General features: G+C 34.2%; 1 protein-coding gene across 2 annotated transcripts; it reads right to left on the bottom strand.

Moving 5' to 3' along the window:
- Positions 1 to 183,259: 183,259 nt before the first annotated feature.
- LOC118182638 (hemicentin-2-like) lies at positions 183,260 to 1,124,316 on the bottom strand. Of its 2 annotated transcripts, XM_085816506.1 has the most exons (15): positions 1,123,413 to 1,124,316; positions 741,286 to 741,615; positions 602,729 to 603,055; positions 509,410 to 509,727; positions 457,041 to 457,337; positions 426,766 to 427,041; positions 420,358 to 420,621; positions 401,226 to 401,564; positions 391,421 to 391,675; positions 343,297 to 343,566; positions 273,423 to 273,560; positions 266,206 to 266,239; positions 260,030 to 260,136; positions 227,273 to 227,403; positions 183,260 to 189,346 (listed from the first exon to the last, which is right to left on the bottom strand). In XM_085816506.1, the coding sequence occupies exons 1-14, from the start codon at positions 1,123,579 to 1,123,581 to the stop codon at positions 227,318 to 227,320; spliced, it is 3,210 nt and encodes a 1,069-aa protein (XP_085672632.1). In that variant the 5' UTR covers positions 1,123,582 to 1,124,316; the 3' UTR covers positions 183,260 to 189,346; positions 227,273 to 227,317. The 2 variants fall into 2 exon arrangements, with proteins under 2 accessions (XP_085672632.1, XP_085672633.1); XM_085816507.1 differs by lacking the exon at positions 227,273 to 227,403.
- Between the last annotated feature and the right edge of the window lie 29,117 nt (positions 1,124,317 to 1,153,433).

Below are 1,153,433 nucleotides of genomic sequence, written 5' to 3'. Positions count from 1 at the left end.
TAAACCGGAGCATTCACGGTTTCTGTTGGAAAGACATGGAGGTCTGTGCGTCCACCCAAAGAGATGCCACCCCAAACACAGACACTGCCTCTTCCGTATGCATCTCTTTAATGGATGTTTGACAGATGGTAACGGGTTCCAGGTTCTCTCCATATCAAATAACGCCTACTATCGCTTTCTAGACTAAACCTGGACTCATCTGTAAATAGAGCAGCTCTCCACTGATCAGGCATCCACCGGACATGTTGTCGTGCCTACTACACACGGTCCTTCTATGGCGTGACGTGAGCGGCACGCAAATGGCTGGTCGTCTCTCATACAGACCACCTTCGTGAAGCCTTCTCCGCACAGATGACGTTGACACCAACCTTCCGGTGGCTGCAGCAAGGGAGGATCTAAGAAGAGTCGGAGTAGCGGCTCTATTCCTGCGTGCACATAATGTCAAATATCGGTCATCGGCGCTCGTCGTAGCTGTTGGCCGTCCTTGGCTTAACTTCGAGGATGCCAAATCTGTGCTTTGAAATCGCCTCCGAAGTCTATGAACCACAGAAGGACTTACATTTAGCCATCTGGCCACTTCTGTTTGACTTTATCCTGCTTCTAGACTCCCAATGGCTTTCCATCGTAGTTCTGCAGGCAAATGATGCCTGGATTTCATTGTTACGAATTGGCTATCTCACATTTCTGATGTCAATATCACAGTAAAATACGTGAGCTTGCTCTCAAACATAGACTTTTATTCTCCTCGCAGATGACGTATTCCGAGTGCAGCGCCACTAGTTTTCATATTGCAGTTTTACTCAGTTACTCTTACTTGGCAACATATTCAAATTTTACACGGTTTCGCTTATTTGTGAGGGAGTTATCGCTATTTTTTGTGATTTTTCCTTAATTTATGATAACCAGTGTAAAATGGCGCGAATATTCATAAAAACCCGGGGCAAATTCAATTACAAATAGAATGCCTGATTAGTGCTACGCTCTAGGAGGTATTAGAACAAACACAAATAAAAACTCAAACAAGTAAATATTTAGAAAGCGTTTTAAAGGTTCAAAAGTTTTAAAATGTAGAAGAACGCTTGAAGCGCGTTACGGAAGTTTCACTTTTACGCGCTAGACGCGTTACGGACGACGAAGAGGTTACGGACGACGAAGACGAGAAAATTGTGAAAAAGGAATAAATAAAACATAAATTAATAAAATTCAAAGTGAATTACACTTGAGGGTTCTTTCTCAAAATGTTATTTTATTTCTATAACTTGCAAGTAAGTTGTCATAAGCTTTGTTGCCTGAAATAGAACGCATATCAAAAATTTTGAAATTACGTTTTCAGCTTACATAAGCGAAACTTTCGAAGGAATTATTATCAGTAAAGTATGAAAAGCTAGTATTCTGTAGAATGCCTAGGCGTTGTATATAATGCCGGACATTTTTATATAATGCCGGCCATTAAGAAAAGTGTGAAATATGAGAAATACCACATACTTTACTTCGCTATTGCATTATCATTATCATTATAAGGGCACAACCCCATCCTCCTAGCAGGCAGAAGCCGGCCGTCTGATCAAAAAATGGGACTGCATATAATACCTAGCACTTGTCATTGTATAAAATGACAAATGCTTTATTTAGGCGAAGTATGAAAAAAGGTCCTGATAAGGCTATTATATATGTTACTGGCAAAGTATGAAACGCCAGCATTCTGTAGAATGCCTAGGCATTGTATGTAATGCCGCACAATTTTAAGCAAAGTATGAAATATGAGAAATATCACATACTTAGCTATTGCATTATCATTATAAAGGCACAACCCAATCCTCCTAGCCAGCAGAAGCCGGCCGTCTGATCAAAAAATGGGACTGGCCAGACATAATACCTAGCATTTGACATTCTATAAAATGACAAATGCTAGTTAGGCAAAGTATGAAAAATGTCCTGATAAGGCTATTATATATGTTACCGGCAAAGTATGAAATGCCAGCATTCTGAAAAATGCCTAGGCATTGTATGTGATGCCGGACATTTTTAAGGAAAGTATGAAATATGAGAAATATTACATACTTTACTTAGCTATTGCATTATCATTATCATTATAAGGGCACAACCCAATTCTCCTAGCCAGCAGAAGCCGGCCGTCTGATTAAAAAATTGAACTGCCAGACTTAGCTATTGCATATAATACCTAGAATGACAAATACTATTTTGGCAAAGTATGAGAAAAGGTCCCGATAAGGCTATTATACATGTTACCGGCAAAGTATGAAACGCCAGCATTCTGAAGAATGCCTAGGCATTGTATGTGATGCCGGAAATTTTTAAGCAAAATATGAAATATGAGAAATATTACGTACTTTACTTAGCTATTTCATTATCATTATAAGGGCACAACCCAATCCTCCTAGCCAGCAGAAGCCGGCCGTCTGATCAAAAAATGGGACTAGCCATACTTAGGTATTGTATATAATACCTAGAATTTGTCATGCTATAAAATGAGAAATGCTATTTAGGCAAAGGAATGACAAATGCTATTTAGGCAAAGGAATGACAAATGCTTATTTAGGCAAAGTATAAAAAAAAGGTCCTGATAAGGCTATTATATATGTTACCGGCAAAGTATGAAACACCGGCATCCTATAGAATATAGACTATAAAACATATACCGATATATTGGGCGAATCACCTCGCCTCTGGTCGATATCAGGAATAGAACTCGTGTAGTAGAGTTCGAAGAAGAAGTGGGAAGTTGTCTTTCCAGATTCATTTTCAGGTTTTTGGTTTGCAGTTTCAGATTGATTTTAGAATTTATTTTACCTGCAAATCATTTTCAGTTCTGAAAAAAAGGGCGCACAAACTATGCATTTCATCATCTTTCCTAGCTTGGCCACAGGAAGGTGTGATGGTTTTGACGACATTTTTTGCGTGCAAGTGAATCACTCGTTTCCTTTAATTACACACAAATTCTATTAGAAACGGAATGTGTAAATGAATCGAAGTACACGTAACATTCGAAACGATACTTCATACTTGCACATTCATTCATCAGATGTACCTCATACTTTGCCGCTTTCTCACTTAACATTCTACAGAATGCCCAGGAAATGTGGGAAATGTGAATCGTTTCATACATTGCCGACTAGTTTTAGGCATTTCATCTTACATTAAGCAAAACTTTGGATGTAATTGTTATCGGCAAAGTATGAAACGCCAGCATTCTGTAGAATGCCTAGGCATTGTATATAATGCCGGACATTTTTAAGCAAAGTACGAAATATGAGAAATATTACATACTTAGCTATTGCAATGCAGGTTTTCAAACGTTGCCGGTAACAAAACCATTAGCAACCAGATGAATAGAAGTAGACGCAGGCCAAAGTTAAAAGCTGAGAGGACACGAGCCCAGTTGAGCGAACATTTTCCACGTGGGAGGATGGAAGAGACTTGAACTGATGAAAGAAGTAAAAATACGAAAAGGGTTAGGCAATTATAAAGTGTGTATTCATTTCGTTGATAACTTCTTGTGCAAATAATAAGCATTTTTAGATAATTTCATCTTATTGCTTCGTATTAATGTGAATACACATGCAATATAAGACTTTTTGGTTTGTGTTTTAGTAATAGAGAAAATATACTAAACATTTGTTTTAATATTTGCTAAATGACATGAAAGTTTTGCTTATGCTGTGTTATAACAGGCCGCCAACAAAGGATGAAAGATTCATTAATCAAGGGTGACGGAAACTTTCGTCGGTTTTCATAATAAATAGGATACCCTAATCATTAATGCCCTTCATTAAATTCCATCTTAGTTTCGGTTAGTTTCCACAGTTTTCATAACGTCATATATTTTAATATTTTGACGTGGAACACAATGGATGAGCACAAGTTTAGTTTTCCAGTTCCCTGGACTTTCGTTACTTGGATCATTTATTAATCATCCTTCCGGATGCCATTATGATATAATTATATAATTATGCGATTATTATTTCTGGTTTTATATCGTCATCAACATGATCCGATTTCAATGTAATCCATCAATAAATTGTTGAATTTTGTAAATCTCTACAAAATGAAAGAGTAAAGGTAGAAGCACAAAAATCAGCTCGGCTATAAATCTGTATTTTCAAGTATTGCACGTCTGTAAGGAAGGCAACTGCAGTCTTTAATTCTTCAAAGTAATTGCTCCTGGCTAACTACTTTTAATTACATATCCAGGAGTTCACATTTTTCTCAAAACAAGGATGAGGATTGCATGCATTTGCAGTAATGGAGGGAAGGTAATCTGTAAATACGAAAGTTACAAAAGATTTCGATTGGTATCTCTGCAGTTAAAAGTCCAAATAGTAAAATGATCGCTGGCCTTTATTAAGATAAGTTTTTACAAAATTGTAATTTAGGTTTAGGGTATAAATTTGCTTTCTTTCAGAATTTTTGCCTTCTCATTTGAAAAACACTGAAAAATAACTGTTAGCTGTAAAACTCAGATACAAGAAATTACGTACCTTTAATTTTTACTTCCTTGTACGAAAGAAAAAGGAAGTATTGTAATTTCGAAAAGCTTCAGGCAGCATATTTCAACGAAAATATCCATTTTGACCGTTTTCGAATGCAATTTAACGATGTTTTTGCGTGATATCTGTACATAAGGACATAATAGAAGACTCTTTTCCTCCAAAAAAACTAAAAAACTGCTTTAAAATGAATTCTGAAGAGAATTTTCCGTGGCGTCTGTACGATCGTATGTACGTACGTATCTCGCACAACTCAAAAACGAGTAGCCTCAGAATGTTGAAATTTTGTATATAGGACTACTATAACATGTAGATGTGCACCTCGTATTTTGGTTTCAATCGGCCGCGCCAAACGTATATAAATATATTTATAAATATATCCACTCCGTTACCCGGCTCAGTAATCTCAGTTTCTTTACTCTTATATGTTTGTAAATTGTACATATTTTGCTTTAAAAATGATTGAATTATGTTGTTTTTATCTTCTGGTTAAGGGTTTTATGCCTGTAGTAAATCTGTATGCAATATTTTTAGAATTATCAACAATTTTAAAATTGTTTAAGTGCCGCTAAGCCTAATTTGATGGCGGCCATTGCTCTTGTTTACATTTGAAACAGCTGAGTAGTGGATTTGTTGCCAATCTAGAGAAACTTAGCTTCGCAACAACAAAGATAACGCCTTCATTTATTATTTAAATCATGCTTAATCCTTTCTGGAATTTTTTCGAGGAAATAAGTGTTTAAGATTTATTTCGTAATTTTTAATACAGATATTTTGAGTTTTTATGTATTTTTGCCTTGTCGCTAAGTGAAAACTGAATGAATGGAATGAGAAATACTAAATCGTCTGTGAAAAACGTTTTCTTTTTTGTTTTGTTTGCTTAATTTCTTTTATACATAGTTCTAGCTTTATTGTAGTATTTGAATAGAACATGTGGCAACGATTAGATAATTCTTTAAATGATATAAATTTTGTGCATTCTGAGTTATAATATGAACGAAATATAATACTGTTAAGTAAACCTAGAGCCAGAGTGTCGCTATGGTAAACAAAGTGAATTTTAAAGAATGCATTTATTCTATTGTGGTTTATGCGCTGTTGGCGAAGTAGGTTTAATTGAATCTAATACGTTTAAATGAAATGCAAGAAAAAATGCGTATAATTTAATATTCCGCACAAGGAAGTCATGTGGTGTACACATCAGATTTTTTAAATAAGTATTCATAGAACGTTTCTGTTCAGTAAAATCTGCGAAGTTAAATTTATAATCATCATTATTTAAGTTCTAAACCCATTTATGAGTTTTTAATTTTTTTCCTGTTGTCAAAACTTGAGTTAGGTATGTCTTGGATCATTTTCCCATATTCGAAAATGAGATTATAATTTAACATTTAGAGAAGAAGAACCATAACTTGTTTGCTATTAATTTAACTTCCTTTATTTTGATATTAAAGCTAAAATATACGATGATCCATAAAGTGGAAACACATATTTCTCTTTTTTAAACAATAACTTGAATTGAAAATAAGTGTTAGTTACGGGTTGTTAGTGAATATGAACTTAAACTGCCATCTTGAAGACTTTTATCTTGAGTTTATTTCGATAAATTCGCATATGGTAAAGCGATGGCCTGTTATTATTTCATTAGGGTGATTTAGGAGGTTCCATGCTATGATTTGGAAGTAACAGACACTTTTACCAAATCTATCTGTTATAAATTCAAATCACTCACTAATGTTACGGGTTTGCTTTTTAATTCGTCATTCACGTTTCATCCGTAAGGAGGAATATCTATCTGAATATAGTATTCAGATGGATTTACTGCACAATCAATACTGAGCGCCGCCTGAGATAACCACTGACCTGAATTTGTTGTAAAAGTCTTACAGTGTTAATAGTCATCCTGGCAGAAGGGACTATTTCTTCCGTGTAAAAATATAAATATTACATGGGCATACAAGGCCTGCGTATAAGCATAGATATGCTAATCAAAATCGTAAAAACAACATTGTATTTAGCGTAAGTATAATGAAACAATCGATTTCGAGGGCAGCTAAAGGTCCCTTCTCATCAGAAGAAATAAATATCCAGAAAGAAGAAAATAAAGGAGAAGGAGTCTCAGAAACACGTGGTCCTTATCTGACGTGTTTCTGAGACTCCTTCTCCTTTATTTTTTCTTTCTAGATATTTCTTTCTCCTGATGAGGAGGGACCTTTAGCTGCCCTCGAAATCGATTGAGTGTTTCATTATACTTGCGCTAAATACAAGGTTGTTTTTACGATTTTGATTGTCACATTAGCGTGTTTGTCTTCTAGTATAGATATGCTAATTACAAACATTGTCTTGTACAAGTTACACGTGTTAGTTACATAAAATAATGACAGTTATGTATACATTTAAACATTATCTTAATTCCTATTTACAATACTGATATAATGAAAGTAAACTTGTTATTCATTTACGCATTGACTGGATTTTCAATGTCATTTTAAACTGCTTTGCAATATTATTTTTAATCAAATACATAGAAACTAGATAATTTTATCAAATACATAGAAACTAGATAATAATATGCTTACATTACAATAGTTTTGCTCTTACAGTCCTATTACTATTCTACGGGGTGAACTATTTTTCTAGTATCGGTTTTCAGCTGTTGTATTATTTTGAATTGCTATTAAAATTATGCTGCGAAGACATAATTCTCAAGGGATGGAGAGAATTTCTTAGTACCTTGCTGAGCATAGCCTGATCACCTCCTCTATTTTAGTTTTCGTCTGCTTGTTGCCGCGGGTATTCTCCGCCCATTGCGGCCAGTATTCACTGCTTGGCATTTTTAAATGCAGTTTATCGGTCTGTGGGCAGTTTAAGAGGAAGTTATATGCATCACCTACCGCACTACATTCACACAATTCCGATGCTCGTTTGCCGAATCGCTTAAGATAATGTTGGAAGGGACCATGGCCAGTGTAGAATTGAGTTTGTGCTCCACTGTATGTATTAATTGAGCATGTAACTTTCGGAAAAAAACTCGTAGGTTCTCCTCCCTGTGCTTTCACTTTCCCATCTTTTTTGCCATTCTTTTAAAAAAGGCTATTGAGCTATAGGGCTGCGGAATACTTACTGCGTTTTCCAGTCTACTAGAGTCATTGGCTGCAGATTTCACAAGCACGTTCGCCGCTTCATTGCAGTAATACCCACATGAGTTGGAACCTAGATCAGGATAGGTCTATCATCTGGAGGGATTCTTAGAAGAATTTTCTGAATATCTTGCACCAAAGGACTCCTTGTCTTGTGCCCTCGGATGGAATCCAAACTTGAGGCAGATTCGCTGTATATGTTAACCTTTATTCCTGATTGATATTTTGCCCAATTGATTGCTGCTTTTAACCTTTTGAAGATGGGATGGCCATTATAGTGGCCATAGAGTCCTCTTTTTGTAAAGACGGGGTTGTACACTTTAGTGGCCGTGTCCTTTTCTCCCATTTTACAGACTGAAAAGTGGGGTGAAATGTCAAATTTGACGTCCCTAGGGTTTTAACCCCTTATCTCTTTCAAAGGTCTTCCTTTTGCGACATAGATGCACCCCTCTGAGAATCCATTAAACTACATACAAGAATCTTTGTTGCAAATAGGAGGTGATTTCGTAAAGGGGGGGAAGAATTCGGTACAAGATTCCCCGTCCTTTGGTAGCTTTTACTGCTTCCAAAGCCCCGGCCACAAAAGGTTAATGCAAGAAGCTCTGCCTGAAAGATGGTATTTTTAACACAATCTATACTGTTCTCAGCACAATCTATACTGAGAAGTATAATTTTCTACTCAGGGCATCTTCATTATCTTACTCTATACGTTGAACCTTAAGTGTAAACCATTTATTTGCATGCAACAATCGTAGAACTGAACGTTCACTGGTATCTGTCTAAAAGGATATCTGTAGCGTACTGCACTGAAGAATCTTCTTATGAGGAAAGAGAGTATAATGGTTACTATCTAGTTTTTTACAATATACGGATTTGTACTACAGCATGACTCAGTCCCATTCAGTGTTTCTATTTTTAATATCTTTGCTACAAGAGTATAAATGGTATTAATAATACTGCGTAAAGGCTATTAAACTCATCAATGATTACATAAGAGCTTATGTTACTACTCAGGATCATGTTAATCCATTTTCGAGTCATTAGAGCCTTATCGAAAACTTGCAATGAAGAAATAATGTACTATGGACAATCCCGCAAGTCTGTTTAATATCTTACTGAATTAAGATATAAATAATGATTGAAACAAGATAATTTTAGCTTAAGTTATTGATCGTATGGGTTCTTTCTTGAAGGAAAATTTCGACTAAGATTCAGGAAGATCACTTCAAAACTACAGGCAGAGATGTCCATAACACGTTCCATTTTTTCCACAAAGATTCTTTTCCCAGACATTTGAATCATTCTATAGAATAGAACCCTATTTATTTTAACTAAATTTCTGAGGGCGCATTAGTATACCAAACTGCAATTTGTAGCTTTCCATTGAAACATTTTTGCCTAACGCAAAAACCTAAAGAAACCTTATCGAGCTATCGCCTGTCATTTACTTGTTTAATAAATTTCAAAATTTGGAACAAGTCATATATAAAATTCAGTCTACTACAACTGAATGTAGTTATAGAATTATAATAGCAGTTACTGCACTTAGTGCTGCAATAACAGAGATCTAATAACTTAATCTTCCGGAATTTTATAACTGATTCTTCAAGAATTATGGACACATGATAACAGCCCTAACTGAATTCTCTCATTCAATATAACTGTATACATTTATCATCTCAGAAATTCCTCTATTTTATGCTTACGTCAATACCTTACAAATAGGAATACAGAAAGGTGGAAACTTGCCTGGGTTGACGATGTTAAGATTGATACTATCAGTTACAGTTAAACTAAATTTTTTGCAAATATATTCCTGCAACGAACATTTTGCCTAATTTTCAGAAATGAATTCTTATGTATCTAATATCAGAAGAGATTAGAGCAGTATCAACTTATTCATGTCTAATTCGCAAAAAATAATAGAACTCTTCCATTGTATTACCAGAAGCCGGTGGAGTTTGCGATGTAGATGGGCTAACTCAAATGTAGCGTTGTTTTCAGCCATCAATTCAGATTTCGTTGGGCGCCAGTTGTAAGATTTCGTTCTTTTTACTATCATAAAATAATCGTACGAGAAAACCTGGCGACTTCTCGCACAGGCGTAAAAGAATACCAGCAGAGAAAAAAAGGTAAAATAACCCTTTATTATTCGTCAAACTTGAAAGACTAATTGCACGCATTTCGTTCTTGCAATAACACTGACTACTTGCGGTGAAACTTAAGAATAGTAACACAATAATTCCAATGATAAAGAGTAGTTCTGTTCTAACAATTTAATTTAAGGCTAACTAGGCTTAATAGCAACCCTCCCGGCGATGTACTCGTTAAATGGCCAAAAAAGGCGTATCAGAGACTACACGTAACAATTCACAACGGCTAACAACGGTTTTAGCGACTTAGTTTGTCGCCAGATTTAGCGGAAAATCGCCAGAACTCGCCAAACTTGGTGACCATTTGACGACACTTGGATCCGGTTCCTGTATCACCGTAATCCCCCCCCGGGGGTTGACTCAGGCGAACGCCTGGGAAGTACTGGTTAGGATCTGCACCTATGCAGTCTCAACCACAGGGTATGTAATTTGACTCCACAGGACTGGAGCCCCAGTATTGTACTCAGGTTGGTTCATGCTTGGCAGGGACCGTACTGGTTACTGTCGTGTCTGTTCCTACGGCTGTGGTGGAGCTATATCGGAGATCGTCGACTAAGTCCCCGGGGGTTTGACCCCATTCAGTTCTCGTGGCGGGGACTGACAGAGTGGACAGAACACCAACTAACAATGAAATTTGCAGATGGAGTGGTATCTGGAGGCAAGGTGACAGAGTTTTTGAATTTGCAACGATTTGGTTCTGCCCAATGCTTTGTAAAATGCCGGGTGGGGACTGCGGGGGTTGCGCCCGCCAGGACGATGTCCCACGGACGACGGATATTCCAAACTCTGTATGGGTTCCGTATAATGAGAACCTGGGTCGGAGGTCCTTCGTCTGGTGTGTCTGTAATAAGTTTTGTAACTGAAAAAATGTAATTCACCACTATGCTAGCATTGTGTTTAACATTCTTAATATTTTGAAGTGCTGGTTATAATGTGTGAAAACGTAAACACTCAAGCGAATATTTTTGGTAGAAAATTCCAGAGTTCTGAAATATATCTTTGGATAAAAATAAATTTTTATTAGCCTATTATCGGACTTGTGCATTCAATCTATTACGAACCCGTACGCATGCAACAATATTCTGAAGCATTATTACCTTACTAAGCAGGTTACTGAAATGATATTTTCCACTATTCTCACGAGTTACCTTTCATAATAACAACTATTTTGGATATGACGGCTCCTGTTTTTCGTGAAATAATGGGATTTCTCTCGGAACGACGTTTCTTTCACTAAGCGACCCGATCAGACATGAATGCCTTTAAAGGCAATTTAACAGTTCACTATATAAATTGTACAATGCATAATAACAGGAGATAAATTAAAAATAAAAATTGGAAGAAATAAACGTACCTTTAATTTTCATACATAGATATTTCATTTTTAGTAAAAGGAGAGATACACCTAATTGAGGGCATTAATTCTTCCAGCTTCTCCCTTCGCAGCATTTTGCGCTAATCAAAGGCAAGCTATAGTGTAGTTTAAATATCCAAAGTTTCGTTTAAATATTTTAATCGCGTGGAAAGTTTTAGGCTGCATTAAACATCATTTTCCTTAGCTTCGATCGATTAAAGAAGCTCAGTATTTTTCCTTTAATTTATTCTCGTTAGTTTAGCGAAGCTTATTTGCATATTTTTTTCCACTACTGTCAAATAGTGTGAAAAGTTTTGTTCGGTAAATATGAGACTGGAGTAAAAAAATTCAGCAGGAAGAAGGCGAAAAAATTTGGTTGATTTTCATATCAAAAGACGAAGTTTTGACTCAGGAGACTAAAAGATCTTAAGGCAAATTTCCGCTATTTTTTCTCACCTCGGCTGTTTGTCGTGCGCTATTATGGAACAATGACTGTGGAATTTTATAAGAATCTATTCTTTGACTAGAATTAATTCAACCGTGATATGCGGAATTTTGAACTTTTTCACTTCTTAACCACCAAAAACTTAGAATATCAGATGTGCCAACATTGAAAAAAATATATATATACTCAATGATTAATTCGCAGGCATAAAATTAAGGACTGGTCTTCATGAATACGTATTTTTTTAAAAGTGCGCCTTATACTCATTAAAATGTTATAGTCTGGCTATCACTCGGCATTCTATGAAATGTTTTTAGATGCAAAAAGCCAAATATTATTAGCATTAACACCATTTGCTTCTTCCATCAGAAAATTGTTAAACAAAAAGTAAAGATTCGAAATAAAGTGATCTATATTTTACCTGCTAATTCATTAAAATTTTAACACCTCTAAATACCCCCCTCACTTAATCATCACTTAAAGAAGCTCTCGAATACAATTGCCATTACAAAAAAAAAAAAAAAAAAAAAAAAAAAAAAAAAAATGCTGTTTACTGTTATCTCCGATGCTTAATCCTCGCTTTTTCCCCCCCTGTTAATAAATGCTATTCCATTTACTACTATTTTCTGGCGTCTAAATTTAAAATAATATAAGTTAAGACGGAAAGTTTTATGTTCTTTCTGTTGTTGCGCGCGTAAGCGTTCGTAATAAATTAAATACACACAAGTCAGATGATACGTTAATAAAAATTTATTTTAACAAAATAGACACTTCAATGTTCTGGAACTTTCCGCAGAAATACTCGTACAGATGTCACAATATCACACACTGCAATCAGTAGTTGCGCTTCAAACTATTAAAATCGTTAAACACAAAGCAGTGCAAAGCGTATTCTTAAACTGTTCCACAGGAGGTAGAGCCTTGTCGCTCAGGTAACCTGGTGTACCAAATACCGTTCCACGTATGGAGAAGTGCTTTAGACCCATATCACACGGCGTTTGTTTCACACGAACGACTGTTTCGGATAATTTTTATGCCTGGTTTAGTATTGAAAGAAAGACGTGCAACCTTTTTCCTTCCTTTCCTAAAAAATTTTCAACCAATCAGTTATCAGCTTTGAATGCTATCAGCTTGTTTGTCATGGAGAACCAGTTCCCCCTGTATTAACTCCAAAGCGATCTATAGTGATTGGCTGTTGTGACAAAGCAGAAAAATTGTTCCAAACAGTTGTTCTTCCGAAGCAAACCGACGTGTGATAGAAGCCTAACGGACAAAGCTCCCTGGCCTAATCTTTTTCCTTGAATTCATTCAGCACCCTTTATTAATGAGTCGGCTAGGTGAAGAATCATTATCAATTTTCTTAGAATTTCAAAAATATCAATGCTTACTACATTTTCCATAAAGCTGCGACAGTTATGCCTGTAGTGCAGACAATTTAATATATCCTAGTTTTTCTTCCTTACTTTGTGGTGTGTTACTTTGTGGTGTTTCCTTACTTCCTAACTTTAGAGACAAAGGTTTAAAGAAAGTAAATAGTGGAAAATGTAAAACAATGTTAGCAGCTGACTATGGAATTAAACAAATGCCTTGTCAACGTATCTGAAAAACCAAGGAATCAACTTTAGATTCATGGGGAAAATCTAAATTTTCTAGCGAAAGGAAACGCGTGAGAAGTGCGTTCCGAGATGATCTGAAATTAACTCTATTGCTATAGTACTAGGAGGCCAGATCTCGAAATTTTCAGCTCATGGATCCCTACTGCAAACGAAGGCCGATAAATTGGTAAGTCGAATGGATGCTGAAAATTTCAAATGCAGTGCTGGATAACGTTTATCGATTTAATTCAAGGCACAATATTTCTTATGAAACTGTATGTGGCCAAAGCTCTGGTGTAAACGAAGATTAATTTCGGTAGGAAACTGCAAATGTTTTTTCTCTATTTTTCTGCCAAAAGATATTTTTATTGCTGAAGGAACTTATTTTTTTATAAACTCTTGCCAAACAAGACATTACATTTTAAAGGGGATGCTTTCGTAGGAGGTAAAAGCAGTAAACAGATGATTACAGCTTTAGTTTGTGCTAAATGCGGATGCGAGCGAAAAATTTAAATTAGTATTTATTGGAATGTCCAAGAATCCACTGCGTTTTAAAGGAATTCAAACACCGCCAGTTGATTCAATACAAAAGCATGGAATACAAAAGCATGGATTGATGCCATGCCAAAAGCATGGACAAAAGCATGGTTGATTCAATACAAAAGCATGGAATACAAAAGCATGGATTGATGCCATGCCAAAAGCATGGACAAAAGCATGGTTGATTCAATACAAAAGCATGGATTGTTGCCATGCCAAAAGCATGGACAAAAGCATGGTTGATTCAATACAAAAGCATGGAATACAAAAGCATGGATTGATGCCATGCCAAAAGCATGGACAAAAGCATGGTTGATTCAATACAAAAGCATGGATTGATGCCATGCCAAAAGCATGGACAAAAGCATGGTTGATTCAATACAAAAGCATGGATTACACAAGGTATCTTCAGTACCTGGTTAAAAGAAACAGATAAGTAGTTTTCGAGAGAAAAGCGCAAAATTCACTTATTTGTGGATAACTCAACGTGCCACAATAATCTATCAGAAATGAGTTTAGTACTGTTATAATAGATAGTGTGTTGCGGTGCTAAATGTAAAAATGAAATAGAATTAAGTGTAGTGAATTAGAATTACTTGAGCACCAAAAACAGTGACATGGCGTTTTTTGAATTAAAGGATTAGCAAATGTAAATAAAATGAATTGCTTACTTAGTAAATCGCGTTGTGTAGCAATAACCCATAAATACTTAACTAACGTGCAGATCAAAATGTGTGATCTAGAAGGAAATATGAAAAGTACTTACCCCAAAGTATGACAACTGTATGTTACGAAATCAATTATATTTTATTCTTCATCTTTGATATTGAAATAAGCATTAATATAAATACAATTATCAACCAGACAGACGAATAAATATGAACATCAAGCACGAGTGATGTGCATCACCAGAATTAACGTTGCACTCAGAATAAAGTCAATCTTTCTCCATCGGCTCGAAATAAAGTCTTGGTGTAAAAGGAACAATCGAATTTTGATGGCAGTCATTAAGCGTACTCTATTAATCATGGTATTTCTGCTTTTTTTTCTTTAAGTGAAGAAATTTCAGATTTCACAAACACGTGCATGCGAAGAGTTCTCGAAAGAAGGCAGAAGCTGAACAAAAATTATTTTCTGCAACGATGCATAGGAAACAGGAGTAATTATTTTCTTGAATCTTCATGTAAAAATCTCACTAAAACGATTTTCAAGTATAGCAGACAGCATCGAAGGAAGCAGCCAAAAAAAAAGCAGGAAAATGGCACATCGCATCGGCCAGGGAGAGGACAGACAGAAACCCGTCCTACACCCTCGAACGGCAGCAACAGAAGAGCGAGAAAACGGTTGTTGCAATCTTTTTCGTGTTGTCCTTGAGCGGTTGCGGTTAGCACACCTGACGCTGAATAATGTGGAGGCTTGCCTGCACAAGTACATGTTGAATATCTGTCACCAAACACAACTGCAAAGCTACAACCAATGGATAAAGCAAACACTAAAATCTTAAAACAAGTTATCGTAAGAGACTCTCACAAGAAATCATTTTTTTAAGATTATGGTGAAATCTAAGACATTTCTTTGCTGACAGCTATAAATGGTTTAAGAGGACTCATACACCTTAAGCCCTCATGATCTTCGAATATGTGACTATTGCAAGAACTGGGAAAGAATTTTTATTTTAAAAGCAATTACTTCCAACTTTTTACAGCTGACTACATGGTATAGCTGCTTTGGAAATTAGTAACCAGAAAGTTTGTGTTGCCACAAATATTTTTGTAATTCAATCCTCTTTGTGACAAAATATTTCGCCATGTTTCCACCTTGCGCGCATGATATTTTACAAATGGCTAATGGTACATACTTAAAATTTGATGGAATTCTTTATATGGGCACTATTTTCTAACTGAACCAACAATCTGATGAATATTTTAATATTGAAAAATTTTATGGACGAAAACATCACAAATTTTTTGAATAAAATACATTTTATAAACTCAACTCCAAATAAAATAAAAATTGAACATGAAAGTTTTAGAATTTTAGGTTCACAGTGGTTTCCAGATGTTATAAAAGCTATATATTAAATATGGAATTAAATTATGAAACAGAATGTTTTAAACTGTGCGCGCAAGTTGAAAACATGACGAAAAATGTTGTCACAAAGCGGAATAAATTATAAAAATATTTGTGGCAACACAAACTTTCTGATTATTATTTCAGAAAGCAGCTATATTATGTAGTCAGCTGTAAAAAGTTGGAAGTAATTGCTTTTAAAATAAATTAGTTATCCCAATTCTTGCAACAGTCACCTATTCGAACATCTTATGGGTTTTAAGGTGTATGAGTCCCCTTAAATGACGCAAGCACAATTAGTAATTGCTTTCGTCGAGCTAAATTCATGCATGCCGAAGAGAATAATCGTACCGAAGAATGTGACGTTATTGATACAGCTTTTTCTTAACTCAAAACATTTCAATTCGATAACGTAACTTCTTCTGATTATGTAAGGGTAGATGAAGACTTGGAAGTTTGCGGGAAACTGATGGCATAATAAAAATTATCCGAGAAGATGAAAAAGAAAATCCTTTATCGGATTCAGTTGGGAATATGGAGACTATTAAGCGTCCTAATGATCGAGACATAATGGACTCTAGAGAAACTCTGAAAGCGCATTTATTTAGATTGAACCTTCTTTTGAAAAATGAATTGAATTTTTGCTTCAAATCGAGAAGCTGACTGAAAAATATGGGCATAAAAAGAAAATCAACATCCGTTTTACAGTTTTTCCCAGAAGTGTAATCCATATTTTCAATTAACAATAACAGGATTAGAATGGACAATTACACAGTGCTTTCTTCGGGATGCAAATTTCTCAAGTGCACATTTGTGTAGCCACCGAGGGAGTGGTTTCTAGGATGGACCAATGGGCATCCAGTAATATTTCTGTCATGTCACATGACCTTTCGTGCGCGTTAAGATTTAAGCAAGATGGCTGAAAATATTCTGCCACGCAATTTTCTGTACAAAATAATTAAAGCATTGTCGATTTCGTCTGAAACATTTCATTGTGAAATTGGATCAAATATAAGCAATTGTGAAGATTTCACTGCTTGGTTGAAGGAATTTGAAACAAATACAAATAAATGTCGGATACTCCGCAAAAATATCCATGTGAAATATTACTTAATAAATGGTAAATAAGATGAAGAAAGAAATATGTGATAATATCTGAGCCCAAATGCTCTCTTTACATAAAACTATGCCTATGAGAAAAATATTTATACCAATTATATATGTAAATAGAAGTCTCTGATTTTTATTGCAGTCTATATGAAAAAGAAGTTATAATAACCAATGCAGAATTTTATTCAAAGTGAACTTTACTAATTTGGATTCGTATATATTTAGTGTGTTAAATTTCACATTTAATAACTGCTCACTCTTACATTTACTGTCTACACAAGAAATACTCAAAATTAACGAATTTATCTTATTCACAACGAATTTATCTTATTCACAACAAATTTATCTTACTCACAACGAATTTATCTTATTCACAACGAATATATTCAATTTACTCACATATTAACTTTTAATGTTAACAATGGATATAATCAGATCATACGTAATATTATTCTAAATCTTACACTTTAAAAATCGAAAGAAGGCAAGCATTGAAATAAGAAACACTAGATTCATTATAACACTTCCAGTCCTTCCCAGCAGAATTTAAAAAAACTGTGCACTTGAATTCTCTTAATCCACAGGTGTTGGTAAATGCATAATATTCGAGGCTAATTGTAGCTTGATACTATGCCGTGAACATCAATCCAAATATTAATGCGTCATAAAAATCGCAAAAGTGAAATGTCAGCGGTTAATTAAACTCATAAAACGAAAGCACTACAAGATTTTCTACTATTACGCCATATATTTATAACTGCGGAACAAATGCAAATTAAAACGTAAACAACTTGAAGATTTAGCGTCACAAAAGCATTAGAAGCTCATTGGTTCATTTTCGAAACCCCTCCCTCAGTCGCTACGCTGATGTGCACTTGTGAAATATACCTCCGGAATTTGTGCCCGGACCCCTCGGTGCCGGAACAGACTCTTTCAACCACTGTATCGCCTAAGCGTCAAAGAATGCAGGGTACATAAGTATAAAATTAAATACATAAAAGAAAAGTTTTGTAATATTCGGGTTAAAATTCATTGTAAAATGTCTTTTACTTTTCTAATAATTTATCTTTTAGTCACATGAAAGCAATAGTGAACGAAATTTATCTTGCAGTAAATACTATCTTAAACAGGTACAGCCGCAAGACTCTTTCAACCACTATACTGCCTAGGCGGTCAAAGAATGCAGGGTATATAAGTATAAAATGAAATACACAAAAGAAACGTTTCGTAGTATTCGGTTAAAATTCATTGTAAAATTTCTTTTACTTTTCTAATAATTTATCTTTTAGTCACAAGAAAGCAATAGTGAACGAAATTGATCTTGCAACCAATACTATCTCAAACAGGTATTCTTCTCACAAAACGTTGATCAAATTCTATGCTTATGTAACACTCAGCTAGCTGTTGAAAACAAACAACGGAGGAATGAAGGTACGTGAAAGTCGCGTATATTGAAGATATAACTTGTATTTTCTCAGTCCTTAACACTTACTTTCGTTTTGTAACTGCAAAACATGTCCGGAATGGTCTGGAGTTTTAGTCTTGGTGATGGCGCTGTACATTTATTACGTGTCTTTTTCCAAAATAACAGCTTGTGTTATAAAACCGAATCGAAAGAAAGAAACTGCTAGTTTTGCAAATAAAATCAAATGGAATTACATGCAATCACAGCTTAATGTTTGCAACAGCAAACAAGCACGTGATCTAAGCTTTCCCATTAGTATTCGAAAGAGATAAAAATTTATGCATTTTTAATTAATTCTAAGTATTAAAATAAAAAATTACCCATACGAAACTAAGCTTCATGCTTCGCACTTTAATTCTTCACGACTCTCTTCGAAAATAACAAGCACGCCATTGTCTGGCATTCCCACCGGGGAGAAGTATTGTTACATTATTGCGTATTTTTATGACTTTTTAAAACCCGGATAATAATATTCTGCGAAAGGAAAAAAAAAAAAAAAACTGTCCAAAAAAATTTCTCTTGCGACGAAAAGAAACTGGATTTTTTAATTTTATATTTTATACCCAAACTCGACAATTTAATTGCATTAATTTGATTTCATATCTGTAATTTAATTAATTCTGGATTGTAATGTGTAAGAATTGTTCAGTTTCTACTATGTTTTTTTCAGTTCCTTTTTAAAAAAGGATACTATTTTAAAACGTATAATCAATACCTTTTTCAACACATTATGGCCTCAAGCATAAAAACAAAAAATATAAAGAAAGGAATACTTATTATTTTTGGTTCATCTAAGTAACTTGAAATAAAAAATATTATTAGATTATTTCCTGATATACGTTACATAATTCGCATCAATGATTACGTGGAAACAAAAGTGAAAGAAGCTCCGCAAAAGAATTTGCTATATCGTTTTAAAACGGTCTCTAAATTAATTAATTGTTCTCTCAAGGCAAGTTGGAAATGACATCAAAAATTGTAAATTTTGAAATTGAACATCCCGGTTAAATTCTCTTGTACGAATGCCAAACTTTGTCTAATTTTATTTTTTCATAAGGAGTGTAAAAGTTTTTAAAACAGAAGAAATGTAGCCAGGAGACCACACGAAAAGTTAAATTTCGTTTTTTGTTGAAAATTATTTATTTTTAAATATGACACTGCCAGAACATGAATATTTTCGTCATTTAAAACTCTTTTATAACTGGAAGCATACGACCAACCATTGTGTAAACAAAAGCCGGGTACGGACTTTCCAAGCCAGGTAAAGAGGTGGATATATACATATATACATCGAAACTCATTAAAAAATTTCTCCTGACGTGCCAAAATGAACTTCGAAATAGGCTAATCAACCATTTACCGCTTCTTAATTTTTATTTTATTTTTATTTTTACCTTGATCAATTGATCTGTACTTTTACTATGTTTTAAATTTACTTAATTAGTTTAACATATATCTTACTATTTTTGATAATTTTTACTTGTAAATATTCAAATGTTGTATATTTCTCTTTAAACACAATTCATTGCAACTAAATTTGCTTATGTTTAAGTTTTAGCAGAGCAACAGTTTTTTAGCAACTTTTTAGACTGCGTACTAGAATTTAAAATGTATCTTCTAATTTCCTTAATTTTGCAGCACAATACGCAAACTTTTTGACCACACAGGTCTTTTATCGTTTGTTCTTTCTACTTTACTTTAAATTATATATATATGTGATGTATCAGCTTTAGTTGTAGCTTAAATTATCAGACGATAAGTTTAAAAAACAGGATCTATTTATTTGGTCAGGAGAAAAATCAGATATCCGGAGTAAATAAAAAGGAACTACTAATAACTTTTTGTATGAAGTTTACTGCATCATGACATTTCAGAAAAAGCCCCCGATATTCTTTTGCGAGTCCTTTTATAGCCTCTGGAAAGGCGGAGCTTCCAAGAAATGACGTCAGCCTCGTCAGCCACTCCAGTTCGCTTTAAATATTTCCAGAACATTCTATAACTGTACGTGTAGAAAAGACGGGCAAAACAACTTGACTACGGGGCTGTGGATTTAATTCCACGTACTTTCAAATAAGAGAACGTCTCCATTAAAAATGAAAAAAAAAAAAAAACATACAGTTAGAATTTTAAGTGTATTCTTGACTATGGAAATTTATTATTACATATATATTTGTAATAATAAAATTCCATAGTCAAACTAGTAACTGTATGTTCTTTTCATTTTCAATGGCAACATTCTCTTATTTGAAAGTACGTGGAATTAATTTCACAGCCCCGTAGTCAAGTTGCTTTGCCCGCCTTTTCTACACGTACAGTTATAGAATGTTCTGGAAATATTTAAAGCGAACTGGAGTGGCTCACGAGGCTGACGTCATTTCTTGGAAGCTCCGCCTTTCCAGAAGCTATAAAAAGACTCGCAAAAGAATATCGGGGTTTTTTCTTAAATGTCACGATGCAGTAAACTTCATACAAAAAGTTATTAGTAGTTCTTTTTTATTTACTCCGGATATCTGATTTTGTAACTGCTATTTTTCCTGACCAATAATAAATGGATCCTGTTTTTTAAACTTATCGTCTGATAATTTAAGCTACGACTACATTTATGATTCTTCAACTATCTACAATCTATTTATTCTTGACAAAAGCTGGTACATCACACACACACACACACACACATATATATATATATATATATATATATACGTTTCTTACTGCTGATTGTTCACATTGCTACAGTCTCATATATAAAATTTCAACGTCTAAGGCTAATCGTTTGTGAGTTATGCGAGATACATACATGCATATATATATGTACGTACAGATGCACAGATATACGTTTTAAATCCATTTTACAATCAGTTTTTGAAAAGCAGTCTTTCATTCTGCTCATAAGTAAAGACATCACGTAAAGCAATCGTCCAAATTGTTTCGGGGAGGGTCAAAATGGATGCTTCGCTTGAAACATAATACATGAAATTTTTCGCTATTACAATACTCGCTTTACTTTGTATAAGGAAGTAAAAATTAATTACATGTTGAAAACGATATAATTAAATAAAGCTCACGATCGTAACTTTAATAGCTGTAAAAACAGACGAAAATGGTTACTAGGCAGCAAGGGGGGGGAAATTCGCAAAATGTTATCAATTTAATACCCAAACAATTATTTTAATTATTTTAAATTCCAAGTCAATTTAAGCTTAATTTCATTTTGGAAACATAAGTGACTCTGAGCGATAATGAAAGGGGAAACTTTCTTAATCAGAAGTAAGAGTACAAAAAATTAATAGAGTTATATTATTCATGTGGAATTCTGAATTTTAATTTCATTTCTTAATATTCCCCCTCAATTGTAATTCGAAAACGCTAGATAGCGATTAATGCACGCATCTCTTAGTCTATTACCGTTTGCTGCAAAATAAATGAAATGCAATTTTAAATTATGCGAGGCTATTTCTGTAAAATTACAAGATTGGCTAAAAAACGAAACTGCAAGCAGAATCCTATTTGACTCTTTTCGTGAGTATCCATAAAAATGCAAATAATGATCATTTTAAAAGTGATGAATATTTATACACTTAATGCGTTTTTTGAGCTGGTCGAAAGAAGAAGGAAAAAGTACGTCCACCCCACGAGACTAAAACAATGTAAAATTATTCATAGAATGTTGGGTAAGGGAAATAAGATTTTACTTTTTTTTTTTTTAATACTTTAATGGAAGTTAATTTTAAAGTTAGAGTGTATGACTGAAAACTTCGAAATGACTCGATTTTCCGCATCTTAATTTAAAACTGCAAAACTGAATATGTATCAAGCGAAAATTTTCATTTAATGCTTTCAGGGGTGTGCAAGAAACAGTCGTGTTATCTACGGCATTTATATTCGTTGCATCACCCGGAGAGAACGGTGATCATTAAATTTTATGTACCTAAGATTTATAGCAATTTTATCAACTGACTTTATTTACTTCGCCTAATACCCAGTAATTTCCGTTTCATTTATCGGTATAAAGAATAACTTGAATGAAACTCTGTGTGTGACGGAAATATTTTAAAACTGAAAATGTTAACTTGTCTAGAACGAAAATAAAAAGGAAAGTTTGCACAAGCGGACATTAAAATGAAAATACGCAGTACCTCTTTTATTACGGCTTTGTGATAATACAGATGAATAGCTGTTTAGGCTATAAATTACTTCCGCACGTATAAGCTGGCTTGAGCTTATCTGTCCTGTTTTTGATGGAAAGTTTCGCTTCAAGATAACATACTGGAATTGATGTTTTATGTTGCTAGCATGTTGAAATTACAAGCTAAAGACATAAAATTTCCTAGAAAAATAGTATAACAACTCTTTAGTATTATAGGTTACTCTGAGACGTGAATACCAAGCGTATCAACGCAATGTAATTGTGTATTTTCTCTGTTTTCCAATTTTATATCCTACTGCCGTGCTTGAAATTCATAAAACTTGGATATTTTAAAGTTTATCATGCCCACTAATGTATTTACTCAACATATGGAGTCTCATTTTGATAGTATTTCCCTTAAACTTTAGGCATCAAGCTCCATATCATTGTGGTGCATGGCAAAATTTAATGTCGCAATCAACTTGACTCTCTCAAACGAAAAATATCTAATACTGCTTTTGTAAACTTTTTCAAACCGAGGCAGCTATCATGGACCGGTTATTATGTTTTACCTCTCTGTCACTGAACTGCTTTATTGGCTTTAGCTTCGTTAGCCGCATTTACCTCGTGAAATAAAAAGGGTCAAATTAAGACTTAGTAGTTGTATGTTACTTTATATTAAGTATTTTGATTTGACTGGAACTTTCTTCTCTGTTTTTGCTAACAATACCTTTCCTACTTAAAAACAAATATCCGCGTATTTGTATCTTGAAATAGAAATATTTTTTTTTTTTTAATTAGTACATCAGATTTGGTCTCTGACGTTTTAAATGTAAGAATTTCCCTCATTTAAAATTTATCTGTTTTATTTTACAAACATATATTTTTGCTGTTTCCTTTTTTTTTTCTTCTTATTAAATTAAATTAATAAATTTTTTCATCCCATGTTAAAATTTTTTGAAAACGTTAATTTTACTTTTATTCTTCACAAATTAATGCCTGTTTCTACAAAACGCAAATTTATATTTTTAATTTTTTTTACACTTTTTCTTTTATTTTACAATATTAAAAATGATTTTTTTTCAAGTTTTTTCCTTTCCTTATTTTTACTTTAAAAAGTTTTTAATTTTCTCTATTTCTTATTTAAAAAAAATTATTTTCACAAATTTAATTTTTAATTTTCGCTTTTTAGTCAAAAAAGGATGTTTTTAGATTTTTCACTTCATTTATTTTACAAGAGTGATATATATTTTCATATCTTTAATTTTTTCCACTTTTCTGTTTCTACAAAAGCAATTTTTGTTTTTATATTTACTTTCTGTATTTTTCTTCTAAAGCAAATTTTAATTCTTTTTCCTTAACTTTTTTTTTCAATTTTATAAATGTAAATTCTTTTCATACTTTTAAAATATTTTGCTTTGAATTTTCTCCTTGTTTCGAATTTGTTTTGTTAACTATTTCACAGTTGTTTTTAAACAATTTTGTGATATTGCTGTTGAACTGAATTTTATGTGGCTTAGGTGAGAAGAACATGGTATTTAATAACTAAAGGTTACACAAACGTTAAAAAAAAACGCCTCTTTAGGGGGTAATATAAAATCTGAAACTTAATAATTTTACAATTATTTTTACAATTATTTTTTTAATTTTACAATTATTTATTACAATTATTTTTTACAATTACTTTTTAATAATTTTACAATTATTTTTACTTCCTTGTACAAAGTAAAAAGGAAGTATTGTAATCGCGAAAAGTTTCAGGCAGCATATTTCAACGAAAATATCCATTTTGACCGCTATCAAATGCAATTTAATGATGTATTTGCGTCATAGCTGTACGTAAGGAGAGAATAAGATACTCTTTTCCTTCAAAAAATTATAAAACTGCTTTAAAATTAATTCTGAAGAGAATTTTTCGTGGCGTCTGTACGAACGTATGTACGTACGTGCGTGCGTACGTACGTATCTCGCAAAACTCAAAAACGAGTAGCCTCAGAATGTTGAAATTTTGTATATAGGACTGCTATAACATGTAGATGTGCACCTCGTATTTTGGTTGCAATAGGCAGCACAAACATATATAAATATATTTATATATATATATCCATTCTATTACCCAGCTCAGCGATCTCAGTTTTACTCTTATATGTTTGTAAATTGTACATTTTTTGCTTTACAAATGATTGAATTATGTTGTTTTTATCTTCTGGTTAAGGATTTTATGCCTTTAGTAAATCTGTGTGCAATATTTTTAGAATTATCAGCAATTTTAAAGTTCTTTAATTGCCGCTAAGCCGATTTTTAATGTTGCCGAACATTGATGTTTACATTTGAAACAGGAGACTAGTGGATTTTTTGCCAATCTAGAGAAACTTAGCTTCGCAACAACAAAGATAACGCATTCATTTATTATTGCCAATTAAATCATGCTTAATTCTTTCTGGAATTTTTTCGAGGAAATAAACGTTTGAGATTTACTTCGTAATTTTTAATAGAGATATTTTGAGTTTTTATGTATTTTTGCCTTCTCGCGAAGTGAGAACTGAATTAATTAAATGAGAAATACTCAATCGTCTGTGAAAAACTGTTTCTGTTTTGTTTTGTTTGCTCAATTTCTTTTATACATCGTTCTAGCTTTGTTATAGTATTTGAATAGAACATGTGGCAACGATTCGATAATTCTTTAAATGATATACATTTTGTGCATTCTGAGTTATAATATGAACGAAATATAATACTGTTAAGTAAACCTAGCGCCAGAGTGTCGCTATGGTAAACAAAGTGAATTTTAAAGAATGCATTTATTCTATTGTGGTTTATGCGCTGTCGGCGAAGTAGGTTTAATTCAATCTAATAATTTTAAATAAAATGCAAGAAAAAATGCGTATAGTTTAATATTCCATACAAGGAAGTCATGTGGTGTACACATCAGATTTTTTTTATTTTTGGTATCATACACTCACAAGTAGGCTAATGGAGATTTTTTAGCCGAGTTCAAGTGGACTGAATCTTTTCTCTCTTTATGTCTTAACGATCAGTGACTTGCATTGTCATAGACTTTGAGAAAAATTTACACTAGTTTAATAAGAAATCTTTCTAAAGAAATATCAAAATCTTATCTTCATACGAAACATCGGCTGTTACAATTCTAGGCGAATTAAATTAATAAGAGAATAAGAATCATTATTTTGAAAAAAATTCCCTCTGACTCAAAAGTTACTTCTCTCTCGTATTCGAAATGAGCAACTAACCATACATAACTATTGTATTGCATTGATGGACCAGAGTTATTTTATTACACATGAAGCAAGTATTTGAAAAGGTCATCTGCGCACCTTCAGGTCAAATTTTACCAACACTCATAAGCCTCCACTGGATTTTTAGTAAATTAGGTTCACTGGAGTAATTTGGTAACTTCTGACTACATTCTACTAGAAAAAAATCATATAACTTATTACGAAGAATAATTTTATATACGTATCTTGTTATACTTTTTGATTAATGTTCATACCATTTGCTTATCTGCGAAATTCGATTCCTAGTCGATGCTAACATGTTATTAATTTTCGCTTTTCCAATACATAAGGGGGAGTATATAAGGTATTTCTCCCGCTATCTTAGTATACCTTCGTAGTGTAGTGAACAGCACACTCGACGCGTGTTTGAGAGGTCCGTGATTCGAGTTACGGAGAGGGCTTTGCTCATTTATTATCTCTTCTACTTCGAAATAACATACTGTCTCCATAAGGTTACGTTAACTTTGTAACAGTTATTTTAAGTTTAGACTTACTTTACTATCTGTTCTCGTAATTTACTTTCTCATGTTTTACCCTCTATTGTCGGTAGTGTTTTAGACTCTTCGAAAATATTTTCTCTTTCTTATTAGTAAATGTCAGTGAATTTCCAATTATTATTTTGTTAATTTTCAGCTTATGAGTTCATTAAATATTTTTAAATATATTTACAGATGGTTTATGTTATCTGCTGTGACAGATGTTTTGAGTATGAATGAAATTTATGTTTACTTTTGTTATTCAAAATATCAATAAATATACAACAATATCCAGGAATTGTCGTCATTATCCAATATCCATTATGAACTCCAATATTCCAGATCTTTTAAGTAGTTACAATTTTTTCTATAGGCAATTAGAAGACGAGTGAAGTAAATGCAGACTATACAAATATGAAGCTTTGAAGTGAAAAAAAGTTCATCAGGGCTAGGAAAGTAAGGTTATTTTCAAGCATTCATAAATAGTCTTCAGATTCTAAGCTTTTTGGAATGACGTATAGTATATAAAAAATAAACGTATAAGTAGGGAAATAGTCAAAGGCAACATTTCTGCAAAATCCGGACGGTAACTATAAAAAAGCGAATATATTGTAATTTTCCATAAAGAGTGCTTTTAGCAAAGTCAGTATACCTGCAATCTCTAAGTAGGGATTTGGTCTTCGCTCTTACTTAGGATATAAAGTTCTAGTAATAGTTTTGTAGAGAATAAGTACCCTGGTAATGTAACACAGGAATAAAAAGAACGAAAAATAGAAAATGCAACGAAAAATAGAAAAAATAATCTATAGACGCTTCTAACCTCAAAAGGATTTAACGTAATTTCATTTCATATTTGAAAGAATAAATAAATTCACTGCAGCCCAAATGTCTCTTCAGACAGTATTTTCAAATTTAACAGTTATGTTAAAATGAATTGATAATTAATATTTATTTTTATAAGGTACGACTATGAAAAATGAGTGCTATGCACTAATTTCTGTTACTATGCACTAATTTTACACTATGCACTAATTTAAACTAGTTTGATTTCCATTTAACCTTCCAGCACGCGCGCTTGGAAATTTTACATGAGCACGCGCGAGTGGTATTCTTTACGACATCCGTTATTTTACCGTTCTTGGCACGAAAAGCGACAGAAATGAGTGAATATTGATTATATATTTGTTAAGAAATAAAATATTAATCTTATTACTGCAAAATACAAATGATATCACATTAAAATATAAGTAATTTTTTTAAGTTCTTATGTTAGTGAGATGGAAATGAAAAGATGTATTTCATTATAGAAAATTTTAAATTTATTATTTGATAAATATATTTTAAAATCGAAGCTAATTTTAATATTCATCCAAGAAAATATAGACAATAAGAAAGAGAAACACCTTGGTAGGAAAAAAAGTAAGTTTAGCATTACTTACTTCTGCAAGGAAATGTACTTCTTACTGGTTACAAAAACGCACTTTAAACTGAATTTAATGTTTTTATTTATTTCTAAAAAATAGAAATAAAAGAAAATCGCTATTGTTCTCCCATCCAAAGATTTCCTTGTCTTCCTTTTCTTCATAAGATAATTCTTGAAGAATCCGAGCAACATCAGCTGGTTGCACATATTTTTTGCCATGAAAACCGATATAAAATTTACAGAGCCAAATGTATTAAATTTAAAATAATACACGGCAATTAGTAATACAAAATTACAAAATATTTTGAGAAAAAAAAATATTTTCTGAATTTTAAAACACGACCACGCCCGTGTCGTAACTTTTATGAAAAAGTTGCCATGTAGCACAGCAGCAACCTAGTTAAAAAAAAAAAAGTCAAATGACTTCCTGTAGGGACAGTCCATGATATGGGGAAGGGTAAGGAGGAATAGAAATGACTTTCAGACGTCTCAGCTTCGATATGCGAAAATTGTGCATTAAAAACTGAATTTTTAGTAAATTTTGCGCATAATCGCGTGCTGGAAGGTTAAGCAGCTTTGCATCGAAGTATTTTTTCCATTCTTAGAAAATAGGAAATATTTTTTTTTTTTTTTTTTTTTGCTACCAAACAAAGGAACTTTAAAATAAAATTATTGATGGTGCTTATAGTAGGTAAAGCACATTTTCACCTTTTTGTAAGTACTGAATTACTTTAGCTGTTACTACTAGAAATTTTATAGTGAGCATGAGATAAAAGCATAGCAGAAGGGAGATCCAGAATTAAAAAAGAAATGAGAATTAAGAAACAGATCCTCAATATTATTTCTATGCGAGCTGCAAATTTTTCTTTTTGCTATTAAATAAAGCAAAGCCAGTTTCACACTACTGTAGAAACTTTAAAAACTTTATTGCTAAGACATTTGATTGTTTAAAATTTATGATAATTCTATAAGGCATTTTTCCCTCATTCCACCGTGCTCTCGTACTGTAGCTGTGCCAAGCTCGACGCGTTTTCGAGAGATTCGGGTTCGGGTCCCGGTGAGGGCATTGCTTATTTTTCATTTTCCCTCTAATCCTCAGTCGCTCTTTTAAAAGGAGGAGTATATAAGGTATTTTCTCCCTCCTTACAGCGTACCTGCGTGCTGTAGCGGTGGCACGCTCGGGTCGTATTCGAGAGGTCCGGGTTCGAGCCCTGGCAAAGGGTACTGCTCATTTTTCATGTACTCCTGCTTCAACTCTAATGACGCTACAATTATTCTTTAACTTTTCATATATTAATCACCTCAATTCCAATCAAATAAGTGTGCTTTGGACGACTATTTTTATTTCTGACAGCTCTAAAAATCAATAAAAACTAACTCGTAATTTTAACTCTCATATAGCCCCTTTTTCTTTTTAACGGTAATCACGAATAATCTTAGTCAAATGTGTTTTGAAATTTTGGAATACATTCTGCATTTTCGTTGTTATTTTAATGACAACAGAACATTGTTTACATATTATGTGTTCAGTATGATTTTTAATGCATGTTTTAAAAGAAAGATATGCACAAATGAATTAAACAATCATTCTCAGTCATTCGTGAAAATGGCAAGTTCACTAGCATGCAACCTCTTTTCATCTTTTTCACAGTATAATAAGATCAAATCCTTTGGGAACCGAAATGAATTCTGTTTACAATTTTAGCACAGCTCAGACTATTGTATTCGTGCCAAAGCTGTTGATGCAGACCCCTTTTGAAACAAAACACTTTATTGCTAATAGAACTTCATTTCATATCAACAAAAGATTTAACATTTCATGAATATACATGAAGTTTAATCAAGTGTGATATTCTTAGAAACCAGAGTAAATTCTGGTGAAAGTGAAACGACCCTGAATTTTGATTGTTATTTTCGAACGTAAATATTTTCTTTGTTTTGTTTTTGAATTCGAAAAAGAAAGAAAGGGAATAAAACCGGAAGTCTTCAGTGAATAAATATATGTGTGCGTATGCTGTTCACAACTAATCATAAAGACGTTTGTAGTTTTCTTTTCTCCTTTTCTTGTCTATCTGGTATTAGACCGACTCCTTTAAGCCACTGGTTTTTAACGTTTAAATGCAGTCAATAATTTTAAGCAGGCCCACGATTTGTGCATTACTCAAAGTATCGTATCTACATTTTTTCACTATCAAAAATATCTCAATATTCGTTCCTGCGATTTACTCCGCTCTCCTTTACCGTTATGATTTCAAAAATATTCGAGGACATGTCCATCAAATATAGAAAGTTGTATTTTAAGGAATAATATTCTATTCTCTCTGAAACCTTTTTCTTCCAATATGTTGGAATACAATACGTAACATCTTTTGTTTTTGCGATTTCCTTCACATTGTTACGAAATTTGCAGATACAGGGTGACCATTATTGAACTATATGGAATAAAACATAAATTATTTAAAAACTACTGAGTGCACAAACTTTAATCAACATGCTCGGATTCTTCAAGAATTATTTGATAAAGAAAAGGAAACCTTCGGATGGGAGAACAATATCTATTTCCATTCTTTATTTTCTTTCCATTCCTTATTATCTTTTATTTCTATTTTTTAGAAATAAATAGAAACATTAAATTAGTTTAAAGTGCGTTTTAGTAAACAGTAAGAAGTAAATTTCCTTGCAAAAGTAAGTAATGCTAAACTTACTTTTTTTCCAACCAAGGTGTTTTCCTTTTTTATTGTCTATATTTGTCTTTGATGAATATTAAAATTAGCTTCGATTTAAAGATATAATTATTAAATAATAAATTTTAAATTTTCTATAATGAAATACATCATTGCATTTCCATCTCACTAACATAAGAGCTTAAAAATATTTAAATTATATTTGAATGGGATATCATTTGTATTTTGCAATAATAAGATTAATATTTTATTTCTTAACAAATTTATTATCAATATTCACTCATTTCTTTCGTTTTTCGTGCCAAAAAATAACGGATGTCTTAAAAATACGACAATAATAACGGATGTCTTAAAAAATACGACACGCACGTGCTCATGTAAAATTGCCAAGCGCGCGTGCGAGAAGGTAAATATAGCCCCACAAAAATGAGTCACACGTGTTCAGATCCGGAGAATATGGCGGCCAAGTGAGTTACATTCCAGTGAGTCCCATGGCCTCTGGGTACTCCAAAGCCAGAATGCGGCCCTCAAAGTGCTGATTTCAAATCCATTCACATTTTTCAGTAGTCACCGTACCATCAACGCATGTGGCACCGATTATTCCGTGAATAGACACTGCACACCACAGTCACCCTTCGAGGGTGGACAGACTTTTCGATCGCGCTATACGCTCAGGCACGCTGTACCCTGACATTTTCACTTGAAAACGGTCGACAATAAGAAGTTAGTGCGCATATTAGTTCCCATCATGCCCGGCGGCCAACCACGAAGATTGAACTTCATCACACAAACCATTCAGAAGTTACGACGGTATTATTTCATATAGTTCAATAAATGTCCCACTCTATGTAGATAATTTTAGTGATATTATATGTGAAACTGTAGTATTTTTCGTATAGTGTAACATGAAGATCTGAAGAAGCGGAGCTTTGCGGAAAAAAAAAAAAAAAAGAAAAGAAATCGTCAACATGTGCCAAACTTGGAGACATTTTGGTCAGGTCCCTGTATGACTTTAATATGTATTGTAATTGAATAAATGTAATCAATGCTACATGTAGCTGTATACCATATGCTGTATGTACTAATTCATGCAAGTATTATGTATAAGTTTAATGTCATGTCATATCATGTATGTAATGTTATGTTTCATGTATGCATTATGGCCTATGAACACCCAGGTCAACCATTAACATAAGAATCTGTACAGAACCAATGTCAAACTGGAATAGCCCTTGTATGGCCATGTAAACTTTTTCATGAAGGCTCAGTAACTCCCGGTGCGCCCTTGTGGGACCCCAGGGAGTTCTTGTATCTATATAGGGGAGGGCGTGGGACATATGCCTGTTTACCTCCGTTAAACACCAGGCGTCCCTGTCCTCCGTCACCTGTCACCTGTATACCATATGCCTCATATGTCTTCCAGGAATTTCGAGAAGTAGAAATAGCTGAGCGACCGAGAGAAAGATATAAAAGACCGGCGAGAGCCCTATGTCTGCATTGTTTGTCTGATTCAGTGTTATTTCGGAGTATTGAAATATCTCCGTATGAGCTTTAAGATGAACTTTGCATTGCATTTTGTTTAACGTTCTTGGTATTTGAATTTAACTACTGATTGTAGTCTGTGATACTGTGAAGAGCTGTAGGAGTATTTTAGTGGAAATTTCCAGAGCTTTGAAGAGTTTTATTTGGTAAAAAAATTTTTCCAAGCTTTTCCGTTTCGTTGGCGCAAATCTCGCCAAGCAGACTTTTTTGGCGACAACATACAGTATATACAAAAAAATGTTAACAAATGTTAATTCTAAGAATTTTCTATTTTGAAGGCATAAACATTTTAATAGGGTTTAAAATTTTGTAAAAGGCCAATAAATAAAGACAATAAATTCGTAAAAATACATTAATTTAAGAATTTACTATGCTTTCATGGTTCAAAATCCTGATTCGCCGGTTCGTATCACGTGACCCCAAGTGATCTCATCTCACGTAAACTACGCTACAAAAATCTAATTCTCTCAGTAATTATCTACATTAATTTCAGGTTAAATCTTAATTTGGAATACAAGTTGAAGTGCAAGAATTATTTCAATTCATACGAATAGCTTACTCAGAAATTATGCAAAACCGCAGTGCTTTACTTCGCGAGTGCATTCTCATTAGAACGGATGAATTTAACACTTGATTTTGTCTTTTCTATATTTTCGCCTTCGACTGAGCGGTGTGATTGCATCCTAATTAACTTAATTACGCGAATTGTTTTAGGAGATAGAATTTAACTATCTTGTAAAAATTCTACGTAATTGTATGCCAGTATTGAAAGAAACAATCAATCTGATGACTGCGACTAGTTTTGAAACCGAGGCGTAAAAGGTTACCAGCGAAGATATTCGGTTTGACATAAGTTGTACCATTATTGGCTACTTTATCGTTTGCGCCGGCAAAACGGAAAAGTACCAAATTCGATTTTGTTGGCATTCAATTTATTACGAGCCCATACGCACGCAACAAAATGCACCGTTAAGGCTGTCCTTGATTTCACGTATTTCAAATGACGGTAAAGATAAGAGCATTTTAAAATTCAGTTTGGTGTTGAATATACGAAAATTGTGAGATGTAATTTTGGTGACATTTTTCTCTTTACTTAGCTTAAAAATATAGTAAGGAAAACTTCATTCAATTGCATTTTAAAATCTGGAATGCTTTATCAAATCTTAAAATTTATTTTTTCTTCTACTGGATAGTTAAAAAAAAATGAAAATTAATGGTAAGAAAGAGATAATAACTAGGACCCTGGGAAGAAAACAGCAGAAATAATTACGGTTATGAACCTTAAAAACCCTCCTTAAACCCCTCATACATATCTTAAACCATATTTACCTTAAACCATATTTACCTTAAACCATATTTACCTTAAACCCCTCATGCACCTTAACCCTCTAACACCTTAAACCCCTTATGATCTTCGAATATGCGACTGTTGAAAGAATAAGGATATGTTATTTGTTTTAAAAGCAATTACTTCCAACCTTTTACACCTGAATTCATAATATAGCTGCTTTGGGAACTAGCAACCAGACAGTTTGTGTTGCCACGAATATTTTTGTAATTTAATCCGCTCTGCGACAAACGTTTTGGTTATGTTCCCACCTTGAGCGCATGATATTTTAAAAATGGCTAATGGTACATACTTGAAATTTAACAGAATTCTTTATATGGGAACTATTTTCTAACTAAAGCAAAAATCTGAGGAATATTTTAATATTAAAAAATTTTATGAAAGAAAACAATACAGATTTTTTTAATAAAATACATTTTATAAATTCCACTCCAATTAAAATAAAAATTTAACATGAAATTCTTAGGATTTTTGGTTCACAGGAGTTTCCAAATATTTTAAAAGCTATATATATATATATATTAAATATGGAATTAAATTATGCAAGAGAATGTTTTAAACTGTGCGCGCAAGGTGGAAACATGATGAAAAATTCTGTCACAAAGCGGATTAAATTATAAAAATATTTGTGGCAACACAAACTTTCTGAATACTATTTCAGAAAACAGCTATATTATGTAGTCAGCTGTAAAAAGTTGGAAGTAATTGCTTTTAAAATAAATACGTTATCCCAATTCTTGCAACAGTTACATATTCGAAGATCTTATGGGTTTTAAAGGTGTATGAGTCCCCTTAACATAGGTTGCTTTCCTAAAGAAAGTCTACATAGCAAGAATACTATAAACACTAATGTTCTTGTTAATGATAAATATTTAATTTCAGTGCAAAATGTAGCAATGAGAGTAATTAATGCATGAATTAATTATGAAAAAGAAACATTATTAATTCGTCTGCTTAACCAAAATCAGAAATGTTTCAACTTTCGAAAAACCTTCCGAAAGTGATTTACACAACCAGAGTCTCATATGCCGCTGTAAAAATTAAAGAGAAAATTGCATGCAAATAAATAAAATACATGTTTCTTTTCTTAAATTAAACTTTCAGTTTAATGAGAAACGTCTTAAAGACAGCTGAAATCTTTTTTATTTGCTTAAGTCATCACTTTTTTATCATTCCCAAACAGTTTAATTACTCTTGAGATTGGATTCTATTTTCTGAAAAATAAAGTAAATGATGATACATATGCTTTTACAAGAAAGTAGGTAATCGGAAGCAGATTGTACAGTCATGCACTTGCTCCCCCCTTTTTTTTTTTTGAGAATTTTAGAATTTTCATGTGACCATTATCTCAACAGGTAAGTTGTGACTTTCAGCCAAATATGAACTCTATAAAACCTGCCGCTGTTATTTCTAGATATTTTTTATAACGAAATGAGTTTTTAATGCTGCATTATTATTAAAACATTTCTTGTAAAATCTTCTGCGACTGTTAATATGTAGATTAAGTGATTTCTAAGTGTCCAAAGAGCCTCCATTGGTCAAACGCCTTCAGTGCAATTCTGTTTTAACCCTTTGCCTTCGAAGAACTCCTCACTTGCGATGCCAAATTTTGGCGTTATATTCGAAATTTGTTTCTCAGGCACACTAACAAATATACTCCAATAAAGATCACACGATTTAACTTTTCATGCGATTGTAATTTACATCTAAACTTGAGCTGCATGTTATTTAAAGTTTCGTTGATTTTAGTATTTAGTCATTTGTTTGGCCGATAAAAATAAAACTGTTACTCTTCAATTGATTATTATTTATATTATAGAAATGGCAGCTGCGAAAAAATATCTTAACCAGACTTTTTAAAGTTTATTTCCACTAGTCCCAGTTACACCAGTCCCAGTTTCACTAGTCCCAGTTACACCAGTGAACAAAGTGTAATTTAAATCAAACTTACATGTAGAAGACAACTAGCTACCTGTCAAAGAAAAGCTAAAAGTTACAAGTAGTAGTTAAAAAATGCTCCATGCCTATTGCTGCAGAGAAAGTTTGGCAGAAGTTCAGTATATCTTGCTGGCCATCCAAAATCCAACACGAAAAAGAGCAAGAAATATACCAAACCTCAATTTATTTCAGAGATTTATCAGTGTTATTGGTTTTGAATAACTATACCCATGTATCTACTAGTATTATAACATATCTTGACACTGTATAGTTAATATGCATCTATTACGCACTGAATAATCATGTACCTAATGTGTCTGTATATAAGTATATGAATTTATGTTCTGCATATATGATAATGTAACTGTGCATCTGCGCATTTTATCCTGTAACACGGCACCGTATCGCAAAATCAAACTAGGGTCCCATTCTAAAATTAATTGCACCAATTATATGTTCAGCATTGTATTAAATACTTATTGTTAATGTATGTTAAAGTAGCACTTACCTAACGCTTGGGTACCCACTGATTACTGTGTACCTAATACACGTGTTTTAATATCTTTGTACACAGGTTAATGTACTTAGGAAAGAGCACAAATAATCCAGTAGCAAGACACTGTACCACACAATACTAATCTAGGGTCTAACTTTTAATTCACTGTACTAATTACTTATTCCAGCATAACACTTCGCACCTAATATTTCAGTACGTACATGTCTTGTGTATCTAATGATAACGCTTGAAAGGATCATAGTGTATTCAACATATGAGTACACACGTTATGTATATATGCTGCCGTATCCATGCTTTTGCATACACCTTGTAACATGGCAATGCATTATCCAGTGTCTAACATTAATTAGCTTTAACGCCACTGTATTGAGTACCAAATTTGTATGTATGTTTATGTATTAGTGTATTAGCATAATGACCACGTATGGTTATCTAGATAAAGGTGGACGTGGCGCTATACCGATTAACCGTATTGGTAGAGGGGTGGTGCCCACGTCCTCCGTCGCGTGTACAGCCTTCTCCAATTACTGACCAGACATGTTCAATGGGCGATTGATCTGGAAAACTGGCAGGCCAGAACAACACTGGAATATGGTGGGTTAAGAAGAAAGCTTGAACATTGCGTGCAACGTGTGGTCACATATTGTCCTGTTGAAATGTGGCCGCAGGCAAGCCCTGAAGGTAAGGAAAGAGAACATGCTGCAAAACCTCGAAGAAAGCATTGGCTGTTACGTGTACGGTTAATTAGTGCTAGGCGTGTGCGGAAGTAGAATCCATTGCTACCTCACGCCATAACACCGAGTGCAGGAACACTATGATGATGCATAACACAGCAGTCGAGCAACGTCTCTGCACGGTGTCTCTAAACTCTAACCTGACCATCGTGGTACTGCAAGCAGAACGTGATTCGTCCAAAAACACGTCATGCCATTCAGGTGCCCATCTCCGAGGTTTGCGCCATTGCAAACGCAAAGGATTCTGGTTAAAAGGACCTGTGGTCAATGGACGTCTAGCGGACTGTCCATTGTACTATTGTCAGGACTTGTGTTTCTCTTGGTTTGCTTTGGAAACATGAATGATCCTGAGTAGGAACAGGGAGCTTACGCAAGCTATGTTCAAGAAGGTGTGGGGATAGAGAACACAAGCAGGAAGGGTATACGAAACCCTTTATTTTCAATCTTTTACAGGCACTTCCGAACTTCGGAATACAGAGACCCACCACTTGTGGTCTGAACGTAAGAATATAAAATCTATTAACTAAAACTCTAACTAAAAGCTAACTTTGAATTAGTATACACATGCCTAGCACTAAGACTGGCCTTTAATTAAAAAAGGTACGTATGTAGTAACGCCGAGCTGCTGAAACTACGTCTGCAAATATCAAGAGGGCTAAACCTCTGGCCTTAAAGGCAACCAGCAACCGAGTGAAAACTCGTAAAACTACAATGGCAAGCGGCTTGCTTCCCAAAACTCCTTCTCTCTCCCGCTTGGCAAAAAGCCACAACTTAAGTGCTTGGGCGTTAGCAAGACAATTTGCATAAACAAGTTAAACATTTAATTCTGGCCGGAAGTAGAAAATAAGAAGTGATAGTACAGTTTTAAAATAAAATAAACGTTAGTAAAACTTAGGATCATTACACTATAGCGACAGCGAATTGTTTGTGCAGCCACAGATTCTTGTGTTACAGGCTGCATTTGATGTGATATGGTTGCGGATGTGGCCATGCACTCCACCAGTGCTATACACACAGCACTTTACATGATGGAAATTTCATGTTGTTTGAATGCTTCCTTCGTGATGTTGCATTTTGGATGACCAGCAATTAAAATTAAGAAAAATTGAGCTTAATTTTGAAAAAGAAAATTCGTGAAAGTTTTACAAAATATGAAATAGAAAATCGAGTAAAATAGAATCTGAAATTTTAACAAAATTTTAAACTACGTCCAAAGGGGCGTTTTTTAATGTTTTGGGTGTTACCTTTATTTATTAAATATCATGTTCTATGTCCTCAAACCATAAATTCATTTCAACAGCCAATATCGCAAAATAATTTTTAAATGAACATGTCTTTAGAATATCCGATACAGAGTCTCGCGCGTCGGAGATAAAAAATTTTGTTTTTTGGTATAGTGTTGCCATTGCTCGCTTTGAAATCCTTAAGTCTGTTAATCAAAAATTCGTTGAAATGATAAAAAATATGAAACCGATTATAAAACAAATTTCAAACTCAAATTATGGCTTCCACATGCCCATATTCTATTGAAGATTACGTTATTCGAATTTGGATGGTTCTAGGTACCGTTGATTTATCACAATGGGAGAAACATACATGCATTCATGCAGATTCTTCATTATTTAATTCCTTTAAGTAAACTCATGTCCATAAATTAAGGATAAATCGGAGTCACGCGGAAATCGAACTCTCAAATAAATATATCACATGTAAAGTCACTACACACATCTTCAAGAATCATATGCAAATTTCAGGAAGTAACCAGATGACACCGATGGTACGTCACAATGACGAGAGTGTAAGAGAGTGATATATAAGGAATACAAGCAAAGAAGTAAAATTGTTCGCAGGCACTTTATAAGCATTTCAGTACAATAACCGAATAATTATGACACAAAGGACGTGTTTGGATGATTTTTTATGTGGTACAATTATCGGCCGTCTGGAATGTGGGCGTACCCAACTGGAAGTATCAGACGAACTTGGAATTGCCCAGAGTGTCCTCTCCAGGATTTGGCAACGATTCCAAGATGATAGTAATGTGAGTAGACGTTACAGCACAGGTCGCCCCAGAGTTACAATGCGGAATGAGGACCGGTATTTGGCAGTTACTGCCAAAAGAAACAGGCGGAGCACAGCCTCAGACCTGCCTCGTCAGCTCTCTTCAGCCACTGATACGACAATTTGAAGGCAGACCGTGTACAGACGCTTAGGGCAGATTGGTCTATATGCTCGTAGACCTCTCAGATGCGTTCCACTTACAACAACTCACTGTCGCCTGCGTTACCTGGAGTAGAGAGCATTCATTGTGGACACCGCAACAGTGGGCTTGTGTGATGTTTTCCGACAAGTCTAGGTTTAGCTTGCAGTCTGATTCTCACTGAACTTTCATATGGAAAGCTCCAGGTACCCGTTACCACCAAGAAAACATCATTGATCGACACCGTTACGGCGGTGCAGGAGTGCTCGTTTGCGGTGGAATTATTCTGGGTTCCAGAACTGACCCGCATGTTCAAATTGGAACCATGACAAGCCAAATCTATCGGGACGTCATTCTGGAACAACATGTACGTTTGTTTCGGGGCGCCATGGGCGCACAATTTGTTTTTATAGATGACAACGCCCGTCCTCACCGTGCAAACATCGTAAGCGAATGCCTTCAATCGGAGGATGTCACCCATATGAACTGGCCAGCATTCTCACCGGACTTGAATCCAGTAGAGCACGTGTGGGATATGCTTGGCCGACGAGTTGCAGCCCGTCAACCTTCTCCTACATGTCTACCGGAACTTCGGAGAGCATTGCTTTTTGAGTGGTGTAATATCCCCCAAGATCAGATCGATAATTTGATACTGAGCATGCCTAGGCGTTGTACGGACTGTATTGCATCGTCTGGGAGACATACAATGTATTAATAATCATACCAACCATTTAATATTGGTTTTTTGTAAATAGATTTTTTTTTGTAATTTGCTCCAGGGAGAAAAAATCGCTAATTTTTTTAATAATATCAAACATATAGCATCTTTTTTTGCTCTTTACCTTTTGTTTAATAAATAAACTTAAGAAATAAGTCAAATTTGTTTTGCTTCTAACTCTTCCTTTGCCTGATTTTGCATTATCCTTAATTTATGGACATGAGTGTATAACACAAGGCGATAATATTCGGTGGCAAGAATTTGAAAAGTGCTATGCCGTTTATAGTTTTCAACGCAAAATGCCAAAGCGAAATTAATAGTGCTTCAGGGCAAATTGCCTTTAAAAAAAATCACATCTTCCAGTATTGAACAGCGATCGCAAAAATACATACGTGCAAAATTTCAAAATGTTTGTCTCTGTAGAACAAAATTTTTGCATAGAGACGAAATTTGTAATGTTCTTTACGGATACGTATTCCTCCTTGTTTGCCAGAAAAATTTAAAAAATTAAATTAAAATTTATTAAATATCAAGTAAAACGAAATTTTATTGTCAATTTAAAACTTTGCTGCCTTTTTTTGTGGTAGTTGCTTTAACTGTTTCCACCGCAACATAATGAAATTCGTGCGTATTCGAAATTTCAAATTAAATAATTCTTAATGGAAATTTATTATAATTTTCTTCTGAAGATTCTAATAATGGGTCATTAAATATTAGAAAAGTAAAAGGATATGAGAGCATAAATATAAAACCTACGCTTCTTGGAGAGAAAACGGATTTTCATATTACTCGCATAATACTAAAATTAAGAAAATTAGATTTTAAATTAAATGCAAAGAAATTTATAGGCATAAGAGCTTATAAAATGGCAAAGGTATTTTCAAAAATAAAAGCATTTAAAGGGCAAAAAATTCTTAATTCTGTCGTAAACATTGGCAAGATAAAATGTAGTTTTTTTTTCTATGCATTTATTTTATTGTAGTTCATATCTTACTTAAAATAAACTACAATATATATAGTGCATTTTTGTAGTATTTTTAAATTAAGGAAAGAAATTAGCACTTAATACAAGATCTATGCCGAATATGAAGTTGTTAGATGTAATTAATATCAAGGAAGGAGGATCATGTCATCATTCTGCTCAAAAACAGTCTGTTTAGAAAATGAAGATCAATGTTTTCTAACAAGAATTGAAAATTTATCTTTATTTAGTTCATACTTCCGCACGTTTGAAAGAAAAAATATGGAAAATTGCTTAATTAAGATGTTTTGATTATTTTTGTTTTACAATTATATTAAGAATTTTATTTCATAATATGCGAATTTCAAAATTTTGCAATGGATGTATTTTGGGGTACTGAAATTTTAAAATAGTGGATTTGGTAGTCGTAAAAATATCGCGAGTTTTCGAAAATTTGCCCGCATATGATTTGCTAGAAATTTGGAATAAACTTTATTCAGGATATCATTTTCTCCTGTATATCATAATGCAAACAAAAAATAATGCGATTATTAGTTCACTTGTAACACACAGATATGCGCAAAAATTCGCAAAAAATCATTACAATATTAAATAAAAATATCTAAATCAAATTTGAAAAAAAAAAAAAAAACAACGCTTCGGAATGCATACTTTCATCGACCCGATAGCATGACTGCCAAATTTTGTAGCTCTTCACACAACGTAATACACAGTACACAGATAAATTCTTTGTTTTGTTATAACAGATATTGGATATCTTGCAATTTATTTAAAAAAAATGTTGATACCCATAATAATTAACCTTATAAATATTTCTCCCACTTCCCTAGCGCGCCTTCGTGGTGTAACGGTAGCACGCTGGGCCGGTATTCCAGAGGTCCAAGGTTCGATCCCGGCGAAGGCGTTGTTAATTTTTCATCTTTCCTTCTTCCAATTAACCTAGTGACTCTACAAGTGGCGCCCGAACTAAAAGGGTTGCGGATGATGATTCTCCGCGCCCAGGATTTGGCGACTAGGTCCCCTAAAATCCTAGTCGCCCTTTATAAAGGGGAGTATATAAGGTACGAGTATTTCTCCCACTTCCCTAGCGTGCCTTCGTGGTGTAACGGTAGCACATATAAAAACTTGTAATAACATATATATAAAAACTCGTGAGAACAGGTTTTCTTCAAACAGGCGATAGAGACTCAAAAACTCCGGAGAAAAGTGCCAATTGGCGAAACAGTAAACTTGCTTAACAACCCTACGGGCTGACGAGAAGAGAAGAATTTTCCCCGGCAGTTCTGCGTAACGACTTCAGTCTGTGTGTGTGTGCGTCTGTGAAACAACTCTTGTGCCTTCCACGTGATGTGTAACTTCGATCTGGGACTGTACGCTTCCTTAAGCATTATTATGTATTTATATTACTTCTCCTTATTAAATCTCATTTTTAATGCTAAATGGCCCACCAGCGGCCGAGCGGTAAAGTCGCTGAACACTGGTAGTTCGGTCCGAGGTTCGAATCCCGCGAACGGGCTGGCTGCATGGGTGTTTTCGTGGTTTTCCCCATGTGTAACGTGTATACGAGCCAGTTTCCCTTAGAAAGTCCTCCACGAAGGCATCCCTCCCCAAGCAATAAGCAGATAGCCCTAGATGCAGACAGCCCTAGATGCTTTGCCGTAATTAAATACACACACACACTTAATCTAAATGCCTATCTCAATTAAGATTGCTATTTTTCTAGATAAGGTTATCTATACTTTTACGCGTTACTCGCGCATACCTCACTGTCTTTACTTTGTCTCTCAGTATTTTTACACACGTTTAATTAAGAAGAATCTGATATGGACACCAAGACTTCCTTCTACGAATATTAAATTACACAGATTTCTTGGCGCACTTCCTTCAATCTTATATCCTCGAATTATTTTAACTTTATTAACTCAAGGCAAATTTAAAATGACATCAAAAATACTCTTGATTGCAGTAAAAAGAGAGCAGCCCTATATACAAAATTAAGTTCTATAGCTAATAGTTTATGAGTTATGAGAGATAAAGATATACGTACAGGCGTTTTGAGATAAAAAGTCCTTTATTATCGGGGAAAAAATAGTCAAAATAGATATTGCCGTTGAAACCTGAAAATCGAAAATTTTCGTGATAACAATAGTTCCTTTATTTTCCTGTAATGCCCATACTTATGAAGTACCTTTAATTTCGAAGTCAGAATATGTGAAAAAGTGATATTGATACTTGATAATGAAACTGTCTAAAATGTTTTGCGCAAGAAGTACTATATGTACTAAATGAACTACGATCGTATGGGCTGGGTAAAATGCGTGAGTATTATCAGCTACTGAAAGTTGGTCCCAGAACATCATTCTGAAATGATTAAGTTTGTGGACTGCTTTTCTCAAATATAGAGAATGAAATTGGCAACGATGTAACACTTCCGGTCAGACAGCAAGAGGGATAACGAAGGCATTGTTCAAAGAATAATAATCAAGAAACAAGAATTGTTATTATGCACAAGGTAAATGCTGTTCGCACGCATTCACTAACGCTTTTGCGATGATGAGAACTGTGAAATTTGTTTTAGATAATGTGCTTAAGGGGACTCATACACCTCAAAACCCATAAGGTGTTCGAATAGGTGACTGTTTCAAGAATTGGGATAACTTATTTATTTTAAAAGCAATTACTACCAACTTTTGCAGCTGACTACATCATATAGCTGCTTTCTGAAATAGTCATCAGAAAGTTTGTGTTGCCACAAATATTTTTATAATTTAATCCGCTTTGTGACAAAATACTTCAGCATGTTTCCACCTTGCGCGCACAGTTTAAAACATTCTGCTTCATAATTTAACTCCATATTTAATATATAGCTTTTATAACATCTGGAAACTACTGTGAACCTAAAATTCTAAAAATTTCATGTTAATTTTTTATTTTATTTTGAGTTGAGTTTATCAAAATATTTTATTAAAAAAATTTGTAATGTTTTCGTCCATAAACTTTTTTCAATATTAAAATATTCATCAGATTGTTGGTTCAGTTAGAAAATAGTGCCCATATAAAGAATTCCATCTAATTTCAAGTATGTACCTTTAGCCATTTTTAAAATATCGTGCGCGCAAGGTGGAAACATGGCGAAATATTTTGTCACAAAGAGGATTAAATTACAAAAATATTTGTGGCAACACAAACTTTCTGGTTACTAGTTTCCAAAGCAGCTATATCATGTAGTCAGCTGTAAAAAGTTGGAAGTAATTGCTTTTAAAATAAATAAAATATCCCAATTCTTGCAATAGTCACATATTCGAAGATCATGAGGGGTTTAAGGTGTATGAGTCCCCTTAATAACAACTGCTGATGAAAACAATTTAATCCAATTATTTGGATTATGATAAAGCACGAGAAGGCTATCTAAGGAAAAGGAAACTTTCATGGACATCCTCTCAACGAACATACGTGAAAGTTGAAAAAAAATGCAGAGGAGAAAAAATATGAAACCTCCCATGCACCGTTTGCCAGAATGTTCACTCGTATCAAATTACCAATGCTCAGCAGTTATGCCGCTACCACCTTGAAGTTCAAGTTACGTAGGTATTTTTAATTAGTCGTATAGGACACCTGGAATTCCGAGGTAAAATAAAATTAGGCTTCTGTATTCGTTATCAGGGTTGTATTTACAAAGAAATCCTTGTAAGGCGATACTTGTGGCTCCAGACGGTTTTCGTTCTCTGTGGAGGTAATGGCATGTAAATACCTTCTGCAGATTGCATGACTATCTGCAATATTCAATATTGTTTGTTATCTAATTAGGTTCACAGACACGATTTTTACTTTCTGATACAAGAAAGAAATGTACATTTAGCTTTCCAATCAAATTTATATTCATTTCATATAAAATTAAACATTATTTAAATAAACTTTAAGAACCGAAAAACTAATGATTCTGCTGCCACGCTGCCACTTTTATTTAGCCCAAAACGTCATTCGCTAATGAGATATTAGTGTCGAAACGGCATCTCGCGCTGAATCCCTATAAACGGCTCATCCCTTTTCTACTTTTTGCCACCGAATAGTATTGCTTTCTACTCTGTTTAAAGAAATTGAATAATAAAGAATCTCAATGAATGTATGCATTGTGAAAGAATACGGTACCTAGAGCCCTCCATTCTTCAAAAACGTGGGCATCCACCCAAACAAGGGCACTTCGAAGCCGGAACATTGAATTTCGAATTTGTTTTATTATCCATTTATTATTTTATAAAACTTTAATGAATTTTTGATTAACAAATTCAACGATTTCAAAGCGAGCAGGGCCAACACTACACAGAATAAAACATACTTATCTCCAGGGCTTGAGAGTGTTTATAGGAAATTTTAAATCTATGCTGTTTTTAAATAATTTGTGATTTTACCATTTAATCGAATTTTATGCGGGGTAAACAACAGAAAGGTGATGTTTTATAAATAAAGTAAATACACAAAGCATTAATAATAAAAATATATATATATAAAAAAAAAAAAAAGGTTTTGCAAAGCGATCTTAGTATATAAACTGGACATTGATATAATCAGCTGAGAGAAGACACTGAGGAACAAAAACAAACAAACAAACAAAAAAAAAAAAAACATTGTATGCCAATACTTAAATATGCGTCGGAAACTAAGCGTATACTGTTATGTTGCTTTTGAATTTTTAGAATTTTGCTGTTGTATATAGTGCAGTGCGGAAAATGGTGGTTAATAATGAAACTAAAAAATATTATGTGTCCACCACATAACTTCCTTGTACGGAATATTACATTATACGCATTTTTTCTTGCATTTCATTTAAACTTATTGGATTAAGTTTAATCTGCTTCATCGATAGCGCATAAACCACAATAGAATAAATGCACTCTTTAAAATTCACTATATTTGTTTACCACAGCGAACCTCTGGTGCTAGGTTCACTTAACAGCGTTATATTTCGTTCATATTATAACTCTGAATGCACAAAATTTATATCAATTGTAGAATTATCTAATCGTTGACACATGTTCTATTCAAATACTGTAATAAATCTAGAACGATGTATAAAAGAAATTACCCCCCCCCCAAAAAAAAGAAATAGATTTTCACAGACGATACAGTATTTCTCATTCAATTAATTCAGTTCTCACTTCGCGACAAGTCAAAAATACATAAAAACTGAAAATATCTGTATTAAAAATTACGAAGTAAATCTTAAACACTTATTTCCTCGAAACAAATTCAGAAAGGATTAAGCATGATTTAATTAGCAATAATCTTTGTTGTTGCGAAGCTTAGTTTCTCTAGATTGGCAACAAATTTACTATGCTGATGTTTCAATTATAAACAAACATGTCCGCCATGTTGTTTATAAGTTAGGCTTAACAGCACTTAAACAGCTTTTAAATTGTTGATTATTCTACAAATATTGCTTGCAAATTTGCTTAAGGCATAAAAGCCTTAACCGGAAGATAAGAACAACATAATTCAATCATTTTTAAAGCAAAAAATTCACAATTTACAAACATATAAGAGTAAAGAAACTGAGATCACTGAGCCGGGTAACAGAGTGGATATATATATAAATATATTTACATACGTTTTGTGCGGCCGATTGCAACCAAAATACGAGGTGCACATCTACATGTTTTAGCAGTCCTATATACAAAATTTCAACGTTCTGAGGCTACTCTTTTTTGAGTTATGCGAGATACCTACGTACGTACAGACAGCACGAAAAATTCTCTTCAGAATTCATTTTAAGCAGTTTCATAATTTTTTTGGAGGAAAAGTCTTTTATTCCGTCCTTACGTACAGATGTCACGCAAAAACAGCGTTAAATTGCATTCGATAGCGGTCAAGATGGATATTTTCGTTGAAATATGAGGCCTAAAACTTTTCGCGATTACAATACTTGCTTTTTACTTCGTTCAAGGAAGTAAAAAAGACAAAAAAAAGAGTGTTAAAAGTTATTAGAGGTGAGTGTAACAGCAGAACTGTAGACTGCGAACTGAGCGAGAGCTTAAAAAAACCTTACCAAACCCTTTTGGGCGATCGTTAAAATTTGAAACTTTCCAGTTTTCTATTTTTATTTTATTTTTTATCTATTATTTTTAGAATGAAATACGTCATGTTATTTTGGCTTCTCTAGCTTGTCGGTTAGGTTCGCTTGATGATAAAACCCGCCTTGGATGTATCAGGACTTTTATTAACAGTGTTTTCATTTGTCTTTCACGATACATATTTCTTCTTTTAAAGTATTGCCTCGGGATTTCTTGGGGGATAATAAGAGCAAGTATCAAACTTAGATGCTTCTGGAAATCCGCCTTCAAATGTTTAGTTATAGTGCAGATTCTACATGAGGGTACATCACCCGAACACGTAATGTTATTTTTCTTAATAGTTAATTTTTAATCTCTTCAGAATATTTCTATTCAGGATATAGACAATAATTTTATGTTCCAAGCTATTCCTAACATGAAACATTCGAAGAAAGTTTTAAAACACAAAAAATAGTAATTTAATTTATTTACTGCTACATTTACGTTTGCGATAACACGTTAAAAGGCAAAGTGAAAACTCTCAAGTAAGTGTACAGTTGAACGTTCTTAATGCAAAGAAGTGTTTAGCAGGAAAAAATAAAAATCATTTCAGAATCTGAATACTTTAGTTAATTAAAAGTTAAAGCTTCACATGTTACTTTTTAAATTTTACTTATTTGTGAAGCTCATTACGTTAGCAATTAATTGTGTTATTTTGAAATGACGATACAGCATCAATTCATTCGAGAAAGAGTGTAGACATCATTATAATTAAACATGTTTTTTCTTGGATCGTGTATCTTGCATCAAATTGCATTTCTGTGAATTTAATTAAGAAACTCTTAACATTTTCATGTAATAAAAAATGAATATGCAGTAAAAATAACTAAACATTTCCTCAGATTTTAATTACGCGGTCTGTATATTTACAAATTTCGCTTTTGATTTACACTTCAAGAATTTCTACCGAAATTAAAATTATTAACACACAAATTATTCTGATTACATTGGAGAAATGCAACCAGTTTAATGATTTTAACATTCTGTAACACAGCATCCGAGTCTCATTTCAAATAACTTTGGATAAATCATAGCATCTTTATTTCTTTACATAGAATAAAAATGAATTTAAATTAAGCATTTATTCTGTATAATATTTTACATTCTTTCTATGAAACCTAATATTTTAACATTCCTGGTACTTTAAGGAAAATACTCTTGTATAAAAATCTCAATATATGTTGATTAAATTTTTATTACTTAAAATATTGTGATAGCTTATTTTTAAGTACAAATAAAATCTAATATATTCAGTCTTTTCATCTCTTTTTTAATTAAAATGAATAAGAGTTAAACATATTTGCTACTTTGGATTTCAAATTAAATGTATTATACACTACATATCAATAAGTATTTTTGCACCTGTGATAGAAAAGCGAAACAAAATCTATTTATTCAACGCACGATAGAGCCTCCACAAGCGGCAGTAGCACCTTCAACTTTTCAAGGTCATGTATTCCACAAGTCCCTATATGACGGCTACTGATATTTTCTTTCTTGATTAATTACTCGGAGAACCCGTTTCCACTGATATATGATGCACTATCGACATGCTTTGCACCACATTAATCGGACAGCGTGATTGGGCATTGTGATTAAAGGCTTATAGGCGGCAGCACGACCATGGAAACTTAGTATATGTGCTTCTTTGAAAACGGTATTCAACGAAACAACACTCCCAAATGCATGTTGAATCTTCTGGAGTACGTGGGCCACCGGTTGAGTGCGGTTCTTCCGAATTTCTTTGGACAAAACTCGTTGGTCTCAAACTCCCAGTTTCGTGGGTCTCTTGACTCTGGGCCAGTTCCAACGTTCACGTTTCACTTCTGAATCCCATAGATCATTGTTGATTTTGAATATTTGAGCTCGCTATATATGCTCTAAGGATTGGCCATTGTTGATTTTGGGCACTGGCTATGCTTTAAGCATAGGCCATTTCTCTGATGCTCGACGATTACACCTTTCTTGAAATCAGACAAATCTACACTTCCTGGCATCTTGCAATAACGAATTAATACCATACTTTTTACGGATACCTTTAGTATCAGAAAAAAAAAACTTTCCTTGAAAGATTTGTTTTTAGAAGAAAATGTAATCCCGGGTCCAGATCCGGAGATCAAGGGTGATTGACTACCTACTCTCGTTTCGGGCCAGAAATTGTTGGATGCAGATTCATCAGTATTGAAGTGCCTTCTCGGAACCATATAAGATATCTAAAACACGGTTTCAATTTGATGATATTTATTTATTTTATAAATTCCAAACATTATTGCTTAAGTTCACGGTCTCTCCAGTACTTTTGAACAATATCCTCATACCAAGAATGTACAATACAATTATTTAAATGTTACAAAATCATAGGCTGTTTGGAGTAACACAAAATACAGTTTGGGAAATCCACCATTCTAATTCTGTAGAGGTGGTCTGTCATGTCCGTTGAGACGTCTAAATAGAGTTACCGCTGTCTGTCTTGGAAACGTGGGAATGAAAGTTGTTTCTTCTCCTAGAAACCTTCAACTCTTATCCATAGCACATTGAATTACATCCGGTTTAAGAATTTTCTTAAGAGTCAGGTTAACAAACAATTTAGTCGCATAAAACGAAAGCGATCGATTAATGAGTTGCATTATCACAGTTTATTTCTTATCCAACGTATCAGCTTTTTCATTTACCATAATTCCACAGTGGGCTAGAATCCATTTGAAAGAAATTGTGTGTGTGTCATTGCCTTAAGCAAAGGCCTACAGACTAAAATTCTTTGGGAACTATTTTGATTATTCAGAAGGGTCTTTAAGTGCACTTTTTGCATCTGACAATATGACTGCCTTTACAAACGAGTGGCTACGAATCGACAGTTGATGAAAGGCCACATCAATAGCATCTATTTTCCCATCAAAAGCATAGTAAGAGGCCCACTGGGAAGTAGAAGCTAAAAAGCTCGCTATGGATACCTGCTCCGGCACCGCTCTCTCTCTAACATAGAGACGTCAATGTAGACATGCAACCACTAATTTTGAGGATAGCGACCTCCAATAGTTTCCATTGCAATGGATGTTAATTGTGAATCGCTCATTTCGTTTATAACAACTCTTTGAATAACGTCAAGATTTATATCCAAATTCAAAACGTCCAAGGATATGGGAGGGAGGTAAAATTTGATAATCTCGGCTCAACTCTAAAGCATCAGATTCTCTCTGAGCAGCCTTGATAAAGCCAATTTGAGTTTTAAGATTCCTATAAATTTCTTTATTACATTTCCTCTGAAAAGGTTTGTTGATAAACGCACCAGCTTCTGGTATAATAGGATCGCTTTTCTCTTAATACAATACAATCATGAAAAGGTTCGGACAGCGTAGTTACACCAACATTTGTCCTCATTGCCCAGATGACATCCCACTGTCTCGCCATCACATCTTCAGCTGCCCAGCAATATAGGCCACACTGTTTAACATCGGCATTGAAGACACAGTGGACCTACTTTATACTGATAAGAGCTTCCGAGGTTGCAAAAGCTGCCTTTGACAGCTTCGCAGCTATATAATTGCACTTTGTCATAGACACGACATCATCATCATCATCATAAAAATGTTCCAAACCGGTTGCATGGCAAGAATAGGAGTAGATCTCACTAACCCAGTAATTATGCGTAACGCTTGGTGCTGGAAGACTTCGACGATCTTCAGTACATACATTCTCCGGAGCCGTCATAAGGATCTCACTACAATTACCATTAATTGGTTGAATTTATAATTTGTATGTGTCGTCAATATCTCTCTGTCGCAGCCCCACCTTGAGCCAGCCAGACGTTTTAAGGCAGAGAGTCCTCTCACGGGCATTTTTTTTCAAATATTCCACATCTTTCTTCCAATTTCAGCGTGGATTGAGCATGCAACCCGAATATTTTATCGAATCATTATGTTGAACATCTACACACTTATACGTCAACTTCAGGGTAAAAGGTTGTCTGTTCAGAGTGACGAACTGGCACGTGCTCTTATCCTGATTTACTCTCATACCATTTTTGGACGCCAATATTCCAGCTGTTTTGGAGCACTATTAACCTTTTGAGGCCGGGCTTTGGTAGCAGTAAAAGCTACCAAAGGACGGGGAATCTTGAACCGAATGCTTTCCCCCTTTAAGAAATTACCTCCTATTTGCAACAAAGATTCTTGTGTGTAGTTTAATGGATTCTAAGAGGGGTGCATCTATGTCGCAAAAGGAAGACCTTTGAAAGAGATAAGTGGTTAAAATCCCAGGGACGTCAAATTTGACATTTCACCCCACTTTTTAGCCTAGAAAATGGGGGAAAAAGACATGGCCACTAAAGTGAACAATCCCGTCTTTTCAAAGAGAGGACTCTTATGGCCACTATAATGGTCATTCCGTCTTCAAAAGGTTAAGAGTCGTATTTAAACCGTCCTGTGTCCTTTCAGAAGCACTATTACAGATAATCAAATCGTGGGCAAAAAGGTCAGAATCCACTTACGGTGCCAGAGTGTTCGGTGAGTTGTTAATAAAAACATTAAAAAGAATTGGGGTGTGACTGTTCACTGTGCCACTTTCAGTTTAATTCTAGAAATGTCACACACGGTGCCAGAGTGTTTGGTGAGTGGTTAATAAAAACATTAAAAAGAATTGGGGTGTGACTGCTGACTGTGCCACTTTCAGTCTATTTAATTCTACAAATGTCACACACGGTGCCAGAGTGTTTGGTAAGTCGTTAATGAAAACATTAAAAAGAATTGGGGTGTGACTGTTGACTGTGCCACTTTCAGTCTATTTAAACATAGAAATGTCACACCCATATCTAACAGCAGAAAAACGCTGTGATAAGAAATTCTTAATCCATCCTGCTACTTATACCCAACTTCTGTAATTCCTGAATAGTATGTAGTCTACATACTTTATCGTAAGCTAAGTCAAAGTCTATACATGTTGCACCCCAATTTGGATAATATAAAAGCGCATCATTATGAGTCATTTTAATTATTTAGAGTTAAAAGTGATTTATTTTCTTTAAGGAGACTCGTACACCTTTAAAACCCACAAGATCTTCGAACATGGTGACTGTTGCAAGAATTGGGATAACTTATTTATTTTAAAAGCAATTACTTCCAACATTTTACAGCTGACTACATAATGTAGCTGCTTTCCGAAATAGTAATCAGAAAGTTTGTGTTGCCACAAATATTTTTATAATTTAATCCGCTTTGTGACAAAATGTTTCGTCATGTTTCCACCTTTCGCGCACAGTTTAAAACAGTCTGTTGCATAATTTAATTCCATATTTAATGTAGAGCTTTTAAAACATTTGAAAACTACTGTGAACCAAAATATCTAAGAATTTCATTTTAAATTTTTATTTTATTTGGAGTTAAGTTTAAAAAATGTATTTTATTAAAAAAATCTGCAATGTTTTCTTGCATAAAATTTTTTAATATTAAAATGTTCATCAGATTTTTGGTTCAGGTAGAAAATTGTGTCCATCTAAAGAATTCCATCGAATTTCAAGTACTTACCTTTAGCCATTTTTAAAATATCATGCGCGCAAGATGAAAACATGACGAAAAGTTTTCTCACAAAGCGGATTAAATTACAAAATATTTTTGGCAACACAAACTTTCTGGTTACTACTTTCCAAAGCAGCTATAATATGTAGTCAGCAGTAAAAGGTTGGAAGTAATTGCTTTTAAAATAAATAAAATATCTCAATTCTTGCACCAGTCACATATTCGAAGATCATGAGGGGTTTAAGGTGTATGAGCCCCCAAGTTGATCATGTGAAAAATAAGTTTTCAATATTCAGAGTAGTTTTGACGATAGTGACACCAGTACTGATAGTTATATCACTATTTTAAAAATGGGGTAAAAAGAGACTCTGATGTCATTTCTAATTAAAAGTTTTCAGGATAAAAGGCATCTGCTGTTTATGCAACAGAGTAATAGCTGGAAACCTCTTTGAATTAAATTAATTTTTGTGAAAACAAATAACAAGCTATTCAAAGCATTTACTTTCGCTTTGAAAATATTTGGATGATCTTAGAAAATAAATAACCTTTTCAGTTTCTTCCATTTAGTATGACTTTATTCATTTCACAAGCGAAGTAAGGTCCTTAGCCACTTTTTATACTATTTTTTTCCTCAACTCTTTTGATTTAACTTCGAGATTTTCTTTCAAACACACCGCAACACGCTTCTTTTACTCGTTGATTGAGATATTCATATAAGGACTTAATGGATTACAGAAATGTATGAATACGAGACGTTACTACTCTCAAAGCCAGGGTAAAATAAATAGCACAGCTTGCTTGTTTTTTTTTTCTCACTGATGCTATAACAATCACCGATTTTCAAACATTGATTTGCCAAGTTAGATTAAGTAACCGACTAAGTTTGATATCCAGATTTTGTTAAAGAAACAAATTTATTGTTGGTGTTATTTAGCAGAATACTACTTAAATGATATAAACAACTGTAAGTATATGCGTAAGTTTTATCCTTTGCTACATTTTGGGTTAAAATATGTTAAATTTCAGGATTACTAGATATGTTCCCATAAAAATATTTGGTGAATCTTCGTATTATGGTAACTTGGCGATTTTTTGGCGACCAACCCTGCTACAGCAACCTGCTGGTCTTTTTTTCTGGACGTCATTTTGGTTTCACGAAGTTAGGCTTCTTTTTTTTTTTTTTTTTTTTTTTTTTAACTCAACATTTTTTTTCCAACACTCTGCTAGCCGAATTACGCTTATGCTAGAACTTTTATGGAACAAAAGTGCTTAATCATGACGCAGATTAGGTGCGAAATTGGGAGAAAGTGCAGAAAGTGCGAAATTGGGAGAAAGAAATCCACTGCTTCGCGCGTTTTTAAGAATTGCACGTACACCGTATCCATATACACGTCGACCTATTTTCACTTAAAAAAACATCCCAGAATTGCACAAAAATGGCATTGCGCACACTCTTGACTTTATCCATGTACACATCGCCCTATATTCACTTAAAAAGTCAAAGAAAAGTTACAAAAATCAAATTCTTGTTACTCTTGTAAAAAGCGACGAACAAATAAGTGGGCGATTCTGCAATTTAGAAGCGAAATAGTTTCTAAGTGCTTACTAGCTAAAATCACGACCGGAATTTTCCAGAAAATGTCACATGACATGTCTCATGAACTCTCATTTCTCTGAGGCAAAATGATCTGTGATTCGAACTGTGTACTCAGATTATTGCTAAAGTCCTACCTAGTAACCTTTATCGCCTTACCAAAATGTCGCCAAACTACTTGCTACCATATTCCAAAGATTAGCCAAATACTTAATGATATTTTATATTTATCACTTATATTCATTAAGGAATTAAATGGACTAAAATCTAAGTGATAAAGTAAAATTGCCTATTAAATATACTTGTTTGAGTACATGCACTAGCTATTTTTCGAGAAATTTCTCTCTTTCCCTTTACAAAATAGACTGGAAACATTTGATATGTACATAAACATAAATATTTAGTCCATTTAATTCCCAATATTTCATAGAATATTTCTGGAAAGTTTAATAAAATTACTACAGTCATATTTGAAGTTAAAGTTTTTTCGTAACAGAAAAGTTGAAAAATCAAATTTTTCCAAAAATGGGTTTAATGTAATGCAAACACAAACAGAAGGGAAAATGCTGCCAAAAATTGGTAAACTAATCTTGTTCCCGAGTTTAATAACAAACAGAAAGATTTAAAATCGCCTTTTGAACATTACCAAAAGTATTCAAATCAAAACTTCTCATTTTAAATTGATTTACCTCTTTTGAATGTGTATCTTTAGACATCAGTTTCCGGATTCTTAAGGAGAAACATCCGGTTCACTGCGTTGAACAAGAACCACCGTAATTCTGCTTCTAATGACCGAAGAGCATAAAACCGAAGAGCTTGAAAAACTTAAAGAACAAGCCTGATAATAATTACTAAAAATGTTTTAAAAATTTCATCAAAATTGGCGATTAGAAGCTAGTCGAATACCTCAAATAAATTCAGCATGATTTGCTGAATTACTAATTACCAAAAAATTTATAAATCTGAGCATTGCTATAATTTAGTAATTAGTAAATTTACTTACCCCCGCAATTTGGTTCAGCTTACATGTTTTAATACTATTCATTAATAATTACGCTTTAATATTATGTTCAATTAACACGTTTAAATGGCAGATCTTCTAAATAAGCAACCCTGATAAAAAGGAAAACTAAAATTTTAGTAAACTTCCTATGCATTAATAGTGTTACTAATGATGAAATGCATCTAAAAATAGCTTGAGCAGCACTGACAATTCATCTCTGTTCTACCTGATACAAATTCGAATATCCTGAATTACATAATTCCATCAAAATCGGGGATATCGGTATCGGCTTCTAACAAAAAGGCATTTTTAAAGAAGCCAAGCTATGACCAGCTTAGTGAAATATTTCTCCTGACGGCACAGTTTTCAGCAGTAGGCCTATAGGCTATAACAGAGCCTACAGAATCTGTTATATATCTTTAGGATCTATTATAGCTATACAGATACACCTGAACGGTAAAATCGCTGAACACTGGTAGTTCTAGTTGGGTTTTATTCCAGGATAATGGGTTTCGCTGCATGGGCGTTTTCGTGGTTTGTGTAAAATGTATATGAGCCAATTTCCCTCAGAACGTTCTCCACGAAGGCATCCATCCTCTTAGGCAGATATGCCTAGTGTGCTTTGGCATCATAAACTAAACCAAACTAACACTTAAGTTTATTTTAGAGCTGTGAAGTATGGTAACATAAATGTCCAGTGAATAAAATTAATAAAGCAGTTGAAAATATGATAAGGTGCAGACAAATTTATGGTTTATAAAATAAAAAGTAAACAAGTATAAAATCATAATAGCATAATGAAGAACAATATCAAATGAATAAATATGAAAAGGAAATAGACGCATATTTACGTAAAATGTATAACAGAAAAGAGCAATTAAGTTATCTGTGTTTTATGTTACAAACAATTTGAATTATTTGAATTATTAGCCTAAAGGAGACATCAGTCAGGAATGGGTTTATTAGTCTTGAAACGGGATTTTGCGTCAAAGCACTCAAATGCATTGTAACCCTCTTTAAATTTTTGTTACCACATATTATCATCCTGTATTCTATTTAAAGAAACTAAGCAATGGAGATTCTTCATGACTGTGTGTATGAAAGTTTCTCACACTTTGCAAAAAACAACCTCACCTAGAGTGGATTACTCTAGGTGAGGTTGACTAAACGTGGATATTCCACCACAGCATGAACACATGGAAGCCCGGATTTTGAGTTTTAAATTTGTCTTATTGTTTGTTTCATTTTTTGTAAAACGTTTAACGAATTTTTAATTAACAAACTCAACGACTTGAAAGCGATCAGTGACAATCCTTTACTTACAGAATAAAACAATTTTAGCTCCAGCGCGTGAGACTGTCTATTGAAAACATGAAAGATAGAACAGATGGAATAAGCATGATGATACAAAAGTGAAGTGAAGAAAATGTCACCAAAGTGACGTCACGACTTATCATGGCCGCCATACATCGTACGGATAAGGTTTTGAAACATGTTGATTTTTAGATTCCATGGAATATTAATCTGTCCAACAAATAGCTCTGATTGACATTTATTATACCCTGACCTGACATTTATAACCCTGATTAACATGTATTATAAATCTTAATAATTTTTGTAATTTTATTTATTAAAGAGTAGGTTAGGTTATTCAATTACAGCAAAGCCTCGAGAGCTATCTGCCTAAGGGGAGGGATGCCTTCGTGGAGGACTTTCTAAGGGAAACTGGCTCGTATGCACGTTACACATGGGAAAAACCACGAAAACACCCATGCAGCCATGCAGCCGTTCGCGGAAATAAAACCTCGGACCGAAACACCAGTGTTCAGCGACTTTACCGCTCAGCCGCTGGTAGGCTATTTATTAAAGGAATTTAAAGTTTTGTTAAAGTATGCACTCCTTCCCAAAAAGAAATACAAATTAAAAATGTTTACTATAAATAAAAAATTACAAAAATTATTCATTATATGAGTCATATCAAACATCTCTACATTTTTATGCAGATAAAAACAAAACATTACGCTCAATCCAACCGGAATTAAATTAAAAATTTAGTTGCAACCAGATTATAGTGTAATAAAAATATTAAAATGCTTGGAACTTACTTCGCTACTGAAATGTTCAACATTGCAGGCTTTATATTGGCTAAAACGAATTATGAGAAAGGTAATATATTTAGAATTATTCTTCCTTTCTGAACTCGAAAGTAGTTCATAATTATTAATACAGTAAGACCCCGCTTAACGCTGTTTCGTTTAGCGCTGTTTCGGTTTAGCGCTCTTTTATTTCAACCCGAGGATTCCACGAAATCGCTCGCAGCATACGGGGATTCCCCGAAATATTATGCAGCGATAGGTTTCAAATACATATCCGAAAGAGTGTACTTGTATTTCTTGTTTGGTGCGGTATTGTACAGACATATTTTGAAGGGGTAAATATGGAAGATGTCGAAGAATAATTCAAGAAGCAGCGGATAGTCTTTCTAATGATGAGCTCAAGGAATTAACTGAACAAGAAGGAAACAAAAATGTTGACAGCAGTGATTCAGAAGAAGAGCAAAAAGAACTTTCGATGGCGTTTGTAAAAAGGAGTTTGTCTACCATAACTGAAATAATGGATCAATTCATTGAAAATGATCCGAATTTTGACAGGAGCTCAAAAGTAAGGCGTGGTGTTAGAGATACTCTATCCGTTTATGAAGAACTTTTAAGAGAACAACGCAAAAGAAAAAGGCAAACAACATTAGATGCTTTTGTCACAAAAAGGCAGAACACTGAAAACGCGGAAGGCTAACTAAATATGACCGACTTAGAATTTTATTTGTTTTTTTAAGAAAAATAGTTTTGTTATTTATATTTTGTTTTTATTTTTGCAAGAAATAATAATGTGGTATTAATTTGGGCTTTAAGAAATAAATGTTTGGTTTTATTTTTATTAAAAAGACATACTTTTTAAATTTAATACCTAACCAATTTCCTAGTCATCTTCCCCTAACCCCAATATTTACATGTAAAGATAGCCTCGTTTAGCGCTGTTTCGCATTACGCTCTACTTTGATGGAACGTATCCCCCGCGTTAAGCGGGGTCTTACTGTAATTTCAAAAATTCTTCCTTAAAGAGTAAACAACTTGGTTTTGGAAATCCTTAAAATTTAGAATGAAAAAATTAAACTTTCACCGATCTTTGACATACTTAAACCTCCTGCAGGTTGAACTTGGCTCGGCATTTAAAATATTATGAATAGATGGTATATAAGATTTAATGATTAACAATTTTTATAGGTCTAAAAATAGTTGTAGATGATAAAGGGACACAAACGCAATACTCAACTAAATTATATACCCGTTCTGAGTACAATACGTTATAGATTCAAATCATAATAAATCAGTTCTTTGTTAGAAGTTTCAAAATATAAATAAAAGTACCTGATTCTTCTTACTGTTACTTACTACTATATATACATATATATAATTAGTAATCTGCATCTCGAAGGACTTGAACAACTTTCGCATTGAATTACTGTCTGTGCGTGGTTTTTCCATGATAAATTACAGCAAGAATAATGGGTAGCTCTCACGCGATTTTTAGATCTTCCGGATAAGAAGTAATGTGATTGTGTCTTTATCGAGGGATTGAAGGGAATTCTCCTCACTTGATCCTTCACTTTCAAAATACTTTTTTATATACATATTTAGACAACAAATATTTTATGAGAGTTGAGAAAACGCATTTTCTGCTAGATTACAGATTGGGCAATTTCAGAAACAGTTTTTCTGATTTTGTGTTACAGCAAATGGCGGCTACGTTTATCTATCTAATTCGTCTTGTATATTTTCTATACTCATAGCAAACAAGAAGACCGTAAGCGTAACATCGATCCCAGAAGTTGCCATGTTAAAACACATTATTCAATTATTAAATTTACACACCTTATTGAATTTAGACTTGGGCTGACGAGCTCTGATATGGCAACTCCTTGTAAGGATTGGTAGCTGATTAGTTTGCGATTTATGTTGCGGGTTAATCTTCGGATTATGGTAACTTGGAGATTTTTTGGCGAAAATATGGCGACCAACAGCAGCCTGCTAGTTTTGTTTTGGACGCCATTTTGTTTTCACGAAGTAAAGGCAATTTTGGCTAATCTTTGGAATATGGTAACAGGTAGTTTGGCGACATTTTGGTAAGGCGATAAAGGTTACTAGCTAGGACTTTAGCAGTGTACATGGATAAAGTCAAGAGTGTGCGCAATGCAATTTTTGTGCAATTCTGGGATTTTTTTTTAAGTGAAAATAGGTCGACGTGTACATGGATGATGTGCAATTCTTAAAATCGCAGCAAGCAGTGGGCGATTCTGCACTTTCTCCCAATTTCGCACCTAATCTTCGTCATGATTAAGCACTTTTGTTCCATAAAAGTTCTAGCATAAGCGTAATTCTGCTAGCAGATTGTTGGAAAAAATGCTGAGTTAAGAAAAAAACATGCCTTTACTTCTTGAAAGCAAAATGGCGTCCAAAACAAAACTAGCAGGTTGCTGTAGCAGGGTTGGTCACCAAATTTTCGCCAAAAAATCGCCAAGTTACGATAATACAAAGATTAACTTTTTTTTTTTTTTTTACTTTACTTTTTACACTCATTTAGTTTTAAACTAACTAAACTGACTTCTTCTTGGTGCAGCGACAACAAAAAAATAAACTCAAACTCAACTAAGTACTACTTTCACATAAAAGATAAACTTATTCTTAACTCATTAAATCAAAGAAAAAAATACTATCGTTCCTGGTGTTTTGGTAAAATAACGATTATTTGTCAAAACCAAAATGCGAAAAATACACATCGGCAACAAAATCATCCATCTGCTATTTCTCATTAACCCATTAACGGTTTCACCCGGATTTTCTCGTTCTTTTATGCAGGTCTCTTAACGGTTCGTTACGGATTATTGTTAGTTTAAATGTACCCTCGAAAACGGACAGTCCCGTGTTTTTGTATTATCGAAAAAACACGCCAAAAAGGACTAGCCCGTATTTTTGTATGTCTTCCAACCCCCAATGCCTAAGGGGACAAGGGTCCATGCAATCCTGATGACAATGGGTAATGGCTGTCATTAGCGTGGGGAGAAATCTCCTTGATGTTTTGGGATAAAGGCCTTACACTGACTCTAAAGAAACAAATTGATTACCAGTTACAAAGTGGATGCATATATAAAGGGATTTAAGAATTTCCATTTTAGAGCAGTTATTGAATAAAAAATACAATTTTTTACAAAATGAACGTTTACCTATAAGAGCATTAATGAATTAAAACGAGAAAAATAAAAGTAATAAATGCAAACATAAAAATCTGAGAATGCAAATCTTTCAGATTTTACATTACGTCCAAAGGGCGTTTTTTAACGGTTTGTGGGTTACCTTTATTTTTAAATATCATGTTCTTCGCACTTAAACCATAAAACTTCAGTTAAACATCTATACCGCAAAATAAATTTTAAATGAGCATATCTTTAGAATTTCCGATACACAGTCTCGCCCGTTGAAGATAAATTTTTATATTATTATTTTCATACAGTGTTGTCTTTGCTCGCTTTAAAATCGTTGAGTTTCTTAATAAAAAATTCATTGAAGTTTTACGAAATAGGAAACATATAATAAAACAAATTCCAAATCTCGGCTTCGAGATGCCCATATTCGGGTGGAAATGTACGTTATTCAAAATTGGATGGGTCTAGGTGCCGTTGTTTTATCACAATGCGAGAAACATATATATATATTTATGCAGATTATTCATTATTTAATTTCAAGGCAGATAGCCCTCGAGTGCTCTGCCGTAATCTAATAAACCAAAACCATTATTTAATTTCAATAAATATAATACAGGGCTGTAATATGTGGTAGCAACAGTTTGAAAAGTGAACTGACATAGTTTTCAACGGAAAATGAAAAAATGAAGTTAATAGACCTTCTCGGCTAACGCCCTTTGTTTTAAAAATAATGTATCGTGTAATTTAATGGGAATACGAGATTAAAGAATTCTCTTTAAAAAATTCTTCTACAAATTTATATCACGAATAATAAAAACGTGAGGCTGTCTTGATAAATTTATAAATATTATACATCTGACAATGCGATTCAATTATTTGATTTCGTAATTTAAGAGCCTATCATTCTTCTTATAAAACTGTGCAGGAATTTAGCAAAGAAGCTATTAAGTAATCTCTTATTACCATTAATCTATGCGATAAATTATTATTATTATTACTTTTGGTTCAGTCTTTTACTTCCAAGTATCCTTTTACCTCAAATAATCGAAAAGATATATAAATTTAAAACAAAATTCGCCCCCAAATCAAAAATTAGGTTACAAATTTCATGCAAATTTTATTTCAAAAGCTATTTTACACTCTGTAAAATGATGCAAACTTAAAAATTTAAGATTTTTAGTTTATTCATAAATGGAAATATGCGCAAAAAATTTCTTCGACATTAAATTTTAAAAACTCTAAATCGAATTATTATCATCTGTAAACGTAATTGTACAAAATCTGAATTCAATAGCTTATCGATAAGCAGTTCAAAAATCGACGACGAGCTTTTGATTAAACACCGTGAATGAACTGAATACAATTTTTGGAACAGCTCTATTTTTAAGCACTTTGGAAAGATCGGTAAGTTGTTGATATAGCATAACCGTTATTTTTATAACATTCTTGGCATTATGAAACGTGTAAGTGACATTCATAAGCGATTCCCGACAGTTCTGTTCATTTGTCAAAGTGGCTGCTTTTGAAAATATTGAAGCTCACTCGATGTGCTCCACTATCTATGATACTCATTAAAGATATTTAATAATGTTTTATTTCTATACAGAAATACTGGTAAAATTAAGAGGTCAAATATTTAATTATTTGAGTTATATAACTACTTATACTGTCTCAAGAAATTTTGAGTCATTTTGTAAAAATAATCTTTTCTTTAAAATTCCTTTTCCCCCCTACCCCCTATGCTTCATGACTTTATTACTATTCTGATGAATGGAAGGTTTTTAGAGACATTGCATTTTTTTTTAACAGCAAGAGACATGAAAAATGAGCAATGCCTTACCCGGGACGCTAACCACGGACTTCTCGAATGCGCGCCGAGCGTACTGAGACCACGAATGCATGCTAAAAGGGCGGGAGAAAATACCGTATATACTCCCCCTTTTAAAGGGCGACTGGGGATTAGGGGAGCGAATCGCCAAATACTTGCGGCGGAGAATCATCATCCACCACCTTTTTTTGGTTTGGGTGCGACTATAGAAACATTAGGTTATTTCGAAGCAGGACATGTGAAATAGGAGCAATGCCTTCGCCGGCACTCGAACCACCAACCTCTCGAATACACGCCGTGCGTGCTGACCATTACACCACGAAGGTATGCTAAGAAGGCGGGAGAAAATACCTTATAGGTTACGAAAACCAAAAGTTCAGTAGGTAGTCACAAATCTAACTAATAAATGCTCTACAAATACAACTTTTAATATTTTAGCAGAATTTTTTGGAAACGTATTTATATAGATTGTTTTCGAAATCGACACAGTTTGATGCCAGTTTAGAGGAGGGGTTGTTTATGAGCGTATTAAAAATGCTTTTCCCACTCAAAATTTTAACTACTTTAAAATAATAATTCATAATCGCACTGAATCTGATGTTTACAATTATTTCCCCTGAGATTTCTTTAAAAAGAAAGAATTACAATTGTGTTTAATGCAGAAAATTTAATGGAATTGGCATCTGCGCAAGAGGACGGAAACTATCAGGGAGGACTTTCTAAGGAAAACTAGATTTCCTTCACATTGAACGTAGAAATCTTTCACCGAACAAGCGTGTTCACCAGGATTTGAACTTATGTAGGATTACCAGTACTCAGCGGTTTTAGCGCTTGGCCACCGCAGGCCGATTAAAAATCTTGTTTAGAAACCTTTAATCTTGATTTAGTGTGACAGGTGCCGTAGTTTGAAGGTAAGGATTACTTGAATACAGCAAAACACACGAGGACTATCTGCTTTTAAGGAAAGAGATGCCTTCGTAGAGGACTTTTTAACGAGAAAAGTCTCATATTCATGTTATATATAGGGAAAAACATGGAAAAATACCATTCAGCCATCGTATTCGTTCGTCAGGGTGTAAATCGAACTACCAGTATTTACCGGCCACTAATATGGCCGTAGTTGAATAGGGGAAATAACTGTTGGATTGTAAGGCATCTAAATTAAGAAATAAAAAAAAAATAACTTCTGAGGTAATCTTAAACCCAAATTAAGTTTTTTATTATAATTATAAAAGAGTTCAACTCATTTGTTAATTTTCAGATCGTTAAAATTAGTGTGGCTTTAATGAATGATTATTTAGACCTGTTACAGGAAACAAATACATCAAAAGTTTCCTTTAAAATATCAGGAATTATTGAAAAATCTTTTGTAATTTATAAACGAGAAAACGTATTTATCCAGATTTTACATGTGTGAAAAAATAATGAATTTTGATCTTCCCTAGTAGAGACATTTGTAATTATATTTCTAGTTCCAAATTCAAAGTGAGAAATCTAGGTGCCTGAAGCCAGAGAACACTATCGATTCTTCTTGGCTTCTATTTTCAGCGACGAAATAGATCAACTGCATGTAATTTTTATGATTTTTCTCAACATGTAAACTAAATGCGTGTAAGTGTTTCTTAGAAAGCTCGTCGGAAGTAGAATACCTTTATCTTGGTAGATAGATATCGTGTGCTTTAGTAAATTTAGCAAATCTAAACACAGGGCCGACAGTACTATGTTTGAGGTCTTTCTCTAACATAGTCGAATAGTGTATCGAACAGTCGAACAATGAAATCACCCTATATCGCCCTCTTTTAGTTACTTTTATACTTTTATCTCAATATTATATATTGCATCCACAAAAATTTCTCTAAATTAATGTTATTTGGAATCGAAAACCATTTTATGCTTAAATACATCTTTCCAGATGTTTGTCTTTTACTCACTGAGAGTCAATGCTTCTTGAAGATGTCAATTCATGAATGAAAAATTATTTCTTGATTTTCCGGTTTCCCCTAACCGTTCCCACAAAGGCCGAACCTTTGGGCAAAAACAGCCCTCCTATGATGTTAATTCCTCAGTAAAAGAGAGAGCACTGAACGGGGTAAAGTAGTAGAAATCTTGACTTTCCTTTTCACTCAAAATTCAAGCATTCCCAAAATCTACTATAAAAGATATACTCCCTAAGGTATAAAATTTTTGTGTAATGAAATTATAAAATGAAATATATATATATATATATATATATATATGCATTATAATATATACATATGCTAAAATATGAATGCATATATATATATATCATTGATTATATATATATATATATATATATATCATTGATTATATATATATATATATATATCATTGATGATATATATATATATATATATATATATCATTGATGACATATATATATATATATATATATCATTGATGACATATATATATATATATATATATATATCATTGATGACATATATATATATATATCAATTAAACCTTTAGACACACTCACACACATACATAATCAGATATATTACATATATAGAATCACATAGTATCAGTAGGTGAAAGAAGAAAATAAATCCTACTGGTGAAAGATTGCTGAAGAAATTCAAAGCATAATGAAAGTTTCTTTTATCTTGGAATCAAAGAACTTTTTTATCGCTTTAGTTTTTGGGAGACTATTAGATTAAAATGTAATAAATAAATAAGTATATGGAAGAAAAAGGAAAAATAGAACCAAACAATCAAATCATTTTCAGCATTAAAACCAATTTTAAGTGTGACAGTATATTTTCCTGCCGATACGAAAACTTAAGAAAATAGACAGAAATCTGCATTGTTTCACCTATCAATATACGACAAATGGAATAACGATACAAGAAAAAGTAAATTTGAAAAATTTGCGAAAGCGGAATAATTTCGAATGCTGCACAAATAGAAAGATACCATGCAGATACATTGGATTTTTTTCGAAGCAAGAAATGCGAAAATTCAGCAGTGCCCTCTTTGTGCTTCTAATAAGGAGGTCTTCCAAATTCTAGCTGGAAGGACTTCCATTTATAACAAGATAGTGAGAATGGCATAATTCCTTATTATTTGTTTTCATTTAAAGGGCGAGAGAGAAGAAGCACGAGGCACTGTCGGAATAATTCATGTGTTAACGAATTATCGTCTGACATGTTTTCGTTGGGGTGCCATTGAAGAGACATAGCGTTTTTATGAGGGAAAAAAAAAAAAAAAACACGAAAAATCCGTTATCCTATTAGCGGAATACGAACCACAGGCATTCCGACTGATAGTCTGATCTACTATCACTTACACCCCGAGTTCAAATTCTAGCTGGAAGAAGCTCCATTGAGCAATTTCCAGCTCAAAGAAGAATGAGATAATTTCTCATAATCAATACGGATATATAACTGATGATTCTAAAATTCTATTATCATTAAGACTGGAAAAAATACACGATTTAATTCATTTTCATACATTTTAAAAGAAGTTAAATTTTTCAGAGAGTTACTATAAAATATTTATTAGAATGTCAAATTTAAGCATTTCAATTATTTATATAATAAAGGATAAATTTTATATTTATATAATAAAGAAAAATCGTTAATAATATCACTCTGATTTTAGTGGAGATATTTTAAGAAATAAATAAGTGAAAGCTGGAGGAAGAAAAACTATTTCAAGTTATATGTTTATCTTAAAAGTAACGAGAGAAAAACTATGTTAAAAGAAAAGGCACGCATATCGAAATTGTTTCCTGTACTGCTGACAAATTGTTATATGGCATGCATACTATAATGTTCATGAATAATTGATTGCTACTAGATTAATACAGGCATAGCATATTTCTAGGGACTGATTTGCTGTAATTTCCAATTTGATTTTTGCATACTTTTATATTTAGGACACTAATTACATCACACTGAAGATTACTCAATGCAATAATTCCATTGCAGTTTTATAGAAAATTATAAAATTTTCAGTTTCAATAAACAAATATATAATATTTCGATGACTCAGCAGGTAACATAATCTTTCAAGTTTTTTTCGAAAACACCTCGGCAGATATAGAATCAGCCGCAGACTGTACTAACTTTAACAAGCGCAGTATCTGAGTGTTCACATTTCTGTTTATAACTGCAATAAGAACAAGTATAAGTTTGAAAAGTTTACCAATGGCTATGTGGATAAAAGAGATGATCATAAGTATTTTTTGACCTGGTTTTGGTTTCTGGTCAATACGTTGGCTGTAGGGAAGATTTCGTGATTTTTTCCATGTAAACTAGTTTTCTTTATAAATTCCTCTAAGTCTTTCGTTAAGTACATACAAAGTTGCTACATTAAACATTAGTAAGTGTTTACATACGTAAACATTTTAAAAGCGACTAGCGTAAAGAAAGATTATTTAAATTATGTTTTTTAAAATGCAAATTCGGAACACTGAAAACCAAACAGTAAACATTATAAGACTAATTTAATAATCTTTGGTTTGGTTTACTTGAAAACTTTACTTAAAAAACGTTGAAATTTACAATGTTTACAACAAACTATTATTCTGCCATATTCATCGATTGCGTTAATCAAAATCTAAAATTATTTAACGTAAAATGTAATTATCCGAAAATTATGTAAAATGAGAATTTTTTCCCACTATATCTGTAGTTTACAATGGCTAGAAAAAAAGATAGCTCTAGATAATGAGTATTTCTAGAATGAAAAAACTCTATTGACTAGAAATAGTCTTTCGAGACCTTAGTGTCAGTTAGCCTGCGGAGGTCAGGTTCCCTTCCAAAAAAAAAGTAAAACTGTTTAAAATGCATATAGTTTAATGCTTCCTGTTTTATTTGGAATAACATTTCAAAAATAAAACTCGTGTTGGTTACGAACCAAGCAATTCTTAACGGGATAAAAAGCCGTACTTTGATAATGCTAGGATCATGCATCCAGTTTTCGTCGTTTTAATAAAATCCATTATGATACTTATTCCGGTAATTATAAACTGCATTTACGGATACAGAAGTATGATTAATACACTAATATCACAGAATGTAAGCTTTTTATGCTCTGACAAGTTTTGTCAAGATACCAATTTTTAGTTCATATACAAGTCGTAAATTCCCTAGCCAGATTCCTTTTTTATATAAATAGATGCATAGAGGAGAAAATGGAACAGTTAATTATATTTTTTATTCTTTTTCAAAATTTAATTCTTTTAGATATAATTTTTAACGATAAACGATATTCTGCTAAGTTATAATACAAAAATTATTACTAATAATAATTTATATCCTAATTTAATAATATTTATATCACTCAAAACAGAATTGGAAAACTCATTCAAATCATATTTAATCAAAACATTTTACGAAGTTATGGGAAAAAGGAATTTTGGGGTTTGTTTGATTTTTAACGGTGAATTCAATCATTAAAACATTTTTACCGTGTTTCCTCATTCATAAAACATTAGCAAAATAATTTACTAAATAATTCTTAGATGTAATAGTATTCTTGATTATCTTTTGTTATATGACTAAAAATAAATAAAAAAGCGGCTGGTATTCAATATTATTTTATTTAATTACAAATACTTGGCTATTGGTACTCAAGACATAGTCTTTCCATATTATCACTTTTCTATTAGGCCTTGAAATTATGTTAACGACCTAATAGAATTCGGAAAATCCTATGATTGCATAAAACTGCGAGAGGTGCTAATAATGACAAATTTTAAATGAAAATAGAAATTTATTTAAATAAGTTTATTTAAATTCTATTTGTGAGTGTCTGCTTTATGCATTTAATGTATCAAATGCAGAAAAGTGAGAAAAATCCATCCAACACAGAGAAATAATTCTTTCTAGTCTGTGGTAAGATTGTATCAAATTCATTTAAACTTCCGTTTAAATTCGAAATGCGATCTCTCAAATCAACGAAGTAATACATTTTTGGCTTTAAATTCTACATTAGTAGCAACTGTATAATAGCTAAACTTACCAAAATATTTGTAGAAAACCGCCAAAATTCTAGAAATTGCTATAAAATCCCGAAAAATATTAGGAAGATTATGCTTGCCAATTCCACGCTGAAAAGACGAAGATGAGCTCGACAGTAAACGAACAACTTGTGAAAAAAATTCAACGCTAAAATATAAATGCATATGCGAAATTTTCCAAAAATTTCTGATAAATATTGTACTCTCATCGTAAATATGTATGGACTTATAATGTGATGAAAACTGAGTCGGTAAAAGAATGGATTAAAATTTAATTTCCCAAAATAAATTGGTTTACTAAAACTAAATAAAATAGATAAGTAAATAGTAAAAAAATTGTGTAACAAAATAAATAATGATCTTTCTTAAAATACTGCCCAATAAAACATGTCGAATAATTGAATGTTCACAAGCTTGGAAGCTAAAATTCTAAAATGATTTCGGAAAATTCGGCAGTCACATGTTAAAAGAAACAAGTCTACAGGCTACTAGTACAAAGAAAGAGGAGGGAGACGAAACTAAACGGAACAACTACTTCTTGGCATTCAATAGCGGGGAGGCAATTTTATGGCTTATCCATCACACTAAGGGGAAGCAAACATACTGCCTTAGGCTGGGCCATCTTAGAGAGATTTCAGAAAACGAAAGCGATTTTTTTTGGAGGGGTTTGTTGTCTGACAACGCGACCGTTTTCGAAGCATTTCGTTCCGAGAGGCGGGCTCGTTGATGGGTTAAAGTAAAACTAATTTATATCTCCAACGTGAAAACACATAAATTTCAGATCTCCGACGCGAAAACACATAAATTTCAGATCTCCAACGTGAAAACACATAAATTTCATTACAAATCTTGAGATAGCCCGAAAACGAATTACATTTAAAATGCAACACAAAACTCTTCAAAACACCAGTGAAAGATAAATCTCGCAACAAAGAACTCTACTCATCAAATAAAAATAAATTAAGTAGCCAATCGTATAGTCACAACACTTAAAACTTATTTTTCTACTAACGCAATATGCTTACTCAGGTTCGATTGAATAACCATGTTCCGTAAATATCACGTAGGTGACCTACAGTAGACCACAATTAAAACTCACAAAATAAAACATACAATATTTAAATCAATAAACACATTTATTAAATATTCCCAATATCATAATTTTAGATAGCTGATCAGACTACCTCTACAAAACATACACTTACAATATACTCATTATTTCAATCTCATAGTTAACGTTATTCAAATTATACTAAATCATATTGAAACACGTCACAGGTCTTATCATTTTAAACAGGAACTCAAGAAGTTTAAACGCATTTATAAAAGCTAATTTAGAATAAATCCTATTCCTTTCAACTGTGACACGTCAGCATATTCATCCTTGGTCAAGTGAAATTACATGAACATAGCACTTAAACATTAAAACGAAAATTCATCTCCTCCAATTAGTTCAATTAACTTCTGACAATTAAAAATTAATTTAAAAAAGTTAACTTCTCAGCTAGAAATTTAGTAACAATAAATATTCAATTTTCATCTACTTAAACATGACAGCTCTAGCTTTAGTATTAAACATTTCAAAATTTATAAAGATTAATTATCAAAAGAAAAGGACCAATGAAATTATAAAAAATAAAGTCACTCACGAAATCCGGATACACGCATCTGAGGGACTCAGGAATCTGCCCGGATCCTTTTAACTCAATAAAATCAACTTCGCTAAAATATCGAAGTTCCACTGAAGATAACAGAAGGAGGTCGAAATTGGGGTTGCTTTAAAACAATTTGCGGTACTTACGTATGATCTCAATCACCTTAATCGATGTCGCCAAAGTTTAAGACTACGCCAAACTCTGTTAACATCACGCGCATAGAAATTATTCAGTCAACAATGCTCATGACAAATATTCAGTTATCGCCGCTTTCGTGTGCGTTCTTTTTGCCGCATTGTAAGTTCCAACAGCTTTTATAGGAAAGTTATCATTATTTTTTGTTTCAAACAGGAGTTCAAAATCCGTGCGTGTGAGATTTTTCTATGATAGCGGAAATTTCTGCGAGAATGCGGCAATTTGTCGCAAAATCACTTAAAAATAATGGTTCGATTTTTTTCTAAAAGTGGAAAGTGGTCACTACGCAATTTCAATCATTACCAAAACAAAAAACAAAAAAACAAAACTTTAGTTGCTAGTAGTTTTTGTAGATAGGTTTACTGGCTGTTTCCTGGCATAAATGTGTAGTTAAAAAGTAAAAAATTTATGTAAGGTGTGGTGTATTTAATTATGGCAAAGCGCACTAGGGCTATCTGCCTAAGGGGGAGGGATGCCTTTCGTGGAGAACTTTCTAAGGGAAACTGGCTCGTATACACGTTACACATGGGGAAAACCACGAAAACACCCATGCAGCCAGCCCGTTCGCGGAATTCGAACCTCGGACCGAACTACCAGTGTTCAGCGACTTTACCGCTCGGCCGCTGGTGGGCCTAAAAATTTATGTAAGCAATACATAATTATTTTACAAAAAAAAAGTAATTGTTCTTTTCTTCCGTAAAATTCGCCAAACTGCACCAAAGTGGTTACGTTAATGTGCAAATACGAATTTGCTTCAGTAACTTTCTGGTATATAATTTATTTTCAGCTTAATGAACTGTAAGTGACAGGTATTCAAGCAATATAATTTTATTTTTTTCTGCTAAGCTATTTGCGCTTTTGCATTTACTGAAATTTTTGGACTCAGTATTCCATACTAGAGTATTAAATATGTATGAACGCAGTAGTTACAGTTTTCTACTTTCTGACTTTTACAAACCAGAAAATCTTCTTTTTCATACTTTATTATATTCACAGTTTTATTAATTTTCTTCTAGCAACAAATATTAAAAGCGGATTAACTAAAATTAATATTAATAGAAACTGATACAAAGAAATGCGAGGTATAAATCATGCATTATAAAACATTATTATGGAGATGGTGTACTGAATTTTACGTCTATGTATTTTCGAGCATTTTTTTATGTCTTTTGCGTCAAAATTTTCGCGAAATAAAAATATTGACATAATTTCCGAAAATCAGGTTTTTACCGGTTCTAATAGGGATACCTTATATAAGCTTCATTTGGTGTTATAAAATGATTTCTTTATTAGTTCTTGAAAATTGCCCTAGCTGAATACCAAAATGGTCCCAGAAATTCTTTTCCTGAGCATTTTTATACCATTTCTGTATTTTGTACTCGAAATTTTGGTTAATTCACTACGGATTTCTTTAATTTACGCTACACATTCTGCAACCTCTAATCGATTCTCAAAAGATAAGGCCAGGAGTCGGGACAAACTTCCCAACTAGCTGAATCGCCGCATTAAATTCAACTTGCACATAACGAATCTAGCGAGAATGTGGCAGGAAAGGGCTTTTAAAGCCTTTCCTCGCGGCGGCGTCGTATAATTGAGGCAGGTTTCCAGATCCCATCTTGGTCCACTGTCGTCGAATTGAGATCCCTTCGGTTCGAACGTGTTAGGACTTAAGATGGACCTTTAAGGAGGCATTTAGATTCATTCGCAAGCAGCTTTCGGGATTTGGGGTTGATTCCAAATGAGGCAGTTTCCATCGCTTAATGGTTACCGGATAGACATCTTGTAGGGATTCCAATTCCCTGTCCTGCTTAGATGTTATTTTATTCTGTGTGCCACCGTAACTAAGATTTCATCTTCAACGTAGAAATCAGAAGCCGTGTCTTTCCCGTTACATTATATGATTTCTTGCCTTTGATATTCTCCAAGAAGTTTGGCATCGATAAATGATTATGAGAGTTTTGAAATTCTGTGATATTTTTTAATAATTTTTATCCCAGAATGGGCTATTTGTCTCGAAATGGGATTTTACATTAGTTTATTATAAACGTCATATCACCTTTTAATATTTGCCACAAAATATTATTATCACCCAATATCGTTTGGTTTGGTTTATGGTTTATTTAATTACGGCAAAGCACACTAGGGCTATCTACCTAAGGGGAGTGATGCTTTCGTGAAGGACTTTCTAAGGGAAACTGGCTCGTATACACGTTACACATGGGGAAAACTACGAAAACGCTTATGCAGACAGCCCGTTCGCGGGATTCGAACTTCGGACCGAACTGCGTCATTCTCTTTCAAGTTACTATACAATCAAAATGCTTTTTGTCTGCTGCAGTTTCTTTATACCATTGAAATTGTTTCGAACACTTAGAAAATCTACAAATGTGGTCAAAAATGGAAGGCAGATTGGGCACTTTGCACTACGTAACTCAAGCTAAGAATGTTCTCTTTAAAAATAAACGATGTTATGGTGTTGGTGTGTTGAGTTATGGCAAAGCACACGAGGGTTATATGCCTAAGGGAGGATGCCTTCGTGGAGGACTTTCTAAGGGAAACTAGCTCGTATACACGTTACACATAGGGAAAACCACGAAAACGCCCATGCAGCCAGCCCGTTCGCAAGATTCGAACCTCGCACCGAACTATCAGTGTTCAGCGACTTTGCCGCTCGGCCGCTGGTAGGCCAATTAAAGATGTTAACTGGTCTCGATGGTACTTGTGATTTTTATTCTGAATTGCTTCAATAAGTAAACAAACTCATATACACGCATATATGCATGTTTTTGGTCTCCTTTCGAATTTTATTCTTTACTATATATACACACATATATATATACGTACTATTATACATATATATGCCTATATAAACATTCTGTCCACATGGCTCTGAATTTTTAAACCAAAAAAAGTAATTTAAATAAAAGTAAAAAAAAAAAAAAAAAAAAAGTTGCATAAAATACGAAATCAACAACAGGATCAGGAGGCGCAACAGGATCGCGCCGAAGTCCGAATAAAAGATTTTACTGGACACCTAAATATAGATTTCTAGATCATTCTTGCTTACGTTATATAATGCCATCTATAGAAATTACATTATACGGATTCCGTCGGCTGTGTTTTTGAGCTACCGGCCAAAATTTAAATGGAAAATACTGAAACTGGTTTGAATTATTTAAAATTAAAACATATAACATGATTTTATATATAAGAAAATCAAAATTAAGTAACATTTTAAACTTACAATGTTTATTATGATATAAAAATCACGAATTTCTTGAAATGATGGAATATAACTTTCAATGTATGCTTGTAAACATTCATGTAAACAATGAGTTTCGACGGATATTGCTCGGGAAATCATATGAAAATCTGCAATTCTTCGTCAGCTTCCTACCGCGTAACTTTCTTGCTCTGCATGTCATCTACATCCGCCTTCTCCTCCTCATCTTCCTCCTTTCCCAAGCCACGTCCGATTATTTTGTTGTCGTCTTGAGAGAATTCGACAAGAACAGAACTGCTTACATCCGTCCAAGTCTCCATCTCCTCTTCACTACTACTATAAATGTATATATAAGTAAATACAAGATGTCTGACACGAGTGCCAGACGTGTTTCAAAAATCAGTCATACAACATCTCATAACTGAGAATGTTGCTGGTTGTGCATGGTATTGGGCAACTTATACCAGCGAAGGGAACAACACAAGTACGCACAAGCCTTGTATGGCCTCCGTTTCTAATTAGCAGTCTGCCTTCAGCACATATCAGATGAATGACCAGTGAAGTTACCATAGATTTTGCACATAAAAGTGAAGAATGTTTCGCATTCAACCTAGGAAAGTATAACGACCATTCAACAATTCTTTTCCTTGCCCTAATAAGACTATGTAAAGAATTAGACGTTGCGTTTAGGAAACTCTGTAACCTGTTACTTTAAATTACGCAGTTCAATGTCATAAAGACTTCATCCTCATTTGCGATCATAACATATATCGTCATCACTGCGGAGAAATGATTTTGAAATTTTAGTCAGTTAGAGGATTTAATCATGTTCCGCAGTACCGTTACCATGGTTACAAGGCAAATCAGTAAGGTAAAAGCGGCCTCGAAGTGCCTTTTCTAAAGTAATAAACTATAATATCAGAGAATCTGGTTATTGTAACAGCATGGAGTTTTCTCTATGTATATTTTCCTTCTGAATCTCTATATATAATAAAAGAAAGAGTCTGTCTGTGTGTATGTCTTTCGTTCGCGCTGCGCGTAAGCTAATAGACCCACGGCTACGAAATTTGGTACATAGGTGCATCTAGACAAGAGCCAGTGCACTTCGAAGCGATTTTTCCGAACTTCGAATTCGAATTTTTTTTATTTTATGTTTTGTGACGAAATCGCGTCATTTTGAGACATAATGGGCTATAGAGAAGCGAGATTTTACTCTACACACTCCATTTTCACATCGTCATGAAACGTAGGCACTTAGCTATTTTACGAACTTAAAATAAATTTCGTGTTTCAATAAATCGATTAAATACGAGTTTATTTAACAAAGGGAGCTTAACACCTTTTCAACGGGATTTTTTCTAAAAAGGTTTATATTTAAAAACGTATAGTTTATTTTTCTATGATTTTTGGACACGTTAAACTTTCATCCTTGGGACTGCTTTTACAAAACGAATTTTGGAAAAATGATAATATTTTGTATTTTTAAATTTTTTTTTAAATGAAGCTTCAGAGTACACTTCTCCCATCTCACATCTTTAAAAATGTGATTTTGGCAACAATTTTCCTTTCTTATGGTTGTAGATAGATTTTTGATGAAATCGCATCATTTTGAATAGTTTCATTCTTTTAGAAATATGGGTTTGGCAACAATTTTTCATCGTATTTCTTAAGTCACTGTTTTTAAGAGATTGGCATATTTCATTGTCATTTATATATATATATATATATATATATATAAAATACATTTTTATTGATTTTTTTTGATAAAGTTGTTCTGTAGAGTAAAATTCCGCACGGAATTTTATGTTTTTTGAGTTACTTTCATGTTATTTTTTGCTTATTTCACTGTTTGTAAGATATAGAAAAGTTTTGCATGATTTTTGTTTTTCTTCAACGGAAAGTTGGTTAATTTTTTATTAGAATAATTAATATTTGTATTAAGGGAAAATCTGAGATAAAATATCATTAATTATACTTTGCGTTTCAGAATTTTTTGTTTTTTGTATTCCTTTATGTTATTTATTGCTCATTTCACTGTCTTTAAGATATTGAAAAATTTTGAGTGATTTCTTTTTGGAAACAAAGTTCTTAACCTCCTTTATACCATTTGATTTCTTAAGATTTTGCAAAGGGAATTTGGTTAATTTATTTATTAGGATAATTAATATTTGTATTAAGGGATATTACTTATTTCATTGTAATTTTGCTATACGTAATAACTTTTTTTATGAAGTTGTTCTGCATAGTAAAATTCTGCGCAGTTTTTGAATTTAACGTTTGGTGTTCCCTTCAGCCATTTTTCCGGTACATTTAAAAGCCAGACGAAGGCTGGCAGCGAAGCTGCTAGTATACTACAGAATAGTATATATCTCTAAACATAGAGATACCAAATTCTAACCAAATTACTCCAATATTATAGAATACTATAGAATAGTATTACTATAGAATAGTATTAATTAATATAGAATAGTATATATCTCTATGCATAGAGACATAGAGAGTCTATAGTATATAGACTATGCATAGTCTATAGTTATAGCATGTCTATAGTATATAGACTATACATAGTCTATAGAATATAGCATGGCTATAGTATAAAGACTATACATAGTCTATAGAATATAGCATGGCTATAGTATAAAGACTATACATAGTCTATAGAATATAGCATGGCTATAGTATAAAGACTATACATAGTCTATAGAATATAGCATGGCTATAGTATACAGACTATGCATAGTCTTCTTTCTATTGCATACTTTGCTCTTTTCGTTACATGCCTTAAATTACTTATACATTAAACTGAAACTTAATGCCATTTTCTTTTAAAGTTGCACATGGTTTTTTGTTTTTTAACTTTATGAAGTATTTGCATGTAAATATCTTATAATTGTAAAGACATCAGATAACAATAGTATTATTTATATGTAAAATATAAAAGCTACGCAACGTATAACGCATTTGAAAGCATAAAAATCTAAAGTAGAGGCTCGTTCTCCACATGCACTTTAGCTTATGAATATTAAAGATGGCATTTAAAATATGAGCTGCGTGAAGGAATATCAGGGTCTGAAATTTAGTCTCTGTCGACCGTTTTGTGGTTCGATTCCTCCGCAAATGTGTTTCCTTATGCTTAAGTAAATTTTTCTTTCATAAACTAGTTGTGGGACTAGTAAATCCTACCATCTTTGTATTGCTTGTGTTAACGCATTCGCTTTACCCGCACGCCTCAAGCTCATACAAATTCCTGGCTCCCGTCTTTGTTTGACGGGTCTCATTCACCAATACCAAATCATTCCTGTACCACCAACTAATGGTTATTCATCGATGCCATTAAATATTTCGTGGCTGGAACATTCTTGCCCCGAGTTCTCAATGAGCCATTGGTGGAATGGTAATTAATTCTAAGTAGAAAGTGCATTCCATGATACGCATTTACAGATCTTTGACTCCACTTTAAACGGAATATAAATTCTCTGAATGGGTTTAGTCTCAGACTTTGAAAGTGAATAGACAGAATAATAGAGAGTCCGCATAGTTGAAAGGATGGTTTGTGTCAACATATTAACTAAAGTCTATCATTCACTTGCGCTGCTGTAAACTCACTAATAAAAGGGAAAAAAAAAAAACAAGTTTGTTGTAGTTGAAACTCTTCCTTACTTTTGTTGAATCGATGTATATATATATATATATATAAGTTTCCGAATTTACTTTGGCAGAGGATGCTTTAATCCGTAGATGTTATTCTCTTCTTTATTTTAAGTAATTTGTATTGCAATTTATTTATTAGAATAGATTTTGCCTATTTACGAATAGTGTAACGAAAATACCAAAAAATATCAGAACTACGCCGAGACTGCCCGTCAAAGGTTGTTCTGCACAGGTTCTTAATATAAGTATATAAACCTTAATAATCATTAGACGCAGTAAGTCTACTATTAGAATATCTGTTTACAATTTCAATACTTATAGAAAAAAGAAATAAATCTTATCTACTTGAATTCTGCGCACGCTTCTTGACAAATAAACACTTTTATTAATACTCGACATCAGCATTTTCACAGTTTCCAAAGCAGGAACTAGGATATCATTCAATAAACAGAACAAAAATACAATATATAACTTCAATTCAATTCATATCAACATTAAAGTCATAGAACACTTCTATCACTAAGCAAACACAGATTAGAACGTGCATGGCAACGCCTAAAACTGATGCCAACCACAATAAAAGGATACATAAAACTCGCGTCATTAAAACATTAATAGTCTCGTGTTCATTCAATAACGTTATTCATAAAACTGTCTCGTGGATATCTTGCGAAGTTTATTGACGGCATTACGTAACAAATAGTCTTAAGAATTCCTCAAAATTCCACAGTAGTATATATTAAGGATGTAATAATATCCTGCGTAAAAAAATAATGTAGAAAGAGGGTGGTGTTAATTGGGAGTTGTCATAGGCTTCCAGTTGGCGTGGTGGTATGGTAGTCGCTACCAGAGTTCTGGGTGCAGGCTCGTATTTTAAGTTATGGGGATGTTTGTATGTGTATAATGGCTCTGCAGCATTGGGGAAATTAAAGTACTTTTGAAACCTAAGTCCTCTCGATTTGGGTCGAATTTTGAATCCTAAGTCCTCTCGATATATAATACCTCTCGCTAAACTCCAGCCTCTGTATAAGTAGACAGAGAGAGTAGGTATGTTTGGAATTTGCCCCACCTTCCGGGGAAGGATCTCTATCAATATTTGCACGAAGCTAAATAACGGTAGCACTCAATAATCGGCGTTTTAAAATGCCAACTGATTGGCCGTTAGTCGTCGGTGTAAAAGTAGTAGATATAATATAATATTAATATGACTAAGGTGAGAAATCGGTATTTATCATAAAGACAAAATCTGCATTATAAAGAACGTACGATAGAATTTTTTTTGTTAAATTTTTTTTTTCATTATAAAATTTCTAAGCAAAATGTTCTTCTCAAAGCCTAGAAAATATTACTTATTCATTTTTACATGTATTTTGTTAATTATGAATTATATTAAATAGTAGCTTCAAACTGCAGATATTTCGGTGTACAAAACTGAAAGTTTACATTTAGTCCCACTCGCAACAAAGACACTGAAGGTGCAGAAACTGACTTAAACTTCCAGCACGCGCACTAGGCAATTTTACATGAACACGCGCGCGTCGTATTTTTTACGACATCCGTTATTTTACCGTTTTGGGCACGAAAAAGGACAGAAATGAGTGAATATTGATAATAAATTTGTTAAGAAATAAAATATTAATCTTATTATTGCAAAATACAAATGATATCACATTAAAATATAAGTAAGTTTTTTAAGTTCTTATGTTAGTGAGATGGAAATGAAAAGATGTATTTCATTATAGAAAATTTTAAATTTATTATTTAATAATTATATTTTAAAATCGAAGTTAATTTTTATATTCATCAAAGGCAAATATAGACAAATAAAAAAGGAAAACACCTTGGTAGGAAAAAAAGTAAGTTTAGCGTTATTTACTTCTGCAAGGATATTTATTTCTTACTGGTTACGAAAACGCACTTTAAACTATAATATTTTTATTTATTTCTAAAAAAAGAGAAATAAAAGAAAATAAGGAATGGAAATCGCTATCGTTCTCCCATCCAAAGCTTTCCTTGTCTTCCTTTTCCTCATCAGATAATTCTTGAAGAATGCGAGCAAAATTAGCTTGTTGCACATATTTGTTTGCCATGAAAAACCGATATAAAATTTACAGAGCCAAATGTATTCAAATTAAAATAATACACGGCAATTAATAACACAAATTACAAAATGTTGGAGAAAAAAATATTTTCGGAATTTTCACCCACGACCACGCGCGTGTCGTAACTTTTATGAAAAAGCTGCCACGTAGCACAAAAGCCCAGCAGAAAAACAAAATTCAAATGACTTCCTATTGGCCCAATCCATGATGTGGGGAAGGGTAGAAATGAGGAATAGAAATGACCTTCAGACATCTCAGCTTCGATATGCGAAAAATGTACATTAAAAACTGAATTTGTTGTAAATTTTGCGCATACGCGCGTGCTGGAAGGTTAGGTCACTATTATGCTGAGCTTCAAGCGCGTGCTGGAAGGTTAGGTCACTATTATGCTGAGCTTCAAGTGTAACCAAATGGTGGTTCATAAGGCTTAACTCGCCACTATAACTTTTAAACCGTTGATAATTCTACAGCAGTTGCATGCAGATTAACTAAAGCCGTATAATCTTTAACCGGAATATAAAAACCACATAATTCAATCATTTTGACAGCAAAATATCTACAGTTTACTAACATATAAGAATAAAAAAAAAAAAAATCTAAACTCACCAAGCCAGGTAACAGAGGTTATTTAAAAAAATAAAAAAACGATAATAAGTATATATAACTAATTTAAAACGATAAAATAATGTGAAAAGATAAATCATAATCTAAATTAGCAACGTAAATTAAACCATTTGAAAAGTGATACTCCGTTTATAGTGATTCAGTCTAAATCGCCGCTTCGAGATTAATATCGCATTCGGATCTAATATCCCTTTTGGGCAATAACAAATTTTTATGTTATGAAGGGGACTCATACACCTTAAACCTCTCATGATCTTCGAATATGTGACTGTTGCAAGAATTGGGATATTTTATTTATTTTAAAAGCAATTACTTCCAACTTTTCACAGCTGACTACATAATATAGCTATTTTGGAAACTAGCAGCCAGAAAGTTTTTGTTGCCACAAATATTTTTGTAATTTAATCCTCTTTGTGACAAAATATTTCGCCGTGTTTCCACACTGCGCGCGCGATATTTTAAAAATGGCTAATGGTACATACTTGAAATTCGATGGAATTCTTTATATGGGCACTATTTTCTAACTGAACCAACAATCAGATGAATATTTTAATATTGAAAAATTTTATGGACAAAAAAATTACAAATTTTTTTAATCAAATACATTTTATAAGCTCAACTCAAAATAAAATAAAAATTTAACATGAAATTTTTAGAATTTTAGGTTCACAGTAGTTTCCAAATGTTTTAAAAGCTATATATTAAATATGGAATTAAATTATGAAACAGAATGTTTTAAACTGTGCGCGCAAGTTGGAAAAATGACGAAAAATGTTGTCACAAAGCGGATTAAATGACAAAAATATTTGTGTCAACACAAACTTTCTGATTACTATTTCAGAAAGCAGCTATATTATGTAGTCAGCTGTAAAACGTTGGTAGTAATCGCTTTTAAAATAAATAAGTTATCGCAATTCTTGCAACAGTTACCTATTCGAATATGTTATGGGTTTTAAGGTGTACGAGTCCCCATCCTGTTACTAGTTGTTTTGGGTTGCAATTCTAGGACGTTCGTCATAACCGAACTGACTACAACGACACAATATCTGTCGAGGTTTCAGTTGGATTACCTATTAGAAACTGAATTTAATTTAAACATGGAAGTTGTAACTTTCATAAGATTATGCACTGGAACTTTAATTAAATATAACAAAACTGTATTTGAAAGCAGGAATTTTTGCTTAAAAATAGTTTGTTTAACATAGTTTGCTTCAGTCAGGCGGGCTGATTTTTGGGTTAATCTTTGGATTATGGTAACTTTGCGATTTTTTGGCGAAAATTTGGCGACCAACCGTGCTACAGCAAACTGCTAGTTTTTGTTTGGACGCCATTTTGTTTTCACGAAGTAAAGGCATTTTTTGTTTTTTTTACTCAAAAATTTTTTTCCAACAATCTGCTAGCCGAATTACGCTTATGGTAGAACTTTTATGGAACAAAAGTGATTAATCATGACGAAGATTAGGTGAGAAATTGGGACAAAGTACAGAATCGCCCACTGCTTGCCGCATTTTTAAGAATTCCACATACACGGTATCATCCATGTACACGTCGACCTATTTTCACTTAAAAAAACATCCCAGAATTGCACAAAAATGGCATTGAGCACACTCTTGACTTTATCCATGTACACTGCTAAAGTCCTAGCTAGTAACCTTTATCGCCTTACCAAAATGTCGCCAAACTACCTGTTACCATATTCCAAAGATTAGCCTTCATAAGCAGTTTTCTGTCAAATGGTCACCGATAGATGGCGCTAGACATAAATACCCGGACGCAACGTATAAGATTAAAGTTGATCTGCAACTGAGGATTGAAATATGAGATTTTTTCTTTACTTTGATTTTAATGATACTAATAGTGCCATTTATTGGCATATCTTTGAATCAAAAGTTATTCTTTTATTAACTAAACTGAAAACTTAATTAAAATATATTAACTAAAATTTATTCTTTATTCTTATTTTATATGTTTTTCTAAATTTACGGGATACCTTGTTGGTGCAGTGATGTCTCTAATTTCGATGAATTCTTAAGATTTCTCACTTCTTTCCAAATTTGAATCTTTCAAAAATGATTCAAGAAAAATTTACACAAACTCATAAATGCTTTATATGCTCATGAATAAAATGATAAAAAGTATGAAAAGAGAGTGAAAATAATTGTGCAATTAATACATGTACACCAACCCTGCTACAGCAAACTGCTAGTTTTTGTTTGGACGCCATTTTGTTTTCACGAAGTAAAGGCATTTTTTGTTTTTTTTACTCAAAAATTTTTTTCCAACAATCTGCTAGCCGAATTACGCTTATGGTAGAACTTTTATGGAACAAAAGTGATTAATCATGACGAAGATTAGGTGAGAAATTGGGACAAAATACAGAATCGCCCACTGCTTGCCGCATTTTTAAGAATTCCACATACACGGTATCATCCATGTACACGTCGACCTATTTTCACTTAAAAAAACATCCCAGAATTGCACAAAAATGGCATTGCGCACACTCTTGACTTTATCCATGTACACTGCTAAAGTCCTACCTAGTAACCTTTATCGCCTCACCAAAATGTCGCCAAACTACCTGTTACAATATTCCAAAGACTAGACGATTTTAACAAAACTTACAAAGATGGAGTCGCCCTTTTTACTTACAAGAAGCATTTACAAGAAGCGTAATGAAGCATAATCTAGAAACGCTTAATATGAATCTGTTCATCTGGAGAATTTTAATTAAAATAATTTTCTAAGACGAAGATGTTAGTGGTCAATTATACAATTTTATATCTAAACAAATAACATGAACGGTGAATGATAAAATTTCACTGAGTAGCAAAAATCAGCTAAAGACAGTTTTTACAAAACACCAATTTTAGCCTAGAATTGAGAAGGAAACATTTATTTCAAAACACTTTAGAAAAATACTGTTGTCACACGTGTTCTTTACGTTTATTTTATTTAAACCGCTTTTATCTGTTAGTTTATTACTCCCGCAGAGGTTTTGCTGTCATTTCATTGCTTGTCTTAAGAGATGACAAGGGGGTAAATACGCACTAGATCTATTGATGTTTCCCTAATGAAATAGCAACAGGCATTAGGAAAAGTGGGTGAGACTAAGTTTTGCTTAATTAGTTTGGAAAACGCAGCCAAAGTACACAGCGTGCTTAGGTTTTATCCCATCAGTCCCTGAAGGAAAACGAACCATTGATCTTCGCAAAATTACTCTGGCCCGAACTTCTTTGACTGATCAACGAGTAATTGGATTAAGGGGACTACAGAATTCTTTCAAGCACAGATTCTATTCTCTAGGACCCGGATGAATGCCGCCAGGTTCAATCTTTCAGAAAACTGTGTGGATGATTTTACGTAATCTCAGACCTCAAGAGCAAAGAGGCTAGAAATTGAAAGACGGGGAGCCAAATAAAAGGCGTCTTCTCCAACTGAAGTAAGAAGCAAAGCAGGGAAATTGCCGAGAACTCTGGAGGGGTTTTGTGAGAGGAATCTCGTTTGCTTATTTTTCTCTCTTGGAAAATTTCTAGAAGTGGCAGCTTAACCTTTGAGAAACTGCGCTGAATGCGTTCAGTGTTCATTAAATATGGATGTCACCTGGCGTACTTGCTATCAGATTAAATGAAATAAAATTTATTTGTACAGCACTGGTTTGACGTAAGATGAAGTTTCACACTGTGTAATAATTCTCGATTGAGTTTTCCGTCATGATAGCCTTCGCAGTGAAGAATGTTTTTTTTAGAGATTCTGTGGGACAATGTGTACTTTCTGGATATTTTTAAAAGTACCTTTTCAAATAATAATTTAAGGGGACTCATACATCTTAAAACCCATAAGATCTTCGAATATGTGACTGTTGCAAGAATTGGGATAACTTATTTATTTTAAAAGCAATTACTTCCAACTTTTTTATTGCTAACTACATAATATAGCTGCTTTCCGAAATAGTAATCAGAAAGTTTGTGTTGCCACAAATATTTTTATAATTTAATCCGATTTGTGACAACATTTTTTGGTCATGTTTCCAACTTGCGCGCACAGTTTAAAACATTCTGCTTCATAATTTAATTCCATATTTAATATATAGCTTTTATAACATCTGGAAACTACTGTGAACCTAAAATTCTAAAAATTTCATGTTAATTTTTTATTTTATTTTGAGTGGAGTTTATCAAATGTATTTTATTAAAAAAATTTGTAATGTTTTCGTCCATAAACTTTTATCAATATTAAAATATTCATCAGATTGTTGGTTCAGTTAGAAAATAGTGCTCATATAAAGAATTCCATCTAATTTCAAGTATGTACCTTTAGCCATTTTTAAAATATCGTGCGCGCAAGGTGGAAACATGGCGAAATATTTTGTCACAAAGAGGATTAAATTACAAAAATATTTGTGACAACACAAACTTTCTGGTTACTAGTTTCCAAAGCAGCTATATTATGTAGTCAGCTGTAAAAAGTTGGAAGTAATTGCTTTTAAAATAAATAAAATATCCCAATTCTTGCAACAGTCACATATTCGAAGATCATGAGGGGTTTAAGGTGTATGAGGCCCCTTAAAAAAGAAGATAGGGAAATAATTCGAGTTAAAATATTTACTAAGAAATTTATAGCTTCCTTTGACAGAAAATTTAAATGTGAAGTAATTAATAATTTTATGTTGAATTTAAGTCATCACTGATAAGAATTTATCATTATTTATTTATTTTATCAATTTGCAATCAGTTATTAATTTACCACTATTTAACTTACGCATAGTTTGTATTTGCAGTCCCTTTCGAAAAATCGAATATATTTTCATATATTTCCGCTGTCTTCAAATAAGATGTAAGAGTTAATGCTTGTGTCTGAAGAACTTGAATGTTACAAATTTTTTTTTTTTTTTCTTCCTGCTCCCAGTGGAGGGGGAGAGGATCATCATCCTGCTTTCTTGGAGTGGTTCAGTAGTCACACACAAAGAATTCAGCTTGAATGGCAAATTTCATCATTGCTTTAGTCGTCTCATAATCGAAACGTTGTCCAAGGCGTACTAGAGCGGGTAAATCGATATTGCACTCTCTAGAGGGGGATGCAAGCGAAACAGCAAATAGTCAAGCCAGCACCCTGTTTTGTTTATTAATATTTTACTATGGTAATTAATTTTTAAAAGTAGGTTTAACAAGACACTCTTAATACGAAATATCCAAATGAGAAATACTTTTTCCTAACTGGTTTTTAAATACAGTATTCATTTAAGTTAACGTTATGCACAATTCGGTAAATCATGAATTTTCTCTGTTTAACCCGCGGTAAAGCGCGTGGGATTTATCATACCCCAATCCTACATAAAAGTGGAATATTCCTAACTTGTGAAACTGAAATTCTGTGCTGCTTTCTGTAGCTGAGTTTCTAGTTGTGGTTGACTTTTCTTTGCTTGTGTGTTTCAGAAAAAGATTTATCGTTATTTTGTTGGAACTGGGGTATGACACATCCCACACGCCTGTCCGCGTAAGTATTTTTCTGACTGAATATTTAGTTCATAAATTTATTTCTAGAGTGTAACAGTAAATATTTCTACTCGCAAGTGATTTTAAAGTACTTGACATTAAATTCTTAAAAATTTCTAACTGCATTATGGTAAAACGAATGAGTCCCTATGAACTGGAGATGCAACGCATGCGAGATTTATTAGAAATATTTGAAAGTAATGAAGATTGCATTTCGGAAATTGAAGATGAAACTAAGAATATTTTCTACAATGTTTTGTTTTCGAAAAAGATAAAACATTAATTCCTGATGTTCCTAAAAAAAGAAAAACTGTTCTTATGCTTTCAACATTATATAACGATCATACTATAGATGATGATATTGGAGAAAATAAATCATCAGGAATTATTTGTTTTAATAATATGACTAAAGGAGCAGTGGATATGAGGGATGAAATGAATTCAATTGCCAGAATAATAAGGAGGTAGCCAATGGTAATTTTCTTTCGTGCACTGAATGTTGCTGTAATAAATGCTTGAATTATATTACATTCAACTGCTAATCCACCAACCAGAAACAGAAGTCTGTTTCTGAAGGACTTGGCATTACAATTAATTAAAAAATGTATTGAACAAAGATCAGAGATTTATACTTTTCGAAGAAATTGACGTACTGCATGCAAAACAAAAGCAGAAGTTTCGACGAAGAATTAAAACGAATACATGAAATTCGAAACAACTAAGTATGAAAGATGTGTTAAATTTTTTGCCCTCGCGCCAAGGACAGAAGAACGTGCATGCAATGTTTAAAATGTGAAAATATTCTGTGCCAAGAACACATGAATGTATTTCGTTCAAAGTGTGAAGAAATAAAATAAGCATGGTGTATTAGAGAGGCAATGAAACTTAGAGGCATGATGTTTATTTTTTTATTATTTTCATTTATCTTAATTTCAACTCTAACATTATGTCGGAAATTAATTTTTTGAAACCCAATTATTATTTACTTATTTATAATACACGAGAACAAAAAAAAAAAATTTTAAAACTAAATAATACTATTTTTATTTTATTTTAAATATTGGGGTATGTGATACCCCACACGCCCACTCTAGTAACTTTTCTTGGTACGACTTCCGCCGGGTTAAAGAAGAAAACATAATTCAACGAAAAACTGAAGGAGCATCTTCTAATGTGCCACAAATTTTAAATATCTGGTATTTAATAATTGACTAAGAGAAGAACATTGATTCTAAATTTAGAATATGTTTGGCCTTCGGAGGCTAAGAATATAATAGGTCTCACATACCCAACCCGTGCATTTACGGTAAGGTGAACAGATTTTAACATTGGTAAAGGTAGTACTTGGTAGTGAGGTAAAAGGTAGTACTCGTAGGTAGTGACTTGTTATTTATTCATTTTTAGTTGTACTTTTCGATTTTTAGTTAACCGCCGGGTCGGCGTAGTTTGTGAGCGTCAAGTGAACGCAAAAGTGAAATAAAAAGGGAGTTAAACCCTTCTCAAGAGTTTGTGTAATTCCAGTTCATAGCAATCACTACTATTGTTGCGGGCAAGTTGGGGCCACGCAACATCACAAACTTCTTGTTTTAATGTAACCCAATCAAAATAAACGTTTAGTGTCATTGTAATGAACCGTCCACTCTACTAAATAATATATGAATGTGATTCATGATATCTGCACAATTTATTACACCTTGTTCTTCCATCTGGGCCCACCAGCGGCCGAGCGGTAAAGTCGCCGAACACTGGTAGTTCGGTCCGAGATTCGAATTCCGCAAACGGGCTGGCTGCATGGGTGTTTTCGTGGTTTTCCCCATGTGTATACGAGCCATTTTCCCTTAGAAAGTCCTCCACGAAGGCATCCCTCCCCTTAGGCAGATAGCCCTCGAGGCTTTGCCGTAATTAAATAACCTAACCTAACCTATCTTCCATCTGGTTTATACTTTTACGGAAAGTTAACGGATGAAAATTATTTTCTAACTGCTCTTGGCATTGACATTTAAATTATTAACTTCATTTGATAATTCGATTACCGAAACTTTGTCAACTTTTATAGCATTTTGAAAAAAAGCTACTTGATTCTATACAAACTCTAGCCAAATTTTTGGAGATTCTTTTTCTACGAGTACAGTGTTTATATAACCATAAGAATATATTTTGTCGTGCTTCCAAAAATTGGGAATGCTTTAAAACGTCTCGGGACAAATTGTTAAAAATCGGGATTGTCCCGCCGGAAGCGGGACGTCTGGTCACCTTAATTTTTCCACTTCTGCACTCACGGGTTAACCTCCAAATGTCCTTGACTGAATTATTTAAATAGTTCTTCAACAAATCTTCTGAAGGTTATCCAAAGCAGTGATTACCACATTACATTGAAAACAAGTACTAAATATGGCTGATTACATTACAAATAATGTCTGGAACAACACTAAGATGGCACATATTATTTATACCACAATAATAATAGAAGTATCGAAAATATCAGCATTTTCGAAACCTATCATCTTTCGAAATGCATATGTTACCAGATTACTTAATGAATTCGAGCTCATGTAATGAATATAACACCAATTTGAACTTGTATTAATGAATATAATACCAATTTGAATATTTGGAATATAATACCAACTTGAATTCGAGCTCATGTAATGAATATAATACCAATTTGACTACTTCATGAATTCGAGCTCATGTAATGAATGTAATACCAATTGAAGCTTAAGAATTTTTTTTACCTCACAAGTTGTTGGATATTTTTATATCATGAGAACATGAGAAAGAAAAGGCTTCATCTTACTTCAGAGTACAACACTGAGAATGGTAGTCAATAATAAATATTATCATCACATAATAAGATTTATTAAGATTTCCTAAGCGTGTTAGTGTACTTTGGCTTGATTTTCTTAGTTTGTTGTTTTTAAGAGATTTCCGTAAATCGATCGAGAGTTTGGAATTCGAAGTATCAAAGTTAACGCCAGATGGCGTTGAAACAAGACGCCCTGAAGCTTGTTTTCTTAATTACTCCGAAGCAGCAAGTAAACATCAGCGCTAAAATGAACAACTATTTTCCTTATTTCTTAAAGGAATATTTTTATACACAAATCAGAACAATCTATTCGATAAAATACATAATTATTAATAATATATGAATATCTTGATATCGGAGAGTGGTTTCTTTAGACTATTTTTTATTAATTATTTTAAGTTGTATTAATTCTATTAATTATGGTTATGTTATTCCGCAGTACGAAGAGGAATATTTTAAATTACCTGTTGTATTTTAATATCTAGTTCGGTTAAATTCGGCAAACCTACTGCAGAGCTGAACAATACAATGACTTAAGAAGAAATTACTATTCTTCTTATACAGATGATTAAAAAATAGTTGGAGGGAGGTGTGGAAAAATCACAGAAATCAGCGAACACAGAATGATTTTAAATAAATGATAAAACTTTAGATAAACGCAACTTCGCTTGAGATATTCTGAAATTCTTAAAATTTGTAGTATCACAGAAATTCGTAAATTTATACTGTTAAATATTGTTACATTCATATTAGCCCAAACAGGCGTTGGACCCAAATGGCTATTAGTCTCAGAATGGCATTTTGCGTTGTTTCACTTTCTGCATTGGTTCACTTTTCAAACTGTTGCCACCAAATATTTTCGTCATGTATTATATTTAAAGAAACTAAACAAAGAACATGCATGAATGCATGAACGTTTATCGCATTGTGAAAAAACAACGGTATAGTTCGACCGGCTCATCCGCGACCATCAGCGCAAACGCGCATGCGCCATTCGGACCGAATTATTCTCAAAATAGGGTGGAAGGATGTGAACTTTCTTTCTCTCCAGCATAGCTCTTTCCGGAGAAGAGAAGACCTTTCACGTTGCAGCAAGTAATACCGCCCCTTTTAGACGAGTCTATGTGTTTTGGCAAAATGCCAACCAAGGTTGCGCTTCAGACGGTTGAACTATACCTCAAATATTGAATAGCGTAATCCTCCATTCGAATATGGAAGCCCAAATTTGAAATTTGGAATTTGGTTTACTATCTGTTTCACATTTTGTAAAACTTTAAAGAATTCTTATTAACAACTCAACGATTTCAAAGTGAGCAATGGCAACACTGTACGGAAAGAACATTTTTATCTCCAGCGCGCCAGACTGTTTATCGGAAATTCTAAAGATATGCTCTTTTAAATATTTTGTGATGTAGCTGTTGAATTGAATTTTATGGTTTAAATGCGAAGAACATAATATTTAATGAATAAAGGTAACATACGAAACGATAATAAAGCTCCTTTGGACGTAATAAAAATCTAAAATCTTTGAGATTTTTTTTTATTATTTATTTATGCTTTTTAAGTGCTTTTCGTGATTTTTGAAGGGTTTTGAAAACGAAATTCTCATATTATAAGCAACACAGTAAATGCCGTTTCTGTTTTGCCTATATACCATATCTATCCCAAGAAGTCATAGCGGAAAGTTCAAGCATCAGTTAATATTTGTCCGCCATAAAATGCATGTAGCTGAAGTAATCATTGGATTTATTGAGTGGTTTTCGTCATCAGTTACAGTCATCCTGTATAATTACTGTCATCTAGTGTAATAGTTATTTATCTGTTTTCATGATAAGTAAGTGCTGCGGTGCTTTCCAACGATTAGGGTTTATTTGTGCTAAAAGGCTGCCACAATAGATTTTTATTATTCCATTCTTTTCAGGTAGCATGAAGGAACAGCCATCTGCTTTTTATTGTTACTGAGGCTCAATAAAGTGCTCTTATAAAAGAGAGAGAGGACAGAGAAGATACCTTGTCATTTCTGTTTCCTATGAGGTAGAGGAAACAAAATTATATTTCTGGACTAGCCCAAAAGAATTCGAGAAAATAATGTTTCGCTCGAAGAGTGCAACATTTATTTGCTATGTTACACTTTTGCTGTCTTCTTGTCCAAAACGGTGAAAGAAATCATTACGAATTTTAGAATGCGAAAAATTTTAAATCATCGCTAAGAAAATTATTCTTAATAATCTCAAAAATGCTTCTGAATCTCTGCGTCAACAGGTTACAACATAAGAGTAAAATATCTAGCAAAAACTACAAGAAATGTTGTAGAGACATTAGGTTTTCCTGAAGCAGAAGACATGAAAAATCAGCAAACCCTCGCCATACATTTGATTCCATAATTCGGTCCATTTTGTCCGAATTCACAAAAGGCAAGCGGTCATTACATTTTTAATATTACGTAATCCAGTTTCTTGTAATCAGGTTATCAAGCCGAAAATCATTGTCAAGTTCTCGACTGTTTGGGGAGATTGCTTTAACAAGAACATTTCCGTTAGAATGTTTTACGAAGTATTGTTGAGTCATGACATTTCGTTCTGCTTAGGAAATACTCTTGCCCTGCATTAATCAAATAAAGGATTTTGTAAATGTAACAGCAAAAGTGAAATTTCAATTGACATATTACTTCTGGCAACATAGGGATGTCACCCACTGAAATAATCTTTTATACATACTAATTTCGGAATTTCTGTAATTTTACAAATTTTGATCAGTGCAGTTTTCGGATCTTTCTCTTAGCACATCATTTATTTATTATTATTTTTTTTTATGTTTCTTTTCATTCTTTCTTCCTCCTCGAATTTGCAACTTTAGAATCAATTAAGACTTATTAAATGGACTGAAATTACACTGCCCAAAGTGAGGTGGAAAAAATAAAAAAGGAAAAAGAGGATGTGGATTAGATTAGATTAACAAATTACAGCACCGCCCAACCGATATAGTGGTTAGCTTCGCTCTGCCGGGGTGGTCACCATCAAAATTTGGGGGGGAGGAGAACTCTCGTACTGTCACCTGAAAGGTGCTCACAGGCGTAAAACGTACGTTTCTTGCCAAGAGGAAATTCGTGGGTTCGGAATGATTATAAGTTAGACAAGTAAGCATTAGCAACAGCAACAACACAAATTACAGCAAAGTACTTGGCAGCGAGCCGATAGATTTAGAAAGTGAACACTGAACTTTTGAGATATATCTTGGAGACAACTTGCCAAGAGGAAATTCGTGGATTTGGAATGAATATAAGTTAGTCAAGTAAGCATTAGCAAAAGCAACAACACAAATTACAGCAAAGTACTTGGCAGCGAGCTGATAGATTTTGAAAGTGAACACTGAACTTTTGAGATATATCTTGGAGACAACTTGCCAAGAGGAAATTCGTGGATTTGGAATGAATATAAGTTAGACAAGTAAGCATTAGCAACAGCAACAACACAAATTATAGCAAAGTACTTGGCAGCGAGCTGATAGATTTTGAAAGAGAACACTGAACTTTTGAGAAATTTTATATTTGCTATATCTTGGAGACAACTTGCCAAGAGGAAATTCGTTGGTTTGGAATGAATATATGTTAGACAAGTAAGCATTAGCAACAACACAAATTACAGCAAAGTACTTGGCAGCGAGCTGATAGATTTTGAAAGAGAACACTGAACTTTTGAGAAATTTTATATTTGCTATATCTTGGAGACAACTTGCCAAGAGGAAATTTGTGGGTTTGGAATGAATACAAGTTAGACAAGTAAGCATTAGCAACAGCAGCAACACAAATTACAGCAAAGTACTTGACAGCCAGTTGATAGATTTTGAAAGTGAATACTGAACATTTGAGAAATTTTATATTTGCTATATCTTGGAGACAACTTGCCAAGAGGAAATTCGTGGGTTTGGAATGAATATATGTTAGACAAGTAAGCATTAGCAACAGCAACAACACAAATTACAGCAAAGTACTTGGCAGCGAGCTGATAGATTTTGAAAGAGAACACTGAACTTTTGAGAAATTTTATATTTGCTATATCTTGGAGACAACTTGCCAAGAGGAAATTCGTTGGTTTGGAATGAATATATGTTAGACAAGTAAGCATTAGCAACAACACAAATTACAGCAAAGTACTTGGCAGCGAGCTGATAGATTTTGAAAGAGAACACTGAACTTTTGAGAAATTTTATATTTGCTATATCTTGGAGACAACTTGCCAAGAGGAAATTCGTTGGTTTGGAATGAATATATGTTAGACAAGTAAGCATTAGCAACAACACAAATTACAGCAAAGTACTTGGCAGCGAGCTGATAGATTTTGAAAGAGAACACTGAACTTTTGAGAAATTTTATATTTGCTATATCTTGGAGACAACTTGCCAAGAGGAAATTCGTGGGTTTGGAATGAATACAAGTTAGACAAGTAAGTATTAGCAACAGCAGCAACACAAATTACAGCAAAGTACTTGACAGCCAGCTGATAGATTTTGAAAGTGAACACTGAACTTTTGAGAAATTTTATATTTGCTATATCTTGGAGACAACTTGCCAAGAGGAAATTCGTGGGTTTGGAATGAATATATGTTAGACAAATAAGCATTAGCAACAGCAACAACACAAATTACAGCAAAGTACTTGGCAGCGAGCTGATAGATTTTGAAAGAGAACACTGAACTTTTGAGAAATTTTATATTTGCTATACCTTGGAGACAACTTGCCAAGAGGAAATTCGTGGGTTTGGAATGAATACAAGTTAGACAAGTAAGCATTAGCAACAGCAACAACACAAATTACAGCAAAGTACTTGGCAGCGAGCTGATAGATTTTGAAAGAGAACACTGAACTTTTGAGAAATTTTATATTTGCTATATCTTGGAGACAACTTGCCAAGAGGAAATTCGTGAGTTTGGAATGAATATAAGTTAGACAAGTAAGCATTAGCAACAGCAACAACACAAATTACAGCAAAGTACTTGGCAGCGAGCTGATAGATTTTGAAAGTGAACACTGAACTTTTGAGAAATTTTATATTTGCTATACCTTGGAGACAACTATAAAATTCTATGCAGTCAGCAGTCCCCCAGTGGCCGAGCGGTAAAGCTGATGAGCAGCGGTAGCTTAGTCCTAGGTTCTAATGTGAACGGTCAGGCTGCATGGGCGCTTTTGTAATTTTGCCAGAGTGTAACGTGAAGATATCTATCCACTTAAAGCAGATAGCTTTCGACTGATTTGCAGTAATCACGTATACATACCATACCTATGCAATCAGCGTGCTAGGCAGCCAGAAAAACAACTCTGGAGGAAGTACCGCTAGTTATTTGCTACTGCTGCTTGGTTTCTGATGAGATGGGAATCTGGGGATCTCCTATTTTAGCAAACAATTCGTAAATCGAGACCTAATTCTGGCCGAAAGAGCTACCGTTCAACAACGTTCCCGGCTTATGGACCCAGGACTGAAATTCAAGACAAATAAAATCCTTGCTTCAAAGAAATTCCTCTAATAGGATCTTGCCATGATATTTGCTGTGATACCTTGCAGTGGTGATATTTGCATTATTTTGTGAATTTTAAGAATTATAAGTAACTAATGCCCGATATGTGTCTCGTTCAAGCCACTCTGTTCAGGTACATAAACTTTCTTTCTTTTCACCACCGACGGGACAGCTCGCCCACTGGGTTAGGTGCTTTTCAGCCTGTTGGATCCCGTCGCTGGAATTAAAAATAAATACATGAATAAACATAAATAAAGACCTTAGTACTGTGTCCTCCGGAGATTGGCCACGAAACGAGGAACATTGAAGTAAGGACCAGAACATGGAAAGAAGGTGCATGGTGGGGACTGCTGAGACTAAGCGGAACACTTTACATTATTATCATACATGTTAGGCATACAGTTATATAAAGGATGTGCTACAAAAATCAGGTACAGATGTAAAAATGACCAAAAGGTACTGAAACTATTAAAGTCCTTCCTAGACGTTGTAGGGTTTATATTTATTTTAACTAACATTTATTTTAAGCTATCTTTCCTGTCAAGCCTTCACTTTTCCCTAGAACTGCCATAGAATTTTTGTTAATCGTAGTAGAACGCGCAGAGTATTCAAATTTTATCAGAAGTAAATTTGAGTTTAAATAGAAGGGAAACGAGTTTGTAAGTGTGCTTCTTGAATCACGAGCGTGAAGGTTGCTTGGTAGAAAGTTTAAGAACCGCGCGTTTCGGCCTGTGTGCCTATTTCGACAGTTCGTTGAATCTTTCAAATTCTTAATCAGAAAGTTTGCTGAATCTCAGCTGTATCTTAGAACGCGGTTAAGTTAGTTACGATTATAGAGCCTCGTAGGTAGTGACTTCGTTATTTATTCATCTTGTCATTTATTTTTAGTTGCATTTTTGTCTATTTTGTTCAACCGCCGGGTCGGCGTAGTTCGTGAGCGTCAAGTGAACGCAACTCTGATTTCTAAAGTGAAATAAAAAGGGAGTTAAACCCTTCTTAAGAGTTTGTGCAATTTCCAGTTCATAGCAGTCACTACTACTGTTGCTGACATGTTCGGGACTCCCAACATCATAACGTTATCAATTGAATTTCCTCTAACGTTAGTATTCTGGATTACACATATCCAAACTCGAGCAAAGCGTACGGTACTAAGCAATTCTTTTTAATCGTAAACCGTACTTGACTTACAAAACGCAGTTACATCGTAGAGGCAACATAACGTAATTATATTGTTGCGTGCATATGAGTTCATAATATATTGAATGTACATGTCCTAAGATAGGTTAATAGAATTTATTTTTATCAAAAGAAATATTTCAGAACTCTTGAATTTTCCCCAGAAATATTCGTACAAGTGTTCACAGTATCACACAGTATAATCAGTAGTTACACTTCAAAACTACTAAGAACGTTAAACACAAGGCAATTCAAAGCGCATCTGAGGAAAAAGCTAACTCAGATTTATCTCAGTTCACGCGGGACTAAACACCTCGCAACAACAGTAACTAAGCAACTGAAAGCAAATGCTCTCTCTTCGCTTTTGAATAGTTTTCAACTGGACGGCGAGAAATTTCTAGTACTTTCTGATTCTTAAAATTTCTGGAAAGCAATACGAAGGTGGAATTGTGGTTACAGCTAACATAGCTGTCAATTACATTAATTCTGTTAAATACTTATTACGGTGTAGAGTCCACTTGATTAACTCCTGTGTGAGAACTGTAAGAGAAGTAACTGCACAGAGTAAAGGTAAAAATTACCCTTTATTACCTTCTTTAAAACGTACAATGCGTCAACTCGACGCTAACACGCTACGCCTCCTCTTGAGAGATAAAAGGTGTGGTGTGGTGTGGTGTATTTAATTATGGCAAAGCACACTAGGGCTATCTGCCTAAAGGGAGAATGCCTTCGTGGAGGACTTTCTAAGGGAAACTGGCTCGTATACACGTTACACATGGGGAAAACCACGAAAACACCCATGCAGCCAGCCCGTTCGCGGGATTCGAACCACGGACCGAACTACCAGTGTTCAGCGACTTTACCGCTCGGTCGCTGTTGGGTTGGGAGATAAATGAAATTACAGAAGTAAGCTAAAAATTCGAAGATATGCACAAGTCGTAGAACTAAACTACAGGGTTCAGCTAATTCCCGTCTCTTACACTTGCGTCGGAACTAGTGGCAGCAAGTAAATGCAGTTTATGCCACGAAAGCTAGCAATAACTCCAGGAGCAGGATCTTATGCAACAGAGGTGACGGCAATAGCCTAACTCTCTCTCTTTCCTGCTGAACCTCGGTTTTTAAACTCTATTTTTAAAGGTAGAATTTGCATTTCTTCCTGCTCGCTTCCAAATTTAAATATTCTGGCGTTGGCAATTAGAGGAATGAAGGCTTATAGGAAAGAATAACAAATTAAATAAAATTGGTTATTTAAAATAAATATAAATACCTACAACGCGGGTACAGGGACCGGACAAAAATGTCGCCAAATTTTTTTCCGCCAAATTACCGAGATTTGATTACCAAAATTATTTCTCGCCAAATTACCGAGATACTCATTTACTTCAATGTTAATTGCGCTTGCTCTTGTACTCCTGGCGTAGTTTTCTCTTAAAATTTACCTCCCAGCTACATTACGCAGGAAAAAAACAATAATTTGACTTCTAATTCTACTAAAATTACCTATCTACGTAGAAAATTCGTAACAATATTAAATTGATTTCCTGAGACGAGGAATAATGTCATAATACAGAGGCTGATCACACATTTTTTAGACGATGTATATTGTATTCACAAAACTAAATTACATAAAATTCTTGTGTTTTAAATGTTCTATTTGACATCCCTTATTCGGAACTATCTTTCGACATCGCAATTTCCAGGATAATAATGCCTTTTGAAGTGGCAGAAGAGGTATTCTATCCCATTCCTACCGAACAGCTTCCCAGAATCCTGTTAGGGTTTGGGGACAACGTTTGGATAATGCAGTTTTTAAAAGTCTGAAAGCACAAAAATCCATAGGTGACACATCGGGAGATTGAGTAGGGATATCAGTGGTAGGTATGGCCTTGATACCAGTTTTTTGTTCCATTTCTTTTAGGAAATTTACAGTGGATTTGGATGTGTGACTGCTAGCTTTGTCCTGATAAAGTCTCACAGATGGATGGCACTGTGGGTAAAGCGATGGTATTTCATTCAGAAAAATTGGCGATAAAATATGTTCCTGATAGTATTTGGAGTTAATCTTGACATTTTTTGCAATCTCTTTATTTTTAACTTGCCATTATAAGAAAAACCAGCAACAATCATGAATCCCTTAAAAAAACTTTCTTTCGATTCTTTGAACCATGTACTTAAATTTTATCTCCCCTTTTATGATAATAAATGGCTATTTTTTTGTTACAATCATTTAAATATACCCATGCTTCATCTATTGTGACAATTGTTTTCCATTTGTCTTTGGATAAGTGTTTCTCATATAGAATTCTGCAGCGTGTCCTGCGTTGAGCGATATGCTTTGGACGAAGACGATGCACATTGCGTTTTTTCGCTTTCTTAAGATTTAAATCAACGTTTATCATTTTGTTTACCGTCAAATCACCGAGAATTTTAATGATTTTGCAACTATCCTTTGACTAGGGAGATTTTCTTTTAACATTAAACAACGTACCTTTGCAATAGTCGAAGATGTCCGTTTTTTCCTTGGATACTTGTTTGGAATTTTTTTCCCACTTGAGGCTCTAATTTGACGTTTTTTTTTCCCTTTCTTGCTGATGATATTACCTATCGACGCTTTAGATATCACAAAACCATGACTCTCACATCGTTTTTGGATAACGGAGTGTGCATATTTCTCTTCGGAAAGAGCGTAAATGTAGCCTTCGAACCACTGCTTTGTTAAATTCGCCATTTTGAATAAAACAAAACGTTCAAGCCACAGACGATAATTTCGACTATTAAAAACATAGTACAATTGCAAGTACTACTTTTGCAGCAAACGATTTTTTTTACCGCTTACGAAAATCGTCTAAAAAATGTGCGAACAGCCTCTGTATATCCCTAAGATCGCCGTAGGGCTTTTCTGTCTCAAAAGCGCAGCACATAGTCCAGCAATGTGTCTGTCTTACTGCATAGAAGGCTGTGTTGATTAGATTCAAATCGTCTGTAACGCCGTACTGATATTTCTTAGCTACGTACACAAAATAGCAGAAAAGAAAATGTATTTGTTTTTTACGATTTCTATTCGTTTTCTTCTGCTTAAAAAAAGAAATGTCTTTAAATTTCTAAGAAAAACTAATATTGTTGGCTATGGCAACCTTCTTGTGTAATCGTCTGTAACGCCGTACTGATATTTCTTAGCTACGTACACAAAATAGCAGAAAATAAAATTTGTTTTTTTTTACGATTTCTATTCATTTTCTTCTGCTTAAAAAAAGAAATGTCTTTAAATTTATAAGAAAAACTAATATTGTTGGCTATGGCAACCTTCTTGTGTAATCGTCTGTAACGCCGTACTGATATTTCTTAGCTACGTACACAAAATAGCAGAAAATAAAATTTGTTTTTTTACGATTTCTATTCGTTTTCTTCTGCTTAAAAAAAGAAATGTCTTTAAATTTCTAAGAAAAACTAATACTATGGCAACCTTCTTGTGTAAAGACGATAACTACATAAACATTAAATTTCTAATTTAAGGGCACTCTAGTGTTTTGTTTACAGTACGCAAGTGTATATTCTTGATAAATTCTAGGGAAAGTATGTAAAAACAACATTTTTCTGATAATGTTGGGTTTAGAATTTAACCCGTGTTGATAAAAAAAAATCCCTTTCCTTTTCATTTACATCTAATTGATTTACTTAATTAATTAAGGTTATTCCATTAGCTTAATTAAAGTTCTGTGCTTTTTCGAAGAATAAATTTTCTAGCAAATATTTGCGTACCTAAGCAATTGCTTAGTTTATTCAAGATGATATACATTCCTGTCATGAGATGATCAATTATAAGGATTTTCTTTTAATATCAAAACTACTTTAATAGTCTTTCGCACTACATCAGTGGCCTTCTTAATAGATTAATTTATCTTTGTGTTATGTAATATTTATCACAAATATATTAATCGCTGTTTGTATCGTTCCCGCGGAGGAAGAATTAAGCGTGTTGAGTCGAATTTTGCTGATTATGTAAAAAGCTAAAAAAATCTGAATGGTTCTGGATTTAACGGTCGTCCAAAAGGGTCGGGATTTTTATGCTCTCATTCAGCTCGCAGTCCACCGCTCTGTTGTTATACTCATTCCTACTAATCCTTTTTATTTCGTCTGTTTAGCTTCATAATTAAGCTTAATTGTCTTCGCACTTGCGCCATATGCGAATCAACAGCAAAATTACGAAGTATTTAAAAGCAGCATAGCGGTTTATAAGGTATTTCTCCCGACTTCTTCGAATGCCTTCGTGGTGTGGTGGCCTGCACAGTGAGCACGTTGCAGAGGTCAGTGGTTCAATTCCGGGCATTGCTCATTTTTCATCTTTCCTGCTTCCAAAAAATACCTAATGTCTCTACAGTGGCGTCCAAACTAAAAGGGTGGTGGATGACGATTCTTTACATCCAGGATTTTGCGATTGTGTTCCCTACAAACCCCAGTCGCTCTTTAAAAAAGGGGAGAATATACGGTATTTCTCCCGCCTTCTTCGCATGACTTCGTAGTGTGGTGGTCTGTTCGCCGGGCGCGTGTTCTAGAGGTCCGTGGTTCAATTCCCGGCGAAGGCGTTGCTAATTTTTCAATCTCTCTTGTTTCAAAAATTCCTAATGACATTACAACTTTTAGAATTCTCGGCGCATTAAATGTTAGCTTATATGTTTCTTTTTGGTTTGTTTTCCAATCATTTTCGCGGCTTATCATATCAATGTTCATTTGCTTTTACTAAGATGGCTTTACAAAACTTTTTTATCTTTTTATTGTTAATGTTTCGTGTGTTTAGTGTAAATATCACTTTCTTGGAGCTTATGCCTTATAAAACCCCATTCAACTTTAAAATGACGATATATTTAAAAACAACATATCCTTATAACTTCTGATAGACAGTCTTTCGCGCTGGAGATAAACGTATTTTATTACGTTCAGTATTCCCACTGCTTTCCTTGTAATCATTGAGTTTGTTAATAAAAAATCCGTTAACGTTTTACAAAATATGAAATAGAAAATAAAGCAGATTCAAAACTCAAAATTCGAGTTTCCAGGTGCTCATATTCGGGTGGAAGACTACATTATTCAAACCTTAGTCGTTTGTTCTCAATGCGAGAAACATGCATACATTCATGCAGGTTTTTCATTATTTAATTCCTTTAAATATAAGTAAGTTAAATATAAGGCAAGGCAATAATATTTGGTGGCAACAATTTGGAAAGTGATAAGCCATTTCTAGTGATTCAACGAAAAATTCCGTTTCGCGACTAATAACCTATTGGGACTAAAGTCCTTTGGGGCAAATAATTATTGTTTGCCATTTACTCTACAGACTGAAGAGATAACTTTTGCTTAATTAGTTTAATATTCCTTATGGTAATTTAAAGTCTTCATTGCAAATCTTGAGGACAGGTTCTTTTATTTATTCCTTTTTCCTTATCAGTTTAGAAGGATCGTGTACTCTAATTTCATCCGTGTTTTACATCTAGATGTTAAACACTACTGTTAACAAACGATTCATCGTATTCCTAAAAAATCGCTTCTTTATTAAGCGTTGGGAGACGAATTAGCATTGCACATATAAAATAAAAATCTACGATTTAAACGAGAGAACTATTAGGGAAAAAATATAAATTATCACATGTACGTATGTATATACATCTAAAAAAATATCTAATGGGATAACGTTCTCAGAAGTGTTAAAAGAGTAGCCAATGGAATTACCCTTAATTACTCCCACTTTAGCAAAAACAGAACTATAGTTGGAGATTATATCTTTCCCATTTCATTAGCGGCGATCTCTTTTCTGTCGAGGGCAACAATGACATCAGAAAATTAGCGTTTCGGAATACTTTTCTAATTTAGAATGAAATAATTTTTAGTACCATATGTGCTACTTGTCCTGATCCTTATATTTTTTGTCCGTATCGCTTTTCGAATAAAAGGATTTTTGTATCAAATGTTATCATCAACGTCATGTGTTATTTTCAAAGAAATAATCTAGTCAATATAAAAAAAAATGCATGGCAACACTTATCGGCAGCTTTAAAGTGTCTTGTTTCTGAATATTTTGTGATTTTGCTATAGAAGGTTATGTGGTGTAAAGGCAAAGAACGTCCTGCAAAATAAATAAAGTATAAAATAGAAAAGGTTGATAGGGAAAAGACAAAAAAAAAAAAAAAAAAAAGGTTGTATATTAAGAAAGTTGAACACTGATATATTGAAATGAAGAAGGACTTAGATTACAGAAGACTTAGATACAGTGGAAGGACTTATATACAGTGGCATTACAGAAATGTAATGCCACTGTATCAGGAATTCTAAACATATGTTGCCCACTAGCAGTTGAGTACTCATTACGGTCGTCAATCATCAGATCTCTGAGCGCTGACAATTCGATCCGGGGTTCGAATCCCGGCGAAGGGGCTGGCTGAATGGGCTTTTTCGTGGCTTTCCACATATGTAACGTGTATACGAGCCAGTTTTCCTTAGAAAATCCTTCACGAAGGCATTCCACTTCTCAGGCAGATGGGCCAACCAGCGGTAGAGCGGTAAAGTCGCTGAACACTGATAGTTCGGTTTGGTGTCCGCCGATAACATCGCGGCAAAAACATCGCGGACGAAAACGTCGCGGAGAAAACAACGCAAGGCGAAAACATCGTGCTACAAAACATCGTGGGAGAAATCATCGCAAAGAGAAAACATCGCAGACCTAAAACATCGCGGTACAAAACATCGTCGGCGAAAATAAAGCGGTTCAAAAACTTCGCAGTTTAAAAACATCGTCGTCGAAAATATCGTGGTAAAAAATAAAGTATCTACAAATCATCGCATGACGATAACATCGCAGACATGCTTTTTCCATACATGCTTTAATAACTCTAAATGAATATTCCCATAAAGATTTGTGAGCGCAAAATGTAAAGAAGGATAATTTTTACTTTCACATTTTTTATTAACTAATAAATTTTTTCTGAAAAAGTAAGAAGGAAACTTAAGCATAGAAAATTAAATGCAACTTATAGATTATACTTTTCACGAAAAATTACCAGTAAAAACTTTATAAAAAATTATTTATTAATGGCCTTTGTTATTTAACTATGTCGGTTTAAAATTCTATTAATTGCTATAAGTTGCATTAATTTGCTATGCTTAAATTTCCTTCTTACTTTTTCAGAAAAAATTTATTAGTTAATAAAAAAATGTGAGAGTAAAAATTATCCTTCTTTCCATTTTGCGCTCACAAATCATTATGGGAATATCCATTTACAGAATGTTTGCGAAAAGCATGTATGAAAAAAGCATGTCTGCGATGTTATCGTCAAGCGATGATTTGTAGATACTTTATTTTTTACCACGATATTTTCGACGACGATGTTTTTAAATTGCGAAGTTTTTGAACCGCTTTATTTTCGACGACGATGTTTTGTACCACGATGTTTTAGAACTGCGATGTTTTCTCCCACGATGTTTTGTAGCACGACGTTTTCGCCTTGCGTTGTTTTCTCCGCGACGTTATCGTCCGCGATGTTTTCGGCTGTAACCGTTCGGTTTGAGGTTCAAATTCCGCGAACAAAAAATAATTTGTATAAGTCATCTCATTAAGAAAACTGAACATTTATATGTTGAACTTGAACTGCGAAAGAACTTCAGAAATGTTCATGTGACTGTATTAAGGTCAGTTTACACAGCGAGTCGCTCCTTACGATTGCTTTGACAATGTAAACGCTCACTTCGACGGATTACAAACGTAGGGGAGATGAGTCAGCGCTTCCGTTTCTACTTTGAACCTGTTGAAAAATCTCTCCGGGCAGTTACTCCGAGCAGCGTTCGCAGAGACGTCGTGACAGTGAGTTCTATAATGCTAAGATTAAGCGATAGCCAAACCATGGCATTTTTAATGCATACGCATCTTATGAAATGTTTTACTTCTATAATTAAGTGAGCTTATATTCATTTTTCTGCAATCATCCCTACATGAGGATGCAATAAATATATATTATAAACTATAAAAATAAAAATGGAATTATGAAAAAGATATGTAGATCTGTTTTATTGGGGATATTTAAATTTCTTGCTTTGTATAAAAACATTCTGGGCTATAATTCTTTAGAATTCAGCTTGGATGTGAAACATGTTCAGCTTGGATGTGTGAGTGCAAGTACTGAAGGTGTATTAAGGTTTATACAAATTATGCTAGATGAATTCTAATCTTCTTAAACTATCCGTTTCAGCATTTTAAAAGTAAAGTATAATCAGTATATTTAACCGTTATTAATTTTGTTGATATCACTTTGTGTGTTGTCCAGAAACACAATTTCAGTACGATCCAAAAGTAATAATTTGATCTTCCTGTTGGAACTATGTCATAATATATATCTTCTTTTGCCTGTGGTAATATATGTAATGCTCCCAAGTTTTTTGCTACTTCTTATTTATTTTAGATTATCTGAATAATTAGGTAGATATTATACAGTTTACTTCTGTCGTGTTAATGGTAGCTTTATATAAATATTCCATGTGTTAATTTTGTATTCTTCTCTAGAAATAACACAGTTCCAGTCAGAACTCTGCATAATTAATTCATGCACAGAGAGCTACTAATTCTGTGGATTCTGGATGAATAAATATATTCTTTCTATTAATAAATAATAAAACACATTATTACTTTTACATTATTTTGTAAATGATTAATTAGATGTAAATAAACAGTTGTATATAGAAGAAAAACTTTGTTAATTTGAATTTCAGTAACCACAGTTGACTAAATAACTTCTCTCAAACTGAGTTTCTTTTAAATTCTTGTATTTGATATGCAATAACGTTTTTGTAACTTTGAACATTCTCGTCCGAAATTCATTTAATAGTTCATTTGATACTCCTAATTCATCGCGGCAAGTTACCCAATCACGTACCCATTTTTTTTTTTTTCTTCTTTTTTTTTTCCTCTCAAGAGCAGAAATTAATTCGTTTGAAACTGCTTCGCAGACTTCAAGCACTGCAGTCTAAGAACATCTATGTATGTTCAATGCATATTCTTTCCTGCAGCTTCGACGTCGGTATCCATTTCGTAAACAAACGGAGGCGAGTTGTCAGTTCACTCTGATTAGTGTAAACAATCTATCAGACTACAGGTCCGTTCACTCGGTTCGAAACGCCCGGACGAGCGGCTCGCTACGAGCTGCTTTGACAGATGTAAACTGGCCTTTAGTAATTCTAAACATCTGTTACCCATCAGCAGACGAGCGATAAAGTCGCTGAACACTAGTTCGAATCCCAGCGAAGGGGCTGGCTGCATTGGCGTTTTCGTGGTTTTACCCATATGTAACGTGTATACGGTTTGGTTTGGTTTATTAGATTACGGCAAAGCACTCGAGGGCTATCTGCCTTAAGGGAGGGATGCCTTCGTGGGGGGACGTTTTAAGGGAAACTGGCTCGTATACACGTTACACATAGGGAAAACCACAAAACCGCCCATGCAGCCAGCCCGTTCGCGGGATTCGAACCTCCAAACTCGTAAACACGAGCCAGTTTTCCTTACAAAGTGCTTCACGAAGGCATCCTTTCCCTTAGGCAGATGGGCCCACCAGCGGCCGAGCGGTAAAGTCGCTGAATACTAGTAGTTCGGTCCGAAGTTCGAACACCGTGAACGGGTTAGCTGTATGAGCGTTTTCTTTGTTTCCCCATATCTAACGTGTATAAGAGCCAGTTCCCTTAGAAACTCCGCTACGAAGCCATCCCTGTTCATAGGCAGATAGCCTTCGAGGCTTTGTCGTAATCACATAAACCAAACTAAACCAATCTTAGGCACAGGGCCGTCGAATGCTTTGCCATAATCAAATAATCCAAACCAAACATGTGTTATTCATTTTGCTGTTGAATTTCATACTTCGTGTGTGTGAAGAAAGTGAAGTTTAATAATAAATGTAAAAAATCTGATGTGTACACCACATGACTTCCTAGTACGGAATATTAAATTATAAGCTTTTTTCTTGCATTTTATTTAAACTTATTAGATTGAATTAAACCTACTTCGCCGACAGCGCATAAACCACAATAGAATAAATGCATTCTTTAAAATTCACTTTGTTTACCATAGCGACACTCTGGCGCTAGGTTTACTTAACAGTATTATATTTCATTTATATTATAACTCAGAATGCACAAAATGTATATCATTTAAAGAATTATCTAATCGTTGCCACATGTTCTATTCAAATACTATAATAAAGCTAGAACGATGTATAAAAGAAATTAAGCAAACAAACCAAAACAGAAACAATTTTTCACAGACGATTGAGTATTTCTCATTTAATTAATTCAGTTCTCACTTCGCGAGAAGGCAAAAATGCATAAAAACTCAAAATATCTATATTAAAAATTACGAAGTAAATTTCAAACGCTTATTTCCTCGAAAAAATTCCAGAAAGAATTAAGCATGATTTAATTGGCAATAATAAATGAATGCGTTATCCTTGTTCTTGCGAAGCTAAGTTTCTCTAGACTGGTAACAAATCCACTAGTCTCCCATTTCAAATGTAAACATCAATGGCCGCCATTAAAAACAGGCTTAGCGGCAATTAAACAACTTTAAAATTGCTGATAATTCTAAAAATATTGCACACAGATTTACTAAAGGCATAAAATCCTTAACCGGAAGATAAAAACAACATAATTCAATCATTTTTAAAGCAAAAAATGTACAATTTACAAACATATAAGAGGAAAGAAATTGAGATCACTGAGCCGGGTAATAGAGTGGATATATATATATATATATACGTTTGGTGCTGCCGATTGCTACCAAAATACGAGGTGCACATCTACATGTTATAGCAGTCCTATATACAAAATTTCAACGTTCTGAGGTTACTCGTTTTTGAGTTATGAGAGATACGTATGTACGCACGTACGTTCAGACGTTCGTATAGACGCCACGAAAAATTCTCTTCAGAATTAATTTTAAAGCAGATTTATAATTTCTCTGAAGGAAAAAGAGTATTTTATTCTGTCCTTACGTACAGATATGACACAAAAACATCGTTAAATTGCATTCGATAGGGGTCAAAATGGACATTTTCGTTGAAATATGCTGCCTGAAACTTTTCGCGATTACAATACTTCCTTTTTACTTCGTACAAGGAAGTAAAAAACAAAACAAAAAAAGCTGTATACGTCATTCATGATAAAAAAACTGGACTGATATTACGAATGGAAAAGAGCTTGAAAATATAACTCAACGCTCTATCGTGAATTCTAGCAATATGCTGCTTTTAAAATTTTTTTGGTTTGCCGTTAAATGTTATTTGGGGTAAATGTGAATAAAGCTGCGCTTAATAAAGCTGAAAAGACAAAAAAAAAAAAAAGCGTTAGCAGGCGTGAGAGAGTTCAGCCCAGAGTATAAAAATTCTTAAGAAGCCCTTTGGCTTTTCATAGAAAGGAAATCAGCAACTTTGATTTCCTTTCTATGAAAAAAAAAAAAAAAAAAAAGGTTTATGAGGACAGTATATCACTGTTTGCTACTGCTTAATATTTGAAGAAGCCACAGATCTGCCAAATATACATTTTTTCTGCAAGGAGAATTTCTGTAGAAACAAATGGAAAATATTCTGATATAAAGGTTCTAAATAATATTCGTTGAAAACAGATAGATAAAAGAACAATCAACAAACTGTTTCAAATATACGTTTTCCTACATAAATATTACTATTTAATTTCACCAAAAGTAGTTTAAAGGCTTTGATTGATATAATTGCTCCTCAGAAATTTTGCTTATAATTCTCACTTCTTATTAGACATAACTGTCGTAATTTAAAACTGGTACAAAGATATGTTGACATCATAAATGGCATAATTCTGGAAATCTAAACAAATATTAGTTAAGACACAATAACACGCCGAAAAAATACTAATTCAGAAGTCAAACAACAAAAATCAGCGTTATCTTTACAAAATCCTCACAGGACTAGTTTCGATGGTTTTAACCGAACCACCATCGTCAGCTGCAAAACCGAAAATGAACAAGATAGGAAATAATGATTAGATAAGATAAGAAAGCCGGGACAAGAATAAGCAAGTGGCGCCATCTGTTGATGAAACCAGAACTAAAACATAATTTCTTTAAAGGCCGAAGGCAAAGATGGACTGTAATTAGGATCGTTAATAGAACAGAAAGATGTTTATGAATGTGAAATGCCTCTAGAAAATCCAGTTCTCCAATGGAAGATGTTTTTTGAATAATTTTGGCAGCAGAAAAATTGAAAGTGTGATTTTCGGACCAACAATGTCGAGCAACAGAAGACTTCCGTGTTTCCTTTTTTCTAACATATGCCTCATGTTCCTTGACGCGAAATTTTAAGGCTCTCTTAGTTTGGCCAATGTAAATTAAACCACACTGGCAAGGAATCCTATAAATTAATATAGGAAATATTAGTTGTTGAAATTATGATTTTAAATTTGAAGACTTTATTATCGAAAAACATTTTAGAGGAAAGCTGCCTGCTGCTCTCTTTTTGTTGCAAATCTATCAAAAATGCAAACATTTTGAAAAAGCCACAAGTAGTGTGGAAAATTTGTTTGTGGCCGCAACATGTGTACCGAAGTAAAAATGAAGATTTAATCTGCCTTGATTGCCAGTTTCCTGTTTGGTATGGATCAACATTTAAGCATTTTACACCATTAAAATTCTTTCTGTTCATTAGGGATTCAGTTTTTTTACGTTCTATGCCATTAATACTTCTACGTAACTGTGCAATCAATGTTTCTACAACATGTATATAAGTCTACTTACTTCATTACTTCTTCTAATTGCTGACGTTCTACTTACGTCGTGCTAGATTCATTACAGTATTTGAATAGAATACGTGGCAACGATTAGATAATTCTTCAAATGACATAAATTTTGTGCTTTCTGAGTTATAATATGAACGAAATATAACGCTATTAAGGGGGTTCATACACCTTAAACCCCTTATGAGCTTCAAATTATGTGACTGTTGCAAGAATTGAGATATTTTATTTATTTTAAAAGTAATTACCTTAAACTTTTTACAGCTACCTGCAAAATATAGCTACTTTGGAAACTAGTAACCAGAAAGTTTTGTTGCCACAAATATTTTTGTAATTTAATCCGCTTTGTGACAAAATTTTTCGTCATTTTTCCACATTGTGCGCATGATATTTTAAAAATGGCTAATGGTACATACTTCAAATTGGATGGAATTCTTTATATGGGCACTATTTTCTAACTGAACCAAAGATCTGATGAATATATTAATATTAACAATTTTATGCACGAAACCATTACAGATTGTTTTAATAAAATACATTTTATAAACTCAACTCCAAATAAAATAAAAATTTAACATGAAATTCTCAGTTTTTTTTTTTTTTTTTTTTTGGTTTCCAGTAGTTTCCAAATGTTATAAAAGCTATAGATAAACTATGGAATTAAATAATGCAATAGATAATCTTAAACTGTGCGCGCAAGATGGAAACATGACGAAAATTTTTGTCACAAAGCGGATTGAATTACAAAAATATTTGTGGCAACACAAACTTTCTGATTACGATTTCATAAAGCAGTTATACTATGTAGTCAGCCATAAAAAGTGGGAAGTAATTGCTTTTAAAATAAATAAGTTACCCCAATTCTTGCAATAGTCACATATTCGAAGATCATAAGGGGTTTAAGGTGTATGAGCCCCCTTAAGTGAACCTAGCGCCGGAGTGTCGCTATGGTAAACAAATAGAGTGAATTTTAAAGAGTGTATTTGTTATGACAATTTTGTCTTCATAACACTTTGTGGTTTAAGGCATAAAAGTCATTATATGCTCACCTGTTAAACAAGGTTAAGACATAACCAACCAGGTAAGGGAAAGCTGCGTGTGCGTAAATGTGTAGCTGACTCAGTGAAAGATTTGAACCGTGTTTGCTTCGCTGTAATTGGTGGTTCTTATACCAATCTGGCATACAGTTGAAAAGTTAGAAAGAGGCAAAATACTTAAACTAGTTTTGTGACGCAACGATGTCTAACTGCTCAGTAACGAAGCTTGGGTTAAACTACTTACTATAACATTCAATCTACAGTCTGAGAGAAGCTTGGTATCTCCCGGTGTATTTTGAAATCATTAGACATTGACCCATAGTTCCTGAGATCGAAATTAGATTTTAATTATTCTTCACATCAAGAAAAGTGTGCTTTTCTTATCTTGAGGCTGCTAAGATATTCGATATTTCAAGCTAGGACCTTGAGAGTCAGAGATTAGTCTCTTTTCCGCGGTATCAGCAGATAAACTTTTCGCTTTTCTGCAGTTTTCTTGTTCTGCCATATTTACATGTATGATAATTGGTAAGTCTTTAAAAACAACTAATAAGTGATTATAACGCTGAAAAAAAAATGAAGGTTATTAGCATTAGGAAGAAAGTGTCAAGTGTTTACGCCTATGAGAATGCTATTTCTCTAGTTGTCTGTGTGGTTCTACAGCACAGTAGTCTTACCCATCTTCAAAATCTTCTCATATAGCCACTGAACCTCCCGTATTATTTTTGATTTTCTGTTACAAAGTACGGAATTACACACTGCCCATAAGTACAGATCTTCTAGTTTAAATATAAAGTAACTCCTTTATATATATTCTGCGCAATGATTAATCAGCTTATTACACTCTACCCGAGTATTATTTTATTCTGTTTAAAAAATCTGATGTGTACACCACATGACTTCCTTGTAAGGAATATTAAATTATACGCATTTTTTCTTGCATTTCATTTAAACTTATTGCATTGAATTAAATCTACTTCGCCGACAGCGCATAAACCACAATAGAATAAATGCATTTTTTAAAATTCACTCTAGTATTTGTTTACCATAGCGACACTCTGCCGCTAGATTCACTTAATAGTATTATATTTCGTTCATATTATAACTCATAATGTACAAAATTTATATCACTTAAAGAATAGAATTATCTAATCGTTGCCACGTGTTCAATTCAAATACTAGAATAAAGCTAGAACGATGTATAAAAGAAATTAAGCAAACAAAACAAAAAAGAAAAGTTTTTCACAGACGATTGAGTATTTCTCATTCAATTAATTCATTTCTCACTTCGCGAGAAGGCAAAAATACATAAGAACTCAAAATATCTATATTAAAATTACGAAGTCAATTTTAATATAGATATTTAATAAATTTTAATATAGATATTCCAGAAAGGATTAAGCATGATTTAATTTGAAATAATAAAGCTAAGTTTCTCTAGATTGGTAACAAATCCACTAAGCTGCTGTTTCAAATGTAAGAAATCAATAGCCGCCGTCAAAAAAAGGCTTAGCGGCACTTAAACAACTTTAAAATTGTGATAATTCTAAAAATATTGCACACAGATTTACTAAAGGCATAAAAACCTTAAACGGAAGATAAAAACAACATAATTCGATCATTTTTAAAGCAAAAAATGTACGATTTACGAACATATAAAAGTAAAGAAACTGAGATCACTGAGCTTCAGAATTAATTTTAAAGCAGCTTTATAATTTTTTTGGAGGAAACGAGTCTTTTATTCTGTCCTTACGTACACATATCACGCAAAAACATCGTTAAATTGCATTCGATAGCAATGATAATTCGATAAATGGATATTTTCTTTGAAATATGCTGTCTGAAACTTTTCGCGATTACAATACTTCCTTTTTACTTCGTACAAGGAAGTAAAAAAGGCCTTTATCGCTTCTAACAGTGTCAAAGTCGATATTTTGAGCCACATAGGACACTTTTACTTACATTTTAATCGATCAATAACTATTTTGCGCCAACGGAAAAGTAGTCTTTTCTTTTCCTTTTCTATTGCTTTTAAAAACTATTTTATTTTCAAAGACAAGTCTGATTTCAAAGATAAGTTGTGATAATTAAGGCGTGATTTTCTTACAGCTGTACCACTACTGGTTAAATAGATTTTTACTGATTATTGCTTACTGCAATTCAGCATCAAAATTATGTGGTATCAGTTATTCATGAAAGAAGTAAATTATTAAACAAGTCTAATGCAATAATGATGTCAAATAAGTTAATTTTGATATCAAATTTAATTTTGCTAATTTAATAATATGCTGTGAAATTATTTTTTCTTACGTATCCCTGACTTTTATATTTCATAAAACAAATAACCCAAACTAATGCTTGATAAAGCTGAATGACTCGTGGGAAGATAAATGTTGAAAATGTGATTTGAAGTTTGCAATGTTCTAAAATTGTTAGAACGTGGCAGTTAGGATACTTAAGAACTGTTTAGCGAATAAATTGCACGGTTCCTACTCAGTAATACGTCCAAAGAAGAGTTAAAATTACCCTTTATTCCAATTTAAATATATGACTCACAAACGGCCCAATCTCGGGCCTTAGGCTTGTAATAAGCCTACGGCTTTAACTTAAACCGCGGGAAGGCGCGTGAGGTGTATCATAACCCAACCGTACATAAAAATGGAATATTCCTAACTTATGAAACTGAAATTCTGTGCCGCATTCAGTAGCTGAGTTTCTAGTTGAAATTGACTTTCAGAACCGCTTTTTCTTTGCCTGTGTGTTTCAGAAAAAGATTTATCGGTATTTTGTTGGAACTGGGGTATGACACACCCCCACGCGCCTGTCCGTGTAAGTGTTTTTCTGACTGAATATTTAGTTCAGAAACTTATTTCTAGAGTGTAACAGTAAATATTTCTACTCGTAAGTGATTTTAAAGTACTTGACATTAAATTCTTAAAAATTTCTAACTGCATTATGGTAAAAAGAATGAGTCTCTATGAACTGGAGATGCAACGCATGCGAGATTTATTAGAAATATTTGAGAGCGATGAAGATTGCATTTCGGAAACTAAAGATGAAACTAGGAATATTTTCTACACTGTTTTGGTTTCGAAAAAGATAAAACATTAATTCCTGATGTTCCTAAAAATGAAAAAAGTTTCTTCTGCTTTTAACATTATATAACGATCATACTATACATACTATTGGAGAAAACAAAACGTCAGGAATTATATGTTTTTATAATATGACTAAAGGAGCAGTGGATATGGGGGATGAAATGTCAGCCAATTATTCAATTGCCAGAATAACAAGAAGGTGGCCAATGGTAATTTTCTTTCGTGCACTGAATGTTGCTGTAATAAATGCTTGAATTATATTACATTCAACTGCTAATCCACCAACAAGAAGCAGAAGTCTGTTTTTGAAAGACTTAGCATTATAATTAATGAAAATGTATTGAACAAAGATCAGCGATTAATACTTTTCCAATAAATTGACGTACTGCATGCAAAACAAAAGCAGAAGTTTCGATGAAGAATTAAAACTAATACACGAAATTCGAAACAAATAAGTATGAAAGATGTGTTAAATTTTTTGCCCTCGCGCCAAGGACAGAAGAACGTGAATGCAATGTTTAAAATGTGAAAACATTCTGTGCCAAGAACACATGAATATATTTCGTTCAAAGTGTGAAGAAATAAAATAAGCATTGTGTATTAGAGATGCAATGAAACTTAGAGGCATGATGTTTATTATTTTCATTTATCTTAATTTTAACTCTAAGATTGTTTCGGAAATTAATTTTTTGAAACCCAATTATTATTCACTTATTTATAATACACGAGAACAAAAAAAAAAAAAAAAAAAAAAAAATAGTTTTAAAACTAAATAATACTATTTTTATTGTATTTTAAATATTGGGGTATGTGATACCCCACGCGCCCACTCTAGTAACTTTTCTATGTGCGACTTCTGCCGGGTTAAGACAGAAAATAAGAAACTAAGTTAATATTAACTAAACTAAAACCAGCCGAAGATGCACAGCAATACCTAACAGAGTTAACCCTTATTAAAGATCATCGGCGAATACTTGAATGCACGCAACAATACTGCCGAAGCGAAGTAAGATTAGACTTTTAGCAATGACGTAACCAGAAGACAGAACACGCTCTCGTAACACTCTACTAGGAACTTCTAAACTCTTTTACTGAAGTGACCGAGACTTCAACTTAAATACTTATTTCTACCTCATTTACATAAAACGAGATACTGAAAACTCATTCTGGTATGGAATATTCCACTTTCGGTGGGAAATAAGGAAGCAAAGGAAAGTTCGTACAAAAATAAAATTAACTGATTGGTAATTAAAACAAACAACTACAAGCTGCTGGTAAAATAAAAGCTTTATGAAGAATAATAAATATTTTAACATCATTTCTGCGTCTTAGGCAATGTATTTGAATGTGACAGCATATGGATAATTATGTCATTCCTATTTCATCTCTTCTTTATAAAAAATTTATAAAAATTCTTATCTTCTCTTAAAATTATTTTTCTTCTTTATAAAAACATGATTACAGACTCATTTCCCTAGCAAAGTGTTTCACAAAGGCAGCTTTTCTCTTAAGCAGGATTTGTATACTTCCACTCTTGATTAAAAAAAAAAAAAGCTTTCAACACTGAGTTATTTGTGGTTTTTTTCTTTCAGATTAACAACTATAACCCTAAACCACTATCACTCCATAAAACTGCTGTGTTTGAGAAATATTTCCTTCAATTTAACAGACGAAGTGTCTTAAATTTAAGTTGGCAGTGAGCGAAGCAAACAAAACGCTCAGTTCATGTCCGTCGTCACGTATTTTAAAACCATTCGAAAAGCTAGGTCACATTCCCTTTTAATACATCTTACGTGTTTTCGCGGAAGAAGAAAGTTCTTCGAATTCTGTGGAAAAGTTTGATTCTTCGAAATGGAGCACGCTGTTTCTTAATGCTTTCAACTTCAAAGTCCCGATTGATTGCTGGTCCTTTTCTTGTGGGAGGAAGGACGAAAAAATTCTCCACTTTTCTTCCTCTAAATCAACTTAGAGTGAAGCGTCCTCAAGTTTCTTTCCGTCCTATTATTTTAATGAAACGGATCACGGAAGAAAGGCTTTAAATTCTTTTGTTCCATGCCCGGGTCAAGATCAAAAACGGAACTTGGGGATATTTCCTCTAAGGCAACGCTCGAATGATTTGTATCACAATATCTTGGAATAAGGGTTTGAAAGAATTCTTCCTATGATCTTGGTATCTTCGGATTTTATTTCAGGAATTCAGCGTATGATGTAACTTTTCTAAGAATATTTTAAAGTGTTAAATTTCAACAAAACCGGTAGAATGATGAAGAATTGGTGATAAACTAACCTATTTTAAATGCGAGTGAAATTACTGACTTCGTTTTCTTATATTTAAATAATGGTGATTTTAAACATAACAATTTAACTTGAATTAAAGGTATAACCTGAAATCAAAAAATGAAGAAAAATACCAAAACATTACTTTTAACAATTAAAATCTACCCAAACCAGTTTCCGATCAAGTTCTAGTTTCAGAACACTGCCTTCTATAAATATAAATGCAGGGATCTGTAATTATGGTACATGCACTGCAAGATATTTTCTCCCTCCTTTCAGCGTGCCTTCGTGGTGTAACTGAAAGCAACCTCGACACGTATTTGGAAGTCTCGGATTCGAATCTCGGGAGGGCACTGCACATTTTTCACATTCCTGCATTGATATAACATTAAATCCCCCCAATTAAAAAGGTTCCATGAAAAGGCATAAAAAGGCTTCCCCCGATCTAAAAAGGTAGTGGACAATAATTCATCTCTACCAAGATTTGGCGGTTGAGTGTCCTAATCTGCAGTCGCTCCTTAAAAGAGGGGGCGATATACATATAATGTATTTTCTAACCCCTTTCCGTATGATTTCATGCTATAACTGGAAGGAAGCTCGACCAGTATTTCGAAAGGTCCACAGCTCGAAACCTGACATGGACATTGCACATTGTTCACGTTCCTGCGTGTAGTCTACAATAATTCTAGCAAATGAATTTAAGGGGACTCATACACCTTAAACCCCTCATGATCTTCGAATATGTGATTGTTGCAAGAATTGGGATAACTTATTTATTTTAAAAGCAATTACTTCCAACTTTTTACAGCTGATTACATAATATAGCTGCTTTCTGAAATAGTAACCAGAAAGTTTGTGTTGCCACAAATATTTTTGTAATTTAATCTTCTTTGTGACAAAATATTTTGCCATGTTTCCACCTTGCGCGCATGATATTTTAAAAATGGCTAATGGTACATACTTGAAATTGGATGGAATTCTTTATATGGGCACTCTTTTCTAACTGAACCAACAATCTGATGAATATTTTAATACTGAAAAATTTTATGGACGAAAACATTACAAATTTTGTTAATAAAATACATTTTATAAACTCAACTCAAAATAAAATTTTAACATGAAATTTTTACAATTTTAGGTTCACAGTAGTTTCCAAATGTTATAAAAGCTATATATTAAATATGGAATTAAATTGTGAAGCAGAATGTTTTAAACTGTGCGCGCAAGTCGGAAACATGACGAAAAATGTTGTCACAAAGCGGATTAAATTATAAAAATATTTGTGGCAACACAAACTTTCTGATGACTATTTCAGAAAGCAGCTATATTATGTAGTCAGCTGTAAAAAGTTGGTTGTAATTGTTTTTAAAACAAATACGTTATCCCAATTCTTGCAACAGTCACCTATTCGAACATCTTATGGGTTTTAAGGTGCAACAGAAATGCACTGAAGTACACTGGTGAAAAAAATTAAGCGAATTTGCCAAAATCGTTTTATATTCCATTCTTCTTATAATCCTGATATTCTCATCTAATCCTCTTATCTGATAGCTTTTCTCTGCAGCTCTCACCTTACGCTTTATACGGACTAATTCTCCATTCCACCATGAGGAACTATTCTTTTTCTTAATTTTACATTTCAAATCTCCTCGCATCTGATGTACAATGACATCTTCCAAATCCATAACAATATCATTCAATTCCTGTTTAGTCTCAGTTCCAATCAATCGGTCTTCAACTTTACCAAGTCTCTTCACTAAATTCCTACAACATCTCTGAATTCTAACAATATTCTTTGTCAGGATAAGCTTATCATTTATATTTTTAGTCCAGTTATCAGTCTCAATTGAAATATATTTGTGATCACTTAATATGATCTCATCTAAAATTTTCATTCTGATTCTTTCAATATCGTAAAGCGAAGAGCAGATGACAAGGTCCGTCCATCCTTCTCCCACAGGTGAATAAAACTTGGGTTCGGAATCAGTAGAGTTAATTAAAACCAAATCATTCTATAAAATGAAATCAGCTGTTAAAATTCCCCTATTGTCCGATGCAGGAGCCTCCCAAATAAAATTCCTAGAGTTATAATCACCAAAAATTGTAAAATCACAAGTATATAAACATAAAACTTCTTCTAATTTCAGTAAATGTACGTTTAAATCTTCCACTGGAGAGAAGTATACGAAAACAATTCAAAAAGTATAGTCATTATCATAAATTATTATAGCAACGATAGTATTAGATATACACTGAAGTGACAAAAGTCATGGGATACCTCCTAATATTTTGTCGGTCCTCCTTTAGCCCAGCGAAGTGCAGCAACTCGACGTGGCATGGACTCAACAAGTCGTTGGAAGTCCCCCTGCAGGAATATTGAGCCATGATGACTCTATAGACGTCCATAATTGTGAAAGTGTTGACGGTGCAGGGTTTTGGGCACGAACTGATCTCTCGATGATGTCCCATAAATGTTCCATGGGATTCATGTCGGGCGATCTAGGTGAACAGATCATTCGCTGGAATTGTCCAGAATGTTCTTCTAACCAATCGCGAACAGTTGTGGCCCGGTTGAACAATTCCTTGCTGACAATTGGGTCCATGGCTTCGTGGGGTCTGCGCCACACTCGAACCCTACCATCAGCTCTTACAAACTGAAATCTTGACCCATCTGACCAAGCCACGGTTTTCCATTCGTTTAGGGACCAACCGATATGCTCACGAGCCCACGAGAGTCGCTGCAGGCGATGTCGTGCTGTCAGTAAAGGCACTCGAGTCGGTCTTCTGCTGGCATAGCCCAAGGAAGACAAATTTCGCCGCACTGTCCTATCGGACACGTCCCTCGTACGTCCCACATTGATTTCTGCGGTTATTTGACGCAGTGTTGCTTGTGTGTGAACATTGACAACTCTACGCAGACGTCGCTGGTCTCGGTCGTTAAGTGCAGGTGGTCGGCCACTGCGCTGGCCATGGTGGAATGCTATGCCTGAAATTAGATACTCTCGGCACACTCTTGACACTGTGCATCTCGGAATGTTGAATTCCCTAACGATATCCGAAATGGAATGACCCATGCGTCTAGCTCCAACTACCATTCCGCGTTCAAAGTCTGTTAATTCTCGTCGTGCGGCTATAATCACGTCAAAGCCTCTTCACATGAATAACTTGAACACAAATGAAAGCCCTGCCAAAGCACTTCGCATTTATACATTTTCTACGCGATACTACTGCCATCTGTATATTCATATTGCTATCCCATGACTTTGTCACTTCAGTGTATATTCTACCATAAATTCAATCAGTGAATTTAATACCACAATAGCCGTCCTCCCCGTACTAGAATTCGCCACCCTTCCTTCACGTTTAATGTAAGCAATACTTTCCCCAATATAATACGGTTCTTGTAGTGTTATGATATCTGGTGTTCCATCAATTATCTTATCAATAACAGAGAGCTGGCATGCGGCAACGTTACAGGGGTTTACATTACAATTTAACATTTTCATCACTAAAAAGAACCACAATAAAATCATAAACAATACAATGTAAAATTTAAAAGTCAGATAGTTAAAATCAATATATACAGAAAATAAAATCTATTTACAGGTAAAATTACAGTTGCTAAAAATTCAATTTCGGACTTACCTGGGAGGCAAGGGAGTTTTATCTTTTTCCAAATTACATTCCTAATAAGTTCTTATTGTTGCTAATTAATCACGACACAGTTTCCAAAGAAACTTTATTTAACAATACAAGGTTTCCAAAAATAAAAGGCTGTGTAAAGTGAACACAAAATAATAAAACGCTTTGCTGCCGCTCAATCTTCTACATTTAAAATTAAAATTATATAAATTAAATTAAAATTAACAAATTAAATTATTGTTTATAAAAAGAAATATAAAATTATATTTCTTTTTATAAACAGGGCATTCTCTATCAAAGGCACTATGTGTAATATCATATTGTTACGGAATGTACAGGCGCGGTGACATGGCTTCCCCGCAAAGCAGTTTTAGGGTTGTCATAAAATAGCAAGGATGGCTGGGTTGCCACATTTGGCAAGAAATCGCCCATTTGGCGAAAAAATTGGCGATATACCATGGACGGTTGGAGAACCTTCTGGAACGAATTCTTACCGGTTTAGTCCAGAATGTTCGCGAACACAAGCCGAAAGCTATATAAACCCTGCTGGTCCGCAGTCAGAGAGGGTGCTCCATCGAGAGGAAATGTGCGTCTCTTATTGAGTGAGTGTGTCTCGTCTAGCGAGTCAATCCCTGCGGAGGCGATCGAGTTGACAGCCGGGCAGCGAGTGCCGAGTGGGTCGTCGAGTGCATCGAAAGAGTGTCGTAGAGTATCGCGGTTAGTGCATCGTCGAGAAAGCGTGTTGAGCTCCGGAAACGACTAAACCGACAGTCGGGAGCGTCCTCTGTGTGTCGTCGAGTGCATCTCGAGTTGTAGCGTGGAGAGTCTCGAGAGTACGTGGAGTTCCGAGAACGACCAAGCAGAGTCGGGAGCTGTACTCCGGAAAGCAGAATCGGGTGCTTTGCAGGAAGCTACCTCCACCGTTATTGCCTGACACTGTGAAGGCTGTGTCGCTGATTGTTCCAGCGTGTTTATAGTAGATCTTCGACGACTGTAAAAAGTGTTATTAGAGCTGTCCTGATTAACATTGGCCAAATAAAGTGTGTTTCGATACTTCATCAAGTGTCGTCGTTAGTCACTCCAAATCTACGAACGCCGTACGAACGTGAAGGAAGAAAATAACGCAACAGCTGGTGTCAAAAGGATCAGAAAGGAATAACGTAACAATTGGTGTCAGAAAAATCAGAAGAATTAAGAAAAAAAAACGCACCACTATTTTGTTTTATATTTACCATTTGTGAGCCTACAGTAAATACAACTTACATCATCTTCTCTACATTCGCCCTTCGCATGATTCTGGGAACACCTAGCACATATATGATCATTACGACGGTCTCTTTTCATATGTCCATATTAGAGGCACTTAAAACATCTCTTAGGTTGTATAAACAAACGCAAAGGATATGACTTCCAATCGACCCTCAATCTTTGGCTATTTAAACATTCAGTTTGACAACTTGCACTAACTCTGAAAATTCTATTGGACGTACCATTTTCAACATCTCTTTTGTTGAAAAAGAGGTATTGCACCCATTTGCCTGAACAAACACAGACGCTTTTCAGGCTCTCCATCATGTCATCATTATGCACGAAATCCGATACATTATAAATAATAATCATGGGAGACATTAACCTTCACCTCTTCTGGTTTCAACTCTTCTGGTTGATCCTTATGCTGAGCTCAGCTCGGCATAAGAATCAATATCCGTAGACAAAGGCTTAATAATAACTTAATGTATACCCTCTCTTCTTCCATTTTTATAAAACGACATCATTTAAAACATTTTCCCTAACATCTTCTTTATCATTTCTGCCATGTCTTCTATCATCTTCTTTACATTTAAAGGAGGCCTAGTATCTCCCTTTGTTCCTCTTTAATCTCGCACATATGATCGTATTTAGTTCTGATTACATCGGCTCAAATTAAGATTGTGACTGAGCAGTTGATCGGTTATTTTATCTAAACAGCCGACCATATTATCTCCTGTGCTTCTAGGCACTCCTTTTTCGTAACTAGGAAGTTTTGTAATTAATCCATACATCTCTCTTACAACAGTAAGTATTCACTCTGACGAACCAAGTATTCTGTACATTATGCTCTCAAACCTTTCTTCCATCATCTCTTCATCCTGAACTTCACCATTTGAGGCAACATCCAAACCAGTACTCTCTGACTTTCTTTGAATACCCTTCAATTCTGTTCCCTCCTCATGATTCTGTTGGCTGTCATTAGTAAAATTCAGAACCTCCTCCATACTTTCATTTATCATTATATTTTGACTCATAATTCATTATAATATAAAAATCTCTAACAAAACACAAACGCAGCAGGGCAGCATAGAGTAAAATTAGTTTAAAACATATTTACAATAACACAAGTAAAATCCAAATCCAAAGTTAAAAATTTCACAAATATAAAATATCTACTAAAAATTGCAAAAATCATATAATCATGAAGATAAGAGCTCAAAGTAATTTTTAAAATTAAAACCAACGGTCTGGCATGAAAATCAAGCAATTTGCCGAACGGGTAGAAAGACAACAACGTGGGTGTACCAAAATTTCGGAAACTTTCTTTCCACCGGACTCAAAGACTTAGTCAAGTGATGCACCGATTGATTTACTGCAATCAAGGCCAACTTATACTCAAGGCCAGCCAGACTGAACGAAATTCTGTTTCCCAGTTTTCAGTGGCTTTCGCGAAATTCATCACTAGGTGGCGCTCGCATTCTGCTACAATTTTGCTATACGCTCACATTTGTAACGTGGCTCGTTATTAACAAAAAGTGTATTTTCTGTCTAGCTGCTGTATATTTAAGGGTTATACTTAACAAGCTTGGTTTTTTTGCGTAACTTTATATGCATACAGGTTTAAAATTGTGTATATACCTCATTGAACTCAGTTCTGAAATTCCTCATTCTGCTTATTTAATTCTGAAATCTTTGTGCATCTAATGCTGTTACTTTCAAAACTTTGTGTGGAACTTTCTTCTAATTAATCTGGAATGAAAATGCTACACATGGATTTATGTCATGTAGGTAATGTATCAAGATGGCACTCATATGTATGTGTGCTTAATAGTGATAATATTGTTTTGTGAAATTCAGTAATTTTATTTCATGTATACATTATTCTTGATAAAGAACCATATCAGTATGTCACGTTGCCAGCCATAAAATTTTGTACACATGTCATTCTGATAAATGTTGTATGTGTGTAAAAATGTCTACCTGCTGTATATTTAAGTGATGCATTTAATAAGCTTGTTTTTTTTGCCTAACTTTAAATGCATATATATCTAAAATTGTGTATATTCCTCATTCTACTTAGCATTGTGGGCACATATGATGGATAAATTATTTATATTCAGCCATGGCAAGTTTTCAAATTTTATCCTTGATATACAGAACTGAACGTTTTCTTAAGTATATATTGTGATTATGAGAGTTATTATTTTTTTGCGTGCTGTTAAGATACATTTTAGGATGTCTGTGTCATTTTTATTTATAATAAAGAGATTGATTTGATCAATAGCTTTATCAAAAATTTCATTATTTTCATTTGAAAAATTGAAGTTTCTCTAACACTGAAAATGTAAATTGCTGCAATGCACTTAATTCAATTACTAGTTTCTTAATGTTAACACCAATGAAATTTAGAATACAAATGAAAGTGAAGAGAAACACACCTGTGTAATATTAAAATTTGTCAAAAAACCAACTTTGGGTTTGAGTTTCATTCAAAATCTATGCCACAGTAAGACATTTTTTTCTTTTTTGGCCTAATAATTTTAGAATGTCTTTGAATATCTGCAATGAAAATACTGCACAGAGATCAAAATCTGCATTATTTAAACATTTATTGTTTAAGATTTCCTAAAAACAGTTATTTAATAATTTAAAAAATTCTTCAGTATGTAAAATTTAATCTCTTTAAGTAATATTTTTACTCCAATGCCGTGGAAAGATATACAAATTTTAGATCACGGTGTATTAATATGTTAATTACATCTTTGATAGGGGATACTAAATTATTTTTTGGCCCAGTACAGCCCATAGAAATATTTTGAAAAATTTCACTGAAATAGTACATGATCTGAAGCTATCTCTTATCTTCTTACTATATAAATAATTAAAAATAAGGTGTATATTCTGAATTACCTTTAAATTAGAATAAATAGTTGTAATGCGTACATTCCAGAATAGCGTATGTCTATATGAAAGCAGGAATTAAAATAGAGATCAAATAGCTGTGAAAAAAAAAAAAGTGAGATAGCTTAAAATTCCATGCTTTCCTTCTAATTAAAATATTTTTACTAATAAGAAATCAACAATTTCTGACTACTATGGATTAATCGTTTTTAAACTTTGCATATAACAAGACAGAATTCGTTTTTGGTACTTTTTTTGTAAACATCGCAAAGTGTAGCAGAATTGTAGCGCCATCTTGCGGTCAGTAGGAATATCACGCAGGCAACCGAAAACACAAAAGAATATTTTCACACTGGCAGGCCTTCAGGTTATAGGTTGGCCTTGCTGCAATTAAACACTTATATCTTCAAATATAAACAAATGTCAGCCTCGTTAGTCTTAGCTCACTCTAAAAGTTTATGTATTCATAACATATAAACCATGCAAGTTGGGATCATGCTTTTAAAAATACAAGTAGAAATGACAATTCCAAATACAAATCTTCAAAAGAAATAAATTTGCAAGGTATGTTTATCAAAAATCAACATAAAACTTACCAGTGCATGCAAATAGGCCGTTCCGTGTCGTAGAAATTTTCAATCATTCGTATCTTCAAAAACAACCACAATCTTGATACAGAAAGCACATTTTTCGAAACCGGAGCACAAAATAAATTATAATAACACACTTTCAGAAACACAAAAGCAAAATGCACAAAATTATAAAGATTCTCGAAACATGAAACCATTCAACCAACACGGCTGCTGACATGCCCGTCGCAAAGGGGTGTTAGGTTTGCCAGAATGTGTAAGGAAATTCAAGGTACCCAGATTTGGCGCGAAATCGCCCATTTAGCGATATGCCGTAGACGGAACGAGAACATTCTGGAACTAATTTTTAGCGGTTTTTTTAGGGAATATTTCGAAAGGTAGGTTAACACTCTATATACCCTGCCTATGCAAGAAGATAGTAGTGTCTTGAAGGTCAGAGATTGGCTAGAGAGCAACGACAGAGTCGAAAGTTGTATTTTAGGTCTTTGCCGTGAAGCTTTCTTCACTGTTATAACCTCAAGGGTGCGTTGCTGATTGTTTCCGTGTGTTCGTAGTAGTTTTGTAAACGTGTCTTTGGAACTGTCCTGTGTAATAGCGCTTACTGGCCAACAAATTGTGTTTCAATTCTTCATCAATTACTCCAAATCCACAAACTAGTAATGCAAAGATTCGAAAGGAAATCATTTAATTCTGCATGTATTTTTGAGCCCAGTCTCAAAATTGCTTAGAAGACTAAAAACATTTTCAATTCTGCTTCAAAAGAAACTAATGATTGTATAGAGCAACCATATAATTGTTATCGAAGTTCCTTAATTTTTTAAATATTCCTATTTCTATTCTCGTCGAAATATTGGATGACATGAAAAAACTGAAATAACATAAATTTAAAGAGTTTTTAAAATTATTGTACATTTTATATCCGTGTGCTTACTTTAATGCTTCATTAGGATTAAACAATTTTTTCGATTAGCGACTCTTCACCATAATCGCGAATGGGCAATTTTTTCCCACCCTAGTTGGGGCAATTTTTTCCCACTCCAGTTGGGGCAATTTTTTCCCACTCCAGTTGGGGCAATTTTTTCCCACCCCAGTTGGGGCAATTTTTTTCTCACCCTAGTTGGAGCAATTTTTTTCCCACCCTAGTTGGGGAAATATTTTTCCCACCCCAGTTGGGGCATTTTTTTCCCACCCTAGTTGGGGAAATATTTTTCCCACCCCAGATGGGGCATTTTTTTCCCACCCCAGTTGGGGCAATTTTTTCCCACCCCAGTTGGGGCAATTTTTTTCCCACCCCAGTTGGGGCAATTTTTTCCCACCCCAGTTGGGGCAATTTTCTTCCCACCCTAGTTTGGGCAATTTTTTCCCACCCCAGTTGGGGCAATTTTTTTTGCAATTTTTTGCATACATTTGAACACGTAAAATATATTATAATAATTAAACTCGCTTGGTCTCCTGGAATAGGCATTGCAGTCAATTAGTTTGTATCCCGAAATGCCGGAATAGCAGTAAACTGGGGAAAATAGAGGGTAATTGTACCCTTCCTATCTGTGTCATATCTTCTACAGTTTCAAAGAACATAGTTTAAAGTAAAATCATTGTTCTACTCGGAACACTCACATGTGTGCCAAATCAATTAGGCGAAATATTAGTTCTGATAAATGTTTTAATAGGAACTGGCAGCGGGAATCTAACACTGGGGACGTGTTAATATTAGTGGCGTCACTTAAAAATTAAGGCTGTGTAGAAATGTGAATAAATATTTTTGTAAAAAAGCATTTACAACTTACTTAATAGGTATGGCGTTCACTCATAGCGGGAGCGCAACTATGGCAACGCGAACCTGAGACAGGTGATGTGAGAGCAATAGTATCACCACACTATTACGCGGTATGGTCAGCTTTCCAAATCTTATGTGGCTTTCTTCTTATTTTGATGGTCAAAAGCGCACAATTTCATCCAGATCGGAATAAAAGTGTACATTTGTACAAATTACACAACAAAGAAAAAGGGCACAGATTTTTATATGTACAGATGATTCTAATAAATTCGGTTAGTGTTATTTCATAGGTTCAGATAATTTATATGAATTTCGGCTTTTTTCTAAATCGCTTAGTTTGTGAAAAATATAAGAATTAATTTGAAAGGAAAATTAAAATTCCTGCGCTTTGTTGAATGAGAAAAATCTGCTGCGTGGTCAGCGTAAATATTTAATTTGGCTAGTGGCAATGCATTTCTTTTAAATAACTTGTTTGCTAAAGTTGGGTGACAAATATATTGCGATTTGCAACAGACTTCTTTTATACCCCCGAGCTAAATGATTACATATGAAAAACAAATATTATCTTATGCTTTGCAGAATGGCAACAAAACGCTTTACGGATGAATGGAAACGCACGTCCTTATTTATGTTTTATTATTGATTTAGCTAAAATGACAGTCTAATTACTGCTAATTTCATTAACATCCAAGTAATCCAACCCCATTATTGCTGTTTTATATTATCCCATTATTGCTTATATATTTTCTGTAAAAATGCGTTTCTTTGCGTTTCTAAAAGCGGGCTGTAAACATAAATGTTTGGGAAACACAGCTTTAGGGCCCGATTCATGACATTTTTAACCACAGCGTTAAGTGATTTTTACGGAATCACGTGGTTCTCTGACACCACAAGTAGTTAAATCGCAAGTATTGGTATTCTCATCAAAGCTAGCGTTAAATTTGACCGTTAAATTGAAGAGACGGTTGTTAAAGTAAGGACAGGTCTGACCCTTCGTGTTAAATAAACAGATTCCGGCAATAAACATGGCGGAAGGTTTTGAGTCAGTTTTAGCTGAAGCGTATTTGGATGAAATTAGTCGAATTTCTCTGCGTCGGCAGCGAATTTTCCGTGATCGAAGCAAGGCGCTCGATTTACATACAATATAGACAATGGATAATTAATTATTGTCAAGATTAATGAATTCCGGGCCCAGGAGAGTGTTGTTGGTGAGATAAGTTCAGCTTCGTATTTTTTCATAGAATGTTAGAAAAATTACTCTTCGTATTTCTTCACAATGTGTATTTTTATTTCACTGTCACTTATTGACGATCAACTGATTGTATAAATACAAAATGAATTGCGGAATGTGCATGTGTTTGTGTAGTAAAATTATCGCCAATACTGTTTGTGATGTTTCTTTTATTATCGCATTGTTTATGCTGTTTGTAAAATTGTATCCTACATTTCATGTAAATTTTGTGCTGAGTTATCACAAAGGTTAAAAATGTGATGTGCCTTATTTTTATTTAATTTTACTGTACGACTGATAATTTAAAGTAGCATTCTATTTTGATTCTGATATATTGTCGCCAAATCTGTTAGTTCGCGCCAGTGTTAAAAACTTAATAGTGTGAACTAAATTATAAATAATTTTGCTTTTTCTTTATAGTAAGATATATTAGGTATTTTTTAGGAATTTTGAAGACGTTAAGTATTAATTTAAATATTCGACAAATTGTTATGAGCCCATTATAATGCATCTAGTAGTAGATCTTCATGTTGCATTTTTAAGTATACTTATTTTAAATTTATTTAAATGTGTGAACAGGAAATATGTTTTAAATAGCTTCACAAAATTAATTCTATTTTCTTATAAAAATTAAAATTTATCAGAAAATTGCATTCTTAAAAGTGTGATTAAATTCATTTAATACATGGAACTGTTATTAAATACTAGTGCTTTAGATTATAATGTTAAATTTCATGCATGCTTTTGTTAAATTTGCAAGTACATTTTAAAGAAAATCAATTTGTTCATAAATTTGTCGTGGAAGATCTCATGTTCAGCTAAATCAAATTTACTTTTGTGTGACCTTAAATTTCGGCACCGATAGTGAATTTGTTTTGGCATATTCGTAATTTTGATTGGAAAACTTAGTGGTACTGTAAAAGAATGATCAACTGATTTTTACCTTATTATTGTAATGAATTGCAGGATTTTTCACAATATGATGTTGCATACGTTTTACTCTTCTTTGTTATCAAATACATAAAAGAGTACATTCCTAATCTGATATTTCATCTTTTGTAAGAGTGTAATATATCATATTGTGATACTTGGGAATTTTGTTAGAGTACATAACATTATTTTTTTGACATGCTAATAGAACCAGTGTATTTTATTTACATGTTGCTTTAAAACAGGTTTTAAATCAAGGCTATTTTTTTCTGCCTACTCAGTATGCACATTAAACTTACTTAAGCTATATTTTTAACAAATTAATGAGATATACAGTTAGTCACAAAACTCTGCGTACAGACTAAATTTTAAATTAAAAAAACACTTAAAGCATAGAAAAATGTATTTTAATCATTGCATTTTTTTCCCCTTCTATTAGCTAAAATTGTAAGCTTAAATAAAAAGTAAACAATATCAGTGTAATACTTTTTACATTTTTTCAAAAATATATTTTGTCAAAAAAACTCAGAAATTCCCTCCAATAAGTCTGCGTACACTTTCAAAATAAAGCTAAATATAAGTTTTTGACGTTACTTCAGTACTTTGTAGGATATCCTTTATTCTTCAAAACAGCTTGCAGACGTCTGGGCATTGACTGAACTAGTTTTTCGGTGTCATCCGACGTAAATTTCGCCCATTCTTCCTGCAATTTACTAATTAGCTTATTTCGCGACGTAATATTGTGTTTTCGAATTCGTTTCTCCAATTTTGCCCACAAGTGTTCGATTGGATTGAGGTCTGGCGACTTTGGAGGAGTACGCAACTGTCTTGGAGTGTGATAGAGGTGATATTCCTTCACAATTTTAGCTGTATGTTTCGGGTCACTGTCTTGTTGGAAAATAAAGGTATTAGATAGGTTTAAATTTCGGGCACTGTCTCGTAGAATTTTCTTCAGAATATCCAGATAAACATACTTATCCGCGATTTTATCAAAAATGTGAAAATTTCCAATTCCTTTCGTCGACATACACCCCCATACCATCACACCGCCAACTCCATGTTGTATATTTAGCTGCTGTATATTTAAGGGCTATACTTAACATGCTTGGTTTTTTTGCGTAACTGTATATGCATACAGGTTTAAAATTGTGTATATACCTCATTGAACTCAGTTCTGAAATTCCTCATTCTGCTTATTTAATTCTGAAATCTTTGTGCATCTAATGCTGTTACTTCAAAACTTTGTGTGGAACTTTCTTCTGATTAATCTGGAATGAAAATGCTACACATGGATTTATGTCATGTAGGTAATATATAAAGATGGCACTCATATGTATGTGTGCTTAATAGTGATAATATTGTTTTGTGAAATTCAGTAATTTTATTTCATGTATACATTATTCTTGATAAAGAACTATATCACTATCTCACGTTGCCAGCCATAAAATTTTGTACACATGTCATTCTGATAAATGTTGTATGTGTGTAAAAATGTCTACCTGCTGTATATTTAAGCGATGCATTTAATAAGCTTATTTTTTTTGCCTAACTTTAAATGCATATATATCTACAATTGTGTATATTCCTCATTCTACTTAGCATTGTGGGCACGTATGATGGATATATTATTTACATTCAGCCATTGCAAGTTTTCAAATTTTATCCTTGATATACAGAACTGAACGTTTTCTTAAGTATACATTGTGATTATGAGAGTTATTATTTTTTTGTGTGCTGTTAAAATATATTTTAGGATGACTGTGTCTCTTTTATTTATAATAAACAGATTGATTTGATCAATAGCTTTATCAAAAATTTCATTATTTTCATTTGAAAAATTGAAGTTTCTCTAACACTGAAAATGTAAATTGCTGCAATGCACTTAATTCAATTACTAGTTTCTTAATGTTAACACCAATGAAATTTAGAATACAAATGAAAGTGAAGAGAAACACACCTGTGTAATATTAAAATTTGTCAAAAAACCAACTTTGGGTTTGAGTTTCATTCAAAATCTATGCCACAGTAAGACATTTTTTTCTTTTTTGGCCTAATAATTTTAGAATGTCTTTGAATATCTGCAATGAAAATACTGCACAGAGATCAAAATCTGCATTATTTAAACATTTATTGTTTAAGATTTCCTAAAAACAGTTATTTAATAATTTAAAAAATTCTTCAGTATGTAAAATTTAATCTCTTTAAGTAATATTTTCACTCCAATGCCGTGGAAAGACATATACAAATTTTAGATCACGGTGTATTAATATGTTAATTACATATTTGATAGGGAATACTAAATTATTTTTTGGCCCAGTACAGCCTATAGAAATATTTTGAAAATTTTTCACTGAAATAGTACATGATCTGAAGCTATCTGTTAACTTCTTACTATATAAATAATTAAAAAATAAGGTGTATACTCTGAATTACCTTTAAATTAGAATAAAAAGTTGTAATAGGTACATTCCAGAATAGCGTATGTCTATATGAAAGCAGGAATTAAAATCGAGATCAAATAGCCGTGGAAAAAAAAAAAAAAAAAAGGTGAGATAGCTTAAAATTCCATGCTTTCCTTCTAATTAAAATATTTTTACTAATAAGAAATCAACAATTTCTGACTACTATGGATTAATCGTTTTTAAACTTTGCATATAACAAGACAGAATTCGTTTTTGGTACTTTTTTTGTAAACATCGCAAAGTGTAGCAGAATTGTAGCGCCATCTTGCGGTCAGTAGGAATATCACGCAGGCAACCGAAAACACAAAAGAATATTTTCACACTGGCAGGCCTTCAGGTTATAGGTTGGCCTTGCTGCAATTAAACACTTATATCTTCAAATATAAACAAATGTCAGCCTCGTTAGTCTTAGCTCACTCTAAAAGTTTATGTATTCATAACATATAAACCATGCAAGTTGGGATCATGCTTTTAAAAATACAAGTAGAAATGACAATTCCAAATACAAATCTTCAAAAGAAATAAATTTGCAAGGTATGTTTATCAAAAATCAACATAAAACTTACCAGTGCATGCAAATAGGCCGTTCCGTGTCGTAGAAATTTTCAATCATTCGTATCTTCAAAAACAACCACAATCTTGATACAGAAAGCACATTTTTCGAAACCGGAGCACAAAATAAATTATAATAACACACTTTCAGAAACACAAAAGCAAAATGCACAAAATTATAAAGATTCTCGAAACACGAAACCATTCAACCAACACGGCTGCTGACATGCCCGTCGCAAAGGGGTGTTAGGTTTGCCAGAATGTGTAAGGAAATTCAAGGTACCCAGATTTGGCGCGAAATCGCCCATTTAGCGATATGCCGTAGACGGAACGAGAACATTCTGGAACTAATTTTTAGCGGTTTTTTTAGGGAATATTTCGAAAGGTAGGTTAACACTCTATATACCCTGCCTATGCAAGAAGATAGTAGTGTCTTGAAGGTCAGAGATTGGCTAGAGAGCAACGACAGAGTCGAAAGTTGTATTTTAGGTCTTTGCCGTGAAGCTTTCTTCACTGTTATAACCTCAAGGGTGCGTTGCTGATTGTTTCCGTGTGTTCGTAGTAGTTTTGTAAACGTGTCTTTGGAACTGTCCTGTGTAATAGCGCTTACTGGCCAACAAATTGTGTTTCAATTCTTCATCAATTACTCCAAATCCACAAACTAGTAATGCAAAGATTCGAAAGGAAATCATTTAATTCTGCATGTATTTTTGAGCCCAGTCTCAAAATTGCTTAGAAGACTAAAAACATTTTCAATTCTGCTTCAAAAGAAACTAATGATTGTATAGAGCAACCATATAATTGTTATCGAAGTTCCTTAATTTTTTAAATATTCCTATTTCTATTCTCGTCGAAATATTGGATGACATGAAAAAACTGAAATAACATAAATTTAAAGAGTTTTTAAAATTATTGTACATTTTATATCCGTGTGCTTACTTTAATGCTTCATTAGGATTAAACAATTTTTTCGATTAGCGACTCTTCACCATAATCGCGAATGGGCAATTTTTTCCCACCCTAGTTGGGGCAATTTTTTCCCACTCCAGTTGGGGCAATTTTTTCCCACCCCAGTTGGGGCAATTTTTTTCTCACCCTAGTTGGAGCAATTTTTTTCCCACCCCAGTTGGGGCATTTTTTTCCCACCCTAGTTGGGGAAATATTTTTCCCACCCCAGATGGGGCATTTTTTTCCCACCCCAGTTGGGGCAATTTTTTCCCACCCCAGTTGGGGCAATTTTTTCCCTCCCCAGTTGGGGCAATTTTTTCCCACCCCAGTTGGGGCAATTTTTTTCCCACCCCAGTTGGGGCAATTTTTTCCCACCCCAGTTGGGGCAATTTTCTTCCCACCCTAGTTTGGGCAATTTTTTCCCACCCCAGTTGGGGCAATTTTTTTTGCAATTTTTTGCATACATTTGAACACGTAAAATATATTATAATAATTAAACTCGCTTGGTCTCCTGGAATAGGCATTGCAGTCAATTAGTTTGTATCCCGAAATGCCGGAATAGCAGTAAACTGGGGAAAATAGAGGGTAATTGTACCCTTCCTATCTGTGTCATATCTTCTACAGTTTCAAAGAACATAGTTTAAAGTAAAATCATTGTTCTACTCGGAACACTCACATGTGTGCCAAATCAATTAGGCGAAATATTAGTTCTGATAAATGTTTTAATAGGAACTGGCAGCGGGAATCTAACACTGGGGACGTGTTAATATTAGTGGCGTCACTTAAAAATTAAGGCTGTGTAGAAATGTGAATAAATATTTTTGTAAAAAAGCATTTACAACTTACTTAATAGGTATGGCGTTCACTCATAGCGGGAGCGCAACTATGGCAACGCGAACCTGAGACAGGTGATGTGAGAGCAATAGTATCACCACACTATTACGCGGTATGGTCAGCTTTCCAAATCTTATGTGGCTTTCTTCTTATTTTGATGGTCAAAAGCGCACAATTTCATCCAGATCGGAATAAAAGTGTACATTTGTACAAATTACACAACAAAGAAAAAGGGCACAGATTTTTATATGTACAGATGATTCTAATAAATTCGGTTAGTGTTATTTCATAGGTTCAGATAATTTATATGAATTTCGGCTTTTTTCTAAATCGCTTAGTTTGTGAAAAATATAAGAATTAATTTGAAAGGAAAATTAAAATTCCTGCGCTTTGTTGAATGAGAAAAATCTGCTGCGTGGTCAGCGTAAATATTTAATTTGGCTAGTGGCAATGCATTTCTTTTAAATAACTTGTTTGCTAAAGTTGGGTGACAAATATATTGCGATTTGCAACAGACTTCTTTTATACCCCCGAGCTAAATGATTACATATGAAAAACAAATATTATCTTATGCTTTGCAGAATGGCAACAAAACGCTTTACGGATGAATGGAAACGCACGTCCTTATTTATGTTTTATTATTGATTTAGCTAAAATGACAGTCTAATTACTGCTAATTTCATTAACATCCAAGTAATCCAACCCCATTATTGCTGTTTTATATTATCCCATTATTGCTTATATATTTTCTGTAAAAATGCGTTTCTTTGCGTTTCTAAAAGCGGGCTGTAAACATAAATGTTTGGGAAACACAGCTTTAGGGCCCGATTCATGACATTTTTAACCACAGCGTTAAGTGATTTTTACGGAATCACGTGGTTCTCTGACACCACAAGTAGTTAAATCGCAAGTATTGGTATTCTCATCAAAGCTAGCGTTAAATTTGACCGTTAAATTGAAGAGACGGTTGTTAAAGTAAGGACAGGTCTGACCCTTCGTGTTAAATAAACAGATTCCGGCAATAAACATGGCGGAAGGTTTTGAGTCAGTTTTAGCTGAAGCGTATTTGGATGAAATTAGTCGAATTTCTCTGCGTCGGCAGCGAATTTTCCGTGATCGAAGCAAGGCGCTCGATTTACATACAATATAGACAATGGATAATTAATTATTGTCAAGATTAATGAATTCCGGGCCCAGGAGAGTGTTGTTGGTGAGATAAGTTCAGCTTCGTATTTTTTCATAGAATGTTAGAAAAATTACTCTTCGTATTTCTTCACAATGTGTATTTTTATTTCACTGTCACTTATTGACGATCAACTGATTGTATAAATACAAAATGAATTGCGGAATGTGCATGTGTTTGTGTAGTAAAATTATCGCCAATACTGTTTGTGATGTTTCTTTTATTATCGCATTGTTTATGCTGTTTGTAAAATTGTATCCTACATTTCATGTAAATTTTGTGCTGAGTTATCACAAAGGTTAAAAATGTGATGTGCCTTATTTTTATTTAATTTTACTGTACGACTGATAATTTAAAGTAGCATTCTATTTTGATTCTGATATATTGTCGCCAAATCTGTTAGTTCGCGCCAGTGTTAAAAACTTAATAGTGTGAACTAAATTATAAATAATTTTGCTTTTTCTTTATAGTAAGATATATTAGGTATTTTTTAGGAATTTTGAAGACGTTAAGTATTAATTTAAATATTCGACAAATTGTTATGAGCCCATTATAATGCATCTAGTAGTAGATCTTCATGTTGCATTTTTAAGTATACTTATTTTAAATTTATTTAAATGTGTGAACAGGAAATATGTTTTAAATAGCTTCACAAAATTAATTCTATTTTCTTATAAAAATTAAAATTTATCAGAAAATTGCATTCTTAAAAGTGTGATTAAATTCATTTAATACATGGAACTGTTATTAAATACTAGTGCTTTAGATTATAATGTTAAATTTCATGCATGCTTTTGTTAAATTTGCAAGTACATTTTAAAGAAAATCAATTTGTTCATAAATTTGTCGTGGAAGATCTCATGTTCAGCTAAATCAAATTTACTTTTGTGTGACCTTAAATTTCGGCACCGATAGTGAATTTGTTTTGGCATATTCGTAATTTTGATTGGAAAACTTAGTGGTACTGTAAAAGAATGATCAACTGATTTTTACCTTATTATTGTAATGAATTGCAGGATTTTTCACAATATGATGTTGCATACGTTTTACTCTTCTTTGTTATCAAATACATAAAAGAGTACATTCCTAATCTGATATTTCATCTTTTGTAAGAGTGTAATATATCATATTGTGATACTTGGGAATTTTGTTAGAGTACATAACATTATTTTTTTGACATGCTAATAGAACCAGTGTATTTTATTTACATGTTGCTTTAAAACAGGTTTTAAATCAAGGCTATTTTTTTCTGCCTACTCAGTATGCACATTAAACTTACTTAAGCTATATTTTTAACAAATTAATGAGATATACAGTTAGTCACAAAACTCTGCGTACAGACTAAATTTTAAATTAAAAAAACACTTAAAGCATAGAAAAATGTATTTTAATCATTGCATTTTTTTCCCCTTCTATTAGCTAAAATTGTAAGCTTAAATAAAAAGTAAACAATATCAGTGTAATACTTTTTACATTTTTTCAAAAATATATTTTGTCAAAAAAACTCAGAAATTCCCTCCAATAAGTCTGCGTACACTTTCAAAATAAAGCTAAATATAAGTTTTTGACGTTACTTCAGTACTTTGTAGGATATCCTTTATTCTTCAAAACAGCTTGCAGACGTCTGGGCATTGACTGAACTAGTTTTTCGGTGTCATCCGACGTAAATTTCGCCCATTCTTCCTGCAATTTACTAATTAGCTTATTTCGCGACGTAATATTGTGTTTTCGAATTCGTTTCTCCAATTTTGCCCACAAGTGTTCGATTGGATTGAGGTCTGGCGACTTTGGAGGAGTACGCAACTGTCTTGGAGTGTGATAGAGGTGATATTCCTTCACAATTTTAGCTGTATGTTTCGGGTCACTGTCTTGTTGGAAAATAAAGGTATTAGATAGGTTTAAATTTCGGGCACTGTCTCGTAGAATTTTCTTCAGAATATCCAGATAAACATACTTATCCGCGATTTTATCAAAAATGTGAAAATTTCCAATTCCTTTCGTCGACATACACCCCCATACCATCACACCGCCAACTCCATGTTGTATATTTAGCTGCTGTATATTTAAGGGCTATACTTAACATGCTTGGTTTTTTTGCGTAACTGTATATGCATACAGGTTTAAAATTGTGTATATACCTCATTGAACTCAGTTCTGAAATTCCTCATTCTGCTTATTTAATTCTGAAATCTTTGTGCATCTAATGCTGTTACTTCAAAACTTTGTGTGGAACTTTCTTCTGATTAATCTGGAATGAAAATGCTACACATGGATTTATGTCATGTAGGTAATATATAAAGATGGCACTCATATGTATGTGTGCTTAATAGTGATAATATTGTTTTGTGAAATTCAGTAATTTTATTTCATGTATACATTATTCTTGATAAAGAACTATATCACTATCTCACGTTGCCAGCCATAAAATTTTGTACACATGTCATTCTGATAAATGTTGTATGTGTGTAAAAATGTCTACCTGCTGTATATTTAAGCGATGCATTTAATAAGCTTATTTTTTTTGCCTAACTTTAAATGCATATATATCTACAATTGTGTATATTCCTCATTCTACTTAGCATTGTGGGCACGTATGATGGATATATTATTTACATTCAGCCATTGCAAGTTTTCAAATTTTATCCTTGATATACAGAACTGAACGTTTTCTTAAGTATACATTGTGATTATGAGAGTTATTATTTTTTTGTGTGCTGTTAAAATATATTTTAGGATGACTGTGTCTCTTTTATTTATAATAAACAGATTGATTTGATCAATAGCTTTATCAAAAATTTCATTATTTTCATTTGAAAAATTGAAGTTTCTCTAACACTGAAAATGTAAATTGCTGCAATGCACTTAATTCAATTACTAGTTTCTTAATGTTAACACCAATGAAATTTAGAATACAAATGAAAGTGAAGAGAAACACACCTGTGTAATATTAAAATTTGTCAAAAAACCAACTTTGGGTTTGAGTTTCATTCAAAATCTATGCCACAGTAAGACATTTTTTTCTTTTTTGGCCTAATAATTTTAGAATGTCTTCGAATATCTGCAATGAAAATACTGCACAGAGATCAAAATCTGCATTATTTAAACATTTATTGTTTAAGATTTCCTAAAAACAGTTATTTAATAATTTAAAAAATTCTTCAGTATGTAAAATTTAATCTCTTTAAGTAATATTTTCACTCCAATGCCGTGGAAAGACATATACAAATTTTAGATCACGGTGTATTAATATGTTAATTACATATTTGATAGGGAATACTAAATTATTTTTTGGCCCAGTACAGCCTATAGAAATATTTTGAAAATTTTTCACTGAAATAGTACATGATCTGAAGCTATCTGTTAACTTCTTACTATATAAATAATTAAAAAATAAGGTGTATACTCTGAATTACCTTTAAATTAGAATAAAAAGTTGTAATAGGTACATTCCAGAATAGCGTATGTCTATATGAAAGCAGGAATTAAAATCGAGATCAAATAGCCGTGGAAAAAAAAAAAAAAAAAAGGTGAGATAGCTTAAAATTCCATGCTTTCCTTCTAATTAAAATATTTTTACTAATAAGAAATCAACAATTTCTGACTACTATGGATTAATCGTTTTTAAACTTTGCATATAACAAGACAGAATTCGTTTTTGGTACTTTTTTTGTAAACATCGCAAAGTGTAGCAGAATTGTAGCGCCATCTTGCGGTCAGTAGGAATATCACGCAGGCAACCGAAAACACAAAAGAATATTTTCACACTGGCAGGCCTTCAGGTTATAGGTTGGCCTTGCTGCAATTAAACACTTATATCTTCAAATATAAACAAATGTCAGCCTCGTTAGTCTTAGCTCACTCTAAAAGTTTATGTATTCATAACATATAAACCATGCAAGTTGGGATCATGCTTTTAAAAATACAAGTAGAAATGACAATTCCAAATACAAATCTTCAAAAGAAATAAATTTGCAAGGTATGTTTATCAAAAATCAACATAAAACTTACCAGTGCATGCAAATAGGCCGTTCCGTGTCGTAGAAATTTTCAATCATTCGTATCTTCAAAAACAACCACAATCTTGATACAGAAAGCACATTTTTCGAAACCGGAGCACAAAATAAATTATAATAACACACTTTCAGAAACACAAAAGCAAAATGCACAAAATTATAAAGATTCTCGAAACACGAAACCATTCAACCAACACGGCTGCTGACATGCCCGTCGCAAAGGGGTGTTAGGTTTGCCAGAATGTGTAAGGAAATTCAAGGTACCCAGATTTGGCGCGAAATCGCCCATTTAGCGATATGCCGTAGACGGAACGAGAACATTCTGGAACTAATTTTTAGCGGTTTTTTTAGGGAATATTTCGAAAGGTAGGTTAACACTCTATATACCCTGCCTATGCAAGAAGATAGTAGTGTCTTGAAGGTCAGAGATTGGCTAGAGAGCAACGACAGAGTCGAAAGTTGTATTTTAGGTCTTTGCCGTGAAGCTTTCTTCACTGTTATAACCTCAAGGGTGCTTTGCTGATTGTTTCCGTGTGTTCGTAGTAGTTTTGTAAACGTGTCTTTGGAACTGTCCTGTGTAATAGCGCTTACTGGCCAACAAATTGTGTTTCAATTCTTCATCAATTACTCCAAATCCACAAACTAGTAATGCAAAGATTCGAAAGGAAATCATTTAATTCTGCATGTATTTTTGAGCCCAGTCTCAAAATTGCTTAGAAGACTAAAAACATTTTCAATTCTGCTTCAAAAGAAACTAATGATTGTATAGAGCAACCATATAATTGTTATCGAAGTTCCTTAATTTTTTAAATATTCCTATTTCTATTCTCGTCGAAATATTGGATGACATGAAAAAACTGAAATAACATAAATTTAAAGAGTTTTTAAAATTATTGTACATTTTATATCCGTGTGCTTACTTTAATGCTTCATTAGGATTAAACAATTTTTTCGATTAGCGACTCTTCACCATAATCGCGAATGGGCAATTTTTTCCCACCCTAGTTGGGGCAATTTTTTCCCACTCCAGTTGGGGCAATTTTTTCCCACCCCAGTTGGGGCAATTTTTTTCTCACCCTAGTTGGAGCAATTTTTTTCCCACCCTAGTTGGGGAAATATTTTTCCCACCCCAGTTGGGGCATTTTTTTCCCACCCTAGTTGGGGAAATATTTTTCCCACCCCAGTTGGGGCATTTTTTCCCACCCCAGTTGGGGCAATTTTTTTCCCACCCCAGTTGGGGCAATTTTTTCCCACCCCAGTTGGGGCAATTTTCTTCCCACCCTAGTTTGGGCAATTTTTTCCCACCCCAGTTGGGGCAATTTTTTTTGCAATTTTTTGCATACATTTGAACACGTAAAATATATTATAATAATTAAACTCGCTTGGTCTCCTGGAATAGGCATTGCAGTCAATTAGTTTGTATCCCGAAATGCCGGAATAGCAGTAAACTGGGGAAAATAGAGGGTAATTGTACCCTTCCTATCTGTGTCATATCTTCTACAGTTTCAAAGAACATAGTTTAAAGTAAAATCATTGTTCTACTCGGAACACTCACATGTGTGCCAAATCAATTAGGCGAAATATTAGTTCTGATAAATGTTTTAATAGGAACTGGCAGCGGGAATCTAACACTGGGGACGTGTTAATATTAGTGGCGTCACTTAAAAATTAAGGCTGTGTAGAAATGTGAATAAATATTTTTGTAAAAAAGCATTTACAACTTACTTAATAGGTATGGCGTTCACTCATAGCGGGAGCGCAACTATGGCAACGCGAACCTGAGACAGGTGATGTGAGAGCAATAGTATCACCACACTATTACGCGGTATGGTCAGCTTTCCAAATCTTATGTGGCTTTCTTCTTATTTTGATGGTCAAAAGCGCACAATTTCATCCAGATCGGAATAAAAGTGTACATTTGTACAAATTACACAACAAAGAAAAAGGGCACAGATTTTTATATGTACAGATGATTCTAATAAATTCGGTTAGTGTTATTTCATAGGTTCAGATAATTTATATGAATTTCGGCTTTTTTCTAAATCGCTTAGTTTGTGAAAAATATAAGAATTAATTTGAAAGGAAAATTAAAATTCCTGCGCTTTGTTGAATGAGAAAAATCTGCTGCGTGGTCAGCGTAAATATTTAATTTGGCTAGTGGCAATGCATTTCTTTTAAATAACTTGTTTGCTAAAGTTGGGTGACAAATATATTGCGATTTGCAACAGACTTCTTTTATACCCCCGAGCTAAATGATTACATATGAAAAACAAATATTATCTTATGCTTTGCAGAATGGCAACAAAACGCTTTACGGATGAATGGAAACGCACGTCCTTATTTATGTTTTATTATTGATTTAGCTAAAATGACAGTCTAATTACTGCTAATTTCATTAACATCCAAGTAATCCAACCCCATTATTGCTGTTTTATATTATCCCATTATTGCTTATATATTTTCTGTAAAAATGCGTTTCTTTGCGTTTCTAAAAGCGGGCTGTAAACATAAATGTTTGGGAAACACAGCTTTAGGGCCCGATTCATGACATTTTTAACCACAGCGTTAAGTGATTTTTACGGAATCACGTGGTTCTCTGACACCACAAGTAGTTAAATCGCAAGTATTGGTATTCTCATCAAAGCTAGCGTTAAATTTGACCGTTAAATTGAAGAGACGGTTGTTAAAGTAAGGACAGGTCTGACCCTTCGTGTTAAATAAACAGATTCCGGCAATAAACATGGCGGAAGGTTTTGAGTCAGTTTTAGCTGAAGCGTATTTGGATGAAATTAGTCGAATTTCTCTGCGTCGGCAGCGAATTTTCCGTGATCGAAGCAAGGCGCTCGATTTACATACAATATAGACAATGGATAATTAATTATTGTCAAGATTAATGAATTCCGGGCCCAGGAGAGTGTTGTTGGTGAGATAAGTTCAGCTTCGTATTTTTTCATAGAATGTTAGAAAAATTACTCTTCGTATTTCTTCACAATGTGTATTTTTATTTCACTGTCACTTATTGACGATCAACTGATTGTATAAATACAAAATGAATTGCGGAATGTGCATGTGTTTGTGTAGTAAAATTATCGCCAATACTGTTTGTGATGTTTCTTTTATTATCGCATTGTTTATGCTGTTTGTAAAATTGTATCCTACATTTCATGTAAATTTTGTGCTGAGTTATCACAAAGGTTAAAAATGTGATGTGCCTTATTTTTATTTAATTTTACTGTACGACTGATAATTTAAAGTAGCATTCTATTTTGATTCTGATATATTGTCGCCAAATCTGTTAGTTCGCGCCAGTGTTAAAAACTTAATAGTGTGAACTAAATTATAAATAATTTTGCTTTTTCTTTATAGTAAGATATATTAGGTATTTTTTAGGAATTTTGAAGACGTTAAGTATTAATTTAAATATTCGACAAATTGTTATGAGCCCATTATAATGCATCTAGTAGTAGATCTTCATGTTGCATTTTTAAGTATACTTATTTTAAATTTATTTAAATGTGTGAACAGGAAATATGTTTTAAGTAGCTTCACAAAATTAATTCTATTTTCTTATAAAAATTAAAATTTATCAGAAAATTGCATTCTTAAAAGTGTGATTAAATTCATTTAATACATGGAACTGTTATTAAATACTAGTGCTTTAGATTATAATGTTAAATTTCATGCATGCTTTTGTTAAATTTGCAAGTACATTTTAAAGAAAATCAATTTGTTCATAAATTTGTCGTGGAAGATCTCATGTTCAGCTAAATCAAATTTACTTTTGTGTGACCTTAAATTTGGGCACCGATAGTGAATTTGTTTTGGAATATTCGTAATTTTGATTGGAAAACTTAGTGGTACTGTAAAAGAATGATCAACTGATTTTTACCTTATTATTGTAATGACTTGCAGGATTTTTCACAATATGATGTTGCATACGTTTTACTCTTCTTTGTTATCAAATACATAAAAGTGTATATTACTAATCTGATATTTCATCTTTTGTAAGAGTGTAATATATCATAATGTGATACTTGGGAATTTTTTTAGAGTACATAACAGTATTTTTTTTTTGACATGCTAATAGAACCAGTGTATTTTATTTACTTGTGGCTTTAAAACAGGTTTTAAATCTAGGCTATTTTTTTCTGCCGACTCAGTATGCACATAAAACTTACTTAAGCTATATTTTTAACAAATTAATGAGATATACAGTTAGTCACAAAACTCTGCGTACAGACTAAATTTTAAATTGAAAAACACTTAAAGCATAGAAAAATGTATTTTAATCGTTGCTTTTTTTTCTTCTGTTAGCTAAAATTGTAAGCTTAAATAAAAAGTAAATAATATCAGTGTAATACTTTTTACATATTTTCAAAAATATATTTTGACAAAAAAACCTCAGAAATTCCCTCCAATAAGTCTGCGTACACTTTCAAAAAAAAAAAAAAAAAAAAAAAAAAAAAAAAAAGCAAAATATAAGTATTTTACGTTACTTCAATACTTTGTAGGATATCCTTTATTCTTCAAAACAGCTTGAAGACGTCTGGGCATTGACTGAACTAGTTTTTCGGTATCATCCGACGTAAATTTCGCCCATTCTTCCTGTAATTTACTAATTAGCTTATTTCGCGACGTAATATTGTGTTTTTGAATTCGTTTCTCCAATTTTGCCCACAAATGTTCGATTGGATTGAGGTCTGGCGACTTTGGAGAAGTACGCAACTGTCTTGGAGTGTGATAGAGGTGATATTCCTTTACAATTTTAGCTGTATGTTTCGGGTCACTGTCTTGTTGGAAAATAAAGGTATTAGATAGGTTTAAATTTCGGGCACTGTCTCGTAGATTTTTCTTCAGAATATCCAGATAAACATACTTATCCATGACTTTATCAATAGTGTGAAAATTTCCAACTCCTTTCGACGACATACACCCCCATACCATCACACCGCCAACTCCATGTTTGACGGATTTAAATTTCTCAGATTCAGTTCTGTTCCTGGTTTTCTCCATACAATAGGGTGCCCATTAACTTTAAATATTGTAAATTTACTTTCATCTGACCAAATTACATTGTTCCAGAAGTCCTGCGAAGAGTTTAAATATGTTTTGGCAAAATCAATTCTTTTCTTTCTATTTGTCTCGGAAATGTATGGCTTAGAAATAGTTTTGCGTCCTGATAATCGGACTTTCGCAGCATTTTTCGTACAGTTTCAGGAGAAATTTCCTTGTTGCTAGTTAAAAAAAAATGTCTTTTGCAATAATTGCAGCAGAAATTTTAGGATTTTGTTTAATTCGTAAAAGAATTTTTCTTTCTTCTCTCTGCGTTAGCTTCTTCGGTCTCCCACATCTTGGTTTTAAAGCAAGACTACCAGTGTCAGGATAGTTTTGAATAACTTCTTGCACACTAGAAAATGGTTTTCCAATGGTTTTACTAATATAACGAAGAGTTTTACCTTCATCTCTCAATTTGATAATTAGTTGTCTCGTAACTAAAGGAATTTCTTTATTGGTTGTCATTTTCTTCAAGGAAAATAGAAATAACAACTGCCAATCAACGTGAAATTTGCTTCGGAAGTCAATGACCTTGAAAGTGTAACCTTCTTTGCATCCTCAAATTTGAAGTTTAAAAGTTAGATAAGAAATCACCCGCATTCTTCGCGTTGTACGCAAACTTTATCGGCTTTGATTTCTGGCCACTTATCTTTTAAAAATTAGTGTGCATAAATTATTAGATATGAAAATATTACAGTTAAATAATTTCAAAGTCCCTTATTGAAACTAAATATTTAAAAAATAAATCTTTAAGAAACTACCCTTTTCGCACCTTAAAATTTGGACTGGATATTACTTTTCTTGATGTACGCAGACTTTATTGACTAACTGTATGTTTTAGGTTAGCTGCTTTAATAGAAAAAGAACTAAACTAAAATGATATACCTTGAAACATTTTATTGAAAATAAGAATATCTTAGCAGTGTTGGCTAAGATTTATTCAGACCTTTTTTTTTCTCATTTATTTTCATATTTCCATAACATTCATTTAAATAAGAATCCAGGAAAGTAAAATCATTCTATATTAAATTACTGCTGTATTTTAATAAGATTTCAATATAATGGAATGAATTGCACTACATTAAGAAAAACAAAAAAAGTGAAAAAAATTCTGTTTTTGCATTATTTTCACTATCTGTGTTTTGCATATGCTTGTTACAAGAGGCCATAATCTATAGATCTGTAGCTAAATGATATTTTTATGTTTTTACATATGGAAATTAACTAATAAGAAGAAATGTGATTTAAGCATTGCTTTTGCAGTGGTATAGATTTAATCTTATATAGGTTATGAAATTATCATTAAATATTCATATAAGTGTAATATTAACAGCATGTGTATGTTTTTTTCATCATTTAATGCATGTAAATTCTTACAAATTTATCAGTATTTTTTCTATGTGTTATAAGAAGTAGCTATCAATAACAAATAATTGATTAGTAAATAATATCTGCAAATTCCGTATGTAAAAGTATTATTTTTATTTATTTATGTACGTATTATTTTTTAATTTAGTTTTACCTAAATAAGGGTGAAAAAAATTTTTTTGATGTGGAATTTTTACTCTACGAAATCTATACATTTTTTTTTTTTTTTTTTTTGGCCATCAGAGAACTGAAGTATTTTTTACAGCATTTTGCACTTCAATCTGAGCATTATAATTTAAAGGTGCATGTCTTGAACCAGTATTTAAAATCATAAAGCCTTTTCTGGAAACACATGCAAAATAATATTTTTAATCAGTTTGCTACAATAATAGATGTTAGATTCCATGTAAGCAAACTTCAAATAGCAGATTTAAAATAAAAAAAAACATGCTTTATATGCAGACATGCTATTAATTTTTTTCAGAAGTTTAAACTGTGAACTTGCTAGATATATTAAAGCGTTAGCATGCACTTATGTATTCATCATGTAAAAATTTATTGACAATTTTAGAAAATTATCTATTGATTCAGGAAAGCTTTAGAAACTTAAAAATTACTGAAGTTGTATTCATACCAATTTGTACCCACAGCTTTAATGGCCTCTAAATAGTTTAACATGTAATGTAAATAAAAGTAATATGCTTAACTCCATTAGTACTGAAATGCCATAGCTCAGAAATTAAGAATTATCCTACTGAGAGACGTAGAATTTTTATATGACACATGAAATGACCTTAAATTCTAAAAGGGAAAAAGTTAAATAACTATGAAAGTATGATTATAAATCCAGTACAACCTCATAAAAATTTAAACGTCCAGCTGCGAGGAATTTATCATCAAAAAATTGATTTTGAGATGCTTCACATTATGCATGTATTTAAAAGTAAAAGTTGAAAATTCAATAAAGAAAGTATTTTTAACTAATATACAAATGTGAAATATACTATATGAAAATGTTTTAGAAACTTTCAAAATAACTTAAATCATATGAGAAATTTGGCAGTTTAAAAAAAAAAAAAATACAAGAAAGAAGCTGAACTGCAGAGAAAAGCATGGATGCAGGAAGTAAGATGGAGTCGCCCTAAACAAGTTTCTCCGTACCCTGCTCTGAAGCACCGGCGATCCCTACGTGGTGACCAAAACATTGGGTCATTTACCATTGAGTTCTATGGAATTTGATGCGTTCGGGTGTAAATATTTTGTAATTACGTAGCAAATATACATATAAATGTATATATTTTCTTTTTCTACAACACTTCAGAGTCCTAAGTATGTGAAAACAACATATTTTTAAACAACATTCCATTCTGAACGGAATTAAATGCTATACTTTTCACAGGACAGTTTTCTCAGAATGGTTTAATTTGAATGAAATATTTTCACAAGTTTTCGTTAATTACATTAGAAAAAAAATATTAAGGTAATTCGATTTTATTCGGTTAAGGTACAAAAATTAAGACCAAAGTTTATTGTATTATTAATATTAAAATTATGCATTATTTCTTTTCTATTTATAGAGCTTCTTCCCAAAATACTTTCTTAAATATGACATGATTTTTTGGCTTCTTTTACATCGAAAAATGTAAGTCAATTTATAATTAATGCTCTATTCGGTTCATTTTAAATTAGAGAATTATTAGGAATTAGCGAAATACTTTGAATAAGTATTTCGCTAATTCCTAATAATTAAATAGGTATTAAATAGTATTTGACTTTCTTTGAACATTTCTGAAAGGGAATAAAATAAGTTTTTTTTTAAGTATTATTTAAAACTTGTAACTGAGTTATTATAAAATGTAAAGGGAATAATTCTTTTAATTATACTCATCAGATTTTTTTTTTACCCTTCATTTCAACAATACATATTCCAAAACTCTTTATTACGTTCTTAAGTGCGCATCTCATAGCATTTGCTTTACAATACCTTTTAACAGATTGCTTTCCAATACGAACAATTCTTGCTTAAATAGTTTTATAACGTATTTGTCAACAGGATTTCAATTTATGTTTACAATTCAATATTAAGGTTATTATATATTTAGATAACATTTATAATCATTATAAATTAGATACATTTAATCATTAGATTTCTTCACAGTACTTTCACAGTTGTTTATAAGTGAATAAATTCTTCATTTCAAATACATTTATAAATAATTTAATGAATATTTAAGTATTTTGTCAAAGGCAGATACATGCTTTTTGCAAGCACATGCATAAATACCCATACATATTTCCTATTTATCATTTCCGGCATGTGCAAATCTTTAATTTCTGTGCATTCACTATATTTTTTGTGTAAAGTAATTTACACTAATTTAGCATAAACCCGAAAGTTTTACATAAAAAATATATATGAATATAATTTGAATGAAAATTATAAGTATTATTTTTAATACCCACTCAAAGGTCAGTTTTTCTTCAAAATTCCTCCACGATGGCATCTCTCTCTTTAGGCAGATAGCCCTTGCATGCGTTACTTTATTTAATAAAAGCTTAATCTAACCTATGTGCCTAATTACAAATATTTTAACATACATAATTTTATATTTACATTTAGCCATCAAGTTTCAAACTTTTCAAATCTTCTAGAAAATAAATTTTGGCAGATCTCTTTTAGCAATTTTCTTAAAATCTATATTTTTGTAGTGCAAGAGCTTAGAATTTTATAAAACAAATTCATAATCAAAACCGCTGTTGTTAGTTATCGAAAAATAACCAAGATGTGATTTTTGCGTAAATGTCAGTAAACTATACAAATTGCTATTATCCATCACACTATGAATGTTTCTTTCATGCGAGAGTGTCCCTTTTCCGATTTCTATGGAACTGTCGTGTGTCGAAATACTATCAGAATCTTGTCAAGCGAGCTTCTGAATGTAAAAAAAAGAACACCCCGTCTGGTGACCCAAGCTTCAAAGCAGTGCTTCACTTCTAGCGCGGAATGGCCCCTCCTTCCTTTCCTACCTCAATGGAGAAAAGAAGGGGGACAAAAGCCACACAACTTTATATGAATGCAAAAAATCGGAAGTTTGGATACCCTAGAATGTTAAATAATAACGTTTTAACGAACACCGCTAAAGAGCCAAAAATGGCACCCCAAACCTGAAATACAACCCTAAAGCGTGGCTACAATACGAGGCCCACGCTTGAACATGGCTGATGAGTCACCCTGTGTCTCTAGTAGCTGTAATATGATTGGCTTATTTTAACGAAGTTTCCCAACTCTCGAACGAAGGTTTGCTTACCGTAAGGATTCCTCCGACGGTCGTTGTCACGAATGCCAATTTAACCAACAGTCCTTACCGTTACTGGAGCCGTGAAATTTAGCGGTCGTTCGTTAAGAGAAGATCGTTATTTACGCTCCTTGTCGTGAATAGGGCCCTTTAATCTGTTAACTGAAAGTTACATTTAGGATCATTTTAGAATCGCTAACTTTGACAAATGTTGCTCATTTTCGCAATATCATTTGTAATGCTAACGAGCAAGAATTTTAAATTCTGGAGACAATGAAATCATTGCGAGAATTTCATTCAGCTCCCGTAAGGTGGAATCTAGCATTGTTAGAAAGAGAATTATCGCTTGAAAATTAAATTCCTATTTAATTTCTATTTAATAACATACATAAATTCCTATTTTATACGTAAAATATTTTTTACGTAAAATATATTTATTAGAATAAAATATACGTAAAATATTTTATTCTAATAAATCTATAACATAATTAAATTCCTATTTAGTAACATACAGTTTAATGAAAATAATTGAAGCCAAAGTATCATTGCATAAAAAGGAATTTTGATCAACGCAATCAAAATGAGGTAATTCTTTATATTTTACTATACAAAATTTTTATGCAAATTTGATAAATATTGTTGCTAGCGTACGGGTTCGTAATGAATTGAATGCACAAGTCTGATGAAAAATGAATACAACTAATTTTTATCACAACGAATAAGAAAACAAAATGCTTAAATTTTCTTAGAGATATTTGTACAGCATCCCAATATTTCACAGTAGTTATCTTTTAAACTACTGAAACTTTCAACACAACTTAATTCAAAATAGAGAAAGCTAATCCGATTTCGCTACAATCATTAACAGCAAAAAGTAAACAACTGAATTGAGATGTTTTCTTCCAGCCTTTTATAAGCTTTTCAAATCACGCAGGAGAACCTTCTCCTTTTTTCTCGACTTCTCTTGATATTAAAAGAGTACAATTACGAAATATCGATTGTTAAAATGTTAGATGCGCGTGCCTCGTGTATTTAATTTTTCTCTTCAAATAAGTCTCGTGATGCATTGCACGGGAATATAAAACACTTTTAATAACAATTTTATTAAAAATAGCAAACTAAATAAATGCAAAATCCGTAACAATACCTAATGTTACGTAAATATGATATAAAATGATTCGCATTTCACTTTAGAAGGCTAAAGTATCTGAATAGAAAAGTGGCAAGATATTACATTAGCGTCTGAGTAAAATTAAAAAAAAACATAGAGGTGACTGCAGTATCGTTGTTCTTTGGCATTTTCATAGTACAGTAAGACCCCGCTTAACGCGGGGGATACGTTCCATCAAAGTAGAGCGTAATGCGAAACAGAGCTAAACGAGGCTATTTTTACATGTAAATATTGGGGTTAGGGCAAGATGGCTAGGAAATTGCTTAGGTATTAAATTTAAAAAGTATGTTTTTTTAATAAAAATAAAACCATTTATTTCTTAAAGCCCAAATTAATACCACATTATTATTTCTTGCAAAAATAAAAACAAAATATAAATAACAAAATTATCTTCCGCATTTTCAGTGTTCTGCCTTTTTGTGACAAAAGCATCTAATGTTGTTTGCCTTTTTCTTTTGCGTTGTTCTCTTAAAAGTTCTTCATAAACGGATAGAGCATCTCTAACACCACGCCTTACTTTTGAGCTCCTGTCAAAATTCGGATCATTTTCAATGAATTGATCCATTATTTCAGTTATGGTAGACAAACTCCTTTTTACAAACGCCATCGAAAGTTCTTTTTGCTCTTCTTCTGAATCACTGCTGTCAACATTTTTGTTTTCTTCTTGTTCAGTTAATTCCTTGAGCTCATCATTAGAAAGACTAGCCGCTGCTTCTTGAATTATTTCTTCGACATCTTCCACATTTACCCCTTCAAAATATGTCTGTACAATACCGCCCCAAACAAGAAATACAAGTACACTCTTTCGGATATGTATTTGAAACCTATCGCTGCATAATATTTCGGGGAATCCCCGTATGCTGCGAGCGATTTTGTGGAATCCCCGGGTTGAAATAAAAGAGCGCTAAACCGAAACAGCGCTAAACGAAACAGCGTTAAGCGGGGTCTTACTGTATCTTACGTTACTTTTGACAACGCAACACAATTCATACAGTATGCATCCTGTATGTTTGCAAGATAGTGTTACAGCGGAACACCAGATGTCTTTTCAAGTACTGCTTGAACTTCTATCTCCAATGTTAATTTTACATATTAATATATTTAGTATTAAATATGTACAGAAGATTTGTACTAGTGTTTTGGCACTGGACAATACGTTTTAAGTGCTTATGCTATGAATTATTTTATGTGTTGTACAGTATTATTTTCTTTGTACATATGTAATAATTTATTGACATGTATCTCTTTTTCAAATGAGTACAAGAGTATGTTTGCAATAGTGCAGTATTCCGAGAACCCATAAAATGGCAGGCGTTTTTTAAACCGAAACCAAAAGAACAGTACATAACATTACCCCTTTCAGCTTAATAGTAGTACTTGAACGCTTAAGCCTAATAGCAGTACGTTAGAAAAGTAGATACATGTAATAAAATTTTTAGGCAATAATTTAGATTTTTAGCGGTTCAAAATAAAGTAATAAAAGAAAAAGGTTTTTATATCAATTTTTAAAGGTGGTAAATTAATTTTTTATTTCTTCTTATTAATTCCGATCTGCTGAATCCAATCAAATATCATGTAGCTATAGACATGTGTCAAACATCCTAAAGACTAAAAATGGACAACGAAAGGTTTTCGTTTTCCTCTTTTGCCTGAAGAACTGTGATGGAGAGCTATTGGGAGATTAGAGGTAAGACAAAGCCAGGCAGAAATGGTCAAATGGCTAAATGTGGGTGCTTCTGTGGTTCATAGGCTTTGACAACAATTTCTAACCACAGATTTGGCAACCAGGAGGTTCAGCCAAGGACCGCCACCCACTACGACGAGAGCTGAAGATCGGTATTTGTTGTTATGCGCACGAAGGAATAGAACCTCAGCACCGATTCAACTCAGATCCATCCTTGCTACAGCCACTGGAAGGTTTATGTCACGTCAGCCGTGCGTAGAAGGCTTCACGAAGGAGGTCTGTACACGAGGTGACGAGCCATCCGCGTGTCGCTCGCGTCACGTCATAGAAGGGAATATTTGAGGTGGGCACGTGAACATGTCCACTGGACAGCTGACCAATGGAAGTATACTTTGTGAGAATTTGGTTTCACTTGAGTTAACTTTGGTTTCACTTTCCGTTGTTAGATTTAAGCTGATATCATTAATATACTTATGAGGTACAGTGGATGGACAAAAATATGGAAACACCTTGTGAAATGCATGTTTGAAAAGAAAGATTGATTTTAATGAAATATGTAGGTGGCGCTGGCGTTTTTGACTACTGACGCCACCTATACAACTTCGTAAATGTGCTAAACAGTTCAGTTGTTGTCGGAGTACTGTTATGTGAGGTTGTCATTGCATTATGTCAGAGTTGTCAGAGTTAACAGACTTCGAACGTGGGCAAATTGGAGCACGTATGGTAGGTGCATCCGTAAGCAAGGTAGCCAAGGTGTTTAGTGTTTCAAGAGGTACTGTATCAAAGATTTATTCCGCATATTTGAAAAGCGGAAAAACATCATCTGCTAAATCACAGCGCGGACGAAAGTGTGTCCTGAGTGATCGTGACAGACGATCATTAAGGGCAATTGTGACGAAAAATAAGAAGACCACAGCTGCAAAAGTTACTGCTGAAATGAATGTTGTGTTACCGAACCCTATGAGTACCAAAACAATTAGAAGGGAGCTTCATAAACAGGGAATTGCTAGCCGTGCTGCAATTGAGAAGCCACTCATCAGTGATGCTAATGCCCGTAACAGGAAAAGGTGGTGTTTAAGTCATAAAGCCTGGACTATAGAGCAGTGGAAGCGAGTAATATGATCTGACGAGTCTTCTTTCACATTGTTTCCCACATCTGGCCGAGTTTACGTCTGGAGAACGCCATCTCAAGTCTATAATACAGACTGCTTGTTGCCAAGAGTGAAACATGGCGGGGGGTTCTGTTATGGTTTGGGCAGCCATATCGTGGTTCTCTGCTAGCCCCATGATAACTGTGTCAGGGCACATGACTGCCAAGACTTATGTGAACATTTTGGCCGATCAAGTTCGTCCCATGGTACAAACTTTGTTCCCCGGTGGTGATGGTGTCTTCCAAGACGACAAAGCCCCTGTTCACACAGCTCACATTGTCCAGGACTGGTTTTCTGAGCACGCGGATGAGTTGTCCCATCTCCTCTGGCCACCACAGTCACCAGACCTGAATATTATCGAACCTTTGTGGTCTACATTGGAACGGAAAGTGCGTTCTCGTTATCCACCGCCAACATCGTTATCTGAACTTGCCACCGTTTTGCAGGAAGAATGGTATAATATTCCCTTGGCAAACACACAGGAACTGTATTTATGCATTCCGAGAAGACTGCAAGCTGTTTTGGATGCCAACGGGTTTCCTACACCCTATTAAGAAACATATTTTTTAAAGGTGTTTCCATATTTTTGTCCAACCCCTGTATTTCTCCCACCTTTCTAGCGTGACTTCGTGGTGTAGTGGTTCTGCACATTGGGCCGGTATCCAAAGGTCCGATTTCCGGCAAAGGGGTTTGCTATTTTTCATCTTTCCTGCTTCCAAAAATATACCTAATGTCTCTATATATTGAACTGACTTATATGATTACAGCAATGAGCTATCTAACTAGTTAAAGAGGGAATACCTTCCTAGAGAATTTTCTAAGGTCATTGACCTCATTTTAAGGTTTGCGGCTAAGAATATGTTCTTCACTCTGCCACTGACGGGCCGTCACTTACGGTAAACACCAGGTGTGGCTATTAATTTCCAGTACTGCTCTAATAACACCAGAACAGATGATGTGAAAAACGTAACCTTGTAACCTTTTAATATGTTTTGAAGTAATTCTCATCTGTCGTAATAAACTTCTGTGCTCGGCTGTATAAGTTGTGGAAACGACTTTTAAAGTCCTTTTTCGGAAGACTCTTCAATGTCGACGTCACGTTCTTCTTGATGTCTTCAGCATCCACAAAGCGTGTACCTTTGATCACAGTTTTGAGTTTGGGATCACAGTTTTGAGTTTGTTGACGTCACGTTGCACGACAACGCCCACCCCCACACTGCGTTCCCAGTGAAGAGGTTTAGAGGTTTTTGGTCAAGCATGAGGTCGTGGAGCTGCATCATCCGCCATACTCTCCTGAGTTGGCCACCACAGACTTCTTTTTGTTTCCCAAACTCAAAACTGTGATCAAAGGTACACGCTTTGTGGATGCTGAAGACATCAAGAAGAACGTGACGTCGACATTGAAGAGCCTTCCGAAAGAGGACTTTAAAAGTTGTTTCCACAACTTATACAGCCGAGCACAGAAATGTATTACGTCAGATGGGGATTACTTCGAAACATAATTAAAAGGTTACGTTTTTCACATCATCTGTTCTGGTGTTATTAGAGTAGTCATGGAAATTAATAGCCACACCTTGTATATTGATATGAAAACCAGGTATGTAATTTATTTACCCGTATTGTCTTCGGATAATAAATAAATCCAAATAATTGGCTTGTCCTTTTTTCTAACGTTACTGAAATGAAGGAATTTTAATTTTTTGTTTACCATGCGTTATTCCTGCAGAAACTGTACGTTTAAAAAAGCATAAATACTGTATTGTTTCGAATTTTAAGCTTTAATTAATTAATATCCGCTAAATAAATGAAACTGTTTCTGTATTGTTTAAATTCAATGTAATAAAATTATAAGCAAACAAATTTGGAATAAGCTTAAATGTCTTGACCGAGGGAAAAAAACCTAGGGTCCTAGGGTCTTTCGGATATTTGTAGTTACATATATCTGGAATTCGACGGTAGCTGGTTGTATTTAAATCTTATTTTTTACAGATATTATATTGCTGTTTAATTGCTGGTAACGTATTGCTTATTAATGTAGTGACTCTGTTTTACTTATTTTACACTGTTATGAAAATATCAAATATTAATGCAAGAGTTAAATCTTATATTTCTACTACTTTTGTCATTGTTTTTTGAGCATCAAAATCACCACTGGTAGTTCGGTCCGAGGTTCGAATTTCGCGAACGGGCTGGCTGTATAGGAGTTTTCGTGGTTTTCCCCATGTGTAAGGTGTATACGAGCCAGTTTCCCTTAAAAAGTCCTCTACGAAGGCATCCCTCCCTTAAGGCAGATAGCCTTCGAGTGCTTTGTCGTAATCTAATAAACCAATAAAACAAAACCTTATTTGTTGATAGCAACATTAAATTTTTTACAAAAGTACTTGATCATGTTTTTAAATTGAAAAGAAGCTATCAAAGAAGAATTACCAGCTTAAACTCAAATGTGAGCCGAACATCTGGAAGAAAAATGGGTTATGGTAACTTGGCGATTTTTTGGCGAAAATTTGGCGACCAACCCTGCTACAGCAACCTGCTAGTTTTTGTTTGGACGCCATTTTGTTTTGACGAAGTAAAAGCTTTTTTTTTTTTTTTTTTATACTCAACATTTTTTTTACTACAATCTGCTAGCCGAATTACGCTTATGCTAGAACTTTTATGGAACAAAAGTGCTTAATCATGACGAAGATTAGGTGCGAAATTGGGACAAAGTGCAGAATCGCAAACTGCTTGCCGCGTTTTTAAGAATTGCACATACACGGTATCCATGTACACGTCGACCTATTTTCACTTAAACAGACATCCCAGAATTGCACAAAAATGGCATTGCGCACACTCTTGACTTTATCCATGTACACTGCTAAAGTCCTAGCTAGTAACCATTATCGCCTTATCAAAATGTCGCCAAACTACCTGTTACCATATTCCAAAGATTAGCCGAGAAATTGGGAAGAAACTAGACAGAAAGGCGTCACATTAGTTTTTAATTTATAAAACAAAGCGTAATATGTAGCTTCTCTATTGCCTGGAAATAAGGCAACTATCTCTTAATAAAAACTGACTTCAGTGCTTCCATAGTCAACGTGAACAGTACAACGGTGCCAGCTTTTTAGAGTAGCAACTAAATGTTCCATCTAAGGAAAGATTTCTGCAGTAATCAAAAGGTTCTTAATAACCTTAAGAAACCTTTCTCAATAATCATTCTATATATATATAGTCGCAAGAAACACTCGACAGGCTACTGATATTATCAGAAAAAACAATGTTCTCTTGTTTATCAGAGGTTCCTGAAGATATCCTAATATATTTCTTCGCCCAGTACCTTCTTCGTAGTTTCAAACTTCAGAACCTGCGCAATTAATCCACATCCTCTAGATTAAATAAATTTGGTAAAGTCTTCGTGAAACATTTCATGCACTGGCCTTGAAACTTCTTTTCTTTTTCTCTTTTTTTTTTAACATCTCCATTGTCTTTTAATTTCAGTATATTCAAAGTAAAGTATACTATAATGGTTTGTTGAGCTTGATCTCATACTGCAACTTGGTGTTTACACTTTTCTTTGTATCACTATCTTTTACCTCTCGTGCATACCCAACTGATATGGCCTCAGTAATTTCTAGTAACATTGTAGAGTCATTAGGTTAAGGGGATTCAAACCCCTCATGATCTACGAATATGTGACTGTTGCAAGAATTGGGATATTTTATTTATATTAAAAGCAATTACTTCCAACTTTTTAGCTGAATACATAATATAGCTGCTTTCGAAACTAGTAACCAGAAAGTTTGTGTTGCCACAAATATTTTTGTAATTTAATCCTCTTTGTGACACAATATTTCGCCATGTTTCCACATCGCGCGCAAGATATTTTTAAAATGGCTAATGGTACATACTTGAAATTGGATGGAATTCTTTAAATGGGCACTATTTTCTAACTGAACCAACAATCTGATGAATATTTTAATACTGAAAAATTTTATGGACGAAAACATTACAAATTTTTTTAAGAAAATACATTTTATAAACTCAACTCAAAATGAAATAAAAATTTAATATGAAATTTTTAGAATTTTAGGTTTACAGTAGTTTCCAAATGTTATAAAAGCTATCTATTAAATATGGAATTAAATTATGCAACAGACTGTTTTAAACTGTGCGCGCAAGGTGAAAACATGACGAAAAATGTTGTCACAAAGCGGATTAAATTATAAAAATATTTGTGGCAACACAAACTTTCTGATTACTATTTCAGAAAGCAGCCATATTATGTAGTCAGCTGTAAAACGTTGGTAGTAATTGATTTTAAATTAAATAAATTATCCAAATTCTTGCAACAATCACCTATTCGAATATCTTATGGGTTTTATGGTGTACGAGTCCCCTTAACTGGAAGCAGAAAAGATGAAAAATATGCAACCGCCTTCGCCGGGAATTGAACCACGGACCTCTAGAATACCGGCCCAGCGTGCTACCTTTACACCACGAAGGCACGCTAGGGAAGTGGTAGAAATACGTTATATACTCCCCTTCTTAAAGGGCGACTAGGGCTTTAAGGGACCTAGTTGCCAAATTCTGGGTGCGGAGAATCATCATCCACAACCCTTTTAGTTCGGGCGCCACTCGTAGAGTCACTAGGTTAACTGGAAGCAGAAAAGGTGAAAAATATGCAACTGCCTTCGCCGGGAATCGAACTACGGACCTGTGGAGTACCGGCCCAGCGTGCTACCGTAACACCACGAAGGCACGCTAGGGAAGTGGGAGAAATACGTTATAACATGGTATTGATATCCATCAGCTAAAGAACTTTTCCATTTCCTGTTGCAGCAGTTCAAGATGCTTCATCACAAATTATTATAAGCTTGCCTTTTTAAGAGGAAGAAACTGTGCTGTGCTGCAAGTGTCTTTCACTTACGGAATTAGCAACTGCTCAGTTTGGGTTAGAGCGTCTATGTTCAAAATCTAATATGACCATGTGAGGCAATGATCGATCGTTGCCAATAATCTGAAGGGCTTTTGTGAAGGAAAATTTGTGTAAAGGGAAGTGGATGTTTACAACAGGATAACTTTAAGCTTGTTTCAGAGAACGCATGTCCAATATATTTTGAATTTCCTAATCTCTACCTTATCTTCATCTACATTCATTATTACCTATCTTCTATGGAGCTATTTCCATTGTATTACCGTGCTCTTCCCATGCACTAGCTAAACTAGCATTAGTTCCTAGGTAACTAAACTTAGCGTCGCTTAAAATTCATTTACGAACAGAATTACCTGAATTAATTCACATCTTCGAAAACTGTCTCTCCTTTCTTCGCACATGCATGTACAGCCTGTTGCAGTTTATAAATTTCAAGTTATTCACTGAAATATTTAATGTTTAAGAAATAGTAGTTACTTGAACATGTATTTCCATTGAATTTTCAGTGATAGTGGATATGCTGTTTCTGGATCCACCATCCAGATGATAAATGAATTTCCCTTAGCTTAATGCAATGTATTTTCTTTACCGGCACTAATAAATTTGCGGCTTTCATTGAACTTGCAATCATAAATTTATCTGAATTTATTTATGTAAATATGGTTTAATTCCCCCCTCCAAAAAAAATTCTTCGGCATGAATTATTTACTTTTTTAATGAAAATATTCATCTTTCTTTTATTTTAGTTTCGTTATATGCTTCAATAACTATATACAGAGGCTGTTCACACATTTTTTAGACGATTTTGGTAAGCGGTAATAAAAAATCGTTTGCTGCAAAAGAAGTAATTGCAATTGTACTATGTTTTTAAAAGTCAAAATTATCGTCTGTGGCTTGAACGTTTTGTTTTTATTCAAAATGGCTAATTTAACAAAGCAGTGGTTCGAAGGCTACATTAACGCTCTTTCCGAATAGAAATATGCATAATCCGCTATCCAAAAACGATGTGAGAGTCACGGTTTTGTGATATCTAAAGCGTCGATAGGTAATATCATCAACAAGAAAGGACAAAAACGTCAAATTGGAGCCTCAAAAGGGACAAAAATTCCAAACAAGTATCCAAGGAAAAAACAGACATCTTCGGCTATTGCAAAGGTACGTTGTTTAATGTTAAACGAAAATCCCCCTGGGCAAAGGACAGCTTCAAAATCATTAAAATGCTCGGTGTCCACTGTAAACAAAATGATAAACGTCGATTTAAATCTTAAAGCGAAAAAACGCAATGTGCATCGTCTTCTTCCAAAGCATATCGCTCAACGCAGGACACGCTGCAGAATTCTATATGTGAAACACTTATCCAAAGAAAAATGGAAAACAATTGTCACAATAGGATGAAGCATGGGCGTATTTAAATAATTTTAACAAAAAAAAAAAAAAAAAAAAAAAAAAAAAAAAAAAAAAAAAGAGCCATTTATTATCATAAAAGGGGAGAAAAAAATTAAGTACATGGTTCAAAGAATCGAAAGAAAGTTTTTCTAAGGTATTCATGATTGTTGCTGGTTTTTCTTATAATGGCAAGCTAAAAATAAAGAGAGTGCAAAAAAATGGCAAGATTAACTCCAAATACTATCAGGAACATATTTTATAGCCAATTATTCTGAATGAAATACCATCGCTTTACCCACAGTGCATCAATATGTGAGACTCCATCAGGAGAAAGCTAGCAGTCACACATCCAAATCCACTGTATATTTCCTAAAAGAAATGGAACAAAAAAACTGGTATCAAGGCCATACCCTTCACTGATATCCCTACTAAATCTCCCGATGTGTCACTTATGGATTTTTGTGCTTTCGGACTTTTAAAAACTTCATTATCCAGACGTTGTCCCAAAACCTTAACAAGACTCTGGAAAGCTGTTCGGGAGGAATGGGATAGAATACCTCTTCTGCCACTTCAAAAGGCATTATCCTGTAAATTGCGTTGTGGAAAGATAGTTCAGAATAAGGGATGTCAAATAGAACATTTAAAACACAATTTTAAGCAATTTAGTTTTGTGAACACAATATACATCGTCTAAAAAATATGTGAACAGCCTCTGTAGAAATTTTTCAGTTTTCAGCAGCAAAGTTCTGGTCTTTATTTAGAAGGAAAAATCAGCAATTTATATTAAACTTCATGAAATAAATTGGACATGGTTAAATTATATGATATGAGGCTAACAGATGTCGCTTTTCTGCCTAGAGTTAGGGTACGTTTCGTTACACAAGGATGTTCTAAGAGGACTAACTACTGTTTACAATGCATAGTCCACTTGTAGGTAATTTGGAAAATTCCTCACGTTTCTATATTACCTAATGCACCTATTGGCTTCCCATCTAATACATCGCCGGAAGCCATTAGATAAATTCAAATGCCGATTCTGGATGAAATAAATTGAGCTACATTGTTAACATAATAATCCAGGCAAATTATATTCGAACTGAACCTGATAAACATGGATTAAAACTCAGTGTGAATTTTAATATTCAGGTAAATGGTAATTCACGTATCTTCCATTTATGTACAATTTACGCAACGATATTTGGATCTCTGTTGCAACTAACAGGAGAACTTTAAATCCTCTATCTTTTGATGTTTATTTTGTATCGTAAACTATTGCTACCCGAAACAGAAGGGTATCTTCCCAGGGAAACAGGGAAATAAAACGCTTCTAATTTTTCAACCAACAGTTACATCTGCAGCAAACAGTTTTCATTTATTCTTCTAGGAATAGCAGGAAGAAGAAATACACTGCTGTGTAAGCGAAAAGTATCTCGAAAGATAAATAGGAAACGATAAAGACTATGGAGGGAGGGAAGAAGCGGTAACATATTTATTTCCAGTACGCAATCTTCGAGTTCCAGTGATAGAGGCTCATAGCAAATATTTGAGCCCGAGTCTTTCCCATGTCGAGAAGTGGTGTAGAATTCGACATGTATATCCCTCCTCCGACTGAAAATTAATGCAGTTTACTTCGAAGTAAACATACAGTGGCCGTCTCGGAAAAGAAGTTGATAGTGGACTGCTGAAAGAAGAAAGAAAAAGAAAAGAACTACAAAATAAGAACATTTTTCATCGAAGTTAGTAAACGGAGTCCTTGAATAGTGTTTTGTCAGCAAACAATTCTAAAAAGAAATTTTTTCGTTCAGTTTTTTTGGGAGGTTCTCTTGTTGATACATACCATTTTGTTAAATGTACGTAACAATGAATACACGTGCTTTTAATATCTAAATGGTAGTCTGGCTATTCTAAATTAATCATTATTATTTTCTTAGCAAACTGAAATGCGATTTAAAAATTCTAACTTCAGAAAGCTGTAACAGAACTATTTAAGTGTAAATGAACTATTTTATTCAACGCCATGAACTCATGAACTGTAACTGAACTATTTTATTTAAACGGGATCTCGTGGCGATATGAAAAAAACGTCAGTCGACCTCCAGCCGCCATGATGATAGTTTACTATGTCTTTGTTATTCTAATGTTTGATGTTTTATTTGGTATATGTTTCAATTTTATGTATATTTCTTTTGTTTGTAACCGTTCCTGTGTGCCCTGTTAATAAATCCTTTCAAAGCTAGCCGGCATTAGTGTCTATTGAGGAACGGCTACATCACAAAGCTATGAAATTACATTCATGAATACATATTTTAATTAGTTAAGTGCATGAAATAAAGTAATATGATTACTTTTTAATACAGACTAGTTTAGGAAAGGTTTCAACACTTTAAATTGTGCAACATTTAATCTAAATTAATCCAACTTTTGTAGGAAATCTACATATGTTCAAAATAATGTTGTCATTCAATTTTCACAAAATTTAAGTTGACTTCTTCGCAAGTTCCGGTTTCAAGTTACTTTCTAATAAAAATTCAGTATTATTACTAAACATTTAAAAATTAAAATCCAATATCAGGTTTTAATTTTTGGATAAAATATAAAATTCAGCGAAAGTATGTTTCAATAAATATCAGACTAACTTATCGAAAAAAAAAATATGAGTGCGTCTGTGATTATTGTTCGTTTGTTAACAATTGTTTCAATTTTGTTGCAGTTATCCAAAAGCTGTTTAACTACATTTCCTCCAGAACTTTAAAAACATTAAACTAGTGTTAATTAATTAATATTAAATATTAAATTAATTAATATTAGATTAATTAACATTAAATAAAGTATTAAACTATTAATTAGTATCTTTTTTTATAGTTTTCTTTTATGCCTCAAACTTATTCAAGTTTCATGTACAAGTCAGCAGCTTTCGTTTAAAAGAACTGAACTTCATTGTGTACGGACATAAAGGCAGAAAAGACATTACTTTTCTGCCTTTATTTCCAACTTATAAACATAATCGGACGTTTATTCAGAAATGGAAATAGAACAAAAATAATGGAAACGGATGAAAATTAGAAATGGAAAATATCCTAAATTGATCTAATTTTTGTTGCCAAATTTGGCGAGAATTCATCAAAAGTCGCCAAACATGGCCACCATTTAGCAACACTTGGGACCGATCTTTGTATAGCTATAAAGAATACGGTAATTGAATAACTTTAACTGATACTCTTTATAACTGTAATTAGGCCCTCATATACCTTCCAATAATTTCGAGAAGCATAAAGTACGAGAAATATCTCAGCGGCTAGGGAAAATCTGTATAAGACCGGAGACATCATCTGTTCTAATAATTAGACACAATAACACGCCGAATAAATACTAATTCAGAAGTCAAACAACAAAAATCAGCGTTATACCTACAAAACTTTTTCACAGGACTAGTTTCGATGGTTTTACCGAACCATCATCTTCAGCTGCAAAACCGCAAATGAACAAGATAGGAAATAATGATTAGATAAGATAAGAAAGCCTCGACAAGAATAAGTAAGTGGCGCCATCTGTTGGCGAAACCAGAACTAAAACATAATTTCTCTAAAAGCCGAAGGCAAATTTGGATTGGAATTAGGATCGTTAACTAGAACAGAAAGATTTTTATGAATGTGAAATGCCTCTAGAAAATCCAGTTCTCCAATGGAAGATGTTTTTTGAATAATTTTGGCAGCAGAAAAATTGAAAGTGTGATTTTCGGACCAACAATGTCGAGCAACAGAAGACTTCCGTGTTTCCTTTTTTCTAACATATGCCTCATGTTCCTTGACGCGAAATTTTAAGGCTCTCTTAGTTTGGCCAATGTAAATTAAACCACACTGGCAAGGAATCCTATAAATTAATATAGGAAATATTAGTTGTTGAAATTATGATTTTAAATTTGAAGACTTTATTATCGAAAAACATTTTAGAGGAAAGCTGCCTGCTGCTCTCTTTTTGTTGCAAATCTATCAAAAATGCAAACATTTTGAAAAAGCCACAAGTAGTGTGGAAAATTTGTTTGTGGCCGCAACATGTGTACCGAAGTAAAAATGAAGATTTAATCTGCCTTGATTGCCAGTTTCCTGTTTGGTATGGATCAACATTTAAGCATTTTACACCATTAAAATTCTTTCTGTTCATTAGGGATTCAGTTTTTTTACGTTCTATGCCATTAATACTTCTACGTAACTGTGCAATCAATGTTTCTACAACATGTATATAAGTCTACTTACTTCATTACTTCTTCTAATTGCTGACGTTCTACTTACGTCGTGCTAGATTCATTACAGTATTTGAATAGAATACGTGGCAACGATTAGATAATTCTTCAAATGACATAAATTTTGTGCTTTCTGAGTTATAATATGAACGAAATATAACGCTATTAAGGGGGTTCATACACCTTAAACCCCTTATGAGCTTCAAATTATGTGACTGTTGCAAGAATTGAGATATTTTATTTATTTTAAAAGTAATTACCTTAAACTTTTTACAGCTACCTGCAAAATATAGCTACTTTGGAAACTAGTAACCAGAAAGTTTTGTTGCCACAAATATTTTTGTAATTTAATCCGCTTTGTGACAAAATTTTTCGTCATTTTTCCACATTGTGCGCATGATATTTTAAAAATGGCTAATGGTACATACTTCAAATTGGATGGAATTCTTTATATGGGCACTATTTTCTAACTGAACCAAAGATCTGATGAATATATTAATATTAACAATTTTATGCACGAAACCATTACAGATTGTTTTAATAAAATACATTTTATAAACTCAACTCCAAATAAAATAAAAATTTAACATGAAATTCTCAGTTTTTTTTTTTTTTTTTTGGTTTCCAGTAGTTTCCAAATGTTATAAAAGCTATAGATAAACTATGGAATTAAATAATGCAATAGATAATCTTAAACTGTGCGCGCAAGATGGAAACATGACGAAAATTTTTGTCACAAAGCGGATTGAATTACAAAAATATTTGTGGCAACACAAACTTTCTGATTACGATTTCATAAAGCAGTTATACTATGTAGTCAGCCATAAAAAGTGGGAAGTAATTGCTTTTAAAATAAATAAGTTACCCCAATTCTTGCAATAGTCACATATTCGAAGATCATAAGGGGTTTAAGGTGTATGAGCCCCCTTAAGTGAACCTAGCGCCGGAGTGTCGCTATGGTAAACAAATAGAGTGAATTTTAAAGAGTGTATTTGTTATGACAATTTTGTCTTCATAACACTTTGTGGTTTAAGGCATAAAAGTCATTATATGCTCACCTGTTAAACAAGGTTAAGACATAACCAACCAGGTAAGGGAAAGCTGCGTGTGCGTAAATGTGTAGCTGACTCAGTGAAAGATTTGAACCGTGTTTGCTTCGCTGTAATTGGTGGTTCTTATACCAATCTGGCATACAGTTGAAAAGTTAGAAAGAGGCAAAATACTTAAACTAGTTTTGTGACGCAACGATGTCTTTGTTTGAAGACTTTGTTTTGTCTTGGTCTAGAACGGAGAATGCAGTTAACCGTCATAAAAACATCCTTGCAGTTAAATTCGAAAAACTTCTTTTACAGTCTTCCAGTTCAAGTAGTTCAAAAAATCTTCCCATTGTAAACATCAAGCCAATAGTTAATATTTCTAATGTTAGTCTTTCAGAAGAACAAGAGAGAATTCTAAAATATAATTTTAACTTCTCACAAACCTGTAAACCCTCGATTCCAAAGATTTTGGCTCCTATCGAAAAAGTTTTCAAGTTCAGTAAAGTTTCAGATTCACAGAAAGAAATGATTAGGCATCTTATCGCTCATAATGTGAAATTCAATAATAAACCTTTGAAACCAAATCTAACTGCGAGAGAAAGAGCTACAATGCGCGAAATTCATTCTAACCCGGATATTATCATTTCAAAGGCCGACAAAGGTGGCCAGATAGTCGTCATGGATAAGAACACTTACATCGATGGTGTCACTAAACTCTTAAACGAAGGACCATATAATCCGATCCCTAAAGATCCTTCACCTTCGGACTTATCCAAAATAAAAACTGCGATCAAATCTTCGCAAATCATTTCAAGCAACTTAAAACATTCGCTTATCCCATCTGTTGCGAATTGTGCCAGATTATATGCTCTTCCCAAAATTCATAAAAGTGGTATTCCTTTCCGCCCTATTGTATCAAATTTAGGTACTGCCTCGTATCCTTTAGCTAAATATTTAGTTTCTAGATTTTCCACTCTATTAGACAATATCATTTACACCATAAAAAATTCAATAGAGTTTGTAAAAAAGGTTAAAAACATTTCTTCTAGTAATTTACTCATGGTTTCTTTTGATGTAAAATCATTATTCACCAATGTCCCAGTGGAGGGTGCATTAAGATGTCTAGAAACCAGACTTCGCGAATTTCATTTCTCTTGTTACGAAATTGATGAGCTAATTTCTCTCACTCAACTCTGTTTGAAACAAACACATTTTGTTTTCCAAAATAAATATTACAAGCAAACTGAGGGATTAGCCATGGGAAGCCCCCTCAGTCCCATCCTGGCTGATATCTACATGCATTATTATGAATCAAAATTGTTTGAAACTTTAAACTTCCCGGCATGGTTCCGCTACGTAGACGATACTTTTACCCTGTTTGAAGGTAATAAAGATGATTTAAATAAAGTTCTTTCAACAATGAATTCTATTGATCCTGCTATTCAGTTCACTTTTGAACTTGAGACTTGCAATTCTCTTCCGTTTCTCGACATTCTGGTCACACGTAACACATCCAACTTCAGTACTACAGTTTACCGTAAACCTTCATCGGTTTGCCTTCCACCACACTTTAAATCATGTCATCCGACTAAACAAAAGTTAGCTTCATTTTATTCCTATGTTTTCCGTGCTCTTCAAGTTTGCTCCTCCAAACTAGCCCTTGATGAAGAACTAAATTATTTAAAAGCAATAGCTATTGACAGGGGCTTTTCACCCAACATTATTAATCAAGCAGTTAAAAAATTCTCATCTCAACACACTAAAAGCCACACTCTTATTTTAGGAGATTATAAAAATTCTGTTGTCATTCCCTTCTTTCCATCAATTAGCTATAAAGTTGCACATATTTTGCAGAAATTTAACTTTCGGGTTGTTTACTCTCCCATCAATAAAATTCCAACTTCTATACTCAAGGACCCCATTCCGGATATGAATTCCTGGGGTATTTATAGGATTCCTTGCCAGTGTGGTTTAATTTACATTGGCCAAACTAAGAGAGCCTTAAAATTTCGCGTCAAAGAACATGAGGCATATGTTAGAAAAAAGGAAACACAGAAATCTTCTGTTGCTCAACATTGTTGGTCCGAAAATCACACTTTCAATTTTTCTGCTGCCAAAATTATTCAAAAAACATCTTCCATTGGAGAACTGGATTTTCTAGAGGCATTTCACATTCATAAAAATCTTTCTGTTCTAGTTAACGATCCTAATTCCAATCCAAATTTGCCTTCGGCTTTTAGAGAAATTATGTTTTAGTTCTGGTTTTGGCAAAAGATGGCGCCACTTGCTTATTCTTGTCCAGGCTTTCTTATCTTATCTAATCATTATTTCCTATCTTGTTCATTTGCGGTTTTGCAGCTGAAGATGATGGTTCGGTAAAACCATCGAAACTAGTCCTGTGAAAAATTTTTGTAGGTATAACGCTGATTTTTGTTGTTTGACTTCTGAATTAGTATCATCTGTTCTAGTTGTAGGTTCAACTTGAATTCAGAATACGGAGATATCTCCGGGTTATCTTCGCTCTTTTGATACGCTTCGCATTGCTTTGTACTTAATATTCTTAATATTCTGAAGTGTAACAAGTGAGTGTACTCTGTGATGTGAAGAGTTGAACGACTATTTTTGTGGAAAGTTCCAGAACTCTTAAGTGTTTCTTTTGATAAAATAAATTTTATCAACTCATCATCCGAGCCGTGTGCGTTAAAGGGGGGTTCATACACCTTAAACCCCTTATGATCTTCGAATATGTGACTGTTGCAAGAATTGGGATATTTTATTTATTTTAAAAGCAATTACGTCCAACGTTTTACAGCTGACTACATAATATAGCTGCTTTGGGAACTAGTAACTAGAAAGTTTGTGTTGCCACAAATATTTTTGTAATTTTATCCGCTTTTTAACAAACTTTTTTGTCATGTTTCCAGCTTGCGCGCATGATATTTTAAAAATGGGTAATGGAACATGCTTGAAAATTTGATGGAATTCTTTATATGGGCACTATTTTCTAACTAAACTCAAAATCTGATGAATATTTAAATATTAAAAAATTTTATGCACGAAAACAATACAGATTTCTTTTAATAGAATACATTTTATAAACTCGACTACAAATAAAATAAAAATGTAACATGAAATTCTTAGAATTGTTGGTTCACAGTAGTTTTCAAATGTTATAAAAGCTATATATTAAATATTGAATTAAATTATGCAACAGAATGTTTTAAACTGTGCGCGCAAGGTGGAAACATGACGAAAACTTTCGTCACAAAGCGGATTAAATTATGAAAATATTTATGGCAACGCAAACTTTCTTATTACTATTTCAGAAAACAGCTATATTAGATAGTCAGCTGTAAAACGTTGGAATTAATTGCTTTTAAAATAAATAAATTATCGCAATTCTTGCTGAAGATCTTATGGGTTTTAAGGTGTATGAGGAACTTTTATTAGAAATAATATATCGAGGTTTAAAATTAATACTATGTGTTTTAACTGGATGTATCGTGTTACAAAATAGTATTTAATACTATATTGGGATCTAGAATAAGCAGGTAATAGCATTTATATTTTCCAACGGATGTAAAATTGATACATATTTTTTTTCCACGATCGGCGGAGGCACTACTTTGCTTTTTTCGACGTTGACATGCCAAAGGCCGGAAGTGGTGACCATTTTATTGTGGATGCACCTAATAGGCGTCCATCGTTACCTCCTATGAAGGGGCATGCCTTCTCCGAGATCCAAACCCGGGCACTTCGATACCGTAGTCGGCTTCCCTAACCACTACATCAACGGGGCGGCAAATAGATAATGTAGGGGGGAAAACCAAATTCGTTGTTTGTAGTCAAAGCGAATTTTCTCCCGTCTAATGGCGGGCACTTGCCTATAACGGCATTGGCCACTACAAAGGCCAGAAGTAGTCGCCATTTTATTATGGAGGCACCTAATATGTGGCCACCGCTGCCATCCTATGAAGAGACAGACGATTTTACGTATTCACCGGGATTCGAACCCGAGCCCTTTGGTATCGCAGTCAGGCTCCTCTAAACACTACACCTTCTGGGCGGCTTCAAAGGGAAATTAAGAAGCTAATTATTCTAGCTTATTTTATTTTACGCCATGTTTTATAAAAATATTCTTTATAAATTACAGTTTAAAAAGCACCATTATAAGATATTAAACAAACCTATTAATTGCTAAACTGGGTAATTTTTTAGTAATCCAACTAATTTTTTTCTCCGAGTTGCACAACAAGATTTTCTTCTTCCTTCTATATATTACAGTGAATGATTAAATTATAATCATTGAAATGGGCAGTAAATAAAAGAAAACCATAACTGCACATCGGAATATATCAAATAAGGGAAAGAAATAGCAATTTACCCTAAAAGAATAATTAAAGTCGTACGAAACGAAACTGTCCAGATGGTAATCCCACTGCATATTTAGACGTTATACAATATACATTAATGCTTCTGAGCAAATTAGTGTAAGCATTAGATGAGAACATTATCACTAAACTCCCAAACTGTTAACAATGAGAGCTTAATACTTTTATCCGGGAGATATATGTTTGGACTTGTTATTTGCATCGTGACTGGAAAAGGAAATATACGGATGATTTAGGGAATGCATACCAAACATTCACTTCCTTTAATATAATCCTAATCCTTCCGCTAACACGACAAGAACCGGAGGGTAAATATGTCTCCTTTATCGGGCTGCGAATCATTAGAGCCTCATGGCACCGACCAGGTGTTTGTTCAATATTGTATTCGAAGTGGGGCTTTACTGGGTGATGACATCAATGCAATGTACTAATCTAAGATTGAGTCGAGAACCTGATTGTCGGATTGATGCTTAGATCCTGAAGCAGGGGACCAACTACTCAGTTTACGAAGAAGGTAACCTTTAAGACTGCAATTTGCTTCGCCTTCGTTATCAAAGGAATCCAGTTATCAAGATCAATTGTAAATGTGTTACGCTGTTTCTGAGGAACTCTGATCTTAGATTTAGTTCCAGGCGTTTGTTGTTGTGAAGTCAGCTATTCTCAAAATTTGCAGCTGGAAATGCTAAGGCGTCCTAACGAGTTGAGCTTTTCAGTGTCTCAGTTTTATGTAAATATGCTCAAAATCAGTTTTAAAAGTTCTCAGGTGCTTTCTGAGTCGATAAATAAAATTAATAGTCATTATTACAAGGTAGAAAGTAGAACTAAAATATATACAAGTTTAGTAAATAGTAACAAGCATTTAATACTTAAAATCGTCATTCCTTAAAAATAATTAAAAAATTTTTTAAATGAATAAAAAAATAATTTAAAATGTGTTCTTTAAAATCGACAATAATTCAAAAATCACGCAACCTATTGGAATATATGTCGATATTTCCTTCTTTTATCTAGCAGAAACACAGGTTATTTTTGAGTTTTGAAACAGCAGGTTCTTTAAAACTAGGCATATATATTATATATATATATATATATTATATATATATATATATATATATATATATATATATATATATATATATATATATAGGTATGAGAAAAAATTAAAATTAATGAATTTTAAAATTTATTTAAAAAAGACTTAAAAAAGTTAAATCCTGCCCTGTTGCTGCAAGGATAAAATTTATATTTATAATCCTACGAAACACAAAAGGCCTATATTTAGGATAGCTTTTATAATAAAATTTTGTTTTAACTTGTTAATATGATACTAATGATTTTCAAGGGTAGAAAACATTAAGAAGATAAAAGTAGAATTCTTATCATAACTACGCCACATCTGAAGTAATTTTCCTCAAAGATGCGTGGTTTTCTGTATCGTAAAAGTATTCTCAGAACTATAATAATATTTGGTACTTACGTAGTATCGCAACCAGGTTGACGCTATTCGTAAGTTTTGACGCTATTTGTAAGTTTGAGTAAAAAGTATGAATCGAAAGAAAATGTACATTTATTAATTACAGATAATTTTTAATACAGTTTTTTATATTATTTTCTTTTAAAATATAAAATAGCAATTAAACCCTTCCGGTTTCGAATTTGAATAAGTTGCAGAATTATTTTTTCGGCGGAAATCTTTTTGGCTATTGCTTTCAGCACTGATTAAAAACCGTATTCGCCATAACCATGTACACGTCGACTTATTTTTACTTAAAAAAACATCCCAGAATTGCACAAAAATGGCATTGCGCATCACTTTATCCATGTACACTGCTATTTTCTCATAAATTACAAAAGTTTGCACGAAAATGCAGAAAAATTTTGTGAATCTCCACATGCTCTTTTCACAAAACTACGTATAATACGTAGGGTTGCCAAATTTCGCAATTTATACGAATTTTGACCTGGTTGCGATAATACGTAAGTACCTAATATTTTATATGGTAGTCATAAAAGTTTTTTAAACCTGACATTCGAGAAATTTTCATCTTCGATGAAAATCATCCCACAAGATCTTGGGAGAAAATCACATCATTTCATCTTAACAGAGATATTCGATCTTGATCTAGAGACACAATGTAAAACATTATTGAGAATAACTGATGTAATATATGTGTGCAATGTATTAAAGAAAGCAAAACGTAATGAGATTTTCAGCTATGATTGATTTGGAGATCTCTTTCACATACTGAGTTTATCGCAGTTACATTTAAAATTACCGTTACATAATTATAGCGTGATTGCAATAAAAAGTATTCTAAATATTTTTTTAGTATACCGAGAAGACATATAACCTTAAGGACTACTCCGAGTTGTATAACTAAGTATTTTTAATGAGCCTTTATTAACATGTTACCAGTTTTATATCACGAGTTTTAAAAAAGAAAAAGTGTGCTATTAAAGAGAAAAGCACACTACTGATTGAAAAGGCTGGTATTTTAAATATTTAAAACATCAATTCGTTATCATATGATACATAAAGCTGAATCTCGTAATTCAAAAATTAATGTGGTATAAATAAACTCAGCATTTGTGTTATATTTTGCTGCTTTTTGTAAGAAATGCTATATGTAATTCGAAATAAAATAAAAAATCCACTTATTTCTTATTTATTTTTTCTTATAGATGAAATTAATCTAATAAAATCCGGATATCTTTACTTTAAAGTCTGTTTGAAATAAATATTTATTGAGTCATCAGCATTTTAAATTAAAAAAGGCTATAACAAAATTTAACTTTCTTTAACCTTTATAAGAAAGAGAACATTTATTTCCTTTTACAAAATGTTCCTTGACAACCAAGAATAGGGAAGAAAGTGCGACAGATAAATATCGAATTGATTTCTTTCTCCGTTTTTTTTTTTTTTTTTTTAGTGCCGTCCTCTAAATAAATGTAAATTTGTTATTTGGCGACGCAGAAAGGAGAAAGTAGATGGATAGGGTTAGAATGTTTCGCCCTCCCCTTTCGTATTCGAATGAAAGGGAAACAAATTGGTTTTGCTGTGATATGGGGAGAGGGCGCGATGGAAGGTGATTACTTTGCATTTCACTTTGTTTGCATTCATGTACTACAATGCTGAAGGACCATTTCTCAGAGCACTACTTGTACATTTAAATACATTTATTTCATTCTTGTGACTCTTATACGTGATATTTTTATCCGCAAAATATTTTCACTTTTTTTCTTGAGGAAACAACCTTCAGTTTAATCTGAAAATATCTGGATGTACGCATGTGTTTTACCTGAGGGATAACATTTGACTGTATCAGTACGATATAAGTGTGTACATCATTTATATTTCAGGTTCCAGACTTTCAGGTAGCAGACATGAAACCATATTCGTTATTAATTTTCAGCTGCAGTTTTATATTATCCTGTCTTAATCGACTTCTGTATATTTCTAATATACCATAGTCACTATATTTTTATTGTCCTTTCTTTCTATCCAGTACTTTCAGTTGCCATTGAAGGCGAACAAAAAGATCGAAAAGGCATGCCAGAATCCAAAAGCAGCAACTGAAAATTATGATGTAAACAGATCAAAGGGAGAAACGCTATCGTGCTCTATACATGCACGCCCTTGGAGCAGTTGTAGAGGATTAAAAATTCACCTGCCTGGACTGATAAATGAATTCATCTACCTGGACTGATAAATGAATTCATCTACCTGGACTGATAAATGAATTCACTTACCTGCACTGATAAATGAATTCATCTACCTGAACTGATAAATGAATTCTTCTACCTGAACTGATAAATGAATTCTTCTACCTGAACTGATAAATGAATTCTTCTACCTGAACTGATAAATGAATTCTTCTACCTGCACTGATAAATGAATTCATCTACCTGCACTGATAAATGAATTCATCTACCTGCACTGATAAATGAATTCATCTACCTGCACTGATAAATGAATTCATCTACCTGCACTGATAAATGAATTCATCTACCTGCACTGATAAATGAATTCATCTACCTGCACTGATAAATGAATTCATCTACCTGCACTGATAAATGAATTCATCTACTTGGACTGATAAATGAATTCTACTTGGACTGATAAATGAATTCATCTACCTGCACTGATAAATGAATTCATCTACTTGGACTGATAAATGAATTCATCTACCTGTACTGATAAATGAATTCATCTACCTGGACTGATAAATGAATTCATCTACCTGCACTGATAAATGAATTCGTCTACCTGCACTGATAAATGAATTCATCTACTTGGACTGATAAATGAATTCTACTTGGACTGATAAATGAATTCTACTTGGACTGATAAATGAATTCATCTACCTGCACTGATAAATGAATTCATCTACTTGGACTGATAAATGAATTCTACTTGGACTGATAAATGAATTCATCTACCTGCACTGATAAATGAATTCATCTACTTGGACTGATAAATGAATTCTACTTGGACTGATAAATGAATTCATCTACCTGCACTGATAAATGAATTCATCTACTTGGACTGATAAATGAATTCATCTACCTGCACTGATAAATGAATTCATCTACTTGGACTGATAAATGAATTTATCTACCTGAACTGATAAATGAATTCTTCTACCTGCACTGATAAATGAATTCATCTACCTGCACTGATAAATGAATTCATCTACCTGCACTGATAAATGAATTCATCTACCTGAACTGATAAATGAATTCTTCTACCTGCACTGATAAATGAATTCATCTACCTGCACTGATAAATGAATTCATCTACCTGCACTGATAAATGAATTCATCTACTTGGACTGATAAATGAATTCTACTTGGACTGATAAATGAATTCATCTACCTGGACTGATAAATGAATTCATCTACTTGGACTGATAAATGAATTCATCTACCTGTACTGATAAATGAATTCACCTACCTGGACTGATAAATGAATTCTACTTGGACTGATAAATGAATTTATCTACCTGAACTGATAAATGAATTCTTCTACCTGCACTGATAAATGAATTCATCTACCTGCACTGATAAATGAATTCTTCTACCTGCACTGATAAATGAATTCATCTACCTGCACTGATAAATGAATTCATCTACCTGAACTGATAAATGAATTCTTCTACCTGCACTGATAAATGAATTCATCTACCTGCACTGATAAATGAATTCATCTACCTGCACTGATAAATGAATTCATCTACTTGGACTGATAAATGAATTCTACTTGGACTGATAAATGAATTCATCTACCTGGACTGATAAATGAATTCATCTACTTGGACTGATAAATGAATTCATCTACCTGTACTGATAAATGAATTCACCTACCTGGACTGATAAATGAATTCTACTTGGACTGATAAATGAATTCATCTGCCTGGACTGATAAATAAATTCATCTACTTGGAGTGATAAATGAATTCATCTACCTGCACCGATAAATGAAGTCATCTGCGTGAACTGATCAATAAATTCACCTACCTAGACTAATAAATGGATTCATCTACATAGCGAATAAATTAGTATCGCTTTAAATCCGGAAACTTACCTGCGTGTTTCTTTAATTTTTACCCCATATTCTGGCTGTTGTTTTCGAATCCAATTAATTTAGACACGAAATTGATCCAGTTTATGTACCCTAAACTAGTAGCTGTTTCTTAGTTTTAGTGACATAAGAACAAAGCTGGTCAAGCTTTTCTTATTTTTTATACTATAAACTACATTTTTTTACTTCTTATTTTCATTAAACTCCAAAGATTACATCAATCCAGTTGTAACTGGAGTTTAATTAAAGAAGTGTAATTACTGTGAAATCTAACAAAGAAGACCATCAACATTTCTGATGAATTTCCTCTTCTGTGAAGGAAATTGTCTTTCAGACCATGATATTAAGTACCATTATTTAACTATGCTTTTTGGTATATCAGGTAAATTTCAGGAGCAGCCATCCCAAGAGATTCCACTGTACTTATTTTTGGGCATTATTTTTTCTGTTACTATGATGGGAAAGCTTAGGGTCTGAAAGCAAATGACATGCAAAGTTTACTCTTTTCCTGAAGCCACGTAAAATAAATATCTAATTGAAGACAGCCTTATTTTTTAAACTCAGATTTTGTCAATTTCATTCCAAAAGTTGATGCAGTTCAAAAGTGCAAAAGCGGAAGCCCAAAGCTCACACAATTCTTCAATGAGCTACATTAATAGGTTTGGTTTCATGGAAAGTGATCTTTCCATGTGTGGCGTGTTTTGGAAACCCGACCTCTATGTTTGATTACCCACATAACTTCCACAACTACCACCTCCGCAATCCAAAATCCCATGCATGGGTTGCTCATGCCTATAAAAGCAGACATGCAGTATCCTACATTAAGCCCTGTACTTCTCATGCTTTCACTATTACAAGGAAATAAGATCGATGAGATAACATCGCAAGACACACTGTAATGTTTGTACATATTATAGCACCGTCTTCAGCTGTACTTAGTCATTGTATATACTTGTTACCGTAAAAGACCGAAATTGGAGAATGTCGACTTTCACCTGAGAATGTCAACATTCACCAAATACGTTGGTGAAAGATCGAATGTAGCATTACATTCTTGTACATTCGGACCCTCACCGGTGTATGTCGACAATCACAGATATGCTCTGGTGTAGGTCGAAAAGGGAGGAGTATATGTACACGCTGTCATTGCAAGAGGAAGTGTTCCACAAATAAATGCAGTTGTAAAAGCAAGGGCCTCTTGTGCGATTCAAAGTGTCGTAATAGTTTAAGTTGTTGCAATAAATAAGATTTGAATCACGTAATTTAGTAAGTTTTTAACTTCTATTATTTTCCTTTTAAGTTCTTATATTCTTAAGTTCTTATTTTAAGTTTCAAGTGCGTTTTTTCGTAACCGAATTACGGAGAAGAAAATGTAATATTCTTATGTGTTCCAACATTCACCATTAGTACATGGTGAATGTCGACATTCACCGGTGTAAGTCAGAAATATCTATTATTATTATTTGGAAAATATTTCGGACATTTTGGAGTATTTGGAAAATATTTCGGACATACACCAAGCGACTATGTGAATGCTGACATTCACCGTTGAAAGTCGACATTCTCCAGATTTCGGTATTTCACCGTGACATACTCATTTACATTCTGCTTAACTTAATCTTGTATAACTCCTAGCTTGCCGTGTAATGTTTAAGTATTTGTACCGCTTTTATCTACACCTACGTACTTGTAAATTGAATTTACTATATTTGTATGCCCAGCTTATGCTACAGTATTAAAATTGTAGTGTCAACAGCGTGCTCTCTCTCCTTATTCCTGTCATTCTTTTAATATTCTCAAATCCTGGATTCTAGATTTTTTTAGCCCACAGGGGACATTTGACTAGAAGTGCTATTTATTTCGTTTTGGCATTTTGCGTTGAAAACATTAAAAAGCTGCATCACTTTTCAAACTGTTGCCACCAAATACTATCGTACTGCATTATATTTAAAAAAAATTAAATGATGAAGAATCTACTTAAATGTATGTATGTATGTTTCTCGCCTTGTGATAAAACAACGGTACCTAGAGCCATCCAATTTTGAATAACGTACGTCTCCACCCGAATATGGGCATCTGGAAGCCCAGATTTGCAATTTGTTCTATTATGTATTTCATATTTTGTAAAGCATTTTAGATTTTTTTATTAAGAAACTCAACTGAATTTTTTGCGTGAGTTAAAGCTTAATAATCTCCAGTCCGCTATATTATCACACTTAACTAGGCAGAATAGCTTTAGAATACCGATCACAGATACCGAGAGAAGTACGGTTCCTGTATAATAATAATTGAAATCCAGCATGTTACCCTAAACCGCAAATACTGCACTCTACTCGCAATTCTCGTATGCGATGTCGACGTGACATAAATTAGCATGTTGACATCATTACTCAATCCAGCGATGGCATTAACAGCCATTAATATCTGAAGCTTGTTTATAGTCACGAGAGTGTGTATTTAGCTGCATTAAGTACATTAACGCGTTCTTTACATCTATCGCATTTACTCAATGAATTCAAATATTTCATATCTTAAAGCACAAAAGATAAATTTATCCAAAAGATAAATTTATTTATCCAAAATAATATTTCCAATTCAAATTAAATTTATTTATCCAAAAGATAAATTTAAAAATCCTAAAGATAAATCTGTGATATTTTTAAATCTATGTGCAAGCATAATTTAGGCTGTTTTTACTCTTTTATTTTACTTATCCCAAATATTGTTTGCAATTTCGAAATGTGGCAATAAATAAAAAAATATTAAGATATTTTTAGATGTAATATTATGGAACCTGGTATTCCAGAAATCGCAGGAGATTCTACGATAAACAGTGAGAAATGAGCTAATTTTTAACTACTCTATCTACGCTTGAGTTCGTAGAAGCCTAGCTGAACTATGTAGCTTATCGTCGTGTCCAAGTGCGTAAATGACCAAGTCCAGAAAAGGCTTCAACTCAGCCTTTAGTAATCTTAATCTAAGACTACAGATGGCCTCCTTCTCGGGCTTACGGGAATGCTTCCACTTGAGCTTTAAATCAAGATAAATTAAGAAACTAATCTAATGTTAAACTAAACTGAATTTAGCCGAAGATGTAATATTGGTCAGCAAAAATTTGAAAAGAGAACCAACGCAATTTATAGTGAACCAAAGCAAAATGCCAAAACGAAATTAATAGCCCTTCTGGCCAAATTGCCCTTTTGACTAATAAAACGGATAGCCTTATTCGTTTACCAAATAACCTAACCTATTCAAACTATTTAACGTAACCATTTCTCGTGTCACGCAAGTTCCCGCTACGTTGTGCTACCACCGCTTTTATCATGCAGTTCCTGAAAATGGCTATTTTTCTACGGAATTGGCCGTTAGTTAAATTAAATAGCGAATATTAGCAGGCACGTCCAATACAACTGAGCTTAGTTAGCTTAAACAACGAAGAAGCCTAACCGCAAATACGCGCCACTAAGGACTCTTCAGCTATTCTCCTGAAGTCCAAGTTCCAAGTACCGCTGTAAACTGCGAATAGCTGGCTGCAATGCCAACTGTATTCCGGCTGTCATAAGGTAAACGCTTCTTCGAGCACATCCAGGTGAGGAAATGCATGACTGTGAGTTCAGAGGACGGCTTTGCAGGTGAAGGGGCAGTGACCAATTGTCACGTGAGAGATTTGAGGACATCTGACTGGCAGAGGTAATTCCAGGGAAGTAATTAATTGAAAATACAGGCTTTGAACAAAATTACATAGGAATAAACAATGAAAAATACAAGAGAAGTAAATCAAGTCTTTGATGCTATGTACAATATATACACTATTTACATGCCAGCAAAATGTGTAAGCGATAAGATGGGCTACATGGTCAGGAGTCCATAATCATGTGATAGTCACGTGAGAGGGTTACCCTCCAGGGTTGTGACCCACATGGAGATGCTACTTGAAAAAAAAAGCAAACAGTTCATTACTGCTAATGAGCATTCACGATCGAAATTATCAGAGCTAGATCGGGAAGACTTAGTTTTTGCCAAGCATAAATGCCGCAAAAGTCGAAAGTGTTCGTCTTCTATCAATATCTCACAATGAAATAAATTGAACGCACTGAGATGATCACATTTTTCTGCACTTTTGTAGAACTTCTCGTTTAGTTTTCGTAAGATCGTGTCAATCTTTAGATCTTAGTAGAGGCGTTTATTTCTTACATAGTATTGGGCGTTTGTAATCCGTAAATATTTATTTTGCAGGACCTGCAAATAGAATGCAATGACACCACTCACTCGAAGCGCGAAAATATAGAAAAGGCAAAGTTAAGGGTTAAATTCATCCATTCTAATGAGAATACACTAGCGAAGTAAAGCACTGCGGTTTTACATAATTTCTGAGTAAGCTATTCGGACGAATTGAAATAATTCTTGCATTTAAACTTGTATTCGAAATTCAGATTTAACTTGAAATTAATGTATATAATTAGATTTTTTAGCATAGTTTACGTGAGATGAGATCACTTGGGGTCACGTGATATTAACCGGCGAATCAGGTTGTTGAACCATGAAAGCATAGTGAATTCTTAAATTAATGTCTTTTTACAAAATTTTAAACGATATTAAAATGTTTATGCCTTCCAAATATAACATTTTGTATGTCTATACTGTATGTTGTCGCCAATAAAGTCTGCTTGGCGAGATTTGCGCCGGCGAAACGGAAAAGTACCAAATTAAGTAGTAGAAAATAAACTAAGTGTACCTTCAAAATAGAACCATTTATTAAATTTTATAAATTGTTTATAACGGTGAAAAATGAATTCAAAAAATCGTGTCATCGGTTCAATTTAAGAAACCGGTTTCCTTATTTGGACTGCTAGTTTCCTAAATTGGACCACGAGCTTTCTTAACGGCAATTACAACAGAAGAACCTTTTAATTGCAGCACTAACTCCAGCACACCGAGTATGTATCCAAGCGTGACATTTCACGCATTGTATTATTTTTCTTCCTTGGTTTCTTCACATAATATACAAAACCATGAATCACCAGTTTCTTTTTTATGTTTCTGCATTTTGTTAAACTTTGGTGAACTGATCTGTTATTAAGATTTGGTATACCGCGATTTATAAGAGCTGCTTTTTATTTCCACTGCTTTCTGGGCTACTGGTGCACTGCGAGAAAACGAAGGGCCAGTTGGATTTGGATTTTTGGTGAATCTTCGGATTATAGTGACTTAGCGATTTTTTGGCGAAAATTTGGCGACCAACCCTGCTACAACAACCTGCTAGTTTTCCTTTTTTTTTTTGAACGCCATTTTTTTTTCCCCTCAACATGTATTACAACAATTTGCGGTAAAATCCTGGTATACGGTGCAGCCTTGGCGCGACTTTGAAAATTATCGCTAACACCAAAAATGATCCAAAGAACATCTATCTATCTATATATATATATATTATACACACATAGTATATATACTATGTTTAACTGTATATTTTCTTTGAATGACCCGTTAACTACTCATCGTATAATATGTCCCGTTTTTACTGCTCATCATAAAGTCGCCAAAAGTAGCCAAATCCCGTGTGCACCGGATACTGGATTAAACCCAATTTGCTAGCCGAATTACGCTTATGATAGAACTTTTATGATACAAAAGTGCTTAATCATGACGAACATTAGGTGCGAAAGTGAGAGAAAGTGCAGATTGGATTGGATTATTCAGTTATGGCAAAGCACACGAGGGCTATCTGCCTAAAGGGAGGGATGCCTTTCGTGGAGGACTTTCTAAGGGAAACTGGCTCGTATACACGTTACACATGGGAAAAACCACGAAAACGCCCATGCAGCCAGCCCGTTCGCGGGATTCGAACCTCAGACCGAACTACCAGTGTTCAGCGTCTTTACCGCTCGGCCGCTGGTGGGCCGAGAGAAAGTGCAGAATCGCCCACTGCTTGCCGCGTTTTTAAGAATTGCACAAACATAGTATCCATGTACACGTCGAACTATTTTCACTTTTTTCACTTTAAGTCAAAGAAAAGTGACACAAATCCAATTCTTCTTGTAAAAAGCGCCAAACAAATAAGTGGGCTATTCTGCACTTAAGCAGCGAAATTGTTTCTAAGTGCATATTAACTAAAATCACGATTGCAGTTTTCCGGAAAATGTTACATTACATGTCTCATGATCTCTCATTTCTTTGCGACAAAATAATCTGTGATTCGAACTGTGTACTTCTCAGATTATTGCTAAAGTCCTAGCTAGTAACCTTTATCGCCTTACCAAAATGTCACCAAACTACCTGTTATCATATTCCAAAGATTAGCCGGATTTTTTTTAGCTCGCTGTGATATTTTTTCAAGAACTGTCCTAAATCGTTTATTTTCGTTATCACTTCTACCTTTTATAGTTTTTCGAAGGGTAGCATTCTAGGGTTAATTATAATTTATCAATGAAAAAAAAAATGTCGCTGACGAAATTGCACTGGCTAAATTTCGGCAACTGTTTTCGGTCCAACTCGGGAAACTTGAATATTTAATGCTGGCTATTCTACAGAAACATCAAACTAACATAACCTCGCGAAATTATAATTGCAAATTGTAGATAAATAAGCAAGTTTTGTAATGGTATAATAAGACATGTAATTACTTACGTTTAGACGAATTAACTGCTTTCACACTTCTTATGTCGAAATAACAGATTTTCTTCTTAGCCAAGCGAATAACACTTCTCTCAATGTAACCACGAGGCCTTTTTTTTTACAAACACAACTGCATTAACCACTTCTACATCTACGTATAACAAAATGCCTATCTCAAATCTCGCAGATACCATCAGTCTTTGTGTATCATAGCGGTCCATATAAGACTACGGTTCAAATTAGGCTACCTTCCCCTACATCTGCTGGATGCGCAGTACCGATGCGCTGCAGATCGCACTATTCATTCATTAAGCACCAAGTTCTAATCATTTGAATATTTCCTTAAAACATTTATGCACACGAAATTTCAAAGCAATTGGATGATTCCTTCCTACTTGGTGCGTCACTTTTTTGTTATAAAATGTATAAAACTCATTTAAAATTGATTCAGAAGAGAATTTTGTTGCGTCTGTACGTACGTTCGTATGTATGTATTTCGAATAACTCAAAAAGAATAGCCTCAGAGCGTTGAAATTTGGTATAAAGGACTTCTATAACATACAGATGTGCACCTGCTATTTTGGTTGCAATCGGGGACAGCAAAAGTATATAAATATATGTGTATATAAATATCCACTCTACAACTCGGCTAAGTGAGTTCAGTTTCTTTATTCTTATATGTTTGAAAATTGCGCACTTTTTGCTCTAAAAAAATGATTGAATTAGGTTGTTCTTATCTTCCGAGTAAGCTTCTTATGCCTTTAGTTAACCTGCTTCTTGTTTAAATTTGAAACTTAGCAGAATAGTGGATTTGTTGCCAAACTAAGCTTGGCAACAACAATATAACGTCTTCTTTTATTATTGCGAATTAAATTATGCTTAATCCATTCTGGAATTATCATTTAATTTATTAAATTATCTCATATATTGACTCAGTATTGCGTCCACAACAAATTAAGTCAATTTCTACGCTTTCAGTGTCTTTTTGCCGAGTGAGACCAAAAGTAAACTTTCATACTTGTGTCCCGAAAAATCTGTCTTCTTGCCAGCTGGCCGAATTGCTAGTTTTTGCGTAGAAACTGTCATTTGAATTGTAATTTTTTATTATTATTATTGTTTTAACTGTATTTGGTGTTCTATGTGTTTCTACATTTTTAAATTTTTAATATAGATGTTTTGAGTTTTTATGTATTTTTGTCTGGTTGCGATGTGAGAACTGGTGTGTGGTGTATTTAATTATGGCAAAGCACACTAGGGCTATCTGCCTAAAAGGAGGGATGCCTTCGTGGAGGATTTTCTAAAGGAAACTGGCTCGTATACACGTTACACATGGGGAAAACCACGAAAACACCCATGCAGCCAGCCCGTTCGCGGGATTCGAACCTCGGACCGAACTACCAGTGTTCAACGATTTTACCGCTCTGCCGCTGGTGGGCCGATGCGAGAACTGAATTAATTGAAGGAGAAATATATCTCTACTTATATTCAAGGAAATAAGTTTAAATGAAAGGCAGGAAAAAATACGTATAATTAAATATTCGGTACAGAGAAATCATGTGATGGACACATCAGATTTTTTTGTATAATGTAACATGAAAATCTAAAGAAGCGAGGCTTTGCCTGAAAAAGGAACGATGTAGGGATAAGTCTAACATTGAATAAATGGCTGTCTAGCTACATTGGCGATAGTTTAGATGAGTAATTTTCTCGCCAAATTTGGCCAGAAACCGCCAATAATCGCCAAATTTGTGACCATTTGGCGATATTTAATCTGGTTTTTGTATAACTGTAATTGATCCTCTATGTAACTGTAACCATATCCGGTCCTTTATATGCCTTTGGTACTTTTCCGTTTCGGCGGCGCAAATCTCGCCAAGCAGACTTTATTGGCGACAACATACAGTATACACATAAAAAATATTAAAAAAATGTTAGTTGTAAGAATTCTTTTTAAAAAAAGAAGGCATAAACATTTTAATATCGCTTAAAATTTTATAAAAAGCCAATAAATAAAGACAACAAATTTGTAAAAAGACATTAAGAATTTACTATGCTTTCATTGTTCAACATCCTGATTCGCCGGTTCATATCACGTGACCCCAAGCGATCTCATCTCACGTAAACTACTCTACAAAAATCTAATGCTCTTAGTAATTATCTACATTAATTTCAAGTTAAATCTTAATTTGGAACACAAGTTTAAATGCAAGAAATATTTCAATTCGTACGAATAGCTTATTTAGAAATTATGTAAAACTGCAGTGCTTTACTTCGCTAATGCATTCTCATTAGAAGTGATGAATTTAACCCTTGACTTTACCTTTTCTATATTTTTCGGCTTCGGGTAAGTGCTGTGATTGCATCCTAATTAACTTAATTACCGAAAATTGCCTTAAACATAAAACTGAACTATCTGATAAAAATTCTATGTAATAATATGCCAGTATTGAAAGAAACAATCAATCTGATAAGAAAAAGCTGCGACTTGTTTTGAAAATGAGGCGTAAAAGGTTACCAGCGAGAATATTTCGTTTGGCATGGGTTGTACCATTATTGGCGACTTTATCGCTTGCGCCGGCAAAACGGAAAAGTACCATGCCTTTCAGTAATTTCGAGAATTACTGGAAATTTCTCGACGGCCGGGTTGGAAAGTTATAGAAGACCGGAGCGAGAATCAGTTTTGCAGTTACAGTGACCACCCACCTGAGAGCCGACCACGAATCATTGTTTTATGCTTGTCTCACAGTGCTGAGACATTTTTGCTTAACGCAAACATGAATTACTTGGTTGAACACTTGCATGCAATCTTACAACACACTGGTGAGGGTCATTTTTCATCTTATTCTTGCAATCCCGTGCAACAGGTTTTTTTTTTCTGTAATGTCTTCCCAAACCGGCGTTATTTGAAGTAATAGTAAGGTAAATTTCCTGCTGACACAGGCCCAACCGTGAGAGCTTCGTCTGTTAGATGCGCTTTGCATTTGCATTGCGTTGTGTTTAACTTTTTTGTAGTTTGAAGTGTATACTGATTGTATTCTGTAAAACTAATAAGAGCTTTACGACTATGTTTGTGGAGAGTTCCAGAATTATGAAGTGTTCCTTTCGGTAAAATTAATTTTATTAAGCTGTCATTGGTTCTATGTGCATTCAGTCTATTACTAATAAATGTATCCCATTCATCGTTGAATGTATCATCCGAAACCTATGGTGTCTTAGTCACTGACTCTTCACGTGATTTATACGTAAAGTAAATAGCCCTTTATTTCACGGACGAATAATTTAACCTTTCACGTATCATTACTTAAAGCAGAAAGTAGTTTCTTTCCTCTGCTGTGTTAAACGTTTCCACAAATATATCTGTAACCCAGAGCTTGATACATAGTTGCATGTCGTAAATTCATTTTGCTTGTTTTTTTTTTTTTTTTTTTTTTTTTTTTTCTGTTAACATGTTCGAAGTAAAAGCGAGATGCCATAAAATGTTTCCAGAAACAATTTAACTGAGGGTAGTTTTTAAAGATCTTTCACTACTACATTTTTTCCGCTTTAATAAAAGGTACTTTTAATATTTTGCGCTTGTTAATTATATGAATATTATTTACTAAATAAATGTCGAAGTTACTCAATAGAATACATTTAACATTAGCATTTCACAATTACATAAATTTAACAGTAGAATACATTTAAACACTTAACAAATTTTCAGAGATAAAATCAGAACGAAATGCTGCAATACTAAAACTGTTAAATTTTAAATTTTCAAATAATTTATTTGAATTATTAATTTATTTGAGCAGCTCAAACAAAAATTAGCTAGGTTTTTCACTTTTGCGCTTGAAGGTTCAGAGGTAATTACGTTTGAGTCCGAATGCCGTAGATGTTTTTTGAGGTAGCAAGGTAAAATTCGAGGTTTCGCCGTGTTTGGCGTGTCCCCGTTCTTCAGCCAGCGTGATGTTTTAAGAAGGAAATAAACAAGGTTCAATCAAGGTTACGATTTCTTTTGAGTTAATTCTGAAAATGTACATAACACAGTCCACTAATCATAAACGACGGATCATTCAGTAAAAAAAAAAAAAAAAATAAATAACTTTCAGTTTCGGGCACCAAAAATCTTGTCTTTTAGACCGCTGGTCGAATTATTTGCTTTTGCGTTAAAACTCTAGTTTCAATTGTAAATATGTGTTTTAATTGTAATCGTTTTTCAGTATTTTACAAGTTTTAATGAAGAGTGATTTTTTATGTCATTTTTGCCTTGCCGCGAAGTGAGAACTGAATTGACTGAATGAGAAATACATCTCTAATAAAATTCGAGGAAATAAGTTTAAATGAAATGCAGCAGAAAATGTGTCTAATTTAATAGGCCATATATGGAAGTCATGTGGTGTTCACATCAGATATTTTACATTATGTTCAGCTTAGTCGTAGGGATTTATCTAATTAAAAAATCTGATTTGTACACCACATGACTTCCTTGTACGGAATATTAAATTATACGCATTTTTTTCTTGAATTTCATTTAAATTGATTGGATTAAATTAAATCTACTTCGTCGATAGCGCATAAACCACAATAGAATAAATGCACTCTTTAAAATTCACTATATTTGTTTACGATAACGACACTCTGAATGCACAAAATTTATATCATTTTGAAGAATTATCTTATCGTTGCCACATGTTCTATTCAAATACTATAATAAAGCTAGAACGATGTATAAAAGAAATTAAGCAAAGAAAACAGAAAAGAAAGAGTTTTTTAGAGACAATTGAGTATTTCTCATTCAATTAATTCAGTTCTCACTTCGCGACAAGGCAAAAATACATAAAAACTCAAATACATGTATTAAAAATTACGAAGTAAATCTTAAACACATATTTCCTCGAAAAAATTCCAGAAAGGATTAAGCATGATTTAATTCGCAATAATAAATGAAGGCGCTATTTTTGTGTTGCGAAGTTTAGTCTCTCTAGATTGGCAACAAATCTACAATTCTGCTGTTTCGAATGTAAACAAATATGTCCGCCATGTTATTTAAAACTTAACCGCACTTAAACAGCTTTTAAATTGTTGATAATTGTACAAATATTGCTTCCAGAATTACGAAAGGCATAAAAACCTTAACCGGAAGATAAAAACAACGTAATTCAATCATTTTTAAAGCAAAAATGTACAATTTACAATCATATAAGAGTAAAGAAACTGAGATCACTGAGCAGGGTAACGGAGTGGATATATATATAAATATATTTATATACGTTTGGTGCGGCCGATAGCAACCAAAATACGAGGTGCACATCTACATGTTATAGCAGTCCTATATACAAAATTTCAACGTTCTGAGGCTGCTCGTTTTTGAGTTATGCGAGATACGTACGTACGTACGTACGTTCGTACAGACGCCACGAAAAATTCTCTTCAGAATTAATTTTAAAGCAGTTTTATAATTTTTTGGAGGAAAAGAGTCTTTTATTCTGTCCTTACGTGCAGATATCACGCAAAAACATCGTTAAATTGCATTCGATAGCGGTCAAAGTGGATATTTTCGTTGAAATATGTTGCCTGAAACTTTTCGCGATTACAATACTTCCTTTTTTACTTCGTACAAGGAAGTAAAAATGATGGAAAATAAAATAATAGAATCTATAAAGATTGTCTTGTATGTGAGTTTCTCTCTATCACTTACAAAATATATATCTTGGCACAGAATATGCATAAAAAAGGACAAAATTACGATATTTCATGTCATGTGTGTCACAAAGAAAGAAAAGACCATCAGTACTGAACATAAAACAATATTTATTCATCAGCGTTCGGTACAAGCGCATTTATTTGACCGAAAAGCACATTCAGACAGCAAACGTGCTTCTTTTTGGACACTCCTAATATCACTCTTTGCCGCTCAATTGATCGCAACCTGTGAACAAACAACAGGGAAAATAAGGAAAATTATTGATTGGTCCACCCCGAGAGGCTTGTGCTGTAACGAACACAGCCATCTGCGGAGGAAGAATTCTTGGAAATCGATTCAGTTTTCCACGTTTCATTATTACATTTTTTCCCCGCAAAGGGTAAAACAACTGCTTCAAGCGATAGCGAAAATGTCCTCCAGACAGCAGTTGCAGTGTCCAGCTGGGTTACTGCTTACGATGTCCATAATATAAAAGCAGTCCGGATTGTTGCTGCCCAGTGAAAGGAAGTAGTAGGTTAAGGAAATTAGCTGCTGTGTATTGACATATGTATAAAATGTGCCACACCAAACGAGTACAGTGTATTGCAAACAAAAAGCCACTCGCAGACATACAGCGTTCGTAAACTAATATTGCAGCTTAAATACACATGCAAAAATATCAACAATACAAAGATAGAATACCAGTACAAAACACATATGGAATGATAAATAAAATTTACATTTACATTTACATTTACATTTACATTTTACGTAGTTCTTATTGCTGCCATTTCACACAACGTACTTTTAGAATTAGCAGATTTTTTTTACAGCGCGATTATAGATTAAATTTCAGAAGCGTCTGGAGGACGTGTTGAGTTTTCACTCAGCAAAACTTTTACTAATGACAAAGAGAGGGAGAGAGGATGTACAATCGAAAAACATAAGGTATAATAAAACACACAAAGCATTAACATTTAAAGCGTAAGAAGATAATTAATAAGAATGTGTAAATAAAACATAATTTTCTTATATCAAACATACTGATAAATACTAAAGCTAAATTAATTTTAATAAAATTCTCAAAAATATAAGTTTGATAGGTGCTATTTAATCTATTAGTATATTTAATTAATATTTTGCTTTTGAATTACATAGTATGCATCATTTTTTAAATTTGCTTTTAATATTTTCATTGTGCGGAGTTAGATACCAATACAATTCTTATTAATTAAAATCATATGAAATTCTTCATATTAAGAAATGATAGAAAACATATTATTTTTAAGGCAATAATAATCATAGGAAAATACGTATTAAAAATTGAATTTTTAAAGTAAGTTCTGCCGTTTACCTTTTCATTAGGTAAATTTTTTGCTATTTTTCTCTTTCACTTTAATTATAGATTACTATATAGTTATGATAAATTATATGAAAGTTGTAGAATTTGTATAATTATATCCTGTCAGATACCATTTGATTGTATATTGTGGCAAGAGTTTAAAATAAATATTATATGTTTAAGTTTCCATTTAATCTGATTAAATTTACTTTTTAGTTTTCTCTTTAAATATAACAATACATTATGAGGACGGATCTCTTCGCTTAATTTCAGTCTCAAAAGCGCTGTAAAAATATTATTATAGTTGCATTTCTAATAGTAAATGGCAAATATTACTATAAATCGTTCTCGGAAAAAGGAACACAACATTTTTCTGAAAAATAAATTACAACAATGTACTAAAATCATACGGCTTTAAGACAATGCTTTATGGTTATTAGTTAGTACAAAAATTACAATTCATTGGCACATATAGTTAGATAATAACAATACTAATTCCTTTCAAGTACCTTGTCACATTTTCACGATTCCAAGTAACACACTATTATGTAAATAATTCGGTGAATACATGGTTATATTCTAAACTACTGACCTGTTTGATGGAACTTGTGATTCAATGATGTATCCAAAGCTTTCTTACTACTCATCAGTCCTTCAGTGATTCAAATGAATAAAAATAATATATACGTAGTTAAATCTGTAGAGATAAACAAAAATTAAATACCAGGGCATATAAAAAGCATTCATTAGCGAGTCCTGAAGATAACATTTCAATGATGACTTAGAATTTAAAATTTGGGTTTCATGAAATCATTAATTTTCTAACATAGTTGTAAGGTTAAATAAATTAGTTTTTAATCAGTTATTTTATTCTATACTGAGATTGGTGTTTATAGGCCTTTAATGCAGGTTTTGCTTAGTTAATGTATAACTAAGTAGATATAATTTACGTTGCGAGTAAAGGTGATAATTAAAGAACTGAAAACTAAATTGTTTATCAAAGAAACCTATATAGCAAACGGATCTTGTAATCTTTGTGGTTTGGGATTATTTTAATTGAATTGATTTTTAAAATACAAAACACCTTTAATCCACCTGTAACAAGGGACAGAGTTACGCAATAATCACAGCAAAATTACATTTGCAAATCGTCAATTCCATTTATATAAACCGGATTATTATAGTAATAAGAATTTTCAAATCGAATGTTACAAACTGCATCGAGAATTGATTTGTCGTTAACTTCCTTGAAAAAACAATTGTGGTTATTATGGGTAACCTATTCCAAGTTTTATAACCGATAGCTAGAATTCCGTTACACCAAAGTAATTTCTTAAAATTGGCATGTAGGACACTAGTATTTTATACATATTTTGTACTAGTATTTTATACATAGATTCTGGAATATTACACATATTTTGCTTTAGGTGCAATTAAATCAACACTGATTTTAATTACTAATGTGTGTCTTTCTTCAGTCTAATTGTTTCAATAATTTTGTTCATTAATACATTTTCTGAAAATTAAAGTGTATATGCTACGGAAGAACACCCTATTAACTTTTGCTTACCTAAGATTAATTGCTATATTAGTATTAAACCTCTAAGCGGCAAGGCCGTACATATACGGCCTAGAATATTTTTTGTGATATCTATAAGAACGTATATATACGTGCATATTAAAATATGTCAAAGAAATTAAGGCAATATATCAAAAGTATACAAATCCAGGTATGAAATTCCAGGAGAGATTTTACGTTAAAATTTAAAAAAAAAAAAAAAAAATGTTCTCATAGTCGTTTTGGGAAATTTGTGCTTTCTTAGCGAAACCTCTGGCCGCTCAGAGTGTTAAAAAAAGAATATCTGCGTGGGTGGGTGTAAGTTTACACAATTTACAGAAAATTCATATTAAGTGGTTATTATTTTTTTAATACTGAAATCTTTTCTATTCTGAGGATATGAGAGATATCATTTCCAAACACGATCTCTTTAGAAAAGCCAGTATTCAGCTGACTTGAATTCAGGAGAAGTTGAAATTTGAACCAATTTAATTCTTCAGATTCTGAAAGTCATGTCGTCTTTGATGTCACAAAAACGAATCATCTTTTAAAGTATGGTATCGAGTTTAAAAATCAGATTGGAAAGCGTGGACTAACTAACAAGGAATATCTGCTAACTTTAAACTCCAGTTAAATTGAAAAAGAAAACATACTATTTAAAAAGAATGATACCAGTTACACTTAGTTGCTAAATAAATTTAAAGAATCTAGAAAATTATTAACAACGGTTTTTAATCACCAAAGCTGAATTTTCTGACAGAAACCTGCTACCATTTTGAAATTTCGCAAAGTTGCCAAAATAATGGTACATTTACAAATAGTTAGATAAATATATTGTCAACATCAATTAAAAAAGGTTTGGGAGCTATTTTTAGACTTTGTGTAGTTATAAACGAACAGAATCGTTTGTAAAGTTTTGACGTGTGGCTTTCGAATTGAAGCAATTCATAAAATTTAGATGACAGCAAACAATTTCATAGCTTCCTCAATTGAAATCGTTACCTCAATTTTATAACAGATTCGCAATCTATGCTTCGTAACAAAATCATCAAATTGTTAATGACTTGTTTGGGTTAGTGATTGCTTATTAGACATATATATATATGTAATAATAAAATTCCATAGTCAAGAATACACTTAAAATTCTAACTGTATGTTCTTTTCATTCTTAATAGCGACGGTCTTTTATTTGAAAGTACGTGGAATTAAATCCACAGCCCCGCAGTCGATTTGTTTTCCCGCCTTTTCTACACGTACAGTTATAGAATGTTCTGGAGATATTTAAAGCGAACTGGAATGGCTGACGAGGCTGACGTCATTTCTTGGAAGCTCCGCCTTTCCAGAGGCTATAAAAGGACTCGCAAAAGGAATATCAGGGCTTTTTCTTAAATGTCACGATGCAGTAAACTTCATACAAAATGTAACTAGTAATTCGTTTTTATTTACTCCGGATATCTGATTTTGGAACTGCTATTTCTCCTGACCAATAATAAATGGATCCTGTTTTTTAAACTTATCGTCTGATAATTTAAGCTACAACTACATTTATGATTCTTCAACAATCTATTTATTCCTGACAAGAGCTGGTACATCACATATATGTTCACTTATAATAACTTATAATCAAAATATTGCCGTTGATACGCGTTTGGTGAGTAAGTTGTAGTTTTATACAATTCACAGACTGATAATCTTATTCAATTAATTTATGCAACTATTGTTAAAGATATTATAATTTTGATTATTTCTTTTATTTTTATTCAATATTTAACTCATAATAAGCCTGATTATCATATGACAAGCATATAGTTTGCACAATGCCCATGCTATACATTTCGTGTTGTGAAAACGAAGCATCTTCCAACAAAAATATGAAACATCTTTCAATAAAATAGCGATTTTATGAACGTCACATTAAAATCTGGTCGCATTTTTATTTTTTCTTGCTTTCTAAACCTCATTAAGTTAATTCGCATTGGCCAAAAAGAACACGCATCATCTTGCATGAACTGATGTAAAACTGCGAACAACACGACAGATAATAAATATATTGCCAAGTATAATTAATACGTAAAATTATGAATGTAAAATATAAGTGAATGGGTTTGGTTTGTTTTTTTTTAATCATGGCAAAGCAAACTGGGGCTATCTGCCTAAGGGGAGAGATGCCTTCGTGGAGGACTTTCTTGGGAAAACTGACTCGTATACACGTTACACACGGGGATAACTGCGAAACCGCCCATGCAGTCAGCTCGTTCGCGGGATTCGAACCTCGGACCGAACTACCAGTGTTCAGTGACTTTACCGCTCGGCGGCTGGTGGGCCTATAAGCGAACGGAAAACGCCAAATATCATCAAAATTTACATATTTTTATTTCCTTATTCATAGTATTTATCAGTTAATTCTTTATCTCCGTGTATTTTTAAATAAACATATTCATACATGTATTTTTCATTTCTTTTCTTTTCTTTCCTTCTTTTTCTCACTTTTTTCCTCCCCCCCCTTTTTTGAATAGTAAGAGTTCAAGTTTGGCAGATCTTCCTTGCGATCTTTGAAACGAAACATTGACAAAACAACATTGTATTAAATTGAATCCATGGAAACAATCGTATTTTTGAATCTTAAACACAAGCCAATTTCAAATAAATAATGCTGACAAATTAGCACTGATTCCACTAGATTCAGAATCGATAGAATACTCAATACATATCACTGGCTCATTATTTGTTCAAACTCACCGGTCATATCCAATATACAGATTTCATTGGATGCATTGGTCAACTATTAGAAATCGTCCTTCTGCTCAACGTCACATAATAGCCATTATTTGAAATATATATATTAAGACAAGTACGTTTATAATTGCTTTACAAAAAGCGTGTGGCACATTTTCGAAACACATGCTTAAAATACGCACTAAATGAAGCACATATAGAATTCACAGACAATCAAATATATAAACGACGTGCGGCTATAAATCCACTAAGGATGAAGCTCACTTCTTTGTCATATGTAACACATAAACACTCATATGATCAAAGATTCAAGTGACACATTTTTGTCAGTCTGCAAATTAGGATTGATCACATATCTGTCCCAAAATTCCGTGAGAGGAGGTTCAGCAATGGATGATTATTTGGTGCTCCACTCCTTGGATCTATTTGACTTGCAGTGAATTGGACTTGCACCGAATATTCATACGGTATGACAGCGCACACAGGCACACAGAGATACACAAAGTTGAAAATGGGGCTCCGATACCCGTAGCTCACTTGGTCCATTGACATTTACAATCTAAAAATAGAACAAGCAATATATATTAAAAAAAATAATAAGTAAAGTCAATTCCTACTTAGGTCAATAAAGAAAAATTTTAAAAATACAATAAATAAATAAATAATAAATATATTTTTAATTAAAAAAGTTTTTAAAATTTTAATATGTGAAAAAACTGCATGAACATCAACTGTCATCCACTACAAGTTTAAAAAAGTGCATTTGAACTTCAGTGGATGAATAAAAAGTATTTTATTAACGAATGAAAATTAATTAAATTAAAATTAAAGTGAATTCCTACTTAGGTCAATAAAGAAAAATTTTTAAAATAAAAAAAGATAAACAAAAATAAAAAATTAATTAATTAATAAATAAATAAAAACTAATAAAAATAAAAAAAAAATATATATAAAAAGTATTATGTGAAAACACTGTATTAACATCAAATGTCATCCACTACAACTTTTTAAAAAATGTATTTGAACTTGAGTGGATGAATAAAAAGTATTTTATTAACGAATAAAAATTATTTAATTAATAATTAATTAAATTAAAATTAAAATGAATTCCTATTTAGGCCAATAAAGAAAAATTTTTAAAATAAAAAAAGATAAACAAAAATAAAAAATTAATTAATTAATTAATTAATAAAAATAAATAAATAAAAAATAAAACTAAGAAAAAAATATAAAAAAATAATATGTGAAAAAACTGTATTAACATCAAGTGTCATCCACTACAACTTTTTAAAAAATGCATTTGAACTTGAGTGGATGAATAAAAAGTATTTTACTAACGACTGAAAATTTGAACAAGATATAGGGACAGAGTGAACTACGAGGGCATTTCAAAAAGTAAAGATACAATGGCTCGCGTTCCTTAAAAAGAATATTTATTTAGAAAACGTCAGTTACATTTTATTAACTGGATTACTTATTATTTGACATAATCACCCCCGTTATCCAAACATTTTTTAAGTCGGTGCACAAGCTTTTGTATCCCACAGTCATAGAAGGTTGCCGCCTGTTGGAATACAGCGCGCGCACACAACTTCCTGTACCCTAACTTGACAGTCACAACTTCATAAAGAGTTGTCATTGACACTTCCGGTATGATCTGATGCAATTCTTTCAATTTGAGACGTCTATTCGCACGAATTGCTTCCTCTATTCTCTGAAGAAGGGCGTCAGAGATCAGAGATGAACGACCTGTTCTTTGTTCGTCATGAACATCGGTCCTACCTTCAGAGAAATGACGACACCATTTCGTTACATTTTGTCGATTCATAATGTTCCCATATACAGAAACAATTTCTTTGTGAATATCCTCTGGTCACAGAATCAACGTTGAAATGCCGAACGACCGCGAGGAGAAAGCTAACGGTTTAAGGTTAACACAACACATGGGTTGCCAACTTGCTCACCAAAACTTTTGTTTTCCTCTAGCGTACGGTGTATCTTTACTTATCGAAATGCCCTCGTAATACAGTCAAAAGTCGTTAATCCGGACTCGTCGGGACTTCGGCGATTCCGGATTATCGATTTTTTCGGATTATAGATCATCAGTTTAAATCTCGTAAGATGGCATGCAGAAATTCTAAAATTAAAAATATGAAACCGTAATTTATGAAATAAAGAACAATTATGATCTAAAGGGTATCAAAATTAACAAAAAAAAAAAGCTTAATATTTATTTGTTTACTTTATTAAACATTTCTTTCAATGTAAGTTGTTTAAGTTGCTTCGTTTTATGTGATAATACTTTCTCTTTAATACTATAAACAGACATTTCATGTTCAGTTACGAAGTTCCGCTGTTCAAGTCCCGTAATTGCTGTGCCGAGAATACCGACTAACTTGTCAATCGAAATTTTTTCGTTTTCACTAACCTCTCTGTCACCTTCTTCATGTCTTTATCCATTTTTTGCAGCAATTCCACTTTTTGTTTGATGGACATCGAAACATACTTTCGTTTTGTAGATCGTTTGGGAGCTCCAGCATCGAAAATTCTATTTGATATAATCGAAAGTTCAAGTTTACTTTTATAGTATTGCTCTTACAGTCTGCAAAAAATAATAAGCCGGATCCATTTCGAAAATTAAGGAACAACACAATCATCAACATTAACTGAAATAGATAATTAGCTTATTCCGTCCGTTATACATAAAACACGCACGCGAAAACGTATTCTGCACTTGCGCACACGCATATGCGCAGACGTAAAAGGTCTTACGCGCACGCGCAAACGCCTATGCGCATGTGTAGAAAGTTTTTAGTTTTGAGGTCCGGATTATAGATCATTCCGGATTATGGGTGTCCGAATTAACGACTTTTGACTGTAGTAGGAATTAAAAAAGCACGAAATTCTTTTTTGCTGTAAACTATATAAATAGCTTTCAGAAGGGAAAATATAATGCCCCAGTTTAAATTACACTTTCATCCCTTCATATGACAGCACGAATAAATTGTTAACTCCTATTTAATGAAGCACTATAAAAAAGTAAAGAAACCCTCAGATATAGCTTTTCAAGAAGTTACCACATAGCTTATTTTTCGAGGATATAACTATTTTTTCCACAATCATGCCGGTATCACACCGGTTAGTACTAAAAGCAACAGTTAGTTTTATCAAGAAACAAATTCTCGCAAGAACAGTTTGAAAGGCTGACTTTTATTTGCAACGTTTTACATCTACAGGGAAAATATTGAGTTCGACGAAGTATTATTTCTAAAGAAGTATGTTCATCATTTTATCTGATAAGAATTACTTTAAATAACTCCATTTTGTTTGATCTGTGCGATCTTATTTAAAAATGCCCTTTAGTTATTCAAATTTTAACTTCTTTTTGAAGTTCTGTACCTCCTTATTGCAAAATTACCAAACGAAGTAATCATTTGAGTATTATTAAAGACTACGCTTTAAAATAGTACATTTAAAAATAGACTTCCATAGCTTCATTATCACAAAGGAATTCAAGAACAGCTTTTTTTTTTTTTTTTTTTTTTTGCTATGAAATAGAACGAGTAACACTGATGGTAGCAAATATTGGCTTTCCTTAAAAAAAATATTTCGCTTTTTATTTTGTTAAATAAAATTGCTTTTAAAATACGTTGCTATTGCTCTTTTTCCTCACCAGCAACTTTTTCATACTGTTTAGCTAATTAAATTTTGCATTACATTTCAGCAACTTTTTTGTTTAGTATTTTTTCTGATAGTGCTAAGAGTCAGCTAATCAAAATTTTTTTCTGAACGTAGATTTCTTTGTCTGAATTTGGATACACAATTTCAAAAAACTGTGGATTTGAATTAAATAAACTATTCTAAAGCTTTCCTTTAATGTAAAAATATTCAAAGTTTTTACTATAATGTCAGATTATAAGGTATTTCTCCCGCTTTCCTAGCGTCCTTCGTGGTGTAGTGGTTCTGCACGCTGGGACGGTATTCCTGAGGTCCGTGGTTCGATTCCCGGCGAAGGCGTTGTTAATTTTCCATCTTGCCTCTTTCTAAAAAGTACCTAATGTCTCTACAGTGGCGCCCGAACTAAAAGGGTTGTGGATGATGATTCTCCACATCCAGGATTTGGCGACTAGGTCCCCTAAAACTCCAGTCGCGCTTAAAAAAGAGGATTATATAAGGTATTTCTCCCACTTCCCTAGCGTGCCTTCGTGGTGTAACGATAGCACGCTGGACCTGTATTCCAGAGGTCCGTGGTTCCATTCCCGGCGAAGGCGGCTGCATATTTTTCATCTTCTCTGCTTCCAATTAACCTAATGACTCTACAAGATAACAAAATTGCTAGCCTACTAGTTCCACCGAAATATCTATTTTATCCACGAATTTTTAATTATATTACACACTTAATACATAAACATCACTTGAAAATTTAATTATTAGAATTTTCCATTAAAATATGTTGAAAAAAGCATTAAGAAATTGTTCAGTTATACAGTTTAATTACTTAGTTGCCTTATGTTTTACATTGTGTCTAATATAGTATAATCATTCTGATTGTGTGTGGTTTATCTCGGTTTACATCACACGCCGCCCCCCCCCCAAGAAAACGTACGTAACAAACTGACGGAATAAAACATTTTATCTCATACAAAAACACACATTTATTCAGAACAGATTCTAATAAAGGATAAAACAGTAGCGGCAGTAACATACCAATACATTTTCCTCACATAAATTTCAGATAAAAGCAAACACTATCTTAGCATTTAATTAAGATAAAATAACACGCCGAAGAAGTATTCACTTAAAAGTCAAACAACAAAAATCAGCCTTATATTTGCAAAATTTCACAGTAATCTTAGTAATCTAATCGAATTTCACAGTAATCTTAGTAATCTAATCAAATTTCACAATAATCTTAGTAATCTAATCAAATTTCACAGTAATCTTAGTAATCTAATCAAATTTCACAGTAAGTAATCTAATCAAATTTCACAGTAATCTTAGTAATCTAATCAAATTTCACAGTAATCTTAGTAATCTAATCAAATTTCACAGTAATCTAATCAAATTTCACAGTAATCTTAGTAATCTAATCACATTTCACAGTAATCTTAGAAATCTAATCAAATTTCACAGTAATCTTAGTAATCTAATCAAATTTCACAGTAGATTTAGGAATTCGAACCCATTATTCATTGCTTATGCAGTATTTTGATAGTTCATTTATCTGCCTAATGGAAGGGGACTTCGACTGAAGGATTTTTTAAAGGAGATTTCCTGTATTCACTTTGAGTAAGGGACAAAACTTAGTACGTCAATGATCAGACTTTTTCTGGGTTTCCAACCACCATGCTGAAATACCAGTGTTTAGAAAAATTATCCACTCGGTTACCGATGAACGAACTTTGAGGAGAAAAATATTTTCTATTAACTATTTCTGAAGCTGTATTACTGCGTACTAATACAGGTATAGCAATTTTCACTGCTCTATTGTCACTTGAGGATTAGACTAAAATACTAACGACGCTTACATGCGTACCGAAGAATTACAGACCAACAAAAAGTCCTCACTAATTGCTCAATGTAGTGTAACAGTGCTCATAATTGCAGCGCCGTGCATGCATATCTTTCACGCCCTTTGCTATAGGGCTCTGATCAGAATAGTTAGGAATATTAAACATTTCTTTTTGCCGCCCAAATGGTATAGTGGTTAGGGGAGCCGACCACGATACCGAAGGACTCGGATTCGAATCCTGGAGAAGGCATGGTTGTAACTGTTCTTCCCTTCGTAGGCGGTAACGGTGGCCGCCTATTAGGTGCCTCCACAATAAAATGGCCGCCACATCTGGCCTCAGGAACAGCCAAAGTCGGAAAGAAATACAAAGACATTACAGTGCCCGCCGTTCAGGAAAAAAGTACTTTTCCTCTTCTAATGAGTATTCATTTGCACTTCCGCTTACATAGAATTTATGAAAAACATACGCATTTTGGCTCTTAAGGGGACAGTGGACGTTCAAATACTTTTTTTTAATTATTGTTATAGAATTATGAAATTTTGCATGCATGTATATTTTACTATAATTATATCAAATATTTTTGAAAAAATTTCTGGATCATTGCAATTTAATTTTTTTTCGAATTTTTTTAAAATTTTTTAAATTTTTTCAAAATGCTCCATGCGACTTAATTTTTTTTTCCGTTTCTTGTTACTTTTGCTTTATTTTTATTAAAAACGTATTGCAAACACAACTTGGTATCAATTAGTGAATTGCATAAAATCTTAGTTTTTAATTAATATTTCTTTCACATATATCTGAATTTTGGACAAAATTTCCCACTTTAATTGGACTTTTATCCCCTTAATGAATTCGCATTCAAGAATGCATACTAAGTTTTGTTACATGTATAAATGGGAATCTAAATAAATTACAGTCATTTTGAACATAAAATAAAGCGCATGGAGCATTTTGAAGATGTAATAATCGCGAAAATTTCATTCTGAGAAAAATACATTTTAAGAATATTTTTACGCTTACCTATAATACTTACTTCTTAACATGTCCTAATATATAATTTTATTTAATATAAAATATTTTAACATTATTTTACGTATGCATAAAGAATGTTTTTACTAATAAAATCGTAGAATGGCAAGAAATACTTTATTCTTGCCATTCTACGATTTTATTAGTAATTAGTGGATATTATTATTATTTATATCTTATTTATTAGTAATTAGTGGATATTATTTTAGAAATTTTCTCGAACACTTTCACTAAATTCATCCAAATACCTTTTTTTAAAACTAAGAATCCCTTTAAAAACGTCCTGCACCATATGTTTCCCCTTCCTCATTTACGTTTTCATTATGTTTACCTACCTTAGTTTTTTTTGGTAATTCTCCTTTTCTTGTATCCAGTCGAATTCCTCTTTTGACTTTGATGTATACGACATTTATCTTGCCTCTGTCCAATAGATATTGAACATGAATTTATATTTTTATGTTCCATACCTAAAGTATTTAAACACTCAAAATTGAAGTCACTAATTACTGTAATAACTGCTGTTTCGAGTCTGTTTTCAATACAAATGTTTCCTTCGGGCAGTTCTTCCAAATGTCGCTATGTGAACTCTCGTTAGTGTTTTGTATTTTTTCAGATATGGATCATGCTAAAAGCTGATTACTGGCTAGTCATTGATACACCGGCAATATTTTGGATAAAACATTTACTGCTGATTTGTTTTTCATACACTTAAAAAAAAAAAAAAAAAAAAAAAAAAAAAAAGACGTGTGGTGGGTATTTATAATGTCTGGGTAACTCATCCGTGAAACGAACTTGCATAAATTGCAGTCTTCATAACCTTACACATTTATATCTTACTAACAGTAAAAATATTGTCGCGTAAATTAAAATAATGTTTCTGAAGTGTTTGTTTATCTTTTTATTGACATTTAAATGTCACAAAAAAGGTAAAAAAAAAAAGAGTATTCAAACGCTTATAACTTCTTTAAAAATAATTTTACATAAAAGCGGGTTTTTGTAGACGATAGAGTTAAAACCGAAGAATATTATCATATGAAATTTTTACTTCCCAATTTTTGGTCGATTTTGGCTAAATTCATCGTCCACTGCCTCCTTAAGTATCCAAATTAGATATAAAAACCTATAAAATTAAACTGCATAAGGTTTATACTGATTTGATGATATAATTTTATAACGTAATTTGGAAACACTTGCAAAATTCAGAGTTTTGGGCATATTTCATATCTGGTTTAGCTAAAAGTAGTCCTTTAGCTAAATATATATTTGAAACTCACGTAGATTTCGCGCGGTAAAGAACGCTTTGTCCTTTTAGGTCATTTTATTCGTTTTTGCTTTCATCTACCCCCCCCCCCCCCCGTGTGATAGAGCGCAGACTGTTGTGACACTCACGTAGAAGGAAATGTCCAACATTCAGTGGCCTTTCGGGTTTAAGACATGACAGTCTCACCCAACATGGTCGTAAAGTGTTGAAACAGTTATAAAAACAAAGTTTTTATTCGGTCATAAAAGAGCGACAAAGACCAAAATTTTACGACTGAACACATTTCACCGCAGCAGTATCAGAGAATAAGAAAAAAAAAAAAAAAAAAAAAAAAGAGACCGGTAGCCTTCCTCCGAAAATGTCTCCAAAAATTTCCCAAAAGAAAAGCCGATAGGACCATAAATTTACTAGATGTCCACAGGTTGTCTCCGAATGCAGCCTTCAAGGAAGGAAATAGCTCAGCGCCTTGTGATTCATTCTTCAAATTCTTTATGTCCCGTATATGAAAGTTTATCGCCGGGTTTCTTGAACATACTGAAAAGATTTCTTCTAAAATCTTCCGCAAGATATTTATGAAAAATATAGGAATTTCACTTCTGATTCCATTAACTATCTTTTTCTAAAAATGAAGAAGCGTGTTGCTTACATCTATTCATATATATATGGAATGATCATAACATACATCACGCACAGATATATTTTACGTTTTATATGTTAGCGAGTACATGTACCGATCGAATATCCTATCAAGGTGTTTCCTTTAAATCACTGTTAAAGAAAATCGAAGCTTCATCGCAGGAATATTCCATATTAAGGTTCGTGTAAAACATGAACATAATTTTGGAAAAAAAAGGTTTAAAATTGCCTTTTTTTTTTTTTTTTTTTTGGATTCAACTTTGCACTTTTTTCAAAAGTCAGTGTTTTATACACAATCTATTGTTTATAGAAGAAAATCAAACCTTTTGTTAAATTAGATATCTTTAAAATCTTCTATTTCCCATTATTAACAAAATCAAATGTACACAAGTATTTTCTATTTTTGTTTTAAAACAAATTTAACCCGGCGGAAGTCGCACCAAGAAAACTTACTAGAGTGGGCGCGTGGGGTATTACATACCCCAATACTTAAAATACAATAAAAATAGTATTATTTAGTTTTAAAACTTTTTTTTTGTGTGTGTGTGTTCTCGTGTATTATAAATAAGTGAATAATAATTGGGTTTCAAAAAATTAATTTCAAAAATAATCTTACAGTTAAAATTGAGATAAATGAAAATAATAAAAAAATAAACATCATGCCTCTAAGTTTCACATCTCTAATACACCATGCTTATTTTATTTCTTCACACTTTGAACGAAATACATTCATGTGTTCTTGGCACAGAATGTTTTCACATTTTAAACATTGCATTCACGTTCTTCTGTCCTTGGCGCGAGGGCAAAAAATTTATCACATCTTTCATACTTAGTTGTTTCGAATTTCGTGTATTCGTTTTAATTCTTCGTCGAAACTTCTGCTTTTGTTTTGCATGCAGTACGTCAATTTCTTGGAAAAGTATTAATGTCTAATCTTTGTTCAATACCTTTTTTTCATTAATTGTAATGCTACGTCCTTCAAAAACAGACTTCTGTTTCTGGTTGCTGGATTAGCATTTGAATGTAATATAATTCAAGTATTTATTACAGCAACATTCAGTGCAGGAAAGAAAATCACCATTGGCCACCTCCTTGTTATTCATCCCCCATATCTACTGCTCCTTTAGTCATATTATTAAAACATATAATTCCTGACGTTTTATTTTCTCCAATAATAACAGCTATAGTATGATCGTTATATAATGTTGAAAGCATAAGAACAGTTTTTCCTTTTTTAGGAACATCAGGAATTAATGTTTTATCTTTTTCAAAACCAAAACATTGTAGAAAATATACTTCGTCTCATCTTCAGTTTCCGAAATGCAATCTTCATCGCTTTCAAATATTTCTAATAAATCTCACATGCGTTCCATCTTCAGTTCATAGGGACTCATTCTTTTTACCATAATGCAATTAGAAATTTTTAAGAATTTAATGTCAAGTACTTTAAAATCACTTGCGAGTAGAAATATTTATTGTTACACTCCAGAAATAAATTTCTGAACTAAATATTCAGTCATAAAAGCACTTACACGGACAGGCGCGTGGGATGTGTCATACCCCAGTTCCAACAAAATACTGATAAATCTTTTTCTGAAACACACAGGCAAAGAAAAAGCGGTTATGAAAGTCAACCACAACCTAGAAACTCAGCTACTAAAAGCAGCACAGAACTTCACTTTGACAATTTAGGAATATTCCAATTTTACGTAGGGGTGGGGTATGATACACCCCACGCGCTTTCCCGAGGGTTAAAAAAAAAAAAAAAAAAAAAAAAAAATGAAAACTTTCAGATTTCATATTACTCGCAAAAGGGCGTTTTTTAACGTTTTGGGTGTTACCTTTATTTATTAAACATCACGTTTTTCGCACTTAAACTACATAAAATTCAATTCAACAGCAATATCACAAAATATATAAAAACAACATATATTTAAAGAATTTCGAATACACTGTCTCGCGCGCTGGAGATAATAAATGCTTTTTTTTTTTTTTTTTTTTTTTGGTACAGTGTTGCCATTGCTCGCTTCAAAATCGCGGAGTTTGTTAATCAAAAATTCGTTAAAGTTTCACAAAATTTTTAATGGTTAATAAAACAAATTCGAAATTCAAAATTTGGTCTTCCAAGTGCCCATGTTCGGGTGTAGGACGACGCTATTCAGAACTGGATGGCTCTCGGCACCGTTGTTTTTTCACACTGCGAGAAACACTCGTGCATTCATGCAGCTTCTTTATTATTTATTTTCTTTAAATATAATACATGGCGATAATATTTGGTGGCAACAGTTTGAAATGTGAACCAACGTAGAAAGTAAAACATCGACGCAAAATGCCGTTTTGAAACTAATAGCCCTTTGGGTCTAACGCCCTTTTGGGCTAATATACTTTATAACGGGAAGGAATATTCATTTTGTACTGTTAAATATTATTCATTTTGTACTCTATTAAGAGCGGCTATTATATTCTGAGTTGAAATTTATAGAACTGTTACAAATAAAGCAATCTGCATTTTTCAAACTCCTTGCCCCCTCACACCCTTTAAAAAAAAAATGTACGGCCAGATCGGGGTTAGTATGAAAAATAAGAACAGCATTTTCTAAAAATTTGCCACCTGCATCAAATAATATTCTAAAAAGAAACCATCATTCACCCTCAGAAGATTCTGTCATTGTGTAAAGTTTATATTATTTTTACTAATAGTTATTTTGTAAGGATCTTAAGTTTTACTACCGTTTATTTTATTTTAAATCTTTACTATCACTTCTTATTTTCTACTTCCGGCCAGAATTAAAAGCTTTAACATATTTATGCAGATTTGTCTGGCGAACGCCAAGTACTTAATTTGTAGCTTTTTGCCAAGCGAAAGAGAGGAAGGAGTTAGTCGAAGCAGGCCGCTTGCCTTAGCAGTTTTTACTCGGTTGCTGGTTGCCTTCCAGGCCAGAGGTTTAATCCTCTTAATAATTTTAAACGTATTGTAGTGTTAACAGTTCTCTGTACTACATACGGCCTTTCTGTTAATATACGCCCAATCTTGGAGTAGGCACTTGTTTGATTAATCCAAAGTTAAGTTTAGTTAGAGTTTAGTTAATATTTTTATATTCTTACGTTCAGACCACAAGTGGTTGGTCTCCGTATTCCGAAGTCCGAAAATCATTGTAAAGAGAGAAAAATAAAGGGTTTCGTATACCCTTCCTGTGTGTATTGTCTACTTCCCACATTTATTGAACATAGCTTTAGTAAGCTTCCTGTTCCGAGTCAGGTCTTTGCATGTTCCCAAAGCAAGTAAGGCGGAACACTGAACCTGATAATTTTAATTTGTTAGCCTTTTCTGCCACTCCTTGTGTCCCTTGGGTTTTCTCGCCAGTGTGTGAATGAGTTAGTGTGAACGAGAGTGTATTTAAAATAAAGTAGCAAAACCGTTAGTCAGAGTGTATTTTCTCTATTTGAGTGCAGAAAAACTGTTATTTCTTCCAGCTCTTGGAATTCTGAACATCGGCTTCGCCTTCTTGCCGCCGAAATTTCATTGCCGATATAGGTTTCTGAGTCAACCTAATAAGTTAAATTACTTTACGTAGACTTGAACTTACTAGTTCACCTTTCAACTTGCTTTGTTGCTATTATGTTTAAGTTCTTCACCACTAGTGACTAGTGATATCGTAACCACTTACGAATGTGTCGCCAGTAAATAAAAGGGTCTTATACATTTATCTTGTTGATTCATATTCTAGTCTTAGAGAGATGTCGATAAACAGATTTTAAAGTAGATCTAGTTGTACTAATTGTTAGTCAAAAAGACTATATCTTACAACTAACTTTTCACAGTAAATCACGAATAGCAAGCAATTTACTAAAGCTTTAGAGAAGAAGATAAATGATTTACACATATTATCATCAAGCTTCTTTCGATAATTAATACCTAAGTTAAGGGAACTCATACACCTTAAAACCCATAAGATCTTCGAATAGGTGACCGTTGCACGAATTGGGATAACTTATTTATTTTAAAAGCAATTACTTCCGACTTTTTACAGCTGACTACATAATATAGCTTCTTTCTGAAATAGTCATCAGAAAGTTTGTGTTGCCACAAATATTTTTATAATTTAATCCGCTTTGTGACAAAACTTTTCGTCAAGTTTCCACCTTGCGCGCATAGTTTAAAACATTCTGTTGCATAATTTAATTCCATATTTAATATGTAGCTTTTATAACATTTGGAAACTACTGTGAACCTAAAATTCTAAAAATTTATGTTAAATTTTTATTTTATTTTGAGTTAAGTTTATAAAATGTATTTTATTAAAGTTGAGTTTATAAAATGTATTTTATGACATTTGGAAACCACTGTGAACCTAAAATTCTAAAAATTTCATGTTAAATTTTTATTTTATTTCGAGTTGAGTTTATAAAATGTATTTTATTAAAAAGATTTGTAATGTTTTCACCCATAAAATTTTTCAATATTAAAATATTCATCATCTTCTTGGTTCAGTTAAAAAATAGTGCCCATATAGAGAATTCCATCCAATATCAAGTATGTACTATTAGCCATTTTTAAAATATCATGCGCGCAAGGGGGAAAATTGGCGAAATATTTTGTCACAAAGCGGATTGAATTACAAAAATATTTGTGGCAACACAAACTTTCTGGTTACTAGTTTCCAAAGCAGCTATAATATGTAGTTAGCTGTAAAAGGTTGGAAGTAATTACTTTTAAAATAAATAAAATATCCCAGTTCTTCTTCTTACAAGGCCTGAGGACGAGAGCGTGACGTCACTGCAGAAGATCGGTTGCTCGTGGCTCCACCGCCATCAACACCGTCCTCTTTCTTTTGCTCGCTTATTTACTTAACTCCTGCATGTTTGAGGTTTTATTTCTCTCAATATTTACTATGTAGAAACATTAGATTGCTTTTAAAAGCAGGCAAGATGAAAAATGAGCAAACGCCTTCACCGGGAATCGAACCGCGCACCTCTGGAATACGCGCCCAAGGTGCAGACTACCACACCACGAAGGCATGCGAAGAAGGCGGCAGAATACCGTATATACTCCACCATTTTAAGAGCGACTGGGATTTTAGGGGACCCAATCGCCGAATCCTGGGTGTGGAGAATCATCATTCAACACCCTTTTAGTTCGGGCGCCACTGTAGAGTCATTAACTGGAAGTAAGAGAGATGAAAAAGTCGCACTGCAGACTTCTGGAATACGCGCCCAGTGTGCAGACCACCACAGCACGAAGACATGCAAAGAAATTGGCGAAATATTTTGTCACAAAGCGGATTGAATTACAAAAATATTTGCGGCAACAGAAACTTTTTGGTTGCTAGTTTCCGAAGCAGGTATATTATGTAGTCAGCTGTAAAAGGTTGGAAGTAATGACTTTTAAAATAAATAAAATATCCCAATTCTTCGCAACAGTCACATATTCGAAGATCATAAAGGGTTTAATGTGTATGACACCCGTTAAGGGACACGTTTTCATGGGTCATTTCATACGCTGATATGAAATGGTAAGTTGAGATCACAGCAAAAAACTGGGAAAATGAAGCATGATGAAACATGAATAAGCATGTAAGAAGATATTCGGAGATTTAAAAAACCAAATAAAGAAAGAAAAAGAATCTGAAAGCTTTCAGATTTTATGTTACGCCAAAAATGACGTTCGTTTCATTTACACATGCATACACGTTTCGAGAACATTTCAGCTAATTCTCCTTTGGGATGAAAATATTTAGAAACAGCATATCTTTAGAATTTTCGATAGAGTCTTTCAGGCGCTGCAGATGAAAATATTTTATTACCCCATAGGCGATAGGCGAGATAAAGAAATTAAAAACGAAAAAAAAAAAAAAAAAAAAAAAAACATCCGTGCACTAAGCAGTAACATTGAATTTTCCTACTGAATTCAGAATAAAAACAAGTTATTGAATTTTTGTGCATTTTATTATTTCGATAATGAATAATGTTTCATATCATACTATGTATTCTTCTTCATCTCAATGCAACCCACCAGAGACCGAACGGTTAAAGTCGCTGAACATTGCTAGTACGGTCTGGGGTTCGAATCCCAGCGAACAGGTTGGCTGCACGGGCATTTTCGTAACTTTTCCCGTGTGTAACATGTATACGAGCCAGTTTCCCTTAGAAAGGTCCTCCTTTGCCGTAATCAACTAAATAAAATAAACATATCATATCAATACTTTGTAGGGTCTACTTGTCTAATTTCTTTGTGAGAACTCTAAGAGCAGTAACTGCACAGGAGAAGGGTTAAAAGTACCCTTTATTAACACTTTAAAATTTACAACGCAGCAACTCGAAGCTAAAACACTACGCCTCCCTTGGGCGGTAACTGAAATCACAGAACTAAACTAAAAATTCGAAAATATGCACAAGTAGTAGAACTAAGCTACAGGGCTCAGATATTCCTGTTGCCTAAGCCGCGTCGAAACTAGTGGCAGCAAGTAAATGCAGTTAAGCCATGTAGCCCAGCAATAACTCCGGGAGTACAAGCTCACGCAACGGAGGTGACAGCAATAGCCTAACTTTCTCTAACTTTCTTACTGAACCTAGCTTTTTTAACTCTTTCTTCCACAAAGTAGAATTTGCATTCCTTCACGCGCGCTACCAAATTTAAATATTCTGGCGTTGACATTTAAAAGGGAGCTCATACACCTTAAACCCCTTATGATCTTCGAATATGTGACTGTTACAAGAATTGGGATATTTTATTTATTTTAAAAGCAATTACTTCCAACCTTTTACAGCTGACTACATAATAAAACTGCTTTGGGAACTAGTAACCAGAACGTTTGTGTTGCTGCAAATAGTTTTGTCATTTAATCCGCTTTGGGACAAAATATTTCGTCATGTTTCCACCTTGTACGCAAGATATTTTAAAAATGGCTAATGGTACATACTTGAAGTTGGATGGAATTTTTTATATGGGCTCTGTCTTCTAACTGAACCAAAAATCTGATGAATAATTTAACACTAAAAACTTTTATGCACGAAAAGATTACAGATTTTTTTTAATAAAATACATTTTATAAACTCGACTCCAAATAAAATAAAAATTTAGTATGAAATTCTTAGAATTTTTGGTTCACAGTAGTTTCCAAATGTTATAAAGCCTACATATTAAATATAGAATTAAATTATGCAACAGAATGTTTTAAACTGTGCGCGCAAGATGGAAATATGACGAAAAGTTTTGTCACAAAGCGGATTAAATTATAAAAATATTTGTGGCAACACAAACTTTCTGATTACTATTTCCGAAAGCACCAGACCAACAAAATTACTCATATATTTGATAAGCTAATGGACATGGGTCCAGACTTATGCCATGAGTAAATATAACTGGTCAGTATGTCAGCAAATTTCAATGTAAATCAGTATCATTCAAGCATAAGTAATCTAGGTATGTCTGCGATGTGTGTATATAGTGTGGGCAAGCGTGTCCTAATGTATGCTATTATTATTATTATTATTATTATTATTATTATTATTATTTTATTTTTATTTTTATTTTTATTGTGCTAAGTGTATATAATAGCTCTGTCTTATTATTCCAAAGAAAATTAAGGTAATGTCATGTAGGTATTTAGAAAGTATATGTATGTAACAGTGCTGGATTGCATGTCAGCAAATATGTTTTAACAGAAGCATGTAAATAACTACTAATGTATATCTGCCCTTGTTTAGCCATGTACAATGCTATTCTTGAAGATTCAAAATCACTGGACCCGGGCACTTTGGACGGGTGTCTACCCGGTGGCACTTGGTTCGCGGAACTGCCAACCGGATGGTCCAGGCGTTGGGTTTGGGCGCCTTGTGCAAGCCTCCCATGTGGCCTCTCTGGCTTTACTCTGTATAAGGGCGGACGTGGCCCTATATGCTAATTAACTTAATAGTAAAGGGGTGGTGGCCACGTCCTCCGTCACTATCACTATCACTATTTCCGAAAGCAGCTATATTTTGTAGTCAGCTATAAAAAGTTGGAAGTTATTGCTTTTAAAATAAATAAGTTATCCCAATTCTTGAAACAGTCACACAGTCAAAGATCTTATGGGTTTTATGGTGTATGAGTCCCCTTAAGGGAACGAAGGCTTATATGAAAGTTTAAAATTAAACTTTAACTTGCTAGTTAAAATAAATATAAATTCCTATAGCTTAAGAATCGCCTGTTTTAGGTTTCAGTATAAATAAAGTAAATTTATTGTTATAAAGCCTTCATAATTTGCTAAATATTATTTACTACGCAACACAGATTTAAATTTATCTTTAAAAGAGAGAGTGAAAAATACATTTGTAAACACCTATAGCTCTTAAAACGATGAGTGGTATTTTCTTTCAAAAATGTAACCATCGTCATCATTAAGAGATGTACAAACACCTGAGCAGTTTACAAAAGAGAAACATCTCAGCGACTCGAAGTTATATAAGCATAAAGTTACAAATCTGAAAACATTACGCACTGCTTCCGAATTTTCCATCGTTAAAGAATTAAAACACTCTGTAACTGTGTTCATAAATTTCGAATCTGCCTCATCTAATTCCAAGTAATAATATTTGAACTACAAACAGAATTATTTAATTACAATGAAATATGCTTGCCAGATAACATTCGTTTAATCAAATTAAAATAACTACAATTGTATTATAAGTTAATAAATAATTCAGGACTAGAGATTATTTGCTAATTAAATCGCACTGCGTTATAATATTCATATTAAATAATCTACACGTTGAGATAGTTTAATATTTGAAATCTGAGCGCAGAACTGTACTGTCTGAAGTAAAAAGAAGCACGATTTTGCTATGAACCAGAGATTGGTAATCGTTAATTTAATTAACTAAGCCTATCGTATTTGGTTGGGTTTCAATTTGAATACCAGTTAAATTTAACTCTATGGGTATTAATTGATGCATGAAATATTCGGTGCTCCTCAATGGCAATTACATATTTCAAGGCATATTACGGGTACTCGAATATAATTAAGAGTAATAAACCAATTTACTTTAGATTTTTCTCATCGTGTAACAAATAAAAGAATGAATAAAACAGACGAGGATAGAGTATTGACATTTGAACGCAAGATTTTGAAAAGAATGTTAGGGGCGTTAAGAGAAAATGGATTGTGGAGAATAAAACATAATTTTGAACTAAAGCAAAAATTTAGAGAACTAAATATAGTAAAACTTACTACAGCATCTCAACTAAGCTAAACAACCATATACACTCCTGTCCATAAATTAAGGATAATGCAAAATTAGGCAAAGAGAGTTAGAAGCAAACCAAATTTGACTTATTTGTAATACTTATTTATTAAATAAAAGGTAAAGAGCAAAAAAAGATGCTATATGTTTGATATTATTAAACAAATTAGCGATTTTTTCTCCCTGGAGCAAATTACAAAAAAAAAAAAAACCCTATTTACAAAAAACCAATATTACATGGTTGGTATGATTGTTAATCCATTGTATGTCTCTCAGACGATGCAATACAGTCCGTACAACGACTAGGCATGCTAAGTATCAAATTATCGATCTGATCTTGTGGGATATTACACCACTCAAAAAGCAATGCTCTCCGAAGTTCCGGTAGACATGTAGGAGGAGGTTGACGGGCTGCAAATCGTCGGCCAAGCATGTCCCACACGTGCTCTACTGGATTCAAGTCCGGTGAGAATGCTGGCCAGTCCATACGGGTGACATCCTCCGATTGCAGGCATCCGCTTACGATGTTTGCACGGTAAGGACGGGCGTTGTCATCCATAAACACAAATTGTGCGCCCATGGCGCCCCGAGACAAACGTACATGTTGTTCCAGAATGACGTCCCGATAGATTTGGCTTGTCATGGTTCCAATTTGAACATGCAGGTCAGTTCTGGAACCCAGAATAATTCCACCCCAAACGAGCACTCCTGCACCACCGTAACGGTGTCGTTCAATGATGTTTTCTTAGTGGTAACGGGTACCTGGAGCTTTCCATATGAAAGTCCGGCGAGAATCAGACTGCAAGCTAAACCTGGACTCGTCGGTAAACATCACGCAAGCCCACTGTTGCGGTGTCCACAATGAATGCTCTCTACTCCAGGTAACGCAGGCGACAGTGAGTTGTTGTAAGTGGAACGCATCTGACAGGTCTACGAGCATATAGACCAATCTGCCCTAAGCGTCTGTACACGGTCTGCCTTGAAATTGTCGTACCAGTGGCTGAAGAGAGCTGACGAGACAGATCTGAGGCTGTGCTCCGCCTGTTTCTTTTGGGAGTAACTGCGAAATACGGGTCCTCATTCGGCGTTGTAACTCTGGGGCGACCTGTGCTGTAACGTCTACTCATATTACCATCATCTTGGAATCGTTGTCAAATCCTGGAGATGACACTCTGGGCAATTCCAAGTTCGTCTGATACTTCCAGTTGGGTACGCCCGCATTCCACACGGCCGATAATTCTAGCATGTAAAAAATCATCCAAATGCGTCCTTTGTGTCATAACTATTCGGTTATTGCACTGAAATGCTTATAAAGCGCCTGCGAAAAATTTTACTTCTTTGCCTGTATTCCTTATATATCACTCTTTTACACTCTTGTTATTGTGACGTACCATCGGTGTCATCTGGTTACTTCCTGAAATTTGCAAATGTTTCTTAAAGATGTGTGTAGTGATTTTGCAGGTGATATATTTATTTTAGAGTTCGATTTTCGCGTGACTCCGAATTATTCTTAATTTATGGACATGAGTGTAGAAGAGATAAGGAGATGAAACCCCAGTGAAGGAACTGACATTCCAATAGCCAGAGGGAAAGAGAAGCAGAAGAGGACCACGAACGAAGTGACAAGACCAACACCGTCTCGAAGGATAATTCCATTAATTTAATTTAAATCTTCCATTCTAAATTTTACTATAAATTAGATATAGTTATAAGGTATTTCTCCCGTCTTCTTTGCATGCCTTCGTGCTGTGGGGGTCTGCACACTGGGCGCGTATTCCAGAGGTCTGCGGTGCGACTTTTTCATCTCTCTTGCTTCCAATTAACCTAATTACTCTACAGTGGCGCCCGAACTAAAAGGGTATTGGATGATGATTCTCCACACCCAGGATTTGGCGATTGGGTCCCCTAAAATCCCAGTCGCTCTTAAAATGGTGGAGTATATACGGTATTCTGCCGCCTTCTTCGCATGCCTTCGTGGTGTGGTAGTCTGCACCTTGGGCGCGTATTCCAGAGGTGCGCGGTTCGATTCCCGGTGAAGGCGTTTGCTCATTTTTCATCTTGCCTGCTTTTAAAAGCAATCTAATGTTTCTACATAGTAAATATTGAGAGAAATAAAACCTCAAACATGCAGGAGTTAAGTAAATAAGCGAGCAAAAGAAAGAGGACGGTGTTGATGGCGGTGGAGCCACGAGCAACCGATCTTCTGCAGTGACGTCACGCTCTCGTGCTCAGGCCTTGTAAGAAGAACTGGGATATTTTATTTATTTTAAAAGCAATTACTTCCAACCTTTTACACCTGACTACATATTATAGCTGCTTTGGAAACTAGTAACCAGAAAGTTTGTGTTGCCACAAATATTTTTGTAACTTAATCCGCTTTGTGACAAAATGTTTCGTCATGTTTCCGCCTTGCGCTTAAAAATGGGTAATGGTACATACTTAAAATTTGATGAAATTCTTTATATGGGCACTGTTTTCTACCTGACCCCAAATTCTGATGAACATTTTAATAGTAAAAAAATTCATGCAGGAAACTTTACAGATTTTTTAATAAAATACATTTTTAAACTCAACAATAAATAAAATAAAAATTTAACACGAAATTCTTAGAATTTTTGGTTCACAGTAGTTTCCAAATGTCATATGGACTTAAATTATGCAACAGAATGCTTTAAACTGTTCGCGCAAGGTTGAAACATAACGAAACATTTTGTCACAAAGCGGATTAAATTATAAAAATATTTGTGGCAACACAAACTTTCTGATTACTAATTCAGAAAGCAGGTATATTACGTAGTGAGCTGTAAAATGTTGAAAGTAATTGCTTTTAAAACAAATAAGTTATCCCAATTCTTGCAACAGTCACATATTTAAAGATCTTATGGGTTTTAAGATGTACGAGTCCCCTTAAGAGGGAGACTCTATAAAGTATTTTCTCCCTCCTTTCTCCATGCCCTCATTAGGTTCGAAGCATACTCGACATCACAGCATACATCGAAGCGTACTTGAGAAGCATACTTGACGCATATTCGAGAGGTCCAAGGTTCGTACCCCTGGAAAAAAAAATTTTTTTCCGTCTCCTGCTATGAGAAACCTAGTGACTCTAGAACCTTTAGATCGACAACTGGTTAGTATGTTATTTTTTAAATAAGCAATTCAGGGTGTGGCGACCCTTTCAAATTCCCACCTGCGGGGAACAAATATAAACTGGCAATCGAGATCAGCACTAAATTCTAAAAAGAATAAATAATTATGCATAATATATGGAAGTAGTAATTAAAGTAAAAGCTGATTTGTGTGCTATAAAATAAGAATAGAATTTATTGTAATGTAGCAACCATATTTCCAAAAATTCTGACCAACAGCAGTCATTGGGCCAAACCCTGTGTATTAAGGGGGCTCATACACCTTAAAACCCTTATGATCTTCGAATATGTGACTGTTGCAAGAATTGAGGTAACTTATTTATTTTAAAAGCAATTACTTCCACCTTTTTATGGCTCACTACATAATATAGCTGCCTTCTGAAATCGTAATCAGAAACTTTGTGTTGCCACAAATATTTCTATAATTTAATCGGCTTTGTGACAAACATTTTCGTCATGTTTCCACCTTGCGCGCACAGTTTAAAGTTATCTGTTGCATTATTTAATTCCATAGTTTATATATAGCTTTTATAGCATTTGGAAACTACTGTAACCCAAAAAAACTGAGAATTTCATGTTAAATTTTTATTTCATTTGGAGTTGAGTTTATAAAATGTATTTTATTAAAAATATCTGTAATATTTTCGTGCATAAATTTTTTTAATATTAAAATATTCATAATATTTTTGGTTCAGTTAGAAAATAGTGCCCGTATAAAGAATTACATCCAATTTCAAGTATGTACCATTAGCCATTTTTAAAATACTATGCGCGCAACGTGGAAAAAAGACGAAACATTTTGTCACAAAGCTGATTAAATTACAAAAATATTTGTGGCAACACAAACTTTCTGGTTACTAGTTTCCAAAGCAGCTATATTATGTAGGCAGCTGTAAAAAGTTGGAGGTTATTACTTTTAAAATAAATAAAATATATCAATTCTTGCACATAATTCGAAGGTCATAAGGGGTTTAAGGTGTATGAGTTCCCTTAATTAATCAACAGTCTTTCATCTGGTATTCCGTCCATTAATAACCAACATTTATTTTATTCCATTTTCTTCCATTTAATGCTGAGCAAGGCAGAGATTGAATTTTTAACATTTGGAGACGGGGTATTTAATTAGAAATTGTTTCAGATAAACAGTATTTGCGTTTTCAGAAAATGCAAAATACAAATTTTTTATTTAAAGTAAATAATGAAATTAATTTTTCTTTGCCATAACACATAACAAATAAAGGATTACACGTTCAGTTGAACCGAACAATGGAAATGACTTTTGTTTGCGTAGACGTTAATTAAAATTATTTTAATTGTGGTGAAATCAAAGGAGAAAATTAATCTTCTTCTCCTTCATTGAAATTAAACTTCAGACATCATGTTTTATAAATTTTAAACAATGAACTTTATGAATTATATGCATTATTAAAATTTGCATTTACAGTTACTTTGTAATAAAATTATCATCGACACAATCCTTTAACGACAGGCTACAAAGGTTGGAAAATAACAAAGCTGTTATCGAGATATTTGGAGTCATGTTAGAATACTTAAACATAGAAATTTAAAACTCATATTTAAAATTTACAAACAAGTGCTTGATTATAATTTTCCCAAAAATAATTTGATGTTTTTAACTTGCTTAATGTGTAGTTATTTAAGTTGGTAAATTGAGCTTAGTTGATCACACATATAATAAAATTAGATTTCAGTAGTTTCTGAATTCCTCTTTCATAAGCATAAATTTTCCCATGAAGTTGTTACTAAATCATTGATCACAAACTAAAGATTCCCCCTCCACGCATTGTTGGTCACTATCCCATTTATCAGTTTTTGTTGTGATTTATCCCACCCGATCAACAGTAACCTCAGATCAGGTTTCTGTTATCTGAGCAAGCATACGAAATTCATTCTGGCAAGGGGTCAAGTTGCGCCTGTCGTTGGCAAGAGCCTTGAGCGCCATATAAATGACAGTACGACTTTTTCTGTTCCGTCCCCAGTTTTGATGGAGAGCACCCCAGGGAGACAGGTACGAAGGTCTTCCACTCTCCTTCCCCTACCGTGAACCTCAAGACAGGTCTTTCGGTTGGCAGTATACTTAGAGTTCCCCTATACCGCACAGACACACTATACATTTACAAACATCCCCGCCTTCTCCGAAATTCGATCCCCGGCCCTTGGGTACGGCAGTCAGCGTCGCTATCACTATCCAGGTTGGGTGGAGATTTGACACTTCACGGGGGTGATTAAACGAAACGGTCATATCAGAATATCGTCATCAAGAGCGTTGTCCAGTGTGCAAAACAACAAGCAGACGAATAAATACCGCTACATAAGTAAGAAAGTATAAAGACATTAATATTTCTGAAAGCAAGAGAGATATGGTCACTTTACTTAACCTGTTCCACCAAACTAAATTAATGGCACTACAGCGTTGGGAAGTCATCCTAGTCATTGCTAGCAATCCGACGGTTAGGCCGCCTTTCTACATTTTACATTAATCTGTAGTTTCTTGGATATAATTATTTTCATTCACTTGCTTCATTATCTCTAAGATGCCCTTGTTGCAGTAATAGTCCGTGAACAGTCCATTCACAGGATATGTGATGTAGTCGGAAAGAAAGAACGGCTGTCGAAGGTGCTCTGTCAGAGGCAGGAGAGCAGGTAATGAAGTGCGTCCGCGTCTTCCCCGCGAAAACAGCAAGAACAGTTGACGTCCCGTCTGAGGAATCGTCTGTAATACGCTGGGAATTTCCCGTGGTTGGTACAGGCTTGGAGGAAGAACCGGTTGCATTTGAGCCTCTTGAGAGAAGGTATTGGGAAAATGCTGTAAGTAAATCTTCCTGTCTCTTCTTCCTGCCATCGTGATAACCAAAGCAAAGATGAAAATGAGCAATGCCTTCGCCGGGAATCGAACCACGCACCCGTCGAATATGAGCCGAGTGTGCTGGCCACTGCACCACGAAAGCATGTTAAGAAGGCGGAAGAAATATTTTATATACTCCCCGTTTTAAAGAGCGACTGGGGATTAGGGGACCCAATCACCAAATCCTGGTGGATGATCATCATCCACCACCTTTTTTTAGTTCGTGCGCCATTGTAGAGACATTGATATTTTAGAAAGCAAGAGCGATGAAAAATGAGCAATGTCCTCGCCGGGAATCGCAACCACGGAGCTCTCGAATACGCGCCGAGCGTGCTAACCACTAGAGCATGAAGGCATGCTAAGAAGGCCAGAAATATACCTTACAAAGGTAATATTAACATCCCTATCACATTATGTTTCCGCTACGCGGGACTGAATGTAGACAGGGCCAATTCTCAGAACCCACACATTTCCGGGAAATCCACGCAGCTAGGTTACCATTTTCACTTACTACAAAGACTTGAACGCCAAACAGGAATCAATTATGGCTCAGATTGGAATCACGTGATCCTTCAGAAGCAGAAGTAGTTTTCTCTACGCAGGACAGAGCTGCTGCCAAAACATTTTCGGCGACATTTCAAAAAATCCCGCGTGGGCGGTACATCGTTTCCGTAGCTAGGTGGGACTTCGTTTCTAGCGGAGCTCTTTTTTCTAGGAATCCTCTCGTTTAAACCAGTGCTACCAGAATCTCGTTTATCAGAAAAGTCCCGTCTAGTAGGTATTATAGTAGATGTGATAAAGGTTTAAGTCTTGCATGCGCGTTCAACCAACGTTCATCGTTTTCGGCTTGTCAGTCAACCTAACTATACTAAACCCTCTACCGCTCAGAGCAGCTCACTATATTTTAGATAGTTTAAACCATTCAGCAAGACTTTCCGGCCTTTTCACTGATTAGCGATGACTAGATATTCATTCTAATGCCTATACGAAGAAGTTCAACTCTAGCGTTCAGATAAAGCTTGGCTGTTTACGCATTCAGTAAACTTTGTTCTGCAATTTTCTAGATGAAATGATTCAGGGAGCGTCGAAATTTATGGCGATATCAGTTATCTCTTCGCAAATGTTAAAAAAATAATCACACCTCAATTGATAGAGTGTTCTTTAAAAAATACGATAGAAAGCTAAGAAGAAATTTATTATTCAGTAGTATAAAAAAAACAAAATATTGTTACGAAATGTCCAGGCGCGGTAAGGTAGCTTGCTTCTCCGCAAAGAAGTTTTAGAGTTGCCATAAAATGACAAGGCAATTCAAGGTTGCCACATTTGGCGACAAAGTTGGTGATATAGTATGGACGGTTGGAGAACCTGCTGGAACGAATTCTTAACGGTTTAGCCCAGAATGTTCTCGAACACAAGCCGAAAGCTATATAAACCCTGCTGGCCCGCAGTCAGTGGTATGTGCCTCGTCTAGTGAGCTGATAGTCATTGAGCGAGTGTCTCGAAATCTAGCACCGAGTTGGTAGTCGAGTGCATCGAAGAGCCTCTTAGTGTATCGCGGTTAGTGCATCGTCGAGAGAGTGTGTTGAGCTCTGGGAACGACTGAGGGAGCTGCGCTGTGCGTGTCGTCGAGTGCATCGCGAGGTGTAGCGTGGAGAGTCTCGAGAATACGTGGAGTTCCGAGAACGACCGAGCAGAGTCGAGAGCTGTACTCTGGTGTTTTGCAGTGAAGTTCTCTTGACCGTTATAGCCTGATAGTGTGAAGGCTGTGTCGCTGATTGTTCCAGCGAGTGTATAGTAGATCGTCGACGACTGTAAAAAGTGACTTTGGAACTGTCCTGATTAATACCGGCCAATAAAGTGTGTTTCGATATTTCATCAAATGCTGTCGTCGTTATTTACTCCAAATCCATACGAACTCCGTAGGAGCTGGTGTCAGAAGAAAATAACGTAACCACTGATGTCAGAAGAATAACGCAACAATTATTTGGCTTTACCGCGCCTGGACATTTCGTAACAATATGCTTAAAATAGCAAAGTGTGATTAAATTTTTAAACTTCTTTGTAAATAATTTTTTGCTTTAACATACATTTTTCGCAGATTGAATTAAAATGCAAACTATCTTACGCAAATAGCAAGATGATTTATTTCAATTTCAGTTATAGCTATATAAAGATACTACATAAGCTTAATAGGAAGCATAACAAAGTCCGTTAACCACTTTCTTCAATGGAAATCCTGAAGAAATTAATATTTTAAAATATACTAATCTTAGGTTTAAAAAAAACTATGAATTAACTAAAAGGTATGAACTAAAAGCTTCTAACTATTTGTTTTATTTGTTTTCTACTAAAGGATGCCATGCACACAAGAAATGACATTTTATTAATGTCCTGAGAACAACAAGAAGGCATTCAAAGAAATTCATATGCATCCTACGCATTTTTCAACTGTAAATAACAACAAGACTAAGGCTTTTATTTTAAATATTCCTGTTGGACTTCCTAATGGAAAATCTTATTTGTGAATGAAAATTTTCAATGGGAAAACGAATTACAAGTACAGTCAAAATTTATCTGTCTCTCCCCAATTCCTTAAATTTAAACTGATCGAAAAGATACAAGGCTTTACTTATTTATCGTTCTGTTTCCAAACAACTGATTTCAATTTTGAAATCAGTTAAGCTTGTTTCACGAAAATAAAGTGTATTTCTATAAGAATAAAAGTTAAATAATTCCTTCCTTTTCCTATGGGAAACAAATGAAACATGCTTACATTTTCAATTTCCTTCTCAAAAGGAGTTTCTTTTCAAAGAAATCATACATTGGATTTTATCTTAATAACGAATTTTATTCTGATGTAGACGGTTCTTGACTAAATTATAAAATCATTTTTGGTTGCAGCTTGGAAGCTAACTAAGAATAAAGTTCAGAAGTGGAAAGCAAGGTTTAGGAATTCAATATTAAATATATATATATGGGTTCGAGGTACATTTATCTATTAATAAACCAGATGAGGTTTTATTACTATAGTTTCTCAGTCCCCACCTCTCAATTTACACATGTAACTCACTCTAAGATATCAAAAATTCATTACCAAAAAAAAAAAAAAAAAAAAAAAAAAAAAATATGAAATGTTTCAGATTTTAAATTACGTCCAAAGGGGCGTTTTTTAACATTTTGTGTGTTACCTTTCTTTATTAAATATCATGTTCCTCGTACTTAAACCATAAGATCCAGTGCAACAGCAATATCGCAAAATAGTTTTAAAACGAGCATATCTTTAGAATTTCCGATACAGAGACTCACGCGCTGGAGATAAAAATGTTTTTTCTGCACAACGTTGCCATTGGTCGCTTTGAAATCCTTGAGTTTGTTAATCAAAAATTCGTTAATCAAAAAAAGTTTTAAAAAATAGGAAATCGATCATAAAACAAATTTCAAATTTCAAATTTGGTCTTCCACATGCTCATATTCGTTGGAGGATTACGTTATTCAAAATTCGATGACTGTATGTACCGTTGTTTTATCACAATACGAGAAATATACATATATTTATGGTGATTTTTCATTATTTAATTTCTTCAAATATAATGCAGGACTCTAACATTTTGTGGCAACAGTTTGGAAAGTGAACCGACATTTATGAGTCCGACGCAAAATGCCAAAACGAAACTAATAGCCCTTCGGGATTCAAATCCCTTTGGACTAAAAGAAGACACAGAAGATACAGTTGATAATAACAGACTCTTTTGAGTTGAGCTGTTATTTGACTATCATTTCGGATATTTGTGTTCCTGTTCATTTAATATTTGAATTTAAAAAATTATTGCAACCGATAGTCAACTTCAGCCTTTCCTCATATTGTTAGATTTACTTTTAGTCAATATTTTAAGTTAGATACCAAGTTCTTTTATAGTTGAAATTAGAAAAATATCTTTTGCCATCTTCTGCTTTTCTTCTGATTTTACTGAGCTGCATGTAATATAAAATAGTGTTACGTTTTTCTTTCTTCTGACACCAGTTGTTACGTCGTTTTCTTCCTTCACGTTCGCACGGGGTTTGTAGATTTGGAGTGAATAACGACGACACTTGATGAAGTATCGAAACGGACTTTATTTAGACAATATTGTCAGGATAGCTCCAAAACACGTTTTACAGTCGTCGATGAACTACTAAAAACACGTTGACACGATCAGCGACACAGCCTTCGGGTTATCAGGCTATCACGGTGGAGACAGCTTCCTGCAAAGCACCCGACTCTGCTTGGTCGTTCTCGGAACTCCAAGTACTCTCCACGCGCTACGACTCGCGATGCACTCGACGACACACAGAGCACAGCTCCTGACTCTCGGTTCAGTCGTTTCCGGAGCTCAACACGCTCTCTCGACGATGCACTAACCGCGATACTCTAACAGACTCGTTCAGTGGACTCGACGACCCACTCGGCATACGCTGCCCGGCTGTCAACTCGATCGACTACGCAGGGATTGACTCGCTAGGCGAGGCACACACACTGTCGATGAGAGACACACTTTTATTGACTGCAGACTAGCACGGTTTATATAGCTTTCGCCTTGTGTTCGGGAACATTCTGGACTAAACCGGTAAGAATTCGTTTCAGAAGGTTCTCCAACTGTCCATGGTACACCGTCAATTTTGTCGCCAAATGGGCGATTTCTCACCAAATGTGGCAACCCTGCCTTCTCTTGCCATTTTATGGCAACCCTAAAACTGCTTTGCGGGGAAGCCATCTCTCCGCGTCTGTACATTTCGTAACAATAGGTTTCTAGAAATGTTGCAAGGTTTTTCACATATGTGGGCGAAATTACCAGCCCCATAAGACGTGACACGTCTCACATGGCTGGTAATAAAAACTTAAGTGTTTAACAGAATAGAAATGAGCGCATGATGGCTATCTGTTTAAGAGAAAAGGTGTTTTCCGGAAATTCATTTTTAAGGTAAACGTGCTAGCATTCACTAAGCAAATGAATTGATTTGGTTTATTTAACTCTTTCACAACCAATCCGCCCCACACGGCCCTACATTGATACAACCAAAACCGCCCCAAAACGGCCGAGATTGTAATCTTGTTTTCTTCCCTCCCCTAAGGTATGCAGTAGCAAGTGCAGTTTATCCAAATGCATTGTATCAGTTTACTGCAGACAGCTTGTCCTAAGAGGTTTCTTATCTTTTGGTTGCTCGTGACATTTCGTTGTTGATTCTTTTGTGGTACAGCGTGCTTTTAAGCTTTAAACAGCAATAAAAGTGCAGTTTAAAAATTTAAGGATTATATTTATTTTTTATCAATTTATTCCCTCCTATAAAAATAACGGAAACAAACCAAATCTGAGTCGTGATCATAACAAAGCCAGAAAGGCTTATTGGTCTGACCTTCAGAATAGTTTTATGAAGAACGGGGTCAAGGGCTAATGGAATCTTTGCTAGAAAGTACAAAGGATGTCATTCGAAATCTTCACACCTATTTTCTGCTTTAATGGACGGAGAAGAGGGGCGAAATTGCTGTGAAACTGGAAACGTATTTCGGGCGGTTCGGTATTTTGAGGATACAGGTTAGCGAAGGGTCTGGATTTCAAATAATTAACAAAGACAGAGCACTCAAGGGCTATCTGCCTAGGGAAGGGATGCTTTCGTGGATGACGTTTCAAGGAAAACTGACTCGTACACATGGGGAAAACCAAGACAACGCCCATGCAAGCTATCCCGTTCGCCGGGATTCGAACCCCGGATCGAACTACCAGCATTCAGCGACTTAACCGCTGAGCCACTGGTGGGCGATTTAGCAAATGGAGGGGATGATTTTGCTTCATACTATTCTTTACAAAAAAAAAATCAGCCCATTCGTCATGATTTGGACTTCGGACGATTCAGTTTTTAGCTATCTTATCCACTAGGCCTTTGGTGGACACCTCATTTTAGTGTTCTAAATTTGGTTTAAGATATTTTTCGTGTCATATTTTCAGTTAGTTAATTAATAACAGCCTCTAAGTAAAATGCAGAGCCTCAACTTGCGTTTGTCGGGGGGTGGAGGAACCTGTGCGTTTCAGATCTGAATATGGCTGGTTTAAATTTTTGGCGAGAAATAAATTTTTTCAACCACTGTTAAAAATATAAATATAAATTCCAAGTAAAATTCAGATTTCGAAATTCTAGGATTATTTACTTTTCTGTTTATAAATCGAAGGGTTGCAGTACATTGTACTAAATAATATACACTCTAATTAACGTAAAATAAGCGTAATTCTAATTAAAAAATTTTAAAGAATATCTTTCTTTTTTAAAGAAAACACTCAGTGTTATTAAAATTTATCAAAAAGTAATTTTAGTCGCTTAGAAATCCTTCTTTAAAAAAACGAATTGATTAAAACTTTAAAAATCTGATTAAAGGGCTTATAATGAATTTTCTCTAACATCCAGTTCTTCGAACTCAAATTAATTCTTGCTAATGATGAGTTTTGGAATACCTGTTTAATATTTTTGATTAAGGTAATCTTGTCAGCCAAGTTTTGCATAGACCTCGTACGCATAATCAGGTGGTACTCAATCAAAACCTTTTGAATATGCATTCCCATCATTACGCTACTTAATATGTGTGGTACAATGGCGTAATAAACGTCGTAATGTCGTCATAATTTTGAATAGCTTATCACGCGCAGCTGTTTCCTTTTGAAGCTCCCAATAATGCTTCAGCATTAGAACTGGGCGATGACTTCGTCAGAAGCACCTTTTATGGCTTCGTTTCGGTACTTAATGATGTTTTGACAGCTCTGCCCATTAAGCAGCGAAGTTGGCCGGAGAGATCAGAGAAGAGCGAGGTGGTAATTTACTTCTTAAATAGCATATTGTGCTTTAGTTGAGAATACTGTCCGAGCTACCATGGATATGTTTACTTGATGTAATATGTTACGACCTCATTTGCTTTGCGATTATAATTATAAAATGATTTAAGGCATGCATTCTACTTTCTTAATTTGAGCGAAATGGGAATATGGATTCTTCTCAGCGTGCTTCAATGTTTGCACCAAAAGTAGTAGTGCAGAGCAAGACTAAGATGTTAATAAACTGCATAGTTTGTTCGCACAATTTTCAGAACATTTTGCTTTGCTATAAAACAAAATTATCAGCTTAAACTTTTTTTTTTAACTGCAACTGTATTTCTGAAAGTAAAAATTACCGTCTGCTACTAGACAGGTTTATTCTCATGCAAAATGCAGATTTTCAAGAAGCAGTGCATGGAAGGCTATGTTTGTACACTTCCCAGATGGTGTAGTAATAAAGGGGACTCATGCACCTTAAAACCCATAAGATCTTCGAATATGTGACTGTTGCAAGAATTGGGATAACTTATTTATTTTAAAAGCAATTACTTCCAACTTTTCACAGCTGACTACATAATATAGCTACTTTCTGAAAGAGTAATGAGAAAGTTTGTGTTGCCACAAATATTTTTATAATTTAATCCGTCTTGTGACAAACATTTTGGTCATGATTTCACCTTGCGCACACAGTTTAAAACATTCTGTTGCATAATTTAATTCCATATTTAATATATAGCTTTTATAACATTTGGAAACTATCGTAAACAAAAAATACTGAGAATTTCATGTTAAATTGTTATTTTATTTGGAGTTGAGTTTATAAAATGTATTAAAAAAATCTGTAGTATGTTCGTGCATAAAATTTTTTAATAAAAATATTCATGCAGATTTTTGGTTTAGTAAATAGTGCCTATATAAAGAATTTCGTCAAATTTCAAGTATGTACCATTAGTCATTTTTAAAATATGCGCGCAAGGTGGAAACATGACGAAAAGGTTTCTCACAAAGCGGATTAAATTACAAAAATATATGTGGCAACACAAACTTTCTGGTTACTAGTTTCCAAAGCACCTATATTATGTAGTCAGCTGTAAAAGGTTGGAAGTAATTGCTTGTAAAATTAATAAAATATCCCAATTCTTGTAACAGTCACATAATTCGAAGATTATAAGGGGTTTAAGGTCTATGAGCCCCCTTAAGGAAGCCTACTTCGGTACCAAAGGGCCCGAGGTGGAATCACGCAGAAGGCATGGATGTTTGTAAATGTATAGTGTCTTTGCGGCATGGAGGCACTCTAAATGTATGGCGAACCAAAAGTCCTCTTTAGAAGTTGTTGGTAGGGAAAGAGAGGTGGAAGACCCTCGGACAATTCCCCCCTCCCCTGGGGTCATCTCCACCAAAATTGGGGACTAAGATAAGCGAAATCGTACTCTCAACCGTATGATGCTCAAGACCTTTGTCAACGAGAAGAACAATCTTACTGTCCTTGACACAATATATATTTCTTGGGGTTGCTCTGATGCTATTGTCAGACAAAGTGGGATAAGTCACAACACAACAAGCTGTGTTTGTACTCTTATAAGGTATTTCTCCCACTTCCCTAGCGTGCCTTCGTGGTGTAGTGGCTCTGCACGCTGGGCCGGTATTCCAAAGGTCCGTGGTTCGATTCCCGGCGAAGGCGGTTGCATATTTTTCATCTTTTCTGCTTCCAATTAAACTAATGTCTCTACAATCTTTTCGAAGAAAGTTATTCATATCTGTTTATTAAAAAGCGATGTGAAAGCCATAATTGTTCGATATCTATAGCTACAATAGGTAATATTGTCAACAAGAAAGGAGGGAAAAAACGTCAAAATTTGGCTTTAAGTAGGAAAACTGTTCCAAATACATATCCAAGCTAAAAACGGAATGTTTCGAATGCTGAATAGGTAAGATATTTGATGTTAAAAGCAAAAGTGAAGGCACAGCAGCAACCGAAAAATCATTAAAACGCTCAGTGTCATCTGCAAGCAAAGTAATTAATTCTTATTTGAATTTTATAAAAGCCGAAAAACAAAGATGTGCAACGTCTTTCTCTACGTCATACCCACCAACGCGGAGTGCACTGCAGAATTATTTATGAGAAACATTTACCCGGACAAAAATGGAAAAATGTTGTCACAATAGTTGAATTTTGGGTGTATTTGAATGACTGCACTAAAAAGAGATCTACTTATTATCATTGCGAAATTTTAATCGATGCTTCAAAGAATCTAAAGAATGTTTTTCAAAGGGATTTATGATTCTGACTGGTTTTTCATACAACGGCAAATTAAAAATAAAGACGGTGGAGAAAAATGTTAAGATCAACCCCACATACTATCATACACATATTTTGTATACAATATTTAAGGGGACTCATACACCTTAAAACCCATAATTATTTCTTTTTTTAAGACTTTTGATTATTCTTTGACCCAAAAAACTAAGAAGTATTTCTACCAGAATAAGTCATAAGTTTAAAAATGAAGGTACTTTACTGATTAATGTTCTTATTTCCATATATTTAAAAATTAAATTGGTGTTAAATTACTTTAAGGGGACTCGTACACCTTAAAACCCATAAGATGTTCGAATAGGTGACTGTTGCAAGAATTGGGATAACTTATTTATTTTAAAAGCAATTACTACCAACTTTTTAAAGCTGAATACATAATATAGCTGCTTTCTGAAATAGTAACCAGAAAGTTTGTGTTGCCACAAATATTTTTATAATTTAATCCGTTTTGTGACAACATTTTTCGTCATGTTTCCAACTTGCGCGCACAGTTTAAAACATTCTGTTTCATAATTTAATTCCATATTTAACATATAGCTTTTATAACATTTGGAAACTAATGTGAACCTAAAATTCTAAAAATTTCATGTTAATTTTTTTATTTTATTTGGAGATGAGTTTATAAAATGTATTTTATTAAAAAAAATTGTAATGTTTCCGTCCATAAAATTTTTCAATATTAAAATATTCATCAGATTGTTGTTTCAGTTAGAAAATAGTGCCCATATAAAGAATTGCATCAAATTTCAAGTATGTACCGTTAGCCATATTTAAAATATCATGCGCGCAAGGTGGAAACATGGCGAAATATTTTACCACAAAGAGGATTAAATTACAAAAATATTTGTGGCAACACAAACTTTCTGGTTACTAGTTTCTAAAGCAGTTATATTATGTAGTAAGCTGTAAAAGGTTGAAAGTAATTGCTTTTAAAATAAATAAAATATCTCAATTCTTGCAACAGTTACATATTCGAAGATCATGAGGGGTTTAAGGTGTATGAGTCCCCTTAAATGTGAAATGCATACTCTTTACTCGCAATGCACTCAATCAGTAGAACTGCACCAAGACAATGCAAGCAGCCACATCTCAAAATCCACTGTTAATTTCATGAAAAAAAAAATAGAATAAGAAACGGGTATGAAGGCCACACTTCACTCATACCTCTATAAGGCATTTCTCCCACTTCCCTAGCGTGCCTACGTGGTGTAACGGTAGCACGCTGGGCTGGTATTCCAGAGGTCCGTGGTTCGATTCCCGGCGAAGGCGGTTGCATATTTCTCATCTTTTCTGCTTCCAATTAACCTAATGACTGTACAAGTGGCGCCCGAACTAAAAGGGTTGTGGATGATAATTCTCCGCACGCAGGATTTGGCAACTAGGTCCCCTAAAACCTTAGTCGTCCTTTAAAAAGGGGAGTATATAAGGTGTTTCTTCGACCTCCCTAGCGTGCCTTCGTAGTGTAACGGTAGCACGCTGGGCCGGTATTCCAGAGATCCGTGGCTCGATTCCCGGCGAAGGCGGTTGCATATTTTTCATCTTTTCTGCTTCCAATTAACCTAATGACTCTACACACCTTCTAAGTCTCCTGGTTATCATCTATGGATCTCTGCACTTTTGGACTTTCGTCCAAACGTCGACCTATGACCCTCCTAGGACTTTGAAAAGTTGTTAAAGGGGAATGGGATAAAGTACCTCTTTCGATACTACAAAATGTTTTGTTGTCTTGAACATCACGGTGTAGAAAGTTAGTGAAGAACAAGAGTTATCAACCAGAACATTTAATTTCCAAAATTTAGGTAAAATATTTCTGTAAATACAATGAAACGCGTCTAAGAAATGTGAGAATAGGCTTTGCGGCATAAGAAAGCATAAGAAAAGACTAAGCTCCTTATAAAATGCATCTTTAAGATATGTAGTAATATCTAATACAAAAAAAATTAAAATAAAAAACCTAAAATTGCATCTAAAATTCATCTCATATTCAGTTCGGAATAAACCACATGCAAAAACCAGGAAACAGGAGAACAGTGGCAAACTACAAAAACTAAGCGTGAAGGGGGGCACAATATGGCAAAACCAAAAATGCTATTCACATCTTTCACTGCATCGTCATCAAAGGGCAGGTGAAAAGAAAAAAAAAAAAAAAAGAAAAAAAAAAAAAAAAAAAAAAGAAATAATTATGGCAGCCTGTTTCTGAACCGACAAAGACACATTTGATTTAATTTTAAAAGTTAAAACTTAAAAATAATCGTGGAAAAATAATCAAAGTTGTCTGTGTCTATCATTGCGACCCCTAAAGGCCAAAGTTAACAGTGCCAAAAATGCAATTGCATCGAAACCATACAGAAATTTAAAAACAAATTGCTTAATAACAGACATATTTAAGTACAGAAACAAAAACTTGCAAAAAACAATAATCCAAAACTTGAAGAAACAAAACCATATGCAAATTTTGTAATCCAAAATTGGAAATAACAAAAATATATGCAAATTTTGAGAATGTAAAACGCGGATTAAAAAGTAGCATAAATCATAAAAAAGTGAAAAAATTAAAAATCTAATAAAAAGTTTTCAATATGAGTGGACCGAGTCCATATACATGTAAACCATGTATTTTGTGTGCTGCGTTAACCATGAGGCCAATTATTATCGGTCAGGAGGGTTGCAGCATACTCATAAACTAAACTAAACTAAACATTAATTCAGAAGTCAAACAACAAAAATCAGCGTTATATTTTCAAAATTTTCACAGGACTAGTTTCGATGGTTTTACCGAACCACCATCCTCAGCAGCAAAACCGTAAATGAACAAGATAGGAAATAATGATTAGATAAGATAAGAAAGCCTGGACAAGAATAAGCAAGTGGCGTCATCTGTTGGTGAAAAAAGAACTAAAACATAATTTCTTTAAAGGCCGAAGGCAAAGATGGATTGGAATTAGGATCGTTAACTAGAACAGAAATATTTTTTTGAATGTGAAATGCCTCTAGAAAATCCAGTTCTGCAATGGAAGATGTTTTTTAAATAATTTTGGCAACAGAAAAATTGAAAGTGTGATTTTCGGACCAACAATGTAGTATTTATTCGGCGTGTTATTGTTCTTAATTAAACTAAACGTGTAAACTATGAGAATATATTAGGATAAAATGGATCTACAAAAAACTATAAAATAAAAGAGGAATAAGTTCTTAATATATATACAAAAAAAAAAAAAAAAAAAAAAAAAAAAAAAAAAAAGCAGTAAAAGTTTTGAAATGAAAATATATTTGTACGACTATTCAGAAGCAAAGCCTAAAATGTGTTAAATAATGAATTAAATAAACTACAAATTTCAAACTAATTAAACTCAGATTTTAACATATAAAACATAAAAAATATAGAAATGAATAAACAACGCTACCAACGGCCATCAAATTTTGGAATAACATAGCCCTCCACCCAAATTTGAGCACCTGGAATTCCAAATTTGGAAATTTTTTATTTTCTATTTCATATTTTGTAAACCGTTAACGAATTCTTGATTAAAAATCTCAAAAATTTCAAAGCAAGCAGTGGCAACACTGTTAAGAATAAAACATCTTTATCTCCAGCACGCGAGATTGTGTATCCAAAATTCTAAAGCTATGCTATTTTTAAATATTTGTGATACTGCTAATGAATTAAATTTTATGTTTCAAGTGCCAAGAACATGAAAATTAATAAATAAAGGTAACACACAAAACATTAAAAGAAAGCACGTTTGGGCGTAGTATAAAATCTGAAAGTTTTCAGATTTTTTATTAGTTTATTATTTTATTCGTTTATTTCTCAGTAAATGAATTTAAGATTTACCTTAGTTACAAACTATCTCTACACTATAATGTATTCCACTGTAATTTACATTGCGGTGGGAAAAAAATCTATTCTAAAGCAAAAAACACATTATTTTTCATTCTTAAATTTCATCCTTGCATGAGAGAGAAAAAAATCTGAGCTCTTTATCCTCAATTTCACTTCAGAATTGAACTTAAAATGTAATTCATAATAAACTAAAAACATTTAAATATTGCTTCTCAAAAATATAAAATTTATAACAGGAGTTAAAGTGAGAAAAGATACAAAAATTTTAGGATGTTATATTAATAAATTTTATTACCAGTGTTGTAAAGCAGACTAAATTTTTTTCACTAAAATAATAATAAAAAAACTCAGTGGCGTAACAGCCCTAATGGGCCAAGGCCTGCAGTGTCCGAAATCTACTTTCTTGACCGTGGGCCCCGGGGTGCTTAAGCATGTGCCCTGAACAAGTGGTCAGCTTGGTCCCAGGAAAATAATAATAGAAAAGTGTAGTAGGAAGAATTATGTAATCTTTCAAAAAAATAAAATAAATAAACACTACTTAAACGATACGTTCATAAATATTATAAAAATATAACTATAGGTTAAAGGATAAAAACATCCATTACCCTAACTAATAGTAAAATCTGGAAAGCTTAACTCTATAGTAATTTCTATTATGAAAGAAATATATAATGTTGGCTAATCTTTAGAATATGTATGTTAACAGGTAATTTGGCGACATTTTGGTAAGGCGATAAAGGTTACTAGCTAGGACTTTAGCAATAATCTGAGAAGTACACAGTTCGAATCACAGATTATTTTGTCTCAGAGAGATTATGAGATATGTTATGTGGCATTATCCGGAAAATTCCGATCGTGATTTTAGCTAATAAGCACTTAGAAACAATTTCGCTGCTAAAGTGCAAAATCGTCCACTTATTTGTTTGACGCTTTTTACAAGAGTAAGAACTGGATTTTTGTCAATTTTCTATGACGTTTTAAGTGAAAATAGGTCGATGTGTGCATAGATAAAGTCAAGAGTGTGCGCAATGCCATTTTTTTGCAATTAGGAGATGCTTTTTTTTAAGTGAAAACAGGTCGACGTGTACATGGATACCGTGTATGTGCAATTCTTAAAAACGCGGCAAGCAGTTTGCGATTCTGCACTTTCTCCCAATTTCGCACCTAATCTTTGTCATGATTAAGCATTTCTGTTCCATAAAAGTTCCAGTATAAGCGTAATTCGGCTAGCATATTGTTTGAAAAAAATGTTGAGTAAAAAAAAAAAAAAAACATACCTTTACTTCGTGAAAACAAAATGGCATCCAAAACAAAACTAGCAGGTTGCTGTAGTAGGGTTGGTCGCCAAATTTTCGCCCAAAAATCGCCAAGTTACCATAATGTAAAGATTCACCGTAATGTTCTCTTCGACAAATACTTATAGCAACTACGATAAATGAAATATTCAAATTCAGCCAAAAACTGCGAGACATTTAACCATGTATTTCAAATTCCTTGATTATAAAATTAGAACTTTTAATTTTGAGGAAAAGTTCGACGATTGCATTTAGTAATAAAATTATGAAGGGATTTTTAACGGATTATTAGAATCCAAAATAAGACAAATAAAGAGAATAAAAATGAGGAAAATAATGCAAAGATCTGAAGCTAAAGAACTTACATACAAACTGCGAAACCGATTTTGAAATGTTGAGCCATTTTTAATGTTTAATTATCAATTATAAGTCTATCTAAGCGTTTGTAAAATTTATAATAACATGAATTAGGGAAGAAATAAAAGTAGGAATTACGAAAGCTCTTTTATGGCTAGCCTACCTTTTACATGAGAGTGGTCCTTATCTCAGGTCGGCTCATTCTTTGTCATCCGACGAGTTTCCTGCCTTGTTGACTCCTATAAAGGCCATTGGCTTTTTCCATGGAGGGGTCATGATAGACAAATTCATGATCTGTTAAAAAAGGTTCATTTCAGTGCCTCATGATTGAAAACTATTTAGATGATTACAATAAATTGTGTCTCCTTCTACTCAAATGGCAATTATGATATATAGATAAGGCTCAGTTATCAAATGTAAATTTTAATAAAATTTTATTTGGGAAAAACACCAGGTGGCCATAAAATAACTTGCATGATAATCCTCCCCCCCCAAAAAAAATTCAAAAAATATGAATAAAACTCGAAATGTAAAGAGCGAAAAATACGCATTCGGGAATGATTGTGTGTGTGTGTGTGTGTGTGTGATTATAGCAAAGCCTCGAGGGCTATCTGCCTAAGGGGAGGGATGCCTTCGTGGAGGACTTTCTAAGGGAAACTGACTCGTATACACGTTACACATGGGGAAAACCACGAAAACGCCCATGCAGGCAGCCCGTTCGCGGGATTCGAACCTCGGACCGAACTACCAGTGTTCAGCGACTTTACCGCTCGGCCGCTGCGGGAATGATGTGAATAACAACAATCGAATTCTCTCAGGATATGTTACAGCTAGCAAACTTGAAAAAAATTTGCAATAAAAACATCATTTCTTCGGATCGTAACGGGACTGGCAGATTGAAAAACAATAAATGGCGGTGGAAAGTTACTTAAAAATGATTGGCAAAAGGCAGCTGGAAAGAAGAGTCGAAGATAAAACAGAAGATGAAAGAAAAGAAAATGCACAATTGGTATGAAAAGTGTGTGTGTGTGTGTGTGTGATTATGGCAAAGCCTCGAGGGCTATCTGCCTAAGGGGAGGAATGCCTTCGTGGAGGACTTTCTAAGGGAACCTGGCTCGTATACACGTTACACATGGGGAAAACCACGAAAACGCCCATGTAGCCAGCCCGTTCGCGGGATTCGAAACTCGGACCGAACTACCAGTGTTCAGCGACTTTACCGCTCGGCCGCTGGTGGGCCCAATTGGTATGAATGCGCGTAATTAGTATCATAGCACTGAGACTACACGTACGTTGCAGGAACTCTCAGGCACCCGTGACATAAGTCAAATGATTAGTACCTATCATGATATGTTATTTACGCGGCATTTAGGTGTCACAGGGTCTCGTATGCAGCAAAAGATATTTTATGGCGACCTCGCTTAATAAAAATTTAATGCAGTACAGTTTCTATTAAATATAGTGTTTAACTGTATTGCCTCTGCGAAAGCCTACATAATATAAACATATATGTCTGAAAAATGGTTTACTTAGGGCAAGTAGAATAGTGCATAAGATTATGAAGATGATTAACAACAATAAAGAAGCCATTGGCATTGTGTGATTCGTGTATTTGTATAGTTGTGTGGTGATTTTTGTACTGGCGTAGCCCGTATAGGGTCATAGGGCAAACTTTGTTTTGCAAGGTGGACCGGGCTGCGCCCTATCAAAACAAAACAGAGTAATCAAAACATGTCTAACATAATTCTAGAAGAAAGCTCAATCAAAAATACGTTGTAAAAAGAATTTCGTAATCCTATAAGTGATTAGCCAATAAGAAATCAAGAAATTGAATTCCTTACGGGATTGTGTTAATAAGCAATTTGTAATAACAACATAGTCAAAGAGACAAAAATTTTAATGTCAGTAAACAGCAAAACAGCGCAACAAATGGCAGTAGAGTATGGAAGCTTTTTAGCAGCGAGAAAAATATGACTATGGTTAATTGTTTCGTAAATTTATAACCCATAACCAGTATCAACCAGACATTGATATTGTAGCGCAATGTTTCGCGCAAAAGTATTTGTTTAATATCATATGGTTAATTCAGAAGTCAAGCAACAAAAATCAGCGTTATATTTCCAAAATTTTCACAGGACTAGTTTCGATGGTTTTACCGAACCACCATCCTCAGCTGCAAACCCCAAAATGAGCAATATTTGATTTATATTGGTCAAACTAAGACAGCCTTAAAATTTCGCGTCAAGGAACATGAGGCATATGTTAGAAAAAAGGAAACACAGAAATCTTCTGTTGCTCAACATTGTTGGTCCGAAAATCACACTTTCAATTTTTCTGCTGCCAAAATTTTTCAAAAAAACATCTTCCATTGGAAAACTGGATTTTCTAGGCATTTCACATTCAAAGAAATCTTTCTGTTCTAGTTAACGATCCTAATTCCAATCCATCTTTGTCTTCGGCCTTTAAATAAATTATGTTTTAGTTCTGGTTTTCACCAACAGATGGCGCCACTTGCTTATTCTTGTCCAGGCTTTCTTATCTTATCTAATCATCATTTCCTAAGTACATTTTGAAAATATAACGCTGATTTTTGTTGTTTGACTTCTGAATTAGTATTTGTTCGGCGTGTTATTGTGTCTTAATCATATGTTTGTTTATAACAGTATGTATTGTGTCGATAACTTTAAAATAATATTCCGATATAAATTCTAGATGAAAGTTTCAATTTATTGTACTCATTTGTAATTGCATCTTGTAATTGACATCTTGTAATTGCTACTATTTATAATCCAGTACGGTAGAAGTTTGTTTTTCTGGTCCCTATACCCAACGAAATTTGTGGATATTGCTAGAATAACTGAAATAGTTATTAATAAAAAGTTATTGTTTGTAAAATTTCTCATTTCTGCATTTTAGAAACATTAGTAAACGAATCAACGCAGAATTTTGCATATTCATAAGCAAAGATGTTAGTCTGTCAAATATCTCAAGTTTTCGTGGGAAGTTCGAAACTATGCAGATTCTAGTTCATTGATGTTCATTAAAAGAAGAGCAGCGCTGAAAAAAACAAAAGATATCGAAATAATATTTGTTTATAAATTTAATGTGTGAAATATAACTGAAATCATTTCAGTTACATTTCGATAAAACTAAATAAATTACTAAAATTTAAAACTAAATTAAAAAAATTAGACTAAAATTTCTATTTTTAACTATGGACTATACAGTTAATCCGGTATGGGTATAGTTGCATATTGTCCTGAATAGTCCATCGATTGGTTTATTTGATTCTGGCCGTACAATACAGTACATTGCCCATACAGTAGATAGCATTAATCACATTATACAATTCATTGCAATAAACATATAATACAGTGCTTTAACGATGCTTTCGATATATTAGTCTTGCAAAACACTACATGAACTATGCATTGCAAATTAGTAAAACGACAGTTGCCTGTAACCGTTAAGGGGGCTCATACACCTTAAACCCCTTATGATCTTCGAATATGTGACTGTTTCAAGAATTGGGATATTTTATGTATTTTAAAAGCAATTACTTCCAACCTTTTACAGCTGACTACATAATATAACTAGCTTTGGGAACTAGTAACCAGAAAGTTTGTGTTGCCACAAATATTTTTGTAAATTAATCCGCTTTGTGGCAAAAGTTTTCGTCATATTAACACCTTGCGCGCATGATATTTTAAAAATGGGTAATGGTACGTACTTGAAAGTTGATGGAATTCTTTATATGGGCACTATCTTCTAACTGAACCAAAAATATGATGAATATTTTAATATTAAAAATTTTTATGCACAAAAACATTACAGATTTTTTAAATAAAATCCATTTTTTAAACTCATCTTCAAATAAAATAAAAATTTAACATGGAATTCTTAGAATTTTTGGTTCACAGTAGTTTCCAAGTGATATAAAATATACATGTTAAATATGGAATAAAATTATGCAAAAGAATGTTTTAAACTATGCGCGCAAGCTGGCAATATGACGAAAAATTTTGTCACAAACTGGAATAAATTATAAAAATATTTGTGGCAACACAAACTTTCTGATTACTATTTCAGAAAGCAGCTGTATTACGTAGTCAGCCGTAAAAAGTTGGAAGTAATTGCTTTTAAAATAAATAAGTAATCCCAATTTTTGCAACAGTTACATATTTAAAGATCTTATGGGTTTTAAGATGTATGAGTCCCCTTAAACCATGATAATTATGAATCCGCTGTAAAAATTTCACCAAGATCTGAAATACATTTCTGGCCGTTAGTAAGGATACATCCGACTGACTCGAGATTTATTTAATATGTAGACAACGCAAGAAAAATCACGGAATCTTACAGCATCTGCAGGAAGATGTATAAAAGAGAAGAACAGAGTGTTATTGTTAAGCATTTAGCGTACAGATGGCTGAATTTATGTCTTGATAAGACGTGTGACACCATTTTACTAAGACATAAATGACATAAGTTAGAAAGGTAATGATTTTAACAGTACTGAAGGCGTGTATTCTGAAAAAAACATAGTGCTGATGTTGAAGGGAAAAAGGATAGAATAATGTGGTATCAGTTAGTCAAGGGAAAACGAGTACAACAGCATGAAGGCACTCGATGGTCCTCTCACACCAGTGATTTTCCTCACGTCGGCAAGAGATTAAAAACTTTTACGATTTACTATTAGTGACCATAAACGCGCATTCTAAACATTAAATTAATAATTATGGATGTTGCAGAGTCGTCACTCATCCGCAATGTTGTCCGTTGCTTCGACTAACTTGAGCGCCCTTTGCTTCGACGAATTTGAGCAGTGTCCCATGGGCCACTGCAGTTAAAATTGTATTAGAATATTAAGAAAGGAGCGGACAAGTTCCCTAACACAAACCCTAGTGATGAATCTGCTTTATTACTGACCTAAGATTGTAATACATTAACCATGCAATACAACTCACGATGCTAAGCGCTCTTGAATGCCATCAGCTATCAACTTCTTGGTTTGGGATATGAGCTCTCCGTGAGCCATTGGCATAGTTGAGTGCACATTGTGACATTATTGAGGTAATCTTTGCCTGTCACGTTTTTGTTTCCGACAGTAATATTTGTCCAAGTAGGCTAGCAGTAGACACCTTATATTTATTCTTTGACCTTAACGATGACTGAATCCTGTGCAACATCTCTAATCTTTGAGATACGCTTGCATGTATGGTTCTCAAAAGGCATGGGTAAACTCGCTGGAAGAAATACAGAGTTTTTAATCTCTTACCGATGCAGAGAAATCACTGGTGTGACAGGATCATCGAGTTAATTTCATGCTGTTGAATTCATTTTCCATTGCCCAACCGATTCCACGTCCCTACTAGTATGATCTTTTGCCCTTCCACATCAGCACCAATGTTTCGGAATTCTCCGTTTTCGTACTGTCAAAATGATTTATTTTCTAGTACGTTGTCACACTCTTCACCACGACGTAAGTTAAGCCACCTGTGCGCTGGAGGAAATACAGAGTTGGTTTCTGTAGATGCTGCTGCTGAGTATACGGGCATTCAAAGAAGAAATGATCCGCGTGACTTTCCTGGTCACACTAAAATGCATAACTGCAGGACGGGAATAACCGCTTCTTTAAGTCGTGGTCGTATAGAGAAGGAAAGCTTAGGATGTGAGTTTGAACATGCCAATGCAGGCAATTTCGACATGTTCACCCTAGCTGCTCAAGGAAATAGTGAAGCATGGTTGGACATCCAGAAATTATTGTTAGTGCCCTATATGGTCTCACACTGTTCTATTGTTTATTCTAAAAATATTGCACACAGATTTACTAAGGCATAAAATCCTTAACCGGAAGATAAAAACAACATAATTCAATCATTTTTAAAGCAAAACATGTACAATTTACAAACATATAAGAGTAAAGAAACTGAGATCACTGAGCCGGGTAACAGAGTGGATATATATATATAAATATATTTATATACGTTTGGTGCGGCCGATTGCAAACAAAATACGAGGTGCACATCTACATGTTATAGCAGTCCTATATACAAAATTTCAACGTTCTGGGGCTACTCGGTTTTGAGTTATGCGAGATACGTACGTACATACGTTCGTACAGACGCCACGAAAAAGTCTCTTCAGAATTAATTTTAAAGCAGTTTTATAATTTTTTTGAAGGAAAAGAGTATTTTATTCTGTCCTTACGTACGGATATCACGCAAAAGCATCGTTAAATTGCGTTCGATAGCGGTCAAAATGGATATTTTTGTTGAAATATGCTGCCTGAAACTTTTCGCGATTACAATACTTCCTTTGTACTTCGTACAAGGAAGTAATAAGGGCTAAAGTATTATTGATAAAAAGGTATTTCCTTATCATTACGGTCCCCGACATTATATAACGGCTTAAGAATTACACCAAATCTCAACTATGATTTCGCTAAGCTCGTCAAGAGCGAATGTACAAATAAATATCACAATATGTAATAATAATAATAATATTCACATGTTGTTTCCTATGAACATTTTTAATAATAAATATTTCCGAAATTTTTTTCAACAATTCACCAAAACTATCATTTTTCCTATGTACTTTATCCACATAAATTACAGAAGATTTGATTCGAGTTGATGCCGAGACGACTTCTCTAAACCGCAGATTCTTTTCACATTTTAGGCGTGAACATCCTTTGTTAGGTCTACGAAATTGTTCTAATGGTTCACAATAACCGTGAATGTAATAAGTTTCTTTAAGTGGAACCGACTTTTATCCTTTCCAAGAGTCTGAACAGATCGCTGATTCACCTTGCATATGTTGAATATTTTTTCCGAAGAAAGAGCATAGCATCTTTCTTCGAGATCTGAACGATAAAGCAGTAGCCATGTTCCCGGAATATTCCTAAAAAAATCCACTGCTGTGCGGGTATTTTGTGCTGTTATTCTTTTTTCAAACAAACAAAATTTAATCTGATTCAAATATTTTATTTATTTTTTAATGGCCAAGCGTTTAATTTATTACCCATTAGACTTACACCACTACAAAGGCCGGAAGTAGTGGCCATTTCATTATGGAACTACCTAATAGATGGCCACTGTTGACTCCTATGAAGGGAGGGCTTCTCAATGATGGCTTCTTGGTTTCTCCAGGATGCCATGGCTACGGCTTCTCCAGGATTCAAACGCGGGCCAGTCGCTAAGGCTACATCGATTGGGCGACTCAACTATTATATTGGGACCACGTATTCGCTCGTTTAATCTTTGCATCAGATGTAGGGGAACACACTTCCCGCATGTAATTGCTCCAATCATTTGGAACATTTCCGAACATATCAAGCTTTTTGCATACCATTTGATGGACATCTGCCCACTAGTACAGATAATAATAGCAGTGACCAACGATATTCTGGAACTAAGAAACCAATTTCCCCTTCGGCGTTTTGAAATTTTTAACATTGCAGCTCCACATTGTTTCGTTGTTAATAAAAAAATTCATGTTGTGGTCATTTTCGCGTACTCTTATGTCAGGTAAAAGATCCAAGCAGAGGCACTAGCAATATTGAATGCGCTACGACATGCCCTCAACCTTTCCCTTACCACTGCGACTTTTTACACGGACAGCATGTCAGTGCTACACGCACTCAGGGATCATCACCACACTTCACCCATCATCATAGATATACAGCAACTTTTACGCAATAATCATCAAGCCCGCTTTAACATGGTATGGGTGAAAGGACACTCCGACAACGAAGGGAATGACGTCGCAGACCGACTGGCTAATGAGGCTGCCAACAACATCCACGCTCAAACTATAAGAGCCCCTACCCCCGTCTCACACCTCAAGAAAACTCTGCGTAATATCTGTAAAGAAAAGTGGCAAGAAGAATGGAATAGTGGCGACACAGGGAGAATGACGTATAACTTCCTACCAAAGGTAGACACGGAACGTCTTATAACAATAGCCCCACTGACACAGTACATAACGGGTCATGGCCCATTTCCATCTTATTTTATGCGTCATGGCATCTCAGCATCTGACAATTGTGTCTGTGGCATGCTAGGATCTCCCGAGCACTACCTATTTGACTGCGGTCTAACAACAAACCACCACTTACCACATCCAACGAATGATAGAACACTTTACTATCGTTTCATAATCAAACACCCGCCAGCTATAAGGAGTATCTGCGCAGTTGTACAGCAAATCAACGCCCTAGGGCAAGACATTTGCGAGCCACAATAGCATGGTACTGCAGACAATGTACTCAACGATTAGATATTCGCAGTATGTATAACATTCTGTAATACACATTCCACATTCAATTTCGAGCCTCATGTTAACATCTGCTTTCAATAGCCAGCAACTTGCAGAAATAATGTTACTGACATATTTATCTGTGTAAAGCACTGGGCACCCAATGGAATGATGTGTTATCGTAAATCGAAATATATAATATCCGTACAATGCACGAATGTAGTGTATGCAACGAAATCATGCAACAGATGCCCCTAATGAAAATATGTACATTATGTATTATGGGAACTGAGCATATTTCCGCACAGCGCTACTGCTTTACGCACACCTTACTATGTCTCATATGTTTCTTCTGTGTGTAATATTTGCATTTATGTGCTCTACGTGTTTCCATATGTATTCTATGTATCATGATATGTATTCTCGTGTGTGTTTTTATGTCTTTATGTTACGTAATTACGAGTGTGTTTTTATGCTTTTACGTTTAATTTTGTATATCTATGTGTTTCAGCTTATATATGTGTTTTAATGTTTTAATGTTATTCTTTATATTCTTTTTAAGTTACTTTGTGTTATTAACAACGTCCTATGTAAAAACTACTCGACATCTAGCCCCTGTATGGCCATGTAAACTCCCGGTGCAGCCTCACGGGGCTCCAGCAAGTTGCTTCTTCGAGATAGTGGAGGACGTGGGACATATGCCTGTTTACCTATGTTATACGCCAGGCGTCCCCGTCCTCCGTCACCTGTCACCTGTCAGGTAAAAGATCTCTTTCTTGAAAAAATGATATCGCATCCACCTCTTTATTTATTAAATTAAAGGTTGTTAACCACATATTCATAAAAAAGTAAAGAATATTTTTGAAAAACCGGTGCTAAATCGAAAACCTTAGTACAAATGCAACATGATGTCAATAAAAGAACTAGTGGCGAGATTTTAGAGAGATATCTCCGTTGCTCAATCATTGAACCTTGGGGTCAAATACAATGAAGGACTAGCGATAGAAATATTACCTATATTTGCTTTTCATTTGGAGTAATGACCTTGAACAAAAACTTCCTACTGTGCCGATTTTTGATTCAAGCTAATTAGCTAGGACTTGAGAAAAAAAATTTGGAGACCAAAATTTTGCAGATTTAAAATTAAGACCATTCGTTAACTCAATGAGAAATTCTATTCAGAATGCAAAAATGTATCCAATTTGGAAGACCAAGTGTTAGACAATATACTATGACGCCGAATTTAGATATTCAATACGTACAGTAAGAAACGGCACAATATACGAACGGATGTTCTTTAACTCATTATTGCAGCTTGCCCGAATAGAAATAATTTTCTATGCAAACCTAAAACTCTCTCCCTGAATTAATATTTCAAGAAGTTTATAGCGCAGAGAAAATAATCATTGTTTATTCTGTTGTGAATATGCCTCTTTACGACTCAATTTACTGAAATCACAGGATGGAAGAGAATGTAATTAGAGAACGAGTGGAAGAATTAGTAACTCTTCTTCAAAAGTAGTAAATGAGCATCTTAAAGACACTAAAGACTTGCTCGAGATTATGCATTACAATTAAGAGTAAGGATAATTAGGTAATTAGGTAATGATGAGCCATGACTATAAGGAACAGATGCTGAAACAGTGGAGTAAAAGTTATTTGTATAGTATGCTAGATATTAAATTACTGAACATTTCCAGATCCACTTTGAGCTCAATAAGTAAAATGGCCCTGGAAATGCATCTTAAAAGTATGAGCTTCGTTATTTAATCAGATCAGGAAATTTCACGTTTTGAGTACAATGGATTAACAGTGGTGAAGATGAATCAGTATAGCTGTTATTAAATTAGTGAATACATTTAGACAAGAGAAACAGATGTTCAATAAATAGGCAGAATAAATGGCGAAGGTTAAGTTATTCGGCATGGTTTAATAAATGTAGATTTATTCTTTCAATATCGAGATTTAAAGAATACTTTTCAAAGCATAAAGACAATTGCATAAAAAATGAAAATAGTCGTTAGAGGCAAACAGTTGAAGAAAGCTAAAAATTTCAAACATAAATGTAAAATGACGCTGTTTGAATACGAAATTGGTTTGGTTTTGTATGGTTACGGCAGAGCTTTGAGGGCTATCTCCTTAAGGAAAGGGATGCCTTCGTGGAGGACGTTCTAAGGGAAACTGGCTCGTACGCACGTTACACATGGGGAAAAACCACGAAAGCTTCCATGCAGTCACCCGTTTTCGGGATTCGAACCTCAAACCGAACTAGCAATTTTCCGCCGACTTTACCGCTTGGAATATGAAATATAATTTCTTGTTTGAAGTTCGTTATTATGCTTACGTTCTGCTGTATATTGGAATTTAATCTCGTATCATCTTGTAGCATGTAATATATTCTGCACCATGTATCATGGATCTTGGTATCTGCCTATATTAGTATCTTCTGCACCTTGTATCATATATCTTGTAACATCCTGCAATACGTAACCTATGTTGTAAAATGTAACCCTGTGCGTTTTAACAAATATCTTGTATCATTGTGTAATAATTATCATATATCTCGTATCATCCTTTAATATGTAACCTATTTTGAACCTTCTTTTTTTTATGTGTATGTTACCTTATGCATGTCCTTATATTTGTCACCTTATGTATCTACCGCACCTTATGTTCTACGTATCATGCATCCTGGCATCGGCCAATATTTGTATTTTCTACATATTGTAACACATATCTCGCATAACCCTGTATCACGCATCTTATTTCGCACCTTCTACCATGTATCCTGCCACTTATATATCACTCTGCACCTCATATTGCGTATCTTGGCATCTGCATATATCAGTATCCACAGCATCTTGTATCATATATCTCGCAACATCCTGTAACATTTAACTGATTCTGCTCCTATATATCTTATATCCATAAGTATGTGTACGCCACCCAATGTGTGTCACCTTAAATATGTTCTTATGAATGTCCCCTTATACATCTCATGCACCCCATGTTCCTACGTAAGATGTATTTAGACATCTGAATATATATGTATCTTCTGCACAGTCTATCTATAGCCACCGTATGTTCTTATGTATCATGTATCTAGGCAATAGATAAAGGTGGACGTGGCGCTATACTGATTAACCGTATTGGTGGAGGCATGGTGCCCACGCCCTCCGTCGCATGTCGTATGTATATTGGAATGTCATATATCATGTATGTAATGTCATGTTTCATGTATGCATTATGGCCTATGAGCATGTATCAACCAGACTTTGATATTTTAGCGCAATACTTCGCGCAAAAGTATTTGTTAACATCATAGGTTTGTTTATAATAGTATGTATTGAGTCGATAACTTTAAAATAATATTCCGATATAAATTCTAGATGAAAGTTTCACTTTAGTGTACTCATTTGCGACATCTTGTAATTGCTACTATTTCTATCCAATACAGTATGCGCGTGTGCGGCATATGTGTACTTAATGTAATACAATAAGTGTTAAATGGTACTGTATAGTATTGTAAATAAGTAAGTGTTAACAGTATATGTGTCTCTATTGTAACTTAGCAGGTGTTATATAGTACTGTCTAGACTTGTATAAATATGTAAGTGTATAAGTAAATGTGTAATGTAAGTAATATTGTAATGTAAGTAATGTAATCAATGAGTGTAATACGTCGTACTATGTGTATTTTTAATATAACGTAATCGGTAATGTAGTCATTAGCACTTATAACGCGTGCCACATGTGTATTATTTTAAGTAACTCATATATGTTTATAAGGCAAAGTATGTGTGCCTATCTTGTTATATAGCATAATGTCATTTAAGAAGTAATAGCAATAATGTAAACTATAAGTAATCCAGTTATAAAGTAACTTAGCAAGTTCGCAATACAGTTAGCTTAACGTAATATACCGTCAGGTTATAACTCTAATAAGTATAGATTAATGTCATGCATTATGTATGAGTAGTCTAATGTCAGCTGAAGTATAAAGTATGTATGTACTAATTCATGCAAGTATTATGTATAAGCTTAATGTCATGTCATATATCATGTATGTAATGTCATGTTTCATATATGCATTATGGCCTATGAACACCCAGGTCAACCGTTAACATAAGAATCTGTACTGAACCAATGTCAAACCGGAATAGCCCTTGTATGGCCATGTAAACGTTTTCATGAAGTCTCAGTAAACTCCCAGTGCGCCCTTGTGGGACCCCCAGGGAATTGTTGCATCTAGATAGGGGAGGGCGTAGGACATATTCCTGTTTACCTCCGTTAAACACCAAGCGTCCCCGTCTTCCGTCACCTGCATATTGAAATTATGAGGACAAATTTCCTGAACCGACCGCTGGCGGCAGGAGACCCGTGGTTTGATCTAAGGGGGCGGGTGCTGAAGGGAGGTGGTTCGCCACGTCTTCCTCAGTTCAGCATCGGCCTCCTCGTGGTGCCCGCTGGAAAATATGCCGGCAAAGGCTAGATATAATCTGAATGGCATAGGCTAACGATGCTGGACAACCAACTCTGTGGTCCGGCTGGGCGGAATTTCCGGAACCGACCATTTATGAGAGGAGACCGGGGGTTCTTCCAGATCACTGGCTAGACTTGTGTCTAGACAGCTCCGGCCTGCAGAGCAAATAATCAGTCTTCACATAGATTAGAACCATCGTTTATTCCGATGGTAGGTTCAGGCTAGGCAGGGACCGTACTGGTACTGCCTTGTCAGTGTCCTTGGCGGTGGGGACCTTACATGGTGGATGGTGTAGACTGTCTGGGAGGGATTGGCTCCTCTCGGTTGGTGTGCAGAGACGTATGATCTTGTGAATTAAATAAAGGTCCTCGTTTAGCACCGCGAGAGGGAGTGGTGACACCGCTCGTGGAAATTGTATCTCTGAGTCTAACGTGTGTTTAGTAGTCGGAGTTGAGATTGACCCTATGGATCTCTACGTGATGGTCGCCCGTCAGTCTCTTCTCCGATGAAATAAAGTTCAATTAATTTGTCGAGGGAAGTATTCCCTCTGCAGTGACCGGGAGGGGTGGCGCCCTCTCGGATTAGTCCTGGAGTTGTGGTTCTCTCAAAACTTGAATGGCAGGACGTGATCCTTCTGAGACAGGGGCCGCACTCTAGTTTTCGTGTATACTGGAATCGCTTTTTTAAGATTACATTTACACATCTTAATAATAAAATCTCGCAATTGCAACATCGCAGGGGAAAATGTGCTTTTCACTGTCAGATACCTGCTATAATTAATATATCAATATTATCCTTAGATGTATAAATTCCTCACTGTGCTCTTTACTAGTAGAATATCGATATTAGTTAGAAGTTAAAATGATGAAATTAGAGAGTTTGTATATTAGTTTCTAATTTGCATTAGTTCCAAATGTATTATTAGAGAATTAATAACTCGTATATTATTTTGAAATAGAGTATAAGGTTCTATTACTTGAAATAGAGTATAAAGTTCTATTACTTGAAATAAAGTATAAGGTTATACCTAGTAACCCTACAACTAATAAATAAACAAAACTAATTATACTAGGTAATCAGTTAATATTTAGTATTATTTTCTGTAGAGGCATTCGGTTATTTCGAAGCAGGAGACATGAAAAATGAACAATCGCCTTCGCAGAGAATCGAACCACGGACTTCTAGAATACCGGCCCAGCGTGCATAAGCCCTACACCACGAAGGCAAGCTATGAAGGCGGGAGAAATACCTTATACGCTCCACGTTTTAAAGGGCGACTGGTGTTTTTTAGGGAAGCCAATTGCCAAATCCTGGGTGAGGAGAATCATCATCAAACACCCTTTTAGTTCGGTTGCCACTGTAGAGACATTCGTTTAATTGGAAAAGGCGGAGAGATGAAAAATTAGCAACCACCTTCGCCGGGAATCGAACCACAGACCTCTGGGATACCTTCCCAGCGTGCAGAACCACTACACCACGAAGGCACTCTAAGAAGGTGGGAGAAATAACTTATATTTCTTTTTTATATTATTTTCTTTCTAAAACTGCATTTTAAGAACCAAAAAGGTTTATGTTATGAACAAATAATTACTTTAGCTATTTCTAATAGCACAGAAATGCATATGACACAGATAAATGTTACATATTTTTGCTATTATTGGGACGAGTTTTTTCGGGAACTATGACGAAAATCATGGCTACACATTAAATGTGGATAACGGAATTTGCGATAATTTACTTAAGATGCCTTGCATCTGAAAGTTAAATCTAACAAACCTCATGAAACTCCACTAAAAATAAAATATATCCTGTGTAAATGTCTGAAAATGCGATTCTGTTTTGATATATCTCCGAACTGCAAGACTAGGTTCACCAAGCCAAATTTTAGAGCCCCCAAAGCAATCTTTTTCCAAGGCCAAGTCATAATTCAAGGTGCTCGTGTGCTTTCATAAAAGCCATTGTGAGATTCTTCTCGAGAACATTCCAATCCCGAAGATGTCACTGAAAAATTTCGGGGTATAAAGGTGCAGATATCCACTTGTCAACGTCGCTACCATGAAAAGAGTCCCACGGGGATAAGACAACATCAAAGGCTTTCCACTCATGCAAAAAGAGGGCACTGTCATAAAGAATGGCATATAGTTCATGTCATGTGAATGTAAAAAATATGCATTCGATTTCTTATTTTAATGGAACGGATACTATTATATTAGAAAGTATATTATTCTGTGAAATAAACAGATGAAAAGATGTTGTGTTTTAAAAGCATTTTGAGCATCATTGCCATGTAAAATTCAATAGAATAATATATTTCAATTTAATATTCATTTATTAATTTTTGTTGCAACATTTCAACTATATGAACTTTTATGTACAATTTAATAATTCTGTTAAACTTAATAGCAACAAAGACACTATTTGGTTAGTAAATATATAAGTACAAACCAGCAAGACGCTTAAATATTCATAAGGTAACATTTATCATGCTGGTAAAAGATATTATTTATGGACTACAGAGGCTGTTCACACATTTTTTAGACGATGTATATTGTATTCAAAAAACTAAATTACATAAAATTCTTGTGTTTTAAATGTTCTATTTGACATCCCTTATTCTGAACGATCTTTCGACATCGCAATTTCCAGGATAATAATGTCTTTTGAAGTGGCAGAAAAGATATTCTATCCTATTCCTCCCGAACAGTTTTCCAGAGTCCTGTTAGGGTTTTGGGACAACGTTTGGATAATGCAGTTTTTAAAAGTCCGAAAGCACAAAAATCCATAGGTGACACATCGAGAAATTTAGCAGGTATATCAGTGCCCTTGATACCAGTTTTTTGTTCCATTTCTTTTAGGAAATTTACAGTGGATTTTGATGTGTGACTGCTAGCTTTGTCCTGATGGAGTCTAACAGATGGATAGCACTGTGGGTAAAACTATGGTATTTCATTCAGAACAATTGGCGATAAAATTTGTTTCTGATAGTATTTGGAGTTAATCTTGACATTTCTTTGCACTCTCTTTATTTTTAACTTGCCATTATAAGAAAAACCAGCAACAATCATGAATCCCTTAGAAAAACTTTCTCTCGATTCTTTGAACCACGTACTTAAATTCTTTTCTCCCCTTTTATGATAATAAATGGCTCTTTTTTGTTACAGTCATTTAAATACACCCATGCTTCATCTATTGTGACAATTGTTTTCCATTATTCTTTGGATAAGTGTTTCTCATATAGAATTCTGCAGCGTGACCTGCGTTGAGCGATATGCTTTGGAAGAAGACGATGCACATTGCGTTTTCTCGCTTTCTTAAGATTTAAATCAACATTTATCATTTTGTTTAGAGTGGACAGAGCATTTTAATGATTTTGCAACTGTCCTATGATTAGGGTATTTTCTTTTAACATTCAACAACGTACCTTTGCAACAGTCGAAGATGGATACTTGTTTGGAATTTTTGTCCCACTTGAGGCTCCAATTTGACTTTTTCCTTTCGTGTTGATGATATTACCTATCGAAGTTTTAGATATCACAAAACCATGACTCTCACATCGTTTTTGGATAACGGAGTATGCATATTTCTCTTCGGAAAGAGCGTAAATGTAGCCTTCGAACCGGTTTGTTAAATTCGCCATTTTGAATAAAAACAAAACTTTCAAGCCACAGTTGATAATTTTGACTTTTAAAAACATAGTACAATGGCAATTACTTCTTTTGCAGGAAACGATTTTTTATTACCGCTTACCAAAATCGTCTAAAAATGTCCGAACAGCCTCTGTATATATCATAATTTCCAAGCATTATTATTATTTTTTTAATGACGGGCACTAACCATTTTAGGCTTTCGCCACTTCTAATGCCAGATGTGGCTTTTAAAGCCATCGTTACCTCCTAGGAGAGGAACAGAACAATGTACATCTACGCCTTCTCCGGAATTCGAATCTGAGCCCTTCGGTCTCGCCATGGAGGTAGGAAAGGGAGGAGGGGCCATTCCGCGCTAGAAGTGAAGCACTGCTTTGAAGCTTGGGTTACCAGACGGGGTGTTCTTTCTTTACATTCAGAAGCTCGCTTGACAAGATTTTGATAGTATTTCGACACACGACAGTTCCATAGAAATCGGAAAAGGGACACTCTCGCATGAAAGAAACATTCATAGTGTAATGGATAATAGCAATTTGTATAGTTTACTGACATTTACGCAAAAATCACATCTTGGTTATTTTTCGATAACTAACAACAGCGATTTTGATTATGAATTTGTTTTATAAAATTCTAAGCAGTTGCACTACAAAAATATAGATTTTAAGAAAATTGCTAAAAGAGATCTGCCAAAATTTATTTTCTAGAAGATTTGAAAAGTTTGAAACTTGATGGCTAAATGTAAATATAAAATTATGTATGTTAAAATATCAGATTAAGTTTTTATTAAATAGAGTAACGCATGCAAGGGCTATCTGCCTAAAGAGAGAGATGCCATCGTGGAGGAATTTTGAAGAAAAACTGACCTTTGAGTGGGTATTAAAAATAATACTTATAATTTTCATTCAAATTATATTCATATATATTTTTTATGTAAAACTTTCGGGTGTATGCTAAATTAGTGTAAATTACTTTACACGAAAAATATAGTGAATGCACAGAAATTAAAGATTTGCACATGCCGGAAATGATAAATAGGAAATATGTATGGGCATTTATGCATGTGCTTGCAAAAAGCATGTATCTGCCTTTGACAAAATACTTAAATATTCATTAAATTATTTATAAATGTATTTGAAATGAAGAATTTATTCACTTATAAACAACTGTGAAAGTACTGTGAAGAAATCTAATGATTAAATGTATCTAATTTATAATGATTATAAATGTTATCTAAATATATAATAACCTTAATATTGAATTGTAAACATAAATTGAAATCCTGTTGACAAATACGTTATAAAACTATTTAAGCAAGAATTGTTCGTATTGGAAAGCAATCTGTTAAAAGGTATTGTAAAGCAAATGCTATGAGATGCGCACTTAAGAACGTAATAAAGAGTTTTGGAATATGTATTGTTGAAATGAAGGGTAAAAAAAAATCTGATAAGTATAATTAAAAGAATTATTCCCTTTACATTTTATAATATCTCAGTTACAAGTTTTAAATAATACTTAAAAAAAAAAAAAAAAAAATCTTTTTTATTGCGTTTCAGAAATGTTCAGAGAAAGTCAAATACTATTAAATACCTATTTAATTATTAGGAATTAGCGAAATACTTATTTAAAATATTTCGCTAATTCCTAATAATTCTCTAATTTAAAATGAACCGAATAGAGCATTAATTATAAATTGACTTACATTTTTCGATTTAAAAAAAGCCAAAAAATCATGTCATATTTAAGAAAGTATTTTAGGAAGAAGCTCTATAAATAGAAAAGAAATAATACATAATTTTAATATTAATAATACAATAAACTTTGATCTTAATTTTTCTACCTTAACCGAATAAAATCGAATTACCTTAATTTTTTTTTCTAATGTAATTAACGAAAACTTGTGAAAATATTTCATTCAAATTAAACCATTCTGAGAAAACTGTCCTGTAAAAAGTATAGCATTTAATTCCGTTCAGAATGAAATGTTGTTTAAAAATATGTTGTTTTCACATACTTAGGACTCTGAAGTGTTGTAGAAGAAGAAAATATATACATTTATATGTATATTTGCGACGTAATTACAAAATATTTACACCCGAACGCGTCAAATCCCATAGAACTCAATGGTAAATGGACCCAATGTTTTGGTCACCACGTAGGGATCGCCGGTGCTTCAGAGCAGGGTACGGAGAAACTTGTTTAGGGCGACTCCATCTTACTTCCTACCTCCATGGGTCTCGCAGGCGGCTCCTCAAATCACTATATCGTCTGGGCGGCCTAAGCGCTATTATTTCCTTTATTCTTTTTTAATTTCAAGTGCCGATTATATATATTTCCGTTTTACACATTATTTAATGTAGCGTTTCAGTTACGGCTCTGTTTTGTGGGAAAAAGACACAGAGATTCTTTTTAGAACCTTTTAAAGAAAATTTAATAAAGGAATTGAACACCTTTTATGAATTGAGGAAATGATGCATATCATAAAAAAAATTTCGTTTCAAAAGACAGCTGTTTTTCAAATTCAGAAGCATGTTTTTCTGCACAGTACTAGGAGAAGTACCTGTTACTGAGGCGTTCCTTTACTTATGAAGATGTTTTCATGACTCGAGCACAGCGAATGTTCGATGCCTTTTAATGTAATATTATCACGAAGAAAGAACTTATTTAAATATTTTTTACGCATATGTCACAGCATTAAGCACAGCGAATACGAAGGCTGCCTTGCTAACTCAGTTCCTAATACGGTACCTCCTTTTAAAAAAGCATTCTGTAGCTGTTATGGAGGCACCGTTATCAGAGGCTAAATAAAATGAACGAACATTACCATAAAGTTCAAGTAGAGTATTGTTCTAAGCCAAATGAAAGAGAAAGATATTGCAAATCTGAGAAATAAAATTTTACATACATAACGCGAGTGTGAGAATCAGAAGAAGCTGGAATTCAAATCATAATCGATAGTAGACAGATTTAGTTGAATTTGAAAGTACTCCACAGAAACTAATTCACAATTCTGACAAGTTAATATGATAAAAGAAAGTTAGGAAGATTAAGGGAACTCATACACCTTAAACACCTTATGAGCTTCGAATTATGTGACCGTTGCAAGAATTGATATATTTTATTTATTTTAAAAGAAATAACCTCCAACTTTTTACAGCTCACTACATAATACAGCTGCTTTGGAAACTAGTAACCAGAAAGTTTGTGTAGCCAAACTTTTTTTGTAATTTAATCAGGTTTGTGACAAAATGTTTCGTCTTTTTTCCACCTCGCGCGCATGATATTTTAAAAATGGCTAATGGTACATACTTGAAATTGGATGGAATTCTTTATATGGGCACCATTTTCTAACTGAACCAAAAATATGATGAATATTTTAATATTAAAAAATTTTATGCACCAAAATATTACAGATATTTTTAATAAAATACATTTTATAAACTCAACTCCAAATGAAATAAAAATTTAACATGAGATTCTCAGTTTTTTTGGTTTACGGTAGTTTCCAAATGCTATAAAAGCTATATATAAACTATGGAATTAAATAATGCAACAGATAACTTTAAACTGTGCGCGCAAGGTGGAAACATGACGAAAATGTTTGTCACAAAGCGGATTAAATTGTAGAAATATTTGTGGCAACACAAACTTTCTGATTACGATTTCAGAAGGCAGCTATATTATGTAGTGAGCCATAAAAAGGTGGAAATAATTGCTTTTAAAATAAATTACCTCAATTCTTGCAACAGTCACATATTCGAAGATCATAAGGGTTTTAAGGTGTATGAGCCCCCTTAATTGAGAGGATTATCTAAATACATTGTTGATTATTCTTTTGGTTTCCTGAAACGTTAGTGATTAAAATTAAAAATTATCAGCTAGGGAAACGCATAAAAAAGGAGACAGATCTATATATCGCGTTCTACTGAGCCGATTCACCAACTTGTGTTTTTCAGATCTCGAAAGCTCACCTTAGGTTATATATTAGATTTATATGTAACATTGTTCTAACCTAGGTATTTTTAAACAAAACCGGACTTGTTTGAAACGACATACCTATTTTTTTTTCATATATCGATTCAACGACTCAAATTACGCCAAAGAGCTAAGTTTTATAAAAATCGCAAGAGCAGTTTTTTAAAAAATTAGCTCTCAAAATTTTAATTTCCCAATGTTAATTAAATTTGGCATATATTTTATTAATAAATCTTTTTGGATTAAATTTCGTGATTCCTTCTTTTACGGTTCCAAATTTAGGTTCAATCCAAATCAAATTCGAATCTCATTTTCAGATTCGTTTTTAAAATTTGAATTTTTTTAGTAATTATTATAATATTTTCGAAAATATTTTTTGAATTAGAAAAAATTCATCCAGTTTTGCAAGTAGATGTATTTCTAAGCATACTTACAAACAATTAGAGTATTCTATTTAAAATTTCCCAAGATATACGTGAATTTATATATTAGCGCGTTTTGAAATTAGGCATATTTGTTGTGAGCAATACTAAGGCCAAATGTAAAATACGCATTTTGTTAAAATTATTTTGAAAGAAGATTTATTAAACTTTTTTCCCGCTCGAGCACAATGAAAAAAGGTAAAGGAAAATAGGTTACCATAAATTAAAAATTTCGACAATTGAATTATTCTTCGCGCAAGCTGAAGTGCGCCATGATAAATTCTTGATGATAAATTTCGCCACGATAAATTTCTTGGAATTGAGATCACTGAGCCGGGTAAGAGTGGATATATATATAAATATATTTATATACGTTTGGTGCGGCCGATTGCAACCAAAATACGAGGTGCACATCTACATGTTACAGCAGTCCTATATACAAAATTTCAACGTTCTGAGGCTACTCGTTTTTGAGTTATGCGAGATACGTAGGTACGCACGTACGTACATACGTTCGTACAGACGCCACGAAAAATTCTCTTCAGAATTCATTTTAAAGCAGTTGTATAATTTTTTGGAGGAAAAGAGTGTTTTATTCTGTCCTTACGTACAGATATCAAGGAAATACATCGTTAAATTGCATTTGAAAGAGGTCAAAATGGGATATTTTCGTTGAAATATGCTGCCTGAAACTTTTCGCGATTACAATACTTCCTTTTTATTTCGTACAAGGAAGTAAAAAGGAAAATAAGGAATTGATCGAAATAGTAGATAAAATGTCAAATACACGAGCGTTGATTATACAGGTAAGTGTCTGAAAGAGTAGCTGCTAGAAAAAAAAAAGATGAAAAGCTAGAAATATTTCAATTCAAAGATATTTTTAATGTTGAAAAACACAATTCTTAAAGACTTATTCGGGGAGTAGTAGAAGTGATTTATTCCCGTGGGCGAGATTTTCAAAACAAAATTTTAATCGTACCACATCCACAGAAGCTATTAATGTGCTAGCTGGCATTCTACCCTTACCTATATGCATAGAGGAAGACGCAGTTAAGCAAATAGTCAGACAGCTAAGATGCCCTGCAACTTTTGATGATGAAACATTTTTCACAGATCAGTACGAACATCGAACACCACGCCTACACATTCATCGGGCAATAAAAGGCGCCGGAGTCCATCTTGCTTAGGACCAAGGACAAACAGCCTCATCAGATGACTTATCAATCGATACTGATGGATGAAGAATCTTATGGCAAAATGGGTAGTGCATTTGTTGACGCTCAGAACTATTGGTGTATCAATGGCAAGGACACCTCAGTATGCAAAATAGCGTGTTTCAGAGCGAAGCACTAGCAATATCACAAGCCCTTCGTTATCTAATAGATAACAATGTCCACAAAGCTACTATACATACCGATAGTCTCTCCTCAATGTATGCCATTGCGAACGTTGAACATCCTTCACCAATTATTGCAGAAATGCAGGCATGCGACATATGGAGGAGGACGTGGGCATCACTCCTTAACCATATGGTTAATTGGTGTAGCTCCACGCCCACCAGTATCTATTGTCGAACTTGAGGGCCATACAAGGGTCTCGCACGGGGCGCCAAAACCCAGCGCCCGGTGTATCCCGATGACGGTCCCACTGACCAAAAGCGCCCTCCGAGGATATTCACCCATCCGCTTGTCTGAGCCTCTGTAACAGATTTAAGAGAACATGCATACGCTAATTATTAGTTAAGTGGATCAAAGCTCATATAGGACTCTACGGAAATGAATTAGCTGATGGCAAAGCAAAGGAAGCAGCCACAGGCAATAATATACCGCGCATCAATGTTCCATGACCAACTTCCTATCTTAAAAAGACTTTAAGACAAAGGACTACTGCCAAATGGCAAGAAGACTGGGTTAATAGCCAGAAAGGAAGGAGAACGCACTATTTCATAACATATGTAGACGGACAGAATTGTTGCAAATCCACTTCTTGCCCGTTTTATTTCGGGACACGAACCCTTCCCACAATATTTTGAACGATTTTCCATCACAGTACAGACATTTTTGCTTGTGACGAAACGGAGTCTCCAGACTATTATGTAACAAGCTGTTCCTTGACAGAAGAACAACACAACAGAATTCCTGATGTCAATAGGCAAGCGTTTTGCAAATTTTTAGTTAAACAACGCCACCTCAAACGAAAAATAACTACCATCATGACTAAACTAACAGCTCAGGCGCCACTGTAGAGTCATTAGGTTATTTCGAAGCAGGGGTTGTGAAAAATGAGCAATGCCCTCTCCGGGATTCGAACCTGGAGCTCTCGAATATGCTCCGAGTGTGCTACCATTATAACACGAAGACATGCTGGAAAGAAGGAAAAAATAGCTTATAAAGACGAAGAAGGAGAAAACAGCTTATTATTAAAACTGGTTTCACAAATGTTTCGGGTTTTAATTATTACTAATAATCTTCGGGAGTCTACTCTCTTAGGGAAAAATTGTAATTAATTACACAAAATAATAATTTATTCAACTTAACTCATAAATTATCTAACATATGTACTTAATTGACAAAATGTAATAAGAAAAAGTGCTAAATAAGGAGGAACCACTGACCATCGTCACTGAAATATAAATAATACTACGATCTGAGGTCAGTTTCAAATATTAAAAACTTAAAGGGATTCATACACCTTAAACTCCTCATGATCTTCGAATATGTGACTGTTGCAAGAATTGGGATATTTTATTTGTTTTAAAAGCAATTACTTCCAACGTTTTACAGCTGACTACATTATATAGCTGCTTTGGAAACTAGTAACCAGAAAGTTTGTGTTGCCACAAATATTTTTGTAATTTAATCCTCTTTGTGACAAAATATTTCGCCATGTTTCCATCTTGCGCGCATGATATTTTAAAAATGGCTAATGGTACATACTTGAAATTGGATGGAAGTCTTTATATAAGCACTATTTTCTAACTGAACCAACGATCTGATGAATATTTTAATACTGAAAAAAATTTATGGACGAAAACATTACAAATTTTTTTAATAAAATACATTTTTTAATCTCAACTCAAAATAAAATAAAAATTTAACATGAAATTTTTAGAATTTTAGGTTCACAGTAGTTTCCAAATGTTATAAAAGCTATATATTAAATATGGAATTAAATTATGAAACAGAATGTTTTAAACTGTGCGCGCAAGTTGGAAACATGACGAAAAATGTTGTCACAAAGCGGATTAAATTATAAAAACATTTGTGGCAACACAAACTTTCGGATGACTATTTCAGAAAGCAGCTATATTATGTAGTCAGCTGTAAAAAGTTGGTAGTAATTGCTTTTAAAATAAATAAGTTATCCCAATTTTTGCAACAGTCACCTATTCGAACATCTTATGGGTTTTAAGGTCTACGAGTCCTCTTAAAGTATTTTAACACCAATTTAATTTTTAAATATATTGAAAAAAGAATATTAATCAGTAAAGTACCTCCATTTTTAAACTTATCACTTATTTTGGTAGGAATACTTCTTAGTTTTTTGGGTCAAAGAATAATCAAAAGTCTTAAAAAAAAGAAATAATTATAAATTTCTTTCTAGTTCCAATTTCCATATGGAACAAAAAAGTTCTGCTTCAAGTTGAACAGTATAATAAGCGCGTGCTTAAATTACTTTCGATCGATGAATTGTTCACTCTGTGCCCCATCTTCACTGGTTTCGTAAATTGACTAAATACATTTGGACACTATGCATTTTAAAGGATTCTCTTGAAAGGCTTGATTTCGGTGGGCAACACGGATATCTGAGATTACATTGTGCATTTATGTGGACTTCAATTAACTCTAAACAGGCTTCCCTTTTCAGTCCAGCTTCATTAGTCTGATGCTGGTTTGAGAGAATTGACTAATGCTGAGCCACCCTTTACGGAAGCCTAATTCGCTGAGTGTCAATGGAAGTAACGCTCTTGTTTGAAGACTCCCGTTAAAAGCAATTTCCATGATATTTCGACAAACATCTCAGTCATTTTTAAACCAAAAGTATGCAAAAAGGAATTTAAGCGCCGCACTTCAATCTAATGCAAAGGCATTTTAATACTTGAACTGAAATGGATCTAAGATAATCAACTGCAGAATTAGAAAATTAATAATAAAATGTTTTTAAACTTTAAACATGCTGCATCTACTTTGAATATTTAAAACAAATGACGGTAGAGTTGATTAAAACTCATTTAAGAAATGTTTCGGGTTTTAATTATTACTGATAATTATAATATAAGTTACTTCAAACGGCTGAAAAAATTAAACGATTAAACATAATAGAATGGTCAGTTATACAGAGGCTATTCGCACATTTTTTAGACGATTTGGTAAGCAGTAATAAAAAATCGTTTCCTGCAAAAGAAGTAATTGCAATTGTACTATGTTTTTAAGTCAAAATTATCGTCTGTGGCTTGAACGTTTTGTTTTTATTCAGAATAGCGAATTTAACAAAGCAGTGGTTCGAAGGCTACATTTACTCTCTTTCCGAAGAGAAATATGCATACTCCTTTATCCAAAAAACGATGTGAGAGTCATGGTTTTGTGATATCTAAAGCGTCGATAGGTAATATCATCAACAAGAAACGTCAAATTGGAGCCTCAAGTGGGACAAAAATTCCAAACAAGTATCCAAGGAAAGAACGGACATCTTCGACTAATGCAAAGGTGCGCTGTTTAATGTTAAAAGAAAATTCCCCTAGTCAAAGGACAGTTGCAAAATCATTAAAATGCTCGGTGTCCACTGTAAACAAAATGATAAACGTCGATTTAAATCTTAAGAAAGCGAAAAAACGCAATGTGCATCGTCTTCTTCCAAAGCCTTTCGCTCAACGCAGGACACGCTGCAGAATTCGATGTAAGAAACACTTATCCAAATAAAAATGGAAAACAATTGTCACAATAGATGAAGCATGGGTGTATTTAAATGACTGTAACAAACAAAAAACCATTTATTTTCATAAAAGGGGATACAAAAATTTAAGTACATGGTTCAAAGAATCGAAAGAAAGTTTTTCTAAGGGATTCATGATTGTTGCTGGTTTTTCTTATAATGGAAAGTTAAAAATAAAGAGAGTGCAAAAAAGTGTCAAGATTAACTCCAAGTACTATCAGGAACATAGTTTATCTACAATTTTTCTGAATGAAATACCGTCGCTTTACCCACAGTGTCATCCATCTGTGAGACTCCATCAGGACAAAGCTAGCAGTCACACATCCAAATCCACTGTAAATTTCCTAAAAGAAATGGAACAAAAAACTGGTGTCAAGGCCATACCCTTCACTTGATATCCCTACTAAAGCTCCCGATGGGTCACCTATGGATTTTTGTGCTATCGGGCTTTTAAAAACTGCATTATCCAAACGTTGTCCCAAAACCCTAACAGGACTCTGGAAAGGTGTTCGGGAGGAATGGGATAGAAATCTCTTCTGCCACTTCAAAAGGCAGTGTTATCCTGGAAATTGCGGTGTCGAAAGATAGTTCAGAATAAGGAATGTCAAATAGAACATTAAAAACACAAGAATTTTATGTAATTTAGTTTAGTGAATGCAATATACATCGTCTAAAAAATGTGTGAACAGCCTCTGTACAGTCATTACGTTAATCGGAAACAAGGAAACACGAAAAATGTGCACTGCGTTCGACAGGAGTCGAACTTTAGTCCTTCTGGTTGCCAAGAGGACGTGCTTTTCAATTACCCCTACCCACACAGAAGGCACTCTGGGATAAAATACTGTAAAGAGTCTTTAAGTATGGTTTATACTTAAAAAAAATGCTTTTGTACCTTTCTTCAGAGTTTAACATTATAAATAATATTAAATTTTTTCTCGTTTCGTTTCTTTTTCTCATTAATTCTACATGAAGTGATCAATATAGCAACAGTTCCCGACTAAGTGGACATATAAACCTCTATATACAGTTATGAATTTTTAGAAATATACTGAATACATTTGCTTAGAATAACTAATAATTTGATAGACGGTTTAGCATCTAATACAAGCAGAACCGTACACTTATTTTTACGGATATAACTATATATTTAAAAAAAAAAAAAAAAAAAAGAAATCAAAGCTTTCAGATTTTAGATTACGCCCCAGAGGGCGTTATTTTAACGCTTTGTGTGTTACCTTTATTTATTAAATGTCATGTTTTTCACGCTTAAAACATAAAATTCAATTCAAAAGCAATATCACAATATATTTAAAAAGAGTATATCTTTAGAATTTTCGATACACAGATTCCCGCGCTGGAGATAAAATTTTTTTTTTTTCGTACACTGTTACCATTGCTCGCTTTGAAATCGTTGAGGTTGTTCATAAAAAAACTCATATATATTTCACAAAACAATAGGGTTCTAGTGTAGAATTGGGTGCCCCTTCGATTAGCGACATTTTTTTTTTTTTTTAAATTTTGGCGATGAAACCTCACTTCTGGTTACCATGATAGTTTTAACTTTGTTTTAGTTTCCTGATTTTATTTAAATGAAAATAGATTGATGTGTTCATAGACAAATTTAGGGCAGTGCGCAATGCCTAGTTTGTGCAATTCTAGGATGTTTTTTTAAGTGAAAACAGATCGATGTGTACACGGACACAGAGTTTGTGCAATTCTTTGACTTCTTATTCTGGTTTTGTGTAGCGAGCATCTTGAGATTGTGCCTTCCTGGCGCCGATCTTGGCGTCCAAAAAGAATCGCAAAAAACAAGAGGCAACCAATTGTAAACTTTTACCAATAATAGATAATAAAACAAGTTCTAAATTCCAAATTTGGGCTTCCAGATGCCCATATTCGAGTGGAGGGCTATGTTATTCAAAATGTGATGCCTCTAGGCACCATTGTTTTTTCACAATGTGAGAATATGCATACATTCATGCAGATTCTTCATTATTTAATTTCTTTAAATATAATGCAGGACTCTAATATTTGGTGGCAACCATTTGAAAAGTGAAACGCTGTTTCACGATGGACGGCGCAAAATTTTTAAGCGAAATTAATATCCCTTCTGTGCGAACTGCCCTTTTGGGCTAAAAAAATTCTTTGTTTTGTGTAAACGGAAGATCGTTGATAGATAATCGTTTCGCTCGTCAGAACTTTATGCGTTTTACAGGTCTGTCATTTATTTGCGGTTGGTCGCCCACGTGGTATAGTGGCTAGGTGGTTAGAGAAACCTGACTGCGATACCAAAAGGCTCGGGTTCGAATCCCGGAGAATGCATGCATGTAGAATAGTCTGTCTTTTCATATGAGGTTATGGTAACTGCCTGTTAGGTTGCCTCCACAGTAAAATGGTCGCCGCTTCTGGTCTTAGTAGCGGCCGATGCCGTTATAGGCAAGTACCCGCTACTGGGGGAGAAAAAACAAACAAACAAACAAAAAACACTTGCGGGCGCTTATCAGCTAGTCAAGTCAACAGTTTCGATATGTGTTTCATTTTTGAACGAGTGAATTATCAGTATTTTGCACTTGAGATTTGACCCTGTTATATACAGGGTGTTTATAAAGTTCCGGACCCATTTTGATGCTTAATAACTCATAAAATAAGGAAGATATAAACAAACTTATGGCATTTATTGATAGAATAGCTTAAATATTTTCCTTTTCAGGTTTGAATATATTTACTTTTGTAAATATCTTCTGCGCCTGTGGTTAATTTCAGATAATTTCATTTTCCAGTCTAAACGTATGTACTTTTCCAGACATCGTCTGCTTATTTATTGCCTTTTTCTCTCTGTTAATATGCCATAATGTGCGCATATGGGGATCTAAAAGCCACCATGATTACCGTGAGACACAAAGGGATTCCTCCCCAAAGGTTAATGTGTGGTGTGGACTAATGCACGACCGAGTCATTGGGCCTTTCTTTTTTACAGAAAAGACGGTCTCGTCGGTTGTATACTTAGACATGTTGGACAACTTCGTATTTCCACAACTAGAAGAGCTTCAGCCTTATGTCTTTTCGCAACAAGATGGTGCACCACCTCATACGGGTACCATCGTTGGTAGTTCTTTGAATGACCATTTTACAGGAAGATGCATTGGGCGAGGAGGTCCAATTCCTTGGCCACCCAGATCACCTGATATAACGCCGCTGGACTTTTTCCTTTGGGGATTTGTAAAGGACAACGTTTACAGGAAGAGAGTGTCGAACATGGATGACCTAAAAGCCAGAATGAAAACCTGTGAACATGGATGACCTAAAAGCCAGAATGAAAAAAATGTGGATGCCGACATGCTTGCCGGTACCTGGCGTGAAATTGAATATCGACTTGATATTCTCCGTGCGACGAGGAAGGCACACGTGGAAGTTCATTAACAAGGGTCATGAAACTTTTTTAATCTGTCTAACCATTTATGTTATTAATTTTAATATATCTTTATAATTTTTTGAGTTATTAAACATCAAAATGGGTCCGGGACTTTATAAACACCCTGCATATTACGATAATTCCATTACTGCATATGGATCTTCCCGAGATAAAAACATATCTGAAAAGAGGAGGCGACAGAAAATTTGATATAAATACTTAATAAACGCTATAATATTAATTCCAAATATTTAATAAATGTTCCAATATACATTCATAACAATCACGTCGACTAAAATATGCTGAATGAAGCTGTTTAACAAAGCTTAGTTTAGCTCAGATATGACAAGCTAGAATCCAATATAACTGAAATATCGATGTTTAACAATTATGCCTTTATGTATTGTGTATTACTGCAATTACAGAGACGTAATGACAGTTGCCTGATTTCTAACCCTGAACAGTAATTGCAGCCATTTCAATCAAAACCCTGGTTGAATGCATCGATCTGTTATTGAAATCCTGCTTTGTCTATGCGGGATGATGCGTTGTGTTCCTATAGAATTAATAACTGAACTTTTTTTTAAGATATCGGGTTCTTACGCTGCAAGAATGAGAGCTTGCTCAGGATATCATTCTGTTATTTTTAATTAATCTTTTATTTCATTCAGAATGATCTTTAGTATTTTCGCTGGTGAAACTTTAAAATTCTCGTTGACAATCGTGTCACAAAAGTGTTCGCAAACTTTAAGAATTTATACAAAAAGCACTGAAACTCGGAATTGAATTCGGATATAAAGTCCAATATTTCTTCATATTATCTCCATGTGATTTTGAATAAAACGAAACTTTTTTTAAATTTTTAATACTAAACTTATTTTCTTGCTATAAAATTGAAAATATAAGGAGGCATAGATAAAAGAAGCCACAAAAATGAACGTACACGAAACATTTTCGTAAAATTTCATAAATAAAATTATCGTCTACTCCTTTTTTCTATTTTTGCATTTTTGTGGTGTTCAAAACATTGCTTAGCTTTTTTTTCTCGCTTGCGTACTTTGGTATATTTTATTTAACTCTTTCGCAACGAAAACGTCCCAAACGCCCGAGCATTCAGACATCGGCTGGACGCCCGAAACGCCTGAATAATTTCCTACCCAGTGCTTTCCCCATCACGTTACTGCATTAATCATTGCTTTCAGGTGTTGTTTAATCACATGTCAATAATTCTTTTGAAAGTACTAAAAGTAGTTATATTATTTTAATGGCACCTTCTCTTTCCTTTGTTTACTGTCAGTGTTTAGCTTTTGATGCCCGAAGTTGCATTCCCGTCGCAAGGGGGAACTTCACACAGTATGAAAGCGTCCAAGAAAGAAGTTCTCGCTTTACTTAAGTAAGGCTATTGTTAGCGCGGTAGTATTCAACTTGTCATGGGGGAAGGACAAGCATTCCAGGAGAAATTCTTAGATACGGGCGTTTTCGATGTTTAGGGAATAGAGATTTTGCCCTCTCTCGATGAGAAAGAGTTAATGTTTAAAAAAGTCTCTTAGTTGTAAGGAAACAACGAACAGCCTTCGAAAATTGTTCATTTTTATCATAAGGATGGTAATTCGATTTGAGATATCGCTAAATTAGCAAATTTATCCCATTCTATGGTGTAGTATGTGATAAAATGCTTTAAAGACGTAAATCCGATCTAAATTAAAGTAAGAAGAGGTTATCCGGCAAAGTGGGACTCGACGTGATTCAACGTGATCAGAGATTTGTAGATAGAAAATCAGTAAAAAATCCACGTTTGAGTGTTGTAAAGATTTCTACAAAATTTCCTAAAATTTTTTCCACTTCAATTTCACTTGAAACTGTTCGACGAGTACACAGATCAGCTAGATTACATGGGCAGTCTGCTGGAAGAAAAATTTTTGGAAGTACAAAAAATAGAAAGCTTAGGCTTTTCTTCTTAAAATAAATGGTAAATAAGCCCGAAGCGGATTGGAATCATGGCTTATTTGCAGATAAAGCAAATTTAACATTTTTACTTCCGATTGGCATATAAAAAAATAAGGATCTGATACCAAGACCTTGCATGCAACAGGAAAGCAAGGCGGTGGATATGTTCCTATGCGAGGGGAGATGCTTGTCAGCATCAGGATTAAATAATTTAAGTATTTATTGCTGGCATAATGAACCATGCTCTTTATTTACGTATTTCAAAAGATAATTTTAAATTATTCGCCAAAAATATGGGCACTGGAAACAACGTTATTTTTTTTTTTTATCAGGATAACAATCCTAAGCACACGACCCTCAACATTTGCATTTTGGGTGTCTTATAATTGTCCACAAGTTCTGAAAACACCACCTCAGTAATCAGGTTTAAACAAAACAGAACACATTTGGAGAACATCAAAGGTTAGAATACGAAGACACAATATTAAAACAAAAACCGAACAGAAAGCAGTAATGATAGAAGAAAGGAGGACTATTGATGCAGATATTACAAAAACAATAAACTCTATGCCCAGAAGTTTGAAATCTGTCATAAATACTGCAAGATATACTACAAAATACCAACTGACAGGAATACTACAATATTTACTAATATATGCAGGAGTTCTTCTATACATTTTAAAACTTTTAAACGTTTAAAACGCTTTCTAAATGTTTACTTGTTTGATTTTGTTTTATTACCTCCTAGAGGGCAGCACTACTCAGGCATTCTATTTCTAATTGAATATGCCCCGGGTTTTATGAATATTCACGCCATTTTACATCAGATACAAGACAGTGAGAGATGGCTTCAACGTCTACTCAGCAGAAAAAGAGAAAAAATAAGGTTGTGAATTGGAAAGACAAGAAAGATATACGTTTGATGAGGAGAGTCCATAATAACTCGATGATTGATGTTGGAACACGGAAAAGAACTGTAAAAAAAAACAATAATTGTAAAAGATTACAACAGCAAAATGGGAGGAGTGGACCGTCTGGATCAGATGTTATCAAATTATTCTGCTGTTCGAAATAAGCAGAGATATTATTAATTTTTCATTATGCTTTATTTACTCATAATTTTACTTAATATTCATTGACATTCATTATGATGTACAGAGAAAACAACATTACACGCTGCGAAAAACAGACGGCCGCTGGGGGGAAATTTTCGCGGACAGAAGAGGACGGCGAAAGGGTTAAAAGCAAAAAGGCATAAAATCCTTCATCACAACATAAGATCAACATAATTCAACAACTTTTAAAACAAAAAATGCGCATTTTACCAATATATAAGAATAGAAGTACTGAGATCACCGAGACAAGATATGCGTCTCGTGAGGCCGATTGCAAGGAAACAGTAAGATGCACAACTACATGGTATTGTAGTACCATACAGAAGATGTCAACATTCTAAGGCTACTCGTTTTGGAGTTACGTGAGATACAAATATATGTACTTAGAGACTTTTTCGCGATGTCTGAAGGGGAAAAAAAACTCTTCTGAATCCATTTTTAATCTACTTTACAATCCGTTTTGAAAAAAAAATAAACCTTTATTTTGTCCGTACGTATAGATGTCACGCGAAAAAACCATTCAAATGGATCTGAGAGTGATCAAAATGCAATTTGTTGAAACATGATATCCGAAATTTTTCGCAATGAAAATATTTACTTTACTTTATACAAGGAAGTAAAAAGTGCTAAAAGCGAACCTAATTATTTTTATGTTTGCTTTTAATGATATGAGGATTCAATTATTGAATGATTTTGAGCCTAATAAATAGTCTAATGTTTTTAATATAACTAACCAGGGCATTTCTTTCGCAGCAATGGACTGTCGTCTTGCCGATGCCCAGACAACAAAGGAGATGCTCCAAGGGGTGTACAGTCTGCTGCTCTGTCGCCATTTTCAGGACTAAAAATAAAAGAAAAGAGAGTAATTTTAATTTTCGCATGGAAAATGCACAAAGAATCTTATAAAATATTAAATATGATGATATGGAGAAGGTTTCTGATAATAAGTAATACGTTAATAAATTGCATTTGGATTTTAAAAAAAATACTTTTCACGAAAATTGTGATAAAATGCTAAGACATGATTACATATGTTTGACATAAAGACATATATTTCACGGCAGAAAGTATATTAAAATATTTATTACGATATAAAATTGTATGCTGCCTTCATCAATAAGGTGGATAACGAAGATGGTTCATAGGATTAGTTAGCTGCGAGGTGGGATCCGATGAAAGTATAGTTGTTTTGTCAAGAGCTTTTTGACATGAAGGTACGAGTCTGCTATGAGGTTGATGGCTGGAGAAGGGTTAGAGACGCTCAGATTCTGTCTCTTGAGATGTTCTCGGTCAAAATTTGGATCCTATGTCACCAACTGTGTGCCCAAGACCTTGGCCTTTGACAGATCTTCCCTTACCATTAACTAGAATTCATGAGGTGCCCCGATTGTTATATTATTATCTACCATGGATTTTAGAAACAACAGTAGGAAATTAGACAGCAAGTTCTTGTTTGCCTTCGAAATCGATATAATTTTAATTAAAATCTACGCTAAACGCAAGACTACTATTTTGCCTAACTTTAAGCTTCACTTTGGAATATTTCTCTTCTCTCTTGAGGTATCCGACTACGTTCGATACCCTAATTTTGAAAAAGTGTATAAATAAACTCATTTTTGGTGTTAAGTAGCAGAATGCTACCTAAAATGATAAAAGCAATTTATGAACATATTACTATACCTTTAAATTAAAGTGTAATTTTTACTTTTTTCTCACATTTTGGATCAAAAATGTATTCAAATTTCAGTATCACGAGATTAGTTTCCTCAAAATTATTTATCAATATTTTACTTTTATTTTTTTCACTTACATTTATTAAAGCATGAGCAATTAAATGGACTAAAATCTATGTCATAAAGTTAAATGTTTATTAAATGTACCTGTTTGAGTACATACACTAGCTATTTTTCGAGAAATTTTTCTCTCTTCATTTACAAAATTGTCTGCAAAAATCTTAAATGTGTATATAAACCTAACCTTTTAGTCCATTTAATTCCCAATATTCTATAGAATGTTTGTGGGAAGTATCATAAAATTGCTATAGTAATATTTTAAGTTACGGTGTTTTTCGTATTAGAAATGTTGACGAAAATAAGTTTTTCAAAAAACAAATTGAAAGTTTTATCTTTAGAAAATATATTAGAAATTGATATATTACATTGCTAAAACTGCCCTGTTTTGTATATTACACCATCTGTTAACTCAATTTTAGAAGATGGTTTCTTTAAAGAAGCTCTTAATTTTTTTCTTTTGATTTTTAAGAAATGTAAAGAATGCCGTTTTGAATTGACAATCAGAGTTTTATCATTGCAGTTATATTCCTTCACAGTATATTATCCATGTTTCATATTAAGTTTTGCCAATATTTTTAACATACCCAAAAATCCATTATTAAACTGCGTTACTCCTATATAGGAACCAAGACACAATGTTGCCAACTCAAGAAACACTTGTTTTGGTATAATACGTTATTAAAACTCTCATTGTTTTGAGTTTCGAAAAAACATTGGACAGGATAATGCAGAAAATACAGATTTTAGAATTTCAACATCGAATATTCTATTACCAGCAGCATTATTAGCTTCATTATAATTTTCAGAAAATGTTTTATTGTTTCCTAGTTTCAATTCACTGGCAGAATCTTTCACAGTATATCTGTTTCCAGCAAATCGCCGTTTTTTTAGAACGAAAAGTTCCACGCCGACCCATTACGACGTTTACAATAATAAACTGAAAATATTTTTATCGCAATGTTAAAATAACAAAGCAGAATGAGATAAAAAAATAATACTGAATAACAGCAAGCACGCGAAATCAGAGTGTAATCAAATCGAATGTAAAGACAAACGGAAATTTTGCCAATTATGATACTGAAATTTCGAAAGTAATCTAGCTTCCAAGCACATAATAATAATACATATATTTCAAAATCATCTTTTGAATATCGCCAACAGTATTCAAATAAATATTCTTGTTTAGAGCAGTCTGTGTCCCTTAAATATCAACTTCCGGCCATTTAAACAGCAACTTCCGGTTCATGGTGTAGAACAAAAAAAGCAATAACTCTACTTCTAATCATCGGAGAGACAAAACTAAAATAGTTTTTAGAAGCTAAAATTATAAGCTTTAAATTAAAGTAATAAAATTTTTTTGAAAAATTTCTTCAAAATTGACGATGAGAACGTAGTTACATTATGAGTAATTAAGATGTTTATGCCATTACTTTTCCTGGGAAATGTCAAAAAGCACGCAAAACCAGGGGCACGTTTCGTATCTACGCATATATGTCTGAATAGGAGAATGGACTACAGTTTCGAGAATGGACTTTTTTGTTTTACTACTTGTTTTCATTCCTTTATTTAGTTCCCTTTTTATTATGTACAAGAAACAGAGAAGAAAATAAATAAATCCAAAAATCTTAATTTTCAGGAATGTCATAAATTCTAGCAACTCATAAATCAACTGATAAAAGAGTATACTTGGATTTCCACAAACGTACCTTTTAAGTCTAACGCTTTTACTAGACATATTTGAATATTCTGACGATATGCTAACGAAGATCGTTTTACCCTGGTTAATTAGTACACAAGCATGCCGATGAAAATTAAAAAGCTACAAATTCTAAATGCTTTATATCAATAAAAATATTTTATTCATATTAAAAGAAAAACAAGATGAAGGAGAAAAAGTTAGAAGAAAACAAAATAGAAACATCCTGTAAATATGGAAATCCTGTATACCAATTCCTTGCACATTTTGTCAACTGCTTAACCTCAGGTACTGCATGCATTTTGCTAGGAAGTGAATAAGCGGTTAAAAAGTACTGAATGTTGGTATTTCGGCTTGTGTTCGAACCGAGGCTAACTGAGGCTTGGGTTCGAACAGCAAACCGAGGCTTTCGTGGAACCGAGGCTCAAGTGTACGGTAACTACGAGCCAGTCTGCCTTAAATTTCCCCCATGAGGTATCCCTATTCTCAACTAAACCTAACCGAATCATTTGGCTGTAATGAAAATATTTGGTATACTTTAAATGTAATATGTCATTAAACTTCAAATTTAAGTAATTTAAAACACCTAAAATGTATTAGTACACCTAAAATGTATAGTTTTCAATGCAAATGAACTATCATTAACCGTTTGAGGCCGGGGCGTTGGTAGCAGTAAAAGCTACCAAAGGACGGGGAATCTTGAACCAAATGCTTTCCCTCCTTTAAGAAATCACCTCCTATTTGCAACAAAGATTCTTGTGTGTAGTTTAATGGATTCTCAGAGGGGTGCATCTATGTCGCAAAAGGAAGACCTTTGAAAGAGATAAGTGGTTAAAACCCTAGGGACGTCAAATTTGACATTTCACCCCACATTTCAGCCTGGAAAATGGAGGAAAAAGACATGGCCACTAAAGTGGACAACCCCGTCTTTTCAAAGATTGGACTCTATGGCCACTATAGTGGCCATCCCGTCTTCAAAAGGTTAAGCCTAGATTCGTGTTAGGAGAGAGAAAAACATTTGAGCATTGCATACCATTTCAGTATCGATATGAAATCTAACTACATTCGAGTGCAAAATTAAGAGAATTTGTAAATTATGTCTACCTTTACGACGTGTATTGAACCAAAGGTTCTAACTATGCCGCCAAAGAATGATGCAAATATTCGAGTCGAATACGTAAAAATACACTTGCGTGTTTTCAGAGCTGTGATTCTGGAGGAGAAACAAACGAACAAGGGGTTTTTGGAGTCTTTTGTTCTCGCACTTCTTCACGTCATTCGCCGTGTTTCTCTCAACAGCTGGATAAATTTTATAAGGTATGGGGTAACATTAGTGGCCACGAACGTAAGGATGACGGAATGAGGTGGAGAATTGTGATAGGTTGGAACCAGAGCCAATTCCAGGCGCTGGTGGCTACAGTAATGCCACTATCCTCTGAAACTTGAGGAAACAATTTCAGAGCAATGGATCTATATCGAGAAAAGCTTAACAAAACCATCGATCGAGATCCACAACAACATATGAGAATCGTTTTTGGCACTTTCAACGAGGCGACTCAGGACTTCTATAGCTGCACAGATGTCACTTGAACTGTATGCTGCCAGTTGAATCGATTTTCACGGTGTGCATTTGCCGGAAGGCTTCATCAGATAAGGATTGTAGGCAAGAAGACAGTATTTGCGTCCGGTTCGCTGTCACACACAATAGAACGCCCTAAGGGGCCGACAATGTGCGCCTTGGACTAGACTTCAGTGGAGCATCACGTTCTCTACAGATGAGTCGAGATTCAAACTGGACACGGATTCTCTGCATTCTTTACCTGGAGACTCTGAAATATAATACCATCTCTCTCTCAGCAGGTAAAAAGTACCATACGGAGGTGAATTATAATGTTTTGGCAGGCATTACACTGGACGGTAACACACGCCTGCAATCTGTAATCGACTTTTCAGGGGCACAATTGGATCTGCTTTCCTATCAATGAACGAATTCGAGTCTACACAGGGCTCAGCTGATCGACGGTTATTTGGAAGAAGATATGCGCCGCACATGGATTGGCCAGCCAGACCTCCTGGAACTTATGTTTGTCCTCCTCCGAGAACCCTCCCCAAATTGAAAACTGCCTTCCTGCAGGAGTGGGATCCCCCCGGGGGTCGACGTAGAGGACTCTGCGAAGCTACTGGCTAGGATTTGTACCTAGGCAGTCTTGGCCAGGGGGATAAAATTTATGAACTTGGTGGTTCTGAAGCCCCTGGGAAAGGTCACTTATTGGCCGGCCTCGGGGACTGGCATGTCCTTAGCGGTGTGGAACCGTAGCCGGAGGGCTAGTTCCCCTCGGTTTGCTGGGTAACGGCCCACTGCGACGGGCTCGCCCATGAGACTGGCAGGAGCAACTTGACGACCGGTGCTGCCTGGTGTCTTATCCAGGTGGTGCGCTGGTTCGTTGGAAGGGTAATAGTCGAGGTTGAACCTCCACGAAGTGCCCAATGGGACCCGTAATGGGATTAAGTTCACGACACGGGGCAGCCTAAATTGTTGCAGGAGTGGGATTGACTGCCACAGGACTCCCCAACTGCCTCCTGTCCAGTATTCCTTCACGCTGCGCAACTTGCCTGGCTTTGAGAGAAGATCACGCCTCACATTAGACTCATCTGCAGTTCTATATCACGATGCAGATTTTAGACATCTCTGTACTATGAGCTTTACTGACAGTCATGCGTACATAAAATGATTTCAGAATGGTATATCTCCTTCTCTGCTATAAATGTATATTAATAAAAAATTCATTAAGATCTGCCCCTAGTTTTTCCAGGAATTTCACATAATGTGCAAATTCTTTAAAATTTGCACACGAGTGCACATAGTGGATATTATTTTCTTTTAAATTTATTCTCCCCACACATATAAACAAAATTTCAAACAAACCATGACAAAAAAATAAATTTATCATCCGTTTTATCCATTTAAAAACACTGAAAAAATTCCTTCTTTATAATTTATGCTTTCTTGTAAAAACAAATGAAGAAGAGAATGGATAAATAAAATTTTTAAAAAAATAATCTACTGAATTATCGAAATTTAGTTTATGATAAGTACCAGCTCATTTTTATCCACTTTATGATCACTACACGAAGACGACATTTCAGAAATTAATCCACAAATAATCGATGCGCGAATGAAAGTTAAAAACAAGCGATTATAAAGTACCTTTACTGGTTTAAAGATGTCGCAAAAAAAAGTATAATTCTTTCGACAACACCATACGTAACTTTACAGACTTTTTTAGATGGATAACTTCAGGATTAACGAAATAAACTACTTTTAAAAAATAAACTTAATTCAGTAGTTGCGTGACAGAGTCGATTAAAATGGCTCATTAAAAAAAAGCACTTTAATAACAGGAAATAAGAGTAAACTTACTGATGTCTTTCCTGTAAAACTTCTTTGCTGTTAGCTGAAAAAAATAAAAACATATATAGCAGAGAGATCATTGTTTAAAATCTGCTACTTAAAATAAATATTCTTTCTTAAAAAAGAAGAAAAAATGTTTTATTTATAGAAGAGTAAAAGCCTCACATCATTTAAACAACAAGAGAGGCTGAAAGGTGTTAAAGAATTAAATAAAATATATTTTCTACTGTAATAAACTCGTTTACTTTTTTATTTGCGCTGGCTTTTATGAAATCATGCATACATAAGTATTCTGCATTCTTTTCTTTGTAATTTTTAAAAAAAGACGAAAAACTTAAGTTGTATTTTATTTTTATATTAAGTGATTAATTTTGGGCAATAAACCCATTCTATTTTTTAAGATTAATATAAACAAATTAGCATGTATCTTAAAAAGTAAACAAAAAAGAGGAATTACTCTTTAAAGTAGAACATTAGAAAAAGTAAATTTTAAAAATGACTTCTTGTTTCTACGTTTCTGGTGCCTATTAACATTTGTGAATCATTGCAGTGAAAAACACTTTAAAAAACATGAATTTTAGATGTTTTGACTTGAATAATTACTTTAAATACGGTAATTAAGAATGTAAAACAACTATATCAGAAAGTACTAAACAAGAATTCATATCCAAAATCTCTGAACCGATACAAGAATCAGTTTCTCTTGTTTAGATTGTTAATATTAAAACAAATAGTTTTCTTGTGTGGGTGCTTGTTTTTTCTAGGAAATTAATTGAACTTCTCTAACATTCCATGTTTCTTTTTTTTTTCACCTTCAGAATTAACACGCGGTGTGCATACCGTGCATAATGCTCATTTATTATTAAAAACTACGTCCTGGTAAATCTGGAAGAATCTAGAAGTAGCAGGTATAATTTATGTATGAATATTGCTTGAAAGATAAAAGTTTCATATTATCCTCCGCGCGCCCTAGGACATAGGGGATTCTCAGAATATTGAAAATAACCGAAACACGATATCGTTAATATATCTTCCAAATTTTATGATCTGCATTTAGTTAAAGCGAAGTAAATTAAAAATTTTTTACATCCATACATTTTATTCATTTTTAATTTTAATTTTTTCCCTTGGTATTTCTTTGATATTTTCTTACGTACCATTTTTTGTAGGAAAGAAATTTTCCATTTTTTACTAATTCCTTACTCCGTGCGATAAACGGATATATTGCTAGTATCTTAGGATCCATGGATAAATTTGAAAATTTTTGTAATCATTTTACACTTCGGGATCGTACATTTTACAATCCATGGATGTACATTTTCCTTGTACAATCCATAGATAAATTGCAAAATTTCTGTAATCATTTTACAATTTGGGATTTATTGTAAGAAACTGAATATACTGTGTTGTAAGAAACTGTAATATACTGTATATAACAAGGGAAATGTTATATACAGTATATTACAGTTTGTAATATACTGTATATAACATTTAAACAGCAAAACTTGGTGAGATTATATTATTACTAGAAAGCCCGGCTGTCATGCGAAATGACCGCTATTCTAGATAATATAAATTGTAATTAAAATTATTTGTGCAAAGGTGTCTGCTAGCTTAAACTGAATTACCTAGGGCAGGCGGCGAGGACGCCCCTTTGCTTACTGCCCAAAGAAGTTTCCCCCCTTCTACATGCTTAATTGCTTAAAGTAGAGTACAATGAAGGAAACCACTGGCGGTACATTTCTTAAGAGCCCACCGCTAGCTCAATCAATAAAGGTGATTTAAATATTGAAATGTTAATTCACATGGCAAAGATCTCTTTGTACACAACACTTCTTGTGTAGATCTTTCCCTCATTTTTACGCTCGTCTTGCAGAGGACCATCCAATATTTTTAATTATACGTCCGTTCTTTCACGAACTCTTGAACAGGCAACATAAAGTCGACCGTGTCCAAATGCAGGCTCAGGTGAAAAAATGCCAACACGCTTAAGCGTTTGGCCCTGAGACTTATGGATGGTCATAGCAAAGGCAAGTTTTACAGGAAATTGTCTACGTCTCAATTGAAACGGCAACCCTGTGCCGGGGCAACTTCACCTCATTGGCTAATACAGTTACGCAAGCAACCAATAAACTATTGGCGACAAACAAACACTTAAGCCGCATATATATATGGGCTGAAGTAACATCATCTCCTCCGAAACGGCTGGCTCTCGGCTTAGCGAAGCATACCGTTGGATTCCGCAGGTCCGTGGCACGCCATTTGGACCATTCGCGTCTTCTTGGTACTTTAAATAGCCGAGATATTAATTAAAAATTAATTTTCCCCTACATTTTCCACTTCTTTTCTTGGGTTTTTCCTATTAGAGGGATTTGGCTACGTGCCAAATTTCTTTTTTCTCGAATATCTACGGAACGGCGCCGAATTGAAATTCGAGACGCCTATCCTCGGATTCCAAAAAATTTTCCAAATCCATCGATACCGTTTTCATCTTCGTACGACTTTAATCTTTTGAGATATTAATTAAAAACTGCGGAAGCGTTAATTTCTGCGCTCATTTATTCGAGTGGCAACAATAAACTATCGGCGACACACACTTTAGTCGCTTATATATATAAAGATTATTATTGTTTACGTATTCCGCACTAAGGCACCACACGGAAGGGAAATATGCCTTCGTGCAGGACTTTCTAAGGGTAACTGGCTCGTATTAACACGTTATGCATGGGGAAAACCAACAGAAATGCCCATGTAGCCAGCCAGTTCGCAAGATTCATTTGAACCGAACTACCAACCTTTAAGGATTTTTCCGCTCGGCCGCTGACGGGCCGGCGAGATTATACGTATATCGCAATCAAATGGCTTTCGGAGAGCAAATGAATAGTGCTTAAATTAGAAATAATTAAAATGAAGAAACAAATGATATACATCTAAATTAAATTAATTGTCTTCACTAATTAAAATTTCTCAATCGTTAACAATATACCAGCCCCTGGATGGTAAAAACTCTGAACACTGGTATTCGACACGAGTTCGAATCCTGGCAAATGGCAAATTTTCGAGGTTTTCTCTACGTGTAACATGAATACGATCCAGTATAATCCAGAATTTGAATACAACTTCTTTAAAACATCCTTCACGCAGATGTTTTGTCGTTTGGGTAGTTAGCCCTTGCGTGCTTTGCTGTAACTCTAATAATTCAATTCCACAATTAATATGCCTTTTACAAAGATGTTAGCCTAAAGATCTTAATTTTATACTTAAACAAGCAGGTAAGGATACTTAAGAATGCAGGCAATAAGTCTGAAATACAAGATTTTAATCTGATATGCATACATTTCAGTCAAGCAAACGGATTTTATATTTGTTGGTAAGAATATTTTCAATTATTGTTCAGCCCATATTAGCTTCCAGTGTCTCAGCAAATATATCTCTAACATAAAAGACTTAACTGAAGATATTGTGAGATTTTTATGCTTATCGATGATGTTAGTGTCTTACCAGATAGATCTCTAAACATAAAAGAATTAATTGGATGTATATGAGATTTTTATGCTTATCTATTATGGTAGTGTCTCAGCAAATAGATCTTTAAACATAAGACTTATATGAAGGTGCGGCGGACCACAAAGAGATGAGAAAATCGTGTGTGCGGTCACCGAAAGTCACTGTTTTCAAGCTTCTGCGATGCGTCACAGTACATAGTATGACATCGCAGACGCAATAAGTCGTTCCAGTTGACAGTACGAGAGACATAACTTCACGGCCAGTATCAAAGATTTTAGCATTCTGCACTGTGTCTGTCATCAAAGCCTCTCGATTTCAGGAAGGCTGAGGAACCAATGATCTTGTTTTTCTCTAATATCTTTCCAGATATAACGATTCAGAGAATGTAAAATACTACTGAAAAATTAAGAAGGCGTGGTTAAAAATTAAGAAGGCGTGGTTAAAAATTAAGGAGGTCTGTAGATTGTTTCCATCGGAACAACACGTCAGAATGCTCTTGAACTCTCGACTAGAGAGACCCTCGTTAGCAGGTTCCTCACGTCACGAGGACTATACTTCACTACCATAATTATTCTATGCTTTCCACGAATTATATATATATGCAAAGAGCTTCTTGTACTTGTAATAAGTATGTCCTGAATTCAAAACATGTAGTAAGTACTACGCAATCTCAAAACGATATATATGGATAATATTATTTATGGAGTCAGAACTTGGCGCTGGTTCCTACAAAGGTATAGTGAGATTTTATCGATGATGGTAAGGTCTCAGCAAATAGATCTCTAAACCTAAAAGATATAATTGAAGGTATTGTGAGATTTTTATGCTTATCGATGATGGTAAGGTCTCAGCAAATAGATCTCTAAACCTAAAAGATATAATTGAAGGTATTGTGAGATTTTTATGCTTATCGATGATGGTAAGGTCTCAGCAAATAGATCTCTAAACCTAAAAAATATAATTGAAGGTATAGTGAGATTTTTATGCTTATCGATGATGGTAAGTCTCAGCAAATAGATCTCTAAACCTAAAACATATAATTGAAGGTATAGTTAGATTTTTATGCTTATCGATGATGGTAAGGTCTCAGCAAATAGATCTCTAAACCTAAAACATATAATTGAATGTATACTGAGATTTTTATGCTTATCGATGATGGTAAGGTCTCAGCAAATAGATCTCTAAACCTAAAAGATATAATTGAAGGTGTTGTGAGATTTTTATGCTTATCGATGATGGTAAGGTCTCAGCGAATAGATCTCTAAACCTAAAAGATATAATTGAAGGTATTGTGAGATTTTTATGCTTATCGATGATAGTAAGGTCTCAGCAAATAGATCTCTAAACCTAAAAGATATAATTGAAGGTATTGTGAGATTTTTATGCTTATCGATGATGGTAACGAAAAAAAAAATCACGTTTCCAAGAAATTTTGCATTGACCTTTATTATTGTTCATGCTTCAGTTATATTATTCATAGTTTATAAAATGAATTCATCGAATGTCTTCTTAGGCTTGTAAGAATAATGTATCCCACATTTGGGAGTCGACAAAGTCTTCAAACATTGTCGACTCCCAAAAACTTCAGCAGTGCAAGGTTTTTTGGGGAAACACCATCCAACCTTTAAAAATCTATCTTAAATTAACATTTCGAGTAGATCAATATGCTATAAATACTACTTGCATTTTTTAGTAAAAGATTTATAAATTTAATTTAATTTATTCATTAATAGCATTAACTCCTGTTCTTGCATGATATTGACAGGAGTGTGCTTGTATTTTTTGCACAAAACTGTTAAACTCTGTTAATGTTATCTGCAGTGCATTTCATAGTCTGCGTTTAATTTGTTATCATTTCATATTCTGCATTTATTTTGTTTTTGTTGCGACGGCATTAAAATGCTTATAACTGTGTAAATAACATCTGGGTACACTGCATGAAACCTGAAACCCAAAATTTATGAGTTGCTCTTGCTTAAATTTAGATTTTAATATCGAATCTGCTGATATGTCGTCTGATATGTGTTGTTCCCTTTCCTTCATCGGCAAGCCTTTTGATTTATCGTAGTACTCGAACAGGCTTTTCTTCCAGTCATACTCAGCTGTTTCTTAAGAAATATTCCTTTATAGTTTCCTTCAACTAAAAAGATGTTCCAATATATAATTTTTAACAGTGTCATTTAAATGTAATTTAGTTTTCATTCGAAAACTATTTTGGCAAAGCATTGCCCATCATACTTTTTGACTTATGATGACGACATGTTAAGTTTTAAAACTAATTTGTAACTAAATGTATCTTTATATTTCTTAGTCAATAAACACTGATAAACTAATATGAATGCTTTTTAATTTACTTCCGAATTTTATTTTTATCCGCAATAAATGTATCGATACATTTCTTAGTATTATTTTAAGATTTATTTATAGTATAAATTTCTTATATAGTATACGTGTAGAGACATTATGATTTTTTTCGGAAGCAGGCAAGATGAAAAATGAGCAAAGCCTTCGTCGGGAATCGAACTGCGGACCTCGGCAACGCGCGCCGAGGGTGCAGACCACCACACCACGAAGACACGCCAAGAAGGCGGAAGAAATACCTTATATACGTTTCTTAGTATTCTTATCATTTTTATCTGTAACTAAATGTACCTATACATAATTTCTTAGTTAATATACACTAGTTCATATATTTTTCTTAGATAGTTATTTTTAGTTTTATGGGGTTCCCCTTTAAGATTATAAGGTATAAGGTTTAAAATTATAAGGATCGTGATCAGGTGGTTGGGGGGCATTCCAGCAATCTTACACTAGTCAACTAATCTGAGTGCTTTATAATTTGCTTTCGAATTTTTATTTTTATCTGTAACTAAATGCACCTGTACATTTCTTTGTATTATTCTAAGATTTATTTGTAGTATACATTTTTTTGTATAGTATACGTTTCTTGGTATACATTTCTTAGCATTCTTATTACTTCTATCAGTAACTAATTGTATCTGTTAACTTCTTAGTTAATAAATACTAGTCAACTGATTTGAGTGCTTTATAATTTACATTGGAATTTGTATTTTGACGCTCGGAATTTCGGGGTTCCGGGGAACAAAGTTGGAAAGCCAGTGATGTAGTCCTTTAAATTAATATAATAAGAGTTTTTTTAATGTTTTTCGAAGATTCAAGTTATGTTCAGGGCTGAGGGACAACGGTTCACGGTTTAAAGGTTAATGGTTAAAAGCTAGTTTCGGATAACGTTTAGTTAATTTCCTTTTTAATGAGATAACATGTTACAGGCTTAATTCTAGCATTAAATGATATATTGTTCTCCTAAATTATGCTGAAACGTGTAAATTGAATAATATCAGAAAATATAATGAAAGAAAGGGGTTATTGTTTAATTTATGCTAATCATAATTATAGCTATTATTATTCTAGTACGAAGTCCCACTGCAAAATTCCACTGATGATGAGTAAAAAGATGTTTTCTTTCTTTCTTTAAAAAAAATTAACACATTTTCCCAATATTTAACGGTTTATTTTACATTAAAATTTTGTATGAATCCTGATTGTAAAATACAGCACTGAAATATTAATACGACAAAAAAGTGATGAAATGTTATTATTATTCAATTTCATTGAATAATTCTTACGATTAGAAGTATATTTGAAACAAATTTAAATATTAACTTACGTTATCAAATAAAGAAATAAAATATTCTTACCTTTCATGCGGCGTTTAAGGACGATGGCCACAGCAGTTGTTAAAAGAATAATTAGTAAAATTCCTATAGCTCCTGCGACCCCTGCGACAATAAGGAGATTTTCTTCCTGAAGTAATAGTTGAACCCAACCAGCTGGAGCTAAAATATAAAGTATAGTCACTGTACAAAAATCATATAGTAACCTATCACTTTTCAAAATTAAATTATCACTTAATACCATCCTTGTAGTTTAGTCAATGAATATGTATCTTAAGAAGGAAAACTTCGATAAAGTAGAGGTGGCTCCCTCAGACCTCAGAGGGGAAACAGGGCTGACCATCCAGCCTTAATTTGCGAAATAGTAGTTCTGGAACCGGTGTCAAACCTTTCGTGCATGTTCGAAATATTTTTCGAGCCATGTTCGAAAGTCACATTCATAGAAGAATTAAAACTTCTGTTATACCGTTTTTCCTCCCGCCGTATCGACATAAATGAAATCAATGATCAGAGGAAGCACATTAATTAATAGATTATTTATTTTGACTAATAAAATCTACGAAAATCCGAGTTTAAATTATCGCAAAATTTTTTGTCAAAGAACGAATCCTATAAATCCTTCGAATTTGTACCGTATTCCTCAATTTCCTGTTCATTTGACGATTGGGTGATTGCTCTTTCACGATATACAGGTTTACTCCACGTCTATGGAAGTTTTCCTTCTTTATATACATATTCTTGGATATAGCAATGGTGAAACTTGAAACAAGAGCACTCCTGTAAAACAAAATCTATATTTCAAATGCTTCTTAAAAGAATTGACTACATAGAGCTTTATATTTATCCCTTAGTTATGGGACCCTTAGGGGTCGATGTAGAGAATTCTGCGAAGCTACTGACTAGAATCTGTACCTAGGCAATCTAGGCCACGGGGGTATACAAATTGCAAACCAAGTGGTTCTAAAGGCCCCTGAAAGATCACTTATTGGTCAGGCCGTGGGTCTGGCACGTCGTAGACCTCAAGAAACTGGTAGATAGATAACTGGTAATAGAAATAGACGACAATTGTCTCCCTGGGGCTTGTGTTGCCCTAGGTGCGATGGCGCCAGTCTCTCCAAGATACGAGAACAGGAGTTGAACCCTGGGCCTGGTTCGGAGAGGGGGGGAGGACTCATTGTGTCATTAAGCTGACGGTTCGAGGAATGGCTTTATCTTATTTCCCAATTAACATGCATGAACGTTTTGGAAAGTACATTCATGTATAAGAATCTGGTAATGAACATGTACGAATTTTGGAATAATTGGGGACGTGCTGTATACCGAATGTACTTTTTTATGTATAACTTTAAAAGGCATAAAACGAAGGCTGCAAATATGGACATCTAACACTTTGCAATCTACTAGCAGCTGAACGGATATCACCGCTGGAAACTGCTTTTCGACCCGTGCTCATAACCGTTTGGAAGAAACTGATTATATTTGAGTTTTATGTTTTTTTTTTCAACAAGTTTCTATTGGAAGTCCTTCCCGAAAGATACCTCTCCTTGGACAGACAGTGCACTTTTTCATAATCTTATGATATATAATATAATCTAGCATCTCGTACTTTTCGAGGTTACTCATCAAACGCGCATTCAGTTATCTGACATTTCTGTTTTGTCTAACCGAGGAATATGCTGCTGTGTGTCTAACTGAAAAATGTAACCTGGGAAAAGCGCTACCTGTATTCTAATAGTGCATGAATCATCTAAGGCACAAAACGATTTATTGAAACTTAAGATTAGAAATTTGCTTTCTCCTTTCAAAATAATTTTTAGCTAAATAAGGCATTAGACCCAAATGCCTTTCAGTCTCAAAATGACATTTTGCGTAGTTTCACTTTTCAAACTGTTGCCACCAAATACTATCGCCATGCACTATATTTAAAGAAACTAAATAATGAATATTTCTCACATTGTGAAAAAACAGTATCAAATTCTGAATAACGTAGTCCTCCAACCGAACATGGGAACTTAGGAGCTCGAATTTTAAATTTCGAATTTGTTTTATTATCCATTTCACATTTTATTAAACTTTAACAAAATTTTGATTAACAAACTCAACGACTTGAAAGCGAACAATGGCAACACTGTACGAAAAAAAAATTATCTTCAGCGCGCGAGACTGTGTATCGGAAATTCTAAAGATATGCTGTTTTTAAATGTTTTGTGATATTGCTGTTGAATTGAATTTTATGTGTTTTAATTGCGAAGAACATGGTGTTTAATAAAGCCCTTTTAGGCGTAATATGCTTCTGAAAGCTTTCAGTTTTTTTTTTTCCATTTGTGGATAATAATAGTAGTTTATCTTATATATGACGTACCACTGTTGTTAATTTCTAATCTTATTCGTCAACTCTTTGCTTGCAGGTATTGTGCTGTATTTTGGATTAAGAACAAAAGATTTTCACACAGGATGCTGACATGGCTGTTTGGGCTTAGTAAAAAATCTAGAAATTCGGATTCAACGCAACAAATACAATAATTAGTATTTGATTATATGAAAAGCGTTTGTTTAAAATTTTAGTAAAATTTGAAATATTAAAATACCAGACACTTTTAGTTCTAACAGAGTAAATCAACCATTTCTTGATACTAGCTCGTAATTAAAAAAAATTAAGCAGGTTAAAAAATGAATTAAAAAATAAAAATTCAAACACATGTTGTGAAATAGATTTTAAATACTTTAATAAAAAAATACTTAATTATACCTTAAATGTATCTAAAATTAAAGAATGAATAATATGTTACAGGCATGTGTTAATACAGTGGATGGACAAAAATATGGAAACACCTTGTGAAATGCATGTTTGAAAAGAAAGACTGATTTTAATGAAATATGGAGGTGGCGCTGGCATTTTTGACTACTGATGCCACCTATACAACTTCGTAAATGTGCTAAACAGTTCAGTTGTTGTCGGAGTACTGTTATGTGAGGTTGTCATTGCATTATGTCAGAGTTAACAGACTTCGAACGCGGACAAATTGTTGGAGCACGTATGGTAGGTGCTTCCGTAAGCAAGGTAGCCGAGGTGTTTAGTGTTTCAAGAGGTACTGTATCGAAGATTTATTCCACATATTTGAAAAGCGGAAAAACATGATCTGCTAAATCACAGCGCGGACGAAAGTGTGTCCTGAGTGATCGTGACAGACGATCATTAAGGGCAATTGTGACAAAAAATAAGAAGACCACAGCTGCAAATGTTACTGCTGAAATAAATGTTGTGTTACCGAACCCTGCGAGTATCAAAACAATTAGAATAGAGCTTAATAACCAGGGAATTGCTGGCCGTGCTGCAATTGAGAAGCCACTCATCAGTGATGCTAATGCCCGTAACAGGAAAAGGTGGTGTTTAAGTCATAAAGCCTGGACTATAGAGCAGTGGAAGCGAGTAATATGGTCTGACGAGTCTTCTTTCACATTGTTTCCCACTTCTGTCCGAATTTACGTCTGGAGAACGCCATCTCAAGCCTATAATACAGACTGCTTGTTGCCAAGAGTGAAACATGGCGGGGGTTCTGTTATGGTTTGGGCAGCCATATCGTGGTTCTCTGCTAGCCCCATGATAACTGTGTCAGGGCACATGACTGCCAAGACTTATGTGAACATTTTGGCCGATCAAGTTCATCCCATGGTACAAACTTTGTTCCCCGATGGTGAGGGTGTCTTCCAAGACGACAAAGCCCCTGTTCACACAGCTCACATTGTCCAGGACTGGTTTTCTGAGCACGAGGATGAGTTGTCCCATCTCCCCTGGCCACCACAGTCACCAGACCTGAATATTATCGAACCTTTGTGGTCTACATTGGAACGGAAAGTGCGTTCTCGTTATCCACCGCCAACATCGTTATCTGAACTTGCCACCGTTTTGCAGGAAGAATGGTATAATATTCCCTTGGCAAACATACAGGAACTGTATTTATTCATTCCGAGAAGACTGCAAGCTGTTTTGGATGCCGACGGGTTTCCTACACCATATTAAGCAAAGAAACATGTTTTTTTAAAGGTGTTTCCATATTTTTGTCCAACCCCTGTATATGTTATATTTAACGACACTGAATACAACACATAACATATATAGGAAAAGCTTCAAATTGAAAAATTAGATGAAAAATATTATATTATCCTTGAAGCCGCCTGGCACGCTTTCGTATTCTTGTAATATTAATTTCCATTTTTTAATTATTAATGTCGGCTATATATATAATACTAATATCTTCTTATTCTTTATTACCTCTCCAATCATTTTAATCTATGAAATCTTCACTATTCATAACCATTATACTTCTTATTCCCAATTAAATGCAATTTATAGATTATACTTTTAATGAAAAATTACCAGTAAAAACTTTAAATGGCCTTTGTTAGTTAACTATGTCGGTTTAAAATTCTATTAAGTACTATCAGTTGCATTAATTTTCTATGCTGAAGTTTCCTTCTTATTTTCTCAGCAAGCATTTATTAGTTAATAAAAAATATGAAAGTAAAAATTATCCTTCTTTCCATCCTTCGCTCACAAATCATTACGCGAATATCCATTTACAGTTATTAAAGCCTGAAAAAAAGCATATCTGCAATGTTATCGTCATGCGATGATTTGTAGATTCTTTATTTTTTACTACGATATTTTCGACAGCGATGTTTTTAAACTGCGAAGTTTTTGAACCGCTTTATTTTCGACGAAGATATTTTGTACCACGATGTTTTCTCTTTGCGATGTTTTCTCCCACGATGTTTTGTATGCTGACGTTTTCGCCTTGCGTTGTTTTCTCCGCGACGTTTGCATCCGCGATGTTTTCGGCTGTAACCATCAGGCCGAAAATTTTCAGCTCGTTCTGTAAGCATAATCTAGGGTCATCAAAGGTAAGGTATGAAAAATGAAATGAGGTACATTCTAACATTCGCACAAATTATTTGATCTTAGATTGAATCGAAACGGGTAACTTGCAAATTTACCATGACAGATAAAATTTGAGAAACTTTAAAATTAATGGAGAGAAAAGACTCGGGATGCACTCTATGGTAAATAGAAGGAAAGAACGTTTTAGTGCTCTCCGGAAGAATAAGATGAAATGTATTTCTCATTCCACTTAGCTAAAAGCTTCTTATAATGAAAGGACTTCCAACAGATCTTAGAAAGCTAATATTGATTTCTATGGGTAAACTTAAGACATCTTGAGCTAAGAAATCAGCTCTTTTATTTCCACAGAATCCGTGATGAGTACGCACATAAACAAACCGGGTGTCAATGCTCCTATTTCTAAGTGAACTGACAGTTAATATGTGATATCTATATTCAATAACAATTTCGAGATCAAAATATAAATAAATGGGCAGATGAAGCTATTATATTCGTAGCTCTCCAGCTAGTAATTGCATTCAGCAGGTTTTTAAAATACTGTTGCGTGCGTACGGGTTCGTTACGAAATGAATGCACATGTCCGATGAAAAATGAACAAAAATGTATGAAACAAAAATGTATCACAACAAATATGATTAAATGTCTTCAAATAATCGTGCAATATCACAATATATCTTAGTAGTTATCTTCTAACTACTCAAACGTTCAAAAGAACTTAATTCAAAACAGCTAAAGAAAGCTAATCCGCGAATTCGCTACAGTCAACAAGAGCAGTTTTCTAAACAACAACAAACTAAGTAACTAACTACAAACTGAGCGGTTTTCCTCCTTTTGTAAGATTTTAAAACCGCGCGCGAGAATTTTCTAGTACTTTCTCGAAATCAAAAAGAGATATTTATTAAGTGTTTAATGCACGCGCTCTCGTATTTTCAATTTTCCGGCTTAGCTTTCTTTTAATATTCGTCACGCGCTGCACTGTGCGGGAAATAAAACCATTTAATTTATAATTGAACTAACATTAGCTATTCAAATACCGAATTCGTAACAATACTAATTTTGTGACAAAGCAAATTCAATATTATTGTTTTGTTACATAAATATTCGATAAACGTTGTCGCTTCGATTATTCTCTTGTCCTATTTGGCAACTTCATTCGGGGAATATTCTTCGTTTAAAAAGCGACCCCTAGCTTATCTATTCTATCTACAAAGCGAGAACAGTAACCCCTCTGGGATCTATTGAATGAATGTTAAGCTGAAAAAAAATATCTCATTACTCATGAATTTACATTTATTAAAAATTCCATTCATTATTCGTCTCCACTTAGTTAACATTTGAAAAAGTTTTCTCCGGCCCTCAGGAAAAATCAAAAAATTCTTTGTATATATGTTCCTGCTTGCTTCATTAATTTTATCATTAAACAATAAGCTCAGCGGAAGACCCACCCAATCTGCGGTATCTGTATTTCTCTGTGCTAGAAATTAAATGTCCAGTTCATTAATTAAACGTAAGATCTTTTACGACACTGTGCGATCTAAAATGTTGCTTTCTGCTTCATTCTATTCTTTCAGGCGATGATCGGATACTTGATTAAAGCAAAGAATTCTTGCAAGGCACAGTGCCAAGTATTCTATCCGCTAAGTAGAGAAGAGAACTAATTCGTCGAAATACTTTTCGCTCTGCCTTAGTTAGGCATTCGTATGAAATTCGAGACTCTTGTTTTGTCGGCGGAAAACTTAATTATTTAGATGGATGTGAGGGAATTCTTTTAAATTAAACGAAGCTTGAGATTTATGACTGTTTGTTTTCTAGCTTGAAATGGGAGAATATTTAAGCAAACTTAAATTTATGGCTAAAAGAGACTTTTACAGCCCTCTAAATTAATTTTTCTTCACAGAAATGAGCTGGAAAATATGATCCGAAGCGGATCCATGCACACGAGTTTTGAATAGTTTAAAAACATTTACGTCATCCGGAGCCTTAAAGACATTTTTAAAATTTATCTTAGACGCCACACAGTACTCTTACGATAAATTTAAACTAAAAGATAAAAATCAAGCAAAAATGAAACTAATGTATTACCTAAAACTTAAAACGTTCGGTAAAAGGAAGAACTATTTGAACACAAAAATATTGAAATAATAGTAAATATGCACATTAGTTTTAATACTTACGGTAAATAACGTTCGGTAAAAGGAAGAACTATTTGAACACAAAAATATTGAAATAATAGTAAATATGCACATTAGTTTTAATACTTGTTTATTATGAACTTTAAAAGAAAAATTGTGCACAATGAGTACTTTTTAGGTACTATAGCTACATAATTTCATTTTAATAACATTAAATTTTTGAACTATGCATAATGGAGAACAAATTAATTTTTAAAAATAGGAGAACAATTTAATTCATTCTTGCACCCAAGCACTTCTATCTTACGTCCTAATAAGATGTAAGAATGATATCTAGCTTAATTTATTTATTCTTACTAATTAAGTTATCATTTATAATTGTAGTTTAATTTATTATTAATTTAAATAATAAATTACCTATGCATATTACAGATTGCTGATTTATTATAGTCATTCGGATTTATTTTATGGTTTGGTTTGGTTTATTAGATTACTGCAAAGCACTCAAGGGCTATCTGCCTTAAGGGAGGGTTGCCTTCGTGAAGGACGTTTTAAGGGAAACTGGCTCGTATACACGTTACACATGGGAAAAACCACGAAAACACCAATGCAGCCAGCCCGTTCGCGGGATTCGAACCTCGGACCGAACTACCAGTGTTCAGCGACGTTTCCGCTCGGCCGCTGGTAGGCCCGGATTTATTTTATGACGTTTAAGCTTCTGTCATTTGTACAGATAAAAATAAAAAAAATAATAAATATTTGTATGCTATTAGCTTATTACTAAGAAACATAATTAGTTCCCCATTTCTTTTTAGTCCAAAATAATTGATGAAATATTTTATTTTAGGAAGAAAAATTATAAAATGAAAAACAATTGGTATTTTTTGTTATTTTATCAAAAGATATATATAAGGTTATTAAGTAAAAAAAAAAAAAAAAAAAAACTGATGTGAACATTATGTGCCTTCTTTGCACGGCTTACTAAATTATACACATGCAACAAATTATTTTGTGCAATTTCAGTGAAACTTATTTCCTCGAATTATTGTAACTTAATTAATTGATCCCTCAAAACAAATTAAATATGACATAAAAAATTTCAAATTTTGAAATCAAATATCCCGATCAGTTTTTGTCGTGCAAGAGTCAAATTTCTTGTATTTTTATTTTTTTATAATGAGTAAAAAACTTTCCTAAATGTAACTATTACTTCCTTGCACTTCGTACAAGGAAGTAAAAGAAAGAAAATAAACCTGAAAGGATTTCAGATTTTAACGTCGCACTAGTGCTTTTGTTATACATCTTTATGCTCTCACTGGGCATCGCAGTTTACCAAACTGATCTTGGACTCATTCCTGCAAAACTGCTCTTTTTTTAATCTTTTTATTTGTATTATTAAGCATCGCTCTCTTAACATTTAAAGCACATAAAATTAACACATAAAGTTTAAGAGCAAAATCACAAAATGTTTAAAAGCAGCATATCTTTAGAATTTTGAGAATTTTCGATAGAGTGTTAGATACTTTTCTTTATATTCTTTACATTACTTTTTTGATACCTAACCGCTCTAACGGTCAGCCCTCTAAAAGAATTAACATAAAAAAAGTAGATAATATTTTAATCGGTCCGGCTAGTTTCATTTCATAAAAGTATTTAGTAATTTTGACATCTCATGATTTAAAAGCATTTTTTTTAGATCAATCAAATTACAAATGTGAAAAATAGTTTCAAAAACCGCGTTTATTGCTTTTCACTAACTCATTTTCCTACTCTATAACAGAGAGATTAAATTTGAATGTTGAATAACTTATGGTTTTCGCTGAATGTTTTAATTGCTTTATCTTGCAGCTTTTACGCTAAATGGCAACACACAGGTGAGTGGAGATAATAAAAGTTTTGCTTGAGGCCGAGACAACACCTCACTTTCAGAAAGCCGATTTGTGGATTAAATACGCTCATTTTGCCGAATTACAACAGTCTGGCAGGTTGGAGGTAAAAGTGTTTTATTTATAAATGTGCTGCTACTTCACGCTTTCAAATCGCTGAATTTGTCGAATAAAAATTCATATAAATTATAAAAAATATAAAATAAATCAAAAACAAATTCGAAATTTAAACTTCTTACTTCGAGGTGCGCGTATTCTTATGGAAGACTGCATGCATTGAAAATTCGGTAGCGCTATGTACCGCCGTTTTTCTATAGTGTAGGGAACATACCTGTGCGCATAACAGATTCTTCATTATTTAATTATCTTTTTACTTCCTTCTACGAAGTAAAAAGTTTCAGGCAGCATATTTCAACGAAAATATCCATTTTGACCGCTATCGAATGCAATTTAACGATGTTTTTGCGTGATATCTGTACGTAAGGACAGAATAAAAGACTCGTTTACTACAAAAAATTATAAAACTGCTTTAAAATTAATTCTGAAGAGAATATTTCGTGGCGTCTGTACGACGTGCGTACGTACTTATCTCGCATAACTCAAAAACGAGTAGCCTTAGAACGTTGAAATTTTGTATATAGGACTGTCATAACATGTAGATGTGCACCTCGTATTTTGGTTGCAATCGGCCGCACCAAACGTATATAAATATATTTATATATATATCCAATATGTTACCCGGCTCAGTGATCTCAGTTTCTTTACTTTTATATGTTTGTAAATTGTACATTTTGTGCTTTAAAAATGATTGAATTATGTTGTTTTTATCTTCCGGTTAAGGTTTTTATGCCTTTAGTAAATCTGTGTGCAATATTTTTAGAATTATCAACAATTTTAAAGCTGTTTAAGTGCCGCTAAGCCGTTTTTTTTTTATGGCGGCCATTGATTGTTTACATTTGAAACATCAGACTAGTGGATTTGTTGCCAATCTAGAGAAACTTAGCTTGGCAACAACAAAGATAACGCCTTCATTTATTATTGCCAATTAAATCATGCTTAATTCTTTCTGGAACTTTTTCGAGGAAATAAGTGTTTGAGATTTACTTCGTAATTTTTAATAGAGATATTTCGAGTTTTTATGTATTTTTGCCTTCTCGCGAAGTGAGAACTGAATTAATTAAATGAGAAATACTCAATCGTCTGTGAAAAGTTTCATTTTTGTTTTGTTTGTTTAATTTCTTTTATACATCGGTCTAGCTTTATTATAGTATTTGAGTAGAAGATGTGGCAACGATTAGATGATTCTTTAAATGATATAAATGTTGTGCATTCTGAGTTATAATACGAACGAAATATAATGCTGTTAAGTGAACCTAGCGCCAGAGTCTCGCTATGGTAAACAAATATAGTTAATATTAAAGAGTGCATTTATTCTATTGCGGTTTATGCGCTGTCGACAAAGACGTTTTAATTCAATCCAATAACTGTAAATGAAATGCAAGAAAAAATGCGTATAATTTAATATTCTTAAAAGGAAGTCATGTGGTGCACAGATCAGATTTTTTAAATAATAATAAATCACGATAACATTCTGTGGCAGCAATTATGAGTTGAGACTAATAGCAAGTCTGATATCTGATACTAAAAAAAGTAATACAAAAAATCTGAAAGCTTTCAAATTTTACACTACGCCCAAAGGGGTGTTTTTTTTATCGTTTTATGGGCTACCTTTATTCATTAAATATCATGTTCTTCGCACTTAAACCGTAAACTTCAGTTCAAGAGCAACATCGCAAAATAATTTTAAAATGAGAATAACTTTAGAATTTCCGATACATAGTCTCTTGCGCTGGAGATAAAAATGTTTTTTTTTTTTTTTTTCGTACAGTGTTGTCATAGCTCGCTTTGAAACGGTTGAGTTATAAGGTATTTCTCCCGCCTTTCTAGCGTGTCATCGTGGTTCTGCACCCTGGGGCGGTATTCCAGAGATGCGCGGTTCGATTCCCGGCGAAGGCTGTTGCTATTTTTCATCTTTCCTGCTTCCAAAAATATATCTTGGCGCCCGAACTAAATGGGTGTTGCATGATATTCTCCTCACCCAGGATTTGGCTATTGGGTCCCCTAAAAAGCCCAGTCGTTCTTTGAACCGGGAGTATATCAGGTATTTCTCCCGCCTTCCTAGCGTGTCAGAAATCAGAATTTACGCTGAAACAGTCCGAACAGGAATAAAAGAGGAACAAATGAGATGTGAGAAGCCTCCTGTCGCCGAGTGCACCAGGGGAAGGGTCTCAATTTGCCTCTCTCTGTGAAGCAAAAGTAATACGGTAGCGAATTATTATTGCGTGCACGACAGACGTTTCTGCATGAAAAGGACCAAGGAATTTAACAGCTGAATATACGTCATCGACATGTTGTTAAAGAAAAACAAATAACGCAGTGCGGCCATTAATGGTCACTTAAATGTAAGATTTTTGAAGCAGAGGTGTCAGCAGAATCTAATTACTTGAACTTTTTTTTTTCCTCTTATACTGCATCATTAAACAATCGCACTTTTTGAATTCATTATTATCATAAAAGGGCATTAGTCATAATGGGCTATTAGTCTCGAAAAAGGATTGTCCATCTTTCTATAAACGGCGAATTAATTACTTTATAAGGTATTTCTTCCGACTTCTTGACCTGCCTTCGTGGTGTAGTGGTTCTGCACACTAGGCCAGTATTCCAGAGGTCCGTGGTTCGATTCCCTGCGAAGGCGATTGCTTAATTTTTGTCTCTCCGCCTTTTAAAATAAATTGAATGTCTCTACAGAGTTTATTATTAAAAAATTCGTTAACGCTTTACAAAATATGAAACAGATGATAAAACAAATTGCAAATTCTAAATTTGCGCTTCCCGATGCCCACATTCTGCTGCAGACGTTTGTTATTAAAATGGTAATGGCTCTAAGTACCTTTGTTTTATCACAATGTAGTGATACATTTATTAAGATTGCATACAAACATGCACACACTTATGAAGATTATTCATTATTTAATTTCTTTAAATATAATACAGAGCTATAATATTTGGTGGCAACAGTTTGAAAAGTGAACCGACATTTAAAGCTTTTAACGCAAAATGCCAAAACAAAATTAATAGCCCTTCTGGGCTCACACCCTTTGGGATAAAATAAATATTTTCGTTTACTTTTCCAATCGGAATGCATTCGAATATATTTTGACCAAGCCATAGGAGATCAAATTTTTTTTACCTTATTTTTGATACTTGTAGATTACGAAATTTTTCTGTTTAATTTAGCCATTATTCTAAACCTTGGAAAGGGAAGGGGACCGCGTTAGAAAAAGGTCACGCAGTTAAGAACCGCGTAATTCAAACGTCAAATGCATTAACCCTTTGCGGCAAAGTGTGTCCGATCTGGACACACCTAAAAATTTCCTTCTGTACGCACAGAAAAATTGAATAAAAAAGAATTTATAGGTTACTATAGGTTACTCCGAAACTTCTTTATTTATAGTAGATGGCAGCTCAACACAAACCAGTCCATATATTTTAGCCATTATTTATTTTTTTAAGACCCTCATTTTTCAAAGAAATCTTCCAGACGTTTTTTAGGGTATAAAAGGAATTGTTTGAAAAGAAATTTCTATGTTATTTTTTGGCTGTATGCTAATGTCCTTATTCTATATTAGTTTTAAATTTTTACCTTGAAATCTTGCCTAAAATCAAACGGCGAACCCTAGGTGTGCCCAGACCAGGCTCATCGATGATCTAGGACAACTGAGAGTCTGTATTCTTTGTTTCTCCGCATCTCATCGATCAGTTCATTGACAACAATGCTCGTTTCAGGGGTATCAGAATTTCCTATACCGATAATGTTAAATTGGTCATTTTCGATGTACCTTTTCTCAAAATCTGCTGCAGATACAAGCTTGAAATTTTTTCTGTAATTAAAAGTATACCTATCTGATTATACTGAAATGAGCTTTTGAAGCATTTTGAATTTTAGAGTAAATTACAGAATATTTTGTTAGGCATAGTAAAATTTAGCACTTTTCTCACACAATTTTTTTTTAAATTTTTTTTCTAAGTTTATTACTAAAAGCTCATTTTAGTAAATATTAGGGAACCTAATAAATAAGCCACAATTTTTATTAGAAAGTAACTTCAAACCGGAACTTGCGATGAAGTCAGCTTAAATTTTGTGAAAATGGAATGACAACATTATTTTGAACACACATAGATTTCCTACAAAAGTTATATTAATTGAGATTAAATTTTGCACAATTTAAAGTATTTAAACCTTTCCTAAACTGGTCTATATTAAAAGTAATCATATTACTTTATTTCATGCACTTCAGAAAGCTATGAAATTACATTCATGAATAATTAAAATATGTATTCATGAATGTAATTTCATAGCTTTCTGAAGTTAGAATTTTTAAATCGCATTTCAGTTTGCTAAGAAAATAATAATGATTAATTTAGAATATCCAGACTACCATTTAGATATTAAGGGGTATCAGAAACCCCTATACCGACAATGGTAAATTGGTCATTTTCGATGTACCTTTTCTCAAAATCTGCTGTAGATACAAGCTTGAAATTTTTTCTGTAACTAAAGTATACCTATTTGATTATACTGAGATGAGCTTTTGAAACATTTTGAATTTTAGAGTAAATTACATGATATTTTGTTAGGCATAGTAAAATTTAGCACTTTTCTCACACACAAAAAAATTTAATTTTTTTTTCTAAGTTTATTACAAAAAGCTCATTTCAGTAAATATTAGGGAACCTAATAAATAAGCCATAAAAAGTTTAGATACCTGTGAGCACTGGTTCCTTAGAAAATGTACATCGAGTATAAAAAAATCACGTTTGGAGAAAAACGCGTTTTTATGTAAAAATCCTCATTCATCAAAGCAGTAGATGACAAATTAAAACTATATTTGTTTTACAGTTCTAATTTTCATAGAGATTAAAGAATGGTATTTTTAGAAAGATAAAAATGTAGAGAATTTGAAAATGCAAAAATCCCGAAACCACAATTTTTTGAAGATTTTGGGGTTCCAACACCCTTTCAGCACTCTTTTCGAAGCTCTATTCAATCAGTGTATCACTTTGAGCCCACCGACACAATTAAAACGATAAGTGCTATCTTCACAAAATTTTACTTGTGTACTCCCTCTAGGCCTAATTAGACTGCCTACCATTTTTCTTTCTTTTTTTTTTTTTTTTTTTATCAAAACTCGGACTTTAAAAGGTAGCGTGCCGGAAAGGGTTAATATGTTATTAAAGAACAGAGTTAAGAGAATTGCTCTAACTTCCTTGTATGCATTAATTTAATGATAATTTCTTAATAATTTGGCGTACAGTTTATACAGCTCAGATTACAAACTAAAGAAAAGCAAACGGCGACTTCGAAAACACGGAAATTATAAATACCACATTTTTTATGAGTTTTGATAATAACTTTTAATCCTGTAAATGCCCAAAGATAACGATAAATTTATCAGACTTATGTATCATCATCAACCCTTGCCGGTGGTTAATGCAGCATTGGTATAAAATATAGCAGGAACTCGAAATCGCCCGGCAGCTACCTTTAAAGAAGATTAAAACCTCACATTAACGCAGCTTTAATCGTTTCCTGATGAACAACTGACTGAAGCGGGTGTGTCGGCGAATGCTGAATATTTCCAAAAGGAAGCTGGAAACAGCGGATTTCTCAATAATACTATTATCCGAGAGTAATTTGGCCGGTCTCAGCTTAATGACACCCCAGTGACCACTTAATGACCCTCCCCTAGATCAACTGTTCTACTCTGCGTAGGGAAGTCTGCCTGGGGGATGTAGAAACGTCGTCTGAAGTCACAGAGCGAATCATACGCATTAAATCCAAGTCCAGTGTCTTTCCGAAAACTATCAAAGGGACGGGGGAGAAAAAGAAAGGGTTGAAGTTGGTGCTGCGGGACGAATAGGCGAGGAGTTTTGCTCACGTCATCTGGTATAAGTGTAGCCTTCAGAGACCCTGTTTGATTCTCATCTTTTGAGCCATTCTATTATTTCTCTTGCGCTAAGCACATTGCCCATGTTTTACACGCTAAGCCACGTGTTAATTCGTGTCCCCGTGTTTGCCCGAAATTGACATCATTAGTAGTTACTTACTGTTTTGAGTTGAAAAGAAACACTTAACACTCTTCCAGGAATTCAGCATAAAATTTCCCATACTAGTATACAAACCTCATTACAACTTGGAGGCTCATACACCTTAAACCTCGTTTGATCTTCGAATATGTGACTGTTACAAGAATTAGGATAGTTTATTTATTTTAAAAGCAATTACTTCCGACGTTTTACAGCTGAGTACATGATATAGCTGCTTTGGAAACACGTAACCAGAAGGTTTGTGTTGCGACAAATATTTTTGTAATTTAATCCGCTTTGTGACAAAATTTTTCGTCACGTTTCCACCTTGCGTGCATGATATTTTAAAAATGGCTAATGGTACATACTTGAAATTGGATGGAATTCTTTATATGGGCACTATTTTCTAACTGAACCAACAATCTGCTGAATATTTTAATTTTGAAAACTTTTATGGACGAAAACATTACAATTTTTTTAATAAAATACATTTTATAAATTCATCTCCAAATAAAATAAAAATTTAACATGAAATTCTTAGAACTTTTGGTTCGCAGTAGTTTCCAAATGTTATAAAATCTATATATTAAATATGGAATTAAATTATGCGACAAAATGTTTTAAACTGTGCGCGCAAGGTGGAAACCTGACGAAAACGTTTGTCACAAAGCGGATAAATGAAAAAAATATTTGTGGCAACACAATCTTTCTGATTATTATTTCAGAAAGTAGCTATGATATGTAGTCAGTTGTAAAAAGATGGAAGTAATTCCTTTTAAAATAAATAAGTTATTCTAATTCTTGCAACAGTCACATATTCGAAGATCTTGTGGGTTTTAAGGTGTATGAGTCCCCTTAACTGATAAAATTTAGAAATGAGATATTCGAAATTACACGAATATTAAAAAAGTTCTAAGATTCGACAACTCGAATATTTGGCCGTTTCTCATCAATCGAATTCTAAGATTAAAAACAGTCGAATGTTTTAACTCAAGGCATTCAATTTCAAAGATTTATTTTCAAAGATTAATTTTGTCCATTACTCATAATTTTCATCTATGAGGTAATATTGATGATTTAGGTGTACTGGAAATGCGATTATTGCATCCTCAATGGACTTGGATCACCAGCATCACTTCGTGGCAACCACATTCTCAATTGTGGAGGAAAATTGATTTCAGAGTTCTATGTTTTGTGTTTATCCGTAACTCTCGAAAGAATCCTACTTTATTTTCCATTTGTTTTCATTAAAAATAATCCTGAAAAAAATACTGTTATTAAACTATTTTTTATGCAATTATAATGAACATATCTGATGTGAACACCCCATGACTTCCTTATACGACCATTTAAATCATACACAACGTATTTTATTACGTTTAGTACAGCCGAAACCAATATATAACAGCAAACGCAGATAACGATAGTCAGTTCGAACTTACGACCCCAGGCCGTGATGCAGGCCTCACATTTCCGGCGCATGGAAGATGCATGACGCACGGTTTCTGCATCACTGTCCGGGTCTTAATTTCGAACAACGCCTTTGATGAAGATCGTCTGTTCTGTTCTGATTTCTTGGTTGCCGCTGCACTAAGCGTTATAAGGTACTTCTCCCACTTTTCTACCGTGCCTTCGTGGTGCAGTGGTTCTGCACGCTGCGCCGGTATTCCAGAGGTCCGCGGTTCGAGTCTCGGCGAAGGCGTTGCTAATGTTTCATCTCTCCGGCACACGGCAGCACTTAGAGAGATCTTCTTGACGTTAGGCTTTTCCATACCTTTAAAGATCAACTGGATAAAGGGATATACCGGGCAGAAAGGCAACGAACAAGCGGATGAACTAGCTAAGACTGCAGCTCTCAAACCAGAAATTGACAAGGAAGTTCCGCTTTCCGCAGAAGTTGCAAAAAGGCTCCTCAAGACAGCATTTCAAGAGACATGGTCATTGCGATGGCAGGAAGAAGAGACAGGAAGATTTACTTACAACATCTTCCCAATACCTTCTCTCAAGAAGCTGAAATGCAACCGACTCTTCCTCCAAGCCTGTACCAACCACGGGAAATTCCCAGCGTATTACAGACGATTCCTCAGACGGGACGTCAACTGTTCTTGCTGTTTTCGCGGGGAAGACGCGGACGCACTTCATTACCTGCTCTCCTGCCCTCTGACAGAGCACCTTCGACAGCAATTCTTTCCTTCCGACTACATCACATATCCTGTGAATAGACTGTTCACGGACTATTACTGCAACAAGGGCATCTTAGAGATAATGAAGCAAGTGAATGAAAATAATTATATCCAAGAAACTACAGATTAATGTAAAATGTAGAAAGGCGGCCTAACCGTCAGATTGCTAGCAATGACTAGGATGACTTCCTAATCCTGTAGTGCCATTAACTTAGTTTGGCGGAACAGGTTAAGTAAAGTGACCATATATCTCTCCGGCCTCCAAAAAATAATGACATATTATGCAGTTAAGAAGCAGAGACCAGACTAAAAGAAGTGGGATAAAAATGACTTTTCAGTGATTAAGACAGATCATCTGCGAAACCTATGAAGGAAATGTTATTTTAGGTGAGGTTTGTGAGAAGTGATATTTAACACGTTGAATGTCATGTCTCTACAGCGTATTAAACATTATTATCACCCTGATCATGTCCTTCCTTTCTTGTGTTTTGTGTCGTCCGCGACAGGAAAGTGGTTCCGACAATGCATTGCTATGTGTTTTCACATCATCTACGTGTACTGTAGTTCTCCTGAAGGTTCGTAACCGATTTGCTGAAAACCCCTAAGCACTTTTATAAGGTTCTTTCCTAGATCCTAAAATTTTTATGCACGAAAAAATTACAGATTTTTTTAATAAAATACACTTTATAAACTCATCTCCAAATAAAATAAAAATTTGAATGCCGCATAAATAAAATAAAAATCCGCCTGCCTTGATCGTGTAATTGGAAGCATAACCGAGGCGTATTTGAGCGGTCCAGGGTTCAAGTCCAAGAGAGGGCATTGAATATTTTTCAACTCCCCTGCATTAAAATAACCTAATCACCCCATACTTTCTTTATTTATCATTGTCCGGGACAAATGGGAATATTTGAAATAAATAACTTGTAGGGTTTATATTTATTTTAACTAACATTTATTTTAAGTTTAAACTATCTTTCCTGTCAAGCCTTACTTTCCCCTGGAACTGCCAATGCCAGAGTATGTAAATTTTAGTAGAACGCGCAAGGATTCAAATTATCAGCGGAAGTATTCTGATTTAAATAGAAAGGAAACGAGTTCGAGGTGTGATATTCTTACTTCACGAGCGCGGAGGTAGTTGGCCAGAAATTGAAGAACCCCGCGTTTCGGCCTGTGTGCTTGCCTGGAAGTAGTGTTAATCGTTCAAGTGATCTTCAAGTTTGCTGAATTAGCAGCGGTATTGTAAAACGCGGTGAGTTAGTTACTTTTAGAGAGCCTCGTAGTTAGAGTCTTGTCTTTAGTTTCTTTTCAGGTTATTATTTTTATTTGACCGCCAAGTTGGCGCAGTTTGTGAGCGTCGAGCACGCACTTGCATTTATTACGTTGAATAAAAAGGGACTTAAACCCTTAATAAGACTCTGTCTTTTATCCAGTTTTCACAGTCACCTCTTGGTTGCGTGCAAGTTGGAGGCGCGCAACGCTACAAACTTACTTTCATTTCACACTATTTTCTTAAACTAATATCCTGGCTTTTAGGATGCTTAACCTTTTGAGGCCGGGGCTTTGGTAGCAGTAAAAGCTACCAAAGGACGTGGAATCTTGAACCGAATGCTTTGCCCCTTTAAGAAATTACCTCCCATTTGCAACAAAGATTCTTGTGTGTGGTCTAATGGATTCTCAGGAGTGCATCTATGTCGCAAAAGGAAGATCTTTGAAAGAGATAAGTGGTTAAAACAATAGGAACGTCAGATTTGACATTTCACCCCACTTTTCAGCCTGGAAAATGGGGGAAAAAGACATGACCACTAAAGTGGACAACCCCGTCTTTTCAAAGAGAGGACTCTATGGAAACTATAATTGCCATCCCATCCCGTCTTCAAAAGGTTAAGTCAAAAGAGTGAACAGCTTAGAAATAGTCAGCGGATATAACTAATACTTCTAACAACAAAATGACATTTAGTAAATGTTTATAATTTTGTCTACCACTTAAAAAAATTATTATCACACAATGATAAGAAAATAAGCACATATTAATGTTTCATGATTAGTCTTCAGAGTGGACTACTATCGCTGTAACCCAGTTACTTCCTTTTGCTCGTTCGATATCGAATTGGAAAGTACTGATGTGTACTCCACATGACTTCCTTGTATTGGAATATTAAATTATACGCATTTTTTCTTGCATTTCATTTAAACTTATTGGATTGAATTAAATCTACTTCGCCGACAGTGCATAAACCACAATAGAATAAATGCATTCTTTAAAATTCACTCTAGTATTTGTTTACCATAGTGACAATCTGGCGCTAGATTCACTTAACAGTATTAATAATTATATAACAGTTAACTTATATAATAATTATATAACGGAAACTAAGTTAACTGTTATATAATCCAATAATTATATAATAGTTAACGTATATATTTCGTTCATATTATAACTCATAATGCACAAAATTGATATCATTTAAAGAATAGAATTATCTAATCGTTGCCACATGTTCTATTCAAATACTATAATAAAGCTAGAATGATGTATAAAAGAAATTAAGCGAACAAAACAAAAAAGAAACAGTTTTTCATAGACTATTGAGTATTTCTCATTTAATTAATTCAGTTCTCACTTCGCGAGAAGGCAAAAATACATAAAACTCAAAATATCTATATTAAAAAGTACGAAGTAAATCTCAAACACTTATTTCCTCGAAAAAATTCCAGAAAGAATTAAGCATGATTTAATTGGCAATAATAAATAAATGCGTTATCTTTGTTGTTGCGAAGCTAAGTTTCTCTAGATTGGCAGCAAATCCACTAGTCTCCTGTTTCAAATGTAAACATCAATGGCCGCCATCCAATTAGGATTGGCGGCAATTAAACAACTTTAAAATTGCTGATAATTCTAAAAATATTGCACACAGATTTACTAAAGGCATAAAATCCTTAACCGGAAGATAAAAACAACATAATTCAATCATTTTTAAAGCAAAAAAGTGTACAATTTACAAACATATAAGAGTAAAGAAACTGAGATTACTGAGCCGGGTAACAGAGTGGATATACATATAAATATATTTATATACGTTTGGTGCGGCCGATTGCAACCAAAATAAGAGGTGCACATCTACATGTTATAGCAGTCTTATATACAAAATTTCAACGTTCTGAGGCTACTCGTTTTTGAGTTATGCGAGATACGTACGCATGTACAGACGCCACGAAAAATTCTCTTCAGAATTAATTTTAAAGCAGTTTTATAATTTTTTTGAAGGAAAAGATTCTTTTATTCCGTCCTTACGTACAGATATGACGCAAAAACATCGTTAAATTGCATTCGATAGCGGTCAAAATGGATATTTTCGTTGAAATATGCTGCCTGAAACTTTTCGCGATTACAATACTTTCTTTCTACTTCGTACTAGGAAGTAACAAATGGTTTTTACAAGCTTAATTATGTGTTTTGGCTTATTAATGTTTCTCGAAACAGCTTGCTTCCTCTTGTAATTATATTTTATAACATGTGTTCTTTATTTCTCATCTGATTCCTATTAATAAAGTTCAGAATATTTTTCCCTATCCAGAACGCATTTCATGTATCCTATGTTTTATTTATAAAGTTATATTTGCTGACATTTTCAAAATATCTTCTAAGGAAAAAACAAAAGCTTAAGAAAAGATCTGATGTGAGCTGCTCCAGGATTTATTTGTTTTTTCGAAATATCCGATACTTCGAAACGTAATAAAAATAAAGATGAAAGAAAAGAATTGTTATGTAAAATAATCATGATATTATATCGGCAATAGAAGCGAAAAGGAAAAATGATAAACAATAGCTAAGCTGAATGCCGTTAATGCCAATTGTGTATTTACGATGCTTTTAAATATAGTAAGCAGTAAAGAAAAATAAATGAAATAAGTTAGTATTTCCTCATTATCTTAATTCAGTAGCAGAAATCTGTAGCAGAGAATGTAAACAGGAAATTAGAGAAATTGAAAAGAGTTTGAAACAAAGCATTACTAACAGTTATGCAATGCATAAATTTACATATGTATAAGAAACTAAGACAGTATTTCAGTGAGAAAGAATTGAGAGTTTTATTCATGAGCCTGAAATCAAACCTCTAATGAGAGGAAGAGCATTTGAGGTTTTTATCTCTGCCAGAAAAATATCCCAGTTTTAATCTATGCTCATTCGCCCGCCTTGCACCAAATGCTCCAAATAAATATACGAAGTGCATTTGAAAGATATTTTTTAGAATAATAATGCCCAAGTGCTGTAAAATATTTGCATATTTGCTTTAACAATGCCACTTTATTACGGTTCAGTTACACCAAGTTCCGAAGTTAACAAAGTAGATTTCCCCACATTCAAAACAGGAAAGCTATCGGCATTAGTCTGCTGTAATATGCTTATAATATGATTTTTTAGAATATATCATAAAACTTCAGATTTGGCATTAACTTGCATTTTTTTCTGTGTGAAGTGTTTGATTAATATCATACTGATAATGATAAAAATATTTGACATTTTGATAGTGATAAACATTTACTCGTGCATATAATTTGCAAATTGAAAAATAATTGAAATGGAAAATTAGTGTTTATGAATTGGGAGCACTTCCTTTTCATTTTCAACAGGCGCATGATATGGCAACCGTTTAAAATTAAAGTACCCACAATTAAATCTTATTCAGAATTAAAGTTGAAAAGTGTGAAAAATTCGTAGACGACGTAGTAACGGGATACGATATACATTTAGCAATAGATACGTACATAGATATGCCACTAGAGGGCATTTTATTAATAAATTACACATTTACTGTATTTTTGTCTTGTACAATTTTGATTACAGCAAAACATGCTCCGCATGATGGTTATCACTTTTAGAGCCATTATCTGAAATCAGTAAATAGTATGCTTCACAGGGGAATGAAATGTATTTCAGGACAATATGTGCACTTGTCGCAAAACTCTGTCTTCAAGATAGGTAATGCACTCTGGATTATGAAGTCTCACATAATTGCTTTAAATTCAACCAAAGCCTAAAATTGCGTAAATTCATATGTTTGGAGTTAGAAACTGCCGCGCGCGATGAACGTACGAGATGGTGATCTGTTCTTCTGTAAAACAGCTTTCGAGAATATTTTTAAACCACGGTTCTAGACGTGAGCGAACTCCTCCTTGGGAAAGGACTGTGTGAAAAAAGCACTTTCCATGTCTAACAGCGTTCGAAATCGCTGTCGTGTAATCAAGCACGTCTCTGCAAACGTAGGAGTGAAGTTTTCAAAGATGTGCGGCCCTAGAATAGGTGATGTAGTAAATCCACACCACTTTTGGAGAAACACCAGTTTCTCACTTTTGGGGCAAGCAAAGTAACATCTAGGCTCTAGCATGGATTTTGTGGATGCTAGAATCGGAAGTTACGAAGATTCGCTAAACCATCTAATGAACTTATTCTGCCCATAGGATGTTAAGGCCCTTCCTAATCGATTGCGTAATCAGGGAGAAATTGTATCGAGAACTGAAAACTTCCGTTAAAATAACCTGGAAGCAGATGCTGCACAAATAAAAGTTTCCATAGAGAGTTATCAGTGGATACTCTGTAGGACATTAGGACAATTGAATCCGGTGTAACGCTTATGCTGCTCGGAGGACATTAGTGCTAGCTTTGAAGTTCCTTTTTTATCCTATTGAATTGCAACCTACTCTAATATTACTATGAGATTTTCGGCATAATCCAGGAGGAACAGCCAATGAGCCTTTTCCTTCCAATTTAATTTCTTATTATTTTTTTCTGAGTACTGATTAGCGACTGGACCTATTCGAAGCTCTTTCAAAGTTCGAAATGTCCGTAAAGTATCTTGTTCAGACTCTTCGTTTGGATAAAAGGATTTAACTAACAAAGATGCGTCTTGCAAACTGAACGACATTGTTATGGGTGGCGATCCCGCTGAAAACAAGCTCTCCGAGATTTTGCAGGTTTTGTATCGTTAAAAAAAATTATGTTGATAGTGTAGATCTTTCAAAGTATGCTTTTAATGGCGATATTTTCAACTAAATCATTAAATACATTTCCCATCTCCTTATTACGTTATACACAAAGTTTCAGACTTTTCTGACGTACAGTTACGGCTGCAGACAGCGCTGAATTTGAGGACTATTATAATGAACAACCTAAAATTTGCAACAACTGTCAAATCATGCCATCATCAGTGAATATAAATGTCCAACTTAAAAAACGTGGCAAAGTTCAAAGCATGTTGGTAAAATTATATAAATTATTCCTTCCAATAAAGTCAATTATTCCTTTCTGTTTTTTATTACATTTGCAAACTAGTACTCAGAGAAATGAAGTTTTCCATCAGTACATAAACAATATGTCTAAGTAATGACAGCCCCTCTGCCCTACCCACTTTTCGAAAGCTATTTCAAACCTTATTCAAGACTATTCGTTATTCCTAATAATTAATTTATTCGTCGTCTTCACGGATGACGGAAGCTGTGATGCGTTCCATCCAACTGCAATATCATTGTACAATCTATTAAGAAAGTTTCTTGTTTTAAGTGTTCCAACACAAAATATCAATTCACATAAGTTCGGGGGCAAGGGCATCCAAGAAAAGTGCACAATAATGAGATGCTAAACTTTGCGGAAATGCATATTGCATAAAATCAGTTTTATGCGCGGTCTTCCCATTGTGTTATAAATAATGCACATACAAATGATGTAATATTACATAAATGTAAATGATGCACATATTATGCAGTTAAGAAGCAGAAACCAGCCTAAAAGAAGGGGGATAAAAATGACTTTTGAGTGATTAAAACGGATCATCTGCGAAACCTATGAAGGAAATGTTATTTTAGATGAGGTTTGTGAGAAGCGATATTTAACACGTTGAATATCATGCGAATTTATTTAAGGGGTGTCAGAAACCCCTATACCGACAATGTTAAATTGACCATTTTCGATGTACCTTTTCTCAAAATCTGCTGTAGATACAAGCTTGAAATTTTTTCTGTAATTAAAATATACCTATCTGATTATACTGAAATGAGCTTTTGAAACATTTTGAATTTTAGAGTAAATTACAGGATATTTTGTTAGGCATAGTAAAATTTAGCACTTTTCTCACACAAAAAAATTAAATAATTTTTTTAAGTTTATTAAAAAACGCTCATTTTAGTAAATATTAGGGAACCTAATAAATAAGCCATAAAAAGTTTAGATATCTGTGAGCAGTAGTTCCTGAGAAAAGGTACATCGAGTATAAAAGAATCACGTTCGGAGAAAAACGCGTTTGTATGTAAAAATCCTCATTGATCAAAGCAGTAGATGACAAATTAAAACTAGATATTTTTACAGTTATAATTTTCATAGAGATTATAGAATGGTATTTTTAGAAAGATAAAAGTGTAGAGAATTTGAAAATGCAAAAATCCGAAATCACAATATTTTGAAGATTTTGGGCTTCCAACTCCCCTTAAAAAGAAATTCTTTTCAGGCCTCTAAATGTGTTAGTTAAGGTAACAAAAATTTTACGTTTTTATGCATTTAGTTTCTCTATGGTTCTTAGACCAGTGTGGACAAAAATCTTTCTTGATCCTAGAACGTGAAAATGCCAACTGATTCAGTGGAATGTCAACTCAAAAACTGCCAAGACGGAGATACTCTATCTAGTAGTACTGCAACTACTACTAAAAAGCACGTCACAAACTAAAAAAAAGTCTCTACAGTACAAAAATATTGTAAATTATACTATGAAGAAAGTACAGCACAATTTGATAGAAATATGGCCAGAAAACTGACTAAACAAGTTGCCACATTTTGTGATTCCCGCTAAGAACAACCGTTCTTATGTTTCTTATGTTTCAATAAAATCCATTAAAACAAAGTGTTTTTAGTCCAAAGGGGCTTTGTCTTCTGAAGGACTACTGTTTTCATTTCGCGATTTAATAAAATCCATTAAAACAAAGTGTTTTTAGTCCAAAGGGGCTTTGTCTTCTGAAGGACTACTGTTTTCATTTCGCGATTTTGCGTTGGTTCACTATAAATGTTCATTTCACGTTTCAAACTGTTGCCTCCAAATGTTAGACTCCCGCATTATATTTGAAGAAATTATATAATGAAAAATCTGCATTAAGAGGACTCATATACCTTAAAACCCATAAGATCTTCGAATATGTAACTGTTGCAAGAATTGGATAACTTATTTATTTTAAAAGCAATTACTTCAAACTTTTACAGCTGACTACATAATATAGCTGCTTTCTGAATAGTAATCAGAAAGTTTGTGTTGCCACAAATATTTTTATAATTAAATCCGTTTGTCACAAAATATTTGTCATATTTCCACCTTGCGCGCACAGTTTAAAACATTCTGTTGCATAATTTAATTCCACATTTAATTTGTAGCTTTCATAACATTTGAAAACCACTGTGAACCAAAAATTCTAAGCATTTCATGTTCGATTTTTATTTTATTTGGAGTTGAGTTTATAAAATGTATTTTATTAAATAGAATCTGTAATGTTTTCATGCATAAAATTTTTTAATATTAAAATATTCATCATATTTTTGGTTCAGTTAGAAGATAGTGCCCATATAAAGAATTTCATCCAATTTCAAGTATGTACCATTAGCCATTTTTAAAATATCATGCGGGCAAGGTGGAAACATGACGAAAAATTTTGTCCCAAAGTAGATTAAATTACGAAAATATTTGTGGCAACACAAACTTTCTGGTTACTAGTTCCCAAAGCAGCTATATAATATAGTCAGCTGTAAAACGTTGGAAGTAATTCCTTTTAAAATAAATTATCCCAATTCTTGCAACAGTCACACATTCGAAGATCATAAGGTGTTAAAAGTATATAAGGCCCCTTAAATGTATGTATATTTCTCGCATTGTGATAAAATAACGTTACACAGAGCCATTCAATTTTGAATGACGTAATCCTACTGCAAATGTAATCCTATTACTGGCATGTGGAAGACCAAATTTGAAAATTGGAATTTGTTTTATTATCGATTTCATATTTTGTAAAACTTTAACCATTTTTTGATTAACAAACTGGCGGATTTCAAAGCGACTAATGGCAACGTTGTACAGGAAAAACATTTTTATCTCCAGCGCGCCAGACTCTGTATCGGAAATTCTAAATATATGCTCAATTTAAAACTATTTTACGATATTGCTCTTGAACTGAATTCTATGGTTTAAGTGTGGAGAACGTGATATTTAATAAATAAAGGTAACATACAAATGTTACGAAAACGCTCCTTTGAATTTTAAATAGATTTAAAATCTGAAACCTTTCAGATTTTCTTTTCTTTTTTTTTTCCCTCTAAGTTTGTTATTGTATTCGTCACTCTCAATCACCGGCGACTGACGCCGCCTGAACGGAAAGTTCAGTGTCATTCAACGGTGACTGACGCAGCTTGAACGGAAAGTTCAGTGTCAGTCGGTAACTAACGTAGCCTGAAAGGAAACTTCAGTGTTAGCCACTTGCTACTGAAGGAACACTGAAAGTGTTAAAGGTTTAAAAATGGCGAAAGTGACCATAATGGCAAAACTTCGTCAGGGAGAACGAAAGAAAATGAAAAAAATAAATAAACGCTTCAAGATGAATTTGTGTATTTGATTTACTATTAATTAAATATATATCCCATTCATTTTTAAAAACATTTAATATATTTGAAGTAAAGTGTTACAATAATTTGTTTACCTGCTGATTAGATTAAGAAATGCGGGTATAACTTTAGACAAATTTTTCTCTTGTAGGAAATACGGTACGAGAAATGGATTCATGGTTATTACATCTATAAGGACTTTCGTCTCGCCGAATATTCAGAGTGCCCCCATGCCGCACAGACACTATACATTTACAAACACCCATGCCTTCTCCGAGATTCGAACTCAGCCCCTTCGGTCAGCGTTGCTAACCACTATCCAGCTCCATATATGCATGCTCTTGGTCATGTACTGGTCAGCAGATTCAGTTAGTTAGCTGGGAAAGTCAGTTCAAGTCCAAAGAAAGTAATTTACTGATTCAAGGCCAGGCGAATTTGTAAATTATTTTTCAAGATTTCTCATTCTAAATAGATTAATGATTCTACGAAAAGCTTAATAAGGAATAACGCTTGATTATCTTATTTGATTGTCCGCTCGTTAAGGAGAGAAAAAAGCTTTACAACATCAAGATCATCTACGAGTAACTTGTTACGTTGTGTAGGAATAGATATTTATAAGTTTGGTTACATGAGTTATATATATTACGCTTATAGTCTGGGAAATATTTAAAAAAATAGTCTGCGAAATCAAACTGATGCATAGAAGATTACTTGGAATTTTTAACGCAGGTAAAATAAGTCTGAATAGTAGGATTTCCCACTAGACCTCTCGACTGCATAGCATGGGATTATGTCTGTTATTTGTTCTTCAACAACAGGTATAAGCGAAGATTGAAGTTAAACATACGAAGGAGCTTTGTAAATTTATTATAATTAAAGCGCAGTTAATAGCTGAAAAATAAAATAAATAATTGGAAGATAATTGCATATCCTTTCTCATGTGTGCTTACAACTTACAAAATTTAATATTCATGCTAGATTGATAAAAAAGGTTTAAGTCTTTTCAACAATTTTTACTAAGGGGGGAAATAATAACAACAGCAAGACCAGAGTAAATTTACGGCAAAGAAACGATGGATCAACGTAAAAAAAGTTTCGGTAGCATCTTCTAATTAAATTAATTGGATGTTTTCTTTGTCTACTGCCTATTAGTACAGGAAACAATACCGAGGAGACATGTTTTTCTAAAAAATCACGAAACATGAAGCGAACTGATTTTTCACTCACGGGGGGGGGGGATAACTGCTTGAGCGCGCTTTTCGACCTTGCCTTAATTATATACTGTCCGTTCATTAGTAAAATGATGGTGGGTCCCCTTTTGTATCTCATTAACAAAGCCAGGTACGTAGAAAGTTAATTGTTCCTCACTGTTAAGTTTCTTAATGCAGATGTCTTCCTTAAAATAGGGAAAATAATGAGTTTTAAACCCAGGATGAAATTTAGACATTCTTAATTAGAGATTTTAATGAAAATGATCTACTTTTATTTTTTTCACCTTCGCAATTAGTAACAGTACTAGCAGCAAGTGGCAAACCGGTCGATGAAGACATATCTGTAAATTTATTATGATTTAGGTAACTGTTTTAAAATGTATTAATCGGAATAAAATTAAGCATGGTTCTTAGATTAAAGACACTTAAAATAATCGTAAATTATATTTAAAATGGATGCAAATAAAAAACTTAGCGATTATTATGCGATAAATAAATATTGTTCAAGCTTTCCCACTCAACAATTTATTTTTCGAACGTCTGAAAACGAAGGCGATAGCGAAATACAAGATTTGAAACTTTATCTTTACTTTTCCCAAGCCAAAAGATGTAATAATAATGTAATCTTCTAAAAGTCTTTGCTGTTCTTAACTAGCTTTTCCTTATCTCAGTAAATATAAAAACTATGCTGTTGACTGAAGATATATTGCTAACACAAAATTTTATAAGTAACTTTATACGGAAAAAAAAGTTGTTACAGAAAATAAAATTTTCATGTCTACATTCCTTTATCTAATACCATAAATTTAACTAAAATTTAAAGGTCTTCTGCTGCTGGATAGTATTAAAATATTAATTACAGTTTCACTTACAGATGCCCAGATAATAGACAACATTATAATTTTAACCCGGCGGAAGTCGCACCAAGAAACGTTACTAGAGTGGGCGCGTGGGGTATCACATACCCCAATATTTAAAATACGATAAAAATAGTTTTATTTAGTTTTAAAGCGGTTTTTCTTGTTCTGTTTGTATTATAAATACGTGAATAATAATTGGGTTTCAAAAAATTAATTTCCAAAATAATCTTAGAGTTAAAATTAAGATAAAAGAAAATAATAATAAAAAATAAACATCATGCCTCTAAGTTTGATTGCATCTCTAATACATAATGCTTATTTTATTTCTTCACACTTTGAACGAAATACATTCATGTGTTCTTGGCACATAATTTCACATTTTAGACATTGCATTCACGTTCTTCTGTCCTTGGCGCAAAGGCAAAAAATTTATCACATCTTTCACACTTAGTTGTTTCGAATTTCCTGTATTCGTCTTAATTCTTCGTCGAAACTTCTGCTTTTGTTTCGCATGTAGTACGTCAGTTTCTTGGTAAAGTATTAATCTCTGATCTTTGTTCAATACTTTTTTTTTTCATAAATTGTAATGTTAAGTCCTTCACAAACACACTTCTGCTTCTAGTTAGTGGATTAGCAGTTGAATATAATATAATTCAAGCATTTATTACAGCAACATTTAGTGCAGGAAAGAAAATTACAATTGGCCACCTCCTTGTTATTCTGGCAATTGAATAATTGGCTTACATTTCATCCCCCATATCCACTGCTCCTTTAGTCATATTATTAAAACATATAATTCCTGAGGTTTTATTTTCTCCAATAGTATCATCTATAGTTTGATCGTTATATAATGTTGAAAGCATAAGAACAGTTTTTCTTTTTTTTAGGAACATTAGGAATTAATGTTTTATCTTTTTCGAAACCAAAACAGTGTAGAAAATATTCCTAGTTTCGTCTTCAGTTTCCGAAATGCAATCTTCATCGCTTTCAAATATTTCACAGGCGTTGCATCTCCAATTCACAGGGAGTCATTCTTTTTACCATAATGCGGTTAGAAATTTTTAAGAATTTAATGTCAAGTACTTTAAAATCACTTGCGAGTAGAAATATTTACTGTTACACTCTAGAAATAAATTTCTGAACTAAATATTCAGTCAGAAAAACACTTACGCGGACAGGCGCGTGGGGTGTGTCATACCCCAGTTCCAACAAAATACCGATAAATCTTTTTCTGAAACACGCAAACAAAGAAAAAGCGGTTCTGAATGTCAACCACAACTAGAAACTCAGGTACTGAATCGGCAAAAAATTTCAGTTTCACAAGTTAGGAATATTCCACTTTTATGTAGGAGTGGGCTATGATACACCCCACGCGCTTTCCCGCGGGTTAATTGAAAAGGTATTACAGATTAACTATAATCACTAATGATATTTCAACGCATGGCCAACTTCGGTTCTTTCAAGCAACTTAATGTAATTACAGTCATAAAAATAATAGTAATCACAGACAAATAAATTTTAAAAAAGTAAACCTTTGTTTGTACAGTCATTAGGTTAATTGGAAGCAGAAAAGATGAACAATATGCAACCGCCTTCGCCGGGAATCGAACCACGCACTCTGGAATACTGGCCCAGCGTGCTACCGTTACACCACGAAGGCACGCTAGGAAAGTGGAAGAATTACCTTATATGTTATATTTTCTTTATTGTAGTGACCCACGTTTAATGTTATTTATAATATGCAGTACTTACTTTCTTATTAGGCTTGGCAATTTAAGCATTGCCTAAAACTGGCTGTTTTCATAATAAAGATATTACCTTTGCAGAATTAGTTTTAGAATGTTTCCATTTTTTTAAAGCATTTGAAAATAAGTATTGAATTTATTAAAACATCCGTGAAAATCAAGAAACATGATGACTGGGTGGCAAAGGCAATAGTATCCACAATATATATACGCGAAATTTACGAACATTTGAAAATGTTTTTACGAAATTCGGTGTGAAAACATTCGCTTCAAAATCTGTAAGCACTGCAATCAAGAAACATCTGTCTTTTTTATGTTTTCGTAAGTGGATTTTAATTTTAGTAATAAAAAAACATTATTTAATATGTAACAGTGGATTTTACTTGCATGCAAATATTGTTTCTGCCGATACAGATTAGTTTAATATATTACCTGATAAAGAATCATTAAAACATTTTCTCGAGCCAAGCCAATTCATTATATAATTCGAATATTAATTGTTCCTTATTAACTGAACGGAACGATAAGCTGTAAAATAATCTTCTGCTGCGCCATTAAGGGGGTTCATACACCTTAAACCCCTTATGATCTTCGAATATGCGACTGTTGCAAGAAATGGGATATTTTATTTATTTTAAAAGCAATTACTTCCAACCTTTTACAGCTGACTACGTAATATAGCTGCTTTTGAAACTAGTAACCAGAAAGTTTGTGTTGCCACAAATATTTTTGTAATTTAATCCGCTTTGTGACAAAATGTTTCGCCATGTTTCCACCTTGCGCGCATGATATTTTAAAAATGGCTAACAGTACATCCTTGAAATTGGACGGAATTCTTTATATGGGCACTATTTTCTAACTGAACCAACAATCTGATGAATATTTTAATATTGAAAAATTTTATGGACGAAAACATTACAGATTTTTTTGATAAAATACATTTTATAAACACAACTCCAAATAAAATAAAAATTTAACATGAAATTTTTAGAATTTTAGGTTCACAGTAGTTTCCAAATGTTATAAAAGTTATATATTAAATATGGAATTAAATTATGCAACAGAATGTTTTAAACTGTGCGTGCAAGGTGGAAACATGACAAATTTTGTCACAAAGCGGATTAAATTATTAAAATATTTGTGGCAACACAAACTTTCTGATTACTATTTCAGAAAGCAGCTATATTATGTAGTCAGCTGTAAAAGGTTGGAAGTAATTGCTTTTAAAATAAATAAGTTATCCCTATTCTTGCAACAGTCACGTATTCGAAGGTCTTGCTGGTTTTAAGGTGTATGAGTCCCCTTAAGGTACTAGTTCCCCAAAATTAACTTCTTGGGATTGCCTTTTTTAGGGATTTTGTAACGAGACTGATGAATCTATTACAGAAGTTTTGGTAACGATTGAGCAACTGTGGGCAGCTAGAAATCGCTATAGTTCATCCTTTCTTGGTCTATGTTGAATGTGTAGAGGAACCCAGTGAACTGGGTAAAGAATTGTCGCTGAGTTAGAGTACGCAACAAAAGAGAGGGGTTAAAATACACTTTTATTCATTCAAAGAAGTACCCTAAGCTCTAAGTAAGCTGAACCTTCCTTACTCTTTTTAACTATTTGCGTACAACGCGATACTAAAACCTCATTCTGGTAAGGAAACGAAAATAGACTGTAAAGCATGTTTAAACTAAAAATAGCTGTTATAAACTTAAACCGCTACAAAGTTTTTGTATCTACGTATCATAGACACGCATATGGAATCACTGAAGTTGCACACTTTCGTCTTTTATCTAGCAGCTGATATATGGAGCAATTTTGAATAGTTACGGAAAGTCTCGAGGGCTATCTGCCTAAGGGGAGGGATGCCTTTCGTGGAGGACTTTCTAAGGGAAACTGCCTCGTATACACGCTGCACATTGAGAAACCCACGAAAACGCCCATGCAGCCAACCCGTTCGAGGTATTCGAATCTCAGACCGAACTACCAGTGTTCAGCGACTTTACCTCTCGATTTCGAGTTCTGTGCATTTTAAACACGTTATTTGTGCCGAATAGAAGCATTAGAAACTTTCCGGTTAAAATTTTATTCTTAAATGTTCTGTGGTCATCGTAGAAGCATTCGTAATCCTGTGATTATCCACAGATGTCAAGATTGTTTATGGACAAATGTCAATGACTGTTCCTACAGATGAGCAAATGGCAAGGACTCTGATTTGATTCCCCATCGACTCATCTCGGTTCAAGTAGTTCAGATAAGCAGAAAAATATTTATTTACTTTGGAAACAACAATAGAGTATCCTAAGAGAAGAAAAGGTAGCAAGCACATAATATATATTAAATCGCACATAGTATAGCAGGAAACTTGAAATAATACAAAATCGTGGAAGAAAAGTAACCTAATCTTTTGGATTTTTTAAGCATATTCTGAAATCAGAGCGAATTTATATCCTGGTTTACATGACTGAATAAAGTGCAGGAACGAAAAGTCTCAGTGAAGAACAGAATAAAAAATACATCAGTGAAGATAAAAGAATTCCTTTTATTCCTTTATACTTTTTGTTCTACCGGATCAAAGAACCCATGCAGGTAAGAAATGCGAGTTTCTCAAAAACCCGATATTCCATTTGTAGTTAGTTTTACATTTGCTCTCCAAAAAACGGTCTAGCGAATTTTAGCTTAAATTTTAGATTACAAAGCTTAAATTTTAGATCTTGGATTACAAATTAGCAGACTGAAGCTTATATCTTACTGCCACTTCTAATGGTGGATATACGTTACTTACTCTCGATGGCTATTATACATGGTTTAGTCATAAGGTATTACATTTCTCAATAATATTATCATATTATTGATCATCTTACTTCAAATTATTTCAGTTTGTTGTTTTTTCCCTCGCCTAAGGTATACATGAGCAGATTCAGTTTTCTTAAATGCATTGTATCAGTTTATTGCAGACAGCTTGTTCTAAAAGGCTAATGAAAGCTTCTTTGTTAGGAAGTAGGAAGGTTGTCATTTGAAATATTTACACCTCTTTGTGCGTTAATGTAAGGGGGAGGCAGACGGGACGGGTCCCGTCCGCCCCCTTACATCCTTACCCGTCTGCCTCCCCCTTACACGTTTGCCTCCCCCTTACCCGTCACGTCTGCCTCCCCCTTACATTAACGGCACGGGCATTTCGTATTTTAAGCATAAAGTCTAGCGAAGGCTTTAGTTTTCTAAGGGTTAAATAGCTAATACCGATGTTATTTTTTTTATTCGAATCTCGCTTAAAATTCCTAGAAATATGTTATTAACTTTGTATATTATAACAATTGCAGTTTTGTCATAAAAGGAGAATTTCCACAGCATCGTACTTTTAACTATGAAAAAGTGTTTTGTTTTCGTCATAGTATTGTTCATCTTTGTTATGATTACACTGTTAAACTATATAAGCGTGGGAAAAAAAACTTAAATGATGAAAAAGTGAAACATTTTTAGGTAATTATCAGATCAAGAGGTAATGAATGATGAGGAAAAAGGTAATTATTTTAGCAAGAGTCATGATTGATGATTTCGAAGTAGTCTCATCTTATGATGACATGATAATAATTTCCCTTGGGTAAAACGTAAATGATGAAAAAATGAAGTCGATAATTATGAAGTAATAATTATGAAGTCGATAACGACAGAAGTTATACCATCAAAAAGTACAGTACCAATTCTGAAGTTAATTGTTTGGAGCAGAATTGATGAGATAACGAAATGCACGAACAGTGCATTGAATAAACGCATTCGTTGCAAGCTGTTTTTATGAAATGTTCATGTCCAATACAGCGTTTTATACTGCTGCATCAAATCATGTATTTTAAATTATGTAAGTAACTCCTCAACTATATATATGGCATGTACTTGTAGAGTCATTAGGATTTTTGAAACAGGATACGTGAAGCATGTGCAGTGCCCTCGCTGGGACTCGAACATGGAACTCTCCAATACGCACCGAGTCTGCATACAGTTTCACCACGAAGGCATGCTGAAAGGAGGGAGATCATCCATTTTTTAAAGGAACTGGGGACTAGCGGACCCAATCGCCAAATCTTGGTAGTGAAGAATAATCATCCCTCACTTTTAGTTCAGGCGCCACTGTAGAGTTATTAGATTTTTTGAAGTAAGTGACGTGGGAAATGAGCAATGCTCTCGCTATCTAGGAAACTAGTAACTGAAATAAAAGTAGATCTGGAAACTAGTAACCAGAAAGTTTGTGTTGCCACAAATATTTTTGTAGTTTAATCTGCTTTCTGACAAAATTTTTCCTCATGTTTCAACCTTGCGCGCATGATATTTTAAAAATGGCTAATAGTACATACTTGAAATTTGATGGAATGCTTTATAAGAGCACTATCTTCAAACTGAACCAAAAATCTGATGAATATTTTAATATTAAACAAAAATTTAACATGAAATTCTTATAATTTTTGGTTCACAGTAGTTTGCAAATGGTATAAAAGCTACATATTAAATCTGGAATTAAATTATGCAACAGAATGTTTTAACCTGTGCGCGCATGTGGAAACACGACGAAACATTTTGTCACAAAGTGGATTAGATTATAAAAAAATTTGTGGCAACATAAACCTTCTAATTACTATTTCAGAACGCAGCTATATTATGTAGTCAGCTGTAAAAAGTTGGAAGTAATTACTTTTAAAATAAGTAAGTTAACCCTATTCTTGCAAAGGCACATATTCGATCTTATGGGTTTTAAGGTGTATGAGCCCCTTAATGGGTGTTGTAAAAAATTCAACGTGTGACAAAACTAAGCCCACCCACATTATGAAATTTTAGGATACTTCATTGATTAAAATTTTTACACTAAAATTTGCGATGAGTAATTAAGTAGTATCTAGGGAATGCCTCGAATAGAAATTTTTGAATATTTCCTACTCTGCATCCGTTAAAAAAAAGTAAATCGCAAAACATTCCAATCAACTAAGTGTAAGCTGTCATTCCTTCAACTCTGTTTTTCATAGAGTAGAAAAGTAGTTGTTATATAACATGATCGTGGCATTATATATGACCAGCAGCAGGATGAAAACCTCATAAAAGAAAAAGCGTAGTTCCCAGTTGTCGTTTTCTATGAAAATTTTTACCCTTTCATCTTCTTTCTCACATTTCGGAGCTCATGTATAATTCAAGGTGTTAGAATAAACTTCTAGATCAGCTTTCTGGTACAATACTCAAATTTGCTGTCTGAATAAGAAATATCACGATACAAAAGTTCTTTTGCAGAAACGTATGCATTATGATAATTATTACACCAAAAAAGTTTGCTTCCTGATAGAAGTGGTATTTAAAAATAGGTGAAAGTAAATTCAGATATTTGACGTATGATATACCATCATGCACATTGCTTCTCTTTTACTCTGTCTCCATCTGTGTATTAAAAAAAAATCTTTTTATTTTCTTTATTTTCGAACAAAAATCTGATATAGTGCCTTTATGAAGTTTGTTGGTGTTTGCTTCAGGAATGATGAATACCCGTCGCTTGGCCATCTGATCACCGATAACTTTGCCTAAGGTGCACAGCAGGAGGCGAAAGATTTTATACCCTCCTCAAAGACCTTCTTCAGGATTACTACGCACAGCGGGACGTCAGAACTATCATAGAGTATGCCTATTCTAAGAGTAACATCATAGCAGATAACCAGGTATAGGCACTGGACGAAATGTAAAAGCAGCAAGCATCCAGTCATGTACATATGTAAATATCTCTAACCTAACTAACCCTTTCTGCTAATTTTATACTAACTTTTCCAAAAAATTGTAAGTTGGAGCAGCCAACAAAAGTAATAACTAATGTTAAATACGTTTATCAATAATAAGGTTGAAAAGATAAGGTGTATGGTGGTGGTGTATTTAATTATGGCAAAGCACACTAGGGCTATCTGCCTAAAGGGAGGGATGCCTTTCGTGGAGGACTTTCTAAGGGAAACTGGCTCGTATACACGTTACACATGGGGAAAACCACGAAAACACCCATGCAGCCAGCCCGTTCGCGGGATTCGAACCTCGGACCGAACTACCAGTGTTCAGCGACTTTACCGCTCGGCCGCTGGTGGGCGGCTGAAAAGATAAACAACCAAGAAAAGGTTGCTGGTGCAAAGATCAGAATAACATGACTGACCTATAGCGCCCATTGAAAAGTGAAGCAGGCGAATTAATAAATAAATAATTAAATAAATCGAGCAATTTTGTACGCAACTTCTACACTCCACCTAAATCGATGTCGAACGCGCTTTTGTAACATATTTAACTAATAACTTTTATAAAAATTTGCAGCATTATTATTGAAAGATGTCTCGCGTGCCATATACTGTGAACTTCATTGCTCGCAATCTCAATCGCAGAATCGTTTGCCTGCGATCTAAGATCAAATTTCACTCGAGAAAAATGATTAACAGTTGCGTACGATATATTTACTTTATCAACATCAGTGAGGCAACAATTGTCACGTGAAACACACAATACTCGAACGCCAAACACGTCTAACATACACAAACACGTAACACTCCACTCGTAACACGTGAAACACACAACATATATTGCGGCAACTGAAATGGGACTAAGAGGCGAAAACTACATTTCGGTGTCTTGATCGATATGTTGATCAGTTGTGCTAATCTGGTTCACTCTGGTAGAATGATCTGGTGCTGGTCTGGTTCGAATCTAGAAGACAAATGAATTGCATACCTTCTTTGCTACAGTGACTTTTCTAAAACATCGCTGAAATGATAGTTCCCTGGAAAAACTAGTGGTAGGATTGGATTATTGAATTATGGCAAAGCACACGAGGGCTATCTGCCTAAAGGTAGGTAGGCCTTCGTGGAGGACTTTCTAAGGGAAACTGGCTCGTATACACGTTACACATGGGGAAAACCACGAAAACGCCCATGCAGCCAGCCCGTTCGCGGGATTTGAACCTCGGACCGAACTACCAGTGTTCAGCATCTTTACCGCTCGGCCGCTGGTGGGCAAACTAGTGGTAGGAAGATGCGAGTAAGAGATGGTTTACCGTATTTTTCGCCGTATAAGACGCACTTTTTCTCCCCAAAATCAGGGGGGAAAAGTGCCTGCGTCTTATACGGCAAATACAAAAGCCCACCATGGCCCTCCGCTGCCCCTCCACCTCTGCATACATACCTTACCGCAGGAATACTCGGCCACTCCGTTCCCTTCCACCTCTTGGCGCCGTCTGAGACCAGGAAGCCCCGCTCTGCCTCGCACTGTATTCGGACGGTCTCTGCCTCGCGCTGCGATTGGCTGAGCGAAGAGGCGCGTGCCTTAGCTCGCTCCCGCGCTGGCTTTGTGCACTTTTTAGAGTCTTGTAAGCCAGCGCGGAGGCGGGTGAAGGTACGCGTCTCTTCGCTCAGCCAATCGCAGTGCGGGAGCAATCGGGAGCAAGCGGATAGCTGTGAGCTGTGATATATGTAGTATGGTATATCTGAATGAAATATATCATATTTCATACCACCCCATCAAGATGTTGAAGCAGAAGAGACTGGCATATAAAGTTGCTTTCAAGCTGGAAGTAATAAAATTTGCTAAGGAGCATGGAAACAGAGCAGCGGAGAGACACTTTGGGCCACCTCCACTGAGAAAATGATAAGAGAGTGGAGGAAACAGGAGGATCAGCTCCAAAAGTTGGATAAAAGCAAGCACACCTTGCGTGGACCAACTGCAAAGTGGCCAGAGTTAGAGGTAGAAGTAAAGGAGTGGATCACACGTCACCGGCATAATGGACTTTCTGTCTCAACAAAAATGATAATCTATGAGGCCAAACGCATTGCTGTGGAGAAAGGCATTCAGGGTTTCACCGGATCACCATCGTGGTGCTATAGATTTATGAAGAGATCTGGCCTTTCTAAGTTGATATAAAATATTTTACTACAGAATTTGGTTCATAATCTCTTTTTTCTAGATTTGCCTCCTTTAAAATTGGGTGCGTCTTATATGCCGGTGCGTCTTATACGGCGAAAAATACGGTAATTTATCCTCCTTAGGCTATTCTTCATCAAAAATGAGATGAAGCAAGGTCATCTCATTCCGTCACCTATATAATTCTCGAAGCCTAAGCCTAAGGGCTATTCTCTCCCTCTTGACAGCGGTGAAATTCGGGGACCTAATCACGAATCTGATTGAAAATCAATAAATTGTCATTATTATATTTTTAAATCAGTGCCGACTAAATGAATGTTGCACTTTCAAAGGCTAAATAAATTAAGAAAATAATTTTATGTTAGTTAATGAATGAATAACAAAATCTCTTGGATACTGGTTTTGCCATTTTTAATACCATTCTAAAAGAAACTGCATATATTTCCAAACTTCTCTCAACCATTTACATTAGTAGAAATATAGATATTTATGAAAGATTTTAAATTATTAAAAATATTTTTCAGGTTAAATTCATTTTTAATTTTATGGTTCTTAGCGTTTTCTTCAAAATCTAAGTTAAACGGGTTAGATACTGAAATGTAACATTTCCATGAGAATTGTAACTGTTCCAGCTACTTAAAAGAGACGAAGTCCATTATGACATTGCTTCAGTAATGGATGAAAGAACTATTTCAGCGATGCCACGGAAGAATTCTGAAATAAATCTTCATTAACCTTGGGTAAAGAAATATACTCTTTTATACATGCTTTCACACTTCGTTTCCAAATTTGTTCAATGAATATAATGGCATTCTGTCAAATATTACACGATATATGATGTTTGGTTTATGAACAAGAGAATTCAAAGCTTTTTTTTAATATTCTAACAATTCATCTTTATTACTTCCTTACATAAAAGTATCACAGTTTTGAATTGTATATTGACCTATCTAGTTTTCAAAAGATCAGTATTTAATTTAGTCAAAATTAGGAATGTGAGATTAATTCCTGAATTAATAGTTAGCTACTGATATGTTTATATATTTTAATAATTTAAGTAAAATTATATTTCTTTTGTGAACAAATGTATAGCATTATGATATAAGCATGCTTTCATCTACATCGTTGAAGTGAAATGTTTTAAATAATATTTTTCATCGTTCATTGTGGGATACTGAAGAACACTTATAGCATTAAATAACATAAAATCACGACTACATACAGCCTTTTCCGCTTCAGGAAAGAAGATTCGCCGCAACTCTCTTTTCTTTTGAGGCATTTTTTGATTTATTCCCCTAACCCTCCGCACTCGGAACAAACGATGATTATCTACCAGAAAATGTTTTTTAGATGATTCTACTCAAAGATGGCTAACTTTGGTGGTTGAAAGACACATAAAAATACGTGACGAAGTACCCTTTTAGAATTACGCAGACTGTTTTGAGAAGAATAGAATAACCAGAAAGAATATATTTGAAGTACATTTTATTAGCAAAATTTAAATGCTCTGTTTTTTGCATCAGCTATTGTTCTTTATTAGTGGCTTTTCATAAAATTAAGAGGGCCCACCAGCGGCCGAGCGGTAAAGTCGCTGAACACTGGTAGTTCGGTCTGAGGTTCGAATCCCGCGAACGGGCTGGCTGCATGGGCGTTTTCGTGGTTTTCCCCATGTGTAACGTGTATACGAGCCAGTTTCCCTTAGAAACTCCTCCACGAAGGCATCCCTCCCCTTAGGCAGATAGCCCTAGTGTGCTTTGCCATTATTAAATACACACACACACACACACACACACACACATAAAAATAAGAAATAATACTAACTGCACATCTATCATTTCAGGCGAAGTTTCAGAATCGGTTTATATATTTGGTAGTAAACAAAAGGAATCACTGCTAAGGATACAGCATTCACATTCGCAAGGTTTGGAAGTCGTTCACTTCATTCGCTAACTCGTGTACTCGCTAACTCGGTGTACAAAGCATTTAACTGCAGTGTTTTATAAAGGCAGGTATTACTTTTCGTTGAAAGGAAAAAAACCGTCTTCGGTAGTAGATTATTATGTCACCTATAATATTAGAGCTCTCTAGGTACCCACGAACATTTAAGGGTCCATCATCAAATATATGGACATCCAGGGTGACCAAATAAAAGGTACCCTTCTGAAAGTATAATAATGGTCTCCTCTTCTATAAGTGTTCCTTTCAGATATGTTTATATTGGATACACCGGTTTATCGTTTCGTTTCAGATCACCGAGCGAGAAGATTTAGATTGCAAAGTGCATCTGAATTCATCAGTGAAAACAAATGTGCGATTTCGCTGTCAGCTCCATAATCCATATTATTGTCGTAATCATTGTCGAATTTTGCAAAGTTTTCTAGTTAAAAGAGAAAGTTAAAGATGTAAGACTGTGTAAATCTCAGTTACCGTAGAACGTGACGAATCTTAAGAACTAGTTAGCAAATAATCGCTTAAGTTCGTGTGACAAGAAAAACAAGATGGAAGGGTAACTAACCCTTTATTATTCCAATAAGATTAACAAAACTCCGCCTGGGAGTGTACAAACAAAGCCGACACTTGGGCTTGAACTTAAGAGACTAAGAATTAAACTAAAACTAAGGTTAACTAAAGAAATATAGCCGAAGCTATCAAAATTCTGGAGTAGTTGGCCCCTTAAAAACCAGATGACTGCGAAGCTTATCAAGGGCCTGAGTACGGCCGAGCGTAATAACAGCTTTGAGAGAGAGAGTGGCCAAAAGGCAGACGCGCGTATATCAGAAACTCTGATTCTCTCTCACTAAGACCAAAGAACTTCGCGGTTAGATACCGCTATTCCTCATTATGTATTCAGACGTGATTCTAAAACTACGTTCTGGCCGGAAGTAGTAAGTTCAAGTTAAGAACTTGACAGGAAAGGAACGTTAAATTAAAACTTAACTGTTCATAAAATTAACATAACAACAACAACAAAGATTTATACCACAGCTTGTGAACTCAATCACATTCTGGGAACGGTATAAATCCCGTAGGCGTCACCCAACGATGACATTGAACACTCCTGCTGGGCTCAAGGTCCCACATCCCCGAGACACCAACAAATTTATGAACCCTCTAATGATCGCTCAACGATCCTCTAGCCCACCGCTAAACACGAGCCAGTCAAGACCACCGTCCCGGCCGGACCGAGACTACGGTGGGGTGGGCGATGGAAACTTAGGTTCGATGACCGGCCGTGAATTTGGGCTACCTGCCAGTACTACACGGGATACCCCTCTCCTTAGGCTTTACATGGAATTCCAAGAACAGCAGTGACCAGACACTCAATGGCCCAGTTTGCTATTTGGCTACCAATACCCTGGTGGAAAGGACTTACACCTCCCGGCCCATGAAGAGCAAGTATAGACTTACCCCATGGACCATCGGGAACCACTAAGTTCATAAATTTTATACCCCCGTGGCCGAGACTGCCTAGGTAGATATCCTAGCCAGTACTGCGCAGAGTACTCTACATCGAACCCCCGGGGGGGAAATTAACATAATCCTTACAAAGGAATTAAACTCCTTGTGCATAAAGCCTTCGTTATGCAGTAAGAGCAGTTTATTTGGGCGGGGTAATATAGATGAACAAAAACTAAGAAAGATGAGTTTCTTCTATTTCAGATAGAATCTACTTGTGTAGTATCTTTAAAGGAGACTATAACTGGATCTCTTTTGATTAGCATCATTTTTAATGCAGCCTATAACTCGATTGTAACTGCGTATTTTTTATTGGTATGTAACTGTCACTACATTTGGCTGCCTGTAACTGCCGTCATTATTGGCTGACATCTTTTTCAAATTAGCTTATGTCTAGCCTTTAAATCAGTGACAGATATAATTGAAGGAACTGTTACTGACATCTCTTTTGATTAGAATCATTTTTGATACAGCTTATAATTCGATTGTAACTGCACCTTTTTTATTGGTATGTAACTGCCACGCATTCGACTGCTCTGTAACTGCCATAGTTGTTGGCTGCCATCCTTTTTAAATTAGCTTTAGCCTCTTTCCTTACAGACCAAATTTGCATCCAGCCTATTGTTCACATCTTAGAGGAATCCCAGATAACTTTTTTTGAGCTATCGTTTTTCAATATTTTAGATTCAAATTTTCATTATCAGTTACGGTACAATGCGAACAAAAATGAGACAGTACTATATCTCCCGTTCTACAGAGCCGATTTACAAAATTCAACTTTCGTTTTTCATGTCTCGAAAGTGCGACATAGGATATGTATTAGATTTATATATAGCATTGTTCTAACGTAGAGTATTTTGACCCCCAAATCGGACTTTTTTCTGAAATGACCTGCCAATGTTTTTTCCATATTCCGATTCTACTACTCAACTTATAAAAAAGTACCAAGATGCGTAAAAATCGCACGAGTAGTTTTTAAAACATTAGCTCTCAAAATATTAGCTCCTTAATGATAATTGAATTTGATATATATTTACTAATATCTCTTTTTTTATTAAACTTGATTCCTTCTTCCATAATTCGAAATGTAAGCTTAATCCAAATATAATTCGCACATTTTTTTATGATTTATTTTTAAAATTTGCATTTTTAAATACTTTTTATAAATTTTTGGGATTTTGTTTTTTTGTTATAAACTATAAAAATTTTAACATCGTCTTAAAGTAGATGCATTTCTAGGCACAACTGCAAAAAAATTAGAGTTTTATATTCAAAATTTTATAAGATATACATGAATTTAACATATTGAAGCGTTTTGAAATTTGACATTTTTTTGTTTGACGCCAAATGTGGTTTACGGACTTTGTTAATATAAATTGAAAGTATGAACGATGTCATATCTTTCCGCTCGTCTGCAGCTCGTCTGATGTGTACACCACATGACTTCCTTGTACGGAATATTAAATTATACGCATTTTTTCTTGCATTTCATTTAAACTTATTGGATTGAATTAAATCTACTTCGCCGACTGTGCATAAACCACAATAGAATAAATGCATTTTTTAAAATTCACTCTAGTATTTGTTTACCATAGTGACAATCTGGCGCTAGATTCACTTAACAGTATTAATAATTATATAACAGTTAACTTATATAATAATTTTATAACGGAAACTAAGTTAACTGTTATATAATCCAATATTTATATAACAGTTAACTTATATATTTCGTTCATATTATAACTCATAATGCACAAAATTGATATCATTTGAAGAATAGAATTATCTAATCGTTGCCACATGTTCTATTCAAATACTATAATAAAGCTAGAATGATGTATAAAAATTAAGCAAACAAAACAAAAAAAGAAACAGTTTTTCACAGACGATTGAGTATTTCTTATTTTAATTAATTCAGCTCTCACTTCGCGAGAAGGCAAAAATGCATAAAAAATCAAAATATCTTTATTAAAAATTACGAAGTAAACCTTAAACGCTTATTTCCTCGAAAAAATTCCAGAAAGGATTAAGCATGATTTAAATAATAAATGAAGGCGTTATCTTTGTTGTTGCGAAGCTAAGTTTCTCTAGATTGGCAGCAAATCCGCTAGTCTCCTGTTTCAAATGTAAACATCAATGGCCGCCATCCAATTAGGCTTAGCGGCAATTAAACAACTTTAAAATTGCTGATAATTCTAAAACTATTGCACACAGATTTACTAAAGGCATAAAATCCTTAACCGGAAGATAAAAACAACATAATTCAATCATTTTTAAAGCACAAAATGTACAATTTACCAACATATAAGAGTGAAGAACCTGAGATTACTGAGCCGGGTAACAGAGTGGATATATATATAAATATATTTATATACGTTTGGTGCGGCCGATTGCAACCAAAATACGAGGTGCACATGTACGTGTTATAGCAGTCCTGTATACAAAATTTTAAAGTTCTGAGGCTACTCGTTTTTGAGTTATGCGAGATACGTACGTACGCACGTACGTACATACGTTCGTACAGACCCCACGAAAATTTCTCTTTAGAATTCATTTTATGAAATTTTATGAATTTTATTCATTTTATGAATTTTACCAATCATGGACATCAGTGCTTGAACTTCCAAAGCGCTTAAACTCTCGGTTTCATAAAAAGTTGAAAGTGAAATTGCATTTAAAAAAAAAAAAAAAAAATATGGTAATGTTTTTTTTTTTTTTTTGTTGTTGTTTTTTTTTTGTTTTTGTTTTTGTTTTAACAATGATTTTGAATAATATTATTCGGTACCTATGAAAAGCTGTGTATTAAACTCAGTTGTTATTTATGAACTACTAGGGATGTAATAAAGGCATTTCGCTCTTGTTCGCCCATTTATAAGATCTACATAATCGGCCAAGAAAGCCCCACATTTTAATATAAACTAGTAAGCTAAAGTTAAAGAATTTAGCTTTGCCTTATAAATGATATATCCATCTTCAGTCATCTGTAAAAAAGTATACTCCAGATTACTACATGCTAGAAAAGCCAGCAATTTATAGCAATAATAAGTGTAACGCGAAAGAAGTTATTATACTATAGTTTCGAAAGTCAAACAAAGCCGCCTTCTTCTGCTGGGAAGGAGAAAATGTTTCAGTTCTATTCGTGTTATGCCAGTGCCTTCTGCTCACTTTTAAATTTGAACTTTATAATTCTTTAACTTAAAACACTACATTTTTCTCTTGCCATTCAAATGACAGTTTTAAATGGCAACAATTTTAAAGTATTAAACGTTCCTTAGACAAGCTGCTATTTAACACAAGATGTTGAACTTATTGAGAAATATGGGGGTTTTAATTTCTTAGATTCTCACGTCATGTTATATTAAAACACAAAAATTTATTCTTTCATTTATATTATACAACAGTAACCATTATATCGCTTGGCAAGTTGTTTTGTCATTCCAGGCAACTTTGTATTCCCCAGAAGAAACTCAGAGATCTGAAAGTAATATGCATACCTTAGTTAGGACTGTACAGCTAGCGTAACCAGAAGCCATTTTTTTGAACGCTGCAGAATACCAAATGCAGAATGTTCTACTTTCATTATTTTTACTAGTATTTAGTATATTCTCCGCAATAAGTTTATTACTAATACCGATCGAAAGCCTCCATGTGTGATTACACATAATTCAGTTCATCTCCTAGCAACACATTTTTAAGGGGACTCATACACCTTAAACCCCTCATGATCTTCGAATATGTGACTGTTGCAAGAATTGGGATATTTTATTTATTTTAAAAGCAATTACTTCCAACTTTTTACAGCTGACTATATAATAAAGCTGCTTTGAAAACTAGTAACAACAAAGTTTGTGCTGCCACAAATATTTTTGTAATTTAATCCTCTTTGTGACAAAATTTTTCGCCGTGTTTCCACCTTGCGCGCATGCTATTTTAAAAATGGCTAATGGTACATACTTGAAATTAGATGGAATTCTTTATATGGGCACTGTTTTCTAACTGAACCAACAATCTCATGAATATTTTAATTTTGAAAAATTTTATGGATGAAAACATTACAAATTTTGTTAATAAAATACATTTTATAAACTCAACTCAAAATAAAATAAAAAATTAACATGAAATTTTTAGAATTTTAGGTTCACAGTAGTTTACAAATGTTATAAAAGCTATATATTAAATATGGAATTAAATTATGAAACAGAATGTTTTAATCTGTGCGCGCAAGTTGGAAACATGACGAAAAATGTTGTCACATAGCGGATTAAATTTTAAAAATATTTGTGGCAACACAAACTTTCTGATTACTATTTCAGAAAGCAGCTATATTATGTAGTCAGCTGTTAAAAGTTGGTAGTAATTGCTTTTAAAATAAATAAGATATCCCAATTCTTCCAACAGTCACATATTCGAACTTCTTATGGGTTTAAGGTTTATGAGACCGCTTAAGCAATTTTGCATCGGGTCTTAAAACAATAAATAACACATTGAAAATATTGACAATATTAATATTTTGTTAAAAAAGCCAACCCTTTTGTACTTTTAATATCTTCAGACCTTAGGGAATAAGTGTACTAAGGTGCTAACATTATTCTCTTTTATTGCAATGATAAACTTCCTTTGCTCGGAGTTTCGAGTCATTGCCGCCAGATGTCGTGATCGTTGAGTGCATCTGCTGGTGCTCTTATCCCATTAGAGCAGATATGGGTTATGAATCGCCTTCGCACTCCTATGAAGCCATAAATCACGAAGCTCTTGTTGTAGTCTGAATTCCAGATCTTTCTTCTTGGCCGAAACTAGTTTTGATTTATGATTGACATTAAAGAGACATTAAAGAAACTAGTTTTGATTTATGTTTGATATTAAAGAATAAACAATTATACAGCAGCGTTGTATTTTAAAAGTTTTGCTATTAACATCATTAATATTACACCTCAAGGAGCTCCGTGTTATAACATAATGATTACTGATACATAAGTCCGTTTTAGCTTAACCTTTTGAAGACGGGGTGATCATTATGGTGGCCATAAAGTCCTTTATTTCAAAAAACGGGGTTGTCCACTTTAGTGGCATGTCTTTTTCCTCCATTTTCCAGGCTGAAAAGTGGGGTGAAATGTCAAATTTGACGTCCCTGGGGTTTTAACCACCTATATCTTTCAAAGGTCTTCCTTTTTCGACACAGATGCACCCCCTCTGAGAATCCATTAAACTACACACAAGAATCTTTGTTGCAAGTAGGAGATTTCTTAAAGGGGGGAAAGCATTCGGTCCAAGATTCCCCGTCCTTTAGTAGCTTTTACTGCTACCAAAGGTCCGGCCGCAAAAGGTTAAACCCATTCACAGTACTCAGTTATTTATAAAAGAAATGCTTTGTAATATTCCAAGGTCTGTAAAAATATATATTTGATGAGAGAAAACAAACACGCGTAGAAAGAGTGAGTAATTAATAAGTTATGATACCATTCGTGATAAAAAGTGAATTGCAGTTACCAATTTGAAATTTTCGATTATTTGTACATTTTGGACAAAAATAAATATTCCTAGTACTCGCATTGAAATACGCTAGCCATCGAACGGAATTAGTGCTAGGATAAACTTTACGTAAAATCAACCGCACGTAACATTGACACATACAGAATGACCACCTGCTTACGATCGACACGATGAAGAAAACAGATTGTTAATAGTGTAATAATGAGTGAGATGGTTAACATAACTAACGAACTAGTTTTATACCGCGGGTCGTGAACTCAATCACATTCCGGGAACTGGTATAAATACCAGAAATAGTCACCCAAAGATGACTTGAACACTCCTGCTGGGCCCGGGGTCCCACATCCCCGAGACACCAACAAATTTAGAACTCCCTCCGCTGATCGCTCAACGATCAGCTAGTCCACCGCTAAACACGGACCAGTCAAGACCACCGTCCCGGCTGGACCGAGACCACGGTGGGTTGGGCGATGACAACTTAGGGTCGATGACTGGCCGTTTATTTAGGCTACCTGCCAGCACTACACGGGATGCCCCTCTCCTTAGGCTTTACATGGAATACCAAGGACAGCAGTGACCAGACACTCAATGGTCCAGTTTGCTATTTGGCTACCAATACCCTGGTGGAGGGGACTAACACCTCCCAGCCCATGAAGAGCAAGTATGAACTTACCGCATGGACCATCGGGAACCGCCAAGTTTATGAATTTTATACTCCCGTGGCCGAGACTGCCTAGGTACATATCCTAGCCAGTACTGCGCAGAGTACTCTACGTCTACCCCCGGGGGGATGGTTAACATAAGACATTTTGTTTCTGTCACAGGAGATAAAATGTACATTAACTATAGGCATGCAATCGAAACTGCACTTTCGATAAAAGGTACATGCATAGAATCGATAGTGGCATAACAACAACTTTGTAAGAATTCTTAATGGCATAGAATCGACAGCAGTATGAAATAGGTACTGGCATAAAGTAGACAAGCTAGTCAGTCATATTGTGCTAAACTCCCAGCCAAAGAGGGTCTATTTAAAAAAGGAAAGGTTCCATACACGTAATATAAACCAGTTTGCTATTACGGCCGCTGGAAAGCGAAGGAAAAATTCGCCAAGGGATTTTGCGACAGAACCTGGTGGCGAGTATTTTCCCCTCAGCGATGTATACAGGAAATTCAGGAACATGTGTTAAGAAGAAAGGATCCTTGACAAAACATTTCTTCTTTGACTTTTCGCAATAGCTTAAATTCGGATTTTCGTACTTTTTTGTGTTGAAAATAACTAATACGTTAATTAATTTACTTGCGCGAAAAAAAAATATTTCCTTTTCCTTTAAAGTTTAAAGAAATTTAAAACGATATTCATTTTATGAACTCTTGATGAAGGTGACCTTCGAACTTCAACGCTGGCTTCGAGCTTTGACGACAGATATTTCGCGCATGCGTAGCTGTTTCCCTCTATGATTGGACGAAACCACTCTGTTGCGGAGAAGTTTACCTTCTTAACTATACATATTCTCGGCTCAGACAATTATGCAATTGTAGATAGGTACCCGCGTGCGAAGCGCTACCCTTGTCGAAATGTAGCCGATTTTCTAATTCTTGTGGTTTCGAAGAGTGGATTTGGCATATCAACTTTAGAATGAATCAAGCAACTTTGAGTAGGTCTGACCATAAAAAAAGTGATGGAGTATAGTAAACGAGACTGAGAGGCAGACAAGCAACTACGACTGTGGCTGAACGATGTAAGACGAAGATGTGAGGCAGTGCGGAGTTTTTCTTGTAAAAAATAAACACCAGTATTGCAGGAGAGTTCGGGAGTCCATAAGTGTGATACTCATAGATATAGTTTTTAAACGTATTACGACGACAACATGGCAGCAATAGGTAAAGTTATATGCACATAAAAATACAATTGAAAAATAAGGTATGACAAATATACAGAAATAAGAATACATATGATGCAGATATTGCAATTGATACAGAATCAGAATACAATTGTTATGGGTATTTATATATATATATATATATATAGTAGGTAGGAACATTGCAGCAACCTTGCTAAAAAGTTACCAGGAGCTGTAGCTCCACGAAATTTTGTGACATAGTACTACACAGACAATAAGAAATTTGCTGGTAAAACTGGAAAAACTGTATAAGCGCGATAAAATTGCCAAATTTTAGTGCTGGAAGACTTGCTATTGCACGAAAAAAATTAATTAATCTGACCGTTGTGTAATGTGAAAAGTTAACTCACATGAAATAAAGATGGAGGGAAAAAATATATAGATATATCAGGAAGTTACAAAAACTTGGATTATAAATGTCAATATATAAAATGCCTATACATAAAAAATTAAAATTAAAATTGCCAATATATAATATGCCAATACATAAAAATTAAAATCAAAATTAAAAAAATAATAAAAAGACACAAAAAGCATCTAAAACTAGCTACAAAAACAATAATTAAATAGCGGAAAAATGGTATATTAGCCCACTCGTACTCTCAGTTGGCTTTTCAAGGGAAAAAAATCTGATCTACGAAATAGGCTAAATACCATTACGCGTTTCGCCGAAACAGACCATTGAAGCTCTTGTTTAATGCGAAAAAAACTTTATACAAAAGTATATTAGTATTTCCGAAAAAATTCTTTTGGAATAAATCCTTTTTAGTAGCTCCACTGCTCTGTCTCTTTTTCCCGACGCGTCCGCTGAAAAACACATTAAGGTGTCAAAGGCTATTATGATTCCGAGCGATGTAAAATAAAAAATCAAAATCAAAGTAGAAAAATAATAAATTAAAAATAATAAATTAAAATAAATAGCGGTCTGCTATTAGTCAAAATACACATCAACGTACGGGCTGGTCCTTTACCTTAAAGACTTCGTAACTTTTATTAGAAGAAAGGTGCTGTAAGCAGATAAAAATGTAATCGACATTGTAAGTAAAAAAATGTAATCGACATTGTAAGTAAAAAAAAGTATTCAATTTAGTAAGTAAAAACGTTGCAGGGTCTTATTAGGACCAAAGAACTATACTAAAAACGAAAAAACTGACCTGAGAGGTTCCGTCCTCAGCTTCCGAAAATATTTTGGAAATGGGCGCAAAAATCCTTTCTTGTTCAAACCAACCTTCCTTAACGTATAATGACGTCATCGTGCGAAGCTATTAAAACTGAAGAAGCCAATGGGCTGAGAGAGAAAGTTGGGCGGTCCCCTTCTTTTTTACAGAAAGGGGTGACAAATGAGAAAAAACACGGAAAAACTCAAAATGGCGTCAGTCAAGTGGTAGGAAGAACAAAACTGTTAAAAATAAGTGAAAATGACTAATTCAGCTAAAATTACATATTTTTGGCCACAGAAAGAAAGTGTAAATTGGATATATATATATATATATCACAATAATTGACTTAATTTAGATGCCTTAGGATAGCTAGAGGTCTTTTTCTATACTCCCTGACTTGGAAGTTGTAGTTAAGCATGGGTATAGTGGGGTTAGAAACCCTTAGTATGCTTTTATAAAATCTGTGGGCCAGGGTGGCCATATACTCGTGTATATATGGAATATTGAATTCGCGGTGGATTACCGAGTTTCTTATAAACTATGGGCAACCCGAAGCTTGTCTTAATGCAATATTCTGGAGCGTTTGCAGTTTTTTGATATTTGTATCACAGGCATATCCCCAGAAAGGGCAGGCATAAGTGATGATGGAACGTAACATGACTTTGTAAATGAGTAATTTCTTGTCATTAGCGAGAACGCTTTTCCGAGCATTTAGGGGGGAGAGGATACATATTCTCTGGCACAGCTGCGGTGAGATAGCTTCTCCGGAAAGCGGATTTAGGGTTGCGATAATGTGACAAGAAAAGGCAAGGTTGTGACATTTGGCGCAAAATCGCCCATTTAGAGATCTTTGGCGGCAAAATTGGAGATATGCCATAGCTGGAGCATGAACATTCTAGAACGCCCTCTTAGTTTTCCTGAGGATATTCTCTAAGATACATACATATACATATATAAAAAAGTTCAACACGTTTTAATAAAATTAATACATATGAAAATCAAACCATTAGACATGTAAAACATATTTTAATTTTGATTTTAGTCTAGATTTAGGAAATTTAGGTATTGTTTAACATATTTTAACACCTTAATGTGTCATTCTGAGCGGACGCGTCGGGAAATTGGAACAGAGAATTGAGACTATTAAAATTTCTAAGACACTTTGTCTAAATTTAAAAAAAAAAAAAAAATTTGTAAAGAAAAAGTTTCAATTGTCTGTTCCAGCGAAACGCGTAATGGGGTTAGCTTGATTCGACGTTCAAATAAATGAAATTTCCCTTGAAAAGCCAGTTTGGAAGTCGAATTGGGCTAATTTACCATTTTCCGCTTACTTTTTATCTGATTCTGTTTTTTATGTTTTACATGTCTAATGGTTTGATTTTCATATGTATTAATTTTATTGAAACGTGTTGAACTTTTTGGAGCAGCAGCTCTTGGTAACTTTTAGGCGAGCTTACTATTTTTATATTTTACTTATTTTGCAGCATATTGCGCAAGATGTTTTCTAGACCAAAATTGGTTTTTTTAAAATTATAATTACTACTTTGCTTGATATATTATATATATATATATATATATATATACCCTGCCTGTACGCAGAATAGAATTATCTTTCGTAATGTGGTAGAGTAGTATCTTGCGTTCAGCGATTAGGCTTGAGAGCGAACGACCGAGTAGAAAGCTGTTTATAGTTTAATAGCCTGAAGGCTTGTGTTGCTGATTGTTTCAGCACTAAGCTACTACTACTAAGCGCTAAGTTCAGTACTAAGTACTTGCTAAGTATTACAGAAAATAAAATAAAAATATAACATAGTTTCATGCTGGAAGTGTACGGAGTATATTAAATAAAAACAGTCGGTTTATTTACGGTAAGTGCCCGACATTTTCACTAAATATCGTGAGAAAATTTTAATCAATATTAATATTAACCTATATTTGTTACACTTTTGTGAAACGAAGTATACTTTACTCTAGAGATTCATGTTTTTACTTATTTTGTTCAGTTTTATAAAAAACGTATTAGTTGGAATCGACATCAGTGACTGATATTATACGAAATTTTCTTCACGAAAATCCCTTGTATGATTCATTTTACTATTTCATTGTATGAAACAATTCAAAATATTATTTACGTTAAATATTTATTTAAGAATTTTGTTTTAATATGCTGTTTAGTAAAATTTCTGAGCTCGGGTATTTGTTTCGCAGAGTGCTATAAAACTAAAATTTGCTAATAATCCGTAAAGAAACAGACCGCAAATATTTGGTTCATGGACATAACAGGACAGCTTTTCTGTTTATTAAAAAATGTAAATTCAAATTCAGAATTATACGCATTTTCTGACCAATTTACATTTTATCCGTCTTGTATAAAGCTACTTGCTTCTCTTCGAGCTTATTTTACCATACTCAGTCAATAAACCAACAGTATCTAGTAATGCCAGATTCTTATACTATTACTTATCTCTATTTCTTCATCAACGTATGGTCCACCAGCGGCCGAGCGGTAAAGTCGCTGAACACTGGTAGTTCGGTTCGAGGCTCGAATCCCGCGAACGGGCTAGCTGCATGGGCGTTTTCCTGGTTTTACTCATGTCTAACGTGTATACGAGCCAGTTTCCCTTAGAAAGTCCTCCACGAAGGCATCCCTCCCCTTAGGCAGATAGCCCTCGGGGTTTTGCCATAATTACACACACCACAACACCTTTATCGATGTAGCCTTTAAAATTCTTTATAAAAATAAAAAAAAATAAATAAAAAAAGATTCTCAAAACCACTAAATGTCGTTTCATTAAACATTGCATAATATAGGTAAATTTAGAAAAAAAAACATAAGTAAATTTCAGAAAATATTTTTTTTTTATGTACATAGATGATTACGCTTAGCATTCACACATTTGCGAAACTTCGAACCTAATTTAACGCTACTTTCTAATATGTATGCAAATATCCCATTAAATAGTCTGTACGCCTCTTAGAAAATAATTTCGTTCCTATCAACAACCGAGGGGTCAAGTTGCTGAACACTAGTAGTTCGGTCCGAGGTTCGAATCCCGAAAACGGTCTGCCTTGCATGGACGATTCATAGTTTCCCTCATGTCTAACGTGTATACGAGCCAGTTTCCCTTAAAACTTCCTCCACGAAGGCATCCTTCCCCTTAGGCAGATAGCCCTTGAGGCTTTACCGTAACCACCTAAACCAAACCAAAGCAAAATAATTACGTATAAACTTACGTCTTTAATGAATATAAATCATTAATTCTATAAACAGTGTTCCTTAAACCTGTTACTTCGCTACCCACCCGCATATAGCTGGGATTTACGGAGACACAGCTGCATAAAATTACAATTTATCTAGATTCCTACCTCTTAAAATTAAAAAAAATAATGCATAAATAGACAAAAATAACATAAAGATAAACAAACATAAATAACTAGCAATTAAAAATAATGGATAATTAAAAATTAATTCTTTATTAACAGGTAGCTATATGTGTTTGGACAATAAGAAATACAATATTTTAGATCCTTTTGCGACGCATAAAAAATTGTGTACCGAACCATGTTTTACGAAAAACAGCTGTAAATTACTGTAGACATTTCCTAGTGTTTTTCGATGAATATAAGCTGAACAATACTGCATATCTGCATGTCATAAATTTTTAAAATCATTTTAAATTAAATTTTTTACTGTATAATGATATTCTGAATGAAAAATAAGCACATACAAATATAACGCCTAACTCGCTTGCATTCCTGTTAATCCTTAAAAAATGAAAAATTTCCGTTATAATTTTTTCTCATCACAATACTAATGATATTTTTGTCACATATATGCAAAATTCTTTGGAATAAATTTTCTTTGAAATAAATCCTAATTATTTTCAACTAAATATTTAAATTGGTTATCAGGAAGAGAACAAAAGTCATGTATCTCCAGAAAATTCAATAAAATAAAATCAAGGATTTAGAATAATGTCAGTTTGCTGCAATTCAAATACCTTTATGTCTAGAGCAGAGTTACTAAAAAAAGGTGCTTAATTTGATAAATTAATAAATAGAACAAAACATAGATGATATAATGTTTCCTATTAAACCAGAAGTATGGATATTTGTATTTCTGGAGCCGAAGGCTGCATGCCTACTGGATTTCTTAAAATTTAAAGGCATCCCTCAAAAACTAGAATGCACATTACAGTGGATGAATGTTGGACAGCAAATTACTCCAAAACCCTAATTATTAATAAATATTTTTTCAAGTTAATTGCAAAATATTTTCTCTAAGATGTCTTAAAGAAATACTCTACATGTTAAACCTAAATGAAAATTTTAATACATAATAAATTGTGTGTGTGTGTGTGTGATTATGACAAAGCCTCGAGGGCTATCTGCCTAAGGGGAGGGATGCCTTCGTGGAGGACTTTCTAAGGGAAACTGGCTCGTATACACGCTACACATGGGGAAAACCACGAAAACGCCCATGCAGCCAGCCAGTTCGCGGGATTCAAACCTCGGACCGAACTACCAGTGTTCAGCGACTTTACCGCTCGGCCGCTGGTGGGCCCTAATACATAATAAAATTTCATTCCAGATATAATATGCACCACGTATATTACTACCGTTCAGGTATTCGCGATTCTAGGTTTAATATCTAAATGCTTTATATATACATATACATGTACGTATCAGGAGTGGGACAGCACAACGCGCCTAGACAGAGAATCAGGCAGAGGATGTGGGATTGAAGCTGAGTGTGGGATTTGATTAAGAACAGAGAGATGACGTAAAAGAAAGATAGCGACATGAAGACATAGTACCTCCATTGCCAGTTTTCATACGAAACGTCATAACAACCAAACCGGTTGAAATTGAACTTATGCCGCCTTGGGATAACGTAGTGGGACATCTACGGTCGCGAATGTAGTGTTCGGCGTGGTTGTGCACTTGCGCGGGGCTGCCGCACGTGACGCAGGAGAAAGAAAAGGCAGTTTTGCGGAGATCATAGGTCTGTCTAATTGATGCGGCCGTGCGTGTACGAGGTCATAGCGTTCACATTGCAAAATTCGACGATTGAGAAGCAGCCAGAAGTTATCCGATTTCTGACTGTGGAAGGGTGAACCAGCCGATATTTATCGCCGGATGGTAGCCGTATGGGGGGGGAGAATGAGTATCCAACAAGTCAGTGAGAAAGTGGAGTGCCCGTTTTCATAAAGGCCGGGAGTTTTTAAATGATGATCCAAGACCAGTTCAGGCAAACACGGTAATCACGGCCGAGCTCATCGACAAGGTGAACGACCTGGTGAGAAATGATCGGCGTGTTATAATGCGAGTGTTGGCAGTGTTGGTGAGGGCCAGGATAGGAACAGAGTGGACTATTGTGCACGAACAGTTTAGGTTACCGGAAGGTGTGCCCGCAATGGGTTGCGAAGAAGCTCAAGGAACCGCTAAAGGAACTGCATATGGGGTAACACCTGTTCCGATATCATGAAAACTCCGCTTTCTTGGAACGGACCGTCGCCGATGACGAGAAATAGTGCCATCTCTTCGAGCCAAAGACAAAACCGGACAATATACAATTGAAGCACGTGTCGTCCCTCCCCCTGAAAAATTCGAAGCTGTGCCCTTACGTGCCTGGATCACTAATATCACTACTATATCACTGCAATGTAAACTTGAGTGCATCCCGTTTTTTTAGGGGGGGGGAGAAAATTTAGCTTCGCATGTTTAATACTGATGTACTTTAACTCTTCAAATAATTTTCCGCACTCTACACTTGGTTTATTTTAAAAGACGTCGGGGGGAGACAAACTATTAATCAAATATTTTTTGACAAATTACATAAGGAAAATAAACCCTGAGATTCAAGCGTTTTAATGAGTGTCTTCTTTTTACTAAATTTTACTTCTATTTTCGTTATTATTATAGATTTTATTTCTAAAAACTATTCTCTTAAATTCTATTTTCATTGAATATAAATATCAGAACTGAAAATAATTATAATTGAAAACTTTTACTAACAACATGATTCATTTCTGATTTAATGATTTTTATACTAATGGTTCAAGAACTTTTAGTATTTGGATTCAGATTCGAGAAAATTTAAGATTTGGGCCAACTTTAGTAAAACGTATCTTTCACGGGACTATCGTAAAATCGAGCTGCATAAAAGCCTTTTAAAAAAATATAAAGCTACTGTTAGTAGAAAAATAAGAATTTGAAGATACGTAACGCAATAAATATCGTTATTTCCTTTCATTTATGCCATTTCATGAGTAAAGAATTGTTTTAGAATGCGCACTTTGAGAATATTTGACGGTAATTTCCCTGCCGAAAACTTTTATTCTTCCTTAAATCGGTTGCTAGTTAAGATTTTCTCAATCCTTTTCCCACCAGTGTCCTCAGCAATCAACAACCAAAAAAATCGCATTTCTTTCCAGCTGAGTCCATGGCTGATGCACATATATTTCTGAATAAAAAGCATTTCCCTTCGACCCTCGCTTTATTCATGAGAATCAGAAATATCGAATGAAATTCAAACTTTGAATCCTTTCCATCCTTTCTGCGGAGAGATGAAATGAGGAGATGATGCAAAGATGGAAATTTTGCTCTACCACTACGAATATTTCTCTGTCTAGGGAGATGATAGATCCTTTTTTATATGTGAGTTTGGCCAAAAAAGGATGACGAGATTCTGTATTTAAGGGCAGTTTTTTCATCCTTCGGTTATGAAGCGATGTATACACACTCGATGCTCATTGAAAACTGTTCATCCTCTGTTTTCCCGATGAACGAAAGGGACTCATAAATCTTAGTTCCCTTTTTGTGTGGTCTGTCATTTTCTTCCTCGTTGGAGGAACTTTGCTTTATTTATGGGTTTTGATTTAGATGTTTTCCTGTCCAGCGGGAGTGAAGCGGGGGATGTAAAATAATCGTACATGAAGTAATCGATGTAGATGGGAAGGCCACAAATCATCGATATGAAAAGGTTTATCTGACGTGAATGTAAACATGAGAGTGTCCTACTGGATCTGTTTTTTTTTATATGTAAGAGCGTTCGGAATGACAGAGTGAGTTTCTCAGATTTCGAAGGTAAATCGGGACTAACTCAATTTTTTATTACGTCCGTAAAATAAAGCACTTCGGCGAATGTTGGGGATTTCCGAATTTAATAGGAAGCACTCAATCTTTTATTTTCTCTTGTGTTCTCGATAAAATTGTTTGTTGTCCCGAAGAGTTCTTGTTCTGCTTCAGCCCATAAGAAGATTTGTTTTAAACAGAATCCCAGAAATCATCTCTGGGCCTTTTATGAGAAACAGCGCCTCGTAGCTGTTTATTGGTCAATAAAAACTTCGAAATAAAACGAAATTTCTCGAACTCGTGTAAGTGTAATCTCTGAAGCTTAGAGAAGGTTTACATGAAAAGTTACATCTATTTATAGAAGGGAAGAGGGGGAAGCGTCTGAAGAGAGAGATTAAATTGTGACATTCGTTTGTAATCCTTTTTTCTCAGAGATCTATCTATGAGCTAAAATTTATCAGTATACTACTTTTCTATGAAAATATTTTATCAAATTCATGATTTCCCATAATTGTGCAATGTCAAAATTATAAGCTACACAAAATAACAGAAACTTCCAGTACTTGACTAGAAGATATTCATTTAATGCTAAGTTTAGAAACTCAATTTATGTATGCATCGTTGCATTGATGAAGTAGAAACAAGCTTAGGTTTAAGTCTACATATAATTGCTAAATGTATAACGTATTTCTCCCACCTTTTTGGCATGCCTTCGTGGTATGGTTTTCTGCACGCTGGGCGCGTATTCCAGAGCTCCGCGGTTCGATTCCCGGCGAAGGGCTTCCTCATTTTTCATATCTCCTGCTTCCAAAATACCTAGTCTCTACAGTGGCGTACAAACTGAAAGGGTGTTGGATAATGGTTCTCCACACCCAGGATTTGGAGATTGGGTCCCTAAAAACTCCATTCGCCCTTTAAAAGAGGGAGTATATAAGGTATTTCTCCCACCCTCTTGGCATACCTTCGTGGTATGGTGCTCTGCACGCTGGGCGCGTATTCCAAAGGTCCGCGGTTCGATTTCCGACGAAGGCCTTCCTCATATTTCATCTCTCCTGCTTCCAAAATACCTAATGCCTCTACAAATGTACGATATTTTATTTGGGTTTACCTAATTACAAAAAATTACATTAATTTTTTATTTCATGCTTCGATTCTTCACATACTCGCTCAGTCCCGGACAAAAGGCGTAATTTAAACTCACAGAAATAATCTGGTCTTTTATGATTTACAGTAGAAACCTGGCTGTTGCTGGCGCCGTCTGCTTACTTGTTAGAAAGGAAGAAACTGATATTAAACTGAACATCTGATTTTCTATTTAAAATATTTTATCAAATCCATGCTTTCACATAATTGTGCAATGGCAAAATCATAAGCTACGGTTTTGGTAAGTGTGAACTTTAGCAGAGTTCAGGTTACCTCACCCGATCATTGGTGCTGTAGTCAACTACTTTGATGTATGTTAAAAGGAACGCTTGAGCTTGAGTGGGAAACAGAAGTAAGTAATTAGATAATAAGCCACCTCTAAGTGGCTAAAAAAGAATAGAATTTTCTGCCTTTTGAAACGAATTGGCTTCTATTTATACACCACATACAGTGTTTTTGTTATTGAGACTAATTTGATATGCCTGACCTCATCAAATCGAAATTTATCGTGGCAAAGAGTACAGGGTTAAGTCTGAGGTTGGCAAGAGCCTTCGGCACCATATGTGTGACAGTGCGATTGCTGTTCAAATACGCTTAAAAAATATCTAAACAATTAAGCATTTTCCCTTTCAAAATATGGTTAAAACCTGCGAAAATGAAACAGTTTAGCTTGATTAAATTAGTCTGTCGAGGGAGCTTAAAAAAATTGAGCTTTTATACAATTTTCGTAGAACGAGCTGACAGGATGTATTATTATTTTTAGTCCAAAGAGAGTTAGTCCAGAAGGATTATTAATTTCGTTTCGGCATTTTGCGTTGAAAACTTTAAAACGCTATATCACTCATCAGATTGGTGCCGCTGAATATTATCGACCTGTATTATATTTAAAGAAAATAAATAATGAAGAATCTGCATAAATGTATGTATATTTCTCGCATTGTGATAAAACAACGGTACCTAGCGACATCAAATTTTTGAATAGCGTACGCCTCCACCCGAATATGGGTATCTGAAAGACCAAATTTGGAATATATTTCACTATATATTTCATATTTTGCAAAGCGTTTATGATTTTTTGATTAAGAAACTCAACGATTTCAAAGCGAGCAATGGCAACATTTCCCGAAAAAAATTTTTTTTTAAATTCTCCACCGCGCTGTGTATCAGTATTTCTAACATATGCTCTTTTAAAATTATTTTATGATATTGTTGTTGAATTAAATTTTATGGTTTAAGTGCGAAGAACATCACGATTAATAAAAAAGGTAACACACAAAACATTAAGAAAAACTCCTTGGGCGTAATATAAAATTTGAAAACTTTCAGATTTTTTTATTTATTATTTTTTTTCTTTTTTTTTTTTTTTTTTACTTTTGACAAGTAAAAGGCACATTTGGCTTACGTGCTGTTAACATAGCAGGCACGAATTTATGTGACAGCGCATTTAAACGAAAATATTTGAAATAAATTCGAACTTGAAAGCAATCTGTTGTCTTTAAATACGGAGTTTCAACAACTGTAGAAGAAACTATTTCCATTTATTATAAAGCATAACCTATCATTTCATGCATTTATTTGCGTAATTACGCACTTTGCTGGAAATAAAGTGAAATAGTAATTAGTTGTAGTTCAGTTTACCGATGATTTATAAGAAACGAGAATGGCTTTACTTATCATGAGAAAGTAATGGGAGTATAGCGTATAGAATAAAACTTCTCTAACTCAATATCGCGAAACTTGATTAGGTGTGGTATATTATGGTCTGAGTTAGATAAATGATATGTAAATTTATGCGTATAATTAATTATCCAAATACATATGCACGAACCGGTTTCGCTGTTCTTGAAAGATTTTTTAATACAACAGAACAAATAAATGCAAATATTATTTTTAAGCACTTTTCTCTTATTATTTAATTAAATATTTAATGTAATGATAAATAATATCTTCAATAAAAGCGTATGTCTTGCTTTTCGTATGAGACTTTTTTTTTTACTTCTCTTGTACTACTACTCATAATTGCAGCCCAACCGGTATAGTGTTTAGCGTAGCTGACTGCCGTTCCGCAGGGCCCAGATTCGGATCCCGGAGAAGGCATGGATGTTTGTAAATGTAAAGTGTCCATGCGGCATGGTGGCGTTTTAAGTATGTGACGAGACAAAAGTCCTCTTGAGAGTATAATGGTAGACAAAGAGAGGTGGACGACCTGGGCTGGAACTGACTTAAGTCGGACTCTCACCTGTAAGGTGCTCAAGATTGCCAACGACAGGCTCAATCTTGATCTTCTTCCCAAGAGGAATTTCGAGGGCTTGGACTGACTGTAGGTGAAACAAGTGAGCATTAAACAACAAGAGCTACTCGTAATTTCCTCGATTGTCTTGTAGAGACAGTAGGTGTTTTTGGAAGCAATCGGCCTTCACAGGGAATCGAACCACAGACCTCTGAAACAACGGCCCAGCGTGCAGAACCACTACACCACGAAAGCACGCATGCTCATCATTATTGTCTTCGTATTGTCATCATCTAAGTCTCAATTTAATTCATCAAAATCATGGGAATCTAACTCACAATCATCACTCAAGCAACGGAATCATGTAAGTTTTCCTCGGCTTCTTCATTTTACCTGAAAATAAGAGCGGAAAATCTGTCTGTTGCAGGCTTGCACTTTATAATGTAACTTATATATATATATATACATATATATATATATATATATATATATATAAAATGTTGTATGAACTTAAATCTATTTAGTGCGAATACAAGTTATTATTACTTGCGCAATTGCTGCAAAGTTAGTTAATAATAATTTATTTCCTAAACAGTATTGATTAATTGATTATATTATCTCCTAAGTTTAATTAAAGTAGAATTATTTTAAATGTGTGCATCCATACTGGTAAGTTATATTTTGAAAGATGTTTTGAAGTAATTTGAAAGCAAAATGTTAATAATGTTTTAACGGGGACTGGAGTTAAATCATCACGAAGAATAATATTTCAATTGTAAAAGGAAAAATTAAAACATTTCCAATGTTTAATTTCTACAAATAATATAGTACTCAAATACATAAAGATGATAGTGTCGGGGACGGTTACTCGAGTTTTACAGGATTTCTCTACAGTAATTGATTTTTACTCCAAATTGAATTGACTAAAATGCTTCATGAGAGTAAGTTCTTTGAGTAGCAACTATTCGCGGAAATATTTGGCCTGACTAGAATTGCCGGTTTGGCTTTAACTTATAACTCGAGTAAAGACGAAACACTTTCATATTTACGTATTTTTATCAATTATTGGTCATTGAACGGGAGTTGGTTTGTTCCCCTTGAAAAGTCAACTAATTTCCGATCAATGACAATAATTACATGTTTTAATTTTTCCTTTTACAATTGAAATATTATTCTTCGTGATGATTTAACTCCAGTCCCCGTTAAAACATTATTAACATTTTGCTTTCAAATTACTTCAAAACATCTTTCAAAATATAACTTACCAGTATGGATGCACACATTTAAAATAATTCTACTTTAATTAAACTTAGGAGATAATATAATCAATTAATCAATACTGTTTAGGAAATAAATTATTATTATTATTATATATATATATATATATATATATATATATATATATAAGGCTTGCACCTTATATAACTTAAGTACCTTGCACCTTATGAACCTTATATCTAATGCTTGCACCTTATAAGGTTTGCGAGTTATACCTTATAATGTATTTAATACCTTATAATTTTCCTTTGTTCAATTGGACGTGGCCTTTTATGATCATGAGACCAAATTGTTTAGGGTACTGATACTACGGGTACTGATAGTGATACCTTGTAACTTCTTGATGAGAGTATGCTTAATGACCGAAACATTCGCACTTATAGCATCTTCATTCCATTTATTTTGCATCCTCAATTTGTTTTATTTTTTACAAACAGCACATACAATTGAAAGTGCTTTCAGTTGTAAATGACATTATAATTTCTTTACAACTGAATTTTAATTTTTTATTTGAATTGTTTTTAATTCGTTAAAATGAAATTTTGATTCTAGCATCAGAGCAGCTTGATTGAACTTTATTCATAAGAACTCTGAAGCGATTACAACTACTGATTAAAAATCTTACTCTAATGTTTTCCTTCTTCAAATTGCTTTTTACTCATCGAGTACGTTTAACTCTTTCGCAACGAGAGACGACGAAATCTGTTTTCAACAAACATCGAAAACGCCCATGTTTACGAATTTGTCTTGGAATAGTTTTCCTTTCCCCCTTGCTGCTCTTGGAGGTTTTTCTGCGGTTTCTTCCATTGTGTGCAGTTTCACCATAGGGCCGGATTGCACCTGCAAACGTCATTGCACATGCGAACGTCAATAGCTTTCCGTATTTCTCCTTTATTTGCTTCAAAAGAATGATTGACATGTCTTTTAAACAACTTGCGAAACCAATGAGCCATACACTAACGTGAACGGGAAAGAACTAGGTAGAAAATAAACGAGGCGTTGGGGCGGTTTGCCGTTGCCTGAATGAACGGGCGTTACGAGCGTCTTCGATGCGAAAGAGTTAAAAGTTTATCTGTCCTTTGAATTTTAGGTACAGCTTACATAAACGCTTACGCATCTCATTAGGTACTTTAGTTAAAATAGTTCATAGGTTGTTTTTTCTACACATATTATCTTCGAAGACGTTATTCAATTAAATTGCGAAATAATGCTTTAAAATTTCCGTATTAAAAGATACGGTAATTTTTCTTTATGCAAAACAATTTTTTTGTCTGAATTGTGGTGATTTCAGATTGAAGCGCTTAAGAAATGTTTTTTTAATATAATTGTAATTTGCTGGCAACGGCTCAGGTTCACGCGGCTATAAATCCACAATATGAGTGGTAATAGCCCTAATAGTAATAGGTAATTAATAATTAAATATTATATACATATATATATGTCATATGATTCTTACGTAACTATGATGATGTAAATGGAACTAAAACTCAACCAGCCAATAGTAATTTCACAGCAATATTAACTGTCCAATCAAAATGCTTTGAAAACCAAAACGAACTCAGTTTAACTTGAGATTTCATCCTGAATATAACGCACTTTCTTTCTACGCTTTGCCTTTACACTTCTTGCGAAGAATTTCAAAATCTACAGAATATTCTAATCTTACTGGCATACCTGGATCTTCTCAACTTTCATTGAATCCAATAGTGAGCTAATTTGGGCCTTAGCTATTCTGCAGTCTGCCTCCTTCTTCTTTTTTCTTGCAAATCTCTCAAAAATATAACAACAGACACATTTGGAACAGGCACTTTTGAAACAGGCACATTTAACATGCCGACTTGTGAGTAGCCGTAAGATACTGCTGAAAATAAAACTGAAGATTTAATTTGCCTTTGCCTCCAATTTCCTAGTCATTATGGATCAACACTTCTACGCCATCAAAATTCCTCCTGCTCTTCAGTTATTTCTGATTCTGAGTTAGAATATATTGTAAGGATCTTAAGTTTTACTAACGTTTATTTTATTTTAAATTATTACTATCACTTCTTATTTTCTACTTCCGGCCAGAATTATAAGCGTGAAGGAGTTTATGCAAAGTTGTCTGGCGAACGCCAAGTATTTAAGTGTGGCCTTTTTGCCAAGCAGGAGAGAGGAAGCAGTGAGTTCGAAGCAGGCCGCTTACCCTAGAAGTTACGCAGTTGCTATTTGCCTTCCAGGCCAGAGGTTTTAATCCTCTTGATAAATTAAAACGTATTGTAGTGTTCACAGTCTCTGTGCTACATACGCTTCCTGTTATTATAAGGCCAATCTTACACGTGTGTAATTCTAAAGTTAATTTAGAGTTTAGTTTTATTTTTATACCTTTTACGTTAGACCCCGAGTGGAGGGTCATTGTATACCCTTCGTCAGTATCCTGTCTACTTACTACAATTAGTGAACATAGCTTTAGTAAGCTCTCTGTTCTAGTCAGGTCATTGTATGTTTCCGAAGAAGGTTAGAAGAAACATTGAACCTGATAATATTACATATATAAAATTTACATTGTAGATCTTCGATAATTTTAAGCCCATGAACGATCCTTCCTTTCCAATATTCTATAGTCTTTTCCTCCTTTTCTACCTAATGTAACTTTTTTTGGGGCTATAGAAGCACTTTTGTTATATGTCTGTATTCATTCTTACTAAATAGATCATTTTAAAAATTTTATTAGTACATTTAACAGTGATTATTTTAAAAGAATGCTGTAATATTTGGTGAATCTTTACATTACGGTAACTTGGCGATTTTTTGGCGAAAATTTGGCGACTAACCCTGCTACAGCAATTTGCTAGTTTTTTTTCTGGACGCCATTTTGTTTTCACGAAGTAAAGGCATTTTTTTTTTTTTTTTTAACTCAACATTTTTTCCAACAATCTGCTAGCCGAATTACGCTTATGCTAGAACTTTTATGGAACAAAAGTGCTTAATCATGACGAAGATTAGGTGCGAAATTGGGAGAAATTGAAGAATCGTCCACTGCTTCGCGCGTTTTTAAGAATTGCACATACGCGGTATCCATGTACACGTCGACCTATTTTCACTTAAAAAAACATCCCAGAATTGCACAAAAATGGCATTGCGCACACGCTTGACTTTATTCATGTACACATCGACCTATTTTCACTTAAAAAGTCAAAGAAAATTGACAAAAATTCATTTCTTCTTACTCTTGTAAAATGTGCCAAACAAATAATTGGGCGATTCTGCACTTTAGCAGCGAAATTGTTTCGAAGTCCTTATTAGCTAAAATCACGATCGGAATTTTCGGGAAAATGTCACATTAAATGTCTCATAATCTCTCATTTCTCTGAGACAAAAGAATCTGTGATTCGAACTGTGTACTTCTCAGATTATTGCTAAAGTCCTACCTTTATCGCCTCACCAAAATGTCGCTAAACAACCTGTTACCATATTCTAAAGATTAGCCTAACATTTTTTTCTAACCGCGCGTTTTTGAAATACATGTTTAAAAACAAAACTTTAGAACTGCCTTTCTAGTATGTATACGGTTCTCAAAACTGAAGTAAATAAATCTTAAGTAATGTTAAATGGAAAACGGAAAAGTTTTTTTTTTTCCATATTAGATTACTTGATTTGCATTTTCTTCGAGGAAGATTAAAAAATTCAAAATTGTACACCATATTCGTTGAAAAATATCATATGACCAAAACTACAGAAGCTGAAAAACAGGCTTATTTAATTTATTTTTTGAAACTGGTATCTTAAACATTTCAAGCGGCTTATAGTATATTTTTACATTTTTAATTTTTAAATGGCTATTTTTTAAAAATTCTTATTAACTCAAATACATTACTTCAATACTATTTTTCCTGTATAATATAATATGCTATAAATAACGTATAAGGATAGTTCTCCCGCCTTCTTAGCGAGCCTTGGTGGTGCAGTGGTCAGCACACTTAGCGCGTAATTGATAGGTCCGCGGTTCGATTCCCGGCGAAATGTTTTGTTAATTTTTCATCTTACCTGCTTCCAAAATACCTGATGTCTCTACAATTGTATGACTGACGGAATATTTTTCAAATTCTTATCATCAAGTTGTATCATCAATGAAAAGATAGATTTAGTGCTTAAACCCTTTTTTTCATTAATTATCAACACTGTATCAAAAATAAAAATTCAAAAATCTCATGCCAAATATATTTGCAACATAAAATCTATTTTATAAAAAACTGATACGCTCATTTAATTTGTGTTTTAAGCATTTTTCGTTAAACTTCCATTTTAAAAAATAAGAAAAATTAAAGACAATATAAAAAATAAGAATATAATAGACTTTATTTAAAACATAATTTAAATTCTTTATTCCTTTTAAAAAAATAAACGCTTTAATTCAGATTAGCAATTTAAATTTTTGAGAGAGTTTAGGAATTTCTTAGTAAAAAAAAATTTCATTCATATACCAGAAAAACTGCTAACTTAAGAAATGAAAAGAAACTTGAAACCATTAGATATTTTTGACTTCTGTTAAATACATATATAAGTAAGAAAGAACATGAATAATGGGTTCATATTTTATTTAACTTTGGATTCAAAAGTACACCTAAGAGAACATTAAAAGACAAAGAAAGAGTACTTACGAGACAAGTTTTAGTTATAACTAGTTTTAGCAAAAGTTTTTGTGAAGTGGCTGAGATAAATTGGGAATTAAATTCATGGATTCTTTACTGTCTAAGAAAGGATTTATGTTGCAGTAAGTATAAAATTGTGGACTTTATCTTGAACATTCTTTTGACAAAACTACCGAATTTGCATATTTTGGATATAAAACTAATCTTTCGAATTATATGCTTGCATCTCAGGCTGTCTATTATTAAATATAGTTTTATGACCGCATACTTCTAAGAATACGAAAGTTATTGCAGTATACCTGTTCTACTTAGGAAGTAGTTGTTTTTATCTCCAGGAAGAGGGATTGACAATCAGAATGTACAATTTGTCTTCACATCACTTGCTTTCACACTTGTTATTATTTTACGAGAATAAATAAAATTTCAAGAACTCGTTGGTATAAAATATTCAGGAAAAAATAGATCACTTATTTCGTAACTAAGCATTTATTCAACAGTGAAAAAATACAGGGGTTGGACAAAAATATGGAAACACCTTTAAAAAAACATGTTTCTTTGCTTAATATGGTGTAGGAAACCCGTTGGCATCCAAAACAGCTTGCAGTCTTCTCGGAATGGATAAATACAGTTCCTGTGTGTTTGCCAAGGGAATATTATACCACTCTTCCTGCAAAACGGTGGCAAGTTCAGATAACAATGTTGGCGGTGGATAACGACAACGCACTTTCCGTTCCAATGTAAACCACAAAGATTGGATAATATTCAGGTCTGGTGACTGTGGTGGCCAGGGAAGATGGGAGAACTCATCCTCGTGCTCAGAAAACCAGTCCTGGACAATGTGAGTTGTGTGAACAGAGGCTTTGTCGTCTTGGAAGACACCATCACCATCGGGGAACAAAGTTTGTACCATGGGATGAACTTGATTGGCCAAAATGTTTACATAAGTCTTGGCAGTCATGTGCCCTGACACAGTTATCATGGGGCTAGCAGAGAACCACGATATGGCTGCCCAAACCATAACAGAACCCCCGCCATGTTTCACTCTTGGCAACAAGCAGTCTGTATTATTAGCTTGAGATGGCGTTCTCCAGACGTAAACTCGGCCAGAAGTGGGGAAACAATGTGAAAGAAGACTCGTCAGACCATATTACTCGCTTCCACTGCTCTATAGTTCCTGTTTATGAAGCTCACCAATTTCCTGTTTATGAAGCTCCCTTCTAATTGTTTTGATACTCACAGGGTTCGGTAACACAACATTCATTTCAACAGTAACTTTTGCAGCTGTGGTCTTTTTATTTTTCGTCACAATTGCCCTTAATGATCGTCTGTCACGATCACTCAGGATACACTTTCGTCCGCGCTGTGATTTAGCAGATGATATTTTTCCGCTTTTCAAATATGCGGAATAAATCTTCGATACAGTACCTCTTGAAACACTAAACACCTCGGATACCTTGCTTACGGAAGCACCTATCATACGTGCTCCAACAATTTGCCCACGTTCAAAGTCTGTTAACTCTGACATAATGCAATGACAACCTCACATAACAGTACTCCGACAACAACTGAACTGTTTAGCACATTTACGAAGTTGTATAGGTGGCGTCAGTAGTCAAAAACGCCAGCGCCACCTACATATTTCATTAAAATCAGTCTTTCTTTTCAAACATGCATTTCACAAGGTGTTTCCATATTTTTGTCCATCCACTGTAATACTGAAATTTTGATACCTGGAAAGGTAGTTAGAGGATGGTATTTCAAGAAAAGCTGATAAGATAATATTTATTTAGCTTTCAGCTATCCCATAGATATAGAAATTTAAATTAATTAATGCAGTTTAAAGTATATTATTGCAGGAAAGTTCGACAGATCTATAATTTGCAACTCTTATGACGACTTTTCATTTTTTTTAAACAGAAGACATTATTTACAATAAGATTTTACTTAACGACAATAATACTACGGTAGAAATCTCTGTTTCAAACGAAATTTTATAGTATAATATATTAAAACGTACATTTTTCTGCTTCTCTCTCATACGAAAAGATAGTTTATTATGCAGAAAATCGAAACATAAATTATTATTTGCATACATTAAAAAATGTTGAACCAAATGGTGTTAAAAGTGATGTTTTATGCTTTTTATTAAACAGGAAAAGAAGCTTCAGTACACGTTTCAGCAACTTTCTGTTTGTCAGAATACTTCCATACAGTTGGAATTTTGAAAGTTATAAAAAAATACCATAACCCTTTCCGGCACGCTACCTTTTAAAATCGGAGTTTTGATTAAAAAAAAAAAAAAAAAAAAAAGGTAGGCAGTCTAATTAAGCCTAGAGGAGTACACAAGTAAAATTTTATGAAGATAGCACTTATCGTTTTAATTCTGTGGGTGTGCCCAAAGTGGCACACTGATTCAATCGAGCTTCGAAAAGAGTGCTGAAACGAGTATTGTTGTCAATGAACTGACCGATGAGATGCGGAGAAACAAAGAATACAGACTCTCAGATGTCCTAGATGATCGGTGAGCCCGGTCTGGGCCCACCTAGGGTTCGCCGTTTGATTTTAGGCAAGATTTCAAGGTAAAAATTGAAAACTAATATAGAATAAGGAGATTAGCATACACCAAAAAAATAACATAGAAATATCGTTTCAAACAATTCCTTTTATACCTTAAAAACATCTGGAAGATTTCTTTGAAAAATGAGGGTCTTAAAAACTAAACATGGCTAAAATATATGGACTGGTTTGTGTTGAGCTGGCATCTACTATAAATAAAGAAGGTTCAGAGTAACCTATAGTAACTTATAAATCCTTTTTCATTCAATTTTTCTGTGCGTACAGAAGGGAATTTTTATGTGTGTCCAGACCGAACACACTGTGCCGCAAAGGATAAAGAATGTAATGCAACCAAAGAAGAAACCGATTACTTACATGGTAAAGCAGTTAGATCTAAGTAGCAAGGATCGGATGCTCCTATTTCATTGGCTGCTATGCAGGAATATTTTCCATATACGTTGGGATTAGAACCCGACAGAGCTATGATGCTTTCCTGGCGACTTGACTCCCTGGTCTCGCTAAAGATGGATTCATTGTTGCGCATCCAAGAGAAGTTGAAAGCCGGAGGATTGGCAGAAGACCGGCAACTGAGGACTACACTTCCTTCATCTGTATAATCCTTCCACATGCTACAGACAGGTCGATCTGAAAGGGGAATAATATTAATTTAATTTCACTCGTTACACCGGGTGACCCAAAAGTGCGTTAACATTTGAAAATTCAATAGTTCACTGAAAAATTTAGGTAGAGAGACAAAAACTGACACATGCTTGAAATATCATGGGTTTTATGGGAAGCAAAAAATCTGATGCTGACACCACATGACTTCCTTGCACAGAAAATTAAACTATACGCATATTTGCTGCATTTCATTTATATTTATTTCATCGAATTTTTATCAAGATATATTTCTCATTCAATTAATTCAGTTCTCACTTCACGGTAAGGCAAAAATACATAAAATCTCAAAATATCTTCCTTAATATTTGAAAATTAAAAAAATAATAATAAAACACCAAATACAGTTAAAACAATTAAAAAAGTAAATTTTACAAATAAAATTAGAGTTTCTAGCATAAATAAGCAATTCGACTAGCGGGCAACAAGGCATATTCTTCGATGCACAAAACTTAAAGTTTACTTTTGGTTCCCACTCGGAAAAAACACGTTGAAGCTGCAGAAACTGACTTAATTCACTATTCTGCTAAGTTTCAAATGTAAACAAATATGGCTGCTGATGTAAACAAAAATTAGGCTTAGCCGCACTTCAACAACTTTTAAGCGTAAACGTTTTTAACATTTCGATAGAAAACTAAGTTAATATAAATTTTAATTGCAGTAACTATTACTTGTATTTCACTGTTATTTCATTTTGCAAAGAATATAAAAAAGTGATACACTGCAATTACGCAAGCCCAAGGAAAAAGAAAAACTGCATTTCCCAATGCGCAGACGGTAATAAAAGAGCAATATTAACTCTTAAAATTATGCTATTGTGTACATATAAGTAATAATTTTTATAGGAAATTTTTTTTAATGTTTAGTTATCCTAAGAGTTTTTTCAGGTGAAATATTGTGTAGAGATATTAGGTACTTTTGAAGTAGGAAACACGAAAAATGAGCAACGGGACTCGAACCTGGACCTGCCGAATACGCTTCGAGTATGCTATCGCTACACCATGAAAGCACACAGAAAGGGGAAGAAATTACTTTATAATTGTATACATCATTTACAGAGTTCGTAAAATTGTAATTATTTTGTTTATTTTTACCAAATTTAAGGGGACTCATACACCTTAAACCTCTTATGATCTTCGAATATGTGACTGTTGCAAGAATTGGGATATTTTATTTATTTTAAAAGCAATTACTTTCAACTTTTTACATCTGACTACATAATATAGCTGCTTCAGAAAATAGTAACCAGAAAGTTTCTGTTGGCACAAATATTTTTGTAATTTAATCCTCTTTGTGACAAAATATTTCGCCATGTTTCCACCTTGCGCGCATGCTATTTTAAAAAGAGCTAATGGTACATACTTGAAATTGGACGGAATTCTTTATATGGACACTACTTTCTACCTGAACCAACAATCTAATGAATATTTTAATATTGAAAAATTTTATGGACGAAAACATTAAAATTTTTTTTAATAAAATACATTTTATAAACTTAACTCAAAATAAAATAAAAATTTAACATGAAATTTTTAGAATTTTAGGCTCACAGTAGTTTCTAAATGTTATAAAAGCTATATATTAAATATGGAATTAAATTATGAAACAGAATGTTTGAAACTGTGCGCGCAAGTTGAAAACATGACGAAAAATGTTGTCACAAAGCAGATTAAATTATAAAAATATTTGTGGCAACACAAACTTTCTGATCACTATTTCAGAAAGCAGCTATATTATGTAGTCAGCTGTAAAAAGTTGGTAGTAATTGCTTTTAAAATAAATAAGTTATCCCAATTCTTGCAAAAGTCACCTATTCGAGCATCTCATGGGTTTTAAGGTGTATGTGTCCCCTTTTAAATGGCAAATTCCAAATATTACATATTATTATTTTCTAATGTATTGCTAAGAATTAATTTATCAGTTATGTGAAGTACTTAGCAACAAATGGCGAACATTTATTTCTGTTAAAACTGAAATATAAGCTAACATTTGGCATAAAATGAAAAGAAACATTAAATGTACTTTCAATCCGCCAACGAAATAAGGAAATATTTCCTGGAAAATTTGAATCAGAGTTGATAATGAAGTTAAGTTACTTATTTCATACGCTCTCAATGTGCAAGATATCACAATGACAAAATATGAAGTAAATAGCAGAATGTGACTTTTAACGTCGCACTTTAACTGACATTTGCCTAATTTAATCATATTTTTGACAATAGCCAATAAAATTTGGGAGTTACTTTTCCATCTTCCTTCGAATCTTTGAAGTTGATTTCTGTAAATAGAATAAATTTCAAACTTAAGAGAAGTATCATATATATGCAAATTTAACTACTTCTAGAATTCTTCTGCCGTATTTAATTAAGGATCTCTTTCATATCATGTAATGTAAATGCTTTCTAATCTTCATAATTTTCTCCGTATCGTTTCACAGATTGCAAAGACGGCGAAATCTTTTCATTGGAAAACAAGCTGAAATTCGAAAATTCCCCAAATAACGATTTTATATTGTTTGATTGTCTAACTAACAGAAATAAGTAATTTGAGGTATGTAAAGATGTGAGAGTATTAATTTGCTTTACAAAGAATGTTTTACTGAATTTCTAAGCATGAAGCAGTTAATAAAATCATTATATAAAAAATAATGAAAATATTAAAGCCGCATTTTTAAGTGAACATTCTACCTTGCTTAAAAGCAAAAGGTTAATCATGCTCGTTTTACCATGAATATTCCCCTCTGCGTTACTCTGGTGTAACGGTCCTCAACCGGAAAACACGTCGCTTGATTATGGCAAAGAAGACAGCTAATTTATTAGTGATGCTTTCTTAAACTCCTCTTGTGTCAACAAATAGGACCTGAATTAGAATAGCGAACCACAATTTGTCTTCAGGTTACAATGCACTAGGAGGAAGGCGCTGTGCGGGACTGGACGTCGAAAGGGACATTTCTCAGAACCCCGCACATATCCAGAAAACCTACATAGCTAGGTTACCTTTTCACTTATTAATAGACTTGACTGCCGAAAAGTAATGGATTATCGCTCAGATTGGGATCGCGTGATCCTTCAGAAGCAGAACTTTCGTCTGATTGGTTGATCTCTACCCGGGACAGAGCTGCAGATGGAACATTTTCGGCGAAGTTTCAAAATATCCCGCATGGCAAGTATATCCTTTCCGTAGCTACCTGGAACTTCTCTCCCAGCGGAGCTGCTTTTTCTCGAAAACCTCACGTTTAAACCAATGCTACCAGAATCTCGTTCTTCAGAAAAGTCCCATCTAGCGAAACCGTCGCTAGATTGATAACCCCTTTACACGGTTACTCGCCCCTACTGCTAGAGGGGATCCAAACAGGCATCCACCCGGTCAATCCAGGGAGACAATTTTTGTTTCGCAGAATGTGGGATACAAATTGAGCTAAAAATCAAAGATAGCTACGCATCCATTTAAAAATCAAAGAACGCTTGTTTGGCATCGACCAAAGTATGGCCCAAATGTTTATTAATGATAGCCAAACCCGCAAGGACAACCTTCGATATCAAACCATGTAGCGTCCCCACAACCAAGGGCCAGACAAGATTGTACTATATCGTCTTTGCCGAGCCTGAACTTAGCACCGAATAAACAATGGTTCTAGTCACTGTGAAGACTGTTCATTTTCCCCAGAAGTCGAGCCTGTCTAGGTACTAACCCAGCCAAAGCGCCGAGAATGCTCTTAGTTGACCCCCGGGGGAAGTCTTCATGCTACAGCAAGTTGACTAGGTCAAAGACTGTGTACATATATGAAAAGATTAAGCAACAATTTCTGGAAGAATTAAAATTAGAATTTCTAGAATAAAAATTTCTAGAAGCCAGGCAAATGAGAATAAACTTTATTGTTTTGTCGTTAAAGCTCTATTTATTTTTTTAATTAAAATAACGATAAAAACTTTTCTCAGTAAAATTCTTGAAATTTATGCCAGAGATTTCAATTAATGATATCTCGGGTTATGAAAAGGAAAGTTATCACACAATTCCAATTACATACTGGTGAAATGAACCCTCTGAATAGTGTAAGCTCTGATGCGCCTAAATGTCAGACAAACTTTACTGTGAACAATCGCAAAATCTCATATACACGGCTTCACAGTACAGTTTTCTTCCATTCTTACAAGAGAGCATAAAGTGGCGAAAGAATGGACAGATTGTCAAAAGTTGCTGAAACTAAACTGGGAAGTTTCGAAAGAAAATTCAATCAAAACTAACAGATTGTTCCATTTTTCGGTCGTTAAGCTACTTTCTAATGTCCAGTTGAATCTTACTTAAGCCGACTTATTACTCGAAAACGGAATAGATATCTGCTTAGAGTTTGGGAGTAAACTATCGATGCGAATGGATGTAACTTATCATCCAGAAGTTCAATAATCAAGAACTTCCTGTTTTATATAAAATCAACGTCGGCGAAATTTTCTTAAAGTGGCGAGAACTTTGCCAGCAATCCACCAGATATTAATTCCAAATTTACACTTTTCAAACTACTAAAATTATATTCTCCTCTAACATCATTAAATTTTAAGCAGCTCTAAGCATAAATATCTACCGTTGTTCATTCGTCTTCCGGCTTGAATAAAATCTGCGTTTCCTTAAGGGAAGTGATTTAAGTGTTATAATATAAAAAATTACGGAAATTTTCGTTCAAATCTAAGATATTTATATCAATATTTTTAAATAATGCATACTTTATTAGCTGTGTCTATATATAAAAAAAACTTGTGAATAGTAAAATTTCGCTTACTGTCCATGCTAAGAGTCATGTAATGCTAAGATTCACGTAATACTAAGAGTCACGTAATGCTAAGATTCACGTAATACTAAGAGTCACGTAATACTAAGAGTCACGTAATGCTAAGATTCATGTAATACTAAGAGTCACGTAATGCTAAGAGTCACGTAATGCTAAGAGTCACGTAATACTAAGAGTCACGTAATACTAAGAGTCACGTAATACGAAGAGTCACGTAATGCTAAGAGTCACGTTCCGCACTCTTGAAACATATCTTATTTAATTACATTAAAAAATTAGAGCCACGAGTGTACGACCGTCCTTTCAACTATACTATTCATCCTATAGGAACAAAATGTACGCATGGACGTTTCTTAGAAATTGATTGCAATTAATATGAAAGAGTTGTAGATAGTTATTTAATAATTTAAGGCTCCTTATAACCTGCATAGTATCTGAGATTCTCCAACAACGTACTAAGTGGAGCACAGTCATATCTAGGTATTCATTCATGAATAATAAGAAATGCCACTAAGTCACAGCTCGATGCGGCAGTTAATGTGAATTTTAGAAATAAATGCCTATGAGGCTCACTCGAGAGCAAACGACGGGAAAACACTGCTATTAACTAGCTCATTGATCATAAAGTAGATTCCGTTTTATAGGACGTACGCTTCATTAGCTGTTATTCATATGGAAAGAGCAAACATTTTCCACTAGATTTGCTCCTAATGACTCCTAAAAGTCTCGCAAATTTCACCACCATAAATTTCCATCCTTTCTCTTTTCATTGTCTTATGATAATGGCAGAAAAGCGATTTTCCTTTTAAATGAAGGGCTTGTCTTTAATTCGAAGTACACGTGACGAAAACCTAAAGCAGTTGACGTAAGAGGGATAAAGATTTCTAACGATCGACTGATACAGAAGAAACAAATTGCAGTTTCGAAACTATTATTTAGGTTACTCATATTACCAGGAAGAGTGGAGCAAATCATAAATTGCAAAGTGTAATTTTTACAAAACTGTATACACAGTTAAACAAGAATATGGGTTTTAGACAAAATTAATTTAAAATCAGCAAATGGTTTTTAAAAAAATCCATCATTTGCTGATAATGTCATTTTTAAAAGTATGACCTCAACATATTGTTCTCCGCCCCCCGATTATCATTTTCCTGCAACTATTAATCTCCATTTTTGACCCTAGGCCATTGTATACAGCGTGTCCCATGAAGACTGCCCAAACTCTGCACAGCCAGATTGCTCGCTTGGAGTGCACAAAAGTATCTAAAGAATCTACCCGTACAACCCATAGGTTTGGTGAAAAATACGAAAGTACGACAGCATATCTGGCGCAAGGAAAAAAATTATTGGAAAGATGAACATCGGTATTTACATCATGTTTACACAGGAAGATATTTAAAATATCCACCGAGCATATCGAGCCTGATTTATGCTCCCCAATTTGTTTCTAATGCTATCTTAAATAATATCATTTAAATACTAATAGTACATAATGTAAACCCTACAACATTAAATGCGTAATAAATGAGTTCCTGGTATACGTAAAAATATGCGAAAACACATTATTACAGTCACTCTTTAAAATCCTTAAATCTTTTGCTTTTCGGATTTTCATTTCGGAAAATTCGCTAATAATATCTTCGTAGTGTAGCCGTTCGAGAATGCTTTATTTTTATAGCAAGTATTGCTAAAAGACATCGCCTTTACCATGGTACTGAATTTCTTAAATAAACTAGTATGCAAAATTTAAGCAACAAATTAATTTTTCCAAATGCAACCTTGAAATTGTTGAAAAGGGCTTTTTGTGAACAGTACAATCAAAAGCCAACTCAATAAAAAAGAATGCATATGCAGATATCAGCAACTTAAAAAGAATGTGCATTTTGAGCCATTCTTCTGCAAGTGAAAGTGATATTGGGAATGCAGTACAACCATAAGAAAATGTTAGGACATTATATGAGGTAGAATGATTGGCAAACTTGAGGAGGGACATAGTTTGACGTCTGTTGCCCAAGAATTTGGCATAATAAAAGTGTTATTTCACGACTTTGGAAACTCTTCTAAATGACAGGTACAGTTGTAAGAAAGCTTGATGGTGGTCGACTGTGAAAAACAATGGTGACTGATCATCTATATATCGCTCTACAGGCGAAAGAGTTCGAATCATACAGCAAGCAACATTGCTCAGTAGTTCAGCTCGGCAACCGAAAGCCAAGTGTCCCGGTATACTATAGCCAAAAGACTTCACAAAGGTGGTTTATTTGACCGCTGTCCTGTATCTACGATTGACAGCAGCCCATTTGAGGCACCGTTTACAGTGGTGTTGAAACTGGGCACTTCATCAGTGGAGTCACGTCCTCTTTACCGATGAGACTTATTTTAGTCTGATAATTGTCGGCGCCAGTTGAGATGGAGAGAGGTAGGAACACGTTTTCACTCCCACTAACACCAGGAAAGAGAGTGTTTGAGTGGTCCTGGAGTGCTTGTATGGCGAGCCATTATGACGAATGGACGGACAGAGCTCCACGTTTTCGATGGAAGATCATTACTGTTATGAAGTTATCCTTCCCCAAGTGCATCTTTCCCGCGGTGCCATTGATCAGGACATTAGTTGTTTTTTTTCGGGGGGGGGGGTAAAAGTGCACGTCTACACGGACTGATGCTGTTGAGGAGCTCCTGAAAAATGAAGATATCCATAGAATGGATTGGTCAGCGTGGTCCCTGATTTAAACTCCATAGAACATGCATGGGATACTTTACAGTAAAGAAATACCCTTCAAAAAAACACCAACTGAGACGAATGCTCTTTGAAGAATAGGAACTCTTACTCAACTAATAGACAACCAGGTACGAGTATCGACAGATGGTGCAAGGCAACGTTGCAGTTGGGAAAGGTTATGAAGGTACCCTTTGTTATAGCTGTTTGGTTTGTTGTTCTCCCTCTTGATTAAATATTTTTTGAGAGACAGATGACTAACGCCATTGTGTCCATAAAGTCTTTTTCTATTCGTTCCGTACTGTATGACCTATTTATTTTTTTGCTGCTATATTTTCCTTGTCTTTTAAGTACTAATGAATTTCATGTCATCAAATTGATTTTTTGTGGAGGCACAGCCAAAATCAGAAACGTTGCTTAAGTTTTGCAGATCAGTGTAATATTTATCTCGTTTTCAAGCACAGAAGAATTTTTCTTCTATTGAAATGCTCCTATTTTTTATGAACTTATATAATTTGTTCACGATTCGCAAACTTCGTTTTCTCATCTTCAAAATAAATTGCAGTAACTTATCGTCTAATTCACCAGCATTGCTATCATTAAAATAATAATTTTATTTCACTTGCAAAATTCAGTATTATTTACATCGTCAAATTCTTTATCAAGTACTTGAAGTATTAATTCAGAAGTCAAACAACAAAAATCAGCGTTATATTTACAAAATTTTCACAGGACTAGTTTCGATGGTTTTACCGAACCACCATCTTCAGCTGCAAAACCGCAAATTAGTATTTATTCGGCGTATTTATCGGCCATTAGTATTTATACTTCTGAATTAGTATTTAATCGGCGTGTTATTGTGTCTTAATTACTTGAAGTATTTTATTAATTCCTAGATTTTTTTATTTCTTATCAAATTCTCTTTAAATTTTGGGAGAAAAATATAAAATATATTTTTTAAAAAATTTGCTAATCCAGTTAAAATCATTTAACTAGTTGGATTTTATCAAACCTTTTTCCCATTTTCTAAGTCGTCCTTATGCAAAAAACCTGAAATTTGATGTCTGATATTTTAAATCCCTCAATTTTTATATGAATTGCAGTAAATGTTTTAGCAAATTCCAGACAGGTCGTTAAATAATTACTGAAATCTTTAACAGATTTGTTGGATACAATCATCCTTGTCAGTGATTTATCCCAAATAATAACCATTATAATATTTTTTTCCTTGATACATTTTTCAACGTGTTTTACTTTTCGTAAAAGTGCGTGTATTATTATTTTATAGTTTTCATTTTTGTTGTTTTGTTTTCTGTTTATACGCTAAAAGAGAAATTCGAGTCACTCTCAAGTTGCGAGTTAGTAAATAGAAATGTTTTTCTCTTTACATGCGTTTTGTTACATTTTATTGAATTAAAAGGTTTCCCATATCAAACCTATACATAATAAAATATCCTTTCTTGGAGTTTTTATAGGAATATAAATTTCGTCCGCGACTGAAAATTTAAAAAAGCATCTTTACCACACTTTTCTAATATTAATTTAATCTACAATAATTATTGCCCTGTAGAATTTATATCTAATTCTACAGGGCAATAACTGTAGAATAATTTCTTAATTAATAATTAAGAAATTTTAATTTATATCTACAATAGTTATTGCCCTGTAGAATAATTTTCAGATAAATTACCATTTTCGATGCTCAGTAAAACTATTTAAATTTTTAGCGAGACTTAAATCAAATGGGATCAAGGTAAAGTAATTGCTAATATCAAACAATGTTTCAGAAGCCATAGAAAAAAATTCATCTTTAAATAAAAATGAGAGTTTCATTTTTCATTCAAAATGTTATTGACATAAAATATACTGAAGGCGAAATAAACAATCTGCTGGGAGTAATATTTCTCTCTGCTCAAAATTCAATGAGAAAAATGTAACGTTTCTTTTATTAAATGAAATATAAAATATTAATTGCAGATTTATTCATTAAATGAAATAAATGCAAACATCGTTTAAACTGGTGCAAAAGGTTAGGTAATTTAATGTGGTTTTTAAATAATTCCTTACTTTTTTCTTTTACAATAATAAATGCTGTTGTTACCTATTAAATCTTATTATCATTAAAATATTAAATTAATTATAAAGGTTAGTTTTTCTTTGTTTACGTATAGTACCAGTCGAAGAATTAAATTTATTCGCTTAGTCGACACAGAACAATCTATTTATACGTATCTGGCAGCATATGTCAGCGACGTTTTTGTTATAAAATTTAATGTATACTTAATTAAAGAACAATTTTGAATTTTTGTTCAAAAGATAATAAATTCTATGTATTTGAAAAATGAATTTTTCTTTAATGCATGAAATTTAATTTTTCGCAATTATGTCGCATCTTAATAATTAATTCTTTATTTACTTTATTATTAAGCCCATTTAATGTAGAAACATTCACATAATTGTTTGAAATATAAATCTGACTTAATTGAGGGTGAGGAGGAGAGTATAATTTTCATATCTTTGAACTCTTTAAATTCATTATTAAAAATAAATATCAGGTGCAAATTTGTCTCATTATTTTGTAATTAATTTATTCTTTCTTCGTGATTTATTTATTTTTCGTGGCAACTAATCGTACTGTCTGCCCTAATCGTCTGTACACGGTCTGCCTTGAAATTGCCGTACCAGTGGCTGAAGAGATCTGACGAGACAGGTCTGAGGCAGTGCTCCGCCTGTTTCTTTTGGCAGTAACTGCCAAATACCGGTCCTCATTCGGCATTGTAACTCTGGGGCGACCTGTGCTGTAACGTCTACTCACATTACCATCATCTTGGAATCGTTGCCAAAGCCTGGAGATGACACTCTGGGCAATTCCAAGTTCGTCTGATACTTCCAGTTGGGTACGCCCACATTCCAGACGGCCGATAATTCTACCACGTAAAAAATCATCCAAATGCGTCCTTTGTGTCATAACTATTCGATTATTGCACTGAAATGCTTTTATAAAGCGCCTGCGAACAATTTTACTTCTTTGCCTGTATTCCTTATATGTCACTCTCTTACACTCTCGTCATTGTGACGTACCATCGGTGTCATCTGGTTACTTCCTGAAATTTGCATATGATTCTTGAAGATGTGTGTAATGATTTTACAGGTGATATATTAATTTTAGAGTTCGATTTCCGCGTGACTCCGAATTATCCTTAATTTATGGACATGAGTGTAATTCGATTAGCCGTTGAAAGTCACATAATAATAGAAGCAATAGGGATGTCTTATCATACAATATAACATGCTGGAGACATCTTTCCTTTATGCTTTTGTAATGCAGTTATGGGCATATTAAACCTGTAATATAAAGACATGTGTTTGATTTGCACAAAGAACATTTCACTGCTTAAAATTCTACTCTCTCCGGAACCTTAATGTATTTACACAGGAGCTCGAAACAAACGCTGAAGACCATCATAAACTTCGACTGGCCGTTTTAGGCTCATGTTTTTACTCTTTAAATAATGTGATTTGCTTATTATTTAATATTATTCCGTCTGTTTCACCTCTCAATGGGCATTAAAGGTCAGTCATGTCACCCTGATCGTTGCACCGGCAAACTGTTTTCGGTTGTTTACCTTTTCAACCTTATTATTAATAAACAGATTTAACATCAGTGTATTACTTTTGTTGGCTGCTCCAACGTATAATGTTTTGTGTATGTTAGTATAAAATTAGCAAAACGGGTTATTTAGTTTAGAGATATTTACATATATACATGAATGGAGGCTTGCTGTCTTTACGTTTCGTCAGGTGCCTAGACCTGGTTATCTTGTAGAGTCATTAGGTTAATTGGAAGCAGAAAGGAAGAAAAATATGCAACCGCCTTCGCCGGGAATCGAACCATGGACCTCTGGATTACTGTCCTAGCATGCTACCGTTACACTACGAAGGCACGCTAGGGAAGTGGGAGAAATACCTTATATACTCCCTTTGATGCGGAAAATCATCATCCACAACCCTTTTAGTTCGGGCGCCACTTGTAGAGTCATTAGGTTAATTGGAAGCAGAAAAGATTAAAAATATGCAACCGCCTTCGCCGGGAATCGAACCATGAACCTCTGGAATACCGGCCCAGAGTGCTACCGTTACACCACGAAGGCACGCTAGGGAAGTGGGAGAAATACCTTATAATCTGACATAACTGTTTCTCTTAGACTAGGCATACTCTATGATAGTTCTGACACCCCATTGTCCTTCGTAATCCTGAAGAAGGTCTTTGAGACTATGTGATCCCTGGAGCTGAGGAAGGGATACTCTGATGGGAGAAGTGAGTGGACAGTCGTGGATGTAGTGTGAGACGTGTCCTGAAGAAGGCAGAGACATCGCAGGCGCATTTGACGTTTTGATGGCAGAACCTGCTCAGGTACGCAGGAAATCTTCCCTGATTTGTGAAAGCTTGTTGTTGATAAAAGTCTGTTTTGAGCCTCTTGGTAGAGACCTCCTCCTCTTGGGAAAGATGGAGTAGTTATGTCAACCGGTGTCTGAGTCTTGCCAGATAAACATGAAGGCGCAGAAATAATGGGATATAAAGAATTTAAAATATCGCTAAAGATATCGCTATAGCCCGAAGATTAAAATCAATGAATCTCAAAATATGATTCCCTCGGCAAGCTTCTAGTTATTTTTTGAACCCCAAAACGGGCGTTAGTTAGTAAATAGATATTAGTATCGAACCGACATTTTGAATTGAATCATTATAAACGTCATATTACTTTTCAAATTGTTGCCACCAATTAATATGACTCTGTATATTTAAAGGAAAAAATCAACTTTAAAGTTAATGTTTAAAGACATTAACTAATGAAGAATCTGTATAAATGTAGGCCTGATCCTTACATTGTGAAAAAATAACAGTACCTATATAGCTATCAAATTTTGAATAACGTAGTCCTCCACCGAACATGGACACCTAGAAACCCGAATTGGTTTTATTATCTATTTCACAATTTGTAAATTTTACCGAATTTTTTTACTAACAAACACAACTATTTCAAAACGAGCAGTAGTGACACTGTACGTAAAAATCCGTTTTACCTCCATCCAAAAAGTAGGTATGCCATTTCAGAAAACATGCGATTTTGTGTAAAAGTGCCAGTGTTAGAACAATGCTTCATATAAATCTAATGTATATCCTAAATTGCGCTTTCAAAACATGCAAGTTGCAGTTTTGAGTCGTAAAATTCTGCTTTTATATTATATGTTACTCTTTCAATCAATTTGTGTGAATCTGAAAAGGCAAGTTCCACGAGGCTACAGAAGTCCGAGAAATAAAAGAACCTCTCAGTTCAATACAACGCTTCAATCATAATACGACAAACAGTAAACAAAGCATCAGATACTTCTTTTTAATATTCCTATCCTTTACATTTTTCACTAGCGAGAAAATTTCCATCAAGTAAAACTACAAACAATGAAATATCTTTCAGTAAACTTTTACAAAGAAACAAAAAAATTCTCATCCCATCCACTGAAAAAATAAATAAAGTATGATATCTAAAACTCGAAAAGAATTTATTTTATTATTATTCTTTTTTGCATCTCATCGCATAAAAGAATTGCCAGTAAACCCGATAATGCAAAAGGCCTTGCTTTTCTGTTTCCAAACCCTTGTAAGCCGAGCCGAACTTTAACCAGCTGGTGCACATGGTACAAGAAAGAGTCAACTTTCCCCAGAAACTACTAATTCGATTTATTGACCTATACACGTACTGCAGTAGAGTGGGAGAAGTTATTCCGTTCGCTTATATCTATATAAAAAGCAAGCAACATACACCAAGGATAGATGATGCTATGTGGAGAAAAATATGCGCGGAAGCTGTGTTGATTGCGGACATTTTTCTTTGTGGAAAGGAAGTGGTTGCTGAAAGAATATTCGATACAGCTAACAGTTTATCTTTGGGATATATTCTTGCCCAAGATAACAGGATTCCTGTTATTGCAATAAGCGGCGGCTGTTTGAGGCTTGTTTCTTGCTGGATTTGAGTAATAACAATTACATATACATTTCCCGTCTTATATTAATATGAAAAGAATATTATTTTAGTACTGTTATGATGATCGTTTTCAAAATTATAGGAATTATAAAAAAGAATATTTATTTTCTTATTTCTTACACCATATGCAACGTATCAAATACTGGATAAAGATTAAAATTATGTGATGGATAGGGTATTAAGTAATATATTGCATGCGAGCGAGTTCGTAATACTACATTGAATGTATAGATTGATAAAATTTATTTTACCAAAAGAAACACTCCAGAATTTTGGAACTTTCCACAAAATTACTCGTACAGCTCTTAAAAGTATCACACATAACAATCAGTAGTTACACTCCAAACTACTAGAAACGTTAAACCTAATGCAGTGCAAAGCGCTCATGAGGAGCGAAGCTAACACGGAGATATCTCAATAATTCGAACTCACGCTGAACTAACAACTACTACTGCTCAGAAACTGACACTCTTCCTATTGTCGAGAGATGGACTCTTGACATCTCTCGATAGCCGGAAGGAAACCCTTCCTATTGTCGAGAGATTTCTAGTACCTTCTCAAAATTACGAGAAGGTATATGAGGGCCGAATGCAGTTACAGTTACATATAACATTACACATACATATTACATATTACATATTACGTTACATATTACAGTTATTCGATTACAAAACAAATTGCAGTTATACAGGGACTGGGCTCAAATATCGCCGAATGGTCGCCACGTTTGGCGACTTTTGGCGATTTCTCGACAAAACTCAGTTGCCAAAACCGCCACCATGTTAGCGATATCTAGCCAATTTAGCGAAATAACCATGTACGCAATGTTAAATATACGTGTCACTATATTCTTACTTTTCTGGCTACGTTTCATTTTTTTCGCCAGGCTGTAAATTTAAGGGGACTCATACGCCTTAAAACCCATAAGATGTCCGAATAGGTGACTGTTGCAAGAATTGGGATAACTTTTTTATTTTAAAAGCAATTACTACCAACGTTTTACAGCTGACAACAAAATATAGCTGCTTTCTGAAATAGTCATCGGAAAGTTTGTGTTGCCACAAATATTTTTATAATTTAATCCGCTTTGTGACAACATTTTTCGTCATGTTTCCACTTTGCGCGCACAGTTTAAAACATTCCATTTCATAATTTGGAAACTACTGTAAACCAAAAAACTGAGAATTTCATGTTAAATTTTTATTTTATTTGGAGTTGAGTTTATAAAATGTATTTTATTAATAAAAATCTAAAATGTTTCCGTGAATAAAATTTTTTAATATTAAAATATTCATCAGATTTTTGGTTCAGTTAGAAAATAGGGCCCGTATAAAGAATTCCATCAAATTTTAAGTATGTACCATTAGCCATTTTTAAAATATCATGCGCGCAAGGTGGAAAAATGACGAAACATTTTGTCACAAAGCGGATTAAATTACAAAAATATTTGTGGCAACACAAACTTTCTGGCTACTCGTTTCCAAAGCAGCTATATTTTGTAGTCAGCTGTAAAAAGTTGGAAGTAATTGCTTTTAAAATAAATAAAATATCGCAATTCCTGCAACAGTCACATATTCGAAGATCATGAGGGGTTTAAGGTGTATGAGTCCCCTTAAAATGAAGTAGCTGTTCAAACGGATGAATCTTAGAGTTCATTCAGATAGTGTTTTAGCTGGCCAGCGCATGTTACGTTTCTGGCCTTGCTGTGACGCGGACTTGCTGATACTTCTTTTGGCCATTTGCATAATTATCACTCCGGTTAGGTTGTCGAGTCAACCTAGTCAGCCGTAACTTAAAGTATTATTCCCAGCACTATTCTTTTAGACTTTAATTTATTGTGTTACAATTCTTAAGCTCCACCGCAAGTTGTCGGGGTTATTGTGAAGGACGAAGTACGTGTCTTTCTGTTTATAGTCGAGAAAAGTTAAAGGGTTATTTTCACCTTTCTTTTCTGCTGCTATTCTTTCACGCATGTGCGAGAAGTCGCCAGGTTCTTTAATAGAATCTAGCAGAGTTTGTAGAGTCATTAGGTTAATTGGAAGCAGAAAAGGTGAAAAATATGCAACCGCCTTCGCCGGGAATCGAACCACGGAACTTTGGAATACCGGCCCAGCATGCTACCGTTACAACACGAAGGCACGGTAAGGAAGTGGGAAAAATACCTTATACACTCCTTTTTTTAAAGGGCGACTAGGGTTTTAGGGGACCTAGTCGCCAAATCCTGGGTGCGGAGAATCATCATCCGCAATCCTTTTAAGTTCCGGCGCCACTTGTAGAGTCATCAGGTTTATTGGAAGCAGAAAAGATGAAACATATGCAACCGCCATCGCCGGGAATCGAACCCCGGGCCTCTGGAATACCGGCCCAGTGTGCAAAACCATTACACCACGGAGGAACGCTAGGGAAGTGGGAGTTTATGTGGCCAAAGCAAGCAAGATCCTATGAAACTATTGGTATTTCTCTCGCCTTCTTAGCATGCCTTCGTAGTGTAGTGGTCAGCACGCTGAACGCGTATTCCTGAGGTCCGTGGTCCGATTCCCAACGAAGACGTTGCTCATTTATCCGTTCTTCCTGTTTCAAAATCTCTACAATGGCGCCCGAACTAAAAGAGTGGTGGGTGATGATTCTCCACACCCAGGATTTGGCGATTGGGTCCCTTAAAAAACACCATCATCGTTTAAAAGGGGGAGTATATAAAGTATTTCTCCCGCCTTCTTAGCATGCCTTCGTAGTGTACAGTCAGCACGCTGGGTGCGTATGCCAGAGGTCCGTGGTTCGATTCCCGGCGAAGGCGTTGCTAATTTTTCATGTCATCTGCTTCCAAAAAATACCTGAAGTCTCTACAAAACAAATGCTTGTAATTATTGAATAACGAGCGCGTGTGTTGTTATATTTTAGCGTTATATGTTTCTTTCAATAACGTTACGTCAAAAATCACGAGCTGCATCAAACAATGACTTTATTTTCTTTGTATAAGATAAAAAAACTATCCATTTCCGTAGCCATCATCTACCACTTATTACATATATAGAAAGAGAGCGAATAGAGGAGAGCAAATAGACAGATAGGCTGAGAGATGAAATAGATAAACATACAAATAGATTCAAATGCATGTTTACATAGATAATATAAGAAGCAATTTTCTAGAAAAACTCAACTCACTTTTAATTTAAACAATGACAGTTTTATCTTCAGTAAAGTAAAGAGGCAAAAAGGGGAAAAAAATCCCACCGTTAAAGGGTGCAAAAATCGTTTTTAGATATATATCTTTCTTCACACTTCAGACATGTTCTTACATAAATTTATCCGAACATGATGAAATTTATATTTAGATGTGCACCTATAAGCGAAAAGCTGTATATATTGATATTTTATTTTAAAAATTCCCCTTTCTGAGCTTAATAATACATAAAGTTAAAAAAAAAAAAAAAAAAAAAAAAAAATTGAAGCTATACTATATTCGAAAATTTTCCGTCTCTATATTTTTAGGATATATTTTCATGATACGAGGTATAACAGTTTTGTCCTATTAATAAACATCAAAGTAGCTCATGTGAAAGCAGGGGCGTGGCAAGGCAATTTCGTTGAAAGAAAACCAATAATCCGATATTGCCTCAAAAATGGAAAAATGCTCCCAACTTCTACCTATTACGAGCTTTTGGTTTTCTCTTCATGAAGGCTGAATTATTAATGAAACTTAGAAATTCCGAGGACGCTGAAGCTTTAAGTGGCTTCTTTACCCGCCTGTAATAAATTCCATCCTTCACCCATTTTTCATTTTTCTGAGAGCTTTAGATAATGTTATGCTTCAAAAAAGGTATTGATGTAAAATTTGAACGAAATCGCTTTTCACAGCTAAGATGAGAATTTAAAATACTTGAGTTTGTCAGAATGAATTGCTTAGTTTATCTTCAGCTTGAATTTGTGCAGAAATTTATCAGCAATATTCACGGTTAAAAGAGTAAATCTATTAGAAAATAGATAATTACAAATTAGTTTACACTTAGATGTGACAAAAATAATGCTATATATATATATATATATTTATTACTGGCAAAGTTTGAAATTCGGCATTATATAAAATGCCTAGGAATTGTATAAAAAGCCTAAAACTAGACGGCAAGTGTATGAAACGATTCATATTTCACACATTTCTTAGGCATTCGATAGAATCCCAAATGGTAAAGCGGCAAACTATAAAATACATTTCCGATTTGTTACGCGGGCCCACCAGCGGCCGAGCGGTAAAGTCGCTGAACACTGGTAAGTTCGGTCCGAGGTTCGAATCCCGCGAACGGGCTGGCTGCATGGGCGTTATACGAACAAGTTTCCCTTAGAACGTCCTCCACGAAAGGCATCCCACCCCTTAGGCAGATAGCCCTAGTGTGCTTTGCCATAATTAAATACACACAATACACACAGATTTGTTACGCAAGGAGAAAACGTCGTGGTACAAAACATTGTGGGAGTAAATATCGTAAAGTTGGTGTTGGTATATTTAATTATGGCAAAGCACACTAGGGCTATCTGCCTAAGGGGAGGGATGCCATCGTGGAGGACTTTCTAAGGGAAACTGGCTCGTATACACGTTACACATGGGGAAAACCACGAAAACACCCATGCAGCCAGCCCGTTCGCGGGATTCGAACCTCGGACCGAACTACCAGTGTTTAGCGACTTAACCGCTCGGCCGCTGGTGGGCTAAATATCGTAAAGAGAAAACATCGCAGTTCTAAAAGATCGTGGTCGAAAATAAAGCTGTTCAAAAACTTCGCAGTTTATAAACATCGTCGTCAAAAATATCGTGGTCAAAAATACAATACCTACAAATTATCGCATGACGATAACATCGCATCCATGCGTTTTCAGGTTTTGAAAGATGTAAATGCATGATCGTATAAAGACCACAGAGCTCAAGAAGGAAAGAGGGATTCTTTTACTTTTATATTTCATATATTTGAACGAACTAATAATAAAATTTTGCTGAAAAAATAAGGTGGAAACTTAATCATTTAAAAACTTAAAATGAGTAGAAAATTAACGCAAATTTAAACGTTTAATAGAATTTTAAATTTATATAGTTAATTAACAAAGATCATTAATAAATTAAACTTTCTTTATAAAGTTTAACTGACGATTTTTCATGAAATATACAGTCTAAAAATGCTTAGGAAAAGGAAGATAAATAACTGCATAAGTTTACTTCTATAAAAATTGCTTAGTTAATGATCAAATTATTTTCTTTCACATTTTGTTAATCTGATATTGTGTTAATTAAAATTACATATTGTTTTGTTTCCGTTTATTGTTAAAATGTCGTTAACATTTTCATGTACAGCATGCAATAAATTTTTTGGATGTCGACTTGTTCATTATGACGAAATTCAGTTACATAATATGTCACTATGCGATTTGAAAAACCTATGTTTGCGATGTTATCGTCATGCGATGATTTGTACGTACTTTACCTTTTATCACGATATTTTTGAAGACGATGTTTTTAAACTGCGAAGTTTTTGAACAGCTTTATTTTTGACCAAAATGTTTTAGAACTGCGATGTTTTCTCTTTGCGAAGTTTTCTCCCGCGATGTTTTGTACCACGACTTTTTTTCCTTGCGTTGTTTTCTCCACGACGTTTTCGTTCGCGATGTTTTCGTCTGTAACTGTATAAAGATGTTGCAGGCATCGTGATGTACAGGGGTTGGACAAAAATATGGAAACACCTTTAAAAAAACATGTTTCTTTGCTTAATATGGTGTAGGAAACCCGTTGGCATCCAAAACAGCTTGCAGTCTTCTCGGAATGGATAAATACAGTTCCTGTATGTTTGCCAAGGGAATATTATACCATTCTTCCTGCAAAACGGTGGCAAGTTCAGATAACGATGTTGGCAGTGGATAACGAGAACGCACTTTCCGTTCCAATGTAGACCACAAAGGTTCGATAATATTCAGGTTTGGTGACTGTGGTGGCCAGGGAAGATGGGACAACTCATCCTCGTGCTCAGAAAACCAGTCCTGGACAATGTGAGCTGTGTGAACAGGAGCTTTGTCGTCTTGGAAGACACCATCACCATCGGGAAACAAAGTTTGTACCATGGGATGAACTTGATCGGCCAAAATGTTCACATAAGTCTTGGCAGTCATGTGCCCTGACACAGTTATCATGGGGCTAGCAGAGAACCACGATATCGCTGCCCAAACCATAACAGAACCCCCGCCATGTTTCACTCTTGGCAACAAGCAGTCTGTATTGTAGGCTTGAGATGGCGTTCTCCAGACGTAAACTCGGCCAGAAGTGGGAAACAATGTGAAAGAAGACTCGTCAAACCATATTACTCGCTTCCACTGCTCTATAGTCTAGGCTTTAAGACTTAAACACCACCTTTTCCTGTTACGGGCATTAGCATCACTGATGAGTGGCTTCTCAATTGCAGCACGGCTAGCAATTCCCTATTTATGAAGCTGCCTTCTAATTGTTTTGGTACTCACAGGGTTCGGTAACACAACATTCATTTCAGCAGTAACTTTTGCAGCTGTGGTCTTCTTATTTTTCGTCACAATTGCCCTTAATGATCGTCTGTCAAGATCACTCAGGACACACTTTCGTCCGCGCTGTGATTTAGCAGATGATGTTTTACCGCTTTTCAAATATGCGGAATAAATCTTCGATACAGTACCTCTTGAAACACTAAACACCTCGGCTACCTTGCTTACGGAAGCACCTGCCATACGTGCTCCAAAAATTTGCCCACGTTTGAAGTCTGTTAACTCTGACATAATGCAATGACAACCTCACATAACAGTACTCTGACAACAACTGAACTGTTTAGCACATTTACGAAGTTGTATAGGTGGCGTCAGTAGTGAAAAACGCCAGCGCCACCTACATATTTCATTAAAATCAATCTTTCTTTTCAAACATGCATTTCACAAGGCGTTTCCATATTTTTGTCCATCCACTGTAATAGAAGTAAAATAGCTTGTTGTTAACTTTTTCTCCGCTGAATGAATTTCTGTGAATTCCTTTCCTCTGTTAACTCTGTACTTGCCTACGAGTGATAGCAGTAGTTAGCAAGGAGTTTCACATTGCGCCAGTCAGTTATATTTGATTTTAAGTTTTGTAAAATCATATATTTGTATGAGTTTTAACTAAATTAGCAATCTGACAAATTTCAAATGTGCTGATATATCTTGTTATAATATATAAATTTCAAATGTATTAAGTTAAAATATATTGCGCTTCATTTATTGCACTTGTATGTTTGTTTAGTCCTTGAAGGTTTGCAAGCACTTTCCTATGCTGTAGGATTTATTACGTATAAAAATCTGATGTGAACACCACGTGCGACTTAGTTGACAAGGATTCTTTTGCTGCATTTTATTTAAACTTAATTTCTCGAATTAGGTTTGCTTAATTAACCATTCAAAGCTGAAAATGACAACACAATTTGGATTTAAATGAACCGGTCAATTTTTGTCGTACGAGAATCAAACTTCTTATAATTTACATTTTTCATAGCCAATATGAAACTTTCTTACCTTGTAAATTATTTACCTTGCATTAAAGTTATTTATTAATTAATTTAAGTTATTATAGATGAAGTTTAACCTATAAAGCCTATTTACAGATATAAAGTTTTTTCAAAATTAGAGAAGGTAGTTTACCTCGATAGCATAATAAATATCAATAAATTAATCATTAATATTCTTTTTACTTGTGTTAGAAACTAAAGTTCTGAATGTAGAGAAAGTGTTTCAACATGGATTGAGGAAAGCTTTTAAGATAAATTTTCCACAAATTTATGTAAGAGGCAACCGCACAAAAATAAGACGGAAATCGAAACAACATTCTAAAAAAGTTTTATACCTTTCTCAGCAAAATAAATTATTGAGAAAACTTAAGAAGTTTTTTCTTCATTAATTGCACTTAAGCTTATTTTTAATGACATTTCCTGTGTCCCACCGTTTGGCAGTTCCAACAAAAATTTAAATTAGCATGCTCATTTAGCTATATTTTAGCATAATCTGCAGACAAGCTAAAAGAAAAGCACATATTCCATTAATTAACTTTAAAAACTTTTGAGTTTTCTTCTTTTTACTTTTCTCCTTAAAAGCTTGACAAAATAATTCAAATAAAGCAATCAAAAGTTGAAGGCGGAGGAAATTAATGGTTTTAGAGGCAAGAGAAAGTACCTGGTGTCTCCGAGGAACAGGTAAATTAGTTTTATGCAAATCATGTGTAAAATTAAGCAAGAGGAACACCTCGGTGAACCACTGCAGAGTTTGAAGAAAGAAAACGGTTTAAATTGGCTGGATATTCGACTTTAACCATTCCGTATTTAGTATGTGCATAACGATTGGAGTCACAGGGCATCCCTTTATATTAGCTGTCAGATCCGAATTATAAAACTTCGTTCCGCTTGTCGTCCAACAACAAGAGCATTGTGGGAAAGTTTCTACTTGACATGAAAAAAATTCTCGAAGTTTCGCAGAGAATTTCGTAAAATAAACATTTAATGCAAGATAAACTAGAGTAGATTTAACCAATCATTTAAACAATGGTATGTTTTTGCTTAGATAATTTCGTTACGTATTCTATTGTAGTTGATGAATTTCTCACGGTTTGATTCATTTTTAATATTCCACTTTTCTGCAAAAGAATTTAGACTAGAAAAGGGATATCATCTTTAAAAGTATTTTACTCTCATATATCTGTAATATTTTAAATGTTTATAAAGTTCAGTTATACCTGCTATTTAAATGCTTACAAAATGGGATTAAAATTTAGTTTAATGCGTAACGCAGCTCCTGCTCACCTACTGGATTGTATAGGCGTCTCCCTGAGACAGCTGTCCGCTGAGCAGGATGACGTCAGTGACTTACTTGAGCAGTGCCTTACTTGTTTAATTCATTTTTAATATTCCAATTTTTTGCTAAAGAATTTAAACTAGAAAAGGGATATCATCTTTAAAAGTATTTTTCTCCCATATATCTGTAATATTTTAAATGTTTATAAAGTTCAGTTATACCTGCTATTTAAATGCTTACAAAATGGGATTAAAATTTAGTTTAATGCGTAACGCAGCTCCTGCTCACCTACTGGATTGTATAGGCGTCTCCCTGAGACAGCTGTCCGCTGAGCAGGATGACGTCAGTGACTTAACTTGAGCAGTGCCTTACTTGTTTAATTCATTTTTAATATTCCACTTTTCTGCTAAATAATTTAAACTAGAAAAGGAATATCATCTTTAAAAGTATTTTTCTCCCATGTATCTGTAATTTTTAAATATTTATAAAGTTCAGTAATAACTCTTTACATGCTTACGAAATGGGATTAAAATGTAGTTTAATGTGTAACTTAGCTCCTGCTCACCTACTGGATTGTATAGGCGTCTCCCTGAGCAGGATGACGTCAGTGACTTACTTGAGCAGCAAGGTATCTTGGACTCGTTGTAGGCTTTCCTTCCCCAAAGGAATTAGTAACAATAACAGAGTATGAAATGAATGCGAAAGTTTTTCAGTTTAGCAATCTAAAGTCTTATATAACTGGTAAGAGATTTTTAGCATAAAATTTAAATGAAAATCTGATTTTAAGACCTGAACAACACGTTATTCATATATTTTACATTTTCGGTAATTACAATATATAGTATATATATCCATTTATTGCATTTTCATATTTCATATGTCTTAACAAACCGTTAAAATGACCTTGAGTGACCGTTGAAATCTGAAACCTGTCATATTTAGTTATTTTTGTACTTTTAAATTACTTTTGAAACTATAACAATTTAGAAAAATATCACATTGTCACACACACACAACATACACGGTCTTTGATTTATAGAAGATACCCTACTTTCCATTTTCATTCAAAGCAGTCAACCCTAGCCTGTATAGTACTGCAGTTATGCTCCAGAAAATATATGAATAAACTACTTAATTTTTAGATTGTGATGTCCTTGCAGCATCCGGATAGTTAAAAATCTCTCGATCTTTACAACAGGTAGATGGTAAATAAAGAAATGTAGAACTCATTCTTAGAGGTATTCCAGATCAAAATGAGGACGGAATTTCGACAAATAATTCTCGTATTCTTAGATAAGTTAAATAATCCAGTCCAATCTGATTGCACGTGAGACTAGCCCACGACAAAACACTAGTAGATATGTTAATATAAAAAATCTGATGTGTACACCACATGACTTTCTTGTACGGAATATTAAATTATACGCATTTTTTTCTTGCAGTTCATTTAAACTTATTGGATTGAATTAAATCTATTTTACCGACAGCGCATAAACCTCAATAGAATAAATGCATTCTTTAAAATTCACTCTAGTATTTGTTTACCATAGCGACACTCAGGCGCTAGATTCACTTATCAGTATTATATTTCGTTCATATTATAACTCCTAATGCACAAAATTTATATCATTTAAAGAATAGAATTATCTAATCGTTGCCACATATTCTATTCAAATACTATAATAAAGCTAGAACTATGTATAAAAGAAATTAAGCAAGCAAAACAAAAATGAACCAGTTTTTCACAGACGATTGAGTATTTCTCATTCAACTAATTCAGTTCTCACTTCGCGAGAAGGCAAAAATACATAAAAACTGAATATATCTATATTAAAAATTACGAAGTAAATCTTAAACACTTATTTTCTCGAAAAAATTCCAGAAAGGATTAAGCATGATTTAACTGCCTATAATAAATGAAGGCATTATCTTTGTTGTTGCGAAGCTAAGTTTCTCTAGATTAGCTACAAATCCACTAGTCTGCTGTTTCAAATGTAAACAATCAATCGATGCCATCCAAAAAAAAAAAAAAAAAAAAAAAGGCTTAGCGGCACTTAAACAACTTTAAAATTGTTGATAATTCTAAAAATATTGCATACAGATTTACTAAAGGCATAAAACCCATAACCGGAAGATAAAAACAACATAATTCAATCATTTTTAAAGCAAAAAATGTACAATTTACAAACATATAATAGTAAAGAAACTGAGATCACTTAGCCGGGTAACAGAGTGGATATATATATAAATATATTTATATACGTTTTGTGCAGCCGATTGCAACCAAAATACGAGGTGCACATCTACATGCTATAGCAGTCCTATATATAAAATTTCAACGTTCTGAGGCTACTCATTTTTGAGTTATGCGATGTACGTACCTATGTACGCATTTACAGATATTACGCAAAAACATCGTTAAATTGCATTCGATAGGGGTCAAAATGAATATTTTCGTTGGAATACGCTGTCTGAAACTTTTCGCGATTACAATTCTTTTTTTTTACTTCGTACAAGGAAGTAAAAAAAAAAGAAACAAATACCCTCTTCTGAACTTACATATTAGAAAGGAAAGTAATATAATATATATGCATATAAAGAAAAAAGTCTGTGTGTTTGTTCGCTGATAACTGTATCACTACTATAGTTATCGTCACCAAACTTTCTACAATTCCCTTATGGGTCCTGAAAATGATGACGTCAACATTTTTTCCAAAAAAATAGTTAAACTTTAGAGACATTAATTAAAAACTTGAAGAAAACGATAATTTTTTCCCTCATTTTTCCGAGTGGCAACAGTGTTGCGCGTTGGAGATAAAAATGCTTTATTTCGACATGTGTTGCTACTGTTTGCTTTCTAATCGTAGAGTTTGTTAATCCAAAATTTTAAAGTTTTACAAAATCTATTTATACAAGGAAGAATGCCTGTTTGTGTATTTCGCGTTAATGATTTCTTATTAATAATTATGATCAATGTTTTGCCACATTTAATCTACTAAAATTGAATACAGAGGCTGTTCACACATTTTTTAGACATGTATTGTATTCACAAAACTAAATTACATAAAATTCTTGTGTTTTAAATATTCTATTTGACATCCCTTATTCTGAACTATCTTTCCACACCGCAATTTCCAGGATAATAATGCCTTTCGAAGTGGCAGAAGAGGTATTCTATCCCATTCCTCCCGAACAGCTTTCCAGAGTCCTGTTAGTGTTTTGGGACAACGTTTGGATAATGCAGTTTTTAAAAGTCCGAAAGCACAAAAATCCATAGGTGACACATCGGGAGATGGAGTAGGGATATCAGTGATACGTATGGCCTTGATACCAGTTTTTTGTTCCATTTCGTTTAGGAAATTTACAGTGGATTTTGATGTGTCACTGCTAGCTTTGTCCTGATGGAGTCTCACAGATGGATGGCACTGTGGATAAAGCGATGGTATCTTATTCAGAAAAATTGGCGATAAAATATGTTCCTGAAAGTATTTGAAGTTAATCTTGACATTTTTTTGCACTCTCTTTATTTTTAACTTGCCGTTATAAGAAAAACCAGCAACAATCATGAATCCCTTAGAAAAACTTTCTTTCGATTCTTTGAACCATGTACTTAAATTTTTGTATTCCCTTTTATGAAAATAAATGGCTCTTTGTTTGTTACAGTCATTTAAATACACCCATGCTTCATCTATTGTGACATTTGTTTTCCATTTTTCTTTGGATAAGTGTTTCTCATATAGAATTCTGCAGCGTATCCTGCGTTGAGCGATATGCTTTGGAAGAAAACGATGCACATTGCGTTTTTTCGCTTTCTTAAGATTTAAATCAACGTTTATCATTTTGTTTACAGTGGTCACCGAGCATTTTAATGACTTTGCAACTGTCCTTTGACTAGGGGAATTTTCTTTTAACATTAAACAACATACCTTTGCAATAGTCGAAGATGTCCGTTTTTTCCTTGGATACTTCTTTGGAATTTTTGTCCCACTTCAGGCTCCAATTTGACGTTTTTTTTTTTCCTTTCTTGTTGATGATATTACCTATCGATGCTTTAGATATCACAAAACCGTGACTCTCACATCGTTTTTGGATAGCGGATTATGCATATTTCTCTTCGGAAAGAGCGTTAATGTAGCCTTCGAACCACTGCTTTGTTAAATTAGCCATTTTGAATAAAAACAAAACTTTCAAGCCACAGACGATAATTTTGACTTTAAAAACATAATACAATTGCAATTACTTCTTTTGCAACAAACGACGTTTTATTACCGCTTACCAAAATCGTCTAAAAAATGTGCGAACAGCCTCTGTATAAGTGAAATATTGGATAGAACTGGAGCTTTTACGACCATCTGATTATCATATTAGACGAAAATCGTTAAAAACTGAGTGCCATTGTTGCTGATTAATGAGACAGAATTAGTTTATTTTTGTATCGAAATTTTTTATGTGGGTTCCTTATCGCATTAGATTGAAAAATGCATGACTATGTATCGTATTTTTTGCACCATTATTAGAGGAGGATTGCAGCGGTGTCGTTCTCTCCGTTGTTAGATGCATTATTTTCAATCTAACTTTACTGGCATCGGGTACTTCGTCTAGTTGTTAATAAAATGTGGTTTTAAAAGATTATATTCAAGAGAAATTAGATTAATTAAAGTTTCTTCTTTCCCAGTTTTTCGTATCCTGCGTTCCAAAATACTGCACAAACCTTTTTCCTATTCCCTAAAAAAAAAATAAAATGTGCTTTATAATATAAGAAATTATATTTCTGCAACAAGCTGTTCTTTGTCTTGTTGCAGTTCGAGTTTCTCATTAATTTACATTGTCTGGTTTTTTTAATCCCTTTCTCAGACTTACTAACTTGATTTTAATAAAGCAATTTTTCGTTGCATATGAAATGCAAGAATAAAAATGTTTTTTTGAAATTATTTACTGGTTTTATTAAATAGAGAAGGGATGAATAGAAATCAGTCGCGCAAGCAAATAATAATCAGCAAAGAATTATTAAAGCTGAATATATGTTCTTGCTTAAAACATAGCATTCGTTTAAGCTCGATTATTAAAATACACGATAGTCCCTATCACCTAGTTTTAAGATACGATTTGACTAATGTATACGAAGAATTTCTAATTAACCGAGTTGCAGATTAACTATGCCGTGTTAAAGTAAGTAAACTGACTACGAAATAACAGAACAGACAATCAGCGTAAAGCAAATCACAAACTATCAGCAAGAAGCAAAATTGTATGTCGAAAATACAGAAAGAAAATAAAAACTCGACACATTACAGCAGTATGCACTGACATATTCATGTATATTTTTTAAAATCCATTAATAAATGTATCGGACGGTAGATGGTTCCATCAGTTAAGCAATAAAGTTGAAAAGTCGTAACGGCGGTACAGCTCCTTGGTCGCCAGTCTCCAGAATGCACTGAAGTTATTTGTGTAAATTAAATTGTGTACTTTTTTATACACAAAAGCACCTGTATTTTAATTATATGCAATCTGGAATATATAAACATTACACAGTCAAAAATAAAAAATTCTTACGCCAGTTTGAATTAAACAACATTGTTCACTGTACTCTTGTAAATGTTAATCATTAATGCCATTTATAAATTTCTTCACTAATGATGCTTACTATTATGTAGTCAAATATACTTATTATACGGATTAAACTGCTTGAAAAGGTAGACAAGTTGTAAATAATATTTTTTATGTTAGTTATATTATGGATTATTTAAATTAGCAATATCCTCTTAATTCCTCATTTTAATTTGAGTACCTCCCCTCTTTATTCTAATAGACGTAATAGCTTTTCTAGACTGCGTCATTTCTAGAACAGTCTATATCATAAGACGTAACGATGATGACGTAGCTAATTCTCAAAATTTCGAGAATCGAAACCTTAAGCTGCCATATCTTCTAACTGCGCACTTTGCTTCTACCTCTGTTCTCGCTCATACGCTGCCTTTAAATGCTTTTCTCGCTAAGGCATTGCTTCTTCCTTTCCCAAAAGTATAAAAAATGTACATATTCTTGAACAGGCACGATTAGAGCGCCAGGTGAATTGTGGCTGAAGATGTCAATTACAATAAAGATGAATGTTTAATCTGTCTCGACTGAAAGTTTGCTCTTTATTATGGATCAATAGTCTACGTATCTGTACAATCAATATTTTGACACCGCTATTACAAATATTACATATGGTACATGTATATATATATATATATATATATCAAATTCAAAGTGAAATCGGAACGTAAATTAAATATAAATTTAGTTAAAAAAATATAAATCCATTTTTTCTTTCCTTGAAATTGGTTACAAACCTCAGTTACATCTATTAAACGGTACTTAGTTAAAAACAAAAGTGATTCAAAGAAAATCGCAAAAACTATTATGTAAGATACTTGGAAAAATTCATCTAAAAAGGTACAAATGCGCGCAAAAGTAAAAAAATTAATCTTCTTTGTTCAATGCTTAAACAGAACTTGTCAAGGGAAAAGTGTTTGAAGCCTTAACCACAGTTGATTAGTAAACGGAGAGTGCTACACCAACTTGGAGTAAAGAAATGCTAAAAGGAATATTGAACTGCATTTTTAAATTTCAAGTAGGAGTCATTTCTTGAACTTATATCAATAGCTAAGATGTTTCAATTTGCTTTTGCCAAATTGGCGGGATTTAGCCTTTACAGGCTTTGGCCGCTACTAAGATCACAAGCGATGTTTTCTTTATTATAGAGGCACCTAATACCGTCTTTTTCTGAAAATAAGACATCCTCCGAAAATAAGCCTCTCGTGATTTTCGGAACTTTTTGTAAAATAAGACATCCTCCGAAAATAAGCCCTATCGTGATTTTCGGAACTTTTTGTAAAATAAGACATCCTCCGAAAATAATCCCTAGTTAAAATAATGTAACAAAAAGAATTCGTTAAAAAATGCTGTTGTTTTATTAAGTAATAATATGTTTAGCTTTCCTAATACTCATATTTCAGAGAAATGTTTGAAACAAAATATTCCGAGAAATTAATTGTTTACCTTTACAATTCGTTTCAAATTAATTCTTGGAATTTATCTTAACCAGTTCACCGTTTGCCCCGAGAGAGATACGTTCACAGGAAAGGCATCGTCATCCGTTAGACAAAATAACTGGGACAAAATAACTGATAGTGATGTTTCCAATGCACTACGAACAGGCTACTTAGACAAGAAGTATTCATTTAACGATAGCTATATCGCAAGACATGAGAGATTCGGACCAATGATTCAACAGGAAATGGATTTAGAAGAAAATCTGAATATAATTCAGAATTTTATTTATGACGATGTTCCAGAAGAAGGTGACATGACTGTAATTGAATAAATTTAAATTTCTGTATGTGTAAAATAAATATTAAATAAAAATATATAAATATACTTTTATTTTTGCCCTCCCCCGAAAATAAGCCCTAGCGCGTATTTTGGACCAAAAAAGAAAGTAAGACAGTGTCTTCTTTTCGGAAAAAGACGGTAGGTTGGCCATCGTTGCCTATGAAGCCGTCACCTATGGAGGGATGGACAAATAACATTCATGCCTTCTATTGATTACATGATTCTACCCCATTTCCCTTGGGGCACTCTAAATATGCGGCAAGTCGAAAATCCTCTCTTGGTGGTAGAAGAAGAGGGGTGGGAGGCCCTCGGACCCATCCCCACGGGGTGCTCTCCATCAAAATTGGGAGCGGAAGTGAGTTAAATCCAACTGTCACCTGTAAGGTGCTCAGGGCTGTTGCCAACGACAGGTATACGCTTGTGCTCCTTGCTACGAGGAATTTCACGGGCTAAATACACCGCGTGACAAATACAGTTGCAGCATTGCCTACTATGCAACTGGCTTATAACTGATCATCGTTCTGTATAATCGTAAGATTGAAATGACATACCTTTCAGTGCGCCAATACTACGTCGGACGCAAAAATGTGAAGAAAGCGAGCGCTTAAGGGGACTCATACACCTTAAACCCCTTTTGATCTTCGAATATGTGACTGTTGCAAGAATTGGAATATTGTATTTATTTTAAAAACAATCATTTTCAACTTTTTACAGCTGACTACATAATATAGCTGCTTTGGAAACTAGTAACCAGAAAGTTTGTGTTGCCACGAATATTTTGGTAATTTAATCCTCTTTTTGACAAAATATTTCGCCATGTTTCCACCTTGCGCGCACGATATTTTAAACATAGCTAATGGTACATACTTGAAATTCGATGGAATTATTTATATGGGCACTATTTTCTAACTGAACCAACAATCTGATGAATATTTTAATATTGAAAAATTTTATGGACGGAAACATTACAAATTTTGTTAATAAAATACATTTTATAAACTCAACTCAAAATAAAATAAAAATTTAACATGAAATTTTTAGAATTTTAGGTGTACAGTAGTTTTCAAATGTTATAGAAGCTATATATTAAATATGGAATTAAATTATGAAACGGAATGTTTTAAACTGTGGGCGCAAGTTGGAAACATGACGAAAAATGTTGTCACAAAGCGGATTAAATTATACAAATATTTGTGGCAACACAAACTTTCTGATGACTATTTCAGAAAGCAGCTATATTATGTAGTTAGCTGTAAAAAGTTGGTAGTAATTGCTTTTAAAATAAATAAGTTATCCCAATTCTTGCGACAGTCACCTATTCGAACATCTTATGGGTTTTAAGGTGTATGAGTCCCCTTAAAAAGGAGAACGTCTATGAGGACGGGAGGTCCCAAAAAACCTGGAAATAACACTGATACAACAACATCGATAAGGATTCCAAGCGTTCTGTCAAATGGTAAAAACGGTTTGACACCAAATAAAGTTACTTTAGTTGTTTTTGTAATGTGTCGCTTTCTAGTTTGTTGATGATATTCTTAATTGCTCTATTTCATTTCCAGAATCTATAATACTATGATTACAAGTTCTCAAATAGTTAGCCACATTTCCTGTTTACTCTTTTACTTGAGATAATTTTTTAAAAATTTCCTAAAAAGCATTTGATCAACCGACAGTTTTTCATACAAACTTGAAACCTGTTGAGTAGCATTCATCAAAATATAAATTCCTAAAAATCGTAATTTTTTACTTAATTTTTAACAACAAATATTTTAATTTTGACTTCAAACGTTTCTTTTTACATCAAGAAGTTATAGACAAACGCAAAAATTTTGTCAGGAATACATATAAATCCAAAATTTTATAGTGAAGCTGGAATTTTCAGACAGAATTTTTAGAAATACCCGTTTGAAGTAGCATTTTATCTGTGTATTTGTTTGTATATTTTTATATGTAGAAAGATATGAATTTTAAAATTTCAGATATGAATAGTTAACACAAATATCAGACGGGTCGTTATTCCTATCGAGCACCCAATCGGGAACATTTCAAAAATTATGTAATCCTGCTTTTCTAAATACAGCTAAGCCATATCTTAAATTACAATAAATGTTCTCTTTGACCCTAATCATTCAAACTGAAAAGTTAAATTTTCTAGTCATTTAAGAATAACGGCGTTCACTACAATACGTTTAAATGGCCCTTTGGAATAATCAAGGATAAAAATTACTAAAACACAACAAAGAATCTCAAAATGTTGAATATACTTTAGCGATTAAAAAGAATATTCAGCACTCAGAAATAAAGCTCATTTTGTCCCCACTTTAATTAAATATCATACATTTATGAAAGAGAATAGAAAGTTCAAACTTTGTTCCAAGGCGGCGGAAAAAATTCTTTTCGATAAAGATAAGAATTACAAAGTTCCAAAAGAAAAAAAAAAGTATGTTATAAACTTTCAGTTCTTTTGAGCTTAGACAAAGGGCATTACTTCAGAAACAAACTTAATATTTTCTTTGGAAATTTCATCAAAGTGTGCAGTAGAAAGCCTTCAGACATTTTACCAAAATAATGTTATTCCAAATCACTTGTAACGAAGAGCTGAATTTTAAAACAACTCCCATTCATTTTGTATTCTAATGGCATGCTTTAAAAAGAATATTTGCTGAAGAATGCTTATAAGATTTATATTATACTCACGTATTGTTGCTCGACTAAGCAAGCTAAGCATTCAATGCAGGGTGAAAGAAATTGTCCAAATTTTCATTAAATGCAAAATATTTAAAAGCAAATACAAATATCGTAAAAATTCTTGAATGTATTTTTGATTTAGCGAATTAATAGCTCGTGCGATAAAATAAAATAATAACGAAATTTGTGTAATTGTTCCTAAATAATTGGTCATAAATAACGCCTTTTAAGCAAATAATACCATAAAAATGTAATGAAACATGGCCAATAAATTTTAAAAAAAATTACCTTATGTAGCTTAACTTAGTTGATTACATAGATCTAAATGTTTTTGTAATAAATAAAAATAAACCTTGTAATCTATAACAAAATATTGATTGAAGTGCATAATATTAATGCACAGCACATTTATATATATATTTGTGATATATGTGATTTCGTTCATTTCCTATGCTTCATCCACTTAATAACAATTAACTAAAATTTACCAGGTTGCATTATTTTGACATAACTTCTTAGTCTTCTCCTGACCTGGGTTCGAATCCAAGCGAACGGGCTGACTGCATGGGCGTTTTTGTGGATTTCCCCATGTGCAACATGTAAAACGTACACACGTTACACATGATATTTCTAAGGGAACCAGTTTCCCTTAGAAAGTCCTCCACAAAAGCATTACTTACCTTACGCAGATAGGCCTAGTGTTCTTTATCATAATCAACTAAACCAAACTAAGCCATTCTTATTCGGGGATATGCAACATAACATATATAATAATTTTAAGAACACATTCTCCATTTTTGGTGCGCCATTTTAATATGAATGGTTTCTTCATCACTGATGATAAAAGCGAAATAATAAATAAGATGAAAACAAATTTTTCAGCTCATTTTATCATAATGTATATTCATAAATTCTATTTAAGATTTTAGGCCAAAGCGACAATTTACCCAGAAGGGCTATTAATGTCAATTTGGCATTTTGGTTGGCTCACTACAAAAGGCTTTCACTTTTCAAATTGTTGCCACCAAATATTAAAAAAATTTTATTATATTTAAATAAACTAAATAATGAAAGATCTGCAAGAACGTTTGTATGCTTTTCGCACTGTGAAAACGAAATAATAAATAAGATGAAAACCAATTTTTCAGCTCATTTTATCATAATGTATATTCATAAATTCTATTTAAGATTTTAGGCCAAAGCGACAATTTACCCAGAAGGGCTATTAATGTCAATTTGGCATTTTGGTTGGCTCACTACAAAGGGCTTTCAGTTTTCAAATTGTTGCCACCAAATATTAAAAAATCTTTACTATATTTAAATGAACGAAATAGTGAAAGATCTGCAAGAATGTTTGTATGTTTTTCGCACTATGAAAACGAAATAATAAATAAGATGAAAACCAATTTTTCAGCTCATTTTATCATAATGTATATTCATAAATTCTATTTAAGATTTTAGGCCAAAGCGACAATTTACCCAGAAGGGTTATTAATGTCAATTTGGCATTTTGCGTCGGTTCACTACAAAAGGCTTTCACTTTTCAAATTGTTGCCACGAAATATTAAAAAATCTTTACTTTATTTAAATAAACTAAATAATGAAAGATCTACAAGAATGTATGTATGTTTTTCGCACCATGTACATACATACAAGAATTCATTATTCCATGTACATACATACAAGAATTATTATTCCATGTACATACATACAAGAATGTATGTATGTACATGGAAACATCAAATTGTGAAAAAACAACGGTACATGGAAACATCAAATTGTGAATAACGTAGTTCTCTTCTCGAATATGGGCATCTGGAAGTTCAAATTTGGAATCTATAATTTGTTTTATTATCTACTTCATATTTTGTAAATCTTTAAGGGATTTTTGATTAGCAAGCTCAACGATTTTAAAGCGAACAATGGCAACACTTTACGAGAGAGGGGGAAAAAAAATATTTATCTTCAGTACGCGAGACTGTATCGAAAATTCTAAAGATATGTGCTTTTTAAATTATTTTGTGACAAATTTGCTTTTGAATTTAATTTTCTGGTTTAAGTGCGAAGAACATGATATTTAATAAATAAAGGTAACACACGAAGCGTTAAAAAAGCCTCTTTGGGCGTAATATAAAAACCTAGCTTTCAGATTTTCTTATTACCCTTGTAAATTAATTAACCCTATTTAAACCTTAGTCTGCTCCTATTATCAAGACTTTGGTGCTTATGTTTTTTGCAGTATCTGTTCATCTAGTACTTATATAATTTCTGTAAATTTTCAAGTAGAATTCTTTCTTTTGCTTTCAGAACTGCAGTAGGATATTTAGTTATTCATATGTAATTGAGTATAAATCTACCTTTACACTCTCGAAAAGCAAACGTAATGATGTTACATGCAATATCCAGTAGATATAATCTAGTTTCTCATGTAATGTGTAAAAGACAAGCCTCAAAGGTTACCAAAATGTTTCTGATATGTTAAATAAACCATCTAAACGTTACGTCATCTGATGGTGAATAATGCACTTTGCGCAAAGTGAATACCTGAGTGAATTTCTATAATATAGCGTTGATTTCAGTAAGACGCAAATCGGTTTATTATGACCTCAAAAGTATCGTCTAAAATAATCTGTGCAATGGCGAATCATCGCCCGTTTAGAAGCAGGACAGTCAATTATGGAAGCAATGAGATATGTGAATGTTACAAAACAGGCAGTCTCTGTGTTCAACAGTTTCAGAACCCTGCAACGGGTGTGCGATAGCGTGGACAAGATCGTAAACGGATAATAAATGCTGCTCAAGATCGAAATCTGGCAGTAACTGCCTGTCGTAACAGGAAGTCTACTCCTCAGCATTTAAATTCAAATCATGCAGCCGCCACTGGAACGGCAAACTAACGGATATTACGGCAAACTATAAACAAAAGACTTCATAAACAGTCCTTACGTCAGAAAGCCAAGGATATGTGTTTCACTGTCTTTACAACAAAAGATGAATCCCTTAAACAGGTGCAAAGATCATCAGAACCGGAGTGAATACCAGTGGTCACATATTCTCGTTGCCGATGAGTCGAAGTCGTTCAAGGGGTTTAGATCAATATCGGATTCTAAACGTGTTTACATATCTTGAGGGAGTCAGGAAATCTTCTTTCGGACATTATGGATCGTGGTTTCGATAAAGCAAGTGAAATTATATGGGGAGCAATAATGATCGATGAACGTAAGCCCCGACGCGTTTACAATGGAGCATCTGTGACTGATCAATATATAGGGATGAGATCTTAGAAATGTATGTAAGATTTTTCAGAGCAATATGCTTCTGTTTTATTTATGAAACGTAATGCTCGTCCACCCTGAGCAAATTTCGTTGACAGCAACAAATTACCCCAAATAAATTAAAAACAATTTTTTAAGTTAAAATTAGTTTCTACGCCAAAAGGAAAAAAAATCAGCCAAAGGGCAGGAAGACCAAATTTTCGGTGTATAAAACTGAAAGTTGCCTTTTAGGCACTGGACAAAACGAGAATGAAGTTGTTACTATTGAATGCTAGCTCACCATATTCAAATTCATAATATATATATAATATACATGAGAATATATATATGTAATATATAAAAAAAATACGTTGGCTTTGCTCTACGCGAACACGCAATCTCCAATTAATTTTCCGCAATTTAGGATCTTCCCCGTAGACTAGTACTTTCCAGAACATTTTAGTCTATTACGTAACCGCTAAATGTAAGATATAAAAAAATACGATGGCTTTCCTTTACGCTAACACGCAGCCCCCAATTAACTTTCTGCAATTTAGGATCTTCCCCCTACACCAGTACTTTCCAGAACATTCTAGTCTATTACATAACCGCTACTATAAATAAGAAATGCGCGCTATTTAGCGACACAACAGAAGCTCCTATCTTCCTGCGCTACCAAATTTCTGCCTTTCTTTTGCCTTTCTTTGTTCAAAGTATGACGCATTAAATTTAAAGTAATCTTTTTAGTGACGAATGTTGATCTTCTTCTTGAATTGAAATAAAGCATGGGGCCATAAACTTAAATCCTATTGTGTCGTTATTTGATGTCGTCTTGACACTCAGCCACAGCAATGCCAAGCTTCGTCGTTCATGTCACGACTGTTGGAAAATATCATATTCCCACCCTGTTTCCCAGCTCGTTTTATCTAAATAGATGTATTCATATGACTAAATTTTGATATGTATCTCCGTATATAAGTAAGATAAAAATATGTAAATCAAAATAATAACTTAAATTAGCAAAAGACCTATAATTCCTAATTTTAATTTGAGTGTGTCCTCTCTCTATTCTAAAAATAATAATAACGATTTGCGGATTGCGTCTTTTCTAGATTAGTCCACAAAGCATTACTTCCATAAAATTGATGACGTAATTAATTCGAAACTTAAACAGAAACGATTCTCTTACTACGCCCTTGTTTTCTGCGCCTCGGCCTAGATAGACTGCTCTTTGCTGCTTCTATTCTTACAATAAAGCTATCAAAAACGTAAAATGGTTGAAATAAGCTCGATTAGAGCGCCAAGTGAATTGTAGTCGTTCATGATGATAAAAATGTAACGGAATGTTTAATCTGCGTTGACTATCATGTTTGCTCTTCATTGCGGATAAACACTGTGCATGTCAACTTTTCTACATGAAAGTTTACTTCACTACGTACATTCTAAGTATGTAATAATTTGGGAAGTACGCAGACAGGTTTTGAAGCACACGTAGTAAATCTGGAATGAAGGAAAAACTTGGAACTCATACAGATGCAATAAGACGCAAGTTGTAGCAGATTTTAATCATATTTCTTTTATTGTAGTTAAAAATTTTGCAGGCATAAATATTAATTAGCATATTAATCCTGCCTCCCCCGGAACAATTATATTTTTGTTTTTGTTGTGATAGGAAGAAAAGTACCAAAATGCCTTAAAGTGAGGATATAGGTAGAAAGAAGTAATCTGCACAGTTACCCCATAATGGCAGCTTATTAAGAATTAGTTTCAGCTTAAGTTCCCAATTAGTTACGTCATCAGCGTTAGTAAGACGTTTGTATGGATTAATCTAGAAATAACGTAGTCCACAAAAACGTTGTTGCTATTTTTAGAGGAGAGGTACACAGAGAGTAGATTTTAGAGGATATATTTGTAATAATAAAATTCCATAGTCAAGAATACACTTAAAATTCTAACTGTATGTTCTTTTCATTTTTAATGGCGACGTTCTCTTATTTGAAAGTACGTGGAATTAAATCCACAGCCCCGTAGTCAAGTTGTTTTCCCCGCCTTTTCTACACGTACAGTTATATAATGTTCTCGAGATATTTAAAGCGAACTGGATTGGCTGACGAGGCTGACGTCATTTCTTGGAAGCTCCGCCTTTCCAGAGGCTATAAAAAGACTCGCAAAAGGAATATCGGGCTTTTTCTTAAATGTCACGATGCAGTAAACTTCATACAAAAGTTATTAATAATTATTTTTATTTACTCCGGATATCTGATTTTGTAACTGCTATTTCTCCTGACCAATAATAAACGGATCCTGTTTTTTAAACTTATCGTCTGATATTTAAGCTACGACTACATCTATTATTCTTCACCAATGTATTTATTCTACGACTAAAGCTGATACATCACATATATAAATGAAATGTTCTGTAATTTTTAAAACATTTTCTTTTCACAATGCAATTTTCATTTAAAGATCCCATTTTTGAAAGTTTCAATAATTTGCGTTGACTCAGTTTGGTAATTTTTAACCGGAGAAGAAAGGTTAGATCTTCATATAGAAAGAACATAATTTTGTTCGTTTTCGTTTCGACTTTTATTTTTCATTTTTATAATTTTCAATCTAGCAGTACACGCGTAGATTCGTCTCTTTGCTTCCTTAATTTTTAATTTTTTAACAACTTGGACCATTCTCAAGAATATATATATATATATATATATATATATATATATATATATATATACACATTCTAAATACCGAAAAACATTTCCAAACTTTCCTCATTTTCGATTAACTTATATGTACTGTTTTAGAACTTTATTACAAGGTTTCTGATGGATAAAATCCAATTTCTAACCCCTTTTTAATTTTAAGCTTTCATTAAAACTTATTTCTAGCATTTTCTTAAGAATAAGTTAGCTAATACTAATTCAGAAGTCAAGCAACAAAAATCAGCGTTATATTTTCAAAATTTTGACAGGACACAATTTTGTTTATTCTCCCATCAATAAAATTCTGTGTTCCATACTCAAGGAGCCCATTCCGGATATGAATTCCTGGGGTATTTATAGGATTCCTTGCCAATGTGGTTTAATTTACATTGGCCAAACTAAGATAGCCTTAAAATTTCGCGTCAAGGAATATGAGGCATATATTAGAAAAATGTTGCTCAACATTGTTGGTCCGAAAATCACACTTTCAATTTTTCTGCTGCTAAAATTATTCAAAAAACATCTTCCATTGGAGAACTGCATTTTCTAGAGGCATTTCACATTCAAAAAAAATCTTTCTGTTCTGGTTAACGATCCTAATTCCAATCCAACTTTGCCTTCTGCCTTTAAAGGAATTATGTTTGAGTTCTGGTTTCATCAACAGATGGCGCCCCTTGTTTATTCTTGTCCAGGCTTTCTTATCTTCTCTAATCATTATTTACTATCTTGTTCATTTGCGGTTTTGCAGTTGAGGATGGTGGTTCGGTAAAAGCATCGAAACTAGCCCTGTCAAAATTTTGAAAATATAACGCTGATTTTTGTTGCCTGAGTTCTGAATTAGTATTTGTTCGGCGTGTTATTGTGTCTTAATTAGTTAACTAATGTTTTCAATCATCAAATCAAATTAAAAAGAATACATGTCTGTTGTTAGGTAAAGAATAATACAAAATATGTCCTGTATTTTATTAACATTTTATTTTCCGTAGGAGTATCTTCAAATATTTAATATACGAAACATTTTGCGATTTCATTAATAACCCTGGAAATTCTTTTAAAAACGTGCTCTTATAACGCAGTTCAACCTAATTTAAAATTTTCAGTGGTGAGAAATTACTAATATTTTACTTCTTTTATAAAGAGAATCGTACTCCCAATCGATGCTTATCTCAAGGGAATGGATGAATTTAACTTAACAGACTGAAAGTTACATATCTTGACAAGATGTTTAACTAAGGATTAACAACTTTTAGCGAATTTTTAAGGCACTTAATCAAATAAGTCAAGTAACAGAGCCATCTTCTGCGCATGAAATATCGTACTTAATACCTTTATCGCACTCATATATTTCATTTTCGGGGATATAATACAAATCCCATGTCAAAGCACTTTGATCAAATGGGGTTTTGCAAAAAGAATATTACATAGAGTGTGATTATTTAGTTAATAACAGACATTATACTTTACTATGTGCCCGAAAGAAAGGAAATCACCATGGTAACCGTGGATTTATGAACATTTAATGAAACACTTACACGAATGAAAATTATCAAAGCATGTTATATAAATAAATGGCCATGGCCTTAATTTTTTTGCTTATGAATAAACGTATTTTCCTGTGGTTTTCATTATCTCATTTTTCGTAATTAACTGCCTTATGGGAGCTACTATGCAACTACAAAAATAATATTTACATATAATTGTTTATTTTACGTCAAATTAAATGTAATTAATTAACATACTATAATTTTAGTTTAATTTACATAAAATATTAAATACAGCTATGTGCATGATGCTGGTTGGAGTCCCAGATTGGTAGTATGAAGTTGTCATTTATCAAAAGTATAATAGAGTACCAACCTGGATGGTATTTTATAATTTAAATTTTGAATTTGATTAAATTTTAAATTTTGCATCAAAATTTGCGTTGTTACTCTATAATTTAATTCTGCATTTATTGTTAATTTAAGTTGTCTCGCGACAAGTGTTTGGCTGAGTTGTAAGCATAACGTGTTCCTTCTATTCCTATTCAGCTTTAAATAAAGTGTCTTTTGCATTCTTGCGAAGCTTCAGTTATTATTTTAGACTTACCATTGATTCGCTTAACGTCATCTAAGACACAGGACACTTTCGATAATTGCAAAGAAACCGAAACTCTACACGCTACATTGAGATACATTGTTAATAGTAATAATGAATGAGGTAAGTTGACAGTGTGGAGTTCTCTATATCTGCAGGTCTGTATTTCTGATGTAACTCTTTAATCTCTAAAGCACTTGGAAATAATAAAATTTCTCCTTCTCAACAGAAGGTTAAAAAAAATCCTTATTTAAGTGGCTAAAATATTAATAAACGACTTTATAAACAGGCACAGTCTAATGTCATTAAGATTTTTCAATGTCAGAAAACTAAAGAAATGAGCAATGCCCTAGTCGGGATTCGAACCTGGCACTCTCGAATGCACGACGAGTGTGCTAACCGTTACAACAATAACGCATGAAGAAAGGGGGTAGAAAATTGCTCCACCTTCTATAAGGCGACTGGGGATTAGGCGACCCAATCGCCAAATCCTGGTGTTGGCGAACTATCGTCTACCACCTTTATTAACTATTTTACATTTTGTAAAATTTGAACGAATTTTTGATTAACAAACTTAACGATTTGAAAGCGAGCAATGGCAACATTGTATGAGGGGATAAAACATTTTTATCTCCAGCGCGCGAGACTATGTATCGGAAATTCCAAAGATATACTCTTTTTAAAAATTATATTGCCATATTGCTGTTGAATTTAATTTTATGGTTTAGGGTGCGAGAACATGATATTTAATAAATAAAAGTAACCCAGAAAACGTTAAGAAAACGTCCATTTGGGCTTATATATTCCCTGAAAGCTTTCTTGTTTCCTCCTTGAATTTATTTCCTTTTTTCCCCGTTATGCAACATCTGAAAATATTAATTAGGTGCAACAGACCAATCTGGCGGCATTTTGAGACCAAATTGGGCAACAAAATTCTATTTTAGGATCTAAAAATTTGGGAATTTAATTCTGATAATTGTCAAACCTTTCAGTTTTGGAGATCATAAATATTTATTAGCTGAATATTTTATAGCTAATTATTCAATTTTGTTATCTTATTCATCTTAAATAATTAAATGTTTTTAATTCCAACAAAAGAAAATATATATCTTTGTTACATTGGATACAAGAAGGTTGATCGTTTGATTTACACAAAAGTATGCAGTTCCCGACTTAGTCCAATTGGGGCCCGGGGCAAAAACTTCTTTCACCCCCCCCCTCTGCTTCACTACTTCAGTAGTGAAGCACCGAACGTTATGGATGTATTTAACCCCATTATAGATATATAAAGTTTCCGAAATGCAGTTTTCTGATTGTTAACTTTGTCATCTAGCAGCGAAAAATTCATATCCTTGTTGACATTAGGGATTTGAATTCGGCTAAATGTTCGCAATTACGATGGCTCAATTAAGCCAATCAAGAAGCCCGTATTCTTGTAAACATTATCGCATTTTGCGATATGTAAAAATACAGACTTTTGATTGGCCAAATTTGTCCATCGTAATTGCGAAAATTTAGCTAATTCCGCCCTGGAAAGCCATGGATTTACGAAATATAGATTTTCTTGCGCTCATATGATAGATTAATGAAGAAGCTAACATAAAACTGACGGATTATACACTGTACTGATAATTTGTTTAAAAAACGTTCATTAAAGAAGGAAACGTAAACTAAACTTTCTATTCAAAGCTCCCCTCTGATGTGGGGGATCGGGCAACTACCCGTATGCCCCTGCCTTAGTCAGACTCTGCAAGTATAGCAAAACGACCGAAGGCTATTCCTACTTAAGGGAAAAGATACCTTAGTTGAGAATTTTTTTAATGGCCGGACGCTTTATTTAATAGTTGTGGTGTCCATTTCATTATGGAAGCACCTAATAGCTAGTCGCCGTTGCTTCCTAGGAAAGAACGGACAGTTACACCCATCTCTTTCACGGGATTCGAAACCGGGCCCATCGCTACGGCAGTCAGGGTCACTAACAACTAATACCAGCTGGGCAGTCCTTCAGTGAGAACTTCCGAAAATAAATTCGCTCCTATTCACGCTACACATGAAAAAAACCGCGAAAACCAGACAAACATCCAGCCCATTCGTTCGAACTCCATCAAGAGCGAATCTTAGTAATGAGCAGTCTTAATCCGCCACTTTTAGACAGCTTTTGGGAGCTGATCCGCCACTTTTGGGACATCGTAATACCCTTAGAAAAAGGATTGAAATGCATTTTTAGTGTTATTTATGATTTAAATTTGAAGTAACTGCCAGTTTCATTATTATTCATAAACGTTCCGAACATTTCATAAACAGACATAAAAGTTCTTTTCACTCGTAGCAACCGAACTCAAACGAAGATACTTTCGTAATGGAGTCCGTTTATAGGTTACAAATGGCTATAAAATTGAAAATGCATGAATCCAATATTTATCATATAGCAACTAGCTTTTCTCACATAATCCCCCACCTACTTTGGGTCTATTACACATTCAGTAAATAAGGGTGCCAGTACTTTCCGAGTCAATGTCTTACGATAGCAACTGCATACGGACTTCTTGGTGTCCACATCACATGAGACAAGTCACAAGAACCTTGGCATCGTAGCGATGGAACAACGCATTATAACGGGAAGTACACTCGATGAGTATTCGGAAGGTCCGGGTTTCGATTCCCGTTGCATTGCACATTTTTCACGTCTCTAGCATCAAAAAATTAAATGGCGCCCGAACTAAAATGTTGTGGGTGATTGTTCGTCAACACTAAGATTTGGCAAATGAGTCCCCTCATCCTGAATCGCCCTTTAAAAGGAGAAGTATATAAGGTAGTTACTCCCTCTTTTCCGAATGCCTACGTGGTGTAACTGGAAACACACTTGACGCGCATTCGGCAGGTGCGAATTTCGAATTTCCGGCGCTTCCGGCGAAGTTCCGGAAATTTTAATGTCTTCAGTAAAAAAAATCCTAGTGACTCTACAGTTATTAACAATTATAATTACAGTTGTTACACATTAATTAAATCTACCTAAGCTAAATTCAATATTAAATCAGTTCCTTTCTATGCATATATATATATATATATATATACAATATTTATATAATATAGAATGTTTTACTACTGCCCCACCAAGGACCAAGGAAGGGTTCATTTACGAGGCTCTTAGGCCTTTATCTCCACATTATCAAAAATTAGTATTATAATCAAAAGATGGTTCCGCAAAGAGGTAAAGATTTGTTGTCTAAATGCTAAAAATAACAAATGTTAAACTGCCTTCCACAGTGAAAAAATCTGATGTGTACACCACAAGACTTCCTTGTACGGAATATTAAATTATACGCATTTTTTCTTGCATTTCATTTAAACTTATTAGATTGAATTAAACCTACTTCGCCTACATCGCATAAACCACAATAGAATAAATGCATTCTTTAAAATTCACTTTGTTTACCATAGCGACACTATGGCGCTAGGTTTACTTAAAAGTATTACATTTCGTTCATATTATAACTCTGAATGCAAAAAAATTATATCATTTAAAGAATTATCTAATCATTGCTACATACTCTATTCAAATACTAAAATAAAGCTAGAACTATGTATAAAAGAAATTAAGCAAACAAAACAAAAAAGAAACAGTTTTTCACAGACGATTCAGTATTTCTCATTCAATTAATTCAGTTCTCACTTCGCGACAAGGCAAAAATACATAAATGCTCCAAATATCTGTATTAAAACTTACGAAGTAAATCTTAAACGCTTATTTCCTTGAAAAATTTCAAGAAAGCATTAAGCATGATTTAATTGGTAATAATAAATGAATGCGTTATCTTTGTTGTTGCGAAGCTAAGTTTCTCTAGATTGGCAACAAATCCACTAGTCTCCTGTTTCAAATGTAAACATCAATGGCCGCCATCAAATTAAGTTTAGTGGCACTTAAACAATTTTAAAATTGTTGATAATTCTAAAAATATCGCATACAGATTTACTAAAGGTATAAAACCTTTAACCGGAAGATAAAAACAACATAATTCAATCATTTTTAAAGCAAAAAATGTACAATTTACAAACATATAAGAGTAAAGAAACTGAGATCACTGAGCCGGGTAACAGAGTGGATATATTTATAAATATATTTTTATACGTTTGGCGCGGCCGATTGAAACAAACCAAAATACGAGGTGCACATCTATATGTTATAGTAGTCCTATATACAAAATTTCAACGTTCTGAGGCTACTCGTTTTTGAGTAATGCGAGATACTTACATACGCACGTACGTACGTTCGTACAGACGCCATGAAAAATTCTCTTCAGAATTCATTTTTTAGCAGTTTTTTAGTTTTTTTGGAGGAAAAGAGTCTTTTATTCTGTCCTTACGTACAGATATCACGCAAAAACATCGTTAAATTGCATTCGAAAGCGGTCAAAGTAGATATTTTCGTTGAAATATGCTGCTTGAAGCTTTTCGCGATTACAATACTTCTTTTTTACTTCGTACAAGGAAGTAAAAAGGTAAAATATAAACTGAAAGACTTAATTTAGTAAATTTTGAGATTGAAAAGGCCCAGAATCAATTTTGAAGGGGTTGTAGAGACATTAGGTATTTTTTGGAAGCAGGAAAGATGAAAAATTAGCAACCGCCTTCGCCGGGAATCGAAACACGTACCTCTGGAATACCGGCCTAGCGTGCAGAACCACTACACCACGAGGGCACGCTAGGAAAGCGGGAGGTTATAGGGTTACATTATGAATTTTGAAAAACTTCGAAATTTCCTTGATCAGTGGCCTTGTGTTAACAACACGAGAGCAAAAACAGCTTTCAGGTTGCAGATGCTTCGAGTCTGGCAGAGGGGGCGGAAAGCGGGAACTCGTTAGGCGAGTTAGATTTAAAGAGGCAGGGTTTGAACTGTCTCTGAGGAGAAACTTTTGAATAAATAAATTAATAGCTTTAAGTATTATGACAAATAAAAAATAAATAGCATAAAATTCTCTTAAAGTGACTAAGTTTAATTAAAGTATCAGTGCACGAAATACTTTAATTAAGCTTGAGATTGCACGTTTTACAATATTACCCGAAAGAAATGGAATGGAAACAAAAAACAATAAAAAATAAGTAAGCAAACAGACAACAAATAAAATAAACAAACCACAAAAAAATAAATAAGCAAATAACAAACAAATAAATAAGCTATAGAAATTTAATACATATGAGAGAAAATACAATTTTTTTTTTTTTTTTTTTTTTTTCCTATTAGTATTTATTTTTTGGTTAGAAATGATTTACGGTGAAAGCAAACGTAATTATGATTTTTAATCTTCTGATACACTTTTTCAGATTTATTTCTGATACCAAAAGGAGCAGATTATTTAGCTGTTAAGATATGAGTATTTTAGTTACAATAAAGACTTTTCTGAAAAATTATAGATTTTGTGATTTTCATCCTGGATAATTCACAAGATTTTTTTTTCATTAATTATTTCGAAATATTTATCGCATACACATCATACAGCCTAGTATTAGAAAAACGCAAAATTAAAATTAAACAGTACCAGAAAACTAGCTCCGGAGAATAAGATGGAGATTTTGCACCAAATGGAAAGACATTTTTATCGAAAACTTAAGGTATCTGTCCCGCCTTCTTAGCATGCCTTCGTGGTGTAGTGGTCAGCACGCTCGGCGTTTGTTCGAGACCCGGCAATAGAACTGCTCATTTATCATGACTTTTGCTTCCAAAAAGTCCTAATGTCTCTACAGTGGCGACCGAACTGAAAACGGGGTGGATGATGATTCTCCACTAGCAGGATTTGGCGATTGGGTCCTCTAATCCTTTTACAGAAGACGTATAATAAGGTATTCCTCCAGTCTTCTTAACATGCCTTCATGGTGTAGTGGTTAGCACACTCAGCGCGTATTCGAGATGTCCATGGTTTGAGTCCCGCGGAGGGCATTGCTTATTTTTCATCAGTTCTGCTTCGAAATAACCTAAAGTCTCTACAAGCAGGAGTGAATTTTTACTTCCTTGTACGAAGTAAAAAGGAAGTATTGTAATCGCGAAAAGTTTCAGGCAGCATATTTCAACGAAAATATCCACTTTGACCGCTTTTGAATGCAATTTAACGATGTTTTTGCGTGATATCTGTACGTAAGGACAGAATAAAATAATCTTCAAAAAAATTATAAAACTGCTTTAAAATTAATTTTGAAGAGATTTTTTCGTGGCGTCTGTACGAACGTACGTACGTACGTATCTCGCATAACTCAAAAATGAGTAGCCTCAGAGCGTTGAAATTTGGTATATAGGACTGCTATAACATGTAAATGTGCAACTCGTATTTTGGTTGCAATCGGCCGCACCAAACGTATATAAATATATTTATATATATATCCACTCAGTTACCCGGCTCAGTGATCTCAGTTTCTTTACTCTTATATGTTTATAAATTGTACATTTTTTTCTTTAAAAATGATTGAATTATATTGTTTTTAATCTTCCGGTTAAGGATTTTATGCCTTTAGTAAATCTGTGTGCAATATTTTTAGAATTATCAGCAATTTTAAAGTTGTTTAATTGCCGCTAAGTCTGTTTTAATGGCGGCCATTGATGTTTACATTTGAAACAGGAGACTAGTGGATTTGTTGCCAATCTAGAGAAACTTAGCTTCGCAACAACAAAGATAACGCATTCATTTATTATTGCCAATTAAATCATGCTTAATTCTTTCTGGAATTTTTTCGAGGAAATAAGCGTTTGAAATTTACTTCGTAATTTTTAATATACATATTTTGAGTTTTTCTGCATTTTTGCCTTCTCGCGAAGTCAGAACTGAATTAATTAAATGAGAAATACTCAATCGTCTGTGAAATACTGTTTCTTTTTTGTTTTATTTGCTTAATTTCTTTTATACATAGTTCTAGCTTTATTATAGTATTTGAATAGAACATGTGGCTACGATTAGATAATTCTTTAAATGATACACATTTTGTGCATTGTGAGTTATAATATGAACGGAATATAATACTCTTAAGTGAACCTAGCGCCAGAGTGTCGCTATGGTAAACAAAGTGAATTTTAAAGAATGCATTTATTCTATTGTGGTTTATGCGCTGTCGGCGAAGTAGATTTAATTCAATCTAATAAGTTTAAATGAAATGCGAGAAAAAATGCGTATAATTTAATATTCCGTACAAGGAAGTCATGTGGTGTACACATCAGATTTGTTTTAACATAATATGCTAAATTTTTTTTTTATTTCAGCTGATATAACTGAAGAGATAAAATGTTAAAATGCATTAATTTTAATTCAAAAAGGACAAGAATACTTTGACGTGTCTAATTTACACTAAGTTACTAATCAGAGAACATTAATTGAACTTACGAAGAACTGTAATGGAGACAGTCGCACGTGCAGTCCCATGGCGATTGGTGACAACGCATGTGTAGTTACCACCCATAGCTCTAGACAAAGAAGAATTGAAAGACAACACTGGTCCTCTGGCTACCACTCGTCTTCCGACCTTCCAGGTGTAATCAGCTAATGGATGCGCCAGAGCATTACATATTAAATCATCCAAAATTTCGCCCTCCATCACTTCCAATCGCACTGCAGAAATCTGGATGTTTTCTGGTGGATCTATAAAAGAGGAAAACAATGTAGATAAGTGCATTTTTTAATCTTCCAGTACCAGAATTTGGAAAATAAATCGAGATGATGTTACCAATAAAATACAGGACGTACGGGATGCAATTTTGAGATTTAGTGGTAAACACAAAAGATGCACTTTATCCGTTTGCATCGGGTTTGTATTTTCGCATTTTGCTCAGTAGCTGTTATATAATACATGATAGATAATGCATATATAATGCATAAGAGATTTAGAAAGCATTATATTTTAATATTCAGTATCTCCTAAAGTATGTCTGAAAGATTTTGAATGAGAATTTTTTAAAGAAATAAGGAACGAACAATTTTTCCGCTTTATTATTTTATTTTTGATATCCCTTTGAATACGTAATATCTTTAGTAAATATATCGGAATAATGCTTGAGCCGCATTAAGTAAATAATAGTCTTTTTTGTTATGCATGAGCTGTCTGAGAATGTGTACAATGTAAGCAAGTACCCTTTGGATAAAAGCTGCAAGTTTATAAAAGCAGGATATTCAATGTAATACATAAATGTAGCTTAAAATTGAAAGCGAAGGATTTTTTTTTTTTATTTATAACCCCCAATCTTTCGAAATCAAAATTCATATCTTTGAGTAATACATTTTATCGGTTTAAAATGCGACGCTAAGTAGAAGTATTTACAGAATTTCGATTTTTTAAAATTAAGTATCTACTTTTCTGTTATGAAAACAGTTTTTACATTTAAGTGAAGCAATTAATCTAAACAAGCATCATTTTTCTTAACGAATACTAAAATTTTGTACCAGAAAGTTCCACATAATTATTCTTAAAATATGATCATAAAGAAGAAAGTTGATGATCGTAAACTGGTTTGGACAAATTTTTCTTCAGAACGTGATTTATGCTTTGAAAGGGGAAAAAAGGTGGTTTTGAAAGTATTGCGAAACTATTTTTAGGCCAGCGGCCTTAGAAAATTTTAGGTGAAAAAACAGACCCCGCACTGAAGTGTTCTTTTGAGTCTTTCGCTATATTTATTCAGAGATTCTAGAGAGGATGAAATGCCTTCACATGGAAGAAAGAGAGACCTTTTGGAGCTTTGGAATTAAAACTACCTAAAATATTCCTTTAAGAATTCCTTCAGGTTCTATTTTGTGCTATTTATCTTCAATGTTATCTATCGTTCGCCAGCTTTCTTAGTTCGAGAAAGAAGTTTTAGAAGGATTTACTACTCACTTAAAGGCTAGCCTGCACATATATAATGCAAGTAGCTCAAAATTTAATTTTATATGGTATTTTCTGCCTACTTTCCGCATATGATCGGAGTGCAATTTGAAGCATATTCGACGCGTACTCTAGAGGTCCAGGGTTCGAGTCCCGGCGAACTGCACATTTTTTTGCGTCTTCTGCTTTAAAAAAAAAAAAAAAAAAAAAAAAAAAATATGATTCTACAAGTGGCGTCCGAACTAAAATGTGATTTACGATAATTCGTCACCACTAGGAATTGGCGATTGGGTCTCCTAATCTCCAGACGCCTTTAAAAAGGGCAATTATTTAAGGTATTTTCTTCCCTTTTCCGCATGCCCTCGTGTTCTAATTGGAAGCATACTCGATGCGTATTCGAGAGGTCTAGGTTTCGAGTCCCGGTGGCATAATGGCAGACCGCACATTGAGTTGAACAGTGTTAAGAGAATTTCGTTTACTGCGCATGCTTGATGGTGTACCTTTGGCGCGGAGAGAAATATTGGCGACTAAGCAACCCTACGTTAGCTTATTCGTGATCTCCATGGCTGTCGTGTGTGTTCGAGTGATGTTTAAAATTGCAATGTTGTGGAACTTTGCTTATTAGTTATTTTAACGTCCATACCGATTGCACTTGCTTATTTTTCTAATATATGTTTCATTTTAATTTGTCAATAACAGTGCATTTAATATTTGTTAACATATGTTCGTAATAATTCGTTACTTAAATGTAATTTGTTTACATGTTATAATTCAGTAATTGTAAACTGGAGTATCTCGCTTAGTTTGTTAGCGTATATTCGCGCTTTTATTTTCTCATTTCAAAGAATTTAATAACTTGCAAGCATTTGTTATATTCCTCAGTGTTTGTTTATGTATGTACGAATGGAACGTATGGTAAATCCTGAATTGTTTTTATTGCTTAAAAGTATAATGAATAAATTTTCAACTAATATATCTTAAATGTCAGTCTTTTTCTGAACGAAAATTTGTACAATTCCAAAGGAATGTGCAGAATTTCATAAGTATTATATTTTACATTTTGAATGTAAACACTGCTTCACATTACTTCGCAATAATTGCAATAATTTCAGCTTTCTAGTTGTTTGAGCAGTACAGCAAAAAATAGTATTTTAACACAGTAATTAATTTACATTTACCTTATACTCTACGAAGATTTAAACGCCAGATTTGTTTACAATTAGATGGCGATACGTCTACCATATACCGTATTTATCTTCTTTTCAAATCGCGCCAACATAGTAATTACGCCAAATTGTTTTCTGGGCGTGCGCAGTATGCAACATTCGTTTAACACTGTTCAACTCAATGTGCGGTCTGCCATTACGCGTCCCGGTGGCGTAATGGCAAACCGCACATTGAGTTGATCCAACGTTAAACGAATTTCGCGTACTGCGCATGCCCAAAAGAGAATTTGGCGCAATTTTAAAAGAAGATAAATACGGTATATGGTTGATATTGTGTTATCTTGGGCGCAAACAATTCGAGGTTTTAAAACGTGTCAGGTTGTAAGCTGCTTCATTACTTGGAGTGTACATGTCGATTGTAGACTACCCAAATTTTCTTTTAAAAAGGATTACAAGACAGGAAACATTACAAGATATATTAGCTGATTATACTTCTGAGGAATAAAAACAAATGAGTATTTACCATACGTTCCCCTCATATATACTTTAACAAATTAAGGATTAAATCTAGTTTAAATTACTGAATTAAAGGTCAAATACTTAATTATAAGTAAATGAAATAGACTGTTGCAATTGTAAACAGTCGATAAGACCTACATGACGAACAGGGTTGCTTATACTTAGTCTCCAGTATTTTCTCCCACGCCAAACGGTACACCATTGAGCATGCGCAGTAAGAAAAATTCCTTAACATTGATCAGTGTGCGGTTTGCCATAAGCGTTCCGGTGAGGGAACTGATCATTTTACAAGTCTCCTGCTTCAAAAAAAAAAAAAAAAAAAAAAAAAAAAAAAAAAAAAAAAAACGTAAATTTAGCGCAAACTATATTCAGATAAAAATTGTCATTATTCTCATTTTATAAATAATCAAATAATTAATAATAATCAAAGACAAAAGAGATAATACCATATAATATCTGAAACTGATATTATGGATATAACGATATAAATGTGCAAATTATACTTAACTCATATAAAGGTACATTTTTCGTACAGTGGTAATAATGTAAAAATATAACGTGAAAAATAGCCACTAACATTAAATGCTTCATTTAACAGTTATGAGGTATTTCCAACCAAATTTTACTTTTTAATAAATATATCAAAAATGCTTTTTCAATTTTTTTTTACTTTTTCTGGCTGTTTAATTTTACGCTCTACCCTTAATTCCATAATAAAATAAAACACAGAATATGTTATTATGAGTACTATAATTGTTTCCACGTACAATGCGTCAAATATTCCCTGGCAAAATTGAATTTTCCACTTTTTATCTCTTACTGTTACTGTGATTAATCTCGTTTGTCTGATATCAGAACTAGCTGATGAACTTCATCGTCGAAAGGAGGTAAGATTGTGCCTGTTGTTGGCGAGAGCCTTGGACTCAGTTCAACCCCCAATATATCTGCTACCGCCGAGGTGGGCGGGTCCAGGGATCTCCCACCCTTCCTCCCTTAACCCGAACCTCTCCAGAGGCAACCGACTCGCCGCATGTTTTGAGTGCCCTCATGCCGCACAGACACTATACACTTACAAACACCCATGCTTTCTCTAAGATTCGGACTCGAGCCCCTTAGTAGGTCAGGCAGAGTCACTAGCCACTATTCTGGTTCGGCGGTTATTTTTTATCTTTATATGATAATTTAACTCCTTCGCGCCGACTGTCACGTATACGTGCCAGCAACGAACACACTTATCTACCGGCCGACACGCAGGCGTGCCAGAGCATTGTTGCATTCTCTACCGACTGTCACGTATTTGTGCCAGTACCTTGGAACGTTTTTCAAACTATAATTTCTGCCACAAGATGGCACTGTATGCCCATATAGTTTCAGATACATGTACATTAGACCTTCTACTCGAAATGAGAGAAGCATGACTCACATACACGTGTTTTTGATTATATAAACAAACCGGGAACTAAATGTTTCCGAATGGCGTGATTTATGACGTCTCTTTAAATCGCACTTTATTCGCACGTGGTAGTTGTTTATTGTAAGTAGAAGTTTTATATGCGCTAAAGCGTTGAGTATATCCGTTTACAGTTCAGTTTTTAGAAAATAATTAGATCTTGTTAGACGTGAATTCTTTCTGTTTTTACCGTTTCAATGTCGAAGCGTCGAAAATGTTTAACAGAGCATGAAATAGCAGAAATGATGCAAAATATTTCAGATATTGATTCTGAAATTCTGATATTCTGATATTGATTCTGAAAGATTAACTGAAAGACATTTTCCAAAACTTTGTTCAGAAGAGACTGATAAGAAAATGAGACGACGATGCTTCGTTTGTTCACATTCCCGGAAATATCCTCCAAAACGGCAAATGAGTTATTACGAGTTCAAGGAATGTAACGTAGGACTGTGTGTAGATCCCTGTTTTAAAATTTTTCATACGAAAAGAGAATTTTAAGTAATATATTTAGTTTTCAGATTATAATGTTAAAAGTCATAAAATGGTGAGTAATTAAAATAAAATGTGTAAAATATGCATTTAAACAAGAAATAAGGTAAATAAAGTATATATATATATAAATATCTATAAAGCATAAGCCGTTTAAATACTCTATAGAGCATTATTAAACAATGCGTTGATACTTCGGAAATTTCATGGATTTAGGCTAAGTAGCAAAAAAGCCCCGGCCCTGGAGAGACGCTCGCGGAAGACACTGCCAGCCTCCGCGATAAGCGCGCGTTTTCGCTACCCGGCTCGAAGGGGTTAAGGTTCGATTAGATGCATTATGTTTTGTAAAAGGCAGTACCTAACAACAAAAAGTTTATAATCAGGCATATTTTCAACGATACACTTCTCACGAATTCTTCAAGTAAATGTGAAACTCTTTTCGTCTGAAATGATAGTTATACAAAGCAAAACTAATTTTTCTGTTTTAATTGTTTCGTCAATTTCACATACCTGACTGTAATAACCAAGCTAGGCTTAAAGGAACCATTGAAGAAGTAGTAAAATCAGGAATTTATGAAAACTCCAAATGAATGCAAAGTCCCACGGAGTTATTTATTTTTAGTGGCTAAGAAAAAAAAGGATGGCAAGAATGGTGGACTGAAGATGTTACAGGAAGAACTACATTCAAATTCTTCCCTAAATTCTCATTTATCAGACTTTTTTCTGAACCAAATTTTCACTAATCACGAAGATCTTCCAAAATACTTAAACAGATTTAATTTGAAAGAAAGACACTAGATATGTATTTGTGGTAATACAAAGGCGGATGGCTTTTCATAGGATCATAGAATGTCCAAACGTGAATGAGGAAAGACTTACACTGTTTCCGCAAGCACTGTCAGAAGATATGTTGTCGAAGATCGTGCAAACGGATGGGGGAAAACCGCTTATCTGAAGTCTAATGGAATGTACAGGGGTTGGACAAAAATATGGAAACAACTTTAAAAAAACATGTTTCTTTGCTTAGTATGGTGTAGAAAACTCGTTGGCATCCAAAACAGCTTGCAGTCTTCTCAGAATGGATAAATACAGTCCCTGTATGTTTGCCAAGGGAATATTATACCATTCTTCCTGCAAAACGGTGGCAAGTTCAGATAACGATGTTGGCGGTGGATAACGAGAACGCACTTTCCGTTCCAATGTAGACCACAAAGGTTCGATAATATTCAGGTCTGGTGACTGTGGTGGCCGGGGGAGATGGGACAACTCATCCTCGTCCTCAGAAAACCAGTTCTGGACAATATGAGCTGTGTGAACAGGGGCTTTGTCGTCTTGGAAGACACCATCACCATCGGGGAACAAAATTTGTACCATGGGATGAACTTGATCGGCCAAAATGTTCACATAAGTCTTGGCAGTCATGTGCCCTGACACAGTTATCATGGGGCTAGCAGAGAACCACGATATGGCTGCCCAAACCATAACAGAACCCCCACCATGTTTCACTCTTGGCAACAAGCAGTCTGTATTATAAGCTTGAGATGGCGTTCTCCAGACGTAAACTCGGCCAGAAGTGGGAAACAATGTGAAAGAAGACTCGTCAGACCATATTACTCGCTTTCACTGCCCTATAGTCCAGGCTTTATGACTTAAACACCACCTTTTCCTGTTACGGGCATTAGCATCACTGATGAGTGGCTTCTCAATTGCAGCATGGCCAGCAATTCCCTGTTTATGAAGCTCCCTTCTAATTGTTTTGGTACTCGCAGGGTTCGGTAACACAACATTCATTTCAGCAGTAACTTTTGCAGCTGTGGTCTTCTTATTTTTCGTCACAATTGCCCTTAATGATCGTCTGTCACGATCACTCAGGACACACTTTCGTCCGCGCTGTGATTTAGCAGATGATGTTTTTCCGCTTTTCAAATATGCGGAATAAATCTTCGATACAGTACCTCTTGAAACACTAAACACCTCGGCTACCTTGCTTACGGAAGCACCTACCATACGTGCTCCAACAATTTGCCCGCGTTCGAAGTCTGTTAACTCTGACATAATGCAATGACAACCTCACATAACAGTACTCCGACAACAACTGAACTGTTTAGCACATTTACGAAGTTGTATAGGTGGCGTCAGCAGTCAAAAACGCCAGCGCCACCTACATATTTCATTAAAATCACTCTTTCTTTTCAAACATGCATTTCACAAGGTGTTTCCATATTTTTGTCCATCCACTGTATATATTACGGTGAAACACTGAAATCTAGAGAATGTCGACTTTCACCGGTGAATGTCAACATTCGCATAGTGGCTTGGCAGAGATTAAATTGCGCAGGAGCCCACTGGAGCCCAGCTCCGCTACTTCTTAGTTTTGGGACATATTCTAATTCTACCCGGAGCGCACCGGAGCTCGACCCTTTTTTTATGTAACTGAACAATTATTTCAGTAGAAATTTGGTCTAGAAAATTTTACTTTTAGCAAAAATAAAATTATATAAAAAATCGCGTATTAAATTTTATCTCTTTACATTTTATTTAATTTTAATCACTTTAATCGTTAATTATTTTAATAAATGATAACAAATTCATTATGAATTAATTAAATAATAATTTTAAATTAAATAATAATTAATATGTATTAATTATTGATATCATTCAAATAATAATTAATTAATTTGATACTCATTAACTATTTAATTTTAAATAGTTAATGAGTTAAAATTATCAATGATTTTAATAGTCATTTTATTTATTTATTTATTCTTGTTACGCTTTCCTGACGATCTTCCATAGGGTTCCGGCACTTCTATTGGTGTATGTTCGAAATATTTTCCAAATACTCTTATTTCTGACTTACACTTAATTATAATGTCGACATTCACCATGTACAAATGGTGAATGTTGAACATATAAGAATATTATATTTTCTTCTCCGTAATTCAGTCGCAATAAGAACTTAAGAATATGAGAACTTAAAACACACAGCGCATTCAAAATGAGAAAGGAAAATAATAGACGTTAAAAACTCGCTTAATTATACAGTACGTTCTAAAGGAGAAAATAAAATAATAGTAATAAAATCTTACTAAATTATGTGATTCAAATCTTATTCATTGCAACAACTTAAACTATTATGACACTTTGAACAAGAGGCCCTTGCTTTTACAACTGCATTTATTTGTGGAACACTTCCTTTTGGAATATCAGCGTGCACATATACTCCTCTCTTTTCGACCTACACCAGAGCATATCTGTGATTGTCGACATACACCGGTGAGGGTCCGAATGTACAAGAATGTAACGAAATATTCGATCTTTCACCGACGCATTTGGTAAATGTTGACATTCTCTGGTGAAAGTGGACATTCTCCAATTTCGGTCTTTCACCGTAACATATATATCAGGGTGAAACACCGAAATCCGGAGAATGTCGACTTTCAGCGGTGAATGTCAACATTCACATAGTGGCTTGGTGTATGTTTGAAATATCTTCCAAATATTCTTATTTCTGACTTACACCGGTCAATGTCGAAATTCACCATGTACTAATGGTGAATGTTGAACATATAAGAATATTATATTTTCTTCTCCATAATTCAGTCGCGAAAAAACGCACTTGAAACTTAAAATAAGAACTTCAGAATATGAGAACTTAAAACACACAGCACATTCAAAATGAGAAAGGAAAGTAATAGAAGTTAAAAACTCACTTAATTATACAGTATGTTCTAAATGAGAAAATAAAATAATAGTAATAAAAACTTACTAAATTATGTGATTCAAATCTTATTGATTGCAACAACTTAAACTATTATGACACTTTGAATTGCACAAGAGGCCCTTGCTTTTACAACTGCATTTATTTGTGGAACACTTCCTTTTGCAAATGACAGCTTGTACGTATATTCCTCTCTTTTCGACCTACACCAGAGCATACCTGTGATTGTCGACATACACCGGTGAGGGTCCGAATGTACAAGAATGTAATGCAATATTCGATCTTTCACCGACGTATTTGGTGAATGTCGACATTCTCCAATTTTGATCTTTCACGGTAACATATATATTCAAAAGCAACAGAATTGTACTCTTAATTGTTTTGAGTTTCAATTATTATTATTTTTATGTTTAAGAGTTTAAATTAGTCAAGTTGGTACTACTTAATAAGATTAAGTTAAGAATTAAAGTTTAAATTAGCGGATCGAAGAAGATTTCTTGATTTTTTGTTTAATAGAAAGTATTGTTAAATGAAGCCGAATTGTAACTTCAAACTAATGTTTATTGTAGTTATAAGGATAAGCATGTAACATAAAAATTCTCGAATTTCATTACTGCATTAGACATATCATTTATATAATATGTGGCTTACACTGTATTGTTAATTGTAACTTTGTTTTGATAATTATTATAAATATTTTTATAGTGTGTTGTGCAATAAAGATGTTGAGGAGGTCAACAAATCTTCTCAGTCAGCAGACCTCAGCATTCTTTAATTTCTGAGCTTGCTTTCAGTTAGATTCCGGTCAGGGAATTCAAGTTATTCAATGCATTTATCTTAATTTTGCTGTTTAGATTTCAAGTTTTCAAGTTTTAGCCTATATCTCCGAAGATACTTCTGATACACGAGGCTCGGTTTGGATATTCCTTTTTTATGTAACAACCACGCTGCACATGGTGCATAATTAAGTTAAAAGTTCAACTTACACTCCACTCTAAAAGCCATGGTGCTGGATACTCCAGCTCCTATCTCATTCCCGGAACTTCTGCAGGTGAATGTGGCATAATCAAAGCTGTTGACAGGTAGGAGACTCATATTCCACGTGAGAACAGAACTGATGGAACTGAAGAGGTTACGACGAGGGTCAGGTCTATGGTGGGCAAGCTTGCTCTCGAATACTATGGAATCCCTGAGGCTTTCGTTGTTACGCAACCATTCTAGCTCGCACAGTGGGTGACATTCGACGTGGCAGAACAACTGGACATTGGTCGTGTTCCTCAGGACTCCACCCCTTTCTGGTAATTTCTTCACGAAGGCGGGCGGTGCTAAGACAGAGACAAAATGGACATTAATAAACATAAGAAGATTATGCTATTTTCAACTATTTTACTTATTTCACGTATTTTAATACTGTTCATTTAATCAAGTCTTGCTTATGTGTTGGACTATGCTCTGACAAAGCTCATGGACTTTGATTGTAACTTATATTACTTGCTTATTTTACTTATTATTTCTATTTAACCAAGAATTTATTTAGCACTGTGTAGTGTTCTATAGCAAAGACTTTGCTTACAGTGAAAAATTTTAGTTCGCGGTCTTATGACTCTTTCACTGGCTACTGGCCATCTCGCATCACGTGGTGTTTACTCTGCAACTTTAAAGAAATAAATTTCCTTGCATGGTTAATTAATTGTACTGTACCCGAATTGTGTTTCTGAAGAATAAGGATATTATTATCTCTTCAAATTGGCCTTTTTGATCTTCTTCAGTCTTATTTTACGTTTTATTGAGCAATTTTATGATTTGTTTGCACCGACCACTGCTAATGACATGCCATTTAATTGTATTTGAAAATGACTATTTGCTGAGTTTATCTCATGACTTCGATCTCGCCTTCGGGTGGGATGTATTTTTTAATACACTTCTTATTTTATTATCATTACTAATCTTATTTTATTATCATTACTAATTTTATTATCATTACTAATAACCTTTGGTAAAATGTTTAACTGCTGGTTAGAACTCTTAGAAGTTGATGCCAGAAGAAAAGATACGATCCTACGATCCTAACTATTTTATTTACACTTCACATTGATAAATCACGTGACTATTTATTTAGAGTAAACATCCAATATGCATTTGTTTATGAGTTTAACTGTGCGTTCAACAATTATGCTTAGTTAGAGACACTTTTGTAAACATTTTAGGAACATTTCATTAGCAAAAACTGAAACGCTTTCGAAACGTTAATTTTCAGATCGGGGAACTCGGATCGTGCCCAGAAACTCGGATTTCACGTCATTTTTATTACAAGTAAATAAATGTTTCTAGCGTCATGCGCAAGCGAACTCGTAAAATGAATGTGTAACTACTTGAATAATTCAGTCTTTTCTATATTAAATAAGACCCGAAACTTAACCATAAATAAATTTGCGAAGCTGTAATATTATAGGAATTTCACTTTTTCTTCCATGTTGTTTTCCCATATTGAAAAAAATCATTTTAACTATAAAGTTGTGTGCAACTTGAATTTCTTAGGTATTAATTTATTACGATTACTCTAACAAATTAAATTTATATTGTAAGGATCTTAAGTTTTACTAACGTTTATTTTATTTTAAATCTTTACTATCACTTCTTATTTTCTACTTCCGGCCAGAATTATAAGCGTTAAGGTTTTTATGCAAAGTTTGTCTGGCGAACGCCAAGTATTTAAGTTGTGGCTTTTTGCCAAGCGAGAGAGAGGAAGCAGTGAGTCGAAGCAGGTCGCTTACCTTAGAAGTTACGCAGTTGCTTGTTGCCTTCCAGGCCGGAGGTTTTAATCCTCTTGATAAATTTTAAACGTATTGTAGTGTTCACAGTTCTCTGTACTACATACGCTTCCTGTTAATATAAGGCCAATCTTCCACGTTTATTATTCTAAAGTTAAATTAGAGTTTAGTTTTATTTTTATACTTTTACGTTTTGACCCCAAGTAGCGGGTCGGTGTATTCCGAAGTACGGAAGTCATTGTAAATAGAGAAAAATAAAGGGTTTAGTATACCCTTCTTGTGTATCCTGTTTACTTCCCACAGTTTTGAACATAGCTTTAGTAAGCTCTCTGTTCCGAGTCAGGTCCTTGCATGTTCCCGAAGAAGGTTAGAAGGAATATTGAACCTGATAATATTATTCCAGTGTAAATTGAAATCTACATAGATCAGACTTCAGGAATTTTAGACTAAGAGTTATCAATCTCGAAACACGATTTTGTTTCACTTTTCATTCGAATCTGTTGCCAGTCAGAAAAATTCAAGGTATTTTTCCATGTGTGATCTATCTGCTACTGATAAACAAACTAAAGTATTTAAAAGCAATGGATGCAATTATGTTTTTTTTTAATTTAATTCGTTTAAATACACATGCATTTAATTTATGATATATCTAATTAAAAACATTAAATATTTTTATAGAATTACATTGTAAGGATTATGTTAATTTTATTAACAGTTAAATTTTATGTTAAAGTTCCTTTCCTGTCAAATTCTTAACTTCTACTTCTGGCCAGAACTTAGTTTTGGAATCTCGCTGAATATCTAATGAGGAGAAGCGGTATTTAAACCACGAAGTTACTTACCGACTTAGAGAGAATCAGAGTTTCTGATTTACGTGCGTCTGCCTTTTTGGCCACTCTCTCTCTCAAAGCTGTTATTACGCTCGGCCGTACTCAGGCCCTTGCTAAGCTTCGTAGTCAAATAAGTTAAGGGGCCTACTCGATTTGAACCTTGATAGTTTCGGCTATACTTCTTTAGTTAATCTTAGTTTTAGTTTACTTCTTATTCTTTTAAGTTCAAATCCAAATGCGGGCTTTGCTTGTACGCTCCCAGGCGAAGTTTTGTTAAATCTTATTGGGATAATAAAGGGTTAGTTACCCTTCTATCTTGATGTTTCTTGCTACCGAACTCAAGCGATTATTCGCTTATCAGTTCTTAGATTCTTCACTTCCAACATTAACTTAGAATTCCAAAGTGAGGAACTCTACAACATTACGTATATTTTTCACTTTTTTAATATACAGAAGATATAAAACGTCCCCATGTTATTCCAACTGATCCTCACTATCCATAATCTGCACTGATAGACCATTTTAAGCTATAAAGCAGCCTTTATGGGGAAATTTTAAAACCTGAAACCTTTCCTGTTTTATTTTTCTCATATTTTATTTAGTATTACTAATATTTATTTATTTGTTTATTATTTATTTGTGAAACGTTGACGGAAAACCTTTCGAGGTTTTCTAAAGACTTCGAGCCAGATCTGAAACTTACTAACATATTTTCTTAAACATTTTAATTAAAAAATGTAACGAAATTAAAGCTGTATATAAATGATAAGGCAACAGCTCGTCAATTTTAAGAGTAAACTCAGTTACAAGCCGTTTGTTAAAATTGCGCAGCGGAATTAGTTTCAGCAAAAACGGGTATAAACTTAGCTGATGTATACTGTCATAAACATAAATTCTTAAAATAATTCTAATACTTAACTTTATTCCTTTAATTAATTGCAAAGCTAAACATTAAAATAAATGAGTTAAGTAATATGTATCCGTTATTACTTTACATTTATTTTTTTTTCCATTAGCTTTCCAGCTAAATCAAATAATATATATATATCATCTATAACTGATTAAACATTTGGCTCACGAGCTGCGTTACTGAGTGACAAATTTTAATACACCAGACTTTCGTTAACAGACATTGATAATGACCAATCATCAATAATAACATATCATTAAAAGAAACACTGATACATTTATATGTTCAATTCTTTTCCTAAGGCGAATAGCGTGATTATCGACAAAGCAACGGTTGTGCTCACTTTGAAATCGTCTCGAGATGGAAGCATCCAAAGGGGCTAGCAAATGATGATGTAAATGACTTTTACGCTGATGCGATTTCTGACAACGTTTTGAATCCTTGGGGCGGAAAACGTAAGCTTTTAATCCTCGAAGATTAATCTAGGAGGATTAATGCGTCACGTATTACAACTGAAAGCGTAATTTACCTTAATATCCATCCCATTCATATTCAGCGATCATATATGATCCGTGTAAGTAATGCGGTAATTCGATCTGGACAGTTCTGGTTTGGTTAAAATCGCTTTATATTAGCAAGAAAAAATGATAAATTGATTAAATTAGAAGCATGTGTGCTACTTTGTATGATTTCAGAGGGAGCATTAATTTGGCTTTAATTATGTTGGATGTAGAAAAGTTAGCAAAACGTAATCTTTTCAGTTCTTATAACTAAGCCTATCATGATTGAAAAAATCTGATGTGTACACCACATGACTTCCTTGTACGGGATATTAAATTACGCGCTTTTTTTCATGCATTTCATTTAAACTTATTGGATTGAATTAAATCTACTTCGCCGAAAGCGCATAAACCACAATAGAATAAATGCATTCTTTAAAATTCACTCTATTTGTTTACCATAGCGACACTCTGGCGCTGTGTTCACTTAACAGTATTATATTTCGTTCATATGATAACTCAGAATGCACAAAATTTGTATCATTTAAAGAATTATTTAATTGTTGCCACATGTTCTATTCAAATACTATAATAAAGCTAGAACGATGTATAAAAGAAATTAAGCAAAGAAAACGAAAAAAAAAAAAAAAAAAAAAAAAAAAAAACGTTTTTCACAGACGATTATGTATTTCTCATTCAATTAATTCAGTTCTCACTTCGCGACAAGGCAAAAACGCATAAAAACTCAAAATATCTCTATTAAAAATTATGAAGTAAATCTTAAGCACTTATTTTCTCGAAAAAATTCCAGAAAGGATTAATCATGATTTAATTCGCAATAATAAATGAAGGCGTTATCTTTGCTGTTGCGAAGCTAAGTTTCTCTAGATTGGCAACAAATCCATTATTCTGCTGTTTCAAATGTAAACAAGCAATGGCCGCCACGAAAAAATTATTAGGCTTAGCGGCACCTAAACAAATTTAAATTGCTGATAATTCTAAAAACATTGCATTTACTAAAGGCATAAAAACCTTCACCGAAAGGTAAGAACAACGTAGTTCAATCATTTTTAAAGCAAACAATGTACAATTTAAAAACATATAACAGTAAAGAAACTGAGATCACTGAGCCGGGTAACAGAGTGGATATATATATATATATATACATATATTTATATACTTTCGGTGCGGCCTATTGCAACCAAAATACGAGGTGCACATCTACATGTTATAGCAGTCCTATATACAAAATTTCAACGTTTTGAGGCTGCTCGTTTTCGAGTTATTCGAGATACGTACGTACGTACGTACATACGTTCGTACAAACGCCACGAAAAATTCTCTTCAGAATTCATTTTAAAGCAGTTTTATAATTTTTTTGGAGGAAAAGAGTCTTTTATTCTGTCCTAACTCCTTTCTCCTTACGTACAGATATCACGGAAAAACCTCGTTAAATTGCATTCGATAGCGGTCAAAATGGATATTTTCGTTGAAATATGCTGCCTGAAACTTTTCGCGATTACAATACTTCCTTTTTACTTTGTACAAGGAAGTAAAAATAGCAATATATAACATTTTGTCGTCCTTTAGATTTCAAACGCATAGCGCGTTAAATTCGTCACGTGATAAAATATTTCCATTAATATGACAATTCAAAGTTTCTAACCAAGGCAAGATTAGATTTCTTTCTTATTAATGCATTATTTATCTACTATATTTACAGTAATTAGTACTCAGATGAAACTATAATGGAATTTGAATTAGTTTCTTCCACATAAAGTAGTTGAATGAAGTAATTTATGTTAAATAATTATTACAATTTTAAACATATGAAAATGTCGTCTACCTGATGTAGCGGTTAGGGAAGCCTACTGCGGTACTGAAGGGCCCAGGATCGAACCCCGGAGAAGGCATGGATGTTTGTAAACGTATAGTGTCTTTGCGGTATGAGGACATTCTAAATATACGTCGAGCGGGGAGTCCTCTCGTCTGGTTTAGTGGAACGGAATAGAGGTGGGATACTCTCGGACCCTCCCTGGGGTGCTCTCCCGAAAACTTTGGGTGGAAGTAGTAGTCCTAGTCCAACCTCATTGAGGTTCTAGGAACCATTTTTCCATGAAATTCATCGACAATGCAATAACAACGTATAAAAATTTCAGTATTTTTTTTTTTTTTTTTTTTTTCAGTTACTGTTTTCCCCAAATACTCGAATGATATCGTTGCGGGCGTACGGGCTCCTAATAAATTGAATGCACAAGTCAGAAGAAAAGTAAATAAAATGTGTTCTTAACACAACAAATAAAAAGAAATGCTGAAATTTCCTCGGAGATATTCGTTCAATATCGCAATATCTCACAGCAGTTATATTTTAAACTACTAAATCGTTTAACAGAACTCAATTAAAAACAGAGAAAGCTAATCTGATCTCACCTCGAATTCGCTTAAATAAACCACAAGAACTAAGTAGAAAACTCATAAAACAACTGAACTGAAATATTTTCCTCCAGCTTTTATAAGCTTTTTAATCATGCACGAGAATATTCTGGTGTTTTCTCGATTTTTCTGGATAGCAAAGGAGTGCAAGTACGAGATATCTATTTATTAATATGTTGAATGCGCGTGCTCTTGTATTTTAATTTTTTTGACGTAGCTTTCCATTCAAATAAGTCTCGTGCTGCATTGCACGGGAATATAAAACAATTTTAATTACAAATTCTACTAAAAATAGCTAAATAAATACAAAAACAGGAACAATATTTTAATCAACCAGCATTGATAAAAAATTAGCATTGGGAATATGTGCTAAATATAGCCTTTGTTATGCTATATCGGTGAAGAAAATTTCTTTAATGTTTACTTGTACAAACCACTTCCCCCCAATGAGTTGAGTTGAGAGCAGAATCTGGACACCCGTGCGGCTTACTAAGACTATTCGGGTCTATTCCAGGTTCCGCAACTATCCGGGGCAACACCTCTTGGGGTCTATAAGGGCATACATTGGTCCTGTATACATGTTTACATAGTTCATAACATATGCTTATAGTTACATAGTTCATAATATATGCTTACATAGTTATATAGTTCATAGTACATGCTTACATACAAGTAGTTCATAATACATAGATCTTTCATAATACTTGCTTACATAGTTCATACATATACATGCTTACATAGTACATAGTGGTTTACATAGTTCATACTTGCTTACATAGCCACTATGTACTATGTAAGCATGTTCTTCCCCCCAATGGCAAGTTCTAACCGTTTATAGTCGTTGACCACTAGTAAGTGCCATAAACGATTGCCTCTTTATTATAGAAGCACTTAATAGTCGGGCACTGTAGCCTCCTATGAAAGGACTATCAAATTACGTCAATGCCTTTTCCGGGATTCGAGCCCGGAGCATTTGGTACAGCAGACAGGGTCGCCAACCACTTTCCAATCTGAGGAGCACTTGTGAAAAAAAAATAGTTATTAGAACAATAAGAAATCCTTTACAAAGTGAAGAGTTTTATCAATACATTTTTTACTGAAAATAAACACAGAATACGAATAGACATATGTATGTAGGTTTTAATTTTCCCATTGCATTATATTTTTTTCTGAACTCGATTTGCGTTGTTAGAAATAACGTATACACCGACAGAGAAGGTTTCGACCTGATTAATTTCTACACCAGGGATGTCAAACTCATAGGTACACTTCGGCCAAACAAACAAGGTGGTTTAACTTTAAGCGGGCAAAAAAAAAAAAAAAAAAAAAAAAAAAATCTGAAATGTTTCAGATTTTAAATTACGTCCAAAGGGGCGTTTTTTAACATTTTGTGTGTTCTTTATTAAATATCATGTTCCTCGCACTTAAACCATAAGATCCAGTGCAACAGCAATATCGCAAAATAGTTTTAAAACGAGCATATCTTTAGAATTTCCGATACAGAGACTCACGCGCTGGAGATAAAAATATTTTTTCTGCACAACGTTGCCAATGCTCGCTTTGAAATCCTTGAGTTTGTTAATCAAAAATTCGTCAAAGTTTTAAAAAATAGGAAATCGATCATAAAACAAATTTCAAATTTCAAATTTGGTCTTCCACATGCTCATATTCGTTGGAGGATTACGTTATTCAAAATTCGATGACTCTATGTACCGTTATTTTATGACAATGTGAGAAATATACATACATTTACGCAGATTTTCATTATTTAATTTCTTCAAATATAATGCAGGACTCTAACATTTTATGGCAACAGTTTGAAAAGTGAACCGACATTTATCCGTCCGACGCAAAATGCCAAAACGAAACTAATAGTCCTTCGGGATTCAAATCCCTTGAATGCAGGGGGTGGAAGCTAAATTTTAAATTTTACTTACTAAATATTTATAAACAATAATAGTAAACTGTGAACGAAGAAAAAATCAAACCTATATTTATTTTGGTACTTTTCCGTTTCGCCGGCGCAAGCGATAAAGTCGCCAGTAATGGTACAACCGATGCCAAACAAAATATCTCGCTGGTAACCTTTTACTTTAACTTTTACATTTTCAAAACAAGTCGCAGCCATTTCTTATCAGATTGATTATTTATTTCAATACTGGCATACAATTATAGAGAATTTTTACCAGATAGTTAAGGCCATTCGCGGGCGGTAATTAAGTCAATTAGGATGCAATCATACCACTCTCCCGATGGCGAAAATATAGAAAAGGCAAAGTCAAAAGTTAAATTTATAAATTCTAATTAGAATGCACTAGTGAAGTAAAGTAATGCGGTTTTACAAAATTGCTAAGTAAGCTATTCGTACGAATTGAAATAATTCTGGCATTTAAACTTGCATTCCAATTTAAGATTTAACTTGAAATTGATGTAGATAATTACCGAGAGAATTATATTTTTGTAGCGTAGTTTACATGAGATGAGAACACATGGAGTCACGTGATTTGAACCGGCGAATCAGGATATTGTACGATGAAAGCCTAGTAAATTCTTAAATTAATGTATTGTTACAAATTTATTGTCTTTATTTATTGGCTATTTTACAAAATTTTAAATGACATTAAAATTTTTATACCTTGAAAAACAATTTTTAGAACTAACATTTGTCAACGCTTTTTATGTGTATACTGTGTGTTTTCGCCAATAAAGTCTACTTGGCGAGATTTGCGCCGGCGAAACGAAAAAGTATCTTTTTTTTTTTTTTTTTTTTTTTTCCCGTGAAGTCTAAAGGTATTAAAGAGAGCGTATTAGAAATTACAGTTGGTTATAACTTTATAATTCAAAGGTATTTACTGCTAAATATTAAATTTTAGACAAATATTTATATTAGATAGCTCCAATATATATAATTAAAATAAATACATAATTAAAATGTATTCGCGGGCCGCATAATTTTCCTTCAAGGGCTGCAAGTTTAAGATCACTGGTTTAGAGATTTGTAGGATTGTTGTAGTCCTAAGCTGCAGTCACAGTTATCAGAATTTTCACATCCCATGTACTAAAATGCTGATTTGAAAGCAAATGCCATAAAATAAATTTATGAATAAATTAGAAAGTGTGAAGTAAATCTTTGGCATTTTCGTCTCTGTAAAACATTTTGCTATTGAGCAAATTTTATAAGCATAATAATATTACTGTTTCATTAGTAATGAAAACAAATTAAGATATTTTATATTTTTACTATCCTTACTTCACCGATGTCTAACATATAGCACACATATTAACGACAATATACCGTGACACTAAGAGCGACATGCCAAAATTCTCAAAAGACAGCTTATTATGCTTGTACTCGCTATTTCAAGATTTTGGCAGTGCTTAATTCTATACCGAAACATTGCTGCTCGTTTAATAGGAATAAAACTTGCAACGGTTTTATACATTTCCTTATTATTTTGTATATTTAATGCATGCTACTCATGATTACATTGAACTTTTTAATGAAGAAATATGAAAAAAATATTTGTCATTGGTTCGGGGAATGATACGTCTATAGCGTCTTAATAGGCAATTTGCAGAGTTTCGATATGTGAAGCATAACCGTTCCTCCTCTCCTACGTTATTTTAGGCCATATTTTATGCATTCATGCATCAGCGTTTTAAGTAACATAAGCGTGCAAAACGTAAGAGAATGCACATTAATAACTTAAGAGGACTCATACACCATAAAACCCATAAGATCTTCGAATATTTGATTGTTGCAAGAATTGGGATAACTCATTTATTTTAAAAGCAATTACTCCCAAATTTTTACAGCTAACTACACAATATAGCTGCTTTCTGAAATGGTAATCAGAAAGTTTGTGTTGCCCCCAAATATTTTTTATAATTTAATCCTGTTTTTGACAAAATTTTCCGTCATGTTTCCAACTTGCGCGCACAGTTTAAAACATTCTGTTGCATAATTTAATTCCATATTTAATATATAGCTTTTATAACATTTGGAAACTACTGTGAACCAAAAATCCTAAGATTTTCATGTTCAATTTTTATTTTATTCGGAGTTGAGTTTTTAAAATGTATTTTATTAAGCAAAATCTGTAATATATTCATCAGATTTGTGGTTTAGTTAGAAAAAAGTGCCCATATAAAGAATTCCAACAAATTTAAAGTATGTACCGTTACCCATTTTTAAAATATCATGCGCGCAAGGTGGAAAGATGACGAAACATTTCCTCATAAAGCCGATTAAATTACAAAAGTAATTGTGGCAACACAAACTTTATGGCTACTAGATCCCAAAACAACTATATTACGTAGTCAGATCAGCTATAAAAAGGTGGAAGTAATTCCTTTTAAAGCAAATAAAATATCCGAATTCTTGCAACAGTTACATATTTGAAGATCATAAGGGGTTTAAGGTGTATGAGCCCCCTTAAAGATTACAATTATTATTGTTTAGTCCAATGTAATTCTTGGAAGATTGGTTGCCAGAGCCTCAAAGAGGTTACGCATCTATTTCCACTCCAGTTTTGAGAGAGGGCATCCCGAGGTCCGGGTCCAAGGGTATCTCGCCGCTCTCTTCGACCATCAAATCACACAAAAGGATTTATGACTCGCCTTATATTAAGTGTGTCCCATGCCGCAAGGATACTATACATTTACAAACATTTATGGCTTCTCCGGGATTCGAAGTCGGTCCCTTCAGTACCGCAGTAGGCACCCCAAACCGTCTGGATGGCAAATAGTATAACAAATAGATTAAGAATACGAACAAAAGTTTTAAAAAATGGTTTATTAGACTTATGTCTTATTATTTTTTGTATTATTATTATTTTTAATTTTACAAATGGAAACAAGTTTTCATCAATAAAATCATACTATCTAGGTAGCATAAAGGTTTGATTTCTATCATTTTGATGTCTCCGCTTTACGTATTGATGTAATTTTGCTTTAATATTCGCCATATGTTTAACGTAACTCTTGAATAACCTTATAAAGCATTTTCTTTCTCCCTTTCCGTATATAGGCAGATAGCCATAGTGTGCTTTGCCATAATTAAATACACCACACCACCCTTTCCGTATACCTTCATTCGAGAGCATGGCGAGGGCACTACATTTTTTTTCACGTCTCCTGCTTAAAAAAGAAAACAAAATAAAAACCTAATAAGTCGTTAATAATGACTGCATACCTCGTTCCAAAAATATTAAACTTGCTTCCTGTTTTCCGTAATAAATTATTGACTTGACATTCTAATTTCTTGAGACAGCTTCTAAATGGTGCTCGGACACAAAGGTATCGCACCCTTATTCAAATTGGTCTCTGCTTGAAAAGACAGAAATTTTCACAGTAGTACCTCGGTGTAAGGGAACATTTAAAGGTAAAAGTTTACAATTGGGTGCCTCTTGTTTCTTGGCGATTTTTTTGGACGCCAAGATCGCCGCCAGGAAGGCACAATTTCAAGTTAGCCGCTACACGAAACCAAAATAAAAACTCAAAGAATTGTACAAACTCTGTGTCTATGTACACATCGATCTGTTTTCACTTATAAAAACACCCCAGAATTGCACAAACTAGGCATAGCGCACTGCCTTAAATTTGTCCATGTACACATCAATCTATTTTCATTTAAAAAAAATCAGGAAAGTAAAACAAAGTTAAAACTATCATGGTAACCGGAAATGAGGTTTCATCTCCAAAATTAAAAAAAATATATATATCGCTAATCGAAGGGACACTCAATTCTACACTAGAGCCCATTTAAAAACTGAAGATCCGTTTCTCGCTTGAAACATCGTCGGCATCCGCAAGACAATCCGGCATTTTTCATAGAAGTGAAGGCATCTTTTAGGTCAGTCCACCGTTGTTCATAAAAGTGCTGGAGGCTTCATAAAAATTCAGCATTTTTTTAAAAAGGTGCGGAAGATTTATTTCATCCCCCCTGCTTAATTAACTAATCAATAAATGAAACGGAAATGGGAATAGCATAAGGATACGCGCATTTTTATGAAAAGCGACATAAAGTTAGCTGCGATTATTTTCTGCAGTTTGTGCACGTCCCCCTTATGCCGCGAGACAGTTATGAAGATTTCTGTCTGTTAGAAGAGCGGTCGACTTGGATAAAGGTGCGGCACCGTTATGAAGGCTTCTCCATCCACTACGTGAGTCAATAATGTTGACTCGGTAACAGATTTTACTTTGGAATATTTTTTTTTTTTTTGGATGATCTGTAAATTCTAAACCTTAACGCCCACATTTGTTTTGATTAAGACTTGTGCTTCAACATTTTTCTTCAGTGTTAACACTTTAAAATTTTTAGTTTTGAAAGTGAACATTAAAATCTTCTTTTAGGGTGGCTCATACACCTTTGACCCCTTTATAATCTTCGAATATGTCACTGTTGCAAGAATCGGGATATTTAATTTTAAAAGCAATTACTTCCAACCTTTTACAGTTGACTACATAATATAGCTGCTTCGGGAACTAGTAACCAGAAAGATTGTGTTGCCACAAATACTTTTGTAATTTAATCCGCTTTGTGACAAAATATTTCGTCATTTTTCCACCTTACGCGCATGATATTTTAAAAATGGCTAAGGGTGCATACTTGAAATTGGATGGAGTTCCTTATATGGGCACTATTTTCTAACTGAACCTGAGTCTGATGAATATTTTACTATAAAAAAAATTATGCACGAAAATGTTACAGATTTTTTTTAATAAAATACATTTGATAAGCTCAACTCCAAATAAAATAAAAATTTAACATGGAATTCTTAGAATGTTTGGTTCACAGTCGTTTCCAAATGTTATAAAAGCTACATATTAAATATGGAATTAAATTATGCAACAGAATATTTTAAACTGTGCGGGCTAGGTGGAAGCATCACGAAACATTCTGTCACAAAGCGGATTAAATTATAAAAATATTTGTGGCAACAAAAACTCTCTAAATACTATTTCAGAAAGCAGCTATGTTATTAGGTCAGCTTTAAAAAATGGAAGTAATTGCTTGTAAAATAAATAAGTTATCCCAATTCTTGCAACAGTCACATATTCGAAGATCTTACGGGGTTTTAAGGTGTATGAGTCCCTTTAAATTGTGCAAGGGTCTTACATATAGTAATGCACCTTCTGAAGAAATACAATCCTCTTCACTAACGGACATCCCCATTAAATTCATTCTGTGGGCAATTGGCTTTCTTTGTACTATTTTGATTGTGTACTTGCGTTTTTCTATTTTTACCTTTCACATACTTCATTAATAATTTGTTTTTAATGTTATTGATATTTTTAATGTGTATTAAATAATTTTAGTACATTTCCTTTTATATTTATCTAATGTAATTCCTTTTCAGCTATACAATATAGCTCTATATCAGTAAACAAATAGTTATCATAATAGTGATATTGTTCTTGTCATGAATAGGATTTTGATTATGCCGGCTCACATTAATAATAAGAAATATACAATCATTCAGCGATTATTCTTACTGCATTCGTCGAATTAATATAAACTACCACTTTGATTATTGAAGATAAGAGAGTTTATATTTGTAAAGATTAAATAAGATATGGCCTTCGAAAGGAGGACGACACCTCGAGAAGTTATGCATCTAAGCACCACATGGCACTTATTTCAAGTACACCTATTGTTAAGATCTTGCGATGACACTTCTCCTTCCTATGTCACAACCATTTTCTGCGATTAAATAGTGAGCAGCGAATAAGAATGCGTTGTGGCCCGCCGGCCACAGTGTTTCAGTGCGAATTACTCCAGTATAGTGTATGAGCAATGGAGTGTCATGCTGTCGTTCATAAAGATAATCCAGAGTTAATAATGTCCTGAACAGATGGGCATGAGGTAATGTTATCCCATTATAGTAGATTATGCCTCTTAGCTGATATGCTTCATTAGTTGCAGCACTCTGTGACTAGCCATGTTGGTTTACTCTGTCAGAAACGACATGCTTATTACGGATCAAAGTTCACTGGAAGATGTATGAAGTATCATTTAAAATTCTAACCACTTATTTTATTTTATGTCGCTATCCTATCAGCCTAATTTCCATTTCCCTGTCAGAATGTAAAAAAAAGGAAAGTTAAAAGAAATGAAGGTTTTGGAGGGTGAAATCATGGCATGTTTCTGCCTGCTTAAAGCCACGTTTCTAATTGTGGTTTCTCTAGATCCTTCGAGCCGGGTAGCGAAAACGCGCGCTTATCGCTGAGGCCGGCAGTGTCTTCCGCGAGCGTCTCTCCAGGGCCGGGGGCTTTTTTGCTACTAAGCTTAAATCCATGAAATCTCCGAAGTATCAACGCATTGTTTAATAATGCTCTCTAGAGTATTTAAACGGCTTATGCTTTACAGATATTTTTATATATATACTTTAATTACCTTATTTCTTGTTTAAATGCATATTTTACACATTTTATTTTAATTACTCACCATTTTATGACTTTTAACATTATACATCTGAAAACTAAATATATTACTTAAAATTCTCTTTTCGTATGAAAAATTTTAAAACAGGGATCTACACACAGTCCTACGTTACATTCCTTGAACTCGTAATAACTCATTTGCCGTTTTGGAGGATTTTTCCGGGAATGTGAACAAACGAAGCATCGTCGTCTCATTTTCTTATCAGTCTCTTCTGAACAAAGTTTTGGAAAATGTCTTTCAGTTAATCTTTCAGAATCAATATCAGAATTTCAGAATCAATATCTGAAATATTTTGCATCATTTCTACTATTTCATGCTCTGTTAAACATTTTCGTCGCTTCGACATTGAAACGGTAAAAACAGAAAGAATTCACGTCTAACAAGATCTAATTATTTTCTAAAAAACTGAACTGCAAACCGAAATACTCAACGCTTTAGCGCATATAAAACTTCTACTTACAATAAACAACTACCACGTGCGAATAAAGTGCGATTTAAAGAGACGTCATAAATCACGCCATTCGGAAACATTTAGTTTCCCGTTTGTTTATATAATCAAAAACACGTGTATGTGAGTCATGCTTCTCTCATTTCGAGTAGAAGGTCTAATCTACATGTATCTGAAACCATATGGGCATACAGTGCCATCTTGTGGCAGAAATTATAGTTTGAAAAACGTTCCAAGGTAGTGGCACAAATACGTGACATTCGGTAGAAAACGCAACAATGCTCTGGCACGCCTGTGTGTCGGACGGTAGATAAGTGTGTTCGTTGCTGGCACGTATACGTGACAGTCGGCGCGAAAGGGCTAGAGATTCGTATTTTGCGGCGTTCAATTATTCTTACCATAATGGTTGTTTACGCCGACTTCGGTCAGAGCCAGTTTGCGCGCTAGTTGAACTGTTCCTTCATTATCTTTAAACAGTTCCTTCATTATCTTTGATGTCGAGGCAAAGCTTTTGGCTTTATAAACACGAGAGTTGGTGCGGTCTGTTAAATTTTATTTAAGGAAAATGCCTACCCTTTCCTTGCCTCTGTGGTACAAGACATAGTGATTATAGTGATAACTCACCATTTGTCTTTTAGAGCTCTGGTCTAAGTTTTATGCTACCTATGAACGCCAAACACTATACAGTAATTAAGACACAATAACACGCCGAACAAATACTAATTCAGAAGTCAAACAACAAAAATCATCGTTATATTTTCAAAATTTTTCACAGGACTAGTTTCGATGGTTTATCTAACCACCATCCTCAGCTGCAAAACCGCAAATGCACAAGATAGGAAATAATGATTAGATAAGATAAGAAAGCCTGAACAAGAATAAACAAGTGGCGCCATCTGTTGATGAAACCAGAACTAAAACATAATGTCTTTAAAGGCCGAAGACAAAGATGGATTGGAATTAGGATCGTTAACTAGAACAAAAAGATTTTTTTAGTGTGAAATGCCTCCAGAGAATCCAGTTCTCCAATGGAAGATGTTTTTTGAATAATTTTGGCAGCAGAAAAATTGAAAGTGTGATTTTCGGACCAACAATATTGAGCAACAGAAGACTTCCATGTTTCCTTTTTTCTAACATATACCTCATGTTCCTTGACGCGAAATTTTAAGGCTCTCTTAGTTTGGCCAATGTAAATTAAACCACTCTGGCAAGGAATCCTATAAATACTCCAGGAATTCATATCTGGAATGGGGCCCTTGAGTATGGAACTCGGAATTTTATTGATGGGAGAATAAACAACCCGACTATACAGTAACCTAATAGAGACAGCATGCACATGCTAATTAAATCATTTTTTGTCCTGGTTTATAAGCTATATTTGTTAAATGATATATATAATCAATGATGACATGTGTTGTTGGAAGCCTAAAATATGTGCCACACGATATGCGGTGAAATGTTATTCATATGTGAGACATATCATTGAATTAAATCAGTTGAATTAGCCACAACAAGTTTAGTTGTTTTTATTTTTAATTATTTTTTGTCGTAGCCAATAAATATGCCATATGCATTCACATTAATTTAGCAGTTTTCAAAAGTATATTCTGTAATATTTATTCAAATCAACTGAAAAACTAAAAACATATAAATAATTTACAGAAAACTTAAATATGCTGACAATGAATGAAAAAGCAACCGATTACAATAATTAAAGCTCCAAATACTAGTAAACTAAATTAGTATAATAAGGGAGAAAATTAAAAATACGAGCGATATTTACATTTGATTTCATTATTTTAATAGCTTCACGAATTTGTTTTGAAAGGATTTGAGCCTAAGGATAGCATATTTGCATATTATAAATGATCGCGATATTGACTACCTTTTTAAGTATTCAGCAGCAGCTATTTCGTCTTATAAATAATATATTTTGAAATGTGTGAGTGTTCGAAAAATCTTTCAGCAGATTTCACCGATATTATTTATGTTGTTGTAACTTATCTCACTTGTCTGCAGTAACATCACAATCCATCGTGGCAAAGCGTGCAAAATTGCGCTTGTTGTTGGCCATAGCCGTAAGCAGCATACATGTGGCAATATGACTCTGGTCAGTTCCGCCCCTAATTTCAAGTGAGAGCACCCCGGGGGGGGACGGAACCGAGTGTTCCCCCTCTTCTCTTACACACAAACTCTCGAAAGGACTTCCGGCTCGCCGCATTTATAGCGCTCCCATGCCGCATAATCACTATATATTTAAAAACATCCATGCCTTCTCCGGGATTCGAACCCGGGAGTTTCGGTACGACAGGCTGCGGCGCTAACCACTATCTCGGTTGGGCGGTAGTATTCTTTATTTTGAGGTTCACAAACTTTTAGCATAAATTATAAATGAATAAGATAATTATTGTATGTATGCTTAAATGAGTTCACAATCAGCCCATCATTCCCTTTTTCCTGTAAAAACATCGTAAACTGCAACTTCCATTATATTCATTTCTATACCTCGAAGAATAAGAAAAATTTTCTCTTCCCATCTCGCCCACCAGCGGCCGAGCGGTAAAGTCGCTGAACACTGGTAGTTCGGTCCGAAGTTCGAATCCCGCGAACGGGCTGGCTGCATGGGGGTTTTCGTGGTTTTCCCCATGTGTAACGTGTATATGAACCAGTTTCCCTTGGAAAGTCCTCCGCGAAGGCATCCCTCCGCTTAGGCAGGTAGCCCTAGTGTGCTTTGCCATAATTAAATAAACCAAACAAAACTCTTCTCCTCTCTTTTTTTCCCATCAATTTCATTTGTATTAATTGGAATGTAAACACTTTGTGTACCCTCACAAATTTTTGAAACATTTTATTAAACATTTCTTTTTATATAACACTTAGATCTTCTAATTAATTCTTCACATATGGTACTTTACAACTTTAAATGGATATTTGTTTCGTCATAAATTAAACATGTAAATTTTTGAGCGAGAAAGTATCTTCTCTAGTATATTAGTGGCAATGAAAGGTCGTCTGTAAAAGAGTAAAGAACTGAAAAGAGGAGGTAGAAGAACTTAACATTTTGAAAATATTTAAAAATTAAGATTTCCGTTTAAAATTCTTAAAATTCTACTTATTTTCTATCTTTTGTTTCGAAATACATTCTTTGTATCAATGTATTAAAAAACACAAGAAATCATAACATGCATTTATCTGTTACATAGGCTGGTCCAAAATTATTGAGCGCGATTCACATTTGAAATGACTTTTGAAATGCGTGCTACAAAAAATAACTCATTTGAAAGTTATTTTAATGTTTAAAATTTAGTTGTGTAAAACTGTTTTAAATTGTCTTTCCAAGAAAACAAAAAACACGTACATACTTCATTTTGTTCTTTTTTTTTTTTTTTTTTTTTTTTTTTTTTCAAACATGAAATGTGCTCGGTAGTTTGGGACCATCTGTTACTACAATGCTTTTTACATGTGCACATTACAGTATTAGTACGCTAGGATTCCCAAAGATTTGCACGTGTAACTCATCTCTCATGTTTCAATTAAACGGCCCATTTCACTCCCTTTTCCGATCCCTATTGATCCTTCTGACAAGGTACATTACTTATTGCAGCTTCTCGAATCTCGGTTACAGGACGCGTTACGTATGTATTATGCGTGTCAAATCCCCGCAGTCAGAGCGTGCTTGGAAATGTTAGCACGGCTGATTACTTACTCGGTGATAACACGAGATAACGATTCACAGAGACAGGACAAACACACAGATATTGAATGGTTGGGAACACAAACCTACGGCGGATAGGCTGAAGTAGGAGGCTGGCCCGGGGCCTATGTCGTTCACTGCAGCACAGGAGTAATTTCCTTGCGTCGTAACCGTAATGGGTTTCAGGTGTAGAAGAGGCCCGGTCTCGTTCAATATCCTGTCTTCTTTATGCCATTCAAACATTGTCGACTGAGGATGGCCTAGATCCAAAACTCTGCATTCCAGCGTTACGGCTCGTCCTTTCACGGCTAAATCCTGCTGTTGGAGTATCGTTGAAGGACCGGGAGTATCTAATGCATAAGAAATATTATTATGCAATATAAATATTTTTCAACAGCATATTACATATTTCATTACACTCTGTCATTTGTAATTTGAGAACAATTTATAATATTGAAATTCAGTTTGTTAATTAACACTCAGAAGATGATTTATAAAAATTAATTAGTAATGCATTATTAATTATTAATTTTAATTAATTATAAATTTCCTAGCGTGAATTCGTAGTGTAGTAACCGGTATTCCAGAGGTCGCTGGGCCGGTATTCCAGAGGTCCATGGTTCGATTCCCGGCGAAGGCAATTGCTCACTTTTTATCTCTCCGGCTTCCGAAAAAAATTCATGATGTCTCTACAGTGGCGCCCGAACTAAAAGTGTGTTGGATGAGGTTTCTTCACACCCAGGATTTGGCGATTTGGTGCCCTGAAAACTCCAGTCGCCCTTTAAAAAGGGGAAGTATATAAGATATTAATCCCACTTTCCTAGCGTGCCTTCGTGGTGTAGTGGTTCTGCACGCTGGGCCGGTATTCCAGAGGTCCGTGGTTCGATTCCCGGCGAAGGCAGTTGCTAATTGTTCAACGTGCCTGCTTGCAAAAAATCCTAATGTCCCTACATGCTAACCTCACATTATTTAAGTTCTTTGAAAGGTAAACAAGAGGTTAATGATTGAAAAGGTTTCATCGGAATAGTATAAAAATGCTTATTTTCATGACGTCGTCGTTGTTCTATTTACTTGCAGTCATTTTCTTAATATTAACTAATGATCGAATGATTAGTAAAGCTTATCTTTCACATTATGGTCTTAATGATAAGAGTCAGGGTTTTATATTATATTTTCAATTGTTGAATTAAACAAAATATGATGCGTTCAACACATGATTTCCTCGTACATAATATCAAATTCTATGCATTTTTTATTGCATTTCATTTAAACTTATTTCCTCGAAATTCATATTTCTCATTCAATTAATTAAGTTCTCACTTCGCGACAAGGCAAAAATACATAAAACTTCAAAATATTTTTATTTAAATTGAAAAATATAAAACATAAATACAGTTAAAACTATTAATAGAAAATTGTTTAGAATTAAAATTAGGTTTTCTATGCAAAAACAAGCAAGAAGACAGATTTTTCGGTACAGAAAACTGAAAGTTTGCTTTTGGTCTTACTCGGCAAAAAGACACTGAAACCTTAGAAACTGACTTAATTTGTTGTGGACGCTATGCTAAATCAACGTAGGGGATAATTTAATAACTTAAAATATTAATTCAGGAAAGGATTCAGCATGATTCAATTCCCAATAATAAAAGAAGATGCTATCTTTCTGGTTGCGAAGCTTAGATTCTCTACATTGGCAAAAAATCCACTATTCTGCTAAGTTTCAAATGCAAACAAATATGGCTTCTAAGGTAAATAACAAATAAAACACTTAAACAACTTTTAAATTGCTGTTAATTCTAAAACTGTTACATGCAAGTTAATTAAAGGCATAAATCCTTAACCCTTTCCGGCACGCTTGCTTTTAAAGTCGGATTTTTGATTAAAAAAAAAAGGTAGGCAGTCTAATTAGGCCTAGAGGAGTACACAAGTAAATTTTTGTGAAGATAGTACTTATCGTTTTAATTCTGTGGGTGTGGCCAAAGTGGCTCACTGATTGAATAGAGCTTCGAAAGAGTGCTGAAACGAGCATTGTTGTCCATGAACTGACCGATGAGAGGCGGAGAAACAAAGAATACAGACTCTCAGTTGCCCTAGATGATCGGTGAGCCCGGTCTGGGCACACCTAGAGTTCGCCGTTTGATTTTAGGCAAGATTTCAAGGTAAAAATTTAAAACTAATATAGAATAAGGAGATTAGCATACAGCCCAAAAAATAACATAGAAATTTCGTTTCAAACAATTCCTTTTATACCCTAAAAAAATCTGGAAGATTTCTTTGAAAAATGAGGGTCTTAAAAAACTAAACATGGCTAAAATATATGGACTGGTTTGTGTTGAGCTGCCATCTACTCTAAATAGAGAATGTTCAGAGTAACCTATAGTAACCTATAAATCCTTTTTCATTCAATTTCTCTGTGCGTACAGAAGGAAATTTTTAGGCGTGTCCAGACCGGAAACACTGTGCCGCAAAGGGTTAACAGGAAGATAAGAACAACATAATGCAATAATTTTTAAAGAAAAAAAATGCACAATTTAAACATATAAGAACAAAAAAAAAAAAAAAAAAAAAAACTTAGATCATTGAGCCGAGTAACAGAATGGATATATATATATATACGCATATTTATTAACATTTGGTGTGACAATTTGCCACCAAAAGGGAGGTGCACAAGTACATTATTCAGCAGTCCTATATACAAAATTTCAACGTCCTGAGGCTACTCCTTTTTGAGTTATGCGAAATATATACATACATAGGTACGTACGTACAGACGCCACGAAAACAATTTCTTCAGAATCCATTTTAAACCAGTTTTATAATTTTTTGGCGGAAAAAGAGTCCTTTAATCTGTCCATACGTACAGATGTTATGCAAAAACATTGTAAGATTACATTCGATAGCGGTCAAAGCGGATATATTCTTTGAATTATGGTACCCGGAATTTTTCGTGATTACAATACTTCATTTATTCGTACAAGGAAGTAAAAAAATAGTTCATTCGACTACTTCTCATTGATTATTTGGAAAAAATACCTTTACATTTGGCCTTTGGCAAAAGATGCAGCGAATTTTTAAAAATCCATATTCACCAGGAAATTTATAAACACCTTTTGATAAATTAAGAAATAATAATTTTACCAAGAGATAATCTTGCGCCTTCAAATCAGCTTAAAATTGACATTCGCTAATTAAAAGCACTTGTAAATTGTTGATTACAAGCATTATTAAGTAAATTTAAGATATCCCCCCCAGATAAAAAACTATCTTTAGTATTGCCAATTAAAAATAATTTCAGAATTATCAATGGAAACAAAACTAGATGTTTAAAAACACTTCTAGCTTCAAAGTATATCGAAAACATTTTTAAGAATAAAAACATCAAAACAGATATCTTAGTATTCCTTGTTGTTTAAATTTTATAGTGGGCACAGCAAATGATATGGTCCAATATTATACTTATTTTAGACTTTCTAACATTCTTCTGTTATACATATGATCTCCTAGGTTATTAAATAAAAGCAGAATTTATACAGTGAAGTATGTTATATACCTTAATTTAGGTTTAAATAGCACACCGAATAATTATTATTGCAGGAGTCAAACAATGAGAATCAACGTTATATTTGTAAATTTTGCAGGACTATTTCCGAAAGTTTAAGTATCTCAACTGCCTAAACGCAAATGAAAGAGCTAAGATATGAAAATAGAGAAGTCCTCTTTTGTCCACTGTTGGCAATCACATTTTCTATTTTCCTGCAGCCAAAGTTATAAAAAAAAATCTTCCATTGATAAATTAGATTTTCTAGAGGCGCATCACATTCAAAAAAATTTTTTTTTAGTTAACGACCGTAATTCCAATCCACGTTTACCTTCAGCCTTTCAGAAAATTATGTTTCAGTCTTCTTGTTTCATCAATAGATGGCGCCAGTAGCTTAGCTTCTGTCCAGCCATTCTTATCTTATCACCATATCTTATCTCTTTCATTTGCACTTAGGCAGCTGAGGAAGTTGGTTCTGTAATTAAACCATCGAAACTAGTCCTGCAAAATTTACAATTATTAAGCTGATTCTTGTTGTCTGAATTGCTCAGTAATGTTATATACCTCTTAACTAATATGGCTGCTTTTGCTGAAAAGAAGAACACGTGCACTTATAATAATAAGTTTAAAGGGGAGAATAAAATGAGCACTTATTTAAAACTCTTTCGGAAAAGCGAACTTGATCTTGACACGTAATTTATACGTAATCTGTTATCTATAAATAAAGCACTGAGTGATACAATTTATTTCATATGAATAAGGTTGTTTAAGTTGCTATTAAAAGCAGACATCTTGCAAATTAATATAGAAATGTAAACACATAATGATATTTTATCATAACCTAATTATTCCCAGTTACTTAAGCTGGCAAATTTACTAACATATTATTTAATGAGATACATAATTAGTTATTGTGTCAAACGCGTTTGATTGAAAACATGCCCTGGTGTCAAGTTGAATCACAGAATGCGGAATATAGTTAACAGTAATATAATATACGCAATGACGCAATACATCACCAGAGGCACAGTAATTCGGAACATATAATAATTTAAGCACCTCAGTAGATTGTAATATGAAACTGCTGTGTAATAGTATTATGGTTCTATAACTGGCATACCTTACGGTTAAGCGTTATATTATTCTAACAGAGAGATTAAGCTCTGGTATGTTAATTAAGGTTTAACGTGATAGTGAATGAATATCATGCAAAAATCTGTTAAAGGTCTTAATATAAATAGTAATTAAAATTAAGTAAATAAAACTTAATTTTAGACTTTTACAGTGATCAATTCTGCTATATACTTAGTAATGAGCTCATGGCTGGTAATTAACATAATAAGTGAAATAATTAAATTTGTCGGTAAATTCTCTGACGTTTAATTACAATACTTTCAGAAGCTAGTGCCATTTAAAATGTCCGCTTGTGAACATAGAAATATTAGCGGAAATGGCGAATGGAAAAGTGCAGAACTTCATCCTGAATTAGGGTAACTTTTTATTGTTTACAACTTCTAACTACTTCCTCGTACGAAATGAAGGAAGTATTGTAATGGCGAAAAATTTCTTGTACTACGTTTCAACGAAAATATTCATTTTGACCGCTTTCAAATCTATTTGAACGATATTTTTACGTAACATGTGTACGTATGGAGAGAATGAAGGACTCTTTTTCCCAAAACGGATTGCGCAAAATGGATTCAGAGCAGAATTTTCGTGAAATCTGTACGCATGTACCTCGCATAACTCAAAAGCGAGTAGGCTTAGAACGCTGAAATTTTGTAATTGGGATTACTATAACATATACTAGTTGCATACCTTCCTTTCTATTTGAAATCGGCCGCACCAAACATATATACATATGTAATAGAACCAAATTTAGATAGAAATTCTGATGTAGGATTAATGAGACGTAGAAACGCAGAAGTACCGATTGCGTAACACATAGAGAGGATATATCGTAGATGCATACTGAAGAGGATATATCGTAGATTAAATCTTAAACACTTATTTCCTCGAAAAAATTCCAGAAAGCATTAAGCATGATTTCATTCGCCATAACAAATGAAGGCGTTATCTTTGTTGTTGCGAAGCTAAGTTTCTCTACATTGGCAACAAATACACTAGTCTGCTGTTTCAAATGTAAACAATCAACGGCCGCCATCAAAAACATTATTAGGCTTAGCGGCACTAACTTTAAAATTATTGATAATTCTAAAAAATATTGCATACAGATTTACTAAAGGCATAAAACCTTAACCGAAAGATAAGAACAACATAATTCAATCGTTTTTAAAGCAAAAAATGTACAATTTACAAACATATAAGAGTAAAGAAACTGAGATCACTGAACCGGGTAAAAGAGTAGATATATATATAAATATATTTATATACGTTTGGTGTGGCCGATTTCAATCAAAATACGAGGTGCACATCTTCATGTTATAGCAGTCCTATATACAAAATTTCAACGCTCTGAGGCTACTCGTTTTTGAGTTATGCGAGATACGTATGTTCGTACGGACGCCACGAAAAATTATCTTCAGAATTCATTTTAAAGCAGTTTTATAATTTTTTGGGAGGAAACGAGTCTTTTATTCTGTCCTTACGTACAGATGTCACGTAAAAATATCGTTAAATTGCATTCGTTAGCAGTCAAACTTATATTTTCGTTGAAATATGCTGCCTGAAACTTTTCGCGATTACAATACTTCCTTTTTACTTCGTACAAGGAAGTAAAAAACAGCATAGCTTTAGTTCTGATAAACAGGAATAATAAAGTATGAATTGACATTATTATGTGAAGAAACTTATTAAGTATTATCCACTACAAGTTAAATAAAAGGTATTTGAATTTGAGTGGATGAATGAAGAGTATTTTATTAACGATTGAATATTTGAATAAGATATAGGGAGAGTGTGAGCTAATAGTAGGAATTTAAAAAAAAAAACATACAGTGAACAATGAGTTCTTCAGACATTGGTCTGTGACTCCATCCAGCTGCATTAAGACCTTCACATGAGTAATTTCCACCATGATGTCTGTTGGCGTGCTTAATGTGTAGAACAGGTTCTGATGTTTCATTAACCAATTCATTGTTCCTATACCAGCGGACGGTTGTGAAATTACGTGGATTTCCATCAATTGCTTCACAAGTGAGAGTCACTGCAGAATGCTCCCCACCTTCTGAAACAATGCCAGATGATATTTTGATCCGAACTACTTGAGGATCTGAAATGTAAAATAAGTATTTATCAATGATGAAAATTATAATAATAAGAGAATAATAAGAGAATAATAAGAGATACACTAATAAGAGAAGAGTAGAAAACGTTTTTAAAAGGAACAACTAGTTTACATGTAATTTTGGTACTGGAATGCATCATTTACCGCTTGCAACATTTAGCTTCGAGTAAAATTTGAAGAAACTTTTTACGTCTAAACACCTGTTTATAATTTTATTTTGTAATTTTCTCTTGCCCATACATTTATAAATAAACTGATAGTTCAATGAAGCTATACTTTTATTTCATTTTTCCGAATAAAAATACCTAAATGTCTCATGAAGGTAATAATTATAAAATTGCTATGCAAGATATTTCACGTATTATTTTTATTTGCAAAATTGGAAAAAAAAAAAAAAAAAAAAAAAAAAAAAGTTGATTCTTAAAGCTTGACAGTTTTAAGGGGACTCATACACCTTAAACCCCTCACGAACTTCGAATATGTGACTGTTGCTTGCCCGAATTGGGATATTTTATTTATTTTAAAAGCAATTACTTCCAACTTTTTACAACTGACTACATAATATAGCTGCTTTAGAAACTAGTAATCAGAAAGTTTGTGTTGCCACAAATATTTTTGTAATTTAATCCTCTTTGTGACAAAATATTTTGCCGTGTTTCCACTTTGCGCGCATGACATTTTTAAAATGGCAAATGAAATTTGCCTTTTTAAAAATTTTGGTATTTGGTATTTGGTATAACATTTGTTATTTGGTAAAACTTTGGTATTTGGTATAACATATTTGAAATTTGATGGAATTCTTTATTTGGGCACTATTTTCTAACTGAACCAACAATCTGATGAATACTTTAATACTGAAAACTTTTATGGACGAAAACATTACAAATTTTGTTAATAAAATACATTTTATAAACTCAACTCAAAATAAAATAAAAATTTAACATGAAATTTTTAGAATTTTAGGTTCACAGTAGCTTCTAAATGTTATAAAAGCTATATATTAAATATGGAATTAAATTATGAAACAATGTTTTAAATCAGAAAGCAGCTATATTGTGTAGTCAGCTGTACAAAGTTGGTAGTAATTGCTTATAAAATAAATAAGTTATCCCAATTCTTGCAATAGTCACCTATTCGAACATCTTATGGGTTTTAAGCTGTATGAGTCCCCTTAATGTTTTATGTTAATTACTGCAAGACCAACAGAAATTCGTAAACAGAAGGAAGTAAGTTTAGCAGAACTTAACCTGAATTTTTATCAATAAACCAAGACTAATAAATAGATCATGATCATTCATAGCTGTTGCGGCAAAGCCAGCGAACTATTAAAAATAACATTACCCTTTTTGTGAATGGCATCACTTACGTTTTTGTATTTATAAATATCTTTTGCTTGTTCTATACTTCATGTTTATGTTAGGAAATAAATAAGTATAAAATACTATCTCCTAATAATAGCTATGCCTACATTTATATGTATCTTAATTTTTAAAATTGTGTTAGTAATTTTAAAAGGAGTTTTGTATTTGCACGGTTTTTATTTTTCATCTCTGGAGAAAAAGCAAAATCGCATTCATTTTGAAATTTGATTCACATGGACACATTTAAAAACAGAGAAATATAATAGCAAAATAATTTAAGAACATGCCATACATGCTTATGTTTATCAAACTGCGTCATGGATCTATAAAATCAAAAACATAAATATTTTCTTTTTGACATAAATTTTAATTTTAATTAGGAAGCTGGAGGAAGGATTAAATATCTATTACAAATTTATTGCAGTCTCTATAAGCACCAGAAGCGTATTCCTCTGAAACGAATACATCGCATCTCGGTTCAACTTTCAAGTGAATCGTTGAAGGAAAGCGTGGGAGAGGTATTCGAACGTTGTTATTCTAGTAAAAATGCTCTTATAGATTTCGATGAAAATTAAAATATAAAGAAAACTATTGCAAGTGGAAAAATGTTGTGTAGGAACTCTCATATCTGAAGTTTACTAACTGGGACATGCATATTGGTATTATTAGTCCAAAAGGACAATTTTCCCAGAAGGACTATTAATTTCGTTTCGGCATTTTGCGTTGATTCACTTTTCAAATTGTTGCCACCAAATATTATCGACCAGTATTATATTTAAAGAAATTCAGTAACGAGGAATATGCATAATTGTATGTATGTTTCTCGCCTTGTGATAAAACTACCTAGAGCCATCAAATTTTGAATAAAGTAATTCTGCTCCGCATATGGACAACTGGGAGCCCAAATTTGGAATTTGTTTTATTATCGATTACCAATTTTGTAACACTTTAACGAATTTTTGATTAACAATCTCAAGTATTTCAAAGCGAGCAATGGCAACGTTGTACAGGGATACAGGAAAAAAAAATCTGATGTGTACACCACATGACTTCCTTGTACGGAATATTAAATTCCACGCATTTTTTCTTGCATTTTATTTAAACTTATTCGGTTGAATTAAACCTACTTCGCCGACAGCACATAAACCACAATAGAATAAATGCATTCTTTAAAATTCACTTTGTTTACCATAGCTAAACTCTGGCGCTAGGTTTACTTAACAGTATTATATTTCGTTCATATTATAACTCTGAATGCACAAAATTTATATCATTTAAAGAATTAACTAATCGTTGCCACATGTTCTATTCAAATACTATAATAAAGCTAGAACGATGTATAAAAGAAATTAAGTAAACAAAACAAAAAAGAAACAGTTTTTCACAGACGATTGAGTATTTCTCATTTAATTAATTCAATTTTCACTTCGCGAGAAGGCAAAAATACATAAAAACTCAAAATATCTGTATTAAAAATTACGAATTAAATCTTAAACGCTTATTTCCTGGAAAAAATTCAAGAAAGGAATAAGCATGATTTAATTGGCAATAATAAATGAATGCGTTATCTTTGTTGTTGGGAAGCTAAGTTTCTCTAGATTGGCAACAAATCCTCTAGTCTCCTGTTTCAAATGTAAACATCAATGGCCGCCATCAAATTAGGCTTAGCGGCACTTAAACAATTTTAAAATTGTTGATAATTCTAAAAATATATATATAGATTTACTAAAGGCATAAGACCCTTAACCGGAAGATCAAAACAACATAATTCAATCATTTTTAAAGCAAAAAATGTACTATTTACAAACATATAAGAGTAAAGAAACTGAGATAACTGAGCTGGGTAACAGAGTGGATATATTTATATACGTTTGGCGCTGCCGATTGAAACCAAAATACGAGGTGCACATCGACATGTTATAGTAGTCTTATATACAAAATTTCAACGTTCTGAGGCTACTCGTTTTTGAGTTATGCGAGATACGTACGTACGCACGCACGTACGTGCATACGTTCGTACAGACGCCACGAAAAATTCTCTTCAGAATTCATTTTAAAGCAGTTTTTTTAGATTTTTTGGAGGAAAAGAGTCTTTTATTCTGTCCTTACGCACAGATATCACGCAAGAACATCGTTAAATTGCACTCGAAAGCGGTCAAAGTGGATATTTTCGTTGAAATATGCTGCCTGAAGCTTTTCGCTATTACAATACTTCCTTTTTACTTCGTACAAGGAAGTAAAAAACATTTTATCTTCAGCGCGCAAGACTGTTTTTCGAAAATTCTGAAGATATGCTCATTTAAAAATTATTTTCGATATTGTTCATGAACTGAATTTTTTGGTTTAAGTGCGAAGATCATGATATTTAATAAATAAAGGTAACACACAAAATGTTAAAAAAACACCCCTTTGGGCGTAATGTAAACTCTGAAAACTCTCAGATTTTATTTTATTTTATTTCTGCCCAAAATGGACTATAAGTCTATAAATGTGATTTTACGCCACTTCACTATAATCGGCGAATCACTTTTTAAATTGTTGTCATCAAATATTATGAGCAGCTTCTTGTCAAATTATACCGATGTAATACAAAATTTTTGTACAATTCTACAAAAATTTAGCTTTTGAAATATTTTGAAATTTACTGATGTTTCTCTTGTGAAGCCAAATTTTACGAGTTTTTTTCAGCAATATTTTCGAAAATCATGCAATGATTATTTACGATAGCAAAAATTAATGGCATCCAGTGCTGTGTTGTGATAAGTGGAAGATGAATTAAATGTTCATGTTTGCAGTCTGTAAATCAAATACAAATAAAACGTTCATGATTGATTGCGAAGCTCTGCCAGAAAAAACATTATCTCAAGATAGGGTTAAGCTCAATAAAGAAAGAAAAAAATCTTCTCGTTGTTCATTATTTACTAGTTGAATGATTACAAGTACCGTGCCTAAGACCCGAGCTCGATTAATCTTGCGTTACTTAGTAAGATTTTCTATTTTATTTATTCTTTACTTTCGTAACAGTTTCCCACTCTCTGTGTAAATAAAAATACCAAGAAACGTAATTAATAGGAGAAGAAAGTTCGTGCGTATTCTGGGATTTTTTTTTTCTGGCAGTTAACGTTCGGTTTTTTTTAATGTAAACTGAATGAAATCGGAAAAAATCCAGGCTTCCTTAAGGGGTGTTGGAACCTAAAATCTTCAAAAAGATATGATTTCGGATTTTTGCATTTTCAAATTCTCTACACTTTTATCTTTCTAAAATTACCATTCTTTAATCTCTATGAAAATTAGAACTGTAAAAAAATCTAGTTTTAATTTGTCATCTACTGCTTTGATCAATGAGGATTTTTACATAAAAACGCGTTTTTGTCTAAACGTGATTTTTTTATACTCGATGTACCTTTTCTCAGGAACTACTGCTCACAGGTATCTAAACTTTTTATGGCTTATTCATTAGGTTCCCTAATATTTACTTAAATGAGCTTTTTGTAATAAACTTAGAAAACAATTTAAGAAAAATTTTTTTGTGTGAGAAAAGTGCTAAATTTTACTATGCCTAACAAAATATTCTGTAATTTACTTTAAAATTCAAAATGTTTCAAAAGCTCATTTCAGTATAATCAGATAGGTATACTGTAATTACAGAAAAAAATTCAAGCTTGTATCTACAGCAGGTTTTGAGAAAAGCTACATCGAAAATGGCCAGTTTAACATTGTCGGTATCGGGGTTTCTGATACCCCTTAAAACATTAAATATTATTACTTTAAAAAAGAGCTACTCTGATATTTTGTTATCATTATGTCTTATCGTTACGTGCAGAGATAAATATAGATTTCATATAAATTAAAATAATTTAAAATTTTGTTACGAAAGCATATATAAAGACATTTCATTTAATAAACAAAGGAACATAAACTGTTTTCTGTCTATCAGCTAGCTTATTCATATACATACTATTTTCACGTTATGCTTACAAAATTTAATGGATGATATATTTGAAGATTCGATGTTTTCTCTCTGTCAGCTAGCTTATTCACATACATCCGCTTTTCACGTTATGCTCACAAAATTTAATGGATTATATATCTGAAGATTCGATGTTTTCTCTCTGTCAGCTAGCTTATTCACACACATACGCTTTTCACGTTATGCTCCTGCTCCCTGCTTATCTGGATTTATTTTTCAAAAAAACATCAGTGATAAGGTAGCACTCAAAAATATATAAACGGATGTCTTTCAAAGGTGTGAAGTCATATACAACAGATAAATAATTGTTTATCTTAAGTGGAACTTGTTAGTCCAAAGGGGCAATTTTCCCAGAAGGACTATTAATTTCGTTTTGCCATTTTGCGTTGGTTCACTACAAATGTCTGTTCACTTTTCAAATTCTTGTCAGCAAATATTATCGCCCGATATTGCATTTAAAGAAATTTAATAATGAAGAATTTGCATATATGTATGTATGTTCCTTGCACTGTAATACACTGACTACCAATTAGTATTTGGACACCTATGCAAATGACGATATCTGCGGTCCTAAGGTACGTCACGAACTCCGCCGGTACATATCGTGTAGGAAACAGCATCGGCTTTAGTCGCATGCAGAATGCCTCGAAGTTCGAAGCTCTCTGATTTCGAGAAAGGTGTAATTATCGGGTATCACAAATGTGGCCGATCCTTAAGAGACATATCTAGCGATCTGAACTACCCAAAATCGACAGTGGTCTATGTGATTAAAAAGTGGAAGGTGAGCGGTGATTGTCGGAATGTGCCCCGCGTCGGCAGACCAACGAAACTGGGAAATAGAGACCGACGAGTGCTGTCCAGAGAAATTGGAAAAACCGCACCAACCGATGGCCCTCATCCTCGAGAAGTTTCAACAGGCATCCGGGAGTATTGTTTCAATGAATACCATCCGTAAGGAAGCACATCTGCTTGGTTTTCATGGTCGTGCTGCTGCCCATAAGCCTTTGATCACGAAGTCCAACCGCGCTGCTCTGTTAATGGGGTGCAAAGCACATCGAAATTGGACCGTAGATCAGTGGAAACTGGTTCTTTGGAGTGACGAATCAACGTTCACCCTTTACGGTTCGGATGGCAGGATCTGGGTCTGGCGTCTACCTGGAGAACGTCTCCTGCCAGAATGCATTGTGCCAACAGTCAAGTTCGGCGGAGGTGGAATTACGGTCTGGGGGTGTTTCTCCTGGTATGGGCTGGGACCCTTGGTCCCCATTCATGTAAGCTCAACTCCGATGCCTACTGCACTATTTTGGATGACAATATGCTTCCTACGTTGCGGCAGTTTTACGGGTTGGACCCCTGTTACTTTCAGGTCGACAATGCCAGTTGTCATATTTTGACGTTAACCACGGCTTGGTATGGTGCCAATGGAGTTCATCGAATAAACTGGCCTGCCCAGAGTCCAGACCTGAACCCTATCGAGAACTTCTGGGATGAGTTGCATCGCCGAATTCTTGTCAGCAAATATTATCGCCCGATATTGCATTTAAAGAAATTTAATAATGAAGAATTTGCACATATGTATGTATGTTTCTTGCACTGTAATACACTGACTACCAATAAGTATTTGGACACCTATGCAAATGACGATATCTGCGGTCCTAAGGTACGTCCAAAGGGGTGCACTACCCGTGCAAAATCGGTGAAAGAACTTCTATGCCTTCTCCAAGCCGAGTGGAAGAAAATACCACTAGCTGTCATACAAAGACTTGTGGAAAGTATGCCCCGGAGGGTCCACGCTGTAATTACCTCTCGTGGAGGCTCTACCAACTATTGATTTTGAATAAAGTTAGTTTTTCTTTTCTATCGCAGGTGTCCAAATACTTATTGGTAGTCAGTGTAAAACGACGGTACCTAGAGCCATCCAATTTTGAATAACGTACGTTTCCACCCGAACATGGGCATACTATTCATTGCGTTTCATAATTTTCACTATCATCATAGTCTAAAATTAAAAATGTCTGTAAAGAATTTTTTGAACACAAAATCATAATGTGTAATATATAAAAATATCTACCTAAATGAAAGATGTAGCAGCAACAGCGTTCACTCGTCATAACTACATGCTGTAAAATTGGTGACATCAAACTCCACAAGCTAGTGAAGGTGTCAAAGAGGAGAAAAAGAACTTCGTGTTAAAAGTACCATATTTTTGGGTATATTATGAAGTTTTGTTTATCTTTGAGTAACAGTTAATAATTGTATTCTTATTTATTTTTTTTTCCGCTTTAAATATTTTTAGATATATTATCATATACGTATTTAATTCTTAATTAACGGCAACTGATGTGAAACATAGCTTTTAACAATTATCTTATAAAATGTTTCTTTTTTTAGACTGAAGGGGAAATTTGTCTCGAACGGCTATTCATTTCGGTTTGGCATTTTGTGTCGTCCACTATAAAACGGCGTTTCACTTTTCAAAATGTTGCCACAAATATTAGAGCCCTGCATTATATTTTAAGAAATTAAATAATGAAGAATCTGCAGAATGTATGTATATTTCTCGCATTGGGAAAAAACAGCGGTACATAGAGCCAATTAAATTTTGAATAGCGTATTTCCCAATTCGAATATGGGCATCTGGAAGCCCGAATTTGGAATTTGTTTTATTATCTATTTCATATTTTATCAGACATTAAAGAATTTTTGATTAACAAACTCGACGATTTCAAAACGAGCATCAATGGCAACATTGTACGAAAGAAAAAGCCTTTTTTCTGCAGAGCGCGAGACTGTGTATCGAAAATTCTAAAGACATGCTTTTTTTAAATATTTTGTTATATTTTTAATGAATTTAATTTTATGTTTTAAGTGCGAAGAATGTGATATTTAAGGGGACTCATACACCTTAAAACCCATAAGATGTTCGAATAGGTGACTGTTGCAAGAATTGGGATAACTTATTTATTTTATAAGCAATTACTACCAACGTTTAACAGCTGACTACATAATATAGCTGCTTTCTGAAATAGTAATCAGAAAGTTTAAGTTGCCACAAATATTTTTATAATTTAATTCCCTTCGTGACAACATTTTTCGTCATGTTTCCAACTTGCGCGCACAGTTTAAAACATTCTGTTTCATAATTTAATTCCATATTTAATTATAGCTTTTATAACATTTTATAACATTTGGAAACTACTGTGAACCTAAAATTCTAAAAATTTCATGTTAAATTTTTATTTTATTTTGAGTTAAGTTTATAAAATGTATTTTATTAAAAAAATTTTTAATGTTTTCGTCCATAAAATTTTTCAATATTAAAATATTCATTAGATTATTGGTTCAGTTAGAAAGTAGTGCCCATATAAAGAATTCCATCCAATTTCAAGTATGTACCATTAGCCATTGTTAAAATATCATGCACGCAAGGTGGAAACATGGCGAAATATTTTGTCACAAAGAGGATTAAATTACAAAAATATTTGTGGCAGCACAAACTTTCTGGTTACTATTTTCCAAAGCAGCTGTATTATGTAGTCAGATGTAAAAAGTTGGAAGTAATTGCTTTTAAAATAAATAAAGTATTACAATTCTTGCAACAGTCACATATTCGAAGATCATGAGGGTTTAAGGTGTATGAGTCCCCTTAATAAAGAAATTAACAGGCAAAACGGTAAAGAAGCCCCCTTTGGGCGTAATATAAAATCTTAAAAGCTTACAGTTTTTATTTTATTTTATTTATTTATTTGTTTTTCCTCCATGGCGCGCACTAACCCTTTTTCAGTGTTCGCCACTACTATGGCCAGGACTTCTGGTTATTTTATTATGGAGTCACCGTTATCTCGTATGAAGGGACAGACAATTTGCATTTGTGCCTTCTCCGGGACTTGAACCCGAGGCCTTAGGTATCACAGTCGGTTCCCCTAACCACTATACAGTCTAAGCGTCTTTTATGAAATGTAAACATCCTTCCGTAAATAAAATGAGGATAAAACTAGGTGAAATTCTCAGCGTCAAAAGATCAACCTTTATTTACCTGCATATCATAAGTACACTTTCTTTTTTTAACTTCTCATGGAAACTATAAAAGAACGTCTAAGAGACGGAATACCTAGTTCAACTACTACAGAGTCTGTTCACACATTTTTTAGACGATGTATATTGTATTCACAAAACTAAATTACATAAAATTCTTGTGTTTTAAATGTTCTATTTGACATCCCTTATTCTGAACGATCTTTCGACGCAGCAATTTCCAGGATAATAATGCCTTTTGAAGTGGCAGAAGAGGTATTCTATCCCATTCCTCCCGAACAGCTTTTCAGAGTCCTGTTAGGGTTTTGGGACAGCGTTTGGATAATGCAGTTTTTAAAAGTCCGAAAGCACAAAATTCCAAATTCCATAGGTGACAGACACATCGGGAGATTTAGTAGGGATATCAGCGAAGGGTTATGGCCTTGATACCAGTTTTTGGTTCCATTTCATTTAGGAAATTGACAGTGGATTTTGATGTGTGACTGCTAGTTTTGTCCTGATGGAGTCTCACAGATGGATGGCACTTAGGGTAAAGCGATGGTATTTCATTCAAAAAAATTGGCGATAAAATATGTTCCTGATAGTATTTGGAGTTAATCTTGACATTTTCTTGCACTCTCTTTATTTTTAACTTGCCATTATAAGAAAAACCAGCAACAATCATGAATCCCTTAGAAAAACTTTCTTTCGATTCTTTGAACCATGTACTTAAATTTTTTTCTTCCCTTGGCTCATTTTTTGTCACAATCATTTAGCTATACCCATGCTTCATCTATTGTGACAATTGTTTTTCATTTTTCTTCGGATAAGTGTTTCTCATATAGAATTCTGCAGCGTGTCCTGCGTTGAGCGATATGCTTTCTAAGAAGACGATGCACATTGCGTTTTTTCGCTTTCTTAAGATTTAAATCAACGTTTATCATTTTGTTTACGGTGGAAACCGAGCATTTTAATGATTTTGCAACTGTCGTTTGACTAGGGGGATTTTCTTTTAACATTAAATAACGTACCTTTGCAATAGTCGAATATGTCCGTTTTTTCCTTGGATACTTGTTTGGAATTTTTGTCCCACCTGAGGCACCAATTTGACGTTTTTTTTTCCTTTCGTGTTGATGATATTACCTATCGACGCTTTAGATATCACAAAACCATGACTCTTACATCGTTTTTGGATAACGGAGTATGCATATTTCTCTTCGGAAAGTGCGTAAATGTAGCCTTCGAACCACTGCTTTGTTAAATTCGCATTTTTAATAATAAAAAAAGAAACTTTCAAGCCACAGACGATCATTTTGACTTTTAAAAACATAGTACAATTGCAATTACTTCTTTTGCAGCAAACGGTTTTTTATTACCGCTTACCAAAATCGTCTAAAAAATGTGCGAACTGCCTCTGTATATGATGAGCAAATCTTATTTCAATCATAATGGGATCTGAACAGATATGTTAATCAAGAGATTTTTCAGTTTTGCTTTTGAAATTATTGTTTGGTTCCATAGTTTGTACATTTCAGCCCATATCTGTGCAACTTAAATCTTGGAACGAAATTAATACAATAATAATATATGGAATAAGTCTGGGTGTTATATGATATATTTTGATAAGTTTTCTTATTAAGATGCATAACAATGAGTAACCTGCGACAGCTCAACATAGGTCTGGTTTGGTTTCGTTGATTATGGCTATCTGCCTAAGGGGGATGCCTTCGTGGAGAGTTTCTGAATGAAACTGGCTCGTATACACGTTACACGTGGGGAAAACCAGGAAAACGCCTATGTAGCCAGCCCGTTCACCTGAAATCAAATCCAAGTCTGAACTACCAGTGTTCAGAGATTTTACCACTCGGCTGCTGGTGGGCCTTCAATCTAGATCTGAAATAAACTATTCTTGAAATTTAATGAAATAAATTTTAAGAAGGAAAATCCTTCGGCTTTCTTCAAAACTTAATAATGATATCATATTACGCAGCATACTGATTTTAATAAAGGTATCGTTTTAAATTAAGGGTTATGCATTTTAAATTTCCGTCTATGATGTTGTATCTATTGCTTACTTTTATGATCAAATATTTATCACAAGACGGATTGGCACATGCATTTATTGTATGCATGAATATTTCTGTTAGTGTTATTATATTAAAGTGAACCATTGTATAAAAAAGACACAAAAATATGTACATATTAAATAAAAGTAAATATATAAGTTTAAACTAAATGCGTAATATATTTCAATGTCTAACTTTCCTTGTTGCCAGCAAAATTACTTATTTTATAGATTTAAAGAGTATACAAGGCAAATATGAAGATAAAATATAGATATATTTGGAATTTATACTTGTGTTTGCCTGTTCTCATTCACTGGCTAAACGTCTTTTAATTAAGACGTCATAATCATGGAAATAATTTTTAAATAAAACGAAGAACATAAATATTACGTTGCAAGTACATAACTGTTGTGTTATTTGTAAAGGTATTTGTATTAAGTATGCTGTAGAATATCTTCATTCCAGGTCAAGTACTTTTCCGGTGTTATGTAATTTACATATTTTTTTCTCCTCATCTGTGAAGAAGAATGAAACATTTCCCGGAGCAAAGAAGCGGAAATTTCTTAATAATAATATCGTAACAAAGATAATAGGTCGAGGCAGACAGAAAACTAACTTTAATGACTTTCGCTAAAAGTTTTGAGAAGTTGTTGCAGCATCACTTAAAATTATTAAAGAAATATTCCGTGCAAGCAAATAGTTACTTTGAAGTAATTTTAGTTTCTGCATCATGTTGGCTACTTTAATTTTGTTGTTCGCACATATTCTTCTTTAACTTTAGAGCATCAATATATAAGCACTTTTCTTGATTAGTTATGAATTATGCATGCGCTTCGGATCCAGTTTATTATAAATTACCAAGAAATAATGTTTTCTTTACACTCAAACAAATTTACGCCAAATAAATACGGAAAACTGCGTAATTCATTTTTCATGTCGAAACGATGTTTAGAAAGATGGAAGCTTTTGCAATTCTTAAACTAGTTCTGATTTCCCAAGGCTCGCTTATTCTGTTTTTCACTTGTTATGTGCGATTTTCGATTTGTCGTTCAGCAGTCACAACTTGCGTTTATATGTAGTTGCGTTTTACCAATAAATATTGTAACGAATTTTGCACATACGTAAACAGTTTTAGTGAAATTATATGTGAAACTGTAGGATTTCTTTGTATATTATATACTATATAGCATGAAAATCTATAGAAGCGAAGCTTTGCCGGAAAAAAAAGAATACAGGTTGTAAGGATTATGTTAATTTTATTAACAGTAAAATTTTAAGTTAAATTTCCTGTCCTGTCAAATTCTTAACTTCAACTTACTATTTCCGGCCAGAACGTAGCGTTGGAATCTTGCTGAATATTTAATGAGGAGGAGCGGAATTTAAAACACGAAGTTACTTACAGAGTCAGAGAGAATCAGAGTTTCTGATTTATGCGCGTCTGCCTTTTTGGCCATTCTCTCTCTCAAAGCTGTTATTACGCTCGGCCATACACAGGCCCTTGCTAAGCTTCGTAGTCAAATAAGTTAAGGGGCCAACTCGATTTGAATCTTGATAGCTTCGGATATTTCTGTAATTAATCTTAGTTTTAGTTTAATTCTTAGTCTCTTACGTTCAAGCCCAAGTGTCGGCTTTGTTTGTACACTCCTAGGCGGAGTTTTGTTAAATCTTATTGGAATAATAAAGGGTTAGTGACCCTTCTATCTTGTTGTTTCCTGTCACCCGAACTTAAGCGATTATTCGCTATCTAGTTCTTAAGGCTCGTCACTTTCTACAGTAACTGAGATTTACACAGTGAGAGTCTTAAAAGGTGCATTTATATTTTGGTGTATTTTTTAATTATGGCAAAGCACACTAGGGCTATCTGCCTAAAGGGAGGGATGCCTTCGTGGAGGACTTTCTGAGGGAAACTGGCTCGTATACAGTCTTAAAAGGTAAAAGTCTTTTTGGTTAATCTTTGGATTATGGTCACTTGGCGATTTTTTGGCAAAAATTTGGCGACCAACCTTACTACAGCAACCTGCTAGTTTTTATTTGGACGCCATTTTGTTTTCACGAAGTAAAGGCATTTTTTTTTTACTCAACATTTTTTTTCTAACAATCTGCTAGCCGAATTACGCTTATGCTAGAACTTTTATGGAACAAAAGTGCTTAATCATGACGAAGATTAGGTGCGAAATTGCGAAAAAGTGAAGAATCGCCCACTGTTTGCCGCGTTTTTAAGAATTGCACATACACTGTATCATCCATGTACACGTCGACCTATTTTCACTTAAAAAAACATCCAGGAATTGCACAAAAATGGCATTGCGCACATTCGACTTTATCCATGTACACTGCTAAAGTCCTAGCTAGAAACCTCTATCGCCTTACCAAAATATCGCCAAACTACCTGTTACCATATTCCAAAGATTATCCGTCTTTTTAATATTGAGTTAATGGCTATCTCGCAAAATTGGCGAAATATTGCCAAGCTGGAGATGATTTTGGAGACTATTTTTTGTAGTCAAACTTGGCGATATTTTGGTCCATTGCCTGTATAACTATAATGGGTATTGTAATTAAATAACTGTAATGGATACTATATAAGGCTGTTAGTACATTTTTAGACGATTTTGCTTTCGAATTGAAAAACATCGCCTGCTTTGAAAATTTTTTAACTGCAACTATACTATTTTTGAAATTACAAATTATCATCTGCTCTTGACAGTTTTGTTTTCATGAAAAATAGCGATTTCAAAAAAGCAGTGGACGGAAGGCTATGTTAGTGCTCCTTCGGAAGAACATTATTCGTATTTAATTATTGAAAATGCTGCGAAAGCCACGATTTTTCGGTATCTAAAGCTGCAAAAGATAATATAGCCAATAAGAAAGAAAAAAGTCCAAGTTCAGATTCAAGGAGAAAACTTGTTCAAAATACATTTCCAAGGAAAAAGCTGAATGCTTCTAATGCTGCAAAGGTCTTTCTCCATTGTATATCGCCGAAAGCAGAAATCTCTATGAGAAACAATTATTCCGACAAAAATGGAAAAATGTTTTCACAATATATAAATCTGGCTCTATTTAAATGACCTCAATAGAAGGAGACCCATTCATTATCATCAAAGAGAAGAAAAAATAATCTTACAGCATGGTTCAAAGAATCTAAAGAGAGTTTTTCAAAGGGATTTATGTTTGTTGTTGGTGTTTGATATAACGACAAATACAATTGAAAGAGCGTGCAGAAAACTGTTAAGGTCAACTCCACATATTATCAGAAAGAAATTTTACTTCCAATATGAAATATCATCTCTTTACCCACTGTGCCATCAATCAATAAACTGCATCATGACAAAGCAATCAGCGGCACGTCAAAATCCACTGTTAATCTCCCAGATAAAATGGAACAAGAAACGAGTATCAAGGCCATGCCCTTCATTCATATCCCTAATATACACTGGTGTGCAAAAATTAAGGACGAAGTCGAAAAATTAGCATATCAGCTCAACGAAGGGGCAGAGCGGACAGAAAGACAAATCAGGAGATTAAGTAAGGTGATGTACGGTAGCACATGCGCAGATATGCAGGTAGACGTAATGGGGAAGTGTCTGAGTACTATAAAGCATGTTGTCGGTGTAAGATCAGTATTTCTGGCAAAGAGATTGCACGCCGTATAGCAGTTAAAATCACACCGAGTTGCTGCCTCAGCAAGAAATGGCGAATAATCAATCTGTTAGACGACATCTGGATGCTTTTACCCGAGGTGGAATCATTGGGAAGTTGGAGGAAGGCCGCAGTGTGACAAGTGTGGCTGCAGAGTTCGGAATTGCTCACAGCATCGTTTCACGACTTTGGAGACAATTTCAAACTACAGGAACAGCTATCCGGGGGTTTAGTAGTGGTCGTCCACGAGGAACCACACCCGCAGATGACCGGTATATTGCCTTACAGGCCAGACGAAACAGGCGGCAAACAGCGGGAGAAATCTCTAGACACACGACACAGGCGACTGGACGACCGATATCGCGTTTTACCGTGGCCAGAAGACTGCACGATGGTGGTCTGTTTGCACGACGCCCTGTACGGTGTGTACCTCTAACACCTGCCCATCGGAGAAGGTGTTCTCTGTGGTGCCGGGAACACCGGAATTGGAGAGACAATGAATGGGGACGAGTACTCTTTACAGATGAGAGCAGATTCAGTCTGAATAGCGATTCTCATCGCATACTCATCTGGAGAGAGCGGGGAAGCCGCAATCATCCCTCGAACATCATTGAAAGGAACAAGTATGGAGGTGGCGGTGTTCTCGTTTGGGGAGGCATCATGCTTGGTAGTCGTACAGACCTTCACATCTTTGACGCAGGTTCAGTCAACGGGACCCGTTATTGTAACGAGATTCTTCTTCCATATGTGCGTCTTTTTAGAGGCGCTATGGGTCCGCAGTTCCTTTTCATGGACGACAATGCACCATGTCATCGCACAGTAGCTACCGAACAGCTCTTAGAGAGTGAAGATATTGAACGTATAGATTGGCCGGCACGATCTACGGATCTCAATCCCATCGAGCATGTATGGGATTTTCTAGGCAGACGCTTGGCAGCTCGTACCTTACCACTAGTAACGATTCCGGAGCTTCGATTGGCGCTACAAGACGAATGGGCAGCAATGCCTCAACAACTCATTGACACCCTCATTCTCAGCATGGGCAGACGCTGTGAAACCTGCCTAGCAGTCAGGGAGATCATATCCCCTATTAAAAACCGGATGTTTCTTTCTGGACATCCATCACAGGGATGTTTCGGCCTTCAGTCGCATTGCGCTCCATGCTACTTTTTCAATAAAGCTTCTTTTTATCCCTCGGATTTCTCTTTTAGTAAGTGTTGCTTACATTACTCATGTTCTTACGTATTGGGGATCGTACGGTATTAAATGTGTTGATTTGGAAAGCTTTTGTACAAAGTTATATTGAAAAAACCGTCTCGTCCTTAGTTTTTGCGCACCAGTGTATCCCCTGATATATCATCCGTGGATTTTTGGGCATTTGGACTTTTAAAAATCGAATTGTTCAGATGCTGACCTTCGACTTTTGAAAGCTGTTCAAGAGGAATGGAATAAAATAGCTAATCCGCTACTAAAAATGCTTTATTGTCTTGGAAAATACATTGCATAAAGATAGTGAGGAATATGTGTTATCAATTCGAACATTGAAACATTTTATGTAAAATATTTCTGTAAATACAATGAAAATCGTCTAAAAATGTGCGATCACCCTCTATAGCCTCTGTATCTATAACTGTAACTGTAACTGTATCCGGCCCACATATATTTTCCAGTTTTCCGGAAGTGGAATGTGCGCGTGATTTCTCGGCGACAAGAGGAAAATTATATCAGACTGGGAAAAACTTCAGTTTCTCAGTCGTTGTTTAGTTCAGTGTGAGTTCCGAGTATTGATATTTAGATGCGCTTTGCACTGCGTTGTGTTTAGCGTTCTAAGTACTTTTGAAGTTTAACTACTGATACTCTGTGATACTGTGAAGAGCTTTACAACTATCTTTGTGAAAAGTTTCAGAATTGTGAAGCGTTTCTTTTGGTAAAATAATTTTTATCAAACTCTTATCAATTTCTGCGTGCATTCAGTCTATTATGAACCCGTACACACGTAACAATATCACGAAATTAACGAATTAAGTTAAAAAATGTTGCTTTAAAAATCTCCGTGTTGGCCATGTTTTTAATTAAACAAACAAAGTAATTTAATGCCATGCTTTTACTCTTGAATAAAAATGAATTAAAAATAATCAACACCTCAGTGGCTCAAGGCACACAATAATAAGCCGTTTATTGGAAGTTTTAGTAACTAAATAGAATTTTCTTTTAAGCTTTTTAATGTTTTCTTGAAGAGTTTTCCCGTATTTCTTAACCTGGTAAAAGCTACAAAAGATAACGAGTAGGTTAATTGTGATAGATAAACTACTTGGAAGTATTATGACATTACTTCGTGATAAAAATATAGGCTTCCAGGAAGGAAAATGAGGAAAATAAGCGTCATTGAAAGATCAACAAAAAGATCAAATGGTTTTGAAGAAAATATCCAGTTAGGAAAAACGACAGCAAAAAAATAACATTACGACATATCGTTGGTGTATGACGTTCAAAGCCCTTCTCTGTGATATTTTCATAGACTATCTGATCTCTTCTGTGTTACCATGGTATCTTCCTAATCAATACTTGGACAACAGAATAAACGTCTTTTTTTTTTTTTTTTTTTTTTTTTTTTTTTTTTTTTTTATATATATATTTAAAAGTAAATTTGTATTAGAGTCGATCTGATTTCATTTAAGGGGACTCATACACCTTAAAACCCATAAGATGTTCGAATAGATGACTGTTGAAAGAATTGAGATAACTTATTTATTTTAAAAGAAATTACTACCAACGTTTTACAGCTGACTACATAATATAGCTGCTTTCTGAAATAGTAATCAGAAAGTTTGTGTTGCCACAAATATTTTTATAATTCAATCCTCTCTGTGACAACATTTTTCGTCATGTTTCCAACTTGCGCGCACAGTTTAAAACATTCTGTTGCATAATTTAATTCCATATTTAATATATAGCTTTTATAACATTTGGAAACTACTGTGAACCTAAAATTCTAAAAATTTCATGTTAAATGTTTATTTTATTTGGAGTTGAGTTTATAAAATGTATTTTATTAAAAACATTTGTAATGTTTTCGTCCATAAAATTTTTCAGTATTAAAATATTTATCATATTTTTGGTTCAGTTTGAAAATAGTGCCCATATAAAGAATTCCATCCAATTTCAAGTATGTACTATTAGCCATTTTGAAAATATCATGCGCGCAAGGTGGAAACATGGCGAAATATTTTGCCACAAAGAGGATTAAATTACAAAAATATTTGTGGCAACACAAACTTTCCGGTTACTATTTCAGAAAGCAGCTATATTATGTAGTCAGCTGTAAAACGTTGGAAGTAATTGCTTTTAAAATAAATAAAATATCCCAATTCTTGCAGCATTCACATATCCGAAGATCATAAGGGGTTTAAGGTGTATGAGTCCCCTTAATCTGGCATAATGTGATTTCTCTTATAAGGCATAATAAGATTATCATGAGCAGTTATTTTACGTTATTTTTTCACGTTCATATTCATCAAAATGAAAATTATGTAGTGTTAAACTATCGAAGACAACCAATATTTTGTGAACATAGATTAGTTTGGTTTGGTTTATTTAATTATGATAAAGCTCTCGAGGGCAATCTGCCTAAGGGAAGATATACCTTCATAAGGGATTTTCTAAAGGAATCTGAACTTTATACACACTGCACCTAGAGAAAACCACGAAGACGTCTGCCGTTTCACCAGGATTCGAACCCTAGACCGAACTCTAATAGTGATGTACAAGTATTTGAAACGCCATGTTAATTGTTTATCCTACCTGTCAACGAATTTCGGTTGTACTATCCGTCTGTACGTTAATGAATTTGATTGTATTCCCGTAAATTAAGTATTTTGTACTAATATGAACTCCGAAAAATGTGACAGATAATTTTTGTTAGTTTTGAACTGTAACTGTTTTCTACAAGTACCAGCAAATAAATCCTTAATTGAGCTTTCGCTCAATAAATAAACATAAAAGATCAAGTACACTTTTATTTCCTTCATGAAAACTAAGGTTGATTTGATTTGGTTTATTTATTTATGGCAAAGCATGCGAGGGCTTTTATTCCACTTAAGCAGTTTTATTTCTTAATCGTTAGTCGTAAATATATACATTAAATTACAAAATGTTTAAGGGGACTCGTACACCTTAAAACCCCATAAGATTTCCGAATATGTGACTGTTGCAAGAATTGGGATAACTTATTTATTTTAAAAGCAATTACTTCCAACTTTTTACAGATGACTACATAATATAGCTGCTTTCTGAAAAAGTGATCAGAAAGTTTGTGTTGCCACAAATATTTTTATAATTTAATCCGCTTTGTGACAAAAGTTTTCGTCATGTTTCCACCTTGCGCGCACAGCTTAAAATATTCTGTTGCATAATTTAATTCCATATTTAATATATAGCTTTTTTAACATTTGTAAACTACTGCGAACCAAAAAATTCTAAGAATTTTATGTTAAATTTTTATTTTGTTTGGAGTCGAGTTTACGAAATGCATTTTATTAAAAAAATCTGTAATGTTTTCGTCCATAAAATTTTTTAATATTAAAATATTCATCAGATTTTAGGTTCAATTAAAAGATAGAATATAAAGAATCATATAAAGAATATAAAGAATTCCATCAAATTTCAAGTATGTACCATTAACCATTTTTAAAATATCGTGCGCGCAAGGTGGAAACGTGACGAAATATTTTGTCACAAAGCGGATTAAATTACAAAAATATTTGTGGCAACACAAACTTTCTGGTTACTAGTTTCCAAAGCAGCTATATTATGTAATCAGCTGTAAAAAGTTGGAAGTAATTGATTTTAAAATAAATAAAATATCCCAATTCTTGCAACAGTCACATATTCGAAGGGTGTTAAGGGGTCTAAGGTGTATGAGCCCTCTTAAGCCCTTTCCTGTGCCATTTACTTCGACCAAACTTGGGCCCAAGTGTTATAGGTCAACGTGTGGTAAACTAGTTAGACCGATGCTTTTGAGAACAGTCACAATACGAACCGAAACATAAATGCCTGTGCTATAGTCAGTTTCGCGCGATATTGCTGGCGTGGAAGTAAACTTTAATCCTTCTGCCTTTCGTAGATGTTATAAATATATTATCTTTTGTAATAACTAACAGTTTCAAAATTATATTTCATAAATAAACACTTCAAGCAAGTAAATTTTAATCCTTAATGGAAATAAACTTTCAGCCTTCTGACTTTTGCAGATATTATAAATATATTATACTTTTAACATATAATTTTAATAACATTATATAATAAATATTATATAACTTATATAATGTAGAATTACTAACTCTTGTGGTGAACTGATAGGAACTAATATTCAATTACGACCGTGAAATTACGATGTTAATGTTTACGAGCCCGGCTCGTGATGTTTATGTTTGGCCCAGCTTTTTCTTTTCACGAGCTTGGCTCGAGATGTTTATATTTGGCCGGGCTTTCTGTTCAAGAGCCTAGTCGTGATGTTTATGTTTGGGACAAAACCCTCATCATGAGTCAAACTGGTTAAAGCACGGGAAGGGGTTAAATGGATTCATGTTTTGGCAATTTTAAACTTAGAAATTCAGATTTGCAAGGATTACGAAATCTGTATCTTTTCTCCTGCCGTTCCAGTAGTTAAATTTAGTAAAAATTTATACTCAGTATAGAAAGTAAAACACCAAACGTTTGACTCCCATACTACAAAAATTGACCTAAATGTTTAATTTCAAAATTTGGGATTTCTGACATCTTTTTGGGTTTGTCCTAACAGTTCGCTTCGAAAAGTAAATTAAAACAATTCGTTGCTCATTTTTTTCTTGTTGATATCATTCAATGGTATCACAAAAATGTTACGAGTTGCACTTGCGCTAATACTGAGGTCTGCTACAGTTTTCTAGAACTTTTATTCTGTAAAACTATGTGACTAAATATCTTTTCAGGGAAAACAATACGCTCAACAAAATGCTTTAATACAAACTGCATAGAAATGCACATTATTTAATCTATTAACATCAGAAAACATTTTCTATATTGATACTTCATATTTTGTTTCAAAACAAATTTAAATATTTTACTCTTGATTTTGTATGTGAGCCCTTAACACAATCTCTAACTTTAAAACTGAATCTAATGAATAATTGTTTTTGTACTGGGGGCAAATATTACGTTAGAATAAGTACAAACTTTCACTAAATATAACTACAAACATTCAACTACCTTAAAGCACATTAAATTTTGTAATTTCACGAAACTTGGATTTTAAATTTTAAAGTACCATAACGTCATTGTTTACGTCATTACAAATACTTTTGTAACTGAACTTATATGTCTCTGACGAATGGTTTCGAAACTGGTAACAGTATAAGTGATAACAGCATAAGTGACTATAATAGGCAGGTGAATATTTTAAAGCTTTGTAGCAGTTTTATTAATAATGTTTAAAATGCATTTCAGTGTCACGTAATTACTTTTTAAATAATGTTCAGATATTTTTAAATGATATTGAAAAAAATGTTCAAATTTTAAATAAAATTTTAAACAAATATAATAATGTTAAAAACCTTTTAAATATTTTTAAGCATTGTTAAAATGTTAAAAAATAATGTTCAAAAATTAAATAATGTTCATAAAATGCTGAAATAATGTTCATAAACAATTTTAAAAAAATTTCAAACCGAATTTAAAAAATGTTCAAAAACTTATAACTACCTATTAAATAACATTCAAAAATTCAAATGTTAAAAATTTAAATTCCTTGCAGAACGATAAAGGTCGAAGGCTTTTTAGATAAGGTTCACCAGTTACTCATTTGGCTGTGGAAACTGCTACTGATGTTAGATTTATACAACAGTTAGTTTGCGCGGCAATCATAACTAGTTTAAGCAAAGTAAGGTTACACAAGGGAAAAAAAAACTCAATTAAACAAAAGGATCAATCAGCCAACATTAAAATTATTTCTCAGTAGCTATTGATGCAGTTATTGTTTCACATTTATATCTCTGATTTAATTAATTATTAATCGTCAATTAAATCAAATTAGCGTAATTATGAGGTATCTTTTCATGATCTCTTATTCATCGACACATTTTTAAACAGCATGCCGTATTATTATTCTTATGTAGGCACTTGATATGATGCAGATAATATATTCTTAGTTAACCGAATATCTGAATAGAAATAAATTAATGTATCATTTTTTATAGAATCACATATATTTCTTTTTGAAATGTTCTCTGTTAAATTTAAATTTATTTTACATTTATTCAACATATCTAATTTACTTATTATTTAGTTTTATTGCCTATCTTGCTCTTAACTTGCAAAGTAATAGGCGCATAAAATAACTACACCTTTAGGATTTATTATAATTTAAAAGAAACGACAATAGAAAAGGAATTTTCTTCAGTTTTCAGTCTTTTTAAAACTTTTTTGTAACTATGCGCATTTGTAGCTTTAAAAATGCTCCATTTATCGAAAAGCATATTATTCTGAAAATTTCAATGTGTCCTAAATTCGGTCTACATTTATTTATTTATTACGAAACATGCTATTTGTTTTGAAGACAATTTAATTTTTTAAGGGGGCTCATACACCTTAAACCCCTCATGATCTTCGAATATGTGACTGTTCCAAGAATTGGGATATTTTATTTATTTTAAAAGAAATTACTTCCTAACTTTTACAGCTGACTACATAATATAGCTGCTTTGGAAACTAGTAACCAGAAAGTTTGTGTTGCCACAAATATGTTTGTAATTTAATCCTCTTTGTGACAAAATATTTCGCCATGTTTCCACCTTGCGCGCATGATATTTTAAAAATGGCTAATGGTACATACTTGAAATTCGATGGAATTCTTTATATGGGCCCTATTTTCTAACTGAACCAAAAATCTGATAAATAATTTAATATTAAAAAATTTTATGGAAGAAAACATTAAAAGTTTTTTTAATAAAATACATTTTATAAACTCAACTCAAAATAAAATAAACATTTAACATGAAATTTTTAGAATTTTAGGTTCACAGTAGTTTTCAAATGTTATAAAAGCTATATATTAAATATGGAATTAAATTATGCAACAGGATATTTTAAACTGTGCGCGCAAGGTGAAAATATGACGAAAAATGTAGTCACAAAGTGGACTAAATTATAAAAATATTTGTGGCAACACAAACTTTCTGATTACTGTTTCAGAAAGCAGCTATATTATGTAGTCAGCTGTAAAAAGGTGGAAGTAATTGCTTTTAAAATACATAAGTTATCCCAATTCTTGCAACAGACACCTATTCGAAGATCTTATGGGTTTTAAGGTGTATGATTCCCCTTAAGCTGAAGCCACTGCGTGAGTGTAAAATATTTTCTGTTTATTCTGCTCTACTGTTTAAATAAATAACAATATTTTGTTCTTTATTTAAAATGTTTCATTTAAGAAACTCAATTAAAGTCGTAAAAGCACAGAGGAATGATTCTTCTTTAACTTTTTAACTCAGTTCGTATTATACTATGATACAACAGTTTTTATTATTTACACTTGGAAATTATATTTTATTTAATATCGTTGAACATTTACTGAGTAATGTGATTAAATATCTATGTTTTTTTCCCAAATAAATTTACCTATTTCTAAACTTATTATGCATTCTAAAAATTGGCCTGCTTCAAAGCTACCAAATGTTACTATATTAAACGAAAAAAATACAGAAATAGTTTTCTAATAGTTTCTAAGGCTTTTACATAATTTTTAAAATGTTTTGAGACGTTTAACGCAGGTGTTTAAATAACTTCTAAATTATTTAATCTGATATTTTAGGTTTTTAATTTAAATCTATCTTTGCCTGCTATACTTATCTATAAACATTCTTAACTGTTATGTAAGGTTTAACACAATCAGCAAATATAAGTAATGAAAGAAAATAAATTCTGAAGATTTAACTATATGTTAATGAAAATAATTAAACTCTAAACACTAAGATGTGAAATGAATTTGCCTTCGTAATTTTTAAATACGCCATGCGCACCTGAATATTATCACACCCTACAAATATATCATATTTAAATTAATTTTCTGATTTACTGCATTAAACGACTGCCTTGCGTAATTCATATTATTTTAACCTTCTAATTAGGCTAATTTGTATCATTTAGGAGGTAAATGTTTTGCTGCTGTAGCACAAATTTGTTTTATCTATTTTTATCGCATTCAGAATATTACTTTGAGAATTACATTTATTTCAATTTTTATCTCAAAATACATTTAATATCATCTGCAAAATATTTAGCAAAGATATGATAAAAATAATGTAAGAGAGGAGGTAACAATTTAAGCGAAATTCTTAAAAGTAAACATACATTAGCTAACATAACTGAGAAACACATAATGCTTAAGAAAAATTTCAGTGAGTTTTGGCTTAAACTTAGAAGCGAAAACTGAAAGAATGTTCTAGAAATGATCAATAAGAACTCAAGAGATACTCAAGAATAAGTGAGAAAGTATTTTCTATTACTTATATTTTAGAAACAAGAATGTTTAAAAATGTTTTAAAGGCTATTTGATTAATATGTGTAATAAACTTTCGGAAGACATGCTGCAAGAATTATAAAAAATCATATCTGTTCCAGTAACTTTAAAAATTGAACTACTATTTCTATTAATAGGTAAAACTAAGGAGCATATATCTAAAAGTTGTTAGTTTCTATTGTCTTACGCCAGTTCTTGAAAACCGTGAGGTTACAGACCCTCACACTAGCTCCGACGATGTCTCGGCAAAGAGCCGGCAATCTATTTCACATTTTTCTCCACGAGGAACAAACCGGGAATCTTTCGATGACGAGTTTGGAAGCTTCTTGTATGGATTAATTATGTGGGTTTCTTTAAAATATAAATCTCGATCACAGTCATAATATGTATTAGTCATAATATGTCATAATATGTATTGTATTTCTTTTGTAACATGAAAAATCTAAAGAGAAGCTATGCCGGAAATGTAAGAAGACAGGGCAAGTTTCGCCAAGTAATCGAGATACCTATTTACGTTAATTTAACGTAAATGGGTATCTCAATTATTTGGCGAGATATCGCCAGACTGACAACAGTTTCAGCTAATTCAGAAGTCAAACAACAAAAATCAGCATTATATTTTCAAATTTTCACAATACTAGTTTCGATGGTTTTACCGAACCATCATCCTCAGCTGCAAAAGCGTAAAATGTTGTTTCGGTAAAACCATTGAAACTAGTCCTGTGAAAAATTTAAAATATAACGCTGATTTTTGTTGTTTGACTTCTGAATTAGTATTTGTTCGGCGTTTTATTGTGTCTTAACAGTTTCAGCTTTGGCAGGAAATCGCTAAAGGTCGCCAAACTTGGCGACATTTTGGTCGGGTCTCTGTATTATCGTAATGGGTATTGTAATTGAATAAATGTAATCGATCACTGTATTAGCTACAACAGTAATTCGGCCCTCATATTGCTTTCCAGTAATGTCTATAACTAGAAAGTAATAGAAACATCTCGGCGGTTGGGTGAAAACTATATATAAGGCCGGAGAGAGAGCATCTGCTCTCAGTTGCTCAGTTATTGTTGTTAAGAGTTGTTAGTTCAGCGTGAATTGAGACGTATCAAAGCCAGCTTTCTCTTTAGATGTGCTTTGCATCGCATTGTGTTCAACGTTCTTACTAGTTGTATAACAACTGATTGTATTATGTGATACTGTGAGCACCTGTGCGCACAGTACAGATCACTCCAGAACTCTGAAGTGTTTCTTTCGATAAAAATAAATTTCATTAACCTATGATCGGACCTGTGTGCATTCAATCTATTACGAACCCTTATGCACGTAGCAATATTTTTCATACCACTTCCCTTAATCCCATTTGAAGTGATTCAAACGAATTCGTGTAATAAATAGGAGGAATCTGTTCTACAGTATTTACTTCGCGTATGCTATCAACCATATGTTGAACAATTTGTTCCGCAAACAGAATTTAGTAATAAAACTCTGAAGTCTTTATTTTTTCTCTCTATGCGGTTTCCGGTTCTAAAGAAATCGACAGCTCATCTTCATACTGCACAAAATCATGGTGATTCTCTTCCAACTACATTAAATCTGGGTGAATCACCCGACAGCGTAGAATCAGGATGATTCTCTTCAGACGTCATTGAATCTGGATGATTCTCTTCAGACGTCATTGAATCAGGATGATTCTCTTCAGACGTCATTAAATCTGGATGATTCTCTTCAGACGTCATTAAATCTGGATGATTCTCTTCAGACGTCATTGAATGTGGATAGTTCATTTAACTGCGTAGAATCAGGACGCTTCTTGAAAAGTTCACTATATGGAATATCTCCCGTGGTTCGAAGCAACTTTTGAATTCTTAAACGTTGGTTGTTCTTTAACCGGATAAATCATTCGGGTCCCACGTTGGGCTGCCAGTTTACAACCAGGAGAGCCGTACATCTAAGCGTTGTTACTTCTACTGTTTTATATCAGTTGTTGCCATTTACGTTTCTTGTTTAGCATTTACCGTTTCCTATTTATTTCCTACGCTTTGGCATTTCCGAATCTGCAACCTGCGTCTGCGAAGCAGAAGGTTCCCCAGACCACGACGTCTATCAATGTCCTCTCACCAACGCCACTCACCTACGTCAGTTCTTCAGTAGTGTGGACACTCACTGGCGCTTTATTATACACAATCGTGTGACGGCGGAAAAGCTATGTCACGACTGCAGCCCTGGGACAGGATATCTGTCATGTCATATAAGACCTTCTCTTGCCACCCGCTGCTCTCAAATTTGTAGCCATTGTACAGCTGCCTAGTCCGAGTAAGGTCATGTTTCCCACCTATATGTTTTATTTCTTCAACATGCACTGGATTGTGGAGGACGAGTGGCATGTACCTGCTTACCTCTGGTAGACACCTGGTGCCCCCGTTCTTCGTCATCTGCCATTTATCATTTTAAAAGGTATATCTTGCTGTCACTACACGCTTGAAAAGCGTGGGGTTACAGGGCGAAGAAAACAACGTTATATATCTAAACAACGTTGAAACGTTATATAGATGATTTAGATTCTTCAACCGAAGATGAATGATGTGTGTTTGATGAGCAGTTTTCATGATACTTCCATGGTCAGCCTCAAAAATAAAAAAATGGAGATATAGTCAAGCCGAAGATTGTTTCGAATTACAGTCTAACTATGGGTGGTATAGATCGCTGTGATTAGGAAATATCATTTCATCCAACAATCCGAAAACGTCAGAAAAAATATTATAAAAATATATTTTTACATTTACTAGACAAGGTACTCTGGAACTCATATTTGCTCTATAAAAATGTAGTTGGAAAACGTATTACATTTTTAGAATTTCAAATCCAAGTTGAAGAAGAGCTTTTACATAAATATGATGATGCAGCTTCTGGACAAAAGAATGTTGGCAGACCACCTACAATAGATAACCCTGCCCGTCTTACTGAACGACATTTTATATCCCATATTCCTCCTACTCCTGCGAAACGTGAGCCTAGACAGTGCAAAGTGTGTTGTTCGAAAAAGGATAAAAATGGGGAAAAGATAAGGAAGGAATCACGATTCTGGTGTAGTGATTGTGGAGTTGGTTTGTGCTTGGAAAAGTGTTTCCATTTGTACCACACATGACTGAATTACTGAACTACTAATAGGTATTCACTTATATTTATTTATTTTTTAGAAAATAATTAATTTTCTTCATTTTTAGAAAATAGTGCTCCACTATTTTCTAAAACTAGAAGCGAACTTTACAACTGCCATGTTGAGTGGCAGCCGCCTCAAGCAAATACGCAGTAGCTACAAAACTTTAAAAAGTTTACCCATGTACTTCAAAATATCAATTTTTAACTACTTAAGAATGTTTTATTTTGTACATTTGATTTTTGCAATAAAAAAATGTAACAATTTGTGTACCCAAATCATCAAAATAACTTGACAGTTAAAGGGTTAACACTAAACAAAACGTTTTCTCATCAGAATTGCTTAACATATCTGCTCAACGACTTGTATTGAAAACGGAAATCATTTGGTAAATTCTTGAGCCATTTAACCTTAAAACCCATAAGATGTTAGAATAGGTGACTGTTGCAAGAATTGGGATAACATATTTATTTTAAAAGGAATTATACCAACGTTTTACAGATGACTACATAATATAGCTGCTTTCTAAAATAGTAATCAGAAAGTTTGTGTTGCCACAAATATTTTTATAATTTAATCCGCTTTGTGACAAAAATTTTCTTCATGTTTCCAACTTGCGCGCACAGTTTAAAACATTCTGTTTCATAATTTAATTCCATATTTAATGTATAGATGTATAGCTTTTATAACATTTGAAAACTACTGTGAACCTAAAATTCTAAAAATTTCATGTTAAATTTTTATTTTATTTTGAGTTGAGTTCATAAAATGTATTTTATTAAAAAAATTTGTAATGTTTTCGTCCATAAAATTTTTCAATAGTAAAATATTTATCAGATTGTTGGTTCAGTTAGAAAAAAGTGCCCATATAAAGAATTCCATCCAATTTCAATTGTGTACCATTAGCCATTTTTAAAATATCATCCGCGCAAGGTGGAAATATGGCGAAATATTTTGTCACAAAGAGGATTAAATTACAAAAATATTTGTGGCAACACAAACTTTCTGGTTACTAGTTTCCAAAGCAGATATATCATGAAGTCAGCTGTAAAAAGTTGGAAGTAATTGCTTTTAAAATAAATAAAATATCCCAGTTCTTGCAATAGTCACATATTCGAAGATCATGAGGGGTTTAAGGTGTATGATTCCCCTTAAATGTTAATAGTATTATGAATAAATAATGTTTAGAGTAATATCTGAAAAATATTTATAGTTTGAGAAATTATTAGGAAGGCAAAATCAAGAAGTCGAATTTTTTAAAGAAAATAAAGGATTTCCATAATTTGAAGATGCCGGGCACTACTCTGATCTGCCACGCTTCTAAAAATGTCAAAAATGGACAACAGCCAGAAGAAGGTCATAATATTACACATAAACAAAAATTTGCTGCAAGAACTATTTTGATACATGTTACCTTTGGTTGAAAAATCGAAGCTAGATATTGCGCGCACATATATTTAAAATTGCATGACTTAAACAATATGACCCCAGAAATTATTTTAGTGCCCTTAGAAAATGCTGTATTTAAAGATTTTCATAGCAACTCCATTATGTTTACTTTTATGTATGAAACTGTAAGTCTTGTAATACTCATTCTTCCTCGATAAAACAAACGTATCTGTACATTTAAAAATACTGTAAAGTGAAATTTGCCTGTAAATTTAAAAATATTGATATGATTTTTATTTGAATCCTACAATTTATTTGAATGTATGATTCAAATAAAATATCTGAAATACAAACTGAGGAAAAATTAATCATATAATCAATCTAAAATTCTTTATTAAACTCTACAGATTTAAGTAAATCTGCATGTAAACTTTTGAAGCAAATGAAATGTTCAACCGTATTTCTACATTTAAAACAACAGTTCTGCTAATTCTCGAACATTATTAGCTAGCTAAAAGGAAATTTCTGTTCCCCTTATATGTATAATTACTCGTATATTCAGTTCATTTTACGGAATGGTGGGATGGAAGTTAGCTTCTAGAAGGGATTCATTTAGAGACACAACCTAGAAACACGCCTGTTTTCCCATGGCAACCCAAGCTCGCCTCTTGACAGAAATGAACCTCTTAAATTAATTTTAAAATATGCGTTGTTGCTGGCTTCAAACATTCATTCCCTTAGTTACTAAGGAGTTCGCAAATATACCAAGTTATGCTAATAAAAATTCTTGATCTCAATCACTCTCTAAGCCCTGTTAATTGACACCAATTAAATACAAACTTACATAATACATTCAACACAGAAGCTGTTGTAGAATTCCCTCTGCCGAAGGCGTTCCTCACATGGCATGTGTAGGTTCCAGAATCATGCCTGGACAAGTTGAAAAGTGCTAACACGGCCGATAAAGGATGCCTCGTCTCTAGGCGTTGAGTTGTGTCCCGCTGTAAGCGGCTGTTGTCCTTGTACCAGACGATTTCAGTGACATCCGGCGGATTTGCGTCGAATACGCATGTAATATTTACTGTTGAAGACTCTTGCACAGTCACAGTACCGTCTGGCGTAACAAATACAGCAGGTGGGTCTAAACAAATAAAATGTCTGTATATATATACATGCATTTATAATACTGATACAGTATTCTAACAGTATGATGTCTAAATAAGTCTACAAAATAAAATTAAAACTTTTCTTAAAGTTTTCCTTTTCCACTTATTTATAAAGATTTATGTTTTTATGGAAAATTCCTGTAGCAAAAGATATTTATATTAAATATCATAACATGTGTGGGTGATCAAAAGATTTCCGTTCAATGGCACTGAAGTCATAGTATCCACAATTAGCTGAGATAATGAGTGCGATGAAGTCGATTTGTAAATCATTCGATGAAATCAGAATGATGTGTGGAACAAGTGGGACAAATAATGGTATCGCTGATGTTATAGACAGAATCAAAACAGATCCTAAAGAGGCTATTCCTAGATCTTAGTTGCAGAAATTCATAAAACAATGCAATGCTACCTTCTATCACAGTTCTGTGATAGATGTGAGAAAGTGTGTGAAAACCACTTGCAACTATGGTGGAAAGTCGAGACAGCCTGCATTCAAAGGGTCATCCATCCGTAAAATCTCGTGCGCACAAGAAAATCAAAAGTTGAAATGCACTTAAGGGGACTTGTACACCTTAAAACCCATAAGATTTTCGAATATGTGACTGTTGCAAGAATTGGGATAACTTATTTATTTTAAAACCAATTACTTTCAACTTTTTACAGCTGACTAAATAATGTAGCTGCATTTTGAAATAGTAATCAGAAAGTTTGTGTTGCTACAAATAGTTTTATAATTTAATCCGCTGTGTGTCAAAATTTTTCGTCATGTTTCCACCTTGCGCGCAATGTTTAAAACATTCTGTTGCATAATTGAATTCCATATTTAATATATAGCTTTTATATTATTCGAAAATTACAGTAAATAAAAACTTCTAAGAATTTCATGTTAAATTTTTATTTTATTTGGAGTTGAGTTTATAAAATGCATTTTAATAACAAAATCTGTCATGTTTTCGTTCATAAAACTTTTTAATATTAAAATATTCGTCAGATTTTTGGTTCAGTTAAAAACTAGTGCCCATATAAAGAATTATATCAGATTTCAAGTATGTACTATTAGCCATTTTTAAAACATCATGCGCGCAAGGTGGAAACATGGCGATACATTTTGTCACAAAGCGGATTAAATTACAAAAATATTTGTGGCAACACAAACGTTCCAGTTACTAGTTCCCAAAACAGCCGGATTATATAGTCAGCTGTAAAACGTTGGAAGTAATTGCTTGTAAAATAAATAAAATATCCAAATTCTTGCAACAGTCACATATTCTAAGATCATAAGGGATTTAAGGTGTATGAGTCCCCTTAATAGCAAATTTTTGTATAACTTCGCAGTTTCTAATATTTTTATGTTCTTTTTTTCATCATCGGTCTGAAAGAAAAGTCATTAACCTTTTGAGGCCGGGGCTTTGGTAGCAATAAAAGCTACCAAAGGACGGGGAATCTTGAACCGAATGCTTTCTCCCCTTTTAAGAAATCACCTCCTATTTGCAACAAAGATTCTTGTGTGTAGTTTAATGGATTCTCAGAGGGGTGCATCTATGTCGCAAAAGAAAGACCTTTGAAAGAGGTAAGTGGTTAAAACCCCACGGAGGTCAAATTTGACATTTCACCCCACTTTTCAGCCTGGAAAACGGGGGAAAAAGACATGGCCACTAAAGTGGACAACCCCGTCTTTTCAAAGAGAGGACTCTATGGCCACTATAATGGCCATCCCGTCTTCAAAAGGTTAAAAGAGCAATCTCGATCCATACTGATGATGGAGTAAAATTTATTTTGTAAGACTTCCTTTATGCAGCAGAAAACATACTTGTATCAGCCAATCATCTTAAAAATTGGTCCTTAACCAAATAATACTTTTAGTAAAACAATTACTTTACATTTACAGTACTCAACTCGGAGACAGCTTGATCGATCGTACTGCCTTGAACAGAATCGTTTTGACCACCCTTTATATAAAAAGTCAAAATTTTATGAGCATATTACTGATTAAAAACACACAAAAGAAAAACCATTTCTAACTGAACCAGAAATGTCTGAATATGATTACTGTAGAATTAATGGTATGAGAAAGTTATTAGGATTTTTAACAAAAACGTGATTTAGAAGTCAGAAGTCAGCTAGATCGTATACCATATTAACCGCTTTTAGATGGTTACATTTGTTTTACTCACATTTGATACAGCTTTGTTTTATGTAACTATTGTTATTGTAGTTAGATTTTGAACTAAATCCAAACACTTGAAAATACCGATTTATAGCGTAGCGAAATGGGATTAAAAATTTAATTTATTCCACTTTTTAAATAACCATGGAAAACAATATATCACTCAAATAAATGAAACGAATTTAGCTGAATACTAAACTGAAATAAGAGTTTAAGGGGGCTCATACACCTTAAATCCCTCATGAGCTTCGAATTATGTGACTGTTGCAAGAATTGAGGTAACTTATTTATTTTAAAAGCAATTACTTCCACCTTTTTATGGCTCACTACATAATATAGCTGCTTTGGAAACTAGTAACCAGAAAGTTTGTGTTGCCACAAATATTTTTGTAATTTAATCCGCTTTGTGACAAAATGTTTCGTCATTTTTCCACCTTGCGCGCATGATATTTTAAAAATGGCTAATGGTACATACTTAAAATTTGATGGAATTCTTTATACGGGCCTTATTTTCTAACTGAACCAAAAATCTGATGAATATTTTAATATTAAAAAATTTTATGCACGGAAACATTTTAGATTTTTATTAATAAAATACATTTTATAAACTCAACTCCAAATAAAATAAATATTTAACATGAAATTCTCAGTTTTTTGGTTTACAGTAGTTTCTAAATGTTATAAAAGCTATATATAAACTATGGAATTAAATTATGCAACTGAATGTTTTAAACAACGCGCGCAAGGTGGAAACATGACGAAAGTTTTTGTCACAAAGCGGATTAAATTATAAAATTATCTGTGGCAATACAAACTTTCTGATTACGATTTCAGAAAGCAGCTATATTATGTAGTCAGCCATAAAAGGTTGGAAGTAATTGCTTTAAAAATAAATAAGTTATCCCAATTCTTGGAGAAGTCACATATTCGAAGATTTTATGGGTTTTAAGGTGTATGAGTCCCGTAAAATGTACGCATTATGATAAATAAAATACGAATTCAAATTGTCCCATTCCAAAAGGCTTGCATTAGTTGCCATGGTTGACTAGTAGCTGTCAAAACATAATTTAAACGTCATTTTTCAGTGAATATTCTCAAACCTCTCATTATATGGCAGAGTTGTGCACATGACATAATGAGATTAAAGCATATTTGAAAAATATTAATGTATTGTAATGATATATAATGCTATGTTTATTTTTGAGGAAGATTTATTAATTCACGAAGCAGAGTGTCAAGGCAAATGATGATATGGAACTGTGTCGACACACAAGCAAGTAGAGATCACGCAATGGTTTAATTTATTTTATATATTCAGTTATTCTGTGAGGGGATTTATGTCCCTAGTAATTTACAGATGAAAATTTCTTTTGGCCATTTGCGGGTATTATTTTTGTTTCTGCATAAGCATTTTTGAATTGGTAAAAGCGGAGAAATTGATTCGATTTATTAACTCAGTTGTCGCAATACAAATTCCACAAATAACCATTAATAATTGAAGGCATTACTTTTGTTTCTGTGCAGAATGTTTGAAGTAATTGTTAAAAGAATTTAACTTATAAGGTATTTCTCCCACTTTCCTAGCGTGCCTTCGTGGTGTAGTGGTTCTGCACGCTGGGCTGGTATTCCAGAGGTCTGTGGATCAATTCCCGGCGAAGGCAGTTGCTAATTTTTCAACTTGCCTGCTTCCAAAAAATACCTAATGTCTCTACAAGTGGCGCCCGAACTAAAAGGGTGTTGGATAAGGTTTCTCCACACCCAGGATTTGGCGATTGGGTCCCCTAAAAACCCCAGTCACCCTTTAAAAAATGGGGGAGTATATAGGGTATTTCTCCCACTTTCCTAGCGTGCCTTCGTGTTTAGTGGTTCCGTGCCTTAGCGGTCCGTGCCTTCGTGTTCCGTGCCTTAGTGGTTCTGTACGCTGAGCCGGTATTCCAGAGGTACGTGGTTCGATTCCCAGCGAAAGCGGTATCTAATTTTGTATCTTGATTGCTTTCAAAAAATACCTAATGTCCCTACAAGTGGCGCCCGAACTAAAAGGGTGTTGGATAAGGTTTCTCCACACCCAGGATTTGGCGATTGGGTCCCCTAAAAGCCCCATGAACCCTTAAAAAAAGGGGGAGTATATAAGATATTTCTCCCACTTTCCTAGCGTGCCTTCGTGGTGTAGTGGTTATGTACGCTGGGCCGGTATTCCAGAGAACCGCGTTCGATTCCCGGCGAAGGCGGTTGCTAATTTTTCATCTTGCTTGCTTCCAAAAAATACCCAATGTCTCTGCAAACTGATTACTAACTCATTTGTTATAATATAAATTAATTTCACAATTTATAAAGAAAGTAACTAAACATTTATGAGACAAAATAAGTTTCGTGTGCATGCACGTTACAGGTCTGTAATTTAAATTTAGATTGCAAAGCAATTGAAGCAAATATGCAGAGTTTTGGCAATGCTCAAAAGTCACCGAAGCCGAATTATAATTCCATAGAAACAACTGAGAATAAAATAAATAGCAGGTTAAACGCTGTAGCGATAGCAGTCAAATACGTTTTATTAAAAGAACTATCTGTTAGGAGACTTAAACTTTAGGTAATTGTTTTGAGACTACGCCTTAAGAAAGCGTTGTTTGAATTAAGTTTTTTTGATGCCTATTAATCTCATAAGAGTATAATGAAAAGTTGACATAATTTGTTCTGATATCAGCAAAGGGAATTTCTAACGGCAATTTAGTCGATTTTATTTCAGTAACGCATAAAATTCTACTCTTTTTCATGCTTAATTTCCCTTAATATAAGAAAAAAAAATCTGATAGCTTATCTGGACACCACATGACTTCCTTGTATGGCCTATTAAATTATGCACTTTTTTTTTTTTTTTTCCCCTGAACTTTATTTAAACTTATTTCCTTGAATTTCATTAGAGATACATTTTTCGTTTAATTTTTCACTTCTCACTTCGTGGCAAGGTAAAAATACAAAAACCGCAAAACTCCTTTATTAAAAATTTAAAAGTATAAAAAAAGGTGAAACATCAGATGCAGTTAAAACAATCAAAAAACAATTGTTACAATTAAAATTAGAATTTCTAACCAAAAACAAGCAAGTTGGCTAGCGGGCAGAAAGATGGATTTTCGATGCACAAAACTAAAAGTTTACTTTTGTTCCCACTCGGCAAAAAGACACTGAAGCTGCAGAAACTAACTTAATTCACTACTCTGCTAAATTTCAAATGTAAACACATATGGCTGCTCCGTTAGGCATAGATGCAGCAACTAAACAACATTTAAACAGTTGATAATTCTACAACTATTGCATGCAGATTAACTAAAGACACAAAATTCTTAACCGGAACATAAGACTAACATTATGCAATCATTTTTAAAGCAAAAAATGCACTAACATATAAGAATAACAAAAAGTGAGCTCACCGAGTAGAGCAACAGAATGGGTATATACATATACACACATATATATATATGTGTGTGTGTGATGTACTAGCTTTTGTCGTAGCTTAAATTATCAGACGTCAAGTTTAAAAAACAGGACCCATTTATTATTTTTCAGGAGAAATAGCAGTTACAAAATCAGATATCCGGAGTAAATAAAAAGAATCACTAATAACTTTTTGTATGAAGTTTACTGCATCGTTACATTAAAGAAAAAGCCCCCGATATTCCTTTGCGAGTCCTTTTATAGCCTCTGGAAATGCGGAGCTTCCAAGAATGACATCAGTCTCGTCAGCCAATCCAGTTCGCTTTAAATATTTCCAGAACATTCTATAACTGTACGTGTAGAAAAGGTGGGAAAAACAACTTGACTACGAGGCTGTGGATTTAATTCCACGTACTTTCAAATAAGAGAACGTCGCCATTAAAAATGGAAAGAACATACAGTTAGAATTTTAAGTGTATTTTTGACTATAGAATTTTATTATTACACACATATATATATATAAGTTTGGTGTGGCAGATTGCAACCAAAAAGGGCTGTGCACAACTACATGTTATAGCAGTCCAATATACAAAATTTCAACGTTCTGAGGCTACTCGGTTTTGAATTATGCAAGATAGATACATACATACTTACTTTCGTACGTACAGCCGTCACGAAACATATCTGTTCTCAATCCATTTTACAATTTTTTGGGGGAAAAGTGTTTTTTGTTTCTGTCCTTAGGTAGAGATGTCACACAAAAACATCCTTAAATTGCATTCGATATCGGTCAAAATGGATATTTTCTTTGAAATATGATACCCGAACCTTTTCACGATTACGATACTTCATTTGCTTCGTACAAGGAAGTAAAAACGACTTTCGTTGACAAATGAATAGGATTTCACCCAGCTCAATGAGAAAGAAAACAGTAGTTGTTGCTACGAAAATGCACGAATACAATGCGAAAATAAAAGTAAAATAATATTCGCGTTTTTTTTTTTTTTTTTTTTTTTTTTTATACAAAGTATAAATTCTTCTCCCAAGCAAATTGACTCATTTCTTTATCTGAAACATACTTCTATTATTCCTTTATATCATTATATTTACGTTCATAGTCTTCTGCCTTAGCATAAAACTTTATTCATTAATGAATAATGCAAAGTTCAAAATTAAAGGCCGGCGGTCTTCTGCTGTGCATTCCAATTACAGTGCTTTTCTCTTGAGGAATTAAAACCTAATAACGCACAAAACTTTACGGCAATGAATTCATGAATTCATCTCATTACCCCATCTTAGTTCAATGTTTAAGTGCAAATATTCAATCTCAAATTAAAGTAAAGGAGTAGGTGCTGCTGACGCAAGTGATCTCACATTTCCAATTTAATCCCAAAAGCGAATTATTCAAAATTTGATATCAAAGTAAACACAAAATAACATCCGAAACAATCCTTCTGTTCTATATAATAAACCCTCTCCAGATTACGTTTTCTATTTCCTCAGAGATTAATCATTTTTCTCGTTTCTAAGAATGAAAACAGAATGGAAAATTATTCTTCATGATCTTAAAATATGCATGGTTGGAGTTTCAAAGAAACATTATTAAAACAGCATGATTAGCTGAGGTACAGAAAGAAAATTATTTTTGTCTATTCTCTTTAAAATTTTCCTATTATTCTACAGAGAATAATCAAGTCGGCTTTAATTAGTGTGTTGATTTTGCCAGGAAAAAAAAAATACGACTCGAAATAAAAATTGTCATAACAAGGAAAGAAACAACAAATAATCTTTTGTTCCCGCAATGATGTACTCAGATTTCATTTTATTTCTTTATTATAGTTCTGTCCGATGAATTTGGAGCTTTCAAATAATATCACTTTACACGATTGTTGCTGTTTTATTTGCCTTTAATAAAGGCTGTTGATTGACGATAATATTTCTGCTGAACTGATCGAAAACAATTCATTTTAAATGTGTACTGAGCTGCACAATATTATGATATTTTAATTATTATTCAAATCGTAGACTATCAAAATTACGATTGCGTTTCCCTTCCGCAGATATTATTTTACAAAATAACTCCTTACTAAATCGCTTAAGAATAGTCTTCGTTTTGATTTAGCAATTTCTAAATTAAGAAATTTTGTCTTTTTCCTAGTTTCTAAGGGGTAATTGAAAATTGTTGCACTTTTTTAATTACCGATTTGAATTTTCTGCATTGTTTTAAAGTCGGTTTCGTATCATCACAGTGTGTTTTATATCAAACTAACATTTTGACAAAGTAAAGTTAGGATTATGAAATGGAGAAATGTTTCATTCATTTAATAAGAATTTATACTTTTAATGTAAAGGTACTGGTAGCTACTCGGGCCGGAATATAATAGTGTGTGTGTGTGTATTTAATTATGGCAAAGCACTCTAGGGCTATCTGCCTAAGGGGAGGGATGCCTTCGTGGAGGACTTTCTAAGGGAAACTGGCTCGTATACACGTTACACATGGGGAAAACCACGAAAACACCCATGCAGCCAGCCCGTTCGCGGGATTCGAACCTCGGACCGAACTACCAGTGTTCAGCGACTTTACCGCTCGGCCGCTGGTGGGCCCCGGAATATAATAGAAGACGGATATAAACTTAGGAGACATTTTTTTAACTCTTTTGAGACGGCGCGTTCTTTAAGATGTTCGTTCGGGACAGATAGGAATCGAAAGAGTCCCCCCACACGCCATTTGGATTTTTCACCCGACATGAGTTTGCTTCCGCTAAGCCTAACTTAAGAAAAAAAAATTGTCTATGAATTTTAAACATCTATGTATTTAAACTATTCTAAACTGTATTATGTCATATGTACATTTATTTTTAACTGGCATAATATTTTCAACCCAATTTACTACAAACATATTAGTCCAATGTCATCATTACTGTAATCTACTGTATTTTTATCATACTGTAATGCATTTTTATCATTTTTATCATACTGTATTGTACTTTTATCATCCCATACTCTCTCTATAATTATATGTTTGACTTCTCTTCAGGAGTTTATCCTCGTGCTGTATCGTGTATTAAGTATAATTATGTATCACTTGTTAGAAGTCTTACGCAATAGCATATATCACTTCTTATTTACATCGTATTATGTTAAATCTATCGTAATCTGTCATTTACACAAATGCAACAAATCTTTATTGCCAAGGTATACTACAACTGTTTAAACTGTATCATGTTATATGCACATCTATTTTTAACTGACATAATATTTTCAATGTAATTTACTGCAAACATATTAGTCCATACCTATGTATTCATCATTACTGTAATCTGCTATGAACTACTGTATTTTTATCATCCTCTACTTCATTTTTATCATACTGTACCGTGTTTTTATCATATTATAATCTCTCTATAATTATATGTTTGATAACATGCATTAACATGATGGGAGAAAGCGTTAGGTAGAAAACAGACTCAGGTTTCCGGGCGACCTGCCGATGTCTGAATGCTCGGGCGTTTCGGGCGACTTCGTTATGAAAGAGTTTGTAACATTCTCACTAGTGTATTTCTCAGTTACTGTAGTAAGTGACGAATATTAAGAACTAGTCAGAGAATAATAGCTTAAGGGGGCTCATACACCTTAGACCCCCTTAACAACCTTCGAATATGTGACTGTTGCAAGAATTGGGATATTTTATTTACTTTAAAATCAATTACTTCCAACTTTTTACAGCTGACTACATAATATAGCTGCTTTCTGAAATAGTCATCAGAAAAATTGTGCTGCCACAAATATTTTTGTAATTTAACCCGCTTCGTGACAAAATATTTCGTCGTGTTTCCACGTTGCGCGCAGGATATTTAAAAAATGGCTGGTGGTACCTATTTGAAATTTGATGGAATTCTTTATATGAGCACTATCTTCTAACTGAACCAAAAACCTGATAAATATTTTAATATTACGAAACTTTATGCACGAAAACGTTACAGATTTTTTTTAATAAAATACATTTTATAAACTCAACTCCAAATAAAATAAAAATTAAACATGTAATTCTTAGAATTTTTGGTCCACAGTTGTTTCCAAATGTTATAAAAAGCTATATATTAAACATGGAATTAAATTTTGCAACAGAATGTTTTAATCTGTGCACGCAAGGTGGAAACATGACGAAAACTGTTGTCACAAGGCGGATTAAATTATAAAAATATTTGTGGCAACACAAACTTTCTGATCACTTTTCCAGAAAGCAGCTATATTATGTAGTCAGCTGTAAAAAGTTGGAAGTAATTGCTTTTAAAGTGAATAAGTTATCCCAATTCTTGCAACAGTCACATATTGGGAAATCTTATGGGGTTTTAAGGTGTACGAGTCCCCTTAAGTTCGTGCGACAAGAAACAACAAGAAGGAAGGGTAACTAACCCTTTATTATTACAATAATATTTAACAAAATTCCGTCTTGGAGTATACAATAAAAGCCGACACTTGGTCTTGAACTTAGGAGACTAAAAATTAAACTAAAACTAAGATTAACTAAAGAGATATAGCCGGAGCTATCAAGATTCTAATAGAGTTGGCCCCTTAACTCTATTTGACTACGAAGCTTATCAAGCGCCTGAGTAGACGCGCGCAAATCAGAAACTCTGATTCTCTCTAACTCAGCAAGTAGACTTAGCGGTTTAAATTCCGCTCCTAATCATTAAGTGTTCAGAGTGATTCCAAAACTACGTTCTGGCCGGAAGTAGTAAGTTGAAGTTAAGAATTTGACAGGAAAGGAACTTAAAAGTTAACTGTTAATAAAATTAACATAATCCTTACAAGTTAACATTGACGGTTCATGGTCACCGTTTGAGTCTCTTGATGAAATAAAAGAAAATTCGCTGAGATTCCGTTTGGTTTTCACGAAAACGATTTTAAAATCTGTTTCATTGGAAAAAAAAACAGTGGAATAAATTGCGGTTGGAGGGATTACTCTTCAGATGATGCAAGGAATACATACCAATAAATTAAAACCTTGCGTTTTATGCAATCATTCCTGATATTTTATCATACAGTAATATTATAAGGAGAGTAAAAATACTATATAAACTGCAATTTTTCTTTATTGAGTGTATTTAATGTTTTAAAATTTTTAGGGTATATGCAAATTTAAATTTTTATTTTCAAATGAAAATTCAAACAGAAATTTCAGATCGCTTATATTTAAAAATGATCTTAGATAGAACAAAAGAATTAGTAGACAAATTTTAAAATGCTTACATGTAATTTTCATATTTTATGTGCAAATAATCTAAACATTTAAAATTTTTAATTTTGTGAAGACTGAGTTTTTAATTTTGGTAAATGCGTCATGTCATCTTGAAATTATTATGACTTACAAAAACTCATCATTCTAGAATTAAATTTCAGTAAACGTGCAATAATTTAATTTCAGAAATCAAAATTGTTTTTTGTACCTTTCCTTGAATGATAGAAAAAATGAAGGAATTAATATAAGTCAAAAGGTATTTACTTTAAGAGCTGGTAGTCTTTAATACATAGCATTACTAACGGAAGTGTGAGGATGTGATAGAGCAAATAAAACATACAAAACTCATCATTCTAGAATTAAATTTCAGTAAACGTGCTATAATTTAATTTCAGAAATGAAAATTGTTTTTTGTACCTTTCCTTGAATAATAGAAAAAATGAAGGAATTAATATAAGTCAAAAGGTATTTACTTTAAGAGCTGGTAGTTTTTAATACGTAGCATTACTAACGGAAGTGTGAGGATGTGATAGAGCAAGTAAAACAAACAAAAAATTCTGTACACGCGATATATTTTACTTATTTAATTTTTACTTATTTCAAAATATTTTTATTTAAAATGAGCTAATGCAAAATTGGTCAGTGATATGAGAAATAAGATAAATGATTTAGGATATGTTTATTGATCGATGAAGCGTATACTGCAGATACAGATGTTCCTGTTATTATGATGGGAGGTACGAATACAGACTCCAAATGAAATGAAAGGGAATTTACTTTTATGAAACATCATTTTAATCTCAATATGGTGCCAAGTAAATATTGTAGTACATTTTGCAATTCATTTATAGATTCAACATTTACTAGGAATTTAACTGCAGACGTCTTAAATCTGAAATCGTTTCTGAAGTCATCTTAAATCTTTTCACTGAAAGTATCCACGGGCGGCAATCCAAGATAGACATATATTATTTTGTTACACGAAGTTGGTGTTAACAAAGTATCGTCCATTACGCTTTTTATATTGTTTTCTCAATGTATCGACTATTACGTCCTTTTTTGCAAATACACTGGTTATCATAAATTAAGGAAAAATCACCAAAATGACGATTACTGAAAAAGTCACATGTAGAATTTTATGAAACTTGCCCACTATATACAACACATAGTAAGGTATCAAATAACATAAAAATAAATTACCAGACAATTATGGTAGTATAGAAATAATCGCATGTATAAAATGAACAAATCGAAGGTGTCAGCTTGCTATAGGAAAAGTACCTTCAATAGGGAATATGGTCGCTTCTAGAAGCAACGGTGATGAGTGAGGCTTTCAATTATGCGGTCTATCAGTTTCATAAGAAGCGAGAGCCATTGCTCTTGCAAAGCTGTTGCAAGCGCGGCAAGGGTCTGAGGGGCAGACAGGGAGCAGCTAGACGTCTCTCTAAATCGTCTCAAACGTGCTCGATAGGATTAAAGTCCGGGAATCGAGCTGGCCACTCCATGCGCATAATTGTTTCCTGTTGAAGATAATTATCTACGATGTGAGCCCTCTGTGGTCTTGAGTTATCGTCCTGTAACAGGAAAGCATCACCTATTGCCCCGGCACATGGGCGCACATAAGCATCAAGGATGTCATCTCTATAAACCGGAGCACTCACGGTTTCCTTTGGAAGGACAAGGAGGTCTGTGCATCCACCTCAAAGAGATGCCACCCCAAACACATACACTGCCTCTTCCGTATGCATCTCTTTCACGGATGTTTGAGGGATGATAACGGGTTCCAGGTTCTCTCCATATCAAATAACGCCTGCTATCGCTTTCTAGACTAAACATGGACTCATCCGTAAAGAGAACAGCCCTCCACTGATCAAGCGTCCTGTGGACATGTTGTCGTGCCTACTGCAAACGGTCCCTACTATGGCGTGACGTGAGCGGCACGCAAATGACTAGTCGTCTCGCATGCAGACCACCTTCGTGAAGTTTTCTACGCACAGTTGACGTTGACACCAACCTTCCGGTGGCTGCAGCAAGGGAGGATCTAAGAAGATTCGGAGCAGCGGTTCTATTCCTGTGTACACATAATGTCAAATATAGGTCATCGGCGCTCGTCGTACCAGTTGGCCGTCCTTGGCTGAACCTCCTAGATGCCGAATCTGTGGTTTGAAATCGCCTCCAAAGTCTACGAACCACAGACGGACTCGTATTTAGCCATCCTGCCACTTCTGTTTGACCTTATCCTGCCTCTAGTCTCCAAATGGCTCTCCATCGTAGTTCTGCAGGCAAATGATGCCTGGAGATCATTGTTATGAATTGGCTATCTCAGATTTCTGATGTCACTATCACAGTGAAATATGTGGGTTTGCACTCAAACATGGACTTTTATTCTCCTCACAGATAACGTATTCCGAGTACAGCGCCACTAATATGTATATTGCAGTTTTACTCAGCTACTCTTACTTGGGAACATATTCCAGTTTTACACGGTTTGGATTATTTTTGAGGGAGGTATCGCTATTTTTGTGATTTTTCCTTAATTTATGATAACCAGTGTATGTCTCTCGTTTTTCTTTCATTTGTTTTGCACATTGCCGTATCATTTACTTCGTTCTGCTTCTTTTTGACTCGATCGCCTTAATTTTTCGTTTTTCGAACCAATTATTAATGATTTTTGGCGAAAACAATACAGCAAACACTACCCGAACACACTGACTGATTGTTGTTGTCATTAGATACGAGTATTATTACTATATCCAATGTTGCATTAATTCAACAGCTATTTCTTTCACTAGGATTATAAAAGAAGGGGTGAATATTGATCTGAGTAAATAACTTACGAACTCAGAAATATGAATTAATTTTGAATTGAAAAGAACATACGTACTTTTTTTATAATTGGAATTATTGGTTTCACATCTAACAGTACTTTTTGCATTATATATTCTTGAATTATATGTGATATGCTATCTTCATTCTATTCAAAATGTAAAACATTTTAACAAAATATTTACTTCTCCCACTTCATAAACTAAAAGTATTTTGCTTTTATTACGGAAACTTTTTTTGCTTTAAAAATGTTTTTACAAATGTGTTCTTGATGAAGGCTTCTTTCTTTGGCTTTCTTTTGAAAATAATCCTTTAAGGGGGCTCTTACACCTTAAACCCCTTATGATCTTCGAATATGTGACTGTTGCAAGAATTGGGATATTTTATTTATTTTAAAAGCAATTACTTCCATTTTTTACATCTGACTACATAATATAGCTGCTTTGGAAAATAGTAACCAGAAAGTTTGTGTTGCCACAAATATTTTTGTAATTTAATTCTCTTTGTGACAAATATTTCGCCGTGTTTCCACCTTGCGCGCAAGATATTTTAAAAATGGCTACACTTAGTATCAGATTACAAGAAATACACTTGGTATCAGATTTAAAATTTAATTTTATGAAAATATGTAATAAACTTATAATAATAATATATAATGTAATATAATGTATAATATAAATCTGTAGCGAACGAGCAAAGAAAAAGAATTTCGTGATGTAAATTTATGGAGTGTATTTGATACATCGTATCTTAGAAATGAACAAAATAAGGAACAGCAAATGATAAAAAATGAATATTTCTGCTTTTGATAATGCACTCGGAGACTCTGAATAAGCTAAGAACTGCAAGACAATCTCAATGCGAACTAACAAAAGAAAAACAGTGCGAAATATATTATTTTTTCCTTTAGAGGAGTACAACAAAAATAAATAAGACATTCTATAAGAAAGTGAGAACACGTAGAGAGATCCCAAGAGGCAATTTCAAATGTGTACCTAAATTCAATATGTGTGCTGAAGTACTCACTAACAAAAACCCCTTCATTTTCTTTTCAATGAAACCGCTACTTTTTTTTTTTTTTTTTTTTTTTTTTTTTTTTTTGTCTGAGTTGAGAAGTAAAGAAGAAACACATACAGAGTACGAAAGGAAGAAAGAGACAGAAACAGAGTTTAAAAGTTGGGAAGTTGGTTCAGAACATTCCAGCACTTATCTCTGACAGTGATCGAGTGTTTGTGGTTTGGTCTCAGCTGGGGGAATTGAAAAATGGAGAAGGTATCATCTTTCAATTCTCACACAACCGTGGATAAAAAGAAGGATTTTCTTACTTTTTCCGAGAGATATTTCTCTTCTTCAATAAAATGGTTACTTTAAGCTTTCAATCATAATACAGAACAGTGAGTGATTGCAATATTTCATAACTCTAATCTAAGAATAAATTTTCCGAGACTCAAGATTACGCTCTTACCAGACATAATAGCCTACGAGATCTTCAAAGCGAACTTTTGGTACACATTGTTAAAGCAGAGAACGAAAGCTTCAGAATTAAAGGATCATTTTCAAAAGAAACTTCATCAAGAACACATTTGTAAATACATTTTTAAAGAGAAAAAAGTTTCCGTAATAAAAGCAAAACACTTTTAGTTTATAAAGTGGGAGAAGTAAATATCTTGTTAAAATGTTTTACATTTTGTATAGAATGAAGATAGAATATCACATATAATGCAAGAAAGGGGTAATTTTAAGCAAGACTTATAAAGTATTTCTCCCGCATTCTTCACATGCCTTCGTGGTGTGGTAGTCTGCACGCTTTGCGCGTATTCCAGAGGTCCGTGGTTCGATTCCCGGCGAAGAGTTTGCTAAATTTTCATTTTTCCTGCTCCCAAAAAATATCTTATGTCTCTACACACTACTTATATAAATATACATTAAGAGGGCTCATACACCTTAAACCCCTTATGATCTTCGAATATTTCACTGTTGCAAGAATTGGGATATTTTACTTATTTAAAAATCTATTACTTCCAACTTTTTACAGCTGACTACATAATACAGCTGCTTTGGAAACTAGTAACCATAAAGTTTGTGTTGCCACAAATATTTTTGTAATTTAATCCTATTTCTTACAAAATATTTCGCCATGTTTCCACCTTGCGCGCATGATATTTTAAAAATGGCTAATGGTACATACTTGAAATTGGATGGAATTCTTTATATGGGCACTATTTTCGAACTGAACCAACAATCTTATAAATATTTTAATATTGAAAAATTTTATGGACGAAAACATTACAAATTTTTTTAATAAAATACATTTTATAAACTCGACTCAAAATAAAATAAAACTTGAACATGAAATTTTTAGAATTTTAGGTTCACAGTCGTTTCCAAATGTTATAAAAGCTATATATTAAATATGGAATTAAATTATGAAACAGAATGTTTTAAATTGTGCGCGCAAGTTGGAAACATGATGAAAAGTGTTGTCACAAAGCGGATTAAATTATAAAAATATTTATGGCAATACAAACTTTCTGATGACTATTTCAGAACGCAGCTATATTATGTAGTCACCTTTAAAAAGTTGGTAGCAATTGCTTTTAAAATAAATAAGTTATTCCAATTCTTGCAACAGTCACCTATTCGAACATCTTATTTGTTTTAAGGTGTATGAGTCCCCTTAAGGTTATGTTTGCAATAATAATCTTAGCCTAAATAAAATACGAATGCTACAGGTCAGAGATAAGTGAACTTATTTTTCCTAAGTTTGAATTACTTTGTTACAAGGATCGCATTCAAATGATAAAATATTGTGTGCTGTCTGATTTAGAGAAAAAACATAATAATGTTTTTAATTAAACATAATAACCTTTTTAAGTAATGTCAGAAAAATTTTATTTTTTCTTATATGCATTAATAAGCGAAGATCCTTGCTTAGTTATAGAAAACTTATTCAAAAAGCTCTAGAGAATCCGTTGTATTATTCAAAAAGTTCTAGAGAATCTGTTTTGTTATTCAAAAAGCACTAGAGAATATTTTGTATTATTCAAAAAGCTCTAAAAAATCTGGCATTTAAATGCCAATAGAACGGTTATATGGCTATGGGAGATAGCCGTTATAACGACGGTCGCTACAATGGACGTTATAACCAGAGGCAGTTACAGCAAAAATGCAGTTAGATGGATAGGAAATAAAAAGATTATATCCTTAGATTGATGTAGTGGAATGCTCGCTATAACGAGAGGTCGTTACAACGAGCATCGACTGTAGAATAATGATGTTTTCTAAAAACGCAACAATGAACAGATTGTATAGCCATTAGTTTTTCTGTTTCGTTTTGGTTTATTAAGCAGGAGACGTGAAAAATATGCAATGCCTTTTGCATATTTTTCGAATACGCCTGCAATGCGTATTCGAAACCTGGAACTCTCAAATACGCGTCAAATTTCCTTCCAATTACACCAAGAATGCATGCGGAAAAGAGGGAGAAAATACGCTATAAGATGAGAATAAATAAGGCCTGCAACGCAGATGTGAGGTGTTAATTAAAGACAAAATCTGATGTGTACACCACATGACTTCCTTGTACGGAATATTAAATTATACGCATTTTTTCTTGCATTTTATTTAAACTTATAAGACTGAATTAAACCTACTTCGCCGACAGCGCATAAACGACAATAGAATAAATGCATTTTTTAAAATTCACTTTTTTACCATAGCGACACTCTGGCCCTAGGTTTAATTAACAATATTATATTTCGTTCATATTATAACTCAGAGTGCACAAAATTTATATCATTTAAAGAATTATCTAATCGTTGCCATATGTTCTATTCAAATACTATAATAAAGCTAGAAGGAGGTATAAAAGAAATTAAGCAAACAAAACAAAAAAGAAAACGTTTTTCACAGACAATTGAGTATTTCTCATTCAATTCATTCAGTTTTCACTTCACGACAAGGCAAAAATACATAAAAACTCAAAATATCTGTATTAAAAATTACGAAGTAAATCTCAAACGCTTATTTAGTCGAAAAAATTCCAGAAAGGATTAATCATGATTTAAGTAATAAATGAAGGCGTTATCTTTGTTATTGCAAAGCTAAGTTTCTCTAGATTGGCAACAAATCCGTTACTCAGCTGTTTCAAATGTAAACATGAGCAATGGCCACCATCAAATTAGGCTTAGCGCCACTTAAACAATTTTAAAATTGTTCATAATTCTAAAACATATTGCATACAGATTTACTAAAGGCATAAAACACTTAATCGGAAGATAAAAACAACATTATTCCATCATTTTTAAAGCAAAAAATGTACAATTTACAAAAATATAAGAGTAAAGAAACTGAGATCACTGAGCCGGGTAACAGAGTGGATATATATATAAATATATTTATATACGGTTGGTGCGGCCGATTGCAACCACAATACGAGGTGCACATCTACATGTTATAGCAGTCCTATATACAAAATTTCAACGTTCTGAGGCTACTCGTTTTTGAGTTATGCGAGATACGTATGTACGCACGTACGTACATACGTACACTCTTGACTTTATCTATGTACACTGCTGAAGTCCTAGCTAGTGACCTGTATCGCCTTACCAAAATGTCGCCAAACTACCTGTTACCATATTCTAAAGATTAGCCTAAATTATGCCTTTTCTTTGAAAAAATTCTATTGCAGACTTTTCGTCATGGACAATTCCCAAATTGTTAAAAACCATACGATATCAAAAAAGGATTTAAAACTTAAACTAGTATTTCAATGGCGTCTAAAGAAATATAGAACTATCTAAACTTACACAATTTTGAAATCAGCGCGTACGCTATATTTGGCGCGCTGTTAAATTGGCGAGTTTGCTAAATTTGGCGCTTTTGCACATACATTTTCGCTGCAATTTTTTACGGTCCTCAAAACGGAATTGTACCCAATTATTAAAATAATCACAATCTGAAATCTACAAACTAACATCTCGAAAAAAATTTTACTTTTAGAATTTTATATAATAATAATATTAAAAGATTCTGCATCAACTACATCATATAACAGCTTAGAAAAATATTTGATTTTGACCATAAATTTGCAAGTCTTGATAAATTTATTAGTAATATATATAATTAAACTCAAGGATATTTCAATTTAGTATATCGAGGAACCGATGAATTCGAATGACGAACACATTATAACAACTTCTCTTTTCTAAGAAACCAACAATTTTTTAACCAAATCAAAGCTTCGTTATTTTTTGATCGCAAAGAATTTTACTAATACTTAAAGGTTTATGCATAGTTTTCTTTCAGAGGATTAAGTCAGAGCACAACTTGGACTTTAATATCGAAAAATAAAAAAAAAAGTTTTTTTTTTTTTCTTTCGTCACCTCAGATATATATATTTTACAGAAAAAAAGAGAATAGAAAAGCATTTTATCAAACTTTTCGTTCCATTATTCCTAAAGTGACCTCCAGGGTGACATAATAGAGTTTTGTCGTAAAGTCCGCACTAGAAAATCTCTTCAAGAGATATGAAACATTCGATACCAACTGTTTCAGAATTTTCTCTTTTTCCCTTAGCACTTACTGCAGTTCTATAAATTCACTCAAATATTTGAGACCGAAAATATTTATTTTAAAAAGCATTAAAAGCCCAAACTTTGTCGACAACTTAAAAAGCCTTACAATCTTTCGAATGTAAAGAAAACAAAATGTGTGTTTTCTTTACAACGAGCAGTAAGTGCCTTCGTCTTCGGATATACCGTTTAGACAAAGCTCTTTTCCTTTTAAACTTTTCTATACCGTATTTTCGTCTGCTAAATTGCTCTAAAATAGCAAGCTGAATTAAATCCAAACTTTGGAGAATTTTAGCGCATTTTGTTCCATTTCCTTAGATCACTTTAGTTGATAAGGGTAAAGTAAATCAACAGATAACAAGCACTAATGTTTAGAATTCATGACCTAAAACAGCAAAATTTACTACGCCTTTTCTTCTAAAATTAATAGGCATTCGTTAAATAAAAAACTCATGTGGACGCCACAGGACTTCTCTGCACGGCCTATTAAATTATACGTATTTTTGCTGCATTTCATTTAAACTTATTTTCTGGAATTTCATTAGATATATATTTCTCATTCAATTAATTCAGTTCTTAATTCACGGCAAGGCAAAAATACATTAAATCTCAAAACACCTTAAAAAAAATTGAAAAATATAGAGAAACATAAAAACACCAATTACAATTAAATATAGTTTAAAAAATAACAATTATAATTAGAAATTAGATAATTTTAACGTATAATTCCTCTAAGTAAAATCCAGCGATTCGACCAACGGGCAAAAAGGCAGATTTTTGGTGCACAAAACTGAAAGTTTACATTTGGTCCCACTCGGCAAAAAGACACTGAAGGTGCAGAAATTGACTTAATTCACTATTTTATTAAGTTTCAATTTTAAACAAATGGTTGCTCCGTTACGTTTAGTCGCACTTAAACGACTTTTAAATTGTTGACAATTCTACAACTATAGCATGCGGATTAAATAAAGCCGTAAAAAAACCTTAAACGGAACATTCCCATGTACAAATTTCCAACGATCTAAGACTACCCATTATTGAGTTATACGAGATACATACATACGTAGGTACGTACGTACGTACAGATGTCACGAAAAACATCACTTCTGAATCCATTTTATAGCCGTTTTACTTTCCGTTTTGGGAAAAATAATGTTTTATTCTGTCCTTATGTCCTATGTCTCGGAAAAATATCGTGTGATACCCGAAAATGTGATACCCGAAATCTTTCGCAATTACAATATTTCTTTTATTTCATCTAAGGAAGTAAAAAGTAAACAAGAGTAGAAAAATTTGTATATCGGAATGGTAATACGCAGACTTAAGAGTAGAAAAATCGGTATATCGATATGGCAATAAGCAGACTTAAACTTTTAACGGAATAATAGTATTCTCCTGTGCGCGTTCTCCAAGTGTAAATGATTAGAAATTTAGAAAATCCGTGATTTGAAACACCGCTTTTACCGAAACCTTTAGGTTTTAAGCGAAACTTCTAGGTTCTATACATATACCGTATCAAAATATAGCTAATGGACTTAAGGATATTAAGGATAATAAGGATAATAAGGACTTAAGGATAATAAGGGAACGAATTAAAATATGAAAGATGACAGTCTGTCAACAAATGGATCTGGTTAACAGGGATCTCGAGCTTCTTTCCAGTAGTTCTTCAAATGAAGGATACTGTAAAGGATTTATCACCTTTTTTCGCGCATGCTCTTTCGGGATTAATCCAAACATGTAACAAACAGTCGTATCGTGGCCTAAATCTCGGAGAGGACATAGTTAGTTGACATTTCGCGTCTTTTTTTACATCCGGATCGAAATGTTTAATGGTCTCAATAAACTAAGTGGTATTCATCAAGGCTTACAATGCACAAATTAATAAGCATTCTACAAATTATTCTTACTCTCTCTCTGTGCAAATACATGATAATGATTTATTTTAAAACATAAGATAAATCTTGTTCAGTCAATTTCAATGACTGTTTGAATCTCCTACTTTAGTAAAGTAATTATTATGATTGTGGCCGGAAATGTCGTATATATACGACCTAAATTAATTTCGTTATATCTATAAGAACGCATATATACGTATATTTTGAAATGTGTCCAAAAAATGAAGGAAATTTGTTAAAAGTACATAAAATCTAGGTATAAAGTACCACAGGCATTGTAGCATTAAAATCAAGAAAATACCTCTTTTTCAATAGCAGTTTTCGGAAATTTAGGCTTTCTTAGTTAAACTCCATGTCAGTCAGAGAGTTAATCTTATCGAGTATCTTTGTATCAATATTCACTAGATACTGCCTAAAATTTGGAATTTTTCTAACTGATATATTCATTCATAAATTTTCAATCAAGAAATAATAAGGAGTTCTAATATATCGTAAACGTATTTATTAAGCATTCGTTCCAGGATAGCATATGATTTCAGAAATATTAACAAATAAAAGAATTCCTCTCAAATCAGTCAACTAAGGTAGGGGAACTAAGTAATCGATTAAAATTAGTTTTTTTTTTCCATTTCTAGAAGTAATAATTAGTCCTGTTTTTATAATCTAATAACTAATTTGGAAGAAGTCATGCAGTTCTATTTTTCTGATTCTTAGAATCGAGACCTAGTTGTTTTTGATGCGCTACTCATGATTTGTTTTAATAAATATTAAGGCATTTTTGGTTTTATTTTTGAATAGACTGCATAAAGTAAAATTAAATAAAAATAAATAATGATAAAACCGTATTTTTTCTTTTTATGAGTTCCTACATCAATCATGATTGTTTTATAAATTCCTACTACAGTAGATCTACTACAGTTCATATACTGCTATTTATGTACCCCCTCGAAAATATGTTTTATGTAAACCAGCTCCTTCTGAAGAAAATCAATATATTTTACATTTAACTGAAGAAAATAAAATAATATTATCCTTAATTATGTAATACGCTCAGAAGAATCAAAAAATCAAATCAAATGTAAAGTAAATAAAACCTTTTCAAATTATAAGACCGCTAAATGTGAACAAAAGTTATGAAGTTTTGCCTTGTATCAACACCAATGGCAAATCATAATTATCGCGAAAGAGAAGTTAGTACCAAACGGAATATTATTCTCTAAACGGAATTTCGCGCTGAATCACTATAAACGCGTATCACTTTTCAAATTGTTGCCACCAAATATTACAACTCTGTATTATGTTTAAAGAAATTAAATAACGAAACATCTGCATAAATGTATGCATGATTCTCACACTGTGAAAACAGTGTTACCTAGAGCCATTAGTTTTGAATAACGTAGTCCTCCATTTGAATATGAACACCCGGAAGCCCGAATTTTGATTTAAGAATTTGTTTTATTATCTATATCATATTCTGCAAATCTTTAACGAATTCTCGTTTAACAAACTTAACCACTTCAAGGTGAGCAGTAGTAACACCGTACGAAAAAAAAAACCTTTCTATTTCCAGCTTGCTAAACTATCTATCATAAATTCTGAAGATATGCTGCTTTTAAATATTTTCTGATTTTGCTGAGGAATCGAATTTTATATAGAATAAGTCAGTGTCATGTTATGTTTCTTTTAGTTTTTAACAAACTTATGCAAAGATTCTCTTTCCTTAAGGGGACTCATACACCTTGAACCTTCTAATGATCTTCGAATTATGTGACTGTTGCAAGAATTGGGATATTTTATTTATTTTAGAAGCAATTACTTCCAACATTTTACATCTGATTACATAATACAGCTGCTTTGAAAACTAGTAACCAGAAAGTTTGTGTTGCCACAAATAATTTTGTAATTTAATCCGCATTGTGACAAAATGTTTCGTCATGTTTCCACCTTCCGTGCATGATATTTTAAAATTGGCTAATGGTACATACTTGAAATTGGATGGAATTCTCTATATGGGCATTATTTTCTAACTGAACCAAAAATCTGATGAATATTTTAATATTAAAAAAAATTATGCACGAAAACATTGCAAATTTTTTTAATAAAATACATTTTATAAACTCAACGCTAAATAAAATAAAAAATTTAACATGAAATTCTTGGAATTTTTGGTTGACAGTATTTTTCAAATGTTATAAAAGCTATATTTTAAACATGGAATTCAATTATGCAACAGAATGTTTTAAAATGCGCGCGCAAGGTGGAAATATGACGAAAAATTTAGTCATAAAGCAGATTAAATTATAAAAATATTTGTGGCAACACAAACTTTCTGATTGCTGTTTCAGTAAGCTGCTATATTATGTAGTCAGCTTTTTAAGCGGTGGAAATAATTGCTTTTAAAATAAATAGCTTTTGCTACTTCTTGCAACTGTCACATACTCGAAGATCTTATGGGTTTAAGGTATATGAGCCCCCCCTTAACACGTGTCTTTCCAGCGTAGTAGCAAACACATACGAAGAGCATTCGGGAGGTCTAGGATTCGAATCCCTGCATCGTTAATGTTTTTTTTTTTTTTTTTTTTGTCCAAAGGGATTTGAATCCCGAAGGACTATTAGTTTCGTTTTGGCATTTTGCGTCGGACTCATAAATGTCGGTTCACTTTTCAAACTGTTGCTACAAAATGTTAGAGTCCTGCATTATATTTGAAGAAATTAAATAATGAAAAATCTGCATAAATGTATGTATATTTCTCGTATTGTGATAAAACAACGGTACATAGAGTCATCGAATTTTAAATAACGTAATCCTCCAACGAATATGAGCATGTGGAAGACCAAATTTGAAATTTGAAATTTGTTTTAGGATCGATTTCCTATTTTTTAAAACTTTGACGAATTTTTGATTAACAAACTCAAGGATTTCAAAGCCAGCAATGGCAACGTTGTGCAGAAAATCATTTTTATCTCCAGCGCGTGAGTCTCTGTATCGGAAATTCTAAAGATACGCTCGTTTTAAAACTATTTTGCGATATTGCTGTTGCACTGGATCTTATGGTTTAAGTGCGAGGGACATGATATTTAATAAAGGAAGGTAACACACAAAATGTTAAAAAACGCCCCTTTGGACGTAATTTAAAATCTGAAACATTTCAGATTTTGTTTTTTTATTATTTTTTTATTTTTATTTTTTATTTTTTATTTTTTTTTCCGTCGTTCAGCAATCATCAGAGACTCTACAAGTAAACTGCACATTATTTTAAAATAGATATTATTATTATCTCTTAGGAAAAAATGCTTTTTTTCGTTATCAGATGAAGAACGACTTAACCTTTCTTTATCAGATGAAGAAAGATTTGTTAATTTCCGCGTACGTGAGCTTTTAATTACGAAGACGGGATATTCAAAAATTCAGTAAGTATTACTATATGAACACAAATAGCTTGTTATAAGAAGGTTTTTAACCTTAAAACTTTACATAGAAAGCAAGAATTTTAATAAAATAAAACTGTATTTTATTCCTGAAAAAATATATCTTAATATTTGACAGTTTTCTTTAATTTAAAAATTAAACTCGTCTGCTCACGACATAAAAATTTTGTGCGATTACAAAAGCAAAAATGTAACTTTAAAAACAATGCGCGAACGCGATATAACGATGGAAGAAAGCGTACAGAAACTGTGGCTTTAATAGTTGATAACGACATCAATCGTTAAAAAAAATAGCTTAGTATTACAGAGTTCCGAAACTGTAACCCCGACAGAGAAAAAGATATATGTAACGTTTTTTTTTTTTTTTCTTTGTGTCAAAAGCAGGATAAATTATTGGAAGATTTATATGCTAAGTTTTTATTAGACTCATTTTAGGAGAAAAGAAGAATGTTTTTTACGAAACTATACCCATTATATGTCTTTCAATTATGCAAAGCATGTGATAGTTTAACCTAAGATAATAGCTACGATTTTTTAACCTGAGAGTTCTGAATCAACTAGTAACGTTTAGTACATTTAAGGAGTATATGGGGTAATAAATATTAGTGATTTTTAAAAATATTGTAATATTTACAAATGTATTCAAATACGTTTTAGATATATAATTCCAAATATTAATTCCTTATAATCTGTAGCTTCGGATTTATGACAGTATAACAAAGCTTACTTAGGGTTGTCTGCCTAAGAGAATGTATAAGCTATTTTCTCGCTCCTTTCTGCATGCCTTCGTGGTATAATGGTAGCACACTCGACACGTAGTTGAGAGATCCAAGTTTCCGTTCCTAGAAGGCAATGAAAATTTTTCACGTATCCTGCTTCAGAGGAACCTAATACCCCTGCAGCGTCTCCCGAACTAAAAAGTGGTGGGCAATAAATCGTCTCCACCAGGATTTGGTGACTGGGTCTCCTAATCCCCAGTAGCTCTTTAAAAAAGGGTAGTACATAAGTCATTTTCTCCCTTCTTCCACTATGCCTTCGTGGCGAAACGGTAACACATTCGGCACATATTCGAAAGTACTAATGTTCGAGTCTCGCGAGAGCAATGCACATTTTTCACGTCTTTTGCTTAAAAAAATTCTACTGTATCTACAAATGAATGCCTTTGTGGTGGAAGTTTAAAAAAAACACATCTGTATTCATAGAACTTCCAAACAATTAAAAAAAAACGAGAAAGGAAAAAATGAAAGTTAAAGAAAAAGTTTTGGATTTAGGGAACTATCATAAAGCATAATAACCACTAAGGAATGCCTTTGTGGAGAACGTTTTAAAAAAATTCATACTACCCGTGGAGAAAATCCGCAAAAACCTATACGCAGTAGGAATATTCGTCGCGATTCCAGCACTGTCAAATTATCAGTATTCATCGGTCTTATCCATTTGGCAGCTTGTGGCTCTTTCTGGTTTTGAATATGATTTTTATAAACAAAATACTCTATATAATAATCTTTAACTGCTCGTGGAAAGAAAAAAAATGACGGAAGTCGAAGATTAAAAGAATTGTTAAATATTTTCTTATAGATATTATTTACAAGCTAAATTCCATGAGTGGTATATTGCTTGCACAAAACTTGCACTTCGTATAGAAATACATACTTAAGTTTATGATTTTAAACATGTGTCCTTAGTAAAATGCAAATGATTCACACACTTCTGTGTTGTGGGAATCACTTTTATAAAGTTGTTACCTAATGTTTTGAATTGCCCTAAACTGAATGAGTGCATATATCTGTGCAGTAGTTGAAGCAATATTTGTAACACACATTAATGTTGTTTAGCAAGGATTTTATTCTTTGATCTGAATGTGCTCAAATTACAAATCTTAGAAAGGTTGTTAACTTTTTGAATAAAGAAGCTCAGTTTCCAAATGTTATAATTAGTTAGATAATCTCTTCATATAATAAAGTCTGTGTCTTTCGTTCGTGCTGCGGGTAAGCTAACAGACCCAGGGCTACGAAATTTCGTATATAGGTGAATCTAGAAAAGAGCCAGTGCACCTTGAAGCGAATTTTTCAAAATTTGAATCAGATTTTTTTTATCTTCTCAATTTCATCGCATCATTTTGAATACTTTCATTTTTTTTTAGAAATGTGATTTAGGCAACAGTTTTTCATTCATTTGTATACTGGACTGCTGACTATTGAAAATCAGCACTGTTGCCACATGAAAACATGAATGCGATAATTCCATGCAGTTTTTAAATTTAATGTTTCTCTTGGATACTGGAAGTTTGTTTAGAGTAGGCAACGGGAAGGCGGTTAATTTATTTATTAGGATAATTAATATTTGTGTTAAGGGATATTTTTTATTTCATTGTAATTTTGCTATATTTAATACATTTTCTTTGATGAAGTTGTTCTGCAGGGCAAAATTCTGCGCAATTTTTTAAATTTAACGTTTGGTATTCCCTTCAGGCATTCCAGTACATTTTAAAGCCAGACGAAGGCGGACAGCGTAGCTGCTAGTTATAAGTATATCGAGGAAATTTGTCAACTGTTACATTTCTGAAGCAGGAAGCTATAATTATTGGAAATGTAGCATACAACACGTTTTAACATAAAGCAGATTGCGATGATATTTAACTAACTCTATTTAAATAATAATTCTTAATTTAAAATAATATTTATAGAAAAAGTTGCTAACGCTTCCTATGATCAAACCTCAACCTGATGTTAAGTAAAATAGATGCAATAGTGAACACTGTAACTAACTAGTCTGAAGTGAAAAGCGTAATTTGTGAGTTAGTTGTTGGTTCATATAGAAGTAGTAGGAGCGAGGGTAATAGAAGACTGGGTTGATTGCGAAGTAAGAGAGAGCGTTAAGGGGACTCATACACCTTAAAACTCATTAGATGTTCGAATAGGTGACTGTTGCAAGAATTGGGATAACTTATTTATTTTAAAAGCAATTACTACCAACTTTTTACAGCTGACTATAATATAGCTGCTTTCTAAAATAGTAATCAGAAAGTTTGTGTTGCCACAAATGTTATTATAATTTAATCTGCTTTGTGACAACATTTTTCGTCATATTTCCAACTTGCGCGCACAGTTTAAAATATTCTGTTTCATAATTTAATTCCATATTTAATATATAGCTTTTACAACATTTGGAAACTACTGTGAACCTAAAATTCTAAAAATTTCGTGTTCAATTTTTATTTTATTTTGAGTTGAATTTATAAAATGTATTTTATTAACAAAATTTGTAATGGTTTCATCTGTAAAATTTTTCAATATTAAAATATTCATCAGATTGTTGGTTCAGTTAGAAAATGGTGCCCATATAAAGAATTCCATCCAATTTCAAGTATGTACCATTAGCCATTTTTAAAATATCATGCGCGCAAGGTGGAAACATGGCGAAATATCTTGTCATAAAGCGGATTAAATTACAAAAATATTTGTGGCAATATATACTTTCTGGTTACTAGTTTCCAAAGCAGCTATATTATGTAGTCAGCTGTAAAAGTTTGGAAGTAATTGCTTTTAAAATAAATAAAATATCCCAATTCTTGCAACAGTCACATATTCGAAGATCATGAGGGGTTTAAGGTGTATGAGTCCCCTTAAAAAACCTTAACAGATCCTTTTTGGCGCTCGTTTAATATCTTAAAGCTTGCAGCCTGTTTTTTTTATATATTTTTTTCCAGAAATGTCGTTTAAGATTACATTTAAAATAACGAAAACAAAATTCTGTAAATTCAACTTGGTAAACCTTAAACTATTAAAATACCGTTAACTATACGTGCATAAATATTTATGTATAGATACATTTCTACTAGTTATTCAGTGCATTGTAACTCTACTTTTCAAAGCCCATTTCTAGTTTAAAGCTATTTTTTCTCTGTTCTATTTATCGACGCCACGTGAACTTTCCAAACAGCATTTGTTCGAATATCTTTTATACACATTTAACTTTTTTTATTCGCATAGTTGTCCTGTTGTTTACATTGGTTTTGATGTAATACATTTGAAAGAAGGAAGATATGACATTTTTATATCTCCATAACCTGAAAAATCTTCCCTAAAAGTGCAGCAAGAATTTATGATGGAATAAAGTTTCTTGTTTCTACATAGTACTTTTTGGACATAAAGCTATTTTAGTATTTCTTGTTGCCAGATGCTAAAAAACTTCGGATTCAGCAATACAGAATAGTATAGCTACTAAGTAAAAATAAGTTCGCATACGATCATTTTATAGCAGTTCTTGGAATTTGAGGAAGCAACCGGAAACGTAAAGAAGACTTACTACTATATATCAAATCTCAGCATGCCGATGGAGGTACATATCTATATCTTTATTTAAAGTGAAATAAAAATATTTTAAAGGTCAAATGGCCGACACAAATCCATTTACAAGCAAAGGAAGCAGCAAGAACTCTTTTCTCAATGGCTTAAGATCATTGTAAACTCTAAATTTCTTAAAGCATAAACCATGGAATTTTTTGCAGATTTTCTTTTCCCAGCAAATTGTGCTGAATATTTTCGATATACAATTATCGTTTTTAGTTATTGGGCTGTATATACATTATCTTGTAGAACAATTATTACACGTACTAAATACAGTACGTAAATTATCAACAGAACGATATGGTTTTGTTTATTTAATTATATCAGAGCACTCGATGGCTATCTGTCTAAGGAGGAGAATGCCTTCGCGGAGGACTTCCTATGGGAAACTGAATAGTATGCACGTTACACAGAAGGAAAACCACGAACTAAGCAGTCAGCCTGTTCAGAGGGATTAGAGCCCCGGACCGAACTATCAGTATTGAGCGAATTTACCTCTCGGCCGATGGTAGACTCAGAACCATATGGAGAAAACTGCTTACTTATATATATATGTTGAGTATTTTATATTTTGAGTTTTCTTTGTTTTTTTTTCAAACTTCAGCAGCACATTTTCATGCTTAACCTTCCAGCACGCGCGTATGCGCAAAATTTACAACAAATTCAATTTTTAATGCACGTTTTTCATATATCGAAGCTGAGACGTCTGAATGTCTTTTCTGTTTCTCCTTTCTACCCTTCCCCACATCATGGAATGTGCCAACAGGAAGTCATTTGACCTTTTTTTCCTTTGCTGGGCTTTTGTGCTAGTGGCAGCTTTTTTGTAAACGTTACGACACGCGCGTGGTCGTGGGTGAAAATTTGGAAAATATTTTTTTCTCAAATATTTTGAAATTTTGTGTTATTAATTGCCGCGTATTATTTTAATTTGAATACATTTGGCTCTGTAAATTTTATATCGGTTTTCATGGGAAAAAATTATGTGCAACCAGCTGATTTTGCTCGGATTCTTCAAGAATTATCTGATGAAGAAAAGAAAACCTTTGGATGGGAGAACAATAGCGATTTCGACTTCCTTATTTTCTTTTATTTCTATTTTTTAGAAATAAACAAAAACATTAAAGTTAGTTTAAAGTGCGTTTTTATAACTTGTAAGAAGTAAATTTCCTTGCAGAAGAAAGTAATGCTAAACTTACTTTTTTCCTACCAAGGTGTTTTTCTTTTTTATTATCTATACTCGTCTTTGATGGATATTAAAATTAGATTTTAAAATATAATTATTAAATATTAAATTTAAAATTTTCTATAATGAAATATATCATTGTATTTCCATCTCACTAACATAAGAACTTAAAAATAATTTACTTATATTTGAATGGGTTATCATTTGTATTTTGCAATAATAAGATTAATGTTTTATTTGTTAACAAATTTATTATTAATATTCACAAATTTCTGTCGTTTTTTTTTCGTGCCCAAAATGGTAAAATAACGGATGTCGTAAAAAATACGACGCACGCGTGCTCATGTAAAATTGCCAAGCGCGCGTGCTGGAAGGTTAAACTAGCACATATGTCCTCGAAATTAGACTAAATGATGGTAGACTAGCCCGTGCAATTTATTCATAGTATTAGAATATTTCTTAGACCTCTAGGCTAAGATTAAAGCTTAGGATTAAAGTGGTGTCCTTTTAAAACAGATTTATTATTTTTTTCATTAGGGGTTATAGTCTTGTTGGAAACTGAAAATTGCTATAATTCTTTGTAAAAATATATGCAAAGATAATATGCTATGAAAGCATTAGAAAAATTATTAAGATAATCATTTTATCCAAATTTAAATCGCATCATCAGATAAATAAGATCTTAAATGTCTTTCTATCTCATATCAAAAAGATGAATTGTGCAAACAAATTCTAAAATGTATAAACTGTCTTATAAAATTATTAACTAGTTGCGCTAAATACACTACTCGTGCAGATAAAATGCAAAATATAATACCGAAAGCTGTTTCATACGCGTTTAATATGCAAATCTACTGTTTAAGCAGTTTGCAACAAAACTACATATACTCGTATTTATCTGTTTTAGTAATTTTATTTTCAGCTGTTAAAATAACTTATCACGCACCTATCATGTAAGTTCATTTGAAGAAGATATTTAGTAAAGATGCGAAATACATACTGAAACTAGATTATATTTCTTAGTGTAGCTGCCTGAAACAATAATAATCCTTTTGATAAATGTCTTTATACTCTGTGTGATCGATCATTCAGATTTCAATGTACTACCTTCGCCAATACAATTTACTACCTACGCCATTTTCACCATATTTATTTATCTATATTGGGTTCATTGCTATTCTAGTATTCTTTTGTTTACGTAGACGAACTCTTAAGACAGACAGTCCTCGTTTGGCAACGCGTTAATTGTCTAATTTCCAACGTTTCTTTTATGTAAAAGACTGTTTGAAAATGATTTACCTCAATACCTGCCTCTGCAAATATTTATAAACCGCAATTATTATGCAAATAATATTCCATTTATCTATAAATGGAAGCACTAAGACGTGTATTATCTTGTGTTAATACCTCTATATATCTATATATATCTATCTCTCGGCGTATGAAATAGAATAATGCGTTATATAATAGAATATAGAATGGAGTTAAATATGTTTTTAAGCCCTTCAAAGCCAAATAACAAAGAAACTTGAAAGAAACAAAATTCTTATCTCAAAATAAATTAATTAAAACAGCTATAAAAACATGATTTCTACAATGAAGGTAAGGTACACAACACAGAGGAAAACTGCAACAAAAAGAAAATTTTGTACGAGTTTGGAAAGAACCAAGATGATTAATGGCTTTCTTAAGAATATATCATTATCAATTTTCGTTCCTATCGTTTTCCAGAAGTTGTCGCTAAGTTAATCTAAGCGAAATTAACAGCTTAGATCATTTAAAGATGATGGCAAGTTAATGAAATTAAGCAAAAATAATTAAGATTCATTCAGAAACAGCTTTACCACGAAACCACCAAACTTTTACAACATAGCAAATCAGAACGTAAAAAATAAGCATAAAAAACCGAGGTAAAGCTTTTTGAGGAATTTATTATTCTTTAGTATTATTGTTATTATTGAGGGAAGTTGTATACAAAAAATAAGGATGAGACGGATAAATTAGAATAAAAACTGAAAAAAGCAACAGAACGGACGGATAGACCACTCGAAAGGTAGACTTGGGACCGGTACAGTAAAGAAGGCGCATATTTGGCGTAGTTCTTAGAGAAAGGAGTGTCGTGAGGGTATAAAGCACAAGGTGTATTCAGCAATTCTGTGAAAGCTTGTTGCACGATATACAATGATTTCATGTCATAAAGTTACTACTACTGTGTGGTATAGCAGAGAGACGCCATCTGGACGACTTTAGCCGATGTCCCATCATTGGGAAATTCGAAGAAAGTTGAAGTGTCACAATTGTAATAGAGCAGTTTGGGATAGCTCACAGCATCGTTTCACCAGATCGTAAAGTATTTTAAACAGTAAGAAGAGCTGTCTGAGCATTCAGCAGTGGTTGTCCACGAACCACAACAACTGTGGAGGACTGGCACATTGGCTGCAGGAGGGAAGAGACTGTCGGCAGACATCTAGGGAAAACGAAAAGCACACCCAACAAGCAACGCGGGTCAAATATCACGTTTTACACTGGCCAGGAGACTGCACAAACACTGTCTAGTAAGGTGTGTGCCATTAACTCCTGATCATCGGAGATGCCGGTTTGTTCGGTGCAAGAATAGAAGACACACAGGTGTAGGCTCGAGTGCTCTTTACGAATAAAAGAAGATTTAGTCTGAGAAGCTGTTCTGAACGTATAAACATCTGCACAGAGAAACGAACACAAAATCTTTCCTTCAACATCATCGAAAGGCACCGTTTCGGAGGTGCAACTTGGGATGGTATCATGTTCGGTAGCCGTAATAACCTCCACGTCCTCCGAGAAGTTCACTCAACAGGTGTCCCCTATTGCAGCAATATTCTTTTTCCTCACGTGCGTCTGTTTAGAGGTGCAGCGTATCCGGGCTTCCTCTTCATGGATGACAACGTTATACCTCATCGTGCAGGAGTTGTCGCAGGACTCTTGGACAATTAAGATATTCAACGTATGGATTCACTTGCAAGGTCTCTGGATCTAAATCCCATAGAACACATGTATGAGCTTCTTGGGAGACATTTCGCAGCATGCGACCAGCCACCATCAACGATTCCACAAATAACAAGATGAGAAACCATCAACGATTACGTCAAAGAGAAATATGACGTAATCCCTGAACAGCTCCTTAATAGTCTTCTCTATTAAAGAGCTGTTGACCAGTCTCTATTAAAGAGCTCTTTAGCAGAACCCTCTAGTTCAATAAATTACCTCTTACGAATGTTAGACTGTTATCAAGGGCGATCATTTCTACTTTTATAGACTGGAAGGTTCTTGACAGGCGCCTGTCACGTGGACGTTTCTGTCGTCTCTCCAATTGCGCTCAAAACTACTTTTCAATAAAGTGCATTTTTATCCTTTTGATTTCTTGTTTTGATGGTTTTGCTTACTTGTCCTATATTTTCACATTTTGGGAATATAATACGGCATGATTTGGGTTAAGGTGGTACATTTCTGGTCCACATTACATTCGAAGAAACTGTCTCGTCCTTAAGTTTTGCACACCAGTGTATGTGCATATACTTCAGTGTATGTGCAAATATGTTTCAAATGATGCAGTTTTTTATATTTTGGCATTTTTAAATTTTAAAAATGAATTTTGCAAAAATTACGAAATTACAAATTTTTTTAACTATTTCAAATTTTTATATTTATGCTTAGGAAAATTTGATACTCATAATAAAAAATAAAATATAAGATATATGACTCCCGTATGACAAATTTGATTGCGCTTCTCCGTTTTAAAGTTGGAAATCATATCCACTAACGTAACACAGATTGAAGAGCGAAATGATTGCAATTATACGTAATTAAGAATTAAAATATTGTTTTAGAAAATGTTTCTGATGGTATTACATTAAGTGACGAGGATTTACATGCAGTTGATGAATATAACTATTTAAAATAAATGATTTCATTCACAGCCTTAGAGAATTCATATTCTAGAAACATTGGCAGGCCTCAAGTTTGGCACTTAGACCACTCGCAACATTACTTCCATAAATTAAAAATTAAGAACATTTCTAGTTCAATAAATTTCCTCTTACGAATATTAGACTATTATTCTAACGTAATTAAACTTGAAACAATTAATAACGTATTTTTAGCATCTGAAAACATAAAAATTATGTATCCGAAAATTCTTTCGGTATATATGTTTTAAGAAAATTATAAATTTAAGAATATTGTAGTAAATCACAAAAGAATGGCACTGAATGGCATCTAAGGCAGGGAAAAGGAATTTCAAATTGTTCTAATTTATTTATTAACCGATTCCTCAACACAAGATGAAAATGACGTCAAATACCCAAATATTTGTAACTCAATATCTGGGTAAATATTTGTTGCATGAGTGTCATTTTTTAACTCTTTTATAAAGCGTATAAAATTTCCTTAAATGTAAGTATAATGACGGAAATTCAGGTTATAAAAGTGACGTACTTTAATATAAAAACGTCAAAACATTAATATTTGCGTCATTTAAAGTATTTTGTAACCGAAAATATGTGTTTTTCGACCCACGGTTTTCGAGGCCGGAGGGACACGATGTACCTATACAGGGTGATTCAGAATTCATCATCAATATTTGGTGAGGAGGTAGGGAATAGGAAAAGGAGGAGATTTCAAAGTATCGGCGCAGACGAAAGCATGGTGGTGTAGAGGGCGCTGTGTGTACATAACTTCCATACATAGGCACAGCTGTTTGACGTGTGAAGCCAGTCATCATTCGACTAGGTGACTTTGCAGAAGTAACATTGTAGAGTCATTAGGTTAATTGGAAGCAGAAAAGATGAAAAATATGCAACCGCCTTCGCCGGGAATCGAACCACGGACCTCTGGAATACCGGCCCAGCGTGCTACCGTTACACCACAAAGGCACTCTACGGAAGTGGGAGAAATACCTTATATACTCCCCTTTTTAAAGGAAGACTGGGTTTTTAGGGAACCTAAACGCCAAATCCTGGGTGCGGAGAATCATCATCCACAACCCTTTTTTTTTAGTTCGGGCGCCACTTGTAGAGTCATTAGGTTTATTGTAAGCAGAAAAGATGAAAAATATGCAACCGCCTTCGCCGGGAATCGAACCATGGACCTCTAGAATACCGGCCCAGCGTGCTACCGTTACACCACGAAGGCACGCTAGGGAAGTGGGAGAAATACCTTATAACATGAACCGGTATACGTGGAATGAACTTGCAAATATGCATGTAAATGCCAGACATATTCCAGAAGGTCCGGTTGTCCATGCAACGCCGTTGTAAGTCATGCATTCTAGCACATGGTCAGCAGTTCGGGCACCTCTTGTAAGTCTGTAAAACCGATGCAAAGAAATGTTACATGTAAGATAATAAATGCTTCTTCCTTACTACTTCCTTTTTATATGTTCTTTCCATCATTGAACTGGGATCATTTTGCCCTACTACATGGCATATGCGCCCATGCATTCCTATGTGAAATCTCTTTCTTTCTCATTTCCTACCTCCCCACCAAATACTGATGATGAATTCTGAATCACCCTGTATATACGTGTGTCTATGTGTATTTATGCATGCATCTGCTTATTACGTCTTTTCTACATGTCTTCTGTTGTATGTACGTTATAGGTCTGTGACTATATACATATGCATGTATGAATGGATATATCTTTTATGTGTTTGTGAATGAATATATGCATGCATTTGCTTATTACGTCTTTTCTACATGTCTTCTGTTTTATCTACGTTAGATCTGTGACTATATGCATGTGCATATATGAATGGATATATCTTGTATGTGTGTGTGAATAAATATATGCATGCGATGCACCATAAGGGCTTAGAAGAAAGGATGGAATCAGCAGTCACAAGTAATACTCTTTCTTGATTTAATTTTGAAATGTTGGGTTGAAAACAATCATATACATTCACAATTATGTTGTGTTTTATTCAATTGAAAAACGTGTTTTCGGTCTTCTTTGAGCTTCACTAAGAGAGTCAGTTTTATATCGTGTGCAGTTTTTTCTTTTAACTTCTTTCTCACGATTCCCCCGTAAGAATTTTAAAGTTTCCAATTATATCTTCCACCTACCTTATCTTGATACTGAAATACGAATTTATTTTCGGGGACATAAAATTCAACTCGTGGTTTTTATTTGTGCGGTTTTTATTATCTCCCTTACATCAATTTGTCCTTTCGCATCCACATCACGTTTATGCGAAGTATGATTTGTGACTGCGTCGGCGTACGTGTCTGCCTGACCTGAGTGCCTTTGCCAGAAGAAAAATCCAATGCAAGAGTCGCAAAGAGGGGGAACGTTTTTTTCGTTTTTTTTCAGAGAAGGTGGCAGGCCAGGCAATGTGTTTTGAACTACACCACAAATGCTTTACAGTATTTTAGAATTTATGATCTTAACTTTTATCTCGCCAGCAAATGCGCGTTCGCTTTCTGAAGAACAAATTACATGTTTGGTACTTTATGAAGTCTGATACTTTTCGACCAGAGGTGCAGATAACCGGAAAGTAGGGAAAAAGTTTTATTATTGGAACGATCTTAAGAGCTGTTCTTCGTTCATTCTTTCTATTAGACCAATAACCGACCTCGTTCGAGAGGCCGATTTTGACTAAAAATCTCAATTTGTTTTACTTAACAATTTAAAGGCCACAGTTTTAGCTATCGAAAACGACTTTTCTATTTTTTATATGCTGATTATAATTGAAGTTCTTACGAGAGACGACAAACCAGAAGTTATTGTGTGCCACATTAGATGTCGAAATTCAGTTTTCGCAGTCTCTTATGTTATTTTTACTTCCTTGTACGAAGTAAAAAGGAAGTATTGTAAACGCGAAAAGTTTCAGGCAGCATATTTCAACGAAAATATCCATTTTGACCGCTATCAAATGCAATTTAACGATGTTTTTGCGTGATATCTGTACGTAAGGACAAAATAAAATACTCTTTTCTTTCAAAAAAATTATAAAACTGCTTTAAAATTAATTCTGAAGAGAATTTTTCGTGGCGTCTGTATGAACGTATGTACGTACGTACGAACGTATCTCGAATAACTCGAAAACGAGTAGCCTCAAAACGTTGAAATTTTGTGTATAGGACTGCTATAACATGTAGATCTACACCTCGTATTTTGGTTGCAATCGGCCGCACCAAACGTATATAAATATATTCATATATACATCCACTCTGTTACCCGGCTCAATGATCTCGAGATTTCTTTACTCTTATATGTTGGTAAATTGTACATTTTTTGCTTTAAAAATGATTGAATTATGTTGTTTTTATCTTCCGGTTAAGGATTTTATGCCTTTAGTAAATCTGTGTGCAATATTTTTAGAATTATCAGCAATTTTAAAGTTGTTTAATTGCCGCTAAGCCCTTTTTAATGGCGGCCATTGATGTTTACATTTGAAACAGGAGACTAGTGGATTTGTTGCCAATCTAAGAGAAACTTAGCTTCGCAACAACAAAGATAACGCCTTCATTTATTATTTAAATCATGCTTAATCCTTTCTGGAATTTTTTCGAGGAAATAAGCGTTTAAGATTTACTTCGTAATTTTTAATATAGATATTTTGAGTTTTTATGTATTTTTGCCTTCTCGCGAAGTGAGAACTGAATTAATTTAATGAGAAATACTCAATCGTCTGTGAAAAGCTCTTTCTTTTTTGTTTTGTTTGCTTCATTTCTTTTATACATTATTATAGCTTTATTATAGTATTTGAATAGAACATGTGGCAACGATTAGATAATTCTATTCTTTAAATGATATAAATTTTGTGCATTATGAGTTATAATATGAACGAAATATATAAGTTAACTGTTATAGAATTATTGGATTATATAACAGTTAACTTAGTTTGCGTTATAAAATTATTATATAAGTTAACTGTTATATAATTATTAATACTGTTAAGTGAATCTAGCGCCAGAGTGTCGCTATGGTAAACAAATACTAGAGTGAATTTTAGAGAATGCATTTATTCTATTGTGGTTTATGCGCTGTCGGCGAAGTAGATTTAATTCAATCCAATAAGTTTAAATGAGATGCAAGAAAAAATGCGTATAATTTAATATTCCAATTTAATCTTCCAATACAAGGAAGTCATGTGGTGTACACATCAGATTTTTTAAATAATAATTTCAAACTGTTAAATATGTTTTAAAAATCTGGCAAAGCCTTTTATAATGTATTTTCTCATTTTTGTTTTGCAACGGGAATAGTTGTGCCTATATGTCATGCAACGTTATTCTGAAAATTTTATATGCAATTTTTGATCCACTTGTAAACACATTAGGTTACTTCGAAGCAGGAGATGGGAAAAATGAACAAAGCCCAGGTCGGGAGTCGAACTATTTACCTCTCGAATACGCGTCGAGCGTGTTGACCACTACACGACGAAGGCATGCTTAGAAAGCGGAAGAATACCTTATAAACTTTCTTTTATGGATATGGATTTCTTTTTTTTTTCTTTCTCTTTTTCAGAAATTTGTTTATGCCATCATTATTTTCTTGTCGGTAATGTTTGATGTTTCCGTATATTTTGATCTAAAATTTTAAAATTTTTGTTTAAATTTCACAAAATAATGAACTTTTTTATCATTTTTGCAGTAGTTATATTTAAACGTGAGTGCAATCCAATAAAAAATCTCAAAAATTTCGAAATATAGCAAACATTTTGATAAACGCCCTTCGAATGAGGTCGGTTGACTTAAATAATCTGATAAACATTTAAAGTAAAATAGTTGCAAATAACAATATGGACACAATATTCTTGCGTGCGTATGGGTTCGTAATACGATTGAATGCACACAGATCCGATGATAGGTTAATAAAATTTATTTAATCTAAAGAAACACTCCAAAATTCTGGAATTTTCCGCGGAAAAGATTATTTAAGATGAAACACCAGACACTTCCTTTCGGTTTCCATTTTTTTATTAATAACCGTAATCTGATTTTATAAGATTAGGCGCAGGGGCTAGCGCGTCGAGCAGCAGCACCACAGGTCCGAGGTTCGAACCCAGGGCTGGGCAAGGTCGACTCAGCCTTTCATACCTCGATTTCCATTTCTTGGGTCGATAAAATGAGCACCAAGTTCGCATGGGGACTAAACACTGGGGGTCATGCGACAAGCTGACCACTTTTTCAGGGCACATGCTTACGCCCCCCGGGGCCCACGGTCAAGAAAGCAGATTTCGGGGCACTGCAGGCCTTGGCTCATCAGGGCTGTTTGCGCCACTGAGTTTTTTTTTTTTTTTTTTTTTTTTTTTTTTTTTAAATAAGACTACACTGGAAAAGGAGAAATTACAGTCTTTACAATAATTTAAAATGCCTTTTATCCGAACGACAAATCATACTGTAATTTGAGAAATATGACTAATGATTTGTTTTTATTTTCATTGTCTACGCATTCCCTCGGAAAGAAGGAAGACATGTGTGATGGAGCTGCGGTTGCTGTGAAATTTGAAATTCAAAATGTAGACGGCATTTTCAAATAAACTGTCAATTTACTAGAATGTTACTATTACATATAACAAGCTTAGTTTACTTTTTTACAGACAAGTAAACTGAATACAGACACACGAAAAATAAATTTAGAATTAAGTCATTTAAGTAATTCATTAAATGAGAATTATATCAAGGAAACGTAAACTACTGTTTTCTCCCTTCAATGCAAGTTGCAACTGAACTTATTCGTATCACTCATTTATTCCTAACTTAGATTTAAGTCATTCCAGTAGCGGGTTTCTAACGTAGTTTTCGTTTCTAGTGCCTCTAGCCATTATCTATTCACAAATTAGCATTGGCACAGTAGAAACTCGAAGAGTTGGAATTATTTTAAGTTTTTTTAGCGTCTTTTTTTGTCAGTTTTTAACACATAGTTTGACAGTTTTCTGAACCATTTAATATTAACCAAAAATCTGAAATGTTTCAGATTTTAAATGACGTCCAAAGGGGCGTTTTTTAACATTTTGTGTGTTACCTTTCTTTATTAAATATCATGTTCCTCGCACTTAAACCATAAGATCCAGTGCAACAGCAATATCGCAAAATAGTTTTAAAACGAGCATATCTTTAGAATTTCCGATACAGAGACTCACGCGCTGGAGATAAAAATGTTTTTTCTGCACAACGTTGCCATTGCTCGGTTTGAAATCCTTGAGTTTGTGAATCAAAAATTCGTCAAAGTTTTAAAAAATAGGAAATCGATCATAAAAAAAATTTCAAATTTCAAATTTGGTCTTCCACATGCTCATATTCGTTGGAGGATTACGTTATTCAAAATTCGATGACTCTATGTACCGTTGTTTTATCAGAATACGAGAAATATACATACATTTATGCAGATTTTTCATTATTTAATTTCTTCAAATATAATGCAGGACTCTAACATTTTGTGGCAACAGTTTGAAAAGTGAACCGACATTTATGAGTCCGACGCAAAACGAAACTAATAGTCCTTCGGGATTCAAATCCCTTTGGACTAAAAAAAAAACTAAAATCATAAAATCAGAGATATTGATTAAAAGCTCTAAAACGCTAATTTTTTCCCTCATATTTCGGAGTGGCAACAGTCTCGCGCACTGAAGATAAAAATCTGCTTTATTTCGAGAGTTGCCACTGCTCACTTTCAAATCATAGAGTTTGTTAATAAAAATGTCTAAGTTTTATAATTAAATAAAAATAGCGTTGCCAAGCATTTACTACATTACACCCGATTGCAAAAATTCGTGTGAAGCCGTTTCGACTACTCCCATATTCGTACGACTTTATTCAGAAGAGATATTAATTAAAAACTCCGAAAACACTCATTTTAGCACTCATTTTTCTGAGTGGCAACAGTCTCGAATATTAGAGATAAAAATGCTTTGTTTCGAAATGTGTTGTTACTGATCGCTTTCAGATCGTACAGTTTGTTAATCAAAAATTTGTAAGTTTTACAAAATATCTATATAGTATATAAAATAATGCATTCATATATCTTCTATCTTTACGAGCCATTAACTAATCTAAATTAAACCCCCTTTTCCTTTATGCATCTTAATTGTAAACAGGCATGTTAGCATTCAAGTTAATGTAGTCCCATACTCTCAACTACTAATGTATAGAATTATCCTGATGTAACACATTAATTCCCCTATACAGTTAAATTCTGGTTTATAATTTCATACACACCGCATCCCATTTAGCCCAAAGTTATCTGCATCTTTTCTGTATATGCGGCTCAGTCGCAAAAGGTTATTTATAATGGAAATACTGAGTAGGTAAATAAATTATAAGTCCATCTTAAACAACAGTAAAAGAAATTCTTTGTAAAGTGTATAATTATTTCCTTGGAAAGAAAAATGAGTTTTATTTTCCGACATTTAAATTCACCTCCGGAATATTCAAGTCCAGAATGTTCCGAAATTATTCCATTATGTGTCATTTTTCAATTCTAAAAACATGTCTCCCAATATAAATGCCACAAGAGAATCTCAATTAATTTTTAGTTTCTTCCATTAATTTTGGTTTAATCGAAATTTTGAACTACGAGTATTAAGCATAGTTAATGATGCTCCACGACACTAAAGGAAACAAAATATTGTAAAAAAGAAAAAGAAAAATGCAGGAAGAAGTAGAAATTCAAATATTTATCATAACGATTCCCTTTCTCCCCCGCAAAAAAACTTGACATATTAAGTAAAACTTTGAAATATTACGGAAACTTAATTTAGAAATATACTTTCAAAGCTATTTATGCTCACAACAGTGTTTTTTTATATTTTTAACCTAGTGATTTTTTAAAGATTATTAAGGGAATATAAAGATTTCCCTTCAAATTAAAAATAAATATTTTGCCTACTTTAAATTGTTCCGATGACGAATTTCTCTTACAAACAGAGGTAATTCTTTTTTTAACTTAATCAAAAATTATAGTAAAGAAAATTATCTGCTTACAAGAAATGAGGATATAATATATGGTTAATTTTAGGAAAGTGAGAATTTTAAGAATTTATTTTAAATTTTAGGACTTATATAAATTACGTAAAGATGTTTAATTTGCTTGAAATAGAGCGTTTTATCAAATCAAAAATTATTATGGCATTGTTCTGTTATTAGAACCAGATTTGTCGTCTTTTTTTTTTTTTTTTTTTTTTTCTAATCTCGAAAACAGGTTGGTTCATATGAAGTCTCCAATGTTTCCTTTTGATTTCGTTACAATGCTTACATTTTTAAAAAGTAAAAGAATATGTTTCAAAATTGGCGACGAAAATACAAATTCTAAAGTATAACGGTCATTTGTATTTTTATTATTCTTGTATTTCCCATGGACATGAAAATTTAGGACTTAACCTAATTGTAAAACATCTTCTATACGATTTCTTTAGGAATGAGCAACTATTTACTCTGAAGGAAAGTGCACGAAAAACCATAAAATAAAGCGTCGATATTTGGCGCCACATCAAAGGATACACTCTTCTGTATTAGAGAACCAATTACTGATAGTCGGAGGCGCTTAAATGCACTAATTTTGAATTAAATAAATTTCAGTCAAAACAGATTTAAGCTTTATGTAATAATTACATAAGAACCATAACATAAATTATCACTATCAGGTGAAAAGAAATACAGTAATTTAGTACACGTAACTGAAAATAATATGGTTACGATGGCCGAAATCTAGCAACTGAACGTGAGATCCCGTACGGATCGTAAAACAGCAAACCTTTCATTAACTCACCCAAATTAAAGTTCTGAGACAATTTTAATTCGTAATGAAATTAAATTGTCTTTTGAATTTGAAAATTATGCTGAATATATTATGTAGACTGTCAACAAATTTGAGGTATTTTTCAAAATATGTACTAAGAAAATAACCAGTGGAGTCTCTATGTTGTTAGGAGCAGCATTATTCTTATTTTCGGCAAGTACGTTTGTAAAGTCATTAGGGTTTTTTTATGCTAGAGAAGTGAAAAATAAGCAATGCCCTCGCCGGGATTCGAACCTGGACCTCTCGAATACGCGCCGAGTGTGCTACCGTTACACCACGAAAGTATGCAGAAAGGAGAGAAAAATAACATACATAACTACCTTTAAAATGGAGACTGGAAATCAGCGGACCTAAACCTAGTGGTGAAGAATCATCATCTAACATCTTTTAATTCGGGCGCCACTGTAGAGCCATTAGATTTTGGATGATGAATAAGTGAAAAATGTGCAATGTCCTGGCCGGGACTCGAACCTGGACCTCTCGAAAACGTGCCGTGTGTGCTATTGTTACATCACGAAGGCATGGAGGAAGGAGTGAGAAAAAACCTTCTAATTTGTACGAAGCATTTTTTTTTTTTTTTTTTTTTTTCCAAACGATAGAAAAGGAAAAAGAATTCTGATGTGGGCACTGCATGGCCTTCTTGGAGGACTTATTAAATTATGCGTATTTTTTTACTGTTCTTCATATAAACTTTATTAATTCAGAAGTCAAACAACAAAAATGACTTCTGAATTAATATTTGTTCGGCGTGTTATTGTATCTTAATCATAAACTTTATTCTTCGAATCATTTTAACTAAATTAAGGATTGCTCAAGGTCTGGGAGTTTGGAATGTAAAAATGTTAGCATTGAGCATTTATTTATTCAATATGCGAATTAATATTTCACTTGATCTCAAATTAACGGCTTTTTATAATTTCTAATCCAGGTAATGATGTTTTTTCCCTATTTTCCAAATTATTCACTTTTATTGTTTATTTTATGTTATCATACAAGTTTTTTAATCATTTTTGTTGAGCTTAATCGGTTTCTTTTTTTATCCAAATTCATTACTTACCATATTTTAGGGGTTTTGTTATAAAAGTGGATATATTTCTTCATTTCAAAACATTTGACGCTCTTGCGTGACAGATTTTTAAGAATTAACACATCTATTACTTATTTTTTGTTTTAAACTTATAAGGATTATGTTAATTTTATTAACAGTTAAATTTTAATTTAAAGTTCCTTTCCTGTCAAATTCTTAACTTCAACTTACTACTTCCGGCCAGAACGTAGTTTTGGAATCTTGCTGAATATTTAATGAGGAGGAGCGGTATTTGAACCACGAAGTTACTTACAGAGAGTTGGTGTTGGTGTATTTAATTATGGCAAAGCACACTAGGGCTATCTGCCTAAGAGGAGGAATGCTTTCGTTGAGGACTTTCTAACGGAAACTGGCTCGTATACACGTTACACATGGAGAAAACCACGAAAACACCCATGCAGCCTACTTACAGAGAGAGAATCAGAGTTTCTGATTTACGCGCGTCTGCCCTTTTGGCCACTCTCTCTCTTAAAGCTGTTATTACGCTCCGTCGTACTCAGGCCCTTGCTAAGCTTCGTAGTCAAATAAGTTAAGGGTACTCATACACCTTAAAACTCATAAGATGTTCGAATAGGTGACTGTTGCAAGAATTGGAATAACTTATTTATTTTAAAAGCAATTACTACGAACTTTTTAAAGCTGACTACATAATATAGCTGCTTCCTGAAATAGTCATCAGAAAGTTTGTGTTGCCACAAATATTTTTATAATTTAATCCGCTTTGTGACAACATTTTTCGTCATGTTTCCAACTTGCGCGCACAGTTTAAAACATTCTGTTTCATAATTTAATTCATTATTTAATATATAGCTTTTATAACATTTGGAAACTACTGTGAACCTAAAATTCTAAAAATTTCATGTTCAATTTTTATTTTATTTTGAGTCGAGTTTATAAAATGTATTTTATTAACAAAATTTGTAATGTTTTCGTCCATAAAATTTTTCAATATTAAAATATTTATCAGATTGTTGGTTCAGTTCGAAAATAGTGCCCATATAAAGAATGTACCATTAGCCATTTTTAAAATATCATGCGCGCAAGGTGGAAACATGGCGAAATATTTTGTAAGAAATAGGATTAAATTACAAAAATACTTGTGGCAACACAAACTTTCTGGTTACTAGTTTCCAAAGCAGCTACATTATGTAGTCAGCTGTAAAAAGTTGGAAGTAATAGATTTTTAAATAAATAAAATATCTCAATTCTTGCAACAGTCACATATTCGAAGATCATAAGGAGTTTAAGGTGTATGAGCCCCCTTAAGGGGCCAACTCGATTTGAATCTTCATAGCTTCGGGTTTAGTTATTTAGTACAATGCTTTAGTTAGTTTGCTTCGGCTTTAGTTATTTAGTAAATTAGTTGAGTTAATCCTAGTTTTAGTTTAATTCTTAGTCTCTTAAGTTCAAGCTCAAGTGAGGGCTTTGTTTATACACAACCCAGGAGGAGTTTTGATAAATCTTATTGAAATAATAAAGGGTTAGTACCCTTCTATCTTGTTGTTTCTTGTCACCCGATTTTAAGCGATTATTCGCTTATCAGTTCTTAAGATTCTTCACTTCCAACATTAACTTAGAATTACAAAGTGAGGAACTCTACAAAATATTTTAGATCAAATGTTCATTTATTTCATTTATTTTTCCATATGTTGGACTACTTCTGTTTTTGGACTCGGTCTACTCAAATTGCAATTCCTTATTCGATTTCTAAGCCCTATTGTTTGTTTATGATTTATGCTTTTATTTTTAAATACGGTCTATATATTTTCAAAATATGTATATAATTTTGTTTTTTCAATTATTGGACTAAACCATTTGAATATGGTTTTGTTTTGAAGTTATTGAATTATTATTTTTGTGAGCGTTATTTCCGGACTCGGTCTGCTCAAAAGAACTTTATACTTGTCTGTCATTTCGCAGTTTTTTTAATTTGTTTTTTTTTTTTTTAAATTTGTGTATGTAAATAGGTTTTTAATACTTTGTTCTTTTGTTTTGACACAAATACAGGGGTTGGACAAAAATATGGAAACACCTTTAAAAAAACATGTTTCTTTGCTTAATATGGTGTAGGAAACTCGTTGGCATCGAAAACAGCTTGCAGTCTTCTCGGAATGGATAAATACAGTTCCTGTATGTTTGCCAAGGGAATATTATACCATTCTTCCTGCAAAACGGTGGCAAGTTCAGATAACGATGTTGGCGGTGGATAACGAGAACGCACTTTCCGTTCCAATGTAGACCACAAAGGTTCGATAATATTCAGGTCTGGTGACTGTGGTGGCCAGGGGAGATGGGACAACTCATCCTCGTGCTCAGAAAACCAGTCCTGGACAATGTGAGCTGTGTAAACAGGGGCTTTGTCGTCTTGGAAGACACCATCACCATCAGGGAACAAAGTTTGTACCATTGGATGAACTTGATCGGCCAAAATGTTCACATAAGTCTTGGCAGTCATGTGCCCTGACACAGTTATCATGGGGCTAGCAGAGAACCACGATATGGCTGCCCAAACCATAACAGAACCCCCGCCATGTTTCACTCTTGGCAACAAGCAGTCTGTATTATAGGCTTGAGATGGCGTTCTCCAGACGTAAACTCGGCCAGAAGTGGGAAACAATGTGAAAGAAGACTCATCAGACCATATTACTCGCTTCCACTGCTCTATAGTCCAGGCTTTATGACTTAAACACCACCTTTTCCTGTTACGGGCATTAGCATCACTGATGAGTGGCTTCTCAATTGCAGCATGGCCAGCAATTCCCTGTTTATGAAGCTCCCTTCTAATTGTTTTGGTACTCACAGGGTTCGGTAACACAACATTCATTTCAGCAGTAACTTTTGCAGCTGTGGTCTTCTTATTTTTCGTCACAATTGCCCTTAATGATCGTCTGTCACGATCACTCAGGACACACTTTCGTCCGCGCTGTGATTTAGCAGATGATGTTTTTCCGCTTTTCAAATATGCGGAATAAATCTTCGATACAGTACCTCTTGAAACACTAAACACCTCGGCTACCTTGCTTACGGAAGCACCTACCATACGTGCTCCAACAATTTGCCCGCGTTCGAAGTCTGTTAACTCTGACATAATGCAATGACAACCTCACATAACAGTACTCCGACAACAACTGAACTGTTTAGCACATTTACGAAGTTGTATAGGTGGCGTCAGTAGTCAAAAATGCCAGCGCCACCTACATATTTCATTAAAATCAATCTTTCTTTTCAAACATGCATTTCACAAGATGTTTCCATATTTTTGTCCATCCACTGTACATTTACTCAGTAAACACGTTTGTTTTGAAATTATTTAAAGTGTTTTCTGATTTCCAGTTGCAGTAATGCATGTTTACAGTTTAAAAATATAAGTGAAATAGAAAATTACCGAGAAAAGTAATCCCTGATTGGTGAATATTTTAAATAATATCTGGAAGGCTATGAGAGCAATCATAAATGAATACTTCACATTCGGGAGAAAGTTTTCTTTAACAAAATTGAGAGGTGCGACAACCAAGTAATAAGTAAATCAATGAGAAAAAGCAAAGGGAACTTCCTTATAAAATAGTTGTTGCCACCTCTAACGTTTCTTTAAAAAAATCATTTGCTTCCAGAAAGCAAAATGACAAAACCAAATTTGCTTAAGACAAAAAAAAAAAAAAAAAAAAAAAAAAAAAAAAATCTGATTTCTCTCAAAATCGATGGTTTTGACTTAATATTTATAGGAATATAAGGTTGTATTTGAATTTTGCTTTCAGACGTTTCTCTTCCAGTTAGAAACCTTATGAAGTAAAATAAATTTTATTTTATGTTACATAATGGTTTATTTAATATACTCGTTATCTAAAAGAATTAGAAAAGACGTCATGAATAGGGCATGTCTTAAGCTTAAATTCCCACAGCCTATAGTTTAGAGCCTCTGGATCAATGCATAACGAGTTAGTAATGCATAACAAAATGAATAATAATTCCTTCTAAGATCAGTTGACACTGATTTTCTCATACAATCATATTATATACTGAAATCCCAATAATTTATTTTTCAATATATACATACACGTTAAACTGTATATATGCACACGTATGTAGCATATGTTAATGGTATTAATGCATTTATATCAATTTTTGCTAAGTACAGACACTTTACTAAGCTTTCTCTGAAAATCACTTCTTCAAGTTATATTTTAAAAATATTATTGCATTCGTATCGATTCCAGAAACTTTTTATTCCTTTACGTTTTACTGCTATCGCTCTTGTCTCTTAATATGTGTCACTTATCTAGAGTAAGAATATATTGGGGCATAAATTTCTCTGTTCTGTTAAAAAAAGCTGTCTTTTGATAAAATCAACGGCCTAAGCAAACTAAATGGCACATTTATTTTAAAATGGAAAGTCTTTTAAAAATATTTCCTTAGAACAGCACGGCACAAATGGCAAAAAAGGATAAATTACGATTATTGCTTTTGGTCGAGTTGAAGAAAGAACAATGAGTCGAATTTTTCATTCTTTCGTTTCTAACAGCCTCTTATAGCTTTCCAACGTTACTGAAATTCGCAGCATTCACAGCATATTTACATACAATATCAGTTTCTTTCGAAATTATTCAGATTATGCGGAATCAATAAATTTTCCTATCTATACAGCAATTTTATTTTCTGATAATTAAATTGAAAACTCGCTTTAAAACACGAATCTTATCGTATATTTTCAAAATTTTAACTGCAATAAAAGAAATAAAATAAAATCATATAAATACGAAATATGAAAACTTTATTCCTCGTTTGTTTAGTGAATATGGCTGAAATGCAATTGCGTGCCGCATAAAATTATTTCGGCCGCAAGGGGCCTGTGGGCCACTCATTTGAGACCACTCTTATTTCATCCAACTGCTATGCAGATTGTTTGTAAATATATTTAGTTTATAAAGAAATTATATAGTTAAGGAAATTCGTACACCTTAAACCCCTCATGATCTTCGCATATGTGACTGTTGCAAGAATTGGGATATTTTATTTATTTTAAAAGCAATTACTTCCAACGTTTTACAGCTGACTACATAATATAACTGCTTTGGAAACTAGTAACTCGAAAGTTTGTGTTGCCACAAATATTTTTGTAATTTAATCCTCTTTGTGACACAATATTTCGCAATGTTTCGCCCTTGCGCCCATGCTATTTTAAAAATGGCTCATGGGACATACATGAAATTCGATGGAATTCTTTATATGGGCACTATTTTCTAACTGAACCAACAATCTGATGAATATTTTAATATTGAAAAATTTTATGGATTTTTTTAATAAAATACATTTTATAAACTCAACTCAAAATAAAATAAAATTTTAACAGAAAATTTTTTAGAATTTTAGGTTCACAGTAGTTTCCAAATGTTATAAAATCTATATATTCAATATGGAATTAAATTATGAAACAGAATGTTTTAAACCGAGCGCGCAAGTTAAAAACATGACGAAAAGTATTATCACAAAGCGGATTAAATTATAAAAATATTTGTGGCAACACAAACTTTCTGATTACTATTTCAGAAAGCAGCTACATTATGTAGACAGTTGTAAAAAATTGGTAGTAATTGCTTTTAAAATAAATAAGTTATCCCAATTCTTGCAACAGTCACCTACTGGAACATCTTATGGGTTTTAAGGTGTATGAGTCCCCTTAACAATATACATAGACAAACGAAATTGTCCTGTTTGGATAAAATATTTCTTCTCGGTGAGGAAGGAAAGCTAATTTCAGATTAACGAATAACACTTAAAAGAATTTTCTTGCGAATTTCGGTCGTTTACTTTACGAGCCTCTGAACAATTTCATGTAGGATTGTCTATTTCTTACAACAAAATTTAACAAAAATTTTAAGACATTTAATTTAACTTATGCAAAACTTAGAAAGTGACTGTAACATTATTCAAAACTTGCTTTTCGTTATTAAATTAGGTTCAGTTAAATTTGTTCTACAACCAAATTCTAATTTGTTTAATAATTCTTTTGAAATTTTTTCCCTCCAAAATTAGGACATTGGTAACGTGAAGGAGAAAGCTAATTGCTTTAAAATGTACATGATTTAAGTAATAAAAAACAGTAACTAACAATAAACTTACATACATAAAATAGTCTAAAATATTCTTGAAAAAAATAAAATTTAACAAGTAATTAATATGGCTCTTAAAATACACTCATGTCCATAAATTAAGGATAATTCGGATTCACCCGGAAATAGAGCTCTAAAATAAATATATCACCTGTAAAATCACTACACACATCTTCAAGAATCATATGCAAATTTCAGGAAGTAACCAGATGGCACCGATGGTACGTCACAATGACGAAAGTGTAAGAGAGTGATATATAAGGAATACAGGCAAAGAAGTAAAATTGTTCGCAGGCGCTTTATAAAAGCATTTCAGTGCAAGAACAGAATAGTTATGACACAAAGGACGCATTTGGATGATTTTTTACGTGGTAGAATTGTCGGCAATCTGGAATGTTTGCGTACCCAACTGGAAGTATCAGACGAACTTGGAATTGCCCAGAGTGTCATCTCCAGGCTTTGGCAACGATTCCAAGATGATGGTAATGTGAGTAGACGTTACGGCACAGGTCGTCCCAGAGTTACAACGCCGAATGAAGACCGGTATTTGGCAGTTACTGCCAAAGGAAACAGGTGGAGCACAGCCTCAGACCTGTCTCGTCAGCTCTCTTCAGCCACTGGTACGACAATTTCAAGGCAGACCGTGTACAGACGCTTAGGGCAGATTGGTCTATATGCTCGTAGACCTGTCAGATGCGTTCCACTTACAACAACTCACTGTCGCCTGCGTTACCTGGAGTAGAGAGCATTCATTGTGAACACCGCAACAGTGGGCTTGCGTGATGTTTACCGACGAGTCCAGGTTTAGCTTGCAGTCTGATTCTCGCCGGACTTTCATATGGAAAGCTCCAGGTACCCGTTACCACCAAGAAAACATCATTAAACGACACCGTTACGGTGGTGCAGGAGTGCTCGTTTGGGGTGGAATTATTCTGGGTTCCAGAACTGACCTGCATGTTCAAATTGGAACCATGACAAGCCAAATCTATCGGGACGTCATTCTGGAACAACATGTACGTTTGTCTCGGGGCGCCATGGGCGCACAATTTCTGTTTATGGATGACAACGCCCGTCCTCACTGGGCAAACATCGTAAGCGAATGCCTTCAATCGGAGGATATCACCCGTATGGACTGGCCAGCATTCTCACCGGACTTGAATCCAGTAGAGCACGTGTGGGACATGCTTGGCCGACGAGTTGCAGCCCGTCATCCTTTTCCTACACGTCTACCTGAACTTCGGAGAGCATTGCTTTTTGAGTGGTGTAATATTCCCCAAGATCAGATCGATAATTTGATACTCAGCATGCCTAGGCGTTGTACGGACTGTATTTCATCGTCTGGGAGACATACAATGTATTAATAATCATACCAACCATGTAATATTGTTTTTATTGTAAATAGGTGTTTTTTGTAATTTGCTCCAGGGAGAAAAAATCGCTAATTTTTTTAATAATATCAAACATATAGCATCTTTTTTGTTCTTTACCTTTTGTTTAATAAATAAGCTTTACAGATAAGTCAAATTTGCTTTGCTTCTAACTATTCCTTTGTCTGATTTTGCATTATCCTTAATTTATGGACATGAGTGTACTTTCATATACTTCATATATTCATATTCACACATATCACTATATTGTTACTCACAGTAATTTTATGAATTAAAAGCAGTAATTTTTATTGGTCAACATTTTTTTTCATAAATATAAAAATATACTTTCAATTTCAAAAAATGGATCACACGTCTAAATTGATTATTAATTGTCTCTAAACAGCAAATCGAGTTGACTAAGCTTTTCTATGGTCTAGCATTTTAAAACTGAAATCTATTTATTCTAAATGACCTTATCATAGCTATCAAATAACCAGACTCTTGAGCAACACATAGATTTATCATGCGTTTGTGTTACACAAAAACTGTACATACTCACTAATATCGATTGTATTATTTTCATGATTAATAAAACATGCGATTGCTTACACAATACTTCCAGCGTTGTTGCTTGGAGAAGAGGAGCTTCTAGTCTCTTTTTGAGAACGTCGTTAATTCCTTTACAAAAGAATTCGCCTTTGTGGTCATATCGAGAAGCTACGAGAACGAGAGAACTCGCCGTACGATAAGTTCCATCGCTCATTAAGTCCGTGGTCGTGGAAGGCTGAGGACCAATTACTTCGGACCTATTGTACCATGTGATGTTAGCTGCAGGGCGAGCTCCTTCGACAGTACAAGTCAAGGATACCATCTCTCCAGCGACTACAGGAGTGGTTGGACCTCTTACAGTTAATGATGCCGGTCTCACTGCAATGAAGAGTATCGCAAGTATTTAGTAAGGAAAACATTTAAAACTAATAACAAATCAATATATTATATATATATATGATCAATTATTAAAAAATGGAATTGTTAAAGAAAGTAGTAGTCCTTATGCATCCCCAGTAACTTTAGTATTAAAGACTCAGACGATTCCAAAAATATATAATTTATGCATGTTTCGAAATTTTAAAAGGGCGAAATCTCTCATGTAAAATGTAAACAAGCACTGTCACGCCCACAAGTTTAAAGGGACAGATGTTTTATCGTGGTTTATTATCACTTGCACATACAGATGTTTTAGCAGTTTTTATTACTTCCTTGCCAGAACCTGTCTTATTAGCCATTAAAAATGTGTTTAGAAGTCTGTCTGACAAACAACTGCTGTCAAAGTGCTTACACGGATGAACTCAAAACCCCAATGAAAGTTTTAATAATTGCATCTGGATACGCATAACAAAAACTGTTTTTGTGAGTATTATCACCTTAAAATTGGGTTTGTTCGATGCCGTAATATGTTTTAATGATGGTGTACAAAGCCGGAGTAAAGTAATGGAGTTATCAGGAATGCAACCAAGGGTTTTATATGGTAAAGAGTCTGAGAAAAATAGATTGTCTTAGAATTCGTGAGGCCCAGCTCGCTTACCAAAAGCTTTCTAAAATGGCCAGAAAGAAAAATAAATTTATAAACCAAAAACAGTTTGATGTAGAAATGTCAATTCAAGATGATTATGGTGCAGGAAAATATTAAAATGATATTTTTTATAAATTATTAGTGTTTAAATGTTTTTTTTCGTTTTTCTCAAAATGTGTTTTTCTTAACTTTCGGTACATTTTTCTTGAAAATTATTCGATCTGGAAGGTTCCAATTTTCCATAGTTGTTTATCATTACTATTTCTTTGAAACTATGCAGGATATAAAATTTACGAGCATTAGTATTGGATATATTAATAATTTAATACTAATTTCTTTTGTGATTTTTCAAAGCATTTTACTAATTTGTTTTTAATATTTTTTTCTTTTTAAGTAAAATGTAAAATACTGCTCATTATTCTTAAATGATATGTTTTTAACTACCATGCACGATTTGAGGACGATTGGTGCAGTACTTTTTAAGAAAACTGTACCGAACTAGCACATTGTCAGAAGAGATTCGTCAAAGGTAAGTGAAATTAAACAACTGGTTTTTAAAAATATTAGGCATTTAATATATATTTTATGTGTTTTCTGTAATCTGTAATCTATGCATTTTAAATGAAAAAAATAATCAAGTGTATAAGTTTATTTTGAGAAAAGTTATACCTTAATAACTTTTGTCCCGAAAAAGTTGAATTTTGCCAGTCGACATGTCGCATGTCCCCTTAAACGCATCCTCACTAAAAATAAAATCCAATTTGCTTGTAGTTATTTTGATGACATAATTGTTTACTCTTCTTCCAAAGAACAACATCTAAAGGATTTGGGTGAATTATTTGAAATATTTATTCAAGAAGGTATTAAATTGAACCAGAGTAAATGTGTCTTTACCAAAGATAAAATCAATTTTCTAGGTTATGAAATTAGAAAGGGTAAAGTTACCCCAGATAACCAAAATATTGAAAGTATTAAAAATTTGAAATATCCAAGTAATGTAAAAGAACTACAAAGAGTGTTAGGCAGTGTAAATGTTTATCATAGATTCATACCTAATTATGCTAAATTAAGAACTCCTCTAAATAAATTATTGAAAAACGATGTACCATGGCATTGGGATGATCAATGTCAAACAGCTTTTGACGAACTGAAAAATATACTTATTTCAAAACCAGTCTTACAATTGTATGATCCAAATAAACCTTGTCGTGTTTTTGTTGATGCATCACAGATTGCTGTGGAAGCTGTTTTGAAGCAACCAGATGAAAGTAATGTATTACACACAGTTTCCTACCATTCTAGAGCTTTAAAAGATTACGAAAAAAATTATGCAATTACAGAACTTGAATGCTTAGCTATTGTTGATGCATTAGATACATTTTATTACTATCTTCACGGTCAAAAATTTACAATCCATACCGATCATGCAGCCCTTGTTTGGCTTAAAAATGTTAAGAATTTAAGAGGCAGATTATTCCGTTGGTCACTCCGACTCAGTATATTTGATTACGAAGTTAAATATTAAAAAGACTCGCAAAAGGAATATCGGGCTTTTTCTTTAGGGAACTCATACACCTTAAACCCCTTATGAGCTTCGAATTATGTGACCGTTGCAAGAATTGATATATTTTATTTATTTTAAAAGTAATAACCTCCAACTTTTTACAGCTGACTACATAATATATCTGCTTTGGAAACTAGTAACCAGAAAGTTTGTGTTGCCACAAATATTTTTGTAATTTAATCAGCTTTGTGACAAAATGTTTCGTCTTTTTTCCACGTTGCGCGCATGGTATTTTAAAAATGGCTAATGGTACATACTTGAAATTGGATGAAATTCTTTATATGAGCACTATTTTCTAACTGAACCAAAAATATGATGAATATTTTAATAGTAAAAAATTTTATGCACGAAAATATTACATATATTTTTAATAAAATACATTTTATAAACTCGACTCCAAATGAAATAAACATTTAACATGAAATTCTCAGTTTTTTTGGTTTACAGTAGTTTCCAAATGCTATAAAAGCTATATATAAACTATGGAATTAAATAATGCAACAGATAACTTTAAACTGTGCGCGCAAGGTGGAAACATGACGAAAATGTTTGTCACAAAGCCGATTAAATTATAGAAATATTTGTGGCAACAGAAACTTTCTGATTACGATTTCAGAAGGCAGCTATATTATGTAGTGAGCCATAAAAAGGTGGAAGTAATTGCTTTTAAAATAAATAAGTTACCTCAATTCTTGCAACAGTCACCTATTCGAAGATCATAAGGGTTTTAAGGTGTATGAGCCTCCTTAAATGTCACGATGCAGTAAACCTTCATACAAAATGTTATTAATAGTTCTTTTTTATTTACTACGAAGATCAAATTTTTGTAATTGCTATTTTCCCCTGAAATATAATAAATGGATCCTCTTTTTTAAAACTATCGTCTGATAATTTAAGCTACGACTACATTGATGATTCTTCAACAATCTATTTATTCCTGACAAAAGCTGGTACATCACATATATATATATATATAATTTATTTACTAAATAATATTGATTAAATGATGATATTGTCTCCTAAGTTTAATTAAAGTAGAATGATCTCAAAAGAGTGAAAACATACTAGTAAGTTATTTTGAAAGATGTTTTGAAGTAACTTGAAAGTAAAATGTTAATAATGTTTTAACGGGGACTGGAATTAAATCCTCATGAAGAACAAAATTTCAATTGTAAAGGGGATAAATTAAATGCAAGAATTAAATTAAATGCATGTAATCATTGTCATTGATCGGAAATTAGTTGACTTTTCAAGAGAAACAAACCAACTCCCGTTCAATGAACAATAATTTATAAATAAATACGAAGGTGTTGCGTCTTTACTCGAGCTATAATTTTAAGCCAAACCGGCAATTCAAGTCAGGCCAAGTATTTCCGTGAATAGAAGGGATTATGAGCCAATGCTGATATTCAAAGAACTTATTCCTATGAAGCATTTTAGCCAATTCAATTTTGAGTGAAAAGCAATTTCTGCAGTGAATTTCGAAAAAACTCGAGTAACCGACACCCTCGTGTTTATGCATTTGAGTTCAATATTATTTGTAATAATTAAACATTGGAAATTGTCATTATGAAATAGAATTCAAAGTATAAAGTTGAAATAAACATTAGAATACAAAATATAAGATAAATAATGCAAACTTTGTAAAAACAAATCAAAAATAATATAAAAATAAAACATATAGTTAGAAAAAGAATAAGATAATTAGAAAAGGATTGAATTGCCGGTTTGGCTTAAACTTATAGCTCGAGTAAAGATGAAAAACCTTCGTATTTATTTATTAATTATTGTTCATTGAACGGGAGTTGGTTTGTTCCCCTTGAAAAGTCAACTAATTTCCGATCAATGGCAATGATTACATGAATTTAATTTAATTCTTGCCTTTAATTTATTCCTTTTACAATTGAAATTTGTTCTTCATGATGATTTAATTCCAGTCCCCGTTAAAACATTATTAACATTTTACTTTCAAGTTACTTCAAAACATCTTTCAAAATATAACTTACTAGTATGGTTTCACTCTTTTAAGATCATTCTACTTTAATTAAACTTAAGAGGTAATATCATCAATTAATCAATATTATTTAGTAAATAAATTATTATTAACTTAATTTGCAGCAATTGCGCAAGTAGTAGTAACTTGTTTTCGCACTAAATGAATTTAAGATCATACAACATTTCATGTATATATATATATATATATATACATTTTCATGTATATATATATATAAAGATCAAATACATTTTAAGGCACGACAGAAAACTCAAAAGTTATGTTTTGAAGAAAAAAATGAGCTACATAAAAAAATCAAGCTTTATTTGGTCTCTCAAGTGTTCTTTTTTTTTTTTTTTTTTTTTTGTAATGTTTCTTCGTTTTTCAAAAAATGCATTTTTATTCCTTCTAATTATGAAAGTAGCATTTCAAATATATTTTACCATCACTGGTATATGATAAACTTTATAAAACAATTAACATGATATGTTAATTATCTTTTTCTCCTATACTGATTTCCTTACAATGATAATATTAAACATAAAAATTCTTAACGAATTGTAGGATGGTTTCACAACAGCTGAATAAAAGCTTGTAAAATTCGGAAAAATGTATCATGTCGATTAATGTAAAATCTTCAACCTTGCCAAATCAAGAATTTTATTTCGAAAGATAAAATAAATTTTGGCATTTTAAAAAAGATCTTTAAGCGCCTGTTTTCGTTGCCATTCCAAATTCTAAAAAAAAAATACGTTTAATTTTTCGTGGATTAATTGATAATTTGAGAGAAAAGCGTTGTAACTTACTTTTCAATTTTGAAGTTCTAAAAGAATCTATGAACTCAACAACTATTATTTATCAATATTGACAAAGAAATTCCACATAGAAATATGCAGAAGGGAAAGCGTACGTTATTTACAGCAACATCCTTAAGCGTTTGTTAAAGTTGCTGCTTGCAAAAAGGCTGAGTATATAAAATAACTTAAATTATAATATCTAGTAATTAACGCTGTCTTAATTAAAGCAGTACGAAATGTCAAAATGTCAGTAGTCTGGAAGTAAACAAAAATAATGTAAAAAAACCAGCGCTTTTAATTTGAGAACGGGATGTAACTAAAATCATTAACAATTTTTTGATGAGAACTTGCTTTTTTTTTTCCTTTTCTTTAAAAAGTGACTTCAAGTATCTGTTTCGAAAATTCTCGGCATAAAAAATACATCTCATATAGCACGAATCTAAATTTAATAAGCCTTGCTTAAGTGCTTACTGCATCGAAAGAAATCCTAGTAAGGAAATGATTCTCGTGTAACAAAATGCATCCTGGAACATTTATAATTAATTTTAGTTTTAATTCTTGTGTACTTTATTGAATATCGAAAATGACTATCGATTATGACTATGAATAGTAATTATGATGATTGACTACAAACCGTGACTAGCAACTCTTATTCTATCCACCAAGTACGGGCTATTATGAACATAAAATTTTTCACTCTTTTTCTACTTTCTAAATATGGACTTTTAGTCTGTCCTCAAAATTTAATTATGTAAGGTAAATTCAAATGTAACTATTTTTTTCATATCTATATATTCATTGTAACCTTAATGTAACATATATTCGTTGTAACCATTTATATATTCATTGTAACCATTTATATATTCATTGTAACCTTAATGTAACATATATTCATTGTAACCTTAATGTAACATATATTCATTGCAACCTTAATGTAACATATATTCATTGTAACCATTTATATATCGTTGCGTAATATGTGTTCATGGATTTAGAGTGATTGATGATAACACTTGATGAAGAATCAAAACACAATTTATTCGTCAATATTACATCGGACAGTTCCAAAGACACATTACAGTCGTCGAAAAACTACAACAAACATGCTGAAACAGACAACAACACAGCCATCAGGCTATAACGGTGAATACAGCTTCACGAGCAAGCGCTATTTAAGTACAGCTCCCGACTCGGTCGATCAATCTCAAGCTAATCTCTAAACTCAAGATACTACATACATTCAAGGTACTTCTACTTCACGTACAAGCAGAGTATATATAGCTTTAAATTACCTTCGAGTATATTCTCGGAAAAACTGGTTCTAGAATGCATTCTAGAATAATTCTAGAATTCTAGGTCAGAAAGCATTCTAGAATGTTCTCGCTCCGTCTATGGCGTACCACCAATTTTGTATCTACATACTGCCAAAAGGCCAAAGGGCGATTTCGTGCCAAATATGGCAACCCTGCCTTTCCCTTACAATTTCTGGCAACTCTAACCCTATTTTGAAAGGAAGCTATCTTACCGCAGCTGCGCATTTCGCAACAATATTTTTCCAGATTAATGTTTCTGCGAATTAATAATCTGAATGTTGTTATGTTGGCACACTCTGTATTACAGCTTCATTGGAAAAGAGCGTCTTTACCTGACAATTGAGCGTCCTTACCTGACAATTTCATTCCAACAAAATAATGCACAAACTGCAAAAGTATTACTAAAAAGGCATAAACAAAATACTGTGTAATAATATTTTAATCCATATGTGCGTAATTGAATCTAGCTTATAACCAGTAACTAGTTGACAAAAACTAGGTCTACATTTATATGTTCAGAAACCGCATAACTCCATGCACATTTTGCACGTAAATTAGATCAACAGTAATCAACATAATATTAGTGAATTTGTAGATTCTTTAATCAGTCTTTAAGATTTCTTTACTCCTAGTGGAGAGAGACCTGTACCCGTTTGCCCACAAAATCGTTTGAGATCTTGATTAAATCTACACGAGGTTGTTGATTTCTCAACTTTATATTACTACACCACTTTAATGTTACAATTAGTTTCACAATTTTACTTTTAAATTTATTTTTAGAAAAATAAATTCAAAATTCGTTTCCGTAAGTTAAGGTTTTCCAAAATTTCACATTAATTTTTTAAAGTCAAATAATTCATTCATATATATAACGACAAGGTACTATTCGGTTTCGAGGGCCGCAAAAAAATTGCAACAAAAATGTACGCGCAAAAGCGCCAAATCTAGCGTACGCGCTGATTTCAGATTGCGTAAGTTTATATAGTTCTATATTTCTTAAGACGCCATTGAAATACTAGTTTAATTTTTAAATCTTTTTTTGATTTTAACTCCTTTCTTGATATCCTATGGATTTAACAATTTGGGAAATGCCCATGACGGAAACTCGGCAATAGAATTTTGCCAAGTGCAGAATCACCCACTGCTTGACGCGTTTTTAAGAATCGCACATACTCGGTATCCATGTGCACATCGACCTATTTTCACTTTAAAAAAATCCTAGAATTGCACGAAAATGGCACTGCGCACACCCTTTATCTATGTATACATCGACCTATTTTCACTTAAAAAGTAAAAGCAAATTGACAAAAATCCAATTGTTTTTACCCTTGTAAAAATAAGTGAGCGATTCTGCACTTTACCGAGAATATTTTCAAAGAAAAGGCATTATTCATTATAGAAAATTACGTTTGAACAACCAACCAGATGAAATTATGCTTTAGTGATAAGTCGGTAGCGATGCAGGCATCTATTCAGTTATGTTTAGCAATTTTTATATAAATTATAATAATGATTTGAAATAGTTATTTACTCTTATGCTTTCATTCAGTCATGTTTAACGTTTTTCATACAAATTATAATAATAAAAAATTATTACATGAAATTAACCTTTCATCTAAATAAAAATATCAATCTTAAATAGTTATTTACTATTATACTTCCTTTCTTGCCGCAATTATTTTTGGCAGCATTGGCATCAACAGTAGTTAGCGATTTTTTACGGCCCTCGAAACCGAATAGTACCAACGACAATTTACTTCTGCGTAATAAGGGGACAATGGACGTTCAAATACTTTTTTTTTAATTATTGTCATAGAATTATGAAATTTTGCATGCATGTATATTTTACTGTAATTATATCAAATATCTCTGAAAAAAATTTCTGGATCATTGCAATTTATTTTTTTTTTCAAATTTCTTTTGAATTTTTAAAATTTTTCAAAATGCTCCATGCGACTTATTTTTTTTCTGTTTCTTGTTATTTTTTATTTATTTTTTATTAAAAATGCATTGCAAACACAACTTAGTATCAATTAGTGAATTGCATAAAATGTTAGTTTTTAATTAATATTTCTTTCACATATACCCGAATTTTGGACAAAATTTCCCACTTTAATACACTTTAATTGGACTTTTATCTCCTTAATGAATTCGCATTCAAAAAGGCATACTAGTTTTTGTTATGTGTATAAATGGGAATCTAAATTACAAATTACAGTCATTTTGAACATAAAATAAAGTGCATGGTGCATTTTGAGATGTAATAATCGCGAAAATTTCATTATGTATGTGTGTATGATTATGGCAAAGCCTCGAGGGCTATCTGCCTAAGAGGAGGGATGCCTTCGTGGAGGACTTTCTAAGGGAACCTGGCTCGTATACACGTTACACATGGGAAAAACCGGGAAAACGCCCATGCAGAAAGCCCGTTCACGGGATTCGAACCTCGGACCGAACTACCAGTGTTCAGCGACTTTACCGCTCAGCCGCTGGTGGGCAAATTTCATTATGAGAAAAATACATTTTAAGAATATTTTTACGCTTACCTATAATATTTACTTCTTAACATGTCCTAATATATGATTTTATTTAATATAAAATATTTTAACATTATTTTACGTATGCATAAATAATGTGTTTACTAATAAAATCGTAGAATGGTTAAGAAATACTTAATATTATTTTAGAAATTTTCTCGAACTCTTTCAGTAAATTCATCCAAATACTTTTTTAAAAAATTAAGAATCACTTTAAAAACGTCCTGCATCATATGTTTCCCCTTCCTCATTTACATTTTCATTATGTTTACCTACCTTACATAGTTTTTTGGTAATTCTTCTTTTCTTGTATCCAGTCGAACCCCTCTTTTTGCTTTGATGCATACGACGTTTATCTTGCCTCTGTCCAATAGATATTGGTGTTGGTGTATTTAATTATGGCAAAGCACACTAGGGCTATCTGCCTAAGGGGAGGGATGCCTTCGTGGAGGACGTTCTAAGGGAAACTGGCTCGTATACACGTTACACATGGAGAAAAACACGAAAACACCCATGCAGCCAGCCCGTTCGCGGGATTCGAACCTCGGACCGAACTACCAGTGTTCAGCGACTTTACCGCTCGGCCGCTGGTGGGCCTCCAATAGATATTGAATATGAATTTATATCTTTATGTTACATACCTAAAGTATTTAAACCCTCAAAATTGAAGTCACTAATTGCTGTGATAACAGCTATTTCGAGTCTGTTTTCAATACAAATGTTTCCTTCGGGCAGTTCTTCCAAATCTCGCTATGTGAACTCTCGTTAGTGTTTTGTATTTTTTCAGATATGGATCATGCTAAAAGCTGATTACTGGCTTGTCATTGATACACCGGCAATATTTTGGATAAAACATTTACTGTTGATTTGTTTTTCATCATTGAATGAGATTTAGGTTTCATATTTTTAGCAGTGCTATGCTTTCAAAAAAAATATGACATCTGTTGGGTATTTATAATGTCTGGATAACTCACCCGTGAAACGAACTTGCATAAATTGCAGTCTTGATAATGTTACACATTTATATCTTACTAACAGCAAACATATTGTCGCGGAAATTAAAATAATGTTTCTCAAATGTTTGCTTACCTTTTTATTGACATTTAAATGCCCCTTTAAATGTGCCCACCAGCGGCCGAACGGTAAAGTCGCTGAACACTGGTAGTTCGGTCCGAGGTTCGAACCCCGCGAACGAGCTGGCTGCATGGGTGTTTTCGTGGTTTTCCCCATGTGTAACGTGTATACGAGCCAGTTTCCCTTAGAAAGTCCTCCACGAAGGCATCCCTGACCTTAGGCAGATAGCCCTCGAGGCTTTGCCATGATTAAATAACCTAACCTAACCCTTTAAATGTAACAAAAAAGGTAAACAAGTGTATTCAAACGCTTATAACTTCTTTAAAATAATTTTACATAAAAGCAGTTTTTTGTAGACTATAGAGTTAAAACCGAAGAATATTAGCATGTCAAATTTTTATTTCCCGATTTTTGTTCAATTTTTGCTAAAATCATCGTCCACTGTTCTCTTAATTTACCTGGTTTTTCCCAGATTTGGTAGTAGCTTTTATCTCAAGAGCAATTCGTTGCATTTGATATAATCTCATTTTTATTCATTCCATAGAGAATATATAGACGTAGAGCATACGATCTTAATTCCCAACTTATATAATTAAAAAAATCAGCAGTAGATTACTTTAAAACTCATACTTCGGAAATAGTAATCTGCGTTTCTTCATACGCATAGTTTTATAACTATGTTTATGTATGAAAATTTGATTTATGTTTTCGCTATTTCCTTTACTTAAACTAATATTTAAATTAGTTTACTATTTTCGAAGATTTTCATCGTACTAACTACAGACGTGTATTCATTTTCACTCCTAATAGGAACATTCTTTCTTCGTTCGATGTTAAGAATGTCTGAAATATTTATTATTTAACAGCTAGCAGATAAAATTTGCCCACGCACTGCAATTCTTCTTCCCGTGAAATGGAAACACAAAACAAAGATAATGCGAACAAATAAATGTCAGATTAACTGTCGTGTTTCAAGCCTAATTCCATTAGACACCAAGAGGGTAATTGAGTTACACATCACGTGCGAAAATAAACAGATTTGAAGGTCATGAAGTCAACTGGCACCAACACAATAGCATGAATAAAGACCACGGAAGACCTGGTTAGAAACACATCTGCACGCTACATTCAAATTAATATATTAAATTAAATTGCATTAATGTTCTTAATAAACGAAAAGATTTTTTGCAAACGCGATAAAATTGTGCAATTTTACAACGATATTTCTTGTAATGATAGAAATATAGGTAATTAAAATACATAATAAAAATTTCAAAGGTTTCAGATTTTAATGTTCGTTCATAAGGGTTATCAGGTTCAATGTTCCGTCTTACTTTCTTCGGGAACATGCAAGGACCTGACTCGGAACAGAGAGCTTACTAAAGCTATGTTCAATAACTGTGGGAAGTAGACAGGATACACAAGAAGGGTATACAAAACCCTTTATTTTTCTCTATTTACAATAACTTCCGTACTTCGGAATACAAAGACCCACTACTTGTGGTCTAAACGTAAAAATATAAAAATAAAACTAAACTCTAATTTAACTTTAAAATAATAAACGTGGAAGATTGGCCTTATATTAACAGGAAGCCGTATGTAGTACAGAGAACTGTGAACACTACAATACGTTTAAAGTTATCAAGAGGATTAAACCTCTGGCCTGGAAGGCAACCAGCAACTGAGTAAAACTTCTAAGGTTAGCGGCCTGCTACGACAAACTGCTTCCTCTCTCTCGCTTGGCAAAAAGCCACAGCTTAAATACTTGGCGTTCGCCAGACAAACTTTGCATAAATACGTTAACGCTTATAATTCTGGCCGGAAGTAGAAAATAAGAAGTGATAGTAAAGATTTAAAATAAAATAAACGTTAGTAAAACTTAAGATCCTTACAGGGTTTGTTAAGGGTTTTTTTAAACCGAACCATAAAATGTTTTCGAATTTCTAAGCTCTCAAATCCTTTACGCAAAGTTAGGCAAAAAGAAAGGAAGAGAAGGAAAAAAGTACTTAATTTTAAACAAATATTGAAAGGTTTCAGATTCTAACTATCACCTAAATGGGTTTGTAAAGGTTTTTCTACGCTCTTCCTGGGCCCGCAGTCTACAAATCTGCTATTACAGTCACTCTTACTAACCCGTTTTTTTTTCCTTCGCTTCAATATGAAGCGCCATTTTTTTCGAACTTAGGCTATACACAATTCAACAGCAAAATTGCAAAAAAATTTAAAAGCACCATAGTAGTATACATTTAGAATTCCCGATGCAGCGTTAAGTGTTGGCATACATTTTTTGTTTCAGTCGTTTTCTCATTTCATCATATCGATGGTCAGTTTTCATCCTAAAAAGGCTTTACAAAACTTTTTTCCGTCCCTTTATTATTAACGTTTTGTTTGTTCACTTTATTTATTGAATATCCCATTATTGGCGCTTAGGCCACAAAAAATTCGATTCAACAGCAAAATCGCCGGATATTTATAGACAGCATATCTCTAGAATTTCCAATAAATAAACTAGCGGGCTGGAGATAAAAAATGTTTTATTCCATTCCATACAGCGTTGCCACTGCTCGCTTTCAAATCGTTATTTTGTTAATCAAAAATTTGTTAAAGTTTTACAAAATATAAACTAGATAATAAAATAAATTCCAAATTCGAGCTTCCAGGTGCCCATGTTCGGGTGGAGGAGGACTACGTCATTCATAATGCGATGGCTAGGTACCATTGTTTATTCCCTCCCCGAGAAAAATCGATACATTCATTAATCAGATTCTTCATTATTTAATTTCTTGAAATATAATAATACAATGCGACAATAATTAGTGGCAAAAATTTGAAAAGTGATACGCCCTTTATAGTGATTCAATGCAAATTTCCGTTTCGAGCCTAATACCGAATTTAGTACTAAAGACCCTTTCGAGCAATAATAGATTTTTAGAACTTGCTAACACTATTATTGGACTGGTTGTCCTGGTTTGCAAATCTTGGACTTCCTTTTCGTGGTTTCCTTATAATCAAACTGCCTACAATGACATACATCTGTCGATATGTCAGCTGGATTTTCTATTAGGAACTGAATTTTATTGAATCATGCAAGCTGTACTTTTCATAAGATTATGCAGGTTACAGGTTACGGAGGACGGGGACGCCTGGTGTTTAACATAGGTAAACAGGCGTATGTCCCGCGCCCTCCACTATCTAGAAACAACAACTCCCTGGAGCCCCAGGACATAAGATTATGCACGGGAACTTTAATTAATAGTAACAGAACTGCATTTGAAGGGTATTTCTTCCGCCTTCTTAGCATGCCATCTTGGTGTAGTGGTCAGCACGCTCGACGCGTATTCGAGAGGTCGGTTGTTCGACTGACGGCGAGGACATTGCTCATTTTACATCTGTCCTTCTTCGAAAATACCTATAGTCTCTACAGTGGCGCCCGAACTAAAAGGTGATGAATGATAATTATTCACCACCAAGATTTGGCGATTGGGTCCCCTAATTCCCGGTCGCCTTTTAACCCTTTGATGCACAGTGTGTCCGGTCTGGACACACCTAAAAATTTCCTTCTGTACGCACAGAAAAATTGAATCAAAAAGAATTTATAGGTTACTCTGAACCTTCTTTATTTATAGTAGATGGCAGCTCATATTTTAGCCATGTTTAGATTTTTAAGACCCTCATTTTTCAGAGAAATCTTCCAGATCTTTTTTTTTAAGGTATAAAAGAAATTGTTTGAAAAGGAATTTCTATGTTATTTTTTTGGCTGTATGCTAATCTTCTTATTCTATATTAGTTTTAAATTTTTACCTTTAAATCTTGCTTAAAATCAAACGGTAGGTGTGCTCAGACCGGGCTCACCGATCATCTAGGACAACTGAGAGTCTGTATTCTTTGTTTCTCCGCCTCTCATCGGTCAGTTATTGACAACAATGCTCGTTTCAGCACTCTTTGCGAAACTTTATTCAATTAATGTACCCACTTTGGGCACACCCACAGAATTAAAACGATAATTGCTATCTTCGCAAAAGTTTATTTGTGTACTGCTCTAGGCCTAATAAGACTGCCTACCTTTTTTTTTTTTTTTTTTTTTTTTTTTTTTTTTTTTTTTTATAAAAATTTCGACTTTAAAAGGTAGAGTGCCGGAAAGGGATCAAAGGGTTATATAAGGCATTTCTATCGCCTTCTTAGCGTGCCTTCATAGTGTAGTGGTCAACACGCTCGACACGTATTCGTGAGGTTCTTGGTTCGAGTCCCGGCGAGTACATTGCTCTTTTTTTATATGTCCTTCTTCGAAATTGCCTAATGTCTCTACAGTGTCGTCCGAACTGAAAGGTGGTGAATGACAATTCTTCACCATCAGGATTTGGGGACTGCGTCCCCTAAAACGACAGTCGCCCTTTAAAGAAAGGGGAGTATATAATGTATTTTTCCGCCTCCTTAGCATGCCTACGTGGTGTAGTAGTCAGCTTCAAATAACCTATTGTCTGTACAAGTGATACGCCGTTTACAGCAATTCAATGGAAAACGCCGTTTCGAGATTAATATCCCATTCGGGACTATCGTCCCTTTTGGACTAATAAACTATTCCTTTGAACGAATTCAAACATTTCACTAATTCTGTTATGTTGAAGGTGAGTAAATATTAAACCTAGAAATAGTACATGTACTGGGTGTATTTGTGCCGAGTAAACTGCTCAGCAGACCATGCAAATATAACCCGTTTTCCTTAAAAGCATTCGCTCAACCAACTTCTGAATCAAGAGTTTTGGCAAGCGTTGATCTCTACTGTCATGACATCCTTCGAAATATCTGGCATATTCAGGAATCAAATTTATATGATTACTGGCAAATTATGTTAGTTTCTAATACGTTCAGATCCAGATATGTCAGTTGCAGTTGTGGTGAAATGCCAAAATTCATTTCCTGAAGTGAAAATTATTATGGGGTGACTAAAATGGCATGATGGACTCCAAATTATTCCTCGGAATATACAGATGAGAATCTCTTTATAAAAGTATTCTGTAAAATTTTAACTACGCGAGCTAAAAACTTGTTTATGTGTGCTTAGATTAACTGTTTTTAAAGCTCATTATAAAACAATATTTGAAATAACAAATTAGTGATAATTAGTCATAGGATAATAATTCTGGTAGTGTTATAAGGTATTTCTCCCGCTTTCCAGCGTGCCTTCGTGGTGTAACGGTAACACGCTGGGCCGGTATTCCAGAGGTCCGTGGTTCGATTTCCGGCGAAGGCGGTTGCATATTTTTCATCTTTTCGGCTTCCAATCAACCTAATGACTCTACAAGTGGCGCCCGAACTAAAAGGGTTGTGGATGATGATTATCCACACCCAGGATTTGGCGACTAGGTCCCCTAAAACCTTAGTTGCGCTTTAAAAATGGGAATATATAAGGTATTTCTCCCACTTCCCTAGCGTGTTTTCGTGGTGTAACGGTAGCACGCTGGGCCAGTATTCCAGAGGTCCGTGGTTCGATTCCCGGCGAAGGCGGTTTTCGGCTTCCAATAAACCTAATGACTCTACAGTGTTGTAAGGTATTTTCTCTCTCTTTTCCGCATGCCTTTGTGGTATAGCGGTAGCACACTTGACGCGTTTTCGGGAGGTCCAGGTTCGAGTCCTGGGTGGGGGATTGTACATTTTTCACATCTACAGCATCAAAATAACCTAAGGACTCCACAGTGTATAATTAATTTTTTTAATGTTATAACATCATATACCAAAATACATTAATAGAATATAATCTTGCAATATATAGAAGATTTTAAAGTACGTAAATGTGCAGATCTCGCTTTTGGAGACATTGGCGAAGAAATGCATTTATTAGCGCTTTTCCCAAAGTTTGCATATTACAAAATCCAACATATCATAACATGATTCTTTAAAGTCAGAAATATATTTTGCATATAAAGTGTCTTTCACTATAATATTATATAACAATTAAATACGTATGTACAAAACATAGAACTGAATGTACATATATGAATTCCTAATAATATGAGTAAATATGATACAGATATACAGATACACGAAGAGAATAAACTCCTGTAATAATTATTTACACTTTGCAAAGTAATTAGGTTTTTATTATTTGTATTCGCGAGACGTAAAAAATGAGCATGTGTTATCGTTATACCGCGAAGACATACAGAAAGGAGAAAGAAAATGCATTATAACTTAACAGTTACTTCAGTGATATACAGTAATGTTCAGTGACATCTCAGTGTATCAAGGTCAATACTGATTTAGCACCTAGACAATACGACTACAGTTATGCAAATCAAAAATGGCGTAACTGGAACTGGTGAATTCTACTGTATGTATGAACTCTGACTCAATTCATGAACTTTTCTTGAACTGTCAATGAACTGTGAACCATCTATGAACTGCAACTCGTACTGACACTGCACACTGAGCAAACCTTTCAACTTAAACCCACGATACCCACAATGCAATTCACAAATATGTATACACTGTCCCAAAAACATCACATTTATATTGTAAGGATTATGTTAACTTTATTAACAGTTAAATGTTAAGTTAAAGTTACTTTCCTGTCAAATTCTTAACTTCAACTTACTACTTCCGGCCAGAACGTAGTGTTGGAATCTTGCTGAATATATAATGAGAAGGAGCGGTATTTAAACCACGAAATTACTTACGGAGGCAGAGAGAATCATAGTTTCTGAGTTACGCGCGTCTGCCTTTTTGGCCACTCGCTCTCTCAAAGCTGTTATTACGCTCGGCCATACTCAGGCCCTTGCTAAGCTTCGTAGTCAAATAAGTTAAAGGGGCCAACTTGTTTTGAACCTTGATAGCTTCGGCTATACTTCTTTAGTTAATCTTAGTTTTAGTTTAATTCTTAGACTTTTAAGTTCAAGTCCAAGTGCGGGCTTTGCTTGTACACTCCCAGGCGGAGTTTTGTTAAATCTTATCGAAATAATAAAGGGTTAGTTGCCCTTCTATCTTGTTGTTTCTTGTCACCGAACTAAAGCGATTATTCGCTTATCAGTTCTTAGATTCTTCACTTCCAACATTAACTTAGAATTCCAAAGTGAGAAACTCTACAATATCATAATAACTTAAACAAGATAATAATGTTTAATGATGTACTTTCATTCAATTCTAATTTTTTTGTGTTTATTTGTGTACTTATACTTGTATTTATATTTCACCATCAACTGTAATGTATTGTATTGTAATGTCATTGTCATCAACAACTGTATCTGCTGGCCATGCTCTGCAGCGCAAGTTATGCGTGCCCTGAAGATAACGTTTCAATTAACACTGATGCGTGGCGTAAGTGCACCCTGTGGAGGTGTTTTTACTCAAGGCGGTTAGTGTGAAGGAGCCACACCAGTTCTGCCAATGGCGATGTGTTGGTGCTTCCCACACTTAGTCCTGTCCTGACGTTCAGTGATCACAGGCTCATTACCTTTGAACTGCAATTGCCGGGCAGATATTACACACAGTATTGCTTAAAGACGAAATATGGAGGATATTCCATGTACCTGCAACAGTGCAGGCTGACTTTGCCCAGTACCTCACAGGACTAGACAGCTGTACAACTGGTTACGATTTTGACAGGATCTACGATAAATTAATACATGATCTAATGACAGTTGCTCGGATTTCGTACAAAATGAAGAGCTTGGAAATATCTGACTCTCCATCCTGGTGCAGCGGCAAATTTACAGAGCAGAGGAGTAGAGTTAGGGCTTTACGCAGAAGAGCGCAGGTGGAAATAGACCCTGCTGACAGGCAAACTAGAATGCAGCTATACAGAATGGAGCACGCCATTTACAAAAAATTATTCATTCATAACAAACTGGAAGAGTGGCAAAACCATTGCAGCAGAGTCATAGAGCATTACGGTAAGGTACAGAAAGTATTTCGTCCACTACAGTTAGCAGCTTCGCAACTTGGCACCACTAACGAAGAAATTTTGGAAAACATACATGAAGCTATCTTTAGCAATGACACACAGGAGACAGACTCAGCATGACAGGCGGAAGTCAGGGAATACTACGATAACTGTAATTGGACAACCAAGGAAAGTGACTTACCACGGAAAGTGACTCGAAGCTGCCAACGACAAAAGAATTGCACAGAACAGTCAAGGCCCTAGTTAATAACAAGACACCGGGCCCTAACGGCCTTGACAGCATCTTAATCAAGGTTGTGCATCAAGCATGCCCAAAGCTGTTGGCTAAATTATGCGTCCCATGTTGAACTGGTCACTTCCCAATAACTATGAAAATAGCCGAAATAGTTCTTTTTCTGAAGATCGGGAGGGGCCTCAATGACCCAAGATCCTAAAGGCCTGTCAGTCGGCTATCAGCCACTAGTAAAGTAGTTGAACGAGTAATACTGAGCAGATTCAATCATTTCTTAAGCAGAAAAAAATATAACACACCAAGCTCAGTTTGGTCCTAAACAGGGTACATCAACAGAGCATGCTTTGAACACTCTGTTGAACACAATTACGGAAACCGAAATAACGATTTCGGAAATCGAAATAACGATTTACACACAGCAATCGTGTCGGTCGACATTCAAGGGGCATTCGATTCAATCTGGTGGCCAGACGTGATCGAATGTCTGTCTATTTGTACTTCAGTGTCGCTTCTATTCATTATTAATCTTTAAATTTTATTGTGTTTACCTAATTTGTGTATTGTATTCCGTGCATTTCAATTTACATATTGTTTTAGTGTATTCACCTGTTAAGTAGTAAGTGAGTTGTGTTACGTTTTCAAATAAGTTTGCGGTATAATAGTAAATACATATATAGTACTATGAACTAATCGGCTAGTACCATGAACTATTGGGTGCAAATGTTTTGTTACAGTTTCTAGTACTGTGCAAAATGTAACAGGTTAACAAATGTTCGTAGCCGCAGAGCCAACTTTATGATAAGCACAATGTATATTGATTGTTATATTGTATTATTCGCCATTTGATTTCAGTGTATGTACAGTATTCCATTAAGTGTGTTGTATAATTTATTTTCTATTAATAATTAATAACCCATGTGGAGTTTAATAGTTAGCTTAGTGTTGTGTAATGGTAAGTAAGTGTGATGTATAATAGTAATCTTGAATCAGACTTTCTTAGTTATAGAACTTTGTAAATATGTATTTAAATGTATTGTTGGATTTAATGTTTTGAATTGACTCAACATTCTAGCTCTGCTACAATATATTATCTTTCTAATTTTCACTGTGACTGCTTCTAAAGGTTATTGTCCAGTGTTCTTTTGATTAGTTTTAGCGTTACAGTACAGCGTCACGTACAAAACTGTCTACTTTTCTAATATGGTGTATTATATGGTGTGTAGTATTTGTAGTATTAACTTTACTATGTCAGTGTGTTGTTCACTATTCTAGTAATATATTGCATAATATTTTTTAGTAATGCATGGAATAATAGTAAGTGTATAGTTGCATAATAGTAAGTCAGTGTGATGTATAACTGCAGGCCTGAAATTTCATTGTTAGTCTTCAATTTTACTGCTTTTGTTTCACTCAAACCAGTTCGTATCAATGCAGCTCTGTACTTCTAAGTATTTTTTTTTAATATATGCAATCAAGAATGTCGTATGTATCCAAGATAGTCCCTTGTATCCCCTATCTAGATGTGACTCTGTAATTTTTTTTTTTTTTTAAATTTAGACTCAATGAATGCCGTTATGGTTTCTGCAGGGCATATATCATACTGCAAGGGCTTGTTCCCGGTCAGTGGATCTCCTAAGCAGCGTAAAAGTAAAAAAAAAGTTACTTTTATCTCACATCATAATTTTTTTTGAATCAAAAAAATTCTCGACCGGACCAAAATGTCGCCGAAACTGTAATTGGTAGTCTAATTGAATAACTATAATTGATCCCTATATATAACTGTAACCGTATCCGAGCCTTATATGTAACTTTAACGGTCAAGAAAGTGGGCGCAGCCCCGCCCCCCCTAGCCGATAAAATAGGCCATATGGCCCAAAAGGGGACAGGCCTGTCTAACACAAAAACGAGGCAGCAAGCGAGCCGGCCGTGTTCAAAACTGACAATATATAAAAGGAATTAATAATCATATAAGAATAACTTAATGTTAAAAGCAACCGAGAAACCAGGCCCGAGCCCCGAGTAACAAAAAAGGTTAAATAATGAAACATAATAAACATAAAAATACAAGTTCAAATGGTTGCAAGCCAACAATAAAAACATGAATCACTCATTCACACCAAAAAGAACTAAGGAAAATAATAAATTCACAAGGTTAGTAATAATCTAAAACAGAAGCAAAACAACACATAACCGTTCATTCATCTAACAAACATAAAGTCACACAAACAAAATCTTCTTCCTTTAAAATCTTGATCAGCCTTCATATCAATATCATCCATTGTCATTATTAGTTGCTTCAATGTTTTTTAGCTTTCAATTCCAATTTTATCTTTATTACAATTAATAATCTTCATTAATTCTTGTGCAAACTCTTGAAACCTATTGCTACTTATTATTAAATCTTCAGTTCTCTTAATTCCATACTTAGCCCTCACACCCTGGGTAAGGACACAGGACTCGACGAAGTGTTCTGCGTCTCCAAGTTGGTTACAAATGAGGCATTTATCGTTGCCCTGGAGATGAAATCTGCGTAGATGGAAAAGAAACCTTCCATGACTGGTAATAATTTGATTTACATCAATATTCATATAAGATTTCATTCTATTTGAAACTTCTATAGCTTTTAAAAACTTATTCCTTTTTGTAGAAGTTTCCCAGTCCTGTTTCCATTTATTATAATAATAATTCTTCATAACAGAAATCATTTTTCTTCTAGCAGGTCTAATACTGAAATATTCAAATCCATTCCCCAGGGCAGCCTCCTTTGCCAGTGCGTCCGCCCCCTTATTACCAAGATGTCCAATATGTGCCTTAATCCAATGCACGTATATAGCATGTTTTCCCTAAATTCTCTTGTACAAGTCTTTAATTTTCTCCAAAAGTTCATTTTTAGGCTCTGGCCGAAAGGGCATCCGAATATATGTGGATACAATGCCTTTTAGAAAGTTCTTTTAGTATCCAAATAAAAGCCTCTTTTAAAGCAGCAGTCTCTGCCTGATAATCAGAGTTATATTCACGCATTTTAAGTTTCTTTGTCTGAATCTCGAGTCCATAGAAATAAACTGTAAAAGCCATAGAAATAAACTGAATAAACCGACGTCCCCCCCTCAAAGCCAGAGCCATCAGTATAGATTTAAATTTCTTGTATATCTAATTTATTAAGATCAAACCCAATACCATAATAATCAATAGAAGAAACTTTTTCAGGATTAAAATATTTTATAAAATCGGCACAGACATTAATATCATTATAAATAAAAGAGTCTTTCAATTCATTACTAAGTAAAAATTTATCAAAATGGAATTGATAGTAAATCGAGAGATGGGGCACACCGGCAAGTATGCACAGAACCTCCGTCGAAACTGTCCTAAATGCTCTGGTAACAGCCAAAAGCTAGCCTCTCTGCAAAGAGTCCAGTTTAGTTCTTAATCTAATTAACTCCCTTGCCCGGATACCCCATGCTCAAATACCATATATGATCTTAGGTAAAATAACACTAATAAATATTTCTCTCAAGGTGGCACCCTTTTGAGCCAAAGTACTTGGGGTAAAATTATTCACATAAAAAGTTAAAACCTTCTCAATCTTACGTTGTATTTCCTTAAAATGAGATATAAAATTCAACTTCTGATCCAAAGTTACACCCAAGTATTTTATTCCATCTTTAAAACGTAAATTTTTTCCATTAAACTTCAATTTAGGAGGTCTAGTATGGATGCCTCCCCTCGGAAAAAAATAGCATTTGTCTTGTCTAAATTAAACCGTATAAACTGTTTATTGCTCCATGAATTAAACAAGGAATCTATTTGACAAAATCGTTTTTACAATTTCTCCAATGAACATTCGTAGATTAAGACCAAAATGTCGTCTGCAAAACAATTTATTTCAATATTTGGTAGGTCAACAAGTATTTCGTTAATCACGAGGCTCCAGAACAGGGGAGCACTGCAAGAGCCCTGTGGGCATCCTTTCACAATTTGATATTTCAACTTGATATTATCATTGTTTCCTTGAAATATCACATGCCTGTTTCTTAAATAATCTTCAATCAAGTAATATAGTCTTCCAAAAACCCCAATATTCCTAAGAGCTGAGAGAAGTAGTGGCCAGGCAATAGAATCATAAATGCTCCGTGGATATCAAACGAAATTAGCGCAACGTGAAAATCCTTTTTCTTTTCTCTTATCAGCTGAATCGTATGGTAAAGTGCTAGCTCAGTTGATCTCCCTTTTCTAAATCCATACTGTCTATGGCTTATAAAATCTTTCTTATATAAAATATAATTAAGTCGATTTGTAATTAACTTATCCAAAATTTTACCAAATACCTTCAAAAGACAGATAGGACGATATTTGTTTTCACTCTTCGGGATAAGTACAATCTTCCCAATTTTCCAGCAATCAGGAAAAACCGAGAATGTCAAACATCTATTGTACAAAATTATAAAAAAATGAAGGATATTCATCAAACAATTTCTTTATAATAATCGTCCAATCTAGGAGCTGAATTCGTTCTTAATTTCGAAATTACACAGTAAATTTCTTCATAAGGACGTTTCATAAACTTCTTTATAATCTTTATCCTTATCACCATTCTCCTTATTTTCTTCGCTTGAATTCTCCATCATAGTGTCCTCCAATCCATCAAAATAATCTTCATCCAACTTCAATGTACTACGGATAATATAATCATAATATTCTTCTATTGAATTGTAATTCTTGTCCTTCTTATTCAATATAATATGCTGTCTTCTTTTATTTGTAGCAATCCTGTAATAATTATCATAATAATATTTATTATTCAAAAACATCTTTTTTCGAAACTGTCTCTTGGTACTCTTAATCTTTTTCTTATAAATCGCAAGGCTTCTTTTATAATCCACTTTTCTTTTAACACGCAAATCTTCAGGAATATTTTTAATTTGATAACTTTTCCTAAGTGCTCTTAATTTCCCTCTTAGACTGTCCAAATTATTGGTCCACCATGAGGTATGCTTCTTTTGATCTAAGATTTTCTTAATTAAAAGATATATGTTCATATTTCTAATCATTAGTTCTTCCATTTCACTTATATTATTATTCAAATCTTCAGCATTATAAGAACAACTAATCTTATTTTCAATATCATAAACATCTTTACGACTCTTCTTAACCATAATATCAATTCTTCTAATATTTCTTGTATACCTTTTCCGAATGTCTTTATCAATTTTAATATCTCCCAATCTAATCAAAATATACCTATGGTCGCTAAGTGTTTCCAGCTCTAAAACCTCATAATTAACTTTACTAATATCCATACCAGATGAACACAACGCCAGGTCAGTCCAACCACATCCCACAGAGAAGGGAAAAGTAGGGGTAAAATCCTGTATATTTAAAATCTTCAAATTATATTGTACAATAAAATCATAAGTCAAAACCCCTCTTCGATCCATTTCCTTTGCCCCTCCCAATTAAAATTCTTAGAGTTAAAATCACCAACTACAATAAAATCATAAGTATAAAGTTTAAAAACATTTTCAAGCTTATATAAGTGTACATCCAATTCCTCTGCAGGCGAAAAATACGTTGAGATGATAGCCAATTTAGTATGTTCCATGAAAACAGTGATTGCAACTATACAATCCTGAAAAACATCTACACTAAATTCTAGATTACTATCCGTAATAAATAATTCCAGTCCTACCATTATTAATTCCAACAACTCTCCAAATTCCAAGTACATGAGCAATTTACAGCCCTTAACAGTATAGGGCTCCTGCAGCATGATCACATTCAATGACTCTTTCAAGATGTTATCAATTACAGAGAGCTGGCAAGAAGCGGCTGCACAATGGTTTAAACTAATATTTAAAATGTTCATATTCATAAAGATAAAATCCATCCGACAATAAAAGTGAATATTAAAACCAATATTTACAGATATAAAAGCAATAAAAACGCTGCCTCTTTCTCTCCTTTAAAAGCCAACTATATACAAAGTTAAAAATCAAGTGTAAAAATCTTCTTTAGAAATTCAATTAAAATATATATATATAAAACCAACACCAGAGTTTTCAAAGTCTTGATTGTATTCAGAGCCAGGGGTGAGGTTCAATATCTTCTTCTTCTTTCTTGAGTTCCAAAGTAACAATACTTACTTAAAGGCCAATCATAAGTAACAAATAGTACAAAATACAAGTAAAGAAAATTAAATAATAAAACAGTTCCCGCCGACATCATAATTAATAAGTCGAAATGTCTAAGTGCGTTTTCAAAAAGTTCATTTCTTCTATGAATACACTGCAATCTCTAGAGAAAGCATCATGTAGTCAAATCTAGTCTTATATTTCTCATTATAATCTCTACAGTTAATACAACATAAGTTATCTACCCTACACTCCGACTTACTATGCTCTCCAGAGAATTTATAACATGTCATCACATTTTCACAGTCCTTCTTAGTACTTTTCTTACTTTTAACTTCTATCCATTCATTTTCATCTTCATTACCGTCACTCCTAATACTATCCTGTATATCGGCTATACCATTCAGTACACGATCTAATTTTTCATCAATCCCAGACTGTTTTGCAGTATCTACTTGTTCTAGATATTTATTTGATACCCATTCTGAAATATAAATTATACCATTACTTAACGACTCTGCAAGCATTTTTGGAACTCGCTTTTCTCTCAAAATTTCGACAACTTTATTCATTTTTTTATCCTCTTTGTTGTCTTCTGAAATAATTTCAGTTAGATCTTCAACACAATTACTCTTTGACTGTTACATTTGTCGGCTAGGGGACCCCAACATATATCTTTATTACATAAAATTAAAATTTACACAACAATAAAATTCCAAAATTTTCTAAAAACACTAAAATCCAGAACTTTCAATTCTAATACGCTTTAAAATGATCCAAAATAATTTTTAAAATAAAAAACAGTGTTCTGGCATGTAAAATAAGCAAACTGACCAAGGGGCAAAAAGGTTTAAAAAGTGCTGCACCAAAAGTTTCCCTTCCACTGGGCTAAAATTCTTACACAAATGGTGCACCAAAAGATTTCCTTCAAATAAACACAAAGTCCGCCTCGTTAGGCTTAGCTCACTTAAAAAGTTTAAACATGAATATCTTTAAAAATATGCATGACAAGACTGTGCTTTTAAAAATACAATAAGATATAAGTATAAAGAGCTAAAATCATCAAACAAAGTTAACTTGCATAGCATATTAAATTAAATATCGAGAAAAACTTACCCAACCATGCGTGGTGGGCGTTTCCGCAAAGTTGAAAATTTAAAACTTGTATTTTCACGAATAATCACAATCTTCTTTAAAATTATTTATCTTCGAAAAGCGGAAACAACGTAGAACACAAATCTTGAACTTTCAGCAAATAACAATCAATATGCACAAAGATAAAAGCACTTTACTTTTAAGCTCATCGCTCGACATGCACCATCCACCGCGACATGCCAGAACTCGGTAACTTTAACATTATATGCCTTTCAATAATCTCGAGAAATGGAAGGTACTAGGCATTTCTCGGCAGCCAGGAAAAAGTATATAAGTAGCCCGAAAGTAACAGAATATCCGTGAGAGCTTCGCCTTTTAGATGAGTTTAGCGTTATGGAAGTACATTTTGTGTAAATTCCAGAATTATAAAGTGTTTCTTTTGCTAAAATAACTTTGATCAAGCTGTCATCGGTTCTGAGTGCATTCAATGCATTTCGAACCTTTACGCAGGCAACAGTAAATATACGCGCAACAGTAACAATCACAAACCTGCATAACTTTCTTTTACTTGTGAATAGTTGTTGACTATCCAAGCCCACGAAAATTGTCGTGGCAAGGAACGCAAGATACGCCTGCCGAGAACCTTGAGCACCTTACAGGTGACAGTGTGATTTCTCTCAATCCCCCCCCCCAAATTTGATGGAGAGCATCCCGGAGAGGGTCGGGTCCGAGGTTCTCCCATCCCTCTTTCTCGACCAACAACCTCTCGAGAGGACTTTCGGCTCGTCGCATATTTAGAGTGCCCCAATGCCGCACGGATACTATACATTTTTAACCCTTTGTGGCTCAATGTTCCACTACATGGAACACCCAAATTGAATCGCTTCTGAAACCTTTAAATTCGACCGTAAATAGATAAAAATGCCTTTATAATAGGCTTTGAACTTTTCTTTTTAAACAGTATAAACATATCACAAGGAGATACAGAATTTTCATTTATTACGTGTTATTAAAATCCACTTTTTTTTCAAGTAATTTTCTCTATATTTTTAATGATATAAAAAATTTTATTTGGAAAAAAAATAGGCATAGTTTTGCTGGCCTGTACTCCAAATTATTTGTTCTATATTTTTTAATCTTTCATACAAAAACCATACGCAGAATCATTGATTAAAACCGGGTGTTCCATTAGCGGGAACACTGCGCCTTTAGCGATCTTATGCTGTTACGAATCAGAACATCTGTGCTTAAGAGAGAACATCCGTTGTTTACGTTTTCTGTTTCAGTTGTTTTTTGGGGGAGGATGAGTTCAAACAAGGCAGTTTTGAGGGGTGAGGTGTGTTCTGTGTTATGAAAGCCCTAATATTGGCATCTCGAATTTTTTGGCAGTAGTTCCTTAGGCGGGAATTTTATTAGTAGCTTGACTCATCTTTCCTTAGACCTGCGCGAATTTTTTGCTGTCGCATTTTAGTCTCATTCCCGTTTATTTTCAGTAATTGTGTAGATATTTTTCGTGTATGTATATATTACAGGCTTATTTTTCCTTTATTGTTAATATTAATTAGTTAATTTTTTATTATTAATTTTCCATAAATGGCGCTCAGCGGTCTAACTCTTTCCAAAAATTTGTAAATATTTTTGTATATAGGATTTGTGTATATAGCTATTTATCTCATTTATCCGTATATATTCAAGAATATTGTGTATATCCAGGAAACCATGTATACAGCCTTAATACAGAGTTTTTTCATTCTTATACAAACGCTTCTACTCATTTTCGTGCTTCACTGCAATGCTTGTTTAGTCGCACTTTTAAAAGCTCTGGCGGCGTAGTGTTCCACCTCATGGAACACCCACAGAATTAAAACGGTAAGTGCAATTTTTACAAAATTTTACCTGTGTACTCCTTTAAGACTAAACAGATTGCATACAACGTTTTTTGTTGAAATTCCGACGTTAACGTATAGTGCGCCGCAGAGGGGTAAACATCCATGCCTTCTTCAGGATTCAAATCCCAACCCTGTGGAACGGCAGTCAACGACACTAACCACTGTATCGGTTGGGTGCCACTTTCTTTTATAAATATAGCAAAGTATTGACAGACAGACTAAAGTTCGTCATGTTTCTACTTTTCAGCCTCAGATATATCAGATCCCTGGAATGACGCTATAGAATGAATCGCTATAGTACAGCAAAACATCAGAGCATTGGAATCAGCGTTATGAGAGGAAATCATTTGTAGGAACACTTTTTACTTCCTTGTACGAAGTAAAAAGGAAGTATTGTAATCGCGAAAAGTTTCAGGCAGCATATTTCAAAGAAAATATCCATTTGACCGCTATCGAATGCAATTTAACGATGTTTTTGCGTCATATCTGTACGTAAAGACAGAATAAAAGACTCTTTTCCTTCAAAAAAATTATAAAACTGCTTTAAAATGAATTCTGAAAAGAATTTTTCGTGGCGTCTGTACGAACGTATATACGTACGTGCGTACGTACGTATCTCTCATAACTCAAAAACGAGTAGCCTCAGAACGTTGAAATTTTGTATATAGGACTGCTATAACATGTAGATGTGCACCTCGTATTTTGGTTGCTATCGGCCGCACCAAACGTATATAAATGTATTTATATATATATCCACTCTATTACCCGGCTCAGTAATCTCAGTTTCTTTACTCTTATATGTTTGTAAATTGTACATTTTTTGCTTTAAAAATGATTGAATTATGTTGTTTTTATCTTCCGGTTAAGGATTTTATGCCTTTAGTAAATCTGTGTGCAATATTTTTAGAATTATCAGGAATTTTAAAGTTGTTTAATTGCCGCTAACCCTGTTTTTAATGGCGGCCATTGATGTTTACATTTGAAACAGGAGACTAGTGGATTTGTTGCCAATCTAGAGAAACTTAGCTTCGCAACAGCAAAGATAACGCATTCATTTATTATTGCCAATTAAATCATGCTTAATTCTTTCTGGAATTTTTTCGTGGAAATAAGCGTTTGAGATTTACTTCGTAATTTTTAATATAGATATTTTGAGGTTTTACGTATTTTTGCCTTCTCGCGAAGTGAGAACTGAATTAATTGAATGAGAAATACTCAATCGTCTGTGAAAAACTGTTTCTGTTTTGTTTTGTTGGCTTAATTTCTTTTATACATAGTTCTAGCTTTATTATAGTATTTGAATAGAACATGTGGCAACGATTAGATAATTCTTTTAATGATATACATTTTGTGCTTTCTGAGTTATAATATGAATGAAATATAATACTGTTAAGTAAACCTAGCGTCAGAGTGTCGCTATGGTAAACAAAGCGAATTTTAAAGAATGCATTTATTCTATTGTGGTTTATGCGCTGTCGCCGAAGTAGGTTTAATTCAATCTAATAAGTTTAAATAAAATGCAAGAAAAATGCGTATAATTTAATATTCCGTACAAGGAAGTCGTGTGGTGTACACATCAGATTTTTTTATTCTAAAATATTACACGCTTTTATTTCTTTTAATTTTATTCATATGCAAGAAACCTTGAACAATTTTAAAAAAAAATATCATTTGGAAGCTTAGCTTTATTGAAAGTATTCACAACAGAAGATTTAAAATATTTCTTATAAAACACAGAAATGTTCTTTAAATAAATAATGTTTTTCTATTCTCCGGAAATGTAACTGGTTAGACAAGAGTAAACAGTTTCCACTAGTTAAATTACGCAAAATGTATTGCAGTATTTAGATTGCAAATAAGCAATTTAAATTCTTTCAAGATAACGAACAATCGTCCGCCATGAAAAAAAAAAGAGTTTTTAATTTCATATCTAGAAATATATATCGCGGAATAAAACTTAAAATATTTTTAAAGAAATTTCTTACTTTGCTTTGAGGAATGAACATTTCGAAATACTTTATTTTCGTATTTTCAACTTTCGGAATTATTATTAGTTTTTCTGCTCATTCGAAAATCAGTAATGAAAATGTTTTAGAATGCTTTCTTTTCTGTCTTTATTATTTTTTGAATACCTCGTTTTAGCTAATATGAAAGGCAGGCAAATCAATACATTCCTAAGCTTGAAAGTCACCATAGCTTCAGTGTTAGCACTGCAGAAAATGACTTAGTTCTGCAGAAAGCAGAGAAGAAAAAATCACTTGGCGTAACTCCCTCTTTTTAATATAACACGAAAACTTAATAGAGCCGGGGCCATTCTTATTTCTCCTCTTTTTCCGGAATCCAGCTTCTTTTACCTTTTTTTTTTTCCCCGATCGATATATATGAGATTTTTACCACTTGAGATTGTCAAAATCAGGAAGTGAGGTAGGTGAAGGGAAAAATAAAAGAAACTTTGACGTGAGAGCCAATGTTTTAGGCCTTTGCCCGAGGCTTTGTCAAAACGGCTTAGTGTTTTTTCTCGACAACCGTGATTTCTAACCTTTTTATATTCCCAATCCTTTTTGGTGATAGAAATAAGATTCTGCTTTTGTACTCAGAGTTCGTCATGTCTTGTTAGCTCAAAGTTTAAGTTCAGAAGTCCTGAGGTGATGATGATAAACGGCTTTTGAACGAGAGGACTGAATCGAAAATCCAGTTTGCTAAACAAGCTATAATAAAATATTTACTGGATGCAAATAGGGAACGAAATGCACTTTAGCTGCGTTCTTCTCTAAGAGAGGACACATCCAAAATATTAAAAATGCATTTAGTTAGAATTTATGAAGAAGCAAATTAAAAGGTTGCGAAACGTAAAATAAATGTACAGTGCTGCGGCATTTAAAGGTTCAATGTTTTTAAACAAGAAAACTGTATTTTCCTATTCGCATTTTGACTTTATGATAAAATGTTTTATTCATAATTCATAATCGGATTTTCTCCCTCCTTCCAGCATGCCTTCGTGGTGTGACGGTAAGCACACTCGGCGCGTATTTGGGACGTCCAGGTTCGAGTTGAAAACTATAAAAGCCCAGAGAGAGAGCATCTGAGTTCAGTTACTTAGCTATTGTTGTTGCGAGTGGTGTCCGCCGATAACATCGCGGCAAAAACATCGCGGACGAAAACGTCGCGGAGAAAACAACGCAAGGCAAAAACATCGTGCTACAAAACATCGTGGAAGAAAACATCGCAGTTCTAAAACATCGTGGTACAAAACATCCTCGTCGAAAATAAAGCGCTTCAAAAACTTCGCAGTTTAAAAACATCATTGTCGAAAATATCGCGGTAAAAAATAAAGTGTCTACAAATCATCGCATGACGATAACATCGCAGACATGCTTTTTTCAGGTTTTATTAATTGTAAATGGATATTCCCATAATGATTTGTGAGCGCAAGATGTGAAGAAGGATAATTTTTATTTTCACATTTTTTCATTAATTAATAAATTTTTGCTTAAAAAAGTAAGAAGGAATCTTAAGCATAGAAAATTAAATGCAACTTATAGATTGTACTTGTCTTGAAAAATTACCAGTAAAACTTTATAAAAAATTATTTATTAATGGCCTTTTTAGTTAACTATATCGGTTTAAAATTCTATTAAGTGCTATAAGTTGCATTAATTTTCTATGCTTAAGTTTTCTTATTTTCTCAGCAAAAATTTATTCGTTTATAAAAAAATGTGAAAGTAAAAATTATCCTTCACATTTTGCGCTCACAAATCATTACGGGAATATCCATTTACAATTATTAAAACCTGAAAAAAGCATGTCTGCGATGTTATCGTCATGCGATAATTTGTAGACACTTTACTTTTTACCGCGATATTTTCGACGACGATGTTTTTAAACTGCGAAGTTTTTGAACCGCTTTATTTTCGACGACGATGTTTTGTACCACGATGTTTTAGAACTGCAATGTTTTCTCTTTGCGATGTTTTCTCCCACGATGTTTTGTAGCACGACGTTTTTGCCTTGCGTTGTTTTCTCCGCGACGTTTTGTGAGCGATGTTTTCGGCTGTAACCATTACGAGTTGCAGTTCCGCTTGAACTCAGATAAATCTGAGTTAGCTTACTCTTTAGATTCTCTTTGCATTGCGTTGTGTTTAACGCTCTTAGAGATTTGAAGTATAACTACTGATTATACTTTGTGATACTGAGCGCCGCTTGAGATAACCACTGACCTTGACTTTGTTGTACAGTCTTACAGTGTTAATAGTCATCCTGGCAGAAGGGAAAATTTCCTCCGTGTAAAAATATAAATATAAATATTACATGGGCATACAAGGCCTGTGTATAAGCATAGATATGTTGATTACAAGCATTGTCTTGTACAAGTTAAATATGATAGTTACATAAAATCATGACAGCTATGTGTACATTTAAACATTATCTGAATTCATATTTACAATAATTTACTGAGACAATTAGTGATGAGTCGGTACTACCGAACCGGGTATTTTGTAACGGGTACTTAGTTGTAACGGGTACTGAAAATTGGTACGTCCAAGTACCCGTTACTTCAGTACCGAAATCGGTACTTTTCGGTATTCGTTACTTCTGTACCGAAACGGGTACTTTTCGGTATTCGTTACTTCTGTACCGAAACGGATGCTTTTCGGTATTCGCTACTTTGTAACGAAAATATGCGTCTCTTCTCGGTATTTCGGTATTCGTTACTGGAGGATTGATGAGGGTTCAGCTCACTTCGGTTTTGGTACGAGGACAGTAGTATCTGGTTGTATTTGCGAAATGGTGATATGCGCTCCTTGTGTCCATGAATTGCCTGCTCCTCAAACACTTCCGTAGTTGACATGTTTTCTGATATTCAAAATCTTACTCCGTACAGATAAAATCAAACATGTAGTGACGTGGCAGAGTTCCTTCAGTGCGCAAAATCGTTAGCTGCGTAATTCGGTACTCCAAATCGTTACTAGGGTACTCCGGTACAGCAAACCGTTACTCTGGTATTTCGTTACTTCGGTACTCCAAATCGTTACTTGGGTACTCGGTACTTGAAATCGGTTTTCGGTACTTTTCAAAGTAACGGTTACTTGAGTAACGGGTATTTTGTACCGGTACTTGTCTGTACCCGTTACTCTCGTACCGGGTACAAGAAAGTACCGAAGTTGCCCATCACTAGAGATAATCAAAGTAAACTTGTAATTCATTCACATATTCACTGGATTTTCAATGTCATTTAAACTGCTTTACAAGTACATACACACTGGATAGTAATATGACTGTGAAAACTTGTGCGAATATTTCTGTGGAAAATTTCAGAGTTCTGAAATATTTCTTTTGATAAAAATAAATTTTTACTAACCTATTATCGGACTTGTGCATTTAATGTATTACGAACCCGTACGCATGCAGCAGAACTAAAACGAAATGTCTTCAAATGCAAATAAAAGTGTTTTTGTGATTAGTGTGTAAACTGTGTCCGTACATTGTCAAAACGGGTCCGTAGATTTTTGTTTAAACAAAGACAAGGTAATTTATTTCTAATTATCTTACATAGACTTCTGTCATTAAAAACATTTCATATTATATATGATACATGTTTTACATTCAAAATGACAGTTAAACCTAGAATTCTCCTTTAACTCTTAAAATTTATTTCAATTAAAATTAATTAAAATCGTAAAAATTACCACTGCCTTTCTCCACGAGATGAAAATTATTTTAGCATCCAAAGTGACAGAAAAACAGAATTAAGTAGATGATTATAAACTTCATTTAATTAGAATGCCTCTGTTAATTAATTTTTCCCAAGAAAATTCCCATCATTTCTTACAGTGGGTTTTTATTATTTTTTAAAGTTATTAATATTTCTTATGCGATGCGCCTACCTTTTAATCCAAAAATATGCTATGAGAACAAAAGCACTGTTGCACATTCTTTATTCATCGGAGATGAAATTTATAGAAGACGTCATCTAGGTACTTCATATGTAATTAATTATTCATTTATCTTCACCTTTCAGGCTTGTGGAAAGAAGCATTAAATCTAATGCCTTATACCAGGAGATAATACTAAAGCCCCGCTTTTCCATCATGGCGCTTGATGTTATTTTCATCCAACTTTGTTTGTTAACCCTTACTTTTTTTCTTTCTCCTCTCTCCTAAGGGACGTTTTATTTGTCCTAAACCGCAGGCGTCGGTGGGATCAATAAGATTTATCTTGTCCCTGTTCATCCATTTTTAATTTAAGATGTTTTCACCGGATACTTTATTGCAAAGTGTATTTTCTTGTGATAAAAACATTATTGTTATTTTTATTTGTTCTTTCTTTAATGCTGATTAAGGGAAGTCGATATTGGTAATATTTATTTGGAGATGGTAATTTCTTTTACTATGCATTCGGCATCTTTTATGTTAGACACATTTTCATGAAGTTGAAGTAGTTATCTTCTCCCATGACACAAATGCTCGCATCTTGTTTAAAAGTTACGGCAGTGTCATCTCAGCAGTTTCTTTTGCTGTATTGGTTACTTTCAAAGGAATACATTAGCATTTAATTCCCAGTAATAACCGGCAGAAAAAGAGTTTAAAAAGCAGGTTTTACATTCCCGATTTTTTAAAGACGAATAATTTGGAAAATTAGCATTAACATTACAAAGTAGAACCGAAAGGAAATAACAAAACTAAGTTTTACGCATCATTACATTACTAATTTCTAGATTTCTAATTTCTAGAGAAATGTGAATGCTGCCGACAGAAATAAAACTTATAAGGCGTTTCTCCTCTACCTTCTTAGCGTGCCATCGTGCTGTAGTTGTCTGCACGCTAGGCGCGTATTCCAGAGATTCGCGGTTCGATTCCCGAAGAAAGCGTTAGTCGTTTTTGAATTCTTCCTGTTTCAAAAATAATCTAATGTCTATACAGTGGCTCCCGAATTAAAAGAGTGATGGATGATGATTCTCCACACCCAGGATTTGACGATTGGTTCCCCCAAAATCCCCAGTCGCTCTTTAAAAGAGGGAGCATATAAGGCATCTCCCGCCTTCTTAACGTGCCTTCGTGGTGTAGTGGTCTGCACGCTAGGCACGTATTCCAGAGGTCCGCGGTTCGTTTACTGGCGAAGGCGTTGCTCTTTTGTTTCTGCAATAATGTGATAATTATTGATCTATATGGAGGGAGAGAAAATTTCTGAGCGTATAATTCGCATTCCAACGGCCAAAGCGCAGTACTAGTACTCTTAGGCTAGTACTAGTAGCAAGCGCAGCACCAGAGTCTGAAGCTCAAATATATGTACTGCGAACTATGAAATTTATACTATTATCTGATGCTCATTATACAAAGTGCTCTCCATGCTGTTGCGCACAATTTTGTGCACAGTGAACTCTATGCACAATAAACTCTGTGCAAAGTAAACTCTGCGAAATGTGTGCACAATCACACAACGATACAACCAACACAAAAATAACATAGCAGTATAACTCACATCACATCCATCTTCGCCAATGCTAAGGTATTCCTCCAAGCACACCAACAAATGTGATAAAAGAGTGATGGATGCAACACCTAATTAATTGTAACATGTTATCTGCATATTGATTCCTGTATACCAATATATCTGTACCCCGGTTTATCTGTATAATTGTTCTTCCTATGTAAATAACTTGTTACTTTAATGTAATTTATTATGTCAACTGCGTAATGTAATGACCTGAAATGTAATCTTTTGTCTTAATAAGTGCCAGAAAAGGTTAGTGCAGTCGGGCAATACCATTTTTGTCTATGACGATGTTGTGGTGCCCCCTGCACTTTTTCCTGTCATGTCCTGTCCTGAACGTATAATTCATTGTCAAGGCCTGCTGTTAGAGAAATAACAATGCGACTCAAAGAAAATTTGCGACTTAGTACAAGCTGAAGACAATCGGTCCAAGCGTAATAACAATCAAAATTCTGATAAAAATATTCCAGAGAACTGGTAGTGTTTGTGATGACAGTTGGATGAATGTTGGTGGTCCAGCAAATACAAAAACGCCGGTAGGTTCATTTGTTGATGAAAGGGATAGATAATTATTAGACAGTCTAATCTAAATTAAAACTAATGTAAGAATTTTGACAATAATTCCTAATTAAATTGTGTTACGAACACCGAAACTATACTGCAATAATAGATTAGGTATAATCTTTTATTAAAAATAACAATGTTTTTCTGAAACCCAAATGGTGAAAACAGTTATTAGATTGATAATTGTACTTTAGCAAGCTGTATTGTGATGAATTAATGGAAATTTTGTTATTTTTAATAGTCTAAGTTAAGTCGAAGTTCTAATAAACAGGAACCTAAATCACGCGTTGAGAACCACTGCAATTTTCTGCAATAAGTGTAAATGAAATTTAAGTTAAAAGAAAATTTAAATTTATATTCAGATAGAAACGATTCAGAACGAAATTCATACAAAACAGTGTAAAGAATTATTTTCCGAGCCGCCTTTATTAGGGGACTAGTGTCTCGAGAAATGTGGAAATAAAATAAGTATGTTTCTAAGTTCCCCAATGTACAAATCTGAAAATTAATTAATATTTAGAAACATATTATATTTTATTATGGTTTAGACTTCCCTGTGCCGACGAGTTTTACGTATAATCATGCACATGTACGTTACTGTAGGATAGTATAATCTTTTGTATCATCCTATATCTGTACCAATTTTCATCAAAATTTGTCCGTCAGTTTTGAAGATAGTCGATCAAATGTTAAAAATTAACAAATAATAGTGTGTATACACATTACGGAAAAAAATCACTGAAACCCTTTGACTATTTCAGAATACTTCATATCAAATCCTTATATATTCAATATAATATTCCAGTCTAAATAAAATATTTATTCATATGCATATAAATTCCAACCGAAAAGCAGTTTGTTCTGTGGTTATTTTTGATTTTACAGCGATTGATATATTGTATATTTGTGAAATGTTATTTATTGCACGGAATTTTTGAAAAGTTATTTGAGATTCCGAATGCCTTTTCTTCATTTTCTCAGTAAAATAAAATTTCTTATTGAATTAATTTTATACGGTTTGTTTTATTTAATACTTTTATTTAGATTCTAGTGTAAATGAGAAATTGAAATTATGATAAACAGATATTCTGTAGTTCAATACTTTACTTTTATTGATTTTAAAATTTTTGTTGTGAAGGATTTACAATAAACTTCCGACAAATTTACATATATTAAAAGTGCATTAATTTTAGTAAATGTTTCCATTCTTAATGCCACAAAACATATTGTTACGAATTGTGTACACATATAGATAATTTTAGTGAAATCATATGTGAAATACTTTTTTTTAATGTGTGAGGGAGTATAATGTAACATATATATCTCAAGAGGCGATGCCATGCCAAAAGAGTAAGAATACGGATGTAAGTATGTTTAAGATTGAATAAATCACTATCTCGCTAAATTAGCGAGATAACGCCAAGCTGGCGATGGTTTAGCGACTAATTTTTTTTACGAATTTTACCAGAAATTGCCAAAATTCGCCAAACTTGGCTCAATTTGGCGACATTTTGTTCCAACCCCTGTGTAATTGAAAAGCGTATTGTAATTAAATAACTGTAATTAATCTGTACATGCAACTGTAACCCTATCCAGCGATTATATGTAATTTTAACAGTATATGCTTCCCAGTATTTTCAAGAAATGTAATTTACTAGAGATTTCTTGACGGCCGGGTGAAGTCTATATAAAGCGTCTGCTCTCAGTAGTTGTTAGTTCAGAGCTGAATTCGGAGCACTGAGATATCCGTGAGAGTTTATCCTTTTAGATCTTTCCACTGCGTTGTATTTAACGTTCTTAGTAGTTTGAAGTATAACTACTGATTGGATACTGTGATACTGTGAAGAGCTGTACGAGTATTTTCATGCAAAGCTCCAGATCCGTGAAGTGTTTCATTCGGTAAAATAAATTTTATCAAACTATCATCGGTTCTGTGGGCATTCAATCTATTAAAACCCGTAGGATCGTAACAACATTGTAACCGGACACAGTTAAAGGGTTATTTAATGTTTTCATCTCACCATATAACAGTACAATTTTTATGTTTAACCATTTATGCTTATATACTAAATAAACTGTTAAAGCAATAAATATTTAAAAACTGATAAATGCCCTTTTGGAGAAACTACGCGGATATAATATCCTATTCAAAATTCAAACTAAATCTGAGATACAAATAAATCAGCATATATATATGTGGGTTTTTTTCTGTTAAAATACAGGATGTTTATACAGTCCCGGACCCATTTTGATGTTTAATAACTCGTAAAATAATAAAGATAGATTAAAATTAATAACATAAATGGTTAGAGAGACTCAAAAAATTTCATGGCCCTTGTCAATGAACTTCCACGTGTGCCCCCTTCGTCGCACGGAGAATGTCTAGTCGATATTCAATTTCACGCCAGGTGCCGGCAAGCATGTCGGCATCCACAGAGGCTATTGCGGCTGTCATTCTGGCTTTTAGGTCATCCATGTTCGACACTCTCCTCCTGTAAAATTTGGCCTTTACAAATCCCCAACGGAAAAGGTCCAGCGGTGTTATATCAGGTGATCTGGGTGGCCAAGGAATTGGACCTCCTCGCCCAATTCATCTTCCTGTAAAATGGTCATTCAAAGAACTACAAGTACCAATGGGAATGGTACCCCAATGAGGTGGTGCATTATCTTGTTGCATAATGACATGTGGCTCAAGCTCTTCTAGTTGTGGAAATACGAAGTTTTCCAACATGTCTAAGTATACGACTGATGAGACCGTCTTTTCTGTAAAAAAAAAAAGAAAGGCTCAATGACTCGGTCGTGCATTAGTCCACACCACACATTAATCTTTGGGGAATCCCTTTCTGCCTCACGGTATTCATGGGGGTTTTCAGATCTCCATATGCGCACATTATGGCGATTAACAATGCCAGAAAGATGCCAAAAACAAAAGAGAGAAAAATGTAATTAATCAACAGACGATATTTAGAAAAGTACAGATATTTAGACTGGAAAATGAAATTATCTGAAATTAACCACACGCGCGGACGATATTTACAAATGTAAAGATATTCAAATCTGAAAAGGAAAATATATAAGCTATTCTACCAATAAATGCCATACGTTTGTTTATATCTTCATTATTTTATGAGTTATTAAACATCAAAATGGGTCCGGGACTTTATAAACACCTTGTATTATGTAGTCTCATAAAACCCATTTAGTAAGCTCTTTGTAAGGCTTAAAAAACTTCCACCTGTTGTACTGCCGGCAAACGAAATCGCATTATTCCACTGAACCTCCCTCGTCGTTGTACAAAGTGGTCCAAAATGGAAGACTCGCAAAATTAAACTTTCATTTTAAACGAAAATAACTCCAGGATACAAGGTTACCACACGCCGCAAGTGTAAAACAAAATTTAATGATTAAATTTAATGGGAAGCAAAACAGCCATTTTGTAAAAAATTTTCTGAATGAAATCTGTTTTGATGAAAAGTTAGGAAGCTAATGCAATTATTGTTTTTTTTTTCCTCATACTGCTTCCTAAATGTCAGATACTTGAAAGCTATTACATTCCCTACCACAGATACTGCCTAGGACCAAAATCCTTTAATGTTGTTAGTAAATTTTTACGAGGCTTCTGACTACCTTCATTGTGAATTTCTTTTCCGCCACTTAAGCCTTGGATAAATCACATTATACCAAGCGATAATTCAATTACAGGTTCTTTTTCCCAGACTTTCTCGAAAAGCCATAAATTACCGGACGTGCTTATGGCTTTATCTTTGTGAATGATAAATTTTTGCTCATGAAACGCAGCCTGAGTGATGTTAGTATGAATCGCCAAGTGTTTACTCGAGAAAAGATCCGGCAAGTGCCAGTTCTTTTTCATTACTTCGTTCAGGAAAATGTACGAGATTCCTCATACTATGGTAGCAAGAGTTGAATTAATACAATTAATAACAAAAACTTGTCAATTATAATTCTTACGCCTGCCACAAATCCTGAGCGTATTTAATCGCTGACATGTAATATTAGAAATTAATTTTGTACATAAAGAAACCAGACGTTTTAGTAGAAGATTGTTCACCAAGACTTCATGCACTAATAAAACATTTGCTAGTAGAAGATAACGATTATTAATTGAAATTTAGATTAAAAATTCCACATTGCGCTTATTTAAGGGAGTTGGAATCCCAAAATCTTCAAAAAATTGTAATTTCGGATTTTTACATTTTCAAATTCTCTACACTTTTATCTTTCTAAAAATACCATTCTTTAATCTGTATGAAAATTAGAACTGTAAAAAAATCTAATTTTAATTTGTCATCTACTGCTTTGATCGATGAGGATTTTTACATAAAAACGCGTTTTTCTCCGAACGTGATTTTTTTATACTCGATGTACCTTTTCTCAGGAACTACTGCTCACGGGTATCTAAACTTTTTATGGCTTATTTATTAGGTTACCTAATAGTTACTGAAATGAGTTTTTGTAATAAACTTAGAAAAAAAAATTTAATTTTTTTGTGTGAGGAAAGTGCTAAATTTTACTATGCCTAACAAAATATCTTGTAACTTACTCTAAAATTCAAAATGTTTCAAAAGCTCATTTCAGTATAATCAGATAGGTATACTTTAATTACAGAAAAAATTTCAAGCTTGTATTAACAGTAAATTTTGAGAAAAGGTACATCGAAAATGGCCAATTTAACATTGTCGGTATAGGGGTTTCTGATACCCCTTAACTGATACATCTAAAGAAACTTCATTATTTGGAAACGCTCATTTTGTGTAGAAATATAACCATTAAATTTGCAGCTAATATTATAATTAAAAGTATAACAATCAGAATAATATTACTAATTTACAAGTTTAGGCATAATAAGGAAATCGGTATGTTCAAGAATGTTTCTGATGTAAATTAATGATAATTGTTTCACCTTTATATGCCGTATCGGTTTACAAATAGTTTCTTATGAATCTAATAAAAAAAGGTAAGAAACCAATGCATAATAATAATTTTTTAAAAAAACTCTGAAGATGCAAATACATTCAATGGTCTTCCTACTACAAAAATAAAAACTATGTAATTTCAGGAGCTTAAACACATAATTTTTAAATAATGTATAAACTTTCAGCTCGCATATCAGAATTTCAAAAAAAAAAAAAAAAAAAAAAGTTAAATAAAATAGTTGATGAAGTATTGAATATTAATATATCTGAAATAAGATAAAAAAATATTTACTGTTGATAAAGATAATAAACATCTGAACAATATTTAAACCAAATTGACACAAAATGGTCTTTCGTGACTAATAACCCTTTTAGACTAACAATGATTTCTTTAAAATATTTAATATTTTTTGTTATGTTGTAGAGATATAAGATTATTTCGAAGCAGGAGACATGAAAAGGAGCAATGCCTTCACCGGGACTCGAACCACGGACCTCTCGAAATACGCGTCGACCGTGCTGACCACTACACCACGAAGGCATGCTGAGAAGGCGGGAGAAATACCTTATAATGTATGTATGTTATTTAATATTTTTATATTATGTTTTATGTTATGCATTTAATATTTTTATGTTATGTAATTCCGTACAAAAGAAAGCTTTAATTTTAATTTCTCAGCACTTCCCAACTTATTTACTTTCCTAGCAGCTCAGCATTTTAGACACATTATTGATGCTTTATTTTTTTGAATGAAGGAGCGAATTTAAATACTTTTTAATCACTCTTCATAATATGAAAAATTACTTTTCTGTAAAATTTGTTTATATCTCAAAAGCTGAATACCACTCAGAAGAATAAGAAATAAGATATTCTTCCTCATCTTAGTAGCTATGAACCTGACTTTATTTCTTAGATAATTTTTACCAAAAATTCGCTAATATTGAGATCCATTTCGTAGTTCTAATAGAATGATAAATGACATGCACGGTATTGTTAAGAATTTGGTACTTAGGTAGGTAATTTTAGTATGATTATAAGTAAAATTGTTGTATTTCGCCGTGCAATGCAGCGCAAGACACATTTTATGAGAAACTATGCCAGAAAAGTAAGAATACAGGAGCACATGCATTTAACATTGAGTAAACGGGTATCTCCGTAATTTGGCAAGAAATTGCCACGCTGTCGGGTTAGTTATTTTTTAGCCAAATTTGGCGAGAAACCGCCAAAAGCGGCCCCAAAATTCGTAAATATTTGGTCCGGTCCCTCTATCACTGTAATAGGTATTGTAATTGAGTAAATGTTCATTGCATTAGTTCTAACCGTCTTTCGACCCTCACATTGCTTTCCAGTAATTTTGAGAAGCAGGAAGTGCTAGAAATATCTAGGCGGACGGTTGAAAATTATTAAAGGTCGAAGAGAGAGCATTAACTCTCAGTTGCTTAGTTATTATTCTCGTGAGGTTTAGTTCCGTGTGAACTGAGATAAATTCAAAATTAGCTTTCTCTTTAGATCCCCTTTGAATTGTGTTGTGTTTAACGTTCCAAGTATTTTGAAGTGTATACTGTGTGATACTATGAACGCTTGTACGAATATTTCTGCAGAAAATTCCCGAGTTTTGAAATATTTCTTTTGATAAGAATATATTTTATTAACCTATAATGGTACTAGTGCATTCGATCCACTACGAGGCCGTACGCTAACAAAAATAAGCTTTTTTTTTTTTTTCCTTTTCCTGCGTAAAAATTTAGCTGTTGCATCTTTTAAGGGGGCTCATACACCTTAAACCCCTCATGATCTTCGAATATGTGACTGTTGCAAGAATTGGGATATTTTATTTAATTTAAAAGGAATTACTTCCAACCTTTTACAACTGACTACATAATATAGCTGCTTTGGAAACTAGTAACCAGAAAGTTTGTGTTGCCACAAATATTTTTGTAATTTAATCCTCCTTGTGACAAAATATTTCGCCATGTTTTCGCCTTGCGCGCATGAAATTTTAAAAATGGTTAATGGTACATACATGAAATTGGATGGAATTCTTTATATGGGCTCTACCTTCTAACTGAATCAAAAATATGATGAATGTTTTAATATTAAGGGAACTCGTACACCTTAAAACCCATAAAATCTTCGAATATGTGACTTCTCCAAGAATTGGGATTACTTATTTATTTTTAAAGAAATTACTTCCAACTATTTATGGCTGACTACATAATATACCTGCTCTCTGAAATCGTAATTAGAAAGTTTGTGTTGCCACAAATATTTTTATAATTGAATACGCTTTGTGACAAAAACTTTCGTCATGTTTCCACATTGCGCGCGCAGTTTAAAACATTCTGTTGCATAATTTAATTCCATAGTTTATATATAGCTTTTATAACATTTGGAAGCTACTGCAAACCAAAAAAAAAAACTGAGAATTTCATGTTAAATTTTTATTTTATTTGGAGTTGAGTTTATAAAATGCATTTTGTTAATAAAAATCTAAAATGTTTTCGTGCATAAAATATTTTAATATTAAAATATTCATCAGATTTTTTGTTCAGTTAGAAAATAGTGCTCGTATAAAGAATTCCATCAAATTTTAAGTATGTACCATTAGCCATTTTAAAAATATTATGCGCGCAAGGTGGAAAAATGACGAAACATTTTGTCACAAAGCGGATTAAATCACAAAAATATTTGTGGCTACACATACTTACTTTCTAGTTACTAGTTTCCAAAGCAGCTCTATTATGTAGTCAGCTGTAAAAAGTTGGAAATAATTGCTTTTAAAATAAATAAAATATCTCAATTCTTGCAGAGCCAGTTTCTCTTAGAAAGTCCTCCACGAAGGCGTCCCTCCTCTTAGGCAGATAGACCTCGGGGCTTTGCCATAATCACACACACACAATTCTTGCAACAGTCACATAATTCGAAGCTCATAAGGGATTTAAGATGTATGAGCCCCCTTAAAAAATTTTATGCACGAAAACATTACAGATTTCTTTTAATAAAATACATTTTATAAACTCAACTCCAAATAAAATAAAAATCGAACATGAAATACTTAGAATTTTTGGTTCACAGTTGTTTTCAAATGTTATAAAAGCTACAAATTAAATGTGGAATTAAATTATGCAACAGAATGTTTTAAACTGTGCGCGCAAGGTGGAAATATGTCGGAATATTTTGTCACAAAGCGGATTAAATTATAAAAATATTTCTGGCAACACAAACTGTCTGATGACTGTTTCAGAAAGCAGCTATATTATGTAGTCAGCTGTAAAATGTTGGAAATAATTGCATTTAAAATAACTAAGTTATCCCAATTCTTGCAACAGTCACCTATTGGAAGATCTTATGGGTTTTAATGTGTACGAGTCCCCTTAAAACTGATTTAAAATTACTGCTTTGCTTCATTCAGAGTATTCTTCCCAACAGCTATCTACATTTTACAAACTCCATTCTTCTTTTGACGTTCATTTCTTTTTGTATCGATAGCAAACAAAAGGAAGTTACGCTTTGAATGCATTATTTACATTCAAAGTATTACACAAAAAGAGTTTCAACACAAGAAACACAAAATTAAGAAATCTTGTAAACAGAATTTTGTACACGCAATACTTGCCAAGCATTGGCTCAAATGATTTCTTTTTCATTGAAATTCCAATTGTAGTAGAACTTCACGAGAGCTTTTATATTTATTCAACAGAAACTGCAACAGAAACAGTCACTTTCTTTAAGCATATAATACAAATAAAATTGCTATCTTTCAAATGCTCCTTAGGTAAACATAAATAGTCAAAGAATGGCTGTTGTCAAGTAGCTTGTAAAACAAGTTTATGTCCTGAAAGCAGAAGAAAATTGTGAAAACACAGCGAAACACCAAACTTTCATTTAAATTTGTTTCAAAAGTAATTTTCTGGTGAATGATGCAGATCTATTTTCGTGGAATACTCAAGAATTTCCGCTGCTAAGTTTATTATTATTGTTATTACTATTATTATTTATTTATTCTTTCAGACCTTAGCACATTCCTTTTATGCGGTAGCACACTTGGTGTATATCCGAGAGGTCCAGGTTCCAGTTCCGGTGAGGGCATTACTCGTTTTTCATGTCTGCTACTTCAAAATGACCTAATGACTCAATAGTTGTGCCCGAACGTGGTGGACAGTAATTTGTCACCACCAGGATTTGGCGAGTGGGACTCCTAACCTTCAGTGTGAGTCAGTCATGATTATGAAACACACAGATTTATACGGCCCTTTGAAAGGAGGAGTATACAAGGTCATATTAGTCATAATACAGGGAAAACTTAATCCTCCTAGTCCCACTGGAGCATATGATTATAAAGAGTCGACCACCTCGAAACCACAAAAGGAAAGAAGAGAGAAAAAGAAACTAATTCACTAAAACTAATTGGGGCTTAATTAAAGAACTAAAAAAAAAAGGAAGAGACATACAAACAACGAAGCACAACACCCAACATTCAAAATCTAAAAACAATTAAAAACCCCACGTGCAAACTGTGTTGTATAGCGAATTTAATATAATTAAGTGATTCATAAAAATCAAAATTTTAATTTGTAATTATTCAAAATTTGAGCTACACAACATGTTTGGTTATATTCTTTTATTTGGCTTATTAATTCTAGTGTAATCTATTTCGGCTATTCGAGTTTACGCGAACTGCGTCTTCAATCTTGTACACTCAGACAATGGATATAGGTGAATTTTTCATGTAATAAACTCATTTTTTCATGTTAAAAATTAATTTGATTTCTTAGTATTTAATATCATTAGTTGCTGAAAAATTAGCTCTTTATTTTGACATAACAAAATTTGGACGTGCCTTTTTGGTTCTAAGAGTCACGGCACAAAATTTGGACGTGCCTTTTTGGTTCTAAGAGTCACGGCACAAAATTTGGACGTGCCTTTTTGGTTCTAAGAGTCACGGCACAAAATTTGGACGTGCCTTTTTGGTTCTAAGAGTCACGGCACAAAATTTGGACGTGCCTTTTTGGTTCTAAGAGTCACGGCACAAAATTTGGACGTGCCTTTTTGGTTCTAAGAGTCACGGCACAAAATTTGGACGTGCCTTTTTGGTTCTAAGAGTCACGGCACAAAATTTGGACGTGCCTTTTTGGTTCTAAGAGTCACGGCACAAAATTTGGACGTGCCTTTTTGGTTCTAAGAGTCACGGCACAAAATTTTGTTATGTCAAAATAAAGAGCTAATTTTTCTGCAACTAATGATATTAAATACTAAGAAATCAAATTAATTTTTAACATGAAAAAGTGAGTTTATTACATGAAAAATTCACCTATATCCATTGTCTGAGTGTACAAGATTGAAGACACAGTTCGCGTAAACTCGAATAGCCGAAATAGATTACACTAGAATTAATAAGCCAAAAAAAAAGAATATATCCAAACTTGTGTAGCTCAAATTTTGAATAATTACAAATTAAAATTTTGATTTTTATGAATCACTTAATTATATTAAATTCGCTACACAACAACAGAGTGGTGGAAACTCTCAAGAAACATTCATTCACATGAATTTTGGGAACAGGCACAGGCGGTCCAAAGCCTTCGAGGAATTCCCAATTTAAATACCCTGCAGAAGGTCAAACCGAATTCCCTACACTATTACTTTAATAGCATATTATTTGTATAATCATAATTCTATTTAAACTATTAATTTATTTTAAAAATTTACTTTAATAGTCCTACCACTACCTAAATTCAAATGTATTAATTATCTTTAATAATCATAGAAAAGAAGCTCCAGGACTGCTAATAACCAAAACTGGAAAAATTTAAGATTGCCATGTATCATATTAAAACTTTAGTAATTACTCCATTAAGAACAGAATATAAGAAAAATTTTAAAACTTTAAAATTTCAGAACATTTTAAAATCAAAAACTACAACTAAACATTTAAGAAAAAATATAAAAATTCCATAAAATTTAAAAATCAAAATCCTAACACTCAAAACCACCATTAATTTCGATAATTTAAATCTGGTAATCCATCAGGATTCTTAACATTTGCAAAGCCATATCTATGTAACAATTAACTGTATTTCCTCGAAATATTGTATGTATAAAACATCTACAATGCATTAAATAAAACAGTACACGGAAAAATTTCAAAATTTTCGTAGTAAATCTATAAATACTCATAACTGAGAATATAATACATATAATCAAAAGATAAATATACACAATACTAAACAAATATTCCAAATTCAACTCTATTAGAATTAATCAAATCCATTGCACATTTAGAATATGTTTTTAACATTTCCAAGTTCCATGACTTATCTCCCAAACATTTCTTTCTCAAATTTTCCAATAAGGAACAATAATTCAAGAAGTGATCTGCGTTACCAACTTGATGGCAATGACCATAAAAGTCTGAATTTTGTAAATTAAATCTCGCGAGGCACGCGGGAAATCTTCCATGCCCAGTTAAAAACTGGTTTAAATCAATATTACTAATTGGTCGCATACCATTTTGAATTTTGATACAATTCAAAAAACCCACGCACCTCTCTGATTCATTCCATCTAGTATTCCAAATATCATTATAAAAATTTTTCATGTTTCTAATTGCATAACTTCTCGAACCAGAAATTTCTATATATTCACAATCATTAGTAGTCGTCTATTTAGCCAGCACGTCGGCCCTTTCATTTCCAACAAAGCCAACATGGGCTTTTAAGGAGTATACAAGGTATTTTTTCTCTCCTTCCAAGCATGTCTTTGTGGTGTAACGGTAGCACACTTGGCACAAATTCGAGAGGTCTAGGTTCGAGTCCCGGTGAGGGCATTGTTCATTTTTCATGTTTCCTGCTTCAAGGATAAGAATAAGGAACGGGGGACGTCGGCACTATGCCTCTACCATACGGTTAATTAGTATAGCACCACGTCCACCATGATTTCGAGAACCCTTAACCCGCCGGAAAGCGCGTGAGGTGTATCATACACCAAACCTACATAAAAGTGGAATATTCCTAACTTGTGAAACTGAAATTCTGTGTTGCTTTCATTAGCTGAGTTTCTAGTTGTGTCTGACGTTCAGAACCACTTTTTTTTTTGCCTGTGTGTTTCAGAAAAAGATTTATCGGTAATTTGTTGGAACTGGGGTATGTATGACACACCCCACGCGCTTGTTCGCGTAAGTGTTTTTATGACTGAATATTTAGTTCAGAAATTTATTTCTAGAGTGTAACAGTAAATATTTCTACTCGCAATTGATTTTAAAGTACTTGACATTAAATTCTTAAACATTTCTAACTGCATTATGATAAAAAGAATGACTCCCTATGAATAGGAGATGCAACGCCTGCGAGATTTATTATAAATATTTGAAAGCGATGAAGATCGCATTTCGGAAACTGAAGATGAAACTAGGAATATTTTCTACACTGTTTTGGTTTCGAAAAAGATAAAACATTAATTCCTGATGTTCCTAAAAAAGTAAAAACTGTTCTTATGCTTTCAACATTATATAACGATCATACTATAGATGATACTATTGGAGAAAATAAAACGTCTGGAATTATATGTTTTTATAATATGACTAAAGGAGCAGCGGATATGGGGGATAAAAATGTCAGCCCATTATTCAATTGCCAGAATAACATGGAGGTGGCCAATGGTAATTTTCTTTTCTGCACAAAATGTTGCTGTAATAAATACTTGAATTATATTACATTCAACTGCTAATCCACCGACCAGAAACAGAAGTCTGTTTTTGAAGGACTTAACATTACAATTCATGAAAAAAAGTATTGAACAAAGATCAGAGATTAATACTTTACCAATAAACTGACGTACTATATGCAAAACAAAAGCAGAAGATTCGACGAAGAATTAAAACGAATACATGAAATTCGAAGCAACTAAGTATGAAAGATGTTATAAATTTTTTTGCCGTCGCGCCAAGGACAGAAGAACGTGAATGCAATGTTTAAAATGTGAAAACATTTTGCGCCAAGAACACATGAATGTATTTCGTTTAAAGTTTGAAGAAATAAAATAAGCATTATGTATTAAAGATGCAACGAAACTTAGAGGCATGATGTTTATTTTTTTATTATTTTCATTTATCTTAATTTTAACTCTAAGATTATTTTGGAAATTAATTTTAACCCAATTATTATTCACGTATTTATAATACACGAGAACAAGAAAAACAGCTTTAAAACTAAATAAAACTATTTTTATCGTATTTTAAATATTGGGGTATGTGATACCCCACGCACCCGCTCTAGTAACTTTTGTTGGTGCGACTTCCGCCGGGTTAAGACAATACTAATTCAAATGTTTCTTGTATCAAAATAACCTAATGACTCTATAATCTATCTAATAATGAATAACTTTTTAATTAATGTTCAATTGAAAATTAATTACCATTTAGCCGGCCAATGAAATTCCATTTGAGTATGCGTATAGTTATTTTCAGATTTCTCTTCTCTTATCTAAATGGATGAAATTAAATCGGAAATATTGAAATTTATATTTACAGTTAAACGTGCTAGTCTGTATCTTTTTTTCTAAACATGATACTATGAGTCATAATTCTGAATATAGTACCATGACCTTCTAGCTAAGCGCTTGGCATCATTCATCTAACAATGGAAGATTTACCAGTTGGTAAAAAATGGAGCCTTGAACTCTACTTTTCAGTAGTTAGTAGGGTCAGCCATAGTTGCTGGTTTCCTGTTCAACAAATGGTTAGAAGTCTCTTAATAAAAATTTAATTAGAACACTCGAGTAATCATCTGTAGCATTAATATTAGCTAATTGTTAATAAGTGATAAACTCTTTTAAAAAAGGAGAATGAGGTCGTATCCCTATCATCTCAACACGCAACAAATCATGAAGGAAGATCCTGAAAAGATCCTCTTTTGTCTTCCAATGTTAAAGTTCAGCATTAAAATAATACCCCCCCCTCACTTTTTAGTAGCCAAAATCAATCATTTGTTTCATTTTTATCATTTTAAGGCAACATGTTTTAGCTTCACAATAATATGATTTTATGACTTTAAATGAATTTCTAAATTCTAAAAATCTGATCTGTACACCACATGGCTTCCTTGTACGGAATATTAAACTATACGCATTTTTATTGCATTTCATTTAAACTTACTAGATTGAATTAAACCTACTTCGCCGACAGCGCATAAACCACAATAGAATAAATGCATTCTTTAAAATTCACTTTGTTTACCATAGCGAGACTCTGCCGCTAGGTTTTCTTAACAGTATTATATTTCGTTCATATTATAACTCAGAATGCACAAAATTTACATCATTTAAAGAATTATCGAATCGTTGCCACATGTTCTATTCAAATACTATAATATAGCTAGAACGATGTATAAAAGAAATTAAGCAAACAAAACAAGAAAGAAACAGTTTTTCACAGACGATTCAGTATTTCTCATTCAATTCATTCAGTTTTCACTTCCGGACAAAGCAAAAATACATAAAAAGGCAGTGAGTGAAGTACGTGACAAGGCAAAATACTCTTTCCTGCATACATTTCTGCTTGCTTACCATTCCTGTTATAATCACGTTTTACATTAATTCTTAATTTATAGAATTATCAATTTTTAAATGCTTGTATCTTTCAGTATAAATCCTGCCTACTAACTGCTATGCTGATATGATCACCGACATCAACATTCTTTTGTGACTCGCTTTATGTATGAAGTTTATAGTCAAGTCGTATAAATAAAATCTAGTTTCACTGCAGGAAACCAAGTTTAAAATTTCGATTGCAAGATAAAAATATTTTAAGTTTCAGTCTGTTAATAAACAGACAGAATTATTAAAAATTAATACGACGAAACTTGCGGTATTATAATTTTCGCAAAAAATATAAACTGATAAAAACAGATTAGTGATTGATAAATATAAGCTAACCATCATAAACCTTTAAACTTGCTGTCCATTTAAATTGCAGTTTAATGCTGTGAAATCTCCACTATGTATGAAACGTCCCTTTCAGAATTAAATATCATTTTACATGAGACATCGCATCCAACTGTCGACTCCCGCTTAGAACACCGACAAGAATTTTATAAATAATTGATAAAGCTTCGGATGGTATGCCAAACCCCATAACAACTATGCCTGTGACACTGTCGTGGTTACTGTCACGAAAATATGGACCAGAAGGCAGGAAATTCCATAGGAAATGTTTTAAGCTTCTTGCTAAAAGTCTGGAACTCGCGTAATTAGAGATGCTTGTTTATGGCGTGTTATGCACCATCGTCGTAAAGTCGCAAAATACTTCCCACAGGGCCCATCTTACACCGTCTGCCATAATCCCTGACGCATACTTAACAGAATTAATCACGGCGGGACGAGTAACGCAGAAAAGCTCGTTATGATTGCCTCGCTGCCGAGCACCCTCGGCCAAATGTGATTCCTCCTGTATGTCGAGAGTCACGTTCTTCTCTAAGGTAATACGGTGACGGCTCTAAATTAGAAACACATCTTCAAATTCCTTATTCTTATTGGATTATCTTCTGATGCCTCTTCAAGATGCCAGAAAATAACAGCTTATTTTTCGGATTACAACAAAAGGGAAAGGAGCGAATCATGTTTCCCTACATTCAGGATAAAATTTGAAGATTTATTATCTGCTGATTATTAAAGTACTCTTTGCAAACAGCAGATTTTAAACCAAACAAACATCGCAGCTTAGAATGATCTGAAAGCTCAATGTTTGATGCGTAAGAAAACCATTGCCAGGTATTTTGAATGGATAAGAAAAGAAACAATTAACCCGGAAGTCGCGCCAAGAAAAGTTACTAGAGTGGACGCGTGGGGTATCACATACCCCAATATTTAAAATACAATAAAAATAGTATTATTTAGTTTAAAACTTTTTTTCTTGTCGTGTATTATAAATAAGAGAATAATAATTGAGTTTCAAAAAATTAATTTCCGAAATAATCTTAGAGTTAAAATTAAGATAAATAATAAAAAAATAAACATCACGCCTCTACGTTTCATTGCATCTCTAATGTACCATGCTTATTTTATTTCTTTACACTTTGAACGAAATACATTCATGTGTTTTGGCACAGAATGTTTTCACATTTTTAACATTGCATTTACGTTCTTCAGTCCTTGGCGCGAGAGCAAAAAATGTATCACATCTTTCATACTTAGTTGTTTCGAATTTCATGTATTCGTTTTAATTCTTCGTCGAAACTTCTGCTTTTGTTTTGCATGCAGTACGTCAATTTCTTGGAAAAGTATTAATCTCTGATTCTTTGTTCAGTACTTTTTTTGATGAATTGTTATGCGAAGTCCTTCAAAAACAGGCTTCTGTTTCTGGTTGGTGGATTAGCAGTTGAATGTAATATAATTCAAGCATTTATTACAGCAACATTCAGTGCAGGAAAGAAAATTACCATTGGTCACCTCCTTGTTATTCTGACAATTGAATAATTGGCTGACATTTCATCCCCTATATCCACTGCTCCTTTAGTCATATTATTAAAACATATAATTCCTGACATTTTATTTTCTCCAAGAGTATCATCTATAGCATGATCGTTATATAATGTTGAAAGCATAAGAACAGTTTTTCCTTTTTTAGGAACACCAGCAATTAATGTTTTATCTTTTTTCGAAACCAAAACAGTGTAGAAAATATTCTTAGTTTCATCTTCAGTTTCCGAAATGCAATCTTCATCCCTTTGAAATATTTCTAATAAATCTCACATGCGTTGCATCTCCAGTTCATAGGGACTCATTTTTTTTTACCATAATGCAGTTAGAAATTTTTAAGAATTTTATGTCAAGTAATTTAAAATCACTTGCGAGTAGAAATATTTACTGTTACACTCTAGAAATCAATTTCTGAATTAAATATTCCGTCAGAAAAACACTTACACGGACAGGCGCGTGGAGTGTGTCATACCCCAGTTCCAACAAAATAACGATAAATCTTTTTCTGAAACACACAGGCAAAGAAAAAGCGGTTCTGAAAGTCAACCACAACTAGAAACTCGGCTACTGAAAGCAGCACAGAATTTCAGTTTCACAAGTTAGGAATATTCCACCTTTATGTAGGGTTGTGGTATGATACACCCCACGCGCTTTTCCTCGGGTTAATATTAAAAATTATTCAGTAGCAGATATGAACATAAAAAATAAATAGACACATAATATAATTTCTCTGTAAGTTATAACTCCTAAAACTCACTTACTTCTTTGAAGCATAAATACCAAATGTTAGAACGGAGGTCTTTCCCTTTTCTTTAGAAGATATCGGAAGAATCTTTATAGTGAGTTTTACTTACAGAAATTATTGACAGGTAAATTTGACAGCATTTTATGCAATATTTTGAAATTTTCTTACAAAGAGGACTCATGTATGGTGTGTTTTAATGTCTCTGAATATTTTAAGTAAATTAAGGAATCCGTTATGCTTAAATTCTTAATTCATTCATCATTCTTTCCTGTAATAACACCCTTGTAAAATGCATGATAGTTAATTTTATTAATAGCTGTTGGAAAATTTGCATTCACTATTGTGTCCGCGCAGTGCTTAAGTGGTGAAACGCTCAACGTTCCATATTTTCGCCGTAGAAGCCCCTTGCTAGCTTACCTCTAATGAAATTTTTACCTTCCTGAGACTAAGGTTTCTTATTTTCTAAATTTTCTCAATTTAATCTGAAGTCTTTCCTACTTAAGATTATATGAGGTGCCGGAAAAACTAAGACTTAATTCTAGCTAATGCCGGGAAAATAAAAAAATATCAAATTATCACGAAATTTGTGAGGACAGTTAGTTCTAAGCATTGGCATCTAGCCTGCCGGCTGTGAGGGGACGGGCTAATCCAAAAACAAACGAACGTTAAATAAGAAAACATAACAAAATAAATGGTTAAATAACGGAATATAACAAACTTAATATACATCTGGTAATAAGTTCGGATCATACAATCACACGAAACTAGCATAAGAAACTCCAAAGAAAAAACGGGTTATAAAAGAAATTGCAACAAGTAAAACAGATACATATATCTCATACACTCCCGGTGAAATCAGTATATAGAGGTATCGTTACTATTCCAGTGTTCTTTCCTAAGCTTTAAAGATTTATAAGTTTTACTTTCAATTATTATTAGTCAAATTCTTTATAGTATTATCAAAATTCATCTTAAATTTATAAGTTTACTTCAATCATATCTGTTTTCAATATAATTTTCTGTTTTGTTATATCTCTGTTACCGTGAAAGACCGGAATTGGAATGTCGACTTTCACCGGAGAATATCAACATTCCTCAAATACGTCGGTGAAAGACCGAATATTTCACTACATTCTTGTATATTCGGACCCTCACCGGTGTATGTCGACAATCACAGATATGCTCTGGTGAAAGTCGAAAATAGAGATCATAAAGTGCCATAATAGTTTAAGTTGTTGCAATAAATAAGATTTGAATCACATAATTTTGTAAGTTTTTTATTACTGTTATTTTCGTTTCTCACTTAGAACGTACTGTATAATTAAGTAAGTTTTTAACTTCTATTATTTTCCTTTCTCATTTTGAATGTATTGTGTGTTTTAGGTTCTCATGTTCTTAAGTTCTTATTTCAAGTCTCAAGCGCGTTTATTCGAGACTGAATTCCGGAGAAGAAAATATAATATTGTTATATGTTTAACATTCACCATTAGTACATGGTGAATGTCGACATTGACCGGTGTAAGTCAGAAATAAGAGTATTTGGAGAATATTTCGGACATACACCAAGAGACTATGTGAATGTTGACATTCACCGGTGAAATTCGACATTCTCCAGATTTCGTGTTTCACCGTAACATCTCGATACCGTCAGGAGTAGTACCCTTGGTGACGTTTCGATGGGTAGCGGCTAATATACAAATACCGCACACTCAACTGTTATTTAAAAAATGCAATTATAGCAGACAGATTTAAAAAAAAAAGAAGCCTTTAACATTTACTGATCTTGGGTGCATTTTAGAACTTGGTCACCTTTGCAATTTTCCAAGTATATTTATGAAGTGTACCCGAGGAGGGCAAAGATTAAACCTTCACAACTGTGCCTGACATAAAGTTGGCGTAATCGTTATGAAAGCTAATGTTGAACTTGAAACCGATAATAGCTTTCACAGTGGTATTTTTATCGAGGATGTAAGTGAGGTTTCAATCTGATTAGCTCATTAAGAAGCTCATAAAATAAAGACGCTATAATTTTATACACGCTTTTAATACTGTAAAGCATCGTTGTGAGAAACTTGTATTTGTACATCAGTCGAGACACCGTCACGAAACACGATTCCAAAACCTCTGCCTAAAGAACGTGGTGCCGTTACAGAGATTCACTCATTTGTCTCAGCAATGCTTATTCTCTTTACATTGCTGTAATAATTTTGATTTAGATTTCAGGTACTATTTATTTTATCTTATGTCAGAATAAGCATTTGAAAGAAAGCAATAATTATTTTGTTTTGCCATATTATGAACTCTGTTCATAGTTCACATAGCACGTATCAGCATTGTAAACAGTCATGACGACAGATTAATATCACAAGAATACGAATTTGAGATATATTAGATCTACAAAATCAGAACTCAAACTGATATCAAATAATTACGACAAATAACAACCTATAAAATTTAAATTAATTTTGTATAAGTGCTTTCGAAATAAACTACATTAATGTAAAAAGAATGATCTATAAATTTATACTTGAAAATTACTAAACCTTCTGAGGCACGTGATAGTTTTCCTATAACAGCAGTAGAATATTAATTTTATACCTCATTGTTCCCCTATACAGAAACGAAATTTACATCATTTTTTTCACGAGACTAGCATGTGATTAACTAACTCTGAATTAAGATAAGAACATTATTTTATTGTAAAAATAACATATTAAAGGAATAGGGGCCGAGGAAAAAGAAAATGTTGCTACTGAAAATAGAGCTCCTTAAAAATTGTAACTAACTTCTTTTTACTTCCTTGTACGAAGTAAAAAGGAAGTATCGTAATCGCGAAAAATTTCAGGCAGCATATTTCAACGAAATTATCCATTTTGACCGCTATCGAATACAATTTAACGATGTTTTTGCGTGATATCTGTACGTAAGAACAGAATACAAGACACGTTTCCCCCCAAAAAATTACAAAACTGCTTTAAAATTAATTCTGAAGAGAATTTTTCTTGGCGTCTGTACGAACATATGTACGTACGTACGTATCTCGCATAACTCAGAAACGAATATCGTCAGAACGTTGAAATTTTGTATATAGGACTGCTATAACATGCAGATGTGCTCCTCGTATTTTGGTTGCAATCGGCCGCACCAAACGTATATAAATATATTTATATATATATCCACTCTGTTACCCGGCTCAGTGATCTCAGTTTCTTCACTCTTATATGTTTGTAAATTGTAATTTTTTTGCTTTAAAAATGATTGAATAATTTTTTTTTTATCTTTCGGTTAAGTTTTTATGCCTTTAGTAAATCTGTATGCAATATTTTTAGAATTATCAACAATTTTAAAGTTGTTTAAGTGCCGCTAAGCCTTTTTTTATGGCAGCCGTTGATTGTTTACATTTGAAACAGCAGACTAGTGGATTTGTTGCCAATCTAGAGAAACTTAGCTTCGCAACAACAAAGATAACGCCTTCATTTATTATTGCCAATTAAATCATGCTGAATCCTTTCTGGAATTTTTTCGAGGAAATAAGTGTTTAAGATTTACTTCGCAATTTTTAATATAGATATGTTGAGTTTTTATGTATTTTTGCCTTTTCACAAAGTGAAAACTGAATTAATTGAATGAGAAATACTCAGTCGTCTGTGAAAAACTGTTTCTTTTTTGTTTTGTTTGCTTAATTTCTTTTATACATCATTCTAGCTTTATTACAGTATTTGAATAGAACATGTGGCAAGGATTAGATAATTCTATTCTTTAAATGATATAAATTTTGTGCGTTATGAGTTATAATATGAACGAAATAATACTGTTAAGCGAATCTAGCACCAGACTGTCGCTATGGTAAACAAATACTAGAGTAAATTTTAAAGAATGCATTTATTCTATTGTGGTTTATGCCCTGTCGGCGAAGTAGATTTCATTCAATGCAATAAGTTTAAATGAAATGCAAGAAAAAATGCGTATAATTTAATATTCCGTACAAGGAAGTCATGTGGTGTACACATCAGATTTTTTTAAATTAAAATTTCAAGTTCAAGATTTCAAGCTCAAAGGAAACTTTTCCTGAAAGTTAAAATTAAATTTCTAAGGAGTAATTATTTTGTTATTAACGGGGGCGTATGGTTCCGCTACGTGGACGATACTTTTACCCTCTTTGAAGGTAATAAAAATAATTTTTTTAAAGTTCTTTCAACAATGAATTCCATGAATCCTGCTATTTAGTTCACTTTCAACTTGAGACATGCAATTCTCTTCCGTTCCTGCACATTTTGGTCACAAGTATCACATCCAACTTCAGTACTACGGTTTACCGTAAACCTTCATCGATTAGCCTTCCACCACACTTCAAATCATGTCATCCGACTAAACAAAAGTTAGCTTCATTTTATTCCTATGTTTTCCGTGCACTTCAAGTTTGCTCCTCCAAACTGGCTCTTGATGAAGAACTAAATTATTTAAAAGCAGTAGCTAGTTACTGAGGCTTTTCATCCAACATTATTAATAAAGCAGTTAAAAAATTCTTATCTCAACCCACCAAAAGGCACACTGTTGTTTTAGGAGATTATAAGAATTCTGTTGTCATTCCTTTCTTTCCATCAACTAGCTATAAAATTGCACGTATTGTACAGAAATTTAACTTTTGGGTCGTTTATTCTTTTATCAATAACATTCCGAATTCCATACTCAAGGACCCTATTCCGGAAATAAATTTCTGGGGTATTTGCAGGATTCCTTGCCAGTGTGCTTTAATTTACATTGGCCAAACTAAGAGAACCTTGAAATTTCGCGTTAAGGAAAATGAAACATAAGTTAGAAAAAAGGAAACACCGAAGTACTCTGTTGGTCCGAAAATCACACTTCCCATTTTTCTGCTGCCAAAATTATTTAAAATTCATCTTCCATTGGTGAACTGGATTTTTTAGAGGCGTTTCATATTCAAAAAAATCTTTCTGTTCTAGTTAACGACCTTAATTCTAATCCATCTTTGCTTTCAGCCTTTAAGCAAATTATGTTTTGGTTCTCCTTTTATCAATAGATGGCGCCAGTAGCTTGAGTCTTGTCCAGCCATTCTTATCCTATATAATCATTATATCTTATCTCGTTCATTTGCGCTTTGGCAGCTGAGGCTGATGGTTCAGTAAAACCATCGAAACAAGTCCTGTGCAAATTTGCAAATATAACACTGATTTCTGTTGTTTGAATTCTAAATTAATGAAATTTCATTCGCATTAATAAATATGGATATCATTTACAATATCAGATTGTTAATTAAGTTATACCCCTTCAACCTAGATGAACAAATAATTAAACATTTTTAATTATAAAGAAGTTTAAGTAATTGCACTTTCCCCCTCCAAAAAATTTTGCGTGTTGGCACTTTTCTTTCGTAAAGCGAAAATTTTAACTATAGAATTGACTATTTCCAATGTGTTTTAACTCTGCCTAACATCAGCATAAAATATTTAAATAAGTCTACCTGTTTTATTTAACATTCCAAAAGAAAACTTTTACTAAAAAGCCCTTTTTTATATTGTTTATAGAATACGCTGCTTGCAAAAATTCAGCTATAAATTAAATTCAGCTATAAATTAAATTCAGCTATAAATTAAATTCAGCTATAAATTAAATTCAGCTATAAATTAAATTCAGCTATAAATTAAATTCAGCTATAAATTAAATTCAGCTATAAATTAAATTCAGCTATAAATTAAATTCAGCTATAAATTAAATTCAGCTATAAATTAAATTCAGCTATAAATTAAATTCAGCTATAAATTAAATTTTTTTTTAATACATTGAATGGAAGTATCTTGCTTTTCAATGAATAGAATTTTCCTAAAGATACTTGTTTAAAATAAAGTACTTTCGAAAGCATAAATATGAAGAATTACCTAAACAAAACAAAATATTATATAGACATTAATAGAGCTTATAAAGCTTTTTAGGCAATTGCCAACAGAAATAGAACGTTAAAAGACTCCAAATATAAATCAGTTTGAAAATACTCAACATTCAGCTTCGATTTGTATTGATTTTCGAAGGAAAATGAATCAAATCAAATGAAATGTTTTACTGTAAAAACAGCTTTTTTTCCATTAAAATAATCACAAAAATTAGTTGTCATCTTCCATTTGATTTCACTTTGTTGTTTTGATTCTTCATAAGTTAAATCTTCAAGTTATTTTCTAAAGTTCATTCTTTTTTAGGAAAGCCCATCAGCAGCGGGGAGGTTAAGTCGGCGTGGGGGAGGATAGTTTGAAATGAGTTCGATTCCACACGAACAGGATGGCTGCATGGTGCTTTCGTGGTTTTCCCTGCATGTAAGATGGGTACGAGGCAGTTTCATTTGGAACGTATTCACGAAAGTATCCCTACCCTTAGATAGCTAGCCCTCGCGTGCTGTGTCTTCAAATAAATCAAAACAAAATCATTTTGGCTAATGTAAATACAAGAAAGGAAAGAAAATTCTAATTATTTCGAAGTATAAGAAACAAAAGTAATTTTTTTAAACTGTTATATACAGTATCATTTGGATTTACAGGAAACCACAGAATGAGCAGCTTTTCCGTCTGAAAGACTTTCACTTTTACTGCTCATTTAGCGGTTTTTATTAAAACAAAATTCTTTGGATTCAAAATTTTAATATAGTGGTGATATAAATATTATATAGTATTTTTTACACTTTTACAAAGAATGTTACATTTTACACAGATTTCTCTGTGAAGTATAATTTTTTTAACGGGAATAACTTAGATTTTATACAGTATTTTGACGCTGTTAATGTTTTCACAAATTAAAGCACTTGTAGAACATTTTACCAAGGCTAATGCAAAGTTGATGAGCAGAGTTTTTAGTGCATACTTTTGACATAAGGTCTGAAATTCTGAGAAGATTTTACAATTCTGAAAAAATTATGCAATTTAGAGAAATTATTTAGAAAATCAATACGAAAATAAAAATGAAACTAATAAAATAACAAACTAAATGATAAATAAGTAATAAATTATAAAAAAAACTAAAATAAAAATAACGAAATAATATTACAAAAGCAAAACTATTATCATTAAGATTATAAGCCACTTCTGTGACTCCTACTTACATTGATAACACTAATAGCTAAAACATTATAAATAAAAATGAGATTTATAATGCTTTGAGATTGTCGATGCGTATGATAAGATAGTCATTAGAGTCTAAAGCTTCTGGAGAAGAGATTTATTCCTGAGAATCTGCTGAAACCATTCGCGAGCACTGTTTGTTGTATAGAGCCAAAATTGTGGATCTTAAGGGGGCTCATACACCTTAAACCCCTTATGATCTTCGAATATGTGACTGTTGCAAGAATTTGGATATTTTATTTATTTTAAAAGCGATTAGTTCCAACCTTTTACAGCTCACTACATAATATAGCTGCTTTGGAAACTAGTAACCAGAAAGTTTGTGTTGCCACAAACATCTTTGTAATTTAACCCGCTTCATGACAAAATATTTCGTCGTGTTTCCACCTTGCGCGCATGATATTTAAAAATGGGTGATGGTACATATTTGAAATTTGATAGAATTCTTTATATGAGCACTATCTTCTAACTGAACTAAAAATCTGATAAATATTTTAAGGTGTCTGCCTACGTTAAAAAAACGATTTCGGCGAAAAAAATCGATTTTTTTATTGCTTAATTTGAAAGGCCAGTTTTGTTGGATTCCGAAAATGGTTCATTTTTATTTTTGTGATAATTATGAGAGAAGGTATAGCCAATTAACTGCACTGGAAGTGAAAGCAGAAAGACCGGAAGTGCCGTTTAAAAGGCTCAACTTAAAGGTAAACAATGTTGTTATCCGTGTTTTTTTTACCTGTTTGTGTGTAAATTGTGCTAAAACATTTCATTTTAATTCTGGGTACTTTTTTTGTTTCTGGCAATAATTATTTGCCTTAATTCTTTGAACTGGGTCTGGCAACATTGCGGTTTTTTTTAACTGGGTTTGGCAACATTGCGATTAGGTATAAAGACTATGTTGCTGGGTGCATATATAGCCGTTTTAATTTTTAATTCAGGGTATCTTGGATTACTTCCTGTGTTTGAACATTTAGGCATATCAATTGAACAAGAAATGATTAAAAATGACTTTGGAATTGATAACGAAAGAATAAAGAACTCAAAAATTCATTCGTCGCTCATTTCGAAAATAGCCAGAAAAAATTTAAAATCAAATAGGAAATCAAAATTACTTAAGTATAAAGATATGGAGGATGTGATGTACAAATGTGGAGAATGTTAAGTGTGTAAATACAACAGAACAGTTTTTCTGTTAATGTGAAATCTTTAAATGCGTTTTCTGAAAAACTAATTTTTCTAGTGTTTTTACATACAAGAAATGTAATTACTCAAAATGTTCTAAAGGTATCTCTATTAAATTTCACTAAAACGTTTTCTATATTATTTATTAGGTTTTAAGCTACAATCTAAGTAATATTTATTAATTTGATTGTATTATAAGTATTTCTATATAAAACGATAAGAAATATTTTACAAAAAACTGTGTTTTTTCATGTAATTACACATATTTTAGTAAATTTTAGAAATATCATAAACATTTTAGTTCATAACACAGATAAGTGTTGTAGTAGTATACATTATAAATAAAATTGAAATATATGTTGTGATAAAAAATATACGACATTTAACGCAAGTATTAAATTCTCCTAAAAATTTGCATAAAATTGCATATATTTCAAAAATTTATAAAAAAAATTCCTAAAAATTTACCTATTTTCATGATTTGATAAACTGTGCGCGTAAGGTGGAAACATGACGAAAACTTTTGTCACAAAGCAGATTAAATTATAAAAATATTTGTGGCAACAAAAACTTTCCGATTACTATTTCAGAAAACAGCTATATTATGTAGTCAGCTGTAAAAAGTTGGAAGTAATTGCTTTTAAAATAAATAAGTAATCCCAATTCTTCCAACAGTCACATATTCGAAGATCTTATGGGTTTTAAGGTGTGCGAGTCTCCTTAAGTTATTTTAAACTGAAACAAGAAGTGGTCTAAAGTACCCGGTAAGCCACAAGTGCAACTGCCTGTGTTAGCATTTATTACAATTAAAGTTCAAAGGCATTACAGTAGTTTTGAAGAACTGAATGATAAATTTGTGATTTTCATTACTCGAGCCAAGAAAAGGAAGCTAATACATTAGATCTGGATGAAACATCTGGTTAGCGGGATACGATTAGCACTATTACTCTTGACATTATTGGTCTACATTTGCGCCAAGTTAACGAGCTTGATAAATGTTGTGTTAAGGTGCTGCTGGCAGTTAGAGGAAATAGACTCAATTAAAACACACATTGTGTAGCAAAGCGGAAGAAGAGAAGCATACTTCAACCAAGTAATAGTTAAGCTATCTCGTCACTTAACGGATAGAAGGGTGGAAGTTTTGAAATGTATTTAATGGGTTCTCTTTTTAGAGAATTAATTTTTCGTCCTATATTTTAAGTTGCGTAATAGCGCTATAAAAATTGGAATTTTGAGTAATTATAACACAGAGAATATGGTTGTTCAACCGAAATGCGGGGAAATTCAAGCTGTTTCTGGCTATAAACTTGCTAAAAGAACACTTATGGTATGAATATCTTAACTTTTTGTTTACCGTCTAACATGCAATGACAGATGGGAGAGTTTTTTTTAAATGTTGTAGAGCCATTAGGAATTTTTTGGAAGCCAGAGAGATGAAAAATATGCAACCGCTTTCGCCGGGAATCGAACCACGGACCTCTGGAATACCCGACCAGCGTGATACCGTTACACCACGAAGGCACGCTAGGGAAATGTGAGAAATACCTTATATACCCCCTTTTTAAATGGTGACTAGGGTTTTACGGGACCTAGTCGCCAAATCCTGGGTGCGGAGAATCATCATCCACAACCCTTTTAGTTCGGGCGCCACTTGTAGAGTCATTAGGATTTTTTTAGAGGCAGAAAAGATGAAAAATATGCAACCGCCTTTGCCGGGAATTGAACCACGGACCACTGGAATACCGGCCCAGCGTGCTACAGTTACACCACGAAGGCACGGTAAGGAAGTGGGAGAAATACCTTATAATGTCAATTACTTTTTTTTTTTTTTCTAGATTGTTTCGTTTAGAGTTTCTAGTAAATGTGGTGAAAACAATTCCACTATCAGTTTATCGGATTATTTTAAAGACTATAAACGAACATGGGTACATAAGCTAGGTCTTAGTGAGATTTTTATAGGTGAAAATTTAAAAAAAATTCATTTCAATAGATTAAGTACAGTCTTACAGTGCACTGGCATCCAGACCTGGCAAGGTCGAATGGCCGCTTTACACAGTTAAACGCCCCAACACCTAGAGGCCATCCAAGAAGGCATACCTCCCCGCGGTCAACCCATGGAGGTAAGAAAGTACTTACTTCCTACCTCCATGGGTCAACCCAGGGGGGCGAGTTTTGTATCACAGTATTTGTGGCTGCACATCCACCGGAAAAAGCATAGAACATAGTTCGATATCGACAATCCCCCAATGTTGAGCAAGTGGAGCCAAACTCCCAAGGCCAATCTTCAATATCAGACCGAGTAACGCCTCCAAAACCAAAAGGCAGACAATACAGTACCATACGGTAACTGCCCAGCCTGAGCCTACTACCAAATGGTGTATTTAATTACGGCAAAGCACACTAGGGCTATCTGTCTAAGGGGAGGGATGCCTTAGTGGAGGACTTTCTAAGAGAAACTGGCTCGTATACACGTTATACATGGGGAAAAGCACGGAAACACCTATGCAGCCAGCCTGTTCGCGGGATTCGAACCTCAGACCGAACTACCAGTGTTCAGCGACTTTACCGCTCGGCCGCTGATGGGCCTCTTACTACCAAATAAACGGTGTTTCTATTCACTGCAAAGACTTACTTTTCCCCCAGAATTCGAGTTCGTCTAGCTGTTGGCCTTGCACATCAAGAATGATTGGTGTGGATGGGTGATTGGTGCTATGGAAAGCACGCAATTTATGAAATTCTCAGTACGCGCTAAATTACTATTATTACCATTTCTGTGTGTGCGTGTGTGTGTGTGTGCCTTAAAATTCGTAATTTTTCAAGAAAAGTAGAAGATGAAGACAGTCTCATGTTTTTCTTAATTGGAAGACGTAATTTCCCAAAAGCCACAAAATAAAATCATATACTCAGAAACAGATTGAAATTTAAAGCATACAGTTTATCTTCTTCAATATGGCTTTATCTTTATCTTTATGGGAGTGCCGCTTAATTATTTCCTCAAAATTTCATAACCAACTGCATGAAGGGTTGATACTTGTATATTTTTGATGAAGAAGTTGCAGTTAGGTATTAAACGTTCGCAGATCAGCACCAGAGATAGCAATAATTAAAGCACAAACAATGCTTTCTTTATTTTTACTTTAATATGACGTATACTAAGAAACATTTGACTATCATTTTGATTATATGATACTATATCACATTTATATTTTGCAGGGAAAAATTTGTTCACATTTAATTGATTACTTTTAAATAATAACGATAGCGAAATAAACTATAATTGAGAGAAAAGCATTTTCATAAAAAAGTTTAGATCCATTAATGTATGATTATGTTTATATCATTAAAGCAATGAAGGAATAGCTAATAAGCCTGATAATCACAAGTAAATATTCTGGTACAGAAATGAAAAGAGTCATTTGACTGAAATGAAAAGAATTTTGAAATGAAAAGAAACATTTGACTATCATTTGTTTTGTCAGAAATTTGAAATGAAAAGAAACATTTGACTATCATTTTGATTATATGATACTACATCACATTTATATTTTGCAGGGAAAAAATTTTTTCACATTTAATTAATTACTTTTAAATAATAATGATAGCGAAATAAACTATAATTGAGAGAAAAGCATTTTCATAAAAAAGTTTATACCCATTAATGTATGATTATGTTACATCATTAAAGCAATGAAGGAATAGCTAATAAGCCTGATAATCACAAGTAAATATTCTGGTACAGAAATGAAAAGAGTCATATGAGCTAATATAATCATTTGGAGACAACAATATGGGCACATTTCCATTTCTATTATAAGTTACGTAAGTTCTATTAGTAATAATACAAAACATTAAAGTGTTCTTTAACTACCAATGCGTTCATAGAACTTCTGGTCTTTATCAGCAACACGCTCAACCAAGAGTCGACATTTAATAATTAAGTACGTGTTGCTACAGATGTGTGAAGGCTCACACTGTCGGTGGTGGAACACGACCAATTTGCCCGACTTTCCAATTTTGATTTTTCTCTTTGATTGCTTCCTCCAGTTTCACGAGCTGTTAGCAGCAAGCATCCGAGTTGATCGATTAATTGCTTGGAAGTTGCTCAAAGTACATAACACCTTTGTAATTCCAAATAATTGACAGCATGATCTTTTTCTGTTGCAATTTAGCTTCGATATAATTTATGTTAATTCATCGTACTTGGACCTTGGTCTTTTTTAATTGATGTTACTGTAGATGATCCATTTTTCATTACCAGTGGTAATTCGTTTCGAAAAAATAATAAATAATAACGCCAATAATAATAATTAATAATAATAATAATATATTAATAATGCTTTACGTTTGAAATGCGTATCGCAAATATTGATTCGCTATGTTAAGTGAATATTTTTCAGTTCATATGCAACCTATATATCGAACTTCTTAACGAGTCCAAAACATCTTATATGAATTTCAATTGCTTGTGTGTGATACAATTAACATTTCTGCAATCTCTCGCACAGTTATATGACAATTCGATTCAATCATGGCTATGACTTTGTCAGCATCAACTTAAGAAGATCGCTGAAAATTTCAAATAAAAAATCTCCAAAACGATATACCTTAAACCAATTCTGACACATGCGTTCTGTTAAGCAATCAAAACCATAAGCTTCACATATCTCTTTGTGAGCCCCAGCTGCTTTGTTGCCATTATGAAAAGTTAAATATGTGGACTATAGTACCTCGGACATATGTGGACTTAAGTAACTTATAGTAGAAATGGAAATGCAAAGTTAAATATGTGGACAATGTCTATTTTCGCATCCTATGTTAAAATTGACCATAAACTAACAGTTGTAAGCAAATATACATAAAATTTGTTTCTATAGCCAAACTAAAGGTGTCAGCTGCCAAATCTAAGAAAAGAAAGTTAAGATTGCCAGGCGAATAAGGAAACGAACATAACGCTATCTATTTATGCAAACCGAAACTTCCTTACCAACCCAATGATTTTCGGTATCAGAAACCGGTATGCTTTCGGTGCCAGGTTATAAAATTTCCATTGGTGCTTATATATATAGCTTGTCCTCAAACAATATAAAGGATCAAAAATTTGATTTACAGCCAATTCTACGCCTATGATCAACGATATTTCACACGGCGTTGACGCTTTCATGTTAACAGGCAGAGAAATTTTTCACGTATATCTAAATTAATGGCATAAATATCACTTCAAAATTTTACTTAAAAATTAAGGTAATTATATGAATGAATTCTAGATGATTTGAACTCTTTATCAGATATCAAATTCAAAATTTCTGTACATTTGAAGGAGCATAGTGTTATAGAATACAAATAATATACCTAAACCTAGTGGATTTCAATTAAATAAATTTCATAGATATGCAGTGTATTATTAATGATTATCATATTATGGAATATGCCGTCGAATATTTGGTCGTAAACATTTTAATTGGTCTTTAATTATTGTACCCATTATGCTTTCGGCCTTAGGTGTTCTCAAGTCTGTCGAAGATAATCGTTGGTGTTGGTGTTGGTGTTGGTGTATTTAATTATGGCAAAGCACACTAGGGCTATCTGCCTAAGAGGAGGGATGCCTTCCGTGGAGGACTTTCTAAGGGAAACTGGCTCGTATACACGTTACACATGGGGAAAACCACGAAAACACCCATGCAGCCAGCCCGTTCGCGGGATTCGAACCTCGAACCGAACTACCAGTGTTCAGCGACTTTACCGCTCGGCCGCTGGTGGGCCGAAGATAATCGTGGACTGAGAAAGTTGTAAGACAGTTTCTAACCGCTTAGTCTACACAAAATAATAAGCATTTTTAAACATTTATTTTGAATTAAATTCCACTTCCAAAAAGATTCGTAGAATTCATACGGGATATTTGTTCTCATGTAGTATGATTCACTCTGCACAGGACGACATGGAATTTATACCTCAACAATGTAAGGACAACACCACGTTGTCCGACATGCTGTTGCCCTTACATTGTTGTGATGTGTCCTCTGGAAGAGGAAATTCACTACCTACGCAACACAAACAAAGGCCGGGACGGCTGATTAGTGAACATTATCATCTGTTGCGTTACTTCAAATAATAAGGTCCTTGAAGTGACTATGTCGAGTTCCTGTGTTGCGGCAATTGATCAGTAGAGCATAAACACAAGTGGTGCTGCAGAAGTTGCTGAAATATCAACAATAATGTTATGAAAACGCATATTACACATATTAAAGGAACCTTTTTACACAGTATATAACGATAGCAGAGAAATAATTCCCCGAAATACACTCATGTCCAAAATTATCATTACATACCCAAAAATGATGATATTCAATGAAATATCGAATCAATGTGATCCGTATTTGCAAAGAATGTGTGAAAACCAAGCCTAATTAGCATTACCCAATCAAAAGTAATCAAACGGTTTGTGATATGCAAATCTAGGCGTTACGTCATCCAAGGGTGAATCGAGCGCTTTGCGCAAACTGAATATTTGAGTGAATTTCTGCAACATAGCGTTTGATTTCAGTGTGTAGGGACTCAAAGCGGTTTCTTATGGCTTCGAAGTATCATTTGGAAGAATCTGTAAAGTGGCGAATTATCGGCCGTTTAGAAGCAGGGCAGTCAATCATGGAAACAGCCACATGTCTGAATATTTCAAGACAGACAGTCTCTAAGCTATAGAAACAGTTTCAAAATGATGGAAGTGTTGTAAGGAGGCCTGGACAAGGTCGGAAACGAATGACAACTGCTTCTGAAGATCGGTATCTGGCATTAACTGCCCGTCGTAACAGAAAGGCTACTGCTCGGCAGTTAAGTTCAGAGCTTGCAGCCGCCACTGGAACTGTTGCATCACGGCAAACAATATACAGAAGGCTTAATGAAAAAGGCCTTTATGCCAGAAAGCCAAGGGTATGTGTTTTACTGTCTTCACAGAAAAAGAGGGATCGCTTTAATTGGTGTAAAGAACATCAAAACTGGACTGAACATCAATGGTCCCATGTTCTCTTTACTGATGAGTCGCGGTTTAGTTTAACTGGTGATTCTAAACGTGTTTACATCTGGAGGGAGTCAGGAACACGAAATGATCTTTCGAACATTGTGGAACGTGACCGTTTCGGTAGTGGAGGTGTGATGGTATGGGGTGGATTAATGATCGATGGACGTACGCCCCTACACGTATTCAGCAGCGGATCTGTGACAGGCCAGATATATCGGGATGAGGTCTTAGATCCTTATGTAAGACTTTTCAGGGGTGCATATGGACGTGACTTTTTATTTATGGATGATAATGCCCGTCCCCATCGAGCAAACCTCGTTGATGAAGTCCTTGAAAGTGAAGACATTAAGCGAATACCTTGGCCACCAAACTCTCCTGACCTTAACCCGATAGAGAACTTATGGGACTACCTTGGAAGAGCAATTGCACGTATACATCCTCCTCCTAGAGATGTAAATGCTCAGAAGACGGCATTGCTGGAAGAGTGGAGATTAATTCCCCAAACTGTGGTTAACAACGTTATTTCCAGCCTTAAAACACGTTGTGATATGTGTGTACAAGTCAGGGGAGATCATATTCCATATTAAATTCGTAAGACTTAATTCTTTTTCTGAATCATTCCTTTTTTTCTTAACTCTCTTTGTCACACTTTATTACCATTTTTATTGTTTCATGCTACAATTTTATATCATATGAGGTGATCTTCAATTTTTTCTGTTGCATTTATGTGTCATCATGTTATGTATGATTCCACGAAAATTCATTAAATTATAAGTCATAGTCTCTGAGAAATCCGTGAATTTATGAATGTAAACATAATTTTGGACATGAGTGTATTTACAAGATCAGAATTTAGATAAGCATGCTGATAATTGTAAGACCATTTTGCAGACTAAACAAGAGTGATATTATTCCCACAGAGTAGACATGATTATGTTGGAGATGCAAAAATATACATAAATAAAAATACGTTAAGTATTAGGTTCGTAATGTAAGACTAAACAATGTACTTGCAATGACTGTATTTTGAAGCAGATAATTCTAAATTAGATGCAGTGTGCTTTGTGAAAGCCTAAAGATAGTCTGTGTTAGCGTTGATATATGGAAATTCACTTTCTACTAGTCAAGCTCTCCAAGTCTAGGAATTCCTTTCAGAAGGTTCTGAGAGATGCAAGTTCTGTATTAGGAAGCATTCATGTAAATAATGCCTTCGAGTGTTTATATATATTCACTAATTCGATTCCCTAAGATCGAAATTAAACAGGCCACTGTAAACTGGGCGGTGTTCAGTGTTAGGCTGCGTCGGTAGGGAGTTTTGCGAATTTAGGGCTGAAGTGATTAGTAGAAAATAGGCAGGGGTGATGCATACATTGTCTCTCTGTGCCTTATGCCAGGTGTTATCTGCATATATTTTGATTTATCTTTTGATACTGGTTCGAGGATAAGCCCAGTAGCTCGAAACCTGAATATTGCGCTTCTCTTGACAACATATTGGCTCTTACACAGGTTTCGACAAAGCACAGGGTGATTAACCTATTGCTACAGAAGGAACGTTCCCTGATAGAACATATCAAGCCGTTTCTAGAGCCTCGCCACTAATGGCTTGAACACTAGAGATGCTGTCAATGGATATAACTGTTCTAAGGGAGCTTACGAAGATTCAGTTACCAGTTTTGGAAATTAAAGTGAAGTTCGTAATTAAAGTCAGGTTGATCATTAAAAACATTTACCCGAATTAAGGCGTCTAAGTTTGATTTGATTGGAGGGTGAATCATTCAGCCGTGTAGCATACTTTGCTCTGCAAATTTTAGCTTTACGTCTATTAAACCGTATAAAATAAATATCGAGAGACATAATTACGATAAAAGGTGAAACTAAGTCAAACCTGATCATAAAAAAGAAAAAAAATAGCAATTTAAAATTACATACTTCTTAAGCTCGATGTACTTCGATATGTTTATTGTCACCCCTTTTGGAGAAAAAGGTTCTTAGCAGCACCGCAAAATACACTGGTGTGCAAAAATTAAGGACGAGACGGTTTTTTAAATATAACTTTGTACAAAAGCTTTCCAAATCAACACAATTAATACTGTAAGATCCCTAATACGTAAGAACATGAGTAATGTAAACAACACTTACTAAAAGAGAAAGCAGAGGGATAAAAAGAAGCTTTATTGAAAAAGAAGCATGGAGCGCAATGCGACTGAAAGCCGAAACATCCCTGTGATGGGTGTCCAGCAAGAAACATCCGGTCTTTAATAGGGGATATGATCTCCCCTGACTGCTAGGCAGGTTTAACATCGTCTGCCCATGCTGAGAATGAGGGTGTCAATGAGTTGTTGAGGCATTGCTGCCCATTCGTCTTGCAGCGCCAATCGAAACTTCGGAATCGTTACTGGTGGTAAGGTAGGAGCTGCCAAGCGTCTGCCTAGAAAATCCCATACATGTTCGATGTGATTGAGATCCGGAGATCGTGCCGCCCAATCCATACGTTCAATATCCTCACTCTCTAAGAGCTGTTCGGCAGCTACTGTGCGATGACATGGTGCATTGTCGTCCATGAAAAGGAACTGCGGACCCATAGCGCCTCTAAAAAGACGCACATATGGAAGAAGAATCTCGTTACAATAACGGGTCCCGTTGACTGAACCTGCGTCGAAGATGTGAAGGTCTGTACGACTACCAAGCATGATGCCTCCCCAAACGAGAACACCGCCACCTCCATACCTGTCCCTTTCAATGATGTTCGAGGGATGATTGCGGCTTCCCCGCTCTCTCCAGATGAGTATGCGAGGAGAATCGCTACTCAGACTGAATCTGCTCTCATCTGTAAAGAGTACTCGTCCCCATTCATTGTCTCTCCAATTCCGGTGTTCACGGCACCACAGAGAACGCCTTCTCCGATGGGCAGGCGTTAGAGGTACACACTGTACAGGGCGTCGTGCAAACAGACCACCACCGTGCAGTCTTCTGGCCACGGTAAAACGCGATATCGGTCGTCCAGTCGCCTGTGTCGTGTGTCTAGAGATTTCTCCCGCTGTTTGCCGCCTGTTTCGTCTGGCCTGTAAGGCAATATACCGGTCACCTGCGGGTGTGGTTCCTCGTGGACGACCACTACTAAACCCCCGGATAGCTGTTCCTGTAGTTTGAAATTGTCTCCAAAGTCGTGAAACGATGCTGTGAGCAATTCCGAACTCTGCAGCCACACTTGTCACACTGCGGCCTTCCTCTAACTTCCCAATGATTCGACCTCGGGTAAAAGCATCCAGATGTCGTCTAACAGATTGATTATTCGCCATTTCTCGCTGAGGCAGCAACTCGGTGTGATTTTAACTGCTATACGGCGTGCAATCTCTTTGCCAGAAATACTGATCTTACACCGACAACATGCTTTATACTACTCAGACACTCCCCCATTACGTCTACCTGCATATCTGCGCATATGCTACCGTACATCACCTTACTTAATCTCCTGATTGGTCTTTCTGTCCGCTCTGCCTCTTCGTTCAGCTGATATGCTAATTTTTCGACTTCGTCCTTAATTTTTGCACACCAGTGTATCTCTGTATTACCTTCAAACGAATGCTCACCTGGTCTGCGCATGTAAACAACATTTGAGGAAAAGCGTATGGTATCATAAGCTGTCTCTTCCCTCTCCTCCTTCTTTCACGTAAGCTGAGGCTTTGCACAGCAGTCGTTAGACCTATAATCACCTATTGCGTCTCCTATCTGGACAAGTGCCAAAGAAATTGATTTGCATAAGCTTCAAGTCCTGCAAAATAAATTTCTTCGCCCAGTCACAAATGCTTGGTATTAAATACGGGATAAAAATCTGCACCACGACCTTAAGGCAGACACTATTCAAGACTAGCTTCACAGCAGTGGTAGATAGGGCCCGCGGGCAACCGGGCAAATGGCCAGTGGACCGGAGTAATTTCGGGCCGATCAAGAAACTCGAACGATCGAATAGACACAGATGACTTACCGAGACCGTCCTGCGCCTAAGGAAACATGAGTAGAATTAATACTTGCACTCAAAAGTAATCTTCCAATGATATACAAAATGCACAGATAAGACAAAAGGCAAAATCTATGCTGTATAAAATATCAACTTTTAGAATAATTTAGTCTGCTCGCATATATTTGAAAATATTTCAGTATACTGAACCAGTAAAAGAACCTTTGCAGACTAAAGCATTAGATTACATCCTAGCATATAATATAGTTAGGAAGGCTACAAGCTCTTTAAAAGCTATTTTTAGAAACTTCGATTTAATATTTAACGCATCAAAATCGTTTGCAACTAGTTGCAATAATAAACTAGAAAGGTTGGATTGATTGTGATATATTTATAGAAGACCTGCCTGCTAGAAGATGCCAAAAATAGAAACAAATGAACGAAGAATCGTCTACAATTTCTATTGCCCTATCAAATGATTCGAAGTTTCTGTCTTTAATTTTGTAATGGATAACACAATTTCATCGATGGAAAAGTATGTTTATAGAGCATAGGAAGTTGTATAATGACATATCACTTCACGATCCCAAAATTTTTTCGAAGCCATTGCCGCCGAACTCTTTCGACTATTTATCCATATTATTAGGGCACTATGCAGATGTAAGAATTGATAATCATAAAGATGAATATCAGGGCCCAGCAATTAAATGGGAAGTACTAAAAAATTCATTTTAAAATCACTATTTTGAATCTGATACCGAGTCGGAAAGAGAGGGTGTTCTATTTATTAATGAGAATTCAATCCAAAGCTAAATGTAATTTCTGAAAAAACTGCGTCTTGTTTGTACATAAATTAATCTTGAAATACATTTTATGTAGTAATGCGTATAAATTATTCTTTAAATATATTTTATGTAGTAATACGTATAAATTATTCTTGAAATATATTTTATGTAGTAATGCGTATAAATTATTCTTGAAATATATTTTATGTAGTAATGCGTATAAATTATTCTTGAAATATATTTTATGTAGTAATGCGTATAAATTATTCTTGAAATATATTTTATTTAGTAATGCGTACGCTAATGTCTTGTTTGCTTATTAAGATTGTACTCACCCTGTCTGTAACGCAAGCTGAATGCGAAAGAGCTTTTTCAAAATTAAAACTGTAAAAAGTATATTAAGGAGAACTATAAAGTAAGCGAATTTGGAGTCATTGCTATTGATGAACAGAGAGAAGGATATTTTGGCTAAAGCAAAAATTGAAAATACAATCCAAGAAATATTTGCCTAGGCACCTGGAATTAAAAAATATTTAAATGGCTAATTATGAATCAACCGCTGTTTCGTTTATATAATTATTTAGTCACTGTTATTTTTTGTTTGTAGTTTATTGGCATATATATATATAAAAAAAGTGTTACTTTTCTGCAATGTATACTGCAATGTATACTTGCTTGCTACTTTAATTTTGTTTTCATTATATTAAAATGCAAATAAATTTAAATAAAACTATATTTAAGAATAAATGAATTTTTTTTATATTTATGTTAGCATATAAGAATTCATTTTGTGATAGAAAATGGATAAGATTTGAATAAACTCTCTTTGTGTAACAACAGGCCTGGAGTTTTTAAGTTTAATAAACGACTGAACACTGCAATGCACATTAAAATTGAATATTTATTCATATTTCCCAATTTCTTCATGAATAGAAATTTGCTGAATATACTTATTTGACTTGAAGCTAAAATATTCAAAAAGAATTACATATATAACCTGCTTCCGATTTATGTATTCCATATGAAAATTGATATTTACTTTTCGTTATAAATATTTCTTCGGTTCCAAGAAGGCTTTACGAAAACCTTTCGAAGAAAATGTCGGCTGCCTTTCAAGTCTGCATGATGAATAGATTCGAAACCTTAGGAAATCTACACTAGAAATACAGAAGGGGGGAATTGTTTTCTAACAACTGTGTGAAAATATGAGTTATCTTATTGGGTACTTTTAAGTAGATACTTTGAAATCAAAACGTTGCACAATTTATTTCCTTAGAACTGCATTTTAAGGGAAGCAATATTAATGTCTTTACAAGAGAGTTATCTGTGTATTCGAGAAAAAATGAACAGAACACCAGTTTTGTTGCGAACATGATCTTTAACAATAGCAGGGACAGAAAAAGTGATGTAAGGCAGTAGAACATTTGGCCCCTTTGTTGGAATCAGGAGTTTCGATTTAGTCTAAACTGGATAATTTGTGAAATTTCTCCCTTTTTCTGAGATTAAAACTTTACGATAACGTGTGTTTTCAGTAGCAGATTTAAGTTACTGAAGTACACCAAGATTACGTTTCTGTTTGGTTTATGTGATTATGGCAAATCCTCGAGGGTTATCTGCTTAAGGACAGGAATGCTTTCGTGGGAGACGTTCTAAGGGAAACAGACTCGTATACACGTTACACATTTGGTCCATGCAGCCAGCCCGTTCCCGATAATCGAACCCTTGGACAGAACTACCAGTGTTCAGTGACTTTACCACTCGGCCGCCGCTAGTGGGCCCATGATTGTGAGTACACAGGCTATGAGTAAGTCATAAGCACACCACAATTTCATTAAACACACTTCAAATAATGTCTTAGAATATAAATTTTAGAAAATAAACAATATTGAAGAGTTAAAAAGGTTAGAAAAAATATTATTCTGGGCTTTAGAAAGGAATACATACTAGAAGAAAAATACCATGCAAGTAAATTTAACAAATTAAAACTTACATTTCAGATTTAATAAAAAAAATCCATCAATTTTCTTACTTCTGTTAATTACCATTCTGATGCTTTTGAACAACTGGCCGTTTTAATACATACAAATACGTTTTAACCGTTAGTTTTGATGAAATAATAATAATAATAATAATAATTAATTTAGTAGAGTCATTAGGTTTTATTGAATCAGGTTTGGCTTGGTTTGGTTTATTGGATTACGACAAAGCACTCGAGGGCTATCTGCCTTAAGGGAGGGATGCCTTAGTGGAGGACTTTTTAGGGGGAACTGGCTCGTATACATGTTACACATGCGAGAAACCACGAAAATGCCTATGCAGCCAGCCCGTTCGCGGGATTCGAACTACCAGTGTTCAGCATCTTTACCGCTCGGCCGCTGGTGGGCTTATCGAATCAGGAAAGGTAGAAAATGTGCAATGCCCTCGCTGGGACTCGAACAATGGACCTCTCGAATACGCGTCGAATATGCTTCCAATTACACCACGAAGGCAAACGGAAAGGAGGCAGAAAATGCCTTATATACTCTCCATTTTAAAAGGCGTCTGGGGATTACGGGGTCTAATCGCCAAATCCTGGTGATGACGAATTATCTTCCACTACCTTCTAGTTCGGGTGCCACTGCAGAGTCATTAGCTTTTTCTTTTCTTTTTCTTCTGGAGAGGTGAAAAATGTGCAATACCCTCGGCGGGACTCTAAGCGAGGGCAGGAAGAAAGAAGGGAGAAAATATTTTATGCTTTATTTTTTAAACTTATACATTAAGCTTCCGAAAACTGCATTTACTTTTAGAAGTATAATTGCGACTGTACTTTTTGTGCATCGCGAAACGGAATTTTCTGTTTAAGAATCCAGAAGTTGATGTCTAAAGTTACACAGACTACTCTAAATAACATTAAAATGAGAGTTTTTCATTTGAAGACTTTTACTGATGTTCAAACCAGTCGTTTTCTATACTTTCCCATAACAGACGCTTATCAACTCTGCATTAAAAGATTTTTTTTTCCATTCTCAAGGCTTCACGATCATTCATTCTAGTATGCATTCTCCCGTATTTCAACCATAACTGCATATTTAGCTCTACACCGAATATGAGTCTATCGACTCCGAATATGAGTCGATATAAGAGTCGTCCATCTTATTTGAAATAAATAAAAAGGAAGTTTAATATATTGTTGTGCACATACGGCTTCGTTATAGTATATTGAATTCACGTAGAACCCATGATATCTTGATAAAATTTACTTTACCAAAAGAAACACTTTACAGTTCTGGAACTTTCCACAGAAATACTCGTACAACTCTTCACAGTATTACAGAGTGAAATCAGTAATTACTCTTCAAATTACTAAAAACATTAAACACAACGGAAAGCAAAACGAATCGAAAGAGAGATAAGTTAACACGGATATCTCAATTCTCCGAATAAAGTTCTGAACTAACAAAACAGTATAGATGATCTCTCCGGTCTTAGATAGTTTTCAACTGGCCGACGAGAAATCTTTAGTACTTCTCGAAATTACTGGAAGGTCCGGATACGGTTACAGCTACATATGGAATCAATTACAGTTATTCAATTAAAATACATATTACGGCGGTACAGGGACCGTATCCAAATAACGTCAAATGATCGGCACGTTTGGGGACTAAACTAGTCGCCAAAAACCTTCGCCAGCTTAGCGAAATCTCGCCAATCTAGAGAGATAGCCATGTACTCAGTGTTAAAAAGGCTTGCCTCTGTATTTTTACTTTTCCGTCAAAAGTCTAATCTTTAGATTTTCATGTTAAATTATACAAAAAAGTAGTACAATTTTACATATAATTTCACTATAATTATGTACTTAGATACAGAATTCGTGACAATATTATTCACTATTTCCCTTTACGTATACAGCAACAAATTATATTTACTTTAATTTGTAGTTAAGTTTCTGACTTAAATCTCTGCAGATCTCTATGGAAAAACGTATTCGCAATATGCCTAAGTTCCCTTAAGTCGCGAAGAAACTTACATAGTAATACAACAGACCACCAAGTGAGCATAATCTTGATAATTTTATCGTCCTCACTTAATGCGTCGTAGATGGAACCGAGATGAAGCTTTTAGCACGCTTTTTAAATCTCTTAATGCCATTACGTTTCCAGTCCATATTTTTCTTCCTCATCAAGTAAGATTTCATTTCTTACCTCTAACGATCTTGAATGCTTTTTAAATTCGTAGTTTCTTGGCACCAGAGAGGGAAAAAGTTTGCTAATTAATTTACCCATCTTCGAGCGCCAGAAGCATGTTTTGTGTTTTCGGTCACCTTTGGAATGAGACATTCAACTCCAGAGTAAATCTGTTTAGTTAGGCTCGAAATGTAATAGGGGAAAGTGCTAGATTTTTCTACTTCGTTTGCAATTAGATTTGCGCAGCAGGGTTGCAAAAATATTGATCTTCCATTCCCTGGCAGCAATTCTGTACAATAAAACAAATATCAAATATCCATTATGCACTTAAAAATGCATTATAATGGCGGTGCCAGATTTTCGAAAGAAAAGACGTAGAGAAGCAATTTGGAACCGGTTCAATTGGCCATGCAAAATAAAGTTTCTTCACGCATTTTTTTTTTTTTTTTTTTTTTTTTGAGCTGCAATCTATTGAAGTTTACGGTAAAATGTCAGGTGCATTCCAGCGTAAAATGCGAAGCAAAATATTCTTTTGTGATATTAAAACTTAGGATATGTTTCACGAACTTGTTATTTAGAGCAATATGCAGGGTCGTTACAAAATAATGTGGGGCATTTACTGCCCTCTAGCGGATAAAGTATTGGGCCAAATATAACCAAATTTGATGAGCACACCTAGTGGACCATCGGACTTCGATTTTTAAAGAAAAACATTAATGCGAAAAGCCGCCGCCAGAGACCAAAAGTGCATGTCATACCTTATGAGTTATTGATAATAAAAATAAATAAATAAATAAAATAAAATCTGAAGTCTTTCATATTTTATATTACGCCTAAAGGGAAGCTTTTCTAATGATTTGTGTGTTACCTTTTTTAAAAACAAATATCATGTTCTTCGCACTTAAACCGTAAAATTCAATTCAACAGTAATATCGCAAGAAAAAAAGAAAGCTTCCGCATAAAATATCCGTGCTTGGAAGATACACGTGATGTTAATGTTAACGGAACACTTTGAAATCGTTGAGTTTATTAATCAAAAATGCTTTAAGTTTTAGAAAATATGAAAGATGACATACAAAATTCCAAATCTGGACTTCCAGATGCATGTATTTGAGTGGTAATATATTATTCAAACTTTGATGTCTCTAGGTACCGTTGTTTTTTCACAGTGCACGAAACATTCTTACACATATCGTCGATGATATATGTAAATCATAATGGTTACATATAAATTATGTATAAAGTTATAAGGTATTTTCCCCTCCTTTCAGCATGCCTTCGTGGTGTAACGCTTAGCACACTCGGCGCGTATTCGAAAGGTCCTGGTTCGAGCCCCGGAGAAGGCATTGCTAATTTTTCATGTCTCCAAGAACAAAATAACCTAATGTATGTATAACATATTCTATTCTAACCTAATGTATGTACAACATATTCTATTCTAACCTAATGTATGTACAACATATTCTATTCTAACCTAATGTATGTACAACATATTCTATTTTAACCTAATGTATGTAAAACATATTCTATTGTTCTTGAATGTGCAGAGGCATACATAGATGAACAAAATAACCTAATGTATGTACAACATATTCTATTTTAACTTAATGTATGTACAACATATTCTATTCTAACCTAATGTATGTATAACATATTCTATTTTAACTTAATGTATGTACAACATATTCTATTCTAACCTAATGTATGTACAACATATTCTATTTTAACCTAATGTATGTACAACATATTCTATTTTAACCTAATGTATGTACAACATATTCTATTTTAACCTAATGTATGTACAACATATTCTATTGTTCTTGAATGTGCAGAGGCATACATAGATGAACAAAATAACCTAATGTATGTACAACATATTCTATTTTAACCTAATGTATGTACAACATATTCTATTCTAACTTAATGTATGTACAACATATTCTATTCTAACCTAATGTATGTACAACATATTCTATTTTAACCTAATGTATGTACAACATATTCTATTTTAACCTAATGTATGTACAACATATTCTATTTTAACCTAATGTATGTACAACATATTCTATTGTTCTTGAATGTGCAGAGGCATACATAGATGAACAAAATAACCTAATGTATGTACAACATATTCCATTTTTACCTAATGTATGTACAACATATTCCATTTTTACCTAATGTATGTACAACATATTCTATTGTTCTTGAATGTGCAGAGGCATACATAGATGAACAAAATAACCTAATGTATGTACAACATATTCTATTTTAACCTAATGTATGTACAACATATTCTATTCTAACCTAATGTATGTACAACATATTCTATTTTAACCTAATGTATATACAACATATTCTATTCTAACCTAATGTATGTACAACATATTCTATTTTAACCTAATGTATATACAACATATTCTATTCTAACCTAATGTATGCACAACATATTCTATTGTTCTTGAATGTGCAGAGGCATACATAGAGGACAATGAATTGGGCAGTCATATTCTACTATTACGTCCCATTCGGTAAACACCAAACTTAAGGACTTTATAACATTTATCTTTTGAAAGGCGCACATAAAATCGCATATAGCTCTTTATCTGTGTGCACGAAGTCAAAGAAACTATGTACAATAATTACTCTTATATCTCCAAACATAAGTTCAAACATTTCTACAAAAGATAAACTAGGAGAAAGATAAAAATGAAAGCACGAAAACCAATTGTGTTGCTATCCGAGTGGATAGATGATCGATTATTGTTCCTTCTTTAGCCTTCATCAAAAACAAACTCAGACATTCTCTCTTTCACTACAAAAGTGGAAAAGATGAATGGCATGTCGCCTTTTTCATTATATTCCTTGTTTTCTAGAACTATCCCTAAAACGAAGATTTTCTTTCCGTTTCGTTAACATGATGAAAGAGGACGACGACACACAAACGCCATCTGAGGACAGGAGATATTGACTCTAGGATAGATTCTCAATGGAAATGGGAATTCGCCATTCATACCGACGGGAAAAGAGCTTGTTAAAGTAAATTGTCGTTAAGAAAATACCCTTATTCATTCCTTTATCTTTTATTCCCTTAACACGCAAAGGGTCTTCTTCTTTGATAGCGTGTCTAATGTCTAGAAGACCAAAACACTGATACAAACTTGATGTCAGCATATTAAAGAACAATTTAGCTTAATATCATGGAGTATTCTTGCCTGTAAAAGATGTTTAATGGAACGAAAAAGCATTCGACGCCTCAGAAGCAATAATTATTCAATTTTTCGAGATCATTTCCTTAGTGTTTACATTTCCTTCATGTTGTGGTAATCTCACTTTGCGTTAAAAATGATTCGATGATCCTTAAAGATGTAATCATTCATTTGGATATTTGATGTATCAGATTATAGGTTTAAGATGTGAAATTATTTGTTTCAGTCGTGTTAATAAAATGTGTGTAATTGGTCATACCGAAATTAAATTTTTGATTGTTTTAAGTTTCAGTTAAAAATATTTCCATCGTGATGGATTGTTTCAATAATTAAAACAATAGTAAGTCCTGAATTTATTTGGAATCGAACCCTAAAATATTTTCGAGTTTCTAAGCTCTCAAGTTCTTTATAAACTGTTAAGAAAATGAAAGGAAGAGAAAAAGGGGAAAATTACTTCATTTAAAAAAAAAAAAAAGAAAGGTTGAAAGGTTTCAGATTTAATAGTCGCCTAAAAGAGTTTGTAAAGGTATTTTACGCTCTCGCTGAGTTCACAGTCTATCACTCTGCTGTTCCACTCACTCCTACTAACCCCCTTTTTTCCCGTTAAACTTTATTATTAAGCATCATTTTCTTGGCACTTACGCCATATTCAATTCAACAGCAAAATTACAAAATTGTTAAAAGCAGCGTAGCAGTTAACATTTAGAATGCCAGATGCAGCGTTAAATGTTGGCATACATTTTTCTGTTTATTGCTCAGTATTTGCTCAGTTCGTCATATTATTGTTCAGTTTTCTTTCTAAGATGTCTTTACAATTTTTTTTCTGTCTTTTTATGGGCCCACCAGCGGCCGAGCGGTAAAGTCACTGAACACTGGTAGTTCGGTCCAAGGTTCGAATCCCACGAACGGGCTGGCTGCATGGGTGTTTTCGTGGTTTTACCCATGTGTAACGTGTATACGAGCCAGTTTCCCTTAGAAAGTCCTCCACGAAGGCATCCCTCCCGTTAGGCAGATAGCCCTAGTGTGCTTTGCCATAATTAAATACACCAATCTGTTTTTTTATTATTAATGCTTCGTGTGCTTATATTATTTATTAAATATGACGATCCTGGCGCTTACGCCGTTTAAATTGCGACTCAAAAGTAAAATCAGAACATATTTAAAAACAGCACATCTATAGAATTTTGGATAGACAGTCTCGCGGGCTCAGAGATAAAAATATTTTTTTCGTACAGTGTTGCTACTGCTCGCCTTTAAATTGTTGAGGCAGTTAATCAACAATTCGTAAAAGCTTTACAAAATATAAAATAGATAATACAACAAATTCAAAATTCGGACTTCCAGGGGCCCATGGTCTGGTGTAGGACTACGTCATTCAAAATTTAATAAGCTCTGGGTACCTTCGTTTTTTCTCAATGTGATAAACACATACATTTATGTAGATTTTTTTATTATTTAATGTCTATAAAAATAATACAGGGCAAAAATGTCAAGAGTTAACACAGCTGAATACTAATTAGTTTAATTGCAGTCTATATAATATATAGTGTCCTTCAAATAATTTTTAAATAAACATCCTGAGGTAGAATACCAAAGTTTGCCTGACTAATCACCATGATCGTAAACTATAAAGAGAGGAGGGCGGTCGTAAACTTGGCGTAACCATGGTCATAAGCTTGGCGGCTCAACAAGAAACCCAAACTCAGGGACGACATTTACACTCGAAAAACAAGAATTTTAGACTCAAAAAGATATGCATTTTATATTAACAATGAAATTTTGTGATAGGCTATTTCCATTCTTTCTATTATATGTGAAGGATATATTCATTTGCCTTGAATTTTGAAGCTACTTAGATTTGTCCTATCAACGCTAAATTGTATTCACGAGGAGTTTCAGTCATGTCCTATTAATGAAGATCAGATATTCTGTTTTTTAGAACCAAGAATTAGATTTCATTTTTAGGATTGAAGGAAACCGAAAGGCCATATTGTTACAAAACTTTTAGAAAGAAATTGGCTGAAAATTAAATAAAATTTAGGGAGTAAAACATCGTTAATTTAAGACTAAAAGTAGAAAGGTTTGAGTCTAAAAACATTTTTACAAGCTCTCGATTATGGAAGCAGGATAACCATGAGAGACAGCAGCAGCTTCCAGGATATTAAGTTCTTAATCCTCCTCCCTCTTGTGAAAATGGTAGGAGCGGGGAGTGGATACATTGTCCAATAAAAGAATCTGTAACAGGCAGCAATTTCTTGTTTGAATGTTGTGAGTGAAGGGTATGGCAGGATCTCTATTTGCAAGGAGACAAAACTGGGTTAAGGAAAACTTCTTATTAGTTTCTTCATTTTTAGACCAGTATAAGACAAATATATATATATATATATATGTAATAATAAAATTCCATAATCAAGCATACGCTTAAAATTAACAGTACGTTCTTTTCATTTTTAATGGCGAAGTTCTCTTATTTGAAAGTACGTGGAATTAAATTCACAGCCCCGTAGACAAGTTGTTTTTCCCGCCTTTTCTACACGTACAATTATAGAATGTTCTGGAAGTATTTTAAGCGAACTGGATTGGCTGACGAGGCTGACGTCATTTCTTGGAAGCTCCGCCTTTCCAGAGGCTATGAAACGACTCGCAAAAGGAATATCGGGGATTTTTCTTAAATGTCACGATGCAGTAAACTTCAAACAAAATGTTTTTAGTAGTTCTTTTTTATTTACACCGGAGATCAGATTTTTGTAATTGCTATTTTCTCTTGAAATATAATAAATGGATCCTGTTTTTTAAAACTATCGTCTGATAATTTAAGTTACGACTACATTGATGATTCTTCAACAATCTTTTTATTCCTGACAAAAGCTGGTACATCATATATATATACAGTCGTTTTGACTATTAAGCTGTTGTTGTTTTTTTTTTTTTTTCAACCAACTCTCAATAGATTTTTTCGTGGTACCATAGTGTGTATTAACATATATAAAATTAAGCATTAACTAAATCCATAATAATCATGTAAATAATTAAACTGGTAATTGCGTTTAAGCTAAAAAAACTGCGGATTTAGAAGAGATACAAGTTTTAGTTGGCTAAAACAAATGACTAAGGTTAAAATAGCACGCTGAATAACGATTATCGGAGAAATAACAAGAATCAGAGTAATGTTTGTAAACTCTGTAAATTTTCGATCGGTTACGGCCGTGCATTAGAATCGTAATTTTTATCCCAAAGAATTAAGAATTTAATCATTTAAAACAAAATCTGAAAGGTTTTAGATTTTAAAGGTTGCACAAAAGGATTGTAAAGTTTTTTTTCGTTCTCGCTTAGCTCGCACTCAAGCAGTCTGCTATTACATTCACTCCTGCTAATTTTTTTTTTTTTTTTTTTTTTTTCTCTCTTTAGCTTTATTATTACGTGTAGTTTTCTTCGCACATACGCACATAAAAAATTAAACAGCAAAATAGCAAAAATTTTAAAAGCAGCAGAACAATATAGGTTTCCGATTATCGATACAACATTAAGTGTTGTCGTACTTTTTGGTTTTATTTTTTTTTTCTCCATCGTATTAGTGTCGTTTTTTCATCGTGTTTTCTCAGTTCATCGTATCAACGTTCCGTTTTCTTACTAAGATGGCTTTACAAAACTTTATTTGTCTTTCTATTAATATTAATATTTTGTGTGTTTAATTTTTACTTCCTTGTACGAAGTAAAAAGGAAGTAGTGTAATCGCGAAAAGTTTCAGGCAGCATATTTCAACAAAAATATCCATTTTGACCGCTATCGAATGCAATTTAACGATGTTTTTGCGTAATATCTGTACTTAAGGAATGAATAAAAGACTCTTTTCCTCCAAAAAAATTATAAAACTGCTTTAAAATGAATTCTGAAGAGAATTTTTCGTGGCGTTTATACGAACGTATGTATGTACGTACGTACGTATCTCACATAATCCAAAACCGAGTAGCCTCAGAACGTTGAAATTTTGTATATAGGGACTGCTATAACATGTAGATGTTCACCTCGTATTTTGGTTGCAATCGGCCACACCAAACGTATATAAATATATTTATATATATATATCCACTCTGTTATCCGGATCAGTAATCTCAGTTTCTTTACTCTTATATGTTTGTAAATTGTACATTTCTTGCTTTAAAAACGATTGAATGATGCTGTTCTTATCTTCCGGTTAAGGTTTTTATGACTTTAGTAAATCTGTATGCAATATTTTTAGAATTATCGACAATTTTAAAGTTGTTTAAGTGCCGCTAAGCCTAATAATTTTTTTGATGGCGGCCATTGCTTGTTTACATTTAAAACAACGGAATAGTGGATTTGTTGCGAATCTAGAGAAACTTAGCTTCGCAACAACAAAGATAACGCCTTCATTTATTATTGCGAATTAAATCATGCTTAATCCTTTCTGGAATTTTTTCGAGGAATAAGTGTCTAAAATTTACTTCGTAATTTTTAATACATATATTTTGAGTTTTTATGCATTTTTGCCTTGTCGCGAAGTGAGAACTGAATTAATTGAATGAGAAATACTCAATCGTCTGTGAAAAACTGTGTCTTTTTGTTTTGTTTACTTAATTTCTTTTATACATCGTTCTAGCTTTGTTATAATATTTGAATAGAACATGTGGCAACGATTAGATAATTCTATTCTTTAAATGATATAAATTTTGTGCATTCTGAGTTATAATATGAACGTAATATAATTCTGTTAAGTGAACCTAGCGCCAGAGTGTCGCTATGGTAAACAAATAGAGTGAATTTTAAAGAATGCATTTATTCTATTATGGTTTATGCGCTGTCGGCGAAGTAGATTTAATTCAATCCAATAATTTTAAATGAAATGCAAGAAAAAATGCGTATAATTTAATATTCCGTACAAGGAAGTCATGTGGTGCACACATCAGATTTTTTTTTTTTATTAAATATCACATTCTTCAATAGAAGAGAAGAAGAGAAACACGCCAATGTGACAATGAAAATCGCAATAAAACCTTGTATTTAGCGTACATATATTAAAACACTCAATCGATTTCGATCCTGCCGATGCTTTATTTTTTTTCTTTTCTCCTCTTTCTAGTAATTTCGTTCTCCTGATGAGGAAGGACCTTCAGCTGCCTTCGAAATGGGTTGAGTGTTTTAATATATGTACGCCAAATACAAGGTTGTTATTGCGATTTTCATTATCACATTCTTGTCGCTTAGGCCACATAAAATTTGATTCAAGAACAAAATATTTAAAAAGAGCATATATTTAGAGCTTCCGATAAACACTCCCGCCCGCTGGTGATAAAGTGTTTGAGTCCGTACAGTGTCGGCACTGCTCGCTTTAAAATCGTTGAGTTTGTTAAAATTAATACGGCGTTTATATAGTGATTCAACGCAAAATACCCTTTCAGCACTAATATCCCACAAACCCCTTTTGAGGTTGAGACTATTATTTTGCAACAATTTTTTTTAGTCCAAAGGGATTTGAATCCCGAAGGACTATTAGTTTCGTTTTGGCATTTTGCGTCGGACTCATAAATGTCGGTTCACTTTTCAAACTGTTGCCACAAAATGTTAGAGTCCTGCATTATATTTGAAGAAATTAAATAATGAAAAATCTGCATAAATGTATGTATATTTCTCGTATTGTGATAAAACAACGGTACATAGAGTCATCGAATTTTGAATAACGTAATCCTCCAACGAATATGAGCATGTGGAAGACCAAATTTGAAATTTGAAATTTGTTTTATGATCGATTTCCTATTTTTTAAAACTTTGACGAATTTTTTATTAACAAACTCAAGGATTTCAAAGCGAGCAATGGCAACGTTGTGCAGAAAAAAACATTTTTATCTCCAGCGCGTGAGTCTCTGTATCGGAAATTCTAAAGATACGCTCGTTTTAAAACTATTTTGCGATATTGCTGTTGCACTGGATCTTATGGTTTAAGTGCGAGGAACATGATATTTAATAAAGAAAGGTAACACACAAAATGTTAAAAAACGCCCCTTTGGACGTAATTTAAAATCTGAAACATTTCAGATTTTTTTTTTTTTTTTTTTTTTTCTGTTGTTGTTTCTGCAATGGTTTTCGAATGTGTTCCTGTACAAAGTGAGCCCCAAATTGCGCCAATTCGCCTCATGGTAAATGCGAGCCTGAATACAACTTATATCTCGTGGTAATTATTTTCAAGTTTATTATCATTGTAAAACGAGTTGCGAATAAGAAACACCTCTACGAGTAAAATACGTTGATTATTTTGTTTTACTTATGTATAAAGTTGCGTGTAATTAGGAATCATATTTTTATGACACTTTTATGAATATATCTGCCTAATGACGAAACAAAACTTACATTGAATTACAAACATCTGTGATAATATCGCCCCCCCCTTCGTCGGTCCATTACGAGGAGGAAAGTGTCGTGTTAAAATTGGGAAAGATTTATAGCTTCGTCTCCAATGCTATTTCACGGTTCAAGTTGCCATAAATTAAATAGTAATTTCCACACTGATACCACCCTTGCAGCTTGTCTCTAGAAGACTTAATTTCCGAAAGTATTGGGCGCGAGACTATATATCTCTTGAAACGAGTTGTAAACGTCAAGAGAAATAGCGCCAGGTTCGAGGGTTTCAGAGAAGACTGGAAAATGGCTCGGTTATGTTGCAATTAATGTAAAAGCCGAGTAAATTACTTAAACACTCCTGTTTCGCGGCGGAAATTCGGATCAGAAGTTCACTTATTAAGCTTCATTTGTTTGAAAATTGGCACGCAATACTGAGTTCATGCGAAAATACTATTTGGAATAGAATTTTGCCGGGAATAATCGTCAGGTGATTTAATAAAGGAACTAATGATGTTCTCGGAATAGCGTAACGTGTCGGGAAATATCTCAGTAAATGAAGCCCAACGTAGTTTTTTTTTTAATTAAACTTAATACTTGGAAACAATGAACTGAAATAGCAAATAATTCATAGAAATTGGCTCGCAGGTCTTTAATTATAAATGCTCATCAGACGCTTTAAAGTACCAAAATTTTTGGAACAAATATTTGGAATTTCCATTTTAAGTTAAATATTTAGCTTTAAAAATCACTATTTATGACAAGCAGAAACTTACATTCTTTTTATTGGAATAACCTTCTTATTTAATAAAATACTGTTGCTATCTGACATATATCTTCCAAGAAAAGGAACGAAATAGAAAGAAAATGCTTTTTTTTTTAAATAGAAATAATGATACTGCGAAATGCCCAGCTGCGGCAAAACAGCTTCCCCGCAAAGCGTGTTTAGGCTTGCCAGAATGTGGCAGAGAAACGTAGAATTTCCAGATTGCCCATTTGGCAACAAAATTTGCGATATGCTATAGACGGAGCGAGAACATTCTAGAACGAATTCTTACTGGTCTTCCCAAGAATGTTATCGGAGGCAGGTCAAAAGCTATAAATACCCTGCCTGTACGCGTAGTAGCAGTTTATCGTGAAGAGTTATAATAAGGCATTTTTCCCACTTCCCTAGCGTGCCTTCGTGGTGTAACGGTAGCACGCTGGGCCGGTATTACATAGGTCCGTGTTTCGATTCCCGGCGAAGGCAGTTACATATTTCTCACCTTTTCTGCTTCCAATTAACCTAATGACTCTACAAGTGGCGCCCGAACTAAAAGGGTTGTGGATGATGAATCTCCGCACCCAGGATTTGGCGACTAGGTCCCCTAAAACCTTAGTTGCCCTTTAAGAATGGGAATATATAAGGTATTTCTCCCACTTCCCTAGTGTTCTTTACTTAATATGGTTCACAAACAATAATCAATCAACAAATGAACTGTATTCCTACACTTTTATTTCATTACACTAATTATAAATAATATGTCAGCGATGCGAAATAATTGATACAAAATAAGCGAACCATTCTACATGGCTGTTACAAACACAATTCTATCAATCAATTATCTTGTTGCCACACATAAAGTTCAAAGCTAAAGGAAGAAAAGCAAAAGGAATTTACGCTGTTTGCAACAATAAAATGAAGCAAACGATACTCACATAAACACCTAGCGTGCTTTCGTGGTGTAACGGTAGCACGCTGGGCCGGTATTCCAGAGGTCCGTGGTTCGATTCCCGGCGAAGGCGGTTGCATATTTTTCACGTTTTCTGTTTCTAATTAACCTAATGACTCTACAGACTATCTATAGTATGCTGAGTTCAGTAATACTGTTTTGGGTTCAGAGAATAGCTTCAGAGCGACCAGACTGCATCGGGAGTTGTACATTAGGGCTTTGCCGAAAAGCTGTCTTCAACGTTGTGGCCTGAAGGCTGTACTGCTGATTGTTTCAGATGTTTATAGCAATTTTTTTTCGATGACTTTAAACGTGTCTTTGGAACTCCCCTGTGTAATACTAGCGAATAAAGTGTGTTTTGTTTCTTCGTCAAGTGTTATCGTGAGTCACTCCAAAATCCACAAGCCAGTAGAAAGCAATAATATTAATAGGAACGTTCTTGAATTGCTATACAAGAATAACTTCGAGAAATGATAAATGTGTGAAATGTTAGCTTAAGAAGTACAGCTGTATACTCTGATAGATACTGAACAATTTTCATTTATTTTCTAAATGTACTAAATTTATTAGATTGCCTTTAATATTAGGTTTTCCTAAATAACAAAATGCAAAGTGTTATATTTGAATTAGTTATAATAACGCAAGACATTGGAAATGATTGGCAATTATACTGCGTAACTTCTTAGGCGAAGCTACATCCTTCTTCATGATGCAGTGCCGTTTAAAAATGAGAAAAAATATTTTATTTCAATAGAATTTTAAGTACTGTATTAATGTAATATTAAGCCAATTTAATTAACGACGAAACATAACGCTTCGCAATTTTCATTAGCAAAATATAAGAGTAATGCCATGAGCATAAACTTCATGGCAAGTATCTAGACCGCTTTTAACCATACTGATGCAGTCCACCATATGCTTTAAATTAATCTTCGGCTGAGCAATCAGAATGTTACAAGCAACTTAATGCAGAGAATTTTCATTCCGTTCGCAAACTCTGACTTCTGGTAATGAATGTAAATTTATACCGTTTATATTCGCGCTCTTTCGAAAATGAATTACTGACCAGGGCTCTTAACATAGTGGAGACTCAAAACTGAATCATAATGTCTCTAAACTATTTTGCTTTTTAAAATATTCATTTAAAAACAGAAGTAATAATAATAATAATAATAAATAAAATAATAAATCTGATGTGTACACCACATGACTTCCTTGTACGGAAATATTAAATTATACGCATTTTTTCTTGCATTTCATTTAAACATATTAGATTGAATTAAACCTACTTCGCCGACAGCGCATAAATCACAATAGAATAAATGCATTCTTCAAAATTCACTTTGTTTATCATAGCCAAACTCTGTCGCTAGGTCTACTTAACAGTATTATTATATTTCGTTCATATTATAACTCAGAATGCACAAAATTTATATCATTTAAAGAATTATCTAATCGTTGCCACTGTTCTATTCAAGTACTATAATAAAGCTAGAACGATGCATAGAAGAAATTAAGCAAACAAAACAAAACAGAAACAGTTTTTCACAGACGATTGAGTATTTATCATTTAATTAATTCAGTTCTCACTTCGCGAGAAGGCAAAAATACATAAAAACTCAAAATATCTATATTAAAAATTACGAAGTAAATCTCAAACGCTTATTTTCTCAAAAAATTCCAGAAAGAATTAAGCATGATTTAATTGGCAATAATAAATGAACGCGTTATCTTTGTTCTTGCGAAGCTAAGTTTCCCTAGACTAGCAACAAATCAACTAGTCTCCTGTTTCAAATGTAAACATCAATGGCCGCCATTAAAAAAATGCTTAGCGGCAACTTAAAATTGCTGATAATTGTAAAAATATTGCACAGAGATTTACTAAAGGCATAAAATCCTTAACCGGAAAATAAAACAACATCATTCAATTATTTTTAAAGCAAAAAATGTACAATTTACAAACATATAAGAGTAAAGAAACTGAGTTCACTCAGCCGGGTAACAGAGTGGATATATATATATAAGTATATTTATATACGTTTGGTGCGGCCGATTGCAACCAAAATACGAGGTGCACATCTACATGTTATAGCAGTCCTATATACAATATTTCAACGTTCTGAGGCTACTCGTTTTTGAGTTATGCGAGATACGTACGTACGCCACGAAAAATTCTCTTCAGAATTCATTTTAAAGCAGTTTTATAATTTTTTTGATGGAAAAGAGTCTTTTATTCTGTCCTTACGTACAGATATCACGCAAAAACATCGTTAAATTGCATTCGGAGGCGGTGAAAATGGATATTTTCGTTGAAATATGCTGTCTGAAACTTTTCGCGATTACAATACTTCCTTTTTACTTCGTACAAGGAAGTAAAAAGAAAAGGAAAAAGTCAGAAAACTTTCAGATTTTATGTTACGCTCAAAAGGGGCGTTTTATAACGTATTGTGTGTTACTTTTATTTATTGAATATGATGTTACTCGTACTTAAACAATAAATTCAATTCAACAGCAATATCGCTAAATAATTTTAAAACAGCATATTTTTAGAATTTCTGATACACAGTCTCGCGCGCTGAATAATTTTTTTTTTTTTTTTCGTTTAATGTTGCCATTGCTAGCTTTGAAATCGTTGAATTTCTTAGTCAAAAACTAATAAATGCTTTACAAAGTATGAAATTCATAATGAAACAAATTCCAAATTTGGGCTTCTAGATGCCCATATTCGGCTGGAGAAGTATGTTATTCATAATTTGATGGCTCTAGGTACCATTATTTTATCACAGTGCGAGAAATATACATACACTTATGCAGATTCTTCATTATTTAATTTCTTTAAATATACTACAGGACGATAATATTTGGTGACAACAATTTGAAGAGTGATTCAGACTTTTAAAGTTTCAACGCAAAATGCCAAAACGAAATTAATAGCCCTTCTGGGCTAACGCCCATTGGGCTAAAATATATTCCTATCTTAATTTATGCTCATGCTACGTAATTCTTGTGAATTATCTAATATAATTTCTTAATCTTTTGCTATGAAAATTTGTTAAATATAGCTTTTAGCGAAGTGCAAGAAAATGTAAAGGAAATTTTGCGAGGGAAACTATTCATTCAGTATTTAAATTGTGGCAGAAGTCAGCACAGCTCGGCTCCGGTAATTCTCAGTTTTTCAGATAATTTAATAATAAGTTTTTATGATAATTTTATCCAGAGCATAGAGCTCAGCTGTAAATAAAATGAGCTCCGGTGACTGAAAACGAACAACAATTAAAATAAGAAATGCTTTTAATTTCCTGATATTTACAAGCGAGATATTTTTTTTTTACACCAAGCGAGATGTGTTTTTCGATAGCAAATTCTGAACGCATGCCTTGAGACGCTTTGAACTAACTATAAAGTTTTCAAAGAAATTTTAGGTTAGAATTGGAAAATTTCAAAAAAAAAAAAAAAAAAAAAAAAAAAAAAAAAAAAATCTGAAATGTTTCAGATTTTAAATTACGTCTAAAGGGGCGTTTTTTAACATTTTGTGTGTTACCTTTCTTTATTAAATATCATGTTCCTCGCACTTAAACCATAAGTTCCAGTGCAACAGCAATATCGCAAAATAGTTTTAAAACGAGCATGTCTTTAGAATTTCCGATACAGAGACTCACGCGCTGGAGATAAAAATGTTTTTTCTGCACAACGTTGCCATTGCTCGCTTTGAAATCCTTGAGTTTGTTAATCAAAAATTCGTCAAAATTTTAAAAAATAGGAAATCGATCATAAAACAAATTTCAAATTTCAAATTTGGTCTTCCACATGCTCATATTCGTTGGAGGATTACGTTATTCAAAATTCGATGACTCTATGTACCGTTATTTTATGACAATGTGAGAAGTATACATACATTTACGCAGATTTTCATTTTTTGATTTCTTCAAATATAATGCAGGACTCTAACATTTTATGGCAACAGTTTGAAAAGTGAACCGACATTTATCCGTCCGACGCAAAATGCCAAAACGAAACTAATAGTCCTTCGGATAGTTCAAATCCCTTTGGACTAAAAATCATTTTTTCTAACGTGGAATTATTTTTAAGATTCGTAGAATTAATTAAACGATTCTCGTATTTCATATCTAATTAAGGGGACTCATACACCTTAAACCCTTAATGATCTTCGAATATGTGACTGTTGCAAGAATTGGGATATTTTATTTATTTTTAAAGCAATCACTTCCAACCTTTTACAGCTGACTACATAATATAACTGCTTTGGAAACTAGTAACCAGAAAGTTTGTGTTGCCACAAATATTTTTGTAATTTAATCCTCTTTGTGACAAAATATTTCGCCATGTTTCCACTTTGCGCGCATGATATTTTAAAAATGGCTAATGCTACATACTTGAAATTTTATTGAATTCTTTATATGGGCACAATTTTCGAACTGAACCAACAATCTGATGAATATTTTAACACTGAAAAATTTTATGGACGAAAACATTGCAAAATTTTTAATAAAATACATTTTATAAACTCAACTCAAAATAAAATAAAAATTGAACATGAAATTTTTAGAATTTTAGGTTCACAGTAATTTCCAAATATTATAAAAGCTGTATATTATATATGGAATTAAATTATGAAACAGAATGTTTTAAACTGTGCGTGCAAGTTGGAAACATGACGAAAAATGTTGTCTCAAAGCGGATTAAATTATGAAAATATTTGTGGCAACACAAACTTTTTAATTACTATTTCAGAAAGTAGCTATATTATGTAGTCAGCTGTGAAAAGTTGGTAGTAATTACTTTTAAAATAAATAAGTTATCCCAATTCTTGCAACAGTCACCTATTCGAACATCTTATGGGTTTTAAGGTGTATGAGTCCCCTTAAATAAAAGTCTTTAGCAGTATTTATAATTTCTCTTCTCTGAAAAGAAGGAATGACTAAAAGAAGAAAAGAAACTCAAAATGTGAGTTACTGTAATATCTAAAACATAAAATACAATTCTAGTTCATAAACAAATTCTCGTCTTTGTCTTTACAAACTGCGTCAGATAATGGTGCATTCAAAAGTATTGATTTTATAATAAAATGAAAACCGCACGTCTAAACGTTTGGTAGAAAGGGAGAATTATTACCATGAATGTCCAGTTTTATCCACTGATGCGTGGGGTGGGCTGAAGCATTGCTGCGAACACGACATTCCACTTTACCCCCGAGATCCCACCTCGAAAGAACAAAGCGGGCCGTTGAGGTAACGAAGTATGTTCCATTCTCTTCCGGCATCACGGTGGTCTTGACCGGAAGAGGTTTAGTGCCGTTCCACCAAGTAACTTCCGGGGCTGGTCTCCCCCCGGATGATTTACACTCAAGGACAAAAGTAGAGCCTTCTACGTAGGGGCCGACCGTGCTTCCATTCTTCACTTTTTTCAGTTCCACTTCCATTTCAGGCTCCAAAGGCGTGACTGAAAAAAAAAAAAAAAAAGATGCACAAAAATTAGAGCCATGCATTAGACTTCAGTACTTGATGAGGTAAAGTTATACTTAAGTATATTTTTAGAATTGAATGCAGTTTGATATCTTCAGAAATTATTGAGAAAAGGGGGTGTACCCATTATTTCCTTAAATTTTGATCCTAAATATGTATTTCCAGTTATGTTTATTTCTCAAGCATTGTAGAGAATTTTCTGAGAAAAATTTCAGTCCTGCGGAAAGCTTTCGAAAAGATAAAATCTATCTTTTCGCATTGTTCCCGTAGAAGAAAAATTCTACTTAGTATAATATTAATTTCATTTTAAGGTGTTATTCAAAAGGTTTTGTACTTTAAAGAGCGCAGTTAGCGAAAATGGCTCGTCTTACAATGATTTCATTTTTGATATTTTTAATAGAATCTTTTGCATTTAATTTATTACTGTCCAATGGATTTACTTTAGCAGTTTTGCTCTGTGACAGAATCAAAGTTGGATTTTTTATTTACAAAACTCTTCCGATCCCATTACTGAAAATGCTGTCATAAAATTTTACAGCATTGACAAGATTTGTAATTGAAAGCTTATACTTGGATTCAATAAAGTCTGTAACCACCTTGTTCAAATACGAGTGTCGTACGTATACCGTACGTACATGCAAGCAAACATGCGTAAAAGCAAAGGTACGTAAGAGGAAAGTAACTACGTACGCTTGCATGCACGTAAGAGCAGAAGAACAGGCAAATTCAAAAATAGTAAGAGGAAAAAGTTCAGCTGTACTTTAGGGCTGGTTTATTAAAGAATTCTATTGGTATGAGGCAGGTGACGGAGGATCCTTCTTTCCCAAAGAACAAAAGTTCGGTTAATACAGGAGCATTCGATAGTAAACGAGATGTGAAGTATTATTGGAATGAACAAACAGTTTTTATAAGCTAGAGCTCATCATGCATCAGAAAGTCGTTTTTGTGATTGCAAGGGTTTCAATAAGGTAAGATATTGGCTTCTTTTGTAACCCTGTATTACACATCTAAAATCTTTGTTATCAAAATCTATAAATCTATCGAAACTAGTCCTGTGAAAATTTTAAAATATAATGCTGATTTCAGTTGTTTGGATTCTAAATTAACCTTTTGAAGACGAGATGGCCATTATAGTGGCCATAAAATATGTTCCTGATAGTATCTGGAGTTAATCTTGATATTTTTTTTTTTTTTTTTTTTTTTTGCACTCTCTTTATTTTTAACTTGCCATTATAAGAAAAACCAGCAACAGTCATGAATCCCTTAGAAAACCTTTCTTTCGATTCTTTGAACCATGTACTTAATTTTTTTTCCTCACCTTTTATGATAATAAATGGCTCTTTTTTTTTGTTACAATCAATTAAATACACCAATGCTTCATCTATTGTGACAATTGTTTTCCATTTTTCTTTGGATATGTGTTTCTCATATAGAATTCTGCAGCGTGTCCTGCGTTGACCGATATGTTTGGTAGAAGACGATGCACATTGCGTTTTTTCGCTTTCGTAAGATTTAAATCAACGTTTATCATTTTGTTTACAGTGGAAACCGAGCATTTTAATGATTTTGCAACTGTCCTTTGACTAGGGGCATTTTTTTTTAACATTAAACAACGTACCTTTGCAATACTCGAAGATATCCGTTTTTCCCTTGGATACTTGTTTGCAATTTTTATCCCACTTGAGGCTCCAATTTGACGTTTTTTTCCTTTCTTGTTGATAATATTACCTATGACGCTTTAGGTACCACACAAAACCATGACTCTCACATTGTTTTTGGATAACGGAGTATGCATATTTCTCTTCGAAAAGAGCGTAAATGTAGCCTTCGAACCACTGCTTTGTTAAATTCGCCATTTTGAATAAAAACAAAACTTTCAAGCCACAAACGATAATTTTGACTTTTAATAACATAGTACAATTGCAATTATTCTTTTGCTGCAAACGATTTTTTATTACGCTTACCAAAATCGTCTAAAAAATGTGCGAACAGCCTCTGTACATTAAAATCTCTATTCTACTTTCTAGTTTTATAGCCTCCTGGTCAATTTCGTATGCAACAATCCAAAATTGCATCTGTAACTTGCCGCTGCATTTTCAGCATCAGGCATATAATGCCACATTCTCAGAAACATGTCAATTTTTTAAAATCATAAAATTATCTTTTAAAATTATTTATCATCCATCAATTCCCTGTGTATTGCGTAATAACATATTACATTTATTTCAAACTTGTTCTCATATATCTGATTAACCCTGTACCTAAAAACACTTTCGTTGTTAGCTTTGCATGAAACACAGGAACCAAGAAACTTCTCTTGTAACTTACTGGGTAGAAATAATTGCTTTTGCAGTTTTCATGCATACAAATCATTTTTATTCAAATGAATTCTTTTGCTAAAAGAGCTTTAAGACAGATTACAGAGCCTCAAACAATATCTGTAAGGTATATATTAAATTTGTAACAATTATTTTAATTTAAAAATATTTTCCTATCAATTCTTATTTCCGCTTAAAACTCGCTACAAGAATGAATTTTTAGAATCGCATTGAATGCAAATGTGTTAGAAGTAGTATTTAAAGAAAAGTTCAACTTGCTTCGTCAGAGAGAGCTAGGAATTCTGAATAGCGCGTGTTTGCCTTTGGGCTAACTCTGTCTTAAGCCTGTTACGCTTAGCTGTATATTACGTGCCTTTTGATATTCGCTTGCTAGTTTAAATTAAGGGCCAACTACGGTAGATATTTGTGTTAGCTTCGACTACATCTCTCTTAGTTAACTATAGTTTAGTTCTTATTTCTTATTTTGAATTCAAGCCGGAGTGGTGGCTTTGTTGCAAGGCCGAGAAAAGGGCCAATAGTTAAATTAAGGCCAACTACGATAGATATTTGTGTTAGCTTCGGCTACATCTCTCTTAGTTAATTATAGTTTAGTTCTTATTTCTTATTTTGAATTCAAGCCGGAGTGGTGGCTTTGCTGCAAGGCCGAGAAAAGGGCCAATTATTAGTTCTTATTTCTTATTTTGAATTCAAGCCGGAGTGGTGGCTTTGCTGCAAGGCCGAGAAAAGGGCCAATAGTTAAATTAAGGGCCAACTACGATAGATATTTGTGTTAGCTTCGGCTACATCTCTCTTAGTTAACTATAGTTTAGTTCTTATTTCTTATTTTGAATTCAAGCCGGAGTGGTGGCTTTGTTGCAAGGCCGAGAAAAGGGCCAATAGTTAAATTAAGGCCAACTACGATAGATATTTGTGTTAGCTTCGGCTACATCTCTCTTAGTTAATTATAGTTTAGTTCTTATTTCTTATTTTGAATTCAAGCCGGAGTGGTGGCTTTGCTGCAAGGCCGAGAAAAGGGCCAATTATTAGTTCTTATTTCTTATTTTGAATTCAAGCCGGAGTGGTGGCTTTGCTGCAAGGCCGAGAAAAGGGCCAATAGTTAAATTAAGGGCTAACTACGATAGATATTTGTGTTAGCTTCGGCTACATCTCTCTTAGTTAACTATAGTTTAGTTCTTATTTCTTATTTTGAATTCAAGCCGGAGTGGTGGCTTTGTTGCAAGGCCGAGAAAAGGTCCAATTGTTCATCATATTTTGAGTGAAATAAAGAGTAGTTAACCCGTCTCGAGTCTATGCTTTAGTTGTTTGAACGCAGCAATAAGTCGCTAACAAGTTCACTAGCTTCCTCAACGTTCATTTTAGTACAAAAAGAGTGAGTAATTCTACAAATGTACATATTATAAAGAATGTACATCAAATATTTGTAAAGAAAACTGTAAAAGGTTAAATTTCTATAAATATCAGTAAGATTACATTTCAATTTATTCTTTATTCCGGAATTTTTATTTTCTTAAAAACCGAATATATGAGTAAAAAAATGTAACTATCATTAATTCCAAGATATCACATAAAACTCGCTTATCGTCCTTTTTGAAATTTTGGAAACTAAGCCATAAAGTATCATTTTGAGTAATAATCAGCAGAAAATATAATCTTCAAACGAATAAATAATCAAATTTACAAAATGAAATAAATGATTCAATAAATTAGTAACACTTTAAATAAATTACTTAATAAAGCTTTGAAAAGAAATGTAGTTTTATGACATAAATTTCATTTGCAGTATATAAAGTTTTAATTTATTTCAGAGAAAAGATGAATTTTCAAAATAAATATTTATTTGAAATATAGATTACTTTACCAGTGAAAGAAGAAATAATATTTAGTGGGAAAATTTTGATAACTTTAACACATTTTACTTTTTTTCTTTTCATGAGAATAATTTCTTAAAGCATAAGCTGATAACATCAAATGCTTTAATCTTTCTTGCATTACGATTAAGTAATCAAACAAATAATAATTAAGCTCTTAAATGTTTTTGATTAATAAATAATACAATTTTCATTCAAAAATACAAGACGTTTGACGTAACGCATTAATTATATTCAGTTTATTAAAATCACAATTAATTTTCATTAAAAGCTCCTTAAAGCTAGTTAAAAAGTGCTTAATTTCACTTACTAAGGAAAGATTACCATATATAATGATAAATGTTTCTTAAAATATGAAAAAGGATCTTCGAAATAGTGGATGTTAGAAAGGTTTGTACAATTTTACGTATCCGGCAAAAGAAAAGCTCTCGAATAACTTTTTATATGAGCTTCATAAATTTTCATTAACTGGAACTTTCTTCTATTAAAATTTATTTTTACTTCATGGACCAATAACTTCGCGAATACATATTTTTTCTTGGAAAATTTCATGTGGATTTTAAGTTCGATATGTTAGGCGATAAATTTAAATTACAGAAAAACTGGAAACTCTACGGGGAAGGCTAAAAAAAATAAGAGTTCTGAAAATAAAAAACGCAAAAAGCATGACGTAAAAACATTTTAGAGGGAAAAGGAGAGCTTCTTCTATTTCGAAGATGCTTTACTGGTATTCTTATAGAGCTATAAAAGGTTCTCGCAGTCCCTCGTAAAACCTGACAAACGGTCTCTTCCCATTAGCTTTACAGCGATGCGTGTGAAAAACATGTTATGCAAGATTGCCTCCGATAAAGCGTAAAGAAACGTTTACTAAATTGGAGCGTTATTTCAGCGGAATATATACTTCCAAGAAAGCAGGAAAGCCGAAACAAGGCATTTTAAGTAAAAATATTGAATTTTATTTCAATGTGCGGAAGAGGTTCTCTAACTTTTATAAGATTTTACTCCACTCTGCTTAGAGCTCCTTTTAAAGTGGCTTTTGGAGGTATAAAGGGAAGCCACTATTCACTATTATGAGCATAATTTATGATGTCGCGTTTGTTCTGCAGTATAAAGAAAGATATTTTTCTATTCAACATTGAAATTTGAATACACCAGTGAAGTGCTCCTTTTAAATCATAAGTATCAATTTAGAATCGTGCGTATATTAAATAGAGCAGATATCAGATCTAAGTAGTTTCCGAAACGTTCTTAAATTGGTATTCATTCGTGTCGAAAAAATGAGCTAGTCTTTTGACATTTGATATTTTTATTCGTGTAATATAGGGGTGATGTTAATCGTAAGCATTTAAGTGCCTTCACATTTTTATCGAAGCTCTTTCTACATTCGCCTTGTGAAAATATTAAGTTACTCTTCTTAGGTTCCTTTACAGCTTATATTCTTGCGTGCGTACGTTTTCATAATAAATTGAATGCACAAATCCGATGAAAAGTGAATAAAAATTATTCTTATATTTAATACAAACAAAATGCTTAAATTTCCTCAGAGATAATCGTACAGTAGTTATATTTTAAACTACTAAAATGTTTTACAAAACACAATTCAAAACCGAGAAAGCTAATCCGATTTCACCGCAAATTTCTACAGTAAACAACTCAATTGAGATGCTTTCCTCCAGCTTTTATAAGCTTTATAAATACACGAGAATATTCTGGTATTTTCTCGATTTTTCCTGAAATTACGTGATTCCTATTTATTAAATGCGCGTGCTCCTGCATTTTTAATTTTTTGGCTTAGTTTTCTCTTTAAATAAGTTTCGGGCTGCATTGCACGGGAATATAAAACAATTTTAATTACAAATTCTACCAAAAATAGCTAAATAAATGCAAACACCGTAAAATATTATTAGCCCAAAAGAGACGTTAGTCCTGAATGGGATATTAGTCTCGAAACGGCATTTTGCATGGAATCACTATAAAAGGCATCTTTTTAAATTGTTGCCATCAAATATTATCGCCCTGTGTTTTATTTAAAGTATTACGCAGTGAAGAATTTGCATGAATGTATGCATGTTTTTCGCATTGTATAGCGCGTGAATTTAAATTAGGTAAGAGAAAGGTAATATTTAAAGCAGGGTTATTATGGGTGGTGAATTTAGAGCGTAATGACAGATATGATAATGATTGAAAATTATACTTGACGCTGGAATTCAATAACAATATGCAAAGTATTATAACAATTAAATCAATACTTGAGGTGTTTATGATATAAATTTAAAAAAATAATAAATAAATAAATAAAAAGATACTAATTTCTAGTAACTCGATGCAAATATTGCGAAGTAGTAAAAAAAAGGGGGGTAAAGGGATGCGCATTTAATTTTGGAAAAAAAAAGAAAAAGAAAGCATACATGAAAATCTAAACAAGGAAACTGCAAACTTTAAAAAAAAAAAAAATCTGAAATTTTCCAGATTTTAAATTACGTCCAAAGGGGCGTTTTTTTAACGTTTTGAGTGTTACCTTTATTTATTAAATATCATGTTCTTTGCACTTAAACCATAAAATTCAGTTCAAGAGCAATATCCAATATCGCAAAATAATGTTAAACTAAGCATATCTTTAGAATTTCCGATATACACAGTCTCGCGAGCTGGAGATAAAAGTATTTTTTTTTCTATATAACGTTGCCATTTCTCGCTTTTAAAGCATTGAGTTTGTAAATCAAAAATTCGTTAAAGTTTTACAAAATATAAAATCTATAATAAAACAAATTCCAAATTTGGGATTTCAGATGCCCATATTCGCAGTAGGATTTCGTCATTCAAAATTCGATGGCTCTATGTACCATTGTTTTATCACAATGCGAGAAATAGACAATCATTTATGCAGATTTTTCATTATTTAATTTCTTCAAATATAATGCAGGACTCTAACATTTTGTGGCAACAGTTTGAAAAGTGAACCGACGTTTATGAGTCCGACGCAAAATGCCAAAACGAAAGCAATAGTCCTTCGGGACTGAAATCCCTTTGGAAAAAAAAAAAAAAAAAAAAAAAAAAAAAAAAAAAAAAAACTGATGTGTACACCACATCACTTCCTTATACGGAATATTAAATTATACGCATTTTTCTTGCATTTCATTTAAACTTATTGGATTGAATTAAATCTACTTCGCCGACAGCGCATAAACCACAATAGAATAAATGCATTCTTTAAAATTTACTCTAGTATTTGCTTACCATAGCGACACTCCGGCGCTAGATTCACTTAACAGTATTATATTTCGTTCATATTATAACTCAAAATGCACAAAATTTATATCATTTAAAGAATAGAATTATCTAATCGTTGCCACATGTTCTATTCAAATATTATAATAAAGCTAGAACGATGTATAAAAGAAATTAAGTAAACAAAACAAAAAGACACAGTTTTTCACAGACGATTGAGTATTTCTCATTCAATTAATTCAGTTCTCATTTCGCGAGAAGGCAAAAATACATAAAACCTCATCTATATTAAAATATTAAAAATTACGAAGTAAATCTTAAACACTTATTTCCTCGAAAAAACTCCACAAAGGACTAATCATGATTTAATTGGCAATAATAAATGAAGGCGTTATCTTTGTTGTTGCGACGCTAAGTTTCTCTAGATTGGCAACAAATCCACTAATCTGCTGTTTCAAATGTAAACAATCAATGACCGCCTAAAAAAAAAAAAAAAAAAAAAAAAAAAAAAAAAAAAACGCTTAGCGGCACTTAACTTTAAAATTGTTGATAATTCTAAAAATATTGCATACATATTTACTAAAGGCTTAAAAACCTTAACCGGAAGATAGAAACAACATAATTCAATAATTTTTAAAGCAAAAAATGTACAATTTAAATACATATAAGTGTAAAGAAACTGAGATCACTGAGCCGGGTAACAGATTGGATATATATATATAAATATATTTATATACGTTTGGCGCTGCCGATTGCCACCAAAATACGAGGTGCACATCTACATGTTATAGCAGACCTATATACAAAATTTCAACGTTCTGAGGCTATTCGTTTTTGAGTTATGCGAGATACGTACGTACGTACATACGTTCGTACAGACGCCACAAACAATTCTCTTCAGAATTAATTTTAAGGCAGTTTTATAATTTTTTTTGGAGGAAGCGAGTCTTTTATTCTGTCCTTACGTACAGATATGACGCAAAAACATCGTTAAATTGCATTCGATAGCGGTCAAAATGGATATTTTCGTTGAAATATGCTGCCTGAAACTTTGCGCAATAACAATACTTCCTTTTTACTTCGTACAAGGAAGTAAAAAGAAAAAACTGAGTAAGAAAAAGAGTTAACATTGCTTCTAATTAAGGAAGTACACTTTTTGATATCATTAAAGGGCAAAACTATGAGTTTTTCATAAATCTAAAAAGAATGGGTTAGAAGAAGTGAGTGGAACTGCAAGACTCGTAGACCGTAAGACTCAGCAAGACCGTAAGAAACCTTAACAAACACTTTTAGGCTACCGTTAAAATCTGAAAACTTTCAGATTTTTATTTTTTGTTGTTGTTTATTTTTATTCCAGTTATTGCTCTAGTTCAGTTGGCAGCACTACGTATCGCTATCACTTTTAATATCTTGCAATATTTGAAATTTCCTCTTACAGCTTCTAATCTGAAAGATTTTCAGATTTTTTTTTTTTTTTTTTTTTTTTTTCATTTCATGCAGAACCTTGTCTGAGTCCTAAATTGCCTCTGTTCTACGTAATTTCATAGTTAGTCTTCTGCCCATGAATTATGATGTTTATCAAGCATAAGTAATAGTGATAAACCTTTGTAACAGCCGTCAGGATGTTAAAATCGGCTACGTGTTTCTTTCTTATTAGATTTAAATGCACGAACTCCTAAAATAGTAATATGTCTCAAGTAAATCCATTGTCAATGTTTTTGATAGTATTGCTCTGTCTCTTTTACATGACATTCGGAATAGCGTTCATATGTCAATAAAGCCCAAAACTACTTTACTTCGTAAACTTTACTTTTCGTACCTTCAAGTGTAATAAAATCCTGGCTGCGATAAAAAGGTATTGTGGAAAAATCTTCAACATTATAAAAATACGTTGCTCAATAAATATGGCATATATGCAGCTATACAGTGGTGGCCAAAATTGTGGAAGCTTTTGGAAATTTTTATGTTTTTGAACTTTGTATGCTTATAGAAAATGTTACGTTTCGCAAAATGCAAACTTGTATATATCATTTTAAAGAGAATTTATTACTGAATTCAAAACAAAACACAAAATTCCATTATTTGCAATACAAAAAAAGTTATATGTACTTTAATATAAATAAAAAACACAGTTATGAAGTGGTTTGTAATGTCTAGCTTTCCTGGCCAATCACTGTTCTTGTTCTGAGAACCAATCAAATGTTAGTAACTACCAGTAGAAGCTGACATCATGTTTACACTTGAAACAATTCATTATTTTGCTTTGTTCTGTAGAAGGAGGACCTCTTTCTTATACACTGCAATTACAAGTAGGAATTTTTGTAAACATTTTTAATATTTAGTCAAGAAGCAATGACATTAAATAAAAGAGTAGATTGGAAACCTAGAAAGAGATGTAATATTATTGTGTTACGAGAAAGTGGTCTTTCTTATGCTGAAATTGCAAGACAGGTGGGTAGTTCAGTGACTGCATCTGGAGTCCGAAAAATTTGTTTATGATATCAGGAGACAAATTCAATAAAAAACAAAGAAAGAAAAGGCCGAAAAAAGTGCACCACATCTATTGATGACAGAAGAATAAAACGACTATGTCTCCAAAATAGATTAATGTCATCAGCGGCCATCAGAAGTGATCTGAATGATGCTGGTGTTTCTGTCAGTTCAAGAACAATCAGGAGAACATTAACAGATGCTGGACTGAGAGGTAGAATTCCACGAAAAAAGCCTTATCTTAATTTCAGCAACGAAAAAAGACTTCAACGGGCAAAGGAACACATTAATTGGACAGATGATCAGTGGTCACAAGTTATATGGAGTGATGAAACTAAGATATCGTTATTCGGTAGTGATGGGCGAAAATATGTAAGACGTAGAATAGGAGAAGAGCAGCTACATCCTGACTACATTCAAGCAACTGTGAAGAACCCAGTTAGTGTTATGATTCGGTCATGCATGTCAGCAGATGGCATTGGTCGCCTTCATGTCGTCGATGGGACACTGAATGCCAGAAAATACATTGACACTATTCTAGAACCAAAACTTCTACCTTCCATCAGAGATCTCTTTTCCAACAATGCTTCGTTTATTTTTCAGCAGGATTCTGCTCTTTGCCTCACACCAAAACATCGAAAGAGTGGTTTCGTACAAAGAGCATTAAATTGTTGTCATGGCCTGGAAATTGTCCTGACCTCAGTCCTATCGAAAATTTGTGGCACCGTTTGAAAACTCTTGTCCCAATGAGGCGCCCATCAAATAAAAGGGAACTAATTGAGACTATAATTGTTTCCTGGCATCATGTGATAACGAAGGAAGAGCTTAAAACTCTTGTCAGCTCAATGAAACGTCGATGTGAAGCTGTAATCAAAAATAAAGGGAACCCTACTAAGTACTGATAACTCACTGCAATCATCACTATCTAATGTATATCGATAACTATTATTGTTTAACTTTTTTTATATTGCAAATAATTGAATTTTGTGTTTTGTATTGAATTAAGTAATAAATTCTCTTTAAAATGATATAAAGTTTGCATTTTGTGAAACGTAACGTTTTCTATAAGCATACAAAGTTCAAAAACAAAAAAATTTCTAAAAGTGTCCACAATTTTGGCCACCACTGTAAGTAAAAGTTTCTTATTACAAAAATTAAGCGAAATAAATAGATTTTCGCTTATTATAAGGACACCAGTTTATGATTCTCTTGCTAAAATCTTATGGTGAAATTCTGCACTTAAAAAAATAATAATAACCCCCACTTACAAACCACTTAATGTCATGAAAATTACACAGTTTTTTAAATATTAATCACACTGTGGATATAATAATTTATTGAAATTCTGCGAATGTTTCTCGAGAGCTTTTAAGTAAATAGAAACACAAAAGTAAATTTCTTTCACACATTTGCAACCGACATTTATAATAAAATTTGCAAACGAAATGATTGCATACGTTTTCAAAAATAAAGGAAAGTTGAAAATTAATCACCTTTAAGTTATGCTAATTAAGAAAGCAAAGCTAGATAACGCAAATGTTCGCATTAACTCAAAAAAATCTGTGAACGTAATTTCTTAATTGCTGCCTTAAGCAATTACAAACATGCAAATGAGAGATAACAGAGAGGTATAGCAAACATTACCATTTATTAAAAGAAAATATTTCTATGTTAGAAATATTTCGAAGAAAAATACATTGGGCAATACATTACTTTAATGTATGCAATATAAAAAAATATTTCCCATTAAAGAAGAAGGAGGAATGTCACTGCGTTTATGTCTATTTCAGAAGTTTTGAACTCAGGTACTTTTGAAATTTATTTGATACTTATTAAATCAAATACACTTGCGGCCGAAGCGTTTATTTACTACTTTAAATATACTGAAAAATTAAGCCATAGTATGTAAATAAAATGTGTTTTTATGAAGAATTTTTCAAGGAAATTTCATTTTTTCCGTCCATTAATAAATTTAATTTAAATGTTTAACCAATTTCATTTAAATTTCGAAGCAAGAGAAACTTAACCAGGAAAGCAAAGCATTATCCAGTACACTTTCATAATTTCCAAGGAAGCACTGCGGAATTGATATTTTTTTAGTGAGGTTCGAACAAATTCCAGAATTCTTTCAACATTGAAGATAGTACTTGTAAGTAATATTTAGGAATTATAAATTCTGTTATTGGGCTTAAAAGTTATTATTTTATAATTACGGTAGAATAAAATTGCCCCTTTGGGATAATAAAAAAAGTATTTTCTTTTTGAATGAATTAACTGAATTTTCTTTGAATAAGCTATGAAACTTTTACGTATCAAATAAACTGCGAATCTGTTAAAATTCTGCTCAAATTAAGAAACTTTCAGATTTGCAATAAATGGCAAATCCGTTAAAATTCTGCAAACGTATTGTACACTTTATTTCCAGGGTTTAATTTAAATTAAATATTGGATTAAATTTAGGAAACTTCCCTTGAATTGCTGCTTATTGATTTATTATGAATGTTCTCTGCCAAATTTGGATGTAGGTAACATATAGTGTTGAAAGCTTAAATATTCATTGACTTTGAGAGTCAGCACTCTAAAATGGCCACCTACACAAATACCTGAAATTACATAAAACGATGAATGATCCATTTTAAGAAGGTTCACTATATAAGTGAACAATATTATTTGAGCCACCAAACAGGATAGTGGTAAGTGACTCTGAATACCGCACCGAAAGGCTTAGGTTAGAATCCTGGAAATGGCATGGATTTTTGTAAATATAGAGTGTCGTTGCTGAATAGGGAGACACTCTAAATTATATGGCGATCCGTAAGTGTAGATTAGTGGTAGGGGAAAAGGGATGGGATACACCTGGACATCCTCCCGCGGGGTGCTGATCCTCAAGTTTAGGGTGGAACTGGATAAATGGTCGCCCAGACGGTATAATAGTAAGAGGAACCTACTGCCCTACCGAAGGGACCGGTCTCGAATCCCGGAGACCGGCATGGATGTTTGTAAATGTACAGTAAGACCCCGCTTAACGCGGGGGATACGTTCCATCAAAGTAGAGCGTAATGCGAAACAGCGGTAAACGAGGCTATCTTTACATGTAAATATTGGGGTTAGGGAAAGATGGCTGGGAAATTGGTTAGGTATTAAATTTAAAAAGTATGTTTTTTTAATAAAAATAAAACCAAACATTTATTTCTTAACGCCCAAATTAATACCACATTATTATTTCTTGCAAAAATAAAAACAAAATATAAATAACAAAACGAATATTCTTAAATAAAACAAATAAAATTCTCAGTCAGTCATATTTAGTTAGCCTTCCGCGTTTTCAGTGTTCTGCCTTTTTGTGACAAAAGCATCTAATGTTGTTTGCCTTTCTCTTTTGCGTTGTTCTCTTAAAAGTTCTTCATAAACGGATAGAGCATCTCTAACACCACGCCTTACTTTTGAGCTCCTGTCAAAATTCGGATCATTTTCAATGAATTGATCCATTATTTCAGTTATGGTAGACAAACTCCTTTTTACAAACGCCATCGAAAGTTCTTTTTGCTCTTCTTCTGAATCACTGCTGTCAACATTTTTGTTTCCTTCTTGTTCAGTTAATTCCTTGAGCTCATCATTAGAAAGACTAGCCGCTGCTTCTTGAATTATTTCTTCGACATCTTCCACATTTACCCCTTCAAAATATGTCTGTACAACACCGCACCAAACAAGAAATATAAGTACACTCTTTCGGATATGTATTTGAAACCTATCGCTGCATAATTTTTCGGGGAAGCCCCGTATGCTGCGAGCGATTTCGTGGAATCCCCGGGTTGAAATAAAAGAGCGCTAAACCGAAACAGCGTTAAGCGGGGTTGCAGCAAGGAAGCACTCGAAATGTATAGCGAGCCGAAAGTCCTCTCGTGTACTTTGGCGGTAGGAAAGAGGGGCGGCAGAGCCTCGGACTGCCCCCACTCCGGGGTACTCTTTCTCAAAACTGGGGGGGGGAATAGAAATCCAACCTACTTGAGGCTCTGGCAACCATTCTTCCATGAAATTTTTGGACAAGACAAAAATAACAACAACTAGACAAATTCGTACTGTCACTTATATGGTGTTCAAAGCTCTTGCCGATAGCAGACGTTATCTCATACTGAATTCCGTAACACGCGGAATAATAATAACACGCGGAACAAGTATCAATTTAGAATTAAAAACAACAAAAATCAGCATTATATTTGCAAAATTTCACAGGACTAGTTTGGATGGTTTTACTGAACCATCATCCTCAGTTGCCAAATGAATGAGACAACATATAGTGATTAGATAAGATAAGATAAGAATGGCTGGACAAGAGTTAAACTACTAGCACCATCTATTAATCCTCTTGTCCAGCCATTCTCATCTTATCTTATCTAATCACTATATGTTATCTCGTTCATTTGCGCTTTGCCAGCTGAAGATGATGGTTGGGTAAAACCATACAAACTAGTCCTGTGAAAATTTGCAAATATAATGCTGATTTTTGTTGTTTGAATTTTACATTAATGAATTCAGTAGTCTTGTTCAGATGCCAGAGAATAGAAATTAGTGACAACAACAGCAAATGTTATTTGAGGATGCAGTTCTATATACTCTATTCGGCTCGCATAAAAAGGAATCCATTTAAACCAGTTCTGTTTTCTTTAGAAGCTGGCCGTCACTGCCATAGCTCCCAAAAGATAATACATGTGTTTAGAAAAACATGTGTATCTAGCGCTTCTAAGCAGACATTTTAATTAGTTTTATGGTTTAAAGTGACCATCTTTATTTATTAGGGAAAACACTTCCTTTCATTGGTAATAATATTTTACGAGTTTAAATGCTTATTTGATGCCTTTTTGTCACCTTACTACTTATTGAACGTCCTCTAGAATCCGCATGAATAGGATAATCCCTAAAGACTTTTTGCTATACATTTCCCCAATTTAATTAACTCGAATCTAAGAAAGTTATCGATCTGGGAAAAAATTAAAAAAAAAGGGGGAAAAAATTAAAACCTTAATTAAAAAAAATTATTTTCCCCCTCCAAAGGCTTCTTAATAATCTTATTTCCATTAGAAATGTACACTGTTAACTAATACAAGCAACATAATAAGCTTAGAAATAAAATTCTTCCTCATTTCGTTCTCTCCTTCGCTTTGCATTTTTGTACTAACAATAGATGCTTTATTTTAGTTGAAAACTTACGCAAAATGTAAAAACTTAGATACAGAAGGAAAAGCTTAATTCCTTTGCAGCAATGATTAGTCCATAGGGTAAGAAAGAAGTATGGCTGCACGCTTGTAGTAAATGTTTATTGGGAAATGTTGCAGAGTCATTAGGTTATTTTGCAGCAGGAGATATGAAAAATGTCCAATGTCCTCACCGGGACTCTATCCTGGACCTCTCGAATACGCGCCGAGTGTGCTAGTTGTTATACCCCGAAGGAACGCAGAAATTAGGGAGATAATACTCAAACTTTTAAAGGGCGAAATTTTGTGTCTTCTCTACTTGAATAAGATTCCATTTGAGGTGTCAAAGCTTAGAAATTATATAATTTACATCCCGCAGCAAAGAATTTTACAGATCAACAAAAACGAAACCTAACCTGTATTTTATGAATTTTAAAATTGTATCTTCAACAAATGCATAAAATCTATCAACTACACTCATGTACATAAATTAAGGATAATGCAAAATCAGGCAAAGGAGGAATTAGAAGCAAAACAAATTTGACTTATTTGTAAAGTTTATTTATTAAACAACAGGTAAAGAGCAAAAAAAGATGCTACATGTTTGATATTAAAAAAAAAATAGGCGATTTTTCTCACCGGAGCAAATTACAAAAAAAAACCTATTTACAAAAAACCAATATTACATGGTTGGTATGATTGTTAATACATTGTATATCTCCCAGACGATGCAATACAGTCCGTACAACGCCTAGGCATGCTGAGTATCAAATTATCGATCTGATATTGGGGGATATTACACCACTTAAAAAGCAATGTTCTCCGAAGTTCCGGTAGACATGTAGGAGGAGGTTGACGGGCTGCAACTCGTCGGCCAAGCATGTCCCACACGTACTCTACTGGATTTAAGTCCGGTGAGAATGCTGGCCAGTCCAGACGGGTGATATCCTCCGATTGAAGGCATTCGCTTACGATGTTTGCTCGGTGAGGACGGGCGTTGTCATCCATAAACACAAATTGTGCGCCCATGGCGCCCCGAAACAAACGTACATATTGTTCCAGAATGACGTCCCGATAGATTTGGATTGTCATTTTTCCAATTTGAACATGCAGGTCAGTTCTGGAACCCAGAATAATTCCACCCCAAACGAGAACTCCTGCACTACCGTAAGTGTCGTTCGATGATGTTTTCTTGCTGGTTACGAGCACCTGGAGCTCTTCATACGAAAGTCCTGTGAGATACAGACTGCAAGCTAAACCTGGACTCGTCGGAAAACATCACACAAGCCCACCGTTGCGGTGTCCACAATGCATGCTCTCTACTCCAGGCTAACCGCAGGCGAGAGTGAGTTGCAGTAAGTGGAACGCATCTGACAGGTCTACGAGCATGCAGACCAATCTGCCCTAAGCGTTTGTACACGGTCTGCCTTAAAATTGTCGTACCAGTGGCTGAAGAGAGCTGACGAGACAGGTCTGAGGCTGTGATCCGCCTGTTTCTTTTGGCAGTAACTGCCAAATACCGGTCCTCATTCGGCGTTGTGACTCCGGGGCGACCTGTGCTGTAACGTCTTCTCACATTACAATCATCTTGGAATCGTTGCCAAAGCCTGGAGATGACACTCTGGGCAATTCCAAGTTCGTCTGATACTTCCAGTTGGGTACGCCCACATTCCAGACGGCCGATAATTATACCACGTAAAAAATCATCCAAATGCGTCCTTTGTGTCATAACTATTCGGTTATTGCACTGAAATGCTTATAAAGCGCCTGCGAACAATTTTACTTCTTTGCCTGTATTCCTTATATATCACTCTCTTACACTCTCGTCATTGTGACGTACCATCGGTGTCATCTGGTTACTTCCTGAAATTTGCATATGATTCTTGAAGATGTGTGTAGTGATTTTACAGGTGATATATTTATTTTAGAGTTCGATTTCCGCGCGACTCCGAATTATCCTTAATTTATGGACATGAGTGTATAATGCAATCTTTGCAAAAACAAATCAAAAAATAAAAATTGAAATTAAAATTATATATGATAAGAGAAGGGAATGTACATGAAGATATAAATCTCAATCTCAATTTAACAAAAGAGCTCAGTTTTACTACATAAACTGCTTTTCACTCAAAAATTGAATTAGCGAAAATGCTTAATCAGAATGAGTTCTTTGGTGCCCTGCATTAGCTCTTGATCCCATCAATTCACGGAAATGTTTAGCCTAACTTAAATTGCCAGTTTGGCATCGCCTTATTGCTTGAGTAAAGGACGAAACACCTTCGTATTTATTTCTTAATTATTGTTCATTGAACGGCAGTTGGTTTGTTCCCCTAGAAAAGTCAACTAATTTCCGATCAATGGCAATGATTACTTGCTTTTAAGTTTAATTACTTGCTTTTAATTTAATTTCTTTTTACAATTGAAATTTTGTTATTCATGATTTAATTCAAGTCCCCGTTAAAGTTTTCTAACAATTTACATTCAAGTTACTTTAAAACAATTTTCGGAAATTAAACTTACTAACTATGGATTCACTCTTTTTAGATAATTCTACTAAAATTAATCTTAGGAGATAATATAATCAATATTTCTTTAGTAAATAAATTATAATACATATACATACACATATACATATACATATACATATATATATATATATATATATATGTATGTATAATGTGGTTATATAACAGGAGGTTTATTAATATTGCATCTGTGTTAGCTTTAACTTAACCACTTTATTTGCATTATAAATTATTTTTATGCAGATACTTTTATGTGTAAGATCATAAATTCTAAAATAATTCCTTTCATCAAAGCACAGTTCCTAAACTAGTTCAGGCGACACATACACCTTAAAACCCATAAGATGTTGGAATAGGTGACTGTTGCAAAAATTGAGATAACGTATTTATTTTAAAAGCAATTACTACCAACCTTTTACAGCTGATTACTTAATATGGCTGCTTTCTGAAATAGTAATCGGAAAGTTTGTGTTGCCACAAATATTTTTATAATTTAATCCGCTTTGTGACAATATTTTTCGTCATGTTCCCAACTTGCGCGCACACCTTTAAAAGATTCTGTTTCATAATTTAATTCCATATTTAATATATATCTTTTACAACATTTGGAAACTACTGTGAACCTAAAATTCTAAAAATGTCGTGTTAAATTTTTATTTTATTTTGAGTTGAGTTTATAAAATGTATTTTATTAACAAAATTTGTAATGTTTTCAGCTTTCGTCATGTTTCTACATTGCGCGCGCAGTTTAAAACATTCTGTTGCATAATTTAATTCCATAGTTTATATATAGCTTTTATAGCATTTGGAAACTACTGTAAGCCAAAAAACTGAGAATTTCATGTTAAATTTTTATTTTCTTTGGAGTTGAGTTTATAAAATGTATTTTATTATTAAAAATCTAAAATGTTTTCGTGCATAAATTTTTTTAATATTAAAATATTCATCAGATTTTTGGTTCAGTTAAAAAGTAGGGCTCATATAAAGAACTCCATCAAATTTCAAATATGTACCATTAGCCATTTTTAAAATATCATGCGCGCAAGGTGGAAACATGGCGAAATATTTTGTCACAAAGAGGATTATATTACAAAAATATTTGTGGCAACACAAACTTTCTGGTTACTCGTTTCCAAAGCAGCTATATTATGTAGTCAGCTGTAAAAAGTTGGAAGTAATTGCTTTTAAAATAAATAAAATATCCTAATTCTTGCAACAGTCACATATTCGATGATCATGAGGGGTTTAAGGTGTATGAGTCCCCTTAAAGAAAAAGTGTTTAAAATTCCAGTCTGGCGTTTATTTGTACAAACTACAATGCATATTTCTAGAAATGTAGTCAATTTACCAAATTATTAGGAGTTATAAAATTTAAATGAAACATACGCCTCACAGTAGCATTAAAACAATGACAATTTCGCAACATTCTTTGTCAAGTATCGCTGTTGAACTTAAACTAGGTGACATATTAGATGACATATTTTCCTCTCGCAGCCGTTGCCTAAGATTTCTTTCAAAATGAAATAACGCCTTTCTATGTACCCAGCAAAATAGCAGGCTTTTAATGACTATCCATCAAATTTAACGGCACTTGTGATTAAATTCCCGTCTTAGTTATATAAATATTCTGGGGATTTACGTTTGCAGTACGCTCTGGGAACCAAAATAGCCTTTCCTCAAGACCAGTTTATGTATGCGTAAAGAATTATTATTTAAGAAGAAAACTAGAGAATATCTAAGACCTAATTTGCATGCCAAAGAGAATACAAACAAAAGTCAAGTATATAAATAGTAACAAAACACTGTCTGATCAACATTCAAGTGGAAATTGCATTTCGATAGAAACGGCAAAAATTAAACTAAGTACTTAGCGTATATCCCAGCATATAATGCGCACCTATAATTTCAGAGTACATTTTTTAGTTTTTAGATATATTCGCCGTATAACGCGCACCTATAATTTCAGAGTAAATTTTTTAGTTTTTAGATATATTCGCCGTATAACGCGCACCTATAATTTCAGAGTGCAGTTTGTAGTTTTTAGATATATTCGCCGTATAACGCGCACCTATAATTTCAGAGTACATTTTTTAGTTTTTAGATATATTCGCCGTATAACGCGCATCTATAATTTCAGAGTACATTTTTTTTTGTTTTTAGATATATTCGCCGTATAACGCGTACCCTTTTCTTTACCAAGAAACTTGAAAGATGCATGATGCGATGCTGTTATCTTTTAAAGTCATTTATTTATTCGACGATTTTTTCTAAGCTTTTGACCAATGGTATACTCAGTTGACAGAGCGACATGGAGAACAATATGTAGGGGGATTTCTGTAAAGAAGATGCGTTGTATTCAAAGCAGGTGTGCACAAGGATGTTATTCTAGTGTTTCGACGAAAAGGGGAACATTATTTGAGGTAAATATGAACTTCCAACCAGAATGTATTAGCAGTATTAGCAGTGAATTAGCAGTTAGATGTTTTCTAGTAAAGTCTAGGAAAGTAGTTCTCTCGTTAGGATAGGTATGCCAAATACACCATGCAAGTCTAGAAATAGTGTGTGAGTGGGTGATAAAATCATGGAATGAAATTAAAGCAATATAATTCAAAAGTCATTACAATGTAGTCTAGATTAAAAAAAATAAATGATTCTCGATAAAAAAGATAATTAAAAAACCTGATGTGTACACCACATGACTTCCTTGTACGGAATATTAAATTATACGCATTTTTCTTGCATTTCATTTAAACTTATTGGATTGAATTAAAACTTCTTTGTCAATAGCGCATAAACCGCAATAGAATAAATGCACTCTTTAAAATTAACTATATGTGTTTACCATTGCGAGACTCTGACGCTAGGTTCACTTAACAGCGTTATATTTCGTTCATATTACAACTCAGAATGCGCAAAATTTATATCATTTGAAGAATTATCTAATCTTTAAAAATGTTCCATTCAAATAAAGCTAGAACGATGTATAAAAGGAATTAAGCAAACAAAACGAAAAAGTTACAGTTTTTCACAGACGATTGAGTATTTCTCATTCAATTAATTCAGTTCTCACCTCGTGACAAGGCAAACATATATAAAAACAGAATATATCTATATAAAAATCTGATGTGTACACCACATGATTTCCTTGTACGGAATATTAAATTATACGCCTTTTTTTTTTTTTTTCATTTCGTTTAAACTTATTGGAATGAATTAAATCTACTTCGCCGACAGCGCATAAACGACAATAGAATAAATGCATTCTCTAAAATTCACACGATTTGTTTACCATAGCAACGCTCTGGCGCTAGGTTCACTTAACAGTATTATATTTCGTTCATATTATAACTTAGAATGCACAACATTTATATCATTTAAAGAATTATCTAATCGTTGCCACATGTTCTACTCAAAAACTATAATAAAGCTAGGCCGATGTATAAAAAAATTTAAGCAAACAAAACAAAAAAGAAAGAGCTTTTCACAGACGATTGAGTATTTCTCATTCAATTAATTCAGTTCTCATTTCGCGACAAGGCAAAAATACATAAAAACTCAAAACATCTGTATTATGTGTATAGAATATTGTGTGTATTATGTGTATAGTATTGGTATATTGTGTGTATTATGTGTATAGTATCTGTATTATGTGTATAGAATAAATGCATTCTTTAAAATTCACTCGATTTGTTTACCATAGCGACACTCTGGCGCTAAGTTCACTTAACAGTATTATATTTCGGTAATATTATAACTCAGAATGCACAACATATATATATAAATATATTTATATACGTTTGGCGCGGCCGATTGCAACCAAAATACGAGGTGCACATCTACATGTTATAGCAGTCCTATATACAAAATTTTAACGTTCTGAGGTTACTCATTTTTGAGTTATGCGAGATAGGTACGTGCGTACGTTCGTACAGACGCCACAAAAAATTCTCTTCAGAATTCATTTTAAAGCAGTTTTATAATTTTTTTGGAGATTAAGAGTCTTTCATTCGGTCCTTACCTAGAGATATTACGCAAAAACTTCGTTAAATTGCATTCGAAAGCGGCCAAAATAGATATTTTCGTTGAAATATGCTGCCTGAAACTTTTCGAGATTATAATACTTCCTTTTTACTTCGTACAAGGAAGTAAAAACGAAACTAGGTGGAACGGAAGATCATTCTTTATTTATGGATAAGACTAATAGTGATGGTGAAGATGAAATAGAATTCGATGATGTGCCTGAAGTTATAACGGAAGAATATGACGAACGTTTCGTGTTAACAGACAAGAAAATTTTTTATGTTTATAAGAAATGCCATTTATTTTAAACAAAACATTTAAGTACATGTTATAATATGATTTTCGTGTGCTCATCTTTACCTTATTTTTAAATCCATCATTTTTATATCCGACATATAACCCTCGGACCGAACTACCAGTGTTCAGCGGCGTTACCGATCGGCCGCTGTTTATACTTTTGTGTTGAAAATGCACTTTATGCGCCAGGATATACGGTATGCATATTATTTACAAAGTTTGCAATATTTTACAGTTCTATTTGATTTAATAACACAAAATTGTTAAGCAAAGAAACTTAAAAACTTGCTCTTTTTTATAAATCTAATTGAATGACCCGAATAAAATTTTAAATATTTAAATTCCATTATTTTTTTTTAATTCAGGAGAAGGTCTGAAATTTGCGATCAAAAAGTATGAAATCCAATTAGGGAAAAAGTTATTGCCATTGATTACAGTTTAATGAATGATAACATCCAATTGATTAACTGCGTAGGTGCAACGTTTCGAATCTTAGTTTTGTCGATTAACTTCTAAGCTTCAAGTAATTAAAGTACACATCACTACGATACCGCATTTGCTAATACAAATATAGTATATATTTAATTACAGCTAATTAGTTGTTGACACTGAGCGAAACGTGGCACGAAAATATAGACACACCAGGAGCAATTCGCAGGAAAATGCAGTTTCTATTTAATATACATTGAAAGCTCTATTCTTATAAACTTTTCTAAAGACGCAAGTTTTCACTCTGATTCCCCGTAGGCGGAGAAGAATGAACAGTGAATCAGGTTGAAAGGTTGTGCTTTTGGAAAAGTCGCAAGAATAAACCTTTTAAAGCATTAGATACGGGATTTCTATACTTCACAAAGATGATCCATTAAAGAATTTCTCATAAATAACGTAATCGACGAAATAAAAATAAATCACTCTACGACATGCAGCCTAATACATTTTTAAAGAGTCTGTTATATTATTGTACACATCTCTGTTTAGAAACGAGGTAAACAAGCACTGATAATATAACGATTTTATCCCACGGTGTTCATTAAAGTATTAAAAAGGTAGATGTTCATCCCACAGGTATGAGAAGACATGCATCCTCCAATTTGATCCTGCAGTGCGAAACTCTCGTCCCCCCAAAATGAGACGTCCTGCCTCTCCCGGACCATTGATCCCAAGGGAGCATTTTGGGGGAAGGTGCGATGCTATCAATCTTAGCAATGGTTGCGGGTTCCGGGAGGAGACACTTGAAATCCGCCATGTTTTTTGCTCGTTCAACGCTTACCTGGCGGTATAAAGCGATCTATCTTCCAAGTGACAAGGAAACGGGTTAATGTTGTTGTTGCGAGTGATGGATGTTGCAGAAATGTTGATAAATATTTCAGTTTATACTGGTCGAATATATTTTTCTGCATAGAGTCAACAGCTTCTGAAAGAGTTACAGGAAACTAATAACTGGTGCAAACATTTGCTACCCCGAATAGTAATTTGTTCAGTACCATTGAAAGCAAAAATCTAAAATATTATTTGTGTTTTTCAGATACTGTATACTCCGATGTATAAAGCGCTTAATATTAAATATAAGATCGAAATTTACGTTGGCATGTTATACGCCGGATATAAAAATGATAGATTTAAAAATAAAAAAAAGATGAACATAGAAAAATTAGTTTTTTACATGTACCTTATAGTGTTCCTCACTTTGTAATTCTAAGTTAATGCTGGAAGTGAAGAATCTTAAGAACTGATCAGCGAATATCCAATATTACAATATGCGACCAGTATTTGACAACTGGGTCCTCTCTTTCCCAGTCGCCCTTAAAAACGGGGTGTATATAAGGTTGTAAGACTTTCTCTGTGTAAATCTCAGTTACTGTAGAAAAAAACGAGTCTTAAGAACTAGATAGCGAATAATCGCATAAGTTCGTGTGACAAGAAACAACAAGATAGAAAGGTAACTAACCATTTATTATTCCAATAAGATTTAACAAAATTCTGCCTGGAACTGTACAAACAAAGCCCCCACTTCGGTTTGAACTTAAGAGACTAAGAATTAAACTAAAACTAAGATTAACTAAAGAAATATAGCCGAAGCTATCAAGATTCAAATCGATTTGGCCCCTTAACTTATTTGACTACGAAGCTTAGCATGGGCCTGAGTACGGCCGAGCGTAATAACAGCTTTGGGGGAGAGAGTGGCCAAAAAGGCAGACGCGCGTAAATCAGAAACTCTGATTCTCTCTGACTCTGCAAGTAACTTCGCGGTTTAAATACCGCTTCACCTCATTAGATATTCAGCAAGATTCCAAAACTACGTTCTGGCCGGAAGTAGTAAGTTGAAGTTAAGAATTTGACAGGAAAGGAACTTTAACTTAAAATTTAACTGTTAATAAAATTAGCATAATCCTTACAACCTAAGGGCTGTTTATTTAAAAGAAATGGCATAGCTTATAAGCCTAAAAAAATTCATTATCTAATAATAGTATGAAAAGTTCGTCAAATTAGTCTTCGGTTATATCTTCAAGACATCATCGAACTCTATTCCGTCTTCACCAACACTGTTTACTCTGATCCGTAAATAAGTAATAATCTTCCGTACCATCTAGATTACTAGAATTCTATTCCGTCTTCACCAACACTGTTACTCTGATCCGTAAATAAGTAATAATCTTTTGGACCATCTAGATTACTAGAATTTTATTCCGTCTTCACCAAAACTGTTACTCTGATCCGTGAATAAGTAATAATCTTTCATACCATCTAGATTACTAAAATTCTATTCCGTCTTCACCAACACTTACTCTGATCCGTAAATAAGTAATAATCTTCCGTACCATCTGGATTACTAGAATTCTTTTCCCTCTTCAGCAACACTGTTACTCTGATCCGTAAATAAGTAATAATCATCCGTACCATCTAGATTACTAGAATTCTATTCCGTCTTCACCAACACTGTTACTCTGATACGTAAATAAGTAATAATCTTTAGTACCATCTGACTTACTAGAATTCTATTCCGTCTTCACCAACACTGTTACTCTGATCCGTAAATAAGTAATAATCTTTTGGACCATCTAGATTACTAGAATTTTATTCCGTCTTCACCAAAACTGTTACTCTGATCCGTGAATAAGTAATAATCTTTCATACCATCTAGATTACTAAAATTCTATTCCGTCTTCACCAACACTTACTCTGATCCGTAAATAAGTAATAATCTTCCGTACCATCTAGATTACTAGAATTCTGTTCCCTCTTCAGCAACACTGTTACTCTGATCCGTAAATAAGTAATAATCTTCCGTACCATCTAGATTACTAGAAATACTACACATTTTAAATGAATTTAAGTGAATGAAAATGACTCGAAATGAGTGAACTTTTAAATGAATTATGTGGGGATTAATTTCGTTCTATGTTTTTTATTATCCCCTTACACACTATTTATAGACTGGCATGACGCATTTAGCTTTTCGTTCTTTGTTCCTTTCTCACCTTCGATTTTCACTTCAAAAATCAGGGTTTTAAATGCCAATCGAAAGAGAAAACTCCTAACTCTGCGAATTAATTCTGGTCCGAAGAGCGTTCTTACCTCAAATAATGTCTCTCTTTTCTTGAAACCCTAGAATAGTATTCTTGTGCACACCGACTTTGAATGCGAAACACCCTCTTTGCAGAATTATTTACTTCCTCAAGCATTCTCCCCCTCGCACATACTGTTCTTCTTATCGCTTGCCAGTTCAATATACCATTCTCCGAAAGCTTGGGAAAAATTTTCGAATGAATGTCTTCGAAAGATAAGAGCATCGCACATGTATCCTTCAGGTTTCTTTGTAAACAAAAGCTGCACGTTATACTGCTAACCGAAATACACCTAAAAACTAAAAAGTATAGTTTCAAATTATAGGTGCGCGTTGTTAAACGAAATACATATACTTAAAAACTATAGTTTGAAATTACAGGTGCGCGTTATACACCGAAATATATCCTAAAACTAAGAAATATAGTTTGAAATTATGGATGTGCGTTATACACTGGAATATACCTAGAAACTAAAAAGTATAGATTGAACTAAGAAATATAGTTTGAAATATCCAAAAACTAAGAAATATAGTTTGAAATTATGGGTGCGCGTTATACACCGGAATATACCTAGAAACTAAAAAGTATAGATTGAAATCATAGTTGAGCGTTATACACGGCCGTATGCTTGCACTTGTTGATGCATTTTTCACCAAACGGGAGCTATTTATTTGGATCTGCTTAGATTGTCCTGTTTATTGGAGCCTGCTTAGACATACATTGGATACTTTTACTATACTTTTCATTTAGACTGTGCATCTCTAGGTAATAGTCAGAAACTTGACCTAGTGCTGTACGCAATTTATATTCGAATTTTATTATCTAATTCTAATTTGCAAAGATAAAAAAATCAATTTTATCTTAAATTATTAAAACGAAGAAAGAATAGGGAAAGCGGGTAGAACAAAAAAAGAGAGAAAAGCAGAAGCTTAACTAGAACGTTCCATTTAATGCCCGTAACGTTTCCGGAGAAAAACCGATCCCATCAATCACATAAGCGGGATTCTCATCCCCGTTCGATAACTGCCTTTTTTTATGCACATTTTTATTCCTTTTCTGCTGAAAAGCTGTGTGAATAGAACCGGACAAAAAAAGAAATCTTGGATGAGAAAAACTCAGACAGAAAGGGATAACTTTGTCTCAAAGCTCAAAAGAATGAAAAAGAGGAAAAAGATTCCGGCAGAAAGGAGGAGGTACAAAAAAGGTCAGAATGAGTTCTAAGAACCCTTATTTACGATCTTGATTAGTGAATATGCCACTGGCATGTTCAGGGGCATTTTTAACAAACATAAGAATTTTTTTTTACTATTTTTTTTCGAAAAAAAAAAAAAAAACAAGAATGTTATATTAATTTTTATTTTGTACGCCTGAGTTTGCGCTTGGATGAGAAAGAGTATGGATTTTCTTTTCGTATTCTTTTCGAATTCGAAAGTGGAATCAGAAACTTAAGACTACAGATTTATATTTAAGGCGACGAAATATCGGATTTTTTAACACCACGGTTCTTATGCCTTGCCTTCAACTGAAAGCTATGTTCTTTATTTAAAGCAGAGGACAGTTATTTATTCAGAAACATTCTTTTAACTTTGATATTGATATTACTTGTCTAATAATTGTGGAGTTTGAACTTCGATTGGGAGTAAAATCCCAGATCTTAACATTTCCAGATCAGATCTGTATTGGTGTGATACTGAAGCTAAGCAAGGAACTTCTGATTAATTTCTGCTTAGTGATTATGCTCTAGAACCTTTTCTCTAAACTTGGATCTGACGATTAATTGGCTTTTTGGTTTGTACAGCAGTGTCCACCTAACATGGGAAAAACGCTTTCTGTTGTACGCTATGCCTGTCTGTGAAGTGTCCCACTTGCATCTCAAGATATCAGCATCTGTTTTTAGCTGACTGTAACTACAAAGTCCTTCAGCTAAGACTGGACAAACTTGAATCTGACCATTAATTGGTTTTTTGCTTGTACAACAGTTTTCGGAAAACGCTTTCTGTTGTGGACTATGCCTATCTGTGAAGTTTGCCCACTTGGACCTCAAGATATCTGCATCTGTTTTGGAGCTGGCTGTAACTACAAAGTTTGCATCTTCAATTAAGACTGGACAAACTTGAATCTGAGCATTAATTGGTTTTTTACTTGTACAACAGTTTTCGGAAAAACGCTTTCTGTTGTGGACTATGTCTATCTGTGAAGTTTGCCCCTTAGAACTTCAGATATCTGCATCTGTTTTTAACTGATTGTACCTGCAATGTTTGGACCTTCAACTAGGAATGGACATTTCGACTTCAGTTTCTTTCTTTTTTTTTTTTTTTGGCCAGCTTTTCACAATTCCTACCTTAAAGTATGAAATAATGTTTTCTACAAACGCTTTTAGGACTCAATACTATAGCTGTTAAATTTGTAATTAAAGTGATTTTACATACAAAAGACATTTAAATACCCTGACAGTTTTAATCAGTTGATTTTTTTGTTTCCAAAGCGTAAGAACTACAGCTTAATGATAAACGCAAAAACTAAAATACTAAACTCAGTGGCGCAACAGCCCTATTGGGCCACCGCCTGCAGTGCCCCGAAATCTGCTTTCTTGACCTTGGACCCCGGCGTGCATCAGCATATGCCCTGGGCAAGTGGTCAGCTTGTCGCCAGAAAGCCCGGCGTGTTTTCCCAAGCGAACTTGGTACTCATTTTAACGACCCATTCAAGGGATGAAGGGTTGATTCAAACTTGCCCAGCTCGGGGATCGAACCTCGGACCTGTGGTGCACCTGCGCGACGCGCTAGCCACTAAACGCAAAACCTGGCTTATATAATTATTAACGTTTTCTATCTTTTGTAGAAAGTATGATTTTCTTATTGTCCAGAAGTCTAGCAAAAGAAAGCAAGATAAAAGGAAAATCTTTGCAGAAGCATAACCAATTCCTTCATTTTGCGCTACAAATAGGGGCATCAATTCTAAAACATAATCACATGATCTATGGGTAACATGACGAAGTATTGTTCAGTTCTGTAAATTCTAGTAAGGTCCCTTTCTTCCTTGTTTTTTAAGAATCCGACTATAACCCATTTCTCCATAAATTACAGATTCAATAGATTGCAGTTGATATATCAAAAATCATTTCGACATTACTATTAAAAATAAGATAGGACTGAATGAGACTTTAGAAAGTCTGAACAAGTTTGGAGTTCTTCAGTCATCAACTCTTCGGTTATATTACTATATGAGGTATTTTCTCCTTCCTTTCCGCATGCCTTGGTCGTGTTACTGGAAACAAACTCGCCGCGTATTCAGGAGGTCCGGATCTCGAATCCCGGTGAGAGCACTGTACATTTTTCTCGTCTCCAGCATTTAAAACCCCAATGATTCTACGGTTATGAAGAATTTTACTATACAGAACTAAAGTTATATCTCTAATAATCATAGTAATGCTTCATTTTTTTAGTCATTTTATGTTTAAATACTTTCTTCATACATTTCCTTTCGTTTAAGGGGACTCATACACCTTAAAACCCAGAAAATGTTCGAATAGGTGACTGTTTCAAGAATTGGGATAATTTATTTATTTTAAAAGCAATTACTACCAACTTTTTGCAGCTGACTACACAATATAGCTGCTTTCTGAAATAGTAATCAGAAAGTTTGTGTTGCCACAAATATTTTTATAATTTAATTCGCTTTGTAACAACATGTTTCGTCGAGCTTCCAACTTGCGCGCACAGTTTAAAACATTCTGCTTCATAAAATAATTCCATATTTAAGATATAGCTTTTATAACATCTGGAAACTAGTGTGAATCTAAAATTCTAAAAATTTCATGTTAAATTTTTATTTTATTTTGAGTTTATAAAATGTATTTTATTAAAAAAATTTGCAATGTTTTCGTCCATAATTTTTTTAATATTAAAATATTGATTAGATTGTTAGTTCAGTTAGAAAATAGTGCCAATATAAAGAATTCCATCAAATTTCAAGTATGTACCATTAGCCATTTTTAAAATATCATGCGCGCAAGGTGGAAACATGGCGAAATATTTTGTCAAAAAGAGGATTAAATTACAAAAATATTTGTGGCAACACAAACTTTCTGGTTACTAGTTTCCAAAGCAGCTATATCATGTAGTCAACTGTAAAAAGTTGGAAGTAATTGCTTTTAAAATAAATAAAATATCCCAATTCTTGCAATAGTCACATATTCGAAGATCATGAGGGGTTTAAGGTGTATGAGTCCCCTTAATGCATATAGTTTCTGAGATTGAGTCTGTAAAGATAGCAAGATAGAGCGTGTAATGCCCTTGAGGAAAGAATAATGATATCTTTCTCTTCCAAAGTGTGACAACAATGATTACATGCTTAGAATTGATATATAATATATCACACAGCTTCACCATTGTTAAAGATATTTTATACCGACTGAAAATTCTCTTCTGAATTTGCTTAACAAAAATGCTAGTAAAAATTGAAAAACATCCAGACATAGAATAAACATAAAACGAAAACTTTCTTTAAGAAACATAAAACTTTCTTTAAGAAAACTGAATGCACGACTTTGCTGACTTTTATTTACCTTAAATAAATTGGAAATATGAAAATCGAAACTGAATTCACGAAGTCACAGAAGATGTATGCAGGTAGAAAAATATTGTAAACCAGAAAACGAAAAGCAGCCTTTTGTTACGATAACATTCTGAGGATTATTTTCCTTCAGATGAGTTCTTTTATGGGCGACTTGTTGCGAAAATTGACTTGTATTTACTTTGAAAGCAGAGAAAACTGCAGACGCAGGAATGCGTCAACAGCCAGCTTTCCCTTTGGGAGATGAAAGCGAGATGGCTCTGCTAGAGGTCAGAGACTTTATCACTTGCCCACGACTCTCCGTTACACTTGGCGAAGTAACGTATTCCCGAAATTTCGCTTGGGATATATGTCAGTTAGCAAAGTTACCTTTTTTTTCTATTTCTGATTGAACTTCCAGAAACAATTAAGCAAGCTAGATTTCATGTTATCTATAATAAAATTATCGAAGCCAGTATAAATAGTTTTCCTGCACAATTAACAATACTACAAAATTCTTGTACGTAGTTTTGCAAATACACTGGTTATCATAAATTAAGGAAAAATCACAAAAATCACGATTACTGAAAAAGTTACATGTAGAATTTTATGAAACTTACACACAATATACAACACATAGTAAGGTATCAAATAACATAAAAAGAAATTACCAGACAATTATGGTAGTATAGAAATTAGCACATGTATAAAATGAACAAATCGAAGATGTCAGTTTGCTATATTAAACGTACCTTCAATATGAAATTTAATCGCCTCTAGAAGCAATACAGTACATTCAGCGATGTGTGATGCTTTCAATTCTGCGGTCTATCATTTCCATAGGAAACGAGATCCATTGCCCTTGCAAAGCAGTTGCAAGCTCGGCAAGGGTCTCAGGGGGCGGATTGAGAGCAGATAAACGTCTCCCTAAAGCATCTAAAACATGCTCCATAGGATTAAAGTCCGGGGATCCAGCTGGCCACTCATAATTGTTTCCTGCTGAAGATAATCATCTACGATGCGAGCCCTGTGTGGTCTTGCATTGTCGTCCTGTAACAGGAAAGCGTCACCTATTGTCCCGGCATATGGGCGCACATAAGCATCAATGATGTCATCTCTATAAACACGAGCATTCACGGTTCTCCTTGGAAAAACATGTAGACCTGTGCGTCCACCCAAAGAGATGCCATCCCAAACACAGATACTGCCTCTTCCGTATGCATCTCTTTCACGGATGTTGGACGGATGATAACGGGTTCCAGGTTCTCTCCATATCAAATAATGCCTACTATCGCGTTCTAGACTAAACCTGGACTCATCCGTAAAGAGAATAGCCCTCCATTGCTCAGGCATCCATTGGACATGTTCTCGTGCCCACTGCAAACGGTCCCTCCTATGGCGTGACTTGAGCGGCACGCAAATGGTCGTCCGCCTCGCATACAGACCACCTTTGTGAAGTCTTCTACGCACAGTTGACATTGACATCAACCTTCCGGTGACGGCAACAAGGGAGGATCTAAGAAGATTCGGAGCAGCGGCTCTATTCCTACATACACATAATGTCAAATATAGGTCATCGGCGCTCGTCGTACCAGTTGGCCGTCCTTGGCTGAACCTCCTAGATGCCGAATCTGTGATTTGAAATCGCCTCCAAAGTCTACGAACCACAGACGGACTCGCATTTAGCCATCCTGCCACTTCTGTTTGACCTTATTCTGCCTCTAGTCTCCAAATGGCTCTCCATCGTAGTTCTGCAGGCAAATGATGCCTGGAGATCATTGTTACTAATTGGCTATCTCAGATTTCTGATGTCACTATCACAGTGAAATATGTGGGCTTGCTCTCACACATGCTCCTCGTAGATGACGTATTCCGAGTACAGCGCCACTAATTTGCATATTGGAGTTTTACTCAGCTACTCTTTCTTGGCAACATATTCAAATTTTACACGGCTTGGCGTATTTTTGAGGGAAGTATCGCTATATTTGTGATTTTTCCTTAATTTATGATAACCAGTGTACATGCACATATGAAACACTTGTGTGATATACGTAGCGTATTCGGAAACTAAGTACCGTATCATTCTAGCGTCGTCGCAGCGCTGTGGTAGGCGTCCGCGCATGCGCACTAGTCTTTCTTCTTCACCGACTTTCAATTGTCGCCATTTTGGCTGCTCTATGTTGTGTTTTCAGTTTGCTGTGCACATTCCAAATGTTTAAGACAATTAGTTCTCCCGCTGACTGTGAGATTCGTGCCGTGATTAAATTTTTGAACGCGAGGAATGTTAAACTGGCCGAAATTTATCGTCAAGTGACAGAAGTTTCCGGTGAATACGCGATAAGTGATGGAATTGTGAGAAAGTGGGTAAGAATTTTTAATGCAGTTTGAACAAATGTCCACGCCGGAATGCTCAGTAAAGGAATTGTGTTGCTCCATGACAATGCTAGGCCCCATACTGCTGGTGTCACTCAATCGTTAATTCGACAGTTTCATTGGGAGCAGTTCGATCACCCGCCGTACAGCCGGGACTTGGCGCCGTCCGACTAACACTTGTTCCTGCACATGAAGCTTGAGCTTGGTGGCAAGCGCTTTGGATCTAACGATGACACGAAAAATGCTGTGGAGTCGTGGTTATCGAAACTGGCGGGAAGTTTCTTTGACGATGGTATACAAATACTGGTCACCCGCTATGACAAGTGTTTGATGATTGGCGGAAATTATGTTCAAAAATAGTTTAAGACATGTATTTTCATGTAAAAATTAAATCTGGTAAGCAAAGAATCGCTCAGTTCAGAAAGATAAAAACATAAACTCACGAAGGGTTAATTACCCTTTATATCTCAAATAAAGTTTGCAGTCGGTCCTCTTCTTAGGACGAACAGAAAAGCTTCTACTTAAGCTTCAACTCAAGAATGCTAAGAAATAAAACTTAACTAAAGATATATAGCCGAAGCTATCACAGTTTTACAGGAGTTGGCCCTTTAAGGGGACTCATACACCTTAAACTCCTCATGATCTTCGAATATGTGATTGTTGCAAGAATTGGAATATTTTATTTATTTTAAAAGATATTACTTTCAACTTTTTTACAGCTGACTACATGCTGCTTTGGAAACTAGTAACCAGAAAGTTTGTGTTGCCACAAATATTTTTGTAATTTAATCCTCTTTGTGACAAAATATTTCGCCATGTTTCCACCTTGCGCGCACGATATTTTAAAAAGGGCTAACGGTACATACTAGAAATTGGATGGAATTCTTTATATGGGCACTATTTTCTAACTGAACCAACAATCTGATGAATATTTTAATATTGAAAAATTTTATTTACGAAAACATTACAAATTTTTTTAATAAAATACATTTTATAAACTCTACTCAAAATAAAATAAAAATTTAACATGAAATTTTTAGAATTTTAGGTTCACAATAGTTTCCAAATGTAATAAAAGCTATATATTAAATATGGAATTAAATTATGAAACAGAATGTTTTAAACTGCGCGCACAAGTTGGAAACATGACGAAAAATGTTGTCACAAAGGGGATTAAATTATAAAAATATTTGTGGCAACACAAACTTTCTGATTACTATTTCAGAAAGCAGCTATATTATGTAGTCAGCTGTAAAAAGTTGGTAGTAATTGCTTTTAAACTAAATAAGTTATCCCAATTCTTGCGAAAGTCACCTATTCGAACATCTTATGGGTTTTAAGGTGTACGAGTCCCCTTAAAGCTAACTACACGGCGAAGCTATCAAGGGCCTAAAGTACAGCCGAGCGTAGTAGAGAAAGTGTAGCCGAATGACAAACGCCCGCTTTTAAAATTTTCATATTTCATTTCTAAGGTGCATTAAAAATCAAATTTATGTGTATTATCTTTTGGATTGGATATTTTTCCTTTTTAGTAATTGAGATGTAAAATATAATTTCGAATTTATCCATTGCATACAAGTAAAGAAGCATGGTAAGTATTATTCATGTCATTCTTTTCAACTGAGTGATATGAGCCGTTTTCTTTGAAAGAAGATTTGTCCATTTCTGGCAAAAAAAAAAAATTAGTTAATGGTAATAGTGAATGCAATTTGCTACAAGCTTTTCCCTGAAAATTCCTTCAAAATTTTCGGCATTTTGTCAATGTTAACTTACGTAATTCATGAAATTACAAATATGATTACTTCGAAAATGGTGCAAGTCTACTTTCCGCAAAGACATAAGTAATATTTAGTTAAAAAAATCTGATGTGTACACCACATGACTTCCTTGTACGGAATATTAAATTATACGCATTTTTTCTTGCATTTCATTTAAACTTATTGGACTGAATTAAAACTTCTTTGTCGATAGCGCATAAACCGCAATAGAATAAATGCACTCTTTAAAATTGACTATATTTGTTTACCATTGCGAGACTCTGGCGTTAGGTTCATTTAACAGCGTTATATTTCGTTCATATTGTAACTCAGAATGCACAAAATTTATATCATTTAAAGAATTATCGAATCGTTGCCACATGTTCTATTCAAATACTATAATAAAGCTAGAACTACGCATATAAGAAATTAAGCAAGCCAAACAAAAAGAAACAGTTTTTCACAGACGATTGAGTATTTCTCATTCAATTAATTCAGTTCTCACTTCGCGACAAGGCAAAAATGTATAAAAACTCAAAATATCTGTATTAAAAATGACGAAGTAAATCTTAAAGTATCGAAACCAGACATCTACATCGACTAATTTCCTCGAAAAAATCCAAACAGGATTAAGCATGATTTAATTCGCAATAATAAATGAAGGCGTTATCTTTATTGCTGCGAAGCTAAATTTCTCTAGATTGGCAACAAACCCACTATCCTGCTGTTTCAAATGTAAACAAGCAATGGCCGCCATCAAAAAAGCTTAGCTGCACTTAAACAACTTTAAAATTGTTGATAATTCTAAAACTATTGCCTACAGATTTGCTAAAGGCATAAAACCCTTAACCGGAAGTTAAGAACAACATAATTCAATCATTTTTAAAGCAAAAAAGGTACAATTTACAAACATATAAGAGTCAAGACTCTGAGATCACTGAGCCGGGTAGCAGAGTGGTTATATATATAAATATATTTATATACGTTTGGTGCGGCCGATTGCAACCAAAATATGAGGTGCACATCTACATGTTATAGCAGTCCTATATACAAAATCTCAACGTTCTGAGGCTACTCGTTTTTGCGTTATGCGAGATACGTACGTACGTACATACGTTCGTACAGACGCCACGAAAAATTCTCTTCAGAATTCATTTTAAAGCAGTTTTATATTTTTTTGGAGGAAACGAGTCTTTTATTCTGTCCTTACGTACAGATATCACGCAAAAGCATCGTTAAATTGCATTCGATAGCGGTTAAAATGGATATTTTCGTTGAAATAGGCTGCCTGAAACTTTTCGCGATTACAATATTTCCTTTTTACTTCGTACAAGGAAGTAAAAATATACTGCATAATTTCTCTAGATATGTGTGGCAACACTCTTAATGAAATACAAATTTTCGTTCGGTTGCTGGCATTTTGGTACTTCGCCCGTTTGTTGAATAGAATATGGTGTGTGGTGTATTTAATTATGGCAAAGCACACTAGGGCTATCTGCCTAAGGGGAGGGATGCCTTTCGTGGAGGACTTTCTAAGGGAAACTGGCTCGTATACACGTTACACATGGGGAAAACCACGAAAACGCCCATGCAGCCAGCCTGTTCGCGGGATTCGAACCTCGAACCGAACTACCAGTGTTCAGCGTCTTTACCGCTCGGCCGCTGGTGGGCCTTATTGTAGAATATGAAACTTAGTAATGTGTTTTTGCTTGTTCACGGCATTGAGTAAATAAGTACGATTACTTTAAACTTGCTAACAGTTAATTTTATAACCAGTGTTCATTTTATATTATATAACATTTGGAATGTATAATGTTACTTTAGAATCGGACAGTGATTCAAATCGGTATTTATAAATTAAACTCTCATTTTGCTAGATTTTCTTCCACATTTTAATTAACTTTAATATTTATTATTATTATTTTAAAGCAATCATCCCGATGAGCAGGAACAAAAGAAGAATCTTGGAGTCAGATTCTGATGAAAGCAATAAATATTTAATAAAACGTTTCATGAAAAATTGGCTTGATTCAATTGAAATCCCATAAGTTCACAAATCCCATTAATATTCCATGAATGTATGATTTTCACATCTTGTTAGCATTGAAAGTGATGGCCGTCCATTTAATGTTATCAAAAATATAAATTTCTTTTAACTAATACCTTAAAAACGATCACATTATAAATTTAAATCAATTTAATATTTCAAAAAACATAAAATGAGCGTGTTATCTTATACCAATATTTTTCTAACAATTCAAGTACAAACCCTTAAATATCTACGTATAATATGCTAAAATGGATTTTCAACACTTTCCAAGAGAACAGCTCATATTACACTGATATCTGATTATTGCTTCACAAAATAATTTCATACATTCTTATTAGAACATTTTAATTTTTTCAAAAAGAAGGAAAATTATAATTTAATAAATAATGATCAAAACGATATTCTACTTATAGTTTTGTCTTAGGGATATAACCTAGAAATTCGAACCCAGGCCCATCGCTACTGCAGCCAGACTAACCAATATATCGTCTGGGCAGCCACTCATGGACATAAATAACTTATAAACTGTTAAGTCCTGGATGCTGCTAGCGCTCATGTCATGGTTATATAAACGTACAAGACACCGGTTGTTTACTAATTATGATAAACAACTACAACTGTTTAATTTTTAAATAAAACTAATTAAAATCGAAACTGATATCCAACTATTTTTCGTCAAATTATTTGAAACAATTTAACTGCAGTCGAAAGTTTTACTCATACATCTTTTAGTACAAGATTTCATTTCGCACTTTTTGAAATTGCGGCTCTTTCTAAAAGTTACATTCTTAAACTAATTTCCATTAAATGGAAGTTTCAAATTTTGCTTTATTTGAAACCATTTAATATTAAATTAAATTATTTTTCCTTTCCCCTAGTCCTGACAATGTATTTCATGGATTGGATTGGATTATTCAGTTATGGCAAAGCACACGACGGCTATCTGCCTAAAGGGAGGGATGCCTTCGTGGGGGACTTTCTAAGGGAAACTGGCTCGTATACACGTTACACATGGGGAAAACCGCGAAAACGCCCATGCAGCCCACGAAACCACGTTCGCGGGATTCGAACCTCTGTATTTCATGGAAGAATAGTTGTTAGAGCCTCAAGGAAGTTGGACTTCTACTTCCATGCTAGTTTTTGTGGAAGAGTACTCCGAGTGGTTCGCAACATATTTAGAGTGTCTCCACGCCGCAAAGACACCATACATTTACAAACAGCCATGCCTTCTACAAGATTCGAATCCGGGCCCTTTGGTACCGCGGTGGGTCCCCTAACAACAGGAAACTGTCTGGGCGGCTTTTTCCGCCATTTCCTTCTTGTTTGAAGGACTGAAAATATATGAGAACTCTAAAATTTCTAATTTGGATTCAAGAACTTGAGATTCGGGACATCTCTGTTCTCGCATCTCTGTTTGCATTGCAAAGTAATGTTATTTGAGTTATATCGTACATTTTAAATTCTTCATGTGCATTAGTTAATATTTGCCTGCAAATACCTTTGTCATATAGATAAATTGGTGGTTAGGGGATAACATTAGAAGCCTCTGATATGCTTCCATACAAGCTGAGTTGGAGTCGGGCAATTCGTATTGTAAACTATAACGTGCCCAACGCTTGGCCTCCCTTGGCTACAATGAATTGGTGGATAACAAACATTACATCCATATCAGGATGATTAGAATATGAAGTCGCCCAAAACACCCAATCTTTCAGACATCGGCAGGTCGCGCGAACGCCTGAAATATTTTCTACCTGGTACTTTCCCCCATCCCGTTATAGTGCATGGCTCAGGCTCATTGCTTTTGGGTGTTGTTAAATGACATCCCAATCATTCTTTTGAAGCGAATAAAAGTAGTTCTGAGATATCTGAATGCGGCTTCTTGCTCCTTTTTTTAGGATCAATGCTTAGCTGCTGATGCCCGAAGTTGCAATTCTGTCCTAAGACAAAACGGCACACAGTGGTGAAAGCGTATGAAGATCCCAAGAGAGACGTTTTAGCTTTACCTAAGTAGGTTATTGTTAGCACTGTAGTATTCTACTCTCTGGCTGCTGATGCCCGAAGTTGCAATTCTATCCTAAGACAAAACGGCCCACAGTGGTGAAAGCGTATGAAGATCCCAAGAGAGACGTTTTAGCTTTCTTAAGTAGGTTATTGTTAGTACTGTAGCATTCTACTCTCTAGCTGCTAATGCCCGAAGTTGCAATTCTATCCTAAGACAAAACGGCCCACAGTGGTGAAAGCGTATGAAGATGTTTTAGTTTTACCTAAGTAGGTTATTGTTAGCACTGTAGCATTCTACTCTCTAGCTGCTGATGCCCGAAGTTGCAATTCTGTCCTAAGATAAAACGGCACACAGTGGTGAAAGCGTATGAAGATCCCAAGAGAGACATTTTAGCTTTACGTAAGTAGGTTATTGTTAGTACTGTAGCATTCTACTCTCTAGCTGCTGATGCCCGAAGTTGCAATTCTATCCTAAGACAAAACGGCCCACAGTGGTGAAAGCGTATGAAGATCCCAAGAGAGACGTTTTAGCTTTACCTAAGTAGGTTATTGTTAGTACTGTAGCATTCCACTCTCTAGCTGCTGATGCCCGAAGTTGCAATTCTATCCTAAGACAAAACGGCCCACAGTGGTGAAAGCGTATGAAGATCCCAAGAGAGACGTTTTAGCTTTACCTAAGTAGGTTATTGTTAGTACTGTAGCATTCTACTCTCTAGCTGCTGATGCCCGAAGTTGCAATTCTATCCTAAGACAAAACGGCCCACAGTGGTGAAAGCGTATGAAGATCCCAAGAGAGACGTTTTAGCTTTACCTAAGTAGGTTATTGTTAGTACTGTAGCATTCTACTCTCTAGCTGCTGATGCCCGAAGTTGCAATTCTATCCTAAGACAAAACGGCCCACAGTGGTGAAAGCGTATGAAGATCCCAAGAGAGACGTTTTAGCTTTACCTAAGTAGGTTATTGTTAGTACTGTAGCATTCTACTCTCTAGCTGCTGATGCCCGAAGTTGCAATTCTATCCTAAGACAAAACGGCCCACAGTGGTGAAAGCGTATGAAGATCCCAAGAGAGACGTTTTAGCTTTACCTAAGTAGGTTATTGTTAGTACTGTAGCATTCTACTCTCTAGCTGCTGATGCCCGAAGTTGCAATTCTATCCTAAGACAAAACGGCCCACAGTGGTGAAAGCGTATGAAGATCCCAAGAGAGACGTTTTAGCTTTACCTAAGTAGGTTATTGTTAGTACTGTAGCATTCTACTCTCTAGCTGCTGATGCCCGAAGTTGCAATTCTATCCTAAGACAATACGGCCCACAGTGGTGAAAGCGTATGAAGATCCCAAGAGAGACATTTAGCTTTACCTAAGTAGGTTATTGTTAGTACTGTAGCATTCTACTCTCTAGCTGCTGAAGCCCGAAGTTGCAACTCTATCCTAAGACAAAACGGCACACAGTGGTGAAAGCATATGAAGATCCCAAGAGAGACATTTTAGCTTTACTTAAGTAGGTTATTGTTAGTAATGTAGCATTCTACTCTCTAGCTGCTGATGCTCGAAGTTGCAATTCTGTCCTAAGACAAAACGGCACACAGTGGTGAAAGCGTATGAAGATCCCAAGAGAGACGTTTTAGCTTTACTTAAGTAGGTTATTGTTAGTACTGTAGCATTCTACTCTCTAGCTGCTAATGCCCGAAGTTGCAATTCTATCCTAAGACAAAACGGCCCACAGTGGTGAAAGCGTATGAAGATGTTTTAGTTTTACCTAAGTAGGTTATTGTTAGCACTGTAGCATTCTACTCTCTAGCTGCTGATGCCCGAAGTTGCAATTCTGTCCTAAGATAAAACGGCACACAGTGGTGAAAGCGTATGAAGATCCCAAGAGAGACATTTTAGCTTTACGTAAGTAGGTTATTGTTAGTACTGTAGCATTCTACTCTTTAGCTGCTGATGCCCGAAGTTGCAATTCTAACCTAAGACAAAACGGCCCACAGTGCTGAAAGCGTATGAAGATCCCAAGAGAGACGTTTTAGCTTTACCTAAGTAGGTTATTGTTAGTACTGTAGCATTCCACTCTCTAGCTGCTGATGCCCGAAGTTGCAATTCTATCCTAAGACAAAACGGCCCACAGTGGTGAAAGCGTATGAAGATCCCAAGAGAGACGTTTTAGCTTTACCTAAGTAGGTTATTGTTAGTACTGTAGCATTCTACTCTCTAGCTGCTGATGCCCGAAGTTGCAATTCTATCCTAAGACAAAACGGCCCACAGTGGTGAAAGCGTATGAAGATCCCAAGAGAGACGTTTTAGCTTTACCTAAGTAGGTTATTGTTAGTACTGTAGCATTCTACTCTCTAGCTGCTGATGCCCGAAGTTGCAATTCTGTCCTAAGACAAAACGGCACACAGTGGTGAAAGCGTACGAAGATCCCAAGAGAGACGTTTTAGCTTTACTTAAGTAGGTTATTGTTAGTACTGTAACATTCTACTCTCTAGCTGCTGATGCCCGAAGTTGCAATTCTATCCTAAGACAATACGGCCCACAGTGGTGAAAGCGTATGAAGATCCCAAGAGAGACGTTTTAGCTTTACCTAAGTAGGTTATTGTTACTACTGTAGCATTCTACTCTCTAGCTGCTGAAGCCCGAAGTTGCAACTCTATCCTAAGACAAAACGGCACACAGTGGTGAAAGCATATGAAGATCCCAAGAGAGACGTTTTAGCTTTACTTAAGTAGGTTATTGTTAGTAATGTAGCATTCTACTCTCTAGCTGCTGATGCTCGAAGTTGCAATTCTGTCCTAAGACAAAACGGCACACAGTGGTGAAAGCGTATGAAGATCCCAAGAGAGACGTTTTAGCTTTACTTAAGTAGGTTATTGTTAGTACTGTAGCATTCTACTCTCTAGCTGCTAATGCCCGAAGTTGCAATTCTATCCTAAGACAAAACGGCCCACACGGGTGAAAGCGTATGAAGATGTTTTAGTTTTACCTAAGTAGGTTATTGTTAGCACTGTAGCATTCTACTCTCTAGCTGCTGATGCCCGAAGTTGCAATTCTGTCCTAAGATAAAACGGCACACAGTGGTGAAAGCGTATGAAGATCCCAAGAGAGACATTTTAGCTTTACGTAAGTAGGTTATTGTTAGTACTGTAGCATTCTACTCTCTAGCTGCTGATGCCCGAAGTTGCAATTCTATCCTAAGACAAAACGGCCCACAGTGCTGAAAGCGTATGAAGATCCCAAGAGAGACGTTTTAGCTTTACCTAAGTAGGTTATTGTTAGTACTGTAGCATTCCACTCTCTAGCTGCTGATGCCCGAAGTTGCAATTCTATCCTAAGACAAAACGGCCCACAGTGGTGAAAGCGTATGAAGATCCCAAGAGAGACGTTTTAGCTTTACCTAAGTAGGTTATTGTTAGTACTGTAGCATTCTACTCTCTAGCTGCTGATGCCCGAAGTTGCAATTCTATCCTAAGACAAAACGGCCCACAGTGGTGAAAGCGTATGAAGATCCCAAGAGAGACGTTTTAGCTTTACCTAAGTAGGTTATTGTTAGTACTGTAGCATTCTACTCTCTAGCTGCTGATGCCCGAAGTTGCAATTCTATCCTAAGACAAAACGGCCCACAGTGGTGAAAGCGTATGAAATCCCAAGAGAGACGTTTTAGCTTTACCTAAGTAGGTTATTGTTAGTACTGTAGCATTCTACTCTCTAGCTGCTGATGCCCGAAGTTGCAATTCTATCCTAAGACAAAACGGCCCACAGTGGTGAAAGCGTATGAAGATCCCAAGAGAGACGTTTTAGCTTTACCTAAATAGGTTATTGTTAGTACTGTAGCATTCTACTCTCTAGCTGCTGATGCCCGAAGTTGCAATTCTATCCTAAGACAAAACGGCCCACAGTGGTGAAAGCGTATGAACATCCCAAGAGAGACGTTTTAGCTTTACCTAAGTAGGTTATTGTTAGTACTGTAGCATTCTACTCTCTAGCTGCTGATGCCCGAAGTTGCAATTCTGTCCTAAGACAAAACGGCACACAGTGGTGAAAGCGTACGAAGATCCCAAGAGAGACGTTTTAGCTTTACTTAAGTAGGTTATTGTTAGTACTGTAGCATTCTACTCTCTAGCTGCTGATGCCCGAAGTTGCAATTCTATCCTAAGACAATACGGCCCACAGTGGTGAAAGCGTATGAAGATCCCAAGAGAGACGTTTTAGCTTTACCTAAGTAGGTTATTGTTAGTACTGTAGCATTCTACTCTCTAGCTGCTGAAGCCCGAAGTTGCAACTCTATCCTAAGACAAAACGGCACACAGTGGTGAAAGCATATGAAGATCCCAAGAGAGACGTTTTAGCTTTACTTAAGTAGGTTATTGTTAGTAATGTAGCATTCTACTCTCTAGCTGCTGATGCTCGAAGTTGCAATTCTGTCCTCAGACAAAACGGCACACAGTGGTGAAAGCGTATGAAGATCCCAAGAGAGACGTTTTAGCTTTACTTAAGTAGGTTATTGTTAGTACTGTAGCATTCTACTCTCTAGCTGCTGATGCCCGAAGTTGCAACACTATCCTAAGACAAAACGGCACACAGTGGTGAAAGCGTATGAAGATCCCAAGAGAGACGTATTATCTTTACTTAAGTATGTTATTGTTACTACTGTAGCATTCTACTCTCTAGCTGCTGAAGCCCGAAGTTGCAATTCTGTCCTAAGACAAAACGGCACACAGTGGTGAAAGCGTATGAAGATCCCAAGAGAGACGTTTTAGCTTTACTTAAGTAGGTTATTGTTAGTACTGTAGCATTCTACTCTCTAGCTGCTGATGCCCGAAGTTGCAACACTATCCTAAGACAAAACGGCGCACAGTGGTGAAAGCGTATGAAGATCCCAAGAGAGACGTTTTAGTTTTACTTAAGTAGGTTATTGTTAGTACTGTAGCATTCTACTCTCTAGCTGCTGATGCCCAAAGTTGCAACTCTATCCTAAGACAAAACGGCACACAGTGGTGAAAGCGTATGAAGATCCCAAGAGAGACGTTTTAGCTTTACTTAAGTAGGTTCTTGTTAGTACTGTAGCATTCTACTGTCTAGCTGCTGATGCCCGAAGTTGCAATTCTATCCTAAGACAAAACGGCCCACAGTGGTGAAAGAGTATGAAGATCCCAAGAGAGACGTTTTAGCTTTACTTAAGTAGGTTTTTGTTAGTACTGTTGCATTCTACTCTCTAGCTGCTGATGCCCGAAGTTGCAATTCTGTCCTAAGACAAAACGGCACACAGTGGTGAAAGCGTATGAAGATCCCAAGAGAGACGTTTTAGCTTTACTTAAGTAGGTTATTGTTAGTACTGTAGCATTCTACTCTCTAGCTGCTAATGCCCGAAGTTGCAATTCCATCCTAAGACAAAACGGCCCACAGTGGTGAAAGCGTATGAAGATGTTTTAGTTTTACCTAAGTAGGTTATTGTTAGCACTGTAGCATTCTACTCTCTAGCTGCTGATGCCCGAAGTTGCAATTCTGTCCTAAGATAAAACGGCACACAGTGGTGAAAGCGTATGAAGATCCCAAGAGAGACATTTTAGCTTTACGTAAGTAGGTTATTGTTAGTACTGTAGCATTCTACTCTCTAGCTGCTGATGCCCGAAGTTGCAATTCTATCCTAAGACAAAACGGCCCACAGTGGTGAAAGCGTATAAAGATCCCAAGAGAGACGTTTTAGCTTTACCTAAGTAGGTTATTGTTAGTACTGTAGCATTCCACTCTCTAGCTGCTGATGCCCGAAGTTGCAATTCTATCCTAAGACAAAACGGCCCACAGTGGTGAAAGCGTATGAAGATCCCAAGAGAGACGTTTTAGCTTTACCTAAGTAGGTTATTGTTAGTACTGTAGCATTCTACTCTCTAGCTGCTGATGCCCGAAGTTGCAATTCTATCCTAAGACAAAACGGCCCACAGTGGTGAAAGCGTATGAAGATCCCAAGAGAGACGTTTTAGCTTTACCTAAGTAGGTTATTGTTAGTACTGTAGCATTCTACTCTCTAGCTGCTGATGCCCGAAGTTGCAATTTTATCCTAAGACAAAACGGCCCACAGTGGTGAAAGCGTATGAAGATCCCAAGAGAGACGTTTTAGCTTTACCTAAGTAGGTTATTGTTAGTACTGTAGCATTCTACTCTCTAGCTGCTGATGCCCGAAGTTGCAATTCTATCCTAAGACAAAACGGCCCACAGTGGTGAAAGCGTATGAAGATCCCAAGAGAGACGTTTTAGCTTTACCTAAGTAGGTTATTGTTAGTACTGTAGCATTCTACTCTCTAGCTGCTGATGCCCGAAGTTGCAATTCTATCCTAAGACAAAACGGCCCACAGTGGTGAAAGCGTATGAAGATCCCAAGAGAGACGTTTTAGCTTTACCTAAGTAGGTTATTGTTAGTACTGTAGCATTCTACTCTCTAGCTGCTGATGCCCGAAGTTGCAATTCTGTCCTAAGACAAAACGGCACACAGTGGTGAAAGCGTACGAAGATCCCAAGAGAGACGTTTTAGCTTTACTTAAGTAGGTTATTGTTAGTACTGTAGCATTCTACTCTCTAGCTGCTGATGCCCGAAGTTGCAATTCTATCCTAAGACAATACGGCCCACAGTGGTGAAAGCGTATGAAGATCCCAAGAGAGACATTTAGCTTTACCTAAGTAGGTTATTGTTAGTACTGTAGCATTCTACTCTCTAGCTGCTGAAGCCCGAAGTTGCAACTCTATCCTAAGACAAAACGGCACACAGTGGTGAAAGCATATGAAGATCCCAAGAGAGACATTTTAGCTTTACTTAAGTAGGTTATTGTTAGTAATGTAGCATTCTACTCTCTAGCTGCTGATGCTCGAAGTTGCAATTCTGTCCTAAGACAAAACGGCACACAGTGGTGAAAGCGTATGAAGATCCCAAGAGAGACGTTTTAGCTTTACTTAAGTAGGTTATTGTTAGTACTGTAGCATTCTACTCTCTAGCTGCTAATGCCCGAAGTTGCAATTCTATCCTAAGACAAAACGGCCCACAGTGGTGAAAGCGTATGAAGATGTTTTAGTTTTACCTAAGTAGGTTATTGTTAGCACTGTAGCATTCTACTCTCTAGCTGCTGATGCCCGAAGTTGCAATTCTGTCCTAAGATAAAACGGCACACAGTGGTGAAAGCGTATGAAGATCCCAAGAGAGACATTTTAGCTTTACGTAAGTAGGTTATTGTTAGTACTGTAGCATTCTACTCTTTAGCTGCTGATGCCCGAAGTTGCAATTCTAACCTAAGACAAAACGGCCCACAGTGGTGAAAGCGTATGAAGATCCCAAGAGAGACGTTTTAGCTTTACCTAAGTAGGTTATTGTTAGTACTGTAGCATTCTACTCTCTAGCTGCTGATGCCCGAAGTTGCAATTCTATCCTAAGACAAAACGGCCCACAGTGGTGAAAGCGTATGAAGATCCCAAGAGAGACGTTTTAGCTTTACCTAAGTAGGTTATTGTTAGTACTGTAGCATTCTACTCTCTAGCTGCTGATGCCCGAAGTTGCAATTCTATCCTAAGACAAAACGGCCCACAGTGGTGAAAGCGTATGAAGATCCCAAGAGAGACGTTTTAGCTTTACCTAAGTAGGTTATTGTTAGTAATGTAGCATTCTACTCTCTAGCTGCTGATGCTCGAAGTTGCAATTCTGTCCTAAGACAAAACGGCACACAGTGGTGAAAGCGTATGAAGATCCCAAGAGAGACGTTTTAGCTTTACCTAAGTAGGTTATTGTTAGTACTGTAGCATTCTACTCTCTAGCTGCTGATGCCCGAAGTTGCAATTCTATCCTAAGACAAAACGGCCCACAGTGGTGAAAGCGTATGAAGATCCCAAGAGAGACGTTTTAGCTTTACCTAAGTAGGTTATTGTTAGTACTGTAGCATTCCACTCTCTAGCTGCTGATGCCCGAAGTTGCAATTCTATCCTAAGACAAAACGGCCCACAGTGGTGAAAGCGTATGAAGATCCCAAGAGAGACGTTTTAGCTTTACCTAAGTAGGTTATTGTTAGTACTGTAGCATTCTACTCTCTAGCTGCTGATGCCCGAAGTTGCAATTCTATCCTAAGACAAAACGGCCCACAGTGGTGAAAGCGTATGAAGATCCCAAGAGAGACGTTTTAGCTTTACCTAAGTAGGTTATTGTTAGTACTGTAGCATTCTACTCTCTAGCTGCTGATGCCCGAAGTTGCAATTCTATCCTAAGACAAAACGGCCCACAGTGGTGAAAGCGTATGAAGATCCCAAGAGAGACGTTTTAGCTTTACCTAAGTAGGTTATTGTTAGTACTGTAGCATTCTACTCTCTAGCTGCTGATGCCCGAAGTTGCAATTCTATCCTAAGACAAAACGGCCCACAGTGGTGAAAGCGTATGAAGATCCCAAGAGAGACGTTTTAGCTTTACCTAAGTAGGTTATTGTTAGTACTGTAGCATTCTACTCTCTAGCTGCTGATGCCCGAAGTTGCAATTCTATCCTAAGACAAAACGGCCCACAGTGGTGAAAGCGTATGAAGATCCCAAGAGAGACGTTTTAGCTTTACCTAAGTAGGTTATTGTTAGTACTGTAGCATTCTACTCTCTAGCTGCTGATGCCCGAAGTTGCAATTCTATCCTAAGACAAAACGGCCCACAGTGGTGAAAGCGTATGAAGATCCCAAGAGAGACGTTTTAGCTTTACCTAAGTAGGTTATTGTTAGTACTGTAGCATTCTACTCTCTAGCTGCTGATGCCCGAAGTTGCAATTCTGTCCTAAGACAAAACGGCACACAGTGGTGAAAGCGTACGAAGATCCCAAGAGAGACGTTTTAGCTTTACTTAAGTAGGTTATTGTTAGTACTGTAGCATTCTACTCTCTAGCTGCTGATGCCCGAAGTTGCAATTCTATCCTAAGACAATACGGCCCACAGTGGTGAAAGCGTATGAAGATCCCAAGAGAGACATTTAGCTTTACCTAAGTAGGTTATTGTTAGTACTGTAGCATTCTACTCTCTAGCTGCTGAAGCCCGAAGTTGCAACTCTATCCTAAGACAAAACGGCACACAGTGGTGAAAGCATATGAAGATCCCAAGAGAGACATTTTAGCTTTACTTAAGTAGGTTATTGTTAGTAATGTAGCATTCTACTCTCTAGCTGCTGATGCTCGAAGTTGCAATTCTGTCCTAAGACAAAACGGCACACAGTGGTGAAAGCGTATGAAGATCCCAAGAGAGACGTTTTAGCTTTACTTAAGTAGGTTATTGTTAGTACTGTAGCATTCTACTCTCTAGCTGCTAATGCCCGAAGTTGCAATTCTATCCTAAGACAAAACGGCCCACAGTGGTGAAAGCGTATGAAGATGTTTTAGTTTTACCTAAGTAGGTTATTGTTAGCACTGTAGCATTCTACTCTCTAGCTGCTGATGCCCGAAGTTGCAATTCTGTCCTAAGATAAAACGGCACACAGTGGTGAAAGCGTATGAAGATCCCAAGAGAGACATTTTAGCTTTACGTAAGTAGGTTATTGTTAGTACTGTAGCATTCTACTCTTTAGCTGCTGATGCCCGAAGTTGCAATTCTAACCTAAGACAAAACGGCCCACAGTGGTGAAAGCGTATGAAGATCCCAAGAGAGACGTTTTAGCTTTACCTAAGTAGGTTATTGTTAGTACTGTAGCATTCTACTCTCTAGCTGCTGATGCCCGAAGTTGCAATTCTATCCTAAGACAAAACGGCCCACAGTGGTGAAAGCGTATGAAGATCCCAAGAGAGACGTTTTAGCTTTACCTAAGTAGGTTATTGTTAGTACTGTAGCATTCTACTCTCTAGCTGCTGATGCCCGAAGTTGCAATTCTATCCTAAGACAAAACGGCCCACAGTGGTGAAAGCGTATGAAGATCCCAAGAGAGACGTTTTAGCTTTACCTAAGTAGGTTATTGTTAGTAATGTAGCATTCTACTCTCTAGCTGCTGATGCTCGAAGTTGCAATTCTGTCCTAAGACAAAACGGCACACAGTGGTGAAAGCGTATGAAGATCCCAAGAGAGACGTTTTAGCTTTACCTAAGTAGGTTATTGTTAGTACTGTAGCATTCTACTCTCTAGCTGCTGATGCCCGAAGTTGCAATTCTATCCTAAGACAAAACGGCCCACAGTGGTGAAAGCGTATGAAGATCCCAAGAGAGACGTTTTAGCTTTACCTAAGTAGGTTATTGTTAGTACTGTAGCATTCCACTCTCTAGCTGCTGATGCCCGAAGTTGCAATTCTATCCTAAGACAAAACGGCCCACAGTGGTGAAAGCGTATGAAGATCCCAAGAGAGACGTTTTAGCTTTACCTAAGTAGGTTATTGTTAGTACTGTAGCATTCTACTCTCTAGCTGCTGATGCCCGAAGTTGCAATTCTATCCTAAGACAAAACGGCCCACAGTGGTGAAAGCGTATGAAGATCCCAAGAGAGACGTTTTAGCTTTACCTAAGTAGGTTATTGTTAGTACTGTAGCATTCTACTCTCTAGCTGCTGATGCCCGAAGTTGCAATTCTATCCTAAGACAAAACGGCCCACAGTGGTGAAAGCGTATGAAGATCCCAAGAGAGACGTTTTAGCTTTACCTAAGTAGGTTATTGTTAGTACTGTAGCATTCTACTCTCTAGCTGCTGATGCCCGAAGTTGCAATTCTATCCTAAGACAAAACGGCCCACAGTGGTGAAAGCGTATGAAGATCCCAAGAGAGACGTTTTAGCTTTACCTAAGTAGGTTATTGTTAGTACTGTAGCATTCTACTCTCTAGCTGCTGATGCCCGAAGTTGCAATTCTATCCTAAGACAAAACGGCCCACAGTGGTGAAAGCGTATGAAGATCCCAAGAGAGACGTTTTAGCTTTACCTAAGTAGGTTATTGTTAGTACTGTAGCATTCTACTCTCTAGCTGCTGATGCCCGAAGTTGCAATTCTATCCTAAGACAAAACGGCCCACAGTGGTGAAAGCGTATGAAGATCCCAAGAGAGACGTTTTAGCTTTACCTAAGTAGGTTATTGTTAGTACTGTAGCATTCTACTCTCTAGCTGCTGATGCCCGAAGTTGCAATTCTGTCCTAAGACAAAACGGCACACAGTGGTGAAAGCGTACGAAGATCCCAAGAGAGACGTTTTAGCTTTACTTAAGTAGGTTATTGTTAGTACTGTAGCATTCTACTCTCTAGCTGCTGATGCCCGAAGTTGCAATTCTATCCTAAGACAATACGGCCCACAGTGGTGAAAGCGTATGAAGATCCCAAGAGAGACATTTAGCTTTACCTAAGTAGGTTATTGTTAGTACTGTAGCATTCTACTCTCTAGCTGCTGAAGCCCGAAGTTGCAACTCTATCCTAAGACAAAACGGCACACAGTGGTGAAAGCATATGAAGATCCCAAGAGAGACATTTTAGCTTTACTTAAGTAGGTTATTGTTAGTAATGTAGCATTCTACTCTCTAGCTGCTGATGCTCGAAGTTGCAATTCTGTCCTAAGACAAAACGGCACACAGTGGTGAAAGCGTATGAAGATCCCAAGAGAGACGTTTTAGCTTTACTTAAGTAGGTTATTGTTAGTACTGTAGCATTCTACTCTCTAGCTGCTAATGCCCGAAGTTGCAATTCTATCCTAAGACAAAACGGCCCACAGTGGTGAAAGCGTATGAAGATGTTTTAGTTTTACCTAAGTAGGTTATTGTTAGCACTGTAGCATTCTACTCTCTAGCTGCTGATGCCCGAAGTTGCAATTCTGTCCTAAGATAAAACGGCACACAGTGGTGAAAGCGTATGAAGATCCCAAGAGAGACATTTTAGCTTTACGTAAGTAGGTTATTGTTAGTACTGTAGCATTCTACTCTTTAGCTGCTGATGCCCGAAGTTGCAATTCTAACCTAAGACAAAACGGCCCACAGTGCTGAAAGCGTATGAAGATCCCAAGAGAGACGTTTTAGCTTTACCTAAGTAGGTTATTGTTAGTACTGTAGCATTCCACTCTCTAGCTGCTGATGCCCGAAGTTGCAATTCTATCCTAAGACAAAACGGCCCACAGTGGTGAAAGCGTATGAAGATCCCAAGAGAGACGTTTTAGCTTTACCTAAGTAGGTTATTGTTAGTACTGTAGCATTCTACTCTCTAGCTGCTGATGCCCGAAGTTGCAATTCTATCCTAAGACAAAACGGCCCACAGTGGTGAAAGCGTATGAAGATCCCAAGAGAGACGTTTTAGCTTTACCTAAGTAGGTTATTGTTAGTACTGTAGCATTCTACTCTCTAGCTGCTGATGCCCGAAGTTGCAATTCTGTCCTAAGACAAAACGGCACACAGTGGTGAAAGCGTACGAAGATCCCAAGAGAGACGTTTTAGCTTTACTTAAGTAGGTTATTGTTAGTACTGTAACATTCTACTCTCTAGCTGCTGATGCCCGAAGTTGCAATTCTATCCTAAGACAATACGGCCCACAGTGGTGAAAGCGTATGAAGATCCCAAGAGAGACGTTTTAGCTTTACCTAAGTAGGTTATTGTTACTACTGTAGCATTCTACTCTCTAGCTGCTGAAGCCCGAAGTTGCAACTCTATCCTAAGACAAAACGGCACACAGTGGTGAAAGCATATGAAGATCCCAAGAGAGACGTTTTAGCTTTACTTAAGTAGGTTATTGTTAGTAATGTAGCATTCTACTCTCTAGCTGCTGATGCTCGAAGTTGCAATTCTGTCCTAAGACAAAACGGCACACAGTGGTGAAAGCGTATGAAGATCCCAAGAGAGACGTTTTAGCTTTACTTAAGTAGGTTATTGTTAGTACTGTAGCATTCTACTCTCTAGCTGCTAATGCCCGAAGTTGCAATTCTATCCTAAGACAAAACGGCCCACACGGGTGAAAGCGTATGAAGATGTTTTAGTTTTACCTAAGTAGGTTATTGTTAGCACTGTAGCATTCTACTCTCTAGCTGCTGATGCCCGAAGTTGCAATTCTGTCCTAAGATAAAACGGCACACAGTGGTGAAAGCGTATGAAGATCCCAAGAGAGACATTTTAGCTTTACGTAAGTAGGTTATTGTTAGTACTGTAGCATTCTACTCTCTAGCTGCTGATGCCCGAAGTTGCAATTCTATCCTAAGACAAAACGGCCCACAGTGCTGAAAGCGTATGAAGATCCCAAGAGAGACGTTTTAGCTTTACCTAAGTAGGTTATTGTTAGTACTGTAGCATTCCACTCTCTAGCTGCTGATGCCCGAAGTTGCAATTCTATCCTAAGACAAAACGGCCCACAGTGGTGAAAGCGTATGAAGATCCCAAGAGAGACGTTTTAGCTTTACCTAAGTAGGTTATTGTTAGTACTGTAGCATTCTACTCTCTAGCTGCTGATGCCCGAAGTTGCAATTCTATCCTAAGACAAAACGGCCCACAGTGGTGAAAGCGTATGAAGATCCCAAGAGAGACGTTTTAGCTTTACCTAAGTAGGTTATTGTTAGTAATGTAGCATTCTACTCTCTAGCTGCTGATGCTCGAAGTTGCAATTCTGTCCTAAGACAAAACGGCACACAGTGGTGAAAGCGTATGAAGATCCCAAGAGAGACGTTTTAGCTTTACCTAAGTAGGTTATTGTTAGTACTGTAGCATTCTACTCTCTAGCTGCTGATGCCCGAAGTTGCAATTCTATCCTAAGACAAAACGGCCCACAGTGGTGAAAGCGTATGAAGATCCCAAGAGAGACGTTTTAGCTTTACCTAAGTAGGTTATTGTTAGTACTGTAGCATTCCACTCTCTAGCTGCTGATGCCCGAAGTTGCAATTCTATCCTAAGACAAAACGGCCCACAGTGGTGAAAGCGTATGAAGATCCCAAGAGAGACGTTTTAGCTTTACCTAAGTAGGTTATTGTTAGTACTGTAGCATTCTACTCTCTAGCTGCTGATGCCCGAAGTTGCAATTCTATCCTAAGACAAAACGGCCCACAGTGGTGAAAGCGTATGAAGATCCCAAGAGAGACGTTTTAGCTTTACCTAAGTAGGTTATTGTTAGTACTGTAGCATTCTACTCTCTAGCTGCTGATGCCCGAAGTTGCAATTCTATCCTAAGACAAAACGGCCCACAGTGGTGAAAGCGTATGAAGATCCCAAGAGAGACGTTTTAGCTTTACCTAAGTAGGTTATTGTTAGTACTGTAGCATTCTACTCTCTAGCTGCTGATGCCCGAAGTTGCAATTCTATCCTAAGACAAAACGGCCCACAGTGGTGAAAGCGTATGAAGATCCCAAGAGAGACGTTTTAGCTTTACCTAAGTAGGTTATTGTTAGTACTGTAGCATTCTACTCTCTAGCTGCTGATGCCCGAAGTTGCAATTCTATCCTAAGACAAAACGGCCCACAGTGGTGAAAGCGTATGAAGATCCCAAGAGAGACGTTTTAGCTTTACCTAAGTAGGTTATTGTTAGTACTGTAGCATTCTACTCTCTAGCTGCTGATGCCCGAAGTTGCAATTCTATCCTAAGACAAAACGGCCCACAGTGGTGAAAGCGTATGAAGATCCCAAGAGAGACGTTTTAGCTTTACCTAAGTAGGTTATTGTTAGTACTGTAGCATTCTACTCTCTAGCTGCTGATGCCCGAAGTTGCAATTCTGTCCTAAGACAAAACGGCACACAGTGGTGAAAGCGTACGAAGATCCCAAGAGAGACGTTTTAGCTTTACTTAAGTAGGTTATTGTTAGTACTGTAGCATTCTACTCTCTAGCTGCTGATGCCCGAAGTTGCAATTCTATCCTAAGACAATACGGCCCACAGTGGTGAAAGCGTATGAAGATCCCAAGAGAGACATTTAGCTTTACCTAAGTAGGTTATTGTTAGTACTGTAGCATTCTACTCTCTAGCTGCTGAAGCCCGAAGTTGCAACTCTATCCTAAGACAAAACGGCACACAGTGGTGAAAGCATATGAAGATCCCAAGAGAGACATTTTAGCTTTACTTAAGTAGGTTATTGTTAGTAATGTAGCATTCTACTCTCTAGCTGCTGATGCTCGAAGTTGCAATTCTGTCCTAAGACAAAACGGCACACAGTGGTGAAAGCGTATGAAGATCCCAAGAGAGACGTTTTAGCTTTACTTAAGTAGGTTATTGTTAGTACTGTAGCATTCTACTCTCTAGCTGCTAATGCCCGAAGTTGCAATTCTATCCTAAGACAAAACGGCCCACAGTGGTGAAAGCGTATGAAGATGTTTTAGTTTTACCTAAGTAGGTTATTGTTAGCACTGTAGCATTCTACTCTCTAGCTGCTGATGCCCGAAGTTGCAATTCTGTCCTAAGATAAAACGGCACACAGTGGTGAAAGCGTATGAAGATCCCAAGAGAGACATTTTAGCTTTACGTAAGTAGGTTATTGTTAGTACTGTAGCATTCTACTCTTTAGCTGCTGATGCCCGAAGTTGCAATTCTAACCTAAGACAAAACGGCCCACAGTGCTGAAAGCGTATGAAGATCCCAAGAGAGACGTTTTAGCTTTACCTAAGTAGGTTATTGTTAGTACTGTAGCATTCCACTCTCTAGCTGCTGATGCCCGAAGTTGCAATTCTATCCTAAGACAAAACGGCCCACAGTGGTGAAAGCGTATGAAGATCCCAAGAGAGACGTTTTAGCTTTACCTAAGTAGGTTATTGTTAGTACTGTAGCATTCTACTCTCTAGCTGCTGATGCCCGAAGTTGCAATTCTATCCTAAGACAAAACGGCCCACAGTGGTGAAAGCGTATGAAGATCCCAAGAGAGACGTTTTAGCTTTACCTAAGTAGGTTATTGTTAGTACTGTAGCATTCTACTCTCTAGCTGCTGATGCCCGAAGTTGCAATTCTGTCCTAAGACAAAACGGCACACAGTGGTGAAAGCGTACGAAGATCCCAAGAGAGACGTTTTAGCTTTACTTAAGTAGGTTATTGTTAGTACTGTAACATTCTACTCTCTAGCTGCTGATGCCCGAAGTTGCAATTCTATCCTAAGACAATACGGCCCACAGTGGTGAAAGCGTATGAAGATCCCAAGAGAGACGTTTTAGCTTTACCTAAGTAGGTTATTGTTACTACTGTAGCATTCTACTCTCTAGCTGCTGAAGCCCGAAGTTGCAACTCTATCCTAAGACAAAACGGCACACAGTGGTGAAAGCATATGAAGATCCCAAGAGAGACGTTTTAGCTTTACTTAAGTAGGTTATTGTTAGTAATGTAGCATTCTACTCTCTAGCTGCTGATGCTCGAAGTTGCAATTCTGTCCTAAGACAAAACGGCACACAGTGGTGAAAGCGTATGAAGATCCCAAGAGAGACGTTTTAGCTTTACTTAAGTAGGTTATTGTTAGTACTGTAGCATTCTACTCTCTAGCTGCTAATGCCCGAAGTTGCAATTCTATCCTAAGACAAAACGGCCCACACGGGTGAAAGCGTATGAAGATGTTTTAGTTTTACCTAAGTAGGTTATTGTTAGCACTGTAGCATTCTACTCTCTAGCTGCTGATGCCCGAAGTTGCAATTCTGTCCTAAGATAAAACGGCACACAGTGGTGAAAGCGTATGAAGATCCCAAGAGAGACATTTTAGCTTTACGTAAGTAGGTTATTGTTAGTACTGTAGCATTCTACTCTCTAGCTGCTGATGCCCGAAGTTGCAATTCTATCCTAAGACAAAACGGCCCACAGTGCTGAAAGCGTATGAAGATCCCAAGAGAGACGTTTTAGCTTTACCTAAGTAGGTTATTGTTAGTACTGTAGCATTCCACTCTCTAGCTGCTGATGCCCGAAGTTGCAATTCTATCCTAAGACAAAACGGCCCACAGTGGTGAAAGCGTATGAAGATCCCAAGAGAGACGTTTTAGCTTTACCTAAGTAGGTTATTGTTAGTACTGTAGCATTCTACTCTCTAGCTGCTGATGCCCGAAGTTGCAATTCTATCCTAAGACAAAACGGCCCACAGTGGTGAAAGCGTATGAAGATCCCAAGAGAGACGTTTTAGCTTTACCTAAGTAGGTTATTGTTAGTACTGTAGCATTCTACTCTCTAGCTGCTGATGCCCGAAGTTGCAATTCTATCCTAAGACAAAACGGCCCACAGTGGTGAAAGCGTATGAAATCCCAAGAGAGACGTTTTAGCTTTACCTAAGTAGGTTATTGTTAGTACTGTAGCATTCTACTCTCTAGCTGCTGATGCCCGAAGTTGCAATTCTATCCTAAGACAAAACGGCCCACAGTGGTGAAAGCGTATGAAGATCCCAAGAGAGACGTTTTAGCTTTACCTAAATAGGTTATTGTTAGTACTGTAGCATTCTACTCTCTAGCTGCTGATGCCCGAAGTTGCAATTCTATCCTAAGACAAAACGGCCCACAGTGGTGAAAGCGTATGAACATCCCAAGAGAGACGTTTTAGCTTTACCTAAGTAGGTTATTGTTAGTACTGTAGCATTCTACTCTCTAGCTGCTGATGCCCGAAGTTGCAATTCTGTCCTAAGACAAAACGGCACACAGTGGTGAAAGCGTACGAAGATCCCAAGAGAGACGTTTTAGCTTTACTTAAGTAGGTTATTGTTAGTACTGTAGCATTCTACTCTCTAGCTGCTGATGCCCGAAGTTGCAATTCTATCCTAAGACAATACGGCCCACAGTGGTGAAAGCGTATGAAGATCCCAAGAGAGACGTTTTAGCTTTACCTAAGTAGGTTATTGTTAGTACTGTAGCATTCTACTCTCTAGCTGCTGAAGCCCGAAGTTGCAACTCTATCCTAAGACAAAACGGCACACAGTGGTGAAAGCATATGAAGATCCCAAGAGAGACGTTTTAGCTTTACTTAAGTAGGTTATTGTTAGTAATGTAGCATTCTACTCTCTAGCTGCTGATGCTCGAAGTTGCAATTCTGTCCTCAGACAAAACGGCACACAGTGGTGAAAGCGTATGAAGATCCCAAGAGAGACGTTTTAGCTTTACTTAAGTAGGTTATTGTTAGTACTGTAGCATTCTACTCTCTAGCTGCTGATGCCCGAAGTTGCAACACTATCCTAAGACAAAACGGCACACAGTGGTGAAAGCGTATGAAGATCCCAAGAGAGACGTATTATCTTTACTTAAGTATGTTATTGTTACTACTGTAGCATTCTACTCTCTAGCTGCTGAAGCCCGAAGTTGCAATTCTGTCCTAAGACAAAACGGCACACAGTGGTGAAAGCGTATGAAGATCCCAAGAGAGACGTTTTAGCTTTACTTAAGTAGGTTATTGTTAGTACTGTAGCATTCTACTCTCTAGCTGCTGATGCCCGAAGTTGCAACACTATCCTAAGACAAAACGGCGCACAGTGGTGAAAGCGTATGAAGATCCCAAGAGAGACGTTTTAGTTTTACTTAAGTAGGTTATTGTTAGTACTGTAGCATTCTACTCTCTAGCTGCTGATGCCCAAAGTTGCAACTCTATCCTAAGACAAAACGGCACACAGTGGTGAAAGCGTATGAAGATCCCAAGAGAGACGTTTTAGCTTTACTTAAGTAGGTTCTTGTTAGTACTGTAGCATTCTACTGTCTAGCTGCTGATGCCCGAAGTTGCAATTCTATCCTAAGACAAAACGGCCCACAGTGGTGAAAGAGTATGAAGATCCCAAGAGAGACGTTTTAGCTTTACTTAAGTAGGTTTTTGTTAGTACTGTTGCATTCTACTCTCTAGCTGCTGATGCCCGAAGTTGCAATTCTGTCCTAAGACAAAACGGCACACAGTGGTGAAAGCGTATGAAGATCCCAAGAGAGACGTTTTAGCTTTACTTAAGTAGGTTATTGTTAGTACTGTAGCATTCTACTCTCTAGCTGCTAATGCCCGAAGTTGCAATTCTATCCTAAGACAAAACGGCCCACAGTGGTGAAAGCGTATGAAGATGTTTTAGTTTTACCTAAGTAGGTTATTGTTAGCACTGTAGCATTCTACTCTCTAGCTGCTGATGCCCGAAGTTGCAATTCTGTCCTAAGATAAAACGGCACACAGTGGTGAAAGCGTATGAAGATCCCAAGAGAGACATTTTAGCTTTACGTAAGTAGGTTATTGTTAGTACTGTAGCATTCTACTCTCTAGCTGCTGATGCCCGAAGTTGCAATTCTATCCTAAGACAAAACGGCCCACAGTGGTGAAAGCGTATAAAGATCCCAAGAGAGACGTTTTAGCTTTACCTAAGTAGGTTATTGTTAGTACTGTAGCATTCCACTCTCTAGCTGCTGATGCCCGAAGTTGCAATTCTATCCTAAGACAAAACGGCCCACAGTGGTGAAAGCGTATGAAGATCCCAAGAGAGACGTTTTAGCTTTACCTAAGTAGGTTATTGTTAGTACTGTAGCATTCTACTCTCTAGCTGCTGATGCCCGAAGTTGCAATTCTATCCTAAGACAAAACGGCCCACAGTGGTGAAAGCGTATGAAGATCCCAAGAGAGACGTTTTAGCTTTACCTAAGTAGGTTATTGTTAGTACTGTAGCATTCTACTCTCTAGCTGCTGATGCCCGAAGTTGCAATTCTATCCTAAGACAAAACGGCCCACAGTGGTGAAAGCGTATGAAGATCCCAAGAGAGACGTTTTAGCTTTACCTAAGTAGGTTATTGTTAGTACTGTAGCATTCTACTCTCTAGCTGCTGATGCCCGAAGTTGCAATTCTATCCTAAGACAAAACGGCCCACAGTGGTGAAAGCGTATGAAGATCCCAAGAGAGACGTTTTAGCTTTACCTAAGTAGGTTATTGTTAGTACTGTAGCATTCTACTCTCTAGCTGCTGATGCCCGAAGTTGCAATTCTATCCTAAGACAAAACGGCCCACAGTGGTGAAAGCGTATGAAGATCCCAAGAGAGACGTTTTAGCTTTACCTAAGTAGGTTATTGTTAGTACTGTAGCATTCTACTCTCTAGCTGCTGATGCCCGAAGTTGCAATTCTGTCCTAAGACAAAACGGCACACAGTGGTGAAAGCGTACGAAGATCCCAAGAGAGACGTTTTAGCTTTACTTAAGTAGGTTATTGTTAGTACTGTAGCATTCTACTCTCTAGCTGCTGAAGCCCGAAGTTGCAACTCTATCCTAAGACAAAACGGCACACAGTGGTGAAAGCATATGAAGATCCCAAGAGAGACATTTTAGCTTTACTTAAGTAGGTTATTGTTAGTAATGTAGCATTCTACTCTCTAGCTGCTGATGCTCGAAGTTGCAATTCTGTCCTAAGACAAAACGGCACACAGTGGTGAAAGCGTATGAAGATCCCAAGAGAGACGTTTTAGCTTTACTTAAGTAGGTTATTGTTAGTACTGTAGCATTCTACTCTCTAGCTGCTAATGCCCGAAGTTGCAATTCTATCCTAAGACAAAACGGCCCACAGTGGTGAAAGCGTATGAAGATGTTTTAGTTTTACCTAAGTAGGTTATTGTTAGCACTGTAGCATTCTACTCTCTAGCTGCTGATGCCCGAAGTTGCAATTCTGTCCTAAGATAAAACGGCACACAGTGGTGAAAGCGTATGAAGATCCCAAGAGAGACATTTTAGCTTTACGTAAGTAGGTTATTGTTAGTACTGTAGCATTCTACTCTTTAGCTGCTGATGCCCGAAGTTGCAATTCTATCCTAAGACAAAACGGCCCACAGTGCTGAAAGCGTATGAAGATCCCAAGAGAGACGTTTTAGCTTTACCTAAGTAGGTTATTGTTAGTACTGTAGCATTCCACTCTCTAGCTGCTGATGCCCGAAGTTGCAATTCTATCCTAAGACAAAACGGCCCACAGTGGTGAAAGCGTATGAAGATCCCAAGAGTGACGTTTTAGCTTTACCTAAGTAGGTTATTGTTAGTACTGTAGCATTCTACTCTCTAGCTGCTGATGCCCGAAGTTGCAATTCTGTCCTAAGACAAAACGGCACACAGTGGTGAAAGCGTATGAAGATCCCAAGAGAGACGTTTTAGCTTTACCTAAGTAGGTTATTGTTAGTACTGTAGCATTCTACTCTCTAGCTGCTGATGCCCGAAGTTGCAATTCTGTCCTAAGACAAAACGGCACACAGTGGTGAAAGCGTACGAAGATCCCAAGAGAGACGTTTTAGCTTTACTTAAGTAGGTTATTGTTAGTACTGTAGCATTCTACTCTCTAGCTGCTGATGCCCGAAGTTGCAATTCTATCCTAAGACAATACGGCCCACAGTGGTGAAAGCGTATGAAGATCCCAAGAGAGACGTTTTAGCTTTACCTAAGTAGGTTATTGTTAGTACTGTAGCATTCTACTCTCTAGCTGCTGAAGCCCGAAGTTGCAACTCTATCCTAAGACAAAACGGCACACAGTGGTGAAAGCATATGAAGATCCCAAGAGAGACGTTTTAGCTTTACTTAAGTAGGTTATTGTTAGTAATGTAGCATTCTACTCTCTAGCTGCTGATGCTCGAAGTTGCAATTCTGTCCTAAGACAAAACGGCACACAGTGGTGAAAGCGTATGAAGATCCCAAGAGAGACGTTTTAGCTTTACTTAAGTAGGTTATTGTTAGTACTGTAGCATTCTACTCTCTAGCTGCTAATGCCCGAAGTTGCAATTCTATCCTAAGACAAAACGGCCCACACGGGTGAAAGCGTATGAAGATGTTTTAGTTTTACCTAAGTAGGTTATTGTTAGCACTGTAGCATTCTACTCTCTAGCTGCTGATGCCCGAAGTTGCAATTCTGTCCTAAGATAAAACGGCACACAGTGGTGAAAGCGTATGAAGATCCCAAGAGAGACATTTTAGCTTTACGTAAGTAGGTTATTGTTAGTACTGTAGCATTCTACTCTCTAGCTGCTGATGCCCGAAGTTGCAATTCTATCCTAAGACAAAACGGCCCACAGTGCTGAAAGCGTATGAAGATCCCAAGAGAGACGTTTTAGCTTTACCTAAGTAGGTTATTGTTAGTACTGTAGCATTCCACTCTCTAGCTGCTGATGCCCGAAGTTGCAATTCTATCCTAAGACAAAACGGCCCACAGTGGTGAAAGCGTATGAAGATCCCAAGAGAGACGTTTTAGCTTTACCTAAGTAGGTTATTGTTAGTACTGTAGCATTCTACTCTCTAGCTGCTGATGCCCGAAGTTGCAATTCTATCCTAAGACAAAACGGCCCACAGTGGTGAAAGCGTATGAAGATCCCAAGAGAGACGTTTTAGCTTTACCTAAGTAGGTTATTGTTAGTACTGTAGCATTCTACTCTCTAGCTGCTGATGCCCGAAGTTGCAATTCTATCCTAAGACAAAACGGCCCACAGTGGTGAAAGCGTATGAAGATCCCAAGAGAGACGTTTTAGCTTTACCTAAGTAGGTTATTGTTAGTACTGTAGCATTCTACTCTCTAGCTGCTGATGCCCGAAGTTGCAATTCTATCCTAAGACAAAACGGCCCACAGTGGTGAAAGCGTATGAAGATCCCAAGAGAGACGTTTTAGCTTTACCTAAATAGGTTATTGTTAGTACTGTAGCATTCTACTCTCTAGCTGCTGATGCCCGAAGTTGCAATTCTATCCTAAGACAAAACGGCCCACAGTGGTGAAAGCGTATGAACATCCCAAGAGAGACGTTTTAGCTTTACCTAAGTAGGTTATTGTTAGTACTGTAGCATTCTACTCTCTAGCTGCTGATGCCCGAAGTTGCAATTCTGTCCTAAGACAAAACGGCACACAGTGGTGAAAGCGTACGAAGATCCCAAGAGAGACGTTTTAGCTTTACTTAAGTAGGTTATTGTTAGTACTGTAGCATTCTACTCTCTAGCTGCTGATGCCCGAAGTTGCAATTCTATCCTAAGACAATACGGCCCACAGTGGTGAAAGCGTATGAAGATCCCAAGAGAGACGTTTTAGCTTTACCTAAGTAGGTTATTGTTAGTACTGTAGCATTCTACTCTCTAGCTGCTGAAGCCCGAAGTTGCAACTCTATCCTAAGACAAAACGGCACACAGTGGTGAAAGCATATGAAGATCCCAAGAGAGACGTTTTAGCTTTACTTAAGTAGGTTATTGTTAGTAATGTAGCATTCTACTCTCTAGCTGCTGATGCTCGAAGTTGCAATTCTGTCCTCAGACAAAACGGCACACAGTGGTGAAAGCGTATGAAGATCCCAAGAGAGACGTTTTAGCTTTACTTAAGTAGGTTATTGTTAGTACTGTAGCATTCTACTCTCTAGCTGCTGATGCCCGAAGTTGCAACACTATCCTAAGACAAAACGGCACACAGTGGTGAAAGCGTATGAAGATCCCAAGAGAGACGTATTATCTTTACTTAAGTATGTTATTGTTACTACTGTAGCATTCTACTCTCTAGCTGCTGAAGCCCGAAGTTGCAACTCTATCCTAAGACAAAACGGCACACAGTGGTGAAAGCGTATGAAGATCCCAAGAGAGACGTTTTAGCTTTACTTAAGTAGGTTATTGTTAGTAATGTAGCATTCTACTCTCTAGCTGCTGATGCCCGAAGTTGCAATTCTGTCCTAAGACAAAACGGCACACAGTGGTGAAAGCGTATGAAGATCCCAAGAGAGACGTTTTAGCTTTACTTAAGTAGGTTATTGTTAGTACTGTAGCATTCTACTCTTTAGCTGCTGATGCCCAAAGTTGCAACTCTATCCTAAGACAAAACGGCACACAGTGGTGAAAGCGTATGAAGATCCCAAGAGAGACGTTTTAGCTTTACTTAAGTAGGTTCTTGTTAGTACTGTAGCATTCTACTGTCTAGCTGCTGATGCCCGAAGTTGCAATTCTGTCCTAAGACAAAACGGCACACAGTGGTGAAAGCGTATGTAGATCCCAAGAGAGACGTTTTAGCTTTACTTAAGTAGGTTATAGTTAGTACTGTAGCATTCTACTCTCTAGCTGCTGATGCCCGAAGTTGCAATTCTATCCTAAGACAAAACGGCCCACAGTGGTGAAAGCGTATGAAGATCCCAAGAGAGACGTTTTAGCTTTACTTAAGTAGGTTTTTGTTAGTACTGTTGCATTCTACTCTCTAGCTGCTGATGCCCGAAGTTGCAATTCTGTCCTAAGACAAAACGGCACACAGTGGTGAAAGCGTATGAAGATCCCAAGAGAGACGTTTTAGCTTTACTTAAGTAGGTTATTGTTAGTACTGCAGCATTCTACTCTCTAGCTGCTGAGAACCGAAGTTGCAATTCTGTCCTAAGACAAAACGGCACACGGTGGTGAAAGCGTATGAAGATCCCAAGAGAGACGTTTTAGCTTTACTTAAGTAGGTTATTGTTAGTACTGTAGCATTCTACTCTCTAGCTGCTGAAGCCCGAAGTTGCAACTCTATCCTAAGCCAAAACGGCACACAGTGGTGAAAGCATATGAAGATCCCAAGAGAGACGTTTTAGCTTTACTTAAGTAGGTTATTGTTAGTAATGTAGCATTCTACTCTCTAGCTGCTGATGCTCGAAGTTGCAATTCTGTCCTCAGACAAAACGGCACACAGTGGTGAAAGCGTATGAAGATCCCAAGAGAGACGTTTTAGCTTTACTTAAGTAGGTTATTGTTAGTACTGTAGCATTCTACTCTCTAGCTGCTGATGCCCGAAGTTGCAACACTATCCTAAGACAAAACGGCACACAGTGGTGAAAGCGTATGAAGATCCCAAGAGAGACGTATTATCTTTACTTAAGTATGTTATTGTTACTACTGTAGCATTCTACTCTCTAGCTGCTGAAGCCCGAAGTTGCAACTCTATCCTAAGACAAAACGGCACACAGTGGTGAAAGCGTATGAAGATCCCAAGAGAGACGTTTTAGCTTTACTTAAGTAGGTTATTGTTAGTAATGTAGCATTCTACTCTCTAGCTGCTGATGCCCGAAGTTGCAACACTATCCTAAGACAAAACGGCACACAGTGGTGAAAGCGTATGAAGATCCCAAGAGAGACGTTTTAGTTTTACTTAAGTAGGTTATTGTTAGTACTGTAGCATTCTACTCTCTAGCTGCTGATGCCCAAAGTTGCAACTCTATCCTAAGACAAAACGGCACACAGTGGTGAAAGCGTATGAAGATCCCAAGAGAGACGTTTTAGCTTTACTTAAGTAGGTTCTTGTTAGTACTGTAGCATTCTACTGTCTAGCTGCTGATGCCCGAAGTTGCAATTCTGTCCTAAGACAAAACGGCACACAGTGGTGAAAGCGTATGTAGATCCCAAGAGAGACGTTTTAGCTTTACTTAAGTAGGTTATAGTTAGTACTGTAGCATTCTACTCTCTAGCTGCTGATGCCCGAAGTTGCAATTCTATCCTAAGACAAAACGGCCCACAGTGGTGAAAGCGTATGAAGATCCCAAGAGAGACGTTTTAGCTTTACTTAAGTAGGTTTTTGTTAGTACTGTTGCATTCTACTCTCTAGCTGCTGATGCCCGAAGTTGCAATTCTGTCCTAAGACAAAACGGCACACAGTGGTGAAAGCGTATGAAGATCCCAAGAGAGACGTTTTAGCTTTACCTAAGTAGGTTATTGTTAGTACTGTAGCATTCTACTCTCTAGCTTCTGAAGCCCGAAGTTGCAACTCTATCCTAAGGCAAAACGGCACACAGTGGTGAAAGCGTATGAAGATCCCAAGAGAGACGTTTTAGCTTTACTTAAGTAGGTTATTGTTAGTACTGCAGCATTCTACTCTCTAGCTGCTGAGAACCGAAGTTGCAATTCTGTCCTAAGACAAAACGGCACACGGTGGTGAAAGCGTATGAAGATCCCAAGAGAGACGTTTTAGCTTTACTTAAGTAGGTTATTGTTAGTACTGTAGCATTCTAGTCTCTAGCTGCTGATGCCCAAAGTTGCAACTCTATCCTAAGACAAAACGGCACACAGTGGTGAAAGCGTATGAAGATCCCAAGAGAGATGTTTTAGCTTTACTTAAGTAGGTTATTGTTAGTACTGTAGCATTCTACTCTCTAGCTGCTGATGCCCGAAGTTGCAATTCTGTCCTAAGACAAAACGGCACACAGTGGTGAAAGCGTATGAAGATCCCAAGAGAGACGTTTTAGCTTTACTTAAGTAGGTTATTGTTAGTACTGTAGCATTCTACTCTCTAGCTGCTGATGCCCGAAGTTGCAATTCTGTCCTAAGACAAAACGGCACACAGTGGTGAAAGCTTATGAAGATCCCAAGAGAGACGTTTTAGCTTTACCTAAGTAGGTTATTGTTAGCACTGTAGCATTCTACTCTCTAGCTGCTGATGCCCGAAGTTGCAATTCTGTCCTAAGACAAAACGGCACACAGTGGTGAAAGCGTATGAAGATCCCAAGAGAGACGTTTTAGCTTTACCTAAGTAGGTTATTGTTAGCACTGTAGCATTCTACTCTCTAGCTGCTGATGCCCGAAGTTGCAATTCTGTCCTAAGACAAAACGGCACACAGTGGTGAAAGCGTATGAAGATCCCAAGAGAGACGTTTTAGCTTTACCTAAGTAGGTTATTGTTAGTACTGTAGCATTCTACTCTCTAGCTGCTGATGCCCGAAGTTGCAATTCTATCCTAAGACAAAACGGCACACAGTGGTGAAAGCGTATGAAGATCCCAAGAGAGACGTTTTAGCTTTACTTAAGTAGGTTCTTGTTAGTACTGTAGCATTCTACTGTCTAGCTGCTGATGCCCGAAGTTGCAATTCTGTCCTAAGACAAAACGGCACACAGTGGTGAAAGCGTATGAAGATCCCAAGAGAGACGTTTTAGCTTTACCTAAGTAGGTTATTGTTAGCACTGTAGCATTCTATTCTCTAGCTGCTGATGCCCGAAGTTGCAATTCTGTCCTAAGATAAAACGGCACACAGTGGTGAAAGCGTATGAAGATCCCAAGAAAGACGTTTTAGCTTTACCTAAGTAGGTTATTGTTAGCACTGTAGCATTCTACTCTCTAGCTGCTGATGCCCGAAGTTGCAATTCTGTCCTAAGACAAAACGGCACACAGTGGTGAAAGCGTATGAAGATCCCAGGAGAGACGTTTTAGCTTTTCTTAAGTAGGTTATTGTTAGCATTGTAGCATTCTCCTCTCCATAGGAGAAGGACATCCATTCCAACAAAAATACATATATACGGCATTTCAGATGCTCGAGTGAAACAAACTTTGGCGTCTACCGATGCGAAAGAGTTAAGGCAATGAAAGATCTTTAGCATAATGCAGTAATGCAACCTTGTCGTCTTTTCCTTGGTTACCGAATTTCTTTTCTAAAACTAAACCCGACAACTGCTAAACTTGGCAGGGTTCCCATATTTTCATTTCAAGCTCCTTTGATTCGATCTATAACGATACAAGATAAGTTAATGCACATGCACTACGAAGAGGTGGAGGTGAAAGAAATTCAATTCATACAGCTGAATTACCTTCCTTCCATTTTCGTTCTGGGAAAAAGCAATTTTTTTAAGCTTTTGAAACATCTGACTCCAACAGATCTCATTATCTGTCTCGAATCATCTCCCTCTAAAAACTACCGCCGCTTGTTACATTCTCGTTATTCAGTTTATGACGCAGGTAGATCCAATTTTCTTTGTCACTCAGTGGAAATAAGCTGCCTATACTGAATTATCGATCTAACAAATCACTCTACCCGTCCTTCGACGAACAAAGAATTTAAAGCTTCTAAAAAATGCACGAGAGGTAATGCCTCGCCGAGCTTGTGTTTTTTGAGTTCGCGTTTTCGGCAACAACAAACGCGTCCCGTGCGTGTCTTAAATCATTAACTCGAGCAACGTCTGAGAGTGGATAATTTGGTGTCTCAAAAGTACCACCTGTCTTCGAAACAAAAGAAATGGAATAAAGGATACCTCGACAGACACCTGTAATTAGAAGAGCTGCATGCTTGTAAACGAACAAAAAGTGATGAATGGAGATACACCGAAGGCAATTAAAAGTGCATCGTAAGCAATTCATGTAATTAATTGTACATTAAAACTCCAATTTTTTTCCAAGATTTAAGACAGTGGCACCGAATTTTTAATCAACAATCAAATAACATTTTTCAAGAATCAGAAGCTGAATAACGACATATGTCTTAAAGAATTAGCTCAATTAATACGTGAAAAAAGGCAATGTTCAATTAGAATTAGAACGTTTATTTTTTAAATTCCTACTATTAGCTCACACTCTCCTTATATCTTGTTCAAATTTTCAATCGTTAATAAAATAGTTTTTATTTATCCACTCAAGTTCAAATACATTTTTTAAACTACGAAGTGGATGCCACTTGATGTTAATACCGTTTTTTCATATATTAAATTTTTAAAATTTAATATGCGAAATTAATTTTATTTGTATTTTAAATTTTTTCTTTGTTAACCTAAGTAGAAATTAACTTTAATTTTTTTATTTAATTAATTAAATTTCAATCGTTAATAAAACAATTTTATTCATCCACTCAAGTTCAAATACATTTGTTCAAATACAAGTTCAAATACATTAAAAGCAATTACTCCCAACGTTTTACAGCTGACTGCATAATATAGCTGCTTTGGAAACTAGTAATCAGAAAGTTTGTGTTGCCACAAATATTTTTTTTTTAAATTAATCCGCTTTGTGACAGAATTTTTCGTCATGTTTCCACTTTGCGAGCATGATATTTTAAAAATGGCTAATAGTACATACTTGGAATTGGATGGAATTCTTTATATGGGCACTATTTTCTAACTGAACCAAAAATCTGATGAATATTTTAATATTAAAAGCTTTAGGTACGAAAATATTACAGATTTTTTTAATGAAATACATTTTATAAACTCAACTCCAGATAAAATAAAAATTTAACATAGAAATCTTAGAATTTTTGGTTCACAGTAGTTTCCAAATGTTTTGAAAGCTATATATTAAATATGGAATTAAAGTATGCAACAGAATGTTTTAAACTGTGCTCGGAAAGGTGCAAACATAACGAAAAATTTTGTCATAAATCGGACTCAATTATAAAAATATTTGTGGCAACACAAACTTTCTGATTACTATTTCAGAAAACAGCTATACTATGTATTCAGCTGCAAAAAGTTGGAAGTAATTGCCTTTAAAATAAATAAGTTATCCCAATTCTTGCAACAGTCACATATTCGAAGATCTTATGGGTTTTAAGGTGTACGAGTCCCCTTAAGACATCCGTAAGGTAAAATTAAAAACTATAATATCTGGCCTTCTTAGGGTGCATACAATTAGACTAGAATTCTAAAAGACAGCTGGTGAATTTTCACTGTGTCTTATAAATACAGTACAACTCCAATTATCGGAATCAATAGAGACCGGACCCCATTCGGATAATTAAAAATTAAGATAATAAGAATTTTTCCTAAGAAAGAATATACGCACATTTTAGTTAATTGTATGTACTGTTTGTTGGAAATGGAAAAAAAAAAACTATTTTTAAAGAAAAAGAGTTTTTAATTAATGAAAAGGAAAAGAAGACACTTTTACGTACATGTTACATAGTGTACTGTACAGCGCTTACAAGTGCTGAAAGTCATTGCTTACTGAACATCTCTGTGAAAGAAAGCTGTTTGGCGGACACCGTGGCTGCGCTTAAAATTTCCTAGCCAGCCGTTACTTGCTTTAAAGGGATGAAAAACCAAACTCCTGAGCTAAGATCTTTTAGCTTTTTCACAGATCGGATCCGAGATTGGGTTTCCCATAGCACGTTGCTGCAAAACCTACTTAAAAACGACATCTGCTGAATTTTTGCTTGTTGCTGCCTTTATTGATTTTCTTGAAGAATTTCCATCTTCGTTTTCAAGCAGTTTAAAAGTGTTCGAAGTTTAAAAGTGTAGGTTTGTTCCTTTTAATGTCTGAAATCGTTGATTGTCCAACACTACGTTTCCGTCTTAATTTTCTTAACTTCTGAAAGCGATTCGGATAACCAGCGATTCGGACAGTCGGAGTTCGGATAATTGGAGATGTACTGTACCATCGAGACAGGGAAAGGGTGTAAAGGACTCTTTATTAATCCAAATAATGTTTAACAGACGGACAGGACAGGAAAAAGTGCAAGAGGCACCACAACATCGTCATAGACAAAAATGGTACTGCCCCACTGCCTAACCTTTTCTGGCATTTATTAAGACAAAAGATTACATTTCAGCTCATTACATTACGCAGTTGATATAATAAATTACATTAAAGTAACAAGTTATTTACATAGGAAGAACAATTATACATATAAACTGGGGTACAGGTAATCGAGGTACAGATATATTGATATATAGGAATCAATATGCAAATAACATGTTACAATTGATTAGGTGTTGCAGTTTGACATTTGTTGGTGTGCTTGGAGGAATACCTTAGCATTGGCGAAGATGGATGTGATGAGAGTTATAATGCTATGTTATTTTTGTGTTGGTTGTATCGTTGTCTGATTGTGCAGAGATTTCGCAGAGTTTACTTTGCACAGAGTTTATTGTGCATAGAGTTCACTGTGCACAGAATTGTGCGCAACAGCATGGAGATAACTTTGTATAATGAGCATCAGGTGGTGGTGTGTTGAGTTATGGCAAAGCACACGAGGGCTATCTGCCTAAGGGGAGGGATGCCTTCGTGGAGGAATTTCTAAGGGAAAACTAAACTTTCTAAGGGAAATTGGCTCGTATACACGTTACACATGGGGAAAACCACGAAAACGCCCATGCAGCCAGGCCGTTCACGAGATTCGAACCTCGGACCGAGCTACCAGAGTTCAGCGACTTTACCGCTCGGCCGTTGGTGGGCCATAATGAGCATCAGATAATAGTGTAAAGTTCAAAGTTCAAAGTTCAAAGTTCAAAGTACATATATTTGAGCTTCAGAGTCGGGTGCTGCGCTTGCTACTAGTACTAGCCTTAGAGTACTGGTACTGCGCTTTGGCAGTTTGAAGGCACTGGTAGTTGATAATCATCACTCACATAAATAGTAAGGATTTAGGATACGAGGACTTCCTGTTGAATATCATATTTGAATCATATGAGTACCTTAGATTGTTTCCATGGAAAGTTAAATGGTGAAGCTGCAGATTAGGTGTCGTTCTTCAGTGGAGGTGAGCAGACAATCATGATTCCTTGGGTAGCTGTGTGGTGGCACTTAGATTGCTAGGTATTCACCATTACGTCCGTTTTGTTATTTATGAGTGGCATAGTTCTCTACCTTGTTGTTGTATGTGTTTTAACAGATGGCAAAACTAATGCTTACAGAAGCCAATAACTTCGGTTTGGAATCGAAGGTAATGGATAAACTAAAACTAATAAAATTTAAGTATAGCCTCACGGCTTCACAGTATAACTAACGCGCTAGGTGGTTCTGCCCGAAGTCGGATTAAGAAGCTTAATAAGAAGAACAACTCATCGCCGCAGAATACTGATCGCTATAGAATCATATTTGGCAACGTGGCGTTCAAGCAGCCAGAACACGCTCTGATTTCACCCTCCAAAATTCCATTAAATACTTTCATTTTTTACCTAATTTATATATCGTGCGAGTTGGAAATTTACATTCTGGCAGAAAAATGAAAACGAGGCTGATAGAAAAGGGAATGGACATAAAACAGCTGGTTCGAAACTTAAATGGTACTTTATAAAACATTTAATCCTAAATTACAAAAAAATACAGCAATTGTGGAACAAAGCGATAATTACCGATCTAGATTTTTAATTAAATCACACGCGCATGCTCGCTGCGTCTGTCGCGTCGTAAATAGTTTCACTTCGCCATCAGCGGAAAAGTAAAAATTTAACGTTTGGATTCTATGAAGAGGTTGCTATTTGAGTGAAATATCTCAGTTGCATTGGATCCTTGCCAAAATGAGATGCTTTTGTGCTCGAAATACCCAGTTTTACTCTCTTATTTTCATTCGAATTCTTTCCATCCGCAAGACGAGAATATATTTCTCAGAATAGGCAAACTACGAAAAATTTTGTTGACTGAGATGTTGTTGCTGTTATGACGCCGCCAGAGGGCACTCGGGAGTCACATTATTTAAAACTTCAATATCCGTCGCTTTGAAGTCCTCTCCGAGTTCTCGACCTGCTGAAGACGTTGAGTTGGTTCAGGAAATTCCATCCCCTTTTACCTTCCTCCCCATTTCGTTTGTACTTTTTTTTAAATGGCTGAAGGATACTGATTGTATTTCGCAACGGAAAATGGTTCTTCAGATACAAGTGAAAAGGTACCTGAGAAATGAGCTGTCAGCATTTGGATGTTGTTAACTGCGCAGTTGATAAACTTTATTGAAATAAAATAGATTTCTCTGATGCAAATATGCAACTCTTTTTGGTAAAATGAATTCTTCAACTTAAGAATGTCTTTTTGCGGAAAGCCGTTATCCGTCTTTCCGGAAAAGGAAACTGGGAAAATGATTTCAAGTGATTAAAGAAATCTGAATGATAGCTAAAATTAATAAATGCACGATGTACCGTAAAAAAATTATGCAATATGTTTGGACTGTACTTTCCTTAAACCACAAGCACACACATATTATCAAACCCGAACATAAGAATGAATGGCACTATACCAATCATTTTTTATGATTTTAATAGATTAGTGATTTTTTTTGCTCTAAACGGAGGCGAAATATTTACTATCAGTTGTTCATCAATTATTTGTTATTTTATTACAAAACTAGCAGCTACGCTGCCAGCCTTCGTCTGGCTTTTAAATGTACCGTAAAAATGCCTGAAGGGAACACCAAACGTTAAATTTAAAAACTGCGCATAATTTTTCTCTGCAGAAACCTTCCGGAAAAAAAAAAATTAAAAACATATAGTACATATAAAAAAATTAACCAACTTTTCGTTGAAGAAAAAAAAAATCGTGCAAAACTTTTCAATATCTTACAAACAGTGAAATAAGCAAAAAATAACATGAAAGAAATTCAAAAAAGAAAAAATTCCGCGCAGAATCTTACTCTGCAGAACAACTTTATCAAAAAAAAAAAAAAAAAAAAATCAATAAAAATGTATTATAGTATATATAAAAAATGACAATGAAAGATGTCAATCTCTTAAAAAGAGTGACATAAGAAATACGATGAAACATTCTTGCCAAACCCATATTTCTAAAAGAATGAAACTATTCAAAATGATGCGATTTCATCAAAAATCTATCAGCAACAATAAGACATGAAAACTGTTTCCAAAATCCCATTTTTAGAGATGTGAGATGTGGGAAGTGTACTCGGAAGCTTCATTAAAAAAAATATTTAAAAAATACAAAATATGATCTATTTTTCCAAAATTCTTTTTTTAAAAGCGGTCGCAAGGATGAAAGTTTAACGTGTCCAAAAATCAAAGAAAAATAAACTGTACATTTTTAAAAATAAACTTTTTAAAAAAAAATCTCGTTGAAAAGGTGTTAAGCTCAATTTGTTAAATAAATTTGCAATCGATTTATTGAAACACGAAATTTATTTTTCGTAAAATAGCCTACGTTTCATGACGATGTGAAAATGGAGTGTGTAGAGTAAAATCTCGCTTTCCTATAGCCCATTATGTCTCAAAATGACGCGATTTCGTCACAAAACATAAAATTAAAAAAAAAAAAAAAAAAAAAAAAAAAAAAAAAAAAAAAAAATTCGAATTCGAATTTCGAAAAAATCGCTTCGAGGTGCACTGGCTCTTGTCTAGATGCACCTATGTACCAAATTTCGTAGCCGTGGGTCTATTAGCTTACGCGCCGCGCGAATGAAAGACACACACACACAGGCACACAGACAGACTCTTTCTTTTATTATATGTAGAGATATTTGGATTCAAAGAAGGCGTTATCTTTGTTGTTGCGAAGCTTAGTCTCTCTAGATTGGCAACAATTCTGATGTTCCAAATGTAAACAAATATGTCCTCCATGTTATTTAAAAATTAGGCTTAACTGCACTTAAACAGCGTTTAAATTGTTGATAATTGTACAAATATTGCCTGCAGATTTACTAAACGCATAAAAACCTTAACCGGAAGATAAGAACAACATAAATCAATCATTTTTAAAGCAAAAAATGTACAATTTACAAAGAGTCAAGAAACTGAGATCACTGAGCCGGGTAACAAAGTGGATATATATATAAATAATATTTATATACGTTTGGTACGGCCGATTGCAACCACGTTTTCCACATCTACATGTTATCGCAGTCCTATATACGAAACTTCAACGTTCTGAGTCTACTCGTTTTTGAGCTATGCGAGATGCGTACGTACAGACGCCACGAAAAATTCTCTTCAGAATTCATTTTAAAGCAGTTTTATAATTTTTTTTCGAGGAAAAGAGTCTTTTATTCTCTCCTTACGTACAGATGTCACGCAAAAACATCGTTAAATCGTTAAAATTGCATTCGATAGCGGACAAAATGGATATTTTCGTTGAAATATGCTGCCTGAAAGTTTTCGCGATTACAATACTACCTTTTTACTTCGTACACGGAATTAAAAAAAAATCAAATCAGAACTTTCAAAACAGTTGTTATTGTTTTCTTGTTTAATGAGGTATTTTTTCCTTCCTCTTACCACTCGCCTTCGTAGTATAATGGATTAGCAGGTCCAGTTAGCAGTCACGTTCCTTGGATATTATAATTTTCCTCAAATATTTTAAATGCCTGTGCTGTGGTGCGCAAACTAAAATGTTATGGCCCATAATTCTTCGCCACGAAAATTCGGCAGTCCAGTCCCCGCCTCCACTGCCGCCATTTAAGTGGGGAGGGGGAGTGTAAGGTTATTTTCTTCTTTCTTACCGGATGCCTTTGGGGTGTAAATAGTAGCATGTCCGTCTGGTAGTCGAAAATCCGGAAGGTCGAATAACCACAACAGCATCGCTGATTTTTCACGTATTTTGCTTTGGTACACCTAACGATTCTATAATATGAACAGTGAAACCTCAGACCGCGAAGGCTTATTATCAAGGACAAATCATCTGACCAAAAATCAAGGCTTGGATGACGATTGTTGTCTCAAGTTACGAACACTCAAGCAAACAGTAAATGATTTTCAAAGGTTTCTTAGGTAAACTTGGGCGGAGAATTAACACTCAAGAACTTCCAGAAATGTCATTTTAATATTTTAACTATCATTACTAAATCCTTGCGAAATTGTGCAAAATGGAATAAAGTGCAAAGTTTCATTTAATGATATTATCCTGTAGCAATCTACAAAATAAGGAGCTTTAATGATAATGCTATGTCTCACTTTAGAAATATTTTTAGTCACAGAAAATAGCAAATCACATTACAGAAATTTTAAGCGAAACGGAGGCCTAATTAGCCTCTAAATAGACTCAAAAACATCTCCTCTTTCTTCCTTTTTCATCGCTGTCCACTTAGGCCTTTTCCTTCTTTTCGTACAGAGAAAAAATAAAATAAAATTTTAGTCTATTTTGTTTGGGTAAAATTGTATTCATTCATTTTTGTTTTTAGCTTAGATTTTTATTACCCTAGATTTTTACCTTAGATTATTTCTTTGGTTTTTGTGTTAAGAACTTCTGTACGAGGTTCAGCTACAAGTTTTCAATGTGTTTTCCTACCTCTGAATTTAAAACCACAGGGGCAGGTTTACTTAGATAATATTGAGTAAATGTTTATCTCGCTAAATTGACGAGATATCGCTAAGCGACGGATATTACGATGGTTTTGGAGACACATTTTTGTAGCTAAATATGGCTAGAAATCACCAAAAGTCGCGAAAAAGGGCAATCTGGCATCTGTGTAATTTTTTTTTTTTTTTTCAATGGCGGGCACTTGCCTATAACGTCATTGGTCACTCCTAAGGCCAGAAGGGGGGCCATTTTATTGGGGAGGCACCTAATAGGCGGCCACCGTTACCTCCTATGAAGGGACAGACAATTTTACGTCCATGCCTTCTCTGGGATTCGAACCCGGGCTCTTTGGTATTGCAGTCAGGCTCCCTTAACCACTATACAGTCTGGGCATCCCCTGTATAATTGTAATTAATATATGTATGAAACTGTAACCGTACTCGGGCCTTAAATGCAACTTTAACCATATATCCCCTCAGTAATTTCCAGAAATTGAATTTACTAGAGATTTCTCGGCAGCCGGGTGAAAACTATACAAGGCCAGAGAGAGCACCTGCTCTCAATTGATATTAGTTCTGAGCGACTTCGGAGTATTGTGATATTCGTGAGAACTTTGCTTTTTAGATGCCCTTTGCATTGCGTTGTGTTTAACGTTCTTAGTAGTTTGAAGTGTAACTACTAATTGTATTCTGTGATACTATGAAGAGCTGTACGATTATTTTGGTGGAAAGTTCCAGAAATGTGCTGAGTTTCTCTCGGTAAAATAAATTTTATCATGCCATCATCGGTTATGTGTGCATTTAATCTGTTAAAACTCTTACGAACGCAACCTTTCAAATATGATATAAGTTTCCAGTAAAACTCGTTTCGTATCACTGTTCTGAAGAACATAAAAGACAGATAATGCATCTAACCTAAAATATGTACGAAAATTCACAGTGTGATTTACAATCCACGAAGTTGCTGAAGAAAGGTATGACAAGAAAAGAAACTAAACAAAAAGAAAATACCCAAACTGCTTTAGGAAAATTTCTTGGACAAAACAGCCTATTTAACTGAATTATGCTTTCATAATAAACAAGTTACAATTTTCAACAAATTTTAATTTTATTTCCTTTGAATTTGTGTAAATTGTTAAAGATACAACACGACGGGGAGAAATGAATCGAGAGCGACAATACACATACGTTTGTATATCTGATCAGGGCTATTTCCTTTTTAAGGTGTTTTCTAAGGTATATTTTGTAGAGACATTAGGATTTTTTGGAAGCCAGAGAGATGAAAAATTAACAACCGCCTTCGCCGGGAATCGAACCACGGGCCTCTGGATACAGGCCCAGCGTGCAGAACCACTACACCACGAAGGACGCTAGGAAAGTGGGAGAAATACCCTTATATACTCCTCTTTTTAAAGGGCGACTACGGTTTTAGGGACCTAGTCGCCAACTCCTGGGTGTGGAGTACCATCACCCACAGCCCTTTTAGTTCGGGCGCCACTGTAGAGACTAAGATCTTTTGGAAGCCAGAGAGATGAAAAATTAACAACCGCCTTCGCCGGGAATCGAACCACGGACCTCTGGATACCGGCCCAGCTTGTAGAACCACTACACCACGAAGGACGCTAGGAAAGTGGGAGAAATACCCTTATATACTCCTCTTTTTAAAGGGCGACTACGGTTTTAGGGGACCTAGTCGCCAACTCCTGGGTGTGGAGTATCATCATCCACAACCCTTTTAGTTCGGACGCCACTGTAGAGACATTAAGATTTTTTGGAATCCAGAGAGATGAAAAATGAACAAACGCCTTCGCCGGGAATCGAACCACGGACCTCTGGATGCCGGCCCAGCGTGCAGAACCACTACACCACGAAGCACGCTAGGAAAGTGCGAGAAATACCCTTATAATTTCATTTAAATTCGGGTAACTTTGTTTCTGCCTCTTTAGTTCATATGAAAAGATATACTGAAATAATTGATATTTAATAGATTTCCCTAAGGGGTTTTCTCCATCCTTTCCGCCTGCCTTCGGGGTTTAATTGGAAGCATACTTGGCGTGTATTTGAGAGATCCAGGGTTCGAGTCCCGGCGAGGGCATTACACATTTGTGACGTCTCCTGCTTCAAAATAACCTAATGACTACAATTTATTACGTTGCTTAACAGGGATTGATTAAACTTGTTAAGTTAGGGATTCATACATTTCTCATATTATGCAGTATTCAATAGTTATGATAAAATATAACATTTATTTCAAACAGCGAATCAATTTTTCCTTGAAGCGTTGAAGATGACTCTCTTCTGACGCTTTCGATTTATTTTAAACTACATAACAAAACCTTCAGACGGTTTCTCAAATTAGCGCGCTTTCGGCTGGATACATTAACCACTTAACTGTAAGTTAGCTAGAAGTGCCTTCATCGTAGCAGAGCTTAGATTAATGTTGATTATATAATCCAAGTAATGCATAGTAGCATCCTTTTCAGAAGTTCAGAGTGTGTGAAGCTATCCGAAGAAGTTAGGAGTTAAATGTCTGATTATATTTTGTTGAGAGTTTTCGGTAATAGAAATGTCGACAGCGCTGCTTCTCAGCTTTCGTAATATCTAATAGGGTACTTAATTTGCTTGTTATTTCATAATATCAAATACACGACTTCTATTTAGTTCGAGTCAATCAAGGAAATGTTATTGCATATCGTTACCGCACTGCCTAATGGAGTTTCTTGCCTGTATAACATTACATTATGTGTCAAATGTAATTAGTAATTTTTTAACTAACTAAACGACCTATGTGTGTTTTTTCGATTTGTAGGAAGTAATTAATAAATAAGGATTTATTAACTAAATGATCAGTTATTGTTGATTTGAATCGCAATTAGTAATTAATAAATAACGATGAGTAATTTTAATTAACTAAACGATCTTTAAGTCTTGTTTTGATTCGCAGCTAGTAATTAATAAATAACGATCAGTAATTTTAATTAACTAAACGATCTTAAAGTGTTGTTTTGATTCGCAGTTAGTAATTAATAAATAACGATGAGTAATTTTAATTATTTAAACGATCTTCAAAGCCCACCAGCGGCTGAGTGGTAACGTCGCTGAACACTGGTAGTTCGGTCCGAGGTTTGAATCCCGCGAACGGGCTGGCTGCATGGGTGTTTTCGTGGTTTTCCCCATGTATAACGTGTATACGAGCCAGTTCCCTTGGAAAGTACTCCACGAAGGCCTCCTTCCCTTAAGGCAGATAGCCCTCGAATGCTTTGCCGTAATCTAATAAACCAAACCAAATCAAACGATCTTTAAGTGTTGTTTTGATTCGCAGTTAGTAATTAATAAATAACGATGAGTAATTTTAATTAACTAAACGATCTTTAAGTGTTGTTTCGGTTTGCAGTAATTAATTAATAACAATTAGTACTATTTTTATTAACTAAATGACCAATTAGTGCTGTTTTTGAACGAAATTAGTAATTAATAAATAATGATGAGTAATTTTAATTAACTAAATCATAAGTGTTGTTTTGTTTCGCATTTAGTAATTAATAAATAACGATTAGTAGTTTTTAATTAACTAAACGATTTATAAGTGTTGTTTTGATTCGCAGTTAATTAATAAATGACTATTCAGTTAATTAATAAATGACTATTAGTAATTTTCAATTAACCAAACGATCTATAATTTTTTTTGGTTCGCAGTTAGTAATTAATAAGTAACGATTAATAGTTTTTAATTAACTAAACCACCTGTGAGTGTTGTTTTGGTTTGCATATTTTAATTCACTTTAAAATTACCTTATTTTTATAAATATTAATATTTGAGATATTCTGACATTTTGGGGTTACTTAAAATAAGCATTTAATTACTTTGGCGACACTAAAAAACTTGTATGGAGAACTCAGATAATGATGAGTCGCCGTTTTCTAGCAATTGCATTATAATGCAATGGCTAATATAAAGTTTTTTTCATTCCATCAGTCTTACAGGAAATCCTAAACCACATGTACATTAATTTTTAAAATATAATTTACATATTATCAGAAATTTTAAATAATTTCAAAATTTAATTAGTTACGAAAGCGATTTTTGTTAAATTCATTTTCACATTTTCCCCACATTTGTGGAAAAAAGGGAAAATTAAGGTACACTTTCGTTATTTCGTAACTCCGACTACCGCTTTTGCACATCACTACAATGTACTATTTCAGTTTAATTAAATCAACATGGAAGGGAAAATAATTTTTGAAAAAATGACAAATTTATTCTCAAAATTATAATAATTGTATTTGTAGAAGTGTTTTTGAAAGTAAGTGAAATTAAATTTTTGAAAAGTTAATTACTGTCACAGAAAGATATTATTAAAAGATAATTTTTAGGAAAAAATATACTTTGCTAGAATATTTCATCAATTTTTGTAATCGGAAAATACAAGATTTAGTAGCATAGAATAATTCTTTTTTAAACAGGAAAACGATGAATGTTTTTGCTACTCAAAAATGTGAAATAATGTTTCCTGCTCTTAGCTCAGCAAAAATTTACTTTAAAGGCAAGCAATTATTTTATAATATCAAAAACACTTTAAATGTATTTTAAATAAAACGTAATACTACAGTAATTTTTTTTCATTTCTTTTGAAACTACTCCTTCTACTATCACTTACTTACACATATCGAATTAAAAAACATATTAAAGAAAGAAAAGAAACAAGTAATATAACAAAAAATTAAAGTCAAGGCGTACTTAGGTCAACAAAGAAAACTTTTATTTTATTTACTTTTTATTAACATTATTAAAATTTTTTCGTTTCTTATTTGTGAAGCTGATGGTGGTCTATAATTTCTCATTCTATCCATGTCTTGTAATGCTTCATTATTGCAAGGAACCTTTGCAGTGAGTTTCGAGCAGTCCAGTTCTTCAATTAATATTCCATCTAATGATTTCACACGACTCAAGGCGATATATACTTGATCTGTTGCGAAGAGGTTTCATCCTAGATATATTACTGCATAATCTACAGTCCTATTTATTTATTTTAATAAGCAATAAGGGACATTTTAAAGGATTATATTTTAAACATATATTATTATCACGTTAACAGAAATATAGGGACAATTTTCGCTACATAATGGGACATTCCATCCATTTCATTCAACTCCATAAAACTACAATTCTTTAATTCCATACACTTTAAAATTCTTTAAAACTTTATGTTACTGTTGCCACTTATTTTTGTTAAATATTACAATCCCATTTATCACAGTCATGTTCTATAAGTTGTTATAAAATTAATTTTTACAGCACGTGTGAATTCCTAATAAAAGATCAGTATTTGTATGTCTGATAATATATTTAAAAAATCTGATGTGTACACCACATGACTTCCTTGTACGGTATTTTAAATTATACGCATTTTTTCTTGCATTTAATTTAAACTTATTGGATTGAATTAAAACTACTACGCCAACAGCGCATAAGCCACAATAGAATAAATGCATTTTTTAAAATTCACTTTGTTTACCATAGCGAACTCTGGCGCTAGGTTCACTTAACTGTATTATATTTCGTTCATATTATAACGAATCGAGTTCAATGGCTAGGCGGCAATTAGTAGCCAACCGCTACTTTAACCGTCTCTGTTGGTAAATTGCCCTAAGGCGTTAGTACTTAAGTTTTTAATTAAGGCGATTTACGCCGCGCCAACTAGGCTAAACTTGTCAAATTTTGTGAAATGTAGGTGGAGTGGAGGGAGATGATTGGCAGGAGCCTGTCACTGGGTGGTCACCCACCCAAGAATGCACAAAATTTATATCATTTAAAGAATTATCTAATTGTTGCCACATGTTCTATTCAAATATTATAACAAAGCTAGAACGATGTATAAAAGAAATTAAGCAAGCAAAACAAAAAAGAAACAGTTTTTCACAGAAGATTGAGCATTTCTCATTTAATTAATTCAGTTTTCACTTCGCGACAAGGCAAAAATACCTAAAAACTCAAAATATCTGTATTAAAAATTACGAAGTAAATCTTAAACGCTTATTTCCTCGAAAAAATTCCAGACAGGATTAAGCATGATTTAATTCGCAATAATAAATGAAGGCGTATTCTTTGCTGTTGCGAAGCTAAGTTTCTCTAGATTGCCAACAAATCCGCTATCCTGCTGTTTCAAATGTAAACAGCCCACCAGCGGCCGAGCGGTAAAATCGCTGAACACTGGTAGTTCGGTCCGAGGTTCGAATCCCGCGAACGGGCTGGCTGCATGGGCGTTTTCGTGGTTTTCCCCATGTGTAACGTGTATACGAGCCAGTTTCCCTTAGAAAGTCCTCCACGAAAGGCATCCCTCCCCTTAGGCAGATAGCCCTAGTGTGCTTTGCCGCATTTTCAATACACACACACTCAAATGTAAACAAGAGCAATGGCCGCCATCAAAAAACAATTTTAAAATTGTTGATAATTCTAAAAATATTGCATACGGATTTACTAAAGGCATAAAAACCTTAACCGGAAGATAAGAACAACATAATTCAATCATTTTTAGAGCAAAAAATGCACAATTTACAAACATATAAGAGTAAAGAAACTGAGATCACTGAGCCGGGTAACAGAGTGGATATTATATATAAATATATTTATATACGTTTGGTGCAGCCGATTGCAACCAAAATACGAGGTGCACATCTACATGGTATAGCAGTCCTATATACAATATTTAAACGTTCTGAGGCTACTCGTTTTTGAGTTATGCGAGATACGTACGTACATACGTTCGTACAGACGCCACGAAAAATTCTCTTCAGAATTCATTTTAAAGCAGTCTTATAATTTTTTTGGAGGAAAAGAGTGTTTTATTCTGTCCTTACATTACAGATATTACGGAAATACATCATTAAATTGCATTTGAAAGAGGTCAAAATGGGATATTTTCGTTGAAATATGCTGCATGAAACTTTTCGCGATTACAATACTTCCTTTTTACTTCGTACAAGGAAGTAAAAAACAGTATATCTTTAGTTCCGATAAACAGGAATAAATAAGTAGGAACTGACTTTATTACGTGAAAAAACTGCATTAACATCAATTGTCATCCACTACAAGTTAAAAAAAAAAAATTATTTGAACTTGAGTGGTTGAATAAAAAGTATTTTATTATTGACTGAAAATTTGAACAAGAATAGGGAAAGTGTGAGCTAATAGTAAGAATTAAAAAAAAAAAAAAAAAAAAAACACTTTTACGGTATTTTAAAACAAAACAACAGTAACCTCTCCCAAAATTTCAAGGCATCTATCACAATTTTTGAGGTACAATAGAAGATATTTTGTTTCGTAGAATCAGACTAAATAACAAGCAAAAATAATTATATTCACATATATTTGTGCTCTTATTAGTAGATTAGCATTCTTCAGACTATATAAGAGGCTCATATAATTTTCAAACGTGTTAGTAACCAGATACCGTTAAGAAAAAATAAATGATTAATCTTTTTAAATACCATAAGTAATTAATAAGTTCCTTATAGAGTCTCACGCCCACCAGCGGCCGAGCGGCAAACCCGCTGAACACTGGTAGTTCGGTCCGAGGTTCGAATCCCGCGAACGGGCTGGCTGCATGGGCGTTTTCGTGGTTTTCCCCGTGTGTAACGTGTATAAAAGCCAGTTTCCCTTAGAAAGTCCTCCACGAAGGCATCCCTCCCCTTAGGCAGATAGCCCTAGTGTGCTTTGCCGTATTCTCAATGCACCATATAGAGACGCAGTGTTCTTGGTAGCATAAACTAGTAAGCTGCAGAAAGACTACAGAGGAATAACCCTCTTGTCTTAAAACTTTAGACAAACAAAGTCAGAAAAAGGGTGTAAATAGCCCTTTTATTTTAGCACAAAGAAATAACAATGACTCAACTTGGGTTTGCATTAGCCAACACTTCTTGCTTAACTTAAATATGTAATGTTGAACCAATCCAAATGTTATAATCAAGATACAGCGTGGCTTGGAATAGGCAGAACACGATCTAAAATCAACTTGCGAAACCTTCGCTTAAATAGCACTCCTCCCTGAATCTGAATAAACGCTCGCTGTCTCATTTACATTCTGGTATTAAAAAGCGTGGCAGAAAAGAATGTAATAGAAAGCACTAAAAATTAACTATTGGTTAAAAATAAATAGATAAAACTTCACAAGCTAATTATTTTTGCATGTAAGTGATGCATACCACGAAAAGAAGCCTATATTTAAATAGCAGCTAAACCTTAAGCACAAGAATAATAACAAGTAACAAATGGTTTGGTTCATGTGATTACGGCGAAGTCTCGAAGGCTATCTGCTTAAGGGAAGGAATGCCTTCGTGGTGTGTTTTGTAGGGGAAACTGGCTCGTAGACACTTTACACATAGAAAAAACCACAAAAATGCCCATGCAGCCAGCCCGTTCGCGGGATTCAAAACTCGAACCGAACTACCAGTGTTTAGGGACTTTGCCACTGGGCCGGTGAAGAAGAGAGATGCAAAGAAGACTTTGGTTATTCTTTAAACTCCCCCCCCCCAACTTCACCACGAGAGATTGAGGGCAGTCGCATGAGCATGCAGAGAAGACTTTGGTTATTCTTTAAACTTCCCCCCCCCACTTCACCACGAGAGATTGAGGACAGTCGCGGGAACTCATTCGACGACGTCCGGGTGGTGGTGAATTATCCTTTACTCCCCCCTTTTTTTTTAATCTAATTCACAATTCTTTCATCCGATTGGAGAGAAGTAAAGCACTGAATTTCAAAACGGATTTTAAGTTCTCAACCACATTTTATTACACTTACATTTTAATGAATAATATATTACCTATTATAAACAAATCCCCTTTAAAAAACTACCATTTATCTTATATTTTCCAAGGATAAAAAATTTTGTTTTCTTCATCGTGAAATATGCTACCACCACATAATAAAATGTATTGGAACCGAGCTAACTATTGTATTCTGAATGCATTCATTAATAAAACAATCGGCGATTATTTAAAAATAGTTAACCATTTGAGGCCGGGGCTTTGGTAGCAGTAATAGCTACCAAAGGACGAGGAATCTTGAACCGAATGCTTTCCCCCTTTTAAGAAATTACCTCCTATTTGCAACAAAGGTTCTTGTGTGTAGTCTAATGGATTCTCAGAGGGGTGCATCTATGCCGCAAAAGGAAGATCTTTGAAAGAGATAAGTGGTTAAAACCCAGGGACGTCAAATTTGACATTTAACCCCTCTTTTCAGACTGGAAAATGGGGAAAAAAGACATGGCCACTAAAGTGGACAACCCCGTCTTTTCAAAGAGAGGACTCTATGGCCACTATAATGGCCATTTCGTCTTCAAAAGATATTATATACGTTTTTTCATTAATTGTAATGCTAAGTCCTGCAAAAACAGACTTCTGTTTCTGGTTGGTGGATTAGCAGTTGAATGTAATATAAGTATAATTCAAGCATTTATTACAGCAACATTCAGTGCAGGAAAGAAAATTACCATTGGACACCTCCTTGTTATTCTGGCAAATGAATAATTGGCCGACATTTCATCCCCCATATCCACTGCTCCTTTAGTCCATATTATAAAATCATATAATTCCTGACGTTTTATTTTCTCCAATAGTATCATCTATAGTATGATCGGTATATAATGTTGAAAGCATGAAAACAGTTTTTCCTTTTTTAGGAACATCAGGAATTAACGTTTTATCTTTTTCGAAACCAAAACAGTGTCGAAAATATTCCTAGTTTCAACTTTAGTTTCCGAAATGCAATCTTCATCGCTTTCAAATATTTCTAATAAATCTCACAGACGTTGCATCTCCAATTCACAGGGAGTCATTCGTTTTACCACAATGCAGTTAGAAATTTTTAAGAATTTAATGTCAAGTACTTTAAAATCACTTGCGAGTAGAAATATTTACTGTTACACTCTATAAATAAATTTCTAAACTAAATATTCAGTCAGAAAAACACTTACGCGGACAGGCGCGTGGGGTGTGTCATACCCCAGTTCCAACAAAATACCGATAAATCTTTTTCTGAAACACACAGGCAAAGAAAAAGCTGTTCTGAATGTCAACCACAACTAGAAACTCAGCTACTGAAATCAGCGCAGAATTTCAGTTTCACAAGTTAGGAATATTCTACTTTTATGTAGGGTTGAGGTATGGTACACCCCACGCGCTTTCCCGCGGGTTAATAGTACTAATCAATTTTTGCCACATTTATTATGGATGAAAGTGCTAAATTTAGAATAAACAGCATGTTGACTTATCTTGCAATATTTAATGATGATATATAGCTCATTAAGCTGTATACAGTCCTTTGTACCCTATAATTTTTAATCATAATTAACCTACTCTTTCTCTGTTAAGTAGGTTAAACCTATAATGCAGCAGTAGAGAGAAAGGCTCTATTAAACATCTTTCTCTTTCTTGAACAAAACAAAAACAAAAAATAAAAAAAAAATCTGAAATGTTTCAGATTTTAAATTACGTCCAAAGGGGCGTTTTTTAACATTTTGTGTGTTACCTTTCTTTATTAAATATCATGTTCCTCGCACTTAAACCATAAGATCCAGTGCAACAGCAATATCGCAAAATAATTTTAAAACGAGCATATCTTTAGAATTTCCGATACAGAGACTCACGCGCTGGAGATAAAAATGTTTTTTCTGCACAATGTTGCCATTGCTCGCTTTGAAATCCTTGAGTTTGTTAATCAAAAATTCGTCAAAGTTTTAAAAAATAGGAAATCGATCATAAAACAAATTTCAAATTTCAAATTTGGTCTTCCACATGCTCATATTCGTTGGAGGATTACGTTATTCAAAATTCGATGACTCTATGTACCGTTGTTTTATCACAATTCGAGAAATATACATACATTTATGCAGATTTTTCATTATTTAATTTCTTCAAATATAATGCAGGACTCTAACATTTTGTGGCAACAGTTTGAAAAGTGAACCGACATTTATGAGTCCGACGCAAAATGCCAAAACGAAACTAATAGTCCTTCGGGATTCAAATCCCTTTGGACTAATAACATTCTTATGCGTTAAAATTACACAATGTTTATTTTAAGCATTCTCTTTAACAGATAGAAAATTTACCTCAAAATCTCCCTGAGTAATTAATTACACTGAATCTTTGCAAAGATTCGTTTGCATATTATATCTCTTAATCTCAAGAACATAGACTTTATGTGCTTAACTGCATTCTAATTTAAGAAAGCTATTTAAATTTCGACATAAATGTGAATATATACCTACCTTCCTGAAATATGTTATTTGATTAGATTGCACTAAAATATATATATATCCTCCCGACTATTTAAAGACATGACTGTAAAATTAATATGTGTCTTTAGCATAAAGTCAAACTGGGACCTTGAAATGTTTCACAGTTGGGACTTGGGGCTCGCTGTGCACATTTGTCAGGGCGCAGTGTCGTGGAAACTAAGTCCTGCTCTTTACCTTGAGTCATGAAAATTTTGAATTACGAGTAGTTAAAATTAATAAATAGAAGTAATTATGCTAAGGTTGTTAATCCACTTATATGGCCGCAGTGGGGCGCATCTTACGTCCAGCTTATACGGCGATAATGAAGCTTCACAAATTTCACGCTTGCTTCGCAATTCCTTCCCTCGCATTATTACTTCCAGGAAATTGACTGTTTCATAGGACAGTTAAGTCCCTTGAATTTAAGTCCGCTGACGAAATATTTTCGGTATAAATATCAATTTTGGATACATTTAGAAGTGAAAGAAATCATCTATGAAATCATTATGTATATTGTTGCGGGTTCTTAATAGATTAAATGCATAAGTCTGATGAAAAGTTAATAAAATTTATTCTTATCACAAGAAATAAAAACATAATGCTGAAATTTTTCGTCACAGATATTCGTACAATATCACACAGTAGTTATATTTTAAACTACTAATAGAACACAATTCAAAGCGCAGAGAAAGCTAATCCGATCTAACCGTGAATTCGCTACATTCAACAACAAAAACTTAGCAAACAACTGAACTGAGATGTTTTACTCCGGCTTTTATAAGCTTTTTAATCTGTCACGAGAAGCTTTTCGTAATTTCTCGAAACACACGGAATATGACGTCAAAAGTTAAAATTTTCAAACTGAATATCTAGGTTAGAAGACGAAATTTTATTTTAAATAATAGAAAGTTACATAAATTGCACATTAGATCGTTTTATCTTTTCTTGTTACTTATGACAGAAAATACTTAAACCAAATCTAGATATATATCCTGGATGCGTAACAATCGTGAATCTCCATATAAATTTGTAAATAACCTCTCTGTTTATGAATAACGTATGTCCTCTTCTATTCCAGTCCTATTACACACCGAATAAAGTGAAGACCACTGCTACACTCCATTTTCCTTTTCACAACTTTTTGTACTCCCTATTGAATGCAAACAACTTTCAATTTTAAATTACTTAGCTCAAGAATAATTCTATTTCCTTGACACAAAATACTTTTATTTAAATTTACTTAAAAATTTATTTAAAAAAAAATTGTAAAATACTTAAAAAAATAGTTTTGCTTTTGTAATTTTTCACAAATTTAATTGGGCCCACCAGCGGCCGAGTGGTACAGTCACTGAACACTGGTAGTTGGGCCCGAGGTTCTTATCCCGCGAACGGGCTGGCTGCATTCTGTGTTTTCGTGGTTTAACTTTATATATTTTGACGTCATAACTCGTGGTTTAACTTTTGACGTCATTATTCTGTGTTTTCGTGGTTTTCCACATGTGTAACGTGTATACGAGGCAGTTTCCCTTAGAAAGTCTTCCACGAAGGCATCCCTCCTCTTAGGCAGATAGCCCTAGTTTGCTTTGCCATAATTAAATACACCACCACCACCAGCACAAATTTAATCATCTTATTTCAGTAATTAAGTTTATTAATTTTATCACTGTTTTTACACTATGCTCTGTTATTTCTACAGAACACTTCTTCACAACTCGACACAAATCTGGAATTTCTATCTTCCATTTTATCACACTATCATTCTACTACTCAACTCGATTCAATTCTTAACCTCGGTTTCCTTTTTTTTTACAGTCACATGTATTACTCAGGGTGATTCCAAGAATTATTTTAATGACATATTTTAATTTTCTTTTTTTCTTTCCCATTGAAATTATTATTTAATTAATTCAACTTTTTATTCGAGTTACGCATTTTTAGCCGACATTTTAGGCCCATATATTTCTCATTTTGGGCTGTAGACTTCCATTAAGTATCTTGGTTTTCTTTCCTTTCCTAGGATTTGTGATTCAATTGCTTTTGTTTTGTAGCAGTTTTTTTTTATGAGTTTTGCCCTTTCTTGGGATTTACATGTTTTAAAAATTATTAATTTAGCTAAGCATTTTAGCTTATTGCATTTAATTTCGCCAATGTCATGTTTTTCTATTCTGAGTTCTTGTAGCACAATTTCCTAGCATTCCAATCTCTCCAAAAAAATTCTCATTACCATTCATTAGAATTTAATATTAAATTCATTTTTGTCAAAAGGGTTATTAATTTCGTTTTGGCATTTTGAGTCGAGAATTTAAAATGTCCGTTTCACTTTTCAAATTGCTGCCGCCAGATATTATCGTCCTGTGTTAATGAAGAATCTGCATGAAGGCGTGTCTGTTTCTCGCATTGCGATAAAACAATGGTACCTACAGCCATCACATTTTCAATTACGTAATCCTTCACCGAATATGGGCATCTGGAAGCCCACATTTGGAATTTGGAATTTGTTCTATTATCGATTTCATAATTTGTAACACTTTAACGAATTTTTGATTGACAAACTCATTGATTTCAAAGCGAGCAATGGCGACACTGTGAGGGAAAAAAGACACACTTTTTATCTCCAGCGCGTGAGACTGTATTGGAAATTCTAAGGATATGCTCATTTTAAAACTATATTGCGATATTGCTGCTGAATTGAATTTTATGGTTTAAGTGCGAAGAGAATATTAATAAGCAAAGGTAACACACAAGATGTTAAATAAACGCCCCTTCGAGCGTAATGTAACATCTGAAAGCTTTCAGAATTTTATAATTTCCTTTTTTTTTTCTAAATTTAAGCCTTATGCAATTTAGGCATCGTTCTAAAAAATAATTTTTAAAATTTTATTTCTTTAAGTTTGAAATTTATGAATTTGATTCTTTTTGATTAACAACTTCTTTTTTACAGCTTTGAAGAATGAGTTTATTGTTTTTAATGCGACCTGCGGCTTTTGATTTATTTACAGTGGTGGCTAAAATTGTGGACACTTTTGGAAATTTTTATGTTTTTGAAATTTGTATGCTTATAGAAAATGTTACGTTTTCCAAAATGCGAACTTGTATATATCATTTTAAAGAGAATTTATTACTGAATTCAATACAAAACACAAAATTAAATTATTTGCAATACCAAAAATGTTATATGTACTTTAATATAAATAAAAAACACAGTTATGAAGTGGTTTGTAATGTCTAGCTTTCCTGGCCAATCACTGTTCTTGTTCTGAGAGCCAATCAAATGTTAGTAACTGCCAGTAGAAGCTGACATCATGTTTACACTTGAAACAATTCATTATTTTGCTTTGTTCTGTAGAAGGAGGACCTGTGTCTTATACACTGCAATTACAAGTAGGAATTTTTGTAAAAATTTTAATATTTAGTCAAGAAGCAATGACATCAAATAAAAGAGTAGACTGGATACCTAGAAAGAGATATAATATTATTGTGTTACGAGAAAGTGGTCTTTCCTATGCTGAAATTGCAAGACAGTGGGTGGTTCAGTGACTACATCTGGAATCCGAAAGTTTTGTTTACGATATCAGAAGACAAATTCAATAAAAACAAAGAAGGAAAAGGCCAAAAAAGGTGCACCACATCTATTGATTACAGAAGAATAAAACGACTATGTGTCCAAGATATAAAAATGTCATCAGCGGCCATCAGAAGTGATCTGAATGATGCTGGTGTTTCTGTCAGCTAAAAAACGATCAGGAGAAGATTAAAGTAGATTAAGGTAGAATTCCACAAAAAAAAAGCCTTAATTTTCAGCAACGAAAAAAAGACTACAGTGGGCAAAGGAACACATTAATTGGACAGATGATCAGTGGTCACAAGTTAATATGGAGTGATGAAACTAAGATATCGTTATTCGGTAGTGATGGGCGAAAATATGTAAGACGTAGAATAGGAGAAGAGGTACATCCTGACTGCATTCAAGCAACTGTGAAGAACCCAGTTAGTGTTATGATTTGGTCATGCATGTCAGCAGATGGTATTGGTCGTCTTCATGTCATCGATGGGACACTGAATGCCAGAAACTACATTGACACTATTCTAGAACCAAAACTTCTACCTTCCATCAGAGATCTCTTTCTCAACAATGCTTCATTTATTTTTCAGCAGGATTCTGCTCCTTGCCACACGGCCAAAATATCGAAAGAGTGGTTTCGTACAAAGATTAAATTGTTATCATGGCCAGGTAACAGTCCTGACCTCAATCCTATCGAAAATTTGTGGCACCATTTGAAAACTCTTGGCCGAATGAGGCGCCCATCAAATAAAAGGGAGCTAATTGAGGCTATAATTGTTTCCTGGCATCATGTGACAACGAAAGAAGAGCTTAAAACTCTTGTCAGCTCAATGAAACGTCGATGTGAAGCTGTAATCAAAAATAAACGGTACCCTACTAAGTACTGATAACTCACTGCAATCATCACTATCTAATGGATATCGATAACTATTATCGTTTAACTTTTTTGTATTGCAAATAATTAAATTTTGTGTTTTGTAGTGAATTCAGTAATAAATTCTCTTTAAAATGATATATACAAGTTTACATTTTGTGAAACGTCACGTTTTCTATAAGCATACAAAGTTCAAAATCTTCCAAAAGTGTCCACAATTTTGGCCACCACTGGTAGTTTCCAGAATTCTTGTTCGTACTATTTAAGACTTTTATAGTATTTTCTTTTTGGGTCACATCGTAGCAGATTCTATCATCATGATTTATTAAAAAGGCTAAAATATTTTCTATTATCTAAAAAATTTAATTCCCATAAATTAATTTGATAATTTTATTTATTTAGCACTTAATTGTGATTTCTAATTATCCAAATATAATTTATAAACGTAGCCCTCTTGAAAATTCTACGGTTACTACTTGAAAAAGAACAAAGAATTTTCAACCATTTGTTTTATTGCATTATTTTTATATGTTATATTATTGAACTGTTTTATTTTTGCTCCAGTCTTCGGTATTTGATCCACTTCAGAAAATTTTAGTGGATATTTTCGTTTTAGTTTTAATGTTTTAGTATTTTTAGGATAATTACCTCAATGTTTACTTTGAGAAGAGTATAGAGTAAAAAAATTTTACTGCGTTTTTTGCTAACAATAATAGTTTAGCCAAGATGGCAAATACTGTTTCTGGAAAAATAGAAAAGTTGAAATTGGTCTTTTAGAATAATTTAGCCATTGTGTTTTATTTTTATTATAAAAATGACGTGTTTTATAAATCTAGAATTTTTTCAATTATTTTTGTTAATTTTCGTTTTTTACAGTAACTCAATTTACAGTACTCAGTTTTTTCGAAGACCATATTCTCTTTGGGAAATATTCTTGATTATTTGAAATGGGAAGTAAATATATTTGTGTAACGCTCTGAGATTATTAGCGCCAAAATGGGCGTTACTATTACTTTCGTTGAGGCATTTTGCATTGGTTTGCTATAAAAGGCTAAATCACTTTTCAAATTTTTGCCACCAAATATTAGAGACCTGCATTACATTTAAAGAATTAAATAATGAAGGGTCTGCATGTTTCTCGAATTGTGAAAAAACAACGGTACGTAGAGAGATCAAATTTTGGATAACGTAGTCATCCACTCGGATATGGGCATCTAGAAGCCGAAATTTAGAATTTGTTTTATTATTTGTTTCATATTTTGTAAAACTTGAACGAATTTTTAATTAACAACATCAACGATTTCAAAGCGTTCCTTTAACATCGCGCGCATCTTCAGGCACGGATAATTTATGCGCGAGGTTTCTTTACTATTCTTTCTGGCATTATGTTGGAAGCGTAACAAAGCAAAGACTTTACAATGTCGAACGCTATTTTGAGCCAATGACTTTGAATGTCTGTGTCACTTAACGTCAAATCCCATTTTGAACCCCCTGTGAAAAAAACGGCCTTTTGGGCGTAATATAAAATCTGAAAGCTTTCAGGTTTTATTTTTATTTATTGTACTTTTTTACATATTTATTGTTACTTTCTTGTACGAAGTAAAAAGAAAGTATTGTAATCTCGAAAAGTTTCAGGCACCATATTTCAAAAAAATATTCATTTTGACCGCTATCGAATGCAATTTAACGATGTTTTTGCGTGATATCTGTACGTAAGGACAGAATAAATTACTCTTTTCCTTCGAAAAAATTATAAAACTGCTTTGAAATCAATTCTGAAGAGAATTTTTCGTGGCGTCTGTACGAACATACGTACGTACGTGCGTATCTCGCATAACTCAAAAACGAGTAGCCTCAGAACGTTGAAATTTTGTATATAGGACTGCTATAGCATGTAGATGTGCACCTCGTATTCTGGTTGCAATCGGCAGCACCAAACGTATATAAATATATTTATATATATATCCACTCTGTTACCCGGCTCAGTGCTCTCAGGTTCTTTACTCTTATATGTTTGTAAATTGTACATTTTTTGCTTTAAAAATGATTGTATTATGTTGTTTTTATCTTCCGGTTAAGGTTTTTATGCCTTTAGTAAATCTGCGTGCAATATTTTTAGAATTATCAACAATTTTAAAGTTGTCTAAGTGCCGCTAAGCGTTTTTTTAATGGCGGCCCTTGATGTTTACATTTGAAACAGGAGACTAGTGGATTTGTTGCCAATCTAGAGAAACTTAGCTTCGCAACAAAAATGATAACGCATTCATTTATTATTGCCAATTAAATCATGCTTAATTATTTCTGGATTTTTTTCGAGGAAACAAGCGTTTGAGATTTACTTCGTAATTTTTAATATAGATATTTTGAGTTTTTATGTATTTTTGCCTTCTCGCGAAGTGAGAACTGAATTAACTGAATGAGAAATACTCAATCGTCTGTGAAAAACTTTTCTTTTTTGTTTTGTTTGCTTAATTTTTTGTATACGTCATTCTAGCTTTATTATAGTATTCGAATAGAACATGTGGCAACGATTAGATAATTCTATTCTTTAAATGATATAAATTTTGTGCATTGTGAGTTATAATATGAACGAAATATATACGTTAACTGTTGTATCATTATTGGATTATATAACAGTTAACTTAGTTTCCGTTGTATAATTATTATATAAGTTAACTGTTATATAATTATTAATACTGTTAAGTGAATCTAGCGCCAGAGTGTCGCTATGGTAAACAAATACTAGAGTGAATTTTAAAGAATGCATTTATCCTATTGTGGTTTATGCGCTGTCGGCGAAGTAGGTTTAATTCAATCTAATAAGGTTAAATGAAATGCAAGAAAAAATGCGTATAATTTAATATTCCTTACAAGGAAGTCATGTGGTGTACACATCAGATGTTTTATTTTATACTTGCAATGAAGTAGTCGGATGAAATGTGTATTCAGTACTTAACTGTTCAATTTTAATGTTTTAAATACGTTATTTAAAACATTAAAATTAAAACTTTTCAATGAAAAACACTTTTTTTTTGGCTGTTTTACTTACAAACCTGTGCAATGTAAAATGATGATTCAGGAGTACATACGGACTTGCCAGAGGGTTTCTACATCTTTGCATTCAACATGATTATATTGTTGCGTGCGCACGGCTTCGTAATAGGTTGAATGCACTCAGGTCCGCTGATAGGTTAATAAAAATTTATTTTGTAAAAATAAATACTTCAAAGTTCTGGAATTTTCTCCAGAAATACTGGTACATGTATCAAAGTATCACACAGTGCAATCAGTAGTTACGCTTCAAACTACTGAAATCGTTAAACACAACGCAATGCAAAGGCATCTAAAGAGAAAGCTAACTCGGATATATCTGAGTTCACGCGGAACTAATAACTCGCACAGCAGTAACTAAGCAACTGCCAGCAGATGCTCTCTCTCTTCGGCCTTAAATAGTTTTTAACCGGCCGCCGATTACTGGAAAGCAACACGAGGGTGGAATTACGGTTACAGCTAACATAATGCTCAATTACATTAATGCAATTTCAATAGATATGACGTTGATACATGGACTACAATAAAATGTTGCCAAATGGTAGTCAAAGTTAAGAGGTGTCAGAAATGCCTATACCGACAATGTTAAATTGGCCATTTTCGATGTACTTTTTCTCAAAATCTGCTGTAGATACAAGCTCGAATTTTTTCTGTAATTAAAGTATACCTATCTGATTATACTGAAATGAGCTTTTGAAACATTTTGAATTTTAGAGTAAATTACAGAATATTTTGTTAGGCATAGTAAAATTTAGCACTTTTCTCACACAAAAAAATTTTTAAAAAATTCTTTCCAAAGTTTGTTACAAAAAGCTCATTTCAGTAAATATTAGAGAACCTAATAAATAAGCCATAAAAAGTTTAGATACCTCTGAGCAGTAGTTCCTGAGAAAAGGTACATCGAGTATAAAAAAGTCACGTTTGGAGAAAAAAGCGTTTTTATGTAAAAATCCTCATGGATCAAAGCAGTAGATTACAAATTAAAACTAGATTTTTTTTGCAGTTCTAATTTTTATAGAGATTAAAGAATGGTATTTTTAGAAAGATAAAAGTGTAGAGAATTTGAAAATGCAAAAATCCGAAATCACAATTTTTTGAACATTTTGGGGTTCCAACACCTCTTAACGATTTTTGGCGAATTCTCGGAAGACTTGGTGACAGAATTAGTCTTTCAAACAGTTGTCAACTTGGCGATATCTCGCCAAATTACCGATATAGCCATTTACTCAGTGTTAAACGCTCTTACCCCTGTATTCTTACTTCTCCGGCATAGCTTCTCTTTAGATTTTTTTCATGTTACAAAACTCATAAAAAGTGCAACAATTTCCCATATAACTGCAGCAAAACCTTCTATCTATGTACAAAATTCGTAAAAATATAATATTTTCCATTAATTTTATTACCCCACATCACTTATTTCTACCAATTACATCAAGTAATTATACATAAAGTATGTTTGTTTGTTAGCATTTGAGTTAACAAATATCACAAGGCAATCGAACCTGAAAGTCATTCATGCTTCTATTGCTCTTGGCAGTTGCATATCTGAATACTTAAATTTTTTGAACACTTAATGGCAGACAGACGTAACTATATTTATAGTTACGAGAAGGTAGATAATTGTTTCGATTAGTTTTACTTTGTACCCTTAATTTGCATAAAATGCGTAGATTAAATCTCACATCTAGTTTTCGCAGTTGCAAAAATTTTTTTAAAGTAAGGAAATTTATCAGAAACATTTTAAAGATTATATGTTATTGGAATAGTATGTGCTGTCAAAAACATAGAAAACGAATTTTTAGAAAATAACCTCAGGTATTAATTTTAAAAAGTTAAAAACCAACGCAGATTAATTTATTTTTATGAAGATAAAATTCTGCGTTGAGGTTTCTAGCGTATTAAAATAATTCTTTTCTTTCTTGCCTACAGGAAAAAGTAAATACAAGAAAGAAAAATAAAATTTTAATACTTTTCCCTCTATTTTAGGTTTAACAGATGAAGAGTTCGAAATAGGGAAAAATAAAATTAAAAAACAAAAAATCTTTTCACATTTCGTTGCGTCAGTGTGGGCTTAGTCCTTGATTAAACGCAATATATTTTTTCCCTTTTTTTTTTTTTTTTTTTTTTTCTTTTTTGCTAAGTCAAGAGAAAATGTAGGTGCGTGCACGTAATCCGTTATTTGCTTGATATATATGGCTTGAGCAGAAAAAGAAACTTACTTTTCACGAAATATATTTCTTTGATTAAAAAAGGCCCTGTGTTATTTTTTAAAGCCAAAGAATTAATCTTTTTTCGTAAGAAATCGCGAATTAATCACCACTGTTAATGCCAGTAGCAATTAAAGCGAAAACCTTCAAATATTATGCAGCTACTAGCGGTCAAAGCAAAATTTATAACTTCTGTGTATATACCTGAAAAGCAAATGGATAAAAACATTTCAATATAAATGAAATTAGTTCATTCTTGCCACGAAACAACCAATTCGTAAATAATATTTTTGCTGCCGAACCAGGAAACAAAATCTTTTGACACTTCAGGTTAAATACATGGACCTTATAAGAGATAGACTAACCCAGTGGGCGGGGCGCACGTCACCGACATGTCGGCAAGAAAGAGTAGGGACGATCTGGTTTACTTTAACACTGAAACCTATGGCGTTTGTATCACACTCTCTTTTTAATTATTAAATGTGATACGTTGTATAGTGATGAGATTATGAAAGCCAGAGTTTTTTCCAAATATAGGATAGGATTTAATATATCTCATTAAAGCAATTTTTACCGTATTTCGCTCATTTTTTCCACGCGTAATTCTTGTACAAACATCTTTACTGTGGTAAAACGGTAAAAACTCTAGGCACAAAATTTATAAACTTAATTTTGCGTACAAATAACGGAAAATTAAATAAGACTGATAGTACGTGATGCTTTGAAATAAATAAGGTAAAATTAAACAAGATTTGATAACTTTTTTTTAAATTTAATGACCATTTTCAGGAAGTTATTTTCAAAACTATAACATCATTACAAAAAAAATCACTTATTTGATTATATTATCATTAACTTATTAACATTAAAGTTGAATATTTATTTTAGTAAATTATAAATTCGGAGCATAAAATTTTCTGAGTGTAATGAAGGGGGGGAAAGGTAAAATAAAATCTAGAAGCACTCGGATTTTATATTACGCCCAAACGGAACCTTTTTTTTAACGTTTTGTGTGTTACCTATATTTATTGAGTATCATGTTCTTCGCCCGTAAACCACATACATTTGAAAACAGCATATCTTTAGAATTTCCGCACTGGAGATAAAACTGTTATTTTCTGTACAGTGCTTTCTCTGAGCTCGTTGAGTTTGTTAATCAAAAATCCGTTAAAGTTTTAATAAATGTAAAATAGAGTAAAACAAATTCGAAATTCAGCCGTCCGGATGCCCATATTCGGGTGGAGGATTACATTATTCAAAATTTGATGGCTCTAGATACCGTCGTTTTTGTCACAGTGCGAGAAACATACATGTATTCATGCAGATTCTTCATTATTTAATTTTTTAAATATAATACAGGGCGATAATATTTGGTAACAACAATTTGCAAGGAGACACGGACATTTATAGTAAGACAGCACAAAATGCCGCTTCGAACAACCTTTCTAGGCTACCACCCCTTTGGGCTAATAAATTAAATTAACAGTAAATAAATAAAAAATAAAAAAAATAAATAAAAAACTTATGCAGAACTAAAAATAAAATTAAAAAAATAATCACTATAAAATACAAGCAAAATTAATTATTACGGTTAAATACAACTTTAATATTAGAATTAAATGCATAAAAATTATTAAGGAGTCAAAAGTGTTTATCACTATGATGTATTACGAAATATAATTGAAATAAAATTTCGTTATAGAAATTGTGCTATAATATTCATTTATAATTTTAAGAAATCAGCACAATTTAGAATTTTAAACAAAACTTTCAAAAATTCATTTTAAAATATTTTAGTATTTTTTACACCAATAAAAAGCATAAAAATTGCAAGAGAAAATTCCTCGTTTGAAATTTTCTATTAGTTCAGATTTAAAATATTCTTTTCTAAAAGAAGTAGTTACAAATTTCCTTACTGAATGGAAAAGCTAAAAAAACACCCAGCCCTAAAAGCATGCAATAGCTTTATAATTATTTGGAACGTTAATTATGCTTGATAAATATGCTAAATTTTTAAAAATCAATCTCAATTTAAAAAACGAAAATATGTAGAAATTCTAATTTGTGAAATGAGGCGCTACAAGCAGCTTTTTCTTGAGAATTATACACGCTGCAATGCAATAGGCAACCAATGTTAAATTTCTGCAAGTCGTCCCTACTCCTCCGGATGTGATCAAGGTGACAGCCGGGAATACGTCAGAAGAGAGAGAAAAGCCATTTGGGTTAGTCTATTTCTTATAAGGTCCATGGTTAAATACGCATGACGTCATGATTAAAATTTAATGTAATATAACCACAATTTCTCAATATTAATAACAGCATTAACGTGGCAATAATAATATCGGGTCAATTATACTAAATTGGAAGACAAAAAAAGTTGCCAACAGCAACTATTTATTTAAAATGCTGACATTAACGATTAAAGCTGATTTAAAGTCAAATTAACGAATCGTCAAAATGACTTTCCACGATTTTTTGGAATTCTCTCGAAATTCAAGTCCCAGCTGCTACGGAGAAGATAATGCCACAAACTGACAGATGCGCACAGATTTCAATAGTATACATTCTTCTTACATTTAATTAAACTCTCCTTAAATCGTTCTGAAAATCTGTAAACACCCTCTGCTTGTTGCTAAGATTTCATACATGAAATTGTATGAATGTATATGAAAGAGATGTAGGAATCTATTTATAATTACCTGATATATTGTGCGCATGCTCCAACTATAGAAAAAAAAAAATCTCAAAATAAGAAATCAAAGAAATGGCAGTTTTATATTAAGAAAACCGGTCTGATCTTATACTTAACTTTTTTAATGTAAGTTTAAATATGTAGATTTTTATATAAAACCATTTAATACAAACATAAACTATACAGTTAAACTTTCATTCTGTAATAAACTGAAAAATTAAAGATTATACAAAATTTTCACGAAGCACTTATTAGAATCTCACCACGTCCAACTACAACTGAAAAACCAAAGGATTTCGATATATAAATGAAAAACATATGCGGTTAGTTTTAATATCTTTGTATGTAACAGGTAATTTAAAATAATAATAAATTTTAAATAATTATAATTTTAAATGAGCATATCTTTACAATTTCTAATACGCAGTTTCGCTCGCTGGGGATATTTTTTTCCCATGCAGTGTTGCCATCGTTCGCTTTGAAATCCTTGAATTCGTTAATGTTACGCAAAATATGAAATAGACAATAAAACAAATTCTAGATTTGGACTTCCAGATGCACATATTCGAATGGAGGACTACGCTATTCAGAATTTGATATCTCTAGATACCGTTCTTTCTTCACAGTGAGAAAAACATGCATACATTCATGGAGATTCTTCCTTATTTTATTTCTTTAAATATAATACAGGGCTCTAATATTTGGTGGCAACAATTTGAAAAGTGAAATGCCGTTTATAGTGAACCAAAGCAAAATGCCAAAACGAAATTAATAGCCCTTCTGGGCAAATTTCCCCTTCGGGCTAAAAAGTACTTTCGTTATGAATTAAGAATATTGAATGATTAGATTTGTTAGAGTGGCATGGTTTGTTTTCCAATATGCTACCATTTCGCACTTTCACATTCCATAAATATATAAACAAATAAAGTCAGTATTATTTTAAAAATTAATGGATTATTTAAAAATTGCTGTTATCCACAAGAACTAGCCTTATTGCAACATAAATACATACTTTGAATAACGTATGCACATCTTCGTTTCATCTACTAACAGTTTATAAAAAAGCTGCAACCCCCCACAAAAACCTGAATAAAATAGGATGGTAAAGATGATTAAATCTATCTTTATCTAACCGAAAACGCGCATTTTTTCAGTACAAAATAAAAACAACATGCCGTATTAATTCATTTAATTTCATTTATCTTCCCTCAGTTTTATCATCGATTTTCTTTTCAAATGTATGTTTTGAAACTTTTTTCCTTGCGCAATTTTTTTTATCTCGCTTCGTTAAGTATTATCGTTTAATAAAATTATCCTAAAATGATTACATACTGCAATTAGATTGTTTTAAATTTAAAGTAATGAAACTCTTATCCTAAGGCTAGTGGCCAAATTTTGCTCACCTTCCCACTGCAAATTAGACCTCTTAATATCGTAGCTGCTTATCTGCAGTGGTGCAAATTAATAAATACATATTTCTTTGTTTCCTAATATTGAGCGGGCCCACCAGCGGCTGAGCGGTAAAGTCGCTGAACTCTGGTAGTTCGGTCCGAGGTTCGAATCCCGCGAACGGGCTGGCTGCATGGGCGTTTTCGTGGTTTTCCCCATGTGTAACGTGTATACGAGTCAGTTTCCCTTAGAAAGTCCTCCACGAAGGCATCCCTCCCCTTAGGCAGATAGCCCTAGTGTGCTTTGCCATAATTAAATACACCACACACCTAATATTGAGCACTAGCCATTATAGGTGCTAACCACTAAAGCAGGAAGTAGTGGACGCTTTATTATGGAGGCACATAATAGGTCGGCCATCGTTGTTTCCTGTGAAGCGACGGAGGATTTACATCAATAGAGACTCGAAACCGGGCCCTTCGTTACTGCGATAAGACTCACTAACCACTTAACCTTTTGGGCGGAGATAATAATTATATATTACTGTAAAGTAATTAGGATTTTTGAAGTAGGAAACAAGAAACAATGAGGAAAGCCCTAGCAGGGACTCGAACCTGGACCTCTCGAATACGCGCCGAGTGTGTTACCGTTACAACACGAAGACATGTAGAAAGTAGAATGAAAATATCTTACTCAATCCCCCTCTTAAATGGCGACTGGGGATTAGGATCGCTATATCCTGGTGGTGAAGAAACATCATCCAACACATTTTAGTTCGGGCGCCACTGTAGACACATTAGTTTAGTATTTTGAAGCAGAAGACATGAAAAATAAGCAGTGCCCTCTCGGTGCCTCGAACCTGAAGATCTCGAATACGCGCCCAGTGTGCTATCGTTATACCACGAAGGCACGCAGAAAGGAGGGAGAAAATAACTTATAATGCAAACGAGTAAATTAAAACGGCATTTACTGCTACGGAAAAGTTTTACACCAAATAAGTTTAATTTTAGAATAGCACATAAAACTTGTTGTTTACAGAAGTTTGCTAATTCACCATAGCATTTTATGCATTAACAAAGGCATTACTAATTCCCATTACATGATATCCTTTTTAGCGCATTTGGGTCCCATTTGGAAGAGAAAGCGTATTATTATATTTTTGAAATTAGTATTAATCGAAGGAATATCGCCTATGCTCTACATTTAACTTTAGATCGGGTTTATAGAAACATTGCATTCATTTTTAATATGGCTAATATGAGTTCTTATTCATAAACGAAATCCTCAGTCATTTTTAAAATATTGTTACGTTATTTTCTTCCTTCACGTTCGTACGGGGTTCGTAGATTTGGAGTGAATAACGACACTTGATGAAGTATCGAAACACACTTCATTTACCAATATTAATCAGATAGCTCCAAAATCACTTTTACAGTCGTCGACCTGTTATAAACACGCTGACACGATCAGCGACGCGACCTTCAGGTTATCAGGCTATCACGGTGGAGACAGCTTCACTGCAAAGCACCCGAGTACAGCTTGCAACTCTTCGGTTCAGTCGTTCTCGGAACTCCAAGTACTCTCCAGACTCTCCACGCGATGCACTCGACGATACACAAGAATATAGCTCTCGACTCAGCACAATCTAAGACAAAACTCGACGATGCAGTAATTTGCGATGCACTAAAAGACTCTCTCGATGCACTCGACGACCAACTTAACGCTAGACTTCGAGACACTCGCTCAATGACTGACTAACAGCTCGCTAGACGAGGCACACACACTAACTAACTGCGTACCAGCAGGGTTTATATATCTTTCGGCTTGTGTTCGAGAACATTCTGGGCTGAACTGGTAAGAATTCGTTCCAGATGGTTGTTCTCCGTTCGTCCATGGTATATCGCCAATTTTTTCGCCAATTGGGCGATTTTTCGCCAAATGTGGCAATTCTGCATCCTTTTGCCCTTTTATGGCAACCCTAAAACTGCTTTGCGGGGAAGCTACACCGCGCCTTTACATTTCGTAGCAGTATAAAAGTTTTATACAAAACGTATATACTCTTAATTTTGACATGTTTTTAGACGTATCTGAAGCAGAAGAAATGTCAGAATTTCCCAGTGTGTGTTTTTTATGCTGTTTATTAGTAAGATAAAATTAGAGTTGAGATTTACCTATGAAATTCTTCACATTTTCCTGTTGCATAAGACAGGAAATTTCTGTCGAAATTAGTATGTCTAAAAGTGATATGTAAGGGAATTTCCCTTATTTGTCAGTTTCCAGGCAGACATCTTGACGAATAATAAATATTTATTTGATAACTATTACCATCGGTTAGGTGATCCGTAACGTAGCATGTTAAATTATTCCACAGTAGGATAAGGTTGCGTAAGTCGTATCCTCTAAGAAAAAAAAATCTGATATGAACACCAAATGACTTCCTTGTATGGCCTATTAAATTATACACATTTTTCGCTGTATTTCATTTAAACTTATTTCCTCGAATTTCAAAACAGATGCATTTTCCTTTCAATTATTTCAGTTCTCACTTCGCCGCAAAGCAAAAATACATAAAAGTTCAAAACACCTTCATTTAAAATCGTAAAATGCAGAAAAACGTAAAACACCAAATACAATTAAAAGTAGTCAAATAAAACAATTTTCACGATTAAAATTAGAGTTTCTACGAAAAAACAAGAAATTCGGCCAACAGGCAGAAAGTTAAAATTTAAAGTAACAAAAATTTAAACCTTTGGTCCTACTTCGCAAAAAGACTCTGAAGTTCGTGCACCTGCTGACTTAATTCACTGCACTACTACGAGTTCCTAATATAAACAAGTAGCCGCCCTATTAGGCTTAGCGACACTCGCAATTTTAAATTTTAGATATTTCTACAACTATTGCATGCAGATTGATTAAAGGTACAAAAACATAACCCGGAACGTAAGAACAACATAATTCAGCCACTTTTAAAGCAAAAAATGTACAATTTACCAATAAGTACTAATAATGTAATAATTTACTAATAATGTAAGTATAAAAAACGTAGCACAGCGAACCGGGTAAGAGTGTGGGTTATATATATATATATGATTTTTCTCTGCTGATTGCAAACTAGGTGCCAAACTGGATGCTACAGCAGCGTTCTAAGTCTAATCGTTTTTGAGTTACACGAGATACATACATACGTACGTACAGATGTCACGAAAACCATCCCTTCTAAATCCGTTTTGTATCCACTCTACAATCCGTTTTGGAAAAAAGAGTCTTTTAATCTGTCCGTACATAACAGATGTGACGCAAAAAAGGTCGTTCAAAATGTGTGGATTTGAGAGCGGTCAAAATGAAATATGACAATCACTGAAATATGATACCCGAAATGTTTCGCGATTATTTATTTATTTATTTTTTACTTCGCTCAAGGAAGTAAAATATTTGACAGCAATAAAATAATTTACAGTAAAAATTTTAGAACTGTAGTAGTAAAGACGCTCTTCCTTTCCAAGTTATTGAATGCTATTTCTGCATTCTTCATGGGATAAATTCCATGCAGAATTTTGGTTTAAAGAATTTTCAACTAAACCAGTGTTTTTAAAAATGCTATAGTTTCTCGGAAACTTATGCAACAAGCTCAGTTTCTTTTTCAGAAGAAATGAAAGTCAAAGACTTTTCTGAGGAAGAAATATTTTACTTTTTACAAAAACTTGATAGATTTAGTTTTAAATCATGCGCATATTTAATGCTATAAGAGAGAATTCCGTAATTCCTTTCTTCAAAAGATTAAATTTACTTTCATTTATAGAAAAGAAAAAGTTGCAGAATATTTTATTTTACATCCTCTTTCTCTAGAATATTGTTTTTAAGAAATCTTCATTTCCGCATCATCATACGAAAAAATGTGATGTGTACACCATATGACTTCCTTGTCCGGAATATTAAATTATACGCATTTTTCTTGCATTTCGTTTAAACTTATTGGATTTAATTAAATCTACATCGCCGACAGCGCATAAACCACAATAGAATAAATGCATTCTTTAAAATTCACTTTATTTGTTTACCAAAGCGACACTCTGGCGCTAGGTTCACTTAACAGTATTATATTTCGTTCATATTATAACTCAGAATGCACAAAATTTATAGCATTTAAAGAATTATCTAATCGTTGCCACATGTTCTATCCAAATACTATAATAAAGCTAGAACGATGTATAAAAGAAATTAAGCAAACAAAACAAAAATGAAACAGTTTTTCACAGACCATTGAGTATTTCTCATTCAATTAATTCATATCTCACTACGCGACAAGGCAAAAATACATAAAAACTCAAAATATCTGTATTAAAATTACCAATTTTTTTAAAAAATTAAATTATTAAAAATTAAGTAAATTTTAAACACTTATTTCCTGGAAAAAATTCCAGAAAGGATTAAACATGATTTAATTCGCAATAATAAATGAAGGCGTCATCTTTGTTGTTGCGAAGCTACGTTTCTCTAGATTGGCAACAAATCCACTACTCTGCTGTTTCAAATGCAAACAAGCAACGGCCGTCATCAAAAAAGTTATTAGGTATAGCGGCACTTAAACAACTTTTAAATTGTTGATAATTCTAAAAATATTGCATACAGGTTTACCAAAGGCTTAAAAACCTTAACCGGAAGATAAGAACAACATAATTCAATCATTTTTAAAGCAAAAAATGTGCAATTTACAAACATATAAGAGTAAAGAAACTGAGATCACTGAGCCGGGTAGCAGAGTGGTTATATATATAAATATATTTATATACGTTTGGTGCGGCCGATTGCAACCAAAATAAGAGGTGTACATGTACATGTTATAGCAGTCCTATATACAAAAGTTCAACGTTCTGAGGTTACTAGTTTTTGAGTTATGCGAGATACTCACGTATGTACGTAGGTACGTACATACATACGTTCGTACAGACGCCAAAAATTCTCTTCGGAATTCATTTTAAAGCAGTTTTATAATTTTTTAGAAGGAAAAGAGTTCTTTATTCCGTCCTTACGTACAGATATCACTCAAAAACATCGTTAAATTGCATTCGAAATCGGTCAAAATGGATATTTTCGTTGAAATATGCTGCCTGAAACTTTTCGCGATTACAATACTTCCTTTTTACTTCGTCTAAGGAAGTAAAAAATGTACAAAACTTTTCGAAGACACATTTTGTTAATGCATGGCGTTATTATCTTTTTCACTGCCTTCTACCTTAATGCTTTGTATCCTCTAAGTCTTGCTATAGACTATTGCAGTAATGTTGATAAATGCGACGCTGTAAATGGGACAACACTATTTTCGCTAATTTTATCTAATTATCTAGCCACACTTCAGAATGTACGTAAAAGAATTGCTAGTTTGTGTATTGTGCAGTTAACAGATTCCAAGATTTGTTTCGTGTTGATAAAATTTGTACAGAGGCTGTTCACACACATTTTAGACGATGTATATTGTATTCACAAAACTAAATTACATAAAATTCTTGTATTTTAAATTTTCCATTTGACATCCCTTATTCTGAACTATCTTTCCACACCGCAATTTCCAGGATAATAATGCCTTTTGAAGTGGCAGAAGAGGTATTCTATCCCATTCCTCCCGAACAGCTTTCCAGAGTCCTGTTAGGGTTTTGGGACAACGTTTGGATAATGCAGTTTTTAAAAGACCGAAAGCACAAAAATCCATGGGTGACACATCGGGAGATTTAGAAGGGATATCAGTGAAGGATATGACCTTGATACCACTTTTTTTTTTTCCATTTCGTTTAGGAAATTTACACTGGATTTTGATGTGTGACTGCTAGCTTTGTCCTGATGGAGTCTCACAGATGGATGGCGCTGTGGGAAAAGCGATGGTATTTCATTCAGAAAAATTGGCGATAAAATATGTTCCTGATAGTATTTGGAGTTAATCTTGACATTTTTTTGCACTCTCTTTATTTTTAACTTGCCATTATAAGAAAAACCAGCAACAATCATGAATCCCTTCGAAAAGTCGAAGATATCCGTTTTTCCCTTGGATATTTGTTTGGAATTTTTGTCCCACTTGAGTGTCCAATTTGACGTTTTTTTTTCCCTTTATTGTTGATGGTATTACCTATCGACACTTTAGATATCACAAAAATATGACTCCCACATCGTTTTTGGATAACGGAGTATGCCTATTTCTCTTCGGAAAGAGCGTAAATGTAGCCTTCGAACCATTGCTTTTTTAAATTCGCCATTTTGAATAAAAACAAAACTTTCAAGCCACAGACGATAATTTTGACTTTTAAAAACATAGTACAGTTGCAATTTCTTCTTTTGCAGTAAACGACGTTTTTTTACCGCTTACCAAAATCGTCTAAAAAATGTGCGAACAGACTGTATAAACTAATTTGCAGATTTTCCAGCTCAAAATTTCAATGAGAAGAGACTTCACAATAGTTTAAGAAAAGAAGAAAATCATAAAACTTGAATACTTCAGTTCAATAAATGAGGAAAATTTTTAACACCATATGTATAAGAGACATGAATTAAAAAAAAAAGTTTCGAAAATTTAGGCACCTAAAAATGAATCTGATGAGGGATGGAACTGCGATAACGCGCAGTTCGTTTCATTTTGATCATTAGATTTTAAAATCAGCGACTGAGAGAAAACCATATATTAAAAGTGATTAAGAAGTACTTTATTTTTGAATAGACTCTCTGAGCGGCCAGGGTTTCGTTAAGAAAGCACAAATTTTCTAAAACTACTATGAGAACGAATTCTGTTTTTGATTTTAATGTAAAAACTCTGCTGGTATTTGCTGGTATTCTGCTTGTTTTCTTTTGATAATTTTCCTTCTTTCTTTTGCCTTAATTTCTTTCACATATTTTAATATGCACGTATACATGTGAGTAGCAGGAGGGCAACAACTCAGCACAACTAACGGCATTGCAGTGAGACGGAGGATGGACGATGGAAGCGAAAGAGAACCGTCATGTTTTCTACTAAGACGTATTAATAGATGGCGAACCTGTTAACTTCTCAATTATAACTCTTTTTTTTTTCATTTGTAAATACTCATCACTGTATCTTTATCAATAACTAAATAAATACTTAGTCACCTAAATGTGTGTCGTCACCGTAGAAATCCCCTAGACGCCGAGTTTACATGGGCGCGTCGACCGATTCTTCTTCAGTCAAGGTAAGCTGTTCTTTAAGAATCAAATCCCTCCGTCTCCGACTTTTTGGACCCTACAAAGTTACAGCTGTTAAGCCAAACGACCGCTATGAGGTAGAGAAAGTCGGAATACATGAAGATCCGAATACAACTTCCACAGCTGCTGATTTGATGAAACCATGGCCTTTTCAGCAATGAACTCTTAATTTAGAATTGCTATACTCTACAATTAGACATTCTATTTAGTATTTACTACCTTTCATTTTTTTTCCTCTTCATTATGTTTTTAATCAGTTGAAAAGTTTTTCTTTCTTTTCCTCTCTACAAAGAATTTTTATATATACAAGATTTATTAAGATGTTCATTTTTTTTAGTCCAAAGGGGCTTTGTCCCTGAAGGACTATTGTTTTCGTTTTGTGATTTTGCGTCGGACTCCTATAAACGTCGGTTCACTTTTCAAACTGTTGCCACAAAATGTTACAGTCATGCATTATATTTGAAGAAATTAAATAATGAAAAATCTGCATAAATGATTGTCTATTTCTCGCACTGTGATAAAACAATGGTACATAGAGCCATCGAATTTTGAATGACGAAATCCTACTGCGAATATGGGCATCTGAAATCCCAAATTTGGAATTTGTTTTATTATAGATTTTATATTTTGTAAAACTTTAACGAATTTTTGATTTACCAACTCAGTGCTTTAAAAGCGAGAAATGGCAACGTTATATATATAAAAATATTTTTATCTCCAGCGCGCGAGACTGTGTATATCGGAAATTCTAAAGATATGCTTAATTTAACATTATTTTGCGATATTGCTCTTGAACTGAATTTTATGGTTTAAGTGCAAAGAACATGATATTTAATAAATAAAGGTAACACTCAAAACGTTAAAAAAACGCCCCTTTGGACGTAATTTCAAATCTGAAAATTTTCAGATTTTTTATTTATTTATTTATTTATTTATTTATTTTTTTGCCTCGCCAAGATGTTCCAGATATGCTCCTAAAGATGCTTGAGCATTTAAGATGGTCTGGAGAAATAACATTTCTTTTTTAGTCCAAAGGGATTTGAATCCCGAAGGACTATTAATTTCGTTTTGGCATTTTGCGTCGGACTCATAAATGTCGGTTCACTTTTCAAACTGTTGCCACAAAATGTTAGAGTCCTGCATTATATTTGAAGAAATTAAATAATGAAAAATCTGCATAAATGTATGTATATTTCTCGTATTGTGATAAAACAACGGTACATAGAGTCATCGAATTTTGAATAACGTAATCCTCCAACGAATATGAGCATGTGGAAGACCAAATTTGAAATTTGAAATTTGTTTTATGATCGATTTCCTATTTTTTAAAACTTTGACGAATTTTTGATTAACAAACTCAAGGATTTCAAAGCGAGCAATGGCAACGTTGTGCAGAAAAAACATTTTTATCTCCAGCGCGTGAGTCTCTGTATCGGAAATTCTAAAGACATGCTCGTTTTAAAACTATTTTGCGATATTGCTGTTGCACTGGATCTTATGGTTTAAGTGCGAGGAACATGATATTTAATAAAGAAAGGTAACACACAAAATGTTAAAAAACGCCCCTTTGGACGTAATTTAAAATCTGAAACATTTCAGGTTTTTTTTTTTTAATGTTTATTTTTTTTTAATGTTTATTTTTTTATTTTTATTTTTATTTTATTTTTTTTTTTCAGAACGTTCCATAACGGTATATCCAAACGAACTTTTTTTTTTTTTTTTTTTTTTCTTTTTCCTTTTTTTAATTACTCTTTTCAGATTTTGTTGTAACTCCCTCATCGCCAGGAGGCCCTGTCGTGTCAGGATACCCGAGTGTGAGTAGCAGGAGGGCAACAACTCACACAACTAACGGCATTGCAGTGAGACGGAGGATGGACGATGGAAGCGAAAGAGAACAGTCATGTTTTCGACTAAGACGTATTAATAGATGGCGAACCTGTTAACGTCTCAATTATAACTCTTTTTTTCATTTGTAAATACTCATCACTGTATCTCTATCAATAACTAAATAGATACTTAGTCACCTAAATGTGTGTCGTCAGCATAGAAATCCTCTAGACGCCGAGTTTACATATATACGTTCTTAGAGATATCACAAAAAATATTGTAGGCCGTATATATACGACTTTGCCGCTTAGAGAGAAACAGCATTTCATTTTTCTCAGTTTTAAACTTATAGACGTGCCTCGCATGCATCGCATTTCCCAAGATGACGCAACTGTCTGAAGTAATATGATAAAGTCCTCAGAAGATAGAAGACATCACTTAAACTTACAAACCAAACTTCCGCCACTTATTTACAAAAACAAAATGGTTGAAATTCATATTTAAGTAACGTAGTTGAAAAAAAAAATGGTGGTTTTAAAAGCGGTTGAAATATTTCAGTTTCGCGTTTTTAACGACGGCTGACAAAAGACGGAAGGACGTAACCTGCAGTCTAGGTTGCTAAAAGCTGTGAATTTCAAACCATCAAAATCCCTCGATTAGAGTAACTAATCTGCATTCTGGTGAAGACTACAAGAAGGGGAAGTTACACAATAAAGGTTTAAAACATATTAACTAGTAAATTAACATAACATACCTTTTATAAGCACACTTCACAATTCTTCGTGTAGAATTCTTTGGATTATTAAAATATTTAAAACGGAATTGGATGCTATGATTCTTCGTCCCGAGCATGGACTAATCGGAAATCAATTAAGGAGAAATATATTAAAATAAATAAAAATCTTCATTTTAAAAATATTATTCAATGTTACTTGTATAACTTTAAAACCGGGTATTTTATTCTTGACGATTTTCTTCCATAAGACGATATATTTTAACTGAAACGTTATTTTATTCCATAAAACTGCAAATAATGTATAAAAACTTTATTTATAATTACGAAGTTGTCAGTTGTTTATTTTTCAAATAAAAGTAAAAAAGGCCCCTCTCCGTTTTTTCCATTTCATATATTCGTAACAAATACAGAGTTCCCTTCAGCTGCCTAGAAGTTTCTGTTTTAGGTATGTGTTGTATTCAGATAAATTTGTTTCATCTTGATTATTCTTTCCTGCCTGTTGAAATCGAAATAACGTAAATAAATTGCTTATTCTCTTGATTTCAGGTATTGTCAGCGATTTCACAGATGATTTACCCAATTTGAAATCGAATTATTCAAATGGAGAGAGAGGAACAGGAAAATTCCCCACCACACGTCACAGAAAACGGCTCAGCTGATAAATCCAATCGCCTCTTCCCATGTCCAATGCGACAGGAATTTGTTTTACAAGCGCACTGGGGTAGCTTAAACATAGCATTATCCGCAGAGAAATCCGGCGTTATCTGATTTTCGATCTCCTCTTCCGATCGTTATCTCAATACTCAGACATTTGCCGCGAAAAAGACGCATCCCAGACTTATTTCTCCTTCAGATGGAATACGTTTGCTTTCAAAGGTTTCGCAAAACCTTTGAATGCATTTCTGAGATGGGCTTTGAATCGTTTATTTAACCAGAGAAAGACCGAAAATGTATATAATGGTATATGATTCAATTAAGGATTAAAATACCTCGGTATATTTTTGTTAAATTTTATTATGGAGTTAGTTATCTTTAATGGGATCATGAGCTTAACTCAGTTTTGCAAATCAAAACACTTCAAAATTTCAACTAAAAAATCACTTTCGCGATTTATGTGTGGAATAATCTTAAAATATTAGTGATAATAGCCTTATTAAGAATCTTAGTTCTACATGGTGCTTTAACAGAGAGGTTGCAAACTTTTAGGACAAACATATTGCACATAGACTATGGAAAATCACATAGCAATGCATGGCCGGAAACGCTTTCCTGGCTTGGGCAGTGGCAACACAAAACACAAGGGAGGACCCAAATAGGGTTAGAAAATACGTTTATTATGCTATTATGCTTAGCCCCCCCCTGGGGGTCGACGTAGAGAATTCTGCGAAGCTACTGGCTAGGATCTGTACCTAGGCAGTCTCGGCCACGGGGGTATAAAATATATGAACTTGGTGGTTCTGAAGGCTCAGGGAAAGGTCACTTAACCCCCGGGGTCGCTGGGTAATGTCCCGCTGCGACGGGCTCGCCCAAGCGACTGGTAGGAGCATTTGACGACCGGTGCTGCCTTGGGCCAGTCTCCAGGTGGTGCGCTGCTCTCCTGGAGGGTAATAGTGGAGGTTGAACCACCACGACGTGCCCAAAGGGTGAGTGGACCTGTAGTGAGCTTAAGTGCTCGGAACAGGGAATGCCAAAGTACTATTATGCTTAGCACTGCAGAAACCAAGAAATAAGAACAAAAACAGCCAACGATCGTCAAAAAAAAAAAAAAGTGGTGTTCGAAATTACAACCCGGGCCGTGATGGGCATATCTGATGTTGTGGAAAATACCAGGCCTGTCCCGAACGCATATTTCACAAGTGCACATCTGTGTAGCCACCGAGGGAATGGCTTCTAGGATGGACCAATGGGCATCCAGTAATATTTCTATCATGTCACATGACCTTTCGCGTGCTTTAAGATTTAAGCAAGATGTTTGAAAATATTTTGCCACGTAATTTTCTGTACAAAATAATTAAAGCATCGTCCATTTCTTCTGAAAATGTTCATTGCGAAGTTAGATCAAATATATATGAACATTTCACTACCTGGTTGAAAGGATTTGAAATAAGTACAAACACTTGTTGGATACTCCGCAAAAATATCCATGTGAAATAATGAGTGGTAAATAATGGAAGTATTCCATTTAATGAGTGGTAAATAATAGAAGAAGGAAATATGTGATAAATATCTGAGCCCAAATGCTATCTTTATATAAAACTATGTATATGAGAAAAATATTTACACCAATTATATATGTAATAGAAGTCAGCACATTTTATTGCAGTCTATATGAAAAAGATAATCTATAATAATAGGCAATGCAGAATTTTATTCAAAGTGAACTTAAGTATTTTGCATTCGTATACATTTAGTGCGTTAAATTCCACATTTAATAACAGCTCACTCTTAAATGTACCGTCTTCTCAAGAAATGCTCGTCAAACAGAATGCATTTATCTTATTCACAACGAATGTACTCAACTTATTAACATTAAGCTTTTGACGTTAACATTGGATAGAATCAGATCATACACAATATGTGTTCTGCATCTTACACTTTAAAAATCAAAAGAATGCAAACACTGAAATAAGAAAACACTAGATTCATTGTAACACTTCCAGTGCTTCTCAGCTCAATTAAAAAAATTATACACTTGGATTCTGTTAATCCACACGTGTTAGTAAATACATAATAGTCGAGGCTAATAACAGATAGAGTCATTTTCTCAATGTAAAAAGAGCAATAATATGCTGTGAACATCATTTCAAATATTAAGGGGACTCATACACCTTAAACCCCTCATGATCTTCGAATATGTGACTGTTGCAAGAATTGGGATATTTTATTTATTTTAAAAGCAATTACTTCCATTTTTTAACAGCTGACTACATAATATATCTGCTTTGGAAACTAGTAACCAGAAAGTTTGTGTTGCCACAAATACTTTTTTAATTTAATCCTCTTTGTGACAAAATATTTCGCCATATTTCCACCTTGCGCGCATGATATTTTAAAAATGGCTAACGGTACATACATGACATTTGATGGAATTCTTTATATGGGCACTATTTTTTAACTGAACCTACAATCTAACGAATATTTTAATATTGAAAAATTTTATGGACGAAAACATTACAAATTTTATTAATAAAATACATTTTATAAACTCAACGCAAAATAAAATAAAAATTTAACATGAAATTTTTAGAATTTTAGGTTCACAGTGGTTTCCAAATGTTATAAAACCTATATATTAAATATGGAACTAAAGCTATATATTAAATATGGAACTAAATTATGAAACATAATGTTTTAAACTGTGTGCGCAAGTTGGAAACATGACGAAAAATGTTGTCACAAAGGGGATTTAATTATAAAAATATTTGTGGCAACACAAACTTTCTGATTACTATTTCAGAAAGCAGCTATATTGTGTAGTTAGCTGTAAAAAGTTGGTAGTAATTGCTTTTAAAATAAATAAGTTATTCCAATTCTTGCAACAGTCACCTATTCGAAAATCTTATGGGTTTTAAGGTGTATGAGTCCCCTTAACGCGAGATAAAAATCGCGTAAGTGAAATGTCAGCGATTCATTAAACTCATAAATCGAAAACACTACGAGATTTTCTACTATTGCGCCATACATTTATAATTACGAAACATGCAAGTTAAAACGTAAACAACATACGCTCACATGCACGAAGATTTAGTGTCACAAGAGTAATAGATGCTCATTGGTCCATTTTCGAAACCCCTCCCTCAGTGGCTATGCTGATGTGCACTTGTGAAATATGCGTCCCGGACTTCCTCAGCAGCTGACACGATGCGTGCAACAAGTTCCTCAGCACTGTTAACGGGGATTTCGTACGCTAGTGTAGTGTGTTTTCTGTGACGTACCTTCAGAGAAACGTACTCCTTCACTATTGCAATCACATGCTTATAAGAAAAAGGATATGAAAAAAAATCGTTATTAAGCGGACATTAAGGGGGTAAAACAAGAGAATTTTGGAATTCTTGACAAGTTGGGTAGAAAGGAAAGGATGATGAGTATAGAATACTGGAGGCAAGACTTAAATGACTGCATTTATGTTTCTTAGAGATTATGTTCCATAAATCAGACTGTAGAATACACTATTTTAGAAAAATTTAATTCAATTATTTTCCATAAAATGCAAGAAAGTGTATTGTAAAAAGAGTGCATTTATCTCAAGTTTAGGACAGGAACATATGAATCTTGGAAAGATTCGAGATTTCGAAATTCCGATGCAATTCGTATTTTAACTTTATGTTTTAAAATTTTAAAACAAAAATTTCAAAAATTTAAATTTATTGTCGTCCAGCCGACACGTTCCCTAAAATATGCGACTGTTATTTCAAAAGTGGCTTCCGTAGATTATCATCTCGTGCAGGCTTCGGATGCCAGACTTGTAGTTTCCCAAAGAAAGATTTACATTCCGTATTTAGCGTTTATTGATATGAGCTTTTGGAATAATCATTTTCCATGTATACTGCTCTTTTTAACTCTTTCACAGCGAAGTCACCAGAAACGTCCGTGCATTCAGACATATGTTTGAAGGTATGGAACACATACTTTAGTATTTTTCGATTTCTGTGCTAGAATTTTTATCAGAATTTTAATCTAGATATTTGAAGCATTAGATCTTTGATGTAAACCTGTTAGGCTGCTCTCACACATCCGTTTGTTTCGGAAGAACAACTGTTTGGAACTGTTTCTGTTTCTGCTTTCTCACAACAGCCAATCACCACAGATCGCTTTGGGGTTAACACAGAGGAAACTATTTCTCCATTACAAACAATCTGATAGCATTCGAAGCTGATAACAAGCTGACTGGTTAAAAACGAAATTTTTTCGGAAGGAAGGAAAAAAATCGTGCGTCTTTCTTCCAATAGTCAACCAGGCAGAAAAATTGTCTGAAACAGTTGTTCGTGTGAAACAAATGCGTGTGTGATATGGGCCTTATCAGTCACACAAGTATTGCTCATATTCAGTTATTGACGGGATTAGCCCAAATTTTATATTGAAATAAATTTCTTTCGTACTACCCAAAAACGTGATTCTTTTTTTCAGCCACAGAATATTCTGATTGAATTATTTACAATTGAATTATTCATTACTTTCTGTTATATCAGAAAGGAAGGTAAGGATAAAGCTTACTAACGGCCTTAAAGCTGATCGTTATGCTGACAATAGCATCGTAGCTGGAGTGGCACTAAGCTACGTTTATGAGCACCTCAGCAATGCTTTTGATCGGGAAATTCTAAATGCTAGGAGTAAATTGAAACTTGAATTAATGATGGCTACATAACTCATATATACGTGGTATAACAGATTAATTCACAGAAGGAGAGGATACTAAGCACGTGCAAGGCCTTCCACGCACGTTGTTTAAATCGTATTCAGCATGCATGAGATGTTCTAAAGTGAAATGATGGACAGAACCAATTCACTCATAAGTTACTTCAAGTGATCACAATGCTATGAATGCAAAAGTGGCACTTGATGCCACAAAACCTACTAAATACCCTTGTTTGTCGCTAGGTAGGATGATCTGTGACAGAATTAAATCTCCTCTTTAGACTCAGAAACAGATGAAAATGTATATAGCATATCTTGATGATCATCTGAAGGATGTCATTTCTTAACGAATGCCATTGCTGCGTGAGTAGTGCATACTTTTGTTTTTACTATTCACTATCTGTATATTGTTTTTTTACTTATCGGAATTAAATTGGGGTTACTTAAATTACATATCTTAATGAAACTGAGCTATTAATCTTTGAACTGCATTCGGTAAGAAAGACTTCACTTAACATTTCTTGGAGACAACTACCGATACATTCATAGTGCAGGTCCTGGTAGTACTATTGGTTTCAAGGCTGACAGGAGGGACCACATGGCTCAGGGTGTGTTGACTTCAGGACATTAAAAACCCTCGGATTTTTCTTTGATACTAAAGCATTCTCAGCATGTACCAAGTGTATAAAACCATGAAGCCACTGCGCGATATCTACTTAGTTGTGTTATAAGGTATTTCTCCCGTCTTAGCGTGCCTTCGTGGTGTAGTGATCTGCACGCTGGGCACGAGTCCAGAGGTCCGTGGTTCGAGTTCCGATGAGGGCATTGCTCACTCTGCACATCTCCTGCTTCGAAATATCATAATGTCTCTACAGTGGCGCCCGAACTAAAAGGGTAGTGGATGATGATTCTCCATATCCAGGGTTTGGCGATTGGGTCCCCTAAAACCCAGTCGCCCTTTGAAAGGGAGACTGGGTTTTATAAGGGGGATATTTTAAAAGGAGGAGGTATTTCTTTCGCCTTCTTAGCGTGCCTTCATGGTGCAGTGGTCTGCACGCTGGACGCGTATTCAGAGGTCCATGGTTCAATTCCCGCGAAGACGTTGCTCATTTTTCATCTCTCCGACTTCGAAATGAACCTAATGTCTCTACAGTGTTGCCTTGTACTTGCTGAATAGACCTAAACTGGTGTTGGAAGTTATGAAAGCGATTGACTTATCTATCTGATCTGATTCAGATCAGAGGGATTAGTAAGAATAATAGAAAAGTTTAAACTGAACTGATATAAAAATGATTAAAGATTACTTAAGATTTGGGCTTTTGATGCAATTCAAATTATGTTGTTCTACGAAAAAGACAACGTTCTAAATTCTTGTTATCTCGAATGTGATATGCTGCTACAGAACAATAAGCATTCCTTCTGTCTCATGCTAAGTAAACCTATGCCTTTTCTAATTGACATTTGAAGAGTCTTTTGCGGACACCAACAGTTGAATGGTAAGGTCATTGAGTACTAGCAGTTAGACATGGGTTCAAATCCTGGCAACAATAAATGCTTGCTTGCATAGGTGTTTTCCTTGGCCTTCCTCTTGCGTAATATGACTCTAAATTAATTTAAGGGGACTCGGTACCTTTTGTATGATTTTTTTATTTAAGCACTTTCATCTACTTTTTATGAATAATATTAACCTTTTGAAGACGGGATGGCCATTATAGTGGCCATAGAGCCTTCTCTTTGAAAAGACGGGCTTGTCCACTTTAGTGGCCATGTCTTTTTTCCCCATTTTCCAGTCTGAAAAGAGGGGTTAAATGTCAAATTTGACGTTCCTTGGTTTTAACCACTTATCTCTTTCAAAGGTCTTCCTTTTGCGACATAGAAGCACCCCTCTGAGATTCCATTAAAATACACACAAGAATCTTTGTTGCAAATAGGAGGTGATTTCTTAAAGGGGGAAAGCATTCGGTTCAAGATTTGCCGTCTTTTGGTAGCTTTTACTGCTACCAAAGCCCCGGCTACAAAAGGTTAAGTGGTTTTATGAGACAAAATGGTTTTAAGCTAAAAAAAATTTTTTTTGCTATTAATTTTTGTTTAATTTGAATTTAAAAAAAATTCAACAATTAAAAATTCTTTCTTCTTCCCCAATTTTCAATATTTTTGCTTCAAATTTTTTTATTGTATTCATAATAGTGTTCTTAAAAACTTTACGGATCGATTTTTCAATTAATGAGTTAGTTTCTGAGAAAAAAAATAAAAAGCACATTTTTATATAAAAATTTTTAAAAAATATGATTTCAGTAACATTTTTAACTTCCAATAATTTTTCTTTTCAATATTTTTCAAATCCCATCCTTGATTCTATTTAGCATATAATTTTAAATAAGCGGTAAATTTATTAAATAATTTGGTCCATATCTAAACAAGTTTTAGGACTTTAAGTAAAAGGATATATTAAAAAATTGCAAACTGAGAAATCGTAGTTTAAAGAATGTAAACTGTCTGGACGGTCATTAAATCATTTCCAATTTCTTAAAAAAAAATTTTATTACTGAATTTCAATACATATATATATTTATAATAAAACTTAGTACTGCTCAATTGATTAATATGAATATAAATTACAAGCTTTTGTTTAAAACCTTATCTGACTAGAAATATTGCAAAAACATCATAAAATGCAAGTAGAATTTTCCTTTACCTGTTTTTGTTTTTTAAAACACGCTCAAAGCAATTTTAATGCATGAATTAATTATAATATATTTTCTAAAACGCTTATAATCATTATTAATAATATTAATTTGTCGTTTTATTCATTTTTTAAAAAGCAAAATTTGAAATTTTAACGGACATAAAATATTTTATTTAAAACCACTCAGCAGCTTATGTGATTTCTTCTCTTATTTTAGACATTTGTTCTCGTATATAAATTCCATTTTAAATTAATTTATGTGCATTTTAATTAATTAAAAAGTTTAATGTTTGATCCAGCACTATTTCAATAATGCTACGGTTAGAAATTTGATCACTTATCACTTTCATTACACCACCTCTTTCTGTTCGTATCTAATCACAGATAATTTCAACTTTTGAATAAGCATAGCATTTTTGTTGACTGATAATACATATAAAATTATTTTCTGAGCTCAGTATAAATATATAAACTTGCCAGTTTAAAGGTGAAAAAAAATTTTTTTCCAACTTTAATTTGTATTTAAATAAATCAGTATATACGCATAAAATAGAGTTTTTTGATAGTTGAAGTCATATTTAATTACACTCCTCTTCATTTACACTGATATTTAGTAAGTTACTGAAAAAATTAAAAAGTAAAAAAAAAAAAAAATAATAATAAACACTGAAGGGGTGTGGCATTTAAAGGGGTGTCAAAATTTTAAAAACCTTTTTATAGCATTTATTATCGTCAGATCATTTCAAAATTCCTCTTCAGTGTAGTAAGTGTATTAAGGTACCTTTTCAGCAAAAAATTTAAAAATCGGTAATTTCATTGACTTTTGGGGTACCGAGTCCCCTTAACTTCAAAAGACTTTTATGAAGGTGTCTCTCGTCGTAGCCAGGTTACCAGGTTATTTAATTACGGCAAAACCTCGAGGGCTATCTGCCTAAGGGGAGGGATACCTTCGTGGAAGACGTTCTAAGGGAAACTGGCTCGTATACACGTTACACATGGGGAAAACCACGAAAACACCCATGCAGCCTGCATGCTCCTTGTACGGGTTCCTTGTTCGGTCCAGGATTCGAACCTCGGACCGAACTACCAGTGTTCAGCGACTTTACCGCTCGGCCGCTTGTGGGCCCTAGTCGTAGCCAGATAGCTCTTTTGTTGCTTTGCTTTGATCAATTAATTTAACCTTATCTTGGAACATTGCAGATCTTCCTTTACATATCTTGGATCCAATTTTAAGCAGCAGATTAAGTTGAATAAGTAATGTAACAAAATGTAATCTTTACTTTTATTCACCAGTTTTTGCAATATTTAATAAAGTATTAATTTCCAGGATGGATAAAACAAATTAGTAAAAATTCATAGCACTACGTTCGAGTAAGGCATCATAACAAAAGACAAATATTGTAAATATTTAAAGTATATTGAAATACAAAACATAAACAATTAAATGCAAACGAAATAGCTAAATAGCCTTGTCAATAAAATTGTATTTTCTTTTAATCTAACGGAAGGACATTTCATGAAAATGTCGATATATATGCTATATTTTGCTAAATACTAATAACTTACATGTGGTCTAATCGCTCTCTTATGTATGTAATTTAAATACATACTTTGCAATTTATACATAATTGCAATAAATTTTAATTGCAGTTTGTAAACTTTTGAAGCTGCTGGCGTTATCTGATTCGTAAAATACTTTTTTCAGTTTAATAATTTATAACTACAGTTGAGAGTCGGTAATTAGGACTGTGCAAGCTTCTGTCTCCTGGCGAAGAATTTATGATACAGTCTGGGTTATTCAGACTGTAACTGATGGTTTGGTTTGGTTTAGATTAGCCATTCTCAACGTTTTAACTAACTCGTAGCACAATCTAAACAAAAAATGAAAAACTTTAGTATCACCATGCTGTTTACAATGATTATTTTTCAATTTCTCAATAGACATATTAAAAAATGTACATATTTTGCCATTTGCAAAACCTATTGCTATTTGTATTAATTATGCGCAGATAAAAAATATTAGATTAAACATTAGTTACCATTTTAATAATAAAAAATTTAAGTTACTATACTTTAATTCTAAAATTTAGTGTGAAATTTCGGCCTGTTCATGAGAGATAAACTTCTCAATGTCTGGTCTTATTTCACTTAGTTTTAAGCGTAAATTATCCACTTTTAATTTTGCTTTGCATTTATTTTTCAAATATAATATTGTAACAAAATGAACAGGCGCGATGAGATGGCTTTCCCGCAAAGCAGTTTCAGGGTTGCCATAAAATGGCAAGGAAAGGCAGGGTTGCCACATTTAGCGAGAAATCGCCCATTTGGCGAAATTTAGCGACAAAATTAGCGATATGCCATGGACGGATGCAGAACCTTCTGGAACGAATTCTTACCGGTTTAGCCCAGAATGTTCTCGAACACAAGGCGAAAGCTATATAAACCCTGCTGGTCCGCAGTCAGTTAGTATCGAGAGTGTGTGTGCCTCGTCGAGAGGGCGAGTCAGAGTGCCTCGCATAGAGTGCGAGATAGTTAGAATCGAGTTGGTGTCTAGTCTAGCGAGTCAATCCCTGCGGAGTCGATCGAGTTGACAGCCGGGCAGCGAGTGCCGAGTGGGTCGTCGAGTGCACCGAAGGAGTCTGTTAGTGTATCGCGGTTAGTGCATCGTCGAGAGAGCGTATTGAGCTCCGGAAACGACTGAACCGAAGAGTCGGGATCTGCGCTCGTGTGTCGTCGAGTGCATCGCGAGTTGTAGTGTGGAGAGTCTCGAGAGTACCTGGAGTTCCGAGAACGACCAAGCAGAGTCGGGAGCTGTACTCTGGTGCTTTGCAGTGAAGCTGTCTCCACCGTGATAGCCTGATAACCTGAAGGCTGTGTCGCTGATTGTTCCGCGAGTGTATAGTAGATCTTCGACGACTGTAAAAGCGTTTTGGAGCTGTTCTGACAATACTGGCCAATAAAGTGTGTTTCGATACTTCATCGTCAAATGTCGTCATTATTCACTCCAAATCCACACGAACCCCGTACAAACGTGAAGGAAGAAAATAACGTAACAACTGGTGTCAGAAGAAAAGAAAAACGGAACAATATGGAAGAAAACCATTGTTCACACAAATATGATGTGGAAGAAAGCAATGAAAATTTAATAGCCTTATTTGAAATGCCTTTAAATCCTTTTTTTTTTTTTTTTTTTTTTTTTTTTTCGGTTCAGCCAAAAGTTAACAAGTGTGTTATTTTTGAAATCTTTAGTAAGAGTTCGATTACAGGAAATTTCTATCAATAGTTCTTTTTCTTCAGGAGATTTTTGAATTTAATAGTTAAAAATACGTTGTTTTATTGCATACCATTGGTTGAGAATCGCTGGGTTAGCTGATTATGGCGAAGCACACTAGAGCTATCTAACTAAGGAAGGGATGCCTTTGTGGAGGACTTTCGAAGGAAACTAGCTCGTATACTTCGAAATCGCCCATGCTGCCAATCCGTTCGGCGTAAATAGAGCCCAGGTCAGAGCTAACAGAATTCAGCGATTTTGCGACTCAGCAGTTGGTGAGCCAAAATTATAACTAATTCTGATGTTTAAATACTATTTACATTTCACTTTCTTTTATATAACGATTTTTTTTAAGACAGTAATATTAATTTATTTCCTCGCAAAATAGGTCTATCATTCTAAAGAGTAATATTATTTTTATATTCACATATTGATGATCCACAAAAATTAGTTGCTTCAGCATATTATTTTTTGCATATATGAAATAATTAACAGCCGCTACTATAATAACGAAACTTCATGTCTGGTTATTTGTAGATAGCAGTTTTCTGAAGATAATGTCCATAACTATATATATATACACAATTTATTTTAATGTGACGTATTTGTAACCGGTGCACTTAGTCAGTAACTAAAATAAAATAAATTTTGCGATGACTACACGCCGTCAGCCGCAAGACCTTTCTTTGTAAAGAACTCAGATGTTAACCCTTGAGCAGAAATATATTTGTAGATGACATTGTTTATCGGATCAGATGATCATGAAAATGAATCATATAAACTACATTTTGCAATATGAATTAGCATTCACTCAAAAGATGATAAAATGAACAACTTGTAGTGTCATTAGGTTATTTTCAAGCAGGAATCATGAAAAATGTGCAATGCCCTTGACTCCTGGAAAACGCTGCGAGTAAGCTTCTAATTACACCACGAAGGCATGCGAAAGGGAGGGAGAAAATACCTTCCCTCTGAGCGGCCAGGGTTTTCGCTAAGAAAGCACAAATTTCCCAAAACTACTAGGAGAACAAATTATTATTATTTTTTTTTTTTATTTTAATGTGAAAACTCTCCTGTTATTTCAGACCTGGATTTGTGTACTTTTGATATATTGCCTTAATTTCTTTGACATATTTTAATATGAACGTATATATACGTTCTTACAGACATCACAAAAAATATACTAGGACGTATATATACGGCCTAGAATAAATATACCGGCTTAGAGTGTTAAAAGGCGACTGGGGAAGAGAAGAGACCCAGTCGCCAAATACTGGTGATGATGAATTCTTGTCCATCACTTTATAGTTCGGGTGCCACTGCAGAGTCATTAGGTTATTTTCAAGCAGGAGACGCAAAAAATGTGCACTGCTCTGGCTGGGATTCGAACCTTGGACCTCTCGAATTCGCTTCCAATTACACCACGAAGGCAGGCGAAAGGGCAGGAGGAAACGCCTTATAAATTTATAATTAAATTTTGAATTAAGTTGACATAAAAGGGAAATCTGTTAAAAATAAAATATTTCAGGATATCTTGTGGTATGAACCAAAGGTGCAGAATCAAAGTTATTCAAATTTAAATGATTCATGCTATCAAAATGTCATTTTCAAAAATTTCATTTAATAAGTCTCATTCCTTTTCATATTGATATATTGGAATAATTAAATATACACTCATGTCCATAAATTAAGGATAATTCGGAGTCACGCGGAAATCGAACTCTAAAATAAATATATCACCTGTAAAATCACTACACACATCTTCAAGAATCATATGCAAATTTCAGGAAGTAACCAGATGACACCGATGGTACGTCACAATGACGAGAGTTAAGAGAGTGATATATAAGGAATACAGGCAAAGAAGTAAAATTCTTCGCAGGCGCTTTATAAGCATTTCAGTGCAATAACCGAATAGTTATGACACAAAGGACGCATTTGGATAATTTTTTAAGTGGTAGAAATATCGGCCGTCTGGAATGTGGGCGTACCCAACTGGAAGTATCAGACGAATTTGGAATTGCCCAGAGTGTCATCTCCAGGCTTTGGCAACGATTCCAAGATGATGGTAATGTGAGTAGACGTTACAGCACAGATCGCCCCAGAGTTACAACACCGAAGAAGGACCGGTATTTGGCAGTTACTGCCAAAAGAAACAGGCGGAGCACAGCCTCAGACCTGTCTCGTCAGCTCTCTTCAACCACTGGTACGACAATTTCAAGGCAGACCGTTTACAGACGCTTAGGGCAGATTGGTCTATATGCTCGTAGACCTGTCAGATGCATTCCACTTACTGCAACTCACTGTCTCCTGCGGTTAGCCTGGAGTAGAGAGCATGCATTGTGGACACCGCAACGGTGGGCTTGTGTGATGTTTTCCGACGAGTCCAGGTTTAGCTTGCAGTCTGATTCTCGCCGGACATTCATATGTAGAGGTACCCGTTACTACCAAGAAAACATCATTGAACGACACCCGGTGGTGCAGGAGTGCTCGTTTGGGGTGGAATTATTCTGGGTTCCAGAACTGACCTCGATGTTCAAATTGGAAAAATGACAAGCCAAATCTATCGGGACGTCATTCTGGAACAACATGTACGTTTGTTTCGGGGCGCCATGGGCGCACAATTTGTGTTTAGGGATGACAACCCCGGTCCTGACCGTGCAAACATCGTAAGCGAATGCCTTCAATAGGAGGATATCACCCGTATGAACTGGCCAGCATTCTCACCGGACTTGAATCCAGTAGAGCACGTGTGGGACATGCTTGGCCCACGAGCTGCAGCCCCTCAACCTCCTCCTACATGTCTACCGGAACTTCGGAGAGCATTGCATTTTGAGTGGTGTAATATCCCCCAAAATCAGATCGATAATTTGATACTCAGCATGCCTAGGCGTTGTACAGACTGTATTGCATCGTCTGGGAGACATACAATGTATTAACAATCATACCAACCATGTAATATTGGTTTTTTGTAAATAGGTGTTTTTTGTAATTTGCTCCAGGGAGAAAAAATCGCTAATTTTTTTAATATCAAATATATAGCATATTTTTTTGCTCTTTACCTTTTGTTTAAGAAAAAAGCTTTACAAATAAGTCAAATTTATTTTGCTTCTAACTCTTCCTTTCCCTGATTTCGCATTATCCTTAATTTATGGACATGAGTGTATTTTAGGAAGTTGAGATTTAGGTTTTCGAATGTACTAAAAAGTATTGTCGAACAAATCTTTACTGCTGTTATTTGACTTAGGGTACAAAGTCTTCTATATTAAGATATTTTTATCTTTCGATCGACTAATTAATCGATGGATAATATACAGAATGGTCATAAAAAATTCTATATATGAACCTCTAGCGGCGCAAAAAATTGTGGGTGTTGTTCTTCAAATAGTTTTGAATTGCTCACGGTATTCCCAAGAGATCCATTGTTTTCAATCATCACAATCTCGAGCGCAAACGTTCAAGTAACAATATATGACATTTCATTTCGGTTGATTGAGCGGATATGCCGCTAAGGTTTCATATATCGGCGAAGTTTCTTTTATGACCACCCAGTATATACAAGTTTCTTTAGCTAAAGTACAGTGGTTCAAGTACGAAAATTCATATATTTATGTTAACGGATTTCGCAATTTTAACCCTTTGCGGCACAGTGTGTCCGGTCTGGGCACACCTAAAAATGTCCTTCTGTACGCACAGAAAAATTGAATGAAAAAGGATTTAGAGGTTACTATAGTTTACTCTGAACCTTCTTTATTTATAGTAGATGGCAGCTGAACACAAACCAGTCCATATATTTTAGCCATTTTAATTTTTAAGACCCTTATTTTTCAAAGAAATCTTCCAGATTTTTTTAGGATATAAAAGAAATTGTTCGAAATGAAATTTCTATGTTATTTTTAGCTGTATGCTAATCTCCTTATTCTATATTAGTTTTAAATTTTTACCTTGAAATCTTGCCTAAAATCAAACGGTGAACCCTAGGTGTACCCAGACCGGGCTCACTGATAATCTAGGACAATTGAGAGTCTGTATTCTTTGTTTCTCCGCATCTCATCGGTCAGCTCATTGACAGCAAGGCTCGTTTCAGCACTCTTTTTGAAGCTCTATCCAATCAGTGTGCCCACTTTGAGCACACCACAGAATTGAAACGATAAGTGCTATAATTAAGACACAATAACACGCCGAACAAATACTAATTCAGAAGTCAAACAACTAAAATCAGCGTTATATTTTCAAATTTTTCACAGGACTAGTTTTTATGGTTTTACCGAACCACCATCGTCAGTGGCAATTGCGCTTTTGCAGCTGAAAATTTGAAAATATAACGCTGATTTTTGTTGTTTGACTTCTGAATTAGGATAAGTGGTGTTTTCACAAAATTTTACTTGTGTACTTTTCTAGGCCTAATTAGACTGCCTACCTTTTTTTTTTTTTTTTTTTAATCCAAACTCCAACTTTAAAATAGTTAGCGTGCCGGAAAGGGGTAAAGTGAAAATAAGAATCAGCTTCACAAAGTTTCTTTCCTTCTTAAAATTTTTATGCCAAGCGCAATATACTTGAAAACGTAACCTGAGAGTTTTCTGGAAAGATAACGCTATCCACGGAGCTTGGGAAACTGATATAAAAGAATGCCCATCTGTAGAGTTGTTGATCCGTAAAAGAAAACTCAATTTGCTGATTTGGTCATTTCCATTTGAGAAGGTAGTGGCGTATTTACTACAGAGAGTATCGTTTTATGGCCCTATGGCAATGGTCGTGGCGTAACTGAGGCAATTAATTCGAAGCGCATGTGAGTTTTAGTTGATCACCTTCTGCCTAATGAGATTGCTTTGTTTAACGCCAGCTGACTTGACGAAGGGGAACTTTTTCTGTCTTCTTATCTCACTCCCGTGTCTTTTCCTTCATAATAAAAGGGTTGAAGCAGCGGGAAGACATCTCCACACGAGTGGTCTTCAGGGAGGGTTTTGTTTCCATTATCTAGAGGTCTGATCAGGTCCTAGATGCATAAAGGGATTCTGCTGAATCTTCCAAAATTGTTTTATCCGCGTACAGCATATTTCGTGGATGATTTGCGGTGGACGAATTTTTTCTCTCTTTTCGCCATGCACGGCCGTGATGTCTGAAAATGGGAAACGTAGTCAGAAATTTAGTAGAAATGTCGATAACGGAATGTGGTTTGGAGAGATAAGGAGCGAGTTTTAATATCTGAATGGTTCTTTGCAGAAGCACGCTTCAGTTATCAGAACTAGATGTAGAAAACACTTCCCATTTGCAATCTTTTAATTTGATAAATCATTCAAAAAAATTGCCAAACTTTATAAAGTGAAGTTTTTGTGGAGAACTGATTAACATTGATTTTTTTCAATTTTTCTTTTCTAGCATTCAGATATACAGGATATCATTGCATTAAAATTTGCTATCATGTAATTTCAGTCTACATTATTATATATTTGTTCCATGACATTTGTATTAATTAGCAAAAATTATGAAAGAAATTCTTAGATCTCATTTTAGATATAGTATATTAAGAAGTTTCTTTAGTTGTTTAATTAAATACTGTATAAAAATGGCTTGGCAGTAGGAAATTAAATTTAAACAAGCATACTCTTTCGACAAACCAACCTCATAGTCTTTCTTCACGTAGTCTATTTATTCATTTGCCGCTCATTTATCTTTATGATGCTGAATAATAAAGAAGCAGATTTATAATCTGTATCCATTATGCTTGATAATGCAGTTTTACTAACGGTATAAGGTTATTTCTCCCTCTTTCCTAGCGTGCCTTCGTGGTGTAAAGGTTCTGAACACTGGGCCGGTATTCCAGAGGTCCGTGGTTCGATTCCCGGAGAAGGCGTTTGCTAACTTTTCATCTCTCCGGCCTCAAAAAGAAAAAAAAAAATCCTAATGTCTCTACAACGGCATTTCTTTTAATTGCTTGATTATCTTGTAGAGTCATTAGGTTAGTTGGAAGCAAAAAAGATGAAAAAATATTCAACCACCTTCTCCGGGAATCGAACCGCGGATTTCTGAAATACCGGGCCAGCATGCTACCGTTACACCAAGAAGGCACGCTAGGGAAGTGGGAGAAATACCTTATATACTCGCCTTTTTAAGGGGTATCTGAAACCCCTATACCGGCAATGTTGAATTCGCCATTTTCGATGTACCTTTTCTCAAAATCTGCTGTAGATACCAGCTTGAAATTTTTTCTGTAATTAAAGTACACCTATCTGATTATACTGAAATGAGCTTTTGAAACATTTTGAATTTTAGTGTAAATTACAGGATATTTTGTTAGGCATAGTAAAATTTAGCACTTTTCTCACACAAAAAAATTTAAAAAAAATTTTTTTTCTAAGTTTATTAAAAAAAGCTCATTTCAGTAAATATTAGGAAACCTAATAAATAGGCCATAAAAAGTTTAGACACCTGTGAGCAGTAGTTCCTGAGAAAAGGTACATGCAGTATAAAAAAAATCACGTTTGGAGAAAAACGCGTTTATATGTAAAAATCCTCATTGATCAAAGCAGTAGATGACAAATTAAAACTAGATTTTTTTACAGTTCTAATTTTATAGAGATTAAAGAATGGTATTTTTAGAAAGATAAAAGTGTAGAGAGTTTGAAAATGCAAAAACCCGAAATCACAATTTTTTGAAGATTTTGGGGTTCCAATTCCCCTTAAAGGGCGACTAGGGTTTTAGGGGACCTAGTCGCCAAATCCTGGGTGCGGAGATTCATCATCCCCAACCCTTTTAGTTCGGGCGCCACTTGTAGAGTCATTAGGTTAATTGGAAGCAGAAAAGATAAAAAATATGCAACAGCCTTCGCCGGGAATCGAACCACGGACCTCTGGAATACCGGCCCAACGTGCTACCGTTACACCACGAAGGCACGCTAGGGAAGTGGGTGAAATACCTTATAATCGACTACTATTAATTGTTTGATTATCTTTCTATATGTCCCACTTAAAGTTTAAAAATTACTGCTGCGTTGAATGTACTTAGATCTCCTGAATATAGGGGATCATCATGCAATAGTTGGAAAGCTGTGCTCGTTGTACACAAATGAACAGAATAAAGGAACAAATATGAGCTGCCCAATGTATAACGTTGGGTTATGCAAAAAATGCTTTTTCTCCCTGTACCATATGATGTAAATCTGTTTTATAAAATAAAGTTCTCCAGAACAATAGGTGCGCTTATAGTAAGTCGATTGCTACGTGTGGGACATATGTATTCCACTATTAACTACGGATGGGACATATGTGTCCCAGCTTTTGGCTTCAAAACCATTTGTTTAATAAATCCCAAATGCCAAATTTACCTTTTTTATGATATGTTTTGTTCACTTGGATAGAAAACCGGGTAAAAATATGTTTTTACTTCCTTGTACGAAGTAAAAAGGAAGTATTGTAATCGCGAAAAGTTTCAGGCAACATATTTCAACGAAAATATCCATTTTGACCGCTATCGAATGTAATTTAACGATGTTTTTGCGTGATATCTGTACGTAAGGACAGAATAAAAGACTCTTTTCCTCCAAAAAACTGCTTTAAAATGAAATGTGAAGAGAATTTTTCGTGGCGTCTGTACGAACGTATGTACGTACGTGCGTACGTACGTATCTCGCATAACTCAAACACGAGTAGCCTCAGAACGTTGAAATTTTGTATATAGGACTGCTATAACATGTAGATTTGCGCCTCGTATTTTGGTTGCAATCGGCCGCACCAAACGTATATAAATATATTTATATATATATCCACTCTGTTACCCGGCTCAGTGATCTCAGTTTCTTTACTGTTATATGTTGGTAAATTGTACATTTTTTGCTTTAAAAAGTATTGAATTATGTTGTTTTTATATTCCGGTTAAGGTTTTTATGCCTTTCGTAATTCTGGAAGCAATATTTGTAGAATTATCAACAATTTAAAAGCTGTTTAAGTGCGTTTAAGTTTTAAATAACATGGCGGACATATTTGTTTACATTTGAAACAGCAGAATTGTAGATTTGTTGCCAATCTAGAGAGACTAAGCTTCGCAACACAAAAATAACGCCTTCATTTATTATTGCGAATTAAATCGCGCTTAATCCTTTCTGGAATTTTTTCGAGGAAATAAGTGTTTAAGGTTTACTTCGTGATTTTTAATGCAGATATTTCGAGTTTTTATGTATTTTTGCCTTGTCGCGAAGTGAGAACTGAATTAATTGAATGGGAAATACTAACTCGTCTGTGAAAAACTCTTTCTTTTCTGTTTTGTTTCCTTAATTTCTTTCATACATCGTTTTAGCTTTATTATAGTATTTGAATAGAACATGTGGCAACGATAATTCTTCAAATGATATAAATTTTGTGCATTCAGAGTGCCGTTATAGTAAACAAATATAGTGAATTTTGAAGAGTGCATTTATTCTATTGTGGTTTATGCTCTGTCGACGAAGTAGATTTAATTCAATCCAATCGATTTAAATAAAATTAAAGAAAAAATGCGTATAATTTAATATTCCTTACAAGGAAGTCATGTGGTGTACACATCAGATATTTTAAATTTGTATTCAAAGGGTTAATGTATTCAATCTGTAGTTGCCACTTTCTAAGATCATTGTGTAATAATTAAAGTTGACGATTAGAAGATTTTTGATAGCATTTAACCTGAATGAAATTTAGAATAAATATTTTACATTTACACTAGTAAAAAGTGAAGGTGATTTAGAAATTTCTGTCTTTTGAAGCCTAATTTTATGAAATATGGTTGAAGGAATGGATGAAAAAAGGAAATTATGATCAGAATTGTAAAGATAAAAAAAATTTAGAATAAATATTTTACATTTACACTAGTAAAAAGTGAAGGGGATTTAGAAATTTCTGTCTTTTGAAGCCTAATTTTATGAAATATGGTTGAAGGAATGGATGAAAAAAGGAAATTATGATCAGAATTGTAAAGATAAAAAAAAAATTAAACTAAACTAGACTAAAAATAATTAAAATGAAAAAAATTATTCATTTCTTTTCTACAAATCTCTACAAGTCGTACCTCCATTATAGAGTTAATTTAGTTTTACTCTTGTCTGCATTCATTAGAGTTTCAAGACTTCTCGTTTAAGTAGGAGGACGATACAATACCTGTAGCATAAAAATATTTAATTGGTAGTAAGTTAAGAATCAATTAAATCTAACCTTAATCATTTGTTACGAAGACACACATGAAATTTATTAAATAAAATATATAATTATAATTCTTGAACTTTCTCACTGCAGTTTGAAAAAAATAATGTATAACACTTCACATTATGAAAACATTGTCGAGAATTCTTTAAAACTGTATTTTTTCCTTCATTTCTGTATTCCTTCGTGGTGTAACGGTTGCACACTTGGCGCGTATTCGAGTGGTCCAGGTTCGAGAATTCTTAAAAACTGTATTTTCTCCTTCCTTTCTGTATTCCTTCGTGGTGCAACGGTTGCACACTTGGCGCGTATTCGAGAGGTCCAGGTTCGAGAATTCTTTACAACTGTATTTTCTCCTTCCTTTCTGTATTCCTTCGTGGTGTAACGGTTGCACACTTGGCGCGTATTCGAGAGGTCCAGGTTCGAGAATTCTTTACAACTGTATTTTCTCCTTCCTTTTTGTATTCCTTCGTGGTGTAACGGTTGCACACTTGGTGCGTATTCGAGAGGTCCAGGTTCGAGAATTCTTTAAAACTGTATTTTCTCCTTCCTTTCTGTATTCCTTCGTGGTGTAACGGTTGCACACTTCGCGCGTATTCGAGAGGTCCAGGTTCGAGAATTCTTTAAAACTATATTTTCTCCTTCCTTTCTGTATTCCTTCGTGGTGTAACGGTTGCACACTTGGCGCGTATCCGAGAGGTCCAGGTTCGAGAATTCTTTAAAACTGTATTTTCTCCTTCCTTTCTGTATTCCTTGGTGGTGTAACGGTTGCACACTTGGCGCGTATTCGAGAAGTCCAGGTTCGAGAATTCTTTAAAACTGTATTTTCTCCTTCCTTTCCGTATTCCTTCGTGGTGTAACGGTTGCACACTTGGTGCGTATTCGAGAGGTCCAGGTTCAAGTTCCGGTGAGGGCATTGCACATTTTTCACGTCTCAAGCATAAAAATAACCTAATCACTCTTCAATGGCGCTAGAACTAAAAGATGGTGGATGATGATTCTTCATCACCAGGATTTGACGACTGGGTCCTTTAATCCCCAGTCGCCCTTTAAGAAACAGGGTATTTTCTTCCTCCTTTCTGCATGCCCTCATGGTGTAATGGTAACACACGCGGCGCGTATTCGAGAGGTCCAGGTTCGAATTCCGGCAAGGGCATTGTTCATTTCTCACGTCTCCTACTTCAAAACATCTTAATGACTACACAACTGATTCAACGCAAGTGTTAAGAAGCCAATTTAGAAGTGAGAGATTTGCTAAACATACATATACACTAAATATGAAATATTAGATACAAGGGCCGATCCCAGCGGTGGGTGAGATAGTGCGCAGCAGGTGGGTGACCAAATTTGAAGGCGACGAAATGATTATCAAACACATTATATTTCTGCAAAAAAAGGGCGGCCAATTTTAACATGCTGGTGGGCGGCGACGATCTAGGATGAGTACTGATTAGATGCTTTCCAAATAAAAAGAAAAATTTAAAATTCAATTGTCTTAAAAATCCATAAAATCAATCAACATATAGAACATAGGGTAATACTAATGTATTTTAAACTTATAAATTACTACAGTCGCGTTTATTTATTTTCTTTAATGACGCTTTAGTTGGACATCAATAAATCTAATCTACCTACAGCTGTGAGCTAAAACATTTAATGATTTTTCTACACTCATGTACATAAATTAAGGATAATTCGGAGTCACGTGTAAATCGAACTCTAAAATAAATATATCACCTGTAAAATCACTACATACATCTTCAAGAATCATATGCAAATTTCAGGAAGTAACCAGATGACACCGATGGTACGTCACAATGACGAGTGTAAGAGAGTGATATATAAGGAAGACAGGCAAAGAAGTAAAATTGTTCGCAGGCGCTTTATAAGCATTTCAGTGCAATAACCGAATAGGTATGACACAAAGGACGCATTTGGATGATTTTTTACCTGGTGGAATTATCGGCCGTCTGGAATGTGAGCGTACCCAACTGGAAGTATCAGCCGAACTTGGAATTGCCCAGAGTGTCATCTTCTGGCTTTGGCAACGATTCCAAGATGATGGTAATGTGAGTAGACGTTACGGCACAGGTCGTCCCAGAGTTACAACGCCGAATGAAGACCGGTATTTGGCAGTTACTGCCAAAGGAAACAGGTGGAGCACAGCCTCAGACCTGCCAAGAAAGCTCTCTTCAGCCACTCGTACGACAATTTCAAGGCAGACCGTGTACAGACGCTCAGGGCAGATTGGTCTATATGCTCGTAGACCTGTCAGATGCGTTCCACCTACTACAACTGACTGTCGCCTGCGGTTAGCCTGGAGTAAAGAGCATGCATTGTAGACACCGCAACAGTGGGCTTGTGTGATGTTTTCCAACAAGTGCAGGTTTAGCTTGCAGTCTGATTCTCGCCGGACTTTCATATGGAGAGCTCCAGGTACCCGTTACAACCAAGAAAACACCATTGAACGACACCGTTACGGTGGTGCAGGAGTGCTCGTTCGGGGTGGAATTATTCTGGGTTCCAGAACTGACTTGCATGTTCAAATTGGAACCATAACAAGCCAAATCTATCGGGACGTCATTCTGGAACAATATGTACGTTTGTTTCGGCGCGTCATGGGCGCACAATTTGTGTTTATGGATGACAACGCCCGTCCTCACCGTGCAAACATCGTAAGCGAATGCCTTCAATCGGAGGATATCACCTGTATGGACTGGCCATCATTCTCACCGAACCTGAATCCAGTAGAGCACGTGTAGAACATGCTTGACCGACCAGTTGCAGCCCGTCAACCTCCTCCTACATGTCTACCGGAACTTTGGAGAGCATTGCTTTTTGAGTGTAATATCTCCCAAGATCAGATCGATAATTTGATACTCAGCATGCCTAGGCGTTGTACGGACTGTATTGCATCGTCTGGGAGACATACAATGTATTAACAATCATACCAACCATGTAATATTAGTTTTTTGTAAATAGTTTTTTTTTTTTTTTTTTTTTTTTTTTTTTTTTGTAATTTGCTCCAGGGAGAAAAAATCCCTAATTTTTTTGAATAATATCAAACATATAGCATCTTTTTTTGCTCTTTACCTTTTGTTTAATAAATAAGCTTTACAAATGAGTCAAATTTGTTTTGCTTCTAACTCTTCCTTTGCCTGATTTTGCATTATCTTTAATTTATGAACATGACTGTAGTTAAGTTACGAAAGACGAGATAAGCATAAAGATCGAATTTTCCAGGTTCGAATCTTTTACAAATTCGCAGAATGAAACGATTCGAATGCTCTATCCCTAATTATGCTTATATTAATCATTCACTTGTTCCTTCACTACCTAGTACTGAGTAACTAGTGAAATGTAATATCACAGTTCGTCAGTACTCAGTACTGAGACGCTGGAAACTGGAAGAGTACATTTTCTGATAGTTATTAAAGAAATTTGGAAATAACCTGACTCAGAATGGTAGATATTTAAAAAATCTCTTTCCATGAAAGAGATTAAATCTTCAATTCTTAAAATAGTCAAAGATTATATTTCAGTATAAAAAAATTAAATAAACTTTTCTGCGTTACGTTCCAAAAGCTTTAATAATAGAAAATAATTAAAATTTATTTGTTTAAGTATTGTCCGATCGTAACTTAAATTTGTCTCTCTTTGCCTTAATTGTTAATCATTTAGAAAAGAACGAATTAGTAGTACATCATGATGACTTTAATTTCAATATGCCTTTCCGTTCGAAATTACAATGGAAAAGAACATATCTTAATTGCAATTATATGTTTTTCTGATTAATAATTGAAGGACTGCAAGATATGTTTTAATCTAAGTAAAAGAAAATGATTTTCTAATTAACACTTTTATGGGATTTTGTAGTTTCAAAAAGTTTCTTTGATCAAGAGGAAGCAAAATCGACTACGAACGAGTAGGAATTCAGAATTCATTAAAAGGACATGTTTAAGCGGATATATAAAATGCTAACTGATGAAAAAGAAAAAAGAAAGACAAACTGTTAAAATCAGAATGCTTGTAAACGTAAATAAGAGTTAACGAACCATTTCGTTTACTCAATCGAGTATATAAATTAAATCACTATTGTATGGTGATGTACTACAAAATGGCACCTTCAAGAGCGAGGAAAAAAAATAGATGGAACGAACATCACTGAATAGAAAATTCGAGGAAAAGAGAACAAAATTAGCTGCACTCCAAACTCGTATTTTTTCCCCATCAGCAGCACTCAACATTTATTAAGCAAAGTGCATCCGCATTTAGATTTTTCACATTAATATTCGCTTGGCTTCATTCCGGGAACAAATTTAGAAAAATGCAATTTGTTTCTCATTGTAAACGTCAGTCATTAATCAAACGACACACCTTGCTCTTTGGCGTCAAAAAATTTGTTTCTTTATTAGGTTAACTTTTGAGTGGCTTCTATTTTTAGTCGCGATGAAAACCGTTCATCACTTTGAATGCCGCCATTTTCTTTCGGGTCGAATTTCGCCCTAAATAAGATGTCTCGGACTGGATGTTTATTACTAGATTTTCTAATTTGCATTTGAAGCCATAACGGGAGCTTGATACTACGGCAGTTTTTCAACGGCGTCATCTGGGGAGGATATTTTATTCTTGGAATTATTATTCTCCAGCCGTGCTTCTTCTGTATCGACGCTTTATGAGACATACCACCGTAATTAAAGAACATTATTATTTATTACCTTATTTAAACAAGACAGCTCGCAATTATATCTATAATTTCAAACCAAAATCAGGAAGAAACAAAATATTTTTTACCTGTCATTGCGATTCTTAAAACTCAAACGTTGAATTCGTAATAGCCACAAGAAATTTGGCTTTTAAATGCATTTTGCATCTTCTTTCTCAAACTTTGGTTTTCCGATTTGCTTAGTTTATGATCAAAACCTAAATATTCAACTTGCGAGATGATTTTTTTTCAAACGATTTCGTCATATTTTGTAAATTTAAGTTGAAACTTTTATAATTATTATATCCAGAGTCGATTATGTAACTTACGCATGTAATTTCAGATATGTATTCTATTATTTATGTTTCCCTATTGTAAACGCACATTTGAAAGCTAATAAGGGCAAAATTGTCAATGATGACTTTTCACTTTTTTTACCTGCTACTGTCTATAAATTAAGCACGTACGGACAGAATAAGGGACTTTTTTTTAGAATGGATTGTAAAATGGATTTAAAAGGGACTTTTTCGCAACGTCTGCACGTATGTATCTCGCATAACTGAAAAAGGATTAGCCGTAGAAAGTTGAAATTTCGTATATGGATTCCTATAACATCTAGTTCTGCACCTCCCTTTTTCATCGTAATTGGTAACGACAAATTGAAAAAAAAAATTTGACAAATAACAAAATCTAACTTTCAATTCTATTTTCTGTTTCGTGTAATTAATTATATTTTGGAAAGTTTATACTCGTTATGAATATATATATATATTATATATATATATATATATATATATAAGAAGCTTGACGACAAAATTGACCGGGATGTTGCATTTCTAAATTTGCAGTTTTTGAAGTCATTTTCAACTTACCTTGAGAGATCGGTTAATTAAGGTAGAATAATTTGAGGAACTAAATGAAGTGTAGCAAAAGTGTATATAATTTAATAGTTTCTACAAGATTAGATGGCCATTTTGTGGACACATGTGGTGTCCACAATACATTTTCCGCCCTATTATTCAATTATATATATATATATATTATTAATACTAAACAATGTTTATTCATATGCAAAAAAGTGGGATGTAAATGCTTGTTCTTGAGATGACCTTAAATTACCTGTCTTCATAAATCACAACTGGATTAATTGGAACTCTCATCAACATCTCTTATAAATAATACTAATTGAGCAGTATCATTTATATCAGTGTTTTCATCCGTAACCATTAAGCGAAATTTAAACTGGACAGTCTTTGACTCTAATTTTGATGTCAAATTTTTATCGATGTTTTCGATTCTAGAAGTCACCGTTTTTCGAGATAAGCTTACAGTCTCAAAATTATTTTTCTTCTCTGTACATAAAACATCACAGACATCGAGCATGCATTGCTACGAACTTCTCATCACTGAGAACTTCATTATTTTTAGCAATATTGTATGCTACAGTGTAACTTGCATGTGTAGCTGTTTCTTGGATTCTGTTTACCTTCTTGAAAAAATTTTGCTGGCTTTATAATTTTTTTAACAAGACTTATGCATTTTCGTTTCTTTCATATTCGGATATTCCTTCGTAATTGGAATTCTTATGCTTAGATGTGAAACGGCAGGAAATGTTATAATCTTTGAAGACTGCTACAGCTTCACTGCAGATGAGACGCACTGGTTTATCTTTCACAACTGTAAAAAAAATAATTCCAGGTCCATTCATCATTAAGAGCACGGCACTCTGAATCAACTTTATGTTTTTTACTAGCCATTTTGGGGTTGAAATATTTTACGAATAAGCCAAACAAGCACTAGCTACGCTATATTTTTAATAATTTCACCACTGTTCACAATGATGCTATATGTCCGCAATTTTTCCACTCGCAATCAATGATATTATAACTCGCGCCAAAAGAAAAAACCGCTGGCTGTGGAGCTTAAAATGCGCAGTTTGCCACATATGAGGTCTAAACCACCTATCTTGGATTTCCATATATCTGCTAACCGAGATACAGATAACGCTTGTTAGCGCCAATCTACACCTAATAACTAACAAAGAACTTCCCCTTTTAACACTTTTATCGAAAGCTGCTCTGTGCTTGATAATTCCGTCGATTTATTTTTTGCAGAACAAACATAGGGAAAGTAAAAATATCATCAGTTCTTTGAAAGAAAGTAAGAAAAAAGCAATATTTAAACAAAGAAGAAAAGGAGATGGATATATAATATATAAATATATATTTCCTTTAATTTGCATCGGACAGGCAAATTAAAATTCTATCTGCGGGCCGGATAGAACCTTCCGACGGGCCGGAGATGGCGCGCGGGCCGTAGTTTTCCCATCCCTGGCTTAAACTAAAGAACTTTAAAATTCATTAGTAAGCATCAACTGCAGCGTAAGTTATAAGTTAGCTTGGTTAATTGGTAAAGGAAAGTCCTTTAATTAAACGAATTTACATTACATAAAACTGAGTGCCGAATCTGCCTGGTTAAATTTATTTTTTATTTCTAATTTTTAGCAAACTTAATTTAGTATGTACCTAAATTTGATACATTTTAAACTTAGCATTTACTTTAAGAATGAAATTAAAAAATAAGTAAACAATCTATAATAATACCAAGTTTTTAAGTTCCTAGTATGGATTATCAACCCTTTATCATAAAAGTATCATTTTTAAAGTTCAATAAATTGATGTCATCTTTCATGACCGACATATGACGTTGCACGCTGTTCGACAGAACTGGTTTGTGGTATAAGATTCTAGTCAAATTTGGTTGTCTTAGGCAACTAGAATACTTGAGAAGCGTGTAGCGATTATTTGATTTCTAAAGGGCTAGAGTAATAAGTCTTAAAAGAGAGATGAAATAAACTTAAAGAAAAGTGAAATTACCCTTTTAATTTGAGAATATTTACAATTGGCCATTCTCGAGTTTACAGGAAAGCCTCCCCATCGGCTTTAATATAAGATAGAAAATAAAGATATAAGCTATTGCTAACTAACTAAGATTAATAGAAGCTGTACAGAAATAACTAACAGAGTTATCCCTTATTTAAACTGTAAATATTCATACTCCCTCTAAATATTCATGCTCCTGTCGTCGATTTTCATAGTGTGTAAAATCGTTGATTATCTTCATTAAATGTTCAAATTAAACGGTCAGTTGGACTAGTGTATACATTCCCCCTAAACCTTAGACGTTTCAGCTGTTTTGTGAAGTGTCAAGTTAAGAGTAATTCCACATATATGCACTATACTGGGTACCGAAAGAGAGACAACAGAATTAAGTTTTTGAATTAAAGAACGATAACATTTATCAACCAACGTTAACTACGGTATAAGATGAAAGTTAACGCTATTAAACTCAGTAGATGAAAGACTTTGTTTCTGACTAATTCACCTCGCAAATAAATCTGGAACGATTTCCTAATTAAGCGTGTTAATTGCATGCTAAATTACGACAAATCTAATTTGGTATAGTTCTAAATTTAAGTAATAATTGCTAACATTGCATTTACTAATCAAATCCAAAATGAAATACCGAACAGAAAATATAATTTAACCTGAAACACAGTAATGCTCATTATAAATTGCCAAACTTTCAACTCGTATTTATTTCAAAAAATGCTCTAAATGTTTTGGAGAAATCTGATATCCACTTCTCTATAAGAATTGAAATATTTCATTTCCCTTAAATGTTTTATATCTTGAGGCAGAAGGCTTTGAGTAACATTTATTCGAATTGCATAAAATATTCCTCTAAATTTAAAGGCAATCTGATGATTAATTTTCAACTTCGTATGCTTCACTTGCAAGTTTTAAAGTCTTTTCTTAGTTATCTAAAAGTAAAATTATTTTATTATTATTACTTAACAATTATTTGTATTATAAAAATATAATAAATTTAGTTTATTTAGTTGATAAATTTTATGCATTCGTTGAAGATACAATTTTAAAATTCTTAAAATACAGGTTAGGTTTCGTTTTTGTTGATCTGTAAAATTCTTTGCTGAGGGAAAATAAGTTAAACTGGAGATCTATAAGGACAGTTTCTAGAACCTCATTTTACCGATTGATTACATTGTATCAATCAATTGGGAAGTAAATTATATAATTTTAATTACAGATGAAAGGTAACAGAACTTTATTACATTATTTATATTATTATGTCTTAATTTCTTTCAAAATGTGTTAAAAAACAAAAGAAAGGTAAACGTTTTCTATGAATCTATATAATTCTTTCAACTAATTTTTCTGACTTGTGACATTTAGTTTTAAAATTCCTAATGAAACTTTACTTATTTTATAAATCGGAGAAGAATAGCTTTTTAAAGCATTCAATTCAAATTTCGTCTCTAGAACCCAACAGTCCGGACCAATAAGTTTTGTACCACTGAGACGTAGACATCATTCACCACTAATCGCTCCCTTCAATGAAACAATAAAAGGACAATACAAGGCAGGAAAAAAAGTACATTTAACGATCACTTACTCAGCGTGTAGAGTCTCGTAAAAGAGAGCGAAGGGCACTTCCCTCGGACATAAGTGACGTCACACTTGTAAGTACCTTCATCCTCAACTGTCAGGCCGTGAAGTTTCAAGTGCGCCGAATGATTGCTGAGAGAAAAGTTGGCCCTCTCGGGGCCAGAGAAGTCTCCCATGGCCCGGGCCACCCCTTCACTGTATAGATACTCCCTTTTCCACTCGTTGGAGACGTTCTTCGTCCAGGTGATGAAATAGACCTTGCCACAGGAAGGGAGATCCACTTCGCAAGGCAGGATCGCAGTGTCTCCGATGAAACCGGACACCACGTGCTCTCGACCTATGGAGAACAATAGACCTTGATGAGTGGGAGGAACATTCGTCTTGTCAGCAGCATGGGATGAGAGTGGGAGACGCTAATGTACTTGTGTTCTTTTCACTCAGGCTCTTATCGGGATATCGAGCGCTTGGCTGGGACAGGGTTAGAAAAATTGTGATTAATAGAATGGAAAGATATTAGATGACACATTTCCTTATCAGAATGCATCTGCGTCATGTTTTAGATCTTTTAATGATTACCTGAAACGCCTGAATTTGGTTTTTAGCAAAAATTATTACTACGAAAAATTTTAATTTTTTGTTACGCGATTACACTATTATTATTAGTGATAACTATTATATTTTCTTCTAAATATTTAAGTATAATTAATTATTTCTTAAGAGTATATTTTTTTTAATGATATACCAGTTTTTAAACCAAACGTCTGTATAGTTTTTACCTTAAAAATATCAACAAAGAAATAAATTATAAGTACTGAAAATAAGTTTAGACATTTCTCTTCCGAATTTTTTTAAAATTTCCAACTGAAATGCAATGATACTGTTTAACAACTGTTCTTAGAAATTTTGTATAATATGTAGTTTGCTATTAAGGAAATAATAGTTTTACACAGAATAGGAATAATCGAAGTAATCAAGAATACATGTTTTATTTTTTCCTTAGTAACTAGATCTGCAAATTCTTGAGGTAAATATTTAATTACCCTTAAATAATTAAACTCCATACTTTAATTTGTTTATTTATTTTAAAAATTAAAAGTAAAAATGTAAAAATTCATTTTAGTTCACTAACAAGATTCAATAGCATTTATTTATTTAAATAAAATTAACTGGTTAAAGCAAGCAATAGCAGTCAAAACATTGAATTGGCACCAAATATTTTCCATGGAATGCTAAAAAATATTTCATATAATTAAAAAAATGAATGCTTATTTTCTGTAATGATTTTATCATCTAATTCGCTTTAAGAAATGAATTATCTGTTTATGATTTTTGGAAACTATTTAAATGCGATTACAATACTTCTTTTAAGATGTCTTCTCTTAGGATAAAACCAAAAACAAAGTCTCGTAAAACCAAGCATTGGGGATGTATAACAACTTAACAATGTTAAATTTTATATTATTTTCACTTAATTATTTGAAGTGAAAATACTTTAAAATTTAATACCGTTTAACACTGTCATTTAACATCGTATGTTTGTATTTCCTAATGAAAACAGTACATTAAAATGCTGTATAGATTTAGAACATCTGTGGTTGCTAAATTATTTGATTTAATTTTAAAATAAATTTGCGATAGTTCATTCGAAATCAGTGCTGATATTTGATAATTGCTTAACTATACGATGTATGTAATTTTTTTCCTTTAAGTTCAGCTGAATGTTACATTTCATAGAAGCAATGCATGTACAGATATATACTATGTTCAATAAATAAATATACTGAAGACCAAATTATAAATCTAAATCAAAACTCTCGAACCTTAAAAATATTTCATTAGGAATAAAATAAATTATATTATATTTAAAGTTATTTATCAATAATTATAGTTTTATTATATTATATTTATATTATATATTTATTATATTATTTATTTATTATATTAAATTATATTGTATATAAAATCATCTGCTGTCTATATAAAATTAGTATGTAATAAATTAATATATACACAATTTTTCTTTATTATTGTACTAAAAATTTGGAGCATTTATGTACTAAAATCTTACTTTCTAAAATTTTTCATTATCTCATTGGTAACAAACTAAAACGGTTAACCTATGCAGTATGATTTCAAAGAAATTAAAAAATTAGGAATTAAGTTCTGACAGAAAACGAAAACATAAATATACACATTCTCTTATTCTATAAATGTTTCATTCAGTTTTGTGCTATGTTCTTCATGTGATACAATTAAATTGTATTCCATTAAGACGCATGTAAATTATTAACTATATTTTCTCAATTAACTATAACTCTGCTTTTAAAAATTCCAAAGATTTTTGTCTTTTAAAATTCACTTTAAATGAATCTAACTTTTTTAAAATAAAAATGTTAAAACATCTAGTTAAAAAATTATTAACTATATTTTCTCAATTAACTATAACTTAACTCTTAAAAATTCCAAAGATTTTTGTATTTTAAAATTCACTTTAAATGAATCTAACTTTTTTTAAAGAAAAATGTTAAAACATATACTTAAAAAATGTTTGAAACATAAAAAATATTTTTTTAACTAGAATGAATAACAGCGTTGCATAATTAGCGATACTGAATATCAGAGTAATTTATTTTGCTACATTCTAACTCAAAAAATAATTTTATGTACTTAGCGTATTAATTTATTCGGCATTTTAAGTGATTTAACATACTTTAAATATAAAAATTGTATATATGAAAAAATACATTATAAATTTTAAAATCCATAACACGTAGAAGAATTCTTAATGATGAAAGATTTTTATTAGATCAAAAAACATTCTATTATAATTAATATTATATACACTGACTACCAATAAGTATTTGGACACCTATGCAAATGACGATATCTGGGGTCCTAAGATACGTCACGGACTCCTCCGGTATATATCGTGTAGGAAACAGCGTCGGCTATGGTCGCATGCAAGATGCCTCGCAGTTCGAAGCTCTCTGATTTCGAGAAAGGTATAATTATCGGGTATCACAAATGTGGCCGATCCTTAAGGGACATATCTAGCGATCTGAAGTACCCAAAATCGACAGTGGCGTATGTGATTAAGAAGTGGAAGGTGAGCGGTGATTGTCGGAATGTGCCCCGAGTCGGCAGACCAACGAAACTGAGAGATAGAGACCGACGAGTGCTGTCCAGAGAAATTCGGAAGAACCGCACACAACCGATGGCCCTCATCCGCGAGGAGTTTCAACAGGCATCCGGGAGAACTGTTTCAATGAATACCATCCGTAAGGATGCACACCTGCTTGGTTTTCATGGTCGTGCTGCTGCCCATAAGCCTTTGATCACAAAGTCCAACCGCGCTGCTCGGTTAATGTGGTGTAAAGCACATCGAAATTGGACCGTAGATCAGCGGAAACGAGTTCTTTGGAGTGACGAATCAGAGTTCACCCGTTACCGTACAGATGGCAGGGTCTAGGTCTGGCGTCTACCTGGAGAGCGTCTCCTGCCAGAATGCATTGTGCCAACAGTCAAGTTCGGCGGAGGTGGAATTATGGTCTGGGGGTGTTTCTCCTGGTATGGGCTGGGACCCTTGGTCCCCATTCATGGTAAGCTCAACTCCGATGCCTACTGCACTATTTTGGATGACAATGTGCTTCCTACGTTGTGGCAGTTTTACGGGTTGGACCCTGTTACTTTCAGGACGACAATGCCAGTTGTCATGTTTTGACGTTAACCAAGGCTTGGTATGGTGCCAATGGAGTTCATCTAATGGACTGGTCTGCCCAGAGTCCAGACCTGAACCCTATCGAGAACCTCTGGGACGAGATGCATCGCCGAATTCAGGGGTTCACTACCCTTGCAAAATCGGTGAAGGAACTTCTATGTTTTCTCCAAGCCGAGTGGAAGAAAATACCACTAGCTGTCATACAAAGACTTGTGGAAAGTATGCCCCGGAGGGTTCACGCTGTAATTACCTCTCGTGGAGGCTCTACCAACTATTGATCTTGAATAAAGTTAGTTTTTTTTCTTTTCTATCACAGGTGTTCAAATTCTTATTGGTAGTCAGTGTATCCCATTGATCAAAATTATGGAAGCGTTTTTTACATATATAAGCAAACATAATTTTATGCAGTAAAATATTAAATTAATGAGCCAAACGGTAGTTTCGCATCCAATGAGAATTGCCTTGTACCTTAAAAGCATTGATTCCTTTCGCAAACGCACATTTTTAATGCAGAAATTATTTAAAATAAGAGGTATAATCTTAAATGAATTCCACGGCATCAGAATTTTCATTCTAGATATTATAATTTAGAAAAATGTGTGCGTGTTCAGCAATATTTTATAGATAATCTCTGTTTACAAAAATTCGTTCTGCGCTACATCGTTTTATGAAAGATATTAAACATATCTGAGGAAATTTATTCGAAATGTGCATTGCCTTAAATTTACTGACTTTGTGCCTGGCAAAAAGGATGCATTTTCACTTGAGTGCAATATCTTTTGCAAGGTTCACACGCAAGTAATTCAGTGAAATAAATGCACAGCTATTTCTTGAATAATTAAATATCTTTTTAAATACGAAAGTCTCCACATGATGCGAATTTTTGACGGAATCATACCGCAGTAAATATTTTCGCCTCTCCACTTTGTTATATTGAACAGCTTATTTAAACTTAAGGGTTGTATGGCCTATATTATTTCCCAAGGAAGATTTCTTAAACTAAGAGCTGCTTACCTCAAAGTGTTTTCAGAAAATCTTCATACTAAGATCAGACTGCAGTTTTGTTTTTCATGTCTTTTATAATTTTTTGGAAATTAGATTTTATCCAACTTTAACGATACAACGCTTCCAGTTCTCTGTCTGCAATCATTTTAGCACAAAAGAGACTTTAGTCCCGAATGGGATATTAGTCTCGAAACGCCATTTTATTTACGTTGGATCACTATAAACGACGTATCATTTTTCACATTGTTGCCACCAAATATTATCGCTCTGTATTATACATAAAGAAATTAAATAATGTTGAATCCGCATGAACGTATACATGTTTCTTTCATTGTGAAAAAACTACTGGATCAAATTTGAATGACGTAATCGTACTGCGAAAATGTGCATCTGAAACCCAAAATTTGAAATTTGGAATTTGTTTCATTATCGGTTTCATATTTTGTAAACCTTTAACGGATTTTTGATTAATAAACTCAACTATTTAAAAGCGAGCAATGGCAACAGTCTACGCGGAAAAAAAAAAAAAAAAAAAAAAAAAAAACCTTTATATCTCGAGCGCGCGGAACTGTGTATCGGAAATTCTAAAGGTATGCTCATTTTAAAATTAATTTGCGACGCTGCTGTTGAACTGAATTTTATGGTTTAAGTACAAAGAACATGATATTTAATAAATAAAGATAATACACAAAACGTTAAAAAAACGCCCCTTCGGACATAATTTAAAATCTGAAATCTTTCAGATTTTTTTAAAACTTTTTTAATGCATATTTGAAGACCATGAAATATACAAACTATAGATAGCTTAAAACCTATATTTCCGTTTTCATATTTTTGAAACTTTCAACTGAAAATTATATTTGACTATTTTCTGAGCATTTAGGCTGTTGAATATGAATGGCTTTGAAATTCATATTAAGCACAGTTTTAATGTTCAGGATTATTGAGCGGTTCAACGCATTACTTCAAAAATGAGTTCATATTAATTAAATGCTTTAATGATTAGGGCATCAATTTTCTGCTACTAAGGAAGTTATATTCCTTAGTAGGTTAACTTCGGGCTGGAAGCCCGAATTCGAATTTGTTTTATTGTTTATTTCATATTCTGTTAAATGATTAACAAAATTTTGGTTAGCAAATTCAAAGATTTCAAAGTGAGCAATGAGTGTTAACAAACTCAAAGACTTCAAAATCAACACTATACGGAGGAAAAATAAACATAGCGCGAGAGATTGTCTATCGGAAATTCTAAGGATATGATGCTTTTAAATATTTTATGATTTTGCTGTTGAATCGGATTTTATGTGGCAAAAGCGCCAAGAATGTGGTATTTAATAAATAAAATGAACTCACAAAACGTTAATAATTAAAAGACCAAAAAATATTTTCTAAAGCCATTTTAGTATGAAACCAGAACACTGATGTCATAAAACTGAAAAAATACTGAAAAAAAAAAAAAAAAAAAAAAAAAAAAAAAAAAGAACATGTAAGCCAACACATCACACTGCATCGGGAATTATAAATGTATACTGTTATGCTGGTTTTAAATTTTTTGTAATTTTGCTGTTGAATTGCATAGGGCATAAGTGCGAAGAAAATGATGCTTAATGATAAAGCTAAAGAGAAAAAAAAATGATATAGTAGCAGTGAATGTAACAGCAAACTGACAAGAGAGCGTGAAAAAAACCTTAGCAACCTTTTGAGCGACCATTAAAAATGTGAAACATTTCAATTTTTTTTTAAATTCTAAATTTGCTTTTAGTTTTATTTATCTTAAGCAAATCAGAGAATCTATCTTAAATAAGTCTATCTTAAATAAGTCTTGATATCTTAGATTACTCTAAGAAAGGGAGGTATTTCTTCCACGAAATACGTATATGAAAATTTTTACACAATGTTTTCAACAACCTGAACTTCCTCAAACCAAGCATGTACTAAACATTTAAAAGCTGCTTTCTTTAAATAAAGTTGTTTCAGTTTCGTGTTTTCGTGCTTGATGTCTAGGATATGCTATAACTCAGATCTAAGGATGTAGAGCAATGATTCTATTGAATTAGTCGTGAATATACTGTGAAATTTAAAAGGTACACAACACAAGTTTTAAAGGAGAAATAGTGAAAGATTTCTAGGTATCCCCCCCTCCCCGATGCTGGACACTAGCCGTTAAGAGCGTTTGCCAATAATAAGCCAGAAGGGTTGGTCACTTTACTATGAAGGCGCTTAATAGGTGGGCCATCGTTGCCTCCAATGAAGAGACAGACAATTTACATAGCAGTTCTTTGCACCTCACACAGTATCTGACAGGGCATGGCCCATATATGTCCTATCTTCACAGATTTCGCCTAAGAGACAGTGACCAATGTATTTGTGGGAGTACTGGTGACCCAGATCACTATCTGTTTGACTGCTCGCACACAGGGAATTCACATTTGAAAAGACCAACTGCAATCAATATGCCAGCATGGTTCAAGAACACGATTAAGAATAAATATGCGCTCAGCCGCATTAGAGACTGCACTACCATTGCTAAAAGCATTGCTGACAACCTGGAGTGACTTCTTTCCTTGGACACCGTGTCGTCAGCAGCCTGCTCTGTACATATATTAATTTACTTAATGTCTTGTGTTTTTTGTTTTTGTTTGTTTTGCTGTTTTTAATTATATTTAATATTATGATTAATCCAGAACTCATTTAATGTATTCCACAATTTGTAATGTATTTGCTCATCTTTACATCTGTACCTGATTTTTATAGCACATCCTTAACCCGCGGGAAAGCGCGTGGGGTGTATCATACCCCAACCCTACATAAAAGTGGAATATTTCTAACTTGTGAAACTGAAATTCTGTGCTGCTTTCAGTAGATGACTTTCTAGTTGTGGTTGACTTTCAGAACCACTTTTTCTTTGCCTGTGTGTTTCAGAAAAAGATTTATCGGTATTTTGTTGGAACTGCGGTATGACACACCCTACGCGCCTGTCCGCGTAAGTGTTTTTCTGACTGAATATTTAGTTCCGAAATTTATTCCTAGAGTGTAACAGTAAATATTTCTACTCCCAAGTGATTTTAAAGTACTTGACATTAAATTCTGAAAAATTTCTAATTGCATTATGGCGAAAAGAATGACTCCCTATGAATTGGAGATTTATTAGAAATATTTGAAAGCGATGAAGATTGCATTTCGGAAACTGAAGATGAAACTAGGAATATTTTCTACAGTGTTTTGGTTTCGAAAAAGATAAAACATTAATTCCTGATGTTCCTAAACAAGGAAAAACTGTTCTTATGCTTTCAACATTATATAACGATCATACTATAGATGATACTATTGGAGAAAACAAAACGTCGGGAATTTTATGTTTTTATAATAGGACTAAAGGAGCAGTGGATATGGGGGATGAAATGTCAGCCAATTATTCAATTGCCAGAATAACAAGGGGCTGGCCAATGGTAATTTTCTTCCCTGCAGTGAATGTTGCTGTAATAAATGCTTGAATTATATTACATTCAACTGCTAATCCACCAACAGGAAACAGAAGTCTGTTTTTGAAGGTCTTAGCATTACAATTAATAAAAAAAGTATTGAACAAAGATCAAAGATTAATACTTTACCGAGAAACTAACGTACTGCATGCAAAACAAAAGCAGAAGTTCCGACGAAGAATTAAAACGAATACATAAAATTCGAAACATCTAAGTATGAATGATGTGGTAAATTCTTTGCCCTCCCGCCAGGGACAGAAGAACGTGAATGCAATGTTTAATATATGAAAACATTCTGTGCCAAGTATACATAAGTGTATTTCGTTCAAAGTGTGAAGAAATAAAATAAGCATTGTGTATAAGAGATGCAATGAAACTTAGAGGCATGATGTTTATTATTTTCATTTATCTTAATTTTAACTCTAAGATTATTTTGGAAATTAATTTTTTGAAACCCAATTATTATTCACGCATTTATAATACACGAGAACAGTGGCCACCAGCGGCCGAGCGGTAAAGTCGCTGAACACTGGTAGTTCGGTCCGAGGTTCGAATCCCGCGAACGGGCTGGCTGCATGGGCGTTTTCGTGGTTTTCCCCATGTGTAACGTGTATACGAGCCAGTTTCCCTTAGAAAGTCCTCCACGAAGACATCCCTCCCCTTAGGCAGATAGCCCTCGAGGCTTTGCCATAATGACACACACACAATACACGAGAACAAGAAAAACAGCTTTAAAACTAAATAAAACTATTTTTATCGTATTTTAAATATTGGGGTATGTGAAACCCCACGCGCCCACTCTAGTAACTTTTCTTGGTGCGACTTCCGCCGGGTTAATATAACTGTATGCCTAATATGTACGATAATAGTGAAAAGTGTTCAACTTAGTCTCAACAGTCCCCACCATGCACCTTCTTTCCATGCTCTAGTCCTCACTTCAATGTTCCTCGTTTCGTGGCCAATCCCCGGAGGACACAGTACTAAGCTCTTTATTTATATTTATTCATGTATTTTTTTAAATTCCATCGACGGGATCCAACAGGCTGAAAAGTACCTAACCCAGTGGGTCAGCTGTTCCGTCGATGGTGAAAAGAAAGAAAGACAATTTACATTCATGACTTCTCCGGGATTAGAACCTGGGTTCTCTGGTACGGTAGTCAGAGTCAATAACTGCCTTTCCCCCTGGGTTGCATTTCTGGAAATCTAGCACGAAAATAAGCAAAATTGACAATATCTCATCTGAAAATGAAACATTTCTGCTTTGACGGTATACACTGTTTTGCTGATTTCAATTACAATGAATTTTCGATGAGGGAGAGTAACAAGACATTGAGGGAATGGATTTTTATATGATTATCTATATTTATTTAAGAAGCAACCGTGATGTAAATTTAATGTCTTACAAACGTAAAACATTTAATGAGAATGAAAATCCCTTATTAGGTGAGATAAAAAGGGATACAATGATTTTATACTACAAGAACGTAACCAAAAATGTAGCTAAAGAGTTCTCAGCCATTTCGCTTATAATCAAGTGAACGTGAAAATAACCAAATGGCTGAGACTTACAAAATTAAGGTCTTATTTATCCAAAGCTGGCAGCACCCTGGGAAATTCTCTAAAATAGTCAAATAAACTGGAAAACTGCCATGCTCGTTACGCTCAGTAAAAAGAAAAAAAAATCAATTAAGAAGGAGATAGATTGATGGGAAGAAAAACAAAACTTGAACCTCGCGCTAATTTAAAATTTCGCAAAGTAAATCTATCATTAATCACAGAAACTGGAACGAATTTTGTTGAAGAAAACTTCGCATCGAATATTGAGGTTCGATTTTCTCTTCGCTAGAGAAAATCTGTTTTTGATCACATCTTAGATTTAGTTTTCTTTCTAAACTATGATTAGAATCATTTCATTTTTTTTTCTTTTTATAAGGAATATTATTCGAAATGTCAGCTATCACACTATTTGTTTCGGTGTTTTATGTTATACATTTTCTCTATTTTCGTTTTCTCTTCTTGATTGTTATGAAACAAATTTGGTTATCTAAATTGCATTTGGAAAAATGGTTTGCAGAAAAAAAAATCCGTTTTGATTATAATCACTCACTGACGTATAATAATTTTTGTAGTATTTTAACATTTGCTGCGACTCTTATCGTAAATTTTTAACATTCGTATTAGTTTTTATATGCTACAGCCTTAAGGCTTTACGTTAATTAACCAGTTATTATAATTTGAACATTCGCATTTCATTTGAATTTATTCCTTCCGTAGAGTTCACCAAATGCAAATTGGTTATTTTTGTATTTAAGTTGAAAGTCGGAATGCTTAGAATTGGAGCTTCTAGCAATCTCGTCTTACTGTTACCTACTATTGCCAGCTAAGTTTATTTTTAGCTTTAACTTCTTGCCAGTCGATGTTTAAAGATACGCTCTGCTCTTGGCCCAGCTGGAGTAGACTATTATATTAAGAATAATACACTCGAAGCTAACTGTCGTACCGAAGGTCTAGCTTTAAAACCTGGAGAAGACATGGATGTTTGTAAATGTATAATGTATAATGAGGACAATCTACACATAAGGCGAGCCGAAAGTCCTCTTGAGAGGTGGCTGGTTGGGGAAGAGGGGTAAGAAACCCTCGGAATCGTCCCCACTTGGGGTGTTCTCTCTTTTCCACGGTTCATTTTGTGGGCTTGTTCTGATATAGACAAGCGAGATTAATCATAACAACAACAAAGGTTTTATGTGTGAAATATTGTCTACATCTGAATTTAACATTATTTTTTTTTAATTTAAATACCCACAAATCGTTCGTCTATCGCACCAGCAAAGATTTCTGTTTATTTAAGAATTAAATAAAAATGTTATTTTACTCTTCTTAAGACTTGGTCATTTTACAGACTAAACCGACAATTAGCTACCAGTCTAATAGGTTTTGCAAGAAATTGACACAAGCTTTCAGATACACCGGAATCTTCCACAGTTAAATTTCGTTTTTATAAAATCATACTTTTCATTTCAAACCTCTTTAAATTTTCAATTTAGTATTTCACTTTACATATCTTAGCAATGGAAATGGTACCGTGATTTTTTTTTTTTTTCTTTTGTAAAGAACTATTCGATTGAATGCTGTATATTTTTAAAACATTTAATTGAAACATTCAGTTTTGCTGAAAGTTTCAAGACTTGCTAAATTTCATGTTCGCAAAATCAATCCTTTTATTGTTCCATGAGGAAATGAGTTTATTTTTATTAAATACAATATTAATTATGCAAAGTAAATTTTGCTGCTTGAGTACGTTTAACTTTGGTAAATATTGCAGAAAATGTTACTATCGTCAGTGTTAATTACAGAATATCTCCGGCGTAATTTTACTTCCTTCTACCATATAAAGGAAGTATAGTAATCGCGAAAAATGACGGGTATTATATTTCAATGATAATACCCCTTGAGCGCTGAGTATATTTGAATAACCTTTTTTTTTCTGTTACATTTGTCCTTCGGGACAGAACAAAGCACTCATTTTTCTACACAATTTTAAAATGGATTTAAAATGGATTCAGAAGAGATTTTTTTGTGATGTCTGTACGTACGTATGTACGTATGTATGTATATATATCTCGCATAACTCAAAAACACGTAGCTTTAGGACATCGAAATTTTGTATATAATATGTAGAATTTAATGCCTTTATTTAATCTCCTTGCAACAGTTGTAGAATTATCAACAATTTAGAAGTTTAAATGGTTGCTAAGCCTAAAGAAGCGGGCATTTATTTGCATTGAGACTCCTAATGCAGTAGGGAATTTAGTTAGTTTATTCACCAACTTGAGTGTCTTTTTGCCGAGTGGGACAAAAGTAAACTTTAAATGTTGTGAACCGAAATATATGTCTTTCTGCCCACTGACAAATTGCTTGTTTTTACGTAGGTACTGTAATATTAATTGTAAAAACTGTTTCTATTTAAACTGTTTTTAACTATATTTGCTGTCTTACGATTTTCCATGTTTTACAATTTTTAAATTTTTAATGAAGATGTTTTGAGTTTTTTTGTATTTTCAGCTTGCTGCGCAGTAAGAACTTAATGATTGAATGTTAAATATATTTCTAATGAAATTTGAGGGAAATAAGTTTAAATGAAATGCAGTAAACAATGCGTATAATTTAATACGCTATAGAAGAAGTCTTGTAATGTTTGTTCACAAGAGATATTTCTTTAAATCTTAGTATGTTAAATTTTTTGATAACTGATGAAAAGTTAAATTTTACTGGCTTTTCTTGCTTGATTAACGATTTTGTGCCATTTAAATGCACCAGCTTGGCTGTATTTAAAGTTGTTTTATTCAAGACAGAAAGAGTAGTTAGAATATGTTTCTCAATATATTAATTCAATGTAATGTTGCATTGAATATGTGAACATTTCATTTAGTCTATGTGCTTATGAAAATATTTGTTAAAGAAATCTAAAAATACGGAAAGTATATATCCTTTTCCTATTTATCCCAGTTAATTACTAACCTTTTTTTAATACAAACAGTTTTTTCAAAACGTTTTCGATTCGCCTTGGAAATCATGACAAGAAATGTATTATTGATTATTGATCTCCCTTTATGCATGAAATCCAATATATATAACAATGACAAGAAGGCAATGTGAGTAATTCTTGTCAGCTGTCTTTCCACGTGAGTTGAAAAATTCGGATTTATTTGTGCAAAACTATGCAAAAGATCTCTTTTTAAAGAAATGTTTTAAATAGCATTTGATACGACTTTTAAATATTAAAAGCCTGAATTATCTTAAAATTTAGATAGGCCCAAAGCTCGTAAAATTGATGAGATCTAAACTGGGCTCTTAAAGCATATTTACTGAATTCATTTCCAACTGCATTTGGTAAATTGTGTAATAATAATGTTTTCAAGACTAAAATCCAATAAGCTTACTGCTCTTAATGTATTCAAGTTACTGTCTTAGCAGTTCTGCTGAAGAGGAAAGGAATTAACTACCACAGATAAAAATGCTACTGCATAATATTTTAAGCTTTGAGATAAAGGAATATTTAGAGAAGATTATGCAAAATATATATACATACGTATAAAATTACAGAATACGAAATGAACTCAAGTATGCAGTTAAATATTTGCCAAATATCTGGCATATTTATACGTTGTTAATCGTAGATTTATATTATGTTCAGTTCAATTAAAATTATATTCCTTCCTTTAAAAACCTATCGGCAGAATATGCTGATTTCTTCCGTAAAAAAGGAATTCCGATTTTAGAAAAATGAATAATATTATACCAGCGATCATTATTTTGGAGCTGAACAATTTGAAATTGAACGTATGTAGTAAATTTACAATTTAAAAACTTTTGTAAGTAAGTTCTAAGAATATTATTGAAAATTATAAATATTGTAACTTGAACAGGTTAGTTTATACACAAATTTTGTTTTCAGAATTGCTTTGGAAATTATTTTAGATTTACGGCATTTTCAAAACTAATATTCAATTCATGTGTCCCAGAAACTTTGAAAACATCTAAAAATGCTTACAAAGAGCGCGAAAAATGCAGGCTCTTTGAAAAAGTTTCCTTAAGACGTTTTTAGGCTTAACCAGCGCTTTGTAAATAATGGCATCTGTGCAGTTGACAGAATTGATATAGCTTGCATTTAAAACACAGCTGAAGAGTTTAAGTTTATTATTCCCTATTTAGCACGGTTTTATTAAAGAATCATAAGTTAGAAAAACTATGAAATGCTTATTTAACAAGTTAGAGAGTTTGCTTAACTCAAACAGAACACAAATCAGAGTTAACAGTTCTCACAAACATTTAAATTGAAGTGTTGAAAAAAGAACGTACAAGAGATTCATTTATAAGTTTTTAAATATATTTAGGCTTACCTGTTAGGCAATAATATCAGACAAAAAAGAAGGTAACATGATTGAAAAAGAATAAAGCTCAAGTACAACGTAAGTACAAATTTTTTTTAAGACTTCTTTACATCAAAAACGTAGATAGAATCCTCTCTCGCCAATATATCGTTTGGCGCTCGTCTGTTTTTGACGCCGCCGAGTTTCATTAAGCAAAAGTGACGCTAATTTATTCTAACAATAATATTAGCTTACTTGTTGTGTAGAACGTTTAGAGGATAATTTTAGAGAATGGATCTAATTATTTGCTTACTTTCTTTGAAAAGCAAAATCATATTAAATCATATGGTGTCAGAATCCTAATTAATTCAGATATTATCATTCAGTTTCGGATATTATTCGAATGGGTAACGTGAAAAAGTAAACAAATCCGTTACATATTACCTTGCAAATTAATAAAAGGATAAAAAGTGACATCAAATTTGGGCGAATTTGATTAATTATCCCCTTCTTCGCACGATCTGAGCTTTAAGATTAATAAGCGAAATCTTACATTTTAGGAAAACGTGACAGTGGGATGAAGAAGTCTTCTATATTTTGGCTTTTACATAAAAAAAAAAAAAAAAACCCAGAAATTCTGTGAGCATGCTGAGATGTATATTGCATGATAAAGAATGTATGTAGACACGACTAAAAACAGATAATATAATTCAGATATCGGTTTTTTACAAATTATTCTTTTAGTAAATGAACATTGTATACACAGCTATTAAATTTTCACTCTATAATGGAAAGAACAGGGCATAATTTAAAATGGACATCAAAGTAATTTTAGTCTTTCAATGAACGAAATAATCACGCTAGCTTCTGAATCATAATAACGCCCAAAATTAATAAGCGAAATCTTACGTTTCAAGAAAATGTGACAATGGCATTAAAGAGCCTTCCAAACCTTGACTTTTACGAATAAATAAATAAATAAAATAACAGATGAAAATAAATAAAATAAAAAAATAAATAAATAAAAAATCTTAAAGGTTTCAGATTTTATGTTGCGCCCAAAGGGGCATCACAAAATGTTTTAGGCGTTTTTGACTTTTCTTTATTAAATATCATGTTATTCGCAGTTAAACCATAAAATTCAATTCAACAGCAATATCACAAATTAATTTAAAAAGAGCATATCTTTAGAATTCTCAATACACAGACCCGCGCGCTGGAGATTTTTTTTTTTTTTTTTTTTTTGTAAGGTGTTGCCATTGCTGGCGTTGAAATCGTTAAGTTTGTTGATCAAAAATTCGTTAAATATTTACAAAATATGAAATCGATGATAAAATATTTTCAAATTCCAAATCTGGGCTTCCAGATGCCCATGATTGAATGGAAGACTACGTTATTTAAAATTTGATGTCCCTAGATCCTGTTGGCCCAGCAGCGGCCGAGCGGTAAAGACGCTGAACAGTGGTAGTTCGGTCCGAGGTTCGAATCCCGCGAACGGGCTGGCTGCATGGGCGTTTTCGTTGTTTTCCCCATGTGTAACGTGTATACGAGCCAGTTCCCTTAGAACGTCCTCCATGAAGGCATCCTTCCCTTTAGGCAGATAGCCCTCGTGTGCTTTGCCATAATTAAATAATCCAATCCTAGATACTCTTGTTTTTCCACAATACGAAAAACATGCATGCATTCATGCAGATTCTTTCTCATTTAATTTCTTTAAATATAATGCAAGGCTCTAATATTTGGTGGCAGCAATTTAAAAGGTGAAACTGTACCGTTTGTACTGAAACATCGCAAAATGCCAAAAGGGAATTAATAGCATTTCTGGGCAAATTGCAGCTTTGGGGTAAAGAAAAATCAGAAATTCTGTGAACATGTTAAGAAGCATATTTCATGCATGATAGAGAATGTATGTAGAACGATTGAAGTCAGGCAAAATAATTCACATATTCGTTTTTTACAAATTATTCCTTTAGTCTATAATCATTTTATAGAGAGCCATTAAAATGTTATTTCCATTGGAAGGACTAGTACTTTATCTAAAAAGTAAACCAAAGTAATTTTAATTGTTCAGTAAGCGAAATAATTACGATATCTTCCCAATCATAATGATGCCACAAAGATAGAAGAGAATAGGAAATGCTGACAAAACGCGTGCTAATCAATAGTGGTGATGCATTAAATACGTGAGTGAAAAAATTAATCACTATCTGCTTTATAAATTAATGTAACTGATCGGAGACTGCCATTAATACTTAATTCAGGTACCTTCCTAGAGAAAACTCCTTGTCACCAGCAAGTGATGATAATGGAATGTTCTTTGATGATCCACCCTAACTCGGAGTATTTTCTCTGAATGGCCTTTTTATTTGAGTACAATTTTTCTACATGTCTTCCGTAGGAATGTCCACCCTTCGAATGATTGATGCAATTTTAATGTATTTGCTCGAACGGGCTCGTCATTTTCGAGTGTAGATGTTCATTGTAATTTGATTACTAATTTATCTGATAGTTGGTAATTTCCATGTTAAAGGAATGCTGAAAAATGTCTAACTAATTTTGATCTACAATTTGCTTGATAAAGTGCACTTATTTGACTTGAAAATCAAAAATTAAGTTGAAGCTTTTGATAAAAGAGTATTAAAAAATGCAGACATCTTAAGCATTTTACGGCTGTCGTCTAATATTACGAAATAGTTTTATTAGAATGAATAGGTTATTTCGTTTGAAATTTGCTTTATTAAACTATATTCGTGTTCGTGATGTCTCTTCAAGTGCTCTAAAAGCTGGTTTTAGTCATGCAGAATAGTAACAAGCATTCACAAATTATTTTTCGATAAAATCAAGCATCATTATGCATATATCCGTACACGTGACGCCTCTTCAAGTGTTCCAAAACATTATTTTCAGACATTCTGAAAAGCACCAAAAACATACAAATTATTTTTCCATTAAATCTACTTATCACGGTACCAAGTTTTATTAAATTTTTCTAGAAATCGTCTTCTGAGAGCAAAAATAAGGATTATCCTACTGATATTAATGAGACATTTTGCTTCAGTTAGGAACACAATCGAACTATGCGTGCAACTCTATTTCCTATCGCAAGCCTTCCCGCATTTTTTTGATAAGATAGACAGTAAAATTTTAGATTTGCATACTACAATGAATCACAATCAATACAGAAAATCCAATTCACTTCTGCATGGTATTTTACATTTTCTTTTATGTGAAATATCGTTAAAACTATCAACTACTTTTCTGTTTTTTGAAGTTTAGATTTGGTTTATTTTCAAAGCTTTAAGGAATCAGTGAGTATTTTCTGATTCTGAAACATACGTTTTTCAGAAATCAATATATTTTACGTAATAGCTCATATTGTGCTAGGACGTTTATGTTTTATTAAATTGCAAAGCTGAGAAATAATATTGAGTTTTAAAACTGCATTAAAGTAAGGATTCTGTAACGAGCATATAACACATGACATCAGAAATACTATTTAATGAATCATGCAATACCCTATGTACTTATTTTCTATCGTTATTAAATATAAAAATAATGGCCTAAATTATTTGAAAATCTATGTTTTTAGTGCATTTAAATTAAATTGTTTGAATTCAAAGTATGATTTAAAGATCTTTTATTTTTCCGAATATCAATAGTCTGTGAATTCTCTAGCACAAAGTGCATGGGAGATATGTTAAAGACCTTATGTTTAAGGGAACTCATACACCTTAAAACCCATAAAATCTTCGAATATATGACTTCTCCAAGAATTGGGATAACTTATTTATTTTTAAAGCAATTACTTCCAACTTTTTATGGCTGACTACATAATATAGCTGCTTTCCGAAATCGTAATCAGAAAGTTTGTGTTGCAACAAATATTTTTATAATTTAATCCGCTTTGTGACAAAAACTTTCGTCATGTTTCCACATTGCGCGCGCAGTTTAAAAGATTCTGTTGCATAATTTAATTCCATAGTTTATATATAGCTTTTATAACATTTGGAAACTACTGTAAACCAAAACTTTTAAGAACCTGATGTTAAATTTTCATTTTATTTCGAGTTGATTTTACAAAATGTATTTTATTAAAAAATCTGTAATGTTTTCGTGCATAAAATTTTTTAATATTAAAATATTCATCAAGTTTTTGGTTTAGTTAGAAAATAGTGCCCATATAAAGAATTCCATCTAATTTCAAGTATGTACCATTAGCCATTTTTAAAATATCATGCGCGCAAGGCGGAAACATGACGAAACATTTTGCAACAAAGCGGATTAAATTACAAAAATATTTGTGGCAACACAAACTTTCTGGTTACTAGTTTTCAAAGCAGCTATATTATGTAATCAGCTGTAAAATGTTGGAAGCAATTGCGTTTAAAATAAATAAAATATTGTAATTCTTGCAACAGTCACATGTTCGATGATCATAATGAGCCCCCTTAACCCAATGGCAACACTTTCTAAGGCTGTTGGATGAATTATTCATAGTAATATAATGTACGGAACCACCCTAAAATTTTAGAAAGGCTGTATTAGAAATACTTCCAATGATGAAAATTCTGTAATCAAGAATTTAGTTCTTGTGATTTAGTTTATAGAGTGATTAGGACTTTTGATGCGAGAGACGTGGAAAGTGAGCAATGCTCTAGCAGGGACTCTAACCTGGACCTCTCGAAAACGCACTGAATGTGCTATCTTTACACTACGAAGGTATGCAGAAAGGAGGGAGAAATTTAAAGGACCCATTCGCCAAATCCTGGTCGTAAAGAATCATCATCCATGTCCTTTATAGTTCGAGCACCACTGTCGAATCATTAGGTTTTTTGATGTGAAAGACGTGAAAAATCAGCAATTCCCTCGCTGGGACTCTAACCTGGACCTCTCGAATACTCGCCGAGTGTGCTACTTTTACACCACGAAAGCATACAGTAAAGAGGGACTGGGGATTAGGGGACCCAATCGCCAAGTCTTAGTGGTGAAGAATCATTAGCCACCTCCTTTTTAGTTCGAGCGCCACTTAAGAGTCATTAGCATTTCTGATGCGAGAGACGTGAAAAATGAGCACTGACCTCGCCGGGACACAAACCTGAGCTTCTCGAATACACGCCGAGTGTGCTACTTTTACACCACGAAAGCATATAGCAAAGAGAGACTGGGAATTAGGGGACCCAATCGCCAAGTCTTAGTGGTGAAGAATCATCAGCCACCTCCTTTTTAGTTCGGGCGCCACTTAAGAGTCATTAGCATTTCTGATGCGAGAGACGTGAAAAATGAGCACTGACCTCGCCGGGACACTAACCTGAGCCTCTCGAATACACGCCGAGTGTGCTACTTTTACACCACGAAAGCATATAGTAAAGAGGGACTGGGGATTAGGGGACCCAATCGCCATGTCTTAGTGGTTAAGAATCATTAGCCACCTCCTTTTTAGTTCGGGCGCCACTTAAGAGTCATTAGCATTTCTGATGCGAGAGACGTGAAAAATGAGCACTGACCTCGCCGGGACACTAACCTGAACATCTCGAATACACGCCGAGTGTGCTACTTTTACACCACGAAAGCATACAGTAAAGAGGGACTGGGGATTAGGGGACCCAATCGCCAAGTCTTAGTGGTGAAGAATCATTAGCCACCTCCTTTTTAGTTCGGGCGCCACTTAAGAGTCATTAGCATTTCTGATGCGAGAGACGTGAAAAATGAGCACTGACCTCGCCGGGACACTAACCTGAACATCTCGAATACACGCCGAGTGTGCTACTTTTACACCACGAAAGCATACAGTAAAGAGGGACTGGGGATTAGGGGACCCAATCGCCAAGACTTAGTGGTTAAGAATCATTAGCCACCTCCTTTTTAGTTCGGGCGCCACTTAAGAGTCATCAGCATTTCTGATGGGAGAGACGTGAAAAATGAGCACTGACCTCGCCGGGACACTAACCTGAACATCTCGGATACACGCCGAGTGTGCTACTTTTACACCACGAAAGCATACAGTAAAGAGGGACTGGGGATTAGGGGACCCAATCGCCAAGTCTTAGTGGTGAAGAATCATTAGCCACCACCTTTTTAGTTCGGGCGCCACTTAAGAGGCATTAGCATTTCTGATGCGAGAGACGTGAAAAATGAGCACTGACCTCGCCGGGACACTAACCTGAGCTTCTCGAATACACGCCGAGTGTGCTACGTTTACACCACGAAAGCATATAGCAAAGAGAGACTGGGGATTAGGGGACCCAATAGCCAAGTCTTACTGGTGAAGGATCATTAGCCACCTCCTTTTTAGTTCGGGCGCCACTTAAGAGTCATTAGCATTTCTGATGCGAGAGACGTGAAAAATGAGCACTGACCTCGCCGGGACACTAACCTGAACATCTCGAATACACGCCGAGTGTGCTACTTTTACACCACGAAAGCATACAGTAAAGAGGGACTGGGGATTATGGGAACCAATCGCCAAGTCTTAGTGGTGAAGAATCATTAGCCACCTCCTTTTTAGTCGGGCGACACTTAAGACTCATTATCATGTCTGATGCGAGAGACGTGAAAAATGAGCACTGACCTCGCCGGGACACTAACCTGAACATCTCGAATACACGCCGAGTGTGCTACTTTTACACCACGAAAGTATACAGTAAAGAGGGACTGGGGATTAGGGGACCCAATCGCCAAGTCTTAGTGGTGAAGAATCATTAGCCACCTCCTTTTTAGTTCGGGCGCCACTTAAGAGTCATTAGCATTTCTGATACGAGAGACGTGAAAATGAGCACTGACCTCGCCGGGACACTAACCTGAGCCTCTCGAATACACGCCGAGTGTGCTACTTTTACACCACGAAAGCATACAGTAAAGAGGGACTGGGGATTAGGAGACCCAATCGCCAAGTCTTAGTGGTGAAGAATCATTAGCCACCTCCTTTTTAGTTCGGGCGCCACTTAAGAGTCATTAGCATTTCTGATGCGAGAGACGTGAAAAATGAGCACTGACCTCGCCGGGACACTAACCTGAACATCTCGAATACACGCCGAGTGTGCTACTTTTACACCACGAAAGCATACAGTAAAGAGGGACTGGGGATTATGGGACCCAATCGCCAAGTCTTAGTGGTGAAGAATCATTAGCCACCTCCTTTTTAGTCGGGCGACACTTAAGAGTCATTATCATTTCTGATGCGAGAGACGTGAAAAATGAGCACTGACCTCGCCGGGACACTAACCTGAACATCTCGAATACACGCCGAGTCTGCTACTTTTACACCACGAAAGCATAGAGTAAAGAGGGACTGGGGATTAGGGGACCAAATCGCCAAGTCTTAGTGGTGAAGAATCATTAGCCACCTCCTTTTTAGTTCGGGCGCCACTTAAGAGTCATTAGCATTTCTGATGCGAGAGACGTGAAAAATGAGCACTGACCTCGCCGGGACACTAACCTAAACATCTCGAATACACGCCGAGTGTGCTACTTTTACACCACGAAAGCATACAGCAAAGAGGTTCTGGGGATTAGGGGACCCAATCGCCAAGTCTTAGTGGTGAAGAATCGTTAGCCACCTACTTTTTAGTTAGGGCGCCACTTAAGAGTCATTAGCATTTCTGATACGAGAGACGTGAAAAATGAGCACTGACCTCGCCGGGACACTAACCTGAGCTTCTCGAATACACGCCGAGTGTGCTACTTTTACACCACGAAAGCATACAGTAAAGAGGGACTGGGGATTAGGGGACCCAATCGCCAAGTTTTAGTGGTGAAGAATCATTAGCCACCTCCTTTTAAGTTCGGGCGCCACTTAAGAGTCATTAGCATTTCTGATGCGAGAGACGTGAAAAATGAGCACTGACCTCGCCGGGACACTAACCTGAACATCTCGAATACACGCCGAGTGTGCTACTTTTACACCACGAAAGCATACAGCAAAGAGGGTCTGGGGATTAGGGGACCCTATCGCCAAGTCTTAGTGGTGAAGGATCATTAGCCACCTCATTTTTAGTTCGGGCGCCACTTAAGAGTCATTAGCATTTCTGATGCGAGAGACGTGAAAAATGAGCACTGACCTCGCCGGGACACTAACCTGAGCTTCTCGAATACACGCCGAGTGTGCTACTTTTACACCACGAAAGCATACAGTAAAGAGGGACTGGGGATTAGGGGACCCAATCGCCAAGTCTTAGTGGTGAAGAATCATTAGCCACCTACTTTTTAGTTAGGGCGCCACTTAAGAGTCATTAGCATTTCTGATGGGAGAGACGTGAAAAATGAGCACTGACCTCGCCGGGACACTAACCTGAACATCTCGGATACACGCCGAGTGTGCTACTTTTACACCACGAAAGCATACAGTAAAGAGGGACTGGGGATTAGGGGACCCAATCGCCAAGTCTTAGTGGTGAAGAATCATTAGCCACCACCTTTTTAGTTCGGGCGCCACTTAAGAGGCATTAGCATTTCTGATGCGAGAGACGTGAAAAATGAGCACTGACCTCGCCGGGACACTAACCTGAACATCTCGAATACACGCCGAGTGTGCTACTTTTACACCACGAAAGCATACAGTAAAGAGGGACTGGGGATTATGGGAACCAATCGCCAAGTCTTAGTGGTGAAGAATCATTAGCCACCTCCTTTTTAGTCGGGCGACACTTAAGACTCATTATCATGTCTGATGCGAGAGACGTGAAAAATGAGCACTGACCTCGCCGGGACACTAACCTGAACATCTCGAATACACGCCGAGTGTGCTACTTTTACACCACGAAAGTATACAGTAAAGAGGGACTGGGGATTAGGGGACCCAATCGCCAAGTCTTAGTGGTGAAGAATCATTAGCCACCTCCTTTTTAGTTCGGGCGCCACTTAAGAGTCATTAGCATTTCTGATACGAGAGACGTGAAAATGAGCACTGACCTCGCCGGGACACTAACCTGAGCCTCTCGAATACACGCCGAGTGTGCTACTTTTACACCACGAAAGCATACAGTAAAGAGGGACTGGGGATTAGGAGACCCAATCGCCAAGTCTTAGTGGTGAAGAATCATTAGCCACCTCCTTTTTAGTTCGGGCGCCACTTAAGAGTCATTAGCATTTCTGATGCGAGAGACGTGAAAAATGAGCACTGACCTCGCCGGGACACTAACCTGAACATCTCGAATACACGCCGAGTGTGCTACTTTTACACCACGAAAGCATACAGTAAAGAGGGACTGGGGATTATGGGACCCAATCGCCAAGTCTTAGTGGTGAAGAATCATTAGCCACCTCCTTTTTAGTCGGGCGACACTTAAGAGTCATTATCATTTCTGATGCGAGAGACGTGAAAAATGAGCACTGACCTCGCCGGGACACTAACCTGAACATCTCGAATACACGCCGAGTCTGCTACTTTTACACCACGAAAGCATAGAGTAAAGAGGGACTGGGGATTAGGGGACCAAATCGCCAAGTCTTAGTGGTGAAGAATCATTAGCCACCTCCTTTTTAGTTCGGGCGCCACTTAAGAGTCATTAGCATTTCTGATGCGAGAGACGTGAAAAATGAGCACTGACCTCGCCGGGACACTAACCTAAACATCTCGAATACACGCCGAGTGTGCTACTTTTACACCACGAAAGCATACAGCAAAGAGGTTCTGGGGATTAGGGGACCCAATCGCCAAGTCTTAGTGGTGAAGAATCGTTAGCCACCTACTTTTTAGTTAGGGCGCCACTTAAGAGTCATTAGCATTTCTGATACGAGAGACGTGAAAAATGAGCACTGACCTCGCCGGGACACTAACCTGAGCTTCTCGAATACACGCCGAGTGTGCTACTTTTACACCACGAAAGCATACAGTAAAGAGGGACTGGGGATTAGGGGACCCAATCGCCAAGTTTTAGTGGTGAAGAATCATTAGCCACCTCCTTTTAAGTTCGGGCGCCACTTAAGAGTCATTAGCATTTCTGATGCGAGAGACGTGAAAAATGAGCACTGACCTCGCCGGGACACTAACCTGAACATCTCGAATACACGCCGAGTGTGCTACTTTTACACCACGAAAGCATACAGCAAAGAGGGTCTGGGGATTAGGGGACCCTATCGCCAAGTCTTAGTGGTGAAGGATCATTAGCCACCTCATTTTTAGTTCGGGCGCCACTTAAGAGTCATTAGCATTTCTGATGCGAGAGACGTGAAAAATGAGCACTGACCTCGCCGGGACACTAACCTGAACATCTCGAATACACGCCGAGTGTGCTACTTTTACACCACGAAAGCATACAGCAAAGAGGGTCTGGGGATTAGGGGACCCAATCGCCAAGTCTTAGTGGTGAAGAATCATTAGCCACCTCCTTTTTAGTTCGGGCGCCACTTAAGTGTCATTAGCATTTCTGATGCGAGAGACGTGAAAAATGAGCACTGACCTCGCCGGGACACTAACCTGAACATGTCGAATACAAGCCGAGTGTGCTACTTTTACACCACGAAAGCATACAGTAAAGAGGGACTGGGGATTAGGGGACCCAATCGCCAAGTCTTAGTGGTGAAGAATCATTAGCCACCTCCTTTTTAGTTCGGGCGCCACTTAAGAGTCATTAGCATTTCTGATTCGAGAGACGTGAAAAATGAGCACTGACCTCGCCGGGACACTAACCTGAGCCTCTCGAATACACGCCGAGTGTGCTACTTTTACACCACGAAAGCATACAGTAAAGAGGGACTGGGGATTAGGGGACCCAATCGCCAAGTATTAGTGCTGAAGAATCATTAGCCACCTCCTTTTTAATCGGGCGCCATTTAAGAGTCATTAGCATTTCTGATGCGAGAGACGTGAAAAATGAGCACTTACCTCGCCGGGACACTAACCTGAACATCTCGAATACACGCCGAGTGTGCTAGTTTTACACCACGAAAGCATACAGTAAAGAGGGACTGGGGATTAGGGGACCCAATCGCCAAGTCTTAGTGGTGAAGAATCATTAGCCACCTCGTTTTTAGTTCGGGCGCCACTTAAGAGTCATTAGCATTTCTGATGCGAGAGACGTGAAAAATGAGCACTGACCTCGCCGGGACACTAACCTGAACATCTCGAATACACGCCGAGTGTGCTACTTTTACACCACGAAAGCATACAGTAAAGAGGGACTGGGGATTAGGGGATTCAATCGCCAAGACTTAGTGGTTAAGAATCATTAGCCACCTCCTTTTTAGTTCGGGCGCCACTTAAGAGTCATCAGCATTTCTGATGCGAGAGACGTGAAAAATGAGCACTGACCTCGCCGGGACACTAACCTAAACATCTCGAATACACGCCGAGTGTGCTACTTTTACACCACGAAAGCATACAGTAAAGAGGGACTGGGGATTAGGGGACCCAATCGCCAAGTCTTAGTGGTGAAGAATCATTAGCCACCTCCTTTTTAATCGGGCGCCATTTAAGAGTCATTAGCATTTCTGATGCGAGATACGTGAAAAATGAGCACTTACCTCGCCGGGACACTAACCTGAACATCTCGAATACACGCCGAGTGTGCTAGTTTTACACCACGAAAGCATACAGTAAAGAGGGACTGGGGATTAGGGGACCCAATCGCCAAGTCTTAGTGGTGAAGAATCATTAGCCACCTCGTTTTTAGTTCGGGCGCCACTTAAGAGTCATTAGCATTTCTGATGCGAGAGACGTGAAAAATGAGCACTGACCTCGCCGGGACACTAACCTGAACATCTCGAATACACGCCGAGTGTGCTACATTTACACCACGAAAGCATACAGTAAAGAGGGACTGGGGATTAGGGGACCCAATCGCCAAGACTTAGTGGTTAAGAATCATTAGCCACCTCCTTTTTAGTTCGCGCGCCACTTAAGAGTCATCAGCATTTCTGATGGGAGAGACGTGAAAAATGAGCACTGACCTCGCCGGGACACTAACCTGAACATCTCGAATACACTCCGAGTGTGCTACTTTTACACCACGAAAGCATACAGTAAAGAGAGACTGGGGATTAGGGGACCCAATCGCCAAGTCTTAGTGGTGAAGAATCATTAGCCACCTCCTTTTTAGTTCGGGCGCCACATAAGAGGCATTAGCATTTCTGATGCGAGAGACGTGAAAAATGAGCACTGACCTCGCCGGGACACTAACCTGAGCTTCTCGAATACACGCCGAGTGTGCTACTTTTACACCACGAAAGCATATAGCAAAGAGAGACTAAGGATTAGGGGACCCAATAGCCAAGTTTTAGTGGTGAAGAATCATTAGCCACCTCCTTTTAAGTTCGGGCGCCACTTAAGTGTCATTAGCATTTCTGATGCGAGAGACGTGAAAAATGAGCACTGACCTCGCCGGGACACTAACCTGAGCTTCTCGAATACACGCCGAGTGTGCTACTTTTACACCACGAAAGCATACAGTAAAGAGGGACTGGGGATTAGGGGACCCAATCGCCAAGTCTTAGTGGTGAAGAATCATTAGCCACCTCCTTTTAAGTTCGGGCGCCACTTAAGAGTCATTAGCATTTCTGATGCGAGAGACGTGAAAAATGAGCACTGACCTCGCCGGGACACTAACCTGAACATCTCGAATACACGCCGAGTGTGCTACTTTTACACCACGAAAGCATACAGCAAAGAGGGTCTGGGGATTAGGGGACCCAATCGCCAAGTCTTAGTGGTGAAGAATCATTAGCCACCTCCTTTTTAGTTCGGGCGCCACTTAAGTGTCATTAGCATTTCTGATGCGAGAGACGTGAAAAATGAGCACTGACCTCGCCGGGACACTAACCTGAACATGTCGAATACAAGCCGAGTGTGCTACTTTTACACCACGAAAGCATACAGTAAAGAGGGACTGGGGATTAGGGGACCCAATCGCCAAGTCTTAGTGGTGAAGAATCATTAGCCACCTCCTTTTTAGTTCGGGCGCCACTTAAGAGTCATTAGCATTTCTGATTCGAGAGACGTGAAAAATGAGCACTGACCTCGCCGGGACACTAACCTGAGCCTCTCGAATACACGCCGAGTGTGCTACTTTTACACCACGAAAGCATACAGTAAAGAGGGACTGGGGATTAGGGGACCCAATCGCCAAGTATTAGTGCTGAAGAATCATTAGCCACCTCCTTTTTAATCGGGCGCCATTTAAGAGTCATTAGCATTTCTGATGCGAGAGACGTGAAAAATGAGCACTTACCTCGCCGGGACACTAACCTGAACATCTCGAATACACGCCGAGTGTGCTAGTTTTACACCACGAAAGCATACAGTAAAGAGGGACTGGGGATTAGGGGACCCAATCGCCAAGTCTTAGTGGTGAAGAATCATTAGCCACCTCGTTTTTAGTTCGGGCGCCACTTAAGAGTCATTAGCATTTCTGATGCGAGAGACGTGAAAAATGAGCACTGACCTCGCCGGGACACTAACCTGAACATCTCGAATACACGCCGAGTGTGCTACTTTTACACCACGAAAGCATACAGTAAAGAGGGACTGGGGATTAGGGGATTCAATCGCCAAGACTTAGTGGTTAAGAATCATTAGCCACCTCCTTTTTAGTTCGGGCGCCACTTAAGAGTCATCAGCATTTCTGATGCGAGAGACGTGAAAAATGAGCACTGACCTCGCCGGGACACTAACCTAAACATCTCGAATACACGCCGAGTGTGCTACTTTTACACCACGAAAGCATACAGTAAAGAGGGACTGGGGATTAGGGGACCCAATCGCCAAGTCTTAGTGGTGAAGAATCATTAGCCACCTCCTTTTTAATCGGGCGCCATTTAAGAGTCATTAGCATTTCTGATGCGAGATACGTGAAAAATGAGCACTTACCTCGCCGGGACACTAACCTGAACATCTCGAATACACGCCGAGTGTGCTAGTTTTACACCACGAAAGCATACAGTAAAGAGGGACTGGGGATTAGGGGACCCAATCGCCAAGTCTTAGTGGTGAAGAATCATTAGCCACCTCGTTTTTAGTTCGGGCGCCACTTAAGAGTCATTAGCATTTCTGATGCGAGAGACGTGAAAAATGAGCACTGACCTCGCCGGGACACTAACCTGAACATCTCGAATACACGCCGAGTGTGCTACATTTACACCACGAAAGCATACAGTAAAGAGGGACTGGGGATTAGGGGACCCAATCGCCAAGACTTAGTGGTTAAGAATCATTAGCCACCTCCTTTTTAGTTCGCGCGCCACTTAAGAGTCATCAGCATTTCTGATGGGAGAGACGTGAAAAATGAGCACTGACCTCGCCGGGACACTAACCTGAACATCTCGAATACACTCCGAGTGTGCTACTTTTACACCACGAAAGCATACAGTAAAGAGAGACTGGGGATTAGGGGACCCAATCGCCAAGTCTTAGTGGTGAAGAATCATTAGCCACCTCCTTTTTAGTTCGGGCGCCACATAAGAGGCATTAGCATTTCTGATGCGAGAGACGTGAAAAATGAGCACTGACCTCGCCGGGACACTAACCTGAGCTTCTCGAATACACGCCGAGTGTGCTACTTTTACACCACGAAAGCATATAGCAAAGAGAGACTAAGGATTAGGGGACCCAATAGCCAAGTCTTAGTGGTGAAGGATCATTAGCCACCTCCTTTTTAGTTCGGGCGCCACTTAAGAGTCATTAGTATTTCTGATGCGAGAGACGTGAAAAATGAGCACTGACCTCGCCGGGACACTAACCTGAACATCTCGAATACACGCCGAGTGTGCTAGTTTCACACCACGAAAGCATACAGTAAAGAGGGACTGGGGATTAGGGGACCCAATCGCCAAGTCTTAGTGGTGAAGAATCATTAGCCACCTCCTTTTTAGTTCGGGCGCCACTTAAGAGTCATTAGCATTTCTGATTCGAGAGACGTGAAAAATGAGCACTGACCTCGCCGGGACACTAACCTGAGCCTCTCGAATACACGCCGAGTGTGCTACTTTTACACGACGAAAGCATACAGTAAAGAGGGACTGGGGATTAGGGGACCCAATCGCCAAGTCTTAGTGGTGAAGAATCATGAGCCACCTCCTTTTTAATCGGGCGCCATTTAAGAGTCATTAGCATTTCTGATGCGAGAGACGTGAAAAATGAGCACTGACCTCGCCGGGACACTAACCTGAACATCTCGAATACACGCCGAGTGTGCTAGTTTCACACCACGAAAGCATACAGTAAAGAGGGACTGGGGATTAGGGGACCCAATCGCCAAGTCTTAGTGGTGTAGAATCATTAGCCACCTCGTTTTTAGTTCGGGCGCCACTTAAGAGTCATTAGCATTTCTGATGCGAGAGACGTGAAAAATGAGCACTGACCTCGCCGGGACACTAACCTGAACATCTCGAATACACGCCGAGTGTGCTACTTTTACACCACGAAAGCATACAGTAAAGAGGGACTGGGGATTAGGGGACCCAATCGCCAAGACTTAGTGGTTAAGAATCATTAGCCACCTCCTTTTTAGTTCGGGCGCCACTTAAGAGTCATCAGCATTTCTGATGGGAGAGACGTGAAAAATGAGCACTGACCTCGCCGGGACACTAACCTGAACATCTCGAATACACGCCGAGTGTGCTACTTTTACACCACGAAAGCATACAGTAAAGAGAGACTGGGGATTAGGGGACCCAATCGCCAAGTCTTAGTGGTGAAGAATCATTAGCCACCTCCTTTTTAGTTCGGGCGCCACTTAAGAGGCATTAGCATTTCTGATGCGAGAGACGTGAAAAATGAGCACTGACCTCGCCGGGACACTAACCTGAGCTTCTCGAATACACGCCGAGTGTGCTACTTTTACACCACGAAAGCATATAGCAAAGAGAGACTAAGGATTAGGGGACCCAATAGCCAAGTCTTAGTGGTGAAGGATCATTAGCCACCTCCTTTTTAGTTCGGGCGCCACTTAAGAGTCATTAGCATTTCTGATGCGAGAGACGTGAAAAATGAGCACTGACCTCGCCCGGACACTAAACTGAGCTTCTCGAATACACGCCGAGTGTGCTACTTTTACACCACGAAAGCATATAGCAAAGAGAGACTGGGGATTAGGGGACCCAATCGCCAAGTCTTAGTGGTGAAGAATCATTAGCCACCTCCTTTTTAGTTCGGGCGCCACTTAAGAGTCATTAGCATTTCTGATTCGAGAGACGTGAAAAATGAGCACTGACCTCGCCGGGACACTAACCTGAGCCTCTCGAATACACGCCGAGAGTGCTACTTTTACACCACGAAAGCATACAGAAAAGAGGGACTGGGGATTAGGGGACCCAATCGCCAAGTCTTAGTGGTGAAGAATCATTAGCCACCTCCTTTTTAGTCGGGCGACACTTAAGAGTTATTAGCATTTCTGATGCGAGAGACGTGAAAAATGAGCACTGACCTCGCCGGGACACTAACCTGAACATCTCGAATACACGCCGAGTGTGCTACTTTTACACCACGAAAGCATACAGTAAAGAGGGACTGGGGATTAGGGGACCCAATGGCCAAGTCTTAGTGGTGAAGAATCATTAGCCACCTCCTTTTAACTTCGGGCGCCACTTAAGAGTCATTAGCATTTCTGATGCGAGAGACGTGAAAAATGAGCACTGACCTCGCCGGGACACTAACCTGAACATCTCGAATACACGCCGAGTGTGCTACTTTTACACCACGAAAGCATACAGTAAAGAGGGACTGGGGATTAGGGGACCCAATGGCCAAGTCTTAGTGGTGAAGAATCATTAGCCACCTCCTTTTTAGTTCGGGCGCCACTTAAGAGTCATTAGCATTTCTGATGCGAGAGACGTGAAAAATGAGCACTGACCTCGCCGGGACACTAACCTGAACATCTCGAATACACGCCGAGTGTGCTACTTTTACACCACGAAAGCATACAGTAAAGAGGGACTGGGGATTAGGGGACCCAATCGCCAAGACTTAGTGGTTAAGAATCATTAGCCACCTCCTTTTTAGTTCGGGCGCCACTTAAGAGTCATCAGCATTTCTGATGGGAGAGACGTGAAAAATGAGCACTGACCTCGCCGGGACACTAACCTGAACATCTCGAATACACGCCGAGTGTGCTACTTTTACACCACGAAAGCATACAGCAAAGAGGGTCTGGGGATTAGGGGACCCAATCGCCAAGTCTTAGTGGTGAAGAATCATTAGCCACCTCCTTTTTAGTTCGGGCGCCACTTAAGAGTCATTAGCATTTCTGATGCGAGAGACGTGAAAAATGAGCACTGACCTCGCCGGGACACTAACCTGAACATCTCGAATACACGCCGAGTGTGCTACTTTTACACCACGAAAGCATACAGTAAAGAGGGACTGGGGATTAGGGGACCCAATCGCCAAGACTTAGTGGTTAAGAATCATTAGCCACCTCCTTTTTAGTTCGGGCGCCATTTAAGAGTCATTAGCATTTCTGATGCGAGAGACGTGAAAAATGAGCACTGACCTCGCCGGGACACTAACCTGAACATCTCGAATACACGCCGAGTGTGCTACTTTTACACCACGAAAGCATACAGTAAAGAGGGACTGGGGATTAGGGGACCCAATTGCCAAGTCTTAGTGGTGAAGAATCATTAGCCACCTCCTTTTTAGTTCGGGCGCCACTTAAGAGTCATTAGCATTTCTGATGCGAGAGACGTGAAAAATGAGCACTGACCTCGCCGGGACACTAACCTGAACATCTCGAATACACGCCGAGTGTGCTACTTTTACACCACGAAAGCATACAGTAAAGAGGGACTGGGGATTAGGGGACCCAATCGCCAAGACTTAGTGGTTAAGAATCATTAGCCACCTCCTTTTTAGTTCGGGCGCCACTTAAGAGTCATCAGCATTTCTGATGGGAGAGACGTGAAAAATGAGCACTGACCTCGCCGGGACACTAACCTGAACATCTCGGATACACGCCGAGTGTGCTACTTTTACACCACGAAAGCATACAGTAAAGAGGGACTGGGGATTAGGGGACCCAATCGCCAAGTCTTAGTGGTGAAGAATCATTAGCCACCACCTTTTTAGTTCGGGCGCCACTTAAGAGGCATTAGCATTTCTGATGCGAGAGACGTGAAAAATGAGCACTGACCTCGCCGGGACACTAACCTGAGCTTCTCGAATACACGCCGAGTGTGCTACGTTTACACCACGAAAGCATATAGCAAAGAGAGACTGGGGATTAGGGGACCCAATAGCCAAGTCTTACTGGTGAAGGATCATTATCCACCTCCTTTTTAGTTCGGGCGCCACTTAAGAGTCATTAGCATTTCTGATGCGAGAGACGTGAAAAATGAGCACTGACCTCGCCGGGACACTAACCTGAACATCTCGAATACACGCCGAGTGTGCTACTTTTACACCACGAAAGCATACAGTAAAGAGGGACTGGGGATTATGGGAACCAATCGCCAAGTCTTAGTGGTGAAGAATCATTAGCCACCTCCTTTTTAGTCGGGCGACACTTAAGACTCATTATCATTTCTGATGCGAGAGACGTGAAAAATGAGCACTGACCTCGCCGGGACACTAACCTGAACATCTCGAATACACGCCGAGTGTGCTACTTTTACACCACGAAAGTATACAGTAAAGAGGGACTGGGGATTAGGGGACCCAATCGCCAAGTCTTAGTGGTGAAGAATCATTAGCCACCTCCTTTTTAGTTCGGGCGCCACTTAAGAGTCATTAGCATTTCTGATACGAGAGACGTGAAAATGAGCACTGACCTCGCCGGGACACTAACCTGAGCCTCTCGAATACACGCCGAGTGTGCTACTTTTACACCACGAAAGCATACAGTAAAGAGCGACTGGGGATTAGGAGACCCAATCGCCAAGTCTTAGTGGTGAAGAATCATTAGCCACCTCCTTTTTAGTTCGGGCGCCACTTAAGAGTCATTAGCATTTCTGATGCGAGAGACGTGAAAAATGAGCACTGACCTCGCCGGGACACTAACCTGAACATCTCGAATACACGCCGAGTGTGCTACTTTTACACCACGAAAGCATACAGTAAAGAGGGACTGGGGATTATGGGACCCAATCGCCAAGTCTTAGTGGTGAAGAATCATTAGCCACCTCCTTTTTAGTCGGGCGACACTTAAGAGTCATTATCATTTCTGATGCGAGAGACGTGAAAAATGAGCACTGACCTCGCCGGGACACTAACCTGAACATCTCGAATACACGCCGAGTGTGCTACTTTTACACCACGAAAGCATACAGCAAAGAGGGTCTGGGGATTAGGGGACCCTATCGCCAAGTCTTAGTGGTGAAGGATCATTAGCCACCTCATTTTTAGTTCGGTCGCCACTTAAGAGTCATTAGCATTTCTGATGCGAGAGACGTGAAAAATGAGCACTGACCTCGCCGGGACACTAACCTGAGCTTCTCGAATACACGCCGAGTGTGCTACTTTTACACCACGAAAGCATACAGTAAAGAGGGACTGGGGATTAGGGGACCCAATCGCCAAGTCTTAGTGGTGAAGAATCATTAGCCACCTCCTTTTAAGTTCGGGCGCCACTTAAGAGTCATTAGCATTTCTGATGCGAGAGACGTGAAAAATGAGCACTGACCTCGCCGGGACACTAACCTGAACATCTCGAATACACGCCGAGTGTGCTACTTTTACACCACGAAAGCATACAGCAAAGAGGGTCTGGGGATTAGGGGACCCAATCGCCAAGTCTTAGTGGTGAAGAATCATTAGCCACCTCCTTTTTAGTTCGGGCGCCACTTAAGAGTCATTAGCATTTCTGATGCGAGAGACGTGAAAAATGAGCACTGACCTCGCCGGGACACTAACCTGAACATGTCGAATACAAGCCGAGTGTGCTACTTTTACACCACGAAAGCATACAGTAAAGAGGGACTGGGGATTAGGGGACCCAATCGCCAAGTCTTAGTGGTGAAGAATCATTAGCCACCTCCTTTTTAGTTCGGGCGCCACTTAAGAGTCATTAGCATTTCTGATTCGAGAGACGTGAAAAATGAGCACTGACCTCGCCGGGACACTAAACTGAGCCTCTCGAATACACGCCGAGTGTGCTACTTTTACACCACGAAAGCATACAGTAAAGAGGGACTGGGGATTAGGGGACCCAATCGCCAAGTCTTAGTGGTGAAGAATCATTAGCCACCTCCTTTTTAATCGGGCGCCATTTAAGAGTCATTAGCATTTCTGATGCGAGAGACGTGAAAAATGAGCACTTACCTCGCCGGGACACTAACCTGAACATCTCGAATACACGCCGAGTGTGCTAGTTTTACACCACGAAAGCATACAGTAAAGAGGGACTGGGGATTAGGGGACCCAATCGCCAAGTCTTAGTGGTGAAGAATCATTAGCCACCTCGTTTTTAGTTCGGGCGCCACTTAAGAGTCATTAGCATTTCTGATGCGAGAGACGTGAAAAATGAGCACTGACCTCGCCGGGACACTAACCTGAACATCTCGAATACACGCCGAGTGTGCTACATTTACACCACGAAAGCATACAGTAAAGAGAGACTGGGGATTAGGGGACCCAATCGCCAAGTCTTAGTGGTGAAGAATCATTAGCCACCTCCTTTTTAGTTCGGGCGCCACATAAGAGGCATTAGCATTTCTGATGCGAGAGACGTGAAAAATGAGCACTGACCTCGCCGGGACACTAACCTGAGCTTCTCGAATACACGCCGAGTGTGCTACTTTTACACCACGAAAGCATATAGCAAAGAGAGACTAAGGATTAGGGGACCCAATAGCCAAGTCTTAGTGGTGAAGGATCATTAGCCACCTCCTTTTTAGTTCGGGCGCCACTTAAGAGTCATTAGCATTTCTGATGCGAGAGACGTGAAAAATGAGCACTGACCTCGCCGGGAAACTAACCTGAACATCTCGAATACACGCCGAGTGTGCTACTTTTACACCACGAAAGCATACAGTAAAGAGGGACTGGGGATTAGGGGACCCAATCGCCAAGTCTTAGTGGTGAAGAATCATTAGCCACCTCCTTTTTAGTTGGGCGCCACTTAAGAGTCATTAGCATTTCTAATGCGAGAGACGTGAAAAATGAGCACTGACCTCGCCGGGACACTAACCTGAACATGTCGAATACAAGCCGAGTGTGCTACTTTTACACCACGAAAGCATACAGTAAAGAGGGACTGGGGATTAGGGGACCCAATCGCCAAGTCTTAGTGGTGAAGAATCATTAGCCACCTCCTTTTTAGTTCGGGCGCCACTTAAGAGTCATTAGCATTTCTGATTCGAGAGACGTGAAAAATGAGCACTGACCTCGCCGGGACACTAACCTGAGCCTCTCGAATACACGCCGAGTGTGCTACTTTTACACGACGAAAGCATACAGTAAAGAGGGACTGGGGATTAGGGGACCCAATCGCCAAGTCTTAGTGGTGAAGAATCATTAGCCACCTCCTTTTTAATCGGGCGCCATTTAAGAGTCATTAGCATTTCTGATGCGAGAGACGTGAAAAATGAGCACTGACCTCGCCGGGACACTAACCTGAACATCTCGAATACACGCCGAGTGTGCTAGTTTCACACCACGAAAGCATACAGTAAAGAGGGACTGGGGATTAGGGGACCCAATCGCCAAGTCTTAGTGGTGTAGAATCATTAGCCACCTCGTTTTTAGTTCGGGCGCCACTTAAGAGTCATTAGCATTTCTGATGCGAGAGACGTGAAAAATGAGCACTGACCTCGCCGGGACACTAACCTGAGCTTCTCGAATACACGCCGAGTGTGCTACTTTTACACCACGAAAGCATATAGCAAAGAGAGACTAAGGATTAGGGGACCCAATAGCCAAGTTTTAGTGGTGAAGGATCATTAGCCACCTCCTTTTTAGTTCGGGCGCCACTTAAGAGTCATTAGCATTTCTGATGCGAGAGACGTGAAAAATGAGCACTGACCTCGCCCGGACACTAAACTGAGCTTCTCGAATACACGCCGAGTGTGCTACTTTTACACCACGAAAGCATATAGCAAAGAGAGACTGGGGATTAGGGGACCCAATCGCCAAGTCTTAGTGGTGAAGAATCATTAGCCACCTCCTTTTTAGTTCGGGCGCCACTTAAGAGTCATTAGCATTTCTGATTCGAGAGACGTGAAAAATGAGCACTGACCTCGCCGGGACACTAACCTGAGCCTCTCGAATACACGCCGAGTGTGCTACTTTTACACCACGAAAGCATACAGAAAAGAGGGACTGGGGATTAGGGGACCCAATCGCCAAGTCTTAGTGGTGAAGAATCATTAGCCACCTCCTTTTTAGTCGGGCGACACTTAAGAGTTATTAGCATTTCTGATGCGAGAGACGTGAAAAATGAGCACTGACCTCGCCGGGACACTAACCTGAACATCTCGAATACACGCCGAGTGTGCTACTTTTACACCACGAAAGCATACAGTAAAGAGGGACTGGGGATTAGGGGACCCAATGGCCAAGTCTTAGTGGTGAAGAATCATTAGCCACCTCCTTTTAAGTTCGGGCGCCACTTAAGAGTCATTAGCATTTCTGATGCGAGAGACGTGAAAAATGAGCACTGACCTCGCCGGGACACTAACCTGAACATCTCGAATACACGCCGAGTGTGCTACTTTTACACCACGAAAGCATACAGTAAAGAGGGACTGGGGATTAGGGGACCCAATGGCCAAGTCTTAATGGTGAAGAATCATTAGCCACCTCCTTTTTAGTTCGGGCGCCACTTAAGAGTCATTAGCATTTCTGATGCGAGAGACGTGAAAAATGAGCACTGACCTCGCCGGGACACTAACCTGAACATCTCGAATACACGCCGAGTGTGCTACTTTTACACCACGAAAGCATACAGTAAAGAGGGACTGGGGATTAGGGGACCCAAACGCCAAGACTTAGTGGTTAAGAATCATTAGCCACCTCCTTTTTAGTTCGGGCGCCACTTAAGAGTCATCAGCATTTCTGATGGGAGAGACGTGAAAAATGAGCACTGACCTCGCCGGGACACTAACCTGAACATCTCGAATACACGCCGAGTGTGCTACTTTTACACCACGAAAGCATACAGTAAAGAGAGACTGGGGATTAGGGGACCCAATCGCCAAGTCTTAGTGGTGAAGAATCATTAGCCACCTCCTTTTTAGTTCGGGCGCCACTTAAGAGGCATTAGCATTTCTGATGCGAGAGACGTGAAAAATGAGCACTGACCTCGCCGGGACACTAACCTGAGCTTCTCGAATACACGCCGAGTGTGCTATTTTACACCACGAAAGCATATAGCAAAGAGAGACTAAGGATTAGGGGACCCAATAGCCAAGTCTTAGTGGTGAAGGATCATTAGCCACCTCCTTTTTAGTTCGGGCGCCACTTAAGAGTCATTAGCATTTCTGATGCGAGAGACGTGAAAAATGAGCACTGACCTCGCCCGGACACTAACCTGAGCTTCTCGAATACACGCCGAGTGTGCTACTTTTACACCACGAAAGCATATAGCAAAGAGAGACTGGGGATTAGGGGACCCAATCGCCAAGTCTTAGTGGTGAAGAATCATTAGCCACCTCCTTTTTAGTTCGGGCGCCACTTAAGAGTCATTAGCATTTCTGATGCCAGAGACGTGAAAATTGAGCACTGACCTCGCCGGGACACTAACCTGAACATCTCCAATACACGCCGAGTGTGCTACTTTTACACCACGAAAGCATACAGTAAAGAGAGACTGGGGATTAGGGGACCCAATCGCCAAGTCTTAGTGGTGAAGAATCATTAGCCACCTCCTTTTTAGTTCGGGCGCCACTTAAGAGGCATTAGCATTTCTGATGCGAGAGACGTGAAAAATGAGCACTGACCTCGCCGGGACACTAACCTGAGCTTCTCGAATACACGCCGAGTGTGCTACTTTTACACCACGAAAGCATATAGCAAAGAGAGACTAAGGATTAGGGGACCCAATAGCCAAGTCTTAGTGGTGAAGGATCATTAGCCACCTCCTTTTTAGTTCGGGCGCCACTTAAGAGTCATTAGCATTTCTGATGCGAGAGACGTGAAAAATGAGCACTGACCTCGCCCGGACACTAAACTGATCTTCTCGAATACACGCCGAGTGTGCTACTTTTACACCACGAAAGCATATAGCAAAGAGAGACTGGGGATTAGGGGACCCAATCGCCAAGTCTTAGTGGTGAAGAATCATTAGCCACCTCCTTTTTAGTTCGGGCGCCACTTAAGATTCATTAGCATTTCTGATTCGAGAGACGTGAAAAATGAGCACTGACCTCGCCGGGACACTAACCTGAGCCTCTCGAATACACGCCGAGTGTGCTACTTTTACACCACGAAAGCACAAAGAAAAGAGGGACTGGGGATTAGGGGACCCAATCGCCAAGTCTTAGTGGTGAAGAATCATTAGCCACCTCCTTTTTAGTCGGGCGACACTTAAGAGTTATTAGCATTTCTGATGCGAGAGACGTGAAAAATGAGCACTGACCTCGCCGGGACACTAACCTGAACATCTCGAATACACGCCGAGTGTGCTACTTTTACACCACGAAAGCATACAGTAAAGAGGGACTGGGGATTAGGGGACCCAATGGCCAAGTCTTAGTGGTGAAGAATCATTAGCCACCTCCTTTTAAGTTCGGGCGCCACTTAAGAGTCATTAGCATTTCTGATGCGAGAGACGTGAAAAATGAGCACTGACCTCGCCGGGACACTAACCTGAACATCTCGAATACACGCCGAGTGTGCTACTTTTACACCACGAAAGCATACAGTAAAGAGGGACTGGGGATTAGGGGACCCAATGGCCAAGTCTTAGTGGTGAAGAATCATTAGCCACCTCCTTTTTAGTTCGGGCGCCACTTAAGAGTCATTAGCATTTCTGATGCGAGAGACGTGAAAAATGAGCACTGACCTCGCCGGGACACTAACCTGAGCTTCTCGAATACACGCCGAGTGTGCTACTTTTACACCACGAAAGCATACAGTAAAGAGGGACTGGGGATTAGGGGACCCAATCGCCAGGTCTTAGTGGTGAAGAATCATTAGCCACCTCGTTTTTAGTTCGGGCGCCAATTAAGAGTCATTAGCATTTCTGATGCGAGAGACGTGAAAAAGTAGCACTGACCTCGCCGGGACACTAACCTGAACATCTCGAATACACGCCGAGTGTGCTACTTTTACACCACGAAAGCATACAGTAAAGAGGGACTGGGGATTAGGGGACCCAATCGCCAAGACTTAGTGGTTAAGAATCATTAGCCACCTCCTTTTTAGTTCGGGCGCCACTTCAGAGTCATCAGCATATCTGATGGGAGAGACGTGAAAAATGAGCACTGACCTCGCCGGGACACTAACCTGAACATCTCGAATACACGCCGAGTGTGCTACTTTTACACCACGAAAGCATACAGTAAAGAGAGACTGGGGATTAGGGGACCCAATCGCCAAGTCTTAGTGGTGAAGAATCATTAGCCACCTCCTTTTTAGTTCGGGCGCCACTTAAGAGGCATTAGCATTTCTGATGCGAGAGACGTGAAAAATGAGCACTGACCTCGCCGGGACACTAACCTGAGCTTCTCGAATACACGCCGAGTGTGCTACTTTTACACCACGAAAGCATATAGCAAAGAGAGACTAAGGATTAGGGGACCCAATAGCCAAGTCTTAGTGGTGAAGGATCATTAGCCACCTCCTTTTTAGTTCGGGCGCCACTTAAGAGTCATTAGCATTTCTGATGCGAGAGACGTGAAAAATGAGCACTGACCTCGCCCGGACACTAACCTGAGCTTCTCGAATACACGCCGAGTGTGCTACTTTTACACCACGAAAGCATATAGCAAAGAGAGACTGGGGATTAGGGGACCCAATCGCCAAGTCTTAGTGGTGAAGAATCATTAGCCACCTCCTTTTTAGTTCGGGCGCCACTTAAGAGTTATTAGCATTTCTGATGCGAGAGACGTGAAAAGTGAGCACTGACCTCGCCGGGACACTAACCTGAACATCTCGAATACACGCCGAGTGTACTACTTTTACACCACGAAAGCATACAGTAAAGAGGGACTGGGGATTAGGGGACCCAATGGCCAAGTCTTAGTGGTGAAGAATCATTAGCCACCTCCTTTTAAGTTCGGGCGCCACTTAAGAGTCATTAGCATTTCTGATGCGAGAGACGTGAAAAATGAGCACTGACCTCGCCGGGACACTAACCTGAACATCTCGAATACACGCCGAGTGTGCTACTTTTACACCACGAAAGCATACAGTAAAGAGGGACTGGGGATTAGGGGACCCAATGGCCAAGTCTTAGTGGTGAAGAATCATTAGCCACCTCCTTTTTAGTTCGGGCGCCACTTAAGAGTCATTAGCATTTCTGATGCGAGAGACGTGAAAAATGAGCACTGACCTCGCCGGGACACTAACCTGAGCTTCTCGAATACACGCCGAGTGTGCTACTTTTACACCTCGAAAGCATACAGCAAAGAGGGTCTGGGGATTTGGGGACCCAATCGCCAAGTCTTAGTGGTGAAGAATCATTAGCCACCTCCTTTTTAGTTCGGGCGCCACTTAAGAGTCATTAGCATTTCTGATGCGAGAGACGTGAAAAATGAGCACTGACCTCGCCGGGACACTAACCTGAACATCTCGAATACAAGCCGAGTGTGCTACTTTTACACCACGAAAGCATACAGTAAAGAGGGACTGGGGATTAGGGGACCCAATCGCCAAGTCTTAGTGGTGAAGAATCATTAGCCACCTCCTTTTTAGTTCGGGCGCCACTGAAGAGTCATTAGCATTTCTGATGCGAGAGACGTGAAAAATGAGCACTGACCTCGCCGGTTTACTAACCTGAACATCTCGAATACACGCCGAGTGTGCTACTTTTACACCACGAAAGCATACAGTAAAGAGGGACTGGGGATTAGGGGACCCAATCGCCAAGTCTTAGTGGTGAAGAATCATTAGCCACCTCCCTTTTAGTTCGGGCGCCACTTAAGAGTCATTAGCATTTCTGATGCCAGAGACGTGAAAATTGAGCACTGACCTCGCCGGGACACTAACCTGAGCTTCTCGAATACACGCCGAGTGTGCTACGTTTACACCGCGAAAGCATACAGTAAAGAGGGACTGGGGATTAGGGGACCCAATCGCCAAGTCTTAGTGGTGAAGAATCATTAGCCACCTCCTTTTTAGTTCGGGCGCCACTTAAGAGTCATTAGCATTTCTGATGCCAGAGACGTGAAAAATGAGCACTGACCTCGCCGGGACACTAACCTGAGCTTCTCGAATACACGCCGAGTGTGCTACGTTTACACCACGAAAGCATACAGTAAAGAGGGACTGGGGATTAGCGGACCCAATCGCCAAGTCTTAGTGGTGAAGAATCATTAGCCACCTCCTTTTAAGTTCGGGCGCCACTTAAGAGTCATTAGCATTTCTGATGCGAGAGACGTGAAAAATGAGCACTGACCTCGCCGGGACACTAACCTGAGCTTCTCGAATACACGCCGAGTGTGCTACTTTTACACCACGAAAGCATACAGTAAAGAGAGACTGGGGATTAGGGGACCCAATCGCCAAGTCTTAGTGGTGAAGAATCATTAGCCACCTCCTTTTTAGTTCGGGCGCCACTTAAGAGGCATTAGCATTTCTGATGCGAGAGACGTGAAAAATGAGCACTGACCTCGCCGGGACACTAACCTGAGCTTCTCGAATACACGCCGAGTGTGCTACTTTTACACCACGAAAGCATATAGCAAAGAGAGACTAAGGATTAGGGGACCCAATAGCCAAGTCTTAGTGGTGAAGGATCATTAGCCACCTCCTTTTTAGTTCGGGCGCCACTTAAGAGTCATTAGCATTTCTGATGCGAGAGACGTGAAAAATGAGCACTGACCTCGCCCGGACACTAACCTGAGCTTCTCGAATACACGCCGAGTGTGCTACTTTTACACCACGAAAGCATATAGCAAAGAGAGACTGGGGATTAGGGGACCCAATCGCCAAGTCTTAGTGGTGAAGAATCATTAGCCACCTCCTTTTTAGTTCGGGCGCCACTTAAGAGTTATTAGCATTTCTGATGCGAGAGACGTGAAAAGTGAGCACTGACCTCGCCGGGACACTAACCTGAACATCTCGAATACACGCCGAGTGTACTACTTTTACACCACGAAAGCATACAGTAAAGAGGGACTGGGGATTAGGGGACCCAATGGCCAAGTCTTAGTGGTGAAGAATCATTAGCCACCTCCTTTTAAGTTCGGGCGCCACTTAAGAGTCATTAGCATTTCTGATGCGAGAGACGTGAAAAATGAGCACTGACCTCGCCGGGACACTAACCTGAACATCTCGAATACACGCCGAGTGTGCTACTTTTACACCACGAAAGCATACAGTAAAGAGGGACTGGGGATTAGGGGACCCAATGGCCAAGTCTTAGTGGTGAAGAATCATTAGCCACCTCCTTTTTAGTTCGGGCGCCACTTAAGAGTCATTAGCATTTCTGATGCGAGAGACGTGAAAAATGAGCACTGACCTCGCCGGGACACTAACCTGAGCTTCTCGAATACACGCCGAGTGTGCTACTTTTACACCACGAAAGCATATAGCAAAGAGAGACTGGGGATTAGGGGACCCAATAGCCAAGTCTTAGTGGTGAAGGATCATTAGCCACCTCCTTTTTAGTTCGGGCGCCACTTAAGAGACATTAGCATTTCTGATGCGAGAGACGTGAAAAATGAGCACTGACCTCGCCGGGACACTAACCTGAGCTTCTCGAATACACGCCGAGTGTGCTACTTTTACACCTCGAAAGCATACAGCAAAGAGGGTCTGGGGATTTGGGGACCCAATCGCCAAGTCTTAGTGGTGAAGAATCATTAGCCACCTCCTTTTTAGTTCGGGCGCCACTTAAGAGTCATTAGCATTTCTGATGCGAGAGACGTGAAAAATGAGCACTGACCTCGCCGGGACACTAACCTGAACATCTCGAATACAAGCCGAGTGTGCTACTTTTACACCACGAAAGCATACAGTAAAGAGGGACTGGGGATTAGGGGACCCAATCGCCAAGTCTTAGTGGTGAAGAATCATTAGCCACCTCCTTTTTAGTTCGGGCGCCACTGAAGAGTCATTAGCATTTCTGATGCGAGAGACGTGAAAAATGAGCACTGACCTCGCCGGTTTACTAACCTGAACATCTCGAATACACGCCGAGTGTGCTACTTTTACACCACGAAAGCATACAGTAAAGAGGGACTGGGGATTAGGGGACCCAATCGCCAAGTCTTAGTGGTGAAGAATCATTAGCCACCTCCCTTTTAGTTCGGGCGCCACTTAAGAGTCATTAGCATTTCTGATGCCAGAGACGTGAAAATTGAGCACTGACCTCGCCGGGACACTAACCTGAGCTTCTCGAATACACGCCGAGTGTGCTACGTTTACACCGCGAAAGCATACAGTAAAGAGGGACTGGGGATTAGGGGACCCAATCGCCAAGTCTTAGTGGTGAAGAATCATTAGCCACCTCCTTTTTAGTTCGGGCGCCACTTAAGAGTCATTAGCATTTCTGATGCCAGAGACGTGAAAAATGAGCACTGACCTCGCCGGGACACTAACCTGAGCTTCTCGAATACACGCCGAGTGTGCTACGTTTACACCACGAAAGCATACAGTAAAGAGGGACTGGGGATTAGCGGACCCAATCGCCAAGTCTTAGTGGTGAAGAATCATTAGCCACCTCCTTTTAAGTTCGGGCGCCACTTAAGAGTCATTAGCATTTCTGATGCGAGAGACGTGAAAAATGAGCACTGACCTCGCCGGGACACTAACCTGAGCTTCTCGAATACACGCCGAGTGTGCTACTTTTACACCACGAAAGCATACAGTAAAGAGGGACTGGGGATTAGGGGACCCAATCGCCAAGTCTTAGTGGTGAAGAATCATTAGCCACCTCCTTTTAAGTTCGGGCGCCACTTAAGTGTCATTAGCATTTCTGATGCGAGAGACGTGAAAAATGAGCACTGACCTCGCCGGGACACTAACCTGAACATCTCGAATACACGCCGAGTGTTCTACTTTTACACCACGAAAGCATACAGTAAAGAGGGACTGGGGATTAGGGGACCCAATCGCCAAGTCTTAGTGGTGAAGAATCATTAGCCACCTCCTTTTTAGTTCGGGCGCCACTTAAGAGTCATTAGCATTTCTGATGCGAGAGACGTGAAAAATGAGCACTGACCTCGCCGGGACACTAACCTGAACATCTCGAATACACGCCGAGTGTGCTACTTTTACACCACGAAAGCATACAGTAAAGAGGGACTGGGGATTAGGGGACCCAATCGCCAAGACTTAGTGGTGAAGAATCATTAGCCACCTCCTTTTTAGTTCGGGCGCCACTTAAGAGTCATTAGCATTTCTGATGCGAGAGACGTGAAAAATGAGCACTGACCTCGCCGGGACACTAACCTGAACATCTCGAATACACGCCGAGTGTGCTACTTTTACACCACGAAAGCATACAGTAAAGAGGGACTGGGGATTAGGGGACCCAATCGCCAAGACTTAGTGGTGAAGAATCATTAGCCACCTCCTTTTTAGTTCGGGCGCCACTTAAGAGGCATTAGCATTTCTGATGCGAGAGACGTGAAAAATGAGCACTGACCTCGCCGGGACACTAACCTGAGCTTCTCGAATACACGCCGAGTGTGCTACTTTTACACCACGAAAGCATATAGCAAAGAGAGACTGGGGATTAGGGGACCCAATCGCCAAGTCTTAGTGGTGAAGAATTATTAGCTACCTTCTTTTTTAGTTCGGGCGCCACTTAAGAGTCATTAGCATTTCTGATGCGAGAGACGTGAAAAATGAGCATTGACCTCGCCGGGACACTAACCTAAACATCTCGAATACACGCCGAGTGTGCTACTTTTACACCACGAAAGCATACAGCAAAGAGGTTCTGGGGATTAGGGGACCCAATCGCCAAGTCTTAGTGGTGAAGAATCATTAGCCACCTCCTTTTTAGTTCGGGCGCCACTTAAGAGTCATTAGCATTTCTGATTCGAGAGACGTGAAAAATGAGCACTGACCTCGCCGGGACACTAACCTGAGCCTCTCGAATACACGCCGAGTGTGCTACTTTTACACCACGAAAGCATACAGTAAAGAGGGACTGGGGATTAGGAGACCCAATCGCCAAGTCTTAGTGGTGAAGAATCATTAGCCACCTCCTTTTTAGTCGGGCGACACTTAAGAGTCATTAGCATTTCTGATGCGAGAGACGTGAAAAATGAGCACTGACCTCGCCGGGACACTAACCTGAGCTTCTCGAATACACGCCGAGTGTGCTACTTTTACACCACGAAAGCATATAGCAAAGAGAGACTGAGGATTAGGGGACCCAATAGCCAAGTCTTAGTGGTGAAGGATCATTAGCCACCTCCTTTTTAGTTCGGGCGCCACTTAAGAGTCATTAGCATTTCTGATGCGAGAGACGTGAAAAATGAGCACTGACCTCGCCGGGACACTAACCTGAGCTTCTCGAATACACGCCGAGTGTGCTACTTTTACACCACGAAAGCATATAGCAAAGAGAGACTGAGGATTAGGGGACCCAATAGCCAAGTCTTAGTGGTGAAGGATCATTAGCCACCTCCTTTTTAGTTCGGGCGCCACTTAAGAGTCATTAGCATTTCTGATGCGAGAGACGTGAAAAATGAGCACTGACCTCGCCGGGACACTAACCTGAACATCTCGAATACACGCCGAGTGTGCTACTTTTACACCACGAAAGCATACAGTAAAGAGGGACTGGGGATTAGGGGACCCAATGGCCAAGTCTTAGTGGTGAAGAATCATTAGCCACCTCCTTTTAAGTTCGGGCGCCACTTAAGAGTCATTAGCATTTCTGATGCGAGAGACGTGAAAAATGAGCACTGACCTCGCCGGGACACTAACCTGAACATCTCGAATACACGCCGAGTGTGCTACTTTTACACCACGAAAGCATACAGTAAAGAGGGACTGGGGATTAGGGGACCCAATGGCCAAGTCTTAGTGGTGAAGAATCATTAGCCACCTCCTTTTTAGTTCGGGCGCCACTTAAGAGTCATTAGCATTTCTGATGCGAGAGACGTGAAAAATGAGCACTGACCTCGCCGGGACACTAACCTGAGCTTCTCGAATACACGCCGAGTGTGCTACTTTTACACCACGAAAGCATATAGCAAAGAGAGACTGGGGATTAGGGGACCCAATAGCCAAGTCTTAGTGGTGAAGGATCATTAGCCACCTCCTTTTTAGTTCGGGCGCCACTTAAGAGACATTAGCATTTCTGATGCGAGAGACGTGAAAAATGAGCACTGACCTCGCCGGGACACTAACCTGAGCTTCTCGAATACACGCCGAGTGTGCTACTTTTACACCTCGAAAGCATACAGCAAAGAGGGTCTGGGGATTTGGGGACCCAATCGCCAAGTCTTAGTGGTGAAGAATCATTAGCCACCTCCTTTTTAGTTCGGGCGCCACTTAAGAGGCATTAGCATTTCTGATGCGAGAGACGTGAAAAATGAGCACTGACCTCGCCGGGACACTAACCTGAGCTTCTCGAATACACGCCGAGTGTGCTACTTTTACACCACGAAAGCATATAGCAAAGAGAGACTGGGGATTAGGGGACCCAATCGCCAAGTCTTAGTTGTGAAGAATTATTAGCTACCTCCTTTTTAGTTCGGGCGCCACTTAAGAGTCATTAGCATTTCTGATGCGAGAGACGTGAAAAATGAGCATTGACCTCGCCGGGACACTAACCTAAACATCTCGAATACACGCCGAGTGTGCTACTTTTACACCACGAAAGCATACAGCAAAGAGGTTCTGGGGATTAGGGGACCCAATCGCCAAGTCTTAGTGGTGAAGAATCATTAGCCACCTCCTTTTTAGTTCGGGCGCCACTTAAGAGTCATTAGCATTTCTGATTCGAGAGACGTGAAAAATGAGCACTGACCTCGCCGGGACACTAACCTGAGCCTCTCGAATACACGCCGAGTGTGCTACTTTTACACCACGAAAGCATACAGTAAAGAGGGACTGGGGATTAGGAGACCCAATCGCCAAGTCTTAGTGGTGAAGAATCATTAGCCACCTCCTTTTTAGTCGGGCGACACTTAAGAGTCATTAGCATTTCTGATGCGAGAGACGTGAAAAATGAGCACTGACCTCGCCGGGACACTAACCTGAGCTTCTCGAATACACGCCGAGTGTGCTACTTTTACACCACGAAAGCATATAGCAAAGAGAGACTGAGGATTAGGGGACCCAATAGCCAAGTCTTAGTGGTGAAGGATCATTAGCCACCTCCTTTTTAGTTCGGGCGCCACTTAAGAGTCATTAGCATTTCTGATGCGAGAGACGTGAAAAATGAGCACTGACCTCGCCGGGACACTAACCTGAACATCTCGAATACACGTCGAGTGTGCTACTTTTACACCACGAAAGCATATAGCAAAGAGAGACTGGGGATTAGGGGACCCAATCGCCAAGTCTTAGTGGTGAAGAATCATTAGCCACCTCCTTTTTAGTTCGGGCGCCACTTAAGAGTCATTAGCATTTTTGATGCGAGAGACGTGAAAAATGAGCACTGACCTCGCCGGGACACTAACCTAAACATCTGGAATACACGCCGAGTGTGCTACTTTTACACCACGAAAGCATACAGCAAAGAGGGTCTGGGGATTAGGGGACCTAATCGCCAAGTCTTAGTGGTGAAGAATCATTAGCCACCTCCTTTTTAGTTCGGGCGCCATTAGCATTTCTGATGCGAGAGACGTGAAAAATGAGCACTGACCTCGCCGGGACACTAACCTGAACATCTCGAATACACGCCGAGTGTGCTACCTTTACACCACGAAAGCATACAGCAAAGAGGGACTGAGAATTAGGGGACCCAATCGCCAAGTCTTAGTGGTGAAGAATCATTAGCCACCTCCTTTTTAGTTCGGGCGCCACTTAAGTGTCATTAGCATTTCTGATGCGAGAGACGTGAAAAATGAGCACTGACCTCGCCGGGACACTAACCTGAGCCTCTCGAATACACGCCGAGTGTGCTACTTTTACACCACGAAAGCATACAGTAAAGAGGGGCTGGGGATTAGGGGACCCAATCGCCAAGTCTTAGTGGTGAAGAATCATTAGCCACCTCCTTTTTAGTTCGGGCGCCACTTAAGAGTCATTAGCATTTCTGATGCGAGAGACGTGAAAAATGAGCACTGAGTTCGCCGGGACACTAACCTGAACATCTCGAATACACGCCGAGTCTGCTACTTTTACACCACGAAAGCATACAGTAAAGAGGGACTGGGGATTAGGGGACCCAATCGCCAAGTCTTAGTGGTGAAGAATCATTAGCCACCTCCTTTTTAGTTCGGGCGCCACTTAAGCGTCATTAGCATTTCTGATGCGAGAGACGTGAAAAATGAGCACTGACCTCGCCGGGACACTAACCTAAACATCTGGAATACACGCCGAGTGTGCTACTTTTACACCACGAAAGCATACAGCAAAGAGGGTCTGGGGATTAGGGGACCCAATCGCCAAGTCTTAGTGGTGAAGAATCATTAGCCACCTCCTTTTTAGTTCGGGCGCCACTTAAGAGTCATTAGCATTTCTGATGCGAGAGACGTGAAAATGAGCACTGACCTCGCCGGGACACTAACCTGAACATCTCGAATACACGCCGAGTGTTCTACCTTTACACCACGAAAGCATACAGCAAAGAGGGACTGAGGATTAGGGGACCCAATCGCCAAGTCTTAGTGGTGAAGAATCATTAGCCACCTCCTTTTTTAGTTCGGGCGCCATCTAAGAGTCATTAGCATTTCTGATGCGAGAGACGTGAAAAATGAGCACTGACCTCGCCGGGACACTAACCTGAACATCTCGAATACACGCCGAGTGTGCTACTTTTACACCACGAAAGCATACAGTAAAGAGGGACTGGGGATTAGGGGACCCAATCGCCAAGTCTTAGTGGTGAAGAATCATTAGCCACCTCCTTTTTAGTTCGGGCGCCACTTAAGAGTCATTAGCATTTCTGATGCGAGAGACGTGAAAAATGAGCACTGACCTCGCCGGGACACTAACCTGAACATCTCGAATACACGCCGAGTGTGCTACTTTTACACCACGAAAGCATACAGTAAAGAGGGACTGGGGATTAGGGGACCCAATCTCCAAGTCTTAGTGGTGAAGAATCATTAGCCACCTCCTTTTTAGTTCGGGCGCCACTTAAGAGTCATTAGCATTTCTGATGCGAGAGACGTGAAAAATGAGCACTGACCTCGCCGGGACACTAACCTGAACATCTCGAATACACGCCGAGTGTGCTACTTTTACACCACGAAAGCATACAGTAAAGAGGGACTGGGGATTAGGGTACCCAATCGCCAAGTCTTAGTGGTGAAGAATCATTAGCCACCTCCTTTTTAGTTCGGGCGCCACTTAAGAGTCATTAGCATTTCTGATGCGAGAGACGTGAAAAATGAGCACTGACCTCGCCGGGACACTAACCTAAACATCTGGAATACACGCCGAGTGTGCTACTTTTACACCACGAAAGCATACAGTAAAGAGGGGCTGGGGTTAGGGGACCCAATCGCCAAGTCTTAGTGGTGAAGAATCATTAGCCACCTCCTTTTTAGTTCGGGCGCCACTTAAGAGTCATTAGCATTTCTGATGCGAGAGACGTGAAAAATGAGCACTGAGTTCGCCGGGACACTAACCTGAACATCTCGAATACACGCCGAGTCTGCTACTTTTACACCACGAAAGCATACAGTAAAGAGGGACTGGGGATTAGGGGACCCAATCGCCAAGTCTTAGTGGTGAAGAATCATTAGCCACCTCCTTTTTAGTTCGGGCGCCACTTAAGCGTCATTAGCATTTCTGATGCGAGAGACGTGAAAAATGAGCACTGACCTCGCCGGGACACTAACCTGAGCTTCTCGAATACACGCCGAGTGTGCTACTTTTACACCACGAAAGCATATAGCAAAGAGAGACTGAGGATTAGGGGACCCAATAGCCAAGTCTTAGTGGTGAAGGATCATTAGCCACCTCCTTTTTAGTTCGGGCGCCACTTAAGAGTCATTAGCATTTCTGATGCGAGAGACGTGAAAAATGAGCACTGACCTCGCCGGGACACTAACCTGAGCCTCTCGAATACACGCCGAGTGTGCTACTTTTACACCACGAAAGCATACAGTAAAGAGGGGCTGGGGATTAGGGGACCCAATCGCCAAGTCTTAGTGGTGAAGAATCATTAGCCACCTCCTTTTTAGTTCGGGCGCCACTTAAGGGTCATTAGCATTTCTGATGCGAGAGACGTGAAAAATGAGCACTGACCTCGCCGGGACACTAACCTGAGCTTCTCGAATACACGCCGAGTGTGCTACTTTTACACCACGAAAGCATACAGTAAAGATGGACTGGGGATTAGGGGACCCAATCGCCAAGTCTTAGTGGTGAAGAATCATTAGCCACCTCCTTTTAAGTTCGGGCGCCACTTAAGAGTCATTAGCATTTCTGATGCGAGAGACGTGAAAAATGAGCACTGACCTCGCCGGGACACTAACCTGAGCTTCTCGAATACACGCCGAGTGTGCTACTTTTACACCACGAAAGCATACAGCAAAGAGGGTCTGGGGATTAGGGGACCCAATCGCCAAGTCTTAGTGGTGAAGAATCATTAGCCACCTCCTTTTTAGTTCGGGCGCCACTTATGAGTCATTAGCATTTCTGATGCGAGAGACGTGAAAAATGAGCACTGACCTCGCCGGGACACTAACCTGAACATCTCGAATACAAGCCGAGTGTGCTACTTTTACACCACGAAAGCATACAGTAAAGAGGGACTGGGGATTAGGGGACCCAATCGCTAAGTCTTAGTGGTGAAGAGTCATTAGCCACCTCCTTTTTAGTTCGGGCGCCACTTAAGAGTCATTAGCATTTTTGATGCGAGAGACGTGAAAAATGAGCACTGACCTCGCCGGGACACTAACCTAAACATCTGGAATACACGCCGAGTGTGCTACTTTTACACCACGAAAGCATACAGCAAAGAGGGTCTGGGGATTAGGGGACCTAATCGCCAAGTCTTAGTGGTGAAGAATCATTAGCCACCTCCTTTTTAGTTCGGGCGCCATTAGCATTTCTGATGCGAGAGACGTGAAAAATGAGCACTGACCTCGCCGGGACACTAACCTGAACATCTCGAATACACGCCGAGTGTGCTACCTTTACACCACGAAAGCATACAGCAAAGAGGGACTGAGAATTAGGGGACCCAATCGCCAAGTCTTAGTGGTGAAGAATCATTAGCCACCTCCTTTTTAGTTCGGGCGCCACTTAAGTGTCATTAGCATTTCTGATGCGAGAGACGTGAAAAATGAGCACTGACCTCGCCGGGACACTAACCTGAGCCTCTCGAATACACGCCGAGTGTGCTACTTTTACACCACGAAAGCATACAGTAAAGAGGGGCTGGGGATTAGGGGACCCAATCGCCAAGTCTTAGTGGTGAAGAATCATTAGCCACCTCCTTTTTAGTTCGGGCGCCACTTAAGAGTCATTAGCATTTCTGATGCGAGAGACGTGAAAAATGAGCACTGAGTTCGCCGGGACACTAACCTGAACATCTCGAATACACGCCGAGTCTGCTACTTTTACACCACGAAAGCATACAGTAAAGAGGGACTGGGGATTAGGGGACCCAATCGCCAAGTCTTAGTGGTGAAGAATCATTAGCCACCTCCTTTTTAGTTCGGGCGCCACTTAAGCGTCATTAGCATTTCTGATGCGAGAGACGTGAAAAATGAGCACTGACCTCGCCGGGACACTAACCTAAACATCTGGAATACACGCCGAGTGTGCTACTTTTACACCACGAAAGCATACAGCAAAGAGGGTCTGGGGATTAGGGGACCCAATCGCCAAGTCTTAGTGGTGAAGAATCATTAGCCACCTCCTTTTTAGTTCGGGCGCCACTTAAGAGTCATTAGCATTTCTGATGCGAGAGACGTGAAAATGAGCACTGACCTCGCCGGGACACTAACCTGAACATCTCGAATACACGCCGAGTGTTCTACCTTTACACCACGAAAGCATACAGCAAAGAGGGACTGAGGATTAGGGGACCCAATCGCCAAGTCTTAGTGGTGAAGAATCATTAGCCACCTCCTTTTTTAGTTCGGGCGCCACTTAAGAGTCATTAGCATTTCTGATGCGAGAGACGTGAAAAATGAGCACTGACCTCGCCGGGACACTAACCTGAACATCTCGAATACACGCCGAGTGTGCTACCTTTACACCACGAAAGCATACAGCAAAGAGGGACTGAGAATTAGGGGACCCAATCGCCAAGTCTTAGTGGTGAAGAATCATTAGCCACCTCCTTTTTAGTTCGGGCGCCACTTAAGTGTCATTAGCATTTCTGATGCGAGAGACGTGAAAAATGAGCACTGACCTCGCCGGGACACTAACCTGAGCCTCTCGAATACACGCCGAGTGTGCTACTTTTACACCACGAAAGCATACAGTAAAGAGGGGCTGGGGATTAGGGGACCCAATCGCCAAGTCTTAGTGGTGAAGAATCATTAGCCACCTCCTTTTTAGTTCGGGCGCCACTTAAGAGTCATTAGCATTTCTGATGCGAGAGACGTGAAAAATGAGCACTGAGTTCGCCGGGACACTAACCTGAACATCTCGAATACACGCCGAGTCTGCTACTTTTACACCACGAAAGCATACAGTAAAGAGGGACTGGGGATTAGGGGACCCAATCGCCAAGTCTTAGTGGTGAAGAATCATTAGCCACCTCCTTTTTAGTTCGGGCGCCACTTAAGCGTCATTAGCATTTCTGATGCGAGAGACGTGAAAAATGAGCACTGACCTCGCCGGGACACTAACCTAAACATCTGGAATACACGCCGAGTGTGCTACTTTTACACCACGAAAGCATACAGCAAAGAGGGTCTGGGGATTAGGGGACCCAATCGCCAAGTCTTAGTGGTGAAGAATCATTAGCCACCTCCTTTTTAGTTCGGGCGCCACTTAAGAGTCATTAGCATTTCTGATGCGAGAGACGTGAAAATGAGCACTGACCTCGCCGGGACACTAACCTGAACATCTCGAATACACGCCGAGTGTTCTACCTTTACACCACGAAAGCATACAGCAAAGAGGGACTGAGGATTAGGGGACCCAATCGCCAAGTCTTAGTGGTGAAGAATCATTAGCCACCTCCTTTTTTAGTTCGGGCGCCACTTAAGAGTCATTAGCATTTCTGATGCGAGAGACGTGAAAAATGAGCACTGACCTCGCCGGGACACTAACCTGAACATCTCGAATACACGCCGAGTGTGCTACTTTTACACCACGAAAGCATACAGTAAAGAGGGACTGGGGATTAGGGGACCCAATCGCCAAGTCTTAGTGGTGAAGAATCATTAGCCACCTCCTTTTTAGTTCGGGCGCCACTTAAGAGTCATTAGCATTTCTGATGCGAGAGACGTGAAAAATGAGCACTGACCTCGCCGGGACACTAACCTGAACATCTCGAATACACGCCGAGTGTGCTACTTTTACACCACGAAAGCATACAGTAAAGAGGGACTGGGGATTAGGGGACCCAATCTCCAAGTCTTAGTGGTGAAGAATCATTAGCCACCTCCTTTTTAGTTCGGGCGCCACTTAAGAGTCATTAGCATTTCTGATGCGAGAGACGTGAAAAATGAGCACTGACCTCGCCGGGACACTAACCTGAACATCTCGAATACACGCCGAGTGTGCTACTTTTACACCACGAAAGCATACAGTAAAGAGGGACTGGGGATTAGGGTACCCAATCGCCAAGTCTTAGTGGTGAAGAATCATTAGCCACCTCCTTTTTAGTTCGGGCGCCACTTAAGAGTCATTAGCATTTCTGATGCGAGAGACGTGAAAAATGAGCACTGACCTCGCCGGGACACTAACCTAAACATCTGGAATACACGCCGAGTGTGCTACTTTTACACCACGAAAGCATACAGTAAAGAGGGGCTGGGGATTAGGGGACCCAATCGCCAAGTCTTAGTGGTGAAGAATCATTAGCCACCTCCTTTTTAGTTCGGGCGCCACTTAAGAGTCATTAGCATTTCTGATGCGAGAGACGTGAAAAATGAGCACTGAGTTCGCCGGGACACTAACCTGAACATCTCGAATACACGCCGAGTCTGCTACTTTTACACCACGAAAGCATACAGTAAAGTGGGACTGGGGATTAGGGGACCCAATCGCCAAGTCTTAGTGGTGAAGAATCATTAGCCACCTCCTTTTTAGTTCGGGCGCCACTTAAGCGTCATTAGCATTTCTGATGCGAGAGACGTGAAAAATGAGCACTGACCTCGCCGGGATACTAACCTAAACATCTGGAATACACGCCGAGTGTGCTACTTTTACACCACGAAAGCATACAGCAAAGAGGGTCTGGGGATTAGGGGAACCAATCGCCAAGTCTTAGTGGTGAAGAATCATTAGCCACCTCCTTTTTAGTTCGGGCGCCACTTAAGAGTCATTAGCATTTCTGATGCGAGAGACGTGAAAATGAGCACTGACCTCGCCGGGACACTAACCTGAACATCTCGAATACACGAGGAGTGTTCTACCTTTACACCACGAAAGCATACAGCAAAGAGGGACTGTAGATTAGGGGACCCAATCGCCAAGTCTTAGTGGTGAAGAATCATTAGCCACCTCCTTTTTTAGTTCGGGCGCCACTTAAGAGTCATTAGCATTTCTGATGCGAGAGACGTGAAAAATGAGCACTGACCTCGCCGGGACACTAACCTGAACATCTCGAATACACGCCGAGTGTGCTACTTTTACACCACGAAAGCATACAGTAAAGAGGGACTGGGGATTAGGGGACCCAATCGCCAAGTCTTAGTGGTGAAGAATCATTAGCCACCTCCTTTTTAGTTCGGGCGCCACTTAAGAGTCATTAGCATTTCTGATGCGAGAGACGTGAAAAATGAGCACTGAGTTCGCCGGGACACTAACCTGAACATCTCGAATACACGCCGAGTCTGCTACTTTTACACCACGAAAGCATACAGTAAAGAGGGACTGGGGATTAGGGGACCCAATCGCCAAGTCTTAGTGGTGAAGAATCATTAGCCACCTCCTTTTTAGTTCGGGCGCCACTTAAGCGTCATTAGCATTTCTGATGCGAGAGACGTGAAAAATGAGCACTGACCTCGCCGGGACACTAAGCTAAACATCTGGAATACACGCCGAGTGTGCTACTTTTACACCACGAAAGCATACAGCAAAGAGGGTCTGGGGATTAGGGGACCCAATCGCCAAGTCTTAGTGGTGAAAAATCATTAGCCACCTCCTTTTTAGTTCGGGCGCCACTTAAGAGTCATTAGCATTTCTGATGCGAGAGACGTGAAAAATGAGCACTGACCTCGCCCGGACACTAAACTGAGCTTCTCGAATACACGCCGAGTGTTCTACCTTTACACCACGAAAGCATACAGCAAAGAGGGACTGAGGATTAGGGGACCCAATCGCCAAGTCTTAGTGGTGAAGAATCATTAGCCACCTCCTTTTTTAGTTCGGGCGCCACTTAAGAGTCATTAGCATTTCTGATGCGAGAGACGTGAAAAATGAGCACTGACCTCGCCGGGACACTAACCTAAACATCTGGAATACACGCCGAGTGTGCTACTTTTACACCACGAAAGCATACTGCAAAGAGGGTCTGGGGATTAGGGGACCCAATCGCCAAGTCTTAGTGGTGAAGAATCATTAGCCACCTCCTTTTTAGTTCGGGCGCCACTTAAGAATCATTAGCATTTCTGATGCGAGAGACGTGAAAAATGAGCACTGACCTCGCCGGGACACTAACCTGAGCTTCTCGAATACACGCCGAGTGTGCTACTTTTACACCACGAAAGCATACAGCAAAGAGGGTCTGGGGATTAGGGGACCCAATCGCCAAGTCTTAGTGGTGAAGAATCATTAGCCACCTCCTTTTTAGTTCGGGCGCCACTTAAGAGTCATTAGCATTTCTGATGCGAGAGACGTGAAAAATGAGCACTGACCTCGCCGGGACACTAACCTGAACATCTCGAATACACGCCGAGTGTGCTACTTTTACACCACGAAAGCATACAGTAAAGAGGGACTGGGGATTAGGGGTATCCAATCGCCAAGTCTTAGTGGTGAAGAATCATTAGCCACCTCCTTTTTAGTTCGGGCGCCACTTAAGAGTCATTAGCATTTCTGAGGCGAGAGACGTGAAAATTGAGCACTGACCTCGCCGGGACACTAACCTCAACATTTCGAATACACGCCGAGTGTGCTACTTTTACACCACGAAAGCATACAGCAAAGAGGGTCTGGGGATTAGGGGACCCAATCGCCAAGTCTTAGTGGTGAAGAATCATTAGCCACCTTCTTTTTAGTTCGGGCGCCACTTAAGAGTCATTAGCATTTCTGATGCGAGAGACGTGAAAAATGAGCACTGACCTCGCCGGGACAGTAACCTAAACATCTCGAATACACGCCGAGTGTGCTACTTTTACACCACGAAAGCATACAGTAAAGAGGGACTGGGGATTAGGGGACCCAATCGCCAAGTCTTAGTGGTGAAGAATCATTAGCCACCTCCCTTTTAGTTCGGGCGCCACTTAAGAGTCATTAGCATTTCTGATGCCAGAGACGTGAAAATTGAGCACTGACCTCGCCGGGACACTAACCTGAGCTTCTCGAATACACGCCGAGTGTGCTACGTTTACACCACGAAAGCGTACAGTAAAGAGGGACTGGGGATTAGGGGACCCAATCGCCAAGTCTTAGTGGTGAAGAATCATTAGCCACCTCCTTTTTAGTTCGGGCGCCACTTAAGAGTCATTAGCATTTCTGATGCCAGAGACGTGAAAAATGAGCACTGACCTCGCCGGGACACTAACCTGAGCTTCTCGAATACACGCCGAGTGTGCTACGTTTACACCACGAAAGCATACAGTAAAGAGGGACTGGGGATTAGCGGACCCAATCGCCAAGTCTTAGTGGTGAAGAATCATTAGCCACCTCCTTTTAAGTTCGGGCGCCACTTAAGAGTCATTAGCATTTCTGATGCGAGAGACGTGAAAAATGAGCACTGACCTCGCCGGGACACTAACCTGAACATCTCGAATACACGCCGAGTGTGCTACTTTTACACCACGAAAGCATACAGCAAAGAGGGTCTGGGGATTAGGGGACCCAATCGCCAAGTCTTAGTGGTGAAGGATCATTAGCCACCTCCTTTTTAGTTCGGGCGCCACTTAAGAGTCATTAGCATTTCTGATGCGAGAGACGTGAAAAATGAGCACTGACCTCGCCGGGACACTAACCTGAGCTTCTCGAATACACGCCGAGTGTGCTACTTTTACACCACGAAAGCATACAGTAAAGAGGGACTGGGGATTAGGGGACCCAATCGCCAAGTCTTAGTGGTGAAGAATCATTAGCCACCTCCTTTTAAGTTCGAGCGCCACTTAAGAGTCATTAGTATTTCTGATGCGAGAGACGTGAAAAATGAGCACTGACCTCGCCGGGACACTAACCTGAACATCTCGAATACACGCCGAGTGTGCTACTTTTACACCACGAAAGCATACAGTAAAGAGGGACTGGGGATTATGGGACCCAATCGCCAAGTCTTAGTGGTGAAGAATCATTAGCCACCTCCTTTTTAGTTCGGGCGCCACTTAAGAGTCATTAGCATTTCTGATGCGAGAGACGTGAAAAATGAGCACTGACCTCGCCGGGACACTAACCTGAACATCTCGAATACACGCCGAGTGTGCTACTTTTACACCACGAAAGCATACAGTAAAGAGGGACTGGGGATTAGGGGACCCAATCGCCAAGTCTTAGTGGTGAAGAATCATTAGCCACCTCCTTTTCAGTTCGGGCGCCACTTAAGAGTCATTAGCATTTCTGATGCGAGAGACGTGAAAAATGAGCATTGACCTCGCCGGGACACTAACCTAAACATCTCGAATACACGCCGAGTGTGCTACTTTTACAGCACGAAAGCATACAGCAAAGAGGTTCTGGGGATTAGGGGACCCAATCGCCAAGTCTTAGTGGTGAAGAATCATTAGCCACCTCCTTTTTAGTTCGGGCGCCACTTAAGAGTCATTAGCATTTCTGATGCGAGAGACGTGAAAAATGAGCACTGACCTCGCCGGGACACTAACCTAAACATCTGGAATACACGCCGAGTGTGCTACTTTTACACCACGAAAGCATACTGCAAAGAGGGTCTGGGGATTAGGGGACCCAATCGCCAAGTCTTAGTGGTGAAGAATCATTAGCCACCTCCTTTTTAGTTCGGGCGCCACTTAAGAATCATTAGCAATTCTGATGCGAGAGACGTGAAAAATGAGCACTGACCTCGCCGGGACACTAACCTGAGCTTCTCGAATACACGCCGAGTGTGCTACTTTTACACCACGAAAGCATACAGCAAAGAGGGTCTGGGGATTAGGGGACCCAATCGCCAAGTCTTAGTGGTGAAGAATCATTAGCCACCTCCTTTTTAGTTCGGGCGCCACTTAAGAGTCATTAGCATTTCTGATGCGAGAGACGTGAAAAATGAGCACTGACCTCGCCGGGACACTAACCTGAACATCTCGAATACACGCCGAGTGTGCTACTTTTACACCACGAAAGCATACAGTAAAGAGGGACTGGGGATTAGGGGTATCCAATCGCCAAGTCTTAGTGGTGAAGGATCATTAGCCACCTCCTTTTTAGTTCGGGCGCCACTTAAGAGTCATTAGCATTTCTGATGCGAGAGACGTGAAAATTGAGCACTGACCTCGCCGGGACACTAACCTCAACATTTCGAATACACGCCGAGTGTGCTACTTTTACACCACGAAAGCATACAGCAAAGAGGGTCTGGGGATTAGGGGACCCAATCGCCAAGTCTTAGTGGTGAAGAATCATTAGCCACCTTCTTTTTAGTTCGGGCGCCACTTAAGAGTCATTAGCATTTCTGATGCGAGAGACGTGAAAAATGAGCACTGACCTCGCCGGGACAGTAACCTAAACATCTCGAATACACGCCGAGTGTGCTACTTTTACACCACGAAAGCATACAGTAAAGAGGGACTGGGGATTAGGGGACCCAATCGCCAAGTCTTAGTGGTGAAGAATCATTAGCCACCTCCCTTTTAGTTCGGGCGCCACTTAAGAGTCATTAGCATTTCTGATGCCAGAGACGTGAAAATTGAGCACTGACCTCGCCGGGACACTAACCTGAGCTTCTCGAATACACGCCGAGTGTGCTACGTTTACACCACGAAAGCATACAGTAAAGAGGGACTGGGGATTAGGGGACCCAATCGCCAAGTCTTAGTGGTGAAGAATCATTAGCCACCTCCTTTTTAGTTCGGGCGCCACTTAAGAGTCATTAGCATTTCTGATGCCAGAGACGTGAAAAATGAGCACTGACCTCGCCGGGACACTAACCTGAGCTTCTCGAATACACGCCGAGTGTGCTACGTTTACACCACGAAAGCATACAGTAAAGAGGGACTGGGGATTAGCGGACCCAATCGCCAAGTCTTAGTGGTGAAGAATCATTAGCCACCTCCTTTTAAGTTCGGGCGCCACTTAAGAGTCATTAGCATTTCTGATGCGAGAGACGTGAAAAATGAGCACTGACCTCGCCGGGACACTAACCTGAACATCTCGAATACACGCCGAGTGTGCTACTTTTACACCACGAAAGCATACAGCAAAGAGGGTCTGGGGATTAGGGGACCCAATCGCCAAGTCTTAGTGGTGAAGGATCATTAGCCACCTCCTTTTTAGTTCGGGCGCCACTTAAGAGTCATTAGCATTTCTGATGCGAGAGACGTGAAAAATGAGCACTGACCTCGCCGGGACACTAACCTGAGCTTCTCGAATACACGCCGAGTGTGCTACTTTTACACCACGAAAGCATACAGTAAAGAGGGACTGGGGATTAGGGGACCCAATCGCCAAGTCTTAGTGGTGAAGAATCATTAGCCACCTCCTTTTAAGTTCGAGCGCCACTTAAGAGTCATTAGCATTTCTGATGCGAGAGACGTGAAAAATGAGCACTGACCTCGCCGGGACACTAACCTGAACATCTCGAATACACGCCGAGTGTGCTACTTTTACACCACGAAAGCATACAGTAAAGACGGACTGGGGATTAGGGGACCCAATCGCCAAGTCTTAGTGGTGAAGAATCATTAGCCACCTCCTTTTTAGTTCGGGCGCCACTTAAGAGTCATTAGCATTTCTGATGCGAGAGACGTGAAAAATGAGCACTGACCTCGCTGGGACACTAACCTGAACATCTCGAATACACGCCGAGTGTGCTACTTTTACACCACGAAAGCATACAGTAAAGAGGGACTGGAGATTAGGGGAGCCAATCGCCAAGTCTTAGTGGTGAAGAATCATTAGCCACCTCCTTTTTAGTTCGGGCGCCACTTAAGAGTCATTAGCATTTCTGATGCGAGAGACGTGAAAAATGAGCATTGACCTCGCCGGGACACTAACCTAAACATCTCGAATACACGCCGAGTGTGCTACTTTTACAGCACGAAAGCATACAGCAAAGAGGTTCTGGGGATTAGGGGACCCAATCGCCAAGTCTTAGTGGTGAAGAATCATTAGCCACCTCCTTTTTAGTTCGGGCGCCACTTAAGAGTCATTAGCATTTCTGATTCGAGAGACGTGAAAAATGAGCACTGACCTCGCCGGGACACTAACCTGAACATCTCGAATACACGCCGAGTGTGCTACTTTTACACCACGAAAGCATACAGTAAAGAGGGACTGGGGATTAGGGGACCCAATCGCCAAGTCTTAGTGGTGAAGAATCATTAGCCACCTCCTTTTTAGTTCGGGCGCCACTTAAGAGTCATTAGCATTTCTGATTCGAGAGACGTGAAAAATGAGCACTGACCTCGCCGGGACACTAACCTGAGCCTCTCGAATACACGCCGAGTGTGCTACTTTTACACGACGAAAGCATACAGTAAAGAGGGACTGGGGATTAGGGGACCCAATCGCCAAGTCTTAGTGGTGAAGAATCATTAGCCACCTCCTTTTTAGTCGGGCGACACTTAAGAGTCATTAGCATTTCTGATGCGAGAGACGTGAAAAATGAGCACTGACCTCGCCGGGACACTAACCTGAGCTTCTCGAATACACGCCGAGTGTGCTACTTTTACACCACGAAAGCATATAGGAAAGAGAGACTGAGGATTAGGGGACCCAATAGCCAAGTCTTAGTGGTGAAGGATCATTAGCCACCTCCTTTTTAGTTCGGGCGCCACTTAAGAGTCATTAGCATTTCTGATGCGAGAGACGTGAAAAATGAGCACTGACCTCGCCGGGACACTAACCTGAACATCTCGAATACACGCCGAGTGTGCTACTTTTACACCACGAAAGCATATAGCAAAGAGAGACTGGGGATTAGGGGACCCAATCGCCAAGTCTTAGTGGTGAAGAATCATTAGCCACCTCCTTTTTAGTTCGGGCGCCACTTAAGAGTCATTAGCATTTCTGATGCGAGAGACGTGAAAAATGAGCACTGACCTCGCCGGGACACTAACCTGAGCTTCTCGAATACACGCCGAGTGTGCTACTTTTACACCACGAAAGCATACAGTAAAGATGGACTGGGGATTAGGGGACCCAATCGCCAAGTCTTAGTGGTGAAGAATCATTAGCCACCTCCTTTTAAGTTCGGGCGCCACTTAAGAGTCATTAGCATTTCTGATGCGAGAGACGTGAAAAATGAGCACTGACCTCGCCGGGACACTAACCTGAGCTTCTCGAATACACGCCGAGTGTGCTACTTTTACACCACGAAAGCATACAGCAAAGAGGGTCTGGGGATTAGGGGACCCAATCGCCAAGTCTTAGTGGTGAAGAATCATTAGCCACCTCCTTTTTAGTTCGGGCGCCACTTATGAGTCATTAGCATTTCTGATGCGAGAGACGTGAAAAATGAGCACTGACCTCGCCGGGACACTAACCTGAACATCTCGAATACAAGCCGAGTGTGCTACTTTTACACCACGAAAGCATACAGTAAAGAGGGACTGGGGATTAGGGGACCCAATCGCTAAGTCTTAGTGGTGAAGAGTCATTAGCCACCTCCTTTTTAGTTCGGGCGCCACTTAAGAGTCATTAGCATTTCTGATGCGAAAGACGTGAAAAATGAGCACTGACCTCGCCGGGACACTAACCTAAACATCTGGAATACACGCCGAGTGTGCTACTTTTACACCACGAAAGCATACAGCAAAGAGGGTCTGGGGATTAGGGGACCCAATCGCCAAGTCTTAGTGGTGAAGAATCATTAGCCACCTCCTTTTTAGTTCGGGCGCCACTTAAGAGTCATTAGCATTTCTGATGCGAGAGACGTGAAAAATGAGCACTGACCTCGCCGGGACACTAACCTGAGCTTCTCGAATACACGCCGAGTGTGCTACTTTTACACCACGAAAGCATACAGCAAAGAGGGTCTGGGGATTAGGGGACCCAATCGCCAAGTCTTAGTGGTGAAGAATCATTAGCCACCTCCTTTTTAGTTCGGGCGCCACTTAAGAGTCATTAGCATTTCTGATGCGAGAGACGTGAAAAATGAGCACTGACCTCGCCGGGACACTAACCTGAACATCTCGAATACACGCCGAGTGTGCTACTTTTACACCACGAAAGCATACAGTAAAGAGGGACTGGGGATTAGGGGGATCCAATCGCCAAGTCTTAGTGGTGAAGAATCATTAGCCACCTCCTTTTTAGTTCGGGCGCCACTTAAGAGTCATTAGCATTTCTGATTCGAGAGACGTGAAAATTGAGCACTGACCTCGCCGGGACACTAACCTCAACATCTCGAATACACGCCGAGTGTGCTACTTTTACACCACGAAAGCATACAGCAAAGAGGGTCTGGGGATTAGGGGACCCAATCGCCAAGTCTTAGTGGTGAAGAATCATTAGCCACCTTCTTTTTAGTTCGGGCGCCACTTAAGAGTCATTAGCATTTCTGATGCGAGAGACGTGAAAAATGAGCACTGACCTCGCCGGGACACTAACCTGAGCTTCTCGAATACACGCCGAGTGTGCTACTTTTACACCACGAAAGCATACAGCAAAGAGAGTCTGGGGATTAGGGGACCCAATCGCCAAGTCTTAGTGGTGAAGAATCATTAGCCACCTCCTTTTTAGTTCGGGCGCCACTTAAGAGTCATTAGCATTTCTGATGCGAGAGACGTGAAAAATGAGCACTGACCTCGCCGGGACACTAACCTGAGCTTCTCGAATACACGCCGAGTGTGCTACTTTTACACCACGAAAGCATACAGCAAAGAGGGTCTGGGGATTAGGGGACCCAATCGCCAAGTCTTAGTGGTGAAGAATCATTAGCCACCTCCTTTTTAGTTCGGGCGCCACTTAAGAGTCATTAGCATTTCTGATGCGAGAGACGTGAAAAATGAGCACTGACCTCGCCGGGACAGTAACCTAAACATCTCGAATACACGCCGAGTGTGCTACTTTTACACCACGAAAGCATACAGCAAAGAAGGACTGGGGATTAGGGGACCCAATCGCCAAGTCTTAGTGGTGAAGAATCATTAGCCACCTCCTTTTTAGTTCGGGCGCCACTTAAGAGTCATTAGCATTTCTGATGCGAGAGACGTGAAAAATGAGCACTGACCTCACCGGGACACTAACCTGAGCGTCTCGAATACGCACCGAGCGTTTACACCGCGAAGGCATAGAGAATGGAGTGAGAAAATAGCTTATAACTTCATTTTATATCGTTCATTGCAGCAAATTTCCATTTAATATTCTTAAAATATTCATTTATTAGAGTATTATAGAGGAAGACCTTTCGGTAGTTTTTTATATTACCCCTAATGATTAAAATTTTAGATTAATTAGCAAAACACTTTAAACTTTTTTTTCGGAACTCATCGAAATAGTCTCATATATCGACAATTTCTTACCTGTAAAGTTTTAAAAGAAAAAACCGAACCCATAAAAGAAAAGAAAGAAAAATATAAATGAAAATTAAAAACAGATTAACTCTCCTTAATTTCCGGAAATTAATTAATGTGCTTGTATAATCCGTGTATGATGAACATCAAAGATTGAGTGATGTTTAATGTGCTCTCATCGATCAATTATCCAATAATTAATGGTCATTGCCTTTTTACCTTTAAAGCTTTTTGTTCCTACGTATCAAAGAACAAAAGCAGATGAAGTTTGTATTGACATACAGTCACGTGTTACAAGAGTTCAGTGACCTGTTGCTCACGAGTCGTCAAATGTACGAGCTGATTTTACAGTGCCTTTACTTTAAATTATGAAGCAAATAAGTGCATTAAAATTTTTTGTTTTGCTCGGTTAAAAAATTAACAAATTAAAAACGATAAACTATATGGCTGCGGAAAGTAATGAAACGATAAAATGCATTAGCCCAGAAGGACTGTTAATTTCAATTTGACATTTTGTACCGTTTCGCTCTAAACGCCGTTTCACTTTACAGATTGTTGCCACTAAATATTACAACCCTAAATAGACTAATAAAACTTAGCTGTAGTGTAGGTTCAAATTAACTTTGTTTCAAATTAGAAAATAAGGAAAATCACATACTGATAAACTCATAACTTAAGAAATGAAACAGTTAAATTGTAAAATTGAAAAATTACTCATCAAGTCTATACTGCATTAAATGATTAACTTGGTATTAATGAGATATTTGATTATTAATATTCTTTTATAACTTACTTAAATATATTAAAATTTTGCGCATATTCTGATACACAGCATGCTGCCAGCGCCACTGTTTTCACGTGGTGTGGAATAAATATATTTCTGCATTTGTTTTTACTATTTTAAGGGGGGTCATACACCTTAAACCCCTTATGATCTTCGAATATGTGACTGTTGCAAAAATTGGGATAACTTATTTATTTTAAAAGCAATTACTTCCAACTTTTTATGGCTGACTACATAATATAGCTGCTTACTGAAATCGTAATAAGGAAGGTTTTGTTGCCAGAAGTATTTTTATAATTTAATTCCCTTTGTAACAAAAATTTTCGTCATGTTTCCACCTTGCGCGCACAGTTTAAAATTATTTGTTCCATTACTTAATTCCATAGTTTATATATAGCTTTTATAACATTTGGAAACAACTGTAAACAAAAAAAAAAAAAAAAAAACTGAGAATTTCATGTTAAATTTTTATTTTATTTGGAGTTGAGTTTATAAAACGTATTTTATTAAAAAAATCTGTAATGTTTTCGTGCATAAAATTTTTTAATATTAAAATATTCATCAGATTTTTGCTTCAGTTAGAAAATAGTGCCCATATAAAGAATTCCATCCAATTTCAACTCTGTACCATTAGCCATTTTTAAAATATCATACGCGCAAGGTGAAAAATTGACGAAACCTTTTGTCACAAAGCTGATTAAATTAAAAAAGTATTTGTGGCAACACAAACTTTCTGGTTACTAGTTTCCAAAGCAGATATATTATGTAGTCAGCTATAAAAAGTTGGAGGTAATTACTTTTAAAATAAATAAAATATCCCAATTCTTGCAACAGTCACATAATTCGAAGATCATAAGTGCGAAGAGAAATAATCTTTAATTCGGCCTGCGAATGGTTAATAAAACAATTTTTTTAATTCAGAGAATCTCTCCTGTTATATCTAACTCCAAGAAAGGATTTTTGTGAACAATAAAATGGGTTCCACAGGAAACCTGTCTTGGAATCTGCTTTTCAATTCTGAGCTTAGTAACAGAAGGTTTTCAAACATGCTTCGATGGATCCTACTCTAGAATAAATTTCGGGTCTAGAATGGGAGTAAATGACGGAAAATATTGATAGTCTTTTTCCAGTAAGTTTTTTTCACACAAATCGATTTTAGCCGCAAAAGATATTGAGCTCATCATTTCCGATACGTGTTTTCCTTTTCCTTGTAAAATGGCATTCAGGTACTTGAGTTTTTCAGTGATATCGATAAAAAATGACAAGTGAGCAAGCCACTCCTTATCACGCAATTTTTGATCATAATTGCCTTTAGATATGAGAAAAATTTTATTCTCCGACAGCATTCCAACAAATCTTGTTAAAAGGTTTCCTCGATTCACTTACCTTACTTCAGCATGGTAAATTTATATCACCATACTCATAATCTAACTCATAAAGTAAAGCTTTAAAAAGTCAATGATTCAAAACCCGTCCTCGGACGAAGTTTACTCTGCATCAAACAACAATCATTACGTGATTGAAGTTGAGGGCGGGCAGATTTTCTTGATGAATAACGCAGTGGTATGAATTAAGTTTGGAAAATTTGTCATCTTGCTAACAGAGCTCAAGAAACCAAGTCTTATTCCCGATTATAGTCGGCGTACCGTCGGTTGTAAATGCGAAGAGTTTTTATTGGTATTTTCTCTTCATGAATATAGTTTGAACTATGGCCTATACATCTTGCCCTCAAGAACTATGGCCTATACATCTTGCCCTCAAATTTTGCCAAGAACTATGGCCTATACATCTTGCCCTCAAATTTTTCCAAGAACTATGGCCTATACATCTTGCCCTCAAATTTTGCCAAGAACTATGGCCTATACATCTTGCCCTCAAGAACTATGGCCTATACATCTTGCCCTCAAATTTTGCCAAAGTCAGTATAGCCGACGATGTTTCTTTCCGGGAAAAGGCATGAAACATCATTCTCGTGAACATCAGGATTTGCACTGAGTCATCAACATCAGTGGATTTATGCAGCAGTAGGGAAAATTGCCCAAATTTTCCAAATCAGTTCTCATTTTAAGCAGAATGTCTTTCGCCGTATCATTCATTCCCCATCGTGTTTCGTGAGAGAAGTACGTCTTTTCTAGCTGAGAATATTTCATTTTTGTTTTTAAATTCGTAAAATGAAGACTGGCTTTAACAGAATAGCTTCCTTCACAATGGTCCCATCTGAATATGCCCTTTTATGTAATGCAAGAATAGTAACCTACTTTGAAAAATGCTACTATAAAGCATAAAAACAACATTTGTTCCTTTTTAATATTGCAAACTCAGAAATAAAAAAGAAATATCCTGGAAATTTTCTGACAAAGGGTGTATTTAACGTTTTGCTAGAAAGAAGAGTTAGATCCCGCATAAGTATTAATTTTTAATGCAAGCAAGATTTATTTGGGTTATTTTTATCTTTGATATAATCAATTATTAAAATACAATTTTACCTACTTTACTTGATACAAACGTATTCATACTAATACTAATAATAATAACTTATAACGAAATTAGTTACCTGAAGAATTTCGACAAATACTTTAGGCATTCACATGTTAACGCAGCACATATTTTGAAAAAAATACCAACATGATCTTAAGGGGACTCGTACACCTTAAAACCCATCAGATCTTCGAATATGTGACTGTTGCAAGAATTAGGAGAACTTATTTATTTTAAAAGCAATTACTTCCAACCTTTTACAGCCGACTACATAATATAGCTGCTTTCTGAAATAGTGATCAGAAAGTTTGTGTTGCCCCAAATATTTTTATAATTTGATCCGCGTTTTGACAAAATATTTCGTCATGTTTCCACCTTGCGCGCACAGTTTAAAACATTCTGTTGCATAATTTAATTCCATATTTAATATATAGCTTTTATAACATTTGGAAACTACTGTGGACCAAAAATTCTAAGAATTTCATGTTAAATTTTTATTTTATTTAGAGTCGAGTTTATAAAATGTATTTTATTAAAAAATATGTAATGTTTTCGTCCACAAAATGTTTTAATATTAAAATATTCATCAGATTTTGGTTCAGTTAGAAAACAGGGCTCATATAAAGAATTCCATCTAATTTCAAGTATGCACCATTATCCATTTTTAAAATATCGTGCGCGCAAGGTGGAAACATGGCGAAATATTTTGTCACAAAGAGGATTAAATTACAAAAATATTGGTTGCAACATAAACTTTCTGGTAACTAGTTTCCAAAGCAGCTATATTATGTAGTCAGCTGTAAAAAGTTGGAAGTAATTGATTTTAAAATAAATAAAATATCCGAATTCTTGCAACGGTCACATATTCGAAGGGTGTAAAAGGGTTTAAGGTGTATGAGCCTCCTTAAGTAATTTATTTTTCCTTAATGAAAAACATTTCGCTTTTAAAAGGTCTTGATCGTAACTCATTGTGATAAATCCTTGCGATGAAAGCCTAAGCCCGCATTGTGCTGCATAATATTATTTGAATACTGTTACAATACTCCTTCCTTCTAAAAGTTTCCGAACTCATCCTTTTTTCTTCTTATGTATGTTTCTAATACATCAAACCAGGGTTAAAGCGCACCATCTTTTGTTATAAATAACTTCTCCGAGTACTACCATGAAACAGATAAGGGTGTCAGCTGCAGCTGACAGCTTCTTTATAGAATGAGCTTGAAAAGACGAAAAATTAAGAAAAAAAGGTTTTATTGATGACTTGTAAATGAAGCTTATAAATCGCTAATGATAAGACTGTAAAGATGGCACATATTTCGCTGTAAGTCGCTGATTCTTCATTTTTTCACTCTGTGGTTGGAAGCAGCGAATGCGTTAAAAATTAGAGAATAAATTTGGATTGTAAATTAAATAAAGTTATTAGAAATTAAAAAAATAAACGTAAACATTTTCTGTATTAAATCTGCCTTCTGTTTCATTTAGTGTATAAAGGAAAATAAATTTTAAAACTGATGAAATCAACTTAAACACATTCGTGACAATGCTTCGAAGAACATTATTTTACGTAGCCTTGGAGTTTGGGTGCTAAATAATGTTGTAAAAGTTCAGTTGGTCTATATTTTTAGCTGAATTCAAAACCAAAATTTAAAAATTTAAAGCTATGAAAAATACACAGTTATCCACAGAGTGTATGCTTCATTTGAAAATATTCGGTGACCATAATATAACCTTACAGCACTCGCGTATTTTTTCGCGCAAAATTTACGACAAATTGAGTTTTTAATGCACATTTTTCGCATATCGAAGCTGAGACGTCTAAATGTCATTTCTGTTCCCCCTTTCTACCCTTCTCCACATCATGGAATGGGCCAACAGGAAGTCATTTGACTTTTCTATTTTAACTGGCCATTTGTGCTACATGGCAGCTTTTTCGTAACAGTTAGGACACGCGCGTGTTCGTGAGTGAAAGTTCGGAAAATATTTTTTTTTCTCAATTTTTTTGTAATTTTTTGTTATTAAGGGGTGATGGAACCCCAAAATCTTCAAAAAATTGTGATTTCGGATTTTTGCATTTTCAAATTCTCTACACTTTTATCTTTCTAAAAATACCATTCTTTAATCTCTATGAAAGTTAGAACTGTAAAAAAATCTAGTTTTAATTTGTCATCTACTGCTTTGATCAATGAGGATTTTTACATAGAAACGCGTTTTTCTCCAAACGTGATTTTTTTATAATCGATGTACCTTTTCTCACGAACTACTGTTAACATGTATCTAAACTTTTTATGGCTTATTGATTAGGTTCCCTAATATTTACTGAAATGAGCTTTATGTAATACACTTTAAAAAAAAAATATTTTTGTGTGTGAGAAAAGTGCTAAATTTTACTACGCCTAACAAAATATTCTGTAATTTACTCTAAAATGCAAAATGTTTCAAAAGCTTATTTCAGTATAATCAGATAGGTATACTTTAATTACAGAAAAAATTTCAAGCTTGTATCTACAGCAGATGCTGAGAAAAGGTACATCGAAAATGGCCAATTTAACATTGTCGGTATAAGGGTTTCTGATATCCCTTAATTGCCATGTATTATTTTACTTTAATGCATTTGGCTCTGTGAGTTTTATATCAGTTTTCATGGAAAAAAAAATATGTGCAACCAGCTGATTTTGCTCGGATTTTTCAAGAATTATCTGGTGAAGAAAATGAAACCTTTGGATGGGAGAACAATAGCCAATTCCATTCCTTATTTTCTTTTATTTCTAAGAAATAAATAAAAACATTAAAGTTAGTTTAAAGTGCGTTTTTGTAACCAGTAAGAAGTAAATTTCCTTGCAAATGTAAGTAATGGTAAACTTACTTTTTTTTCCCTACCAAGGTGTTTTATTTTCTTATTGTCTATACTTGTCTTCGATGAATATTAAAATTAGCTTCGATTTTAAAATATAATTATTAAATAATAAATTTAAATTTTCTATAATGAAATACATCATTGCATTTCCATCTCACTAACCTAAGAACTTAAAAATAATTTATTTATATTTGAATGTGATATCATATGTATTTTTCCAATGATAACATTAATATTTTTTTTCTTAAAATATTTTTTATCAATATTCACTCATTTCTGTCGTTTTTCGTGCAAAAATGGTAAAATAACGGATGTCGTAAAAAAACACGACGCGCGCGTGCTGATGTAAAATTGCCAAGCGCGCGTGCTGGAAGGATAATCGGCGAATTCAACAAATGGCACAACAAACATATCCAAATGCACTGCACATCGAATGACATATAAATTAAAATAATGTTCTCGCATAGATACGAAATGTTAAAACACTTCATGATGTTTGCCCCATTGAAGTTCTAAGTATCCGTTACTATAAAGTTTCACCATGCTTAAAATTAAGATTTTTGTTAATTTATTGCTGAAATGACTAAGTCAAAGCTTAAGTTTAGCAACGTCATGCAGTTAAGTAACGTAGTCATGATGCTTTGCAATACCCCACTAAAGAATTTCGGAGTGTTATGTTCCGGATTTTTAGTCAACTCAAACTCCTAAATTAGCTCAAATTCTTTCTGAAAGGATCTTTACTCTGTATCTTATAAGATCTTATATTCTTTAATATGATCCTTTATATAAACAACGATAGAAGTTTATCTTTGCAGAACTAAACTGTATGACACTGCTCAATCTGAACAGTGATTTACGATCCTTTATAAAACAATAAAAAACAAACAAACAAACAAACAAAAAATCTGAAATGTTTCAGATTTTAAATTACGTCCAAAGGGGCGTTTTTTAACATTTTAAGTGTTACCTTTCTTTATTAAATATCATGTTCCTCGCACTTAAACCATAAGATCCAGTGCAACAGCAATATCGCAAAATAGTTTTAAAACGAGCATATCTTTAGAATTTCCGATACAGAGACTCACGCGCTGGAGATAAAAATGTTTTTTCTTCACAACGTTGCCATTGCTCGCTTTGAAATCCTTGAGTTTGTTAATCAAAAATTCGTCAAAGTTTTAAAAAATAGGAAATCGATCATAAAACAAATTTCAAATTTCAAATTGGGTCTTCCACATGCTCATATTCGTTGGAGGATTACGTTATTCAAAATTCGATGACTCTATGTACCGTTATTTTATGACAACGTGAGAAAGATCCATACTTTTATGCAGATTTTTCATTATTTAATTTCTTCAAATATAATGCAGGACTCTAACATTTTATGGCAACAGTTTGAAAAGTGAACCGACATTTATCCGTCCGACGCAAAATGCCAAAACGAAACTAATAGTCCTTCGGGACTCAAGTCCCTTTGGACTAATGATAACGAAGGTATTGAGTTAAATGAAATACCAACTGCGTTCTGTATCTGTCTTAAAGCGCCCACGTATTCAAAATTTAATGCATATGTCAAAATACTGTTGTAATTGCTGTATACTTTTTTACGGAATATAGGTGCTTGTTATCAGAATCATTTAGTATTCAGCCCGAAAATACACTCATAAATTTGTGATTACTGCACCTGAGTTTTCTTACAATATTATTTCATAGCATAGTATTTGAAATCTCCGATGATTATATTGAGTTAAATGAAATACCAACTGCGTTCTGTATCTGTCTTAAAGCGCCCACGTATTCAAAATTTAATGCATATGTCAAAATACTGTTGTAATTGCTGTATACTTTTTTACGGAATATAGGTGCTTGTTATCAGAATCATTTAGTATTCAGCCCGAAAATACACTCATAAATTTGTGATTACTGCACCTGAGTTTTCTTACAATATTATTTCATAGCATAGTATTTGAAATCTCCGATGATTATATTGAGTTAAATGAAATACCAACTGCGTTCTGTATCTGTCTAAAAGCGCCCACGTATTCAAAATTTAATGCATATGTCAAAATACTGTTGTAATTGCTGTATACTTTGTTACGGAATATAGGTGCTTGTTATCAGAATCATTTAGTATTCAGTGCGAAAATATACTCATAAATTTGTGATTACTGCACCTGAGTTTTCTTACAATATTATTTCATAGCATAGCATAGTATTTGAAATCTGCGATGATTATATTGAGTTAAATGAAATACTAACTGCGTTCTGTATCTGCTATCTGTATCTGTTCTGTTCTGTATCTGTTAATTTAATGCATATGTCAAAATACTGTTGTAATTGCTGTATACTTTGTTACGGAACATAGGTGCTTGTTATCAGAATCATTTAGTATTCAGCGCGAAAATACACTCATAAATTTGTGATTACTGCACCTGAGTTTTCTTACAATATTATTTCATAGCATAGTATTTGAAATCTCCGATGATTATATTGAGTTAAATGAAATACCAACTGCGTTCTGTATCTGTCTTAAAGCGCCCACGTATTCAAAATTTAATGCATATGTCAAAATACTGTTGTAATTGCTGTATACTTTTTTACGGAATATAGGTGCTTGTTATCAGAATCATTTAGTATTCAGCCCGAAAATACACTCATAAATTTGTGATTACTGCACCTGAGTTTTCTTACAATATTATTTCATAGCATAGTATTTGAAATCTCCGATGATTATATTGAGTTAAATGAAATACCAACTGCGTTCTGTATCTGTCTAAAAGCGCCCACGTATTCAAAATTTAATGCATATGTCAAAATACTGTTGTAATTGCTGTATACTTTGTTACGGAATATAGGTGCTTGTTATCAGAATCATTTAGTATTCAGTGCGAAAATATACTCATAAATTTGTGATTACTGCACCTGAGTTTTCTTACAATATTATTTCATAGCATAGCATAGTATTTGAAATCTGCGATGATTATATTGAGTTAAATGAAATACTAACTGCGTTCTGTATCTGCTATCTGTATCTGTTCTGTTCTGTATCTGTTAATTTAATGCATATGTCAAAATACTGTTGTAATTGCTGTATACTTTGTTACGGAACATAGGTGCTTGTTATCAGAATCATTTAGTATTCAGCGCGAAAATACACTCATAAATTTGTGATTACTGCACCTGAGTTTTCTTACAATATTATTTCATAGCATAGTATTTGAAATCTCCGATGATTATATTGAGTTAAATGAAATACCAACTGCGTTCTGTATCTGTCTTAAAGCGCCCACGTATTCAAAATTTAATGCATATGTCAAAATACTGTTGTAATTGCTGTATACGTTTTTACGGAATATAGGTGCTTGTTATCAGAATCATTTAGTATTCAGCCCGAAAATACACTCATAAATTTGTGATTACTGCACCTGAGTTTTCTTACAATATTATTTCATAGCATAGTATTTGAAATCTCCGATGATTATATTGAGTTAAATGAAATACCAACTGCGTTCTGTATCTGTCTAAAAGCGCCCACGTATTCAAAATTTAATGCATATGTCAAAATACTGTTGTAATTGCTGTATACTTTGTTACGGAATATAGGTGCTTGTTATCAGAATCATTTAGTATTCAGTGCGAAAATATACTCATAAATTTGTGATTACTGCACCTGAGTTTTCTTACAATATTATTTCATAGCATAGCATAGTATTTGAAATCTGCGATGATTATATTGAGTTAAATGAAATACCAACTGCGTTCTGTATCTGCTATCTGTATCTGTTCTGTTCTGTATCTGTTAATTTAATGCATATGTCAAAATACTGTTGTAATTGCTGTATACTTTGTTACGGAACATAGGTGCTTGTTATCAGAATCATTTAGTATTCAGCGCGAAAATACACTCATAAATTTGTGATTACTGCACCTGAGTTTTCTTACAATATTATTTCATAGCATAGTATTTGAAATCTCCGATGATTATATTGAGTTAAATGAAATACCAACTGCGTTCTGTATCTGTCTTAAAGCGCCCACGTATTCAAAATTTAATGCATATGTCAAAATACTGTTGTAATTGCTGTATACTTTTTTACGGAATGTAGGTGCTTGTTATCAGAATCATTTAGTATTCAGCTCGAAAATACACTCATAAATTTGTGATTACTGCACCTGAATTTTCTTACAATATTATTTCATAGCATAGTATTTGAAATCTCCGATGATTATATTGAGTTAAATGAAATACCAACTGCGTTCTGTATCTGTCTTAAAGCGCCCACGTATTCAAAATTTAATGCATATGTCAAAATACTGTTGTAATTGCTGTATACGTTTTTACGGAATATAGGTGCTTGTTATCAGAATCATTTAGTATTCAGCCCGAAAATACACTCATAAATTTGTGATTACTGCACCTGAGTTTTCTTACAATATTATTTCATAGCATAGTATTTGAAATCTCCGATGATTATATTGAGTTAAATGAAATACCAACTGCGTTCTGTATCTGTCTAAAAGCGCCCACGTATTCAAAATTTAATGCATATGTCAAAATACTGTTGTAATTGCTGTATACTTTGTTACGGAATATAGGTGCTTGTTATCAGAATCATTTAGTATTCAGTGCGAAAATATACTCATAAATTTGTGATTACTGCACCTGAGTTTTCTTACAATATTATTTCATAGCATAGCATAGTATTTGAAATCTCCGATGATTATATTGAGTTAAATGAAATACCAACTGCGTTCTGTATCTGTCTTAAAGCGCCCACGTATTCAAAATTTAATGCATATGTCAAAATACTGTTGTAATTGCTGTATACGTTTTTACGGAATATAGGTGCTTGTTATCAGAATCATTTAGTATTCAGCCCGAAAATACACTCATAAATTTGTGATTACTGCACCTGAGTTTTCTTACAATATTATTTCATAGCATAGTATTTGAAATCTCCGATGATTATATTGAGTTAAATGAAATACCAACTGCGTTCTGTATCTGTCTAAAAGCGCCCACGTATTCAAAATTTAATGCATATGTCAAAATACTGTTGTAATTGCTGTATACGTTTTTACGGAATATAGGTGCTTGTTATCAGAATCATTTAGTATTCAGCCCGAAAATACACTCATAAATTTGTGATTACTGCACCTGAGTTTTCTTACAATATTATTTCATAGCATAGTATTTGAAATTTCCGATGATTATATTGCGTTAAATGAAATACCAACTGCGTTCTGTATCTGTCTAAAAGCGCCCACGTATTCAAAATTTAATGCATATGTCAAAATACTGTTGTAATTGCTGTATACTTTGTTACGGAATATAGGTGCTTGTTATCAGAATCATTTAGTATTCAGTGCGAAAATATACTCATAAATTTGTGATTACTGCACCTGAGTTTTCTTACAATATTATTTCATAGCATAGCATAGTATTTGAAATCTGCGATGATTATATTGAGTTAAATGAAATACCAACTGCGTTCTGTATCTGCTATCTGTATCTGTTCTGTTCTGTATCTGTTAATTTAATGCATATGTCAAAATACTGTTGTAATTGCTGTATACTTTGTTACGGAACATAGGTGCTTGTTATCAGAATCATTTAGTATTCAGCGCGAAAATACACTCATAAATTTGTGATTACTGCACCTGAGTTTTCTTACAATATTATTTCATAGCATAGTATTTGAAATCTCCGATGATTATATTGAGTTAAATGAAATACCAACTGCGTTCTGTATCTGTCTTAAAGCGCCCACGTATTCAAAATTTAATGCATATGTCAAAATACTGTTGTAATTGCTGTATACTTTTTTACGGAATGTAGGTGCTTGTTATCAGAATCATTTAGTATTCAGCTCGAAAATACACTCATAAATTTGTGATTACTGCACCTGAATTTTCTTACAATATTATTTCATAGCATAGTATTTGAAATCTCCGATGATTATATTGAGTTAAATGAAATACCAACTGCGTTCTGTATCTGTCTAAAAGCGCCCACGTATTCAAAATTTAATGCATATGTCAAAATACTGTTGTAATTGCTGTATACTTTGTTACGGAATATAGGTGCTTGTTATCAGAATCATTTAGTATTCAGTGCGAAAATATACTCATAAATTTGTGATTACTGCACCTGAGTTTTCTTACAATATTATTTCATAGCATAGCATAGTATTTGAAATCTGCGATGATTATATTGAGTTAAATGAAATACCAACTGCGTTCTGTATCTGCTATCTGTATCTGTTCTGTTCTGTATCTGTTAATTTAATGCATATGTCAAAATACTGTTGTAATTGCTGTATACTTTGTTACGGAACATAGGTGCTTGTTATCAGAATCATTTAGTATTCAGCGCGAAAATACACTCATAAATTTGTGATTACTGCACCTGAGTTTTCTTACAATATTATTTCATAGCATAGTATTTGAAATCTCCGATGATTATATTGAGTTAAATGAAATACCAACTGCGTTCTGTATCTGTCTTAAAGCGCCCACGTATTCAAAATTTAATGCATATGTCAAAATACTGTTGTAATTGCTGTATACTTTTTTACGGAATGTAGGTGCTTGTTATCAGAATCATTTAGTATTCAGCTCGAAAATACACTCATAAATTTGTGATTACTGCACCTGAATTTTCTTACAATATTATTTCATAGCATAGTATTTGAAATCTCCGATGATTATATTGAGTTAAATGAAATACCAACTGCGTTCTGTATCTGTCTTAAAGCGCCCACGTATTCAAAATTTAATGCATATGTCAAAATACTGTTGTAATTGCTGTATACGTTTTTACGGAATATAGGTGCTTGTTATCAGAATCATTTAGTATTCAGCCCGAAAATACACTCATAAATTTGTGATTACTGCACCTGAGTTTTCTTACAATATTATTTCATAGCATAGTATTTGAAATCTCCGATGATTATATTGAGTTAAATGAAATACCAACTGCGTTCTGTATCTGTCTAAAAGCGCCCACGTATTCAAAATTTAATGCATATGTCAAAATACTGTTGTAATTGCTGTATACTTTGTTACGGAATATAGGTGCTTGTTATCAGAATCATTTAGTATTCAGTGCGAAAATATACTCATAAATTTGTGATTACTGCACCTGAGTTTTCTTACAATATTATTTCATAGCATAGCATAGTATTTGAAATCTGCGATGATTATATTGAGTTAAATGAAATACCAACTGCGTTCTGTATCTGCTATCTGTATCTGTTCTGTTCTGTATCTGTTAATTTAATGCATATGTCAAAATACTGTTGTAATTGCTGTATACTTTGTTACGGAACATAGGTGCTTGTTATCAGAATCATTTAGTATTCAGCGCGAAAATACACTCATAAATTTGTGATTACTGCACCTGAGTTTTCTTACAATATTATTTCATAGCATAGTATTTGAAATCTCCGATGATTATATTGAGTTAAATGAAATACCAACTGCGTTCTGTATCTGTCTTAAAGCGCCCACGTATTCAAAATTTAATGCATATGTCAAAATACTGTTGTAATTGCTGTATACGTTTTTACGGAATATAGGTGCTTGTTATCAGAATCATTTAGTATTCAGCCCGAAAATACACTCATAAATTTGTGATTACTGCACCTGAGTTTTCTTACAATATTATTTCATAGCATAGTATTTGAAATCTCCGATGATTATATTGAGTTAAATGAAATACCAACTGCGTTCTGTATCTGTCTAAAAGCGCCCACGTATTCAAAATTTAATGCATATGTCAAAATACTGTTGTAATTGCTGTATACTTTGTTACGGAATATAGGTGCTTGTTATCAGAATCATTTAGTATTCAGTGCGAAAATATACTCATAAATTTGTGATTACTGCACCTGAGTTTTCTTACAATATTATTTCATAGCATAGCATAGTATTTGAAATCTGCGATGATTATATTGAGTTAAATGAAATACCAACTGCGTTCTGTATCTGCTATCTGTATCTGTTCTGTTCTGTATCTGTTAATTTAATGCATATGTCAAAATACTGTTGTAATTGCTGTATACTTTGTTACGGAACATAGGTGCTTGTTATCAGAATCATTTAGTATTCAGCGCGAAAATACACTCATAAATTTGTGATTACTGCACCTGAGTTTTCTTACAATATTATTTCATAGCATAGTATTTGAAATCTCCGATGATTATATTGAGTTAAATGAAATACCAACTGCGTTCTGTATCTGTCTTAAAGCGCCCACGTATTCAAAATTTAATGCATATGTCAAAATACTGTTGTAATTGCTGTATACGTTTTTACGGAATATAGGTGCTTGTTATCAGAATCATTTAGTATTCAGCCCGAAAATACACTCATAAATTTGTGATTACTGCACCTGAGTTTTCTTACAATATTATTTCATAGCATAGTATTTGAAATTTCCGATGATTATATTGAGTTAAATGAAATACCAACTGCGTTCTGTATCTGTCTAAAAGCGCCCACGTATTCAAAATTTAATGCATATGTCAAAATACTGTTGTAATTGCTGTATACTTTGTTACGGAATATAGGTGCTTGTTATCAGAATCATTTAGTATTCAGTGCGAAAATATACTCATAAATTTGTGATTACTGCACCTGAGTTTTCTTACAATATTATTTCATAGCATAGCATAGTATTTGAAATCTGCGATGATTATATTGAGTTAAATGAAATACCAACTGCGTTCTGTATCTGCTATCTGTATCTGTTCTGTTCTGTATCTGTTAATTTAATGCATATGTCAAAATACTGTTGTAATTGCTGTATACTTTGTTACGGAACATAGGTGCTTGTTATCAGAATCATTTAGTATTCAGCGCGAAAATACACTCATAAATTTGTGATTACTGCACCTGAGTTTTCTTACAATATTATTTCATAGCATAGTATTTGAAATCTCCGATGATTATATTGAGTTAAATGAAATACCAACTGCGTTCTGTATCTGTCTTAAAGCGCCCACGTATTCAAAATTTAATGCATATGTCAAAATACTGTTGTAATTGCTGTATACTTTTTTACGGAATGTAGGTGCTTGTTATCAGAATCATTTAGTATTCAGCTCGAAAATACACTCATAAATTTGTGATTACTGCACCTGAATTTTCTTACAATATTATTTCATAGCATAGTATTTGAAATCTCCGATGATTATATTGAGTTAAATGAAATACCAACTGCGTTCTGTATCTGTCTAAAAGCGCCCACGTATTCAAAATTTAATGCATATGTCAAAATACTGTTGTAATTGCTGTATACTTTGTTACGGAATATAGGTGCTTGTTATCAGAATCATTTAGTATTCAGTGCGAAAATATACTCATAAATTTGTGATTACTGCACCTGAGTTTTCTTACAATATTATTTCATAGCATAGCATAGTATTTGAAATCTGCGATGATTATATTGAGTTAAATGAAATACCAACTGCGTTCTGTATCTGCTATCTGTATCTGTTCTGTTCTGTATCTGTTAATTTAATGCATATGTCAAAATACTGTTGTAATTGCTGTATACTTTGTTACGGAACATAGGTGCTTGTTATCAGAATCATTTAGTATTCAGCGCGAAAATACACTCATAAATTTGTGATTACTGCACCTGAGTTTTCTTACAATATTATTTCATAGCATAGTATTTGAAATCTCCGATGATTATATTGAGTTAAATGAAATACCAACTGCGTTCTGTATCTGTCTTAAAGCGCCCACGTATTCAAAATTTAATGCATATGTCAAAATACTGTTGTAATTGCTGTATACTTTTTTACGGAATGTAGGTGCTTGTTATCAGAATCATTTAGTATTCAGCTCGAAAATACACTCATAAATTTGTGATTACTGCACCTGAATTTTCTTACAATATTATTTCATAGCATAGTATTTGAAATCTCCGATGATTATATTGAGTTAAATGAAATACCAACTGCGTTCTGTATCTGTCTTAAAGCGCCCACGTATTCAAAATTTAATGCATATGTCAAAATACTGTTGTAATTGCTGTATACGTTTTTACGGAATATAGGTGCTTGTTATCAGAATCATTTAGTATTCAGCCCGAAAATACACTCATAAATTTGTGATTACTGCACCTGAGTTTTCTTACAATATTATTTCATAGCATAGTATTTGAAATCTCCGATGATTATATTGAGTTAAATGAAATACCAACTGCGTTCTGTATCTGTCTAAAAGCGCCCACGTATTCAAAATTTAATGCATATGTCAAAATACTGTTGTAATTGCTGTATACTTTGTTACGGAATATAGGTGCTTGTTATCAGAATCATTTAGTATTCAGTGCGAAAATATACTCATAAATTTGTGATTACTGCACCTGAGTTTTCTTACAATATTATTTCATAGCATAGCATAGTATTTGAAATCTGCGATGATTATATTGAGTTAAATGAAATACCAACTGCGTTCTGTATCTGCTATCTGTATCTGTTCTGTTCTGTATCTGTTAATTTAATGCATATGTCAAAATACTGTTGTAATTGCTGTATACTTTGTTACGGAACATAGGTGCTTGTTATCAGAATCATTTAGTATTCAGCGCGAAAATACACTCATAAATTTGTGATTACTGCACCTGAGTTTTCTTACAATATTATTTCATAGCATAGTATTTGAAATCTCCGATGATTATATTGAGTTAAATGAAATACCAACTGCGTTCTGTATCTGTCTTAAAGCGCCCACGTATTCAAAATTTAATGCATATGTCAAAATACTGTTGTAATTGCTGTATACTTTTTTACGGAATGTAGGTGCTTGTTATCAGAATCATTTAGTATTCAGCGCGAAAATACACTCACAAATTTGTGATTACTGCACCTGAGGTTTATTACAATACAATATTATTTCATAGCATAGTATTTGAAATCTACGATGGTAAAAAATTTACATTCCCCGGCCCTTAATATGTTAATTTCTATGAGTGTGGTTTATGGAGCACACCATTTCGACCAGAATTTAATAAAATTGTATGATGTGGAGACCACATGACATCCTTTTACGGGTACTTATTTTTTGCTAAATTTCATTTAAACTTATTTCCCCAAATTTCAATAGAGATATCTTTCTCATTCAATCTATTCAGTTCTCACTTCACGGCAAAGCAAAGACACATAAAAATTCAATTTCATTAAAAATTGAAAAATACAGAAAACTCAAAACGCCAAATATAGCTAAAAACAATAAAAAAAAAACAATTTTATAATTAAAATTAAGAGTTTCTATGCAAAAACAGCGAGCAGAAAGACAAAATTTCGGTGAACAGAACTAAAGGTTTCATTTTAGTCCCACTCGGCGAAAAGACAACTAAAGCTGGTGCACCAACTGACTTAACTCATTATTCTGTTAAGAGTTTCGAATGTAAACAAAATGGCGTTAGGCTTAGAGTCAGTTAACTTTTAAACTGTTGATAATTCTACAACTATTCAAACTAATACATTAACTAAAGACATAACAGATTAAAGCATAATAACTGATAAACAGTTTAACTAAAGGTATAAAAACCTTAACCGGAACATAAGAAAAACATAATGCAATCACTTTTAAAGTGAAAAATGTGCAATTCACCAGCATATAAGAAAACAAACACTGAGCTCACCGAGTCGGGTAACAGAGTAGCAATATATATATGATGTACCAGCTTTTGCCCGGAATAAATAGAATGCTGAAGGATCATAAATGTACTCGTAGCTTAAGTTATCAGACGATAAGTTTAAAAAACAGGATCCATTTATTATTGATCAGGAGAAATAGCAGTTACAAAATCATATTTCCGGAGTAAATAAAAAAGAATTACTAATAACTTTTTGTATGAAGTTTACTGCATCGTGACATTTAAGAAAAGGCCGCGATATTCTTTTGCGAGTCCTTTTATAGCCTATGGAAAGGCGGAGCTTCCGCGAAATGACGTCAGCCATTCCAGTTCGCTTTAAATATTTTCAGAACATTCTATAACTGTACGTGTAGAAAAAGGCGGGAGAAACAACTTGACTACGGGGCTGTGGATTTAATTCCACGTACTTTCAAATAAGAGAACGTCGCCATTAAAAATGAAAAGAACATACAGTTAGAATTTTAAGTGTATTCTTGACTATGGAATTTCATATATATATATATATATATATATATGTGTGTGTGTGTGTGTGTGTGTGTGTAAAATATTAAAAAATACGATGGCTTCGCTTTTTGCGAACACGCAACCTTTAATTAACTTTCTGCAATTCAGGATCTTCCCCCTAGACCAGTACCTTCTAGAATTTGCTAACCTATTACGCAACCGCTACTATAAATAACGAATGCACACCATTTTGTGTCAGAAGAAGCTGTCCTCTCTCTGTGCCTTTAGTGTATACGCTACTGCCCTTTCTCTCTTTGTTAGAATAAGTTATGACGCATTTAAGTTTTAAATACTCTTATTTAGTAACGAATAAAAGAACTACAGTGATAATTGAATCAAAGCTATGGAATAATGATGCACCATTAAAAACTAAATCAAATTGCCTCTTCATTTGGATTAGCCTTACCACTCTGCAAAAACCATGCCTGAACTTTGATGCCGAAATATCACATATATATATATATGTGTGTGTGTGTCATGTACCAGCTTTTGTCCGGAATAAATAGATCGGTGAAGAATCATAGACGTAGTCGTAGCTTAAATTATCAGACGATAAGTTTAAAAAACAAGGATCCATTTATTATTGTTTAGGAGAAATAGCAGTTACAAAAATTAGACATCCGGAGTAAATAAAAATAATTACTAATAACTTTTTGTATGAAGTTTATTGCATCGTGACATTTAAGAAAAAGCCCCGATATTCCTTTTGCGAGTCCTTTTATAGCCTCTGGAAAGGCGGAGCATCCAAGAAATGACGTCAGCTTCGTCAGCCAATCCAGTTCGCTTTTAATATCTCCGGAACATTCTAAAACTGTACGTGTAGAAAAGGCGAGAAAAACAACTCGACTACGGGGCTGTGAATGTAATTCCACGTACTTTCAAATAAGAGAACGTCGCCATTAAAAATGAAAAGAACGTACAGTTAGAACGTTAAGTGTATTCTTGACTATGGAATTTTATTATTACATATATATATGATATATATATATATATATATATATATACACATACATCTATTAGGTTGATACTGCTGACTGAAACGAAAAATGGGGGATGCACAACTACATGTTGAACTTTCACGTATACAAAATTTCGACATTCTTTTGCTATTCGTTTTTGAGTTACGGAGACGTCACCAAAAAAAAAAAAAAAAAAAAAAAAAAAACTCTTCTGAGCCTATTTTAAAACCATTTTGGGAAAAAGAATCCTTTATTCCGTCCGTACATAAGGATGCTAAATAAAAAAAAATCGTACAATTGGACCAGACTCGTCAAAAGGTGTATTGGCGTATTTTATTATGACAAAGCACACTAGGGCTATGGGAAGGATGCCTTCGTGGAGGACTTTCTAAAGGAAACTGGCTCGTATACACGTTACACATGGGGGAAACCACGAAAACACCCATGCAGCTAGCCCGTTCGCGGGATTCGAACCTCGGACCGAACTACCAGTGTTCAGCGACTTTACCGCTCTGCCGCTGGTGGGCCCCTGTCAAAAGGAATATTTATTTCGAAATATAACACCCAGAATTTTCCACGATTAGATTACTTCCTTTACTTCCTACAAGGAAGTAAAAAATTCATTAAGATTTTTTAAATTAAGATTCACAAATAAAATCTTAAATTTTCTTTCATTTAATTCACATGTTTTCTGCAGTTTAAGTTTAAAAGGTTTTAATATTATAATGTGTTAATCACACTATTAATGTAAAAGCGGTATTTATTTAGCTTGTTGCAATTTAAAGAATTAGAAACGGATACCTCTACTAGCAATCTTAAACTGCCAAGATGAAAAATATTGGAAAATTATAAGATATCTAATTTGGTTTATCTACGAAATATGCTAATAAGCATAACACTAATTACATTTTATGTTACACACATACTTTCTCAAGTACAGAAATGTAAATCTATTTGTTGGTTAATATTAATTATTTTTTTTTCTTTACGTCTTAGCATATTGGAAAGGTCATCTTTAAGTCACATGGAATTTAATTAGGATTCATCTGACATAAATATTTCTTCCGGGTCTTAAAGCATTAACGAGTAAGGTAAGGACAAATTATTTAATATTTATTGTTAACGTCAACAGCGGGATGACAATGCTGTTTACACATATGATCTATACTAGCAATTGCATTATTGCTCTAGGCAGTTCTTTAATGTAATTCACCGGATGTTCAAAGAAACTTTACAAAACTATACAAATTGCATTGAAGTTTGTCTTAACACGATTTGCGAGTCATGGTTTCCTGAACCTTAATTTGTTTGTACATTACTAGAATAAAAATACGTTCTCGTAAAATGTTTGTCTTCTTGAAGTAAATATTTTAATTTTTCTTCTAATGAAGGCAAAATCCATTCAAATCCATTATGCTGGTAACTTATCTTAACTTTGATCACTAGAACCTTGATCTATCATATGTGAAATGTATTTGAAATTTTTCTTTTCCTCTCTTCCTTTAAATGACTGGTGCAATGCATTAACATACGTGTGTAAATATTGATGAAATAATAATTCAGAAGTCAAACAACAAAAATCAGCGTTATATTTTAAAAATTTTTACAGGACTAGTTTCGATGGTTTTACCGAAACACCATCCTCAGCTGCAACCGCAAATGAACAAGATAGGAAATAATGATTAGATAAGAAAGCCTGTACAAGAATAAGAATGTGGCGCCATCTGTTGGTGAAACCAGAACTAAAACATAATTTCTTTAAAGGCCAAAGGCAAAGATGGATTGGAATTAGGATTAGGAAATTAGGATTAGGAAGAAAAAAAAATCTTTTTGTTCTAGTTAACGATCCTAATTCCAATCCATCTTTACCTTTGGCCTTTAAAGAAATTATGTTTTAGTTCTGATATCACAACAGATGGCGCCACTTTCTTATTCTTGTACAGCCTTTCTTATCTTATCTAATCATTATTTCCTATCTTTTTCATTTGCGGTTTTGAAGCTGAGGATGGTGGTTCGGTAAAACCATCGAAACTAGTCCTGTGAAAATTTTTTAAATATAACGCTGATTTTTGTTGTTTGACTTCTGAATTAGTATTTATTCGGCGTGTTATTATGTCTTAATTGATGAAATATTCGCACTTACGCGATGACGAAAGACAAGGGGCTGAAGATGATAGATGAAGAAAGAAGGATAATCAGATTTTATACAGAAGGGATTCTGAGATAAGAGATAGCGTAAATGGCATGAGGGGTCAAAGAAGCGCTCTAAATTGTGTTTTATTGTGAGTAATTAGGAAATTAATTTTCTTTACCTACACAATTAATATAAATGGTCTCGAATGGTTCGTTTACGTTGGATAATGCTTGGAATTATCCAGCAATTAAACAGATTTTTGATTACGTGTGTTTAGAGGTAATTTGAAAATAAGTTTATGTATATTTCACCAAATTTTGCTCGGAATTTTCAACCATTTCTCCATTCCTAAACGATGAGACCATGTAAATAGAGAAAACAGATCGCATTATACAATATAATTTAGAAAGATTTATCCAAATTGACTTTTTTTTTTTTAGTTTTAAAAACTAGCAATGAAATAGTAAGTAGTACATTAAGAAAAAATGTTCAAGTCTTATTTTCACATCTTCGATTGGTTTTCCTTCAATTACACTTGCAATATCAAACCTGTAATGTAACTCCCACCAAATTCGTACTAGCATGCCAAAGGTAATTGCTTCCGAAGCAAAAAATGCTTATCCGGCTAAATGGAACAGACATACAACCTTACAATTACCTTCTAGAGTCCTTAGGTTGCTTTGGAAGCAGAAGAAGTGAAAAATGAGCAAAGACATCACCAGCTCTCAAGGCTGGACCTCTCTAATACGCGCCGAGTGTGCTACAGTTACACCCTAAAGGCATGCAGAAGGGAGTGAGAAAACAGCTTATAACGTCCAAAGACAGAAGTTCCAGAGGCTAATGTCTGGACACCGAGGAGATCAGTTTTTCAGTCCAAATTATCTGGTCATCAGATTATGTACTGACATCATGGAAACGATAATAAGTGAAATACTTTCTGTATTTTAAACACCATATAATGTTTTCTATCGAAAAAAAATCGTTTAAATGACATACTAGTGGACAAAAATATGAATATTTTTCGTTTAGACTTTGAATTAATTTTAGAAACTCTAAAATTATGAAATGTCACGAAATTTTGAATGAAATAATAACTATAAGAACTGGAAATTACAATTATCTGAAGCCTTCTTTGAATTAATAACAAGAAGATAAGAAATCTGATCATTAGTCTTCCAGAACTAAAAAGCTTTCACAATAAATCTTAAAAAATAAGCCACTTAGTTATGGCTAGGAGAATTCGATGAAACCACAAAAATAAACATCCTTATCGTATCAGCAAGCAATGATTTATTTCATTCCAAAAGTCCTAGGTATATTTCTCAGTATAAATGTTTGGACCAGTTCTAATATTATCTAAGTATTCTGTAGAGTTGCAATTCGCTCCGTCTATTCCTAAGACTCAGTTGGTTTTAAAAAAGGAATTTTATGCAATCTTAAAGAGGTAACTCTTGAAACTGGATATGAAGACTTTATCTTAACTTAAAAAAAGGAGAGCAGGAAAACTAACTATCATTATACATACCGTTTCGCTCGCGTCAGACATGTTTGATTCTATCGAAGCACGAAGATATATATCAGGTATGGTGATATGTATTTTGAGTAAAATACGCTAACTGTAAGAGGTATAAAGTGGAAAATGATAATTTTTTAAAAATTCTAATATAATAATTGTTTACCGAAGTATGTGGTAGTCTGATTTGAAAATAATAATTTTTCACATACGGTCTTTAAGCCTACAATTATTCGTGATGTTAAAGGAAAATAAAACAAGAAACGAACAGATAAAAAGACCGATAAATATAATACTGTTTCTTGCAGAATACGCGTGAGCTATCTTTTAAAAATAAAGTAATTTTTATTCACATTACAACCAATATCAGTAAAATATATCATTTTGAATTATTTTTCGAAATCTTCAAAAATTAAAAAGAGTTTATTTTGCGCTACATTTGTAAAATTATTGAATAAAGTCACGCAATATGTACCTATTTTAAATTTAATTCGGTCCGAATAGTGCATGCGTGTTAGAGCTTATGATCGCTACATCAGACGGTCTTCAGCTGCACAACACAGACTATTTAATTAAAAGGATGAATTATTCAAAAATTTATTGCATAGAATTAGATGTCAACTTTCCATTGAGGGCTTTTATATATTGCTGTCATCTATCAGCACGGAATGGTATTTTCATCGTACTCCTGTGCATACTAAGTGAAATGAACTACAGGTGAAATAATAAGAGTCGTAAATATCATGGTAATGTTAAGATACTAGAGGATTTTGGCTGCCCTGCTCCGGGAACTTAAGCCCACTACAGGTCCACTCCCACTTTGGGCACGTCGTGGAGGTTCAACCTCCACTACTACCCTCCAGGAGAGCAGCGCACCACCTGGGGACAGGCCTCAGGCAGCACCGGTCGTCTAATGCTCCTACCAGTCGCTTGGGCGAGCACGTCGCAGCGGGACATTACCCAGCGACCCCGGGGGAGACCCCCGGGTTACTAGAACCACGCCGCGCTAGGACGTGCCAGACTCCGGGGCCGGCCAATAAGTGACCTTTCCCAGAGCCTTCAGAACCACCAAGTTCATAAATTTTATACCCCCGTGGCCGAGACTGACTAGGTACAGATCCTAGCCAGTAGCTTCGCAGAGTTCTCTACGTCGACCCCCGGGGGGATAATGTTAAGATACTCAGAGTACAATTTAGAAAATATACAGTATGAAAATTGGGTACAGTGCAGCATTTTTAAGTTATTGTTAGAATAAACAAAGAGACTCTTGTGAATGCACATCAGACCGTGAGCCATTTACTACGATATACAAATAAAGCTTGAACTAAAGAAACCATCGAATGTTCTTGGTTAAAGAGGCAAAATACAGCTTCCAGCCATATGTTTTGCATACCATTAAATGAAATCTGGTAAATATGATGCAAACGTGCATTAATCAGATAGTTTCATTTATTTTATATTTACAACAGACATACGTTTAACAGCTGAGTATTCTAATAAGCAATTTAGAAGCATCCGGAATTGTATTTTAGAATGAGATGGCCAAACAGAGAATGCAGAGAGGGGGAGGGGGTCTAGAAGAATATAGCAACGTTTCCCCTTTTCGGTTCATTTATTAGACTCTCCATAAAACACACACTATCGACTATTCTTTTACATAATAATAGCGATGAAATTGCCGTTTCATTCCATTTTAAAATAGTCGATAGTCAGAGGGAGCGAATGTAATGTTCTGGGGTGCGCTATTACAGAACTGCGAAACTGCGACATGCACTTAAACGAATGGAATTAAACGAGCGAGAACAACTTCAGTTGCATTAGACAACATCGCTTCGTCACTGAGAGGAAACTGCAACGGAGCAATTTAGAAGAATTGGTTATTCGACTGTCTGTCATTAGGTGTCCAAAGAGTTAAGAATGATAGCTTTTACGAATAGCTTCCGCACTCTAAGCAATTGTTCTGGTTATCTTTGGGGAATATGAGGTATCGTAAATGCCAACATATTTTCGTAAACGAAGAGCTGTAACGATTTCCGATAGGGATTTTCAGCATTCGTTTTCTGTTCTTAACAGCGTGCATAAACGAGAGCAATGAACACATCTCTAACGCAGTTGAATCTGAGAAGTATTCTAAAAGAAGGAACAATTACTGCGATAGAAGCCACACTTCAGTCTGTTGCGTTATACGTTTGCTCACTTGTTTTGAGCTAACTGTTTAGGTGGTTTTGTTAAATTAATTTCAGGATATTATATATCACGATCTGTGACGTTCTGAACAAGACGCCTTTTTGTTTTTCCTTTGTGATAGAACATGTAGTTTATCATACAAAATGCGGTGGACAGTTAACCTTTTGAAAAGACGAAATGGCCATTATAGTGGCCATAGAGTCCTCTCTTTGAAAAGACGGGGTTGTCGACTTTAGTGACCATGTCTTTTTCCCCCATTTTCCAGGCTTAAAAGTGGGGTGAAATGTAAAATTTGACGCGCCTAGGGTTTTAACCACTTATCTCTTTCAAAGGTCTTCCTTTTGCGACATAGATGCACCCCTCTGAGAATCCATTAAACTACACATAAGAATCTTTGTTGCAAATAGGAGGTGACTTGTTAAAGGGGGAAAAGCATTTGGTTCAAGATTCCCCGTCCTTTGGTCATGGAGGTAGGAAGTAAGAAGGAGTCGCCCTAAACAAGTTTCTCCGTACCCTGCTCTGAAGCACCGGCGATCCCTACGTGGTGACCAAAACATTGGGTCATTTACCATTGAGTTCTATGGGATTTGACGCTTTCGGGTGTAAATATTTTGTAATTACGTCGCAAATATACATATAAATGTATATATTTTCTTTTTCTACAACACTTCAGAGTCCAAAGTATGTGAAAACAACATATTTTTAAACAACATTTGATTCTGAACGGAATTAAATGCTATACTTTTCACAGGACAGTTTACTCAGAATGGTTTAATTTGAATGAAATATTTTCACAAGTTTTCGTTAATTACATTAGAAAAAAAAATTAAGGTAATTCGATTTTATTCGGTTAAGGTACAAAAATTAAGATCAAAGTTTATTGTATTATTAATATTCAAAATTATGCATTATTTCTTTTCTATTTATAGAGCTTCTTCCTAAAATACTTTCTTAAATATGACATGATTTTTTGGCTTCTGAGGCATCTTTTAAATCGAAAAATGTAAGTCAATTTATAATTAATGCTCTATTCGGTTCATTTTAAATTAGAGAATTATTAGGAATTAAATAGTACTTGACATTCTCTAAACATTTCTGAAAGACAATAAAATAAGTTTTTTTTTTTTTTTTTTTTATTTTTTTTTTAAGTATTATTTAAAACTTGTAACTGAGTTATTATAAAATGTAAAGGGAATAATTCTTTTAATTATACTTATCAGATTTTTTTTTAACCCTTCATTTCAACAATACATATTCCAAAACTTTTTATTACGTTCTTAAGTGCGCATCTCATAGCATTTGCTTTACAATACCTTTTAACAGATTGCTTTCCAATACGAACAATTCTTGCTTAAATAGTTTTATAACGTATTTGTCAACAGGATTTCAATTTATGTTTACAATTCAATATTAAGGTTATTATATATTTAGATAACATTTATAATCATTATAAATTAGATACATTTAATCATTAGATTTCTTCACAGTACTTTCACAGTTGTTTATAAGTGAATAAATTCTTCATTTCAAATACATTTATAAATAATTTAATGAATATTTAAGTATTTTGTCAAAGGCAGATACATGCGTTTTGCAAGCACATGCATAAATACCAGTACATATTTCCTATTTATCATTTCCGGCATGTGCAAATCTTTAATTTCTGTGCATTCACTATATTTTTCGTGTAAAGTAATTTACACTAATTTAGCATACACCCGAAAGTTTTACATAAAAAATATATACGAGAAATATATACTCGTATGAATATAATTTGAATGAAAATTATAAGTATTATTTTTAATACCCACTCAAAGGTCAGTTTTTCTTCAAAATTCCTCCACGATGGCATCTCTCTCTTTAGGCAGATAGCCCTTGCATGCGTTACTCTATTTAATAAAAACTTAATCTGACCTATGTGCCTAATTACAAACATTTTAACATACATAATTTTATATTTACATTTAGCCATCAAGTTTCAAACTTTTCAAATCTTCAAGAAAATAAATTTTGGCAGATCTCTTTTAGCAATTTTCTTAAAATCTATATTTTTGTAGTGCAACAGCTTAGAATTTTATAAAACAAATTCATAATCAAAATCGCTGTTGTTAGTTATCGAAAAATAACCAAGATGCGATTTTTGCGTAAATGTCAGTAAACTATAGCAAGGAGGTAGAAAAGGGAGGAGGGGCGCTAGAAGTGAAGCACTGCTTTGAAGCTTGGGTCACCAGGCGGGGTGTTCTTTGTTTACATTCAGAAGCTCGCTTGACAAGATTCTGATAGTATTTCGACACACGACAGTTCCATAGAAATCGAAAAAGAGACACTCTCGCATGAAAGAAACATTCATAGTGTGATGGATAATAGCAATTTGTATAGTTTACTGACATTTACGCAAAAATCACATATTGGTTATTTTTCGATAACTAACAACAGCGATTTTGATTATGAATTTGTTTTATAAAATTCTAAGCTGTTGCACTACAAAAATATAGATTTTAAGAAAATTGCTAAAAGAGATCTGCCAAAATTTATTTTCTTGAAGATTTGAAAAGTTTGAAACTTGATGGCTAAATGTAAATATAAAATTATGTATGTTAAAATGTTTGTAATTAGGCACATAGGTCAGATTAAGTTTTTATTAAATAGAGTAACGCATGCAAGGGCTATCTGCCTAAAGAGAGAGATGCCATCGTGGAGGAATTTTGAAGAAAAACTGACCTTTGAGTGGGTATTAAAAATAATACTTATAATTTTCATTCAAATTATATTCATATATATTTTTTATGTAAAACTTTCGGGTGTATGCTAAATTAGTGTAAATTACTTTACACGAAAAATATAGTGAATGCACAGAAATTAAAGATTTGCACATGCCGGAAATGATAAATAGGAAATATGTACTGGTATTTATGCATGTGCTCTCAAAACACATGTATCTGCCTTTGACAAAATACTTAAATATTCATTAAATTATTTATAAATGTATTTGAAATGAAGAATTTATTCACTTATAAACAACTGTGAAAGTACTGTGAAGAAATCTAATGATTAAATGTATCTAATTTATAATGATTATAAATGTTATCTAAATATATAATAACCTTAATATTGAATTGTACACATAAATTGAAATCCTGTTGACAAATACGTTATAAAACTATTTAAGCAAGAATTGTTCGTATTGGAAAGCAATCTGTTAAAAGGTATTGTAAAGCAAATGCTATGAGATGCGCACTTAAGAACGTAATAAAAAGTTTTGGAATATGTATTGTTGAAATGAAGGGTTAAAAAAAATCTGATAAGTATAATTAAAAGAATTATTCCCTTTACATTTTATAATAACTCAGTTACAAGTTTTAAATAATACTTTAAAAAAAAAAAAAAAAAAAAAAAATTATTTTATTGTCTTTCAGAAATGTTTAGAGAATGTCAAGTACTATTTAATTCCTAATAATTCTCTAATTTAAAATGAACCGAATAGAGCATTAATTATAAATTGACTTACATTTTTCGATTTAAAAGATGCCTCAGAAGCCAAAAAATCATGTCATATTTAAGAAAGTATTTTAGGAAGAAGCTCTATAAATAGAAAAGAAATAATGCATAATTTTAATATTAATAATACAATAAACTTTGATCTTAATTTTTGTACCTTAACCGAATAAAATCGAATTACCTTAATTTTTTTTTTCTAATGTAATTAACGAAAACTTGTGAAAATATTTCATTCAAATTAAACCATTCTGAGAAAACTGTCCTGTGAAAAGTATAGCATTTAATTACGTTCAGAATCAAATGTTGTTTAAAAATATGTTGTTTTCACATAGTTAGGACTCTGAAGTTTTGTAGAAAAAGAAAATATATACATTTATATGTATATTTGCGACGTAATTACAAAATATTTACACCCGAACGCGTCAAATCCCATTGAACTCAATGGTAAATTACTCAATGTTTTGGTCACCACGTAGGGATCGCCGGTGCTTCAGAGCAGGGTACGGAGAAACTTGTTTAGGGCGACTTCTTCTTACTTCCTACCTCCATGCTTTGGTAGCTTTTACTGTTACCAAAGTCCCAGCCTCAAAAGGTTAACCTATTTCACAGAGAAAGATGAGGTTAATTATGATTAAAAATTATAGTGTACAAAGGACTGTATACAGCTTAATGAGAACTATATATCATCATTAAATATTGCAAGATACGTCAAAATGCTGTTTATTCTAAATTTAGCACCTTCATCCATAATAAATGTGGCAAACATTGATTAGTATTATTAACCCTCGGGAAAGCGCGTGGGGTGTACCATACCCCAACCCTACATAAAAGTAGAATATTCCTAACTTGTGAAACTGAAATTCTGCGCTGATTTCAGTAGCTGAGTTTCTAGTTGTGGGTGACGTTCAGAACAGCTTTTTTTTTTTTTTTTTTTGCCTGTGTGTTTCAGAAAAAGATTTATCGGTATTTTGTTGGAACTGCGGTATGACACACCCCACGCGCCTGTCCGCGTAAGTGTTTTTCTGACTGAATATTTAGTTTAGAAATTTATTTATAGAGTGTAACAGCAAATATTTCTACTCGCAAGTGATTTTAAAGTACTTGACATTAAATTCTTAAAAATTTCTAACTGCATTATGGTAAAACGAATGACTCCCTATGAATTGGAGATGCAACGTTTGTGAGATTTATTAGAAATATTTGAAAGCGATGAAGATTGCATTTCGGAAACTAAAGTTGGAACTAGGAATATTTTCTACACTGTTTTGATTTCGAAAAAGATAAAACATTAATTCCTGATGTTCCTAAAAAAGGAAAAACTGTTTTCATGTTTTCAACATTATATACCGATCATACTATAGATGATACTATTGGAGAAAATAAAACGTCAGGAATGGACTAAAGGAGCAGTGGATATGGGGGATGAAATGTCAGCCAATTATTCAATTGCCAGAATAACAAGGAGGTGGCCAATGGTAATTTTCTTTCCTGCATTGAATGTTGCTGTAATAAATGCTTGAATTATATTACATTCAACTGCTAATCCAGCAACCAGAAACAGAAGTCTGTTTTTGCAGGACTTAGCATTACAATTAATGAAAAAAAGTATTGAACAAAGATCAGAGATTAATACTTTACCAAGAAACTGACGTACTGCATGCAAAACAAAAGCAGAAGTTTCGACGAAGAATTAAAACGAATACATGAAATTCGAAACAACTAAGTATGAAAGATGTGATAAATTTTTTGCCCTCGCGCCAAGGACAGAAGAACGTGAATGCAATGTTTAAAATGTGAAAACATTCTGTGTCAAGAACACATAAGTGTATTTCGTTCAAAGTGTGAAGAAATAAAATAAGCACTATTTATTAGAGATGCATTGAAACTTAGAGGCATGATGTTTATTTTTTTATTATTTTCATTTATCTTAATTTTAACTCTAAGATTATTTTGGAAATTAATTTTTTGAAACCCAATTATTACTCAGGTATTTATAATACACGAGAACAAGGAAAACAGCTATAAAACTAAATGAAACTATTTTTATCTTATTTTAAATATTGGGGTATGTGATATCCCACGCGCCCACTCTAGTAACTTTTCTTGGTGCGACTTCCGCCGGGTTAAAAGTATAATATGATGTATTGTTACCTTTTTTTGTATTGTTGCATTATTTATTTATCTGTTTAGTATTTGCGGACACATATTATTTTATATCAGTGTATTTTTCTTGTATGGAATTGTTTAATTTGTTGTTCTGAGAGTGGAAAAATTTTAGAATGTAAAAACAGCTTGAGTGAAATGCGAAATGCGCTTCTCACGGCCTTCGCGTTAGAACTTTACCAAAATTTGAATAAGTTAGTGCTACAGGAGATTCGTGTCCGTATCTATACATGTGGCATAGAGAACTCATAATTGTTTCAGTGCTAGGCTCCATCCACTCCAACATGTATACTTAGAACATCCCTACTGATCCCGAAACCCAGTTGGCATTGTTTGCGAGCGAGGTGACCATGTTACAGTGAAAACCGAAATCTGCAGAATGTCGACTTTCACCTGTGAATGTCAACATTCACATAGTCGCTTGGTGTATGTCGGAAATATTTTCCAAATACTCTTATTTCTGACTTACGCCGGTCAATGTCGACATTCACCATGTACTAATGGTGAATGTTGAACATATAACAATATTATATTTTCTTCTCCGTAATTCAGTCGCGAAACTTAAGGGGACTCATACACCTTAAACCCCTTATGATCTTCGAACATGTGACTGTTGCAAGAATTGGGATATTTTATTTATTTCAAAAACAATTACTTCCAACTTTTTACAGCTGACTACATAATATAGCTGCTTTGGAAAATAGTAACCACAACGTGTGTGTTGCCAAAAATATTTTTATAATTTAATCCTCTTTGTGACAAAATATTTCGCCATGTTTCCACCTTGCACGCATGATATTTTAAAAATGGCTAATGGTACATACTTGAAATTGGATGGAATTCTTTATATGGGCACTACTTTCTAACTGAACCAACAATCTGATGAATATTTTAATATTGAAAAATTTTATGGACGAAAACTTTAAAAATTTTGTTAGTAAAATATATTTTATAAACTTAACTCAAAATAAAATAAAAATTTAACATGAAATTTTTAGAATTTTAGGTTCACAGTAGTTTCCAAATGTTATAAAAGCTATATATTAAATATCGAATTAAATTATGCAACAGAATGTTTTAAACTGTGCGCGCAAGTTGGAAACATGACGAAAATGTTGTCACAAAGCGAATTAAATTATGAAAATATTTGTGGCAACACAAACTTTCTGATGACTATTTCAGAAAGCAGCTATATTATGTAGTCAGCTGTTAAAAGTTGCTAGTAATTGCTTTTAAAATAAATAAGTTATCCCGATTCTTGCAACAGTCACCTATTCGAACATCTTATGGGTTGTAAGGTGTATGAGTCCCCTTAAACTATTATGGCACTTTATGACCTCTCTTTTCGACTTTCACCAGAGCATATCTATGATTGTCGACATACACCGGTGAGGTCCGAATGTACAGGAAGGTAGTGAAATATTCGGTCTTTCACCGAGTACTTGGTGAATGTTGATATTCTCCGGTGAAAGTCGACATTCTCCAATTTCGGTCTTTCACGGTAACAACCAAATTGCTACAAGCAGCGAACTTCAAGTACATCAGGATCCTTCTTCAAAATTACCTTGTCATTCTTGAAAAGTTGAACTCTGAATGGCACATTGATGTGCCAATGTAAAAAGTTTCTGCAGTCGTCTTCTATAAAGGAGATTCCTGAAAGATTCTCGACGCTCTCCTAATCTTTGATCAACCATCGACAATATCACTTGTGTGGTGTTAATCTTGACAGTTCACTCAGACCTGGCTAGCTCCAGGCAGCGTTTACACAGTTAAACAGTCCCAACCCCTAGAGGTGATCCAAGAAGGAGGTATAAACCTCCGGTCAACTCAGGAGGATGAATTTTGCTTCAGAAAGTCTGGGTTCTGAAACACAAGTCAGTACCATATGGTCCCTGCCGAGCCTGAGGCTAGCACCGTATAAATGATGGTTATAGTCACTGCGCAGACTGTGAAATTCATCCAAGATATCGAGTCTGTGCAGATATTGATCTAGCCAGTAGGCCGGCGTTGCGTTGCTTCCAGTCAAACCCGGGGGGGGCTTAACTCTTTGAAATCTAGACCCTTCGCAAACCTGTATCCTCAAAATACCGGACCGCCCGAAATAGTTTTCCAGTTTCACAGCAATTTCCTCCCCTCCCCGTCCATTAACGCAGAAAATGGGTGTGAAGATTTCCAATGACATCCTTTATACTTTCTAACAAAGATTCCATTAGCCTTTGACCCCGTTCTTTATAAAACTATTCTGAAGGTCAGACCATCAAGCCTTTCCGGCTTTGTTATGATCACGACTGAGATTCGGTTTATTTCCGTTATTTTTATAGGAAGGAATAAATTGATTAAAAATAAATATAATCCTTAAATTTTGAAACTGCACCTTTACTGCTGTTTAAAGCTTAAAAGCACACTGTACCACAAAAGAATCAACAACGAAATGTCACGAGCAACCAAAAGATAAGAAACCTCTTAGGACAAGCTGTCTGCAGTAAACTGATAATTTGGGGCATTTGGGGAAACTGAACCTGCTACTGCATACCTTAGGGGGAGCGAAGAAAACAAGATTACAATCTCGGCCGTTTTCGGGCGTTTCTGGTTGTTTCAATGTAGGGCCGTGTGGGGCGGATTGGTTGTGAAAGAGTTAATCTTGACAGCAAACTAATAACAAAAGTTGATTAGAAAGTACGTGATAAATTCATTTATAATATATGCAGTATGTTTCTGTTTCTTGGTTGACACAGCAAATTCTCTTTGAAAAACAAAGTCATCCTCTACAAATCTGTTCTCTGGACTACTGTTCTACTTGCATCCTCAGTTTGGCAACAAGCAACAGAAAAGCAAGCTCCACTGACTGGAAAGTCTCCATAACAAAATTATCCGTATGATTGTCAACGCTTTCGGGTACACTAGGATTGACCGAGGACTCAAAATTCAATATATCATTGATTACATAAATAATTCCATTAAGGGGACTCATACATCTTAAAAGCCATAAGATCTTCGAATATGTGACTGTTGCAAGAATTGTGATAACTTATTTATTTTAAAAGCAATTACTTCCAACCTTTTACAGCTGACTACATAATATAGCTGTTTTTGATATAGTAATCAGAAAGTTTTGTGTTGCCACAAATATTTTTATAATTTAATCTTCTTTGTGACAAAATTGTTCGTCATGTTTCCACCTTGCGCGCACAGTTTAAAACATTCTGTTGCGTAATTCAATTCCATATTTAAATGTGGCTTTTATAACATTTGGAAACTACTGTGAACCAAACATTCTAAGAATTTCATGTTAAATTTTTATTTTATTTGGAGTTGAATTTATAAAATGTATTTTATTAAAAAAATCTGTAATGTTTTCGTCCATAAAATTTTTTAATATTAAAATATTTATCACATTTTAGGTTCAGTTAGAAAATAGTACCCATATAAAGAATTCCATCCAATTTCAAGTATGTACCATTAGCCATTTTTAAAAAACCATGCGCGCAAGGTGGAAACATGACGAAACATTTTGTCACAAAGCGGATTAAATTACAAAAATATTTGTGGCAACACAAACTTTCTGGTTACTAGTTTTCAAAGCAGCTATATTATGTAGCCAGCTGCAAAAAGTTGGAAGTAATTGTTTTTGAAATAAAAATAATATCCCAATCTTGCAACAGTCATATATTCGAAGATTATAAGGGGTTTAAGGTGTATGAGCCCCCTTAAATTCTACCTTTCCATAAAACATCATCAAAATCCTGTAATTTCCCTTCAGAAACACAGTCCCTTTCCTTTAGAAAAATATGTTTATGCAAGTAATATCTTAGTTATTTAATCCAGAGAACTTTCTTTTTGTCTTCATCTAAAATGTTTTTGTCGTAATTAATTGATATTACCTGCTTGGTTAACTGACTTAGATTTTCTGCATCTTCTTCAACACAGCTTCTCTTTATTTTACCTTTTTCAGTTTGACATTACCTTTGTTGGAAAACCATGTACTTCAGAAAAATCTCATATTCGGACTTCCACCACCGTTATAAAAGCCTGGTTCACCTTAGTTGCTTTTATGCATTCCTACTAATCATCCCTAAAGCATACTTTGATTATCCTTCTAAGCAGACGGACCCTGGCTCTCTATTACTACATTTAACCCTCTCGTTGTGAATCCCGCGATAAAGTAGCAAAATTTGCGGCCGTATAATTTAACTGTACAACCCGTTCAAGGTTTCCTTTCGGCTTTTCTGTGATGTTTAATTGTTTATTTAGATGTGGGCTAACAGATAGTGTTAGTTGTCCACATTTCTGCCAAATATACAAGAATACGTAATGTAGCATTTTGCGCGCGCTTTTCAGAGCTCAACGATGTCTGGCAGGAAGCGTTTCGCGAGTTACATAACCTATATTCCTGACGATATTTCTGACACTGATAGTAGTTCTGACTCTGATTTCAAGTATATTGAAGATAGTTATAGCGAAACTGATGAGAATTTCTTGGATTCCTCTGCAGATGGTGATGAATCTGAAAATTCAGTTTCTATTGAAATTGATACGCAAAATATTACATTATGCAAATATTTACATTAGTATATATGTTTACCTTTGTATTTTATAAAATAATTTCATAATTTAACCAATATTAATATTCAAAATTCCCCTTTTATATCATTATTCTTCAATTTCAGTATTCTGACAACCTTTTTCTATGATCTCACTCTATATTAAAAAAATCTGATGTGTACACCCCATGACTTCCTTGTACTGGAATATTAAATTGGAATATTAAATTATACGCATTTTTTCTTGCATTTCATTTAAACTTATTCGATTGAATTAAATCTACTTCGCCGACAGCGCATAAACCACAATAGAATAAATGCATTCTTTAAAATTCACTCTAGTATTTCTTTACCATAGCGACACTCTGGCGCTAGATTCACTTAACAGTATTAATAATTATATAACAGTTAACTTATATAATAATTTTATAACGGAAACTAAGTTAACTGTTATATAATCCAATAATTATATAACAGTTTACTTATATTTTTCGTTCATATTATAACTCAGAATGCACAAAATGTATATCATTTGCAGAATTATCTAATCGTTGCCACATGTTCTATTCAAATACTATAATAAAGCTAAAATGATGTATAATAGAAATTAAGGAAACAAAACAAAAAAGAAACAGTTTTTCACAGATGATTGAGTATTTCTCATTTAATTAATTCAGTTCTCACTTCGCGAGAAGGCAAAAATACATAAAAACTCAAAATATCTATATTAAAAATTACGAAGTAAATCTTAAACTCTTATTTCCTCGAAAAAATTCCACAAAGAATTAAGCATGATTTAATTAATAAATGAAGGCGTTAGCTTTGTTGTTGCGAAGCTAAGTTTCTCTAGATTGGCAGCAAATCCACTAGTCTCCTGTTTCAAATGTAAACATCAATGGCCGCCATTAAAAACAGGCTTAGCGGCAATTAAACAACTTTAAAATTGCTGATAATTCTAAAAATATTGCACACAGATTTACTAAAGGCATAAAATCCTTAACCGGAAGATAAAAACAACATAAATCAATCATTTTTAAAGCAAAAAATGTACAATTTACCAACATATAAGAGTAAAGAACCTGAGATCACTGAGCCGGGTAACAGAGTGGATATATATATAAATATATTTATATACGTTTGGTGCGGCGGATTGCAACCAAAATACGAGGTGCACATCTACATGTTATAGCAGTCCTATATACAAAATTTCAACGTTCTGAGGCTACTCGTTTTTGAGTTATGCGAGATACGTACGTACGTACATACGTTCGTACAGACGCCACGAAAAATTCCCTTCAGAATTCATTTTAAAGCAGTTTTATAATTTTTTTGAAAGAAAAGAGTATTTTATTCTTTTATTCTGTCCTTACGTACAAATATCACGGAAAAACATCGTTAAATTGCATTCGATAGCGGTCTAAATGGATATTTTTGTTGAAATATGCTGCCTGAAACTTTCTTGCGATTACAATAATTCCTTTTTACTTCGTACAAGGAAGTAAAAAACTCTTTTATAGAATTTTTTTGTATATTTTAACTCTAAAATCTGCACCACAATTTTAACTCTAAAATATATGTCGATTTCAAATATGTAATAAAAAATACGCAATTTTTGTACCTATTTTGATAAAAAAATGTACGCAGTGAGAGGGTTAACATATGGTCAGGCCAGTCGTTGTTGTTGTTCATGGTTTAATTGTTATTTACTTGTGAGATTTAGGTAAACTCGAAGTTTACTCTGAATTTTTTTAAATGAAATGCTGGTCGATTTTGGCAAAGCTTGCAATAACGTTTAATTTATACAAATATAGTCAATAAAGCTTTTTGAAATAAAGATATTCTCTTCCAAAATTCATATCACTAGAGTTAATATTTTGAAAGTCATGGAAAATTACTTTGAAACTGTATTAACTTGATTTCATTCGTGATACTTATATGTCAAATATTTAATTAGAGCATTGATATTGACCAAAATTTCATATTTTGTCTTTACACCAGTATTAATTACTTATCATATTTTCTTTATTTTTTCTTTTTTTCTTTCTTTTCGAGCGGTAAAGTCGCTGAACACTGGTAGTTCGGTTCGAGGTTCGAATCCCGCGAACGGGCTGGCTGCATTGGTGTTTTCGTGTTTTTCCCCATGTGTAACGTGTATACGAACTAGTTTTCCTTAGAAAGTCCTCCACGAAGGCATCCTTCCCTTTAGGCAGATAGCCCTAGTGTGCTTTGCCATAATTAAATACACCAACACCATCTTTCTTTCCTTTCTTTTGCAGTAAATGCAACAAAATAAACGTCCTTCTTTTTCCTTTTCTTTTCTTATTTCATTCCAGATTCTAAACTTGAGAACATTCTTCATTTATTGAACATTTGCATTACCACTAAAGTTTTTAAACCGTCCCCATACCTTTAAGTGTAAAAAAAAACAGTTCCGTTCCTTCTTTTAAGTACTTCTATAAAAGGATATTGAGTCGGAAGAAGAATCTTAAATAATTGGAAATATTGAACGGAAGTGCAGTTCTTTTACTTATCTCGATTGCAGAAATACTTATTCTTCAATAATTTCGAGTAGAAATTTATGGAAATTATTTCCATTTTCTTAGAAGTTAGAAAGCAATTAATGAAAATGCGAATGAAGAGATTTAAGAGTACTTCCTTTAACTCCTTTCAAACATATTTGAAAGAGCAAATTAGTTTCTTTTCTCTTCTCGCTTTACTTACGTACGAAAATTAGACATTTTAGTAAGCAAGTAACATTTTAGTTCCTTGGGGAATGCACAGCAGCCATTAATTCTGCTTTCGTACCTCTGTCGTTTTAGCAAGCCTAACACAAAGAGTCTTATTCGTGTTTCTAAAACAAGTCGTATGAAAGCTACCCAGAAGTAAGCAATTAATGATTTTAAGACTTAAGGTTACCATAAGAGTTTATTTTGCGAGCGGCAGAGACCCTGGTTAAGTTCTAATCTCGACTTCTTCAGAAAGCATCATGCCAGTGTTGAGGGAAAATTCCCTTTCATGTTAGGTTTACTTTCCACCACTTCGTTTAGGAGCTGATAAAGTGTAGACCAGCGGTCGCCAACCTGTGGTCCGTGAAAATTTTTTGATGGTCCGCAGAAAAATTGGGACATTATTTATATTTTTATGAAGATTCATTTTAAAAAATGACGAGTAGTAAAACCTATTATGGAATATGGATTATACTTTTTTTCTAATTTTAGCTACTACTTTTAGCAAAATTCCTTCTTTAGCGACTTTTGTAGGTGTACCTAGCGACATTTGAAAGTGAGAGTTGGCATCCATGGATATGCTGCTGTTATCAATAATAGCGCGAACTGGAAATCTCTTTTTTGAATTACAAACATATGCTATTGCGTTCGTTAATAATACAGTTTATCTCCGTGTCAATAGGCATCTTGACGGATTTACATGAGAACCATCTGCATTATCTTGCTTATAATTGCATTACTGGAAGTTTCCTTTTTTGTTTTGTTTAATGTCACCATTGCGGAATAAGTGATGATTATTATGTTTACAATAATTAAAAATTGGCGGCATAACACTGTCAGTTTATTGATATCGCTTTGCGTTTGCTGTTTTGTTCTTCCTTTTCGTAAAGTTCCTTTTCAGTGATCTGGAAGAGTGAAGCTTTCTGTACAAGAAGGTAAGAGTTTTGTATATTTCATGCAATTTTTCAATGTGAACGAAATATGTGTAGTTTGCTGATTATTATTGTATAAATGTATTTACCATTTAATTCATATTTAGTGGTCCACCAAATATAAAATTACATATGTAGTGGTCCGTGAAGTTCTAAGGGTTGACGACGGCTGGTGTAGACAGTGTAAACTACTGCACTGATTATTTTCACGGCAAAGCACAAGAGGAATATTTGCCTAATTTAGGGGGCGCTTCGGAAAGGATGTCCGGACGGCAAACTGGTTCGTATTCATGTTGCAAATGAAGAAAAATCCCATGCATCCACCTTTTTGCCCAGAATTGAAAACTGGGTCAAACTACCATTCTTCAGAGATTTTAACACTCGTCTACTGGTGCGCCGCTATGAATTACTGTTTTCGTCACCACAGGCGAAACTGTTCAATGTTTCTGTTGGCGCAAAAGAACTCTGGCTCTACCTAATTAAGTTTTCCGGTCAATTGACATTTATTTCTATAGGTTATCAAATTATTACCCTGCTAATCATTATCAGAATATTCCATCACTATACATAATCGCTTAAGGGGACTCATACACCTTAAAACTCAAAAGATCTTCGAATATGTGAATGATGCAAGAATTAAGATAACTTATTTATTTTAAAAGTAATTACTTCCAACTTTTTACAGCTGATAACACACTATAAGCTGCTTTCTGAAATAGTAATCAGAAAGTTTTTGTTGCCATAGATATTTTTATAATTTAATTCGCTTTGCGACAAAATTTTTCGTCATGTTTCCACCTTGCGCGCACAGTTTAAGACATTCTGTTGCATAATTTAGTTCCATATTTAATATATAGATTTTATAACATTTGGAAACCACTATGAACCAAAAATTCTAAGAATTCCATGTTAAATTTTTATTTTATTCGGAATTGAGTTTATAAAATGTATTTCATTAAAAAATCTGCAATGTTTTCGTGCATAAAAATGTTTAATATTAAAACATTCATCAGATTTTGGGTTCAGTTAGAAAATAGTGCCCATATAAAGAATTCCATCCAATTTCAAGTACGTACCATTAGCCATTTTTAAAATATCGTGAGCGCAAAGTGGAAACATGACGAAATATTTTGTCACAAAGCGGACTAAATTACAAAAATATTTGTGGCAACACAAACTTTCTGGCTACTAGTTTCCAAAGCAACTATATTATGTAGTCATCTGTAAAAAGTTGGAAGTAATTGCTTTTAAAATAAATAAAATATCCCAATTCTTGCAACAGTGACATATTCGAAGATCATAAGGGGTTTAAGGTGTATAAGCCCCCTTAAGAAAAACATGTTACAAGTACTTACGGTGTTATACTCTCCTTCTAATTGTAATAGTACTGTTGCGCCTGCGCGCGCGTTTCTTTACTAGCGTCTGCGCATGCGCCTTGAGCTCTTGGAGTTTGTGACATGAGATTGTAAGCTAAGAGCGTGTGAGAGAATTCGTGGCTTCGAGTGGCCGTGAACGATCTAAATTAATGAGAATATAAGTGAGATATAATACAGTGCATTGTTCCTGAGTTTAATAAATTATAGTGTAGTGCCTGTGCAAAACAAGTACCTCGATTGTAATCATAGGCTATTCTGTGAGACCTTCTACGTGAGCGTTTTATATTAAATCTGTGGTCTCAAAATAAGAATCTGGATTCAAATAGGAAACCACACAAATAAATAATAGTTATGAGTATTAAGGTATTTATTTCTATAGTTAATCAGTAGTTCCACAACTAAAAATATCAGTTAAAATATTTCTGTTATTGCGGTTTGAGAAACAATATTTGCAACTTAATAACTATTAGCTGATGGGTAAAAATTATAAATAATAAAAAAGAATAATCTGACCTCCAGTGACCAAACGAATTAAGCAGCTGAACAGTAGTAACTGGACCTTGGTCCAGGGCAAAATGTCTGGAAAAAGGATGTTTTCATGGATTTTCCCACTTGAATACCTATTAATTTTCCTTGAAAATGTCATTTGAAAGTCAATTTCCTCCTTTAGACAAATAACCCTAATGTGTTCTGTCATAATCAAAGCATCAGCGAATAATAATAATCTGCCGCAAGGCATAGAACAGTTACGTAATGCCGTTTCGAGATAGATTACAGCTAGAAGCTAATCTAACTGCTATGTTTTTCTGTCTTCTTTTACAATCATTAAATTCACATAGTTAGAATGCCATGAATATGGATAAATAAAAACAGAAATAATCTCATTCTTATCATTTATATAAAGAAAACATGGACCATGTATTTTGTGGATTTTTGATATGAACTCCATGCAGCAAATGTTTAAAGAAAGAATTTAAAAATCTGAAGTGTACACCACATGACTTCCTTGTACAGAATATTAAATTATACGCCTTTTTTCTTGCATTTCATTTAAACTTATTGGATTGAATTAAATCTACTTCGCCGACAGCGCATAAACCACAATAGAATAAATGCATTCTTTAAAATTCACTCTAGTATTTGTTTACCATAGCTACACTCCGGCGCTAGATTCACATAACAGTATTAATAATTATATAACAGTTAACTTATATAATAATTATATAACTGAAACTGTTATATAATCCAATAATTATATCACAATTAACTTATATATTTCGTTCATATTGTAACTCATAATGCACAAAATTTATATCATTTAAAGAATAGAATTATCTAATCGTTGCCACATGTTCTATTCAAATATTATATTAAAGCTAGAACGATGTATAAAAGAAATTATGCAAACAAAACAAAAAAGAAACACTTTTTCACAGGGGATTGAGTATTTCTCATTTAATTAATTCAGTTCTCACTTCGCGAGAAGGCAAAAATACATAAAAACTCAAAATATCTGTATTAAAAATTACGAAGTAAATCTTAAACACTTATTTCCTCGAAAAAATTCCACAAAGAATTAAGCATGATTTAATTGGCAATAATAAATGAATGCGTTATCTTTGTTGTAGGGAAGCTAAGTTCTCTAGATTGGCAACAAATCCACTAGTCTGCTGTTTCAAATGTAAACATCAATGACCGCCATTAAAAAAAGGCTTAGCCGCATTTAGACAACTTTAAAATTGTTGATAATTCTAAAAATATTGCATACAGATTTACTAAACGCATAAAAACATTAACCGGAAGATAAAAACAAGATAATACAATAATTTTTAAAGCAAAAAATGTACAATTTATAAGCATATAAGAGTAAAGAAACTGAGATCACTGAGCCGAGTAACAGAGTGGATATATATATAAATATATTTATATACGTTTGGTGCGGCCGATTGCAACCAAAATACGAGGTGCACATCTACATGTTATAGCAGCCCTATATACAAAATTTCAACGTTCTGAGGCTACTCGTTTTTTAGTAATGCGAGATACGTATGTACGCACGTACGTACATACGTTCGTACAGACGCCACGAAAAATTCTCTTCAGTATTAATTTTAAAGCCGTTTTATATTTTTTTTGAAGGAAAAAGAGTATTTTATTCTGTCCTTATGTACAGATATCAGGCAAAAACATCGTTAAATTGCATTCGATAGCGGTCAAAATGGATATTTTCGTTGAAATATGCTGCCTGAAACTTTTCGCGATTACAATACTTCCTTTTTACTTCGTACAAGGAAGTAAAAATCTGATCAATACAATCAATTCCGTTACTTCAACAGCTACATGGCATATATTCTACTACTTCAAGAATAGCTGTATGCTCCATTAAAGGCCTTGTTTTAGATTGAAAGGTGTTGTAAAGCAACAAGGCAGTGAACAAAAAACCCGTATCTTGATCCTTAGTTCTGCACGTCACGTTCTGCATCGACGAAAACAGCCCACAGTAAAGCGTTTTGCAACATTAATTACATTGTGAATTCCTCAGATAATGTGGGGTAGTTTCATTAAGTGTAACCCAAGACAATAACCATACCGCCTTCGTTTTAGCAAAAGGTAACAAAAAGGAAGCAAAATGAAGAAAATAGAAAGCAAAAACATACCATCAGCCATTGAGGGGATTTATAGTTATGGTTATCCATCTGCAACATAATAGAATTACTCGCGCTCGCGGACTTAACGTTTCGCTTATGAAGCATAAAGAAAACAATTCGCATAAATGACGAAGTTCGGTAATTAAGCCTTTCACAAAGCCTTTTCGCCCGAAGATAAAAATGCTTAATTCGCTTAGCGGAAATCAGTGATGTCAGAGGCTCTCATTAGCGATCACTGTCGTTGTGTTGACGCGTTTATAATCGGTATCTACAATCGAAGGTGAGACATTTAATCGTCGAGACTTTTCGCTTTGTGATTCTCGAGAGGGGGGAAAAAGTGAACGGCGCGAGCTGGGGAAAGTTGTGGAGGTTCCATGCTCGTCGAATGTTATGCTCTTTGCATGAAGGGTAATTTTATGTGACAACCGACGCCCGCCGAGCATTGTAAATGCATTCGAATAGATGGAAAATGGCATTTGGAAAAGCATACCCTAATTGCTAGTTTTCTAGAAGTTTCTGGAAATTCTTTTCAAACCGGAGCCCCGTTTGTGTTTATTTAATTACCTACATGTTCTTTGTTTTTGACTTCAAATAACGCTAGTTAAATTGCGGTCGCTTTCAAGCAGCCTCGGAAAACTAAACCTTTCAAATTTAAGGTCTTATATTTTTTATCGGAATTTATTAATATTCATAACGGTAGCCATACAATTGCTTCCTAATAATTTATTAGTTTCCGTACACTTATGAATATTTGATCCCTGTTTTCCCTTTCTGCATTTTAGTTGCCGTAATGGAATTAAGTGTTTAACGCTTGTCGAAACAAGAAAAATAGATTAAAAGTATGAATATTTAGGACCTACTCTTATTAAGGAGCTAATAAGCAGTTGCTACAGAAAATGTAATTTGCTGTTTGCTGATGAACGAAAGTAATGACATTTTGGTCAGCGACTAAGTTTTGTTACGTATTTTTACGAATAAATCCGTTACAGCTTTTTCAGCAGTAACGTTTTAACTATTTAAAAAAAAAAAAAAAAAAAAAAAAAAAAAAATCTGAAATTTTTCAGATTTTAAATTACGTCCAAAGGGGCGTTTTTTTAACGTTTTGAGTGTTACCTTTATTTATTAAATATCATGTTCTTTGCACTTAAACCATAAAATTCAGTTCAAGAGCAATATCGCAAAATAATGTTAAATTAAGCATATCTTTAGAATTTCCGATATACACAATCTCGCGAGCTGGAGATAAAAGTATTTTTTTTCTATATAACGTTGCCATTTCTCGCTTTTAAAGCATTGAGTTTGTAAATCAAAAATTCGTTAAAGTTTTACAAAATATAAAATCTATAATAAAACAAATTCCAAATTTGGGATTTCAGATGCCCATATTCGCAGTAGGATTTCGTCATTCAAAATTCGATGGCTCTATGTACCATTGTTTTATCACAATGCGAGAAATAGACAATCATTTATGCAGATTTTTCATTATTTAATTTCTTCAAATATAATGCAGGACTCTAACATTTTGTGGCAACAGTTTGAAAAGTGAACCGACGTTTATGAGTCCGATGCAAAATGCCAAAACGAAAGCAATAGTCCTTCGGGACTGAAATCCCTTTGGACTAATAATATTTAAAAAGAACCGATAATGATATTTTAATTAACTTAAATATACATACGTGCTTATTAAATTAAGGACAAAAATAGCTTCGTAGAAAGATGTTTGTAATGGAGAGGTACGTACCCAAAAATAATTATCGCATATTCCGGCGTATAAATGCGCATCGGTGTATAACCTATAATTCCAAGCTGTATTTATTAATTTTTAGGCATATTCGCCGTATAACTCGTGCTCATTCTATGCGAAGGAACCTGAAAGATACACGTGCGATGCTCTTATCTTTTTCTTTATCATTTATTCGAAGATTTTTTCTACGTGTTAGCACAATGTTTTACTGAATTGACAAGGCACAATACGTGTGTCTGTGGGGGTTGTGCTTGAGGGAGTAAAGGATTCTGCAAAGAGAGTGGATGGTCTTCCACGCAGTGTGCACAAGAATGTTATCCTAGGGCCTCGAGTCTTTTTCAGATGTTGTTGTCAAATGTTGTCTTTTTCAGTAGTAATTTAGAGCTAAAATTTTGAGGTGAGCATACAAGTAAATCGATTAGTACATCGTAGCAAATCGATTTTGATTTAGTTGAAATCCACTTGACCTAGTGTTTCTTTTACTAGTAAATATCGCTCCTGCCCGACGAAACTACGCAGTGCTGTTTTCAAATGCAAAGTAATCCAGTTTGCGAAAGAAAATGGAAATCGTATTGCAGTCAGGATGTTTGGTGTTAGTGAAAGTGTGTGTGTGTGTGTGTGTGTGATTATGGCAAAGCCTCGAGGGCTATCTGCCTAAGGGGAGGGATGCCTTCGTGGAGGACTTTCTAAAGGAAACTGGCTCGTATACACGTTACACATGGGGAAAACCACGAAAACGCCCATGCAGCCAGCCCGTTCGCGGGATTCGAACCTCGGACCGAACTACCAGTGTTCAGCGACTTTACCGCTCGGCCGCTAGTGGGCCGGTGGTGTTAGTGAAAGATGAAACGGATGATGATTATTTATATATGGACCAGAGTAATAATGATGGTGAAGGTGAAACAGAACTCTATGACTTGCCTGAAAATATAACGGGGGACAATCATGACGTACGTGTCATGTTATCTGATGATGAAAGTTTTTAAGTTCACAGGGTATATTATTTCTTTAAAAAAAAAAAAAAGTTTAGGTGAATGTAATAATTTAATTTTTGTATGCTGAACTTTCCTTATTTTTAATCTATCATTTTTATATCCAATATAATTAATTATTTTTATATGTTATAGAATTATTGAAACGGAACAAAAGCTTATATTTGAGCACGTTTTATGTCAGAAAGGCTAGGTCGACTACTGTAAACGTGTAACTGTTGCACAACTATACTAATGAGAACAAAATATTTGTCTTACATATACATGAATAAAAATTTTAGCGATAATTTTAATCATTTTTAGCGACACTTTTATCTTTCTAAAAATACCATTCTTTAATCTCTATGAAAATTAGAACTGTAAAAAAAACTAGTTTTAATTTGTCATCTACTGCTTCGATCAATGATGATTTTTACATACAAACGCGTTTTTCTCCAAACGTGATTTTTTTATACTCGATGTACCTTTTCTCAGGAACTACTGTTACTCAGGAACTACTGCTCAGAAGAATCTAAACTTTTTATGGCTTATTTATTAGGTTCCCTAATATTTACTGAAATGAGCTTTTTGTAATAAACTTAGAAAAAAAAATTTTAATTTTTTTGTGTGAGGAAAGTGCTAAATTTTACTATGCCTAACAAAATATCTTGTAATTTACTCTAAAATTAAAAATGTTTCAAAATCTCATTTCAGTATAATCACATAGATATACTTTAATTACAGAAAAAATTTCAAGCTTTCAAAATCTACAGCAGATTTTGAGAAAAGGTACATCGAAAATGGCCAATTTAACATTGTCGGTATAGGTGTTTCTGATACCCCTTAAATTTTCAAAAGCAGCGAATTGGAAGCAGCGAATGCGTTAAACATAAGCGAATACTTTGGATTGTAAATTAAATAAAGTTATTAGAAATTAAAAAAATAAACGTAAACATTTTCTGTATTAAATCTGCCTTCTGTTTCATTTCGTGTACAAAGGAAAATAAATTTTAAAATTGATGAAATCAACTTAAACACATTCGTGACAATGCTTCGAAGAACATTATTTTACGTAGCCTTGGAGTTTGGGTGCTAAATAATGTTGTAAAAGTTATTACTATATATTATTATTATATATTTTTTGCTGAATTCAAAACCAAAATTTAAAAATTTGAAGCTATGAAAAATACACAGTTATCCACAGAGTGTTTGCTTCATTTGAAAATATTTGGTGACCACAATATAACTTTCCAGCACTCACGTATTTTTTCGCGCAAAATTTACGACAAATTCAGTTTTTAATGCACATTTTTCGCATATCGAAGCTGAGACATCTGAATGTCATTTCTATTCCTCCTTTCTACCCTTCTCCTCATCATGGAATGGGCCAACAGGAAGTCATTTGACTTTTCTTTTTTAACTCTCCATTCGTGCTACGTGGCAGCTTTTTCGTAAAAGTTAGGACACGCGCGTGTTCGTGGGTGAAAGTTCGGAAAATATTTTTTTTTCTCAATTTTTTTGTAATTTTTTGTTATTAAGGGGTGATGGAACCCCAAAATCTTCAAAAAATTGTGATTTCGGATTTTTGCATTTTCAAATTCTCTACACTTTTATCTTTCTAAAAATACCATTCTTTAATCTCTATGAAAGTTAGAACTGTAAAAAAATCTAGTTTTAATTTGTCATCTACTGCTTTGATCAATGAGGATTTTTACATAAAAACGCGTTTTTCTGCAAACGTGATTTTTTTATAATCGATGTTCCTTTTCTCAGGAACTACTACTAACATGTATCTAAACTTTCTATGGCTTATTGATTAGGTTCCCTAATATTTACTGAAATGAGCTTTTTGTAATACACTTTAAAAAAAAATATTTTTTATGTGAGAAAAGTGCTAAATTTTACTATGCCTAACAAAATATCTTGTAATTTACTCTAAAATTAAAAATGCTTCAAAATCTCATTTCAATATAATCAGATAGGTATACTTTAATTACATAAAAAATTTCAAGCTTGTATCTACAGCAGATTTTGAGAAAAGGTAGATCGAAAATGGCCAATTTAACATTGTCGATATAGGTGTTTCTGATACCCCTTAAATTTTCTAAATTAGCAATGACACGGAAATTTATATTATCCAAAATGTGTCTTCGCCTTTGAATTTTATTACAGCCAGCAATGAAACTACGAGGTTTTTTGTAATACTTAATCTTTTTGATTTATTTGGCTGCTTGGTGAAAACAGGGACGTAAAAGAGTTCTCATACATTTCCTGGCCCGCTTGAGGCCCTCCGGGGGATATGGTCGGCGATAACCTCGTTTGTCACCAGTAATGACGTTGGGATGCAAATTAATGGGGAAACGCTCAGCTGGACGTTCCAAATTCATAGCCGTTCCTCCCCTCTTCTGCCGTTTCCTAGCCATTGTTTAGTATGTAATTTAAAAACCTCTCCCCTAAATTCCATGAAATATTTTACTATCTAACGTATGCATATATTTCATTCTATATTTATTCAGAGCCGGGTATTAATACGTAACGCCCAGATAATTAGATATAAATTTTCTTTAATGAAAGTATGATTTATTCCATTGGATCTTAAGCAGTACTGTACAAATAGGTACCAAATAATGAAGATATTAGTGAATAAATATTTGTATGAACAACTCGGGTTTGTAATATTCGAAATTATAGTAGAAAATCATTACAATAAATTATGGGGACAAGATTAAATAGTTTAGTTACATAAATGTAAGAATCAGTGTAGAAGGCAAATGTTACGTTTAAAAGTTATGGAGGAAAAATTTTGGAATATACGATTTTCGTATGCTACTTCTACTAAATTATTAATTAAGTTTTTGATATATATATATATATGTATATAATTATAAAATAATTTTTGAAAAACGAAATATAATCAATATTATTATGAAATTTATTACTTATTTATTATTCACGCATTATTATGAAATTATTTGAAATTTATTACTTATGAATTTCAATTTTTGGTCTTTGTGAAAAATTAGTTCTAAATTTCTTACTTTATGCCTTTACTTTTATATAATTTATCAAGCAAAATAGTAATTATAATAAAAAAAAACAATTTAGGTCTAGAAAACATCTTGCGCAGTATGCTGCAAAATAAGTAAAGTATAAAAATTGTAGTAAGCTCGCCTAAAAGTTAGCAGCAGCTCTTGGTAACTTTTAGGCGAGCTTACTACAATTTTTACTTTTATATATATATTGGTGATGTACCAGCTTTTGTCCAGAATAACTTATATTGGTGAAGAATCATAGATGTAGTCGGAATGCTCTAAGTATCAAACGATAAATTTATTATTATTCAGGAGAAATAGCAGTTACAAAAAATCAGCTCTCCGGAGTAAATAAAATAGAACTACTAATAACTTTTTGTATGAATGTTTACTGCATCGTTACATTAAAGAAAAGACCCCGATATTCCTTTGCGAGTTCTTTTCTAGCCTCTGGAAAGGCGGAGCTTGAAAGAAATGACGTCAGCCTCGTCACCCATTCCAGTTCGCTTTAAATATCTCCAGAACATTCTATAACTGTACGTGTAGAAAAGGCGGGATAAACAACTTGACTACGGGGCTGTGGATTTAATTCCACGTACTTTCAAATAAGAGACCGTCGCCATTAAAAATGAAAAGAACATACAGTTAGAATTTTAAGTGTATTGTTGACTATGGAATTTTATTATTTCATATATATGTATATAATTAAAAAATAATTTTTGAAAAACAAAATATAATCATGCCTAGTATTTTCGCGCATTATTATGAAATTTATTACTTATTTATTACTCGTGCATTATTATGAAATTATTTGAAATTTATTACTTATGAATTTCAATTTTTGGTCTTTGTGAAAAATTGGTTCTAAATTTCTTACTTTATGTCTTTACTTATATATATATATCATTAGTATATATATATATATATATATATATATATATACTAATGGATTATTGAGTATATTATCTCCTTTGGGAAAGTTAGTAGAATTTTAGTTGAATGAAGTAACTTATAATCATGTAAAAATGAAACTTGAAAATTTTTAAAAAGAAACAGCAATTATTAATCAATCAATAAACCAAGTAATTATCGTCGTTGATCGGGAATCGGCTGATTTTCAAGGGAAAAAAACCAACCCCCGATCAGTTTACAATAATTAATAAATGCGAAGGTGTTTTGTCTTTTATTCAAGTACGAATGCCAAACAACTAAAATTCTACTAACTTTCTCAAAAGAGATACTGTGCTCAATAATCCATTCATAAGTATATTATTATTTTATTACTTTGAAGCTTCTGCGCAAGTATTAGGCAATTTATTACGATTTATTAATATATTTACTTTAATTCAATCTTTGTATGGTTTGGAAGGGTTTAAGATGAGAGACTTTCAGACTTCATTTATGATATCGCCAGCAATAGTAAAAGTAATTTATCTGATAATGAAGACTTTAAAGCAAAACATAAATAATATATGTATGAATTATTTACTTTTGCGCTACAGATATATTAAATTCTAAAGCTTAAATAGTAGCATTTAGGGAATACTATTGGTACTTCTGGTGTGTCATTTAGTTTTATATTAAAATAATACTAAATATCTATAAATTATGTAATTTTTGCTTCATTTAAGTACTTAATGTTCAAAATTCTTATTTTTTGGCTAATTAAATGCCATGAAATTTACTTTAATAAAGTTCTAAAAGAATTCAGTACAATTAAATTTTTATATTGAAATTAGAAATGCATTTTCTTGATTGAAATCTGAATAGAAAATTTCTGACAGTTTAAAAATAAATATCCCATAAATTTAATAAATTTCAAAAACAGACAGCAATGATATTCTCACTATCTTGATTTCCTTCTTCAGAGCTAATTTCAAAAGACATTATGCCTGATGCTGAACCGATACTCAGTAAAATTCGATTATGTTCTTACAAAATATTTCAGATATCTCACGTTTCAAAGAGAGAAAAATATTTAAAAAAGAAAATAAGTTTAAAAAATGAAATATTTGATGTAAAGTTTGCACCCCCCCCCAGGTGTGTGGTTAAAAGCTAATATAATTAAATAGTTTTTCTGAAAATTTCGTATACAAAATGTAAATGGTTTCTACATATTTTCGTCAATTCTAGAAAATGATAGTCTACCTGTATGTATGAATTAAATTACTTTTCATATTAATCAGACATAGAAAACTCCAAATATGGCGTTAAGCTGAGAAATGTTTATCATTCCTATATACAGAAGTAGAAGAACAAGAAAAATAACTTCAGAAATAAGATAATATTTACGGAAATTTATAAATTCCGTGTTTTAAATTCCAAATTTCTAGTTTCTTATCCGTCTTTTGGGAATAAACTTGATAAGATCTTAACTGTTTATATTTTTCATATCTATGTTGATTGTTTCAGCTTTCATCGTTTTCATTTGCTAAGATTTCAAATTGAAAGTAATTTCACTAGGGTTCTCAAAATGAAGAAAATAGAATTTGCCATGTTATGGAAGGAAGGAACAAAAGAAATTTCATAAACTTAAATTTGAATTTTTTGAATATAATATTAATTTTAGAAAACTGAAAGCTATGATCTTTTATAAAAATTATATGAATATTTGCGTTTAATGCTTACACATGAATTTATTATTAGCATTAAAATTCTTAATAAAAACAATTTTAATTTCTTTGCCAAAACAAATGAAAAAAGGCAATATGTCCTAGTAATTTACTTGGGAATTGTAAAGTGCAGTTGCATTTACGCAGGAACTGTAAAGTCTAGATTATTTCTGCTTTTGCGGAAACATAAGAAAAAATATTCTTCACTGCACTTAGTCACGATTTCAGACACAGAACTCGGTACTATTCGGTTTCGAGGGCCGTAAAAAAATTGCAGCGAAAATGCACGCGCAAAGCGCCAAATCTAGCAAACGCGCCCATTTAACAGCGCGCCAAATCCAGCAAACGCGCCCATTTAACAGTGCGCCAAATGTAGCGCACGTGCTGATTTCAGATTCCATAAGTTTATATAGTTCTATATTTCTTAAGACGCCATTGAAATACTAGTTTAATTTTTAAATCCTTTTTTGATTTTAAATCCTTTTTTGATATCCTATGGATTTAACAATTTGGGAATTGCCCATGACGAAAACTCGGCAATAGAATTTTGGGTAAGTGCAGAATGACCCACTGCTTGACGCATTTTTAAGAATTACACATACTCGGTATCCATGTGCACATCGACCTATTTTCACTTAAAAAAAAAAAAAAAAAAAAAAAAAAAAATCCTAGAATTGCACAAAAATGGCACTGCGCAAATCCTTGACTTTATCTATGTAGACATCGACCTATTTTCACTTAAAAAGTAAAAGACAATTGACGAAAGTCCAATTGTTTTGACCCTTGTAAAAAGCGGCAAACAAATAAGTGAGCGATTCTGCACTTTACCAAGAATATTTTCAAAGAAAAGGCATCATTCATTATAGAAAATTACGTTTAATCAACCAACGAGATGAAATTATGCTTTAGCGATATGTCGGTAGCGAAATAGCGATGCAGGCATCCATTCAGTTACGTATAGCAATTTTTATATAAATTATAATAATAAATATTAAAATATGAAATTAACCTTTCATCTAAATTAAAACATCAATCTTAAAGCCGCAATTATTAGGGTTGCCGCAATTATTTTTGGCAGCATTGGCATCAACAATAGTTTGGCGATTTTTTACGGCCCTCGAAACCGAATAGTACCCAGAACTCTTTCGAAAGTATATATCTCCATAAAACGATTTAACATTTCTCAAAAAAGATTTTCAGAAAATGGGAGGAGAAGCGACCTTTCTCATACCCAAAGCAATGAGCGAAGCAAAACGAGCACCGGCATAGCGCCATCTATCAAGGGAAATAATAATAAAACATCAATTAAAATCAAAATTGTGATTAGATGTCTATTTATTATTAGCTGTCGAAGATTCATGTCCCTTGAAGAGAAAATGTAAATGCTCTCTTAGGTTTTATAATAAACCATACTAACAAATTATGCTACAAATGTCACAAGAAGTAAATAAGAGATGAGATTTTTAAGAATTGAACAAAGTACTATTTTACTGATGTTGTTGTAAATGTATGTCCATATTACATGGAACAATGGTTGCCAGAACCTACTCCGAAGAGAGGTTGGGCCTCTTATTTTCCACCTCCAATGCTTAGGGAGAGCATCCGTGGGGGGGGGGGAATCCACTCCCTCCAATCCACACGAGAGGACTTTCGGATCCCCGCATATTTATAGTGCCGCCATGCCGCACCGGCACTATACATTTTACACACATACATGCCCCTTCGGTACCGTAGCAGGCTACCTTAAGGCCAGTTTACATCTGTCAGAGTCGCTCGTAGCGAGGCGCTCGTCCGTGCGTTTCGAACCGAGTGAACGGACTTTTACTCTGATAGATTGTTTACACCAATCAGAGTGGACTGACAACTGGCCTCCGTTTGTTTACGAAATGGATACCGATGTGGCAGCTGCAGGAAAGAATATGCATTGAACATACATAGATGTTCTTTGGCTGCAGTGCTTGAAGTCTGGGAAGCAGTTTCAAACGAATTAATTTCTGCTCTTGCGAGGGGAAAAAAAAAAAAAAAAAAAGAAGAAGAAAAGGAAATGGGTACGTGACTGGGTAGCTTGCCGCGATAAATTAGGAGTATCAAATGAACTATTAAATGAATTATGGATGAGAATGTCCAAAGTTACAAAAACGTTATTGCATATCAGATACAAGAATTTAAAAGAAACTCAGTTTGAGAGAAGTTATTTAGTCAACTGTGGTTATTGAAATTTAAATTAACGAAGTTTTTCTACTATATACAACTCTTTATTTACACCTAATTAATCATTTACAAAATAATGTAAAAGTAATAATGTGTTTTATTATTTGTTAATAGAGAGAATATATTTATTCATCTAGAATCCACAGAATCAATAGCTCTGTGCATGTAATTAATTATACAGAGTTCTGACTGGAACTGTGTTATTTCTAGAGAAGAATGCAAAATTAACACATGGAATATTTATTCAAAGCAACCATTAACACGGCAGAAGAAAAATGTATAATATCTACCTAATTATTCAGAAAATCTTAAATAAATAAGAAGTAGCAAAAAACTTGAGAGCATTACATATATTAATTACCACAGGTAAAAGAATATGTATATTATGACATAGTTCCAACAGGAAGATATTTATCTCAAATTCTTACTTTTGGATCCTACTGAAATTGTGTTCTGGACAACACACAAAGTGATATCAATAAAATTAATAATGGTTAAATATAGTGATTATATTTTACTTTTAAAATGCTAAAACGGATAGTTTAAGAAGATTAGAATTCATCTAGCATAATTTGTATAAACCTTAATACACTCACACATCGAAGCTGAACATGTTTCACATCCAAGCTGAATTGTAACGAATTATAGCCCAGAATGCTTTTATACAAAGCAAGAAATTTAAATATCCACAATAAAACAGATCTATTTATTTTTTTCATAATTCCATTTTTATTTTTATAGTTTATAATATCATATATTTATTGCATCATCATGTAGAATGCTTGTAGAAAAACGAATATAAGCTCACATAATTATAGAAGTATGCAACATCTTAATGAAGCAGTGAAGTGCTCCCTAAAACACTTCATAACATGCGTATGCATTAAAAAGTGCCATGGTTTGGCTATCGCTTTACATCTCGGCATTATAGAACTCACTATCACGACGTTCCTGCGAACGCTGCTCGGACTAAATGCCCGGATAGATTTTTCAACAGGTTCAAAGTAGAAACGGAAGCGCTGACTCATCTCCCCTACGTTTCTACTCCGTCGAAGTGAGCGTTTACACTGTCAAAGTAATCGTAACGAGCGACTCGCTCCGAGCCGCTCTGACAAGTGTAAACTGACCTTTAACCACTATGCCGTCCGGGCGACGAATTTTACTGATAAGTGAAAATAATGACATATGAAAAAAAAAAAAAAAAATAAGTGAGAGAAGTATGAAAGAAAAACTAAAGGTTATTGTAGTTGTTTCTAATAGCATAGCGTCTTTTTTTATTGCAAGATGCAAATTTCTTAAATTTTTTATGAGTGTTTGAGGGCCAAAATCCTCTTTCAGTAGCAACAAATTTCAAATAATTGAGTAGGAGAAAGATTCTAAATTAAAAACTTTATACTATATATGAAAAAAGAAAGAAACTGTTTTTATGCTTAGAGTGGTCACATGATTTAGCACGGAAATATAAACAGCCAAAGAATTGAAGTAAATACAGTAAATAAGTACTGAAATCAGATTCACCCCCGATAATAATGCAGGAATGGAAAGGATTTATGAGATTTTAGTTTTAGAAGTGAACTGCATGACTGGATCAACTGAATTTATATTTATTTATTTATTTTATAAATTTCAGACATTAGCTTTTAAGCCATTAGTTCAAGGGTTCTCCAGTAGTTTTTAACAATGTCCTCATACCGAGAAAATACAATGGAATTATCTAAAATGTTCAAAACTTATAGGCTGATTGGGGTCACACAAGACGCAGTTTGGGAAATCCACCACTTAGGGGTGGTCTCGCAAACAGTCATGTCCAGTCAGACGTTCAAATAGACCTGCCGCTGCCTTTCTTGGAAAACTGGAAATAAAAGGCACCAGTGTAGAAACGCAAACACTCATTTTTGTGGATAGCCAACCCAAACAGTCTCCATTGCAATAGATATTAATTTTAATCGGCCATTTCGTTTTTAACAACCCTTTGTATAAGATCAAGCTTTATATTCAAATTCAAAATGTTCAAGGGACAATGGGGAGGAGATAAAATTAGCTAATCCCGGCTCGTTTCTAAAGCATCAGAAAGCAGCGTTTATAACAATAAGGCTCAACAGAATTTTATCTGTCATTTAACTGTAATGTTCCTATTATTTTAAGTGGTTTATGTGATTAAGGCAAAGAAGGATATTTGCACAAGGAAAGGGATGCCTTCGAGGACCTAATCGAAAGAATGCCTTCGTAGCATCTTCTAAGGGAAACTGGCTCATATACACGTTACACATGGGGAAAACCCACGAAAACTCCCATGCAGCTAGCCCGTTCGCCAATTCAAACCTCGAACCGAACTATTAGTGTTTAGCGACTTTACCGCTCGGCCCTATTATTTTTAAATCAAGTATTTCGTTACTTTACTAAGTATTTTATTACTTAAAATATATAAATAAGTATAAATTCAGTTGATCCAGTCATACAATTCACTTCTAAAACTAAATTCTCATAATTCCTTTCCATTCCTGCATTATTATCCGGGGTGAATCACGTTGTAAGACTTTCACTGTGTAAATCTCAGTTACTGTAGAAAGTGACGAGTCTTAAGAACTGGATAGAGAATAATCACTTAAGTTCGGGTGACAAGAAGCAACAAGATAGAAGGGTAACTAACCCTTTATTATTCCAAGAAGATTTAACAAAAACTCCGCCTAGGAGTGTACAAACAAGGCCGGCACTTGGGCTTGAACTTAAGAGACTAAGAATTAAACTAAAACTAAGATTAACTAAAGAAATATAGCCGAAGCTATCAAGATTCAAATCGATTTGGCCCCTTAACTTATTTGACTACGAAGCTTAGCATGGGCCTGAGTACGGCCGAGCGTAATAACAGCTTTGGGGGAGAGAGTGGCCAAAAAGGCAGACGCGCGTAAGTCAGAAACTCTGATTCTCTCTGACTCTGCAAGTAACTTCGCGGTTTAAATACCGCTTCACCTCATTAGATATTCAGCAAGATTCCAAAACTACGTTCTGGCCGGAAGTAGTAAGTTGAAGTTAAGAATTTGACAGGAAAGGAACTTTAACTTAAAATTTAACTGTTAATAAAATTAGCATAATCCTTACAACCTAAGGGCTGTTTATTTAAAAGAAATGACATAGCTTATAAACCTAAAAAAATTCATTATCTAATAATAGTATGAAAAGTTCGTCAAATTAGTCTTCGGTTATATCTTCAAGACATCATCGAACTCTATTCCGTCTTCACCAACACTGTTTACTCTGATCCGTAAATAAGTAATAATCTTCCGTACCATCTAGATTACTAGAATTCTATTCCGCCTTAACCAACACTGTTATTCTGACACGTAAATAAGTAATAATCTTCCGTACCATCTAGATTACTAGAATTCTATTCCGTCTTCACCAACACTGCTACTCTGATCCGTAAATAAGTAATAATCTTTAGTACCATCTGACTTACTAGAATTCTATTCCGTCTCCACCAACACTGTTACTCTGATCCGTAAATAAGTAATAATCTTTCGGACCATCTAGATTACTAGAATTCTATTCCGTCTTCACCAAAACTCCTCATTAAATATTCAGCAAGATTCCAAAACTACATTCTGGCTGGAAGTAGTAAGTTGAAGTTAAGAATTTGACAGGAAAGGAACTTTAACATAAAACGTAACTGTTGATAAAATTAACATAATCCTTACAACGTAAAACAGGTAGTACATTAAAAATAATCCAGCAATTAAGAACTGAAGATTTAATATCAGACCTCAAATCACTTTATTCGAGAAATGATAAAATCTTCAAGAAACCGGCTTTCTGCATTGTTGTTCTTATATTTCATTTATTTGAGACTTTTCTAATCACTTGCATTTTTAACCAAGTAAAACATAAAGTAAGATCTCAGTGTCAGAAAATTTTCGTAACACTAGCGTCGCATACAAGAACTCCTATGCATTCTAAAAATAACTTAAGATCTAAAGCAAATAAAGAAGGCTTCGAAATATCTTCATTCCTGGGAGAGTTAGTTTTTAGAACAATTTTTTTTTTCTCTGAAATTTAAGCTCTGATGCCTGAAATCTTCTTATATATTGAGTCATCCTGTATTCCTTAAATGAAAATGATCCCCTTTTGCTTCTCTTTTTAAGCTAAATCGGGAGAAAATATCTCCTGGATGCAAAAGCTGAAAGAAATTATTCTAGTGGGACTGGAGAGACTCGATATCCGGAAGTTGATTCCTGTAGTGTGAAAAATGGAGCTGGATTTTGGAATGAAAGAGGACGGGATATGTTTGGTAAATCCAGGCATTCGTCAAAGGGAGAACCTAAAAAGAATGAAAGGTAGGAGGGCGAAGTAGAATGAGGGGGAAGTAATGGAGGTTTTCGGGCGATCTGTGAAACAAATTGTCCGTTATCTCATTAGTCACGGCACCCGCCTCAAGTCCCAACACACTGCTGTCAGAAGAAGATCTGATCATTTGTTTTCGGGGGATATATGGCAATTATTTGTGTTCGGTTACATCCCCCCCAGCTTTGGTTGCGGAATTTTAAATCCTTTCAATGTACCTTGATTGGTATTTATGCCGAATTAATCTTTAATTTTTAACAAATGTTTTCACAGATTAAAATCTAATTCGTTACTTTTAAGTATTTTGATAGAAATCAGTACAGATTCAGATAAACGAATTAAACTGAATTGTTATCAATTTATGTTAATACTTTTCTGCGTTTAAAATGCAGTCGATTCCAAAATTTGACCGACAAGTACAATAATGCAGGAGATTAAACCGTTTACGTATTATTCTTTTCAATGTTGCCGTCTGGCATAATTTATATATTTTCATAAATAAACTGGATATTTTATGCCATATGTCGCTTCAGTCACTGTATAAAATATAAGTAGTATAAAATTAGTATAAAATGCAATACTTAACATTTAGGTATCAATATAAATTTTACTCAGTCAGTTTAAAATATTGTCTTAGTAGGTAAAAATGTATTAACTATTTACATTAAACTTAATTATAAGCTGTATAAATATTTGTAAATAAATTATTTATTTTATGCATAATTCCTTTACCAAGTTATCAGATGTAAAATATATATATATATATATATTTATATATAGGTGTACACTCATAAAGAAATAAAGCTCGGAGACTATAAGACTATATCATATTTTGGATTGAAAAAAAATGCATGAAAATGTTTTCATGTAGTTCATCAAATGTAAACACACGGTTGTTTGCTACCCCCCCCCAAAAAAAAAGAAAGAAAGAAAGAAAGAGAAGTAAAGAAAAAGTGAGGAAAAAAAAACTGACACGCTTCAGATTTAGCAGTCGCCTAAAAGGTAGGAGATTAAAAGGTAGAGATTGTTAAGGTTTATTAAACTCTTGCTGAGCTCGCAGTTCACCAGTCTGTTCTTGAACTCCCAACCTTTTAAACCACTTTTGCTTTTGTTCTTTTAGCTTTATTATAAAGCATCGTTATTATAAGCATTTAAGCCAAATATAGTTAAACAATTAAAACGCAAAATTATTTGGAAAATTGCTTAGCAGCATATGCTTAGAATTCTCGATTAAGTGTTGGCATACAATTTCATATCTTTTCAGTCTTTTATCAGTTCTTCAGTCTTTTTTCACTCATTCAATGCTCTAACAAGATGACTAGCAAACCTACCACCAACCTCTTGAGAGAACTTTCAGCTCGCTGCGTATTTAGAGTGCCCCATGCCGCACAGACACTATACATTTACAAACATCCATGCCTTCTCCGGGCCCTTCGGCAAGGCAGTCAGCGGCGCTAACCACTATACCGGTTTTGGAAGGCTGAAAGATTAAAATATCCAAATAGTAAAAATTAAATAAATAAAAATAAAACCCGGAAGATTAAAAATAAACTGGTCTGGTCGTGATATGCACATTTATTTTTAAAAATCGAAAACGTTTAGCGACTATATTAAGCTTAGTAACTTAAGAATAAGTTCTCCAAAAATCAAAAATAATAAACATAAAAAATTATGTTTAAATGAACCGCTTAAACTGTTGATTCAAAATCAGATGTTAGGGTACAAATATTTCTGTGGTATTATTTCACCTTAAACTAATGTGGAGACTTGTGAACTTATATCATAAAGAAAAAACTTGAATATCTAAGCTGCAGCTTTTCATTTATTCCACTTGACCCCTTCCGCACGAGAATACTCAAACCTTCGCTCAAGTAGCACAATTTTCTATCTTACCGCAGGGTGGGGTCGCGCACTGGAAGGAAAAAGCGCCTCGAAGAAGCTCCCTTTGAAGAATTTATTAAATCTTACTTCTTAAGAAATTATATTTTATTTATAATTTCCACATAAAGGTAGAAGTTTAAATATTTCTACATAAAGGTAGAGGCTTTCTTCAAGGCGTCGAATAATCCGTATTATATAAAATTTATATTTTGTTTAATTTTCAGAACCATAATTATGTAGATGATTTTATTAACCATCTGATGACATTTGTTCCTGTTTTACGATAGATATTATCATATAATTATCAAATTTTCCGAAATTATGTCTTTGTAAAATTATTTTGAAGATAGTTTTCCCTTTTGATTCACATTTCTTCTACCACTTCAAGATTTTACAAGAAAATAATATTTCATGGCCAGAAATGCAAAGAAAAAGAATGGTTCCTTCAGAAGTTATGTCAATCTCGCAGCTTTTTCATAAAATAAATGGATTTATTCTTGGCCAGTGCATCGTAGACTCGGAATATATTTTCTCACGTGGAGTTAGACTGACTATTTTTTTCTTTGACAGATTCTTCTTAAGAGATCTTCGCAGATATTTTATAAGTAAATGTTCAATATCTCCACATATTCCCTAAAAGTGTATATGCCTAATTTATTTAACTTATTTCAGCCAGCTATCTTTTACAATTAAAGAAAAACAATAAGAAATCAAAATGAAATGGTGAAGGACGCATTAAAATAAATATTTGATCTTAAGGAAGCTATTTATTTAACTATTCGTTAAAACTGCTACTTCTTAAGATTAATTTTTTTAATCTGATTAAGATATTTTACGCCACCAAAATGGGAAAGTGATCAGTGACACTAACTGCAGTAGCGAATCCTGAATCAGTAGCGCGACTTATTTTCACATCCGAGGTGATTTACCAAAATGATTCAATTTCAAGACCTCTCGAATACGCCCTGATTGTGATACGTTACACCACGAAGGCATGCCGGAAGGAGGTAGAAAGTACCTCATAACTGGTTAGGAAAATGTAACAACTTTTTAGGTCCTTGAAATATCTTTACTAAATTATAGCTTTTAGATTGACTAAACTAGTTGTGTTAACGAAATTTTGTAGAAAGAAAAAAGCTGAATCTTGAATAAACATCAAGCTTATTGGAGAAGTTAAACAAGAATCAGAGTAATATTTGCACTTAAACAGCTGAGGCAGTAGTTCTATAGTTAAACCATAGAAATAAGTCCTACAAAATTCATTAATATTACGCTGATTCTTGTTGTTTGAATTTTCCATTATTGGAAATATACATTTGACTTTCCAGTGGCCATACTCCTCCCATAATTTTGAGACAGATATATATGCCTTTATCCATTTTTTGCAGCAATTCCACTTTTTGTTTGATGGAAAATCGAACAAAATGTTTGATGGACATCATTATTCGGCGTATTATTTTAATATAAACATCAAGCGTCTTTAATATATTTTTAGCAGATTTATGCAATTATTAACTCTTTGAAGACCATAACGCCCCAGACGGCCCTTTCATTCAAACGACCACAACCGCCCAAAACGGCCGAAATTCCGATGTTGTTTTCCTCCCTCCCCTAAGGTATGCAGTAGCAGGTGCAGTTTCCCCAAATGCATTGTATCAGTTTACAGCAGACAGCTTGTCCTAAGAGGTTTCTTATCTTTTGCTTGCTCGTGACATTTCGTTGTTGATTCTTTTGTGGTACAGTGTGCTTTTAAGCTTTAAACAGCATTAAAATTGCAGTTTAAAAATTTAAGGATTATATTTATTTTTAATTAATTTATTCCTTCCTACAAAAATAACGGAAATGAACAAAATCTAAGCGTGATCATAACAAAGCCAGAAAAGCTTGTTGGTCTGCCCTTCAGAATAGTTTCAGAATAGAACAGAAAGAACGGGGTCAAAGGCTAATAGGATCTTGTTAGAAAGTACAAAGGATGTCATTCGAAATCTTCACAGCTATTTTCTGCGTTAATGGACGGGGAGGGGAGGAAATTGCTGTAAAACTGGAAAAGTATTTCGGGAGGTTCGGTATTTTGAGGATAGTTTAGCGAAGTGTCTGTATTTCAAAGAGTCAATCAATAATCACAATAAAATTGACACTATGTAATTTAAATAAGTGTCTCGAACGTCTGTTTTCGAACGTTTCACTTACTTATTTATCGCATAATGCCACTGGCATATGGCCTAAGGCTAGATATAAGATTTTCATATATCACCTTAGGAATGATATACATATTTATTGACCCAATTTGTGACGCTTCAGTTGTTTGGGCCAGGCATATTACTTGTTACATGACAAAGAATTCGCCAAAGTTGAATCAGATAATGTTTGCAAAACGAATTCAAATGTATCGCAGACTAACATCTTAAACAGAATGTACAAATATAATTTAAAAACATGTAATTTGATAATATAGCAAAACACGAAAGCTTAGTAGGGAAACCAAGCGTATTTACATGCGCTCAGCCAAAATAAGCCCAATAAAGCCGAAAAAGAGCGTATGAAATCTAAAGTTAGAAGTTTAGCCGAGAGATTTGTGGTTTAGTCGAGAGATATCTCGTTCTCTGTTCATATTTGAATCTGCACCCATAGATTGTTGATTTGTGAAAATCCGATTCCTGACTATTGACTAATCTCTTTCTAGCATACGATAGATTTATATTTAATCAAAATCGTAAAAAACAACCTTATATTTAGCGTAGGTATAATGAAACACTCAATCGATTTCGAGGGCAGCTAAAGGTCCCTCCTCATCAGGAGAAAGAAATACATAGAAAGAAGAAAATAGGAGAAGGAGTCACAGAAACACGTGGTCCTTATCAGCACTGCACGTGGTTATAACTAGATTTTTAATCAGAGTTGCACTGGCCGCCTACTTTTACTCAGACAGGCTGTCTGATCATGCATAAAGAAAGTTCTTTATGCTTGATCAAGTTCAGTGGTTGCTTTCCATTATTTAATTATATTACTTTAATATATTATATTACTTTAACAGGGTAATTTTTTTTTCAGAAGTTCAGATTTTGAGCATAAGGTGCATTTGCCCCTCGCTCCCTATTTTAACTCCGCTAATATTTCTTTATACTTGATCAGACAGCCTGGCTCACTAAAAGTAGGCGGCCAGTGCAACTCTGATTAAAAATCTAGTTATAACCACGTGCAGTGCTGATAAGGATCACGTGTTTCTGTGACTCCTTCTCCTATTTTCTTCTTTCTCCTGATGAGGAGGGACCTTTAGCTGCCCTCGAAATCGATTGAGTGTTTCATTATACCTACGCTAAATATAAGGTTGTTTTTTACGATTTTGATTGTCACATTAGCGTGTTTCTCTTCTAGTCTATTTATATTTAATGTTTCATTTTTAAATATTCTGCTTTTTTTATACTCCAGGTATTGAACCCTCACAAGTGACTCCAGCAAAAAAGGCAAAAATAAGCATTGATAGTGGAAGATCATTTCAAGAGATTTGGAGAGCGACAGAGTTATTGAACACAATAAGAAAGCATTACGCATTATGTGCGGGGAAAGTGTTGTATGTCGCACATGTAGTGTCAGACGGTACTTTAACACCAACCACAAGGTTGTTGCCGAACTTGAGGAAGCTGAACGGAAGGTGTTTATTGAAGGGAAATTGAGGAATTATAATTAGCAGAAAGATGGGTTTTGCAATTGTCTTTCTAAAACAAACCATCTAATAACAACCAACTTTCAAATTTTACTGTGCCTGGCAAAACATGGTAAACCGCTCTCTAATGGGGATTTAATAAAAAAGTTTTGGGCACGCGCTCCCCTCCAAAAAAAAAAAAAATGATTTTGGGCACGCGGCCCCCAAAAAGATTGGCCACCTCTGCTCTATAGTATGCGGAACTAAATCTAAAAATCATCAAAATTATATGATTTAAATCACTTTTACATGGCTAATAGAATGACAAAGCAAATACTTTTAAAGCATTTAAAAAATAATTTCTCTTATGCATGCGGGCTTTTACTAAAGCAAATTTTTATGGGTGTAAAGTGTTACCCACGCGAGTTTTTATCCATGAAAGGTTTATTCGAGTCATTATTTATTATACGAGAAGATTATGTGAGTTTACTATATGAGTCATTATTTATTATATAAGTGATTATTTATTATATGAGCGTACTATTTATTATATTTTAAGTCTATCGGGTTCCTTCCGGCTTGGGCTTCAATCAAATTGCAAATTTCGAGTTTCAGCGGTTTCAGAATTAATATAAATTTCCGTTTGTACTCTGCATTTTCTCCCTTTTGTAAGTAAGAGAACCCAGTTTAGAAATCACTTTTGGGAATTATAAAGTAAATATTAAGAAACTATAGCGTCCATGTAATTTAAGGGGTATCAGAAACCCCTATATCGACAATGTTAAATTGGCCATTTTCGATGTACCTTTTCTCAAAATCTGCTGTAGATACAAGCTTGAAATTTTTTCTGTAATTAAAGTATACCTATGTGATTATACCGAAATGAGCTCTTAAAACATTTTGAATTTTAGAGTAAATTACAAGATATTTTGTTAGGCATAGTAAAATTTAGCACTTTTAAATTTTTTTTTCAAAGTTTATTACAAAAAGCTCATTTCAGTAAATATTAGGGAACCTAATAAATAAGCCATAAAAATTAATGCAAAAATAAACATTAAAAACAATTTTAGATACTTCTGAGCAGTAGTTCCAGAGAAAAGGTACATCGAGTATAAAAAAAATCACGTTTGGACAAAAACGCGTTTTTATGTAAAAATCCTCATTGATCAAAGCAGTAGATGACAAATTAAAACTAGATTTTTTTACAGTTTTTATTTATTTTTAGAAAGATAAAAGTGTAGAGAATTTGAATATGCGAAAATCCGAAATCCCAATTTTTTGAAGATTTTGGGGTTCCAACTCTCCTTAATTCTTTTGTATTAACTTTAACAGTGTAATTTTCTTTTGTGTGTAATTAATTGTTTTACAGAAAATTTTTCTCATCGACATCCTTTCTCCATTGCAGCCAATAAGTTTAAGTATACTTTTGTTAAAATATGTAATTCATCAATTCAGAAGTCAAACAACAAAAATCAGCGTCATGTTTTCAAATTTTCACAAGACTAGTTTCGATGGTTTTACCGAACCATCTTCCTCAGCTGTCAAAGTGCAAATAAACGAGATAAGATAAGAATGGCTGGACAAGAGTTAAGCTATTGGCGCCGTCTGTTGATGAAAGGAGGCTTTGTTAAAGGTTGAAGGCAAAGATGGATTGGAATTAAGGTCGTTAACTATCACAAGCCCAAAATATTTGTAACTTAAAATCCTTGTCACTTGCCCGAAATATTTGTAACTTAAAATGCTAATATATCAGATTCGTTCGGTAAGTTAGGATCAGAGGTCCACACCCTATCGATGCTTAGTTGTGCAATCTTTTCAAACTGTTTGTCTCAAAGTAATAAAAGAGAAGAATCTAATTTCTGCTAATAACTTTCAGTATTCCAAGGTAATTAAAGATTTTTTGTGATCATTTTTCAATCCCATCCAATTCTGCCTTATTCTTTCAAGCATTTTTTATACTCCATTCCGCTGCGGTATATATCACCGCCAACTGGCACGCATGAAGACATTTGAGATGCAATCTACCTCTTTTTCGCTGGCTGACACCTGAGCAATGCTCTTCACTGCATCCCAAAAGAGCCGAACCTCTTTTATTCTTTTTCCGCTCTGCCAGATCTCTTTTATCCTATTTTACTTTCTTTCTCAGTTGCTAACGAACTTGCTAGATCTGAAGAAGGAGATGTAAAAAAAAAGGAGCCAGCACTTGCACGTAACTAACTTCTAAGGCATATTTTTTTCACCTCTTCTTGCTTCACAAAAAAAAATGGCTTGAAAGAAAAATCTTGGTGAGGTTAATGATAGATGAGAGCATTCTAACGGAGTTCAATTTGCTTGCCCGTGTCTTGGGTCTTTGTGCAGAGTTGTTGGTGATTTTCCCCCTGTGACAGCGCAGTTAACGAGCTAATTTTTACGAAAAAAAAGCGAATAGAATTTCTCATACATATTTTTGAAGATGACAGTATTCGATGGAGGAATATTTGAATTTGTAGCTTGCTGCTTATGAGAAACAGGGAAAAAATTCATTTTAAGTGGACGTTATTTCATGTCAGCAGAATGTTCGTCTTCTCTTCAGGAGCTGGAAAAACGTGAATAATATCAGGAAGTAGTTCAAATAACTATTTTTCTTTCTTCAAGTGAATGATATATTATTATTTATTTTCAATAAATATACTTTAATTAAGGTGGCGGCATGGTAAGAATTGAAACGAAAACAGAAACTTCTAGTGTTAGGTTTTTTTTTTTAAAGAACTGCACTCTTTACATATATCTATTTTTACTACAATTTGTATCATTATTTCATAGTTTCATCTCTTTAAAAATGTGTCTGCACTCAGCACTTGCGCAAAATTGTCTTAAACGTTTTCGTTCTCTTTTGCATTTCTATTACAGCACCCCTTTTTTTCCATTTATGTTTCTTTAAATGCACAAAATAAAGTTTTACTCTTCTGAATTCTGTAGAAAATCTTACATAAAGATATAGAGAGTTCGAGTTTTTGTGAAGCTTGCTAGGATAGTCTATAATCGACTGTATCACCATTGTTGGCCTGGTAGTTAATATAATCTGGTTAACGACCTGATGAGTGAGGATGCGAATCCCGAAAAAGTCATGGAATTTTAGTATCCAAACTCACCACAGGTCGAACGGATATGATTGTGAATACTGGTAGTCCCTCTCGAGTTCAAACTCGAAAAGCTGGCTGCCTGCATGAGAGATTTCGCGATTTTCCCTATGTGCACTTTAATAAGGGTCTATTTCCATTGGAAATTCCTACATGAAGACATTCTTACCCTTAGAAAGTAGCCCCCCTTTTGCTTTGCCTTAATCGACACTCTTTTATAGCCTTTGACAACGAGAGATCTCAATATCTACTGGTTACGGAAGTTCGTTCGAGAGGCAGGGAGAATGAGGCTTAAGATCTCGGATTCCTGAACTTGGAATGCATTACTCTAAGTTTAGCGATGGAGGTAAATACACAACGTCATATGCTTCGCTTAACCGTTTGAGCGGCCAGTGTTTTCAACTAAGAAAGCACAAATTTCCAAAACTACTATGAGAACAAATTATTTTTTTGATTTTAATGTAAACACTCTCCTGGTATTTTATACCTGGATCTGTGTACTTTTTATATATTGCCTTAATTTCTTTGACATATTTTAATATGTACGTATATATGCGTTCTTACAGATATCACAAAAATATTTTAGACCGTATATATACGGCTTTGCCGCTTAGAGGGTTTTAAGTAAGTGATCCCATCTTTTTATTAATTTTATTACTTATGTTTCTTCTCTTACGTGAGTTGTTCTTATCAGTTTGTATTGCTTTGTATATGCAATGAATTTACATAATGAAATCTGCCATTTTATAGAATGCCGAAAACTCGCCGGCAGTGTGAGAGATGATTAAACATTTCACACATTTCTCCCTGTCATTTTATAGAATGCCAAATGACAAACCGGCAAAGTATGAAATACATCTGCGATTCTTTTCGAATAATCTAAACTACTTACCAGAAGAAATGATGTAAAAAAGCCAAAATGACTGATAAGAGTAAAAAAGCCAAAATGACTGATAAGAAGGAACCACTGGGCTATTGGTCGCTAAATCTCTACGATGTGATGTTTGTAGAAAACAAAAGTAAACTCATTTGTCCCGTTAAAAGAAGACGTCAGTTATTTCACGTACTTCATGACATTCATTTGGCTGTTGGGCCGTGACAAAATCCTGCAGGGACTTTAACTCGTTCTCAACCAATCCGTCCCACACGGCCCTACATTAAGGTGGGGCAACCAGAACCAGAACCGCCCGAAAACGGCCGAAATTGCAATCTTGTTTTCTTCCCTCTCCCTAAGGTATGCAGTAGCAAGGGCAGTTTCTCCAAATGCATTGTATCAGTTTACTAAGAGGTTTCTTATCTTTTGGTTGCTCGTGACATTTTGTTGTTGATTCTTTTGAGGTACAGTGTGCTTTTAGGCTTTAAACAGCAATAAAAGTGCAGTTTCAAAATTTAAGGATTATATTTATTTTTAATCAATTTTTGTATTTGGTTTAACAAATACAAAAATTGATTAAAAATAAATAATCAATTTATATAAAAGTAACGGAAATAAACAAAATCTCAGTCGTGATCATAACAAAGCCTGGAAAGGCTTGTTGGTCTGACCTTCAGAATAGTTTTATAAAGAATGGGGTCAAAGGCTAATGAAATCTTTGTTAGAAAGTACAAAGAATGTCATTCGAAATCTTCGCACCTGTTTTCTGCGTTAATGGACGGGGAGGGGAGGAAATTGCTGTGAAACTGGAAAACTATTTCGGGCTTAGCGAAGGGTCTGGATTTCAAAGAGTTAAACCAAATACAAAAATGTTACACCGAATGATATTAAACTATGCATCCACCTCTGTAAAAGCTGCCAGAAAAAATAATAATGTATTAAAATGGGTATTATTGTTAAACCTAATGATTTTTTAAAAGTTTGATTCGCGCTGTCAAATAGATCTTATTGATTTCTAGTCAGATAAAGAATATAAATTTATTATGGGGTACCAAGATGATTTCGCTAATTTTTTTAACGTATTTAGAGTAAAAGGTTTTTATTGGCAGTCTTTCGTTATTTTTTCAAAATAACATTTGTATTTTTCAGGAATGAACATCTTTTAAATTTTTAAATAATAGCTTATCATGATCTTTTTATTTATACTTTGCCTAAACCGCATTTGTTATTCTATAGAATGCCTAGGTATTATATATCAGCAATGGAGAAAGCTCAGCACGACCGGCCTGGGAGGTCTTTGAAACAATGCCTATGTAAAGCATATAATAATTCTCAGGTTTCTTACTTTGCCTAAAAACGCCAGGTATTCTATAGAATGCCGCATTTTGTTCATTGCTGGTAACAAATGTACTAAAAGAACAGTTCTGCATTTTAGTAAATGTGGACAAAAAGGGTACGTATAACTTTCTATTGCATGCATAAAATAAAACTCCTGCGTTAGATTTAGAAACTAAGCTATATTTTATGCAAATACGAAAGCAATTGCTATACGAATTATAAATTGAACAATTCTATTAACGATCGGATTCCATAACATTTAAAACAATTTGCATAAAAGAGAACTCTTCATTTTTATGAAAGAAAACATCCTGTGCAGTAACACATATCAGCACCGGAGGAAACTGAGGACGACCCACAAGGGAGGTCTTTGCAACAATCCACTGCTGACAGCACGGAGTTCAGAATGTCGATGTGCAAATCTCTGTCCCTACTGGGAAATTTTTGAGGAGTTTTCATTCTCTCGGTAGAAAATACATGAAAATAAACAATGCAAGCCGGTCTTGCGGCGACTTTTGCGAAATTCTGACACTATTTGCTGCTTTCTTCGGTGTTAGTTGCGTGTTATTCTCAAGGGAGTCACCCAATCCCGAAAGGAAACGCCAAGTAATGGATAAGAAACGGTAAAAGTCTTTTAAATTGATATAAATCCTATAAAAAATACAGTTTAAGGACTGTTTTTCTCCCGTATTTACGCAGGCAGGGTTTTATTTTAAAACTTGAGCTGTGTTCTTTGCTGGAAACATTTTCTCCAGAGAAATGTTCTTTAGACATCAGTTGGAGGCTGTAAGTTCCCCGAGAAATGGACTGTCATAGATTATGCAGCTTTGCAGGTTAGGTTGTTTTCAGAAATTGGCAAGGGAATGTATTAAACTTTTAAGCTTTCCCTGTTAAACCTTTTGAAGCTGCAGAATTTCTAAGAGGATCTTTTCTTTTTTAGTTATCCTCATGCATTCTTAAATGGGATTCTCTTACCATCCGTCAAAAGTCATCAATTTCAAATAGACGCATGTTCCTATTTAATATACATTTTAATAATAAAAACCTTAATTACATATCTCTTGAAAATCTTATATTTACGGGATATTCAAGCAGCAAATAATTTCAAATCAATCTGGTACGTTCAGTACATGTGCATGATATTTAAGTAATAAGTCATTTGAAGTCGATCTTACATATACGCGGAAACGGGAGAGAAACACCCTAAGCCAAACATAAAATTAGTAACACAACAACCTTGAGTTTGTTGCAAATTTATATACCCAATCGATTTAGAGGGCAAACAGGTAGTGGTGCCACTTTGTCTGGAGCAAAGAAATCTGAAAGTCTAAGAGGCAAAGAAGCATCATGGAGCAAGGAAGTTTTGCAGATTTCTTTGCTCCTGACTAAGAGGGGGCTGCACCTGTTTGCGCTAAAAAGCGATTAAAATCCTGTACATAAATGTGCTGCAAACTCAAGGTTGTTGTATTACTAATTCTTATATAAATGACCTTGGTTATATTTGACTTAGTCTTCTTTACACCTCACAGAAAATTATCAAATAAAAATACATTCGATTTTTTTTAAAATATTTATTTTTGGACCTTCTCCTTTTTCCAGAAATTTGGCAATTCAGTTATTGATATCGGTGCAATTATAGATAGGATATGCAGATCAAAAATCGAAAATTTAAGAATCCTGGCATAAATGAAAAAAAAAAAAATGTTACATTGTAGAGACATTAGGATTTTCTGAAACAGGAGACATGAAAAATGAGCTATGCCCTCGCGGCGACTCGAACCTGGACCTCTCGAGTTTGCGCCGAGTGTGCAAACCGTTACAACACGAAGTCATGCTGAAAGGAGGGTGAAAATACTTTATCACTCTCCCTTTTAAAGGGCGATTGCGGACTAGAGAACCCAGTCGCCAAATCCTGGTAGTGAAAATTCTCCATCCACAGCCCTTTAGTTCTGGCGCCACTGTAAATTCATTAGGTTATTTTGATACGGGAGACGTGAACAACATGCAGTGCAGCGGGACTCGAACCTAGACCTCTCGAATACACGTACAATGTGCCACTCTTATACCACGAAGTCAGGCAGAAATGAAGGAGAAAATAGTTTATAACATATGGAATTTATTTTAAGTTACGAAAATTATTAGCACGCATTTACTTTTAATTTAATATTATGAATAAAATTATTTAGTTGCAGTATGTTTGCTATGCATTCGTTAATCGTAAAACCACATTTTACGATTTATCTTTTCTTGTTTCTCACCATTTTAAGCTCAGTTCATGAGTAAAAATTTTTTTTTTCTCCTCGGGAAAGGAGATTTCCCGCTACTCATTAAGGGGTCCGCCGATAACATCGCGGGAGAAAAAGTCGCGGAGAAAACAACGCAAGGCAAAAACGTCGTGCCATAAAACATCGCAAAGAGAAAACATCGCAGTTGTAAAACATCGTGGTACAAAATATCGTCGTCGAAAATAAAGCGGTTCAAAAACTTCGCAGTTTAAAAACATCGTCGTCGAAAATATCGCGGTAAAAAATAAAGTATCGACAAATCATCGCAGGACGATAACATAGCAGACCTGCTTTTTTTAGGCTTTAATAATTGTAAATGGATGTTTCCATAGTGATTTGTGAGAGTGAGATGGAAAGAAAGATAATTTTTACTTTCATATTTTTTATTAACTAACAAATTTTTGCTGAAAAAGTAAGAATTAAACTTAATACTTGAGAATAAACTGAAGCAGAACAAGAAATAATTTTCATTATAAGAGTATTAGATTGACAAAAGTGAAGAAAATAATCTCATAATTAGCAATTTTTATAGATAAAGTTATGTTGTTATATAGCTTCCTTTTTCTAAACATTTTTAGAAATGAAAAATTACCAGTGAAAACTTTATAAAAAATGATTTATTAATGACCTTTGTTAGTTAACTATGTCAGTTTAAAATTAAGTGTTATAAGTTGCCGCCCACCAGCGGCCGAGCGGTAAAGACGCTGAACACTGGTAGTTCGGTCTGAGGTTCGAATCCCGCGAACGGGCTGGCTGCATGGGCGTTTTCGTGGTTTTCCCCATGTGTAACGTGTATACGAGTCAGTTTCCCTTAGAAAGTCCTCCACGAAAGACATCCCTCCCTTTAGGCAGATAGCCCTCGTGTGCTTTGCCATAATTAAATACACCGTTATAAGTTGCCTTAATTTCCTATGCTTAAATTTCCTTCTTACTTTTTCAGCAAAAATTTATTCGTTTATAAAAAAATGTGAAAGTAAAAATTACCCTTCTTTCCATCTTGCGCTCACAAATCATTATGGAAATATCCATTTACAATTATTAAAGCCTGAAAAAAGCATGTCTGCGATGTTATCGTTATGCGATGATTTGTCGATACTTTATTTTTTACTACGATATTTTCGACGACGATGTTTTTAAACTGAGAAATTTTTGAACCGCTTTATTTTGGGCGACGATGTTTTGTATCACGATGTTTTAGAACTGCGATGTTTTCTCTTTGCGATGTTTTGTAGCACGCCGTTTTCGCCTTGCGTTGTTTTCTCCGCGACGTTTCCGTCCGCGATGGTTTTGCCGCGATGTTTTCGGCTGTAACCCTCATTAACAATTTGTAAGCATAGATGATATCATAAGCCTCCGCTTTACGAAACCTTTTAATTTAAATTACTATTTTTGAATCCATGGTTTGAAAATAAAATGGAATTTAATTTTTAAAATTTCTCCCGAAATAAACGAATAATTAAATCGGATTTGGTAACACCATTGCGATGGCCATCGTTTCTCGAAAATGAAGCTCAGAATAATAAATTTACCTAACTCAGTTTCTAAAGGGATGTTTTGCTCTAAAATGTATTACACACTGTAGTACAACTGAAATTTTGTTATAAATATATGTTAATATACAGACAGGCAGAAAAAAATGCACGTCTAAATAAATGTAAAACCAGAGAAAAAGTGGGAACTTAAATTGACATAGATTTTAAAATTGTATCCATTTCAAGAGCGGAGAACGTAAATCTCATTTAAAAAAAAATTGAAAAAAAAATAAATAAAAATCCGAAAGGTTTTAGATTTTAAATTACGTCCAAAAGGGCGTTTTTTAAACATTTTGTGTGTTATCTTTGTGTGAAGCTTACTAGCAGCTTCGCTGCCAGCCTTCGTCTGGCTTTTAAATGTACCGGGAAAATGGCTGAAGCGAACACCAAACGTTAAATTTAAAAACTGCTTAAAATTTTACTTTGCAGAACAACTTCATAAAAAAATGTTATTACCCATAACAAAATTACAATGAAATAAGCAATATCCCTTAATACAAATATTAATTATATTTAATAAATAAATTAAACGACTTCCCTTTGCAAAATCTTAAAAACTCAAATGGTATAAAGGAGGTTAAGAACTTTCTTTCCTAAACAAATCACTCAAAACTTTTCAATATCTTAAAGACAGTGAAATGGGCAATAAATAACATAAACGAATACAAAAAACAAAAAATTCTGAAAAGTAAAGTATAATTAATGATATTTTATCTTATATTTCCAAGAGAAAAAAATTACAATGAAATAAGCTATATCCCTTAATACAAATATTAATTATCCTAATAAAAAATTAACCAACTTTCCGTTGAAGAAAAAAAGATCATGCAAAACTTTTCAATATCTTACAAATAGTGAAATAAGCAAAAAAATAACAGGAAAGAAGCTAAAAGAACAAAATATTCCGCGCAATATTTTACTCTGCAGAACAACTTTATCAAAAAAAAAAATAAAAATGTATTACGTATATATATATATATAAATGACAATGAAATGTGCGAATCTCTTAAAAACAGTGACATAAAAAATACGATGAAAGAAGCTAAAAGAACAAAATATTCCGCGCAATATTTTACTCTGCAGAACAACTTTATCAAAAAAAAAAAAAAATAAAATAAAATAAATAAATAAATAAAAATGTATTACGTATATATATATATAAATGACAATGAAATGTGCGAATCTCTTAAAAACAGTGACATAAAAAATACGATGAAAAATTGTTGCCAAACCCATGTTTCTAAAAGAATGAAACTATTCAAAATGATTCGATTTCATCTAAAATCTATCAACAACAATAAGACAGGAATATTGTTGCCAAAATCACATTTTTAAAGATGTGAGAAGTGTATTTGGAAGCTTCATTTAAAAAAAAAAATTAAATATAAAATTTTATCATTTTCCCCATTCTTTTGTAAAAGCAGTCGCAAGGATGAAAGTTTAACGTGTCCAAAAATCAAAGAAAAATAAACTGTACATTTTTAGAAACTTTTTTAGAAAAAATCCCGTTGAAAAGGTGTTTGTTAAATAAATTCGTATTGAATCGATTTATTGAAACACGAAATTTATTTTAAGTTCGTAAAATAGCTAAGTGCCTACGTTTCATGACGATGTGAAAATGGAGTGTGCAGAATAAAATCTCGCTTTCCTATAGCCCATTATGTCTCAAAATGACGCGATTTCGTCACAAAACATAAAATAAAAAAAATATCGAATTCGAATTTCGAAAACATCGCTTCGAGGTGCACTGGTTCTTGTCTAGATGCACCTATGTACCAGATTTCATAGCCGTGGGTCTATTAGCTTACGCGCAGAGCGAACGAAAGACACACACACACAGACTCTTTCTTTTATTATATGTAGAGAGATCTTATGTTCTTCGCACGTAAACTATAAATTTCAGCTCAACAACAATGTAGCAAAATAATTTTAAATTGTGCATATCTTTAGAATTTCCGATACAGGGTGTCAGGCGCTAGAGTTAAAAATAATTTTTTTTCGTGCAGCGCTGCCATTACTCGCCTTGAAATCGTCGAGTTTGCTAATCAAAAATGAAGTGTCACAAAATTTGAAATAGTTAATAAAAGAAATTTCAAATTCAAATTAGGGCTTCCACATAACCATATTCTGTGGAAGATTGCGTTATTGAAATTTTTATGGCTCTAGGTTCCGTTGTTTTATCACAGTGCGAGAAGCATACATACATTCATGCACGGTCTTCATTATTTAATTTCTTTAAATATAATACAGGGCGATAACATTTGGTAGCAACAATTTGAATGTGAAGCAATGCTTACCGTGAATGGGCGCAAAATGCCAAAACGAAATTAATAGTCCTTCTGGGCAAATTGCCGCTTAATTATTAATGGACTAAAAATTAATGGACTTAATGGACTAAAAATTATTATTTCCTCATGAATAGGATAAGCATAATTGTTTGCTTAATTTCTTTTATACATCGTTCTAGCTTTATTATAGTATTTGAATAGAACATGGGGCAACGATTAGATAATTCTTTAAATGATGTAAATTTTGTGCATTTTGAGTTATAATATGAACGATATATAACACTGTTAAGTGAACCTAGCGCCAGAATGTGGTTATGATAAACAAATGGAATGAATTTTAAAGAATACATTTATTCTACTGTGGTTTATGCGCTGTCGGCGAAGTAGATTTAATTCAATCCAATACGTGTAAATGAGATGAGAGAAAAAATGCGTATAATTTAATATTCTGTACAAGGAATTCATGTGGTGTACACTTATTAATTCGATGGAAATAATATAAATTTCAAGTATTTTAAGTGAAGCACTAAAATCTCTCACACATACAGACACAAATATAACATTGGTTCGAGTAATGAAATGCAAGACATATATGAATATAAAACTTCGAGTTTTGAGACGAGCGGTCAGAATCTTTGGGCGAGATGAAGGTAAAAAATTGCCGTCGGCTACTTTTGAACCTTTGCCAAAGCCAGTAAACCGTAAATATTTCAAGAAAAGAAAAATCTACAAAGAATGTATCTGAAGTTCAAGAAACTACTTTCAAAGACTTCTTTTTTGTCTCATACTTCTACTTCGAAACATACTTTTTTGTCTATCGTTTCGGAATGAGATACATTTTTCATTCACATCTTCAACATTGTTCGGTAGCTTTGGATTCCGAAAGACATGTTCTTTATCTTCGTTTTTATCTGTATTGTTGAAAGGAAAAGGTTATGGTATACCCGTTTAAGTATAAATCATGTTAACTTAACACTGCAATACGTAATACTTGTGTAACTTAAAACTTCATAGAAATGTAAAATAAATCATATTAAATAAATATTTAAAATAATCTGAAAGGTTCCAGATTTTAACGGCCGCCCAAAGGGATTCGTTGAGGTTTTGTACGCTCTCGTTGACTTCGCGGTTGCTGTTACACTGACTCGAAGTAACCCCCTTTTTTTTTTGTCTTTTTAGCTTTATTATGAAGTATCACTTTCTTCGCAATTATGTCACAAACAATTCAAAAGCAAAATTACAAAAGCGGCAGTATACGTTTATAACTCCCGATTAAGCATTAAGTGTTGGGCATTAAGCATTAAGCATTAAATGCGATTCCAGCATTAAGTGTTGGGATACATTTTTTTGTCTGTTCTCGATTCATCACATCAATGTTCAGTTTTCTTACGAAATTGGCTTTTTATAACTAATTTTTGTCTTTTTATTATTATTATTATTATTTATTATTTATTATATATTATTATTTATTATTTATTATTATTTATTATTTATTATTATTTATTATTATTTATTATTTATTATTATTATTATTATTATTATTTTTTTTTTTGTCTTTGTGTGTTTACTTTAGTTATTTAACATCACATCTTGGGAGCTTACGCCGAGCAAAATTCTATTCAACAGCAAAATTCCAAAATATTTAAAGGCAGGCTATCTTTGGAATTTCTGATAGACTGTCTCACGAGCTAGGGATAATTTTTTTTTTTTAAATTGTTTTCGTACATTGTTGTCACTTTGAAATCGTTGAGATTGTTAATCAAAAATTCGTTAAAGCTTTACAAAACATGAAATAAAAAATAAAACAAATTGGAAATTCAAAATTCGGGTTGCCAGGTGCACATGTGAGTAATTCTTTTAAATATCATATGGTGATAACATTTGGTGGCAACAATTTGAAAAGTAGTTCGGGCACAAAAATAATGTTACGAATTTTGTATTTAGTTAGATATTTTTAGTAGAACTTTAATTATTTTTTTTTTTTTTTATTTCTCCGTGAAATGCAGCGGGTGACAAACTTTAAGAGAAAGCTATGCTGGAAAAGTAAAAATACATGAGCGGGTGCACTTAACCTTGAATAAATGGATATCTCTTTTATTCGTATTGAAACTGAATAAATGTAATTGACTACTGTGTTAGTTGTAACCGTAATGCCATCCTCTTGCTGGTTTCTAGTAATCTCGAGAAGCAAAGAAATTACTAGAACTCTCTCGCGACCGACTGAAACTTTGAAAAGCCGGAGAGAGACATCTCAACTCAGTTGTTTAGTTAGCTGCTGTTATTATTGTTGATCGTATTAGCTTTCTATGTGCTAAAGTTTTTAATAGTTTAAAGTATAACTGCTGATTATTACTGCGGGATATTGTGAAAACTTGTACTAAAATTTCAGCGTTCTGTTATATTTCGTTTGATAAGAATAAATTTAATTAATTTTTTATCGGACTTGTGCATTTAATCTGTACTATAAGAAATCTATACTATAAACAACTAAACAACTAAAACACGCACCGAATCTACTGAAATAAATACATTAATTGCATCAATTTATAGATTTAAATGCATTCATATTACTATCTTTCAAATCAAATTAGCGCAGAAACAAACCAAAGTTAAAATTTGAAATTCAGCATTTGGCATGGATTTTTAATAAAACTTTTTCGATCTCGAGGGTGATTAGGTACAGGTGCATCTTATTCAGCAACAAAATTAGTTTGCAAAATGGAAGGAACGAAGACACTATTTATGTCGAAAGGAAGGTAGGAAAAGTGAATGAGAACGTAGAGCCACATGCAGAGAAATATAATAATGAAACGCGAAAAGTTAAGACATTAGAATTCTGAAAGCTATACAAAATGCTAGAATGGAATTAATATCATTAACTCCGGAAGATACATTTTTGTGAATATGGAAAGCTTCGAAGAAGCTTAATGCACGAACTGAAGAAACTTTATCGGTAATTTTCGCAGAACAAGTGTAAAAATTTAGATTCACTTTCCAGCTATAATTATTTATCAACGATTTGTTTAATTCCCTTTTTCGAATATAAGATTCGTGTTATTTGCTGTGAAGATTACATGCTCTTTACGTTTGGATGATATATTTTAAAATAAACTGACAAGATGTGCTGTCAATTCCCCAACAATTAAAGTCAACGATGGAATCTTTAAGAATCGTTTAAAGGAACATTTAAAAATTGATTTACATGATAAGTCAGAAAATAACCTTGTTGAACTAATAAGTTGAACTTTTCAAGATTTCGTGAAATTTTATAATGCATAGAAGAATGAAATCGAACAAGGTTATTAGATGTTGTAATAGCGGAATGTTTTCTTTATGACAAGGCGAAAATTGTTTAAATCTTTTAGCAGTGACCATAAGAGAAAATCTTCTGCCAATCACAGCGTATTTCATATAACACAATATATTAGAAAGCAAAGATTCTGCAAGCAAACGAATTTTGAAAGCGCGAAAAGAAGGTTATTTTGTTTGTTTGTTTGTTTGCCAGGATAATAATTAAGCATGGGGAGGCAAACAAATAGAAAAAATCTGATGTGTACACCACATGACTTCCTTGTACGGAATATTAAATTATACGCATTTTTTCTTGCATTTTGTTTAAACTTATTGGATTGAATTATATCTACTTCGCCGACAGCGCATGAACCATAATAGAATAAGTGCATTCTTTAAAATTCACTCTATTTGTTTACCATAGCGACACTCTGGCGCTAGGTTCACTTAACAGTATTATATTTCGTTCATATTATAACTCAGAATGCACAAAATTTGTAACATTTAAATAATTATCTAATCGTTGCCAAATGCTCTATTCAAGTACTATAATAAAGCTAGAACGATGTATAAAAGAAATTAAGCAAACAAAGCAAAAAAGAAACAGTTTTTTACAGACGATTGAGTATTTCTCATTCAATTAATTCAGTTCTCATTTCGCGACAAGGCAAAAATACATAAAAACTCAAAATATCTCTACTAAAAATTACTAATTATTAAAAATTAAATTAATAATTATTAAAAATTAAATTAATAATTATTAAAAATTAAATTATTAAAAATTAAGTAAATCTTAAACACTTATTTCCTCGAAAAATTTCTAGAAAGGATTAAGCATGATTTAAATCGCAATAATAAATGAAGGAGTTTATCTTTGTTGTTGCGAAGCTACGTTTCTCTAGATTGGCAACAAATTCACTACTCAGCTGTTTCAAATGTAAACAAGCAATGGCCGCCATCAAAATAGGCTTATCGGCACTTAAACAACTTTTAAATTGCTGATAACTCTAAAAATAGTGCATATAGATTTACTAAAGGCATAAAATCCTTAACCGGAAGATAAAAACAACATAATTCAATCATTTTTAAAGCAAAAAATGTGCAATTTACAAATATATAAGAGTAAAGAAACGGAGATCACTGAGCCGGGTAACAGAGTGGATATATTTATAAGTATATTAATATACGTTTGGCGTGGCCGATTGCAACCAAAATACGAGGTGCACATCTACATGTTATAGTAGTCCTGTATACAAAATTTCAACGTTTTGAGGTTACTCGTTTTTGAGTTATGCGAGATACGTACGTATGTACGTACATACGTTCGTACAGACGCCACAAAAAATTCTCTTCAGAATTCATTTTAAAGCAGTTTTTTAGTTTTTTTTTTTTTCTGGAGGAAAAGATTCTTTTATTCTGTCCTTACGTACAGATATCACGCAAAAACATCGTTAAATTGCATTCGAAAGCGGTCAAAGTGGATATTTTCGTTGAAATATGCTGCCTGAAGCTTTTCGGGATTACAATACTTCCTTTTTACTTCGTACAAGGAAGTAAAAAGTGTACGGTAAACAACTGAGTTAAATGTAATAATTCTAATTAACTGCAATGAATTTGATTTCAGCATCACTTGTTTATTCTAAACTCCCCACCACCACCATCATTTTCCAAATTTTGGTTGCTAAGTATTTCAACTACTAAAGAAAAAAATCAATTACTACAGTATTTATTACCCTTTAATTTGGAACAAGTTTTTATAGAATGCACTTCCAATGATCAGTATGCGACAGACAAATTTCATAGCCAACTTTCCTCCGACAGTTTGTTGTCAGTTATGAAGAGCGTTGTTGTACAGGGCTGTTCTCACATTTTGTAGACGATTTTCCTTGTACTTACAGAAATATTTTACCTTGAATTTTTGTGTTTTAAATGTTCTGTTTGATAATCCTTATTCTTCGCTCTCTTTCTGCATCATAATTTCAAAAACAATAGAGCCTTTTGTAGTGTCGGAAGAGGTGTTTTATATACCATTCATCTTGAACAACTTTGCAAAGTCCATGGAGGTTTGAATAATCCCCATTTTTAAAAGTTCACAGGCGCAAAAATACAAGGGCGATGCATCAGGGGAAATTTAGTGGGTATATGAATGAAAGGTATCGCTTGGATATAGTTTCTTGTTCCATTTTTCTCAGAAAATTAACAGTTGATTTTGACGTGAGACTGCTTGCTTTGCCTTGATGCAGTTCTACTAGTTGATGGTCCTGTGACTGCGTAAAAGGGATTTCATATTTCAAAACTGGGCATCAGACATATTCCTGATAGTATGTGGAACTGATATGAAAATTTTTCTCTACTTTCTTTATTTTTAATTTTCCATAATGTGAAAAACCTGCAATAATCATAAATTCCTTTGAAAAGAACCTTCTTTATATGCTTTGAACCATGTCTTAACACGTTTTCTCCGTTTGTTAATAATAAATGGATCACTTTTTATTTCATTAATTTTGTAGATGCATTAAGTTTTTTTTAGTCCAAAGGGATTTGAATCCCGAAGGATTATTAGTTTCGTTTTGGCATTTTGCGTCGGACGAATAAATGTCGGTTCACTTTTCAAACTGTTGCCATAAAATGTTAGAGTTCTGCATTATATTTGAAGAAATTAAATAATGAAAAATCTGCATAAATGTATGTATATTTCTCGTATTGTGATAAAACAACGGTACATAGAATAATCGAATTTTGAATGACGTAATCCTACTACGAATATGGGCATCTGGAATCCCAAATTTGAAATTTGGAATTTGTTTTATGATCGATTTCCTATTTTTTAAAACTTTGACGAATTTTTGATTAACAAACTCAAGGATTTCAAAGCGAGCAATGGCAACGTTGTGCAGAAAAAACATTTTTATCTCCAGCGCGTGAGTCTCTGTATCGGAAATTCTAAAGATATGCTCGTTTTAAAACTATTTTGCGATATTGCTGTTGCACTGGATCTTATGGTTTAAGTGCGAGGAACACGATATTTAATAAAGAAAGGTAACACACAAAATGTTAAAAAACGCTCCTTTGGACGTAATTTAAAATCTGAAACATTTAAGATTTTTTTTTTTTTTTTTTTTTTTTAAGCCTGAGGGCCACATCAATAAATTGGCATAGATCCGCGGGCCCATGTCTGTCAAAAAAAATAGTGTAGCCAAAAAATTTATATAAAAAAGGGAGGTTTTTTTTTGCTAGACTACAATTGATTCTAAGCGAAGAGATAGTGTTAACAATTTGTTTATATATTTGTAATAATAAAATTCCATAGTCAAGAATACACTTAAAATTCTAACTGTATGTTCTTTTCTTTTTTAATGGCGACGTTCTCTTTTCTGAAAGTACGTGGAGTTAAATCCACAGCCCAGTAGTCAAGTTGTTTTTCCCGCCTTTTCTACACGCACAGTTTTAGAATGTTCTGGAAGTATTTAAAGCGAACTGGATTGGCTGACGAGGCTGACGTCATTTCTTGGAAGATCCGCCTTTCCAGAGGCTATAAAAAGACTCGCAAAAGGAATATCGGGGCTTTTTCATAAAATGTCACGATGCAGTAAACTTCATACAAAAGTTATTAGTAATTCTTTTTTTTTACTCCGGATATCTGAATTTTGTAACTGCTATTTCTCCTGAATAATAATAAATGGATCCTGTTTTTTAAACTTATCGTCTGATTATTTAAGCTACGACTAAAGCTGATACATCGCATATATATACACATTGGTTCCAAAAATCCAGCTGAAAATCAAATTAAATTGTTTTATAAATCTTTTTTTAACTTATGAAAAAAAGTATAAAGATGGTTATACAGAACGTGTAGAGACATTAGAAATTTTTGGAAGCAGGCAAGATGAAAAATGAGCAAACGTCTTTCCCAGGAATGGAACCACGGAGCTCTGTAATACACGCCCAACGTGCAGACCAACACACAGCGAAGACATGCTATGGGGTTTTTACGGGACCCAATCGCCTTATCCCGGGTAGGACAATCATCATCCAACACCCTTTTAGTTCGGACGCCACTGTAGAGACACTAGGATTTTTTTCGAAGCAGGAAAGATGAAAAATATGCAACGCCTTCGTCGGGAATCGAACCACGAACCTCTGGAATACGCGCCCAGCGTACAGACCACCACACCACGAAGGCATGCTACGAAGGCGGAAGAAATACCTTATAATTTAAATACTAATATTTATCTATTGTAACAGCATTTTTTCCATTATTGTCCTAATAAATGTTTCTCTTGAAGAATTTTGCAGCGCTTTCTGCTTTCGGGAGAAAGGCATCGTGGGGAAAGATTATGCTCATTATTTTTTTTTTCTTTTTAAGATTAAAATCAGCGTTAATCACCTTTGTTTACAGTTGACAGTGAGCATTTTAATTACTGTGCAACTGTCCTATGATTTGGCGGATTATGTTTAATATTAAAGATCTTACCTTTGCAACAGTCGAAACATTCTGGTTTTGGCTATGTATTTGGAACAATTTTTCCATTCGGAAACAAACTTTGTTTTTTTTCCCTTTCTTGTTGGCAACATTATCTATCTAATCAAAAATCCACGGCTTTTAGTTTTGTAATAACTAGATATGAATAATTTTCTTCGGAAAGAGCACAGACATAGCCCTCGATCTATTGCTTCATGAAAAACCGTCAGTTATCATGAAGCAGCAGATGATAATTAATACTTAAAAAATCTGATGTGTACACCACATGACTTCCTTGTACGGAACATTGAATTATACGCATTTTTTTCTTGCATTTCGTTTAAACTTATTGGATTGAATTAAACCTACTTCGCCGACAGCGCATAAACTACAATAGAATAAACGCATTCCTTAAAATTCACTTTATTTGTTTACCATAGCGACACTCTGGCGCTAGGTTCACTTAGCAGTATTATATTTCGTTCATATTATAACTTAGAATGCACAAAACTTATATCATTTAAATAATTATCTTATCGTTGCCACATGTTCTATTCAAATACTATAATAAAGCTAGAACGATGTATAAAAGAAATTAAGCAAACAAACAAAAAAAAACAGTTTTTCACAGACGATTTAGTATTTCTCATTCAATTAATTCATTCTCCCTTCGCGACAAAGCCAAAGTACATAAAAACTCAAAATATCCGTATTAAAAATTACGAAGTAAATCTTAAACACTTATTTCCTCGAAAAAATTCCAGAAAGGATTAAGCATGATTTAATTCGCAATAATAAATGAAGGCGTTATGTTTGTTGTTGCGAAGCTATGTTTCTCTAGATTGGCAACAAATCCACTGCTCTGCTGTTTCAAATGAAACAAGCAATGACCGCCATCAAAACAATTGTTATGCTTAGCGGCACTTAAACAACTTTAAAGTTGTTGATAATTCTAAAAATATTGCATACAGATTTACTAAAAGCATAAAAACCTCAACCGGAAGATAAGAACAACATAATTCAATTATTTTTAAAGCAAAAAATGTACAATTTACAAACATATAAGAGTAAAGAAACTGAGATGACTGAGCCGGGTAACGGAGGGCATATATATATAAATATATTTATATACGTTTGGCACGGCCGATTGCAACCAAAATACGAGGTGCACATCTACATGTTATAGAAGTCCTATATACAAAATTTCAACGTTCTGAAGCTACTCGTTTTTGAGTTATGCGAGATACGTACGTACATAAGTACGTACATACGTTCGTACAGACGCCACAAGTAATTCTCTTCAGAATTCATTTAAAGCAGTTTTATAAATTTTTTGGAGGAAATGAGTCTTTTATTCTGTTCTTACGTACAGATATCACACAAATACATCGTTAAATTGCATTCGAAAACGGTCAAAATGGATATTTTCCTTGAAATATGCTGCCTGAAACTTTTCGCGATTACAATACTTCTTTTTTAGTTCGCACAAGGAAGTAAAAATATAGCTGTAGTTGAAAACCAAATTTCCAAGCAGACGACTTCATAGCAAAGCAGAATCGTCTAAAATGCCCATGTTCCGCCTTCGCATGTTCGTTGTGTGTTTGCTGTAACAGTACAAATGGACATATTCTAATATACGCAAATGTAAAATACCAAAATCTATTTAATTTTGAAAAATATTTATTTAATGGCTTAGCGCAATTTCAACAATTATTAAAAAGCTACAAACTAGAAATTGCAGCAGCAGTTAATATTTTTATATAATTGCACACTCATGTGAAATTTCACATTTTACTATCTTCTAATTAGTAAGAAGTTCCGATAACAGAACATCGATTTCCGGAAATAAGTGATGTGCAAATTGACCCTGCACTCAGCTTTTAACATTTACCTAATCATCCAGGAACTTTAACTGAAACGCATTTTCTAAGGCTTTGCAAAGAATTAACTTCGCTTCTTTATCGCGTCTTTCAAATACCATCTCCAGTTCTATCGTAGCTTTCGGAAGCTCCCAACGAAGCCTCCGACTACCATTGATGAGAAATTGATTGCTGCTAAACCGGAGAAGGATTTTGAATTCTTTTCTCTTGTAAAATGGTATGAGTCTTGATATTTCTATTGGTTGACGCAAAAGTACGTTCAACTTTTTGGCTACAAAACTATTGCTTATTTAAGAAATTGTTTTACCAATCTATACTATTAAAATCTGTGCGCATCTATCAGTTTGTTTGTTTGTTTGCTTGTGGCATTATCTCCTCCGGAACACAGGAAGTTGCGTTTCGAAAATGGTACCCCAGAATTCCAAAAATTCGTTGGAAGCCATTTCAACCATTCTCATCTTCGTACAACTTTAGTTAGCGGAGATATTCACTAAAAACTCTGAAAATGCGAATTTTCGCTTTCATTTTTCGGAGTGGCAACTATCTCGCACGCTGGAGATAAAAATCTGCTTTATTTTGTGAACTGTTGCCACTTCTCGCTTTCAAATCGTAGCGTTTGTTAATTAAAATTTTCAAAATTTTACAAAATATGAAATAAAAATAGCATTGCAAAACATTAAATATATTATTTCTGATGCCAAAAATTTGTGGGATGCCATTTCAACTGTTCCTATCTTTGTACGATTTTAATCAGCCAATATAATAATTAAAAACTCTGAAAACGCTAATTTTGGCACTCATTTTTCCGAGTGGCAACAGTCTCGGACACTGGATATAAAAATCTGCTGTATTTAGAGAAGTGTTGCCACTGCTTTCTTTAAAATGGTAGAGTCTGTTAATTAAAATTTGGTGCTACTTTGGTAGACGGTTGCACGGATTTTGGCGATTTTTCTTTTGGCGAGTAATACAACTTGTGGTAAACCCATTGCTGGCTAAGTTATTTATGGTAACCGATACTTTGTTGTCATTTTATTTAAAAAATAATGTGTTTTATTGTGCATAAATTCCGTGTTTTAAATATTATTTATGGCTTCTAAATATTAAAAATCAATTTAATTTTGCATTTTTATTTGAAATAAAAATTTTATTGTTTATCATATTTTATGAAATTTTATGTTATGGATGATGTAATCAATGACGTCAACTTACTTTAAAAGTAATTGGTTTTAATATGTATAAATTTAATCTAATGTTTTCATCATTATTTATGGCTGTTAAATATTAAAATACAATTTAATTTTGCATTTTTTTAAAAATGATTTTATTATGTATGAATTTTTAAATAATTTTAATTCTAGGCGTGATGTAATAAGCTCTCTGATTGGTTATAGAATATTTGTGCATTAACGAGCTGCAATCAGCTCCCTGATTGGTTACTGAAAATTTGTGCATTTCCGCGCCGTTTTAAAATTTAATTAATATCCTCGAATTCCTTCAAAGATGTTATCTGAATTATGATTCCGATATTTTTGTGGTACTTATCAATAAACAACAGGTTAAATGACTGAAAAAATATTATTTTATAATTGTATACTTAATTTCTAAAAAAAAAAAAATTAATACACTATTTTCAAAAATTGCTGAGATAATTATTGTCCATATATTTTAATGTTAATTATATTCTATATAACGTATTTTAAAGTATTTGAATTTAATAATGTTCTAATTATTTTAAATGTTGGTATGATGGTTTTTAATACGATATTCAATTTCAGTAATATTTTAATCTAATTAGACGTTGGCACAATGTTTTTATAGCGGTGTTTTTATTCCCTTCTTTGTATATGAAATTAATAATAACATCCCTTTAGTATTTTATACTCATAGTAAATGTATTTATTTACACTTGCCTGCCATCTTAAAAAAACATTTTCAACAAAAAATTAATCCATTACTTTTAACGATATTTATTTATTTTTTTTTTTAAGTTTCGAATATTTTACTATGCGTAAAAACAGCGTTTTTCAAGATGGCTGACGTTTGTAAAAATCGCGCCAACAATTGCGCCAACGTAAATCGCCAAAAATCCGTGCAACCGTCTACCAAAGTAGTACCTAAAATTTTTTAACTTTTATACAAAACACGAAATAAATGTAGCATTGCCCAAACATTAAATATATTATTCCCGATTCCAAGAATTCGTGAGATACCATTTCGACTGTTCGCACCTTCGTACGACTTATAATTAAAAACTCTGAAAACGCTAATTTTCGTACTTATTTTTTCGAGTGGCAACCAATCTCGCGTGTTATAGATAAAAATGCTTTATTTCGAAATGTGTTGCCACTACTCACTTTCAAATTGTAGAGTTTGTTAATCAAAAATCAAAATAATAAGTGCTGCCACTTTAGTTGGAAAAAAATAATGATATAAAAGCAACACAATTAAAGCTTTAATACGTTTCACTATAAACGTATTTTCAAATTTTTCTGTTCTTAAGGCATACGAATTTTCGATTTGATCTTAAATAAAAATATTAAATATTTCAGTAAATTTTCCAAAAACACATAAAAAGGAAATTTTTCTTTTCAAATTTTACATGTAAACTATTAATGAACGAAGAATTTATTCTTAAACAATAAAAAAAGAAGAAGAAACGCATATTAAATGAAGGATTTTATTGAGGTTTTTTTACTTGGCTTGAGATGGTTTGAAATACATTATTACTGCAAAGATAAACCTGTCTACGTAACGCTCTTTGTTACTGCAATATTAAACTGCATAAAATAATAAACTAATTTAGATCTTCAGTTGCTGTAAACGCGTAGTCAGTTTGTTGAATGTAAATTTCCTGAGAAGTTTCGAATTCTTCATAAATTTATCATTTTTAAATGGTGACCACCAAAGAATCGCGACAAAAACATTGTGAGGGAAAACATCGCAGAGTAAACATTGCAAAATCATGTTCAGACATCATTTTCGGAGAAAGGAAGTACGAAGAAATATTGAAGTTCTAAAATATCCTCTTATAAAACATTGCAGTATAAAATAAAGCAGCTAAAAACTTTACAGCTTTAAAACATCGTCGTATAAAATACTAATGGTATAAAAAAAAGTTCATGAATCATCGCATGATGATGGCATTTCAGACATGTGCGTCTAGACCTTAAAAGTTTTAAATGCATGTTCTCATAATTATTTATGGCCCAAGAAGGAATGAGGAATATTTTTAAATTTGAATTTCGTATCTGTAAATAAAATAATTATTTTTTTTCTAAAAATGCAAGGAGAGAAATTAATCATTCAAAATCTAAAAATGTATATATTTTAAAACTATGCAATATATAATAAACCTACGAAACTATTATTAAAAGTCATTGCTTAATTAATTATATCGGATCAATAATTTGTTAATGTATTATGTAGTACAATATAAAAAGAAGTGGAAAGAGGAAGATGATAACTGCATGAGATTACCTATAATAAAATTATTTAATTAATTATGAAATTGTCCTCAATGTTATCATCCTGCGATAATTTAAAAATGCTTTATTATCACAATGTTTTATGACGATATTTGAAAGCTTCGAAGTCTTCTGAAGTGTTTTACTTTTTATAACGATGTTTCATGCAGCAATGTTTTCCAGTTGCGGTGTTTTCATCTTGTTTTCGTTTCTCCCACGATGTTTTTTACCAAGATGTTTTCCTCTTGTGTTGTTTTCTCCACAATGTTTTTGTCTGCGATATTTTCGTCTGTAAATAATATTTAAAAGAGAATGCACATTCATGTTCTCTTCCTTCCCCCTTAAATTAAGAAGAAATTAAGGAAAGGAAACGAATATTTTAAAAATACAAAAAAAAAAAAAAATCTTAAATATCCTAGTATTCTAAATTCGAATTTTGTTTAGATGAAACTTTTACACCATCTGAAAGATATTCTTTTGAAGCCATCTTTCGAATGCATATTACGCGAAAACCTGACTACACTATATAGATGCTAGTCGCACATTTTTTAGACGATTTTGCTTTTCTATAAAAAAATAGTCTGCTTAGTAATTTTTAAACCAAAACCTTACCTCTGAAAGTATAATCTGCTATTTACAGTTTAATTTTTATGCAAAATGGCCTTTAAGCGAAGCAGTCGATGGAAGGCTACATTTTTGATCTCTCCGATGAAAATCATTCGTATATAGTTATTAAAAAATGCTGTTAAAGGTATCGATGGTGTATCGATATCTAAAGATACGATACATAATGTTTTCATAAAGAACAGGAAAAAATGTCAAAGTTTGGTTCCGAATGGGAATGTTCCAAATACATAGCCAATGATAACCCGGAATGTTTCTAATGTTATAAATGTAAAATATTTGATGATAAAACAAAATATGCCAAGTCAAAGGAGAATTACAAAATAATTAAAATGTTCAGTGTCAACTTGAAACATAGTTATTAATGCTGATTTGAATCTTAAAATGGCGAAAAAACATAAGGTGCATCGTCTTTCTCGACGACATCGCCGAACGCACAGACGTGTTCTGGAAAATTCTGTATGAGAACCATTTATCCATATAAAAATGCGAAAATATTGTAACAATAGATGAAACTTGGGTGTAGTTAAAAAACTGAAATAAAATGAGAACCATTTATTAACATCAAAGACAAGAATAAATCTTACAACATGGTTCAAAGAACCTAAAGTAAGTTTTTCAAAGGGATTTTTGATTGTTGCTGGTTTTTCATATAACGGATAATTAAAAATAAAGAGACTTTAGAAAAATGTTCATATCAACTCCCTGTATTCCCAGGAACATAGGATTTACCCAATTTTCAAATATTAAGTACCTTCTCTTTACCCATAGTGCCATGGATTAGTAGAATTGTATCAAAACAAAGCAAGCAGCCAGACGTCAGAATCAACTCTTAATTTCCTGTAAAAAAAGCGGAGCAAGAAAGGGGTATCATGGCCATACCCTTCACTTATAACCCTACTAAATTTCCTGATGTATCATGCTTTTACATTTCTGGACTTTTGAAAAGTGAATTGTCCACCTACAACCCTCCTTGGAATTCGTAAAGCTGTTCATATCGAATGGGATAAAATATTTCGTCCGATACTACAAAAGACTTTATTGTCTAGAAATTGATGGTTTAGAAAGGTAGTGAGGAATAAAGGTTATAAAAGAACATTTAAAACACGAAAGTTTTTCTTAAAATATTTCTGTAAGTACAATGAACATCGTCTGAAAATGGGATATCTGCCTCTGTACTACATATGCTGAAATCAGGGATTGCTGATTATATATGTTAAAAATACAAACTAGCGCAGATTACCATATCAAAAATCTTAGAATGGGCATTGGCTGTCTCATCGAAACTCGCATACTTCGGCTTGCTGATGAACGACCGAAGATAACAAACATTTCTACTATCATTTTGACAGAGCTCACACGGGACAAAGTAGTCTCTGGGCAATAAATCAATCACGTTAGGATATCTATCAGTTTCCAGAACTCCGCTATAATTCACATAATGACAGATCAATGACAATAACTTCTGTTTAATATATATAAATTACCAGTTCTCTTTCCGAAAGTCATTTAGAGTGAACCCTATCATCAAAACATTTAACCGTACACCACTCTTTCTCTTAAGAGATCTGTTTACAGACAGCTCAAAGTCCCGGTCAACAGAGAATGAAATTTTCGTTATGCGGGTAGGGGGAGGGCAGGTACTAGATATCGTATATCGTCATTAGCCGATACTTTCCCAAGCTCATTTGCATAAATGCCGTCGCCTCTGTGCACTCTTAACCCTGGAGAATTAACGGCAGTGGAATGGAACGAAGAGCGGTGAACGGAATAGCTGTCCTTTCTCTATATTGACTGTGGCTATTGGAGAACTTAATGGCGATGCATGTGCTTTCAAACTCAGAACCGTGTCCGAGGTTCAATGCGTCGAGAAGCTGTTATCTCGGTGCATTAAAATTCGATTTGATTCCCGATCTTGAACGTCAGTGAACGGATTTAAGATTGCGGAGCATCGTAAGTGGCTGGGATTTGAAGCTGTTCTTCTTACAGAAATAGCTAATGTAGGGAAGATTCCCAGTTAAAATATCAATATTAAGGGGACTCATACACCTAAAACCCCTCATGATCTTCGAATATGTGACTGTTGCAAGAATTTGGATATTTTATTTATTTTAAAAGCAATTACTTCCAACCTCTTACAGCTGACTACATAATATAGCTGCTTTAGAAACTAGTAAACAGAAAGTTTGTGTTGCCACAAATATTTTTGTAATTTCATCCTCTTTGTGACAAAATATTTCGCCATGTTTCCACCTTGCGCGCAGGATATTTTAAAAATGGCTAATGGTGCATACTTGAAATTGGACAGAATTCTTTATATGGGCACTATTTTCGAACTGAACCAACAATCTGATAAATATTTTAATATTGAAAAATTTTATGGACGAAAACATTACAAATTTTGTTAATAAAATACATTTTATAAACTCAACTCAAAATAAAATAAAAATTGAAGATGAAATTTTTAGAATTTTAGGTTCACAGTATTTTCCAAATGTTATAAAAGCTATATATTAAATATGGAATTAAAGTATGAAACAGAATGTTTTAAACTGTGCGCGCAAGTTGGAAACATGACGGAAAATGTTGTCACAAAGCGGATTGAATTATAAAAATATTTTTGGCAACAGAAACTTTCTGATTACTATTTCAGAAAGCAGTTATATTATGTAGTCAGCTGTAAAAATTGGTAGTAATTGCTTTTAAAATAAATAAGCTATCTCAATTCATGCAACAGTCACCTATTCGAACATCTTATGGGTTTTAAGGTGTATGAGTCCCCTTAATATTGATAATAATGATGGAATATGTTTGCAAGATGTAGCTCTTCTTAGAGAGGTGACTAACGTGGCGAAGATCGCTCGATAAAATATCAATATTAATATTAATGATAATGGTAGAATATGTTTGCAGGATATAGTTCTTCTTAAAGAGGTGACTAACGCGGCGAAGATCGCTGGATAAAATATCAATATTAATATTGAAAATAATGATAGAATATGTTTGCAAGATATAGTTCTTCTTAGAGAGGTGACTAATGTGGCGAAGATCGGTAGATAAAATATCAATATTAATATTGATAATAATGATAGAATATGGTTGCAAGATATAGTTCTTCTTCGAGAGGTGACTAACGTGGCGAAGATCACTAGATAAAATGTCAATATTAATATTGATGACAATGATAGAATATGTTTGCAAGATATAGTTCTTCTTAGAGAGGTGACTAACGTGGAGAAGATCGCTAGATAAATTATCAATATTAATATTGATGTTAATCATGGAATATGTTTGCAAGATTGATGATAATGATAGAATAAGTTTGCAAGATATAGTTCTTAGAGAGGTGACTAACGTCACGAAGATCGCTAGATAAAATATCAATATTAATATTGATGATACTGATAGAATATGCTTGTAAGATATAGGTCTTCTTAGAGAGGTGTGTGTGTGATTATGGCAAAGCCTCGAGGGCTATCTGCCTAAGGGAAGGGATGCCTTTGTGGAGGACTTTCTAAGGGAAACTGGCTCGTATACACGTTACACATGGGGAAAACCACGAAAACGCCCATGCAGCCAGCCCGTTCGCGGGATTCGAACCTCGGACCGAACTACGAGTGTTCAGCGACTTTACCGCTCGGCCGCTGGTGGGCCCTTAGAGAGGTGACTAACATGGCGAAGATCGCTAGATAAAATATCAATATTAATATTGATGACAGAGAGAGATGATTGATATATTTTCTTACAGGATGGCTAATATCGCGAAGATTCCAGATAAAAATTAATATTTATAATAATTATAGAATATGTTTGCAAAACATAGTTCTTACAGAGATCAGTAATGGCGTTATGAAATAGGCAAGAGATTATGAAAAGAGCCTGTGAGTTAAATTTATTAGATCTTGAAATCTTTCTAGACTAAGTATTGTTACGAATTTTGTATATGCTTGCACATATACGAATTTTGTATATGTGCAAGCAGGTTTAATGACATTATATGTAAACTGTAGTATCTCTTGTACAATTATATGTAAGCTATAGTATGTCTTGAAGAATCTGTAAGCATGTATGAATGCAACATGAAATATGTCAAGAGACAAAACTCTACCGGAAAAATAAGATTACAAGGGCAGGTCCATTTAACAGCGAGGTAAATGACTATTAGCCGAGATGGTGCCAAGCTGGCGATAGCGTTAGCAGCTAATTTTTTGTTACCATATTTGGAGAGAAATCGATCACCGAAAATTATCGCTATAAAAAATTAAATAAGGAAGAGTCTGTACGCATGTATATATGTTCCTCGCTCTGTAGAGAAAAGGAAATACCTAGAGCCACCGAATTTTTAATCCTCCAGTGGAATGTGGGCAGCTGGAGGACGGAATTCAGAATTCCGAATTTGTTTTTGATTTATTTCATATTTTGTACAAATTTATCGAATCTTCGTTTAACAAAATCAGCAGTTTGAAATCGAGTAATGGCGGCATTGCTCGAAATAAAACATTTTTATCTCCAGTGTACCAGACTGTAGCCATTTCAAAAGTTTCCTTCTGTACGCACAGAAAAATTGAATGATAAAGAATTTATAGGTTACTATAGGTTACTCTGAACCTTCTTTATTTATAGTAGGTGGCAGCTCAACACAAACCATATGTTTCAGCCATGTTTAGTTTTTGAAGACCCTCATTTTTCAAAGAAATTTTCCAGATTTTTTTAGGGTATAAAAGGAATTGTTTGAAAATAAATTTCTATGTAATTTTTTTGGCTGTAAGCTAATATTCTTATTCTATATTAGTTTTAAATTTTTACCCTGAAATCTTCCCTAAAATGAAACGGCGAACCCTAGGTGTGCCCAGACCGGGCTCACCGACCATCTAGGACAACTGAGAGTCTGTATTCTTTGTGTTTCCGCATCTCATCGGTCGGTTCATTGAGAAAAATGCTCGTTTCAGCACTCTTTTCGAAGCTCTATTCAATCAATGTGCAAATCTGGGCACAACCGCAGAATTAAAACGATAAGTGCTATCTTCACAAAATTTTACTCGTGTACTCCTCTAGGCCTAATTAGACTGCCTACCTTTTTGACCATTTCTTGATCCAATGCCCTGTAACCGCACAGTGGCATGTGCAGCTTCCGGAACAGGCAATTTCTCATAAGCGTTATCTGATCAAACAGCCAGCATTTCGCATCAAAATATGCAAGGTAATGCAGAAACTGGAGGAATTGGGAACAGATTTTTGCAGCGTAGAATAGTTAGTTGCCTGTCAATCTCTCTTCTCTCTCTCTTTTTCACTGTATATATTATGAAACGTGTATGTATTACGGCCCACTGTATATATTATTTATCTTTCAATTTTATCTTTCAATCAGATATTTATCTTTCAATTTTAATCTACAGATTCGGTTAGATTTGGCCACCGCTTGGTGATATTTTTGCCTGACCTCTGTGAATCCTATCATTATGTAACCACATTCGGCTGTATGTAACTGTAACTGTGTATGCCTTCCAGCAATTTCGGAAAACAGACGGCACTAGAAATTTCTCAGCAATTGGAGAAAAACTATGTAAGAAAGGAGAGAGGATCATTTCTCAGTTTAGTGCAGAGTTGAGCTCAGAATACTGAAAATTCTCCGTGAGAACTTAGCTTTTTAGATGCGCATTGAATTGCGCTGAGTTTAACATTCTTAGTAATTTGAAGTGGTAATTACTGATTGTGCTGTCGCGTACTGAGAAGAGCTGTACGAGTAATTTTGTGGAGAGCTCCGGAGCCGTAAAATGTTTCTTTTGGGAAAATAATTTTTTTCAAGCTGTAATTCAGATTTCGTATGCATTCAATCCATTCAATCCATCAATCCATTACGCACGCAACAATATCAATGTTAAGGGGGCTCATACACCTTAAACCCCTTAACACCCTTCGAATATGTGACTATTGTAAGAATTAGGATATTTTATTTATTTTAAAATTAATTACTTCCAACTTTTTACAGCTGACAACATAATATAGCTGCTTTGGAAACTAGTAACCAGAAAGTTTGTGTTGCCACAAATATTTTTGTAATTTAATCCGTTTCGTGACAAACGTTTTACATACTTGAAATTGGATGGAATTCTTTATATGAGCCCTAATTTTTGACTGAACCAAAAATCTGATTTCTACGGACGAAAACATTACAGATTTTTTTAATAAAATACAATTTATAAACTTGACTCCAAATGAAATAAAAATTTAACGTGAAATTCTTAGAATGTTTGGTTCACAGTAGTTTCTAAATGTTATAAAAGCTTTATATTAAATATGGAAATAAATTATGTAACAGAATGATTTAAACTGTGAGCGCAAGGTGGAAACATGACGAAAATTTTTGTCAAAAAGTGGATTAAATTATAAAAATATTTGTGGCAACACAAACTTTCTGATCACTATTTCAGAAAACAGCTATACTATGTAGTCAGCTGTGAAAAGTTGGAAGTAATTGCTTTTAAATTAAATAAGTTATCCCAATTCTTGCAACAGTCACATATTCGAAGACCTTATGGATTTTAAGGTGTACGAGTATAATAGTGATAAAATAGGTTTGCAAACATAAACTTTAATTATTGCTTTGTGGAGACATTTGGATTTTTTTTGGAGGCCGGAGAGATGAAAAATTAGGAATCGCCTTCGCCGGGAATCGAACCACGGACCTCTGGAATACCGGCCCAGCGTGCTACCGTTACACCACGAAGGCACGCTAGGGCTGTGGGAGAAATACCTTATAGATTTACTTATCAATATTGTTATTTCGTATATATGCATAAGTTTTATGATGATAATAACGCATCGGATACAACTTAAAGCTACTTATTCGTTAGTTTGGAAATAAAAATTAAAAGCTTTAAAAACTTAATAGCGGAGATTAGTTGTTAGGCAAAGTAACTCAAATTAATAATAATTTTACAGAATATGTACTACATGCACTGTCATTCAAAACAAGAATGTTGTAAATTTTTAGTTTTTTTCTATTTCGCTCCATTTTTAGTTAATCCCTTTCTAGATTTCATATACCGATAAATTATTATTCACTAAAATAACATTGAAAATTAATTATTGATTTTTGTTTAATTACTTATTAAGAAGAATCAACCTTCATAGAATCTGCAGTTTCATATCATGCACAGGTATACACAAATAAATGAAATTTCAAAGCACTCTCTAATATTCTACGCATTACTAGTGAACTTTGCACAGAGAATATTTCTGAATCCTAAGCATTTAATGAATTATTTCAAACATAAAAATGCTGAAAGAATTAAAAAATGATTCTACTAAATACATGATAGAACATGAGTTCAGTTGTGAAAAACATTATGACGTACATTTTACTTTTCTTTCTTTATTTTTTCGAATATTTTAAGTTGTTTTATTTAGTGAAATGTTTCAATTTCAAGTTCCTTATATATTTAAATCAATTACTGAATCTTTTAAAACTGGTCGAGAGGAGGCTTTCCGTCACTGACCATTAAAGCAAGTAAACAAATATCTGATGTGGAAAACATATGACTTCCTTGTATGGCCTGTTAAATTATACACATTTTCTACTGCATTTAAATTTCCTCCAATTTCATTGAGGAAATATTTCTCATGCAATCAATTCAATTCTCATTCCGTGTCTTGGCAAAAATAGATAAAATCTCAAAAGATCTTCATTAAAAATTGTAAAATGCATAAATCCTAAAACACGAAATGCAGTTTAAAAAAACTGCATTTAAAATCAGAGTTTCCACACAAAAGCAAGCAATTTAACCAACGGGCAGGAAGACAAAATTTTGGATGCACAAGCACTTAAAGTTAACTTCAGGACCCATTGTGCAAAAAGACCTTAAAACGTTAGTGCACCAGCTGACTTAATTCGCTATATTTTGAGTTCTAAATGTGACTAAATAACCGCCACGTTAGGTCTAACGTAGCTTTTACATTGTTCATAATTTTATCACTATTGCATGCAGATTAACTAAAGCTATAAAACCCTCTTTTACATTGTTGATAATTTTACAACTATTGCATGCAGGTTAACTAATACTATAAAATCCTTAACCAAAATATACGAACAACACAATTCAATCACATTTAAAGCAAAAAATGCACAATTTACCAAAATATAAGAATAAAAGCACTGAGCTCGCCGAGCTGGGTAACAGAGTGGGAATAAATTTATTTATTTATATTTGTATATGTTTGGTCGGTTGATTGCAAGGAATTTCAATGTTCTACGGTTACTCACTTTTGAGTTATGCTAGATACATACATACCTACGTACGTTCGGATGTCACGAAACAAATCTCTTCTGAATTCATTTTAAAATCTTTTTACAATTCGTTTTGAAAAAAACAGTCCTGTGCGTACGGACGGATGTCAAGCAAAAACATCGTTCAAATGGATTCGAGAGAGGTGAAAATGGATATTTTGGTTGAAATATGATAGCTAAAATTTTTTGCTATTGCAATACTTCCTTTACGTTGGACAAAGAAGTAAAGAAAAATGAAGAATATAAAGACACAACGTAATTAAAAGCATACGAAATAGCTTTGTAATTAGACTAACTATTAAGTTACCAGTGACTATTAAGTTCTTGTAAACTTATGGATTCATAATTTAAATTATTATAATTATCAATTAATCATTTGATTTAAATGATAAATTTTACTTTATAAAATTATGGAAACTAAGATAAAATTTAATATAATTATAAAATGCAGGGGTTTCATACACCTTAAACCCCTTATGATCTTCGAATATGTGACTGGAGCAAGAATTTGGATATTTTATTCATTTTAAAAGCAATTATTAAAAGCATTATTAAAAGCAATTATTTAAAACCTTTTACAGCTGACTACATAATATAGCTGGTTCGGGAACTAGTAACCAGAAAGTTTGTGTTGCCACAAATATTTTTTTAATTTGATCCGCTTTGTGACAAAATTTTTCGTCAAGTTTCCACCTTGCGCGCGTGATATTTTAAAAATGGTTTAAGGTGCTTACTTGAAATTGGATGGACTTCTTTACATGGACACTATTTTATACCTGAACCAAAAATCTGATGAATATTTAAGTATTAAAAATTTTTATGCATGAAAACATTACATATGTTTTTAATAAAATACATTTCATAAACTCAACTCCAAATAAAATAAAAATTTAACATGAAATTCTTAGAACTTTTGGTTCACAGTAGCTTCCAAATGTTATAAAGTCTATATATTAAATATGGAATTAAATTATGCGACAAAATGTTTTAAACTGTGTGCGCAAGTTGGAAAACGTTTGTCACAAAGGACGAAAACGTTTGTCACAAAGCGGATAAATGAAAAAAATATTTGTGGCAACACAATCTTTCTGATTATTATTTCAGAAAGCTGACTACATAATATAGCTTCTTTGGAAACAAGTAACCAGAAGGTTTGTGTTGCCACAAATACTTTTGTAATTTAATCCGCTCTGTGACAAAATTTTTCGTCCCGTTTCCACTTTGCGCGCATGATATTTTAAAAATGGCTAATGGTACATACTTGAAATTGCATGGACTTCTTTATATGGACACGATTTTCTACCTGAACCAACAATCTGATGAATATTTTAATATTAAAAATTTTTATGCACGAAAACATTACATATTTTTTTAATAAAATACATTTTTTAAACTCAACTCCAAATAAAATAAATTTTTAAATGAAAATCTTAGAGTTTTTGGTTCACAGTAGTTTCTAAATGCTATAAAAGCTATACATTAAATATGGAATTAAATTATGCAACAGAATGTTCAAAACTGCGCGCAAGGTGGAACATGACGAAACATTTTGTTACAAAGCGGATTGAATTATGGACACATTTGTGGCAACACAAATTTTCTGATTACTATTTCAGAAATTAGCTATATTATGTTGTCAGCTGTAAAAGGTTGGAAGTAATTGCTTTTAAAATACATAAAGTATTCCAATTCTTGCAACAGTCACACATTCGAAAACATTATGGTTTTTAAGGTATAAGAGTCTTCTTTATTACTATTGCGGAACCAGTGCATTAAAAGTTTTGAAAACAGCAATCACTACAATGCTTATCATCATACAGATGCAGAAATTGCAGCAGATATTATGTTTTTCACCTCAAATTTTTGGTTTATTTTCGTCTGCTTTCAAATTCATCCATCCTATCCTATTTCTTCTTGTTTCTTTACTTTACTTTAATTAAATTTCCATTACGGCATTATCCAGTGACAAGATGTTTGATGCTAGGAAAAAATAAACAGAGCATCGAAATAAAGAGCTTACTTTTTAAATTTGACTAATTGATAGAATTAATTATTTTGTGATCCTTTGACAAAAAGCACCAAGAAAAATACCTGTGTCTACTCCATTACGTAAGTAAATTACTTAAGCTGAAGTTGCTATGGATTTCTTAATAACATGCACCCTTCATTAAAAAAAAATTAAAATAAATAATCTTACGAGTCAAAGTATAAAAGAACTCAGTCGAAAAATTTGTATTCTTTAATCATTCAAAGATTAACTAGTTACTTCTAATCTCATTTGCAATCTTTCTGAGGTAAGTAATAATTTCATTATTTGAAACTGTGAACAGGGAATTTAGAATTTATATTCTTTTCCTAATATTTGCCTTTTTTTTTTTCAATTTCAGGAAATGAGTAGCGTATCTAAATCCAGGGCAGAATGAAGTTATGAATTTTTTATAACTCAATGAAATAAAGAATTATTTTCAGTGCATATTTTAATGAAATATTTCAGTTATTAAATTACGTTTACTCACCAGATCTTTACTTAAAAAAGGAGGAACTTTCAACCAACAATTCCTTCGGAGACTTACTAAAAAATAATGACAACTTAGGAACTGTTATTTGTTGAATTTCATTAGATTTTGAATTATATAAGTCTTTTGTTTAATGATACTCTTGTGGCAAAAATATAAATAAACATTAAGACTTAACTGCCGCATAACGAAAATTGTTTACATAAAATTTTTCCGTTTGTGTTTTGAATATGTAAATTTCGACAGCAAATATCTCAAGACGATTTCATAAAACTTTCTCATTTGATTTGTTTCTAAACTGAGGTTTAATTTATTCATTCTGGCTGACTAGTTTGCTGCTACCATAAAAAAGCATGCTGCAGAACAAATTCCATGATAACAATTTTTAATACAACTCTAGTGAAATAAAATGAACATTTTTTATTAACTCTCTTACATATTTCATTATCTACTACAATTGGTATTTTTATTACTTGTAATGTTGATATCATATTTTTAATATTAGAAGAATTAATAACTCCTTTATTTCTCAGGAACATTCAAATTAATCTAACTAATAACCTAAATGTCTGTACTTAAATACATTCTCAAAGATTCATATAGACTATCACTAATTGGTGATGATTTCATTCCTTTTCTGGAACTGAAATATATTGAAATTTGTTACCAGGTTTTTAACTATACTAAAGTAATGAAATTGAAATTCTTAGGGTATATTCTAAATCAATATATATTATTTTTTTAATTCTATAAAAATATTCGTTTAATAAATAACCTTTTGACTTCTGCTTTAATTTAATTTATATGAAAATTATTTCCTTTTTACTGTCAAGAAAATAATGCATTCAACTATTATTCTCTTAAAATGTTTCTGCCTTAAATTTGTTCGTATAGGAAAATTTAACTTATAATCCTATTTAGATGGCCCACCAGCGGCCGAGCGGTAAAAGCCGCTGAACATTGGTAGTTCTGTCCGGGATTCGATTCCCGGCAAAAGGGCTGGCTGCACGGGCGTTTTCGTGGTTTTCCCCCCATGTGTAACCTGGATACGAGCCAGTTTCCTTTAACTATTTGAAATCCAGACCCTTCGCTAAGCTGTATCCTCAAAATACCCGAACCGCCAAAATACTTTTCCAGTTTCACAGCAATTTCCTCCCGTCCCCGTCCATTAACGCAGAAAATAGGTGTGAAGATTTCTAATGACATCCTTTGTACTTTCTAACAAAGATTCCATCATCCTTTGACCCCGTTCTTTATAAAACTATTCTGAAGGTCAGATCAACAAGCCTTTCCGGCTTTGTTATGATCACGACTAAGATAGGAGTTAAAAAAACCTCCACGGGCGTCCCTCCCTTTCAGCGTAGTACCTAAGGGCGAAGCACGTAATAAGCAAAAAATCCTATTTAGATTATTTAAGAGAATGCCAAATGTTACATTCTATAAATAGTTTTATGTACCAACATAATTCTTCAAATTTATTTTTCCATAGGGATGAGAGAAAGCGAGGCTTTTTTGACTGGTAAATCACTGTTGTAACAGACCCCCACATCTTAATTCAAGGGATCTTACATCTTAATTCACCACATCACAATGGAGAAATTAACATAAAAGAGGGTTAGAAACTTAAATGATACTGTTGCGTGCATACGGATTCGTTATGAAATGAATGCACAAGTCCGATGAAAAAGGAACAAAAATTTATTATTATCACAACAAAAATGCTTAAATTTTCTCAAATTATCATGCAGTATTACAATATCTCACAGTAGTTATCTTTTAACTACTCAAATGTCCAATAGAACTTAAATCAAAACAGCTAAAGAACGCTAATCCGCGAATTCGCTATAATCGACAAGAGCAGTTTTCTAAACAACAACAAACTAAGCAACTACTACGAACTGAGATGTTTTCCTCCTTTTATAAGATTTTAAAATCACGCGCTAGAATTTTCCAGTACTTTCTCGAAATCAAAAAGAGTTATTTATTTATTTAATGCACGCTCTCTTGTATTTTCAATTTTCCGGCTTAGCTTTCTTTTAATATTCGTCACGCGCTGCACTGCGCGAGAAATAAAACCATTTAATTTATAATTGAACTAACATTAGCTTTTTAAATACCAAATTCGTAACACTACTATACAGGGCAATACAGTGTATAAGAGAAAGGAACACACAATGTTTAGATTTGCAATCAGAATGATTGTTAGCGTAGTGTGACGTACTATACGAGTACTGGATTTCTTCAGTATTATATATGCTTAACACTTTCTAAAAGCACCAATAATTTAAACTATGATTTCACTACATACAGCATGATGTGCAAATTAAGAATTTGGATTTGGTAGACAACCATTATCCTCCGCTGAATGAACAGTAGTCAAAAACCATGAGGCAAGTCACTGGTGAGAAAATGAAAAAAAAAAAAAAAAAAAAAAAAAAAAATGAAGTACTACATAGTAATTGAATAGGTAAGTCTTCTCTAGACCACAGAAGTCAAGCGGTGCTTGTGCTGAGTTGCTACTAAAATCTCAATTAATATCTTTTACCTATATCACCTTCCATTTTTATATAAGTTCTTAAAATGAATACAAAGTCCCTTGAAGAAACATTTCTCCCTTTCGTTTCTCTTTACAAACACGCACGTCACGGTCAAAGGAAACTGCACTTGGCAAGTAGGAGACGTGCGCAAGACGCTTAAACATGTTCACGGTATTTTTTTGTCGTTTATAATGATAAAAATGTTCTCCGAAAGAAAATGCATCAATAAGGAAGGAGACGTCAAAAATCAATGCCACATGCTGGGAATGTTTGCAGCTAAGTTATGAATAAAATTGTCACTCGAGAACTTTGGGAATAACCTCAAAAGACTTACGATTCTTTATACACCGAAATAACTACCAAAGACTTATGTGATATTTAGAGATGGTTTCTATCTATGTCTATAAAGCCTAATCATAAATGCGTAAAACCTTTCACGTTTAAATTATCAGATATTTTTAATGAATAAAGACTCTTGGAAACATCCTCTCTTAAGGGGTGTCATACACCTTAAGCCCCTTATGATCTTCGAATATGTGACTGTTGCAAGAATTGGGATATTTTATTTATTTAAAAAGTAATTACTTCCAACCTTTTACAGCTGACTACATAATATAGCTGCTTTGGAAACTAGTAACCAGAAAGTTTGTGTTGCCGCAAATATTTTTGTAATTTGTCTCTTTGTGACAAAATATTTCGCCAATTTTCCCCCTTGCGCGCATGGTATTTTAAAAATGGCTAATGGTGTATACTTGAAATTAGATGGAATTGTTTATATGGGCAGTAGTTTCTAACTGAACCAAAAAGAGGATGAATATTTTAATATTTAAAAATTTTATGGGTGAAAACATTACAAATTTTTTAAATAAAATATATTTTATAAACTCAACTCGAAATAAAATAAACATTTAACATGAAATTTTTAGAATTTTAGGTTCACAGTAGTTTCCAAATGTTATAAAAGCTATATATTAAATATGGAATTAAATTATGCAACAGAAGGTTAAACTGTGCGCGCAAGTTGGAAACATGACGAAATATGTTGTCACAAAGCGCATTAAATTATAAAAATATTTGTGGCAACACAAACTTTTAGATTACTATTTCAGAAAGCAGCTATATTATGTAGTCAGCTGTAAAAAGTTGGAAGTAATTGCTTTTAAAATAAATAAGTTATCCCAATTCATGCAACAGTCACCTATTCGAAGATCTTGTGGGTTTTAAGGTGTATGAGTCCCCTTAAAAAAGAATATAATGGAAGTAGGGAAAAATTCATGTATATTGTACACTGTTTATGGACGATAATTTCAGTAGCAAATTGCATTGGATTCTTTTCTGTACATCATAATTTTTAATATAATAAGATAAAGCTATCACACATACAGTGCGAAGGCTATTTAGTAGCTGTCCTACTGCGTTTTGTATTAATATTCCATTTTCCCCTCATTAACAATCATTTCAAAAAATCAACATTGATATATAAGCGCCTGTTGTTGGTGAACTTCATAGATACAGTTACAGTTTTTTAATATATTCCTGAAGAAAGACGCAGCAGTAGACCAGCTATTAAAAGAAGCAGAAAAAAAATGAAACATGAAAGTCCATTGACTATTTTTTACACTAAATTTTGATTGGCCCGTTAAGTTTCAGTTTGCAAAATTATTTGCCTTAACAGCGCTAGGCAACAATCCTGTGACGTTCTGAGACGAAGCTGCTTAGGTAGATTTAATTGAAGCAAATACGCTTCCCAGACGGTACAGTGGTTAGGGAAGGAAAACCGCTGAGTTGGCTTCCGACCCAGTTATAGATATATCCAAGCAGAATTGGTTACCAACTCGGCGGGAGTTAACCACTAGCTACCAGGCCGCAGCCTTGGGCAGCCCCGGCTGAGCAGACGACATTTATGAAATGCAAAAATTTCTTTTGTCGTTTATAATGTCGTTTATAAAACAAATAAAGTACTACATAGTAATTGAATAGGTAAGTCTTCTCTAGACCACAGAAGTCAAGCGGTGTTTGTGCTGAGTTAACATAAAAAAAGAGATATACATAAAAAAAGAGAGTTTAAGTAAAACATAAAAAGAGATATACATGTGCATACAAGACACTCGAAGAAGTGTACAACAATGTACAAAGAAATATATACATGTTCATACAAGGCACTTGAAGAAGAGTACAACAATGTACAAAGAAATATATACATGTTCATACAAGGCAGTTGAAGAAGAGTACAACAATGTACAAAGAAATATATACATGTTCATACAAGGCACTTGAAGAAAAGTACAACAATGTACAAAGAAATATATACATGTTCATACAAGGCACTTGAAGAAGAGTACAACAATGTACAAAGAAATATATACATGTTCATACAAGGCAGTTGAAGAAGAGTACAACAATGTACAAAGAAATATATACATGTTCATACAAGGCACTTGAAGAAAAGTACAACAATGTACAAAGAAATATATACATGTTCATACAAGACACTTGAAGAAGAGTACAACAATGTACAAAGAAATATATACATGTGTATACAAGGCACTTGAAGAAGAGTACAACAATGTACAAGTGGTTAGGGGAGCCTACTGCGATACCGAAGGGTCCAGGTTTGAATCCCGGAGAAGGCATGGATATTGGTGTCTTTACGGCATTGGCGCATTCTAAAGCTAAGGCAAGACAAAATTCCTTTCGAGAGGTTGTGGTGGAGGAAGAGGGACGGATGACCCTTGGACCCGTCCCCCGGGGTGCTTTCAATTAAAATTAAATGGCTGAGCTGAGCGAAGTCGTACTATCATCTGTACGGTGCTCAATGACAGACGTAATCCTGCTGCCCTTGCCACCATGAATTTTGTGGGCCTGTTTTGATGTTACTGTCAGACAAGAGAGATCAAATAGCCGTAGGATTTCAGTGAAAAGTATTTAACCAGGCGGAAGGCGCACCAAGAAAAGTTACTAGAACGGGCGCGTGGGGTATCACATACCCCAATATTTAAAATACAATAAAAATAGTATTATTTAGTTTTAAAACTTTTTTTTTTTTTGTTCTCGTGTATTATAAATAAGTGAATAATAATTGGGTTTCAAAAAATTAATTTCCGAAATAATCTTAGAGTTAAAATTAAGATAAATGAAAATAATAAACATCATGCCTCTAAGTTTCATTGCATCTCTAATACACCATGCTTTTTTTATTTCTTCCCACTTTGAACGAAATACATTCATGTGTTCTTGGCACAGAATATTTTCACATTTTAAACATTGCATTCACGTTCTTCTGTCCTTGGCGCGACGGCAAAAAATTTAACACATCTTTCATACTTAGTTGTTTCTGATTTCATGTATTCGTTTTAATTCTTCATCGAGACTTCTGCTTTTGTTTTGCATGCAGTACGTCAATTTCTTGGAAAAATATTAATCTCTGATCTTTGTTCAATACTTTTTTTCATTAAATGTAATGCTAAGTCCTTCAAAAACAGACTTATGTTTCTCGTTGGTGGATTAGCAGTTCAATGTAATATAATTCAAGCATTTATTACAGCAACATTCAGTGCAGGAAAGAATTTTACCATTGGCCACCTTCTCGTTATTCTGGCAATTGAATAATTGACTGACATTTCATCCCCCATATCCACTGCTCCTTTAGTCATATTATTAAAACATATAATTCCTAACGTTTTATTTTCTCCAATAGTACCATCTATAGTATGATCGTTATATAATGTTATAATGTTATAATGATCGTTATATAAAGCATAAGAACAGTTTTTCCTTTTTTAGGAACATCAGGAATTAATGTTTTATCTTTTCCGAAACCAGAACATTGTAGAAAATATTCTTAGTTTCATCTTCAGTTTCCGAAATGCAATCTTCATAGCTTTCAAATATTTCTAATAAATCTCGCATGCGTTGCATCTCCAGTTCATAGGGACTACTTCTTTTTACCATAATGCAGTTAGAAATTTTTAAGAATTTAATGTCATGTACTTTCAAATCACTTGCGAGTAGAAATATTTACTGTTACACTCTAGAAATAAATTTCTGAACTAAATATTCAGTCAGAAAAACACTTACACGGACAGGCGCGTGGGGTGTGTCATACCCCAGTTCCAACAAAAAAACCTATAAATATTTTTCTGAAACACACAGGCAAAGAAAAAGCGGTTCTGAAAGTCAACCACAACTAGAAACTCAGCTACTGAAAGCAGCACAGAATTTCAGTTTCACAAGTTAGGAATATTCCACTTTTATGTAGGGTTGGGTATGATACACCCCACGCGCCTTCCCGCGGGTTAACATACATTTGAGATAGAAATGGATGCGTCTCATGTGAAAATGTTTTCTCTTCTTGAAGCATTGTTTGATTTTGAATTAAAAAAAATACCCCGTTTTCTATCCATGTAACCAAAATATGTCATAAATAAAGGTAACCTTAGCATTTGGGATTTTTTTTGACAAAAGGTTTTCAAACAAAAGGCTGGGACACGTATGTCCCGGCCGTAGTTAACGGTGGGATATGTATATCCCACACGTAGCGGTCGAATTACTTTATCTACACTTATCGTTTTGGAAAACTTTATTATATGAAAAGATTTTACGTCGTATGGTACAGGGTAAAGCATTCTTTGCATAACCCAACATTATACATCGGGCAACACATATTTATTCGTTTCTTTATGTTCATTTGTGTACAACGAACACATGGGCGTCTTGATTTTCCAGCTATTGGAACACGATGCCCAACATTTAGGAGACTCGAAGTACTTTTTAACCCAACATAAATTTTTAAACCTTTAGTGAAAGATATATGTCCCGTTAGTAGTCAAAGGATTAAATGAAATGCTTGTAGATTCACAAAAAATGAAAATGGTTTGAATATTGAATGTGATATTTACAAATAAAAGGAATTCAAGTTGGAATTTGCTTCGGTTTATTTGACGTACCGTTTCTTTTCTTACATTATGTTCCGTTTGTTTACCTTTGAGAATCGAGATAATAATCTATATGTTTGACCGAAATAACTTCACAATTTCTAGCCAGAAAGCCATAATTATTTCAAGCTTCTAAAAATAAAGTGGCAACGCTAAGTGTTTCGTCGCGGTATGTTAAATTTAAATTGTAGAGACAGTACGTTATTTCGAAGCAGAACATGTGAAAAATGAGCAATGATCTCGCTGGGATTCGAATTACGAATTCGCGTCTAGCGTACTGACCACTGCACCACGAAGGCATGCCAAGAAGGGGAGAGAAATACCTTATATACGACCCCTTTTTAAAGGGCGACTGTGAGTTTACGCGACCGAATCGCCAAATCTTGGTGGTGACGAATCATCATTCATCACCTTTTAGAGGCATGAAAGAAGAAAAATTAGCAATGCCCTCGCAGGGACGCGAACCATGGACCTCTCGCATACGCGTTGAGCGTGCTAACCGCTACACCACGAAGGCATGCTAAGAAGGTGAGAGAAATACCTTATATACTCACACTTTTAAAGGTGACTGGGGTTTTAGGAGACCCAATCGCCAAATCGTGGTGGTGAAAAATCATCATTCACCACCTTTTAGTTCTAGTACCACTGTGCCAATATTAGGTTATTTCGAAGGAAGAAAGATGAAAAATAAGCAATACCCTCCCCTGGACTCGAACCACGGATCTCTGGAATATGCGTCGAGTGTGCTGCCCACTACACCACGAAGGCATGTTAAGAAAGCGGGAGAAATACCTTATAAAATTAATAAACATTAAGAATAGAACATTTGCGAGTGGACTGTATGCTTTACCTTTTTATTCAGCGGATTCAACTTTGGAACAGAGCACCAACGTTACAGTGAAAGTTACAGTTAGCGTTTAGAAGAATGCAAAAGGCAAAAATGCGAGCTACGCATGCGAACGGCGCGATGCGAAATACGATCTCTGAAACAGGCAGACGATCAAGTGGCCCAAAACATTGAGGAATGATTAATTTAAGGGGACTCGTTACCTTTTGAATGATTTTTTTTTATTTAAGCACTTTCATCTACTTTTTATGAATAATATTAAGTGGTTTTACGAGACAAAATAGTTTTAAGCTGAAAAAAAAATTTTTTGCTCTCAATTTTTTTTAAATTTGAATTTTAAAAAAAATTCAACATTTAAAAATTCTTTCTTCTTCCACAATTTTCAATATTTTTGCTTCAAATTTTTTATTGTATTCATAATAGTGTTCTTAATAACTTTACGAATCGATTTTTCAATTAATGAATTAGTTTCTGAGAAAAAAAATAAGAAACACATTTTTATATGAAAACTTTAAAAAAATATGATTTCAGTAACATTTTTACTTCCAATAATTTTTCTTTTCATTATTTTTCAAATCCCATCTTTGATTCTATTTAGTATAAAATTTTAAATAAAAAGTAAGATTATTAAATAATTTGGTCCATATCTAAACAAGTTTTAGGACTTTAAGTAAAAGGATACATTAAAAAATTGCAAACTGAGAAATCGCAGTTTAAAGAATGTAAACTGTCTGGACGGTCATTAAATCATTTCCAATTTCTTAAAAATTTTATTACTGAATTTCAACACATATATATATATGTATATAATAAAACTTAGTACTGCTCAATTGATTAATATGAATGTAAATTACAAGCTTTTGTTTAAAACCTTATCAGGCTAGAAATATTGCAAAAATATCATAAAATCAAGTAGAATTTTTCTTTACCTGTTTTTGTTTTTTAAAACACGCTCAAAACAATTTTAATGAGTGAATTAGTTAAAATATATTTTCTAAAACGCTTATAATCATTATTAATAATATTAATTTGTCGTTTTATTCATTTTTTAAAAAGCAAAATTTGAAATTTTAACGGACATAAAACATTTTATTTAAAACCACTCAGCAGCTTATTTGATTTCTTCTCTTATTTTAGCCATTTGTTCTCGTACATAAATTGCATTTTAAATTAAATAACGTGCATTTTAATTAATTAAAAAGTTTAATGTTTGTTCCAGCACTATTTCAATAATGCTACGGTCAGCAATTTGATCACTTTCATTACACCACCTCTTTCTGTTCGTATCTAATCACAGATAATTTCAACTTTTGAATAAGCATAGCATTTTGGTTGACTGATAATACACATAAAATTATTTGCTGAGCTCAGTATAAATATATAAACTTGCCAGTTTAAAGGTGAAAAAAAAATTTTTTTTTCCAACTTTAATTTGTATTTAAATAAATCAGTATATACGCATAAATAGAGTTTTTTGATAGTTGGAGTCATATTTAATTACACTCCTTTTCATTTACACTGATTTTTAGTAAGTTACTGAAAAAATTAAGAAGTAAAAAAAAAAAATAAATAAATAAATAAAATAAACACTGAGGGGGTGTGGCATTTAAAGGGGTGTCAAAATTTTAAAAAACCTTTTTATAGCATTTATTATCGTCAGATCATTTCAAAATTCCTCTTCAATGTAGTAAGTGTATTAAGGTACTTTTTCAGCAAAAAATTGAAAATCGGTAATTTCATTGATTTTGGGGTACCGAGTCCCCTTAAGACAATTCATAAGTTCCACACACGTTTTTAATTATTTCACCAAAGGAAGTTTTATTTTGACCAGTTAGCGAAATCTTATAAGCCGGCGGAATTTATAAACGGATAAATTTATACGAAGAGCAATAACTATATTAAAAATATTTCGTTTTTAATTTCCTAGTATTAGCTCACACTCTCCCTATAACTTGTTCAAATTTTCAATGGTTAATAAAATACTTTTTATTCATCCACTCAAGTTCAAATACATTTTTTAAACTTGTAGTGGATGACACTTCATGTTAATACAGTTTTTTCACACTTTAAACTCAATTCCTGTGTATTTATTCCCGTTTATCCGAACTAAAGAATTACTGCTTTTATTAAATATATTATAAGACTTACAAATAATGACCGCTTATTAGAAATTTTTACGTGCTGTAAAAATTAATCTTATAATAACTTATAAAAATCTGATGTGTACACCACATGACTTCCTTGTACGGAATATTAAATTATACGCATTTTTTTTTTTTTTTTTGCATTTCATTTAAACTTATTAGATTGACTTAAACCTACTTCGCCGACAGCGCATAAACCACAATAGAATAAATACATTCTTTAAAATTCACTTTGTTTACCATAGCGAGACTCTGGCGCTAGGTTTACTTAACAATATTATATTTCATTCATATTATAACTCAGAATGCACAAAATGTATATCATTTAAAGAATTATCTAATCGTTGCCACATGTTCTATTCAAATACTATAATAAAGCTATAACTATGTATAAAAGAAATTAAGCAAAGAAAACAAAAAAGAAACAGTTTTTCACAGACGATTGAGTATTTCTCATTTAATTAATTCAGTTCTCAATTCGCGAAAAGGCAAAAATACATAAAAACTCAAAATATCTGCATTAAAAATTACGAAGTAAATTTTAAACACTTATTTCCTCGAAAAAATTCCAGAAAGGATTAAGCATGATTTAATTGGCAATAATAAATGAAGGCGCTGTATTTTGTGTTGAGAAGCTACAAATCCATTGTATCCTAGATTGGCAAAAAATCCACTTGTATGCTGTTTCAAATGTAAACTCTCAATGGCCACCATAAAAAAAAAAAAAAAAAAAAAAAAAAAAAAAAAATTAGCGGCTTAAACAACTTTAAAATTGTTGATAATTCTAAAAATATTGCATACAGATTTACTAAAGGCATAAAGCCCTTAACCGGAAGATAAAATCAACATAATTCAATTATTTTTAAAGCAAAAAATGTACAATTTACAAACATATAAGAGTAAAGAAACTGAGATCACTGAGCCGGGTAACAGAGTGGATGTATATATATAAATATATTTATATACGTTTGGTGCGGCCGATTGCAACCAAAATACGAGGTGCACATCTATATGTTATAGCAGTACTATATACAAAATTTCAACGTTCTGAGGCTACTCGTTTTTGAGTTATGCGAGATATGTACGTTCATACGTACGTACATACGTTCGTACAGACGACACGAAAAATTCTCTTCAGAATTTATTTTAAAGCAGTTTTATAATTTTTTTGAAGAAAAAGAGTGTTTTATTCTGTCCTTACGTACATTTATCACGGAAATACATCGCTAAATTGCATTTGAAAGAGGTCAAAATGGGATATTGTCGTTGAAGTATGCTGCCTGAAGCTTTTCGCGATTACAATACTTCCTTTTTACTTCGTACAAGGAAGTAAAAATAGAACATGCCTGTGATAAATGGGATTATAATATTTAACAAAAATAAGTGGCAACAGTAAGACAGAGTTCTAAAGATTTTTAAAGTGTATGGGATTAAAGAATTGTAGTTTTATAGAGTTGAATGAAGCGAATGTAATGTCTCATTTATGTAGCAAAAATTCTGATGAACAAAGAATGCTACCATTGATACTATCATGAGCAACAACAGTACAAAAGATACAAGGTAGTGCTGTAGATTATGCAGTAATGTATCTAGGACAATAACACTTCGCAGCAAGTCAAGTATATGTCGCTTTGAGTCCTGTGAAATCATTAGATGGAATATTAATTGAAGAACTGGACTGCTCGAAACTCACTGGAAAGGTTCCTTGCCATAATGAAGCATTACAAGAAATGGATAGAATGAGAAATTATAGACCACCATCAGCTTCATAAGATAGAAACGAAGGTGCTACTTTGGTAGACGGTTGCACGGATTTTGGCGACTTTTTGGCGATTTTGTTTTGGCGAGTAATACAACTTATGTGTACCCATTGCTGGATAAGTTACTTATGGTAACCGATACTTTGTTGTCATTTTATTAAAAAAGTAATGCGTTTTATTATGCATAACTTCCGTGTTTTAAATATTATTTATGGCTTCTAAATATTAAAAATCAATTTAATTTTACATTTTTATTTGAAATAAAAATTTTGTTGTTTATAATATTTTATGTTGTGGATGATGTAATCAATGACGTCACCTTACTTTAAAAGTAATTGGTTTTATTAATATCTATAAATTTAATCTAATGTTTTAAACATTATTTATAGCTGTTAAATATTAAAATACAATTTAATTTTGCATTTTTTTAAAATATGATTTTATTATGAATGATTATTTAAATAATTTTATTTCTATGCGTGATGTAATCAGCTCCCTGATTGGTTACTGAATATTTGTGCATTACCGCTCCATTTTAAAATTTCATTATTCATCTCTTCGAATTCTTCAGATTTCAAAGCGAATGGATATGTCCGTTTCGAATATGAATGTTGTTATTGGTAATTACCAAGATTATTGGTATCGGAATAAAAGAAACTGCCGTTTGAGACCTTATTTTGGCCAACTTTGCTTTCCTAATCAAAGATTTATTTATAAATTGTTAATAGCGTCAGAGGAAATTTATTTTAAATTTTTGGAGAAAATCTGGCTAATTGCTTCTTCAATGAAGTGTGAAAGATCTGGATCACACAGATAAAAATCGTTAGCGCACCGTTTTTTTTTTTTTTTTTTTTTTGTGGTATCAATATACGACAGGTTAAAAATGTGAGTACAATTTTCTTTTACTTCATAATTTTATACTTCAATTTTTATTAAAAAATTAATACAATGTTGTAAAAAAGTCCTGAGATATTTATTGCCGCATATGTTTTAATGTTAAATAATTAAATCCTATAAAACTTATTTTAAAGTATTTGAGTAATATTTTAATTCTTTTAAAAGTTGGTATGATGTTTATAATTCGATATTCAATTTAAGTAATATTTTAATCCAATTAAATGTTGCGCAATGTTTTTATAGCGGTGTTTTTATTCTATTATATGAAAGTAATAATTTAACCTTACTTTAGCATTTTATAGTCTTAGTAAATGTATTTATTTACATTTGCCAGCCATCTTAAAAAACAACGTTTTTAGCAAAAAATTAATCCATTATTTTTAAAGATATTTATTTTTTAAAGTTTCGAATACTTTACTATATGAGTAAAATACGTAAAAATAGCTATTTTCAAGATGGCTGACGACTGTAGAAACCGCGCCAACAATTGCGCCAATGTAAATCGCCAAAACCCGTGCAACCGTCTACCAAAGTAGCACCGGTTGTTTTAATGTTAAAATATAAAAAAGGTAGTATTAGAAGAAAAATGGGCTTTTCCCATTGCATTTAGTTATGCTATCGCTAAAACATTTTACGTTTAATTTTCTAATGTAAGCGTTTAAGTGCTTTGATGATACATTACAGATGCAATTGGGGAAGCCGAAGAAACAGAAAAATTAATTTTATCACTTTGGAAAGTGCAGCAGCGATTCAAAAATCTTTTATCATTTTCTTTTATTGTTTCTAAAGAGAAAAATTGAATAAAATCTAATATGAAAAGCAAATATAAAAAGTTTAAGCATTTTCACTCGGGAGTTAAAATTTACATTTAAAATATGAATTGCAAGATTACCATTTCTGAGATTTGCTTATGCGTACACGAAGTAGTATTAACATTATCTTAAAACAACTCAGCTTTGCAAAAACTGCTGAACTTTTCCGTATAATTAAGTTAATAAAATGAATTCTCAGTTTATAAAGCGAATGAATTTAAAATTATTTTTTTTTCAAGAAGGTTAAAAAACATCTAAATTTTCTCCTTTTAAATGTTCTTTCGTTTCTTTTACAAGGTTTGTTTAACGCTCAAACAACGCAATGGTTTTCTCTCTTCTTTTTCAGAATTCATGTGCATGAAAATCAAAAGATATTTATAAAAGCATTTTTTTTCCGTTTATGAGACTGCTTCTTTTTTCAAATGGATAATTTAATAATTTCACCCAGTTGAACATATATAAATTAATGTTTCATAGATGCACCAGTATACGAGTTTTGCTTCAATTTATGCAGGAGGCTCTCAGATGCTCTTTGCAGTTCCAATGTATTATTGCTCCCAAATGGTTAAACAATTGGGTAAAAGTTTACAATTATGTGCCCCTTGGTTTTTGGCGATTCTTTTTTGACGCCAAGATAGGCAATTCCAAGATGGCCGCTACAGAAAACCAAAATGAAGAGTCAAAGAATTGCACAAACTCTGTGTCCATGTACACATCGATCTGTTATCACTTAACCTTTTGAGGCCGGGACTTTGATAGCAGTAAAAGCTACCAAAGGACGGGAAATCTTGAGTGAGTGAGTGAGTGCACAGCTATGATGGCTTCCGACCACGGACATGAACCAAACGGAATTATATACCATCACGGCGGGGAAGACTCCAGAGTAACAAGGTTGAATATTATAAACTAATAACAGTTTTTACATATTGTTAACTGCAAGGCACTAAGCGTTATTCTGGTTATCTGCTTTAAGTTCTGAACTTTTGAAACATTATAATATTATCCACGGTTGTTTCTGCTTAGGCAGTGTCCTGAGATTTTCTCTATTTTATCAAGGGCTATTCTGTTTTTGAGTGTGTTAGTCGTCCACATTGCCCAGGCACAGTCCGCTGGTTTCTTCAAGTGCCAGGTTCTTGTATGTACACAATGGAAGTAATAATGGTCCGTGTCGCCTTCCTCTCCGCATTCGCAGAATGGAGTATCCCTAAGTCTGAATCTGTTCAGGTATACTGGGAATGGTCCATGACCTGTCAAGAACTGTGTTAGGCTAGCACAGTGGGTCTTTATTTCCATGTTAACTTTTGGCAGCAAGCGAAATGTCCTTCGTCCTACCTCTGCCTCTGTCCATCTACTTTGCCAAATTTGTAGCAGACTTGTCAAAGTTGTTCGCTTAATATGAGACCAAGGCAGTTTAGTTGGTCTTTCTAATATATCCGTGCAGTTGCTTGGCTGCCTGCTTGGCCAGTAGGTCAGCGGCTTCATTGCCTTGAATCCCTGTGTGAGCGGGAACCCATTTTAAAGTGGGTCTTTGCGAAATAGGCATTGTCAGAAGCTGTTTCTGAATTCTGTATACCAATGGACTCCGGCTGTTTTGACTTGCGATAGCCGCTAGACTTGATGCCGAATCACTGAGTATGGAGAATTTCTCCTGTTGACATGTGTTCGCATATCTAATTGCAGCACTGATAGCTAGAAGCTCTGCTTGGTATACCGAGATGTTCGAGCCTAATCTCGGACTAAAACGGGGAATCTTGAATCGAATGCCTTCCCCCCTTTAAGAAATCATCTCCTATTTGCAACAAAGATTCTTGTGGGTAGTTTAATGGATTCTCAGAGGGGTGCATCTATGTCGCAAAAGGAAGGTCTTTGAAAGAGATAAGTGGTTAAAACCCCAGGGACGTCAAATTTGACATTTCACCCCACTTTTCAGCCTGGAAAATGGTGGAAAAAGACATGACCACTTAAGTGGACAACCTCGTCTTTTCAAAGAGAGGACTCTATGGCCACTGTAATGGCCATCCCGTCTTCAAAAGTTTAAAACAAACATCCCAGAATATCACAAACTAGGCATTGCGCACTACCTTAAATTTGTCCATGTACACATCAAGCTATTTTCATTTAAAAAATGTCAGGAAGCTAAAACAAAGTTGAAACTATCATGGTAACCAGAAATGAGGTTTCTACACTAGAGCCAATAATTGTTTTGCTATTTACATCCAATACGTAGAAAGATTTCGTATCATTTTAGGGCTTAATATTCATAAAAAATTCTGAATAGCATGTAAGACAGAAATTGAGCTTGTTTAGTATCACTTGCTTAGAAAATCCTTCTAACAAAACTTCAGTTTCGGACTTAACTCTTTCGCATCGAAGTCGCCCCAGACGCCCGAGCACTCAGAAATCGGCTGGACGACCGAAACTTCTGAATAATTTCCTACCCAGTGCTTTCTCCCATCACGTTACTGCATTACTCATTGCTTTCAGGTGTTGTTAAATCACATGTCAATCATTCTTTTGAAGCTACTAAAAGTAGCTTCCTTGTTTCCTTTGTTCCTTCCTTTCCTTTGTTTACTGTCAGTGTTTAGCTTTTGATGCCCGAAGTTGCAATCCCGTCCCAAGGGGGAACTTCACACAGTGTCAAAGCGTCGAAGAAAGAAGTTCTCGCTTTACTTAAGTAAGGCTATTGTTAGCGCTGTAGTATTCAACTTGTCATGGGGGAAGGAAAAGCATTCCAGGAGAAATTCTTAGATACGGGCGTTTTTGATGTTTGGGGAATTGAGATTTTGCCCTCTCTCGATGCGAAAGAGTTAAAGGGTATATAACAGGTTTATAACCCGAACAGTACTAGGTATATAACCCGAATTCGCGAATATGCTGCCAGTTACATCATGAAGGTATGCGGATAGTAGGGAGGTAATACCTTATATACTCGCCGTTTTAAAGGGCGACCGGGGATGAGGAGACCCAATCGCCAAATCCTGGTGGTGACAAATTATCATCCACCACCTTTTAGTCCGAGCGACACCATAGAGTCATTCGTTTTTGTTTAGTGCTTCAGACGTGAAAAATGTGCAATGTTCTCGCTAGGATTCGAACACCGGACCTTCTGAATACGCGATAAGTGTGCTTTCAGTTACACCAAGAACGCAGGCGGAAAAATCAGAGAAAATGGCGTATAATATTGTGGTAAAGATGTCTTCGTTAGTTGTGGTGGCAAAAGTATTTGTCACATGTTATGATAAACAGGAATATAGTGGTTACTTACCCCAGGACAGGATCCAGGTCAATAGCCCGCTGTGACGAGAGAGTGACAAACACGTGAAAACAGCTCCCATATTACAAAATAACTAATTTCATGTTTAATGTGGCAAATACCAATAAACTAGAAAATTTCTGGAATAATTTGAAGAAGTAATTAAGACAAAAATTATATATATATATATATATCTATATATACATAATGCTTTTACGGAGCTATATTGATGGACTTACAAACAATGCTGTATTTGAGGAAACGGAAATTTTTAATGTTCCAACCTCACTATTCATTCCTTCTAACACTCTATTGGTTGTAAAATTTCTCTTCTTTTCTAGCCTGAAGCGATGAATTCTTTTCAGATTTTGAATTTTCTTATTTGTCGCCTTAGGAAACACAGTTTATTACTTTCCTCTGTATGCAACAGCTCCTTGTGAATAAAAATCAACATGCCTTTATCTGAGGTTCTGAAGATATGTCTTTTAGTACAAGCGAATTTTGTCGTATTCATACCATCTATTATGAGTTCAATATTTGGTCACAAAGGATACATACTTTTTCGCAGTTTTTTAACCAATGGATTGCATTGGATCGGATTGCATTATTCTATTACGGCAAAGCACACGAGGGCTATCTGCCTAAAGGGAGGGATGCCTCCGTGGAGGACTTTCTAAGGGAAATTGGCTCGTATACACGTTACACATGGGGAAAACCACGAAAACGCCCATGCAGCCAGCCCGTTTGCGGGATTCAAAACTCGGACCGAACTACCAGTGTTCAGCGTCTTTACCGCTCGGTCGCTGGTAATATTCGAAAGACAGAAAATGCATGAAGATTCGAATTTATGAATTTCGATTCTATTGCGGATTCTAGAAATTCCTACATTAAGGAGAATCATACACCTTAAAACCCATAAGATCTTCAAATAGGTGACTGTTACAAGAATTGGGATAACTTATTTATTTTAAAAGCAATTACTTCCACCTTTTTACAGCTGACTACATAATATAGCTGTTTTCTGAAATAGTCATCAGAAAGTTTGCGTTGCCACAAATATTTTTATAATTTAATCCGCTTTTTGACAACATTTTTCGTCACGTTTCCACCTTGCGAGCACAGTTTAAAATATTCTGTTGCATAATTTAATTACACATTTAATATATAGCTCTTATAACATTTGGAAACTACTGTGAACCTAAAATTCTAAAAATTTCTTGTTAAATTTTTATTTTATTTGGAGTTGAGGTTATAAAATGTATTTTATTAAAAAAATTTGTAATGTTTTCGTCCATAAAATTTTTCAGTATTAAAATATTTATCATACTTTTGGTTCAGTTAGAAAATAGTGCCCATATAAAGAATTCCATCAAATTTCAAGTATGTACCATTAGCCATTCTTAAAATATCATGCATGCAAGATGGAAACATGGCGAAATATTTTGTCACAAAGAGGATTAAATTACAAAAATATTTGTAGCAACACAAACTTTCTGGTTACTAGTTTCCAAAGCAGCTATATTATGTACTCAGCTGTAAAAGGTTGGAAGTATGGGCTTTTAAAATAAATAAAATATTCCAATTCTTGCAACAGTCACATATTGGAAGATCATGAGGGGTTTAAGGTGTATGAGCCCCCTTAAAGTATTTTAGTTGTGGAACAATTACATAAACAGGACTCATTTTTGATGTTAAGATGTGTGCTTAATGTCTAAGATTATATTCCTACAATTAGGTGACGTGACTTTATTTCATTAATTTTAATAAGTAATAGTATGAGTAAGGTTGATTGATCTATTCACAAATTTTAATTTTATTTCTTTAACAGTTTATGTAATAAACTTAACTTTCGAAAAATATCTGCAGTTAATTTCCATTGTGTCCCATAAGGATAGAATGATCTAGCAAATTGAGAATCAGAAAACGATTAACTTAACACAAAAATCAGCTTTAAAATTACGTTTCTATTCAATCTTCGGTAATAAAATATTATGTATTAGCAGAATTAATATCAGCAATTAATTAAAACAGCTTTACTTAAGTTTTGAAATTTCGTTTGGTTATATTATTTTTTCTTTGATTACACATTTTAAGGGGAGTTGGAACCCCAAAATCTTCAAAAAATTGTGATTTTTGAATTTTTGAATTCAAAATTTTGAATTCAAAATTGTGATTTTTGAATTGAATTTTTTTTTTCATTTTCAAATTCTCTACATTTTTATCTTTCTAAAAATACCATTCTTTAACCCTTTAAGCGTGTAGCGTTTGCTCCTGCGCGTGCACTGATGACGAGGTGAGTTCGTCAAGCACGCTTAAATGGTTAATGTCTATGAAAATTAGAACTGTAAAAAAAATCTAGTTTTAATTTGTCATCTACTGCTTTGATCAATGAGGATTTTTACATAAAAACGCGTTTTTCTCCAAACGTGATTTTTTTTATACTCGATGTACCTTTCCTCAGGAACTACTGCTCACGGGTATTTAAACTTTTTATGGCTTATTTATTAGGTTCCCTAATATTTACTGAAATGAGCTTTGTGTAATAAACTTAGAAAAAAGAAATTTTAATTTTTTTGTGTGAGAAAAGTGCTAAATTTTACTATGCCTAACAAAATATCCTGTAATTTACTCTAAAATTCAAAATGTTTCAAAAACTCATTTCAGTATAATCAGATAGGTATACTTTAATTACAGAAAAAATTTCAAGCTTGCATCTACAGAAGATTTTGAGAAAAGGTACATCGAAAATGGCCAATTTAACATTGTCGGTATAGGGTTTTCTGATGATACCGCTTAAGACAATCTTTAGTTTAATATAAATATATTTTTTACAAATGTAAAACCTTTAATATTGTGATATCATTTATTTGGTAAAATTTTCAGTTTTTGTCTTTTGATTCTTAAAGCTCTCTTGCTTTCAAAACATAAAAAAAAAAAAAAAAAAAAAAAAAAAAATATGCAAGGCTAGTTAATGTTAACGGCATCTTAATTGTAGTCGGTAAAGATATCTTGTAGAAGATATATCTAAAATTACGTACCAGCCAGAAGAATTTCAAAATCCTTGTTAAAAAAGTATCGTTAAGTGTGAATATTCAACACTAGATCTTTTATTCCTAATATACAAGATGTCTCACACAAAATATTTTCCACTATAATCGAAAGAATTCCAAAAATCGGAAGAATCCTATAATAATGTAGTTATTCTGTTGGGATTACAAAAAAGAGCTCCACCTTATAACAAGCCTACGCTTTCTTGATTGAGGAAAACATAACAAACATGAAACTAGTTTCGATGTGGTTGAGAACTATTCTTTCTGGAAAACATTCTACCGCAAGAATATCACTGTTCCACACCACGCAATAATTCCCCGCTGTGAGAAACTTTCTTTCACCTGTGCGAAAGGGCTGTCGCGTTTTATGAGGCAATGTAAGAATAAATGTCTCCAAAGAAGAAGGCGATCGACTGAACAAGAGTGGAAGCCCAGGCGGCGATGGAACGGTGCTGTATATCATCGATTTTCATGTATCCCACTTTAGTTTTTTTGTTCCTCCAAGCCTTTCTTTGGTAAGCATAGCGGAGGCAATTTTTGTGTGTATTCTCGCAAGTGTTCCTTCCGTTATCAAGGCCATATTTTCTTTTGGTGGCTTTATCGTAAGGATGGAATTGGATATTTATGTCTCTGTTGTTTTCTTTCTCGCCAGGTTATTACGACACTTGTTTCCTTCATGAAGATGCAGAGCCCCTTGTGTACCGGCGATGATTTATCAGGAAGGACGTGAACTAAGATCGCAGAAGGAAGTCGTATATCCAGACTCTAGGTCTTCGTCGGATGGAATGAAAATCAAGCAATAATGTTTTCCAGACCTGGAGATTTTAATGCTGAATTGCAGCACTTTTCTATTAAAACAGAAGTGGAGACGAATCTTGAAAGCTAGTCGAATATTTCGAATCTAGGACCTCTTATATTTCCCATAAGAATAATAAAAAGAAGGAAAAAAATATTTAATTTCGGGCGTTTTTAATGGAAGCAGAATTTGAAATGTGTGTTTAATAAAAAATTAAATTTAGCTCTCCCATTTTAAAACTACGCTCAGTTTTTTTATGAAGATGCAAATGAAATTGAATAGGTAAAGTACAGGATTTAAATGCTTTATTCTTGAAGTTAAGGGGGTTCATAGACCTTAAACCCCTTATGATCTTCGAATATGTGACTGTTGCAAGAATTGGGATAATTCATTTATTTTAAAAGCAATTACTTGCAACTTTTTACAGCTGACTACATAATACAGCTGCTTTAGAAATTAGTAACCAGAAAGCTTGTGTTGCCTCAAATAGTTTTGTAATTTAATCCGCTATGTGACAAATGTTTTCGTCATGTTTCCACCTTGCGTGCAGGATATTTTAAAAATGGCTAATGGTACATACTTGAAATTCAATGGAAGTCTTTATATGGGAACTATTTTCTAACTGAACCGAAAATTTGATGAATATTGTAGTATTAAAAAATTTATGCATGAAAGCATTACAGATTTTTTTAATAAAGTACATTTTTTGAACTCAACTCCAAGTAAAATAAAAAATTAACATGAAATTATTAGAATTTTAGGTTCACAGTAGTTTCCAAATGTTATAAAAGCTATATATTAAATATGAAATTAAATTATGCAGCAGAACGTTTTAAACTGTGCGCGCAAGGTGGAAACTGGACGAAAAGTTTTGTCACAAAGCGGATTAAATTATAAAAATATTTGTGGCAACACAAATTTTCAGATTACTATTTCAGAAAGCAGCTATATTATGTAATCAGCTGTAAAAATTTGGAAGTAATTGCTTTAAAAATAAATAAGTTATCCCAATTCTTGTAACAATCACATATTCGAAGATCTTATGGGTTTGAAGGTGTATGAGTCCCCTTAATTTTCTGAGTATTATTTTACAAAAGTATTTGAGTATCTCTTCAAATAGTGCATGTTTCAAGAATCTCTTTTAAATCAAAGAAAGAGTAGACGAAGAGATTATTTCATGATTTAATACGTAGTAATAATAACATGAAACACTAAGTTCTCTTCTGAAAGGCATATTTTACGGGGAAAAAAAAAAAAAAAAAAAAAAAAAAACCTACTTTCTTTTTTAATGAATGATATACTACTGAATATTAATAACGTGGATCATTTGCAAATTTTTATTTAAAATGATTAATATTTGGAATTTTAGTTTACCAACTAGAATACCGCATTTATACAGTTACAAAGCTTATATCTTTTGCATTTAATGATGCAACATGAACCTCAAAATTCTTTAAAATATCAATATTATTTTCCGTCATTTTTATGTTGCATTCTACTTTTTTTAAGATACGATTTGGATGCCTTCAAAAATATAGATTATATATATATATATATATTCCAATGATGGAGACAAGTCATCATAAACTTAGCACATTAATAACGTCAGACGTGTTGGACACTTTATTAAGAAGGCACGTAATATATGGGCTACCTTTGCCTTTTATGAATAGAGAGACAGTTACAACCTCACCTTCTCCGGGATTCGAACCCGGTCCATTTGTATCGCAGTCGGCTCCCTTAACCCTTTGCGGCACAATGTGTCCGGTCTGGACACACCTAAAAATTTCTTCTGTACTCACAGAAAAATTGAATGAAAAAGGATTTACAGATACTATAGGTTACTCTGAACATTCTTTATTTATAGTAGATGGCAACTCAACACAAACCAGTCCATATGTTTTAACTTTGTTTAATTTTTTAAGACCCTCATTTTTCAAAGAAATCTTCCAGATTTTTTTAGGGTATAAAAGGAGTTGTTTGAAAAGAAATTTCTATGTTATTTTTTGGCTGTATGCTAATCTCCTCATTCTATATTCGTTTTAAATTTTTACCTTGAAATCTTGCCTAAAATCACAAGGGCAACCCTAGGTGTGCCCAGACCGGGCTCACCGATCATCTAGGACAAGTGAAAGTCTGTATTCGTTGTTTCTCCGCATCTCATCGGTCAGTTCATTGACAACAATGCTCATTTGAACACTCGTTTCGAAGCTCTATTCAATCAGTGTGCCACTTTGGGCACACCCACAGAATTGAAACGATAAGTGCTATCTTCACAAAATTTTACTTGTGTGTTCCTCTAAGCCTATTATCTTATCAAAACCCGTTTTTAAAAGGTAGCGTGCCGGAAAGGGTTATTTATTGAGCTAGCGGTGGCTCTTACGAAATGTAGTTTCTTAAGTTCCGCCAGTGGTTTCCTTCATTGCACTCTACTCCAAGCAATTAAGCAAGCAGAACGGGGGAAACCCCCGTGGGGCAGTAAGCAAAAGGATGTCCTCGCCGCCTGCCCTGCTGATTCAAATATTGCACAAATCATTTTAATTGGAATTTATAATATCTAAAACAGCGGTCATTTCGTATGACCGCCGGGCTTTCTAGTATATAATAACAGTTGACATATGCAGTTAGTCTAACAATAATTATCTAGCAGTATTTAATATCATTTTATTGTTGTAGACATCTAACAATATATAATATTACTTTAGTGTTGCAGCGAAAAATTGTAATGAGATATCGTATAATGAGATACATTCCGCAAGAGAAGAAGAGGAAGAATGACCTTGCTTGTTTGCATTAGCTGTACATAAGGCACGTGATCTCTGAGGTCACCTGCATTGCTTGTTTGCAAAAGGTATACATAAGTCACGTGATTAATGAGGTCATCGGAATGTATCTCATTTAATAGGTAGTGCAACGAAGTCATGTGGTGTCCCTATCATTTTATTTGCGTGCATAACATTTCGAGCAATTGCAACCATGTTTCAGATCCGGACTTGAAACTTGGGTTTGAAAAGTTTAGAATCCAAGATAAAACTTTGGAATGTTTTAAAATCGTCTTACTTTCCTATTTTCATAGCTGGTAATAATTTAATCGATTAAAAATAAATGCACATTTATACGAATTTCAGACAAATCTTATGCGTATTAACGAATGCTTTAATATAACGCTACTACTTGATGAGATTTAATGAATATCTACCATGTTCCGATATTTTTCAGCTTATAATTACAGGACTTGTTAAATACTCAGGGTTCCCACATTAGAAGTCATTTATAGCAAATATAATGACTCTAATTTTAACATTTTCAATAATAATTTGCTTTTACGGAATCATCTTCTCCTTAGCAAGTTTTAAGCGATAGTCGTTAACTTGACCTAATTGAGTATACAAAGGTGTTACTGTCAAACAAGGAAGAAATTAAGTTTTAGAAGAAAATTTAAACCAACTGTTGCTGATACCGTTCTCGGTACCTTGGACTTAATTACGGCACTTAACAATTTTTACAACGCACTTAATTATCTTGGCGGTTTTGGGTAATGGCACTTGCGCTCAAGAGCCGTGCTTACACAATTTCGAAAGTTAATGCGCTTCCATTTTAAAATGTGCTGAGCACACTTTTTGTTAGAGGCAGGTAACGAAGACGTTGATATAAGCTGTTAATGAACTGCTAATCCTTTTTCTGCTTAGTAGAAGGCTTTGTTTAAAATTAAAATTTACGTACGCATGCAGAGAGGTATAATATTGCAGATATAATATACTACACAGTCTGTTCGCACATTTTTTCGACGATTATTGTATTTAAGGGGGCTCATACACCTTAAACCCCTTATGCTCTTCGAATATGTGACTGTTAAAAGAATTGGGATATTTTATTTATTTTAAAAGCAATTACTTCCAACGTGTTACAGCTGACTGCATAATATAGCTGCTTTGGAAACAAGTAATCAGAAAGTTTGTGTTGCCACAAATATTTTTGTAACTTAATCCGCTTTGTGACAGAATTTTTCGTCATGTTTCCACTTTGCGCGCATGATATTTTAAAAATGGCTAATGGTACATACTTGGAATTGGATGGAATTCTTTATATGGGCACTATTTTCGACCTGAACCCAAAATCTGATAAATATTTTAATATTAAAAATTTTAGGCACGAAACTATTACAGATTTTTTTTAATAAAATACATTTTATAAACTCAACTCCAGATAAAATAAAAATTTCACATGAAATTCTGAGAATTTTTGGTTCACAGTAGTTTCCAAATGTTTTGAAAGCTATATATTAAATATGGAATTAAAGTATGCAACAGAATGTTTTAAATTGTGCGCGCAAGGTGGAAACATGACGAAACATTTTGTCATAAATCGGATTCAATTATAAAAATATTTGTGGTAACACAAACCTTCTGATGACTATTTCAGAAAGCAGCCATATTATATAGTCAGCTGTAAAATGTTGGAAGTAATTGCCTTTAAAATAAATAAGTTATCCCAATTCTTGCAACAGTCACATATTCGAAGATCTTATGGGTTTTAAGGTGTACGAGTTCCCTTAAAGAAATATTTTACCTACACGTTTTGTGTTTTAAATGTTCCATTGGATACCCCTTATTCTTCACTATCTTTCTACACCGTCATTTCAAAGACAGTAAAGCCTTTTTTTTTTTTTTTTTTGTACTAAATGAGGTATTTTATCCCATTCTTCTTTAAAAACTTTCCAAAGTCCAAGGAGGGTAGTACATCGACGTTTGGACAATTCGCTTTATGAAAAAGAAAAAAAAAAAAAAAAAAATCCGTGGATGATACATCAGAAGATTTAGTAGAGATCTGAGTGAAGGGTATAGTCTTCAAACCTGTTGCTTGTTCCATTTTTGCCAGGAAATTAACAGTGGATTTTGACTTGCGGTTTTTTGCTTTGTCTTGATGCAGTTTTACTGATTGATGGCATTGTGGGTGAAGAGGAGCCATTTCATATTAAAAAGCTGTACATAAAATATGTTCCTGATAATAAGTGGAGTTGACGTTAAAAGTTTTCTGCAGTGTCTTTAATTTTTATTTGTCGTTATATCGAAGACTAACATTAATCCCCTTGAAAAACTTTCTTTAGATTCTTTGAACCGTGTTCTACGAGTTTTTTCTTCACTTTGATGATAATAAATGGATCTCGTTTCATTGCAGTCATTTAAATATATCCAAGATATACCTATTGTTACAACATTTCTCTATTATTGTCCGAATAATTGTTTCTTATAGAGCATTCTGCAGTGCGTTCTGCTTTCGGCGGTATGTTGGGGAGAAAGACGATGCACATTAGGATTTTTCGCCATTCTTACATTCAACTCAACATTAATCACGTTGTTTACAGCTAACACTGAGCATTTTAAAGTTATTCAACTGTCCTAAAACTTCGCAGATTTTCATTCAACATTAAAGTTTTTACCTTTGCAACTTTCGAAATATTGAAATATTCGAATATTGCAACATTCGAATACAAGATTTTTCCTTGAAGCCAAACTCTGGCTTTCTTTTTTCTTTTTTATTGGCAAAATTATCTATCGTTGCTTTTAGATACCGAAAAATCATGGCTTTCGTAGCATTTTCTAATAATTAAATACGAATAATCTTCTTCGGAAAGACCACAAACGTAACCTTCTGCCCATTCTTTCTTCTTCATTGCTTCATGCAAAACCGCTATTTTGCATGAAAACAAAATTGTCAAGCAACATACAAGAATTCACTCTTTAGAAAAGATCACTGCGGTTAAAAAGGTTTGCAAAGCAGCAGGCGATTTCTTTTATAGCAAAGAAAAGTTGTCTAATAAATGTGCAAACTGTCTCTGTATTACTGTCACGAATTAAAGGAAATTCAAAAAATAAATTTAATTGTGGACCAGATACTGCCACAAAAAATTTGATAAATTAAGGAAATCTGTAAGAAATTTAATTTTCTATGGACAAGACTAGAAAGTAAAGTATGAAAAGAAAAGAAAATTCTATTTGGGGAATGAATTTATAAATAATTAAATATTAAATAAATTTGGTATTTAAAAACATTTTTCTTTTCCTTTTAAGATTGATCTTATAGGTTTGACAATTATGATACGTAAGTAGTTGTTATAAATTTGCATTTTTATACATATTTATATCTGTAATAATTTCGTTGGTTGTAGAGTCAGTAGGTTACTCCGAAGCAGGAGATAGGAAAAATGAGCAATGCCCTCGCCGGGAATCGAACCACGGACCTCTCGAATACGCGCTGAGCGTGCAGACCACTACACCACGAAGGCACACAAGAAAGGAGAAATACCTTATATGCTACGTAGCTAGAACTTTGAAAGGAATAACCTTTTATTCATGGCCCAGAAAACCTATGACGTGACGATTGAAAATTGCAGTGTAGCGGATAGAATTTTGGAAGAAGCACGTCCAGCTTGGTTTAGTTTAGTTTAGTGACGGAGGACGTGGGCACCACCCCTTTACCATTATAGTTAATTAGTTTAGCGCCACGTCCACCCTTATCTAAAGCTGACTCATGTTAGAGCCACACGAGATCCACTTATAGGGCACATTGATTAGTGTTAGAAAACTTAGATATTAAAAATGGTTACATCTGTGTGAACACAGTACTTATGAACAAAACTTTAGCAAGTGACACATAAGATTACAATTCGATACCCTAGCAAGTAATTTTAGCAAGTTACATATAAAGTTTACAATTCAATACATAAAGAAGATATATCATACATAATGATTATATTATACTGTTGTGATTGATAAGTGACGACATTGTCAACATGAATTTACTAATGCAAAATTCAACATTTAAACTCAGTATACAAAAACCCAAGAACATACAAATGCTTATATTTCATACATTGCCAGCTTAAAAAGTTTATAGTGGAGAAGTATAAAAATACTTAGATCTCACATAAGTCTCTAATATTCTGAATGTCATTGTTAACTTTTATATTACAGCTTACTACTAAAGACACAGTTATTACATTAAAATTGGATATTAATACAGTTAAATGAATAATTGCACTTAGACTATAAATACACTATAAAAACAATAATTCTTTACAATTTCTAAAATGCAATGATTCAAAACAATGATTATATGCGAATATCAGAACAATGATTCACTATAAATATACAATGATTCAATACTATTACTTAAATTAATGATAATACTATTCATATTATTAATCATATATGCCATGTTGACATCAAAATAATATTTTTTTTTCATACAGGTGCTTATTACTGAAATGATGTTGCATATTACTAGCAAGCAATTCAAAAATAAGATATGTACAGTACAATTTTCCAGCTTGGTTGTTAATCATCACTTTTTTGGGGATGAAGAATTCCTTAGCACATATCTTCTGAATTAGTAGAACACCAATGGTGTTAAATCCTCCCCCACAATTTTATACATGCAATTACATGTTAAGCCTTTGCCTCAACAACGCGTGGGAGACGTGATGCCTTGTTCTAGCGAAAAGTGAGAACAGCTTATCAGACACGTGATCTGTTTTCTGGACTAAAATGCGAACCACGTATCGGACACGTGATTGTTTTTACGTTATTGCTATTGTTTGTTACAGATGCAATGTAAGAGCTGGTCATTTACTGTTAGTAATTTCAATAGATTCGTGAAACTGTATATAGACTAGATATAGTCGATTTATTGCAGAAAACTGCAAGATCAAACTATAACAGGTTAAGACAGATACCCACTGGAGATACACGAGAGAGACTGCAAGGACGAAACAGGGGACATTTTTCAAAACGTACTGCTACGACACCATTACAGCAAAAACCAACAAAGACTTGTGAAGTTTGTGCAAAGCATAAGATGCACAGTGAAGCAACATCGGAATAAAAAAAAACTGTAGTAACAACGAAGAAATTTTTTTAAAAAATGTTTTCTTGTGCGTTTACTAATTATTAAATTATCATTTCTTTTAGAAAGGTAGAAATATTCTCTACGAATTACACACTGTGCACAAACATTATTGCAGAAAGAGTACTATTATCATATTTATAACATTAATCTTATATTATTCTGCTTATATTATCTGGAAATATATTCTGCTGGAATAATACAAGTCTTTATTATTCCAGTAATATAAAGTTTTATAAGATTAAATACTTTGTTTAGAAATGAGTGGGCAGTTCTGATGAATATGAATTATGAATCTGATATGAACACCTTTAAACTTCATAAAATTTACTTCAATTTTATGCATCATTAATTAGATGTACTTAAAAAATGCAGATAAAAATCTCGGAAGATATGAATATAAAATTATGTAATATAAATAAAAAGAAGTTATTTATTTAAATATTTAACAGTTTTCTTCGTACTTCGTACCTATTTTATACAGGGTTATTTGTCCTTTATGAAACGAGCAGCTAGTTTTTCAAATTTTACATTTTACTTCATGATATTTCATTTATTCTAGTAGCTCTTTGATTCACAAGTGAGATTTTAAACGTACAACTAAATTCTCTTCTATCTATTTTTTCCTTTCCCTGTTTGACTTGGTACAAAAGACGTGATTTATTTTAAATGAGAAACATCTCCCGAACGTTCCATTCAGACACGTTTTTGCTGAACAACTTACTGATTTATTGCAAAACGCAAAACTACAGCTTGAAGTTCTATTTAAATAGAGTTAATTTTTTGTGTGCTAGAAATTGATTAGTCTGATAAAGAAAATAAAGCACAGATAATGCCAGTGCAATTTCTGACATTTAAGAAAATTTGCTAAGTAAGCTGAGAGTTTCTTAGTCTGTACTTATTTTCTGGTGCTGAAGTTATTTCGGATGAGGATTTAGAATAGTCTCATTTATTTTACTAAATTGACGATAAAAATATTTCCATCTGCTCCATCACGGATTTCTTGATACTTCCTCAGTTCACACGAATGTCGATGGCTAATTCTATGATACTTCTTTCAGGTATGGCACGGCTGGAAACTTATCATTACTCTAAACAATTATGTCAAAGAATCTGCATCCCTCTGGTTTTATGAAAGAAATTCTAAAGCCCACAACACCAAAGTAATTGCATATATTTTTATTCTGATCATACTACAAGATACTTAATCGGTTCACACGAATGTCGATGGCTAATTCTATGATACTTCGAACAATTTTGTCAATTACGTTATACATATGGCACGGCTGAAAACTAGTTACTCTGAACAGTTATCTCAACCAAAATGTATCTGTCTGTTTTCATGTAAGAAATTCTGAATCCCACAAAACCAAAAAGAATTTCGTATGCTTTCATTCTGTTCATGGTGCTGCAACATACTGTTTTAAAAGAACTAGGATTGTTGTGCGTTATTTTTAAATATGTTATATTAAACTGGGATATAAACATGCATTCAGAAATTTCAAGATTTCGCGAATAGAATGTCAGTCTATATAAAATTAATTTACTATTCACACTTTTCTTTGTGAAAAATACCACCATTATAGGAATGATGACATTTTGATATTTCTATCTTTATATTATAAACCAATAAATGATTCTTAGCTCAGAATTTTCTAAAACCATAAAAATAAAAAAACAAATTACCCGTAATTTCAAATATAAAAAATCTGATATGGACTTATTCACTCGAATTTAATTGGAGATATATTTCGCATTCAATTAATTCAGTTCTCACTACGCGGCAAAGCAAAAATGCATAAAAACTCAAAATATCTTCACTAAAAATTGAAAAATATGGAAAAACATAAAACACCAAATACAATTAAAACAATTAAAAAATAGTTTTTACATCTAAAATTAGAGTTTCTGATCAAAAACGAACAATTCTGCGAGCGGGAAAGAAGGCAGATTTTTCTGTGCACAAAATTAAAAGTTTACATTTGATCCGACTCGGCGAAAAGACACTAAAGGTGCAAAAACTTTCTGAGGCTACTCGTTTTTGACATATGCGAGATACATACATACGTTCGTACGTATACACGTTACGAAACAAATCACTTCTGAATCTATTTTAAATCCATTTTATAATCTATTGTGGGAAAAAGAATCCTTTATTCTGTCCTTAAGTACAGATGTCGCTTAAAAAATTCGTTAAATTGCATTCGATAGAGGTCAAAATGGATATTATCGTTGAAATATGGTGACTGAAAATTTTACAAAAAATTTCGTTAAATTGCATTCGATAGCGGTCAAAATGGATAATGTCGTTGAAATATGGTGACTGAAAATTTTACAAAAAATTTCGTTAAATTGCATTCGATGGCGGTCAAAATGGATACTATCGTTGAAATATGGTGACTGAAAATTTTTAAAAAATTTTGAAATATGGTGACTGAAAATTTTACAAAAAATTTCGTTAAATTGCATTCAATAGCGGTCAAAATGGATATTATCGTTGAAATATGGTAACTGAAAATTTTACAAAAAATTTCGTTAAATTGCATTTGATAGCGGTCAAAATGGATATTATCGTTGAAATATGGTGACTGAAAATTTCACGGTTACAATGCTTCCTTCCTTTATTTCGTAGAACTAATAAAAAACAGACGTCTCCCTTCCCCCAAATTACTGAGATAAGAAGTACTTGAATCATTAACTCAACGGAATGAGAATTGTACTCTAGATAACTTTATGCACGCAATGCAGATTTTCATGCACGAATTAATTCTTTTCTTTTAACTTAGAATAAATACGTCTGCTTGTTAAATAAAATCATTAGGGTTCTCTTTGAATTTAGCAAAATAAATAATTAAATAAATAAATGATAATGTACAAAGAACTGACCTTTAAGTAAACTGAATTTATCTGGTTTCACACCAAATCGCAGATAAAGAAACTAGACAGTAACGAGAAATTCAATCGCGACTTCAAAAGAAATATAAGCCTGACAGAGAATAAAAGCAAAAAAACAAACTTTTGATAGCCAATCGTGGGAGAGTGGAGGCAAAAAAAAAAAAGTATTTGTAGATTCTTTCACATTTCTGACGCGTTATCTAATACCCTCAGGTCAAAATAGAAATCTAGCGATTGGTAATTTATTTTCTTTCACCCTTTTTTAATTTCGAAATTCTCATTTTTTTGCGAGTTGGGAAGCTTTTATGGTGATAAGTGATTTTTTTCGCCTCGCTGATGTATTTTTTAATAAAAGGCTTCCTAGCCCGTTTTTTCAAATGTACCTTTCAACAGAAAAATGACATTTACATTTTCAATATATCTATTACAAGACCCTATTAAGTCAGTTTATGTATGTAATGGCAATAAAAAGACAAAAGTTTCAATTAGAAAATTAATTAAGAATACGCTGAAGTGTTCAAAAAATTAAAATACAAGAGAACTGGGAAGATCTAAAGATAAGACAGGAATTTCAAAAACTGAAGTCAATGAAATTGTGATAAAATTAATTAACTTTATTTAATTAACTAACTATATTAAAATGTTTCGAAGGAGTGTTTCCATTTATTTTTGTACTCTGATATGCTCCGAGTTTGCACTAATTAATCCTCATAATTTAAATTTAACGCTTAGTTGAAGAACCCTTTTCCTGTGATTCGAAATCATGTTGCTTGAGCGGTTGTGTTAAGCTATTTCAGAGGATATTCGCTGAAAATAATAAATATTTCTTTTCTGTGTCGTCGATTTATTTGCTTTTAATTGGAATTAACAGTTCTTTCTTTATTATTTGCTTATTAACCCTTTCCGGCACGCTACTTTTTAAAGTCGGAGTTTTGATAAAGAAAAAGATAGGCAGTCTAATTAGGCCTAGAGTAGTACACAAGTAAAATTTTATGAAGATAGCATTTATCGTTTTAATTCTGTGGGTGTGCCCAAAGTGGCACAGTGATTGAATAGAGCTTCGAAAAAAAGTGCTGAAACGAGCATTGTTGTCAATGAACTGACCGATGAGATGCGGAGAAACAACGAATACAGACTCTCACTTGTCCTAGATGATCGGTGAGCCCGGTCTGGGCACACCTAGGGTTGCCCTTGTGATTTTAGGCAAGATTTCAAGGTAAAAATTTAAAACTAATATAGAATGAGTAGATTAGCATACAGCCAAAAAATAACATAGAAATTTCTTTTCAAACAACTCCTTTTATACCCTAAAAAAAATCTGGAAGATTTCTTTGAAAAATGAGGGTCTTAAAAAACTAAACAAGGTTAAAATATATGGACTGGTTTGCGTTGAGCTGCCATCTACTATAAATAAAGAAGGTTCAGAGTAACCTATAAATCCTTTTTCATTCAATTTTTGTGTGCGTATAGAAGGGCAGTTTTAGGTGTGTGCAGACTGGACACATTGTGCCGCAAAGGTTTAAACGTAACTCAAGTAATCTACAGAGATAGAATGCTTTAACCAATAGTCGTTATGTAAAGCTTCAGATGTTGTATTATAAATACCTTAAAAATAAGAAATTAATCCTTCTTTACCCATGTCATTTTCTTTGTACCTTAATATTGTTTTATCTTTGTGAAACAAGCAGTGGCACACATATACAGGATGGTCATCTTCCTCTATATCTAAACCTCCCGCTCAATCATCTCATCCGCTCATTCACGGGAAACGAAATTTCAGTTATTGTTACTTGAAGGTATGTGCTCAAGACTTCGATTATACAAAACAACGGAACTCTCACTGTTACGGTTACAAAGAAAAGCTTTGGGAAAAAAAAAACCCGTAACTCCTGTGCCTGTAACAAAGTGTAACGTCTGTCAAATCCTTGAATAGATATGTAAGCGACCTATGTATAAGATGAAGCAGAGCTTAAGAAGGGTGTAAAAGGTCCTATTGTTCAGAACTTAAAATAAATTAACAGAAGGCATTTCTTGTGCTTACAAACTAGCCAGCATTTATGGCGCAATTCAAAATATAAGGACTTCAAATTTAATCTCAAGTTAGCCCAAAGGTTACACAATAAATAACGTGTAAGTTGGCTCATTTCTGTACCGGCGTCACAACAATATTGGCAAGAATAACGCAGCGCAGAAGACAGACAGCTGTAGAAGAACTGTAACCAGTAACTCGGTCATTAGCCGGTGGAACACGCTCTGAGTAAACAAGCTAAAACTTTGCTTTAAGTACCCATTCTACTTCATTTGAATACGTTCGAGCTAAACTTAATATTCTGCACAGAAAGGGAGAATGACAACACTGACCTACTGAGCAACTTACGACCAAGTTAGCTTTAAGACAACAAACGGAATATGTTACTCAGAGGTAAAACCATCCGGTACCGGTTAAAACTTTAGGTAAAACCGGCCACAACTTTAGGTCGGAGCCAAAACAGATCAGTTGGGCATTAAATTGTCAAAGTCAAATTTCAAAGTTTACATTTGTACAATATACAGAGTTATTTGGATATATTGCATACGTTGAAGAAATACATCTGAAATTATTATATTAAGATTTTCCAGAATAGTTAAGACAGGAATTGACAGCCGTCTACAATAAAAAAACATGGTAAGAATAAATGCAAAAAGTTTAACCTTTTGAGGCCGGGCTTTGGTAGCAGTAAAAGCTACCAAAGGACAGCGAATCTTGAACCGAATGCTTTCCCCCTTTAAGAAATCACCTCCTATTTGCAACAAAGATTCTTGTGTGTAGTTTAATGGATTCTTAGAGGGGTGCATCTATGTCGCAAAAGGAAGACCTTTGAAAGAGATAAGTGGTTAAAACCCTAGTGACGTCAAATTTGAGATTTCACCCCACTTTTCAGCCTGCAAAATGAGGAAGAAAGATATGGCCACTAAAGTGGACAAGCCCGTCCTTTCAAAGAGAGGACTCTATGGCCACTATAATGGCCATCCCGTCTTCAAAAGATTAAAGTAGGAAATCATAGATAAATGTCAGTCATATATAATAGAAAAACACAAGTAAATCAACAGTAAAGATGAACACCCCGTTCAGAATCTGCACGTTATTGAAATGAAGTATATAGTTATGAAAGAATGAAGTCTGATCTTGATTTGACTTGAGTCCAAATTTAAGTGTAAATGAACATATTTTATGTTCCATAATCCAGTACTAAATGTTTCGTCCAAATCAAAGTATTGTGCAGTTCATGCAACAGTCAAGTCATATAACTCAGCGGTACTGGAATTTGTACTAAATCATAGTAATAAAATTCAAAAGTTCAATCAAGATGTTTGTTGATTCCAGTACAATTAACAGTTGTCATATAATTGTAACAATGAGTTAAAGAAGATCATACCAGATATACACAATATAGAACAAACATTATGTTTCCATACTTGATCATAAATGTGTCAAGAGAAAAACTATGAGCACAATTATATGTTAATCTACACAAGAACAGATAGCATAATATTGAGAGACAGGCATTTATAACGTTGAACGAAAGATTACTTCAGATACAACTAAGCACTTGCTGTACACTTAACCTTTTGAAGACGGGATGGCCATTATAGTGGCCATAGAGTCCTCTCTTTGAAAAGACGGGTTTGTCCACTTTAGTGGCCATATCGTTTTCCCCCATTTTCCAGGCTGAAAGGTGGGGTGAAATATCAAATTTGACGTCCCTGGGGTTTTAACCACTTATCTCTTTCAAAGGCCTTTCTTTTGCGACATAGATGCACCCCTCTGAGAATCCATTAAACTACCCACAAGAATCTTTGTTGCAAATAGGAGGTGATTTTTTAAAGCGGAAGGCATTCGATTCAAGATTCCCCGTCTTTTGGTAGCTTTTACTGCTACCAAAGTCCCGGCCTCAAAAGGTTAAAGTTACTTAACATAAAATAACTGATTAGATAAAAATAAACAAATTCTTACATGTTGCATCTATAAAAGAAATTTATTTGTACTTTGCACGGAAATTGCGAAATGCGTTACGCTGTTTGTCCTCAAAACTAACGATGTGCTTACTATTAAGTGTAAATAAGGCAGAAATGTAATTTTGTGTTCTCCCTGAATAGTATAGCAACCGTTTTATCAAAAAATCGATGTTTGCAGGCAGGAAAAATAAATTATTTATAACATGTCCGGAGATTTATTTAGCCTGACACGAATTCCCAGACTGATCACAGTCTTTGCATCCAGAGATAATAAACGTCCAAGCTTTTAGTTAAAGGCTTCGCTTCGTATTTATCACTCTGCAATCTCAATGAATCCAAATTCCCATTTAGGAATACTAAAGTAATTCACGAGAGGGAAAAAAAAAAGAATGGAATGAGGAATGGCAGCATTTCTATCGATTCCACCGCAAAAAGAATGAATGCTTTCGGTTACAGAGCCACACTTAAGCTGGCTTCCGGCCGACTAGTTATGAACCTAATTGTTTTTCTCTCGACTAACGAGCCGAGCGACTGGGTAATTGATTAGGCTAATGACAAGCAGCGGTAGAACCGCGTAAAAATAGTAAGACTAGTAATTAACGTCCACGCTTTTTCATTAAAATGCAACGATCTGCATGGCCAGTGAGCAATACGTAGCTTGCAAGTTAACGGGTTTGGCAACCTAAAAGGTATCGGATGAGATTTCTTTCGCTATTCAATTCTTTTTTCCTTTTTCTTTTTTTCTTTTTTTTTTTTTTTTTTTTTTTTGAGTTCGTCAACCTGGACTTTTAGCGAATGTAATTTCATTACAGCTGCAGGTAATTAGATTTTTTTTTTCTTCGGCTATTATTATTAATTCCAGATTAGAGGGTTGCTTAGTGACTGAGATTTTTCGTTCTTTTAGGTGCCTGAAGCAGTCCACTTTGGAAGAGAAGATTTAATTTTCTGCTCTGCACCCGCCCTCCCTGTCGTGCAATTTCCTGTCCACCGTTTTAATGACATTATATTACTAGGCGTTGTATACTGTCATTTGGATTCTTTTTGGCACGTGTAACAATGTGTCCGATTTTGTTCTGAATTAATTGCAATAGAAATTAACAAAAAAAAAAAAAAACTATTCTGCATTTAATTACTAATTGCGTTTACATCGTAAGAGAGTTAAAGGAAGGCAATTTATGAACTGTTTTGAGAAACATATAAATTAAGCAACTGAAGATTAATTAGTTGATTAAAACAAAATTAAACTTTATTATAATTACGAATTGTTAATAAATTAGCATATCATTAGTAATTTCTAATGTAAATGTTAATGAAACTATCACATATTTTGTTGAGATATTTGTAATCGCATTCTTACTGGTTAAAAGGAAGTATAGCTTTCTGTCACGTCCGATACATTCGTTAGCTTTCAGCCAGGTCCGAGTTATTCTGAAACTTAATCCCATTCTGTATGTTATTTTTGATTGGTTATTTATTGTGTCTTGTTTATGATTTGTTAAACCATGATCTGTTGTAAAGTTATATATATGACCTCTGTAACCACTTACCTGTGCTTCACATATACTTGCCTCTTAATGCAGGCATTAATACATATACCGTCACTACTGCTACCACTCAACAAAAATCGCTGCTAAACTAGTGTGACCTTCCCACCACCGCCTCGCCGATTGAAGAACGACCTACCTCAATTCAAAACTCAATCACCAGTCTCGAACAGCTCACCAGCGAACTCTAGTTCCTGATATGACTGTATATGAAACATAGTAAAAGAGCGCTTCGCGCTTTGAAATATAATAAAGTATATGATCTTATAATTTATCTGTGCTTGTATTACTCTGCTTGTGCTTATCTCTGCGTGCATGTAACTCTGCGTGTATCTCTGCATATCTCAGTAATAAATATTTGTTTTGCGAACCACGGCATTTTCTAAGTTTAACATATTTTAAACACCAAAGTTATGCAATTAACAAAAACAATTTACTTCAACATTCACCAAACAAAACATGCATCTCATCTATAATGTTATAAATATTTATCTCTCCTTTCCGTATGCCTTTAGGGCGTAACTGGAAGCACGCTCGAAGCGTATTCGGAAGGCCTGGAGTTCGACTCCCGGCGAAGGCACTGCGCATCTTTCACGTCTCCAGAATCAAAAAATCCTACTGACTACAGTGGGGCACCGACTTTGCCACCATAAGGATTTGGCGAAACGTCTTCCTTTAAAAGGTAAATTTGAAAAACAATTTCTCCCTCCTCTACGTACGCTTTGGTGATGTAACTGGAAGCGCGCTCTAATCGTATTCGGGAGGTTCCCTGAACTCGAATCCCAGGGAGTTATTGCACATTTTTCATGTCTCCACCATCGAAACATCCTAATGCCTCTACAATGTAAATAAAAGTATTTAAAGAGAAGAATGCATATTATAGCAAGGAATTATTAATATTGTAAGTATCGCGAACAGGATTGCGCATTTTGAGTCCCTTCTCACAGTCGGATACATTTACAAAGGAAAATTTTATTTTTTTTATGTTGTTATACCAGTGGTTCAAAATATAACGATGGAACTCAAAATGTGACTACCATTTTTAAGATGTAAAATATTGTTATGGTGTCCGAAAATTTGTATTTTCTTTTTTCAACTAATTTTACTGAATATATTTGTATACTGATATGTTTATTATCAACCGGAGAATTGAATACTGTTATGTTTATTACTAACCTGGATCAAACATTTAAATTTCCTACAGAGAATTCTAGATGTAAGTAAATATCAAAAAGAAAATTTATTTCACTCTCTAAGACAAAGTTGAGAAGAACATATTTTCTGTTTATTTCACAATTTGCTTGATTACATTGGATTCCATAACAGAAGTCATTGCAAGTTATTTGTTGGCAAATAGAAGATTACCTTATTCTACACTTTGTCACGTAAATTAGAATTTCTTAAATGCTGGATTGGGAAATATACAATATATATGTTTTCAAATCTGTTTATATTTATTTTAATAAATATATGAGAAAGGATGAAAAGAAAACTATTACTAATACATCTTTATACTAAGATATGCTTTATGTACAATAATAATTGCATTCCAAAAGTTACGCAAGTTTACTACAAGTATTTTCCTTCTCTTGACATCATAACATTATAAAGTTAATAATGAATGCATCAGTTTTAATTCCACAGATATTATTTATTTTCCTAGCGTTATGTGTAATCTTAGTGGAAAGTTCGATCATACATTTAGTTTTTGGAATTAAATGTATATTTCGGAGAAAAAATACAGATTAATTTGAGTAGAGAATCCATACCTATACAAGTTTATATTATTTTAGTAACGATCGAATGAAAATAGCGATTCGAATTACGCTTTTGTCTTATAAGCAGCAGTATAAATTAACAAAATTAAATAGTTATCTTGATTAACAGAATTACTCTGACACCCGACATAAGGCAAGCTCTCAAGCATACCCAACATACAGGGTGCTTGTAAAGTACTAGCTGATCAAATATATACTAATCGCCTTAGCAATTCTATCCGCCCCTTACTTCGTAGTGCCTGCCGACTGAAGCTCCTCCAGTGGAACCCACAACGCTTCCAACCAACAACACTCAACCTACTGCAAAATAATAGTACAGATTGAAATCGGTGTAGCTGTTTTCTTTGAACCATATGCTACTCATGGCATCATCTCTAGTATTCCCAATACTAGTAAAGTTTAAATTTCTAACAATACCAAAGGAGTACCGATGACACCGTCACCATTCTTTTAGACACTCTTCATTATACAACGGTAATAAGCTTCCTCCTAATTGTCCGATACAGCCTCTTCTAATGCAGTTAGAGACTGGACCTTGGCAAAGTGTACAGTACTCTATTATTGCAGCGGATATTAATACCATAAACCCCATGTGGGCCTGCGAACCGCGGGAAGCAACTAACCATTTCATTCCAAGAATATGCTGCTTCGCGAAATCTGATCATTCTTGAATCAATAAGACTCTCTACACACTTATTAGACAATCCGAGAGGAAGACTAACCTAACATTATTCTTGCTGCAGCAAACAGCTGTATTTATACAAGATGGGTCAGTTCCTGATATGTCATCTTTTAGTGACCCCAAGATTATTACCTTCTTAACAGTAGGACATGGATAATACTATCAAGATTTCTTCGAATCTAACACTTGGGATTAACACAGCGATTTGTGCCTTACGAAGTTTCAGAGTGCGGTAAAAATTTATTCCGCCGAATAAGAACAGAACATTAGTTCTCTACAGCATTCTCAAACCAAATTCAGAGTGTGTTGCACATAATCAAAGACAGCACTTCCCGCTCTTGCAGGATTACTGCTTTTAGACTTGGTAGAAGAAAGGAAGATTACCACTGCGAGTGTCACCAGACTTCACAAAACATGCCGCTGTGGCCAAATATATATATATATTTAACTATGAAAAACGAAAAACTCTTCTACAACCTCATTAAAACATGAACCAGAATGTTAGTATGGACCTTTCGCCGTGCACTGATTCAACAAAAGCGACGTACGTGGACGGATACAAGATGGAAAAGGGTACTGGCAGTGGCTTTTGCCATCTGTGGAATAACATCACTAAGTGCTACTGGACGCTCAGGTTAGAATTAAACAGCTCCATTTTTCGAAGAGGAAATAACAGCCGTGCATATTATAGTCTGCAACGCAATAGAACCTGCACCGAATGCTACCAATTTTAATTCCTCGACGTCTATCTTGCAGCCCATAAGCGGCACGTACACCAAAAGACCATTGGTGCACGCGACTCGCCAGCTAATATTGCGAATTCCTTCTCCTAACCGTCCTGTTGTTGGTTGGGTTCCAGTCCATAAGAATATCACTGAAGATGAACTGACTAGAATCTGCCGAAAGAGGCTGCAAGCAACGTTCAAGATTAAAGGATTTAAATTATCATCCCGACATCATACGGATCACATAAATGTACATGCTCTTTTCAGAACGAGGCAAGAGAGATGGCTCATATCCACAACAGGTCGCAGAGAGTTTCTGTTCTTTCCATATGTGGTAAAAGATTACCGCAGCAACTACTCTTCACTTAAACAATACTTCTTCAACCATGGTCCATTCCCAGCATATCTGAACCGCTTCTGGTGCAGTGACGTGCAGTCCTCAAATTAGTCTGTCTGATCCGCTAACATTAGTAGCAAAGGATCTGCACAGAATAAAGTTGCCTAAGTTATTGCATACTGTTCCACTGTCTACTCAGCGATGACAAGACATAATACATCCTGCTCCAAACACGTCTACAAACGTAAATTTCCCACCACAATAATAGTACAGGGCAAGACTTACCGTCTGTAATCAACATTGTTACCAACATTCAACTTGCTCAATATTGCTCAAAGCCGATATTGCTCAAAGCTATGCATGTGCTTTCGCCTTCTGAAAATCCTCTCATCATTAATTAGTTTTCAGGATATATGCGATCAGTTCAACAAAACTCATCTCACTGTCATAGCCCTGTTTCCGACGAATTGGCATCTTCATAGCATATGATTAACTCCCTAACAGAGGTCAATTCGAGCGGTGACCAGTATATATGTGCAAATGTTTTAATGCAAATGTAAGATATTTTAAAATAAAAGTTTAATACGTCTTAGTAACACTGGAAATGTATCCGTACTTCTATCTGAAAGCTGAAATATCGTTAATTTTATTTATTCCGTTTTATGCGTTTATTTACATTTATTTAAATAACAAAAAAGGATATTACAACAAAGAATATTTTCAAAACCATTATTTTAATTTATATTAACGTTTAAACTCGTCTCCAACTGTCGGAAAATACGTAGTCTATGAATATTAATGGCAAAATAATAATATTATGCATAGGCCTATTCTTCTTTGTTCAAAATTTAAATATATTGTCTTGGTTTTCCCACAACAAAACACATGACATTTGTTGACATTTTGCGTGAAAATCATAATCACTTACAACAAACTATAAGCACAAACTCTGAGTTACACTTTTAATTAATTTATATTGTTTTTTTAGACTCAAAGAAGTTAATTGACTAATTATCGAGATAAAAGAAAACTTTTTCCTCAGTTTTAGCATAAAAAATATATTAAAAAAATTCCTACTAGTTCCAGGGCCTAGGAATAAAAACTAGTTTTATAATTTAATTTTTGTTTAAAAGAAATAGGTTTCATACTAATCATGACAATAACAGTAATATTAATTATTATTTTTATTATTTCATTGTTAAACTCTATCAAAAATTTGCATTTTCTGTTTAAAATAAAATACCACAGACGACAAAATAGCAATGCTTCAAGTTTATTGTACTACATAGTTGATCTTGAGAACAAAATATAAGCCTATTATCCGGATTAGTGTCTTATCCGAAAGGATGATAAATACTAAAATCTAAGTTATAACCGTTTTTAGTTCGGATATGTGGAGTCCTGTTGTTCTTATCTACAACGGAGAGAAATATCTTTTTATCAAAATAAAAAAGAGTGTCTATTGAGAAATAACAAAGCATACTATTTATACTTTTTTAGGCTTAATTGAGAATTAAAGTCATTATTTCCAGCTAATCTTACTGCATGTTATTAAAATAAAAGTTAGCTAATTTGTTTTGCAATGAATTCAAAGCAAAAACTTAGGATATTCTTCCTATGGATATTATTTTCAAAACATTTTCAACGCAGCATTACAATAAAGACTCGGTATTGGCTTAACATTTTTGCATCCTTTACAACGCTTGGTATTTATTAACTGTTTATGTTTATCCACCACTACGCAAATTCAGGAAACTCTAAGATGAGATTTTCATCTTCTTTTACTCGAGACAAAACGCCAAAAACATGTTTTAAGTTTAGAAAATTCATGACTTCGTTCCTGAGAAATATACTCTCAAGCACAGATGTTTTGAAGCAAAAATAACATATTTTTCTTCATGCTTTGCAGCGAATAATGTTTCATTTCTCAAACAAGGGATTCGAAAAGAAAAATGGGTAAAATGTCTGAAGCAGGTTTTATGAGCAAATGACATTTAAAGTAGCATTTTTGCGATATTCATAAAACAAAGTATCATTTATTAACTTTGGAGTGCAGTGCAATTTGTTGGTGCTCAAGCCTGCTGAAGAAACATCTGTTAAACAAATTCATAAAAATAAATATCATTTATTAACCTTATACAGCGTTGCTATTTATTATTACTTAAAACTGCTAAAGAAACATACCTAACTAATGAATAAAATTACTTTTTATCACACATTCAGAATATATTCGCGCGAAATGCTCGCTGGATTACAAATGGATGTATCGTATCAAGCTTGCTCTTTTTTTGCTACTATCAAATACTTACGTTTCAAATTGAAACACAATTTACGGAACAGCAGGTAAAGAAAAATTTTAACTATCATAAAACTAATGTAAAAATAATGAACGGTTATTTTCATGTAAATGGCATAAATTATACGTTTTGTTTTTGGACATCAAAATAAAAAGGGGAATTAAATGTGCCATAACAAATGGTAGAGTTATATGTAAGTTTAAATAAAATTGTATACTTTCCTTATTTTAAATGTTACACTCTTTTCAGTCACTTAATTCTACACTTGAAGCAATATTTTCATAAAAATACATTTATAGCATATTGGCTGAAAGTGAGTTCTATTGAAAAAAACTAATCAGTAGAAAATATACGTAAAATTTACGTAATACAACGCGCTATAATATATATAACATAACATACTTATATCAAGATTAATATTCGTTTGCTGAAAATTTTTATAAAATCAAATATTTACAAGCTTTAGTGTAAAAGTAATGTGGATGTGTTTTAGCACGAAGCACATACTTATCTCTACAACATTTTAAAAATAAATAATAGAGGTTGAAGAAGAGAAATCTTGTGCAGTTTTAAAAGAACACCATAATTTTGGCACAGTTAAAATTTAAAATACAATAAAATGTTTCATAAAAATACGTGGATGAGAAAATGAGATCCTTGACATATTAACTCCAAAGTCAAGTGCATAAACAAGCTTATTGAATTTTTCACATTATACGATTTAGAAGCAGAAATACAATATTCAGAAATGTATTTTAAAAAAACAAGACGTAGGAAAGACTGTCGAATTTTATTGTTCTAAAAATTTTTTTGCACAATGATTTAAGAAAAAGCAGTAGAAATCACAAAATAGATAATGAATGTGATACTGAAATAGAAGTTTTGGCCATAGCGATGCAATATACACTGAAGTGACAAAAGTCATGGGATACCTACTAATATTTTGTCGGTCCTCCTTTTGCCCGGCGAAGTGCAGCAACTCGACGTGGCATGAACTCAACAAGTCGTTGGATGTCCCCTGCACGAATATTGAGCCACGCTGCCTTTATAGACGTCCATACTTGTGAAAGTGTTGACGGTGCAGGGTTTTGGGCACGAACTGACCTCTCGATGATGTCCCATAAATGTTCGATGGGATACATGTCGGGCGATCTAGGCGGCCAGATCATTCGCTGGAATTGTCCAGAATGTTATTCTAACCAATCGCGAACAATTGTGGCCCGGTGACATGGCGCACTGTCATCCATAAAAATTCCATCATTGTTTGAGTACGTGAAGTCCATGAATGGCTGTAAGTGATTTCCAAGTAGCTGAAGGTATCGATTTCCAGTCAATGATCGGTTCAGTTGCACCAGAGAACCTAGTCCAAGCCATGTAAAAACAGCCCAGAACATTATGGAACCACCAGCAGCTTGAACAGTGCCTTGTTGACAACTTGGGTCCATGGCTTCGTGGGGTCTCCGCCATACTCGAACCCTACCATCAGCTCTTACCAACTGAAATCGTGACTCATCTGACCAAGCCACGGTTTTCCATTCGTTTAGGGACCAACCGATATGCTCACGAGCCCACGAGAGTCGCTGCAGGCGATGTCATGCTGTCAGTAAAGGCACTCGAGTCGGTCTTCTGCTGGCATAGCCCAAGCAAGACAAATTTCGCCGCACTGTCCTATCGGACACGTCCCTCGTACGTCCCACATTGATTTCTGCGCTTATTTGACGCAGTGTTGCTTGTCTGTGGACATTGACAACTCTACGCAGACATCGCTGGTCTCGGTCGTTAAGTGCAGGTGGTCGGCCACTGCGCTGTCCATGGTGGGATGTTATGCCTGAAATTAGATACTATCGGCACACTCTTGACACTGTGGATCTCGGAATGTTGAATTCCCTAACGATATCCGAAATGGAATGACCCATGCGTCTAGCTCCAACTACCATTCCGCGTTCAAAGTCTGTTAATTCTCGTCGTGCGGCCATAATCACTTTAAAGCCTCTTCACATCAATAACCTTGAACACAAATGAAATCCCTGCCAAAGCACTTCGCATTTATACATTTTCTACGCGATACTACTGCCATCTGTGTAGTTGCATATTGCATCTGTATAGTGACTTTTGTCACTTCAGTGTAATGTGCAAAAAGGATTTTACACTATCGCTGAGCTCAAAGTCTACCATTCTGCTGTTAAACTCATAGCCAGCAAACCTTTTTTTTTTTTTTTTGTCTTTTTAGCTTTACTGTTAAGCATCATTTCCTTCGCACTTACGTCATATACATTTCAACAGCAAAACTTAAAAAGCAACATAGTAGTACTCGTTTAGAATTCCTGAAGCAGCGTTAAGTATTCGGATATATTTTTCTGTTATTTTTTTTTCCAATCTTTTTCAGTTCAACCTATCAATGTTGAGTTTTCTAAAAAAGGTGGCCTTACAAAACTTCTTTGTTTTTTTATTATTAATGATTTGTGTTTGTTCTTTATTTAGTAAATATCATGTTTTTGTCGTTTACACCGCATAAAATTCGATTCATCGGCAAAATCACAAAATATTTAAGAACAGCATACGTTTAGAATTTCTGATAGGCTGTCTAGTGCTTTAGAGGTAAAAATGTTTTATTCCCTATAGTGTTGCCACTGCTCGCTTTGAAATAGCTGAGTTTGTTAAACCGAAATTCGTTAAAGTTTCACAAAATATGAAATAAATGCAAAATTCAGTTTTCCAAGTGGAGGACTACGTTATTCAAAATTGGATGCCTCAAGCTAAGGTCGTTTTTCACAATGCTAGAAACATGCACACATTCATGAAAATGCTTCATTATTTAATTTCTTTAAATATAATACAGGTTGATAACATTCGCTGGTGACAATTTAAAAAGTGATAGGCTGTTTATAGGAATACCATTCAAAATGCGGTTTCAAGACTAATATTCCATTCGGGAATAATGTCCTTTTTTGGATAAAAATGTGTATAAATTTATAACTATTTTAATTATTCTCTAATTTAGAATGTGCAGTGTATATGTTACCGTGAAAGACCGAAATTGGAGAATGTCGACTTTGACCGGAGAATGTCAACATTCACCAAATACGTCAGTGAAAGATCGAATATTTCTTTACATTCTTGTACATTCGGACCCTCACCGGTGTATGGCGACAATCACAGATATGCTCTGGTGTAGGTCGAAAAGAGAGGAGTGTATGTACACGCTGTCATTGCAAAAGGAAGTGTTCCACAAATAAATGCAGTTGTAAAAGCAAGGGCCTCTTATGCAATTCAAAGTGTCATAACAGTTTAAGTTGTTGCAATAAATAAGATTTGAATCACATAATTTGGTAAGTTTACAACTTCTATTATTTTCCTTTCTCATTTTGAATGTACTGTGTGTTTTAATTTCTTATTCTGAGTCTCAAGTGCGTTTTTTCGCGAATGAATCACGGAGAAGGAAATATTATATTGTTTTATGTTCAACATTCACCATTAGTACATGGTGAATGTCGACATTCACCGGTGTAAGTCAGAAATAAGAGTATTTGGAAAATATTTCGGACATACACCAAGCGACTATGTGAATGTTGACATTCACCGGTGAAAGTCGACATTCTCCAGATTTCGGTGTTTCACCGTAATATATATAAAACTTTAGACGGCTATTTATATTTAACTTCTGTACGGCTAATTTTGGATTATACCCCTACGTGCTTTCAGTTATCCTTGCATTAATGAACACAAATAATTTGTCCAATGTAAGGTCCAGTGTAATAAATGATCACGGGAATGAATGTAGCAGTTTGCTACAGGAGGCTCTTCTTATATCTAAACACTGCTATAATTTATTACTTTTTCATTACCATTCTTTTTTAATTCGTGTCATTTTCACAAAAATGGCAACTGAAAAATATTGTAAACTTCTACCTCCAAAATATGCGCATATTTTTGTAGCGATGGAGTACAGTGTTATGTACTGTTTAACACATACACATACGAATGCTGAGTTTATCTCAATGTTTTACGTTATGAGCTAGCAAATTATTTACATTAGATTTATGTCATTTACGTTTTTAATATAATGTATATGTTACCGTGAAAGACCGAAATTGGAGAATGTCGACTTATTCAACATTCACCAAATACGTCGGTGAAAGACCGAATATTTCACTACATTCTTGTATATTCGGACCCTCACCGGTGTATGTCGACAATCACAGATATGCTCTGGTGAAATTCTAAAAGAGAGGTCATAAAGTGCCATAATAGTTTAAGTGGTTGCAATAAATAAGATTTGAATCACATAATTTAGTAAGTTTTTTATGACTGTTATTTTATTTTCTCCTTTAGAACTTACTGTATAACTAAGTAAGTTTTTAACTTCTATTATTTTCCTTTCTCAATTTGAATGTATTGTGTGTTTTAGGTTCTCATGTTCTTAAGTTCTTATTTGAAGTTTCAAGTGCGTTTATTCGCGGCTGAATGACGGAGAAGAAAATATAATATTGTTATATGTTCAACATTCACCATTAGTACATGGTGAATGTCGACATTGAGCGGTGTAAGTCAGAAATAAGAATATTTGGAAAATATTTCGGACATACACCAAGAGACTATGTGAATGTTGACATTCATCGGTGAAAGTCGACATTCTCCAGAACATATAACAAAATATAATATTGTTATATGTTCAACATTCACCATTAGTACATGGTGAATGTCGACATTGACCGGTGTAAGTCAGAAATAAGAATATTTGGAAAATATTTCGGACATACATCAAGAGACTATGTGAATGTTGACATTCATCGGTGAAAGTCGACATTCTCCAGAACATATAACAATATTATATTTTGTTATATGTTCAACATTCACCATTAGTACATGGTGAATGTCGACATTGACCGGTGTAAGTCAGAAGCAAGAATATTCGGAAAATATTTCGGACATACACCAAGAGACTATGTGAATGTTGACATTCACCGGTGAAAGTCGACATTCTCCAGATTTCGGTGTTTCACCGTAACATATACATACGCAAAACGAAAAAAAAAATAAAAAACTGAATTAAGTAACTCTCTCTGGTTTTTCCCTAATACTCTAAGACGTGAGGAAGGTTTTACATTTACGTTTCATAACTTTCATTAGTACTTACGTAACAATCCCTTAATTAAGCCCATTTAGGTCAAAGAGTAAGGATACGCAACATAGTTGCCTTTAAATGACTGTAAATATGTTCAACTGAAATACCCTGTCTGTTTGATGACCTTCCTACACATCGCGCGTCATCATTTCGAAGAAAACCATAGAACAAATGAGTTCTCCCGCCATAAAGATTATTATCGCTCATGTACCCTCTTGCACATAACTGAAACCTTGTCTCACATTCAAGTTGATGACCACTGAGAACATCAATGAAGACATAGATAAGTACACTAAAAAGGACACGATGCAAAAGCATTCTACGTAGTTATTTGGGTAAAAAGAATATAACCCAAATGTCAGGCTCTAAAAGAGATGATGCCACAGGGAAAGATATTTTCTGCCGTGGAATAAATATAAATCACAGTTTCTTTTTATGCGTGTCATCCTAAAGTGAAACGTTTTAAAGCTAAAATTGTAAGGATCTTAAGTTTTACTAACGTTTATTTTATTTTAAATCTTTACTATCACTTCTTATTTTCTACTTCCGGCCAGAATTAAAAGCTTTAACTTATTTATGCAAACTTGTCTTGCGAACGCCAAGTACTTAAGTTGTGGCTTTTTGCCAAGCAAGAGAGAGGAAGGAGTGATTAGGAGCAGGCCGCTTGCTTTAGCAGTTTTACTCGGTTGCTGGTTGCCTTCCAGGCCAGAGGTTTAATCCTCTTGATAATTTTAAACGTATCGTAGTGTTAACAGTTCTCTGTACTACATACGGCCTTTCTGTTAATATACGGCCAATCTTCAAGTAGGCCCTTGTTTATTAATCCAAAGTTAGTTTAGTTTAGTTAATATTTTTATATTCTTACGTTCAGACCACAAGTGGTTGGTTTCTGTATTCCGAAGTCCGGAAATCATTGTAAAGAGAGAAAAATAAAGGGTTTCGTATACCCTTCTTGAGTGTATTGTCTACTTCCCACATTTATTGAACATAGCTTTAGTAAGCTCCCTGTTCCGACTCAGGTCATTTAATGTTCCCAAAGCAAGTAAGGAGGAACACTGAACCTGATAAAATGATTCTGATTTAATGTGCATGGTACCTTCTTTCGATGCTGAGCTGTACTTGGAAAATAAACAGAGTTGCAATAAAAAATGGGAGTTGCACAACTATATGTTATAGCAGTTCAATATACAAAATTTCAATGTTCTACAGCTAATCGTTTTCGAGTTATGCGAGATAAGTTACAGACGTGAAGAAACAAATCCATTTGCAATCCATTTTTAAATCCATTTTACAGTCTGTTTTGTAAAAATGAATCTTTTATTCTGTGCTTGCATACAGATGTCACGGGAAAATAATAAAAATGGATTCAAGAACGGTCAAAATGGATATTTCCTTTGAAATACAGCTCTCGAAATATCCGCGGTTACTTGATCCTAAGTTACAATATAGTGGTGATGCACTCCAGCTGTACTGGATGGCAGGAACCTTATGTCCTGAACACACGGTTGTTTCGCCTCCAAACACTGAGGATTTTTTAAGATTATAAGTGTTAAAATTTTATGGCTTGATTTTTTAGTTTTGTAAAGATTTTAGTGCTGTAATTCTTAAGCGTTTTCAACATTTTCGTGATGTAATTTTGAACTGAATTTTTTCTTTTCTTTTTCTCTTTTTTTTTGGAGAGGGGGGTGAATGACCTGGTGTAAATGGATTGATTTCCAAATAAAGCCATGAGAAACAACAAAAATTCTTACTTTACGTTGTAGAGACATTAGGATTTTTGGAAGCAAACGAAATGAAAAATTAACAACCGCCTTCGCCGGGAATCGAACCACGGACCTCTGGAATACCGAGCCAGCGTGCTACCCTTACACCGCTAAGGCACGCTAGGAAAGTGGGAGAAATACCTTATATACTCTCCTTTTTAAAGGGCGACTAGGATTTTAGGGGACCTAGTCGCCAAATCCTGGGTGCGGAGAATCATCATCCACAATCCTTTTAGTTCGGGCGCCACTTGTACAGTCATTAGGATTTTTTTTTTTTTTTGAAGCCAGAGCGATGAAAAATATGCAACTGCCTTCGCCGGGAATTGAACCACGGACCTCTGGAGTACCGGCCCAGCGTGCTACCGTTACACCACGAAGGCACGCTAGGGAAGTGGGAAAAATACCTTATAACTTCGTACAAGGAAGTAAAAAGGACAAGTTTTTATTTTTCAGTTTCGTAAAATTAATAGCAAATGACAGCAAAGCTTTCGTTTCACTATAATAATTACGCTAACGGAAGTATAATTTAACACGCTCTTTATAGTTTTATTACGAGATTGTTTCTACGATAAATTTAAAAGTCAAACTGATTTTCTTTTACAATAAAAATTAAATAAATGGTAGTGAATTCTTAAAAGAACCCTGTGAAACAATGAAGTGTTGATTTTTGATTGTGTGTTACGTATTTGTGCAAGATGATTTAAATAGCTCTCGGCTTTCACATTTTCCATTCTTAGTGGCTAATTCATAAGAAAACGTAGACCAATATGCTAAATATAACATATTTTTAGTTTAACTGAGAGGTTTTGCTGAATTTTTCGCTTTTTCAATTGGCCTTTGTTTCATCTGCTAGTGAATTTAAGGTGTTCACTTTGGACTCAATTTACATTTAGGCCCACCAGCGGCCGAGCGGTAAAGTCGCTGAACACTGGTAGTTCGATCCGGGGTTCGAATCCCGCGAACGGGCTGGCTGCATGTCTGTTTTCGTGGTTTTCCCCATGTGTAACGTGTATACGAGCCAGTTTTCCTTAGAAAGTCCTCCACGAAGGCATCCCTCCCCTTAGGCAGATAGCCCTAGTGTGCTTTGCCATAATTAAATACACCACACCAATTGACATTTAATTCAGAAATCGAGTTTTCTTGTGTATTATTTATCCGTAAAGGGAATGGGATTATTCGCCGTGACCGTTTCACGCGTCGGTGCACTTCACCGTCAAAACATATTATTCTTTACAAGACTATATTATATCTTGCAGTATTATATTAAGTTGATTTAAATTAATAATTATGTTTAGATTAATAATTAAATTTAATAAACATTTTATACGAAATGCTTTTGTGTATAGTTTTATACAAATACACCGTTATCATGACATATTAATTTTAAGAGAGTAAAGTACTGACAAGATTCCAAAGTAATTCCGTTTTCCATTCAGATTTCAAAAAAGGGTGAATTTTCTGCTTGTATGAGTGATTTCTTTGAACTAGTCGATTAAAATGAAAGGAAATTTTGACGAATCATGCAAATATTGTACCCGCATTCTTTTAAAATCGATAATATAACTTGTGTTATATCAGAAGTTTAGCCTCAGTTCTCTTTGACATAACTTTTCAATTAACCTTCCAGCACGCGCGTCACATTTTCCGCATATCGAAACTGAGACGTAGGTAGGTAATTTTTGTTCCTCCTTTCTACTCTTCCGCACATCATGGAATGTGCCAACAGGAAGTCATTTGACTTTTTTTTAATTGGGGTTTTGTGATACGTGGCAGCTTTTTCATAAACGTTACGACACGCGCGTGGTCATGTTTTAAAATTCGGAACATATTTTTTTCCTTAAATATTTTCTAATTTTGTGTTATTAATTGTCGTGTATTATTTTAATTTGAATGCATTTGGCTCTGTCAATTTTATATCGGTTTTCATGGCAAAAAAACATGTGCAACCAGCTGATTTTGCTCGGATTCTTCAAGAATTATCTGATGAAGACAAGGAAAACTTTTGGATGGGAGAACAATAGCGATTTCCATTCCTTATTTTGTTTTATTTGTATTTTTTAGAAATGAATATGAACATTAAGGTTAGTTTAAAGTGCGTTTTTGTAACCAGTAAGAAGTAAATTTCCTTGCAGAAGTAAGTAATGCTAAACTTACATTTTTTCCTACCAAGGTGTTTTCCTATTTTATTATGTATACTTGTCTTTGATGAATATTAAAATTAGCTTCGATTTTAAAATATAATTATTAAATAATAAATTTAAAATTTTCTGCAATGAAATACATCATTGCTTTTCCATCTCACTAACATAAGAACTTAAAAATAATTTAATTATATTTGAATGTAATATAACTTGTATTTTGCAAGAATAAGATTAATATTTTATTTCTTAACAAATTTATTATCAATATTCACTCATTTCTGTCGTTTTTCGTGCCAAAAACGATAAAATAACGGATGTCGTAAGAAATACGACGCGCGCGTGCTCATGTAAAATTGCCAAGCGCGCGTGCTGGAAGGTTATCTATGTCAAATTTCTTTATCTCTCTTACTTGTTAATAACTATATATATTTAAAGCAACCTTTATTAAATATACAAAAGGTAAACAGAATTATTAAACTTACAAAAGGTAAACAGAATTATTAAACTAAATAAATTTAATACGAGTATAATATGGCAAGATAAAATATAATCATGTAAAGAAAAATATGTCTTGACGATGAAATGTCCCGACGACGGAACATCCCAATAGCGAAATGTCCTGACGGCGAAACGTCCCAACGGCGAAAAGGCATAGAGCTTTGTAAATTACGTTTATAATTGTACTTATGAAGTTGGTTTGTTATTTCAATATAACAAAACACACTTGGGGGTATTTACCTAAAGAGAATGATGCCTTCGTGGAGGACTTTATAAGGTTTTCTAGTTCTTATTCACTTTATACATGAAAACAAACACGGAAACCAACCATGTACATTCGAATCCAGTTATAATTGGCAATACTGAGAGGTGTTGACCACTCATCCATTGGTGAAGCAATCAATCAAAAATAGGAAAAAAAGCAGCCCACTGCTTTGATATTTCCTATTTTTGATTGATTACTTACACAGAAAAACAACATGCTAATAGATTTTAATGTTAATAAATTTTTGTTTTGGTAAGACATTTTTCTGAATATACGAGGGCAATCCCAAAAAAAAGGTCTCCTATTTTTTGGGGACGTACAGAAAGTTTTAATACGGTTGTTGGCAACACTGTTGTGAGTGGTGCCTTCTCCGCTAACACATAAGCACGCAGGCGCTTCGCTAGGATGCTCTTTGAATATGAAATATTGCACGAAGACAGGCACCTTAGACCATTTACTGCATTTATCCTCAATGAAAATCAGAACTTTCCAACCTAAGTTTTTACCCTGTGTTTACTTGGAAAACTGAAATGCTTAAAGCTAAGCAGCCACTATCGGGGTCAAGGCACGGGAGGGTGACCTCCCACGGGACTACGAACTAAAGTCTTATACTGCTTACTGTAGATCTCTCACTGCTCCTATTGGTTTCAAATTTCTTTTATTTTATTTAACTTAACTTCTAGTTTACTAGAAAATATGTTTTTATGTCTCTGAAATTGAATATTTTGTAAATAGCAAATTTTCATGATTTTCGCATACACGTCTCAACAGCCAATCAAAAGACCTCTACTAAGAGATATCTTTGACTGCTTCTGCTGGACTCCCTGCGTAATTTTACTTTTGTATACAGTCTTTCTAATTGTGAGAAAAATGCACTTTGATGAGTTTATGCACTGAATATTTGTAAAAATGCACACTGTACCTGAAACTTGGACCAGCATCTCTCCAGCCTACCAGACGCCGCTATAGCGTCACGTGACAAAGTAGTCACACCTTCTTTCATTTTGCATCCTGTCCTCCGGACACACTCATGCATTTGCTATACCTGCAATGTACTTTTTAATTCATGACAGCCGGTATACAGCTTGCTATCAGCAAGCTACACACGGCAATAGTGGGAAAAGGAAGCTAGGATGCTCAGTCTTGGCTTGGCAGCCATTCTATAAAATTCATTCTATTCGAAATGGAGCTCCCGATAAACGTCACCGCGAAGTGCGAAGTGCGCGCAGTTATTCGATTTTTGAACGCAAAAGGCGTTAAACCGGTTGAAATTCCCCGCCTGTTGACGGAAGTGTATGGACAGTCGTGCATGGATGTCAAAAACGTTCGCAAATGGTGTAGAGAGTTTACAGCAGGTCGTACTGAAATTCATGACGAAGAAAGGAGCGGGAGGCCGTCAATTGCCGACGAGACAATAGCGAAAGTTGAGGAACTCATGCGTAAAATCGGAGGACCGCTCTGGAGGCTCTCTGCATTTTGGTTCCTGAGGTTTCCAGAAGCACCATCCACAGGATTTTAACGGAAAAGTTGCAATGTTGGAAGGTGTGTGCAAGATGGGTGCCGCATATGCTGACAGAAGACCACAAACGGCAACGGGTTGATTCTTCCCGCGAATTTCTTCGCCGCTTTGGAGACGAAAAGGACAACTTCTTGGACTCGATTGTCGCTTCCTGAAGGGCATGGCGGCAAGGTGGTATGACATGGGCATTGTAAAACTGCCACAGCGTCTACAAGAATGCATCGACCGAAGTGGCGATTATGTTGAAAAATAAAGCATTCTTCAATCTTTAAAGTGATGTAGCAATTATAGAAAATAAACGGTTCTTTGTATATCTAAAAATATAGACCTTTTTTGGGGGATTGCCCTCGTTCTGAACTTTTTTTTTTTATTAAATAGTAACCATTTTATATGCTTGAAAGTTTGCGTAATTCACTTGGGTCTCAAACGACATTTAAATCCTAATAATAACTTGTCTGGCGTGGTGACATACTATGCATCTCGCCAAAATGCAATTAAATTTCAAGCATCAACCAAAATTACATTAAGCATGGCGAACGGTGAACCGCAACGACGCATTACATTTCGTTTCCCTCTCATTTCAGCTGAATCCGAAAATTACAAATGACCGCCCGAACGGCGGGTTAATAGACACCATTGCGCGGTTAACACTACATGTACTATGACCATCAATTTACAAAACTCGGAATAAACCAATTCCCCGTGACCTACAACTGTACACATTATTCACGGCGCAAATTAAGCCGTGTCACTCTTGCGGTTCGCTAATGTTTCATTTGCCCCGCCGAGAAACGTCAAAACTCAGCTCGCATTATCATTAGGCTTAATTACAAGCAGTGGAAGGGGGGAAGCGTTTACAGTCTGCATGTGTTTGCGCGTGGGACGCATTCGCGAACAAACAAAATCGATTCATTTCCGAAATTTACAAACCGTATGATTCAATGGAACGTGCTTTTTTGCAAAAGAATAAAAAAAAAGGAATTTGCACCATACAAATGTGCTTTTCTCACGTAAAAGTCTTTGTTTTCTGAATTTTTAATTTATTTTACTTATATTTATGCATTTTACAATTTTTTTAGCACTTTCATTTTCCTTCTTAACGTTTAGTTATGAAATTGTTCTACTCATTACATAAAGTTCAATGTCCATGATTATTTACATATTGGATTTCATACATGGTGGACGTATGCATTGCATACATACGTTATGCATACATTACAAACATGGTGGACGATAATTCGACACTATCAGTATCTGGCGAATGGATCTCCTCATCCCCAGCTGCCTTTTAAAAGAGAGCATTTTCTCAATTTAACTGGACTCGTACACATTAAAACCCATAAGATCTTCGAATAGGTGACTGTTGCAAGAATTGGGATAACTTATTTATTTTAAAAGCAATTATTTCCAACATTTTGCAGCTGACTACATAATATATCTGCTTTCTGAAATAGTGATCAGAAAGCTTGTGTTGCCACAAATATTTTTATAATTTAATCCGCTTTGTGACAAAATATTTCGTCATATTTCCACCCTGCGCGCACAGTTTAAAACATTCTGTTGCATAATTTAATTCTACATTTAATTTGTAGCTTTTATAACATTTGAAAACTACTGTGAACCAAAGATTCTAAGTATTTCATGTTCGATTTTTATTTTATTTCCACATTTAATTTGTAGCTTTTATAACACTTGAGAACTACTGTGAATCAAAGATCCTAAGTATTTCATGTTCGATTTTTATTTTATTTGGAGTTGAGTTTATAAAATGTATTTTATTAAAAAAATCTGTAATGTTTTCGCGCATAAAATTTTTTACTATTAAAATATTCATCATATTTTTGGTTCAGGTAGAAGGTAGTGCCCATATAAAGAAATCCATCAAATTTCAAGTATGTACCATTAGCCATTTTTAAAATATCACGCGCGCAAGGTGGTGGTGTGGTGTATTTAATTATGGCAAAGCACACAAGGGCTATCTGCCTAAGGAGAGGGATGCCTTCGTGGAGGACTTTCCAAGGGAATATGTGTATTCCAAGTGTATACGTGGCTCGTATACACGTTACACATGGGGAAATGCGCATGCAGCCAGCCCGTTCGCGGGATTCGAACCTCGGACCGAACTACCAGTGTTCAGCGAGTTTACCGATCGGCCGGCGCGCAAGGTGGAAATATGGCGAAATATTTTGTCACAAAGAGGATTAAATTACAAAAATATTTGTGGCAACACAAACTTCCTGGTTATTAGTTTCCAAAACAGCTATATTATGTAGTCAGCTGTAAAAGGTTGGAAGTAATTGCTTTTAAATTAAATAAAATATCCCAATTCTTGCAACAGTCACATATTCGAAGATCATGAGGGGTTTAAGGTGTATGAGCCCCCTTAAGCATTTTCTCCATTTATAAGGCATTTTCTCCCTCGTTTCCGCATGCCTTCCCGATGTAATTGGGAGCAAACTCGACGCGCACTCAGCAGGCTCAGAATTCGAATTTCGGAGACGACACTGTATATTTCTCACGTCTCCATCATCAAAACGCGTAATGACTCTACGGTGGCGCCCGAACTAAAAAGGTATTGGACGAAAATTCGAGACCACGAGGATTTGGCGACTGAGTCCCCTTAACCACGGGCACCTTTTAAAGGGGGAATATAAAAGATATTTTCTCCCTATTTTCCGCATGCCTCCATGTCGTAACTGGAAAGCACACTAGAAAGCGTATTTGAGAGGTCCAGGTTTGAGTCCCAGCAAGTGCATTACACATTTTCTTATGTCTTCTACTTAAAATAATAATAATAATAATAATAATAATAATAATAATAATAATAATAATAATAATAATAATAATAATAATAATAATGACTCTACAAGTGGTTCTAAAACGGTATAATACAATACAACGTATAAATACATCATTCGGTTAAATTGTAATCTTGAACTAAAATAACGGTATAGAATTTGCTTTCAAATTTGATGATTTATAAACATACTTTAAAATTTTTATTTAATTACTCATGTTATTTATATTTTTGCCTGTTTCTGGCGTACGTCCCAAAGCCCTCTGATTTATTTTTTCCTGCCTTCGTGGTGTAATTGGAAGCATATTCGACGCGTATTCGAAAGATCCAGAGTTCGAGTTCCGGCGAGAACATTGCAGATTTTTCAGCTTTTCTGCTTCTTTTTATTATTATTTAATTTATGATTATACAATGTGGTAGTGGACCAAAAGGACTGATGGTAATTCGTCACCATCAGTATCTGGCGATCGCGTCCCCACATGCCAAGTCGCTCTTTAAAAAGGGGAGTATATAAGGCATTTTTTTTCTCCTTTTCGCATGCCTTCATGGTGTAAGTAGAAGCCCACTGGAAGCACATTCGAGAAGTCAGGAATTCGAATTCCGGAGAAGGCACTGCATATTTTTCACAGCTCCAGCATCAATACACCTAATGATTGCATTCACCTGTTACATCACGGAGGCTAATCCACTCAGTGCCTTTGTGATGTAACAGGAAAGCACGTCCGGCAAGCAATCCAAAAGTTTTGAAGTTCTGGTCCCGGCTACGTGTCGAAGCAGGACACGTACCAAACTTGAATTTATTACCAAACTGAACCTTAAGTTATCTCCTACTTAAATTCTTGAATTTATTACCAAACTGATGGAAGTTACTAGCAATTTTGGGATATTTTGATGTTCTTAGTCTGGTGTTTTTGCGTTGTAAAATAAATACAATTTTTTCCGTAGTGTACTGCCATTAAAATTCTACAAGGATACATTTTTTGATGTATTATATTTGCACCTGGTTAACGACCGAAAAGTGAAATTTTTAGAATAAAATAGGATTAAAATATTTCCCGAGATCGCAAGTGCATGAGAGGATTTGTAGTGCAGGGATAAAAATTCGTATAACCGTATTATATATCTCCTACTTAAAATACTTTCAAAATTTATTGTAATATTATAGAATATATTATTTTCAAGCAAAATTATTGAGTATTCAAATAATAAACGCAGTAATAGCTGGAGATTTAGATTATCGAAAGTATTCCTTGTGAAACAACAAATATTTTTTTCTTAAAAACGTCACACAACTCTAATGAATTTTTCAAAATATCTGAAAAATATCCTACCGTTTATAAAAATACTGATTGGGACACTGAATACTTACTAATGAAAATATAAATCTTTATCTAAATTCTTACATTCTTTGATGTACGTTTAGAAATATTCACTATTTTATTTCTTCTTATTATTATTTATTACTTCTTAGTAGTAAAGCGTTTTCTTTTCACATATTGCAGTACTATGTTAAAATTTGTTAGTAAAGAGGCTTTTGTTAAGTAACAGAACAAATGTAAAATTTATTAAATTAATCTTTAAGATAAGAAGACAGTATAAATTATTGATAAGTGTTGGAAATTTCGCAGTAACAGAAAACAGAAGTAGAGAGAGCTTTGAAAGAAAACATTAAAATAAGAAGAACGGAAAGAATTCAAAGTTTCTGACGTGAAAAGCTTTGGATTTAAAGCTTTCCGGATTATGCGATTTCTGAAAGCCAGATTTTTATGCTACGACATTTCAATCCGGTTTAAAATCTATCTGATTTAAAGCACGATGCTCCAAAAATTTTGAATAGCATTTAATGCAACATGAAAAAATATTTTCTTTTTTCATGTGTTTTACCAATTTATTCTTTATTTTTCTCCATTCCTTTGAAATAAGTATTCCAGTTTGCAAGAGAAAGAATGGTGTCATTTACCAATCAACCAACGAATAATTAATTTTAAAATTATATAGCAATTCTATAGTTAAAGACACATACAATTAATGCCTCTCTTTAATAATACATAAGTAGTGTTACTAATTCTATACTTAGATAGGTAATTTTAGTAGAATTATAACTAAAATTGTTGTATTTATTTTGTAATATGAAATATCTAAAGAGAAGCTGCGCCAGAAAAGTAAGAATACAGGGAAAAGTGCATTTAACATTGAGTAAATGTGTAACTCGGTAATTTGGCGAGATATCGCCAAGCTGACAGCGGATTTGGCGCCTTATTTTGCTGTCAAATTTGGCGAGAAATCGCCAAGATTCGCGAAACTCGGCAATCATTTGGCGGCAATTTGGTTCGATCCCTGTATCCTCGTAGAAAATATTGGAACTGAATAAATGTAATTGACCACTATGTTAGCTGTAACCGGAATTCCACCCTTGTATTGCTTTACAGTAATTTCGAGAAGCGAAAAGTGCTAGAAATATCTCGGCGGTCGGTTGTAAACTATTTAAGGCCGAAACGACAGCATCTGCTCTCGGCTGCTTAGTTATTGTTGTTGCGAGTTGTTAGTTCCGTGTGAACTGAGATATCCGAGTTAACTTTCCCTTTTGATGACCTTTGCATTGCGTTGTGTTTAACGTTTTTAGTATTTTGATGCGTAGCTGCTCATTGTCCTCTGTGGTACTGAGAATTCCTGTATCAGTATTTCTGCGGAAAATTTCAGAACTTTGAAGTGTTTATTTTGATAAAATAAATTTTTATTAATCTATCATAGGATCTGTGTGCATTCAATCTATTACAAACCCGTAAGAACGCAACAGTATCATAAATAAAAGTATCAGAAAGTATAATTAACAAGATGGTGAACCTGTCATTCATAGGAAGTCCATTATAAGATTAGGTTTTATTTTCGGGCAAATGAAAGAAACAATACAAGCAGCATGTTTCTGATACAAGCTGAAATGCATTCCGCCTGAAATGTACTAAAACTGTGTATTTATTGTTCTAGAGTAACACATAAATGAATCGAAAGAAAAAAAAGGATACTTTTGTCCTATGGGATTTCTTCGTGGATATGGGCCATACAATTACCACTTTTTTCGCTTTTTGCAAGATCTCAGGTTCAGTACCAAAAGAAGAAATTATGCTGCAATGACTACATTTTTAGCTTTTGTGGAGGAAACGTGATCCATTATTGTGGAGAAAAAAAAATTGTTTTTTTACTTCCCCGAGCCAAATTATGTCGCAGCCCCTACTCATGTTGTAAGAATACAATTAGCATCATAATGCATTCTTAAATAAAATGTATCCTTATTTTAACTTTAGACATCTAGCAAAGAGAAATATATCCCAATCTACGAAAGCGTATACAAGAATATTAAACTTAACATCTTCACCACATTTTAAGTTCAAAATTCTCGAGATCTTTACTGTTTTTTTCTTTATACAGGAGCTCCTATTCTCAAATTATTCAAATACATTTTACGTGATTCAGCCGTTGTTTATTGTCGAAAAAAACATCATATTCCGAACCATGTATGATGATAATAGTATGAATCATCTTAAGAATTGAGATTTTAAGATAAATATGGGACTTCAAATTATTGTTCTATGTGTGGTTATTACACTGATCTATTTATCTCAGTTTTTGAGAAATGCGACTATCGCAGCAACAACTGAAACATTTTGAATGACACCACAGAAAACTAAATGCGTTGCGATTATAACGAAATTGATTTAAAGATGTAATACCAGATTTCAAATATCCTTGCATGTAGTTAAAAGTTCAATACGAATGTTTCAGCATGAGATTAAATATTGCATATGGACTGGTTTGTCAGACAAGTGAAACTGATAACAACAAAATTTTCGTCAAGATACTTAGTTGAGAGTTTAGACAAACTAACATTGATACATTATTATATATTTAATGGACCGAGATTGTTCATGACATAAGGCCTTGTTAGCCATCCAATAAAAGAAGTAAAGAAACCACAAAAACTAGTATTTTTTTATATCCAGAATCTCCTTCTATTTATGTATAAATTACATTTTACAGAGGCTGTTCACACATTTTTAGACGATGTATATTGTATTCACAAAACTAAATTACATAAAATTGTGTTTTAAATGTTTTATTTGACATCCCTTATTCTAAACTATCTTTTGACACCGCAATTTCCAGGATAATAATGCCTTTTGAAGGGGCAGAAGAGATATTCTATCCCATTCCTCCCGAACAGCTTTCCAGAGTCCTGTTAGGGTTTTGGGACAACGTTTGGATAATGCAGTTTTTAAAAGTCCGAAAGCACAAAAATCCGTAGATGACACATAGGGAGATTTAGTAGGGATATCAGTGAAGTGTGTGGCCTTGATACCAGTTTTTTGTTCCATTTCGTTTAGGAAATTTACAGTGGATTTTGATGCGTGACTGCTAGCTTTTCCTGATGGAGTCTCACAGATGGATGGCACTGTGGGTAAAGCGATGGTATTTCATTCAGAAAAATTGGCGATAAGATGTGTTCCTGATAGTATTTGGAGTTAATCTTGACATTTTTTTGAATTATCTTTATTTTTAACTTGTCATTATAAGAAAAATTAGCAACAATCATGAATCCCTTAGAAAAACTTTCTTTCGATTCTTTGAACCATGTACTTAAAATTTTTCTCCCTTTTTATGATAATAAATGGCTCTTTTTTTTGTTACAATCATTTAAATACACCCATGCTTCCTCTATTGTGACAATTGTTTTCCATTTTTCTTTGGATAAGTGTTTCTCATATAGAATTCTGCAGCGTGTCCTGCGTTGAGCGATATGCTTTGGAAGAAGACGATGCACATTACGTTTTTTCGCTTTCTTAAGATTTAAATCAACGTTTATCATTTCGTTTACACTGTACACCTAGCATTTTAATGATTTTGAAACTGTCCTTTGACTAGGGGGATTTTCTTTTAACATTAGGCAGCGTACCTTTGCAATAGTCGAAGATGTCCGTTTTTACCTTGGATACTTGTTTGGAATTTTTGTCCCACTTTGAGGCTCCAATTTGACGTTTTTTTTCCTTTCTTGTTGGTGATATTACCTATCGACGCTTTAGGTATCACAAAACCATGAACATCGTTTTTGGATAACGGAGTATGCATATTTCTCTTCGGAAAGAGCGTAAATGTAGCCTTCGAACCAATGCTATGTTAAATTCGCCATTTTTAATAAAAACAAAACATTCAAGCCACAGACGATAAATTTGACTTTTAAAAACATAGTACAATTGCAATTACAGTAAGACCTCGCTTAACGCTGTTTCGTTTAGCGCTGTTTCGGTTTAGCGCTCTTTTATTTCAACCCGGGGATTCCACGAAATCGCTCGCAGCATACGGGGATTCCCCGAAATATTATGCAGCGATAGGTTTCAAATACATATCAAAAGAGTGTACTTGTATTTCTTGTTTGGTGCGGTATCGTACAGACATATTTTGAAGGTTTAAATGTGGAAGATGTCGAAGAAATAATTCAAGAAGCAGCGGCTAGTCTTTCTAATGATGAGCTCAAGGAATTAACTGAACAAGAAGAAAACAAAAATGTTGACAGCAGTGATTCAGAAGAAGAGCAAAAAGAACTTTCGATGGCGTTCGTAAAAAGGAGTTTGTCTACCATAACTGAAATAATGGATCAATTCATTGAAAATGATCCGAATTTTGACAGGAGCTCAAAAGTAAGGCGTGGTGTTAGAGATGCTCTATCCGTTTATGAAGAACTTTTAAGAGAACAACGCAAAAGAAAAAGGCAAACAACATTAGATGCTTTTGTCACAAAATGGCAGAACACTGAAAACGCGGAAGGCTAACTAAATATGACTGACTTAGAATTTTATTTGTTTTTTTTTAAGAATATTCGTTTTGTTATTTATATTTTGTTTTTATTTTTGCAAGAAATAATAATGTGGTATTAATTTGGGCTTTAAGAAATAAATGTTTGGTTTTATTTTTATTAAAAAAACATACGTTTTAAATTTAATACCTAACCAATTTCCTAGCCATCTTCCCCTAACCCCAATATTTACATGTAAAGATAGCGTCGTTTAGCGCTGTTTCGCATTACGCTCTACTTTGATAGAACGTATCCCCCGCGTTAAGCGGGGTCTTACTGTACTTCTTTTGCAGCAAACAATGTTTTATTACCGCTTACCAAAATCGTCTAAAAAATGTGCGAACAGCCTCTGTACATAATTATTCTTCATTTGGTCAAAGTATATCCTTTAAACGTTCTAATGCTTTAAAACAAAATTGTAATTACTTTCCCTCCATTCGTGTCGGTAACATCCTCTTTAAAGGAAATGTTTCTTTCCCTTATCCTGAAACATAATATTATTGGAAAGTATTTAGCGTGTTTTCGCATTACGATATCTGCTTACAAGACAGACGATGCTGTTTTCAACTTCATCCTAATGGAAATGTCTAGTAGCTCCAAATAAATGGAGGGAACTTAAAATATGAGAGAAACATGAGTAAGATTACATATCCGATAATTCTGCACATGCTACACGTAAAGTGCTTGGGAGGCCTTAGATAATGAACGGCTTGGCACATATGGGCAAAGTGTAGTTTAGATATGTACCGGGTGATCAAAAAGTCAGTATAAATTTGAAAACTTAATAAATCACGGAATAATGTAGATAGAGAGGTAAAAATTGACACACATACTTAGAATGACATGGGGTTTTATTAGACATGGGGAACCAAAAAAAAAAAAGTTGTTATCGGGCCTTTTTCCTTCGAGGAAATGCGTGATTCTGGTTTTGTAACTGCTACCGTGACGGATGAGAGGTACGCCGATATGTTACAGAATCCCATCGTCCCCAGCCTGGCTGATAAACACCTGCTGCAACGTACGATTTTTATGTAAGATGGCGCTCCACTCCATATTGCTAGACGCGTGAAAGATCTCTTGCGCGCGTCGTTTGGTGATGATAGTGTGCTCAGCAGCCACTTTCGTCATGCTTGGCCTCCTAGGTCCCCAGACCTCAGTCCGTGCGATTATTGGCTTTGCGGTTACCTGAAGTCGCAAGTGTATCGTGATCGACCGACATCTCTAGGGATGCTGAAAGACAACATCCGACGCCAATGTCTCACCATAACTCCGGACATGCTTTACAGTGCTGTTCACAACATTATTTCTCGACTATAGCTATTGTTGAGGAATGATGGTGAACATATTGAGCATTTCCTGTAAAGAACATCATCTTTGCTTTATCTTAATTTGTTATGCTAATTATTGCTTTTCTTATCAGATTATTGTTTTTCTAATTATTGCTTTTCTAATAAACCCCCATGTCATTCTAAGTATGTGTGTCAATTTTTACCTCTCTATCTACATTATTCCGTGATTTATTAAGTTTTCAAATTTATACTGACTTTTTGATCACCCTGTATTTTAAAACGAGAGCAGTTAAAGAAATCCACAGGTACGTGTGAAAAGTTTTTTGAGAAGATAGGTTCAGACTTTAAGATCTTTCAAAACTATGAATTAAAATTTATTAGCTTTTATGAAAATCATTATTCTGATAGTCAATCCTAAATCATTAAAAATTAAATAGTATTCGGCTTTAGACACGACAGGCGATTGCTTACACAAAACGTATCAATCAAAAGGAAACATTTTCTGCTGTTTCAGTGCACAAAGAATCCAACATTTACTAAATGACATTACCTTGTTAGATAGATATGAGTCTATTTATAGATTTATTTATATTAACTTGTAGAGACATTAGGTATTTTTTGGAAGTAGGAAAGATGAAAAATGTGCAAACGCGTTCGCCGGGAATAGAACCACGGACCTCTGGAATACCGGCCTAGCGTGCAGAATAACTACACCACGAAGGCACGCTAGGAAGATGGGAAAAATTATAAACTTTATAAAATTAAATTCCAGAAACCTAAATTTTGTTTCTTCACTTTCGCTAGCTTCAACAATCTTCTAGATATTTCCTTGCATACTAACAATATTTAGACATAATCACATATACATTTAATTTCCTTTTTAACTCCAAAAATTATTTTTGAATTATTCCATTTCTACCATCCAATATGTGTAGTATGACTGATCTCATTTGTCAGACCTCATCATCAAAACAACCCCACGAAATTCCTCTTAAGGGGACTCATACACCTTAAACCCCTCATGATCGTCGACTATATGACTATTGCAAGAATTGAGATATTTTATTTATTTTAAAAGCAATTACTTCCAACTTTTTACAGCTGACTACATGATATAGCTGCTTTGGAAACTAGTAACCAGAAAGTTTGTGTTGCCACAAATATTTTTGTAATTTAACCCGCTTTGTGACAAAATATTTCGCCATATTTCCACCTTGCGCGCACGATATTTTAAAAATGGGTAATGGTACATACTTGAAATTGGATGGAATTTATATGGGCACTATTTTCTAACTGAACCAACAATCTGATGAATATTTTAATATTAAAAAATTTTATGGACGAAAACATTACACATTTTTTTAATAAAATACATTTTATAAACTCAACTCAAAATAAAATAAAAATTTAACATGAAAATTTTAGAATTTTAGGTTCACAGTAGTTTCTAGATGTTATAAAAGCTATACATTAAATATGAATTAAATTAGCAGAATATTTTAAACTGTGCGCGCAAGATGGAAACATGACGAAAAATGTTGTCACAAAGCGGATTAAATTATAAAAATATTCCAAACTTTCCAAACATCCAAACTTTATGATTACTATTTCAGAAAGCAGCTATATTATGTAATCAGCTGCAAAAAGTTGGAAGTAATTCTTTTAAAATAAATATGTTATCCCAATTCTTACAACAGTCACCTATTCGAACATCTTATGGGTTTTAAGGTGTATGAGTCCCCTTAAGAACAACAAGTTTACGACTGACGTTGCAAGAACTTCGAGCACCATATAGGTGACGGCGCAATTTTTCTCAGCTACACTCAGTTGAAAAGAGTGTCCCAGGGGATGAGTCCGAGCATCTCTCGTCCTTCTTCCCCTACCACCAAACCACACGAGAGGATGTTCGGCTCGCCATATGTTTAGAGTGTCGTCACGCCACAAATACATTGTACATTTACAAACATCCATGCTCGCTCCGGGATTCGAACTCAGAGCCTTCATGATGATAGTTGGCTCTGGATAATGGCGGACGTGGTGCTGGTGCTGTACTGATTAACCATTAAGGTAAAGGGACAGTGCCCACGTCCTCCGTCACTTATCACTTATCAGTTATCATGATGATAGTCAGAATCACTAACCACTACTCCGCTTGGGTGGCATAAAGAGATATACTATTTTACAGTTTATAACAACATACCATAGAAAACAGTTTAACTGTACCTGGTGCGTGCGATTTAAGTATGACGTAAATCCGACATTTCGTATTGTAACAGATTCTACCTTTCGAAAACCATTTTCATCTGAGTTTCGTTAGATATCTACACGAATTGTCTTCAGTTTTTCTTATGACATTGCCAACATTTCTAAGAAGGATTATTAGCGATTTGATCTAATTTTGAACTGGTATTCTATCTCCTCATGAAGATGCCCGATTTTGATCAGCTCTAGGCCGAACAGAAGAGTTAGTACTATTTCCAGAAATCACCGGATTTCTTTCAATGAATGGTTGAACTTCGTGATGAGTATAGTAAGGTTGAATACTTCAAAATTGTCCAATATATATCTCACAATTTCGAAATACACAAAGCAGTTCACTAAGCCTAAACTAAGGAAAAACAGATTCTTAACATAATTCATCTTCTACCATATTTTCACAGTAAGGAAAAGGTACTCTGGTAAATGACCCTCACCTGGCATTTACCAAGTCCACACATAGCCACTGGAATGTTGCAACAGTGAAATGTGAATCGTCATTCACATAATGCTTTCCTTTTATTTTCAACACCGTAAGCAACGAGTTTTGGACAATTATGATCGGTGTCGAGATTTTAGTTTAGTGATCATTGGATTTCCATTAAAAACGTTTTTAATGACGAAATAAAATGAACATTACCAAACATAACTACTACGCTTATTGTTTTCAAATCTCCCTGTTTGTTAAGGAACTGCAGATCATTGAAACATAAAAATGAACTAAGGATTTTATATTTTGATGAAGAAATTTAAGGCTTAAAATGTGGCCCGAATTTAGTGAAGTTCTGAAAATAACCTTGGAAGATGTTTCCACTTGCATGCCGAATTGTATAAAATAGTTTAGTAAATAAGAAACTGCAGTTTTTATGCCAAATGAAAATCAACTGCCGCAAGAGTTTTCTTTTATATAAACATATATAAGTTACGACAAGCAACCATTAGCGTAAATTATGTGCAACCAGGTTGACGGTTTTACATCAAGATGTAAACTGAAACATTAGTGAAGCACCGCTGAAGTGCTTAAAAAGCAGTGAAAATATATGTATCAAATCTGTACGCTACTCCATAGTTAAGAAATTTGCAGACATTAAACCTTTCCAGAGGTTAGACCTCAATTCATTTTTATAGGCTGAAACGGTGGTTTACATAAAGCTAATGTGAAGAATAATTTCCTGGAAAGGGAACGGACTGGTCAGCCAGATTTCCAAACCTAAGCCCCATAGGACATATTTGTGACACTCTTGGTACGGCAACTGAAACTCGTCTTCCTCCAAACCGTCCACGATCTTAAAACAGCGTTGCTTCGCAAAATGTGACCAATAATCTCAGACTCTTATAAATGGATTCTTTCCTAACACAAAGTCACATTATTAGAGCTGTATGACTACTAGAGGGATCCAAAGTCCCTTTAATATGTTTTTGTTCGAAATTGTGGCCTGTGTTTTAAATCACCCTGCAGCAATGAACCTTAAGCGCCATGATGCGTGTGTGACATTTTTTTTTAAATTCGAATGACGGGCACTTCCTTTTTTCAAGCGTTGGCCACTCCTAAGGCCAGAGGTGGTGACCATTTTTTTTGTAGAAGCATGTAATAGGAGGGGTAATGGTAGCCGTTCTATTACTATGAGGGAAAAGATAATTTACATACATGCCTTCTGTGGAATTTGAAGCCGGACACTTCGGTATCGCAGCTAGCTCCCCTAACTCTCTGCCTGTTAGCTAGTGGTTGACTTCCGCCGAGTTGGTAACCAATTCGGCATGGATATATCTATACATGGGTCGGAAGCCAACTAAGCGGTTTACCTCCCCTAACCTCTATACCCTCTGGGCGGCTGCGGGTGTAACATTACTGTTATTTGATATTCTGAACTGACTTTAAAACGCATCAAAACGAAAATGCCAGAACTAACGGATGATATATCAATGGTACCATAACATAACACAAAACCTCGCTAAGAACATTCTTAAAGATAAAAATACACTGATATATCTCTTGTAGGTTACTGCTTGGATTGAAAATTTAAGTTTAAATGTATCTTCAGTAATCGTGACGCAATACAAGTGTCCATGTAACTGGACAGGCGTGAAAGCATTTTAAAACATTCGCTTCGCATTTAATGCGCATATTGAAATTAAGCAATGCCTGAGTAATTCTTTCTTTTGCCGTAAAATCTCTACGTTATCATCTAGCATGCAATTCCTCTTAAGAGTAAAAGTTTAAGTTGTTTCTACATTTAAAAGAAACAAATATAAATTCTTTTATCCTCTGCTTCCACGCGTGGTTGACTCAAACATGGCGACTTCATTAAGAATAGATCAGTGAGTGAATGCATGCTCTAGCAGTCAAAACTGGGGAGAAAGAAGTTAAATTAAAAAAAGAACTCACGCTTTTCCCTTAAAAACGGTAATGAAAAAAAAAAAAAAAAAGTTCTGTTGAGTCAGAAATCAGAATTTACGCTGAAACAGTCCGAACAGGAATAAAAGAGGAACAAATGAGATGTGAGAAGCCTCGTGTCGCCGAGCGCACCAGGGAAAGGGTCTCAATTTGCCTCTCTCTGTGAAGCAAAAGTAATACGGTAGCGAATTATTATTGCGTGCACGACAGACGTTTCTGCATGAAAAGGACCAAGGAATTTAACAGCTGAATATACGTCATCGACATGTTGTTAAAGAAAAACAAATAACGCAGTGCGGCCATTAATGGTCACTTAAATGTAAGATTTTTGAAGCAGAAGTGTCAGCAGAATCTAATTACTTGAACTTTTTTTTTTCCCTCTTATACTGCATCATTAAACAATCGCACTTTTTGAATTCCTTATTATCATAAAAAGGCATTAGTCAGAATGGGCTATTAGTCTTGAAAAAGGATTTTCCATCTTTCTATAAACGGCGAATTAATTACATTATAAGGTATTTCTTCCGCCTTTTTGGCGTGCCTGCGTGGTTAGGTCGTCTGCACGCTGGGCGCGTATTCCAGAGGTTCGTGGTTCGATTCCCAGCAAAGGTGTTGCTTATTTTTTCATCTCTCCGACTTCCAAAAAATCCTAATGACTACAGTGGCTGCCGAACTAAAAGGGTTGTGGATGATGATTCTCCACAACCAGGATTTGGTTATTGGGTCCCCTAAAATCCACAGTCCCCCTTTGAAAGGGTGAGTATATAAGGTATTTCTCCCACCTTCTTCGCATGCCTGCGTCGTGTGGTAGTCGTCCAGAGGTCCGCGGTTCAATTCCCGGCGTTCAATTCCCGTTTGTTTATTTTACATCTTTCCTGCTTCCAAAAACAATCCTAATGTCTTTACAAATTTTCAAATTGTTGCCACCAAATATTATTGCCCTGTACTATTTTTAAAGACATTGAAATAATGAACAATCTGAATATATGTATGTATGTATGTTCCTTGCATTGTGAAAAAATAAATGTACCTAGAGCCATCAAATTTTGAATAGCGTTGTACTCTACCCCAAAAATGTCCACATGGAAGTCCAAATGTTTCTAATTTCGAATTTTTATGCTTCATATTTTGTAAAGTTTGAATGAATTTTTGATTCACAAACTGAAAGAGAGTAACACTTTGTGGAATAAAACATTTTTATCTCCAGGGAATTAGTTTGTGTGCCGGAAACTCTAAAGATATGCTAGTTTTATATATTTTGGAATTTTATATTGCGTAAGTGCAAAGAACATGACATGTACTAAATAAATTTAACACGCATGTTAATATCAAAAAAAATCTGATGTCTACACCACATGACTTCCTTGTACGGAATATAAAATTATACGCATATTTTATTCCATTTCATTTAAACTTATTGGATTGAATTATATCTACTTCGCCGACAGCGCAAAAACCACAATAGAATAAATGCATTCTTTAAAATCCACTCTAGTATTTGTTTACCATAGCGACACTCTAGCGCTAGATTCACTTAACAGTATTATATTTCGTTCATATTATAACTCATAATACGCAAAATTTATATCATTTACAGAATAGAATTATCTAATCGTTGCCACATGTTCCAATCAAATACTATAATAAATCTAGAATGATGTATAAAAGAAATTAAGCAAAAAAAAAAAAAAAAAAAAAAGAAACAGTTTTTCACATACGATTGTGTATTTCTCATTCAATTAATTCAGTTCTCACTTTGCGGAAAGGCAAAAATACATAAAAACTGAAAATATCTATATTACAAATTACGAAGTAAATTTTAAACACTTATTTCCTCGAAAAAATTCCAGAAAGGATTAAACATGATTTAATTGGCAATAATAAATGAAGGCGCTGTATTTTGTGTTGAGAAGCTACAAATCCATTGTATCCTAGATTGGCAAAAAATCCACTTGTATGCTGTTTCAAATGTAAACTCTCAATGGCCACCATAAAAAAAAAAAAAAAAAAAAAAAAAAAAAAGAATTAGCGGCTTAAACAACTTTAAAATTGTTGATAATTCTAAAAATATTGCATACAGATTTATTAAAGGCATAAAAACCCTAACCGGAAGATAAAAACAGCATCATTCAATCATTTTTAAAGCAAAAAAATGTACAATTTACCAACATATAAGAGTAAAGAAACTGAGATCACTGAGCCGGGTAACAGAGTGAATATATATATAAATATAGTTATATACGTTTGGTGAGGCCGATTGCAACGAAAATACGAGGTGCACATCTACATGTTATAGCAGTCCTATATACAAAATTTCAACGTTCTGAGGCTACTCGTTTTTGAGTTATGCAAGATACGTACGTACGCACGTACGTACATACGTTCGTACAGACGCCACGAAAAATTGTCTTCAGAATTCATTTTAAAGCAGTTTTATAATTTTTTGGAGGAAAAGAGTCTTTCATTCTGTCCTTACGTACAGATATCACGCAAAAACATCGTTAAATGGCATTCGATAGCGGTCAAAATGGATATTTTCGTTGAAATATGCTGCTTGAAACTTTTTGTGATTAGAATACTTCCTTTTTACTTCGTACAAGGAAGTGAAAACACAAAAATAAGTTTTTCAGGCCAGGTTGCTAAGAAAACTGAACATTAATATGATGAATTGAGAAAATGCTAAAAAAACATAGAAAACTGTATCTCAACTTCAAAACTGCGTCCTTAATGTTAAATATATGCTGCTTTTAAAATTGTTGTTAATTTTTCTGTTGATTTGTATATTGCGTAACCGTGAAGAAAATGATGCTTTCTAGTAAAGCTAAAAAGAAATGGGACAAGAGGAATGAGTACAACAGAAGACTGATGGATTTCAAGGTCAGAGAGAGCTTAAAAAACTTTAACAAATCTTTTTAGGCGATCGTGAAAATCTGAACTCTTTCAAACATTTTCTTACTTTTATTATTTTTAGTTTTATCACAAAACTATGATAATAAGTATGCTTGTCTTTCCAGAAAAATGTGTCAGCTTTGAGCTCCCAATACATCTGAAAGGATACATATGTATGAATATAACATAATGGCAAGAATTATATGCTAAGATAGTATATATAAGCAACAAGAAACATATGAATTATTATTTTATTTCGCGAAGAACGTTTTTCGCGATTATTTAGAGTTACCAAATGCTACTTTTCGAGTTTCCAGATGATCGATTTTCAAAAGGAAAGGATAAAATAATAAATAAACAGATACGTGCATTAGCTTTAATTTACATGAAATCATCCATGTAAGAGTTTCAAACGTTTTGTTTTATTTCTTAGATATTATTAGCAAAATATTTGCTTTCATTTACTGAGTGTTTACTCTTCTACAACAGTTCATTTAATAATGTTTTTTTTCCCTCGATACGAAATAATTCAATAAGGCTAAGAAGCCAGGAAGACATTTAAGGCTTAAAATTTTGTCTAGAATTCAATGTTCGTTTTACGGTAAAAAAACGTTTCATACTGAAGTATTGTGTTTTTCAAATGTCAAATTGCTTTATTTGTGCACAAAGCTGAAAGAAGAGTTTCAGAATTATCAGAAATTGCAGCTTGCGCACCGAATGAAAATTAATTATAGCACGAATGCGATTTTATGCAAACATACATATGTAACTGGTAAACAATCACAAACCGAAGTAAAGCATAATCAGTTTGATGATTTAAGGAGACTCATACATCTTGAACCCCTCATGATCTTCGAATATGTAACTGTTGCAAGAATTGATATATTAGATGATATTTTATTTATTCTAGATTATAGAATATATTATAGAAGATATTTTATTTATTTTAAAAGCAATTAATTTCAACGTTTTACAGTTGACTACATAATATAGCTGCTTTAGAAACTAGTAACCAGAAAGTATGTGTTGCCACAAATACTTTTGTAATTTAATCCGCTTTGTGACAAAATTTTTCGTCGTGTTTCCACCTTGCGGCCATGATTTTTTAGAAATGGCTAATGGTACGTACCTGAAATTGGATGGAATTCTTTATATGGACACTAATTTCTAACTGAACCGACAATCTGATAAATATTTTAATATTGAAAAATTTTATGGACGAAAACATTACAAATTTTGTTAATAAAATACATTTTATAAACTCAACTCAAAATAAAATAAAAATTGAACATGAAATTTTTAGAATTTTAGGTTCACAGTCGTTTCCAAATGTTATAAAAACTATACATTAAATATGGAATTAAATTATGAAACAGAATGTTTTAAACTGTGCGCGCAAGTCGGAAACATGACGAAAAATGTTGTCACAAAGCGGAATAAATTATAAAAATATTTGTGGCAACACAAACTTTCTGATTACTATTTCAGAAAGCAGCTATATTATGTAGTCAGCGTTAAAAAGTTGGTAGTAATTGCTTTTAAAATAAATAAGTTATCCCAATTCTTGCAACAGTTACCTATTCGAACATCTTATGGGTTTTAAGGTGTATGAGTCCCCCCTTAAGGCGGAGCATCGATGAAGCGATTTCGATAAAGCAATGAAATAATATGAGTTAGTTGGAATGTTACTGCATCACTATGTATGAAATGTACCAAGTTTAAGCTTTTTCAAAGATACAGTTTATCCCCAATTCATTTTTATGTAAGGCAATACTCTTTTACAAAGGGCTAATCTGGTAGACGATTTTTTTGGAAAGTAAGGGTATTATTTTCCAAAATTTTCTAAATTATTTGCAGGTTTCTGCTGTACTAAACGCTATGAAACATGTTTTCTCTCACTGTTTGTGTCCTTTCTTTTTGCGTTTTGGTTCGTCACTGCCGTTCCTGGAAAGCGTTTCTGACCATGCATTCCTATGTGATTTCCCATCGTCTAGGTATACTGTAGCTCTTCTGAAAGTCTGTCACCGCTGTACTGATAAACCCTGTATATTAGATTTATGTATAGCATCGTTCAAGCGTAGGTACGTTGACAGAAAACCGTACTTTTTCCGAAATGGCATACCCTTTTTTCTCGTATTTGGATTCCGCGATTCAAATTATGCCCAAATATTAAATTTTATAAACTTACCGATAAATTTTAGTATGTATCTTTGGAGTACTTTTACAGTTTGTGTGAGAATATTTACATTTCGTAAGTCTTAACTTATGGTAACCTATTTACCTTTCGTTTTCACTGTGCACGACGGGAAAAAAAATTGCATCCTTCATTCTTTCGAAGAATTTTTGACAAAATGCGTTGGTATTATTATCGCTTATAAGAAATATGAAAAAAAAAAAAAAAAAAAAAAAAAAAAAAAAAAAAAAAAAACGCGCTAATATGGACGTATATCTTTGGCAATTTAAATTTCTTTAAATTTTTCTTTATTCAAAATTATATATTTATTATATATTTTTAGATGACGGTAAAAATTGGGTAGGATAAAATTATTTTCCGGAAAATTTCTAAAACTCAGTAAAATGTGCAAATTTTAAAAACAAATTAGAAAATAGCCGAGAATCTAAATTTTGAATCGTTAAAGAAAGAATCAAGCGAGTTTAATTAAAAAGGCGAAATGAATAAATATATACCGAATTCAATTAACTCTGAGGAGCTAACATTTTGAGTGCTAATTCTTTAAAAACTACGAGTACTTATTCGATTTTTACAAAATTTGGCACTTTCCTCATAATTTGAGTCGTAGAAGCGAAACATGAAAAGATATCGGTATGCCATTTTCGAAGAAGTCCGTATTTGTGTCCAAATACCGATAATAGAACAACACTATATATGAATCTAATATATATCCTAAGTGCACTTCCGAAACTCTAAAAATGCAAATTAAATTTCGTCAGTCGGCCCGGCAGAACGGGTGACACAGAGCGGACCTTCTTTACTTCCTTGTACGAAGTGAAAAGGAAGTATTGTTATCGCGAAAAGTTTCAGGCAGCATATGTCAACGAAAATATCCCATTTTGATCTCTTTCAAATGCAATTTAACCATGTATTTCCGTGATATCTGTATGTAAGGACAGAATAAAACATACTTTTCCTCAAAAAAATTATAAAATTGCTTTAAAATGATTTCTGAAGAGAATTTTTCGTGGCGTCTGTACGAACGTATGAACGTATCTCGCGTAACTCAAAAACGAGTAGCCTCAAAACGTTGAAATTTTGTATATAGGACTGCTATAACATGTAGATCTGCACCTTGTATTTTGGTTGCAATCGGCCGCACCAAAGGTATATACATATATTTATATATATATCCACTCTGTTACCCGGTTCAGTGATCTCAGTTTCTTTACTCTTATATATTTGTAAATTGTACATTTTTGCTTTAAAAATGATCGAATTATGGTCTTCTTATCTTCTGGTTAAGGTTTTTATGCCTTTAGTAAATCTGTATGCAATATTTTTAGAATTATCAACAATTTTAAAATTGTTTAAGTGCCGCTAAGCCTAATAATGTTTTTGATGGCGGCCATTGCTCTTGTTTACATTTGAAATAGCAGGATAGCGGATTTGGTGCCAATCTAGAGAAACTTAGCTTCGCAACAACAAAGATAACGCCTTTATTTATTATTTAAATCATGCTTAATCCTTTCTGGAATTCTTTCGAGGAAATAAGTGTTTAAGATTTACTTCGTAATTTTTAATACAGATATCTTGAGTTTTTATTTATTTTTTCCTTGTCGCTAAGTGAAAACTGAATTAATTGAATGAGAAGTACTCAATCGTCTGTGAAAAACTGTTTCTTTTTTGTTTAGTTTGCTTAATTTCTTTTATACATAGTTCTAGCTTTATTATAGTATTTGAATAGAACATGTGGCAAAGATTAGATAATTCTTTAAATGATATAAATTTTGTGCATTCCGAGTTATAATATGAATGAAATATAATACTTTTAAGTAAACCTAGGGCCAGAGTGTCGCTATGGTAAAGTGAATTTTAAAGAATGCATTTATTCTATTGTGGTTTATGCGCTGTCGGCGAAGTAGTTAGGTTTAATTCAATCTAATAACTTTAAATGAAATGCAAGAAAAAATGCGTATAATTTAATATTCCGTACAAGGAAGTCATGTGGTGTACACATCAGATTTTTTTGTGTATGGTGTACAATAGTAAAATTATTATCGCTATTCAAAACAATGAAAATGTTCAGGCTGATCAACGAATAACAATATCATGCAATAGAGAATTCATTTGACAGTTAGCCTTATTTGAATAATAGTAGTTCTATTAAAGGAAACGCTTTAGCTACAGTAAGTTCCTTCAGGAACAATCACTTGTCTTACAATAAGCATGCATCAGCAGAGCGAGAATTTGGTCGAAAGGACTTTCAACTTCAGAAGATCAAACGACAGGAATGCAAATCTGAGGTGGCATGTAATAGCGAATCGTTCCTCGGTAAGCAGTATACCCCGTAGTGGTATTTGTAATTAACTAAATTGTTAATTCCTGAGCAAATTCTAGTGCCTTATACGCAGATTATTCTTAAAGGTAACTTAAGTTGACGCTTAAAGACTACGATTGCTATGCACTTCAAATTAATGAATTACCATATTTCAAAAGATTCACCGGCTTCCAAATATTCATGCTTTGTGTCTGGATTAACAATGAGTTTAGTTGCATAAGATTTTCATACATGCTCAGATGCATACAATTTTCATGAGCTTCCAAGAATTGTCTAATAAATATCTATGCAAACTTCATTTAAAAACATCAAAGAATTTATTTTATATGCATTCAACATTTATTAACATCTTAAAATTTGCTAACCTTAACATTTTAACAATTATTATCATTTAATTTAAAACTTTATCTTAGGTATTAGATTAAATGGAGACGTTAGGTTATTTTGAAGCAGGAAGAAGTGAAAAACATGGAATGACCTCGCCAGGACTCGGACCTGGAACTCTCGAAAACACACTGTGCTACCTCTACCCCAGAAACCTTGCAGAAGTCGGGGAAATATACATTATACACTCTCCCTTGAAAGGCCACTAGGGATTAGGCGAGAATCGTAATCCACCAACTCTTTTAGTTCGGGCGCCACTGTGGAATCATTACCTTATTTTGAACATGGAGGTAGGAAAGGGAGGAGGGGCCATTCCGCGCTAGAAGTGAAGCACTGCTTTGATGCTTGGGTCACCAGACGGGGTGTTCTTTGTTTACATTCAGAAGCTCGCTTGACAAGATTCTGATAGTATTTCGACACACAACAGTTCCATAGAAATCGAAAAAGGGACACTCTCGCATGAAAGAAACATTCATAGTGTGATGGATAATAGCAATTTGTATAGTTTACTGACATTTACGCAAAAATCACATCTTGGTTATTTTTCGATAACTAACAACAGCGGTTTTGATTATGAATTTGTTTTATAAAATTCTAAGCTGTTGCACTACAAAAATATAGATTTTAAGAAAATTGCTAAAAAGAGATCTGCCAAAATTTATTTTCTAGAAGATTTGAAAAGTTTGAAACTTGATGGCTAAATGTAAATATAAAACTATGTATGTTAAAATATTTGTAGTTAGGCACATAGGTCAGATTAAGTTTTTATTAAATAGAGTAACGAATGCAAGGGCTATCTGCCTAAAGAGAGAGATGCCATCGTGGACGAATTTTGAAGAAAACTGACCTTTGAGTGGGTATTAAAAATAATACTTATAATTTTCATTCAAATTATATTCATATATATTTTTATGTAAAACTTTCGGGTGTATGCTAAATTAGTGTAAATTACTTTACACGAAAAATATAGTGAATGCACAGAAATTAAAGATTTGCACATGCCGGAAATGGTAAATAGGAAATATGTATGGGTATTTATGCATGTGCCTGCAAAAAGCATGTATCTGCCTTTGACAAAATACTTAAATATTCATTAAATTATTTATAAATGTATTTGAAATGAAGAATTTATTCACTTATAAACAACTGTGAAAGTACTGTGAAGAAATCTAATGATTAAATGTATCTAATTTATAATGATTATAAATGTTATCTAAATATATAATAACCTTAATATTGAATTGTAAACATAAATTGAAATCCTGTTGACAAATACGTTATAAAACTATTTAAGCAAGAATTGTTCGTATTGGAAAGCAATCTGTTAAAAGGTATTGTAAAGCAAATGCTATGAGATGCGCACTTAAGAACGTAATAAAGAGTTTTGGAATATGTATTGTTGAAATGAAGGGTAAAAAAAAATCTGATAAGTATGATTAAAAGAATTATTCCCTTTACATTTTATAATAACTCAGTTACAAGTTTTAAATAATACTTAAAAAAAAATAAAAAAAAATAAAAATATTATTTTATTCCCTTTCAGAAATGTTCAGAGAAAGTCAAATACTATTTAATTCCTAATAATTCTCTAATTTAAAATGAACCGAATAGAGCATTAATTATAAATTGACTTACATTTTTCGATTTAAAAGAAGCCAAAAAATCATGTCATATTTAGGAAAGTATTTTAGGAAGAAGCTCTATAAATAGAAAAGAAATAATGCATAATTTTAATATTAATAATACAATAAACTTTGATCTTAATTTTTGTACCTTAACCGAATAGAATCGAATTACCTTAATTTTTTTTTTCTAATGTAATTAATGAAAACTTGTGAAAATATTTCATTTAAATTAAACCATTCTGAGAAAACTGTCCTGTGAAAAGTATAGCATTTAATTCCGTTCAGAATGAAATGTTGTTTAAAAATATGTTGTTTTCACATACTTAGGACTCTGAAGTGTTGTAGAAAAAGAAAATATATACATTTATATGTATATTTGCGAAGTCATTACAAAATATTTACACCCGAACGCGTCAAATCCCATAGAACTCAATGGCAAATGACCCAATGTTTTGGTCACCACGTAGGGATCGGCGGTGCTTCAGAGCAGGGTACGGAGAAACTTGTTTAGGGCGACTCCATCTTACTTCCTACCTCCATGATTTTGAACCAGGGAGACGTGAAAAATGTGCAACCCCCTCACCGGGACTGGAATCACGCCCTCTCGAATACGCGCCGCGTGTGCTACTGTTACACAACAAAGGCATACAGGAGGCAGAAAATACCATATAAAGTACTGAAATAAATAAATAAAATTCCTAAGTCAATTAAAATCGGAAGTCTATTTCTTAAAGTTGAAGAGAGACACATTATATATGAGCTTAACAATAATGGTACAAATATCGCAAGTTTTTTCAGTCTCGTGCGCGACTGTTTTAAGCAAGCAATCAGGTTTAAAGAAATTCTAATACAATCTGTGTAAATGCTTGTTTTAACATTATGAAGAAGATTTTTTTTTCGTTGTAGATATAAGCAGGCTGTTAAATTAGTTCATACTCATCAAAATTACATACATTTAAATATTTCAGATAAAATATGTACAGCAAATGTCTAGTTTTAATTGCCAAAAGTACCTTTTATTCTTCATATTAATTTGGGCCATTTCAGCTTTTTAAGGCGACTTTTAAAATTTCCCTAAAACCGTAACTGTTTATAAGATACCAGTCTAAACTGCGTTATTTCAGAACTAATCTACGTCATACGATTTTACATAACTCTGCAGTGCAGATACATTTTAATCAATAAGATTAAAGATTTCAATTAAAAATTGAATTTTTTTAGCTCTCTCCCGCTCTTTCTTCTCAATGCGGCGGGAACTTTAGCTCTCTGTTTCGCTCTTCCAACTTATCACTGCTTGCTATCGCCAATATGTTGTCTATGGGTATCGATATCTATAAGAAGAGGACGATATAATGTCCATATAACTTGTGTTCGCCTAATGAAAAGTGTACAGGGGTTGGACAAAAATATGGAAACACCTTTAAAAAAACATGTTTCTTTGCTTCATATGGTGTAGAAAACCCGTTGGCATCCAAAACAGCTTGCAGTCTTCTCGGAATATATAAATACAGTTCCTGTATGTCCGCCAAGGGAATATTATACCATTCTTCCTGCAAAACGGTGGCAAGTTCAGATAACGATGTTGGCGGTGGATAACGAGAACGCACTTTCCGTTCCAATGTAGACCACAAAGGTTCGATAATATTCAGGTCTAGTGACTGTCTAGGGCCAGAGAAGATGGGACAACTCATCCTCGTACTCAGAAAACCAATCCTGGACAATGTGAGCTGTGTGAACAGGGGCTTTGTCGTCTTGGAAGACACCATCACCATCGAGGAACAAAGTTTGTAGCATGGGATGAACTTGATCGGCCAAAATGTTCACAAGTCTTGGCAGTCATGTGCCCTGACACAGTTATCATGGAGCTAGCAGAGAACGCCGATATGGCTGCCCTAACCATAACAGAATCCCGCCATGTTTCACTCTTGGCAACAAGCAGTCTGTATTATAGGCTTGAGATGGCATTCTCCAGACGTAAACTCGCCCAGAAGTGGGAAACAATGTGAAAGAAGACTCGTCAGACCATATTACTCGCTTCCGCTGCTCTATAGTCCAGGCTTTATGACTTAAACACCACCTTTTATTGTTACGGGCATTAGCATCACCGATGAGTGGCTTCTCAATTGCAGCACGGCCAGCAATTCCCTGTTTATGAAGCTCCCTTCTAATTGTTTTGGAACTCACAGGATTCGGTAACACAATATTCATTTCAGCAGTAACTTTTGCAGCTGTGGTCTTCTTATTTTTTGTCTTTGTCACAATTGCCCTGAATGTTCGTCTGTCACGATCACTCGGGACACACTTTCGTCCGCGCTGTGATTTAGCAGATGATGTTTTTCCGCTTTTCAAATATGCGGAATAAATCTTCGATACAGTACCTCTTGAAACACTAAACACCTCGGCTACCTTGCTTACGGAAGCACCTACCATACGTGCTCCAACAATTTGCCCACGTTCGAAGTCTGTTAACTTTGACATAATGCAATGACAACCTCACATAACAGTACTCCGACAACAACTGAACTGTTTAGCACATTTACGAAGTTGTATAGGTGGCGTCAGTTGTCAAAAACGCCAGCGCCACCTACATATTTCATTAAAATCAATCTTTCTTTTCAAACATGCATTTCACAAGGTGTTTCCATATTTTTGTCCATCCGCTGTATGTCAACTATGAACAAAAAGAAAACAACTGAATTCGGCCATGTCTGAAAACATCTTCCAAATTATTACATATACTCGACTTTATCTCTCAATATATATATATATATATAAATTTAATTATTAATTTTCTATTTATAATTTTCTCCTAGGAGAGGAAATGTAAAACTATTGCAAATTGAAATTAGGAAATGACTATAATTAAGAAATTTGTGTTAAAGCTATTAAAAATTTGTAATACACTTTTTAAAAAAATTTAATTTATAGTGGTGTCTATGGAAATCGTAAAAAGGAAAACGAATATTACATAAAATCAGGTAGTAGATTATGTATACATCAAAATCAAGTAAATTATTGCTAATTTTCGGGAAGAAGGTTGAATTTTTTTAAGGAGAATATTTCTTCACTTGCGCTGTAATTTGGCTATGCTCAGTAATAAATTTTAATATTTTGTTCTGTAATGTTATATATAACTGGCATTTGCTAATTACCCGAGTTAGCAATTTGTTCTTTAATGTTAATATTATTTTTTGAATCATTGAATTTTTTCACAAATTCATTGAACCATTGAATTTCAATTTTTTTTAATACTTATAAAATCATTGGGCTATTTTTGACTCTCGCCTGGGCTCGAATTTGGAGCTCTCGAATACGCGTCGAGTGTGCTACCGTTACACCACGAAGGCACTCAGAAAGGAGGACGAAAATACTTGATATACACCCTCTTTTAAAAGCCGACCGGGGATTAGGGGACGCAGTCGCCAAATCCCGGTGGTGAAGAATCAACCACCACCACCGTTTTAAGGGGACTCATACACCTTAAAACCCATAAGATCTTCGAATAGGTGTCTGTTGCAAGAATTGGGATAACTTATGTATTTTAAAAGCAATTACTTCCAACTTTTTACAGTTGACTACATAATATAGCTGCTTTCTGAAATAGTCATCAGAAAGTTTGTGTTGCCACAAATATTTTTATAATTTAGTCCGCTTTGTGACAACATTTTTTGTCATATTTCCACCTTGCGCGCACAGTTTAAAATATCCTGTTGCATAATTTAATTCCCTATTTAATATATAGCTTTTATAACATTTGGAAACTACTGTGAACCTAAAATTCTAAAAATTTCATGTTAAATTTTTATTTTATTTGGAGTTGAGTTTATAAAATGTATTTTATTAAAAAAATGTGTAATGTTTTCTTCCATAAAATTTTTTAATATTAAAATATTTATCAGATTTTTGGTTCAGTTAGAAAATAGTGCCCATATAAAGAATTCCATCGAATTTCAAGTATGTACCATTAGCCATTTTTAAAATATCATGCGCGCAAGGTGGAAACAGAGCGAAATATTTTGTCACAAAGAGGATTAAATTACAAACATATTTGTGGCAACACAAACTTTCTGGTTACTAGTTTCCAAAGCAGCTATATTATGTAGTCAGCTGTAAAAGTTAGGAAGTAATTTCTTTCAAAATAAATAAAATATCCCAATTCTTGGAACAGTCACATATTCGAAGATCATGAGGGGTTTAAGGTGTATGAGGCCCCTTAATTCGGGAGCCACTGTTGAGACATTAGTTTATTTTGATACGGGAAACGTGAAAAATGAGCAATGCCCTCTCGGGAACTCGAACTTGAACATCTCGAATGTGCGCCTAGTGTGCTACCATTACTCCACGTAGGCATGCAGAAAAGAGGGAGAAAAATGCCTTATATACTGAGAACATTATTACTGTTTTCTTTGCTCTGCGTTTTCAGTTTTATTTAGGACAGACTATTCTAGCATGTATCATTTGCCTCGAAAGTGATCATTTATTTCTTCTGCCCTCTGCTTGCATTCTACTGCAATACATTCTTCCGTGACATCAGTCACTGCTTTTCGGCGCATCTAAGAGGATACGTCGTCTCTTTTGCAGATATCTCATTGATAAATTGACCGTTAGTGTCTTTTCAACAGAAGCAGTTAAGGGGAATGATTTTTCTCTCTTAATTACTTGCGTAACCCTACTGATCTTAGATTAGAGCTTAGAGCGAGTAGTATTTCTTTTAATGATTAAAGTTAACGTGAATGTTATGATTTTCTGCATTATAAATAAAGGGACTGGAATGTAATGTCGCTTTCTTACATTACATTCAAACGAATACATTTTTAACAAGTTTTTATTGTTAATCAATAATATAATCACCCTCGTTATCAACAACCTTTTGCCATCTAATGTGCAGATTTTCAATCCCGGACCGATAAAAATCAATTGGTGTTTGAGTAAAATATCTCTAGAGGACATTTTGGACATCATCCAACTTTAAAAAATTTTTGCCACTATGAAAATGTTGTAGGGATCCGAATAAATGGAAATCAAATGCTGCGAAATCGGCCGAGTAGGAAGGGTGAGTATGGCAGTACCTCCCATCCCAATTCATTCATTTTTTCCAGTGTTCGTGTCGCACAGTGCGGTCTTGCATTGTCGTGTTGCAGAATGACGCCTTTTCTGTTGACAATTGATATTTTTCGACTGAAGATTGATTCACTCCATCCAATTGTTCATAATAAAGGTCTACATTAACAGTTTGTCCAGGTTTCAGCCATTCAAAATGAACAATTCCGCAAATACTCCATCCAACACCCAGAAGCGCCTTATCGGGATGTAAAACCTTTGTAACCCCTATTAAAACTGCCTTTTGAGTTTTGGATTATCATATAGGACTTATGTTTTTGTCTCCACTCCTCAAACGATCGAAAAACGGTTCTGTACGGTGCCGTTGAAGGCGTACGTTGCATGGGATGGATAGGTTGGCTTTGTTCTTTTCGGACAGATTATGGGGGGACTCAAACACCTGCTTTGCTTATTTTTCCATTCTGCTTTAAATGTTCTTGGAGGGTCGACCAAGGTTGGTTAAGAGTGTTTGACATGGATTTGCTTCCACTTCTGCCCTTAGCATTTTGTTGTCGACATACGCAGAAACGACATTACTTTCCGGTCCCCCTATTAGATACTTCTGTGAATTAGCTCAAAAACTCTTCATACATTTTTATTCCGTGTTTAAATTTATATTTATATTTGGAAGCATTAATAACGCGTAACATTTGCTTGCTTTTATCATCACGTAATTTATCGCATTGGAAATTATTTGTTCCTCAATCTGTTACGATTACATATGGCAAAATACAACTCAATGGTTTAAATAACAGTTTCTTATTTTGTAAAAATGTAGCAAACAACTAAGTTCCGGCGCCAAATATCTATATTAAATTATTTTTGGCCCAAAAGGGCGTTAGCCCGTCGGGCTATTAGCCACAAAAAAAAAAAAAAAAAAGGGGGGGGTTTGGCTGCGTATCAGTATCTAAATCGCTTTTCAAATTGTTTTCACTGAACCCTTTCAGGTTTTATTTGTGTTGTTTTTTTTCCTACTGTTTGTCTTGTAATAGATTGAAGTCTCAATGAATTGTACTAAGATATAACCAAACAGCTTTATCACATAAGAAATGTAACTTGAGATCCTTTTAAAATGTTATAGTAATAACAAAGAGCGTTTGCATTGTACATAAAGACTATGAGCATCCTTATTCGCCCCAAGTTTTTATATTAGAAACACAGTGTAGAGCTTAATACAAATTACCATGCTGGTGATAATTAACATCTGTCAATGATAGTTTTAAATTAAAATTTAAAATATTTTTACGCTCTTAGATTGGATTGCAGGCTTTTAAATTAGACCGGCTTCTCCTTTTTATTTTCTCAAAAGTGCTGAAAATGCATGTAACTTTGTAGTCGCATTTTTGAAGCAAAAGACGTGAAAAATGAGCAATGCCCTTGCCAGGACGCGAACCTGGGTCTCTGGAATAGGCGCCGAGTGTGTTACCGTTACACCACAAAGGCATGTTGGAAAGAGGGAGAACATACCTTATAATTTAATCTATTTAAGAGAGCTATCCCACACTGGCTAAATTTCTATACACTAACAAATTTGTTCCCCCATGCCGCACAGACACTTTACATTTACAAACATCCATGCTTTCTAAAACCCTGGCCCTTCGGTGCGATAGTTAGTGTCACTAACCACAATTCCAGTTGGTCGTTGGACACTAAATGTACTGCACACATGTTAAAAAATTGTAATTTATAAAATACACACTTTGTCCAATGATTGGTGCTCCAAGAATTCGATTGCCTTCAACAGATACGCTAAATTACTTAACATTGGCAACATTTAGGTCCTAAATGTACTATTTTTAAAATTCCAAACATTAATTAGATACAGTTTAACATATTGCTGCGTATTAACCTACTTAACATATTAACATAAGTTAATGACAAATAAATTAAGAATGATATTATAAGCAATAATACCTAAATGATGAATAATTGTAAATTGCAAAGAATAAAAAGATAATAAATAATGGCGAGTAATGTATCAAAAACATAAAAAGTATAATCTACGAATTACAAAGAAAAGTAAGTACTTTTCTGCATCAAAATGCGCCTAAAAACACTTATTTAATTCTATAATAATGCTTTAGTTCTTTCCTCGTTCCTTTCAGATTTTATGTGCCGAATGCAGGCAAATAGTATTTTATGCTCGTTTCTCCTTACAGTAATTTAGTAGGTCAGATACATGTTACGAGGCGCAACAATTACTTATATTTGGAGATTTTATTTTCCTGTAAAATGTTACTGTACATTTCGTTAATCAATATGTCGACTTCTATTTTTGCTGGATTCATCTTCTCTTCTCCCCCCCCCGAAAAAAAACTTATTAAATCCTCAAAAAATGGAGCTGTTTTTGAAACGCGTCAAAATGATAAAGCAAAAAAAGAGAGTGGAAAGAAAAAAAAAAGCATAAGAAAAAAAAAAAAAGAATGATAAGTTAGTGATTTTTTCTAAAAGCTTTCCAAGTTATTAAAAAAATGACACGAGATATATTTTATTTTTCTCATTTCGCAACGTTTAATAAGAAAATTACCTATTGCTACACGAAAGGAAATAATCAGAGAATAGTGATTTCTGAAAATATATATTTTATTATATCCCATAAACAAAATGAAAACTATATTCCAATGCAATAAAGCAAGGCTATTACTGAAGAAAACTACTAATATCGACTTTCTGGAGACTTCAATTACAAAGAGATTCGGATCGATTTTTGTTACCGTGGCTATTTGTCTTTACGCTACGCTCAATGAGAGAATTTTTCTCGGCTTTCCCATATCAAATCCCTTCCAATGCATTCTCAGGGATAATCTATCAAAATAAATCATCTGTGTAATATTTTCTCCTCATGAAATTCAACAAGATATTTTAAGATTCCAAAAATTAATGATCTCTGAAGATTAATATAACCGATTCGGTTTCAGGGAAAAATACACCACTATAAGACATACTTTTCTTTTTTTTTTTTTTCATTTGCACTTTAATCTTTAAAAACTATCACCTCGTCATATGAACTAGAAATTTATAGCATTTAGGTGTTTCTGAAGTATTTGAATTTGAAAGAAGTATAGGAATGATCTGGACCATAATACTGCTTTGGTATATATATATATATATCAACTGTTAAAGGTTTTTGACAGATTTCAATCCTTATGTTCAACTGCACTTTCCAATTGCATTTTCAAATTCTTATTAAACTGGAATAGACTGTATGAGATAAACGATGAAAAAAAAAAGGGTGAAGTCTATCTACGCTGTTACGTCATTTCTCAATTACAAAAATAATCAGTTCCGCCATAAAATTATAGAGAATATCTATTATTCCAGTTTATTAACAAATATACTGACTCTAAAAAATTCTCTGATTTCTATTTCCAAAAAAAATATTTTCATAATATTGTTTCGTTATTTTCTGACACCATTTGTTACGTTATTTTCTTCCTTTCGTACGGGATTCGTATTTTAACGTACGATGTTTGTAGATTTGGAGTGAATAAGGAAGACACTTGATGAAGTATCGGAACACACTTTATTTAGCCAATATTCATCAGGACAGCTCTAAAACACTTTTACAGTCGTCGAAGAACTACTATAAACACGCTGAATCAGCGACACAGCCTTTACACTATCATGCTTTAATGGTCGAGACAGCTTCGCTGCAAAGCACCAGAGTACAGCTCCCGACTCGACAGCTCGGTCGTTCTCGGAAATCCACGTACGCTCGAAACTCTCCACGCTACAATCGCGACGCACTCAACGACACACAGAGCACAGCTCCCGACTTTTCGGTTCAGTCGTTCCTGGAGCTCAACACACTCTCTCGACGATGCACTAACCGCGATACATTGACTTTTTCGATGCACTCGAGGACCCACTCGGCACTCACTGCTCGGCTGTCAACTCGATCGACTCGGCAGGGACTAACTCGAGACTAATTATCTCGCGCTCCTCCAGGCACATTCACACCCTGACTGCGGACCAGCAGGGTTTATATAGCTTTCGGCTTGTGTTCGAGAACATTCTGGGCTAAACCGGTAAGAATTCGTTCCAGAAGGTTTTCTAACCGCATATCGCCAATTTCGTCGCGAAATGTCGCCAAAAGGGCGATTTCTCGCCAAAAGTGACAACCCTGCTTTCGTTTGCTATTTTATGGCAACCCCAAACTTGCTTTGCGGGGAAGCTACCTTACCGCGTCTTGACATTTCGTAACAATATTTATTTATTTCACGGAAAATTCGAATAACATGTAAATTATGTATATTTAAAATACTATTAAAATACTTTAAGCAGCTGGAAACAAACAAGCTTGAATCATCCCTCGATATTATTTATTATAATTAATTTTAGAAAAATTACTTTAAGCTTAAAAGCATTAAACGTGTTTTAAAATAAATAAAAAGCGATGTTAAAGAAGAAAAATCACTCTAATTCTCAGCCTTAAAACCGTGATATAAATATAATAATATATTCAATTCTAACTGAACATAATGAAAGCAACTCTGCCAGCTTTTCTGTCATTATCATAACTGCAGAATATAAAACCTTCTTAAATTATGACTAGCTTGCTGCAATTTTAGCAACATCACTTTTTATTTGTTTATTATTTCCACTTTTATTGCAATAGAAGTTTTCTTCTTCTGCATCTGAGTGTTGCAGAACCTCCGCCATTGTGTATTTTTACTCAATTTTTTTGAATTATTCATATTTCTGCAGGCCGAAAATATACCATTTCCACTATTTCGTTTTCTTATTCCAAAAGAAACTCTAGTTCGTCTTTCATTAAGTAGAAAATTTCAGATTGTATTCTCTTTTCTTTCAGGTTGCTATTTTTATGAATGAAATTCTAGGAAAGTACTTTTTAGGATAAAGTATTCGCTATTAATTCAGTTACTCCAGATGTGATGCTATGTATTGTACAAAAGGTTACGTTAAAAGTTTTCTTACGTAATACCGATTAAAACATACCTAATCTGTAGGGGATATTTCTAACTCCCAGTATGGAGCATACATGTTAGAATTTTTATTATAATGATTTTGCAAATGATAAAAAATGTTACTAGTTGGCCATGTTAAAAGTTAAATATGTTTCCAAAAGGTGGCTGTGCATATATGTTTTAAGATGCGCAATTAGTTTAACCAATCATAGATTGGTTAAATTGTAGAGTCTTCTAGAATGTTTGGGAATCATACACCTTATTAAAAAAGACCTTATTAAAAAAGACTAAGTCTCGAATTCTCGCTAGGCCTTGGATGAAAGCAGAAGAAGGTTTAAATAACCTTTTTATTTGAACTAAGCTTAACAAAACGCAGTCAATCGATGCTCCAATCTACCACTACTTGTGGCTGAGTACCTTAACAGAAAAAATAAGAGGTACAATCACAATAAAATACGATTGGCAACACGACTGGCTCCTTCGATATCTAAGGCCCACCAGCGGCCGAGCGGTAAAGACGCTGAACACTGGTAGTTCAGCCCGAGGTTCGAATCCCGCGAACAGGCTGGCTGCATGGGCGTTTTCGTGGATTTCCCCATGTGTAACGTGTATACGAGTCAGTTTCATTTAGAAAGTCCTCCACGAAGGCATCCCTCCCTTTAGGCAGATAGCCTTCGTGTGCTTTGCCTTAATTAAATAATCCAGTCCTTCGATATCTAAACCGTTAAATCGGCTGCACACAGCAAAACGAACCTATAATATAAATAATAAAAAAAAATTAAAAATATTTTGAAAAGTTTCAGATTTTAAATTACGTCCAAAGGGATTTTTTTATTAAAGATTTTGTGTGTAATATTTATTTATTAAATATCACGTTCTTCGCAGTGAAACCATAAAATTCAGTTCAATAGCAATATCGCAAAATGGTTTTAAAATGGAGCACATCTTTAGAATTTCCGATACAGAGACTCGCGCGCTGAAGATAAACATGTTTTTTTCTGTACAACGTTGCCATTACTCGCTTTGAAATCCTTGAGTTTGTTAATAAAAAATTCGTTAAAATATTTCAAAATATGAAAGCGATAATAAAACAAATTCCAAATTTCAAATTTGGGCTTTCAGATGTCCATATTGACAGCAGGATTATGCCATTCAAATTTCGAAATCTCTAGCTATCGTTGTTTTATCACAATGCTAGAAACATACATACATTTATGCAGATTCTTCATTGTTTAATTTCTTGAAATATAATACAGGGCGATAATATTTGGTGGCAACAGTTCGAAAGGTGAAACCCACATTCAGAGTGATTCGGCGCAAAATCTCAAAACGAAAGCAGTAGTCCCTCAAGGACAAAGCCTTTTTGGACTAATAATCTAAAGAGAGTGCTAAGCATCAATTATTGATGAACAAAGTTACTTCAAACACGCGGCATTAATGCGTAGCTCTTAAAACCGTTGCTTAAATACTGATTCCGAATTCATTTAGAGTTGCATACACCTATCAAAATTTACATTCTGGCAGGAAACTGAAATCAGAAGGGAAAGGTAAGTTTATAAAACTAAAAATAATTGGTTAGAACAAAATAAGATCTTGACAACATTTGAATGAAAATTTGAAATTTTAAACTTTGTTCAATGTATGAGACGTCGCCAAAGTTATTTGCATTCTTACACGGAATACAAACTTACATTTCATGCAGTAAAAACACTATCAAAGTCGCATAGGTGATAAACGCATGCTAGCTTAATGTATCATAACAGTGCATAAATTGTCCCACAAAAGTGATGGGACACTTGTGATTTACAAAAGGAAACTGTAATAAAATAAATTAAAAAAACATGTAAAAATTTTTTGTGGGTGTGTTTCATACTTAAATTTAGTAACAATTATTACATAACATACATTTTCTCAAAATATTAAAATATTAATTTAATAAAAAATACAATTGTTTAGAACGGAGCAAAAAATGGCTCAGATAAGTGATGGGACACCATTAGATACTACTATGTACTACAATAAAAATATTTTTTGGGTTTTTTATTTTTACTCAAAACCAATTGACAATAACAAAATATTAAAACCTTTTAAAAGGTAAAATTTTTGGATAAATATTTGATGGAAAAGTAAGTGTCCCATCACTTTTGCGAGCCATTTTTGGCTCCGTTCTAAACAATTGTATTTTTAAATTAATATTTTAATATTTTGAGAAAATGTATGTTATGTAATAATTGTTACTAAATTTAAGTATGAAACACACCCACAAAAAATTTTTACATGTTTTTTTTTAAATTTATTTTACTACAGTTTCCTTTTGTAAAGCACAAGTGTCCCATCACTTTTGTGAGACACTGTATCAAAGACCCAAAACAATTAAAAAGATTGTCGAGATATATGCAAAGACAAAATGGAAGTAACATCACGAAAACATTGATCAGCTTATTTTAACTCGATATTTTCATTCAACCTCTCTCACTTTGTTCCAGTTAATTAAAATTAACGAGAAAATACCAACTTCCCAATTTTAGCGGGAAATTAGTTTATAAATCAATTAAACGGAAGTGCAACGAGCCTTTAAATATAGTTTATTGTTCAATATTATTAAACAAATTTTGTTCCGTCTTTTAATCTTATTAATGCAACTGGCGGCTTTAACTTCGCATTAGAATGTTAGCCACATGTTATAAATATTCCGTTTTTTTTTTTTTTTTTTTTTTTTTTTTTTTTTTTTTTTTTTGTTAGGAAACTGGAAACTGTGCAGTTAGAATTTAGGAAGTATTCAATCATTCAGCGCTCCAAAAGGCTGTTTCATATTTATTGAGAATAAAATATATTTTGTATATACTTTATTCTCAAATATGTTTAAAACGTATCAAACTTTATTTCTGCTGTTTATGCACATGGTAGAATAAAAGATAACGCTGCGTGGCATACATTCGATAAAAGAATTAAAAAATTTCGCTATGGGATAATTTTTTGTAAAATATAGAACTACTGAACTTTCGGCATTTCGATAGATAACCCGTAAATTAAATTGTGGCTTTTAAAAGTGTTTTATAAAAGAAAGAAAAAGAAAAGAAATCTGAACGTTTCCAGACTTCATATTACGCTCAAAGATCCTTTTTAATTCCTTGTACGAAGGAAAAAGGAAGTATTGTAATCGCGAAAAGTTTCAGGCATCATATTTCAACGAAAATATCCATTTTCACCGCAATCGAATGCAATTTAACGATGTTTTTGCGAGATATCTGTACGTAAGGACAGAATAAAAGACTCGTTTCCACCAAAAAAATTCTAAAACTGGTTTTAAAATGAATTCTGAAGAGAATTTTTCGTGGCGTCTGTACGAACGTATATACGTAGATGAGTACGTACGTATCTCGCATAACTCAGAAACGAGTAGCCTCAGAACGTTGAAATTTTGTATATAGGACTGTTATAATATGTAGATGTGCACCTCGCATTTTGGTTGCATTCGGTCGCACCAAACGTATATAAATGTATTTATATGTATATATCCACTCTGTTACCCGGCTCAGTGATCTCAGTTTCTTTACTCTTATATGTTGGTAAATTGTACATTTTTTGCTTTAAAAATTATTGAATTATGTTGTTTTTATCTTCCGGTTAAGGTTTTTATGCCTTTAGTAAATCTGTATGCAATATTTTTAGAATTATCACCAATTATAAAGTTGTTTAAGTGCTGCTAAGCCTTTTTTTTATGGCGGCTTTGATTGTTTACATTTGAACAGCTGACTAGTGGATTTGTTGCCAATCTAGAGAAACACACCTTCGCAACAACAAAGATAACGCTTTCATTTATTATTGCGAATTAAATCATGCTTAATCCTTTCTGGAATTTTTTCGAGGAAATAAGTGTTTCAGATTTACTTCGTAATTTTTAATACAGATATTTTTAGTTTTCATGTATTTTTGCCTTCTCGCGAAGTGAGAATTGAATTAATTGAATGAGAAATACTCGATCGTCTGTGAAAAACTGTTTCTTTTTTGTTTTATTTGCTTAATTTCTTTTATACATCGTTCTAGCTTTATTATAGTATTTGAATAGAACATGTGGCAAAGATTAGATAATTCTATTCTTTAAATGATATAAATTTTGTGCATTATGAGTTATAATATGAACGAAATATAATACTGTTAAGTGAATCTAGCGCCAGAGTGTCGCTATGGTAAACAAATACTAGTGTGAATTTTATAGAATGCATTTATTCTATTGTGGTTTATGCGCTGTCGGCGAAGTAGATTTAATTCAATCGAATAAGTTTAAATGAAATGCAAGAAAAAATGCGTATAATTTAATATTCCGTACAAGGAAGTAACGTTTGGTGTGTGAACTTTATTTATTAAATAGCATGTTATTGGCACTTACCGTAAATTTAAATTCAACAGCAATGTTGAAAAATAATTTAAAAAGAGCGTATCTTTAGAATTTCCGATACACAGTTTCGCAAGCTGGATATAATTTTTTTTCCGTTACAGGGTGGCATTACTCGCTTTGAAATAGTTGAATATCTTAATCAAAATCTCATAAATACCTTACAAAATATGATACAGATAATAAAACAAATTCCAAATTTGGACTTCCAGATGCCCATATTCATGTGAAGACGTATCACAATGTGATACGTTGTTTTATCACAATGCGAGAAACATACATACATTTATGCAGATTCTTCGTTATTTAATTTCTTTAAATATAATCTAAATATAATATTTGATGGCAACAATTTGAAAAGTGATTCAGCTTTTGATAGTTTCGACGCAAAATGCCAAAACGAAATTAATAGCCCTTCTGGGCTAAAAGAATATCTGAAAGTATGTTAAGTCCAAAAGAGTTTTTTTTTCCTACAACTTCTGACGCACAACCTCACGCGCTAGAAATAAAAATGATTTTTTCTCGTAGTGTTGCCATTACCCACTTTGAAATCGTTGAGTTTCTTAATCAAAAATTCGTTAACGTTTTACAAAATTTGAAATAGAGAGTAAAAAAAAAATTCGAAATTCAAATTCGGGCTTTCAAATGCCCATGTTCCGTTGAAGGACGGCGTTATTCAAAATTTGATGACTGTGGGTACCGTTGTTTTTTCACAATGCCAGAAGCATTTATGCATTCACACATATTCTTCATTATTTAGTTCCAGAAATGCTAATGAAAAAATTCTGACTAAAAATTGTTATTTAGTGATTCATTGTTTTAATTGAATTTCTGTTTCTTGCAGATAGTATACAAAACGTTTACTAATTATCATTTATATATATATATATATAATGCTAATTAACCTTTTGAAGCCGCTTTAAGAAATCACCTCCTATTTGCAACAAAGATTCTTGTGTGTAGTTTAATGGATTCTAAGAGGGGTGCATCTATATCGCAAAAGGAAGACCTTTGAAAGAGATAAGTGGTTAAAACCCTAGAGACGTCACATTTGACATTTCACCCCACTTTTCAGCCTGGAAAATGGGGGAAAAAGACATGGCCACTAAAGTGGACAACCCCGTCTTTTCAAAGAGAGGAGTCTATGGCCACTATAATGGCCATCTCGTCTTCAAAAGGTTAAAAATTTCTGACTAAAAATTTTTATTTAGTGATTCATTGTTTTAATTGAATTTCTGTTTCTTGCAAATGGTATATCAAAAGTTTTCTAATTATCATTTATATATATACATATATATATATATATATATATATATATATATAAAAGATTAAGTATATATATATATATGTGTGTGATGTACCAGCTTTTGTCCGGAATAAATAGATAGGAGAAGAATCATAGATGTAGTCGTAGCTTAAATTATCTGACGATAAGTTTAAAAAACAGGATCCATTCATTATTGGTCAGGAGTAATAGCAGTTACAAAATCAGATATCCGGAGTAAATAAAAAAGAATTACGAATAACTTTTTGTATGAAGTTTACTGCATCGTTACATTAAAGAAAAGACACCGATATTCCTTTGCCAGTCCTTTTATAGCCTCTGGAAAGGCGGAGCTTCAAAGAAATGACATCAGCCTTTCCAGTTCGCTTTAAATATCTCCAGAACATTCTATACCTGTACGTGTAGAAAAGGCGGGAAAAACAACTTGACTACGGGGCTGTGGATTTAATTCCACGTACTTTGAAATAAGAGTCCGTCGCCATTAAAAATGAAAAGAACATACAGTTAGAATTTTAAGTGCATATTTGACTATGGATAAAACAGAGTAAGTATATATCGTTACGCGGCTGAGTGAGCTCCGTTCTTTTTATTCTTACATGCTGGCACCTTACATGCTGGCATTCTTACATGCTTACATTCTTACATGCGGCTGAGTGAGCTCGGTTCTTTTTATTCTTACATGCTACAAATTGTGCATGTTTTACTTTAAAAATCATAGAATTATTTTGTTCTTATCTTCCGGTTAATGGTTTTATGCCTTCGGTTAATCTGCATACAACAGCTGTAGATTTATAAACAATTTAAAAGTTGTTTAAGTACGGCTAACCCTAATTTCGTTACCGTAGCAGTCATATTTGTTTACTTTTGAAACTTAGCAGAATAGTGAATTAAGTCAGTTTCTGTACCTTCAGTATCTTTTTGCCGAGTGGAACTAAAAGGAAACTTTTACTTTTGTGGCCCGCTGGCCGAAATGCTTGTTTTTCTGCAGAAATTCTAATTTTAATTGTAAAAATTATTTTATTAATTGTTTTAACTGTATTTGGAGTTCTATGTTTTTCCATATCTTTCAATTTTTAATGAAGCTATATTGGGGTTTTTATGTATTTTTACCTTGCCGAGAAGTGAACTAATTGAATGACAAATCTATCTCTAATAAAATGAGAAAATAAGTTAAAATGGAATGCAGGATTTTTAGGTTAGGTTATATAATTACGGCAAATCCTCAAGGGCTATCTGCCTAAAGGAGGGATGCCTTCGTGGAGGACTTTTTAAGGGAAACTGGCTCGTATGCACGTTAAAGATGGGGAAACCCACGAAAATACCCATGCAGCCAGCCCGTTCGCGGGATTCGAACCTCGGACCGAACTACCAGTGTTCAGCGACTTTACCGCTCGGCCGCTGGTGGGCTGCAATGCAGGAAAAAATGCGCATAATTTAATATTCCTTACAAGGAAGTTATGTGGTGTTCGCATTAGATTTTTTAACTGTATAATCATTTTTAATTTAGCTGCGATTTTGCGCTCTTTTTTAATCCAGATATTTGAAGTTTACAATAAATGCAAGGCTTAGTCTTCAAAGCCTTAAATTGAAAGCAGTGTTAGTTTATTTTTCATTACCTTTATGACGAAAAACTATTTACTGATTGAGTTTCTTCGACAGCCAGCAACTGAAACTCTGATATGAAATATCCTGATATAAGTTTTGTGAAGCTTTTATGTTACTTTACATAGCACGTGCATTTACAGTTTAAGTTGAGTACAATTAAGAATAATAATCCACTTTGTAATCCTTGACAGAACTGAAAGTTTCAATAGCCTAATATTTTCCTATGGCATTCAGCGAGGAAAACAGGAAATTTGAAGCGAAATGTTTGTGAAAATATCGGAAAGAAACAAAATTAAGTATATCACAAAGAATGAAAGAAAATCATACGCATGCATTACAAAACAGATATTACATCTATTTGTCTGTCTAAGTATTTTTGACATGATATGTTTTACTTAAAGTTCTAAACTGAAGCAGTATCTAATAACATACTTTATCACGATGACGAAACACGGAATTTATACATTATGTATGTCGAATATGTTAAGCCTGAATTCTAACAAGTGCTGCGTGCTACAAAAAGACATTAGCATAAAGATAACGATACCATTCGGACCATTGAATTAAAATTGCGGCACTGAAGGAAGCATGAAAGCTTCTGAACAATTTATAGTATAATGGGGTTCATGCAAAATATATACGTGATTCAAAGTGGTTTTTTTTTTTTTATTCCAGTTTCAATGAAGTTGTAAGCAATGAATTTACCCTACTTCTTATAAGAGATGCTGAAGTTACTGAAAGCATTATGTTTTCAAATGTACATTTTTTCTCATTTAACAGCAAGAATAAGGATATCTAATACTTTATATTAACTTATTGTAATTTGCTGCACTTCATTTAAACTTATTTCTTCGAATTTCCTTAGAGATATGGTTCTTATTCAATGAATTATGTTCTCACTTCACATCTAGGCAAAAATATGTAAAAACTCGGTCTTCATTGAAAATTGTAAAATGCAGAAAAAATAAAATAGCAAATATAGTTAAAAGCAGTTATAAAATAGTTTGTAGAATTGATATCAGAGTTTCTGCAGTAAAACAAGCAATTTGGCTAGAGGTCAGCAAGACAAAATGTACCGTGCACAAACATTTAAAGTTAAATTATAAGGTATTCCTCCGTCCTTCTTGGCATGCCTTCGTGGTGTGGTGGTCTGCACGCTAGGCGCGTATTCCAGTATCTTACGTATTTGCAGTACATTATATTATATCGTATAACCGTATTGTATAATATATATATTAAATTGTGAGCTTCATATGGATATGTATCATCTTATATGAAATTGCAATGTTGTGAGCATCGTATACATAATAAAATTGCATTATAAGTCCCCTGCAATACAGGAAATGTGTAGTTGGTATCGTAATATAAATAACGTATCATTAATTTTGCATTAACTTTTGTAATTGAATGATATAGCATCCATTATCTTACGTATTAGTTGTAAATCATATCGTACTGTATACTGTATTATATAATATATACATTAAATTGTGAGCATAGTATAGATATGTATCATCTTGTATAAAATTTAATTATAAGTTTCCTGCAATACAGTACTGTGTAATATATATTAAATTGTGAGCATCGTATAAAATTGCACTAATATAGGATATATACAGTTGGTATAGTAATATAAATAGTGTTTTATTAACTTTGCATTAACTATTGTACTGAACAATATGACTTATTGATCTTATATTGAATTATCTATCTTGCATCTCGTACAGAATCATTAGTATCGTTTTACCTTGTATTGGTATATATCTGTATATGTGTATGTATGTATATATGTGTGTATGCGTGTATATATATATATGTGTGTGTGTGTGTATATATATATATATATATAAATATGTATATATAGTTGTTTAATGTATCCTCTTTACCTTGCATTGGTATTTATATAGTTGCATAATGTATTTATGTATTGTATCCTTGCTTTGTATACTAACTATTGTATTGAACTTACCATCAGTATTAAGATCATTACATCATCGATATCATACTATCAGCATTATTATCAGCCTAGTATATAGCAGCAGTATCAGTTTTGTAATATTAAGCATTGTATCAGTTTGTAGTACTGTTTGTAAGTATTCTAGTAGTAGTTTTGTAGTATTGTAGTATGTAGCAGTAGTAGTTTTGTAATGGTGTTTACTCCTTTGGTTTTCTATTGCTTTCGCTATCTGTATGTGTTTTGTTCTAATTATGTCTATGTGATTATAGTATTTATTCAAAACTGGCACTTGCACCTTTGTAATCTTAGGCTTTGTCAACATGCTTCTGGGGGCTTCTTTGGTCTTTTGGACTGCCACCTGGATGGCCTGGTCGCTGGATTTCGGTGTATGGTGCGAGGCGCCTGTGTGGCCCATCTGGCTCAAGATAGAGGTGGACGTGTTGCATATGCCAATTAACCATTACGGTAAAGGGATGGTGCACACGTCCCCCGTCAACTATCAACTATCAACTATCTTGCCTGCTCCCCCCAAAAAAAAGTAATGTTATAAGGTATATCCCCCGCTTTCCTAGCGTGCCTTCGTGGTGTAGTGGTTCTGCACACTGAGCCGGTATTCCAGAGGTCCGTGGTCCGATCCCCGGCGAAGGCGGTTGCATATGTTTCACCTTTCCTGCATCCAATTAACCTAATGTCTCTCCAGTGGCGCCCGAACTAAAAGGGTTGTGGATGATTCTCCAGACTCAAGATTTGACGACTAGGTCCCTTGAAACCCTAGTCGCCTTTAAAAAGGGGAGTATATAAGGTATATCCTCGCTTTCCTAGCGCGCCTTTGTGGTGTTAAGAAAATAGTTCGAATGTCCATAATACTTAAAATACGTTATATAACTATTTTACTGTTTTTTAGACACTTATAATTATATATTATATCGTATACAGTTGAATATATTGTTACGAAATATCAAGGCTAGGTGGAATAGCTTCCCCGCAAGGGTTGCCATAAATTGCAAAAAAAGGCAGGGTGGCCACATTTGGCGTGAAATCGTTCATTTGGCGACAAAATTGGCGATATGCCATGGGCGGATGGAGAACTTTTTGGAACGAATTCTTACATGTTTAGGCCAGAATGTTCTCGGACACAACCTAAAAGTCATATAAATCCTGCTGGTACACGGTTAGTCAGTCAGTGTCTGGAGTTAGTCCGTGGAGTTAATCGAGTTGACAGTCGGTCAGCGAGTGCCGAGTGGGTCGTCGAGTGCACCGAAAGAGTCTCAGCGTATCGCGGTTAGTGCATCGTTGAGAGAGAGTGTTGAGCTCCGGGAACGATTGAGCCGAAGAGTCGGGAGCTATGCTCGGTGTGTCGTCGAGTGCATCGCCAGTTGTAGTGTGGAGAGTCTCGAGAGTACGTGGAGTTCCGAGAACGACCGAGCAGAGTCGGGAGCTGTACTCTGGTGCTTTGCAATGAAGCTTTCTCGACCGTTATAGCCTGATAATGTGAAGGTTGTGTCTCTGATTGTGTCAGCGTGTTTGTAGTAGATCTTCATCGACTGTAAAAAGTGATTTTGGAGCTGTCCTGGTTAATATTGGCTAAATAAAGTGTGTTTCGATACTTCATCAAGTGTCGCCGTTATTCACTCCAAATTCACACGAACCCTGTACGAACGAGAAGGAAGAAAATAACGTAACAACTGTTGTCAGAAAATAACGACACAATGTTACGAAAATATTTTTCTTAGGAAATATAAACCAGACAATTTTTTAGAATCAGTATATTTTTTAATAAACTGGAATAATAGATATTCTCTATAATTTTATCGCGGAACTGATTATTTTTGTAATTGAGTAATGACATAACAGCGTAGATAGACTTCTCCTTTTTTTTTTCATCGTTTATCTCATACAGCCTAGTCCAGTTTAAGAGGACTCATACACCTTAAAGCCCATAAGATGTTCGAATAGGTGACTGTTGCAAGAATTGGGATAATTTATTTATTTTAAAAGCAATTACTCCCAACTTTTTACAGCTGACTACATAATATAGCTGCTTTCTGAAATAGTAATCAGAAAGTTTGTGTTGCCACAAATAATTTTACAATTTAATCCGTTTTGTGGCAACATTTTTCGTCATGTTTCCAACTTGCGCGCACAGTTTAAAACATTCTGTTTCATAATTTAATTCCATATTTAATATATAGCTTTTATAACATTTGGAAACTACTGTGAACCTAAAATTCTAAAAATTTCACTTTAAATTTTTATTTTATTTTGAGTTGAGTTTATAAAATGTATTTTATTAAAAAAAATTTTTAATGTTTTCGTTCATAAAATTTTTCAATATTAAAATATTCATCAGATTGTTGGTTCAGTTAGAAAATAGTGCCCATATAAAGAATTCCATCTAATTTCAAGTATGTACCATTAGCCATTTTTAAAATATCATGCGCGCAAGGTGGAAACACGGCGAAATATTTTGTCACAAAGAGGATTAAATTACAAAAATATTTGTGGCAACACAAACTTTCTGGTTACTAGTTTCCAAAGCAGTTATATTATGTAGTCAGCTGTAAAAGGTGGAAGTAATTGCTTTTAAAATAAATAAAATATCTCAAATCTCGCAACATTCACATATTCGAAGGTCATGAGGGGTTTAAGGTGTATGAGTCCCCTTAATAAGAATTTGAAAGTGCAGTTGGGGTTGAATATCTAGATAGAAATATGTTGAATGTTCAGAGATAATAGTTCAATGAACACAGTGCGGAAATTAAATTGGAATAATTTCGAGTTTTATCGGTGGTAAAAAATGGCGAGAAAACAGGTTTGTTGCAAGGAAACCCTTTCCAGTCAGATGCGTGCAAACAAGCAGTTCATTATTTTCCGTCAAATATGGTGAAAGTTTGCCTCACTTCACAACTACGTTAAATAGAATATCGACCGTTGCAAGGCGGGCGAAAAAATGCATCAGAAGGCACAAAAACAAAATACCGTTGATGATTAAAACCAAATTTTTTTATATCTGTCGCTTTTCTTTCATGTTTAGCCAATGCTGTTGTGCTTTCTTTTAATTCCATGTTGGTTATTTGAAAATACATGCTGCGGAGCTTCGTCAGTTGCATTTATTAATTTAGAACTAGTTTAAATGAAAACGTCCCTAGAGGTGGAGTAAACGAAGGCTAAAAACAAAGGTCTCTAGCATGAAAATTGTAAAGGAAAAATTAAAAACCATTTTTAAGTCATCATGATTAGATTTGCTTCCTGTACGGAACCATAACCAAAATAAGTAATATTTGTAAAAAACATTAGTGAAATTTAAAAACAAAAGAGTAAGTTCACCGTAAAAACATTTATAACTGTTTTGAATACACAATATCTACACGTATTAATTATTTCACGCATGATTCAAAATGAGATTCTTTTTAAAATTAAAAGCATTAAAATACTTAGTAAAGAAACATTTAGCTTGGAATGCTGTTTTGCACTTTAAAGAAATTTTATTGGAGTAAGAAAGCATGAATATCTCTATCACACTATCTATGAAATTTACAAACAACCTGATATTATAAAATTCATCAAATTACAGAGACTTAAATGGGCTCGCCATCTGGCTAGAATGAATAAACTTCGTTGCTGCTGTAGAGTTCCTCACTTTGTAATTCTAAGTTAATGTCGGATTCTTTTTAAAATTAAAAAGCATTAAAATACTTAGTAAAGAAACATTTAGCTTGGAATGCTGTTTTTCACTTCAAAGAAATTTTATTGGAGTAAAAAGCATGAATATCTCTATCACACTATCTATGAAATTTACAAACAACCTGATATTATAAAATTCATCAAATTACAGAGACTTAAATGGGCTCGCCATCTGGCTAGAATGAATAAACTTCGTTGATGCTGTAGAGTTCCTCACTTTGTAATTCTAAGTTAATGTCGGATTCTTTTTAAAATTAAAAAGCACTAAAATACTTAGTAAAGAAACATTTAGCTTGGAATGCTGTTTTGCCCTTTAAAAAAATTTTATTGGAGTAAGAAAGCATGAATATCTCTATCACACTATCTATGAAATTTACAAACAACCTGATATTATAAAATTCATCATATTACAGAGACTTAAATGGGCTCGCCATCTGGCTAGAATGAATAAACTTCGTTGCTGCTGTAGAGTTCCTCACTTTGTAATTCTAAGTTAATGTCGGATTCTTGTTAAAATTAAAAAGCATTAAAATACTTAGTAAAGAAACATTTAGCTTGGAATGCTGTTTTTCACTTCAAAGAAATTTTATTGGAGAAAGAAGCTTGAATATCTCTATCAAATCTACAAACAACCTGATATTACAAAATTCATCAAATTACAGAGACTTAAATGGGCTGGCCATCTGGCTAGAATGAATAAACTTCGTTGCTGCTGTAGAGTTCCTCACTTTGTAATTCTAAGTTAATGTCGGATTCTTGTTAAAATTAAAAAGCATTAAAATACTTAGTAAAGAAACATTTAGCTTGGAATGCTGTTTTTCACTTCAAAGAAATTTTATTGGAGAAAGAAGCTTGAATATCTCTATCAAATCTACAGACAACCTGATATTACAAAATTCATCAAATTACAGAGACTTAAATGGGCTGGCCATCTGGCTAGAATGAATAAAATTCGTTGCTGCTGTAGAGTTCCTCACTTTGTAATTCTAAGTTAATGTTGGAAGTGAAGAATCTTAAGAATTCATAAGCGAATAATCGCTTAAGTTCGGGCGACAAGAAAGAACAAGATAGAAGGATAACTAACCCTTTATTATTCCAATAAGATTTAACAAAACTCCGCCTGAGAGTGTACAAACAAAGCCTTTACTTGGGTTTAAGCTTAAGAGACTAAGAATTAAAGTAAAACTAAGGTTAACTAAAGAGATATAGCCGAAGCTATCAAGATTCAAATCTAGTTGGCCCCTTAACTTATTTGACTACGAGGGCCTGAGTACGGCCGAGCGTAATAACAGCTTTGAGAGAAAGAGAGAGAAACTGCCTTTTTGGCAGACGCGCGTAAATCAGAAACTCTGATTCTCTCTGACTCTGTAAGTAACTTCGTGGTTTAAATACCGCTCCTCCTCATTAAATATTCAGCAAGATTCCAAAACTACGTTCTGGCCGGAAGTAGTAGGTTGAAGTTAAGAATTTGACAGGAAAGGAACTTAAAATTTAACTGCTAATAAAATTAACATAATCCTTACACTGCAAGAACATCTTTCTGGCAAAGCGCATGGGAAATAAACTTCGGGGCAGATCCCCGCTATGATGGATTGACTGCGTCGAAAAACATCTTAATATTTTAAAGGTTAAAACTGGAAAACAGTAGCCAAAAGTAAAGATGCCTGGAGAAGACTTCTGAAGAAGGTCAGAGACTACCCAGGGATTTCGAGCCAAAAGAAGCTTAAATAATATTCACTAAGTTATTTGAAAGTCTTGAAGAAGAAGAAGAAGCTTGAATAATATTCACCAAGTTATTTTATGTCATAGTTTGTTTAAAAACTTTTTAAAACTCAGAAGAATTACGAAACTTTGGGTACGCCACATTTCATAAGGCAGATACAATAAACTCTTTTGTTGAGAAATAAAAATAATTGTTTACAGAATAAACATTAAAAAAATATCTGAAAATATTTACTTTTCTTTACTAATAAACTAAGAGAATGGTCAAGAAGAATATTGCCATGCTGTTCGAGAAGACATTTTATTTTATTTCAGTAACAGAATAGAATATTGTAGTATAAAAGAAAAAGGTAAAAAAAAAAAAAAAACAATGAGGTTTCCAAAATAGAAAAAACATTTTTATTGCAGAAGAACAAAAGATCAATGCTACGTTTGTAATAAAAGATAAATCACATCTTTTCCTTACAGAAAATAAGCAGATCTAAATTTTTCACTGAAACCTTTCAGCCATACAAAAAATAACTTCATAGCAGTAAAAAAAATAAAGGCTTTTTTTTAAAAATAATTCTGTCATGTCTTAGTTGCGTCAAATTTTATTTCTGCTTCCCTAATTTTCTTATTTCCCCCTCTTTTATTGACTACATTTTTTATTTAAGAACTTATTATCCCCCTTGTTTTACTTTTTCTCCATGAACGTTAGGGATATTTAGATATTATTATTTTTTCTGCTTTATACTTTTTTTTTTCTCGAATGCTTTCAAAAAAACCTATCGCATACTCTTATTTTGCACTTCATGTGCAATGAAGCAAATTCGTGCTTTTGATCTCTCGTTTGCGAAAATACGCGCATGTATTTTCGATAAATAAATATCATATTGAATTTTTTTCGAAGTATTGATTACATACTGGAATGAAGTAATGCCTGTTAAATTAAACGCTTAAATTAAAGTTACAAAATGCAAGAAAATATGCTACAGAGAAAATGCGACCGAACAAGCTTCTCGTTGTTTTTTTTTTTATAACTGTGCTGTTTCAAAATTATCAAGTTTTATTATATAAGATGTATTATATTTTAAGAATAAAAATACTCAAATAGCCTGAAGACATTTCATCACCGTTCAATTTAGTCTCTGTGACGTTCAATTAGAATGTATCATCACTTTACTTGTGAGCAGCGGAATCTGTAAGAAAAGTCACCAACTATAAGCACAGTCTATTATATTTCATTGCATTTGCTGAATATTCCTCTAACGACGGAGTTACACACTAGCGGCTGAGACAGAAAGCCACTGAACACTGGCAGGGACAGGGACAGGGACAGGGAAAAGTGGACGGAGCACCAGAACTTCGTCAGTGACTTTTACAGGTGTTGCTCCGCCGCACTACTGTACCCCGCTGGGCTTTTAGTTGGCCCGCATCGGATGCTAGCCTACCAAGACATTTACATAGTAATTTCACATTAATATTAGACTTACGTATTGAATATACAATTACAAAGACATAGTATACAATTATTGCAAAGAAATTAACCTATTAACAGAAGTTGGATTATGGCAGATTGAACTAACATAATTACTTCGAACATACAGTGGATGGACAAAAATATGGAAACACCTTCTGAAATGCATGTTTGAAAAGAAAGATTGATTTTAATGAAATATGTAGGTGGCGCTGGCATTTTTGACTACTGACGCCATCTATACAACTTCGTAAATGGGCTAAACAGTTCAGTTGTTGTCGGAGTACTGTTATGTGAGGTTGTCATTGCATTATGTCAGGGTTAACAGACTTCGAACGTGGGCAAATTGTTGGAGCACGTATGGTAGGTGCTTCCGTACGCAAGGTAGCCGAGGTGTTTAGTGTTTCAAGAGGTACTGTATCGAAGATTTATTCCGCATATTTAAAAAGCGGAAAAACATCATCTGCTAAATCACAGCGCGGACGATAGTGTGTCCTGAGTGATCGTGACAGACGATCATTAAGGGCAATTGTGACGAAAAATTAAGAAGACCGCAGCTGCAAAAGTTACTGCTGAAATGAATGTTGTGTTACCGAACCCTGTGAGTACCAAAACAATTAGAAGGCAGCTTCATAAATAGGGAATTGCTAGCCGTGCTGCAATTGAGAAGCCACTCATCAGTGATGCTAATGCCCGTAACAGGAAAAGGTGGTGTTTAAGTCTTAAAGCCTAGACTATAGAGCAGTGGAAGCGAGTAATATGGTCTGACGAGTGTTCTTTCACATTGCTTCCCACTTCTGGCCGAGTTTACGTCTGGAGAATGCCATCTCAAGCCTATAAAACAGACTGCTTGTTGCCAAGAGTGAAACATGGCGGGGGTTCTGTTATGGTTTGGGCAGCCATATCGTGGTTCTCTGCTAGCCCCATGATAAGTGTGTCAGGGCACATGACTGCCAATACTTATGTGAACATTTTGGCCGATCAAATTCATCCCATGGTACAAACTTTGTTCCCCGATGGTGATGGTGTCTTCCAAGACGACAAAGCCCCTGTTCACACAGCTCACATTGTCCAGGACTGGTTTTCTGAGCACGAATATGAGTTGTCCCATCTTCCCTGGCCACCACAGTCACCAGACCTGAATATTATCGAACATTTTGTGGTCTACATTGGAACGGAAAGTGTGTTCTCGTTATCCACCGCCAACATCGTTATCTGAACTTGCCACCGTTTTGCAGGAAGAATGGTATAATATTCCCTTTGCAAACATACAGGAACTGTATTTATTCATTCCGAGAAGACTGCAAGCTGTTTTGGATGCCAACGGGTTTCCTACACCATATTAAGCAAAGAAACATGTTTTTTTAAAGGTGTTTCCATATTTTTGTCCAACCCCTGTACATACAAACTTTCATTGTACATTGTACTTCATACAAACTATATATTTACATTAGTATATCTAGTTACATCGAATAAAAATAAATATCATTTTAAGGAGCTAATTGAAGATTTTTTTTTTTTTTTTTTTTTTTTTTTGTGCATTTTATCATACTTAGTTGAATTACTAAGGCGAATTCTCTTATTAATACATTTCCTTTCATTTTTTTAACTTGTTACACACAAATGCATCAGCACTGAAGTCTTACATTATTATTTTTGTAAATTAATGTATCATAAATACAGAAAATATACATTAGAAAAGCACATAATACTTGCATTTACACTAATACGTCTAATAGAGTCGTATATTATTTATATTATTTTTTAATTAATGATTTAATTATTACACTAATACAGTCCAAATTCTTAATGTAGCTATTTTATAAAAACTATTTAAACCATATTTAGCCTGTTTCAGACACTTGCAATATTTCTGAAATCTTGCATTATTTTTTCAAGTTGTAGAATAAGAGGTATTTATACAGATGTGATAGCATCTTGACATATGTCTTCTCTTTTATATGCGAAAAGTTTCTTCATAATCAAGGAAACCTTTTGTTGTAATTGAGGTATCGTTAGCATGCATTTAATGTACTCAGGCGTAATTTGTAACCTTCCTTTGCAGTGTAGCTCTTTTTTGAGCTGGCACTTGAAAATATACTGTTCTGGGTCTCCCTTTTCCCCACATACGCACTTGTCTGAATCGCTCAAACTGAACACTGGGAGTTCGGTCCGGGGTTCGATCCCCGGGAAACGGGCTGGCTGCATGGGTCGCTCAGCAGCACCACAGATCAGGGGTTCGATCCCCGGGCTGGGCGAGGTTGACTCAGCCTTTCATCCATTGAATGGGTCGGTAAAATGAGTATTAAGTTCGCTTGGGGGACTAAACACTGCGAGGTCCTGCGACAAGCTGGCCACTTGTCCAGGGCATATATTCATGCACCCCGGGGCCCATGGTCAAGAAAGTAAATATCAGAGCACTGCAGGCCATGGTTCTCTAAGGGCTGTTGCGCTACTGAGTTTACTTTAGTTTTATCTTCATTCTTTTAGAGCTTGCTCTCGGTTTTTCATCTTTGTTACCTCGAAATAGGATAACTATCCATACGTCCTTTTTGTGAAAACTTAAGAGATGTCTTATTATTTTATTAGTATTTAAATTTCTCGTAAGATAATAGTGGTGGCCAATGCATAAGATACTAGTTTCGATGGTTTTACCGAACCACCATCCTCAGCTGCAAAACCGCAAATGAACAAGATAGGAAATAATGATTAGATAAGATAAGAAAGCCTGTACAAGAATAAGAAAGTGGCGCCATCTGTTGGTGAAACCAGAACTAAAACATAATTTCTTTAAAGGCCAAAGGCAAAAGATGGATTGGAATTAGGATTAGGAAAAAAAATCTTTTTGTTCTAGTTAACGATCCTAATTCCAATCCATCTTTGCCTTTGGCCTTTAAAGAAATCATGTTTTAGTTATGGTTTCACCAACAGATGGCGCCACTTTCTTATTCTTGTACAGGCTTTCTTATCTTATCTAATCATTATTTCCTATCTTGTTCATTTGCGGTTTTGCAGCTGAGGATGGTGGTTCGGTAAAACCATCGAAACTAGTCCTGTGAAAATTTTAAAAATTAACGCTGATTTTTGTTGTTTGACTTCTGAAAGGTGTACCTTAATGCTGTATGCAATAGCATCAGTTGAATAACAGAGCAGTAAAACGTGCAAACTTATGCTTCGACATGCTATGCTTGACTACACTCCTTTTCCTCAAATTCCAGCTAGAGACAAACCGAAATACATTTTCCTTTACCTCACGTTCATCAAGTATTCGTTTCTAATTCCTTCTTCTCCGCCATCCTTTCCCCTCTGCTCGACTGCATCCAGCTAAAGTCGTTGTCCTGTAACCGCAACCTTCTCCATTACATGCTACGTGAAGCTTATGAATGATACCTGAATCACTGAATAATAAATCTGTTATGCTTCTGGCGTACGGGTTACCATGTCGTAATTAATCTCACTTTTACTAAGTAGCAGAAGCGAGTCGAGCGTGAAAATTTATGACCACTGATACCTGCACGAGGACTTCGCTGTGGAAGTCAGAGCTTAAGAAAAGGAATCCTTCTTCCACGCTTCTGCAGTTTCTTTTATTACAAACAATAAATATAAATTTAACTACAATAAGATTGGTTCTAAAAGTAACGAAAAGATATGATAGTCTTGTTTTATGCGGCGAAGATGGCAGTTTTAATTAAATTTTTGTAATGGAAAAGCATTTTCGGCATTTAATTTTATTCTGAATATTTTGAGCTCAACAGATGGTTATGCTTATATGCTGCTTCAATGCACTTCTATTAATGCCATTTACTTATTTTGTGTATGATTTAAAGTAAGGTAGGTACAAAGCAGTTCACGTTTTGTAGTGTAGCGATTCATGTGACCAAATTCAAAAAAGGTATAGCGAAAAAAAATTTGGTAGTTTTAGATTTTAACGCTCGCGCAAAAGAGTTTCTTAAGGTTTTTTCCACTTTCGCTAAGCTCACAGTCTGCCGCTACATTCACTCCTACAAACCCATTTATTTTTGTATTTTTAGCTTTGTTATTACGCATCATTTTCTTCTCACCATATACAATTTAAAACTGCAGCAATTTTAAAAGCAGCATAGCAGCATAGAATTTCTAATGCCGTGTGAAGTATTAGCATATATTTTTCTGTTGTCTTTTTCTCAGTTCATTATCAGTGTTCAGTTTTTCTTAATAAGATAGCTTTCCAAAACACGTTTTTGGTCTTTTTATTATTAACGTTTTGCGTTTTTACTTTATTTGTTAAATATCACGTTCTTGGCGCTTTCGCTTCATAAAATTCGAATCCTCAGTAAAATCCCAAAATATTTAAGGGGACTCATACACATTAAAACCCATAAGATGTTCGAATAGGTGACAGTTGCAAGAATTGGAATTACTTATTTATTTTAAAAGCAATTACTACCAACTTTTTACAGCTGACTACACAATATAGCTGCTTTCTGAAACAGTAATCAGAAAGTTTGTGTTGCCACAAATATTTTTATAATTAAATCCGCTTTGTGACAACATTTTTCGTCACTGTTTAAAACATTATGTTTCATAATTTAGTTCCATATTTAATATATAGCTTTTATAACATTTGGAAACCACTGTGAACCTAAAATTCTAAAAATTTCATGTTAAATTTTTATTTTATTTTGCGTTGAGTTTATAAAATGTATTTTATTAAAAAATTTGTAATGTTTTCGTCCATAAAATTTTTCATTATTAAAATATTCATTCGATTGTAGGTTCAGTTAAAAAATAGTGCCCATATAAAGAATTCCATCCAATTTCAAGTATGTACCGTTAGCCATTTTTAAAATATCATGCGCGCAAGGTGGAAACATGGCGAAATATTTTGTCACAAAGAGGATTCAATTACAAAAATATTTGTGGCAACACAAACTTTCTGGTTACTAGTTTCCAAAGCAGATATATTATGTAGTCAGCTGTAAAAAGTTGAAAGTAATTGCTTTTAAAATAAATAAAATATCCCAATTCTTGCAACAGTCACATATTCGAAGATCATGAGGGGTTTAAGGTGTACGAGTCCCCTTAAAAACAGCATATCTTTAGAATTTCCAATAAATATAATCGCGCACTGAAGATAAAAATGTTTTTTTTTAATCCTAATCCCCAGTCGTCCTTTTAAAAGGGGGAGTATACAAGGTATTTTTTCCGCCTTATTAGAATGCCTTTGCGATGCAGTGGTCAGCACACTCGTTGCGTATTTGATAGGTCCGTGGTTCAAAATAACCTTGTGACTCTACAGTATTTTGTTCTTTTGTTATTTCAAGTTAATAAACATAATACATACGAAAGATTAATGGGCGGTATTTAATTCCTATGTACACAGATTTCCGTGTACTATGTATGTACACAATTCTTAATTCTTAGTGTAAAGATGGAGACCTTATTATGTGGTTTAAATCTGAATTATAATAAAAGAACTGTTAATTTCACTCTCCTATAGTTCTGAAATTAGTTGCTGCCTCAGTAGCACTACTGTGTTACGTTCTACTACACTATTTTATTTTTTTTTATTCTAACCACAAGTGTTTTTTTAAAGGGAGTATTATTTTCTTTTCCAACCGATTATGTTCAAAGTTATTCAGTTTTTTTCGCCTTAGAAACATGATTTGCCATAGACTCCAGCACTATCTTATAAAGATGTATTATTAGTCTACTTCTCTTCTCATCTTTTACATTCTTATTTTTGAAACTTCAAAAGTTTCCTGATTTCTCATTTTTCTTCGGTCTGCGGATATTTGGTTCTGATCGTACACGTTTTTGCAGTTCTTTCCCATATTCTTTTCTTATCAGTTTTAACAATTTTTTCTGCGCAACGCAATCCGTCATATAAATTGCTTTAAGAGATAACCTATATTTTAGACAGCACTCCGTAATTTGGTAAAAACTATCTACTTTAGTTTATACAACCTTTCTACTAGACTGTGGTTACTTTTCTAGTTCGCCCAATACAATTTTTTCATGTACATACTCTTTTCAGATGCACTACTTTTGCAGTTTTCCTAACTAGTTCCAGAGAGTGGGTCTAAGTTAAAATCTCCTTTTGAATGACAAACTTAAAAATTGCATTTATTTATTTATTCATTACAGATCAACGCTGTTATTCATTGGTACGCGTGTTCAATTAGGTGTTTGCATTCAAACTCTCCTTTTTATTTCCTTGATCACAGTATCACATATGCATATATAATTAAAAATTAGCTTACTTTGATAAATTTACAGTTTTTATACTAATAATTCATCAATTTCTTTACAGGGCATGGCCAATTTAAAAGCTCTCTGAGTTTATATCCGTGTTTCATCAGCAGCCAATAAACAAATAAACGTAACAGGTTAAGTTTTAATACCTGTTTTTTCGTTTCACGTGTATGTTAACATTTTATTATACTCCAAATGCGATTTTCATACGCCGTGGTTATTCATTCAGATGCAACCGTTTTTGGATGAAGTCATCGGAATGTTATAACATTTAAATTTTATTTGAGATTGAGGTCAGTTTGAATTAATTTTCCACTTCTAAACATTATAGTCGATAGGCTACATTTTCGAAAAGCTGACTTAAGTGCGGAGGTTAATTCTTTTTACTTCCTTGTACGAAGTAAAAAGGAAGTATTGTAATCGCGAAAAGTTTCAGGCAGCATATTTCAACGAAAATATCCATTTTGACCGCTATCGAATGCAATTTAACGATGTTTTTGCGTGATATCTGTACGTAAGGACAGAATAAAGTACTCTTTTCTTTCAAAAAAATTATAAAACGGCTTTAAAATTAATTCTGAAGAGAATTTTTCGTGGCGTATGTTCGTACGTGCGTAAGTATGTATCTCGCATTACTCAAAAACGAGTAGCCTCAGAACGTTGAAATTTTGTATATAGGACTGTTATAACATGTAGATGTGCACCTCGTATTTTGGTTGCAATCGGCCGCACGAAACGTATATAAATATATTTATATATATATCCACTCTATTACCGGGCTCAGTAATCTCAGTTTCTTTACTCTTATATGTTTGTAAATTGTACATTTTTTGCTTTAAAAATGATTGAATTATGTTGTTTTTATCTTCCGGTTAAGGATTTTATGCCTTTAGTAAATCTATGTGCAATATTTTTAGAATTATGAGCAATTTTAAAGTTGTTTAACTGCCGCTAAGCTTGTTTTTAATGACGGCCATTGATGTTTATATTTGAAACAGAGACTAGTGGATTTGTTGCCAATGTAGAGAAACTTAGCTTCGCAACAACGAAGATAATGCATTCATTTATTATTGCCAATTAAATCATGCTTAATTCTTTCTGGAATTTTTTCGAGGAAATAAGTGTTTAAGATTTACTTCGTAATTTTCAATATAGATATTTTGTGTTTTTATGTATTTTTGCCTTCTCTTTAAATGATATAAATTTTGTGCATTATGAGTTAAAATATGAACGAAATATATAAGTTAACTGTTATGTAATTATTGGATTATATAACAGTTAACTTAGTTTCCGTTTTATAATTATTATATAAGTAAACTGTTATATAATTATTAATACTGTTAAGTGAATCTAGCGCCAGAGTGTCGCTATGGTAAACACATACTACAGTGAATTTAAAGAACGCATTTATTCTATTGTGGTTTATGCTCTGTCGGCGAAGTGAATTTAATTCAATCCTATAAGTTTAAATGAAATTGAAGAACAAACGCGTATAATTTAATATTCCGTACAATAATAATTCCGTACAATGAAGTGCAGCGAAAAATGTGTGTAATTTAATGGGCCGTACAAGGAAGTCATGCGGTATATTGAACCAAGAAATATGTTGCTTGAATATAATATCTTACAGTATGTTTGTTAGGAGCTAAATAAAGTATTACCTCTTACTTTTCCTTTCCAAAGATTAGCTAGTGTGTTTCATGTAAAATTTAAGCCATAAATACTTATGAAGCATAAGATAGCTGACAGTTACCAAACTGATATATATTTCGCTCTTCATGACAGGCTTTGTAAGCGTTTGTATAGTCTTCTACATTATAGATTTTTAATTGTTAATATAAAATCACATAATTTTAATTATTTACTATTGCATAAAAAATTATACGATTGTAAATCGTATAATATTTTCTTACTCTGATGAAGAAAATTTAAGCAATATCAAACATTTTGGTATTTTGAATAATGTAGTATGGTTTTATACACTATGTAACCTAGTTATCAAAGAAATCTATTTATATATAAAACTCTCTAGGATGAATGAGTGATGAATCTAAAGCACGTTACCTTATCTAAAGCACTAACAATAATACTGACTAATAGCATTGAAAACAATGAATAATATTCGTGTTTTTATATCATACGAAGTTTTAGAAATCTGTGATACGTGAATCGCTAATTTTAAAATTCAATTCTGTTTTTAATTAAAAAATGCTATTTTTATAATATTATTCTGTAATTCTTTCGTTGCTAAGAAAATTCAATATCGTTGTTAGCACGCAGTTTGTCGTGGAATAAAAGGACAAACTGTGCCCAGGAGATATGTTTGCTCTGATTGATTCATCATTGATGCTCTTAACATGACTTTATTCCCGATAAGGTTATAATGTATTTCTTCCACCTTCCTAGCATGACTTCGTGGTGTGGTGGTCCGCTCGCTGGGCGCGTATCCAGTGGTCCTTGGTTCGATTCCCGGTGAAGGAGTTGCATATTTTTCCACTTCTCCTCCTTCCAAAAATTACCTAATGACTCTACAGTGGCGCCCGAACTAAAAGGGTGATACATGATGATTCTCCCCACCCAGGAATTGCCGATTGAGTTCCCTCAAAACCCCAGTCGTCCTTTAAAAGGGGGGTATATAAGGTATTTCTCCCACCTTCCTAGCATGCCTTCGTGGTGTGGTGGTCACGCTGAGGGCGTATTCCAGAGGTCCGCGGTTCGATTCCCGGCGAAGGCGTTGCTCATTTTTGATCTTTCCTGCTTCTCCCCCTCCCCCGAAAAAAATAATGTGTCTACAGAGTATTAATGCGATATGGTTGCTTCCACAACTTGGACTAGAACAAAGAAATAAATATACCTACTTTGTTCCAACTGGAAGTTTGGGTTCAAGGTAAACTATATTTCTACCTGTTCGCGAGTGTTCCACATTGCTTTAAGCATTAAGTAGTAGTTCTGGAATTAGTATAGCCTTATGCTAGAATATAAACACAAATATGTGGAATTAAAAAATTTAATACTTTGTTGGCTAGTTCTGTACTTCAAGAAAAAGTCAACAATAAATTTGTAGTAGCGTTAAATCTGTTGCATTCTATTGTTAGTTAGTGTTAAGTTTATGATTATGTATTCTTAGGTTGCCAATAGATGGCGGTAGTGTTTGTAAAAAGAAACTGTGATGTCATAATTATGTATCTGCATCAGTTCGTCTTTGGTGTTCGTGAATAAACGTTTCGTGGAATAACGCATTTTTGTTTATTACTTTACATTCGATCCAGTCTGATTATTAGAGACTTAACATATATTTTGTTTAGTTAGAGCTTGGGCAAACATTCGCCGGGCAGATTGGAAGATTGAACTAACATTCAGATTAAGGCAAACCGAGTTTTACCTTATAAAGTATAGGCCCACCAGCGGCAGAGCGGTAAAGTTGCTGAACACTGACAGTTCGGTCTGAAGTTCGAATCCCACGAACGGGCTGGCTGCATATGTGTTTTCGTGGTTTTCCTCATGTGTAACGTGTATACGAGCAAGTTTCCCTTAGAAATTCTCCATGAAGGCATCCCTCCCATTAGGCAGATAACCCTGGAGGCTTTGCCGTAATTAAATAACCTAACCTAACCTAAGCTAACCTAACCTTATAAAGTATAGACAATATAGTGTGTAACTTAGCAATGAAATAAGTAGCTATTTAGGCTATGATTATAAATATAAATATAAGGTGGAAAACTAGAGATGTTTCGAGATGCCTTTTTAAATATGAACAGAAAATGTTGCATGGAATATTTATATACCGGGTGGCCATAATTAAACTGACAGTGCTCACAGTGTTCTATATCGTGATCTATTTGCGAGAATCACGCCACATTTTGTAGGAAGATTAAACAAGACGGGGGACGAATGATTCCGGGAAAAAAAATTAGTTCCAAAAATCACCGATAGGGGAATATTTGGCGCTGTGTAATAGAAAATAGAGTGTTAACAAATGCAAAGTAATGCGGAATAAAATTTATCGTAGGTCCATTCTTCTATGCGAACATTACCCCGACAGGACCGGAAACCTGTTCTGTTACCAGAGAGAAATATCGCCACATGTTGAACAGCTTTGTCATTCCGGCACTTCAGCAAAAACAATGCCTGGGGAAATCTTTTTCATGCACTCCACACGTTGCTGTACGGGTTCAACAGATGCTACGACAGAAATTCACAACAGAAAGAGTCATTAGCAGCTTCTCTCCAACTGCATGGCCACCTCGGTCGCCTGATCTCACCCCATGCGACTTCTGGCCATGGGGTTACCTTAAGTCCAAGGTCTACCTTGGAGTAGTCCAGAACCTGGCTACGTTGAAGGATAACATATCACGGACTGTACGGGAGATTCCTGCAGACATGTTACTTTCTGCTGTTGTGCATACTGTGCACAGAATGCAATATGTGGTCCAGAACAACGGCAGCCACATTGAACCTCACTTGAATGCAATGTAAAAGGTAATTTCCGTATTGATTTGCATTTGTTAACACTCTATTTTCTATTACACAGCGCCAAATATTCCCTAGCGGTGACTTTTGGAATTATTTTTTTTTTTTTTCTTTCGGAATCCTTCGTCCCCCGTCTTGTTTAATCTTCCTACAAAATGTGGCGTCATTCTCGCAAATAGATCGCGCTACAGAACACTGTGAACACTGTCAGTTTAATTATGGCCACCCGTTATATATAAGGAAATATGTATGCTAAATAGCCAGCTCTCTATCCATTGGCAATGTCATCTAGATTTTTAGAGTGAGAAAACTCATTTCTTGCGAATTCTGGATCACGTCCAATTCAGAAAATGAGATGCATTTTCAATTGCTCGCTGTTATTGTGACAGGGCGCGCTATGAAAAGGAGCAAAAATTTGCACACGTATAAGCATCCAATGAGCAAGCCCTTGTCTTTTCCTAGAGTATACTTGTTATCAGCTATTCGTGTAGTTGCACAAGGATAATACTGTCGCTACAGCGATAATAGTAGACGTGTGAAACTGAACCGCGATTATGGAAATAAACGGCCAATTGTCACGCCACCGCTTCTGAATTTCAGCGCAGTGTCTTCATCAATCTGGGTGGTTAGTGTCTACATTTAGATAGAATAATGTTAACATCCTCCTAGGTCTGAGTTTAGATTATGTTTATACTAAATTATGTTAGTCTAAGAGCAATGTTTCTGCTGCACTAGCCAGTTTTGTCGTTACGAAGATGGGACAATTTTACCAAGATTTGTTATTGCATTTTATTAAAAAACATCATTCTAAATGTTTGATTTTAAGCTGCGGATGCTGTTGGTGCATGATTTTATCTTAAATGAGATATTACATCCTGGGAATTTTTATTCAAATGATCAATAAAGATACTCATGCTTAATATTCCAAAGAACACAAATTCATGTGCATGCAGCATATGTAACTTAATATAATTCAGAAGTTACTCATTTTATTTGAAAAGTTGAAATCAAAATTGGTAATTTGATTTACAGAATTTAACTAGTGATGAGTCAGTACTACCGAACCAGGTATTTTGTAACGGGTACTTAGTTGTAACGGGTACTGAAAATCGGTACATCCAAGTACGCGTTACTTCAGTACCGAAGTCGGTACTTTTCGGTATTCGTTACTTCTGTACCTAAACGTGTACTTTTCGGTATTCGTTACTTCTGTACCTAAACGTGTCCTTTTCGGTATTCGTTACTTCTGTACCGAAACGTGTATTTTTCGGTATTCGTTACTTCTGCACGAAATGGGTACTTTTCGGTATTCGTTACTTCTGTATAGAAAGTGGTGCTTTTCGGTATTCGCTTCTTTGTAATGAAAATATGCGTCTCTTCTCGGTATTTCCGTATTCGTTACTGGAGGATCGATGAGGGTTCAGCTCACTTCGGTTTTGATACGAGACAGTAGTATCTGGTTGTATTTGCGAAATGGTGATATGCGCTCCTTGTGTCCATGAATGGTCTGCTCCTCAGACACTTCCGTAGTTGACATGTTTTCTGATATTCAAAATCTTACTCCGTACAGATAAAATCAAACACGTTGTGACGTGGCAAAATTCCTTCAGTGCACAAAATCGTTAGCTGCGTATTTCGGTACTCCAAATCGTTACTAGGGTACTTTGGTACTCCAAATCGTTACTAGGGTACTCCGGTACAGCAAACCGTTACTAGGGTACTCCGGTACAGCAAACCGTTACTCCGGTATTTCGTTACTTCGGTACTCCAAATCGTTACTTGGGTACTCGGTACTTGAAATAGGTTTCCGGTACTTTTCAAAGTAACGGTTACTTGAGTAACGGGTATTTTGTACCGGGTACTTGTCTGTACCTGTTACTCTCGTACCGGGTACAAGAAAGTACCGAAGTTGCCCATCACTAAATTTAACACATGAATATATTTTGAAATATATTGAAAAATTATCATATCAAAAACCTGGAACAATCATCAAAGTGAAACAAATATTTTTCTGGAGAAATTTTAAGCGGTATATATTTGTAACGTCATTAGGGATTTTGATGTAGTCATTAGGGAATACGTGACGTCATTAGGGAATACGCGAAACATGCGCAGCGCCCTCACCAAGACTCAAACCCTAGGCCTCTCGAATACGCGCCCAATGTGCTTCCAATTACACTACGAAAGTTTGCGGAAAGGAGAGAGAAAATACGTTTTATGTTTACCTGAATTTAAACTAGCTAAGCTTACACTAACAATTACTTTAATACGTAAATGGAAAAAGAACAGCGTTAAACGAGGCAGAAAGGAGCCTTACACTTAAACTCTCTAAATTTGTCAAAGAATGTTCACAGATCTTACATTTTTTAAAGAAATAAGAAAGATATTTGCTCGATCTGTTATAAGATAGCCTACGAAATCGATTCGCTTTTATTCAAAATCTATGCTAATATAAGTTTTACTTCTTGTGTTATTTTATAATTATTTAATCAGATAATCAAGTTACCTTGTTCCCATATTTATATATTACCGGATGTTTTCAAAGAAGCTGAAAATTCTGCGAAATCTCAAAATGTACCAAGGAAGAATTTTTTTTTCAGATCTTATTTAGCCTATCCCATGCACTGAGATTATCGTTATATGATTGAAGAACCTGGAATAGGCCTTTTCAGTGTCTTCGTAATTTGAGCTTCTTTTTTGGGATGCGATTGTGTGTGAAGAAAAAGCGAGCTCTTTAACTAAGACTTTTGCTAATTGTATCACATTATTAATGAAAGTAGGCAATTTCCATGAGAAAACTTTCACGAAGACCACATATACGATGTAAGTTTCGCATGCTTTGTTACAAGACTTGAAGAAAAGCATTATAATATTTGTATGTTCCTAATGTGTAATTTCGATAGCACGCTAATCCAAACTTCGCAGTTTCAATTTATTTCCTTATTTTACCTCCTAATTAGGAATTAAACACGTTTACATTCTTTATTTTGTAAGTATTATGTTAATTTAATTAACAGTTAAATTTTAAGTTAGAGTTCTTTTACTGTCAAATTCTTAACTTCAACTTACTACTTCCGGCCAGAACGTAGTTTTGGAATTTGCTGAATATTTAAGGAGAAGGAGCGGTATTTAAATCACGAAGTTACTTACGGAGCCAGAGAGAGAAACAGAGTTTCTGAACTACGCGCGTCTGCCTTTTTGGCCGCTCTCTCTCTCTCTCTCAAAGCTGTTATACGCTCGGCCGTACTCAGGCCCTTGCTAAGCTTCGTAGTGAAATAGATTAAGGGGCCAACTCTCATTGTTCCTTGATAGCTTTGGCTATACTTAGTTAGTTAATCTTAGTTTTAGCTTAATTCTTAGTCTTTTAAGTTCAAGTCCAAAGTGCGGACTTGAACTTAAAAGACTAAGTTCACTCCCAGGCTTGTTTGTTCACTCCCAGGCGGAGTTTTGTTAAATCTTATAGAAATAATAAAGGGTTATTTACCCTTCTCTCTTGTTGTTTCCTGTCTTCGAACTCTAGCGATTATTCGCTTATCAGTTCCTAGGTTCCTCACTTCCAACATTAACTTAGAATTTCAAATGAGGGACCTTACAATTTAATTAAATTTAGAAAATGCACATGTAACATAGCATTTAAGATTATTGTGCGGAAAAGTAAAAAAAACTTAGTTTCATTTTGGTTTCAGTTAGCAAGTAAACAATCAATTAAATTTGATCGGAGCAACTTTAGAAGCTATGCTATAATTAGGATGGAATCCGCAAAACTTTAATTTTTTAATTACTATTTTACTTTCTTTCACGAAGCATAGGAAGTACTGCAATCGCAAAAAATTTCGGCTATCATATTTCAACGAAGATATCCATTTTGATCGCTCTCGAATCCACTTTGACAATGTTTTTTCTTAACGTATGTATACACGGACAGAATAAAGGACACTTTTTTTTCAAATGGATTTTTTGTATTGTAAAATGGATTTAAAGTGGATTCAGAAGAGATTGTTTCGAGACATCTGTACGTGCGTATATATGTATCGCGCATAACTCAAAAACGAGGATCTTAGAATGTTGAAATTTTGTATATAACAATGGTATAAGAGGTTGAGCACTTACCTCTTTAGCTGCAATCGGCTGTACCAAACATATATACTATGCATACATATATATATATGTAATAATAAAATTCCATAGTCAAGAGTACACTTAAAATTCTAACTGTATGTTATTTTCAATTTTTATTGGCGACGGTCTCTTGTTTGAAAGTACGTGGAATTAAACCCACAGCCCCGTATTCAAGTTGTTTTTCCCGCCTTTCCTACACGTACAGTTATGGAATGTTCTGGAAATATTTAAAGTGAGCTGGAATGGATGACGAGGCTTACGTCATTTCTTGGAAGCTCCGCCTTTCCAGAGGCTATAAAAGGACTCGCAAAAGAATATCGGAGTCTTTTTCTTTAATGTCACGATGCAGTAAACTTCATACAAAAAGTTATTCGTAATTCTTTCTTATTTACTCCGGAGATCTTAATTTTTGTAACTGCTATTTTCTCCTCAAATATAACAAATGGATCCTGTTTTTTTAAACTTATCGTCTGATAATTTAAGTTACGACTACATCTATGATTCTTCACCAATCTATTTACTCCGGACAAAAACTGATACATCACATATATATATATATATATATATATATATACAGGGTGTTACGAAATGCCTAGGCGCGGTAGGATAGCTCCAACGCAAAGCAGGTTTAGGGTTGCTATAAAATGAAAGAGAAGGCAGAGTTGTCACATTTGGCGAGAAATCGCCCATTTGCCAGAAAATTGGCGATATGCCATTGACATATAAACTTCTTGAACGAATTCTTACTGGTTTAGCCCATAGCGTTCTCGAATGCAAGGCAAAAGCTATGTGAACCCTGCTGGTACTCGGAAAGTCAGCTGATAGTCAATCAGTGAGTGCCTAGTCGAGTCCGTTAACCCTTTGAGGCCGGGGCTTTGGTAGCAGTAAAAGCTACCAAAAGACGGGAAATCTTGAACCGAATGCTTTCCCCCCGTTAAGAAATCACCTCCTATTTGCAACAAAGATTCTTGTGTAGATTAATGGATTCTCAGAGGGGTGCATCTATGTCGCAAAAGGGAGATCTTTGAAAGAGATAAGTGGTTGAAAACCCAGGGACGTCAAATTTGACATTTCACCCCACTTTTCAGCCTGTAAAATGGGGGAAAAAGACATGGCCAATAAAGTGGACAACCCCGTCCATTCAAACAGGGAATACAACTGTCAATATATTGGCCATCCGTCTACAAAAGGTTAATAGTCAGTAAGCAAGTGTTTCGTAGTCTACTGCTGAGTTGGTCGTTGAGCGTATCGAGAGAGTCTCTTAGTGTATTGCGAGATGGTGCATCGTCGAGTTTTATCTTAGAGTGTGTTGAGCTCCGAGAACGACCGAACCGAGTCGGGAGCTGTACTCTAGTGTATCGTCGAGTGCATCGCGATTTGTCTCGAGAGTTCGTAGAGTACCGAGTAGGTGTGTGTGTGTGATTATGGCAAAGCCTCGAGGGCTATCTGCCTAAGGGGAGGGATGCCTTCGTGGAAGACTTAAGGGAAACTGGCTCGTATACACGTTACACATGGGGAAAACTACAAAAACGCCCATGCAGCCAGCCCGTTCGCGGGATTCGAACCTCGGACCGAACTACCAGTGTTCAGCGACTTTACCGCTCGGCTGCTGGTGGGCCCGAGAAGAACTGAGGAGAGTCTAGAGCTATACTCTGGTGCTTCGCAGTGAAGCTGTCTCCACCGTTATAGCCTGGAGGCTGTTAGCTGATTGCTTCAGCGTTCATATAGTAGTTATTCGACGATTGTATACGTACTTTTTAAGGTCTTGAAAAATACTGGCCATTAAAGTGTGTTTCGATACTTCATTAAATGTCGTCCTTATTCACTCCAAATCCACGAACTCGTCTGAACGTAAAGGAAAAAAAAAGTAAAAAATGTTTTTCAGCAATTGGGTAACAAACTTTAAGAAAACACAGAGTGCATCTAGACAACGGAAAATCAAATACCACTGCAGGGTTGGTAACGCTTTCCTGGAGTGTTAGTGACGACACAAAACACAAGAAAGAATGGACACGAACAGGGTGAGAAAACATGTTTATTATGCTCAGTGCAGTAAAAATGTTAAAGCTTAGCATACATTAACAGCCTTGACGTGCCTCTCAAACTGAGAATCCACCATGAATCCTTAACACTAGTATGTTATTCTTTACAGGGGCAACCAATCCCGTCAGTGGTGGTCCGGTCCACTCGCCAGAATGACCGCTACACCCCACTTGCATTGATTACTTTCTCTGGAGGTTCGTCAAGACACTCGTGTACGAAATCTCGTTAACAGTGTTCAGGAATTTTGTTGCAAGCACCGTGGCAGCTATTGGAGAAGTCCGGGATACGTAAGGTATTCACCAGAATATCCGAGTTTCCATGCACGGGAGACGTGAGACCTGCTTCATGGTCCGGGTGACGTTAAATTTTATTCTTTCTTTGATGACAGTTGTTGTTGGTTTTTGTTTTCATTTCTATGATTCTGCTCTACTAAGCATAACAAATGTTTTCTCCCCCAGTTCTTGTCCTTTATTTCTTGTATTTTGTGTTGTCACTACCACACAAGGAAAGCGTTTCCGACCTACGTTTCCGACTACAGAAAATGTTTTCGACCATGCATTACTATGCTTTTTTTTTCAGCGTCCAGGTGTACTCTATATCTCCTGAAATTTTGTAATCGAATTGCTGAAACACTGTGTATATATCCACATACCCAATCTGTTACCTTGCTCGATAAGCTCAGTGTTTTATTCTTATATAATAGTAATTGTACATTTTTTGTTTAAAAAAAAAAACTTCCGAAGGCAAATTTGATTCAGTAATTAGAAAAATAGCGAATATAAGTTAAAAATGTTTATGAAAACTCATGAAATATTATTTGTCTAAGCCGATTCTGAGCAATTATAATTAATTTCGACTAACTAAACAATAATAAAAATCGAAGAAAATGCTGGCTCACAAACTGACAAAGTAAACGATTTGAACGTATATTGCACATTAATTAAATAAAAGCGCTTAATAGTAATGGAAATACCTTTGAAAAATTTGTATTTATTAAAAAATGTAACAGAAACAAAAGCAATCACTTAGAAGCCATTTATTTACAAATTTAGTTAGGAGATACAGATTAACGCATTATTTGCACTGCGTGAATATTAGTTATTTAATGATTTATCTGAATAAATAAATTAACTCGCAGAATAATGTTAATTAACAATAACCAGGCACAAACTGCATTTTGTTCATTTTTTTGGAAAGTCATTCGTTTCAGAATAGTATGATATTAAACATGAATGCTTTTGATAATAGTATTAGTTTTTGATTAAATAATATATTGTACATTGTTCAAGATTTTAGGAAATATTCTTATAAATATGTCAGATTTAAATTTTAAAAGTAAGTAAAGATAACAATAAAAAAGAACTTTCTTTAATGAAGTAATTTTCAGTCGACATGATTTCAATTTAAACATGCATTTAAAAAATTTTGCAATTATGTTTTATTAAAAATTTAAGTATTAATTAAAGTGAGAATCACATTTATTTATCAAAACCCATGGGAAGTGATACAATGCAAATTTCTCAGCGAGATTTTAAAAAGCTGAATATATCAGGATCAAATTGTCAAACACACATGTAATTAAAATCTTTTTATAAAAATAAAATTTTACAATTAATATCACACTAACATAAATTTATGGCTTTTAACTGTGTCGAATAAATTCAATTTGCTTTTAATTTCATTATTTTAATTAATATTTCCGACATAATTAATTGCCTAAAACTTTGGTATGTAAACATGAGGGGGGAAAAGGGGCGTTTTAAAACAGAAATGCCGCTTTAAATCTGAAAATTAATTCTTTTAATTTAAACACGAAGTTCAAATTATGATTTACTTTCTAAAAATTTACATTTCCTCTTATAATTTTAAAACACACTTTTCTTACCATCAGCTAAAGTAATCTAAAGTTCAGGCAGATAATTTGGTAAGGAAATAGCAGTTAATTAAATTAAAGAAATTAAATGGAAATTAAATTTTACAAGACAACTGAGAAAATTATATGCGATATTTAAATAACTGAAAATATCATTTACGTAAATTTTAGTATTTTAAATATTTTACATAAATTTAACCAATTATTATTTAAAAGCTCTCGAGGGTTCTCTAAGGACTGCCTTACAACAGATGAAACGCAAGCTTAGAAATAAGGTGAAACCTAACTAGGCGCGTATTCACATATGAAAAAAAACAAACCTTTTTGATTCCAAACATATGCTATGCTAACAGTAACGTAACGCCGTTAAAAGTTTAATAATAGATTTTATTTTCCGTAGTAATTGGATTTTTCTTAAACTTTATTATACGTTACATATTTTTAATGAGTGTGGCTTTATCAGTGCATTTCAGAATACAGTTTTCAGCATCAAAGAACTGATTACGGAGCTTCCTCCCTCAACAAAAAAAAAAAAAAAAGACGACAAAAATCATTCAAATGTTAAAGAAACTTTATTTCTTCCTTGTACGAGGTACAGGAAGTAGTGTCATCGCGAAAGATTTAAGGTACCATATTTCAACGAAAATACAATTCTGAAGTTTCTTGAATCCATTTAAACGATGTTTTTTCATGACATCTCGATGTACGAACAGAAAAAATGTTTTTTTTTTTTTTTTTTTTTTTTTTTTTCCGAAACGGATTGAAAAATGGATTTATAATGCATACAGAAGATATTCTTCGTGACGTGTTTACGTATGTACGTGTCTCGCATAACTCAAAAAGGATTAGACGCAGAACGTTAAAATTTTGTATATGGGACGGCTATAACATGTAGTTGTGCACCTCCCATTTTCATTGCAGTCGGCCGCACCAAACATATATATATATATATATATATATATATATATGAAATGTAATTTCTCATACATTATTTGTTTTGTGCAGCCGGGGCAACAGGAATGAGACAAATTTTGGAATATAAAGTGGTAGGTTTATTTTAGCATCCATCTCGTAAGCGTTCTCCTCGTACCTTGAGCAGAAGCCCTACTTATACATATGTGTACGTCACGAGGCTCCTCCAATCAGCGATATTAACTGAAATCACGAGGTGACGCTATCTTCTCATCAAGAGTGTTTATGTAATATGAGTACTTTATGTAATATGACAGATTTATGAGTTTGGCGATTTGGCGGGCGCCAACAGGTTAATATATTTTATACTAAAGAAAGGATTTCGCCAAAATTTAGGAACAGGTATGCAATTTAGGTAGAGAATCGCCAACACATTATTAAGCAATATTATTAGAATTTAATTTAATCAATGGATTTAAAAATATCATTACATATATATATATGTACAAAATTACCCGGATACGTGCGGTCAATGTTTGTACTCTTACTTGGTGGTAAATGTCGCATTTTTTGCTTTAAAAGTGATTGAATTACGTTATTCTTATGTTTCAATTAGGATTTTTACGCCTTTGGGTAATATGCGTGCTGTGGTATTAGAATAGTCAACAATATAATAAATCAAGCGATGCTAAGCCTAACGAGGCCGCCATTTGTATACATTTGAACCTTTTAACGCTTTCCGGCACGCTACCTTTTAAAGTCGGAGTTTTGACAAAAAAAGGGGGGCAGTCTAATTAGGCCTAGAGGAGTACACAAGTAAAATTTTGTGAAGAGTGTACTTATCGTTTCAGTTCTGTGGGTGTGCCCAAAGTGGCACACTGATTGAACAGAGCTTCAAAAAGAGTGCTGAAACGAGCATTGTTGTCAATGAACTAACCGATGTGATGCGGAGAGACAAAGAATACAGACTCTCAGTTGACCTAGATTATCGGTGAGCCCGGTGTGGGCACAGCTAGGGTTCGCCGTTTGATTTTAGGCAAAATTTCAAGGTAAAAATTTAAAACTAATATAGAATAAGGATATTAGCATGCAGCCAAAAAAAATAACATAGAAATTTCTTTTGAAACAATTCCTTTCATACCCTAAAACAATCTGGAAGATTTCTTTGAAAAATGAAGGTCTTTAAAAACTAAACATGGATGAAACATATGGACTGGTTTGTGTTGAGCTACCACCTACTATAAATAAAGAAGGTTCAGAGTAACCTATAGTAACTTATAAATCCTTTTTCATTCAATTTTTATGTGCGTACAGAAGGAAAGTTTTAGGTGTGTCCAGACCGGACACACTGTGCAGCAAAAGGTTGATATAATAGTGAATTAAGTCAGCTGAAGCACCAACTTGAGTGTTTTTTTGCACAGTGTGACCAAACGTTACAATTTGGTGCAACGAAAATTTTGTGTTCCTGCCCACTCGAAGAATTGTTTGTTTTTGCGAAGAAAGTCTAATTGTAAATTTTTTTAACTGCTTTTAACTTTATCTGTTGCTTTAGATTTTTCTGTATTTTGCAATTTCCTAAGGAAGATTGAGTTTTTCTGTATTTTTGCCTTGTGGCGATATAAGGACTGAATTCATTGAATTAGAAATATATCTCTAATGAAATTCGAAGAAATAAATTCAAATGAACTACGGCAAAAATATTTATAATTTATTAGGTCGTGCAAGGAAGTCATGTGGTGTTCTCATTAGATTTTTTAAAATTTATTTTTCATTGTTACGTAAGTTTGATAAATTTACTATCTAAACTCTGCCGGTGGATTTTATAACTAAGATGTTATTAAGTAAAAATGGTGTATTCGATTCCTTGTATCCCACGAATTTTGAAACAGATTCGATATTTGAAAACTCAAAATCTTCCCGCTTTTTCATCAATCAAATATTTCGAATTCTTATTTAAAATATCCTTCAGTATTTTCGTCCCAAACTTTGGAAATATTAGTTTTAATGAAGGCGCTCATTAAATGAAGAATTGTGAGTATTGCGATTTCAGGCGTGCCTATTTCGCCAATATCTACTTCGTGACGGTTCTCTGAAATTGTGAGTTTATTATCTCTTAGAATAAATAAGCATTTTATTTTATTTTATGCACTGCAGAGAATTTAATATTCCCTGTATGGAGTTCTAAACTCTTGAAATATTACTCTTCCGACAACATTTTCTTCTTTAAATTTTCTCTCGAATAATTAGTTAAGCCAGATAATGAGCTCCATAGTTTAAGAGCTTTAATTATGTTCTTAACTCGTTATATCTGGCATCTATCTTAAGAAATACAGACGAATTTTTAAGAACCGTATTCTTAAGGTTTTCTCTTTCCTTAAACTCGAATTTCGAATTTTGCTTTAATTAAAAACGCCGAACATTAAGTAAAGTTTTATTTACTTTTGTCTACGTCTTATTATTTTTATATCAAAGATTCCAGAGATTCGAAAACTGTCTAGAACTTGAATTCGAGAATAAGGTATGTCTCAAATATGACATAATTTAGGATTCGTTCTACTTATATAATTAAGCCACAGCATTCGGTAAATAATAGCATACGCGTCTTCAGATCAGATCTCTTCATGAATCATTTATGATGAAATCCATTCTTTTATTTATTCTTCCATACTTTTCTGCGGAAACCGCATGGGAAACAATAGCTTATCCAATAAACAATAGCTTCCAGCTCAGGAAGAACGCATACTGGATAGCTCATACTGACATATTTCTTCTTTCTTATTTTTCCATCATCTGTTTCTTCCCTTTGCTTCTACTATTTCATCAATAATTATATACAATGCTATAAGAGCTGTAAATATAGAATGTAATGCATTATCGATGAATTTGCTTATGAATACTATACTCTCAAACACGGCAAACTGGGAACTTTGGATATTTTGTTAAAATATTTGTGTTAAAAGTATTAAATCGGAAAAGTACTTTGGACCGAGGTTACGTTGAGTTTGATTGAGTTAAAGAGCTGATAATATACGAAAATTCACTTCTCCTTCAGTACCTTTTAAAAAATATCTTATGTGGACACCACGACTTCCCTGTACATTAAATTAGACACAATTTTTGCAATTTCCTGTTTCCTCGAATTGCATTGAATATATATTTCTCATTCAATTAATTCAATTCTCACTTCACGCCAAGGCAAAAATATATGAAAAACTCAAAATATCTTTGTTAAACAAAATATGAAAAAACATAAAACACCAATTACAGTTTAAACAATTAACAAAAACCTTTCTTTTACAATTAGAGTTTCCAAGCCAAAAGCAAGCAATCTGGGCAGCGAAGAAAAAGGCTGATTTTCTGGCACACAAAACTGAAAGTTTACTTTAGGTCCCACTCGGCAAAAGGACACATAAGGAGCAGAAACTTACTTAATTAACTATTCTGCTAAGTTTCAAATGTAAACAAATATGGTTGCTGAACATTAGGGCTAACAGCTTTTAAATTTTAATAATTTTATAATTATTGCATGCAGATTAACTAAAGTCATAAAAGCCTTAACCGGAACATAAGAACAACATAATTCAATCATTTTAAAAATAAAAAGAACTGTGTACACTGAGCCGAGTATCAGAGCGGGTATATATGTAATACCGTAATAAACACAGAGAATTTTGATTCTGTAGAATGCTGAAACGCCGATCCACAATGAATAAGATATTTGGCAGTCAAGGTATATATAATTCAACTTTTATTTCAGTAAACATGTTGCTGCCACAATAAATTTGGCACTTTAATTGTGCGTTGTCATCCGAAACGTTTATATATTTAATAAGTTTTCAATAAGTAAGGAGATGACAGACTGCAGTCCAGCTAGGCGAAAGCGTAGACAGCAAGTGCGTTATAATAAGGGTGAAATCTTAATTCAGAATGAGTTAGTTTGGCTTCTCAATGCATTTTGATTGGCTAGTTAATATTGCTGTAAAATTACTATTGGTTGTTTGAGTATTAGTTCCGTTTACATCATCAGAATTACGTAAGAATCATATGACACAGATTAGCCTCGAAATAACGCAGTGGAAATAGAAGTTACTATTTTTAAAATATAGAAGGGAATTTAAGCTGCTAATATAATCTTTTATATATTTGCTATTTTTCGTACCAAAGGACTATCTGTCTAAGGAAAGAATGCTTTCAGAAGGATTTTCTAAAAAAAACTGCCTCGTTACAAATGAAAAAAATCCGATGTGTACACCACATGACTTCCTTGTATTGGAATATTAAATTATACGCCTTTTTCTTGCATTTCATTTAAACTTATTGGATTGAATTAAATATACTTCGCCGACAGCGCATAAACCACAATAGAATAAAAGCATTCTTTAAAATTCACTCTAGTATTTGTTTACCATAGCGACACTCTGGCGCAAGATTCACTTAACAGTATTAATAATTATATAGCAGTTAACTTATATAATAATTATATAACGGAAACTAAGTTAACTGTTATATAATCCAATAATTATATAACAGTTAACGTATATATTTCGTTCATATTATAACTCAAAATGCACAAAATTTATATCATTTAAAGACTAGAATTATCTTATCCTTGCCACATGTTCTATTCAAATACTATAATAAAGCTAGAAGGATGTATAAAAGAAATTAAGCAAACAAAACAAAAAAGAAACAGTTTTTCACAGACGATTGAGTATTTCTCATTTAATTAATTTAGTTCTCACTTCGCGAGAAAGCAAAAATACATAAAAACTCAAAATATCTATATTAAAAATTACGAAGTAAATCTCAAACACTTATTTCTTCGAAAAAATTCCAGAAATAATTAAGCATGATTTAATTGACAATAATAAATGAATGCGCTATCTTTGTGCTGCGAAGCTAAGTTTCTCTAGATTGGCAACGAATCCACTAGTCTCCTCTTTCAAATGTAAACATCAATGGCCGCCACTAAAAGCAGGTTTAGCGGCAATTAAACAACTTTAAAATTGCTGATAATTCTAAACATATTGCACACAGATTTACTAAAGGCATAAAATCCTTAACCGGAAGATAAAAAAAAAAAAAAAAAAAAAAAAAAAAAAACATAATTCAATCATTTTTAAAGCAAAAATGTACAATTTACAAACATATACGAATAAAGAAACTGAGATCACTGAACCGGGTAACAGAGTGGATATATATATAAATATATGTATATACCTTTGGTGCGGCCGATTGCAACCAAAATACAAGGTGCAAATCTACATGTTATAGCAGTCCTATATACAAAATTTCAACGTTTTGAGGCTACTCGTTTTTGAGTTACGCGAGATACGTTCATACGTTCGTACAGACGCCACGAAAAATTCTCTTCAGAAATCATTTTAAAGCAATTTTATAATTTTTTTGAGGAAAAGTATGTTTTATTCTGTCCTTACATACAGATATCACGCAAAAACATCGTTAAATTGCATTCGATAGCGGTCAAAATGGATATTTTAGTTGAAATGTGCTGCCTGAAACTTTTCGCGATTACAATACTTCCTTTTTACTTCGTACAAGGAAGTAAAAACTGTGAAAAATACCCTCGCAACCAGCCCATTTGGCTACGTTTGAATCCGCATCGAACTATCGAATTAATTACCACAATATTTAGAGGTCTTAACCACTCGGGTTTTTTATTATGATACTGAAATGGAAATCAGGTTTTTACATATGTTTAATTCATCATCGTTCTATGCATTGAAGAAAATTAAAAAACTTAATTTTTACATAAAAAGATAAAATTTGGCAGCATATTAATTTTAGCTAGCCCTTATAAACACTGATTATATCTATTCAGATTTTACAACAAAATCAGAACTAGCATTATTGCAATTAATACACCCTAACAACAGCAACCACAATAATATGTATGCAGAAAATGTATTTTTAAAAGATGCTACACATTTGTACGATATAATTCACATATTCATATTTTCTACAAGATTATAAAAATTAAAGTCATAAAACTAATATATACCTAAAATGTGTTTAATTCTAAAACTGAAGGTGATAAAAATATCTTTATCAAGTATTCGCCACATACATGTACCAGTTAAAATTATCCATGCATCCAAATCTGTAAGCTTTAAGATTAAGTATATACTATAAATGTGGGTATTAAGTTTTAAATAATGTATCACTTTATTAAAATTCGCACATATAATTAATACTGTTACGAATTTTGTACGTAGATCGGTAATTTTAGCAGAATGATAAGTAAGATTGTTGTAGTTTTCTGTGTAATGTAGCATGAGACAAATTTTAAAAGAAAGGTATGCCGGAAAGACTGGATAAATTGGGACTGGGTAAAGGCGTCCTACCAAAAAAAAAAAGGAGTGAGAAATCTTTACTCATTTCGAATGTAAATGTTAAACTAACTCCAATTTCGTTATGTAAACTAGTTACATAACGAAACTGGAATTTGATGGCACGTCATGGCGTTAACTTTCGTTCATAATTCGCCAATGTTCAATAATTTGTTCATGGAAGTACATGGATCTGAAATATGTTCAATAATGTGTTGACAGAAGTTCCTGAATCTTAAATATGTTCAAAATTTTTCATGAAAATTAAATACGTTCAACAAATCATTCACTGAACATAAATATTTCCTGATCCAAACATCCGTCTACATTCAGAAAAAATTTAATTTCAAATCCCCATATGTAGTCCCTATCCTTACAACTCCGCAAAATATATGCTAAAGTAAATGATACTTATACGAATATATTTATTTACACAATATAATTTTACAATACAATACTCCCAACCTCAAGTTATTTGAAGTTGCTGTAAGGAAAGACTCCTTCAAAAGAAAATCATAACATTTTAAGAAGGCGAATGGAATGCTAAGCACAGAAATACTAAGCTCTATTTATTTACTTCAGAATTCCCTGAATTATTCCCGTTTGATGTTTCATGAGTAAAAATCTGGCCGAGGAGAGTTATCGACGACGGATATACCCCAATGAAATTTCAAGAAACATTTCTAAACACGTATGGGAAATAGCTGATTCTGCGACTGATATCAAATGGATAGGTCCAGATGCTGCCGAAAAATAAATTTATTCGAAACGAACTTCCGATCTCGCTCTTCTGTTGAGAGCACTTTAGAAGCTCTCGAAGAGGAATTGCGGGAAGCAATCATCATAAACACTCGAAGGATTGCCTCAAGAATTTCCTACTTCTTGATACCGCGTCGTAAAATTCTACACTCCACATATATTCTTCCCTGTTCTCGAGAGCGCTCGCTTCATTTATATCGGCAGTATAAAATAAATTAAACTGGGCCGCTGAGCTATTTTGAGTTCGCTCCTGCTCCTAAATTTTATAACTGAGCTCTATAATAAATTGAAACGTTTAAAACAAAAGGAATTAATTATACAGCTCGCTTACGTGGCAACAAATCATAAATTTCTATGCGCTTTATCGAAAATAGGTAATTTCCTGCTAATTTAATAAAAATAAAATGATTATTTTCCATCTGGAAATAACTGTTCATATTATGCGTAATAATATCTTAGTTTCAATCAAAGATATAAATAGAGTATCTATTATATCTTTGATTGAAATAAATTGACCTTTTTGACTCAGATCTTTGATTGAAATTTTTGACTGAAATCTTTGATTGATCTTTGACTGAGATCTTTGATTGAAATAAATTGAACTCTTTAACTGAGCATAAATGATTTTAACACGGTATATAAATCATTTCAAGCACCACACATGTGAAATATTCGTCCCTGCGACAGATAAATAATTTTCCATACTTTTATACACTCTAAATTTTACTGAAAATACTTATTTAAATATTATAAATAATCAACATTCTTAAATGTTACAGCAAATGTCTTTGGTATTTTTTCTGATTATTCCATTTGAAGTCAGTTACTAATATATAGATACAAGTTAATGAGGTTTTAGTTGAAAGGTTGATTGTAAGACGTTACTTAAGACTGCAACTAGTATATAGTGGTCTTAGTCGCTTTCAAAACTATGTCATCGTTAAGGTTATAAACTACATAAATTAACCATAAGAGTTACACCAGTGCGTTTAATTTTTATTTGAAAGAATAGAGCAACATACGCAAATTTACTAAAATGGGAACTAAAAGACAACTTGCGTGTGCATAAATCATACAATAATGTAAAAGGTTTATTTGTACGCAAAAGTGAATAAAATGATTAAATTTGTATTCTGTCGTCGAGGGGTGGATGGGAAAATTATAAAAATTTGTTTTATAATTTTTTTGGAGGAAAGGAGTCTTTTATTCTGTCCTTACGTACAGATATCATGCAAAAACATCATTAAATTGCATTCGATAGCTGTCAAAATGGATATTTCCGTTGAAATATGCTGCCTGAAATTTTGCGCGCTTACAATACTTCCTTTTTACTTCGTTATGCATGAGCAAATAATCAAGGATACTATGGTTTGAATTAAAAATATATCACGATATCGTTCATGTAAGGATATTAGATTCTGAGGAAAATATTAAATGGAAATATACGTAGTGCATGAGGCAAAAATAAAATAAATAAATAAAAAATAAAAAGAAAAAAATAAGAAAAATAAAAGAAAAATTTAAAAAAAATTGAAAGCTTTTTCATATACAACTTCTGTTCTGCAGTTGTCAACAAAATGACGACTGCAGATTTCATCAATAATATATCTCATAAAAAATCTGATGCGTACATCACATGACTTCCTTGCACGGAATATTAAATTATACGCATTTTTTTCTTGAATTTCATTTAAATTGATTGGATTAAAATTCACTATATTTGTTTACTATATTTGTTTACTATTATCTTTAAAATTCACTATATTTGTTTACTATAACGACACTCTGAATGCACAAAATTTATATCATTTGAAGAATTATCTTATCGTTGCCACATATTCTATTCAAATACTACAATAAAGCTAGAACGATGTATGAAAGAAATTAAGCAAGCAAAACAGAAAAGAAACAGTTTTTCACAGACGATTGAGTATTTCTCATTCAATTAATTCAGTTCTCACTTCGCGACAAGGCAAAAATACATAAAAACTCAAAATATATGTATTGAAAATTACGAAGTAAATCTTAAACACTTATTTCCTCGAAAAAATTCCAAAAAAGATTAAGCGTGATTTAATTCGCAATAATAAATGAAGGCGTTATTTTCGTTGTTGCGAAGCTTAGTGTCTCTAGATTGACAACAAATCTACAATTCTGCTGTTTCAAATGTAAACAAATATGTCCGCCATGTTATTTAAAACTTAACCGCACTTAAACAGCTTTTAAATTTTTGATAATTGTACAAACATTGCTTCAAGAATTACGAAAGGAATAAACACCTGAACCGGAAGATAAGAACTATCATAATTCAATAAGCAAAAAATGTACAATGTACAAACATATAAGAGTAAAGAAACTGAGATCACTGTGCCGAGTAACAGAGTAGATGTATATATATAAATATAGTATTTATATACGTTTGGTGCGGCCGATTGCAACCAAAATACGAGGTGCACATCTACATGTTATAGAAGTCCTATATACAAAATTTCAACTTTCTGAGGCTACTCGTTTTCGAGTTATTCGAGATACGTACGTACGTACGTACATACGTTCGTACAGACGCAACGAAAAATTCTCTTCAGAATTCATTTTAAAGCAGTTTTATAATTTTTTTGGAGGAAAGGAGTCTTTTATTCTGTCCTTACGTACAGATATCATGCAAAAACATCATTAAATTGCATTCGATAGCTGTCAAAATGGATATTTCCGTTGAAATATGCTGCCTGAAATTTTGCGCGATTACAATACTTCCTTTTTACTTCGTACAAGGAAGTAAAAAAGAGAAAACAATGTAAAGAAATAGACAAATATTTCTAGGATTTTCACATAGATAGTTATATTTCTTCAATACTACGTTTAAAGGAAATATTAATTAGAACAAGACTACAATGGAATACAAATAATTAACAGCATTAAGAGCAATGATTAGCAATGAACAGAATGACTGGTACGATAGATATTTCAGTTATTATAAAAAAATTAACTTAAGTCGTTAATGCATATGATATCATTCTTACATGAAATTAATGAGTGCAGTAAAGGTTATAATGTAATTGCATATGCGCAATTCAAGATTAAATGTCATGACTATAACTGAAGAATTTTCAAGCAAATATTTTTCAGCTCAAGTCTTTTCACATATTTCTACGTTATAAGCTCTGGATACTCCTTTTTATCTTGTAGGGATTTATATTTATTTTAACTTATAAGTTAAATTTTAAGTTCAGACTTTCCTATAAACTTCATTCATGTAATTGTCAGTGCCAGAATAGTTAAATGTAATACGCGTGAAGAAATGCAAATTTTTAAGAGAAAGTATTTAAAAGCCGAGTTTCGGTAGGAGTTAAGAGTTAGGCTTATAACCGCCACCTCTGCCGTAGATACGTTTGCTTTCTGCTGGTTCAAGTGGCTTAATTGCATTTATTTGCTGCCATTAGTTTTCGAAGGGGGGTTAAGTAACTGGATCTCGCTGAGCCCTGTCGGTTAGTTCTATCACTTGTTAATATCTTCAATTTTTAGTTTCATTATTTGATTTTCAGTTACCGCCCAAGCAGAGGTGAAGTTTGTTAGCGTCGAGTTGACGCATTGTAAATTTTAAAGAACTAATAAAGGGTACTTTAACCCTTCTCTTGTGTTGTTCCTGCTACTCCAGTTTTCATACAGAAGTATATCTACTGGATTTTACAGACTAACGGGGAGATTTATCTAGCTGTTAAATTACGCTTTTTTGGTGTGAGGTCCTGAATATCCCAGACGCAAGGAAGATAACGTTAGTTATATATCAATCGTTTATTCGCATCACTAATCACAACACATGAAGACACAGACATAGACTGTAAAAGAGTACTACTAAATTTCCGAGCTGGTGACATAGGTGAGAAGCAGAGCTGTAGCTGTATTTTCAGCGTCCGGAGACAACTAAAGATGTCGCGCCCCTCTTGTTAGCCAAGAATGGAAAACATTTAATTCCATAAATTCGTTACATTAGTTCTACGCTTCCTGGAAGCTGAGCCTGAGGACAGATGTTTCCCCTTACCCCCAGCTACGCCCCTGGTGACAGGTGACAGAAAGCAGTGATTCTGGTGGCTACCGAAGGTAAGCAGGAATCATCTACAACCTCCTTTCAGGAGTGTACTATAAAAACAGTTTTGTCATGGTCAGGCGAGGGCGAGAATACGTAAATGAAAGATCTATTCCTGGTACACAATGAACAAGCTTCTTTAACACTTATTCTGTTGTAATTATCACTTCTGTCTTTATTCTGCTTGACAGATGACTCATAGCAGAAATATTGTTGATTGTCAGATGTTCTTAGTTGGTTTTCGATAATGGATTTCTTAAAAAAGTTCATACTGCAGGTTGGTGGAGGTAAATGAGTGGTAACTGTAAAAGCAAAATGATCAGGCAACAGTAAAATCAAAATGATCAGGTGAGTCTTCTAATGGGTGGACACATGTTCTTGTATCTGAGATGGAAAAGGGATGAACATAGATTGGAAAAGTGTCTGTTTGTGCTGACTTTAGGAATTAAAACGTATATGTGCGTCTGTCACTTTCTTCTACATCCCATTCTCTTTGCCATTGTTCTAACGCCTTATCATTTCTTTTCAGGTGAGAGGAAGGTATCAGGAATTAGTGAGGGAGATATTAGTGCCGGGAGCTGGTAGCACATTCAGAGATGTCAAAAAAGTACTTTGATAGCATCCGTCACACATTTTCTCCACAGGCAAAATAATCGCCACACTTTAGCTCTCAGGCGGAGCTTCCAACCATCTCTCACAGATACACGACGTAGAGAAACCTGCTGTTCTACTTGAGCATGTGATATACCTCGGAGGAGTCTGGTCCCCACCTAGGGGTATGGAATACTGTCTGGCATTAGTTTATATACTTGAATAGTTTTAATTTACAGTAACTTGAATTTCACAGACTCTTAATAAGTAAAAAGGTGATGTCAGAAAATCAGACACAAATCCCTTTAATACGTCGGTTTTACAATCATTTTCTTTCTAACAGTAAGACTTCAACAGTGTGATTGTTAGAACACAAATGTGTTTTGTTAAAACTCATTTCACTTAGATATGGCGATTTATTAAAATTAGCAATGTTTCAGCTGTTATAATATATTTAAATATGAAAGCAGTAACAGAGAAAGCATGACAAGTCTTTTATTGTTCAGAATTTGCCGCAGATGATGGTAAAAAATAGATTTATAAAAAAAATTTATTGTATTGCAGAAACCGATACGCTATATGCAATGTTACGAATTATCAGAAGAATTAAGTTGTAGAAAAAGCAGGATTACGAGAAAAAAATGCTTAAATATGTTTTAAACATAATTTCCACTAGCAAACACAATTAAAATTATTTTGCTTTAAAAAATAAAACACGATATGAAAATTAGCTATACTTGTGCCTGACGGCTTAAATGTCTTGTTTTCCAAGACATCTTAGAACTATCAGGACGAGTCTCATTATAAATCAGAGGTCGTTTCATGCAAGCAAGCTGTTAGGGGGGAGGTACCCAAAGTTATGAAAATGGGCGAGAAATTTCCCTAAAACTGAATTTATTTCCATAATTTTTCGAAATTAATTATTAATTACCAGAGCTGTTTTTCTGTCTTTTTAATACTCGATACCTCTAAAATTAACATCTTTTTACAAATTCAGAATATTCAGGAATAAGAGTGACATATCGATTATTTTACCTTAATGATAATATGGCTGCAAAGGTGGTTGTTAAGAGTATAACAGCATGAAGTCACGCCCAAAAAATAACAAGGGCTCTAAAATATAAGACATACTGGTCTCACGCATTACCTAAAATATATTCATGCATTTTATGCTCAGAATGCTTATTAAGCTGCAGATTCATTTGTGAATGGCTCGAACTTTTGTCTTAAATAACATGAGCTGTGGATATAGATATTTAATGAAGTTGGAACAACAAAAATATTTGGAATGGAACATCAGAATTTAAAAAAACAATCAGTGAGATAAACGTCAATGAAACAAATAAAAAAAACTAATATATGAGGGAAAATTGGTCAAAAAGTTTTATAAAGAGCAAACATGTTTAGGAGAACTAAATACTGCGATATTAAATTATAGAAAAAAGTCAAGCAGCGTTAAAGGAAAAAGAACAAAATGAAATAAATTATTCAGTTATTTGTTTTTCAACACGGAGATATTTTCTGGTGAGATTTGATATATTGGGAAAATCTGATTTCCAAAATATCAGCCTAACCTTGGTAAAAAAATACTAAAATAAACTGATAATAAATGATACTAAAATAAACTGATAATAAATGATACTAAAATAAACTGATAATAAATGATACTAAAATAAACTAATAATAAATGATACTAAAATAAACTGATAATAAATGATACTAAAATAAACTTTAATAAATCTATCATTGAGACTCCCATTAATCTGCTACACTGAAAATTCAAGGCCTGAATTGAAGCAAATTCGTAGTGCTTTAAAACAAACAAAAAAATAAAAATGGCGCAATTATATCAAATAAATATCGAAATTTCTTCTAATATTAACACACAGGTGAATAAAAGGATAAATATACTGCATTGCATACGTTAGTCAATTTGAGTGTTGTGTTTATTTTAGAAATAATTTGGACTACATATGAAATAAACTATCTTACTGTAAACGGTATAAAAAAGAAATTTTTTACAGTTTATTTTAAATTAATATCAAATAATATCAGAGTGGTAATAAAAATCTACATTAACAGAACAATTTTTTTCCTGTTTCCGTTTATCTCAGAGTATACAACTCCAATATTCATTTCTGAGAAATGAACTAATAAACCATTATAAAACATTTTTCACTTATCAACTAATATATTTTTCCAATATGTCTGATACATTAAATATATACATACATTTAAAAAGGAATTATTACTTGAAAATGCTTAGATATTTTAGTATGAATTAAATATGTGCATTCGAAATACAAAATGCGCCCCAGTTTTTACTTCCTTGTACGAAGTAAAAAGGAAGTATTTCGCGAAACGTTTCAGGCAGCATATTTGAACGAAAATATCCAATTTCACCGCTATCGAATGCAATTTAACGATGTTTTTGCATGATATCTGTACGTAAGGACAGAATAAAAGACTCTTTTCCTCCAAAAATTATAAAACTGCTTTAAAATGAATTCTGAAGACAATTTTTGCGTGGCGTCTGTACGAACGTATGTACGTACGTGCGTACGTACGTACGTATTTGCATAACTCAAAAACGAGCAGCCTCAGAACGTTGAAACTTTGTATATAGGACTGCTATAACATGTAGATGTACACCTCGCATTTTGGTTCCAATCGGCCGCACTAAACGTATATAAATATATTTATATATATATCCACTCTATTACCCGGCTCAGTAATCTCAGTTTCTTTACTCTTATATGTTTGTAAATTGTACATTTTTTGCTTTAAAAATGATTGAATTATGTTGTTTTTATCTTCTGGTTAAGGATTTTATGTCTTTAGTAAATCTGTGTGCAATATTTTTAGAATTATCAGCAATTTTAAAGTTGTTTAATTGCCGCTAAGCCTCTTTTTAATGACGGCCATTGATGTTTACGTTTGAAACAGGAGACTAGTGGATTTGTTGCCAATCTAGAGAAACTTAGCTTCGCAACAACAAAGAAAACGCATTCATTTATTATTGCCAATTAAATCATGCTTAATAATTTTTCTGGAATTTTTTCGAGGAAATAAGCGTTTGAGATTTACTTCGTAATTTTTAATACAGATATTTTGAGTTTTTATGCATTTTTGCCTTGTCGCGAAGTGAGAACTGAATTAATTGAATGAGAAATACTCAATCGTCTGTGAAAAAAATGTTTCTTTTTTGTTTTGTTTGCTTAATTTCTTTTATACATAGTTCTAGCTTTATTATAGTATTTGAATAGAACATGTGCCAACGATTGGATAATTCTTTAAATGATATACATTTTGTGCATTCTGAGTTATAATATGAACGAAATATAATACTGTTAAGTAAACCTAGCGCCAGAGTGTCGCTATGGTAAACAAATACTAGAGTGAATTATAAAGAATGCATTTATTCTATTGTGGTTTCTGCGCTGTCGGCGAACTAGGTTTAATTCAATCTAATAAGTTTAAATGAAATGCAAGAAAAAAAGCGTATAAATTAATATTCCGTACAAGGAAGTCATGTGGTGTACACATTAGATTTTTTTTAAGTCAGCTTTTAAGTGCATCAGGTTATGTAACATGGCATGTAATAAATATGTACAATTTATCTGAACATCATATTCTGTAACATACATGCAAAGACTTTGGACATCATGGAGAGAAGAAAGTACTTCTCCCATCTCATTTTTAACAATAGTAACCGAGTCTCCGAGAAGGGCATAAACATTTCATTTTGGGGAAGAGGAAACGGAACGAAACAAAAACGAGAAAAATAACACTGCGAAAACTAATTCGGACTGAAAATATTAAATTCTCGGAACGCACTTGAATAAATGATACTGTCTACCATCGAAAGAAGGGCCAGTGTTTCAATTTGCATGTTTCTCATTTATAATGGATTCTTCCGACTCCGTCACACGAAAGAGATGCTTAGGCTTCTACCCCTATTTGTCCCCCAATCTACCCAGCTGAATGATCGGCAGGCTCGAATTTCAATAATTAACAGAATGTATGTGCCGGTGCATATTCAACCCTCCTCAAACTCCCACCTTTTATCCCCTCCAGGGGAAAGAAGGGGTTTTCTCTCCTAATGGCTTCCGTATATTATACGCTATATTTATTTCCTTCTTGGGTCATTCGGATAGGTTTGAGAATGCTTAATTATTCTCTTCTTTATGTATTTCTGCGAAGAGATATTTATCCTTGCTAAGTAAAAATGGAAAAGAGTAAGAATTCAGAGGAGGACGTAAAACTTGAGTACTGTATATTTGTTTCGGTAGAATTGTTGGTCGGAAAAAGGAGAGAAAAATCGATGATCCTTAAAATAGAGGATTTTTTCTCCTTCTCTTTCACCAGTTTAGTATGCGAACCGCAACGTAGACTGCAACTCGCAAGCCAAGCATGGAATGACGTGCATATTTTAAAAGGAAAGTGTTCCACAAGGGTTCAGCATAGGCGCGCATTTTTTCTTCAAAAGGCCTGTTCCCTTGTAAAAGTGTTTAACTAAGATCGTTTTCTTAAAATTTGCTATTTAAAATTTGTACCTTTAAAGAAACTAGTTTAAGGTAAAAAAGTGATGGCGATGTATAAGTTCTGTGCTGTTATTTTCTGGTGTTTACGGACCATCCTTTCAGGGAACTGTCCCACATAATGAGCAGTTTTTTTGTTTTTTTGTTTTGTCTAAACTAAGTACTTAAAATAAATACAATTAACATCATAAAGGATTACGGGTTTTAAAAAAGAAAGTAAGTTATTTTAGTTAAATGTTTAAAAGTAATTTTGTATTAAGCAATCTGTTGTCATGGAAATTTTGAATATGTTACATATAATCCAAATGATATTTAACTCTTTATGGTGTTTTAAAGTCCGTATTTTCAAGTTGTATGCAGTCTATCTAGGCCTAAAGGAGTATACAGATAAAATTTTGTAAAACTTGCACTTACCATTTCAATTCTGTGGGTGTTCCATGAGGTGGAACACTGCGCCACCAGAGCTCATAAAAGTGCGACTAAACGAGCATTGCAGTGAAGCACGGAAATTAGTAGAAACTTATATATAGTAATGAAAAAACAATGTATTATGGCTGTATACATAGTGAACCTTATGGTTGAACCTTATAATTGAACCAAACCTTATTATGAACAGAAACATGGTGAACCTTATTATGAACAGAAAACCTTATGGGTTTTGGGATATACACAATATTCTTGAATATATATGGATAAATGAGATAAATATATGTATATACACAAGTAGTATATACAAAAATATTTAAAAATTTTTTGATTTCATAGCTTCGTGAAAAATTTAAAGCATGTCACATCATTTTGATAGAAGCACAAACCAACTTTGCAAGGGTTTGAAAAAAAAACTTGTTTTGTGCGGCTTCTGTTCCGTGCAACATATGTTTAGAATTCCAAGAAAAAAGAGAAAAAGAAACACTTTCCGAAGAGGAAAAAAAATAAAAATTTCCTGCCATTTATGGAAAATTAATAATAAAATATTAACTGCAATTAATATTAACAATAAAGAAAAATAAGCTATAGGATATACATACACAAAACATATCTACACAATTATTATAAATAAACGGGACTGAGACTAAAAAGCGATAGCAAAATAATTCGTGCAGCTTCCCTAAGTAAAGATGGTTCAAGCTACTGATAAAATTCCCGACTGAAAACTACTCACAAAAATTTCAAGATGCCCATATTAGAGATTTCATACCACAAACCACACCTCACCCCTCAAGACTGCTTTGTTTGAAATCATTCCCCCAAAACAACGTAAATAGAAAACATATACAACAGATGTTTTCTCCTAAGACAGATGTTCTGATGCGTAAGAGCTTGAGATCGCTAAAGGCGCAGTGTTCCCGCTAATGGAACACCCTGTTTTATTTAATGATTCTGCGCATGACTTTTGTATGAAAAATTTAAAAAATATATAACAAATAAAATAGAGTACAACCATCAAAATTATACGGAATTTTTTTTCAAACACATTTTTTTGCGTCACAAAAATATAGAAAATTACTTGAAAATAAGTGGATTTTAATAACACATCATAAATGAAAATTCTGTTTCTCTTTGTGATATGCTGCCATCTACTATTTAAAAAGACAAGTTTGAAGTATATTATAAAGGCATTTTTATCCATTTACGGTTGAAGTTAACGGTTTCAGAAGCGATTCAATTTGGGTGTTCCATGTAGTGGAACACTGAGCAACAAAAGGTTAATATATTATGGAAAGGTAAAAAACAAACCGCATTTAACTTTTCCATAAATCTCAGTAAATATGTTTTATTTTAATGAAACAAACGTTCCCACATCGACTGCATTGTTAGAAATATCTTCCAACAGTTATAATAACGTTTAAGTACTTTAATTAACATGAACTAAATATGCTGCTAAAAATAAAATTAAGATTTACATTAAGATACAAATTGCTTTATAGCTTCTAAATCGATCAGTTTGTTAAGCAACTACAAATTAATCAAACTCGAAAGAGAAATCCTACGCTTTCCCAAATGGCAGCATTCTAACTGCTTATGCAATATACTGTGAGACGGGCGGATCGGAAACCTTATGTTGCGTGCAGTGGAAATGCTTGCCACAATGAGGGATGATAAATTTATTGTATCCTAATATAACATAACGCAACCGTCGAAAAGTTAAGAAAAACTTTACGAAGATATTTTTAACGTTGGCAACCTATTTCATGACTTATTGGAATCTATATACAGCAAACAATCTTCAACATGAAACTCGAGGGATCGAAAAATCAACGGTTTGTGCTTAAAAAAAAATTCATGTTTACTGGGACTCAAATGTTATTTTCGGAACAACTTTATTCACGTTAACCATTTGCAATATACAGTTAGATCAGTATTACAGCATATTACGTGTCTCAACATAGAAAACATTGCAGTACGGCCAGAATTACTGTACTGGTACTTGAAAAAATGCATTCGCAGATCAAAACTTCACGGCCAACGATACTCATGGCGCCATAAAACTAGCATCAATTCGTATGCTGCGAAATAACAAATTTGGAACACCTTACGGAAGTTGAATAAAAAAACTCTATTGTTTTGCAGGTATATTTAGAAATACTTCTACTTATGATGATGTTAAAAATTTTATACGTTACATACCAAAATTTGTTCCGAAAAATTATTTAAAAATACAAATTTTAAAAGTAAACCATGAAAATGGGCGAATTTTATTTGAAATGAAACTAAATTTCGAAATGTGAAAGGAAGTATCAAAAATAAGTTTAATAAAAAAAAGAGAGATTAATAAATATATATCAAATTCAATTAACAGTAAGGAGCTAAAAGTTTGAGAGCTAATTTTTTAAAAACTGCCCGTACGATTTTTACAAAACTTGACAGTTTGGCATAATTTGAGTAGTAAAATTGAAATATGGAAAACAATCGGCATGTCATTTCAGAAAAGTTCAGATTTTGTGTCAAAAGACCTATATTAGCCCAATGCTGTTTATAAATCTAATACATATCCTAAGTTTAAAGTTTCGTACCTGCAAAACCTCTTTTTGCTTATATTTCGTAATTAAAGTGTACTTGCAGATTAATTAGGTTATTTCAAAACATGAGATGTGAAAAATGTGCAATACCCTTATCGGGACTCGAACCTTGACCTCTGGAATACGCGCCGAGTGTGCTACCGTTACACCCCGAAAGCATGCAGAAAGGAGGGAGAAAATACCTTATATACTGACAAGCTAAACATTAAATTACTAGATTTAATATTTAGATATACATTTTTCTCAAACTATTATAACATGCTCAATTAATTATGACATAGTTTATTTTAGTTTAAACTAAAACAAATTATGAAAGCTTTCCAAGTTTTCAGAGAAACTATTCCCCAAAAAGACTAGACTTGAGAATAAATAATAACAGCCTCATACGCTTATTTTCCTTTTTAATTTTCTTCGATGCATAAATAAAAATACGTATGTTTCTATGCAAATAATTATAACCTTCTTTACTACTTCTTTAAGGGGACTCATACACCTTAAACCCCTGATGATCTTCGAATATGTGACTGTTGCAAGAATTGGGATATTTTATTTATTTTAAAAGCAATTACTTCCAATTTTTTACATCTGACTACATAATATAGCTGCTTTGGAAAATAGTAACCAGGAAGTTTGTGTTGCCACAAGTATTTTTGTATTTAATCCTCTTTGTGACAAAATATTTCGCCATGTTTCCACCATGCGCGCATGATATTTTAAAAATGGCTATGGTACATCGTTGAAATTGGATGAAATTCTTTATATGGGCACTATTTTCTAACTGAATCAACAATCTAATGAATATTTTAATATTGAAAAATTTTATGGATGAAAATATTAAAAAAATTTTTAATAAAATACATTTTATAAACTTAACTCAAAATAAAATAAAAATTTAACATGAAATTTTTAGAATTTTAGGTTCACAGTTGTTTTTAAATGTTATAAAAGCTATATATTAAATATGGAATTAAATTATGAAACAGAATGTTTTAATCTGTGCGCGCAAATTGGAAACATGACGAAAAATGTTGTCACAAAGGGGATTAAATTATAAAATTATTTGTGGCAACACAAACTTTCTGATTACTATTTCAGAAAGCAACTATATTATGTAGTCAGCTGTAAAAAGTTGGTAGTAATTGCTTTTGAAATAAATAAGTTATCCCAATTCTTGCAACAGTCACCTATTCGAACATCTTATGGGTTTAAAGTGTATGAGTTTTAAGGCGATTGGGGTTTTTTGGAGAACCAATGGCCTAATTCTAGGTGTGGAAAATCCTCATTCAACACCCTCTTAGTTCGCGTGCCACTGTAGAGGCATTAGGCATGTCCTTGGAAGCAAGACAGATGAAAAATAGCAACCACCTTCGCCGGGAATCGAACCACAGACCTCTGAAATACCGGCCCAGCGTGTTACTGTTACCCCACGAAGGCACGCTACGGAAGTGGAATAAATACCTTATAGGGCTACTGCTTCAACAACCACAAATTCGCATAATATAAACCCATTTTCATATATTGCAAATTTTTTAATTCAGTAAACTGTGCTAAAAATTATAGTAGTAATAATGATAATATTTTAAAATTTATTTACGAATCATAAATGGATTTAACTCTATAAAGACTGCAAAATTATTTTCTTTTGTACAGTTTTATTAGAAATCTTCTTAATAATAATTCTTTCAATAATTATATGAGCATAAATATGAAAATTTACAAGAATTGATTCGGTTTAAGACTCGAAACACATTATGGTTATTTTCAGACATAATTAAATTTTGACCAAAATTCGATTCAATTTAACTTCCTCTAATCTACTTTTCGTCAGACGGTTTGTTAGTAGAGTTCCGTATTTTCTCACTTAATTCTCTACTCGAGTTTATTGACTGTTTTCTTTATTCCTATTTAGTTCGTTACTTCCGAGTTTCAAATCTAATTTCTTCTTCACACAAGTTAAAGTTGCTTCTTTCGAAAAGCTTCTTTCAAGCATTTTTTTTTAACTTTTAAGTCATTTAAAGTTGGATTAAACTTACAATTTATTTTTAGGCTTGTAGCAAGTTTCTTTCACTAATATACGGTTTTTATATAATGCGCTAAGTAGAATCAAGCTTCGGGAATTAAGATAACCATTAATTATTAATAATATTTTATAAATTTTATTATAAACACAAAAATTCTTTATTTCTAAAACGAAATATCTAATATTACAACGCTTGTTTAGCGCAGATGCTTGCTTTATAACTGAAATAGTATTTTATACCGTAAGCAAATTGTCTTCTTCGTTGTCTAAACAAAAATTTGTATTTTGTATTGTGAACAAGTGCTATCTCTGTGTTGTATATGCAAAACAAAAAGTGCATCGTTGAATCCTTGTTAGGAGTAACAATGAAATGCATATTAATGGAGACCCACCAGCCGCCAAGCGATAAAATCACTGAACACTGGTAGTTTGGTCCGAGGTTAGAATCTCGCGAGCAGGCTGGCCTCATAGGCGTTTCCGTGATTTTCCCCATGTGTAACTCATATACGAGACAGTTTCCCTCAGAAAGTCCTCCATGAAGGCATTCTTGCCCTTAGGCAGAAAACCCACGAGGCTTTGCTGTAATCGGATAAACCAAACCAAACCATATTAATAGATTGTCTCAGTTCATATTCCCTGTGCAGTTTAAAAATTACTGAAATAAGTAAACTACCGAAAACTAAAGTATAAGTTATTTTAATAAAGTTTATAAAAATATGCAATATATTCCCGGCGAATGTTTTCGATTCTGTATTTGCATCAGTCAATTGGCAACTATTGTAGTTAACAACATACCAGCAGGAAACATCTCAACAAAAAACGTATAGTTTTCTATGGGTTATTGGGTTGTTTTAATTTCTCTTTTTCTACAAGTTGTTCTTTTGCCGAAAATAACTTATTTTTAAACCTACTGTAATTTCCCTTAAATATTTACTTTAACTAAATATCGGTAAAACGGTATTCCAGACGTAAAAGTTTGGAATACTGTTTTACGGATTAAAAAATAATAAGTGTATAAATAAAATAAATAGAAAATTAAATGTTTTCGAAAATTTTAGTGTTGATGGCACCAGTTTAATCATCCTATTTGGACTGAACAATTAGTGCACGCTTGCCAACTGTAGCAATACACTGATCTTAAGAAGGGTTAACCCTTAAACGACCGGGTGCAGTTAACTGAGTAACTGTTTGACTCTTTTGGAATTGGAATTGTGTTCACATTCGAGACCGAATAATCAGCGTCAAAGTAAAAAGTGAAATCTTGGATTGGCATTCCTGTTACAATGCGTTGGATAGCATGCCAGCCCTCACGAGTTCCGTTAATTTTCCTTAAGCTGTATGGTGTAGGTCCTGGTTAAATAGAAAAAAACCCACTACATTAAGATGAACTGTTATTCTTTTATTTCTGCTGCAAGACTAGGTCACATTCTTCCCCCGTAACAGCTACGTATTGCAGTGAGAATTTCAGGACACTCAGTGATCCAAACAGGTGGTATACTTGGCGGCCTCTAGCTCAATTTCCTGTATCACTGAAAGAAACAGAAACTCCACTGACGTCACTTCTTGTGACGCGACACCATAGAAACACGAATATCATCACAATATACCATACGAAGGTTATACAATTCGTATAAGCATTTAAATGAAACTGTAGAATCATTAAGATATTTTGAAACAGGAGAAGTGAAAAATGAGCAATGTCTTCGCCGAGACTCGAACCTGGATCTCTCGAATACTCGCCGAGTGTGCTACTGTTGCACTACGAAGGTATGTAAAAAGGAGTTAGAAAATACCTGAAACCCTTCAGAATAATGGCATCTTCATCGACTGAGTAATTAGCATATATTCCGATAGCTAATCGCGATGGTTACAGCCGAAAACATCGCGGACGAAAACGTCGCGGAGAAAACAACGCCAGGCGAAAACGTCGTGATAGAAAACATCATAGGAGAAAACATCGCAGTTCTAAAACATCTACAAAATATCGTCGTCCAAAATAAAGCGGTTCAAAAATTTCGCAGTTTAAAAACGTCGTCCTCGAAAATATCGTGGTAAAAATAGAGTATCCACAAATCATCGCATGACGATGACACCGCAGACATGTTTCTTTAGGCTTTAATAATTGTAAATGGATATTTCCATAATGATTTGTGAGCGCAAGATGGAAAGAAGGATAATCTTTACTTTCATATTTTTTATTAACTAATAAATTTTTGATGAAAAAGTAAGAAGGAAATTTAAGCATAGAAAATTAAGGCAACTTACAGCACTTAACAGAATTTTAAACTGACATAGTTAACTAACAAAGGTCATTAATAAATCATTTTTATAAAGTTTTTACTGGTAATTTTTTATTAAAAGTATAATCTAAAAAGGTTTAGAAAAAGGAAGCTACGTAACTGCATGACCTTATCTATAAAAATTTGCTAATTATGAGATTATTTTATTCACTTTTGTCACTCTTATAATGGAAATTATTTCTTGTTCTGCTTCAGTTTATTCTTAAGTATGAAGTTTCCTTCTTATTTTTCAGCAAAAATTTATTAGTTAATAAAAATATGAAAGTAAACATTATTCTTTCTATCTCGCGCTCACAAATCATTATGGTAATATCCATTTACAACTATTAAAGCCTGAAAAAAGCATGTCTGCGATGTTATCGTCCTGCGATGATTTGTCGATACTTTATTTTTTACCGCGATATTTTCGACGACGATGTTTTAAACTGAAGTTTTTGAACCGCTTTATTTTCGACGACCATATTTTGTACTACGATGTTTAGGAACTGCGATGTTTTCTCCCACGATGTTTTACAGCACGACGTTAAAATTCGTTTTTTCGCCTTGCGTTGTTTTCTCCGCGACGTTTTCGCCCGCGATGTTATCGGCGGACACCAATCGCGATTGGCTGTATCATATGATATTTGTAATTTGCACTCTGTGTTTAATTGTTTTATCTAATGCATATGTAATAAGTCAGAATAAGTCATTTCTTTACTGAAGAAATAAAATAGAAGATGTATGTATTTCAAATGCAGGAAATAAAATAGAAGATGGAAATTTAAAAATATTTCATCAGTTAGTTTAAAGTACCTATCGGTATATTCCCAACAAAATTTAAATAAATCTGCAAAAATGCTTTAAAATATACTAATTCATACTCATTACAATTTTGATTAATTTTTTCCTCTTTCGCTTTCTTTCACACCTACTGTGCAGGTAGATATAAAAAATAAAATTCGTTTTTTGTGCCTCTTAAGTTAAAATAACTAAATGCAGTTTTAAGAAAGAAATTTTTAAAACAGCTAGGCTGTCTGTATTTTACAATTGAAATACCTTCCTGAGCTAGAAGGAAATGTAGTTCACTATTTTTAGACCACTCTTAGAGATTGCATCTTACACTTTACGTCTTTCCTCTGAACCTTGTTTGAGATTCACCTTTCTACCTGTATTTTCTCTGAGATACGCTCTGCTTAGAACCATTACTTTTCTTTTCACTTTCTGATATCCCTGATGCGTTCTCTCACAGGAAAGATCGAAATCTAAATTACTAAAATCTTTGTTACTTTGGTTGAAAAGTGATAGCTACTGCAGCATAAGATTATCATTCCAAAAATGAGATTTATTGGAAGGAAATGAAAATACATATTAAGCATTCTTATTAAAAGCATGCTAATTGGAAAAGTATAATTTATCGTATTAGATGTCTCTTAAATGAAGTTATAACTCTATTAATTTTGCTTTAATATACAGATCTAAAGCAATGAGGGAATTTTTAAATTCTTTTAAATGAAAACAAAATTAAATAGGAAATTAAATGTCTCATAAATGTGAGATTAAATGCTGTTATTTTAATGTAACATAATAAATGTAAAGGTTTGCCTTGCAAAAAAACATTATACTTAATAAATATAAGAAATTATTTAAAGATAATTCTAAATATTTGTTATACGTTAACAGTTACTTTATAAGGTATTTCTCCCGCCTTCTTAGCATGCCCTTGTGGTGTAATGGTCAGCAGGCCCGGCGCGTATTCGAGAGGTCTGTGGTTCGAGTACCGGCGAGGGCATTGTTCATTTTGCATCTACCCGGCTTTCAAAAAAGCCTAATGTCTCGACAGTGGCGCCCGAACTAAAACAATTGGTGGATGATGAATATCCACCAACAGGATTTGGTGATTGGGTCCCTTAGAACTCCAGTCGCCCTTTAAAAGGGGTATTATATAAGGTATTTCTTCTGCCTTCTTAGCAAGCCTTTGTGGTGTTGTGGTCTGTACGCTCGACGCGTATTCGAGAAGTCCGAGGTTCAAGTCCCGGCAAAGGTTCGGCTCATTTTTCACATCTTTCAGCAACAAAAATCATAATGTCTCTACAACATATTTCCGAAATAATTAAAACAACATTCCTTTCTATTGTCGTTTCTTTAATATTTTTAACAATTAAATTACATACTACCCAAAAAAGCAAAATATTGTTATCGGGAAAAAGAAAAGTGCCTGTGGTTAAGGGAATTCTTCAGTTGAGATCCAGTCGATATATAATCTGTGTTTTAGTAAAACCTTATGTAAAGTTGCAAGCTCAGTTATGTAAATTATCAATTATATAATTTTGAATTAGGTTATTTTGTTAATTTTATATAATTCTCTTGACGCTATTCCTACTTCTTCTCTTTTTTGAACCGTGCTTAGCAAGACTAAGCTAAATCCAATGATGCTTTTTTCTTTAACGCTCAGAACTATACGAAAATTATAACGTTTTAGAGCATCACTATATTGATTAGTGAGAGAGCATATTCATGCACTCAGACATTCTGAGAAAGCGTTTCATGCGTTGATGCATTGTAGAGTCTGAAATTGTTACAGCGAAGGCTCAATAGTTTCTCCTCTCATGGATAGTCTATCTCTTTTACATTTGCTCACTTTTCACCTCATCGAAATTGCTCACGATTCTCTTTTTGATTAAAATGATTTTTAATTTAATTAATCCTCATCAGAGTTCGACATTCATTACAATGCAGTACAACTCATTAATAACTAAATTCCAGTGCTGTCGCAGTCTGAGCGCAAATAATTTCTTGAACAGGTGACAGGTGAGAAAGAGCCCGAACACCCCGGAGGCTTACAAGAAGTATTCGGGTATCGTCTAGAATCCATATGGAGATGTAATATATGGGATGCAAAATGTACATTTCAAGAACTCCCTGGCGCTCCTGAAGAGCGACTTCGGGAGTTTAATAGGAACTTTCGACTGTACCCAGCCGCACCAAGACATGGTGTAAGACAATACTTTCATAGAAGATACTATATGCTATTATACTAATATAATTCACTGATAATGTTGTTATGGGAATACTGTGTACTGATATTTGAAAATTTTATACTGATATTTTTACATTGATATTTAAGCATTTCACTTTTATCTTTAGACATTTTACTCTGATATTTAGACACCTTATTCTGGTTTTACTGTAAGACATAAAAATTGCTCACTCTTCCAGGTTTACAAACATAAATTGCTCTGGTGGGTTTTATGCGCACTTAGGTTTAGTCGATGAGAATATACTAAAACAAAACATCTATTTTGCACTGACACATACATCGTTGAATATACATAAACATAATACACAGATTTTTCACAATAAAATTACCTTAGAGCATTTCATCGGCACTTAGATTTAGACATTGAGGATACACTTATACTTAACCCTTTCGCCGTCCTCTCCTGTCCGCGAAAATCCCCCCCCCCAGCGGCCGTCTATTTTTCGTAGCGTGTAATGTTGTTTTCTCTGTACATCATAACTTTCCATACATGACTTTCGTAGTGGATGGATGTCAATGAATAGTAAGTAGAATTATAAGGAAATAAAGCATAATGGAAAAATATCTCTGCTTATCGCTAACAGCAGGATAATTTGATAACATCTGATCCAGGCGGTTCAGTCCTCTCATTTTGTTGTTGTAATCTTTTACAATTATTGATTTTTTTACAGTTCTTTTCAGTGTTCCAACATCAATCATCGAGTTATTATGGACTGTACTCATCCAACGCATATCCTTCGTGTCTTTCCAATTCACAACCTCATTTTTTTATCTTTTTCTGCTGAATAGACGTTGAAGTCATCTCTCACTGTCTTGTATCTTATGTAAAATGGCGCGAATGTTCATAAAACCCGGGGCAAATTAAATTAGAAATAGAATGTCTGATTAGTGCTACCCTCTAGGAGGTATTAGAACAAACAAAACTAAAAAACTTAAACAAGTAAAGATTTAGAAAGCGTTTTAAACGTTTAAAAGTTTTGAAATGTAGAAGAACGCTTGAGGCGCGTTACTGCCGTTCTGCGGAAGTTTTACTTGAACGCGCTAGACGCGTTACGGAAGACAAGGAGTTTAAAAGTCGGCTTGACGCTGTTGTGTATACTGTAGAGACATCAGGAGTTTAGGCAGGATATGTGAAAAATGAGCAATTCCTTCCCCGGAACCCTAGTCTGGACCTCTCGAATACGCGCCGAGTGTGCTAGCTTTACACGAAGAGGGCATGCAGAAAGCAGGGAGAAAATATTCCCCCTTAAAAGGCGACTGGGGATTAGGGGCCCCAATAGCCAAATCTTGGTGGTGATGAATTATTGTCCACCACCTTTAAGTTCGGGCGTCAGTTATAAAGATTAGAGTTATTTTGCAGCAGGAGACATTGAAAAAATGTGCAATGCTATCGCCGGTACTCGAACCCGAACCTTTAGAATACTCGCCGAATGTTCTACCTTTACACCACGAAGGTACGCAGAAAGGAAGCCGAACATGCCTATTTTAAAGGGCGATTGGTATTAGGGGAGCCAGTCGCTAAATACTGGTGTTGAAGAATAATAATCCACCATCTTTTAGTTTGGGCTCCACTGTATTGTCATTTCGATTTTTTATACGGGAGATAGAAACAAAAATGTACGATATCCTCGCCTGGACTCAAACCGTGATATCTCGAATACGCACCGAGTGTGCCAACCGTTACAACGCGAAGCCACGCTAGAAGGAGGGAGAAAATACCTTCTAATATATACGCATTTACACTGATCTTTCAAATCATTATTTAAACATTTTACACTGATTTTACGTTGGGATGCACACAAATACTGCACAGATGTGTATGTATAAACGATAATTGTCTTGGTGGATTTTTCTGCACATGGGTTTAGACACTGAAGAAATACTAATACGTCACACAGTAACATATATGAAACATTTACACCGCAATTTAAACATTTTATACTGATTTTACTCCGACATGTATATAAATTCTAGGTTGCTGTGTATATAAATTACCCTGGTGCATTTCATGTATAGCTTTAGATACAGAGAGCACACTTATACGAAAATGTCTATTTTACAATTTACTATATTCTGTATACAAGAAAATTTTAAATATTGGTCTTGTGAACAGCTGATCTGGAAAAAAATAAAGAATGCGTAAGCCATTAAGATAGAAGAACACGGATTCCGGCAGTCGAGGTAGGGCGTAATGATAACGTGGGCGTGGGAATAATAAAAGGTGCCATGTTGTTTTTTGTAGCCTGGCCTTGCTGAAGGATTAAATAATTGTGGAATTTAAGTAACAAATTTCGGCTGAACAAAGTACCGAGTTTAGCAAGTTAGCTAAATAGAGCCTAATGTAAGAGATAAGCGATTATAATAGCTCCTTATGAAATGTCAGCAAGAAGTTGCTGAATTCCTTCTACTAAAATTTAAAACAAATGTATATATTGTATAAAGGGCCTCAAAATGTGTATATTGTATAAAGGAACTCAAAATGTATATATTGTATAAAGGGCCTCAAAATGTATAATATATTGTATAAAGGAACTCAAAATGTATATATTGTATAAAGGGCCCCAAAATGTATATATTGTATAAAGGGCCTCGAAATGTATATATTGTATAAAGGAACTCAAAATGTATATATTGTATAAAGGGCCCCAAAATATATATATTGTATAAAGGGCCTCAAAATGTATATATTGTATAAAGGGCCCCAAAATGTATATATTGTATAAAGGGCCTTGAAATGTATATATTGTTTAAAGGGCCTCAAAATGTATATATTGTATAAAGGGCCTCAAAAATGTATATATTCTATAAAGGGCTGTATATTTAGTATATAGTTAATTGTGTCTGATGTTTATCCTTGCGAAGTTTTGCTGAATTAGTAAGTTCATCTGTGTTAGCTGTCATTAGAATTCTTCATATCTAGAATCTCTGGTAACTCATTATTCTCTGTTTTTGCTAATACCATGAGTACAAAACTAGAGGTCATGACACGTGTAACCGCAAATATTAAATAATTAAATTATGACCTAACTGCAATTGCAACTCCTTTATTTCATAATTGCAAATGGAACACAATTGCAGCTACAGTTACAACGTAACTGCTGATAGAATTAATTCAGCTGTTACATAATTGCAGTTACATTGTTAGTGAAAACAGTTACAATGAACTTCAATAGTGTTAGCATTAATTCAATTTTAGTATAATTACAATTAAATCAGCGCAATTACAATGCAATTTTAATTATATATCCTGAAATTATAATTTCACGACTTATAATTACAGTTTCATTATAATTACAGTACAATTAGATTAACAATATATATTATTTACTATAATTACAATGCAATTAGAATAAAATTTATCCGAGCTACGGAGCAAGAAGCACCGACATATTCTGAAAGTTGCTTTTGGCAAGCACTGTCACTAAGTGAAACGTAGACATATCTCCCATATGGTCCTCGCGCATATCATATTCTCATCCCTCACACATAATCCATTTTACATAAGTTCTCACATAATAATACTGCCTTTCGTCAAAGCTTGTAACTCTTAATGTATCTTTTAAACTGCCTCACGTATAACGAATTCTCAGGATTTTCCCATTCAACAGATCATAAAATCTAAAATTCAGTTTTCAACTCTAAGCAGTCGGGTATTGTTTGAATAAATTCGTAATGAATTTGTAATTATTTTGTAATTAAATACTGTAGTAAATAATGTAATAAAGTTAAATACTGTAGTTTGTAATTAAATGCTGTAGTACAGTTATACTTACATTACAATATAATTTTGGGTCAGCAATGGCTGAGTGCATAAGACTGTTATTCGAACAGTAATAATTCGATTCGATTTTAAGTACAAGAGAAGAGTCTAACTTCTTGGGTTTAGCTTTGCTGAACAATAAATAATCCGTGTATTTTCTTTCATCTGAAATATTTCTTGCAAAATCAAGTCGTTTGTAGCAAATCCTATTTTAATTATCTATTAAAAATACGAGCTGTATTTTATAAAGGCAAAATTTACGCTTAATACTATAACTGTAAGTTATATTTTGCACATAAATCCCTTTTAATTCAGCAGCAGGCATTTTTAGGTATAGCAAGTTTCTTTACCTCTAAGCAAATCAGTCCTATTTTACAACTTCTTCCATTAGAACGGCTCTGGCTAAATGAAATTTTTGTTATTTATGTCAAGTGTAGTGAGAAAAAAACAAAACGTTTAAACACTTTTCACAAAGATATGCCATGGGCATATATATATCGGTGGACCATGGGAATGTGTCTCTTACTATCATGGAATTATTCAAATTAATATGTCTTTTGACATTTTCACAGCGAAGTCGCCCGAAACGCCCGTGCATTCAGACATCGGCAGTTTCTCGAACGCCTACGTCTATTTTCTAACAGATGCTTTCCCCCATCACATTAGAGCATGGCTCATTGTTCTGGGAAGATGCTAAATGACATGCCAGGCATTCTTTTGAAGCGATTAAAATAGCTCTGTTATTTTAATACACAGTCGCTTTCCCTTGTTTAGCGTCAATGTTTACCTATTGACACTCGCAGTTGCAATCCTGTCCTCAAGCGGAAACTCTCCAGAAGGAGTGAAACCGGACAAAGATCCCTAACAGAGAAGTAATTGCTTCACCTAAGTAGGTTATTGTTAGCACTGTAGCATTCCAGCATATTTCAGAAACGAATATTGTAGTAACTGAAATAGCTGGCACATATTTAACAAATTGTAAATCGTAATCTTGTCTAATATAAATATAAAGATTTATTACTGAAATTATCTAATAAGTTTTTATACATATTGCCCCTTTTAAATTACAAAAAGCATTTTCAGCGTTTCATAAGCTTTTTACCAAACTTCTCTAACCAGGTTTCAAATCCGATCATTTTCTATCTTTTCCTGTTTCTTAGAATGATACTTGTTAAATAGAACAGGAAATTAAAATCACAGATATTTATTTTCAATTACGCGTTTGATGTATTTAACTATCCGGAAGTCTCAACAAATACACTCATGTCCAAAAATTAAGGATAATTCGGATTCACGCGGAAATCGAACTCTAAAATAAATATATCACCTGTAAAATCACTACACACATCTTCAAGAATCATATGCAAATTTCAAAAAGTAACCAGATGACACCGATGGTACGTCACAATGACGAGAGTGTAAGAGAGTGATATATAAGGAATACAGGCAAAGAAGTAAAATTCTTCGCAGGCGCTTTATAAGCATTTTAGTGCAATAACCGAATAGTTCTGACACAAAGGACGCATTTGGATGATTTTTTACGCGGTAGAATTATCGGCCGTCTGGAATGTGGGTGTAAACATCTGGAAGTATCAGACGAACTTGGAATTGCCCAGAGTGTCAACTCCAGGCTTTGGCAACGATTCCAAGATGATGGTACTGTGAGTAGACGTTACAGCACAGGTCGCCCCAGAATTACAACGCCGAATGAAGACCGGTATTCGGGAGTTACTGCCAAAAGAAACAGGTGGAGCACAGCCTCAGACCTGTCTCGTCAGCTCTCTTCAGCCACTGGTACGACAATTTCAAGGCAGACCGTGCACAGACGCTTAGGACAGACGGTGTTACCGTTACGGTGGTGCAGGAGTGCTCGTGCTCGTTTGGGGTGGAATTATTCTGGGTTCCAGAATTGACCTGCATGTTCAAATTGGAACCATGACAAGCCAAATCTATCGGGACGTCATTCTGGAACAACATGTACGTTTGTTTTGAGGCGCCATGGGCGCACAATTTGTGTTTATGGATGACAACGCCCGTCCTCACCGTGCAAACATCGTAAGCGAATGCCTTCAATCGGAGGATATCACACGTATGGACTGGCCAGCATTCTTACCGGACTTGAATCCAGTAGAGCACGTGTGGGATATGCTTGGCCGACGAGTTGCAGCCCGTCAACCTCCTCCTACATGTCTACCGGAACTTCGCAAAACATTGCTTTTAAAGTGGTGTAATATCCCCCAAGATCAGATCGATAATTCGATACTCAGCATGCCTAGGCTTTGTACGGACTATATTGCATCGTCTGGGAGACATACAATGTATTCACAATCATACCAACCATGTAATATTGGTTTTTTGTAAATAGGTGTTTTTTGTAATTTGCTCCAGGGAGGAAAAATCGCTAATTTCTTTTAATAATATCAAACATATAGCATCTTTTTTTGCTCTTTACCTTTTGTTTAATAAATAAGTTTTACAAATAAGTCAAATTTGTTTTGCTACCAACTCTTCCTTTGCCTGATTTTGCATTATCCTTAATTTATGGAGATGAGTGTATTTATAAGAACGGCAGTATTTCCCTTCACTCTATATTATAACTGAGTTCCATTTTAAATTGACTATTTAAGATTCCTTGTTTAAATTTCTAACTCATTACGTAAAAGTGCAATATTTACATTTGCTTGTGGTAAATTGAAACCTTTTGATACTTATTGTGTTTCGCCAGTCGGCGAATGAGCTTACTAATTCCTTTTACTGAAAAGTAAATTTATACCTTTTTCGTAGATTTATTTCGGAAAGGAAGAATAAAAAATACGGAATTAATTGCACCTTTTCTCTAGTATTTCGCCAAATCAAGCTTCGCTGATCCACCATTTCACGAATTCGACGGTAATTCACTTTAACAGTATTAAGGGCCTGGGAGATAAGTTTTCAGCGAAACAATCTATTTGTAAGCACGCTTCGGTGAGCACTGCAAAAGGAGAGAACGAGTATTTTCTTTTGCGGAATCCACTTAAACAATGTCTAAACACAAACACACCGTTTTCATCAGTTCGGTCGGTAATTACTAAGCAATGGATGATCCTATTTCATTAGAGACACAATCCAGACAGGCCCAACTGTCACACTCTAATTTCCTAAAACCTTTTTTTTTTTTTTAAATTACACTCTTCGTTATTATTTACTTACACAGGACGAAAGCTTTTGTACCATCACTTCCATTGTTACCACGAATGTATTGCTTTTAGATGGATTCTTAATTGAGTCAGAGTAGATTTCCATTAGCAAAATCAGACGCATGGTTGTAGAGAGGGAACAATAAGGAAATGGCTTGTTTGAGAGCATAGCTAACGACGATAGAAGTATCATCGTTCGAGAAATGAAGTACTTTAGAGAATAGTATTCTAAGGGAAAAAGGCTTAACACAGCAAGATTTTGTGAAAAACATCGAAAGTTCGAAATTTTGTCCATACATGAAAGTTTCTTAAAGATAATCATAAAAATCCATCAAATCGTCATCTGTTTTTCTGTAATGCTAATATTCAAATGCAATAATCTTACACAACTAATTTGGTTACTTAATAAAGTAATATATACAGATAATCAACGACCTAGGACGATTCAATCATATGACGCCAAAACACTTAAAATTAATTCCTCTAACTTAGATTTACAGACAGTATATATATATATATATATATATATATGTAATAATAAAATTCCATAGTTAAGAATACACTTAAAATTCTAACTGTATGTTCTTTTCATTTTTAATGGCGACGTTCTCTTATTTGAAAGCACGTGGAATTAAATCCTCAGCTCCGTAGTCAAGTTGTTTTTCCTGCCTTTTGTACACGTACAGTTTTAGAATGTTCTGAAAATATTTAAAGCAAACTGGATTGGCTGACGTCATTTCTTGGAATCTCCGCCTTTCCAGAGGCTATAAAAGGACTCGCAAAAGGAATATCGGGAGCTTTTTCTTAAATGTCACGATGCAGTAAACTTCATACAAAAAGTTATTAGTAATTCTTTTTATTTACTCCGGATATCTGATTTTTGTAACTGCTATTTCTCCTGAATAATAATAAATGGATCCTGTTTCTAAACTTATCGTCTGATAATTTAAGCTACGACTACATTTATGATTCTTCACCAGTCAGTAAAAAAATACGCTGGAAATTTAAAATATGGATATGTCGATCTTATTATGCAATTTTTAGAAAAAATGTGACATTGGCCAATGCGTTTATCCACAATATTAGAAGTCCGTTGAAGAAAGTCCCCGAAAATACATGCGAGGAATCTGGAAAAAATTTGGCCACAGGAAATGCTGGAAGAGTACACTGAGCATGATATCTCGCAACAAATTTGCGAAGAATTAGTAGAATAGTTGAATCTAGACATCGATATAGAGGATATAGAATAACCGAATAACGAGGAAGATGTTCAGACTGTTGATGACTCGATTAATTTTCAAAATGAAATAGTTTTAAAGAAGAAAGAAAGAAACACAGAGAAAAGATCAAGAGCAAAAACCGTGAAAACAATTTATTACAAAAGGATTGTGTGATTATAAATTAAAATTTAATGATACATTAAGTCAAGGATATCAGACATTTAAAATGAATGGAAATCCGGAATTTTGATTCCCAAACTGAAACCACCGAGTAGACCACTAGTCACCAAAACTGAAAAGCAACTTCATGAAACAGTCAAATGCCAGGAGATATATGAATAAGAGAAACACCAAACACACAAATAGGAATTTTTTGGTTAAAAAAACTACTTCCATTTGAAATTGGGTCATTAAAATCAGCAACAATTACTAGCCTGATACTTTTAATTAAATAAACCGTTTATATGTTTTATGTTTATAATATCATAAAAATTTTAAATTAGCTAACTTATTTAAAAGAAGTTCGTATATTAATTTTATAAATATGTGTGTATGCAGCGCATATGAGCTGTACCAAATAAGAGTAACGCGTCATTTGCTGTACAACAGTTTATCCAGCAAAGATGGCGTCATTGCAGGAAAAGTAACTTACAGTGATTTTAAAAATTTATTCCATTTTTGCAAAGCTGCGTAATAATTTAAACCATAATTTAATTTCGGAGTTTCAAACATTTTTGTGTTCCTTGAACGATTAGACGAGTTTCTTAATAATTACTTATGTAAATAGCATAATAACTTTTAGGGAAAACTCTTCCTATTCCTCAATGTCCAACATCTCTCAACCTGTTTCATCTCAACCTGAGAGAAATTATTTAGACTCTTCAAGACTTCAAAGCTCTCACGGAACATATATGCACTCGAGGCAGAATTAAGAGAATTTCTGAATAACTAATGGACATATCTGAATGAAAGTTGCATGTATATACATTTATAGCAAAGAAAGAGATGCAGCGTTCAAAAATCATTTTACATAGGCAGAATTAAAGCGGGAGAGATTTTTGTAATTTAGGAAGGTTTTGAATTGGTTTAGATGATTACTGCAAAGCACAGGAGGACTATCTGCTTAAGGAGGGGTGCCATCGTGGAAGACTTTCCAAGGGAAATTGCTTCGTACACATGTTACACATCATGCAGCCAGCCCATTTACCGGGATTCGAACTATCAATTTTAATGATGGTGGGTGTCATTTAGAAAGGAATCGTCTGGCAGAATTCCGACGTCTCAGAGTTTGTCGGGAAAAGTCTACCTTTTTTACAGGTATGCTCGAGTTAAAAAGGAGAAAGTGAGTAATGAATAAAGCAATCATAATAAATAAAGTAATCCTACAATGTTCATTAGTCTTTCTGCAAACTACACTTTTAGCTTTGAGCTCAATAATTTATCATGTTCATCAGCGCTGTGACGAGTATAAAGCATCACAGTGTAACTTCAGTACTTTAGATTTGCTTTTAAAACTATTTTATTGAATAATTTTTAACTATGTTAATTTACTGAAATAAATTTAGATTTCAGCTGCTCAAAACTTTATTAGACAGCATAATCGTAATTACTGAAGATTCCAGTAAGTTTTATAAACTGTAGAGTCTTAAATATCAAACCTTACTTGAAATTAAGATTTTAGAATTTAAGACGAAAGCCGCTTATTATGACATTCATACTGGTATGATGGTTTAAGGATTCAAACGGGTTTCGGTAAGAATATCAGAAGTGTTAAAGAAGAAATAGTGTGCAATAAATATTTCTTTTAAAAGAATTTTCTTCATTTTTAATTTTATTCTATATTTTCTCTGAATAAACCCTCAAGTCTTCTTTCGAAAAGTTAAGATTTATTCTTCTATCTGCATGTATTTCTACTATGTTCATTATTTAAATTGCTGTTATTAACATAATTATTTTATTAGTGTGACAAACCATTATCATGTCTGACAAAACCATTATCATTATCATATAAAAAGCAGACTTCTAATTTTAATTGGCTATAATCTCTTTTAGTTTCGTTTAATTTGGAGATTTCCTCTCTCTGTCTAAAAATAGCGTCGTGAGTCTAAACTGGTCATTCAAAGTAATCATGCGAACTTACGTAACGCTTAGTGCAGATGTCTCTTGCCCAATTAAAGAAATTGTAAACCAAAACTTAAAACTGAAACTTTTGCCTGCCTCCCTTCTTCCTTTGCATTTACTACTGCGACACTCTCTCCCTTTTCGCTTGCGCTTTCATCCTAACAAGACGCTACTGCAGTGATTGCTTCTATCGCAGTAGTATCAATATTGTTTTGGAAAAGCACGATTGGAGTGCCAAGTGAATTGCTGCCACGAAATGAGAATTTAAATATATATGGAATTTAATCCGGCTCGACTGCTCCTTGGATATCGGGCTCTAAGCACCAAGTATCCCGCCATCAGCATTTCTATGTTTGTACGTCTCAGTGTTCTTACAACAGTACTTACAAATTTGTGCTTTCATTACATTTTTAGCCGACAGGATTGGAGTACGTGCTACTAACCTCAATGGAACATTAATTCCTCAGTTGGATTTCTGTACAATAGTATCTGCAAATTCGTCATTCTAAAAGTTAGTTATTATAGAGTATTCAAAAATGGTGTGCTTTCATTACATATTTCGGTCAGTTATCTAGAAATATACATCGTGGGAAAAGTCCTGTTTCACCGAAAATTTTAATGCAAGTTTGTGCGGCATTCACAATTGAATCATTAATGTCGTGTCATCGAACCGCAGTTTTATTACATACATATAAGTGTACATATATACATATATATAAGTGTACATATGTAATATAAAATTAAAAATGTGATTAAGAAATTTTAATTGCAAAGAAATAAAAACAAAAATAATTATTATTGATGCGAACTTATTTACAATATCATTTATATTCTATGAGCATATGTAAATTAATTACACTTACCTAAAACCATGAAAAAATATATTCCAAAAAATTAAATTTATTATTTCGAAAAATTGCATAAGTGAATAGTTGTTGAGCAGGCAGGAAACAAACTTATCAAGGGGAAGTTCTCCCAAACCTAACTCTTCTACAATTCTCTCTCTCTCTTTCTATATATATATATATATGTAGTGGGGGAGTTGAAGATGCTAAATAACAATTCCAGCGTTGTTTTCCAAACCACAGAACATTTAATAAAGATAATCAGAAAAGGTACAAATTAGATTAAGTACAAGTGCCGTTTGATACAAACAGGATTCTGCATAGCTTTTGCCAGTCTTTTCACTTAACCGATTAGTGCCTGCTCGCACTTGCTGATGTTTATACAGTCAATTTACCACCTTCGCGTGGAAAACTGCATTTCCTTATTCTACACCTTCACGTGTAGACAAAAATCTCACCACCTTTGCGTGGGATAGCAGAAGAAAGTCTCTGTCATACTCCTCTTTCACCTCGCTGCTGGGGCATCGGTGAGGCCCTCTAGTGGTTGTGTCGCACTTACAGATACTACATATATGTAATAATAAAATTCCATAGTCAAGAATACACTTAAAATTCTAACTGTATGTTCTTTTCATTTTTAATGGCGACGGTCTCTTATTTGAAAGTACGTGGAATTAAATCCACAGCCCCGTAGTCAAGTTGTTTTTTCCGCCTTTTCTACACGTACAGTTATAGAATGTTCTGGAAGTATTTTAAAGCGAACTGGATTGGATGACGTCATTTCTTGATAGCTCCGCCTTTCCAGAGGCTATAAAAAGACTCGCAGAAAAATATCGGGGTTTCTTCTTAAATGTCACGATGCAGTAAACTTCATACTTAATTCTTTTTATTTACTCCGGATAACTTATTTTTGTAACTGCTATTTCTCCTGAATAATAATAAATGGATCTTGTTTTTTAAACTTATCGTCTTATTAGTTAAGCTACGACTAAAGCTGGTATATCACACGCACACACACACACACACACACACACACACACATATATATATATATGTTATATGATCTTAAATCCATTTAGTGCGTATACTAGTTATTATTACTTGCGCAACTTAGGAGATGATATAATCAATTAATCAATACTGTTTAGGAAATAAATTATTATATATATATATATGTATGTATTTGTGAGTGTGCGAGTGTAAATATAACAGTAGATTAAACGTACAAAGATTATTACTAAATATCTTGTACTTTCGATTTATATATACATGCATACTTGTAATAAAACAAACTTAGATGTAACGATGGCACACATACATAGATTGTATATACATGATGAAGAGCAACTTCGCAGCCGAGGCAGGTAAAATCTTCGCTTTTATTTCAGTAAACATGTTGCGGCCACGAACAACTTGGCACACTCATTGGAGCCTAATTCAAACACGTTTATATTTTTAGTAGCTTTGCAGTAAGAAGAGAGCGGTAAGCAGCTAGGCCGATTACAGCTAGGCCGATGTGTAGAAAACAAGCGCAGCTCTGCTCCGGGATGAACTCGTAGTTCAAAATGACTTAGTTTCGGGTTTCAGTACACTTGATTGGATAATTTAAACTGCTGTAATTAATATTCGATGTTTTAGTTCCATTTACATGATCAGTGTTATGTCAGAGTCATATGATATGGATTAATCTCAAAATGACGGAATGCAGAAAAAGATTACCAGTTTTAGATTACAGAAAGGAAATACCAAATTAACTCTTTCGCATCGAGAGAGGGCAAAATCTCAATTCCCCAAACATCAAAAACGCCCGTATCTAAGAATTTCTCCTGGAATGCTTTTCCTTCCCCCATGACAAGTTGAATACTACAGTGCTAACAATAGCCTTACTTAAGTAAAGCGAGAACTTCTTTCTTCGACGCTTTGACACTGCGTGAAGTTCCTCCTTGGGAAGGGATTGCAACTTCGGGCATCAAAAGCTAAACACTGACAGTAAACAAAGGAAAGGAAAGAACAAAAGAAACAAGGAAGCTACTTTTAGTAGCTTCAAAAGAATGATTGACATGTGATTTAACAACACCTGAAAGCAATGAGTAATGCAGTAACGTGATGGGGGAAAGCACAGGCTAGAAAAATTCAGGCGTTTCGGGCGTCCAGCCGATGTCTGAATGCTCGGGCGCTTGGGGCGACTTCGATGCGAAAGATTTAATCATAAAGGGGATATATACATATGTATATGAATGATGTATAGGTATATATACAATATACATCTTGACGCATATCCAGTTACAATTCATGAAAGACGAGTGTATGCGGATGCAGTGCACTTATTAATGCAAACGTTTTCTCGCCACTCGACGTTCATGCTAAAGAAGAAATAAAGAATTTACCCTCATTATATCTGCTTTACGTGCTATTAAACTACGCAAAACTTAAATAGATGCAGGTAATGTGTAGCAGAAAACACTGAAGTATGTAAAAGAAATAAAACTGTCCACGTGAAGAAACCTAGGCGTATATTGTGCATTGAAAGGTGAACGATGTAGCTGTATGTGTAACAGCACACAAAAAAATATAATAGGGGGAAGGGAAAAACTCAAAAATGGTTATGAGGTGCATTTCAGGTTACGCATTGAGTAAGAAAACTGTAATAGTTCAGAAACATAACACCTTCGAATAAATGATGCATTTTATGTACCTAAAAGAAGCTTGTCCTTTGAGGCGTAAAAATATATAAAACAGGTATTGAAAGACACTTTTTTTTGTTTGTTTGTTTTTTACATAACACTAAACGAAGAAGCTTCTATATGATTTAACTTCGCAGTTTGATACATTTGATCAGGAAAGGTCATTTGCTATAGATGACCTACTATAACATATTTGTAAAACGAAATAAAAAAAATATGATGTGGAAACCACATGACTTCCTTGTGCAGCGCATTAAATTGTACACATTTTTTGCAGCAACTTATTCAGTCTTATTCCCTCGAACAGATACATATTTCTCATTCAAGGAATTGAGTTCTCATAAATACATAAAATACATAAAAACTTACAACATCTTCGTTAAAATTGTCAGATAGAAAAAGCAAACACCTAAAACGCCAATTAAAGTTAAAAACAGTTAAAAATACACAATTAAAATTAGAGTTTTAACGCAGAAACAAACAATTCCGCCAACAAAGAAAAAGACACAATTTCTGGTGCACACAGCTGAAAACTAACTTTTGATCCCACAGGATACAAAGAAATTGAAATTGGTGCAGCAACTGACTTAATTCACTAATGCAATAATATATTCAAATGTAAACGAATGGCGTCCTCATTAGGCCTAGCTCTATTAAAACTTTAAAATTATTATTAATCTACAACTATTGGCCGCAGATGACTAAAGGCTTAACAACATTATCCGGAAACATAAAAACAACATAATTTAATAATTTTTTAAAACAAAAAATGTAAAAATTACAAGTACTCAGAACAAAAACGTAAAGCTCACTGAGCCGGTAGAGTGAGTATATATATATATATATATATTCTGTGGCCGATTGAACTGGAAAAAACAGTTGCACAGCTGCATATGATAGGAGTCCCATATAAAAAATTTCAACGGTCTACGGCTAATCGTTTTCGAGTTGTGCGAGATACGTACGTAAAGACGTACGTACGTACATACGTAAAAGACGCCACGAAAAAAAATCTCTTCTGAATTCATTTTAAATCCATTTTAGAATCTGCCGTAGAAGAAAAAATGTTATTCTGTCTAATAGATTAAGCGTCTTAATAGATTCGAGTGAGGTCAAAATAAATATTTCTGTTGAAATATGACATCCGAAATTTTTCATGATTACAAGACTTTCTTTATTTCGTACAAGGAGCGTTCAGTGCCTCCTTCTGTTACGGATAGTTAATTTAGTTACCAAGCATATTAAATATTAACTTTTAGTATACTATTTTAATTAAAACTATTCAATCTAAATTTTTAATTAGGATTAATAACGAAAAAATATCATGTGCCTACATTTATATTAAATAATTCTCTGTTTCATTTTATGTCTGAAAATACTTATTCAATTGAATATACGATAATCTATCTGTTGAAGTTGTGAAAAAAATTTTTCTTCCAAAACATCAAAAATCTGTTTTACGATTTTACATTGCATGAAATGCCTACGTGACATCAATTATTTTCGGTCGAGATCAATATTAAAGCTTAACAGGAAAATAAATCGTAACAGCTTAAAGTTACAACAAGCATTATATATTTTGTAATAATAAAATTCCATAGTCAAAAATACACTTAAAATTCTAACTGTATGGCGACGGTCTCTTATTTGAAAGTACGTGGAATTAAATCCACAGCCCCGTAGTCAAGTTGTTTTTCCCGCCTCTTCTACACGTACAGAATGTTCTGGAGATATTTAAAACGAACTGGAATGGCTGACGAGGCTGACGTCATTTCTTGGAAGCTCCGCCTTTCCAGAGGCTATAAAAGGACTCGCAAAGGAATATCGGCGTCTTTTCTTTACTGTAACGATGCAGTAAACTTCATACAAAAAGTTATTAGTAATTATTTTTTATTTACCCCGGAAATATGATTTTTATAACTGCTATTTCTCCTGACCAATAATAAATGGATCCTGTTTTTTAAACTTATCGTCTGATAATTTAAGCTACGACTACATCTATGATTCTTCACCAGTCTATTTATTCCAGACAAAAGCTGGTACATCACACACACACACACACATATATATATATAATTATAATTATTTTTAAATATAGTTCTTAATATATCACTAAATCATCTTTAGTTGCTTTAAACACGGTTTTATCAAAAGAAAATCATTGAGCTGCTGGTTTCATCAATCAGATAAATATTTTAAAATTTAATAATAATTATTTAATTCGCAAAATGTGCAGGTAAATACCAGCTGTGAATATTAGAAAATATGCTAATTGCCAAATAATACTATCGTGCTTTAGATAAATATTTCTATGCATACATTTACAATTTTAAATTTGATATGCTAACTAAAATTCCGAAATTAATTTCAAAATACATTTCATTTATCGGTAATTTAAAAATAAAAACTGTAGTTACGCTTAGATGAAGCTGTGTGTTTACAGCTGGATATTAAGAAATGTGTTAGTCATATAACAGTTTAAACGCTAAACATTGATGAGATAGTTTTGTTATTCTTCTGAAAAATTAATTTAAATCGACGAAACTATAATTGATTAAACCATAGAGAATATAGCTGGAAACACTGCTTAATTTTGATGAGGCATAAGCCTTCAGGAAGTTTAATTAAATGCTGTTACTCTGCATTATTACTTCCTTGTACGAAGTAAAAAGGAAGTATTGTAATCGCGAAAGGTTTCAGGCAGCATATTTCAACGAAAATATCCATTTTGACCGCTATCGAATGAAATTTAACGATGTTTATGCGTGATATCTGTACGTAAGGACAGAATAAAAGACTCGTTTCCTATAAAAAATTATAAAACTGCTTTAAAATGAATTCTGAAGAGAATTTTTCGTGGCGTCTGTACTATGTACTAACGTATGTACATACGTATCTCGCATAACTCAAAAACGAGTAGCCTCAGGACGTTGAAATATTGTATATAGGACTACTATAACATGTAGATGTGCACCTCGTATTTTGGTTGCAATTGGTCGCACCTTGCGTTTTTACGTATAGACATGTTTGTTAAAATTTAAATTTCATTCCTTGCAGCAATGACGCAAAGAATTAATTAAATTTGTATTTAAATTCAATTTATTCTTTTGAAACAGTTAAATATATATATATATATATATATATATATATATATATATATATATATATATATATATATATATATATATATATATATATCCACTCTGTTACCTGGCTCAGTGATCTCAATTTCTTTAGTCTTATATATTTGTAAATTGTATAATTTTTGCGTAAATCTGTATGAAATATTGTTAGAATTATCAAAAATTTTGTTTAAATGCCGCTAAACCTTTTTTTTATGGCGGCCATTAATTGCTTACATTTGAAACAGGAGACTAGTGGATTTCTTGCCAATCTAGAGAAACTTAGCTTCGCAAAAACAAGGATAAAGCCTTCATTTATTACTGCCAATTAAATCATGCTTAATCCTTTCTGGAATTTTTTCGAGGAAATAAGCGTTAAAGATTTATTTCGTAATTTTTAATATAGATATTCTGAATTTTTATGTATTTTTGCCTTCTCGCGAAGTGAGAACTGAATTAATTGAATGAGAAATACTCAATCGTCTATGAAAAATTGTTTCTTTTTTGTTTTATTTGCTTAATTTCTTTTATACATCGTTCTAGCTTTATTATAGTATTTGAATAGAACATGTGGCAACGATTAGATAATTCTATTCTTTAAATGATATAAATTTTGTGCATTATGAATTATAATATGAACGAAATATAATACTGTTAAGTGAACCTAGCGCCAGAGTGTCGCTATGGTAAACAAATACTACAGTGAATTTTAAAGAATGCATTTATTCTATTGTGGTTTATGCGCTGTCGGCGAAGTAGATTTAATTCAATCCAATAAGTTTAAATGAAATGCAAGAAAAAATGCGTATAATTTAATATTCCGTACAAGGAATTCATGTGGTGTACACATCAGATTTTTTTAATGAAGTCCTTACAACCAGGATATCCTAAATTAATGCCAAAAACTGTAAATTCTGCAAGGTATGTATTAGAAACAATACCTGCTTTTAACGCTCTGAAATCGCTTTTTTAATTAGAATTTTGTTTAATTAGAAATCTTATAAAAATAAAGATACGTATATATTACTTGTAAGAAACTAAATTCTTTGACTTTAATGGAAACCAAGAACTGAAGGATTTAAATGTCGAAACTCATTTCATAAAATCTTATTAAAATTTGATTCAAAACAAAAGATCCCAAAACTACCATGAGAAAGAATTATTTTCTTGATTTTTAATGCCAAAATGCCCCTGTGAATTTATACCTGAATTTATGTAATAATTTAAATATATTGCCTTAATTTCTTGAACATATTTTAAGGTGCAACGTATATGTTCTTACAGATATCACAAAACAGTTTGGACAGTATATGTACGATCTTGGTGGTCAATGGAGAAGAAAATAATTGAAAACCAAAACAAGAATGTCTAATTTTAGAAGAAGTAAACTAAAGACGGAGGAATGAGTTAATTAAAATTACTTCAAAGCACACTAATGCTATCTGCCTAAGGGAAGGGATGCTTTCGTGGAGGATGTTCTAAGGAAAACTGGCTCGTACACACATTACACATGGGGGAAAATCACGAAAACCCCATGCAATCAGCTCGTTTGCCTGAAATCGAGTCCAGGTCAGAACTACCAGTGTTTAGCAAATTTACCCCTCGGCCGCTGGTGGGCCTTAAATAAGAATGAAATGTTTTATTAAAATTACAATATCTGGTATAGATTGAGGGACAGTTTATTGCTAAAACGTTGGGTTACATAAATATCAGAGTGTTTTTTGCATAAGATTTTAACACGTCATACTTTCTTCCACATTTTTTAGCTATAACAGTTATGAACACACACACACACACACACACACACACACAAAAAAAAAAACAATTATGTACAGCATATATGTGTATACCTATTATTGCTTTATGTTGTTAATGAATTATGTCAAATTGCACTTTTCAAAACTAAATAAAAATTCATTCAGAAAGGATTTCAGAATGTATTTTGATATGTTCTGGATACAGACTTAAAACGACCATCGACATGTGCTAATTGATCGTTCTTTTTTTTTTTTTTTTTTTTTTTGTTCTTTTTTTTTTGCTGAAGGGAGGCGTTGTTGATGTCCCTCTTTGAATATGGTATAAAAGTGCGATTTTAACGAATTTCGTATCATTAGTTTCATACTTACTTTCATATAGATATTTTTAAACTGCGAAATTTCGTAGAGTTATGAATCAAAATCATAATTTCCTCTCCTATTCGAAATTAATTATTCTCTTCATAAATGGGACATAGTTATCAGTATCATCAGCAAGTTATTCTTTATTGTTATCGCATTGAAATTTAATAACAATCTAAAGGATTCCGATATATTGAGAAAAATATTGCTTCGAGAAAAGTCTTCTGCATTTCATGCAGCTGCTCAATTTCGTGCAGAAAATATACTACTTTTCATACATTATTCATAATATTTATCTACAAAATTCAAAACTAATCATATCAACGTAATTACTGCCATGTTTTCCCCATTAGAAGAATCCTTTTCTTTTGAGAGTTGAGTTGTTTCGATTTTTGCCCAAGCCCACCTCTCGCTTGGAATCATCCGATATTCAGGACAACATATTACAGTTCACACTAGTTGAACAAAAGTCTTTTTGCTGGGTAAATGTAATTACGATTTCGTGTACAAAATGGTCTGATAACGTTCATATCGCGTGATTCGAAACCCCTTCCCCCTTTTCGGCGTCCAAGCACACGAAGTTTAACAGCCTCAAAACATTCAAGTATACTCCAGAGATTCTCATTTATTGGTTCACCAAAGGGGGGGGGTGATGGCACAATTTCACCACTAGCGACGCCTCTCGTCATTACAAACAAATGAGTTTACTTTTTTTCACCAGAAGAAAATTACTAGTGTGATTTTTTACCTTTTCTTCGCAATAATTATTAATGCAGACAATCAGCACCCAAATATTCTGTCCATTTATTTATACTGATAATCTCTTACCGTTACGTAGATTCTGAACAATGGTCCCGCCAGATTAAACTTAATATCTATTAATTAATTTAATTAAAAATTAAATATCAAGAGTCCGTGGAACTTAAAGGATATAGTAAAAAATAATGTTAAATCACACATAAGGAGTTAAAATCAAACGAAGTTTAGACTTGAATATTTTATTTTTAATTTTACTTCCTTGTACCAAGTAAAAAGGAAGTATTGTAATCGCCAAAAATTTCAGGCAGTATATATCAACGAAAATATCCATTTTTACCGCTACCGAATGCAATTTAACGATGTTTTTGCGCGATATCTGTACGTAAGGACAGAATAAAAGACTCTTTTCCTCCAAAAAATTATAAAACTGCTTTAAAATGAATTCTGAAGAGAATTTTTCGTGGCGTCTGCACGTACGTATCTCGCATAACTCAAAAACGAGTAGCCTCAGAACGTTGAAATTTTGTATCTAAGACTACTATAACATGTAGCTGTGCACCTCGTATTTTGGTTGCAATCGATCGCGCCAAACGTATATAAATATATTTATATACATATCCACTCTGTTAGCCGGCTCAGTGATCTCACTTTCTTTACTCTTATATGTTTGTAAATTGTATATATTTTGCTTTAAATATGGTTGAATTATGTTGTTCTTATCTTCCGGTTAAGGTTTTTATGCCTTTAGTAAATCTGTATGCAATATTTTTAGAATTATCAACAATTTTAAAGTTGTTTAAGTGCCGCTAAGCCTTTATTTTCATGGCGGCCATCGATTGTTTACATTTGAAACAGCAGAGTGATTTCAAAATGCTTAAAATATATGCTTCTTTTTATTCTTTAATGGGTGAATTTAAATTACTAAAATTCAAGATTTCATACACCCGCTCATCAAAAGCATTATACGTAAGCCTCCTTTCAAGTCAAATGCATGTCATTATAATTTGTAACTGCGCGTACAGACAAAAGTAAAAATTAATTTCTTGAACCCGAAAGGCAATTAGGTCAACCATCTCAACTGATTCAGTCTTTCACGAAATCCAAAAATAAGATTTTTTGAAAAGAAGCTTCTTTTTCTTAATTAAATATTTCTTAAAGAATATTTTGGTAGAATTAAATAATTCTTTTTATAAATTTATATCTTCTGCATTGCCTTCTCTTTTTCTCTCTCCTTTTCAGGCATTCAAATCGCGCAGTTTCGTTTACAAAAGTCCTTTTTCTTATTTAAGAACATATTTCGACAAAAAAGTAGAAATTGGATATTAAATACATATTTTGCCTGAGAAGTCAATAAAATATTCAAGCAACTTTGAAAAGAAGAGTCACTTGAAAGAATTTTTTTTCTGTTTTTGTAACTTACTAGCATTTCTGGGCGCAGAGGAAACGAAGATATTGTTAAGTGGCTTTCGGGAAAAATACTCACTTCATAAGAGACGAAGTCCCATAAATATCAGTGCAATAAAAGTAGTAATGCGTAATTTGAAAGAGCTTTATGTGTATGCTTGAGGGATACGCGTATTTTCAAACATATTTTGAACTATTTTTGAAACGATTCTTTAAAAATAGCTAGTCAGGCACTGATACTTCGAAGTTGTAAGTTCTAAATTAAGTCTTTCAAACTAAAAGAATTTGAGTATAAAAATAATGAGTAGTAGTTTATCTTAATAAGAGTGTTGTTAGAAAAAATGTTGTTCCATTAAGATGGAATTGTATTTCTGAATAGCTGAATGTTTACATGTTATACGCAGTATCGACGCTCGTTAATCTTTCCTGAAACAAATATAAGTTTAAATAACGTACAAACGAACGTAATATAGCTATTTAAAATGTTTTGAAAATATTGAAGTACAAAAATTTGAATTTACAAAATATTTCAAAAGATAAATGTCGTTTGAAAATCTGATAATAGGCATATGATCTAGAGATGTAGTGCTCAAGATTACGAATATGTTTCTCTTTATATTTATATACTAGTTTATGTATATTTAGTCATAAATCTTTGTGTTAATTCGTGCAATTGGATCCATTTCGCAAAAATATAAGAAAGCGGATATTTTCAACAGGTCTAGAAAAAAAATTTACACTTTCCCTGTCTCTCTCTCTTTCTCTCTATATATACATATGTCATGATTCCGGGAACATAGAAAAGGAATTAACTTGCAATCGTCGCAGCTGAGTGTGAAGGCTTACAGATGAAGATAACAAAACATGAACTTAAGGGGACTCACACACATTAAACCCCTTACGATCTTCGAATATGTGACTGTTGCAAGAATTAGGATATTTTATTTATTTTAAAAGCAATTACTTCCAACTTTTTACAGCTGATTACATAATATAGCTGCTTTGGGAACTAGTAACCAGAAAGTTCATGTTGCCACAAATATTTTTGTAATTTAATCCATTTTGTGACAACATTTTTCGTCATATTTCCACCTTGCGCGCACGATATGTCTGATAGAAAAGTGTAAGGCCTAAAACTTATCAAAAGCGATCCCTGATTTCTGATGAAATGTTTTGCATCCTGAAAGACGATGTGAATAATATACATGTAAATTTTTAATTCATTTTCCTTGAATTAATTAGTGTGTGAACCTGTGTTATATACATTTTTAATTAACGAGTGTTTAATTTGTGTTGCCTTATACTTGCTAGTTTTGATAGCATTACATGAATTTACTATGAAAGATAATGAAAGATAATATTCTTGCATAATTAATTTTAATGGACGAAAGAATTAATTTTAATGGACGGAAGTTATATGCAATGAATGACACCACGTGTAGAGTCATTAGGATTTTTGAAGTAGGAAACACGAAAAATAAGCAATGCCCGACTCGAACCTAGACTTATAGAATACGCGTCGAGTGTGCTACCGTAACACCACGAAGGCATGCAGAAAATACAAATATTTGGAATATGTAACTTGGCGACTTTTGGCGAAACTTTGGCGACCAACCCTGCTACAGCAGCCTGCTTTTTTTTTTTTTTTAACTCAACATTTTTTTCCCAACAATCTGCTAGCCGAATTACGCTTATGCTAGAACTTTTATGGAACAAAAGTGCTTAATCATGACGAAGATTAGGTCCGAAATTGGGAGAAAGTGCAGAATCGCCCACTGCTTGCCGCGTTTTTAAGAATTCCACATACACGGTATCCATGTACACGTCGACCTATTTTCACTTAAAAAAAACATCCCAGAATTGCACAAAAGTAGCATTGCGCACACTCTTGAATTTATCCATGTACTCTGCTAAAGTCTTAGCTAGTAACCTTTGTCGCCTTACCAAAATGTCGCCAAATACCTGTTACCATATTCCAAAGACTAGACAAATATTTATACGTGAGGGAGAAAATACAAATATTTATAAGTGAATCATCCTCATCCACTGTTATTATGTTTATCCGCAATCGCAGTACTTAATTAACGATAGAGATTTTCAAACCTTTTTCCTCTCTGAATGATTACAGATTCAAATTTCATTATTGCTTAACTAGATGAATATTTAAAAACTTTATCGTATTTCTCTAGCCATGTAAGTGAAACTTATTTACAAAATCTGCATTGAAAATCTGATAAAGAATAAAATTTGAAATATTCATATGCACATGATGTAATAGCTCTGACAACTTATCTCATCCGTTTCGGTCATATTTGATAACAGTATGGCTATCCTATCTCGTAATGGATCCATTTCAATTAAGTGTGCAATTATTTATTTTCCTCTACGCAAAGAGATAAGAAATAGTCTATGCTATGTTTCATTATCAGGAAAATGTATAATGCACGGATGATGCCGCCAGATAATGACGAAGGGAACAATTTTAACCTCACATTTGATAAATGACCTCCATCAAAATTAGCTTATGGATCCTAAACCTACGTATGTCAAAGATAAATTTCTATCAGATACCACACTTTATGTAAAAAATTTAGAATTATAAATTAATGTATGATTCAATGGCTATTAATGTAAAAAAAAACTTTAATTACAGGGCTGGATTTTAAAAAATATATCTTCATATTAACCCGCGGGAAAGCGCGTGGGGTGTGTCATACCCCAACCCTACATAAAAGTGGAATATTCCTAACTTGTGAAACTGAAATTTTGCACTGCTTTCAGTAGCTGAGTTTCTAGTTATGCTTGACTTTCAGAACCGCTTTTTCTTTGCCTGTGTGTTTCAAAAAAAGATTTATCGGTATCTTTTTGGAACTGGGGTATGACACACCCCACGCGCCTGTCTGTGTAAGTGTTTTCCTGACTGAATATTTAGTTCAGAAATTTATTTCTAGAGTGTAACAGTAAATATTTCTACTCGCAAGTGATTTTAAAGTACTTGACATTAAATTCTTAAAAATTTCTAACTGCATTATGGTAAAAAGAATGAGTCCCTATGAACTGGCGATGCAACGCCTGTGAGATTTATTAGAAACATTCGAAAGCGATGAAGATTGCATTTCGGAAACTGAAGATGAAACTAAGAATATTTTCTACAATGGTTTCGAAAAAGATAAAACATTAATTCCTGATGTTCCTAAAAAAGGAAAAACTGTTCTTATGCTTTCAACATTATATAACGATTATGCTATAGATGACACTATTGGAGAAAATAAAACGTCAGGAATTATATGTTTCAATAATATGAATAAAGGAGCAGTGGATATGGGGGATGAAATGTCAGCCAATTATTCATTTGCCAGAATAACAAGGAGGTGGCCAATGGTAATTTTCTTTCCTGCACTGAATGTTGCTGTAATAAATGCTTGAATTATATTACATTCAACTGCTAATCCACCAACCAGAAACAGAAGTCTGTTTGTGAAGGACTTAGCATTACAATTAATGAAAAAAAGTATTGAACAAAGATCAGAGATTAATAATTTTTCAAAAAATTGACGTACTGCATTGCAAAACAAAAGCAGAAGTTTCGACGAAGAACTAAAACGAATACATGAAATTCGAAACAACTAAGTATGAAAGACGTGATACATTTTTTGCCCTCGCGGCAAGGACAGAAGAACGTGAATGCAATGTTTAAAATGTGAAAACAATCTGTGCCAAGAACACATGAATGTATTTCGTTCAAAGTATGAAGAAATAAAATAAGCATGGTGTATTAGAGATGCAATGAAACTTAGACGCATGGTGTTTATTTTTTTTTTATTATTATTTTCATTTATCTTAATTTTAACTGTTAAGGTTATTTCGGAAATTAATTTTTTGAAACCCAATTATTATTCACGTATTTATAATACACGAGAACAAAAAACAAAACAAAAAAAAAGTTTTAAAACTAAATAATACTATTTTTATCATATTTTTGGGGGTATGTGATACCCCACGCGCACGCTCTAGTAACGTTTCTTGGTGCGACTACCGCCGGGTTAATATCATTAAAGTAGATTGTAAGTGTAGTGTAATAGTAACATTAGTTGCCATTTTGGTTATTAGGGTTTCAAAATAAAATACTAATTGAAATTATGTGCAGAGTTAATCAATATACTACTCTAACGTGTATTTAATTAATGTATTATATAGCTAGTCTCATAAACTTAAGACATGGTTTAGGTGTACAGAGACTTGGAATATTTTTAGATGACTTTCCTTTGCTATAAAAATTGCCTACTTGGAAAATCTTTTCCTTAACTACAGCTATATTTTCCAAAGTGTAAATTATCATCTGCTGTTAGACAATTTTGTTTTCATGCAAAATGGCACTCTTAAAGAAGCAATGGACAGAACATTATTGGTATTTAGGTATTTAAAAAAAGCCGTGACAGCCATGCTTTTCGATATCGAAAGTAAAGGTAGATAAAATTATCAGTAAGAAAGGGAAAATCGCCAGAGTTTGACTTCAAGGAAAACAAAATTCAAAATACATATCCAAGGCAAAACGGAATGTTTCCAATGTTGCAAAAATAAGGACTTTAATGTCCAAAGAAAATCTGAAAAATCAAAAGAGAGCTGAATAACCCTTAAAACGCACAGTGTCAACTGCTGTAAATAAAGTGATTAATGCTTATTTGATTCATTAAAACGCAAAAAAACGTAATGTGTATAGTCTTTCCCCACGGCATCGAGCGGAAAGGAGAACGCGCTGCAGAATTCTCTATGGGAAGCAATTATCCGAGCAAAAATGGAAAACTGCTGTCATAATAGATGAATCTTGGGTATATTTCATTGACTGCAATAAAAAGAGATCCATTTCTTAAGATGAAAAAATCTGATGTGTACACCACATGAATTCCTTGTACGGAATATTAAATTATACGCATTTTTCTTGCATTTCATTTAAACTTATTGGATTGAATTAAATTTACTTCGCCGACAGCGCATAAACCACAATAGAATAAATGCATTCTTTAATATTCAGTCTAGTATTTGTTTACCATAGCGACAATCTGGCGCTAGATTCAATTAACAGTATTTATAATTATATGACAGTTAACTTATATAATAATTATATAACGGAAAATAAGTTAACTGTTATATAATCCAATAATTATATAACAGTTAACTTCTATATTTCTTTCATATTGTAACTCATAATGCACAAAATTTATATCATTTAAAGAATAGAATTATCTAATCGTTGCCACATGTTCTATTCAAATACTATAATAAAGCTAGAATGATGTATAAAAGAAATTAAGGAAACAAAACGAAAAAGAAACAGTTTTTCACAGACGATTGAGTATTTCTCATTCAATTAATTCAGTTCTCACTTCGCGAGAAGGCAAAAATACATAAAAACTCAAAATATCTATATTAAAATTTACGAAGTAAATCTTAAACATTTCTTTCCTCGAAAAAATTCCAGAAAGAATTAAGCATGATTTCATTGGTAATGATAAATGAAATGGTTATCTTTGTTGTTGCGAAGCTAAGTTTCTCTAGATTGGCAACAAATCCACTAGTTTGCTGTTTCAAATGTAAACAATCAATGACCGCCATAAAAAAAAGGCTTAGCGGCACTTAAGCAAATTTAAAACTGTTGATAATTCTAAAAATATTGCATACAGATTTACTAAAGGCATAAAAACCTTAACCTGAAGATAGAAACAACATAATTTAATCATTTTTAAAGCAAAAATTTACAATCTGCAAACATATACAAGTAAAGAAACTGAGATCACTGAGCCGGGTAACAGAGTGGTTATATATATAAATACATTTATATACGTTTGGTGCGGCCGATTGCAACCAAAATACGAGGTGCACATCTACATTATATAGCAGTCCTATATACAAAATTTCAACGTTCTGAGGCTGCTCGTTTTTGAGTTATAGCGAGATACGTACGTACGCACGTACGTACATACGTTCGTACAGACGCCACGAAAAATTCTCTTCAGAATTTATTTTAAACCAGTTTTGTAATTTTTTTGAAGGAAAAGAGTATTTTATTCTGTCCTTACCTACAGATATCACGGAAAACATCGTTAAATTGCATTCGATAGCGGCCAAAATGGATATTTTCGTTGAAATATGCTGCCTGAAACTTTTCACGATTACAGTACTTCGTACAAGGAAGTAAAAAGGAAAAAAAAAAATTCTTAGAACATGGTTCAAGGAATCTAAAGAGAAGTTTTTGAAAGTTAGTGTGTTGTTTTTTGATATAACGACAAATAAAAATTAAACACAGCAGAAAAATGTTAAAGTCAACTCCACATATTATTAGGAACAAATTTTATACCCAATTCTCAAATATGAAATACCTTCTGTATACATACAGTATGATCAACCAGTAGAACTGCATCAAGACATAGCAAGCAGCGACACATCAAAAATCTACCGTTAATTTCCTTGAAAAAATGGTCCAAGAAACAGGTATCAAACTGTATCCTTCACTCATATCTCTACTAAACCGTTTGATTTATTTATTTAACCACAGATTTTTGCGCTTTTGAAATTTTATAAAACAAATTGACCAAACGTCGATCTACAACCATCCTCGTACTTTGGGAACTTTTTCAAGGGGAATGGGATAAAATACTTCTTTTTATACTAAAAAAGGCTTTAATATCTTGGATTTACGGTGTAGAAAAGATAGTGAAGAATACCTGGTAATAAATGAAACATTTAAGTGGACTCATACACCTTAAACCCCTCATGATCTTCGAATATGTGACTGTTGCAAGAATTGGAATATTTTATTTATTTTAAAAGCAATTACTTCCAATCTTTTACAGCTGACTACATAATATAGCTGATTTGGAAACTAGTAACCAGAAAGTTTGTGTTGCCACAAATATTTTTGTAATTTAATCCGCTTTATGACAAAATATTTCGCCATGTTTCCACCTTGCGCGCATGATATTTTAAAATTGGCTAATGGTACATACTTGAAATTGGATGGAATTCTTTATATGGGCACTACTTTCTAACTGAACCAACAATCTGATGAATATTTTAATATTGAAAAATTTTATGAACGAAAACATTAAAAATTTGTTTAATAAAATATATTTTATAAACTCAACGCAAAATAAAATAAAAATTTAACATGAAATTTTTAGAATTTTAGGTTCACAGTGGTTTCCAAATGTTATAAAAGCTATATATTAAATATGCAATTAAATTATGAAACAGAATGTTTTAAACTGTGCGCGCAAGTTGGAAATATGACGAAAAATATTGTCACAAAGCGGATTAAATTATAGTAACATTTGTGGCAAAACAAACTTTATGATTACTATTTCAGAAAGCAGCTATATTATGTAGTCAGCTGTAAAAAGTTGGTAGTAATTGCTTTTCAAATAAATAAGTTATCCCAATTCTTGCAACAGTCACCTATTCGAACATCTAATGGGTTTTAAGGTGTATGAGTCCCCTTAACTCACAAAAGTGTGGGTAAAATATTTCTGTAAATACAATGAAAATCGTCTAAAAAATGTGCGAACAGCCTGTGTACTCTTTAACTGTTCAGGTAAATTTCATAAAATAAAGAATTAATAAAACTTTAAAGTATAAGGTTTTTAAACTGTTAAATATAAGTAGGTAGTGGCAGTTAGCTGTGTGATAGACCGAAACTAAGGCTGCATGTTTACTGTCTGAGTAAGGCCTCGCTGTACTCTTCTGTGCGTAAAAAACTCATTTTCTGTGCTTCTTTTACATTTGTAACTGTAACAGAAAGTATTGCGTTTTTCAGAGAAAAAATATAACATCGGTTTCATTTTGATTCTTTTTAAGGAATACAATTTGATATAGATATAAAATCACTCCACAAAATTAAAAATAATTGAAAAAAAAACTTCTGCTTTAATGTATATAAATATATATATTTTTTTTACTTTCAGGTATTTTTAACGATAAACGAAAATGCATTCCTGCGGAATTTTATATACATCGAAGAAGATGCTTTCCTTTCGTCTGAATGCCCTTCTTAATTTAATAAAATCGATTCTTTTACATCTTATTATTTTCAAGAGTTTTGATAATGGCATGAATGCCTCAGAGATAAAGCACATTCAACTTCCTGCATTTTTAAGAAGCTACGTTTCATCACAAATAAATTAAATTTGTTCGAAACTTTGGACGCGATCTTCTAGCTGCCGCTTCGTCGAATAACCTGTCCCATTTCCCATTCAAATTAAAACGATGGTCGGAAATTATTTCTTGCGAAGATTTCTCTCGTTTTATGTATTTTAAAATTACATTAGCTCATCGTGCAACGTTGTGTTATAAAAGTAAAACTGTTTCATTGATTTGCATAGAAATTGCAATTGCCATTATCAATGTGGGTTTGCATTTGCTTTCAATTCGAGGGATAATTGGTTTGGTTTGTCATTTCTGAGTAATGTGTAACAGCTGAAATCTGTAAAAGACATATGTGTATTCAGGTATTTAATTTTCATTTTTATATTTATACCTATAAAAAGTCAAAAAGTCTACCAGGATTTTATAAAAAGATATTCAAATAAGCACTAACTTTTTCCTCTTTGAATGTTTAGCTTCTTAGCTGTTTTAAATCTAGCATTATGTTTCAATTCAGTTGATATTTACGTTTAAATTCCTCTGTGTAATGCGTTTTTTTATCATAATGCACCGTATTTGTATTTTCCTCAAGATGAAACAGTTTATAATTTGCTCAGAATAACACAGGCTGTTTATTTCTTCAGATAAACTAGTGTTAGCTGTAAATCTAAAAACTGTTTCCGTCCTCCCGTTTGTTTTCCTTGAACCCAACTGATAGTGCTATATGAGTTTTCTAAACACAACATTTTAAAACAGCTTAAGTAGATTCCTTTTAAAATTGTTACTTCTTTTTACAAAGGGGCTCACCAGCAGCCTAGCGGTAAAGTCGCTGAACACTGGTAGTTCGGTCCGAAGTTCGAATCCTGCAAACGGGCTGGCTCCATGGGTGTTTTCGTGGTTTTTCCCATGTGTAACGTGTATACGAGTCAGTTTCTCTTAGAAAGTCCTTCACGAAGGCATCCCTCCCCTTAGGCAGATAGCCCTAGTGAGCTTTGCCATAATTAAATACATCACCACTCTTTTTACAAAGGAAACACTGTAATCGAGAAAAATTTCAGGTATAATAGTTCAAAGAAAATATGTATTTTCACCGCTCTCAAAGGCATCTAAACGAAGTTTTTGCGTAACATCTGTATGAACAAACAGAATAAAGTTATCCTTTTCCTAAAACGGATTTAAAATGGATTCAAGAAGAGATATTTTTTGACGTCCGTCCGTAAGTCTGTTCCTATGTATCTCTCATAACTCAAAAACCAATAGCCTCCCTCAGAACATTGAAAATTTGTATTTGGGACTACTATAACATGACCACTCTCTTTGGTTGCAATTGGCAGCACTAAAAATTATATATATATATATATAACCCTGTTACACGGTTCGACAAGCTTAGCTTTTTAATACTTATATGTTGGTAAATTGTCCACTTTTTGCTTTAAAAATAATACGATTACATTTTTCTTATCTTTCGGTTAATGCTTTTATGTTTTTACTTAATCTGCATGCTATAGTTGTAGAATTAGCAATCATTTAAAAGTTGTTCAAGTGCGGCTAATCCAAACCTTTGTTTACCATCGCAGAAATATTTGTTTACATTTGAGAATTAGCAAAGTAGTCAGTTAAGTCAGTTTCTGCTTCTTCAATGTCTTTTCTTCCATTGGGACCGAACGTAAACTTTGAGTTTTCGGCATCGAAAAGTCTGCCTTTTTGCCCTCTCCCCGAATTGGTTGTTTTTGCGAAGAAATTCTAATTTTAAGAGTAAAAAATTGCTTTTTAACTGTATTTGCTGTTTTATCTTTTTCTATAGTTTTAAATTTTTTATGTATTTTTATCTTCCTGCAAAATGAGAACTGAACTAATTGAACGATAAATATATTTCTAATGAAATTGGAGGTATAATGTATCACTCCCGCTTTCATAGCGTGCCTTCGTGGTGTAGTGGTTCTGCACTCTGGGCCGGTATTGCAGAGGTCCGTGGTTCAATTCCTGGCGAAGGCGTTGCTAATTTTTCATCTTGTCTGCTTCGAAAAAAATCATAATGTCTCTACAGTCCTTACATACTCCTCCTTTTAAAGGGCGACTGGGGTTTTTAGGGAATCCAATCGCCAAATCCTGGATGTGGAGAGTTATCATCCACAACCCTTTTAGTTCGGGCGCCACATTAGGATTTTTTTCGAAGCAGACAAGATGAAAAATTATCAACGCCTTCGCCGGAAATCAAACCATGGACCTTTGGAATACCGCCCCAGTGTGCAGAACCACTACACCACGAAGGCACGATATGAAAGCGGGAGATATACCTTATAGAGGAAATAAGCTTAAATGAAATGCCGCCAAAAAATTTGTATAATTTGATAGGCCGTACAAGGAAGTCATATGGCGTCCGCATCATATTTTTTAATTTGGTACGTTACGACGCATTGCGTTACGTCGCCTTAACGCAATGCAATAGAGCATTATTTTACATTATAATATAATGTTAATTTATAAATTTTACCATTGCGTGAAAATTGAGATGCTTAATTTATCTTTCATGTGTCCAGCGCAAAACATAATCCCAGTGTTTGGATCAAACCAAAAATTCAATTCTCAAATCTTTCGAATTATATCAATCTGAAGTTGCCTGAAAAGAAGCTGAAAAATTTTAAAGACTCAAAGGCATTTCTTATCAGTTTAAAACTTTATCTAAATTCTTATCAGTTTAAAACTTTATCTAAATTCTTATCAGTTTAAAACTTTATCTAAATTCTTAATGATGTATATTATTGACGCAAATGTAGATAACCTTCCGGCACGCGCGCTTGGAAATTTTACATGAGCACGCGCGCGTATTATTTTTTACGACATCAGTTATTTTACTTTTTTTGGCACGAAAAACGGCAGAAATGAGTGAATATTGATAATAAATTTGTTAGGAAATTTTAATCTTATTATCGCAAAATACAAATGATATCCCATTCAACTATAAGTAAATTATTTTTAAGTTCTTATGTTTGTGAGATGGAACTGCAATGATGTATTTCATTATAGGAAGTTTTAAATTTATTATTTAATAATTATATTATAAAATCGAAGCTAATTTTAATATTCATCAAAGACAAGTATAGATAATATAGAAGGAAAAAAAGTGGTAGGAAAAAAAGTAAGTTTAGCATTACTTACTTCTGCAAGGAAATTGACTTCTTACTGGTTACAAAAACGCACTTTAAACTAACTTTAGTGTTTTTATTTAATTCTAAAAAATAGAAGTAAAAGAAAAAAAAAAGCAATGGAAATCTCTATTGTTCACCCATCAAAATGTTCCCTTGTCTTCTTTTTCTTGATCAGATAATTCTTCAAGAATCCCAGAAAAATCAGCAGATTGCACATATTTTATTGCCATGAAAACCGATATAAAATTGACAGAGGCAAATGCATTCAAATTAAAATAATACATGGCAATTAATAACACAAAATTACAAAATATTTAAGAAAAAAAATATATTTTCCGAATTTTAAAACACGACCACGCGCGTGTCGTAACTTTTATGAGAAAGCTGCCGCGTAGCACAAAAGGCCAGTTAAAAGAAAGTGACTTCCTATTTTCACATTCCATGGTGTAAGGAAGGGTAGAAAGGAGGAATAGAAATGACCTTCAGACGTCTCATCTTCGATATGCGAAAAATGTGCATTAAAAATTGAATTTGTTGTAAATTTTGGCATGCGCGCGTGCTAGACGGCTAAAATACTTGACAGAAATTAAGAAATATACTTAAACATCGTGTATTACATAAATGATACAGAATTGTTTGGTTTTAGAACTTTATATTTTACAAGAGAAACAGCTTTTAATTTGGCAAAGGAAGGAAAAGAGGTATCTTATGAGGAGAATAGATAGAGTCTGCACCATAAACATTTCTGAAGTTCTTACGGATAGCACTTTGCGGCGCTAGTGTAGAGAAAAACAAGCGCACTCACTGCCTAATGAAATGCATTAATTATCACAAGTATTTATCCTTCAGTGCTTTCACAGGATAAAAGTGCAACTCATATTTATGTTAGGAAACTAATAAGACCTTTATCATTAAAAACTGTGCTAATTTATGCTTTCGTTGTTGTTGCCTTTACGTAAGCCTTTTATCATGACACAGCGTAAGAGCAAACCCCAACCATTAACAAAACCAAACCATAAGATCTTTCCTTTATCGAACATATGACTCGCAAAATTGCTAGTACTAAGAAGAGTTATTTTTCTGCGTTCTATTAAATCTTTAATTTATATTTCTAATAAAAAATTGTTTGGAAATGTACACTCCGCACAAAAAACAAAACAAAAAAAAAAAAAAAAAAAAAAAAAAGGAACAGTTTTTATATCTTCCTTTCTATTAGCGTATTGATGAAATTTAATTGCCTTTTGTATGCATCGAAAACAATACTTTGGATACATATTAAATTTATATATGGCATTGTTCTAACATAGGTATTCTGACACAAAATTGGGCATTTTCTGAATTGTTAAATTTGGTGAGAAACATGCAGAGAAACTGAAAAGTTTTTTTGGCCCATTGGTGAATCTTTACATTATGGTAACTTGGCGATTTTCGGCGAAAATTTGGTGACCAACCCTGCTACAGCAACCTGATAGTTTTGTTTTGGACGCCATTTTATCTGCTAGCCGAATTACGCTTATACTAGAACTTTTATGGAACAAAAATGCTTAATCATGAGGAAGATTAGGTGCGAAATTGGGAGAAAGTGCAGAATCGCAAACTGCTTGCCGCGTTTTTAAGAATTGCACATACACGGTATCCATGTACACGTCGACCTGTTTTCACTTACGAAAACATCCCAGAGTTTAACAAAAATGGCATTGCGCACAGTCGTGACTTTATCTATGTACATATCGACCTATTTTCACTTAAAAAGTCAAAGAATATTGACAAAAATCCAGTTCTTCTTACTCTTGTAAAATGCGCCAAACAAATAAGTGGGCGATTCTGCACTTTAGCAGCGAAATTGTTTCTAAGTGCTTATTAGCTAAAATCTCGATCGGATTTTTCCGGAAAATGTCACATGACATGTCTCATGATCTCTCATTTCTCTGAGACAAATAATCTGTGATTCGAACTGTGTATTTCTCAGACCAGTAACCTTTATCGCCTTACCAAAATGTCGCCAAACTACCTGTTACCATATTCTAAAGAATACCCGGCCCATTTGCGTTTTAATTTGCGAGAAGAATAATTTAGTTGGTGAAGTTTTTAATTAATGATAAACTATTTTCCTTCCAATTTCTTCATTGTGCACGAGAGGAGAAAAATGTTCGTCGCACATGCACATTCTTTCAAATAACTTTCAAATAATCAAAAACAAAGTCCAACATTAAGAATCAGTGTAAATTTTTAAAACATTGCGCTGGTTCTTAATGTTGGGCATTGTTTCTGATTGTTATTCAGCGTAATATTTAAACTAAACTTTGAAATAATTTTAACAGAATGCGTGTAAATTTCGGAAAATGCCAATAAATAAAGTTACGCATATCTTGAGAAATTTTAAATAAATTTTGAATAAATTAATAATAACTTTTGAATAAAATATTTTGAATAAATTAGAGTTTTGCAGGTATGCCTAGGAATACATCTACTTGAAGTTTATGAAAATAATTTAATAGGTTATAATTTAATTGTTTTCATGAAAAATTTATATAATTCACGAAAAAATACATTCCTAAATTTTAAAAAAGCTGCGAATGCTATTTGCATTGAAACTAAATTTCGAATTGTGACAGAAGGAATCAAATAAGTTGAATAAAAAAATATGTTGATAATTATATACTGACTTCAATTAATATTGAGGAAGCAAGATTTTGAGAGCTAATGTTTTAAAACCACTCGAATGAAACTTATAAAAACTTGGCAGTTTGGCATAATTTGAATCGTAGAATCGAAATATGGGAAAACATCCATATGCCATTTTTGAAAATAATCCGATTTAGTGTCAGACTACCTAGCTAGAGCAATGCTACATATAAATTTAATTAATATCGTATGTCGCGCTTTCGAGACTTGAAAAACGTAAGTTAAATTTTGGCAATCAGCTCAATAGAACGGGAAACTCATTGCCATCCTTTTTTTACTTCCTTGTACGAAGTAAAAAGGAAGTATTGTAATCGCGAAAAGTTTCAGGCAGCATATTTCAACGAAAGTATCCATTCTGACCGCTATCGAATGCAATTTAACGATGTTTATGCGTGATATCTGTTCGTAACGACAGAATAAAAGACTCCTTTCCTCCAAAAATTTATAAAACTGCTTTAAAATGAATTCTGAAGAGAAATTTTCGTGGCGTCTGTACGATCGTATGTACTTACGTTCGTACGTACGTATCTCGAATAACTCGAAAAGAAACGTATATACATACTATATTTATATATATATCAACTCTGTTACTCGGCACAGTGATCTCAGTTTCTTTACTCTTATATGGATGCTACTTTGGTAGACGGTTGCACGGATTTTTGGCGATTTACGTTGGCGCAATTGTTGGCGCGATTTTTACAAACGTCAGCCATCTTGAAAAACGCTGTTTTTACGCATAGTGAAGTATTCGAAACTTAAAAAAAATAAATATCGTTAGAAATAATGGATTAATTTTTTTGTTGAAAATGTCATTTTTTAAGATGGCAGGCAAGTGTAAATAAATACATTTACTATGGGTATAAAATACTAAAGTAAGGTTATTATTACTTTCATATAGCAAAGAAGAGATTAAAAACACCGCTATAAAAACATTGTGCCAACGTTTAATTAGATTAAAATATTACTGAAATTGAATATCGAAATAAAAAACATCATCCAACATTTAAAAGAATTAGAATATTATTAAATTTAAATACTTTAAAATACGTTATATAGAATATAATATATATATATATATATATATATTTTATATAGAATAAATACATTTACTACGAGTATAAACTACTAAAGAAAGGTTAAATTATTACTTTCATATAGCATAGAAATAGAATAAAAATACCACTATAAAAACATTGTGCAAACGTTTAATTTGATTAAAATATTACGTAAATTGAATATCGAATTAAAACCATCATACCAACGTTTAAAAGAATTAAAATATTACTTAAATTAAATATTTTAATTAATAAGTAAATAAGAACGCTTCGTACACTAGAGCTAAAATGACAGCAATTAGTTTATTGTCGGTAAAAAAGGAGGAATGTCTAATAATTTTCTTACCGTTACAGCGGTTATTTCTTCCAACATGGCCATAATATCATATACGGTCGTCTCAGAATCGGCTCTTCTAACGGTCTTCATCTGTGATCTACATTTTCGCACTTCATTTAAGAAACAATTAGCGACGTTTCCTTCAAAAATTTAAAATAAATTTCCTCTGACCCTTGTAAGAATTTATAAATAAATCTTTGATTAGGAAAGCCAGGCTGGCGAAAATAAGGTCTCAAAGGACAATTTTTTGATTCCGAAACCAAATATTCTTGGTACTTATCAAAAACAACATTCATCTTTGAAGGAATTTGAAGATATGAATTAAATTTTAAAATGGCGCGGTAATGCACAAATTTTCAGCAACCTATCAGGGAGCTGATTACAGCTCATTAATGTACAAATATTCTAAAACCAATCAGAGAGCTGATTACATCACGCCTAGAATTAAAATTATTTAAATAATCATACATAATAAAATCATTTTAAAAAAGAAATGCAAAATTAAATTGTATTTTAATATTTAACAGCCATAAATAATGTTTAAAACATTAGATTAAATTTATAGATATTAAAACCAATTACTTTTAAAGTAAGGTGACGTCACTGATTACATCATCCACAGCATAAAATTTCATAAAATATGATAAAGAATAAAATTTTTATTTCAAATAAAAATGCAAAATTAAATTGATTTTTAATATTTAGAAGCCATAAATAATATTTAAAACACGGAATTTATGCATAATAACACGCATTATTTTTTAAATAAAATGTCAACAAAGTATCGGTTACCATAAATAACTTATCCAGCAATGGGTTTACCATAAGTCGTAATACTCGCCAAAAGAAAAATTGCCAAAAACTCGCCAAAATCCGTGCAGCCGTCTACCAAAGTAGCACCCTTATATGTTTGTAAATTGTACATTTTTTGCTTTAAAAATGATTGAATTATGTTGTTCTTATCTTCCGGTTAAGGTTTTTATGCCTTTCGCAATTCTGGAAGCAATATTTGTACAATTATCAACAATTTAAAAGCTGTTTATGTGCGGTTAAGTTTTAAATAACGTGGCGGACATGTTTGTTTACATTTGAAACAGCAGAATTGTAGATTTGTTGCCAATCTGGAGACACTAAGCTTCGCAACAACAAAAATAACGCTTTCATTTATTATTGCGATTTAAATCACGCTTAATCCTTTTTGGAATTTTTTCGAGGAAATAAGTGTTTAAGATTTACTTCGTAATTTTTAATATAGATATTTTGAGTTTTTATGTATTTTTGCCTTGTCGCGAAGTGAGAACTGAATTAATTAAATGAGAAATACTCAATCGTCTGTGAAAAAGTGTTTCTGTTTTGTTTTGTTTGCTTAATTTCTTTTATACATAGTTCTAGCTTTATTATAGTATTTGAAAAGAACATGTGGCAACGATTAGATAATTCTTTAAATGATACAAATTTTGTGCATTCTGAGTTATAATATGAAGGAAATATAATACTGTTAAGTGAACCTAGCGCCAGAGTGTCGTTATAATAAACAAATATAGTGAATTTTAAAGAGTGCATTTATTCTATTGTGGTTTATGCGCTGTCGACGAAGTAGATTTTATTCAATCCAATCAATTTAAATGAAATTCAAGAAAAAAATGCGTATGTTTAATATTCCGTAGAAGGAAGTCATGTGGTGTACACATCAGATTTTTTTTCGCCAGGTATACATTGACAATCTCATAATACACGACAGCATGTATTGTGCTACAAGCGAATAGCATATACCATTTTCGGAACGCTGTAATTTTCTTGAACAGTTAGCTCTGAGACATTATAGCGCAAACAACACTTTTTCTCTATTCCTGTAATGGAAATGCCACAGTAATAGATACGCCATAGACCATGACAAATTATGAGGCAAAACAACCTTTATGAAACCATTAAACCGTTTCGATGAATGGTTCCCGTATGCACTATCATACCATACACAAAAATAGATAAACAAATAACGAGAAACAGGAAGAGAGAGTGAGTGCACATAGGAAGCTCACGATAGAAAGAACAAAAGACGCGACATCGGAAGACACCAACACACACAAAAAAAGAATTCTTCGAGAATTTCCATTTGATGCTAGACAAGAGATATATATTAATATTAAGAGATGAGGAGAGCGAACAAAAACCAATAATTAATCACGCACGGAATCCAGCTGCGAGATAACATTCCAATTTCCGATAAACAGATTTCCAGATCTCCCTGATATATATATATATATATATATATATATATATATGCACCCACATGCCTTAATCTTGATAGAAGAATTGGAGAGCGACATGACATATTTTCTTTTTTCTTTCTTCATCAACTAGAAGAGGTTTCGATCAATTTTCCTCAGAGACTGGTGGGCGTTGTTTTGACGGTAAATGTCTCGGCTTTTGTGAAAATTCACACACCTTGAAAAGCGAATAATTGGTCTTGCATTTAAATTAAAATACGAGATTTTTTTTAAGTGCCCATAATATGGATCCAAGTAAAATAATGTTTATAGGATATTAACGCCAGTGCATACTCTATTGCCATGGTTTCACAATAAGTTTTAATTTAATGAGATTCTTGAGAAAAGTGTAGTTTTGTATAAAAATTAAAATGAAATAATTTTAGAAAACAATTCCTTTATTTGTAATGCATTATTCTTAAAATGCACGCAATGGATTGTGCATTGTGGTAATTTACTTTGGGGAATTAAGCTCAAGTATTCGTACTTACGTATACGGATTTTCTTCATATGTTAATAATTTTACTGAAATTATATGTGAAATGGTAGTATTTTTACTTCCTTGTACGAAGTACAAAGGAAATATTGTAATCGCGAAAAGTTTCAGGCAGCATATTTCAACGAATATACCCATTTTAACCGCTATCGAATGCAAATTAACGATGTTTCTGCGTGATATCTGTAGGTAAGAACAGAATAAAAGACTCTTTTCCTCCAAAAAAATTATAAAACTGCTTTAAAATGAATTCTGAAGAGAATTTTTCGTGGCGTCTGTACGAACGTACGTACGTACTTACGTATTTCGCATAACTCAAAACGAGTAGCCTCAGAACGGTGAAATTTTGTATATAGGACTGCTATAATATGTAGATGTGCACCTCGTATTTTGGTTGCAATCGGCCGCACCAAACGCACATAAATATATTTATATGTATATCCATTCTGCTACCCGGCTCAGTGATCTCCGTTTCTTTACTCTTATATGTTTGTAATATAAGTTTTTGCTTGTTTTTGCTTTAAAAATGATTGAATTATGTTGTTCTTATCATCCGGTTAAGGGTTTTATGCCTTTAGTAAATCTGTATGGAATATTTTTCGAATAATCAACAATTTTAAAGTTGTTTAAGTGCCGCTAAGCCTAATAATTTTTTTGATGGCGGCCATTGCTTGTTTACATTTGAAACAGTAGGATAGTGGATTTGTTGCTAATCTAGAGAAACTTAGCTTCGCAACAACAAAGATAACGCCTTCATTTATTATTGCGAATTAAATCATGCTTAATCTTTTCTGGAATTTTTTCGAGGAAATAAGTGTTTAAGATTTACTTCGTAATTTTTAATAGAGATATTTTGCGTTTTTATGTGCTTTTGCCTTCTCGCGAAGTGAGAAGTGAATTAATTGAATGAGAAATACTCAATCGTCTGTGAAAAACTGTTTCTTTTTGTTTTGTTTGCTTAATTTCTTTTATATATCGTTCTAGATTTACTACAGTATTTGAATAGAACATGTGGCAACGATTAGATAATTCTTTAAATGATGTAATTTTTTTGCATTCTGAGTTATAATATGAACGAAATATAATCAATACTCTTAAGTGAACAAGCGCCTGAGTGTCGCTATGGTAAACAAATAGAGTGAATTTTAAAGAATGCATTTATTCTATTGTGGTTTATGCGTTGTCGGCGAAGAAGATTTGATTCAATCCAATAAGAAAAATGAAAGAAAAAAATGCGTATAAATTAATATTCCGTACAAGTAAGTCATGTGGTGTACACATCAGAATTTTTTATGTAAGGTAACATGAAATGCTTGAAAGAAAAGGAATACTGCTAGAAAAATAAGATTACAGAGGGAAAGTCTATTCCTCCAAAGTCGCCAAGCTTGGCGACCATTTGGCGACATATCGTTCCGATCCCTGTATAGTATAGATCCCTGTGTAGCTGATACTATAAATGAATAAGTCTAATTGATCAGTATATGTAACTGTAACCGTATCTGGGCCTTAGATATAACTTTAACCGTATATGCCTTCTAGTAATTTTGAGAAAGGTAATGTACTAGAGATTTCTTGGCGACCGGGTGAAAACTGTACGAGATCGGATAGAGCATCTTCTCAGTTGTTCGTTCAGAGCTGAATTCGGAGTACTGAGATATTCCCGAGAGCTTCGCCCTTTAGATGCGCTTTGCAGTGCGTTGCTCATAACGTGCTTAGTAGTTTGAAGTGTAACAACTGATTGTACTCAGATACTGAGAAGAGCTATACAAGCATTTTTGTGAAAATTTCAGGAACTGTAAAGTGTTTCTTTCGGTAAAATAAATTTTATCAAGCTATCATCTGTTCTGTGTGCATTCAGCTCATTAGGAACCCGCGTGCAAGTGGAAATATTTACACACAAATAAATAGAGTAAATTACAAAAATCAAAATTGTTCATTAAATATCAAGTGTGCATTTATTTTGCCATATTTGCAGTCTATGTATGGCTGTGAATAAATGTGGTATGCTCTCCTTATAAGTACAGGTGAACACATCCGTATATTTTCAGAACCTGATGAACAAGTACATGTACTTCCACGAAATATGAGAAAATAATGTGATACTCTCAACTTGAATTTACGTTTATTTCATCTGTTGAATATTATAAATAATGCACAGGTATTTTAGTATAGCTTATAATCGACGCCTTAACATTTGAACGCCAAAACGCTTAAGATGGCCTTTCATCCAAATGACTACAACCGCCCGAAACGGCCGAGATCGCGATGTGTTTATCTTCCCTTCTCCTAAGTTACGCAGTATTGGATTGCATCAGTTTATTGCAGAGAACATGATCTAAAACGCTAACGGAAGCTTCTTTGTTAGGAAGTAGAAAGGATGTCATTTGAAATATTTGCACCTCTTTGCGCGTAAATAGACGGGGAAAAGGGGAGTAAACGGACGGGAAGGATAGGGGTTTCGGCATTTTAAGCATACAGGCTAGCGAAGACTTTGTTTATCTAAGAGTTAAAACATTCGTATACATAAATGCACACACATAATTCATCTTTGAGTGCGAAACATTAAGAATGCTACTCTTCTGATTCGCTGATAATTTGCATATACCCCTGCATTACAGCCAAATTTTGACAAGGAAAACTACATTCTGAAAGTTACACATACAGGATTTTCTAACAAAATTACTGGTATATGGTTAATCGATGTACAAATGCGTACATCGATGAACGTTCTTTATAAAATAAATCACATGGCTTATTCCCTATTTATTCAGATTATCAGAATTGCTTTGATTACAATGTGCATATTACACGTATTGTTAATATTACATTTGGAAAGTCTTCACATACGTGTGAATATACGTGTACTTTAAAGCTTTACGACAAACTCTCTCTTGAATGATTTAAAAAATAATAATAATATATACAATAAATACAATATATATAATATATACAATAAATATATAATAAATACGTACAATAATATATACAATAAATAATGATAATAAAAATAATAATACAAAATATAAAACTAAAAAATTAAAAGTAAAAAAGTCTGAAAGTTTTCATATTTTAACGGTCGCCGAGAAGGGTTTGTTAAGGTTTATTACGCTCTTGCTTAACCCATTAGCCGCTGGTGTTGCGTTGACGCAATGGTAAAAATAAATGCGTATATAAATATAACAACCTAAGATATTTTATAGCAGCAGATGATTTTGTGTAGGGAATATTATGAAGATTATTTCTGTAAAAAAATATTTGCCTTCAAAAATCATTTTGTTGATAATAATTCATCTCATACTTTAAGCAAAATTTAAGCAAAACTTTCGACCGGGTATTTTTGCTGAAAATATTTAACGAAAGAATCGCCGTCTTTATGATTGATCTATTTGTAGTCAAGGTCACCGTTTATCAGAACATTACATCAGTCAGATGTTTATATTTGTGTTGGGAAGGAAGGGAAAACAGGTGTTGCGTTGACACAACGTCAGCAGGAAACGGGTAGTCAATCTCCTTTTTCACTCATTCCTTTCGATGTTCTGGTTGTTTAAAAATGCCTAGAACCAGGTATCTTACATTAGAAGAAGCTTTTCAAAAATGTTTTGATGAGGAAACAGATAATGATAATGTTAATAATGACCAGAATGAAACTGATATTGTTGTTGTTTCCCCAGAAATTGCAGAGGCTAGTGACGAAGAAGAAAGAAATGGCAATGTTTTAAATAATGATAATGATATTTTACCAAATGATACTGCTGGGGAAGTTGAAATTCACGAGTTTCAGCCTTCTAAAAGCAGTTATAGACATACTAAAAAGTTTAAAAAGCAGAAGACTGAAATCTTGAAGTGGATAAAAAAGGAACTGTTAGTTATGTCTCAGGAAGAACATGAAGAAAGAGATAGAAGAGAAATTATAAAAGACAAAACACAAGGTAAAACTAGTGCACAGATTTTCGATTTTCTTTTTGGTTTAGACATTTACTCTCTTCTCGTTGAACAGACAAATATATACGATCACCACAAAAAATAAATAAATAAATAAATAAAAAATAAATGAATAAATAAATAAAATAAAAAAATAAAAAAGCCCAGAATTAATTGCATCTGAAGCCTATATGAGAATATTTATTGGAATATTATTGCTTACAGGATATCATTCTTTACCTCAAGAAAACATGTATTGGTCTTTTGATAAGGACATTTCTGTTCCTGTTGTACGAGAATCTATATCACGTTTGCAGTACAGGAATATGAAGCAGAATTTGCATTTGACAATAGTCAAATTAACAATACTGATAAATTATATGAGGTGAGACCGTATCTAAACTTACTAAATATCACCACTTTTTACTACTGGAAATATAAAGTCTCTTTTAGATTTCAGACGCCGGAATGTATTATTCCTTTTGCAAACTCCTATTGAGAGTGTAGAATTAGCCAGAAATAGATCAGCAACAGGAAGATCTAGTAAATTCAGCATTCAAAAACCATTGAATGGAGACGGTAGGCATTTTATCGTAAAGTCCGTTGATAACAAAAGACTTTGTTGTAAAGAGTACCATAGCCAGACTTTATAGATGCAAAGTATGTAATGTAGCTTTACATCATGATTGTAATCAAGCTTTTCATGTTTGAATCTTTCAAATGAAATAATCTATATTTGTAAACGAAATACAATGTATATTTTAATATTAAATTAATTACAAGTAAAGTGATTTGTAGATTTATAAAACGTTATACAGCTAAAAAGTAATCCTGCGCTCCACTCAAAATAAACATCACACGAGTACAATCCTACTCACTAAACATCCGTAGTCTTATTCCGCTGACGTTGCGCGAACGCAACACTCGCGTTTTCCACAGGTAAGATAATTTTTTTTTATATTTTCAATGTAAATTTATGTTATAAATGCTTAATTTAATATTTGTTATTATTTTCATGAGAAAAGAAACATTCCTTGTAGTTTTGGCGGTTAATGGGTTAAGGGGATTCGTACACCTTAAAACCCATAAGATCTTCGAATAGGTGACTGTTGCAAGAATTGGGGTAACTTATTTATTTGAAAAGCAATTACTTCCAACTCTTTACAGCTGACTACATAATATAGCTGCTTTCTGAAATAGTCATCAGAAAGTTTGTGTTGCTACAAATATTTTTATAATTTAATCCGCTTTGTGACAAAATATTTCGTCATATTCTCACCTTGCGCGCACAGTTTAAAACATTCTGTTGCATAATTTAATTCCACATTTAATTTGTAGCTTTTATAACATTTGAAAACTACTGTGAACCAAAAATTCTAAGTATTTCATGTTCGATTTTTATTTTATTTGGAGTTGAGTTTATAAAATGTATTTTATTTTTAAAAAAATTGTAATGTTTTCGTGCATAAAATTTTTTTAGTATTAAAATATTCATCATATTTTTGATTCAGGTAGAAGGTAGTGCCCATATAAAGAATTCCATCCAATTTCAAGTATGTACCATTAGCCATTTTTAAAATATCATGCGCGCAAGGTGGAAACATGGCGAAATATTTTGTCACAAAGAGGATTAAATTCGAAAAATATTTGTGGCAACACAAACTTTCTGGTTACTAGTTTCCAAAGTAGCTATATTATGTAGTCAGCTGTAAAAGGTTGGAAGTAATTGCTTTTAAATTAAATAAAATATCCCAATTCTTGCAAGAGTCACATATTCGAAGATCATGAAAGGTTTAAGGTGTATGAGCCCCTTTAACTCGCAGTCTACCAGTCTGCTATTAGACTTACGCAGACTAAACCAGTTTTTTTGTCGTTTTAGTTTTATTATTAAGCATCATTTCTTTCTCACTTAGGCCATATAAAATTCAAAAGCAAAATTACAAAAATTTTAACAGCAGCATAGCAGTATGGGTCTAGAATTCCCGATGCAGCGTCAAGTGTTGGCAAGCACTTTTCTGGACTTTCTCAGTTCATTGTACCAATGTTCAGTTTTCTTAAAAAGATGGGTTAAATTTTTTTGTATCTTTACATTAATAATGTTTTAGCAAAATTACAAAATATTTAAAACATCATATCTTTAGAATTTCCGACAGATAGTCTCGCGCACTGGAGAATTTTTTATTCAAAAATCCATTTAAGATTTACAAAATATGAAATACAAAATAAAGAAAATTCAAAATTCGGTCTTCCAAGTGCCCATATTTGGATGGAGTATTACTTTATTCAAAATTTAATGGCTTCTAGGTACAGTTGTTTTTTACAATACGATAAAAATGCATACAGTCATGCAGAGTTCCATTACTTAGTTTCTTTAGATAAACTACAGTGCGATAATTTGGATGGCAACAATTTGAAGAAGTGATACGACAAAAAATGTTGTTTCGAGACTAATATCCCATTCGGGGCTAAAAGCCGTCATAAGCTAATAAATTATTGAGATCTAAAATTATTTCTGATGAGATAATGTGGGGTAAAAAAGCATTTATAGAGGCTGTTCGCACATTTTTTAGACGATTTTGGTAAGCGGTAATAAAAACTCGTTTGCTGCAAAAGAAGTAATTGCAATTGTACTATGTTTTTAAAAGTCAAAATTATCGTCTGTGGCTTTAAATTTAAATTTTTATTCAAAATGGCGAATTTAACAAAGCAGTGGTTCGAAGGCTACATTTACGCTCTTTCCGAAGAGAAATATGCATACTCCGTTATCCAAAAACGATATGAGAGTCATGGGTTTGTGATAGCTAAAGCATCGGTAGGTAATATCATCAACAAGAATGGAAAAAAAAAACGTCAAATTGGAGCCTCAAGTGGGACAAGAATTCCAAACAAGTATCCAAAGAAAAAACGGACATCTTTCTTCTATTGCAAAGGTACGTTCTTTAATGTTAAAAGAAAATCCCCCTAGTGAAAGGACAGTTGCAAAATCATTAAAATACTCCGTGTCCACTGTAAACAAAATGATAAACGTTGATTTAAATCTTAAGAAAGCGAAAAAACGCAATGTGCATCGTCTTCTTCCAAAGCATATCACTCAACGCACGACACGTTGCAGAATTCTACATGAGAAACACTTATCCAAAGAAAAATGGAAAACAATTGTCACAATAGATGAAGCATTTAAATGATTGTAACAAAAGAGAGCCATTTATTATCATAAAAGGGGGAAAACATTTAAGTACATGGTTCAAAGAATCGAAAGAAAGTTTTTCTAAGGGATTCATGATTGTTGCTGGTTTTTCTTATAATGGCGAGTTACAAATAAAGAGAATGCAAACAAATGGTCAAGATAACTCCAAATACTATCAGGAACATATTTTATTGCCAATTGGTTTGAATGAAATACCATCGCTTTACCCACAGTGCCACCAATCTGTGAGACTCCATCAGGACAAAGCTAGCAGTCACAAATTAAATTCCACTGTAAATTTCCTAAACGAAATGAAACAAAAAACTGGTATCAAGGCCATACCCTTCACTGATATTCCTGCTAAATCTCCCGATGTGTCACCTAAGGATTTTTGTGCTTTCGGAGTTTTAAAAACTGCATTCTCCAAACGTTGTCCCAAAACCCTAACAGGACTCTGGAAAGCCGTTCGGGAGGAATGGGATAGAATATCTCTTCTGCCACTTCAAAAGGCATTATTATTATGGAAATTGCGGTGTCGAAAAATAGTTCAGAATAAGGGATGTCAAATAGAACTTTTAAACACAACAATTTTATGTAATATAGTTTTGTGAATACAATATACTTCGTCTAAAAATGTGTGAACAGCTTCTGTACTAATTTCCTGAAACTATAACCTGACAAACATTTGATGATTTTTATAAGTTATGGTATCTTCGTATTTTAGAGAAATTAGCCAGTAATATGTGTGTCAATTCTTATTACCTTCAGCTTCAAAACAAAAACATTTTGTCGGTTACATAAATTCAAAATCAACACGGTGCAAACAATAACATTATTTTTTCTGTTGCCAGAATAATGTGTTGCTGTTAATGAATAAGTCTACATCATTGATTCCGTCAAACGTCACACTGAAAATTGTTTTCGTCCTAACAGAAAGCAAAACAATTCATAATGACATGTCAGAGTCCATCATGAAACTTATGAAGATATCAGCAGAAAGGAAAGCAAAAGTGTCCATGGAAATAAAGAATTGCGTGATGTTAAAGATACAAACATTTTGCTAAATCTCCAACTATACGCAGTATAATACATAAAAATTGTTCTGCAGACGTTTCGACATCTAAGATAAAAAAAATTATGTAACTATTTTGTTTAACATCACGATATTTTGGTCGGCACGCTATTCACGTAAAGCTCAATAAATATCAAACTTTTCGTTGTAATTTTATGTTCGTTAAGGGAAAATGGGTTTTGCAAGATTATCACACAAACGTTAATTATAGAGGCAAAACAAAGCAAAACAAACAAAAAATAAAAGAAATTAAGCAAAAACAAATAAATACAATAAAAAAACACCCCCTTCCCCATTAAAAATTTAAATATTCTTGCACAAGAAGACTGTTGCCCTACAAATTCGCTGTTTTGCATAATTAAAATAATTTCAAACGAAAGTTGAAATACCAATTAAAGAATTCAAAAACAAAAGAAATAAAAAAACCCTTTAAACTGATAATTCTAAAACTATTGCATGTCGATTAACTAAAGGCATAAAATCCTTAACTGGAACATGAGAAGAATATAATTCCATCACTTTTAAAGGAAAAACATTAATGAATTAATACATAAAAAAATCTGAAAGCTTTCAGATTTTAAATTACGTCCAAAAGGGCGTTTTTTTAACGTTTTCTGTGTTACCTTTATTTATTAAATATCATGTTACTTAAACCATAAAATTCAGTTCAGTAGCATAAGTCGCAAAATAATTTTAAAATGAGCATATCTTTAGAATTTCCGATACAAAGTTCCGCGCCCGCTGAAGATAAAAAGGTCGCCCCCCCCCCGGTAGAGTATTGCCATTGCTCGCTTTTAAATCGTTGAGTTTGTTACTCAGAAATTCGTTAAAGTTTAACAAAATATGAAACCGATAATAAAACAAATTCCAAATTTCAAATTTTGTCTTTCACATGCCCATATTCGTAGGAGGTTTACTTCATTCAAAATTCGATGGCTCTATGTACCGTTGTTTTACCATAATTCGAGAAATATACCTACATTTATGCAGATTTTTCATTACTTAATTTTTTCAAGTATAATACAGGGCTCTAACATTCGGTGGCAACAGTTTGAAAAGTGAAACGGACATTTATAATGATTCAACGCAAAATCGCAAAACGAAAATAATAGTCCATCAGGAACAAAGCCCCTTTGAACTAATAATTCGGCATAATTTTTACAAATGTCAGCAAACTTTGTTGATGAGATTCAGCAATTTACATACTATTATAAGATGGAGAAATACAAGTCATTTCAAATTAATATAATCTTACAGAATCTTAGTATTTAAAATCAGTTAAAGTAGCTAAAAATTGAGAAGGAACCGCTTTTTGGAGAAACTAATTTTATTAACTATAAATTTAAGCTATGTTAATTAATGATAGTATAATTAAGATTATCGACACCAAACGTAATCTGAAAGGTTCAGATTTTAACGGTTACGATTTGAAGGGGGCTCATACACCTTAAACCCCTTATGATCTTCGAATATGTGACTGTTGCAAGAATTATGCGTGCAACTTTATTTCCTATCGCAAGCCTTCCCGGATATTTTTTGATGGGATAGACGATAAAATTTTAGATTTGCATACTACAATGAATCACAATCAATACAGAAAATCCACGGCATGTCATTTTTGCACCTTCTTTTATCTGAAATATCGTTGGGCCCACCAGCGGCCGAGCGGTAAAGTCGCTTAACACTGGTAGTTCGGTCCGAGGTTCGAAATTCCGAGGTTCGGTCCGAGTTCGATCCGCGAACGGGCTGGCTGCATGGGTGTTTTCGTGGTTTTCTCCATGTGTAACGTGTATACGACCCAGTTTCCCTTAGAAAGTACTCCACGAAGGCATCCCCCCCCCTTAGGCAGATAGCCCTAGTGTGCTTTGCCATAATTAAATACACACAACAACCCAACTGAAATATCGTTGAAACTATCAACTAGTTTTCTGTTTTTCTAGTTTAGATTTCGTTTATTTTCAAAGCTTTAAGGAACCAGTGAGTGCTTTCTGATTCTGAAACATACATTTTTCAGAAATCAATATTATTTTACGTAATAGCCCATATTGTGCTAGGATTTTTATGTTTTATTAAATTGAAAAGATGAGAAATAATACTGAGTTTTAAAATTGCATTAAAGTAAGGACTCTGTAACGAGCATATAATACATGACATCAGAAATACTATTTAATGAATCATGCAATACCCTATGTACTTATTTTTTATCGTTATTAAAAATAAAAATAATGGCCTAAATTATTTGAAAATCTATGCCTTTAGTGCATTTAAATTAAATTGTTTGAATTCAAAGTATGATTTAAAGATCTTTTATTTTTCCGAATGTCAATAGTCTGTGAATTCTCTAGCACAAAGTGCATGGGAGATATGTTAAAGACCTTATGTTTAAGGGAACTCATACACCTAAAAACCCATAAAATCTTCGAATATGTGACTTCTCCAAAAATTGGGATAACTTATTTATTTTTAAAGCAATTACTTCCAACTTTTTATGGCTGACAACATAATATAGCTGCTTTCGGAAATCGTAATCAGAAAGTTTGTGTTGCCACAAATATTTTTATAATTTAATCCGCTTTGTGACTAAAACTTCCGTCATGTTTCCACATTGCGCGCGCAGTTTAAAACATTCTGTTGCATAATTTAATTCCATAGTTTATATATGGCTTTTATAACATTTGGAAACTACTGTAAACCAAAGAAAAACTGAGAATTTCTTGTTAAATTTTTATTTTATTTGGAGTTGAGTTTATAAAATGTATTTTATTAATAAAAATCTAAAATGTTTTCGTGCATAAAATTTTTTAATATTAAAATATTCATCAGATTTTTGGTTTAGTTAGAAGATAGTGCCCGTATAGAGAATTCCATCAAATTTTAAGTATGTACCATTAGCCATTTTTAAAATATTATGCGCGCAAGTTGGAAAAATGACGAAAAATTTTGTCACAAAGCGGATTAAATTACAAAAATATTTGTGGCAACACAATCTTTCTGGTTACTAGTTTCCAAAGCAGCTATATTATGTAGTCAGCTGTAAAAAGTTGGAAATAATTGGTTTTAGAATAAATAAAATATCTCAATTCTTGTAACTGTCACATAATTCGAAGCTCATAAGGGATTTAAGGTGTATGAGCCCCCTTAAGGCATTTTCTCCCTCTGTTCTGCATGTCTTTTCGGTGTAATGATAGCACACACTCGGAACGTATTCTAAAGCTTCAGGTTCGAGTCCTGGTGACGGCATGGCTCGTTTTTCACGTCTTAAGTATATCTATATAGCGATTCTGTAGATTGATATACATTTAGACTAAAATGAGAACTTTATACATCTTCTGTATATCTGAAGGGTGAAAAAAATGCATAATGTAATTCGATAAAAATATTAAATATTTTAATTAAATATAATGGGGAATAAAAAAAATATTTAAATCGATAACATTAAAAAGGAAAAAAAAATATTCCTAAGAAATCCATCGATTACTTTCAAGCAACTTAATTTCTTATTCAATAACAGACAAATTAGAGTTTAATAATAAATATCTTATATTTTGCTCAATGCAACATACTTTAATGAAAAGTTAAACAACATATTTACAGTGGCCTACAATTAAGATGAATCAACGCAAAATCGTGTTACGATACTAATAGTATTTTGGGGTTAAAATTCACGAAATTTCACCACATTACTTTATTTTCGTGATTTAGTGGATTTAATATAATGCTATGTTTTACATAAATGATGCATAATCGAGTTTATCAAATAAAAAAATCTTATTTTTTTCTTATTAGGAAATTAGCACATTTTTAAAATAGATTTTTGAAATGTCTGTTCTTTCACAAAAAACAGTTTTAACACGTTGCGTCCTAAGATAGTGTATAATACTTTTGAACTCACTCTGTTCTACACTCAAAGAAAGCAAATACAGTAAAAAGTAACCATATATTTACAGCGGCAACTTTATGAATTACAAGAATACTAACTTGTGTCGAATAATAGTGAACATAAGTTAAATGCAATGCTACAGTTTTATAACCAATTTTGGTAGTATTGTGAGCTATTCTGTTACAATAAAACAAAATATACTAAGAACAATCAGCGTATTTACATTACAACTAACTCTTTCGCGTCGGTAGAACCCAGAATCTGTTTCACTCAAATGAACGTATATACTTATTTTTGTTGCAACGGATTTCCTTGCCCCCAGGGGCTAACTAGAATGCTACATTACTAACACTAACCTACTTACTTGAAACGATAACTTCTCTCTTGGGATCTTCATGCGGTTTCACCAATGTGTCCAATTTCCCCTTAGAATAGGATTGCAAATGCGAGCATAAATAATTAAATATTGACTCTAAACAAAGGACGGGGAAGGGTGCATTCAAATACCGAATTTGAGTCGCTTCAAAAGAATGTCTGACATATCGTTGAATAACGCCCGAAAGCTGTGGCCATGCTTCAGTGTGATGGGTGAAACCGCCAGTTAGAAAATGTTTCAGGTGTTCTGGAGACCTACCGATGCCTGAAAGGTCGGGCGTTTTGGGGCTACTTCGAAGTGAAAGTGTTAAATGTTTCATTCAATATTGACATCTTAATTTATTAAAAAAATTCAGGTATTATGAAATATCGAAAATATCTAACACATCTACGTGCGTTTCGTCTAACATATTGGAACTTACATTTTTTACGTCTTATCATTTTTTAAATTACTTGTGATTATTGTTTTCAGATTAATGATAATGATTTAAAGAACGTTGTTACTGATTCAGAAGTCAAACAACAAAAATCAGCGTTATATTTTCAAATTTTCACAGGACTAGTTTCGATGGTTTTACCGAACCACCATCCTCAGATGCAAAAGCGCAAAAGAACGAGATATGATATAATGATCAGATAAGATAAGAAAGCCTGGACAGAAAATAAGCTAGTGGCGCCATCTGTTGATGAAACCATAACTAAAATATAATTTCTTTGAAGGTCGAAGGCAAAGATGGATTGGAATTAGGATCGTTAGCACAGAAAGATTTTTTGAATGTGAAATGTCTCTAGAAAATCCAGTTCTCCAATGGAAGATATTTTTTGAATAATTTTGGCAGCAGAAAAATTGAAAGTGTGATTTTCGGACCAACAATGTTGGGTAACAGAAGACTTCTGTGTTTCCTTTTTTCTAACATATGCCTCATGTTCCTTGACGCAAAATTTTAAGGCTCTCTTAGTTTGGCCAATGTAAGAGAGCCTTAAAATTTCGCGTTAAATAAAGCTTTCCATGTCATTTAAATATATTTCCTTTAATGAAAGGGAATTAAAAACTTGAAATTAAATGGCATATACAAAATTCAAAGGAATTTTCAACAAATCCTTATGTTTTACAGTTTTACCATAAATTTTCTCAAAGTGCTCTTCATTTGATTAAATCTTTTCAGAATTAAATTGCAAAATACGTGAAAGAAATGCTAGGAATTAAAGAAAATCTAAATTTAATTTTCTAATGATCTATAACTATTATCTCAACTGAATAATTCAACTAACCAACTAATGATCCACGGTGGCCTTCTGACATTCAGTTATACAATGAATATGAAATGCTTTCATCTTTTGTGATTCAATAATACGGAAATGAGAAAATTGGATAATTGTCAGGATGATGAGTATTCAGAACCCCGAATTACTCTAATATTCATTAGAAGAGAACACAAGTGTTAAACTCAATTCATATAATCAAGATGGAGCAACAGAAGTTTACTTACCTATTAAATCGTGATTTCATTTTCAGATAACATTTCGAATTCATGCAAATGCTACTGAGAGATAAATTTCCCAATTCTAGTCTAGTTTTCCAGCAAGTATTAAAGCTATATATGGATAAAATGTCTTGATACATAGGGAAATAGTTTTACGTACTAGGCACGCAGAACCGACCATGCAATAAATAAATTGAATAAGTAATTGTGAAAAACTGTATACAAATACACGTTCTGCTTTCTGAATGAACATCATGCTCCGATGATACCGATTTATATGTTCGTTATAACCCATCTGATAACTCAAATTCTCAACAAAAAGCAAATTAGGATGGCCCTAAAATATACAGATTACAGGTCGGAATCTTGATAAATATTCTGTTTCGTTGTATAAACCTGGGATGACGTAGCACTGACTGAACAGGCTATATTCGATACTGAAGCCAATGGATATCAGACAGGTATTGTTGATTCCACGCGCTTTCCGTACAATGTTGACATGGCTTGCTTTGAAATAATTAGCTTTGTTAATAAAAGGTTCGTTAAAGTTTTACAAAACACGAAATCTATAATACAATAAAACAAATTCCATATTTGAGCTTACTGGTTCCTATATTCGAGAGGAGGGCTATGTTACTAAAAAATTGGATGTCTCTAAGAACCATTGTTTTTCTACAGTACGAGAAACATACATACACTCATTATTATTATTATTATTATTATTTTGGAAGCAGGTAAGATGAAAAATGAGCAAACATCTTCTCCGGCCGGGAATCGAACCACGGACCTCTGGAATACCGGCCCAACATGCAGTACCACTACACCACGAAGGCACGCTAGGAAAGTGAGAGAAATACCTTATAAGGTTTCAGATCAGAAACTACGTTATTACGTAAATTTTATTTAAATTACCTCTATTTATTAAATATCATGTTCTTCGCACTTAAACCATAAAATTCAGTTCGAGAACAATGACGCAAAACAATTTTAAAATGAGCACATTTTAGAATTTACGACACACAGTCTCGCGCGCTAGAGATAAAAATGTTTTTTATGTACAACGTTGCTATTGTTCGGTTTGAAGTACATGAGTTTGTTAATCACAAATTCATTAAAGGTTTACAAAATATGAAATCAGTAATAAAACAAATTCCATATTTTAAATTTGGGTTTTCAGATGCCCATATTCCCAGTAGGTTTACTTCATTCAAAACTGCATGGCTCTAGGTACCGTTGTTTTATCACAATGCGAGAAATATACATACATTTACGCAGATTCTTCATTATTTGATTTACTCGTACACCTTAAACCCTTCATGATCTTCGAATATGTGACTGTTGCTAGAATTGGGATATTTTATTTATTTTAAAAGAAATTACTTCCAATTTTTTACAGCTGACTGCATAATATAGCTGCTTTGGAAACTAATAGCCAGAAAGTTTGTGTTGCCACAAATATTTTTGTAATTTAATCCTCTTTGTGACAAAATATTTCGCCATGTTTCCACCTTGCGCGCATGATATTTTAAAAATGGCTAATGGTACATACTTGAAATTGGATGGAATTCTTTATATGGGCACTATTTTCTAACTGAACCAACAGTCTGATGAATATTTTAATATTGAAAAGTTTTATGGGCGAAAACATTAAATTTTTTTTTAATAAAATACATTTTATAAACTCAACACAAAATAAAATAAAAATTTAACATGAAATTTTTAGAATTTTAGGTTCACAGTAGTTTCCAATTGTTATAAAAGCTATATATTAAATATGGAATTAAATTGTGAAACAGAATGTTTTAAACTGTGCGCGCAAGTTGAAAACATGACGAAAAATGTTGTCACAAAGCGGATTAAATTATAAAAATATTTGTGGCAACACAAACTTTCTGATTACTATTTCCGAAAGCAACTATATTATATAGTTAGCTGTAAAAAGTTGGTAGTAATTGCTTATAAAATAAATAAGTTATCCCAGTTCTTGCAACAGTCACCTATTCGAACATCTTATGGGTTTTAAGGTGTATGAGTCCCCTTAAATACAATACAGGGCGATAATATTTGGTAGCAGACATTTGAAAATTGAAACAACACTTGTAGTTAATCAACGCAGAATGCCAAAACGAAATTAATAATCCCTCTGGGCAAATTGCCCGTTTGGACTTATAATAATGCAAGACCATTAAAAAAATTAATTGATAAAGAATGCAATAAAATTAAGTATAAAATAAAATTTGAAATTTTCTTTTAACCAATTATCAACATATAATGTAGTCCGACGTGACGCTAAACAAATAATACTGTAAAATATACATTATAAAATAAGAATTTTAGGAATTGTAAATCAGTAAAACCATTGGGGAAATAAATATCAATGGGCTGAGTTCAAAATTTGAAGGAAACGAAACTAATTTATTTTATAAGGTATTAACGTAAATTAAATAAAAATATCAGAAACTTTAGAGATAATTTTTGCACAGTTATAAACTAGAAATTAAGCATAAATGGATCACGATTATAAATTATAAATGTAATACAATTACAAATTAAAAATTAAATATAAATTTATGCACAATTGTAAAAAAATATATACAGGAATTTCTCTGGCGGCACAGTTGTTAAAGCATATTATAAAAGTACTTAGAAGACTTAATGATGTGTTGTGTATTCATAATGAACAAATTGTTACAGACGTAGCCGAATTAACACTGCATTTTATTTAGTTAACCAAATCTTTCTCTGAGCCATCAGAGACAATTTAGTGTCATAGGGCCTGAGTTTGGATATTATAATCGGTACTGCTGCATTTAAAAATTATAAATTTGAAAAAGGTTTTGATAGCAAATAAACTGGCAAAAGTGCATATGGCACCAGGGACTTCACTACAAAATCGAAAAGTAATGCTCCAATATACTTGTAAAGACATTAGGTTATTTCGAAGCAGGAGAGATGAAAAAGGAGCATAGCCCTCGCCGGGAACTCTCGAAACTCTCGAATGCGTGCCGACCGTGCGGACCACTACACCATGAAGGCCCGCTAACAAGGCGAGAGAAATACCTTATATACTCCGCCTTTTAAAGGGCGACTAAGGATTACGGGACCCAATCGCCAAATCCTGGTGGTGTATAATCGTCATCCACCACGCTTTTTTGTTCGGGGCCACTGCAGACACATTAAGGTATTTTAAAGCAGGAGAGATGAGCATAGCCCTCGGCGGGAATCCAACTATGGACCTCTCGAATACGCGCCGAGCGTGCAGACAACTACACCATGAAGGCACGCTAAGAAGGCGGGAGAAATACCTTATATACTAACCAGCTACAGTTTGACAGCCTCATGAAGTCTCATAAGTTTCGGTGAGGATGAGTGTAGAATGAGACTAAGCTGCAGGCTCGTGACTGTTCCAAAAGCATCAGGGGGAGTTTATTTGGATTGAAAGATTTAAATCCACCGTATGCTGTTTCTCCTAAGAAGCACTACAGATATACACTGACGGTTTTGTTTTTAAACATAAATAGATTTACATACAATTTGGTAACGTTACATAACAAAAATTATTGAGTATACTCATTAAAATATTACAATTTTAAGTAAATGTAATAGCGTTGATACTTTGGAGATCGTTTCACTAGAACCTTTAGGTTTTTAAGTAAATAGAAAAATATACGAGTTTTATTTTATTAATATATTGGAAAGTGTGGTTCTTGTTATGGAAGGATATTTGTTATAGGTATCCTCATATGACAGAAACAAGACACTATACTACTAGTAAATTTAAACCCCATATGCTCATCTAGTTACATAAAAATGTACAATATTCAGTGCAAAAATCTCCAAAGCATTTTAACATAAAATATTTACATGATAGAAATCTTTGACAAAGTCTGTAAAATAAACTAAATTATTTTAAATTTAAATAGTCGTATTTAAATTCTATTTTTAATAATTCGAGTATTCCAGGCATTTTCTTAGCATTTAGAAACAGAAAATGTCATGTTTATGGCTTTTTTAAACTTTATTAAATATTCGATATTACGTTTCAAAAATAAAATGGATTTCCCGTGAAGGAAGTAATAATTACATTTCCCCATACAGAGAACTTAATATATTATTTTTGACAATGAAACCTGCTTAAAAATTAAATAAATCTTTATCACTTTCAAGCAATTGTTAATATTTATTTTTTTGGGGGGGCAAGTAAATGAAATTGTTTCATTTTTACTTGCATCTAAACTATTTAATAATTATACTGGAAATTAATAAACAAATAAATTAAAAGGATAAAATTAAAATTACGGAGGTAAAAGAACAAGCGACTTTCATTGTATTCTTTAAACAATCGCACATTTAATTTTTAAAAAATATTATCGTTAAATGTCCATTATTTTGCTATATGAAAAAAATTATCCTCTTGAATTTATAAATTAAAAAGCACATTTTGCAGATTATTAAGATCTAAGACAATGAATTCCAGAAATATTGAAAAAAAAAAGAAAATTTGGAATACTTTTAAATACCATTCATAAAACAAATGCATAAAACTAGAAGACAGATCTTTAATAAATGACTGTTAAATTTCATTGAAAAATATTTTGAAGTAAATTCAAATTTTTAATACATCATTCATTCATTTCCTTTCTTGGAATTTTTAACCATATGTAAGATAAATTTTAATGAATATTCAAGCAGATGCAATTCCCTAAAAAACGAGAGACGACGAAAATCTGAACTGAATATAATGCTATAACCGACGTTTTAAAAACGCAATTAAAACTAATTGAAGGAGGTATGTTTTAGAGAGTGAAAAAAGCAAGATTTTTCCAAGATCTAATTAGTGCATTGCCATGAAAAGATTTCGAGTGCATACTTTATGAGATTTTGCTAAACTTATTACAAGTGCACTGATGAATATTTTCAGAGCAATATTTAAATTGCAGAATTCATTTGATTACAGACAAGAAACAGACATTATGGGAATATCTTTTAAATATTTAACTATTCAAAATACATAACTGATGATAGTTTTGATGTTTTTCAAATTAATCTAAATGTAATCAATTTACATTATGGTATAAAAGTATTAAATAAAGGCATGAATTAATTATCGATATAAAATATGCCCATAAATTTTTCATTTAAAATTCGATACAGAAATATCGAAACCATATTTTGAAAACCTATTTTTTGAAATAACTGGACCTTTCATTTTACCATCAGTACCCAGTAGTGCACCAATCTCTTAGCGTCCATCAGTGTCTCAGCGCATTCTTCAAGTATTAGCACTTGCACATGTAACAATGCATCTGCATTCATTATAACATTTGTTCCTGTAATTTATACGAGCTGCGCAAATTCTATAATACTCAAATTATCTTTGCAATAGCATCTGCGAATTATGTATATATCCATTGTACTTAAATCTTTAATGCACTATCTTCTGTTTTGTATTCTGTTAATACCTTTGTATACATATTCTGCTCTGTATATCACATTTTTAGTGTTGTGTACTATTTCTAAAGTTGCATCACGTTTCATGTATTTTATCAATGTATTTCATGTCTCTTGTATTTTATCAATGTATTCCGTGTCTCATGTATTGTATCAATGCATTGCATGTATTTTGTCCTGTATTTGATCAAGTACCATGTTTTACTAAGCTTTTGTTCACTGTCTGTACATCCTGTAGTAAGTATAGAATCTCTAGATACCTCAGTATTCCCAATATACAAACCTATCACGCATTTGCAATATGCTCAAGTTTATGTATTGAGTGAAGGGTATTGGTATCTAATTACGCCTTATGTTTATGTGATTAATGTGTTGTTTTCGTTTTTTTTTATTTTAATTTAAGACCCTTTCTCAGTATGTCTTGCACTTGACCATTTATGACATGCTAATGTATCCTGTACTGCAATGTAACACAATAGCTCATCTGCCCTTGTTGCACTGTAAATACTTTTATTAATTTAAATAAAGTTGCTGCTTCTACACAGGGGAAGGCGTGGGACATATGCCTGTTTACCACTGTTAAACACCAGGCGTCCCCGTCTTCCGTCACCTGTCACGAATTGTTCGGTTATAGTCGAAACATCTCAATTCTGAGAATAGTACATAATGGAGTAGATCTATATTGCACGCGCAAGAAGTGAGGAAACAACATTAAAATGACAAGTCTCTTTTCCGAGTTTGGAAACCAGACTCAACGATATAGCAGCCAGCACCGCTAACTACTACTCCGAATTGGGAGATGTTTTTAAACAATTAACTGTGAATTTTATATATGAATTTAAAAAAATTACAAGCTTTAGTATAACACTGATGTAAAGTTTTGTATATGCTTTTGTTGTTGTCTGGGGAACAAACTGATTATGGTTTGGTTTGGTTAAGGAGATTATGGCGAAGCACTCGAGGGCTATCTGCCTTAAGCGAGGGATGCCTTCGTGGAGGCCTTCTTAAGGGAAACTGGCTCGTATATAGGTTACACATGGGGAAAACCACGAAAACACTCATGCAGCCAGCCCGTTCGCGGGATTCGAACCTCGGACCGAACTACCAGTGTTCAGCGACGTTACCGCTCGTGTGCCAGAAACTGATTATGACTAACCTTTATAAATCTGTTTAAAAATAGGAAACTGTAAGTTGTAGACCTAAAAGAACGTGGAGTACAGGGTTTCAGATTGGTTTAATCAGGCCCTGCTCAAAATATTAAGTCTCTAAATATCGTCTAACATTTGCTCTAATATTGGGTTCATATACTCTTGTACTGCGAAGTACAGAGAGGAGCTTTTTATACATACGTAAAAGCATAAATTGCTGTTTGGGCAGCTCTCGTTGATTTGGTTTCCTATAATTATTTCATATATATAGATAACGTTTTCTATTATAATTTCTATTTTCTACTCTGAATATTCAATGTTGAAATAACTGTAACAGTTTTGCAGAAAATGTGGGAACGAAATTTTACGTTGGGCGTATAGGTTCTGTTTTCCTTTATCTATCATAGAATGTTAACTCAGTTCATATATATATATTATATATATATATATATATATATATATATATATATATATATATATGTATACATGATGCCCGCCAGCGGCCGAGCAGTTAAAGTTAATGATTTCTTACGCATGATCTACATGAAATTATTTCATTAAGTTTTAAGCAATGCAAAAGTTGTAAATTATTCTCTTGTTTTTTGGTGGGGTGCAGAAGGTATAAAATGCTGATGAAATTGCCTTTAGAGCGAAATTTATATGCCCTCGAAAGACAACATTTGAGAAGGAGTATTAAATGTAATCCCATTTCAACGCATATAGATCATTATCTATTTTAATAGGTATTCTAATGCAATATAAGGAATTTCGGATTAATTGTGAATTGTTTCATGAATTTAACTATTTGTATATGAACGTTATGAACGCTATATATGCACACACACACATATATATACATATATATATATATATAAAAGTCGGAGCAGTATCGATGCTTGCTTAGATCCATATTGAAGAAGAATTTTGATTGCGTAGTATGCTCATAATGTTAACTTGGTAATATCTTAAGAACTTGGCAGTCGAGGTAATTTTAATTCCATTTTTATTTACAATTGATATTATGTGGCCACAAATCACTTGACACTCTACTCACACAATCAAAATTATTCCTTTTCAATGTAGCATAACTAGGCATCAACAGTGTTGCGTCCTTTCCTTGCTCTATTATGCCATATATATATATATAGTTTAAAAGTAAGGAGAGATTCAATTAATGAGTAAGAAGACATGAATTCCGCCAAGCAATGTAATGTATGATAAATAGCAATGTAAAAATCTAAGAATAACTGAGCTCGGTGTAACTGTCAAGAGGGAGTTAACTTGCTTTACAATGCGTTTATTTAAGGGGAAAAAATATCTCCTAAAAAGCGTTTCTTGGTAAAACTTCACTTTCTCACACTGTGAAGTTGGTGGAAATATAAAGACAAAGTACATGAAGTACCAAAGAATTTTGCGCAAATGTTGCAACGAAAGAAACGAAGCAATCAACTAGGAAGAAAGAAGTACGTTTGTACTAAAAGGAATAATTTAGCGCGAAGTGCAGCTAAATTCATATATTATATATACATGTAAGATATAAGAAAATATGATAGCTGTTTCAAAAAAATAATTGGCGATCTCAAAATTAACACTCTAAATTTGGTAATCTGCGCCTAAATTCATCTCTTCTCACATGTTCCAGATTTTTCTATCTTACGTAACGTTTTAATGCAGATACCTCTTGTCCAATCAAAGTCGCTGAACACTGGTAGTTCGGTCCGAGGTTCGAATCCGGCGAACGGGCTGGCTGCATGGGTGTTTTTCGTGGTTTTCCCCATGTGTAACGTGTATACGAGCCAGTTTCCCTTAGAAAGTACTCCACGAAGGCATCCCTCCCCTTAGGCAGATAGCCCTAGTGAGCTTTGCCATAATTAAATACACACTTGTCCAATCAAATTAATTGTAAACCAAAACTCTGAACTGAATCTTTTCCGCTTTCCAGCCTTCTTTCTCGAAAGTGCTATGACACTCCCACCTTTTCGCGTAAGCTCGTCTGCTGGCAAGACGCTTTTAATCCATGTTGCTGCCGCTTACTTGCTTAAGATGACGTCGTACAAACATCTTATCTGAAAAAAAGATCGTTTGATATACGTAAAATAATAATGATTATGATTTTTCAAGATACGTTGCGCTAAATTACCGTCATCATGTTTTCTACTCTGCCACCTTGAAGCCACTACAGTCTTTTTGGTATCTACGCAGTACCTAAGCTTTAAAAGTTCTACTGTTTTCATCTACGCAGTTTTGAAATCATTACACATACACATATATATATATATATATATATATATATAATGTTACGTTTTTTTCTTTTCTGACACCAGTTGTTACGTTGAGTTCGTACGGGGTTCGTAGATTTGTAGTGAATAACGACGATACTTGATGAAGTAGCTAAACACACTTTATTTACCAATATTAAACATGTAGCTCCAAGATCACTTTTACAGTCGTCGAAGGAACTCGCTGGAACAATCAGCGACACAGCCTCCAGGTTATCAGGCTAACACGTTGGAGACAGCCTCACGGCAAAGCACTAGCGTACAGCTCCTGACTCTGCTTGGTCGTTCTCGGAACTCCACGTACTCTCGAGACTCTCCACGACACACCGAGCGCAGCTCCCGACTCTTCGGTTCAGTCGTTTCCGGAGCTCAACACTCAGTCGCTCCCGAAGACTCTTTCGGTGCACTCGATGACCCACTCAGCACTCGCTGACCGGCTGTCAACTGGATCGACTCCAGGGATTGACTCCCTAGACGAGACACTAACTCGATACTAACTATCCGCGTACCAGCAGGGTTTATATAGCTTTTGCCTGGTGTTTGAGAATTTTCTGGGCTAAACCGGTAAGAATTCGTTGTAAAAGGTTCTCCATCCGTCCATGGCATATCGCCAATTTGTCGCCAATAAGCGCTTTCTCGCCAAATGTGGCAACCCAGCTTTTATTTGCGATTTTATGGCAACCCTAAATCTGCTTTGCGGGGACGCCATCTCACCGCTCCTGTACATTTCGTAACAATATATATACATATGCATATATAGCGTTCATAACGTTCATACACAAAAAAATTAAATTTTTACGCAGCAGATTTCTTTTATTTTTCTTTGTTATTAATATTCTGACCTTCATGAATTAACATTCCTGTTCTGTAGAAGTGCAAGTTCAGGTTATTGAACATAGAAAGTGAATGACACTCATCATATATATTCCACGAGGAATTTCCATTTGAATGACATGGTCAGATGTTTTCATTGTATATAGTATATGTAAAATGATTCTGATTATTAAAAAAATCTAATAAACCCATTGGGGATTAAGAAATAAATTATGTTCTGTTATTTCGTACTACATGCGTCGTTGCGTTCAGTGTACATACAAGTGTATCAGTTTTTAAGAGGATACAAATAGGATATTAAATAATAATTTTGATACTGAATGATATTGTATTTATTTAAATGTTATTTGCGCTGCATATAGATTAATTGGCAAATAATAAAGAGGAAGAGAACACACTCGTAATCTGAAACACACTCAAAACTCAAAGTTTTTACGTATATAAAACCCTGCCACTCTTTCTTCCTTCATCTCCCTCTCTCTCTGTATATATATACATATATATGTAAGATATGAAACATAAAAGAAAACCACTAATTTTAATTTGGCAATAGCCTTTTTTTCTAGTTCCCATTCTTATCCTATTGAATTTAATTTTCGTTATCTCAAAATCAATTTATCACGCCATCTTATATAATCTCGCTTTTGCAGTAGCTCATATCCAATCACAGATAAAAATTTCAACAAAGAACCAACTACCTTTATATCGCTGCTGCTAACTGCGCACATACGTTTATACTTCTCTCTTACCCTTTGCAGGTGACATTCACCGCACTATTTCGACCATAGTTTAAAGGTATGAATAGTTATACAAAACAGTGGAGCGCCTATCGCACCCAAAATGATGTGTGATTGAGAATATGTGTTTGAAGAACGTCCTATATAAATTATGTATTGTCAACGCAATGTCTGTGGGTTTTTTCTTCACTGTTACGGATCTAGGACGCTGCCAGCTTTTGACAAGTTTATACAAGGAATCGTTATTCTAATGACGTACTAAAAGCAGCTGCCAAAGATCATACAGCTATCTTCTTCTAATCATGAAAAGATTTACAGAAATTATTACATATATATATATATATATATATATATATATATATAGACATTTTTGTAATAATTTTGATATATTTCGAAGGAAAATATTGAACAATACCAGAAAAATTTGCAGAAGTTCCCGAATTTAAAAATGCTCTTTTATTTCCCATTAGCCAAATATTTTAATAAACCAGTCTAAATAAACTGGCTAAAATAAGATAGCCTATTTTCAGGGCTTTAACATTTTGACGGCGTTGCGGTAAGAAAGAAAGCAGCGAGAACACGCCTAGCTAACAGCAGATGGACAGAAAATGTCATATCTTCTCAACAAAATGTATGTGCAGAATGATTTATTTTCTATTTAGATATCTTTTCAATGGCTAATTAATAACTCTGTAAAATCATTATTGGCTGTTTTAGATTAGGTACGCAAAAACCATCTACGTCACCCGCGCTATGTAAAAGTCATATGACTACTAATAGCTATTAATTATAAAATAACAGTTTATAGACGTTTATTATATCCTATTCATTTTTATTTCTTTTTTGGAACACAAGGGGGAAATACCAAATTAAAATTAAAGGGATTATTGCGAATTTAGGTTGAATTTTGATTTACATTTTTTTATCTTATTTACATTACGATTACTGAAATTAACAAACAGCCTCCAGATTAAAAATTTGCATTAAAATAGTAGATTAAGAACAAATCTCAAAGATTTCAGATTTTTAATGGTCGCCCAAAAGAGTTTGTTAAGGTTTCTTACGCTGTAGCTGGTCTCGCAGTCCACAAGTCTGCTGTTAACTCACTCCTGCTAACCCATGTTTTTTTTTGTCTATTTAGCTTTGTTATTAAGCATTATTTGTTTTCACTTACGCCGTATGCTATTAAACAAACAATATACAAAAATTTTGAAAACGGCATAGCGGTATACATTTAGAATTCTCTATTCAGATTTAAGTGTTAAGATACGTTTTTCTGTTTTTTTTTAATCTTTTCTCAGTCCATTATTTCAATGTTCATTTTTGTTAGTAAGATGCTTTACAAAACTTTTTATTATCTTTTTATTTTTAACGTTTTGACTGTTTATTTTGTTTAGTTGATTTATTAAAATTTTTATTTTGTTTAGTTGATTATTTGTTTAGTTGATTTATTAAATATCACGTTCTTGGCTGTTACACAACATAAAATTCGATTCAACAGCAAAATCACAAAATATTAAAAAAAACAGCATAATTTTAGAATTTCCAATAGCCAGTCTCGCCAAGATAAACAAGTTTTATTCTCTGTAATTTTGCCACTGCTAACTTAGAAAATCGATGAGTTTGTTAAGCAAAAAATCGTTAATGTTTTGCAAAATATGAAATACATGATGAAACAAATTAAAATTTCGGTGCCTATGTTCGGGTGGAAGGATACGTTATTCAAATTTGGAGGGCTCTAGGTACCGCTGACGTTTTAACAACGCTAGAAACATGCACACATACATGCAGATTCTTCCTTATTTAATTTTTTTAAATATGATACAAGGCGATAATATTTGTTGGCAAATAAAAGTCGTCCTTTTGGGCTAATAAAAGTCGTTATACACCAGATGGATTATTTGTCATTGTGTAGCAAAAAATAATTTAAATTTTTATAAAATTTGTCAGCATGATGTTTTACACGTATGTAGTAATATCATGGTACCATATGACATAACGCAGATCATACTTCATGCAGGCAGATTAATAAACCATGCGAAGCAAAGTTACTAATATTCAGCACACTATTACTATCTAATATTTCACAGTAATATTAGTTATAAGTTACTATTTAATATTTCACAGTAAACCGTGAAATAGTTCAAAACACGAAATTGTAAAGCTAGATTAGAATGCACTTTAGAAAATGATTTTTCCTGTTCTTGTTGAAACTTGAGTACTTTTGCAACAGATATAGGTATCATAACTACTGCGTTTAAAGCTTAAGCGATATAAGTTTTATTTTGCATTAATGTCGAAGATTTGAATTCGTAAAGAAGTCTTCTATTTGACGTCCATGTAAAAGACAGATCTATATAAATAAAATGTAATTTTAGTTCCATTATAAAATGAATGTAATTTTTTGAAAGCGAAGCTAAACACTACTCCGAAAGAAACGTATCATAACTTTAGGAAAGGGAAATCATACCCTGTTTCAGAACGTTAACTGAGATGTAATAATATTTATATAATGCAATTTCATATTATTTAATGTAGCCGGTAGGAGGAAAGAAATTAGTATCTGTTGTAAGTTTAGAATTTTCAAAATCTAAGTACAGATAATGCATTCTAAAATCTAACATCTAAAAAACTAACGTTCCAAAATCTAGATAAGTTATGATTTTGTTTTGGGGGAAGGAGGAAGTAGAAAGTTTTAGAGGAAGAAAATGACTGTTTTTTTTTTCTTTATGGAAAGGCATAGTAGGCAGTTTTGGTGCTAGAATTAAATTATACTTTCACAGCACTATAACTTGTGATATTACATTTGAGTGAAAACTATATTTGACATTAACAAGGAAAAATATCACAGAATATGTGAAAATAATTAAAACAAAGTCTTGCTATAATGAAATATAAAACGCATACTAGTCAACAAAATAATTGCAACATCCGGTTATTTACCTTAAACATATATTATATAATAATGATGTTCTACTATAATACTAGCTAGAAAGTTTACTTTTCAGTTGTAATAAATCATTTATAATTGTTTCTATTCTTACTTCATGCACAACAAAATATAAACTTTGTAGAAAGTTATGATGCATATCTTTATATCTGATTTCCCTATTGTCTCATAAGCAAAGGAAAGGATGTACAAATATATTGAACATCAGAAAGATTTTAAGAAATTTAATGACTACAATGAACTATATACGCGTTAAAATAACACGCACACATGCATATATCTTTGGTAAATTGATACGTAGTACTCTTTTTTTAATTCATACACGAAATCAAAATAATAGTTTAATAATAATAAACGTAATTGTAATATTTAAATTTCTTCCTAATTTTATTTTTTTCACTACTTACGCTAATACTAAAATAAGTAACCAGTGTAAATACCGGAATCACAATAAAAATTAAAAATAATAGTAATTATTAGAGTTTCTTCAGTTTGTTCCCTAAAAATTAGATCTATATCCTAATTCATTTTCAGAGTGCAAATACTCCAATTTTCACATTACTTAAAAGTAGAATTTGTTTCTTAAAGAATTAGGTGGTAAATTATATATATATATAAAATAGAGAAAATGATATCGTAATAGTAACTTTGATAAGAAATAAATTATAAATAAAGTTTGTCATTGTATGTACTCATACTTAAAAAGTCATTGCACTAGGTTCATTACCGATTACGTAATATTAATTCAAAATTACTAATCTGTTAATAAATTGTAATACAATATCGTTTGCTTCTTTTACAACTTTTTTATAGTACTGAAATTAATGACCGTTTGTAAGTAATAGAGATATGCATACATATTCTGTTAAAAATTAATTGTAGAAATTCCTTTTTGTTTGCAAATAAATTTATACAAGAACTAGGTAAAACAATACATATGTGAAAGAATATTCATTGAATATTTTATACAATTTTCTGCATAATGTTATAACAAAAATAAATAAATAAATAAAAAAGTGCGCAAAATGTAAACTTACCCGGAACAATTTCCATATTTCCCGTAGTCATGACGAAAGTGGGTGGAGTTAAAAATACCACAAGTACTTGGAAAAGAAAGTAAATACTTTTCATCGTATAAAAATATTCACTGGACATCGGACTGCATGGAGTTACAAACTTCGGATTAGGACGTCTCTTCAAAGACATGATATTTTCTTTTGAAATGTTTTACTTACATTTGCTAAGAAATTTATTAAATATTTAATTAAGCATATGCGGAAATTTTAAATTATATGTTTGACAACGTACTAAGTTATGTGAAATAATATGCATATCAGAATATGCTTTTCCGCTATCAAATGTTCTTTTTCTTGTACATAGCACATGAAGTAAAGCTCACGGCATTAAACGAAGCAATAGTTTGAAACTTCAGATGTTAGAAACATTCGTTAAATGTTAAAAAGGAAACTTTCTTCAGTCACAGATCTGCTGTAATCGTTTCATTTTCACAGCTTATTCTTATTAAAGAAGAGTTTTCAGAAGTCTTCATTTGAGACTAATATAAACATGAATTGCTACTTTTATTTTTATAAAATTCAGAAGTTATATCACGTAAATAAAATTGTTTCAATGCTTAATATTATATCATATTATATGCATTCGTAATTACGAAGTCTAGCCGAAGCTGATGACTATGCTATTTATTTATCACATTTTATTTACAGTATGTTAATAATTAAGATAGCTTGACCTTATTTCTAGTCAACGACATAAACACTTGGATTCAGATTTTCGGAAAAGGTTCCATCTACGACAGCCGAAATAAGCTTGTGCGGAAGTTAAAGCCTTTAACCCATAAGCCGTAGCACTCAACGGCGGCAAGCGAAAGCTATGCAAAGTGTGAAAGTCCTCAGGATCAAGAGACTTGCTCGCAGCTGACTATCCCGCCACTGAAGCCGGACTCTACCTAGTGAGGAGATGCTTTTAACGTCCTGTGTCCCTCAGGCTTGTGAGGCGCCCTCTAGCGACCGACCTGTCCCTACTTAGAAAGCAGTTCGTGTGTCATAAATAACCAGTTACTTGGTTTGGTCGAGAGTACGTGGAAATACCCCCCCTCTCGAATAGGAGGCTTTCTATCAATTTCATTCTTCTCGGCTCAAATGATGCTGGGGATGGGTGGAGTATTTATTTTTCACGATCTGCCCCTGTTCTGGAGAGTTATGAAGCAGGAAAGACCAAGCGGGTCTCGCGTTCCATATGCCATCAAATATTTCCCACCCCTAATCTCTTTCTTTCTCTTGTCCCCAATTGCTGAGGTTCATAGCGATGTTATGGTATTTATTTGCACTAGGAATTTAGAGAGGAAAGAAGGGCTAACGAACCTCGATAATTAGAAAAGGGACATTTTTTATTCTTTATAAAAAATACAAATTGCTATGTAGAGAAGAACTTTGAGTTATGGGTGCAGGATAGCAATACATCATGCCAAAATGTATTTGTCTTTCATGTATAAAGTATGGGAACATGCATTTATTATAAACTTACTATGTTCATAGCCTCGAAATGTGAGTTTTACGGTAACAAATATTTAGCTGAATATTTAGCTAATCATAATAAATAAAGAAAACTAAAGCACATTCATAAGTCTTTGAGAAAATGCAATCTTGATAACAAAAGTATCTTTATAAAAGAAGGAGGCAAATGTGCGTTTGTTTTCAACTGGTAAAATGTATCATAAAGTAAATTATAAAAATAATATAAAGTAAATATCTGAAATAATAGTTGCGTGTTATATATGTAACCGCTTTAGTATTAATGAAATCGATATAGAGCATTAACGTCGCGTGATAACGAAGATCATTATGGATATTTTTTCATTCTCTCTCCATGAAAAGTTTCACCTAAGTCTTCCACAGCTCAAAGGCGTATGCAATTTCTTCCCTTCGCTCTTTCATTTCATCTTCAATAAATATAAATTTAGTTTGTAAGATTCCCACTAGTGTATTTCTCCGTTACTGTAGAAAGTGTCTCAGTTACTGTAGTTAGTATCTTAAGAACCAGTTAGCGAATAATCGCTTAAGTTCGTGTGACAAGAAACAACAAGAAGAAAGGGTTACTAACCCTTTATTATTCCAATAAGATTTAACACAACTCCGTCTTGGAGTGTACAATCAAAGCCGACACTTGGACTTGAACTTAAGAGACTAGAAATTAAACTAAACCTAAGATTAACTAAAGAGATATAGCCGAAGCTATCAAGTTTCCAACCGTGTTGGCCCCTTAACTCTATTTGACTACGAAGCTTATCAAGAGCCTGAGTACGGCCGAGCGTAATAACAGCTTTGAGACAGAGAGTAGCCAAAAGGCAGACGCGCGCCAATCAGAAACTCTGATTCTGTCTAACTCAGCAAGTAGATTTCGCGGTTTAAATACCGCTCCGCCTCATTAAGTATTCAGAGTGATTCCAGAACCACGTTCTAGCCGAAAGTAGTAAGTTTAAGTAAAGAATTTTTGACAGGAAAGTAACTTTAACTTAAAATTTAATTGTTAATATAATTAAGACAATCCTTACAAGTTTTTAAAATAAAAGAAATGGAAATAAAATTGTTTAAATAAAATAAATGGAAATAAATTAAAAAAATAAAGACACTTAAGAAAGTATATGGTAAACAAGAACCATAAATTTTCATAATGGTTTGGCTATTCAGTAAAGTGAATTTACAGGTTTTCATGTGAAATATTGAATTTAATATAATGCTATGTAAAAAAAAGATAATGCATGCTTCACGGGGGATGAAATGAATGTAACTAGGACAGCATTACACTTATCAATTGGAAGATCAGTTCTAAAAATATACAATTTTGTGATCAGTTTTGTGCTTACGTAAAAAATAGCATTTACAGTAAATACAAAATACAATTTGGAATTACATATACAATTTGGAAACGCATTTGTCTCTCCGCTTATTTACGCGGAAAAATTTCCAGGCTAAACGTTTACCGAAGTAAATCACTATGAAAACATAAAAACCTAAAAAGCACGAATTTTTAAAGTTGTTATTTTTGATTACATATTATATATTGTAATATACGTAGCGTATTCGGAAACTAAGTACCGTTTCATTCTAGCGCCGTCGCAGCGCTGTGGTAGGCGTCCCGCGCATGCGCACTAGTCTTTCTTGTTCACTGACTTTCAATTGTCGCCATTTTGGTTGCTCTATGTTGTGTTTTCAGTTTGCTGTGCACATTCAAAATGTTTAAGACAAGTAGTTCTCCCGCTGACTGTGAGATTCGTGCCGTGATTAAATTTTTGAACGCGAGGAATGTTAAACCGGCCTAAATTTATCGTCAAGTGACACAAGTGTATGGTGAATACGCGATAAGTGATGGAATGGTGAGAAAGTGGGTAAGAATGTTTAATGCAGGTCGAACAAATGTCCACGCCGAGGCTCGGAGTGGTCGGCCTTCTGTTGTCACCGATGATTTGGTAAGGAAAGTTGATGAAGCAATTCATGAGAACAGACGCTTCACAATGACAACTCTTTCAGAGGCATTTCCACAAATTTCACCTACTGTTTTGTTCGAAATTGTGTCTGACCGCTTGAATTATCGCAAACTGTGTTCAGGATGGGTTCCAAAAATGCTCACTGATTTTCACAAACAAAGCGACTTGGTAGTGCCCTGATATTTCTCACGCGGTACAATGATGAGGGAGAAAACTTTTTAAACCAAATTGTGACAGGCGATGAAACTTGGGTGTGTCATTTCACACCAGAATTGAAACAACAATCGATGGAGTGGAGACACTCATTCTCCGAAAAAACAAAAGTTCAAAGTGACAATGTCATCACAAAAAATCATGTGCACTGTCTTCTGGGATAGGAAAGGTGTTTTGCTTACCGAATTTCTTCCCAGAGGTGAAACCATTAATTAGGCACGATATTGTGAGACTTTAACAAAACTAAGGCGTGCCTTTCGAAACAAACGGAGAGGAATGCTCAGTAAAAGAATTGTGTTGATCCATGACAATGCTCGGCCCCATACTGCTGGTGTCACTCAATCGTTAATTCGACAGTTTCATTGGGAGTAGTTCGATCACCCTCCGTACAGCCCGGACTTGGTGCCTTCCGACTATCACTTGTTCCTGCACATGAAGTGCGAGCTTGGTGGCAAGCGCTTTGGATCTGACGATGACACGAAAAATGCTGATGAGTCGTGGTTATCGAAACTGGCGGGAAGTTTCTTTGACGATGGTATACATAAACTGGTCACCTGCTATGACAAGTGTTTGATCATTTGCGGAAACTATGTTGAAAAATAGTTTAAGACATGTATTTTCATGTAAAAATAAAATTGGATTCGAAAAAATTGTTTTACTATTTTTTTTTTCTTTTTCAAAACGGTACTTAGTTTCCGAATATGCCTCGTATTAATAAATATTACGCTTTAGATTACTGTACATTATTCACATCCATTGATATATTTGTTTCGCAGAAATAATAATTGTGGGACAGAAACCCATAGTGAAAGAAAGACAGATTTAATATCTATTAAGTACATTGACACATTTTCCTCTAACGTTTCATGCAACATTTTCTCAATGTTTCATGCAAAAATTATAATCACGAAAGAAAAACTTCATTAAAAAAATTCCTAAAATTTTAAAATTCTGCAAAAGTTTTAATGGCCCAATGTCAGCATTTTCAGTGCATTATAATAGTTTTTACTAGTCTAATTAACTTGAGTATTAAAATTTGCTTAGTTCTTAATTTGGTTCAAGACAATCTCTTTATAACCCTTCTAAATTGACCGTTCATGTTAGCAGACTAAATTTTACATATTTGTTTTACTTTTGGATGTTTTCAACTTGGTTAAGAAAAGTGTGTTCCCCTTTTCGCAATTTTTCAAATTTTGTTGATATTCGGAATTTACAACAAATTCATTCTTACTAGTCTTAATTATACTAAAAACAGTTTAATTGTACAGAGGCTGTTCGCACATTTTTAGACAATTTTGATAAGCGGTAATAAAAAATAGTTTGCTGCAAAAGAAGTACTTGCAATTGTACTATGTTTTCAAAAGTCGAAATTATCGTCTGTGGCTTAAAATTATTGTTTTTATTCAAAATGGCAAATTTAACAAAGCAGGGGTTTGAAGGCTACATTTACGCTCTTTCCGAAGAGAAATATGCATACTTCGTTATCCAAAAACTAGGTGAGAGTCATGGTTTTGTGATATCTAAAGCATCGGTAGGTAATATCATCAACAAAAAAGGAAAAAAAAAGTCCAATTGGAGCCTCAAGTGGGACAAAAATTCCAAACAAGTATCCAAGGAAAAAAGGGACATATTCGACTGTTGCAAAGGTACGTTGTTTAATGTTAAAAGAAAATTCCCCTAGTCAAAGGACAGTTGCAAAATCCTTAAAATTCTCGGTGTCCACTGTAAACAAAATGATAAACGTCGATTTAAATCTTAAGAAAGCAAAAAAACGCAATGTGCATTGTCTTCTTCCAAAGCATATCGCTCAACGCAGGACACGCTGCAGAATTCTATATGAGAAACACGTATCCAAAGAAAAATGGAAAACAATTGTCACAATAGATGAAGCGTGAGTGTTTTTAAATGATTGTAAGAAAAAAGAGCCATTTATTATCATAAAAGGGGAGAAAACAATTTAAGTACATGGTTCAAAGAATCGAAAGAAAGTTTTTCTAAGAGATTCATGATTGTTGCTGGTTTTTCTTATAATGGCAAGTTAAAAATAAAGAGAGCGCAAAAAATGTCAAGATTAACTCCAAATACTATCAGAAACATATTTTATTGCCAATGTTTCTGAATGAAATAGCATCGCTTAACACACAGTGCCATCAATCTGTGAGACTCCATCAGGACAAAGCTAGCAGTCACACATCAAATTCCACTGTAAATTTCCTAAAGGAAATGGAACACAAAACTGGTATCAAGGCCATACCCTTCACTGATATCCCTACCCAATCTCCCGATGTGTCACCTATGGATTTTTGTCCTTTCGGACTTTTAAAAACTGCATTATCCAAACGTTGTCCCAAAACCCCTAACAGGACTCTGGAAAGCTGTTCGGGAGGAATGCGATAGAATATCTAGTAGGGTTTATATTTATTTTAACTAACATTTATTTTAAGTTTAAACTATCTTTCCTGTCAAGCCTTACTTTCCCCTGAAACTGCCGATGCCAGAGTATGTAAATTTTAGTAGAACGCGCAAGGATTCAAATTATCAGCGGAAGTATTCTGAGTTAAATAGAAAGGAAACGATTTCGAGATGTGCTGTTCTTACTTCACGAGCGCGGAGGTAGTTAGCCAGAAATTGAAGAACCCCGCGTTTCGGCCTGTGTGCTTGCCTCGGAGAATTGTTAATCTTTTAACGTGATATTCAAAAGTTGCTGAATTAGCAGCGGTATTGTAAAACGCGGTGAGGTTAGTTACTTTTAGAGAGCCTCGTAGTTAGAGTCTTGTTATTATTTCTTTTCAGGTTCTTATTTTTATTTTACCGCCGGGTCGGCGTAGTTTGTGAGCGTCAAGAGCACGCAATTGTAATTTATTAATTTGAATAAAAAGGGACTTAAATTCTTAGCAAGACTCTGTCTATTTTCCAGTTTCAACAGTCACCTCTTGGTTGCGTGCAGGTTGGAGGCGCGCAACTCTACAATCTCTTCTGCCACTTCAAAAAGCATTCCAAAAATTCCAAAAGCTCCAAAAGCTTCAAAGCTTCAAAAGCTTGTTTACCAAATTCCATTTCAAAAAATTCCATTTCAAAAGCTTCAAAAGCTTCAAAAAGCATATTATCCTGGAAATTGCGATGTCAAAAGATAGTTCAGAATAAGGGATGTCAAGTAGAACATTTAAAACACAAGAATTTTATGTAATTTAGTTTTGTGTATACAATATACATCGTCTAAAAATGTGTGAACAGCCTCTGTATAGAGTACATTGATGACTATGTTCTATTACAAAAGCGAAAAAAACGTACAAATAAATGATTTCAATAATTTTATAAATACACCAGGCAGATTAAAAAGTATTAAAGTGTTTATAAACATGAAAAGTAATTAAAATGTTAATGTTTAGGAATTACAATTAAAAGAGATGAGCTGAGAACTGGAAATGAAATAACAAATTTATATTTCATAAGATCATATCGTATTTATAGAACACGACTATGGCCATAAAACCCTAGGACAACAGCTCCCCAAGGAGCTCTCTATCAAATTTGAGATGAGAAGTAGACTTTAAAAATGCAAGCTCTTTGTAACGAAGCCGGGATAACTACCAGAGTTCCATTACGAATTAAGTAACGTAATTTCGACTGCTTGTTGGGGGAATGAATCATGAGATTCGTTCGTTTCAAAACATTACATTAAAGTAATCAGCAACTAAATTTTGCTTTTATTTCTCATAATTTATTCTGGTAATGTAATGTGTTATCAAAAAGGCTGAGTAACTAAAATCAATTCTTATGTTATTAAAGTGAATTGCTCAGTTAATTATCACCATTTGTATTTTCTTAATTAAAATTAATATGTGTTAACTGATTTGTAATCTGATTTTGTAAGCCTAATAAATGAAGGCTGTAGTTTATGCAGACTTCCAATTTTTAATTTTGTTCAGAGTTAAAAATCCAACAAAAGTCTTTACTATTGCTGCTTTCACCGTCTACTAGTCAGTTCTTCAAGATCATCAAATTCTTCATTTGTCATTTCACGGTTGTCATTCTCATGTAAATCTTTGATTTCTCCTTCTCCCAAGTCCAAAATCCTTCACCTCCTAATATTTGTATGACTTGTAGGATTTCCATAGCTTCATTTTCTTTTTATTTAATCATTTTTATGCACTGTGGTATGTTAAATTACTTCCAAAATCTCATAAGCGTGACGCGCATTCCTTCGTGTAGTGCTTTACTTGCAGAGATGTAAACATGCCTGACATAATAAGCTTCAAATTTCAAATATCTCAGTTCGATTAAGGAAAAGAAATAACATGATGACATTAGAATTCTATTGCTGTTAGTACTTCAGCACTGTATTCTGAAAGGACATCGAGAATTAGAAGACCTTTAAATGACAAGGTTTGCTATTCTAAGCCAAGTTTGACTTCATTAGTGAAATAATTTGCAACCCAAAGATAACTATCGCAACGCAGCCGTTTTGCGTTCAAAAAATTGAATGCCAACAATAAAAAGAAGTGTATATGCTTTCAGTAAATCAGCGTTCGGCAAGGATTTAGTGTACAACCGCAGACGATGTTATAATAAAAAATATTCTTTTGTTTTACCATTGTCTCTGAATACAAAATAACGCTTCACTGCAACATATAAACTATTACAGTAGTTTTTATTTATGTTTTCACTTGAAAACTATTAAATTAGAAGTCATATTAAAACTTTAAAACTAAACTCGAAAAGCAACTTCAAAAACACACAAACACACACACACACACACAAAAAAAAACAAATTGTCGAGCAAACGGGAGAAATGTTCTGTAAAGGTGTTTTCCTTACGGAAATAGTATTAACACAAAGAAAGCCGTTTTACAGTACCTTTTCCTTCGAATACGAATGCATGTATACTGCGGAAAAAATGAAACAGTTCTGTATTTTCCGTTCTGCAGTGCCGATTGACCAAATTCAAATGACTTTTTACTGTCTCGAAAGCGTGACTTATCATATATATCTGATTTTTATATAGCATTGTTTTAATATAGGTATTTTGACACAAAAGCGGACTTTTTCTGAAATGACATGCCATTATTTTCCCATATTTCGATTCTATGATTGAAATTATGCCTAAGTATTAAATTTTGTAAAATTTGGTACAAACTCATAAAGAAATCCAAAAATTTATCTCGGCTAATTTTTTTTTTCAGTTTGCGCGAAGAATAATTCAATTGGCGATCTTTTTAATTTGTAGCAACCTATTTCCCTTTTCTTTTTTTCATTGTAAACGAGCAGGAAAAAGTCATCGTTCCTACATTCAAATAACTTTAAAAAATCTCTGTAAGCCTCATTTGGCGTTATTGTTGCTCAAAAAAAGTGTCAAATATTAAAAGGCGCATATATGTAAATTCATGTGTATCTTAGAAAATTTTCAATAGAGAACCCTAATTTTATGCAGGTAAGCCCATAAATACATCTAATTCAAAATGACATTAACAATTTTATACACAAAAGTGTACAAAATTGTGAAACAGACAAAAGTGTGTTCTAAAAATTATTAACAATATTTAAAATACGAATTTGAAAGTTAAATCATAGATTTCGAATTCTGGAAGAAGGAATCAAGTAAGTGTAATAAAAAAAGAGACATTATTAAATACATATCAAATTCAATTAGCACTGAGAAGCTAAAATTTTGAGAGCTAAGATTTTAAAATCTACTAGTGTGATTTTTACAAAACTTGTCAGTTTGGCATAATTTGAGTCGTAGAATCCATGTACGGAAAAAAATTGGCATTTAATTTCAAAAAGGGTCCGATTTTTCTGTCATAATACTTATATTAGAACAATGCTATATATAAATCTACTACACATCCTATGTAGTGCTTTTGAGACATGAAAAACGCAAGTTGAATTTTTTCAGTCGGCCCAGTAGAACGGGAAACTGTCCCATTTTATTTTGCACCGTGTATATGTAAATATGCCCACAGAAGCTTATTAACTTATATATATATATATAATATATATATATATATAATAAAATTCCATAGTCAAAATACACTCAAAATTCTAACTGTATGTTCTTTTCATTTTTAATGGCGACGGTGACGGTCTCTTATTTGCAAGTACGTGGAATTAAATCCACAGCCCCGTAGTCAAGTTGTTTTCCCACTTTTTCCACACATACAGTTAAAGAATGTTCTGGAGATATTTAAAGCGAACTGGAATGGCTGACGAGGCTGACGTCATTTCTTGGAAGCTCCGCCTTTCCAGAGGCTATAAAAGGATTCGCAAAGGAATATCGGGGTCTTTTTTCTTTAATGTAACGATGCAGTAAACTTCATACGAAAAGTTATTAGTAGTTCTTTTTTATTTACTCCGGAGATCAGATATTTTGTAACTGATATTTCTCCTGAATAATAATAAATGAATCCTATTTTTTAAAACTTACCGTCTGAAATTTGGAGCTTCGACTGCATGTATGATTCTTCACCAATCTATTTATTCCGGACAAAGGCTGTTACATCACACACACACACACACACACACACACACACACACACACATATATATATATATACAAGCAACCGAACGACAAAGTTTGAACACTAGTAGCTCGGTCTAGTTTCGATTCCAGCCGAATATCCAGGTTACATGAGCCTTTTTCGTAGTTTTCCTACCGTGTAACGTAGATACTAACTAGTTTCCTCTAGAATGTCGTTTAGGAAAGTCATACTATAGTATCTAGATAGATAGCCTTCGAATGCTTTACTTTCTGAATAAAGATATATAAAAACAAAATTTGTACTGAAATATGATTGCAGAAGTTTTAATTTTAAACGCTGAATTTAAAAGAAATGAACTTATGAGAACAGGAATATTCGAACTCATCTATTTACAAAAATCTCACCTCCAAAATACAGCTTGCAGATCTATTTAGAAAAACATTGTGGAAAACAATTCTTTTCCTGGATTTATTCTTAGTACTAGCTGTGTTAAAAGATTTCAACTAAGATTTATATCACCAGATATCAAGCTAAAAAGCTAAAACAAAATATAGGTCACATAAAGGCAGCGCGTGTCTATTTCTACGAAGCCATAAGTCATGAAGTCAATGGACTTAAGAAGTTCTATGAGCAGGAAATAAAATTTTATATGGTGTTCCATTCTTTGTTAATACCTTGGTTATGGCTGTGAAAAAAAGTCAACTTCCAAACTGATCATAAATGAAAAGAGAATTTAGAAATGCAATGTAATATTTTTAAAATTAGTCTGCTTGCTCTTTATTATAAAAATATTACAAATATCAAATTTTTTGGTATTATTAAAATAATTTTTTAAATTTACTATTGTAAATTTTAATAAGTTTACATAATTCAATCATTGAGATTATTACGGATCATTATTATTATTTGGAAGCCTGCTTTAGCTGAAGTTGCTGTTTCTTGATGCAAATTATATTAGACAATCTTTTGCCACATGGATGAAAACAGATGCCTTAAATGAGTTTTTAGTTGCTTTAGGATCCATCTCATCCATTAATTTTATAAATAATTAAATTCTTTCACGACGAGATATAACTAAGTAGTATTGAAATTAACTAAATCATTTCTTGCATGAGCTATAAAAACCTCATTCTATAGCAAAACGTTCCACACTATATAGAAATAAATTCTCATTTTATTTAATATGAATAATGCTTTTAAAGCAATCATTAATAATTTTACGCTAAGGTCACTATAGACAAAACAGAGCTAAATTTCATGAAATGTATCAAATAAAATCCCTTTGGGAAATTAAGGTTGTGAGGATTTATGTGTTTACTTTTGTATACTAGTTAATTTTGAGTTAAGTAACTTCTATGTCGCTCTCATTTTCACCCCTCTTTTCATGCCAGAATGTAATAGAGATAATGAACGTTTATTCAGGTTAAGGAAGAGGTGCTATTGAATTAGACGTGCTATTTAAGCGAAGGTTTTGCAAGTTGAGTTTAGAGAGTGTTCTGCTTACCTGAGCCTTGAGCACCATATAGGTGGCAACCCAACTGTAGCTCAGTTTCATCCACAAATTTGAGAGAAAGCTCCTTGGGGGGACGGATCCGAGGGTGTCCCCCCGCTTCCCCTACCATGGACCTCCCGAGAGGATTTTCCGCTCACAGCATATTTATAATTCACCCATGCCGCACAGACACTTTACATTTACAAACATCCATGCCTTCTCCGGGATTCGAATCTGGGCCCTTCTGTAGGGCAATCAGAGTCACTAACCATTATCCCAACTGAGTGGCCTAACAAATGGGCGGAGATTATTACCCCGTTACTGGGACTAAATGCAAGACTTTCAAAGTAACGTTTTCTTTCTTTGTGCAGAAAACGGTAGGAAATTTACTAAGATTTTTGTAATAGGGCAACATAATTTTGGACATGCTCCGTTGGTAATTCCTACCAACATATGTCTATCTTATTTACATATAAAATTAGACCAAATGAAATACACTGTTAAAGCCATGAACAAGAATGCAGAAGTTTTGCAAAATTTAGTGTCAGTTTTCAAACCTTGTACACGCAAGAGGGGGGCGATTTGCCCCCCCCTCCCCACATTCAGCGGCTCTTAAAAGAATTAATATAAAAAATAAATAACAAATGTGATTAAATAAGTAAAATGTAAATTGCGATAAATTTACGACCAGAAATTTCTTTTCTGGTGCAAAGCATTAATTTCTGGAAAAAAAAAGCTGAAACTTAAAGCCAGTTGTTTCTTTAACTCCTGGACCATTAGCCTGCTCAAAGTCTCTCTATTGTTTACTTCGTATATTTGGAGATGAATGTTTGTTTTCTTTAAAAACCTATAAATTGGGAACGAAAAATAAAGACAGGCATTTCATTAGTGTTTTCCGAAAATGGTTAAAAGATGTCAAAATTACTTTAATACTGTACATTAGTTTAATTGGAAGCAGAAAAGATGAAAAATATGCAACCGCCTTCGTCGGGAATCGAACCACGGACCTCTGGAATACCGGCCCAGCGTGCTCCCGTTACACCGCGAAGGCACGCTAGGGAAGTGGGAGAAGTAACTTATAATATAATGACGACTATTATGCTTCTATAATTTAGTTACTGAAAACAACAACAGTTGGGAGAAAGAGGAATGACTGTAAGTAATAAAAATACCTCCAGTTTTTAGGCTGCTTTTTATATTATCTACATACACTAGGTTAACACCAGTACATGTAATTTAGACTATTAATTCTGAATTTTTCTGCGATGTGAGTATACATTTCCGTTTGCCACTTACTGGATAATTGCAAAATTCTGTCCTCGATTGAGTAACAACATATAAGCACTCACATGTGAAAAGAAACAGGTGCTATTGCATGTGGGAAAAATCACCGCCATATTTTATTTTAATCTTCCAGTGTTTCGTAGGCTTTCAGATTCCATGTGAAAAATTTGAACCACGAAATGGATACCGTTTGTTATCATCCCAAGAATCAAATTTAGCAGCTTATCATTTAAATAATCTTACAGAGACCAGAACAAATGAAAATCTACAGGAGGAAGGTGTAGCTAACACAGTAGATGGTGGCAGAATTCCGATTATAATTGCTTTAAGGGGACTCATACACCTTAAAACCCATAAAATCTTCGAATATGTGACTTCTCCAAGAATTGGGATAACTTATTTATTTTTAAAGCAATTACTTCCAACATTTTACAGCTGACTACATAATATAGCTGCTTTCTGAAATCGTAATCAGAACGTTTGTGTTGCCACAATTATTTTTAAAATTTAATCCGCTTTGTGACAAAAACTTTCGTCATGTTTCCACCTTGCGCGCGTTGTTTAAAACATTCTGTTGCATAATTTAATTTCATAGTTTATATATAGCTTTTATAACATTTGAAAACTACTGTAAACCAAAAAAAAAAAAAAAAAAAACTGAAAATTTCATGTTAAATTTTTATTTTATTTGGAGTCGAGTTTATAAAATGTATTTTATTAATAAAAATCTAAAATGTTTTCGTGCATAAAATTTTTTAATATTAAAATATTCATCAGATTTTTGTTCAGTTAGAAAATAGTGTCCGTATAAAGAATTCCATCAAATTTTAAGTATGTAGCATTAGCCATTTTTAAAATATCATGCGCGCAAGGTGGAAAAATGACGAAAACGTTTGTTACAAAGCGGATTAAATTACAAAAATATTTGTGGCAACACAAACTTTCTGGCTACTAGTTTCCAAAGCAGCTATATTATGTAGTCAGCTGTAAAACGTTGGAAGTAATTGCTTTTAAAATAAATAAAATATCTCAATTCTTGCAACAGTCACATAATTCGAGCTCATAAGGGATTTAAGGTGTATGAGCCCCTTAACTTTAAAGCATCACTTGGGCGGCCTGAAGACCACTTTCATGTGACCAAAATTCGAAAATTTTGGTGAATAACTATACTAAGTTTGATGACATTCACTGCAATTGTTTGCTGTGATGTTTCGCCCTATAGGAGAAACTAAAAGAATATAATTCTCTTGTTATTCCAGTAAATAGACAGAAATACTTTCATTAGGTGAAAGGAAGCTGTTTTTAGGGGTTCTTCAATTTCATCTACTTTATTCAGCTCTTTTTTCATCGCATCTTTTTTCATCACAGTACCCATTTTTCATATTTTCTTATTAAACGATATAAAAAGAGAAATATTAGAAAACAGCTAAAAATGGTAGGTACACTTATGTCTAAAACACTCGGCATAAGTGTTTTCGTGAAACAAATGCAGCATTCAAGTATAAATTTTAAGTCGGTGAGAGCTGAGACAATCTTTCAAGTTCTAATCCTTTGATTATTTTCCAGAAAAGTAGTCATTTTTGTTGTAAAACTGTCCAAAGCGGAATTTGTTATCGACGAAGCATGTTCCCAGTGTGCATCTGAAATAGTTTATTTACGGTGCCACGCTTATGTCTTTCCGATAGCATAACAGGTCAGATAGCATAACATGGGACAAATTCAACTTTCAGTTCTTCATTTTAAAAGTTCTCTAGCACACAAATCGACTTCATTCAAGGACATACACCTGTACAATGTATCACTATGTTTCCACTTGTCCATGGAATTGAAGCATCAGCGTTGCTGTACCATTATGAAATCTAATTATGAAACTCGAGAGAGTAATTTTGCAAATATCAACATTATTTTAAAATTAAACTTAAATTCCGATTTACTGAGATATATGTTTTGACAGATATTAATGTTAGAAGACGAGCTTTCCTGACAGCAATATTAGTTCATTACTTCATTGTGTTTAAGTTACATTTTTATCTAAACTATTATTTGACAATATTTCATTGATGCGTAAATATATAAAATAAATATAATTATGAATAAACGTAAAATGTTTCTTTCTCTTACCAAACGTATACCTCATAATTTTCATACAAAAGCATCTTGTGCTAGAACGTTTTACTGATATTTTCATTTTAGGTGGATAATTGTAATTAGAATGATCTGTCTTAACCGATGTTACAGATAAAGCATATACTGATTATATCAGCAAGAAAAATTATGAGAAAGACATGAAGAAGATTATGGGCCAGCGTGTATTATCAGCAAGACAGTTTATGAGGAGAAAGATTAAAAACTCTAAAAACCCTCTCTTTAAAATTTAAGGGGGCTCATACACCTTAAACCCCTTATGATCTTCGAATATGTGACTGTTGCAAGAATTGGGATATTTTATTTATTTAAAAATAAATTACTTACAACTTTTTACTACATAATATAGCTACATAATATAGCAGATGACTACATAATATAGCTGCTTTGGAAACTAGTAACCAGAAAGTTTGTGTTGCCCCATATATTTTTGTAATTTAATCAGCATTGTGACAAAATGTTTCGTCATGTTTCCACCTTGCGCGCAGGATATTTTAAAAATGGCTAATGGTACATACTTGAAATTTCATACAATTATTTGTATGGGCTGTATTTTCTACCTGAATCAAAAATCTGATGAACATTTTATTATTAAAAAAGTTTATGCACTAAAACATTACATATTTTTTAATAAAATACATTTTTTAAACTCAACTCCACATAAAATAAAAATTAAAAATGAAATTCTTAGAATTTTTGGTTCACAGTAGTTTTGTAATGTTATAAAAGTTCTACATTAAATATGGAATTAAATTATGCTAGATAATGTTTTAAACCTGTGCGCGCAAATGTGGAAATATGACGAAATATTTTGTCACAAAGCGGATTAAATTATAAATTATTTGTGGCAACACAACTTTCTGATTACTATTTCAGAAAGCAGCTATATTATGTAGTCAGCTGTAAAAGCTGGAAGTAACTGCTTTTAAAATAAATAAGTTATCCCAATTCTTGCAACAGTCACCTATTCGAAGATTTTATGGGTTGTAAGATGTTGAGTCGCCTTAATTCCAAAAAGAATTTAGAACTGAAATTTCAAAAGGTTAAAAATTAATTAAAATTTTTGAAAAATGTTAAAATGAAACTAAATTTGTCTAATCTTTACATGCAAATTTTAGTTTTAAATTCTGAAATTATTTTGAGTTCAGCATTCACGATTAACTTTCAGTTTAAAGAGCATTTCTCCATAGATGAAAAGTAAAGTTCAGGTGACCGCGTGTGAAATAAGCTGTTCAAAGTGGTAAAACCAAACTGTAAAAGATAATTGCCATGTTGTTATTTATCTATAAATTAAAACCACACAAAGACTAACGCACTTTTAAAATAAGATTTAATTATTTAAGATATGCATATGTTACTCTGCATAGCTTTTGCCCGAGGTTTGCAGCTAATAATTCCATAAAGTGGCGGTACTTCCAAAGAATATTCCGATTGTTCTAGGACATAAAATGTGCGAACTAGAAACCATAAGAACTTGAAATTTTGTATTTCCTTCAAGATGTTTAATAAATTAATTACTGCAGCTGCTCCAAAAAAGAACAATGTTTTTTATATTTTAAAATGGAAATTTGTATTATTATCTTCTTTACATGCACAGACTAGCAGCTCTAAGAGGCGTTTATACTATTTACTTCTCATCCCTATTAGAATAAATTAACATATTTAATTCATATACATGAGGTTACAAGCTTTATTCTTTCTTTCAAAGCATCATAAAAAGCGCAGGGCTGTCTTACATTCACATCAGTACACACTGTAAGCTCTGCTTAGTGTCATATATTTATTTAACCCGGCGGAAGTCGCACCAAGAAAAGTTACTAGAGTGGGCGCGTGGGGTATCACATACCCCAATATTTATAATTCGATAAAAAATAGTTTTATTTAGTTTTAAAGCTGTTTTTCTTGTTCTCGAGTATTATAAATACGAGAATAATAATTGGGTTTCAAAAAATTAATTTCCAAAATAATCTTAGTGTTAAAATTAAGATAAATGAAAATAATAAAAAAATAAACATCATGCCTCTAAGTTTCATTTCATTTCTAATACACAATGCTTATTTTATTTCCTCACACTTTGAACGAAATAAGTTCACGTGTCCTTGGAACAGAATGTTTTCACATTTTAAACATTGCATTCAAGTTCTTCTGTCCTTGGGACGAGGGCAAAGAATTTATCACATCTTTCACACTTAGATGTTTCGAATTTCATGTATTCGTTTTAATTCTTCGTCGAAACTTCTGCTTTTGTTTTGCCTGCAGTACGTTAGTTTCTCGGTAAAGTATTAATCTTTGATCTTTGTTCAATACTTTTTTCATTAATTGCAATGCTAAGTCCTTCAAAAACAGACTTCTGTTTCCGGTTGGTGAATTAGCAGTTTAATGTAATATAATTCAAGCATTTATTACAGCACCATTCAGTGCAGGAAAGAAAATTACAATTGGCCACCTCCTTGTTATTCTGGCAATGGAATAATTGGCTGACATTTCATCCCCCATATCCACTGCTCCTTTAGTCCTATTATAAAAACATATAATTCCTGACGTTTTATTTTCTCCAATAGTATCATGTATAGTATGATCGTTATATAATGTTGAAAGCATAAGAACAGTTTTTCCTTTTTTAGGAACATCAGGAATTAATGTTTTATCTTTTTCGAAAACAAAACGCTGTAGAAAGTATTCCTAGTTTCATCCTCAGTTTCCGAAATGCAATCTTCATCGCTTTCAAATATGTCTAATAAATCTCACAGGCGTTGCATCTCCAATTCATAGGGAATCATTCTTTTCACTATAATGCAATTAGAAATTTTTCAGAATTTAATGTCAAGTACTTTAAAATCACTTGGGAGTAGAAATATTTACTGTTACACTCTAGGAATAAATTTCGGAACTAAATATTCAGTCAGAAAAGCACTTACACGGACAGGCACGTGGGATGTGTCGTACCCCAATTCCAACAAAATACCGATAAATCTTTTTCTGAAACACACAGGCAAAGAAAAAGTGGTTCTGAAAGTCAACCACAACTGGAAACTCAGCTACGGAAAGCAGCACAGAATTTCAGTTTCACAAGTTAGAAATATTCCACTTTTATGTAGGATTGGTGTATGATACACCCCACGCGCTTTCCCACGGGTTAAAAAGGAATTATAGTAGCATATTTATGTAAAAATTCTGCAGCGGATAGCACTTTCCTCTAGAGGAAAAAAAAGAAAAAAAAAACGTACAAAGAGAGAAAGAAACAGACAAAAAGAGAAACAAAAAATTTTATTATATTGATAGATCAACTTGCATATTAATGTGTTAAACTTATGTTTCTTTCAAAGCTAAAATTATACATTCATTTACACAAAACTTTATGAGTAAAATTTATAAATTTATTTACAAGAAATATAGTTCAGGACTTTTCTCTTTACGTCATACAGGGGTTGGACAAAAATATGGAAACACCTTTAAAAAAACATCTTTCTTTGCTTAATATAGTGTAGGAAACCCGTTGGCATCCAAAACAGCTTGCAGTCTTCTCGGAATGGATAAATACAGTTCCTGTATGTTTGCCAGGGAATATTATACCATTCTTCCTGCAAACGGTGGCAAGTTCAGATAACGATGTTGGTGGTGGATAACGAGAACGCACTTTCCGTTCCAATGTAGACCACAAAGGTTCTATAATATTCAGGTCTGGTGACTGTGGTGGCCAGGGGAAATGGGACAACTCATCCTCGTGCTCAGAAAACCAGTCCTGGACAATGTGAGTCTTGGAAGACACCATCACCATCGGGGAACAAAGTTTGTACCATGGATGAACTTGATCGGCCAAAATGTTCACAAAAGTCTTGGCAGTCATGTGCCCTGACACAGTTATCATGGGGCTAACAGAGAACCACGATATGGCTGCCTAAACCATAATAGAACCCCCGCCATGTTTCACTCTTGGCAACAAGCAGTCTGTATTATAGGCTTGAGATGGCGTTCTCCAGACGTAAACTCGGCCAGAAGTGGGAAACAATGTGAAAGAAGGCTCGTCAGACCATATTACTCGCTTCCACTGCTCTATAGTCCAGGCTTTATGACTTAAACATCACCTTTTCCTGTTACGGGCATTAGCATCACTGATGAGTGGCTTCTCAATTGCAGCACGGCCAGCAATTCCCTGTTTATGAAGCTGCCTTCTAATTGTTTTGGTATTCACAGGGTTCGGTAACACAACGTTCATTTCTGCAGTAACTTTTGCAGCTGTGGTCTTCTTATTTTTCGTCACAATTGCCCTTAATGATCTTCTGTGACGATCACTCAGGACACACTTTCGTCCGCGCTGTGATTTAGCAGATGATGTTTTTCCGCTTTTCAAATATGCGGAATAAATCTTCGATACAGTACCTCTTGAAACACTAAACACCTCGGCTACCTTGCTTACGGAAGCACCTACCATACGTGCTCCAACAATTTGCCCACGTTCGAAGTCTGTTAACTCTGACATAATGCAATGACAACCTCACATAACAGTACTCCGACAACAACTGAACTGTTTAGCTCATTTACGAAGTTGTATAGGTGGCGTCAGTAGTCAATAACGCCAGCGCCACCTATATATTTCATTAAAATCAATCTTTCTTTTCAAACATGTATTTCACAAGGTGGTTCCATATTTTTGTCCATCCACTGTATTTTACTTTCAGCGTATTAATAGAATTCTGAAAACAATTAGTAGAACGGAAAAGAAAGCATGTGTTAACATATAACATAAAATCTGCATTTACGGTAAATTAAGTTTATTTATTTTAAAGAAAATGTATATTCCGAACAACGTGAACGCGGAATAAGTATTGTATAATTCGCGTATAATAGTTTTTTATGTCTGATGTTCATATAGCTTTATTTATGCTCAATAACTGAATTTCATCAATGTCTCACAAATTCATTTAGATGCTGAGCAAGTAAATAGAGAATCGTTGAATATTTTCCGTTTCTCTTACTTATGCTACTGCCTATTGAAAACTTAAGAATCAGTGCTCTGGATACTGTTTTATGGCTTTAGACGTGAGAGCAGAATTTATTTGGAAGGATGAAGAATAATCCTCGCGAACAGGCTGGCTGCATGGGCGTTTTTACGGTTGCCCCCATGTGTACTGCATATATTATTGAAATTAACTTAAAAAGTCCTCCACGAAGGCATCCCTCAACTTAGGCAGATATCTTTCGAGCGCTTTGCCGTAATAAAATAAATCAAATCAAACCTTTAGTTAGTTTGTTTCTTTAATTGTGAACATCAAAAATGTTTTGGAATTATTTATTGCCCTTCTTAATAAGTTATTGTGTAATTGGCGATTTGCAACTTGCCGAAATTTAGTTAGTAAATATACTTTACGTTACGCAACCGATGAGATATAGTTACTATTTAAAGTTTAGTTATTTTTTTTAATTGTTTATTTGGTAATTCAAATGCCTAACGTGTTAATGACCCACCCAAAATAGGGAAAGACTTTCCAGGAAAGCAACTTAAAAGATAAGATTTACATTTTCTTAATATATACATGTTACGGTGAAACACCGAAATCTGGAGAATGCCGACTTCCACCGGTGAATGTCAACATTCACATAGTCGCTTGGTGTATGTCCGAAATATTGTCCAAATACTCCTATTTCTGACTTACACCGGTAAATGTCAACATTCGCCATGTACTGATGGTGAATGTTGAACATATAAGAATATTATATTTCTTTCTCCGTAATTCAGTCGCAAAAAAAAAAACGTACTTGTGACTCAAAATAAGAACTTAAGAACATAAGAAATTAAAACACACGGTACATTCAAAATGAGCCCACCAGCGGCCGAGCGGTAAAGACGCTGAACACTGGTAGTTCGGTCCGAGCTTCGAATCCCGCGAACGGGCTGGCTGCATGGGAGTTTTCGTGGTTTTTCCAATGTGTAACGTGTATACGAGCCAGTTTCCCTTAGAAAGTCCTCCACGAAGGCATTCCTCCCCGTAGGCAGATAGCCCTCGAGGCTTTGCCATAATCACACACACACACATTCAAAATGAGAAAGGAAAATAATCGAAGTTAAGAACTTACTAAATTACGTAATTCAAATCTTATTAATTGCAACAACTTAAACTATTATGACACTTTGAATTGCACAAGAGGCCCTTGCTTTTACAACTGCATGTGTTTGTGGAACACTTCCTTTTGCAATGACAGCGTGTACATATATTCCTCTCTATTCGACCTACACCAGAGCATATCTGTGATTTTCGACATGCACCGGTGAGGGTGGGAATGTACAAGAATGTAATGCAATATTCGATCTTTCACCGACGTATTTGGTGAATGTTGACATTCTCCCTTGAATGTCGACATTCTCCAATTTCGGTCTTTCACCGTAACATATGTTTATAATCTGAAATATTTCCTTGACGCGAAATTTTAAGGCTTAGTTTGGCCAATGTAAATTAAACCACACTGGCAAGGAATCCTATAAATACCCAGGTATTCATATCCGGAATGGGGTCTTTGAGTAGGGAACTCGGAATTTTATTGATGGGAGAATAAACGACCCGAAAATTAAATTTCTGCAAAATATGTGCAACTTTATAGCTAATCGATGGAAAGAAGGGAATGGCAACAGAATTTTTGTAATCTCCTAAAACAAGAGTGTGCCTTTTAGTGTGTTGAGATGAGAATTTTTAATTGCTTGATTAATAATGTTGGGTGATAAGCCCCTGGCAATAGCTAATTGCTTTTAAATAATTTAGTTCTTCATCAAGGGATAGTTTGGAGGGGCAAACTTAAAGAGCACGGAAAACATAGGAATAAAATGAAACTAACTTTTGTTTAGTCGGATGACATGATTTTAAGTGTGGTGGAAGGCAAACCGATGAAGGTTTACGGTAAACCGTAGTACTGAAGTTGGATGTCAGGAAACCAATCTATTTCCAATCCATCTTTGCCTTCGGCCTTTAAAGAAATTATGTTTTAGTTCTGGTTTCACCAAAAGATGGCGGCACTTGCTTATTCTTGTCCAGGCTTTCTTATCTTATCTAATCATTATTTCCTATCTTGTTCATTTGAGGTTTTGCAGCCGAGGATGGTGGTTCGGTAAAACCATCGAAACTAGTCCTGTGAAAATTTTGAAGATATATAGCTGATTTTTGTGGTTTGACTCTGAATTAGTATTTGTTCGGCATGTTATAGTGTCTTACTTAGGTAGATATGTATTAACATTATGGAAACTTTCTGTGAGTATAAAGCAAGCAAATCAAATTACCAAAATTTCATCAAGTATTATTTAATTTTTTTATAAATGATACCGTTTCTGATTAAATATGAGAAGGGCACATTGCATATCTCTAAGTAATAATGTAACATTTGTGATTCAAGTTTTACTAACGGTAAGCCTGATGCTAATTTCTTTCATATATCTTTACATCGTCAAGATACCGTCTCATACGAAAGATTTATGCAACTTTTATGGCAAATGAAATGGCTTAACACTTAATTCCCCGTCCTATTCGTGAGCTCTGAAGAATCCGATCCGAAATTCTTCTCTACATCTTCGCCATATATTTGCAGAATAGAAATTGAGAGATTCCAAAGCCTTGACGGAATATAGTAAATAGTTTTTTTACTGTTGCGATAAAAGTGTGCTGCAGATATGAGGAGGGTATGTTTTGCTGTTGTAATCGAGACTTAACATTGGTATACCAGCAAATAGTTCTTGTTCTGTCTAGAAAAAGTTACATAATTCAGTTTGTTTATATTTTAGGTTTATTATATGTAAGTAGTGGATAATAAAGCTTTTTGATATTTTTTTAGCTTTGCTCTGTGTAGTAATAATTTAACAAGTAGTTTAATTTTGCCTAGTGGTAGCCGAGTTATCGTCTTAAAACTCGCCTACCACTAGGCAAAATTTACTGTGCTTAGCTACTAGGTTTGAGGACAAGCAGGAGCCATTTGGTTAAAATACAGTCGAAATTTTAACAGGATTTAAATATTTTTTAATATTTTGATAAACTTTTAGTGTAAATATATTTATGAAATATGTCAAGAAATATGAGTGTTCTTTAGGTAACCTTTATCTTGGTCGCAAATACAACAGAAATTTTAAAGGAATTAATAGCTAAAGTGTTCAATCAGTGGTCAATCTTTTCTACTCAATCAGAAAACATCTCCTGTGGAATGAGTTTCTTTGACTTTTTATCCTGTCAAATATGATTTTGTCTTTTAATAACATTTATGCATCATGCATAGTGAAAAACGCGCAAAAATGAATGAGTTACTGTGATTTATCTGACTAGTTTGATAGTAACTTCAGATCAAATTTAAGAACAGGCAAGATTTTCATCTGTTATTAATAAGACCTCGGAGACCTTATAATAGTCTATAAGAATTCTATTACCGTCCAGTTTTTGAAAGTGAATCTTACATACAATTAATTTAACGACGTTTCACAGATTCTCTACAGATATTTAGGCTAAAAAATATAAGTGTCCTCCTGCACATACGAGGTATGACACACACAGAAAAGAGACTGTTCCAATAAATCAGTTACATTACATAAATTATTTACAGAATCAGTTCTCCGCAACATTATCACCTTCAAAGTCATTATCACCTTCAGCATTCACACACTTCCGCATTAGGTACTACCATTACTGGTAATAGCTCTGGAACGAAATATTTGGAAGGCCCTTGAGGAGATTCCCCATTTTTACCAGAACCTCTTCAACTGGGGTAAAATAACTTCCCTTTAAGCAGGATTTTAACTTTAGGAAATAAACAAAAGTCGCATGGAGCCAAATCAGGTGAATAAGGAGGATGCCCCCATCACAGTAATGTTTTTGCTGGTCAGAAACTGCTTGACAGATAGGGCCATGCTGAGCGGGTGTATTGTCCTGGTGCAACAGCCATCCATCACACCACAACTGTGGCCTTTTCATCTTAATTGTTTTCATGAAGTCTTTTTAGTACTTCAGTGTACTAGTGTTGATTAACAGTCTAATCACTGGGAAACCCAGTCATCATTACAATTCCATTAATGTCGAAGAAAACATTTGACATGCGTTTTTATCGCTTTTCCCTAAAGAGCGCTTATGCCTGTAGAGACGTTAGGTATATTTTTTGGAGGCCGGAGAGATGAAAAATTAGCAAACGCCTTCGCCGGGAATCGAACTACGGACCTCTGAAATACCAGCCAAGCGTGCTACCGTTACACCACGAAGGCACGCTAGGGAAGTGGGAGAAATACCTTATATTACCCCTTTTTAAAGGGCGACTAGGGTTTTAGGGGACATAGTCACCAAATCCTGGGTGCGGAGAATCATCATCCACAACCCTTTTAGTTCGGGCGCCACTTGTGGAGTCATTAGGTATTTTTTGTAAGCCAGAGAGATGAAAATTTAGCAAACGCCTTCGCCGGGAATCGAACCACAGACCTCTGAAATACCGGCCCAGCGTGCTACCGTTACACCGCGAAGGCACGCTAGGGAAGTGGGAGAAATACCTTATATGCCTTTCAAACGCACATGCACGAGAAACCTTTCATCTCGTTAAGACTCAGTTAACATTTGAAATGTTTTCCTGGCTGATGTTTTAAGTTTCACAAGAAACGTGATGTTGATTCGCTGTTCGATATTTACATTAGACATTTTTTTTCCGGTAAAATGCAGCTGCACGTGTTCATTCAATGACGCAGTACTCCCAACTAATGTGATCGTTTAAGTCGAAATTGGCTGCAAGGATAGAGGAGGGGTGTGAGATGACGTCGTCAAAACAGTTGTTGCCAGCTCCACCCTTTTTTTTTTTGAGCTACACACTTAGGCTCTTTTTTTTTTTTTTTAATGTTTACACCTTGTATATAAGCATTGTAAGCCTTCTTCGAGATTAGAACCCGGGCAAAAAACTAGTGTAGCCCGTTTCTCTACCATCACGTGACCACAGCGGCTGAGGAAACGTAAAAAGACATCATTATTATGAAACACTATAACCATGTGATGTATGTATAAATTTAAGAAAATTAAATAAGAACTAATTTGATTTGAGAACATATTGAATGAAAATTTCAAATATGAAAATGACACGGAATGAAAATCACACGGACTCTGGAATGACACGTCTGTTACTTCATGCTTAGAATTTCCTTTCGAAATACACCCATTTTTTACTTCCTTGTACGAAGTAAAAAGGAAGTATTGTAATCGCGAAAAGTTTCAGGCAGCATATTTCAACGAAAATATCCATTTTGACCGCTATAGAATGAAATTTAACAATGTTACGTACAGATATCAGGCAGAAAGCCTGATATCTGTACGTAAGGACACAATAAAATACTCTTTTCCTACAAAAAAATTATAAAACTGCTTTAAAATTAATTCTGAAGAGAATTTTTCGTGGCGTCTGTACGAACGTAATCGGCCGCACCAAACGTATATAAATATATTTATATATATATCCACTCTGTTACCTGGCTCAGTGATCTCAGTTTCTTTACTCTTATATGTTGGTAAATAGCACATTTTTTGCTTTAAAAATGATTGAATTATGTTGTTTTTATCTTCCGGTTAAGGATTTTATGCCTTTAGTAAATCTGTGTGCAATATTTTTAGAATTATCAGCAATTTTAAAGTTTTTTAATTGCCGCAAAGCCTTTTCTTTGACGGCGGCCATTAATTGTTTACATTTAAAACAGCAGACTAATGGATTTGTGGCTAATCTAGAGAAACTTAGCTTCGCAACAACAAAGATAACGCATTCATTTATTATTGCCAATTAAATCATGCTTAATTCTTTCTGTAATTTTTCGAGGAAATAAGTATTTAAGATTTACTTCGTAATTTTTAATATAGATATTTTGAGTTTTTATGTATTTTTGCCTTCTCGCGAAGTGAGAACTGAACTACTTGAGAAATACTCAATCGTCTGTGAAAACCTGTTTCTTTTTTGTTTTGTTTGCTTAATTTCTTTTATACATCATTCTAGCTTTATTATAGTACTTGAATAGAACATGTGGCAACGATTAGATAATTCTATTCTTTAAATGATATAAATTTTGTTCATTATGAGTTATAATATGAACGAAATATATAAGTTAACTATTATATAATTATTGGAAGTTTCCGTTATAAAATTATTACATAAGTCAACTGTTATATAGTTATTAATAGTATTAAGTTAATCTAGCGCCAGACTGTCGCTATGGTAAACAAATACTAGAGGGAATTTTAAAGAATGCTTTTATTCTATTGTGGTTTATGCGCTGTCGGCGAAGTAGATTTAATTTAACCCAATAAGTTTAAATGAAATGCAAGAAAAAATGCGTATAATTTAATATTCCAATTTAATATTCCAATACAAGGAAGTCATGTGGTGTGCACATCGGATTTTCTTAGTCATATGAAACAGTTAAACTAGAAGCTAATGTGTCTAATTCGAAGTCATCTGCACTTTACAAATGCAATAGTCCTTTTACCTTAAGTATATCAATTTTAGAAATAATGAGCGGTAAAATCATTTGCTATAAATATCGAACATTAATTAGAATTAACAAAACAGCGCATGAATTTAGTTGGTTATGGAATACTTTGCGGTCCAAATATCTTTTAATTCAGTTTTCCCTTATAGCAAAATGACTGCATGGCAAACCATTAAAGTGGAAGCAGCAATCTGTAGAAAATGCTACCTATGGTTGTTAAATTTTCTAATATATTAATTTTCGTCTAATTACAATGATCGAAGTTCTCCTTTTAGTAATTATTTAGTTAGATTGGAAATAATTCCTTAGCCTGCCTATTTCATAATAAATGTTTTCAAAGATTTGAAATTCTTGACATAAACTCAATTACACTTCGCAGTTTATGCGGATGAATAAATTAAGCAATCATATTCTGTCTGTTGCAAATTATTCAATAATATTATCTAATTAAATAATACAAAGTGAACTCTTTCTACGAATTAAAATTATATTAATTGAGCAGTTTTCCACAATTAACTTTGAAGCAATAATACGTTTAATCTGTAAATGTAAACCTGGTGTACAATTAAAATATTACTTCTAATATACTTTAATAGAGATAAAGCCAAAGTACTTCGGGCAAAAATGGGTACTTAGGACGCTTTAATGTCTATGAATGAGATTTAAGTAGCTTTTTATGAATGCTTAGCATGGCGGAAAATGGTTTAAATCGTGCGCAATTACTGTTAATTTTATATGTATGTAATAATAAAATTCCATAGTCCATGTTAAATTGCATACACTTAAAATGCTAACTGTATTTTCTTTTCATTTTTTAATGGCGACGGTCTCTTATTTGAAAGTACGTGGAATTAAATCCACAGCCCCGTAGTCAAGTTGTTTTTCCCGCCTTTTCTACACGTACAGTTATAGAATGTTCTGGAGATATTTAAAGCGAACTGGAATGGCTGACGGGGCTGACGCCATTTCTTGGAAGCTCCGCCTTTCCAGAGGCTATAAAAGGACTCGCAAAGGAATATCGGGGTCTTTTCTTTAATGTAACGATGCAGTAAACTTCATACAAAAAGTTATTAGTAATCCGTTTTTATTTACTCCGGAAATATGATTTTTGTGATTGCTATCTCTCCTGACCAATAACTGCTGGATCCTGTTTTTTAAACTTATCGTCTGATAATTAAAGCTGCGACTACATCTATATTTCTTCACCAATCTATTTATTGCGGACAAAAGCTGGTACATCACATGTATATTTAAATTCATTACATATTTGAAAATGATCCTTTTAATGAAATAATATGTAGTATAAAAATAAATACAAACAGACGGATCGTTAGATAGGTTGAGATATAGGAATATATCTAGATAGATAAATAGATGTATAGACTAGCAGATAAAGATAAGAAATAAATCTTCATAGCTTTTAGGAGTACTTGGTCTAGTTTTTAAATGCAACTACATTTATTTCAGCTAACTCTAAAGCAATTATTTCAAGTTTCAGTTTAAAATGGAATATAGTAATCGATTTCACAGCAATTAAAATTTTCACCTGTTTCGTCTAAACACAGCTAAATATCTACCTAACAACATGCTAGACTTGTAGAGACGTTAGGTAATTTTTTTGGAAGCAGGAGATGGGAAAAATTAGCAATGCCTTCGCCGGGAATCAAACCACGCACCTCTGGAATATGCGGCCAGCGTGCAGACCACCACACCACGAAGGCACGGTTAAATTGTTGATAATTCTAAACATATTGCATGCAGATTTACTAAAGGCGTAAAAACCTTAACCGGAAGTTAAGAACAACATAATTCAATCGTTTTTAAAGCAAAAAAATGCACAATTTAGAAACATATAAAAATAAAGAAACTGAGATCGCTGAGCCGAGTAACAGAGTGAATATATATATACCTACATTTATATATAGTTTTGGTGCGGCCGACTGCAACCAAAATACGAGGTGCACATCTACATGTTATAGCAGTCCTATATACCAAATTTCAACGTTCTGAAGCTACTCGTTTTTGAGTTATGCGAGATGTATAAGTACGTACGCACAAACGCAATGAAAAATTCTCTTCAGATTTCGTTTTAAAATAGTTTTACAATTTTTTTGGGGGAAAAAGAGTCCTTTATAGTGTCCTTAAGTACAGATGTCACACAAAAACATCGTTAAATTGCATTCAGTAGCGGTGGAAATGAATATTTGCGTTGAAATATGATGCCTGAAACTTTTCGCGATTACAATACGTCCTTTTTACTTCGTACAAGGAAGTAAAAATAGCTGCCATTCTCATTGAAACCGCGCAGTAAAAATATTAATTCACGATTCACGATGAGTTTAAGAAAGGTGTATTAAAGGGATCAAAGAGTATCATTTTAGTTATGTAATACAATAAGGCAGGCAAGAAAGAAGCTGGATGTTATTTAATCTCATTCTGTTTCCCCAATAAAAGACTCTATTTTTAAAAGTGGGAGATTTATGAACTATATATTGTCAAATGTTACTAACATAATGTAATGTTAGGCATCTCGCAAAGTTAAATACTTATATTTTGGGAATCGGATAAATTTAAATTAAATAGAATTGTTGAGCTTGAGCATTCAAATGTGTTTTTTGATTGAAAATATATTATTATTTTTTAGTCTTCAAATTTTATATTATTAACATGATTCTTTAATGATACCACAAATTTAGACAGGATTTTTATTTAAATAATTGACTAATGACATTGTAATCTTTAATTCCTAGTACAAAAACTCTTCATGTCTTAAAAACAGCGTTCTTAATTTACAGCATACTCTTCAGAGAACTCTTTTATTATTTGCATTAAATTCACCTCACAAAATTTGCTAACTTTGTTTTACTTAAAATTGTGTGATAAAAAATGTGTTTTAGTTTTATTTCAGGAAGAGGACTAAACTCTCTTTAAAAATATTACGTAATAAATACAATAAGTTTGAAGAAAATAAAATACCAGAATTTCAGAAGTTTTCCCATTATTTTTTCGGATTTGTTTTACAAAATTCAACTCTCGTCTGTTGATAGCAGTTCTTCAATTACTCAAATTTAATTCAGTGTTATATTATTCTTACTTTAAGCAGACGACAGTTAAGGTTAATAAGCTTGAGCAAGTTTAAAGCATTTAGGATCTGAAGGAAACCTTTCACTGGGACAAAAAAGGACCACGAAACGCAAATTAAGCTGAATAAAAATCACTGCACTTAAACAATTAGCATATTTATCAATGTTTAATGAATATGTAACGATATATAGTTTCGCATGGAAATCGCATATGCATATTCTTTAAAAAAAACGACGCAGTCCAACTGATGGTTAGAATAATATGAAGGAAAAAATCTATTTGAGTATTTCAAGAAAATGCTTTATACATTTTCGTCAGAAAATGTCGGAGGAAATTTTGTTAACATGCTTCGTTTAACATAACTTAAATGTGTAGAAAAAGGTAAAT

Source organism: Stegodyphus dumicola, chromosome 5 (assembly GCF_044657685.1).
Source record: "Stegodyphus dumicola isolate Sdum_Otavi_A_Nest chromosome 5, ASM4465768v1".
Lineage (NCBI taxonomy): Eukaryota > Metazoa > Arthropoda > Arachnida > Araneae > Eresidae > Stegodyphus > Stegodyphus dumicola.
The sequence above is the reverse complement of the archived record's forward strand: the minus strand, read 5'-3'. Positions and strand labels throughout refer to the sequence as shown.

Excerpts from the sequence above, each read along its gene's own strand:
- LOC118182638 (XM_085816506.1), bottom strand. The coding sequence starts at position 1,123,581 with ATGTCTTTGAAGAGACGTCCTAATCCGAAGTTTGTAACTCCATGCAGT. Across the intron at positions 741,616-1,123,412 it reads AAATATGGAAATTGTTCCGG|GTCGAGAGCACGTGGTGTCC; the intron begins GTAAGTTTACAT and ends TGTTCTCCATAG. Across the intron at positions 509,728-602,728 it reads GATAAAACTGGACATTCATG|TGAGACCGGCATCATTAACT; the intron begins GTAATAATTCTC and ends TCTTCATTGCAG.